The sequence below is a fragment of the Talpa europaea genome (assembly GCF_964194135.1).
Source record: "Talpa europaea genome assembly, chromosome: 13".
In the NCBI taxonomy this organism is placed as follows: Eukaryota; Metazoa; Chordata; class Mammalia; order Eulipotyphla; family Talpidae; genus Talpa; species Talpa europaea.
In genome coordinates this window covers 39,168,112-40,321,544 of record NC_140080.1, presented here as the reverse complement: position 1 = coordinate 40,321,544, position 1,153,433 = coordinate 39,168,112, and the positions used below count along the sequence as shown (strand labels likewise).

Here is a 1,153,433-nt window from a genome sequence, read left to right as displayed (position 1 = left end):
GAACATCAAACACTTTTTACACCCCCTGAGTAATTATGCTTGTGTTGATGACTGGAATGAAAAATAGAATTATTCACCACAGCCAATTCAGCTCTCCTTACTATAGATGAAGTACTCCCTCTCAAGAAGGGAATGGCGGGAGATATTTAGGGTACTCAGAGCAAATGATTTCCAGCCTAGATTCTTTTACTCTGCAATATTATCATTTAAGAAAGAGGTATAAAGAGCTTCTCTGAAAAGCAAAAATTGAAAATTATCACTACTAAGATAGACATGAAAGAAGCACTAAAGGGGCTATTATAAAAAGCAACAAAATGACAAACTTAAAGGTAACAGACACCTAAGTTACACAGTGTGGAGGAAGAAGAGAGTAACAGTGCTATCAGACCATCCAATAGACCACAATATAGTCTATCATAGTCCATCATATACTAACCTCAGAGACACTCTCAAACAAAAATCAGCAGAAGTAACACATAAGACATTGGAAATGGAGCCTAAACAAAACATAAAAGGAAGATGTCAAAAAATAAAAAAAATGCAAAGCTATTTTTTTAATTTAAAATGACAATAATGTCTCAATAATTACCTTAAATATAAATGACTTGAACCTGCCTGTTAAAAGATACAGAGTGGCTGAGTGGATTTCAAACAAAGTCCATCTTTTGCTGTGTACAGGACACCCATATTACCAGCAAAAATGAAAACAGACTTAAAGATTGGGAGACAATCTAGAAGTAAATAAAAAGAGAAAAAATAGAGTATTCAGGTCTTGCCCCAATACTTTCCATCTGCATCTATGCAGGCGTCTCTTTGTCCTAAATAAATCTGCCCTTTTAAAATACAGATTTTCCCCCACGTGTGTTTATGCACACATCTCTTTTTTCCCCCTTTTCCTTAATAAACTTGCTGTGTGCTGCCAAAAAAGGGATACTACTAAAATCATTTATCCGAGGGACTCAAGAATCCTACTCACCAAAGCCCAACGTCCAAACCCTGTCACTATCAGTTACAATAAAGCTTCATTTCTAACTCACCTAAAAAAAAAAAAAATTGAGTGAAAATAAATGAAACAGTAATAGAAAGGACCTTACAAAAGATCAGTGAAACTAAGAGTGAGTACTTCGAGAAGATAAACAAAATCTCTAGCTAGGTTAACAAAGTAAGAGAGAAAAAGTTAATAAACAGAATTAAAAATGAAAGAGGAGAAGTGACCATAGATTGCATAAACATGCAAAGGATCATAAAAGATTGATGAACAATTATGTGTCAATAAATTCAGTAACCTTAAGGAAATTGATAAGCTCCTGGAACAATATAGTTTAAAAGACTAAACTTGGAAGAAATAGAATAGTTCAATAAACTGATTGCAATCATGGAAATTGAAATAGCTATCAAAAATCTCCACTAAAACAAAAGGCCACAGCCTGATAACTTTACAATGAATTCTACCAACCTTTAAAGAAGAATTTATGTCCATCTTGCTCAAATTATTTTTAAAAAATTGAAAAGAGGGAATGGTCCCTAATACATTTTATGATACCATTGCCATACCAAAACCAGATAAAGACAACACAACAGGTGATGAATTGATGCCTGATGAATTGATGCAAAAATCTTCAACAAAAATACTAATAAATCAAATTCAACAATATATTACAAGGATTATATAATCAAGATCTAGTGGGATTTACCCCAGGTATATGCAAGAATAGATTCATGTACATATATCAATCAATATAATAAATATGCCAACAAAAATAAAGATAAAAATATACATAATTCAGGAAAATATTTGATGATTCCACACCCATTTATGATAAAAATTCTAAACAATATAAGAATAGAAGGAACCTACTCAACATAATAAAAACTATATATTACAAATCTGCAGTCAATATAATACTAGTGAAAAACTGAAGGCCTTCCCTTTAACATCAGGAACAAGTCAATGATACTCATTGTCATTATTCTGTTTAATTCATTTTAGAGGTTTTAGCTAGAGAAATTAGATGGCAAGAAATAAGAGGAATTTAGATTAGAAAAGAATAAGTGAAACTATCACTAATTTCCAGATGACATGATATTATATAGAGAGAACCCTCAAGATTCCATCAAAAAGCTATTAGAAATAACAAATGGAGAAAAGCAGCAGGTTTCAAAACAACATACAAAAATCTGCTGCATTTTTACCAACAAAGAATAAGAAGGAACAGAAAGTAATTCCATTCATAATCCAGAAGAATCAAATACCCTGATGTTAACCTAGCCAAGGATGTGAAGGACTTTATAATGATATTGCTATGCTATTAAAGGACTTAGTTAATGACATAAGGAAATGCAAAGACATTCCATTCTCATGGATGAGGAGAATCAATATAGTCAAAATAACTATTCTACCAAAAGCAATACATAAACTTGACTTAATTCCCATCAAAATACAAATATTATTATTTAGATTGTACAAAAATTATTAAAATCTTTGTGGAACAAAAACCAGGCTTGAATAGCAAAGAAATCCTGAGATAAAAGGAGATAAAAGGAGATAATGATTTTAAACTATACTCTAAAGCAGCAGTAATTTAAAACAATATGGTATTGGCATAAAAAATAGATATCTGGATGAATGAAACAGAATCAAACACCCAGACATTAACCCATGCATATATCAATACTCAATTCATGATGAAGAAACCACAACTATAGAATGGTGCTGGGAAAACTGGATGGCTACATATAAAAGAATGAAGTTGAATCACTTCCTAATTCCATGCACAAAAATAAGTTCAAAATGGATGAAATACTTAGACTTAAGACCTGCAACATAAATTATAGAGAACAAAATAATAGTGTTATATTTTATAGCATCAATTATAAAGGTGTTTTTGGATACTCCTATGACAGGGGAAATAAAAGGTTAAGTAATCCACTGGGATTACTGCAAGTTGAAGAACTTTTACACAGCAAGAGAAAATAAAAGTAGATTAAAAAGATATCCCATTAAAAGGGAGAAAATATTTACATGATACACAACCAACAAGAGTTAGTATATAAGATATATAAAGAAACATACATAATTTAACAGTGAAAAACAAAAACCCAATTAATAAATGGGCAGATCTAAAAAATTACCAAAGAGAATATTCAGAAGGCCGATAGATATATGAAAAAAAAAGTTCATTGTTTTTAATAAGGGAGATGCAAGGTAAAACCACAATGAGATATCCTCTCACACACACAAGACTAGTATATATTAAAAAATCTCCAGCAACAAGTGTTGGAGAGGATGAAGAGAAAAAGGAACCCTGTTATACTGTTTATAGGTATCATAAACTGGTGCATCATTTTGGAAAGGATCTGAATTTACCTTAAAGAATGAAAAATGGAAATGTCATATGACCCACCCATCCTACTCTTGGGCATTTATCAAAAAAAAAAAAAAAAAAAAAACCTGAAATTATCAACTCCCCCAAATTAAAAATGCTCTCCTAGGACATAGAAACCACTTAAATGCCCAATCAAAGAAAATGTGGTATATTCACACAATAGAATACATTTCACCCATAAGGAAAGACAAAGTGTTCCATTTACAACAAAATGGGAGGAATTCAAAGGAATAATGTGAGGTAAAGCAAGTCGGAATGATCAAGACAAATATTGGGAGTTTACATAGTAGGTGATTCAATACAGCAAAATATACAAAAACTAGCAGATGTTAGAAAAAGAAGGGATATTTCCGAGGATAAAAGGGAGAGTAGAAAGGTTAAAAAGAATACAAGAGAGGGTGTTAGGAAAAAATAAATATATAAAATGAGAATTGCAGATATAAAAGTGTGTGCAGATTGTGTGTGGTTGTCCGGGCTCTGGAGGAGGGCAGGGGCCACTAGCTACACAGAGAAGGATGCAGGCTTCCTGCTGGAGTAAACCAGGAGGCAGTATCAAGTACTAAGGATAAGCTGCAACCCTTTCCTTGACCTCCTAATTACCTTCAAGTCAGTTTGTTAAAGTCGAGATCATATCTTATTCTAGTCAGGAAAAGGTCCTCTCAGAGTTAATATTAATGACTTAACAATGTGTAACCAATAGTCACAGCTAACATTTGTTGAACACTTACCACATGCTTGACATTGTACCAATGCTTTATAGACGTATCCTGTTCTCACAATGACTTTATGAGTTTCTGTGATTATTTCCATTTCACAGATGAGGAAACATACGTCAGGGTAGTTAATGAACATGTCTCATATCATATCTATAGTAAATACTGGCACCAGAAATTGAGCCCAGACTGTCTGATTCTGAAATTTGTACTAATTCCATTTGAACCTGTAAACAACCCCATGGGTTTAGAACCAATAGTGGGCCCATTTTGTGGAGGAGTGGTAGAAAAATATAATGGTTAAACATGATAGAGGATTTTTGGGGCTTTGGTGGTGAGGTTGGCATGAAAACATAAAATTGTAGAGGTTTGAACCTAAAACCTCTAAGACAAATACAATGATATAAACCAGCATTACCTCAATAAATGTAATTAAGAAAAAGAAAAATATTGGGTTGTCAGAAAAGTCGTGATGTATTTTTTCTGTTTTCAAGCAAAAATGGGTCATGACTTTTCCGACAACCCAATATAATGGTTAAAGAGAAAACGTTAGAAGGGTCAGAGTTTTAATTTTGGCTCTCCCATTTATTAGCTCTGTGAATTGGGGGAATTTCTCTAACGCCTTTAAGACTTACAAGATCCTCAGCTGTCACGTTGTAGAGAACTTTTAATCTCTCAGGACCTGCCTGTCTTTGCTAACATCCTTACAGCGATCAAGTGTTGTTTTCTCTCCTAAATGTTTTCCTGTGCCTGAAATAGTTGTGTCATTCCCTTAATCCCTTGCATGAAGAGGTGACTACAATGTACTACTCTGATAGCAGTAATAGTAAACATTTATTGTACACTTACAGCACGCCAAGTGCTTCTAGTGCCTATCTCATTCAATTTTATAACTACTGCATAAAATAAGTACTAATTCTCTCTACAATTTATAGTTAGAAACAGAACTCACCTAGATCTCAGTACTGCTGATTTTTGTTTTTCTGTTTTTCCTACCTACCACACTGACTACCGGTGGGCTTAAAAGCTCTAAAAGGCCAGTCCATGCAAATGGTTTGGAATTTCCTGCAGGAAATGGAACAAGTCAAGAAACCACTAAAAAGGTTTGGAACTGTCCACCAACTGGTGCTGCTGAGAACTGTGGTTACTTAAGGAATTTCTGTTCTAACTTTTCCGCAGGGGAAATGCCTCTCGGTCCACTTCAGAGGGGTAGCTGGAGACACAATGAGACCAAATGGCTCACCTGGAGAAGCAGCAGTAAGTATTGCCAAAGACTCCAACAGAATCTTCCTCTATTGCATTACCCAGCTGCTCTCTGCTTTTTAACAACCTTGAGGGATATTGAGTAAATGATGCTGTAAAGGACAAGCATATTCCGAGCAATGATAACCTCCTATTACACGACATAGTTTTCTTCATATTTGTTATTACTTTTTTTGATAGCAAGCTTATTACATTTTATTGAAAAGCCATAGAATATGCAAAAAAAAAAAAAGCTAAGTTACTTAGTAACTTTCAGTGTTGATTTCGATTAAATTAAAACTGTCTTCTCATGCCCGTCCTTATTACATCCTTGTCCCATTTTTAAAGACCTGGAGTCTGGGGTAGCAGAGACCCAGGGTATCGAAGAGGACAGCAGCACAAATTCTCTCCCCTCCAGTCCTTGCAGCTCGTTTCCCCCACCTCCCCTCCCCCTCAGTCTGGTGGCTTACTATTGGTCATTGCCATGACAACCAGCAGCTGCCGGGGCAGGCAGCCTCTACCGCCGCAGGGGTGGGGCTGTGGGGGAGGGGGCAGGAGAGGAGGAGCCAGAGGAGGTGTCTGCTGCAAGTTCCTGGCTGCTTCTGAGCTCACCCCATCCTCCGAGAGGGAGGAGGCCAAGTGGTGATGCTGCTGCTGCTGTCGCCTCTATGCTGATACTCTAGTGGGGCTGGAAGGGTGGTTCCTATTCGCACCGTCGGCAACCAGAGAGGGAGGGGAAAAAAGCCCCCCAGCCGCTGCTGATGTTGGGTTCGGAGGCTGCAACCGACTCGGTCACCAGAAAAATGGATTCAGTTTGCATCTCTCCCTCCTTTCAACAGCTTCTTCAGGTCTCAGCATGGTAAGCAAGAGACAGTGGTTCTGTCTTCTTAGTTTAGCTTGCTAGTAAATGATCTGTGTATATATTTGTGGCCTGCGCTTGAACAATGACTCCTGCGAGTAGGAGAGGAAGATGTGGAGGCAGAGATGGGGATGGAGAGAGAGGAAGGTTGCCAGGAAGAGAGAAGGCATCCCCTTGTGTTAAAAAAAAAAAAAAAAAAAAAATGGTGTTCTGATTTTATCTTGCACTGGCTCAAATGCACACTGAACCCTGGTTAGCAACAGAATATGGTGGTGGAAAACGCTAACAAGAAATGGGTGTTTTTGAAAGGAATCATTCCATTTGCAGCTCTCACATACAGGGTTGGGCCTCCTCAAAAACACATTTGGCCTCTCAAGCTTCTCGGCCTAATTATAAGGTGGTTCTGCTTTATTTCTCTCATTGCTAAGAAAAGGTGGCTTCAGAATTCAGCATGCTATTTCATATTCTAATGTATAGAATCATTTGAGGGGTACAGAGATTCATTTTTAGTTTATAGATTTGATTGTGAAGTACAAACATATTCCCTATGAATATGCATGTCATATATACACATGTTTCTTAGCATTTCTGAAACATATTTATATGCAGAGTGCGCTTTGCAATCATTTTTATGGCTTATAAATGCCCTTGCATGCTTGGAGGTAATTACATATTTTTTTCAAACTATGCTTCTGGTTTGTATTATTATTCATTGGCTTCATTTGGATTAATGTGAGATTTATTCTTGTTATTGTCCCTTAGTTTCATTGTGACCAATTAGGACAGATGCCTATCATTTAATCTGTATCATAGCTGTAGATGTGAATTTATAGCCTGCCTCTTTTCTTTATTTTAATTGCATTTGTGGGGGATGCTTCGAGAGCCCTGAATTTATAATGATGGAAGGGAGGTGGCTTGTGGTGTTATTTTGTGTACAGGATCTTGCCAGATGAATGTTGAAACAATTCAGTTTTCTTGAAATCCCACCTAAACCCTTTCTTGTTTGTGCCTGTGTGTCCCAGGAAGCACAGATGAGCTGGAAGGTGAAATGCATTCATTTTGTCTAATAGTTCTGCTCTTTGCTCTTCATTCCTTCATTCCTTCAGTATCCAGACACCATCTTACAATTCTCTCAAATGCTGTATGATGGGTCTACTTCTTTAGGTGATTAAGTAGGAAGTGGAATTGTTTTAAAAATCTAGGTGTTCCTGACTACCCTAGCCATTTCCAATCAGCTTGCTTATACAACAAAATCAAACAAGAGAGTGAGCAAAGCTCAGTACTAGAATGTACAGCTTAAAGCTGGAATTGGGTGTGTGTGGGGGGGGTGGTGGAGGATATTGTAGTTTAAAAATGCTTACTGGGATCTGCTTGACCTTTTATTATCTCAAAGCTTTAAGGCAGCTCAGGAGACTAAAGATGCCTTAGATGAGTAGGGTACGCGGCTCCATTACCACCCAGGATAATGGATTTCATTGAATTAAAGCCAGAAAAATCCTTGCAGGTAAAAGTGTGTTAGTAATATTACACTCACCATATGGACCGGTTTTATCCATCAATCTCTTCGCTAGCAATATAGTATCACTGTCACTGCAAGTATTTTTTACAATGTAAAATAGCAATATTTTTTTCTATCCCCCCATTTGATTTGACACCCCGCTTCCCTTTATTTAAAATTTCAACATATATTTGTATCAGTTTTATAGTTTAATTTCTCTGAGAATTAATGTCCTATTTGGTTTATACATGAGAAGGCTCTTCAGCGACTTAATGGAAGAATGGATTTAATTTGCTCGTGGCATGTTGTATTTTATGTAGACTCACAACTCTATAAAGTCATGGCACCAAGTGCTTAATTTTAGCGACAACATAAAGTAGAATAAGGATAGAGATACTAGGCCTTTGTGTCATACGAAGATTTTTCTAACCTGCATCCTAAATATTTTAATTATAACTTTTAACTTCTGAAAGTTAAAATTTTAGATATATCTACAGTGTTTTAAAAAATTAAGATATATAGAAGTTGAACCTGTTTCATGCAATAAAAACTGTTATCTTGGAACTTTATTTCCTTTGTATTGAGTTTTCACTGGGATATGATGTTTTAAGTGAAGTTGGTGTGGCTGGAATGGAGTCAAATCACTATAGACCAAGGGTTAGAACTGACAATCAATAACATGTTTCAGGTCCTGATGGGAATACAAGTCTAGTTTTTGATCTATAACTTGAGACAATTATATGGCCTTTGCTGAGAGGCCATAGAAAAGTGACTATATTTACAGGACTCTAAGTTGAATTCTTTCAGAAAGCATAAAACTAAGATTATTTCATTTGGGGACAAACAGACAAAGAGCTGATGATTTTTAAATAGGGCCTTGCTTAGTGCTATTTTTGTAACCCAAATTATGGTCAATGGGCTTCAACTTCATTGGGGAGTCTGAAAATGGAAATATAAAATATAGAACTTTCTGATAGCAATTTCAGTAGTCAACTGTGTAACCAGAGAAAGCAATACATTTTTCTTTCATCAAATTCTCCAAAATTATCACCTACACACCCACCTATTTGGAACGGACTAGATTCCTTCCCAAGAACTTCTCAGGCTTTTTCTAAAGTAAACCTTCCATGTAGGAATATGTTTTAGTTGTTTTAACATCAGGTACTTCTAAACCTATAACAGTAAGACTCCATTTTGTAATGGGCTGCTAAATTACAGAATATGGATATATTTAAAGGATTTGATTGATCATCTGCCTGGAGAAATGTATATGTTATCCTGTCGGGATGTGGGAAACTGAACACTGCCCTCCTCCTAAGAGTTCTTTCTCAGCAACTTTCTGAAGTATGATGCCTAATAGCCATATTGAAATTATTCCCTTCTGTATGGCTAATTTTGAAAGATGAAATGGGATTTAGTGGGGTCTAGATACTAAATAATTCAAGAACCATCAAGTTGATGTTAGAAAAGACAAAACATGTATAAGTCCACATGCAAGTTATTGTTTAAATATATTCTTTAACAAATTATATTAACTATCCTTTTCTCAACCACTATCTTGAAATTAAAACTTGTTTTAATTGAAGTAAAACACAGATTATCTCACTGTTTTAATTGAAGTAAAACACAGATTATCTAACTGTGATATAGGATATTCCTTACTTCTTTAAGTGACCTCAGACCACACTTCAATTTTATGTACGTGCTTCAAATCTCCATCAAGATGACTTTAAAAATATCTGCAGAGTGAAAAATGTTTTTCTTCATTTCTCATTGAGTCATGAAAAGATGAATCCTTTGTTTTCCATGGTTAGAGCCTTAAAAGAACCAAATTTATCAGAGAAGTTCCATCATAAATAATTGAAAAATAATTTTTTATGGAAATAAGCCAGATTTATACTTGAGTCTCACTTTGGAGGTCAGTTACAATTTCTTTTGTTTATGTACCCCAGCTATTATATCAAGTAATAATGTGTTTGCAAACAGGATGAATTAATCAAGGACCAACAACTATTTGTAGAGCTCTTATATGATTAACACAATTTGCATATGCTAGCAACATAGAATTTCCTTGGGGGATATAAGATATACACATGTGAAATAATTCATGACAAAAACAATATCACTGTAATTGCTACCATCATTATACCTTATATTAATATCTTTTCTAGATCTCAAAGTCATTTTACAGTCTTTATTTTTCATCTTATATTATCAACAATTTCATCATGCCAGTAAAGCCAGTGTCATCATAGTTATTTTTAAGTAAATGGAAACAGTCTGAGAGAGATTGGACTTGTTCAAATTTGTGTTTGGTAAATGGTCTAACTGGGCCTGGATCCCAAATATCATGAGCCTAGATGTGCCATGTTAGAAAATTTAACAGAATAACTTGCCAATTTAAAATTTAAAATATAATGAATCTACAGTAAGTGTGCCTTATTTTATTTGAATATTTTAGGTGCCATGATATGCTCTTTGGCCTTATTGAATTGCCAGACATCCTAAGTATATGTACAGAGTACATCAGCCAAAAAATTATTAAAATGTACATACAAAAATTATCCTGAAGAAAATCTGGAATTCTTGCTATTTCAGAAAAGCATAGAACTTTTGTCTAGGAGGGAATAAAACATTTATTGGATGGACCTGCATTTATTTCATGACTGTGTATTTTAATCTTTAATGATGTACAGGTTGGGAATAGCATAATTTTTTTCCTGTGCTGCAGACCAAATTAAATTTCCTGTAAGTACTGGACCTTGAAAAACTCCTATCTATATGTCCACAATAGCTCCCCACCTACATGTTCTTAAAGGTGAAAAATGATATTAATCATTAGCAAAGTATACTTCAATTTGACTGCTTTCTTATACATTCTGCTTTAAATCAATATTCAGTAATACCATTGAATTTTAGATTTTTTTAAAATCTTTATTCATTCAATCTATCTATCTATCTATCTATCTATCTATCTATCTATCTATCTATCTATCTATACAAGCACTGGGTACAGTCAGAAGCGCTGGAGGGTGAGAGAATTCACCAGAGCCAGAGCGGGGAGCAGAGCAGGCAGAAGGACAGAAGTACACTGCTGAGGGGAGCAGTGGGCGGCAGGAGAGGTCTGCGCGCCATGTGGGACCCTCCTCTGGTGGCCGGGGAGCAGCCGGGGATCGAACCGGCGCTGCGGAGGCTGCGGGCAGCTTGGCAACCCAGTGCTCAACCGCTGTGCCACAGGGGAGGCCCTCTTAAAGTCTTCTTATATTAAAATAATACATTCTCATTGTGAGAACAAAACGATAACACAGAAATATATCAAATGAAAATTACCCATCAGCCTACTATCAAGAAATAATTACTGCTAGTATTACACACTCAGACACAGTTTTGTAAATGGGACTCCAAGTATTATTGTATTGTTCTTTTCTCTTTAGCCACCTTTCTGTGTCAGTAAAATATATCTGTACTAGTTTTATTAATCTCTGTGCAGTTTTCTTGAAATTCAAGATGTGTTTCTCCATTTGGAGATCTTTACACTTTGCTTTTAAATACCTCTCATGATATAGGTAGATCCTGCTTGATTTACAGCAGCTGTGAGTCAAGCATTATTTTCAAGAAATATGAGATGTGTTACCCTGACCTGCCATTGTATCTCACAATGGGTATTAAATTAACCCCATTCAGCTCTTGTCTGCTGATAATGAATGAGTTTTTAGTCCAAGTCAGTGAAATCTCTGTTTGATCACTAGGAGTTTTATCAGTTTCATATGCTAGCAACAGCAATTAAATGCATCAGCAGCAATTAAAGAACAAACAAATCTTTCAGAATCTTGCTGTTTTTCCTCAGGATAGTAGAGGCATTCTGCAGTCTTAACCTCTGTGATCAACTCACATCCTTTCAGAGGACATTTTTAAACTACATATATTAGTTGTCACATGACTTTTTTTGTTAAAAATTTAATTATTTGTGCATACAAGAACTGGAGTACATGCCAGAGGTGTGTGGGGTGAGAGGATTCACCAGAGACAGAGTGGGGAACAGAACAGGCAGATTGACTGAAATACATGGCTTAGGGGAGCAGTGGGCAAGTCAGGAGAGATCTGCTGTGCCGGATTGGGGCTTGAACTCCTCCTGCATGTCACCTTCCTGGCCGGGGCTCCATCTCCTGCTGCAGTTGCTGCGGATAGCTTCATAGGTTGCGTCTTAACCCCTTGTGCCACCAGGGAGGCCCCCGTGTGACTTCTTGGAATAAACCAAAATACATTTTTGGCATCTCATGTTTGCACTCTATTCCTTAAACATGCATATAATTTTAAAATGAAATCCCAGTCATCTGAGATTTTCCCTTTTTAAAAATGAATTGATGGATTCTTATACTTTAAGTTTGAGCTCCTTGCAGAATTTTCCCTAGGTATGTCTCCTCTAGTACTATCTGCACCCTGTTTGTTTCCTCCATAGCATTTATCAAAAGTTGTAATTATGGAACTATTTGTTTGCTTACTTGATTTCCCCTACCCGACACTAGATTTTAAGCTTTGTGAAAAGAGAAAATAAAACTGTTTTGTTCACTAATTAGTAATGTCTTTTCACAACATATGTGCTCAATAAATACTGGGTGAATGTGTAAATTAATAGATGGTCCCCTGAAGCTTTGTTTGGCCTAAGATTGTAGAAGAGCTCTCTATAAGGAGTTCTTTAGACTGTAATTCTTATCCTTTCATTTTGCTTGTAAAAATAAAATTCATGTGTTGATATTCTCAGAATTTTGATAAAGGAAAATCAAATTCTTAAAGCTAACATCAATGTTAAAAAAAGTCATTAAAAATTATTTACCACTTGAGATGACATAAGTAAGAAAGATGGAACATTTCTGTGGTTCCTTTTATTCCCTTTCAAAACTGAATTACAAGTCAGAAATAGTGACACCATTTAGGGAATACCTTTGGATTCACTGCAATTTATTCAAATTAATTAGTAATTTATTATTATTATTAGCATTGAATTGCAAGATGCACACTAATAACTGTTTTGCCATTCTAGACATTCATTCTAGTAAATTCACTAATCATAAGCCAATCATTCCTTTCATCTATGTTCAAAAATTAAAAAATAGAAATGGAGGCAGTAACACTACTGAAAAGATAAATTAAGGCAACATCTTGTTTTTGTCAATTTTGAAATCAAGTATGAATAACTGACTTGGAAGGGAGGGGATTACTAGGCAAATATAGAAAAATGTCTACGTTTGGGAACAGCTATCTGTATGGGTGCCTAACCTGCTGATACACTGGAACTAAAGTGTGAGGAAAAAGTCAGTTCCTTTCTTGACTTGGCATCTAAATCAAGATCATTTACTGCATCACTTGAAATTTTGGAATCCAACTGCAATTAAAATACCATAGAAAACCAGTCTGACTAAGTTTAGTTGATATTCTCTGGCCGGAAAACAATTCATGGTATTATTTTCAAGAAAAAAAGTTGCTTAGATAATTATGACTCAAAAAAAGCCTGGTGAGCATGTGCTTAAGAAAAGAGGGTGATATTTTCATCATGCCTTCTGTTCTGAACTGGAAATATTCCCCTAGAAAATGCTATCCAGTATAACCACAATAATAATGTATACCGAGCCAATGTTTCTTACCCACATTCCTTATCTGGCGTGTGTGTGTGTGTGTGTGTGTGTGTGTGTGTGTGTAGCAGTTTTGAAAGAGATATACCATCCAAAATGAGCTCAACTAGTACAGATCCATATTTAATGCCCATAAACTCTATTCATAGGTCAGGTACACCTAGTATTAAGCCTGTTTCACAAAACAAGTTTTTTTTTTTTAAATAAAAGACTACTGATGAAAACAGCTATACAGACTATTTTAAATGAATAGCATTGTGTAAAATATAGGATCTTCTGCCATTCCACTATAAATCACTAAAAGAATAGCAAGACAATTGACAATAATTTTTATATAATAATTAGCAAGCTGGAGTATTTGTATAAAAGTCAACTCTGTATAATTTACATGAGTATTCACAAGATGCTAATTTTCCTAACTGGCACTGACAAGACAGAGAGAAAGCCTTGAGTGTTTTATTTTTTTAAAAATTGATTTCATTTATTTATGCATACAAGAGCTGGGGTGTAGGCCAGAGGTTCGGGAGGAGGTGGGTGTAGAGAAGATTCACCAGAGGCAGAGTGGGGAGCAGAACAGGCAGATCTACTGAAATACACTGCTGAGGGAAGCAGCGGGAGAGACAGGAGAGATCTGCTGTGCCATGTGGGTAGCTCCCTGGCCGGGGATTGAACCTGTGCTGCAGTGGCTGGTGATAGCTTGATAGTGCTGAGACTTAACCCCTGTACCACCAGGGAGGTCCAAACTTGGGTGTTTTATTTATTTTTTTTAAAGATTGATTTATTTTTATACAAGAGCTGGGGTATAGGCCAGAGGTGCGGGAGGGTAAGAGGATTCACCAGAGACAAAAGGTGGAACAGAACAGGCAGACAACCGAAATACACAGCTGAGGGGAGCAGCGGGCATGCAAGAGAGATTGCTGCGCCATGTGGGACTCTCCCTGGAGGGCCGGGAATAGAACCCACAGAATAGAACCCGTGCTGCAGAGGTTGAGGACAGTTTCACAGCGCTGCGCTCAACCTGCTGAGCCACTGGGGAGGCCCGGGTGTTTTAAAGATAGTATAGAACCCAAACTTGCTTTGTTAAGAATTTCCTACAGAGTTTAGATATGAAAGTGGGTTCTTTGGAATTGCTGGTTTTTCTCCACCGTCTGCTTTCTTCTCTTGACCTAGACCCAGAGGAAAGAATTACTCCCACTTCACAGACACTCCTGCATCTCTTTAGGAGAAATTTAAGTAGGAGTTAGCCATGAAATGGGTTTTGTGTTTTAGAGGATATATGGTTTTCTGTTATATTAAGGAAAACATTTGAATTATGACTTTTATTTTTAAAGCATTTTATTTAATAAAAGCATCTGCAAAATTTAGAATTTATATTTTGAGCCAGATACCTGAAACATTAGTATTTATTAAAATCAAACCTTCAAATGAATCTTTAAAAAATGAAATAACAAGGAACACATTCCCCCACTCCAATTTTATATAGAAGGAACATTTTACCCATCTTCCTCTCATCTTAGCTAAATTGTCTACATTTTAGCCTCCTCAGGGTGCAGTGCTACACTCTGAAATAAGAGAAGGGAAAAGATCAGCCTGCAACAAGGAAAATTGATTCTTTTATCACCTTGCGACCTTCAGTTTCTATCCTTTATAGATTTAAGAGTGTCCAGTTTCTAAATGCATATGTAAACATTCCTGATTCTCTCATCTTGAATAGCTTGACTACACATATTGTCCAGTTCCTTTTAGCTGTGATATATGATTTTATGCTTTTCTCCTTTTACTCTATTTGCCTCTTTTAAAATCCAACCTAAGTGACTTAGCTAAGATCCATGGAGGGTAGTAAGAAAGATAAGTTAAATATTTCTAGTCGGTCACTGATCATTTGCTTACTGGATTTTCACTAATATTTATATAGTTTGAAAACACTAACTTGCCTAAATTATTTTATATAATCCTCTTGCTTTGGAACATCTGTCTTTGGCTATATAATCAACTGTAATCTAAGCAGAATTGATCAGTTCTCACTTTGCATGGTGCTTTCACTAACTACATTCTTGATGTCCTTAAATGCCGTGGAAAAGCATTTCTCTAGGAGATAGTAGTTTTGCAAAGAAACTCTTTCCCTGAGTCAGTCTGAAATTTTTCTGCTGACTCATCTCTATTCTTTATAACAGGGATATCAACAGTTTCAAATATTCTTTTAAATTCAAGTAAAACTATTCCAGTCATAAATGGGATGGCCCTAACCATCTTAATAAGAAGAATGACTATCTGACATGCTCTGAGTACATCAAGTATGAAAAGAAGAAAATAGAAAGCTTTAATTTTTCTAAGTTATCTAGAAAAAAGGGAAAGGTCTAAATTCTTGAGGACCTATTATGTATTCTGTTATGCTGTTTTCATCTATGTGCCTTTTTGCAATCCTTACAACAGACCTGGTGAAGTAGGCATTGTACTTCCCACTTTGTGAAAGGACAATGAAATTCTGAAGGTTAGATTTCTTAGCTAAAGCCAGTTAAGTTAGTACAGAGGTGAGATTAAGATAAGAGCTATCTAATTTTGTAGCACAGTGGTTAAAAACTGGAGTTTTATGAATGGACCCAGTTCAGGGAAGTATTTGTAAACGTGTAGTGTTTGACAACAATATGTGCTTCCAACACTTTGATCCAAGATTTTATAACTTTCACATTTCAAAACAACATCTGAATATCTGCTTTCTCTTAGAAAGTAAAATCTGGCATTACTGGGCACACATCTCATGGCAAATACATCTGGAGGTGACCAGTGGTTATTCCTCGGGGTGGGTATTGTGCTCTATAGTTTGTGCTGTGTCAACTAGCTCTCCATAATTTAGTCATATAACTTTTGTCCCTTGGAACAGTTGTCATTTGACTCCTGTTTGGCCCATTTCACTCTTTATTTTTAAATTATTTTATTGTGGTAATGTGCTTTTCAATACTTTGTATGATTTAGAGGTATCAGTTCTCACCTCTTCAGATGTATGTTACCGCACCCCACCATAGCACCCATAATCCTCCACCATGGTCCCTTGGGTCTTCTCCCCCTTGAATTCTATGGTCAGACTTCTTGGGTTTGTTTTGGTTTAGGTTTTTTCCTTTGCTTTGTTTTTTTTTCATATTCCATGTATGAGTGAGATCATTCGATATTTGTTTCTCTCCTTCTTACTTATTTTCTTGGTATAACCCCTTCAAGTTCCATTGATTTTTGTCACAAAATTAGCCCATTTTCATCTTACGGCACCATGTTATTTCCCAGTTAGGCTTTGTTCTTCAAGGAAACATTGTTCTATATTTACTAATATAGAAACAAAAATGATTTTAAAGAATAACCCAGCAGATAATCATTTGAAAAAATAAATTATGTGTATGAAATTTAATGTTGTTGATTTGATTTCGGGGCAATCATAGTGATACTGCAAAAGATAATTGTAGTTTCACGGGGTTCCACTTACGTTCTATCAGTTATGTGTCATAGCCCTTGCATATCCCTTTGTGTTTTCTTTCACAATATGTGTTTAATACTTTATTTTACAAGTTACAAATTTGTAATACTTTAGTATGGAGGTAAGATGTTATACCCATTATACTATGTTAAATTGTTTATAATTATCCTTAGGATAATTATAGTTTGAACTATATTAAGCATCTGCCTGTATTAAGCATCACCTAAACTCTAAGTAAAGAGATGAGACCCTAACACAGATTCCTTTACTTCAGAATACTTTGGTTCTATAAAAATTTCCTCCAAACAACCAAACATTTATCAATTGATGTGAACAGTGACAAAAATTTTGACAAGGAAGGTCTGACCTACCCTGTAAGTCCCAACTTAGGCATGAAAGTAAATTAGGTCTTTGGGTTATCCTTACCATGTCATTCCTTTCTCATGTAATTAGTGGGTGTGTTCTTGTATGTGGAAACAGCTAAGTAGAGCAAGAGATTTTGGGGGGTTGTATGAATAAATGGTTTCACATGTTTATCATTATAACCAATGCCACAGAAGCTTCATTGATGATCTTCAAAATAGAAAGTGTTTATAGACTTCGAATTATTAGCCCTGGTCCTTGTCCAAAAGGAACTTATGTTTTTAAGAGGAAAAAGAGCCAAATTTAATTTAAGCCAAGTAGAATACTACCACATGTAACACTTACTTGAAATGCATAAATAGCACCACAGTTCCCATCACAAGTCTTTGGTTTTGTAAAGTGGCCACTGGGGCTTCTAGCTAATGGACCTAAATTATTAGTATGTGTGTTGCGAGGATGTTTTTGAATCAGTTTCCAGTCCAAATATTCTCCTAAGATACATCTTTCATTCAGTGACTCAAGCCTAATAATTTTATGTGTATATAGAAGTTGAGACACATCAATCTATTTTTTGCACTAAATGCAGGTTAAAAAAATGTTTAAGACATTCCTTTCAAAATGTTTAAGAAATCACACATAAATTTTAGCTATTGCTGCTGTGTTGGCTTTTATTTTATTACCTTGCCTAGATGCCAAGCATTGCACTCAATTCATAGCATACTTTGCACCAAGAAGGTATTAGTGTCCCTATTTTATGCAGTGAAACCAGATGTTGAACTCGAGTCAGTCTGACTCCAAAGTTGTTCTTAACAAAGAAACTGAACCATTTTCTTCTTGTAATGTAAACTTAATTATGTTCCTGAAAATTAAAGTAGATGAGGCAAATGTAAAAAGGCAAATACATTTTTAATGTTGTTATTGTTGTTAACTATTAATCAAGTCCAATTCTTGCTAAGTGAACACTCTGCTAAAATTTGCATTCAAGAACCAAGTCCACATAACCACAGTTTCCTTTAATAGGAAGATAAAATGGGAGCTGTTGGTGCAAAGTATGCTATGAGTTGAGTAAACAAAACAAAAGCCAACACAACTAATATTTATGTGAGATTTCTTAAACATTTTAAAAGAAGGAAGAAAATCCTAGCTCCAAAATAAACCATTTGGAGATTTGTGTTTAAGTAGCTATTAAGAGATGATGCATGAATTTTATGTATTTATACAGTATAATCTGGGGATCTCTTTTTAAAACAAAATTTTAAATAGGCATTAAATAGATTTTAATGGAAGAAAATTACTTAGTTTTCCTTCTTACAGCAAGAAAAAAGAAAGAAAACATTTTGTGCTGTTTTCCCCACTCTTCTGTAAACTATGAGTATTTTCCTCTAAAGAGATTCAGAGAGCAATTTTATAAAAGGAATTTCTTCATTGGAAAAATTCCTCAACTGCTAAATAGATTGAACAGCACAAATTCTAGCACTTAATGCTACGAACAATACATTTTCTATGCTCTTATAATTTAGATGGTTCCAAATTTGTGCTGCTTAAGACTTTTTGTTTCAATTTTTTGCTTATAGTAAATGTCAGAAATTTTGACAAGAATAACTTCAGGTGAGAAAAGGTTGAAACTGATTCGTTTTTCTCTCTATATAGGTCAGATATATGTGATATATTGTGAGCCATCCCAACCATGAAATACAATGAAACCTTTTTAGAAGTGTATTGTAGAAAAATGTTCAGTGACTTAAGAAAATATATATAATACATCTTTCAAGTTTTAAAAAATGTCAAAAACCAAAAGATGAATTTAATCCCAATTTCATTAAAAGAGAAAAATTTATACGAACATATATACACATTTTAAAAAGAATTTAGTGTAAATCATAACAGAAATTAATTCTGGTTGTAACTTCATGGAAATTTCTTTATTGAGTTTTTATGATTTCCCAATATACTAAAAAACATTGAATTTATTGAAGTAGCAAAGTGTGGTAAACATTATTGAATGAAATGTTTCATGACTAAGATTTCTAAATCATTACAAACCCAAATATTTAAATATCCAGAGTAACTCTGCAGAGCTTCTGGAAAAATAGAATTCTTGGGTTGCAAACTGATTTCCATAGATAATGCTGGTGAACTCAAGAGAGATAGGAAAGGCAGAAGAGCAGGATCCAGGCAGAAGAGCAGGATCCAGGCCCTCTACACAAAACACCATTGGATGTTCTCATAAAGTTATAGAAAAACAATCTACCACAAAATAGTTTAAAAACCGAATGATGTAGTTAAAACTCCAGCATTGTGACCCAGAAATTCTACTCTTAAATTAAAAAAAAAATACCTCTCATCATCATTAGACCCCCCTCCACCCATCACTGTCTTCATAACCTCAGTTCAATTATCAAAGTCCATTAGTTTATTTTTATTTTGTTTTCCATGCATTTGCTTTATTTTCTTACATTGCACATACAGGTGAAATCATCCACTGTTTATCTTTCTCTTTCTTCACATAGTCCCTTTGTGTTCCTTCCATTTACTAAAACTGGCAAAATTTCATCTTTCCTTACACTTGATTAATATTCCATTGTGTGTATATGCACCTATTATTTTACAGTCATCTCTTGATGGGCACCTTAGGCTGCTCCCATAGCTAATCTATTATAAATAATGCTGCAATAAATGTTTTGTTGCATATAACTCTTTGAGCTGATACTTTCATTTATTCAGATGAATATTCAGATGCTCCGTGGGATTGCTGGATCACATACTAGTTTTATTTTTGTTTTTTTGAGGAAGGGTCCTGCTTTTTTCAAAAAGGAATGCCAATTTACGTTCCCACCAAAAGTGTATAAAGGTTACTCTTTTTATTATATCCTTACTAGCACTTAATGTTAGCAATCTTGGTGTAAACCATTTTTACAGGCATGAAATGAAATCTCATTGTGCATATTGCTTTGCATTTCTCTAATAAAAAATGATGTCTGTCAGCCATCTGTATATTCTCTTTGGGGAAAAAAATCTATTTAGATCTGCCTGTTTTTTGTTTATTTTTTGTCATTATAAAATTGGATGAGTTATTTATATACATTAGATATTAATCCCTTACTGATGTGTGATGTGCATCTATCTTCTCCTATTTGGTAGGTTGCCTTTTTAATTTGCTTATATTTTATTTTGCTGTGCAAAAGCTTTTTAATTTGATGTAGTCCCAATTGTTTATTTTTGTTTTCATTTTCCTTGCAAATGGGTTGAGTCCCCAAAGACATCTCTATCATGGATGCCATGAAGTGTATCACCTATATTTTCTTCTATGTGTTTTATGTTTTTGGGTCTCACATCCAAGTCTTTAACATACATTGAATTTATTTTTGTATATGGCATTACAAAGAGATCCAGTTTCATGCTCCCACAAGTGATTTCCCAGTTTTCCCAGTATTTGTTGAAGTGGAGTTGTGTGGTTGTGTCTCCTTTGTCATAAATTAGGTGTCAATATATGTGATGATCTTTTTCTGGGCTCTTGATTCTGTTCCACTGTATCTATTTTTATTCCAATACCATACTGTATTAGTTATTATTGCTCTATAACATAGTTTAAAATCAGGTACCCTGAGACCTCCATTTTTCCTCCTTTTTTCTCAAAATGCTTTACCTATTTGGAGGCTTCTGTAGTTCCATATAAATTTTGGTACTTTTTGTCCTATGTCTTGAAAAATATCTTGAGAATTCTTATAGAGATTGCATTGAATCTGTAGACTGCTTTTAACAGTATGATCATTTGGACTATATTAACGCCCCTACTCCATGAACACGGGATTTTTTTCCATCTCTCTTTGTATTCTATATCTTTAAACAGGGCCCAGATAGATCTCTCACCACATTTGTTAAAATTATTCCTCGGCATTTATTCTTTTTAATGAGATTTTTTTCTTAATATTTTTTCCTCTTGTTTGTTTTTTGCATATAAGGATGCAACAGATCTTTATGTATTAATTTTTGTGGGCTGCCACTTTACTTTTATTCCTAATAGATTTTTAATATAGTTTTTAGAGTCATATATATATATATATATACATAATCATCTACAAGTAATGCTAATTTCAGTTCTTCTGTTACAATCTGCATCTTTTATTTCGTGTTGCTCTTTCTGTGCTCCTTATTTTAATACAAAGAAAAATATGTTTAAAAATAATTCTTACACCTACAATATGTTCTTCTAAATTAGGTATGTGTGGAGGAGTAGAGAGTGAGGAACCTACAAGAATGAACAAAATTCAATCCTAAAGTAAGCCTTTAGGCACTAAAATTATGACATAATACACAGAGGCATAATGTTCTGATGTTTTATCGGACACTTGCAAATTGAGTATTAAATATATGAAAACCTATATAAAAAAACTTGGTTAGGAACATTAATCAAGGAACATAAATAAAGAAAACAGTAAATTCTCAAAGTTTGAGTTTACTTCCCTGCAAGTGGGGAAGGATTGTTATAACTTGCTTTGCTTTAAAGTCAGGAAAGAATGTTACAGTGACACAGAATCAAACCACTAATGGCCTCATTCTTCAGATAATAATGGATTTTAAAGATAAAGCAAAAACAAAACCACATGAACAAATCATTTTGCAGCATGATTTGCTGTGTCTGAATTTCTGCATACATGAAGCCTTGTTACTTGGGATATATTAGAAAACAGATTATAAGACCCATGTAAGGAATGACTGTTACATCCTAAAGAGAAAATTATCAATGGTTTTCTGTAGTTTTGTCCTTTCTAAACCCTTCTTAGCATGTGTATCTAATGAGGCCATATACACAGTGAATATTGGAAAACATGTGTGAAACATTGATTCTAGTTATAGTCAAGGGTCTTTTTCATCATTATTCTTTCTGTGTATAATACAGTAAAAGCAACTCAGAAAGGGAGGGAAAGGATAAATCCAGAGGGAATAAGGTCACTAAGAATGAAATTATTGATCCTGATTCTCCTGCCTTCAAATTGGTGTTTTTCCTCTTTTAAACAATGATCATCAGTACTCCAACCTTCCTATTAAATAATCTGTGAACTCCCTTTCTGTGTAGTCAAGTGACAGTAAGACATAAACCTGGAAAATCCCTTGTAATCTCTTTTTCCTTTTAAGTAAAGGAGAATCTGACTACATTGTCTACAAGAAAGACTCTTCCACCTGTGAATCTGTATGCTTGTGAGTCTGTGACTATCCATACTTTCTTTCAGTTTTATGTCATAATAAATACTTACTATTTATAAAGACCAGAAGCACCATCAACTTTTAGTCATTTTTCTCTTTTGCTCTCTGCAAGTATGTATGTGTGATTTTGTCATTTGGTTTAGCAAACAGATTATTAAATCTAAGCCGTACATCCAAAAAGGCATACAATTTGGTATAATTTGTTTAACTTAGCAGGGAGGGGGATCCTTCAACCCAGATCTGTAAGTGCTGATGTTCAAACACTAGGTGAATGATTAGCTGACAGAGATATTATTTGGAGACTGTATGGCTTATTTAATGGGGTATATTCAATTGTATTTAAGAACTCTTGCCACCCCAAATTACGGAAGTGTGCTACTCTGATGTTCAAGTGTCCTTCCACCTGAGTTTTTCTTTCAAACAGAGCTATATTCATATTTTGATTAAAATAGCACACATATTGTAAACTGGCTTCCAACATGGTCTTTAAAAAGGGAAATTTAGCAAGTGATTTCCTGAATGTGCAAGAGCAATCTTTTCAATGTGCAGAGATGAGTGCAAACTTGGGCAAACTATTGATGTGCAAACTGATGTAAGGAATTCTGTTCTGACATTCAAAGGCAAGTATAGTAGTGATTACAATTATTTATGGACCTGACATTTCTTCCATTAACCTACAATTCCCCTTCAGGGAACTAAGTTGAGGGGAGGAGGGTACAGGATGGGGGAGAGACACAGCCATGGAGAAACTAAGGAGTAGGCCAGAATTCAAGAAAGAATGAGGAAATTGCAGATTACTGAAAGATGTGTATAATTTAAACTTTAAATTTGCAATATCTACTATAAAATATAAAGCTACCTGAAATTGCTTTGATTGGTTGGAACATAGTGAAGATATGGAGAAAGAACATTGCAGGGGGTATCTGTTAAAAATAGAGCATTCTAAAAGAAAAACTTTTTAATGACATGGAAAGATATTTAGAATAAATTTAGGAAAATGTATATTTAGAAACATGATGTCTGTTAAAAAATATGTTCATAAATGCATAGGAAAAGAAAGATCTGAAAGTAATATAAAGATATTAGAGGTGTAGGTAGTAGAAATATAGGTGTATATTATTTTTTCTCCTATTTGTTGATCAAGATTTCCTATTTTTCCCCAATATACATCTATTACTTGGTTAATAAGACAAGAAGGAAGCTAAAAAGACTTCTTAAAGTTGCCTTTACCTAAACATTTTAGAAAGCTTCTGATGAATAGTAGGCAGGGACAGACATTATTTCACCATTTTGATAAATGATTTCATTGTTTTATTTCTAATGAGAATTAAGTAATTACCAAGCAAAAGTATATGCAGGACATGAAAACTTAGGATTTAGACAAGCCAAATGAAGGCAAACAATACTGTTCTGCCAGTTTTAAAGCTTTAAGGATGGGCCTCCCTGGTGGCCTAGGGGTAAGTCTCAGCGCCATTACCACTACTGCCTGAGTTCCATCCCAAGCAGGGAATTAACCCACATATGGCGCATGCGGCACACCTCTCCTGTTCCGCCCTCTGCTCCCCACAGCAGCATATTTCAGTAGATCTGTCTGTTCTCCTCCCCACTCTGTCTCTGGTGACTCCTCTCATTTCCCTCCCACTTCCCCCACATCTCTGGCCTACACCCCAGTTCTTCAACACATAGACACACACATACAAAAAAAAAATTGGAAAATAAAAGCTTTAAGGACAATGGAGGAAAAGCCACAGCAAAGGGGAAAGATCAGATTAAGCAAACCAGAGTGATTACAACACCACCATTAATAGAGGGAAAAAACCCACAGATTTCTTGATGTTCTCCTTACTAATAGCTATGCAGATTTATTTTGGGGTCATTATTTTTTTTTTTTTTTTGAAAAATTGATCAATTGATTTATATTCATATGCTTTTTTTCTTAATTTACAAAATGAATTCTGCTAAGCCATTATTGTCATCTATTAGTATTTATTCAACTACTCATACTATAATCCTCCTTCATCATTTAGTTATTTTTTAGTATGATCATTATGAGCATGGATTGCTTTTATCATTTAGAATTTTATCCTCTACTTATAGTGCAGTTGAAGAGTTTCATTTATCATTCTTGCTTAATTTTATTCACTCTCCTGCCATTTGTTTTTGCTCCACCATCCCTCTGACCTCTCACCCTTTTTCAGCATCCTCTTTCCTCTGTTTGCTTCTCCGTGTTACATATCTGAGACACCCTGTATTTGAGACCCAACAATTGGACGAATCTCACTGGTAGAATAGTCCAGCACTGTCAGACCTCTCCTTGTTTGAATTCCTATCATACTTGTGATCACTACTGCACTGTTCAGTGCATAATTGTTCTCCTTGTTTCAAATGTTCTCATTTGTCTCCACATCTCGAAGGAAAGGCCCTTGAAGAATTTATAGCTCTTTTTCTTTTCCCAGAAGTGGAAGGAAACCTAGTGACTCTTATAGGCTATGTTATATGCTAGGTGTTTTGCACGTCATTTCATTTATCCTGATAACTGCTCTATTAAATTGCGATTAATATCTTCATATGTCATGGATGGAAACTGAAACACTGAGAGGTGGCATACTTTGCCTAGGCGCTGCAGCTGCTTTTTGTATGAGCTATTTGCCTGCGGGTGTCTCAGTGTTTTCCATTCCACCATATTGTCTCAACTGGTTGGTAATAGATCCCTTCAATGCGGTAGCTCCTGTGTAATTTTATTTAATTTCCTACTTTTCCATACTCTTACTTTGTTTGACACAATTGAGATAAAATATAATGTTTAAAATGTTAAATGTAACCATCTCTTGCTTATTTGCTTTTAAATTGACTTCCTTATACATACCAAGTTTTCCTTCCTCTTTATAGCTCCCCCATGATTTCCCCCCCTTTCCAAAACTTCATTAAACTGCTCCTCTAGCTCACAAACAATGTCAGAGACACTGATACGTGGTTAAGCTCTCTCTCTCTAGCCTCTGCGTGAAAAAACTTACCTTCTCTCTATTTCAATTCGAGATTTCCTCTTCTCCACTAAGTTAAAATGTTCTCCCGATTGTGGAGGCACCAGACTCCAGAGACAGTGGGCCCTGAAGAAGCTATGATTCTAAATTGAGTTCCCTGCAGTGTCTCTGGGACATTCAGAAGCCTGTGGTAACCTGATCCCAGCTGGAGTTAACAGGACTGAATATTCATGGTGAGAAGACTGAGCAGCAAAGGATTGCTCCTTCAGCCGCAGTTTTAGGGGGAAGCAGAAGACAGCCTCAGAACTTCCTCCCCACAAACTAACCAGCTGTTTTACCAGCTTCAGAATCTCTAAAGTGCTAATTTCTGAGAAGCCAGAAGGATTCACTCATGACTCAAGCCAATGCATAGAACCAGAATATGAATTTATTGGGTGTACCCACAATACAATAATGTAAGCAGCAAAAGAAGGGAAAGGTAATGAACTTATCTGCAAAGTTTGGGTGACTGGGCTGACCTGTCAAGAGTGTATGGGACCCCATCCTGAGAGCTCCAAGTATCTTCCTTCTGAGAGGAGGAGGTGGGGGAGTGCTAATTCTCTGGGTGAGAGTCCCTGGTGGTTCTCCCCCAACTTTGGAGAAGTCTCAGGACCATGGGCCTGGAGTCCATAGCATCTGGGATTGCCTCAACTGTGGTGCCTGTATTTATGCCACTTCTTAGAGGCATCTTACCAGGACCATCTGTTCATTTGAATTAGGTGGGGCCTCTTACAGAGCCAGGTTTTTAATCTGTTCTTTCTTCTATTCTTTCTTTTATCAGTATCTTCATAAACAAATGGCTGCTTTTTCTTAGTTATTTAATCTCAAAGTTGCCCCCATCTTTCCCTCAGGGTGATTACAGATTACAGTGTCAATACATATCACATCTGGATCAGTCAGAAGCATTGTGATATCAATAAATATTACACCAGCACATTTCCTATATTCTGTTGCACCATGTTTAAGCAGTGTTTCCATTGGCCAGCAATATAAACTGGATTTCATTAATGTTTTCTTCTCATTAATGTAGTGAAGAATTAAAGCGGGTATTTAAAACACAGATAACAAAGATTTTATTTTATTTTTTTAAGATTTATTTATACCAGCACTGGGTACAGTCAGAAGCACGGGAGGGTGAGAGAATTCACCAGAGCCAGAGCAGGGAGCAGAGCAGGCAGAAGGACCGAAGTACACTGGTGAGGGGAGCAGAGGGCGGCAGGAGAGGTCTGCGCGCCATGCGGGACCCTCCTCCAGTGGCCGGTGGCCGGGGAGCAGCCAGAGATCGAACCGGTGCTGTGGAGGCTTCGGGCAGCTTTGCAACCCCCCGCTCAACCACTGCGCCTCCGGGGAGGCCCCAGATAACAAAGATTTTAAAGGAAACTGTCTGAAGGCATTAATCTAGGCTATTTCATCTTTTCACCTTCCTCACAGAGTTCTCTATATCCCAGATTTGATATGAGAAGTGGTCTGGTGTTTGAAACTTAGGTAGTGTTTCAACACTTCCACTTGTAGTTACAAGATGATGGAGAGAGGTAAGATCGAGTTCAGGGTTGGAGAATTTTACTCATATATTGTTCTGTAAAATGGTTGTGTTTTTACTGTCATCATCTACTGGCAAAAGTTCAAAAGAAAAACATTTCCAGAAGACAACTTAGCAATTCTTATCAAAAGCTTTAAAATAACGTACCCTTTAACCTAGCAATTACACTGTTAGGATATTATCATTTTATCATCAATATTTTTTATGCTACCAAAAAGCTGGAAGTAACCACTTTTCGTCTTATTTGTGTCCCTTCCCTCCCCTCTCTAAATTCATATGTTGAAGCACTAACTCCCGGGGTGACTATATTGGACATAGGACTGTTAACGAAGTTAAGGTTAAGTGAAGTCATAAGAGTGGGAGTCTCATCCAGTATGATTGGAATTCTAAGGAAAAGAAGGGACACCAGGAATGTGCATACACAGGAAAGGCTATATGAAGACTGTAACCCACAAGTCCAGAGGTAGTCCTCACCAGAAACCAACTTTGATGGCACCTGGACCTCATACCTCCAGCCTTCAGAACTTTGAGAAAATAAATTTGTGTCCCTTAAGCCACCCTGTGTGATATTTTTTAATGCCACTCCTAACAAATGAATACCTTATCACCAAATGATAAGAGATTACATGAATTAACGTACAATTCAGCAATGGAATATGATGTAATCACAGAAATAATGATTTATGCTAAACTTATTGATACAGAGAATGTTCCCAAGATGTTTTGCGTTAAGAAAGGAAGTAACTTAGAAGCATACACATAGTATGATCCCATTTGTATAAAAATGTATTTATCCACATGTGGATGTGCCTGTGAATGTCTACCATGTCTAGAATTACATGCAACAAGTCCTCAGATATAGCTTTCCAGATACAGTTTTCTTCCTCTTTCCCTCTCATCTTCCTTCTTTTGCTCGTCTCTAAAACCTATTTTTGCCCACTGAATCTGAATTAATTTTGGAATTATATAAATATATATATATATTTTATGCCATGTTCTAAAACTAAATTTTATGTGGATTGAAACTTATCCAGGTTGTAAAATTTTTGGTCTCAGTAACTACCAATATCTTGCAACACCCTGCATGAAATACTAAATTTTTTATTATCGTCGCCAATTTTTATAACAGCTGTTTTTATTCCCATGATCAAAAGGTTACCTTTCTATAACACTTGTCAGATTTATTGAGCTTTACTATGAAACATGTAAACTTCTTACTTTGCCTCTTTCTAAAACCTGATGTTGGTTTAACTGCTGAGGATGCACATGTGCAGAAAAAGATCCTGAGCTGGGTGCTGACCCAGCCACTTAACTGATATGACCTTGACAAAGTTACTTTACCTTCCTTAGTCTCACTTCATTCAATGGGTAAATAATAGTATGATTTTCTTATAGTTCGTTGTTAAAATGAAATGGGGTATCATGTTGCAAACATGGAAGAGAGGTAGAAGCAGGGGTTCTGGCATCAGAGTATCTCAGCTTCCTGTCTTGTTGACTGTGTGATCCTTGATGAGTTATTGAACCTCTCTGTGCCTTAGACTTCTCAAGCATATTGAGGATATGGGGATAATGACACTATCTATTTAATTGATATTATTTTGAGTATTAAATGTGGTAGTATTATGTATAAAATGCTTTTAACAGTCCTGGTACTTAATAAGATTATGCAGGTGTTTATTAACTCTATGAAGAATTAGTACGGATTACTGTATATATCATCAGGAACACCATACTTCAAAATATAGGAGCCTATATTTTGTATACATGAGAAATGACTGTTTCATTTGCCAGCTCTTTTCTTGTTGTATAACTGGTGAGAATACATCGATTCAGGAGCTTTTTTGAGAACCTGTTACTTTTTAAAATTCTATTTACTATTAAAACATATTAAGGGACACTAGAAGAAAGAAGATTCCCATATGTCCTTGTTCAACTCTTGAATTGCTTATATTTCCTTCCAGCTTTCTTAACACAGACATGAGGTCATAGTTGTGATTAGAAGGTATATGTCTTTCATTGTGTGTCTCCCGTTTTTCACATTGGAGGTGGGCCTGTACCTGGCCAGAGGTCAGAGAGGAGCCTGTGACTTCTAGATCCCATCCCCACTCACCTCAAAATCTTTTCTCCTGCAGTTGTATTCTCTTTCTTCTGAGTCATCCGTTTCTTCCCCTCACCTCCATTACTCACATCAAGATATAAATATGCTCTTGCGTCTCAAATCTTAAAAAAAAAAAAATCCTCTTTTGACCTTTTAATGCCCTTTAGTCATTACTCTCTTATAGTCTGCCCTTTATAGCAACATTTATTGAAAGCGCTGTTTCTCAGTGCAGTCTGTAACCATTCACTCCACACTTTCTCCTTAACCCGCTCTGGACAGGGCTCCATTCTTGTCACCACTGACACTGTATTTGTCATATCCCCAAAGACATTTGTGGTATCAAATTCTAGTCATTTACTTTGTTTTTTAATATTTTTTCCTGTTATCTCTGAGTCAAGTTTTTTTTGTTGTTGTTGTTGTTGTCATTTTCATTACATCATCATACATTTTCGTACAATATTTGATTTCTCCTCCCAGGTTTAGTTCCCATGGTTCTCCCATTGCCACAGCACTTGTGAACTGTCACTTTAGTCCCTTGTGCTCTTTCCTCCTCTGTTTTGACTCTTCTTCCTCTCCCTTACTGTCTTGACCTCTCAGGTAAGACTGTTGACAAGTCCCATATTATTTTTCCCTTCGTGGTTTCTGCTACTACAAACTAGCTTATCACTTCTATTTCACCAGCTCCCCCTTCTCTATTCTTGTGAATGGTCCCTTTTCTACTTTTCACCTGAGTGGTTGAGATCACTGAAGCTCAGTGTCAGACCTCCTTAAGCTCTCCAGTAACCCCCTCCCCATAAAAAGCTCCTGAACCAATGAGATGAAAGTTGCATTTTCATCTCCAGTCCATCTCCAGAAGTCTAGACTATCTAACATCCCCACTTGTGTGTTCATCAGCCTTGCAGGCTTAACAGGGACAAAAGTGGATCTCCCTTCACAACTGGCACACTCTTCCTTTGTCAATCTCCATCTTAATAAGTGCCATTGGTATCTTCTAAAAATTTTTTTTTGGCTTTTTTATTTTTTTATTTCTTTTTAAATAATAAATTTAATTTTTATATTCCCCATACAATTGCAGCCCCCCCATTCTGACCCCAATCCCACCCCTCCCGCCCCACACCCCCCAAAAAGTGTCTCTGGTTCATAGTTTTTTGTTGATTCTGATTTTCACTTTCTTATAGTTATTCATTTTCCTGGTCCCTTATTTAAGTTTTCTAGATTCCTGCTATGAGTGAGACCATCCGGTATTTTTCTTTTTCTTTTTGGCTTATTTCGCTGAGCATGATCCCTTCCAGCGCCATCCATGTTGCTGCAAATTGCATGTGTTTATCTTTTTTGAATGCTGAGTAATATTCCATGGTGTATATGTACCACATCTTCTTGATCCAGTCATCTATTTTGGGCATTTGGGCTGTTTCCAAAGCTTAGCTATTGTAAATAGTGCTGCTATAAACATAGGGGTGCAGGTGTTCTTTGGAATTGATGTTTCTGTGTCCTTTGGGTAAAGACCTAGGAGTGGAATTGCTGGATCATATGGAAGCTCTATGTTTAGTAGGTCCAGAAATCTCCACACAGCTCTCCATAGTGGTTGGACCAGTTTGCACTCCCACCAACAGTGCAGGAGAGTTCCTTTTTCTCCACACCCTCGCCAACATTTGTTGTTGCTAGTTTTTTTAATATGTGCCATTCTCACTGGTGTAAGATGGTATCTCATGGTAGTTTTGATTTGCATTTCCCTGATTACAAGTAATGTTGAACATTTTTTCATATGCCTGTTGGCCATTTGCATTTCCTCTTCCAAGAAGTTTCTTTTTAGCTCTTCTGCCCATTTTTGACTGGGTGATTTTCTTTGTTGTTGCTGAGTCTCATCAGCTCTTTGCAGATTTTTTTGATCAGTGCTTTATCATTAGTGTTGTGTGCAAAAATGTTCTCCCAGTCGGTGGGGTTTCTCTTTGTTTTTGTTATTGACTCTTTTGCTGTGCAGAAGCTCTTTAATTTGATGTAGTCCCAGCTGTTTATCTTTGCCTTCACTATCACTGCTTTGGGTGATGTGTCTGTAAAGATGTCTTTGATGTGCAAATCACGTAGTGTTTCGCCTATATTTCCTTCTATATATTTTATGGTTTCAAGTCTTATGTCTAGTTCTTTAATCCATTTTGAGTTGATTTTTGTGTATGGTGTGAGGTAGTGGTCAAGCTTCATTCTTTTGCATGTAGCGACCCAGTTTTCCCAGCACCATTTATTGAACAAACTTTCTTTGCTCCAATGCATAGTCTTTGCTCCTTTGTCAAAGATTAGTTGACCATAAATCTGTGGGTTTATTTCTGGATTTTCTATTCGATTCCATTGATCTGTGTGTCTGTTCTTGTTCCAATACCATGCAGTTTTGATGATTATGGCTTTGTAGTAGAGTTTGAAGTCTGGGAGTGTGATGCCTCCATTCCCTTCTCTTTTTTTCAGGAGAGCTTTGGCTATTCAGGGTTTTTTGTGATTCCATATGAATTTCATCAATAATTGTTCTATTTCTTTGAAGAATGACATTGAAATTTTGATTGGAATAGCATTGAATCTGTATATTGCTTTTGGTAGGATGGCCATTTTAATAATGTTTATTCTTCCAATCCATGTGCAGGGGATGTCTTTCCATTTCTTTGTGTCTTCTTCTATTTCTTTTAACAGTGTTTTATAGTTTTCTTTGTATAGGTCCTTTACCTCTTTTGTTAGATTTATTCCCAAATATGTGATTTTTTTTGTTTCAATAATAAAAAGGGTGGGTTTTTTGATTTCTTCTTCTTCAGATTTATTGTTTGTGTATAGGAAGGCTACTGACTTTTGCGTGTTGATTTTGTATCCTGCCACTTTACTGAACTGATTGATGAGTTGAATTAGTTTTTCTGTGGAGTTTTTGGGGTTTTCTATGTATATTATCATATCATCTGCAAATAGTGATAGTTTGACTTATTCTTTTCCTATTTGATTCCTTGGATGTCTTTCTCTTGTCTTATTGCTCTGGCTAGGACTTCCAGTATTATATTGAAAAGCAGTGGTGAGAGTGGACATCCTTGTCTTGTTCCAGATCTTAATGGAATTGCTTTCAGCTTTTCACCATTGAGAATGATACTGGCTGTTGGCTTGTCATAGATGGCCTTTATGATGTTGAGGTATGTTCCTTGTATCCCAAGAATTTCAAGGGCTTTTATCATGAATGGGTGTTGCACTTTGTCGAAAGCTTTCTCAGCATCTATTGATATTATCATATGGTTTTTATATTTCTTTTTGTTGATGTGTTGGATAACGTTGATTGATTTTCGGATGTTAAACCATCCTTGTGTCCCTGGAATGAATCCTACTTGGTCGTGGTGAATTATCTTATGGATACATTGTTGGATTCTGATAGCTAAAATTTTATTGAGGATTTTTGCATCAGTGTTCATTAGGGAGATTGGCCTGTAGTTTTCCTTTTTTGTGTTGTCCTTGTTCGGTTTTGGTATTAGTGTAATGTTGGCTTCATAGAACGTGTTTGGTATTGTCCCTTCCTTCTCAATTTTTTGGAAGAGTTTGTGAAGGATAGGCACTAATTCGTCTCTGAATGTTTGGTAGAATTCATTTGTAAATCCATCAGGTCCTGGGCTTTTGTTTTTGGGGAGGTTTTTGATTACCATTTCAATTTCGCTGCTTGTAATTGGTCTGTTTAGGTGTTCTATTTCTTCTTTTTCTAGCTTTGGGTGATTGTAGAGTTGTAGGAATTTGTCCATCTCCTCTAGATTGTTGAACTTGTTTCCATATAACTGTTCATAGTAGTTACTGATTATTCTTTTGATTTCTGCTGTGTCCATTGTGATTTCTCCTCTTTCATTTGTGATCCTGTTTATTTGTGCTTTCTCCCTTTTTTCCTTTGTGAGACTGGCTAGGGGTTTGCTATTTTATTGATTTTTTCAAAGAACCAGCTCTTGGTTTCATTGATCTTTTGGATTGTATTTTTAGTTTCAATTTCATTTATTTCTGCTTTGGTTTTTATTATTTCTTTTCTTCTACTGGTTTTGGGGTTTTTTTGTTGTTCTTTTTCTAGATCTTTGAGCTTCGATATTAGGTTGTTTCTTTGAGTTCTTTCTTGTTTCCTGATGTGAACTTCTATTGCTATATATTTTCCTCTTATTACTGCTTTTGCTGCATCCCATACATTTAGGATATTGGTGTCCTCCTTGCCATTCAATTCAAAGAATTTTTTAATTTCTTCTTTGATCTCTTCATTAGTCCAGTGGTCTTCCAGTAGTGTGGTTTTTAATCTCCATGAGGTAGGAAAGTTCCTTGCCTTTTTATGGTTTATTTCTAGTTTGATGCCTTCATGGTCAGAAAAGATGATTGATATGATTTCAATCTTGGTGTATCTGTTGATGTTTGTCTTGTGCCCCAGTATGTGATCGATCCTGGAGAATGATCCGTGTGCGCTTGAGAAAAATTTGTACTCCGTGTTTTTTGGGTTTAGTGTTCTATAGATGTCTGTTAAGCCCAAATGCTCTAGGTCCTTATTTAGAGCTTTAGTTTCTTTACTTATTTTTTGTCTTATTCATCTATCCATTGTTGATAGTGGTGTGTTGAAGTCTCCCACTACGTATGTGTTTTCTCTGATGTCTGTTTTCAGAGAGGACAACAGTTGTCTGATATATTTTGGTGTTCCTTCGTTTAGTGAGTATATGTTAATGAGTGTTATTTCTTCTTGAAGTATTGTCCCCTTGATCATAATGTAGTGACCATTGGGGTCTCTTTTTATTTTTTTGAGTTTGAAGTCTGTTTTATCTGATATAAGTATAGCTGTTCCTGCTTTCTTTTTTGGTCCATTTGCTTGTAGGATTGTTTTCCATCCTTTAACTTTGAGCCTATTTTTATCTTTTGTAGCTAAATGTGTTTCCTGGATACAGCAAAAGGTTGGATTTTGTTTCTTAATCCAGCCTGCGACTCTGTGTCTTTTTATTGAAGAGTTTAGTCCATTTACATTTAGAGTTAATATTGATATGTTAGCATTTGTATTTGCCATTGTGTTTGTCTTTCCTTCGATTTTATCTATTTATTCTTTTAATAACTTTTTTTTTTTTTTGGCCTTCTTTCGTTGTTATCCGTCCCTCTGAGGTTCTGGCTTTAGGATTCCTTGTAGTAGTTTTTGGAGTGGGGGTTTAGTCGTAATGAAATTCCAGTTTCTGTTTGTCTGGGAAGGTCCTTATTCTTTCTTCATAGAGGAAGGAGAGCTTTGCAGGATAGAGTATTCTTGGTTGGCATCTGTTTTCTTGGAGTCTGTTGACTATGTCCCTCCACTCTCTCCTTGCCCGTAGTGTTTCTTCAGAGAAGTCTGATGTCAGCCTGATTGGTTTTCCTTTGAATGTTATCTGTTTCTTCCCACTTGTCAACTTCATTATTTTTTCCTTGTCCTGGATTCTTGGGAGCTTTACTATTATATGTCTTGCTGTATTTTTCCTTTCGTCGTGGAAGTTTGGTGTTCTTCTTGCTTCTTGTATATCAATTTTCAGCTCCTTCTTCGCATTTGGGAAGTTTTCTTCAATTATCTCCTGGAATATTTTCTCTGTTCCTACATCTCTCTCCTCTCCTCCTTGAATTCCTATAACTCTTATATTTCCTTTCCTCATGGAGTCAGATAGTTCCCGAAGTTTTTCTTCGTTCTTTTTCCTTCGAACTTCTCTTTCCTTTTCTGTTTTGGTTCTTTTTATTTCTGTGTCTTCAAGAGTACTTATTCGTTCTTCCATTTCATCTATTCTGCTTTCATTGCTTTCCCCAGAGTTCTTTAGTTCCTCCATTAATTCTTTGATCTCCTGCGTTTCTTTTGCTTCCCTCTTTAGGGACTCAATTTCCTTCTTCTGATCATTGTTTTCCTTTATGAGTTCTGTCATTTTTTTAATCACGGCAATTTTAAATTCTCTTTCTGGAAGGCTCAGAAGTTCTTCCAAGTTACTGTAGTTTTAATCTGGAGGGTGGTTTTCTTTTTGTGGTGTGCTTTTTTCCTGAGGAGTTGTTAGGTTGCGTGTGGTTCTTCTACTCCCTACTGTCTGTTTTCTAATTTGTCGTATGCATTGGGACACTGTGTTGCTCGGACTGGACAGGCATCTTGGGTGAACTTCTCCGCTCCCCTCTGGCTCCTCCAGGAATCATCTCTGGCTTCTGAGGGAGCTTTCTGCTGGTTTCAGGAAGTCTTTACTGAAGAAATGTTCCTGTTCTTAAATGGCAATGCGGGACTCAGTCCCTGAGCATCCGGTCTCAGGCACACTCTTCTGCGCGCCCGGTCTGCTCCGGCCGTGGGTGCCTGTTCCCTCTGTGGGCTCAAACTGCTGGTCAGAAGGGGCCTGGCGTGGGCTTACTTCCCAGCTGGCCACTGTCTCCTCCAGAAGCCTTCTGCCCTTTTCAAGCAGTCTTAAGAAATTTCACTGTTCTATGGGGTGTTAGTGACTTTTTTTTTTCTGGTCGCTAGGTTGCACCAGAGAGCTCTCCTATTGTCCTTGGGGGGCTGTTTTTCGACCCCCCCCACCCCTTGGGACAGGGAACAGAGCGGGAATGGTAGGGTAAACCTCAACGGCTTTGGGGTGCTGTGTCTGCCTTGTGCCCCACTGTCGTGGAGAACCCACGCCCCGAACTTCGTGCCCCGGGTCTCAGTTCCAAAGCCCTCAGGTCCGGGACACGGGCTGTAGCCCAGTTCAGTGGCGCGGGAATGGTGCCTTTTGCACCCGCTCCCGTGTCCGGGCACCTGGTTTCTGATTACTCAGTGAGGGACTTTCACCTCAGTGAGGGCCTCCGCGCGTCTCCCCACAAGCCTAGGTCGCAGGCGCCGGGACCTGGGCAGCCGCGATCCCAATCTGCGTTTGCTTTTCAAGTGCGCCAAGCGCGCTGCTTTTCCGCGCAAGCTTACCGGCCAGACCCGAGCTGTGTGTGGGTCTCCTCCAGAGTCTCTTTATTCTCCAATGGCGCCGGGAGCCATTCGCTCACTGCCTCGGCGAATCCTGCAGGGTTCTCCACAGCTCCCGTTCACGGGGTGTGGTGGCTGCAATAGTTCCTTTCCACTCACAGTCTGGCTTGCTGCGTAGTTTGTTCTTGTTGGTCGTTTTAGTTTGTTGTTTTCCTCCTCTCTGCTGGTTGGAGAGTGCCTACTCTGTGGGTGGGGGAGGGGAGCAGGGTTCTGCGCTTTCCTCCCTTCTAGTCCTCTTTTATGGCCACTCTCTTCTTTGGGTAGTTTGCTGGAGTCACCCGTTTATCTTCCATGTCCCAGTTCTCACTGGGACCTGCCGCTTTTCCTCCTTATTAACTTTTTTTTAATGGAAAATCTTACTCGCAGCGTCTCCTTGCCGCCATGTTTCTCTGCCCCTCCGGTATCTTCTAAAAATTTTAAGCCAATGTGTGTGGTTGCCTTTAATTTCTAACTTTTGGCGATTCCCACATCCAATTTATTATCAATCTTGTGATTGTTACCTTAAAGCATTCCTTAAATTTGTCTACTTTTTCCCTAAATTCGTCTATTTTTTCAGCTTTATTTCTAGCTTCCTAATTAAAGTCACCATTTTCCCTTGTTGGAACCACCTCAGTAACCTACCAGAGGATTGCCTGCTTAAATTCTCCTCACAGAAAACAGCAATCCTTTCAACATGCATCAGATCACGACTTTCTTTTCAAAATAATCTAATAAATACAGTCTTTATGAAAATTTGCATAAATTTGATAAATTGACCTTTCAAACTTTAATGTCATCTTTTAGTAGTTTCTTCCTCATGTGCTCCTCTTTCTGTTGTTCAGACAAACTCTTATTAGAAGGTTATTGAGTCTTAACTTATTAGAGACTCTCAGGTCATCCAATCTAGAGAAGCCACTGGAGACTTCCCATCATCTCACTCCGTCTGTGTAACACTTGTCATTGATTTTTTGTTTGTTTGTTTAATGGTGTGTTTTTCCCTCTCTACCACTAGCATCCTATCTGTTCATTTTCATAGCCCTGGAACATAAAACAGTATCTGAAAAACAGGTACTCAAGCATGTGTGGAATGAATGCTCTAGCCTAGGACTCATGTAAATATTTCCCTATGTTGCTGAATCATCTACAAAATTATTTATAAAAAAGAACGATTAATCTAATTGACATGGCATTTCATTTTTTGGACATTTTTCAGGCATTTTTTTTTTTTTATTCTCTCCACTTCCCATCTCCCTTGACCTCTTTCCTTCTTCATTACTTCACTTCCCCTGGGAAGAGACATGCCATGAATCTAAAATCTATTACCTCTCCATCACTCAAGTCCTCATCACTGAAAAAAATTAAAAAAAAAAGGAGAGAAAGAAAGACAATAAAATACATTCACTGAGTGAATGAATTAAAAAAAAAAATCTTGACTTTTCAGACACCTTCACAATAGGATTACATCCATGGGAAGAATAAGCAAATGAGCAGTCTGAATTTACAAAAACCTCAAAATAAAGATTAAATAAACACAACAAAAAAGAAATAAAGACACAACAGTGTGAAGTGATAGATACAGATGTTTCCAAAAGTAAAAGAGTGAACAGAGAACACTTTCCATAAGTAGTAGAGACATAAGTCGATGTTGGGAAAGACCTTAATGACCTACACATGGCCTCATAAATTGCACTCTTGAGACCTTTGTTTTGCTTTCTTTTGTTTGTTTAGTTTTTGCATGAATAGACAGATAGGATATTTCTGTGTGTTCTACGAGGTTTTTTCACTGCATACAGGTCTACAACTTTTATATTCAATTCTGTTGAACTTTTTTCTTTGTATTTAGTTTCTGCTTTTTCAAACTTAAGAAAGTTACTTTGCCTTCAAAGATCTGATAGCCCATTTTTAACTAGTTTTTCTGTAATTTGTAAATCACGGTTAATTTGTTACACAACTATTTGACTATTTGGTATAACTGTAGATTATCAAAGTTTTAAAATTTTTCTTCTTCATTCTATTTAATATTACATTTTCAAAGAGGTTACGTTTGCTTCTCTAAAATTAATTTTTACTTGAATAGTAGCAATTAGTCAATAAGTCTTTCCATTACCAACAAAATTATTTATTTTGTTTTACACTGCCATATAATTTCCTATATCTGTTTAGATAAATTTGTAAAATTGGGAAAGAATAGAGAACATTTTGATTACCCAGCACTCTATGCTCTGTTTATCATTCCGGTAGCACTTTTAGTTGGAAGAATCAAACTTCAGAGATCTACATTATTTCTTAGCGTTTATTGAACTCTTCATTACTGCATCTATTATAGCATATAAGATAAAGCCTATGATGAGTAGCATGCTAATAGATAAATTTCTGCTTTAAAAGTGATATAAAAGTAATATAGTTTGTGTTTGAATTTTAAAAATTATGGCTCATTTTTTTTTAAAGATTTATTTATTTATTGATATAAGCACTGGGTACAGTCAGAAGCCGCGGGAGGTTGAGAGAATTCACCAGAGCCAGAGCGGGGAGCAGAGCAGGCAGAAGGACCTAAGTACACTGCTGAGGGGAGCAGCGGGCGGCAGGAGAGGTCTGCGCGCCATGTGGGACCCTCCTCTGGTGGCCGGGGAGCAGCCGGGGATTGAACCGGCGCTGCAGAGGCTTCAGGCAGCTTCGCAACCCAGGGCTCAACCACTGCACCACAGGGGAGGCCCATGGCTCATATTTTAAAGTGAAAATCAAGTTAATCAATATTAGTACTTGATGCACTCTAGAGAAGAAAAAAGATGTAGCTCCTATGGAATATGGTTGATAGTGTATAAAACCAAGAGGTACCCAGGGACCCCAAATTTAAGAGGAAAACCCATGTTGCCCTTTCTAAGAGTTTGTACCACCCATGTGGATAAAAGCAAAGTAACCAAACTCTAGTGTGCTCAAAGAGAAGTTCAAAGGGAATACAGAGAGAGAGAAGAGAAGTAGAGGAAAGAAGGTTTCAAAATACAGACTCCTGATCAAACTCTGAAATCAACCATTCCCTCCTAGGTAAATTTCAGCCATATAGGCAGGGTCCAGGGTGAAGCAGTCAAGAGCCAAGAGCAGGACCACCAGGTGAATGAATCCAAGGCATATCCTGCAGGAAACATGAGCAAAGGCTTATGCAGGAATCGAAGGGCTGAAAGAGAAGGAGAGAATCAAAATTCAAAAAGTACTGTACAAGCTGATTCAATTATGAGGTCAAGATGGCTGCTGCCATAATCTCTCAAGAGAGTGGGATTGTCACTTGCCAAAACACTGAAGCCAGAAAAACGTACTGGGTATGCATGCATTCAATGTTTTTCAGTCCAATATGATCACTCAGCTCTGCCCCCAGTTCCCAGCAGCAATCCATCCCAACTGCCCTCCCCCATTCTGTAAGTCAGGTTCACGGCATTCTGGGAGTTAATGTTTGAGGCCTGCGATCTTGGGGTTCATACAGAAATGCATCATTCACTGGCTTAGACTTTTCTCATCACTGTTCTTCTATAATGTATTTATTTATATAACATTTATGTGTTGATTGCTACATGGATATGTGTCAAAGTTTTCATCATAACTCTATCAAAATTTTCAAAATGTTTTAAAACTGGTTACTGGTAATATCATCGTAGGATTTTTTTCCCAAAAGTTGCTACCAGTATAACCTAACATCCACTGAACACTTACTATGTGCCTGGCACTGTGTTAAATGTCTATATGCCTTGTCTTATTTCATTATGGCAATTGCTCTGAGAAGCAAATACTATAATTATTATTGTTACTGCTTATTTTATAGAAAAAGAAACCAGCGTCCAGAGATAATATAACAAGGCTCAGGTTGAGTAGCAGAGACTGGATTCAGATTGAGGCCCCTCTGACTCCAGAATTATGGGGATGCATGCTTTGCTCGGCTGATTTCACGGTAACTCTCCTATCCTGTGAAAGCTCTCTTTTCCAGATTCTTTTAAAATTTTAAGGAGCAAGTTCAATTTTGTGAAGAGAGATAGAAAGATGTTTCCCTCATGCAACATCAGTTTGTGTGCTCTGCTACCCAAGTGAGCACTATGGCACATGTGCACTTCATTTGTGAAGAGTTTGCTCCTACTTTCAATAGTCCACTTCACAGAAGAAGAGATCAACAGATAATTTTTGTTCTTTGTCCCAGTGGCTACTTCCATCCCTTAGGTTCTTCATTTTTGGTTGGACCATTTTCTATGAATGGAGAAGGTCCCACTAAGGTGTAAACAGACTGTAAACAGACTGTGGTCACCCCTTTCCTTCATACTGCCAAACCCTGTTGCACAAATTAACTTCTTTCATGATAAGCAGGGACTCTCCTTTTTTCTCTCCAAAAACCATTTTCTGCAAATAGCGTAAATTATGTGAAAGGAAAAAAACTAAGCATTTACTGAGCCCCTACCCTAAATTTGAAAGCGCCTAGCACAGAATCTGAACTCAAGAGCACTCCATAATCATTTGTCTTTCTCTCCTGCCTTCTTTCACCTCCCTATCCCTGCATTTCTGGTGTTTTGTTCACTCTTGCTCACCTGTGTTAACAGATGGCAAAATCTAGAAACAGCAACTACCACATGGGAAGAGTAGAGCGCTGGTTGTTTACATCAGAAGACAAATGTGGACAGCCTGTGCCTCTCTGGTGACTTTAGGGGACAGCAGGAACTGACCCATCTCCTTTCCCCCTCATGTCTGTTCTCTCCTTACCTATCTCATCTCCATTGAGCGGGGAAGAGTTCCCACAAGTCACTGTCTTAAAGAGATTTATTAGGCCTTCTTTGTAAAGCTTTTTCAATTCCAAAAACAAAAAGAATACAAACAAAAGAAGCAACAAAAAGAAATACAACACATCACAATGAGCAAGCTTTTTTGTTCGGTGTTTTACAGCCATGAGAATTTTTCAGGAACAAAGCCTTTCCAAATGGCTCAGAAGGTAAAGTCGGCAGTAATTCTAAAGTCATATAATGTTCTCATCGCTGTGCCTACCAGGGCGAGGGGTGAGAGAGGGGCCTTCTTGTCGTTTTTTCCTGACATCTGCTGACTAATTATTTCTCCTATAAAGATAACATAAATGTAAATTGTCTGATAAAATTCTTCTTATTGACACTTTGGTCACTATACAAAAAAATAAAAGGTGTTTTGAGAAGTAATCTTCAAAGCACTGTACTTTCTTTTAATTTACTGTAGTTGGAACATTAGTAATCACAGTGACTGTTCCTTTAAAAAAAAAACAAGTTATCTATTCTTGTTGGGCCTCATCTGTTTATGATATTCTTGTATGCATGTTTACAAATCGCCTATGATTTTGTTGTTATTGTTGAAGCAATATATAATATATACACACATGTATCAATAGATAAATTAAATGATCTCAGTTCTTGTTCTGGGTCCCCAACTGAAACATGTTCAATTCACAATATTCTTATATTAGTGAATGTTCTGACCCTTGTATGTGGACTATTTATGAAAAAAAAAATTATTCTGCCTTGGTTAACAAAAAGAAATTACAGAGGCACTGGGAAGAATTGTGGTTAATATCAGGTGAAACGCTATTGTTAACACACAGGTGTGAGCGTTACTACTGTTAGTGTTGCTACAGTGTTTTAGGTCTTTATTTCTTCTCATTCCACCTTTCACCTGTGTGTGGATCATCTCCCCTTTCTTGTGGCTGCTAAATCTGTGCTTTCATGACAAATTTCTATATTGCCAGTTATTTCTTGGACTTAACAACTTGAGCATCTGTGGACCTCCCTCCTATGTTGCAAATTTTCCATCAGCACCTACCCATTTATTGAAGCAGAATTCCAAACCTCACCCATGATACCTCTCCTTCCTCCCTCCAATTAATCCATTCTGTAATCATGTTGATTCCCCCGCCACAACATCTTTATGCATCCTAATCTTCTTAGTCCTCACTGCCAGTGCCTGAGTTTAGACCATCATCATCTTTTGTCTGGATTATTTGATAACCTTTTAACAGGTTTTCTAGCTTTTGGTTTCTGCAATGCTGCTTCAGAGTGCCTGGATTTATCTACTGAGCTCATTCTTCTTATCTAACTGATGCTCACAAGTATCCAAAGAGGCTGTGCTGCCTATCAATTAAAGCTTCAACTCTGTAGTCTTAAAATCTGGACCCAGTTTACAAATCTTATCTTGAAATAATCACAGCTGCTCCCTACCTGCACTGCCTATCACCTGTATACATCACTGCCTTCTACTCATAATGGACTAATAATCTTTAGTCCTCAAACAATGATCTGTTATGTCTACGTGCTGCCTGCCCTACCTGGTGATAGAGCACAGTGTTTAGAAGCCCACGTTTTCAAGTCAGAGTCTGGAATTGACTACCATTTCCACCAGTCACTAGCTATAGGCCCTCACTAAATCAATTCACCTTTCTAGACTTCCTTTCTTAATTTAGAAAATGGGGATTCAAAACAAATTAAACTTATTGGATTGTTGTGCAGAATGAGGTAAAGGGGCCTCCCTGGTGGCACAAGGGGTTAAGCGTCAGCACTATGAAGCAATCCGCAGCTGCTGCAGCACAAGTTTGGCTAGGGAGCAACCCACATGGCGCAGCAGACCTCTCCTATCTCGCCCACTGCTCTCCTCAGCAGTGTATTTCAGTAGATCTGCCTGTTCTGCTCCCCACTCTTGTCTCTGGTGAATCTTCTTATGTCTGCCCTCTGTACCTCTGGCCTACACCCCAGTTCTTGTATGCAAAATAAATAAATAAATCTTTCAAAGAAAAAGAATGAGTTCTAAGTACTCAGTACAATACCTTACTTATAATAACCGTTTGATAGATATTAGCTTCTAAGAGCCAAAATGCATTTCCTCTTACCTGAATTCTGTTTTTTGTGTTTTGTTTTGTTTTTAAATAAATTTTATTTTTATATTCCCCATACAATTGCAACCCCCTTATTTTGACCCCAATCCCTCCCCTCCCCGCCCCCCACCCCCCATAGTGTATCTCTGGTTCATAGTTGTTTGTTGATTTTGATTCTCACTTTCTTATAGTTATTCATTTTCCTGGTCCCTTATTTAAGTTTTCTAGATTCCTGCTATGAGTGAGACCATCCCTTACCTGAATTCTGAAACGCTAAGTATCCTTAAAATTATTCTCAAACCTTGTAACCTGTCTTAGATAGCTTTCCTTGACCTATACTTCCCCTACATCTGTCCCCATGAAATCACTATTGATCATCTTTTATCTAAGTTACAGAGCATTTTATAATCCTCCTCTCATAGCATGAGACTTAATATACTATTATTTATGGATTTGTTTCCCTACTGGAACATGAGTGCTCACCATGGCATCCTGGGACCTAGCACAGATCCTGGCCTATAATAGGATTCAGTAATTGTTTATGAAATTGAATTTGTTAGATTCTTTAAACACCCTATTTCCCTACTCATTACCCTATTTAGAAGTTGTGTTTAAAATTGAAAAGATAAGCCAATGAAAGTGTTTTCTAATCTTCCATATTTATGAAATTAAGTTGGAACCATCAATATGATATCTCCTCTCTAAAACCAGACTTAGTAACAGGAAATGAATCTTTAAAAAAGAAGAAGAAGCGCTCAATATCTTTACTTCTAAAATTGCATGGCTTGTTTGTGCAACGAGGTCAGCATGGCTGCATTATTGCATTAGAGGACTCAGTGAATTCATTAGCTGCTCAGACAATATGATTTGAGGTTTCACTCTAGTCATCAGGCAGATGTTCAAACATCAAAGAATGGCTACAGTGTTCTAGACACAAAAAGCAAGTGCCTGGTGCAACCCTTAGCTATTATAAGAAACATCTTCAACAAAGATGTTGGCTGTGCACACAGCACCCTGTGGCTGTGCACACAGGGACAGAGTTACACCAGATTCACCAGTCATGTTTACTAAGTAGAAGATCAGCTTTTCTTCCCACTAGAAAGACAGTGAGTGTACAAAGGAAAATGTGAGAGGTGCCTGCTAGGATTAAAATATTTAATGCTTGTCTAGAACAATATTTTTTTTAATTGAGAGCTACTTTACACCATAAAGTAACTCTTGCAACTCATTAATAAATCTTGTAAGTCTTAATAAATTGGAGCTCAGAGTTACAGCTTCTGTAATTTTTAGCTTCTCTTGAAAATAACACCTGGCAGTATTGTGTGGTTGCATGTTTGCAGAGCAAGGTTCAGAGGCAGCTAAGGAAGCAACTGCCCACTTAAAGAAAGCCATTGGCTTACTGGTTTCTTCTAATTGATACATAGTCCCCTCATCCCTTTATATCTCTTGACTCAGGCATTACGCTTCTGGTACATTTGTTTAAGCCTCATTTTCCAAAACTGTAGAGTTGATATAGCAGTAACTATTTTCAAGGTTTTTGTTAAGGATTAAATTAAATATGTAAAGTGCCTCATCCTGTTCCTTATGTCATAGTAAGTTCTCAGAAAATGATTGCTGACTATTTTTTCCGCTCACTTTCCAAATCTATATTTATTGATCTTCTGCTATGTGCCAGGTACTGGATTGGGCATGGAGATAGAATAGTTAGCAATATAGGCATGCTCCCTGCCTTCAGACTTTGGTTTCTGTGCTTATCAATCAGTATCCAGAGTAAGATTGTGTATCATTTCCTGGCCAAATGAATTTTGTTTGTGTGAAGGAACAAGGACAGAGAAGACATTGGGTTTCTTTGCGAATCACTGTTGTGGACTGAGAAAGCAATGGAAACAGAGAGTCTCTATAAAAATGTACTTTAAACTGAACATCCCCCTCCCAATTCTTCATTTTCACTCACCCCACAAGACACTAAACATATTTTGATTGGTCTCCCCCTCTCCTCTTCCCCACCATGGTTAATTCTTTCTTGCAAAGCATGTTTTAAATCTCTCCACCTCCCCACACCCAATCAACCCGGCCCAAGCCACCACCACCTCCCCATTGGAGGACTGCTCTCCCAATCCCCCCTGTGCCCCTTCCTTTCCCCACCCCTTCCTCCAACAAACTTCCAGTAAAGGGTCAGGTGGTAAAGGGTTTTGTGGACCATACAGTCTCTTCATAATTAATGACTCAGTTCTGTTCTTGTGGTTCAAAACCAACCATAGACAATACTTAAACAAAACATGCTGCAGGCTAGATATGGCCTGTGGATTATTGTTTATAGTTAGACTTGCTCTGAGAATGCTGCCTCAGCTCTCCTCATCAGTCTACATGCCTTGATCTAGTGCTCCTTTTTACTACAGCCATGCCATCTTTCATTCTGTGTTTCAGATATACCAACTAATTCCCTCCACAATACCTTTGCACTAATGGCCCTGAATTCTTTTCTCCCATATTAGCATGGCCTGATCACAATTCAGACTCACTCCAAATGATAATTCAGAGTCATCCATTGCTGTCTTTTATGATCTTTCTAGCACTTACCATGATCAGAAAATATGTATTCATCTGGTTAATTTCACACACTGGTGTGTATTTACATACAATTTCATCAGCTAGCAGCTAATTTTCTCACTCCTCTACTCCCAGAAACTTGACTAGTACCAAGCACAGAGCAGATCTCAAAAGTCCATTTTTAGAAAAAACAAACAAACAAATCAGTCCTCTCCTTCAGTATAAAACTGCTGCTCAACTTTGCACCCTTAGTTCTTAAGGGCCAACAGTCTCATTAGTCAATGCAATGCAGGCCACAACTTCATTCTGCACTCCTTGACCAAAAATTGCCAACTGTCATAAAAAGATGGAATTGTAAAATCTTTTTCAACCACAAAGAATTTAAATTTCAGGTGAAAAAAAAGAGTAAAGGCCATAGATAGAAGAGCCTGTATCATTGCTCAGTTTATACTGATTTCTGCTGTGTGCCTGGTCTTTTTCTCCCTCTGGTGTGGTGCTTGAAGTCTGAAGGGAGGTACTTAGAGAAGAGCATCCTAATAGATACTTTGCAAAACAAGTGTTACTTGTAGAGGTGTTAACATGTTTTCTCTTTGACTTCTGTGCATGAAAGTCAGAAGATCCAAACTGCATCTTCCTAGTGTACTCCTGACTTGAAAGGGACGCAAAAATCCTTTGTCACATAAGGCATCCTGACTCTTCATTGGAAAAATCTAGCCTCTATCTTTATGGGAGGACAGGAAATAGTTTCATGCAAATATTAGTCAGTTTAGGCTGTATCATAGAAAAACCAAAAACTAGATGGTTTTGTGTTGGCTGGATGGCCAAGATCACAGCACCAGCAGAATTGGTTTCTGGTGATATTGTCCTTCCTGATGTGAAAGGGTGATTTCTCACATTCGTCCTCACAATATCTTCTATACCTGTGGTAAGAGATCTCTGGAGGCCCTTCCTCTCCACTTCAGGACCCCAGTCTTATCAGATTAAGGGCCTGCCATCTGGCCTCATTGACTCCAACCACTTTCTTTTTATTTTTAATATTTTATTTTATATAATTCTTACATCATTTTTCATCTTTGCACAATGTATGCATTTTCATTATGGTTATATTCCCAATACAATTGCACCCCCCCTTATTTTGACTCTAGTCCTTCCTCTCCCCACCCCCCCACCCCAATATTGTGTCTCTGGTTTATAGTTGCTTGTTGATTTTTATTTTTACTTTGTAAAGGCCCTGTCTCCAGTGCAGTCATGATGTGGGTTTGGGCTTCAACAGATGAATTTGGGGGACGCACCATTGAGTCTGTGAGTCAGGCATCTTGAAATGCTGTGATTTCATGTAATGCACACTTCCTTCGCTTCAGTCACGCTTAGTACTTGATACCTAGTCTCAATCTCGCAACTCTTAATAGAATGGAGATAAGGGTTTCCAAGTAAATCAGCACTACCTGTGAAATTCACTCTGTCATTGTGACTAGAGAACAAAGGAAAAGCCTCACGTGGGGCCTTTATCGCACATCCTAACAACGCCAAGTGCCCGCTGGAGAGTGTGTCCCCTGGGTTAAGAATGAATCTGTTTACCACAAAATGGCACCCTTCCTGCCTCTTCTCACATGCTTGGCCCTTTCAGGGCACCTTTCCCTAAAGAGTTATTTAGTTTCTGTTCCCTCATCTTCACTCTAGTTTATTTCATAATATCTGTGATCCTGCCTCAGGAAAATTTAGATCTGGGCTAGAAAGAGCAAGGAGCTATTCTTTTATTTTTTTGGCTTTTAAGAACTAACAAGTTTTTATTTATCCAGCAAACTTTGCTGAGTGCTAGCCATGTTCAAGTCACAATGCTAAGTAACTTTCATATATAGTTTCATTTAATCCAAGAGGGAAGGATTATGCTTAGCTTGTATTAATAAATGAGGAAACTGAGGTTTGGAATAGGTAAGTCAAATAAAATGTTAGTAAACCTAGGACTTGATTCCAGCTGAATCCAATGTTAAGACTCAGCCTTAACTAATGTGAAAGTTATTCACTAGTCATCCTTAGAGGACTCAAGCCCTTTGTTGTTATAATTTCAAGTGTCATCTTAGCTACAAATCATTTTCTGGGCAGCTCTTGATTCTTCATTACCCATTTCCAACATGTAGCTCAATTCAGTCCAGCGTTTGCTGTGCAGCTACTACTTGGAAGACTCAGAAGACACTGTGCAATGGTCTCCATGGAAGGGGATCCCAACCCAGGGTATTTGCAGGTTGGCAGTAGTATGTGACGTAAGCATAGCTCAAAAAGTGCCAAGTAACCCAGAAAAAGCTACTGCTAATAGCGCTGAAAGAACAAAGCAATAAAACAATACTTTTAGCTTAAAACAAGGCAGAATATGGTTTTATGTGAGCCTGGGTTTGAATCCTACCTCGTATATGTTGTATAATTGAACGAGATTCTGTAAAGCAGAATTGTTTCCTCCTTCGTAAAATAAAGATAAAGAAGGTTCCAAACTGCCACGTGGGCTATGAGAATTAACTGAGATAATGCAGGAGTAGTGTTGAGTACTGTGTCTGGCACATAGTAACTGTTCAATAAATGGTAGCACATATTTTTGTTGCTGTTATTGATCACCCTCAGGCAAATCACTTGGTTCAAAGACAAGTAGTCTATGTGCATCTTGCAGAAAATAATGTTACAGGTTTAGAGCTGGCAGATGTGTTCTGGATCTGTCACATATTGTCTGTGTAACATTTGACATGTTTTCAAGCCTTCTAAGCCTTGGTTTCTTCATCTCTTACATGGGAATAGTGATGACACCTACATTGTTGTAGAACATTGTGAGGTACAATAGTAGCAGCATCAGATATTTGTATTATAATTACAATGTGCCAGGAATTGTTCCAATTCTGTGTATTATCTCACATAATCCTCATAATAACTCTATTAGGTATTAGCTATATTATAATTATCCCCGTTTTACACATGAGGACACTAGAACTCACTGAGGTAAATAAATTTCCAAGATCAGTAAAAAAGTGTTGGAGTCAGGATTTGAGTTCTGGAACTCTATACTTTTTAACACTGTGTATATATATATATATATATATATATATATATATATATATATATATATAATTTTTCAATCTATTACATAAATCTGTGCCTAGTGAGTACAGGCATTTGGTAAATGTTCACAGCTATTGTTAGATATAATAACATGGGAAATGGCTCCTCAGAGGAGTGACAGGCATTTGGGATTCACTTTGGAGAATATCTGTCAGCAAGTAGTTAAGCAAACCCAGGCTTTGAGGGAATCTGCATTTAGACATTCCAGATAGAGCAAATAACTTAGAGCAAATGCAAAGACAGGAAGATCCAGGACATATGTAGAGAATAGTGAGAGTTCAAGTCGGGTAGAACAGAGCTGGAGGCAGGAGGTCTGAGACAATAACACTGAAAAAGGTAGATTGGGGTTAAACGTTAGAGAGGCTTACTTGGCAGTGTATTTCAGTGGATCCACCTGTTCCGCTCCCCACTCTCTCTGGTGGGTCCTGTTACCTCCCACACCTCTGGCCACCCAGTTCTTCTATGCAAGCATGAAAATAAAAATTTAGAGTGGTTAAGAATGAATGAAAGGAATCTTAGGAGGAGAAGTCCCTTACTGATTTTGAGTATGAAGATACTTTCAGGCACTAACTTTGATAGCACCTTGAAAATGGACTTCAGTAAGCAGAATGTGGAAAAATGAGACGAGCAAAAGGATACTGAATTAGTTTATGTGGCATCTGACAAGGTCTTGAGGTAGATCAGGTGGCCTGAAGCCCATGTCAGGACAAAAAGCACCCTCACTGTTCATTTACACCTTTGATAGTTAACAATTTCTACTGCTAGAGGCCTCACATTTTCAGAACAATTGAGCCCAGTGTTGTAATTTTTGTTATTTAATTTGCTTAATTTACCCTCAGAGCAGAAACTCTTGGTGGTAAAGTAGAAGTGATGTTTTTGTGATTTTTTTTTTTTTTTGCAAGGGTGTTTATATGGTGGATGATTTCTAGCCTGTGTCTCCAACAAAGAAATGCAGAGGAGTTCATTTCCCTGTTCTTGACTGCACAGCCTTCTTTGATTGCAGCTTAGTGCCACAAGAATTGAAAAGAACTTTTTTTTAAAAGAACTCTTTTTTTTTTAAAGATTTATTTATTTATTTATAAATCTGGGTGCACTGGGTACAGTCAGAAGCATGGGAGGGTGAGAGAATTCACCAGAGCCAGAGCAGGGAACAGAACAGGCAGATGGACTGAAATACACTGCTGAGGGGAGCAGCGGGCACGGTAGGAGAGGTCTGTCACGCCATGTGGGACCCTCGCCCGCCGCGGGGGATCGAACCGGCGCTGCAGAGGCTGCGGGCAGCTCCGCAGCCCAGCCCTTAACCGCTGTGCCACCAGGGGAGGCCCTTTTAAAGGAACTCAGCATTCAAAAAAGATAAACACATGCAATTTGCAGCAACAGGGATGGCGCTGGAAAGGATCATGCTCAGTGAAATAAGCCAGAAAGAAAAAGAAAAATATCGGATGGTTTCACTCATAGCAGGAATCTAGAAAACTTAAATAAGGGACCAGGAAAAAGAATAACTACAAGAAAGTGAAAATCAAAATCAACAAACAACTATGAACCAGAGACACTCTATGGGGGGTGGGGGGGGTGGGGAGGGGAGGGATTAGGGTCAAAATAAGGGGGTCGCAATTGTATGGGGAATATAAAAATAAAATTTATAATAAAAAATAAAAGAACTCTTAATGGCTCTACTGGATAAAGAAAAATGTAGACTATATGGCAGGTGGGCAAGTAAGGGGCATCTGTAATTTTACATGAAGTCTTCTCATGTCCTGCGCACTATAATGCTGCCTGGTTGTTAATAAGCACTAGACAGCTTTTTCTGCATGAAGCTTGGTCCCAGTAAAGACTATAAGGAGGAAAATTTAATCTCCTACCTTAAAACACTAATGTATGTGCACTGGCTTATTTGATGACTTAGTTTTTTATTAGCAGAGTAAGCGACTTACAAATATTCAAACATTCAGGAATCACAAACCAAACTATTCTAAACCAGACTGACAGACTACTGAGTGGGTCACCAGTGATAAGTTCAGTACTTGAATAGCAGCAATCCCTCAAATGTAGGTAAATGAGGACTTCTGAGTAATCATTGTTTTTAGAAAAACACAAAAAGTATATCATTAGACTAATGAATGAATAAAGATTTGTATATTTAAATGCAGGACAATATAGAGCTATACAGTTGGTTGGCATTTTGGCAGGTATTTATTTCTGCAGTAATGGAATTAGCTAGTGTTTCATGAGTACCTTATTTTCAGACTTCATAAGAAGCACTCAGTGTGTATATATGATAGAAATTTATGAATTATCTATTTTGATTTCATCATTTATGTTTTCTGTATTCATTATATTTGCATATATTCATATATTTACATATAAACAATTATTAATAAAGTATAAGGGCACTTAATTCCCAGAAGAACAGTTGACTCCAGAAAATTGTTATCCTTCTGACAGACTGGAGATTTATATTCCTATTTTTAATCTATGAATACATCCTTGGTCATCAGAATCCTGATGAGGATATACCCCTGCTGGACATCTCTGAATAAAAGGCCTTGAGCTTTGGTAAAGTTCTGCTTTGTGGAGGTAACTTGGATGCCCCCAAAGAACCCTGAGAAGTTGTACCTACTTCCTCTGAGACTGATACATATAAAATTCTACTTTGGCCTCCCCTGCTGGTGCAGCGGTTGAGCGCTGGGCTGCGAAGCTGCCCGCAGCCTCTGCAGCGCCAGTTCGATCCCCTCCGCCGGCGAGGGTCCCAAATGGCACGCAGACCTCTCCTGCCGCGCCCGCTGCTCCCCTCAGCAGTGTAATTTGTCAGTCTGCCTGTTCTGTTCCAGCTCTGGCTCTGGTGAATTCTCTCACCCTCCCGTGCTTCTGACTCTACCCAGTGCTTGTATAAATAAAAAAATAAATCTTAAAAAAAATAATAAGTCTACTTATTTCTAATCAATGTTTATTTTGGTTTTCTCAACATGGATCCTATACTCAGAATTTCAACAATTTGACATCACATACCTAGAATTCAACTCTCTGAGTCCTAGGGTATATTTAACACAATAATTAGAAACAATGTTAATTCTAAATAGCTGTCTACATTATTATAAAGTACAGGACATCTATTTTTGATACTATATAACTATATTAATATTCACCAAAATCCTATGTACAATTTTGTAGATGATGAATTTGCAGCTCAGAGAATTTTTGAATAGGCAAGATTACAAAAATAAGTTCACAAAAGCACTAAAGACGATGCCCTGTATCTTGAATTCTTTTTTTTTTTTTTTTTTTTTTTTTTTTTTGCTGTCCTGCTGGTATATGTTCCATTCCACATGGCTTTGGTTATTGTCATCTCTCTTTTAATCATCTGTATGACCTGATATAGTACACTATCCCAAAGACTAGTGCTTGACATAGAAATGCTGAGAGACCCAAGTAGCAGAAAGCTCTGCCTGCACTAAGCAACCGTTTGTTCATTAGGACTACTGTCCTCCACTGTCAGCTATGTATCTTGAATTCTTAATGACAGCATCACTCCAAGGCTGTTAGTGGTTTTGTTTTTTTGTTAACAGAACCAAGAAAATTGGTTCTTTAATCTTTATGTTCCGAGATGGAGCATAAAGGTCAGAGGAGAACCTTATTTGCAGATTCTTTCAGAGATATGAGAAATATAATTGCTAACAATAAAAGAGAGTAAAAGTCCTTAGAAATCAAACCTAAATACTAAAAGCTCCATGGTGCTCTGGAATGATGAGGGAAGGATGAGCATTCTGACCCTCCTGGGTGGACATTAATGAAAAATCATAACTGAAGCAAAGACAGTCAATACAAAGACTGCAAGTCAAGATTTTGTTACTCTGGGTAGTTTCTTTTTAGTTAGGCAAGGAGTGGTTAATCAAGCAGAATCTAACAAAATTCAAAAGCCTGGGAATCTAGAAGAATAGGTCTTGAGTTGTCCAAATCATTTTACAAGTTTTTGTCTTCATTTTCCTGCACTGACTAATATTTTATTAATGTGTTATCCTTCAATGGCTGGTGCTTGCTAATATAAATCTATAAAGTTTCATCCCCCAGGCTTGTCTGTCTGTGTTTTCTCAGGGGGTCACCAGATGTGTTGAAGGAGCACTCAGTGGGCCTGTAGTAGGGACTGACTCCTCATCTCATTTCCACAAAGGAGCTCAGGTTTGAACTGAGCTATGCTATGTCCCCAGACGGTGCTTTCTAGTCACAGAGATACCAGGGCAGGGTTGAAAAAACATCCGTTGCAAATTTAAAAGTTTTGTTCCAACACAGGACCTTATAGTGAACTGTTAATGATTTGCAAAATTCCTCTAAAAATATCAATGGAATGAATATGTTTAAAATGCACAATAAATATGAAAACTTTCATATATAGACATAAAATACAAAGCTAATTTTGGAGAACTCTTTTGGACTTTTAATCCATTTTTTTTTAATATAAGTGGAACATCCCAAATGGAAGTAGTGTGGGCCTCACTTGCCTTTGAGAGTCATCTGCAATTTATTTATTAGTATCAAAGAATGTTAGTGAATTTAAAAGAATTGAATATGATTTTAATAATATCATACAAAGGAATCAGTTGAAATTTGCTGACCCCTAATCATAGATGTAGGAGTCCCTCTCATCACAAAATATGATGTGACAGGCTGGAGAGGATTCATCTCCCTTTGCCAAGCATAGTTGGGAAATTTTTTTATTAGCCACGCTAAGTCCTGTCCTTAATATCTCCAGTTCCCTTTGGGAACAGGCCAGTTCACTGTGTTGACTCATGTAGTTGTCTTTTTTTTTCTGTTTGAGAAACAAATGAGGCAAGTTGCTTTTTAGAAAAAAAGAAAGAAAAGCGAGAGAGGAAAACAGCTGGCTGCTGCAGGAAGGGATGTTGAATTCAGGCTTTGATTAACCTTGGGAAAATGCCAGCCCCTGCAGAAGAGCATAATTTGGTTCTCTCTTTCAAGGCTATCTTTCTGGAGAAGAAAACCACTATGAGGTTAAGGGATTTAAGGGACTTCTGGTTGCTTTGGAGAATTTGCGAGGAAATTAGCACCAACTCAAGTGTAATACTCTAGACCAGAAACAAGAAGACAGACAAGTCCTCTAGATAGATGTCCTACATTCATTAGGATGCTAGGTGCTATGGAGCATACAAAAATAAAAACTGAGTAGCATTGGACTCTCCATTCAGGTAGTTTATATATGAATTATTTTATAGAATAATAGACAATTACTACTAACCTAAGTTAATTACTACTAACCTAAGTTTTGCCTTTTGCTATCTCAACTTTATCAGATCAATGAAGAGAGGAATTATGTGGGTTTTAAGTTTCCTTTGAGATCAAAGTTTAATGGCTGTATTTTATTGTGAGGGAGACACAGATTCCAGTGAAAAGAAAAGATTTCTCCTCAACACACCCTCTCAAGTACTATTATTTAAGTATTTTCAGTGATTTGGTTTACAAGCTGAATGATGCAGAGCAAGCAGGTTAACCTCCCCATGTATGTTTCATTGTAGGAAAAAAAGATCAGTGAGTGTCTGTGTGAGGATTCCTGAGATGATGACCTGAGGAATTAATAGCATTTCATGTATATGTTACAGTAGGCACTCAGAAAGGTTGATTCTGATTACAATTATGATTTGAAAAGTTTCTCACAGGGTGAAAGCCATTGGAAATTGGGATGGTGTGGAATTCAAGAGGAGAATCAAAATGCAGTCCTATTTCAGATCTTGAGCATTATAAGTCAACAGGTCTTGCAATAGACCTAAGATATGGCAAGCATGGTATTAGCCATTTTCACATGACAGTAATTAATTTGCTTCTACCACCAAAATAATGCAGAGCTGATCAGCAACTCAATATGTTAAAAAAAAAAAAAGCAGCATTTGTGGGAGGGGAATATAGTTAAGTACAGGTCACATTTCTCAAAGGACCAATCAACTGACGAAGTGTCAAATTGTTTCCAACTGTGCTCATTCACTTTGAACCCGCATTTATGGAGCCCCTAGAATGTGCTTTCTTAACCATGCTAAGACCCTATCTCCTCCTATTCCCTTACTTACCCTACTATACTTTTTTTTTTCTTAGCACTCTTACTACCTGCTATGCTATACACTTTTGTTTTGTTATTGCCTCTCTTCCCTCACAAAACTGCGAGTCCCATAAGAACCAAACATTACTGATTATCTCCCCTTGATATAGCACATAGTAAATGGTCTATTCCACTCCTAGGGATCTACCCAAATAACACAAAAACATTGATTCAAAAGACCACCTGTACCCCTATGTTTATTGCAGCACTATTTATAATAGGTCAAACCTGGAAACCCAAATGCCCAAAAATAGATAATAGATGACTGGATCAAGAAGATGTGGGGTATACACACACACACACACACACACACACACGATGGAATATTACTCAGCAATCAAAAAAGATAAACTCATGCCATTCGCAGCAATGTGGATGGAGCTAGAAGGAATTATGCTCAGTGAAATAAGTCAGAAGGAGAAAGAAAAATATTGGATGGTTTCACTTAAAGGAGGAATATAGGGGATCCAAATAAGACATCAGTGTAAAAAAAATCAATACAAAATAAAAACAGACAATTCTAAACCAGAGTCATCCTGCAGGGGATAAGGAGGGAGAGAGGTCAGAGGGAGGGAGGGAGGGAGGAGCACGGGGGACTGAGGTGATGGTGCACAGGTGCATAGGTGAAGGAAATTCTATGGGGACTACACATGGGGGGAAGCAAATATTGTTTAAAAATGAACAATGATGTAAAAAATAATTTTAAAAAATTTAAAAAAATAAATATTTCTTGAATGAATGAGGAATGATGAATGAAAACAAACATGAAAATGCTCCTTGGAGCTGGAAGGGATCATGCTCAGCGAAATAAGCCAGAAAGAAAAAGAAAAATACCGGATGGTCTCATTCATAACAGGAATCTAGAAAACCTAAATATGGACCGGGAAAAAGAATAACTATAAGAAAGAAAAAAATCAAAAGCAACAAACAACTATGAACCAGAGACACTCTTTGGGGCGGGGGAGGAGGAATTGGGGTCAAAATCGGGGTTGCAATTGTATGGGGAATATAAAAATAAAAATTAAAAACAGGGGAAAAAAGAAGGGAAAAAAGAATATGCTTAATTTTTAGAAACAACAAATTCAAAATATTGAAAGATTTACTCTTTGACCTAATAAACTTACAGTTTTTGACCCTGGGGAAAAAAAAAAAAAGAAAATACTCCTTGGCCCAGAAGAGTTCAAGAATAAATTGACTTATGATCATATTTTTATGATCCTGGGAGGCCAAGGATAAGAGGGGGCTGCTCAGAGCCTTAGTTGCCTTGAATAAGCAAGCATCAGGGTCTGCTATGTGCTTTGAGTGTATAGGTCAGTGTTGGCTAGCCCAGCTTTGGTGAAAGCTCGGAGGACCTCTACCTGTCTTAGCAAACATGTTGCAACCCACCACAGTCTCACGAAAAATTCACTAAAAAATACAATTGGATAAAAGTATAAGTGATCCATATGGCTGTGGAAGACAAGGAGAGAAGGTCACAAGTAACAAACTATCAAGCTGTTTGGCAGTATGGTTTGAAGTGACAAAGCTGTTTTTTTTTTTTTTTTAACATTGTGTACCTGTGTGTGTGTGTATTTGTGTGTGCTTAAATGAAATCCTGAGGTGGAACTTTTATAATTTGCTCAGCATTAATGTGATTGTCACCTTGATTGTTAAGGCTCAGTGACCTGGAGAAGCAAATCGAGTCCGTCTTGAGTGGGGTTTCTTTTTATCAGTGTTGCTGATGCCCTTACTCACATTTCATTCAGGGCAAGGCATTGATCGTACTGACCATTGATTCTAACCTGTAACATCAAGTCAATACTTAATTATAGCTCATGGACTTTCCCTGAAGCTAGGAAGAAAATACTTTCTTCTGTATTGCTGAAAGAAAATTATTTTCTGTTGAACTCTAGAATAAATAGTGTACGTCTCTATCAGTTTTCTGTATAAGTATTTTCTTTCACTGAAATATATGTAACAAATACATATTTTATATATATGTATATATATTACATGTAACACACAGGTACACATTAAAAAAAACAGCTTTGCCACTTCAAATATATATATTAAATAACAGATATATTACTATGTTACTATACAGACAATTACACTGTAAAACAGTGTTCTTGTTTTTCTGGTGAATTAACCAAGGAAGTGAGCAAAATTCATTGTTTCTCATAAAAAGTATATACTTAATAACTTTTGCCTTCTTATATATTAAACAATTTATGTGTTGATTCTAGAAAATTTAGAAAAGAGTAATAAAATTCAAATAAACAGATATATAATAAATGCTATTTATTTAAAAATTCAGTTTTCTTATTTATTTATTTATTTATTTATATTTAATAATAAATTTTATTTTTATATTCCCCATACAGTTGCAACCCCCCCTTTCTGATCCCAATCCCTCCCCTCCTGCCTCCCACCCCCCCAAAAGTGTCTCTGTTTCATAGTTTTTTGTTGATTCTGATTTTCACTTTCTTATAGTTATTCATTTTCCTGGTCCCTTATTTAAGTTTTCTAGATTCCTGCTATGAGTGAGACCATCCGGTATTTTTCTTTTTCTTTTTGGCTTATTTCGCTGAGCATGATCCCTTCCAGCGCCATCCATATTGCTGCAAATTGCATGTGCTTATCTTTTTTGAATGCTGAGTAATATTCCACGGTGTATATGTACCACATCTTCTTGATCCAGTCATCAATTTTTGGGCATTTGGGTTGTTTCCAAAGCTTAGCTATTGTAAACAGTGCTGCTATAAACATAGGGGTGCAGGTGTTCTTTGGAATTGATGTTTCTGTGTCCTTTGGGTAGATACCTAGGAATGAAATTGCTGGATCCTATGGAAGCTCTATGTTTAGTAGGTCCAGAAATCTCCACACAGCTCTCCATAGTGGTTGGACCAGTTTGCACTCCCACCAACAGTGCAGGAGAGTTCCTTTTTCTCCACACCCTCGCCAACATTTGTTATTGCTAGTTTTTTAAATATGTGCCATTCTCACTGGTGTGAGATGGTATCTCATGGTAGTTTTGATTTGCATTTCCCTGATTGCAAGTGATGTTGAACATTTTTTCATATGTCTGTTGGCCATTTGCATTTCCTCTTCAGAGAAGTTTCTTTTTAGCTCTTCTGCCCATTTTTTGACTGGATTATTTTCTTTGTTGTTGTTGAGTCTCATCAGCTCTTTGCAGATTTTTGTGATCAGTCCTTTATCATTAGTGTTGGGTGCAAAAATGTTCTCCCAGTTGATGGGGTTTCTCTTTGTTTTTGTTATTGTCTCTTTTGCTATGCAGAAGCTCTTTAATTTGATGTAGTCCCAGCTGTTTATCTTTGCCTTCACTATCACTGCTTTGGGTGATGTGTCTGTAAAGATGTCTTTGATGTGCAAATCACGTAGTGTTTCGCCTATGTTTCCTTCTATATATTTTATGGTTTCAGGTCTTATGTCTAGTTCTTTAATCCATTTTGAGTTGATTTTCGTGTATGGTGTGAGGCAGTGGTCAAGCTTCATTCTTTTGCATGTAGCGACCCAGTTTTCCCAACACCATTTATTGAACAAACTTTCTTTGCTCCAATGCATAGTCTTTGTTCCTTTGTCAAAGATTAGTTGACCATAGATCTGTGGGCTTATTTCTGGATTTTCTATTCAATTCCATTGGTCTGTATGTCTGTTCTTGTTCCAATACCATGCAGTTTTGATTATTATGGCTTTGTAGTATAGTTTGAAGTCTGGGAGTGTGATGCCTCCATTCCCTTCTTTTTTTTTTCAGGAGAGCTTTGGCTATTCGGGGTTTTTTGTGATTCCATATGAATTTCATCAATAATTGTTCTATTTCTTTGAAGAATGACATTGAAATTTTGATTGGAATAGCATTGAATCTGTATATTGCTTTTGGTAGGATGGCCATTTTAATAATGTTTATTCTTCCAATCCATGAGCAGGGGATGTCTTTCCATTTCTTTGTGTCTTCTTCTATTTCTTTTAACAGTGTTTTATAGTTTTCTTTGTATAGGTCCTTTACCTCTTTTGTTAGATTTATTCCCAAATATTTGATTTTTTTTGTTTCGATAATAAAAGGGGTGGTTTTTTTGATTTCTTCTTCTTCAGATTTATTGTTTGTGTATAGGAAGGCTACTGACTTTTGCGTGTTGATTTTGTATCCTGCCACTTTACTGAACTGATTGATGAGTTGAATTAGTTTTTCTGTGGAGTTTTTGGGGTTTTCTATGTATATTAACATATCATCTGCAAATAGTGATAGTTTGACTTATTCTTTTCCTATTTGATTCCTTGGATGTCTTTCTCTTGTCTTATTGCTCTGGCTAGGACTTCCAGTATTATATTGAAAAGCAGTGGTGAGAGTGGACATCCTTGTCTTGTTCCAGATCTTAATGGAATTGCTTTCAGCTTTTCACCATTGAGAATGATACTGGCTGTTGGCTTGTCATAGATGGCCTTTATGATGTTGAGGTATGTTCCTTGTATCCCAAGAATTTCAAGGGCTTTTATCATGAATGGGTGTTGCACTTTGTCGAAAGCTTTCTCAGCATCTATTGATATTATCATATGGTTTTTATATTTCTTTTTGTTGATGTGTTGGATAACGTTGATTGATTTTCGGATGTTAAACCATCCTTGTGTCCCTGGAATGAATCCTACTTGGTCGTGGTGAATTATCTTATGGATACATTGTTGGATTCTGATAGCTAAAATTTTATTGAGGATTTTTGCATCAGTGTTCATTAGGGAGATTGGCCTGTAGTTTTCCTTTTTTGTGTTGTCCTTGTTTGGTTTTGGTATTAGTGTAATGTTGGCTTCATAGAACGTGTTTGGTATTGTCCCTTCCTTCTCAATTTTTTGGAAGAGTTTGTGAAGGATAGGCACTAATTCGTCTCTGAATGTTTGGTAGAATTCATTTGTAAATCCATCAGGTCCTGTGCTTTTGTTTTTGGGGAGGTTTTTGATTACCATTTCAATTTCGCTAATTGTAATTGGTCTGTTTAGGTGTTCTATTTCTTCTTTTTCTAGCTTTGGGTGATTGTAGAGTTGTAGGAATTTGTCCATCTCCTCTAGATTGTTGAACTTGTTTCCATATAACTGTTCATAGTAGTTACTGATTATTCTTTTGATTTCTGCTGTGTCCATTGTGATTTCTCCTCTTTCATTTGTGATCCTGTTTATTTGTGCTTTCTCCCTTTTTTCCTTTGTGAGCCTGGCTAGGGGTTTGCTATTTTATTGATTTTTTTCAAAGAACCAGCTCTTGGTTTCATTGATCTTTTGGATTGTATTTTTAGTTTCAATTTCATTTATTTCTGCTTTGGTTTTTATTATTTCTTTTCTTCTACTGGTTTTGGGTTTTTTTTGTTGTTGTTCTTTTTCTTGATCTTTGAGCTTCGAGATTAGATTGTTTCTTTGAGTTCTTTCTTGTTTCTTGATGTGAACTTCTATTGCTATATATTTTCCTCTTATTACTGCTTTTGCTGCATCCCATACATTTAGGATATTGGTGTCCTCCTTGTCATTCAATTCAAAGAATTTTTTAATTTCTTCTTTGATCTCCTCATTAGTCCAGTGGTCTTCTAGTAGTGTGGTTTTTAATCTCCGTGAGGTAGGAAAGTTCCTTGCCTTCCTTTTATGGTTTATTTCTAGTTTGATGCCTTCAGGGTCAGAAAAGATGGTTGGTATGATTTCAATCTTGGTGTATCTGTTGATGTTTGTCTTGTGCCCCAGTATGTGATCGATCCTGGAGATGATCCGTGTGCACTTGAGTAAAATGTGTACTCCATTTTTTTGGGGGTTTAGTGTTCTATAGATGTCTGTTAAGCCCAAATGCTCTAGGTCCTTATTTAGAGCTTTAGTTTCTTTACTTATTTTTTGTCTTGTTGATCTATCCATTGTTGATAGTGTTGTGTTGAAGTCTCCCACTACGTATGTGTTTTCTCTGATGTCTGTTTTCAGAGAGGACAACAGTTGTCTGATATATTTTGGTGCTCCTTCGTTTGGTGAGTATATGTTAATGAGTGTTATTTCTTCTTGAAATATTGTCCCCTTGATCATAATGTAATGACCATTGGGGTCTCTTTTTATTTTTTTCAGTTTGAAGTCTGTTTTATCTGATATAAGTATAGCTGTTCCTGCTTTCTTTTTTGGTCCATTTGCTTGTAGGATTGTTTTCCATCCTTTAACTTTGAGCCTATTTTTATCTTTTGTAGCTAAATGTGTTTCCTGGAGACAGCAAAAGGTTGGGTTTTGTTTCTTAATCCAGGTTGCAACTCTGTGTCTTTTTATTGAAGAGTTTAGTCCATTTACATTTAGAGTTAATATTGATATGTTAGCATCTGTATTTGCCATTGTGTTTGTCTTTCCTGTGATTTTATTTATTTATTCTTTTAATAACTTTTTTTTTTGGCCTTCTTTCATTGTTATTCGTCCCTCTGAGGTTCTGGCTTTAGGATTCCTTGTAGTATTTTTTGGAGTGGGGGTTTAGGCTTAATGAAATTCCAGAGTTTCTGTTTGTCTGGGAAGGTACTTATTCTTTCTTCATAGAGGGAGAGCTTTGCAGGATAGATTATTCTCGGTTGGCATCTGTTTTCTTGGAGTCTGTTGACTATGTCCCTCCACTCTCTCCTTGCTCATAGTGTTTCTTCAGAGAAGTCCGATGTCAGCCTGATTGGTTTTCCTTTGAATGTTATCTGTTTCTTCCCTCTTGCCAGCTTCATTATTTTTTCCTTGTCCTGGATTCTTGGGAGCTTTACTATTATGTGTCTTGCTGTATTTTTCCTTTCGTCGTGGAAGTTTGGTTTTCTTCTTGCTTCTTGTATATTAATTTTCAGCTCCTTCTTCACATTTGGGAAGTTCTCTTCAATTATCTCCTGGAATATTTTCTCTGTTCCTACATCTCTCTCTTCTCCTTCTGGAATTCCTATAACTCTTATATTTCCTTTCCTCATGGAGTCAGATAGTTCCCGAAGTCTTTCTTCGTTCTTTTTCCTTCGAACTTCTCTTTCCTTTCTGTTTTGGTTCTTTTTATTTCTGTGTCTTCAAGAGTACTTATTCGTTCTTCCATTTCATCTATTCTGCTTTCATTGCTTTTCCCAGAGTTCTTTAGTTCCTCCATTAATTCTTTGATCTCCTGTGTTTCTTTTGCTTCCCTCTTTACAGACTCAATTTCATTCTTCTGATCATTGATTATTTTTCTCATATCATTGTTTTCCTTTATGACTTCTGTCAGTTTTTTAATCACAGCAATCTTAAATTCTCTTTTTGGAAGTCTCAGAAGTTCTTCCAAGTTACTGTCGTTTTAATCTGGAGGGTGGTTTTCTTTTTGTGGTGTGCTTTTTTCCTGAGGAGTTGTTAGGTTGCCTGTGGTTCTTTTACTCCCTACTGTCTGTTTTCTAATTTGTCGTATGCATTGGGACACTGTTTTGCTCGGACTGGACAGGCATCTTGGGTGAACTTCTCCGCTCCCCTCTGGCTCCTCCAGGAGCCATCTCTGGCTTCTGAGGGAGCTTTCTGCTGGTTTCAGGAAGTCTTTACTGAAGAAATGTCCCTGTTCTAAAATGGCGATGCGGGACTCAGTCCCTGCGCTTCCGGTCTCAGGCACACTCTTCTGCGTGCCCGGTCTGCCCCGGCCGTGGGTGCCTGTTCCCTCTGTGGGCTCAGACTGCTGGTCGGAAGGGGCCTGGCGTGGGCTAACTTCCCAGCTGGCCACTGTCTCCTCCAGGAGCCTTCTGCCCTTTTCAAGCAGTCTTAAGAAACTTCCTGTTCTATGGGGTGTTAGTGACTTTTTTTTCCTGGTCGCTAGGTGGCGCCAGAGATCTCTCCTATTGTCCTTGGGGGGGCTGTTTTTCGCCTCCCCCCACCCCGTGGGTCAGGGAACAGATCGGGAATGGTAGGGTAAACCTCAACGGCTTTCGGGTGTTGTGTCTGCCTTGTGCACCACCGTCGTGGAGAACCCACACCCCGAATTTCGTGCCCCGGGTCTCAGTTACAAAGCCCTCAGGTCCAGGACGCGGGCTGTAGCCCAGTTCAGTGGCGCGGGAATGGCGCCTTTTGCACCCGCTCCCGTGCCTGGGCGCCTGGTTCCTGCTCACTCAGTGAGGGACTTTCACCCCCGTGAGGGCCTCCGTGCGTCTCCCCGCAAGCCTAGGTCGCAGGCGCGGGGACCTGGGCTGCCGCGATCCCGAGCCGCGTTTGCTTTTCAAGCAAGCCAAGCACACAGCTTTTCCGCGCAAGCTTACCGGCAGCCCGGGCTGTGTGTGGGTCTCCCGGGGTCTTTGTTCTTCTCTAATGGCGCCCGGAGCCGTTCGCTCACCGCCCTGGCGAATCCTGCAGGGTTCTCCACAGCTCCCATTCACGGGGTGTGGTGGCTGCAATAGTTCTTTTCCACTCACAGTCCCGCTTGCTGCGTAGTTTGTTCTTGTTGGTCGTTTTAGTTTGTTGTTTTCCTCCTCTCTGCTGGTCGGAGAGTGCAGCCTCTGTGGGCAGGGGAGGGGAGCAGGGTTCTGCGCTTTCCTCCCTTCTAGTCCTCTTTTATGGCCACTTTCTTCTTCAGGTAGTTTGCTGGAGTCGTCAGATTATCTTCCGTGTCCCAGTTCTCACTGGGACCTGCCGCTTTTCCTCCCTATTAACTTTTTTAATGGGAGATTTTTTTTTTTTTTTTATAGAGGCATGCTTTATTCATTTAGTCTGTTTGTTTGTCCGTTTGTTTTTTTTATACATGCACTGGGTACAGTCAGAAGCGCGGGAGGGTGAGAGAATTCACCAGAGCCAGAGCAGGGAGCAGAACAGGCAGAAGGACCGAAGTACACTGCTGAGGGGAGCAGCGGGCGGCAGGAGAGGTCTGCGCACCATGTGGGACCCTCCTCTGGTGGCCGGGGAGCAGCCGGGGATCGAACCGGCGCCGCAGAGGCCGCGGGCAGCTTCGCAACTCAGCGCTCAACCACTGCGCCACCGGGGAGGCCCTTTAATGGGAGATTTTACTCGCAGCGTCTCCTCGCCGCCATGTTGCTCCGCCCCTTCTAAAAATTCAGTTTTCTAAGAAGAAGCATTTTAGCATTTGCATTCTGAAGTGGGACAAAAACAGGGAATATATATATATATATATATATATATATATATATATATATGTATTTTTCTTGCAATACAGTCACCAGAATTATTTATACTTCTTGCAAATGTTTTTAATTTAATTTTGGCAAAGTATTAAAAAAACTTAGTATATAGGTAAGATTAAAAAAAACGTTTCAGTAATTATGTCCTAGCACCTAATTCAGCTTGATAAATTTCCATCTTTGTTAATGGGGTTTTTGCAGTAGGAAGTAGCTATAATGCACTTCCAGCCTGATTGGACAGAGCGTGCTATACAGACCACTGGTCTCAGACACCCTAAAATGTCAGGTCTGTGTGAAGAGGTTAGTTGTCTAGTATACTTTGAGGGGTTGCAATAAATCATCTTACTGGGCCCAGTCACTGGAGTGACATAAAAAGAACCCATAGCTCATTTTAGAGACTGTTCCATTCACCCACCCTATATGTGATACTTGCTGATCAAGATGTGTTGCAGTAATGATAACGAGGTGCTTTTCCCAAACTGTCATTTATGGTGCACCTACTGAGTGCTAATCCCTGTGCTAAGCTCTGGTTGTGGATTCAAAACCGGCTAGCTGAGCTTTAGCTTTGGCCCTTTCAATGTGTCAGAGGATTTCTGAAATACAAATATTTCAGGATTTTTGTGACCATCCCATACTATTTTTGAGATATGCAAAAGTTTACGGAAATGCAGATATGCTGGGTATCATCGGGGAAAGATGGCATTGCGAGGAAGGTCCATCTGGAAGCCTACCAGGTTTTAGCCTGGGGAAGATCTCAGTCGACTGGCAGAAAAAGGAAATTTCATGGAAATAGCTTGTCCTTTGAGAACAAGACTATGGCTGGACCTACTTGTCACAGCTACCCTAGCGTCTCTCACCCCCAACAGCGTGCAGATGCAGGATGTAAAGTTTCAGGGTGAAAAAGAGGAAGGTTTTGTTTAGCTGATTTTGGAAAAGAGGCTTCAGGGGATGGTACATCACCTTTGCGTGTGTTATAGATAACAAACACACCCATTTATGTTTATATGTATGTGATGGCAGTTATTCCTCATTTTCATCTTTCTTTTAGAGTGATACTGTGTGTCTTCCATTCTGATTATACATTTAGCCATTAGATCTTAGTGCTACTACAGTCCCACTTAACATAGTATTTGTTCTGACATGACATGGTGCTGGAGTACATGTAATGAGCACACTGTCTCCATGGTGGTGTCTGGCCACAGCGAGAATAGCAGGCTAGGAGTGTGACTCAAAAAGAGGCAGCATAGGATTGTGTGGATAAGCACTGGTGTTCAGTAAATAGCATTTTTCACTTGATAAAATGAGAGAGAAGTGTTTATACCCACAATCAGTTGTGTTTGGAAGAAGTACAGCTCTGAAACACAGTAGAACACTTTTTTATTTCCCATTGTTCACTTTAAATTTTACTTTCAACACATAGTCTTTCTGTGACTCTGGATGGGAAGTGGGCAGGGGCAATGAGTTTTCTGGTCTGCTTTAGATCAAAGAAAGGCATGTGATCTCTTTAACTCAGAGAGTCTCATTTTAGAAATTAGACCGCCTAGTTCCAGAGTATGGTCACAACTCTAAAGTTGTGTAATGTTGCATTTTCTCCCACCCACAATGGAGGCTAACCTCTTGCAGATTTTTGACTGGGTCTTTTGTCTGTTTCTCACCCACCAACTCCCTCTGAGTGGTGAAGCTTTGGAAAAGGGCAGGAGAGAGGAGTTGTTACACTGGACTGATCCTGTTTCAAGAGGGCTTCATGTGCTTTTTCCTTGTAGGTCTTTTTTCTTTTCCACAGGAGAAAAAAAGTGTGAACCTCTTGTCTTGTGGACATTTTTGTTGGTTTGTTAAAGGCTCTTCCACAGCCCCCTGGAGCTGTCATTCTCATGGGCCAGGCAGTGTCCCCACCTGTCTTGGAGGTTACTGCCTGTGAATGCTCCTGTATACAATCCCATTGCCCATCCCAGGCAGTGCTTTTGGGCATAAGTGAAAGCACCTTGTGCCAGTTTTTCCTCTCATGGCTTAAATTTGATGGTAAACTCAGATAGTCCTTGATCTGCTATTGAAGAGACAATTACAGCAGCAACTCTCAACCCCTATCCCAATAAAGGCACTTCTGCTGCCCTCCAGCTTTCCTTGGTGGGAGTCAAGTGAAGATTTTATCAAGCTTTCCCAGTGGGAGCAGTAAAGCCCCTCATAGGCTTTAACAGAGCGGACAGACACCCCTCAGCCCTTCCTTTTGCTGAGGATAAAGGAGCAAAGGTTATGTACCGTCCTCTGAAGGCTCTGTTCCAAAATCAGCTAAACAAAACCTTCCTCTTTTTCACCCTGAAACTTTATATCCTGCATCTGGTTTTAAGATCCATGGATGAAGACCCAAGTGTCATGAAACTGGTTCTCTGGATTTACACTGAAACTGTATTTTTTTAAAAGATTTATTTATTTATTTATACAAACACTGGGTACAGTCAGAAGTGCGGGAGGGTGAGAGAATTCACCAGAACCAGAGCAGAGAGCAGAGCAGGCAGACTGACGAAGTACACTGCTGAGGGGAGCAGCGGGCGTGGCAGAAGAGGTCTGCGCACCATGTGGGACCCTCGCCGGCAGCCGGGGATTTAACTGGCACTGCAGAGGCTGCGGGCAGCTTTGCAGTCCAGTGCTCAACCGCTGTGCCACCAGGGAGGCCCTGTATTTTTTTTTTGATTATTCAAAAGTGGTTTAATAATAACATAACTGTGGGTTTCCAAGTTAATAATTTTCTTTGTCACCAATATTTAGAAAGCTAGTTCATCTGAAAAATAGAAAATATAATTATAAGCAATATTAGTAAAAATAGCATTAATAACATCATATAAGTTTCAGGTGTGCAGTGTTATAATTCGATATCTTTATACATTACAGTGTGCTCACCTTCAAAAGACTCGATTCCATCCATCACCATACAATTAACACTCTACCCATTTCCCTCAACACCCCCAATTTTCCCCTTCTGGTCTGCATCAATCTGTTCTCTGTATCTATGAGTTTATTTTTGTTTTGTTACGTCGAAACATTTATTTTGATCTGTTATATTTTGCCTATTATATCTGTTATATTTTTACCACCTATATCTTCTGCCTTACTTAAAATTTTAATATTAACATTCTTCTATGGATCATCTCATAATCTCATCAAATCCCAACCTTTTGAGGTAGTTGACATTTTTATCTCTCTTTTTCCAATGTGGAGATTAATGCTTAGAAAAATAACTCACTCAAAATCATGTCTGGTAAATGGCAGAGCCAGTATTTAATACTATTTTTTCCCCTTCAAAGCTCAGCTCTTGGTCATCAACTTCATATGTACTAACACACTTATTATTGCTCTAACAGTTCTGTAAAGGAAGTTCAGAAGTAAGGTTCAGTGTTAGTAATTGTCTGCTTGATCTATACACTGAATTCCATACATTGAATTTTCTTATAAAATACACAAACATCTCTTGTCTTCAAGTCATTGCTTCTTAAATTCACAATGACATTTTGAAAAAAAGTATTTGATGTGCATGTGCATGTTTGTGTTCAATAAGACATTCATATTAACTGAGATATTTTAATCACCCAACTTAATCAATCCAAAGGAAACCTGACTATTTTTTATGAGAATGTTGTTTTCCAATAGAAGAAGAAATATGTTTCATTAAGTAGAATCTTGATATCAGTTAGCAGCTGCTGGAACAAATCTCTGTATAGTATTTTTTTTTTAAAGATTTATTTATTTGTGCATACAAGAGCTGGGGTACAGGACAGAGATGTGAGGGGTGAGAGAATCCACCAGAGACGGAGTGGGGAACAGAACAGGCAGATTGACTGAAAAACACTGCTGAGGGGAGCAGCAGGCAAGACAGGAGAGGTCTGCCTTGCCGTGTGGGATTCTCCCTGGCCGGCCAGGGATCAAACTCATGCTGCAGAGGCTGCAGATTGCTTCATACTGCAGTGCTTAACCCCTTGTGCCACCAGGGAGGCCCTCTCTGTATAGTATTTTAAACAACTAACCATAGAGATTATCATAGCTGGGATGCATTCTTTGTGAGATTGCATACTTTAGAGATTGCAAAAGTAGGATCATTTTGAGATGAGCCTGTTTGGTGTAAACATTTCTAAACTTTGAGGAGTTCATTTCTAAATTTATATCATTACCATCTCATTTGAGGAAAATTAAAATGTGAGCACTATTCACTAATGAGTTCTTCATTTCTTCCTCTCTCTAGAAAAGAAGTACTTGAATGTTGGTCTAAAAATGACAAAATAAAATGTTACATCTTTGTTTATAGTCCGATTTATAACTCTGAGAAAGCACAGTTATATCAAGGCTAGCAGTGATAATCATGTGCTTCAGCTCTATAATTAATTTCATTAGAATATGTTTTGATATTTGAGGGGGAAGTGTTTTCATTCTGTAAGGTCGGGTAATACTTAAATCTAAAATTAAAATTAAATACAGCATTCAAAATTTGTATTATAATAAATAGTTCAGGAAATATTCTGACTTTTTTCTAAATTTGTCTGTTTTTTAGTGGAGATTGCTGGGCCTACCATCAGATAGTCAGCAAATATTTTTCTTAAAAGGACAAATGTCCATCCCTCTAGAAGAGAAGTAGAGTCTTATAAATTGTGTATGTCGTGTTGTTACCAGTTACCTGAATATTGTTATATCAGTTGTTACCAGTTACATTAATATCTCTAGTATTTTAAGATTAAAACAGAGTTCACATAAAACCTCTGTAGAAGATACATATATTCAGCAATCTTGAAAATCTAGGGTTTTGATGAAATGAACTCTAAGATACCCCTTAGTACCTTTAAATCGAATGGACTAATCTTCCTAAAATGTTTTAGCAATGATGGAAATAAAATTTTAATTTTATTCAGTCAGGAAATTAAATGAACCCCATCTCCTGAGAATTGTGAGGAACAGTTTACTTTCTTTTTGCAACCAGGTTAAAGAATGAGAAGTGAGAAAAAGTATATTAGTTTACAGGAAAGGACTTATTTAATCTACCCTGAGGCTCAGATTGGAGACAGTCTAACCCATAGTAGATGATAAATTAGACTCCAAGCTGAGATCAGGACTATCAAACTCCTGACTTGCATTCATGCTCATTCTAGTCCACTGTGTTGATTTTATGATTTCATAGAAATATGTTTACACTGAGTGACCAATGTTTGCAAGAAAGTACCTCAGATAAAAACATTTATTACCATATAACAAACAGAATTTAGAGATGAACAATTATTAACTGTGACTGATCCTTAGCAAATTTGAGAAGAGAGTTGGTGAAGACATTTGAAAGATGATGCATGAATAATAAGTAATAGGTTTCATTGTTTGGAAACTATTTCCATATCCTCTAAATTGATGTTTTGAGTTTGGCACCACAAGCTTTTTTAAAACAACGGAACTACGTGTGTAATTTATTCATCCAAGGTAACGATGTTGGCAGAGCCAGCACTAACACAGTCTGGCAGGTTAGATATTCAGTGAGTAGAAACAATGGAATAACAGACTTTGGAGGAGACCCTCCTCCAGGGGCTAACCCCGGTAAAACCAGGCCTCTAGTAATCCAACTTCAGGGAGTTCCCACTCTGGCCATCTGCATGGAACCTTGCAAAGTTGGCAGAAAGTCTGCTTGGGAAGAGGGTATTTGCCTTTTCTTGCAGCAGAGCATTTCCTTCTCTTATAGATGTCAATGAAGGACCTCAGGGTGCCTCCCACACCTCTCTGTACACATAGGGAAAGTCAAGACTGTTCACATTCATTAGAGAGCAAATTATTAGCAGTTTATTATGATCTGTGTGTAGTTTGTAAATCTTACCCTAAAATCAATTTTTGTTGTTCTTGGACAGCAATCTTTTCGTCAATAACCTTACATACAAAGATGCTGAAACAGCAGTGGTAAATGGAAAAGTGTAGAAGTTGATCAGAATAAATAGGAAAACAAAAGGGCATAGGGAAAATGACAGCACAAAAGACAATTAGGAAAGGCAAGATGAGGTAGTGCAGTAACAGCATAAACATAAAGACTAACTTCTTTGTTCCTTCCCTCCCTTGTCAAACACAGAGCCCAGCATAAGCTAATGTTGCCTATTTCATTTTATCTATATCTGAGCTGCTCTCACAACTAAAGTGAATGGTATTATCACAAGGAAAGCATTTTCCCCCTTTGCATTGATTCAATAAGCATTACTGGGTGTACTTGTTGACAGCTAGCTGTCAACTGTTTGCTCGTCAATGGTGATGAAATAATACCATTTCTCCCCTTAAGAACCTCAGAGTTTAATAGATTTAAAAAAAATTCCTCACCTAAACCAGCCTTAATTACAACTAAGAGTTTTGCACAGGCAATCTCTGTCCATTTTAAAATTCTATAAGCATTATAAAGATTTTAATTTTAGATACATCCATGAAGGTGCTGGGAACACGGAAGAATGCTGATATAACCTTGTAAGATCAAATGGCAGGATGATGTTAGGTATATCAAACTTAAGACTATGAAAGAGAAATATCATAGCCTGAGATTAAGAGCATATTCAAAGGCTGGACAGATGTGGGTTTAAATCCCAATCCCAAACACTAAGTCCCAAACTAAAGAAGTACCAGTTTGACGCTGGCCTTCCTAAACCTTTCCTTCCTTACTCAAACAATGGGAGTGATAGTAGTTACCTCATCAGGTTTTGGTGATTTAATGACATATTGCAGATAATGTCTTCACCACCTAGGAAAAGATTAGTAAATATTTGTTATTAGTAGAGTAGTAGTACCACTGTTATTATTGTTATTATTTTATTATTACCTGAAAGATCACAATAATCCCTATGCTGTCTCCTGTTCCCACCTTTGAAACAGAAATAGCCATGCTTAAAAAACTGATGCATTCCACTTTTTATAAGAGAGGGAGCCATTGTTGTTTTTCTGTGTTGATAATAGTGTTATGAATAGAACTCGGAGGCTCCACTAACGTGACAGAAAAGAGAACATTGTGAATTATTCTAGTGAGATGGGGAAGGCACAAAGCTGACAGTGGTTCCAAATGAAGTCACTCATCTTTTTTATAGTTATGTTGGGTGCTATGGGACATAGATGGAGTCACATGACCTGTTTTCTTGGGTGCCATTTAATCAATTTATACAAAGTCAATTTAATGTACTGAGAATAAATCACTGAACAAGGCCGGGAAACCTAGAATGGTAGGAATTTGGAGATGCAATCAGGAGTCAGGATCAGTCACCTTTCTTAAAACAACTAGGGACAGGGGAGGAGATCACCCATGAAGAGTATGATTTGACTTGGAACTGCTTGGAACTGTTTCAAAACCTACGTATCCCAAAAACGTTGAGATTTTCTGCAGTGATGTTTTTTGTATGCCCAACACACGGATCCTAGTTGAAATGCTGAGTAGTTTGTTTCTCTAAGGTTCAAATTCTTGATACATCTTCTGAATATCAAATACCCTGAACAATGCTGCAACGCTGGCAGATGTGCAGAGGGATGTGTTCTGTCGGGTTTCTGCCGTGATACCGAGAACAGCTAATTTCAAATCTTTCTCAGTCCCAGATGGCTTGAGACAAAATAGTTTTGAAATCTAGGTGACCTATTTTTCAAAATTATTGTTGCAGTTATCTTGAAGGAAAATAATCTAGGTAAAAGGAAGAGGTGAGCCTTCCTGTGTTCTTTGGCTCTCTAAATCTGAGATTCTTTCCTGGGTAAACATGACTGTGGATTTTAGAGATGGCACAAAAATCTCTTAACTGCATTTAAGGGCCTGGTGCTTTCACTTCCTGTGAAAACCTCATCCAGAGTTTCCTCAAATGTCCCCCTTTATCATCAGGCCTCAGAAGGAGAGGTCTATGACTAATTCACTGTCCGGACATGGACTCTGTTAGAGAACTGAGTAATTGGATCTGGAGAGCAGGTTTGCGAAACAGCTTCATACTGAACTAATAGGAATATTGCCTTTGCTTTACCTAAAAGTCAAAATTATCCCACATTCCCAGGAGGATTTCTTTCATCTTAAGTGACTTATTTTCCTAAAAATTCCAAGCAGTGTTCTTTATTGTTAAACTAGAGATTTGTGGCCTCTGATCTCTCTCCCCTGGTCCTTTTGAGATGGAACTCATGTGACTCTTGTTTCTGCATCACCTCCTTCTGTACGTCTGGGCTGGCATCCCACCCTCGTTTCCTGCCCGTTCACTTTGCTCCAGTCTAATAAATCTGCCTGGGTTTCTTCCTAGCACCTCTATCTGCTTGTATTCTTCATTAACCTAAAATGGCCTGAAATCACTAAGGCCCAGCCCACAGTTTAAAAAACAAGTACAAGTGCATTGGTTGGAAATCACCCTGCAGTTCACCCTGCAAAGAGCATTTATTGAGCATTTTCTCCGTGCCAGATACAGTGCCCAACACAATGTGAAGCACTTTGCATACATTTCATTTATTTAATTTTTGCTACCATATTTTTAGATAACTTATTATCCTATTTTATACATAGGATAGTGACTTAGAGATACTAAACAATTTCTACAGACTTGTAGATAATGAAATGAACAAACCCATTTCAAAGCAGGCTGACCTCAAAGTCCACTTCCCTAACCACCACACTCTATTGCCTCCTCTTTTAGGATAAACCCTTGTGTTTCCAGCTTTGCTGGGAAAGTTTCTCAGGGAATAAATATTTCACAGAACAAAGCCTTTTATTTGACAGCATCTGGCCCTGCCTTGAACTTTTGAAATATAACACTTCAGAGATGTAAAGCTTGCCCATTTTGATGTCCTTTATTTCCCCACCTCCCATCTCCCAGTTTTTATTGATGATATTGAAGCTTCTTTTGGTTTCCAAAGCTCTATCTCAGACATTCTCTCATTTTATCCTCAGGAAAATGAGGAGGTGAGCTGAATAAGGATGGAATTAAGACTTTATATATAAACAAACATGGAAGGGTTTAATGTGTTGGTCAAGATTGTGCATCCATGGCTACAGCTGATGTCAGCCAACTCTTAATTCAGAGTCACCCTGACTTCTTATATGGGAGTGAAGTTATCTATCTACTATCTAGAGATCATTTATCTAATATGGGAGTACAATCTATATCAATCATTTATCTACCTAATGTATTTGAAAAGAAACAAAATCAAAAACTGCTGCTCCAACTCTTTTAAAAATCAGTTCAAACTGCTCCTATTTGTGAAGACTTCATGAAAACAGAATTAGTGCAGAAAAAAATCTTCCTTCACATCACCATTCCATGTCACACACCTGAGTTTGAGATTGAGGTAAGTGTCTTTATTAGTCTGATTAACTCAGGGATTTAGTAAATCACTCTGAACCCCAATTTTTACATATTAAATTTAAGTGATGGTAGTTCTTACCTGATAGAGTTTTTGATACTGATTTTAAGAGACCATTTCTATTGAGCACTTAGCCCAGTGCCATGCACCTAGTAAGTACCTGGAACATTAATTTTTTTATTGTTTTAATTGTCATTTAAGAGCAAGAAAGACATAAGTGATAACTGCTATACAACACCTGGCCTCATTATACCAAGCAGATATGATAACAAACAGATAAGAGGAAGATGATAAAAATAATGGTGCTAGAAAAATGTATGTTTGGTATATTTATGTGGGGCCATCATTTATGAGTCTATGGCACATTAGATGAACAAAGAAAAACTACCTTGCATTGTAAATGCTCTAGAATAAAAACAATGAAATCAAGGTCAGGTGTTGGTATTCTTAGGACCTAGCTCAATGCTTGGTGAATAGTAAGCATTCCCCAAAATTTAGAATTACAAAAAATAAGTTTCTTAGTTTTCCTGTAACTGTCATCTTGCAATGTGCCTACCACAAAATAAGTCCCTAACTAAGTAGATGGTGAAGTGCATTTTGCTTCATTATATAATAAAGAGTGTCTTCTAGATTTTGAATTGAATGTGATTGAATCTCCTTGGAGAGTGGGAAGAAATGTATGGGAAGAAATGCCTTCCCATACATGGTAGGAAATTATAAGATCATTTTGTCATATCTTCCAGATATGACATTCATCTCTTCTTCTGGGTTTTAGACCATTCATTCTAATTTCAAATAGTTAACGTGTTTGGGATGTTATCCTCCGGCTACTGTGAAGAGACAGCTGTGGAGGGATAGGTGGCGGATAAGATAGAATGAGTCCTTTTTAAGTCATGTGCTCTGTTCTTTCCCATATGGCTGATGTTGGCTTATACAGACAGTATGACTGAGACACAGACAACACTGTAATTGCTGAAAATAACTACATCAGAAGGCATAGAGGAGTCAGAGAGAATCATCTTGTGACACTAACGAGCACCATCTTTTTGCCTTATTTAGATCAATGATTATCTGTTTTAAAAAAATTAGTTATGATTTAACACTCAATGTAGAGAGGAAAAAAGTCTTTTTGGAAACAGGGACCAATCTTTCATGGTATTGCCAAAAATTAATATTAATAACCAAAAAGTGGAATTTAAATAGAACATATAAACTGTATATCTCCCCCTTTTGAATATATTTTTAAAATTCACGCAAATGTTTTCTATTTTTGGAAGAGTTATTTTAGATGGTCTTATATTCCAGTTAACATAACGTGGGAGGCTGCTAGTTTGTTGGGTTAATTGTATTTTATTTTCTTCTCTCATAGATTATCTGTGAAAAGTTGAACTGTTTTCTTTCTTAAAGATATATGTGGGCCTCCCCGGTGGCTGCAGCGCCGGTTTGATCCCTGGCTGCTCCCCCGCCACCGGAGGAGGGTCCCGCATGGTGTGCAGACCTCTCCTGCCGCCCGCTGCTCCCCTCAGCAGTGTACTTCGGTCCTTCTGCCTGCTCTGCTCCCCGCTCTGGCTCTGGTGAATTCTCTCACCCTCCTGCGCTTCTGACTGTACCCAGTGCATGAATGAATGAATGAATGAATGAATAAATAAATAAATAAATAAATCTAAAAAAAAAGATATATGTAAGCTAGTAAGTAGATATTAAAATTGCAATATTATATGCTCATTTATGAGCTTTTTAGCTAGGACACAATGCCATATAATGGTAGGTAGCATATTTATAAAATATACATGTCTGAATTTTTGTGTGTCTGATTATGTGGGATATATGATGTTGTGTTCCTCTAGGTCTTATACCAGTAAAATGCCAGTAGCAAGACATAACGCCCCAAGAGCTTAGAAGGATCAACTCTTTCAAAACTCAAACTTTGTGGATTATACTCCAAAATTTTTACCTTTTCCTTTTTATTCAGTACTGTGATAATAAAGTATGGTTAAATTTTTCAAAATTCAAAATGTAACTAATCACATATTATATTTTGATTTTCCTCTCCCAGAAATGCTTTACTGATGCTTTACTACCCTTGTGAAAGGAGCCAGGCTCCCCTGTAATAACAGCATGAAATGGGTTGCAGGGGGAATGAAAAGAAGGATGCAAATAGAAATGAACTCTGTTTTCTACATTTAATTGTGCGAGTATATAACTCTGAGAAAATTAGTTATGATATCAAGACACAAGTAAATGACATAGTTTTTTTCAGACAGAATACCAAGCTAGACATCTCTACCATGAGGTGATTGAGTTTCTTCTTCATTTCAAAATATTGTCACCAAAATAGTGTCACCATCTTCTTGTGGCTATCATTGTCCTATTATTTTTTCATAGCTACAATTCACTGGGGCTGGTCATGTAATTTGTAAATCTTAGGTCAAATATTTTTTGCTTTATGAGATAAAAATTAAAGAAGAAATTTCAGTCTATGATATTCTGGACACATTCTGGAGGTACAAATCCTCAAGGATTTAGAAATTTGGGACATTATGGAGAGGACTTTCCAGAAATGAGCATTACAAAAGGAACCTCCCATGAGCAAAAAACATAATCTAAAATAAAGGGGGGGGAAAAAGGGTAAGGACAGGGAAAGTAAGGGAGTGAGAGGAGGGAGAGAAGCAGAAATAATGGGAGATGAGGAAGAAGGGAAGAAATGGAAGGGAAGGGATGAAAAGAGCAAGAAGACAATCTTGAAATCAGTGACAGCAAGTTTTAACAGCAAGCCTGCAAGATTACACAGGTATTTATAAAAACCATCAGTGTGTGAATTGCTACTAGAAATGCAATACTAGGATTAGTCCATTTCCAGCAAAGTTGAGTTGATGGTACAATTAGCTGATTTTTTTAAAATGTTATAGATATGAGAACCCTTTAGAAATCATTTGATTCACTGGATTTAAGTACTTTTGTATGTAAGCTATTTCTGAATATCCAGGATAACTGGGTACAATAACCTATTGAAAGTAATTATTCTACAATTAGTTTTGAAACTCTTATTATCTCTAGGGTGAATCCTTCCTAAGAGGTTTCAACCTTTGAAAAAAAATATGGAAAGTGACACCCATTTCATTCCACACTTAAGTGTGGAAGAAGCATGTTTTAAAAACAGAAGTATCACTGCATGACTTGAAAGGGCTATCTTTTCCTCCAGTGAAAGTGTTTTCCTCCAGTGGAAGTGTGATTATGGACTTTTCCATTTCTCTTTATAATTTGGTCAACATTTATGTTTTTTAAGACTATGTTAGTAGATTTGTACAAATTTCAAATTAGCTTAGCATATATTCTTAAGGAAATTGAATTTTATCATAATGAAGTTATCTGCTTTGTCTCTAGTAAAATTTCTTTTTCTGGTATTAATATAGTCACCAGAGATTTCTTTGAATTTTTTTGTTATGTATTAATATAGTAACATAAATAGACTTTTTTTAAAAACTGCTAATATCCTTATATTATAGACAGGACTCTTTAAAGAGCATGCCATTTTTGGCTCTTTTGGTTTTCTTATCCCAGTCTACCAATTTTACCTTCTAACAGATACATTTAATTCCTCTACATGTAATGAAATTACTGATATTAGGGTTTATCTCTGCTACCTCATTATATGTTTTTTGTTTGCCCCCAAAGTACTGGATTAATTTTTGATACCCTCTCCCTTCTTAACTTCTGTTGGTTAGATAGGACTATTTTTCATCATTCAGTTTCTTCCTTCTACTAATTAATAGAACTTATAGACTATTCTGTTCTTTCAGTGTAAACCCTAGTAATTATATTCTTTTTTAAAAAAAATATTTATTTATTTATGCATACAAGAGCTGGGGTACAAGCAGAGGTGCGGAGGTTGAGAGGATTCACCAGAAAAAGAGTGGGGAGCAGAAAAGGTGGATCTACTGAAATACACTGCTGTGGGGAGCAGCAGGCGAGACAGGAGAGGTCTGCTATGCCATGTGGGTCACCTCCCTGGCCGGGATCGAACTCGTGCTGCAGTCTCTATGGATAGCTTAATAGTGCTGAGACTTAACCCCTTTTACCACTAGGGAGGCCCCAGTAATTATATTCCTGACTTATCACACTACAAGACACATATACTAATTTCTTCCTAGTCCTTAAAGCTTTATTTACTCTTCTCAATTATAAAATTGTTATTATTTTTGTGAATTATAATTACATATGTATTTATCAAAAAGCTATTCATATTTTAAGTAGTCAGTTTTCATTTAGACATGACCAGAATTTTATCACCTTTTCTGGCAGACTGACGAAGTACACTACTGAGGGGAGCAGCGGGTGGCAGGAGAGGGCTGCATGCCATGTGGGACCCTAGCCCGGCAGCCGGGGATCGAAGTGGCACTGCGGAGGCTGTGGGCAGCTTCGCCAGCCAGCACTCAACTGCTGCGCCACCAGGGAGGCCCCGCTTTTGACTTTTCTTTAATATGCATCTAAAATATCTTTATTTTATCTTTATTCTTAAAGGATATGTTCAATGAATATGGGATTCTAACTTGCCAGGTACTTCCTTGCAACATGTTAAAAATATTATTCCACTGTCTTCTGCTTCTCATGTTACTGTTGAGAAGTCCCCTGTCAGTGTAACTTGCTCTTTCATAGGCCAGCCATCTACTTATTCTCAAGGCTTTTAAGATTTTATCTTTGATTCTTACTGGTATCTGTTTCTTAGATGCATTGTTTGGTAGGTTTCATCAATTCTGGGAAAAGTTTAGCAATTATCTCTTTAATTATCACCTCTGCCTCATTCTGTCTTTTTATCCCTCCATGCCGCTAATGAAAGCCTGACTTTCTTGGGGAACCCTTTGGCATTTTCCCTGTCTTGCATCATTTTCCATCTTTTGATCTGCCATGCTTTTGACCTATCTTTTATTCACTGATCTTCTCTTCTATTGCATTTAATTGCCAATTAACTTGTCTGTTGATTTCTGAATTTTGGGTTTTTAAAAAAAGATTTATTTATTTGTGCATACAAGAATGGGGTACAGGCCAGAGATGCGGGGGTGAGAGGATTCACCAGAGACAGTGGGGAGCAGAACAGACAGACTTATTGAAATACACTGCTGGGGCCTACCCGGTGGCGCAGCGGTTGAGCGCTGGGCTGCGAAGCTGCCCACAGCCTCTGCAGTGCCAGTTCGATCCCCTACTGCCGGCAAATGTACCACATGGTGTGCAGACCTCTCCTGCCACCCACTGCTCCCCTCAGCAGTGTACTTTGTCAGTCTGCCTGTTCTGCTCCCTGCTCTGGCTCTGGTGAATTCTCTCACCCTCTGTGCTTCTGTGACTGTACCCAGTGCTTGTATAAATAAATAAATATATATTTTTTTTTAATGAAATACACTGCTGAGGGGAGCAGTGGGCAAGACAGGAGAGGTCTGCTGTGCCATATGGGTACCTCCCTGGCAGGCTTTGATCGAACTCATGCTGTGGATCCTGCAGATAGCTTCAGAGTGCTGTGCTTAACCCCTTGTGCCACCAGAGAGACCCTTGGCTGTTTTTTTTAAAATTGTAATATTTCTGTTTTGTTCTTCCTTAAATCTATCTCACTTTTTATTATCATTTCAGGTTGCCTTTCAAAATTTTCAAGCTTGATTTTTTTTTCCATTATGTAAACATGTCTGTTTTATAGGACCTTACTGATAATTATAAATTCACTTTAATTACAAAATTAATTTTGAAGTCTTTTGGCTTTCTGTTATTTGGTTCTCCTGGTTCTTACATATACTATGTTCTTACATATACTATTTCTCTCTTCCTATTTTTTATCATCTTTGGCTGTGTGCTGAGCATATCATTTCATTAATTGTTAGTAGAGATCATTTGAGCCCTCCAATCCATTTCCATTCGCTTTCCCCAGGCTTGTGGGGTAATAAAAACCTGGGATTGCCATAATCTAAATTTGAGGTTTTGGGCCTCCCTGGTGACTGAGGGGGTTAAGTCTCAGCACTATGAAGCTATTGGCAGTCACTGCAGTGTGAGTTCGATCCCCAGCCAGGGAGGTAACCCCCATGGCACAGCAGACCTCTCCTGTCTCTCCTGCTGCTCCCTCAGCAGTGTATTTCTGTCAATCCTCCTGTTTTGCTCCCCACTTTGTCTTTGGTGATTCCTCTCACTTTCTCACACCTCTGGCCTATAGCCCAGCTCTTGTATGCATGAAAAAATAAATTTGAGATTTTCTGGGTCATCCAGATGACTTATAACCAAGCTGCAGTTTCATGAATATTCATTTACTTTTACTTTATCTTTTCTTTTAGTATGCAGTACTCTGAGGGCCAGCCCACAGCAAGACAGTTTACCTGCATTCCAGCTTTTCTTAGCCTTGTCTTTCAAAAACTCAGTTCTCAACCATCTCTTCTGGATAAGCAAATGCTTCAGTGCAAAAGCTTCCAAATGCTCTGTGTTCTTGGCTCTAGGTTCTTATTTTTCCCTAACATCTCAATCTGTAATTCTTTACAGTTTTGTTTATTCTTTCATGTATTACAAAATTTGAGGTTTGTATTCTCAGTCTTTTATATTGTCTGTCTTTGCTGGGGATTTGCCAGAATTATCCATTCTACGTTAATTAAGTAGAATCCCAGTGTACTTAAAAATTTACCATTTTTTCTACTATTAATTTCCTCACAAGTTTAAAAAAAAAAAGGATTATCAGCTAAAGTGAACTGATGCATGTAAAACCCCAGGAATAATATCTGGTAATTAATTAAAATTCAATGAAGTTAGTTTATACTATTTTTCTTTTATTATTGTTAATTAAAAATGTCGCAAGTAACAAATGGAACCTGATGTTAACGAAGGCCCACACTTGCAGAAAACCTTAGTTTGTAAACTGTCAAAAAATAAAACCAATGCTAAGCAATTTCATATTTTTTATAATAAAAATATGCTAATTCTATCATCTTTGAAGTGAAAACAAATATGAGCCAGCTGCATTATATCATTCCTGGCTAGAAATTTCTTAAATGCAAAATACAGCAAATCTGGGCCTCCCCGATGGCGCAGCGGTTGAGCGCTGGGTTGCGAAGCTGCCCGCGGCCTCTGCAGCGCCGGTTCGATCCCCGGCTGCTCCCCGGCCACCGGAGGAGGGTCCCACATGGCGTGCAGACCTCTCCTGCCGCCCGCTGCTCCCCTCAGCAGTGTACTTCGGTCCTTCTGGCTCTGGTGAATTCTCTCACCCTCCCGCGCTTCTGACTGTACCCAGCGCTTGTATAAATAAATAAATAAGTAAATCTTTAAAAAAAAAAAAAAAAAAAAAAAAAAAATACAGCAAATCTAATTTATACTATATATTATTAATATTCAAGGTGTAGTTTATTTTTAGAGATTGCCAGTTTCGACAGTTCCTTTTACTCCCACTTTCCTCCCTTCCTCCTAGACACATTTTTAAATTATTAGCCATATTCTTTAAAGGAACCCTGCCTAACTAGAATTACTTGGATTTGTGAATTCAAGTTAACAAAGGTTATTTATTTCAATCCTTAGCCTTCTAACAAGGGATACAACTTAGACTTTTACTTGAGGAGGATGAAAATATCTGTGTTTGAAGATGAAGTGTGTGCCCTTCCATTTTTGCTTTTAAGCATTTGTAGACATGCCGTATTTTCATCAAAGAGGAAGGGGTTGGTGCTACGTGCTGTGTGGTTATGGTGTCTAAATTAAGATGGATGAGGGAGCAACCAAGTGAAACATCTAATTCCTAGTTTTAAAATGTCTCCTGCCTGCCTCCACTACTGATATTGGCAAAGCAATTTTACAATTCAAGAGAACAACACAAAGAGATAAGAATAAAGGACTATATAAATATTATTGTTTTGAAGGACTCCGAAATTTATTCCCAGACCTATTTGTTTCTATTGTCTCAACAGATGTCATATTATTTTAGAAGGGATCATACACAAAATATGATAATTATCACACCAAAATAAAAATGAAGGGGAAATAATAATCTATTAAATAATGGATAAGCTGCACTATCAAATCAAATAAAATGAGAAACTGAGACCTAGGGAGCATAAATTGCTTTATCACTAATAAAATTGACTGAAACCCCTCTCCAGACTGAAGCAAACCTAGTGACAACCTTTACCCTTGGGGTTGATGGAATTTTTTCCTGGAGTAGCTGGAAAATGTGATTTTGGATTATTGTAAATTATGACCAAGAATGGCAGCTCAGAATGGGAGCAATTTCAGAGATGAGTGTGACAGACAGGAGGTATGAAGTTGAAGACGTGAGACAGTGTGAATGCCAGAGGTCAGATGATTTGATCAGTTCATTGTGCAAAGTGGCTTATATTTTTGTGGCCTAAGTTATGAATAGTTTCTTGTAAAATGTTATAGTATGCTGTAAAATTTATTTGACTAAAATTGTATAGTTGGTAAAGATATCAACACTTTAAAGTCTGTCAGTTAATAAGAATTTATTGTGCTTCACACACTATGATTTACATCCACTGTTTCATTTAATCTTCTTAAAAACTCAAAATCAGTGGTAATACTATTCCATTTGTATTCATAAGGAAACTGAATCGTAATAAAAAATTTGTCCTCCTATTTTGTAAGTATTGGTCTTTTTTGGTCATTTGTATTTTCACTCATATGCCACCTTGCTCCATGATCTTTAACATTTGTTTATTTTGCCTGATTGAAAAGTCTGGAGAGGTGTCTTTTGAGCTCTTCTGCCCATTTTTTGACTGGATTGTTTATTTTTTGTTGAGTCCTGTGAGCTCTTTGTAGATCTTTGTGATCAGTCCCTTATCAGTTGTAATTTATGCAAAATTTTCTCCCAATCAGTAGGGTGTCTCTTTGTTTTGGTCTATGTGTCTTTTGCTGTGCAGAAGCTTTTTAGTTTGATGTAAGCCAGCTGTTTATCTTTTCCTTCACTCTCTTAGCTTTGGGGGATGTGTCTTTAAAGATGTTACTGAGATGGTTTCACTTATAGGAGGAATATAAGTGAACCAAATAAGGGATCAGGAAAAAAAATAACAATAATAATAAATTGAAAACACAAAATTAGCAGCCAACTATAAATCAGAGACATTCTGCAGGGGAGTGGGCAGGAGAAGGATCAAAACAGGGGAGAGAAGAGCACAAGGGACTATGGTAATGGTTCACCCGTGAATTGATGGTGGGAATTTTACAGGGAAACACTTGAAAGGAGAAAACATACAAGCCTATGTATGTAAAAAATAAACAAACAAGTTAAAAATATATATATATATATTTATATAAAGTCTGGGGAGGAATGAAACCCATCCTTTTTTATTATTGAGTTTCCATTTTCAAGCATAGGACCTAATGCAAAATAAGTACTTGTTAAATGAACTGGCAGTGACCCGATTATGAGATTAGGGAAGTGCAGACTGGATTCGAAGCATGCTTCCATTGTATTAGACACCAGCTACTATTTTTTGCCAGTAATAGTTTTTGCCATCAAGCCCATGTTCTCAAAGTCCCTAAGAAATTAAAAATTAGGAAAGTTATTATTTAAGGGTGAACCATTCACTTCTCTACTATTGTAGAATCTGTTATTTGACATGTTTTCTTTTCAGCCTTGGTGAATAATTTTCAGAAAGATGTAAGAACTAAAGACTTTTGACTTAAGAAATAGTATAAGATTTTATTCCTCTCTGTTCAAAAACATTCATTCATTATCTAGACATTTTACTATTTGGTATGCTTCTTTATAACTGTGTCAGAAATCTACATCAAGATATAAAATAATAATATTACCTTATATTTGCATAATGTAATTAAGTTTTCAAAGCTGCTTCCCATCACATTTATCATTTTATTTTATGTTTCTCTTTAGCTTTGGCGCATTTTGAATTCATTGTGATACAATAATATATAGTTGAATACCATTAAAACATTGGTAACGAGGGATGAAACTATAACCTTCATTTGTACAGCATTATAAAAAAAATGCTTTACATACACCATCTTAATGGTCTGCACCACAAACCTGAGAAGGAGATAAAGCAGGTATTATAATCTCTACTTTGCATACCAGGAAGTGGAGTCTCTGAAGTTAATTGATTTGTTTCTGAAGGTCACCCAGCTAAGTGGCAAAGCTCAGACTAGATTAGAAGACTTCTGAATTTTAAGTGAAATAAGGTAGTTAAAAGAACATTTACTATATTTTTTTATTTCTTCCTGATACTTTGCTGTTTATACAATGCATACCCATTGGTTTTAGGTATTTTATTTAACTTTTTTGGTTTTTATAGCTATATATTTGTTGAAGGAAATGATAAAATTGTACATCATAGCAGAATCTATATATCTCTGAAGAAATTAGAAAGCATTTTTATATTTTTGGAAATTTATAAATAGTAAAACAAAAAGAAAATCTCCAATTTTCCTTGGAAAATAACTAAGCCAGTCCTGTAATTGTAAATAAAAGTAAACTGGGTTTCAAAATAATTAAATGACTTGCCTAAGTTTAATCCACGCTCATCTATTCAGTTAGTACCCTTTAAGATTTTATTAAGCTTCTACTATATGCAGATCATTAAGCATCTACTATAGGCACTGACGTATGCAAAGACAAATATATAGCGTATCATTGCCTTTGAATGATTTATAGTCCAATAGATAGATGAGGAATGCATGTTGATAAATAAAATGCAAGGTAGACTGATGCAATCTTTGAAAAAGTATGAACAGGAAAGGGATGTCTAGAATACGGTTTACACCTGCTATTTTCTTTATATTGACTTCAAAGTATGTCATTAATATAGGACTTGCTCTGTTAGCAGAATAGACCACAGAAAAGATTTAACTGCATTTTTAAAATATCCTAAAATGTATACTATATTCATCAGTATATATGTACATTTTTATATCAAAGTGATTTTATAGCTCTATTTACATCTGTATAGAAATACTTAAATATGTGTACTTGTGGGAATGTGTATATTTAAATAAGTATAGATGCATACATAAATATATTTGTGTATTTTCATACATGCAAGTACATGTAGCAGTTTTGTAATGTAGACACCTAAAGTGCTCAGCAGATATCTGAGTTTATCTTCTCAATCCCCCTAATGTAATTAAGTTTTCATAATACAGTTATAAACTCCCATTTAAACACTAGACAACTCCATGACTCTAAACTATTTAGATCATTCACCTAATAGATGTTACTTGTTTTCACAGATCAACTCTTTGATTTATTCAAATTATCCCTTTTAAGAATAAAAATCCCTTTCAGGCTTCTCCACACCTACCCTCAGGCCAACCATTGGCTGTGCTGGAAGGATGATTTTCACAAGGGAACAATATGCTGTTGCTGAGGCAATGATGGTTGCTGTACTTCAGGAAGGTATTGAAGAATATGGCCGCCTTGCGATGTTGTGCAGTTGTCTACACTCGCTCACCAGATGTAATCTCAGTGACGCACTTGTTTTAGAACTCACAATTTTGAATCCGTAATCCTAATCTCATAAATGACCTCATATCATGGGCCTCTGAGGCCACTTACAAACATTGTGTTTCTTTGATTAAAACAAAGTTCATTGTGTTTTGGAACAGTGATTTACTAGCATCTTTTAAGGAAAAAACATTTTGATGTAAGAAGAATCTCAATATCGGGAACATTGAAATGAGACGGGGGAGGTCATATGAAAAACAAGTTTAAAGAGCTATTGATCCTTTAGATTGATTATTCAACTAATCCTAATTAAAATGTAATTGTTGATAATCATAATTCCCTCTTGTTCCTCCTCCCACATGGCTAGCTGTCAATTAAGTCAATATTTTAAATATGTTGTGCACCAGAATCACCTGAGAGCTTTCTAAAAATGGAGGTTCTCAGGCCTCATCTTAGATCTCTTAATTCAGAACTTCTGGGGTAGAGCCTAACTTTTATATTTTTCAGTGTACTCCTCAGGTGATACTATTTATAATTCTCTTCGGGACTTGACAATTAATATGTGAAACTCAGTGCTTGGGGAAAGGTGAATCTTTCTTTGGACCATATTCTTTTTTCTAATTTTATTTTGTCTTTGATTTTTTTTGTTTGTTTTATTGTTTTTAAGCTGAAATTTCCATTGTCGCTTGAACTCCACTTTGTTGAAATCTCACCATATATATCTGAACGTGTAAAATATTGTCATACTCTTTGGCTTCACAATTGCATATTTCCAAGAATGTCTTATAAGAAAATCTTTCAAAAAGTAAGTAAATGGTTGTTTATAGGTATATAAAATAAACGTCTCCTTTCTCACTGTCTTAAGAAAAATTGGTCAGAAATCATCCTTAGATTAAGCTTTTTTCGAACTGACTCTCCTCAGACCTATATTAAAACAACCCAGGTTCTGCCCTATAGAAACACTCAGTTCAGAATCTAGCCCCTCTCCAACCTTTGGTTCAGTTCCCTTTTGCTAAAATATTACTTACTGTTTCTGACCTGATTTACATATCAAAAATTGACTCACCACAAATTCAGTACCATGACCACACTGTTATCACAAATCACATCAATAATCTGAGTCGAACATTTGGAAGGAGGGTTCATGATGGAGAATGTACATGTCTGTCAATTTGGGAGTCGGATATGTCCCTAGGGAGGATGTACCAATGCTCATGAAACTCTGGTAACTATACCTTGCATTTCTGTCATCAATGACATTGTTAAAGTTGAGTGAGAGAATCTCAAGGGGCATCGAAGGGGCCATGTCACTGCCAGAATCTGGCATAAGTCAGTATTTTCCAAATTATGATGTTAGATGGGACATGATGGATTTTTTGCATAATAGTAATTGTTGTAGTAATAATTATGAGGGTGCTATGAACATACCTGTAGTTTGGTAAGCCCTTGAAAGGTAAGTGGAGTGGTCAGGCTTTTTTTCCTTCTTCTCATTGCTAGCTTCTAAGGCCACCACTTATGTCCTATGCCAAAGGGCTTGGGAGTGTGAGCACAGGGCACCTGGGCCCAGAGCATGAGGCACGCACATATAAATGCATGTATAGATGTAGACACCTGTGCCCAGAGGTGAGGGATAAAAGCAATGGCAACTTGGTAGGAGGAGCACTCAGCAGCATGCCTACAGAACTAGAGGAAAATGCCAGAAAGAACACTTGAGAAGGGCAAGAAAAAGAGCACAATGATTGGCTGGAGGCTGGGAGACTCAGTTACCTCCTGAGTCTCCTGGCCTCTTCCCCCCACCCCCAGCCCTCCCTGCTGCCCAGCCTGCCCCCTACAGCCCTGCACTAGTCAATTCTGGTTGCACATCTGATGCCCTGCATCACTGAGGGCACCTGTCCATTTCTGTCCTTTCTGGGTCCCCACAATTTGATTGTACTTACCAAGGGCTTAGCACAGTGCCTGGCACCTAAGATTAATGATACTATTTCACAATGTTTTATAAGCTGTTGAACTTTCTGTATAGAAAATGTTCACTTGCGAACATACCTCAACATCATAAAGGCCATCTATGACAAGCCAACAGCCAGTATCATTCTCAATGGTGAAAAGCTGAAAGCAATTCCATTAAGATCTGGAACAAGACAAGGATGTCCACTCTCACCATTGCTTTTCAATATAATACTGGAAGTCCTAGCCAGGGCAATAAGACAAGAGAAAGACATCCAAGGAATCCAAATAGGAAAAGAAGAAGTCAAACTATCACTATTTGCAGACGATATGATATTATACATAGAGAACCCCAAAAACTCCACAGAAAAGCTAATTCAACTCATCAATCAGTTCAGTAAAGTGGCAGGATACAAAATCAACATGCAAAAGTCAGTAGCCTTCCTATACACAAGCAATAAATCTGAAGAAGAAGAAATCAAAAAGACCATCCCTTTTGTTATTGAAACAAAAAAAATCAAATATTTGGGAATAAATCTAACAAAAGAGGTAAAGGACCTATACAAAGAAAACTATAAAACACTGTTAAAAGAAATAGAAGAAGACACAAAGAAATGGAGAGACATCCCCTGCTCATGGATTGGAAGAATAAACATTATTAAAATGGCCATCCTTCCAAAAGCAATATACAGATTCAATGCTATTCCAATCAAAATTTCAATGTCATTCTTCAAAGAAATAGAACAATTATTGATGAAATTCATATGGAATCACAAAAAACCCCGAATAGCCAAAGCTCTCCTGAAAAAAAAAGAAGGGAATGGAGGCATCAGACTCCCAGACTTCAAACTATACTACAAAGCCATAATCATCAAAACTGCGTGGTATTGGAACAAGAACAGACATACAGACCAATGGAATCAAATAGAAAATCCAGAAATAAACCCACAGATTTATGGTCAACTAATCTTTGACAAAGGAGCAAAGAATATGCATTGGAGCAAAGAAAGTTTGTTCAATAAATGGTGCTGGGAAAACTGGGTCGCTACATGCAAAAGAATGAAGCTTGACCACCACCTCACACCATACACAAAAATCAACTCAAAATGGATTAAAGAACTAGACATAAGACCTGAAACCATAAAATATATAGAAGGAAATATAGGCGAAACACTACGTGATTTGCACATCAAAGACATCTTTACAGACACATCACCCAAAGCAGTGATAGTGAAGGCAAAGATAAACAGCTGGGACTACATCAAATTAAAGAGCTTCTGCACAGCAAAAGAGACAATAACAAAAACAAAGGGAAACCCCACCAACTGGGAGAACATTTTTGCACACAACACTAATGATAAAGGACTGATCACAAAAATCTGCAAAGAGCTGATGAGACTCAACAACAACAAAGAAAATAATCCAGTCAAAAAATGGGCAGAAGAGCTTAAAAGAAACTTCTCTGAAGAGGAAATGCAAATGGCCAACAGGCATATGAAAAAATGTTCAATATCACTTGTCATCAGGGAAATGCAAATCAAAACTACCATGAGATACCATCTTACACCAGTGAGAATGGCACATATTAAAAAAACTAGCAACAACAAATGTTGGCGAGGGTGTGGAGAAAAAGGAACTCTTCTGCACTGTTGGTGGGAGTGCAAACTGGTCCAACCACTGTGGAAAGCTGTGTGGAGATTTCTGGACCTACTAAACATAGAGCTTCCATATGATCCAGCAATTCCACTCCTAGGTATTTACCCAAAGGACACAGAAACATCAATTCCAAAGAACACCTGCACCCCTATGTTTATAGCAGCACTGTTTACAATAGCTAAGCTTTGGAAACAACCCAAATGCCCAAAAATAGATGACTGGATCAAGAAGATGTGGTACATATATACCATGGAATATTACTCAGCATTCAAAAAAGATAAACACATGCAATTTGCTGCAACTTGGATGGCGCTGGAAGGGATCATGCTCAGCGAAATAAGCCAAAAAGAAAAAGAAAAATACCGGATGGTCTCACTCATAGCAGGAATCTAGAAAACTTAAATAAGGGACCAGGAAAATGAATAACTATAAGAAAGTGAAAATCAAAATCAACAAAAAACTATGAACCAGAGACACTTTTAGGGGGGCGGGGGCGGGAGGGGAGGGATTGGGGTCAGAATGGGGGCTGCAATTGTATGGGGAATATAACAATAAAATTTATAAAAAAAAAAAAAGAAAAAAAAAAAAAAGAAAATGTTCACTTGCCCTCAAGAAGGCTTAGGAGTGCGGCACACAATAAACATAGGAGTTGTGATAGAAGTAGACTCACCTCTTTACTGACTGCCATTCTCTGAGTAAATTTCTCTGATAAATGGAGACATTATGTTGGGAGATCATAATTTTTAGAATAAATGGCAGAATCTATATAAATTTCTATTCATAGTACATAGCATATATTAAGTACCCAGTATTATAATTGTTACTATTTTCTTTTTTTAGAGAAATGCCTATTATATCAGGTGACCAGACCATAAAAAGTGTTAAGAAAAAGGACCTTGAGTTTTATGACAGAGGTTTAATACATATGCATTGTTGGAAAGGAATGGTTATAGGAAAAGGGATGAGACAGAAGAGAACATGGATTAATACTTCAGCCAATATCCCCCTGGTCATCCTTACCAGCATTGACCAAAGAGAGTTGTCAGTTCTTTCTAAGAATGTAGTTGCTGGTCTTAAACTCAATCTTGATACTCAGGTCTTGGGGAAGATGCTAAAAACTAACATCCTTTTGAGGCTCTCTTTAATCAGTTAGTCAAGGTAATTCACTTCTGCAAGAAAGTTTCCTTATTAGTAGATTTTAAGATCTTTCTTTTAGATTTACAATGTATTTGTAATAGCTGCATGATATTCTACTGTAGACCTATTCCATTATAGATACTGATTTTAGGTTGTTACTATGGACAGTATTATATGACTGGCCTGTACACAGGTCATTTCAGACGTCAGAAGTATACCTATAGCATAAATTCCTAGAAGCAGGATGTCCACATCAAAGGGTATGTGCATTTTAATTGTTAAATATGCTGCTGGATTGCTCTGCAGAAAGGTGATGCTAATTTATACTCCCACTACAGTTCAGAAGTGTTTCCCTACATCCATGCCAAAGCACTGAATTTATTTTAAAAAATATTGATATGTGAAAAGATAATATTGTAGGTTTAAATTTCAAGTCCTTAATTATGCATAAAGTTAAGCTTCTGCTATCTTTTCAATGTTTTGTGTCAAATTGAATGACCAACACAACATCTCAGCCATACAGTTTATCCTGAGATTAGAGTGTGGAGCATTTCTGCCCTGTCATTGACCTTAGATTTCACTTAGTCCAGCCCCCTCACTTTGCAGACGTGAAAGTTGAAGCCCAAAGTGGTGATGGTTTTGCCAAGGGTCACACAGCACCTCAAACATATTCTTTTTTTTTTAAAGATTTATTTATTCATGCATAGAAGAACCAGGGTATAGGCCAGATGTGCAGGAGGGTGAGAGGATTCACCAGAGACAGAGCGGGAACAGAACAGGCAGACAGACCGAAATACACTGCTGAGGGGAGCAGCCGGTGAGACAGGAGAGGTCTGCATGCCGTGTGGGTATCTCTGTGGCTGGCCGGGATCGAACTCGCACTGCAGAGGCTGCGGACAGCTTCACAGTGCTGCGCTCAATGCCTGCACCACCAGGGAGGTGTTCTTAACAAGTATTCTTAACAAGTGATCGTTCACTGTCTCTGAATTAAGTGCTCTTTGAATTCCCTTCCGGCTGCAATCCACAGCTTAAGGTGCAGAAGATAAGTGACTATTAGAACTCTGGGGTTCAGACCCAGTTTGAAGAATAAGTGTTTTTCCGTACATTCACAGTAGGCCTATGAAATGCCAAAGGCATTCTAAGGAATCAAGAAATCAGAGTACAATTATCCTTAAGAGCAAAGAATATTCTCTCTTGCAACACCAATGAGCAGATTCCAAAGACATTTCACTCATGCAGATGACGAGATAAAATTATCCCGGCTGATTTGTGTGCAGATGTTTGCCTGTACCTTGTTATTCACACTCTGTTGTGTTGTTAGTGCTATTTTCTCTCTCCGGTTCCATCCAGTAAATGCTGTGTCCTTCAGAAAAGGAACAAAAAGCTGCAACATGGCTCTGCCTTTCATACAGTCATTCTTCTTTGGAGGAGTTTCCTAACCCCACCCTCGAGCCTTCCTTCAAAGTCATAATAATCACTGATATTAAGCACAAGTGACTATTGATAGCCAAAGATATTTATAGGTTAAGAAAGCAAAACCTTTGCCAGACTTCACTATTGTGTAAAGACGGTGCTGATTGATTATCAAAAAAAATCCAGCTGCTTTTCCCTGAAGAAGATTGATTATTAATGGATAATTTAGTCCTCTGAAAGAATGCATTATTCCTCTCCAGTTGTCTTTCCTCTTCTTACTCCACCTCTAATGTTGGAGACCCTTCTTTTTGTCCTCTCTTAGTACTAAAGGCCCTAATAGGGGAAGGCAAGGAACAAAGGAAAAATGTAACACCATCTCTTCTTGAGAAAAGAAAGTACAGAAACATGGTTTTGAGCACCAGTCATGTGCTGCACTTGGTTAACAGTGGAGCCCAAATCTAACAGTGGTTCCTGTCTGTAGCCCAAGTGTGTAGTAGGGCACACCATCCAGGTTTGTGTAAGTACACTCTGACAGTCACACAATAACCAAATCACCTTGCAACACATTTTTTTAGGACATATCCTTGTTATTAGGGGCACATGACTAATGAACTACCGTTAACTGACTGACTCTGAGACTTGAAGCAAGTTTGAGCACTTCCCTGGTATCCTGCTTTGAAATTTTAAGATTGCATCTCTATGTCTTGTGCAAATTTTATTCTATTGCAAACAAATTCCATCTATTTCAAGATCTCCCAAGTGTCTTTGCTAGGAGTTGTCCTTTTGCAAGTGATAGAAATATCACCCAAACTGATATAAGCAGAAACAGTAATTAATAATGTCGTGGAAACATAAAGTCTAGAAATAGAACTGTACTCAAACTTATTTGGATGGTCAGTGTTCAATCTTGTTAACTCGCAGTCTCCTTCCTTCTTGAGAGTTGGCAAAGTAACCTCTACCAGATCCAGGCCAGCTTTCTATCAGCCTGAGCACAATAGTGGCATCAAAAGCCCTGGAACTGAGTTACGCTAGACAAAATTGTATCCATCCTAAATCCAGTTGCTGTGGTTGGTTCTGGATCATGTACTAAGTAGAAAAGAAATAGAGGGGGAAGCAGTTGCCCTGATGAAGTCACAGGAACTGAGACTAGAGGAGGGATGTTTCCCAAAGGAGTCTGTTATCAGAAGTATGTAGAGCTGGTAGGCAAGCAAAATGAGTGGCCAGTAGGTATCAGTGTTGCTGAAGCCTAACTTTTGCTAACAAGAAGATTCCCTTTCAAGTCAAGACTGCTTTTCATTTTATCTACACTATAAACATGACCCAACATTCTCTTCATTTTTAAAACATCCTGTCTCTACCACTCAACTACAAACCAGTATCTGGTGGCAAAGTGAATTAACTTATCCCACTGTCATTGTTTTGTTTTTTATTGTTGCCTTGTTGTTTATTTTCTGCTTTACTTTTGCTTGCATCTATTTTATGCTAAACTTATTCCTGGACCATAAGTTATTATTTCTTCAGATTCTCCTGGGATCTCTTTTTCTTCTTTGCAACCTCCTTTTCTAGTGTAGGAACAACCTGCTCCTTTCAGTAAGGATCACCTCAGTGTGGCAGGGAGAGCTCGTGTTTGGGTAATCTGACATGAGTTCTGTAAATTTTTATTTTATTTTATTTTTATTTTTTTAAAAGATTTTATTTATTTATTTGTATAAGCACTGGGTACAGTTAGAAGCGCAGGAGGGTGAGAGAATTCACCAGAGCTAGAGCGGAGAGCAGACCAGGCAGAATGATGAAGTACACTGCTGAGGGAGCAGCGGGTGGCAGGAGAGGTCAGCGCGCCATGTGGGACCCTTGCCTGGTGGCCGGGAATCGAACCGGTACTGCAGAGGCTGCGGGCAGCTTCACAACCCAGCACTCAACCGTTGCGCCACCGGGGAGGCCGAGTTCTGTAAATTTTGTAATGAAACTTGGGGTCTTTGTTCACCTGGTGTGCTCAATGACCAGAGAATCTATATCTTAAGCCATCAGTTTACATTACCCTCTGCATCTTTAAGTACCTAAGGTAAAAATTCAGCACTCTTTTTAGGACACCAACACTGCATCCAGACCCACCATTTGGCCTGGATACCTCTGCCAGCTCCACTATCGGGATGATGAATGGCACACACTGCTTCTGCAGAATGACATCCTTCAGATACTTGGTAGCTTTTCAGATAGGCATGTGCTAGATGGCCTGGGAAGTGTCACAAGTATTCCTAACACGAATACAATTTGAATCTCTTAATTTGCATGACCTTGTAGTATAGTCAGGGTCAAGTGAGTAGCAAACCATTTTTTTTATTTAAATATTTTATTTTATATAATTCTTACATCTTTTTTCATCTTTGCACAATGTATGCATTTTAATTTTCGTTATATTCCCCATACAATTGCACCCCCCCCCTTATTTTGACTATAGTCCTTCCTTTCCCCGGCCCTCCCTCCCCCCCGCCCCATAGTGTGTCTCTGGTTTATAGTTGCTTGTTGATTTTGATTTTTACTTTGCATTGATTAGTCTTTTTCCTGGTCTCTTATTTAGGTTTTCTAAATTCCTGCTATGAGTGAGACCATCTGGCATTTTTCTTTTTTTTCTTTCTGACTTATTTCGCTTAGCATGATCCCTACTAGCTCCATCCATGTTGCTGCAAACTGCATGTGTTTATCTTTTTTTTGATTGCTGAGTAATATTCCATTGTGTATATGTACCACATCTTCTTGATTTTAAAGATCACCTAAGGCCGCTTGCAGGAAGAGTTCACTGTCTTTGGATTCAAGCTTCTTTCTTCATTCAAATTGGGACACCCTTTTCTCTCCATCCAGAATCATTTCCTTCTCTGTACCTTATCTTGACCCTACAGTTGTCAGAAAACCAAACCTAAGGGTCTGCGTATTCTCACTCCTAGCTACCATCCATTCTTTCTAGCACTTTCCTCCAACCACAATGGAGCCTTCACAAATGTTCCAACAAACTGAATATGCTCAAATATCAGAGTAGCCCCCCTAAATGCTCACTTCCTGCTAGAATAAAGATCAGGGCAGGACTATCCTCCCACTGAAGATAACTTTAAAAGTCAGTATGTTGCACTAGTCACATTTTAAAGACAATGGAGAACTACAGAAGCAAAGAAGATGAGAAGGGACTAAAATACCAAAAGTCAAGAAGCTTTCAGAGGTAATCCAAAGATCTGCAGTTGCACTTTTTCAAAGATTTGTTAATTCTTGGCTCTGACGGAGGACTAATACTCTGGTCTTGGTCCTGATCAGAGCTTTTGACCATAATGCAATGAAGAAACTCAAGCACACCACTGAATTTTACTCATAAGACACTTGCTGAATTCTAAAGCTGCCATTATCTCATCAAATATTACTCCTCTCCAGGTTTGCTTATTTTTCTCCACTGAGAGATACCTACCATAAGATATGTGTTACTTTCTCACTCAGATTCCATTTGTCTTAAGCTTGTATTTTTTTCAGTCTCCCTTTGTTCATACTACTGAATAATTTCTTTAACTCTATCTACTAGTTCACTCATTGTTTCTTCATCTGTAACTAATCTGATAGTCGCTGCCCATTTAAGTTTCAGTTCTAATTATTTTTTTTCCCTCCTAAGTGGGCAACTGTGTTAATTTTTGTATTTATGAAGATTTAATTTTGATTATTTTAGAAGCCATATTTACTTGACTACTTTCATTATTTTTATAAAATTATATTAAAGTTTTATATTTTTATAACTAGTGATGTTTTCAATCCCTAATTTTATTCTTCAAATATTTCTAGCATACATGATTTATATTCTATGCATGATCATTTCAATGTTGGAGTCTTTGTGAGTCTGGTAGTCTTGTCTACTTCTCTCTTCTCCGTAAAGTTTTAAAACTTTATCTTGGGGAGTGCTTTGAGTTCTCTGTTAAGGATGTGTTCTCTAAATAGGGTTTGAGTTTACTTCTCTTTTTAAACTCAGAGTATTGGATTTCTAGCCAACACATTTTTTGCTAATACGGGTAGTACACATTCAAGCTACACACCATCATGAAGGTTGACTTGTGGTTTCCTCTCAAGGAACAGTTTTCCCTCTTCACATGTCAGCAAGTTTGAGATAGATGATTTTTCATAGGTGTTTTTTCTGGCATAACAGGTAGATATTCAGGTCTCTTTTGAGATCCCAATTTTACACGGCCTTCTTAAAAAGTAAGACCATGCTCTTGGTAGACTCTAGGGTTTATTTCCTTCCCCAGTGCATAAGAGTCATCACATTTTGGTTAATGTCCTTAGAATAATGCCATCTGTGGTGTCTGATCACCTTTCTGGAATTCTATTTTCATTCTATTATTGGCTGTTATTGCTAATGTAGTTGATTTTTTTTAAGTGGGTACAATGTTCAAGAAAACTAATTCACTATATGACAGGAAAAGGAATTCTCTTTGATCCCTCTCTTCCAGATGCCGCTCATCCTTATTCCTATCTTACTTCCCTTACTATTCATGGTCTTACTCTTATAAAAGATTACCTCTCTTAACAGTTTTTTCACTCTTGTAGATGACTTACCAGGAACTATCTGTCAATTATCTTCTCTGGAAATCTCTTTATATCTCTACTGCTACATATCCACTCAGACTTGAGTCTGTTTCTGTCTTTTTTTTATTGTAATTTTTTTATCGGGGTAAAAGTAGTTTACAATACTATATATGATTTAGGGTACTAGATCAACACTTTTTCAGATGTATGTTGTCATACTCTTAACAACTGTTATATTTTCTTCAGGTAATCTATTTGGACTTACTAACATACAGGTTGCTCATATCATGCACTTACTCAAGCCATCAACACTCCTTGTGACCTACTGCTGGGTAGTTAGAAAAGTCATGACATTTTTTCTACATTTTCTATGCAAAATGTTTCTTGACTTTTCCAAAAACCCAATAAATAAGCACACTAACTGACTTAACCTACCATTCCAGCTTTATTTTCTTTAAATTTCCCTTATCTGCAGCACACATTTGTTGTGCCTTAGTGTTCTTCCTGCCATCTATACTAGTTGTGGTTCTATTTTGTCTACTTTATTAGATTGGGGTCACAGCATGAGCCAAAAGAAGGAGGAGTAAAATGTCAATTACAGGGAAAGGTGGGTAGCAAAGAGATCCTTTATAGATGAGTCTGGATTACAGAGATTTGAACAAATAAGATTTGGGCCAGTTTGTGAAGAGATTTCAGTACTGAAGAGATAGTCTTCATTCTGTGGCCTACAGTCACCTATGAAAGACCACACATTGCTCTGATTTCTACATTACAACTTTGCACAACAGTAGGGGGCATGCATGAAGTCGTGTGACATGTCAGTCACAATAAATTTCTTATATAGAACAAAATCTTAAGCATGGCTGGCATTCAGATTCTGCTTACTAAATTTTGTCAAACCTCTGTATGGAGTTATCTTAACATTCCTTTTGTAATTACCTAATCTTTGCTTGGATAAGGAAAGTTAACACTGGTAGCATGCTGTATTTGGGGAAGATCTCCATAGAATATTTTTTTAATTAATATATTTTATTTTATATAATTCTTACATCATTTTTCATTTTTGCACAATGTATGCATTTTCATTTTGGTTATATTCCCCTCCTTATTTTGACCCTAACCCCTCTTCTCCTCCCCACCCCCCCCCATAGTGTGTCTCTGGTTTATAGTTGCTTGTTGATTTTGATTTTTTTCTTTATTATAATTAGTGTTTTTCCTGGTCCCTTATTTAGTTTTTCTAAATTCCTGCTGTGAGTGAGACCATCCGGTATTTTTCTTTTTCTTTCTGGCTTATTTTGCTGAGCATGATTCCTTCCAGCGCCATCCATGTTGTTGCAAATTGCATGAGTTGAATATTGCTTTACTTTTGTTTCTCCTTTCAAATGGAGACAAATAGCAACATTATTGTCAGATTTAGAAACAGGATCTGTTGTAGCTTTAAAGTATAGTAGAATTATGTATTATTCAGCACAATCTTGCAAAAATAGAAAATGTCTTGATTTATATAACTCACATCTCAGTCTAAGTCAAACAGTTATTCCAAAAGTTAGTCCTCAACTTCTATAAATCAGTATACAATAATTGAGTATAAATGGGGAGGATGAGGGGAGGAGTACCCGAGTTAATATGTGTGCTCTCTCTTTACACACACACACACACACACACACCTTCAATTCTGTCACATTAGGGAAAAGAAAAAAAGAATCAAGAATCAAGCTTTTCTTTCCTGGTCAGAAACTAGGGAGACACATGAATGGTCTCCTGGGGCACAGACTAGGGCTGCTGCATTGGGAACAATGCTGTTTCCACTAAAGAATGCTGGAAGAAGGAATCCTAGTCATCTGACTCCTTAGAGGGGAAATGGAGAATGGGAGCCAAGCTGCAGAAGAAGGGAAGCCATCTTGTATTTCACCCACCTGAAATCTAAAGAAGGAAAACCTGGTTCCTTGAGAGTCTTCCTACTCCATAAGAGTCCAAAGTATTTATCATGTCTTCAGTTTGGTTTAATTCTAACTTGAGGGCCTCCCTGGTGGTGCAACGGTTGAGCACTCTGCTGCAAAGCTGCCTGCAGCCTCTGCAGTGCCGGTTTGATCTCCAGCCGTCGGCAAGTGTCCCACATGGCGCGCAGAACTCTCCTGCTACGCCCGCTGCTCCCCTCAGCAGTGTACTTCGTCAGTCTGCCTGTTCTGCTCCCCGCTCTGGCTCTGGTGAATTCTCTCACCCTCCCGCGCTTCTGACTGTGCCCATTGCTTATATAAATAAATAAATAAATCTTAATTCTAACTTGATTTCGAATATTCATCCTTTGTCTTAATTTGAAAATGAGAAGAGAAAATCCTTCTCGTCTTGGTTCTAAAAATAGTCACACATGAAACAAGCTGGCTTGTTGTCCATGTGCTGTTTATTCTGAGCCTTGACATTACTCTAAATCCAGTAATAGAAAATTAGACAAATACAACTTTTGCCACAATTCAGTCAGCTTGGAGTCAGATGTATTACTTTAGTCAAAAGAATGAGAGGGTTAAAATTTAATTTCTTTGCCTGTCACAACGGTTTAGTTCTGTTTTATTGTCTTCATTTGACAGCTGTTTCCATCTTTACTGTATTTTTCTCAAATATGAACTCTGACTCCTCAAAAGCAAATAAGAATGAATTTGAACAATACTAAGAGATGAGAAAAGTTTGAGAAAGATGGAGTCTCAAAAGAAGTGACATGAGGACACAGTCAGGGAGACAGGAGAGACCAAATTGCACATCTGACTATAAGAGCTGCAGGTGCAAATTGCCAGTCACAAAGAGGGGAGAGGGGAGAGTGACAAGAAGCAGCCTTGATGGGCATAGCCTGTCCATTTCGCTAGACAATTACAGGGTCTGTAGGAATCTTGTTGGGATGGCTCGTTTTCCTGCCTGGCTGTCCATCCCTCAGGAAGTTCTGGATTGGGGTAATGACTGCTTCTGGGGTAGACGGCCCACCAAGGAGTCCTGTTTCCATTTCAGCTGCCCATTATGACTGTGATACCACAATTAGCCACAAAGACAAAATGGGAAACACCAAAAAAAGAACAAGCTGCTGGCATCTCCCTGAAAAGTAAACGTTATCTTTTCTAGCCAAAATAGACTATTAAAAGAATTTTTTAACTTCAGCATTTTCCCCATGTAGGCAGTGGTGACTGCTAGCAAACAATACAATACAATACAAACAATACAGTCTGAGGGCCTTCCTAGTGGTGCAAGGGGTTAAGATGCGGCACTATGAAGCTATCCTCAACCACTGCAGCACGAGTTCAATCCCCAGCCAGGGAGGTGACCCACAAGGCTCAGCAGACCTCGCCTGTCTCACCCGCTGCTCCCCTTTGGAGTGTATTTCAGTAGATCCACCTCTTCTGCTCCCCACTCTGTCTGGTGAATCTTCTCACACCCTGAATCTCTGGCCTGCACCCCAGCTCTCATATGCATATATAAATAAATCTTTAAAAAAAATGCTCAGTCTGGGTGAGAACAATCCTACTTAACACCAAGAGGATATTCTGGCTCGGTGATTCTGTTTTTTTAAAGATTTATTTATTTATTTATTTGTTTGTTTGTTTGTTTGTTTGTTTGTTTGTTTATTTATTTATATAAGCACTGGGCACAGTCAGAAGCGCGGGAGGGTGAGAGAATTCACCAGAGCCAGAGTGGGGAACAGAACAGGCAGACTGACGAAATACACCGCTGAGGGGAGCAGTGGGCGTGGCAGGAGAGGTCTGCGTGCCATGTGGGACCCTTGCCTGGTGGCCGAGGATTGAACCGGCGCTGCAGAGGCTGTGGGCAGCTTCACAACCCAGCGCTCAACTGCTGCACCACTGGGGAGGCCCTAGCTCGGTGATTCTGATGATCAGTATAGATATATTAATTGCCCATAAAGTCCTTTAACAAATATGTTACTGAAAATGTTAGACAAATTCTTTGAGGAGAGAACACCACAGATATACCTAATAGATTTGATTTTCTGCTAAATCTGATTTGTCTGATCAGAAGTCCAACCAAGGATTATTTGTAACTCTGAGTCTTTCAACCATTTGAACATCTAGTTAACCAATTTTTAACAACCCTTTAAAATTTGACTTGACAGGACTGGGACCAAAGTGTAAATACTTTAGCTTAAAAAAAAATTCCTCGAAAAATAAATGCCCGTGAAAGAACGGGAACAGGATGTTTTAAATCCTATTTTTTACATTTTATTCTGTCTCCTACTCTCTGACCAAAAAATAAAAAAAAATTAAGCTTTCAGTATTTTTTATTATAAAGAAATGTGTTTGTATAATCTCTTTCCCATTCTTAACCCCCTCCATCACTCACCCATCTATTTTGTTCATCATTTTCTAATTCTGAAAGATGAAAAAAGAAAATGATTTGCAATTTGTAGTTATGACATAGTTAGATGAAATTATCTCAGTGACTACCCACCACGGTCTCTTCAAATGTTGGATGTATAGTAGTAATAATAATGATGAGAATGTATTCAGTATTACTTTGTGTAAATTATTCTCATACATATTTGCATATATTATTCAATCCCTACAACAGCCTTATGAGACAGAATTTTTTTTTTTAGAATAACAAATGATGTTAGCAAGTCAGGACACAATTTTTTTTTCATTTTTTCATTTTATCTATTTTTTACATCATTTTTCATTTTTGCACAATGTATGCATTTTCATCTGGGTTATAGTCCCCATACAATTTTCACCCCCCTTGCTTTGATCCTACTCCCTCCTCCCCACCCTCTAGTGTGTCTCTGGTTTATAGTTGCTTGTTGATTTTGATTTTTACTTTTATAATTAGTCTTTTTCCTGGTACCTTATTTAGGTTTTCTAAATTCCTGCTATGAGTGAGACCATCTGGTATTTTTCTTTTTCTTTCTGGCTTATTTCACTGAGCATGATCCCTTCAGGCTCCATCCATGTTGCTGCAAATTGCATGAGTTTATCTTTTTTGATTGCTGGGTAATATTCCATGGTGTATATGTACACATCTTCTTGATCCAGTCATCTATTTTTGGGCATTTGGGTTATTTCCATAGTTTAGCTATTGTAAACAGTGCTGCTATAAACATAGGGGTGTAGGTACTCTTTTGGATTAATGTTTCTGTGTCCTTTGGGTAAATACCTAGGAGTGGAATTGCTGGATCATATGGAAGCAACACTAATGAGCAGGTTGAGGAATCTCCACACAGCTCTCTATAGCGGTTGAACCACTCTGCATTCCCACCAGCAGTGCAGGAGAGTTCCTTTTTCTCTACACACTCTCCAACATTTGTTGTTGCTAGTTTTTTTTTTAATATGTGCCATTCTCACTGGTGTGAGATGGTATCTCATTGAAGTTTTGATTTGCATTTCCCTGATTACAAGTGATGTTGAACATTTTTTCATATGCCTGTTGGCCATTTGCATTTCCTTCCTGGAGAAGTTTCTTTTTAGCTCTTCTGCCCATTTTTTGACTGGATTATTTACTTTGTTTTTGTTAAGTCTCATCGCTCTTTGTAGATTTTTGTGATCAGTCCTTTATCATTAGTGTTGTGTGCAAAACTTTTCTCCCAATTGGTGGGCTGTCTCTTTGTTTTGGTTATTGTCTCTTTTGCTGTACAGAAGCTCTTTAATATGATGTAGTCCCAGCTGTTTGTCTTTGCCTTCACTGTCACTGCTTTGGGTGATGTGTCTTTGAAGATGTTACTGAGGTGTATGTCATATAGTGTTTGGCCTGTATTTCCTTCTATATATTTTATGGTTTCAGGTCTTATGTCTAGTTCTTTAATCTATTTTGAGTTGGTTTTTGTGCATGGTGTGAGGTAGTAGTCAAGCTTCATTCTTTTGCATGTAGCGACCCAGTTTTCCCAGCACCATTTATCAAACAAACTTTCTTTGCTCCATTGCATATTCTTTCCTCCTTTGTCAAAGATTAGTTGACCATAATTCTGTGGGTTTATTTCCTGATTTTGTATTCAGTTCCATTGGTCTGTGTGTCTGTTCCTGTTTCAGTACCATGAATTTTTTTTATTATGGGTTTGTAGTATAGTTTGATGTCTGGGAGTGTGGAACCTCCATTCCCTTCCTTTTTTTCAGGAGAGCTTTGGCTATTTGGGGGTTTTGGTGGCTCCATATGAATTTCATCAATTTGTTCTATTTCTTTGAAGAATGTCATTGAAATTTTTATTGGAATATCATTGAATCTGTAAATTGTTTTTGGTAGGATGGCCATTTTGATAATGTTAGTTCTTCCACCCCTGAGCAGGGGATGTCTTTCCATGTTTTTGTGTCTTCTTCTATTTCTTTTAACAGTGTTTTATAGTTTTCTTTGTATAGGTCCTTTACCTCTTTTGTTAGGTTTACTCCCAAGTATTTGATTTTTTTTTCAATAATAAAAGGAATGGATTTCTTGATTTCTTCTTCTTCAGATTGATTGTTTGTGTATAGGAAGGTTACTGATTTTTGTGTGCTGGTTTTGTATCCTGCTACTTTACTGAACCGATTGATTAGTTTGATTAGTTTTTCTGTGGAGTTTTTGGGGTTCTCTATGTATATTATCATATTTTCATATCATCTGCAACTAGTGATAATTTAACTTCTTCCTTCCCTATTCGGATTCCTTGTATGTTTTTCTCTTGTCTTATTGCTCTGGATAGAACTTCCAGTATTATATTGAAAAGCAGTGGTGAGAGTGGACATCCATGTCTTGTTCCAGATCTTAATGGAAATGCTTTTAACTTTTCACCGTTGAGAATGATATTGGCTATGGGCTTGTCATATATGGCCTTTATGATGTTGAGGTATGTTCCTTGTATCCCAAGAATTTCAAGTGCCTTTATCATAAATGGGTGTTGTACTTTGTCAAAAACTTTCTCAGCATCTATTGATATTATCATATGGTTTTTATATTTCTTTTTGTTGATATGTTGGATTGCATTGATTGACTTTCGGATGTTGAATCATCCTTGTGTCCCTGGGATAAATCCTACTTGGTTGTGGTGAATTAGCTTCTGGATACGTTGTTGGATTCTGTTAGCTAAAATTTTATTGAGGATTTTTGCGTCAGTGTTCATTAGAGAGCTCGGCCTGTAGTTTTCTTTTTTTGTGTTGTTCTTGTTCGGTTTTGATATTAGTGTAATGTTGGCTTCATAGAAAGTGTTTGGTATTATCCCTTCATTCTCAAATTTTTGAAAGACTTTATGAAGAATACGTATTAGTTCGTTTCTGAATGTTTGGTAGAATTCATTTGTAAATCCATCTGATCCTGGGTTTTTGTTTTTGGGGAGGGTTTTGATTACCATTTCAATTTCACTGCTTGTAATGGGTCTGTTTGGGTGTTCTATTTCTTCTTTATCTAGCTTTCGGTGATTGTAAAGTTGTAGGAATTTGTCCATCTCTTCTAGATTGTTGAACTTATTTGCATGTAACTGTTTATAGTAGTTTCTGATTATTCTTTTGATTTCTGCTGTGTCTGTTGTGATTTCTCCCCTTTCATTTGTGATCCCATTTATTTGTGTTTTCTCCCATTTTCCTTTGTGAGCCTGGCTAGGGGTTTGTCTATTTTATTTATTTTTTCAAAGAACCAACTTTTGGTTTCATTGATCTTTTGGATTTTTTTTTAGTTTCTATTTCACTTATTTCTGCTTTGATTTTTATTATTTCCTTTCTTCTACTGGTTTTAGGGTTTTTTTGTTATTCTTTTTCTAGTTCTTTGAGATGTGTGATTAGGTAGTTTCTTTGAGTTCTTTCTTGTTTCTTGATGTGAGCCTGAATTGCTATATATTTTCCTCTTGTTACTGCTTTTGCTACATCCCACACATTTAGGAAATGGGTGCCCACCTTGTCATTCAACTCAAAGTATTTTTTAATTTCTTCTTTGATCTCCTTGTTAGTCCAGTGGTCTTCCAGTACAGTGGGTTTCAATCTCCATGAGGTAGGAGGGTTCCTTTCCTTCTTTTTATGGTTTATTTCTAGTTCAATGCCTTCATGGTCAGATAAAATGGTTGGTATGATTTCACTCTTAGTGTATCTGTTGATATTTGTCTTGTGTCCCTGTATGTGATTGATCCTGGGGAATGATCCATGTGCTCTTGAGATTTTTTTGGGTTTAGTGTTCTATAGATGTTCAGTTAAGCCCATGAGGTGAGGTCTAGGTCCTTATCTAGAGCTTTAGTGTCCTTACTTATTTTTTGTTTCATTGCTCTATCCATTGTTGATAGTGGTGTGTTGAAGTCTCCTACTGCATATGTATTTTCTCCGATATCTGTTTTCAGAGATGGTAATAGTTGTCTGATCTATTTGGTGCTCCTTCATTTGGTGAGTATATGTGAATGAGTATAATTTCTTCTTGAACTATTGTCCCCTTGATCATAATGTAGTAACCATCTAGGTCTCTTTTTACCTTTTTGAGTTTGAAATCTGTTTTATCTGATATAAATATAGCTGTTCCTGCATTCTTTTTTGGTCCATTTGCTTGTAGGATTGTTTTCCATCCTTTTAGTTTCAGTCTATTTTTATCTTTTGTAGTTAAATGTGTTTCCTGGAGACAGCAAAAGGTTGGGTTTTGTTTCTTAATTCAGCCTGAGACTGTGTTTTTTTTATTGAAGAGTTTAGTCCGTTTACATTTAGAGTTAATATTGATATGTTAGCATCTGTAGTTGCCATTTTGTTTGTGTTTTCTCTGGTTTTATTTATTTATTTATTTGATTTTTTTTTTCTTGTTTCATTCTTATTCATCCCCCTGTTAGTTCTGGCTTTAGGACTCCTTATAGAATTTTTTGGAGTGGGGTTTTAGTTGTAATGAAATTCCAGAGTTTCTGTTTGTCTGGGCAGGTCCTTATTTTTTCTTCATAGAGGAAGGAAAGCTTTTCAGGATAGAGTATTCTTGGTTGGCATTTGTTGTCTTGGAGTTTGTTGACTATGTCCCTCCACTTCTCCCCTTGCCTGTAGTATTTCTTCAGAAAAGTCTGATGTCAGCCTGATTGGTTTTCCTTTGTATATTATCTGTTTCTTCTCTCATCAGCTTCATTATTTTTCCCTTGCCTTGGATTCTTCGGAGGTTTACTATTATGTGTCTTGCTGTATTTTTCCTTTCATCACGGAAGTTTGGTGTTCTTGCTCCTTGTATATCTATTTTCAGCTCCTTCTTCATGTTTGGGAAGTTCTCTTAAATTATTTCCTTGAATATTTTCTCTTTTCCTATGTGTCTCTCCTCTCCTTCTGGGATTCCTATAACTCTTATATTTCCTTTCCTCATAGAGTCACATAGTTCCTGAAGTCTTTCTTCATTCTTTTTCATTCGTACTTCTCTTTCCTTTCCTTTTCTGTTTTGTTTCTTTTTATTTCTGTGTCTTCGAGAGTACTTACTCATTTTTCCATTTCATCTATTCTGCTTTCACTGCTTTTTCCAGTGTTCTTTAGCTCCTCCATTAATCCTTTGATCTCCTGCATTTCTTTCACTTCCCTCTTTAGGGACTCTATTTCACTCTTCTGGTTGTTGATTATTTTTCCCGTATCGTTGATTATTTTTCCCATATCATTTTTTACTTCTTTCAGTTTTTTAATCATGGAGACTTTAAATTCTCGACCCGGAAGACTCATAAGTTCCTCTAAGTCACTGTTGTTGCAGTCTGGTGTTTGATTGTCTTTTTGTGGTGTGTCTTTTCCCTGGGGATGTGCTTGGTTGCTTGTAATTTTTCTTCTCCCTGCTGCTTGTTTTATAATTTGTCCTATGTGTTGGGACACTGTGTCGCTGGTAATGGCCGGCATCTCTTTGATGTGCTCTTTCTGGAATATCGGAAACTGGTGGTCCAATCAAGTCCAATACTGTTATGCCGGAAGTCCAGTAGGGCAATGGTACTATGAATATGTTAATGGTCGCTGTCCCAGAAAATCTCCTCCTGTATTTGTTTAATTCCAGAGGTGGGTCTTGAGGTCTCACAGACTGCCCTGGCAGTGGCTGGATTGCCCACTGGACTCCAGATCACTGGATCCCCCTCTGGTCTCCGACTTTCTGCCAGGCAGGGCCTGGCTTGTAGGGACCTTTGCTCACCTCTGGCTCTAGGGACAGCCCTTTCCTAGTTCCACACAGTCTAGGTGGGTTCCAGATGCAGAGATGCCTGTTCTAAAATGGGGAGTCAGGAGGGCACTTCTCTGCGCTCACGGTCTGCCCTGGTGGTAGCTGGATCCCTCTCTAGGCTCCGACTGGTGGCCAGAGGGGGCCTGGCTTGCGGGGACTTTTCAGCTCACCTCTGGATCTGGGGACAGCCCTTTCCTAGTTCCACACATTCTAGGTGGGTTCCAGATTTAGAGATCCCTGTTCTAAAATGGTGACAGAAATTAAAAGCTGGCAAAGGGGTGTTAAATAGCGTGTCCAAGGTCACACAGTAGGTGGTTAGTGTGACTCTTAAAGCCTGAGATCTGTTTCCAGACCTCTTGCCCTTCACCATTATGTAACATCATTTTTTCGGTAATTTTTTAAGATATATGAATATGTAATTTTACTTAAAAATAGCTAATGCCAAAGATAGAAAAATGTACTGCTTCTACTGTTCTCATCACATAAAATTTGCTTACCATTTTAGCTTGTATATTGATGATGCAAGTAATTATTGTGCAAGTAATTATTGTGCTGTTTGATCATAAAATGACATACTAAGGAACATCCAGTTTCTTTAACTTACAGGAAGAAATCATTTGTTTTTATTTTTCAAAGTTTTGCAGTATATATCATAAGCATCAGTGTTGATGGTTTTTCCCTGATGTTAGGAACTATTTTGTCAATCTTAGCATTACCTACAGACTTTTACAAAGATAAATGTTCTGCTGTAACTTGGCAAAAGCAGGAGAGCAAGAGAATGACAGAGATCCAGAAATGAAGAAAGGAAGGGAGATCTTTGTTTTGCTTTCAGCTGGACCTTCTCTCATGCCCCAAGGCAAACATGACAAGTGCTATACTCTTTTCTTGCCATTCATTCATTCACTCACTCTTTCATTTAAAAAATAGGTATTACATAACTCTCCTGGTTTTGTTTTTTGTTGGTTTTTTTTTTTTTTTTTTTTTTTGCATAGACGAACTGGGGTATAGGCCAGAGGTATGCGAGGTGACAGAATTCACTAGAGACAGAGTGGGGAGCAGAACAGGTGAATTGGCTGAAATACACTGCTGAGGGGAGCTGTGGGTTAGACTGGAGAGGTCTGCTGCACCCTGTAGGTCACCTCCCTGGCCAGGGACCAAATTCAGACTGTAGTAACTGTTCTGTTTTTATGCTAGTAACAAGAGTGACTAAACCCCAACTTATTTGTTTTCATAGGGCTTCCATTTTTTTGGACAGGTATAAGGGAGAATAAATACTGCAAAAAAAAAAAAAAATCAATGGATCACATTCCAGGTCAGAAACAGTTGTTTGACATTAATTATATGTCAAAATATGAAAGGCCCCCTAGCAAACTGGTAGCTTATGGATTGCTCTGTTTAACTAAACTCTAAAAAAAAAAAAGTAGTACTTTAAAAAATCAAAGATATTTAATTGCAATCTGTGATAAGATGCTGTGTAGATAAAATAGCTGATACTGTTAGAACACTCACTGGTCACTGGATTCGGACCCACCCTGTTCCAATATGACCTCAACTTGATTATATTGCAAAGACCCTATTTCCCCATAAGATCACATTCATAAGTACCAGGATTTGATCATATCTTTGGGGGACACAACTAAGCCTACAACAGCTTCCTTGAATCAATTACACTTGATCCGAGGTCGTTAGAATTTATGGAAGAGTAGAGCCTGCAAAGGAAGAAGAACATACTATTTGATGACTTGGAAGAAGACAGAGAGCTGGACGTAGGCAGGGAAGCACAGGAACACAAAGGACCTGCCACAGCAGGCGCAACACATAAGCTCCCTCCAGACTTTCTCCATCACACAAGATGTCAACAGTCACAAACCTGGTAAAGTCACTCCAGGTGCAGTGCAGCTTTTCCTCCATCCCATTAATCAACCAGTACCCTCATGTCCTTAGAATAGAAGAGGGGGAAATACTCCTCTACCCTTGGCCAGGTGGTCGGAGAGAAAGTCCACATGATACAGCCTTCTGCAGGATCAAAGTGTATGTTGTGATGCATAAACATAGGGTTTGGAAGAAAATTTACTTTAAATACCAGCTGAGTAAAAACTTGGCTAAGTGATTTCACCATGCTGAACCCCAGTTTTCTAATCTATTAAATGAGAGAGTAATGTCGCCCTGAGAATCTTATTGTGAGTATTAAATGAGATAAAGCATGTTGGAGTGCTTTGTAAATTTCTAAAGTAGGGGAAATAATGTTGGGTGGTACTGGGAGCAGGAAAGATTGAAAATCCTTGGCTTTTTAAGCCCACCACAGTTCATCCAAGTGCCTTCTCAGAGACAGAAGGAACAGGGGTGGAGAAAGGGGGGTTTTTAATAGCTTTCTCTGATCTGTATACCATGGAGGAGGTAAGAAGGTTAATGTTAACAATAACATTTAATCTGTGTATGGTGGATAAGGTGAGAATGTTAGTATTAATCCTTTCAATAACTGAATTTATATACAGTGATTTATGGGTAACAACTAGTTTTCTCATCTACAATGTCATGCAATGCTGTGTCTCCTAAAATCCTTTTTCTTTTCTTTTCTTTTTTTTTTCAGTTTATATTTCCATTGTTTTATGTCCTGTTAGTGTTTTGACAGTGTAGGCTCTCCCCATTCAGATGTGGTCACTGTAGAGCACCTGCCACTAAGGCACCCATAGTCCTCCACCAAGTCCATTGTGCTCTCCCCCCACTTCTCATGCATCCCCCTCCCCCATTGGATGCCTCCACTCTGTGGTCAGCTTTCTTTTTTTTTTTTTTAAAGATTTATTTATTTATTTATTTGTTTGTTTGTTTGTTTGTTTGTTTGTTTATTTATACAAGCACTGCGTACAGTCAGAAGCGGGGGAGGGTGAGAGAATTCACCAGAGCCAGAGCGGGGAGCAGAGCAGGCAGAAGGACCGAAGTACACTGCTAAGGGGAGCAGCGGGCGGCAGGAGAGGTCTGCGCGGTAGCCGGGGAGCAGCCGTGGATTGAACCAGCCCTGCAGAGGCTGCAGGCAGCTTTGCAACCCAGCGCTCAACCACTGCGCTACCGGGGAGGCCCTCTGTGGTCAGCTTTCAAGGATTGTTTTTAATATTTCTCTTTGACCCTTTGTTTGTAAACTCCTTTTTAAAAAGAAAACTCATGCATTTGGAAGGGGAGACCCTGTAAACACTAATCTTAGCACATTGGCAGGAATGGTGTATCACATTAACTGATCTTGGCAAGACCAAATGGAGTGCAGCACTGGGTAAGAAGGTGGTGATAGAGGAGGAGAAAGGAGGCCAGAATGGGGCTCAAGTCACCCACAAGCCCCCCAAAAGTTCCAGGGAGACAGGATAGAAGCTGTGGAAATCTTGTTTTCACCCAATAAAAGTCTCCCCCCCCCAAGAAGAGAACACCACCACATGTAGATGGAGGCAGAGATGGGAGTGATGTCTGCAAGGTAAAGACCACTTGTTTTCACGGCTCCTGTCCACTCCAAAGGGCTCAGCTTTTCTAGAGACAGATTTAAGTATGTAATTGTCAGAGCTGTGATCAAGGTGGGGCTTATTATGCAGAGGACAGCCCAGAGGATCGTGCTGTGACCACATAGCCTCACAACCTTGGAGAATTACTGCAGATTAACCCACAATTGAGAAGGGAGGGGTTGGAACTATGCCCCCAGAGGAATTGATCAAATGACATGGAGGCCTCTAGAAAGTCCCCGAATAAGGTAGAAGCCATCACCTCATATATCTTTCCAAATATTTTGTGGCCTTGCATATGTGTACGTATGTGTGTATGTATAGGTGCGTTTTTAACATTATACTTTGTGCTTAATTCATCAGCATGTTCTTTTGACTCAATAATATGTCTTGAAGTTGAACTAGCCTCATGGTTCATTAGATCTACTTATGTATTTTTTAACTATCATATGCTAATTTATAGACTAGATAGAGCCCTTTATTAAACCTTTTACATGGATATTTCACTCTTGCAGGGTGCAGGCATGGAGTAGGTCTTTATGAAGTCCCTCAGGTTTACCCTCTAATATACTATGTATATTTTTGTTTCACCCTACTAAAATATAGACTCCTTAAGGGATTTTTGTCCCTTCTATCCACAGCTCTGTGTTTGGCACCTAAAACTTGCTGAATTCGTCGAATGAGCTGAGACTTTAGAGTGGACAATGATGATTCATTGCGGCCACATTCTGCCTCCATATAATGTTATGGTGTACTATCCTCTTAAGAGAGTTGAAGTCTTAGATGGCAGGAAGTCACCCTCATCTCTTTCATCTGCAGTGCCTGGCACAGGGCGTTTATTAATGTGAGAACTTAAGTTTCAGAGACAGGCTAGCATGCTGTTTTATACTTCAGTCTGACCTGCATGACTTTGCAATCTCAGCTCAACAGTTAAGTCATCCTGTGACCCTGGCCAAACACCAACCTAAACAGGATTAGCAACAGCTTATATCTATCTAGTCCCTCTTACCACCTCCACAACCCTCTATCTGGCCTAAGCCACCACTCAGTGGCTGCCAAACCAGTTGCCTCACTTCCACCTCCTGCAAATCCTTCCATTCTTACCATTGCAGTCAGTGAAATGCTAAAACCTGAGTCTGAGGAGGCACCCCTCCTGTCAACCCTCCATGGAACCTCACTCTGAACAAAAGACCAAGTTGATGTAAAATGTCCTAAAAAGCACAGCATGGGCTGCACCAACTGCCCTCCCAGTGATGCCCGCCTCAACTTGGCTGCTGGCCTAGCTTGCTTATTCTTGCCAGTGTCTCTGGCTTCCTACAGTTCCTGGAACTTGGAAGCCTGTGTCACTATGACTTTCCTGTGCCTGCCTTGCACTCCCTGGGAATGCTTTCCCCAGGCATGTGTGTAGCTCACTCCCCTCCAGACTTTAGCCAGAGAATACCTACTTGGTGAGCCTCTCCTTGTCTAAAACTAGAACCCTTCCTGGACCTTTCTGTCACCTTCTGTGCTTGCTTATTTACCCCCTCCAGCACATTACCATGACTGCCATTACACTTGTGTATTTCTTCCCGCTAACATGTTAGCTCCACAAGCCAGAGGTATGTATTTGTTTTATTTCATTTTATACATGAAGTGCCAAAACAGTGCTGGGCAACTACTAAGTGTTCAGTAGCTTTTTGTTGATTGAACATTTAAAAATAGATCATTTACTTGACACCTACTATGCTAAACCCCTGCCTGGTGTTAGTCCATAGAATTTTCCCCATGTAAAGACAAAGCCGCTGCCATCCAACAGCTGGGATTAATTAAATCCTCACCTGTTGCTTATCAGCTCTGGTCCAGAGGTCAATCATTTATCCACAGTACGTCTCCATTACTCCATCTGAATGAATGCAGGAAAATAATAATTTCTGTTTGTTGTATTTTGCCAGACTCTATATGAAGCAACCAGGTCAACACTGTTAAGTTTTTCAGCCAGAGCCCCCACATGAAGGCTTTAAATCCCATCGTATTTAATTATCTACCTCATGTGATCATTTAAGACTTAATAACTATTTTGTGCATACTCTTTTGTAGGCGTAAAGTACTTCCTTGTCTGTACGCTATTTCGCAGAGAGAAAAATGTTAACTGCTAGTTTATAAGTGCCCTGAAAAATGGGATTTACAGTGAAACACCCTAAGCACTTAACTCAATTGGTGCTCAGAGCATTACTCCAATAATGATTTGTGGCCTTGTATTAAATCTTTGTGATGTTCTGGACAAGAACTGTATTTAGTAGTCTTACACTTTGATTTCAACAGAATAGGACTGTTTTTAAGTCATCTGAGAGTTTCAAAGATGATAATGGATATGAAAAAGGAAAAAAGAGATCTGATCCTAAAGGAGAGACAACCAAGGAGTGGTTAAAACATGCTTTTGAATCAGACCTATCTGATTTTAAATTTTGACAGGCACATCATAGGCTCTCAAGAAATAATTGAATCAATGAATGTCTCATAGACATATAAGTTGTATAATGTTGGGCAAATTAAGATGTGTAATTTCTTGTCTTATGGGGAAATGATATCTACATCATGAATTTGTGTGTTTTTTTTACTTTTTAAATTTATTTTATATATTTTTACAACATTTTTCATTTTTGCACAGTGTATGCATTTTCATCTTGGTTATAATCCCCATACAATTCCCACCCCTCCCTTGTTTTGATACTACTCAATTTGTTTTAATGGGACAAATACTATAGTCAACATACAGAAAGATTTTAACAGAATTAATAATTCTGTTAAATAAACAGTGCTTTCCACACTACAGTTAAATATGGAGCACTCATCCCCCAAGTTAAGTGTTTTATCTGAGATGTAATAATGATACAGATGAAGCTAGTAACAGACATAAAAGTGACCCTTTTACAAAATCTCTCCTTCTCTATCCTTTCCCAACTCTAATTTATCAATTTATCAATTTATCAGTAGTCTTGGTACACCCATAATCTTACCAAATCCCATGTTATAATATTTATTCAATTCTTCCTTATTCCTTCAACCACATGACAAATCCTTGCTTGTCTTTGAAGACTCAGCACTGCCCTCCCTGCTCTCAGAAGCAGCCATCTCCCCAAGGGGCTGGGTCTCTTCCTCCATGCTCCAGTAGTGCCTGACTTGCTCCTCTGTTAACAGTGCTCAGTGTGCCTTCCAGCCCGCAGTTCATTATTTACAAGTCAGTCTCTCCCACGGGGCAGAGTGTAGAGCAGACTCATAAATCATACCCTCAGGACTCACTAGATGACTTTTAACACCCACCTCAGAGATCATGCATGTAAAATAGCTTATCACAGTAGTCGGCTGTAGGAAATGGTCAATAATAATAATTATGGTGATGATTAGCAGTAGTAGTAGTATTCATCTGTCACAGCATGAGGCGAGTAAATGGATGAAGTATAATAATTATCTATACAAATGCCATGATGATCTAGAATATTATAGGCTAGAACTCTAGGGCTTTGGAGTATCAAAGACTGCTTACTATGCAAAGAGGAAATACTGACTCTCAGAATCTTCCTTTTGAGCTCATAGGGAGAAAAATGTTTTGAATCTGTGAGGCATTGCTTTTCCTAACAGAGCTGTCTATTGAAGTAGTTTGAAACTTTAAATGAGAAATTAAAATTCCTTGTTTCTGTACCAGGAGGTAATTAAGTCAAGAAATACACTTGGAAAAAACTTGTCTTTCAGGTGGAAACATTTAAAAGTATTTTGCTTGAAGTTCGGAGTTTTTTAGATACTGTTAATATACTGCTGAGTTTATTATGGGCTAAAATAACATGATTAATTCAGTGGTGAATTATATCCCCACTTGTTACAGTCCATATTTTGAGAGAACAACATTTAAGTTCTGTGCATTCTCAAATCATGCAAAGAATTAGAATTCTTTTCTCTTGCCAATGAACATTTCCTTTTGACTCTATTCACTTACTCCTTCAACAAACCTTGCAAATATATTGAGTACCTACTGTGAGGCACTATGCTGAGTACTGGGGCTGAAGTGGTGGATAGATCCAGGGAAATCTCTATTTCTGAGAAGCAAAAGGTGATGGAGATAGAAAAGGGGGTTAGTTAATTTCATAGGTAATGCAGTTTATTTCCTGAGGAATCTGTACTCTTGAGTCTGAAAGATATGCATGAGAAGGCGTGGCAGATAGTGAAGTCTTTCTGAGAAAGGTAGGTTGGGGGCCTCCCTGGTGGCGCAGGCAGTTGAACGTCACACTGTGAAGCTGTCTGCAGCCTCTGAAGCGTGGGTTCGATCCTAGCCGGCGAGAAACCCACATGGCTAGGCAGACCTCTCCTTTCTCACCTGCTCCCCACAGCAGTGTATTTCTTCAGTCTGCCTATTCTGCTTCCTGCTCTGTCTCCGGTGAATCCTCTCACCCTCCTGCGCATCTGGCCTGTACCCTGGTTCTTGTATAAAAATAAATAAATCTTTAAAAAAAAAAAAAAAAAGAAAGAAAAGAAAGGTAGGTTGGGTAGAAAAATACTGCCCTCTCTCTGCCCCATGATTTCCAAAAAATGACTTTTTCAAGATCTAAGTGATTCCATGGTGGAGAAGGGGGCCTGGCGTCCACTCGGTCATATCCCGGTCCTATGATTCCAATCCAGGCACTGTCTGCAGAGTGAACCATTATGCTATGACTCACTGTATCAAGTAGCTTGTTCTCTCCTCATGGAAAAGGAGAGGCATTTTAGAGTCCAAAGCTTTTCAAATTTAGAAACACGGTATCTAAGTTTGCCTTCATTCCAGATTTACATGATGTGATGTTGAAAATACACCGTGTATTCCAGCCTCACTGCTGGCTTCAGTTAGTGATCTACCCCACTTTCTCTTGACTCTACTTTCCTCACTGAATTCTTCACTTTTTTCCACCAGGAACATTATTTTATTCAGATTATAGAGTTATACAACAATTATTATAGAAGTCTTGGAGAGAGAGAAGAAAAGTCTGGATACATTTAAATTAGAATTTCTCATCACCTCCCACTCAAAGCAAACTATTGATAAATGTGTACACATGTACTACCTACCTCATTCTAAGTGTCTTAAATCTTAGTTTGAAGTATATTTGTTTCTACAGAGTGCTTGGAAATTGTGTTCAAATACGTTGTATAATAAACTTTTTAAAAATAGACAAATTGATAAATAATCCAGAGAAGGCACTGCTGTTCTTCAAATGTGATTTTTAAAAAGCAAACTGGAAAGTTTCTACCACAGCATCCTTTATAGGTTTATTGGCTCTGGAGGAAGTCTGTTCATCCTTTGTCTTGACTTTGTTATCTACCACCTACATAATTCTGCACAATCCATATTTATTTATAATGTTGTGGACAAATGAATACTAATCCAGTGTGTCATCTATAAATAGGGAACGATGTGTATGTCTCATTCCGAAATGGGAGGATGCAAATGAAATACTGTCTTGTACTGCTCTGGCCATATACTAAATGGTCAAAAAAAAAAAAAAAAAAAAAGATGTGGAGTGAGGATAAGGAAAATGACAGTGAGATGCTGGTGGGCTCAAGAAAGAAAAAAGACCTTCTACCCCTCCATCCTAATCCAGATGTCATCTCTCTCTCTCTCTCTCTCTTTTTTTTTTTTTTTTTGGATTTATTTATTTATTTATACAAGCACTGGGTATAGTCAGAAGCATGGGAGGGTGAGAGAATTCACCAGAGCCAGAGCGGGGAGCAGAGCAGGCAGAAGGACTGAAGTACACTGCTGAGGGGAGCAGCGGGCGCAGCAGAAGAGGTCTGCGCGCCATGTGGGACCCTTGCTGGCGGCTGGGGATCGAACCGGCGCTGCAGAAGCTGCAGGCAGCTTCACAGCCCAGAGCTCAACTGCTGTGCCACCAGGGGAGGCCCTGTCATCTCCTTTTTATCTGGCAAAGGATTTCTACCTAGACCTCTCATCTCTAGTTTCTTTTTGTTCCTTTTTGCCCTATATATAATTTCAAAAATTTTAATTTAAATCTTTTTTTTTTAATTCAGATCATTTCTCAGCTTTCCAGTTTTTTTTTTTTATTTTATTACATTGTTGTTCATTTTTGTACAGTAATTGGTTTCTCCCCTCTGGTGTAGTCACCGTAGTTCTCCCACCATTTCAGCACCCATGGTCCATCACTATAGTCCTTTGTGCTCTTTTCACACCAGGAATTATTAAGCAAAATGTAAATTCAGTATTTTGCAAGACATGCATAATTTACCCCCTTCCTGTTTTTCTAGCTGTACTTCCATTGGTTTCTAACCAGGAAACTCCCACACCAAACATTGTGGTCTACTGTTTATTTTTCACACTTGTCTTCCACTAAGTCTGCCTTTCTCCAGTTCCTCCTATTCATGTTTCATGCCCAACCTTAACCATAAGGATTTCTCTGCCTGTCACCACGTCTTTATTGAGATATAATTGATATGTACCATTGTGTGCTTCGAGGTGTACAACATAATGATTTGGTATATGTATGGCAAACAGTATAGAGGACTATACTGTTAAAATAATTAAGTAGAGGACTGCCATATGACCCAGCAGTCCCACTTCTGGATATATATATCTGAAGGAAATAATATAACTATTTTGAAGAGATAGTTGCACCACCATATTCATTGAGTTATTATTCACCATAGACAAGATAGAGAAACAGTCTAAGTTCCTTCTATCCATTGACAGATTAATAGATAAAAAATATATAATGCACTCTTACACACATACACATACACAGAGGAATATTATTCACCATTAAAAGGAAGGCAATCCTGCCATTTGTGACAACATGTGCCATTTGTGCCCTTGAGGGCATTGTGCTATGTGAAATAAGCCAGAGAATGGGAAATACTGTAGGATCTCCTTATATGTGAAATTTAAAAATAACAAGCTCATAGAAACTAAGAACAAATTGGTGGTTGTCAGAGAACAGGAGTGAGAGGGAATTTGTCAAAAAGTAAAAACTTCCAGTTATAAGTTAAATAATTTCTGAGCATGTAATCTACAGTATGGTGACTAGCATTAACCGAACTATATTATATAAAAGAAAGCTATTAAGAGAGTAAATCTTAAACCTTTTCATCACACACAAAAAAATTATAACTGTGAGATGATGGATGTGTTAACCAATCCTATTGTGATAATCATTTCACAACATAAATCAAATGATTACATTTTATACCTTAAATGTACACATTGTTATATATCAATTATAGCTTAATAAAACTAGAAGGATAAAATATTTGTTTGGAATCTACTTTGTGCCTGCTACTCCTCATGATACCATTACTCTTCTCACTGTGTATGTGTGTCTGGGTATGTGTGGGTGTTTTCCATTTTGAGGGTAACTGTATATACAGCTTTGTTTGGTAGATTTATATTTTATCATCTTCAACTTTAACAAAACACCTTTACATAATCATGGTTCAAGAGATAGTATTGACCTTTTTTGAAGTGATTTTCATATTGCATGTGATCCATGTGAAGATTAGGTAGACCACCTTACTTCCAAAATCCCATCAATCAAAAAATGTAGTTAAGCATTGGCCTCTGGGACAAAATTCAAAACAGAATTCTAAATGTTAAAAAAGGGACTCCCTGGTGGCGCAGTGGTTGAGCGCTGGGTTGCGAAGCTGCCCCCAGCCCCTGCAGCCCCGGTTCAATCCCCAGCTGCTCCCCGGCCACTGGAGGAGGGTCCCACATGACGCTCAGACCTCTCCTGCCGCCGGCTGCTCCCCTCAGCAGTGTACTTCGGTCCTTCTGCCTGCTCGGCTCCCCTCTCTGGCTCTGGTGAATTCTCTCACCCTCCCGCGCTTCTGACTGTACCCAGTGCTTGTATAAATAAATAAAAAATAAATCTTTAAATAAATGTTTTAAAAAATTTACATTTTTCTGTAATTTATTGTACTTCATTATGCCATATTATAAGGAAAAATATTGATGCTGATTTCTCTTTGGTACGGTATGGAAAATTATTTGCAATTCCTTATAACACATCTATATAGCATATCTGATGCTGCTGTATCAAAGATTTTAATGTGCTATAACTTAAGTAATATTTATCCATGTAAACCTTATTCAGAAATTGTTCTTTGGGTCTCCCTGGTGGCCTAAGGATTAAGTCTCAGCACTATCACTGCCACAGCCTGAGTTCCATCCCCATCCAGGGAACTAACCCACATGGCACAGCAGACCTCTCCTGTCTCGCATGCTGCTCCCCTTAGCAGTATATTTCAGTAAGTCCGGCTGTTCTGCTCCCTATTCTGTCTCTGGTGAATCTCCTTAACCCTGTACCTCTGGCCTATATCCCTGTTCTTCCGTGCAAAAAGAAAAAAAAAAATTGTTCCTTTTTAATAGCAAGTACACATTATTCACCTCTTATATAAATTTCTGCTCCTGTCTAGCACTTTGCAAAGGTGTCTTTTAATGTTTCTTCTTTAATTCAAGGTCTTTGAAAATAGTCACCAGAGAAACAACAGAATAGGTGATGTATGTTTCCCTTATACCTAAAGCAGGAAAGATTGCTGTCATTTTAGGGCCTCCCCAGTGGCGCAGCGGTTGAGCGCTGGGTTGCGAAGCTGCCCGCAGCCTCTGCAGCGCCGGTTCGATCCCCGGCTGCTCCCCGGCCACCGGAGGAGGGTCCCGCATGGCGCGCAGACCTCTCCTGCCGCCCGCTGCTCCCCTCAGCAGTGTACTTCGGTCCTTCTGCCTGCTCTGCTCCCCGCTCTGGCTCTGGTGAATTCTCTCACCCTCCCGCGCTTCTGACTGTACCCAGTGCTTGTATAAATAAATAAATAAATCTTTAAAAAAAAAATTGCTGTCATTTTAAATACAGTTCTCTGAAGATGACTGCCTCCAACAATTTGGGTATTTTTCTTTCATTTTGTAGACTAGTTTGTTTTTAATTAACCATTTATTGAGAGCAAGTACCCACTCTAGGCAGGGACTCATGCATGTTTTGCTCTGCTTGTCCTTGACTACATAATAATTTCCTGCTTTGTTTGAGATTTCTTCCCATGTCCAGTGAAGCTGGTACTTCTCACTCTACAATAACTAAAAGATTCTCAACCCAGGAAGGATAAAGCAAATAAGAAAATGTAGCACTGAGAGACTTATTTATTAAACTCATCCTATAAAAGCCTTTGATAAACCAGACAAGAGTACCATGGGAGTAGGACAGCAGCGAGGATCATGACGCCTCAGCATATTGCTTAAAGAGAAAGTTGTTCAATTATATTGTTTAGTTAACTGCTACATCAAGTTTTAACTTCTTTTTATTATTAGTTTATATATTTATATATATATATTTATATATATTTTACATCATTGTTCCTTTTTGTGCGATGTTTGCTTTCTACTGTCAGGTGTATTCCCCGTAAAATTCCCACCACCAAGTCACCTGTGCACCATCACCATAGTCCCTTGTGCTCTTCCCTCCCCTGTTTTGACTCCTCTCCCTTCCCCTCCCCTGAAGAATGTCTCTGATCTATAGTTGCCTGTTAATTTCTTTTAAAGATGTATTTATTTATACAAGAACTAAGGTACAGGCCAGAAGCACAGGAGGATGAGAGTATTCACCAGAGACAGAGTGGGGAGCAGCAGGGGAGACAGGAGAGGTTTGACCCGCCATGTGGGTATCTCCCTGGCTGGCCAGGAATCGAACCTGTGCTGCAGAGGCTGCAGACAGCTCCACAGCGCTGCGCTCAACCCACTGTGCCACCGGGGAAGCCCTAATTTTGTCTTTTTATTCATTTTTTTTTCCTGATCCCTTATTTAGTTCCCCTACATTCCTCCTGTAAGTGACACCCTCTGATATTTTTCTTTTTTCCTACTGGCTTATTTCGCTGAGCATGATCCCTTCTAGCTCCATCCATGTTGCTTCAAATGGCATGAGTTTATCTTTTTTGATCGCCGAATAGTATTCCATTGTGTATATATACCACATCTTCTTGATCCAGTCATCTATTTGGGGCATTTGGGTTGTTTCCATAGCTTACCTATTGTAAATAGTGCTGCAGTAAACATGGGAGTGCAGGTATCCTTTTGAATTAATGTTTTTGTTTTTGTGTTCTTTGCGTAGATTTCTAGGAATCTGAAATCAGAGCATCCGTTCAAGAGTCCAACAAAGTAAAAGAAAATTTCCAAAATAAACCTTGTTATAAATTATCTTTGTAGATACTGTGAAATATGTTCCTCTCTCAGTATTTTCCTTGGATCTGGATGAATGTTTATGAAATAAGACATAGTTTATCCTTGAGTGGCATTCAGTCACCTACAGAATAACTATAATGTAAATGGATTGTGGCCAAAGCCTCATAATTTTTCTTTTCTGCATCTGTATGTGCCTCATTAGCCCATTCCAGCTTCTGCAGCCAGAGACGATTACTGAAACCTAAGTGTTGTCAAGTCACTTCCTTGTTCAAAGCCCATCAATGTGCACACACTGCTATGGGGATAAAGTCCACATGGTTGACATTGTTGACACAGCCTCTACCAGCTGATCCCTGTCTCCCTCTCCAAGCTCATCTCCTGCTCTTTTCCCATTCACTCACCAAGTTCTTGCCTGTATTTTTCTCCAGAACATCATTCATATTCTTTTTTATCTCTAGGCCTTTATACTCATTATTCCCTCAACCTAAAACATTCTTTCCCTTTCTAACCATTCACTGACTGATTCCGTCTCAATTTCCATACCTTTGTTATGTATCACTTTTCCTGAGGAGTTATTCTTGACCCTCCAACACCCCTGTGATTCTCACCTTTTATGAAATTGCTGATTTCTCCTCTGGAAAAGATAAAAACCCCATTTCTCTTGCTTTGCACCCAGATATTTCCTAAATATTTGTGACTTGATGATGAGTAAATTAATTAATGTATGATGAATACATAAGTGTCTTCAAAGTAAAAACTGAAACCCAGATGAGGGAATAATTCATTCCAAGGAGGGTGTGGTGAACAGGTATCAAGGAAGGTAATATGAGATGATCTTAGATGTGGATCCTAAAAAAAATGAGTAGGAGGGAGTTCACCGGGCCCTTGAGGATGGGAAAGAGAATCCCCTCCAGACTGCATGAGCAACATCAGGGGTGTGCAGACTGGATCAGTTCTGAATGAATCCTACTTGCTTTGCCACTTACTTTAGAAATCACTTCTCCTGAGTCTTCCTCGTATGTCTCTTGTGTGTGTCCAGGTACATAAGCTTTCTCTTACACACAACCCTTTATGATGTCTATTTCTAATGTGGTATTTTAAACCTGAGATCCAAAAACCAAATCCATCAAGAATGACAAGCTTTTGATTCTCTTTATATATATAATTATTTCATATGAAAAACATAACATGTTGACTTTAGATAATTTGGGAAAATAATAATTACTGTGTGCTAAAGAGGGCATATGGTAGAAGAAAAGGGGAAAGAGAAGCAAATATAGAGACACACATACAGGCACCTTGCAATCCTGAAAAGTCCTATAACTACTAAGCCAACTAGCAGCATTTCAGAAAATATTAATCTTCTTATAACATATGTAGAACGGCCAGACAGCTGACACCACAGCCATGCCCACCACATTTCCCTTAGGGACACTAGAGCTCCAAGTTTGGACTGGCTTAAACAGCAGCCCTCTCCTTTATATTAAATCACTATATCAAGTTCATGGATGTACAGTGAGACATTTTTCCTACATAGTGTTTAAAAATTGATAACATGTCTGTGCCCATTACCAGGAATAAAGTAAGTTTAATTCATTCATTTTAAGTACTAACAGTATCTTTAAAATAAGATTGGGGAAGGTCTTAGACAAACTAACAAGGCTTTGGTAGAGGGGATTTTTCCAAATACCAATTACAGAGAAGTGTTGAAGCATTTAGCTTCATATGAACTCTAGCTCTTTTATATTACACTTGCTTATCATATCACACTCAGAGGCGACAGCCTTATTGGAAATTACGAGATTAATAATGACTTTATTCAGCTTGTAGCTTAGGGCAGAACCAGCTACAAAACCAGCACTCCTGGGGATTCTGATGCTGTCAGTGTAGGCCCCACTTCCACAAAAGCATTAGCCCAGATCCTTTTCTCTTTCCAAGGAGTGCTGTACTTTTCCTGGCCCATCTTCTTAACACAAATATGTGCTGAATCTGTTCCTTCTTCCTTAAAATCAAAACTGGCTTCTGTCTAATAGTTCAGTCCTGCAAAAAATAGTAACTATGATAATAGTAGTAACAATAATTTGCTAGTCATTTGCCACACACTAGCTCACTTAGCCTTGAAAGAAGTCTGTTAGATAAATATATCCCTTTTGCTTTCTTCCAGTAAGGAGCTTGGAGAGTTTCATTTCTGAGGAATATACAACTAGAAAGTGTGAGTCGAGCTGAACTGCTCTGATTTCAAATTCCCAATTCCTAACCACTTAGCTCTACCATTCTATTTTGTAGACTGGCCCCCAGCTGGCATTTTTATGCCATGGCCCTCTTGTTAGCCTTCCTAGAGTGGAGTAAAATCCTGTCCTCTCATTAACAGTGTTATAGCTGAGAAGCTTTGAGACTGACAGATGTGTATTTGAGATAAAATTCTGTCATTTTATAGCAGAGTGATTTATTTTCATGTTACTACTCTGATCCTCAGTTTTCTTATATAAGAAATGAGTAAATATTTGAAAGTTTCACCTGAATTTAATGTACTAAAGCACAGGGCCTGGCACAGAATAAAAATGCAGTAAGGTAGGTAGTATCATTCAGAGTCACTTCACATTCCACTTTTCTATTGTTTCCATGTATTCTAAGCTCGCTCTCAGCTACTCCTACAGCATTACCAACTATATTATTCACTGCTTTCTAGAAGTAGTTTTCTCTTTATTGATGTTTGTCTCATATTACAGGCTGGAAGCTGCCTGAGGGTAAGTAAGACTGATGCTTATAATTTTAAACACCTATGAAAAGCCAAGAATAGTGCTCAATAGGTAGTGACCATATTTTCTCCACCAAATATGTGGCCACCTTTCTACTAAAGAATTGTGTGGTGTTTTAGAATGTGAGAACCAGTAGAAATTGTAGTTGGTTATTAAAATATTAGGATTTCTGGGATATTTTCACTTTCCTGGATAGACTCTGCCACCAGAATTATAACAATTATAACCTAAGATTGGTAGTATAGAGTCAGTAAATGCTTAGTGAATTAATTTCAATTCTAATAGCAATGTCTGGTGGCCTCTGGAAGTCTCCTGGCTGGATACTATAGTAATTTGGCAAGATTTGTGAAATAAGCATGAAGGAATCTAGCATGGAAAATGGTAAGACAGTTCAATGACTCGAGAGAGGCTGACCCTCCCTTTCCACTAAGACCTCCCTCTTCACTAACCTGTCCTTGTCTCCTTCCCATAGAGACATACTCCAAAGGGGACGGTCCCAGTCCTCTTAGGGATGGCAGAGAGCCTGGGAACGCAGCATGGTGCTCAAGGCTGAATACCAGGTACCTTGAGAGCATACATAGCAGCTGCGGGAACATATGGGCAACCGGTAGGCGTCCCCTTTAGGTCTGGACGGAAGCACCTCCATTTGTACAATATCCAATTTTCTGAAAGGTTGCACTGGAAACTTTCTCTATTATCTTGTCGAGTTTCCCCATTGACTTGGATGGCCTGGTATTCACATTTTTCTGACCTCCTTGTTCCTATGAAGCATTTAGGAATTTGTAAATTAAGATATATCCTTCATTTAGGCTTTCTTCTTGCTGCCGTTCTGTTTAGCATTCATCATCCTTTACCTTAGCAAGTTCAGAGGCCTCCTACCCAGACTCCCTGACTCCATGGTCTCCCCACTTTGACCAGAAAAAGCACACAGAGCTCTCTCTGCCAGGGCATCTACCTGCTGAGAACTTCAACAACTTAGGGGAAAAAAAAAGAAACTATTCTAAAATCCTTAGCTTGTCATTCCAGGTCTTCCACAATCTATCATTTCCATTTCATTCGCTCCCATGTACCATATTGTAATTAACCAGTCCCCACTTTCCTCCCAAAATAGTTATTGTGCTTTCTCTTAGCTGTATCTCAGCACTGGGCATTTCTGTCACCCAGGATGCTTCATCTATTTCTCCATCTCTTGACATCCTCCCTTTCCAGATCAATGTTGCCTTCTTCAAGGGGCCTTCATTACTCACCCCACTAGAAGGACAAGGCCTTATCTACATTTCTGAAACAACTGGTGTTTACAGTTTTTAGATAATGGTGATGATGATAATGATGATGGTGATATAGGTAGGTAGGTACGCAGATAGACAGACAGACAGAGAGGTGGGGCGGCTCTCCCCACCAGAGAGGTGGGGCCCATGTGGGGCGGCTGGGAAGAGATTAGAAAAAAATGAATAGAATAGGCAAAGTCCTAGTGGGAAGGGAGAATGAATCAGAACATTAAAACATGTTCCTTATGGCCAGATTATTAGTGAGTGAAATGGAGGTGATGAGGTGAGGAGAATGGGCAGATTTGGGCATGAGGAGCACTCCAAGATGTGAAAGATACACTCCTAGGTTTTTGGAGGATTTTACACAGACACTGATATGACTTGCTTTTTGGAAAGATCCTTCTGTATTTGTGTGAGAAGGGGGTGGGAGATCCTGGAGATGTGAGCCCTCAGGACGAGGCTCTCACAGGCAGCTCAGGCTGAGAGCTACCAACTGACACACTCAGCCTAGGACTTTGCCACAACAGTAACTGCTGTCTCCCCTCCTCAGGGCTTCCAGGGCAGCAGCTGAGGAAACCTTACCAAGGAGCACCACGCAGTAGATACAGAAACATCACACTCTGGGATAAGAAGCAGTAACATGGCAGCGCCTGTTTGAAAGGAATTAAAAATCAGACACCATTTAGAAAGGAACAATGTCCAAGAAAGGGCGAAACAAGGGCGAGAAGCCCGAGGCGCTCATTGTCGCCCTTCAAGCTGCCAACGAAGACCTCAGGACCAAGCTCACAGACATCCAGATCGAGCTGCATCAAGAGAAGTCGAAGGTGAGTGAGGGCCACTGAGGCTGTGGCCTTGAGAGCGGCACTGGCCCAGCTCGATGGGCTCCTCCTGCCGACTGGCAGAGAGGGCCACGACCACTGTCCATCCGGAGATCCTCTTGTGTGTGGCAGGAAAACTGAGCACAGGATACACAGAAGGTGAGAATCACTTGCTCGTGAGACTAATCTCTGCCTCTTGAGGAAGCCAGATATAAAAATTGAGATGACTTCTCCCAGCACAACTTCCCAAGTCATGGTAGTTCTATGACCTTGAGCCAGTTCTACTTCTGCCCTCTCTAAGTGTTTCCCCCACAGCGTTTGGAGCAATCTCTTGTTACTACTCAAAATCCTCTAATGGCTTCCTTCCTCCCTCAATAGGAGGATTCTCCCTACCACAGCACATTACCTCCTGACTCATCCTGCTGCTCTGCTTGATCATTCTGCTGGCTCAAGAGAGAGCTGCAGATCATATTCAGGGCCTTCATCCTTTCGCTTCCCAGAGTCAGCTACTTGCGGCTGCCTCACCTCCTTCCAGTGTCTGCTCATGTACCATTCATCTGACCACTGTCAAGAGCAGAACACGTCTCGTGTCCCATCACTCCTCATGGCCTGGCTGTTCTTGATTGATTTCATCTCAATTTATATTTTTTTTAAAAGTTTTTTTTTTTTTTATTTTAAGATTTATTTATTTATTTATTTTGTTTATACATGCACTGGGTACAGTCAGAAGCGCGGGAGGGTGAGAGAATTCACCAGAGCCAGAGCGGGGAGCAGAGCAGGCAGAAGGACGAAAGCACACTGCTGAGGGGAGCAGCGGGCGGCAGGAGAGGTCTGCGCGCCATGTGGGACCCTCCTCCGGAGCAGCCGGGGATCGAACCGGCACTGCAGAGGCTGCGGGCAGCTTCGCAACCCAGCACTCAACCGCTGCGCCACCGGGGAGGCCCTCAATTTATATTTTTATTGTTTATGTTTATTTTATTGTTTCATGCTTGTTTCTCCCCAAGCAATTGTGATCTTTATGAAAGCAGACATTAACGAAATTTCCTCTGCGTCTCTAGGCTCTAAAATAAATGCCCAGAATCAAAAAGCTCAACATCTGTTTATAAGCAGAGGAATGAAGGAAAGATGGTTCCTTCTTCATAACTTAATCTCTTTATCAGTAATATATGCTATTTGTAGAGTTGTAATGAGGTTTAAATTAAACAAGTGTGTGAGGATTAATTCACAACATTTTTGTCAAATGCTTAGAGAGCTGCCCGATACAAAGTAAACTCTCAAAAAAATATTTGTGGTAATATACTTACTGAAATACTCTGCACTTGAGCCAATTGCTAACTGGACACAGGAAAGTCTCTTTACTGCCCTGAATCTCATCTCTTAAATAGACATACTACACTTACCTGTCCAGACTGGTGTGGATATAATATAGGGTTATGAACAGAGAAGTATTTTGGAATATTGGCACATGTAAGATATTTTTATACTCTGCAAACCAGAGACAACCATGTCATTGTAAAGTTGCTTTACCTGATTGTTCCTTCAACAGTGAGAGAATATTCCTGATAAAGCTGTAGATCACAAGCCAACACATGTCCTTACTCTTCTTCATCTACTTCCTTCTTCCTTGACATTACTATTAAATTTTCATTAGCCGTTTTCCCAAAATCTGTTTCTCCCAGTTTCAACAATAATAGAAAGCCCCTCACCTCCTGACTCAGCTAAGCCTAAACCCTCGGTAGACAGATCTCAATGTAAAGTTTGTGAAGAAACTTTTATAGTTTTCATGAACCTAAAAAGAACATCATGTGGTTTCAAAACAAAACAAAAAATAACAAGAAAAACCAACATTTGCTTGAGAGTCAGAACACTGGGGCTTTGTCTATATCTTTCCTTGGGGACAGATTTAAATGTCTGTTTCTTAGTCTGTGATTCAGATGACTGAGTCTGCTTCCCCATGTCTGTAGCTTTCAATATCTGTGCCTTAAAATAATCTGGGGGAACTTGTTGAAAATTGAGACCCACAATCCAAAGATTCAGCTCAAGTAGGTGGAGTGAGGACCAGGATTGGCAATTGTAGCAAGCAGTCCAGGGACCGGGCGCAGGTGGCTCTCAGATAAACGTTCCTCTCCGAGACTCCTGCCAGGTCTGACAATCTATGACCATTTCATTGGTTTTAACTTTCCCTGGGGGCACCCTAACATTTCAAGGGAGGCAGACTCCTTTAATTGTAGTAACGACAGGATGACAAATGACATTCATAGAAGAAGCCTGTCGGTCAGGGGACTGGGAACCGTAAACTGCTGTTGATTTACAGAGAACAAACTCATGAGATTTCAGAGCCTGAGGCCTGATAGATCACACTGCTGCCAATTTTCCACATGTTCAAGCCTTTTAAAGGGGGTGACTCTCTAGTGCAGACAGGGCTGCCTGTTTATCCAGGGACTGGCAACTGGCCCTGGCATCTCAGCCCAACCTCTTTCCCTTTGACAAGAGACCAGAGGCAGCCCCTGAACAAAAGCTCTGCGTTCAGCCTTCCTGCTACTGGCTGCCCACAAGCCCCTCTCCCATGGCAGTTCATGGCAACCCCAGTGCAGGAGCTAAAGCAAAGCCTCACTGCCTGTCAGCAGCTTTCCCCAAAGAGCAAAGGGAATTTAGAGGGCAAATAAGTCATAAAGCAGTTTTATTAAAATAAATATAATTGTGCTTTCCAAGACCCAGGCTTTCAGAGCAAGAATATGAACGATGCCAAGATGTGAGTTCACACTCTCGTTTTGGCCCTGAGGCTGTGATAATAAAATGCCAATTAGGCTACCAGAGAGTAGACTAGTTAAGAGTGTAAACCTTTGGGCATTACTCATTTTTCCAGAAAGACAAATCATCCCATTGACATTTACAAAACACACTTTGTGTAGGGCAGGGTCATAAATACTTGGGGCTGGAAATATAAATATCTGTACTGTATTGGAGCTTCATTATCTGTCACACACAGATAATGAGCACTTTTCATCCTCACATAACCCCAATTCTTTTACTTGACACCTGAGTGATTCTGGGCAGGCAATGAAATCCCTCTGTTTTCCTTTCCTTATCAAATGGGGTAATAGTAACATCTGCTTCATGAGGGTATAATTGTAGGTGTCAACTCCCGATCAGTTAGTTTTGTGAAGCCTGTTAAGTGTTTTCAGTTGTCTCATCTCATCTTCACTACCACCCTCTGAAGTGGGTGTGCTGTTACCCCCATTTTACAGATGAGGAAACTGAGGCTCAATGAGGCACAGTAATTCACCCAGTTTCACATGCTAGTAAGTGGCAGAGCTGGTTCTTCAACTCTCCTTCCCTCTCCTCCAAAGTTTATGCTCTTTTTTCAAAAATTTTCCAGTTTCATTTATTTAGCATATAATGACATTAGTTTTAGGTATAGAATATAACGACTTGATGTATGTATATATTGCGAGATGACTACAAGAAGTTTTGTTAACATTTGTCATATCACATAGTTTTTTTTTTTTGTGATGAGAACTTTTAAGGTTTAGTCTCCTTGAAATTTTCAAATCTACACTTTCATACTGTTAACTACAGTTGCCTCGCTACATATTACATTACCAGAAAGTATTTATAAGTTGTATTTGTACCTTTTGACTGTCTGCCATCACCCATTTCATTACCCTCTTCAACGCCAGCTCCTTCTCACCTCTGACAGCCACCAAACTGTTCTTTGCATCTAGTGATCATTTTTTTGTAGATCCCATGTCTAAGTGACATCCTGCAGTATTTGTTGTTTTGTCTCACTTATTTAGCAAAAGATCTTCAAGGTCCATCCATGTGATCACGAATGATGAGATTTCCTTCCTTTTTTATGACTGAATAATATTCCTATATATGCACAGTCATGCATCACTTAATGTGTCTTGATCAGTGATGGGTAGCAGATATGATGGTGGTCCCAAGAAGCTGGGCCATCTGTAGCCTAAGTGTGTAGCCGACTGACCATCTAGGTTTGTGAAATTGCACTCTATAAAGATTCGCACAACTACAAAAACATCCAGTGGTTCATTTCTTAGAATGTATCCCGGTCATTAAGTGGCTCTACCTGGCTCTACATACCACGTTTTATTTATTCACCCATCGATGGAAACCAAGTTGTTCACGTCTTGCAAAGCCTATGCTCTCAGAAAATGTGAAGATCTTGAAAACACAGAACACTTTAGGCAGAAGAATAGCAAAACTTTTCTTTCCACTATTATGCAAATTTAAAATAGAGAAACAAAAGTGGGGGGGAGGGGTGTGAGACATTCCCATATCCTTTTCCTGTAGCTGTCTGCATATCCACCCCAGGAACATGAAACAGAAATATTAGACACAGTCAATTCTAACTAGTTGAAATTATGTAAAAGATTTGCCAAACACTGATAGTGATGAACCTATGGATAAGTAGGTCATTTTGACTCAACTCCAGGCATAAGGAGAGAGAAGTTGGAGCTAGAGAATTCTGTGCTGGAGGGGAAAAGAGCACAGAGTCTTTAGGCTGTTTGGCCTTATCATTTCTGGGTCTGCATTTTTAAATCCATGAAATGAGCAGATGGTGAATAAAATAGAAGCTAATTTAGGTCCTTCCAAATGGTAGGAATTTTTAAGGAAAGAAAATTGTCCACGCTAGCTCTTCCTACCTTGAGACTATCCTCAGGATCATCAGGTGTCAGGCCTTCCCTGACCACCCAGTCCAGGTAACATAGTGCCCCAGATCCCTTACTTAGCTACATCATGCTGTTATATTTTCATTATAGAAATCTGTAGCTCTGAAATTATGTTTACCATTTATTGCCTGCCACCCCCACCCCAATAAAATATAAACTTCCTATGGGAAAGGGACCTTACCCTTACTCTGCTTAAGGTATCCCCAGTGTTTTGAAGAAGTTTGGATAATACCACTCCCAAGTCCCTTCTTCCCTGGAGGTTTTATGGAAAAAAAAAAAAAAAATCACTGGAACAAGTTAATCCTATGACAGAAGGAGGAAAAGTCACAACTCCCCCATATTTCCTCTTCTGCCCGAATTCTAGTCTGGCCTTAGAAAAATGCCAACATTGAAGGAGTTTTCATGATTGCTTTTAAAAACTTTCCCAACAACCCTATGGCATAAGTACAATTATAGTATTTCTGTAGGTGAGAAACCCCAGGCTTGGGCAGAGAACGGGTCTCCACCCAGATCTGTCTTTTTCTTGTACAACACTGAACAATCAGGCCAAAGCATTTTCCTCTGTTTGTCACTTCTCCGAGCACCATGAGGCCATGATCCACTATGCAGTGTGTGTGAGCACAGCAGGGATTGCTATGAGACCTGAAATCCACCCTCTGCTTTCCCAGGGCTTCCGACTCTCCCTCAGAGGCAGCTAGAGCTATGGTGAACCACAGCAGCTCAGTGACAGAGGGGGTAGGGGGGCCAGGGGTGGTCAGGGGAGCAGAGAACCGGGCTCTGCTGGTAGAGGCAGCAGGGCTGAGCCTCTGGGAGGATGCAGCTCTAGGCTGGAAGTTTCTAGCACTGGAAAGGCCTTTCCTACTGCAGAGCATTTTCCCTGTCTTCACACAACGCTGGGACAAAGGCAGGGCACAATTACTGTTCCAGTTTCACTGAGGAATAAAATAAATTCTAACTGTTAACTGTTGAATTCATTTGCTCCCAGTGGCACACAGCGTAGAGGAGCCAAAATGGGAATTGCAGTGTTCTCGAGGCAACCTGAGTATCTTTCTCCACGATGCTCTGTGGCCTCTGGGGCACATTCAGAAAATCAGCCAGCCCTCTCTCTCTTTAAGTAACTCCTGCAGAGCTCCAGGTGCAAGGCCGTATTTGGGGTATTATATTTCTTGCTATCTGCACCTTTGGTATTGCTCTTAGGGAGCATAAGTAGCTAACAACAAGAAATGAAAAAAGAGAATCCTCTGTACTTGTCCAGGCTGTATAAAAGCCCCCTTACAAGACAGCTTCCTATAGTGTCAGCTTTTCCCGCCATATCTCCTATTTGAGAGTGACTTAGAGCCCTTGAAAATCCCTGGCGGCCTACTGTGATTTAGATCTCCAGGGCAGCCAATGCAGGTAATCCAAGATAAAGCTTTTGTTGGCTTGTCTTGCCTTGATAACCTCTCAACCCTCCCTTCCTGTGACGGGTTGGCCAATTTTTAATCCTAAATTTCTAAGGTCATATTAAAGCTCAACATTACCATCTTTATCTTGGCAGAATTCACCTTGGCAATTTTCTAGAATTAGGACAGAGGAAATGACAAGGGGAATCATGACTTTCCCTCCTTCTGTCACAGGATTAACTTGTTCCAGTGATTTTTTTTTCCCATAAAACCTGAGGAGAAGAAGGGATTTGAGACTTGCATTATTCAAAGCCTTATTCAGGGTTCACCTCCTTGCCCTGGCCCACCTTGAACCCCACTCCTTCTGCTTACCCATCATCTAAATTAAATCCAATCTCCAAATTAAGGTTGGATGCCACTGATGCCAGGTAACTCAAGACATCCTGAAGAAACCTAATGCTATCTTTGAACATCTCTTTGTTTGGAAAATAATCTTTATGGTTTTACTATTGCAATAATGATCATGTTGATCTTACCACAGTAATAGGGGTACTTATATTGTTGGTGGTATTAATGTAGCATTGCATGATGTAATATTAATTATACAATAATATTCATCAAAATTAATATTGTAACGTCTTCCGTAGATTAATAATGATCCTGTGTGTGCCAGCCTTTTCCAGAGGACTTTTGGTTTTTTTTTTTTTTTCCTTTAACAAAGTCTTAATTTTTTTACATTGCTATTCATTTTTGTACAGTATTTGATTTCCCTCCTCAGGTGTTGTCTCCACAAGTATCCCACCACCACATCACCTGTGAGCCATCGCCATGGTCTCTTGTGCTCCTCCCACCCCCGTTTTGATCCCTTTTCCTCCCCATCCCCTGCTTTAAGCCTCAGATCTATAGTTACCTACAAGTTTTGTATTTTTTTGACCCTTTGTTCGGTTTCCCTATATTCCTCCAGTAAGTGAAACCATCTGATATTTTTTTTTTTCTCCTGACGTATTTCACTGAGCATAATCCCTTCCGGCTCCATCCACATTGCTGCAAATGGCATGAGTTTTTCTTTTTTGATTGCTGAGTAATTTTATCTTTTTTGATTGCTGAGTAATACTCCATTGTGTATATATGTACCACATTTTCCTGATCCAGTCATCCATTTTGGGCATTTAGTAGTTTCCATATCTTAGCTATTGTAAATAGTGCTGCAATAAACATAGGAGTGCAGGTTTCCTTTCAAATTAATTTTTTTTTTTTTGTACTTTGGAGATTCCTATGAGCAGAATTACTGGGTCATATGGTAGATCCATTTTTAATAATTTGAGGGTCCTCACCCAGCTTTCCATCATGGTTGGGCCAGTTTGCATTCCCACCAGCAGTATAGGAGAGTTTGTTTTTCTCTACATCCTTGCCAGCATTTGTTGTTGTCAGTTTTTTTAATGTGGGCCATTCTTACTGGCATGAGTTGGCATCCATTGTGGTTTTGATTTGCATTTCCCTGATTATAAGTGATGTTGAACATTTTTTCAAATGCCTGTTGACCATCAGCATTTCCTTTTTTGTTTTCCAGAGGACTTTTGGTACATTAGCTAAGCCAGTCCTCACAATGACCATGAGAATTGTGGATCCTAATTGACAGATGAGAAATTGAGGCTGAGGGAGGTGAAACATCTTGCTTGAAGTTTCAGAGCCAACAAGGATTTCTGAGTCTGACCCACAAAGGGCTCTAATAAGTCCTCTTATGTCATTTATAGAGAAACTGTTCTTCACTTTTCTCAGTTGAAATGCAGATGAAACAAATACTAACTACATCACAGAGTTTCTAAGGACATTAAAAGTAGTGACATGAGTAAAACCTTTAGAAAGAAGGCCTCCATAAATGCTGTTAATGGGATCCAGCTGAAATTTTTCTCCATCAAACATTTCCACTACTCAAAGTTGACCTTCCTAAATAATTTTTTTCCAGTTCAAATTTTATTATTATCATCATTTTCATTGTTACTCAGGAATAGTTCATCTTTTTATAGACTCATTACCATGTATTGTATTAAGAGTTTAAAATCGGGCCTCCATGGTGGCGCAGCGGTTGAGCGCTGGGTTGTGAAGCTGCCCGCAGCCTCTGCAGCGCCGGTTCAATCCCCAGCTGTTCCCCTGCTGCTCCCCGGCTGCTCCCCGGCCACCGGAGGAGGGTCCCACATGGCGTGCAGACCTCTCCTGCCGCCCGCTGCTCCCCTCAGCAGTGTACTTCGGTCCTTCTGCCTGCTCTGCTCCCTGCTCTGGCTCTGGTGAATTCTCTCACCCTCCCGTGCGTCTGACTGTACCCAGAGCTTGTATTAAAAAAAAAAAAAAAAAGAGTTTAAAATCTATTTCCTCAGTGATGCAATCTGAGCTGCAAATAATTTTCAGGGAATTATTTTACACAAAATTTTTGTTGGCTCTTTTTTCCTCTCAGTGTCAATCACATCCTTTGTATCTGCTTTATCGTGAAACACTTCTCAAGCTTTTAAAATAAAATGATACCTGGAAATTCTGCAAAAACTATGCCAGTTTCCATGACAACTAAAATAAGTCTATATAAAAAATGTCAGCTGTAATTCAGTGCTTTAGAATTTTCTTCAGGTTCTATGGATTCATTTAAGTGATATACAGAAAGTCTAGTGTTTGCTTGTATTTGTTGTTGTCTTCATGTCAGAATATATTTTCCATTCACCTATATTTTCACATTTTTTTCTTTTTTCCTTTACCTCCTTTCTGTCTACACAAGAAAGATTAGTACTTGCAATTTGAGAGAAAGGACAGAATCAGAAAGTGTTATAATTAATGCACCTGCAGAGAATTTGACATAAGTAGTTCTAAATCATGAGTATCCCCTTTTATATCCATTAATATTATCTTACACTTCATAGCACTTTATAGTTCAAGGTTTTTTTCTCATACATTATCTAGATTAATCCTTTAAAAAAGCCCTGTATAGGTATTTTTAAGTGCAATCAAAGATTCTCAAAATAACTTTCTTAGAGATATCTGACGGTGAAGTTGAAATGCAAGCTCACAATTCCTTATTGTTTAGCTATTTTTATTACAATTTTTCACTGTTCTAGGAGGAACTGCTCAAACTTCCCATAGTAACTTATTACCCAACTTTTCCAAATACGTAATATATCCTGCTGAAATTGAAAATGACTGATTTCCTAAAGAAAATTGAAAATTGATCCAAAGTACAATTTTCCTAAGGTCCTATGTGCAAAGCACCTTATCAGCACTTCGAAATCATCAAAAAATGAGACCCTTCTATTAAAAAACTGTGTTATGTAGAAGCAAACTTTCTCTCTAAAGAGTAAGATAGTAAAAATTTAGGGGCCTCCCTGGTGGCACAAGGGGTTAAAATGCAGCACTATGAGGCTCTCTGCAGCCACTGCAGCATGAGTTCAATCCCTGACCAGGGAGGTGACCCACATGGCACAGCAGACCTCTCCTGATTCACCCGCTGCTCCCCTCAGCAGTGTATTTCAGTCAGTCCACCTGTGCTGCTCCCCACTTTGCCCCTGTTGAATTTTCTCACTGCCTCCACCACAGATACACCTCTGGCCTGTACCCCAGTTCTAATATGCATAAATAAGTAAATCTTTTTTTAAAAAAAGATAGTAAAAATTTAGACTTTCTGGCCAGACAGTCTCTGTAAAACTACTCAAATTCATTGTGATGTGAAAGCAACCACAAGTGATATATGCAAATGAATGGCCATGGCTGTGTTCCAATAAAACTTTATTCACCAAAATTGGGGACAGGAAAGATTTGGTGAGTGGGCCATTGTTTACCCAACCTCAGTATAGAGGAATCCATTTCAGTTTATTTTAGGAAACTGGAGAGTAAGATTTAGATTTAGGTGATTGTTGAGCAGGAATAGAACAGACTAGAACCAGGCTTTACTAAAAAAAAATGTCACCATTACTGACCCTATTGAAGCACAGAGAAAAGCATCACGGAGAGGACAAGTGAGCTTTCTTATGTTTGTGGGGTGTATGGTTTTACATAGGAAGAGATGAGGGCCTGCTCTGGGTAACTGCAAGGTGTTCTCTCTAACCTGTAAGACATGATATATTATTCTTATCTCTGGTTAGAGGACTGGTCCAGGGAACATACTGACATATGTTCTTTAATCCACACACATTCTTTTGTTCCTTATTATAAATTGTGCTGGCAACCATTGGGTAGACAGAGATGAACAAGGCTCACTGGTGGCCTTTTAGGAGTTTCCAATCTAAGCTAAGAGTTGGAGAGGAAATGGTAAGGACAGACAAGGGTGCTAAAAAAAAAAAATATGGGAAGTACCAGTATGGAGGGATTAGCAAAATGTACTGAGAACACAAAGTCAAGAGAATGAGCTTTGTCCTGAGCAATCAGGGTGGTGTGACTGAGAGGTTGACATCTTTCAGAGTCATTTGGAGTGACAGGATACCAAAAGGAGCTGAAGGAAGGGCAAATCAGGAAGAGGAAACTGTAGGCACATAGGCACATGCGTACATAGACAGGGGGCCTAATCTCCTGTGAATGGGATGTAGGTGTGACTGGGGAGTAGGAATGGGAGCTGGAGGTCCAACCAAGTCTTCTGAAAATCTGAAATGTCAAGCTGAGGTATTAGGATTTTAGTCCACAGCAGAAAGGAGCCCTGGGTGATTCTTGAGTAGGCATAAAATAGATCAGAACCAGCTTTTACTAAGAAAATATCACCATAAGTATGGGGAAAACTAGATTCATTACAGGAACCTCCAAGAACTCTAGAGTGGTGCTGTCTGAGAGGACAATAAGAGCTCCAATGCAAGCCATGTATACGATTTTTAAATTTATTGTAACTGTAATTTTGAAAAGTGAAAAACAGAATTAGTTTTAATAGTATATATTATTTAACCTAATTTATCCAAAATATTTCCATGTGTAATCAACATATAAATTTAATGGAGATATTTTACATTCATTACCTCATACTAAGTCTTTAACATCTGGAGTATAAATTATACTCAGACCAAGAATGAACTCTGATTTTGATTTCCCAAGGACCCAGTGTGGCTGGTAGGCACCATTTGGACAGCTCCATTCTAGAGGATATTTGATTAGATTTCCAGGCATGATCAAGCGGGAGGCATGATCAGAGACAGTCATTTGAGGTTGGCTGGCTCCTTATTTTGCTAAGTGTTGTTGTGCCCTGAGTTCTTTAGAATAACCAATATGGAAATATTATGTCTTTAAAATGAAATATTCATAAAATGCCACCTAGAAAATACTATTCTAACTCAATGTAGGTTAATAATTAAGGTAAGTGAAGTCTCAGAAACTTGACATTATAATTTTAATGGTTTCAATGGGAGTGTGAATCTTAACATTTATGAGCTGATTATTTTATGAAATCCTTTCAATTTTACAAATGGCAGAGACTCAAAATCACTGAACTAAATATTACTGCTAGGGCTGCCCAATTCTTTCCTTTCTCCAGGTTAGTTTGTGTGTGTGTGTGTGAGTGTGTGCATGCATACAACAGAGATTGAGAAAAGCAAAGACAGGCAGCAGAGATGGGAGTAGGTAGGACAAAACAGTGGGAGCTGAGAGGTATTTCCAAGCAACAAATGCCAGGGTCCCATCCTGATCGACTAAATCAGACAGACCCGCAGCCAGATTAAGGGAGAGGCATTGCTAATCATAGGGAGACCTATATTATCATGGAAAATGTAAAATAACACACACTTTTTTAAACCGGAATACCTGGAAGGTAAAAAGGTTAGGAGGAACACTTTATTAAACTACTTGGAGTATTGGCTTGGGAATAAGAGTGTGGGAGAGAAACATACATAGAGAACATCCATAGAACACGCAGAAATAACAACCACCACTAAACTTTCTTAACAGACGGAGTACCCAATCAACTACATTTGTGTGTGTGTGTGTGTGTGTGTGTATGTGTGTGTGAAGCTTTGGAATGGAACCCTGTTGCCACAATAAGAAAGGTAAGTTTGAGGCTGCATCAACTGTCTTCATTCTTCCCTTCCCTGTTAGCAGCCTTATTGTCTCTTCAAATAAAGAAGAAAATGAGAAAATATTTCATATTTTTAGGCACCAATTTATTAATCTGATTATAATATCGAGCTATGAACTATCTGGAAACAACCCCATTTACCAGTTGGATCTAGTTAAGGACTTCTGGTCTAAAAAGCTCCCCGGCTGATCTGTTTTGAGCTCTTCCAATTGGGCTGAAAACCATTTGTAGCAGATCTTCCTAATTTTAGTGTGTGTACCAGCTGCCTAAGCATTTGTGAAAGTGCATGGTCTGATTCATAGGTCTGGGATGAGCCCTACATTCTGCCTTTATTGATAAGCTTCTAGTGATGCCTGAGCCGCTTGTCTGCAGACCACACATGGAATAGTAAGGCTCCAGAACATTAAATATTTGCCTGAAAAAGTAATGTAAGCATCCTCAGGTGTTTCCTCTTTCACACAGTGTATTCCCAGCTTTAAAGCCTGTGGTTTCCTCCCCTCAGAGCTCACATTTGAAAAGAGATGAGGAATTAAGAGATCACAGGGGTCCAAGCCACAGATCCTGCCTACGAGCAACCTTTCCTTTGAGGCTTATTCTTTTCATCCTCTCCTCTCCCTGCCTTTAGGTATCTAAGCTTGAAAGAGAGAAGACTCAAGAAACCAAAAGGATTCGTGAGCTAGAGCAGCGCAAGCACACAGTCCTGGTGACAGAACTTAAAGCCAAGCTCCATGAGGAGAAGATGAAGGAGCTGCAGGCCGTGAGGGAGAATCTCATCAAACAGCACGAGCAGGAGATGTCAAGGACAGTGAAGGTGCGGGATGGGGAGATCCAGAGGCTCAAGTCAGCCCTGTGTGCTCTCCGGGATGGCAGCAGTGACAAAGTAAGGACAGCGCTCACCATTGAGGCCCGGGAGGAGGCCCGGAAACTGTTTGATGCAGAGCGCCTTAAGCTCTTACAGGAAATTTCGGACCTGAAAACTGCCAAGAAGCAGGTGGACGAGGCTCTAAGCAATATGATCCAAGCGGATAAAATCAAGGCAGGGGACCTCAGGAGTGAGCATCAGTCCCACCAGGAGGCCATCTCGAAGATCAAGTGGGAGTCAGAGCGGGATATCCGGAGGCTGGTTAGTAACCCGAAGCAGTAAAGCAGAGCAGAATCCTTCTCTGCCCAGCTTTTGGAATGCGTGGGATTTGCTTTTTCAGGTGTTTTTCATAAGTGGATTAGGAACATTGCTCTGTGTGCATTATTGTCTGGTGCTCTATCTAAAGTACAAGACAGATCGGTAAGTAGGTAGGTAGGGAAATATGGAGGTAGATATGACTGGGCCTTACTTGGAACTGCAAAATGTGAAAAAAATTGCAATCACCTATCTTATAAAAACTGGATTTTCTGGGCCTCTCCGGTAGCGCAGCGGGTTGAACGCAGCGTTGTGAAGCTGTCCGCAGCCTCTGCAGCGCCGGTTCAATTCCGGGCTGGCCAGGGAGATTCCCACATGGTGCAGCAGACCTCTCCTGTCGCGCCTGCTGCTCCCCTCAGCAGTGTATTTCAGTCAGCCTGCCTGTTCTGCTCCCTGCTGTTTCTGGTGAATCCTCTCACCCTCCTGCACCTCTGGCCTTCACTCCAGCTATTGTATAAATAAATAAATCTTTTTAAAAAAACCTGAATTTTCCAGTCTCACTCGTATGGAGAGTGTCTTCCCCTGATTTCTTGGGTGTCTATAGAAATATTCTAAGTCTTGAACTCTTACACCATCATCATGTTTTTGTGGGTTTCCCATTATTAAAATGTTATTGAGTTTTTATAGGAGATGGGGAAGTGGCTCCGGCTTTCAAGATGTCTGAAAATGGCAGCCACAGGGAACATCCTGCATGATTCACCTGCCTGCTTTCCAGGAACTATGTCTGAAAGAAAGAAATAAAGCCATAAAATCCCTAGGTGTTTTAAAAATAGATCTTTTTCCCCAAACAAACAAAGGTCATTATAATTTTTTAATTGGATGTCATTCCCAAGTAGCTTATTTGCTCTTACCAATTTCCAAGACTTTCTTCAACCCCTACAGAGTTGGGCCTTTGTTTTTCATATGTACAACCAAAAACCATTTTGGTCTCTCATTGTGCTTTAAAATAAAACATGCTGTTGTTTGACAGCTATAATGTCCTAGGTTGACCTTGTCCAATTATTTTAGAAGGAAAAACAGTTAAGTGCATCTGTTCTCAGAATGTCTAGCATTGGTTACATCTTATCAAATTAACCATCTTTTATAATGTACTTCCAGCTTCTCTAAAACCAATATATTTTTAGGAAAACTTCACTTTCCTTCTTGTGTCTATGAAGTTTGAGCAATTTTTAAAGAATTTTAATTATGCTCCCTGGAAATATCTCTAGGATTTCAATTTTAAGTAAACATGGATTCCTTAGAACATTTTACAAAGCTAAACATATGTCATTTTCTTTGTTCTACAATATAGTGTGACCGTAAAATGTTGCCTTTGCCACACTTTCTGAATTCTTTATTTGCAATTTATTCTATTGCACTGGTTGGCAATAAAGACCAAACACAGTGCAGATACACTGGTCTCTGCCCTGTGTTTGATTTTGGAAATGTCACGATAACTGGTGAAGAAAGAATCAGAATTGTGAACTCTGGAGTCAACAGGTAGGTCAATGAAAAGGAAGTTTTACACAAAATATTTTGGTTTATTTATGATTTTCAATGTAAAATCTACAAATCTATTCACTTGTTGGTCTGTAATTTTTCCATGACTTTCTTTTACTGGCACATTGCTGACATAGACCTGAAATCCTTCTTAATAACAAATCTAAGCCACATGGCGAACAGAATAACATGGGCAACATTTTTGATAATGCAGATGCACTTGTCTTATTTTCTCCCTTCTTATTCTGGCCCTACCTTCAGCAGCAAGAGATGAGAACTGTTCTGTCTAAAAAATTTCCCCAGGGAATTCTGTATGTTCTCATCTAAGAAGAAGAACTTTGGAAGATTTTTGGTATTCAGAGTTCAGAGTCCAGGCTTTTCATCCCTATACAATAGAGCCTCCTTGACACCTGTTACTGGATATCCCACAGAAAATCCCTTGGGGAAGTGATGGAAGTATAAGGATAATGTTGAAGATAGTATAGCATAATGTCTAATAGTTTGAGTTCTAGAGTTAGAAGACTGACTCAAGAACTGGATTCAGCAGCTATTAACTACATAACTGTGACCAATTTCTTTAACTTTGGGTTTTTGGTCATCATCTGTAAAATGGTGAAAAACAAACCTCCATGGTACGATAGTTATAAATGAGACAATATGTGTGAATCTCTGAGTTTAGTGCCGTGGGTATAGGTGAATATCATTAATTTTCGGTTATAATGGTGAAGATGAGAATGATTCTAGGCATGAATGATTTCCCAGCAGAACTGACTAGGAACAAGTAGATATGGAGCTATGGCAAACTGTAAATACCAGCGTAGATGACAGGCTTATCAAATGAATGGGCTACTTAGTTAAGAATAACACTGGACTCAAACCATCTACAACAAATAAGAAGCTAAAGACAATGCTTTTATTCCATATTAATAGAAGAGTGTTTGATTCCTCAAGTTACCAGATTGTACCATGGGATCATGCAGAATTTAGCCAAGTGCATCTTGGAGACAATAGCTCTTAGATATTTACATGTGGAAACTATGAGACTATTTAACATAATTCCTGTCTCAGAATATTTTTTCGATCCAAGGAACACAGCAAAGATTTAAATACAAAGTGATTTGTTATCACTTGGATGGAGACATTTTTATAAAGAGAATAGTATACTACTGGTTGTATTTTATGTCTTCACTATCCCCATTTCACATGAAATGAAATGAGAATGGTTTTACCCTTCTTGCTATGCTTTCTTCAAAAATTGTTTATAGACATTCACTACACTAGCCCTTATTCGGGGATGGCAAAAAGTTTAGAGTCCAAAGGAACTCTAAGCAGTAGTATCAAGTGCCTATGGCCTTTAGTACAGAAATATTTCAGAAATGAGTGTGGAAGTCAATAAATATATCCCACAGATATAGAGAGGGAAACAGTGGCTAATATTACCAGGTATTTCCCATCCCTGTTCTTCTGTTCTTGTCCCAACCATGACTCCCTGACAGTAACGCTAAAATGTTGTAAGAACTGACCTCTAAAATATGGATGGGAATGGAAAGCCACATAAACCTGAACCATAGAAGGACCCTGCTCCAAATTCCTGTCTGAATGCATTAGAGTTTGCCTTAGGAAGTGATGAGACTACTGGAAAGCCTACAGCTTCTTTAGTTATAAACTATCTGTTCATAGTGGCTACTGCTACTTGAACTGAGCCTGGGAAACATTTTAAGGGAATATTTCACATTTGGTAACTTTTCTTTCCCACATCCAGCCAACTCACACCATTTCAAACAATATATAAAATCAGAGCATCTGCATAGGATACACTGGAGAGGAAAAAATTACTCTTAGTCTAGGATACTCCCTCAATGCAGGGTACCTTGTCATACTCATGAATTTAATATACTTGTCACATTCATCACTTTTCCATATCAATCAACAAAAAAGAAGTTAAATTCATACCATTGTAAAAATGCATTTCTTTACAACATTGTTAAGCAAAATATCCTGGGTGTCATTTAATTCAGATGGATGAAATCAAAGCCAAGGACAGAATCATCTTTTCCCTGGAAAAGGAGCTGGAGACGCAAACGGGCTATGTACAGAAGCTGCAGCTGCAGAAGGAGGCTCTGGATGAACAACTCTTCCTGGTCAAGGAGGCCGAGTGTAACATGAGCAGTCCAAAAAGAGAAATTCCAGGGAGAGCGGGAGATGGCTCCGAACACTGCAGCAGCCCTGTGAGTCTATCAAGATCAGGCTGAGAACTCAAGATCCTTTTATTTAGTTCCCAAGTTTTACTTCACTTAAGCTCTCCTCCTGATTACTGTAAAGAAATCAATTCTACCTCCTACTATAAAACAGCTGCTATCTTGGGAATAGGATTTTCTAACTCACACACAACAAAGTGATCTTCACTGGGCGAGCAGCTCACAAGAGAAATACAGATCTGTTTAAGTGCTTCATAGAATTTTCCTAGCCAGGCAATACCTATTCAAACTTTAACCTACTATAAAAATATGAAATTACGTGAAAATACATTGTCTCTTGCCAAGACTAGTAATTTTCCCTTGTGTGTCCAATTAGGTTGGAAATTGGTAAGGACTGTTATTGCCTACTGGAGCCAAAATATAAAATTGTACAAGACTAAATCATTTATAATCCTCATTTGAAAGCTGTAGTCTGATTGAATCTGACACTTATTTCCCTGAATTTTCTTCATTTTATATGATACATTATTTCTAAAGTACAGTGAGAAAAATCAGCTTGAGTGTAGTTGACTTTTGCATCTTATTTAGCTGCTATATAAATGAAAATGTATTATTTAAGAACAGAGATTAATTCCACAATAGTCCTTAGAATTGAGTAATGAATAATTTATGAATTGGAATTCAGAAGATAGATAATAGATATCAACCAATCGACAGACAGACAGACAGATATAGGTATATAGAGATTCTGCATATACTCTATCTCCTAGTGGGTGGTGGGAACAGACTTGAACTAGAATTTAGCAGATAGAAGTTTTAGTCCTATTACTGACACTTACCTACATTGTAGCATTATTGTCCAGAAAACAGACAAAGGACTCAAGAGTCCATTTGTTGTGTAGACTTAGGCAGATAATTTCACTGCTCAATTTCTTCATATGTAAAATAGAAAGAACAGCAGTGCTCTATACAACTGGTCTATAGTTTAGAGAAGATTATAAATAAAATGTTGAGCAGTGTGCCTGGCACTAGTTAACTTTCTTTTTTTTTTTTTTTTTTTTTTTTTTTTATAAATTTTATTGTTATATTCCCCATACAATTGCAGCCCCCCATTCTGACCCCAATCCCTCCCCTCCCGCCCCCGCCCCCCTAAAAGTGTCTCTGGTTCATAGTTTTTTGTTGATTTTGATTTTCACTTTCTTATAGTTATTCATTTTCCTGGTCCCTTATTTAAGTTTTCTAGATTCCTGCTATGAGTGAGACCATCCGGTATTTTTCTTTTTCTTTTTGGCTTATTTCGCTGAGCATGATCCCTTCCAGCGCCATCCATGTTGCAGCAAATTGCATGTGTTTATCTTTTTTGAATGCTGAGTAATATTCCATGGTATATATGTACCACATCTTCTTGATCCAGTCATCTATTTTTGGGCATTTGGGTTGTTTCCAAAGCTTAGCTATTGTAAACAGTGCTGCTATAAACATAGGGGTGCAGGTGTTCTTTGGAATTGATGTTTCTGTGTCCTTTGGGTAAATACCTAGGAGTGGAATTGCTGGGTCATATGGAAGCTCTATGTTTAGTAGGTCCAGAAATCTCCACACAGCTTTCCACAGTGGTTGGACCAGTTTGCACTCCCACCAACAGTGCAGAAGAGTTCCTTTTTCTCCACACCCTCGCCAACATTTGTTGTTGCTAGTTTTTTTAATATGTGCCATTCTCACTGGTGTAAGATGGTATCTCATGGTAGTTTTGATTTGCATTTCCCTGATGACAAGTGATGTTGAACATTTTTTCATATGCCTGTTGGCCATTTGCATTTCCTCTTCAGAGAAGTTTCTTTTAAGCTCTTCTGCCCATTTTTTGACTGGATTATTTTCTTTGTTGTTGTTGAGACTCATCAGCTCTTTGCAGATTTTTGTGATCAGTCCTTTATCATTAGTGTTGGGTGCAAAAATGTTCTCCCAGTTGGTGGGGTTTCTCTTTGTTTTTGTTATTGTCTCTTTTGCTGTGCAAAAGCTCTTTAATTTGATATAGTCCCAGCTGTTTATCTTTGCCTTCACTATCACTGCTTTGGGTGATGTGTCTGTAAAGATGTCTTTGATGTGCAAATCATGTAGTGTTTCGCCTATATTTCCTTCTATATATTTTATGGTTTCAGGTCTTATGTCTAGTTCTTTAATCCATTTTGAGTTGATTTTTGTGTATGGTGTGAGGTGGTGGTCAAGCTTCATTCTTTTGCATGTAGCGACCCAGTTTTCCCAGCACCATTTATTGAACAAACTTTCTTTGGTCCAATGCATATTCTTTGCTCCTTTGTCAAAGATTAGTTGACCATAAATCTGTGGGTTTATTTCTGGATTTTCTATTCGATTCCATTGGTCTGTATGTCTGTTCTTGTTCCAATACCATGCAGTTTTGATGATTATGGCTTTGTAGTATAGTTTGAAGTCTGGGAGTCTGATGCCTCCATTCCCTTCTTTTTTTTTCAGGAGAGCTTTGGCTATTCGGGGTTTTTTGTGATTCCATATGAATTTCATCAATAATTGTTCTATTTCTTTGAAGAATGACATTGAAATTTTGATTGGAATAGCATTGAATCTGTATATTGCTTTTGGAAGGATGGCCATTTTAATAATGTTTATTCTTCCAATCCATGAGCAGGGGATGTCTCTCCATTTCTTTGTGTCTTCTTCTATTTCTTTTAACAGTGTTTTATAGTTTTCTTTGTATAGGTCCTTTACCTCTTTTGTTAGATTTATTCCCAAATATTTGATTTTTTTTGTTTCAATAACAAAAGGGATGGTCTTTTTGATTTCTTCTTCTTCAGATTTATTGTTTGTGTATAGGAAGGCTACTGACTTTTGCGTGTTGATTTTGTATCCTGCCACTTTACTGAACTGATTGATGAGTTGAATTAGCTTTTCTGTGGAGTTTTTGGGGTTCTCTATGTATAATATCATATCGTCTGCAAATAGTGATAGTTTGACTTCTTCTTTTCCTATTTGGATTCCTTGGATGTCTTTCTCTTGTCTTATTGCCCTGGCTAGGACTTCCAGTATTATATTGAAAAGCAATGGTGAGAGTGGACATCCTTGTCTTGTTCCAGATCTTAATGGAATTGCTTTCAGCTTTTCACCATTGAGAATGATACTGGCTGTTGGCTTGTCATAGATGGCCTTTATGATGTTGAGGTATGTTCCTTGTATCCCAAGAATTTCAAGGGCTTTTATCATGAATGGGTGTTGCACTTTGTCGAAAGCTTTCTCAGCATCTATTGATATTATCATATGGTTTTTATATTTCTTTTTGTTGATGTGTTGGATAACGTTGATTGATTTTCGGATGTTAAACCATCCTTGTGCCCCTGGAATGAATCCAACTTGGTCGTGGTGAATTATCTTATGGATACATTGTTGGATTCTGATAGCTAAAATTTTATTCAGGATTTTTGCATCAGTGTTCATTAGGGAGATTGGCCTGTAGTTTTCCTTTTTTGTGTTGTCCTTGTTCGGTTTTGGTATTAGTGTAATGTTGGCTTCATAGAACGTGTTTGGTATTGTCCCTTCCTTCTCAATTTTTTGGAAGAGTTTGTGAAGGATAGGCACTAATTCGTCTCTGAATGTTTGGTAGAATTCATTTGTAAATCCATCAGGTCCTGGGCTTTTGTTTTTGGGGAGGTTTTTGATTACCATTTCAATTTCGCTAATTGTAATTGGTCTGTTTAGGTGTTCTATTTCTTCTTTATCTAGCTTTGGGTGATTGTAGAGTTGTAGGAATTTGTCCATCTCCTCTAGATTGTTAAACTTGTTTCCATATAACTGTTCATAGTAGTTACTGATTATTCTTTTGATTTCTGCTGTGTCCGTTGTGATTTCTCCTCTTTCATTGATGATCCTGTTTATTTGTGCTTTCTCCCTTTTTTCCTTTGTGAGCCTGGCTAGGGGTTTGTCTATTTTATTGATTTTTTCAAAGAACCAGCTCTTGGTTTCATTGATCTTTTGGATTGTTTTTTTAGTTTCAATTTCATTTATTTCTGCTTTGGTTTTTATTATTTCTTTTCTTCTACTGGTTTTGGGGTTTTTTTGTTGTTCTTTTTCTAGATCTTTGAGCTTCGAGATTAGGTTGTTTCTTTGCGTTCTTTCTTGTTTCTTGATGTGAGCTTCTATTGCTATATATTTTCCTCTTATTACTGCTTTTGCTGCATCCCATACATTTAGGCTATTGGTGTCCTCCTTGTCGTTCAATTCAAAAAATTTTTTAATTTCTTCTTTGATCTCCTCATTAGTCCAATGGTCTTCCAGTAGTGTGGTTTTTAATCTCCATGAGGTAGGAAAGTTCCTTGCCTTCTTTTTATGGTTTATTTCTAGTTTGATGCCTTCATGGTCAGAAAAGATGGTTGATATGATTTCAATCTTGGTGTATCTGTTGATGTTTGTCTTGTGCCCCAGTATGTGATCGATCCTGGAGAATGATCCGTGTGCGCTTGAGAAAAATGTGTACTCCATTTTTTTGGGGTTTGCACTAGTTAACTTTCAATACATATTAGTTATTCATCTATTGACATTAGCCGCAGAACCTTAAAACAAGTCATTAATTCCCTGAATCTTACCTGTTCTGCTAAATCCTCTAAGATACTGTGAATCTAGGGATTTAATGTGTGTGAAATGACTTTGTCAACAGTATAGCACTGCCAAAATGTAAGATAATGGAATTGCCAGTATGTAATAATAGAGGTCCTGTGGACTCCAAAACACAGAATTAAGTGATGACTTTGTGTACAAAGTGATCCACAGCATTTATGTCAGTGAGGAAGCCATTTGCTCTCAGCAAAATATATCAACAAGGGCCATCCTATAACCTGTTGCCTTTTATACTTAAAGGTAATGCACCAGACATCTCCCTCTGACCTTTTTCTCCAGGATTCTGTAGAAATTTACAAAACCCATCCCTACCTCCTTCTTTATCCTCTCTTGGGCTAAGTGTAATAACATAATGGGACATCTATCTAAGTCATGAGAAGCAGTATGCAGCCATGATGCAAGGGATGCTCCTTGAACTTCACACAATCACCGCATGACCTTTGACCTCACAGCTCACCCATCTGATAGGTCGACCCCTCTACCCCTCAGTCAGGGCTCTGGGGAGTGTCCACCACCTGGAATTCATGTGCAGTTTCAGCGAGGCTGGGTCTTAGGCCCAAGTATTGATATTGGGAGTTAGGAGAGGGTAAGTATTCACTCTTCCCTGAATAAGAGAACATTTCAACCTTACCTCCTCAGCCAGATGAAAGGATCTGAGTTTATTTCTTTTATAAGCAGTATTCCAAGCTCTATGAACAGTGTTGTTGAAGACATATCTAATTTAATTTCATGTGTAGGATTTACGAAGAAATCAAAAGAGAATAGCTGAATTGAATGCCACTATAAGAAAATTAGAAGACAGGAATACCTTGCTTGGAGATGAACGAAATGAATTGGTGAGTTCTCATTGAGAATTTATCTTTCTGTTAAGTGTGTTATAGGTAAAAGTAAATATTGATGTTATAGAAATACAATGTAATAGAGAAAAGCACACAAATAATAAAGTTAAAATTCAATAAATACACCCGAAATAACCACCACCCAGGTGAACAAATGGGGGGTTGCTGATATCTTTCACCCTCCCTTCATCACCAGCCTTCTAAAGCTACCCACTATACTGCGTTCTATCTCTATAGGTGTTTATTGATAGTTTTTAATGTATATTAAATAGAATCATACTCTCGTGTTAGGCATTTTTGCTCAGCATTCCATTTACAAGAGTCATCCACTGTGTTCCATGCAAAATTCATTCATTTTCATACCCTGTACAGTATTCACTTACATACCACAATAGATTTATTCTATTGTTAATGGACTTTTTATGTTGTTTCATAGCAGTTTCAAACTGTTTATGGTGCTGCTACTTATCTTCAGTGAAATAAAAAGTGTCCTTTTTTTTTTTTTTTTGGTGGGACTATAAGGAGTAGAAATACAGGTCATAGAGAATGTATATCCTCAGCTCCAGTAGTTTTTATCAAACAGCTTCCCTCTGTTATTACAGCAATTTGCATTCCCACCAATAATGTATGAGAGTTTCTGTTTCTCTACATCCTTTCCAACATGCAAAGTTAATTGTTCATTTTAGGTATATTTTTGGGTTTGAAATATATATTTTTTTACTTATACGAGTAGTTCTTTTATTTTAGTTAGATGAATTAAATAAATTTCTAATAATAGTCACTTAAAGTGTTAGTGTTTCTAAGAAACCAGGAGTATATTTTATGGATGGTGTGTATGTGTGTGTGTGTGTCTGAGAGAGAGAGAGAGAGAGAGAATGAGGTGGGAAGGGAAAAATGAGAGCTTTCAGGGAAAAAAGTAGAATTATGGCTTTCTAACATAATAAAGAAATTTTTTTTTCAAAAGACAAAGTGAAAATAAAGGATTCTGTTTCCCTCCACCCCACACTCCTCACTATTCATCTCTGAGACAGGGAGGAGGAGGTGTGTTGAAAAGGAAGCAGCCACCTGGGAGGGTGAAGGACAACTTCACCTGACACGCCCCCATACCCCCCCACCCCCCACCCCCACCAAGCTGCAGTCACAGAAAATTGGTTTGATTAAAGGTTTGTGGTTATAAAGTCTCCACCTTAAATTGTAATAACCTGAGAATGAGGGGTCTTTGAGATCTGTGTTTCTATCCTAACCCAAATGAAATGTCAAATCAGATCCCACACACAGTGGAATATAAGAGGCCTGATAAAGAAAGCTGGTGCATTTTACTAATATCAGGCAATGGGGTTTATTTAATATAGGGCCATTATATATCTGTAGCTGTGTTTTATTTGTAGATGTCTATATTTATGCTTACATGAAATATATTCTTACTTTTTTATTTTCCTTCTTAATAGGAAGGGAAGGTCAAGGAACTTTTGAAATACCTATTGGCCTTTTGGGTGTCCTGTGGGATTTTCCTTTTATCTTTTGACCATTTGCTATTGTGCTGCCTTTAAGTTCTTATAAATATTTAGAATTCTTTTACATTATTTTTGGACATCTATATTTGACATATCCTGTTCTGTGGCTTACAGTTTACATTCTAAGTACGTGTATTTTTGGTTCATGTTTTTTTAAATGTTGTATTATATTGCTATTTAGTGCAAAATCTTTTGTAATAGTGTGTAATTTCTTCTTTGACCACCTTAGCAGTAGGTGGCTTACTTTCCAAGCTTTTGGAGATTTTTGAGTTATCTCTTTTATTGATTTCAACCCTAATTCTACTATAGTCAGAGTACACACTTTGTATTATTCAATTTCTTGAAGATTTGTGAATTTGTTTTATGACTCCAGCATATGGTAAATTTTTTAATGTCTGTGTCCATATGAAAAGAAGGTACACCTCTGCAATTGTTAGATGCAGTTTGAATCAATTTTATTAATTCTCTTGTGTAAAAACTTCTGTATCTTTATTAATTGATACTGTGTTTGCTTGTTCTCCAAACAGATTTCAGTTCTCAACAATCCATTTCTCTTCTTAGTTCTGTCAATTTTGCTTCATATATATTTGAAGTTATATTACTAGGTATAAGTAAATTAAAATTTATAATAGGTTTTGGTGTATTGTCCTTCCTATCATTATAAAATATTTTTCTTATCACTAAAATACTTCTTGACTTAAAGTCTTTGATAGTAATAGAACTATCAGATTTTTTCTTTAAGTAGTTCATGGAAAAAATATGATACCCTATTATGCATATACATGTAAATATGTATCTTTTATTTTCAACTTTCATTGTATTTAAGGTATAACTTTTAAAAAGAACATTTTCTGGGCTCTGTGGGTCTGTAGATATACAGAAAAGTTACAGATACTTTCTTTTGTTTGAGTTTATCTGCATTTTCTACAAGTGGTATGTACTATGTAAACAAGTACAGAAAACCTCATTGCTCTTTAGAAAAGAAACACAATTTTAAATAGTGAACCTATTTATTAATGGGAGCTTTGATGAAGGGTAAGCAAGGTATAGTCACAAATGGAGGTGTGTAATTGTATTCCCACAAGTTTATAGTTATATAAAAGAGGGCAAAACAATAAAACTCAAGAGGAAAAATAGATTAGTGAACCTAGTAGAATAATTTATGTCTTTATATGTACTCAGTATCTAATATTAATACTTCAGACACTATAGCTCAAAATGGAAGATTAAATGAGAATTTTTTTTATAAAAAAATAAATCCAGGGGCCTCCCCGGTGGCGCAGCAGTTGAGCGCCAGGTTGCGAAGCTGCCCGCAGCCTCTGCAGCACCAGTTCAATCCCCGGTTGCTCCCTGGCCACCGGAGGAGGGTCCCACATGGCGCGCAGACCTCTCCTGCCGCCCGCTGCTCCCCTTAGCAGTGTGCTTAGGTCCTTCTGCCTGGTCTGCTCTCCCCTCTGGCTCTGGTGAATTCTCTCACCCTCCTGCGCATCTGACTGTACCCAGTGCTTATATAAATAAATAAATAAATAAAAGCAAATCTTCTAAAATAAATAAATAAATAAATAAATCCAATTTTGGTCTTTGATATAACAGGTGAGTTTTCAAGTGATGAGTAGGATAGAGTCAGAGAATACTATTTTAGAATTCTAAGGGAAGCTTTTTAAATATTCATAGGTAGCTAAGTCTCCTTTGCTAGTACTTCCTAAAATGTTAGACTCTCAAGAATAGGAGTGTGTACTTTATTTTTTTTTCAAGATTTATTTATTTATACAAGCACTGGGTAGAGTCAGAAGCGTGGGAGGGTGAGAGAATTCACCAGAGCCAGAGCGGGGAGCAGAACAGGCAGACTGACAAAGTACACTGCTGAGGGGAGCAGAGGGCGCAGAAGGAGAGGTCTGTGCACCATGTGGGACCCTCGCCAGCGGCCGGGAATTGAACTGGTGCTGCAAAGGCTGCAGACAGCTTCACAGCCCAGCGCTCAACCGCTGCGTCACCAGGGAGGCCTAGGAGTGTGTATTTTAAACAGTCTTTTCAGATATTTTCGACACACCCTCCACTTTCCTTGCTTTGGCACCCTCCCCCAATATGTACTCATGTTCAGAATCATTTGCATGAAAAGAATGAGAACAGGAGGGGTCTCCCTGGTGGCTCAAGGGGTTACGACACAACCTATGAAACTATCCACAGCCATTGCAGCATGATTTCGATCCCCACCCAGGGAGCTACCTACATGGCACAGCAGACCTCTCCTGGCTCACCCTCTGCTCCCCTCAGCAGTATATTCAATCAGCCCACCTGTACTCTTCCCCACTCTGTCTCTGATGAATCCTCTCACCCCCCCATACCTCTGCCTGAACCCCATTTCTTGTATGCATAAATAAATACATCTTTAAAAAAAAAAAAGAATGAGAACTTGAACATGGAAATTCAATGGGAAGCTATGTGTGTCCATGACACAAAGGATGTTTCAAGTGACCATAAACCATGTCATCCAATTAAAGGGGAGAGTTTTAAGAATAAAAGAGGAAGGACTATTAGCAATCACCCCAATGCAACCCTTATAAATTTAGATCAGTGGTTCTCAACTAGAGGGGGTCTGGGCAACACCTCACATGTTTTTGGGAGTGACAACAAGAAGGATATCACTGGTATCTGTTGATAGAGGCCAGGGATGTTGTTAAACATCCTCCTTTGTATGATACAGTCCCTCACCACTAAAGAATGCCTAGAGTACAGATGTTTCAAAACCCTGAATTAGACATTTTGAGCAAATCAGAGCAAGGTCACTCTTAATTATGGATGGTTTCACAATAGTACGCTATGCCTTTGAGGCTTGCTGAGAATTAGATTTTCTTAAACGCAAATATCAATACAGTTTCAAAAGTTTTTTTTTTCCTCAGTAAATTTTTTTTTTAAATAACCATCCTTAATGAGTCAGGACACTTTTCCACCAATCACTTGTTTCTGTTCTCACATCCCTCCTAAAAACAAGAGACAAGTTCTGTCTTCTGTCTTTCCAGTTAAAACGTGTGCGGGAAACTGAAAAACAATGTAAACCTCTTCTGGAAAGGAACAAGTGCCTCGCCAAGAGAAATGATGAACTGATGGTGTCTTTGCAGCGCATGGAGGAGAAACTAAAAGCCGTTACCAAGGAAAATTCAGAAATGGTGTGTATCACATGCTCTGCGAAACTGCTGTTTCCTTTTCTCTATTATTCCCCCAACCTAACTTACTGTTCTTTCTAGTTTATTTTTAAAATATAAAGCTATTTATGAGAGTTTGGGTTTTCCCTTATGTAAGCAAGGGAACTTTAAGGAAAAAAGCAAGAGAAGGTTGCTGGCTCTGAATTTTCTGTGGTTTCTAAATTTGCAGAAACAGTAGGTGTGCTTCCAGGAATCTGCTCACTCTCCAAAAGCTCTGAAATAGGAAGCAAAGTTTCAGCATCGCGATGCAGCCACAACAACTTCCTTTCAAGAATTTTGCTAGCATGCTCTTTAGAACTGCACAGTGATCTTACATCTTCTAAGACTGTATGTAACAGATAAGAAATAGATGCCATCATTTGTGTTAGATTTGGATAAGTGATGTTTTAGTGACCTCTTCACAGACCTAGAGTACAGAAGATGCTCTAGAGATCTTCAGAAAACCAATATCAACTTAGAGCAGATAAAATGAACTTGAGGATTTTAGTTGCCGTCTATGCATATTTAAGTTTATATATTTTTCAGTTTAGTTGGGGCCTCATAAAGTTTCTACAAATATTTTATCTTAAGCTCTAAATTTTGGGAGTTTTAAAATATCCACTTGTCCTTTCTTCTTTTCCCATCCAGAGAGAAAAAATAACATCCCATCCACCCTTGAAAAAATTGAAATCTCTGAATGACCTTGACCAAGCCAATGAAGAACAAGAGACAGAGTTCCTAAAACTTCAGGTCATCGAGCAACAGAACATTATCGATGAGCTCACAAGGGTAGGTATTGACCAGTCTATAAACTAAGCATTTCCCAAGGACAAGTTGCCTGCAAATCACCATACTCTGGAATTATTTCATAATTTTGGATTAGCCCCAGAGGCCCAAGTTCCTATGTTGAATATGTAAATAGGTTCAAAAGATTCTACTCTGAAAATAGTTTGTATTAGTAAGCTGTTATAAACCTTTTCAACTATAGTCCATTTTTAACTAATTTGGCAAAACAAATAATAGCTGCAGTGCATTGCATGTTAAAAGAACTTTCAAACGTGTTGTTATATTGGTAGGTAGGATGTGTGAGTATATCGTGTAATTGGCTTCCGGTGTCAAGATTTGAGACTCAGAGGTTAAATATTTTGCCTACAATAATAACTCCAATGACACCCCTCTAATTTCAGGACCAGTCTAAGGCCTAGAGAGCTGAGGAACTAGTGATGGGGGTTTTAAGTAATAGTCTCCAGAATAAGGTGGTCAAGACACACAGGGAGGCCTGCCAGGCCTCCCTGATGGTGCAAGGGGCTAAGTCGCAGCACTGTGAAGCTATCAGCAGCCTCTGCTGCAGGAGTTCTATCCCCAGCCAGGGACCTGACCCACATGGCACAGCAGACCTTTCCTGTCTCACCTGCTGCACCCTCAGCAGTGTATTTCAGTGGATCTGCCTGTTCTGTTCCCCACTCTGTCTTTGGTGGATCCTTTCACCCCCCAGCTGCTCCCCAGCTCTTGTATACATAAATAAATGAATCTTTAAAAAAAAAAAAAAAAAAGGAAAAAAAGAAATTTACTTGACTTTGAGAATACTGATTTTAAACTAAAAATTTATTCGGGATTTTGAGATATTTGTGCATATTGACCAGTTATGTAAGTGATGCTTTTTCCACCTACCTTTGAATTCATACAATAAGCACCTGAAATATTTGATGGATGGACAGCAAATTCCCAGAATTTCCATTCACAATAAGAGTGAATCAAGAAACTGATTGTCGGGCCTTCCTGGTGGCACAGCTGGTTGAGTGCAGCACTGTGAAGTTGTCCACAGCCTCTGCAGTGCAGGTTCGATTCCTGGCCGGCCAGGGAGAGTCCCACATGGTGCGGCAGACTCCCGTTGTGCCCTCTGCTCCCCTCAGCAGTGTATTTTGGTCTGTCTGCTGGTTCTGCTCCCTGCTCTGTCTCTGGTGAATCCTCTTACCCTCCCGTGCCTCTGGCCTGTACCCCAACTCTTGTATAAAAAGAAATCTTTAAAAAAAAAAGAAATTAATTGTCATTTCTAGGTATTCCAATGGAAACCCCTCACCCACACAAAGTATTAGACTATTGTAACCAAGTAGAAACTTTGTTCCCACCTTCAGAGGCCACAGGTAAGAACAGGTATCCAAGATTAATCAAAGGATAGTTTTCTATGCCTTTCAAGTGATTAAATGAAAAGAATAAGGTTTTACTTTATTGTAAAATCATATCTTTCCAACACTTTATACTTTAAAAATAATTTCAAGTCCTGGGAAAACTGAAGGATGATCTTTGGAGAATATGAGTAATTCTTTTTAGAGCTATTTGATCTTTAAGGATAGATCTTTAAGGATTCTGATTAGGAACACAGTACCTCCTGATTGTGAGTCTGTAAGATCCACATAGCATATCAGGAAAGGTTATAGAATGTCCTTACTTTAATTTATTTAAATGTCATACCAAAAAGTTGCCAAAGATACAAAACATAATATTATTTTAAACAAAAATATGTAATACCTCAGGAGAAAAACAACTCTGTGCAAAAAAACCTATATAGAAAATATGTAACAACTCTAGGTCTGAAAAGTCTTCATCTGTTTTCCAGGACCGAGAAAAGCTCATCCGTAGGAGAAGGCATAGGAGGAGTTCCAAGCCAATTAAGGTAATGAGAAAGCTAGGTTATCAGAATTTTGCCAAAAACACAGCCAGGTGAGTAAAGCTTGCCAAGAAATCATCCTGCAAAGATGTGATAAATCACATGTTCCCGAAATGCCACAGCCCATGGGATTTATTTGCCAGAAGAAATTCTCATCTTTTGACATTTCTCAGAAGTCCAAAAATGATTGTGTTGTGGATTCTAACTTGAAAGGGTTTGTTTTCATATGCCTTTGAGTAAAGAAGTGAGCAGGTTTGATGGCATAAGGGTAAGCTGACAAGTTGGAGAGTTGCACTCCAGGAACGTGGCCGATATATGTACACCCCACACACATGACTTAAGGCCTCCCATTGATAGCCACCCTACAATTGATTAGTTTGTTTCCATTATTCATTAGGAAAATACTATCGATAATGATACTTCCAATCCACCAATATCTGTAGTATAGCCTTTTATTATCCATAAAGTCTTGTTACTTGGTTTATATGTTTGATTTTTATTTTTGCCAAGTATATCACTTGAGGAGTCTGTGTTTTCTGTGTGTCCTTTGCACACACAGCAGAGCTTCAGTCATGTGCCGGCTTTTCCGCAGTTAGTTGTATCAGTGAGTCTGTCCTTTCTCTCCATTAGAGGCCCGTTTTGGACCCATTTATTGGCTATGATGAGGATTCCATGGATTCGGAGACATCATCCATGGCCTCATTTAGAACGGACCGAACACCAGCTACTCCTGATGATGACTTGGATGAAGTAAGCTTTTCCACTTCTCTGTATTTTTGTTATATGCTTACGAAATCTTGCCTTTAAGGGAGACAAAAATGTGCATTCCATGCTTTATCTCCTTTAAAAACAGCACAAAATAATCCCAATTGTTTAGAATAGTGACCAATTTTGAGACCATGCTTGAATTGAATACCTCTTAGAAAATAGCTTCACCTGTGTCATATAACTACTTTATTTTTATGTTTTGCTTCTTGCCCTCCTTGCCCCTTTAACTTCAGAGCCATCACCATGTTTATTGTCCACTGGTCATATAAGCTTTAGAAATTCTTAAGTAGAACTCTGTAATGGGAGGACTTCTTTCAAAATAAACATTACTTTCCCAAATTCTGCATCATGAGGGAAGGTGTTAACCTAAGAATAAACTGGAAGAACAAGCTTTCAGATATAACATCAGACAGTGTTTAGCAAAGTGTGTTCTGCAAGCCACCTTCACTGGAATCATCTTGGGGGTTCAACCACGTTGAAAATTGCTGGACTCTACCACAAGCACTCCTGACTCAGGATCTTGGAGCGAGAAGCTCTAGATCTGCATTTTTCACTAACTCCCTGGTGACTGCATCATGCTCTGAAGTTTGACACCTAAAGCTCTAAAACAATGCTTTTATAATTTTTCAGGGGAAGAAACTGGTGGATGTGAATGTATTGCAAAGAAGTAAGACTAAAGTTCTCAGCATCATTGCCTCAAATTTGGATCCAAAATCTGGGCATAAGTCCTCATTTGGGTCCAAAACTTTCTAAAATCCAAGCCCAAATGGATAGTAATCATAAATGTATGCATAAATAAATGTTTCTATTATTAATAAATATGTAGGTATTTCTGCAATTTCCATCTTGAAAATTTTACTATGCATACTTTGAAATAAAGAATAAAATCACACTTAATCCAAAATCAGACCTTTAACTTCTCTTTAAAAAAAATGGACAATCACTTCTCAGCCTTTTGGCTAAGATCCAGTATAAAAAATGGACAAATGTTAATATTTCGTATTGAACACAAGAACTGAACATTGCACAATTTTATATATTTTTTTAACCTAAAGAGTTTAGCAGCTGAAGAATCGGAGCTGCGATTTCGGCAATTAACAAAAGAATACCAGGCCCTGCAAAGAGCCTATGCCCTCCTGCAGGAGCAAACCGGAGGCATCATTGATGCTGAAAGAGAAGCCAAGGTGAGTGCATCTCTGGGGAGAGGGATTTGAATCGGCTGCAGCAACCACAGCATGAAAGTGCCACGGGAGGAGCAATATCAGCAGGCTGGCAATCCTGCGCCCTTCTCTTCACTGTGGCTTCTGAACTCTCTTATCTTTCATGTCAACAAGCGATATCTTGGATCTAAAGAAGTTAGAACCTACCTTAGATGGATGCTTAGGTTCCTTTAAAGATAATTGAACATAGAGTTTTTATCGTTGCTATTTGGAAATGTATTATTTTCAAAGCTAGACAATATTGAATTTTAATAACCCATTTTTTAGGTATTTACTTGCGGGGAGGGAAATGTATTTGTCTTTCAAAAAGAATGGTTAGCTGGTTTGTTGTAGCAAGTCCACTGAGCAAGAACTTTCACTGACTATCTCATTTAGTCTTTGTGACAACTCTCTTAGATCAATATTTTATAAAAGGGGAGTTTCAGGCTCAGAGGGGTTAGTTGAATTAATTGTATTAAATTGCCCAAGATCACAGAGAGTAAATTGAAAATTGGGATTCCAGTTCAAATCTTACTGGGTCACATGTTCTTTTCATTATGTCACAACTGCCCTACAAACTTGTTGTTTAAACGAGGAACATATAAACTCTAATTCCTAACATTCTGACTTCTTGCTATGTTCTAGTTATTGTAATGCGCATCTTGCATACATTATGTCAAGTCATCATAAAACAACTGTATATGTTAAAGTCTGTTATTATCTTTTTATAGAAGAGGAGAGAATAACTTAGTAGGAGTTAAGTGTAACTTAAGTTAAAACCAGAATAGGTTGCTTAACAACTATAAACCAGAGACACACTTGAGGGGGAAGGGGCGGGGAGAGGAAGGTCTAGGGTCAAAATAAGGGGGGGTACAGTTGTATGGGGAATATAACCAAAATGAAAATGCATACATTATGCAAAAATCAAAAGTGATATAAGAATTATATAAAATAAAATATTAAAAAAAAGAATAGGTTGCTTAATCAGATTAAAGTTACGATATGAACCTAGTCCTTTTAAGTTTGGAGTCATAACCGCCATGCCATAACTGTCTTATAGATTAATTTACATGGAACAAGAAGGAGTATGACTAGCCGGTGATCTGATTCTCCTTATTTCCATGGTCTGCTGTATGCTGAGGAGTGCTGCGAAAACTACTGTTAGTTGTTTTGTGGGAAAAGATAGATATTAGAGTTGTATAATTTTAAATGGCAGTACATATACATACATTTACTTGCATATGAATATACATATGTAAGTAAATGTTTTTTTTAAAACACTGATTTGGAATAGACAGGAAAGCAATCACTAGAAAGAATGTATATGTATGTCTTTAACATATGCCATAAGTCTGTAACCTTTGTGATTTTCATTATCAGTATCTACTAAACATTCTTATCCACATAGGTTTGGTTAATTAAACTAAAAGCATATTCCTTGTTTTTATTTTTATTTATTTATATTTTTGCACAGAAGAAATGGGGTATAGGCCAGAGGTATGGGGAGTAAGAGGACTCACCAGAGACAGAGCGGGGAACAGAACAGGTGGATTGACTGAAATACACTGCTGAGGGGAGCAGCGGGCGAGACAGGAGAGGCCTGCTGTGCCATGTGGGTTGCTCCCTGGCCGGTGGTCGGATTCAGGCCATAATGAGACTTTACCCCTAGGCCACCAGGGAGGCTCCATACTCGTTGTTTTTATTTTTTTCAAAATGTGACGCTATAGAAGCTTGTTCTCTTCCTCTCCACTCACTCTCTGATCTAAATAAAGATCTAGCATTGCTATTATCTAAATAAAGATCTAGCATTGCAATTTAGCATTGCTCTGGTCACTAAAGTTGAAAAAACTATTCTCAGCAAAATAGTCTAAAACAAACAAAGAAGTTACAAAAAGAGTAGTAGAATAAATTCAAAGAAAGTAGACATACATAAAGTAATACCAATGACAGCATCAGTGAAAGCAAAATATATAATCGTGTGAATACAAGAAAAAAAAAAAAGCATTGTACTTAACACCCATTCCAGGTTAAAGTAGATCTTAGCAAAATAAAGCTTGGATTTGGATCTTTTTTCTCCCTGTAAAGGTAACGTTTAACAATCTCCTTGAAGAGAAAGGAAAGGGTACCTATCTTTATTAATTTTGTTCAACTTTATACTATAGAAGCTATCCAGATCACGGGACAAGGAACAAACATGCATAAGGACAGGGGGAAAATTTTTTTCATAGAAAATAGGATCATATATAGAGAATATACAAGAGAATCTATCACAAAATCCAGCAAAATAGTGACAGTAGAGACACTGGGCTCACCTGCTCCACATGCTTGAAATTAGATTGCAGTAGAACTAAGCCTAAAATGCCCTGAAGGAGAAGAGACAACCTCAGCACACGTTAGGAGCAACCGCCCAGGGAAAGTGGTGCAAAAGCAATACTCTGAAAGTTTTTCCCTACAACAACCCATAAAAACTGAAAATCAGGAGCCCGACCATACCACAATGCTAGAGCAAAAAAACCCTGCGAGGAGTCTCAATCTAGCAGAATGCAGGGGAGTTCAAGCAAACAGTTATCAAAACGCTTACATAGCTCATAAAAGCTATCAGACTAAGTGGCAGTGAGCAAGGTTGCTCCCTACAAGATGAGCACCTAACTGTTCTCACACGTAGACAGGCACATACACATACACACGTAAGACATGTGTGCATGCTTACATACACCTGGATTTAGGTGTAAGGCACAAAGTTGACTATGAAAGAATGGAAGGATCTTGGAGAGGCCAAATTAGTGAAGACTTTCCAGAAGGGGAACCGATTCAAATAAAGAAACAAGCAGAGAGTCACAAAACGTGTTTAGGAAACAGGGAGACCACCCGCGGGAAAGGAGTGGACTCTGTTGAGTAGTGGGGAAAGATCGTACCTACAGGGGGAGTTCTTGAAGCCCACGCAACCACGTTTGAATTTGAACACGATGGTCAAGGGAACCACACAAAATTTTAAGCAAGTCCTTATTTCCTAAAATAGTTTTAAAAGATCCTTTTGTCATAGAAAATTCTTATTTCTTCTCACCTGTTAAGTTCTAGTCAAGGAAATGAGAGGAGGAAAAATAGTGAAATACCATTTTGCTTGTTGAGTTCTGGCATCTTTATTTCACCAGGCTCAAGAACAGCTCCAAGCAGAGGTGCTAAGGTATAAAGCCAAAATTGAAGACCTGGAAGCAACTCTGGCTCAGAAAGGGCAGGTAGGCATTTGATGGCTAGCACCGCGACAGAGGCAGACAATTCAGTCCGCCCTTCCTCTAGACCACCCTGCGCATGGGCCACATCCAGGACACGGCTTGGCTCGCCACAGTGACCTTTCTCAAACTGTGTCAGAATGTTCAACTCTATGTTTCTGTCCCTGGTGTTTTTCTGGCCAGAGTGTGAACCCAACTACAACAGCATAAGAGGTTGGGCAAGAGAGAGAATGCCAGAGGAAGAGGAGCCTGTACATAGCCTAGACTTGTCACAAACGGCTAAGACAAAGACCCTCCCTCCAGCTGCATTCTTTGCCTCTCTGCTACATTTATGGTTCTGCATTTTAATGTTTTCCATTCATATGTATCTGGCCTGTGTGCATTCTGACCCTTTTCACTTTTTGCCTGTGTGGTCACTTCTGAGTCCCCAGAAGGCTGGTCCTGGATTATTCAGACTGAAAAAGGTAGCGCTAGTGAGTGACAATGAGAAGCGGGTTAAATTTTCCTGGCAACTTTGGCACCAATGTCTTTGAATAAGGAGCTGGCGGGGCGGGTGTCACTTCCCAGTGGCTGGTAGGCAAACAAACCGGGTGAAAAGAAGACAGCTGTGGCCAAGTGGTGTGACGACACATGCTCTCTCGTGCCCCTCTGAAATGCTGACTGCGCGATATTCTTTGTCAAACAGGCTTCACACTGGGTAGAAGATAAACAACTTTTCATTAAGAGAAACCAGGAGCTTTTAGAAAAGGTATGTTGGGCACAACACCCTAGTGGGGCAGAGGAGAAAATGATAAGAGATCCAGGAGCAGCAGGGGGTCCTCTCAGGAGTGGCACAGGGGCTAGGGGAAGGGGAGGCTTTTTCAGCACCGCGCTCTCCTCTGCTGCGTGCTCAACTGCATCCTTGTCACCGCCATCACCATCAGTTAGTGGCACGTGTGCATGGCTCTGCGCTGGGCGTTGTGCCGACTGGAAAGGATGTGATCCCAAAACCTATGGCTATGTTGACCATATATATATGCTGTATATATATGCAGATATATATACGCACGTGTGTACACATCCTGCGTGGTTGTCCATCTGCAAAATACACACTTGAATTGACCTGTTATTTCGTGTAAGGAAGTGACAGAATATCTGACTGCCAGACCATGCTGCACCCCAGCATAGACTATGTTCTCACTTTGAATCTTTTTGCTAAGCTTGACTGTTTATATTTATACATCTCTATCTTTTTTAATGAAAGAACTTTGAAAAGATGCATCCAAAGCATAATACAGCATGCCCGGAGGTGGTTCAACAAATCAAGCTGCAAAAGTCCAGTGATTTATGAGCCCAAGAGAGAGAATTAATTTTGACTGTTTGAACTTAGGCTTTTGCTTTGAGATAGTTAAATACAACTGAGATCTTGTTAAGTGCAAAAGTGGCTTTCCCTTGATATTTAGCTCCCAAAAATCTAGTGCAGGGATTACAAAATTTTCTTATGTTGTTGTTGACAAAACCAGAATTTGGAAGCCCTTCTGAATATATGAGCAGTAGTTCTGTAGGTCCAATCAAAGTGATGCTGAAATTATTTTAGGGTTCTTTCTACCAATATTTGCTAGCCTTGATGAATAATAAAAATGACCCACAACATCTTCATGAGCATAAGAAAGGAAGAAAGATAAATGTCCTCCCTCCTTTTCATTCTGATAAAGTCAGGACATCCTATCTTACTTTCTGCATGTCGAGAGAGAGCTGACATATAGAAGATGAGTAGATATTCCCAGATTGAAGACAGGTTTGCTCAGAAAGGTTAAACGTCATTAAGAAGAAACTTCACCAGACATTGGCTCTGACTTCTGCCTTGCACCCGTGAACCACTGACCTAGTACTCACCAGAACCAGAGATCTCCCCAAATAGCGCATTATCAACCCCAATGCAAGATTCTAGAAAATAGTTTGTCTGTCATCCTCTAAAAGCTTAAAAGTTCAGTAGAGCACAAAAATCTAGTGTAAAAAATGAGTTGACTACATTAATGTCACGCAATATACGCCTGTTTCTTCATTTTCCTATGATTTTTCTATATCATGAGACTGATAAAATCGGATTTTAGTTGTCTCAGAAATGTGTAGTAATAAGTGTTACTATGTTACTTTTTCACAAAAAAAAATTTTTTCATTGTGTCTCTTCTGTCTGATTTCCTTTGGTCTTGATTTCTTTGGGCCCATAGGAAACTTTTCAGCTCAGGTATCCTGGAGCAAAAGGAAAACAGAAATAATGATAAAGCTAAACATTTTACGTAAGGTCTATATACTTAGGGAAAGTAAGATTCATCCTATGATAAAAGTCCCTATTTTTTTATTTCTAATTCAAGGCTTTAAATAGTGTGCATGAGGCCCACCAGATAGCAAATATCAAAGGCAGCCCCAAACCTATTGCAGATCATGAAAATTTTCTGAGCCCTTGTAGCCATGGACATGTTTGTACGCAACTAACTTAGTTCCGTGCCTCACCTCGTTCTACCAGATACTCTATAGAAACATCAGATAGGAAAACAGAAGGCAGAGGTGTCAATTCTCAATAGGAGACCGGGAAAGGCTCTGATGGTGGGAGATGTTAACATTTGGGGTTTAAAAAAGTGCAGGATTTTCTCACATTGCAAAGAAAATGGAGAGTCCTTTTCTGGCAGGGAGATGAGCAAATACAGAGCTCTTGGAAGAGTTCAGTCCATAGGGTAGATCTGGAGGTCTAGATTCTAGTGTGTGTGTGACCACATGTCAGTGTGAGTGTGTAGAGATGACATTGCTAACATGTGAAACTGGGAAGCTAGGTGGTGACCAGATCATTAAGGTTTCTTAACTCCTTTTGAGGAGTTTGGCTCTATTCTGTAGTTAACTAGAATTCAGCAGTTTCATGTAAGATCAAAGATGTTTTCTAAAAATTATTTCTATAACAACTTGCGACTCCAGAAATGAGGTTGTCAGTCTCCCTTGTTTGCACCATTAAACCTAATTCTAGGAACTGCCCCAGACCCACAGAGCATGGCGAGTACTCTCAGATTTACTATTCACAGGGTCCCTAGACTTTTTTTTCACTAAATAGAAATGCCCTCCATATTTTCCTTTATAACCCAAAAATTGCAATTGAAGGCTAACTAGAAGGACAGCCGATGATCTATTTTATTCACATCTACTTGGGAATTTTTTTCATGGTCCAAATGTTCGATTCATTGAGTAAATGAATGCTATCCATGCTTGCTTTGCAAAGTTGTAAATGCTTTTTGCAATGTTTGCCTAATATGAGGATTTACTTTATTAGATAGAAAAACAGGAGGCAGAAAATCACCGGTTACAACAGGAGCTGCAGGATGCCAGAGACCAGAATGAGCTGCTGGAGTTTCGAAACCTAGAGCTAGAAGTAAGGAAATGATGATGCTGATAATAATGATAATAATAATAATAACAATACCAAAAACAATAGTTGACATACACAGAGCAAACCCTGTGTATGAGTTGCTGAATTAAATATTTCAGATATATCTTCTCATTTGGACTTCACAAATACAATCAAGATTTTATAGATGAGGTGACTGAGGTTAAATAACTTGCCCATGTTCCCTGACTAGTAAGTGATAAAGCATTGATGAAACTCAGAATTGTCTGCTTGGATAGTACACTTTTCAGTGTTGTTGTCTTTATGAACAAGGCTAATGAGTAATTTTCTTAATAATTTAAATAATAGTTTTAAACTTCATCAGTATTTCATTGCTTTTAAATATCATTGCCATCCTTCAATGAATTCTCATTAATTCATTATATTTCAAAATGTACTATGTACAAAATTATTTCATAATTAAGTTAGACACTTGATTTTGTAAGTAAACTTTTTAGTCTTTAATGTATTTATGCAAAAGACTAAGAGCAAGGCAACTTGTTTTAGAACATACTTTGGTTAACTGACCAAATTTTAGTCTTTTTTCTTTTTAAGTTAAGCATATCAATCAGATAAGATTTTGACTGTATTATACAGCATCTGGCTGAGGGACTGGTTGTTGCTATATGTTGAGATGTGAAAAATAAGAAAAATTCCCACTGTTTTTTTTTTTTTTCATGTTTTGTCAGAAGTATCTTCTTGAGATTGTTTCAGATTAGGTTTGAATAGAGTTGACGTTGCTAAGCTTCAGTGAAAAAGAGTCGTCATCTTTGATAGCCCACACATCTTCCTCATGAAGCTTGGGTGGATTGAATATGCAAAAGGCCTTTACTTGCCATAAAATTTTATGGTCAAAAGACTACTTACTCTATGCAATACCAGAACACTGTAAATATTCATGAGTTTAATTGCAACTCCACTTCCCACATTTCCCAGAAGAAAAATTTGTAAGACTGGATATTACTATCGATAGATTCTTCTTCTCTCATACCTCTTAGTTGACTAATCAGTTCTTTTCCATTAAACATGAACCTCTTGAGATCAATTTTATTTTTTTTCCAAATGGCAAACTTCTGGAATAGTATAGAGCACAAAGACAACTGGTTTAGTATTTAATCAGTTGTTGCTTCTGATTTTTTTTTTAATTCCCATATATTCTTCACTGTATTTCAAGGAAAGAGAGAGACGATCTCCTCCTTTTAATCTACAAATTCACCCATTCTCAGATGGTGTGAGTGCTCTGCAGATCTACTGTATGAAAGAAGGTGTCAAGGTAGGAAGATATTTAATTTTTTGTTTGTACTAACTAGAAAAATGGGGGATTGGAAAAGGGAATATTGCTCAAGACTGGTGATTTTGTCACTAATTGTCATTTTGATATAAACAATGTAGGGATTGTACTTTCAATTCATACCTATTGGAAAATCAATAGAATATAAACAAAATATTTGTGTGATAGATGTGTGAATGGTAACAGCAAAAAACACAGGAACCATGATTATTTAGAACAGACTATCATGAAGAATAGCTCAAAATCAAAATATCCATTAAGATAATTATCCATCAAAAAAAGAGATAATTATCCATCATTATCCTTCAGAGAAAATACTAAATAAATATGGCATTTCAAGAAACATTTTTAATGTGCCCAAAAATATATTTGTTAGTTCCTTTTTTGTACTCTTCTAGGTATCGTGGAATTCATAACTTTGGAATTACAATATCGGAAGAGACCTTGAAATGAACTAGTCTACCATCTCTTTTGATATGTTTACTTTAGGAAGGACTGCTCATTTAGAAGGACATAAAGTTATAACATGTTGCTCACTTAGACAAAGCACAATTCTATCTTTAATGACATTGGAATACATTTTAAAGATTGAAATTGAATTGAGGTGGCTCATTCTCCTGGAAAGTATATTGTCCTTCAATGTAATGAGATCACATTGTGAATATCTTTTCCAGAGGCAAAGCTAGAAAGCTTCCTGCCATTCCCAGTCTCTCTTTTACCTTCTGCATGGCCTGTCCTGCTCCCAGACTGAGCTGCCAAATATACCTGCTTTAGTTGCCTTCTCTTTACCTGTAAGATTGAGCTAGAATTTCCCCTTCCTGGTAGTAGAGATCTACTGTTCTGCCATTTCAACAAGAGTAAAAGGAGAAGGTGGTGCTAACGAGATAAGAGGTCCAGGAGGTGGAAGGGGGGCTGAATAGATAGTAAAATTGTGTTGCTTTGTCTTCCATCTTGATTTAAACTTCTGACCTTCCTGGGCTACATGAAAATTTGTAAACCAAAGCAATTTTTTGATTGAACTCTAATTAAAGGGAAAGCATTTGACTTTATCTTTTCCTTAGATGCTTTTTCTTAGGTAAATCACAAACAACCTAACCCAATGGATGTCATTTATATCCCAGGGAACTCTTACAAATGGAGTTCAGCACCTTCAAAATGATTCAAGGAATGTAGTTCAAATCGGGAGGATGAAATGAATGCTAAATTAAATTAATGCTAAATGCAAAAAAAGGTGGTATTTACTATACTAATAGTATTTACTGTAACCTATAGTTTTCTACATAGAAATCAAAATATCAGCCAGGTCAGAATTCTATTAATTATAATAGAATTGGCTGATTGTTTATATATATTACTTAATACTTCTCTTTATACCTGAAATTATGATAATTTTTTTAAATGGACAGATTACAAGAAAAAAGTTAATGAGCAAATTCCAAGTCCTTACTACATCCTAGACTTTTCACACACAGTCTCTTTACTCATGACCAGCCTCTAAAGAAGGCATTTATGATCTCCATTTTGTGGTTAGCAAAGTTGAAAATGAACCATTGAGTATTCTTCCCAAGTTCACACAATTTATAAGCAGCACAGTGGAAACTTAAAGCCAGATGTTCCTCATTGAAAACCACACAAGGAAGTACAGAATTTAAAATGTTTTCTCTAGCTCTGGACCCAGGCACTCACAGAATAGTAGGTCACATTGGTATCTTTGATGTGAATGCATTTCCTTGATTTTGCAGGATGTGAACATCCCTGATCTCATAAAGCAGCTTGATATCCTGGGTGATAATGGGGTAGGTATGAATTGATTAAATGAAGTAAAGATTTAAACTGGCCTAAAGAGAGACAAAAAACATTTGCCAATGCATCATGAGTAAAATAATAATGGCATGTGAGACGCCATGTTCTCTCAGGATGTCGCTACCTGGAGAGAATCAACAATTTATCAAACAACTTGGCTAAGGTGTCAAAGGACCTCTGAAAGGTAGTAGCAGAAATGAACTGATATGCTTTGCATGGGCAGGTTTCAGGTTTGAATGCTAGCCACATCTGCAGTGATTAGAGCTAATTGTCGTCTGACTGTTGCTAGGAGGCATCTAGCGTGAAATTAATCAGTCATGCGATTGAATTGCTGTTAAATAGTAGGGTTGGTAGCAGCCCCATAAAAATGGACCAGGAAACTATAATTCTTTTTCTTTCTAAAAACAACTTCTAGGTAGGGTTAAGGCTTATTAATTCAGTGGGAGGACCATTCATTGCAATGCCAGATGAAAGATGCATGTGGGCTAAAGGAGTCACACCATTTTTTTCCCTTGAAAAATTATGAAAGGAGCAAATGGAATCAATTAAATCATTCCAAGCTGCTATGAAGGCATTCTTCTTTCATTTTCACCTCCACTTTTTTCATAACATGACTATTAATGAAGTATGCTTACAGTAAAACAAAATCAACTCAGTTTTAGAGAGATAAAAATCACAATTTATGTACTTCTTACAGATTTTGAATGAAATCTTTGTTAATAATTATTACTAAAGAGACTAGAGCATTTGTGAAGTTCCCTGCATGCATATGCATTAATGTCTTTGGCAGGTGATGAGCAATATTTTCCGCTAGCGCTAATAGTATAAATATCTTTAGTTTATTTTTCTACCTTTTTTTCCACAGAATTTAAGAAATGAAGAACAAGTGGCCATAATTCAGGCTAGCACTGTGCTGTCCCTGGCAGAAAAGGTAATGAACTGTGCTATCATTCAAGTCATTGCAGTGTCGGCTTAACACCCAGAGTAGGGCCAAAGGACATTGTTTGCACATGACATTGCATTATTGAGTACCCAATACATATGTTACTTTTCAAGGTACTATAACCCAGATAGAATGAGAACACACAAAAGAAAAGCTTACACACTGATTTGGGATGGGTGGGTAATTGTTGCCTTGAAGTTTCTTAAAAAATACAGTTCTTTGAAAATGAAGACCTCTAGCTTACATTAGTCAAGCAGTCCCTACCAAGGGAGGGAGCTAGTAAACTGGAGCATGCCTGTGTTTATCAGCTTTGGCTTGGGGGTGCACATACCAATCATTCCCAAATGATTCTGTCACTCTTTGGTGGCTCACTGCCCACTCTTTCAGAAAGGCCAGCTTGGGGCTGTCAGAAGAGCAACACCAAGTGTGCTTGGCCCCCTTGTGTCCAAAGCTGGTAAATCATAAGGGAGTGAAGAGATGAGCCAGAAGGCAAAGCCTAACAACTGGTTACTTTCAGGTGCTCTGAGAATAGCCACATCGTTGAGAGTCGTGTGTGTGTGTGTGTGTGTGTGTGTGTGTGCACGCACATACATGGCTGAGTAAAATGAGAACCATAGAAGTTCCTCAAGATGCTTCTCTAATTCCTAAATATATGAAAAGCTTGTGAATAAATCAAAGAAGACCCTGAGCTACCTATCAGGTTTGATCTATCTGAAAGGAGGGAATTCTGCAGGTCACATGACACGGTTAAGTTACTTAGACAAAACAATGATGTAAGGAATAAAAATAGGAAAGGGAATGACCACTAGCAAATAAAGAGGTACTTTTGGGGATCCTGATTCAGGTAAGCCAAGTGTAAAAAAAAAAGGATGTTTAGCTCACAACTGGGGGAATTTCAATAAGAAAACAAAAGGAATTAATATTAATTTGTGAGGTGTGATATGACCTTGTGGCTATGTTGGAAAAAAAAAACTTTAAGCCATAATCATCAAAACTGCATGGTATTGGAACAAGAACAGACATACAGACCAATGGAATCAAATAGAAAATCCAGAAATAAACCCACAGATTTATGGTCAACTAATCTTTGACAAAGGAGCAAAGACTATGCATTGGAGCAAAGAAAGTTTGTTCAATAAATGGTGCTGGGAAAACTGGGTCGCTACATGCAAAAGAATGAAGCTTGACCACCACCTCACACCATACACAAAAATCAACTCAAAATGGATTAAAGAACTAGACATAAGACCTGAAACCATAAAATATATAGAAGGAAATATAGGCGAAACAATACGTGATTTGCACATCAAAGACATCTTTACAGACACATCACCCAAAGCAGTGATAGTGAAGGCAAAGATAAACAGCTGGGACTACATCAAATTAAAGAGCTTCTGCACAGCAAAAGAGACAATAACAAAAACAAAGGGAAACCCCACCAACTGGGAGAACATTTTTGCACCCAACACTAATGATAAAGGACTGATCACAAAAATCTGCAAAGAGCTGATGAGACTCAACAACAACAAAGAAAATAATCCAGTCAAAAAATGGGCAGAAGAGCTAAAAAGAAACTTCTCTGAAGAGGAAATGCAAATGGCCAACAGGCATATGAAAAAATGTTCAACATCACTTGTCATCAGGGAAATGCAAATCAAAACTACCATGAGATACCATCTTACACCAGTGAGAATGGCACATATTAAAAAAACTAGCAACAACAAATGTTGGCGAGGGTGTGGAGAAAAAGGAACTCTTCTGCACTGTTGGTGGGAGTGCAAACTGGTCCAACCACTGTGGAAAGCTGTGTGGAGATTTCTGGACCTACTAAACATAGAGCTTCCATATGACCCAGCAATTCCACTCCTAGGTATTTACCCAAAGGACACAGAAACATCAATTCCAAAGAACACCTGCACCCCTATGTTTATAGCAGCACTGTTTACAATAGCTAAGCTTTGGAAACAACCCAAATGCCCAAAAATAGATGACTGGATCAAGAAGATGTGGTACATATATACCATGGAATATTACTCAGCATTCAAAAAAGATAAACACATGCAATTTGCTGCAACATGGATGGCGCTGGAAGGGATCATGCTCAGCGAAATAAGCCAAAAAGAAAAAGAAAAATACCGGATGGTCTCACTCATAGCAGGAATCTAGAAAACTTAAATAAGGGACCAGGAAAATGAATAACTATAAGAAAGTGAAAATCAAAATCAACAAAAAACTATGAACCAGAGACACTTTTAGGGGGGCGGGGGCGGGAGGGGAGGGATTGGGGTCAGAATGGGGGGCTGCAATTGTATGGGGAATATAACAATAAAATTTATAAAAAAAAAAAAAAAAGATTTATAAAAAAAATAAAATAAAAAAGTGGATTAAAAAAAAAAAAAAAAAGAAAGTTTGTTCAATAAATGGTGCTGGGAAAACTGGGTCGCTACATGCAAAAGAATGAACCTTGACCACTACCTCACACCATACACAAAAATCAACTCAAAATGGATTAAAGAACTAGACATAAGACCTGAAACCATAAAATATATAGAAGGAAATATAGGCGAAACAATACGTGATTTGCACATCAAAGACATCTTTACAGACACATCACCCAAAGCAGTGATAGTGAAGGCAAAGATAAACAGCTGGGACTACATCAAATTAAAGAGCTTCTGCACAGCAAAAGAGACAATAACAAAAACAAAGGGAAACCCCACCAACTGGGAGAACATTTTTGCACCCAACACTAATGATAAAGGACTGATCACAAAAATCTGCAAAGAGCTGATGAGACTCAACAACAACAAAGAAAATAATCCAGTCAAAAAATGGGCAGAAGAGCTAAAAAGAAACTTCTCTGAAGAGGAAATGCAAATGGCCAACAGGCATATGAAAAAATGTTCAACATCACTTGTAATCAGGGAAATGCAAATCAAAACTACCATGAGATACCATCTTACACCAGTGAGAATGGCACATATTAAAAAAACTAGCAACAACAAATGTTGGCGAGGGTGTGGAGAAAAAGGAACTCCTCTGCACTGCTGGTGGGAGTGCAAACTGGTCCAACCACTATGGAGAGCTGTGTGGAGATTTCTGGACCTACTAAACATAGAGCTTCCATATGATCCAGCAATTCCACTCCTAGGTATTTACCCAAAGGACACAGATACATCAATTCCAAAGAACACCTGCACCCCTATGTTTATAGCAGCACTATTTACAATAGCTAAGCTTTGGAAACAACCCAAATGCCCAAAAATAGATGACTGGATCAAGAAGATGTGGTACATATACACCATGGAATATTACTCAGCATTCAAAAAAGATAAACACATGCAATTTGCAGCAACATGGATGGCGCTGGAAGGGATCATGCTCAGCGAAATAAGCCAAAAAGAAAAAGAAAAATACCGGATGGTCTCACTCATAGCAGGAATCTAGAAAACTTAAATAAGGGACCAGGAAAATGAATAACTATAAGAAAGTGAAAATCAGAATCAACAAAAAACTATGAGCCAGAGACACTTTTTGGGGGGTGGGGGGCGGGAGGGGAGGGATTGGGATCAGAATGGGGGGGTTGCAATTGTATGGGGAATATAAAAATAAAATTTATTATTAAAAAAAAACTTTAAAAGACCTGTATATGGAAGTCTTTACATGTGAAATGCTGTCTGTGGTTTTCTCTTAAAAATTACTTCCTTTACAGTTGCATTACATACCTTACTACTTTCCCTCTCTTCAAAAAAAAAAGTACTAATAGCATCACACTGTCCCTAACATAAAGCCTGGAATCCGGAACTGGGCAAGGGACTTCCAGGTCCTTTACCTGGAAGGTCTTTCCTTCTTCCTTTTCTACCTTTGTCTGGCTAAATCTTAATCATTAGACTTCCCCATTCTTGGGGGGGCCTTCCTATTCACCGAGGCTTTTTATGTTCCCATTGCACTATGTTTCTGCTACCTTGGCTTTTAACAACTGTAATGCAAATGCCCATATTCTTTTGTTATACTCCACTTCCATCTACAGACCACTAAATTCTAAGCTCCATGAGGCCAAAGACATTGTCTGCCCCCCATTGTTTCCCTCACTTTTCATGCCAGCCCATCACATTTAGTAGATGATCAATAAATTTTTACTAATGAAGTGAATGATGAATTCGTGGGTGTCCATAAGCACTGTTCTAGTGACACAAAGATGAAAAAAATACAGTCTGTACCATGAGTTCTGCCATATTTATTTGCAGTGATAGCCATCGTATCCCATTCAGTTGGAGTCATGAAGGGCTGTGAGTGTTTATTGCATGAAAACACACCTTAGCTTAGGCTGCAAAGAAAACGTGGATCAATTTTATGGAAGGCAAGGACTGGGGGAGGTAAAGGGAAGGAAAAATAGACCTGTGTGCCTCACATTTACTTAGATCGATTGAAAAAAAATTCTCATTTTCTGTCTGGTGTGCTTGTGCTGTAACTTGTACTTAATGGTAACTAAGACTTACGTAGTGCTGCTTTTGAGCTGGGCACTGCTGGAACTGCCAAAGCCTTGGTATTCCTGGTGTCCTCGTTTCCCACATGAGTGGTATAAAGTTTAGAGAGGGTTGGTAATGATGGAGTGAGGGTTCAAACTCAAGCACTTGTTTTCAGTCCATAATCTTCTTAACCACTGCACCAAACTTCCCTTCTTGCATCCTGTTAAAAGAAGGCACCACCCTCTGCTGAACATGTGGAAGCTCCTGTTAAGTGTGGCGAATTAGCCCACACCCCACCTATCTCCTTTGCAAGGCTGGGTGGGGTTCAGTTGAATAGTCACAGAGTGATAACTGTGCTTAGCACTATGATATAAAGTGAAGAACCAGATAATTAAGACACAAGCCTGTCCTCAAAGCACTCATATGTAGATCTTTGCAATTCTCAAGTGAAAGCCTGCCTTTGGGGTATATAGATAAATGTTTCTACCTCTAAGTTATTCTAAATGTCAGCCTTGAATATTCCAAGGCTACAAATTTGAATAGCACTCTACTGTATGGAAGTGCCATCTTTAACCAGAGATTAAGCCTAGATATATTTTCAACAAGCAAATCCTGTTGTGACTTTGTATTAAAATAATAATAGTAGTGACCTTAAGTGAGAGCAGGACCAGGTACTGCAGCAAATAATGTAGTTAATAATCTTATTATCTCCCCCAACCATTGTATTTTCATTTTACACATGAGGAAGCTGAGGCATGGGGTTTTCAGTAACTAATTTTCTGTCGCTCAAATGGTAATGAACCAAGGCAAATCATTACCTAAGGCCTATAGCCCTACTTCAAATCACAGTGCTCTTTAAAACATGATATACAAAAGAATTTGTTTTGAAGTGACAAGTGGACAACAGCAAGAGAAAGAATTTTAATAAAATTAAACAATACACAATGGCAGTATGGGGCTATTTACAGAATCCTATGACTTTTCGCTGAAATTTATTTCAAGAGGAAAATGTGTACATGCATGAACTGAGAGCTTAGCCCCTCTCCAGTCTCCATGCATCTTTTTCTTCTCGTGCTTCTTACAGCCCTTGGGCACTTGAGCTTTGTGTCCCTTTAAGCATATCAAGGCTGTAGGTTATAGAGCAATGCTCTGTGTGTCACACAGTTTATCACAGATAAACTGAAAAGAAATAACTGATAGTGGGGTACAATTCTAATGGAGTAAAAAGACAAAATAAATGTTAACCAAAAATTAGAATGTATTGAATATAGGCAATAAACTATGAATTGTCCGGAGCCGCCTGGAGCATGCGCCGTGTTGCGCAACACACGTGCTATTAATTAGTTTTTGCTTTACCGTTTGCCTGCTGAGAAACCACAGGTGTTTCCTATTAATCAAATGAGACTGGGAGGTACGATGGGAGGAGCTACCAGGATATAAGAAGAGAACCACGAGAAGGTCGAGAGGTCGTTGCGAGAGAGGTTATTGCAAGAGAGGCTATTGCGAGAGGAGCAGAGAGAAGGTCAGGGAAGGTAGAAAGACAGGGAAAAGTAAAAGAAAGGAAAAGGAAAAATAAAGAAGTAAACGCTAGTGTCAAGTTGTCTCAAGCCCCTCATTTCAATCCTCAGCCCTTCTCTTTTCGTGCCTACGAATCCCGCGGGTCGGGACAATGAATCATGCCTTACTTGCGTTACATCCTCTAATCGTCACATTATTATTAGTCCCATTTTACAGATGAGAAAGTTGAGGCTTAGCGAAATCCCGGTAACCTTGAAAAGATAGAATTGGGATCAGAGCCAAGGTAGTCTGCCTCTGTAACAGGGTGGTCCCCAGGAAAGGGGGAGGTTCCCTGCCCCACCCAAGGGAGGGTGGAGCTGAGCAGGAAGAGGAGAAGCTGAAGAAGAGACTGAGGAAGGAAGCAGGATGGAGCCAGGAGACCTGGAGGAGGCGCATGGAACCTAGAGACACGTGAAGAAACTGTGCTTGTCTTTTGGTCGTGGACTGGGTAACACAGATGTGGGTGAGATCCGTGGGGAGGTGACCATGGCAGCTTTTATCTTGATGTTGATTTTGCTCTTTTCCTTCCGGGCTTGTCCAGTTGTTTGTGACCCTTTTCTGTGGGTCCCCACTGGAAAATGCTTTAGACTTGTAGCAGGCTTTGGGGCCTTGTTCTGGGCCAATCCCATTTGGATGGACTTTTACCCACGAGGGGACGGGTAACTCTGGATGCTTCATTTAGAAACTAGACTCTTTGCCTTACCTGTATTGTTTCCTAGTTTTATTAATGTTCCTTCCCATTAAAGTTTCCTATGTTTTGTGTTGATGCGGCGGATGGCAAAACCCATTTAGAATAGGCAGGTTTGCGGGGGTTTGGGCTGCCCCTCTCCCTGTCCTATAACACCTCCAGAACCCACACGTTTAATTATTATGCCCAGTCACCTGCCATTATAGTAATTTGTTCTATTAAACCATATGTGGTAGACTCAAACCAAATTATTCAAAGTCAGGATTCTTCCAGGGTATTGGTCATTGCTAACCTCCAAAGCCATATGTCAAAATGGTATATTCTGAGTGTTAGGAAACATAAGTTCTTTTTATGTAATTTAAAACATCTCCGGGCCTTCCCTGGTGGCGCAGCGGTTCAGTGCTGGGCTGCAAAGCTGCCCGCAGCCTCTGCAGCGCTGGTTCAATCCCTGGCCGCCAGCAAGGGTCCCACATAGCACGCAGACCTCTCCTGCTGTGGCTGCTGCTCCCCTCAGCAGTGTATTTCATCAAGTCTGCCTGTTCTGTTCCATGCTTTGGCTTTGGTAAATTCTCTCACCCTCCCGCATTTCTGACTGTACCCAGTGCTTGTATAAATAAATAAATCTTTAAAAAAAATAAAAATAAAAATAAAACGTCTCCATCAACAGAAATGATTCTTCAATACTTGGATTTAATCAGTTTCATATACCAAAAAAGCTGCCATTTCTCCAGTCTCACTGACCTTCTGCCTTTCATCAAGCTCCCTCAAACCATGATGAACTAGAGATCCTTTCTGCTTGGAACTTGCCTCTCAATTTTGCCTAACAACCCGACTCGTTCTTCAGGTTCCGGTTCAGTTGTCATGTCCAACAATGCCACTCATGGTGTCCTCCAAAGAGGGCAAAAAAATGTGTTGATCTTAATCTACATCACAACACTTATATTTGGCACATGGTCTTTTTCACAGTGGACATCAATGAATGCATTTTTTGAATGAATGAAAAATACAATCTAGTTTCTAACCAAGCAATAAAATGCATCAGTTTTTCACTTTAGTTCTCAGTCTGATTCCAAGATATAAGGACAAGCAAGAGACTAAGCAGAGAAGTAATATATACCATGTATACCATATCAAGTAATAACATCAAGTGCTTTTGTCTTTACCCCTTAGTGGATTCAGCAAATCGAAGGAGCAGAGGCTGCCCTACACCAGAAAATGATGGAATTGGAAAGTGACATGGTGAGTACAAAGCTGCACTACCATGAAAATGAAGGAAAATTGATGAGGCCAATGGAAAACAACTATTATCTACCAGTTTTGCCTGGCATTGATGAAAATATGTATCTTCCCATTATTTTGTATATAGACCATGGAATAAAATTCCCAGAAGAATCTAACAATTTTAAGTTGTATTTCCCTAAAACAAAGCATATTGTATTTTTATAGTATTTCCAAAACTAATGCTTGAGAAAATTCAGTTAGTTTTTTTCTTTCTTAGGTTAATCAATTTTCTACCATATATAATTGTGATAAAAATTACATAAGTGATGGGTATAACTCTGATTCTAAACTTCCCCCCAAGCCACCTCAGATCCATTAGGAGGGGTACTACCAAAAATGGAAGAAAGGAAAGGAGGGAGGGAAGGAAGGGGAAAATAAGTGTTGACAAGTATGTGAAGTAACAGGGATTTTTGTGCACTGTTGGTGGAAATGTAAAAACATGTGCAACTACTAAGGAAAATAGCATGGATTTGCTCAAAAGATTCAAGATGATATGATCTTGAATATGATTCCGCTATTCCATGTCTGGGTATATATCTAAAATTATCTACAGTAGAGTCATCAAGAGGTATTTATACTCCCTTGTTCAGAGCAGCATTACTCATGGTAGCTTACATGTGGAAGCAGTCTGAGTGCCCATCGACAGATGAATGAGTAAGCAAAATATGATCTCTATATCCAATGCAATATTTTTCAACCTTGTTTTAAAAAAGAAGGAAATTTTGACATGTGCTACAATGTGGGTGAACCTTAAGGACGTTGTGATAAGTGAAATTACATCAGCCATAAAAAGACAAATACTATTTGATTCCACTTACCCAGGGTATCTAGAGTACTCAAGCTCACAGAAACTGAAAGCAGAATGGTGGTTGTGGGGAATGCTTTAATGGCTACAGACTTTCAGTTTTACAAGATAAAGAGTTCTAGAAATGGTACAACATTATGAGCATAGTTAACACTAATGCACTCACTCTACTTTTAAAAATGGTTAAGATGATAAGTGTAATGTTGTATTTGTTTTCCCACAATTACATTTTTTCAATCTCCAAGCTGAGTAATTGCTCATTACTAACTTGCAGCAATGCATAGAATTTTACAACAGTACTGTCATTAATGTTATTTTTACTAAAAATCATAAAGTGATTCTTATCAGGTTTGAAAATATTGTAAGAGCAACAACTTACATTTATATAGCTTGTGACAGCTTACATTTTGCACAAGTTTGTATCTTAGTAAGAGGTTAAGCCTTGCAGTCAAAGCATGTAACAAGAAGGGTTTATTTCAAAATACCCTTGAAAATTCTTTTTAAAAAATCTTAAGTTACATTTTTTAATTTCATTCTTTTTATTAATGTTGGTTTACAACACTGTAGATATTTTATAGGACTAAGCCATACCTCTTATTATGTATGTTACCCCACAACACACCCACCAAAGCACCAATAATCCTCCACCATTGAGTCCCTCTCTTCTCCCCACAGTACTTCCTTGGCCCATCTGGTAGCCTCAATTCTGCAGTCAGATTTCTAGGGTTTGCTTTAGTTTAATTTTGTCTCTCTGTTGGCTTTTTTCTTTATATTCCTTATATGAGTGAAGTTATATAATCCCTTCCAGTTCCATCCATGTTGTCACAAATGGCAAGATTTCATATTACATTTTTTAAATAGCTGAGTAGCATTCTGTTTTGTCTATTATACCACATCTTCTTTATCCGCTCATCTGTCATTGGGCACTTAGATGGTTTCCATAATTTATCTATTATAAATAGAGCTGCAATGAGTATATACACCTATACACACACACACACACACACACACACACGTGCGTGAGCACATTGAGTTAATGTATTTGCTTTCTTTGGATCGATATCAAGGAATGGAATGGCTATATTATATGGTAGCTCTATTTTTAATATTTTGTGAAACCTCCTACTGCTTTCTACAGGGGCTGGACCAGTCTACATTCCTACCAACAGTGTACAAAAGTGCCTTTTTCTCCATATTCTCACCAGCGGTTCTAGCTTCTGATCTTTTTGATATGGGTCATTCTCACAGATGTGAGGTGGTATCTCATTGTGGTTTAAATTTGCATGTTTCTGATGATAAGTGATAATGAGCATTTTTTCATGTACCTTTTGGCTACCTGTATGTTTTCTTTGGAAAGTGCTCTATTTAGCTTTTCTGTCCATTTTTATTGGGTTATTTGCTTTTTGCTGTTGAGTTTATATGAATTCTTTGTAGGTCTTGTGTATGAGCTCCCTTGTTGGATGTACCATGTGAAAATATTTTCTCCCAATCAGTAGGGTGTCTTTATTATTTCAGTGATAGTTTCTTTCATTTTGAAAAGTCGAAATGCACAAATATCAATTAAACAATGAGTCTGCACTAGGCCCTGCTCTGGACACTGGAGCTCAGAGATAGTCAGGAAAGTCGCCAGCAAAAGCCTACATGCACATGCATATTCCCTCAAAGACTGATGTTGTCCATTTCCTCCAGCTTGGAAGAGGGCCTATTCCTTCAGTTAAGCACACGAGAAATGATCGACTGAGCTTGGGGCTATGTTTTTTGTTTGTTTGTTTGTTTGTTTTTATTTATTTTATTTTATATATTTTTTACATCATTTTCATTTTTGCACAATGTATACATTTTCATCTTGGTCATAGTCCCCATATAATTCCCACCCACCTTGTTTTGATCCTACTCCCTTCCCTCCCCAACCCTGTAGTGTGTCTCTGGTTTATAGTTGCTTGTTGATTTTGATTTTCACTTTATTATAATTAGTCTTTTTCCTGGTCCCTTATTTAGGTTTTCTAAATTCCTGCTATGAGTGAGACCATCCGGTATTTTTCTTTTTCTTTCTGGCTTATTTCGCTGAGCATGATCCCTTCCAGCTCCATTCATGTTTTTTCACAAAGATACAAGTTGTAGTACCAATGACAAGATGATCTCCATTTGAGGCAGGGAAGCTGGGGACAATCATCAGATTTATGTCTCCTGTCTCCCACTGGTTCTTTGGCAAGAGCAATCACTCACTCATTACGTGACATTGTGGGCAGAATCACCCCTACTCTCTGTTATCTTTCTTTGTGTATGAGAGTGGCACATAGATGACTTTGAATAAGTTGTTTTTTAATTATACAACTCTATTATTTTATTTCATAGCATTCTTACAGAAATGTACTATCCCAATATATTTTTACACAGACATACTTATTAGCTAAGACTCACTTTGTCAAAATCTATCCTTAATCACATACTCTTGGATTGTTATAAAAATTCTTGAAAACATTTCTTGTGAATACTTCATAATATTCTTTATGTTTCTTTCCATTGCTTTGCACATTGCCTATGTTTAGACTAGAAAAGTTGAGCTAGTTCCCAGACAACCAAAATCTGTGACCCTACAACTGTGGTGGATTGGAGGAAATATTAACCCATAAAATTTATATATCACTTTCCAGTTAACTAAACTGACTATCAATATGGCCCTTTTTTCAATAGGAGCAATTCTGCAAAATAAAAGGCTATCTGGAGGAAGAGCTAGACTACAGAAAACAAGCTCTCGACCAAGCCTATATGGTAGGTACAGCCAGCAGACAAGATGCCCAGATTTTTCACAATTCCATACTGTAGAGTAGGGCACCCTATAGCATTTGTCAGGCTGTGTATCACACCGGGCAGCTCCTTTATTCAGTAGTTTCCAGATCTAGTTTTCAAATAAAGGTATCCCTAGTTCTTTGCCATGATAATATCCATATAATAGTTAATAAACAATTCATTATCCTTCATTTGAAAAATGCAAATACATGTTGTTAAATGCTGTGCTAATGAAAGAGAGATTGAATGGTAATGTTGATTAAAGAGAAATTTTATTAAATCAAATCTAATAGTCTGGGAGCTAAATCTAATGGTAGAATAAGGTATTTAATAGTGATTAGATGTAGTTTAATTTTGTTAATCTCTCACAAAAACCTATGAGGTTTAGGCAATATTATGATCTCTATATCACATATGAGGAAAGGAAGGCTTAGAGAGAGAAGGAACTCCATCCTGTTGGCAAGCAAGTAGTGTTTAGCTCTGACTCCAGACATGGTAGCATGACCCACCACAACCCAGCCACAAGGAGTAAGGCTAAGTTAGTAAAGGGGCTATGCTTTTTCTCTCCCATGAAAGATTCTGGTTAATGAGCAGTCCTGATGCATCCCCCTGTACCCAGTTCATAATGGCATCCCTGCTCACATTGGACTACAAGTTTGCATTCCTTCTTTCTGTATGCAATCCCTTGCCCCCCAATTAATTTGAAGTGAGGACTCAAGAGAAAAAGAGCAAAGTTAAAAGAGAAACAGCTCAAGGAGTTCCAAGTAGAAGTTTTAATGATGCTTTCCTAGAAATAGCCTGTGTCACTTTTGGGCAAAGGATGAAGCATTTAGTCTCTGCAGAGTCTGTGTATGACTTGATGGGGAAAGGAGAGAGTGGGAGCTGGTGTTAATTAGATAAAAAGGAAGTGATTTCCCCTCCCTTCCTATCTTTTTACCCTCACCATCTCTACTGTAATTGATAAGACACGTGTTTATGTGTCCCAAGACTGAGTGCTCATTTAGAGAAATACAATTAGCTTTTAAAAAATGTTTAGTCCAGGACAAGAACACCCCAGGGCATGTCATTCACCTGTGTCAAAGTCACAGAGGATAAGATTCTGGAAGCTGTATCTGAAGCTTGTTAAAAAGTAAGCCAAAACAGCTGGGATATAAGGAGTAGTAAACTCAACTAAAAAGACTCAAGTGGTCATGTCATAGCTAAAACAATTGTAAATTTCAGAATACTAATAAAAAAAAAAAACAATTCCAAAGATTCCAGGTCATTTTTCAATCAAATCTCCCAATTTTTATTTAAAAAAAAATATATGAATAGCATGAAGCCATCTTCAATTACAGAGGTGTCTCATAGAAGAGAGGAGCCATTTTGTGCATGAAAAATGTCTCCAGTTCCAACTGAGACTACCTTTCAGTACTTCTAATAAAGTATGACCCCGACAGGTATGTAAATATTTCAAGGACTGTCAAACCAAAGAGAAAACAAATTTATTCTCAGCTATATTTAAGAATAGAAAGATGTTCAGTTATTTCAACAAAGTAAGGACTTTCTAAAAATGAAAGGTTTGTGAAAGGAACAGGATCTCCAAAAAAGAGAATAAATTCTCCATCTTCAGAGAAGTTCGTGTATTAGGTAGATGACTCTGATGGGAGCTTATAAAAGGGATGAGCTAAAGGGTCATTAGACAGGGTAAGCCTTGACATTTATTTTACTGCTGTAATTCTAGGAGAGTAAAATAATATCTCTGCCCCCATATACACACTTACGGGCACCTTCACACACTGCACACGAATGCAACGTTCCAACAAGAGACTTTTGAACTTCTATTTGCCAGAGAATCCAGGAACTAGAAGCTACTCTGTACAATGCTCTGCAGCAAGAAACTGTTATCAAGTTTGGCGAATTATTAAGTGAAAAACAGCAAGAGGAACTGAGGACAGCAGTAGAAAAGTTACGGCGGCAGATGCTGAGGAAGAGCAGAGAATATGACTGTCAGATTCTTCAGGAGCGGATGGAGCTCTTACAGCAAGCTCATCAGGTAAGGGTTGAATGCTGCCTTAGTGCTTGGTTGGCACCCAGCAAATGGGTCTTGGAGCTAAGTACATGGTCTGGGGGATGGGCATGGAGAAGCCAGGGGAGATCTAAGCTATTTACAGAGAGTAAAGTCACTAACTATCCTCTTCCACCTTCACTCGAACAGTTTGACAGTTTGTAAGGATTCAATTTTAAGAAAATTCACGTTTCAGGAGCATTGCATATTACTACTATTTCACAACTACTTTGTCACAAAATACTCTTTCGTCTACTACTGATGTTTTGGGCGCGATAACTTTTTGTTACCTTGTGTTTAACAGCACCCCTGGCCCTCTAGCCGTTGATTCTGCTGCAACCCCTTCACCACACCCCCAGTTATGACCAGTGTCACATGTGATTCAAAATGTCATACAATTACATCCTGGTAATGGTGGTGCTACTTTGTGATTATACCAAAAACAGCTGGCTTGCATGTTTTCAAATAAAGAAACTAACTTATTTAAATGTTCAGACATTGTCATATGTCCCCTGGAAACTAAAATCTTTCTGGTTGATTTTAGACAGGAGACTTGAGGACATGACTTCCAAATTCAGTTATCCTTTGTTCTAGCTACCCTTTTTTCTCCCTATATGGCATTATAAAATCCTCTCTTTCTATATTATCCTCCCACTTGGCTTCCAGTGTTTCCTTCTCAAACACAGTTCTCATTCCAGCCACTAAAGGTACTGGATAATGAACAGACCATATAGCCGGGAGCCAGTTACATAAAGAAGGTCTTTGTAGTGCCAGGTGTAAATCTGAAGACTTTTTTTTTTTTTCACCTGCAAATAATTACCTGTGTAATCCTGATTTCAAATCTGTGTTATTTAAATTACTGGACTTTTGTCATATATAGGTAAATTCTCTTTTTGTCTTTAGAAAATTCCTTATATCTTTGTTATTTTTTTTTTTCCTAATTTATCAGTTTTTTTTCTCGACATTTTTGTTGAAATATAATCTCTCCTTATTTTGTGAGAATTGGTTGATTCTTTTTGGTGAGGACTCTCTACCTGAAACAGAATTGAAATAAGGTTGTAAAGAAAAGCAGCAAAAAAAAAAAAAAAGGAATGGACTTGTTTACATTTACATGAGTCAGTTTTAGCCATTTGTACTATGATAACAACCAACCAAAAATCTCTACCCAAGTGACTTACAACAAAGCTTGTTTCTCTTGCACTAGCTCTAGAACATACTGCTGTCTCTACAGTGACGTGATATTCCCACACCTCAGCCCAACACACAGTCCGCTGACCAAAGTGGCCCATGACGGCGAGGAGTATACCCCCGTACCTCTCTCTCTGGGAAGGAGTCTGAGGAGCAGACCCAGTGGAGAGGGTGGCGTATTTTTTATTTTTAAATAAAATAAATGACAATGACTTCCTATCACAAAGAGGGAACATAGTTTTTGAAAGAGGCAGCAATCTTCTGGGTATGGAAAAGTACACATGCCATGCTTCCCGCTGCCAGCGCTAAAGTTCATATTTTCAGAGGAGGTTTTCTGTTTTCAGCTGGGGAACAAACCTTCTGTTCAAGTTAATGCCCCCTCACGCTTGCTTTCTTTCTCTCGTCAGAGAATTCGTGACTTAGAAGACAAAACAGACATTCAGAAGAGACAGATAAAGGACCTAGAAGAAAAGGTTTGTGTTGAGCTCATTATCTATTTTAATCTTTATTTTTTTAATCAGAAAATAATAGCAAGTCCTCTCTCTGTTTCTTTCCTCTCGGTCATTGTGTATCTTGGAGTAATGACTCTACACACAGACTTCACCTTCAGTCAGGCACCAGGATTCTAGCAGAAGCTACCTTCAGTAACCCAGCCTGCACTGCTTTCCTGTTGTGTTAACTCCTGTTCTCTTCTGTTTTCTTTCATTTTCCTTCTTTGTCTTCCTTGTGTTCATTCCTTTCTAAAAGTTTCTTCTCAATTTTTGTCATTCTGCTTTGCTTTCTTTTAAAAACCTTTTCAGCATCTTTTAAAAAAATCTTTCCCATTATTATTCAGAAATAATTATTGGAATTTTGTCATATATATCTGTCATATTTCTTCCTTGTGCTGTAGTTTCACCTCCATAATAAGTTCAGAAATTTAGGTTGACACATGATAGTTCTGCTTCACATCATTTCTTCGTGTCACTTCATCAGTGGTTTGAAAGTGGCCTTTTCCACACCAGCCAGCACTTTTTCTGGGCAAAGCAGAGTAGATCTTAAAGAGGCATTTGGAAATGTGCAGATGTGGCTGGAGAAAGCTTTGGGGTCAGCAGGTATGCTGAACAGTCCACCATGAATAGACAGTCTTGCAGCATAAAGAATTTGACACTAGTGCCCACAGCCAGGATGGCAAGGGGTTTCCTCTGGAGTTCTAATCTGACTGACTGGAATAGCTGCCTGAATCCCTGTGCAAAAAAAAAAAAAAAAACAGTTATCTTGCACTATCTTCCATGGGCACCCAAGAAGAAATAGTAAGCCATCTGGCATTTCTGAGACAATAGTTAGAATTTAGATCATCCCAAATAGCTTCTGTAACTGTCCATGTGCAAGAGAACAAAGAAGGTTGGTGGGCTCCTGTAGCCAGATCATTGGCCACTCAATTCTTAGGAAGGCCAACTCTTCAGATGCTTATTTGAACTTGGGTTAATTGACTTTATTCCCTGTGTCTAAACCATATCTATAAAATAGGGATGATAACGTTGACCTCACCTATTCTCTCATGGGTCCCATGAGGAATAAATGAAGTCACATGTGAAAATTAGGAAACACTAAAAGGGTAATTCAAGTTGAAAATACGTAACTTTCAACATTTCCAAATGCAAAAGGTTCATCTGTAAAATTTTAAATTTGAACTTTGCTCATTTCAGAAATGTGTTAATTTAGCTCTATAGGATTGGATGAGGCAAAGTGCAGGAAACCAGGGAATGAATCTATTTCCCAGTGTTTGGCAGGAAGATCCACAGAAGATAGTGATTGTCTCCCAGCTCCCCTGGCTGTCAAAGGTCATACCTGATGACTTCCATTCCCCACACTTTAGAATGGCAGATTCTCAGCTCTCGTGATTCCCTCTACTGATTCTAAGCAGCCAGGGACTAGCCTAAGTCAGAAGTCACCATTAAGACAGTTCTGCTTCAGAGACTGGTTCAGTCCCCATTCAGTTGAGGAAAAATAAACAAATAAAGGAATGAATGAATTTTTAAATATTTATTAATATCTTCATGCTAGCCATGCCCTTAGTTACTCCCAGAGAAATCCTGGGAGGAGGCAGATTACAATTATGCTCACTGTCAGATTTCACTGTGAACTTTATTTCCTATGTCTGAACTTTGTGGACATTTCTAATATTGGGGTAATTTGCTTAGAAAATAATGTTGTTTATCTGTCAAAGAAGCGTATTCCACATATAATAGTAAATGGAAACACTTCAAAAACATACCAGTTGGCTTCTAATTAGATATTTAGATGAGAGATGAGACCTGTAACAACCTCTCTCTACTTGACCTCCAATCTACTCACCCCCAGGGCTAGTAAAAGTTCTAAAGATCTTTTACATCAGAGATATTCTCCCTTTTGTACTACTTGAACACCCCCTGAGGTTTCATGCCATTTCTTTGTTCATCATTCCCATACACACAGTACAATAAGGTGATAATAACAAACATCTAAACTGCTCCAATGTTGATGCTTTACCATATCCAAAGCACTGCCTCTTTCATCTCATTTGATTCTCATAATTATTCCAAGAGCCAAACACAGTAGATATTATGATATCCTTTTATACAGATAATCAAGAGCAATTCAGAGAAATCACACTTTTTTTTCACTGTTCCATATAAACTATCTATAGCAAATCATGGCCAGAGATCAAGGTGGCTGACCCCACCACACTACCTGAACTGAGAGTCTCATAGCAGACTAAGTCAGGGGCATCTCCTTGTGCCCAGAGAGGTCACATTAATACCTAGCCTTCTCATAGGAAATAGCAGGTGCCTTTCAAGCCTTTCCTTCACGTCCACTCCTGCTACTATACAACCACATCACTCTCCCTCTTTGAGGAATGAGAAGAAAGACGGTTTCTGCTTTTTGGGCTACTAGACTAGTCACCAAGACATGACTTTTAGCAAGATATTGATAAGCCCTGGTGTAGTCAAGAAACATGCCCAATATGACAACACCATACATGATCCATACTCAAGGATGTCATGTCCAACAGGATGCCCCTGAGTGTGACAATAAGGTGAAAGACCTTCTGACCTTGTGAGAGTAAATCACCAATACAACTGATATTTGAAAAAACTGACCCACCTTTCATAATTAGTAGATAGTTCTTTATGGACTACTGCTGCACAAGCATGGTTGTCCATTCAAGTATCTGCTTCTCTAGTCAAGGTTCTTGGTGAAGAGAAATGAATCAGACTCCATTTAAATTCTGTGAGTCAAATAAGGTGAGATCCAACTTGGCAGCAGGACTGACTAGAACAGCATCATGATCCAAGTTATTCATTATCCAAGGTGTCCACTGATATAGCAGGAGATTTCATGCCCATAGAGTAACCACACAACTTCACTTTCCCAGAACAGAAGCAGTCACCCTGATGTCCCAATTGCCTCTTTGAAGTGTTAGCCCTTTGTATTAGAATTCTTCCTGCTATGCCTTTATCCTAAAACCTATCACATTAACCAATCAATGATAGCAATGACTGATTAAGTATATATATGCTGTGATATATTTTGCACTTTCAATATACCCTCCCACATGTTAAAAATGGGGCCAATAGTAGTATGTATGGAGTAGGATTCGTGGCTGGAAGCTTAGCCTTCAAACACCATAAAATGGCATGAGATTAGACAGTTAATCAATAAGCTGGTCTGTATTGATTTTTTTACTTATAAAACTAGGAGACAAATTATCTGTAAGATGCTTTCGAATTCTAAAATATATATTCAATGTTAGTTGAATGCCAGTTCTTCATTGCATTGCTTTGCCAGTAGATTTAAAAAAAAAAAAGGTGTGAATTTTTGAAACAGTACTCGATGTGTGTGTCATAGTGAGAAATGTGGAAAGCTGAGTTTTGTGCTACCTGAATGACACTACAGAAATTCACATGTACATATCTTCTTCTTTTTCTTCTGCAGTTTCTGTTTCTATTCTTGTTCTTCTCTCTTGCCTTTATTCTATGGCCTTGATGTCAAGGTGCCTCTTAAAGGTAAGATTTCACTTAATTTTCAAAATGTGATTCCAAGAGGTATTTAATAAGGATCTACGAATAGTTACTATGCCCATGTTTTATTTTGTTTTATATTATAATTGGGTTAATTAGTTTAAATGCTATAAAATGAGAAACTAATCCCATCTGTTTAGGTAATTATTTAAAAAATCAAACAACTATGTGGAAATAAGGATTTTTTTCTAGTTGCCTGTATTGCTTGGGAAGTTACGATATCTCTGGATCTCTACATGCTCTGATTACACAGAAAAAGCTGCTTCTGTGTTGCAAAGTGAAGAATATGAGCATATCATCATTTATATCTTCCAGCCTGACATTCTGATTCTGTCAATATAACAAGCTAATAATGACTGATGTTTTCTATAACCCTTTCTCCCAATCTCTCTTCATAAGAACGCAGACTATTAAGTGAAATTGGATTTTCTTTTCAAATAAGATCATTTTCAGTGTCAATTTAGGGAAAAGGGAGTCATTATTGAAAGGACAGTTCTATTATTACTAAATTATTAATTCTATGGCTCATGAGTACATGGATGATCACAGTGATTTCCAGTGCTATTCAAAGTACAGGTTCAAAGGCCTTACCTCTCACTTAATCAATTTATTAGAGATGTAGGTGAAATGAGGATGGGAGAGGTGAAAGAAGGGGTTGGTCTTTATTTTTAATAAGCATACAGGTGGTTTTGATGTCTATCCAAGTAAGGAAACCATAAATTGGAGTACAATTATTTAAAAGTGAAGAAGGACTAGGTGCTATTGTAAATGCATTTATCTACAAATAGTAAATACTACAACTAGTACTGTCCATGTCAACTTTGTTTATCCCATCAGGTTATATTAAACAGGAATCTTTTCTGGACATCATGTTATTTAACACTCTCCATAGCAAGCTGAAGAATAGGAGAGAGATACTTTCTCTCTTCATAAGTATAAACTTGTTAGCTGGATGTGGAACAAAAGAGGGAAAAAGTACTTTTATTTGAGAAAGCATTATTTTATTTTTTATTTACATATAAATAGATGATGTGTGTATATATACACATGAATAATGATACATGTACACACATCATTATTCATTAGTGTATGGTTTGCTTTCTCCTCTCAGGTATAGTCCCCATAAAATTCCCACCACCAAGTCACCCGTGAACCATCACCATAGTCTCTTGTGTTCTTGTTTTAATCCTTCTCACTCCCACTCCCTGCTAAATGTCTCCGATTTATAGCTGCTTGCTAGTTTTGTCTTTTTTTCCCCCTGATCCCTTATTTGGTTCCCCTATATTCCTCCTATAACTGAAATCACCTAATATTTTTCTTTATCCTTCTGACTTATTTCACTGAGCATAATCCCTTCTAGCTCCATCCATGTTGCTGCAAATGGCATCTCAAAATCTTGGAAAAGTACTTTAGCACTGACATATGGAAGGAGTTAGGCAGGTAGGCCCGAAAAGTGAGCCTCATATAACCAACCACCTGTCTTTATTCCTTCTTCCAAAAGATATTTTTTGCAAACTGACAAGTACCCCTTGTCCCACAACAAGGTGAGAACATTGCAACATGTAAGGAAGAGGCGGGGTCTCTTAAATTGAATCATAATATCTAGCACAAAATGTGTTAAGAATCTCTAGGAAAGGACCAAAATTGCAAAACAGCAGAAAACAAATAGACATCACCCAAAGAACGATAAATAAATGATGGGGCTGGGAGGTTGGGTGTCATCGCCAATTCAGTGAGACTCAAGTACTACACAGAGTGGGAAAGAAAAATCAAACCTCATCAATACTAGCTAGAAATGAGCAGGTCTGAACATTAATACCAACAATGACTAACACTTCTGTAGAAGGTGCTACTCTAAGCAACCGATACAGTGATGGTCACAAAAACCCCTATAAAGTAGGTGTTGCTTTTACTGTCTCTTTTATCTTGGAGAAATTGCAACATGCCACTTTGCCAAGATCACACAGCTACAGCTGGCAGGACTGGGATTGGTAGCCAGGTATCCTCATTCCAGATTTTACTCTTAACCATTCCAACTCAAAAATGAAAAAGGGCATTTCTCTCACATTTGGAAGCTCATTTATGTTCATGTATGTCAGCAACCATAGGTGCCTTCTACTAAGTAGCACTACTTGGGTTTGTGAAATTACAGTGTGCAGATATCTATATTTTTTTCACATTTTTTGGAACTCCTGGAGGGAATCATAAATAGAATTATACATGATTTGAATATATATCAAACTATACATGATTTGATATCATGTATAGAATTATACATGATTTGATTTGCTTTTCCTCCAGAGTAGCACAAAATTGACAATTAGTGGTTGTCTATTAAATGAAAAAAACTTAATGATAATTAATATTAACATAGCAAATTACTGTGACAATGAATCTGGGTGTTATAAAATATATGCAGAAGAAAAGATAATATATGTCTTTGAAGTTAAATATATTTTGAAGTTTGAATCCTTCCATTTACTCTTTTGTCCTGGTAGAATTCATCTGCCTGATACTTTGTTTCCTATTGCTCAAAACAATTATAATATTACCTATAGAGTGGTATTGCGTTGAGAGCATTAAATGAGGTTGTACATGTAACAGAGTTAGCACATTGCTGGCACATCATTAACTAATTAGCAACACTTATCAAATAGTATATGAAGGTTTGCTGTCACAGTCACTGAGTTTACAATTGTCTAAGTTTGAAATTATAACCTCTTGGTATTGCCAAATACTTTACCACCTAAACCAAAACAAGTAGTTTCCTTTCATCTCCTTTTTTCAGGAAATAATCTGGATTTTAAAATACATGGGAATTTAATCAGAAAATTGGTTAACGCTACTTGTATATCTAAGCAGGCCAGAGAGAAGTCAGGGAGAAAAAAGCATTGCTTGTTGACAGGTAGTAAAAACTATCGTAAAATAACCATAAAAATCTTTTCCTATTAATTATTTATAAATTATTTATATTCTATTCTAAAACCTAGGACTGATAAACTTAAATTAGAAATAAAGATGCCATGCTTTAAGGGAAGTGACTTGGGCTTCTTTTCATTTAGCAAATACAGAAAGTCATTGTTGTGAGTGATGGTCTGGAAGCTGCAGAAGGCCCCCCGCAGGTGCCCTCACTGCCCTCAGTGAGCGCTGACTAACTTACTCAGACCCATGTGCCATACTGAGTCTTTTCCCTTGAGCATGGGAACCCTGGGAATTTCAGGAGATAATCTCCGCCCGTGCACTCTATGTACTTATTCTAAATGAATAGTGTACCACTCATTCTTCCATATTAGACTATTACACAAGGAGATAAAAGATGGAAGAAAGTGATGGAAATAGGAAAAACAGCTATTGCCAGGTTGCTGTAACCCATTAGAAATTCTCCTCTGAATGAATGAAGAATATAGTAGCACAGACTTCCATTATAAAGTTGGGGAGCCCTGACAGGTCAGGTGATCTTGATTTTTCAGCCACTCTAGTGTACTTTGTTTTCACTGATACCTCTCTAGTGTCCACCAAGAGTTCTTGAATCTGACAACTCAATACGATTCATTTCCTGCTTAGTAACATAAATCTGTTTAAATGCACATTATTGTGCTGATCACCCCCAAAAACTTAACAAAAACAAGTAATGTTTTATAACATTCAAATCAAACAGTTCATTAGTTACAAATTTTCCATAAAAATGTGCAAATGTTTATTTCTAATTAATTTCTACTTTTTTCAGTCTCTCCTCCCACCAATGCTTACAGGTGGCCTGTGGAAAACAAATGACATTATGACCAATTAGTACTATAGTTGTTTAAATAGTTTACTTCTATTCTTGCTTCTATTCTTTTATCTTAGCAACAGAAGCCTATAAATGGAACCAGTGTATTCCAGTTTGATCATACAAATGTGTCCATTAGCCCTTAGCCAGTCATATTAAAATTGGTTCCCTGGTGGCCTCACACACCAGAGTATTCCTAAAGGATAGAGTAGGGCTGATGCTTTATTCATCTTTGTATCTTCAGTGTCTAGATGTACTAGATCTTGAATAAAGTTTAAATTGGCAGGTGGACTGAAGAGCAGACAGATGAATGAATAAATAGCTGGACGAATGAATGTTAATACAGCTGTGTGACATGTAAGTAATGTGATGTAATGCCTAGAAATCTGATGTAGCTCATTCTGCCTCTATATCATTTGGAGAAGAACTTAAAGAATGAGTGAACCAAAGAAAGAATACATAAATACACTCTCCCGCAACTCTGTAGTGTAAATACCTTCCTAACTGGACTCTGCTTCCTCTTAGACACTCTTAAAACTCACTCTCTGCATGCATAGCAGCTCCACTGAGTTTTAAGAAATCAAATCTAATCATGTCCCTTTCCTGGAACGCTTCACCATGAGGGTCAAATCCAGGTTTGAGATGTCTCTCAATGACCCTCCCACGAGCTGTGCACTCGCTGTCCTGTGCACAGAGGATCCCTCTTGCTCTAACCAGTAAACACTGTGCTCTCATCCTCAGATCTCAGCACAGCTGTCATTTCGTCAGAGAAGTCTTTCGTATTTTCACCCCTGCATTAATTTTACATGCATTGGAATTTAAAAAATATATTCACTGTTTATAGGGTTCCTGAGGATGGCAGGGACACATATGTTTTCTTTACCCCTGTATCCCAAGTACCTACACAGTGCATCATCAGCAATTCATAAATACTTAATGTTGATGTTATGATAAGGAAAGAGGACCCTCTTTTACAGTTGAAAAGTACACTGTATATGTGTTATTTTATTTAATACTTACAACAAGCTTTTAAATAAATATTATAGCTCTCCAAACATTAATTTCCCAATACAAAAAAAAATGACAAGTAATAAATAGCACCTACTGTTTTTTGAAGATTCAGTAATATCATATAGGTAAAGTGATCAGTTTAGTGCATGGCTCATTAAAAGCCAAGTCCCTAGAACACACCAGACATTCTGTCTGAGTCATGCCTTCCTCAGTGATCTTCCATTATGTGGACCACATTTCTCACACATGCCACCATCAACTGGTTGGTTAATAACCATTTGTCCTTTCCATCTCTGTAAAGGCAGAGACTCAGAGATGCCTCCTCTCATCTTCTGACTTCAAGTAAGTTTCATTCAGTGCTTCCCCCCCACTAGGACTCTCATAAACCAATTAGTCAAGAATACTCAGTGCCAGGTTCTTCATCTACGATTTATTGAGTACTTTGCTTATATGATAAATTGCATATTAGCACTGAAGGAATGAAGGTTTCAAGAATGGTCCTTGGATTACCATTCACAGATACCTGAAAAGCAGAAGAAAGGGTGGCAGTTGTTCATGATTTTTAGTTATTTTAGTTATTTTTAGTTATTTAGTCTCAGTTGTTGATCAACATGTCTCTACTTGGATGGTCCACAAGGGATCAAAACCGCCTTCTATCAGTTAGAAAAACCTGAGGACAATGAGCATGAGTCTATCCTTTGACCTTGCCAGTTACTTGCTAAGTGCCTTGGATGAACCAAGTCGTGCTATAGGCACTGGGATATTAGAGCCACAAGGAGGAAGTGACATCAAAAGGAGGAATTGACATCATTCACTCGTTGACTTCCATCTGGGGGCATGTAGTAGTTTCAGAAATAATAGCTGCAAATGCTGTTTTGCAGAGAAGGAAATGCAAGCTCAGCGCTGGTAAGCAACCTGTTTACAAGAATCCCTGAATTTACCTATTATCCAAACACGCTTCTGAATCAAAGATGAATTAATATCCCATACAGTCTTTTTTTTTTTTTCAAAGAGAAACATAAGTCATTTATCAAATTCCTCACTATAGTGCAAATATTACAGATTTTAAAAGAAAGCTGGAGCTATTTAAGTTGACCTCATATTCTACAGGAGTAACCTGACACCAGGTGCAGTGACACGGAATGCCTGACATTCACTCAGGAGCGCTAGCAGAGGGAAAAAACAATTTCTTTTTCCAAACAAGCAGAAAGGACTTTTCACATTAATCAAAAAGAATCAGGATCATCAGATTAGGAAGGAGGAATTAAAAGCATGTTACACACAGTCTTAGTTGTGGTGTACTGACCATGACTTTGAAAATTGCTCCTCTCTGGTAACCCATTAGGTAAGTGTGACGCCTCAGTTATCCAGATGCTTAGCTGAATAAATCTAGCTTTACTGTAAAGTCATAGTTCCTTTTATGAATACTCAGCTAGCAGAAATTGTTAGTCCATCTATTTTTATTTTAATCAGCATGGTTTACTCAAATGTTAGGCCTTTCTTCCATGGAACAGGCAGTGTCACGGTACATGAACAAGCACTTTGAAACAGAATTTAGGATTTGCTTCTGAGAGGATAGCAATTGGAAGTTTACAAGTGATGACTTTTTGTGCTTACATATTTAGTTTATTTACACACACATACATTATAGAGTCTTTTATTTATACCCAGATTAGTTCTCTTCTTTACCAGGGAACTTGGAAATATTATATTTCTGATTTCTTATTTGTTTGGGACTCTCATCTCAGTAAAGATGAACACAATTTCTTTTTCTTAAAACATGGCATCACTTAGGTTCTGTGCTAGTTCCCACTCTTATCCATTAATTAAATCTTCAGTTGGTTTCCAAATTTTGGTCATGTTCAGTTCTTAAAACTCTAACCCTCTTGGGAATTTCAACCTCGGACTCTAATCTCATGTCTTCCCTTATCCTGCCTTAAAATTGAGGTGAGTACCCCAGTGGAGGAGGTGTTCAAGGTCCTGCACTAGGAGATCTCCCCCCGCCCCTTCAAGGATCAGCTGCTCCAGAGTGCAGGACCAAGAAAAAGAGAAGGGGGGGGGGGCCTCCCTGGTGGCGCAGGGAGTAAAGTCCCAATACTGGTCAGCCACTGTGGCCTGAGTTGGATCCCCAGCCAGGGAGCTGACCCACATGGAGCAGACAGACCTCTCCTGTCTCGCCCGCTGCTCCCCTCAGCAGTGTATGTCAGTAAATCCTCCTGCTCTCTGCTCCCCAATCTGTCTCTGGTGAATTCTCTCACACACACATACCTGCACCTCTGGCCTACACTCCAGTTCTTGTATGCATAAATAAAAATAAATAAATAAATCTTTTTAAAAAAAGGAAAAGGGAAAGGGATAAGTACCACCTGACCTAAGTGGCTCCCTAAGTGAGTGTTGCCTCTCCCTGGTGGTTGAGGCTGTTTCTCTGGCCATTACTAACCAGCAGTCTCCATGAGCTTTCTGGGAAAGGTGATCCAACAATTGGCCGTTTGTGGGGACATAGTGCTGTCCCCAGAAGCTGTGGGGCATGCCACTGTGCCACTTCCTGACTGGCCCAGACCCTGCCTCTTCCACAGTCACTTTGGATCTCTTCTTTGGTGGTACCACTGCAGTTTCTTGTTGCGGGGAAGCTGCACCCCCTTCCCTTCCCTGTCCTGCCATCCCTCTCCAGTTTTCTGCCATGGTAGACAAGAGCAGATGAGCAGCAGGTGGGCATCGCTGCACAAGTCTCCCTCCTGCAAGCACCACCGATCTGTGTATACCTCTTGGCTCCTTCCCCTCAGTCCCACGGTGCCCTTACTTCCCAGCCACTGTCCCTCCTGCCTATTGATTCTCCCCTGCAACTCAAACTCTCTTTCATACTCGTCCACTCTCTTCGGGAATAGATAAAGTGACTCTGCTTTACAAGTCTGCCTGACTTGCACTTACAGTGGGGGTGTCTTTTGAGTCCTTAGTTTGCCTCCACCTGGTGACCTAGAAGCATCCTTAGGGAACACAGTGCTTCCTCTTCTACTACTTCAGATCTTTGTCACCATTTCTGGGGCAATAGAAAAGCTCTAAAGTATCTTTAAAGACGGGGAAATTGAAACTTACAAAAGTTAAGTAAAGGGCCTCCCTTGTGGCGCAAGGGGTTTAGTCACAGTGCTATCAAGCTATCACCAGCCACTGTAGCACTAGTTCAGTCCTGGCCACGGAGCTACCCACATGGTACAGTAGACCTCTCCTGTCTCGCCCGCTGCACCCCTCAGCAGTGTATTTCAGTCAGTCTGCCTGTTCTGCTCCCCATTCTGTCTCTGGTAAATCCTCTCACCAACCCTCCCCCCCCCCCCCGCCCACACATACACACACCTCTGGCCTATACCCCAGCTCTTGTATGCATAAATAAGTAAGATAAAATCTTTTTTAAAAAAAAAAGTTAAGTGAAACTTGTCCTTGGGCATAAAATGAGAAAATAGAAATCCAATTTTTTCCACCCACGTTGTTCACACTCTTCAGGTTACATGCTTAGGCAGCATAAGCAGTGTGGCCTATGCTTTTCCAGCCTTTGTTGAGAGAGAGCAGTATGTCTTAGACTTCTACACAAGTGAAAACCCAGACCCACAGACAGACAGAAAGATAGGGCTAGGAATCCTGACTGGCATAGTGCGAGGAAGTATCTTTTCAGGGACTTCTCTGGGATCAGCCAGGAAACCTGGGTGATAAAATTCCCAGGGAATCCTGTGGTCAGGGCCTTAAGGTACAGCCACTTTCCGTGGGTTATAATTGTTGGGGAGGAATTGAGACATAGAAACACATAGATCCACTTTTAAAATGATACTTTAAAAGTACTGGTAAGCATGATGGTTCACTTGAGCTTCTCAAGGCGTTGCCTTGGCAGGTCCCAGAGGAAAAGCAATAATGATAGTAGCTAATGCCTTAGGCCCCTTGCTATGAGGCAAGAGCTGTTCATTGCTTTGGATGTGTTATGTTGCAACAGCCCTCAAAAGATATTCTCCTATTCTGCCATTTAAAGTAGCCAAGCTTAGGGATTTTTTTTTTATGTGTCTGGCACAAAATCAACAGCTCAAAGAAGTGGAAACAATAAAAAAAATTTTTTTCTCTAAATTTTTTATTCTGTTTTGGCTACTGGAAGAAATGATTAAAGAAATTTTCCCTCTGTTTTACAGAGTAACCGAAATCATGGATAAGACCCCAGAAAGTCAAATGCTTCTAAACCTTCAAAGATGGCAAAAATGTTTACACCAGTCAGAGGGAGATCAAAAACTAAGAACTACCCTGTAGCCAGGACTACAACCGTGTATTTTAAAGCCATTATTCAAGGTTTCTTACTTGACAGTTCCTACATGACCCTGTTGAAAATCTACAATATATGCTGCATTTAATGAAACATGTATATGTCAAATCAGAAGAAAAGAACTATAAACATATATTGTGTAAAGCAAGAAATTCAGCAATGGAACCAGTTTCAGCAGATCAAGCAAAGATGTGTCTTGGGCATGGAACCAAAGTTATAAAGAAACACTCTACTCCTGCTGTGCAGGGGGGTCATTTTAAGGTAACACCCCATGGAAACACGAGTCCTGAAATAAACATCATTAAAAAAATTCAAAACAAAAAACAAGGGTGGGAGGGGAATGAAGCACGAGGAATACCTATGAGGAGCTATTTACAATAAAATGTTTCATTTGAAAAGTCTGGTTTCTTACTACAGGGATTTGCTTTTCTGTCTTTATTATTGTTTAAACTCAGGAACAGAGACATCTGCAATGGGAAGAGGAAGAAATGCAGTCTTCAGTTTGTTTTTCTGCAAAAGGTGGAGTTTGGGGAATGCATTTCACAGATGACAGCTCACAAGCGGCTCACAGTGACCCCAGCTGAACTGGCAACCCAGACGACAGACCCAGGCAAATGCAACACAAGAAAGAAATAAGCTGATTCGATGCTTCCTTGGCCTCTTCTTGGTGGTCACACTTGTGTTCCTCCACAGACAACGGACTGATCTCATTCATAATAAAAATTAAGAAGATGCTGCTGTAAATCACAAGCTCCCTGACTTAGTTCTGTATAAAGTACCAACTTCTAGAGGGAACATGGGCCAGACAGCACCTCTGAATCTTTCAGTTTCCAAATACCGGTTTTCAAATGGCTGCCTAAAGTTGCCTGCAAATAAATATGTTTTATGATAGAGGCAATAAGTAAACCCTTCTACCAACAGTTGAGTTTGCCACAAAGATGTGAATAGTAAACTAAAGTATGATTATTTTTAAGAGACTCCTGATATGCCTAGAACATTCTAGGCTTTTGTCATTTAGACTGAAAAAAAAATTTTCACAAAGAGCTGACAGTGACAAGATAGCTCTACTTTTTTATATACAATTAACATTATGATACCGATAAGGTCATTTTCTACCAGAGACAATTAGAAGACTGGTACTTTTCCTAAGTTATGTAATATGAGTCTTGTATTCAGCTCTGAGAGCAAATAAATGTACCTGAAAAGCTAATTTTACACCTCATTTACTGTAGATAACAAAACAAACTCAATTTTTCAAAATGTCAAGGTTTTATTTACAGGGCTAGAATCCCCATGCATAGAGGATGTGTGTAGGGAAACAGAAACACTTTCTATGAAATGCTACACAAATCCTTCCCTATGTGGCTTCAGTATCTTATTCTTTGGTTTCAGCACTGGCATTTTCAATGCCAGAACACTAAAGAATGTTCAAGAAAGTCTAGAATGCTGGGGTCCCAATTTTTGTTCTTATTCTTACTGCTGACCCAGGTATCTTTGGCCCAGTCACTTAACCTCTCTGTGCCTCAGTTTCCTCATCTGCAAAATGAGGTTAAAATGCTTTTTTCATAAAGTCTTTTTTTTGCAATTCTGGAAAAAGAGGTGCTTAAAGTAGCACAAAGTGCTTTGTAATTATCATGACTGCTATATTATTTGACTTTCTTGTATTGTTGAGGAAAAGTCCCCTGTATAATAAAATAAGTGCTTCAGTTTGGTTAAATCTAAGCAATGTAGCACTGAAGCTTTCCCATCAGACTACGTGGGACATTACTAGCAATAAAAGATAGAGAGATCCAGAGCCAAGATCTCTAATAATCTGTGGTAAATAGATCATCTCATGCTATTGAACAAGATTGAAGAATGTGTCATTTCAATGATAAACATCCCCTCGCTCTCCTTATTGCATTTGCATGCCATTTTACAAAATTCCACTTTTATTAAAGGAGAGGGTTTGGGATAAACTGATAGTATCACATAATTAATCTGATTATCCCTTCCATTTTGGAGCAAGGTCCAGTGATATGTCCTCCTGGAAATGTGCAAGGAAAAAAAAAAAGCAAAACTAACCTGCTGGGTTCTTTGCTCAACTAATTTTCAAATTAACTATGAATTATCAATTTATTGTACAAGCAACATGAAAGAGGATGCCACTGAGTTCTGTGATCCACCCTTGCAAGTCTCAGCCCACAAACATGGAGAGGAAAAGTCACTCTTCCATTCTTGGACTTGCCTCTTCATTGCCCTTGGAATGACCATTCCAGGGTCCAGATGAGCAATTCATACTCTATCTGCTCCACCAAACATACTTCTAGTCATCTTGCTTTTCCCACAAAGAAAGCTGTATATCCAAGAACTGATTGTGGCTTATAGGATTAGAAATATTTCTAAAAGTAGTGTGGTTTAATCACATACATTTTCTGCTATAGATCTGATTGTATCACACACAAGCATCGTCTGAGAGTAATGATAACTCAGATGACCAGCTAAACAGCTTTGGATACATTTAGGGCCAATTCAACCTGAGGACTGTTTTTGCTTAATTCCAGGAGATTGGCAAATTTCCCTAGATTTTAGGCTAAAAGGTGATTGTTTTCCCAAGTCCTATTCAGATCCTCAAAATTAACACCTCATTGGATAAGGTTTAGAATTTTGATAGATACAGCTCTCTGTTACCTATTTCTATGATTATAGAAACTTTGGCAAAACTGTAAGTGTGTGTTTCAATCAACCACAGACCCGTAGAGAAGGACCATATCTAATTGGATACTTCCTTTGCATCTGATCTTGCAGTAATAAAAGGAGTGACTTGTTAAGAATGGGGAGCTTTAAGCTGGTTCCTCTCCCTGCAGAATGCAGATAAAACGCACTTGATCCTCAATTTCTGTATCTTAACACATTTAGGCCATGAGTTAGTAGCAATCAAAACTACATTCTTTGGGGTTCACTTATTAAATGTTTATTAACAAGATAACCTCCTGGAAAATAGACGTAATTGTTATTTAAAAAATAGTCTGAGATAAAATGAATAACTGTTTGGCACAGTTATTCAGGACAGGAAAATTTCCACGAGAAAGGTAAAAAATGGACAGACTTCATCTATCTATCTTAAAAAGCTTCTACCACCTTTTTTATTTTAAGGTCTCGTTTTATTCAGGAAACACTAGAGTTTGCTCAAAGTAAATATATCTCTTAATCTATGTCATTTGGATGAAATAATTGCCAATCGTGAAGTTTTAGGGGTAGAGGAATAAATTTTGCTTTGATTTTTCTTCCATCCACAAACCACTGCTCACAGAGATAGCACTAAAGGGCAGTTCATGGGTCACTAGCACAAAAGGAGGCCTTTGTTCTTCCACGAGAAATAAAATAAAGTTTTGCCAAATAACTTCTGCTACAGTATTTTATTTCAACATACTTGGATTGTTTTCAATTTAAAATAAATATCTGGTAAACTTGTACTTTTTTGCCTATGTCAACATTTTCTGTAAACTCCTTGTGTAATTCATAATTTACTGAATGAAAATTACATAATTTTCATAAATGCATTGTTTTAAAATGAAGTATGTTTTTTTTAAACCAGTCTGGGTTTCCATGGAAACTGTAAAGACAATATTCATCACTTTTGTGTTAATGTTAAATATTTGGGTTACATATGTTATATCAAAATAGATGAACAGTGTAGACATTTTATTTTTAAATATTTAATTGCACTTTTTTGATATGTTTGAGTGGCACAAAATGTGAGTAAGAATTTGCTATGTTTGGGGGCTGTGTTGCTTATAACCCTTTGTGAGATTTTCATAACAAAGTACTGGTAATTTAATTATAGTTTGGGAAAGTTTCATTCTCTCACCTTTTGTAACTTGGATGTATCCACTATATTGAAATCAAGTTCGATAGAACTTTTGAGAGGTTAGTAATCAAAGCAAATCTTAGATGCCCGTTTATGTCAGAGTTAATGTTTTCAGAATGCGCCTGAGCTTCTCTTAAGCAGACTTCTGCTTTCTAAGGGGGAAAGGTAGGTGGCAAGGTCTTGAGGGACGAGAGCCTTCACTCTATTCAACAGCCCTGTCGTTTCTATATAATTTATTGTCTCGAGACTAAATCTTAGGCATATTGGCAAGAGAATTCAGACAGAATAGAAAGGTAGAGTTGCTTTTACCTCTTCGAGTGCCAAACTCTAAGATCCCACTTTAGTTCTGAGCAGATTCACACCCTTTTGCTGTGTGTAGTTGGCAGTTTTGTTCTCCACAAATCTATTGTTGAGAGTTCAAATCTAATGTTGAGTCAAAAGTACTAAAGATATACTTCAAGGAGTCACGTGACAAAAAAATAGAAAGATTACATGTTCGACCTAGTGTATCAAACTCAGAGGTAGGGGGTGTTGACTGGGTGAGGTCCCCTGCTTTTGTTTTTGTGTTTCTGCATTGAGGTCTCTGTGCCTGTGCATCTATATCCTTATTATACCAAAATTTTGTAGAGTTGGGAGTGGTATAGCTAAATAACAAGTCCAACTTTGCTTCAACCAAGGTCCCCAAACTTGCTAAGGAGTAGATGATGCAACTTCCTAAAAGCAGCTCCCCAGCAACCCTTAATTACAGCAATCACTTATATTTGATTGGCATCTCACAAAATGTGCCTGTTTCCCCCCATTACCACAAAAACTTTCCACAATGAGTCAGATCAAAATCCAAACACTTTCTGAAACATGTGATATGCATTTCAACACATAATAGTTTGTACATAGTATGATGTGAGCTTTTATTAAATGTGTGCTCTGTCCTAGGATGGAGGACTCAAGCAAGGGATTTTTCTGAAGCTGATGGGTAACCCATGTTTTTCTTTAGCCGGTATCTGTACTGTTCCCTTACCAGACTCTTCTTCTTCTCCACCACCTTCAATTCCTACTGCTAGTCCCTGTTGTTGACTAAAGCAAAGAACTACTCATTGGTTTTCTCTTGATCCAGGCCTACAAACCAGCCTTGTCATGAGAACAATGATTTTCTGGGAAAAGCAGTAGAAAGTCCAGCCCAGTCTACAGTATTAACATCAATCAAAAGTCCCGTATTTTTATCAGCTAAAAATTCCATTCTAAGAAGGGTTCGTGCATGTTTTAGACTTCCAGATACAATTCTGTGGAGACTCAAGTATAGAGACATGGTGTTTGATGCATACCGCGCCCCCACCCCCCAGATGTCTACTGTATTAATGCAGCGGGGGCCTATCTCTGAGCTTTTTATCCAGTCAACTGCCTCAATTAGGATTCTTTCCATCTAATTAGCATGATCCATATATTGCTTCAGTGCTTGTTTATTAACGGAAGAAAACTCTAAGTTGACTGGGTTTCACCAGAACGATCCTCTCAAGTAGACGGAACGTGAACCTGTACTATATGTATTGCTGTAGAGATTGTAATCAATTTATTGTATGTAAAGTTTTATGGATGGTTATTTTATAATTTGTGTATTTAATATAGGAATCAATGAACTCTGGTGTTTTAGTTTCTATAAAAATAAAACAAGCTGCATTTTTTAAAACTTTATCTTGCATCGTTCATAGGCTTTTTTTATAACTAGCTCGTTTACTTTTGAAAAAACAGAGCGAGGAGACAGGTATAACAGTGTACAGGCAGGGCACAAACTCTGTGTCAAGGAGAATAAATGGATTTCTTCTCTTTTCAATCCACTCAAATTTTATACTGTGACTGCCGGGGCCAGGTGAGTCAAAGGCAGATTTTGCTTTGATGGGGGAAAGCTAGCATTGCTAGCATGCCTGATTGGCAGATGTATGGGAGAAAATCTTCTGGTTATCCTAGATATTATTTGTCTATCTGTATTCACCTCCCTTTTTTGTCTACCTTGTAGATGCAGCAAATTAATAAGTATATGTTATGTGAATATCCACTGCCTGTCAATCTCTGTGACCTGGTATGTGTCAATCTCCTCTCAAAAAGCTTATAGTTTAATGTGGGAATCCATGTGCATGTGAGAGATATCAGAACCAATATGGCACATTATGAGGTATAATTGTGTTGGTCACTGTGAAGAACTGTTAAAGTTTTATTAGTATTTGGGGGTAAGCACAAAAGATCCATGCAAAGGTTTTTTTCTTTCAATTATGGCCTATATTTGCTAGGGAAAATGTCATCCATGTGTTCTTTACAATGTTGTTACCCATGTATAGGCACCAACTGTATGCTACGTCAAATCCTTAAAACAGAGAAGAAGGATGTCACCTCGGCCCTGAAGAGATCACAAGGCCCATCATTGATGATGGCTTCCTGTGGACAAGGTCTCTAGAAGAAAGGTACTGTTACGGTGGGGGTGGGGGTGGGAGGTAAAAGGGGTCAATTGCACAGTGAAGGACAGAATTGGACTTTTGGTGGTGAACTTAATGCAGACTTCACACATGTTGATTTATAGTGATTATAGCTAAAATTGAAATAATAATGTTACTTCAATAAGTTAAAAGAAAGAAAAATACTGAACACATCAGCATGCCATGGAATAGGCAGTTATTGTGGATGCTGGGTAATTTTGCAAATGAAAACCTGTTTTGATGGACTCCGATTCTATTTATTTTTTTAAATTTATTTTATTTATTTATGCATACAAGAGCTGGGGTGTAGGCCAGAGGTGTGGTGGGGGATTCACCAGAGACAGAGTGGGGAGCAGAACAGGCAGACTGACTGAAATACACTGCTGAGGGGAGAAGCAGGTGAGACAGGAGAGTTCTGCTGCGCCACATGGGTCACCTCCCTGGCCGGGGATCGAACTTGCGCTGCAGTGGCTGTGGACAGCCCCATAGTGCTGCATCTCAACCCCTTGGGCCACCAGGGAGGCCCCCAGTGTCTTCTAAAGTTCCTAAAGGGTGGGGGACACTACCTAGCATAGCTCCAGTGAGACTAGTAAATGTCCTCTAGGCCCATAGGAAACCCACAGAGCTGGCCCTTCCCAGGGGCTCATGGACAGGCCTGCTCTGAGCAGTCGCAGAGGAGCGAATGTGTGGGTCAGCACCTGCCCTCCCGGGGGGAGGGGGGGGCCTCTGCTGGGTGACCCGTGGGGAATGCTTCTGTTACACCAGCAACTTTATGGGCATACATGGAATGCAAGGTTGAATCGTAAGGGCTTTTGCTCACTGAAGTTTCTCCAAATAAAGATGTCTTACTAGACTGTGTTTGCCTGCAGAGGAATTGCAAATATGGGATCATTGGTTTTGATCAACAGGCTTTATAACAAAGTCATTAGTAATCTTTGCTTATAGTTACTATAAAAATGCTGATGACAACCTATGTCATCTACCTACATGAAGACCCACGTGACCTTTTCTTTTTAAGTTACAAGGAGGAAGAAACACAAAGCAAAATAACCCCCACCTCAGAAACTGGATTTTTCTTCCTTTATAGGAAATAAATAATTCACCATGTTACCCATGTTGCCTTGGCAGCCTAGAAATGCATGAACAAATCTAAAATTTAATTATGGCTTCTTATCACTGCTTTCTATTTTCACTCTAACTTATTGATTTTATCATTTTGCCTTTAATTCACTTTATCTAGCCTTTAATTTAAACCACCTCAAACCTATTTTGTATACCGATTGCAGATGAATTTTTTCAATATATATTAATATCCTTATGATTACTATAGAAAAGTATGCAGAAATATATTCAAAACTTGTAAATAAGGTGAAATGATGAAGATGTGTCTTTATGATTTTACTTCAGTGTAGTTTCTGATATGCTAACTAGAAAGTCATTTGACTCAGAAAATGCAATAATTGATGGGAACCCAGATGTCTTATAACCCTGAATATTTAGGGACTAACTTAACTGATAAGGTATGATTTTTTTTCTGCTTGAGAGTAAAATAAAAATCCAATTTTAGTATATGTGCTGCCGAAACAAGCACGTAAAAGAAAAATCCAGAGAATAGGTTTGCTTCCTCCAGGTACATGAGCCAGTTTTATTTCTAACATATGGCTTTCGTTAGAGCACCCCCTTCCCTGCTCCTCAAGCCATCTTTAATCAGCTCAGTCATTGTGCTGGTCCCTTTTATTAATTAAGTACATTAAATTAGTTAAGCACACATCTTCATTTATTTTTGATGAAATCCATGTTTTTAACCATCTGATAAGAGTGCTATTCCAAAAGGCATTCTCGGGCATAATGAAACAAGATGTGAACCTTGCTCTCTCTCAATGAATTAATAGAAAAAGAATATACATAAAGTCCAGAAACAATGCAATGGACATCAACTTAGGTTGGTTAAAAGTCATGAGGATTGGGCCTCCCTGGTGGCGCAGCGGTTGAGCGCTGGGTTGCGAAGCTGCCCGCAGGTTTTGCAGCGCTGGTTCGATCCCCGGCTGCTCCCTGGCCATTGGAGGAGGGTCCCACATGGCGCGCAGACCTCTCCTGCCGCCTGCTGCTCCCCTCAGCAGTGTACTTTGGGCCTTCTGCCTGCTCTGCTCCCCGCTCTGACTCTGGTGAATTCTCTCACCCTCCCGTGCTTCTGACTGTACCCAGTGCTTGTATAAATAAATAAATAAATAAATCTTAAAAAAAAATATTCAGAAAATCTTTAAAAAAAAAAAGTCATGAGGATCCCGGAAACCACTAAGTCTGAGTTGATCTTCTGCTCCAGACCTCCTCCTCCTATGTCCCCCAAGTGAGCACATTGCTAGAGGCCATCAGGATATACTCATGGGCTTTGTGCTCTTTCCCCTCACCCTCCACCTGCAATACTCCACAAGCTTTGCTGTTTTCATTCTGCAACCTGCTCTTCGTTGCCAGAACTTCTATTAAGCTTCTCAGCTGAATCTTGCACCAGCGTCCTGGTTAATATAACTGTCTCCAGTTTTGCTCTCTTGAAATATGCCCTATTCTGGCATTTGGCTTAATGTGCAAGTCAGGGCCTCCCTGGTGGTGCAAGGGGTTAAGCGTCAGCACTATGAAGCAATCCGCAGTCACTGCAGCACGAGTTTGATCCCCGGCCAGGGAGGTGACCCAGACCTCTCCTGACTCGCCCGCTGCTCCCCTCAGCATTGTATTTCGTCAGTCTGCCTGTTCTGTTCCCCACTCCGTCTCTGGTGAATCCTCTCATGCCCTGCATCTCTGGCCTGTACCCCCATTCTTGTATGCATAAATAAATAAATCTTTTAAAAAATAATAATGTGCAAGCATACATCGTTCTCATCTTAAAATTCTTCTTTGGTTTCTCATTGCCTGCCTGGGGTTGGTTCACTCTCAGATGTCTACTGAACTAAGTACATAACAGAAAGTGGCCTTGGGACTGAAGTAAGACCCTGGAGCCCACACTAGTTTGCTATTTGATCTGCCCCCCAGCTCTCTAGAGATTAGGCTCAAACTCTTCCCTTGGCAAAGCTACCTATGTTCTGGGGCACCTACCTTAGACTGCATTCTGCCTCGCCAGCCTGATATACACTTCTTTCCACCTCATTCAACACACACACACACCCCACACACCCACAGGTCTGAGATCTAGTAGGTATAAAGGCATCAGACCAAATTCATGTTCTCTTTTTTTGTTTACTCGAATGCTTTTCCTGCTTCTCCTCACTCATCAGCCTTACTCATACTTGGAGACTCACCTTAGTCATCAACTTCTTCAAAAGCTGGATTCATGGTTTGTTCTCCCAAAGCATTCTGCGTGCACCTGTCTTGTCACTTACTGTGCATATTTAAATTGCTTCCAGACTTAAATTACTCTATCCCTCCCCACAAACTCCCCGGTTAAAAGAGAGTTATTTGAGGACAAAGAATATGCCTTTTTCAGTCTCAGTCCTCAGCATCTAACACAGTTCCCAGGGCCTAGTGGAGTCTCCGAGGTTGTTCTCCTGCTGCTGTTGATGATTTGGACTGTGAAGGAGGAATCGCCTGTGTGGATGGCAAGAAAAATAGGTAAACTGGCCCAGTTTGTTTCTGGGTTTTTGTTTGTTTTGTTATTTCCTCCCCATTTCTCCCTTTTCTTTTCTGTTTTCTTTTCCTTTTTTTTTTTTTTTTTGAAAGAGTGTTTCATTCCATAGGCTAAAAGCTCTTCAGAAAACATCCTAAAGAGAACTATTATCTTAAAGCCTTCCCTGGGCGGCTCCTCGCCCTCCTGGTTCATTTCCCCCAGCGCCCTGTATTCTACTCTCTGTCCACTGGAGGGCAGTATTGTCCAGAAAGCCAGGAAACTCATCTTAGGGAAAACGTGCTTCTGATTTTATGGGGTAGTTTGTGTCCCTTGGTTTTGAATTTCTCCTCTGCACACCCATATGAAAGCAATAGTCTAACCATAGACCGTCCACTCTTCTAGCGTGATTTTTTCGCCATCTTGTTGTTGCAGCCTCTCCTTGTTTCAGAGAGGCTGCATTTTTGTCATCACCCAGGGAACAAATTCATTTGCAAACACAAAGACTCAGAAACTTAACAACCAATTTCACAGTCCCCAAGAATTTCCAGACTGGCTGAGAAGCCAAATAAAAGGGGCCCAGGCAATTCACCAAATTCACTCCCTAACTCCCCACCAGGGAGGCCTGCCTCCCCAGAGAATAGCCAAGGAACCAATGTTATCCTATCTAGAATTTCTCTGACTCTGGGTGTGCTCTTGAATTCTTTTTAAATAACCGTGTTATGTTTTAAATAGCTTTGCCAAACATATTGTATTTCTTACAGGGATTTTTTAAGCAAAAATAGGTATTTGTATTGAAAAAAATTACCTCCCAAGAAGCATAAGAATGAAAAACAGTAATAATTTCTTGTTTGTACAAAATCCTGAATAGATAAGCTTTTATTCCATTAGCTGGTCATTATGAATCATAGATGGAATTTTGTAAATCACTCCTTTGACAAAGGATCACTACTTCTTATCACTGGCATCACCCCAATTTTACAGGAGCTGTTGTATGAAAGCACCGCTCAAAATAAGCCAGGGGCTTCTATTTTATTTTCATTACCCACAGAAGTAAAGCAAAGACCCAGTTATGTTGGCCTTTTCTCTCTTTGTCCAATTTTCTTTGTACTGTGTTACCAATGACAATACATATGCATAACAGACAGACAGACTGGGCCCCAAGCCAAGCAGACCATCTATCAGATCAGTCCAATAAAGATTTGATATTTGGGGCCTAGCTGGTGGCACAGGGGTTAAAGTCTCCTGCTATCAAGCTTTCACCAGCCACTATAACCTGAGTTGGATTCCCTGGCTGGGTTGCTAACCCACATGGCGCAACAGACCTCTCCTGTCTCACCCGCTGCTTCCCTTAGCAGTGTATTTCAGTAGATTCACCTGTTCTGCTCCCCACCCTGTCTCTGGTGAATACTCTCACCCCTCTGCACCTCTGGCCTGTACCCCAGTTCTTGTGTGTATAAATAAATAAATAAATAAATAAATATATTTTTTAAAAGATTTGATATTTGTATGTATTTTGAAATGTGTCACTGAGTATATAAACCATCCTATGCCTCCCTTTCTTTTTTGTAAAATGGGAAAATAATAATAATAATAATATCATCTCCATTGTTGGACCTTGGTGAGGATTAAATGAGATATGTAGCAAATTAGAAAGGGTTTCAACATGTGACTTATATATAAAGAATGTACAATAAATAACAGGCTCCATAAATCATATTTTGATTATGTTTTCAACTAACTTATTAGTAAAAAATCATGTAGCATAAAAGAATAATATAAGAGCATAAAGTATAAAAGACAGTAGGATAGAAAGGATGCTTCTTATTCCAGCCACCCCAGTCTTCACAGTCGTCCTGAATGTGACTCCTGGCACTCTCTGACAAAGTCAAGTCAAACATATTCAGCCAGAGTATTGCATTGGCAAGCAAGCATTGTTTCTATGGAGACAAACAAACGTTGCCCTGCCCGTTAGGGTAAAAAAGCAGCACACAATCAGCAAGGCAAGTCCCTGCCAAAATGCGAAGGAGCAGGCGCTGCGGGGAAGCCTTTGCAGTAACCCATGGGCACCACAAGGGGGCAGGATAAGGAACCACTGTAATGGGGCACCTGACTCAGGCATCACTGACTAGTCTCAAGTATTAGTTATTTAATTATTTAATCTTACATATGTGAGTATCACAAAAGTTGTCTTTCTCCCACAGCAGTAGGATTACATTTATTTTATGCTGGAGACAAGTGAATTGTAACGTCTGCTGTTAAAATTTTTTTAATTGATAATTGACATATATCTGATGTATATAATGGTTTGATATTTTTATATATATAGTGAAGTGATTACCACAACTAATCTAGTTACATCCATCATCATATACAATTATACAATATTTTTCTTGTGAAGGAGAAGGTTTAAGATCTACTCTTAGAAACTTGCAAATATGCAACTGTTTTAACTATAGTCACCAGGCTTTACATTAAATCCCTGTGACTTATTTTTATTTATATTCTAACTGGAATTTGTACCTTCCTTCCCCTCTTCATCTATTTTTCCCACCTCCCTGCAACCACCAATCTGTTTCATTTATAAACAAGTCTGACTTTTGTTTTTTGTTGTTTTAAAAATTCCACCTGTAAGTGAAATCTTATAGTATTTAGTGTTTGTGTCTGACTTATTTCACTTAACATAACACCTTCAAGGTCCATCCATGTTGTCACAAATGGTACTATTTCACTGCTTTGTGCTGTTTACTATTCCAGTGTGTGTGTGTGTATGTGTGTGTGTGTATCACAATTTCTTTATAAATCCATCCATTGATGGATACTTAGATTGCTTCTGTATCTTGGCTATTATCAGTAATGTTGCAATAAACACAGGAGTGCATATATCTTTTTGAGTTAGTGTTTTCATTTTCTTTAGATAAATACCCAAAAATGGAATGCTGCATCATATGGAAGTTCTGATTTAAAATTTTTGAGGAAATCTCCATACTGTTTTCCATTAAGACTGTACCAATTTACTTTCCTACCAGCACTCTTCTATTGATTTATGTGACAATTTTTATATCAATATCATATTGTTTTGATTGTGATAACTTTATTATCTGACTTAAAAAAGGGAGTATAATGCCTCTATTCTTCTTTTTTCTCAAAATTACTTTGACTCTTCAGGATCTTTTATGATTTCATACAAATTTTAGATTTTCTACTACTGTGAAAAGTGCAATTGGAATTTTTATAGGGATTGCATTGAATTTATAGATTGTTTTGCATAGTATGGACACTTAACGATATTAATCTTTTCAATCTAGGAACACAAACTATCTTTTTATTTATTTGCATATTCTTCAATTTCTTTGATCATTGCCTTAGAGTTTGCAGTATACATGTCTTTCACATCCTTATTTAAATTTATTCTTATTTTATTATTTTTGATGCAATTTTAAATGGAATTTTCTCAATTTCTCTATATACTTTATTATTTATTAATATATAGGAACACAACAAATTTTCCTGTATTGAGTTTGTAACTTGTAGCTCTACTGAATTCATTTATTAATTCTAACAGGTTTTTTTTTTCTTTTTTTTTTAGTGGGTTCTTTAGGTTTTCTGTATGTAATATCATATCATCTGCAAATGATGACACTTTTCTTCCTTTCCAGTGTGGAGACTGTTTTGTATTTTTCTTGCCTAATTGCTCCCACTAGGACTGTCCAATTGGATAGGTGGATGAACTGGGTGAGTGGAACAATTGGATTGTTCTATCCAATACGATGATGGATACAAGTGGCAAGAGTGAGCACCATTGTCTTGTTTCTGATCTTATAGGAAAACCCTTCCCTTTTTGCCATGAGCTATGATGTTAGTTACGGACTTGTAACGCATGACCTTTATTCTACCCACTTTATTGAGAATTTTTATCATGAATTGATGTTGAATTTTGTCAAATGCTTTTTCTGCATCTGGGGTAATTATTATCCTTTAGTTGGTTAATGTGGTATATAGCACACTGATGTGTAGGTGCTGGAGCACCTTTGCACCCCTGGGATAAATTCCACTTGATCATGGTGGAGGTATTGTTGAATTTGATTTGCTAGTATGTTACTGAAGATTTTTGAATTTATGTTGAACTGTAATTTTCTTTCCTTGTGGCTTTGGCATCAAGGTAATGCTGGTCTTGTAAAATGAATTTGAAAGCATTTTTTTTCCTCTTCTGTTTTTGAAAGAATTTGGGAAAAGTTTGAGAAGGATTTGTATTAATTCTTAGGGTGTCATTTTACTAAGACCGGGAAGACACCTTAAACCTTTGTTTATTCATTTGTTTACTCATTTATTTATCCCTTCACTTTCAACTGCTGTGACAGGATTGCCAATGTTGTGAGACTACAATAAGTGACTGGCCTATTTACAGAGCTAGTAAATAGCAGAGCCAAGATATGGAACAAATTATCTGGCTCCAAGGTTAGTGAACTTTCCACTACACATATATGTATGATTATATATGTAGGCTTATTTATAATTCCACTATATAAAATGTATATAATTCATGCAACTAATGTGTTGTGTAATACATTATGTAATCCTACATGACATATTCTATAATTGTCAGTATAACTCACATATACTTAATTAAAGATTTAATGAATGACAATGTCACAATAGCTGAGCCCTTACTAACTGTCAGGAATTTTCATGCATTTCTGCACATGCTATATGAACTCCAGATTAGTCTGTTTACAGACATTAGAATCCTGTGTTTTCATCCCAGCTCAGTTCCCCCTTAGCTCTATGACCTTAATCAAGTTAATAAATGTCTCTGAGACTCAATTTTCTCATCCATAAAAATAGAAATAATACAACCAGCCTGGCAGGGTCATGGTAAGAATTAAATTAAAATGAAATGTAATGAAACATTGTACAAATGCACATAAAATGCCTGGTACAGGCTAAGTACTTATTATCATTCATGCTGCTTAGGACTTTGCATTTCCTAATGAGGAAAGCAACACATAAAAGTGTAGTAACTTACCCAACTTTATTCAGCTGGCAAGTGACCAAGTTAGATTTTGAACTTGGATCTAACTCCAGGGCTTATGATCATTCCACTCTACTATGCTACAGTGGGTTTTTTTTTACCTCCAGTTAATTAGAGGTAAGAGAACATTTAAGACGCCTGATCCCCATCCCATCACCTGGTGTAGGTTGTTACATTTAACAGTCCACACATATCTGTTAAATGAGCAACACATTTACACAAGGGAAGAATATGGAAAGATTCATTCTTGTTGTTTCTCTTTTTCTGTATATGATTGATGAAATAAGGATTGAGAGGAACTTGTTAACTGAAGATAGTCATCTCCCATATAAAACTTGGAAATTACACCATTACTATATGCAAAGAAGTCCTTTGTATTTTGATCCCTTTCTAAATTGCAAGCAAGATTCTCTTCCAGTTCCATCATCTACCTCAACAAAAAGGACTAGTGAGTCCTTGCAGCTCTACAGAAAAAAGAATGGAACCGAAAGAATGGAGGCAATGTGACCCCAAGTGTGGAGACACCTACAGTTGCCACTTGCTGGGAATGGAGAATTCACAGTAAGATCCCATATTGCTCTACCTCCCAACCCTTCCTAAAACTGCCTAGCTCCCCCCTGCTCCCCACTTTTCCCTTGGTTGCAAATAAATATTTGTCATAGAAAGTCCCTGGGCAAAATAGAAGTTATCCAGAAAGGCCATATGTTAAAGTACTATTAGAACCCATGAGTGAGCATTTGTTGTTATTAGACTGTCTAGCTGCCTGTTTTATGCCCCCAAGTAAAATCATGATGAATGATAATGAAACATCCTACTGATGAAGAAGGTTTCCTGAGAGACCCAGGTGAAGAGATGTGTGGGGAACTAGAATTAACCAATACTAGCTGTATATGCCAGGCGAGTAGTTTGTTTGTGGGTAAACAGACCCTGAGAAGAGAGAGGGAGCCTCAATTTGTGCTCTTCATAGTTTTCTCTGCAGTAAACACTTCCACCATGACTGATTTCAAGCTACCCATGACAAATTCCCAAAAATTTAACAGTTGGCCTTCACAGCCGGTACAAGCCAGCTTGCACACACCCTAAGTAGCAATTTTGGAAGATGAAGTAACTTCCTGCCAGTGCGTTGCCATATGCGTGCTGGGGTGACCTACCTTCCTACCTTCTTCCTTCCTTCCTTCCTTCCTTCCTTCCTTTTATATATATTTTTACATCATTGCTCATTTTTAAACAATGCTTGCTCCCCCCCTCCAGGTGAAGTTACTTTTCAAAGTAGCTGTGTGTCTATCCCTACGTGTGCAATGTGCTCTCTACCCGACCTTCCCCTGCACAGCAGTGCTCACAGAGGAATAAATTTAGGACAGAGTTACCACAAGGCTGATGGAATCTGAATCCAGTTTGTGGTATGTAATGTACCCATGTCAGTTTCCTCATCTTGTCATTGTACTATAGTTAGGTATGTTGTTACCATAGGGAAGGCACTAGACACTCTACTATGTTTCCAAGTTACCATGAGTTTATAAATAAAAAAAAAGTTGGGGGAAAAACTCTTTCAATTAATAAAGGAAGGTGCAAAGGTGACAGGAAAACTTGACCCCAAACCATCCTGTATAGAAGTGATCACCGCTGTCAATAGGTGAACATAATCCTTGACATCTTTCTGTAATGTACAGCTGGGAGGGGGAAGGTTGACTTTAAGGAAATAGAGTTCACTCTTTCAAATTCATATAAATAATTTCTTTATACTTGAATTTAACTGAAGAACCTGATGTTACACTGTAAGAATCAGTGACCTTCAAATAAGTTTGTTGAAAACACACACACACACACACACACACACACTCAGAGTAATAGCATATTTCTTAAGTGACCACACCAGAGCCTGTTGGATCATTTCTCCAACCCTTAAAATTATAAGTTGAATTTATCTGTGTCCAGTTCACAAAGATCATACCACTAAGAGAGAGTCAGCCTATGAAAATTTCAGAAAAGAATGAAAACAAAACAGAACAAAATGCTTCAAAACATCTTAGAACTTTGATCAAAACTATGCTTTTTATTTGACTGTTTCAAGTATGGATGCAAAAATAGGCTTATATATCTACAAGTACAAGAAACTAAAGCTTTTCACCATTTTATCCTCTTTGTGTCTCTTGAGGTCACCAATAGGGTAGTATAAACTTAATGAAAAGTAATCCAAAAAATTAATATTGATATCTTGTCATAGAATTCACTTTGCTGAGTACTCAATGAAATAATAAACTATCACATAGATGTAGCGAACATTATAGTTTCAAATGTTCTGCACAATGTTTACCTCCTCTGAATAACACAGCAACTTTGTACAACAGTCCAAGCTGACATTATCTCCCATTTTGTTTTGCCAGTGGTGACAGGCACAGATGGTGAACAACTTGCCTATAGTTATAAAAAGTGGGAGGGCCACAGAGTTTTACAGATTCCTGGATTTTTCCTCTTTCCTGGATTTCTCCTCTCATCCTGGATTTTTCCTCACATGTTAATAGAAGCTTAGTAGGATTATAGTAACCTTCAAACCACAAAATAGCAAATGAAATTCAATAGTGTTTATAATACACTCAGGAAATTAAAGCATAAATGGAATTTAAATCTTCTCTACTCCCCCAGAAAGAAAAATATTTCAAACCTATTAAGAAGTTAGTAAGGATTTTAAAAAAAAATCTCAGCTTAGTAGGAGATCATATCTCACAGAGCAGGATTTAAGAGAGTAGAATGCAGGGCCTCCCCTGGTGGCGCAGGCGGTTGAGCACTGTCCTGTGAAGCTGTCTGCAGCCTCTGCAGCACTGGTTCGATCCCCAGCTGGCCAGGGAGCAACCCACATGGCGCAGCAGACCTCTCCTGTCTCGCCCATTGCTCCCCTCAGCAGTGTATTTCATCAGTCTGCCTGTTCTGTTCCCTGCTTTGTCTCTGGTGAATCCTTTCACCCTCCCGTGCATCTGGTCTGTACCCCTGTTCTTGTGTAAATGAACAAATAAATTTTTTTAAAAAAAAAGAGAGAGGGAGAGAGAGAGTAGAATGCAGGCTCTATGAGTCCTAATTTTGGATAGGGAAAATAAAAATAATAGCTACTAGTTCTAGTATGTCATGACACTGTACTCAGTGCTTTATTTGTATTATCAGTTACTTATAAGGATCCACTGAAGTAGTCATGATTATTTATCCCAATTTTGCAAAAGAAGAAACCAAATTTTGAAGAGGACAAACTGGTCAAAAGTGGGCCTCCCTGGTGGCACAAGGGGTTGAGCACAGCACTGTGAAGCTATTTGTAGCCACTACAGAGCAAGTTCGATCCCCGGCCAAGGAGCTGACCCACATGGCACAGCAGACCTCTCCTGCCTTGCCCGCACTGCTCCCCTCAGCAGTATACTTCAGTAGATCCACCTGTTCTGCTCCCCACTCTGTCTCTGGTGAATCCTCTCACCCCCATACCTCTGGCCTATACCCCATTTCTTGTATGTATGAATAAATAAATCTTTTAAAAAAAAACTGTTCAAAAACAGCAAAGAAATATGGGAGCTGAACCCATATTGATCCAGTGCAAAAATAAAACATTTCTAGCCAGAGTGAGGCTGTACTACACTCTCTCTGAGGAAGGCCAAAGAAAACTGGAGACCATTTAAGGCACAACTGAAAAGAAGGAATGTGGTCCGGGGGTTGGCAGCCTCTGCTTCTGTCTCCTGCGGACTAGACCCCCAGCCACTGGACTCAAATCTCCTCTCATCCAGGTCTAAACTTGCTCTGAAAGGTCTCAGGATCCCCTTTGGTAAAGGAAAAGTGATTCTTCACAACTTTAAAAGCCTTTGCTCCTGAAGCTCTGTATCAAGCATTAGTTAATGCTTTGGGACGTGGAGTCACCTAGATCTCAGGAACTGGAGATTTGAGATAGAAAAAAATAATTCTTAAAATACGGCAAACACATGTGTTTGAAATGTGTTCATTCTATTTTTATCATAGGTAAGTATGCCCATTAGATCAGATTCATAAAAGAAGTCTAAGATAATCTAGAGAGCATGAACTTATTTTTTTTTGCTTATTTAGTTTATCAATTACTGAGAAGCACATCTCTCTCATAAAGATTATAAATTTGACTTTCACACTGCAGTTCAGTTAAATTGTGTTTCATACAGTTTGAAACATAGTTTTTAGGAAACTGTAAATTGTGTGAGAGAGTGGTTTTTATTTTTTCTTTTCTCATTTTCATCTTTTAATGAAGGACCACTGTTTTACATCCTTGTTACTTTTTTGGTAATATAGGATTTCTCCCCACAGGTGTGGTCACCCTGGCTCTAAATTTTAAATTATTACATCTAATAAATTAAGTGTTATCATTAAAAGATGACATGCAATATATTGATTTGCTGGAACACGTGGAGCACTACATGTTAAAGGATCAATGTGGACCCCTGCTTCACATCAGATACAAAAAATTAATTCAACCTGCATCATAGACCTAAGTGTAAGAGCTAAAACTAAAAGACTCTTAGAAGAAAGGTGTTACTCTTCATGCTCTCAGATTAGGCAATAGCTAGATATAACACCAAAAGCAAGAAACAAACAAACAAAAAATAGCTAAATTGAACCTCCAAATCAAAACCTTTTGTGTTTCAAAAGATGAACATTTTCTAGAAAATGAAAACATAATGTTAACAGAGAAAATCTGGAAAATCATATACCTGATAAGAGATGTGTATCTTAGGGCCTCCCCAGTGGTGCAGCGGTTGAGTGCTGGGCTGCAAAGCTGCCCACAACCTCTGCAGCACCGGTTCAATCCCCGGCCACCGGTGAGAGTCCTACATGGTGCGCAGACCTTTCCTGCTGTGCCCGCTGCTCCCCTCAGCAGTGTGCTTTGTCAGTCTGCCTGTTCTGTTCCCTGTTCTGGCTCTGGTGAATTCTCTCACCCTCCTGCACTTCTGACTGTACCCAGTGCTTGTATAAATAAATAAATAAATCTTTAAAAAAAAAAGAGAGAGATGTGTATCTTAAATATAAAAAGAAACTTCAAGATCAAAGATAAAAAGCAAATAACCCAATTTAAAAATGGGCAAATGACGTAAGTATTTCACCAAAGGAAACTATATAACCAATCAAGACATGAAAAAAATGCTCAACATCATTAGCAAAATGCAAATCAGTATCACAGCGAGATTCCATTTCACACCCAGTAGGATGACGCTAGTCAAGAAGAAAGATGATGATAACTGTTGGCACGGATGTGGACAAATTGGAACTGTTGGTGGGTGTGTGAAGCCATTCTGGAAAACAATGAGCAGTTCTTTGAATGGTTAAGCCTACAGTTGCCATGCCACCTAGCAAATTTTCTCTTGTTTTATAGCCAAGAGAATTGATACCATGTCCACAAAAAACTTGCATATGAATATTTACAATAGCATCATTAATAATAGTCAAAAGCAGAATAATCCGAACACCCATCAATTGACAAGTGAGTAAATAAATGAAATGCGGTATAACCATACATGGGGATATTGTTTGGCAATATTAAAGTACTAATATATGGTACAATGTGGATGGAACTTGAAACCATTGTGCTAAGTGAAAGAAGCCAGTCACAAAGCACCACTGATGATATGATTCCATTTATATAAAAAATGCAGAATAGGGAAATCTATAAAGATAGTAAACAGATGGGTGGTTGCCTAAGAGTGGAGTAGGTGGGAGGCTGAAGGGTCTACGTTAAGGGGCAAGGGGAGTAATGAAAATATTCTAAAATCAGATGATTGCAGTACTCTGAATAAACTAAGTCATCTAATTGCATATTTTATTTTTTTTAATAGAGGCATGTTTTTATTTATTTATTTTATCTGTTTGTTTGTTTTGTTTATACATGCACTGGGCACAGTCAGAAGCGCGGGAGGGTGAGAGAATTCACCAGAGCCAGAGCAGGGAGCAGAGCAGGCAGAAGGACTGAAGTACACTGCTGAGGGGAGCAGCGGGCGGCAGGAGAGGTCTGCGCGCCATGTGGGACCCTCCTCCAGTGGCCGGGGAGCAACCAGGGATCGAACCGGCGCCGCAGAGGCCGCGGGCAGCTTCGCAACCCAGCACTCAACCGCTGTGCCATCGGGGAGGCCCTAATTGCATATTTTAAAAACATGAAATGCATGGTATATGAATTAGATCTCAATGAAGCCATTTAAATATGACAATGCAGCTGATGAGGATGCAAATTAAGACTATGATATCATGTCATAACTTAAATCAGTTAAAATAAAAAAGTGACAATATCAAATGCTGACATGATATGGAGAAACCGGATCTTCATCTATTGCCGGTAGGAATATAAAAAGGTAAAGCCACTCTGAAAAATAATTTTGCACTTTCATGAAAGAAAACTCTACATGAACATATCATAAAACCCAGCAACCATGTTCCTGGGCACTTATCCCAGAGAAATGAAAACTCACAGGCAAATTAATTATGTGTGTGATTGTTCTAGAAGTTTTATTTGTAATTTTTAAAACTGAAGTAACCTAGATGTCCTCTCACAAAAACAGTTTGCTTAAACAAAGTCATACTATGGACTATGACACAGCAATGAAAAATAATAGACTATCGATACATACTATTTAGGTGAATATCAAAGACATTATACTGAGCGAAAAAGACCAATATCAAAAGGTCACCTACTATAGGATTCCATTTATATAACATGGTAGTTGGGTGAGTAGTTGGGTGAAGTGTACATAGGAATCTCTCTGTACTATAACCTTTGCAATTTTCTGTGAATGTGTAATTATTCAAATACAAGTAGTTAATTTATATGTGTGTATGCATTTATAAGCATACGGACATGTGTGTTGACAATATGCATTAATGCTTGCATATATACATGATGTATATATACATACACATATAACTTACATGATGTGTGTATAAATATATAATGTGTGTGTTGTACATATAATATGTGTGTGTATATGTGTTACAACGCAGTGGCGGACAACCAAACTGCTAAGCAATTTTTTTTTTATTATTTTTATATATTTTTTTTTAATAGAGGCATGCTTTATTTTTATTTGTTTGCTGGTTTGTTTGTTTTGTTTTTGTTTATACATGCACTGGGTACCGTCAGAAGCGCGGGAGGGTGAGAGAATTCACCAGAGCCAGAGCGGGGAGCAGAGCAGGCAGAAGGACCGAAGTACACTGCTGAGGGGAGCAGCGGGCGGCAGGAGAGGTCTGCGCGCCATGTGGGACCCTCCTCCGGTGGCCAGGGAGCAGCCGGGGATCGAACCGGCGCCGCAGAGGCCACGGGCAGCTTCGCAACCCAGCGCTCAACCGCTGCGCCACTGGGGAGGCCCCTAAGCAATTTTTTAGGAGCAACAAAAATACAAAAAAATGTAAGAAAAAAATCATTAAAATTGAGTGTGCTGCTCCTCACCCCTCTCCAACAACATTCAAGGTAAAAACCAAGAGAAATGAGTCATCTTCTGGAGACGTTATAACTCTGTAGATGCCCTGTCTGTGTTGAAAATGTGCACAGAGAAATGATTAAAAAAGCATGACACAGCCCTTAAATTTTGCCAGCTTCTAAATATTTACCCTAAGAGAGGCTTTGAGTTTCTAAAGCTATCTGCATCACGGCCCAGACCCCCAATCTGGAGGAAATGCTCTGCTCTCCAAGAACCATGATTTCATTTCCTCCCACAGCAATCCTCGCCTCTCAGGTTCCTGGTCATGTGAAAGCCCCTCCTCTTTCACTCCAGGGGGCAGCTGGTTCCCAGTCCTGGAGTAAATTCAAACCTTGTGAATTCAGAACATGCCAGCAGCTGCCAGAAGGATCCTAATCTTTCAGTTCCTGGGCCATCGTGAGAAAGGGTTGTTGGCCAAGGTAAGCAGAGTCTGACTCCACTTCTCAACACAGACCTGACAGTCAGGATGGAGGGCTTCCCCCCAGAGCCTGGCTCGGCTCCTTATCCCCAGCACTCCTTTCCCGAGGTCTCAGCTGCAGGAACCTTGTCACTTGTTGGTCAGCCCTCCAGCCGGAGGGGGCAAAGCTCTCCAGCGCCTGGTATCCAGATGCAAACTAGCACCCTCTCTCCAAGGTTATTGGGGTCCACCAAGCCAGGATGGACTCAAAAGGAAACCTTCACCACCTAAAGTCACCTCTGATTATCTGCTTATCTCTAATGACAATCTGCAAACCCTCCACCCAACATTGAAACTCCCTCCCAAATTTCTACTTCATGCTTCATGATGTATATTTATTTTTACAAAATCTCATGCAACTCACATCAGTGTCCAATCAGTGTTGTTAGCATTATCTTTTTTTTTTTTAAGATTTATTTATATAAGAACGGAGGTAGAGGCCAGAGGCCCAGGAGGGTGAGAGAATTCACCAGAGACAGAGAGGGGAGCAGAACAGGCAGACTGACTGAAATACACTGCTGAGGGGAGCAGCAGGCGAGACAGGAGAGGTCTGCCCACCATGTGGGATTCTTGCCTGCAGGCCAGGATCCAATCCGCACTGCAGAGGCTGCGGACAGCTTCACAGTGCTGCGCTCAACCCGCTGCGCCACCAGGGGAGGCCCGTCGTTAGCATTATCACTGACAGTTACCATTTCACAAAAGCTTGCTATGTTCCAGCATTTTACAGATAGTGTTTATTCATGGCAAGAACTGTAAATGTTAGGCACAATGATTTTCGTGATTTTCCAAACAAACATCAGCCACAGTTGAAAACAACTGTGTTCTATATATTTATAAAGTCTTTGCTTTTAATGCTGCACCTTAGGGAGCTTTGTGCTGTACTGAAGGATGTATACGTCCATGACCCAAAGACATAGAGCATTAGACTGAGTGGGACAAGCTCAGACCCCAAAAGTCCAGAAATAGGAAACTCTAAAAAAGGCAGTGATAGTGACCTATGGGCTACGAAAAAATTTATAAAAGCCTTAATCACAGCTCATCTTAGTCTATAGTTACGTTGCCTTAAGTATATAAGAAAACTGAAATTTCACCCGTTAACCTTCAAGGTTTTCCTGCTTCCCCCCAAACCCAAACTATGGATACATATCTAAAATATGGCTACCAATTTATCATAGGAAGAATATTTTCATCGATATTACATGGACAGAGACTCACTTTGAAAGACCGTAGCTTCACTTTTTTTCTTCATCCTCCCTTCTCCCACCTTCTTTTCCAAGGCCTAACACTTCCTCCACTGTATTTTTTTTTCAATTTTTATTTATCTATTTATGCATGCAAGAACTGTGGTGTGGGGGTGAGAGGATTCACCAGAGACAGAGTGGGGAGCAGAACAGGCAGATCTACTGAAACACACTGCTGAGGGGAGCAGCGGGCAAGACAGGAGAGGTCTGCTGCGCCATGTGGGTCAGTCCCCTGGCCGGGGATCAAACTCAAGCCACAGCGGTGATAACGCTAAGACTTAACCCCTAGGCCACCTCCACTGTATTCTTAGTCTCAAGGCCTTGCCCTTACAGTAGGAAATAGTTGAGATGAGCTGAGTGTTTATAAGTTTTTGTGTTCTTTGTGTTCTTAGAAATAAGTTGGTAATGAAAACTTTATGGAAAGTCAACAAATGAAAAGCCAGTCACACTTTGCTGCGAGGTCCCAGCATTATAAGGAAGTCTATTTCCCTCTGAGATAAGGCTGCCTGGACTGCTGAGACTTCTCAGCTCCTAGGTCTTCAGAATGACTTCCCTTCAGAGTCATGCCAGATGTCACCATATTTTTGCAAAAAAAAAAGTAATTCTGTAAGAGACTGGGCATTCTGATGCACTTCTGGAGCTGACAGTGTTCATCTGGGGGAGTGACTTTTAGCCAACGCCGTTCTTGGGAATGACCAGCGAACACAGTCCCCAGTGCCAAATCCCAGGCTTTCTCACTCCTAACAGAGCAGCAGCAGCTGTAGAAACAACAAATGCTTCATATTTAAGTGTATTTGATTAACACTGGATTATGTTATTTTGATTTAGGATTGCTCAGAATCCTTATACTAAAGTTCATTATGTATTGCAAAATATGCTGAGCTTTTCAAATATATTTCACCAAAGAATCTTTTTTTTTAAACAGGATTTGGGGAGGCAACTTCTAGAAACATTCTTGGACTATTATTCTGTGGAAATGTGGTCTGGGAAATTATGTTCAGCCATCATTGTGCTAAACCAGTGTCGATTACTTGAGAACTTTCAGGTTTGTAAAAGCTTTTATTAATCTTGTTCCCTGGACTTAGAAACACTATAATTTTCCTCCTTTTTGGGACTCCTGGCCACCTCCCTCCATAAATCTATCCTCAGCTATAATTATGAAAGCCAGCGTTTAATAAATGCTTAAAATGTTCCCATAAGGATGCAACATGCAATATTTTATTCAATCCTCTGGTCGATGCTATGAGATAACTATAACTATTGTCCCACTTACAGGGATGGAATCTGAGTTTTGCTCCATTTCAGTGTTTCAGAGATCACTTGGGTGATTATTGGCATCCCGGCAGGCTGTCTGCAACACAAGCATCTTTCAACACCTGTTCGTTCTGTTTTGTAAGTTCTAGACCTTGTTACATAGCAAGGGGAGGGGCACCCAGGACCCCTAAACCTGTATGTTCTAAATGGGTTCTGCCATGCACCACATAAAGACAAACATACTCTTCACGTGTAAGACCTTTAATAGAAAACAACTTTATTTTTTTTAAGATTCATTTATGCATACAAGAACTGGGGCACAGACCAGAGGTGTGGGGGGAGGGGTGATAGGCTTCACCAGAGACAGAGTGGGGAACAGAGCAGGCGGCTTGACTGAAATACACTGCTTAGGGGAGCAGCGGGCGAGACAGGAGAGGTCTGCTGTGCCATGTGGGTAGCTCCCTGGCCGGGGATCAAACTCGCACTGCAGTGGCTGCAGATAGCTTCATAGTTCTGCGTCTTAACTCCTTGCGCCACCAGGGAGGCCCCAATAGAGAACAACTTTAATATAAAGTGTGCAATAAAGAGAAGAAGAGAGAAAGAATATAGTGAAAATAGTATTTAATTAAACATCCAAAGTTATCCATCCCATTCTGGGTAAATGTCCAGCCAAACAGAGTTGGTTCAAAGCAGGAACACGGAGGCCTGAAAGCCTGCCTCAAGTCTCAGGCACCTTCTGGTGGGGACCCATAGGAAAATGGAAGAAGGGGGCAGACAAGTCTGGAAGGAAAGAGCAAAATCAAGAATTCAAAGGCTGCTATTGTCAGCCTCCCCATGTGTCTATTTCAAGTGTCTCCTTCCATGTCCCCCAAGTCCCTGGTACATGTTCAAGGCTGAGAATTGAGTGCAGCTTCTTCACCTGTCTCTCTGCTCCATGTGCCTCCTCCAGGCCTTCTGGATCTCATTTCTTCCTTCTCCCTGTCTCTCCTTTCCCTGTCTCTCTCACTCAGCTCCACCCTTCCATTGGGTGGGGCAGGGAACCTAAAACCTCCCCTTTCCCTGGGGATTACCCTGTGACAGCTACACTGGGTCTGTCCTTGGTACTGCAGGGGTGTGGGCGATGACTACCCCATTAGTCTGGGTTCTATGAGGTGGTCCAGCAAAAAAAAAAAAAATGTTAGATTAGTGGAGAAAAAGAGCAAATTTCATTACATATATATGGAAAGGCCACCTGGCTGTCAATTCTAGAGTAAATGAGATAGGCTGAGGGCTTATATCCTGAGCTGACAAGGAGTTGGGGCCCAGGTCAGAGAGAGGAGGGGGCCTCACATGATGAGCAGAGGGAGACTCATCACAAAACCAGATGTTCTAGATGGTCCTCCTGCCTTCACACAGCTTTTGACAATAAAAACGGTTATGGAGGTGACCCTGAATATGTGACCTTAAATCTGGTGATCTTCATTTTTTTTAAGATTTATTTATTTATACAAGAACTGGGGTATAGGCAAGAAGTGTAGGAGGGTGAGAAGATTCACCAGAGACAGAGTGGGGAGCAGAACAGGCAGACGGACTGAAAACACTTCTGAGGGGAGCAGCGGGAGAGACAGGAGAGGTCTGCTGCACCATGTGGGTAGCTCCCTGGCCGGCCGGGATTGAACCCGCGCTGCAGAGGCTGCAGATAGCTTCACAGTGCTGTGCTCAACCCGCTGTGCCACTGAGGAGGTCCTGATCTTCATTCTTTACAGTAGTGGTTTCAGTTCCTCTTGTAGCCTGCTGGGCCTCGACTGCCCTTAGCTGCAATGGTTAGGTGACATGTATTGGGAAAAGCCTGAGCTGGACATTTTGGGGAGGCCTAGCCTTCAATAAGCTAACCCACTTGACCTTGTAGGAAGCCTCCTCATGACTGTCCAGCTATGTGCCCCTGCCCCCACCCCGAGCATGAATAGTGTGTTGGATGTTTCATCAGCATTTCATGTGAACAGAGAGAGAAAACAGCCGAAGGATCAAGACATCTGCAGAAGGACAAAGGGGACCGACTGGATGTCCCAACCAGACAAAGGCCCTGTCCCTCCCATTCCTTTGTGGGCTGCGCCACACTTGAGGGGTCTTCGGGGAGCACAAAGGGCTTGTGAAAGGGGATGAGCCGTCCAGCTGACTGATAAAGAGCCGTCTGTGTCCTGTCCTCTGACTTGGCCCCCAGTGAATAGCATTTGTTTAAATAATGATCAGAGCATAATAGATCGGATGAGGTTGCCAAGAGCCCATCCATTCAGCTCTACTTGACTGAGGGAGAAGAAAGAAAAAAACCAACCCCATTCCGATGAGGCCATGACATGCTTCATTGGCTTCACATTTCCCCAAACTGAAGCCTGAACTGGAATCCCAAGACCTATCAGTTCTAAGGAATAAAGCAGTGGGAAGACAGGGCCCCCCTCCTGTCTCCACAAAAACAAGACAAAAGCTAAGTGGGGCTGGCAGCAACTTGGTGACACTGCCTTCCTGTGACTGCCCCAATGGGATGGGCGGGTGACGAGTGTTGTATTTTGGATGCATGGGTTTATTTCCCCAAAAGGGTCTGAGAGGCTCCCCTCTATGTGCCCAGAGTAAACCCTTGTCACGTTGGTAAGAGATATGCGAGTCCTGGAAGTCTGTCACCCTGAAAGCAGGGTCCTGAAGACTGGGAGAAGCTTGTGTCTAAGTCCTTCTCCCTTCCCAGTCAAAAATGAGATCCTCCCATCTTGAGCTTTTGCCCTTTTCCTAACCCAAGATGCAATTTCTGCTCCCCTTTCATGACCTAGAAGAATACAATTTTGGGGGGTGGTGAGGGGTTCTCAACTAGTTGTAGGTTTATCAGTGAGCATGTCCTCTCTATATAAGAATCCCATCTTTAATCTCAGTAAGGATGAAGTCACCCCCTCCATGTCTGTTGTGTGAAATCTTATCTCCTTGACACCCCAGGTCGCTAAATGCAGGATCAATATCCCTGGTTCATCCATTATTCTCTAGAGCTTACAACCATGTAAATTCTCCATAGATATGTCATTGCATTGATTTTTCCTTTGCTAACCCCTCTGATGCTGTTTTGATAACTCATCCAGTCTGAGAAGAACCCAGAGGGGTATGAGATCACTTCCTTTGAGCCCCAACAGATGGCAGAAGTATACAGAGTTAAGGAACGGGATCTTGGTGTCACTGGATTGGGTATAAAGTGGGGGAGAAAAAATTTTTCCACCCTCTGGATTCTTCTTGGGCCAGTCAAGTAATGAAAACATCATCAGACAGGTAGACAGAAAAAAAAATCAATTTAATAATGTGTCTGCAAGGAATCTACATAGATGATGAGAGTTCCGTCTCTTGACCTTGAGTGAAGGACTCAAGGACTTGAGTGAAGGACTGGGGGAGGAGCCTGAGGGGTACCAAAGAGAGAGGAGGGAGGGGGTTACATATGATGAGAAGGGGACGACCTCATATTTACTGTGCAAATAAGGATGCATTTCTCAGAACTTTCCAGATCATCCCACACCTGGCTAATATCCCCCAATCTTCATTCTTCTAGGTCATCACTTCTTCAATTAAGGGGAGGGGAGGGTAAGAATTTCTCTCAGCCTCCACGGTCTCAATTTACCTTAGCTTTAAATAATGTGCATGCCCAAGTGGAGTGTCCTATGGAGGCAAACTCTGGAAATCTTGGGAAGGCCTGTTCTGAGCCCCTTCAAAGCCTAGCTCTTCCTTGCTCAGATTATATCCTCTTGCTGAAGTTAACATTACTTCTGAGACTCAGTTTCTTTAATTGAAAAAACAGAGAAAATACAGCCATCAAGTATTTTGAAAATGAAGAATTATTATACCAAAGGGCTGCTGAGGGAAGAATCCCCACCACCCAAACCAAGCCTGGTGTATTCCTCTTGGCCCATCTCCACTCACCCAAGGGTCTAAGCCCTCCTCCTGTTTTAGCCATATGCCACATCGATATTTTATAAATGATCTCATAGTGCTTAAATCCCAGTATTGTAGATATTAAATAAAGTGGAAATGCTGGAGGAGGCATTATGTTTTGAACTGATGGAGACTGAGAATAGAAAATTTAGGATGGAGGCCTAAGACCAGAAGCTGGAGGTGGGGGTAGAAATGATGAGCATAGTTGTTAAACCAGCGATAGAAATGGAGTATGCTCACGCGGGGACTGCCCTGGAGAGAATCTGGAGGCGCAGGCCAGAGATGTGGAGATGGAGGGCCGGTGGAGAAGTGCAAATTCTCCTTACAAATGAGCCCAGTCACACCCTAAAAGTGATTAATTTGCCAGTAGATAACAATTCCACAAAGGAACAAGCCTATAGGGCCAGGAACAGGCCACAGTGCAGGTTTTCTGATCCAGCAGAACTGGTGAAGGAGGAGTCAGAGTCCTCAGTGGTTTTTGCAGCTCTTTTATTGGGGTTCACCAGGCATGGCAGGCAGGGATGCTGGGGGTCCAGGAGGCTGGCAGGCCTCCCAGCCCCCAGCAAGTCTTCACTCTATCTGGGCTCTCTGGCCTTCTCTGCTTCTCTCTCGGCTTCTGTTCATTCTCGGCTTCTACTGGCGTCCTCATAATGCCGTCCTTAAAAGCCCAGTCTTAGCCCAGGTGAATCCCATCTACCTATGCCCACACCCTACCCCAGGTGCCCGCCATCAGGCATGCATTCAGGACCACAGGGTTCCGTCATCTATCCTAAGGACGGGAGGGCAGAAAAGCCTGATACTTTTTACCTTACCCTACAAGCTGCTACGCCCATGGAAGGTACCCAGGCCACACCACCTCCTTAAATACTAAAGAGGAAAGAAAGATTGGGGTGGGGGGAATAGGAGGAGCCAGGTAAGGGAGATTTTCAGACAAAGCATAGTCAACAAAGATTTGGTTATGTGGGTCTGTCTCCCACCTTCTCCTTTGATAGGGGTTTCTACAAATTTCAACTTGCTCTGAGCTCTGATCCAGAAAGGGAGACACCCCGAAAAACGGAGCTTTTGTCTACAAGTAAAATGCCTCTTACAAAAACGCAACTTCATGGTTTTCAGAGCTTCTTCCACATTTATAGTCTCCTAAAAATAATCAAGCCCAAATAATCCATGTACAAAGAGGTATATTTCAAGATGGGATATTTTGCTCCCCTGAACTCCACTCTCTTTTCACTCATGCATTAACTCCCTTCTGTGTAAATGGGCTCTCTTTAATCAGAAGCGTACCCACACTATTGCAAAAAGGATTTGAGTCTTTTCCTATGTATTTAAATTAACTCCCTCATTCCCCCCACCATTATTATGGGGATTCTCAATCCCATAGGAAAAATGACCTGGTCACAAAGAATCCATCCTTTCCCACTCACCCCACCCCTCCTCCCCCGGGGGTTTGTAGAAAAGGATCTGTCACCCTCACACTGAAAAACTGGAGAGTATGTCAGGTTCCATAGGAATAAACAAGAAAATTGCAACAAGAAAATTGGAGTGAATTAGCTCCCCAAAAATTCAAGGAAAAAGATAGCATTTGCTTATTAAGTATCTGGACAAGGAAGCCCTGGCAGTTTTAGCTTGGGCTCATTTGGCCAATTAACTATTTTAGTTCAGTTCACTCTTTGTCTTTGCCTCGATCTAGCTAGCCCACCCAGGGGGGGATTTCAGAGAACATAATCCCCCAATTCTTATCTCCCTATGAGGCCTTCAAGACTCAAACACAGGAGTCCAGAATCAAACAGCACTTAAGAATCAGCTCTTTCAATTTTCATACAAAGAACTTCCTGGGGCAACGGCAGGCACCAGGGTGACTCAGCCAGGCATCCACTCCCCCTGGAGAAGCTCTGAGGCCTGTGCAGAGAGGGAGGCACCCTTACAGCTTTGCAGGTTGCAGAGCAGCTGGGACACCCATGGCTCCTTCTTCTTATTGGAGTAGGCCAAGCTACCCTGAGGGTCTTGTTAGGAGAGTGGATGCTGGTGAGTCCGGATGTGTTCGCTGGTTGAAGAATAACAGCCACCACACCAAACGTGAGAGCAAGTGTGGGTTTATTGGGTTTATTGACACAGGAGGAAAGAACTCCTGACAGCAGGAGTGGCCCAAGGAAGGAAGCCCGCTTATTCCAGCCCTGGCTATGACTATATGCTGCCAGACTCCTGTTGTCCCAGGTGCTGGACTATTGATTGGGCTCTAGGTGGTCGGGAAGTTTCGTGGTGGTTGTTTTTGTGTTCCCTAATTATCCTGTAACCGGAGCTTACTCTAGGTGGTGTCTGTCTCAGCAACACTTCAGCAAAACACTTCAATTTTCCTGGGAGCTGTTTTGTTCCTTCTGTTCCTATATTGTTTTAAATCACTGTCCCGTGTCTGTCTTTCCTGTTCCTCAGGTTCTTCTGGTCTCAGCTCTTCTCATTCTGATGCAGGGTCTGTTCTTGTAGAAATAGGTACAATCAAGAATGACAAGGTGATCTAGCAGGCAATTCCCTAGCTGAAGAGAAAAACTCTAAAGACTGATCTGATTATCTTCTGATTTTGAATCCCAGAAAAATTCAAATGATCATTATGTCAAGAAAAACACAAGAACACACCAGATGCCTGGAGAGGAGTCTTTTGTTGAGAAGAGATTTAAAAAAAAAAAAAAAAAAAAAGACGCCAAGAATTTTGTAAGGAAAGGGATATGAAAGAGTCCAGAGGGAAAGAAAGAGAAGCCAGCAAGATGAGAAAACCATGGAAAAGGAGATTTGGGGAGAGAAAGAACATGTCTGGCACCTAATCAGAGAACAGAGAGAAAGTACAGAAATTTTAAAAGTTGATTTTATGAATTTTGGACAAAAATTTGAGATGTTAGTGTATTTCTAAAGGAAATGAATCAGACTTCAACCCTTTGATAACTAAATAGGTTGCTAGGGGATCAGGTCAAATTTTGGTTTTAGTTCCCTTTTTTATACTTTAAAAAGGCAAAATAATTGATCTCTAGATTGACTGCCTAAGACCTCAAGTGCAAGAAGCCATTTAAGAAACATGCTTTTCTGTTTTAATAGCAGATATTATTCTTCTGTTATAGTGAGAAGGGGGAGTAGGGGATATGAGATGAAAGATGTCCTCTTCTCCTTTCAACTAACTTTCCTATGATGATTGCATTCCAAGTCAAGCCACCTTCTAAGTAATCCACACAACTAACTATAAATCCATGTTTTCTGCAACAGTTTTCAGATTTTTATGATCCCTTCTTTATGTGCGAGAACGAGAGCAAAGAGATTTAGAAACGTATCCAGAAGCCAGGCCAACATTTGAAAGTGTGTTTTGGACTCCCAGGTAGGAGTTCTCTCCACCACATCTGTGTATTTCTCAAAGTGCGGGCCACGGACCAGCAGAGTCACCAGGGAGACTTAGAAATGCAGACTCTGAAGTCCACCCAAGCCTCCGGAATCTGAATCTGCCTTTGAACAATATTCCCAGGTTGATTGTTGTGCACGTTTCAGTTTGGGAAACTGAAGTTTGCCCAATATCTGTGCCCAGGGGGAGGGTACTCTTTTCTAGCAATAGCGTTACCGCGATACAAAATAGCTGGGACATGTTCTTAGGAAATTTGAAAATTCTGTACGATTAGAATACCACACGGGATTATACATTAAGCTACAAAGCAGCCTGTACAGAATAAGTCCATTTAAAAAATAAATTTTAAAGAGCTGTGTATGCACTGCTATGCAGAGACTAAAGACTGGAAAGAGAGATGGAAAAGTCCTGTCTGGTGATGGGACAATGAGCAACATTATCTTCTTTTTGAGCATTTTTTCTGGAAACATAGTCACTTTTTAAGTTACTTTTTTTTTTTTGGTAATCTTGTCTGAATCTGGCCAGCTAAGAGGTTAGAAAGGTAACGTGCAGAAAACATGGACATTGGCATAAAAGAGCCCAGTAGATCGTCGTTAGTGAAGTTTGCTGGCATTCGCCACCAGACACTTGGGGCTCACAGCCTACTTATCAGCCTCCTGCAGCCACTTCACTTCCTGCCAGGAAGGGGCTCATTCTTCTGGCCCCCAGGGGGCAGCCCTGCGTAGGTTTAGAAGAGCCTGCTCTTTTCCCCTCACAGTGAATAATCAGGCATTGCGTTCGCCATAAATCATCCACACGAGGGTCTGAAAGATTCTGGGCACTTTATCAACAACAACAAATATTATAGACACAGAGAGATAATATTTTATGAACCCAGGCAAAATCTCCAAATAAACAAAAGAAGCAGAACACAAGCCACCCACATTGCTCAGCCATAGCACCAAAGTAATGTCTAGCTACAATATCTTGTGTTTGTGCAGAGGGCGGGAATGTGGGAAGCATAATCATGACAAAGACACTGGACAGCACAGATTGCTTGAGGAAAGGCCTAGTCCTACTCGTCTTAGCTATTTGACCTTGGGCATGCCCTTCATTGCTCTGTTCCTTTATTTCTTCTCCTTGTGAGCTTCCCAACCTTCAATTTTGAGGATTTAATGAGTGCTTTGAAAACAGTGTGTACAGAATGAAAATCCGTCACCCCAAAATAAGTCATATTGGCAAAAGAGGTTTTTATTTATTTATTTATGCATGAAAGAACTGGGGTATAGGCCTGAGGTGTGGGGTGTGTGTGAAAGGATTCACCAGAGACCGAGTGGGCAGCAGAACAGGCAGATTGAATGAAATACACTGCTGAGGGGAGCAGCACGCGAGACAGGAGAGGTCTGCTTGCCATGTGGGTCAGCTCACTGGCTGGGGATTGAACTCAGGCCACAGTGGCTGGTGATAGCTTGATAGTGTTGAGACTTTAACCCCTGTGCCACCAGAGAGGCCGCCTTATTGGCAAAAGTTTGACTTCAGGAAAAAACTCTGAAGGCTGGATGGAGGCTGCTTTTGAGAAAGAGATTTACCTAGAAACTTCTGTAAGGGAGTACACTTTTCAGTGGAAAAGGCAGAACTTAATCTGCATGCCTTTGTCTGCTGTGCCTTTTCTTGGTAACCTCCCTAACCGACCTTCCCTGTGTCACCCCTCCCCTTGTCCCATGTCCTTACTAAGTTATTTAAAATGGTATCTGAAGTCATATGGGAGAGTTAGTCATATGGGAGGAGGTATCCATGTTATTATTCAATTTTTTTGACTTTTGTCAATCTGATGCTTATTTGATTATTTGCCAGCCTAAAATGACCCAGAAGGGTATGGGATACTTTTGTCCCCTGACAGTATAAATGTGTAAGTTTCCTTGCGGGGCTGGGCTAAGGAAAAATACACTCCAATGTGTCTTCTCCACGCCCAATTCTCTACTACAAACCTTTTCACTTCTGACACTAGACATGTGAGTTTTACATACATCCAGTGATTCTGGCACACCAGCTGGGTATGCAACAGTTCAGCTTAACTCAAACACTAGCTGGATATTTCAGACTGCCTGTAAGCTAGAGAGGTGTCCACAACTCCCTCCCTGGATTCAATTAATTTGCTAGAATGGCTCATAGAACTCAGAGATTACTCATTTATTGCAAATATAACTCAGGAAATATACAACCCTAATAGGATATAATTCCATCCGCCACATGGAAGAGATGCCTAAAGCATGGTGTGGGGGAGAGCGTCCATGCCCTCCCTGAGTGTCCACTCTCTCAGAGCTCCACGTGTCCATCAGCCTGAAAACTCATCACATCTTCTGCCCATGAATTTTCACAGCATTTTCATCTCCAGCCCCATTCTCCCTTCCAGTAATCAGTGGATGGGGCTAAAATTTCGAGCCCCCTAATTTACTTGCACTTTCCGGAGATCAGTGAGCCTATGTAGGGAGCCTAATTCCTCACTTTAGAGTAAGCCCGGCTGTGATGCAAGGGTTTGTTATGAATAGCAAAAGATGCTCCTATCACTTAGGAAATTACAAGGGTTTTAGGAGCTTTGTGTAAGGGACCCTGGACAAATCTATTTATTATTTCACCACAGCTGGTTCTCCAACATCTGCCCCACTAGATCCATTCTGTACCTTGAGACAGTCAAATATTTGGAGTGTGTTTTCTGGAATCCCTTGCTCACTGGCTTCTGTTGGGTTTGGCCAATAGAAGCAACAACAACCATAAATTAGACAGGGGAGGAGAGAGAGGTGGAGGAGAGGATTCCTTCAGTCCTGCTCCCTTCTTTTCAGATACCCATGTTGCCTGTTCAAGGCGGAGCAAGGACGTTTCCCCTCACCCATCTGGGTTCTTCTCAGGTTCGTCAAGTAATCAAATGACCATCAGACAGATTAGTAGGGTCCGGGTCTTAAGCAATAAGGAACTTTAAATATGTGCTTAAATTATGAAATAGATCCCTTTGCACTCCGATTACAAATGAGCACTCTACTATTTGCCACGTATACGTTTTTTGAAGGTGCTCATTTAAACATGAAAGTCCAAATCTTATTATTGTGATTTGCAACATTTTCTTTTACTCTTACAAAATTAACCTGGAGGGCCTCCCTGGTGGCGCAAAGGGTTAAGCACCACACTATGAAGCAATCCGAAGGCTCTGCAGCATGAGTTCAATCCCCGGCCAGCCAGGGAGCAACCCTCATGGTGCAGCAGACCTCTCCTGACTCCCCCGCTGCTCCCCTCAGCAGTGTACTTCAGTCAGTCTGCCTGTTCTGTTTCCCACTTGGTCTCTGGTGAATCCTCTCACCACTCCCCACCCCCGCATCTCTGGCCTGTACCCCAGCTTTTATATGCGTAAATAAATAAATCTTAAAAAAAAAAGAAAAGAAGGACCTCCCCTGGTGGCGCGTGGTTGAGCGCTGTGCTGTGAAGCTGTCTGCAGCCTCTGCAGCGCCTGTTCGATCCTGGCCGACCGGCGAGGGTTCCACATGGCACATAGACCTCTCCTGCCATGCCCACCACTCCTCAGCAGTGTATTTTGTCAGTCTGCCTGTTCTGCTCCCCACTCTGTCTCTAGTGAATCCTCTCACCCTCCCCCACATCTGGCCTGTACCCCGGTTCTTGTATAAATAAATAAATAAATCTAAAAAAAAAAGGAGGGCCTCCCCGGTGGCGCAGCGGTTGAGCGCTGGGTTGCGAAGCTGCCCGTGGCCTCTGCGGCTCCGGTTCGATCCCCGGGTGCTCCCCGGCCACTGGAGGAGGGTCCCACATGGCGCGCAGACCTCTCCTGCCGCCCGCTGCTCCCCTCAGCAGTGTACTTCGGTCCTTCTGCCTGCTCTGCTCCCTGCTCTGGCTCTGGTGAATTCTCTCACCCTCCCGTGCTTCTGCCTTTACCCAGTGCTTGTATAAATAAATAAATCTTAAAAAAAAAAAAAAAAGGAAAAGAAAATTAACCTGGAGCAGATTGTAAGCGTGACTATATTCAACTTATCTTGAAAAGTATTCTGAGGTATGCTGAATAAGTGTATTAATCTTGGAGTCTCAGGATAGTTTTTTTCAAATTTGAAGTGTATACTTAAAAAGTCTGTTGATTCAGACTCGGTTCTAGCATGGGCTGTGGATATTGTGATTTTATAAGGTCATCACGAACCTGGGGGAAAAGGAGCTTTTAACATACTGTTAAATACAGAGCTGTCAAGGCTGTGAGGTTTGAACTTAACTTACTTTGTACTGGGACCTTGAGGGATTTTTGAAATCTCTAATATTTGAAGAAAAAAGAAAATGCTGCCTATTGAATATAATAAATCAGTATTAGCAAGGAACCTGATGATACCCTGATGAGTCCTGAGTGAATGCCATCACAAAGAGTAGGGGAATGCTGAAACCAGACTCAGTAGGTGCAGAATCTCCTGGCAGCTCTTGTGCTAGGGCTTATATAAAGCAAAGTGTATGTACAGAGAGCCCAGGGTGGGAAATTATGGGGAGCCTTTTTGATTTCCAGGGAGGGGTGTTTCTCAGTTCCCTTCCATGCTAGGAAGATATTTGATGGAAAGTGTCAATAATGAATAATGGGTTCATTCTTTTTTTTTAAGATTTATTTATTTATGCATACAAGTACTGGGATGTGAGACAGAGGTGGTGGGGGAGGTAAGAGGTTTCATCAGAGAGAGTGGGGAGCAGAACAGACAGATCTACTGAAATACACTGCTGAGAGGAGAGGTCTGCTGCACCATGTGGGAAGCTTCCTGACTGGCCAGAGATCGAACTCATGCTGCAGTGGTTGGCGATAGTTTGATAGCTGTGTCTTTAACACCTGTGCCATCAGGGAGGTCCCTGATAGCTTCATTCTTACCACATTGTTAAACCTAAAGAACAAAATCCCTGCTCTAGGAACTCCCTGCTATTTCAGAATGCCAGTAGCCTTTCTTTTTACTCTTCAAATCACACCACCCACAACCTTAAATAATCGGTCATCCTCTTGCTAGATAATGAAGCCACTACTTCTTCATCTCTGGAACTAGGGTAAGTCTAATATCTGGTATGATTGCAGATTTCAGTAAGGCAGTGCTTGTAACAGATCACCACAGTGTCTTGCATGCAGCAAGGATAAAAATGAGGGCACTGTGAAGAGAGCTGTTAGTGTGGTAGCTGGAGAAGGGGCCTGTATTCATTCCATACTCTTTTTTTTAAAGATTTATTTATTTGTTTGTTTGTTTGTTTGTTTGTTTATTTATACATACAAGCACTGGGTATAGTCAGAAGTGCAGGAGGGTGAGAGAATTCACCAGAGCCAGAACAGGGAGCAGAACAGGCAGACCGACAAAATACACTGCTGAGGGGAGCAGCGGGCGTGGCAGGAGGGGTCTGCGCACCATATGGGACCCTCGTCAGTGGCCGGGGATCAAATCGGCACTGCAGAGGCTGCAGGCAGCTTCTCAGCCCAGCGCTCAACCACTGTGCCACCAGGGGAGGCCCCTCATCCCATACTCTTGTAACAGGGTGGTCCCCAGGAAAGGGGGAGGTTCCCTGCCCCACCCAAGGGAGGGTGGAGCTGAGCAGGAAGAAGAGAAGCGGCAGAAGAGACTGAGGAAGGAAGCAGGATGGAGCCAGAAGGAGACCTGGAGGAGGCGCATGGAGCCGAGAGACACGTGAAGAAACTGCGCTTGTCTTTTGGTTGTGGACTGGGTGACACAGATGTGGGTGAGACCCATGGGGAGGTGACAATGGCAGCTTTTATCTTTTTTTTTTTTTTTTTAATAGAGGCATGCTTTATTTATTTGTTTGTTTCTTTGTTTATACATGCACTGGGTCCAGTCAGAAGCGCGGGAGGGTGAGAGAATTCACCAGAGCCAGAGCGGGGAGCAGAGCAGGCAGAAGGACCGAAGTACACTGCTGAGGGGAGCAGCTGGCGGCAGGAGAGGTCTGAGCGCCATGTGGGACCCTCCTCCGGCCGGGGAGTAGCCGGGGATTGAACTGGTGCTGCAGAGGCCGCGGGCAGCTTCGCAACCCAGCGCTCAACCGCTGCGCCACCGGGGAGGCCCGGCAGCTTTTATCTTGATGTTGATTTTGCTCTTTTCCTTCCGGGCTTGTCTGGTTGTTTCTGACACTTTTCTGTGGGTCCCCACTGGAAGATGCTTTAGACTCGTGGCAGGCTTTGGGGCCTTGCTCTGGGCCAATCCCATTTGGATGGAGTTTTACCCACGAGGGGACGGGTAACTTTGGGCTTCATTTAGAAACTAGACTCTGCCTTACTTGTATTGTTTCCTAGTTTTATTAAAGTTCCTTCCCCTTAAAGTCTCCTATGTTTTGTGTTGTTGCGGCGAATGGCAGAACCCATTTAGAATAGGCAGGTTTGCGGGGTTTGGGCTGACCCTCTCCCTGTCCTATAACACTCTTAGCACCAACTACGGGGCCTTGACTCACAATTTGTGAGTCAAGCTATTATTAAAATCTAGGGTGACTAGGGTTTAGACTCAGAATGATGAAAGTTCCCTTTTCGCTTTTCACAAACACATTTTAAAAATCCAGTTAGAGAACACAAACAATTCTGACCCTGAGAAAACTGGGAAATTCAATAGCCAGCTTCCAAACGCTGAACTCCTGAAAGCCAGGGGAACGTCCAGATCTAAATAATAATTTGCAACTTCTCCAAGGCCACATCGACTCAGACTCCAGGAGGGAGCAGTTTCCAGTCTCCAGTGAAAGGAGCATCCCTTTGCAAACCCTCTTTTCTTTCCCTTTGCAAACAGAATTCCTGTTTCTTTCTTTGGGGTTTTACTTCACTTTGTGGGCTGCTTGCAATATTCTGGTCTGAAGGAGCTACAGGGAAGGGGGATGAATTCCTTAGAATGTCAGGCTGGATAGTGCCAGGACAACTGGGCTCAAAACCCTGCACTGAGGAGAGGCCCTGGGTGGCTGGAATAATGTGAGCTCAGCCTCATCTGGTTCCTTTTAATGCTCCAGCGAAGGGCCTGAGTTATTGCATTCTTTCTCAATGTCTTACATAAAATCAGATTATTAAGTGCAGAGACCGTCAACTGTTCTGTCCTCCTGGCTAGTTTTTTCAGCATCACCATAGCAATGTCATTAAACAGAGAAGTAAATTCACCTCTGCAGGAAGTCTGCTGGCTCGGCTAACCCACTTGCTCACACTTAGCCGGACGCGTGCACAAGCACATGGACACACACACTGTTGTGATTGCCGTTGTCCTCATTACAACTGTGTGCTGTGCGGCCCAATGGTGAAAAGACTAAGAGCACAGCTTGGTTCCTACCATCCCTTATAGAAAACCTTCAATGATTCCCCATTGCCTACAATATTAAGCCTGATTTCTTTTCTCTAAGTTCAATTTCTTGACCTCTTTCAAGGTCACATGTTCACTGTTACTTGGCAATGCCTCAAGCTATGCAAGAAGAAAAAGGTCTCATTTCCTTAAAAGACTCTTTACTTTTACTTTTTTAAAAAAGATTTCTTTTATTTTTATTTATGCATACAAGAACTAGGGTGCAGGCCAGAGGTGCAGGGGGTGAGAGGATTCACCAGAGACAGAGTGGGGAACAGAACAGGCAGATCTACTGAAGTACACTGCTGAGGGGAGCAGCGGGCGAGACAGGAGAAGTCTGCTGCGCCATGTGGGTAGCTCCCTGGCTAGGGATTGAATTCCTGCAGTGGCGGCAATAGCTTGATAGTGTTAAGACTAACCCTTGTGCTACCATGGAGGCTCAAAAAGACTCTTCTCTGACCCTGCCATGACCAGATACTTCTGTCCACGCCTCCAGCTGTCACTCCAGCACAACCAAACTTCAAATCCACCTTCCACAGTGAATCCCAGACATCCCCTCCACTCTGTCTCTGTGGCTACCAGCCCAAAACTGTCACCCCTGAGTCCAACCTGGCTGACATCTCAGGAGGCTCTGAACTCCTGGGCTCAGACCTTCTATTCTTGTCCGCACAGTCCATTCTGACACAACAGTCAGGATCATCTTTTTAAAACACACATCATGGGGCCTCCCTGGTGGCGCAGCGGTTGAGCGCTGGCTTGCGAAGCTGCCCGCGGCCTCTGCGGCGCTGGTTCGATCCCCGGCTGCTCCCTGGTCACCAGAGGATGGTCCCACATGGCGCGCAGACCTCTCCTGCCACCCGCTGCTCCCCTCAGCAGTGTACTTAGGTCCTTCTGCCTGCTCTGCTCCCCGCTCTGGCTCTGGTGAATTCTCTCGCCCTCCCGCGCTTCTGACTGTATCCAGTGCTTGTATAAACAAATAAATAAATAAATAAATCTTTAAAAAAAAAAATAAAACACACATCATGTAAAGTGACAGTCCTAAGTGCTCAATGTCCATCAAGGGCTTTCCTGGCACATAGACTGAATCTAAAAACACTGTGATGCCTCCTGGACCCTGGGTGCCCTGTCCAGGCCCATCCATCTGACTTTATCTTATACCCTGTTCTCCTCCCCAGCTCTAACTCTCCAAATCCCCTCGCCTGATTTTCATTCTTTAAACAAGCAGAACCCGGCCCTGCTTCTGACTTTTCATCTTCTCATTGTCTTCCTGGAACTGTGCCCTTTGCTTGTCCTGGGGTGGCTGCTCTCTCCCTGGCATTCTAATCTCCACCTGAGCATCTTCTCCTTAGAGAGATTCTTGTCTCCACCTGCAGTCACCCCCTCCTCCTATGGGCTCCGTCAAATTGTCTTATTTTGTTTCCTTGACAGCTCCTCACGCTATCTGGCCTTATCTTGCTTATGTAGTTAGTAAAACTGTTCACTCTCTGTCCATTAGAATAGGTTAGGGACCACTTCTGACTTCCTCACCCCAGAGCCCTTAGATCTAGAAAAATGTCTCCCATGCCAGAATCAATAAATATGTTTTAATGAATAAACTCCATTTGTCAAGTCTGAGATGAGACCTTCCTTTCTGATAGTCCCTCACCCATTCCTAAAAACCTTTCCCCCTCCATACTTATCTCCCTCACAACACTGATCACTTCCTTGCTTAAGTGGGGTGCTTTGTTCAGCTGCCACACCTTGTCTGTTAAGTTGAGGAGTGTTGAATTCTCTTTGGAACCAACTACAGGTATTCTGGTAAGTACTCAATAGGGAGTGTGTTTTCCTTCCTGGCCCTACAATCGCCCCCAGGCACAGGCCTGGCCTTAGAGCAAACCCCTCTGCTAAATGAAGCAGAGGATGTTTCTTTCTAGGTTACTAATTATAAAAGACACATTCAGAGGCCCACTTCACATTCTTCAGTCCAGGGCTGATGTGGGAGCTGAGAGCGCCCCTTTGTAGTTGAAGCATCATTGCCTGTGCCCCCAGGGGGGTGGTCTTACACTTAAAAGACTTCTTTGAAATCCAGCAGGCCCCCGTAGCCTCCCTTTTGTGGTAAATTAACATCACACCCTGGAATAACCCTCAACCAGCTGAGACAGAAATGGGGCAGGTGCCTCATTCTGCTGTTCTTCAGATGAACGGCTTGGAGTACTTGGAGTACTTGGACATTCTAGGTAGTTTTTGGGTGCCCTGGCAGAACACCCTATGTTACCTATGGAGACAGAGCCCATTGTATACCTGTGTCCTGGAGTTTTGTCCTTCCCTGTGCCGATCTCCCTGTTCACTCCTGCCAAGGATCACCTGCCAAAGAGGTGCAAATACACATTTACAGACTACCTGTGAATACGTTCTTGTTCTTGCCGCAGGTCAAGCTTCCAAGAAACCCAAATAACTCATTAATGCTTCCTTTAAGAAATTCCTTTGCTTTTGGGCCTCCTCTGTGGCACAGCAGGTTGAGCACTGGGCTGTGAAGCTCTCCGTAGCCTCTGCAGTGCTGATTCGATCCCTGCCGGCCAGCGAGAATCCCACATGGCACAACAGACCTCTACTGTCGCGCCCGCTGCTCCCCTCAGCAGTGTATTTTTGTCATCTGCCTGTTCTGCTCCCTGCTCTGTCTCTGGTGAATCCTCTCACCCGCCCGTGCCTCTGGCCTGTACCCCAGCTCTTGTATAAAAATAAATAAATCTTAAAAAAAAAAAGAAATTCCTTTGCCTTCAACAAGTCATGTTGGAAAAACTGGTTATCCACATGCAAAAGAATTAAGTTGGACCTTTTATACTATATACAAAAATTAATTTGAAATGGATCAGAGGTCTGAACATAAGAGATAAAACTGTAAAGCTCTTTGGAGAAAACACAGGAGGGAAACTTGGTGATGATGTGGTTTTTGGAGTAGGTGGGTTTGGAGTGTGGAGTCCTTGAGTTCATTCTGGAAAAGGTTTCACCAGAGCTCCCCTTCCAGTGGGACTCGACAAGTTTCCCAAGTGAGTTTCTCCATGAGACAGAAATGTTAGTTATATTTAAAAAGCAGGTTTATTTGAAAAAGAAAAGGGACAGAAAAGTAAAGGACACTTGCATAGACACCAGCGGGTAGGAAGAGCTGCCCAGAAAAGGACAGGTTTGCTGAGAGAGGCCTCCAGGGGTTGCAGGTGGGCGGCCTTGAGGAGAGTGGCCTCCGCTGAGGGAAGTCAGTGAAGTGAAGCCCCAGCATGTGACAGGTCATGGGCAGGCAGGAAGCTGCTGCCCTGTGGAGGGAGAGAGTTGGTGAAAGGAAGCACCTGCATGGTCACAGGTGGGCAGATGGACTGCTGCCCCGAGCCAGTGCAGAGACTGCACTGATACAGTCTTCTTCTCTTTGGGAGGGGCTCACTGTGGTCTGTTTGCTGCTGATTTTGGATAACTGCAGAAACCGAAAGGGACTGCAGATTTCACAGTAGGCCCAATCTCTATATTGTTACCTTTGGGTCTGTGCTCCAGACACTCCCTACAGCATCTGACACCTGCTTGGGTCTTATGCCTTGTGAGAAAGCACTGGAGCCTAAGGATCTTGGTTTCTATAGCTGGGTTAATGGTCATGTTACCCCCCTCTACCCCCACCTGCTTGTGTGAGTCAGGTTTTAGTCTTGTGATGCCTTCTTTAGGTTTTCTATTCTCTCCTCCATCAGTGACATTGGATCTGGCAGTGATTAAGTGGATATCACACCCGAAGCACAAGTAATGAAAGGAAAGATTAGATAATTAGTTTACTTCATCAAAGCTTAAAACTTTTGCATGTCAAAGAACTGTATAAACAGATTAGAAAGGAAACCCACAGAAAATGAGAAATTATTTGTATATTATAAATCAGATAAGGTGTCAGTATGCAGAATACAGAAAGTATTCCTACATCACAACAGCAAGAAAACAAACACAATTTTAAAATAGGCAAAGGATTTGAATAGTCATTTCTCTGAAGAAAGTATACAAATGACCATTGAGCACAAAAATGATCACCATCAGTAATTATTAGGGAAATGCAAATCAAAACCATCTGAAGGCCTCCCCGGTGGCGCGTAGCGGGTTGATCGCCGCGCTGTGAATCTGACTGCAGCCTCTGCAGTGCGGGTTTGATCCCTGCGGGCGAGAATCCCACATGGCGCAGCAGATCTTTCCTGTCTCACCCGCTGCTCCCCTTAGCAGTGTATTTCTGCTCCCTGCTCTGTCTCTGCTGAATCCGCTCACGCTCCCGTGCCTCTGGCCTGTACCCCAGCTCTTGTATAAAAATAAATAAATCTTTTAAAAAAAATCTGAGATACTACCTCACAACCATTGAGATGGCTATTACCAAAGAATCAGGATATAACAAGTGTTAGCAGCAGGAGACGGAGAAATAAGGTCCCCGTGCATTGCTTGTAGGAATGTAAAATGGTGCAGTTTCTGTGGAAAACAGTATGGTAGTCCTTAAACATTTAAACATACAAGTACCATGTAATCCAGTAAATCATTTCTAGGTATCTACCCCAAAGACCTTAAAGTAGGATCTTATATAAATATTTGTACAACTGTGTTTATAACATCATTATTCACCATAGCCAAAAGATGGGAGCAACCCAGGTGTCTATTGACAATCTGTCTATTGAAAGACGAATGGCTAAATCAAACGTGGTATCTACACACAATGGAATATTATTCAGCCTTAAAAATGGAAGGACATTCTGACAGGTACTATACCACCAATGAGCTTGAGACATTGCGCTAAGGGAAATGGAACAGTCACAAAAGGACATATACTATATGATTCCACTTATGGGAGGTTCGTAGAGTAGGGAAGTACATAGAGACAGGAAGTAGAATGGTGGTTGCTTGGGGAGAGAGGAATAGGGAACTGCTGTGTAACGGGTGTAGCCTTTCCTTTGGACGATGAAAAGAGCTCTGGAGCTGGATGATCACAGTGGTCACACAACAACATGAATATACTTGGTGCTCAGGACTGTACAGTTGAAAGTAACAATAACAAAAAGAACCTCCTTTGCTGTAAATTTATAGACAGAAAGTAGAATAGTGGTGGCCTAAGGCTTGTGGGGTTGGGGAAAATGGGGAATGAATTGGTAAAAGATTTCTGTTGGGGTAGTGATAATGTTCTAAAATTGACTGTGATAATAGTTGCACAACTCTGGGAATATTCTAAAAACATTAATAGTATCATTTAAATGCATAATTGCTATGGTATATGGTCCATATCCCAATACAGTTATTGTATATTATATATAAAATATATGTATATTTATACTATATATAAAAAAGGGAATCTCCTTGTCCATTTGACAGTTATTTTACGAAGGTAACTATTAATAAATCAATGATCTTGGCATTCATGACATCCTTCTCATTAGATCGAAAAAAATTAAATTCCTTTTTTCCTCCCCACCAAAATTACCACAATTTCTTCTCCTCCTGGTAGCTAAAAAGTAATATGATATACACCTCTGTTTTAAAAAAAGTACTCATGAGTAACTATGAAAAACACATTTGACAAAGACCTGATACATAAAATATTGGAAAGTCCATGCAAACTGACAAGCCAAGGAGGCTATATTTAGATAGGTGTCACAGGAAACACACTTAAAGTTGCCTGTAATCTCTTCTTTTTTTGCTGCCAATGGGGATAGAAACCATCAATCATAGAGCTAAGCTTTCACGTTCCAGGAAGGAAAAATAGAGAAACTGGAGCAGAACCTCCCAGCAGCCTGAGTCCAAGGCCTCAGCCAGCATTACAGTCATGCTCATATGGCTTCTGTGCCCTAAAATCTAAAATCCTGAATTCACTGAGGACTTCAAGATTAGAAAGGACAATATGGGCTTTGCAGCAGCCCTGTTAGATGCAAAGATAAAGTCAGAACCTACAATGAATGCTGAGGGCAGATATTTTTTTCAAGATTTATTTATTTATGCATACAAGTACTGGGGTACAGGCCAGAGGTATGGGGAGGGGATGAGAGGGTTCACCAGAGACAGAGCGGGGAGCAGAACAGGCAGACTGACTGAAATACACTGCTGACGGAGCAGCGGGCGAGTCAGGAGAGGTCTGCCACGCCATGTGTGTAGCTCCCTGGCCGGGGATTGAACTTGTGCTGCAGTGGCTGCGGATCGCTTCGTAGGTTGCGTCTTAACCTCTTTTGCCACCAGGGAGGCTGAGGGCAGATTTTACCCACAATATTCTCTTGCAATGCGGAATGAGTCCAGTGGGATCTGAACTCACCTTAGATTTATACAGAAGAGACTGGGCATTTTAAAGGAGAATGAGGAAACAGGGAGAGTGATGAAAGGAGTGAAAAATTACAAAAACTATGTGGGTTGGTGATTGTTACTGACAGAATTTAAGCTCCCCCAATCCTTCCCCTGAGAGCCTGGGAGACAGGGATCCTATTTTCAGGTATTGCTGGAACAAACTAAATTCTTTTGGCATCTTTGAGTTGACTCAGGCAGGTGCACTAAGGTGGGCAAGGTCATGCTAGGGATGTAGGCTTAGCCTCTTAGGAACTGTGCTAGTATTTCTTTCATGTCTCCATAGGTCAAGGTGGAGACCTAGTGGAGGAAAGACTCAGAGGAGCCTGGAGTTTGGCCAAGGGGAGAATATTGGGCATCTGTTACTAACTAGCTGCGCAGTGCAATCTGAGGAAGTTACATAGCATCTCTGACCCATATTTTCTTTCTTTTAAAGAAGATTTATTTATGCATACAATAACTAGGGTACAGGCCAGAGATGCGGGGGTGACAGGATTCACCAGAGACAGAGTGGAGAGCAGAACAGGCAGATTGACTGAAATACACTGCTGAGGGGAGCAGCGGGTGGGACAGGAGAGGTCTGCTGCGCTATGTGTGTTGCTCCCTGACCGGGTATAGAACTCATGCTACAGAGGCTGTGGATAGCTTCATAGTGCTGTGCTTAACCCCTTGTGCCACCAGGGAGGCCCTGATCCACATTTTCAAAGGTCAAAATCAAATTCTTCCAAGCCACTTACAGATTTCTCCATTTTCCACTTAATATGGAGAAACAGTTTCCTCAGAGGATTCATATCAGTGAAGGAATTCCTGTCTGTATTGTACTAAGATTCCACCAGTAATATTTGTTGCCGCCATCATGTAGCTAAAATCTTCAAGCTCTCCCTTTGTTTCCCTTACCTTGACCAAGAGTCAGTAAATTGAATGAGCAGGAAAGCCAGTCGCTAAGTCAAAAACACATCCCATCCTACTTGCTTCTGCTTATTGCTCCTGCTTTCAATAATCTGGGAAAGGGCGAATGTCTGTAAATAAATCGCTGAAGGTGTACACATGTCCATAAACCAGGGAATTCACTGCCTGTGCGTAAAGATGAGAATGAAAAGAACTGAAATTATTTTCAGCCACTTGAAGATGGAAAGAGACGTTTCATTGGAACTGCAATTTGGCGGGTATCCAGCATGCTTCAAACAGAAATAGCTGGGGAGGGGATCGGAAATGTCAATTCTGTCTCATAAATACCTCTTTCGGTCAATCTTGATGGGGTTAAGCAACAGAGGGGGGAGGGGAAGGTGTAATATAACCCCCCATATGTACATACGCGTGCATGCACACAAGCACACACAGACACGCACAGACACACACACAGACTCACACACACACAGACATACGCCCGCAGACGCACAGACATAGACACAGGGTGTTGAGTAATTATGTAAAGCGAACAAAGAAGTCAGACTCTTGTCCAGCACTCCTTGTGGCATGACTTCAACATCTTTGAAATTTCCATTTTCCCCAGCTCTGGGGATCACATCCTTCCTACTTCATCTCGTAGGAAACAGCAGCAAAGTACAGGTCCTCGTGGCATGCTTTGAACACGGTGTGTTTCTACAGAGAAGACATGATGGAAGCAGAGTGATGCCCGGAGCCCGCGGTGCGGGTGGACGGCCGCTCTGTCCCCCTTTTGCTCTTGTTGGTCCCTGTGAAACCCAGATTGTCTCTCCTCCTCCTGCTCTCCTGGTCCCCTTGCATCTGAAACCACCCCAAACCTATTTCACAGGCCATTTCCTGCTTTGTGTGTAAAAGGCCATGTTTACCAACCGGTCAAAATGATGGAAACTCCCTTGTTTTTAGCCACGTCGGTGTCGGTGTCGGCGGGGAGGGGACCCCAGGCTGGAGGGACAGAGTTCCACAGCCCTGGGGCCAGGCAGTGAGCTGGTCGCCAGAGCCAGGTCCTGCTCTTCGCCAGCCTGGAGTCAGGATCCATTTCTCTGCCTTGTGGTTAGGTGTGGTTATTTCACAAAAATCTGCATCATCATCGTCTGCGCTCTTTCTCCTCCCCCGACTTCATGCTAAAAAGCAGGATAAAGTTTCCATTGCACATGGCTCTGTAGCAATGCAAAGTGTTAACACTGACTCTGAAGTAGGATTGAGTGTGACTTAATCCAAGTCACCAGTTACGCACTGTGTGACTTCAGCTAAGTTGAATGCATTTCTGTGGACCTCATTTCTGGACCCTGTTTTTATTACTTATTTATTTTTAACTTATAAAGATTTATTTATTTATTTATACAAGCACTGGGTACAGTCAGAAGTGTGGGAGGGTGAGAGAATTCACCAGAGCCAGAGCGGGGAGCAGAACAGGCAGACCGGCGAAATACACTGCTGAGGGGCGCAGCGGGAGGCAGGAGAGGTCTGCGGCCATGTGGGACCCTCGCCCGGCGGCCAGGGATCGAACCGGCGCTGCAGAGGCTGTGGCAGCTTCTCAACCCAGCGCTCAACCGCTGCACCACCGGGGAGACCCCTGTTATTTATTTTTTTTAAGATTTATTTATACAAGAATTGGGGTACAGGCCAGATGCACGGGAGGGTGAGAGGATTCACTGGAGACAGGTGGGGAACAGAACAGGCAGACTGACTGAAATACACTGCTGAGGGGAACAGGGGGCGAGATAGGTCTGCTGGGCCATGTGGGACCCTCGCAGTTCAGCCGGGGTGGAACCAGAACTGCAGAGGCTGCGAACAGCTTCACAGTGCTGTGCTCAACCACCTGCGCCACCAGGGGAGGCTCTGGACCCTGTTTTTTAAAAAAAGGAATAATACTAGAACTTAGCTCCTAATGCTGTTATGAGGAATAAATGATTGAAATGATTTTAAGAGGAATGGGTAGTGGTTTGCACAGAGTGGCCTTCAACAGATTTTATTCCTTGTTATTATATTATTATCACTACCATTATTGTCACATATGGAAGATAATGTAGTCAAATCAAGAACTGGTAAGGCTAAAGTTTTTGGAGTATGTACTTTTTTTAAAAAAATATTTTATTTATTTATTTATACAAGCACTGGGTACAGTCAGAAGCGCGGGAGGGTGAGAGAATTCACCAGAGCCAGCTCGGGGAGCAGAGCAGGCAGAAGGACCGAAGTACACTGCTGAGGGGAGCAGCGGGCGGCAGGAGAGGTCTGCGCACCATGTGGGACCCTCCTCCGGTGGCCGGGGAGCAGCCGGGGATCAAACCGGTGCTGCAGAGGCTGCGGGCAGCTTCGCAACCCAGCGCTCAACCGCTGCACCACCGGGGAGGCCCTGGAGTATGTACTTTTATAAGGTGATTTATGACTAACATTTTTGTGCCCCTTAAGTGAATGCAAAATTAGTTAAAGAGCAAAAATGATTGACTAAAGAAATAATATTAAAGTCAGACTAAAAATGGGCCTCCCTGATAGCATAGGAGTTAAGTCTCAGCACTATCACAGTATCGCATCCACGGCCTGAGTTCAAGCCCCGGCCAGGGAGCTGACCAACATGTGTTGCAGCAGACCTCTCCTGTCTCTCCGGCTGCTCCCCTCAGCAGTGTATTTCAGTTAGTCTGCCTATTCTGTTCCCCACTCTGTCTCTGGTGGATCCTCTCAACCCCACCCCCAGCACCTCTGACCTACACCCCAGTTCTTCTACAAAATAAATATCTTTTTTAAATATTTATTTATGCATATAAGAGCCAGGGTACAGGCCAGAGATGCAGGGGGTGAGAGGGTTTCTGTCTGGCCAGCCGGGGATCGAACTTGTGCTGCAGAGGCTGCGGATTGCTTCATAGTGCAGTGCTTAACCCCTTGTGCCACCAGGGAGGCCCCAATAAATATTCTTCTATAAAAATAAAAATGAATTGCTGCTATATACAAAAACATAAGGAAATTTGCTCAAATAACATTGACAGGGAAAAGTCAGATAAAAAAAGAATACATTGAATGAATGGATGAATGAATGGTTTGAAATGAATGCTTCATTTATATAAAAGTAATGCATAAACTTATGAATGTGTAGTGTTATGAACACATTGTTGAATGCTGGCTAGCGAGAGGAGTACATAGCATTAAGTGGTGGGGACACTAGTGGCCTTGTAGAAGCCAAGGGACATAAGTAGTGAGGGAAGAGGGACATAGGTAGGATGTTTTGTGACATTCTAGTTCTTTTCCTAGCAAGTGGTTGCAGAGGTATATTTATGCTGCTGTGATTCTCCCTTTATAATCTGTATGTTGTTACACTTTAGTAAGAAGTCTGAGAAAAAGAGAGAGAGAGACAGAGACCCGTGACCTGGTTGGGCTCAGTGTCAGTCCCTTCTAGCTTCAAGATGGCACTTGTTCCTTACTTCCAGGATCTCAGACTCTCAGTCTCCATCATTGTTCAGAGATGAACCCATAAAACATAACTAGTCTTCCCATAAAATAACCTACAAACAATGGCATCTCTTAAAGGAACTAAGCAATGAAGCCACGTATTATGGTCATCTCCCTACAAGCCAATAATTCCATGCAAAGCTGTTCCCAGGCTTACAGAAATTAAAAAAAAAAAAAAAAAGGTGCTTCCATTTGTGTCCGCAAACCTATTAGTTTAACCATTTCCATTGCTCTGCACAGCTGGAATTTTCTCTCTTTAATTATTTATTTTAGACTCAATGTTAAAACACATGTGGAAAAGATTCTTGCAAAAAGATAGTGATTTGTAATTCTGTAGAAAAGATTCAAGTTCAGTCATCCAGTGATTTCTATCTTTGGTGATAACCAAATATTTCATCATAAATTTAATAATCACAACTCTCAACAACAAGAAAGCCTTCTCTTCCTCACTGCTCACACTTACAGTTGTTTAATGTGTTTCTGCTTTAGATTGTGTCTCATTCATGAGACCATAAGCTCCATTAGGGCCAGCATGACATTTTCATTGATTCATTTGTTCTATACTCAGTCCCTAGGAAACACATGAATGAACAAATGATGAATTTTTTTTAAAAGATTTATTTATTTATGCATACAAGAGCTGGGGTACAGGCCAGAGATGCGGGGGCAGGGGGCGGGTGTGAGAGGATTCACCAGAGACAGAGCAGGGAACAGAGCAGGCAGACTGACGAAATACACTGCTGAGGGGAGCAGCGGGCGAGTCAGGAGAGGTCTGCTGCGCCATGTGGGTTGCTCCCTGGCTGGCCAGGGATCGAACTTGTGCTGCAGAGGCTGCGGATTGCTTCACAGTGCGCTGCTTAACTAACCCCTTGCACCACCAGGGAGGCCCCATGATGAAATATTTTTATGACTTAACCAATGTCAATGTTTCTAAACATTGTTTAGGGGAGCACAATAAAATGAAATCTTATGCATATTCCTGATACAAGTATATAAAAATGGAGCATGGGACTGGATTGTCTTTGGGTATTTCTATGCAATTTTAAAGATCTTCAACAGCTGAATATAAAAACGATATGGCTGCATACGTAACTACTTAGTTCTCTGTGTTGGAGACAACTATTCATATATTCAGCCTGCAGGAAAGACCTGCAAATAAACAAGAACAAGACAAGCTGGAAAGTGAACCCCCGTGAAAATATCATTACTCTCATTTGTCCACCCAACTCTTATTTTGTGTGGACTCTCTTTTCACATCTTTTAGCAATTTGCTCAAACCTGTGAAGCTGTTGAGTAGGATAGTATGCACATGCTTTCCTCAGAACGTTATGAACAAGAGTTAAGTAATCCTACTAATTACCATTTAGCTGAAAGAATTTGAAGGTAGAAGAGATTTTTACAACTGAATATAAATCAAACATCTGCTAAATTGGAATTTGAATCAAAATCATTGATTCAACAAATAGTTTTTTGAGTGCTTATCTTGTTAAATCTAATCCCTGCTTATACCTAACAACTTTACTATCAACAAATAAGTTCCTTTTATCTATCTACCCCCTGCACTCCCATATCCATTTATTATTTTTCTTCTTACCACAGTGAGAAGTTGTATAGCTTACAATGTAAAAATATTACAAATAGGGGCCTCTCTAGTAGTGCAAGGTGCAAAGGCACAGCACTATGAAGCTATCTGCAGCAACTGCAGCATGAGTTTGATCCCCCAACCAGGGAGCTGACCCACACAGTGCAGCAGACCTCTCCTGTCTCACCCGCTGCTCCCCTCAGCAGTGTATTTCAGTAGATCTGCCTGTCTGTTCCCCACTCTGTCTCTGGTGAGTCCTCTCACCACCAACCCCCAACTGTGTCTCTGCTTACACCCCAGTTCTTGTATGCATAAATAAATATTTTAACAAATATATTATTAATTATATTATTCTAAGACATTGAGTATCAGCCAGGGAGAGGGATGCTTGCTGTGTGTGCTATGTATCCTACTTCTACTTGGGAAGGTCTGTGAAGGAGCTAATGTCCTTTCTTCCAGGATAGGATAAAAATGATGGTCACCCTCACCGTGATCTTGGCTATGAAACTTGATGGAACAGAAATTGGGCAAGGGACAGAACTGTACAAAAGAAAGAAAACACAGGGCCTCCCCTGGTGGCGCAGGTGGTTGAGCGCCACGCTGTGAAGATGTCTGCAGCCTCTGCAGTGCCGGTTCGATCCCCGCCGGCCAGCAAGGGTCCCACATGGCACGGCAGACCTCTCCTGTCTTGCCCGCTGCTCCCCTCAGCAGTGTATTTCAGTCAGTCTGCCTGTTCTGCTCCCCACTCTGTCTCTGGTGAATCCTCTCACCCACCCACCCCCACCCTCCACACATCTGGCCTGTACCCCAGCTCTTGCATAAATAAATAAATAAATCTTAAAAAAAAGAAAGAAAGAAAACACAGTGGACTCCCAGGCATCCATCTTTGGTTCACTGCATGAGAACAAAAAGTGATGCAGGGGGAGATATAAAGACCATTCCCCATCTTATTATCTACATTCCATATATGTTCCTCACCAGCTTATTGACCAGATGTTTCTTCTCTGAACTCATTTTGTGCTTATATTCCTATACAGCACGCCATTTTCAGCTAAAAATCTTTTTGGCCCTTCCCCCAGAATCAGGTTTCTCTGATAGAAAAAGCAAGACAATATGAAATGAAGAGATTACATCATCCAAATCACAGGAAATGAGTTAGAACCCTTCTCCAAATCGGAGGGAGGGAGAAAAGGAGAAACTAGGGACTCTCTCTCTCTCCTTAGGGTGCTGTCTCGGTATGGCCATCTCGCTTCCCTGCCCCCAGGTTCTGCCAGACAGATCCTCCAGAGTCCTGACCCCTGCCAGGTCTCCCATGCCCCGGGCACCTCCTGTTCTCATGGTTCCTCCAGCCTAGCTCGGTTCTGTGTTTCTGCTCTCGCCAGGCTCTGGTTTCTTCACCATCTCCTGTTAGGCTTTTCAATTCTTTTGTCACATGTGTCTTCAAGGTCCTGAATGAAATCCCTCTGGTCAAATATAAAGAATAGTTTGTTTTCTTGCCTTGATCCTGTCTGGGTTAGGTCTGGGAAGCCAAACAAAGAAATTACATCAAAAAGGAAGGGGTGCCTAACTGTGCTTTGGAGGCTGCTGGAAGGCCAAGGAAGATAAAAGATGAAAATTGATTATCAAATCTAACAAAAGGGAGATCATTGGTGGTGTGACCAGGGTAGGATCCATGGGGTGGTGGGCAAGGAAAGATCAAGTTAAATCAGAGACCACCTTGGCATTCCTTCCCTGAAGGACTGGAAGAGGGAATACAAACTGAATGTGAAAAAATAACCAAGTAGGGCCTCCCCTGGTGGTGCAGGTGGTTGAGCGCAGCGCTGGGAAGCTGTCCGCAGCCTCTGCAGCTCTAGTTCAATCCGCCGGCGAGGGTCCCACATGGCATGGCAGACCTCTCCTGTCTTGCCCGCTGCTCCCCTCAGCAGTGTTTTTGGTCTGTCTGCCTGTCATGTTTCTCCACTGTCGCTGGTGAATCCTCCCACCCTCCCGTCCATCTGGCCTATACCCTGGTTCTTGTATAAATAAATAAATAAATAAATCTTTAAAAAAAAACAACCAAAAACCCCAAGTATCCGCTCACACAAGAAGAGTCCAGAAGACTGAGGTTGCCGAGGGAATTCACGTAGGTGGAAAGAACCAACGATCAAACTCCGAGGCTTACAGTGAGTACATTCAAGGACTTGGGTTCATGGCAGACATTTGGTAAAGAAGGAAGGTAACATCACAGAAGGAAAAAAATCAGAAACTCTAGTTAAAGGCACCAGAAAAACTCAGAATCCCTTTGTGGGAACAGTGACTTTCTACTCTCCTAACTTCATATCTGGGATTGAATAAAAAAAATAGCAGTGTACTGTGGATAAGTTTATTGCAGTAAGTTAGTATAAACTGATAAAGCATGTTTATCTGCAATAAACTTCAGAATACAACATTTTTGAGCAGTGATTCCACTTGAGGGACGCTAACCCAAAGAAATAGTCCTAAAAAAGGAAAAACTTTAGGCATCAAGATGAATACTGAGGGCCTCCCTGGTGGCTCAAGGGGTTAAGCACTGCACTTTGAAGCTATCTGCAGCCTCTGCAGCATGAGTTTGATCCCTGGCCCACCAGGGAGCTACCCACATGGCGCAGCAGACCTCTCCTGTCTCATCCGCTGCTCCCCTCAGCAGTGTATTTTAGCCAGTCTGCCTGTTCTGTTCCCCACTCTGTCTCTGGTGAGTCCTCTCACCACCACCCCCAACCCCAGATCTCTGGCCTGTACCCCGGCTCTTGTATCATAGATACATAAATCTTTGAAAAAAATAAGATGAATACTGAACTGCTAATAATTAGCATAGAGAAGTTGAAAACAAATTCATTGTTTAGAAAGCTAGGAATGTGTAGTTTAACTATAGAGTATACATTCTCAGAAGACTATTAAGAAAACCATGAAAAGTTATGATTCAATACACACAAAAAAATATAGACAACTTAATAGTCAGCTTTTAAAATGGACATAACATTTATGTGCAGAGCATTATTATAACTAAGTGGAGATGTGTCAACACTTAAGTAGCAGTGTGAAGGTGGTAATTTTTCCAGCTATCTATGCTTTATTTAATGATCATGTAAAAATTTTAATATCCAGCTTTTTGGAAGAGACAATTATATAGTGGTTATATAAGGCCTTTATAATTCAACATGTGCATGTTATGCCTACAAGAGTCTGGTTTCTGTCCAGCACCATGTTGACACCCTTTACCCGATTGCTCTGTTCCCCTTTCTCTCCAGTGACCACCATTTTGTTCTTATGTGCTAAGAGTTTGTTTTTGTCTTGTTTTGTTTGTTCATTTGTTTTGTTTCCTTTTTAAGGCACCGTGTGTACTGATCAGGTGTAGTTTTTTAATATAGAAAAAAATATTGTTTAAAAAGGAAGAAATATCAGGTGAAAAGCGACTGAGTATGTCCTATTGAAGAAATTCTATATTTGAATTATATTGCATTAGGCACAACATGTATGGTTTCTTTTATTCTTAGAATAAGCTATATCTCAGCTAATTTGTCTTTTTTTTAATTCATAGGCTATTTTATTTTATTTTTTAAAGATTTATTTATTTATACAAGCACTGGGTACAGTCAGAAGTGCAGGAGGGTGAGAGAATCCACCAGAGCCAGAGCGGGGAACAGAAAAGGCAGAAGGACCGAAGTACACTGCTGAGGGTAGCAGCAGGTAGCAGGAGAGGTCTGCATGCCATGTGGGACCCTCACCCGGTGGCCGGGGATCGAACTGGCACTGCAGAGGCTACGGGCAGCTTCACAGCCCAGCGCTCAACCGCTGTGCCACTGGGGAGGCCCTCAGCTAATCTGTCTTAATCTGATATGGCATCAATTACAATAGCTAAGATAGGGAAACCGCCAAAGCACCCTCTAGTAGATGGTTGGATAAAGATGATGTGATACACACACACACACACACACACACATGATGGAATACTATTCAGCTATACAGAAGATGAAATTCTGCCATTTACAACAAATGGCAGGACCTTGAGGGGATTCTGCAAAGCAAAGTTACCAGAAAGATAAAGACCAATATTGGATGATTTCACATATATGAGGAATATAAGGGAACAAATTGGATGAACTGACAAAGCAAAATACAAAATAACTACAAAATACAAAATACAAAATAACAGTGGAAACTGTTAACCAAGTTGAAGTTACCAGAGTTGAAGAGGATGGGGGCTGGAGGAGTGACGCAGGTATAAGGGATTGTGGTGGGTATTTTGGTTTTGTTTTGTTTTGTTCTTTTCTTTTCTCGAAAAGAATGTAATAGACCTTCAAAAATGTTCTTCGTTCCTACTCTCTTCCATTCAGAGAAAATCCACTCTGCTCTCTTATGATGCTTGGTTTTCAGGTATTAAAGTATCAGAAAGGTGCTTGGCAGGAAAGCAAAATAGAGGAGACCACGGGGTCCTAACAGGGCATTCCATTATCTTAAAGCATTTAAGTCCTCAAGATATCAGAGATAATGACCAAAATAACAGCTAAAAGCAAATGCAAAGGATTTTACAATTCTCCTCTCTTTCATCATTTGCAAGTCCCAACCTTTAGTAGCTTTGCCGTAGTTCAGATAATTAAATGTGGGTGAATTCCGTAGACTAGGTGGCTCTAAGATAGCTTGATGTGCTTCAGACTTTGTTAAGTGCATTTTTGAAAAATTTGTGTCATTAGTGTCTGAACTTAAGAAGTATTACAACAGAGAACTTGGCAGCAAAGATCATTTCCAGAGAAAGTGGGGGTGGCAACACTACAGAAATAACAATTTACTCCCTTCATGGCGTTTTTGAGGAAAAATATCACATTCATTATGGCAATATCAGATAGGCTGGTTTCTTCTGTGATACAGAAGAAATAATAATTCCATTTAATAATGGAAATGCCCCATAGAGGAGACCCGATGGTCTCTTCTAATTTTCTTTCCCTCCAAGCACGTTTCTAATACTTTAACTTCTGAAAACCAAGCACCGTCAGAGAGCAGAGAGGGTTTTATCTGAATGGCAGAGAGTAGGAAGGCAGAACATTTTTGAAGATCTATTGCATTCTCAAAATTTTTCAAGGGAAAAATCACTAAGTTCATTAAAAAAAAACACCACCGAAGTTTCATCTGAGCTCTGATTTCTTTGGTTGCTTGTCATTAGCACAATATTTATACTGTGTCAAATTTGCACCCCTGAACTCTCTCTTATCCCATTACTGAAACCTTTTTTTAAGATTTATTTATTTATGCATACAAGGAATGGGGTACAGGCAGAGGTGTGGGGAGGGTGAGAGGATTCACCAGAGACACAGTGGGGAGCACAACAGGCAGACTGACTGAAATACACTGCTGAGGGGAGCAGCGGGCAAGACAGGAAAGGTCTGCTGCGCTGTGTGGATAGCTCCCTGGCCAGTTGGGGATCGAACTTGTGAGGCAGAGTCTGTGGATAGCTTCGTAAGTGCAGTGCTTAACCCCTTGCGCCACCAGGGAGGTCCCCCATTACTGAAACATTTAATTCATATGTCTTGACAAAGAAATTTGCTCTAGTGTCTAGCTGGCCCCTGCAAGGGTCACCTCTAGAGGTTGGAGTCGACATAACTGTGACTCTTGCTATGAAGAAACCTGCGGCAAGAAATCAAGGATACCTCTAGGGAATCCACAGAGCAAGCCCTCACCATGCTAGTGAGTTTAGGAAGAAAGAGTTTGAGATAGCAAGCTAACTGTACCTCACATGTATAGGGTGCCTTTAGGGCAAGAGATCAAATATCCTTGGTCCTTCTATTTCCGAACACAGTTATGTCTGGCTAAATTAACTCTGTAAGATCAAGGGACTGCTTTGAAGTTGTGAACAGTATTTCTCCCTTATCAATTAACTAAATTTGTTAGAAACCAACCTCCCTTAATTAACTAAAAATGTTGGAAATTAATTAAATATTTTCCTTATTAAAAAGTACTATCTATTGTTTGTGTGCATGTAACTTACATATGAAAACTGAGGTCAGAAACTCTGGGGGTGAGGATCAGGCACTTGGAGAAAGCTGATATTGGTCTTGGGACTAAGTTACCAGTTTAGCTCTGAATAACCTCTTTAATAAATTTCTTTTACCAAACTGTGAGCTTGCTATGTAGCAGTGGTTTTTTCAGCCAACACATGTCATATCACAGTGCTTGAACTGACAAAATTGCATATATGTAGATGTCAGAGCCAAATGCTGCAAATTTCTGTGATCCTAATTATATAGATGAAAGCCTGTGTTGCATGCAAATAGATTGAAACTTTCATGAAGAAAGGGATAAAAAAATAGCTGTATTAAAAATATCTTTTACACAATCCTTGGATGTCTTAAGAGGAAAAAAATGGGGGACTGAGACTGAGATGAAATGATGTGGTTCAAATATTTCACAAGTTCTCAGACTGAGATTTGAAAGGCTGTGTCCACAAATCACCCCATCCAGAACTAACACCCTTTCCAAACTACTCTGTTATTTCAAAAACCTAAATTAATAGCATAAGTGTTATGTTTTCTTTATATATTGTTGGAGAGTATATGCTAACAAAAGATAAGGGTGCTCTCAGACATTAAGTTAAGCTCAGAAGAATGTCAATGTCAACCGGAATAGTAATTCCAACAAAGTCTAACAACAAAGAAATATTTGAGATTCCACTTTAAATGAGAAGACTCCAACAGTTCTTTTTGCTGCTGCTTAAGGTTAATCAGGAAGCATCAATCTCAAATCCACTTAATCTTGGTCAGAACAATAAAACATTCCAGATATTTTATGCAGAATGAGAAGTTGAGGTCTAAACTTCAGTTTCTTTCACATTCCTCAAATTATTTTAAAAGATGAATAAACAGTGGGTATGTAGTTTTGGTAACCCAAGAGATTTCTAATCACATGGATAAATGTTTTCTCCAAAATTTAGCATTCTTCCTTCCCTCAGGTCAGGCACTCTATTTTTCCCTACTCCCAATAGTTCTAATTCCTCATCACCCACTTAAAAATGAATGATGAGTCAGGCCTTGCTGGTGGCTCAAGGGGTTAAGTCTCAGCACAAGAAAGCTGTCACAGCCCCTGCAGCATGAGTTCCATCCCCAGCCAGGAAGCTAACCCACAAGGCGCAGCAGACCTCTCCTGTCTCTCCCGCAGCTCCCTTCAGCAGTGTATTTCAGTCTGTTCTGCTCCCCACTCTGTCTCTGGTGAATCCTCTCAACCTCATCCCCAACCCCCGCACCTCTGGCCTATACCCCAGTTCTTGAATGCATAAATAAAATAAATCTTAAAAAAAAAAAAACAAATTAATGATGAGCCTATTATATTCACATTTTAACAGCACCTTGGATCAAAAACAAGGAATTGTACAGGACAAAGAATAGAGTACAATTTTAAAGCTTAGGCCTAGGGAGCAAATCTGCATTCAATCCATTCCCTTTATCACTAGGCAAGCTACTAAACATAGCCTATGGTCACCAAATGAGAATAACAATAGTACCTACCTTCCAGGATTATTGTGCCACTAAGTGAATGAATCTTGTGAAGCACTTAGAAGGGTGCCTGTTACACTGTGTGTATTAAGTAAAGTGTTAGCTGTAATTTTAATCAGCAACCTTTGCAACCGGCTCCAGGAAATTCTTTGGAGATGATTATACCCACCCTCCAAGATAATATTGTAGCACTGATAATTAATCTCTAGTTCCTTTAAGTGAACATCTGGTCAAGTTTTTATTCCAAACAGCATCAGTTGAATGACTGGGCCAGACCATGACTAAATAAGGCAAACATTCTCTAATTTTACTTTGTTGCTGACAAAAACTGTTTCCCCCTCCCCCCGCTGCCGAGAGCCAGAAACAATGTAAGGCAGGAAGGTAATTCATTTACCTTAACAGACAAGGGAGTGTTTAAGTTAAATACATGAATTCCAACTACAAATGGGTAAAATATTTTTTTAAGAACAAAGACTTACAACACCATTCATATACTCCAGGAATTTATCCCCCGCATCTTGGCTATTTGGTGAGATATTTATGAAAAGGTGGAGCCACTGTGAATGATCTTTAAGGGACTATCATCACCAGAGTTGCATGCTGCTCTGTAAAATGTAACACCTTCTTTGCCCACAAACCTTGATGCCCTATGGGTTCCCAAAATAGCATAGCGCTCTCCACTCCATTAGAAACATACAGATAAGGAGACCTTTGGGGTGGTTTCTTTTTCAACCCAGTACATTTTAGACAGGAGATAAATTAAGGGAGGCGTGGAAAGCTGATTTATTTAAGATCTTTAAGCTTTAAGACATACCTGCGACTAGAATTGAATCACCTAACTCCTAAGGCAGTGCTTTACAATCTCCCAAGCATCCCCAAAATCCACAGCCTACAATTATAATAGAAGGTCTTGGCACGTTAACTACTGAAGAGATTGTAACAGGGTGGTCCCCAGGAAAGGGGGAGGTTCCCTGCCCCACCCAAGGGAGGGTGGAGCTGAGCAGGAAGAGGAAAAGCTACAGAAGAGACTGAGGAAGGAAGAAAGCAGGATGGAGCCAGGAGACCTGGAGGAGGCACATGGAGCCTAAAGACATGTGAAAAAACTGCACTTGTCTTTTGGTTGTGGACTGGGTGACACAGATGTGGGTGAGACCCGTGGGGAGGTGACAATGGCAGCTTTTATCTTGATGTTGATTTTGCTCTTTTCCTTTCGGGCTTGTCTGGTTGTTTTTGACCCTTTTCTGTGGGTCCCCACTGGAAGATGCTTTAAACTTGTGGCAGGCTTTGGGGCCTTGCTCTGGGCCAATCCCATCTGGATGGACTTTTACCCACGAGGGGATGGGTAACTTTGGGTGCTTCAGTTAGAAACTAGACTCTTTGCCTTACCGGTATTGTTTCCCAGTTTTATTAAAGTTCCTTCCCATTAAAGTCTCATATGTTTTGTGTTGATGCGGCGGATGGCAGAACCCATTTAGAATAGGCAGGTTTGCGGGGCTTGGGCTGCCCCTCTCCCTGTCCTATAACAAGATGACAAAATTTCTTTCTTCTATTGTCTATTTGCAGATAGAAATCAATGTTCTTTTCCCTCCTGACCATCTGGATACCATATGTAACATATTCGGCACTTTAAAAAATAAAGCAAGCTGTGAATGTGTCAAAAAAACACAAAATTCCAATAAGCAATCAACCCTATATTGATTCATTTATTGTGAGGAAAGAGGATGGGCCAGATTCTGTGTTAATGCATTATAAGAATTACTGCATTTACTGCTCACAAAACCTTGTGATGTAGTCACTATTATTACCTCTCTTTGATATTTGGAAAATTGAGAATTGACAAAGTTAAGTGAGTTGCCTAACATCACACAGCTACGCAGTGTCGAGCGCCTAGTCTGTCGTCCTACAATGAATGAGACCCGGTTGAAGCAATATACAAGTATTCGGGGTTTTGTTAAACTGCAGCCTACAGAACACACTGATGGAGCCCTGGAGTTGTGTGCCCAAGTTGTCTAGGTTTGGGAGGTTATATTTGGATAAAAAACACAGGCAGGGGGCTTCTCTGGTGGCACAGGGGTTATGGACAGCGCTGTCCAGGTGTCACCAGCCACTGCAGCATGAGTTGGATGCCCGGCTGGCCAGGGGGCAACCCACATGGTGCGGCAAACCTCTCCTGTCTCGCCCACTGCTCCCCTCAGCAGTGTATTTCAGTCAATCTGCCTGTTCTGTTTCCCATTCTATGTCTGGTGAATCCGGTTACCCCCTCCCCCCACCACTGGCTTACACCCCAGTTCTTGTATCCACAAATAAATCTTAAAAAAAAAAAAAAAAGAAAACTCAGGTAAGTTCACACCCAGGTCTGCTTTATGCAAATAAAGTTTTCAGTCTGTGCAATTGTGATTGGTGCAAAGCTCATGGAGCAGTTATGAATCAAATCTCAATCCTGGTGGTCTATGGCAGCCTGGTTTAGGCTCAACTTCTTCTCAGCAGTGACACATCCGGGCATGCTCCAACATGTCAGGAACCTGGGTATGCGTGGGGCAGGGCCTCCTGGCTGGTTTTTACCCATACTTAGGATGGCTCCAAAATGTTTTATTCAGTCTGAAGGTATCCCTCCAATTTCTTAAAGTCACATTGAAAGCTACAGTTTTAGTTCCCAGAGTTTTTGACAAAAGTCAAGTCTCAGAAGAGTATGCATCATATGAAATGTTATGACTACATAGCAGGCTCTCTTGTGACTTAGTGAACTGGGGTGGGGGTGGGGGTGGGGGTTGTCTGGTTTGCTGAACAAAGATCTACAGCCAGGCCCAAATACCACATCAAGGTCAGCAACCATTCTGGGTCTGTCTTGGTTTTCGTATTGGAAATCCTGCATCTCAGGAAGTCTCTGACTTCTGGACAAACAAGTCATGCTAAATTATGTTCTCCAGATTCTTAACCAGGACATACCCTTGAATCACTTTTAGTCATCATGTAAATACAGGAAAATTATGAAAAGTAGACTAAAAGTATACAGTGTTTGGGGGGTTCCCTGAGACCAGTTCCCAGCATGAGAGTTCACAGAGGTTTCCCCACCCCAACTAATTCTTGGACACCAGCAGGGGTCTAATAACTCAGTTCTGGTATCACTCACAGCAGTATCAGATCCCGCAGGTTACGGGCTCCATCTCCCAAGACTACTGTCTACTTCAGAGGCCAATTACAAGGCTAGAATGTTACCCATGCTTCTAACCAACCAGCTGCAAATTGGAGGTGCCCATGTACCCTCCTTACATTTGTTACTAGAGAAGCTCTCTCCTTATGTTGTTACTAGTAAGCTCTTTCCTTACTAGACCACCGACTGACCTCAAAGGAGACTATTCAGGAGCAGCCCGTTGAAAGAGGGCAGGGCCAGGTATGGAGATGGGGATTCCACGCCCTCTTGAGGTGCAGCGTTCTCCCCAAACGTCTGTGCATTCACCAGCACAGAACTCTCTGGACCTCTCCTTGGTTTTTCTGAAGGTTTCATCGCCAAGGCACACTGATTACCTCATTGGCCATTGATAACTGAACTCAATCTCCAACGTTTCTCCCCTCTCTGGGAGGTCTGCAGGTAGAATTGGAAGTTCAGAATCTAATCCTGTGGTTGATTCTTCTGGCAACCAGCACTCCCCCCCACCCCTCCACCCTGCCCCAGCGTTAGGTGCCCCCAAAATTTACCTTCATTAGCATCACAAGGGACAACTTCAACATTCTTCACACAAAGAAATGCTAAGGCTTCTGAGACCTGTGAACTAGGATCTGTAGATGAACACCAGATATGTGTGAGAAACACATTGGTCATCTGAATGACCAAATATGCCTTATAAAACACAGTATCACAGCGAGTCTTTGTGGAGTATTGAAACCATCAAAATGGTTTGAAACCATCAAAAGCCACTGAGACTTTTAATCTTTTAACTTCTTGAATATTTCTCCCCGGTGGCGCAGCGGTTGAGCACTGGGTTGCGAAACTGCCTGCAGCCTCTGCAGCACCGGTTCGATCCCCGGTCACCAGAGGAGGGTCCCACATGGCGCGCAGACCTCTCCTGCCGCCCACTGCCCCCCTCAGCAGTGTATTTCGTCTGTCTGCCTATTCTGTTCCTCGCTCTGACTCTGGTGAATTCTCTCACCCTCCTGCGCTTCTGACTGTACCCAGTGTTACATAAATAAATATTTAAAAAAAATTCTTTTTCCCAATAAGCATTTTATTTATGAGAATATGATAGGGTTTCTTAGCTGTTATCCCTCCATCTTGAAATGCCTCTGAGGAAAAAAGAGATGAAAGAAGTATGATAATTTTATCCCAAATTGAGGCCCAGTCCACAGGCATCCAGGATAAACATTTTCTTTATTTTCATTTGGTTTTTGTCTGACTTTCCAATGGTTAGATAATGAACCCCGCCATTAACAAGAGGGTTTTCTTTCAAAGTTTGGACTAGAATTAAAGCTTTTGGGCCACTGGCTTCATCTGTTGAAGTTGGGAAGGAGTAGGGTGTAATTCTTACATTATATTATCTTCTTTCGTCTCCCTCTCTGTTTAATCACAATACAGTTGGAGGGGTGGAGTCCAGCACTCTTGAGCATTAATAATAGGAAAAGGAATTTTGTTATTATTAGAGATTTATTCTTTTATGAAAAGTTACACAACGTTAAGCAAACTTCTTGTAAATGTAGTGAAGAGTGACTTTTTGCCCTTTCTGCATCAAATCATAGAGTAGGGGCACAAGCTGACCAAACAGTTATCTTACAATCTTTATCCCAAAGAAAGCTCTATTATTTTCCCAGGAAAAACAATACACTGTTATTTTTACCTTTCTCCACTCTGTGTTAAGGAGAAAGAAATTATATAGAAGTTCTACATGATTTCATAACAAGTCTTTTTGACATTCATCCTCACTGTGGAATCTGGGTAAAGCTGGCTTATAAAAGTTTGATAGCATTGGCGATGCTTTCAAGTGTCTTATTTACTTTAACAACAGGCTTCCTAAGCGGGATCACAGAGCAAGCCATCTAGAGCTAAGTCAGCTGTCACCCTAGCCCAGGCCACGGAAGAGCCAGGGGCGGCAGCGCTCTGGAGAAGCCGAGACACAGTGCAGGGAGCAGGAAGATCCTGGCACGGCTCAGCGCCCTGGCTCTGGAGACAAGCAGTTGTGCATTCAAACCCAGGCTCTCCCTCTGACTAGTTCTGGAGCCACAGGCCAGATATTCTGACTTTAAGCCTCAGGACTCAACTATGAAATGAAACCATAATACTGACCCTCTCTGTGCTTTGACCCTCTCTGTGCTTTGAATGAAATAGCAAAGCACCCAGCAGGGAAAGAAGTCAGGTCCTTGCAGAGTAAACTCTGGCCACTGGCGTGATTGTCTTTTTCATTTCCATGCTCCAGATACATGGGCTTTACTTGTTCCTAAAATGGGTCACATGTTTGATTTCAAACTTGGCCTTCATACCTGTCTTCCCCTACAGGATCCTCCCCTGCCTCTTCCCCTTATCCCATGACCTCATCCTTTCAGTTTCAGCTGTTCAGGGGGGCCTTCCCCCAGTCACCCAAACCTCATCCTGGTCATACGTCTTCCTGAACTTTCCCTCTCTTTATCAGAACTGGCATAGAAATAAGCTCTTAACAAATGACCATTACTGACGTCATTATTATTTTCAGGCTTAACCTCATGTCCGATGAATGGGCACAAGAGATAACTATACAAACTAAGGTGTTGATAGCGATGGATTCTCTCACCTCTCCATGCTAGGAATCAAATTACAGCAGAGTGGATTGTGTAGTATTTCCAAATTCTTATACTAACTTCGTGGTTGTTACGATTTCTATATAATATCCCATTCTATGACCAGAATTTGTTTTATATTGGTTCACTTTTTTGGTTAGACCAATTTGTTTTGAGAAAACATTAAATCACAATCTTTAAATAGAAACCAATCATTGGGCACACCAACTGATTTCATCTCTCTCTTTTCCCCTAGCAGGAACGAGGTCTAGTGAAGGGAAGGGACTTTCTCAAGCATGTATCAAGGGCAATAATTCAGATCTCCATGTCTTAGCCTGTGGTCTTCACAGTATTCTGTAGAGCTGCATGGAGTTTCATTCCAGATGTGACCTGTTTTCATTTGGTTAACATTCAGCTGGGACCTACAGAATAATCTATATGCACTTTTAATAACGAATTGTCAACTAAGCAGCCACCTTGATGGTAGCTGTATCTAACCAAAAAATGCAGGGCCTCCCTGGTGGCACAGGGGTTAAAGACTCAGTGCTACCAAGCTGTCACCAGCCAATGTGGCATTGAGTGTGATGCCCTGCCAGGAAGCTACCTACATGGCACAGCAAACCTGTCCTGTCTCACCTGCTGCTCCCCTCAGCAGTGTATTTCAGTTGATCCACTTGTTCTGCTCCCCACTCTGTCTCTGGTGAATCCTCTCACCTCCTGCACCTCTGGCCTACACCCCAATTCTTCTGTGCGTAAAAAATAGTTTGCAAACAGACCATTGAAGTCTTTGCCCTGAGGTTTCAAACTAGGCCCTTCCTGTTTCTCTCTCTCTTCTGGACACCACTCCTCACCCCTCCTCTTCCAGGATTTCTTACAAATTCCCATCTCACTTGAAATGGAAAAAGGGACTGCAACACAATTATGGTAATTTCTGACTCAGGAGACCCATTTTCAAAGGACCAGTTTAGAATCCCTTTCCAGCCAATTTCTGCTAACATGTTTTCTGAGACATTTTGGGTTTTTCATGACCTTCTACTTACCATCTGCATTTTGACCAGATGATAGCAAATCTCCTTAATGAGTATCTTTGCTTTGATAGCTGGAAGACAAAGATAAAAAAGAGAATAAAGAATCCAGAAAAGTGGAGATAGGAAAAGGAAGTGTCAGATTGACATTGGATTCCAAAATTGGGAGAAATGGCTTTTATCTGCACTCATGTGACAATTTGTAAGTTACACCTACGAGAAAGACACTGTATCTCACGGAAATAATCACAGTGCTTGGGAGGTTTTTGTAGTTTTTTTTTTTTTTTTAGGGGGAAAGGTCTTTTGTATGTGTGCTATTTTTGATTTTTCTATATGAGAAAAAAAAAAAGGAATATTGATGCTGACTTACACCGCTGAATTGTCTGCTTTTCTACATGCCCATCTGTGCAGATAGAAACTGAAAACAACATTCACTTTTTCCCCCATAGTGTCAAGTTACTTAATTATGAATTCATGGACCCTTAAAGGTCAAGATAAGTAAACATTTGAGCCATACAGATCTTTTAAATTCTTCTTGGGGTCTTGCTATTCTTAGCTACTTAGAAAGGCTCAAGATTAACCCAAATTTGAGATTCACTGCCTTCAAGGATTTAAAAAAAAATGAAATAATTTTATAATTTCTTTCTGGCAGGCAAGATAGACAAGCAAGTGAGGAAAGGATTGTTTTATAGTTAGTTTTTTTTTTCATTTTTTCATTTTATATATTTTTTATCATTTTTATTTTATTTTATATATTTTTACATCATTTTTCATTTTTGCACAATGTATGCATTTTCATCTTGGTTATAGTCCCCATACAATTCTCACCCCCCCTTATTTTGATCCTACTCCCTCCACCGCCTGCAGTGTGTCCCTGGTTTACAGTTCCTTGTTAATTTTGATTTTTACTTTATTATAATTAGTCTTTTTCCTGGTCCCTTATTTAGTTTTTCTAAATTCCTGCTATGACTGAGGAAGGGATTTTGACTCAGCTTTTGTTCCCTCTCTTCTCCAAGGCCAGCCCTTGACGTGAGTGAGAGTAATTTGGGCAGGGAGAGAGAGAGTGATTGATTGTAAGGAGCCACAGACTATGTGATCATTGCAATTTCACAGGATAACAAGAGACACTTTTCAAAGTTCAAGTCCATTCAGTGCCATAAAAAAAATAAAGAGAAATGGGTGCATCTTTCTTGGAGGAGTAAGTCTTCGAGGTCAACTGGTTAAGTGATGTGGACCAAGTTCATTCAAGTGTTAGATAATGCTCTGATTATTTAAAGTGTTTGGAAGGGTTTGTTCTTGAAGAGACTGAAAAGTCACCCCATGAAGCCTAGCAGTGACTCATCGCAAAGGTCATGGGGGGAAGAAACTATTCCTTCCCTCCCTCCTCCCCATCAGCATAAATGGTTGAATTCATTCTCTTTGCTTTCAACCTGCTCTAAAATGGATAAAGTGTAGGGAAGCAATTGGAGGGGGGTGTCCATTTGTTGTTCAGTTTTATTCTTCAGTAGACAACATAGCTATATGTAAATTTTTTAAATCATGTATTCAGCAAGTCTTTAAAAAGGAGGTTCCTTTTGACCAAGCAATTTTATATTTAAGAATTATTTACCTCAGATCAACTTGGAAGACTCTAGAGGTAAGTCCTGGCCATCATTACTTTTACAAAGTTCTCCAATGATTCTAAGGTGCCACCAGAACTGAGAATTATTGGTGATAGAGTCAGAAATATCTGGATTTTAAATACCATTTTGCTATAAATCACTTCAACCTCAAACCCTGTTTCTTTATCTGTAAAGGGGAGACATGGGGCAAATACTACATTAGGCTTCAAAAAATATGGAAAAAAAAAAATGGCTTACTCTTAAAATTATATGTTAATCCTTCTCCTTCCTAGAGTAGACATCTTCTCCCACAAAGAGTTGTAAAAGTGACAAATGTCTCATTACCATATTCAAATGTAATGAATTTAAAATAACTGGGTTTTTTAAAGATGATTAATTCTGACCAAGCATTTTTTCCTCTTTGCTGAGTGAATAAAAGTAATTAATTTCCAGTAAGGAGGTGATTCATATTCTACTCACACTCAAAGATTTCCTGGCTAGAACCAAAGCAAAGGATCAGCCACCTTAGCTGGCGGCCTATTCATCCCTGGGATTATTCTTCTTTACAAACAGACGGCCACAGCAAGACGAATCCATGCCAGCTGAGACAATTGTCCTTATCACCATGCATCTTCTGGGAATGTCCCCCAATCCCTGCCACATGGCCTAGGTCTCCTTTTGTAATAATATGAAGGCCCATTTTTGAGTGCTTTCTCTGTGCCAGTCAATTTGTGCTAATTACTTTACATATATTACTGCATTGAACCCTCACAACAGCTCGGTGAATGAAGTATATTATCTGCACTTTACAGATGAGGAAATAAGCTTAGAGAGGCTAAAATCCTGTCCATGGGCACAGAGCTAATATTTAACACCTGGATTTGTTACCCCTCATAGCAAGTTCTCTCTTGACCCACAAAGATTCTGCTCTTTGTTCTAGTTCAAGTCAGAGAGCAAGTAAAGTATCCTATCTGAGAAAACTTGAACTGAGCATTTCTATGACTATGATAACTATCATTTCTTGAGGATTTCCAGGCTCAGGGTACTTTATATATCATCTTTCCTTTGAACTATCTCTTTTAGGCTTTCCACATATTTAAAAAAATTTTATTTTTATTTATTTATTTTTTAAAGATATATTTATTTATGTATGTAAGCGCTGGGGTTTATTTATTTTTTTTAATAGAGGCATGTTTTTATTTATTTATTTGTTTGTTTGTTTATTGTTTATACATGCACTGGGTACAGTCAGAAGCGCAGGAGGGTGAGAGAATTCACCAGAGCCAGAGCGGGGAGCAGAGCAGGCAGAAGGACCGAAGTACACTGCTGAGGGGAGCAGCGGGCGGCAGGAGAGGTCTGCGCGCCATGTGGGACCCTCCTCCATTGGCCGGGGAGCAGCCGGGGATAGAACCGGCGCCGCAGAGGCCGCGGGCAGCTTCGCAACCCAGCGCTCAACCGCTGCGCCACCGGGGAGGCCCAGCGCTGGGGTTTAGGTCAGAGGTGCGGGGGATGAGCGGATTCACCAGAGACAGAGTAGGGAGCAGAACAGGCCAATCTACTGAAATACACTGCTGAGGAGAGCAGTGGGTGAGACAGGAGAGGTCTGCTGCACCATGTGGGTCACCTCCTTGGCTGGGGATCGGACTCCTGCTGCAGTGGCTGGTGATAGCTTCATAGTGCTGAGACTTAACCCCTTGTGCCACCAGGGAGGCCCATTTAAATTTTTAAATGAATGAATAATTTTACATGTTCAAAATGAAGTATATGAACGTATATATGTATATCAGGCTACTCACTTAATTTCTCACACTCTTTGATCTTCCTACCCCCTCTGCTCAGAGGAAACTTGATAGTTCTAAGAGCCAGCCAAGCTATCTCTTGGCTTCTGGTCATTTCTGCGGTATGTTCCTACAACATGCCTTTCCTTCCTTCTCCCTGCTCACTCTTTAGAGCTTGCTTTCTCTTGCTCTCCAAAGATGGTTTTACATGTGCCATAAGGACCTGGTCCTTTTGGAGTCACTCAGGATCTATTTTCAGTTGATTTTTTTTTTTTTTTTTTTTTTTTTTTGGCTCTGACTCCCTTGTGATGTTGCAAGCTCCTGTGTCAGGACTGATTATGGCCAACATACACACATGGCAGACCCAAAGGAAATTTGTTTAATAAGGGAATCATTTCCAACATCTGGAATCACACTAAAGTACGTAGACTCATGTCATATTTCAAACACCTGCATTGCAAGCCTCAGTGAAGTGGAACCCAAATATATTTGGTACAAAATAGCCAGAACATGTAGAACCATTTACTTATTCAATGGCTTTCTTTTCTTTTTCGATTATTAGCTTTCCTGGGCCATTCTCAAATTTTTCCTTTTAACAGAAACATTAAAGTCAGCTCGCTTCAGATTTAGAGACAGATATAGGAAACAACCAGATTAATTAAATCAATGGACTCACTCCAGATATTTTGGTCTGTTTTGACACAGTAAACACAATTTCAGTTCTGTGGAATTAATGTTAAGACTTAAAGCAGTGTTTCTGCTTAAAAACAATAAACCAAAGCAGGAGGCTGTCCCACAGGGACTATGATCAGGATCTTTATCTGACTCTAAAACTCTGTTTGCCTCCACCTCCCCGGGGCTCACAGAACACTCTTCAAGGAAAAAAAGTAACAACCAAGAACCAGAGTGTTCTAACATAGCAGAAAAACTCCCCAAATGTGTGATCTGCAATCAATATGAGATTATTGCCATTAAAAGCAGAGAATTCTCAGGGTTTGCTCTTTGAAGGGCTGTTCAGCTCCAGTCCGTGTTCAGGTGTGTGAACTGCCTTTGAAAGGACCTGAACATGTGGTGCTGAAAGAACAGTTCCTGCACATGTCTTCCCCTACACCAGCTCACACTGGAGAGTGAAAACTGGGCATCTCCCACTTGGAAGTATCAGCAACAAACAACAGAAAGTTTCAAAAAATGGTCTCAGACTAGTGGTGCCTGAGGACCTGGTTTCTCAGTGGTGCCCAGTCTCATCACTACCTGCAGCAGAAATACCTCAGAGACACATCTTAACATGCAGATTTCTTAATTATGTTCAGATTCCTGGCATCTGTTGTCAAACTGCTCTCTAAAAACACTGCATTTAGGGCCTCCCTGGTGGCATAAGGGGTTGAGACACAACCTAAAAGGCTATCTGCAGCCACTGCAGCGCGAGTTCAATCCCCTGGCCAGGGAGCTACCCAAATGGCACAGCAGACCTCTCTTGTCTCGCCTGCTGCTCCCCTCAGCAATATACTTCAGTCGATCCTCCTATTCTGTTCCCCACTCTGTCTCTGGTGAATCCTCTCACACCCTGCACCTCTGGACTGTACCCCAGTTCTTGTATGCATGAATAAATAAATCTTTAAAAAAACAAAACAACAAAACAACAAAACACTGCACTTATAAATACTACCAGAGCAATGAGAATGTATTTCATTACACATTCACTAACATGCATCCCTATAAACAGATTTAAATCTCTTTTTTTTAGAGTTTTTTTAAAGATTTATTTATTTATATAAGAACTGGGGTACAGGCCAGATGCGGGGGAGGGTGGGAGGATTCACCAGAGACAGAGAAGGGAACAGAAAAGGCAGACTAAAGAAATACACTGCTGAGGGGAGCAGTGGGTGTGACAGGAGAGGTCTTCCGCGCCATGTGGGACCCTCGCCTGTCGGCCAGGATCGAACCGGCGCTGCAAAGGCTGCTGACAGATTCACAGCATGGCGCTCAGCGGCCTGCGCCACCAGGGGAGGCTCCAGATTTAATCTCTTACTGTAAAGACCAGATAGAATATATTTCAGTTTTTGGACCACATAGTCTCTGTTACAATGACTCAATTCAGCCATTGTTGTGCAGAAGCAGCCACAGGCAAAATGTAAACAAGAGAGTGATCATCTTCTAATAAGCCTTTATGCATGGATCTTAAAAATGGAGTCATAAAATATTCACAAAGCATGACATGTTTTCTGACTTTTTTCAACTACTCAAAAGTTTTTTAAAAAGCAAAAACATTCCTTGCTTGTGTGCCACCAGAAAAAAATAGACTTTGGGCTAGGTTTGACCCATGGTCTGTAACTTATTGACCATCAATTCAGCTATACAAGAAATCAAAGAAAGTACTTTTGAACTAACAATTCACTTTCATAACATGGATAAAAAGTCAAACTCTGATTCTCCTATGCACTTTCACCATCCCATCTTTAAAAAATGTGGTAAGAGAAGAAACTTTTACTTAAACTCAACGGAAAAATGCCATGCAAAAATTTCTACTACAAAGAGAAGCTGGGAGTGTTAGCCATATGCACATAATGAAGGCCTCAATTCTCCAACTTCAGACCACTTCTGGGCCTCATCATGAGAACATTTGAGGTCACCTAGAGTTGAAGGGGGCTGCTGAGGCTGTGGTAGCAGTGGGGGTGTCAAGGTCACCCAGTTTATAGAGTCATCTTGTCCACCTGAGGCAAGAATCTGCCACTGGAGAGGCCTCCCTGGTGGTGCAGGGGTTAAAGACAGCGTTATCAAGCTATTGTCAGCCACTGAAGCCGGAGTTTGATCCCTCACCAGCCAGGGAGCTGACCCACATGGCACAGCAGACCTCTCCTGTCTCGTCCGCTGCTCCCCTCAGCAGTGTATTTCAGTAGATCCACCTGTTCTGCTCCCCACTCTCTCTCGTGAATCCTCTCCACCCACACCTCTGGCTTACACTCCAGTACTTGTATGCATAAATAAATAAATCTTAAAAAAAAAAAAAAGAATCTGCCACTGTCATGGCTCCCAATATTTGACTTCAATATTTTGGGAAAGGAGCTCACCCAACTAATTACTCATTCAGAGCCTGCCTAAGAATTTCTTCCTATATTTCCATATAAATTCCCACATTATGTACAATTCTACAAACATTATCATGTGATCCTTGCAGCAGTCTTTCTCAATCCCTGAGACAACGTTGCTAGAGAAATCTGTTAGGTTCCTTGTCCCACTGTACAAACTATAAGGTCTGGGCAGCCTCCCGGAGAGCACTGTGCTTGGAATGGGTGTCGCTTTACCTGAATTCATGTCCCTGATGTGCTCTTCCTACTGCTCCCTAAGGACTCTCAAAAAATCCTGTTCAACAAAACAAAGTACTTTCCTTAATTAGTGAGCTAGCTAGATAATTACACATCACCAGGCTCTGAACTATTTGTTTTGTGTATTTGTGCTGATATCCTGAATATCATGTAGTAAGTTCTTTTATTTAACTATAATTTTGATTTGTTTCCTGTCTATCTCACCACCCTCAACTACTAGAAATGCAGATATTTTGTTGCTTACTAAATTCTTAAGCACTAGGTAGTAAGCAATGGAGTGTGTTGTAGAAACATAGAAGAACTGAATAGTCTGACCCACTTTTCAACAACTTTCCCTATGGAGTAAGGGTATCAATCTGGAACCCTCACCTAATAAAGAACCTGGCATAGATTTTTTTTGTGACAAGCAGAATTCCAAGATGGCCCCAAGAGTCCCATGAGCTTGGTTGTTTATACTGTCTCCCAGTTATTCAATCCAACATTAATCCAGGAGCCGCTCTAGAAAAATTTTACAGATGTAATTAAGGTCTTTAATCAATCTATTTTATTTTTTTTTTTATTTTTTTATTTTTTTATAGAGGCATGCTTTATTTATTTGTTTGCTGGTTTGTTTGTTTGTTTGTTTTTACATGCACTGGGTACAGTCAGAAGCGCGGGAGGGTGAGAGAATTCACCAGAGTCAGAGCGGGGAGCAGAGCAGGCAGAAGGTCCGAAGTACACTGCTGAGGGGAGCAGCGGGCGGCAGGAGAGGTCTGCACGCCATGTGGGACCCTCCTCTGGTGGCTGGGGAGCAGCCGGGGATCGAACCGGCGCCGCAGAGGCCGCGCACAGTTTCGCAACCCAGCGCTCAACCGCTGCGCCACCGGGGAGGCCCAATCAATCTATTTTAAATTAAGCATGTTATCTGGGTGGGCCATAGCTATTCAAGAATCTTGAAAAGAAGTCAGAGGATGAAAACAGCAGAGATCCTCCTGCTGACATTGCAGGAGTCAACAGCCATGAAGAGGATCACGTGACAAGGATGTGAAATGGCTCCTCGGAGCTGGGAGTAGCTCCTGACTGAGAACCAGCAAGAAAAATGGTTACTGCAAAGGACTGAATTCTGCCAACAACCAATGAACTTGGAGAAACTTCCATGACTCGAGCACTCAGCCTTGTCTGACACCTTGAGTTCAACATGAGGGGAACTGAACAGAGGACCCAGTTAACCTATATGCAAATTCCTGACCCATGGAAATTGTGTTGTTTTCAGCTGCTAAATTTGTGGTAATTTGATACATAGCAATAGAAAATATGCTGTGATATAGGGAAAATGAAAGCTTTCTTTCAGGTGCTTATGTAGTTTAATCTTGTATTTCACACCTGCCCCTCAGGAAGGCAGAGATCTGCCCATCTCCTCCCAGTCATAGTTCTAAACTTTCTGCTCTGTTTCCTAACCACCAGTCTCCACCTGCAACCCTTGACAAAAACAGATCCCCACTCATTACACATTGCAGACTCATTTAGAAACTCTCCTTTTCATGGTGAAAATTTGCCCCCCCCAATTCTAAACCTTTCTCCAAATACTCCTTGCACTACACATTAAGATTTAGCACCCACACTCTCTCCCCCTCAAAAACACTCAACAAGAAAAATGTATTTATTGATAGCTAAGGGTGTTATCACTGAAGGAGAATTTGTATCTACACGTGCATTGAAGTCCTAACTTACAGAAAAGAGGTGATAAAAGTGATTTCACATAGCAAAGAAAGGAAAAATCTGGGCAACAGGCAGAAATAGACATGACGCCCACAAATGAAATCAGACCCAAGAACTCAAGACAGCAGGTTAGTATTGCAAAGTAGCTATGACCTACTGTGACTCAGATATTATCTCTTCTGCATTTGAATTATTTTAGGACAGTAAACAGAACTGGCCTTTGGAAACAAAAAGAAATAGTAAATGAGGCTAATTTAAAATTTTAGGATTTTTAAAACAAGGACAAATTTCAAAGTGGTTTCTTAGACATTATTCAATGTCTTCAAAGGTTAAAAGATGCTTGCTTTCTTTTTTTTAAGATTTATTTATTTATGCATAGGAGAACTGGGGTATAGGACAGAGGTGCAGGTGGCTGAGAGGATTCACCAGAGACAGAGTAGGGGGCAGAACAGGCCAATCTACTGATATACTGCTGATGGGAGCAGCGGAGGGACAGGAGGGGTCTGCTGCACTATGTGGGTCAGCTCCCTGGCTGGGATTGAACTCATGCTGCAGTGGCTGGTGATAGCTTGATAATACTGAGACTTTAGCCCTTGCACAACCAGGGAGGCCTAAAAAAATACTTGATTTCTATGGCATCAGGTATTTTAAAACTTTTGGAAAAGTACTTAAAGTTCTACAGAAATAGTTGTATTTCTAACAAAACTGGAGCAGCCTCCCCCATAGGGAGTTTTCATTCATGTCTTATTCTGAATTAAAAGCTCCTCAGAATTTAGGTGTAGACAGCACTGGTTACAAATACCCAAATGGTGAAATCATGCATCTTTATAGATTTAAAATTATATTTCAATTACTGATTATTGAATTTTAAAATAGTTATGACTTACCAGCCAATGTTAAAAATTATATTCATGACAATGAATAGTCCAGCTAACAATATTATATCCTTATTTTATTTTGCACGGGGATAATGGACAAGGTCTGCACATCATATTTACCATAATACTATAGACATTTTAGAAATGCTGTCTATGTCATGTTTTAAGTCAACCAAATTTTTGAGTTCAGTGACAAATCTTTAGTTAAAGTTTAACCATAAAATAAATCATTATACTAAGAGTAAAATATTTCACTAGATAATTCACCCACTATAATTTTAGCATGGAATTTAATATTGAATAAATGTATAGTTTTGAAAATTTTAGATTAGTTCATCTTCATTTGCTCTTATTATTCCAAAGGCTGATAGGTCAGTATCACTTCAAAAGACTTTAATACATATTTCATAGCTAAAATTTTTATAGCCAAAAAAATCCCTTCTGACACAATTAATGATTTTGTAGTATGTTATTTGAGCATATAGTTATATTGAATATTTTATAAGACATAAACACTTAGAATGTTAATGTTGTCCTTTAAATGTTTACAGCAGTTCCTAGTCACCACCCAACTTTAAAAATTAATGTAAATAAGTTGTTGCACATCATTTAGATAAAATGAAGTAAAATTTAAAATGAGCTCTGCTTTAAAATATCAATCTTTAAAAATATTTTGTCTGTATCTTATTACTATATTTTTATGTGATAACTTTCACAAATACATCTGACTATACCTTTGGTCTGAGGATACCTTTAGGGGACCAATGTCTAAGAGTTTTAAGGCTGAAGTAGAAGGTAGTCTGATTTGGTTTCTCAAAATATATTTTTCACTTTGGTCACACCTAAGACTATTTAGTAATCAGGGTCTACACCTACATACAGTTCAGTTCTGTCTGCCACTGTAAACCACAAATTTCAGCTAGTATTAATTTACCATGTTTACCTATAGGGTCACAGAAATTGGGACCATGCAGCTACTCCCCCAAAATTCATTCAGCTGGTGTTTGGCCCCCCTGGCAATCCAGATTTTCTGACTTCCAATCCCCCACTTTTCTGAAACATGTCCATCATATGCCACAATTTTTAAATAAGAAGTGGAAATTGGGGCTATATGATTAAACTAATTGTCTCCCTCTATTTTTTTCATGTTTCCATTATAAATCATGAAAGATTGAAACACTGATGGGATCTTGTTTCCTATCCATTCATCTTAATTATGAAAGATCTGGAGGAAGAAGGCATTTCAGGGAGCTGCCCAAACAAGGAGTTATTTATTAACAGTAGAAATGAAATCAGAGAAAAGCAATGGGCTCAGAAGACATCCCTAATGCATTTATGTTTTCTGAATCTATACAGAACTCTAAATCCTCAATGAAAGAATTATTCACCATGTTTCCATTTTTCCTCTCGTATCTCTTAGCATCTGTCAGTCATGCTGTAGCCGGTAGCTATTTGTGTTGGAGCCAGGATGTGCGCCAGTCTGCAGAGCCAGCGAATTTCTGTCTGGAATGAAAGGGGTTTCTCTTTTCACTTTGTCATTTTTATGTGACTACCTTTCTTTGTGCATTACTTAGTTTGAGGTCAAAGGAATACTAAAATACAGTCTTTTAAAATGTTAAGTGTAACTTTCATGTCTAGGTTCCTTGAGCCACTCAAGTTATCATAACAAAAGTACTCCCCATAAGAGCAAAATGGTTGGGTTGTGAGCCTGTGTCTAATGCATTGATTCAGAGTCAGTGTTCTGAAGGCACACACCTTCCCTTAGAATTTGGACTGATCACCTTCTGCCTGAATATGTGAATTATGGTGAACTTTATTTACCAAGAGAAATCTGAATATTATTGCTGAGAGTCTCAGCATTCTAGGAGTGAAGGAGTCTATATATCATCCCTGACTGATATTTGTTGTTAAAAGCAAACAATTAAACTGTAACAGAAATTTATTTGGTAAGAAAAAAGTTCTTAAAATCCCAATTAACAGAGAGCCTAACAGACTTTAGGAGAATATGAGAGATCAGTATAGGTTGATGGATCCTTCTCATTGAGAAGAAGAGAGAATACATAAGGTAGAGAGCCATAAGGAATTTTATTTTTTACAAAATATATAAACAGGATAGGACAAAAAGGTAACATTTATAAATTCTAGATAGTAAGGATTTGGGGTTTTATTAAATTACCCTCTGCTTTTATGTAGCTTTCAAATTTTCATTGAGAAGGAAGGACGGAAGGAAGAAAGGGAGGGGTGGGGAGGGAGGAAGCAGAGTAGTATTCGATTGACTATATATATCGCAACTTCTTTATTTTTTTTTAAGATTTATTTATTTAGTTATACAAGCACTGGGTACAGTCCAGAAGCGCGGGAGGGTGAGAGAATTCACCAGAGCCAGAGCAGGGAACAGAACAGGCAGACTGACAAAATGCACTGCTGAGGGGAGCAGCGGGTGCAGCAGGAGAGTTCTGCGCCCCATGTGGGACCCTCGCCGGTGGCTGGGGATCGAACCGGAGCTGCAGAGGCTGCAGGCAGCTTCGCAGCCCAGCGCTCAACTGCTGTGCCACCAGGGGAGGCCCATATTTATCACAACTTCTTTATCTAGTCATCCATCGATGGGTGTTAGGTTGATTCCATGTCTTGGCAATAAGTGCTGCTATGAACATAAGGGTACATTTAGATTTTCAAATTTGTGTTGTCATATTCCTTGCATAAGTACCTAGGAATAGTATTGCTAGGTCAAATGTTATTGCCATTTTTAGTTTTCAAAGGACTCACTATGCTGTTTTCAGAGAGGCTGTACCAATTTACATATCCACCAAGAGAGAACAAGAGCTTTATTTCTCCACTCTTTCTACAACACTGGTTATTTCCAGTCTTTCTCATAAAGGCCATTCTCACAGGTGTGAGAAAATATCGTGGGTTTTCAAAATTGAATAATTAAATATTTATTGAGTAATTGCTATATACCAGACAAAAGGAACAGTAACAAATTGTTCAGAATTACTTTTGACACTTATGGCAGTACCTGAATCTTCATTATAAAAAAATCCATTCTGGGGGGCCTCCCTGGTAGCACGAGGGGTTAAGCACAGCCCTGTGAAGCTATCTGCAGCCTCTGCAGCAGGAGTTCAATCCCCCAGCCAGCCAGCCAGCCAGGGAGCAACCCACATGGTGCAGCAGACCTCTCCTGACTCGCCCACTGCTCCCCTCAGCAGTATATTTCAGTCAGTCTGCCTGTTCTGCTCTCCACTCTGTCTCTGGTGAATCCTCTCACCCCCCCCCCCACACCTCTGGCCTGTACCCCAGTTCTTGTATGTTTAAATAAATCTTTTTTAAAAATACATTCTGCTGATTTAATATTCTTTTATTCTTTGGTTAATCTCTACATACAGCTTTTCAAGTGTACTTTCAAATACTGCATAATGACATAGACCATTAAATAATTCAAAACCATTCTATAAACTAGAGGAAACTCCATTGCCTTTATCTCTGTTTGACAAAGCCAATAAAATAAAACCTTTCCTTTTGGTGGAAGTGGAAAAGTATAAAACTTGACTACCACTTTTAGAAAAAGCCAAAGCCCTGGGATCTTAAACTCTACATACTGGGCCAATCAGTGACCTTGATACTGAACTGAGCTGGGAACTAACTGCCTCAGTGGCGGGAGCCCTCCACAGCAGTGGTAGCCTGTCATCCTGCTGCTCCATTACAGGCCTGCTCTGGTTGTGGCTCCTCCTCTGAGCCCAGCAACCTCCCTTTTACCTAAAATAATACCTGGACACACACATATAATTATCTGTACTTGTTGGATATTCCCATTATTGGGAATGTATAATGGACCAATTAGGTTCACGCTATGAGCTGACTGGTGCTAAAGGTCCAATCACTCATAAGATTGAAAAATATGCCAAGCAGACTTGTAGGTGGGGCACCCTGAATGAGGACATAAGCCAGGGCTAGAGGGAGCTAAGGGATATCATATCATTCCGGCCTCTGAAGGAAGAAGGGGAAGATGCCTTTCCTGGTGTCCGAAAAAAGACACAACAGCAGCTGACCTTGAAAGAAGAAAGAAGCAGCAGGCAGCGGCTGACCTCTGAGGAAAGAAGAGAAGTGAAACACCATTGTCAAAGACTGGGCCTACGGTTCTCTCTGATTGCTTGGGCGTCCAGATCTGTCTCTGACATTGCTTTGGCCTCTGGTCCTATCTCTGACATCACCTGAAAGGAGCACCAGAGTCCCTAGGCCTGGAAACTCAAAGAGCTGTTTGTTGTCGTTATAGGCCAACAACTCAGGAAGAGCTGTATATACTTGGTGTCTCTCACACCTCCTCTGGGTGACCAGTGGTGACCATCACTACCGGCCAGTGCTGCTCTGCTCTATGGACAGGTGACCTGCATTCTGCTTACATCTGTGCTTCTGGTGGGTGGGCACTATCTGGGTAAGATAGCCAGCCACTTGTGGCTACAGTGAGCTCTATTTTTCCCGTTTGTAAAATAAACAATGTTGTTGTTCCTTGAGCCTGAGGTATTTTGCAATTGTCCATGAGGGTGAGAAGCCGTAGACAGTGACCTGTCCTCTATTGGGCACTGTCCTTTGATTGGCTATAGCCCCCTATTGTACAGGAATTTCTATAACCCTTGGTTTTGGTTTATACCCCTTTGGGCGGTTGGTTACTCTCTTCACTAAAGCCTGGGTGGCTCATGCCCACCCTGTTTCATTCTCAGAACACAGTTTTCTTGGCTCATCTTGCCTGAACACAAAACATCAGTTACAATGCAGTTGTAAGCAACTATAGAAAGCAAAAATGGAAGTCTGGTCAATGATGTATATGTCTTCAAAGTATGCTGAATCTTGAAGTTTCTGCAAATGAAGTTTGCTAATATTTCAGCGAAACTGACTGTTGTTGCAAAGGACACTGTTCCATTTATATTGAAAGTCTTTCCCAAGATACTCGAAATTGTTTTCTATAATTCCAAAGATCATTGGTCTTCTGGGTTTTGCAGCTCCTAACAGAAGATTGGAGCGAACATGCATATATATTGGATGCTTCCCTCCTTTCTCAAACTGGTACCACACCCATACACCTCCCGTCAGCCCCAGCCTTGCTCTGCAGTGCCACCATCTTGGCAGCTCATGTCATGAGCCTCATAGTGGCTTTGATGCCCATTTCCCTAATAACAAGTGAGAGAGAGCTTTTTTTCATGTGCCTGTGTGCCATCTAGATGTCTTTGGAGAAGTGTCCATTCATGTCTTCTGTCCACTTTTTGATTGACTGGCCTGTTATTGAGTTGTATGAGTTCTTTGTATGTTTTGGGAATTAGCCCCTAGTCAGATATATGATATGCTAGTGTCTTCTCCCAGTCAGGAGGCACCATTTCTGTCTTTATGGTGTTTTCTGGTTAGTGTGTTTGTTTTTACTTTTCCCTCCTTTCTCATGTAGTTGAGTCCTGGGATGCATGTTTGAGGTTATTGTCCAGCTGTGTATCTATCTCCTGTGTAAAACCATTGAGATTCTTTTGTAAATGGATGAAAACCATGAAAAGTGATTAGAAAAGTAATAAAATAATACATCTTTTGATACTTGGAAGTATATTGTGAAGTATTGTGGCTGGTGAAGGGTTAAACAGGTTATGGGCTCCCCCTGGCCCCTTAAATCCTGTAACTCAATGTATTGTCTGGCCCTTACTTAGAGATTTTCATTTAGGAGATTAAATTGCATCTGTGAACTTGCTCCAAGGAAACTAAAGCATTAGAGTGTTCAGAGTGAAGATCGGTCTTATCACTTTTGTCAGCAACTGCTGAACATTTGTCTCCTTCCTACTTAAGGTGAAAGGAAATTCTGGAATGATAATGACTTTCAAATATTTGAGAATTGTAACATCAAAGACAGGTGCTCGGTGTATGATATGGGGAAGAAAACCTTCCAACTTCTCACTAGGAAGGTGATTATGTCATGTCTTGTTAACTAATCCTTTGGTGGAAAGGATTTGCCTGAAGGACAGTTATAAGCCTTTTCACACCTTCACCTTAATGATCATTTCCTCACTCAGCTGTCCAGCTTCTGAGGCTGAGGGGGCAACTTGACTCTAATGAGGAGTTTTGAGTTTCGTTTTCTTTTTCTTTTTTCGTTGGGGATAGTAGATGTTTCTTTTTGAAATATATTTATTTATTTTTGCATAGAAGAATTGGGGTGTAGACCAGAGGTTCAGGAGGGTGGTGAGAAGATTCACCAGAGACAGAGCGGGGAGCTGAACAGGAAGATCTGATAATAGATCTTTCTAACAGAGGAGGGAGGTAACAGGTTGGTTCAGTAATTCTCTATCAGCCATTTTTACCATGTTCAATGAAAATATTTTTACCTAAAATAACACCTTGGGGGCCTCTTTGGTGGTGCAGCGGGTTGAGTGCAGAGCTGTGAAGCTGTCTGCAGCCTGTGCAGTGTGGGTTCAATTCCCATTCAGCCAGGGAGAATCCCACATGGCATGGCAGGCCTCTCCTGTCTCGCCCGCTGCTCCCCTCAGCTGTGTCTTTGGTCCATCTGCCTATTCTGCTCCCCACTCTGTTTCTGGTGAATCCTCTCACCCTTCCGTGCCTCTGGCCTGTACCTCAGTTCTTGCATAAATAAATAAAATCTTTAAAAAATAATAAAATAACACCCTGGACACACAGATAAGAAAAACATTTTTTTATGAATATAAAATAATTCACACTTCCTAGAAAAGATTTTGGAAAATACAGAAATGCATGAAAGAAAAAGCTGAAAGTTACTCATAACCCCACAACTTGCCCTAAATTGATAACTTAATATGTATCCTTGTTGTTTTCCCCTATTTATGTATATAAATGTACATATATATAATACACACATATACATATATAAGAATAGATATCTCAAAGTATTGTCTATTATCATAGTCATAAAGATGAATACGTAGGAACTATGAATACGTAGGAATATTTCTATTTAAATGTAAATAGAATAGGTATGCATATTTAGAGAATAACAGGGATTTTTTTCTGCACAATTGGGATCATCAAAATATTTTATAAAATGGTATTAACATTGTACATTTATTTGAAAGGCAAACTGTTTTTAGGTTTCTAAGGAACATTGTAGTTGCCAATCATTGAAGTGAAACTCAGTCGTGGCCTGTCAGAAAAACTCTGTTTGATGGAGGTATATTGAAAATAACAGTTATTTTTAAACAGAATTGATTATAACGTCAATTTCCTCTGCAAAGTCCACAAAGTTAAAGTTTCTAGCTATGGCCAAGCTTATTGCAAACTCTGTGCTATAATCTAAAGATACTCAATGGAAATGGAAGAGCACTCCTTATTGTACACCTACTGTGTGCCAGACAGAGTGCTGATTAAGGTCAAGTTTACCTCATTCATATGTGACATCTGTAGGGTGAAAAGTGAGGTTTATAATCTCTGTACCTTTAAACTGGGAAAGAGACCATGTAGGTCCAAGTTCCTGCAATTAAGGCATGAAAAGCCAGGGTGGGTTTTGATCAGAAATATTAAATATACGTCGAGTCCAGGTTCACTATAAAGCTCCTCCATTTCTTCTTTACTTTGAGCACAGCTTTAGTGAATATTAAAATTTTATCTTCTATTGGGTAGATTTTTGCCTTATAATTAATATTTTGCACAAGAGACATCTTAGGCTCTACTATGTGGGGGCTTGCTCTGTGCTTGCTGTGGAGGAATTGCTTCTTTTCTCTGATCTATAGGTAATAGAAGCCCCTCTGGAATACATGTCTCTAAAGTTAGAATCAGATATGCTATGGGCTCAAACGCAAGTTATCTCAATGCAAAGTGACAAGTGATTTACTGCACTTATGGGAAATGCATATTGGAGCTGATGTGTGACCAATGGAAGTTTTATATTTTGACTTTCTTTGAGAAGTCTGGCTTAAGGGGACATAAATACTACTGCTCTGTGTCCTCTACCTTACAAAGAGACATGACAAAATCGCCATGTGTTCATGGGGCTATGCTTTCATTAGAAGGACATTGGGAAGATGTTTCTTTATGGGACTGTTTGTCTTTTTTTTTAAAGATTTATTTATTTATGCAAGAACTGGGGTACACTCAGAGGCAAGGGAGGGTGAGAGAATTCACCAGAGACCGAGCGGGGAGCAGAACAGGGAGACAGACTGAAGACACTGCTGAGGGGAGCAGCGGGCAAGGCAGGAGAGGTCTGCCATGCCATGTGGGAATCCCCCTGGCCAGCTGGGAATCGAACCAGCGCTGCAGAGGCTGCGGACAGCTTCACAGCACAGCGCTCAACCCGCTGCGCCACTGGGGAGGCCAGGGACTGTTTGTCTTAATGAAAGTTAATCTCTGCCAGTACAACTAGGGCACTTAGAATTAATTAATTTGTTACCACCTTACTTTTGGTCTCCCCATCTATTTTCTCTTTGGGTTCTTGCAACAAAGCCAGATTATGGAGCGGTTTTTTGGAGCAAGAGCGTAAAACTAGCTAGCAGAGGGCTTGAACGTCAGCTCGAAGTGCAAGCTGTGAAACTTTGCAAAAGGAACTTGACTTCTCTAGGCCTCCTTTTCTGCACTGGTGAAATGAAAATAATAATTACACCAAACTTCTGGGTATTCATGAAGTATAAGGCAATGCACGTGAAATTCTTAGCACAATGCCTTACTCAATGAGTGAAGTCCTTAATAATCCTGTTAGGCGTTTGAAGCAAATAAGAAGCAGAAAGACATCAAGAAGTAAGACATTTGGCTTAAGGCCATATTATTGCTGAACTGGAGTCACATCAGCCATTGCCATTTCTTTAAAAGGCTGCTTTGCTTTCTTAATTAAACACATATGTGTACATGCAGCTGTTGACTTTTAAATGTGAAGTTTCATCAACACAGGAAATTATTGAGCATCTACATAGTGATGAGGCAATGCAGCTCTAACACTGAGGCTGACCCACGCCCACGCGCCCACACACAAACACACACAGGCACACGCCTACACTCCGTGTGCACTCCTCTGGAGGGAAATCATAGCTATTTTGCACTTGTCATGCTTCCATTTATGTCTCTGGAATAATTTGGTTGTTGACTCAGAATTTCAACTGTTTTGGTGGGAAAAAAGAAATAGTAGTCTCTGACTTGTGCTATGAAGATTAAGATCCTGGATGGGAAGTCCTTGGCACTGAGTCCTGGCACAGAATAAATGCCTAATAAATGTTAACTGATACCCTTATTGTTGCCCGTGCTGGTGGTGCCTGTGCAGTGGTGTTATAGAGTCAAAAGGGCAAAACTAAAACTTTTCCTTATAAGGCCAAACTGGTGGTGATCAGACACAAGGGGGAGGAAGGGGTTGGGTAAATCCAGTGAAAGGACTCAACTGTCTGACAAAGGGTGGAACTGGACTTTTAGTGGTGAACATTATGTAGTCTCGCAGATGTTGAATGATGCACACTTAAAACTTATATATTGTTATAATGCAGTGTTACTTTGATGCAGATTTTTTTAAAAAAGATTTATTTATTTATACAAGAACTGGGGTACAGGTCAGAGATGCGGGAGGGTGAGAAGATCCACCAGAGACAGAATGGGGAACAGAACAGGCAGACTAACCGAAAACACTGCTGAGGGAAGCAATGGGTGAGACAGGAGAGGCCTGTGATGCCAAGTGGGTTATTCCCTGGCCAGCTGGGAATCGAACCCGTGCTGCAGAGGCTGCAGACAGCTTCACAGTGCTGCGCTCAATCCACCATGCCACAGGGAAAGCCCTGATACAGATTTTTTAAATAAAAATAAATAAATAAATAAAAGGAATATGAAGCCCATAGATGGACCAATGATTAAAAAAAAAAAAAATCCACAAATCTTTCCCCAGCAGCAATCTAAGCATTGGCTCTCTTTTGTAATGTATTGTTCTTGTGACTATCTTACCTGGTCACTCTTATATATTGTCTGCCCCCCACCCCCACTAGAGTGAAGTTCTGTAGTGGAGGCAACCAAGGACAGCTGAATGCACAATTGTCCCCCTTAAAATCAAAAAAGGAAGAAAATAACCTTCATGAGCATAGATTGGGGGAATAGCATATATTGCTGATTTCTCACATGAAATTCTGGAGCTCTCACCAATCAGCATTTGCTATAAAGGAGCAGTTGCCCAGAGAAAATCAGCTTGAGAAATCATAAATAATGCTTACGGAATCCGGGCAATATAGCAAGTGCTTTTATCCTCCCAGGGCTAAGTATATCTTATGTTGACATATATGTCTTTAATCCTGGTTGGTCCTGGTCAACTTGCACCCCCCAAAACTTCATGGCTGCCACAGGTCTGCCATTGAGATCCCAATCCCTCTGAACCTGGAGATCAGCATTTCAGCTCATCAAATTCATTGCAAAGGCCTTCAAATCTTGTATCTGTGTACACACAGCAGTCTATGCCATACTTAGGAGTATTTAACAATCTTATTCTGTGTGAAATAATTACAGGGGTTACTGATGTACAGCAACTGCTCCGTAAATGTTCCCTATCGTTAAAATCGTTATTACTATTATGATCCATTTATCCATAAAGGATTTATGGAGCACCTATTATGGGCCTATTGATGTTCTGGGCTCAAGATAGTCAAAGATAAGTTAAAAAAAGACCAGATCTCAGCCTCATGGAGTGCAGAGAATAAAGTTTCTCATGCTGGTTAGAATCCTGAATGATGGTGCTACAATGGGGAGTGGGGGGAGGGATTGTAGATTATACCCTTGGTGAGGGCAGGCCCCCATCTGCGGCTTCAGAATGTTGGGAAGAGCACTCAATTCTCTTTGGAAGGATAAATGAATGAGCTGATTTCTAGGAGGAGCCCAGTTTAATTTGGGTATTTAGGCTGTGTGTGCAAATGATGTGCCTCAAGTTCTGCAGTTTCTGGGCTCTATATGGCAAAAGTCTGGGCAGGGTGGGGAAGAGATTGAGGTTGCAGGAGCATGCAGGTACGTCAGGACAGTCTGTGTGTATGTGATGTAACATGGACCACAAAGTCCTTGATTGTGCATTTTGCGGTACATCTGAGCTGGTATGTGAGCTCAAGTGTGGGTTCTGACTGAGAGAAAATGGCTTGAGCCTGTGAAGTACTAGCCTGGGATTTACCTTATGAGGACAGGGTGTTTTGCGAGGCAAAATCTAGGAATGTATATACATCTCTGTGACCTGTCATGTAATTGAGATAAATTAGGGGCAGTAAAAGGGAAAATGTAGGGTGTTATGTTGACATAAGAAAGAGTTTAAGGCTAGTCTTGTTTGTGAGTCAATTATAGGCTTTGGTGATTGTCAATGAAGAGGCGCTCTTTGTGTGTGTGAGTGTGTGTGTGTCATTCCAGAGTTCATTAAGTGAGGATTTAGGTTTATAAAGCTGATATAGAACTGGGATCAATTGTGAAGGAACTGTAAGATTAGGATGAGGCACGTCTAGAAGGGAGTAGGATAAAAACAAGAGTGGTGGGAATAGGATAAAAACAAGAGTGGTGGGAATAGGATAAAAACAAGAGTGGTGGGAATTGTATGGGGACTATAACCAAGATGAAAATGCATATATTGGGCAAAAATAAAAAATGATGTAAGAAATATATAAAAGAAAAAAGAAAAAATTAAAATGTGGGGAAAAAAAAAAAAGCAATATGGGTAAATAAAGTCTGGGGCCGAGTCTGGGAGATCCGAGTTTGTGTGTGCTGGTGGCAAGTCTGCCCCGGCTCTCCAGTGAACACACCTGAGTCACCTGGAGTGAGGTCACTGAGCGGGCAGGAAGATTTGAGCACGTGCGGCAAACTCGGGTGTTAGCCGGGTCAGGCAGGGTGTGCGTACATGTGTGAGTGTGTGAGTGAAGCAAGTTCTCGAGCGTGAATCTGGGGCTAGGGGTGACCGGCTGGCAGCTGTGTGTGCGGGTGCGCGCGCGTGTCTGTGCGCGCGCGCCAAGTTGGGCTTCGTATTCGCCGAGCGCAACCAGGGCGCGTCGTCCCGTGCGGCCGGTTGGGTCCCGGGCTGGAGGAGGCGCCGCGGGGCGGGAGGCTGGGCGAGAAGGCCCGCGATCGGAGCGCGCCTCTGCTGCGGCCCGCGCGCTCGCTGGCTCGCGGGGGACTGGCAGGAACCGGAGCAGCACTGCCGCCTCTGGCGAAGGCTCAGGCGCCTCCTCCCGCCACACTCGCTCACTGTGGCTCGGCGCACGCTGCCGGCGGCTGCCCTTTCCGCCTCTGGGGAAGCAAACCCGCGGGCCGCTGTCTGCTGGAACCATGGCCTCGGGCCGGAGGGGCTGGGACAGCTCCCACGAGGACGATCTGCCCGTGTACCTGGCCAGGCCGGGCACCACCGACCAGGTCCCGCGGCAGAAGTACGGCGGCATGTTCTGCAACGTGGAGGGCGCCTTCGAGAGCAAGACCCTGGATTTCGATGCCCTGAGCGTGGGGCAGCGGGGCGCGAAGACTCCCCGAAGCAGCCAGGGCAGCGGCCGCGGCTCGGGGTGCCGGCCCGGGGTGGAGGGGGACACCCCGCGCCGGGGCCAAGGCCGGGAAGAGAGCAGAGAGCCGGCGCCCGCGTCGCCCGCGCCCGCCGGGGTGGAGATCCGGAGCGCCACCGGCAAGGAGGTTTTGCAGAACCTCGGCCCCAAGGACCAGGTAAGGGGATCCGGCTCTCTTCTCCGCCCGGCCTCGTCTTGTTCCTTCCTCAACTCCGGCGTCGCGACCCAGGTACAACTTTCTCCCGCTCACTTGGCACGGGCAGAGGCGAGGAGGAGGGGAAAGGCGCATCCCCGGTGGAGCGTAGGGTGACCTTCTAGCCAGAACTTGAATTCGCGCGTGGCCGCAATCGCAGCATCTTCGTGCGCCCGGGACAAAGCTGCGCGGGTTCCCCTGGCTCCCTGCCGCCACCCCGGCCGTAGGCTCTGGGTGGGTGTGTCAGCCCAATTAGCCCAGGAACGCGTGGGGGTTTTCCAGTCCTTCTCAGTATCTGAATAACCACGCACAATTGTCTTGTCCACCGCCCCCTTCCCCCCACTCCAATTAAATCTCAACTCAGGTCATCGGGACAGAGGACAAACTGGTGCTGGGAAAATGGGGTTATCCCCATAGTGCCCGGATGAAAGTACAGGGTGGGCGGCCTCCTTTTGCACTCTTCAAACATCAGTTCTGTCCCTGAAACTTTTTGGGTGTGGAGCCACTAAACTAAACACCCAAATCTCAGTCTCTGTCTCCTGCCCTAGATGGACATTTCACGTGTGTGTAAGGAGTGTATTTGTGTACAAAGCTTGGCACAAGACGGGGTACCACGGGGATCCAGCTGGCTCTGCAAGAATATCATCTACTTTTGAAAATAGGCAAGAGTATGAAGAGGCAGTCAGCTAACAGGAACTGCAAATTCCCTACTGCCCTTCATGTGCCAAAACCAATTTCTTCTGTGTCATTTTGAGAAACTCATGTCACACTGAACTGACTGAAGGGATGGCTTTGAAATCTAGTGTGCCCTTATTTATTTCATAGAAAATCAGAACCATAGTTCAGAAAATTCAGGGCCTGGACAGGACTGGAGTATTTAGAGTTCAAACTGATGCTTTTGAGATGGGGAACAATAGTGATCAGATATGGCATCACTGTCTAGATAGTGGCTGCAGAACCCACCCACAGATGTTATTCTGGGCTAACACATTGTTGGAAAATAATCTAAATGGAAATGTCTGTTTCGGTACAAAACAGTTGTTGCTTACCTAAGTTGTGAATGTTTTTCCATTGAAACGCAGTGAGCCAGGGAAAGAGCTGCACATATCTCCGATGTTTGATTTTTCCAAGTTTATAACAAACAAACAAACAAACAAACAAGCAGAGAGAGCTTTAACACTGGATACCACCAGGGAAAGCAAGTACTGAAGTTAGTGTTGTTTAAAGGTGCCCTTTGGAAACACGGTCAGTTCAGTGTCCCTTGGAATCACTCATCTAGTTTGTGATTTTCACATCCTATGGGATTTCTCTAGGCCTTGCTCTAATACCCTTTCAGGAAAAACTTCTGAAACTTTTGTAGGGTCTTTGGCTGATTTCTGAACGGCAGGTTATTGCCCCTTGGCAGTTCTGAGTTGATCACCATTGAATGCGCCCATCCTGACTCTAAAGGGTGGGACAGATGGAAAAGGTCGGTAACAATTACTATGAGTCAGTGCTATTCCCCACGCTGCAACACCCCTGATGTAAGCCAGATAATATGCCTGGTTTGCAAGATTGAAGAATGGTAACTAGAGAAAAGGAAAATGTGCCTCGCTTAAACCCAGCAATTCTTCCCTTTTCCTTCCTTTTGCAAACCCTATACTTTTGGCTCCTAATTGAAAAATAATAATACAACCTAAGCATCAGCAGGATTTCAAGCGCTGCATGGTTATTTGTAAATTCAGGCTTGCTGTCAGCTTCATCCAGGCCATGTTATTACCTCTCATTTGGTTGAATCGCACTGAGGTTATCTACTTCTGTGCTTGATTATTTTCTTGAAGATAGGAATTACATATATCTTTGCGGCTGAAATGCCTGCCACATTGGAGTAACCCAATAAATGTTTGATAAATTAGACCTTGTTAATTTAGGCATCTCTTTTGCTGCAGAGATGCACAACGATCATCTGACCTCTGTTTAAATATCGCCATTTTCAGGGCGCTCTCAACCTCATGAAGAAGCATTTGGGCAACTTTACTTAAAAACGTTAAACTAAGCTCAAATCTGCCCACCTATAGTTTCTACATACTCTTCCTTGTTCTGACCTCTAAAAATATAAGGATAAGTATGTTTTCTTTTCTGAGATATTTTAATAATTTTAAGCCTTTGGTTTCACATATCTGTCAGAATAGCCTAGTCGATGGCCTTGTAACAAATACCCCCAACTCTCAGTGGTTTAATCAAACAAGTTTATTTCTCGCTCCTGTTATTTATCCAATAACAGGTTATCCAATGGGGTTGGCAGGGCAGTTCTGTTATCATTGCCCCTCAGAGAGCCAGGCTTTCCTAGCCATTCTTTAGTGTTACTTTTAGAAACAAGCATGATGGAGGTTCCATCCCCACACATCTGTGATGGGAGAAGGATGAACACCACACTGAAGTCACCACTTGACTTCATGCTCACATTTCCCTGGACGGAGTAAGTCATTAGCCTGTGCTCAGTTTAAAAAAATTGGGAGAGTGCAATGTTAGTATGATCCCATAAAACAGATTAGAAATATCTGGAATGTGTCTTTACTCTCACTCCCAGATCTGGGAATGGGCCCATGGGGTGACACCTGGCTCAGCCCTTACAAATTATATGACCCTCAGCATGTAACTTACCCTCTGTGCCTCAGTTTTCTCATCTGATAAATGGGCACAGCAGTGACTACTTTACTTGTAACAGTACTCAATACATATTCCTCACTATCACTCTTTGAGATTTTTACTATCTGTTACATGTTGTTTCATTGCAATTGCTACATTGTCCCTAATATTCACTTTAAAAACTTAATTATTTCTAGCTTCCTTAGTTCTCCCCTCTGATCCCTTTCTGGGATATATATTTTGTAAGTATTCTTCCAAAAACACAGTGCCCAGAACTCAACATAGTGCTCTAGATGGGGATAGGACCATGCAGAGTTCATTAGACTGGTTAATTCTCTTGATTTACATACAACATATGCTCCTGTAGTACAAGATTGTGTCTAATCAGTAGGCATGTCCTACTATTGTCTCCATAGCAATCTCCCTATCACTCAAGCCTTCAGAAACCTATCTGCTCATGTAAGCTGCTGTTAACCTGCTGGTACAATTGAATTTAAAACAAAACCAAAAGGAAAATCATACTTTATCTGATTCTGTTTTTCTTCTCTCTCTAATATTCATCACCATCTTAGCTCATCTTTTTATTTTATCATTATTTTGAACCTTAATTCTATGATATGGCACCCTAATTCCAGCTTTGAACCATGTACAGATGTGATAGTAAGGACCTCTTTTTGATGTCCTTATTTATGTCCTAACATAATTACGTCTATGTCCTAACATAAATATATTTTCTCCAGATAAGGAAATTGAAGCTCAGAGACTCTGAAGTGTTTAGCCCCAGATTACATAGGTAATAAGGGGGGAAGTTTCAGTTCTGATTGTTCTGATCCCAGAGTTGCTCCTCTTCCCGGATGGAGAGATTGCTTCTTTGTTTTAATTCATTGAGCCTGACCACTGTGTCTGCTCCTGATCTGTCAATATAACCCCCACACTCTCGAAACCCCTTCCCTCTTGCCACCTGCTTTTTATTCAGGACACTTACATGTCAATTGCTCAGCCTTTGAGAACAGTTTCTGCAAAATCTTTATTCTTTTAAGTTGGTTTTGAAACTGTCAAAAGAGATTTTTTAAAAAACGTCTTGATAAAATCAAAATACACTTTGTGTCTAACATACCTAATTATTAACTCGCACCTTCAGGAAGTAAGGTTAGTTTTTAAATGGATAAACTAGGAAGGAGTTAAATAACAAATGTGTTTAGCAGAATAAAGGTATAAAAATGTCTCTGAGTTATACTCTAAATGCCAGCTACCAGGTAGGAAGTATCACCAGGTGTTCATATTGTGCTCTGGACCTGCCTGTCACGCCTCGTTCAATTATGTTTTTAGATTTTTCTCATGATAGACATTCATATCGCCAAAAATCTCCATGGCTCACACAACTTTTTGTTTAAAATTTACTTAAAACTATTAAGTAAAACTCAGTGCAATCAACATAAAGCAATTCTAAATGAAAAGCAAATGTTTCCACTATTTCTCAAGATGGTGTCCACGCATTTCACTGTTTCTAGTGGTGAATAAACCCTAAAAGGAGAAGAATTATGATCTATGGTCTTGCCAAGAGCAAATGATACTGTGAAGAGTTTGTCATCCAGTGAAAACAGAGTAATGGCATTATGATGACATGGGTCTATTGAGAACTCCTTTTCAGAGTCATGGGTCATTTCTAGTTCCCTGCTTCCCACATGGGCCACTTTTGTGCAAGATCTTCCTTTGTGAAGTCTGCAGGGGCCCTGGATGCAGGAGGAGAGGATTTGAAATCAATGAGATGGGGTGCTTAACTTTTCCCCATTTGTCATTTGCCTTTTTTGTCAGGGGCATAAAGTTGTTTTTGTTTTTTTTAAGGTTTTTTTTTTTTTTTAAGATTTATTTATTTTTATGCAAGAGCTGGGGTACAGGCCAGAGGCTCAGGAGGGTGAGAGGATTCACCAGAGACAGAGTGGGGAGCAGAACAGGCAGATGGACTGAAATACACTGCTGAGGAGAGCAGTGAGCTAGACAGGAGAGGTCTGCTGCACCATGTAGGTAGCTCCCTGGCTGTGCGGGAGCTGATCCTGCGCTGCAAAGGCTGCAGACAGCTTCACAGCACTGCGCTCAACCCGCTGCACCACTGGGGAGACCGTGGGGCAAAAAGTTTTCAAAATGATTCTGAAAAATTGGAGTTCTCTTTACCAGCCTGCACAAGGGCGGCCAACTGGAAATAGAACTCTTAGTTTATAAAGGCCTCCCTAGTCATCAGAATCTAAACACAGTCATGTAAACGAATTTTTCAGAGCGGCTCTGAGGACGGAAAGTTTGCGCTAAGGCTAAGAAAGAGGCCCTTGCTTACCTGGCCCTGGGGCCATGCTTGAATCTGAGCGTACATTTACTTACCCAAACTTGGAAATGTTTGAGAACTTTCAGAACTTTGGTTTAGTTTGACAGTAGGCATTTGAGGAACATAAAAAAGGAGCTTTCCAAGTAATGCTACGATTGGCAGCGTTCCCTCAAAGTAATGGTCCCTGGAGGCTGCGATCTGCTGACGGCGCTTGTAAGTGATGTTGAAGGCAGCCGAGCGCTGTCTGTGATGGCTTCGCTCAGGGCCTTCTGGGGCTCGTTCTCTTCATGATTAATTTTCACTGGGCATTATTCCTACAAATCATGTTCCTGGGAGACAGTGGCTAAAGCTTCCTAGGAACGGGAGAATCTGGCCGAGCAGAATCATTCTGTGCCTGGAAGCTCAGCCCTCCTTTTTCCAGAGGAGACTGAAGCCCATTGAGCTGTCTCAGCATGTTTAAAAAATTAAACTTCAGGTCCTCCCTGGTGGCCGAAGGGGTTAAGTCCCAGCCCTGTGGAGCTATCAGCAGCCACTGTAGCACCACTTCCATCCCCGCTAGGGAGCTGACCCCATGGTGCAGCAGACCTCTCCTGTCTCACCTGCTGCTCCCCTCAGCAGTGTATTTCAGTCAATCCTCCTGTTCTGTTCCCCCACTCTGTCTCTGGTGAATCCTCTCACAACCCCCCCCACCCCCCACACACCTCTGGCCTATACCCCAGCTCTTTTATGCATAAATAAATAAAATAAATCTTTAATAAAAAATAAGACATAATGTTAAAAAATAAAAAATTATCTGTACTCTTAACCTATGGCTTTTAAAAAATAGTTGTACATCTCATTAGAAAATGAGATGAGACAAAGAATCAAACTGGATAAAGTGGAGAGGTCTTAGCTTAGAGACCCAACCTTTTCAGCCAACTGTACATCTTGGGTAAGTTAGCGACCTTCTCTCTGAATTACTTCCTCTTTCCTAAAATGAAGTGGCTGGGCCAGATGGTCAGTATAGTGATGGTCTATGAACTTTTTTTTTTAAGATTTATGTATTTATTTATACAAGCATTGGGTAAAGGCAGAAGCACGGGAGGGTGAGAGAATTCACCAGAGCCAGAGCAGGGAGCAGAGCAGGCAGAAGGACCGAAGTACACTGCTGAGGGGAGCAGCGGGCGGCAGGAGAGGTCTGTGCGCCATGTGGGACCCTCGCCGGTGGCCGGGGATCAAACCGGCGCTGCAGAGGCTGTGGGCAGCTTCGCGACCCAGCGCTCAACAGTTGCGCGACCAGGGAGGCCCTCTATGAACTTTTTTGACCCCTATGCAAATTTTTTGAGCTTGCTCTTTGTATATTTATGATATATGTGTATGTATGTCTGCGTGTATATATGCGTATATATAACACATGCATATATATCCATTACCTATACAATTAATGTATTAATATCCTATGACTATTATAAATTCAAATAAAAAGTGCAAACTGAACAAGAAGAGATAGCATCATACAGGCAAATAGAAATCCTGATTTTTTTTCTTGTACCCCCATTGTCTCTTGCTTATCCATTTGGGTGAGTGCGGCTGTCTGTGATCTTTAGACCACAGCCACAATTGTCAGTATTTCTAGTATTATAGTCACTGGTGAATCTATTGTCAGGAATACATGCTCTCCTGTGGACCAGTTTCTGCGAGAGAAGTTCAAAACTGTTGAAAGACTAGATGCTGCTTGGTGTTATCTCCTCTCTTTACAAATCTACATGTGGGGTTGAGCCAGTGGGGTGTGAATGGGTAGGGTCACCATAAATGTAATGAGGAGTCCCCAAATCTCCCTTCACCCACTAACTTTTCCTAGACTTACTAAAAAAATTATTAATCACCAAGTATGTAGGTACACAATCAAAAACTAACCTTGGGAAAACAAAGATGAACCAAAGAGATAAACAATAGGAAAATGGAGACTGTTTCCGCTTAGTCTCCCCAGAGTGCACTGCCATGAGCACAGCACTGTGTATTAACCTCTGTGTGTAGAACACATTTTCATTCTAGAATAAAGGGAACAGGCAGCATTACCTGTTTTTAAACTACTTTTTAACCACCTTTATTTGGGGGAGCACTTTTAGCTCAGCAAAATTGGCTAGAAAACTGCAGAGATTTCCCATATTTCTCCTGCCCTCACATCACGTGACTACTCTGTTATCAGTATCTCCTGGCAGAGGCTCCATTTGTTATGGCTGATGAAGCTACACTGATACATCATTATCACCCAAAGGCCACAGTGTACATTAGGGTTCGTTCTCAGTGTTGGGTATTCTATGGAGTTTAAAAACTATCCTGACTATTATCACAGTGGTATAATACTGTTCAGTGGTATAGTATAGTTTCCTGCCCTAAAACCCTTTGTGTTCCACACATCCATCCCTCCCTTTCTGCTACCTCCTGGCAACTACTAATCTTTTTATTGACTCCACAGTTTTGTCTTTTCTAGAATGTTGTATAGTTAGAGCCACTCAGTATACAGCCTTTTCAGATTGGCTTCTTTAACTTAGAAATATGCATTTAAATTTTCTCCATGTCTTGTCATCACTCGGTAACTCATTTCTCTTTCTCTTTGAATAATACTCCATTGTCTGGATGTACTGCAGCTTTTTTATCCATGTTGTTTGCTTCCAAGACTTGACAACTATGAAGAAATCTACCATAAACATACATGGACACCTTTTCTATGGAAATAAATTTTTAATTCCTTTGAGTAAATACCAAGGAGATGATGGATCATATGGCAACAGTATGTTTAATTTTGTAAAAAATCTCCACACTGTCTTCCAAACTGATTGTGTGATTTCTCATTTTTTTTTTGATTTTTTTTTTTTTTGAGTTCTCATTTTTACCAGCAAATGAGGGCTCTTGTTTTTTTTTTTTTTACATCCTTTGTCAGCATTTATTGTTGTCATTATTTTGGGTTTTGGCCAACCTAACAGAGGTAGTGGTATCTCATGTGCCTTTTTTTTATTTAAAATATTTATTTATTTATTTTTTTATACAAGAACCAGGGTACAGGCCAGATTCGCGGGAGGGTAAGAGGATTCACCAGAGAAAGAGCAGGGAGCAGAACAGGCAGACTGACGAAATACACTGCTGAGGGGAGCAGTGGGCGTGACAGGAAAGGTCTGCTGTGCCATGTGGGACCCTCGCCACCCAGCAGGAATCAAACCGGCACTGCAAGAGGCTGCTCCGGACAGCTTCATAGCGCTGTGCTCAACTGCCTGCGCCACCAGGGGAGTCCCTCTCATGTGGCTTTAAGTGTGGATGACTTACAGTGTGGATCATCTTTTCACATGCTCTGCAATTTATTTTATTTTATTTTTGTGTAGAAGAACTGGGGTATAGGCCAGACATGTGGGGGGTGTGGGGATTTACCCAAGACAGAGTAGGGGCCAGAATAGGTGGATTTACTGAAATACACTGCTAAGGGGAGCAGTGGGCGAAACAGGCAAGATCTGCTGCTCCATGAGGGTTAACTCCCTGGCTGGGGATAGAACTCAGGCCATGGTGGTAATAGTGTTGAGACTTAACCCCTAGGCTACCAGGGAGACCCACATGCTTACATATGCTCTGTAGCTCTTATTTGTTGAGGTACACATAGATATACTGACTCTGGTGCTACATAGATATACATAGAGCAGAGTTAAAAAAGTACTTTTATATGTATTGCAATGTCTTCTTTCGTGATGTGAGTTGACTTGTTTATTTTCTTATTGTTGAGTTTCTTAAAACTCTTAAGTTTTTGGTACATTTTTAATAACAACACTTTATCAGATACATCTCTTGCAAATATTTTCGTCCAGTCTGTAGCTTGTCTTCATTCATTTGACATTGTCTTTTGCAGAATGAGTTTTTAATTTTGATGAGGTCCAGCTTACCCATTATTTCTTCCATGGAGTGTGCCTTTGGTATTTTAGCTAACTAGTTGTTGCCATTCCTAAGGTCACTGAGTTTTTCTTCTAGGAATTTTACAGTTTTGCATTTAGGTCTGTGGTCCATTTTTGAGTTAATTTCTGTAACAGTGTAATGTGTGTTTAGAGTCATTTTGTTGCACGCAGGTGTCCAGTGATTCTAGCACCATTTGTTGAAAAAAAAAATATGTCTTTGTTCCACTGTATTATTTCTGCTTCCTTGTCAAAGCTTAGTTGACTGTATTTACATGGATCTCTTTCTAGGCTTTCTGTTTTGCTTCATTAAGCAAGTTGTCTTTTTGTCTGCCAGTACTGCACTGTTTGAGTTCTCTATTTTTTTAAATATTTATTTATTTACACATACAAGAGCTGGGGTACAAGACAGAGATGCAGGTGGATGAGAGGACTCACCAGAGTCAGAGTGGAGAACAGAACAGGCAGATTGACCGAAACACACTGAGGGGAGCAGCGGGCAAGTCAAGAGAGGTCTGCTGTGCCATGTAGGTAAGTCCCTGGCCGGGGATCGAACTTGTGCTGCAGTGGCTGCGGACAGTTTCACATAAGGTTTTGTCATGTCAGTTACTTTGATTTTCTTTCCTTTAAATATAAAGTTAACTGTAGGTTTTTTGGTAATGTTCTTTATCAACTGGAAGGAGTTCCCATCTAGTCCTCATTTGCTGAGATTTTTTTTTTTTTTAAATCATGCACTGGTGCTTCCAAATGTTTTTTTCTGTATCTATAAATATGATCATGTGATTTTTCTAATTTAGCCTGTTGATGTGATGGATTGCCTTAATTTTCTAATGTTGAGCCAGCCTCACATACTTTGAATAAATCCCACTTTGTCATGTTATATAATTCTTTCTATGTATTGTTGGATTTTTTTTTTTTTTGTTTATACATGCACTGGGTACAGTCAGAAGCGCGGGAGGGCGAGAGAATTCACCAGAGCCAGAGCGGGGAGCAGAGCAGGCAGAAGGACCGAAGTACACTGCTGAGGGGAGCAGCGGGCGGCAGGAGAGGTCTGCGCGCCATGTGGGACCCTCCTCCGGTGGCCGGGGAGCAGCCGGGGATCGAACCGGCGCCACAGAGGCCGCGGGCAGCTTCACAACCCAGTGCTCAACCGCTGCACCACCGGGGAGGCCCCTGTATTGTTGGATTTTATTTACTAGTAATTTATAATTTTGTCCATGAGAGGTATTGGTTTTTAGTTTCCTCTCTTATGGTGTCTATCTTGTTTCGGTATTCGGGTATTGCTGCCCTCATAGAATGATATAAGAGATGTTCCCTTTCCAAATATGTTCTAGAAGAGATAGTAGAGAATTGGTACAATTACTTCCTTGAGTATTTGGTAGAGTTCACCAGTAAACCCACCTGGCCCTGGTGCTATCTGTTTTGAAAGGTTGTTAATTACTGAGCCTATTCAGATTATCTATTCTTTGTGAGTTTTGGCAGATTGGGTTTATCAAAGAATTAGTCCATTTCATCTAGATTATCAAAGTTATGAATGCAGAGTTCATAATTTTTTTGTTATCCTTTTGTTATATCTAATTGATTGAAAGTCCTATCCAGTTCAACTATATCCTTACTGATTTTCTGCCTGCTGGATCTGTCCGTTTCTGATAGAAGCATTTTATTTATTTATTTATTTGGACTCTTTGTTTTATTTTATTTATTTATTTTTTAAAATTTATTTATTTATACAAGCACTGGGTTACAGGCCAGAGGCGTGGGAGGGTGAGAGAATTCACCAGAGACAGAACGGGGAGCAGAAGAGGCAGGCAGACTGAAAGCACTGCAGAGGGGAGCAGCGAATGAGACAGGAGAGGTCTGCCTCGCCATGTGGGAATCTCCCTGGCCGGCCAGGAATCAAACTGGCCCTGCAGAGGCTGTGGACGTCCTCACAGCGCAGCACTCAACCCACTGCACCACTGGGGAGGCCCATGATAGAAGCATTTTAAACTCTCCAAATAGAATAGGGGAATTATCTATTTCTTTGTGCAGTTCTATCGGTTTTCTGCCTTGCAAAACATTAATATTCTGTTTTTAGGCATAGGTTTATTAGGGATTGCATTTCTTCTTAAGGAATTCACCCCTTTACATAATACATGTACATAATTGAATACCTTGTTGCTATTATTACTTTGAACAAATGGTTATATCCTAGATCAAGAATAAGAGAAATGAAAATTTTTATTTTATCTTCACTGTTGCTTGTCCAGTGCACTTCCTTTCTTTGTGTAATCCAAATTTTGTTTTACATAATTTTCCTTCTCTCTGAAGGACTTGTTTTAATATTTCTTGCAGGGCAGATCTACTACCAAATTCGCCTATTTTTGTTTGCCTGAAAAAGGCATTATTTCTTCTTCACTTTTGAAAGGAATTTCATAATGTCAGAATTGTAGGTTGATTTTTTTTTTGTCTTAACACTTTAAATATTTCACTCCATTCTCTTCTTGAGTAGTCTCTGAGGAGAAGTCATATTTACTTCTTATTTTAACTGCTGCATCGGTGAGGTGTTTTCACTCTTTGGTTTCTGTGAAAATTTTTTCCATATCTCTGATTTTCTAAAATCTGAATATGATATGGCTAAGTTTAGTTATTTTTGATATGGTATTCCTGAACTTCCTGGGTATGTAGTTTGGTGTCTGACATTAATTTGGATGAAGTTCTCAGTCATTATTGTTTTAAGTATTGCTTCTGTTTCTTTCTTCTCCTTCTCATATTCCCATTATGTATGTATTAAACCTTTGTAGTTGCCTCTTAGCCTGGAATATTCTGTTCTTTTTTTTTCTAGTCTTGTTTCCTTTGCTCAGTTTTGGAAGTTCCTTCTACTATATCCTCAAATTCAGATATTCCTTCCTTAGCAGTGTCTAGTCTACTAAAAAGCCTCAGAAGCATTCTTCATTTCTGTTACAATGTTCTTGGGTTTTAGCATTTTTTAAAATTCTTCGTTAGCATTTCCACTTCTCCGCTTACATTATCTATCTGTTCTTGTATGTTATCTCCTTTTTTTCATACTAAGTCCTTAGCATACTCACCAGGTTTTTTCGAAATTCCTGATCTGATAATTCCAACATTCCTGCCATGTCTGACTCTGGTGCTGATGTTTGCTCAGTCTCTTCAGATACTATTTTGGCTTAGTTAGTATGCTTTGTAATTTTTTTTAAAAAAGATTTATTTATTTATTTATACAAGCACTGGGTACAGTTAGAAGCAAGGGAGGGTGAGAGAATTCACCAGAGCCAGAGCGGGAAACAGAACAGGCAGACCAACGAAGTGCACTGCTGAGGGGAGCAGCGGGCAGCAGGAGAGGTCTGCATGCCATGTGGGCCCCTCGCCGGGCGGCCGGGAATCAAACCAGCTCTACAGAGCCTGCGGGCAGCTTCGCAACCCAGCTCAACCACTGCGCGACCGGGGAGGCCCTGCTGTGTAATTTTTTATTGAAAGATGGACATGATGTACTTGATAAAAGGAACTCTGTTAAATAGGTCCTTAGTGCCTCCCTGGTGGTGCAAGGGTTAAGCACAGCACTGTGAAGCTACTGCAGCCTCTGCAGCATGAGTTTGATACCCAGCCAGGGAGCTACCCACATGGCACAGCAGACCTCACCTGTCTTGCCCACTGCTCACCTCAGCAGCATATTTCAGTAGGCTGCCTGTTCTGCTCCCCATTCTGTCTCTGGTGAATCCTCTCACCTCCCGCACCTCTGGCTTATACCCTAGTTCTTGTATGCATAAATAAATAAATCTTTAAAAAAAAGAAAAGGAAGTGACTTTCTCTGGAAAAAAAAGTCGACTAGTGAGACTTTCTGGAGGAGAAGATGGGATTAACAGAATGGAAATAGGAAAGCAGAATTTGGTCAGCTTCAAAGGTGAACACAGTAGCTAAAACAAAAATCATTGGTAGCTATGAGACTCTAGAAAAAGGCCAGGAGATTAAGAGAAGGAAGAAGTGGAAAGGGACTGTGTCATCAGAAACATCAATTCCAAAGAGCACCTGCACCCCTACGTTTATAGCAGCACTGTTTACAATAGCTAAGCTTTGGAAACAACCCAAATGCCCAAAAATAGATGACTGGATCGAGAAGATGTGGTACATATACACCATGGAATATTACTCAGCATTCAAAAAAGATAAACACATGCAATTTGCAGCAACATGGATGGTGCTGGAAGGGATCATGCTCAGCAAAATAAGCCAGAAAGAAAAAGAAAAATACTGGATGGTCTCACTCATAGGAATCTAGAAAACTTAAATAAGGGACCAGGAAAAAGAATAACTATAAGAAAGTGAAAATCAAAATCAACAAACAACTATGAACCAGAGACACTCTATGGGGGGGTGAGGGGGCAGGGAGGGGAGGGATTAGGGTCAAAATGAGGGGGTTGCAATTGTATGGGGAATATAAAAATAAAATTTATTATAAAAAATAAAATAAAATAATGGTATGTAAAGCATACCTCACTAAAGTTATAAAAAAAAAAAAGAAAAGAAAAAGAAAGGGACTCTGTTATGTTATGCCTCAAGCTTATAATGACATTTTTATTGGGTGCTGTAATTTGTTGATGGATTGGCCTGATTTAAAGTTTCCTGCTTCAGATAGTATTTGAAGGATCATGGTAGAGATAGGATTCAAATCAGTCCTGGGCTGTGAGCCTGGAGCCATGCACCACTATTCTAGACCATGCAGAGTGGTGTAATTCCCAGAAGCTACACTTTATCCAGAGAGAATAGATGAAGTGCTTATGTTGAGTTGGAAGTGGGCTAGAGAGGGGCTCATTTTCTCTGATTAGTATTCCCACATCCTGTCAAATTGCAAAAAATAAAACCAATCAAATAGAAAGTTGTATGATAAATGGATAATGAGTGAGAAGGAAAAGAAATACAGTTGATGATGATATCTCACACGTTGTTAGGGAGGGGAAAACCTTTCCTAGAAAGCTTTCTCTTACAAACCACCAAGGGAGAGTCAGGAAGCCAGCCAGTGGTACCCTTAGGGAACATCTTAGTAAGATTGCAGAGTGGGGAGCAAGGAGCTTGAAATGGGTATGGGGGATTTGAAATGAAGGCATTATATGGCAATACAAGCTTTCAGATGAGAGTTTGCAAGTACCTGATATGTTGTCTACAATGGGAGTCTGTGAACTTTTCTGGAAGGGCCACTTAGTAAATATTTTAGGCTTTGAAGTAGGTAAGGTGTGCAGGTAAGGTGTGAATAGTTTTGCTATCCAGAGGCAATATGTAAATGTGGGTGTGGCTGCGTGCCAATAAAACTTTACTGACAGATTCAGGTGGTCGGCTGGATTTGACCCAAGGCAATAGTTTGCCCACTCCTAGTCTTAAATACAAGGAAAGAGGCACAGACAGGAAAGTGTGTGTGTGTGTGTGCGCGCGCGTGTGTGTATTGAAGTGTCAAAGTGACTCACAGCAACTTTTCAACATGAAGAGTCAGAAATTTGAAGTCAATATGCAAGAGAGTCTAAAAGGTTCAGAAAAATACTTACTCCCCTTCATTATGTGTGAGATTGCAGGAGGAAATTAAAAATAAATACATATCTGATCATGAAGAGGAGAACAATACAAGCTAATTCAGAGACTGTGTTTTTTGAAGCGGAGGCAAAGCTTTATGAAGAACAAAGACAGGAGAAAGGGGGAGGTTGAAAGGGTAACTTGGAAATGACAGTGGCAAAGAAACAAATACAGGAAGTCCGAGTGATGAGGAGGAAGGGGGTCAAGCTTAAAATAAAGCTTTGCTGCCCTGCTGGAGAAGTGTGGAGGCAGCAAATGGCTGGGAGCTGCAAAGAGGAGAGGAAAAAGTGGAAGAGTCTCATGGAGTTGTTAAGAGAACGTGCAGCTGTTACATGAGAGAGGAGAATGCTTGGCTCACTGGCCCTGAACACATGCCAGTAGATTAAAAATGTGGAGTTTGGGGAGCTGAAAGAATGGCTAGTCCAATGAGAGAGTGGTTAGGAATTTTCTGCAGAGGAATGTTCTTGGGTTCCAGGGTGAGTTGGGTACCTTCTGGAAGACGTGTTCTCCCTGCGGAGAGAGCTGATGAGGTGGGGCCTAGTGGGGCTGGCATCCCCCAGGCAGCTGGTGGGAGGCAATGGTTGTGTATTTACTTCATTCATTCTTCCATCCACGGGTCCTCCAGATAGTTGCTGAGATTCCCCCGCAAACCTTTTCAGAGTCACCAGCAAACAGATCCATCAGGTATGTGATGGGAGCATGTGGAAGAGGTGAGGGCAGCTTCAATGTGGGTCCTTAAAAGGAACCCCTACTGGCAAGAGCCGGGAGAAGGGAGCCATGGGCAGCCATGAAAAGATTCCCCATCAAGGCGCGTCATCCAACGAGACTGGAATCGCAGAGCTCGAAACAATTTCAAGATTATTTTGTCCTTTCATGCTGTAATAGGAAAACTGACACCTCAAGAGGGGAATAAGGGTGAAAATAAGCATATTAAGTAATTATCATAGTCCAGACAGTTTTTTGTCTATTGTAGTAAAATATATATATAACACAGAATTTACCCTTTTAACCCGTTGAAAGTACAATTCAGGGGTAGTAAGTACAGTGGTCATGGAGACATCTCCATGAAAGAGGGAGGTACCATGTTCTCCACCCCCATTTCCATATGGCCTCCCTGGGCAAGCTACTAGGAACTAGGGACCAGATGAAGCTGCTTAACATGAAGACAGGAGAGATACATGTGGAGAAGGGCTTGCTAGCTTCTTGCTAGCTTCTTGTAGCTTCTTGACTTTGGACTGGCACCAGGGACTTGGGAGACTTCGGGGAGACAGGTGGAGGAGAGACATGTAGAGACCTGGAAGAGACACGCAAGTGAGAGACAGGTGGGAGGCTGGCAATGGCAGTCCTTACATTGAATCGTACTTTGATTTTGTTCCTTTGGTCCCAGCTTTCTGAGCCCTGCTTCAGATCTAGCTTCCCTCTGGTTCTCTGCCAGAAGGCGCCTTAGGCTTATGGCAAACTTTCAGGCTTCAGAGGCCCCAGTTCAGACCAACCCTGTTTGGCCGGGCCTTTACCCATGTGGGGATGGATAATTTGGGGTGTTTTATTTGGAATATTCTTTCTTTTCTCTCTATACACACTAATTCTATTAAAATTTTTTCAAACTAAGAATCTGCTTTGTCACTGTGCACATGGATAGCCAGATCCCTTTACAGCATGCAAGTTTGGGGGCCCCTGAGGTACCTGTTGCCTGCCAACATATTTACAATGTTAATTGATTATCATCACTCTCTCATTCCAGAATGTCTTTATCTCCCCAAAAGGAAACTCTGTCCTGTGAAGCTGCCTTCTCCCCTTTCTCTTCTCCCTCCAGCCCCTGGCAGCCACCAGAGTGCTTTCTGCCCCTACAGACTTGCCCATTTTGGACATTTCATATAAATGGAGTCATACACACGTGATCTTTCTTGGTCTGGTTTCAGCCATGTTATAGCCAAGGTTCAGCCATGTTATAGCTGGCATCAGGGCTTCCTTCCTTTTTTGAGACTGGTAAATATTTATTGTTTGGATAGAGCATATTTTGTTTATCTGTTCACCAGCTGATGGACATGGGTTGTTTCCATGTTTAGGCTATTGTGAATAGTGTGGTCCAGATGCCTTAAAAAACACTTTACATTTATTAGTTTAATTCTGTTTACAAAAACCCTTGGAGGGAGATGTTGCGGATTATACCAGTTTTACAAATGACAAAAGAGAGATTAGTCTCCCTTCCTGGTGCCAAATCTTCCCAGTTAGGAGCAGAGCCTTGGGATGCAACTAAGACCTGCATTCCCTGTTTCCAAGCCAGCGCTGCTTCTGTTTTCCCCACCAGCTCGGCTGTGTCAGTGCAGAGTACATCTCAATTGTTCCAGACTGTGCTTCCTCAATGTCCACCATGGTCACCTCGTTCAGTATATGTGATATAAATTAGTTGAATTAACCAGTCTGCTAAATAATACATGAGTCACAAAAGCAAGGACTAAATAAAGTCACTCTGTTTTAATAGGAAATCTATGAAAGAACTGATTGAGTAATACACCATTATAAATCAGTTATCACATATTCATATCAAAGAACATTATAGAGTGAAGGGGATGGATGGAAGCAGGTTTTTGGTGGTGATCGTGGTGTAGTAGATATCAATGTCAAATTCTAATGCTGTATACCTGAAACTTGCATAGTGTCAAAGCCAATATTACCTCAACAAACGTTTATTTAAAAAAAAAAAAAAAGAAAAGGTGGTGTAAGGGAGATTCTTTACTGTTTTAAGTGTAACGTCCCTGGATTTGGTTGAAATGTAATTTAAGTTCAGTCTGAAATAAGGTAAGAAGTGGTGTCTGTTTATATTCTTGCCCATTCTTTACTGTATCACAATACATAAAGGCAGAATTTAACATCTTCCTTGTAACTGAATAGATTTCATGCCAGGAAATAAAAATGAAAAAGTGTTCCTGGATTATTTAGCCCCTCAGCCTCTGAAAGAAGGTTTGATCAACATCTTGGGTAGGAAAACTGAGGTTTAGAGAGGTTGAAGAACCCCTATGTACTCAGATAGCTCACAAAGCCAGGATTCTGTCTACAACCCCAAACGCAAGGTCCTAGCCCCAATAAAACAGGAAATGGAAATTTCATAAAATCCTAGCCATGATATATTTTTGAGCTGTGGGATAATGGGTAACTTGTGTTTTCTTCTATTCCTTCGGCATCATTTCCCACAGTGTTCTTTCATTGCTTTTGAAACTGAACAAAAGGATTACATTTTCTCTTACAAAGAAGAGAATCCTGCTCAAATTAACTTCAAAGCATAGTTGACTAAATTAAACTTCTTGTGGAAGAAAATATGGGCCACAGCAAAGTAAGCAACTGTGCCGATGAGAAAATCTAGCAAGAGGTACAATTTTGTGGTTGTTAATGCATGACGGAGGGATAGCCAAGCACCCCAAACTTAAGAGTGTTCACTCTAAAAGGAATTCAGCTATCCATGCATAAAAAGTCAAAGGAAATAGACTCCTGGCATGAAAATTTTAAATAGAGTTGGTGTGTATAGAGAGGGAGGGGTAGAGGAGGGGTAGAGAGAGAGAGAAGAAAGGATTTCAAATAATGGTTTCCTAATAAAACTCCCCAAATTACCCATCCTCTTGTGGGCAAATGCCCAGCCAAACGGGATTTGCCTGAAATGGGGACAATGAGACCCAAATGCTTGTCACAAGTCTACGGTACCTTCTTTTTTTTTTTTTTAATTTTTTTTTTTTTTAATAGAGGCATGCTTTATTTATTTATTTTGCTGGTTTGTTTGTTTTGTTTATACATGCACTGGGTACAGTCAGAAGTGCAGGAGGGAGGGTGAGAGAATTCACCAGAGCCAGAGCGGGGAGCAGAGCAGGCAGAAGGACCGAAGTACACTGCTGAGGGGAGCAGCGGGCGGCAGGAGAGGTCTGCACGCCATGTGGGACCCTCCTCTGGTGGCCGGGGAGCAGCCGGGGATCGAACCGGCGCCGCAGAGGCCGCGCGCAGTTTCGCAACCCAGCGCTCAACCGCTGTGCCACCGGGGAGGCCCTACGGTACCTTCTGGTGGGAACCACAAGGAAGGGATCAGGCAGGCCCCATACGACTGGGAAAGGAGAGACTCAAAATCCAAATATACCACATCAACATAATGGCTGCGTTGGCCTCTGCCAAAACCAGGAGCAGCCTCCCCACATATCTCTCATTCATGTGTCTCTTTCAAATTTCTCTACATGTCTCTCCTCCACATGTCTCCTCTAAGTACCTGGGTGCAGGCTGAAGCTGGAAAATCACGAGAGTAAGAACACACATGTGTTCAGGCATAAGCCAAGTATGGCTGCTTCACTCTGGCCCTAGTCCTAGCTGCCTCTTAGTTTGGAAGTCAGGTTCATGAAAGGCTGGGAATTGTAGTCCTCAGCACCTGAGATCTTGTCTGCATGGAGATGGGGGTGGAGTCTAAAAATGTCCGGATGGAGCACATTCAGGATGTCATGGTGGGCCCAGAGTTTGCTCCTTACTGCTCCTTGTAGCAGTAAATTTTCTTTATCATCTCAGCACTTGGCAACTACTAATGGATGCTGACCACACCTTTTCCCTAGATAAGCACTTCTCTTTCCCAATTCCTTGAAAAGTTGTGTTGACTGGGAAGAGCAGTTGACAAACCACACCACATCAAAGGCAGGTGCTGAGTGGCTTTTGTGACAATGTGGAGATTCAAAACATTCAGTTATTGGGCCTCCCCAGTGGCGCAACGATTGAGCGCTGGGTTGCGAAGCTTCCCGCGGCCTCTGCGGCACCGGTTCAATCCCCGGCTGCTCCCCGGCCACCAGAGGAGGCTCCCACATGGCGCGCAGACCTCTCCTGCCGCCCGCTGCTCCCCTCAGCAGTGTACTTCGGTCCTTCTGCCTGCTCTGCTCCCCGCTCTGGCTCTGGTGAATTCTCTTACCCTCCCGTGCTTCTGACTGTACCCAGTGCATGTATAAACAAACAAACAAATTAATTAATTAATTAAAAAAAATTCAGTTATTTAAGTTAACTCCTGGATGCCCTAGTCTCCACCTAAAATCCTCCTTTGCTCTTATTTCTGAGTGTTGCTGGTGAGCACTTGCCTGGGGCCTGATTTTTATCTTCTCCCTATAGTTTCCACAAAGGGTTTGCGAAATACTCCCCCATATTGTTACTATAAAGACAATATTAGTTTGTTATTGTTTGTTACTGTTGATAGGAACCACATCATGAAAGCTAGTCATTGTCTCTAAGGACTTAGGTTGTGGATGTTTAATTCCAAATTTCCCCTTTCAAGTCCCGTCTTCTCATTCAATCAGCAGTGATGTGGCTCCACAATAGCTGTAATATTGTCATAATTTCCATAGAAACCGTCTGTAAAGCTGCAAACACAGGATTACACCCTCGCTGCAGGCTGAGGCAGGAAGGCCAGATGGCTCTGAGGGGGAAAAGGTCCTCAGTGAGACATAAATCACTTGGCGTAAGAGGGATGGGGGGTGGTGTGTAGTTGGGGGGCGGGGAGGAAACCACTTTAGGAGGAAAGCTGAGCTTGGTACAGTCTTTGTACAGTCTTTGCCACAGGCTGAAATACCCAAATGACCAGCTAGCAGACTCCTTTCCAAGGCCAGAGTCTGAACCTGGTTACTTGCTTGGACCCTGATGCTAACGAATGAGACAAGGTTATTTTTCCCAGTTGGGCTGCTGACTTCGCTGGTTAACAGCCACACACAGACACCGGATTCTGGTCAGCACCTGTGTATGCAAAGATGTGGACAGAGAGTGACAGGAGGTGCCCACTCCTGTGTGTCAGGCTGGGTTCTTCCTATGAGTGAATATTCCTCAGAGCCTCCTTAAAGGGAAGGTATTCTTATTCCTATTCTACAGATGAGGTTGCTGGCCATTCTTATTCCCTCTCCTTCAGATCTCAGCTTCACTGTGAGTGTCTCCAGAGACCTTTCCCTGCACCCTCAGTGTCGAAAGAGGCCAACTCCAATCCACCGTGATTTGATACTTACTATTCTTTATCACAACATTCTTTTTCTACCTTTGTTTACTTTATCCCCACTAGTCTGTGAGTCTTTTGAGGGCAGTGCCTTTAAATACCTAACACAGGGGTGCTCAATATTTTTGGATGAATGAATGAATAATAGAATCTACCCTTTCCACAGGTCTATCCCAGGGGTTTGGCACAATCCCTAGTATCTAATATGTCCTTGCTAAGTATTTGAATGAAATAGTGAATGAATGAACATCAGTTGGCTTTTTACAGTGTCAGGGCACCCCTCAGCTTTTCTGACTTAAGGCATTGTCTGGCATTAGCTGATGGGCGAGGTCATTGTCATGTCTAGTCAGGCCATTCAAAATACATGGTGTCCTGATAGTGGCTTGGTATGTCTGCTCTTAGAAGTGCATCTCATTGCATAACTTCCCAGCCTGGTGGAAAGAGCAGTTGTCTGAAAGCCAGGAGAACAGGGGTGAGACATGGTTCTAATTACTCATTCTGTACATTTGGCAAAATCCCTTCAGCTTTCAGGACCTTAGCATCTTCATTTTTTAAAACAATAGTTTAGTGGAGTTAAACTTGAGATCTTTTAAATCATTTTTTTAAGGAAAGGCATCCTTAAGAAATTCTTTCCTTAAAGAAATCAAAGGGAGGGCCTCCCTGATGGCACAGGCATTAAAGTTTCAGTGCTATCAAGCTATCAACAGCCACTGCAGCACAAGTCCGATCCCCGGCCATAGGCACAGCAGACCTCTCCTGTCTCGCCTACTGCTCCCCTCAGCAGTGTATTTTAGAAGATCCGCCTGTTCTGTTACCCACTCTGTCTCTGGTCACCTCTGGCCTGTACCCCAGTTCTTGTAGGCATAAATAAATATTTTTTTAAAAAAAGAGAAAGAAATCAAAGGGAATCTTCTGCCTAATGCCTAGAAAAATGGGGCTACTTGGATGGAGGCCTTCTCCAATTTCCCCTTTATGTGGTGGCCCCCATCTTTGATAACCTCTGGGGAAGCTCTGTGGATTCATTGTCATTGGGAAACACAGTTCAGAATCCACTAGAACCAGGTTATATGTAGAGCCCCTCTGCTGCTAAAATTCAAAAATTCTAGATATGGTATCTGGGCCCCATGAACTATGTAGGCAATGCTGGTCTGATGGTTTGTTCCACTTATCATTACAAACAGTCATCTATGGCACTTGGGAGTCTGGTTTTCTGATTTTTGGGCCACAAGCACCACTTTCCCAAAAGGTATTATCATTGAGCAAGTCATTTCACTTCTCTGAGCCAATTTGCTCATCTATAAATTAGGGAAAGTATTCTTTCACGGTTGGGATTTATGAGACTCATCGTGATAACCACCACTTGCTGTGTAATTACTAAAGGCTGAGTAAATTTTGTGGGGAGAGGCAGTTACCATGGGCTTTGAGTGTCCCTGCATGTTCTTGCTAGTTATCCCAAAATGCATGGCCCCCCACCTGCTGGTTGCCTGGTTCATTTCTCCTGGTTATGTTTTCAGTGAATAAGCGTGAGTGAGTGATGAGGTAACGCTTCCCTCCCAAATCTTACTTCTGCTTACTGTATCCCCCAAATCCAGTGTATTTCTATAACATAACCTGCTATGTATATAGGCATTCATATAGGCATTCATGTATGGGTCTTCGGTATTGTTCCTCGGAGATTTGAAAGGTGTGAGCGAGCAATGAAAACCAACAAAGTCTAGCTTATGTTTTTGTCGTGAGTGATAAAATCAGCTGTCTCTGACCAAGGAGTCTCCTGTCTTCTACCCGCATCTATGACATAGTAACGAGCTAACTTGTCAGGTTATAAGTAAGATAAAGTCTCAACCCCTACACAGTTCCTGATGTGTTTTTTTAATATATATATTATACATAACATATAATATATATTAGATATATAAAATACTATGTTAATTAAATGATTACACCAACCACTTGAGGTAGGTATTTCTAGGAAACCAGATTACATGGATATTAACACTAGGTTTCAATAAGCTTCTGTAACTTGTCAAAGGTCACATAGCTGTTTTGTGGCAGAACCAAGATTAAACTATTATCTGTCTTACTCCAAAGGTTAGATCCTTTATTATATGTTCTTTCTGAATCATATAAAGTCAGGACAGTAAATTCCATTCCAAACTCTGCAACATTGCACTTATTATTATTAAAAATGTAATTCTGATGGGAACACTAACAAATTGTCTCACTCCAACACATGTGTGCTGATAATCTGCGTGATCCCAGCTCCCCACAGCAGATAAAAGTGTTTATTTAAGCTTCTGTGGAAATCCTGGGCTTTGTAATGGCTCTGCTGCTTACTGGCTATGTGACATTGGACAAGATATTTAAAGTCTTTTTGTCCATCCAGGCTTGGTCGTAAAAGCAGACAGAGTACTAGGTATATCAGACAGGGGGATTTAAAACTGAGAATTGGGACCTCCCTGGTGCCTTAGGGGTTAAGTTTCAGCACTATCACCATTGTGTTCTGAGTTCAGTCCCCGGCAAGGGAGCTACCCACATGGCACAACAGTCCTATCCTGTTTTGCCCGCTGCTCCCCTCAGCAGTGTATTTCAGTCTGTCTGCCTGTTCTGCTCCCCACTGTCTCTGGTGAATCCTCACAGCTCTCACACCTCTGGCCTCACACCTCTCACACCTCTGGCCTACACCAGGTCTTATATGCACAAATGAAAAAAAAAAAAAAAGCAACTGAGAACTGAATGTACAGATATTGGAAGCTCGAAGAGCAAAAAGGAGTGTAGAGGTGAACCTGAAGATGGTAATCAGAGCAAGCACCCATGGCTGTGTGAATAAAGAGGACTGGCAGAATGAAGGTGCCCAGAGGGCGGGCACTCAAGCTTCTGAGGCCAGATCTCCCTGGCTGCACCATGTTATAGAGGGGCTGGCAAAATTGGTAGTGTACAAGGAAGCTGGAGGCTGGAAACAACTGTAGCCAAGGGAGCAAAGTCTTAGCAGCAGGGAGGCGGAACAGCTGATGGAATGTGGAAGGATGGGTTTGGGCTGAAAAACAGGAGGCAAGTACCAGGCACAACTGCTGTCCATTGGTCCCTTACCTGTAAAATGGGAATAATGTCTATCTCCTCATTTTCCTCTAGAGGGTTAAATGAAATAACCACTCAGTTGCTTGAGACTGATACTGATAATAAGCACCCAGTAAATTAAGCTTTTATTATGATGATGATGATGATGCTAAGCTTGCTTCCTGCATAATCTGCCTTTGCCTGTTTCCCAGCGGGATGTGGGTGTTAAGCTTGCTTCAGGGATTATCAGGCCATCTGGGAAGCTGGCCTGCTAAGCCCCATGTGGAGCACAGGCTTCTGAACTCAGCACTTGCCCTTGTGAGTCAAGATGGGCGCCCTCTCCCCAGAGATCTTTAATTAGCTGGTTGTCAGAACAGTGTTGATAGATGAAATGCCTGGCTCAGATTGGCTCTGTGCTTGCTCTGATGTGGGATTCTCACTTTACTTCATTTGTCATCTTAATTTCCTCTCTTTCTCCAAAGTCTCCTCCCACCCCAGCCTTTCACTTTTCTCTCTCTTCATTCTTCCTCCAGAAACATGAAGTGACCTTCACTGAGTCAACACGATTTGTACAACTAAACAGCCTTTCTGAACTCTGGGCTGCATGAGCAGCCCCTCTCAGAATATACTCTTGCTTTCTCAGAAACCCACTTAGTTTCAGCAACATAGCCTGGTCCTGAAGGATTTAGATGTGTAATAGAAACAAGCAGAGTTACAATCCTGCTCACTGTTTTATTAGCTCTCTAACCTTGGGCCAGTCACCTTTCTGAGACTCCAGTTTCCTCCTCTGTAAAATGGCAACTGTGTGTATATCATGGGCTTGTTGGAAAAATTAAAGAGGATAATTCACGCAAAGCCCCAAATCTAGCATGCTTACATTTTGTACATTCTCAGTGAGAGGGAGCTCTTCTTATTGTTTGCCTGCATAGATATTTTTCTTGTATGAACTCCTGAAACACTCAGATTTCAAGATTTGAAGTCTGAGTGTTTCAGGAGTTGGTTTTATTAGATTGTTTTACAAGTGTGTATTGGTCACCTATTACATACCAAATACTTTACCATGCAAATAATTGGTGAACCCAGTATGAGCAAAATGCAAACCAGACCTGCTGAAAATAGAGTAGAGTGCTTGACTTTATGGTGCTAACAGTTTGGGAAGTTCTGGGGCAGGAGGCTTGTCTGCATTCAAGAACACAGCACAGTGTGATAGGTGTGACAGTCGGGGTCTGCACAGGGCCACAGTGGAGAGGAGACAGGGAACTCAACCATGCCTTGGGAGACTGAAAAGATTTCCTGTGGCTTCAACACATATTTGAGTTAGTTTGGCAAACTCTACATGAAAGGTGTAGTGATGGTGATGAAACTGTATGCTGGGGCGTGTGTGTGTGGGGGGGGGGGAAGGGCAGCATTGGGCAGGGGGATAGGTGTATCCAGGCAGAGGATCTATTTAAAAGAGAAACCATGGCATGCTTTAGAATGTGAACTCCTACAGACAGTGAAGGCACAGGTTGGGCATAAGCCAAAGCCGGAGAGATCAACCAGAGCAAATAATCCAGAGCCTCACAGAACATGCGCAGGACCATGTGCCCCAGGAGCTCCCGTGCATTTTCCTGACTGTCTCCTTCTTTCTGAATGCACTGCCTGTCTCAGATTATACCACCTATGTGTTATGGCATTTCCCTAATCAAGAGTTTCCTTTTTCAAAAAAGATTTATTTTTATTTATTATGCATATAAAAACTGGGGTGCAGTCCAGAGGTGCTGGGGGTGAGATGATTCACCAGAGACAGAGTGGGGAGCAGAACAGACAGATCTACTGAAATATACTGAGTTCGATCCTGGCCAGGGATTGGACTCATGCCATGCTGCAGTGGCTGGCGATAGCTTGATAGCACTGAGACTTTAACCCCTGCGCCACTAGGTAGGTCCGTGTTTCCTCTCTTACTAAGAAAACTGATTTTTTTTTTAAAGATTTATTTATTTATTTGTTTGTTTATTTATTTATACAAGCACTGGGTACAGTCAGAGGCGCGGGAGGGTGAGAGAATTCACCAGAGCCAGAGCGGGGAACAGAACAGGCAGACTGACGAAATACACTGCTTAGGGGAGCAGTGGGCGTGGCAAGAGAGGTCCACTTAGCCATGTGGGATCCTCGCCTGCGGCCAGGTATTGAACCGGCGCTGCAGAGGCTGCGAGCAGCTTTGCAGTCCAGCGCTCAACTGCCGCACCACTAGGGGAGGCCCAAGGAAACTCTGATTTTAAGAAGGTGCTTGCCCAGCTTGAAAAGCTCCATTTTCTAACCTCCCTTGCAAATGAAGTTCTGCATAGCTGAACACTGGACCCAGCTGACACCAACGCCTGCAGCCTGGGGCTGCAATGAAAATTTAAAAAGGCAGAGTGTGCTTTTAGAAGATCTGTGGATCTCCGTCTAACAGACTAATAAATATAAGGACGATTTGAGGGAGATATCTTATGGAGTGAATAACCTAGGAAGACTCTTTATTGGAAAACATTTTTATAAGAGAAGTAATTACAAACAGAGTTCAAAATGCTGGGGAATAAGAGCAATGAGTTCTGGTTCTTGCTCTAACATGTCTTTGTGATTTTGAATTGTGATTCCAAATGAGCCATTGACTATAAAATAATACAATTGCTTGGTACTTGCAGACAAAGCTTCTGGGTGTTCCCCTGAAGATCAAAAGATCAAATAGTGATACCTCAAGCTAATGTTCAGTTAGTATTTCCTGTATTCCAGGTGCTGTTTTAAGCACTTTCCATGTGTCATTTCACTTAAAATACAAAATCTACGTGAGCTACCATTTTATAAATAAGTGAAATGAGGCAAAGAGATGAAATCATTTGCAGAAGTTCAGAGCATTTTCGGGAGTAGTCAGTATAATTCTGGCACCTGACTCCAGAAGGCCAGATCCCATTCCTAAGACTCAATTGTCAGATGGTAGCAATTTTGAAAAACTATGCTATATATGAAGGAAAGATTATTATCATTCCCCATGTGACTTGCATGGATTATTGAGAATTAGGATGAATAAAATATACTAAATACTAGTGGGTTTGATGGTGGTGGAGATTTCTTTGAAGATGCCATAGTTCATTCAAAATCTGCTATGGTTTCAGAATCTTTGTGGGTAATCTTTCTTTCTCTCTGTTGGCTGTTAATATCTTTTCTTTGTCTTTGGAGTTCTGCAATTTTAGTAAACATTTAGGTATTTTTATTTTCCTCCTTTGAATTCAACATTTTTTTTTTTTTTTTGAATCTGAGGATTCATGCCTTTCAAAAGTTTTGGAAATATTTCAATTGCTATCATGTGAGTATTGCCTCTTTCCATTTTCTCTCCTTTCCTGTGCAGAGTGCCTGTTAACTTATGGTGAAGCATGTCACTGAAGTATTTTTTAATTTCTTATCTATCATTCTTTGCCACTTTAGAGTTATTTGCTCACATTTTGGCTCACAAATTCACTTTTAAAATGTATTTTATCTATCATATAACCTCTAAGTGTTTGATTTTACTGGCAAGTTTCTTTGATTCACAGAAACTTTTTAATATGCATTTTCTGTTTTGATAATGTCTTATTCAGTTCCTGTATTTAAATACTGTTTGGGGATTTTATCAGTTTTTTTTTTTTAAAGATTTATTTATTTATTTATACAAGCACTGGGTACAGTCAGAAGTGCGGGAGGGTGAGAGAATTCACCAGAGTCAGAGTGGAGAGCAGAGCAGGCAGACTGACGAAGTACACTGCTGAGGGGAATACACAGTGCTCAACCGCTGCACCACTGGGGAGGCCCTGATTTTATCAGTTTAAACATACAACTGATTTTATGTTATCCAGTTATTTTACTACATGACATTTTGAGCAGACAGTATACTTACTGTGTCTGCTAAATCTGTTTTCTCGTATAGTCTGTAATTCTGAACTGTGAGCTCATTAGGTAGTGCTTGTTCTGAAAGAAGCATATGAAACTAGGTCCAGGGTACCTCTGCAGGTGGCTTAGCTATTCACCAGATACCCCAGTAGTATCTTTGTTATAATCACTTTCAATGTTAATATCTCACTTTAGGATTTCCTGTTGACTTAGAGTCCAAACCTGTGTATGATCCTCCTATCATTACTAATTGTGAGGGCCCCCCACCCCTACCATTACCACTCCCCTCCACAGTACCTCATCAAGAGAATGGACCAAGGCCAACAAACTGTCTGTTTTCACCCCTTATATATATTTAATAAGATTGTTTTAGAGGGCTCTTTTTGTTGTTATTATTGATTGGAATGGCCAACATTTGTATGGGAGATTCATTGTTCCAATCCCTCTTGCCTTGGTGTGTACCATAGGGTCTCATATCTTATCTGCTCTGGAGTTTTAACACCCAAACCCTTGGTTACTAAGCTTAATGAATTCCTATAAGGCAGCCAAAGCAGCAGGTCTCCTGTTTGCTTCTGTTCTCAGTTTCCTCGTTTTTGCCACCATCAATGCATTTATATACTTTTGTGTTGGAAACATTAGGTCATCTAGTCTACCATCTTGCTATGCCCATCATTGGGATGAGTATATATAATATGTGTATTATGTATAATTCATAATAATCCATGTAATCTATATATTGTTTCATAGTCATAAGAATCACCATGTGATTGGATCCTGGATAGTAGAGTTTATGTTAATTCAGATAAAATAAATTTGTTTCTTTTGACTAAGTGATTGAAGGATTCATCCTACGTAGGGTTTAATTATCCATTCTTTCTTTTTTCTTTTTACTTTTTCTTTATTTGTGCATACAAGAACTGGGATGTAGGCTTGAGTATGAGGGGTGAGATGTTTCACCAGAGACAGAGTGGGGAGCAGAACAGGCAGATTGACTGAAATACACTGCTGAGGGGAGCAGCAGGCGAGACAGGAGAGGTCAACTGCACCATATGGGTCAGCTCCCTGGCTGGGGATGAAACTCATATTGCAGTAGCTGGTGCTAACTTGATAGCACTGTGTCTTTAACAACCCTTCGCCACCAGGGAGGCCTTAATTTTCTATTCTAATTTATAGATCATTTCATTTTTTTTGTTTGTTTTGAATTTCGTAATGGGGATTATGACCACTTGTAGCCTTCCAGCTCTAACAGTTCCAGTTCTAGTTCATCACTGACTTGCGATAGGAACTTAGTCAGGTAACAAAACCATGATGACTCAGTTTTTCCACCATGGAAGGAGCCATAGTAATAGTATCTATCTCCATAGGCTGCTAGGAGAATCAAGTAAGTTAATACATGTCAAAATTTTAGAAGAGTTCTTGGGCACATAGTACTTAGTAAGTGTACTTCTTGTCATTGTTACCATTGTTTTCTGTAGAACCAGTATAATAATCATGCATTCATTTCTGAGGCTGGTGCTACTTTGTGTTCATGCTCTTAATCCAAAGAAATGAACTTCAGAGTTTTTCACTGTAATTTCCCCTTTAATACCTTTAAAAATGTTTTCAAGAGTTTGAGTCATGGTTCTCAGGAGCATTATATGTGAAGATAGCCCTTTGGGTGAGACTGTGTCCACAGTTTCTAACTACAATACTTTGATCTTCCCACCTTTGCAAAGGTACCTTTGGCTTATTCTTTAATTGAGCTTGGATTTATTTATTTTTTTAAAAAGATTTATTTAAAAAATCATTTTATATAAGAACTGGGGTACAGGCCAGATGCACTGGGAGGGTGAGAGGATTCACCAGAGACAGAACAGGGAACAGAACAGGCAGACTGACGAAATACTTTGCTGCGGGGAGCAGTGGGAGCGACAGGAGAGGTCTGCTGCGCCATGTGGGACCCTTGCCGGCCGGCCAGGATTGAACTGGCACTGCAGAGGCTGCGGACAGCTTCACAGCGCAGTGCTCAATTGCCTGTGCCACCAGGGGAGGCCCTGAGCTTGTATTTATAAACTCACTTTGAGTCTCCGCTGCGATCTGTCTGTTATTTCAAGTTGTTCTTTTGTATTCCCTTGAATAGATTTCCATTTTGAGCATTTACTTTTGTGATTTCAATCTTTCTATCAGGTCTTTAGCAATGATGATCAAGTTGTGTCAGTCCTAAGAATGGCCTCAAAAATCATATGTACAAGTCAGCTTTTATGTTTGGGTCACTTCTATAAAACTTAACTTGTTTTTTCTTTTAAAATACCATTATTATTATTTTTTTAAAAATTTGTTTATACATACAGGATCTGGGGTGTAGGCCAGACATGCAGGGGATGAGAGGATTCACCAGAGACAGAGTAGGGAACAGAACGGGCAGATGGACCAAAAGCACTGCTGAGGGGTGCAGGGGGCGAGACAGGAGAGGTCTGCTGCCCCATGTGGGTCCCTCCCTGGCAGGGGATCGAACTGTTGCAATAGCTGTGTATAGCTTCATAGTGTTGACACTTAACCCCCTGCACAACCAGGGAGGCCCCTGAAGTACCATTATTTTAATGGTTTTTTTGGAAATGGTTATAGGCTCACAGGAAGTTGCAAAAATGGTACATGGAGTTCTTTGAACACTCAGTTTTGGCCAGGGGTCACATCTTATAATGAAAGTACAACAGGAAAACCAGGAGCTAACATCGATACAATCATAATAACTAGATGGCAGACCTTATTCAGATTTCACCAACTTTTACAGGCATTGTGTGAAAGTGTGTATATGTGCATATGTTTTTTTTTTTTTTAAAGATTTATTTATTTATTTATACAAGCACTGGGTACAGTCAGAAATGCGGGAGGGTGAGAGAATTCACCAGAGCCAGAGCAGGGAGCAGAGCAGGCAGAAGGACCGAAGTACACTGCTGAGGGGAGCAGCGGGCGGCAGGAGAGGTCTGTGCGCCATGTGGGAGCCTCCTCTGGTGGCCGGGGAGCAGCCGGGAGTCGAACCGGCGCTGCAGAGGCTGCGGGCAGCTTCGCAACCCAGCTCTCAACTGCTGCGCCACCGGGAGGCCCTGTGCATATGTTTTTATGCAGTTTTATTCCATGCATATTCATAGCACTGCCATTACAACCAAATTCCAGAATGTTCACCCCTCAAAGGAATTCCCTCTTGCTTTACCACTTGATTGTCACACCTCCCCTATCCATGTCCCCTGGCCTCACTAATATATTTTCCATTGCTCTAGTTTTGTCATTTTAAGGATACTATAACAATGTCCTTAAAGTCCACCCTAGATTTTCATGTGTCAATAGTTTGACACTTTTTATTGCTGAGTTGTATTGTACTGTGTGACTATGAGATTATATTTATCACTTATCATAGCTCATATGGGTGGTTTACAGTTTTTGGCTATTGCAAATAGAACTGCTATGAACATTCCTGTTCAAGTTTTTATGAGAATGTAAGTTTTTCTTTCTCTGGGCTAAATGCCCAAGAGTGCAAATTGCTAGGTTAAATAGTTAGTGCATGTTTACTTTTATAGGAAACTCCCAAATTATTTTCTGGAGTGGCAGCACCATTTTACATTCCAACCACCAGTGTTTGAGATAATTGCCTTTTTTGATACAATGGACTTTTCTCCTTGAACAAATCTTTGAAAATGCAGATTTTAAAAAATAAGGGACATTTCTCATGATAAAAAAGTTCTACACTTAGATTGCAGTAATGGTTGTTTGTACATCTGTGAATATATTAAAATCTATGGGATACTTTGGTGGTGAATTTTATGGTATGTGGGTTTTATCTCAACAAAGAAGGTAGAACAAATGAAAGTACATGACAAGAAGAGATCTAATTATATTACAAAAAAATTCATTCATCAAATTTCTGATATTTATTAAGAATTTCCCTTGTGGCAGGCATTACATATAATGCTTTGTATACATTACATTATACATGTAATCCCCCTATAATCACTGCCTGCAATTCACAACAAACACAGTCATAATGGAAGAGAATATTGTCCACGAGGGTGAGGTTCTGGCTTACACTACTTGAGTTCAGATTCTGAGCCATCTACTAATTAGTATACCATTTAACCATTCTCAACTTCCGCATCCATTTCTGTAAATGGGAATAATAAAATGATTTCCCTTCGTGAAGTCAGTGAGTGAAATAGTGTGTATAAAAGCATTTAAGATGCTACCAGATAGAATCATTATCCTTATTGTTAAATTCATGAAGAGTCATTTTCCTCTTACTAGTTCATAATTGCCTGGAATAGTGTTAGGAAAAAGTAAGCCAAATGTATTCATAACAGATGACAGATTTTGCCATTGTGCATGTGGGAGGACAGGAGGAGTAGTTGACTTACTGATGCCCTACTATGTGCCAGACATTTTAATTTACAGTGTATTTACTAGTCACCATTAATCACATTTAATCCAAACCACCCCACAATGGAGTTGTAGTGTTCCATTTTATGAAAGAGAAAACACTCCAAATGGTTATAAGAATTTTCCATTTCATAACGCAAGTATTTGATGTTGTCAGGATAGAAAACCAGGTCATGTTTTTCTACATTCAGGTAAAAGAATCCATGTAAATTAAACTTTTCTGGAAATACCGCAGTTAACTTAAGGTATTAAGATACCTGCAGCTTTGCTTTCCTCTTTATCAGAAACTAAAATTTAGCATTTCTAAGGTTCTTCTACTTTAAATATTAAAAAAAAAAAATTGGAGATTGTTCTAGAAGTTCAGAAAGAGCCCCAAGGTTTAATCATTCTGCATCTCCAACTGTTTAGACCTTGCATCAGAATTTAGCTGCAAAAGGGAAAGTCCATTGCCAGAGTGCTCAGGAAAAAGTGAAGAGATATAGTCTAAAGAGAAGATGGATTCAAAGCCCCTTATGCCAAAGTCAATTAAAAAACAAAATAAAATGAAAAATGAGTTCCAGACTCAGAAGAAAATTGCCTTAATATATCATTGCAATCGTTTCTCAAGTTTATTCACCCCTGGATTATTCTTTGTGTTCTTTCTCTTTCTTCTTGAAACTCCTTTCTCTTTAGAAACTGCCAAGTGTTGTAATGGTAGTACGGAAGGAGCTCTAGTGTCAGCCAATTTATTGAGAAAAACAAAGAAAACTTGTTTCTTTTGTAGTGATCCACAAAGATTAAGCCCATTCCTCAGGCTTATGGAAAAAACTAGGCTACACGTTTCCATTGGAAAAAAATACAAGGATTTGGAATTCCACTTGGAAAATTTAGGTCTTCCCGCTTTTTGGATCAACACAAAAGCAGGATCACAACGAACATGCTCACATGGACATACAAAAGTTCTTAGGCTATGAGTCCTCTAATTTATTCTCAGGGCTTGAAGTGCTCTGCTTCATGTGTTGACATGTTATAATTGTGAAAAGTTGCATCACTGCAGCCATATTAATATAGGGCCAGTGAGTGGGCCTCGTTGGTAGTGCAAAGGGTTAAGTCTCAGCACCATGAAGCTGCAGTATGAGTTGGATCCCAGGCCAGGGAGCTGCCAAATGGTGCAGCAGACCTCTCCTGTCTCAACCCACTGCTCCCCTCAGCAGTGTGTTCTAGTAAATCTGCTCTGCTCCCCACTCTGTCTATGGTGGATCCTCTCACCCTTGCCCCCCGCACCTCTGGCCTACACCCCAGCTCTTGTATGCATAAATAAATAAAATAAAAATAAAATTGGGCCAGAAAAAGCCACCTCAGAAAAAGCCACTTTACTGTTCTCTTTAAACCTGGTCTGACCTTCACATTGGATCAAACCATCAAAATTCTAGGAGTCAAACAAGAATGAGAATATCCTGTTTGAAAATTTTTATCTACTTTTACTCTGTCACTCCTCCACCTGGCCATTTTTACCTTGTGACTCCTCTATCTGACCACTCACTCACACATTACTTCATCCTCTATGACCTGATGCTTTCCCCGCTAAGAAAACCCCTTTCCATGACACACATTTTTGGTTTCTAAACTGAACCTGTGATCCTCAAATTGCAGTTATTTGCTGTTCCCAAATAATGACATTTTGACTCACTGTTAACCTTGTTCTCTTATTAAAAGTTAACATATTTTATTTTACTTTGTGTGTTCTAATTATGAGCAAGGGAAATGATATCCGGTTTCCATATGATTAAAAAAAACAACAAAACAGTCGGAGTAGTTTAGGAGGTTTTCTGAACCCTAAGACATCATCTCAAAACTGGCTGAAAAACCCTGTGAGAAAGAAAAATGGCATGTTGCAAGTTCCAGGAGGTGCTGCAGAGACTAGCTCCAGACACATTTCACTTTGCATTGTTATTAATGGCTTGGGAAGAGGCTGTAAACCCATTATGGTAATAATATCTGCAGACGAAAGTAAATAGGATGATGTTATAGACTCCAGTGAGGAAGAGACACAGTACAGAGCAGTCTAGGGAGATTAGAAATATGGACAGGAAATGAGCAAATGAGATCACCCTGGAAAAGCTGAAATGTGCATCTGGAGAAATACATAATTTGAAAAACAGAGAGGAACTGAAAGGGAGGATCATACTTGGAAAGCAACAATGGTAAATAGGCCTTTGAGTGGCTATCAGGCCTGGATATGTTTGTTACATGATGAAAAATAATACTGAGATCTGGTGTGCCTATAGCCTTGTGGAATACACCGGTTTTTTTTTCTTCAAACAGGGACATATCCATTATTTCATTTGATCATCAGCCCAAAGAGGTTGGAAGCAAATAATTTATTTTCCATTAAAGAAATGAGGAGAGGTTAAGTGAATAGCCATGCTCAAACAATTTTTTAATAAAAATGACATGGCTAAAACTTGGGCCTCTTGATTCCTTAATCTTTTCCTCTTTTCACAACAACACCTCATCATATGTCTTGGACCTCAAAATAGTAATTGTTTCTGGTTTGGCATTTACTCATTTTTGATATTGTGCACAATTTGACTTCACTTGAGACTGAAGCTTTGAAGAGGGCATAAACCCCAGCCCTATACCGCACACCCTGGTAATTCTGGAATGAAGTAGGGCAGTGAGGGTCTCTGGGTCAGGACACAGACCCTTACCCAGTGCTGCTACTATTTGCAGGGTTAGGAGTTTGCAAACCATGTGCTTCTCTTGTCATTTGTGCTTCAGCTGTAAGATTGAATGGGTTGATGGCTATGGTCTCATGAACTGATCTCTTTGAAGATCTAAAAGAAGAATGCAGTGAATGCAAATAATCAAAGACAGAGACCAAGAACCCGGAGAGAAACACAGACACATGTAAACACCTGCACTGAGAACACTCTAGCATATGGGAAGCAGGTTGATTTATGCTTTCAAGGGTCACCTTTGTAAAATTTATCTCCATCGATGCCCTCCCGCTCTTGTTAGAGACATCCCATTTGGAAGTTAGAGCAGTTGTTTTTTGCTTTTCTTTGGTCATAATGTATGAGCTTCTCTGCCCCTGTCTGCCCCTTTTGTGTGGTCAGCAGGTAAGAATTGGTGCCCTCAGTGTCTTCTGGATTCTATCAAGATTGTAACAGGCTCCTTTTTCTCATGGTGGGCTCCCCTCAGCCATGTGTGTGTCCTGATTTCTCCATCCCTTCTTGGTAGGTGATTAGATGATAAGGTAAGAACTGATCCAAGCTGAACCGGTACTATTTTCCAGTTGGGATTGGAACCCAGCCATATTTATTTTATTCTCTCAGTGTGATTGGCCAAAGAAATACAGGATGGCGGGGCTTCCTGGTGGTGCCAGGGTTCAGCACTATGAAGCTGTCCGCAGCTACTGCAGCACCAGTTCGATTCCCGGCCAAGGCGGTGACCCACATGGCTCCCCTCAGCAGTATTTTTCAGTCAACTTGCCTGTTCTGCTCCCCGCTCTGTCTCTGGTGAATCCTCTCAACCACACCCCCACCCCCGGCCCCGTACTTCTGGTGAATCCTCTCAACCACACCCCCACCCCCGGCCCCGTACTTCTGGCCTGTACCGCAGCTCTTATCTGGCTGGATACTTCTACTTGAATATGCTTAAGATAGTCCCTCTTTTTTATTTTTTAAATTATTTTGCTGAGATTGTCATCTTTAATTTTTTAACTAGGTGTTTTCACTAAGTCAACCTAAATGATAACCTGTTAATATGAAAATGAGTCCATTAAAAAATTTTGCCACCCCCAGGCAAGCCATTCATTAATCTTTCAGAAGCTTGCCCTCAGTAGGGTTTACATTTGCCTAGTGTATGTGTGCATGCGTGCATACCTGTACGTATACATGTGTGTTGGCATGCATTCATCCCAGGAAGTCACTCAGAACACAGCTCCTGTATGTCCTCATCTGTCTGCTAGGCACTGTGGTGGCAATGATCCAAATGATGGAGGATTTTAGAGTCCCACCTTCAGGAGCCTGAGGGAGATGGCCAACAAACCAGATAGCTAGGCTCTGTAAATGCAGTGCTAGAGGTCAGCAGAGGCTCAGGGAAGCATCTTGGGACTGAAGAGGTGTCAGGGAGAACTTTCTGGAAGAAATAATTCTTAAGCTGAGTATTAAAGGATGGTTTGACTTTCCTGAGTTAAGAAAGGGTCAATCTTTTGGGACAGAAGGTAAAACATGGCTGAGCACTTGGAGGCAAGAATCATGAAGTGAGAGAGGAAGTCCTGGTTCTGGGTTACTGGAATACAGCATGCAGGTGAGGAGGAAGAGAGATGAAGCCACAGAGATGAGCAAAGACTGAGTGTAGACAAGCATCTTGGACTGTAGCCTGAGAGTTCTGGGAAAATACCTGGAATGAGGTGGTGATATTTAAGATGAGCTCTGAATGAAAAGAAGGAACCAAAGTGACTGAGGTTGATCCAGGCAGAGGTTATGTAACAGGGTGGTCTCCAGAAAAAGGGGAGGTTCCAGGTTGCCTGCCCTACAAAGGGAGGGTGGAGCTGAGCAGGGAGGAGCAGAAACTGCAGAGGAGACTGGAGAAGGAAGGAAGCAGGATGGAGAGGCAGAAGGAGACCCCGGAAGAGGCACAAGGAGCACAGAGACATGTGAAGGAACTACACTGGCTTCTCGGTCCTGGACCGGTTGAAACAGATGCAGGTGAGAGACCCATGGGACGTTACCAATGGCAGCTTTTATCTTGATTTTGATTTTGCTCTTTTCCTCCCAGACTTGTCTGGCTGTTTCTGACCCTTTCCTATGGGTCCCCACCCGAAGGTGCTTTAAACTTGTAGCAGGCTTTTGGGTCCCCTTGCTTTCCTTCCTACTTGATAAGAATTTAAGAACACCCTGATAATGCCAAAGTGGGAACAGAGGGCCCACCAAGGGTTCAAGAAGTAGAAGCCAACTCCAGCCACTATGTAGGCTGGTGTTTCAATTCCTCCTCTGTAAAGTGGGAACAATAGGGCTAACTCTTATGTATGAAGGTTAGGTAAAGTAATAGTGTTCTGTGAGCATGCCAAAAAACGGTACTGACGAATCTGATGAATTAAAACATTGCATGATGTTGACTGGGATCCAGTGTTATTCAATGAAACCACCCCAAAGAGAGTCAAAGAAATCCTGTGGGTACATATTTTTATATTATTTTTTCCTAAGGATGTTAAGTGTAGTTTTCTTTAAATTCTCAAGAGTAAATAAATGACCACACCCTCCAAAATCACACAGTCCTGTAACAGGGTGGTCCCCAGGAAAGGGGGAAGTTCCAGGTCTCCTACTCTACCCAAGGGAAGGTGGAGCTGAGTAGGGAGAAAAAGCTGCAGAAGAGACTGAGGACGGAGGGAAGCAGGATGGAGAGCCAGAAGGGGACCTGGAGGAGGCACATGGAGCCGAGAGACAAGTGAAGAAACTGCCTTGCCTTTTGGTCATGGACTGGGTGACACAGACATGGGTGAGAGACCTCTGGGGAGGTGACAATGATAGCTTTTATCTTGATTTCGATTTTGCTCTTTTCCTTCCCAGCCTTGTCTGGTTGTTTCTGATCCTTTTCTGTGGGTCCCCGCTGGAAGATGCTTTAGACTTGTTTTCAATTAGCAATAATCACACCTCGGATAAACCTCATTGGCTACGATACTGCCACTGCGCAAAGCTAGATGCTTTAGACTTGTGACAGGATTTTGGGCCTTGTTCTGGGCCAATCCTGCTTGGGTGGACTTTTACCCACGGGGGGATGGGTAAACTTTGAGTGCTTGATTTAAAAACTGTATTCTTTGCCTTTCCTGTATTGTTAACTAATTGTATTAAAGTTCCTTTCCATTAAATTCTCATATGTTTTGTGTTGATGGCGGCGGATGGAAGAACCTATTTAGAGCAGGCAGGTTTGCGGGGTCTGGGATGCCCCTCTCCCTGCCCTGTAACAGTCCCACCACTAATATATTGCCTCTTAGTCCTTATTGCTAGCCAGGCATCTCCCCTCCATTTCTTCCTTCCAGGAGGGGAGCCCCAAATGCATTGGGGCTGTCTCCCCTTGAGTGATCCATAAACACCTCAACTCCACTGAGGGGACCCATTGGTACAATGCCCTTGAGAATAAAGAACTTATGACCCCAGGTGCTCCAAGAGCCACTGGCAGATGCTCAGCAGTCAGCTCCTTTGGGTACTGCCGCAGCTAGAGACCCACCTTACCTGAAATGAAACCTCTCGGCAGGTGGCCCAGTGCAATGATCCTGATGAGGGGTCGAGGCGTGGCCCCTTTGTCCCAAACTGTGACAGAGTGATTTCTATCCAATTCTGCTTTCCCTTTCCTTCTACTAGAATTGACCTCAAGAGCATCCCTTGATAACATTTAAACTTCCTAGGGAACTTGAAACATTCACCATACCTCAAATAGACTCCAGAAGCTTCTGTACCTTCTCCAGTGTTTTGTGCCTCAGTTGGTGATACCTGGATTTGTTACCGGGCAGGGTGATGGGCACCCCAGAACCCCAAACCTGCCTGTTCTAAATTGGTTCTGCCATCCAATGCATCAAGACAAAACATACTCTAGCACGTAAGACCTTTCATGGAAAGGAACTTTAAACAATTAGTGTGCAATACAGAAAAGATGAAAAATATTTTTAAAGCTAGCACCCGAAGTTACCCATCCCCTCGTTGGTAAAAGTCCATCCAAACAGGATTGGCCCAAGGAAAGGCCCAAGACGTCCAGTCAAGTAGGCTTATGGGTATTGTTCCGCAGCAGCTGGCAGGGAGGCAGAGAAATACTTTATTGGAGGAGAGTCCTGCTGGCATCAGGCAGCTCCCCCTAGAGGTGGGGGTGGCCTGGATGAGTCTCCCTGCATGCTGTGGTAGCTTGAGGGTGTACCAATATTCTTAGGAGTTTGGGCAAGGAGGGGGAGCAACCAGACCCCCCACTCTGGCCCTTGTGAGGGGCTAGTAACTACCTCAGATTTGTAACAGGATGGTCCCCAGGAAAGGGGGAGGTTCCAGGTTCCCTGCCCCACCCAAGGGAGGGTGGAGCTGAGCAGGAAGAGGAGAAGAAGAGACTGAGGAAGGAAGCAGGATGGAGAAGGAGACCTGGAGGAGGCTCATGGAACCTAGAGACACGTGAAGAAACTGTGCTTGTCTTTTGGTCGTGGACTGGGTGACACAGATGTGGGTGAGACCCGTGGGGAGGTGACAATGGCAGCTTTTATCTTAATGTTGATTTTGCTCTTTTCCTTCCGGGCTTGTCCGGTTGTTTGTGACCCTTTTCTGTGGGTCCCCACTGGAAGATGCTTTAGTCTTGTGGCAGGCTTTGGGGCCTTGTTCTGGGCCAATCCCATTTGGATGGAGTTTTACCCACGAGAGGATGGGTAACTTTGGGTGCTTCATTTAGAAACTAGACTCTTTGCCTTACCTGTATTGTTTCCTAGTTTTATTAAAGTTCCTTCCCATTAAAGTCTCATATGTTTTGTGTTGATGCGGCGGATGGCAGAACCCATTTAGAATAGGCAGGTTTGCGGGGTTTGGGCTGCCCCTCTCCCTGTCCTATAACAGATTTGGCAACCACGAAGCGATTTAGGACAGAGCCATCCGTGGTTAGTCAGCCATGGGGAAATTGGGCTTCCCTATGGCACTGGCTACCATAAGCGCAATTGTGATTTTTGGTTTCTCTAGTGTGTTTGTTTCATATGTCGATTTGCTGTTAAAAAACTGTGTGTGGGGCTTTGTGAAGATTCTGTGTGTTTGTGTGTAATATGTTTGTAGTGACTTGCGAAGAAATTTTAATTTGTGGAAATTGTTCTGTGCCAGTTTTACTCAAAAAATTAGGCAGTACATTGGACCATGTGGCCAGATCAAAGATGGCGTCTGAGCCCACTTGGTGGGCTCTTGTAAAATTCAGAGGTTCTTGTTGCTAGGACTTTAAAACTTTTTTTTTCTTTCTTTTTGTAATCTCTGCTGTCTCATTAACATTTCTAAAGACAATAATGGTTCTTCATTAATATGTTGCTTTGTCTTTGACTACTTCCTGCCCTGTGTCTGAGGGGTTTTGCAAGCCAAGTGTGGAACAGTGGTGTTTTAATACAACCAGACAAGCCTGGAAGGAAAAGAGCAAAATCAACATCAAGATAAAAGCTGCCATGGTCACCTCCCCATGGTTCTCACCCACATCTATGTCACCCCGTCCACGACCAAAAGACAAGCGCAGCTTCTTCACGTGTCTCTAGGCTCCATGAGCCTCCTCCAGGTCTCCTGGCTCCATCCTGCTTCCTTCCTCAGTCTCTTCTTCTCCTCTTCCTGCTCAGCTCCACCCTCCCTTGGGTGGGGCAGGGAACCTGGAACCTCCCCCTTTCCTGGGGACCATCCTGTTACATATCTACCTTGTGTTCTCAAGTTCCTTGTCTTTAACTCAGCCTTGGCTAGTTTCTGTTTCACTTGGAAAAATAAATCATGAGTGTAATTAGCTCTGTCCATACTTCTGGGAGTCTTTACCATCTTTTTTAGGCTAGTTAATGACAAGTTAATTAGTGAGATTGTAACAAAAGTTCCTTCCCATTAAAGTCTCATATGTTTTGTGTTGATGCGGCGGATGGCAGAACCCATTTAGAATAGGCAGGTTTGCGGGGTTTGGGCTGCCCCTCTCCCTGTCCTATTGTTATAGAGCAGCCCCGATATTAAACGGGTTCCTGGCTGTGGGTCCTCACCCGCGCGCTTTAAAGAGACTTATGAATACTCTACTACAGACACACACAAAAGGGTTAATAAAAGGTTTATTTACAAGAGAAAAAGAAAATAAGGAAAAGGTACAACTCAGGGAGAAAATAGGGAAATAAAGTCTTTAATGCGTCCTACCCGATCCGACGACCTGGAAACCCAAAGTCACTCTCAGAGCTGACCGGATGCTGCAAGCTGGCCGAGAGCCCCAAATGGAGAGCCCTCCAAAGCCCACGTGTCTGCCTTTTGTATCCACCTGGCTGCTTAACCCCACCCTCAGGTCCCAGCCACCTTCCCTTTGGTGGTGATGGGATTTGGAGTTCCCAGTGTCTTTGGCTTTGACCTGGGGTGGGGGTGGAGTCCACAAAGCCTATATGGAATTTGCTTTGGGACATCCTTTTCCCCCTAACACTATAACAAGATCTTAGTAATGTGGTCATCACGAAGGAAAGGAAATCAAGTCAGGATCCAGTCAGGATCCAGGCCAGGTGCAAAGGAAATCATCCTGTACCCCTCTGGGTTCTTGCAGACTGGCAAATAAACAAGCTTCAGCCAGAATGATAAAAGAAAAAGCCAAAAGGAAGTTTAATAGCATGGAGACCTCCTATGTACATAGGAGAGACCCTGCAGGACTGAGTTTCTGGCTCATTTGCTTTTAGACACATTCTTAAATAGCTAAGACCAGAGCCTTGGGGGGAGGGGCAGGGAAGGGAAGGCCTGCAAACAAAGGCTATGCAGATGAAGTCCTGCTTCTCCAGGGAAAAGAGATAAGGAGATTAGGTCTTGCAGGGAGAGGTCCTGGCAGAGAGATATTTACATATAAATATCAAAAGCAACCTCCACCTAGCGGTTACACCTCCCAGAAATCAAGATGTTGCCAAAAAGACCTATTTTCCATGTGACACATTTCAGTGCCCCTACAAAAGTCAGCCTTCTGCACAAACCTGGCTTCTGCCTTTATCTGAGTAGGCTCTTTTACTACCAGCTCTGTGACAGTTTCCTCTGTGAGCCTGTCTCAGTTGCAAGGTTTTAAGTGAGGCGACCTTTGATCCTGTTAAAACAGACTTTCCACATTATAAAAAGTTATTCAAGGGACTTAGAAACTCAAGTTTACAGTGAGAAAATAGGTAATGCATATAGATTCAACTTAAATTCTGTAGTAAATGTGCAAGTATTCAGTCACCTTCCCCCTGAAAGTGTTATGGAACAAACCTGGGGTTGGGGGGGGTGACCTGGTTTGTGAGTCCTCACTTAAGAATACAACGCAGAATCCAAAAGCAAACACACAGAGAAACAAAGATTTAAAATGTTTTGATTACACAGGGAGTGAGATAAAAGGAGAAGAAAATACTGCCAGCTCACACGGTGAGATGCCCTCTGTGTGCCAGCAGATAGCACCTGCCAAGCCATGCCCAGGATGCAAAAGAGATCCAGGCCAGCCTGTGTTCAGGCTTTTTAAAGTTTACTTGGTGGCTCAGCTCTGCCCTTAGTTCCCAGCAGCCTCTGTTCTGGGACTCATGGCGTGGAGTCTGGAAAGAGCTACTCTCTACCCTGTAGTTGTCTGGGAAGCCACCCCCCACTGGCTCAGTTTGGGCCTCACTATTCCTTTTATAAAAGCACACTTTCAAGGGATTTCCAGGGCTCCTGCTTGGAAAAAGACAGTGGTCCTCGATTTTAATTTTTAATTAAGGCTGAGTTAAAGACATTTGGGTGTTTATAATAATCGTTTTCCACTGTAATGTTGTTATAGGACAGGGAGAGGGGCAGCCCAAGCCCCGCAAACCTGCCCATTCTAAATGGGTTCTGCCATCCGCCGCATCAACACAAAACATATGAGACTTAAATGGGAAGGATCTTTAATAAAACTAGGAAACAATACAGGTAAGGCAAAGAGTCCAGTTTCTAAATGAAGCACCCAAAGTTACCCGTCCCCTCGTGGGTAAAAGTCCATCCATATGGGATTGGCCCAGAGCAAGGCCCCAAAGCCTGCCACAAGTCTAAAGCATCTTCCAGTGGGGACCCGCAGAAAAGAGTCAGAAACAACCGGACAAGCCCGGAAGGAAAAGAGCAAAATCAACATCAAGATAAAAGCTGCCATGGTCACCTCTCCACGGGTCTCACCCACATCTGTGTCACCCAGTCCACGACCAAAAGACAAGCGCAGTTTCTTCACGTGTCTCTAGGCTCCATGCGCCTCCTCCAGGTCTCCTGGCTCCATCCTGCTTCCTTCCTCAGTCTCTTCTTCAGCTTCTCCTCTTCCTGCTCAGCTCCACCCTCCCTTGGGTGGGGCAGGGAACCTCCCCCTTTCCTGGGGACCACCCTGTTACAATGTTAGCTTAAGAGCCTCATTGCAAAAGAATCATTGTTCTACTAACTCACATCTTGTTACACATTATTCCACCATGCTCTAGAAAATCCCCATGCAAGGTGTCTGTAACAAAACATTCCTGTCTGAGGTTGGCAATACCTTGTGTTTTGGGGAGGTCATTGTAAATTATTTGTGACTGTGAAGTAATGAAAACAGGTCTGGTTACTTGTTAAAATATGTATTATCATTACACATACCTTTCTGGAAGATGTTTTTTCACTGTGCTTTAGAAAGCCCTTATGTAATTTGGTATTTGAATACAACTGGGAGGCAAAATTAAGATTTGGCTGGGGACTGGGCCACACAGGGGTTCTCTGTTTTCCATCTACTCACCTGTACAGCGACTCCAAAACCTATCCTTGTACTGACTCTAGGCTCTAGTGACATATACTAGCAACTCCTTTTAAATGAATTAACTCATATTTCTGTTTTTTGAGACCTCATGTTTTTGTCACTGTATCCACTCATCGATGCTAGTCACCCTTTTTATAGATGAGACAAGTAAAGCTCAGGTTTTCAAGCAGTTGATTCCAAAGTCAAATAACTTGCAATGAATTTGCAAAGTTGAACAGATTTTCTCTGTTTCACCTCTGGTTCTTGCCTCTATGTTCCCTGTCTCCATTGAAAAAGTAGTGCCTGGACCTTGCAGACGACCAAGCACTCTGCCAGGCCAGCAGTTGACACCGGGCCTCTGAAGTCAGAAAGCCAGGGTTTGTTCAGGATCAGCGTGGAGCCACAGCCAGTCCAAAGGAGAAGTACTCAATCCTTGACCCACCGGTTTTGTTTTTCATTCCTCAGTTTCTCCAGGAATTCCCTCAGAGAAATCTGTGACTAGGCTGGCAGGCAAAGATCTCTGCCATTCCTTCTAAAAAGATAGGGAGCAGAGGCTGGTGAGGCCTATGCCCTGGAGCATTTGCTGTGATTGAGAGCAGGAAGCAGAGGAAAAAAACAAGGTCCTGCAGCCAAAGTCCCTTCCTGGAGACAAGGGAAAGGCAGCAAATAGAAACCGGGTTGCAGCCTTGCCTGGGGAGTGATTGCGCTTCCCTGTCTGCGAGTGAGCAGCTGTGCTGCAGAGGGAGAGCACTGAGCCCCCCACATGTGTTTCTATTTAGCCCAAGGTCAAATCTGCAGGCTTTGACTGTACCTCCAGCAGCTATGGGCATGTTCTCAGGCTTTTAACAGAGGGTCTGGTAGTTCTGGGATTCAGTCCTGTGGTTCAGGGCCTCACGGAGATGGGATGGGGATGGGTTAGGGAGGAGGTGCTTCCCTGGAGATAATTCACTTCTCTCTCAATTCTGAACAGGCACCAAAAATTGTTCATAAAAGAAAATATTCACCTTTGAGACCAGGGTCCCTGCTGACAAATGTCTAGGTATCAGTCTCCATATGGTCTGATACCAGGCATTTAAATGACTGTAAGCCACAGGTGGCATCAATAGATGGACACTAGCCCTAGTAGAGGAAGAAGGAAGTGGTGGACATTGTTGCTAATTGAAGAACACTGTTGTGTGCAAGGGGCCCAAGTACTCAACTCTAGCCGATGGGCAGTGTGTCTCTGTGAGCCCAGAATGTCCTGCATGGGGACATTGCCAAGTAATACATGTGTCTTGGATCTTCTTGCCCATGGCTCCACCAGGGCTTCTACCCAGCCTTCCTCTGCCTTTTCATCTTTCCTCCTCCTTCCTGGGATCTCTTTGAAGTTTCCCAGGAGCCCGTATATAAACCTGAGCCCTCCTCTTTCTGAAGTGAATGACTGGGTGCATTGTCTGCCACTATGGCCTCTGGGGAAGAGATCTTGCCTTTCGACACCACCCCTGTTTTGACACCACCAACTTGTTCCACAGTCCAGGCCAGCGTCGCTGTTAACTAGATCAAGTGTTTTCCTCCCCATCAGCTGATGGTAAAGGACAGAGTGGTGCCAACAGAAGATGCTAGAACAACAGTGGTGACCTGGGTGACTGGACCACCTGCTCAGATAGTTTACCTTTAGCCTTCTGCTCTTCTCGTAACAAATCTTGGATGTGTCATTTCTTCTTACAATGAATCGCTGTGAGGCCAACCTGATCTTATGTGGGGTCTGGAAGAAGCTTCTGTGGGTATTTCTGACTGCATGGGCACTGCGTGATCTTGGGCCAGGCCTTTCCCATCTCCCAGGGCCCAGTAGAATTTATAGGTCTCTTTTTCAAACGGTGCCTAATTGTCTTGCTCCACAGTCCCTACTTGTGGAAACTGCGATGCTTCCATTGGTTTTTGCATAATCTGAACATGGTGATGTTCCCCATCACAGATGCCTCCAGTGCCATAGGATATATTGAGTCATAGGGCCAAGTAACAGGGCTGTTTGCACCACACCCAGATTTGCTGCAGAGTCTTGCTTCAGGGGCCTTCAGAGCTGATAGCCTTCCATGCATGGAGGATGTGAAAGCATTTCCATGTATGGAAGATGTTGTCTGCTTCACTTGAGGAGGCCCACACGTTTTTTCTCTCCTTTTTTGCAATGCTTCTTGCCTGATCAAATAATTTGTCCTTTACTCTAGAGTAAAGAAATGTTGTGGCATGCACTAGTTTACTGGACTCCTAAAATTTTGCAGATTTCTCAGACCCCTGAATCTTTCCGGACTTTATCTCCTACTCTAAAAGTCATGTGTCCCTACCAAAGTCTTCAGTGTACTTCTCTGTTCTTCTTCATCTGCTCCGATTTGCATGATGTCTTCAAGATGGCCACTCCAGATCTTTCCTGACATAGGAAGGATAATTAACATAACCTTGGGGTCAAGATGCTTCATGGGCACTGCTGTCTGTTCCAAGTGCATGCAAATGGCTTCTGATTCCCTTGTCTTATGGAGATGGACAGGAACTCATTTGTGGTCAATGGCTATGACCTCGTACTTGAGGCCATGATAGTCCGTTCTAAGAAAATACCACAACCACTTCAATTTGGGCTATTACTTGATTGAGTTATGCTCTGGGATTTGTCCGACTCTGTAGTATTCAGGCTAGTGAATTACGTGGCAATGTGATCTGGACCACCAGCCCTGAGGCCTCCAGGTCTTTTTGGGTATCGTTAACCTCTTGGGATCTCACCTCCCTCCACCTCTCTCTTATAGGCCTTTGTGATGACATTGTACCCACCTGGATAATCCATGGATAATTTTCCCATACTAGGAACCTTAATCACACAGCCCTTTGTTGTGTATGGTAACATCTTCGGAATTTCTGGGGATCAGGGTGTGGACATTTTATTTTATTTTTTTGAATTTATTTATTTATGCATTCAAGAACTGGAGTGTAAGCCAGAGTTGTGTGTGTGTGTGTGTGGGGGGGGGGGGGGCTGGTGACAGAGATTGGGGAGCAGAACAGGATGCTCTACTGAAATACACTGCTGAGGGGAGCAGTGGGCGAGACAGGAGAGGTCTGCTGCGCCATATGGGTAACTCCCGGGCCGGCCGGGTATCCAACTTGTGCTGCAGTGGCTGGCGATAGCTTGACAGCACTGTCTTTAATCCCTGCGCCACCAGGGAGGCCCAGGGTATAGACATTTTAGGGGATATTATCTTGCTTGCCTCAGTACCTTTCTGTACGACTTCCATCTGTTTTGCTTGTAGGACATCCGCCATCTCCTCACCATCTCCAGGTCACGTCCTGGCCACTGTTCTGTCCTTGACACTGATGTTAATTATACTCACCTGGCTTCTGGCTGTTCAGTGCTGCCACCTGCCTCTCTTATTTCAGAGTTCTAAGTGAGCCTAGTTCTGTACATTTCCATCTATCAATCCTGAATTAAACAATATTTGCTAAATTGATGCATATATTAGTGAATAAATGAGTGAAATGAAATATCATCATTGGTGAATTTATATTAATTCCCAACTTTAGTCCTCACCGCTCCTCAAAGATATCCAATTCTAACTGTCCAGTTCCTTTCATGGGAATTTGAAGCAAATGGCATGATTAAAAAGTGACTTTAACAAGCTTTTAGATTCTGAGAACAGAAAGGTGGTCTCGATGGGATGGGGGATGGGAGTCAGTAAAACAGGCTAAGAGGATCAGTTGTATGGTGTTGAGTGGAAACTAAGATCATAATGTAGTATATTTAGTTGTTAAAGCTTTTACAATGCTATAAACCAATTAATTATCAATAGAAACTTTTTAAAGATTTATTTATTTATTTATACAAGCACTGGGTACAGTCAGAAGCACGGGAGGGTGAGAGAATTCACCAGAGCCAGAGCGGGGAACAGAACAGGCAGACGGACGAAATACACTGCTGACGGGAGCAGAGGGCGTGACAGGAGAGGTCTGTGCGCCATGTGGGACCCTCGCTGGCGGCTAGGGATCGAACCGGCGCTCCAGAGGCTGCAGGCAGCTTTGCAGCCCAGTACTTAATAACTGCACCACCAGGGGAGGCCCCAATAGAAACGTTTTTAAAAAACCGATTTTTAAAAAAGATTTATTTATTTTTGCATAGATGAACTGGGGTATTGGCCAAAGGTGTGTGATTGAGGGGGAGGAAGGATTCACCAGGGACAGAGTAGGGAGCAGAACAGGCAGATCTATTGAAATCCGCTGCTGAGGGGGAGCAGCAGGGAAGACAGGAGAGGTCCGCTGTGCCAGGTGGGTCACTCCCTGGCTGGGGATCGAACTCAGGCTATCACTGTGATAACGCTAGGTCACCAGGGAGGCCCTAATAACCGGATTTTAATAGGAAAGGGAGCTTTGTCATCCTATGGAACATTGATTTTACATAAATTCATACCCACAGTTGGCCCTAAATATTTCAAATCAAGCTATTGTACTCTGAGCTGCTTTCTTTCCAGCCCTATTCTCCTACATAACTGCAGGAACTTGGGATCAGATGCTAGAAGGCAGTGCAGAGCAACCTAACTTTGGAATGACAGTCCTTTAAACATTTAAAATCAATCAACCTGACCATATAATCTCCAAAAAGAGAGTGTCAGGACTTTTTTTCTGTTAGTTTGAATATAACCTCACCTGTGTGGCTAGCATGTGTTGGGCCAGAAGAGGGAGTTTACACATAGTAATTCATCCCTTTCCCAAGCTCACCCGTCACCCTACCCCGCAGGACCCTGCCTGTGGCTTTGAAGCTTCCTTTAAGCAGATGGACAAAGTCAGAAACCTTCAATGTCATCCTCTACTGAGGAAATGAGTGAGAAACTTCATCCAGGAAGAAGAAGGTTTGCACACCCATCTCAAGCTGGCATATCATAGCTGATTTTGTGGCTATGATATATATATTTTTTCCTTTCTGGTGTATGTGTTTCAAGGACAGGTTTGTTTATCAGGTTATTTCTGTGTATTTAGTATATAAACATCTAATAATAGCATGGAACTTATCTCTTTGATTTCCAGCCTGAGACACTGAAAGTGCATGACTAAGATTTCCTTAGTTTGAATTGTAGGTAAAATGAATGGACTCAAATGACTTAATGGGCAGTTCTGAGATGAAGTGTTTATTTATTCACGGAGACTAGTGTACATATTTCACAGATGCCTGCTATGCCAATTTTGCCCCTTTAAAACACCTATATTTTTTGGGAACTATTTTTTTCTCCATTTTCAAATCAAGACCAAATTGATATATTTCCCCAAAGGAATATACAAAATAGATTTGTTATTAAAAAGTGGAAAATATTTTCAACAACCTGACTGTAAAAATGACCAAGCACTTGTTTTAGATATTTTGGAGGCTGAAAGGAGAATGGAACATATCCTTGACTTTCCCCTCTCCTCAGTTCACGCCTCTCCTTTGACTCTATTCCAAACATTATAAAAGAGCTGAGACTACAAAGATAAATAAGATGTAGTCCTGGACATAATTGAGTTTAGCAAGTAATAATCAGGGCATTAAAAATAATGGTAGAAATTGCTGCCATCTAATTAACTTACTTTGTGCTAAGAGCTTTACATGAATAATCTTATTTAATCTTCAGTGTGCTTACTGGCCATTACTTGCTGCACACAGAATCCTCCCTTCTCACGTAGCCAGTTTATATCCCAGGCTTCATCCTCAGTTCCTTTGAGTTTTCTTATCAGGCAAAAACCTTTTCAAATCCCACACCCTCCTACTCCAAGCCTCCACGGATCTCTCTGTCTTGCTGAAGTCCTACAACCCCATGTAGTGCCTCTCAACATTCATGGCCATGAATGGAAGGGAGTCCTTAGTGTGGCCACATCCTGACATCGTTTCCCTAATGCCATCCTTTACCGCCTAGAAAATTATTTCATACCAATTCTCCCCTTGAACATTGCAGGCCTTCTCTCCCAGACTGCCTTAGCTAATGGTCCAGAAACTAGACATAATCCAAGGGGAACTTTCGTATGATGCTTGTGAAACTTCGCCTTGGACTCTTTCTGTGCCAACAGAAGCTGTAGTTACGGTGCAGGAGCATCCTTGCTCTGGCCAAAGGCAAGCCCTCCATTGAACACTAGATGTCACCTATGTTGCCTGTTCTAGAGCATTGGAACAACTGTCTCATTTCTCTCCTGCCTCTTGAAGTGGCCTCTTACTATGGGAGCCCCAGCTGGCATTATTTCTCGCCTATGAGATTCCACTTTTCTGCTAGCTGCTGTGCTATTTCCCTGTCCCCCTGTACAATAAAATCCTTTGAAAGACTTCCTGACATGGGATGTCTCCAATTTCCACTTTGCTTTTCTCTTGGAAACACTCCAATCAGGTTCCCCCCACAACTTTACTAAGACTGTGCTGGCACGCACTCACACTCAGTAAATATTCCTTGTAATTTAATCCATGCTCACACACAAACCCCACACTGATAGGCAGGTGGGAGGTACTCATTTCATAGGTGATCTGGTCAAGGTGCTTAGTGATGTTGACATTGTTTTCCCTCACTGGTTAATTTCACTTCTCATCATCCTGGACCATTCGTCAGCATTTAACAAAGGAACATATTCTCTTCTTTGAAATAATTTTAATTCTTCATCTTTTGAACACTACACTCTCCTGGAGTTCCTTTGTTCTCTTGACTACTCTCTCTGCTTCTTTGCTACTCATTCCCCGCTCCAGATGTCCACTTACCTCCGATGTCTTCTCTGTCTACACTTACTTTCTTAGCTATCTCACCCAGCAGTGTTGCTTTAAATAACCTAGAGGCTGACAACTCCCATCTTTGTTATTTCTGGGGCAACTCTTAGATTTCCAATCTCGACTATTCACCTGCTGTTCAACGTTTTACTTTGATGTTTAATACGAATATCCACAAACAGATTCCTGGCCCTTCCCCAGACTCATCCCTCCAAAGTATCCCTGCCTCCTTCATTTTTTGAGTTGCTCAGGCCAACAATTTAACGTTATCTTTAATTCCTCTATTTCTTTTACCCCAGTGAAATCCATAAGCAAATACTGTTGGTTTCACCTGAAACATTTCCAGTATCCTACCACTTCTCACTACTTCCACTGGTACTGTTTGATCTTCTGTGGCCCCTGTCTGTAAAATCCCTGCCTATCCTCAAGATACAGGTGTGACGTTTACCTCCCCATCCCTGCTTTATTTATCCCCAATGTATTTACCAACATTTAAACACTAACATTCTTTAATTTTTCCTCGTGCTTTGTCTTTTTCCTAGAAAGGAAGCTTTAAGAGGGCAGGGATTTATCTATTTCATTGAATATTTGTAGGTCCATTGCCTAGATTCCCATTGTAGCTACTCAGTAAACATTAGTTGAATAATAAACCATTTCAACCGCACTGTAAGGTAAGTAATAAGATGATCATTTTAGAGATAGCCACAGCTCAGCAAGGTGAATTAACCTGCCAAAGGTCATGAAGTAGGAAGCGGGTGAATGGAGCAGTGGACTGGTTCCTCTACTTGAATTCTGGGTCTCCGTGAGTGTACCATTCTGGGTTGTGGTTCATAGTTTCCCTCTGAACTCAATGTCAATATTTTTTAGCACCAAGATTTTGATTAAATTAGCACTGGGATTTTGATCTTTGCATTTGCATGGATGACATCTCCTTTCAAAGCTGCAGTACTCTAACCCATGCTTGGGGGACCGATCTATTCTAGCAAGCCATTCTTTGATCCATGTGTCACCTTGGGAATTTGTAACAGTATCATATTAGCAAAGTCATTCCTCCTCATCCTATGTTCACCTTTTCTGAATTCTAGAACTGGGAAATTCTAAAAAGGCTTAGAGAAGCAAAAAGAGAAGTGCTTCACTTTAGATTCTAATCATGTGCCCTTTAGGAAAGTTCTGTTCCACCGATTGACTCTTTCTTCAGACAGTTTAAAGCATTTTCTAAAAAAGATTATTTATGCATGCAAGAACTGGGGTTATAGGCCAGAGGTGCGGGAGAAGGGTGAAAGGATCCACCAGAGACAGAGTGGGGAGCAGAACAGGCAGCTCTACTGAAATACACTGCTGAAGGGAGCAGCAGGCAAGACAAGAGAGGTCTGCTGTGCCATGTGGGTAGCTCCCTGGCCAGGGATGGAACTCATGCTGCAGTGGCTGCCAATAGCTTCATAGCGCTGAGACTTAACCCCTTGCACCACCAGGGAGATCCAGAATATAAAGCATTCTTCCATTGACTTTCCTAAGAATCACTGAACAATGATTATTGGCACTTGGGACACAGCAATAAATAAAACACATTGCCTGTCCTCAGGGAGCATATATTCTAGTGATGGGGAGAAGAATAATCAATAGTAAATTAATATTTCATGTAGTGAAAGATACTATGAAGACAGATAAAGCACAGAAGGGGTTAATAAGTGACTAGTGATGCTCTTTTGAATAACGTCAACTTTATGAGTAGCATGGTTGCTACTCACATCTGTAACACTAGCACCTAGAAAAATAATAGTGTGTGGTAAGCACAAAGCAAGTCCTGTGTGAGTTTTGTGAGAATGAATGAATGATGTGAAGCAGGGACTGCTGTCAGGTGGTTACTGCCGTGGCCCAGTGATAGCTGAGGGCAGCTAGACACAGAGAAGCTTTGCAGATGGAGAGAGCGCATAGTCTAGATATATTGAAATGCCAGACACTACAGTATTTCCTGACACACTGAATAGGGAGTGTGCCTGAAGGAGAAAAGTCAGGATGATGCCAAACCTGGGCCCTGAGCTGCTAGAATAAAGCAGCCTTGATTGAGGTGTGCAAGTCCACGGTTAGATGACCAAATTAAGTTTCTTTGAGACTATAATTCTCTGAGTCTCCCTTTCCCTCCCTCATAGTCTCTTGAGATACACAGAGCCAAGCCTGGCTGTGTAGCCAAGGAAAGCCCTTTAGAGCCGTTCCTCTGTGGAAAACATCCACGCTGGTTCCACTTCTCACTCTCTTGGCCAGACACAGAGTCTTCCTGTGTCCATGGCTGCTTTCTTCTTACTCCTGGACTGAGAAAGACGCAGCCAAGGAAGGCTTTCTCCTCCAAACTTAGACACTTGATTTTGATTTAAGAAAGATGATTGAAGGGGATGAAAGAGAGGAAAAAATAGTGTTCGTTGTATGCCTGATGACGGCAACAGCTTGAACCGATTAGCTGGTTATTATGCATTCCTGTGCATGGCTTGTGACAGGAGTCTGATGTGGAGAAACAGCACAAGTCTTACTGCAGGCTCTTGCATGCAAACCGACCTCAAAGAGTTTAACTAAGTCTTGTAATTTAAAACAACACACACACACACAGTTATCAAGTGATCAAAAATATGGTATAAATCAACTTAGTAGAGAGTGTTCTGGATTATTATGACAGTAACAGGAGATAATGAGGATGCAAGAAAGGCAAAGAAACCCATGACATTAAAAAAAGAAAACAAAACTGGTATTTTTCTAGAACTGTAAATGTCCCTTACGTATTTTTGCTTTTCTTAAGAACTTACAAGCAAGTTTGGGACCACAATATCTATGGGAAAGATGCAGAGAGAGCTCTCTGCAAGGTTTCATTTTATAGTATATAGTTAAATCTCTTTTTACTCTGTTCTAAATATAATCCCACTCATTTGCATGCCAATCCCCAGAATGCTTTGTAATTTCACAACTCTTGGCTAGTGGTCTCAGCACTTAAGCTTTAAGAACAAAGCAAAATGTTTAGGGCGTGCCTTTGGCTTCAGTCTTTTTTCTTTTTTCCTGTGCTTTGCAAAAGAGTGCCAGGAGGTGACCTTTGCCTGGCATTCATCCTTCTAGCCAGAGTGTCACAGAAATGAAGTGGAGACGGCTGTGGACTTCTCCTGTGAAGACGGCATTCAGTTAATTCACTTGAGAGGGCTTGTTTCAGGGGGCTTAGTCCCCGCTTTGATTGTGCCACCGGACTGGTTCCCTTCAGGGAAGGCTAGAGCATTCTCTGCCCATTAGGGGGATGCTTCTTAGAGTTTCTCTATTGCAAAGGAGTGAAAAGAAGGTCCAAAGTGTGCCCAGTGACCTGCCTAAAAGAAATATGAATTCAGGATCCCGCTCACACACCTAGCCTTGCTTAGGGACATCGCAGAGATGTGTATTTCCCAGGGAATTTACTAGGGCTTGAGGATCCACAGTTGGTGGGGGTGGTGGTAGAAGACTTGGCTGGAGAGGGTTTATAATTTTGCACAGCAAGCCATTTTTGTTGTTGTCATTTGAATGGTATGTGTGGGATTGTTTTTCAGGAGCGCGGAGAAAGCTCCCCACCCCTACCACTACTCGGTCCCAATCACACGGTCTCTTCAAATATGTCTTCCTTGGGTGTATCACTTGGGTAGCTGGTAGCTAGAGGACACCGATCCTGCCACCAAAAGGCCACGATCTTGCTCCTCACGACACACTGACCTTTGTCTCTCTGTGTGTAAAGTGAGCTCCGTACTGTGGGCAGCACACGCCGGGCACTGCGGGGCCGGCGCAGCGGTGTCATTCGCCAAACCTGCGCTGCGCACCGGTGCACGTGTCAGGGCCTTCGCCTCCCCACCACAGGTGTCTTCTCCTTGTCCACACAGAGCAGCATTCCTGCGCGTCCTTCCATTCTGAGAGCCCAGCAGTGGCGCTCCTTTTAAACACAGTATTTTGACACTTTACGCCAGACGGAAGGGCTGCTGCTCACCGCCAAGGTGCCCCTCGCAGCTCTGCGGGAGTGCGCCCTGGCTGCGCATTTCTTGGTCTGCATTTTCACGGCCTCAGGTCGGCAGCGGGCTGCCCAGTCTGCCCAGGTCTCGGCTGGCCCCGGGGTCGCGCCGGCTGTTTCCACAGCCAGCAGCCAGCAGAGGCAGCGCCCAGCCCTTCGCCGTAACAAAGGCTGCGGCCCCCGCCCCGGGGCCGCGCCGGCCGGGGAGCGCGCGTTCCGGGAGGGACCCCGGGGCCATCTCCTTTGTGAAACGAGGGTGCTGACCGGGGGCCTTCGGACCGGGGGCCGCTGGGAGGCGTGGGCGCTTTTCGGGGCGAGGCCCGCGAAGCTCGCGGGGCGCCGCCAGCGCTCCCCTCCCGGCTCGCGGGACTGCAGCATCCCCGCCCGGACAGGCCTCCGCGCCCCCTGGTGGCTGCGGCGCCGGCTGACTCCGCTGCACCAGCAAGTCGCAAAAAAAAAAAAAAAGAAAGAAAGAAAAAGAAAAAGTGGGTGAGGCCGATGCTACGAGGAAAATCAATAGGGAGAAGAGCGAAGAGGGAGGAGTCGCGGATCAGCCATTCTTGTCTTACGGGGTTCCCAGCTGGCACCGCCAAAGAAAAAGAAAAAAAAAAAAGGAGCTCGGGCGTGCACGCTAGTGGAAGAGGGGGGTGCAGCGGGAGGGTCGGGGTGAAAGGGGGACCTGGGAGATTTACTATTGTCTCTGGCAACCGCCGCGGGAGCCCGGAGGGGGGCGGAGGCGAGAGGAGGCGGCGGCCGTGGCCAGCGCACCATTCGCTCCACCTGATCTCGGGGCGCTGTGCGCTGAGGAGGGCGCGGGCGAGCCAGAGCAGAAGGAGGGAGGGAGGCAGCTGCTGCAGCCACCGCCGCCACCATGTCCTACCAAGGCAAGAAGAACATCCCGCGGATCACGGTGAGTCCGGGCACGGCCGCCTGCCCCGCGCGCCCGCTCGCTGCGCTCTGCGCCCCGGGCGGAGGCGGCTCGGACCCCGCCGGCTCCCCTGGCCGGCTCCCGGGGGAGGGATGGGGCCCCGGGGCCGGGGGGGCTGGAGAGCGGCGGTCAGTCTCGCCGGCGCGCGGGCGCCACACAGACCGGGCGACCCAGGGTTTAGGGGGGAAACAAAACAAAGAGGAAACCCAAACAGTGGCGCGAAGAACTTTGGATTATTTCCCCTCCTTCCGCACCACCCCGGCAGTTTCCAAAGAACACAGAGCCACGGCCTCCCCTGGACCCCGCGCGCCCGGGGTGGGGTTCGGCTCGCGGTCCCCGCGGAGGTGTGCTTTTTGTGTAGGGTTGCTTTCTGGCCAGACGCCGTGGGGGGTGGATGTCACCTTTCCCCGGGGACACTGTCCGCCTGACCGCGCCCCTCTCTCAGCCCCGGGCCGGCGGCTCTGCCCGCGGCGCCGCGAGGGTGCTGGGGTGCCTGGACCCTCCGTCCTCACCCTGTCCCGGTCGTGTCCGCATCCACCTCGTCTCCTATTTCGGTGCGTCATGCTCTGGACCGGGCAGCGGGAATGACCAACTTTTTTTTTTTTTTTTTTTTGCTTTTTTGTCCTGGGTGCATTTTTCATGCCATTTCTCCCTCTCATCCCAAGAAAAGGCTGAGTTTTTAGAGTAGATTTTAGTTGCGGCCGCAGGCGCACCCCGTGTGGGTGCCGCGTTCAACTGCCATTGTGCGTGGACCCAGCCCCTCGCCGGCGGGGTCCGAGGCGCTGGGTGTGCGCCCGGGGCGGGGTGCAGGGGAGATGTGCCTTTATCAGGTACAAAATCCGCATCTTCGCCGGAGGCTGGCTCAGAGCTCGTCTGGGCAAAATACCTTGCGGCGTCCCGGGATTCCTTCCCGACGCACTGAGAGGATGTCCCCGAACAGCAGGGGCAGGCTGCAGGCTGTTGTGGGCATTTAAAAGAAAAGACAAAACAACAATAACAAAACCACTGACATTTGTTAGTTTTGCACGAAATAGGGCCGTGGGCTTTGTCTGTAGTGAATGGGGTGTGTGTAGTGGGGAATGGGTGGCTACTCCATCTTTGCAAGGGGAACAAAGGAAGCATCAGCTGGCCCCTGGGAGGCTCTGCAGCTGCCCTGAGGCAGAGCTGTACCTGCTACCTTAGTAGGTACCCGGATCTGCCAGGGTGGCTGTACACACCCGTCTGTTTGCACTTGTTCCTTCGAGCTTAGGAACACCCTGTGCGTTTGGATTGCGGTGAAGGACCTTCCCCTCTACAGGCAGAAGAAACCGTTCTTGTCCCTAGTGCACTTTATTGCCAAGTGGTTTATTTCTATTGCAGCGTCCTACCTTTTTCATGCACCTGAGTGCATCCCTTTCCTATCCAGCTGTCCAGCTGGTCTCAGGGAAGAAACGTTCCTTGGAGGAAGAGTTACAATGTTCAGGGACCCTTTTGCCAAGTAGGTGCCTGGGGTTTAACCCAAGCCTCCTTTACCACTACCTGTGCATTATTGAAGAAATGTGGGTCTTTTACAAAGCATTTTCCCAGTGCCAATTGTCTTTGCAAATGGTATTTTCCCAGTGCCAATTGTCTTTGCAAAGAGCCACAGAAGCTATCATTAAAAAAAAAAAAAAAAAAAAAAAAGACTGATTGGGATAAAGCCTCAATTTTTATATTTATTTCCCTAACTCAGGAGGATGAGCCCCAGGGAGGCATGCTGCATCTGTGCTGCCTGCTGTACATTCAAGCAGCAAGTGTGCATTTACGGTCTCCTGTTTGGGATAAGCAGAGAACATATTCTTTTTTCCTTCTTAGTCTCAAGACTGCAATGGTTCTTCTTAAGAACCCAGCCTGGGCGCTGGCATCAGGGCCACGCCCATTCTCTTTGGTATTAAGCTACCTTTAAGGAAAGACACATAAATAGTCTTAATGACTTGGCTGAGAAGCCCCCCGTACATGAGGCTGTGTCCTAATCCTGAGGCTGAGCTTGTAAGGTTCGCTTTTGTTCCTGTCTGGATCCTCTTCCCTGGGGTGCAGCCTTCATTTTCAGTGCAGCTTCCAGCCTTTCTCTCTGCTGTGGGGCGTGGTGCTGCAGCGCTGCTTCTGCCTGAACCTGGGACTGAGTCTCCAGCAGCTGTGATAGCATTGGACAGTGGGTGTGAATTTCTTCAAGCCAGCCTGCCTTATTCATTGTTGAAAGGAGGGGGTTGGGGAGAAGAGGGCATGGCATGGCATGGCAGGAGTAGGGGGGTGGCAGGTTTTGGGGGTCAAGGAATCCATTTGTACATTTTGCTCATGCTTTGTGTTTGTATTTCAGGAAAAGGAATTCTAATTTAGAATGGAATATTTTTGTACATTTGCATGTCTATGGATAATTATGGTTATTTGCATACTATTAGGCTTGAGATACCCTCCCTAAATATAGTTAAAGCCATAAAAATATGAACCCAGAGAGATATACAGAAAATATGATTCAAGATCTAGATCTGACTTATATTCCCTGCGGTTCCCGTACATTATTTTAATGGTGGAATTGTGGAATTTGAATGTTTCCCATCCTGCCTGTATTCCTTTCTGTGAATGCTGCCCCACCCAGTTGCTAAAATGTCACTATAATCTGAGGACCGGTGGGGGCAGTCTTTCTTGGCCCTGTACCCTTTGCCTCCCCAGGCACCACCCTCTGCCACCATTTTGGGGCATAATAAGGTTTTATTTGTCTTTTGTTTTTCCTTCTCCCTATTTTTGCTGCCCTTCCATATTTAGAGCCTTTCTCTGACCCTGTGTTTTTTGGCATCCTGGAAGGGTTCTCTGCTGTTGGATTCTCCCAGTGAGGATCTCAAACCTCAGATCTCATTGTTCCTTGTCAGGTGAGCTACGTGCACGACCTGTGCATTCTATGCCAACACTGTCCTTGCTTCTCAATGTTGGAGACTGGCCGTTTGGATGGGTCCATGTATCAGAGCAGCGGCCTTGACTGTCATGCCCTCTGTCTCCGTGGTGTAGCACAGCGTGTGCACATAGATGCCTGCTGAGAATCAGTTAAATCAATAAATGAATTAAAAATTGTTCCTAATGAGAATAGCTCACACCATTGAATTTATTTTGCGCCGTGTGTCTTATGTGCATTGTCTCATGGAATCCTTGACTCATTACTGTCTGACAGACATTATATTTATCCCTATTTCACAAATTAAAAAAATACTTAGAGAAACAAATGCATGTTCCCTGATGAGAGAGAGTATTAGAAGCGGGACTCTAACCTACACACTGACTGAAGTCCAAGTGCTGGTCTAACTCCACCGTGTTCTCCTTGGTGTCACTGCCTCTGCTGTCACTGAGACTGGGTTTGGTAGGACAGATGGTTTGGAAGAAAGACTCTGGCTGTTTCCAAGGATTGTGGCACCTGTGAACTCCTTACTCCCTGCCACTGTCAACAAATTCCCTAACCTGGTATTGCTTTACCTTTTATATTAAGTAAATATAAGTCACCATTTTGGGGGTAGTAGCTACCACCTCCATTCTGCAGGTAAAGTTTTATAGGTGGGGCCACTGATTTCCTGTGGCAACTTAAAGCTGACTGTGCATGTGGGGATCCAACACTTAGTTTCCAGTGCTTTCTATGTGTCCTCTTGGCAGAGTCTCTACAAAAGCTCATTTTTCAGTTAAGGAAATAGAAACATCGACAGGTGATGATGTCAGCTATCCAGAGTTACCCAAGGAGAGTTTGGGTGCAGAGTTGGAAATCAAACCTGGGTCTTTCTGATTGCACAATCTCAGCTGCCAGGTGCCCGAGAGATGGTGACAGGTCTGGGAAAAGAGCTCCAGAATTCTCTGGGAGACAATTCACAGAGAACTGGTTTTTGCAGCTACTGATTGGATTCTGTAAATACCATCTGGGAGTTAGTTCATTTCCACTGCATTGCAGCTAGGGTTGTATGTGTCTGCTGTTTGAGAGTTGTGGAAAGACTCACCTTCAGACAGGAACAGCACCTGGAGAATAGCCAGGGCACCCTGATCTCACATGGAGGGGAAATGAAGCCCCTTGTGAATTGGAGGGACAACCAGACCTTGGCAGCAGGAGAGCAGGGCACCCAGAACTAGACTGGAACCTGGGGAAAGGACATGTGCAACCCCACCCCCCCGGATCTGAGCCTTCCACTGGTTTCTATGGGTGTGAACTTTGGAGTGGGGAGGACCAGAGTTTGTGGGAGCACCGGAGAGAGGAGTCATCCAAAGCCATTACTGTCTGTGTAAGGCAACCTGGAAGGGTTTTCCAGGGGAACAAGGCAGGAAAAATACCAAAGACTTAGGAATGGAAAGCATCTTAGATGTCTGACCATGGATGTCTCAGCCCAGGCCCTGGTGAGTGTTTGTTTGTTACTTTATATTTTGAGCAGGAGCGTGTGATTCTCAACCAGGTTATTCCTCTTTCTCGAATACTAGCAAAATGCCTCTGGTATTGCAAGACAGTAGCTGTGAAGGAGCCAGCTGGGCGCTTGGGGGAATTCTGGAGAAGCTGATTTCCTGAGAGAATTAATCTCTGTGGTAGAATTGTCAGTTTATAAATAAACTGTGCTCTTGGACGGCTCAGATGAGGTAGTGACCGTGGCAGTGGTCTGTGAACCCCCCTCCCCCAAGGTATTCAAGATAGTGAACACTGATTTGTTTATAAAATCTCAACTACTTTGGAATGTGGGAACTAATAAAGGAGGACTGGCCAGAGGTCTGGGTTAGAAAGAGACTCCTTTTTTTAATACAAGTTTTCAAAAAACAATACACACAGCATTTTGTAAAAAACTCATTTTTTCCAGCTTTAGTTATGTTGTAGTGTCCTCAGACTATACCTGTCATTCATTTCTGACAACCTAAGGGAAGCCATCACACATCTATTAAAGCCTTTGCCCTTTAATAGACATTCCTGTAGCCTCAAGAAAGGACATTTTCCTTGTTTACTGAACTGTATTATTTTTCAGCCCTAGTCAGCTCCAGCCTAGAGTTAGTGTTATGAATACCCTTTCTAGCAATTTCTTCACAACTCCCTGTTCAGTGGTTTTTCTCCCTCCTCTATCTCCTCAGATGGGAAAGTTGAACATGATAAAGAACAAAAACCCCTCCATGTCCTAAAGGACCCTCTGTTCTTTGCCTTTTGACTTATTTCATAGAATTAGAGATGTTTGCTTATTACATTTGAGAGATGACAGAGTGTTTACAAGAATTAGGAGTATGTCCCTGGGATGTGAATGTGCTGCCCTCTGATTGAATCAGAGCTTCTGGGCAGGAGGGCACTGGGATTGGCAGATGCCATCACCCCCGGGGAGGGAGGTTAATGGGAGGAATGAACTGATCCCAGATAACACCCTTCTCAAATCAGACTCTAGTTTACCTTTTTTCCCATTTTCTGTAGACCAATGGGAAGCAAATAAGATCCTGCACAGTCTGAAGAATCAACTCCTTTATTCCAGACTCTTCTGCTGTGAAGTATTTCCTTCATTAAACTCAATATATTCCTATTTCAATATGTGGAATAGATTGAAAAATATAATTTGGTGGAATAAGATGAAGCCTTCAACGTGGCCTCTTCTTTTGGCCCTAGTCTCTGTGTTGAATCCATAATAAAACCTATTTCTAGAATGTTTCTTCTGTCAATTAGATTGTAGGGATTCAGTGGCTAGGAAGATGGGCCTAGCTCAGTGGGGCTGTATCAAAGCTACCAAGGAGTCAGATCCTTAGCACGGATCATGTGCATTATCTCATTTGAGTCACAATTGCTATAGCTACAATTATTAAGCATCCTTTTACATTCTGGTTAAAGACTCGGATTAACTAACTTGATTAAAGTCACACAGCTAAAGAAGCAAGTTCCTGGGATGATCTCTAAAGGCGAGTTGGTTTCATCCACAGGAAAGCAGTAATAGCAGTAATTCCTTATCCAGAAGTGACTAGCCCCATCCCCACCACCTCCAGCTGCCCACACCTGCTGTTGGCAGAGGTAGATCAGTTCACAGGGTGGGAGGAACGGGCAACATCCCATCACCATCGGAACAACTGAGCGCGTGTCCTCCTAACGCTGGTTCCTACACGACTCCGCCAGCTGTCTGAGCTAGCTGCTGGCTTTTGCCCAGGAGCACGTATGAGTGCGGGGTGGAAAAGCAGATGTGATTTTTCGGCCTTGCGTAACTGCAGATCTGGTCCCAAAGCCCCTTCTCCTTCTGTTCCTTTCCTCTTCCCAGACATAGAAGGAGCCAGGCCGTTTCCACTCACCCCGGCTGAGAAACGCAGGACACACCCAGCACTTTTGGCCAGAAGGGGGCGCTCCACTCGGGATGGTCCAGGAACCCTGCTGGGACATCTGGATATTCTCATGGCTTAGTCAGTCTCTCTTTTAAATGGAGAGCCCTGTACACTGAAATATGAAGGAGAAACTGAGATTTTATCTTTTTAAGAGTGGAGTTTCTCTGACCGGTAGAGCAAAGAAGGCCTTTTCTTTTAGGATTTGGAGAAGGGAAGAGACCCTGGATGGAGCGTCAACACCCTGTGGCTCAGACTTGCCCAAGTGCTCATTAACCCGCTCCCATCCTGCACCAGGCAAACGTGTGCAGTGCACCTCATGGTGCCCCAGGGCCCTGTCAGTGCAAATGACCCTGGGGAACCTTGATTTCATCTTCTGTCTCCTGAGATCATGCTCAGTCTCTCCTCACTTTGCTTCAAATGCGCAGAGAGCAGCGAGAAAGTCCAGGAGAACAACTGTCCTTTGCTTCCACTCTGTGGGACCAGTCAACATCTGTGTTGGATAGAAGGGCCATGGGTTTATTTTTACCCTTCAACCCCTAGCCTTTCCTTCTTCAGAAAGTGGACTTTGTGCAGGGACAAGTGGGAGAGTAACGATGATTGATAGGGCCTTTCCTTAGCAGGGTCTTAGTATGCAAATGAGTTTTATTGCAATGATCCCATGATTCATTTGCTGGCACGTAGTCTCACTTTAGGTTAAGGCTGTCATTGGTAAGGGCAGTGGGGCTACAGAGGCCCCAAATTGAGACTGGGCCAACAAACAAGCAGACCAAGAGAAAGCAACTCTGAATCTGTATGTGCTCAGCAAGCTCTGTCCGGTTGGTCTGGCCAATGCATTGTATGTGGTGGCTGTCATCCAATGGAAATAACCCACACCCGAAGGCTCGGCAGTGGCCCTGATAACCCACGAGGTGGGAATGGGCCTGGCTTTGTGACCACAGAATCTCCAGTCCTTCCTTCATCTTTGGCTGGCACGTATTAAACTTTTTGTAAATATTTGTTGAGTAAATTTAACATGTAACTCTTACTTTGTGGGAGTAATCACAAGCCAGGGGATGCATGCATCTGTGCTTTTGTCCATCATCCTCTTTGTCATTGACAGCTTCTGAGTGGCATTCCAATGGAGACTTGACTTGGGCAGATGTGCCAGGAAGCCATCTATCATTTCTACTTCTTAATCTCAGGCCCCATTCCTCTCCCTCCAAATTCAACACCTGGCCTCATTCTCAGTCTGTTTCAGGATCCCACCTGGGAACTTCTTGTTTGCAGACAGATCTGCAAATGATTTAAAATAATGAATCCAGACCTTGAAGTCTTCCTTCAAATAAAGAAAATTGTTACCATGACTGTTTGAGCCAGAATCTAACATAGCTCTTTACTGAGTTTTATTTCTGTCTTTGCACAGAAACCAAAAATCATTGGAATTATTAGCAGCAATTGCATTGGCCCAGTGTTCACTTGTACAGCAAACTCTGCCTTAGAAAACTTGCTTAAGAAACAGCTCTTAGTTCACTTCTGTTTCCCTGTTAGTGTTGGGCATTTAAATGGAACGTTTTTTATGCTTGTGTGTGTTTTCTCAAGATTTTCAGACCCCTACCCTACTGCATCTGCCAGTGTCCACTGGGCTATATTTGGAGTTATTCTTTTTTTTTTTTAAGATTTATTTATTTATGCATACAAGAGCTGGGGTACAGGCCAGAGATGCGAGGGGTGAGAGGATTCACCAGAGACAGAGTTGGGAACAGAACAGGCAGACTGACTGAAATACACTGTTGAAGGGAGCAGCGGGCAAGTCAGGAGAGGTCTGCCTCGCCATGTGGGTAGCTCCCTGGCCTGTGATCGAACTTGTGCTGCACTGGCTGCAGATAGCTTCATAGATTATGTGTTAACCCCTTGCGCCACCAGGGAGCTCCTGGAGTTATTCTTGTTATTGCTTTTATTCTAAATGCTGGTTGGTTTGATGGGTGGGGTCAGTTCACTTTAAAGCACATTTGATCAAATTCGTCTATGTGTGTAAACCACACAGTTTATGGCTTCAGTAGGTCTATGTGTAATAATAATAATCACTAGATCCTTTAAAAAGGAGCATCTATAAGGGCATGCAAAATAGAAGAATTAAAGTATATTTTAGGAATCTAAAACCTTGAAGTTCTTTATCTGTCAGAATGTGTCATATGTAATATCAGGTATAATAAAGCACTTTGGTATTTTTTTTGTTGAGTAAGTATTGACCATCGACTCTGGGCCTAACTTTCTGATGATAGTCACGGAAGCGTCTAATCTAGAATATAGCAAAATTACACTAATAAGAATAAAAATTAACATTTAGTATATCATATTAAGTTCTTTGTATTTATTATCTTATGCAATCCCTAAAACAAACTCAACTAGGTAGATGCATTTCCAGCTAAGTCTTCCCATTCTGTTGCTGCAATCAGGAAACTTTGCAGAGATCATACAGACTTTTAGCCGTAGAACCAAAATTCAGAACTACATTATTTCTTTTTTTTAATAATATTTTTGAAGTAACATTGCATTATAACAGAAATGACTGAAGTGCATCATTATAAATCAACTTCTGTGTATACTACATACATAACCACTAATTTAGTCTAAAAGTTTATTTTTGTTTTATTGAGTCCATTCATTTGTATTGCCTATGAGTGGTTGTCAAATCATATGGTGGTTGTCTTTCTTTCTTTGATTTATATCTCTAAGCATAATTCCCTGCAGGTCCATCCATGTTGTTGCAGATGGCAGGATTTCATCTTCTTTTTTCATAACTGAGTAGTATTCCACCATGTATATATACCACCTCTTTATTCACTCATCTATCAGTGGAAAATTAGGTTGTTTACAGTTGTTGACTATTGCAAAAAATGCTGCAATGAGCATGGGGGTGTGTGTATTACAGAGTCCACATTCTTAACTTTGCTATATGGTGCTATGTTAAACTTCACCTTCTTTTAATCCTCCCCCACTGCTGGAGTCATGAGACAGTGATTCACAATTGAGTTCTTTGCTTCAAGTTTGGGGTTAAGTCCTCTGCACCTACTAGTGAGGCTGTGGGGGACATGAAGAACATCCCTCCTCTGCCTGGGGTTGAACTCACCAGCACTACCTAGCGGCAGGAGGTTTGTCAGTCTTCCTGTTAAGAACGTTGCTTCCGGGCACACTGAGTGCAGGTGGACAGTGTTGTACCGACGCAGCCAACTTGCCAGGGAGGTGTCCACCACACTCAGCACTAGAGGTCTTTTTGCATTGAATTAGCAAAAATTCCGGGGAGGGAGTCTTCTTGATATGGTCTTGACAGCCACCGTCTCATTCCACACTCCACGCTGTACTCCCCAACCTCTTAAATGAATCCTATGGGAGATTCCCCTGAGGTTTTGACTTAATGTGGTTCAGTTCAAGTCAGCATCCTCAAAGAATTTTTAGGTCAGCCTCTCCCTACAGATGAGGAAACCAAGACCCAAGTGGTACTGAGGGAATTAAGGCTTTTTCTGCTGGCTGGTTTACTGAAAGACACTGAGATTATGAAATTGAGTAGAACATTTTTTTTTCCCAGCTCCAAAAGTAAAAGCATGATAGTTGCAGGAAAAAATTACCAAATAACATGCAAAATGCAAACAATGAAAAAGCTATAATGAAATTACTCAGAGACTGCCACTGTAAACAGTAAGAGTACACCCTCTAGAATTTTCCCAGATACATGCCATTTATTAAATGGTGCTACATATTGTTCCTGCTGTCTTATGTTCTGCTTTTCATTTCACAATATATTATGGCATCTTTGCATGTAGTCAGTATCCTCCCACAACATAATTTTAAGTCCCTACATATTATCCCAGTGCTTGGGGAGCTGGTTAAATTAATCCCATTTTGAATTTGAGCTTTTTGGTTTGTTTCCAAGATCTTGGTAGTAATAACAAAAATGAGATGATGGATTCATTTTCAGTTGCAATGTTTTAGCTGCAGCAAAATGAAAATCTACCCCAAGAAGGGTGGTTGAGTAACCTGCCCAGAGTTGCTTAGCTCACAACTCTTGGATGTAGATTTCAGCCCCACGATTTCATCTCAGATTCATATTCTGTTGCAGTTGTGCCACTTTCCAGGGAAGATTGCTTTCCCTCTTTGTTTTCTTCTGCTCTCAATTGAGCACCTTTGTTTTCTCTCTCACTCTCCTTGCGTCCCTCTCTGGTTGAGGCTGTTGACATTTGTAGACACGCAGTGTCTTGGGGCCTGAAGCCACACAGCTGGCAGGAAACAAGGCCAGCTCTTCCTTTCCCTCCTTAATGGCCCAACCTATAAGCTGGAAGCTGGTTTTGATTTTACATTTTCTCTTTGTATGTGTGTTTGTTTTTAAAGCTTTTTCCTCCTTAATTCTTTCAAGGAGACTTTTATTTGAAATCATATACTCTTACGCTCAAAGCCAATCTGTGCCCCAAATCTTGATGAGATTACTTTGTTTGGTGATACTGATAAATTCAGAGTGGGGTTTCTGGTTTATCCAACAAAATTGATTTAAATTATGGCCTTACAGTTTTAAAGCAGTTGAGTACAATCCTCTGCTTCTAGAGGCTTCATCCTGGGTTTATTTCACCAAAAAAGTATGTTCTTGTTTTGTATTGATTTCAGTTACTTCATTGTGTGTACTACCTTAGACCCTTTAGCTTTGCTTAGCTAAAGGCAGGAAGAGAAATAAGGAATCAGTTATTCCACACCCCTTAGTTCAATGATGAAGGAAATATGTTCAGAGATGTAAAATGTCTTGCCAAAGGTCACACAGCAAAATAGTTCTTTTCTTAAAAAATGAGGCATAGGACTCATTTTCCTTGCTCCAGTTGAGTGCTTTTCTCAGACTTCTTTGGAGGGTGTGTTATAGGCTAAAGTGGGGCCCACTCAGAGTTCATATGCTCAGGTCCTAACCCCCAGGACTGCAGGCTATAACTGTGTTTGGAGACAGGATCTCTAAAGAGGTGATTAAGTTAAATGACATCACTAGGGTGGTCCTGATCCAATTTGACTGACCCTTATAAAAAGAGGATATTACACAGACAGGCACAGAGGGAGGAAGACCCTCACAAGCCAGACCTGCAGAGCCTTGATCTTGAACTTCTAGCCTCCAAAATGGTCAGAAAATTTATTTTTGTTGTTTAATAGGACCCTCAGTCTATGGTACTTATTTATGGCAATACTGACAGATGAATACAGGAGTAGTATCAGGTGGGGAGGGCGGGGATATTAGGAAGAAAGACATTCACAATTTCAAAACTTCATACTTGGGAAGTTCTCAACGAACAGAAAAGGGAAACTGACAATCAATATTGATAAGAAATTACACAATGCCAGAGCTCATACTAACTGACTTTCAATCACAGTTTTTTTTTTATGTGCCAGCTCATTCCATCCTTATAGCACAAAAATAGGCTAATAGCTAAAGATATATCACTATTAACTGTGAGATAGGCCCTTGTCTGACTTAAAAACCCTCACCATGTCTTGACAAAGAGATTAATCAAAGATGTAATCAAAGCAATCACATTGCTATGTAGTTGACTAATGTTAGAAGAAAGAGGTACCGCAAAGCCTCAATGACCTGGAATCCACTTAACACATGGAGCAAAAAAATAAAATAAAATACTTGGCTTCAGATTTTAGGATTAAAAACAGACATCAGGGACATTTAAAAAAAATATTTCAGGTATTTAAGTTTCATCACAAGGTCATCCCAGTGACTTATACCTTCCCATGTCAAAATGGACCTGGGAATTAATGTTCAGCATGATAGACTCCTGGCTCCTCAAGAGGACTCAGTCACCCACACTGAGCCCATTTGCTAAAGCAGGAAACCAGACCTATGACCTCTATAACATGAGCAAATTTGGAAGCTGTCTATGCCAGAGTTTTACAATGACATATTTTACAAGTATTTTCAATAGTAAGACCTGATCAATACACAATTAACAACAACAACAAAAATGAAATTAACTTGAATTGCCGCAAACCGTTGTTAGGGTACTGGAAAAATGAGGGGCTTTAAAGATTGACTGTAGATGAGTCTCCTGCAAATGCCTCTTCCTTGTTTTATGGTTGTGTGGTCTGTCGGTGCTCACATGTGCTCCAACTGTGTTGGTCAAAAGACACAGTTAAGGGGTGAGTGGGCTTTGTTTTCAACGAACACTAGGGTTGAGTCCCAGCTCAGCTCCACATTAGCTGTGAAATTTTGTTGGTTTGACCTTGGGGTTAGAATCTTAATCCAGTTTCTCATGATTTTTCATCAGTGCCACCACAACCCTTGCTTAAGCCTCCAGCCTCTTGCTGCAAGAACTCCCTGACTGGTCTGTGCTTCCACTTTGCCAACCCATAAAGTCATTCTCCATGCATAACCAGAGTGAGCCTTTAAAAATGTAAATAGGGCCTCCCTAGTGGTTCATGGGGTTGAGTCTCAGCACTATCAAGCTGTCAGCAGCCACTGCAGCTCAAGTTCGATCCCAGGCCAGGGAGCTACCCACATGGTGCAGCAGACCTCTCCTGTCTCGCCTGCTGCTCCCCTCAGCAGTGTATTTCAGTAGATCTGCCTGTTCTGTTCCCTACTCTTTCTCTGGTGAATCCTCTTACCCCCCCCCCCCCGCCCTCCCCTCCCCCCGCCCCACCCCATATGTCAGTTTCTTGGATGCATAAATAAAATTAAAAAAAAATAGTAAATAGGATCAAACATCTCCTGCCCTTGGAATTAATTAAACCCAGATAGTGGCTCTCAACTCTCAAGGTTCCACTTGGCCTGGCCCTGGATATCTGGACTTCCTCCCTAGCGCTTGGCCTTCAGAGGCTGGCTGGCTCTAGCCTTCCACCCCTCTCGCTCTCCTTTGGACCTGACAAGTTCATGTCCAGCTCAGAGCCTCTACATTCTGCTCCCCTGGAGAGACTGAGTTAGCCACCTTTTCTAGGAACAGTCCTTTCCTTGCTTGCTCTCTGTTCATTCAAACCTCAGATCAGCTGGCAGCTTCTTAGACCTGCCTTCTTTGTACCACAAACCAGAATAATTTTCGACTCTCTTCCAAGCCTCCCCAGCCCCTTCTCTTCATTGTAAATTTCACTTAGTGCTGTTGAAATTAGACTACTTTTCCAGTAACTTTCTTATTCTTTGCCTTTTAACCATTACCTTCCAATGGGAAGCACCTCATTTTGTTCACTGTTGTACCCCCAGTGCAGTGGACAGGCAGCATTTACAGACATTAAATGTAGGAATGAAAGGATAAACAAACGAATGAATGAAAAGGCACACTGCTCTTTTGCTTTAAGCAAATGTGATTTCCCTGGGTTAAATTGTTTGGGGAGAATGGGTGTGGAGGGCACAGGGGTATCTGAAGGCTCTTGCTCCATGACGATGGGATCATGAGTTGCCCTCCCCACGGGTCACCAAGGCCTAGCGCAGTCTAACCTTGAATGGATGGAACGATGAGTGAAAGACAGAAAGACTTAGGATAGCAGTGATAAAGTGATAACACATAGATGAAAACCTGCTGTGTGTGGGGTGACGAGACTTGCCAAAGGAAGGTTGGGTGTCATTTGCTCTGTTTTAGACTCGATCTAATACACGTCACAATGCTTTGTCACACGCCTATCAACTTCAGTGATGACTGCACTGGTAGAAATCTATTTCTGAGCAGAGTCAGACTACTTAGGAACTCTTCCAAGAGAAGAGTTTTCTCCTTGTGGTAGAATCATAGCAAGTCGCTGGCAAGAGATGTCAACATCGTGGCCTTGCTGATGTGGATGGGATCTGTGGCTTTCAGGCCCAGGGAATGTCTTCTTAAAATGTCAACGTGGTCTGTGCAAACAACGCCAGTCTGGAATATGTGCCAGGAGTCGCTTGCTGTGGAAAGCCTTAGATCTTGTTGAAGGTGAAGAAACTTTCAAATGCCTCCTCTTCTCATTTCTGAGTTCTGATAATTATCAAGTGGTTCCTCGATTGTCTTTATGGCAAGGGCGCATGGCATGCAGTCTGTCCAACCTCCCGACGCCTTTGTTCTCAGAGCATCAGCAGTTTTCTCTGTCAGTAGAACTTGGAGATGTTGGGGCCCAAGAGTCAAAAATAGCCACTGCTTTAGTAGCCACCTCACTCTCGAATGAAGATATGCAGGTTTCTCAGCTGATGGGAGGCTGTGACCAAGAGAAGCCGTCATCAGGTTGTCAGCTTCTTGCATCAAGACGGGGCCAGAAAAATGAGTGACCTCCCTCACAGGCTCCACATACTTCTCCCCAGGAGGTGTGTTTGGGTTCTTGTAGGAAGGGAGGCAAGGCATACATGTAAACTAAAAAGAAAGGAAAAGTCAAGGTACCTTTTGGGGAGCCAGTGGGTGAAAGACATTGACTGGAGAAGATTTAAGTCCAATTTTTAGAGACATGAGTTTATTGAGCACCTATTTTGTCAGAATCTGGGTTTTATCCTCACCTCAGTCCTTGGGGGAAGGACACCATGTTCCTTATTTTGCAGCCAGGACTGTGGCCACAGTCCTTCTCCCTATTCCACTGGACTGCGTGGCACAGATTTCAGCCTTTGGCGTCTTTGGAGCAGGGTGAATGATGAGGCCCCGCTTTGCTTTCCTGTACAGACCCGATCTCTGATGTCTGGGCTTCACCACAGAGCAGCTGTTGGTGCATCACTGGGGAGCCTCTCTGGTCTTCCAAGCAATCCTTCCTCCCACGCTCTTTCTGGAAGGGCTGTTTTCGTGGCAGCGAAGCTTGAGCTGGAGCAGCGCAGCTGTCTGCTGTCTTCAGTGCTGGGCCACGGGACAGTTGGAGTGTTTGAGAAAGTTGGTTGTGTGTTTATAACCACACTCCCAGACAGCCCCCACCAGTTTTAAAAAGTATAAGGTCAGTCTTGGAGAAGAATCCCCATGGCCTCCACAAATGGCCAGGGAGCAATTGCCTGTCATTTGAAGGTGCCGCTCACACTTTCCAAGACCCAGCCTGCATCCCTCCGCTGGGAATTGCACTTTGGCTGGCTTTCAGAGTTTGTGAAAGAGTTTCTTGTCTCTGAGAAACAGTAGGGTGGGAACTCACTAGGCTTCCCTGTCATTGTAAAGGCCTGTCAGAGCCAGTGATCAAAGAGAAGAACTTCTCAAAGAGGGAAGTGGGTGCCATTCATTGGTGGGGGGCCCAGAGAGTGGGATGCCTGGCTCCAGGTCACAGCACTGTGAAAATCCAAGCTCCTGACTCCACTGCAAGGGCCTTTCTCTCCTTCGCTCCCTTTCACTTGGGATGATCGTTTTCAATGGCATTAACTCAAGTCCATCCACTAACACCTGACTGTTCTCCTAAATTGGAGCCCCCCTCCCCCTCCCGTTTCTACTTACTGCAGGTTTGTGCAGCAGCTCAAATTACTATTCATAGTCTTGGGATCAACTGTGTTACCTTATTAATGGGTTTTTCCTGATCATCCTGCTTTAAGTCTTGCGGTGACCTTGACCTGTCACTTTTCATTCCCCTTTCTTTTTCCTTTTTTTTTTTTTTTTTAAAGATTTATTTATTTATTTATACATGCACTGGGTACAGTCAGAAGTGCGGGAGGGTGAGAGAATTCACCAGAGCCAGAGCGGGAGCAGAGCAGGCAGAAGGACCGAAGCACACTGCTGAGGGGAGCAGCGGGCGGCAGGAGAGGTCTGCGCGCCATGTGGGACCCTCCTCTGGTGGCCGGGGAGCAGCTGGGGATCGAACGGGTGCTGCAGAGGCTGCGGCCAGCTTCACAACCCAGTGCTCAACCGCTGCGCCACCGGGGAGGCCCTTCATTCCCCTTTCATTTGTGATTCCCCACACCTCCTTTTTCTTTATCCCTTCCTCCTGTCATACCCAATGTTGAGTTAGTACGCGTACTTCCAGACCTTTCTGCTGTTCCCACAAAAACATAAAAGAAATCTAGTATTTTTTTTCTTTTTTTATTTATTTATTTGTTTGTTTGTTTTGTTTATACATGCACTGGGTACAGTCAGAAGCACGGGAGGATGGGAGAATTCACCAGAGCCAGAGCGGGGAGCAGAGCAGGCAGAAGGACCGAAGTACACTGCTGAGGGGAGCAGCAGGCGGCAGGAGAGGTCTGCGCTCCATGTGGGACCCTCCTCCGGTGGCCGGGGAGCAGCCGGGGATCGAACCGGCGCCGCAGAGGCCGCGGGCAGCTTCGCAACCCAGCGCTCAACCGCTGCGCCACCGGGGAGGCCCGAAATCTAGTATTTTTTGTCTGATACTGTAAGGCTAGAGTCATATAATACACATTGGTCTGCAACTCGCCTATTTTAGATATTCAAGAAACAGATTCAACCTGTCTAAGAGATAACTGCATAATAATCCACTGTAACACAATCTGGTTGTATTGCAATTTGTTTAATCATGCGCCATAGCTGGATAATCAGGGACTGGTCTGGATGTATTGTTTGCCTCTCCAGACACCTGCGCACCTTCTTCTGCCCTGCTCCATGCCCTGGCCCTGCCTGCCCTGCATCAATAGGTCCGCCTTGGATTCAGTTGCATCATATGGTTGATTTCAGTTCATGGGGCTCTACCAACAGGTTGGAGGGAGGGGAAACAGTGAAGTTGGGGTGACTGTCCCCCACTTCCTTCCTTCTGGTTTACTTTGAACCAGCATCCCCTCCCCTGCACTCCTTCCTCTCCATCCCCCTCCTGCCCACTTCCTCCCATCCTCCCAGGCCTGCCCCCCACCCCATGGCTCCCTGCTCTTCATAGGCCCTGGAAGCTGCATATCCATTTGCCTTCCCTAAACTACTTCTGTAAAGTAATCCCTTTGCTAAAATTCTAATAATCTGCCTTGTGTATTCCTTCTGTGTCCTGCCACCCCTTCTTTTTCTTATTTTCTAACTAGTTCCTTCCTTTATTAGCAGGTTGGCCTTTCTGTCTGCTTAGCTTTGTTTTCTTCTTTTAAACTCATAGGTTGTATTTCATTCATTTTCTGGGTCCTTCCAGGGTTCCCCGGGGCACACAGAAAAAGGGCAAACTCCCTATCCAGCCATCTCTCCATTGCCAGGAGACTAAACATAGGGACATCGCCCAACTCTGCCTTTCTCCACCAAATGCAGTTCTTGCATTAGTGCAATTGGTCCCCCCAATGACTAAGTTACGTGGTGTTGGACCTTGGGCTAACCTCCCTAATTCCCGTGCCTTCATCAGTTCAATAGCAATATTTATTTCATAGCATTTTATTGAGGATTAATTGAATGAAATGTACATAAAGCTTCCAAGAGTTTTCTGGTACATAAGAAGTTTTCAGTAAATGCTAATTATGAATTATTGTCCCCCCACCCTAATCAGAATTGTCTTTGGCCCCACCCATCTGTCCAGGTCAGCCGTTTCTCCAAAACCCACCTCTGATTTCTACGAGAGTAGCGGTGCTCACTCTTCTCTCGCTCTTTCTCCTTCAGTAGACTGCTTTTTAGACCAGTTCTACATGTACAGAAAAATTGAGCAGAAAGTACAAAGAGTTCCCTTGATCTCCCCATCACTGGCCCAACCTCTGTGCCTCCCTGTTCTTGCTGTATGGATGTGGTGTATTTGTTATACTCAATTATCCACAATGATAGTTATTAACAAAAATTTAGTTTTACATTAAGTTTCACTCTTCTTGTTCTATAGTTTCATGGCTTTTGACAAATGCATAATGTTACGCCCACCAGTAAAGTATCTTTTTTTTTTAAAAAAGATTTATTCACTTATGCATACAAGAGTTGGGGTACAGGCCAGAGACGCGGGGGGGTGAGAGGATTCACCAGAGACAGAGTGGGGAACAGAACAGGCAGACTGACTGAAACACACTGCTGAGGGGAGCAGCGGGCGAGACAGGAGAGGTCTGCCTCGCCATGTGGGTTGCTCACTGGCCAGCCGGGAATCAAACTCATGCTGCAGAGGCTGCGGATTGCCCCACAGTGCGGTGCTTAACCCCTTGTGCCACCAGGGAAACCCAGTAAAGTATCTTATGGAATAGTTTCACTGTCCTGAAAGTACCCAGAGCACTATCTTTTCACCTCCACTCTCCCCACTTACCCAACCACTGGCAACCACTGAGCATTTGACCAGCTATGGTTTTACTCTTTCTCTTTTTACTTCACATTATTATTTGTGGTTTTTTGCTTATTTTTCCTACTGTTTCATTGTTGCCTCTCCACCCACCAAACACCCAACTTCAGAGCCATTGTATGTTTCAGGAATGAATTATTAAACTCTACCCCTAGAGTCGATGCTCAGGCCAAAATTTCAGGCATCCCTTTTTGATGAAGTAGGCAATTGGGGCTAATGGTGTTAGGGGGAAAAGGATGTCCTAAAGCTAATTCCATACAGGCTTTGTGGACTCCACCCCCACCCCAGGCCAAAACCAAAGACACTGGGAACTCCAAATCCCAGTGCGCGGTGAGGACCCACAGCCAGGCAACCCGTTCAATATCGGGAACAATGGGACACAGTATCCTGTTTGAATGAAACTAGATCCCAGTTTTCTAGTCTGCGTGTGTACAGAGAGCTCGTCCCCTTTCTAATTCTCTTTCAGATTTTCTGAGTAGAGGAAGGAAAGAGCCTCGGTGTGGTCCTGCTTTGTCTTGACATCTAACTGACATTGGCTAATCTTCGTTTTTTATCAAGGTAGCAGGTCTGAGCTCGGCCTCTGGAACCCTTTTAAAGGCATCAGAATGTGGCCAAAATGTCTCCATGTTTTCATTCCTAGGTTGACTATTTTTGGTCAGTGATACTGGCTTAGCATTTAAGGCAGTGAGACAGAGTTTACTTTTAAAATTCGCTTATTTAAGGATAATACTAAGTGACGAACAGTACAGTTTGTACCAGGATGTGTCAAATATGGTGAAAGGAGTGCCTGAGTGACCAGGGCTTGGGCCTGGACCCATGACCTTCCTGTTTGAGAAACCAATGGCTTTGCAGCTCCTGCTGGATCCTGGGCTGGGCTCCCCCCACCCCCGCCTCCCCTTCCTGCTTATCTGCTTGGGCTAATCCCGGCAGGAACCCTGGAAGTATTGAGAGACCAACATCCTGGGGCTGGGATTAAGGGGCCATCCCCAGTTCTTCCCCCCACTCCACTCTGACCCAGGGCAGGCACATTCTTGTCTGGCCCTTTGATAATTACATCTTTCAAATGGCTCCTGGGAAGTTCTGGGGGAGGGGAGAATGTCGTAAGTGGCTTTGATGTTCTAGTTCAGAAGCCCAGGCAGCTGCCCTGCCCTGGTTAATGCTGCTCCGGGCTACTGCTTCCTCTGCTTACTGCTTTTCCTACCTCGCTGTTCTGTCCCTCCAGTGCCAAACCAAGCACAGTAAACAGCGAAAACAGCATTTCCCATTTAGGGCAGTTTGGAATTCTGATTAGTGCTTTGTGTTTTTTGAAGGCCTTGCCCCAGGTTAGCCTGCATTCGGCAAACTTTGATGGTCAGTATATTTTTGGATGGCCAGAGAGAGCAGGAATGTTTTGGAGACACTCAACTATAGCTGCTCAGAGGTTTGGAATAAAGACTCAGAGCCAGTTAACTGTGTTGCTTTTCAATGTGTCTGTGACCCGCAGGCTTTCCCTTCTCTGTCTCAATGGCGTGCTTGTCAGTGAGGGGCCAAGACAGAGCCATACGTTAGGCAGGGAGAGTGGGCTGGGGGTAGGTTTAAGACCTTGACGCCCACTCTCCATTCTGCTGGAAGAGAGTGAGTAGATTGCTATCTCCTCCGAGGAAGAGTGAACTGGAGGGGCCATGGGAACGTGCCCTGTGGGGGTGGGTTTAAAAGGAGAAGTCTTGGCTGACCATGGCTGCTGGTGGCAGGAGCTGAGAACAGTTGCTGCGGGTTGGCTGGCATCTCTGGAATTCTCTTTATGGCACAGACTAGTGCATTTTGATTAACAAAGTATTAGTTCTTCCTGAGTGTTGGTGAGAGAGTAGTTTCACAGTGACCAGTCTTAATGGTAAGGAAAAATAATGGTGGGTGGCAGCGCACATGAATAGAGCATTGACAGTGTGCCAAGCAGCATTCAACCCTTGGCATATAGTCTCCCCCATTATACTAGCCCCCAAAGAGAGGCATCATTGACCCATTTCACAGATGAGATAAGGGAAGCCCACTTGCCCAAACACAGATATTTGTGCTGCAGTTCGGATTTATGATTGGGTGTCTCATGCCTGGTTGCACAGAAATCAGTGCAGCCCAGAAGAGAACTCCCATTTCTTGAGTCCCATGAACTGAACCTTTTTCTGAAATCAACTTGAATGAACCCAACTATCTGAGAAAGCCTGGTTCTTTCTTTCTTTAAATGATGCTGCTTTGGGGGAAGAAAAACAATAAGATTTCAACTGTGTAGTCTGTCGATCCTGGTGTATTCTTATGCTATGAATATTTTAAAGAGTCAAGTCTGATTATCCAGATGGGAATTGATCTCAAACAACCACCTGCACCTTCATCTGGACTTTAAAGCAACCTTGAGTCTCCTCTGAGGGTCGACGCCTGTGCTTTGTGAATTGAATGCTGGGAACAAATACTTGATTTCAGAAGACACATTCTGCATTTTATGCCCTCTTTTTTTCTTCCTAGGATGATAGTTTTTATTTTGAGCTGCTGGAACGTCTTCAGAGTGTAGAACAGATGTGTCTTAAGTACTGTTCTTGGGCTGACTTTATTGACTTGGAAGCAATCTGTGGAGGCCTTTGGCTTCTGGAAGGCATAGTCTCATGACTTCAGATGGATGCGGTGGTCATTTAAGTTCTTTGAGTTGAAGACTAGAGAAAGAGAACTAAAATGGGAACCAACATCTTAATAGACTTGTGCTTAAGGGTTTGTCCCCTTATGCTCTATTCTAGTTTCAATCTCAGCCATTCTTGAGAACATCCCTTATTTTAGGGTTTATTTCTCCTCCCCCATTTCTCTCTTCTCACTCCCTACGTTCTTTGTTCTTTCTCTCCTTTTTTTCCTCACAAACTCCTAATTTTTTTATAGTTGATTCTCCTGATAATTATAGCCTAGTGACGGAAGAAAAGTTGGACATTATCAGACTTCAAGGGCCTGTACTTGTCTAGATTGTAACTAGGTCCCTTTACAAGCTGCATGAACACATTTGGGCCATAAGAGGCTGATTTGATGCACTCATTTTATAAGCAGTGCTTAAAAGTTACTGGATTCCTAAAGTTACCTACGCCAGGGAATTGCTCTGCAGTTTCAGTCCTGGAACAGCCAGACTTAGGATTGAATGCAGGCGAGAGCACTGTCAGAAAGGGCCACTTGTCACATGTTTTAAGGACAATCGGTGTGGTGGCCTCAGGTGGGACTCAAGAGGTAAGGGACCTGGATTTACTAGAACCAATTGACTCCCTCCCTTGTCTTTGTGATATCTTCCCACTTGGAAAATAGAAACAATAGGTCCTTTTTGAGATACCTTCCATGGCCTTCCATAGCCTTTAAAAATGAATGAAAGGAACATAGCTAATATCTTGAGGTGTTTACTGAGTGGTAATTATTTTACGTGCGCGCGCGCACGCGCACACACACCCACACACACACCCACACCCCTTCATCTATTCTAGGTGGCCACCCTGTGAAGAGAAGAGGGTGCTATTACCTACTCTGTGCTAAAATAAAAAACAGGTTTGAGAAGCTCCATTTAACTCAAGGCCCCAGTCCTAGTTCAGTGGTCTGTCTGATTCTCCTGGCAACCACACAGTCGAGGAGAACCTAAGCTGAGCAACTGGTGTACCTGGCACCCATGGGCTGTGGATCTTGCCACACTCAGCCCTTGGTGGCTGTGCCGGGACTGAGGTAGCCAGAGTACTCAACTGGTGGCTTCAGGGTCTAGATAGCTCCATTTTGGGTTCCAGATACCTTCCATAGTCCCTGTTGTTCCGGAAATATTATTCTCTCTGTAAGTCATCCCAGGAGAAATATTAGGGCACTCCAAACTACACCATTTTTTTTCTCCTCAGCCTTGACTCATGGAAGCTTCACCCGCCCAGCTGCTAGGAACTGAAAGTAAATTGCCTGCAGGGCTGTTGTCCTCAGGCCTTTTAACCTCAGCAGGATGACCTTTAATTATAGATACCAGATTTGTTCCTCTTGTTGGATTTTACCCTGGCATGTCCTGGGCCATGAATCCATAGACCAGTGCATCTGTGACTCGGGGCTTGGTCCTCATGGCAAGGGGTGGCCAGCAGCTTTGTCATTCTCCAGCACCAAGCCCAGGATTTGCTTTCAGACTTTTCTGTGTCTGATGACAGGGTCCCTGGGCTCCCCTTTATGGACTTCCCTTTATCGTGGCTCCCCCATACATGGAAAGAGTTTATTAATTTTGAATAAAAGTTGGGGGGGGGAGAGCTGAGGACCCCCAGGGGCAGTGTTTGTTTGAAATCTGTCAGTTGAGGTTTTGATATGATACAAACAAATAATAGTGTTCATGGAACAGGGGTCTTGTCACTCAACTCTCTGAAACCCACCCCAGGTCTGTAATTCACCTTTGTGCACTCTCTACTTAAACTCCTGATAACTGAGCCAGAGAAGGCTTATTAGTTATCATTTCAAGAGTCTCCAATGACACATCCCAGTGGTGTTAATTCCACTTGGATCCTGAGGTACACAGGGCCCGAGATAGCTTTTGCCTCTTTGCTGACATTTGACGCTTGTTGAAGGAAGTGATGGTCATGCCAGTGGCTCAGGGCTGATATTCCTAGGCCAAACGTGGTCGAATTTCATAACTGTTCTCAGTTCAGGCAGTAACTGGCCCCTTTCCAAAACCCAGCGAACTTCAGCTCTTTGCTGGAAAGATAAAGAACATCAGAAAAGCCACTGAGCTATGGGAGTGAACTATTAAGTGATCAAGATTATTATTATTATGAAGCTCCAGCTAGACACGCTTCTGTCGCCTTTATAGACCCTCAGCAGCCTGGGATGGTGCGCCTTGGTGCTGTCCTAGATGATGTGCTGAGCTGGCTGATGGTGCAGCAGAGCACATGGGGCTTATAAACTGCAGACCTGGTGCCCCCAGTTGGACCTGGGAATCAGTATTTTCCAATATGCGCCCTAGCTCGGGAAGCCCATTCCTAGGACTGCCTCACATGGATTTGCTGTTATGTTAAAGCAGTAGATTGCAAGTCCTCAGTTACAGTTGTTTCTAAAAAAAATCCAGCTTTCTGGCCACTTCCCATAATTTTTTGATGCAGGTGACCTCTCTATCATACTGATAAAATCCAGTGCCCTGTGTCCCACCCTTTACATATTCGTTGAACCAATATTGGACAGCTGTCTATCATGGGCTACAGCCCAGGCTTTTTAGCTTAGTAAGAAGAGCAAAAGACATTATGACTACAAGACTAAAGGAGTCTGGCCTAGTCATGAGACAATTGAACAATAACCCAGCCATTGTAGAACAATAGAATGGAACTAAATTGCAATAGGAGAGAGAGGAATTTGCTGGAAAACCAGTAACACAGCCTAGGGAAGGTTCCTTAACTGAAGGCTTGATAGGGGAGGGGATGGTTGGGTGTGAGGTGGACATGATGTGGCAGAGAGAAGGTTCTTGCAAAGGTTTGTGGCCAGAGAGCCTGGTGTATGACAGGAACTGCTTGTCTCTTCATTTGTGTCTGTATAAAATCAGAGGCAACACATAATAGACATGAGGGTGCCTGCACTGACGGGGGCCAGGCTCTGAGGGATCGTACATGGTGTGTGGTGGGAGTTTGTATCTGACTTCATTAACTCATCTTCCTTGCCACATATGTAGGTTTTTTAGCCTCATTGATCTGTGTCTTTTTAAAATCCTCTCCCTTGACGATATGGCATGATGAAATTTCTTGTTCTCACGCAATACCTTGGAAGCAGGAGAAACTCAGGACATTTGCTGTATCCCACACAGAACTCTAGCTTTGAATCTCATATAAGTTCACACACTTTTAATTCTTGACTCAGCATCAGCCTGTTTGTCAGATTTCTTCTTTATGAAACCTTTGTCCTCTTTGCAAGCCAGCACCTCAGTCTTCAGCCTCATATCATGCACTTTCCTCCTCAAGCATCCCTAAGGTCCCTTCAGATTTTCAAAGAACCAACATTTATCCTACTTCAATGCTTCTGCACACATGGCCCTCTGCCTCCAGGCCTTCTCCATCCCCACGACTTTAAAGGCCCTTTTTAGCCTCTATTTCAAGAAGTAACACTCCCCTAAATTCTGTGTCATTTAATAAAATTTTACATTGTTTGTTTTGTTAATTATTTCTTTACTGTCAGACTCCCCCTCTAAGTGCCATAAAAACAATGACTTGGTGTGATTCTTCATAATTATACTCTCCATGTACTTAATAATAAATCTTAAATAATTATTTGCCGAGAGCCTCCCTGGTGGCTTAGGGGTTGTCTCAGTGCTATCAATACTATGGCTTGAGTTTGATCCTCAGTCAGGGGGCTAACACCCATATGGCACAGTAGACTTTCTCATGTCTCGACAGCTCTCCTCAGCAGTGCATTTCAGTAGATCCACCTGCTCTGCTCCCCACTCTGTCTCTGGTGAATCCTCTCACACACACACCCCCCCCCACCTCTGGCCTACCTCCCAGTTCTACGTAATAGATAAATAAATCTTTAAAAAAAAATATTTGCTAAGTGAATGAGGATGAATGAAGGATGGATGGACAAATGGTTGAATGGATGGATAGTGAAGTCTGTAAGTTGAATTCTTTTTTTTTTAAAGATTAATTGATTGATTGATTGATTGATTGATTGATTGATTTATACAAGCACTGGGTACAGTCAGAAGTGCGGGAGGGTGAGAGAATTCACCAGAGCCAGAGTGGGGAACAGAACAGGCAGATGGACCGAAGTACACTGCCAAGGGGAACAGCAGCATTAGGAGAGGTCTGCGTGCCATGTGGGACCCTTTCTGGTGGCTGGTGATCGAACCAGCTCTGCAGAGGCTGCAGGCAGCTTCCCAGCCCAGCGCTCAACTGCTACGCCACCAGGGGAGGCCCTGTAAGTTGAATTCTTAACAAAATTCCGCCTACTGTTCCTTATTCATGCTGCAACTCCATTCAACCTGGCTCCTGAGGATTTTCCTCTCCTCTATGAAGCCAGTATGAATGCAGCCTCAGGGCCATTCACTTAATGAAATCTGTGATTGCTGAAGCTGACATTGATTTGTTGCTTTGCTAATTGATATTTAAAATATATATTTATTTTTTAAATAACATTGGAGTGAATGTGTATCATTTCCAGTAGTTTCACTTATTCAAACTTTATCTCAGTTGCAATTTTAAAAAGACTTTTCTCATAAGAGAAGCACTTTTTTTTAGAGGCACTTTTTCAATAAGAAAATCAATAAATACATTTCAGAAGATGTGAGAAATACTGAGTGTAGCAGAGCAAATAGAAATCTTGCATGATTTCTCTACCATGCGCAAAACATACTCTTTTGTCTGTTTTTGTCCATATAGTTGCTTTCTCATACATAACACAATCTTGTGCATTTGTGCACACATGTAGAAAGAGCCTAAATTTATTTATTTTAAAGATTTATTTTAATTTATTTATGCATATAAGAACTGGGGTAGGTCAGAGGTGTGGGGAATGAGAGGATTCCTCAGAGACAAAGTGGGGAGCAGAACAGGAGGATCTACTGAAATACACTGCTGAGGGGAGCAGTGGCGAAACAGGAGAGGTCTGCTGTGCCATGTGGGTCAGTACCCTGGCCGGGGATCGAAATCAGGCCTCAGCTGTCATAGTGTGGTAGGCTAAGACTTAACTTCTACATCACCAAGGAGGTCCCAAGAGCCTAAATTTTAAACATAACATGACCTCATATCACCATAAAGACTCTGAAAGGCATTTTGCATTGTATGCTTGGGGCATTGTATGTCCCAAGGTCATTTTTGAGAGTCACCATTGAATACCAGCTAGGGTGCTGGGCACTGAGGTGTAATTATGTTACCCTGCTTTAAATGTTTAGTACTTACTAAGCCGAAAAGGTAATATACAGAATATATCACTCAAATAACTATGCTCTGAGTGGCTAGATAGGTTGTAGATGCAAGAACTGAAACTCTACCATAATTTGAATTGGGGGCAAACATAAGAACAAGTCTTTTTTTTTTTTTTTTTAAGATTTATTTATTTGTTTATACATGTACTGGGTACAGTCAGAAGCACAGGAGGGTGAGAGAATTCACCAGAGCCAGAGCGGGGAGCAGAGCAGGCAGAAGGACCGAAGTACACTGCTGAGGGGAGCAGCAGGCGGCAGGAGAGGTCTGCGCGCCATGTGGGACCCTCCTCCAGTGGCCGGGGAGCAGCCAGGGATCGAACCGGCGACGCAGAGGCCGCGGGCAGCATCGCAACCCAGCACTCAACCGCTGTGCCACCAGGGGAGGCCCCATAAGAACAAGTCTTTATTTTAGACCTTCAGTCAGGATTGCCAGCAGTTACAGTCAGTTCACATGTTGAGTGCATCAGGCATCAGGGACAGAGATATTTTCAGTAATCTGCTCCCGCGAAACCTCTAGAACACAATGAATTGGGAGGATCTTGGCTGACCCTGCTTTGGTGGAGTCCCTGCTATGAGAGTGACCCATGTTCTTCTCTTCTAGAGTGACCGCCTTCTGATCAAGGGCGGCAGAATCGTCAACGATGACCAGTCCTTTTATGCTGATATTTACATGGAAGATGGCCTGATAAAGTATGTATACAGACCGTTACCTTCTGGTTCTTTCTCTTCATTAGAGGTTCAGAAAGGAGCTTTTACCTTTTGCCGCTAGATGGATGGTTCTATGTTTCATTTCTCCTTCTTCTGAAAAATGAGTCTTTTGTTGTTTTTTTTTTTCCCACCCCCCCCCAGTCTTTGTTTTAGCACCTCAGTCTGGATGCACATAATCCCTCAAAAGTGAGAGCTTGCCTAAGCCCACTGGGATGATAGGAACCAAGTGAAAAATCTGAATTCAATCAGCTGAGATGCAAGGGCCCTTGTGTGTGTCAGCTGCATTGAGGGGCCGTCTCCATGTCTTATGAAGTGGGAGATGTAACTCCTGTCACGAAGGTTTACTGAAAAATGTGCACAAATTATAGCATCCTAAAAATATAAGGTCTTGTGTACTAGATACCAGAGGAGGTCAACTGAGGATAATTTAGAAGAGCAGAAAGGGAGAAGTCCTTTCAGAGGAAGTTATGGGGTGGAGAGGACATTTAAATTGAATGTCCACTTAGGCAGGACTCAGCTAGGCAGAGAAGAGATAGGGCACACATTTCAGGCAAGAATTTCCAGTAGATGCTATAGGGATATGTAATTACTTTATGAAACAGTTCATTATTGGCAGCCTGCAAGCAGTAGCCTGGTAACTTTATGTTCCTATATAATGACCTTTAAAGAGATCAATGTATACACAGCCTTTCATCTTGTAGAGTACAGTAACACCCCACTGATAAGACATTATATAAAACTGATATCCCCAAGCCATCCTCTTTGCCATTCCTTGCCTCTTTCAGACTTATTTTTGTTATTCAGCCTTATTGGCTAGTTTGAGATTCTGGTTATAGGAAACCTCATACTTATCTCTGAAAACTGGGCTTAGTGTAGGTAGACATTCCAAACTCATTCCCAAATCCAGGCTAGTTTCCCCTTCTATGGGGAAAACTATGCTCATAACAGTCAGCAATTCTGATGCTGTCAAGCCGCCTTGGAAGCAAGGAGATATTGCGATCATTTCCATATCCCCTTTACTTAGCAAATAGAGACTTTTATAAGATCTCCCTTTAATGAGTATGAAGTATGTGGTAAGGCACTATGTTAAATGTTTTATATGCCTTATATTATTTGACCTGCCAGCAATCCTATGAAGTAAGTACTATTATTGCTCTCCTTTTAAAGATAAGGGGAACAGAGAGAGTAAATAACTTGATAAGAGCATCATATTAATCAAATACATCCAATGAATATTTGAGTAAATAAATGCACCCATGCAAGAATGAAGATAATCATGTTTCATTATTTAATATATGGTGATTATATATTACAATATATTAATACATATTAATATAATATACATACTATATTATATATAGTATATTAATATAATATATTATTCATTATGCAAATATGATCACTTTACATAAATGCTTTTAATATCAGAAATCGAAGAAGTGGAAATGCTAGCAAGGCCATCAGTATGTTTCCTCAAAGTAAAGCCACAATGGATTTTTCTATAACTAAAAAAGTATTGTATATAATTGGCTCTCTTTGGTGATGGCAAGTTCCCTCGTTTTGACAGATTTAGGATTCCCTCACGTGGACTGATAGAAAAAACTAGGTACATGTTGCTTCTTACTTGTTTCAGAATTGGTGTCCGGCATCGCTAATCAATCACAGAACTTTTTGCAGCTGAGCCTTAACTACAGTCTCAGAATCTGTCTTCACACACTGATTCAGAGCTGAGTATATAAGGCGAATCCTTTTTGCCATTTTTATTAACATAGGGTGGAAGGCCATTTGCCAAAGATGTTAGAGAAGGAATTGACCCATTAGATGTGCTTGTGGTGGAGAGAAGATTGGAGGAACATCCAGAGCTGAAAATTTAGATATCTCCCACAATAGTCTTAACTCACACAGCATAAAAGCAAATTATTTCCTCCAATTGCTGCTTGCCTGGGAATATTTCTGGAGTGCCTGCTATGTACACAGCAGTTGTCTCAGGCACTGGACACAAGATGTAGCTAATGTCACTGGGACCCAGGTCCTCATGTTCTTCCCCCAGGGACCTTTCAGTCTTTTAGGGGAGACTGAGATATCTGCACAAAATGCAAAAGACATACTTTACTATATAATATCACTCTCAAGTGCAAAATTGGTAGAACAGATGAGACTCAGGAAGGAGAGGGCTATATGGGAGTAGGGTGGCTGTTAATTATTAAAACTATTATTTATTAATTCTTATCTGTTTAACAGTGTTCAGTGGGCTTAGTACATAATAATATTAACATTTACCTGTGCAGTAATGTATAGAAGAGGCACTTTCATTATATTACAGATGAAAGAATGGAGATATGGTGAAATGATGTGGCCAAACTTAAAAAGCTGGTAACTGACAGAACCAGAATCCTGTTTGCAAATTTAGGTTGTCTCACCCTGAACAGAGACCCACTCGCAATGACTAGATCTGGCTATCAGTCTTCCAGGAGTAATGTGACCTTGACTGGTTCAAGTGGAGAAAAGGAGGAGGCATGTCTGTGTCAGACTTGGTGTTGTATTAGTTGTCAACATAGGTACACACACACACACACACACACACAGGCCAGGCAATTCATCAAGCCTTTGGTTCTCAGTTTTCCTCAGAGGAAAATCAGTGGGAGAGAAAAATGGGAACATGGCGGACCAGCCTCTGCACTAGCTTGGGCTTACAATCAGAGGATGCATTTGTTTTCCAGGGTGTTTTGAATTGTGGTGGTTCTGGAATGGCCCAGTGGGGATGTGGTTACATCAAACTCTTAGAGATGTCAAGAATACTTTATTTTAGTAGCAGAACTTCAATTTTGGTAGCCAGTGGTAACTCCCTGTTGCCCCAAGAGAGTATCTTTCTTCGCTGGCTGTGAACACATGCCACTGGTGGTGGGGTACATGCATCCCCAAGGGAAGAGCCATAGTGTATAGATTTGTCCTTCTACCTGGAACTTATATTGGACAGGTGTCCTGGTAATTTAAATCAAGGATATGAAATCACATTTTTTAAAAATATTTATTTATTTTTACAAGAACTGGGGTACAGGCCAGAGGTACAGGAGGGTGAAAGGATTCACCAGAGACAGAGTGAGAACAGATCAGGCAGATGGACTGAAAACACTGCTGAGGGGAGCACCTGGCGAGATAGGAGAGGTCTGCCTCGCCACGTGGGACTATCCCTGGCCTGCTGGGATCGAACCCGCACTGCAGAGGCTGTGACAGCTTCACAATGCTGTGCTCAACCTGCTGCGCCACCTGGGAGGCCTAAAATCACATTTAGACCAAGGAATATCGGATGATATATGCTTTGTGCCTTGTGCCATGGGCAGTTTTATTTGTCACTTTCCTTGTGAGGTGTGCCTCTGGTGTACTCGTTGACTGCCCGCCTAGCTGAGTCTCCCCTTCTCTTCCTCCCTGGGATGCTTTGAAGCTTCCTGGGTGAAGCTGTGTTTTGCTTGGCTCAAAGCTCCTGCTGAGAAGTTGACAACACAAAAGCAGCAGGTTCCTGGGGTGCCTGCACCCTTGGCTTCCTTCTGGCAAATCTTCAGCTGTGAGAAGGGTAGAACTGCCAGTGAAGACTGAGGTGCACAATAACTCAGGCCAACCCCTTTGTTAGGGGTACAGATGAATCCATGTAAATGATACAGCAAAGTTTACGGCCTCGTAAGTCATTCGTTACCACCTCCAATCTCCCCTAACAGCTTTCTGTGTTTTACACCCTTTCAATCCTCCTCCAAATGTTGCTCCTCACCTGTAACTTAAATAAGGAATAAAATGAAGGGGATAATAATCTTACTTATTTTTTCAAAACTATTTGTTCCACACCCTTTGTTCTAGACACCGTCAAAACCACTGAGGTTGGGCCTCCCCTGGTGGCGCAGGTGGTTGGGCGCAGCGCTGTGAAGCTGTCCACAGCATCTGCAGTGCCGGTTCGATCCCCGCTGGCCACGGAGATGGCCACATGGCATGCAGACCTCTCCTATCTCGCCCGCTGCTCCCCTCAGCAGTGTATTTCGTCAGTCTGCCTGTTCTGTTCCCCACTCAGTCTCTGGTGAATCCTCTCACTCTCCCACACCTCTGGCCTATACCCCAGTATAAATAAAATAAAAATCCTTTAAAAAAAAAACAAACTACTGAGGTTAAGTATTAAGCCAGGACCCATGGAACTGTCAAATGGCACACCAGATTGTCTTGCATCTATGAAATTATTTTTGTGTATAAATTCATAACCTTTGTTTCTAGATTGTTAAGCTCATGAGTCACTTGCAAAGACGACTTAGATAAATCTGAGTCCCTACGTTTCAAATCTTTCCATTGCCATGTTTATCTTGGAAGTCGCTCTTTTAAATTGCCAGTCATCTCACTGTCTCCCCAGGCAAATTGGAGACAATCTGATTGTCCCAGGAGGAGTGAAGACCATCGAGGCCAATGGGAAGATGGTGATCCCTGGTGGCATTGATGTACACACGCACTTCCAGATGCCGTACAAGGGAATGACCACGGTGGATGACTTCTTCCAGGGGACCAAGGCTGCCCTGGCGGGGGGCACCACCATGATCAGTAAGCCCCCCAAGTCGATACACTCCTGGTCTCAGGAAGCAAGTGTTTTAACGTGTTAGCCACTGCTCTCTGGTGTCACGTGAATTCTTCCTCAGTTCATGGCCTTTCAGCCTGAGGGAACCAGAGAGGTGGCTGCCTTCTCCTGTCTGCCTTCGGGCAGCAGGGCCTCACCCCGCTGTGGCTGGGGAGTCAGAGTTAGCATGCTGGGCCAGTGGCTGGAGCCAGTGCCTGGGGAAAGTGGACTTAAAAAAAGTTTGTGGTTTGTGGGCATAATGTTCTTTCAGAAATTCCCCTTGGGTCTGAGGCAGGAAGGAGCCGAGGGGGCAGGCAGAGCTATGTGGCTGGGGCTGAGGAGCATCCCAAAGAGAATGATCATGGAGTTCTTGGGGAATTAGTGGGCTTCAGAGGCATTTAATATTGGCTGGTCTGTGCTGTTTTTTTGACCAATTCATATCTTTAAGATTAGGTATCCTGTGGGAGTGGTTTTCAAGTTTTTTTTTTTTTTTCCTGGTAACTATTGCAATTCCAAAAACACAACAAAACAAAACAAACAAACAAAAAAAACACCCAGGAAGTGACATGCTCTTGGATTAATGAACAAATGCTATTCCAGAGCTGTCTGTCCTGTCCCGAAGGAATCTGGATGAATTGGGTCCAGTCCAGCCCTGGCCCCAAACTTGGTCAGCAAGAGCAATGTTTATTTCCACCCAAGAACACAGAACAGCCTGAGCCACAGAATTATTCTCTGTCTTGCTTTCTTTTGACAGGAACACTAGCCAGATTCAGCTTTAGCTAGCTGGTTGTAGAAACCCAGGAAAATTGCATCAAGGCGATAAAAAGCACAATTCAGGGAGACCAAAGCCTTTCTCCAGCCAAGGGGTAGAAGCCAGTTCATGTTTCACAGCTGCCTGTTCACGGGCCCTGGTGTGGCCCAGACACAGGTCAGGTAGCTCCGGAGTTTGCCTTCCGATGAGAGCGCTTGGGCTGCCTGGATGGGAGCTGAGGGCACGTGTGGCCTGGTGTGGCTTTCTGTGGTCGGGGTGAGGAACTGGAGATGTTCAGCCTCCTGGAGCGTTGTATTGTGCTTGGTATCTGCATTAGGGAGCAACAGGAGGTAAGCCAGAATTTAAGGTGACAAGAGAGAAAGGGCATGTACTTTGTGAATAATTTTGAACACCCATTGTAAGTCCCACATCACTTACCATGAGGTTGAATTTTTTTCCTACTTAGCAAAAGTAGGATTAGATTAGATATACTGTGTTTTAGCCCATGTCTTCCCTAAATAATGTCATGAAGGTCTCCATTCATTGAGTTTTATTCCAATAGAACATCTAAAATGGAGGTAAGAATCATGAAAAGTATCATGATTTATCTGTTTAACCAAATTTCCTTATTGCTCAAGATTTGAGTCATTTCCATTTTTCATGTATATCACTGTAGAAATATACAGAAGCCAAGTTTCTGCACAAAGCCATGTTTATTTATTTAGGAATAATTGTTAAGCTCAGGGAAAACTGTTAAGTTATGGGAAGTGTCATTTTTTTTAAAAAAAAATTTTTTTATGAAAATTACCCTTTATTTTTTAAAAAGATTTATTTATTTATATAAGAACTGAGGTACAGGCCAGAAGCACGGGAGGGTGAGAGGATTCACCAGAGACAGAGCAGGGAACAGAAGAGGCAGATGGACCGAAGTGGGCGAGACAGGAGAGGTCTGCTGCGCCATGTGGGTCTTGGGCCGGCTGGGAATCAAACCAGCGTGCAGAGGCTGCAGACAGCTTCACAGCTCTGTATTCAACCCGCTGTGCCCAACCCGCTGCGCCACTGGGGAGGTCCCTAAAAATTTTTTTTTTAAAGATTTATTTATTTATACAAGAACCAGGGTACAGGCCAGATGGGCGGGAGGGTGAGAGGATTCACCAGAGACAGAGTGGGGAACAGAACAGGCAGACTGACGAAATACACTACTGAGGGGAGCAGCGGGCGAGACAGGAGAGAGGACCTCCCGGGAGATGAGTTTTCCTTCCCCTCCCTCCCCCTGCCCCATCCCTAGCTCTGCTCAGTTCCTCCTGATACAAGAATTGAGATTGACCCCCTCTTTCACACCGGGCATTGCAACTGGGGAGCCAGTTGAACGACTTGAGGAGAGGTCTGCTACGCCATGTGGGATTCTCCCCGGCCATCCGGGAATTGAACCAGTGCTGCAGAGCCTGCAGACGGCTTCATAGCGCTGTGCTCAACCACCTGCGCCATCAGGGAGGGCCCTAAAACTTTTTTTTTAAGTAACTTTGGTATATAATATTAGATAGGTTTCAGATGTAAAACATTATAAATCAACATCTGTATATATGACATTATGTTCATTAAAAGTCTACTTCCATCCTTTACTGTTTACTAAAATTAACCCCTTTTGCACAATTTACCTATCTCCCCTCCCCCTTCCCTCCTGGGAAGCACTAATTTGTTCTGATCATCCAAAGGCTAATTTTTGCTTTATTTACTTTATTTATTTTGGTTTATGAAAAAGTCATGGTTTTTAATACCGATTTCAAAACTATTCTTAGGAAAGTTGTTTCAATTCACACTTCTTTAGCTGCCCACGAGATTTGTATGTTTTTTTTTTGCCTTGCTGTCACCAATTACAAATGCTATTTTGAAAAATACTATCCACAATAGCAGTTACTGCAAGAGCAGTTTCGGGCCTCAAAGAATCCAGATTCTTGACAAACAGTTTATCTGGAAATAAGCTCTGTATGCCTCACGTCATTTTCACTTACCTGACACCAACTCCTTCAGGGGCACTAGTGCAAGGACATCACTTGAGCTCTGGCTTTGAAGTGTCTCCTCCCGCCCTTAGAAGAGAGTCTGGCTTTTATCATGGTGCTGACTCCCCACAGTTCTGGGCCTATGGCATGTAGTAGGCACTCCTTGAAGCTAACATGAATTGAGCACTCACTATGTTCCAGGCTCATGCAGCATGTTATACACATTTCCTCTTTAATCTTACAACAAACCCGACACCCCACTCCACTTGGCACCCATTTTGGGGTTGAGAAAACTGAGGTTTAAAGAAGTGAGTAATCGACCCCAAATCACATAGCTAGGTGACAATTTAGTCATTAGCAACCGTGAAACTACCAGGGAACACCCTCTAAGGTTATTTCCATGCCCAGGAAACAGACCTTGTGATCACAGCTAAGTCAGCGGGAGCGGCCTGTGCTGAGGGGACCAGACTGCTCAGGGGGTCACCGTCTGGGACTGTCTTTCAGTTGACCACGTGGTGCCCGAGCCTGAGTCAAGCCTGACGGAGGCCTTTGAGAAGTGGCGGGAGTGGGCGGACGGGAAGAGCTGCTGCGACTACACCCTGCATGTGGACATCACCCACTGGAACGACAGCGTCAAGCAGGAAGTGCAGAGCCTCATCAAGGACAAAGGTGGGCCTGTCCTGTCCTCCCCCCCCCCCCCCCCCCGTGTCCTTCTCACGCCGTCCTTGCTGGGAGCTGGGAACAAGAGCCTGGGTACTGGGCAGAGGGTACCTCCGAGTTCGGGCGCTGCCGACTCCTGACAGGATACCGTGGGATAGGGAGTGTCACCCTCACTCTGCCGATGGGGACTAGGAATCAGTAGCCTCAGACCCCAGAGCCAGGAGGTAGTGACGCTGTCCAAGTAGCAACTACCCATTTCACGGAGGAAGAAAGTAAGGTTCGAAGACCTGAACATCTCATCTAAGGTCACACGGTTTTCTGACATTAGAGGCATTGTGACCAATGTGAGGTCAGGCATTTTTGCTGTTGTTGTTTTTAAAGATTTTTTTATTTATTTATGCATATAAGTACTGGGGTGTGGACCACAGTGCGGGGGGTGGTGAGAGGATTCACCAGAGACAAAGCGGGGAAGCCAAATAGGCAGACAGACCGAAGTACTCTGCTGAGGGGAGCAGCGGGCAAGACAGGAGAGGTCTACTGTGCCATGTGGGTAGCTCCCTGGCCAGGGATGGAACTCGTGTTGCAGTGGCTGCCAATAGCATGATAGCCCTAAGACTTAACCCCTGCGCCACCAAGGAGGCCCAAGTTAGGCATTTTTATACTTTATCATTTTTACTCCAAAAATCAAACCATCACTAGACTATAATAATGTCATCCACAGAAAGTCTAGACATTTCCAGGAGCAACGATTTGTTCATGCTCTTTCTTTGATTTGATGCGCAGATATTTCACACACATGCGCCACCCGGGGTGTGCACACAGACTTGCACTCTGTCCACCAGAACTCAGGGACTATCAGGAGTGGCCCATGCCCAGTATTTCAGGGTAAAGATGAAAGGTCAGCCCGGGGAGTGGCAGCAAGAGAGATGCCATGGGAAGCTGAGCCTTTGTCAGGAGAGTAATCTAGAAGAAAAGGCCCAGAGTTCCATGGAAACAATGGGTGTCCTTGGGTGAAGGAGAGAGGACCTCCCGGGAGATGAGTTTTCCTTCCCCTCCCTCCCCCTGCCCCATCCCTAGCTCTGCTCAGTTCCTCCTGATACAAGAATTGAGATTGACCCCCTCTTTCACACCGGGCATTGCAACTGGGGAGCCAGTTGAACGACTTGAACACCCATTTCCCTTCCAAAGGGCCCCGGTTGATCCACAAGGACACAGTGGCTTGTGGGTAGGGTTGGGTTGGGGCAACAGCCCAGAGTCCAATACTGTGGGTCAGGGAGCTCTCAGGTTACCACTGTCCTTTGGCCCAGACAGTGCGGGGCTGAGATATGCTAATGATTAGAGGCCAAATGATCCTTTCTGCAAAAAGACTCTGTTTCCCGCCATTTCTGATCCCCCGCCATTTCTGTAAATTACCAATGGTTTATTTGGAGTGAGAAATTAAATGTCACTTTCCTTTGAACATTTATGATTTGATATTTAAGTGCAAGGTGAAGCTTCGCTTCTGTCCCCTAGCCCTGCTACTCTCCCAAGACGAAGTCTACAGCTCGGTTCTCCCAAATCTACCCCCTGCACAGGCCAGTGTGGAGCAGGAGATCATTCAGTAGTGACATCACTGATCCCAGCAGATCCACCGCAGGGACCAGCTGTATGCCAGGCCTGGTGCTAAGAGCTCTGTAGGTGTAACCACACTACCTAGCCTGGAGGGAGTTTTTATTTTCCCATTTTGCAGACGAGGAGATGAAGGCTCAAGAGGTTAGGTGTTGCAGGTTCTCTGAACTAGCCACACAGCAGTCCCCAGTGTAACAGTGATTCCGATGATATGATGATATATATGCATTGTCTTGAGCTATCCTGATCCAGGCGCTGAAGTACGGGTGGGGCAGAGGCAAGAAAAAAGCCCAGAGGAGGCTCTTGCATCACTTAGGAAGTGTTGATTTTATCAGGTACAGGAGGAAATAGAAAAATGCTTTTAGAGAGTGGAAAGCAGCCCTTTGTGTTGGTGGGGACACTGTAATGCACTTGGGCCCCGTGGTGATGGAAGTGGGCACAGAGGGTGGGTGTGCCTGTAGTAATGTCTTTTCTGCTATTTCCCCCTTCCCTCTCTTGCAGGGGTTAACTCCTTCATGGTTTACATGGCCTATAAGGATTTGTATCAAGTGTCCAACACAGAGGTAATACCCCATTGCTGTGTGGTTTGGAGGATCTGGACGGGGTTCCTATGGTTGCTGATGACCTTGGCTCTTTCGGTGTGAGTCACTGTGGTTGATGTGGGAGACCGCTGGGCCAGAATGTTTCTTGAAGCCTTCCAGTCCACACTGCATTTTAAATAAGGTTACAGGCAGGGAGCCCATGGCCAGGCAGACAGAATTTCCTCTGACAGAAGCTCTCTCAAAGGACAAGGTCAAGAAGAAGGGCTTGCCTAAATCTATCTACCAAACTCCACACCCGCCACGAACTCAGTGAAAGTGTAAGATGGTGAGCCTTGAAGGATTAAGGGGGACCCTCTGCTATTGGGGGTAATCATTGTGGCTTGCCTCTGTCCTCTCCCTAAGAAATCTGTGGAATGTGATTCTTTTAGAAAAATCTTAAGTCTCAGAGGAAATACAGTGATTCTCATCCTTCCTGGTTAGGAGGTGTGGGGAGGCCTACCTTCAGGAGTGAAGATATAGGAGTTTGAGCTCTTGCATGAGCGTCTGGCCAGGCTGTCCTGGCTACCAGGAGCACGTGTTGAGAAGGATTCTGAAGCTTCATCTCAGGCCAGTAGGAAAAAATTCATATGAAGTGTGGGCTGGAGGCAGAGAAGAGGTCAGAGACACAAAGTTTCTTTACCTAGTTTCCTAGGGTTCCTTTTCACTAGCACACCCCTGAGGTACTGTGAATTTCAGTTTCTGTCACCTCCGTCCTCTGGTTCATCCCATTCATTTTAACTCTGATCTAGTAATGGGCCCTTGTTTAGGGTTGCCAAAGGCCGCAGTGGCTGATGAAGGTGACAAAGACTCGTTTCTTTTCCAGCTCTATGAGATCTTCACTTGTTTGGGGGAACTGGGAGCCATCGCCCAAGTTCACGCTGAGAACGGGGATATCATTGCCCAGGTAAGACCCGGAAGATCCCTGGAGTGTGCCTTCTGCTGGGCGTGGTCTGCATCCTGTCTGTGTCCTTGCTTCTTCTGTGGTGCTGGAGCTCAGTACATACATGGCATCATCACAAGTACTCTGCTAACCCCAGAGCCTGCCCCAAGAACCTCACATTCTAGAACGAGGGAAAAGGGGAATTTAGCAGGCAAGGAGGCATGTGGAATGTGCTGGGGAAGAGGCCAGAAATCTCTGGCCATACTAGAAAAGGCGTCCTGGAAGAGGAAGCTTCAAATTGGGCCGTTTAGTAGGAGAGCTTTGCTGATTTGGAAATGAATTCAAGGTGGCATTTCTCAGAAGCCAGATGCCCTAGCTAGGACTATGGAATGCACGGCCTTCGATGATCAAGGAATTGGGTCTTGTGTGGATAAGACTCTCCCCCACCCACCCCCCGGCTTCCTAGAAATCATATTGAGAAATCTGAGGAAAGAGTGATGAAAGTGAGGCCCCAAGGCCCAAAAGGATCATTTGTAAGGAAGCAGAAAGCACTTTTCTCCATCTCCAGGGCTGCTTAATGGACGCGATGTGCAGATGTGTCTAACCAGGGTTTTGTTTATCTCAGAAACATTCAGGATCGGCCTTCGCTAGGAGGAGGCAGCCAGAGAAAGGGTGTGAGCTCTCTTAGTGCACTCGATAACATTAATGGCAAGAAACCATTATTCATTCTTTCCAAGAGCGTTTCTCGAACATTTTGCACCAAGCGCTAAGCTATTAGGCGAGCCAAAGCAGACACATTCTATAGCTCACAAGCACTTGGTGGTGTCTTCATTTTAGAAGTTGTCCAGGACTTGGTGAACGTGGTCAGCAGGGGTGGGGAGACGCTGTTTAGGTGACCCTCATCTCCTTTTCGGACAAGTCTTATTTGGTGTAAGCCTGCCCCTGTGTGCCAGGCACTGGTAAGTGTTCTCGCATATTCTCACCCTTCAACAAACCCTTTAAAGATGGCACCACCACCCCCTCTTTTAGAGATGAGAATATTGAGGCTCAGAGGGATGTGGTCATCAACCCAAGGATCAGGGTATAATTGAGAGAACTGAGTCTTTGCCCCAAAGGTCATGTGCTTGATGGGTGTCTTTGCTCAGAGATGGTGCATCCAGGGGGTCCCTGGCTCCTCCAGTCCAGCTTCAGGGTGCCTTCAGGCCAACACCCCAGCAGTGCAGGGCTTCAGGATTGGGATTTCACACCCAATATTGTCTCACTGGTGGAGGTTTATGAGCCACATGTGGGCTGTCATCCTCCCCTTTCTCCAGGTTTTTCATGCAGCTCTAGAGGCCCCAGCCCTCCCTCCAGATCCCCTTGGAACTCAACCCACTGCATATTCCTTTTAGGTCCTGTGGGGGCAAATGGGCTCCAATGCAAAGCCCCCCCTCCTTTTTTGGTCTCTGTTTTGTAATCAGTATATTGCAGACACAGTTATACATTTCAAGAGTTACTTAAATTCTCATGTCCAGATTTAAACTTGTGAAGTGACTTCTAGATGTTCACTTAAAGCTATACATCATAATTTTTTTAAAGATTTATTTATTATGCATACAAGATCTGGAGCATAGGCCAAAGGTACGGGGGGTGAGAGGATTCACCATCTCTGGGGAACAGAACAGGCAGACTGACCGAAATACACTGCTGAGGGGAGCAAGCAGGCGAGTCAGGTGAGGTCTGCTGCACCATGTGGGCTTCTCCCTGGCCAGGGATTGAACCCATGCTGCAGTGGCTGCGGGTAGCCTCATAGGTTTCGTCTCAACCCCTTGTGCCACCAGGGAGGCTCTATACAGCATAATTTGCTCTACTACCAACATTAAATTACCAGTTATTCTGGAGCATAAGTTAAATGATTTAAGGTAAACCTGTAACATCCCTAAAAAAAAAAAAAAAACAAAAACACCCACCTATCTCATACATGCAAATTACTTCTCCATGTAAAGGTCTTGACATCTAGCTTCTAAATTACCCTGTTCCAGAAGTTACTAATCAGGGTCCACGGAGAAGGAGAAACAAAAATGTAACCAGGGCTAATAGTCATATGTGTGAAAAGGGACAGAGATGAAATGGCGCAGTAGAAGGGAATGCAGTCCTACCTGTGTAAACCATCTTGATAAACCCCTTCTTTACAAAGGTATCTTTTCTTTCACTGATACCATGGGCTTAATTATATTTCTTGCCATCACATAACAGCTGCAACAGTATAAATGCAGAGGGATTACAGTGAATGCCACTTACTACAACCAACACTTGTTTACAAATTAAATTCTTTGTCTTTCTTGACTGCCAGTTAAATAGAGTTTTTGCTTTCACGCATATACAAATAGCTTTTCAGCCTAAGCTATTCTTCTAGCTGAAATCAGTTACAGGTGTGGTCTAACAGATGTTAGGACAATTCTTTAAGTAGTTGTTATAAGTATTAAACTTTTCTTGAACACCAAATTCATCATATGTACAGGGCAAAGTCAGAGTTTGTATATTTGAGTTTATTCTTCATTTAATTTGAAAATACTACTGTAGTTGGATATTGACACAAAACCATCCTAAAGAGCGAGCGTATTGATTGTAGTCCTTTACTCATTCACTACTGCATAGAAAGTGCTAGCAAGGAGTATGATTCACTGGTCCCATTAAGAAGACTGACACGAGATCCCCTCCCCCCCCAGAATGATGATCAATGATGGTCATCATCCCCCTAAGCTTCTCTATTGTAATATTGTCATCTTTCCTGATTTGGATCAAAGTCCCCCAGTTCTACCTGGTCCGTTTCATATCAGTCTCTATTACTTCTACTGCCTACTCTCAAGGAAGAAGTTTTTCCAGCAAGGAGAGTTTATCAGGAGAGAGAAAGTCATTCTTAGGACAGTTCACCTTGAATGCAGTAATTAGGCTACCCTACCAGTTTCATATGGTCTATGATCAATTGTCATGCCAACATGATGACCAGACTGACGTGGATGCAAGGTGATCAAGAGTAATACTGGCTTTCAAAAGACAACACTGTTTCAATCAATTCTATGTCCATACACATGAAAAGGTCTTCTTGCCTGCTAAAAACAGCATGGGCTTTTGCTCTAACACAGAGATAACATCTCCTGGCTCCAGCCCTGATTCCTGGTCTCCTTCACCATGGAATGTTACCTTCTGGCCATCTTTCATGCCTTTGACAATATGAACTTCTAGAATCTTCTTCTCTTGAACTCTCTTCCTTCCATTGCAGCTTTTATATCAATCTCTAGGACGTCCCCCCCACCTCCCGCCCCTGCCCCCATGGCACTGGCATTGTATGCGCACGTGCTGGGCCTTCCAGGTCCCATCGGGTAGGATGAATTCTTATCCATGTTCCAGCACCACTGCAGCTCCTTTCACCCCACCTCAGCTTTCACATTGCTGACAAATCACATTCTTTTGCAGAATAGCTGTCTTGTCACACCTTTCTATAAATCTTCTAAGGTTCCTGAGAATTATTGCACAGCATTTTTACCTCTCCTTTCTCTCTGCATCCTTTTCCCTTCTCCAAAAAACATATCAAAGATGTCCACAGGGGATCTGGATTTTTCATCTGCTCCCTTTCTTTAATGGCCTGTTCACCTTCTCTGTCATATACGCTGCTTCTTTTCTTTCTTTTTTAAGATTTATTTTATTTCTGCATACAAGAGCTGGGGTGCAGGCCAGAGAGGCGGGGGGTGATGGTGAGATGATTCATTAGAGTGGGGAGCAGAACAGGCAGATCTACTTTAATACACTGCTGAAGGGAACAGTGTGTGAAACAGGAGAGGTCTGCTGTGCCATGTGGGTAGCTCCCTGGCAGGGACTCGAATTCATGCTGTAGTGGCTGCAGAGAGCTTCATAGTGCTGTGTCTTAACCCCTTAAGCCACCAAGGAGGCCGCTCCCCCCTTTTTTTTGCTGCAGAGACCTCTTCATAAGGTTGAGAAATCTGTTTAAACGTCTCTCCTTCCTTTCGGATTCTTATCAGGGTGCTGCTTCCAGGCCAGCTTCCTGTAAGCCTTTTGCAGTTCTTCCTGGGTAGTATTGGGTTTGACCCCCAAGGCATCATATTAGGTGGTTTCTTTGACCATTTTCTACAGCTGGTGAGCAGGAAGGAGCCCCAATCAAGGCAGCACTACTCTTTTACCTCCCACCAAGCATTCTGGGGCTTCTTTAAAGCTCCTTGGGCCAACTTCCTCTTCCTCTTTGTAGCTCCTTCAAATGGAAGTTTCTCTGGGTCTTCTCCCCATTTTCCCTCCCCCCATCCCGCCTTGCTTTCCTTACCTTAGGAAGGTCTGTTCTCAGTCAAGAAAAGGATAGGGGCATTTTCTGTTTGGATGAATTTCTCGTGTGTGCTTATTAAAGACACCTTGAGCGGAAAGATTTTATCATGTTGTCTAAATGGAAGCAACTGCTGTGCTCTGAGGTTCTTGCTGCACTTTATGCAGAAGGGAATGGAGAACAAGAAGACCTCTTTTCCTATGGGGAATTTTCAAAATTTTCAAGCTGGCAGGACATGAAAATCAGAGTTTAGACTCTGTAGCCATTCGCCTAAGAAATATTCATTGAGTGCCTGCTGTGTGCCATAGAGGGAGGATGAAAAAGACGGGGACCCTCTCGTCATGAAGCAAACGGAAATTGTACTGTGCCAAAATGCCAGGGGTGACCGTGCCTCAAGGCACCCACTGCTCCCCATGCAAGAGGGCTTCGATGGGTCTTTAAACCTATTCCCAGCCTTCCAGCAGTCGGAACACCACAGCTGTTAGAACAGGATTCCCGGATGTGAGCAGTGCCTGAGAAATTCCCGCAGAGCTTAAAGAACAGTCCCTGGAGTCCTCCTACTTCCGGAGATTCTGATTCAGGTCAGAAGTAGAGTTCAGACAAATAGATTTTGGAAAAGTCCCCCTGAAAGCTTGGAAACCCCCCACTGGAGCGAGTTTCATCCTGTGCACTTGAACAAGCCCGAAATGAGAGAAGCATGTAAGACAGAAAAGGCTTTCTTGGTGATTATGACCTTTTTGTGACTTCAAGAGACAATTTGGAGTGGAAACCCATCAGTTCTGCAAAAATTTTATTGAGTTGTTTTAATAAATGAAACAGTAAGAATGAAAATGGAGGTGATTTTTTTTGGGAATATCAACCTTTTTTTCCATCCTATAGAGCTGGAGATTGTGACCATTTCACTTCTTTTTTAAAATAAGGATTTATTTATTTATTTATGCATACAAGAACTGAGGTACAGGCCAGAGGTGTGGGGGGTGAGAGGATTCACCAGAGACAGAGTGGGGAGCAGAACAGGCAGACTGACTGAAATATGCTGCTGTGGGTGCAGCGGGTGAGACAGGAGAGGTCTGCTGTGCCATGTGGGTAGCTTGAGTATCGAACTTATGCTGCAGTGGCTGCGAATAGCTTCACAGTGCTGTGCTTAACCCCTTGCGCCACTAGGGAGATCCCCCATTTCACTTCTTGTGGCTGCTGATAATGTATGATATCTTCCTTCCTGCTTTCTTTTAAAGAGTAATAGCATCAAAAACAACAAAAAATAGTTCTTTCCTAGATAGAAGGAACTCCTTTCTTCCTAAATAGTTCAGAGTTCCAAGTAAGGCAAGACTTTGTTCAATTTGCTCTCTCGTCTTCAGCTACCCCAACACTGTTTTATTTATCTCCATCTTATTTAACTTCTTTGTCTCCAGTACCAGTGCAGAAGGTCATCGCCACAGACTTAGTGATTTGAGAGTGCATGCCCTCCATGCTGCAAATATGGTGGTTTAGGATGTGCCAGTTCCACTTAGCCCATGTACGTTCACTGCCCAGCCCTCTGCTTTTTCCAGAAAGCTGACCAGAACTCTGTGGAATATAGCAGTCAGCTGCCACAAGGGTAGGCAGTTCTTCGAGACCTAATTAAATCAAATTTGACCAAAAAGAAGGGCTCAGGTAACGCTGTTTAGAGGCATTATTTTGCCTGGCTTAATTGAAGCCATAAAATTTAAAGCATAAGAAAGTCAGGGAAGGGCCTCCTGGTAGCGAAAGGGGTTAAGCACCACACTGTGAAGCAATACGCAGCCACTGCAGCATGAGTTCGATCCCTGGCCGGCCAGAGAGAAACCCACATGGCGCAGCAGACCTCTCCTGTTTCGCCCACTGCTCCCCTCAGCAGTGTATTTCATCAGTCTGCCTGTTCTGTTCCCCGCTCTGTCTCTGGTGAATCCTCTCAGACACCCCCCCCACCTCTGGCCTATACCCCAGCTCTCTTGTATGCATAAATAAATAAATCTTTTTAAAAAATAAAAAGAAAGTCAGGGAAGCCTATTAAGATGCAGATTCCTAGATTTCAACCTCACCTATTCTGACTTGGTGAACTTGGTTGCTACAAAAGCAGCCCAGATGATTTTGATGGGTGGGTGGAGTAGATTTTGGGAAGCAGCACTATATTTTCTGCGATCAGACCCTGGCCTTAATTCAAGGACTTGACCAAAAGCCTTGCGTAAAGCAAAAACACAGTACTTTTTTTTCCTTTGAATGAATGGGTTTTCTACTTCTTGAACGAATATACAAACAAGTTAAGCAAGCATTTTCTGAAATACCTGCATGTGAAAGAAATGAAGAATTAAATGAGCTGGTGTGAATTTTGATGTCTAATTTTGGGGGGGTGGGAATAGGATACCCTAACAGAGATTGTCACCCTTCTAATAAAAAGAGCCACTGTTAGGTGTTCTTTTTCCCTCTTTTGCATTTCCAAGTACAGAATTAACAGATTTATTTCAACATACACATTTTATTCCTTTTTTTCTTGAACACATCTGTAGGTCAGAACCTACCAGCATAATTTTCCCAAACCTCCCTTGAGCTCATCTAAAAACTATATATTTTTTTCTCATTCCAGGAGCAAAACCGGATGTTGGAAATGGGAATAACTGGTCCAGAAGGCCATGTGCTGAGCAGACCAGAGGAGGTAAATTACAGGGGAGTGGCAACCAGTTATGCTGGGGCAGGGAAGGAGGGTGAAGGGTAGCAGGGGTGATGAAGTGAGTAGATATGGAGTGGAGGATGGGGGCATGGAGATTTGGAGGTAAGTATCTAAATCCTTTCCTTCTTTTTAAGATTTTTATTTAATTTTGCATAGAAGAACTGGGGTGTAGGCCAGAGGTGCGGGAGAGGGGGCATGAGAGGATTCGCCAGAGACAGAGTGGGGAGCAGAACAGGTGAATCAACTGAAATACACTGCTGAGGGGAGCAGCGGGTGAGACAGGAGAGGTCTGCTGCACCATACGTGTGTCAGCTCCCTGGCTGGGGATCAAAATCAGGCTGCTTTGCCACTGGAGGGCTGTCGCAGAGATAGCACTGAGACTTAATTAACCCTAAGCCACCAGGGAGGCCCTCTAAATCCTTTCTGAATTACTGTGCATCCCAGAGGCATTTCTTCTTAGTCCCTTATTGCATATTGTATTTTGAGTCCTGTAGAATATTGCCTATATGGACGGAAGGTTAAAGGGTTTATCATAGGCATTATGTCTACTAATTCATATGAGAAGATGCTTATGTCCATGGAAGTATGGAATTTTCCCACCTGCAAAATGAGTGATGATTAGTGTGTGTGCTTCACAGTGAGAGAGCTCAAGGTGACTATCGCTAATTCCATGTTTCTGGGATGCCTGCCACCTTACCTGCTGGCACGGAGAACAGAGCTGGGAATTGGCCGCCCACATGACTGAAAGCCTGTTGGCTTTGGGAAACCAGTATAGGTCTGGCATCGGGAGCAAATTCATGGTCCTCCATGTTAGTGAAGCAAGTCCTCTTCCTATCCTGTCCTCTAAGACCCAAACTCAACAACGGGTAGAAAGAGAAATCAGAACCAGAGATGATTATATTCCCATTGTCCATCTCTTTTAGAGCCTTTTTCAAAATTGAGATGGAACGCACTTGGAGCAAAGTGTTCCTGTCAATGAATTTTCCCTAATGAATGAATATGCTGGTGTAAGTAGCACCCTGCTGGAGAAACAGAACATCAATAGCACCCCAGTAACTCCTTGTATCTAATGATAATTTTGTTATCAGCTGTAGCATGTCACGTTTTTGGTGATCTATCCGGGTCAAGACAGAAATTCTGTCTCCTTGATCAGAGCAGCTCCCTTCTCTGGGGTGCCTGCTGTCCCCAGTACGTGGTGCTAATTGAGTTCTCAGTTCCCCCTGCTGCTGCTCCAGTGTTATTGTTCCATAAAGACCCTGAAGCTCAGAGCATTGAAGCCATAGGATTTGAAGGATCGGGAAATTTTTTGCACAGGGTTCGGAAGCCAGCGTGATCAGCGCTATTTGTGAAACTTTTCTTAAATCCCTGCCTTGGTGGAGACATGCTGGCAGTAGCGCCTAAGCCTCAGCCAGGGGATTTCTGAGCAAAGTCTATTTTTGTTCCTTGGTTTGTTTCTTCAACCCTCCCCACCACCCCTCCTTGCTCCTGTGTCCTTTTTAGTAAAAAGCCTCTCAGCTGCAGGTCTCTGTACCCCTGGAAGCCCTTTCGGGTGAAGTTGGGAGCTGATGTCACCTTCTAAACATAGTCCTGTTGTCAGGGTGCTGGGAGGTAATGAGATCCCAGGGCCGTGATGAGGGGGAGGGAGTGGGGTGGTGATGGTGGTGACAGGGAGCGGAGGACAGGAGGAGGCAGCCCCTCTTCACCTCAAAGCATACTCAGATGCTGTCTTGAGGGATTCTGGGGCTGAGCCAGCACCGGAGACCACTGCTCACGAGTCTGGGCATGTCAGGACGATGGCCCCACTCACCCCCAGTCTGTGGTCTCCAGGGTCTTGTTCACCAGAAACCATGTGCAGTTTGGGGGAGGCCAGCCCTGCAGCCGGGCTCTTAGTCTCAGTCTTGCTCTGGCTATGCAAGCCCCACCCACTGCGTCAGGGACTCCTTTGCATTATAGACACGTTAGGCAGCTGCAAGCTCTCTTTGGTATTTTTTTAAAAGATTTATTTATTTATGCATACAAGAACTGGGGTACAGGCCAGAGGTGCAGGGGCGGGGAGTGGTGAGAGGATTCATCAGAAACAGAATGGGGACCAGAACAGGCAGACTGAAATACACTGCTGAGGGGAGCAGCGGGCGAGACAGGAGAGGTCTGCTGTGCCATGTGGGTAGCTCCCTGGCCAGCCAGGGATCAAACTCATGCTGCAGAGGCTGAAGACAGCTTCACAGTGCCATGCTTAACCCCCTGCGCCACCAGGGAGGCCCTGTCTTTGGTATTTTTAAATGTGTAGGGCTGCATAGGCTAACCAGAATGGCATCCATCCAAAAAGGAACTGTAGCAGGTTACATGGGAAAATGCTGAGGTCTCGGCTTTGGGCTGAGTTGCATAGGTCGGCTTTGGGTAGTAACACAGGTACTCTCTCACACTGGCCAGAAACTGTGATCAGCAATGCAGCCACAAGCCAGCCTCCAAGAAACACTTGCCCCAGGAGTGGGCTCATTATAAGGATGAACTCTTTTAATCCCCCCCCCCCAGTATCCCTAGGTGTCGGGTCCCATTCTTATCCCCACTTTACAGACCAGGAGACTGAGGCTTTGGAGCTTGTGCAGTGTGGCTGAGGTTGCCCAGCTTCTATGTGGCAGAACTGGAACTGAGACTTGAGCTCTCATCTCAGACCCTGCTTTGCTGATGATCTCAGGGAAACACGTTATTTCCTACTGAATAAATGCAACTTGGCTAGCATATTTGAAAATGCAAATCTGTGTTAGAGTGGAATGGAGGAGATCGTTAATAAGAAAAGTCTTACGCTGAGCTAGCTAGGAATTATAATAAGAAATTAATTGGTGCAGCATTAGTTACAGTAGCTAGGACATGGGAACAAGCTAAGTGTCTGCTGATAGAAGACTGGATCAAGACAATGCGGCTTTTCCGCCTGATGGAATTTTATTAAACCATAAAGAAAGATTAAATGTTGCCATTTATAGCAAAATGGAGGGAGTTCTAGGGAATTATGTGTCATGAAGCAAGTCAGAATGACTTGCCAGAAAGACATTGGGCATTTACCTAGCAGATGATTTGACAAAGCAAAATATTTATGAAAATTACCAGACACTAATGAAAGAAGCAAAGCTTCTGCAGTTAAGGAGGAAAGAGAAGGGGGCAAAAGGGTAGAAGGGATGGTGGTGGGGAAAAAAAATGTGGTTTACACAGTTTGTCTGTCTCCTATTGATAGAACGTGTTATTTCCACTTTATGCAATGCTATTGGGGAAGATTTCTTTGAGTTGAATTAAAGAAAAAAAAAGGAGTGCTCTGTGATCTCAACTTTTGCCACAAATATTTGCTAATTCCTTGGGCTGGAAATAGTGACAAGTTTTGCAGTTAGCCAGACTGATCACACTGAGCCAGCCTAAGGGACAGGTTACCCGCTTGATTTGCATTTGGAGAAACTGAGGCTTATGGAGATGAAGATGTGTTCAGGTAAACTGTCCAGGAGGTGACAGGCACCAGCGCTCCCCTTCCTCTCTAGCTGTCTTCTATGCTCCATTTTCCCCTCCTCTGAGCCCATCCCTAGAACTGGAGCCTGCCTCCCGTGTGGATTGGATGCCTTGGGGACTCAGGTAACAGCCCCCATGGAGTGAGAGGAAAAGAGTGACCATTCTGCTTCCTGAGCTTGAGCAGCTTTGGGGTTCAATTTTTTTTTTTCTAAGCTGGGAAAAAGTGACTGTATCGATTATGCCTCAAAGCACAAACTGTTAACTCACTGTGGTTTTGTGACTGACTCTGTTTTGGACTCTCAAACTTGCTGACAGTGTTCCCCTCAAGCTGGGGAGGGGGAGGACTCAGCATCCCCAAAGAGTCACATTTTGGGTCCCTGTTTATACACCACCAGCAGAGAGAAAAGCAACAGATAATCTTGTCGTGGGCAGAAAGCAAATCGAATGTTCCAGCATCTGCAGTTTCAATATTGAGACAAGCTCCTGCAAAAGCAAATAAATAACAACCAAACAATTGGGTGGCACAGTAAGTTGATCAGATGGTGATCTAGCAATAGTGACTCCACACTAAGCCCAAATTTGAACCAGAAAAAAGGGGCCTTCGATTGACTTCATTTGAGTCTAAATGGTGTGTCTGCTGCCTCTGCAGACTGCTTCTAATCAGCTCAAAATAATGCCGCTGAAGAGTTTTCTGCAGAGAAACATGTCGTCATTTAAAAAAAGACAAAGAAATTAGCTGTAATTAGTTGAAACGGTTACTGGCCATGCATTCCTGCAGGGAGAGATTTGATGCCTAATTGCCTTTGCTGGTTATTTTGTAACTTTTAGTGCTGGGATAGTGTGTCCTCAGGCTCTACCTTGAGAAGGTGTGGGAGCAAAGGTTTCCATTCACAGGTAGCTTTTGTGATCATCACTGAGAGGGGAGAGAGTGGCCAAAGCCAAGGAAAATCTTTGCCTGTTGATGTGGTGCTGCTGTGAGCCTTTTAACTCCAGATCTTCTTAGACCCTTAACCTCCCTCTGTGCTGCCCTGCATTCTCAGCTCCTGGAGGCCAGGGAGTGGCAGCTTTGGGAGGCCAGGCTCCCTCTGATTCTGGGGGACTCTTTTTTGCAGCTGGAGGCCGAGGCTGTGTTTCGGGCCATCACCATCGCCAGCCAAACCAACTGCCCTCTGTATGTCACGAAGGTCATGAGCAAGAGTGCAGCCGACCTCATCTCCCAAGCCAGGAAAAAAGGTGATTTGTGCTTCCAAGATCTTGGAGCCCCTGAAGGGCTCTGTGGCCCCAACCCTCCCTGGCTGTCTTGCAAAATGGTGCTGGTTTTGCCTACCACATTGCTTTCTGGGAAGCCCCTCATCCATGGTAGACCCACTTGAGCCCTTCCATATCCTGTGTGGATGGCAGGATCCCAGGATTTCTCCCACTTGGCAGATGAGTAAACTCAGGGTCAGAAGGTAAGTGGTTTGCCCAAGATGACACAGCCTGAACCGGTTCTTGGAAACCTGGCGCATCGGTCTACCTCCCTTTGATCATTCATTATTTGGTTCGCATTATCTGGGCTTTGTAATTGGACATAATAGTCAGGAAATACTGTGTGTTGAAGTCAAAGATCCAACTCAAACTGACTTAAACAAAGTTCAAGTTTTCTTACAAAAAAGCTGAGAGAATTCTGTAGTGAGCACTTGTACAGATGCCACCATTCACACTTTACTTACTTAGGAACATATATGTCCACCTGTCCATCCATCAAGCCATCTTGATTATTTTTGAATACACTTTATTTTTTTTAAAGATTTATTTTATTTATTTATACAAGCACTGGGTACAGTAAGAAGTGCTGGAGGGTGAGAGAATTCACCAGAGCCAGAGTGGGGAACAGAACAGGCAGACTGATGAAATACACTGCTGAGGGGAGCAGCGGGCGTGGCAAGAGAGGTCTGCGTGCCATGTGGGACCCTTTCTGGTGGCCGGGGATCGAACCAGCACAGCAGAGGCTGCGGGCAGCTTCGCAGCCCAGTACTCAACCTCTGCACCACCAGGGGAGGCCCTGGATACACTTTAAATTACATCAGAGGTAAAGTAGTGGGTGTGGGTGTTTTGGGCATGGCTAGATCAGGAGGTTTAAATGATGGGACTAGGACTCTAGCCCTCTTATTCCTTTCTTGGCTGTGCTTTCCCCTGTTGGCTTTGTTTTCAGCATCAACAGTGACAAGAATAAATGCCAAGAGCACCTGCTGTGCTCGGCATCTCCTCATTTACGATGAGGCAATACTGTCCATCTTTGTCAAAAGCTCAAACAAAACTCTCTGGGAAGATCTGTCATTGCTTTGGCTTGGACCATGTGCTCGTGCTGACCCCAACTGCTCTGAGGCTGAGATGATTGATGGGGGGAGAGCCCCCTCTAAAGCATGTCTATGGTCTGTCCCACCGCCTCTTGAGTTCTGCTTTTCTCCATCACTATTAACTTGACAGTCATTTGCTTGCCTTGGGCTTTAACTTCACTCCAATTTCAAAACTTTTCTTTTCTGCTTTTTGTTTTTGAATGGGCTCACTTGTGAGGCTGGGTAAATGGACAGTGTGGCTGAGAAACTGGAGATGTTGGAGCGCGTTGGGTGGAAGGGAGAACTTTCTGGGCCTGCAGGCAGCTCTGGTTGGGGAAGGTCCCGAGAAGAGTGAGTCACCTGCCAGGCACTGCACTGCTCCATAAAAGTCCACGAGTGACCAGGGCGGCTAAAAATAGCTGATGGTAGCTGAGTGTTCAGCCGCCCGACCTCCTGGCACAGGGTGACCCTTTCCTTGTAGGAGGGAGGCTTGCTAATTGTCTAGACAGCCTCCCCAGCTGGCAGATTCTGGGGCACCTCCTACCTCGCCCTGCGCACAGCACGCTTGCTGTTTTCTCTCTTGGCTTTTAAATATCACAACATGACATGTGATGCTCCAGGGGCGTGAGTCCCAGGGTGGGAGGCGGGGGGAAGGAAGGGGAGGCAGGAGAGGGCCAGGAGAGCAGCCCATGTTTCTTACCCACTCTTGGAGAAAGTAAAAAACTTAAAAAAAAAAATGAACGAGAAAAGAAAAGAGACAGAAAAAGCCAAGCACACGGGGAACAACCACACTCCCCCCGCTTCCCACTCCACCCCTGCCGTGGCATAGTCATCTTCTCGTGCCTTCTCCTGAAGGTTGCATCCTGCCTGGAACCCCTTCTCAGATGACCTGTGGGCCTTGGGTCATTCTATTTCAATTCTATGCTGGGTCATATTTTAATCTTCATGAAGGAAAACTCTTCACCCTTAACCTTCTGACTCATGATTGTCTGGCAAGGGGAATTAGTACAACTATGTCTCCAGGGTGGGCCGAAGGCATTATTTAAGAGATGAAAAACTGGCTGCTGAGATTGAAGCCAGTGTAATGGCTCATAAGCTGTCATTCTTGGGTGGGGAGCCCAGAACATTTGGAGCAGGAGGAGAGAGTGTAGCTGGGCTCACTGTTCCCTCCCAACCAAAGTACTATTTAAGTGTTTAATCTCCAAGGGCTCTCTAGACTCTGTGTGTCTGCACAGAATTAATAGTTGGAATCTACAATTTAAGAGAACCAGTGCTGTGTCCTGCATTAACAGAAATATGCGAAATGTATTATATGTATGGTTCTCAAAGAACGCTGAGAAATAGGTATTACTATCACTATTTTTCAGATGAGAAAATTAAAGCATGCTTGTCTAGCTGAGAGAGCTGGTATTCAAGTTCAGCTAGAATTATCACCTTTGTTTATTTTACGTTTCATCTAAAGATTTTCCAAAGACAGAGTTCTTCTGTTTTTCAGATTGTATTTCTCTTAATAGTACTTAAGTACTTGCCTTCACTTTTGCGTCTTCATTACTTTGTGGCTCTTATATGCTTTAATTTGGTAAATATTTTTGGAGACTCTTTGAAATTCTCACTAGTCCTTTTTATTTCCACCCCAAAGAGCAGGGCTTTCCTATAGGGACCATTACCGTAGCTTCCTTCTTTTGCCCACGGCAGACATCACAAATCACCCCATCACAAATCGATCTCACATTCCTGGTGAGACCAGAAGCTTTATTGGAATTCTTCCTGACACAGAATCCTAGGTAACTGACACCAGTTGACTGAATTTGAAGGAAGATTAAACCTGTTAGAGAGTTGGACACAGCCTTCCTAAACTTGGACCTTGTGGGGATCCTGAATGTGAGGGTGGAGGACCGATGCTAACGAAGGCCATGTCTATAAGGGGCCCAGGATTCTGGCACAGAAACTACTTTCTATGAGGCAGGATTTCACTTTTGTGTCATTATTCTATCTTTTTTGAGAAGCTCAACCAAAGCTTAGTTCAGTTTATTTACCAATATCTTTTCCTCCTTTTCCCCTGGTTTGGGTGTTTCAGCCCCTTGTTCTAGACACAGGGGCCATAAAACTAGCCCTGTCTTAGATGTGTCCCAGGTTATTGGGTATCCTTGCGCAAATCACTTGCCTCGGATTAAGGAGTAACAACATGATGGGAAGGATCATGAGAGCCTCACATTAACAGGTGTGGATTTTAATTTAAAGAGATAAGACATGTCCCTGGAAGAGCCGGATGTAGCAGTTCCAATGATATGGTGCTTTGGGACACCAGGCCCTATAATGGGGAAGAGTGGGAGGTATAAAAAGTCAGATTTTCTCAACATCTTCTGTGTGTCACTTTGCCCATGCCAAATCCTTTCATTTTTACAAACTGAGAAGTTTCCTCAATTCCAGGAAGATCATCTCACATTGTAACGTTTCTGAAAAGAGGGTTGTTGTGTGTTTGTGTATCTTTTTTCTCTTGCCTCAAATTTGAATATGACTCAGCATTTAAGAATTAATGCTGCATCATACAAACAATCTAGGAAATACAATTTCTGCCCATTTAGCAGATAGAAAAGCAGAGGCTCAGAAAAGGTGGGAATGTGAACTTGAACCCAGGCCACCCCAACTGCAGAGCTAGGACCTTGAGTAGATTTAGGGACCTTGAACCCAGGCCTCCTCAACTGCAGAGATAGGACCTTGAGTAGATTTAGGGACCATGATGCTTTAGTGCAGCGCATGTGTTACACAACCGCATTGCCTATTTCCTACCCTTCCAGGAAACGTGGTCTTTGGCGAGCCCATCACTGCCAGCCTCGGCACAGATGGAACCCACTACTGGAGCAAGAACTGGGCCAAGGCGGCTGCATTTGTGACATCCCCACCTCTGAGCCCTGACCCGACCACTCCTGACTACATCAACTCCTTGCTGGCCAGGTTGGTGCAGAGACCACAACAGCAGGCCTTTTGTGGAAGAATCTTGGGGCTGCGGGGTGAGGACTTGTGCAGCCCATCCATCAGCTAGACTAGAATCTGCAATGAGGAAAGCACAGTGGAAATTTCCCTGCAGGCTTAAACTCAGACAGCAAGCTCTTCCCCATCATATTTCTTCTCATTTCATTTCATTTTATTTTTGGGGGTAACATTGGTTTACAATACTGTGTATGATTTAGGGGAATAGGTCCCTAACTTTTTAGATATGTGTTATCATACCACATCCACCACCAAAGCACCCCTAGTCCTTTACCATGAACCATTGGGTCCCTCCCTCCTCCATTCCCCACTCTCCAACCCTCCCCCACTCTCCAGTAGCCTCAATTTCTATAGTCAGATTTCTAGGTTTTGTTTTGGTTTAGTTTTTTCTGTTCCTTTGCTCTTTCTCCATATTCCGCATACAAGTGACAGCATCCAATGTTTGGCTTCTGGGTTATTTCACTTAGCATGACCCCTTCTAATTCCATCCATGTTGTCTCAATGGCAAGATTTCATCTCTTTTTATAGCTGAGTAGTATTCCAGTGTGTCTATATACTGTATCTTCCTAATCCACTGAGGTTGTTTCCTTGGTTACTCAGGTTGTTTGCATAATTTGGCTGTTGTAAACAGTGCTACAGTGAACACAGGACTGCAAATATCTTTTCAAAGCAGTGTTGGGCATTCTTTGGGTAAATACCAAAGAGTGGAATTGCTGGATCATGTGGTAGATCTATTTTTAATATTTTGAGGAACCTCCATACTGTTTTCCATGAGAGTTGGACCAGTCTGCATTCCCACCAGTAGGATGCAGGGTTCCTTTTTCTCTATACTGTCGCCAACACTTGTTGCTTCTGGTTCTTTTGCTAGGCCATTCTCAGGGGTGTGAGGTTGTAGCTCACTGTGGCTTTGCATGTACCCGATGATAAGTGGTGATGGACATTTTTTCTTGTGCCCGTTGGTCATCTGAATGTATTCTTTGGAGAGATGTCTGTGTAGTTCTTCTGCCCATTTTTTATTGGGTTCTTCCCATCACATTTGGAAAACACCACAGTCATCATTACTCAGAGTTACAGCAGTGAATATATATCATATTCCATGCGTTACGAGGATACTGCATGCATAGTCTCATTGTCCCTCATGACAGCTTAGTGAGTGGGGCACTATCATCCCCATTTTATAGATTATGTAAGTGAAGGTCAGAGACATGGTGTCATTTGTCTTATTTCAAACACCTGACTAAGACCACCTACAAAACTTACAGGAAGATTCATTGGTTTGCCCTGTAGACACAGAGGATCATCACTCATTTGGGTCCCTTTTGTTATACAAGAGATGATTAGATCCCAGCCCCTAGTTTTCCACATGGGGAAAATGAGTCCCACAGCAGGGAGAAATTCACATAGTTGGCAAATGTTGGAGGGAGGATTCCAAGTGTTTACACTACACACTGGACTGTGGACCCTGGGGTGCCTCTAGCCACATCTTCCATTCACATGGAGCCTTTCTCCTTTGCCAGTGGGGACCTGCAGATCTCGGGGAGTGCCCACTGCACCTTCAGCACTGCTCAGAAAGCCATCGGGAAAGACAACTTCACAGCCATTCCCGAGGGCACCAACGGTGTGGAGGAGCGCATGTCTGTCATCTGGGACAAGGCTGTGGTAAGGTCACAGGAGGTCAGCCAGGGCTGCTGTTTCTCCACATCCACTTGAGAGGGGTACTGGGATGCAAATGAAGCCTCGATTTTGCTGAGATATCTCTGGAACCAGGTAGCTGGTGTGGTTTGGGAATGTCCCCTTCAGAATGATGAGTCCTATGATCTGGGGCTCTGAGCAGGCCCATTTAGATTAAGGACTAGGAACCAGATAGAACTATCCTCATCTGATGGTGTGAAAGATGTGTATTTAAAATATTAGTGAATTAAAATTCTTTTTGTTTGGAGAGTTTTTATGCTTTCTTCTGAAAGGACTGCATGTGATCCTTTGAGATAAGCAGAGATTTGTGTCTGAAGCTAAAGTCATCTTGCTCACCAGGAATGCCCTACTAGGGTGTGTGGCCACCTAGGTATAGAAGTGAGTCTCTGTCAGTATCTTCTGGCAAAGTGGCCTGGTTTTATTTTCCTTATAAATAACACTGAGGCAGACAAAAGAAATAGTCATGCAAGTGAAAGTTCTCCCACAGATTTTAGTAAAATTAACAAGGAACCCATTAAGTTGATTGTTTCCTTTTGTTTTATTTTTATAACACTAAGGACACTCATTTCAGAGTCAAATACAGTGCATATAAACTAAGGCCTCCTTAATCTACTCAATGTAATTTATCAGATTTCTGTTTTCTTTTTGGCTTCCAGGAAGCTCAAAGCTAATTTTAAACTAAATTCTTCTTTCCTTAGTCAGACTTTTTTTTTTTAAAGAGATAATATATATTTTTTGTTTCTTCTCATGTAAATAGATTTTGGTCTTTTTTAAAAGTTTATATAATTTCTTTCTGGAACTGTTAAAATAATCTCTTTTAATTACCAACATGATGTGCTAGACAAAGAATACTTGGAAATCACGGTAAAGCACACACATGAAAGAAGACAAAAATCACTGGTATTCAGCTTCCAAGGAATCGCCATTACTATCACTTGAATGAGCTGCTCCATCATTTATCCTGTGCCCCTGTGGATATAAGCACATGTCTTAACAATGGGCTCATAATCGCCTTTGTTTTCACTAGGTGTTCTCTTTACTCCTCTTTGGAATGGGGATGGGTAAATAAGTAAGCAAGTACATGGGCGTACTTGGAAAGTGTGCACCATCTGGGAGCAGGGGCGTCTGTCTTAGCTGTGTGCAGCCATTTTGCTCGTCTCCCATCACAACTTCTGAGTCTCACCGTCTCAGAGGGCTCTCCCGTACTTCTGACCTTTGTGGTCTCTCTGCTCAAAGCTCAGAAGCTGTGCATTGGTGCTTTTCTGTCTTTATATTTCAATAGGCCACAGGGAAAATGGATGAAAACCAGTTTGTGGCCGTGACTAGTACGAATGCTGCCAAGATCTTCAACTTGTATCCTCGCAAGGGAAGAATATCTGTAGGTTCTGACAGTGACCTGGTCATCTGGGATCCAGATGCTGTGAAGATCGTGTCTGCCAAGAACCACCAATCGGTAAGGCTGAGCTGGCAGAGCAGAGGGTCCCTGCCTGGAACTTGGTCGGAAAGACGTGTGTGTATGTGTGTGTGTGTGTGTGCACGTGTGTGTTTAGTGTGGTGTGGTGTGTATGTGTGTATGTGTATGTAGTGTGGGGTGTATGTGGTGTAGTGAGTGTGGGTGTGTTCATGTACAAGGGTAATTAGCCTAGAATGTTGCAATAACAAATGATCCCAAATTCTCAGTGCCTTCAACCTCAGTAGTAACTTTCTCACTCTGCTTTCCAAGCTGGGTCACCAAAGGGCTCCCTGCCTCAGTGTCCCTTAGGGACCGGGGTGGAGTGAGGCCATCCCTGCTTCCATGCTTGCTGAGCCAGAACCGTGGCTGGGTGAATGGTGTACTGGCTCTGGAAGCTTCCCCAGGATGTCACTGCCTCTCATGCCACATTGGCCAAAGCCAAGGCCATGGCCGTGTCTTATTCTAGGAGGTCAGGGAAGTGCACTGATCTCTTGAACCTAAAAGGAGAACAAAAGGGGGGATATTTGGTGGAGAACATGAATGACTTCCGTATGAGGAGTTTCATGGGAAGTTAATGAGGCAAACTCAGGAAGTAGCAGAAAGGGGCATCTTACTTGTTTGTGAAAATAACCAGTCCCCCTTTTTTTTTTTTTTTTGTGGGACCCTCGCTGGCGGCCAGGGAATGAACTGGCGCTGCAGAGACTGCGGGCAGCCTCGCAGCCCAGCGCTCAACCGCTGCGCCACCAGGGGAGGCGCAATAACCAGTCCTTTTTAAGCACTTGGGTTTCAGGCACGGTGCTTTTAATGCACTGACTGTCCATATCAGGCTCCTACAGGAGAACACTATTATCATCATCCCCTCTCTATACATGAGGGAATGGGGGTGCAGAGAAATTTAATAATTTATGCAGCAAGTAAATGGTGAAGCCAGGATCCCAATCTGAATAGCCTGACTCCAAGCATCTATCTGTGACTGCTTTGCCGGGATACCTGGCACTGGCTGAATAATGGAGGAGGGAGGGAGAAGTCCTACTTTGGGCAATAAATGACCTTGGCTTACACATTGTCTCATAGCACATTATTGAATTTCAAGCTAGTTCCTAAGGGTCATGAAACCCACCTTCCCATCACCACTTACAAGACGCAGAACTGTGTCCCCAGGAGTTGTTAAAGGACAGGAGAGGGATATTCCAGAACCCCCAAACCTGCCTGTTCTAGATAGGTTCTGCCATTGGCTTCATTAAGACAAAACATATAAGACCTTTAATGGAAAGGAACTTTAATACAATTAGTGTGCAATACAGAAAAGGCAGAGAATATAGTTTCCAAATCAAGCACCTGAAGTTACCCATGCCCTCGTGGGTAAAAGCCCACCCAAACGGGATTGGCCCAAAGAAAGGCCTGAGAGCCTGCCACAAGTCTAAAGCACCTTCCTGTGGGGACCCATAGAAAAAGGTCAGAAACAGCCAGACAAGTCTGGGAGGAAAAGAGTAAAATCAAAATCAAGATAAAAGCTGCCATTGTTAACCTCCCCACGGGTGTCTCACCCACATCTGTTTCAACCGGCTGAGGACCAAGAAGCAAGTGTAGCTTCGTCACGTGTCTCTCTGCTCCTTGTGCCTCCTCCAGGTCTCCTTCTGGCTCTCCATCCTGCTTCCTTCCCATTCCAGTTTCCTCTCCAGCTTCTTTTCCTCCCTGCTCAGCTCCACCCTCCCTTGGGTTGGGCAGGCAACCTAGAAATCCTCTTTTCCTGGGGGCCACCCTGTTACAGAGTGACCCAGTTTGTGTTTAAACCCTGCCAGTGACAGAAGCCGCCTCCCCACAAGGCCCTCGCTGAGGTGCTGCTCGGGGCGCTGGCAGCTGGCTGCTAGTGTTCCTGCCCACCCGGTCATCTGTTCTAGTGACACTGAAGGCAGGACCCCAAGCCCAGGAGAAGCAAGCCCCCTTTCCTCCCTGTCTTCCATTCCTACCCAGTGCTCTCCCCCTGTGTCCAGGCTGCAGAGTATAACATCTTTGAAGGGATGGAGCTGCGTGGGGCGCCACTGGTGGTCATCTGTCAGGGCAAAATCATGCTGGAAGACGGCAACCTGCACGTGACCCAGGGGGCCGGCCGCTTCATCCCCTGCAGCCCCTTCTCTGACTATGTCTACAAGCGCATTAAAGCCCGGAGGAAGGTAAGAAGCTGGTGCAGCATGGACAGAGATGGCGGGGGTGGTGGGGGCACCTTTGCACCCCTTTCAGGTCCAGGGATGATAACCATGAGCTTGGGAGAGGCCTTTGTGCTCTAGGCTTTTCCAAAGAAATCTGCAGCAACAGGACGATTCCATGCACTATGTGCCACGAAGAGGGGTTTAAAATCTTTTTGACCCAAAACAGCTTTTCTTCAAATGATTTCTCCCATGTATAGTGCTTTAAAAATAATTTAAACTTTTAATAATTCAAAGTAACCTCAGTGAATGTGTTTGTGTGTGTGTGTGTGTATATATATTTATGCCACCTGAGTCCTGATGTCTGCAGCGTGGCAGCCTTCACCCCTGTGCTGGCCCCCGAGTGCAGAGGAGTAGGCTCCAGGCTGACCTGGAGTCTGAGGACCAGCCATCCCTACTGTGGGGCCTTGGCTCTGATCAGGGACAAGGCAGAGCTTGTATGCTGGCTGCACGCACCTTGGGTGGTCTTGCAGTGTTTGTCTAACAGACCAGGAGCCCCTTGGGGGAGTAATGATTATAAGTCCAAGCCTGGCACCAGGCCAGCTCAGAGCATGCACTGGGTGGGGTGGCCTGCTGAAAGCATGTACTTAGTGGGTTAGCATGGAGCATGCACTTGGGGGTTTGCTAGCTGACTGCACAGTCCGAGGGCACATGCATAGCCATAGCTACAGGAAGAGGTCAGAATGCACACTTCCAGGCCTGCCAATTCTGCATCGGGAGGTGAAAATGGAGTACCCAGGCCTGCCAGCATGGACCATCTCTCCGCCATCTACCCATTCCTCTCACTCTGCAGGCCCTCCATAATATCTCCTCTGTAGGTTTCCTGTGCTGGGAACACGGCTGTCCACACCACCCCTCTACACTTTCTCCCCAACCCTCCTTCTTCTCCCCCCTCAGTCCCAAATAAACTTTCATCCTTGAGATTGAGGCTCATATAGACAGGCCTCCAAGGACCACCTCCATTGTTACACCATTGCAACACACCCCCCCTTCTATTTTTTTATATTCTCCTTTCCTTACAACAGTATTAGTCTTACTATTATTGTTTTCTGGCCCCCACTATACACACTGAAAGCACTGATATTCCTGTGCTGCCTAGAACGGTCACAGCATACCTGTTGCAGGGACTGACAGTGCCCGCTTTCTCTGCTGCAGATGGCAGACCTACATGCTGTCCCACGAGGCATGTACGATGGGCCGGTGTTTGACCTGACCACCACTCCCAAGGGGGGTACCCCCGCCGGCTCCACCCGGGGCTCTCCCACTCGGCCAAACCCGCCCGTGAGGAACCTGCATCAGTCGGGATTTAGTCTGTCTGGTGAGTGGGACAAGCCGGGGGTGACCTTCAGTGAGGCAGGGAGGAGGGGGGGTCCTCCATGCCCCCAGGCTGGTGGGTGATGCTGGGAGCTAACCCAGGTCCTGCACCTTTCAGGGAGGTGGTTACTGGCCCAAGTGAAAGTTTGCTGAACCAGAAAGAGCCAGTTGAGAAAGGCAAGGGCAGGCGGTTAAGATCAGGCCTGGAGGGGATCATGCTCAGTGAAATAAGCCAGCCAGAAAGAAAAAGAAAAATACTGGATGGTTTCACTTACAGGAGGAATGCAGAGGATCCAAATAAGGGATCAGGAAAAAATAAGTAATCATAATAAAGTAAATATCAAAATCAACAGGCAACTACAAACCAGAGACATTCTGCAGGGGGGGAGAAGGGAGTAGGATCAAAACAGGAGTGGGAAGAGCACAAGGGACTATGGTGATGGTGAATGGGTGGTGGGAATTTCATGGGGACTATACCCGAGAGGAGAAAGCATACATTGTAAAAAAAAAAAAAAGAGCAATGTAAAAAATATATAAAATTAAAAAAATTTGGGAAAAAGGCTAAAAAAAAAAGATCAGGGCTAAATTGTGACCCATTCTGCTCAGTGAGCAGACCCGGTGGGACAGGGCATGCTTTCCATCCTGATGGACAGTGCTGTTCTAACTGGACTGGGATCTACACCTGGGTTGTGTTTTATTTGTTTACCAGGATTAAAAATGGCTCAGCTAATATCAAATTGCAGTAGCTTCTTCAAACATTTTTACTATATTCTCCCCTGCCTGGAAATACTCATACTACCGCTTATAATAGCTACCACTGATTGAACATTTATTGTGAATTAGACATAGCATTAATCTTCGGTGTTCTTTCAGAGCTATCTGATATTAACAGAAAGCCACCATTCATTGCTCCATAACCAGTTGTCTTAAAATGGGGGGAAGTTGTTGATCTGCAGCTCTGTTATGAATAATTGAAATATGACAAAAGCAAGATAAGAAGGGGAAGAGATAGAGGAGAAAAACCATGTGTGGGGAAGGAAGAGGCTGAGGAACAGAAGAAACGGGAAGATGAGGCTGAAAAGAGGGGGCTGGGGAGGAAGGCAAAGCAAAGAGCTGACCTGTTGAGATGCACCCCTGGTGGCTCAGTACGCCAATCGCAAGACATTTTTTATCAGTGTTTTTCCATTTTCCATTGCACCCTGACTGCTTACAGCCTTTAACTTTCAGCAGCTCCTTTCTAGATGGTCCCGAGGGCATACAGACATTTGCTTTTGTGCCAGTGGCCACAGTGCCATGGCCCTCACCATTCAGAGTTGTGAAACCTTGGGCCAGTCCCCCAAGCCCCCAGCTCAGTCACCTCCTCTTCCTTCTCAAACAACAGTGGTGAAGAGCACAGGAGATGCCTGTCACAGTGAAAGCAGCTGGTTTTTATATCACCATTGTTCATTTTACTCTGGTGGTTATGATGCGGAGGGTCTGTGGAAATAGAGATCAGAACTTGGCTTTTCCTGGCAGAGGACTGACTGGGAGGCTGGAAATGAAAAGTCTGGTATAGGAATTTATGGGGAGAGTGGGATGAAACTAGGAGAGCATTTTATATCTTACCCTCTTAAAATTAATTCAATTTCTCTCCTTCCCCGCTCCTCTCCCTGTGCATCTATTGTCCCCCGCAGGCACCCAAGTGGACGAGGGCGTCCGCTCAGCCAGCAAGCGCATTGTGGCGCCCCCTGGAGGCCGTTCTAATATTACATCCCTGAGTTAAGCAGCCCCTCCCCAAAGAGGGCCAGAAGCAAGAAGAGATTGTTTTGAAGCCAAAATGGTACACCGATATTTAAGAAGGAAAGCGAATCCAAACAATTGCGATCTACAGAATCAATAAGCCTCAAGCCTTATGTTTCTCCAATGTTACGCTTGCCTAGCTTTACGAATATTGCTTTGTTTTCTGTTTATGCATAGCCTTGATTTGTTTGCTCCCCCCCCCCCCCATTTACATGCATGCAATCAGGCCGCTAAGGTAAAGGAGTCTGCTATATAGTGTTGAGAGCGTGTGTAGTGCTGCATCTTACGACAAGGGGACAGACAAAGCTGGGACGTCAGGAACGCGAACAAAAGGGACACAGTTATTGGGGGTGAGTGGGTGGTGGGAGCCCTGAGCAAGGTGGAGGGCTCAGAGGGGCTGGGGTCGGGGAGGTGGGTGGGTGGGTGAGCATCAGGGGTCTCGTGTATTGTGCTGATGAAGTACGTTTATTTCCATGGGAGATGACCGCTGTGGCAGCCCTGGCCTCCCGCGGCCCCCGGGGTCGCCGAGAAGGTGGTGTCTTCAGGTTCTGGACTTTGTCACATTCCCTCCTACTAGATTTTATTCTTCTGAACATTTTATTGAAACTCCAAAGCCCAACCATTTCTTCCACGTGCTTGATCGTGCCAGTGTTTGGTTGGGTCTCAGCGTTCAAATTCTTGTCTTTCCCAGGTTGGGAAGGAGAGGGGAGAGGACTCTTGAATTCCTCTTGCTCTCACTGCCTCTTTGGTGCTCTTAAAAGGCAGCAGCTGGGAGCACAGCTTGGCCCTCGGGCCCTCGGGGATGAGGCCCCGCCCTTAAAAAGCCCCTCTGGCTAGGGAAATCAGCTCCCCTGTTCAGTCTTGGCCAACTTCTGGCGTCAGGCTTAGGATCCTGGGCGCTGACATGGCACCAAATGGAGGGCTTCCCGGCCACGGTGAGTGTTTGATTCTCTCCATCTCTTGAAATCCAGGCATCCTTGATTGAATAGGATCTTGTTTTTTTTTTTTTTTTTAAATGTGTTGTATTAGTTGTTTCCTGACTTTTACTACTAACAGATAGTAGTTTGCGGGCAGTCAGGTGGGGGTTGGGAAAGCCAGTCTGGAACAGTGGGCATTTTACTGTGTGGCTGTGGTGGTTTTTCAGTCCCAAGCCATGACTCCCCTTCCATCAGTAAATCAGAGGGATGGGGGGCCTTGTGTTCGGCAGGGACATCTCTGACATGAGTTGTGGCCTTCCTGATGTGCGTTCAGGCCCTTAGCAGCTCCCCTCCCTGTCTGTCTGCTGAATGTCCACTTCTCTATGGTACCACTTCTGAAAATTCAATTTTGGAGCAAGTTCTGTGAGCCAGGTGAGCATCTATAGAACCAGGAGGCCCACTGCAGGAAAAGTGTGTTTAAGGTGGGGTCAGCCCTCTGTGCTCTGGGGAGTAGAGCCCCTAACCCTGTGGACTAAGTACTTTGAAGAATAGAGCAGGCCTCAGACAGCTTTTAAGTGCTTAGGAGAAGACATTTTCTCTGACTGCAGGTTTTCATAAGTCAAAGGCCAGAAAAAAGATCACATGGCTAAGGAGGAATTTGGAAATGACCGAGGAAGAGGATTTCCCCTAGCAAGCTATCTTCTGGTTGAATCATGAAAAGGATTATTTCTCCTCATTATAGGGAATCTTGCTGTTTCAAAGACCTTTTTTCATGGTGCCTTTATTTTAAGGGAAACTAAGGTGAGGAGGTAGCTCTTGATTTATGACTCAAAGATTTGGGGGCCTGAGGTAGAACTCGGTGTTGCCGGCAGAGGGAGCTTGGGAGGGCTGAAGCGAACACACATATATATACCTCACTGGCTGGGCTGCGCCTCGGGACGGGTTGCAGTACCAGCCACAACCACCAGATGGAGAAAGAGGCCCGTAGATAAACCAGGTGGCGCGTCCTTTTGTGTACCATCTGCTGCTGTTTCACAGCCCCGGTCCCACTCGTCCAGCCATGACCTCTTCATGCCATGAATAAATCTCTTAAGGACAAATTGGTTGCACTTGAGAATCCTGAATGGAGAATTCAGCCAGAACATTGTTGCCTAGACCAGCTTTCCATGCTGTAGGGACGGCCCCTTAATGCCGTCACCATCTGAGGACGCCTCCCTTTCTTCACTTTTAGGAACTTCCTCAGTGTAGAAATTTCTTGAGATTTCCAAGAGAACTCCCACTATTTTCCTCATTTTGATTTCTGGTACCTTGTTCCTTAAGTTAAATTTATATTTAAATGTGTCCTATTCTACACAGCATGTCAAAGGGTCCTACACAAATGGTTTAGGAGGAGAACATGACTGAATTGCAATCCTTTCAGACCTTGGGGCATCTCCTGGGGCAGAAGAGCACACCGAACCTTCCTTCTCCCTCCCAGCTTCCTTTTGCTGTCTATCTCTTAACCAGGGCCCTCTCAGGATGCCCTGACTTCCCCCAACCTTCTCTCACTGTTCTTAAGCCCAGATGGCAGTCAGCTGGCCTTCTCTCTAAGGCCTCAGTCTTGGGTAGGTGAGAAGGTATTTGTGGGACTGTCAGTCAGACACCAGTAGGGATACTTCTTCTATTTTTAAGTTTTCTAAAAATGACAGGATTGTAGATCTCCTGAAAATGGATTTTCGTCATGGTCCAGTCCTCTTTGGACTTTTTCTTCTGACTACACCCAGAATCAGGCCTGAGGCCTAAGTCTTCACTCCTCAGCCTGGACTTCTGCTCCCCCTGGAGAAGCCCTTCCCAACAGGGCAGACAATATGTAACTTTAGTTCTTGCAACAAGCTTCCCAGGCCCTCTCCCCTGGGAAAGTCCAGTTTGAGCCCCAGATTTACTCAAGGGCTGTCCTGGGCAGCCAGCGTTCATTGTAAGTTCCCTCTTTGGAAAGTGGTGTGTGGGTGTTCAGTTCTGTGTCTGGTGACTATGGACAGACGGTAACTCTCCTGTGATCTGTGGTAGCTACGAGGCAGCTCTGGAACGTAATGAGCTGTTAGGTTTGAACCGTGAAGAAAACTGTGTTTTGAGTTTAGCTGAGATTTAAAAAAAAAAAAAAAAAAGTTCATCAAGTGACTGTTAATGTAAACCTGGTTATTAAAATAACTGTAAAATTACGGATGTGGTTGTCCAGGCTTCTTCTGTGTGTGGCTTGTCATTTCACCTGAAGTGTTAACATTGCCCAACGAGGCAGAAATGGCTAGTAAGGAGCAGAGCTGATATAAACAGTAATCCTGAAAAATTGGGGAGTGAAGTTACAGGGGAGGGACCCTATCTTTTAAGCTGAGGTTGAGTTTTTGTTGTCAGAGTTTGAGGGCCACAATTGAAACTTTGGGGAATGACAAATTTTTTTTCTGTGGGTTATTGGTTTTAGCATTAGTGTAAAAGGTATTGCCATTTGGGATAAATCTAGAGTCCAGAACAAATGCTGAAAGGTTTATTTTCAGTCAACCCCTTAAAGCACTTTGTCTGCTTCTCCCTGAGAGTGTGGACTCTGAGGAAATGCAGCTCAGCATTTTCTGAACTATGCTCTTTAAAAAATGGGCGCCAAGGAATCCAGTGAATGTTGGGAAGGATGTTCACTATCTACTCCTGAGAGATGTCCAGTTAATATCATCAAGTTAAAGGCTCTGAGAAATCCTATCTATGCCTTTCAAAATGTGTCCAATTCAAGGTTTTCTACTTAAGTTTGAGTAGTGAACCTTTTAGTCCTACGTGGTCTTTTATATTCCACCGGACCTGAATACTAAACTTTCTTTGATTTAATCCAGCTTATGTAGGATATTTCTCACTGCAAACATTAGGCTAGTGTGTGCAAAGAAGAATTCTTCAAGAGTATTTAAAATCTGGTATAAACACAAAGTTCAGGGATGGACTTGGATAGAGTCATGCATAGCTGGATCTAGAATGTTGTTTCTCTCCATCTCCACCCAGCTTAGGACAGTTCTTTCATGTACGAGAAGAGCTGGTCAGCAGCATCTCCAGGTCTTCATTTTACCTGCTGTGCAACTTCAGAATAAGGAGAGAAATTCCCTCAGTGCTGCTAGCCAGAGGCTGATCCTGATTGGTTGGCCTTGGGTCATGTGCTCACCACTGGATTGGTTACTGTGGCCACGAGGCTGGCACTAATTGGCCACAGCTGGTCCCGAGCCCAGCCTCTGAGCCACAGGGACCCTGTGGACTCTCAATTTCCCTGGGAAACCCAATATGTTTCTTTTAAGAGGGGATGGGTGTTGGGCAGGCAAAACCAGCAGATGCCACAGCACCAGTCCTAGAAGCCTGCTGGGTGTGAGTGTTCTGCTGGGTGTCTGTGTGCAGGTGGGACAGGTGGTGAAGGGAATGGAGAGGGCAGTCATTTCTGAGTAATTGCTTTTATGTGTGATAAACCTGGTCCATCTTGGTTCAGTAGAACGATATCAGTACAGCAGCACAGATTGATGAGGATTGTTGACACACAGCTCAGAAGCCCTATCAAAAGCTGCTTTGAGCACATAAGAATTGTAGTTTGAGGATCAAGACGTGATGATTAAGAAGCTTTTACCATAGTTCCATTTTGTGGCTCAAGATCGACAAAACCCCCCTCCTGCTCACTAGCAAGGCAGCAAGCTCACTCTGCTTCGGGTTTAATCGTGTTTAAGGGCATGATCGAAGCTTACAATGAACTAAGCTTGCAGGGCTGTAAAAGTGATGAAGCAATTTTTTCAAAAAACAAAGTGAAACATATATGATGACTACATCCCCCACCTCTACAGGCAGGAGGGTTTCAGGGCTGAGTTACCTCTGACAAGATGGGGGATGAGAACACTAAATAGAAGAACTAGGCTCCTCTGGTTTCAAAGAACTTTCTGGAATCAGCTCTGCTACCATCAAACCTTTCCAAAGGGGGCACCAGTCATGAGCAGGAAACGGATGAAAGGGCCAAAGCAAACTGCAAAAATGAGAGCACACACTGAAGATGGCACTCCGGGATGACAAGTCCCACATCCTGTCCTGTGTGCCACTGGCTGCTGAAAACATGACAGGACACATAACACAACTAGACAATAGGGCCTCTGCATGCAGGATGTCAGAGCCCAAGACTTAACAAGCACTTACTTGTTTCAGGACAAAGGGAGCAGCACTGGCTTGCTGCTGCTAAGCTATGGGTGTGAGAGATAGCCCGAGGGTCTATTCTCTCCTAAGGCAAAATTTGGTTCCAGCTGGTGAGGTCAGAGCTGCTGTTACTTTCCTGTCCCAGATCATGGACCTTGGAACATCCACCTGTTGCTCTGGTATCTGGAACAGGACAGGAAACAGATGAGGGGTGGGAGGCAGAGTGTGTGGGTTGCCGTGGACTTGAGGTCAAAGTGAAGAGCAAAATCTGGAACAATGGGCTATGCTCTCGCAGTGTGAGTGTTAGATGGGGCAGGGGTGCTAGTTGCTGTGTGTGGATCAGCTTAATTGGGCTGCACCCTTTGGTTACAGAATATCACCTTGAATACCAGCTCTCTGGTGATGGACATTCATCACGGCAAGAATGGAAGTGAGAACAGGTGATCCCGTATGCCCACCACCCTGCCTTGAAGGAAGACAATTCTTAGACACACAGCTGACAAAGAAGGCTTACTGTATACAGAAGACATTTAATACATGCAGGCACATGTACATTATGTATATATATGTATTAGCTACAGCTTAATAGAAGATGCCTTTTCCATCCAAGGGCTGCCTGTTCACAACACAGATAACTGAAGTTTGGGTTTTTGACATCAATGTTTTAATAACAGCCAGACATGCCGAGTGTGTAAGGACAGTAATCACAGGTAGACAGAGTACAAAAAGGGTTTTGTGGAGACAGTGCAGGGACGCCTTTACTGAAACAAATTCAGGAATGCTTCTAATGCCTGTTTATTCAGCTTTTGAAGAAGTAAAGCGTCGGCATGCTGCATCCGCCAAGAGCAGCAGTGCCTGTCCCTGCTAGCTCTACTGCCATGCTTGCTCTCTACTGATTTGCTCATCCATCTGATCTAGAAAAGCTATGATGATATAAAGTCTGGTCATTTCTGGTTAAGACTTTCCTGCAGGAAGAAGCCTGACCACTAGTGACTCAAACTGCCCTAGTAGATGGAGCCATGCTCTGTGCTGCTTGTCATCCATTCCTGCCCTGGCTATGTCCTCAGCCCGCATCAGCGCTGCCATCAAAGAGTGTTAGCCATTGGAAGGCATTTACTTCCAGCATTTCCTTCCAGCATTTCCTTCGCTGTGGTGAGGGTGGCGGCATGGATGCAAGTGTATTTCAACCAGATGCTTCTGGTCTCCCGGACCTACTCAGATTCTTATGTTCTATACCAGCGAGGGTGGAAGCTGGTGGGAGACAAGGATTTCAGGAACCCCAAACCAAAGAATGCAGGAGTCACCGTTTTCTTTAAAATTCTCAGCCCCTGAGTCTGAGATAAGACATGTTCCATGGATAGCATCCTAATTTTCAGCCATTATGGAATAAAACCATAGGATCTGATTTTTTTTTTTTTTTTGTGGGACCCTCACCAGTGGCCAGGGATCGAACTGGCACTACAGAGGCTGCGGGCAGCCTCACAACCCAGCGCTCAACCGCTGCGCCACCAGGGGAAGCCCCATAAGATCTGATTTTGATAGTTAACAGTCACGGTAACAGTTTTGGCAAGCTTATTTTTTGGAAAAGTTTTTTGTCCTGATGTTCAAAATGGTGGTGGCAGGAGGTGGTGGTATCTTTGGTTGTTCTGCATGAATACATTCAATGCTTTCTCTTTTTTTTAACTAGAAACAGATGGAGGTGGTTTTTTTTTTTAACCTGCTTAGGGTGGATGCCCACCTTACCTCTCTAAGGCTGTGCCTTCCAGTCAGGGGGCCCAGGGTTGCTGAAGTATAAATGTCTTCAGCACAGAAGCAGCCCACTGGAAATAAAATCTAGGCATTCAAACTACAGACAGCATATAAATAATACAATTTATGAATTGGGTAGATGTGAAATGGCACAGATGATGAGGGCCTTCCAGCTTGGGGGGGGGTCTACTTACACCCCTGCCCTTGGCTGTGTGTTTCTCAGACTCTTCCCCTTGGGATCATATGTACAAGGTCAAGAGGAGGAAGCAGGTGACCGGGTCAGCGCACCTCAGGGCTGGAAGCAAAACTAACAACAGATGAAAGCTGTTGAACAGCCCTTGACAGGCTGCTTTCCCACATGGACCAGGGTCTGATTGTCCTAGAGTCACTCTTTTCAGTATATCCCCTCTTGTGAAATTGAGTCCATGCAAGCACTTGAGAGTTTATGTTTAGAGAAAAAATAGCCTAGGTAATGTGTGGGAAATACAGAGAAATGGAGACAAACAGAACAAAAGAGCTGGTTTTTAATTCTTAACAAAAGGATGGTTGCTTGTAAAGTAGAGGCACTTTGGACAACTCTGCTGGAAATTCTGGGCACATTAGTACCATGAGGAAAAAAGCCCACATGCCTGGTTCAAGTTCAGCACTGGCTTTCTGCCCACCCTTGGTTGCCCTAGTGTCACTTCCCTCCTGCAAAAGGCCTGTGTCAAAAATGGGCATATGTTCTGGTAACTTTTCCACCTGTGTTTCCCTGGTTTCCTAAGTGGGCACCAGCCTGCTTGTCCTTGTTGCCAGCTGACTGCCATCTTGGTGAGACCCTTGGTTCTCCATAAGTAAAGACAAAATGAGGGGATCTGAGTGGCCAGGAAGTGAAAATAATCCCCTCCAACCCTATTCACCTCTTGCCTCTGCCCCATGGCATCTGTGGGTTACCAACTCCACTTCTTCTGTCTCAGAAGAATGGAGTTACATCATATGCACATCTCACTTAAGGAAATTAAACTCTGGCAAATAACATACAAAGAAAATGAAAGAGTGAGATATGGATAATATTTTAAATAATCAGGCAGTCGTGACCCCCTCATTGCTATAAGCTGGGGGTCATGCCGTCACTGCTCCCGGATGGGGGTGCGTTCCACAGCCCTGAGATTAATCCTAGCCTAGGAAGCCATGTCCAACACTTCCATTGAACTGATATTAATCAAAATGAGGCTAAAAATAAAAGTAGGAGACAAAATCAGAACAAACCCAAACAATGACTTATTTCTTTATGGATAGGGGTGACTCACCACTGGGCTGTGCTTCATGATGAAAGAAGATTCTCCTTGTGAGTGATTTTTTTTCAGGGTAAATTTTACTGCCTTCCAAGTTTACCTCACATTCAACTTACAATATAATACCTGTGGAAGGTACACTGAGCTCGCCTACAAGGTAGATGTGTGTTTGATGTGACCATATTCTTATCTTCTCTGATAAAGCCCCCCAGGGAACATGCTAGAAGGTGGCAAGTGGCATGCTAGTAGATACTTAACTACTTACTGGGAGTGGGAGAAGAATGCCTTGGTTTGTAGCTTTGGCCAATTCCCTTTGTGTAAATTCTCCCCTGATTGTCAATTCCAGCTTTCCAACTTCACATCACTACAGGATACTGGAAAAGGCCAGCAGACACGAACCAACCTGGGGTATTGACCAAGGACACTCCTTGAAGCCCCTTGTATATCTCTGTTACGGCCGATCTGGCCTCATTCATTTCTTTCCAAGTGAATTTCTTACTCCTTTTCACTTGGGCTTGGGGATTCTGGTCTCTGTGACAATTTCTAGACCTGAAGAACTATAAATCAGCCCAGTCACCTCATTCGATCACCCACCTATGTCCATTTGTCACAGTGTAATTTGAAGGCATGGAAAAATAAATCTACATTCAAATATTCTTTTAAAAATAAAAATAAAGGCTGTTTAAAAGAACAGAATGTTAGCAGTAAGAAGGCAGAGGAGCATGTGTAGTGCAACCATCTCATTGCAGAGGACTAAGCTGAAGCAGATAAAGAGGTTAGTTAAGTGACTTGCCCAAGGTCACACAGTTAGTAGTAAAACAAGATCCCAGGAGTGCAGGGACCTTCTTCACTGCGTCACGACACCTCCTTCCAAAGGTGCTCATTTACATCTTCTAAGGTGTGTAGGGAATGGAGAGGTGAGAACTATGGTCACTTCTTCCTGATGCAGAGATCAGAAGTTCCTGGTCTGAGGGCAGAAAGTGTTCAAGGAGATGATACTGAGGACTTCACAGGGTACTATTCTGTCCATCCTCTTCTTGTGGGTCTTTGGTTTGTTCCAAGGCTAGATTTGCTTGTCTTTTATTAAAGTCCCTTTTTACTCTTGAAAGAAAAAGAAAAAGGAAATTTATTCATTGAAATGAAGAAAGGATTTAAGCCCTTGAAGTGATAGCATTAAACCCAACAATTTATAAGGAGGCCTGATACAGAGGAGCTTAGAAACATCATTGATTTAAAGGCCAATGTTCCAATTCTTCTGTCCTTCCCATAATCAGAAAGCTGATGCTAAACTAATTTACCTATTGGAATGTTTGAGATTTCTTACAATAAAAAAAAGGTTTCTGAGATTTCCAAATTTTCTATTATGGATGGGCATCATTTTTGTAATGAGAAAGAAGATTTTCAAGTATATAAAGGCTCTGCAAGTAAATTCTGGCTGAACAACCCACCAGGGGCTGGGCCACTCTCCAGGAATGACTTACTTTTCTCTGTTGAAAATGATGAACTCCTTCTGGACAGATTCCAGATGCTCTTGAAGAAGGCACATCTTCCAGGTGACCATTGGGGGAAAAGGAGGTGTAGTTAGCAAGCAAGAGAGAATCCTCTAATAGCCAATGACCTACTGAGTGTCTATTGACTGCAAGCCCTGGTATGTCCTCAGGATGGGTGCTACTGACAGTCCATGGCAGGAAGGAGGCCCTACCCAGGATGACAGGAGCAAGTGAAGACACAGCAAAAGAACCCAACACCTCCACACTCTGCTCCCCACAATGAGCCAGCAAGGAAGAACTACCTGCCTTATACTTCATGAATTTGATTCCTTTCAACCACTCACCCCAAGAAGAAACCATGGCTTTGAGCTGAGTGGAGACAAGGATTGATTTAGCTGGTTCCCTCCTTGCTTCTCACCTCCTGGCCCCCGTGTGAAAGGTTGGCAGTTCTAGTTGGATTTCACGAATGAACTAGTAACATCTTCCATGCTGAACTTGGATAGAAAGCTCTCCTCAACACCTGAGCTGGGGTGGCTTAACTGTACTTAAGCGGCGGTGAACCCCACGTTTATTGTGGCTTTCTCTCACACACATACAAAATACTGACTTTGAATTCACTCACTTTCAACATCTGTTGATGACTGTTCACCTGAGTGAGAAAATTTAGCCTCAAAAAAATATCAGGTCCAGGAAAGTGCCAGACCCAGAGCAAATGCTCTAACAGTCTGTCACAAAATACTTCCAAAGTATAGCTGATGAAAACATTCTCCTCTGAGAAAAAAATATCATTTGTTCATTTTTGTTATTTTTTTTAATTTAAGAATTAGAAAATATTAAATAATTACTGGAGAGTTTGCTTTCTGCCCCAGACAAATGCTTAAGTTGACAGGAAAGGAAACTATAAAAAAAGGAAATATCAGAGAAGGGAGAAGGGGAAAAAAAGAGGAAAAGCAGGAAGACTCTGCTATACCTCATACTTCTCAAAATGGGGTGTTTGTAACCCAGAGGGTCCCAGTGTCAGTAATGGAGAGCAGGGGGTACTGGGGTAAACATTCTGATAGAGTCTTAAACCAACTTTACTCCAAGATTCGAGAAAATATCTTAACATCAAAATATACTCACTATATAAATATATAAACATAATAAAATATTTTAATATATATGCTTATGTTTTATATACATATGTGATGTATTATACTTGATTATGTAGTTATTTACATACTATTATACATATATAAATAACATAGTTTATATGTATATGTTTATAACAAACAACATGTATAAAGACAAAATATATGTATATAAACATGTTCAATGCTTGATAAAATATAGTGGAAAATATCATTAATATTTTCAAAATTTTAACACTAAAATCAAGTTTATAGTCAAATAAAATAAAATCCACATTTTCCCCCTTTCTCCTATAATTCTGTTTTATTTAAACACAGGCAGAGAAAGGATACTCGGGAGTTTATGACTTGGCACTGCAGACTCTTTGAGTCCTGCTCCTGGCCCTTGAAGGGGTCACGTTCACAGGACAGGTTTGCATATCTTTCCTGTGCTTTTGGTGGAAAATTTTAGAAGTTCAGCTACATGGGAGGGGAAAGAGGAGTAGCCAAAAAGGAAACATGAGTGAAAGGAGTGCGTGTGTGCAGGCTCAGGGGGTAGAGGTGGGGAGGGGATGTGGCAGAATGGAGGGGCAAATGTATCTTATGTGACTGAGAAGGGATTGCAATGTGGCAAAAATCCTAAAACTTCCTCCCCAGGGAACAGCAGAGCAATCTGATTAAGCTAGTGTAAACGGAGGTGTGCTGGAAAGATTTGGAGCAGATAGAAATCCCAGCAGGCAAAAAGTCAGGACTGAGGCCCTTTGCCCCAACAGCAGACAGACCAGGTGGTGCACCCACCATCTTGGTTCTATACCTTACAGATGTGAGCAGAGAGGGAGAAAGCAGAGAATATTTTGGAAGCTAAGAAAGAGCAGAGGCAGATCTCATGAAAATGAACAAGAACCACGGAAAGGAAAAGACTTAAGAACTCAGAGGAGTGGAGAAGTAGACGCAGCAACAGCCAAAACATTTGCCAGGTGCTGTTAACATGTCCTGAAGTGACACCAGTGTTACCACCGTTTCACACACAAGGGAGCTAAGTCACAGGGGAAAGGAAGCTCTTAGTGCTTGTACTCTTTATAGTCACATCCTGAATTCTAGAACAGTGGATCTCAACTTAAGCTGCATGTTTAGAGTCAGTCACCTGAAGAATTTTTAAAATACCCCCAGATTTAGATGCAATTGGTCCTGGGTGGGACCCAGACACCAGTCTTTTTTAAAAGCTCCCCAGATGGTTCCAGGATGACACTAAGTTTGGGAACGACTCTGCAGAGACCTAGAGGAGGAGGGGCCCATGGGGTGACAGGGTGATGAGCGCTCAGCATCTCAGAAACCCACACCTCAGTTGACAGCTAATGCGCCACAGTCAGGGCGCTAAACGCCCGCTGACATCATCTTGTTTCCTTGCTAGGTCAATTGTAGGATGAAACGCCTATCACTACTCCTATACTTTATTTTTTTAAGATTTATTTTTATTTATTTATGCATCCAAGAAATGGGGTATAGGTCAGAGGTGCTGGTAGGGGGGCAAGAGAATTCATCAGAGACAGAGTTGTGAACAGAACAGGCAGACTGACTGAAATACACTACTGAGGGGAGCAGCGGGTGAGACAGGAGAGGTCTGCTGCGCCATGTGGGTAGTTCCCTGGCAGGGGACCGAACTCAGGCTGCGGTGGCTAGTGATAGCTTGATAGCATTGAGACTTTAATTCCTGCACCACCAGGGAGGCCCTACTCCTCTATTTTATATAAAGGAGTTAATGCTTACACAGGTTATATGACTAAAGCATGAAATCATAACATTTTAAACAATCAGGAAAGTAAGTAACCTCTATAAACACCTCACCTTATCAAGGCAAGAACGCACAGGAGATGGCAGCTCTCAGTGGAGAGGAGGGAAGTACACTGTCTAATTGATATTTTAAAATCTCTCAACGGTCAACTCTCCCTTCGCTCCTGCCTTGGGTATGTGAGCAGTGACTGTAGAATGGGACCAGCATTGCAGATTGTGATATACTCTGTCTTCTAACAGGCCCATCTGAACTTTTTCCCATCTCGTAAGTGTGGGGCTTTCCAAGCCCCCCTGGTTCAACTCACTACTCCAGGTCCTCACCTGGACACACCACAGATCCTTCTGACTGTGGGTGAGAGGAGCCCATCACAAGGTAAGAAGGAGAAAATGCCCTTTTCTTTACAGTTGTAAGAACATAAAGGTCTGTATTACTGCAGTGGAAATAGATCATGGCACACATTTCTAAAAAAAATCTCTTGTAGGGAGGCCTCCCTGGTGGCATATGTGTTAAGTCTCAGCACTATTACCTCTGCAGCCTGAGTTCGATCCCTGACTAGGGCCCCAACCCACATGGCACAGCAGACCTCTCCTGTCTCGCTCACTGCTCTCCTTGGCAGTGTATTGCAGTAGATCTGCCTGTTCTGCTCCCCACTGACTCTGTCTCTGGTGAGTCCTCTCACCCCTGGGCACCTCTGGCCTTCACCCCAATTCTTCTATGCATAAATAATAAATCTTAAAAAAAAAAAAAAAAACCTTGTAGGGCCTCCCTGGTGGCGCAGGCAGTTGGGCGCCGCACTGTGAGGCTGTGTGCAGCTTCTGCAGCTTGGGTTCAATCCCGGCCAGCCAGCGAGAATCCCACATGGTGAATCAGACCTCTCCTGTCTCGCCCGCTGCTCCCCCCAGCAGTGTATTTCGTCAGTCTGCCTGTTCTGTTCCCCACTCTGACTCTGGTGAATCCTCTCACCCTCCCACGCATCTGGCCTGTACCCCAGTTCTTGTTTAAGTAAATAAATCTTTAAAAGAAAAATCCCTTGTAAACTTGGGCGTCAGAGATGTTGGCAAAGCCTGTGGAAGTGAATCCTACCTTCTAGCACATCTAGGATGCTGAATGGATCTCTTCGTTAATAATATGTTGGGCTGGCCAAATTCATATTTATATCCCTTTCCCCAAAGAGGCAAGTACCTTAAATTATTTTTGCACATTCAGAAAGACATCAGAGGCAAAAAGGTAAAAAAGGTAAAAAAAGAAAAAAAGAAAACAGCTCTACTAGACTTCTTATTTAACAAAGCGATTGGGAGCCCACTCATTTCAATGTCTATGAATGAGCACTGGCCATATGCCTGGCCATATGTGTTGTATAAAAATACACAAAAAATTTATGCCCCCAGATTTATTCCCTAAGAATTAAATAGCAAACAGCTTGACATGCTTGGTTAGGTATTGTCAGAAACATAAATTCATTATGCAGATGGGAGTTTGAAGAGAGAATAATTTCCTCTATGAATTTTCTAACCCATTCATAAATATGGCTGTCTCTCTCTCTGTCTCTATAAATATATCTCTATCAATTTTGTTTGAAAATACTATATTTGAATTTTTCCTCATACTCAAAATAGGCAATTAAGGATTATCCCCCTTAATAAAGCTTTTTAGAACACACACACATACACACAACCCGAACAACTTCTCTCTCTCTCTCTCATCTCTCTACAAAATGATTTCACCAAAAGGACTGACTGCATAAACCATCAGGTCCATAGAATATTTAACGTACATCTTTAAATGGAAATAATGATTCTATTACTACAATTAAGTAGGATTAAAAATGCTAAAAACTGTCCATTTTAATGAAGTACCAAGTGGAAAAATGGACGCACACATGGGGGTTGACTCAGCGGGCTCCCTGGGAAAGCTCTCTCCCCCCAGAAAACAGGGGTAAAAGTTGAATATCAGGAGACAGTGTGATGCTACAGTACTGACCACTGGCCTCTTTTCCAGGCCTGTGACCTGACTGGAATTTCCTTGCCAACACTTGGGTCTTTCCTACCATGGGACCCTGTGTGGTCATAGATCAGCGGGACCTTGAGCTGCAGAGGGACAGGACTGGAGACTTCCTGTAGCTGTCATGGCTACTACTACAGCAGACACTTGTTAGATTTGGCTAGAGGAGTGAGCTGCCTTGTGAATCAGACTGGAGGGGCCTGGAACAAGCAGTGACTCGGGCAGCTTCTCCTCAGTCCCAAGCTGCAGCTCTCTGGGGAACTGGCATCCTCGGGTGATACCCCCACATTGAGTGTGTCCAGCAGCTTACCTGAGATGAATCACACTTCCGCATCTCCTCCTTCTTCTTTGCCAGACGCTTCTTTTTCTTGTGAAGTGGTTTGGACTCCAAGATCATTTCTTCAAGTTCAAAGGTGGGGTCACAATTCAGCCTCCCTTTCTGCAACAAAGACAGGCAGCTTGTTCTTCAGACCGTTTATGATTCTAAAAATATCCCAGACTGAACCCCACACTAGAGCTGGCCAAGGACAATGGGCCGGGATCCCCAATTTAATTTTAGATAAATTATCACCAGTGCTATTGTTCATGGTCTGAGATGTTAATTTTTTTTTGTTGTTCAAACTCCCAACAAGCCCTCCATGAGTTAGGAAAGAAATCAAATGACAATTATTTTCCTGAATTTTCAGGTTTGGGTTTATGCTTCTCCAAGTGTGTTCTAAAAACAATTCTGTAGTTCAGAATCACCCAGTTCTTTGCTCTGACTCCCAGTTTCCCAGGAAGCTCCCAAATTGGTGTTTGTCAACCCAAAACCCCATAGTTGCATTCCCACAAGCTCCCAGATGATTCAGATTCATGATGAATCAGACACCTGCTTTCACTTGAGGCAGCACCAACAGCTAGTCACATAAGAGATGCTGGGAAAGAAGCACCCAAAGTGCTGCCTGGACCCCAAAGTGTCAGCTGTCAAAGTGGCTCAAGCTGTTCCCTAGGACCTGGCCGGATGGCCAGGTAAGATCCTGCCCCAGCTTCCTATCAATCCCTGAGTTACTGACTCCCCAGCTGAGTGCCACCACCCTGCCTCCCACAGTGGTCACGTGGCACACTCACGCCTCTCCCACCCAAGTGCTCACCTAGGGTCTCACACGCCCACAGCTGGTACCTTGCTGGTTTGAGGAATAGCAGACTCTGCCTGGTCTCTGCAGCCTCACTGGTCTGCCAAACTACACGCAACTGAATGTCTAAACTGAGGCTGTCAGCAGAGAAGGAGCCAGGACCCAGGGCCAGTGGTCTGCAGGGGCCCCACATGTGGCTGTCAGGTCTTCGCTTCCTGGGGACAGTTTCTCTGCTATTAGTCATTATGAATAAGTCTCTAATGAGAGAGCGTGGAATCTCCCCAGGCTCCCTCGTACTCGGGATTTTGCTTGGCACCAGAAGTTGCTGCTGAGGAAGCTAAATGTAGAGTCAGGCAAGGAGCCTCTCACCAGGACAGAAATCTTGGTAGGAGGGTACCTGCTGAAAACAGCAGGCAGACATTATGGCCAGATTAGCATAACCAGCTAGACCACCTTGACAGGAAGTTAAGGGTTAACAGGAAATAGAGATAGGATGTTTCCATCAGCAGCAACAGAGATAGGATGTTTCCATCAGCTGGGCCCCCTGGCAACAGCTCCTATTCACTGCCCCCAGGCTTGTGTCAGACCATTATGCATCCCCAGTCCACATCCCCCCACCACATTCCTCCATACATTCCTCCACAGACTTACCCACCTTCCCTGATCTGAGCCCCAATAAAAGCGAGACTTGCCATGGGAGAAGGTGTTACATCTCCTGAGCGAGATGTGGCTCCTCTGGGTGTCTCTCTCTCTCACTACTTGGACTTCGAGTTATTTTTTACTCTGTTCCATGCTGTTCCCAAGATTGCCACCCCCCAGGCGACAATAGAAGGCCAGAGAAGAGGGGCGGATGATGAGAATAAATCCCTCACCCCAGTCCCAACAGTTCCCAATCCATTGCCTCAGAAACCATAGATACAAGTTTCTCCATCTCTGGAATCAGAGAAAACATTTTATTTTGCAATGAGCAGATTCGTAGTAAAGTCTGTTGGGAGGACTAGGGCTCCTTCTGAGGAAAGCACGATGCCAGGGTGCTTAGGAACCGGAGCTCCAAGTCTGGGTTAGAACCCTGGCTTGGCCTCTGGCTGGTGGTGTGACCTCTGGGGACACACTTGCCCTGTGCGTGCCCCTTCCCTCACCTGTACACAGGCATTCGGGCTATGTAATAGCACCAGCGTGGTGCCAGGCAGGTATGTACTGGGCACACGGGGAACATGCCCCACCAGAGAGTGACTGGATTGTTAGGAATGACTCACGTTAGGGATGAAACCTGGAATGAGCCTTTTCTGCAAAACTGCATCCCAGTTGGTGTCGTTCATATACGGGAAGTTCTGAACGTGGGACAAGTGAGAAAACCGTTGGTCTGGATTAGGCTCCAGAAGCTGCCAATGGAATGAGAGTGTCAAGGTCAGTGGGAAGGTCAAAAGAGAGGGCAAAAACCCATACAAGTTCTCTCTAAATGTTGTCAAGTGTGGGGCCAAAGGAAGGAAGACCATGACCCCCCTTTGAGCCTCCCAAACAGATAAGGCAGAGGCCTGTCTAGGATGAATCTTGAGTTGGCTTTTGCAATGTGCTGAGTGAAAAAGCCTTTTTTTTTTTTTTTTTTTTTTTTACTGAGGCAAACCTATCTTTGATTCCTGATTCTCCTACTTGCCAACTATGGGTCTAACCCAGGGTACTCATCTATTAAAAGGGATAATTGCCTATTTCATATGGTTGCAGCTTAGATAAATGAGCAAAATCAAATTATATATAAAGTGCCTAATAGTTGACCTGCTTTTATTAGGAATGAGAATTCACCAGTTTCTACAAATGAAATAGATCTCCCACTAAAAATTTTAGGTGCTTTTACAGCTAATAAAAATATATTGGGGTGACACAGATAAGAGGTAATGAAGATTACTGTTATAGTTCTGGGTTTTACTAACTGGGATTAAAGATTCCTTCCCCCTCCCCTAGGTACCCTAGAGCCAATATCAGCCCAATCCACTGGCTCCAATGATAAGTATCAGTTGCCCTTGGGAAACCTCCTCAAGGTCACAGCCTCGGGGCCTCAGGGTGTAGTCTTGGGGTGAAGAGGGCTCTCTTGGAACTGAGGAAAATTTGTTGATGGGAAATGATCCCCTATTCTTCACCTTTGACCTCCCCAATGGCAGGATCCTATTGCAAAGCAGAGCAGTTCGCAGCAAAGACAAGAGACACGTGTTTGAATCCACAGCTCAGAAGTTGTTTCCTATGACCAGCCACACTCATGTAATTTTCTCCCAGAAAAAAAAAAAACAAAAACAAAACCCAGTTCACCTCTTTGGGTTCCTCATTCTTTCTTCCACATACCCTTTAAAACACTATTGAGTTCCAAATCTTTCTATTCTTAATCTTTTGGGTGAACACAGGCACCTTAAAAATTGGATAAAAGCTATGAACCTTGTTTATTCAAATGCCAGATTTTAGCCCCTGCCACGTTCTGTGTTAGACCCTGAGCATACCGGGGTGAACAGGTGGACAGGCCCTGCGATGCGGCTTACGGAAATGATCCTTAACCCAAGCGCCGCATGCATGTAATGGAAGATTTCCAATTGGGAAAGTGCCAGGAAGGACAGACAATGCTGACTGAGCTGCAGCGAGGGAGGCTCGCCAAGGAGGTGATACTTGAGCGGGAGGTCCCAGGCAGCGCTTCTCAAGCTGTCTGTGTAGATGGGCCAGTTATTTTTCTTTGATTGTTCATTTGTTTGCATTTCTACCCCCATGGAGACTGACGTGGCATTGCTGTACATGGCTAGCATGCAACTCCACGCCGTATGCAGCTTGTGATTTGAGTCTGACATCACCAAGTAAACTTAAACCCTGTTCATTAATAGGAGTCCACCAACCATATGTTTAGAGGCACCAGTGATATCAAGTTGTTATAAAAGCTTTGCCCACACTTGTCATGGACCTATAGGAAAGAATTCATGGGCTTGAATCAGTCAGTGAATCACACTGAGTAGTACTGATCTAAAGGAGGGAGCCTGGAGAACGGGGATGTGGCGATGTTCCAGACAAAGGAACTAGCATGTGTAAAGGCCCTGTGGTGAGGGAATACAAGTGTGAAGTGGGAGAGCTGGAGAAGAGAAATGAAGGTCAAAGCAATTTGTGAATAGTCAAAAGGGGGCAAAAGTCCAAAATGAGGCTCCAGAGGTAACTGACAACTTTATGCCACAAATTATCTTGATCTTTATCTTGAAACAGCAGGAAGACAATGAACTTTGTTTTGAACAGATTGCTATGGGGGAGGGGAGAACAGAACGGAATGTGTTAACATTTATAGGGGCAAACCAGTTATAAGACAAGACTTGATAACATTAGGATCATGGAGGTGTAGTGTGGACATGGAGAGAAGTGACAGAGTCAGATTCAGAAGATACTTAAAAGGCAAAATTATAGAACTTGGTGGTGGATTGGGTGTGGTGGTGATGTCTGGTATATGAATAATGATGATGAGTGGGGAGGCCAGTCATGGAATGAAAAAATCCAAGAAATAATGAAAGGTCAAGAACTCCTTTTTGAACATTGAGATTGAGATGGATTTGGGAGATCAAAAGTACAGGAGAGTTGCCTTAAACGAGTCATGTATTTGAAAGCTGTTAGCTACACACCCCACTCCGGACATGTCCATCATCACGACCTACTCCAGTCATGGCTTTTGACCTCAAGCCAGAGAGCACCCCTCTGTTTATCACCCCCTATTGTGATGAGGTCCTCCTTACCTTTTTAAGAAGTGACACCATCTCCTGGGACCAGGCAGCAGGGTAAGCCACAATAGCTGTCTCAAACATGTGTGCAATTTCCTTGCTGGAAGTACTGGAGCGAATGTGATATGGTCTCTTTGGGAAGAGAAAATGTCTTTATTTTTATTGGGTAAATGAAAAAAAAAAAAAAAACCATTGTGCAAATGTTTCCAAGCTCAATTTTCAACCAGTAAAAATCTCAGTATAGTTTTTAATCCTCCCAGATGAATGTCACGTTGCCATATGAATAAATGGTCAGTTTTGCCAGACTTCCTACTTAAAAAAGTACCAGAAATCTAGTTGCTTATGAAATCGCAGAATTTTTAGAGTTGGTAATGTGCTGAGCCAAACAAAACTTTTCTGTGGGCTATATTCATGAACTCTGAGATGCTAATTTGGAACTGTGTCATAAAATAAACTATATCTCTTTACATAAACTTTTGAACAAGCAAAAGGAAGTGCCCCCCCCCCGCCCCCCGCCTGACATAAACCCATTATCTAAGTGCTGATTATAAAGTCAGAGTCTTACTATATACCTCTTTCCACTTGTTGGAAGCACAATGAATTCATGCAGGACAGACATTTACCCAGAAAACTTGAAGCCAGGATCCAATTGCTTTGAGGTTCTACAGAGTGGGGTAGCAAATTTATGAGGATGCAGAAGTAGTTTTACTTCTGAGAGAACCAGGTTTGTCTGTAGTTTTAACTTTGGGGAAAGAATCAAATGACATTGTTACATTTTTCAGAGTTATCCACTAGAGGGCAGCATTTACCTATATTAATTTCTTGATGGCCTAAGGAATTTTTTTCCCCCTAGCATGTGATGATGTGCTTTTTTTTTTTTTTTTTTCATGTGTCTTTTGGCCATCTGTATATCCTTGGAAAAGTGTATGAAGTATTCATATCTTCTGCTCATTTGTGATTGGGTTTATTGTTGAGTTCGATTCTTTATAAAGTAACTGATTTTTTTTAATGAGCTCTGTATAAATCAGATTGAGGTCTATTTTCTTTCTTTTGTGTTTTTCCCTACACCCAACCATCCATTCACATACCCCATCTTCCTCCCTCTCCTATCCCTTCCACTGTTTTCCCCTACTTGCTCTGGAAACCATTATCTTCTTTCTGCTAGTTAAAATTTTTATTCCTTCTACCACTTGTGTGTAATTGTTCTTGGGGTATATATATTCTGCAGATGAATGAAACTGTCTAAAACCTGTCTTTCACTTTTTGACTGATTTCACTCAACATAATCATCTCAAGAGCCATCCACTTTGTTCCAAATGCTATGTTTCACTTTTCTTCATGGCTGTATAATATTCCATCGAATATATGCTCCACAGTTTCTCTATTCATTAATCTGTTGAAGGATGCTTGGGTTGGCTCCATAATTTGATAACTGTAAACAATGCTGCTATGTACAGAGGTGTAGCTAGATCTTCCATTTTTGATTGTTCATGTTATTGAGATATTAGCTTATAGCAGTATTGCTGGGTCATATGGAATTTCCATTTTTGCTTTCTTGAGAAATCTCCTTACTGTTTTCCACAGTGGCTGCACTGGCTTGCATTCCTACCAACAGTGGATGACAGTGTCTTTTTCTCAGCAACCTTGCCAATATCTGTTAGCCCCATTCTTTTTGTAATGGGCCATTCTCACAGGGGTGAGGTAGTATTTCAGTGTGGTTTTAATTTGCATTTCTCTTATAATAAATGATGTTGAACATTTTTTTTCGTATGTCTATAGGCCATCTGAATGTCTTAAAGGAATTTTCAGCCCTGAGATTTTCTCTCCTTTATGTGAACTGTGAGCTACTAAAGCCAAACATTATGTCATACTAACATTTTTCTCCATGGGACCTAGTTCCTAGTAAGTGTTCACTATATGTTTGTTGAATGAACAAAAACTTTCATGTTAGTTTAACCAACACTAGGACAGTAAAATATGGATGTGCACATTTACCAAGGGTATGGTCCTTCTGCAATAATACTAATAAATATGAGCATAATGAGATAAATTGGGAGTAATGAAGAGTTTCATTTCCCATCCCCCATGGTAAATAATTATTAAAAGGTAATATTACATGATTCCATATTTGAAATTTAAGGCAAAAGAATCTGAGTGTTAAATCGAATCACTCAATTCCTTCATCTAGAAGATGAAGCTACGTCATCTGTAAATTGAGCCACCTCATGAGATTATAAGGAAATTAAAGACATAATACATATTAAATTTTCAATAGAATGGTTAATAAGTATTAGACATAGTGCAGGAGATGTATTTTATATGATTGACACAGGTTAAAAAGGGTGAATATAACGGTGGATAGTGAACAAGAAGATGTATACATTATACCAGGAAGCACTATGCATTGACTCCATAAAGGGGAAGCTGGCCAAACTTTATATATGAAGTCACTCACATATTTTGTCCTTCAAAATGGAATTAAGGACCTTGGTCAGTTCACGTGTCTCAGTGATGTTGTAGTGCAGGCAGCCCCGGGGCCAGCACCCTCACGGTTTCCTGGTTCTCTGGTTGTGTGCTGGGCAAGGCCACTGTTGGTCAGTTCAGTGATTCCATCTGAGTCCACTTTGAGTTGGCAGGTTTGGTAAACTTCCAGGGTTATACGTGTATGCACATGTATTTTAATTTTTAATATTTTCCTTCAACTTGCGACAGCTTCTATACCTACTGCTTCTTGACATCTAAAACTAGGAAATGATCTTACAAACTTCAATCAATTCATTTATGAGGCCACAATCCATTTTTTTCATTTACTTTAGAAGGCCGGATGATTAAATATATTTAAAAATCCTCATGATCTGTCGACTTACTTAAAATAACTGAATCATCTTTGACTTATATAACTTCATTTTCTATTTCTAAATTTAAAAATCCATGTTCATTCATCAACTCCTAGAACTGTATACTTATTCATTCATTTATCAAATATTGATTGAATGCCTCCTCCAGCACGTGTTGGGCACTGGGGGATGATGAACAAGATGGACATGACCATTGCATCGTGGAACTTGTAGTTCACTTGGGACTCTCTGGATGCTCAGAGAACTGTACATGCACATGTGATAAAGGCAACACTGCAGCATGTGATGGCAATATATTGAACAACCTCAGGCGGCATATGCATAAAGAGTTACATGATAAGTAATAAACAGAGTGTAAAAGGTAAAATGTTAGATGGGAGAAAACAAGCTGTGGTGATTATAGTCTTAACAGCATGAAAGTAGAAGAATGGCAGTGGAGGGTGGACAGTTGGGGTAATACTGCATCTGTACCTATCCTAAGCTAACCTGATGGATCACAGAGAACTAGAACAAACATGGACCTGCCTTTGTAACACAATGACAGCTGCGGGACAGAGAGGACAGAGTGGGGTATGATCAAGGGCCACGTCCATCAAGACGCCATCAAGCTCAGGGTGACGAACACACTTTCAAGTACATTTCTCCTTGAGGCATGTATTTTTCTGTAAATAAGGATCTTTACGTGCAGGCCAAACTCTTATGTATCATCTTTTCCTTTGTACTTTAGCCACATTGATAATTGTAGTTAAATGCTGGTATTTCATTTGTTCAGATTAGCTGTATTTTGAAACTTAATGAGACAGTCTAGTTAGTGATTTCTAGAAAGTGTCAGGATTGATTGGTGGTGACTCCTTCCTCCATTCAGTCAATTTGTTATGCACCTATTTAAAGTTGAGTACTGTGGATAATACCAAACTCTGGCAGATAAAGCTTCAGCTTTAATGAATTTGCAATTTAGTAATGCAGAAGAGATAAAAACATAAAAGTTGGTACCCCTGGAAAAACTTACAAGGGCAATATATTTACGAAGTGGATTTTATCCTAAAAATAAAATAGTAGATAGAGTGAAAAAAGTCTTGACAAAAAGGTAAAGCATGATAGTATTTTTTGTTAAAACAATAAGTGTAATACACACACATGTATGAAAAGAGATGTGTTTATAAAGCACAGAAAAGATCTGGAAGGTTTGGAAGTGAAAACAGCAAATTGTTAATTCCGAAGGTGGATTGGATAGAGAAAGGAAAGTTTAATTTTTTTTTTAAATTGGTAGTTTTCTTTGGCTTAGAAGAGAGGGTTGGGTTTTTTTTCAGTAATTTTAAACTCAGAGGGGCCCTACGAAAGGTAAATTATCTGAAAATTTGGAAGAATATATATCACTTAACTGGAGTGATCCTAAAAACTTATTTGAAGAATAATTTTTTTCCTTTTTTTTTTTTTCCAATTGAGGTAATGTTGGTTTAACATTATTGTTTATATTTTGGAAGTACAAGATTGCCCCCTTCTGGTGTTGTTGCTGTAGCACATCCACCACCAAAGCATCCAAAGTCCACCACCATGGTCCATTTTGCTCCCCCCACTTTGTGCACACCCTTTCTTTTCCCTCCCTTTCCCTTCTCCTCCCCCTCCAGTGTCTCAGCTCTATAGTCAGCTTTCAAGGACTAGTTTTTGAGTTTGGCTTTATCTACCACCTTGTTTGGGTTCTCTCTATTCTACATGTAAGTGGTACCATCTGCTATTTTTCTTTCTCCTCACTTATTTCACTTAGCAGAATCACCTCCAGCTCCATCCATGTTACCGCAAATAGCAAGAGTTTATCTTTTTGGATTGCTGAGTCGTATTCCACCTCTTCTTGATGTACTCATGTGTTTTGGGGCACTTTGGTTGTTTGCATAGCTTGGTTATTATAAATAGTGAAACAATGAACATGGAGGCACTAGTTTCCAATTGAATTGGTGTATTCATGTTCTTTGATAGATACCTAGGCATTGAATCGCTGGGTGATAAGGTAGATTCATTTTTAATCTTTTGACAAACCTCCATACTGCTTTCCATAGGGGCTGGATCAGTTTACATTCCCACCAATAGTATAAAAGGCTTCTTTTTTCTCCACATCCTCACGGACACTTCTTGTTTCTCATCTTTTTTGATATGGCTCATTCTCACAGGAGTGAGGTGATGGTTTTGACTTGCATTTCCCTGATGATAAGTGATTAAGTGACAATGAACATTTTTTTCAATTGCTTGTTGGCCATCTGTATGTCTTCTTTTGAGAAGTGCTTATTTAGCAATTCTGCTGATTTTTCAATTTGGTTATTTGTTTTCTTTGTTGAGTTGTTTGAAATGTATGGTGTGCAAATATTTTTTTCCCATTCAGTTGGATTTCTTCTTGTCTTATTTATGTTTTCTTTTGCTGAGTAGCCTTTTGGTTTAATGTAGTTTCAATTGTTAATGTTCTCTTTTGTCTTCCTTGCTGTTGGAGACATACCTGCAAATACATCACTGAAGCTTATGCTGTAGAGTGTTTTGCCTATGTTTCTTCTATGTGTTTTGTGGTTACATGTCTTACATCCAAGTCTTTTATTCATTTTGACTTATTTTTGTATATGATATGACATATTGTTCTAGCTTCATTCTTTTGCATGTAGCTGTCCAGTTTTCCCAACACAACCTATTAAGAGGCTTTCCTTGCTCTAATGTATATTCTTGGTTTTTTTGTTGTATATTAACTGTCCATATAGGCATGGGTTTATTTTGGGGCTCTCAATTCTATCCCATTGGTCTGTGTGTCTATTTTTGTTCCAGTGCCATGCTGCTTAGCTTTATAGTATAGTTTGATGTCTGAGAGTGTAAAACTGCCATTTTTTTTCATCTTTCAGGTTTTTTTTTTTTTTTTTTTTTTTGGTCAGGATTGCTTTGGCTCTCCAGTATTTTCTGTGGTTCCATATGAATTTCAGTGATGTTTGTTTTATTCCTTTAAAGAATGCCAGTGAGATTTTGATAGGGATTGCATTGAAGTTGTATAATACTTTGAGTAAGATGGTCATTTTGACTATGTTGATTTTTGAAGAATGATTTTTTTTTAAGAAGCCCAGGGGTTATCTTGGGAAATATCTTTATAGGCAAAGAAAGAAGAAGTAAAAAAAAATAGTCCACAGGATGCTTTCAGAAGAGGAGGGAATCCAAAGAGGCCAAAGGGAGTCTGTGAAGGGTAAAGGCTCAGAACTGTTTAAATTGCAGCAAAGTCCAGAAGTTAACCTGGTGCTAAAGGGCAAGTAATGATAAGCTAAAGCATCTGTAATGGGGAGGGGAGGAGAGATGTTGGGAGCAGTAGCATTTCTGAAGCATGAATGATTGAATCAGTGCTCTAGGAAAAAAATGAATATAACAGTGTGGACACACCAGATGACAGGCTACTACCATAGAGGTAAAACACCGTGGTAGGGAGAAAAATATTTTCTTAGCAAAATGCTTCCCAAGCATTTTTTTAGTTCAAGAAATGTTTCCTTTAAAAGGAAACTACTCTATTTGCCACTGAACCCAGAAATGACAGACAGGAATCCAACAAGACAGGGCACGAATTGTGTTGTATTAATAATTCACACTTGCCTTGGGGAAGTGTGTGTGAGTTAGAGTCTTATACCATGACTGCAAAATTACTTTCTTTACACCAACATGTACATTTAATGAGGGGTATTGATTTTCCCTTGCTAGGAGTTTATAATCGATGTATTTTTCATTTAATTTTATCTACATAATTTAATGTTAACCCACATGCTTCGTCGCATATGTAGGAAAGTAAGTAATCTGTGGAGAAATCCCAAGGGAAGTTATCAGCATTACATGGCATAGCTGCTTTCACCTCTCAAATAAACTGCATGATTTCTAAAAATGGAACTTGCTCGAAGAGTACCCAAAGAGAAATGCACTTCTACTATACCCGGCCTCTTAGCAGCTCGTATGCCGTCACTCCCAGCGACCACCAGTCCACAGCAAAGGAATAGCCTGCTTCTCTTCTGGAGTTGAACATTTCAGGTGCTGGAAACATTAAAAAATGAGGTCATTTTCTACTCCCTGAGACACCAGCAAATCTATTTTTCCCACATGTTCCTCTGAAAGCAAATTATCAGGTTAAAGGGTATAAACACTTCTGTGGATGTTTATCATCCAGTGCTAGATTGCTCACAGCAGGTAAAAATTTCTAAATTCTAAATCTCTCTGAGTAGACTCATTCTTTTTTTTTTAAAAAAAAGATTTATTTATTTATGCATACAAGAGCTGGGGTGCAGGCCAGAGATGCGGGGGGGGGGGGGTTGTGTGTGTGTGTGAGAAGATTCACCAGAGACAGAGTGAGGAACAGAACAGGCAGGTGTAGTGAAAAACACTGTGAGGGGAGCAGCAGGTGAGACAGGACAGTGGAGATTGCGCCATGTGAGTCACCTCCCTGGCCAAGGATCGAACTCGAGCTGCAGTGGCTGTGGATAGCTTCACAGTGCTGCATCTGAACCCCTTGTGCCACCAGGGAGGCCCCAGTAGATTCATTCTTAACTAACACACAATGGCATTTACAAGTTCATGGACAAGTCCTTCTCTTATTTATATTATGCACCTTTAAAAACTGGATCCTTTTAGGCTGCAAATGTGTGGCTGGTCCTGAAGTCAAGAAATCCTGAGAAGTTATTTTATGTCTTGATTCAGAAAGTTTGAGTACAGGACCTACATATATTTTATAGCTACAAATAATGCTCAGAATTTGTGGCAATGTACAGTGAATGGGCTTTCCACCTGAGTCATCTGGAACAGGTGAGAACAGCATTTGAGCCTTCCTGTAGAGGGGCAGCAAGGTGGGGTAAGGGAGTAGGAGGTTTTACTTCTGTGCACTGACACTTTGCAACATAGACCCCTGGATGGACTCCAAGGGAAGGCAGAGCCCCAGGCTGCAGAGAGCCCCCATTGCATGCTGGTTACACACATTCACATACCAGGAACATTCTACATACTCTTAATAGAAAATACCTGACTACTGAGGGGTGGAGCAGGAAGAATGAAGCGTGAAGGGCAGGGCTGCTGCTTTCTCACCATTACATTCCTAGTCTAGTATTGAACCTGGCATTTAGAGTCACTCAATAGAAATGTGTTGAATGAAAAATAGCAAATCCATTAAAACTTTTACGGTAGGGCCTCCCCGGTGGTGCAACGGTTGAGCTCTGGGTTGTGAAGCTGCCCGCAGCCTCTGCAGCCCCGGTTCGATCCCCGCTGCTCCCCGGCCACCGGAGGAGGGTCCCACGTGGTGCGCACACCTCTCCTGCCGCCCGCTGCTCCCCTCAGCAGTGTACTTCGGTCCTTCTGCCTGCTCTGCTCCCCGCTCTGGCTCTGGTGAATCCTCTCACCCTCCCGTGCTTCCGACTGTACCCAGTGTTTGTATGAATAAATAAATCTTTAAAAAAAAACTTTTATGGTAATGTTGCATTATAACATTCTGTAAGTTTCAAGTGTGTAGACTGCATGAAGTTCACCACTAAAAGTCCAGTTCCATCCTCTCTGTACCACTGACCACTTTACCCAATTTACTCTTCCCAAATCCCCATTTTCTCCTGGTAACTGCTAATTTAATCGTAGAGTCTTAAAGTGTTTTTTTTATTTTTTTCAGTTCATTTATTTTGCTTCTCTTTGGACCACATATGAATATGAATGAAATTATATAGTATTTATCTTTCTCTGTCTGACTTATTTCACTAAATAGAATACCTTCTGGGTCCATCCATGTTGTTGCAAATGCATCTTTTTAATGGCTAAGTAGTATTCCACTGTGTGTGTGTGCACGTGTGTGTCACATCTTCTTATCTGCTTATCTGTCCATGCTCATTTCTACTGTTTCCAACTCTTGCTTATGGTAAATAATGCTTCAATGAACAGGGGCAAATACCCAGAAGTGGGAAAATTGGATCTTATGAAATTTCTATTTTTAATTTTTTGAGGAATCTTCATATTGGTTTCCATATTGTCTGGACCAATTTACATTCCCACCAACAATGTACAAAGGCTCCCTTCTAGTGCTCGCTTCGGCAGCACATATACAAAGGCTCCCTTCTTTCCAATACTTGTTGAGTCTTTTGATAATAGCATGATGAACTGATTGATCATGCAGTGGTTGCCATCATTACTTCTGGGTTCAAATCCCACTGTCACCATTTAGTGTAATCTTGAACAAGACTGTTGCCTGAGCTTAAGACTCTTCCTCAGCACAATCGGAATAATAAGAAGGCAATCTTTATAGAGGTGTGAAATTAAATGAGCAAATGCAGCCAAAATCTCAGCATAGTGCCTGACACCTAGAAGGCACTAAAAAAAAATTGGCATTCTTCTAGAGGCAAACATCCGTAACAACTAGAATTCTACCTAGTCAACAGCTACACACACTTGAGTCAAGTCTCATGGGTGCTGGCCCTGGTGCTGACCCAGGTAAAGGAAATGGATGAGACCACGCAGGAAGACAGGGCTGCCCCGCCCAGTGTACTCAAGTTCCAAGTAAAAGTCTGTGGATGACATCCAGTCTAATAGGTAGGATGTGGATGTTTCCGTGCCCATGATTGACCTGCTGGAGCAGCAGTAAGAAAGCCTTGCTCCCTAATGAACTGGGCTTTCATGGATCACAGCCTCCTTTTGTAAGCCTCAACTTCCCAACCAATTCTAGAGATAATGGCCCTGATCCCAGCATCCCCCCAGACAGTATGGTGCAGACTTATTTTGCTTTCTCTTGTCAGTATCTCACAGCAAGTCATCTCAGGTGGCCCCAGGTGACAGGTGACAGACGTCTCACTTAGAAAAGTTGCAGAGACTGGAGGGATAAACAGACCATTGTGCTGAGAAAAATACCTAAAGGAATAAACATGACTCTAAATACTAAATATTCTGTCACTTTGTACCATCTCTGGAGCTGATGAGGGTATTCCATTTTCTTCCTCTTCAACTTTTTTTTGGGGCATGAAGTTCATTTATTCAACAGAAATTCACATTGTCCTGAGAATTTTGGTAGAACATTGATAAAACACACCGAGGCAACATACAAAAAGCATGATGGATGGGTAATTCTGATGGGTAATTCTTTGAATCCTCAATATGCTGAAAAATGCAGGATAACACTGATGGTTTGGCCTCCCATCAGATGTCCTGCTCCTCAGAGGCAATAACCACTGTCCTGATTTTTTATGTTAGAATTTTCTTGCCTTTCTAAAATATAGTCTGTATATGCCTTTCTAAGCAATACTTTATTTTTTGTGACATTATTTTTCCCCATCCCTGTGTCCTCTTTCCCCATTTTACCCCCATTTTTTAACTTCAGAGTCTTCAGATGTTATACAGTTGTCTGCTATGTCAATGTCCAGTATTTGTTTTTATAATTCTGACTTAATCTGTTGTACATTATTCTCTCAAATTCCCTCCATTTTGTTGAAAATGGCTGTATTTTCATCCCTTTTATGGCTATATACTGCTCCATGGTGTGGACATACCACATCTTCTTGATCTGTCTGCCACTGGACATCTGGGCACTCAGTTTGTTTCTATAACTTGCACTATTGTAAACAGTGCCCCACTGTGGTACATATATGCACAATGGAAGACTACTCAGCTATAAAAGAGATGAAATCCTGCCATTTGAGAAAACACAGGTGGAACTGTAGCAGATGATGCTAAGCGAAAAAGTCAGAAGACAAATGAGGCCCCCTGGTGGCACAAGGGGTTAAGACGCAACCTATGAAGCAATCTGCAGCCTCTGCAGCACGAGTTCGATCCCTGGCCAGCCAGGGAGCAACCCACATGGCACAGCAGACCTTTCCTGACTTGCCCACTGCTCTCCTAGCAGTGTACTTTGGTCAATCTGCCTGTTCTGCTCCCCACTCTGTCTCTGGTGAATCCTCTCACCCCCACACTTCTGGCCTGTACCCCAGCTCTTGTATGCATAAATTAATCTTTTAAAAAAAAGAAAGACAAATAATGGATTATTTCACACATATGTGGAACATCAAAAAAACAAGAAAGGAACAGACAAAACAAAACCTAGAAATATGAGCTCAGAATTGAGGCTGACCTGGGAGGGGGCAGTTGGGGACAGAAGGAAAGGGGCCCAGTAGACTCTGGGGAAGGTTTATGGGAGTGTGGGTGGTGGCATGGTGTGGTAACATATACTTGAAGAAGTATGAACTTGCTACCTCTGAATCACAGCGTGCTGTAAACCAATGTTACTTCTTTAAAAAATGTTAATGAAAAAAGACCATTTAAACAAAATCTGTGCCATAAAAGTGACATGCAGAATGTTGCTTTTTCTTGGTAAATGTTGGGGATGTTTTACTTTGAGGCTGTTTTTTTTTTTTTTTCCCATCTCCTTTCTAAATATGACTGCTGTATTTGGTTTTCAACTCAATAAAAAATGTTTTATCCCCCAAACCTGAGAACTACTTTATCACCATACTTACAGTTTCTTCTCTTAAACTGAGAAAATAAAGATATACTGACTCCTAAAAAATAATAAACAAAAGAAAATCTGGAGGTAAGAACATCTTGCTAAAAAGAGTAAAAAGACTAATTAATGAGTTGGTGATGTTAGATAATATTTCTTTAGGTCAGGGATGCCTTATAAGCAGTAGCAAACTGAAAAGTGGGAAATCATATTTATAGCACATATAATACACCAAAAAATTAATACTATTCCTATTATATAAAAGCTATCACCAATAAGAAATATCAGATGGAAATCTGAGTGGAATGGAAATAGAAAACATGTACTAACACCTTAGTAGAAAATGGGGCAGAAATCATGACCAGACAATTTACAAAAGTCAAAGAAATGCTATTTTCATATCACAATGAGGTATCACTTAAAATAATCTTTTTGGGAAGATTAGATATTTCTTTCATTATATTTATATATTTATTATTATATAAGATAATTTTTTATTGAGGTAACATTGTTACCTCATGACCCAGAAGTACAGGTTCTCACCACTCCAGATGTATGTGTCCACACCACACCCACCAAACCCATAATCCTTCAGCACAGCTCAGTGGGCCCCTCCCCATTTTGCTCCCCACATCCCACCCTTTCCTTTTGGTAGCCTCAAGTCTGCAGTCAGATTCCAAGAGTTTGCTTTTTGGTTTTGTCTGTTTCTTATTTATGCATACAAGAACTGGGGTATAGGCCAGAGGTGTGGGGGGGGGGAGGGGGTGAGAGGATTCACCAGAGACAGAGTGGGGAGCAGAACAGGCAGATATATTGAAATACACTGCTGAGGGGAGCAGCAGGCGAGACAGGGAGGTCTGCTGTGCCATGTGGGCAGCTCCCTGGCCAGGGATTGAACTCGTGCTGCAGAGGCTACGTGAGTGCTCTGCTTAACCCCTTGCACCACCAGGAAGGCCCAGCTTTGTTTTTTATATCCACATATGATTGAAATCATCTGGTATTTGCCTTTCTCCCTCTGATTTATTTTGCTCGGTATAATCCAGTTTCATCCATATTATCAAAAATGACAAGATTCATCTTTTTGTAGCTGAATACTATTCTATTGTTTATATAAACCACATCGTCTTTACCACTCATGCATCTGTGGACACTTAGGTTGTTTCTAGATCTTTGTTATTATAAACAATGCCATAATAAACATGGGAGTGCATATATCTCTTCAATTTAGTGTTATATTCTTTGGATAAATACCTAGGAATGGAATTGCTGGATCATATGGTAGATCTCATTTTGATATTTCTAGAAACCTCCATACTGTTTCTATAGGGGCTAGACCAGTTTACATGCCCCCCAACAGCCTATTTTCTTTTTCTTTTTTGAATGATTTTTCTTTTTACTTAATTGCTAGTTATACCCTACAGGAGCACCAAGCTGCAGGTGAAAGACAGCTAGATTTACTAAATTATTGGAAACGCGATTTTTAAAAGGAGAAAACAGACTTCTACCCATGACACTTCTTAGAAAGACCAAAGCAAAGACAAACCAAAAGCAAGGGCAACTTCTGGATTAAAAAAATAGATGATGAGAATTAGATATTTACATTTTCATAAAACAAGAAACACATCTCACACCTTTGGCTTACCTGAGTTGACTTACAACCATTTAAGAACCACAAATAAATTAAAAAAAAAATCTTTCCAGAAGAAGCTTGAGTTTCTAATTTCAGACAGTTTATTTTCAATCTAGACTCTTTCAATGATTAACCATGCGATCCTGGGCAAATTACCTGGCTTCTTATTCTCGTTGTAAAATAGTGATAATTATAGTCTGCCCTATTGGGTTGTTGAGAAAAAAATAATGAGTAAATGAATATGAGACACTGAACACATCTTCCCATCACAGGCTTTCAATAAACGCGAGTCACTGTTAATTATGAGGGTGCTGATGGAGAGGTCAGAACATTGGCCAGATTCTAATCTCCTAGCTCTGTGTTGTGAAAAGACTAGAAATACCAATTTTGAGGAGAATTAAATTTTACGGATATTGTATTTAAAATCACTGGGGAGAGAGAATGTGGCTTCCCTTTACTCCTCTCACCATGGAAACCAAGACTAGAAAACCCAGATGCACATTTGCTGATTTGGCTCCAAGAAAATAGCCCTTCCTGTGGGAGCCTGGAGCTGGGGGCAGACCCCTCACTATAAGCTGATTTATAGGTGTGCAGTATTTTAGAAGTGACAAAGGAGGTTTACCCTTTTCCCCTCAGTGGTAATTGGAAGCCAGGAATTTTGCAGGAATTTTCTTTCTGCAAAAGAAGGTTCATTATTCCCCCTGAGATTAGTCTCTCTTGGAAAATGAGGTGGTCCTGCAGGCAGGGATTCTCTTTCACTAGTTCTCTTTGTCGACGAGAGAAAGAAAATGAAATATTAAAAGAAAGTGGCATTGTTCTTGGCCTTGATTTCAAGTTCAAAGCTTCTGTCTGTGACTGGCTCTGTCTATGCCCAGGCAGCGTGGCTGGCTTAACCACCAGTTCAGCCAGCGACGTCGCCTGCTAAGCCTCTCCCTGAGGTAAGGCAGAAGCGTGCACAGTTTTATTTTCTGCCCTCTGCTAACAACCACGCACTGCTAACCTCCATTTTTTTACAGGCCAGGGGGCTCCCTTAATCATCATTCAGTCTGTTGCTAATAACTTTTCATCCCTTTTGCTCACTAAAGCATTTACTTTAGATACTTTAAAATTCAGTCCTATGGATTTAAAAACTAACTTCATGTCTGATGTAAAGCTTCTCTACTCCAGGCTGGATTCAGCCTGGAGATGAAGATGAAGATGAAGACTGCTCTGGCTCCTGCCCCTTTTCCTAGAAATTACCTGTTATTTTAGGACACTGGAAAGGAATAGAGGAAGCAGAGACCTCCTTGAACCGATGCCTGCTTGGCCCCAGGGCCATTGCCCTTTGCCTGTTTCCAGCAGCTGCCTTGCTCAGGGTCTATGGCAGAGCTTCTGAACTCTGGCTGCATGGCAGAATTACTTAGGGAGCTGGGGCTTCCTTGGTGGTGCAAGGGGTTAAGATGCAGCACTAGGCCCAAAAATAGATGACTGGATCAAGAAGATGTGGTACATATACACCATGGAATATTACTCAGCAATCAAAAAAGATAAACACATGCAGTTTGCAGCAACAAGGATGGAACTAGAAGGGATCATGCTCAGCGAAATAAGCCAGAAAGAAAAAGAAAACTACTGGATGGTCTCACTCATAGCAGGAATTTAGAAAACCTAAATAAGAGACCAGGAAAAAGACTAATAAATACAAAGTAAAAATCAAAATTAACAAGCAACTATAAACCAGAGACACACTATGGGGGGGAGGGAAGGGAGGGACCGGGAAAGGAAGGACTAGAGTCAAAATAAGGGGTGGGGGGTGCAATTGTATGGGGAATATAACAAAAACGAAAATGCATACATTATGCAAAGATGAAAAAAGATGTAAGAATTATATAAAATAAAATATTTAAATTAAAAAAAAAAGATGCAGCACTAGGAACTTATCCACAGCCATTGCAGCATGAGTTTGATCCCAGGCCAGGGAGCTACCCACATGGTGCAGCAGACCTCTCCTGTCTCACCCACTGCTCCCCTCAGCCATGTATTTCAGTCAGTCTGCCTGTTCTGCTCCCCACTCTGTCTTTGGTGGATCCTCTCACCCCCTCCCCTGCATTTCTGGCCTGCACCCCCTGCACCCCAGCTCTTGAATGCATAAATAAAACTTAAAAAAAGGAATCACTTAGGGAGCTTTTAAGCCACCTGACACCAGGGTGTAACCCCCAGATTCTGATAGATTTGGGCTCTGTTGGGGCTGGTGGTGTCTCCAGTGAGCCATACTAATGGGTGCCTCCCTCCACACCTTCCTGCATCCCTACACACTGGAAGGGCTCTTGGGAAATCTGCCCTCCCAACAACCCCCCCCCCCACGACTGCACATATATACACACACACACACATAAACATGCAGACACTCAACACACATATATGTGCACTCATACTCACACTGTTGCATAGCTCTGTCTCCTGAAAAGATCCTCAGTAAGACTGGACTTCAAACTCCTCAACCCAGCATGGCTGCCTCAGGCTCTGCTCGTGGAGGGAGGTGCCAGCCAGGCAGTGAGTAGACACCCAGCTGAGAATGGAGCACCAGGCTCTCCTCCTCACAGCCCCCAGACTTAACTGACACTTCTCTTTGAGATCTGATTCAGTTGCCTGAGGAACCGGGCAGGGGAGGAAGGCCCTCTTCTGGAATGCCAGATGCTCCGAGGGGAGTGGTTCTCCCGTGTGTTTCTGGGGTTGAGTGGGAGGTGGAGCTGGCTCTACTGGAGGGGTCTACACAAAGAAGGCTGTCACCAACCTCACCACTTAGACTGTCACCTGGTTTTTGAATGCTCACACAAATTGATGGGAGATGGGTTACCAATTTTGGAAACTAACCCTGTCCTTTTATTTATTCTCTGGGAAAAATTTGATTAAAATTTTGGCAAAACCCAGTCCCTCATCTTTACAAAAGGAAATGTTATGGGATTGTTGTGATGAAACAAAAAACAAAAAATTATACTTGGAAGGCACCTTGGAATCTTCACAGCATGAAATGAAGTATCATGTACACAATGGTTGTAAGAGGACTCAGGCCACTTGTGAGTAGCCATGCTCTTTATTGCTGTCTTCGATCTCTGATTGATTCTATTTTTAAAGTCCCCTTTCTAGAAAGTAACTCCATGCCTGGAGACCTTGCTGTTTTGCTCGCAAGAATGACATCAAACAATTCCAGTATAGAGACAGCGAGGCTATAGTTTTTGAATGAATTCATGCTCTTCCTTAGGGAGTGGTAAAAGCTGTCCAAAATAACTCATCAGTTAGTGTTTTCAAAATGTAATCAATGGCCCTTCCAATTGGGTGGTTGATCAATGGAAAATTCTGAGGCTCACCTCAGACCCACAGAACCAGACGGGGAGGACTTGGCATTTCTTAGCTGCAACTAATCAGACCTCTAATAAGTGGTGTCTGTAGGAAAGGAAAACAAAAGCCCCGCCCTTGGTCACTGCAGACACTCAGGAAGCCCGTACCCATGTAAGGCTTGGTGCCCGCCATGGTGGTAATGCGCGTCTCCCGGGGCAACATGGCTGCGATGTTGAAGTCTGTGATGTGCACGTGCCCTGGAGAGAGAAGGACCACAGAGAATGTTAAGTCCTATCCAAGCTAGAGGCAGGCCATGCTTCTGAAGCTTAGTCTGTACATTCTTTTATGTGCAGGCAAGAAAAACTCAGTTATTGTCTCCTTGAGACCGGTGTGGTCTTAAACCAGTAGCCAGAGTATGAGATGTAGTCCCCAGGGAAAGGGGAGGTTCCAGGTTTCCTGCCTCACCCAGGGTGTGAGCTGAGCAGCCAGGAGAAGCTAGAAAGGACGGATAGGAAGACTTGGAGGGGGAAAAAAAAGGATGAAGAAAGAAGACTAGGACAAGGATGGAGTAGAGACATGTGAGAAGAAGCCATGCTTGCTTCTTGGCCTTGGACTTGTACCAGAGGCTTGGGGGACATGGAAGGAGACCCATGGGGGGGCTGACAGTGGCACCGTTTATCATGATTTTGATTTCGTTCTTCTCCTTCCAGACTTGCCTTGCCCCTTCTTCCCCTTTCCTATGTGTCCCCACCACATGGTGCCTTAGACTTATGGCACATTTTCGGGCCTCAGTGTCTCTGCTTTGGTTCAACCCTATTTTGCTGGGCATTGTCCCATGAGGGATGGGGAACTTTGTGTGTTTCACGGGAAAACTGTTTTGGCTATATTCTTTCTCTTTAATACCTTTTCTATTGAAGGCCTTACACATTAAAAGCATGTTTTGTGTTGATGCGGTGGATCACTGAATCCATTTAGAGCAGAAAGTTTGGGGGTCCTGTTTTGTCCCTCAGTCTGCCTGCTTACAGATTCACCTCAGGAAGTTTTAACCTTGGTGGTTCAGGGCTCCCTAGTTGTACTTAGGCAATTTCTGTGTATTGGCAGCCTTTTAAGTTAGTACAACCTGTGAGAAACAGAAGGCAGATAACCAAGAGCTATTCAAGGTATCAAATTCTCAAACACCTCTTCTGGGATCTTTTTAATTTTTATGAGATAAACATTTTACAGAAAGCTGACATGAATGTGGGTACTAGAATTATTTCTTTGCCCAAAAGAGTCCCTTATCTCCTTGTTGTTGTTTGTTTGTTTTTCCTGAGATGTTAGTATTTTTTTGTCTGATAGTTCAGGTAGTTCCTCTCTGATTCCCAACAAAATAAAATCTGAAGGGAAAGCAAGGGGAGATGCAATCATATGGTACTTGTCTTCCTCCATCTGATTTGTTCCATCAAGCATGATATTCTCTAGATCCATCCATGTTGTTGTAAATGGCAGGATTTAATAGTTTTCTATTTTTAGTTGAGTAGTATTCCACTGTGTCGATAGATCACACCTTCTTTATCCACTCATCTGTCTACAGGCACTTAACTTGTTACCAGCTCTTGGCTATTGTAAATAGCACTGAAATAAAGACGGGGGTGAAGTCTCTTCAAGGAGAGGTTAATACCCAGAAGCGAGGTAACCAAATAGTATAAAATTTCTAGTTTTAATTTTTTGAGGAAGTTTTATTTCTAAAGAAGCTGTATAAAATGCACTAAATGGGGACCCAAGAGACCAGCCTTCTGCCCTGAACTCTGCTCCTAACACATTGCAGTCTGGAAGTCTTTCCTCTGTTGAACCAACATATATTTTAAAAATGGTGTGGTGAACTAGATGTTCCAGACTACCACTCAGCTCTAATGCTCAGTCATGGAGTGCAGCTCTAACACTGACTTTGGCAGAAAGTGCACCTCACAAAGTGCACTAGGGTCCTTGCAGCTCAAAGGAGGGGAGGGGCAGCCCCAGCCGCTCAGACATATGTTAGCTGTTGGCAGGGAAGTCATGTGCTTTCCTAGGCGCTTGAAGTGTTGGCGTTTCCATTTGCGAGCTTCTGGGGTTCTGATGCGATCTGGCTGTAATTGGAGGGGATGTCATCTGATTCTCCCATGTCCCACAGTCCACACTCCCTGCCCCACTTCACTATCACTCTAGAGCACGCAGCCTGCTGCTAAAGAGGAATGTCACTGCCTTGATTTCTGCGCTTTTATGTTGTGCAAATGATGTTTGGCTTTATATGATGACATTTTAATAAAGTAACACCCATCTAATTAAAATGAAGGTATTTTTGTGGAGGGCATTACTTGCAGATGCTTTAAATACTGCATTCTGTCATGGTGATAATGGAATTGCTGGTGTCAATTCCCCTTCACCAATAAGAACAGAATTTTGAGGAGAATGAAAGTATTTTCATTTATTTATCAACAAATGAGGAGAGTATCAACAAATGGCTAGAGTCTGGAAGAGTTCTGTCCTGTTGACAAGCAGAGGGTGGGGATATTTAGCTGGATTTACAAGGGCCTAAGGGCCTGAAAGGGGGTTGTGGGTGAGGGTCACCACACCCATTCCAAAACATAGTAGCCTGGGGACGTAGTTGACACCATCTGGTGGTTAGCAATTCTGATGCTGTCTTTGGAAGGTTCTGTCTGTGGCTTAGTTTTGAAGTTTCTTTGCAGAAGGCCCTTTGTCCTCAGAATGCAAGGCAATAGCAAAATGTTCAACATATAAATAGAGGTTTGCTACATACAATTAGAGGAAGCAGGGAGTGTCTTTCTCCAAGGCAGGAGAGATACTGCTATATCAACAATGCAGATTGTCGCAGATTTTTCTTTTTCTCTTTTGTCCTCAGGGTTGTTTTCAAAACATCAGATCAGTATTCAAAGGCTTAGTGCAAACAAGGTGAGCCTGGGGATTTATGGTGGTTAAAGTTTGTTTTCTGCCATCAGACTGCTTGACTGGATTCTAGCACTAACTAGTTGTGTTTCCTGAAAAAAGGGATTTAGTCTCCCGGCAACACTGGGGTGATTATAGTAGTCTTGTTGTTACAGGGCAGGGAGAGGGGCAGCCCAGACCCCACAAACCTGCCTATTTTAAATGGGTTCTGCCATCTGCCACATCAGCACAAAACATATGAGACTTTAATGGGAAGGAACTTTAATAAAATTAGGAAACAATACAGGAAAGGCAAACAATCTAGTTTCTAAATCAAGCACCCAAAGTTACCCGTCCCCTCGTGGGTAAAAGTCCATCCACATGGGATCGGCCCAGAGCAAGGCCCCAAAGCCTGCCACAAGTCTAAAGCATCTTCCAGTGAGGACCCACAGAAAAGGGTCAGAAACAACCAGACAAGCCCGGAAGGAAAAGAGCAAAATCAAAATCAAGATAAAAGCTGCCATTGTCACCTCCCCTCGGGTCTCACCCACATCTGTGTCACCCCGTCCACGACCAAAAGACAAGCGCAGTTTCTTCACGTGTCTCTAGGCTCCATGCGCCTTCTCCAGGTCTCCTTCTGGCTCTCCATCCCACTTCCTTCCTTCCTCAGTCTCCTCTGCAGCTTCTTTTCTCCCTGCTCAGCTCCACCCTCCATTTGGGTGGGGCAGGGAACCTGGAACCTCCCCCTTTCCTGGGGACCACCCTGTTACACTCTCATGAGGTTGCTGAGAGGAGCAAGTGAAATAATAACTGTGGAAGACTTAGCGCAGCATTGGGCAGGAAGCACGTGTTCAACAGTTGCTCAGTTTGTCACTATCAAAAACTCCAGTGTGACTTGCAAAATACACACCTCGATTTCCATGTCCTCGGACTCAGAGCAGCAGGGCTGGCAGGAGCCATGGGAAAAACACTAGATGTTCCACAGCTGATTCAAATGAGGAGCAGGCAGTGCCTCCACTTTAAGTGCCGTCCATGTTCCTGGGGGACTCAGCCCTCAGCAACTCTGTGCTGGTGTAGAAGGTAGAGGATGGTGGGGAGTTAAACTGTGCTCCCCAGGCCAGCACCCTCAGCCTTGCCTGGAGACAGTGTTGATTGCCAGGATTCCAGCCAGGGGTCGGGAGCACATGAGCATCTGGGGGGCAGTGTCCAAGAATGCTACTAGTTCCCTCTAAGGCACAGGACAGGCCTCCACGCCAGAGGACTATAGGACTTGTTAGAAATACAATTTCTTGGTCCCTGCCCCCAGCCTATTGTATCAGAAACTGAGGGTGGAGCCCCAGTGTTTAAACAAGCCCCTGCCCTCCCTCCCAGGTGATTCTGGTACCCGATACAATTTGAGATCACTGCTGTAAAAGAAAACCTGGTTCAGCAGCAGATCCCGGCCTTGGTAAGTACTTTTTACATAACTTTTGAATGTGGGTGAATGTTGCATTTTGCAGTTTTCAAAAAGTAAAGCATACTTTCACCCAGGGAAGTAGTCCCTGTTTTACAAGAGTTGTGGGGCTACAAGTGGCAGAGTGGGGATGTGAGCCAGAATCTGGTCCACGATCTCTCTGGCAGGTTTTGAATTGCCCCAAAACTTCATGTGCCACAGACTAAGGAGATGACTAAGCTGAAGCAACTGCTTTGGTTGCCTCAGGACACAGCGGCCTAGGCTGGAAGGACCAGCATCTGCAGGAACCCGGGCTGAGAAAATGAGAGCTCCACAGAGCCAGGGATGCCTGCCCCAGCCTCAGCTGTCCTACTCCCATTTGCTCACCTGGGGGCCTTTTTCCAGGCTCCTCCTGTGCTGTAAAATATATTTGGGGGCTGGCTCAGAGGGGGAGATCCTTCCTCTTTCGGATTGAGGGACACAGGAATTGCCTTGTTGTAGCGGCAGGAGGGGCACAGAGCAGGATCTCTATGACTGTAGCAGACTGGGTAAAGGAGGTGAGTCCTAGGAGCCCTCAATGGCTTTTGCAGGCTTTTATTGGGATTTACCAGGTGCATGGCAGGCAGGGGTACTGGGGGGCCTGGAGGATGGTAGGCCTCCCAGCCCCCAGCAAGTCTTCACTCTCTCTCTCTTTGGGCTTTCCGACATTCTCTTGTGGCCTTTGATTCTCTGCTCTTTTCACTCTCTTTCACTTTTCTGTTGGTCTGCTCTGCTGGTGGCTCTGCTAGCGTCCCCGTGACGCTGCCCTTAAAAGCCCAGTCTCAGCCCAGGTGTACCCACCTATGCATGTCCACACCGTACTCCAGGTGTCTGCCATCAGGCATGTATTCAGGACCGCAGGGATCCATCATTAGTCCTAATGGAGGGAGAGCAGAAAAGCCTGATACTTTTTTTTACCTTACCCTACACTTGTGAATGAGGAACAGCCAGCTTTTCCCCTATGCCTAGGCCCTTACGGAGCCTGAGACGGCGTTTCTCACCCACGGCAGTATTGACATCTTGACCTATAGTCCTCTGGCGTGGAGGCCTGTCCTGTGCCTTAGAGGGAACTAGTAGCGTTCCTGGACACTGCCCCCCAGATGCTCATGTGCTCCCGACCCCTGGCTGGAATCCTGGCAATCAACACTCTTCAGACATTGAGTGGCATCCCCTGTGAGATGAAGAAGATCAAGAATGTCCCCAATTAGAGCCACTGTCCTAGTGTGAAGTGTTTCAGGTACAAGACTCAGAACTTCCTGATTTAGACCCTAGGAGTTTTTTTCCTCTTTTCCTCCTTTGCACCTTAAGAGACAGGTCACCTTCAAAGCCCACATTCACAGTATTGGGTCATTGAGTCCAGCCGCCACTGTTGCCACTCCTTCTGCTCTTCCTGATGCTGTGCCTGTGTTCAGCCTGGGGCTCTTCCCAGCACAGCCCTCCAGGGCCCCGAAATCAATCAGTGGACACTGTGCCCAGCTTTCAAAATGTACTCCTACCTATAAATGTTTAGTGTGGATTTACCATGTTTCTCTGGAATTCTGTTAAAAATGCCTATTTTGAGATGCTGGCTGGATCTTAATCTGATTATCTGGGGATGGGGTACATTATTTTACATTTGTATAGATTAAAAAGCAGCCGGCCACTGTTCTGTCAGGAGTGTGTGGGGACTCTGAGGGGAAGCCATGAAGGTAGCTGACTTAGCTGTTCACACCCCCACTGAGTTTTTGCCTTTCTCTGTGCCATGTGACAAGGGGTGATATTAAGAAAACTAAATTAGAGATGGTGCCATAATTGTCATTTCTCCGATATCCCAGGCAGACAGGATTGTTCCTTGGCATGCTGCATTTATTTCCTAAATAATTTAAGGGAACCACATGAATTTTAGATGCTATGGGATTGATAGAATTGCATGCAGCCTTTGGATTGGGAGGATGTGAAAATATACGTTAGGCAGTGGGTGATGAGCCTGTCAAGATCCAGTACTGTCTTGGGCTTGGAACTGGCAAACAAGACATTTGGAGAAACCAGTAACAGGCGTGCTCTAAATTGAAAACATCTTTTAAGTCAGATTATGTAGAGGGAATAGACCTTCACAGTATGGATTCTCCATTTTATAAAAGGATTTGGCACCTTTAAATATCAGTCTTTTCTAATGCAAGAAACCAGTTTGAATCAAAAAGAACCAATAAGAAGAGAACCAAGCTTCTGCCTATTATTGAATGGTGCAGAGTGAGCTGTGTGGGCCATGCACAACTCACTGGGGAGCCTGCATAGGTTGTCACAGGGGGTGTCACCCTCCCCAGTTGCTGAAGTCCCTATGCTAGGGGTGGACATGTTGGCCCACAGGCAGTAAGCTATCATAAAGGAAAAAGCAGACAAATGAATGTTCCAAATATGAAGCCTGAAAAGTCCCGCAGGAGACACTCCACAGGCAAGCATTCATTTGTGGTTGAGCTGAGTCTCACAAGAGCAGCGCTGTAAGATGAATTCAGGGGTGAAGGGTTTTCAGGAATTTGTACATTTAAAACTGGTTAATGATGGTACTTGGGCAATGCCTGGAAGTCTTAGTTTTTCAGAATCTGCATAAACAGAAAGGAAATAACCTCAAACTTTACTTTCTCCGGGACCATATTTAGAGAATGATTGTCAATCCGTCTCTTTTGTCCGTGTGCTCCTGTCCCCTTCACATATGCTATCTTCCCCAAACAACTTTCTCTTATAAACTGTAGCCATTCTCAAGGAGGGTTCAGAATGGGAATGGGAACATGGTACAGAAAAGCCTGCTCTTAGTTTGATTTTTGTCCAAATCTAAAAATTTGAGTGTGAAAGGTGTACTTGTATATAATACAACCATTAGCAGATGTGGACTCGATCTGGCCCCTCCAGCTGACCGCTCGTGGCCCCACCAAGAAGAAAATGTCCTGAAAAATGGGCATAGCCCCTTGTGCATATGCGGGTAAAACCAGAATGGGCCTAAAGGTGTAGTTACCCGAGATTTCAGGACTAAACAGAATTGCTTAATCATAAGCCATGGAACAAGTAGACACACAGAATCTTTGGTAAATCCCAAATGGAATGAAAATATTTCTTTAGTAAGTACCCGGACACTATCTGATGCAGACAAAGCCAGATAAAACAACACAAACTCATCTGGGCTACTTTCTGCGGGAAGAAAACCAATCAGAACTATACCAGTAGTTAACTTTTACTGAGTACGTTCATGGCAAACATTTGCAATCAAGCACTTTCAAATATTGCCCATTAGTTTTTACAGTGACCTAAGAAGTAGGTAGTCATTCGATCCCTGACAAAATAAAGGTGCAGAGAAAGTCTAGATAATTTGCTGGAAACTCTCAGAGCTGGTGAGAGGTGAGCTGGGTTTTGAACTCAGGTAATCTGGCTCCAGAATCCAAGCTCTTAATTACGTTACACGACTAACCGTTCATAAGGATGGTCTCTAGGGGTGGTTAAACTTGAAGATTAACTTATTTCTTGACCTTTCTCCTAATTTACAACCATTAAGTTGCTGAGAAAATCAGGAGAAAATAGTTCAATAAAATCAGCTGAAACTATAGTTGAGACCTAAGATTAAAACACCCGTCTCAAATGACAGTAAATCTTGGAAAGGTTTGGATCTGACAGGACCTGTATGTCTCCACACAGCACCTCAACAAGTGGCAGAACAACAGGTATTGTGCATTAAGGCAATTGACTGAGGAAGCAAGTGGGGGCAGAACTCCAACCTGGCCCCTGCTTGACCTGCCAGCACCTTCATAGGGTGGTAGTAGCAGAGAGAGCACCTTTCCCTAAGTTGCACAAAGGTGGCCTCTAGAGAGGGGGGGGGGGAATCCTCCAGAATTGGGACACTGTGGAGAGGATCTGTGCCCAGGAGCTTCCTGTTTAAGGCCAGTATAGTTTGTGTTTCCATGAAAGTCACCTTCATGCTTAGTCTCCCCATTGCTCACATTACTGAGATTCAGAGAATCTGTTCCCAAATGTCAGAAGAAGTAAAGTCAAGGGAGGAATAAGGCACTGGAACAAAGTGGGAAAAATCATTTTAGACAGTCTATAAATAAGTAACGATCCTACCCTTTGAAATTGGAGGTCATACACAAAAGTGTTTCTTAGCCCTCTGGCACAGGTGGGATCTGGCAAATCAGGTTTAAAATTAAACTAGGTAAATAAATAATGAGCAATAGATGGTACTTGGACTTTCAGTCTCACTTGCAAATCCCTTTTGTAAAAACTGAATGAAGAAAGAGCTTTGCAGATTTGGGAATCCTTCATCCAGCAACTTCTTAAAAGCAGAACAAGTATCGTATAGCCACTTGTAACATTTATAATTTGCAGGCTGTGTGTCTGACAGGTCTTCTCTGATGTACCAATAATCTAATTGTACATTAAAATAAATATTAGGAAGAGATTACATAATTTAATCACCATTACAAAGGCTTGTTTTACAAGATATCTTTAATTAGTATTACTTGGACTTGAGGCATTCATTTATCACCTCCATGATTTCAAAGGCCTGATAACACTTTCCTGTCTGGGTACCACATGTACTGTTATCAACTTTATACTTTTCTTTAAACTGATTTTTTGAACTGAAAAAAATCTTTGAACAGAAAACTTGCCATTTCTTCTGCAAGTGTAAAACCAATTTGCACACCCAAGAAGGAAAGCATTGAAGCAGACAGTGAGAACAAAATAATATTATTAATGTCTAGGTAGACAGTATTGCCTGCCAAATGCTTGGGGCTAGAGACCAGTACTGTCTTTATGAAAGGAGGGAGACAATTAAGTGCTATAAAGATATCAGGGCAATGAGCACCAAATAAACCCTGAAGGTTTTCCTGAAATCAGTAAAAGTGGAAGAAATACGAAAGAGTGACTCTTGTTATGTATGTTCCATGTTAATTAAGGTATACAGGTGTACTATGCTATTGTTGTAAATAATAAAGTTCCCCTAACATGGAGTGGGTCCATGAACTCATTGGGGTTCAGCGAGACCACCTCTCTGTCCCACTGTGTCCCAGGGATAGTGGGCTTGTATGCATGTCAGTGAGTTGACAGCAAATAATCATTTCCTTACCATGTTCATCAAGCAGAATGTTGTCAGGCTTCATATCCCTAGGGGAGGAAAAAGAAAACAGAAAGTTGCTTATAATAAAACAAGCAAACAAAGAGAGCTTAAGGGTAAAGACAAAAATGTTGGAGAATTCTAACTAGGGTTAAATAATATAATAGCCCCTTATCATTCACCATCTCAATTCTTGGTGAATCAGACAGTTACATGAACACCCCCAATTTCTAGATTAGAAAACTGGGGCTTAAAAAAGGTTAAAATAAGTTAACGCAGAGTTGTGAGCTAGTAAAATGGCTCTGAACCCAAGTCTCTCTCACTCACAAGCTCAGACTCTTAATGTCAGTAGTATATGATATCAAAGCATGTAAGATTTGTTCCCCAGGGTCACGTGGGGGGAATTTAAATTGTCATAAGGTGGCAGCGTTAATTATCATTTTTGGAGGTACACAGAGGAAGTAATTTAAAGATGATAAAATAGGGTGGCCTAGGGGTTAAATCTCAGCACTATCACCTCTGCAGCCTGAGTCCGATCCCCAGCCAGGGAGTTGACCCAAATGGCGCAGCAGACCTCTCCTGTCCTGCCCGCTGCTCCCCTCAGCAGTGTATTTCAGTCAGTCTGCCTGTTCTGTTCCCCACTCTGTCTCTGGTGGATCCTCTCACCTCTGACTTATACCCCAGTTCTTCTATGCAAAAAATAAAGACTATAAAATAAGAAAAATATGCTCTACAATGGGGTTATATCTTAAACTTGCAGAGATATTAATCTTTTGGGGGGCTGATGCTATAGTGTCTTTGGCTAATTACTCAGGCTGTTCATGAAAGGATTTAGACCAGTCTTCCATGCGTAAGTAGATCCTCAAATCCATAGGCCGGGAACAAAACCCACCCTTTTGCAATGAAGGGAGCAGTTTGATGGTAAATACTTAGGGGGATGGCAAATAGAGTTTCAGTCTCCACGAAACGGATATTATTGTAGCAGTGCACCTTAATCAGAGAAGAGCGCCGCTGCTGCTAGCAGGCCCTGCTTCGCCACTGGCAGGTTTTCGCCACCCTTCCCTAATGTGCCATTAAAGCTCTTCAACCTGAATTCACAGAAGCCATTAGGGAAGAAATTCTGAAATAGGTTTTGGGAACACATTTTCAGCCTAGTCAAGTGGCTTTCACGTCGCTAGAATAAGGTGACCTTGGTCTTTGACAAGGTCCTCTTCCTTTGGAAGCATTAATGAGTAGCAAGCCCCTTCCCTACAAACAGCATGTAAATGCCACACCCAGCATGCAGGGGCATGAAGAGTCTTGTGGACTTTGAGCCTCTCATTTCATTTATTAGGTTGTCAACATCAATTCTGGATTCATAGATCAGCTGATTCTGTGACACATTTTTCTCTGTTGCAGGGTACAATTTGCTAAAGCGATAGACTGTAAGAGGGTTTTAAATTGCATGTTTTTGTGGCTAAACTCTTGTTGCAGTTCCCCCCGCCTCTCATACACACACCTTGTGCCAACCCTTGGAAAGACCCCATTATTTTAAGAATGATCAAGTCCAAACTTACTCATAAGGAATAAAGGTCCTTTTATAATCTGGCCACTGGACTCCAGCCACAGAGAAGGACATGGGGTTCCCCTGCATCCCTTCACCTTCTGTTCCTTTGCTTGGATCAGAGGACATCCACACAGCCACCCTCACCCCATAGCTAAGATGCCATCTCCTACAGAGAGCTCTCCTTGGTTTTCCAATTCTGAGTCAGTGGACCTTCCTAGATGCTCGGCATGGTGTACTTGTTTCATCATAACAGTTACCATAGGTATATATTTTTTCTCCAACCAGGTCATGAATGCCATGATGTCAAGGGTGGTTCCTAGGCCAATATCATATTTCACTGTATAGTTCACAGGCCTGTTGGGCAGCTCATGAGTGAATAAATGACACCTGGAGACTTTCTAGTATACTCAAGACAGTCAGTCCAGTCTCTGAGGGGTAGCCTCCAGCACTGTAGTTTAAAGCTCAAGGTGAGCCAGGCATTGGGCTCTTCCCACCTCTTTCAGATCTGCACCCAGGAACCTCAGGTGGTGCTGTCAGGAAAGAAGGGGGCCCCAAGGCTCCCCGCCAGGAAGGAAGAGATGGTGTGGTGAGGCCAAAGCAATATTTCTTGGCTAGATGTATAAACGCTTCCTGGGAGAAATGAATTACTGTGCATACAAACTTTGAGTTTTCTACTCAATCCCTAGGCACTGTTTTTCTTATTTATTAAAACCACACATCATTACATTCACCACATTTCCTAGAACCTACCTTGAAGTTTAATGAATTATATAGAATTCAGAGAGGTGATAGTTTAAGGTGATACTTCTTATTTCAATCTTACCCACAGAATATCTATTTTTTTTTTTAAAGATTTCTTTATTTATTTATACAAGCACTGGGTACAGTCAGAAGCGCAGGAGGGTGAGAGAATTCACCAGAGCCAGAGGGGGGAGCAGAGCAGGCAGAAGGACTGAAGCACACTGCTGAGGGGAGCAGCGGGTGGCAGGAGAGTTCTGCGCGCCATGTGGGACCCTCCTCCGGTGGCCGGGGAGCAGCCGGGGATTGAACCGGCGCTTCAGAGGCTGCGGGCAGCTTCACAACCCAGCGCTCAACTGTTGTGCCACTGGGGAGGCCCCAGAATATCTATTTTGATAAGTCACTGTGCTGGGATAAAGGAAATAGAGAGAGACATGATATGCACTTTCCTCAGGGGTGGGGAAGGGAGAAAAGTTCATGCCAAAAAGGGTTGCAAGTGTCAGAGGAGCTTGTTTTGCTATTTCGTTATTGTTACATTCAAAGAATACAAGGAACATCTAAGGAAAAAAAAAAAAGTGGATGCTTTCTCCAAAATATGATGAGGTAGCTTGTAAGTCACTGCAGGGTAAACTGCAATATGATAAGGTTGTTTATTCCTGTACCAGGAGGAAGAAAACAAAAATCAAGCCAGTGCACTATGTGAGAATTCCTGCTGGAATGTGCTGAGATTTTCTAATTCTGAAATTTCACACTGCTTCCCTCCTTTTGATCATCTTAAAAAATCCTAAATATGAAATAACTTATTCTAAATGTTTCTTTAATTTAAAGTGACCTATAATATGTTTTAACAAGGTGGTCATCAAATCCAGATATGTTCAGAATCCCTGAGAAGCTTTGAGCCTCATGGATTTTCTGACTTAGCTCAGTCCTCAGGCATCAGATTGCCTGTGGATAGGCATACACATCTTCTGAACCCAGAATCCTCTAGGACACTCTGATGTACAATCATATTCATAAATACCACCCAAGCATTGCCCAAATCCAAAAATGTCAACCTGACTTTTAAGGGTGACCCTCTTACAGGCTTCTCTGTGAATGTAAGGGTGTTGGAAAGCCTTTACCACTACTCTCAACAAATCCTTTGGTTAAAGTATGTGTGGAGGACTCTTACAACCCACATGTCACTAGCAGGTAGCTAGTGGGTACCTTCTCACTTGTTATGTATCCTTGGGGGTTTCAGTGTCTATGTGAATGCTCCATTGGGGGCTTTGGCCTCTCACTTCCCTGCCTTACCCCCTGTAATATTTTTCTCTTTCCCCACCCCGATCGTTTCCAAATTTTCTTATTAATTCCCTTGTCATTCCTATAGCCAAGTTCCTGACCAGCATGACCTTCTGTTCAACACAATCCCCATTGTCTTCTCTAACACGCTGAGAACTCCAGCAGTCTCAGTGCTGGCAGTTATCGTTTACACAACATAACTCTCACACCATCAACTCCTTTTATATCCATTATTAATATTTCTTATAAAAATCCTTAATTCTGGGCCTCCCTGGTGGCACAAGGGGTTAAGCACAGCACTGCACTATGAAGCAGTCTGCAGCCTCTGCAGCACAAGTTTGATCCCCGGATGGCCAGAGAGCAATGCACATGGCGAGGTGGGCCTCTCCTGTCTCACCTGCTGCTCCCCTCAGCAGTGTATATCAATCACTCTGCCTGTTCTGCTCCCTACTCTGTCTCTGGTGAATCCTCTTGCCCCCCACATCTCTGGCCTGTACCCCAGCTCTTGTATGCATGGATAAATTAAAAAAAAAAAATCCTTAATTCTCTTGCTCCTTCAGTTGTACTCACCACATGAAACCCAGCATTGGCTAAAGCCAAATTCTCCTTGATTGCAGCCAAGCATCTGTGCTTCGCTATAAGACAAGACACAGTAATATTGACTGTTCCCCTTTACATCCATGGCTTCCTAGTTCAAGTGAGCATCTCTGTGCTGGGCAATTATGGGAAACTCATCTTCTCCCCGATGAGCAGTTTACACTTTTGTACTGCTCCTCACACCTCCACACTCTCCTTCCTGCTTTCAGTTGGGGACTGTACCCTCTTATATAATGAAGAGAACAATCATTTGGGAACACTTGACCACCGAGTCCACCACCCCCAAGTTCTGCGGGCCCACTCATTGCCTCCCTCCAGGGTCTGTGCTCAGATTGCTCTTCTGTGGGGCCTCTGGATCCATCTCTCACTGCTCATGAGTCTCCTTCCTCGGATCAGCATGTCTGCCTTCTATGCCATCCCCTTCTGCCTTCCTGATTATGATCAAGTCTCCTGGAAACAAGGACTTCCTTGACTCATAGCCACCTCCACTTGCTGTCCCATTTCACGGTTTTCCTTCATAACCTCTGCGGACTGACCTGTAATGGGTGAGGAATTACAAACAAGTGCCATTCTCTTCTCACTCATTCCTGCCCGGCTTCCATCCCCTCGACTCTGAAATTGCTCTTGGTGTCACTCCAAGCCTACTTATGACCTCCAGCTTGCCAAAGCCATTGTCACACTTTTATTCATCATGCTAAACTTCTAGTGGATTAGTCACTCATCTATCCTGACATGCTTTACTCATGCGGTTTGAAAAAAAGCTTGATTATCTTTATACCGCAGAGATCTTTCCTCATTCTTTTTTTTAAAAAAAATATTTATGCATACAAGAGCTGGGCACATGTCAGAGATGTGGGGTGGGGGGGAGAGGATTCACCAGAGACAGAGTGGGGAGCAGAACAGACAGATCCACTGAAATACAATGCTGAGGGGAGAAGCAGGTCTGCTACACCATGTGGGTCACCTCCCTGGCTGGGGATCGAACTCATGCTGCAGTGGCTGTGGATAGCTTCATAGTGCTGCTATGAAGTCCCGTTTTCCCTATTCTTAATTGCTGGCATCTTTTTGGTTCAACCTTTATATGTAGAGATTCTCCAGGACTCAGTTTTATATACATTATACATCCACATATATATCCATACATAATATATGTTCAGTATATAAATATTCCTCAACTCTTACCCTGAAGTTCTAGATTAATCTAGAAAACTTCCTGCTTGGTGTTCCACCTGTGTGTCTGACAGTCATGATAAATAGTCAGTGTTCTAAGGAGAACACTGGCTATTTACCCACATCCCATACATACACCAAAACCCCCTTATTCCAAATTCTTTACCTAGTACCTGGCCCCATAATTTTTCCATCAAAACACTGAAAATCATGAGATAATTCTTAATTCTTATCTCTCTCAATAAATACACCACTCGCCTACCAGCTTTCAATAACTCTACCTTTAAAATATAATCATTGAGGGGCTTCCTTGTGGCCTAAGGGTTAAGTCTTACCTCAAGAGTCTGAGTTCGATCCCCAGCCAGGGAGCTAACCCACATATGGTACAGCAGACCTCTCCTGTGTCTCCCACTGCTCCCCTCAGCAGTGTATTTCAGAAAAATCTGCCTGTTCTGCTCCCCACTCTGTCTCTGGTGAATCCTCTCACTCCCCTCCCCCTCGCACCTCTGGCCTACATCAGAGGTATATGCACAAATAAATAAAAATAAATCTTAAAATGTTTAAAATATAATTATTGAAAACAATATGGTGGTTCCTCAAAGAACTGAAAATGGAACTCACACCTGTTGCAGCAGTTCTGCTGTGTGTATATGTCACAGAATTGGAAATAGGCACGGAATGACTATTTGTAAACTCATGTTCGTAGCCGCTCAGGGCACAGCAGCCCAGAAGTACCCATCAGTAGGTAAAAGGATCAGCCAAGTATGGCATCTGCATGCAGTAGGACATTAGCCAGCTTTAAGGAGAAATGAAATTCTCATACATGTTACAACATGGATGAACTAAGTGAAATAACCCAGACATGAATTATGTGATTCCACTTAGGTGGGAGACTTAGAGAAGTCATTTTCACAGACACAGAAACTAGAATATTGGCTGCTAAGGCATGGGGGTGGGAAGAGAAGGTAGAATAATCACTCATGGTCTAACAGGTACAGGGTTTAGTTTGCGATGATGAAAACATTCTAGAGACAGATGGTGGTAACAGTGTGAATGGACTTAGTCATTTGAAGATGGCTACAGTAGTAAATTTCATGCTGTGTATGCTTTACTACAATAAATAAATACATACTGTAATTACAATCTGCACTGCTGCCACCATCATCTCTCAGTTGAAATATACTAGTCCTTGTTCTTGTGTCTGCTCTTGTCCTGTGACAATCATTTTCCACAAGGTGCCCAGCGCTTCCCCTTAGACACATCTCCCTGGCTAATATCCTCCAGTAGCTACCAACCCCCAGGGAAAACACCATCGTATCCTGGCCTTAAAGGCCCTGCGTGCTCTGGTCCTGCCAGCCCTGGGCCGCATACCCACACCGTCAGATACAGCACTTCCGTGACACGCTCTCCTTTATCTGCTCTGGCAGATGACCCTCTGCCTACACACTTGAGCCCTGGGCTTCCCCACGGCTGACGGCTCCCCCTCAGAGTTCTTTCCTGACTTCCCACTCTAGAGGGGCATCCCACGCCATCCTTCCCTCTTCACCTCCAATGTGCCACCCGGTATTTTCTTATTTATTTATTATTTTTCTTCCCCCCACTACAATGGATGTTCCAGAGAGAAGACCTCTTTTCTGGATTGTTCCGTACTAGCAGCCAGGCTTATAAAAGTGTCCCAAACATAGTCAGTACTGAAGTAAATACTTGTCATCAAAATAAGTGGCTTCTCAAACTTCTAGAATGTTAAGCTATGTTTTTCTTTTTTTCCCCTAAAAAGATAAGCAAAAGTAAAATCATGGAGCAACAACCAAAAATAGAGAATCTCTGTCTATGCCAGATGCCTGCATTTACTGTTGGCTAACTAGAAAATTGATCATTTCTACTAAGTGTGTCTATAAATAAGATTAATATTGGAGTGATTTGTGCACAGCTTGACTTAGGGTTTCAGAGGGGGCCACAGATTCTTGGGGGTGGTAAAGTGCAATTCTAAAACCACACACCTCCCGGAGCTGTTCGTTGTTGCATCTTGACTTGAGGACACAGAAATGGCCACGTCCTATCCAAGCAGCTGACTACTGCCCTGGGGACTAGAAATAGCCATGTGGAAACCCCCCGCTCCCAGGGGCCAGGTCCCTGGCTGACTTGGTGTATCTGTTCTTCTCACTTGAATGACTTTACAAGACACTGGGAGAACTTAATAGGCTAATTACATCCCTTCATGCACCTAGCCTGGAATTAAGTGACTCCCACTACAACCTGATACCAGTATTGTGAGCCAAGGGAGCAGAAATCAACAGTGTATGCAAACCAGAGCCAGCTCCTGCGTGGTGCCCCAGCTTCTGACGGGTCCACAACTTGCGAACCTGGGTATAAGTTTTTCTCCATTCCATGACGTTCTCTAAGATTAGGTCATCTCCAACTTCTTGAGAGGGAAGGATATTAATGTATAATTCTAAAATGCACTGTTTAGGGTGTCACACCACATAAATAGATGATTGCCAAAAAAAACCAACAACACCCAAAACGTGTGGAAGGGTATGAGGGAGAATTGTGAGCAAAAATACCTAGTTTGGAACAGGAGGGACTGGGGAATATCTGTCAGGACTGGGTTATTGTGCACCAGGCTTCATCCTCCACCTCTCTCACCAGTTGGCTGCTTTTCATTTTATTTTTTAAACTGAAATATAATTGTCATAAACATTATATTAGTTTCAAGTATACAGCACAATGATGGGATGTTGGTATATAGTGCTGAGTGACCAGCACAGTAAGTCTACTGGACCTCCATCACCACACACGGTTACAGTCTTTAATCTTGTGGTGAGAACTTTTAAAATGTACTCAGCAACTTCTGGCTATTGCTTTATTTTTTCTTGGTTCAATTCCAGTATTTCCCAGTTTGCTCAAGGAAATATGAGTTACAGAAGGCATTCTGAGGAGGAAATCAATAAGAGGAACTTATGGCTTTCCGGAACTGCAATAATACATTGCCAAACACATATGTGTGTGTTTGCATATTCATATACAACACATTTGCATATGCATTTTCAGTATAACTGGCTTTACATGGATAGCTTGGCTTTTTATCTGTCATCCCCTTATACAGATCCAATTCCATTATATAGTAAAAAAAAATGTGATGGGAATAATAATTTTGCCCTCCATGAAAATTCTATACAGTACCCCATTATGAGTTTGTACTTTTCCCAAAGTGATTTCAAGCTGTCAGGTGTCTTCTGCCCTAGCCTCTGTCCTCAGTTGTCTGTAACCCTTCAGCTTACATGCCCACTCAGCAAAACCAAAGCTAGATCCTAGCATCTCATTCTTCTCCAGTCCCCACAACCTAAGCAACTGATGGGGATATTTACCATGTCTTTGGTACTGTGAGTAGATGGTAAGGGTCCAGCTGATGAAAAGAGATTAAGATTCCTCAGTAGAGATCAGCTGAGGATGTTACAAAGAAACATTTAAGTCAAGATCTGAGAAAGAACTCTTTAACAGTCATAGACTGTAGAGCTAACTCCAGATCTTAGAATGTGACATGAACATGTCAGACAGTGGAAAAGCATTTGACAGCAGCCTGTGGGCATGAAGAGAGAACACACACCACTGTCTGATCACAACCCTTAAAACACCTTTGAGGCCTGACCATCTGCCATTCACCCATGCTGCCTGTATTTTTCTAGTTTGATAAACTTAACATGTTAAAGATTGTAAAATTTAGGGTGTACTTTGATACTCTGTCATTTTGATACATTTGTGTTATCATGTGATTGCCACTGAAGCAATATTCATCAGGTACATCATAATAGTGCAATACAATCATTATGCTATATGCTGAATCTCTAGGACCTATTTACTACTCTACAATTATGTGCCCTTAAAACACCGTTAATGGAATTCTTCCCACCTCCCATATCCTGGGAGGCACCATTTTAGTCTCTGCTTTTCTTCACAGGTTTTACTTCTTTAGATTTCACATGCAAATGATATGACCCAGAATTTGTCTGGTCTGACTTAGTGCTTTTAGCACAGTGGCTCAAGGACCAGCCAGTCCCCCAGGCCTCCTCCTAGTAGAGACTCCCTGAAAGCCAGTTCTCTTCATTGATGTGGGGACCCGAGGAAAGCAGCAGAGTCCACATTTCCTCCATAAAGAAAGAGACTTGGGACATTGCCCTGCCCACAGTCACACAGCTCATATTTGGTAAAGGTGGAATTTCAATTTCAAGCACAACATGTATGCACTTGTTTTTTTTTTTTTTAAGATTGATTTATTTATGTATACAAGAACTGGGGTACAGGCCAGAGGTGCAGAGGGCTGAGAGGATTCACCAAAGACAATGTAGGGAGCAGACAGGCAGATCTACTGAAATACATTGCTGAGGGGAACAGTGGGCGAGTCAGGAGAGGAGAGGTCTGCTGCACCATGTGGGTAGCTCCCTGGCTGGGGATCAAACTCATGCTGCTGTGGTTGCGTATTGCTTCACAATGCAGTGCTTAACCCCTTGCACCACCACGGAGGCCCGCACTTGGTTATTTTAAGTAGGATGACAACGAGGTTCTTAACACCAGCCACATCTTTTTAATTGGTAGTGGCTGCCTGTGCTGATAAGGAGAGCCTCTGTGTTCACAGGAAATGGTGTGTCGAGACTGGCCCGCAGCTCCTGCCATGGACACAGGAAGAGGCGTTTATGGAAAGTAGAAGCCTCATTTTTCAAACTGCTGCACTCCCCAAGAGGGGCAAGGATTGCTGTGCCCCCATTTCTGTCCATGCTGTGACAGCACCTGATGGACCAATCTTTTTCCTCAAATAGCTCCATAGCTCTTAACCACTTAGATGAAGAAGGGGTATCAGAGAGATATCTTGTCCAAGATGACATGACAAGTGACTGACAGCTGAGATTATGACTGAAGATTAGGAGGCACAATCTGAGTTTGTATCTCACATGTTGAGAACTTACTTCCTCTAATGAGAGAGAAGATTCTTACACAGCAAGGGAGCTGGGGTGTCTTCAGATTGGCCTGCAGCAAGTTTTGTTTTTCTCAGAGTTTCTACTGCATATGTGAAGATAGGATTTTAGGAAAGCCCAAACTTACTTTCTGCTGTTCTAGGAAGGTGAGCTCCAGTTATCCCGAGCACGCAGATCCCTGACTGCATAGATGCTCCAGGGTGAGAGGCATGACTGCATATACCACATCCCAGTAGCCTGAGATGGAGACTTTTAACCACCTGGCAGAATGTTTAGATGATAAGGCTCCCCATCCTACAGCTTAGCGCTCATCAGGGCTCACTGCTTACCATGATTTCCTCTCACATTCTCAGAGACAGAAAGTGAGGTCACACGTCTGCCTTCTGCAGCCAGGGGAGCAAGGACACCCTGAATCACTCAGCCACAGAGACCAGTCTGAACTCAGCTGTCCCCTGGCAGGTCTTTAACTCAAACCCAGAAGACTTTATATAAAGAAATGGAGACGTGAGAGAAAGGGAATTTACCCTACAAAGCAGGAGGAACCAAGAGAAACGCAGCAGTTGTGAGCAGTTGATGGTAGCAGATGAACTGTCACAAGCGCTTTTTCTTTAACAAAGGGCAGGAGCTTTCAACTAGAAGTGACAAGTAATTTGCTCCATTTCTGCCCCAGCCCTGAAAGTATTCTCTTTAGCAGTAGGTAAAATATACTCACCACTTAGAAAAGGAAACAAATTAACTCTCCCAAGCACCAAGAGAATTTTAGCAAATGAAGCTGAAAGAATATCTGGACTTTTCCAGAGGCAACTGTGAACCTGGTTGCTTCTTTTTAAACTGGTGGTGTCTGCCTGTGTTGATAGGAGGTTGAAAGGACAGCTTCCGTGGCCAGGCAGTTTTTGGAAAGTCCCCAGAGATGCAAAAAAACTCAGAATTTAAACAACTAGTGCACTCCCTAGAATGTGGTGCTTTACTATCTTATAGCAATGGCCAACACTGATTACATATCACATGCTGGAAACTATCCTGAGCAAAATGCTTTGCATGTATGATTTCACCTAATCCCCTCCACCCAGTCCTGGAGGTAAGCCCTGTTCCTATCATGAGATAATAAAAATGATAAGGCTGAGCTTTCTAGAGAATGGACAACTTTCTAAGTCCCACAGCTACTGAAGGGTGGGTCCAGGATTTGAGCACAGGCTGTGTAAATGCGGAACTTTCTTTAAAACTGGCAGAGGACACAGTGATAGGACTTCAGGTTGTGAAGGCATGTGTCTATAAAGTCTGAAAGTCAACTGAGGCAGGGGCTGGACAGGGTGACCTGATGGCAGGGGCAACAACACTATAGGGTAAAAATGACTGGACGTGGGCAGTGCAAAGAAATGAACGCTGGGAGGTTTAAGCAATTTGGGCAAGTGCAGCGAAAGAGGACTGGAGGGATGTGCTAGTCGGGATTGCTTAAATGGGCATAATTGTGGCTTGGTGGCAGGTACTAATTTGTGTGCTGGTTAGGAAGGGGTCTTGCCACAAGTGACAGAAAACCTGATGTGCATTGGCTTAAGCAGTGTCACTCACACATACACACACATTCACACAGAAGGACACAGAAGGACACAGAAGGTTCATTTGGGAAGCAGTGGAATTTTGGAGTCAGATGGCCCACGTTCAATCTCAGCTAGTTCTGTGACTAGGGGCAAGAGACAAACTTTTTTTTTTTAAGATTTATTTTATGCATATAAGAGCTGGGGTGCAGGCCAGGACAGAGTAGGGAGCAGAACAGGCAGATCCACTGAAATGCACTGCTGAGGGGAGCAGCAGGCAAGACAGGAGAGGTCTGCTGTGCCATGTGGGTCACCTCCCTGGCAGGGGATCGAACTCATGCTGCAGTGGCTGCAGGTAGCTTCATAGTGCTGTGCTTAACCCCTTGCGCCACCAGGGAGGCCCCAAGATATAACCTTTTATGATGTACACTGTGATTGCCTTCTAAACATGCATTGTTCCTTCTCTTAATTGTTTCACTTTGCATGTGGGTATCTCTCTCTCTCTCTCTCTCTCTCTCTCTCTCTCTCTCTCTCTGCAGTCCACGCAGACCTAAGCTAGCGAGAGCTGTCCCACCACACAGCACCACAAAGTTGGTTATTGGTTTGGGGGTGGTTTTTGACCCCATTTAAACTGCTGAGTAGGAAAAAGAATTACACTGTGAACTTCGGAGGAAGAAGCTTCCTTGCTCTCCTGGGGAAAATTTCTAGAATGAAGGTGATTCCCTGAATTAAAAGGCATTAGCATGGAGTTGTGGGCAGTGTGGGAGTTGTGGGCTTGCTCATAACTACTTGGAAGACCAAGCTGAGGATGAACTGACCACGTGGACAGTAGAGAACAGAAAGAAGGAACTATATAGCTGGTGATGATGCTGAGATGCTGGATCAAGATCACTAACCAGTTTGGCAAAATTGGAATTTTCCATTGTCATAAAATGATAAATTCCCTTTATTGTTCATCTCATGTGAATTAGGTTTTCTGCTAAGAGCAAGGTTATGTTCAGTAATATACTTCTGAGACTCAGCTCCTTGCATCTGTAAATCAAGCACAGTAAGAATATCTACTTTATGGACTTAATGAAGATTTACTGAAATGATGTATACAAAATTTTTTAGGCTAGTATCTGACACATAGGAATTGTGCAAATAGCTTTCAGAAGACATGGAACAAATATTAGGAAGTGTCCACTGTAGGAAGAGCTGGATGGTGAGAAACTGAGGGTGATGAATGGTGAACAGTTGTCATCAGATACGTGCTGACCATTGCATGTAGTCACAAAGTCAGTTCTTATTTGTTGCAACATGTACGGAAGCAGAAACCCTTTGAATGCTCTATTCATGATCCTCAAGCAATCTTATCAAGTAGGTACAGTTATTATCCTTAATTCTTAGATGTGGCCACAGAGAGTTATGTAACTATGTCATTGTCACCCTTACCGTGAGAAGTCAGGACTCCATGTATAGCTGACACCAGGAGTGATATGAAGAAAACTTAGAAATACTCATTCACGCTTGGTAGGAATGTAAATTGGCGCAGTCTTTATGGGATATATTACCATAAAAGTTTAAAAATGGAAACATTGATCAGAACAGGTACTGACCAGTAAGCATGGAGGCCTCCAAAAATAACCAGTGAGTGCCAATCAGTGATGGCTAAATAAAACCTGTCAGAAGGGCCTCCCTGGTGGCACAGGGGTTAAAATCAGTGCTATCAAGTTTTCTCCAGCCACTGTGGCTAGAGTTCAATGCCCGGCCAGGGAGCTAACCCACATGGTGCAGCAGGTCTCTCCTGTCTCACCTGCTGCAGCCCCCAACAGTTATTTCAGTCAGTCTGCCTGTTCTGCTTCCCACTCTGTCTCTGGTAAATCCTCTCACCCCCCACACCCACACCTCTGGCCTAAGACCCCAGTTCTTGTATGCATGAATAAATAAAAATAAATCTTTAAAAAAAAAAACCCAAAAACTGTGAGTAGAGTCCTCACTCAGCAGTGTCCAGTGGCACTCACTAGCAGAACCATAAGGCTGGACAGGAATAAACTAGAAGGAAGAACTTCTGAATTATTTCAGTCCAAAAATGAAATGAACTAATTGATATAGTAAATATCCCACCTCTCAAGTACTTAAAGGTTAGGAAACCACTTTGTAATTGGTGAAGTTGCAGAAGAATTTCTGCCTTTAGCAACCTACAGACTGGGAAAAAATATCTGCCTATCACAAGTTCAAAAAGAGGCTAATTTCCAAACTATGTAGAGTTTGCTTAATTCAACAATAAAGAAAAAGAACCTCATCAATACATGGTCAAAAGACCTCAACAGATGCTTCTCCAAGAGCATACAGTGGGCCTATAGCCATGTGATAAAATGTCAAACAAAATGTTAGGGAAATGCAAGTCAAATCCACACTGAAATAAGTCAGAAGGAAAAAGAAAAATATCAGATGGTTTCATTTATAGGAAGAACATAGGGGAACCAAAAAAGGCATCAGTGCAAAAAATAATAACAATAAAAAACACAACAGGGCCTCCTTGGCGGCGCAAGGGGTTAAGCACAGCACTGTGAAGCTATCCACAGCCTCTGCAGCAAAAGTTCTATCCCTGGCCAGGGAGCAACCCACATGGCGCAGCAGACCTCTCCTGTCTCGCCCGCTACTCCCCTCAGCAGTGTATTTCAGTCTGCCTGCCTGTTCTGCTTCCTGCTCTGTCTCTGGTGAACTCTGCCAATGTTCCTTATCAAAATGACTGGAAACAAGTGACGAGTGTGTGGAGAAAAAAGAACCATCTTTCATGCTTGGCAGAAATGGGAAATAATACCATAAAAGATTAAAAATGGAAGTATCATTTGACACAACAGTACTACTACTGGGTAATTGTCCAAGGAATATGAAAACATGAATACAAAAATATTTATGCATTTTTATGTCAAGAGTAGCATAAGTCACAATAACCAAGACATGGAATCAACATAAATGCTCATCAACTGATGCCTAGGTAAAGAAATTGTGGCATGTGTCAATGGAATACTTTAAAAGCTAAGATAGTACTTTTGGGACATTATGAATGTATCTTCAGGTAATGATGTTAAGAAAAATAATTCAGAAAGTGAAAGACAGTTACCAGATATTTCAGTCATTTGTGAAATATAAATAACCAAAAAAACCAAACTGGCAAAACAACAGAAATAACTCTTAGGCTCTGAAAACTATGGCGGTTACCAGAGGGGAGGGGCTAGAAGGGAAAAGGCGAGTAACAGGGCACGAGCCTGGAGCTTTGGTGGGGGGTGAGCGAATTACGTGCCCATGTTGGGGTGTGAAGTTGTCCTCCTGATCTTACTTGTTTACATAAGTCACAAATGAAAAAAAATCGACGAAAATAAATTCTGCCTTTGGTTGGAGATAGTAAGGCTTGTTGACCTCTAAGCTGACCTTCACCTCCAGTATCTAATGTTTTATAGTTGTCTGGAGAATAGTAGCCTGATTGCTCTTTAGAAGGCAATCCTAATTTTCCAAGCCTTTGCATTTTTCTGCTTTATTATGTATATTATTAAATCACAAATTAGAAAAATCTCAGAATTAATTTGCCTGTAGTCCCACAGTGAGTTAGGGGACAAAGCCCCAGGCTAAGCCCTGATCTGACCAGCCCAGAGACCCCAACTCCCTGCTGTGCCACACTTTGCCTCTGATGAGAAGACTTTTTCTTTTTTTAAAAATTATTTATTTATATATATTTACGTAGTTGTTCATTTTTTTACATTGTTTGATTTCTTTTCTCAGGTGTAGTCCACATAGAATTCCCACCACCATTTCACCTGTGTGCCATCACCACAGTCCACAGTGCTCCTCACTCCCCTGACCCTCCTACTCCTCCTCCCCTCCTCCCTGCAGAACATCTCCAATTCATAGCTGTCTATTTATTTTTGTTTTGTTTTGTTCTTTTTATTTTTTATTTTTATTTATTTATTTATTTATTTTTTTAAAAGATTTATTTATTTATACAAGCACTGGGTACAGTCAGAAGCGCGGGAGGGTGAGAGAATTCACCAGAGCCAGAGCGGGGAGCAGAGCAGGCAGAAGGACCGAAGTACACTGCTGAGGGGAGCAACGGGCGGCAGGAGAGGTCTGCGCGCCATGTGGGACCCTCCTCGGGTGGCCGGGGAGCAGCCGGGGATCAAACCGGCGCCACAGAGGCCGCGGGCAGCTTCGCAACCCAGCGCTCAACTGCTGCGCCACCGGGGAGGCCCTCTTTTTATTTTTTAAAGATTTATTTATTTATTCACACAAGAACTGGGGTACAGGCCAGAGGTGTGGGGGGGAGAGGATTCACCAGAGACAGAGTGGGGAGCAGAACAGGCAGACTGCCTGAAATACACTGCTGAGGGGAGTAGCGGGCGAGACAGGAGCGGTCTGCTGTGCCATGTGGGTTGCTCCGTGGCCGGGGATCGAACTTGTGTTGCAGAGGCTGTGGATAGCTTCACGGTGTTGCTTGCGCTTAACCCCTTGCACCACCAGGGAGGCCCTGTTGAATTTTTTATTGTTATTATTTTTTGCACTGATGCCTTTTTTGGTTCCCCTATGTTCTTCCTATAAATGAAACCATCCAATATTTTTCTTTTTCCTTCTGACTTATTTCACTGAGCATAATCCCTTCCAGCTCCATCCATGTTGCTGCAAATGGCATTAGATTATCTTTTTGATTGCCGAATAGTATTCCATTGTGTATATATACCACATCTTCCTGATCCAGTCATCTATTTTTGGACATTTGGGTTGTTTTCAAGTGAGTAGAGTTTTTCTTAATAGTTACATTACATGATACATGTCATTTTAGTGATGATATATTCTAGAGTATGAGAAAGAACAGTAAGCTTCCTCATAAGTTAGTGCAAAGAAGATAACTAAAGGCAGTGGACATCATGTGTCATATCAACTGTGATCTAAGCCTGTGTGCACCCTGAAATGTATCCTCACCTCAGCCCTGTACTGATACAGCAAACGAGGCTCACAGATGCTAAGTAACTTGCCGTGGTTGTGATAGGCAGAGCCACCCTAATGCCACCACTCACTGCTGATGATGGACACTGGAACAGCCCTCCTGTGGGCGAGAGGACATCGGTGGGTAACCACATGGTGAGTATATTATACTGAAGGAGGAAGCTAGGAAATGAGTATAGGCAGTCAGTTAGGAACAGGGTGCCCCCAACCCCAAGTCCATTTATCAGGCTGATTGAGAAACAATCAGTTGGAGACAGAAGGGTCCCCCCCTCCTAACTCAGAAAAGAGTGGAAGTTCCAGAGCACCAACCAACACAATGCTAAAGCAACAAGCCAAAGCTAGTTTTGGAAAGGTAGGCCAGGTAGGCAAACTCAGTGGGCCTCGGTAGCCTAGGAGACCCCTCGGGCCCAGCCAATCAGCAAGAGACATAACACAGAGACACCCACCAACTGAACCCCCACTCCTTGCCCACTGTACCCATAAAGCACCTACTTCTCGCCCCCTTAGTGGCTACCCACTCGGGACCCCTCTCCACTGGGAGAGCTTTCCTGTCCTTTTGTCTATCAATCTGCTACCCATTTGGGACCAGACTCTGCTCAGAGCTCTGCTCAGAGCCTTCCTGTCCTTTCTGCCTTCAATTAGTCTTTTTCTGATAACTTTGATCTTAACATTGAATTCTTTGCTCACTGAAGACAGGAGCCGAGAAAGAGCCAGCTCAAGGTCCTCCAGGCGGGCTCCCCAAAACCCTGATTCAATACTATGCTCTTGGAGGCTATAAGACCTGATATGTGTGTATTCCTACACTTGATTTTTGCCAAAAGGCCAAGAAGTGATGTATTGTCTATTCCTATATACAATGATGATTCTAGATAAGAATATCAGTGCATATTTAATCACCAAACAAATAAGACTAGGAAGAAATGAAAAGGGTTACCACTGGGTTTTTATTTTCTGTAGTACTTTTCTATATTTCCCCCCAATTTTCTGAAATACATGTGTGTCATTTAATTTTGTTGAACTAGTGATATAAATATCTCATTATATGTTACTCTGATTATCAATGAAGACATTATTTTTTAAAAAGTATTGGCCTAATAGCTGGAATTCATGGTTTCTTGACCTGACCTTGTCCCAAATCACTCTGTGAACTTGGCCATGTTTGCTTCCTTCAATGGCCAAATTCAGTTCATTTTTCTGGTGTTTTTTTTTTTTTTTTTTCCTCATGGCCATGAGCTAAGAGTGGTTTTGATGTTTCTATTCTATTGTTGACTTTCATTTCTATAGCTTTGGTTTATGCCTTGGTTTGTATATTAGAAGTATAGGATCTCCCCCCTCAGGTGTAGTTACCGCACCACACCCACCACCAAGACACCAAAGCCCACCACCATAATCCTCTGTGCTACACCCCCATTTTGCTCTTGCTCACCCCCCCACCCCCCCACCACTCTCTGTCTGGTGGCCTCAGTTCTATAGCCAGCTTTCTACAGTTAGTTCTTAGTCTGGCTTTATCTGGAGCTATATTGGTCTCTCTATATTCCAAATATAAGTGACACCATCCAGTATTTGTCTCTTCTTCTGACTTTTTTTTTTAAAGATTTATTTATGCATACAAGAACTGGGGTACAGGCCAGAGGTATAGGGGGTGAGAGGATTCACCAGAGACAGATTGGAGCTGAACAGGAAGACTGACTAAAATACACTGCTGAGGGGAGCAGTGGGCAAGACAGGAGAGGTCTGCTGTGCCATGTGGGTCCTCTGCTGAGCCAGGGAGCGAACTCCGTGCTGCAGTGGCTGCAGATAGCTTCATGGCGCTGCGACTTAACCCCTTATGCCACCAGGGAGGCCCTCTCCTTCTGACCTATTTCACTAAGCATAATCCCCTCCAGCCCATCCATTTTGTCGAAAATGACAAGAGATTGTCTTTTTGGATCACTGTGGAGTATTCCACTGTGTGTCTATACCACAGCTTCTTGATCTCCTTTTCTGTTGGGGGCACTTAGGTTGTTTCTGTAACTTGGCTATTGTAAATAGTATTGCAAAAAACATGGGATTGCAGGGCCTCCCTGGTGGCGCAGCGGTTGAGCGCTGAGTTGTGAAGCTGCCCGCAGCCTCTGCAGCGCCGGTTCGATCCCCGGCTGCTCCCCAGCCACCGGAGGAGGGTCCCACACGCGCAGACCTCTCCTGCCGCCCGCTGCTCCCCTCAGCAGTGTACTTTGGTCCTTCTGCCTGCTCTGCTCCCCGCTCTGGCTCTGGTGAATTCTCTCACCCTCCCGCGCTTCTGACTGTACCCAGTGCTTGTATAAATAAAAAAAAAAAGACAAAAAAAAAAAAATCAAACAAACATGGGAGTGCAGGTTTCCCTTAAAATTGTTGGTTTTGTAATCTTCAGGCAGATACCTAGGAGTGGATTTTCTGTTTTTTATCTTTTGAAAAACCTCCACACTGTTTTCCACAGGGGCTGACCCAGTCTACATTCCTACCAGCAATGTTGGAGCTCCCCTTTGTCTTCAGCACTTGTTGTTTCTGGTCTTCTTTATATGGACCATTCCCACAGGTATGAGATAGTAACTTATTGTGGTTTTGATTTGATTTCCCTGATAATAAGTAACGTTGAACACTTTTTCATGTACCTGTTGGCTCTCTATATGTCTGTGCTGGAGAAGTGCTTATCTAGCTGTTCTGATCATTTTTTTATTAGGTTATTTGTTTTGTTGTGATGTATGAGGGGTTTGGGGGGGCGTTACTATTTTTTAATTATACATATTATATATATTTTACATTATTCTTTTTGTACAATGCATGCTTTCTTCTCTCAGGTGTAGTCCCTGCAAAATTCCCACCATCAATTCACTCGTGCACCATCACCATAGTCCCTTGTGTAAGAACACATTCTCTCCCCTGTTCTGATCCCTCTCTCTCCCTATCCCCTGCAAAGTGTCTCTGATTAATAGCTGCCTGTTAATTTTGTTTTCTAATTTACTATAATTTTTTTTCCTGGTGGGATGTATGAACTTTTTTCATTGATCTTTGATATCAGCCCCTTGTAAGAATTATGGTGTGCAAATAATTTCTCCCATTTAGTAGGGTGTCTTTGTTTTAGCGATGGTTTCTTTCACTGTGCAGAAGCTTTTTAATCCCAATTATTTATAATCTTTTGTTTGCCTTGTTGCTGGAGATGGGTCCACAAGGATATCTCTGCAGCCTGTGTCGTGGAGTGTTTTGCCTATGTTTTCTTAGATGTATTTTATGGTTTCAGGTCTTACATCCAAGTTTTGATTCAGTTTGAGTTAATTTTTTTGTGTCTTATAAAATAATGATCTCGTTTCATTCTTTTGCACTTGGTTGTCCAGTTTTCCCAGCACCACTTACAGAAGAGGCTTTCCTTGCTCTGGTGTGTATTCTTGGCTCCTTTGTCATATATTACTGCTGTGCAGGAGTGGGCTTCTCCCTGGGCTCTCAATTCTATTCCATTGGTCTATGTGCCTGCCTTTGTTCCAGAACTATATTGTTGATTATCGTTAACTTTGTGGTGTAGTTTGAAGCCTGGTGGTTTTTATATTTTTAAATGGTTGAAGAAATGAATCAAAAGAATGCTATTTGGGGGCACACAAAAATGTTGTGAAATTCAAATTTCAGTGTCCATGTAGTTTTATTGGAACACTTGTGCTCACTTGCTTAATATTGTCTATGGTGGATTTCATGCTACAATGGCAGACTGGCTAACTTGTTGCAGAGACTACATGATCTTCAGAGTCAAAAAGCATTTGCTATCTAGACTCTTACCAAAAAAAGTGTGCTGATCCCTTAACTACAGAATGAGAAAGATGGATTAACAATCTCACATGCCCATCCTCACCCTAAAATCTGAACAGTTAATGGAGCCCACTCCCTACTATTTTTATCTTTATTTTCTTAAAATCAATTGTGAATGCTGTACCCTATTCCCCTAATTGATAGCTTCAAAGATATAGATAGTCCTTCTTCATAGGCTCTGTATTGTCACTAAAGCACAGATAAGAAATAAGTTTGGCTGGAGTGTTGGTTTCAACATTGTAAGCTCATCTGGCCTCAGTTTCTCTCTTATGGTTTCTGGAATCACCTCCCCCCTTTCTCATATGTCCAACCACAAAGGCTGCTCCAGGAATAACACACTTGCAAACTTAGAGCTTCTTCACCTGCAAGTCACAGTGCAAATGCTACCTACGGAGCTAGCCTTTGAGCACTGTGCTCAGTGGCCTTCACTTCCAAACCTGTACTCTCTTCTTAGCGCCATGGTTATTTTCCACAAAGCACTAAGCAGAACCTGTGGCTAACATCATTCATGCACTTGCTTTCTTGTCCACTGTCTGTCTCTTCAATTGATCTGTAAGCTCTGAGAGGACAGAAACCATGTTTTTATTCTTCAAAGCTCTATGCAAGAGATATGCTTGGCACATCAATAAGTGGTCAGTCCATTGGTTAAGTACTAAACCTAACAGAATTAAGCTTAAAATTTGTACTAAAATATAAGCTAGGTGAAGTCAAATTTAATTTGGACCAAGTCCCAGATCACATATTAACGAAACTCTTAATCTTATGGAAATTATGAAAAGCTCAGCTAGTTGAATGTTAACCTGTAAACAGGCAGCTCTTTGCCTTTTTCACATGGATGTTCACCAGTGGGTGTCCTTGTATAAGATGCAGTTTCAAAGCTCCTTCCAAAACTCCTGATGCATAATGCAAAGAAGGCAGATTCTCCTGTTTTCACAATGTGTAATTCATGCTCATTCATTATTCGGTAGCTGGCAAGCAGATGCTGAATAGATCATGTCAACCTAATGCCTTCATTACTGCACTGCCGTTTTGTTTTTGAGGTTCAGGTGGCCCTTCCGCCATGGGAGTTAGGGAAAGAGAATGCTTGTTAGGGCTTGTGATCTACCGAAGAGAGGATTTACCAAAACAAAAAGGAGTGGGAGGTGTGTTCTTAACCATGCTAGAGAAAAGGGAAGCCTGAAGCCAAAATCATTTATCTTACTGCAATAAAGAGAAACTATTATCAATACACTGAGGGGGCAAGTCAGCCTCAAGTAGAACACACATGACATAATATTAATATATATATAAAATATATATATTTTATACTTTAATTTCTCATACTGGATGTGCTGGTCTGATAAACTGGAAAAGATTGAATTTCCCTACAAATATTTATAAGCAAAAAAAAAAAAATACCTTGGATGCAACACCCACTATAACAAAGCCACCGGTAGGTGATATATCTCACTAAATCTGAAATACGAAGGTCAGCAAAGATAGTCTCTGGATGACATAAAGTAGATTACCATATCCTAAAGTCAATGGACTTCCCTTATTGCATGTTCTCTTGGGTTGCTATTATTTTCTGAACAATTCTAAGAAGTTTCATTATCTGCTCTTCCATCCCATAATATATTGGAAGTAGCTGACCAGGAGTGAAAACAGAAGCTGCTCTAAGTAGTATCTGCTAAATAAGTGGGATTGAGGTCACAGGAGATAACAAAACTGTAAAAGCCTATTGGGTGAATATGCTGGGGCTTCCATAGCAAAGTACCACAAAGAAACCCAGAGGAGTATTGGCTGACAATTCTGGAGGCTAGAGGTTCAACATCAGGGTGTCAGCAGGCCCAGGCTTGCTGAGGGGGCAGATGAGGATGCTTCTGTGGCCCTTCCTGGCTTCTGCTGGGCCACAGGCCATCTTTGGCCACCTTTGATAAGGACATCAGTCATACTGGGTTTGGTCCCCATTCAAATGACTTAGTTTCACTTGATGTCCTCTGTTAAAACCTGATTTTAAACAAGCTCCATTCTGAGACACTGGGGGTTAGAATTCCAGTATATCTCTTTGTGGGAGACACAACCCATATCATACCAAGTAAATTGTACATTTAAACTACTGGTGTTTCTATTGAGTTGACACAACGCAGGTATCTCATCTGATCTTAAGGATGTCTATTTTCATAAGAGTGAAACTAAACAAACCTACATTTAGAGCGGAGTCTTTGAATCAAATAGGCCTATATCTGAGGTGGGGCTAGTGACTTAGCCCTGTTGTTATGGAGTTGACTCTACGCTAGACAAAGCATGCAAAATGCTATGAGCACAGTACCTGTGTCTGAAAAGTGCATAATAAATGATAGTTCTTAATCTTTAAGAAAATGGTGGATGTATGTCATGCCCTAAATTAAATAGTTAAAATATGCTGATGAGCAGTAGGAGTAAACACCTTCAGGAACTAGGGAGGCATCTCCCCAGATGACTCACTCCTCAGACTTCAGAAAACTTGGCTGTGACTGTCGGGAAGTTCACTCATTAGGAGCTGACCTGTCACTTAAGGATCATGGACTCCATAGACTCAAATGATAAGCTGCAGAAAGGTCTTATTTTTCTTATGAATTATCATCTCAGGCAAATATAACATGACTTCCAAGATCCTACTGTGTTAGTGAATCAGAGCAAGAAGGCCAACTCATCCCCAAAGATCTCTGCCTGCAATGAACTAAGCACCTTCATTAAAATAAAAATATTTTTCCTTCACAACTGAATTTTAAACAAGATCTTGATTAGTAAATGTGCTGATCAGATTTCACTGGCATGTGCCCTTTAAACAGTTCACTGCGTGATGCCACTTTCTTGGGAAGAGAATGGAGAAAGAGCTAGATCTTACTTTGAAGAGCATTCCACCAAGGTAAAGGAAATCACCCTAGACTCTTGAGTATGAAGGAGACATCCCTGATCGTTTGTTAAGGCCACCTCCCTTCTTTCTTGATTGGAAAGTTGGGGTTATGTTTCAAGTCAGAACGGAAATTGGAGTCAGAGTATACCATACTGTAACCTCTTGGAGGAAATGTGAGGGACAGACATTATGGTGACTCCTGGTGTTTAATCCTCAGCCCCTGAGGGTGGGCTGGTTGTATGGCTTGCTTCCAAAAAACATTATATGGCAAAGTGCTGGATGTCTCTCCTGTGACTGTGTCATGTTTAACAATGTGTTAGGTTGTTATTCAATGATATATGTTTTGACTTGGGGGTAGATTCACTCTAGAGTCTTGCTTTCCTTGCTTAATTTGAAGAAAAAAGCTGCCATGAATCCTATGTATTTATTGTCCTCATTCATTTGTTCTGTTATTAATTTATTCAGCAACCACCCTGGATTAGATTCATGCTCTAGGGATCAGAATATGAGTGAGATGTGGTCTCCACCCATTCAGGCTTTAGTTGAGGAGGGAAAGACAATCTTTAATAAAGAATATTGTGATCCACTCCTATGTTTATTGCAGCACTGTTTACAATAGCCAAGATATGGAAACAACACAAATGCCCCCAAACAGACAAATGGATCAAAAGTTTTGGTATATATACATATATATATATATATATATATATATATATATATATATATATATACACTGGAATATTACTCAGTAATCAAAAAAAGACAAACTCATGCCATTTGTGGCAACATGGGTAGAGCTGGAAGGGATTATGCTAGCTGAAATAAGTCAGAAGGAAAAAGAAATACTGGATGGTCTCACTCATATACGGAATATATAGAGAAACCAAACAAAGGGTCAAGAAAAAGACAATAGTGGCAAGCTGACCATAGATTTGAGGTATAAAGCAAGGGAATATGGTGATGGTTCATGGGTGATATGGGGACTGTAACCATGTAAGAAAATTTAAAAAATAAATTAAAAAAAAAGAATATTATGATCCAATGACCACAATTAGAGACTGTGACCATTGTGAAGATGCACTTGAGTGTGAGTGATGTGTGTGTGTGCATGAATCTGCAAGTGTGTGCAGATAGCAGCTCAAGATACACACATAGCTGCTGAATTTTGTTGTAATACATGCCCCACGATTTAAACATGTTTCTGATATGAGGGTTGAATTGTCTACTGGACCACCTCTGTGCTGTGATATTATCAACTCTGAATGACAAGGAAATTGTCCTTTCACCACTGGAAACTGGCACTGAAAACACAGGTGTTCAAGAAATAGTTTTTGAATATTTATGATGGCTCTATTGTTCTTTGTTTTTTTTCTTTACCATCAAGATTCTGATTTCGAGAAGAATATAGAAATGTCTTGCTACTTCAGTACATGAGTGAATGTGTGAAGACTAAATACTAGGTCCTTTAGTCACTTGTTGGTTCTAAGTTTGAGCAAAGAAGGCAAAGATGATGAATAAAAATATCCTTTCTTGACAACCATAAATTTTCTTTTATTCTTTCGACATTTCTGTACTCAATTGGAGATGAAAATTTTAAACTCTCTGTTGTACTGTAATTATTTACACTAATTGCCTCATTAGATTTTTAATCTCATTTCTATAGGGATTTACAAAGCACTGGACTATAACTTGATTAGAGTGATAGAATTCTTAGAAAGAAGGGAAAGCAAACAACCACTTCAATGGTATTTTGATCTAAGATGACTTATTATTTAACTGTCGCATACAATTCACCTCATTAAATAGAGTCTTCTTAACATGTGACAAGGGAGTGAATACAAATTTGCTTTGGAGTGTAATAATTACTTTCCATCATTATTCACTGGCGAGTATTAGCTCCATAGAAAGACTTGTACCAAATTTTGTGTTCCTTGTATTTTTAATAATTTCAAATAAGCACTTTGCCCATATTTACAAACAAATCATCATCCACTGATTTAAAGTAAGTAAAACAGTCTTGATCTAGGAACTGGCCATTATTTGGAAACAAAAGCTGATTTTTAAGTTGTACACACAGAACATTTGACCTCTTGACTAACAAGAAAGTTATCTAATAGTATAATTAAAAACTAAGGGTTATTATGCAGCTCTGTATTTTTCACAACTCTAGAACGGAAAGATTCTGAAAGCAAGGAAAATTAGCTGCCTAGTCCACACATTTAGAAAAATGCAAAAATAAAATTTAAGTCCATGGATAAAAAAAAAATCACATACAAAAAAGCACTACCCCATTTATTTCTCACTTTGAGTTGTAATGTTCAAAAAATATATAATTAAACTAGACATCGTTGACAACAAAGTCAGGGAAAACAAAAATTAAAAATGGAGCCCATTCTATGCACAACCACTCATTTAGCACCCTCCCCACCATGGACTGGAAGCTCTTTTCTTCTTTGACTATTAAAGTCCTTTTAAAACCCTCTGAGGGCCTCCCTGGTAGCATGAGGGGTTAAGTCTCAGCACAATGAAGCTATCCAAGCTATCACCAGCCACTGCAGCACATCCCGGGCCAAGGAGCTACCCACATGGTGCAGCAGACCTCTCTTGTCTTGCCAGTGCCTCCCTTCAGCAGTGTATTTCAGTACATTCACCTGTTATGCTCCCCACTCTCTCTCTGGTGAATCCTCTCACTTCCCACCCCACACTTCTGGCCTATACCCCAGTTCTTGGATGCATAAATAAAATAATTCTTTTTTCAAAAAGCCCTCTGAGCTCTCAAAACTTGGTTTTATTACCCAAAATCATCTCCTCTGAGGTACTCAGTCCTTCTCACAATTTAGCCTATAGTTTCAAGTTTTCTCTTGTCTGCTGGTTGCACGTGTATCACCCTCTCACTGGTAGCCAGCCTCTGGGTGCCTGAAGGCAGGTGGCCCTCCCTTACATTGGCCATGACTTCCTCAGGAGCTAGGGCTCTGTGACCATTGGTGGGGGGATGGCTGAGAGCACTGCATTTCCTCCAAGAGATTCTTCGCTCCTTATTAGTCACACAACCTGGGGCAACTTAATCTTTCTGAACTAGTTTCATAAAATGGGGACAATAATGCCATCAGTCTCCCAGGGTTGTGGGAAGATGAGAAGTGAAATGATTCCCTGGAAGTACTCAGCTGAGTGCCTGGTGCCCAGAGAGCCCTCAAAATAGCCTCTGCCACTGTCATTGCTCCACACTCACTCGGTCTGAATGATTCTGAATTTGCTACCATGGCTGGGTGACATGTAGTTTTCACTCTAAATTAGGATGTCACATATCTTATAGCTGCAGCTTTATGCAGATGGGCTTTCCTTTTCTAGGGGATCTGGAATGGAATGCTTTTTTCCATTCACACTTGAATATCTTGGAACTCGGTTGTGTCTTGCAATCCAATCTTCTAAGGAACTGAACTGTTTTGTTATGTTGTCTTAGGCTCAATCAAATTCAGCATGAATTTTGCTGGTTCTTTTGAAGAAAGAGGTTTTTTTAAAAAGAACGACAGTTCTCAGAAGCCCGTGTACTTTTGTATCATTCTTCACGCTTTAACTCTGCCTGTGAGCCACTGTCTTAGTGCCATTATTATTTCTTAAGTGCTTTAGACCAAGGGACACTGCTTTTTTTCTTTTTTTACCACCTACATGATTATCAAGTCATTTGATATCATTTCAAATTGATTTTAGGTACTCTGAAGGCAGAAAGTCGTGGTGGTTAGAGGGTTCTCACAATTAAGATATCTACAGGTACACCTTGTTTTATTGATTTTGCAGATGTTGCATTTTTCACAAAAGGCTCCACCAGCAAGAAGATGATGACTTGCTGAAGGCTCAGATGATGGTGAGCAATTTTTTGCAATGAATTATTTTTAAAGCAAGTTATGTGCTTTGTTTTATTCATGATAATGTTATTGCACATTTAGTAGATGACCGTATAGAACAAACGTAGCTCTTACATATCTTGGGAAAGCAAAAATTCACGTGACTCATTTTATGTCAACATTAACTTAATTGTGATGCTCGGAGCTGAACCTACAATATCTTCAAAGAATGTCTGCATTTGGTCATTATTTTTTGAAAGTCTTAGTGATACTGATATATGTTCTGATTTTTCTAGAACATAGAGTTTTGCCTGTTTTTGTAATAGTGTTTTTAAATGGCATAATTTTTAATAGTGACTCCTTTAATGCTCAGGAGTACCCTGGTGTGGCTGATAAATTATGTGGTTACTCAATATGAAGACCAGTGTAGTTCTGTAATTTTTGGCTCTCATTTTCTATATTTTAGTTTTGTTTTTGCTATTATTAAGTCTGGATGCTAGTCCCAGCCATCCCTGTGGTGGAGGCAGTGCTCAGCTCTTTCTGTTTTTGCTGCACATTGCTTGTGCAAGAAAGAGCAAAACAACATGGCCTGAGGACATGGAGTTTGCAACCTTCTTGGAATGGATATTCAATGGTGACATGCCAACAATGTCACCACCATTCTGGAGGGTACAAGATGCTGTCACACATGGGAGGTGGGCAGGGCAGGAGGCAACAGAAATATCTGAGTTGGTTTTTAACATGATCTTAACACAGACTCAGCATGTCACTAAGTTTACCTTCCATCCATTTGCCTGCTGAGACATTTCAGTGCAAAAGGCCCTTCTGAAAATGGGCACAAAATTCTAACAATGAGTGCATAAGGTAAGAAGCAGAAAGTTATTCTTTAGTTTCTAAGTAGGTGGCTATGCAATGTTGGGAGCCACAGTGAGGGAGACAGCACAGGGAAATTAGATTTGGGCTGAGGAAGCTCCTGGAGAGTGCAAACTACATCACATTAGTTTTTCGTCATGATTTCCTCTTGAAACACTTCTAAGTGCATGGCAAAAATGGTTAGGACTTCTTGACTCATGATGAGGAGAAAATGTGGTTCAGAGAAAGAAGTGACAGAACCCAACTTCCAACAGGGAAAAAAGAAATATTTGAAAGGTGATGGTATTGGCATGTGGCGTCTATAGCACTGTCTCCTTTCTGAGATGTCAGCAGCTAAAACAAGCTGGGGAGGTGGGTGAGCATGAAGCTCAGAGGGACACCTTGGACCACACATGGACAAGTTTCTCCTCAAACTGAAGGGTCCAGAAAGCCAGTAAGCGAGAGTGTTGCTTGTGAACAGGATTTCCATTTTCAAACAAAACACTAGGTGTGTGAATCACAGACATGGTTTGCTTTCCATTTATCTGTTGCCTAAAGATCACATTTCCAACACAAACAGGCCCTTCCAAAGACAGGAAATTAAATAACAGTCTAAGCACATGAGGTCAAGCAGCCCTCTTCCCACCTCCTTCCCCCATAAAAAAGGTGCCGGTCCATTACAATCTACAAATTGCAGTGTTATATATTTATCCATAGGCTCTGCACTTACCTATTCCGGAAAAATATCAATTAGTGGTAGTCAAATATTTTATTTATTAAAGGAGACATAATTGTTAAAATCAGAGAAAATACCTCAAGGATTAGAGGCAGTAGTGGCCATCACATGTGTTCACTATTCATTTAATGATGTGTAATCAACGAATGCATGTATGTCATGTGTGTCATTAGTACAAGTTGGTATAATAGGGGTTTGATTTTGGGATCAGACTGATCTAGGTTTGAGTCCTGCTGATGCCATTTATTACCGGGTTTTCCTTGGCAGGTCTTCAAGCCACAGTTTCCTTATCTGTATAATGGGAGGAAACTGGAGTGAAATGTGGCATCCTTCTGAGGCTCAGAGTTTAATAACACATGAAAGTGCTTGGCATTTAGTAAGACTTCAGAAAACAGTAACCACTTTGATTAGTGATTAGATTCAAAATTCTTATAAATAATCTGAATGATTATTTAACGCCCCCAAATCACAGTTTTCTTGTAGTTGATGATGGTCTAACCATACCTGTCCTGCTCACTTATCACAGGTTGTGTATTGCAATCCAATCTTCTAAGGAATGGAAGGATGTTTTGTTATCTTAGGCTCAATCAAATCCAGCATGAATTTTTCTGGTAGAGATCAAGTAGAAGTCTAGATAGGAAAACATCCTTAAAACTCCCTCTCCCCTTACCAATGTTGAATATTGTTCTTTTGTCTCTATTGTCTGCTTTTAGTTGGCACAGGGGCCCCAAGTGAAGGGGCGTTGCTTCGCGGCCTTGGGTTTGCAGCACACACCAGGGGCTCATGCTACAGTGGATGACAGACAGATACTAAGACTCACATTTTCTCCCCAAAGGCTTTTCTTCTTTCCCATTGTATTTCTTTCTACTGTATGCTTCCTCCATTTCTGTTTCCATTACCCAACATTTAGCTAAGTTCCTATATGTCACCTTTCCCCTCTTTGTCTACCCTTGGTTATAAGAGCACCAATATTCACTGATTCTTGTCTTGCTGTTTAGGAAATGGATCCATGGATAAATTAAGCTTACAGAGCTCAGGGTGATTTTTTTTTTTCTTAATCTGCAAAATGGAAATAGAAAATGTAAGTCAAGGAACTGTAGCAGGAATTAAATGAGCATTAAGTGTCCTTTTCAACAAGGAAACAAAGACCCATTCAACATAGCAGGCTGAGAATTGTCTCCTGTGCGCCCAGCCCATGGCCATCCCGTTGCACTTGACTCACCTGTGGACGATACGCTGGCTCTGCAGGTAGTCCAGGGCCAGGGCCAGCTCGCAGATGAAGAGCTTCACCGTGCCTTCCTGGAAGCGCACGTTCTGCTGCAGGTGATAGCGCAGATCTCCGCCCAGCAGGAGGTCTACCACCATGAACATGTCTTCCTCGTCTTGGAAGGAGTACCTGGAGCAGAATCAGTGGAAGAAATGTGTCCTATGCATTGACACACAAAAGAGTGCCCCAGCCCATGAGACTTGCAGATCAGAGCAGCTTCCGGAGCTAAGAGTTCAGGCTTGGGGAATAGATAGAGGGTCTGTCACTAGCTCTAGGACCTGAGGGCCTCAATTTGCACACATGTAAAATAGAAAGACTAAGAATATCTACCATATTTGATCATAGAAATGAATAAATGAGACAAGTCTATTTGATGTCATGCCTGGCTCACAGTAAGCACACACATCTGCTACTGTCTAAGAAAAGTCCTATAGCCCAGGGAATCACTACACCTGCTCATGTGTCATTAATGATCACCTCATAACCACACTTAGAGGTAACAGAAGCAAGCGCACAGTGCAAGGATAATTGCCCCCATCCTTGGGATGGAGAGGTAAGGAAAAGCTGTCACAGAGGTAAAACCCTGGTTAATTTTAAAGGATGATATCTCTGAGTGATTCCCCGGGCAGGCTCTGTTAGTCTGCATGACACTACTACGTCCATTAGCACCCAGGATACCACAATGATTATTCTTTTTCAGAAAGGAGGAAAGTGAAGTCCAACAAAGTTTAAGTAATTGCCACAAGCTCATGCACCAAATAAATGGTAGTACTAAAGAATTCTCCTGATTCAAAAGAAAGATTTCAGAGAGAAAAAATAGCATGCACTAAACTCAGTCCTGGGGAAGAACACTATGTGGGTGGGAAAGGAAAATCATTAGAATTTGCAGTCACAGGGATCTCCCTGGTGGTGCAAAGGGTTAAGCACAGCACTGTGAAGCTGTCTGCAGCCTCTGCAGCATGAGTTTGATCCGTGGCCTGCCAGGGAGCTACCCACATGGCACAGCAGACCTCTCCTGGCTCACCCTCTGCTCCCCTCAGCAGTATATTGCAGTCAGTCTGCCTGTTCTGTTCCCCACTCTGTCTCTGGTGTATCCTCTCACCCCCCACACCTCTGGCCTGTACCCCAGTTCTTATATGCATAAATAAATCTTTTAAAAAAAGAATTTGCAGTCACAACTGCACGATGAGGAAGCTTGAGCTGCAGAAGGCAGAGGGCCAGTCCCATGGTAGGTGCTTGGTCTAAGAAAGTAGACATGGAGAGACTTTGAAGGGTTTTAAGCAGGATGTACAATGTGACATAAGCTTCACAGTAGGAGTACAGCAAGGAGGGAACGGAAGAGGAAATGAGGCAGAGGAGAGTAGAACTGGCCTCTGCTGTTTGCAAAGAGCCTCCTGTAGCAGAAAGTGTGTTCCTGCAACTAGCATTTGTTTTGTTTCCCTCAAAGCATAGCTCTTCCTATCAACACTGTTTTGACATGTTTCTTTTGACATAATGTCAGTGAGATCACATTTTAAAGCTTTATTTGAATCAAAGAATTATGTGCAGTGCCCAGGAATGCAAACCAATTTCTAGTGACAAATTCTTTGCTTAGGAAATAATTGCCGGAAATCAATGATGGGAGAACTGTACTTAGCACAGTTTTTTTTTTTTCTTTTCATAATGATCATTGTGTTGAAGGAGAAAGAGGGACCTGCAAGCCAAAGAAAAAAGAGAAATTCACTGAAGCATTAATCTGAGATAGTGACATTCTAATGAAGACGAACGGTCCTGTTTAGTTGTTCAATAAATGCAATTTTGTTTACTGCTGAAGACTGATGCACACAGAAGGTATCAGAAATTAAGCCCTTGGGGAGGTGACTTAGACAGAAACATGGGGTGTGCATTGTAACACTATGAGAACACATCCTGCTGTTATCTCCTGGAGAAGGGACTCATCTCTGCCATGCCATGACTTACGTGCTCACCCTATGGCTTCCTGAACAGCAGGAAAGGTGCCTGCACCTGAATTGTTTGGTTCACAAATTCCCCCAGTGGCACCACTACAACTTTCATTCCTCGTGCTTTGCATGTCTTTCAGTAAGCAATAAATTCCTGTGTAATCATGCCTGGACCTGTGGCCCCCTGTGCTCAGCTAAAATCACAGAAGCAGAATTAATCACAGCTCAGGGGACCTGAGCAAGTCCCTTTTATAGGGGAACCAAATAAGGGACCAGGAAAAAAATAACAATAACAATAACAATAACAATAATAATAATTAACAGGTAACCATAAATCAGAGACATTCCGCGAGTTAGGGGAAGGAAAAGGGATCAAAAGAGGGGAGATGGTGACAGTGTACGGGTGAACTGGTGGTAGGTATTTTATGGTGACTACACAATGATGTAAAAGATATAAATAAAGGGGTCTCCCCAGTGGCACAAGCGGTTAAGTCGCAGCACTATGAAGCAGTCCTTAGCCACAGTAGCACAAGTTCAATCCCCACCCAGGGAGCAACCCACATGGCACAGCAGACCTCTCCTGTCTCATCCGATCCTTCCCTCAGCAGTATATTTTGTCAGTCTGCCTGTTCTATTCCCCACTCTGTCTCTGGTGAATCCTCTTACCCATCCCCACCCCCTGTATCTCTGGCCTGCACCTCAGCTCATGTATGCATAAATAAATAAATCGTTTAAAAAAGATATGAATTAAAAAAATAAATTAAAAAAAATAAAATCACAGAAGCAATGACAGCTCAGGAGACTGAGCAAGGTCGTTTGGGATCATTGGCAAATGGGATATGTATGGGTACCTAAAAGGAAGAAGAGATCGCTGACTATAAACGCTATCCAGATGCCAGTGGCAACAGCCTCACATACTGGGTTAGCGCAGAGAAGCTTTGGCCCAATCCAGGGTACCCAAATCCTGTACCCAAACCTGGGTACAGGGCACAGGACTACTCTCCTGTGGCCACATTTAACTCAAAGGGGGACCAGTAGTTTTATTAAATTCACCCTGAATGAATGAACACAATTTTTTTTTGAAACTTGGATGAAGCTATTTTTATTCAGAGAACAGACAGATTAAGGTGCCAGTCACAGCAAGTTAACAACAGTGTTCGGCCATGCAGGGATTAATAATCAAAGAAAGAAGAGGCAGACAAGAGGCAACACGCTTTCCTTGCCTAGTACAAGTGTACATTTAATTGAGGAATCAAGTTTGGCTGCTAAAAATCATCTTTTTGCTTCAGAACATCAGATCTGAAGTGCCCCTATTGCATATATTAAAGCATCAGAGGAGGGAAGATGAAAATTTTGTTTTTTAGAACTATATATCCTGCAAGATATCGTTTGGTGCCCAATAGAGTTTGGTGATAACTGGAAGATGCAAATTCATATCATCATGTGATTTTCTTCAAAAATCAAAGAGGAAGCGCCTCCTTTCACCTCACTTATTTATCACATAGACTCATATTGCATCTGTAATATGCTATATCATGGCTTATTTAGGTCTTAGTTGACAGCTCCAAAATTAGTATGTCTGATCCCACTGTACGTGAAATACATTGCAAACTGTGCTCAGTAAGAGAGCAGGAAAATAACAGAAGACCACCACCTGAGTGTACCCCATCAGGTTGTAGCGGTAGAGAAGGGGGCTATTTTCTCCACCTCTCTAAGGTTTTTGGGCTGGTGGAACAGTGAAGTCAATATCAGACCAATTAGTAGGAAAAAAAGAACAAATTTCATTACAGATGTATGGAGAATCTAGGCAGATATAGATTCTAAAGCCAGTGGGGCAAATGAAGGTATATGTCCTGAGCTAAAGAATGGAATAGGGGCCCTGGGTTTCAAGGAAAGAGGAAGGGGCTCCTATCATGATGAGAGGATGACTGGTATGGAGGACCACAAGCTCTGTAATTAGATGTCTGCCCTGCTATATAGATAGATTTCTTTGATAGAAATGTTATCTCTGCTAAAATTCCTGATTCTGGCTAACAAACCCAATTTTTAACTTTTAAATAGTTAAAGTGGCAGTCAAAGATTCTCATGAGTCTAGAGGACCTCAGTTAACCTTGGCTCGAAATAATTCACCTGCCAAAGTGACATGTCTTGAGGAGGCCTGTCCTTTAGAGTTTGGCTGATACCATTCAATTGCGTTTCCACAGCTTTTTCTGTATAATCTTGGACCTCTCCATTCTATATCCAGAAGTAGTAATTTCAAAATGTGAGTTATGCTCTCTAGCCTTGGCAAACCCTTCATCTCTTTCCACAGTCTATGGGACCTTCCACAGTCTGCCCTTTGCTTTTCCAAACTCATCTTGTCAACGGCCAGCTATGTCTCGCCAGCTTTAGGAAACTGACATGGCGTCACCTGAGCCTGCACCCACACACTATTTATCTTTCAGTCTCAGCCAAAGTGTTATCTTTCCTAGAGAGGTTTTTAATACCCTATGTTAAGTCAGGTCTCTCTGCTACCTACAAGCCCGTAATCTTACTCCAAGAATCTATCATCATTTGAAAATAGTGCAATTACAATTTGAAATCATGTACTTTTGATAAACTGCTTTCTTTTTTTTTTTAAATAATAAATTTTATTTTTATATTCCCCCATACAATTGCAAAAGCCCCATTCTGACCCCAATCCTTCCCCTCCCGCCCCCCACCCCCCAAAAAGTGTCTCTGGTTCATAGTTTTTTGTTGATTTTGATTTTCACTTTCTTATATTCATTTTCCTGGTCCCTTATTTAAGTTTTCTAAATTCCTGCTATGAGTGAGACCATCCGGTATTTTTCTTTTTCTTTCTGGCTTATTTCGCTGAGCATGATCCCTTCCAGCGCCATCCATGTTGCTGCAAATTGCATGTGTTTATCTTTTTTGAATGCTGAGTAATATTCCATGGTATATATGTACCACATCTTCTTGATCCAGTCATCTATTTTTGGGCATTTGGGTTGTTTCCAAAGCTTAGCTATTTGCTTTCATTTCTACTACACCATCAGGATGCAGGCCATTTACTCACCCCGACTCCTCAGTAAAAATAAATAAATAAAAAGCACTACCCCTACAAATAAACTATAGAAAATTAATACTTTTCTATAATTAATGTAAATTAATAAATGAACAAATGGAGGAGAGAAGCAAGGCTAAAACACAAGTTTGGGGTAGGTCTGAAATAAATTCCCTAGGTTCTATTTTTAGAACCTAGCATGGTTACCAAGTACATTGAAAGAAGTCTCAGGGGGGAGCTGCCCCATGGAGGGCTTGAGACAGATCTGAATCTGAATGTCAGAAAAGATCTAAAATACTTTCAGATGCAGTGGTTTTCAAATTGGGGCTCCTAACTACTAGTAATGGGGATTGAAATCAGTTTGGTTAGTTGGGACAAGCACTTTTTCTAAAGAAACAGATTGAATAATATAGAAAACGTGCGATTAACCTGTAAAGCTAAACATTGTTTGCAAACTTCTGTTTCTGTGAATGTAATCTCGGCCTCTGAGTGTAGCTACTGTGTTAGGAGGAAATATATATATCTTCTGTGGGTGGCAGTAAAAAAAAATAAATAAATAACATGACAGTAGGGGAAGCTGCCTATCGCAGAGCTATTGCATCAAATCCTCCTTCAGATTCTTCCTGAGCACTGTCAGTTCTGATATCCCCACTGAGCAGAGCAAGGGAAATGAATGAATAAGTATGGCATCTAAAGGCTGCTGGTTTTGGAGGAAAAAACATTGGCAGATTCATCAAAGAGAAACACACTTAAAGATAATGTACATGAAGAAGACATAGGCTTCAGATAGAACTGGATTTAGTGTCATCTGTGAATTTGGAGAAAGAATTTTTTCCCTTACAGGAAACTGGGTCTCAGAGGACATATGTACATTGGGAATAATTTTATGTATCATGTGGCAAAGCATAAATCAGATATAATTTTTGTAAAGTAATTAGCACAAAGCACGACACACAATGTAGCAGTAAAGAAACTGGTCCTGGAGTCAGGCTGCTTCTATTCCCTGCTCTTTCCCTTAACCTCTTTGTAACTGGAGTAAGTTCTCAAAATCTTCAGCATTCCCCACATAATGGTACACACTGCAGAGGACTTTTGGGATGACTAAGTGACTTTGCACACATAAAGTGCTTAAAAATAGTGCTGGAAGATAGTATACAAAGGCAAGTATTAACTATCATAATAACTATTTTCTCCTTACAACCATGAATATAATACTGCTCTGCTATTGGCAGAAATACTTGTTGCATGCAGCCTCACTGGTGGCGCAAGGGGTTAGGCACAGCACCGTGGAGCTATATGCAGATTCTGCAGCATGAGTTCGATCCCCGACTAGCCAGGGAGCAGCCCACATGGCACGGCAGACCTCTCTTGACTTGCCCACTGCTCCCCTCAGCAGTGTATTTCAGTCAGTCTGCCTGTTCTGTTCCCCACTCTGTCTCTGGTGAATCCTCTCACCCCCTGCACCTCTGGTGTGTCCCCAGTTCTTGTGTGCATCGACAGATAAATCTTTAGAAAAAAAAGAAATATTTGTTGTATTCAGTTATTCCTTTACATGAGATAATTGCATGAAGATATTTATTTATTATCATAATCAACATGCTTCCTATTAATGAGCTCTTCCTATGTGTCAGAACCATGCTGAGTACTTTATACGTATCAGTGCATTTAATGTTCTACAAAGCTATGGATAAATAATGTCATTATCCCCATTTTTACCAATCAAGACATCAAGATTAATCCTCAGGAAAATGAGCAAACCAAATCTATCAGTATATGAAAAATATATATACTGTGACCATATAGGATTAATACCCTGAAAATCAATTAACATACTAATGGAATACAAGATGAAACACGATCATCTCAGTAGATACAGCTAAGGCATTTAACAAAATAGAAGATTATGCATGATAAAACCTCTAAAACTTGGGATAGAAGGGAGCTTTCTCAATCTGATTAAGGGCCTCAATGATAAATCCTACAGTAAGTATCAGAGACAGTGGGGGAAAGAAGGAATTGAAGGCTTTCCCTCTGAGATCACAAACAAGGCAAGAACACCTGCTCTCACTTCTGTTCAGTAGATACTCTAACCTGCATAACTAACAAAAACAAAAACAAAATCACATTGGAAAGGGGAACGTAATTACAGACAATATGATTGTACATAGAGAAAATCATAAGAGAACCACAAAAACAATCTGAACTAAAAACAACAGCAAGGTTGCAGGATACAAGATCAGTATACAAAAATAAATTCTATTTTTCTATGCATGCAATGAGCAATTTGAAAATTCAAGTAAGAACACATTTACATTCACAAAAGTATCACAAATAATAACATGGGAATAAACGTAGCAAAGAAGTACAAGACTGGTACACAAAATTATAAAATTTTGCCAAACAAAATGAGGCAAGATCTAAATATTTGGAGGAACAGTACACCTGCATGGGTTGGAAGACTCAGATAATGTTAAGGTCTCAATCCTGTCCACATTGATTGATAAATCAATGTAATCCCTCTCAAATTTCCAACAGACTTTTTGTTTTGACCTAAATTAACAAGCAATTCCTAAAAAGTTTAAGGAAATGTAAAACATTTAGAATAATCAAAATAATTTTGAAGTAGAAAAAACCAGAGGACTTTCATTGTCCAACTTTGAAATGCACTATAAAGCTATACACTCGAGGACTGTGTGGTGTGGGCAGAAGGATAGGTAAAAGGAAGGGAATTAAGAGCCTAGAAATAAATTTTTATGCTTAATTCATTTCAGACAATGTGCCAGGAAAGGATAATTGGCTTAATGAGTGCTGGGGCAATTAGATATCCATCTCTGAAAGGGTGAATTTCCACCCAATACACGGCACAAAACTCAACAGGTCAAAGCCCTAAATGTGAGGTCCTAAAACTGAATTATGCTAATGATTGTTCCACTCATAAAGACCATTATACCACACACTTGAAAGAGGTAAATTTTATGTGTAAAATATACTGCATCATGACAAAATTGTGATAAAGATGACATTGAAGATAGGAAAGATGATTGTGGTGTAGGGAGGTGAAATGTTTGCTCAAGAATCACCTGTTAGGAAGTTGTGGGACCAGAACTGCACCTCAAATCACACACAACACCCAGGTTGTGTACACAATGACCAGTAAAGTTCACAAGACAAAAACCAGTTTATAATAAATGTCTGCCAGGGAGTGAGATAATTATTATTATTTTTTAAAATATTTATTTATTTATTTATTTATTTATACAAGAACCAGGGTACAGTCCAGATGTGCGGGAGGGTGAGAGGATTCACCAGAGACAGAGCAGGGAACAGAACAGGCAGACGGATGAAATAAACTGCTGAGGGGAGCAGTGGGCGACACAGGAGAACTCTGCCTCCCCATGTGGGACCCTCACTGGCTGGCTGGGATGGAACCAGACGCTGCAGAGGCTGCTGACAGCTTCACAGCACTGTGCTAAAGCGCCTGCGCCACCAGGGGAGGCCCGAGTGAGGTAATTATTTAAATACCCTTCAATCCAGTCCTCAAGATTCATTTGCATGCCTCCTAGGTGGTCTCAGAGCAATGGTGGGACATTTCTGATCCTGAGCCAGGGTCTCCCTGACAGAACTTTTAAGCTTTCAGCATTTTTAAGAGCCAGGGTTGTCCTGTGCACTAAAGTGATAGAACAAATTAATCTGTTTTCAAATGCTGAACAGGGAGTGATCAGAACAGCCTTTTCACAGTTTAGGCAAAGTCTTAGCTTTGAGAAAAGATCCTTGATGAAAGGGCAGAGAGCAGGTCAGGTAGGTTGTCCAATTAGTTGAGCACAAATCTGAATTTTACAAACTTTCTCTGGAACAATGGCCTGTCATATTTTGTCTTCTGCGATTCTGTAGTGCTTCTCTAAAGTGTCTCCAGTGTGAACTTCACACACACAAAAAAAAGTATTCATTTTCCTTATTAATTTTCTAGGACAACATAGAAATTCCAATGTTTGCAAAAATCCTATTTCAACAGTTTATAAAAATTGTCTCCTATGGTTACGAGGTTACTGGCTTGGATAAAATGGAGCCAAGTGGAAACCCAGTCCAAACTCTCTCTGCTATAAATGGTGAGAGAAAGAATTTGCGATCTTAACAAGCGGATATGACTTCCACTCATTCATGTACCAGAGTGAGAACATTTCCATCAAAGCTGGAGGCTACTATAATGAGCTCTCCTGTAATTTGTGGAGGAAGGGCAGGATGGGAAAGTTCCTTTGAGTACAACTTCCAAATATCTCTTTAAGATATACGTGGTTTATGGGCCTCCCTGGTGGCACAAGGGGTTAAGACACAATCTATGAAGCTCTCTGCAGCCACTGCAGCACCAGTTTGATCCCCAGCCAGGGAGCTACCCACATGGCATAGCAGACCTCTCCTGACTTGCCTGCTGCTCCCCTCAGCAGTGTATTTAGTCAGTCTGCCTGTTCTGCTCCCCACTTTGTCTCTGCTAAATCCTCTCACCCCCCTGCACCTCTGACCTGTATACCCCAGTTCTTTTATACATAAATAAATAAATTTTTTAAAAAAAGATATATGTGGTTTATAAGCCTATAATTTCACTGCTAGGAAATTCATTATGGATTCACTTGAAAAATTATACCAACATGTACTCATAAGTATATTCATTACATCATATAAAATCCAAACAATCTGCATGTCTGTCTATAAGGAAGCATCCAAGTAAATTACTGTAATTCATGCTATGGATTATCAGCTATTTTGAAAAATGAGATCATGCTCAGTGAAATAAGCCAGAAAGAAAAAGAAAAATACTGAATGGTTTCACTTATAGCAGGAATGTAGGGGATCCAAATAAGGGATCGGGGAAAAAAAAGCAATTATAATAAAGTAAAAATCAAATTCAACAGGCAACTATAAACCAGAGACATTCTGCAGGGGGTGGGGGTGGGGTAGGAGGGAGTTGGATCAAAACAGGAGTGGGACGAGCACAAGGGACTATGGTGATGGTACACGGGTGAATTGGTGGTGGGAATTCCACAGGGACTATACCAGAGATGATAAAGCACACATTGTATAAAAATGAAGAACATTGTAAAATATATATAAAAATTTTTTTAAAAGATTTTAAAAAATTGAGACATCTAAATTCTAAGATAAAAAGAATTTCTGAGCTGTTCTATAATGAAAAATGAGGAAGAAACAATGTTTATGTGGAAGCTTAATGTACCTGAAATAATGTTAGAAAAGGACATACACAGGGCCTCTGTGGAGGCCTAAGGGTTAAGTCTCAGCTCTGCCACAGAGACTGCCTGAGTTCAATCCTGAGCCAGGGAGCCACCTATGTGGTGCAGCAGACCTTTCCTGTCTCGCCCGCTGCTCCCCTCAGCAGTGTATTTCAGTAGATCTGCCTGTTCAGCTCCCCACTCTGTCGCTGGTAAATCTTCTCATAGCACCTTCCTTTCCCCTCCATGCCTCTGGCCTACACCCAGTTCTTCTATGTAAAAATAATAAAATATTTAACAAGAAAACAATCTTTAACCACAAAAGGAAAACAAACATATTAGACATGTAAGCTGCTACATGCATAACATTTTTCTGAAAATAAGAGAACCAGTTATCTAAATGCTAAGATTAGAAATAATTTTATTTATGTATTTATATTTCAAAAGCCTCGCATGACAGAGATATTCCCTTCTAGTCTGATAGAACTACCATATCTTATCTCATCAGGAAAGGAACATAGATGAGTCCATTTTTAATCTAAAAATGATCTAGACTAGTAGTTGGCATCAAATACATGATGTTCACATTTCCTTGGTTGTTCTGTAAGTTTTCCTATTTTGAAAAGAACTTTTATGCACTGTTTGGAGGCTGTAAATGTATTATGACAAGATCTACACATTGTCCTTGCTTTATATGCCTTTGAATTTTTTTTAATTCTATGATCCTTGACCTTCTCTTCTTTTATTCTTAGTAATACTTTGTTGAAGGAACCAAATTATTTTTACTATCGCATTTCCACAGTCTGAATTTTGCTGACTGTATTCATGTCACATCTTTCTTCGTGATCTACAGTTCTCTACATTTCATGACAATGGGAGAGGGGTATATCTCAGGGCTGGCTCAAATTCAAGTTGTATTGTTGAGGGGAGGAGGCAAAACTATCTCAAAGTGCTGTGTACTTTGATGAGGAAGTATATAATTAATAAGTCTATCTTGTCCAGGTGAAGACATGGACAATCATGTGAATGCCCGGATCCAAACATTCCTTAATGTTTTTAACATTTAAATTCTGTCATTGGTCCTTTATGTTTCTTTTAATAAGAGAGGCTTTATGATGAGTAGCTGACTTCCATGCATTTTTAGTATGAGTATTAGTATAAGTAGCTGACTTCCATATATTTTTAGTTACTTTTTTAGTTCATATAGGAAAGGTAGTGTAAGACTTTCCTTAACACTTTACAAAATGACTTGCTGGTTTCTGAGAATCTGCCAAAAGCAGTCAATATATTTTTAAAAATTATAATGAACTCCTTGGTTTGATGTTATCATCCTTACTCATGCTTAATTATGATGTCCTTTCTTTGGACGGTGGGAACATGAAGTTGAATTAGGTATTATTCTGACAAGTACTTGGCAAGTTTTCACACATTTATGACTTTCTGATGTGAAAAGTTGCTCCTGAAAATCTTGTACATCCCCCCCTTTAGGGTGTCTGTGTGATAGAAGGATTTGTTGCATTCAGGTTGTCATTATTACTAGATATTTCTAGTGGAGAGGACTAGAGAGAGATATTTGACTTAGATATAATGTCTATATATATGCACAAGTGTAATTTAAGACGCATACATCCTAAGTTCATAATGGTACTTTCAACTTGTATTTAAGACTACAGAAATTCTTAATCTTGTCAAATTATGCCTGTAACTCCTTTTCCCTCACTGAAAAATCCTCAATGGCAACAACAAAAATACTTATTTGCTTGATCCTACCACAGTCCTAGAATAGCAATGTTAGCATGATCTCTAACAATACCATTTCTGAAAACACCTTAAGATATTTTTGCAGGGCCTCCCTGGTGGTGCAGGGGTTAAAGTCTCAGCCCTATCAGCAGCCACTGTGGCAGGAGTTCGATCCCCAGCCAGGTTGTTGACCGATATGGTACAGCAGACCTCTCCTGTCTCACCAGCTGCTCCTCTCAGCAGTGTATTTCAGTAGATCTGCCTGTTCTGCTCCCCACTCTGTCGCTGATGAATCCTCTCACCACCTGCACCTCTGGCCTACACTCTAGTTCTTGTATGCATACATAAATAAAAATAAATCTTTTTTTTTTTAAAGATATATTTGCTGGTGGGTTTTTTTGTTTTTTTTGTTTTTTTTTGTTTTTTGCCATGGGGGACATCCCACTAGGGATGTAAGTAATGTTACTATCTGAAAATCACTTGTAACAGTTCATTTCCTGTGGTTACATCATAAACTGGACAAATACTTGAATTCATTTGTTTTCTTTTACACCCCATTTTGGGGGATTGTATTTAAATTTCATTTTATAGTTATTAAAATACTTTCAAAGTCAAATCTACAAAACAAGGTGAATTTTATCTCCCCCTCTGTCTTCTCTGATTCTTCCATTCCTCAGTAATATCTTAAAATCTTCTAAATTGTGCTAAAATATTTGAAACAAATATGTCATTATACAATATGGCAAGAGCTGTGAAAGGAAAGTGCAAGGGACTTTAAGTAAAATGAATAAAACCCCACAATCTATACAATGAGAAAGATTGTGGATGAGCTTTTAAAATTATACATAACAGGTCATAGATTATTTTCCTGGTGTTCTGATGACTTTCCTCAGGCCTCATCTTTCTCTGAATAAAACTCTGAATGCTATTTTGTAGATCTGTCAATTCATCGGTACTCACTCTGGAGATGTTATTTATGAAGTTTCTCATGGGAAACTTTGGCTATTATTTCTACAGAATCTCCTGAGGTAATTACCCTAGATAATAAAACAGCTGGTAAACAGGCAAAGGGGAATAACAATATCTTACTACCCATTTCAAAGAAAGGGCAAGACACAAGCTCTGATGATAAGGAAGAACCGTTAAGTCAGGGTAGTACCTCAACAGTTTATCAGGGATCCGGTAAAGAGAAAACAAGATGTTAAAAGTTTTTGTGCTTCATGAGAATCACAGAACAACTGTAGAAAAATAATTGAAGTCAGATGAGTTTGGGTCATTGATGGAATTGCGAGTGGCCACTTGGATTCAGAAAGTAACTGGGCAGGGGTGATGGGAGAGATCCTGGATGTGCTGAGTCACACATTTCTTTTTTCCACTCTCCACTGTCATCTTCTGTTATTGACCCTGACCAAGAGTCCCTCAGCCAAGCAACAGCATGGTCACTAAGAACACAGACTCTGGAACAAGCTATGAGGTTAGATCTCAGCTCCATCGCTGATTAGCCTTGGGCAAGTCACTTAACCTCTCTGTGCCTCAGTTTCCTCATCTGCAAAAGAGTGATACGTTAACAGTAATTCCTACTTAATAGGGTTATAGTGAAAGATTAATCCTAGAGCGCACAAACCAGTAGATGGAATTCTGGAGGCTTGTGAATTTGAACAGGGATATTAATGACATCCAAACACATCCTTTTTTCAAAGTTAAGGTGTTCTTGATCCTCTTATGAGATCTTACTTAATGCATCAAGGGGCAAAAAAGGCACTTTTATTATCATATAATTTTTTATTGTTTCGGCAAGTGCCTCAGTACATTCTGTTTCCCTAGTTATCCTATGTATTCTATTTTATGCAATTAAATCTTAATCTGAAAGGGCTTGAGAGGCACCACTAAACTGCCAAAGGGCACTGGGGCTCAGAAAAAGTACTGAATCCTTGAGTTGAAACATCTGCCAAGTACTTACAATCATTGCTGGCACAGAATAATCATGATGTTTGCATTCACTATTCTTTTTTTATTTTTTAAAGATTTATTTATTGATGCATATAAGAACTGGGGGACAGGCCAGAAGTGTGAGGGGGTGAGAAGATTCACCAGAGACAGAGTGGGGAACAGAACAGTCAGATTGACTGAACTATACTGCTGAAGGGAGTAGTGGCTGAGACAGGAGAGGTCTGCTGCACCATGTGGATAGCTCCCTGGCTGGGGATCCAACTTGTGCTGCAGTGCCTGTGGGTAGCTTTATAGGTTGCATCTTAACCCTTATTATTATGCTATTTAATTCCACAATAACCTAAGAGGTAAAAATATGGCCATTAGCATCTCTTAGAATGTGTGCTTAAGAGAGCATGAGTTTTGTCTGTTCTCTTCATTATGCCTCCCTCAACCTAAAATGTGCACAGTGCATTGCAGACACGAAGGTGTGCATGGCACACAGGAGACTTTCAATGAGGACACCAGGGTTTGGCGAGGTGGAATAAGGTGGCTGCAGTCATCCAGCACCAAGTCCTCAGGTCTGGTGCAAGAGGTGCCAGGACTGGATGATTCATACATTTTGATTGTTCCTGTCTCCTGAGTGGGTAAAGTGGAAACACAGAAAACTCATCTGGCACAGGATGTCATCTGCCCTTTGCCTCTCCAGCCAGAAAGGCAATTTATTTCCTAACTGACCATGCTGTATCAGTGGTGGAATTTGGGGAGGGGAGAGAATTTCCCAGCACTGTTACCAAATACAGAGATTCTAACATTGCCCTTCACATGCTCATCCCCAAATGCACCCCATGTCCCTTCACCTGACTAGTATCTACAGGCAAATTAAACCAATTGTATTTTTAGAATTTTTAAAAAAAAATTATACAAGAACCAGGGTACAGGCCAGATGTGTGGAAGGGTGAGAGGATTCATCAGAGACAGAGTGGGGAACAGAATAGGCAGACTGATGAAATACACTGCTGAGGGGAGCAGCGGGTGAGACAGGAGAGGTCTGCTGCACCATGTGGGATTCTTGCCAGCCGGCCAGGATCAAACTTGCGCTGCAGAGGCTGAGGACAGCTTCATAGCACACTGCTCGACCCCTTGTACCACTAGGCCCGTTTAGAAATGTTTTGACCTTTCCTGCCCTAACTCTGCTATCCAGCGCTCTGGACATCCAGAATCCTCTGATATTTACAACTCTACCACGGAAGCAGGTCTCGGCATATAACGTTGTTCTTAAACTGGAGTCTAGTAGTCACAAGTGGGGATTTTGTTTTGATAAAATGTTATTATTGATCTTGTTATGTGCGTCTTTACTTTTCTTGATTTTGCAGTTATATGTAATTTTTTCAATTTTGGTTTTAGAGTTTTATAAGTAATTTACATATATAAGTGACAATGAAATTATATGTTAACACTGAGGATCTTAGAGGATTTGGGGGGGCATGAGAATTGAAATCCAGACCTGCAATAACTTTCAGGTTTGGGCAAGAAATTGAATTGAACTTCACATCTTTGGCTTACTCATGTCTATAAAGGAAAAATGCTAATTCCTATATTATAGGCACTAGAGTTTGACTTTTAACATTTTAAAAGTATGCTTTTCAATTTCTCAAACTTTGTTACAGTGAGGATACTGCTCCTAGTTAAACTCCAATCCTGATAAGATACCCCTAAAAGCTTTAAAATAGAAACAAAAACGAACTAGCATCTGTTAAGTACAACCTAAGGAGAAAACCACAAAACTATGTTGATTTTGGCCTCCCTGGTGGCCTAATGGTTAAGTCTCAGCACTATCAGTGCTATCGCCTGAGTTCAATACCTGACCAGGGAGGTGACCCATATATGGCACAGTAGACCTCCCCTGTCTTGCCTGTTTCTCCCCTCAGCAGATCAACAGAACAAAGATTAGATGATTTAACTAACAGAGGGGTTACTGGGGTCCAGTAGGGAAAAACTCTTCAACAGATGATGTTGGGTTAATAGATAGCCATGTGGAAAAAAATGACTCTTGATGCTGCAGTATAGATGTAAATGCAAAAGCTGAAACAGCAAAGCTTCTAGAAGACAGAACAGAACATTTTCACCTGGCATCAGCAAAGAATTCCTAAACCGGACACAGAACGCACCATCCATGAAGGAAGAAATTGATAAATTACACCACATTTAAATTCGAGGTTTTCAACTGTAAAAACAAAGAAACAAAACCAATACCGTAGCCAGAGTGAAAAGGTAAGAGCAAATAATTTCTATCCCACAAAGGTTTTGGATATAAAAGATTTTCTCATTAACAGATCAATGCAAAAAAGTAGCAACCAATAAAAGGATGGACAAAAATCCAAGCTCTTTTCAAAAGAGAATTCCAAATGGCAATGGCCAGTAAGCATACAAAGATATGCACAGACTTGTCAGTGACTGGGGAAATCAAAGATAAAATCACAATGAGATCCACAGCATGCATTTACTGACAATGGCCAGTGTTGGTGAGGCTGGAGAGCTACTTGAATTCTCATACATTGCTGACATGAGTATAAATTGATACAGCCTTTCTGGAAAACTGTTTGCCAACTAAACCTGGATAAATCCTACGATCCAGTGATTTTGTTCCTATACTCCCAAGCATAACTTCTTTAATACAAACTAGAATGATAACAGTCACACTATTTGTAAATGTCTCAACCTGGAAACAACCCGAATGTCCACAAATAGTAAAATGTATAAATAAACCATGGCATTTTCACACAATAGAGTATAATAAATGGCAATACGTGAATGCCACTGTGATAATGTGAAGGAATCTCAAAACACAGAACAATAATTTTGCACCATGATCCCCACCGAGAGAATAAAATTACTTTCCATTTTCTTATCAAGCCACTCTTTTGATCTCTTGTCCCCATTTGGAGTCAATTCTTGTAAAGTCTCAATATCTATATCCTCCCAAGCCAGTGATCCGTTAATTGTCTCCTTGTTGCCATCTCAAAGTAGTTTGCACTCTTTCCTTTCGGCAACACTTTTCTTTCTAGATGCCACATTTCTTTCAGGATGCCACATCTTTCTGACTTACCTCTAGCTTGTTGGCTCACTTCCTGCCTATTTCATCCTTGTCTGGATCCTAAGCCTCCCCTCTCTATCAGAACTATAAGAATACCCCAGGCATTTATTGCTCAACTCCTTTCTTCTATATGTAGCCAATCTCTCTCCAAAGCTGCTCCTTTGAAATCCTTGTCTTAAATAGCTTTGTTTTTTAAAAGATTTATTTATTTTACCCATGCATACAAGAACCAGGGTACAGGCCAGATTCACGGGAGGGTGAGAGGATTCACAAGAGACAGAGCGGGGAACTGACGAAGTACACTGCTGAAGGGAGCAGCGGGCGCAACAGGAGAGGTCTGCCGCGCCATGTGGGACCCTCGCCGGTTGGCCGGGATCGAACCCGCGCTGCAGAGGCTGCGGACAGCTTCACAGCTCTGCGCTCAACTGCCTGCGCCACCAGGAGAGGCCCTTAAATAGCTTTTATAGGCCAATGAATCCCACATTTGTGTTTTATTGGACTTCTCTTTGGACCCTGGACTCTCACTCTATGCTCATAATTCACCACCTTTCAACAGCTCTATTTGACTATGATGCAGCTCAAAATTCACACAGCAAAGAGGTTTTGATTTTCACCATGAATCTGCTTCTCTCAGATCTCCATAGTCATTCACCAAGTCACTCAGACCAACAAACTAGGTGTCATTTATTTAATTCTTTCTTCTAGCCAACGGCACCATGTTTTCTGAGCAAAGTCAATTGGAATCTCTCCTGGGACTCTGAGTGGGTAACACAAGGCAGGGAAATTGGTTGATGCTGATTCATCCCCTCTGACATAGGCTTAAGAGCCCTTCAACGAGGGCCTCCCCTGGTGGTGCAGCAGTTGAGCGCTGGGCTGCGAAGCTGCCTGCAGCCTCTGCAGCGCAAGTTCGATCCCCGACCACTGGCGAGGGTCCCACATGGCACAACAGACCTCTCTTGCTGCACCCGCTGCTCCCCTCAGCAGTGTACTTCATCAGTCTGCCTGTTCTGCTCTCTGCTCTGGCTCTGGTGAATTCTCTCACTCTCCCATGCTTCTGACTGTACCCAGTGCTTGTAGAAATAAATTAATTAATTAAAAAGGAAAAAAAAAGAGCCTTCAAAGAGTGCCTGCTACCTGCATTCTCAGAACTGCTCTGTGCCACGCCTTTCTGAGACCTGCTCCTCTAGTTTTACTTCTGAGGCTATACGCTATAACCTATTCTCCAAGGAAATTTTCAGCTTAAATATTCTAATAGCTTCTTGTGTCGTTTGCAGTAAAGGAACCCTTTCTAACATTGATGAGTAAATGAATAAATGGATGTCTGCATTATCAACACTCAGTTTCCTGTCTGCTAATGCATCAATCAGTTGCTCTACAACTATTATGGAAAAATCACTGCATACCAGTCACACAGTAACACTGTTCTCTGCTAAGTTTTCCTTCAGGGACTGCTGCCTCTTCCTCCTCCACCTATCCAAGCTCATCTGGGCTGGACCCGGGTGATTTCTTCATATGACAATACTGAATTATTCCAGATAAACTTTCCTCCTCTAGATCCTTAATTTAATCACATGTCTTCCTAAAATAATGTAGCTGGACATTAGTGAAAGTAGTGAGGGCAGATATTTGTCAGGGATACCAGTTTGCAATGAGAGGAGTCCAGTGAAAACTGACCTCAGCTCTGATTTGTACAGGTGAGGGCATTTAAAAAGAGGGAAGAGAAAATAAGGAGCGAATGAATGGGGACCCTTAGAGTCAGGGAGATGAAAATTTATAGTAAGTAGGAAGGGGACTGGTCCTTGAGAAACTCACAAGGGTTTGTTAACTGGTACGAAGCAAAGTTAGGCTCCCCCCATCTTCAGAGGGAGCTAGAATGGTAAATTCTTTTGGCAGCCTGGAATTTTCTCAGGCAGGCACTTTTAAGGGGCTAGGATCCTCTTCCAGATGCAACCTTATTAGAAATAATGTTAGTGTTTTGTTCAAGTCTCGCTAGGTCAAGTTTGAGGCCTAGGAGAGAAAAGCCTCACAGGCTTATGAGAAAATTATTGCCACCAGGTGGACCCAATGTAATCACAAGACAAGAGAAGGCAGGAAGTCAGTCAGGGAGAGAGTGGACTATGCCTGGCTGTTGGCTTTGATGATGCAGGAAGGTGCCAGAAATGGAGGCCCGCAGGTGGCCTCCAGGAGCTGGGAGACCTGAGGAGTTCTCCCCGAGAGCCTCCAGAAGGCTCTGCCAGGCACTTGATTTTGCCCAATGAGTCTCCTTTTGCACTTTTTACTCCCAGAATTGTGAAAGAGTAGTTTCGTGGGGTTTTTATTTTCCACATTCTTTGAATGAACTGCAATTCATGTATGATGAGGTACACAAGTATTAAGTGTATAAATTTATGAACTTTTTTAAAAACATTTATTTATTCTTGCATACAAGAACTGGGGTACAGGCCAGAGTTGCGGGGGTGGGGGGAGAGGATTCATCAAAGACAGAGTGGGGAGCAGAACAGGCAGACTGAAATACACTGCTGAGGGCAGCAGTGGGTGAGATAGGAGAGGTCTGCTATGCCATGTGGGTTGCTCCGTGGCTGGCTGGGATTGAGCCCATGCTGCAGAGGCTGTGGATAGCTTCACAGCACTGTGCTCAACCCCTTGCACCACCAGGGAGGCCCCTGAACATTATAATATATGCCGTCATGGAAGACACACCACATTAAAGATAATAGAATATCTCCATGACTCCAAAAATTTACATCTGCTCCTGTATAGTTAGTCTTTAGCCCCACAAGTAATCTTTGTGCTGAGTTGTTTTGCCTATGAGCTTTTGGTGCAAATAGTAATGCAGGGCAAAAGGAAAATAATGTCTTCATTCAAAAAAACTTTATGTCATAAATTCCAATTGTTTGAAATCACTGAATTTGTGGTAATTTGTCACAGCAGCAATATGAAGCCAACATAAAAATTATTTCTGAGTGGTGAAATATTGACATTTATAATTTTTATTAAAAGGTTCTGTATTTCTATAATGGGTATGAAATTTCACATTTTAAATTTTTTTAATTATTTAAGTACTTGAAACAAAAACAAAAGACTTTCTAACATCCAGGCCAGCTCAAGTTTGGGTGCACTTATCCTTTTCAGAATCTTTGGCTACCAGGGCAGAGAGGGCAGTCAATTTCTGGGAGAGGTCCCCCTGAGTGGCTTATTTAAAGTCATCATTAAGCATCTACTTTGTGTGAGATGCTTTACCCATATATCCTGTCTGATACACAGACTGCTGATATATGCAGCAGTACTGTCTGACATGGATGTGCTGTTATTTCCAATTATGGGTGAGGAAACCCAGCAGGATATATAATGTAACTTGTTTGATCCGCAGTTACAAGTGGTGGGGCAGGGATTCAAATTCAGGTCCCTCAGAGCCTGCAAAGTGCCAGGACTGGGCATGATTCTATGAGAGGTGTTTGTGAGTGTGCAAGAGGTGGCATTGGTATAATGGGAAAAGAGCAATAAACAGGAGCCAAAGGCCTGGTTCCACCATTAATTTACTTTATTCATTCAGCAGGTATTTAATGAGAACCTACTGTCTGCTAGGCACTAGCGTATATCTGGAATCGACAGTGAACAAAACATACACATATACCTGCCTTATGTAGGTTGTATTCTTGTGGGGTATGAAAGACAAACACAATAGACTCCCTGTTTTTTAAGGGAGTCTCATGAAATGTATGAGACCATGGAGCAGGAAGATCAGGGATCTTGAAGTCAGGATTCCAGGGTTTGAGTCCTGGCTCTGCTGGTTTCTGGCTGTGTGACTACAGGAAAATGACTTAACCTCTCTGAGCCTCCATTTTTTCAGGTGTAAAATGGAAGGAAATAATACGTCTGATCAACCTAGGTTTATAGGATGAATGAATGAGATAACATGTATGAAACCCAAAGTAGTAACAACCAGGGAAGCTGTCACTCATGTGGTTCTGAATTGCTACCCTGAGCTCTCATAGTCTATGATTCCACAAAGAAACACTGGCTCTTTCTCAAAACTGATGGAGGGTGCAGTGGCTTCTGGGAACCATTTATTTGGCTGTGCTCAGCCATCTGAGGCATCCACTTCCCACACTCCCTGTCCAGGTGCTCCTTTCCACTTAAACAGACAATCTTGGCTCTTAATTTCCCCGAAGCCACTTGCGGACCTTTTCTGTTCCTGGGAAGGAGAGACTCCCGGTGAGGAGGGTGCAGGGCCCAGGAGCCTGTGCAGCTGCAGGCTTAATCTCAATTAACGAAGGCCTCCTGGGGAGCCACTGCTCCAGGCAGGACCAGGGTCTATTTGTTTGCAGGCACTGGGTTGCCAGGGCTTTGTTAGCGGCCCTCAGGGAGATACTTGCAGGAAGATTAGATTTGCTTTTTCTGGAAGCCTGCCCTGTCTGGCAGCCTTCACTTGAAAAGCTGGCCTACATCTGACAGCGGTGTTCCTGAGTGGGGCCATGCCTTGGAGGCTGGGAAGGTTGAATTTTAATTCAGAATGTTCCTCTACCCATAACACTCCTGGCCCCCAGGAGAGTGAAATCCCTTCTCTGAGACCTTCCAACACACACTCGCCTCCCTCTCTGTGAACCCTTCATGTGTGTCTCATGGCTTATAAATTCATGGGGTTATGATCTATTGATTATATAGAATATATAGGATACTATATTATGGGATTACTGTCAGTCTTTCACTGTTCACAGTAATGTCGGACAAGCCATGGGTTCTGTCCACACTGCTCACTACTGCATCCCAGTGGTAGGGGTCTCCGCTACAATCAGGCGTCCAGCTTTAGCAAATACAAACACAGGTTGCCCTGCCCATTTGAAATTTGGATAATGGGTCCTTTTCTGTAAAGGCATCTGTGTAATATTTGGGACATACTCTAAAGACTATTAGTGGTTTATCTGAAATTCAAATCTAACTGTAGCCTATATTATATCCAACAACCCAAATTATAAGTTGTTAGTGATGTTCAGTAAATAGACACATGAATGAGTAGGTGAATTTATGACCAAAACAAAAACAAATTTTCATTTTTCTATGTGATTTTCTATTTTTCTTTTTTTAAAAAAGATTTATTTATTTATGCATACAAGAACTAGGGTGTAGGCCAGAGTTGTGGGAAGAAGGGTGAGAGGATTCACCAGAGATAGAGTGGGGAGCAGAACAGGTGGATTGACTGAAATACACTGCTGTGGGGAGCAGCAGGCAAGTCAGGAGAGGTCTGCTGTGCCATGTGGGTAGCTCCCTGGCCGGGGATCAAACTCATGCTGCAGTGGCTGCGGATAGCTTCATAGTGCTGAGACTTAACCCCTTGCACCACCAGGGAGGCCCTGATTTTCTGTTTTTCAAATTGAATGTAAGGAGAAGAAAAGTGTTCACACTTACATATGTGTATAGTTATGCCTACACACACACACACACACACACACACATTTAAGATTAGCACTCCCAGAGGTTAGGAGCATTTGAGCATCCTTGAAAAATTATTGAAAGCAGTACTGAGGCCTACACAGCCTACCAGGAAAGTGGAGGAGAAGGGAGCAGGAGTTCATGTTTTGTAGTTTTGCTCATCACACCACTCCTTAAGTTTGGGGATGTGATGATATAATGATGTGATGACACCCACACAATTTCTCATGTGGTCTTGGGGCCAAACCCCAATCACATTTGTCTTCAGGATGGCCCCTGGCCTGTGCATGAAGGGGCACCTCCAGAATGTGCCACCTTAATGGAACATGGAAGGAAAGAATGACTGTGAGCTGGCAATGGGCATTGCATATGCTCAATTCAGTCCTAAAACAATGAACCCTATCTTATACTCATTGTGTTAAAAATGATGAATCACTCAGTCTTCCTCCAAAAAGGACTGCTTAGTAGTTGAAGAGAAAAGATATGTCCCAAAAGATAATGTATTTATATTTCCAATGTTACACTTATTAAGTAGATTTTTTGAAGGAATCAGCATATTTTCTGAAGATATTAGTTTCAATGTTTGAAAGACAAGAATTTGCTGGTATGATTTTAGGAATGCCACCCTCCCAGCTTCTACTCGTGAATGTGGGGGAGTCTCTTCTTTGTCATCTGTCAGCATTCATGGTCCCCACTGTCCCCCAGTGGGAGTCATCCTAGGAAGTGGTTTAGGACATGTGTCTGTTATCACCAGGTCAGCACTGAAGGATGGTCCTCCCCAGATGTCCAGGACTGTCCTTCCAAGACATGTCACCCTGGCATATCAGTTATTTCCAGCTGAGGGCAATCGTGGCTCTGCACCTCAGAGGAATCTTATACTACGGCCTTAACTGTCTATGGGAATGAAAATTGGGGGTATTAGGATTTTTAGCAGGAAATAACCTTTCTATCAAAGAAATCTGTGTGGCGGGGCAAATGTGTGGTGACAGAGGATATGACTCTTGTCATACGAGTCACGTTTTCCTTGCCATGTGGGTCCCATTCTCTGTCCTTGAAGTCCAGCCCCTTATCCCATTCCTTAGCTCAAGGCATAACAGGGTGGTCCCCAGGAAAAGGGGAGGTTCCAGGTTCCCTGCCCCACCTAAGGAAAGGTGCAGCCGAGCAGTGAGGAGGAGACACTGGAGAGGAGACTGGGAGAAGGAAGAAAGAATAGAGGTCAGAAGGACACCCAGTGGAGGCACACAGAGCAGAGAGACATGTGAAGAAGCTGCATCTGCTTCTCAGTCTTGGACTGGTTGAAACAGATGTGGGGGAGAGACCCATGGGAGCTTAACAGTGGCAGCTTTGATTTGCTTTTGATTTTCCTTCTGCTATCCAACAAGTGCTGGACCCTTTCTGCCCCTTTCCCATGTGTCCCCAGCAGGAGGTGCCTTAGACTTGTGACAGAGTTTTGGGCCTCAGTGGTCCTGCTTTAGGACAACCCTGTTTTGCTGGGCATTTACCCAGAAGGGGATATTTGGAAACTATATTCTTTCCCTTGTCTTTATTGCACACTAATTGTATTAAGGTTCCTTGCCATGAAAGGTCTTGCGCGCTAGAATATATTTTGTCTTGCTACAGGGGTTGCAGAATGTATATAGAGCAGGTAGGTTTGGGGGTCCTGGGGTGCCCCTCACACTGCCTGATAACAAAGGGATACCGTCATTTTGCCCCATTTACTCTAGAATCTATATCCATGTGGATTCTCCGTGTATGTAACTAAATTTGTTCTTTTCTCTTACTGATTTGTGATGTTAATTTGTTTGCTTAAGCAGCCTGAGAGCAACCCAGGGGGGTGGGGAATCTCTCCTCTGCCACACCAGGTCAGTGTGCTTGGAAGACAGAATTTTATCTAGAATGACACCAAAATAGCAAATAGCATAATCTGTAAGCTCTGGACAACTAAACTTCTCATAACATCCATGTTATTGAAAAAACAGGAATAGAAAGACGGACTCCGCTTTGCCTACGGAGTGGTGAGAGACAAGCAAGAAAAGGCAAAATGTTAAATATGTCCTTAGGAAGGGTGCCTGATCTTAAAAGTAGAAAATTAGTTGGTTGAACTTTTGAAGAAGGAAAATGTGACTTTGAACAAAGGGAGATTACGAAGGGAGAGCACCTGTCAGCTCAGGGTGGAGTGAGGCGGAAAAAAGGCAATTTGATGATTGCTAAGGATAGGAAAGAAAGAACTGCATTCTTTTAACTCTTTAAGTGGCAGACTTCTGAATAGCCACTTTAAGATTCTGATTAAACATACTGACTCTGAGCCAAAATTAGACTCTACCATGTCTGAGTAGCACATAAATGATAATAGACCTATTTCCAAGTTGCACAGAACTGTCTTCTTTCTAACCATGGCCTGGAATCTTTGAACAAATTGTATACTAAGTGAGCTGGATTAATTAAAGGTGGAGGGAGGCAGAGTTTACGCACTGATTCCTCTGGAGGAATGCCCTGAAACACACAGTGACATTTCAATTATTTCTCCATTAGTATTCTCTGAATAAAGACTTTTTTTTTGCCTTTTCTAGTGAGAACCGCTTAGTATGCATATTTAAATAACAGTCATACTGAATTAGCTTTAAGAACTGGCTCTTAATATAATGGATGCATTAAAATGTAGAGCAAAATGAGCAAGCCACAGAAAACCTCCACGCACAAGAAAAAAGCAGGAGGAATAGATAATGCAGCTTCTTTGCCATTTTCTAAGCCTTGGATTATGATAATGGCCTTGAGAGCAAATCACAGTCATTTAATGTCTAGCTGCTCTAACTCTGTGAAAACCTATTTCGTGAGAAAGGTAGCACTGATCTTATTCCAACTCAAAGGTATAGATGTGGCTGCTTAAGATGCATGCTGCAAAGAACCAGTTTAATTGCCAGTCATTTTAAGGAGAAAGGTTTTTGTACCATTTCTAAAGGTCAATATCATCTAAGCCGGTGATGCCATAGTTTGCACCGAAATCCTCCGCTCCACAGTTAAAGTCTCTAATGAGTGAGATGACATCTGAACTCATTTCTTGTCATCCTATTTACTTATAATTGACCTCAAGGACAAGGGGTACTGTGACAAATGAACAAAGCAGTATTTATTGGTGACAAGAAAACCAGAATTTTTTTTCATTTTGAAGACAAAGGCCCATAAGGAAAAAATTAACAAGTATTTTGTAAATACTCATCTAGAAACCAATATGCATTTATGTAGTAGTATTTGGGGTAAGATGGGGGTATCTCCATTTAGAGGTCCAGGAGAGCCACTTACCACAAATTAACCAGGAAAGGATGCTCCAGACCCTGCATGATCTGGAGTTCCTTGAAGACATTCCTTACTTCGTTGCGTTCTACGCACTTTTGCTTGTTCATATACTTCATGGCGTACATCTTCTTGGTATCGTTCTTCTGTACAATGCAGACCTAGGGGTGCAAGCCAGAATGAGAAGATGATTAAGGAAATAATGGATCAGGGCAACGAGAGACTTGCTCTTGGAATGACTTGCATGCCTATGGCTTGCACATTCTCTAACGTTCATCGTGGCCACTTTTATTTCAGAGGGAAGTTCATTTTCCCCCTGTACCAGGTCGATTCCTGAATCTCTGTTTCTCAAATAAGTTTGCCTATTTTCACTTTTTTTGGACAGCATTTTGGAGAAAATGGCTGTCTCCTTGTCAGGAATCTTCCAACAGCAAATGACACCCTTATTTTGCTTTGGTGACTAAAATGGGTATGACTAAACTGATCAAGTTGAACAATATTGTGCAAACAATTTCTGTTTGCAACTATAGGTGATATAAACAAAAATGACTGTAAGCCTTGGGAAAACACTACACACGATGTCCATATGTTTGAAATTCTTTCAAAGCTTCATGTAATATGTGATAAAGCAGATATCAGATGATTTTACAATGAAATTTCAATGTGAAATATTATTCTCAAAATAGATCTCCACCAAGAAACTAATAATTGGGATGTTCATCTAGAAGTTTCTTCCCCAAAAAGTTAGATTTGCGATGTATATTTTTCATGGTGTCTGAAAATTAAAAACATGGTACATCTGGGAAATAAACAGAAATCAGGTGGCTTCTTTTCCATGTGAAAGGATTTCACTTCTAATGTCAACTCTTACTGAAGGTACATCTGGTATAGGTTGAAGTTGATCCTGGAATCTTACTCTTTCCTTTAGAGAGAAAATCTTAAGTGCCAATGTGAGTAAATGCATTTGACTTGGAGATAATTCTGAGAACAGTGTATATTTATATGCAGTTGCCTGGCACATAAATCCATTATAGAAACATCTCTGAATGATCATTTCTGTGATCCCAATAACTAAACAATATGAACATGTTTTTGAGCTCTATAATTCTACTGGTTGTTAATCATTTTGGTTCTCACCTTTCCAAAACTGCCTTTCCCAATGGCTCGCAAGATTTCAAAGTGGTCAAAGTTGACTGTAAAGCAAACAAAAAGAACATGGTGAGTGATATTATCCCTTATCCTAACAATTAGTAATACTTGGGCTACACCCAAGGACCTAGTTGAGAACAACATTCCAGACTACCTGCCCCCTTTGTCCCAGGCCCATTTGCTCAACCTGTAAGTAGTCCTTGAACATGGATGCATTAATCATAGTGCCTAGGGTTGGCCCCTAGTAATAACAGAGTAGAAGTGGATTCTCTACTGATATGTAACCTAGTCTAGGGAGGACTCCATATGAAGAGGGATTCATGGGATAAACACAACATATAAACATATAAATATGCGGTAAACATGGGATAAAATCACAGCATGAATAATTAAAATGCCTAAATATCATGAAGGAAAGAAGTTGGAAGCTGGAAGAGCATGGATGGCCCCTCGGTGACAGGTCAGGAGGGGTATCTCTGAACACAGCCAATGATGGGGAGACCTGGTCCTCCACATACATGGCGTTCCCGAGGACTGGCATGTATAAGCTTCTCCTTGCCTCACTTCTCACTACCACTTCCCTTTTCTTTTATATCTAAACAATTTCAATTTTCCCAACTAGGAAATGATCACACTCGTGAGATTACAGTATGAGCAGATCCCTGGGGCACAGATATCTGACATGCCAGAATGAGCATGTGTGTTGAAGGTCACTGACAAGTGCTTTGAAGGTGACATGGTCTTTCATATCAGCCACTTAAAACTTAAAGCTCCTATAAGGTACCATGGTGATGGGTCACGAGTGCTGTGGTGGTAGGAAAACTAAGGGGACTCCTGAGGGGAGAAATCAAATACTGTACAAAAATTAACAATGCTGTAAGAAAATAAATAAATAAATTTGAAATTAGACCCCTCCTACCCTCCCCCCCCCCCCCCCCAAGAAAAACCAATGCAGCTCCGGGGCATCAGCAGCAGTAGCTGATTGTGGTCTATAGGTGGCGTGGTCTCTTGGGTCAGAGCTCAGGGAATGCCTGGTGATGGGTGGACAAGGAAGAGATTATTTCAAACGGGACCACCTTTGGAGTCTTGTTTTGAGAAGATGTTCTACTTTGTTTCCTGGATTTTGAAATACAGATTTAGATGAGAAAAATCCCAATCGAGGAATTGTAAGCTTTCTTTAGGAAAGAGGGTGAAACACTGGAAGGCACCACTCTTTAAAGATCTATTTTATCTTTTTGAATAATTTGATTAACTTCTTTTGAAGGAAAAAGATGAGTAAGGGGAATTCTTAAGGTCTTTTTAAGCTTTCTGAGGATCAGAAATTTCTATAATGTTACTTACTCATTGCTTTGTGACCTCCATATCTCTTCATTTCTGCCATGAATCCTACTTGATCATGTAAGGCAGTGTATATTACAAACAGCCCTAGATTTAGACTCAAAATAACAATGTGGCTTGTGATAAATGACAGACTCTGAACCATTTCCTCATCTTTAAAAAATGGGACAGACCCTCCTAGATAAGAAAACATTTAACAGAAAATGCTAACAAAACAGTTTACTTAACATAGTCAAGTGAATGACTTATCTTCCACAATTCCTTGAGTTGAATTTCTTTCATCCCCTAGATCATAAGCACTAGGAAGGCAGGGATCATATAGTATTGTGTTTACCCTGGTTTCCCTGGCAGCTCAAAAAGCACCTTGCTTGAGGTGAATGAAGGTGTAGCTCTGCACACCTACAGAACCTTGCACAGTGATGTATATGAAGTTGGTCCTTAGGAAATCACACAATGCTATAAAGGTACACAAGAACCCCCAAATAAACACTTCTCATGAATATGAACAGTGTGAACATTGGGCTCATCTAACAAAGTATTTTTCAAACCGAGTCAAAGATCACTAATGAACTATGGAACACATTTACAAATTTAGTAATAAGAACCATTTAAATTTTCAATGGGATAGAATACATTAGAAAATACCAGAAACATCTCAAGTGTAGTTTAGGAGTAGGATTGCCTCTGAAGCTGCTTTTGTTTCAATTTTTTATATGTATATAAATAGATATGTACTAGATCATGATATAGTTATTTTTGGTATATTATTTACTGTGGGTTGTGATGAAAACTGGAAAGAAAACCCTTCTATAAGTTTTCTCTTGAGGTTCAATGTGACATAACCTAGTCAATGAATTCCTCACACTTATTACATGAGGCTGAGTTACACATTATGTCCATGGAAGTGTTCAAATACACTGACCAGGACTTATTTGCAAGTCCAAGATTTTATCTATCTTGAGTAGATCCAATAACTCACTGTGATATCTCCAGCAGCAGCCTAACCTAAGATGTTGTGATGACATTTGAATCTCCAAGCCTACAGCAGGACCTGGAAAGCATGATGTTCCATTGTGCTATTAATCCATTTCATGAACCCAATCTCTTTAAAGGCCTTTTGAGTTTTAATAAAAATGATAAAGGATTATCAGCCAAGTTGCTGATAAATTTCTACTAGCAGAACTGGCTTAATTAAGGTCAGGTGAGGTCTCAGAAAAATTGCAAGTCGAAAGTTTTAGAGAGAATGAATCTTATTCATGCCTTTATTTCTATTCAATCGAAGGAAGAACAGTCTCCAATCCAATATCACACTGTCTCAAGCAACTTTCATCTATAATATAAAACCTGGGGAGAAAGCCAGTGACACATTGAAAGTGACAAGAAGGGGAAGCACTTATTCTATCCATTTCTTAAATGTCCAACAACGGCATCACTCCTTAGGAGGAAGACAGACTGGAAAGGCAGCCAAGTCTCATAAATTGAGACAAAATGATATTTGAAGTCAGAATTGTGGGTTATTTTGTCAACAGTTCACTTATATTCCTTTTAAGACAGCAGTGCAAGTTGGGAGAGAAGCTAAACTAACCTCTCAAGAAGCTATGGCTTTGCTAGTAAGTCAAACCAACAAATATTCATTAAGCATCTGCGTGTGCAGGACTCTGCTAGTCACTATGGATGAGCAAAAGGAACTTGGTACTAAAACAAAGCCTCAGGAAACTGAGACTCGTATTCTTAAAGACACACAACCTGGACACCAAACACCCCTTGTCTGATTTTTATTTTATTTTGTTACATTGTATGTGTCTTTGGATTCCAGTCTTTCATTTTTCTAGAGTTAGATGGCTGTAATAAATACATAAGTAAATAAGTAGATAAATGAAAGTGACAAAATGTCAGCGTTTGGGGTAGCATGGTCCTGTAACCTTTGGGGAGGGGAGAGAGACCATTGTGACATGGCAGTTTTGCTTTTTGGTTTTCAGTGAACACTGAGTACTTTGATAAAAGATAACAATGATGATTTGAGTCAGATAGAATAAGATAAATGAAACCAGCAAGTGTACTTGACCTTTCTGAGCTTTGAGTTCTTGTTCACCACGAAGATTATTTTTTAATATAAGACTAATATGCTCTCAATGTTAAAAATGCAGAAAAGCAGGAAGAAGAAAAACAAAGTCATCTAAACACTTTGATTAATTTTTTTCTGTAATGTTTTTCTTTTATTCTAAGTATATATTATATACAATTGAACTGAAAGGTTTACTATAAAACACTGATATTTGTGAATGATCCATTTGTCTTACTCTTCAGTCTCTCCCAGCCAAGAAGCTAGCCCTGCTACCTCTTTCTGCTTTGTCAGTTTTTAACCACATCTCATAAATAGCATAATTTTCCTGTTTTTTTTTTTCAATTTTAGGTACTAATTATTGTGTTTCCAAGATGGTAGGTGGCACTTCCAAGATGGCAGGCAGGATTTAACTCACTTTCTTGATCTTCTGGCTTTACTCCAGCCTGCTCCCATATTTCCAATGAGCTGTATTGAATATACTAATTTCAGTAAGATCAATACACAGCATTCCATTATTATGACTATGTAAATGGTACAGGCATCTGAACCATGTGGTAAACTGTGATTAGTTTTCCTTTCAGTCAGTAACTATGTTGGTTAAGCTTACTTTTCTATATCCTTTTGCCTAATTCAATCTCAAACTCCACTCACTATCTACATTCCCTTTCAAAAGTTCAAGTGCAACAGCCACATTGCCATCTCCCTGGAAATGTCTCTACCAGAGACATGACTGAGCTGATGCTTTTTCTTCCTTCACCATTGTCATAGCAGGGATCTCCTGACCCACTGGCTCCTGGGGATGGCTTCACTGTTCTTTTCCTTTTCTTTCTTTCTTTTTTTTAAATTTTAGTTTTTTTAAAGATTTATTTATTATGCATACAAGAACTGGGGTGCAGGCCAGAGGTACGGGGGGGTGAGAGGATTCACAAGAGACAGAATGGGTAGCAGAACAGGCAGATGTACTGAACTACACTGCTGAGGATAGCAGCGGGCAAGACAGGAGAGGTCTGCTGCACCATGTGGGTAGCTCCCTGGCCAGCAGTCCTGCTGCAGTGGCTGGCGACAGCTTGATAGTGCTGTGTCTTTAATCCCTACATCACCAGGGAGGCCCCAGCTTCCCTGTTCTTTAATGGTGTATTCCCTGCTTGTAAGCATGCTCTCTCTTTCTTGCTTTACTCCCTTGTTTTTGTAGAGTACATCCTACAACAGCTTTGTAAGAAAGATTGCACGGCAGGTACATTTTTGATTCCTTTCACATATGAAAAATATTTTTATTCTACTCACACACTCTTGAGAGTTTGGCTGAGTGGTGAATTCTAGGTTGGAAATTGTTTTCCTTCAAATTTGAAGGCACTGCTCTTCTTGGTTTCTAACTTCTATGCAGTGCTGTGAGAGTCAAATGGGAAAGAAGGCTGGGGGCCTGGGTGCTCAGGATGCACATCCCTGCTCCCTCCACTTTCCAAAAGGCACTCCCACTTTTGGGGCGCCAGCTCTTTCTGATTAAAGGAGTCTCCTCTCCAAAGGATGAACCACAGTGGAGATGACTAGTGTGGGTGGAGATGACTAGTATTTTTTTCATTTTCTTTTGACAAAGTGGAAGGGATACGACCAGTTTATAAGCAATTATCCTAACAATTCTTATTTTAGATTTTCTCCTTCGCCTGGGTACTTCTGGGGGCACACATGACTTCTAGATACAGTCAATTCCTGCAGAACAGAGGTGGAGGAATGTCTTTCATTCATCAGCTCTCCCTGGAAGTCTTGCTTCCATTTATTCTCATCTTATAAAATAGGTAAAATGTTACCTATTTCAAAGGTCACTGGTGGAGAAGAAATGAGAGGATGATGTTGGGAATATATACAGAGTATAGTAGACACTCAATAAATGAGATATTTGGGATTTTTTGGGTGGAAAACTCATTTAGGTATGAGGCAGAGATCCGTCTTTTTACCATTTATTTGTGACCTTAGCCAGTGTTTTCCAAAAGTCATTTTTAGATTCATATTCTCATTGAAAGAAGGGTGTGATAATTGCTTTGTTACTGATAACTCAGTATTATTTTCAGCATCAAATAGAAATCAAGCAAATACTATGCAAATGTAAAGCACTCTGCTTGGGCACTAGAGGCAGGCAGCAGTGGGTGATGACCCCCGTTGGCCTCTTCCCAGTTGTGTGAACTTGGACAGGTTTCTTTTTTTTTTTAAAGATTTATTTATTTATGCATGTAAGAACTGGGTATAAGCCAGAGGTGTGGGTGTGTGGGCGGGGTGGGGTGGGAGGATCCACTAGAGACAGAGTGGGGAAGCAGAACAGGCAGATCTACTGAAATACACTGCTGAGGGGAGCAATGGGAGAGGCAGGAGAGGTCTGAGCCATGTGGGTTGCTCCCTGGTTGGGGATCAAACTCATGCCACAGCGGCTGGTGATAGCTTGATAGCGCTGTCTTTAACCCCTGCGCCATCAGGGAGGCCCTTGGACAGGTTTCTCAACCCAGCTGAGTCTCAACTCGAACAAATGCCTACATGTGTCCCTAACCAGTCGGAGCCCTCTTCACCAGGTTACTAAAATATCACTGCCATCTACCTAATTACTCAAGGAAAAACCTCAGACTCTTGATTTTATTCTTTCCCTCTTACCCACATGAAACCAATAACTCCCAATTACTTTATATTGAAAATAAATGATGCATAAACTGTTTGCCATCTTCATTACCACTCAGCACAGGCTCCATTACCTTTCTCTTAAATGCATGATTATCCTAATGAAAATAGGTCACCTCTTTTTTTTTAAATCTTATCATTTGTTATCTACATTGAACTGACTGAAAATTATAACTATATATTTGGATTTCACAAATCAGAAAATCCCACCCCCCCCAACCCCCAAGAAAGTAGAGGAGAAGTTTGGGAGTTCTTACTTTTTTATTTACCAAGTAAGAGCACTAATATTATGGTTATGATAATAGTAGTACTAACAGCTAGCATTTATTGAACAATTACTAAACGTTTCCTGGATGCTTTCTTTCTAGTTCCACAAACTGTACTATTCTTCTCTCCCCCCGGAGATGACAAAAATGGGAATTAGACAGGCAAATAGCTGTCTAAAACTTTTTCTAAAAAATAGAAAAACTTTTTCTAAAAATAGAAGAAATTCGATTTCTATAATCCTTAAGTGCTAAATACACACAAGAAGGAGTATAATAATATTACTAAAATTTGGAATAGTTTTAGCATTAGGAGAAGCTTATTACAGTCCTCTCATTTCTCTCTTTTCATTGCAAAGTGAAAAAAAAAAAGTCACCGTAGCTTGGCATGTGTCCACAGAGAATGTCTGGGAACCATTTACGCAGCCGGTAACTCTGACCCCAGGGTAATAGTTAAGGTTGAATATCAGCACTAGAGTGTATTACTTGTAACCCACTGGGTTCAGATTTACTCAGCTGTCTCAGCCCTTTACCATCCCAAATGGTTGGCAGCAAACGGTTGCCACTAAGACACGAGGAAGCTGGCAGGTCCTTTCAGAATATGTCTGGAACTTCTCCAGAAATGCAGCCTCCAAGGCCAATTGATGGCATCTGCTTGAATAGTCAGCACTTCCTTTTATGAAACATGGTGCCCCAGGGAGTCTGGGATTTACTGACGCCCCTTACTGGTGCCAAGACCGAACAATGGGCACCAATAGCTTCTTTTTCTGCTGCCGGGACCCCAATTCATGAATCTGCTCAGAAGTCAGAAATACACTGGCCATTTCTTTACAACAAGTCATGAGGTAGAACAGTGGGAAGGATGGGGATCAATGTACCCATTTTTGGATGCCCCTCAGTTGAATAAATGCCCCAGTAGGAAATAAATTCTACCTAATAATATTTCAAATGAATTATAGGTTGTGACCATTTAATTGAACCTGGTTGGTACATCTATCAAATAATAAATGTTACAAAATAATACATCATTGCCTCTAAAACACTAAATTTCACTTTTTAATGACACCATTATTTTATAGCCTTTTCAACTTTTTTACAATATAGGATTTCTCCCCTCAGGTGTGGGCATCATAGTTTTCCCACCATCAAAGCACCCACAGTCCTCCACCACAGTCCACTGTGCTCTCCCTCCACACCTATTTCCTCTCTTCCTTCCTCCCCCCTCCTCCTCCCCTTCCCCACCCCCCAGATGCCTCAGGCCTATGGTTGGCTTTCAAGGGTTGGTTTTAAAGTTTGTCTTTGTTTGATCTTTGGTTTCTCTATATTTCACATATAAGTGAAACCATTTGGTATTTATCTTTGTTCTCCTGGCTCACATCACTTCACTCACTTAGGATATCTTTCCAGCTCCATCCATGTTGCCACAAATGGCATGAACTTATCTTTTTCATTGCCAAGTAGTATTCCAGTGTGTGTGTGTGTGTGTGTGTGTGTGTTGCGCACGTGCATGCACACGCATATGTATTTCACACCTTGATCCAATCATCTGTTCTGGGTCATTTAGGTTGTTTCCATACCTAGCCTATTTTAATAGTGCTGCTATGAACATTAAGAGTGCACTAAATTTCTTGGTCCAAGTACTTCTACTGACTCATGCTGATCAGCTAAAAGAGTCAATAAAGAGTGAATTTGCTCAGCATCTACAGAGAACTAGCTCCTTGCCCAGCCTCTCAGTTTAAAGCTAGAAAGTTATAGATGGATATCAGAAAGACACCCCCTCCACCCAGCACATGCAAGTCCATTTCTGAGGATGATTTAGAGCAGGGGTTAGCACAGAATGACCCACAGGCCAAATCCAACTCACCATTGATTTTTGTATGGTTTGTAAGCTAAGGATGGCTTTTATATTTATTAATGCTTGGGGAAAAATGAATATTTTGTGATAAGGGGAAATGTGAATCTCCAAGTGCTTAAGTAAAATTTTATTGGAACAGAGACACTTTCATTTGTTTCTTCATTATTTAGGGCTGCTTTCATGCCACAGTGGCTGAGTTAGTGGTTGTGACAGTGGAGACTGTGTGAACAGCAGCAATATTGTGAGATACTGTGTTTCACAAGAAAAATATATTTTGATCATTCCAATGACTGAATATACATTTCACCTACATATTTGGTTTCTCGCCTAGGCTTCTGACATATAGCTCAGAATACCTTTACAATTTTGTACGGGTTGCGAGTGATAAATGTGTCATTGGTTATGGTAATAAGGTGACTTTTGCAAAGCATGCAAGGATGGAGCTGGTTGGCAGTGCAGCCAACCAAAATGGGTTGGAACTTCCAGCCTCTCACCCTGGAGATGGAGTTCAATCACCAAAGGCCAATGAGTTTGTCAATTCTGCCTCTGTCTGGTCTCCACAAAAACCCCAAAAAGGGTGGAGCTGCCGGGCTGGTGAACAGAGAGAGGTGCTGGGAGAATAGTGAGCCAGGGGAGGGCATGGAGGTTCCATGCTCTTCCCCATATCTTGCTCTGTGCATCTCTTCCATCTATTTGTTCCTGAGTTAGACCTTCTTAGAATAAACCAGTAATGGAGTGAAATGTTTCTCTGGGTTCTGTGAGGTACTCTGGCAAATTAATTGATCCTGAAGTGGGAGCTTGGCAACCTCTGATTTATAGCCAGACATCAGAAGCACAGGTGACTGCATGGGCTAGAGACTGGTCCCTAAGGGGAACAGTCTCATAAGAGCAAGCCCTTAACCTCTAGAATCTGATGTTACCTCTGCATGGATGTGTCAGAATTAAGTAGAATGGCAGGATGCCCAGCTGATATGTGAAAAATTGCTTCATGTGAGGGGACCCCCTCCTCCCAATGCCGACACATGAGAAATTGGGTTCAGGAACCCAAAAGAACTGCAAAGCATAAAATATTTACCCTCTGACCTATCACAGAAAAAAGCCAACCCCTGCTTTATAGCATTCTCAGAAATCACAAAAAATACAAGTTCCTGAAGTAAAAAAAAAAAGTTAATGTTACTTGCTTTACTGTAAATATGTCTCCAGATAGGAAAGAAGAAATTGTCCAGGAGGGAAAAACAAAGTGTGTGCTACTCTATTGAATTCAAAATGTAGAGTCGTAAAATATCCAGGCCTTTCATCATATAAACTATGGTCAATGTCCTACTTTCCCAAGAATATTATTCCATCACTGTTTTTTTAAATGTGTGTATATCCAAATGAAATAGCCACAAATTGTCCTACAGCAATGAGAACTGTAAGTCCCCATGTGACTCATAGGCCCTGAATTGGTGACTTAATGGCTAACACTGGCCACGGTAATTAAATTTGCACTGGCAGTACTCAAGAACTGGATCCCCTAAAGGCCTACAGTGCAGTTCTCATTGAAGACCAGTTGCATGATGTGAACACTGAAACCAGCTTACACATTTTGTTTTTTCAAACATGGTGTTTGAAGATGAAAATGAAATAAATATAGCTTTTGACAGGATAAAATGCTAGTTTACCACAAGTGTTATTTATCATCCAACAATGACTTTACCACAGTTTGTTCATAAGATACTCTGAATGAACATTTAAAAAAATAAGCAACAAATTATCACCAAATCCAATTCCTAGTGGACTAGAGTGCGCCAACATCTCAGAATTCAATGGAGCTACCTTATGTTTTACTCATCACCCAGACAGATGTGGACTGTGCTATGTGAGGAACTGGTAAGGATTTCACAGAGGAACACATTCACCCTTCCACTGGAGAGATGTCCCACTTCATAATATATTCCCATTAAACCGGAGGGAGGCTCATTGTGAAGAAATGGTGTTTCAATGGAAAAAGAGTAACTATGGTCAAGACGTTTGCTTCCCAAATTGCACATCACAGAATATTATGCCACAAGGTATTGAAAGGTTGTCCACAAAAATGGTTCCCTTTTGAAATAAGTTTGAAAAATAACAAACTTCTGAGATTTCAATATTGCAGACGATTTCAGAGCCTTCAGTAGACTAATGAGCATTGTGGATCTCCAAAGGCAGGAGGTAACTTTCCTAAATTTCTTTGCGTAGATTCTCTTAAGCATGTATTCATAACTATTGCTTAGGGAACATGCAAATTGGAATCATTTGTTTGATCTTTAAGGTGTGTTTTCTTGGCTGTGTAGTTTGACTCTTCCACTCCCTTGGAGTGGGGAAATAAAGTAGTCACAAGTTAAAAGGATGTTTGTTACTAATAGACAGTTGGATCTGAGGTTATTTATGACACATGTCTTTACTAAATATTAGATTGTCACAGATGATTTAATTTTGTAAGAAACAAATTCTCGCCAGGGAAATTTTCCTCTTTCTTTCCCAATCATTTTCATGCAAATTAGTTAAGTATAAAATCAGACAACTTTAGCCCAGGTTGAGTGGGGAGAGTCTGAAATTCATCTGCCTACCTAATTAGGAAGAAATATGCAATGCATAGACATTAAAATAACAAAGAAGATTCTCCAAGTCCTTCATAGCTGGAATCAATTCAGTAACCTCCCATTTCTTTTAGATTGCAAATCTGTGACCAATTTTCTTGGACCAATGTTTTGAAGTACCCCAGTGCCTCTGTCACAGAGGAAGATGCAGGAAAACTGGAATCAGCCACATATCCTAGGAGACCAGTGTTGCCCAATAAAAGTGGAACATTGAGTTTTCTGCAAGTCAAAAGAAGAATGCAATTATTGAGCTCTCTGCAAACTCACAGCATTGATAAACCCTTGGTAGCAGCTTTTAAACCTAAGGTCAACTTTTCTTTCCTGTTATGCTCCAGAAGAAAATTGTCTCTTGGTTTAGCAGAACCAACTTTTTCACCTCAACAGTCTTTGTATATGCTTGGAAACACATACAGTTAAAAATAATTGCAAGACTGTTGCCTAGACCCTAAACTGTAAACAAGTTCATTTTCTCTAGTTATTAAAGGATTTCCCCCCCAGATCAGCATGAGAACTTCAATAATTGGACTTTAAAAATATTGATTTTTTAAAAATAAAACAAAAATCAGAAATGAAAAAAAAAAGTATGGCACTAGATAGTGGAAATAAAGCAACAAAAGGGAAAGGGTGAAAATATTAAAAAAAAAAAAAAGAGCATCACTTCTACTCTTCCAAAAAATGTAAAATATCTTTCCATGTCATTAATTATTTCTCAGGGGAGCCATATGGTAATTGAGTGTGGGCCACAATTGTCAGCATGTTCCCTGACTGATATTACTTAGTCACTTTGGTACACAAGTCAGAAAAAAGGTAGTTATTTGATTTTTTTAGCCCAATGAGTTCTTGATTTTGCTTTAAGTAAAAGTATAAACTAGGGGTAAAAGGAGAAAGCAGATGAGATTTTGTATTGATGCAGTCATTGAACTTGGCTTATTTTTAAAGGCTTTTATACAGATTTTTACAGAATCCATAAAATCTGTCATTCTGTCAATCTAATTTCATTGATAGAATTGTGAATAGGTCATATTAACTATATACCATCTACAGAGTTGAATTTAATCAATTTTCTTTCAAAAGTTGAAATACTTCAAAGAATTCAATCTAATGGACTGATGCTAGTAACACTATAATTGTATTAATTAGATGGTTGCATTATGTGAGTCAACTGCTAAGCAGTTTATCTGCATTATTTTATTTAATCTTCACAATGACCCAATGAAGTATGCTCAATTATTGCCTTTACATATGAAGAAAATAAGGGACAAAAAAGTTTAATACCTAGCATAATGGAAGATTCCCTCCCATTTCCCCAATTAATTCCCCCCTAAGTGATTACTTAGGTTTGAGGTTCCTTTCATGCTATTTCATTCTGTCCCTCCAGAATACTTCATAATTAGGCAAATTGATTCTAGCATTTGATGATGGTTAGTCAGGCAGTGCCCCCTTTGATTTTTCTCATAGAAACACATAGATTGTTATTCTCAGGTTTGAACCTGTGTATGACTTTCTAATATCAGAGTCCATGCTTTCAGACATTATTCTAGATGGTCCCCCATTACTAAAACACCACATATAATAAGGTAGAAGATGGTGTAGTGATTTGTCAAAAATTTAGAAAGTTAGCAAATGATTTAGCAATTCTACTTCTAAATATATAAATAAAAGAACTACAAACAGGGACCTGAACAGATATTTGTATACCCATATTCACAGCAGCATTATCTATGATAGTCAAAATGTAGAAACAACCAAGAATCTATTGATAGATGAAAGAACAAAAAATGGGTCTATATGTACAATGAAATATTAGGCAGCTTTGAAAAGGAATGGAATCCTGGTACATACTATTATATGGGTAAACCTTGAAAACATGCTAAGTGAAATAAACCAGACACCAAAGGACAAATATCATAACATTCTATTTATAGACGGTACCTGGAATAGTCAGTTCCATACAGAAAAAAAGTAAAATGGTAGTTGTCAGGGCTCAGGGGTGAGGTGGGATAGGGAGGAACTAGGGGGTCGTTATTTAATGGACACAGAGTTTCAGTTTTGAGAGATGGAAAAGTTCTGGAGATGGAAGGTGCTGAATGATGGTTACTCCAAAATGCCACTGGACTGTACACTTAGGAATTGTTAAAATGCCCAGACTTCAAACTATACTACAAAGCCATAATAATTAAAACAGTATGGTACTGGAACAAAAACAGACACACAGACCAATGGACTTGAATATAAAGACCAGAAATAAAGCCACATATATGGACAACTAATATTTGACAAAGGAGCAAAGACTATGCAATGGAACAAGGACAGTTTATTCAATAAATGGTGGAAAACTGGACCACCACATGCAAAAAAAAATGAAACTGGACTACTACCTCACACCATTCACAAAAATAAACTCAAAATGTATAAAAGAATATAAGACCTGAAACCATAAAATATATAGAAGAAAATATAGGTAAAACACTATATGACATATATCTCAGGAATATCTTTAGAAAGATTCATCCCCCAAAGCAAAGAAAGTGAAGGAAAAAATGAACAGCTGGGATTACATCAAAATGAAAAGCTTCTGTACAGCAAAAGAAACATTAGCCAAAACAGTGACACCCCACTGATTGGGAGAACATTTTTGCACTCCATGCAACTGATAAGGGAATGATCACTGAGACCTACAAAGAACTCACAAACTCAACAAAAACAAAGTAAGCAATCCATCAAAAAATGAGCAAAAGAGCTAAAAAGACATTTATCCAAAGAGGAAATGCAAATGGCCAACATTTGAAAATGTTCAACATCCCTTATAATCAGAGAAATGCAAATCAAAACCACAATGAGATACCACCTTACACCAGTGAAAATGGCACATATTAAAAAAGCTAGTGACAACACCTGTTGGCGAGGATGTGGAGAAAAAGGAACTCTCCTGCACTGCTGGTGGGAATGCAAACAGGTCCAACCAATATGGAGATTCCTCAAACTACTAAAAATGGAGCTACCAAAATACCCAGAAATTACACTTCTAGGCATCTACCCAAAGGACACAAAAACATAATTGAAAAGGATACCTGCACCCCTATGTTTATTGCAGCACTATTTATAATAGGTAAGATACAGAAACAACCCAAATGCTCAAAAATGCATGACTGGATCATGGATCAAGAAGATGTGGTATATATACATATATAATGGAATACTATTCAGTAATAAAAAATAACTCATGCCATTTGCAGCAACATGGATGGAGCTAGAAGGTATTATGCTCAGTGAAATAGCCAGAAGGAAAAAGAAAAATATTACTGGTTTCACTTATAGGAGGAATAAAGGGGAACCAAATAAGGGATCGGGGGAAAAATAGTAACAAAAAACCCCCAAAGTCAACAGGCAACTATAAATCAGAGACATTCTGCAGGGGAGGAGGAGGAGGGAAAGGGATCAAGGCAGGGGAGGGAGAGCACAAGGGACTATGGTGATGGTACACAGGTGAATTGGTGGTGGGAATTCGATGGGGACTACACTTGAGAGGAGAAAGCAAACTGTACAAAAATGAACAATGATGTAAAATATATATAAATAAATTACATTTAAAAAACCCTAAAAACAAACAAACAAAAAGAATTGTTAAAGCGGTGAATTTTGTTATATATATTTTATCAAAATACAAAAAAGTAATTAGGACTTGGTTTTGCACTGAAATATAAAAGTTAAAGCTACAGGGCCTTCCTGGTGGTGGAGGGGTTGAAGTCTCAGCACTATCTAGCTATGGGCAGCCACTGCAGCATGAGTTTGATCCCCTGGCAAGGGAGCTGACCCACATTGTGCAGCAGACCTCTCCTGTCTCACCCACTTCTCCCCTCAGCAGTGTATTTCAATAGATCTGCTTGTTCTGCTCCCCACTCTGTCTCTGGTGAATCCTCTCACCCCCCACATCTCTGGCCCACATCCCTGTTCTTCAACGAAGAAATAAATAAATCTTGTAAAAAAAGTTAAAGCTGCAAAACAATAGGGCCTCCTTGGTGGCGCAAGCGGTTGAGTGCAATGCTGTGAAGCTGTCTGCAGCCTCTGCAGTGCAGATTCGATCCTGGCTGGCCAGGGAGAAACCCACATGGCACGGCAGACCTCTCCTGTCTCACCCACTGCTCCCCTCAACAGTATTTTCTGTCTGACTGTTCTGCTCCCCGTTTTGTCTCTGGTGAATCCTCTCACCCACACATCTGGCCTGTACCCTGGTTTTTGTATGCATGAATAAATCTTAAAAAAAAAAAAAGCTGGGCCTCCCCGGTGGCGCAGCGGTTGAGCGCTGGGCTGCAAGCCTGCCCGCAGCCTCTGCAGCGGCGGTTCGTTCCCTGGCTGCCAGCGAGGGTCCCACACACACACAAAAAAAGCTACAAAACAATAGTTTGAGATCTATCTTAGCAGGATGACTTAACAGTAATCAAATAAACCTTATCGTGTTCAACAGCATTGTAAATCTTACTCTTTGTTTTCACTAAAGATCAACATAAGTAACTAATACAATGATTCTGTCAAGATCACCTATCGGATGGGACAGCATAAAATGTCAGCGTGGGTCATAGCAAGAACAGCTTATCTCAAGGGACATCCAATAATATTTTATCTTACTCCTTAATTATCTTCAAAATAAACCAAAGCACTTTCCACGAGAAAGAAATCTTGAAATATTTATTGGAAAATGGGTTCAAATTGTCTTCTTAAATTTACAAATAGGGACCAGTGAGCCTTTTGAAGGAAATATTAAACATTTCTTCATCTCATATTGGGATCTTTTTCAGCAATATTTTAAAAATAATTAAGTTGGCTTTTTACAGTGCCCTAGATTCTGGGCCAGTTTGGTTATATGAAAAGATGAAGCTCAGAAATGATATAGGCACCAACGTTCTTTGATTAGTCAGTGTTTTTTGGTGTTTTCTTGGTGAGAAGCTTCACAGCAATCAAATCAAATCAAATCAACTTTATAGGATTTATTTATTAAAAGGGAATTTCCCAGGATGGTATCCTCTCCCCCAGGCTCAATGATCTTATAAACAAAAAAGTCAACAGGGGAATTAAATAATCTCTTAATAAAACGCAAACTCATTCTCATCAAATGTTATAGGCAACAGTTCACTCCCAATTTTGTCATCATTGGACTTTGAACTAGCTTTTCCCTGTGCTTGAACTATTCTCATCTTTCAGATTTTGCTCAAATGTCACCTGTTCACATAGGCCAGCCTGACTTTCCTCAAACCCCTGGGTAACAGGCTCCATCATCTCCGCATCTGCCCCTCTCTATAAGGTCACTCAGCCATTTCCGGTGACACTAACACTCTCTGAAGTTACTTGGTGTGTGTGTTGACTTGCTACTCTTTGCCTCCACCAGCCTGGAGCCATCTGATTTCTGCTGCATTTTCTCCTTCCAGCAGGCTGACAAGCTCCCGGTAGGCAGGCTTGCCTTCTACTGATCTCTGCCTTGCAATTCCATGAGCAAGAAGATCAGAGCCTCGCCCCAGGGAAGCGCAGACATCCTGCTTTGCTCTGCTCTGCCTTTTATGGGTGCTGCTTACTTATTGGATGAGGGTAGAAGGTTAGATAACAAAGAGGTAGCAGCCTAGAAGATGTTTTGAAAGACCCATTTGGTCCTTAAGCCTAACTCTAACCCATCCTAGTTCCATCAGAGTCTCTTGAAGGAGGTTGATAAGTGGTGCCTTATTTCCCACTTGGGCATGTTGCTTTCTTGGGCACAACATGAGCAGAAGGACTGATTGAATCAAAGAAGACATAGCTGTTTCTGTGTTTTCTCATCCTGATGCTACCCTAGTACTTTAAAATGGCACATAGCTTTGCAACTTATAAGCATGAAGTTGGCCTCTCTCTCCTACTTTGTCCTCTGGTAATCAGCCTCATGCACGGCATTAGCTCTGAATCCATAGGGAGCACAGTGAACCACGCAAATGAAATTCAAGCCTATTTGTTTGTCTTTCCTTTTGGAAATGGAAAAATCAAGTAATATCACTGGTCTCTTGATCCTTGTTATTAACACTTGATAAAGCTAAAAAGGCAAACCACAGCCATGGAAAAAAATTTCTTAAGACCATTTTCTAACTAGATAATTTCAGGGTTCCTATATAATATTTAGTAGACATAGTAGGCATGCACCTCTAAATTAATAGTGAGGGCCCCCCTCATGGCCTAGGGGTTAAGTCTCAGCAGTTATTACCGCTAAGGGCTTAATTCAATCCCCGGTCAGGGACCTAACCCACATATAGTGTAGCAGACCCTTCCTGTCTTGCCCACTGCTCCCCTCAGCAGTGTATTTCAGTCAATCCGCCCGTTCTGCTCCCCACTCTGTCTCTGGTGAATCCTCTCATCCTCTCATACCTCTGACCTACACCCTAGTTCTATACAAAATAAATAAAATCTTAAAAAATATAAATTAATAGTGAATATCTGGAAAAGAACATCCTGATCAGTCAGATATTTTGTTTTTAAAAGGATCCATACAGGGCCTCCCTGGTGGCGCAGCGGTTGAGCACTGGGTTGCGAAGCTGCCCGCAGCATCTGCAGCGCCGGTTCAATCCCCGGCTGCTCCCCGGCCACCGGAGGAGGGTCCCACATGGCGCGCAGACCTCTCCTGCCGCCCGCTGCTCCCCTGAGCAGTGTACTTCAGTCTGCCTGCTCTGCTCCCTGCTCTGGCTCTGGTGAATTCTCTCACCCTCCCGCGCTTCTGACTATACCCAGTGCTTGTATAAATAAATAAAAGTAAATCTTAAAAAAAAAAAAAAAAGGATCCATACAAAGATTAAAAAACTGACTACAGCAGGCTTCCAGCTGGCAGACATCTCCTTCTCCCCTTCTTGAGTAAAACAGAACTCTTTAAGAAGGGTCTTGGCCACACAAGATCACTAACGACATTGGCCAGTCTCCTAACTAGGTTTGTGCATGTAAATGCCAATGACTAGCAACAGCCGGCGCAGTGGGCACAGCTTCTCCTCCTTTCTCCTTTCCCTGAGCTGGGATTTGGAAGTGGGGGTGAGCCATCCAGAGGCCTGAGGCTGAGTAACACTGGGCGTGAGAAGAGAAGGACAGAAGCAAGTTGTAAGAGACAGCGTCCCTACCTTCGGATCCATGGATCACTAGATCACTTATGCCTAAATTGTTGCCTGAGAAAGCAAACAGGCCTGTTTTGTTTAAGCCACTGTTTTTCAGAATTTCTGTTTCAACATTTGAACACAATTTCTTTTCTTTGCAGATTTAGATGCTGCTTCATGGTTTTTTCAAAGTGGCTTTAGAATGGCAAACAATAAAATTTGGCATTGAAAAAGACCTTCAGGGTCCCCCAGTCCCTCACTTTATGGAGGAGAATATTGAAGACAGAGTGAAGAAGTAGACTCTGGATACTCAGTGGGAGCTGGTAGTATGACTAGGGTTCGGGTCCCCTGAATTTCAGTTCATTGTTCTTTTCCCTTGTGGTGCAATGAGCAGAACTCCCTGGAAATGACTCCGCAGGCTCCCTGGCCAATTTATAAGCAAGGACCTGGGGCCTTTTCCCCAGACAACCTGTAAACAGCTGTCACCCTCGTTTACTGACGAGGCTGCTCCTAGATCCACTGTGGGAAGGAGGTGACATAGGGAGACATAGGTCCCATTCTGGCCTGCCTCTCTGTGGGGTGATGGGGGAATCAGGATGTCCATGTTCTCTTTTCTGTCTGAACCTGACCATGAAATTTTCCCTAATAAGCCTGATTCTGTTTCCTCTGACCTGACATTTGTCTGAAGCATGGCACTTAGAAACCCAAAAGGCCCCTATTTGCATGACTTCACACTGTAATTCTATGAGTATCGATTATCAGTCACAAGCAATTTGATAATGTAAAACATTTTCTATAACAAGTAGCAATAAGTGTAACTTCAGCTGTCAAGGGAACTGCACAGGCAACAAATCAATCATTTAATCTCAGCAATCTCTGTCCACCAGGAGCCCAACCTCAGCTCCCTTTGCACAAAGTGCACTGGCACAGCTGTGATGGAGCAAGCGCCCCAGGTGACTGAAAGTGGATGCTATTTGCATACAAACTCCTGGGGCTTACCCTTGCAATTCTATTTTTTTTTAAAGGCCCTGCATTGCAATTTACTTAAGAAACTAGGAGTTTATATTTGAATTGTGCAAAATCCTGTATTGTGTACACAAATATCACACTTCCTTACCATCCTCATTTTCATCAAACACTGGTGGTTTGCTTGAGGCGTTGGCTCCCATGGTCGAGTCTGCTCACACCTGGGTCTGTAAGTCACATTATCTGGGCAGGGAAATTCATCTTCTCTTTAAAAAAAAGGCCTCCAAACCTCAGCTGGATATCTGGAAAGAAAAAGAAATGGTATCCTAATAACATGGTATATTCTCGGCACCCAGAATATAGACAGTAGCCAAAATAGTAACATAAACTGGATTGAAACGAAGAATTTTTGTGCTTAAAAATGACAATTTCAGAAAAAACAGAACACCAAACCTCTGGAAGAATCTATTACCTGGCCTCATCAATAGTAGATCTGGACTTATAAAGAAGGAAAGCAACTCCTTTCTAAGTATAAAGACAAATTTAAATGGGACCTTATTTTAAGAACAATCAAATAAAATTTTATTATCACTAAATTTTTGAGAAAATATGTTAATTTTACATTTTTAATATGATATGAACAGCTTTAACTTTTTTTAGCTATAAAGATGCATACCCTAGCTCTTCCTCCTATCCTAGAACGCACTACAAGGAATGAGGTCTGTGTATGACCTTTATCTTATCAGCAAACTGCTGAATTTCACTGAAGATATTTCCTTTCCTCTGAACCTGAAATTGAAAATGATCCTTTCCTCAAAAGTGAATTAAAAATATATATGTAGTATTTTTCAAAGGCAAATTAAATGCGATATATAATAAGTCCCCATTAATTGTTAGCCACTCAGAAGTTCAAATTAATAGTTGCATGTGAGAGTAACATTACTCTGAAAAGATGTATATGGATAGCTTTATTTTAAAACATAATCCTAAAGAATTTTACTTTTCCCTGAAACTGGCAAGGAGAGCTAGCTTCTGGTTGTAAAACTGATAATAATGGCTTTGGCCAGCTACTTAACCTCTTACACTTAAAATAGGGGAAATATGAGTGCTCTTTCAGGAATCATAGCTCAAAAACCTAAGAGAGGGCCTCTCCTGGTGGCGCAGCGGTTGAGCCCTGGGCTGCGAAGCTGCCCGCAGCCTCTGCAGCTCCAGTTCGATCCCCAGCACCGGCAAGAGTCCCACATGGTGCGACAGACCTCTCCTGCCGCCCGCTGCTCCCCTCAGCGGTGTATTTCATCAGTCTGCCTAGTCTGTTCCCTGCTCTGGCTCTGGTGAATTCTCTCACCCTCCCACGCTTCTGACTGTACTCAGTGCTTGTATAAATAAATAAATAAATAAATCTTTAAAAATAAAAAAGCCTAAGAGAGCCAGGTAGAAATGCAAAGAAGTGAGATGGACCAGGCAGGAGATATCCATGCTTATGAGGACACTGGTGACTTGTGGAAGCCAGCTTCCATCCTAAGGTCACTGCTTCCACCAAAGGTCACTGCTGCCACCAAACGTTACAGCTTCTACGTCTGAACACTTGTTGCCAGGGCCCCAGTGGGCGCTGAGGACAGATCTGCAGACTGACCTAAAAGGGTTATAATCCAGATTTTATACAATTCTGGATTGGTCAGTGAATTTCAGAAATAACAGAACACCAAACTTCTGCTTCTAACCTATGGTTACAAATCGATATAACCATAGGATCTGTAACCCTATGACCTGAGAAAATTTCATGTATCATACAAATATGGCTTGTGGGATATAGTTAATAAGATAATGCATGGCACACTGTTATGCCAGTACATCATTCACAAAGAATGAGTTAACTATTGTTATTGTTCACATAGAAGTATATCATTTTCATGTATTCTTTTTTTTAAAATTGAAAACCAGCTGATTAGATTTCCTCTTGGACTTTTTACACATTGAAGGAAGTACAGATTAGAGGCAGAATTAAAAAAAAAAAAAAAGTGTCCCCAGCTAACCTGAGCTAAGCATGAGTTATTGCAAAAGAAGTTGAGAAGTTCGTAAGCAAGTCTAGAAGAAAAGCTCATTTTCCTATTAGGGTGATGTAAGTAAAGCCTTCATTTGGAAGGCAGACTCATTAAGGAAATGCTACTTTTCATACTAAAAGCCAACTGCTGGCAAAGTGCCTCCTGGACTTTTAAAAGAATCATTAAATGGAGAGCCCTGGAGTCAGCAGTTAGGAAGCAACCATAAATGGTAGGGGAGGGGCAATAGGAGGGGCAGGGGTGACAGGTGGCTGGGGGAAGCTCAGGGGCATTACTGAGACCCAGGAGCCAGAAAGAACTCAACTGTCTCTCTCCAAGCTAAAAAACAAAGGGCTTTTAATTCCAGCAGAAAAGGGGGCTTGGAAGCAGCAAGTGGGGTGTCTGAGAACTTCACTGTGGGTTGGGGAGAAAGCAAATGGGGACTATTGAATTTTGAGTCCAGAATAACGAGGCATATGCAGCACAGGTGACATTAGAGACTTGTTTGCAAGAGAACACTGAGACCAAGGAAGGATCGTGGTGGCTACATCCTCTTCTATGTTGTGTGAAAAGCTCAGTACACTGAGTTCCAGCACCACACCCTGATCCTGTCATTCTTATATGGTTCTTCGCACCTCAGTTTTGTCTCAAGTAGCCCTTTGTCTTCTTGTGACATCAGATGTACCAAACACTGACCTGGCAAGTTGTCAAATCAGAGAGAGAGGACTATTATCACAATTTGCCACATTTTAGAATTCCATTCTGATGCCAGACAATTTTGTTCACTAAAGATCGAGTGATTGTGGGGGGTGGGGGGATAAAATATGCAAACAGGAAAGAAGCAGGTGGAAAGAACTTCTGCCTTGTGAGTTCTCCATTGCACCTAACACACCCAATCCAGTTTAGAATTGTCTTCCTCCCCACGTGGAAAACCGAGTTAGATAACCTTCCTCATATCCAGAAAGAAATCAACCTTTCTCTGGCAGGAGAATGGAAATACATCTTTTTCATTACACTGAATAGGGCTGGGAAGACCTATAGGACCCTCTTGGACCCGACCCCATGACCCCACACCCTTCCTGACCTCCAGCACTAAGCCTGCAGTGTTACATAATCATCCTACCCAGATGTCAATAGGACAGCCAGCACCCATGGCAATGAAACTCCTTAACACAGAAAATACCAGAGAGAGCAATCTGTATTACAGTAACAGTATGTTTTCACAGTCTCTCCTGGCCTGGCCAATGATCACTTTTGTAACCGCAGACTCTTCTCTGATAACTGGATTTTGCCTTTGTCCTATACTTTTCTGGGACTATCAACAGGTGACTTTCTCCAAGATGCTAAGTTTCCTTGGGCAAAGGGTGTCATCGGCAGGAACTGGAGCACACAGAGAGTGAGGCAAGAAAGTTGCAACTTTTCCTAGAACTGTATCAGGTTCATTGCACATAAATGTGTAGACACAACTAATTTGGTTGTTTGCCTTTGAAAATCATAATTTCTTAAGAAATATTAGAAACAGGGAAGAAGGAAAATATAAAAAAATTCAAGTTAACACCACTCAATAACAATTCTTTCTAGTTCATCAACTTTGCTCCATCATTTCTATATACTGAAACTTACAGGTAAGCATTATTTCCAACTTAATCCTCATCCCAAATTAATTCCCCTTCTATTCTTCCCCAGGAGAGCCACGATCAAGACCGTGGCATCTGTTTTACAGTCTACTTTGCTATGATATTACAACACACTGTGTGTTTTCAAATAAGTCCTCTAAATGGCATCGTAGAGTAGGTATATTTTATATGTTATGGTAATCATCTGCCATTACCCTCTGCAGTCAGGCATGCGAGTCTCCACAGCTCCAACTTGTGCTTTTTAAGAGCTGCATAGCAGTCCTTGTGTGAATACGCATTTTATTTACCTGTACAAAAATATTCAATTTCTTCAACTCTTCATATCTTGGGAAGATGAAGTCAACTATCATAGGCAGTTTTGCGTGTTTAAAAGCTAGATAAGAGAAACAAGTGAAAACAGCTCACAACCTCCTCTATTCTGCAAATATTTATTGAACCCTGTCTTCTTCAGGACCCGAGTCAGGGAGAGGCTGGGGGTTGAGTGGGGCTCCAACAACCACAGGAAACTGAATTAGTCCCAGGCTGTTTGGTTGTGCTGGGTAATCTGGTTTGTCCGTCTTTGGTCTTTGTCTTATTTCTCTGCCCTTGTAACTTTCTAGCTTCCCAACAGTGCCCTTAGTATGCGCTTTCTGGAAATGAAAAAGAAAAAAGAAAAACTGGACCATCACTCACCTTTGCGCCTTTCAAGAAGCTCATATCGGTGCTTCCATCCCGGGGAGCAGGGGCTGATAAAGCGACTCAGAGAACCGGGAGAGAGCAGAGCCACGCTCCCACCTGCCTGGCGCACTGGGCTGCCAGCGCGGTGCCGCGCGCGCTGCTGGGCCGGCTGGGCGGGCGGGCGAGCACCTGCGGCTGCCGTGGGGTCCGAGCGCGGCCCGAGCGCGCAGCTGATGCGGGAGGGGCGGCTCCCGGGCCCGGGGGGAAGCAGCTGGCCGGCTGGCGTGCCCGATCGGCGCCCTCTCCAGACACTGCCCGGCTGTCGCCCGAGGTCGGTGCGTCGCCCGGGGAGCCAGGCGGGAGGAGAGGGCTGCGGGCGCGGCTCGCAGCCAGAGACACGGATCCCGCGGCGCCTGGGCACCGTCTGGAGCCTCCGGGAAGGGCAGTGCGCCCCAACTTCCCCGGACCAAAGCCCGGCTCCCCTGAAATGACCTCTTCCCCCTAAATACACAGCAGTGTCCAAAGGAAGGTGGGCATGGAAAGACAAACCTGTAGATCTGAGATGGGAGAGAGGCAGGATTTCCTCTCAGACTGTCCTCGGCTATTGGGGGGGAAATCCCCGGGGGAGGATGAGCATTTTCTAGATCCCGACAAGAAGGATCTTTATGGTTTAGCAGATTTCTTCGTTTCACTGCTGGGGGAAAATGAGGTACAGAGAAGAAAAATATTTGCCCGGTGTAATAGAATAATGTACAGAGAGAACATTTTCTAGACCCTGGGTCCCTCACCCCCACCTGCATTTCCCCACACATTTTGTCACCGCCAACCTCTCAGCATAAGTGTGGACAGGAAACCGAGGCACACAGACGAAAGCAATCCCACTGGAAGATTCTGAGTTCTCTTCCATGGTAACTGGCTGTAAAATGATCACAATTGGAATAACTGGTATTGTTTCCCCTCTGACCCCAGAGTCCTACACATTGAAGTCACTGGTGAATTGGCTCTTAGGCTGCGCCCCGGCTTGGCCAGGCTGTGGGGGGTGGGCAGAAGTGCAGTGTGCAGGTCTAACCTAGCCTGTGGGTGCGTTTGAGGAAAGCTTCTCTTCCACTCCAGCATTTTCCCTGCAAAAGTGGAAATGCCAACTCAGCCTTGCCAAATATTCAGCTTTGCAGAAACAAGCCAAAAGCAATGAGTTCTCTGTGAAATCTTCCATTATTTTTAAACATTGACAAGTTTAAAAAATGTTAGAAACTATATGGTCGAACAAAATGTGTCTGTGGCTGAGATGTCTTTCTCAGACCCCCACTTGTTGGATTCTCTAGTTCCCGATTATCTTTGTTCACCATTTGCAGTAGCAGCTGGTAGAAAGGTGTCTGATGCGACTTCTGCTGAAATTATTGAAGATGGCAGTGGTCCCCTTTTGAGGGAGAGCCCCCTAATTTACTCATTAACCAAACAGTACAGGGTAATTCTGTCATACCAGGTCTTGGTTCCTTTCCTCTTCCTCTTAGCTCAGCAATGAGATAACATTCTGCCCTAGTGCTGGGAAATTCTGAACAACCTTGAACTTCGACTAACCTACTCTCTCACTGAGGAAGGCAGTTGTCCACGCCACTCAGTGAGTAGTAGAAAGAGCTCAGCAGAAACTTACCTCATGTTGCTAACTCCTTTGAAGACCCTCAGAGGAACACGTGCTGCAAATTTGGGTGGAATTTGGGTCAAGTTTCAAAAGAGGACAACCAAATTCAGGAGAAAAATTAGAATTTTTAAGGAATTTTGTTTTGGGGGAGGTGTGTGTGTGTGTGTGTGTTTAGGAAAAAATTAGGCCCCTGGCTAAAAAAGATCTTTATTTTTTGGTAAAGTAATATGCTTTATCTTCGTGACGTTGGAGATGCACTACAAATTTGGTAGACCCGTATCATCATCTCCCCTCTTCCCGCTCCCCCAGGAGACAAGACACGCATCTTATTATTGAGAAAACTGAAATTATGCACACCTACCATTTGATGGCTTTGAGATCTTAGCAAAGAACAAGGCCCCGAGCCTCAGTTTTCTAACTTCAGTAAGAACTTCCTATCAGCTCTGAATGGAGAATGAATAAGATAATATATTCAACAACGCAGCAAGGCAGCAGAGAAAGCACTCAGCAACTGGCTATTGTCAAGGGTGTCATTTAATAAGTGGGCACTAGGTTCTGCCCAAGGGTCCCCCAGATCTGTTCTATGACTCTTACATCTCTTGCTCAGTCACTTTGGCTTAATACAAAACTACAAATTAGTCCTAATATATTTCATCATGTAAAGACTCCACATAACAGAGATTTTATAGAAAAATGGTAATTCTTATTACTGTATCATATGCAGTCTGTTGAATGCTGATCTCTTTCAAGGTGCTTATTGCAATCTTCTATTTATTCAGTTGTTCATACAACTTTGTTGATATTTTTATCTTAAAGATATCTGTTGGAGAAACTGACAGGAGACTCCCACAAAGAAAGTACTAACCAGGCTAAATGCTTAAGACAATCTCTGGAGCCCCCCAGTGGGGAGGAGAAAGAAATGACCAATAAACCAGCAAGCAGGTCTTGTATACATAGACATACAAAATTTAAAACACAAATATTATTAGCACCCCAATCCAATCATGCCCATTTTTGGCTTGCAACTTTCTAGTAGGTTCCATTGCAACTAGAGTAAAGTGTTATCTTGCACTCCAGCAGACAGGCCTTACCAAAGGTTCATTTCCTGTCATTTTTTTTCACTTCATCTAAAGTCCATGCCAGTCATACTGGTCTTGTGCAGTTTGCAGATCATGTTGAACTCATCCCTTGAGCTTGAATGAATTTTCTTTATGTCTGACTGTGGTTCTGGACTCCTTAGCATTTAGCAGTCAACATATATTTCTCTAACTTAAAGAGAACTTCCCTCACTTTCTTGAAGTTATTTCCCCATCTCCTTCATTTTCCACTATACACTTCTGTTTCTTCCATCTTATAACTTCTTTGTCATGTTTCCCTCCATAATGCAGGCTCCTTGAAGGCAGGGATGACAGCTGTCTTTTTCAACATTATATATATCCAATGCTGAACCTGAGAGACTGGTATATAGAGATTGTTTAAGTAAATAAATATGTCTTTCCTATATTTCTAGTCCAGGAAAAAAATACATAAAAGACAATTATACCTCAAAGAGTAACCATTCCCAGGACATAAATAAGCCTTTATTTGACTATGTCTAAAGTATACAGAGACAAGTAAGAAATAATCCGTGGATGTGTGGATTTTGTGGTTTGGGTGGGAGAAGTAACCACAGGCTTGATTGACAGATATACAAGTGGACCGCCCCCCCCCCCCAAACAAACCACTGGCCTGAAGGAAACAGATGCTTTGGTAATATGTGGTCTGTGTTTGGGGGGATGAATTGAGGGTCACTAGACAGAGCCAGGCATTCCAGGGTAGAAGAATGCAGGTCCAAAAAGCATTATATTTGGAGCAAATTCTTTAAAAATGTAACATGACTGGAGTATCAGCAATACAGTGGGAGTAGGAAAGATGGGAAAAGATCTGAAAAACCAGACATGATATGAAACAGCCTGAAGTTGAAAACAAGCAAGGGGAAGGCTTAGGCATGACAAGTAGAAAAATGGATTTCATTTGAGTTGAGTTTTTTTTTTTTAATTCCAATTAAGGATACTTTTTTTTTAAAAAAAAGATTTATTTATTTATTTATTTATACAAGCACTGGGTATAGTCAGAAGCGTGTGAGGGTGAGAGAATTCACCAGAGCCAGAGCAGGGAGCAGAACAGGCAGACTGATGAAGTACACTGCTGAGGGGAGCAGTGGGCACAGCAGGAGAGAGGTCTGTGAGCCATGTGGGACCCTTGCCAGTTGGCTGGGGATCAAACTGTTGTTGCAGAGGCTGCAGGCAGCTTTGCAGCCCAGTGCTCAACCGCTGTGCCACCGGGGAGGCCCCATGAGTTGAGTTTTATATTAAGATTGTTCCATTCTCTGTATGTTTTCTTGTGGTCTGATATGCAAATGATTCCCAGTTACTAAAAAGATGAATTCCCACATAACAATAACAAAATTCTCCTTAGTTATAAAACAAATAATTAGAGCCTCACACAATGTCTTACAATAAGTTCTCACATATTTGTTGACTTCAATTTAGTGTTAATTTTTCCTGGGTTTGTCCACTTCTTCCAGTGCAATAACTTCTAGAAACACCACACCATAACCCCTTCAAGTTTTCTCTGAGATAGTATCATTGCAAAGACCTGCAATTTTGTCTTTCAACCCCATTGAAAGATTGATGTCTACATTTTCTAAACTGCTTTTACAAAGTTTGAAACTACAAGTTCACAACTTCTTTAGTCACCCATTTCTGCAGTGCTTATCATTTGTCTGTGGCAGAGATGGTGTCATGCCAAGCCAGGCGTGAAAGACTCAAAGAAGGATAAATAACTCAATCTTTTCTCTTGAGGAACAGGTATCCTATGGTGGACACAGCAACTCTCAGGCTGCTTTTACCACTCAGGCTGAGTGTCACATGGTTTAATGGAGAGTGTGGAAGCAATAGAGATAATAGGGTATAATAGACTATTTCCAGCGTCTAAATAAAAGTTGGATATGATTACTGGCAAATAATTAACTAAAAAAGAGAAAGAGGAAAAATGTGTATAAGTTAATGCACTGAAGAAATGAAGTCACGCTGCCTACTGTCTGTCTCCCTCTACCCGCTCATTTATTCCACAAGATTCACTGAGTTGTGAATAATTCAATTGTTCTCTAGAAAATGCACAGTAGAGTTTTGTTGTTGAGAAAAATTACTGTTAATCTCAGACCAAGCTGGGTTCAGGTCTTGATTCCCCCTCCCATGGCTTCATGCCTTTGTGCCAGTCACTTAGACCCTGAGAGTTTTTGTTTCTTCACCTGTACAATATGGATGTTAGGAGCAATGCCTACTTCCAAGGAGTCTGATGATGATTAAGTGAGATAAGACAAGAAAGTGCTGGGATATCTAAAAATTGCATCATTTTTATTACACCCAATGTCTCTCTTGTGTAGAAAGTATGAAGATGTGTCCATCTCACTGGACCTTCATCAGCACTGACTCATTTGAAAGATCATTGCTAGGAATCATAGGAATGCAGAGCCAGAGAGGTTGGTATTATAAGGAGCTCATCATCTAATAATTCAGGCAGGTGAACTGACAATTTTAATACAGGATGATGGGACCATATAATAGCAACTAGGGTGTTCTGTGAGCACATCATGATGAGCACAGGCTAGTCCAGGGCTGTCAGCAAAAGTGTCAGAAGACTAGTATCCAAGCTCAGTCCTGGAGGTGGAGGACAAGTGAGTTGTGCAAAGAGAAAGGGAAGAAGTTCCAGCCTGAGGGAACAGGCTGGAAGCTATGTAGGCAAGCAGGTGTGTTCAAGGAAGGCAAAGAGCTTTAGTGTGGCCTACTTGTTTGTAGAGGAGGAAAGCACTATGTATAGTTGACCCTTGAACAACACAGATTGGAACTGGCAGGCTCCATTTATACATGGATCTTCTTGTGAACTGATGACATAAACTTATGGTTTTGATAAATACAATATAGTGCCATACATGTATCATCTCTTTGTTATGATTTTCTTAATAACATTTCCCTTTCTTTAGTTATTATAAGAATACAGCATATAATGCTTCTAACAGTATCATCAGCAAGCTCCCAGTCAGCAGCAGGTTATAAGTAGTCAAGTTTTAGAGGATCAAAAGTGAGTGTAGATTTGCTATCATGATGTACAAAGCAAACAGCTAGGACAATATCCTGGGTGTGACACAGGAGACAGGTAGTCACATCGCTTTATCTAATCTGCATGACAAGATCTTTAATTCTGTGGTGCTGCTATCTTCTCCTTTCAGAACAGAAAATAGAGACTCAAATGGTTGAGGTAAATTTACCAGATTCTCAGATCTGGTTAACGTAGTTTGTAAAGATTATAGAATGAACTAGTCACATGTGGACTTATATCAATAGTTAATATTAAACAAATAATTTTCATTTTGAATAACTTAAAATTTAATCAGAAACATATCATAGTTTAATTTGCATAATTTAGAACAGGCTGAAAGACTTGTAGAAGCATGTATAATCATACCATTAACCAACTAAAAAGGATTGTCATTCTAACATTAACTATAAATATCAATAATCAAACATTGATTTAGAGTATTTTTCTTAACAATTCCTTCACCATTCAGTGAGGGAAAGAGTGACTTATTTCACTCCTGATATAGAAAATTAGAAAGGTTAATATACTTTTTTTGTAAATGTAAAATTATTAGTTAGAAAATATTGAAAAAAATTTAAAATAATCTGCATCTTCCTTAGGCAGAGTATTTGTTGAGCTAACTTTTTAGCTAAATTGTGAAATACTGACAAACTTCAAGTTCAATTTATATTCAGAGTGGATTCTGTCATAGAGACCCTACATTTCAGTCAAATTCCTCTGTATAGTACCCCATAAATTCCTGGTTCCTTTTTATTTTCCTGTTTGGCACTGCTTTCTCATGGTACACTTTTATAACAAAATAATAAAAGTAATGTCAACTGTATAATAAAATTCACCTTTTAAAAATGTACCACTGGATGAGTTCTTGACAAATATATATAGTCATTATTTTACTTGCTCTTATCCTTCTTACCTCTGCTGTTGACGTTTTATGCCATGTCTCTTGACCTGATATTCAAGCCACAATCTTTTCATCCTCCTTATTTGGTCCATACCTTTTCCTTTTCTTCTTCTTCTTTTTAAAAAGATTTATTTTTACTTATTTATGCATACAAGTACTGGGGTGTGGGCCAGAGGTGTGTGTGGGGTGGTGGTGAGAGGATTCACCAAAGACAGAATGGGGAGCAGAACAGGCAGATTGACTGAAATATATTGCTGAGGGGAGCAGTGGGCGAGACAGGAGAGTTCTGCTGCGCTATATGGGTCAGCTCCCTGGCCAGGGATGGAACTGGTGCTGCAGTGGTGGGTGGTAGCTTGATAGCACTGAGGCTTTAACTCCTGTGCCACAAGGGAGGCTCTGGTCCACACCTTTTCTATAAAAGATCAATTAGTCAATAAGTTAGGCTTTGTGGGCAATGCAGTCTCAGGCACAGCTACTCAACTCTGTCTTTGCACTGTGAAAGTATTCATAGTCAACCTACCTACAAGAAAATTTGCAATTGAACTTTACTGCAGACACTGACATTTCAATTTCTTATTATTTTATATCTCACAAAATATTATTACTCCATAGTCCTTTGACGATATCCAATGATTTCAAAATGTAAAATCCATTTTTAGCAAATGAGCCATAGAAAAACAGGGATGATGTAGATTAGATTAATGGACCTTAGCTTCCTGACCCTTGCTGTAATCTAAAAGATCATAAAATCATAGAATTTTAGGGTAAGGTCCTGGAAGCATGCCACCAAATCTTTATTTTAAACAATTATATTCAGAAATGAAACTAAAATATATACAGAAAAAAGGTTTAAAAATCATATGGAACATCGGTGAGTGTAATCCGGTCAGCTGGCTATAGCTGCCTGAAATGTGTGTTGGAAAGGCCCAGTATGGGAGCCATGGAGGACTCCTGCGGTGATTGATTAAGGAAGTCTCCCTGACGTGAGTGCCAACATGGAAGCAAAGTGAAGGGACATTGAATGTTTGCAAAGTCGCCTGTTTGTGCTCTGCTAACAGAGCGGGAGCAGGAGAGGGAGGGTCTAAGAGACAGAAATCAAGGTTGTGAGAATGATAGTTTGCAACTGAGGAGAAAAATTAATACACCCAATACCTGAAATACTGTGGCTCTTGTGATTGCCTGTCATTAAATGTGTACGTTCTTTAGTGTGTGTGAACTGGATAGGAATTTATTTTTCCTTCAGTCAGGAATATTATTTCATACAGAGAGAGATTCTAGACTTTAAGGTAGTTGGTTTTTGTTTGTTTTTAAATTGCCACAGATCTCAAATGCAAGTCACCTACTTACCTAGTGTGCAGTCAGAAGAAGAAAAAAGTCACATTTCAACGAGAGGGGAACATTGATTGTATTGGGTGTTTTGAATGTTATATTGGCTTCCCATATGGAGCTTCTCTAAGGGCAACTTTGACTTGAGGGATTTTTACCTCATGTGATGTGTTTGCAACTCATACCCCTTGAAAGATGTGTCACGAATGTGACATTTCTCTAACAAACCCAAGTTAACATGAGACATTAAAAACTCAAATTCAACTTTACTTTTTTCCTATATGTTATTACTGATTGAAAACTATCACTATGTCAAGTGCTTAAGGAAGGATGCTGAATTGTCATATTTGTAAGAAACTGTGTCACTTTGCCCTACTCCTTTGAAGTCCTAGAATGACTTTCTAGAATGGTGTCTTTGCTCATTCTTTATTCTACTCAAGCTTTGATATCTGGAATAAAGAAATAGTTACCAGGGCCAGTCAGTATTCTTTACCTTTCTAACAACTTTATTGGATGATCAAACCGTTAATTTACATTGATCATCCAAAAGTCTGTACTAAGTGCTCACCCTTGCAGTCACACTAAAGAAGAAATGGGATCAGACAAACAGGAGTTCAACCAATGATTCTGAACTCCAGAAACATAAGTGAAGGCTCCTATCCAGAGTTAACTTCAGTCTATGCCAGCTTGTCAGCCTATGACCACAATTTATGTAATTGTAGGGGTGAAGGAGACATCAGTCTCCACCCTCTGGGTTCTTCTCAGGCTGATCAAACAAGCAAATTAACAAGAGGGGGCCTCCCTGGTGGTGGTACAGGGGGTTAAGTCTTAGCACTATGGAGCTATCAGTAGCCACTGCAGCACAAGTTCGATCCCCAGCCAGGGAGTTGACCCACATGGGCCAGCAGACCTCTCCTGTCTCGCCTGCTGCTCCCCTCAGCAGTGTTTCAGTCAGTGCTCCTATTCTGCTCCCCACTCTGTCTCTGGTGAATGCTCTCAAGCCCCTGCACCTCTGGCCTGTACCCCAGTTCTTGTATGCATAAATAAATAAAATAATAAATCTTAAAAAAAACAAATTACTAAGAGGCAGATTAGCAGGAGGAAAAAAAGGAACGCTTACATATGTATGGAGAATTCATATGGCCATCATCAAGAGTAAATGAGACAGACTGAGGATTTATGCCCTGAGCTAAGGAAGGGATAGGGGCCTGGAACTTCATTAAAAAAAAAAAAAAAAAAGATGGATGGGGAAAAGAGAGGGTCTCACATAAAGAGGAGGGGATGACTTTAATATGACAAAATCAGACACTGTAGATGTTTTCCCTATCATAGATAGGTTTCTCCCATAAAAGGCTTATTTCTGGAGATGACCTAAATTTGAGTAATGTTCAATACTTAAGGTAATGGGAACAGTTTCTCTTGAAGTCCACACAACCTCAATTGTCTTTAATTCCACATGCCAAGGTCACATGCATTGGAATATTTAGGGGGGGAAATCTAGCATTTATGACTATGAACTAAAACAACTGTGGTTTTTTTCCATGCTCAGCTCTGCTTCTATCATAGGGAAGTTGTTTAGCAGAGGTAATAATTCTAAGCAGGCAATAATTCTAAATATCACTCCCCTTCTGTTCCCAATTTAAAATATTTCTGTAATGCCTCTGAAAAGCAAAACCAAAGCAGGTTCCAAGTAAGAACAGGGATTAAAGATCCCTGGTCTCTGTGCAGGCTCTGCCCTGGGTGGTAGTTACAGCTGACAGCTCTCCCTTATCAATGACATAAAAGAGAGTCTTGTATTTGTCTCTTTTGGCATAAGAGAGCAACAACAACAACAAAAAGATATATTGTGCTCCAATATAATTCATTAGTTAATGGCAGTGATGCTTTAAATTTACTAAAATAAACATCATTGCATAATCATGATTATTATTCGTGGTTACGACAGATAGGCTTATTTCTCCAATTAGTTCTAATTTACTAGCTTATACCCTTTGCTTCTTACAGCCTGTAACTGCTAAATGCACTCTCTCTTCTCAATTATTGGTTGGTTAAGAACAAACTATCCATTGCACTTACTGTGTATTAACTTGATAATAAGGCACAAATAATCTTTGTGCTATAAACAGTTCCCTTTCATCCCAGATGTTGCTAGAAAATCAAAGAGAATAATGTTATAGAAGAAGAGAAGCATTCTTTCTGTTTTCTGGAGAGAACACAGTGCTGCCACTGTTCTTTTTCTTTCTTCCCTTCCGTGACTTCCACTGACACTGCCTAATTGTGCAGCCCAGTAATTTCCCACAGAGGCTTGCTAACATGTGGCGCTTTCTATTTTCTGGTAATAAAGAGACAAGACATCTCCCTTTTACAAAATGAAAAATTGAATAATTCCTAATTAAATCTTCTCAGGAAGTGAATGCTTTATTTAGGGCAAGGTAAATGTCTTAATTTTCATTTAGTTTTTTTTTTTTTTATTGTGGTAAGAAACACATAACACGAGCTCTATCCTGAACACAATTTTAATGTCTAGTGTAGAACTATACAGTGTTGAGGGCTGTAAGCTTTGTGGGTATGACAGATCCCCAGAATGTTTCCTTAAGCACGCCTGACTCTCCAGACCCACCAAGCAGCAGCCCTCAGCACGTGGCCACAGCCATCACCCTCCCTGCTTCTATGAATGTCCCACTTTAAGTGTCTTATGCAGGTGGAATCATGCAGTAGTTGTCTCTCTGTGACTTGGCTTATTTCGCTTAATGTAATATCCTCGAAGCTCACCCATGTTGCAGCATATGACAGGATCTCCCTTTGGACAGCTGCATAAATGAGAATGGGGTCTTAAAAGTGGGGCATTATTATAATATTGTTGTCTTTTCAGCAATATCACTAAAATTTGCTTTATATATTTAGGTGATTTTATTTTCATAGTGTTATTTGAGTTCATTGTTGGTTAGCTTGAGATTATTCATTTTTTCTTTTTTCTCTTTTTAAAGATTTATTTATGCATACCAGAACTAGCCTGGGGTACAGGCCAGAGGTGTGTGTGTGTGTGGGGGGGGGGTGTTGAGAGGATTCACCAGAGATGGAGTGGGGAGCAGAACAGATGGATTGGCTGAAATACACTGCTGAGGGGAGCAACAGGTAAGTCAGGGGAGGTCTGCTAAGTCATATGGGTAGCTCCATGGCAGGAGATTGAACTAGTGCTGCACTGGCTGTGGATAGCTTCACAGTGCTGCATCTTGACCCCTAGTGCCACCAAGGAGGCCCTGTTCATTTTTTTCAAAGCTCCTAAAGTCTTCAGTAAAAAGTTGCTAGCTCCATGCCATGCTTACAGAGTGACCACTGGCCCTGTATCATTCCCTGGTCCACTAACACAGGAGCCCATGCTTCGCTGGCCACCTCCATGCTGTCCTGTTCGCCCACCATTGGGGAGTCCTAAAAATTGGTAAAAGATCATCGCTCAGGGTTCTCTTCACCATTCACCACCAGCAGAAGGATTCTGGCCACTGTCAGACAGGTGGTATTCCAGGTCTAAAAACCATCTTGAAAGTCTGACTTCTAGGCACATTTCTTATACAACTACCTATCCCAGACTCCCAAAAGCTGACAGTAGGATCCGGCCTGGCTTGCAGGCAGTTACTTCAATCCCAGGGAACAGGAGTAGGGGAGAGGAAAACAGAAAACTGAAGCAGGGAAAGAGGACAGTAACACACAGGAAGATTACCGAGCTGGACTGACTGTGGTTGAGGTTGAGTCTTATAAGGAACCTGCTGATGAGCCTGTAGAATATTCCTCAGAATAGTCCACCTGGGGATAGGTAAGAGGAGAATTCACTTCTCCATTCTCCTTCTGGGTATTACAATCTCCAATAATTTAATTTTTCCTCTAGACCATTCCTTAAGAACACAGTTCAAATCTTATATCCCTAGTGTTATGCAATATTTTGAACTTAATACTCATTGAATTAATCAATCAGTGAATATACTCTGGTTGTTATTCTGAGCAGAGCAGGGAGTCTGAACCCATTTACAGTGAACTTACTTTGCCTTTAGGCAAACACTCTGAATATTAACTGCCTTAGTCCATTTGGGCTGCTGTAATAAAATGCTGCAGGCTGTAACTTGTGTTATTTCTGATTGTGGAGTCTGGGAGTCACAAGATCAGGGTGCTGGCATGGTCGTCTTCAGTGAGGGTCCCCTTCCTGACTCATAGCCAGTGCCACTAGCTAGTAGCCAGTGCCACCATGTGATGGTGGGGGGGGTAGGGGGGGACCTGGGATTGGGAAGCTTCTTCTATAAGCACTATTTGTCACCTTAACATGTTCAAGTGAGAGAGTCCTAGAGGGGATTACACCTAAAAAGTGCCGCCCTGATCTCTGGGCAGTCTCATATTTATTTAGAACCAGGTTCAGAGAGGGTGGACAGATACGGGGGCGGGGCGTGGGGTGTACATGCTTGGGGGGTGCCTTATCAGGGATGTAAGCTAGGGTGTACCAGAGGCTATTGCCTGGGGGGGCTCCACTTTTCCTGCCAGTGTAGCATATTATCTCTATCCAATATCTGCCTGCTGTTTTCAGCAGATACTGGTTTCCCAGTGTGCTCCTCAGACCAGGACTTTTGCCCTTGGTGTGAGAGGCCCCTGGATGACTCATGCACCTAGCTGACAAGCAGGAACTCTGGGCACCAGGACAATAGCCCTGAGAACAAGGGGATCTGGAAATCTGGGGATCCCACAGATAATCTATTCATGGGGACTACACCCTCATGACTTAAACACCCCCCAAAGGTACCGCCTCCTAACACCATCATAGTGGATGTTAAAATTTCAATATCTGAATAGAGGGGTGTTGGTGATGCAAAAACTTTCAGACCATAGCATTAGCCTATGTGTCCCCCAAAATGTTCAACTTATTCTCTACCCCTTGACTAGGGTTACCATGGGTGGGTTGGGAGTTTCAAGATCTGTACTTTCTTCTCTGCTTTATGAAACGTATCATTGTTCTACATTTCCCTGCTTGCCTTACATGAACAAATGCACACACATGCTTTATATCTTGCTCTGGAGTTAAACTGCTTGTGTGTGAGCCCTGACATCTTTTTTTTTCACTTGAGGTATCATTGGCTTACATTGTTGTTGGCATTTTGGAGTCCTGTAAGTTCTGTCCCTTTAGGTGTGAGTTACCTTAGTACACCCTCCACCAAAGTACCCATAGTTCATTGTCCGCCTTCCCCACTTGGGTGAGCCCTGATATCTTTACCAGTTCTCTGTGTGACTTTGGCAAGTTGCTGAACCTCTGTTCTGTTCTTTCTATACCTATTAAAATGACCACAATTCTAATACCTGCCTGATGGGGTTATTGTGAGAATTACAGGTGATAATCCTTGACAAGTAGGTATGAACACCCCAAATGAGGCATTTTATTGATAGCGTCTGGTATAAAAGTACTGTTTGGGCAAGGGAAATCCCTTGCATGTGCCTCACAGGACCTGCGTCATCTGAGTAGGTATTGTCAGGCGCAATGTTGAAAATGTTGAGCAAACATAGTCATCACTAGTCATTCACAACCTTGATGGCCATACTGGTGTGTACCGGCTGAATATAAGCATGCCGTCCACCGGAACTTTCCCTAAGCAGCGAATTCTTCTGTTACACTCCTGATCCCACTTCCCATCTGCAGGTTTCTGCATCCTGGCATGTCCCAGGATTATGGATAACTCTATGAAGAGAAAGTCAGGTGAGAGGTGGGCTGCGGAGAGGTTGGTAACAGATGAGGGATATAATTTTGGGTACTAGTATTGTTTAGGGTGAGGAGACCCTCACGTGCCACTCAGAGACAATCTTCCTGAAGGGTCAGAGAATCAGGTGTAGAGGCCCATGGCTGCCACTAGCGCCACCTGGCATCCACTCTGCAGCTCTGCTCCCTCAGCTGTCCCCTGGACCGGGCACCACGGGAACTTGCACCCACTTACTGCATGGGAGCAAAGTGTGGAGGCTGCTAGCAGGTTACTGTCAGGACAGACTGGCTTTCTGTGTCTGTCAGCTGAAGGAGAAAAGTTTATTTTTATTAACCAACCCCGTGCCTGCTATGGAAAGGTTATAGACATCTGGTTTCTGAAAAATGAGGAACTTTTATCTTTTGCCTCTGTTGACAAAACAAATAGCTAAGAAAATGATTTAGTTCCATTCCATCACTGCTTTTGAAAAGGGAAGAGGCAAATTGTTTTGCATAATCTTTTTGCATTACATAACCTTACAGGTTCTCATTCATCATGTAAAAGCTAAAAACACAACCTTACAAATGGACTCCCCAAAGACCGTTTAGGAGCTGTGCTGCTGGAATTTCTAACTCTCCTCCCATTAACAGCAGGAATGAGATGGGGTGGAAAGAATGCGCAATTCTAAGAGTGGATGTGCCTCTGACCTGCTACTTGCTCGCTGCGGTCAGGTCAGCCAGGCATGTCATCATTCTGAAGGCATCTGCTTCTACCTCTGCATCAAGATCTCCCTCCTGTACTTCTCAGTCCATGCCCCACCTGTGCACCAGGACACTCTTGAACATAGCCATGAAGATTTTGGGACACATTAAAATGTTCCCCCACCCACCCCCATGCCTCCTCAAGGCAGCTGAATCAGCTCTGGGGTGGGGAGACCTCATTATTTTTTGCCTCTGGCTGCCAGCTGCCTTGCCTGGGCAAAATGTTTCATTAAGTACAAGAACAGATGGAGCTGCCAGAGGAGTTTGTGTTCCAGTTGTCCAAAGACCATGTTACAGAGTCCAAGATGTGGCCAGTGGAAATGGGGCATCAGAAGCTTGGATAGGGGACCTTAAAAATGTAGCTGCAATTAAGGTATCTTCTTACATAAGGGATATGGATTCACACACCCCGTTAGTGTTCTCCAGACTGGCTTTAGAATTTCTCTACCCAAGCATATGGGTTCTACAAATGACAGTTCCTTCACTCTGCCCTTATATATATGAATGTGACAAAAGGATAAGGTTAAAAAATATTTCTTTTCATGTCATCATGCTTCTCAATAAAAGTGCAATTTTTACAAATTTGTCAAAGTCAAATTTTACAAATATTTGAATGTGGAGAATTGTGTCTTCACTACTTAAATATTTCATGGAAAAATGACTTGAGTAGGAAGAGCTCATCATTCAAAAATTCTTGATCAGAAATCTGTCAAGCTATTTATTTTTAGAACGATTTCTACTATTTTGCATTTTATTTTTATCAAGATAAGGTACAATAAATTTCTCAAGCACACTAGCATTGATAATTATTCCATAACTAGAGGAGCACTACTTGAGAGTGTGTCTTTGAAGCTCTTCTGAGAATATGCTTTGTAAATAATATACTTTGTGAATTGTTTTTTTCGTACAAGTATCATGTTTAAGCTTCTTGTGATACTTTTAACACAATCACTTCACTTCAAAGACAGACCAGTTTAGACTCCAGACACTTCATCAATATTTGCCCACTGATTTCACACACACACACACACACACACACACACACACACACACACACACACCCCCCATACCACATACCCTTTATTCAAAATGCCAAGGAAACAGTGTCTTTGAGAGCTAAAAAACATAAGACAATTTCTACCAATATAATTACCCCCCAAATCATGGTTCTGAAATTCCACACACCAAACTTGAATTAGTCGAACTACTCCTTTAGCTAAATGCCTGCCCCTTTTTCTAGTAATGAAAAATTTTGTGTGGCCAACATGTTCACTGGATTTTTCCTTTCGTAACATGTAAGAAGATGTTAGAGAGCCGGAGCAAGTTTCAGAACTCTGGACAGAGTACTTGCTTTTTGGATAATATACATTTTAGCACTGCCCCAAGAGAGTTAGACCATTTACTATAAATTTGGGTCTCAATAAAGTGAGAAAAGGTCAACAGGGTAATATAACTCTGGTTTCACTTACAAAACAGGGGTACCAAAAACACCGAGGAGGCAAAATATCATAATGGTTCTGCCAGTCTACTTCTAAAATGTGTGCCAAATCCATCCACTTTCCTTGAATTCTGATCCCTCATATTCTCTTCTGTATAACCTCAATCTAAGCCTTCATCATCTATCAGCCACCTGAACTGCATAATATCCTGAAAACTATAACATTCCTTACAGTGTATTCCCCATGTAGCAACCAGATCCTATCACTCCCCTAATTACTTCAATGATATCCTTTCTCATTTAGAATGAAATCCACTCTTCACTGGGGTTTACCAGATTTGATGTGACCTGCCCCACTGCCATCAGCTGCTGCCTGATCATCTGCTCCCACTGTGCTTCAGCCACTCGGGTCTACTTGCTGATCCTTGAGTCTGCCCAGCTCTTCTAGCATTAGAGCTTTTGTATGTGTGGCTTCCTGTCTCTGTGATCTCATTCCTGAGGTCCTCACACAGTCAACTGCTTCTCATTCTTCAGTTTTCAAGTCTCCTCATTAGAAAGAACTTCCATAGTGATCCTGATTAAGATCGCTTCCAGAATGGCCTGCCCATGCCCTTACTTTTCTGGCATTGTATCTCCATGTTTAGCACTCATTCAAATGTGAAACTATCTTATTTATTTTTGTTTCTGCATCTATTTTCTCCCTTCTTTAATGAAACGTAAACTCCTTGAGAGCAGACAACTTGTTACCTTTTTCCACCATTGAATCCCCCAGCAGAGTACTCAGTAAATAGTGTTCCCTCCATGAGTATTTGCTGAACTAGGGGATAGCAAATGAATGAAATGTGCCACACTAAGTGCTCTGCAAGGGTGATAACAGGTGTCAGGGTCAGAAGACCCTTTTGGGAAGGTAGGAGTAGATATTGTAAAAATGCACTATCAAAGTGATAATTCTTTGTTAGTTGAATGTAGAGGCTATTAAAAGTAAAGGAGTTTAAAACATTGTTCTCACTGGGCCTCCCTGGTGGTGCAAGTGATTAAGATGCAACCTATGATGCTATCCACAGCCTCTGGAGCACAAGTTCAATCCCTGGCCAGGGAGCTGCCCATATGGCAAGTCAGACCTCTCCTGTCTCACCCACTGCTCCCCTCAGCAGTGTACTTCAGTCAATCTGCCTGTTCTGGTCCCCACTCTGTCTCTGGTGAATCCTGTCACCCCCACACCTCTGGCCTGTACCCCAGTTCTTATATGCATAAATAATCTTTAAAAAATTGTTCACAGATCCCCTCTCCTAGCAGTCAAGCTAGGATTAAAATCTGAGGCGATCTGATTGTAAAATGCAAGGTCTCTGTACTGTAGAGTATTGGTCAGATGTGGCCAGGTTTCCTTAACTTAAGATGTTGTCTAATGGCTTAGTGGTTAATATCATTACAAAATTACTTAAAATATCATCAAGTCTCAATCAAAGATTCATGATGCTTGAGAACCACATAATTTCTTATAAATATTACCTTCCTCCCACTGAAATTATTCTAAGTGACTTGCCAAATCGTGGGTCAGCTGGATGTGTACTCCCTACGGGAAGAAAGCAACATCTGCAGTAAATTTCCTATATTCTGGACCACAAAGACATAGGAAGAGACGATGGTTAAAAAATGCATTTGGTTGGAAGTAAGAAATGAATTCTGGGAAGCCAATCTAATTGCCTGATTGGAAGCTATCCCAGATTTTTAAAAGTTATGCTTTCAAATAGAAGAGAGATGCTCTAAGAAATTAAATGGCTACGTGTAGACCACAGAATTTTACCTCTCATCTCAGGAATGACAGTCTTCCAGAGTCTGTTGTGTAAGAGGTGAGTTTTCTCTCTCCCCATCTCAACTTAGAGTCACAGCCAGGCACGTTGGGCAGCCAAGACTACAAAAAGGAGCATTTACCTGTTGCACACTATCCGCATAATGTGTTCTATTGTTCACATCATCAGCTCTAGGCAGTTCTACTGATCCAACTACATTGCCAGCTCTTCTTTTATTATCTCACTCTGTTCTCACAGCAACCCTATTTCCCCTACTTGGAAAATTACTTAGAAAATTCACAATTATTCTAATTATGAATTAGAAAATTCATAATTATTCTAATTATGAATTAGAAAATTCATAAAATTATGAATATTAGAATAATTATGAAAATTATTTTTGTTCTTGTCATCAAGAACAAAATATTCTAGCAATGCTTTCTCTATCAAAGATACAACACTTAGCAAAACTTCTATCTGTGAAGTCCAAGTACTCTGTCCAGAGTTCTGAGGATTAGGGAGGAGCAGTGACTAATCTAAGATCACACATATAAGAGGTATTAGAGTGGCGATCCAGTCCCAAATGGTCTAACTGTAGGCCTCAATCATTTCATTCTACTCCCTTTCCTAAATAACCCAAGTAGAATCATGACATGTTCTCACAGTGGAGGAAAGTGCTCTATTTACATGAGGAAAAAAATTTTGTAGTCAGCTAGTTTTATAGCTTATCTTTTATTACAATGCTGCATATTATAAGTAGAAACAAACTAACAAAATTCAAATTAATACAATTTAATGGGGGAAATGAATCTTGCTTTAATATAACTAAACAGCCACTCAAAGCAGGGAGATGGTAGTGATGCTGGGTGGGGATTCTTTTTTATTTAACCTCTACTAAGATGGACCATGATGACTCATTGTCATCAAGAGCAAAATGTTCTAGCCGTACTTTCTCCATAAAAGATACAACAACACCTCTATCTGTGAAGACCATTTGACCTCCCGTTGGTTTGATTCTGACACTGGGCATATTGACTCTTCCTCTGTTCCTTTCTCATCAGCCTGTGACAACCCAGTGCCCCATGTGCCAGTGTGAGTACAGACATGGAATCATGCATCAGTGAAGTGGTCCAGCAAACATTCAACAAGAGCCTATGGTGAACATTTGGGGATATTTAAATGAATGCAAAATTTACTAATGTTTTAGAGAATTTGATGACATCAAATGTATGTTCCTGGGCATCTGAAAGGATCTTCAAATTCCAGTTTGGGTACTGAAGTCAATTTGAGTTCAAATTATGACGATACCAATTTAACAACTATGTAACTCAATACCAGTTACTTCATTTTCTGGAGTCAGTTTTCTCCATCTATAAAATGAGGCAACAGGAAAGATCTAGAATTATTGGTGAATGTTAATGGATAGGATGCATGTCAATTACTCAACTCATAAGGCAAAAGAGAAAAGTTCTATAAATATTTATTATTTAAAAAGCTCTATAAATATTGTCAATAATAGGTGATCATGGTGTACTGAGAAAAACAGATTTGCATATCACTAATATGACCCAGGGAAAAAATTATTTTGATCTTTATACATGAAATGCCTTTTGGGCATGGGCGGGGCAGTGACAGTAGCAAGTTCACAAGCTGGTAAGTACAAACCTGGGCTTCCATACTCGGCATTCTGACATGATGGGTCTGGATCATTCTCTGGAGTTCTTGAAGAAGATTTAAATATCAACAAAGAGAGGAGCATTGGTGATGAGCAGAATGGGTCCTTCTCAGATCCACGTGCTGAAGTGCTGCGGCCTGAGCCTCTGTGGTGTCTTGGTGTCTCTTAGTTCCTTTCCACCTCCCCTTGTATGGGAAAATGGTGCTGTTGCCTTAGGATTCCTCTCACTTGCTACATCCTGCATTTGAAAAGGAAGTCAGCTCCAAACCCGTATTAAAGTGGGCCAACGCCAGTGCCTGTAGGCCAGAAGACTCAAATCAGCCTCCCACTGCCCCAGAAATATTGGCTCCTGCCTGTACAATGTTTGAAAAATTAAATTAGTTGTCAACATTTACACAATAGACTGGTTACACCAAAGCAGGTTTTGTCCATCTCCTGACAAACTGAACACCTAAGGCACTGTGCCTGCTCCCCCATGACCAAAAACTGGGCCCCTGAGTGACATGTCACTATTCCCCCACCCTATAATCTTCTCTTGCCTCCCACAGCAGCTGGGTTCTCGTAGGTGTGGGCGTGTGAGCCCTGGAGAGTGTGCACTGTATGTCAGCTCCAATTACTGCAGCTGTTGGGTGGTTGGTGACTGACTTAGAGGCCCAGTCTCAGGGTAATCTACAACTCAGGAGTGTGGAAGGTAGGGGAGGGCAGGAAATGGCTGCAGACCCCTCTACCTGCAGGTGCACCTTGTGCAGGTTGGCTCCAGACAAGAGGAGGCAACCCCTTGAAGATTGTGGGCTTGGCCACATGACCTGCTGTGGCTAATGGGCCAAAAGCAGAAACTTCAGGAGCAGTAAGAAGCTGTTATTGTTTTCAGTCACTAAATTATGGCTTGATTTTTGTTGTCAGTTTGGAAAGCTGCTGGGTTCAGAGGGCGGGGCCCTTGAGGTACTTCTGAGGAAAGTTTCAACAGTGCTCCCCTTTCCACTGATGGCGAGTTTCCCTGTGAGGCAGAGACATTTAATTATATTCAAAAGGGCAGGTTTATTATTCAAAAAGGACAGGAAAGAAAAGGATGCTTGCGCAGACATAAGGGGGCAGAAAGAGCTGCCCCCGAAAGGGACAGGTTTGCTAAAAGAGAGGCCTGCATGGTCACAGGTGGCCAGTCTTGGGACAAGAGCCACTACTTCTGTTTTGCAAAGGGAAAGGGAAAATACTGGTGAAAAGAAACGCCTGCAGAGTCACAGGCTGGTAGGGGAGCTGCATTTTACCAGGGCAGAAATTGCACTGATGTGGTGCAATATAACCCCTCCTTTGGAGGGGTTCATTCCTTTGTGAATTGTTAACTGTTGTTAAATTAATCACTTCTAGGGTGTAACCAGGTTGATTTGTAAGGACTGGTGATTCTCCAGTGGCCTCCATCTCCACATCCCCACCTCTGGTCTGTCCCTAAAGATTTTTCATTTCTAGCTCTGGTTTAACAACTATGTTCATCATGTCTACATCCACCTCCAGATTCTGGTCTGGTGAACCCTCCATCCTAAATATTCCACTCGCAGCCCCCATCAGTTTTTAATACAGCAATAGCTACCAAATAAGGAGGCAAAGGCTTAGGACATCCCACACGTCACAGATTCTTCCCAAGGGGCCTTATATTAGTCATTCTGTCCCCACAAATAAGTCCTAAAACAAGTGACTTCCCTGCTTTTGTTTTTAATCATCTCTCTCTGACTGAGAAAGGACAGGAGGGGAAATCAATAGTGAGAGGATATTTCAGTTGTTTTTAAAACTAGGGAGTGAACATTAAGGTGAATATACAGAAAATCCAGGTCCAGGTGATCTAATCAGCTCACAGAAGTCATAGAACAAATGACAAAGTGCATTGAGGGTAATCCCTTGATCATTTCCCTAATTATCAAGAATTTAGTGCGCAGAAGTGTATTTTTTTTTTTTGCAAAGTTCTCAAGAAGGTAATAATATAGTCGACAATAATAAAAATAAGATTAGCTTCCCTCTCAAGCAATTATATACGCAGCACTTCCCAGAGGATCCTCCTGTGGGTTTTCTTCTTTACACTCACAACAACCTCCCCTGTTGTGTCCATTTCATACAGGAGCAAAGCAGGTTTCAGAGAGGCTGGGTAACCTCTCCAGAGTTCCACAGTCTGTCACACGCCCATGTTATTGATGTCTACACTTTGCTATTCTCCTCTGACAGTAACCAAAATAATCAAAAGTTCTATATGGATAAAGCTACCTGGAGAAGACAGGAGTTTGAACAGGTTTTATTTCCCCATGTCTTTAACAACTTCAACATGGAGCAGACATTTCCAGTCTGATCCACCAGAGGGCAGTATGAGGCAGAGTTTGCTTCTGAAGGCAGGGCTGAGAGGAGGCGGGGACTCTTGTGCTGGGCTCTCCACCCTCATTTCTACAGTTGCTGATTTGTTGTTGTTATTTTACTTTACAATGCTTAGAGATGTCCCCAGTTTTAGAGGATGCAGTCTGACCCTGTGGAAACAGTGCTGGATGAAATACCCAGGTGTTTGTTTCCTCTTGGGGCTGTGTTTGTGACTCCTGGACCTTTGGAAATCAGCTTCCTGGGTCAGACTCATTTACATAATGGGATGATGAGGTTGAGTTTTTAAGGATCATTCCTGCTCTCACATTCTGCAAATTCTAATACACAATGAGGTTTGAGTCTTATCAAGCAAATGTAGGCAATGTCCCATATGCTTTGTTATTGTTGCTAATAAATAGAATTAAATATGATTAGGTCCCCACCTGCCCAGACTGATGAGAAATGCAATCTGTCATTCCTGGGGATCCCCCTAAACTCTGAGCACTTCAGTGGCCTCCTAGTCCCAGGGGCCTTGTGGCGGGTCAAGGATCAAGGAGGTGCCTGCTCTAGGGCCTCTGCCCACCCTGGTCTTGAGGGCAAGCGCTGCTGCTTGTTTTTTTTTTTTGCTTGGAGGGCCTTTGACTAAGCGGACGACCCAGCACCCCACTTCTCTGGGTAGGGTCAGAAGCAGGAAGCTTTGACCAAAAAAGGGAAGATGGGGAGATGAAAGCCTGTCTCTGGCTTGGATACAGGTGCTGGCCGTGCTCCTTTCTCCCATCATCATAGTTCTGAGGACCTCAAATTCTCACTCACAGAAGAGGAGAAAGGGGAAGTGGTGGGGAAGGGGGAGATGGTGACCTCTACTTTATGCCCCTGGAGAGGCCCAGGAAGAGAATCTGTGAAGGACCTGGCTGTCCTCACCAAAGGGAGGAAACCCTAATTCAAAACAATTAATACATAGAGTCCCTCCCTCCAGAGAAACAGATCCTTGAATGGAGGGGGTCAGTGTCGCTGGCTACATTGATTTTCCACATGGAAGAAGTCATTCAACAAATGGTGTGTGTGGGGGGCAGGGGAGTAAATTTCCTTTTTCAGTCTGAGAGCTAAAAGGGAAACCAGGAAGGATTAGTTTTGGAAACAAAATGACCAGTATTTAAGCCATGGTCTAGGTGTGACCATGAGCCCTGGCTCCACCCACTGCTCCCCACACCCTTCACCCCTCCACCTTGCCTCCCACCACCCCGCCCAGGCTGGAGAACATCAAATCTTCCTTCTTTAACATGGAGCGTCTACATTCCGGGTCTACCTTCAAGGAATTCACTGATTGCTTGAAAATGACTGAGCTTCCTTAATACCCCCAAACCTGGGACAGGCTGCAGACACTTCCATGGAGCCCGGCAGGCAAGCTGGAGAGTCTTGGGAATTCTCCCCCTCTTTGTTGGGAACTTTCAGCTTTGTGCCTCTGCCATCTGTCCAGTCCTCTGGGCCTCTCCCTGGTCCTGGGTCTCTGTAGAAGCCCCAGGACAGATGCTCTTCCAAGACGGTCTTTCCACCGGTCCCCTGCGCTACCCCTCCATGCGCCTCTCCATCTCCTGGGTTGCTCACTCTGGAAACTTAGATATTGTTCCGGTTCAGAAACTCCAAGCCTGACCCACAATTTGAGAGTATTTCGGGACAAAATATCCAGGTAACTAGTTAATGCTAGTTAGCCCTATCCTGGCTAGAAAATGGCCATCTGGAAATGCAAAATTAGGTGGGAGCCCCACAAATGGAGAAGCCGCAGGACCAAATACCAGGGCCAGTCCTGTGGTCAGCAAGTTATTGTCAGGCAGCTTTCTCCATCTCAAAATTCCTTTTTGAAGGAGATGTAAGAAATGCCTTTCTTTTGTGGCCATCGGTGCACAGTTCTTTGATAATGGCATTTTAATACTAAAAGGCAGATAATTTATCTGATTTGGATGAGATTTCATATTTCCCATGGAATAATGGAGACTTAACAGTCAGTGACTCTGATCAATGAATGAAAAGATGTTTCAAATTCACGATGTAGCATGTAGATGCCCAACAAATGTTAATTTGTGAAATGCGTGTTTGGTGTGTACCTGCAGCAGGGGTAACTTTTCTGAGAGGAAACCAAACAAGTTGCTAATAACTGTGCTGGAAAATGCCTCTCTATCTCCCTACTGACCTCAACAGGCATAAAACTTTAGTACTTTAGCAAGTGATACAGTAACATGGTAAAGAGATTGCCTTTCATACTAAAGTAGCCAGTTGAAAGAAACATGTGAGTTCTGTAGCAGGAATGCATTGGAGACTGAATGTACAAGTCTGCAGGAAGATGTCCTTAATTCCCTGTGAGAAAGCTACAGGCCCATCAGACTTTGGGCAGAAACTGTTAAACAGTTAAGCATCAGAACTTAAACAGCATTTAGAAATTCTTGTAGCTTTTTTTAAAAAAAAAAAAGATTTATTTATTTATGCATACAAGAGCTGGAGTGCAGGCCAGAGATGCGGGCGGTGAGAGGATTCACCAGAGGCAGAGTGGGGAGGGAGCAAGACAGTCAGACTGACTGAAACACATTGCTGAAGGGAGCAGCAGACAAAACAAGAGAGGTCTGCTGTGCCATGTGGGTCACCTCCCTGGCTGGGGATTGAACTCGTACTGCAATGGCTCGAACTCACGCTGCAGTGGCTGCGGATAGCTTCATAGTGCTGCTGTGTCTTAACCCCTTGCACCACCAGGGAGGCCCCAGTTCTTGTTACTTTCAATGGTGCCAGATTGTGCAGTGACCAACCTCCCTTTTGGTGACAGGGAACCCACAGCTTCCAGGTCACATCTGCAGGTTGCATTGTCAGCCCAAATTTAGCTCACTCCCCAGGCTGGGCAATGCACATGCTGCTTATCCTAAGTTCAAGGCAACTGAAGGAATATCTGTCTGGGGGCCTGAGATCCCTTTCAGTGATTTAGACCCTTCAGAGTCCAACCTTGAACCTGGAGGTAAGGTCAGCTTAGCTTCAAAGCACAGAGCTATCTGGGAAAAGGTTGAATAATGCAGGAATAAGGACTGTATTATTACGCAAGTATTATAAACACATGCGGGAGATGTTCACTTTCTAATAACTGATGCATTTCTAATAAATGATGCTGAGCTGAAATCTGGGTACAAATATAAATTCCTTAGGACTTGAAGTTTAAAATTCTTTTACAAAGAATCTGTAGGATAAGTGAAGTATCAGGCTTTTCCCCTCCCACCATTAGGATTAGTGATGAATCCTGTGGTCCTGAATGCATGCCTGATGGCTGGCACCTGGAGTAGGGTGTGGGCATGCGTAAGTGGGTACACCTGGGCTGAGACTGGGCTTAGAAGGGCGGCGTCATGGGGACGCCAGCAAGGCCAAAGGAGCAGAGGAGCAAAGGCCATGAGAGAAGGCCGGAGAGCCCAGAGAGAGAGACTTGCTGGGGGCTGGGAGGCCTGACAGCCTCCCGGCCCCCCAGCACCCCTGTCTGCTGTGCACCTGGTAAATCCCAATAAAAGCCTGCAAAAGCCACCGAGGGCTCCAGGACTCTCCTTTACCCATCTGCCCCAGCATAGAGATTCTACTCTGTGCCTTCCTGCTGCTACAGAAGCTCGTTGGAATCTCAAACTAAACAGGTTTGTTTCCCTTGCATATGGAGAAATGGAGGAAAGGGACTTGGAAGGGACCATACCTTGTACCTTAGTTGTGGATCTTGAATAAGAATGTGACCTAGTGCTAAAGGCATAGACTTTGAAATTAGAAAGATCTGGGTGTTTGAACGAGTTATTTGATCTCTCTGGGGCTTAGTCACATCATCAGGAAATACAGATTAAAATATCCACCATCAAGGGCTGGAGGAGAAGTCGAAGGGATGATGCAGGTGAAAGCACTTGTGAATGAAGATGAGCTAGGAGCACAGAGCTTAAGAGGTCACGCAGCCGACAGGCTGCCTGAGGGCCACACCCAGCCCCTCGTGGTCCGGTTCTGTGGCCCTGCCAAGCCCTTTACTCCTGAGTTATGGCTCATCTCTAACATGCAGCTCATAAAGAATAGTCTTAGTGGTTAGTTGAGATGAGAATGCAAAGCATTTCACGTGACCGTGAGCACAGGTGGGCACCCAGCACAATGAGGTGCTGTATTTTGATGCGTCTTCCGGCGCCCTCCAGATAGGAGGGGTGAGGATATGAGTCCCTGCCTCCAGCCCAACCCAGAACGGGCTCTGCATTTCCATAACACTCCTTTCTGTAACCTGGGATACCCCAAAACCTCTTTTTGGATAGGACTCAAATCCTGCAGGGAAACGTGCAACATTTTCATTATTTCTGTTTTGTCACAAGCTGGGTAGCGAGTCGTGGGAGCACCGCACGCCCACGCCGAGCTGGCTGCTTGGAGAAGGAGGCATCTTCGCTAAGGAGATGAGTTAGGAACAAAACCCGGACACACATGAAAATGCAGTTATATCCATGCCCAATAGTCGGGGGAGGGCTGCGGGGCTCTCTTTTCCTTGCCTGAAAAAGAAAGTGGAACATTTGGTGTGAAAAAGGCAGTGGCAAACCCGACTTGTTTGATGGCTATGTCACGCCCCCCTGAAAGGCATCAGCTACTTTCCAGAATGAAAAAGGATGCGGAGGCCGCCCCCAGGTCTAAAGCGCCCAAGAGCACCGAAAAGAAAACGCTGGTCTCTTGTGCTGCAGATCTTTTTCCATTTCTTGCCATGTTTTTAATTGGTAGGCTCAGGACGCACTGGATATCCTTCTGCTCTAAGGTTATTTTCTCAACTGGGTCAAATAAAACGTGGTCTGGAGCGGCGTGGCCGGGAAAGCTGTTCTTGAGCGTCGAGTTTTTCTTCATGAGGCGTGCATCTGCCTGGCTGTTTCTATATCGCTCACTTTGCTTATTTTTTAAACATGTGTCAAGGACAGTGTGAGATTTTTCTCTTTAAAATTGTTAATTATTTGAAGTATTTTGGCCATGCAAAAAAGGTACGAGGAACAGGAACACAAACGCTAAGTATTCTCCACCACTTTAAAAAAATGTCTTGAGCCATCCAGTGGAATCTCTTTTTGTGCCTCCAAAGGGAATGATGGAGCTAATTTATCATCTCCATCAGCTCTCTATAATTTTTTTTACATAATTACGTAGCTTTAATATTTTTAGCATAGTTTCCCTATAGTTTGTGTAAGTGGTGTCAAGTTTTTGAAGTTCCTTTTATTTTCAAGGCGTTTTTCCAAGATGCATGCAAGTTGCTAGTTGGGCTTGGGTCATTTTTACTGTTGTATGACATTCTGTTTTATAAATATGCCACACATTCTGCCCACTCCTCAGGTGATGGACATGACTGCACAGTTCTTGTTCACATGTGTGAAAGCAACCATCTCAAGTTGGAGCTGAAGGATTGTATGGGCTGAATACAGTCAATTACTTACAAGTCAGGTTTTTTCTGACAGGATTGTATCAATTCATACCCATCAGGCTGTACAATAGTCTATTTCTTTAGGTTCCCCCCGTCCCCCACAAATCTTTAAAGTTTTGTGTGAAATGGTTTTCCATTGCGGTTTTAGTGATTGCTTTTATGGGATTACAATTCATTTGTCTTTTTATCTATTTGAGTTTTTCTGTTGCATTGGCTTTTTACACTTTATCAATGTTTCAAAGTCATTATTACTTATTTTATAGTTAAGTAGAAAATACATAATCTGTGTGGGTTGTGTGGGAGACAGACACACATATGCACATGTATATGCTTATCTTTTGTTGTTGTATATTGAACAAAATTGTTGGTTTCTGATGTGTGTTATGTACGTTTTGGTGTCCTTTGAGGAATAGAAACTTTCTGTTTTAAAATAGTTACATTTCTTTTTCTTTATATTGAATATTTTTTGCTTTTTTGTGCTTTATTGAATGGGCACTTACTCCACTGTCATAAAGTTGTTTTGAGGTTTTCACTTTTCCAATTAAGGTTCCCATCATGTGAAGAATTAATTTTTGCTTCCATGTAGAGTCAGGATCCAGATTTATTCCCTCATACATGTCCTAGAACCATTTGTAGATCCAGTCATTTCCCCACTGATCTTCAACACCCTTCTTGACTAGAATCAAACTTTTGCCTGTATATGTGGGTCTGGTGCCGATTTGTCTATTTTGATAATTATATGTAGCTGTGTTACCTTAGTTATTACAACTTTATAACAAAATTTCATTTCTGGTGGTAAATATCTCCAAACCTGATTTTCTTTAAAATTTTCAGAGCTCTTCCCAGACCTTTGCGATTCACATTAATTTCAGAACTGACTTGCCAAACATGAAAAACAGTTCGTATTTTGAATGGAATTGAATTTAGAAATTAATTTTGGTAGAATCTACATCTTGACAGCACTGTGTTGACTCTTAATTATCTCTCCATTTATTTAAATCTTATGTAATCTTTCATGATTTTCTTTAGAAACAGGCATATCTTGTTAAATCATTTCTTAAAATGTACATTGTTATGTTTTTAAAATTCTATTTGCTTGCTATTTCTAGTTAAATAATTAGAATAAAATAATAGCAACAATAGAAATACAATTAAGTGCTTATTAACAAAATGTGGGGCCTCCCTGGTGGCACAGCGGTTGAGCGCTGGGTTGTGAAGCTGCCCGCGGCCTCTGCAGTGCCGGTTTGATCCCCGGCTGTTCCCCGGCCACCAGAGGAGGGTCCCACATGGCACGCAGACCTCTCCTGCTGCCCGCTGCTCCCCTCGGCAGTGTACTTCGGTCCTTTTGCCTGCTCTGCTCCCCGCTCTGGCTCTGGTGAATTCTCTCACCCTCCCGCACTTCTGACTGTACCCAGTGCATGTATGAACAAACAAACAAAACAAAATAAATAAATAAATAAAAACATGCCTCTGTTAAAAAAAAAAAAGGTTTAATAAAAAAAACTTTAAAAAATGTGTATAGTATCTTTAGTTTTCAATGTAGAGACTGATATCATATCTAAATAATGAGTTTTGTTCTTTCCTTTAACATTAAGTAAAATGAAGGTAACTTTAGGGGGATGTCCTTAGAAGCCTATCTTCTTTCTGTGCTAATTGCTTTATGAGGAATGCTTGTTGAATCAAGTTTTATTAATGCCTAGTATTGCTGCATCTATTGAGGTGAGCTTATTATTCTTTTAATCCTTTTATACTAGGAAATACATTGATTTTTTTTCTAATACTGAACTATTCTGACATTACTGGAATAAAAAGTAACTTACAATAGGGCAATATTTTTATGTAGCGCTAATATTATCTTAGGCTATTTACATTTATGTTCAAAAGCTCAGCTGGTTGTTAATTTTCCTTGTTCTCACTGTCCTCATCTCAAGGTTATCCTAGTTTCTTGAAATGAGTTGGGAAGCATTTTTTTCTTTTTCTGTTCTCCAGAAATCTGGTATATTCTGTGATTGTTGGAATAACTTTTTAATTACTGGTTTAATTTCTTTAATAAGTAAAGGTCTTTTTCTGTGTTCCGGTAAGCTACTAGAGTTTTGGTAAGCCACTATTGTTCTAAAAACATGTACTTTGAAAATTTAAAACTGATTTGTTGTGATATTTTTTTTAAGTCAGAGTAATATTGGTTTATAACATAATTTGGGATTCAGATATACAGATGTATGTGTCAACATATGTGTATATTACATTATTCTTGTCACCAAAAGCTTAATCCTGTCCATCACCTCACAGCTGACCCCTTTTGCCCAATATACCAACCTTCCTTCCCCTTCTCTTCTGACACTTGTAGTTTTAAGAGTTGCTTCTGTTTTTATTCATTTGTTTTGTTTCTTTATCGCATCTGAGTGAATTCATACAGTGTTTGTCTTTCTCTGTCTGACTTACTTCACTTAGCATAATGCTTCTAGGTCCATCCATGTTATTGCTAATGGCATGATTTTATTTTCTTTCAAAGCTGAGGAGTTGTGATTTTTAGACTCCATGTTTGAGTAACAAGTCATGGTTATGTGAGTTTGTGGTAACATTTTTCTCTGAATTCTAATATTTTGATCATCTTCTGCCTTTATGTTTGAAAGTCAGCTTGACTGGATTTAAAATCTTTGACTTACCATTACTTTTCCTGAGTATCTTGAGCATAGTACTCCATTTTTTTCAGGCATAAAGTATTAATGTTGAAACTTTTAATGGTGACTTGACTTCTATATAGTGATTTTGTCTTTTTGCCAAATAATTTTTCCTTTTTCTTTGAAGCCAAAAATTATGGCCAGAATATATTTTACTCAATAAACACAGAAAAAGACAAATCTAATACTCTTTCATGATAAAAAGTTCTATAAGCAAGAAATAAAATAAAACTTTCTCACTGTGATAAAAGACAATTTAAAACAAACATAGCTAGCATCATTCTTAATGGCAAAAGACTTAATTCTTTCCTCCTAAGATCGAGAACTAGAAAAGTGAATATTTTCACAATTTCTATTCAACATTGTATTGGAGGTGCTACCCAAAACAATAAGAAAAGAAGAAATAAAAAACAGCTAGATTGAAAAGAAGTAAAACTGTTTTTCTTGCAGGTGACATGATCTTATATGAAGAAAATTCTAAATAATCTGCTAAAAAGTTGTTAGAAGTAATCAACAAATCTAGCAAGGTAGAGGGCCACAGGGTCAGTATACAAAAATCAGTTGTATTTCTAAACACTATCAATGAGTATTCCCAAAATGGAATTCAGAAAACAATATCATTTACAAAAGCATAAAAAAGAATAAAATACTTAAGTATAAATTCAATAAAAGTATTACAAGTGTTGTACATTGCAAGCTACAAAAGACTGTTGAAAGAAATTGAAAATCTAAAGAGAAAGACATTCTATGTTCAGAAGATGTATTGCTGTGATATTAATTCCAAACTGATCTACAGATTAAATGCAATCCCTATCAAAATCCCAGCTGTTTTTAAGATGGAGATTGATGAGACAATTTAAAAATTCATACAGAAATAGAAGGGATCCAGAAGAACTAAAATAATTTTGGAAAATAATTTACAAAGTTGGAGGACTCACATTTTCAATTTCAAAACTTATTACAAAGCTATTATAATTAAAGCTGTGTGGCCCTAGATTAAGGATAGCTATAGCCCAATGGAATGGAAATGAGGATACAGAAATAAACCCTTACATTTATGTTTAAGTGACTTTTCAACAAGAATGAGAAGATAATTCAAAGGGGAAAGAATAGTCTACTGAACAGATGATGCTAGATCTCCACATGCAAAAGGGTAAAATTGGACCCTTATCACATACTATACACCAAAATTAATTCTAAATGGATCATAGCTATAAATGTAAGCACTAAAAATATAAAACTCTTAGAAGAAAATATGGGAGAAAATCTTCATGATGGTGAGTTTGGTAATGAATTTTTGGTTATGACTCCAAAATTGTATGCTTTAAATGGATGAACTGATGATATATGAATAACAGTTCAGTAATGCTGTTTAAAAAAAGAATATGCCTCAGTAGTAGTTATTCTTGGTCAATATTCCCAGATATGTACTTTGTTTAATTTGTTTCCAGGAAAGTTTCCTAGAATTAAGTTTTCAGAAGTTGCTTTAAAATGGAAGCCTTAGGGGCCTCCCTGGTGATTGCAAGGGGTTAGGGCACAACCTATGAAGCTATCTGCAGCCACTGCAGAATGAGTTTGATCCCTCACCAGGAAGCTGCCCACATGGCTCAGCAGACCTCTCCTGACATACCCGCTGCTCCCCTCAGCAGTATATTTCAGTAGATCCTCCTGTTCTGTTCCCCTCTCTGTCTCTGGTGAATCTTCTCACCTCCCACACACCCCTCTGGCCTGTACCCCAGTTTTTATGTGCATAAAATAAATAAATCTTTAATAAAAATATGGAAGCCTAAGAATGTTATATAAAAACAAGAGATGTATTTAGATTAACAAGAGATATATTCAGATTATAACTGTAGCCAGTTATAAGCCATGTCTTACTATCTGTTACCCATCTCTTCTCTCTGCTGTTTTCCTCTGTAGTTTTTCTTGGGTATTCTTTACTTGTTGATGGCCCTTTAGTGACTTTTGGTTTGAACTATAATAGCTTAGCAGGTTCAATGAAAAAAAATCTTCTTTTCCCCCCATTTTCTGTAAATCATAGCATTTATTCTGATTTAACCACTTGGTACAACTTGGTCATCCATGAGCCAAATTGGGACAGGTGCTTAATCCTGCATTGTGGAATATGGACAGGTACAAATAGTGTTCTGACTGGTTTCATGTTCATGTTCATATTTGGAGTGAGGTAGGAGGTGTGGTCCCCAGGAAAGAAGGAAACAGGAGTATTCTCTTACTAGTAGAAATTGCAAAGAAGCTCCATAGACAAAAGTAACCACTGTCTGCAAAAGAAAGTTTTGCTTATGCTGTCATCTGTAAGCCTCCAGCCACTCTCTGAGTTAGGCAAATATCATGTATTTTTATTTAATAGATTGTCTAGTTTTTTTTAGCAGCTAATTCCTCTTGCTTAGGATAAATGTCTGCATTAGATATTTTTTATTAATAAATTCAGTTGAGCCTGATTTTTACACTATTGTTTCCTGAACTGTTTTGTCAAGTAACTAGCTTTCCAGCTAGCCAGAGAATTGAAAACAAAGCCAGAAGCTCCAGAAATCTGCCATTTCCAGTTTCCTGCTTGACATACCAACAACATAAAACTGCCTTCGCTCTTCCACACTTGACTCTCTCCTCTCTCACTACCTTTGCCCAGGATATTCTCTCTCATTGGAGTCCAACTGCTCATCATTTTTGTAGGTGGGTTGCTGTCCCCTTTTTTGTCCTTTTGATCAACCCCCATATTCCTTTGCAAATACCTGGTTTAGCATCTACCATGTTCAGTTAGCATTTTCTTTCTCTGAAGGTCACTGAGTTCTTGTTAAGGAGTACTGTAAATTGTTTACACTAATCTCCAGGACCCATTATAAACCTCGCACATAGTAGATAATCTGACCCTCAGAAAATTTATATTTAATAAAGACTAAAGATAATAAATAATAGTCCAGGAAAATTAGATGATAAAAATTAATTAGGTACAAAGCTATAGAGGATGTAGAGGACTGGCCTGATAAAACAGGTTCACATATAAATTTGGAGAACAGTGACCCAAATAACAATAAAGTATAAAGGACAAGCAACTAGGTGTCACGGGTATTTAAGCCTGAGAAAGAAGGAAAGAAAGAAATTTAAATAATGATTTTTTTTTGACAGTCAAATGGATTATCCATTTAGAATTTGTCAGGCAGAAAGCTATCACCAGAACCTATTACATTTTCCTTAGTAAAAGTCTCACTTATCTTGTAAATAATGACAGCCTTGGTTTGAATAGCACTTGAACATTTGAAAAGCTCTTTGGCTATATAATCTGTCATTTGGCAAATGTGTGCTGAGGGCCTGTGACAGACTATATGTGAAGTACAGAGAGAAGACTTTGTCCCTGCCTTCAAGTAGCTTATGGCTTCACAATAGAGCTGGAGGCAGAGTTACATCAGGAGAAGGCATTCCCGAGGAGACTGTGTGTGGTGATCCAAAGGGTGACAAACAACGCCATGTAGCGAGGCCAGGATAAGCATCCTTGTGGAGGTGTAATTTGTTAGGAGACTAGAATTTGGTAAATAGATGAGGAAGGGCAAAGCATTATTCTACACAGAGAGAAATCCATTCCTAAAGACATAATTTGTTGAAATGGTGGAAATGTGTTCACAGGACAATAGAAAAGGACTGTGGCTGCAAATCACTAGATATTTCTTACCCAGAGTTCAGTCTCTGTCCTGGACCCTTAATTTTGGCAAACCTGCCTGTCTAGATTGTAGAAAAGTGATCCTGTGTGACTTTGGAGATCCAGACTCCCCATGGTTTCTGGACACTAGTGCATGGAGCCCCAAGGACCAGGGAGGAGTAGCCCCTATTGGGAGACCTGTGCTAAGGAAGCCTGTGTAGGCTTTCAGTTACCACCCCAGATAAGCTTCCATCTGACAGCTGCCGACAACCGTCGTCTTGTGAGCATGTCACCTCAGGCACCCAGACCAGTTGAGCCTTCAGATGTCTACAGGCCCAGCCAGCATCTTAAGCCACCATTATGAGAAACCCAAAGCAAGAGCTGCCCAGCTGAGCCCTTCCTAAATTCCTGACCTGCAAAAAATCATGCAGATAATGGCAGTTTGAAGTCACTAACCTTAGGAGCCTGGAATAGAAAATTTCTTGTGGGTAGGGGCTGTTTTGCCAGCCTGGAATTCATTTCCCCTTATTTTAGGTGATGGCAGTCTGAACTTTTGGTAACCCTATTTTTTAAAAAATATGTTTTATTGTGCTATTCTTAAGCCATGTCATTCAGATGGGCTGGCCACCCCTCCTGCCTCCTGGGGGCACCCCACTGGGCCAACCTTGTAGCTGCAGAGTTCAGTAAAGATTTGGGCAAAAGGTTCAAGGCAGACCAGTGAGATTTTGCCTTTAGACTTTTTTGAAATTAGTGAGAAAAAGTGATTCTCTTCCCAGGGGGATGCTAAATAAGTATTAAGGAGGTCTGAAACTGCTAGGGGCAAATTTGATATTGAGTGGGAAGAACCTCATCAAGAATGAAATCACTATGGAGGAAAGCAGGGCAAGGAATGAAGAAAAACTGTTTGAACTTTTGGACCCAGTGGTACCTGGTCTGCCCCAGGCTTGTGAGTCTCAGAAGCCAGTAAGTTTTCCTTTTTGATTAAGCATATTAGAGGAATGCTTCTGCAACTTACATGAGAAATATTCCTAAATTTTTTAAAAAAAGATTTATTTATGCATACAAGAACTGGGGTATAGGCCAGAGGTGCGGGGGTAGAGGGTGAGAGGATTCACCAGAGACAGAGTGGGGAGCAGAACAGGCAGATGCACTGAAATGCACTGCTGAGGGGAGCAGCAGGCGAGAGAGGAGAGGTCTGCCTTGTCATGTGGGTCACCTCTCTGACCGGCCTGGGATTGAACTCGTGCTGCAGAGGCTGTGGACAGCTTCATAGTGCGATGCTTAACCCCTTGTGCCGCCAGGGAAGCCCTATTCCTAACTTCTATAGATAAGTAACGTCAAAGTCACGGAAGACTTGGTACGCTAGGCTGGCACATTTGTACTTTATTCTGTAAATGCTGGAGAATCATATAATGACCTAGTCAGGATCAGGCTGATGAGATACGACATATGGAGCTGCAGTGAGAAGAAAGCTCTGAGCATGGAGCTTGCCGAGGAACAGGGAATTGGGCTTGTCTGGCAAGGACATATGATGCCTGAACTAAGGTAGCTGGTGGCAGTGGTGCAATAGAGATTTCACAGAGATGGAACTCCATTTCAGACATGCAATCAACAGAATTCGGACACAGATGGTGTGTTGGGGTAAGGGAGAGAGAAGAAATAAGTACCGGCCGGATAGTGTAGCAGGAACAGCACCTGCATTTCCTGTCCAAGGTCAATGGCCTGCCCGTGGCTGAATGTCTGGTAGAGGTAGTGTCAGCCAGGGCTTCAGGCTTCAAGACTGTCACCCACTCCCGGCATTCAGGGCACCAATGCCCATTCCTAGGAAATAGACAAAGTAACAGGGCTGCTTATTTTTCAGCACATCACGAGGAAGGTGATTTCATGAATGGTTTACTTTGGGTTCCTTGCGGGGTCTGTCTTGCTACCGAACAAAACCTGTGCTGCGGGTCCCTGGTCTGACTCAGACTCCCGTGGGCTGGCTTATCAGTGTTCCTGAATGGGACAGATGCTTCTGGCTCCAGCCTTCTGCATTCCGACTCCTCGAGCTGATAACAGGCACAGGAGTTTGAAGGGAGAGGAAATCTGTTCCCCAAGATGGACTGTTGATTTGTGTTAAAGGCCAAACAGTGTGACTTTTCAACATGTACAGTGAAGAAGAAAGGCAAGTAGTGAGGGGCTGATTGGGTGGGTGTAAAGAACTTATCAGGCTGAGAAAGTTGAAAGGAAAGTTAATGGACCAATGTGCTTTAAAGGCAGATAGAAAGAGAAGGTTTCGAACATTATGGAAAGGGCATCAGGGAAAGCCAGGCGGCAAGCTGTGTGAGGCTGCAGCTAGTCATGCTTTTCTTCTTCACCACAGGAGAGGAGTTCAGGCCCGGCTGCCTTTGTTAAAGGGCAAGGAGAGGGGCACCCCAGAACCCCCAAACCTGCCCCGACTAAATATATTCTGCCGTCAGCCACATCAAGAGAAAACAGTCTAGTGCATAAAACCTTTAATGGAAAAGAATTTTAATAGTGTAAGACAAAGAAAAGACAAAGAATATAGTTTCCAAATCCAGCATCCAAAGTTCCCCATCTCCTCTTGGGTAAATGTCCAGCCAAATGGGGTTGGCCAAAAGCAGGGCCACTGAAGCCTGAAAGCCTGCTTCAAGTCTCAGGCACCTTCCGGTGGGGACCCATAGGAAAGAGGCAGAAAGGGCCCCGCACATCTGGGACAAAAGGAGAAAATCAAGATAAAAGCTGCCATTGTTATCTTCCCCACGGGTCTCTCACCCACATCTGTTTCAACCAGTCCAGGACCGAGAAGCAAACACAGTCTCTTCACATGTCTCTCTGCTCCTTGTGCCTCCTCCAGTCTCCTTCTGGCCCTCCATCCTGCCTCTTTCCTTCCCCAGTCTCCTCTCCAGCTTCTCCTTTTCCCTGCTCAGCTCCACAATCCTTGGGTGGGACAGGGAACCTGGAACCTCCCCTTTTCCTGGGGACCACCCTGTTGTACCTTAAGCTGGACTTCACCCCTGAACGGGAGGCTGAGTGACATGGTTGTTAAAGTTCACACTCTAGACTTGAACTTGATATGAATCCAAACTCCAGATCTGTAATTCGTTAAACTTACACAAATGGTTTCACATCCAAGGCTCTTTCTCCTCATCTGTGATCATAGGTGGTGACCTGTCCAGTAGTGCTGCCCTTAGCTCATTATTATTACCCCCTAGGACCAGCTAAGGAGAAAATAAATATTTAATGCATAAAATAGCCTTTGCACAGTTCTTCAGCTATTAAATGTCAGCTAGTTGGTGTCTTCATCTTTATTATTTTTTATTGATTTTTTTATTGAAATAACATTGGTTTATAACATTGTGTAGATTTCTAGAGCATAGCGTTATATAAAACAACATTTATATAGACTCCATTGTTTCCACCAAATGCCTAGTTTCCATTCTTCACTGTACAATTGACCCCTTTTACTTGATTTACCCACTTCTTTTCTCCCTTCCAAGTCATGAGTTCAAGAATATCATGTCATTGTCATTACATCTCTATTCTTCATATCAGTAATGTCCTCCCCAGAGTCAGTCATATGGATCCCCTACATTGGGGATTTTTTCTTATGTCTGTGATATACAATGGCTGAATTTCAATGATTAGATTATCTTTCCCCTTATTCAAGAAGATTCCATTGATTCAATTCATTTCTATCAGTTCAGATAGCACATTATGCACTAGGGAGATAACAAAGAACAAGCTGTGCATCTCTCCCGCAGGGTCTCAGAGGGCGGTGTGATCCTAGGCCTTTCAGTAGTAGAGAGATGATCATATGCTCTAACCTTACATTGGAAGTTGTTCTTGGAACCCAGAGGAATAACCCTATTTTTAGGTACACCTCAATCATAGAGTGGTTGGTTCTTAACTTTTTGGAAGAGTTTCTGAATCTGAAGGTGATCTGATTGTGTATAAGTTCTGTGAGTTGCTGGACTCACAAAAACTACACACACATTTAGTTTAAATCTTTGGCCTCATTTTTCACCATTTAAATAATACTTTAACATATTTTAAAAATTCTGGGCCTCCCTGGTGGTGTAGGGTTTAAGTCTTAGCACTATCACCAATATGGCCTGAGTTCAATCCCCGGCCAGGGAGCTGACCCACATTTGACCTCTCCTGCCTAGCCCGCTGTCCCCTCAGCAGTGAATTTCAGTCAGTATATGTGTTCTGTTCCCCGCTCTGTCTTTAGTGAATCCTCTTACCCCTGCATCTTTGGCCTACACCCCAGTTCTATGCAAAAAAACAAAAAAAGTATTTTTATTGCGGTAACCTTGGTTTACAGTGCTCTATATGATTTAGAAATACATGTTCACAACTCTTCAGATGCCTGTTACCACACCACCCCACCCCCAAAGCACCCACCTGTCACGGAGTCCATCAGGCCTCCTCCCGCATTTTCTCCCTAACCCACCCTCCCCCTGCTAGCCTCAGTTCAGTAGTCAAATTGCTATGGTTTGTTTTTAGTTTTCCCTCTTCCTTTATTTTGTTTCTCTGTATTCCACATGAGTGATCTGATTCAGTTTTGCCTTTCTGCCTCTGACATTTCATTTAAGACAAAATCCCTCCAGTTGCATCCACATTGTTGCACATGGCAAGATTTCTTCTTTTTTAATAGCTGAATAGTATTCCGTTGTGTTTACACCATGTCTCCTTTAGTCACTCATCGGTCATTGGCCGCTTAGGTTGTTACTATAAATTTGGCTACTGTAAATACTGCTGCAATGAACACATGAGTGTATATATCCCTTCAATTTAGTGTTTTTGCAATCATTGGGTAGATACCTAGGAGTAGAATTGCTGGCTTGTATGGTAGATCTATTTTTAATCTTTTTTTTTAAAGATTTATTTATTTTTTTTATTTATACAAGAGCTGGGGTACAGGCCAGATGTGCGGGAGGGTGAGAGGATTTACCAGAGACAGAGCGGGGAACAGAACAGGTAGAATGAAGAAATACACTGCTGAGGGGAGCAGCAGGCAGGACAGGAGAGGACTGCTGCGCCATGTGGGTCCCTCACCGGCCAGCCGGGATCAAACCAGCACTGCAGAGGTTGCGGACAGCTTCGCAGCGCTGCACTCAACCGCCTGCACTACCAGGGGAGGCCCTCTATTTTTAATCTTTTAAGAAATCTTCATACTGTTTCCACAGGGGCTGGACCAGTCAACATTCCCACCAGCAGTGTACAAGGGCTCCTTTTTCTCTACATCCTCACCAACACTTATCTAGTCTTTTTGATATTTTATAAACATTTGCGAAGTATCTGCTTCTTTTTAGTTATTGTAGGGGCAGGAACAGACACTGAGCAGGTTTTCTGATCCCATGCAGACCGTGTAAAGGAGGAGTCAGAGTCCTCAGTGGTTTTTTGCAGGTCTTTTATTGGGATTACCAGGTACATGGCAGGCAGGGGTACTGGGGGGCCGGGAGGCTGTCAGGCCTCCCAGCCCCCAGCAAGTGTTCACTCTATCTGGGCTCTCCGGCCTTCTCTGCTTCTCCCTCGGCTTTTCTTTCAGCTTCTTGGCTTCTGCTGGCATCCCTGTGACACCGCCCTTAAAAAGCACAGTCTTAGCCCAGGTGAATCCCATCTACCTATGCCCACACCCTACTCCAGGTGCCCGCCATCAGGCATGCATTCAGGACCGCGAGGATCCATCATCTATCCTGATGGCGGGAGGGCAGGAAAGCCTGACATTTTTCCTTACCCTACAGTTATATTTTTTAAGTCTTTTGCCATCTCTGAAACTCCATGATCTCACCAGTAATACTTTGCACCTTAAGATTGCTCTGAATGTTAAATTGTTTAGTCTAGTGCTTGTTACCCAGGACCTGCACAGTTGATGCTTGTTTACCCTAAGTGATTCCTCCTCCTCAGTAAGAGGCTTTCATTTAAAAATGCAATTACAGATGGAAGACTTCTGCCCATGTGGTCTGGGCATGTCTCATAGATGTCAGGTAACAGGACAGCAGCGTTATGTTCATTGAAGATGGAACTACTGAGGTTCGCACTGGCTTGCTACTATTGCTCAGCTATCAAGGGACACCCGGTGGGGGGTTTCTTTCCAGAGAGCCTGGGGTTAGAAGCCCAGGTGTTGCCTGGGGGTGGCAGCATCATCAGTCCCCCTCTGGCTTCGCCACTTCACATGGTGATTTTTTTTTAAGAAGTGGGGTGCAGGCCAGAGTTGCAGGGGGTGAGAAGATTCACCAGAGAGAGCAGGGAGCAGAACAGGCAGATGTACCAAAATACACTGCTGAGGGGAGCAGTGGGCCATGTGGGTTGCTTCCCAGCCATGTGGGGATAGAACTTGTACCTCAGAGGACGCGGACAGCCTCACAGTGCTGCGCTCAACCCTCTGTGCCACCAGGGAGGCCCCACATGGTGTTTCTTACTAGATGAGAAAGTTGACAGGCTAGATGTGAGAAAATCTGTACATAATGGGCCTCTTTAAGGAGACAACCTGCCTTGTGTAGGTCTGGGAAGACTTCATACCCATGGGTCCCAGGGAAAGGCTGGAAGGGGGAAGGTCTTGTGGAATAAAGGAAAGTGCTCAAGATTTGGATCAGGTGAGTTTATGATCAAGCATTCATTCCTCCACCTATTCCCTGTGTGACTTAGTGCAAGTTGTTTTAACACTCTGAATCTGTTTTTTCAATTCTGAAATAGAACAATAGGCCTCATTTAATTATTTTTTTATTATTTTTTTTAATAGAGGCATGTTTTATTTATTTATTTATTTATTCATTTGTTTGTTTTTTTGTTTATACATGCACTGGGTACAGTCAGAAGCGCGGGAGGGTGAGAGAATTCACCAGAGCCAGAGCGGGGAGCAGAGCAGGCAGAAGGACCGAAGTACACTGCTGAGGGGAGCAGCGGGCGGCAGGAGAGGTCTGCGCGCCATGTGGGACCCTCCTCCAGTGGCCGGGGAGCAGCCGGGGATCGAACCGGCGCTGCAGAGGCTGCGGGCAGCTTCGCAACCCAGCGCTCAACCGCTGCGCCACCGGGGAGGCCCCAGGCCTCATTTAATTATTGTTTGTACAAATATGTTTTTCCAAACACCCACCTAATTCACTTCCTTAGGAGACACTCTGTAAACCTGGTTAAGGCGTTTGCTGTTTTTTGGTGAATCAGGCTAAACACTCCCCTCTGGAATCAGACTGCTTCAATGGGCGTTACTTCGGCTGGAGGTTTTTGTATGTTGCCAGAAGGCTGTTTTGAAACTAGGGATAGTTTGACAAAGTCTGAAAATCAATCCATGAAATTTGCTTTGTTTGGAATGAGAAGTAAGGCAGGTGACAGGGACTTATACCCCTCCCCGGTCCTTACTCAGTCCTGAGCCAACACAGACTGAAGGCAAGAGGTAGAAATAGAACAACTGGTGAGTGAGACTCATAGGTGGGATCGAGGTCAGGAATGTCTATGGGAAACTGATGGATAAAAACACGATCAATTGGTGAAAATGCATTTTTACATTTTGAAGCAGCTGCATCCTTATTTGTCTGGAAAGCTCTAAATTTAGAATTGCGCTTTGGAAGGAGGGAGACAATTGCCTGGAGATCCATCATTCTGTCCTCACTGAATTGTATAGCTAGCCATCTGTGCAGAGGGAGAAATTTACTAAAGATGATTCTTACTGGGATCTGGATCTAGAACTTGGCTTCAAGTTTGCCGTATGTGACCTTGGAGAAGTCCCTTACATAATCTGTGCCTCAATTCAGAAAGAAAATTGAACTTTAGTATAAGCCTGTGTGAATCCCCTATTGACTATGTCGATTGTGTCTGCTTTCTGCTTTCCTGCCAAACATTTTAGATGAAAAGATGTGAGTCATGGAGGTGTCTTGTCTTCAGAGAAGCAGGGAGAGGTAAGCTGGCATCAGGCAGGGCTGAAGGGGCTGTGGCACCACAGCAGGGGGAGGTGGCAACTGTTGAGAATGGAGACTTATGTCAGAGAGGGAGCCTGGGGGCTTCCCACATGGGACAGTGATCCCACACCTGTGTAGTGTTGGATCTCAGAGGCCAGAAAGTCTACTCTCTGCCCCTTCTCCCTTATAAAGTGTGAAGGGCCACTTGACCCATCCCATGTACCAAGAGCCATTGTAGCCTCTTTTTATTTACCCCAATACACGTTTTTAAAGGATAATTTCAGATTCACAGAAAAGTTACACGTCTTGTACAGAATGTTCCTGTGCACCTTATACTCAATTTATATTTTACTTTGGTCTGATCCTTTGGTCAAACTTATGACAGCTATTGGTACATTATTATTCATGATGGGTCATACTTTATTTGATTTCAATAATCAAGCTTCACTCTTCCTTAATGTCTTTTTTCTGTTCCAGAAAATGTCTTTTTTCTGATTATCTTTTTTTTTTTTAATTATCTATTTCCCTCAGTTGACACAGGTAATTGAGAATCAACAGCAGCCTCAACTGAGGCAAAGTCAGTCTCTCTCTGAGAAACAATGGTTTAGCCCCTGCAGGATCCAATTCCAGATGCCGTGTTATTCTTAGTTGTCATGTCTCCTCAGACCCCTCTGGACTGTGACTATTTCTCAGACTTTCCTTGATTTGTGACCTTGACAGTCATGACAGTTGTGGTCAGGTATTTTATAAAATGTCCTTACTGGGATTTGTCTGGTGTTTTACTCCTGGTTAGGCTAGAATTACAGATTGTGTGAGGAGCCCCACAGAGTGAGAGGGCCTTTCCGTTGCCTCATGCAGAGGACACATGTTCTCAGCATCACCTGTCACCGTGGGGGTTGACCTTGACCTCCTGGCTGAGGTCATGTTTGCAGCTGTCTTCTGTATCGGCAGGTTGCTCTTTTCCCCTCTCCATCCGCTCACTGTGGAAAGACGACAGCCCACCCTTAAGCCAATGGGAAAGACACCTTTTGTGATAAGATGGCAGTAATGTCAACATTTGTGAACATGTATCAGGGCTTCTCACACGCCGGCGGCTCTGTTAAGCCCTTCTTAACGATGGAATCGTGTCCTCCTCATGACAGGCATAAGGGGAAAGTGAGTCTCAGAAAAATGACCTAACCCAGGCCTCCCCGGCCAGGGTGGCTGGAAATGCAGGGCTCCCGCGGCTAACCGCTGTGCATCGGTGAGCCGCTCAGGGCTTTGCTTTCATCTGGGCGGTCTGGCTTCCTCTGACAAGACAGTCTCAGTATCCTCAATAATGAGGTGTTATCCTTGTAGGGTCTATGTGAATTTGCTGTTTTTCTTGTCCGTTTTCCAGGTCTGCTTGCCTGTTACAAGCGTTCAGGTCTGGAAGGCTGACCCTTGCCGCACTGTCCTGCATCCCCGAGCCTGGGCATCCAGCCTGGTCTTGCCTCCCAACCGGCAAGTTCTCTCCTGCCCATCCTTCCCAGAGAGAACACTGCAACAGTGTCATCTTTTGCCAGCTTCCATCTTTCTTTATTTCTGGGGTTCTTTTGCAGTGAGGAATATTTAGCAGCTTTACTCTTTTTTTCTTAAAGAAAAGAAGATGGCTAGCAGCCTTTCATCAAGAACGTTTCATTCTTTTTCATCCTGAAATCCCCTGAGAGAAAAAAGATAAGGTTTTCCTTGCGAGAATGCTGCAGGGAACATCCTTGGAGACACTTATTTGTATGCTATTAATGACTTTCTGATTATCTTGTTTTTTTTTTTTTTTTTTAATCATTTGTTTGCCTCAACTGACACGGGTAATTGAAAATCAACAGCAGCCCCAACTGAGGCGAGGACAATCTCTGAGAAGCACGGTTTAGACCCTCCCAGGTTCTATGGCAGGTTCATAATCTTTCAGAACCTCAAAGCACACACAGATTTTAAAAAAAAACCTTGGTGTGTTTTTATTATGAAATATGAATCGGTGATGATAATTGGGATTGCCTCGCACAGGGTGAGTCAAGGAAATAACTTGGGGGCCAGATCCCTCTTCTTGGGGTGACCCCGGCTCAGTGTGACTTAGTGAGGACACCTCATCCTTCCAGGGAGAGAGATGGCCGCTCTGCAGAACACCCAATTTCTATTATTTCTATTATGTGATCTTTCTCATCTTAATGCAACAGAGAAGAAAGTATCAGTTGTTACTACATCAAGTTTCAGGAATAATTCAGCTGGTTAAAAAATGCAAGCCCTGGAGGTAACATGCCTTGTTTAGGAATGAAAGGCGGGTGGGAGATCACTGAAGGTAACTTCCTCTTGAAAAGTGCAGTTCTTATAACTAGCATAATTCTAGCTTGCAGGTCTGAGCTGGGTTATGACATTGGGGCAGGATTTATTTTCTATTTCCCAGAAAAATAACAAGGCTTGTAAATGAGTGAGGCTCTCTGTTGAGGAAAGGCCAGCAGCGTGCTGGGAAGTCAGGGCTGCCCAGCCAAAACTGCCCTTAATTGCTGCAGCTACAAGAAGTGAAAGCTCCAGTTTCTAGGGAAATGAATGTTTAATGATAAAACGAAGTTCTTGAAAGAGAGGTTCATGAGGCAATAAAATACTCCCCTGAGGCCAACTCCTGCCACCCCCCAGCCCCATTTTTGCTTTAACTTCGTATTGCTCCACTGAAGCTAGAAGAAGTGGGTTTTTTTTTCTCCTCCAGAGTCCTCTGTCACTTCCAAATTTTGCAGTCATAGATTGAATGGGAGATTCAGACTTAGCTCCCCTCTGTGGGTTCTTCTGCGATTCAGTTTTGGCCAGATCACGTATTCCACGTGGACATGCTACTGCTGGCGGGTCACCTGTGACAGCAGCTGTGTGTGACCTGATGGTTTCACACTGGGGCAGCTCTCATGCTTCCCGCAGCTCACTGATAACTGCCTGAGCAGCCGGTAGCCTCAGAGAGAGTGTGCCCAGCGGGAGAGCAGAGCTGTGGGATTAGGGAGAGGGCAAAAAGGGAGGAAAACTGCTTTACAATGAAGGGATCAGATTTTGAATCTTAATTCCCCAAGGGGTTTAAGAATACATATTTAGATTTTTGTTGATTTGCTCAGCCCACTTTTTAATCATTTAATAGTTCATCTCAAATGCTTCTGCAAAAATCACTTGTTATAGATGGAAAATTCAAAGGAGAAATGACATACACTTGCTGACAGTGAATGATCAGATTCTAGAATAGAAGAATGTGGTTTCAGAATGAATAGTGTAGAGTGAGCCCTCCCACCTGTGAAAAGCAGTATAACGTCAGCAAATGAACCAGCCCCTTGCCCACCCTGAGACAGAGGCCATCAAAACAGGCACACCTGATACACACAGCATGGACATAAGAGTGAGAAAGATGTGCATTGGGGTCCTGGCTTTGCCTCGTCAGGCAGCACCCCTGAACTTCTGGTGGGTATAAGATCAGCCTTGCAAGGAAGATGTAAATGAGCCACGATCAACTGCAATTTGTGAGGAAAATCACATAGATTTCCTAGTGGATATTTGATTTGTGAATGGAGAATGAATTCTAAGGGTAAGACCTGAGTTTTTGGGGCAAAAAAAATAGACATTTTAGAGGATGCAGGAAAAAGAATACAAGAGGAGAGACCCAACAGCAGGGCAGGTATGTAGAGAAAATTTGGGAGGTGGACTAAAATGCTTTCTCTTGGACTTGCTCTGTGTCGCATAGCATTTCCTGTGTTCTATATGAAACCTCAGTTCCACATGAGAATCAAATGAAACCTTAAGTAAAAATCCCATTAACTACTAATGCTTTTGAAGTTGAATGTGTGCATGTATACTATTAAGGGAAGCAGTGATGTTTTAGGGCTGGGCTCAAGGCAGGGGTGAGGAGCAAGAAGTCAGAACACAGTAGTCATTTGCAGTGTGTGTGCTACGCACAGCCCTCAGGGAGTGTGAGCCAGTGTTACTGTATAGTCAGTATATGGTCCTAACCAAGAACTGTTCAGTAACTGCAGAAATTCTGCAGTTTTAGACAACGATAAATGCTTCAACCTTACCACATGTGCACAAGTTTACCGTGTTAGGCACATTAGTGGCACTAAATCAACAATTGCTTCTACATCTTTCTCTAACATTCTACTCTTCTGCATAAACCCTACTTGCCTTCAAAGAATCGACAGCCTAGATACAGAGAGACTAATGCATCAAAGATGCGATGGAGGTGGTGGCGGGGGCGAGGAGGGGAGAGGGAAATGAGAATCAAATGAAAGATGTTAAGATCTAGAATATCTTAAAGAGAGAGCGGCCTTTATTGGCTATTATCTTCAATCTTCTGGGGCAGCCTTCTGAAGACTCCTTATGTCGTCATCCTCATCTCATATAGTTACGGTGCTTTGTGTAGAACACAGGTCTATGTGACCTGGCCCTTGGTTGCCTTTATGACTTCATCTCCTACTTATGTCCCTACCTGGCTCCACCACTCCCTCTACTGCAGCCACCCTGCCCTCCATTCCTATTTTGTTTTCAGAGAAGATTCAGACGTAGTCCCAAATTGCCTCTTCCTCAGGACCTTTGCACTTGCTGCTCCTTTCCTGGGACACCTTTCTCTCCATATCTGCACAACTCTTCCAGTTCTTTCATAGATCTGCTCAAATGTCTGTCACCTTATCAGAGATGCTTCCTTGGCTAGCATCTGAGACAGCAACCCCAAGCCCCATCACCCTACATATCACCCTGTAATTTTTACACAACTCATATTCTCCAGATATATATTATTTGCTCATTAGTTGGCTTGTATTTTGTCTACCTCCCCTTCATGAATGAAAACTCCTGTGTGAATAGGCATTCCCCCTTTTTTTTTTTTTTTTACTGCTGAATCCCTATTCCCCAGAACAGAGCCATTTAAAAGTTTTGTCCACAGCCACACCTTGAACCTGCAATCAAGGAGTTACTGTGTGTGTGTGTGTGTGTGTGTGTGTGTGTGTAAAGTTTCATGAAACAATACTCCTACTCCCTGTGATACACTGTGTTGTTTTCTGTTCTATTTTATTCCACTTTTGTTTTCCAAGTGTTGGGCCTCTCATGAGTGACAGACCACAGAGCTGGAACAATTCCTGGAATATATTAGGCATGCTAACCATAAATGCTGACATTTTGGAACAAATGATTAGACACTACTCATCCCCAGTAGAGAATCCATTCTTCAATGAAAAGAGAAAAGGCATGGCTAGGGGTGGCCAGGTTTGGGAACAGCAGGAAATCCAAGTCTGTTTGGCACAGAGAGGTCTCTTAGGAGAGCACAGATATAATGGAAAAGTGACTTGAATCCAGATTGTTTACTATCAGACATATTAAAGGAGCTCTTTTATTAATCCCCACATTAGTAATAGTTGGTTCCTGTATAAATGGCTTAAATTCACATGCCTTGAAGGATTCCACAGTTTATTTCTTCTTTTATCTTTAATAGTGGCTCTATAATGGTATAAATTTACTTGCATAAAAATCTTTTACTGAAAGAAGATAATTTTTGCTCTAATTACCTAAAAACAAAAGCAAAAGCAAAAACAAAATGATAAAACGCCATTTGAAAGAAGATAGCCATTATAAGTTTAATTCAGTAAATTGACTAACATAAGTGAACACTTATTAATGTGTAACTGTAATAGTGGCACTACATTAAATCAATTTTTAAATACTCCTTACTCAGAAAAAAAGGAAACACTATCACAAAAATTGTCTACATTGACTCTAGACCTCATTTCACTTTCAGAAACATTGAAAATGAGAAAAAAGTACATCTTAATATGAAGAAAATAGAGTCATTAATATTGAGCACATGCTAGACAATACATTAGTGCTTTATATATATCAATTCTTTTTACAATACTGTCAGACAAATACTTGATTGTAATGTTTTAGCTACAGGTAGTGTCTGTCACATGTAACTGCTCTTTTTGTAAGTTATACATGTTTGACTGGACAATTTCATATGGTTCTACCTAACAATAATCTCATTTAAAAAAATTCATTTTTGCACATAACAAGAAAATAAATAGATGCTAGCCACCACTGTCAGGTAGAACTCATTATGAAGACCAACATCTCAATGATGACCTTGGTCTTTCATGCTAATTTCCTAATGGTCACAAGATGGCAGTTACTGCTCCTGGCATCACATCTTCATGTCAACCAGGAAGAAAGACAGGGCCTCCCCGGTGGTACAGCGGGTTGAATGCCATGCTGTGAAGCTGTCCGCAGCCTCTGCAGCGCAGGTTCAATTCCCGCAGCCAGGGAGATTCCCACATGGCAAGGCAGCCCTTTCCTGTCTCTCCCACTGCACCTCTCAGCAGTGTCTTCAGTCCGTCTGCCTGTTCTGCTCCCCGCTCCGTCTCTGGTGAATTCTCTCAGTCTCCCATGCCTCTAACTATACCCAGTTCTTGCATAAATAAATATTAAAAAAAAGGCATAGTATTATTATAAAAAAAAAAGAAGAAAGAGGTTGGGGGTTGGAATATTTTTTTTTTTTTTTTGAGTAGAGGTTAACTTAGAATTCTCCAGCAGATTTCTACTTTTACCTTACTATCCAGAAATGTAACACTATCTCCCAAGGCTTTATAAACCTAGCCAAGAGGAACTTTTAACTCGTATGATTCAAACAGATAGGAGCAAGGGACAAAGGGATTTGAAATGAAAGTTATATTAGACAACAAACTTGTCCATCATGGCAAATACTATTTTTATAGTCCCCATTTTGCCGATGAAGAAATGGAGTCCTTGGAACATGCTTTATCTCAAATCACACATACAGAAATTGGTCTTCCAACCCAGGCATATTCTGCCTCAGTCTAAGCTGTTGATTACTTCAGTACACTAATTATGTAAGTTTTTAGTCATGACCTTAAGATAAGTTTGTTATGTAGCCATTTGTCTTTTATTATTTATTTATTTTTTATTTAAATATTTATTTATGCATACAAGAACTGGGGTACAGGCCAGAGGTGCTGGGTGTGTGTGTGTGAGAGGATTCACCAGAGACAGAGTGGGGAGCAGAACAGGCAGATTGACTGAAATACACTGCTGAGGGGAGCAGCGGGTGAGACAGGAGAGGTCTGCTGCGCCATGTGGGTAGCTCCCTGGCTGGGGATGGAACTCGCGCTGCAGTGGCTGTGGAAGCTTCACAGGCTGCTTCTTAACCCCTTGTGACACCAGGGAGGCCCCACCATTTGCATTTTAAAGGTAGATCTTTAAGAACAAAATCACTGCTTCATCTGATACTTGATATTCTCTGTCCTGTCCTTTTTTCATCAATGAGCTTTACAACAGTGATATATTCAGAGGTTTTTTTTTTTGTTTGTTTGTTTGTTTTTGTGGGACCCTCGCCGGCGGCCGGGGAACAAACTGGCGCTGCAGAGGCTGCGGGCAGCCTCACAGCCAAGCGCTCAACCACTGCGCCACCAGGGGAGGCCCAGTAGTGAAATATTCAGAGTTTTATAGATGGTGCGAGGAAACAAATCATAGTTGTATTTGGAAGGAGGGAAGAAGAGAAAGTGGGAAAGAAAAGGAAGGAGGGAGGAAAGGAAAGGGAGGTGGGCAGAACCTATGAAGGGCTATGAATTGTATGAAAATCTCTGTTGTCCAGGAAAATTTGCAAGCCGAATCGAGAGCTCCTCTTCTCCAATATCTGGAAAGTAGTGAGATGCGTCCCTCCTGCCTCATGCTCTCTCTCTCTTTTTTGCTCCAAGACTAGCATGACATACCAGTTAAGTGGCCAGGGCACCTGGCCAAGGCCCCATTGTGTCTGCGTCTAGAGCAGCACCGAGCTGCTGGCAGTCACTACTAATTTGCAAACTTGTGAGAGACCATTTTTCCTATCCACAGGTTATCTGAGGAGCCGGACCTTAATCAGTTAGGAGTGGTGCTGAATAATGAAAGAGCACCTGGCAAGGTCCAGCAGGGCTTCAGTCCCAGTACTCTCACCATGATCTAAAGTAAAAAACCCAGAACCAACTTTCATGCTCTAAACCCGCGTTTCCTGTGATCTAGAATTAGTGGAGTTAGCTCTGATGATATTGAAGATGTTACTGGCTCTTCTGTCGTGTGTCAGTTGGGATTTTTTTAGGCAACAGAAGCCAATAGAAAGTTTAACAATGAGGGAGGGGCCTCCCTGGTGGTGCAGGGGTTAAAGTCTCAGTACTATCAAGCTATCACCTGGCACTGTGACCTGAGTTTGATCCCTGGCCAGGGAGCTGACGCTCGTGGTGCAGACCTCTCCTGTCTCACCCGCTGCTCCCCTCAGCAGTGTATTTCAGTAGATCTGCCTGTTCTGCTCTCCATTCTGTCTCTGGTGAATCCTCTTACCCACCTGTACCTCTGGCCTACACCCCACTTATTATATGCATAAATAAATAAAATAAATCTTTAAAAAAAAATAAAAACAATGGGAGAGAAAACCAAAGAGTCAAGCGTTGGAAGGTTGAGAAGTCACAGTTACTCTTGAGATGTGAGAACAGTAGCTAATGTCCTCTCATGCAGCTGGACTGTCCTCAGGTATTGAACATCAGACTAATCCAGCCTGACTCTGTGATGTCTCTCACCAGGGGAAGAACAAGGACCCAGTAAGACTGATGTGTAATTAGGAGAAGGAGGAGGAAGAGGCACTGGCCGGATCAGAGCTACAGCTGATTGGCTGCAGGGTCTGTGTCTGGCTCCTGGTTGGTCAAATTTGGTTCATCCATAAATACCAAAACTCCCACTTGCTGAGCAACTATCATGTACTAGAAGTTTTCTGGGAGACACTAGGACTATTTCTCTTTGATCTTCACAAATTAGGCATTTATTGTTCACGTTTTTCAGAGGAGCAAATGAGTTTAATTTCCATGCCAATGTGTATGAGGAATTAATGAAGTCATTTCCTCAAAGCCTGAACACATCAAGCTTCCATTGCCCTCATTCTAGAAAAGTCCTCTTGTAAAAGTGCTTGTCTTTGGTGTTGTACAATGAGAGCATTGGTCCAGCAGGGCTTCAGTCCCAGCACTCTCACTATGATCTAAAGCAAAAAACCAAACCAACTTTCATACTCTAGACCCGAGTCTCCTTAACTGTTAATTAGCAGAATTAGGATGGATGATGCTGAAGATGCTCCTAGCTCTTCTGTCTTGTATCAGTTGGAATTATTTATTTATTTATTCACACACTGGGTACGGTCAGAAGCACGGGAGGGTGACAGAATTCACCAGAGCCAGAGCGGGGAGCAGAACAGGCAGACTGATGAAATACACTGCTGAGGGGAGCAGCGGGCATGGCAAGAGAGGTCTGCGCTCCATGTGGGACCCTCGCCTGGTGGCTGGGGATTGAACGGCGCTGCAGAGGCTGCGGGCAGCTTCACAGCCCAGCACTCAACCTCTGTGCCACCAGGGGAGGCCCAGTTGGAATTGTTTTTAGGCAGCAGAAGCCAAATGGGATAGCATTTCTTGGGAAAACTGATGATGTTATTTCCTCAAGAAATAAAGTTATCCACATAAACTCTACTGCTTCCTTGTTTTCTCACTTATCTCTAAAAGTCCTCATTTTCTGTATTTGTATGGCCATATTACCATTCCAATTCCCAAAGCATGCAATTCAACAAAGACAGCAATACTAGCACCTCTGTGCTGGGGATATGTAGACATTTAGTCCTGAAGTGAGATCTATTATCACTGAAATCCAGTCAATTGATGTTCAGATGCAATAAGTTAACACAGCATATTAATAATTCACACTAAGTTCTCAGGTGCTTTGTCCATGAGAATAATTAACATTCACTGCATCTGTGTACTTGGCAATCATCTCCCAAAGCCTGATTTGAATTGTGAAAATACCTTTCAACATGCTCTTGCCAGTGTAGGGCTATAAAATGAATCAGAAGGAGTCACAGTCATGGGCTCACATTAGCATCATCCTGTCTGGATTCCACTTCCTCCTTTGCTGATCATGATGGTGTTTGCTGAACACTTTTTATGGTGAAAGTGTTTGCTAAGCACTTTCTCTGTTGTATCCATGGGCCTTAAGAAAAAACTCATTGCTTTATCCCAAGCTTGTCTTTTTTTTTTTTTTTTTAAAGATTTATTTATTTATTTATACAAGCACTGGGTACAGTCAGAAGCGCGGGAGGGTGAGACAATTCACCAGAGCCAGAGCAGGGAGCAGAACAGGCAGACTGACAAAATACACTGCTTAGGGGAGCAGCGGGTGGCAGGAGAGGTCTGTACGCCATGTGGGACCCTTGCCCGGCAGCAGGGGATTGAACTGGCGCTGCAGAGGCTGCGGGCAGCTTCACAGCCCAGCGCTCAACCGCTGCGCCACCCGGGAGGCCCCCAAGCTTGTCTTATGTCCATTACTTTCTTCTTTCCTATAGACTATAGACCATGAAAAGACTGAAAAGAAACATAATTGAATCCTAAACATATTGATGACCTTGGCTCAATGATTCTGGCTCTGCCAAAAAGAAGCTAGTTCCTACCAAACTGAATGACTTACTGTTCCCACGTACCGTTCCCTCCTTCAGCCTTGTTCAGTCTTTTTCCTTGCCTGTCATGACTTCCCCCTTTTCCCTGGAGAGTTTGTTGAAGCACAGACTCCTGGAGCCCTATCATCTGCCAGGTGATTCTGATGCTGCTGGTCCAAGATCATAAATTTGAATGGCCTTCCTCCTCATATACTATGATAAAAATGATCACTGTGTTTATGGGAGACAATTCTGGGTTATAGTTTTAAGATGAGGATTCTTCTTTTTTTTTTTTAATATCCTTTTCTCCTCCCCCCTTTTTTAAAAGATTTATTTATTTATGCATACAAGAACTGGGGTACAGGCCAGACGAGTGGGAGGGTGAGAGGATTCATCAGAGACAGAGTGGGGAGCAGAACAGGCTGAAGGACTGAAACACACTGTTGAGGGGAGCAGTGAGCCAGACAGGAGAGGTCTGCTGTGCCATGTGGGATTCTCGAACCTACACTGCAGAGGCTGCAGACAGCTTCACAGCGCTGCGCTCAACCGCCTGTGCCACCAGGGGAAGCCCAAGATGAGGATTCTTAAAATGAAATGGAGCTATTCTGAAGGAGTGAGTGAAACACATACACATGTACAAATATACAGCATATTTCTTTCTCTGCCGGAGTAACTGCAAGTGAAACGTGGACTGTAGGGCTTCACAATATCATAGACAAGAGGAAAGAAGGTAAACAGAGGAATCCCAGAAGGTATTGCCTTGAAAACTGGTGACAGTGAGCTTCCATTTTGAAGGCTGTCCCAGGTAGAGTTGACAAAGCTCACAGTCTTCCCCAGGCTGGGAAGCTAGCACGAGAGCTTCCCTTTGGGATCCCCACAGAGCTACAGCTCCAAACTCAGGGGAATGGGTTTGGTTTTATGTAAATCTCAGCATCAGAAAAGGTTCTGGTTTCCCCTAATATCTGATGAACAATTGTTTGACCCTTAGAGGTCATGCTCTAAGAAAAATGTTTCATATGCTTCCCCATGAAGCAATTAGAATGGAAACTGTAGAAATTATCTACTCTAGAGTTCAAAATACTCTTAACCTCACTCAAGATCATTGTAACGAGGTGATACATGAGCCTTCCCTGAGCCTGGGGCTGCATTTTAGTCACCCACAAATCCTGGCTTTACTAGTTCCCATTTGTGGGGTTTTGGCTGATTTACTGACTCTCTCCTGGTGTCATTGTTATGGTCTGAAAAACAGGAATGGTTATAATATTGATCTTACAGAGTTGTGATTAAATTAGTCACTAAATGGAGGGGTTTCAGTGATCAAGTCTCAATGAATGTTGCCTTCATCATGATTATCACCATTCATGTTCATCATGCCTGTTATAGGGGCTCTTAATTTATAGATGATCAAAGGTATTTTTAAAATTAACTTTGGCCAGGTTGGTAACCGGCACAAAATAGCTGCTTAGTAAATGCATTCAAGTGTGAGAATGAGCTAATTTAGTGTTTCACACATGGTTAGCTCTTGAAAAACTCAGGCAGCTCTGAGTCTGAGGTTCTGATGACCCTGCCTCCTCCTGCCCACACTTTGCTGTCCAGTCTTCCCTCAGGGGCAGAGGGAGCCAAAGAGGCTCCTGAAATGACCAGGGTGTCCCTGCTCTCAGCCCTGCCTCAATCAGAAAGAAACCTTTTGACAAAATGAAAGGGCAGAGCTGCGGGAAATAGAGAAGGAGTAAGTGACACATGGCCCTATAGGGGAAAGGGAAAATGTCCTTTAGGGGTTGGCAGCCATAAACAGGAAAGACAGATGCTGGCAGATTCCCAGCCCCCATCACAGACTCCCCTCTGGGGACCCCTCAGGACATTCTGGTGAGCTGCAGGCAGGGATCCCTTATAGACCATGATCTCCCACCAACTTTCTTTTTTTTAAGTAAATGACTTTCTTTAAAAAAGAATATTAATGCATACAAGAGCTGGGGTGTAGGCCAGAGTTGTGGGGGGTGAGAGGATTCACCAGAGACAGAATGGGGAGCAAAACAGGCAGATCTGCTGAAATACACGGCTGAGGCAAGCCGGGGAGACAGGCGAGGTCTGCTCCGCCATGTGGGTCAGCTCCCCGGCCAGCTGGGGATCAAACTCAGGCTGCAGATAGCTTGATAGTGCGGAGACTAAACCCCTTGCACCACCATGATGTCCCCCTCCCACTAACTTTCCATCTCTTGCATTGGGTTGGGGAGGACAGGGCGATACCCACCTACAGATTTTCTCAGCTACTCTGTGAACTTGGGCAACTTACTTTAAAATCTGTGTGCAGCACTCACCTCTAAACCATGAGTAAAAAACAAAACAAAAAACAAAACAAAACAAAAAAAAAACCTACCTTGTTGCATTGTCATGATGATTAAATGTATAAATGAACAGACAGGATGTTCTGAGAACAGGGCCTGGGATAGAACAAGTTGTTGAGTGGAGTAGCAGTTAATATGGTTATATCTAAGACGACTCTGTTTAGGGCAGAAGATCTGGGCACAGTTTAAGAACAGATGGGGACTGAACAGGCTCCTATAACAGAATGATTTAATAGCTTGGACCTTGGCATTGAAAATCCCAAAAGTTGAGTTCCTAGATGTCCCACTTGCCAAGGAATTAACTCTGATGGAGTAGATTCCTCCTGTGAGTTTCAGTTTCACCGCCCTGCATTGGCTAAGCACCCCTTCCCACCCTGAGGGCTCCTGTGAGTAGCAAATCAAACAGCAGATGAAAATGCTTTCTAAACTGTGAAGGTCTAAGCAAGGGGTATGTTACCCCCAGAGTGAAGCTTCCTCCAAATACTCCTGCTTCCTCATTCAGTGCAGTTGCTGTGACCTTCACATTCCTCTGCCCTTGACGCCCTGTGATCCTGAGAAGGAGTGTCTGGGCTCTGAGATGATATCTGCCTGCCTCAGCAGGCAGGATTACCCTGGCTCCAGAAGGAAGCATCTCTTCCTTTAGAGTCCCTTGGTTGTGCCTACAGTCCCTTTAGAGTCACTGGAAACATAGTCTTTTAGATGGGTTCATAGAATGGAATTTTTTTTGTTTTTTTAGCAAAATAAAGGATCTTATTATTGCTTCTAAGTTAACAACAACAGCATCTGACTTATCACCTACCATGCAGCACCCATGCTCTGGGTGCTATAGTTCCCTCATGGGGCTCTGCTTCTCTTTAGAACCCCTTCATCTCAAGTGAAGAAACTAAAGTCAGCAGCTCAGAGGGGGACAGGACTTATGTGCACAACTTGTGTTTTCAATTTGCCGAAGAACTGCATCCACAGCCCAGTTCACACCCCCGGCCCAGGCTTATTTCCCTCAAGTACAACCTCACAGACTGAGGAAATTACTCTTTTTCTTCCCTCTGAAGTTAGCTGTCAACTCCCAGCCTCAAACGAAGATGGCATGTAGTGATATTAAGGATCATACGCCTTTCAGAGGAGAATCATTATTTTGCATTGGGCTTACTTCCTCTACATTTTGCTGACAGCACTATTTTTGCCAAGCAGCTTGTTAACAAGAGAAAAGATGCAGGGGGCACAGCAGATAAAATTACTGCAAACTTGCTCAGCTCTCAGGGTGACCCCACAACTTCTGGGGTCTCCTCCTTTGCTGTTCAGATGCATCCCTTTCTCTGGCTTATTGCCACACTCAAGAAAATGGCTCAACCTTCAGGGGCTTTGTGAGCCTTCCTGTGCTGGTTTCTGGGAAAGGGGTCATTCTAGGTTTGGATGGGCTTCCGCCACTGAAGGAAATGAGATTTCTCAATGTAGAAACCAACTCCTACTTGTCACCCACCTTAGGGATCTTACAAGACCTTCAGCCAAACATAGAACTAATGGAAAAAATAACCCCACACAGGAGAGTTTAGTCCTTAAATTTTCTTTTTAAGATTTATTTATTTATGCATATAAGAACTGGGGTGTAAGCCAGAGGTGCAGGGGGTGAGAGGATTCACCAGAAACAAAGTGGGGAATAGAACAGGCAGATCTACAGGAGAGGTCTGCGGTGCCATGTGGGTAGCTCCCTGGCGGGGATGGAACTCATGCTGCCGTGGCTGGAGATAGCTTGATAGTGCTGTCTTCAACCTCTGCGCCACCAGGGAGACTCTAATCCTTAAGTTTTAATACTTGTAAGGGTTTATTTACCACATAGTTGTGTTTAGATATCTCAACTTAAACCATTCTTAAATGGAAGATGTTTCTCTTTGTAAATAGCTATCACCACTGACTGCTTCCTATGGTCCAGGCATGTGATCCAGTGGTTTACCTGGATTAATTAATTCATTTAATTAGCTCAACCCTCTAAGAGACAAACACTACTAGCTCCATTTTATAGATAAGGCAATGGAGGTTGCTGAGAAATTGAATCCTTGTCCAAGATTATATGCCCAGTAAGTGTCAGGCCTGGTACTGGAACTCAGATCTGCCCAACTCTGTACCCTGTGATCCTGACCTCTACATGGCACTGCCACCCACAGATTGTCACTAGAGGTAGAGGAAGTAGCATGGCCCATCATGGCCCATACCCTTCCTGGTGCTTGTACTCTGTGATTCCACTCATTCTCTGAGTTCCTTTTCTGCCCTGTTTCTGAAGTTCCACTGTTTTAATAGCATGAATATCTGTGACAGTGGAGCTTCAGTCTTATTTCATGGGAAGTCCAGGCTATATTAGTGAAATACGGTCTAGATATGAGACTATTATAAAAGGAATAATAGCTCAAATGTCTCTATTCCTTCTAAGTTTTTGAGAGTAAGTGCGTAAGCATATGTAATCTGCCTCAACCACCCTAAGAGCCCCCAGAAGTTTACATGTTAGAGCTCAGCATGGCTAGACTGAGTCAGTAATTTAGGACTTAGGGATGTATGTTTTGTAGGTTAGTGAAAGCGAATCCAAATTGCAACTTGACCACATTCCATGTGTATCTTTAGAAAATTCCTTAACTTCTCTAAGTTTTAGCTTCCTATTTATAAAATGGGCATAATAATACCCTTTTGGATGTTATTTGAGATATCAATAAGATATTGTGAAAATATTTTAGAATTCTTAGTATTAAACTTGCAAAGAGTAGACACTCATTAAATCTTGACTGTTAATACTATTGTTCACCTGGTACTGTCCATGGTGCATGCACATTTTTGTATTCAATTAATGCCACACATTGAATTCTTTATCCTGTCATCCCCAATATTTGATATAATCTTTCATACCTAATAATAGCATAACTTTGTTGTAATTAGTATTATAATACGACCTTATACATTATTACTGTTACATAAATTCACTAGGCCTATGTCTTGGAATAACAACAAGAATAGATATATCAAAACTTTTGCTGAAGCCCAATTTCTGGACTAAATATACCAATAATTCTAGGAAACAAATTACTCTAAAATATATGATAATCATTGTAACAACTGGCTTTTACTAAGCCTTTACTCTGTTGGAGACATTAGATTATGAGTTGTAATTATAGTAACTCAATAAACGTACCAATTAGATGTTATCTTCTGACTGATGTGAAAGCTGAAACATAGAAAGGTTATGTAACTTAGTAAAGGTTGTGCAGCCAATAAGTAGTCAAATCCAATCTGTTAAATGTCAATGCTACTATATTATCATCTGCCCTACTATGACTTTTGCAGTCTTTTGGAATAAATCACACTTTTGTATTGCCAGTGGGACATGGCTTTAAATTTTAAGCTAAAGAAGGGGTAGGGTATTTTTTTACCTGTTAAAAGTGAAGTGATGTGATAGGCACTAAAGAAACTTGTTGAGCACTGTCTCTCCTTACTTCAGAAATACTTCTCAGTCTCTTCCTCTATAAACAATTCATTAACTATTTAGTCTTCATCTAATTTACCCCTCTTTTGTGGTAGGTTGAGGCAATTCCTTGATACAGTTTTGCTCTGATTTATTTTTAGTGAGATTCAATAGCAGCTTGTTACTTCCATCTCCACAACATCAGAAGATGTTTCCTGGTCTTCCATCGGCCGGAACATTGACAAGTGTGTCTGCTGTGCCTGCTTATCTCTGTCTTTTCCAAGGGGAAAGATGGGCTGCGGTGATGCTGTGTGGGAGCTCAGCTTCCATCTTCTCTTCAGTGTGTGGGGATGCCTTCATACACAGGATTTACAAGAGGAAAAGAAGCCAGGGATCATGGGAATGTTGCCAGCACCTGGCTTAAGCCTAAAGCATCAAAGAGATAGAGAAATGGCCCCAGTGTCTGACTCAGAGCCATTTTTTTCCAATTATAGAAGAGTCAACACATAGACCATTTATAGGAATCTAATGAAAAATATTTTTTATTTGTCTCTCTTTTTGATGCCCATATAGGTACTTTCAAGAAACACATGCTTTTTTTTTTTTTTTTTTTGCAACAGGATAAAATCCTACCATATCTCCCTCTATTACTTCTTAGCCAATTGGTTTGGACAGTTATTTTTTTCATGAAGGCGGGATTGTGGGGATTAAAAAAGACAACTTATAGGAAGTGTTTAGGTCATAAGGATATTCAGGTTGGAACTGCTACTATTATTGTAATTATTAAAAAATGTGTGAACAGTTGATCAAAATATTGAATTGTGCAAATGCTCACTCCCTCTTTGTCTGTATAGATATAACCTAAGAGAAAAAATGAAAACTTTTAAAATTAGGCAAATGCCATTGTTTGAGCCGCTTCAAACTCCTAAAATGTATCATGCTACTTCCTCTTTTCAGAAGCTAGAGCTTTGTCGGCTAAAGCATTTCTGTATTCATGTTTAGTTTCACTCAGACTAAATTTGTTTCCACTGTGAATAGAATTAAATGACATGTGAAAATTCTTTCATCTCTATTTTCCTTATTAGTTATATAACGGGACAATTTTAAAGAGTGAGGGATGAACTTTTTTTTACATTTCACTATGTTTCAAAATTAAACAAATAACATGAGAACTTAGGTTTCAACTATAAAAGCTTTAATAGCTCTGGATATTTAAGAAATATTGGGAGCACATCATTTGCTCAGCAACAGGATTTTAAGTTCTACAAGGAAAGGCCTAGCATGCTCTCTCTTCCCTTTGTCTGCAGGCAGGTACATTTTCAGCATTCAAAAGAGACTTGATAAATGGAAAAATGCAGCTTTTAAAAGAAAATCTGAATAACTGAACAAATAAAAGAACTCATCTTGATATTCAGTAATGGTGTCTTAGGCCCTCATTAGGCAGAGTTTAAAAAATTCTGTGATCCTTTGAAGGGACTGGATGGAGAAGGGGCTTGCTGGTTATCTAGTCATTGTTAGCAACAAAGAGCAAATAATGACTGTCTGAGCCCCTCTTGGGGCCTTCTTGCTTTGTTGTCAACCAGATTTTGTAAGTTGTTGTTACTATATCCATTTGCGAGTGAAAAAAATCTAAGGCTCAGAGAGAAGTGACTTCTGTGGCCACACAGCTGGTCAGTGCCAGGACTGACTTTCCAAACAGGGTCTGTCTGACTCGGCAACCCATCTCGTTTCCAGGGAAGTCACAGCCCTTCTACAGTGTTAGCCAGGACTTTTCTGCATCAAGTTTCATTCAGAACTGAGTCACCTCTAGAAATACAGAAAGGCTAAAAATATCCAATTCTTCTACTCTTTCACCTGCCTGGGGACTGCCTTCAGGAGTGCAACGAGTGCCAGAAAAAAAGCATTAAAATCCCATCACTCTCCCCTGGAACTAGCAAATCTTCAGGCATATTTGATCTTTGAAAAGCTTCTTATAGATCTGAATGGAAAGGCATTTCATTTTCAAGCCCAGGCCAAGTTCCATGAGATCAAAGAAAGAAGGAGTTCCCTTGTGGTTTTGAAGATGTTTTAAATGCACAGGGAGCCAAGTGTGGCTCCCTCCCCTTTATCTTGCTTTTGGGGTCAAGGATCAGTTTTGCATCCACTCATTGTGGAAACTCAAATGGAAGGCATCATGTGAGGGGGAGGTTGCTGAGTTGTATGTGTGACCCTCAGAACCTTCTGCATTTTAATTAGGAAATTTGGCGCTTATGACCATTATTTCTTCCACTGCACTTCCCTCACATAAAATAATTAAGTTTGCTGGTCTCCAGATGCTCAGCCCTCCCTGCCTTGAGGAAGGGGGGATGTCTGATTGTGAAGGCCCCAGAGATGACAGAAAGAGCCACCAGTATTTTGTCAGCCACAGGATGGCCTGACCTCCAGAGATCTTGCCACTGTCCCCACAACTTGTCACTGAGAAGCCTCTAACTGCCAAGGACAGAGACAGTAATTCTCTCTGCTGGCCCTTCACAGAAGGCAGCAGGAATTGCACAAGGTGTTCTCTGCATTTCACCACAACCGCCATGGCGGGAATAAAATGCTAAAACATGCTGAGCATTTATTCCACGTCTGGCAGTGTTTGGCGTGTGGGTCTGTGAAATGACTCATGAAATTAACTTCATACAGCCATTCAAAGTATGATTCTTTTTTTAAAGCAAGCTCTGGCCAGTTCTATTAAATAAAAATTTTGCATGGTTTATTTTTCACTGGTCTGTTCTGGCATCTTCTAATGATATCAGAAGCAACTGCATCCATGATAGCCAGTGTGCATGCTCTAATATTTTCCACACGCTGTGCCCAGTTCAGTGTCACTGCCACTGTGGTGATGAACACCAGTTGAGCCAACATGGCATGAGAACTCTGTTTCAGATTTCCTCAAGACTTGACTGTTGTTGGCGGCCAGTTTTTCTTTCCTTGTCTGATCATTTTCTGCTTGTACCCCAGCATGTACTTGCCATTTTTCATAATACCGTGGATTCTAGACTTGATTGATTGCTGTGATTTTTTTTCATTTTTTTGTGGCCACCATCTTCCTGTTTCATATCTAGGATGGCCCCCCACCAAGAGCAGCCACCAAGATCACGGATAGATTTTATTTCCATTCTCCTTTGATATTTGAGAAAATGAGGCACAAGAGAGGTTAGGGCCCTATCTATGGAGCACTGCTAGTGGGACATCTCTCCGCTGACCCAGTCAGCTGCCCGTGGATAACCTAAATGCAGTACAAGCAAACACAGACACCCAAGCCAGATCGCCTGTCTTTACTATGGACTATCCAAAATTCATAGAGAAGACCAAAGAAAGAAAATAAGATGCTCTTATGGTATGGTAGTCCCCCTTTTCCGTGGGATACAGTCCAAAAACCCAAACTGGGCCTCCCTGGTGGCGCAGTGAGTTAAGACACAGCACTATGAAGCCATCCGCAGCCACTGCAGCACAAGTTTGATCCCCAGCCGGGGAGGGGGGTGACCCACATGGCACAGCAGACCTCTCCTATCTTGCCTGCTGCTCCCCTCAGCAGTATATTTCAGTCATTTCGCCTGTTCTGCTCCCCATTGCCTCTGGTGAATCCTCTCACCCCCACACCTCTGGCCTGAACTTTAGCTCTTATATGCGTAAATAAATAAATCTTAAAAAAAAAATACAAACCATAGATAGTACCCGATTCTATATCTATACTAAGTCTTTTTCCATTCATGCACACCTATGATAAGTTTAACTTATAAATTAGGTACACTAAGAGATTAACAATAGTAACATAATAAACTAGAACAATATACTATAATAAAAATTATGTGAATGTGGTCTCTCCTGTGTCTCAAAATAGCTTACTGTACATAATATTTTCAGACTTTTGTTGACCTCAGATAACTGAAACCATGAAAAAGGGTGGGTGATAAATATGGTTTGTACCCTAAAGTCATCAACAGGGGAAGAGACAGATGAGAAAATGTGAAAAGTACAGTTATAGAGAAGGCACCGAGAGGCCTGATACTGCCTCATGAAGGAAAAAGTAGGGAAGGTGTTTGACTGACTCTTAAATGATCAATAGGAACAGGATTAGTAAAGTCAGAGGAAGTGTTTCAGGAAGAAAGGCCTGAGTGGAGCATAGTTCCCAGTGCTGCTCAGGGAAACGTGCCTAGCTGAGTGTGGTTGGAGTGATGGTAACGGACGTGGCCAAATCCAACTGTATCGGAAAAGTGACTTCATAAACTTAATTTCCCCTTCTATATAATGGAAACAATCAGACCCACCTTAATTATTTTTTAAGGGTGACAGTGAGCTAATGTGCTGAACACTCTTGATCCACAGCAGACAGCTAAGGAGAGGTCAGCTTAGTGATAAAGGGAGGGAGAATTCAAGATAGATGAAGCTGTAAGGTAGGCAGGAGTGAGATCATGGAAGGCCTTGTGGATCGTATTAAATGCTGAGGCTTTCCCCCAAAGCGATAATCAGTGGAGAATTTTCAAACCGGGAGTGACACCTTTTTGAGTTATCATCAACATGTTAGTTTAGATGTAAAGCATAACGATTTGATGCTTGTCTGTCTTGGGAGATGATCACCAGAGTAAGTGCAATTAACATCTGCCCCATATATAGTCAGAAAAATTGTTTTTTTAGGATGAGAATTTCACATTTGCATGCAGTGTTAACTACAGTCACCTTACATCCCTGGGACTTTATTATCTTATAACTGGAAGTTTGTACCTTTTGATCCCCTTTGTCCATTTCACCCCCACTCCCCCACCCTCTGGTGTGCAGATTATTCTATTTTTTTGGATTCCAATAAAGTGAGATTACACTGCATTTGTTTTTCTCTGTCTGACTTTACTTAGGATCAAACGCCCTCAAGGTCTATCTATGTTGTCTCAAATGGCAAGATTTCCTTACTTTTTATGACTGAATAATATCCCTTGTGTGTGTATACATATTGTGTGTGTGTGGTGGTGGTGGGGTATCATCTTTAACCATTCTACCTCTGGTGGACACTTAGGTTGTCTTCCTCTCTTGGTTTTTATAAATAATACTGCAGTGAACCTGGGGGTACACATAATCTTTTTGAGTTCATGTCTTAATTTTCTGCAGATAAATATCCAAGAGAGGAACTGCTAGATTATATGATAGTAGTAATCATGTGCTAGTTTTAATTTTCTTAGGAATTGCCACACAATTTTTCATAATAACTGAATCAATTTATATTTTCATCAAAAGTACACAAGGGTTAGGGTTAGATATCACCAACACTTTGTTATGTCCTGACTTTTGAGAAGGTAACCATTCTAACAGGTATGAGGTGGTATCTCAGTGTGTTTTGATGTATATTTCCCTGATAATTAGTGATGTTGAGTATATTTCCATGTACCTGTTGGTTATCTGTATGTCTTCTTTGGAAAAATGTCTATTCAGATCTTCTACCCATTTTTTTAAGATTTATTTATTTATGCATACAAGAGCTGGGATACAGGCCAGAGATGCGAGGGCTGAGAAGATTCACCAGAGACAGAGGGGGGGAAAAGCACAGGCAGACTGAATGAAATACACTGCTGAGGGGAGCAGCGGGCGAGTCAGGAGAGGTCTGCTGTGCCATGTGGGTTCCTCTCTGGCCAGCTGGGGATTGAACTCATGCTGCAGAGGCTGCTGATTGCTTCATAGTGCGGTGCTTAATCCTGTGTACCACCAGGGAGGCCCTTCTACCCATTTTTTACATAGAATTGTTTGGTTTTATAGCATTGGTTTGCATGAATTCTTCATATATTTTTGGATCTTAACCCCTTAATAAATACATGATTTGCAAATATCTTCTCCTGTTCAGTAGATTGACTTTTCATTTTGTTGATAACCTCCTTTGATATGCAGAGTTTTTTACTTGGATGAAGTCCTACTGGTTTATTTTTGCTTTATTGTCTTTGCTTTTGGTGTAATCACCATAGTATCAAGGATCTCTCCACTATGTTTCCTTCTAGTTTTATGGTTTAATTTTTCAGATTCAAGTCTTTCGTTCATTTGACTTAATTTTTGTGTATGATGTAAGACAGTGGTCTAGTTTCATTCTTTTGTAGTAGTGCTCTACCTTTCATTGATTGAGAAGACTCTCCTTTTCCCATTGTATTTTCCAGGTTCCTGTATTGTAATCAAGTGACCACATAACCCTGGGTTTATTTCTGGGTTCTCTATTCTGTTCCATTGATCTATATATCTGTTTTTGTGCCAGAACCTTACTACTCTGATTACTGTGGTTTTATGTTATAGTCATTTTGGCTTATTGAATCAAGTGCTTAATAAATGCTTAATGCATATCTACCACGTGCCCAATTATATTCTAAGTACAGGGCTATTGTGATAACAAGAAACAAGTTTCCTTTTCCTAAGAAGCTTAGATGCTGGAGAAAGGAGACAGTCTAATACAAGTAATCAAATCAATAAATAAGATCATAGTGTTTTAGTCCTAGTATCTCAAGTGGAAACATTTATTGAAATGAGGGCTTCATCTGTTGTATTGCAAGCTAACTGAACATTTTGAATCAAAGCCCCAAATTTGGTCCAGACATCTCCCTTATATCTGAGGAAGGCCAAGGTCTAACTATGGTGATTGTGTGATACCAATGCCTTCTGGTAATAGTGTACCAAAGAGAGTTATTATTGGTGATAGCTCATAAAGAAAGTTCCAGTTTCTCTTCATGAGGGCTTAATAGAAAGATTCTAGGGCCCTTTCAGGAAACAGGTAGGCAAAAGTTAGAGTCTGGTTCTACCATATAATTCTAAATATGGCAGATAGTCTCAAAAAAATAGCTGCCTTCAATTTCATCCACCCATCATGATGTGAATCTGTTATTCCTTCATCATGATAAGGACTGTCTGGTTGTAACAGAATTTTGGGTAAATAGGATGGCCAGCTCTTGACTTAAAGGGCCCGAAATCTGCTTTTGATTAGGGGAAGTAGTGGCAAGATTGTACTGAGCTCACCATTTTGTAAGGAAACTCATCCACATGGAGTTCTTGCAGAAAAAGTATCAAGAAACCCTGCTAACACCAAGACTTTAGGCTCTGTATATATGGCTCAGTTGAGCCAACCTATTTTTTTAAAAGATTTATTTATTTATTTATACAAATACTGGGTATAATCAGAAGCGATGGAGGGTGAGAGAATTCACCAGAGCCAGAGTGGGAACAGAACAGGCAGACTGACAAAATACACTGCTGAGGGGAACAGCAGGCGGCAGGAGAGGTCTGCGCACCATGCGGGACCCTTGCCCAGTGGCCGGGGATCTAACCAGCATTGCAGAGGCTGCGGGCAGCTTCGCAACCCAGTGCTCAACCGCTGTACCGCCGGGGAGGCCTTGAGCCAATCACTTAACCATCGGCTATTTAAGCCATCCCAGTTTGGGCATATATCATCAGAGAGGAGAGTTGAATCAATTAGGCTGTATCCCCCATCGAATTCTTGACTCACAGGATCGTGAGTTAATAAAATAGTTAACAGCTTAAGTTATTCCATTTAGGGGTAATTTGTCACACAATAGATAACTGAAATAGTAGCTCTGTGAATTTGAGCACAAAAATTTATCTTTAAGATTGCATTTTTCTCTCTATAAAAATAGGCATTTTAATACCCAGTTTAAAGAGCTATTTATAGATTTTTTACTTTGCACCTATTAGGTGTCAAATAAACAAAATATCCTTCCTTTATTGAATTTTTATCTGAAGAAACCCTCTGAATTAGGGTAGATAATCTGTTGAGAGTATTTTTGAATATCAACCTTGTACCCACACACTCACACACATGGGCACATGGGTTGAATATCAACCTTGTACCCACACACTTGAAGCTGAGGCAAAATGAAACCAGATGGAATTTGTATCCTCAAGTAGGAATGAAGGGGTCTCCCTGGTGGCACAGGGATTAAGTCCCAATGCTATCAAGCCATCTCCAGTCACTGCAGCATGAGTTCGATCCCCAGCCAGGGAGCTAACCCCACATGGCACAGCAGACCTCTGCTATCTCGCCCTCTGTTCCCCTCAGCAGTATATTTCAGTAGATCCACCTGTTCTGCTCCCTACTCTGTTTCTGGTGAATCCTCTCACCCACCCACCCTACCCACACCTCTGGTCTACACCCCAGTTCTTATATGTGTAAATGAATAAAAATAAATCTTTAAAAAAAAGAAGGAATGAAGAACCTCAAAATGCTAAATATCTGTGTAAATAGAAGCTATTCTATTTTTTCTCTTAATTCAAAAAGTCCCATAACTATTTAAAGTAAAATTATAATGCTTTTATTATACAGCATGTAGTGTTATAAGATGCAATATTAATGAAAACTGTGGCATAAAAGAAAGGTCAGTAACATTTCCTGTAAAAGGGTAGATGGCAAATATTTTGAACTGAGATCAGAGGGTCTCTTCACAACTATTCAGCTCTGCCATGGGGGCATGGACACACCATAGACAATGTGTAAACGAATAAGCCTGACTCCAATAAAACTTTATACACAGGTTCTCCCTGTTGGCATAGGGGTTAAGTCTCAGTGCTGTCAAGCTATTGGCAGCCACTGCAGCATGAGTTTAATCCCTGGCTGGGGAGATGATGCACATGGCGCAGCAGACCTCTCCTGTCTCGCCCGCTGCTCCACTCAGCAGTGTATTTCCGTAGCTCTGCATGTTCTGCTCCCCACTCTGTCTCTGGTGAATCCTCTCACCCTCCCGCACCTCTGGCCTGTACCCCAGTTCTTGTATGCACAAATAGATAAAAAATAAATCTTAAAAAAAACTTTATACATTAATAGGCAGCAAGCCAGATGTGGCCCATGCACTGTGACTTGCGGGCCCTTGGCAGGGAGGATGAAGGGGGCCTTGGCAATGAAGCCACGTGGTAATGATGTTTCTACACTTCCTGCAAAGTGGTACAACTAAGTATGAAAATTTCAGGTTATAAATCATATTCCTTATAGGCACCACTTAAGAAATAATGCAAAATAAATAACTTACAAGCCAATAATGCTGAGCCAGTGGTGGTGGCACCCAGGAGCCCCTCTCATAGGGTGGATGGGCAGGATGAAGGGCTTGTCTCAGGATTCAGCAGGGTGGCCATCTGATGAGTAAATATCGGGAGTATAAAGAAGTGACCCCATGTGACATTCAAGAATCTGCTATGGGCTCACAGTAAATGTGTCTTATATTTTATTTCCTTAAGCCACACAATAAATTTTGACTTTTACTGAGTAAAATAAAAAGTAAAGTACAGCCTGTTGACAGAATTTTGTAAATTCAGATAAATAAGTGATGGGAGAGACTCAAGTTTACTTCTCTGTTCTGGAGACATTGATGAATATGTCCACACTAAAAGGGCACTCGCAAATCTATCTTATGACTAATTTCCTCCAGAAGGGGAAAGGAATTAGGATACCTAGTGTTAGAATTATGTGAAAGTATACTGGTCAGGAAAGCAAGTTTCTTTGTAAACACTCTACTTTATGTAGCAGATGTCACAGTAAGGAGTTGTTGAAGAAGGAATAAGGTTCTTCTCCTGCATGTTCAGGTGACAAATTGTCACTCTGATGAATACCAGGATCTCAAACTAAAGAATGTTAGAAGTTAGTACCTACTACATCAAAGTAGAGTTCAGTACAGCCTCAGATAGGCCTTAAAAGGAGACTGATACAGCCTCCTTCCCACATGAAAACACTAAAATTCACACTATTGCCAAGAAAAGAATTTACATTAATATTAGCATTCAGTCTTTTAAGTACATCCATTAGCCAACCACCAGAACCATGAAGATTTTTCCTTGTTAAAGATCTTTTGGGAGAAATACTTATTTGCATGCTGTTGATCAGTTCAGATTGGGTATAAAATATCACAACAGTAGATATTTCACTCTGATGGTTAGAGGGCAGACTGAGGGGTACCTTGGGACCCCCAAACCTGCAGACTCTAAATGGGTTCTGCCATCCACTGCATAAAAACAAACATTTTCATAGTGTGTAAGATCATTAATAGAAAAAAAACTTTAATGGAATTAGTTGGCATAGGAAGAGAAGAAAGAATAAACTTTACCAGAGAAACACCCAAAGTTACTCACCCCTTCGTGGGTAAATGCCCAGTCAAATAAGGTTGGCCTAAAGTGGGGCCTCTGAGGCCCAAAAGATGGCCCCAAGTGTAAGGCACCTTCTGGCAGACAACCATTGGAAAGGGGCAGCAGGGGCCAGAAAAGTCAGGGATGAAAGGAGAAAAGTCGAAGTACAATTCAAGATAAAGCCTGCCACTGTCATCCTCTTCAAAGCCTCTCACCCATGTCTTTTCCAAGTGTCTCTACATGTCTTGACTCCAAGTATCACCTTCCATGTCCCTAAGTCCCTGGTGCAAAGGCCGAGGAGCAAACAGGACTTCTTCATATGGGTCTATTCCTCGTGCCTTCTCCAAGTCTTCCCTCCAAGACTTCTCCACCATTCACCAGGTGGGGCAGGGAACATGGAACCTCCCCTTTTTATGGCTATTACACTGTTATAGAGTGGGTTATCTAAATGGAAAATTCCAAAGCTTTCCAAGGTTCTTCAAAGATTCATTCAAGAGTGGCCAACTGGACCAATGAAGGGAGAATAAATGTATCACTACTAAGGACCTAAACAACTCTCTTCCTGTAAGTGACTATGTCTTTTTTTTTTTTAAAAAAAAAAAAAAAGATTTATTTATTTATTTATACAAGCATTGGGTACAGTCAGAATTGCAGGAGGGTGAGAGTATTCACCAGAGCCAGAACGGGGAACAGAACAGACAGACCGGCCAAATACACTGCTGAGGGGAGAAGTGGGTGAAACAGGAGAGGTCTGTCACGCCATGTGGGACCCTTGTCAGTGGCTGGGGATCACTGGTGCTGCAGAGGCTGCGGGCGGCTTTGCAGTCCAGCGCTCAACCGCTGCGCCACCAGGGGAGGCCCAACTGACAGTGTCTTAAAGCGTCAATTGTAGCGTGCTATCTTCATAGGTGCTTATTTAATCTTTCCATCAGTTTCTCAAAGAAATAGTGTTGTTTTTAATCATAACATGAGAATAAAAAAAAGCGTTTTTAAAATTCTCATTTCAAATGCTTCAAATGATACTTATGTATGAATTTTGGACAAAACACCATTTTTAGCTTAAAAATAGGAGCAACATGTGTCTCTAATATGAACTCTCAGAATGTAAGTCGATCAATGGCTAGAATCAGGGTGAGTCTCCTCAGACATGAGTCTTTTCCAATCTCATGGATTCAGAGAATCCTGAGAAATTCCTGGTATAAATAATACTCCACTCTATTTCAAATAATTTTTTCAAAATTTATGATTTAGTTCCTGATAATCAACCTCACTTTAATTTCTGCTCTTTATCATTGCGATGTTTACAGACTCTTGCTTTTATTTATCTATATAGTTATTCATTTTGCAAAAATTTTTTGAGCACTCAGCCTGCTAAGCCAGAAGTGGGGATTTAAAAATGCATAAGACAGGGCCTCCCCGGTGGCGCAGCGGTTGAGCGCTGGGTTGCGAAACTGCGCGCGGCCTCTGTGGCGCCGGTTCGATCCCCGGCTGCTCCCCGGCCACCAGAGGAGGGTCCCACATGGCGCGCAGACCTCTCCTGCCGCCCGCTGCTCCCCTCAGCAGTGTACTTCGGTCCTTCTGCCTGCTCTGCTCCCCGCTCTGGCTCTGGTGAATTCTCTCACCCTCCCGTGCTTCTGACTGTACCCAGTGCATGTATAAACAAAACAAACAAACAAACCAGCAAACAAATAAATAAAGCATGCCTCTATAAAAAAAAAAAAAAAAAAAAAAAATGCATAAGACATCACCCCTGTATCCAAGGACTTCATTTTCTGATTGGGGAGAGGACACAGTTAACTATAATAAAATATGGGATTTATAATTTTCATTTGACCTTTTATGCATTTTCCAAATGTTACAAGGCAGCCAAGGAAGCAATTCTTGGTCCTATTTTGTAAATTCACAGCGCTCTGAGACTTAGGAGTCTTAACTTCACCAAAGTCACACAGCTAGTTAGCAGCTAAAATTGGAAATAGAACTCGGGCCTTTTCTTTGCTAACCAAGGCCTTTTTCTGTCAAAGCCCACTGTCTATATTTAGTGATTATGCTTCTTGCCTCAGTTAACTTTGAATATCTACTTTGTGCTTAAAAAAGAATCCAAATCACTTTTGCTTCAAGAAAAAAGCTGACGTTCCTAATTGCAAGCTTAACCAAGTACTAGAGTACATATGCCTGGTGCATAGACCATTACCAATTAAAGTTGTACAAGCAGCTGATGTAGCTAATCTTGCAGGAAGTAATATGGCACCATCGAAGCTACATTGATCTGAGTGCTCCTATATATGCCCAGAAAACTAGGCAGTTTGTCTTGAAATAGACCACAAGGGCATCAAGAGTAGTGAATTTTGGACAGTTTCTCATTTCTGGACCCCTTGATTGTACATCCCCAGGTGAAAACTTTTTTGTTCCAACCACTAGGACAAAGGTTGGCAAACCCTGCAGACTAAGTCCTACCCATCTCAACTTCTGTAGTTAAAACGTTATCATAAACAGTCATGTTGATTTGTTTACAAATTGCCCATGGATGTTTCATGCTTAAACAGCAAGGTTGAGTAGTTGTAACTAAAATCACATTGTCCTTTCCCTCCCCCAAGCCTGGTCCAACAGAAAAATATTTGTCAAGTTGCAGTCTAGGATAGAAGGATAAAGCATTTTCTGGGAAGCAATTTGACTGTTTATTAAGAAAATAAAAATGTGCACACTCTCTAATGCAGTAACTTCTCTTCTGTACAGCCTAATCCTGGTTGACCAGTAAAAGGGCAGATGCAATTACTTCTGAGTACTTCCTGCATACTGAGTGTGGCACTAATAAATGCATTACAGACATAATCTCATTTTAGCCTCCCGACTCAGTAAAATAAGTACTAATGTTACTTCCTTATCAATGAGAAAACTTAGTTTTGAAGAGTTTCATTGCCCAAGGTCATACTGTTAGTAAATTACAGAGTATTTTGTTGTCCTGATTCCAAAGCCAAATGATTTTAAATACATGCAGCACTGTCTGTGACAGAAAGAAGTGGTACCATGGTTACTATGCTGTGAAGCAACCTCAGTGGTGGTATCTAGTGGTATAAGCAATCATTTTATTGTGCTAATGATTTTGTAGTTGGGGAATGGCTCATCTCTGCTCTACCATGTTGGCCAGGTTATCCCAAATGACTGGAGATATTTGGAATCATCTATATAGAGACTTGGTTTTATTTGCTGGCTTTATTCCTTGGTTGTAGAATCTCCGGCCCCCCCTTGTTCTTGTTCTTGTTCTTGGGGGATCTTGTCTTGATGTCCAAAGTTCCTGCTTGTCAGGCAGGTGTAAGGTCATTGAACCCAGTATCTGCTGGAAACAGCAGGCAGATATTAGAGTAGAGATAATATGCTTCCATTGGCAGGAACAATGGAGCCCCCCAATAGCCCCTGGTCACTCCTCCCTAGTTTACATCCCTAGTCCCATCACCCATGCATGTACACTCCCTGTGGACTTGCCCCCCCCATTGTACTCAGTGCTAATAAAGAGGATACTGCACATCACTTCCGCTGCAGCCCCTCTAGGCTTCTCATTGCTCCACATGGACTTTGGGTGATCTGTCCCTCATTCCACGCTGCATCCAACACTGCCGCTGCAAGGTGACACTTGATTTTATTCCTTTTGCTTCTGATAGGGCTAAAATGTCCAATATGACATTAGTCATATGTCGAATGCCTGAGCTGGGATTGCTGAACACCTGGGGCTGGGAGAGCGTTGCAGCATTGCTGTGTGTCCAACTTGAACTAACAGGACACTTACAGGATGTTCAGATTCTAATATGGTGCTGGGTTCCCCCAAAGGCAGCATTGCAAGAGATAGGAAGTAGAAGCTGCCAGTTTCTTAAAGTTCATGCCCAGAAACAGGTACAGTATCATTTCTACTGTATTTCACTGATTAAAGCCATCAGAGAGCCCATCCAGATTCAGGGAGCAGGGCAGGAAAGGGAGGGGTGAAGGAAATAGAGTCAAAGAATTAGCAGTCATCTTTAATGTGTCATGGGGTTTCCCAGGAGATACATGTTTTGGAAAATTTGATTTTATTATTACCTCTGGGTGATTCACAACATACATTTGTCTATTAAAGATTATGAGAATTCCCAGAATGAACAAAGCTGTTCCCCAAGTATATTTAACCACAGAAACTTATTTTTGCATTTCATCTCTTACTACTCTACAGCATTCACTTTATGAAATAATCTTCCAAGGAAATACTCTGAAGTGAGATAAAGTTAAGCATAAGTGCAATGATCTTCTTTGTGCTATTATTTGTGATATGATAATGTTGCTTACAGTTCTATGTTAAATATCCAGTATTGAAGAAATGACTAGATAATGTTTCTATAATAGTATGTTATATAAGCATTGAAATTATGCACAGTTTTCCTATCTGAAATTATGTTTATTTGGTAAACTGCTTCTGCCGTGATTGTCTAGTGGTTAGTACTCTGCATTGTGGTAAATTGCTTATGCTGTATTTTTCTGTTTATATTTTGTTTTGTCTTAACACTGTAAGATAATTAAGTTCACTTTCAGTTGTAAAAAATAATATAGAGAGTCCTCTACACCCACCCTTCACTCAGTTCCCCCCACTGGCAATATCTTGCATAATGATAAGACAATATGGCAACTGAAGATGGATATTGACACAATCCACTGACCTTATTCAGATTTCGCTAGTATTATAGATTCACATAGGTGCGTTTCATTCTATGCAACTTTGTTATGTGCATATTCATGTAACCACCCATTGTCCAGGTTCAGAGCAGTTCTATCAAAAGGATCCCTGGTACTACCATTTGGAAGGCACAGGCAACTCCTTGCCCCACCTTTTTTGGCAACCACCGCTGTGTTTTCCATCACTATAATTTGATCATTTCAAGTATGTTATATAAATACTTACAATATGTAACCTTTCAAGACTGGGTTTTTTCACTCAGCATGATTCTCTTGAGATTCATCCAAGTTTTTGCATGTATAAATAGTTTCTCCATTGTGCTCCTGAGTAGTATTCTGTGACAAGGATGTTCCAGTGTGCCAAACCACTCAGTCTTGGAGGGCATTTAGGTTGTTTTCTGCTTTGGGCTGTTACAAATAAAGCTTCTAAAAACATTCATGTGCGAGTTTTGTATGAATATAAATTTTCATTTTTCTAGGAAAAATGCCCAAGAGTAAATTTGTTGGGTTGTATAACTGCAAACCTGGCAGAGTTCTATGTGAAAACTATATAGTAAGATCCTGTAAACAATTACATCCAAAGGATTAAGCAGTAGTAATCTAATACTTAGTCGATTTAGTGGTAACTGCTTGCTGACAGATTTATGAATTTTCTGATTTCCTAACAATATCTCTTTAGACTTAAAATGCAAGGTTTTTAAAAGCAAGAAAGAAATGCAGGTAGAATGGAAGGAAAAATTCTGAAATATTTAAAATAACTCTTTCTGAATAATGAAACTAGTAATTTAATTTTTAAAATGTTAAGATTTTTCCAAAATTTATTTAATGAACATTTATTACTCTTAAAATTAGAATAATAAGTTGTTTTTAAAATGTTGAGATTATTTTTGTGTACTATATTCAAATTTTAATTTTTTTCCATAGAACTATATCTGCTTTAGCAACTTTAGAATACGATACTTTGAAAAATGCATGTTTATTTCTTAGGACATCTTAAAGTCCATTTTTTAATACAAAACCAATTACCATTTCTTCTGTTTCAATACATAGTTTACAATATTCGTTACTCTCCTCCAAAATGCTCCACCTCAAGCCCACCCCCGCCACATCCCTGCCTGCCATGTACCTGGTTGCTGCACTACATGTAAAAATCTCAATAAAAGCCTGAGAAAGGGCCTCCCCAGTGGTGCAGTGGTTGAGCGCTGGGCTCCGAAGCTCCCCGCAGCTTCTGCAGTGCCGGTTCAATCCCCGGGTGCCGGCGAGGGTCCCACATGGCACACAGACCTCTCCTGCCTTGCCCGCCACTCCCCTCAGCAGTGTACTTTGTCAGTCTGCCTGCTCTGCTCCCCGCTCTGGCTCTGGTGAATTCTCTCACCCTCCCACACTTCTGACTGTACCCAGTGCTTGTATAAATAAATAAATAAATCTTAAAAAAAAATTGCCTGAGAAAGCCACTAAGGGCTTTAGGATTCTCCTTTATCCTAGTCTGCTGGGATCATAGATATTCTGCTTTGTCCCTTCCTGCCACTACACCTTAAAATAACAATTCATAAAATTTTTTTATGTGCTCTTGACTAAGTTTCTACAGTGAATTTTTGTTTAGTTTTTATTTATTTAATTTATTTTTTATTTTTACATGGAAGAACTAGGGTATAGGCCAGAAGTGTGAGGGAATGAGAGGGTTCACCAGAGACAGAATGGGAAACAGAACAGGGGGATCTACTGAAATACACTGCTGAGGCAAGCAGCAGGCAAGACAGGAGAGGTCTGCTGCACCATGTGGGTCAGCTCCCTGCCTGGCGATCAGACTCAGGCCATAGCGGTGCTAGTGATGGGACTTAACCCCTAGGCTACCAGAGAGGCCACTCGATTGTGAATTTTTATCACTCAAATACAATATATTGAATTCTGAACCACATTTTTATTGAATTGTTAACAATGTGACTCCTCCTGGCTCCAATATGAGGTAGAGAGAATTCACTTCAAGAACATTTTAAATAAATAGTATAGTAAATATTACAGAGAACTTTTTCTCTGTAGAAAAAAAATTAGCTGAGTTCATGATAATTCAGTCTTTGAAGGAATTTATAGGTGTTAATCTATTAATCCTCATCAGAGGACCCCCAAAGCCATCACTTCCTTGCGGCTAGTGGTGGAGTGGAGCATTGTGGTGAAGGTGAGGGTTAGGTGGTTTGACAGAGGTTTAAGAAAATTAGTGATTCTGAATCTGTAACTTCCAGCCCCTGTGTTGGTGCTAGATGGTCTTTGAAGGAAGGAGAGAATGAGCCCCATGTTGTACAGATGGCGTCTGCCTGCAAGGTACAACACTGAAGCTGGTGTAGTCTCTACTTCCATCATGCAATTAATCCCTGTGCTGAGAAACCATTATTGGCATTGGACCCTCACTGGGCCAGAAGTGCAGTGGGGCTCAGAAGGTAAGACACTACTAAATAGCTTTCCAACTGCTTCTATAAGGAGCAATTCAAAATTCTTTCCAAAATAGTACTTTCATCATCTGACTCTAGGGCCCAATTTATCATCCCAGGGGTCAAAAGGTAAGAATTTAATCTCATTAATACATGAGTAAATTTTTACCCTGGTGCTTTTACCAAAAAACATTTCGACTAAGGAAGCAAACAGATAATAATTGAGGAAAACTTTTAGTTGGCACAGGCTAAAACTAATCAAACTGATGACTTTGTATTCCCAAATTCCAAGCTTGTTTCAAAGATGGATTTCCCAAGGAAGAAGGCATTTATGGACATACTGTGAAATGTTAGAAATGTCTAATCAGTGGTTCATCCAGCTTTTCTTTCTCCCTCCCTCCAGTAAACGTTTATTAAGCACCCTGTCAGCATCTGTCACTTAAGACACAAGGCATTTTGACCAAGAGAATGAATAAATACATTATCTAAGGGGGAGCCAGATGTCACATTTTTTTGATGGCTCCTCTGTACATTTGCCTTCCTGCCTATCCCAGATTGGATGTGCCTTTGAGACTGATCCCTTTCCCAGTTTTAGACTTAATTTTTACTCCACACCTAGCCCTAGGATGGAACAGGTGACCTGGATCTACACCGTTCAGTGTTCCCCATTGCATTGGGCAGTGAGATTCAGTAATAGATGTAAGCTTCAACTGATGACCATGACATTGCCATGGGAATCCTGAGAAAGAGGTCTGCTGTCTTCCATTAGAAGTGAATGAGAGAAAAGGCTGGAGCTGTGCAGCTGTTTTGTGAGTAGTAGGACTGAGATTGGAGTCAATATTAAGAATGGGGTCAAGAAACAGAGCAAAACCCTACCCTGTTGACATCAATGAACCTTGGATCAAACCATTTCTGAAGGTTTGATAACTTGAAATGTTAAGTCTTACAAGCTGATAATTCTTTCTCTCCCCTGAAGTCTTTTTGAGTGAGAATTTCTATCATTTAAGTAATCCTGACTAGTAAACACAAGAACAAAGAGGCCATACGGCAAGAGCCAGAGCAGAAATGCTGGGTAAGGAAAGCAGAAGTTCAGGGGAGGGAGGTTTGGCTTCTGCCCAGGGCATGGGGCAAAATGGGCAGTATGCTAAGGAGAGAAGATGAGGCCAGTCCTTTATGGACTTGACACCCCTGAATTAATCTAAACATTGTAACAATGATGATTTTGAGAGAACCATTGCCATAGGTTTAGCAAGTGGCTGCAAAGTATCAATCAGGCAGAAAGAAATACAAATCAGAACTTAGAACAGGTGGAGGGACACAAAAAAACCCATCAGTCTCAAAATTTACACTGAGTGCTTGCTAGGGTTTTTCACTGTGTTTCAGTTAAGGTAGTTCTTATAAAAGACAAGAGAGATCACTATAAAGACATTTTCCTGTCCAAAGCCCATTCCCCCTATTCCAAAATTGCCTTTGACTCAGGCGATTGGATGAGCTGACCACACTTCTGTGGCTCCATTGTGAGCACAGATTAGGCTTGTTCAGGGCAAAGCAACCTGCCGGGGAGCATAAGGAGGTGATGGAGAAAGGTAGTCTATTTTCCTCTGAACTTGTTGCTGCAAGGCTGTGTACATGGAGTTCCCTGATGTAAGGGATTAGCCTTCATAGAGACTGCAGAGAGGGAAGCAGGTCTGTCACTGCACAGCGCCTTGCTGTCTCTCCCGACCTGCATCCAGCTGTCTCTAACCTAAACCTGGACTCTGGGTTATGTGAGTGATCAGTTATCTTTATAGGATTTGAAATTGGTTGATTGGCTTATTCAATACCATCGTCATTAACCAATACTTATGATCATGGTACTGAAGACTGCTCATAAGAGAGCTTTTTTTTTTTTTGATGTTTTCATTTACAATTTTTTTTTAATTAATAAATTTTATTTTTATATTCCCCATACAATTGCAATCCCCCCATTCTGACCACTTTTTAATTGGAGCACTAAGTCTCATGCATGAAAGAATTGGGGGTTATGATGATGGCTGTTTCAGAAAAGGAAGACCAACGTGAGCCCAAGGCTTTTGGAAGGAGGTGGGTCATGAGCGCATATCTGGGTTTCTGTGTAAACTATGCTTCATTTTTTCATGAAATATGTCAGCAGAACGTACTGGGACCTTTTATTCAGAGCAACACTGACACACATCTGTTCAAATAAATTAATGTTCCCAATCTCAAGTGACTCATTTAGCAGGAAAAATAATTTCATTCCCAATCATAAATAGGAGTAACAGAACACGAGAAAAAAGGGATGGGAAAAAATGGTTTTAAAAGATGCATTAAGGGCCTCCTCTGGTGGCGCAGGCAGTTGAGCGCCATGCTGTGATGCTTTCCGCAATCTCTGCAGTGCCGATTCGATCCTGTCCAGCCGGCGAGGGTGCCACATGGCATGCAGACCTCTCCTGTCTCACCCGCTGCTCCCCTCAGCAGTGTATTTCGTCAGTCTGCCTGTTCTGCTCCTCGCTCTGTCTCTGGTGAATCCTCTCACCCTCTCGCACATCTGGTCTGTACCCCGGTTCTTATATAAATGAGTAAATAAATCTTAAAAAAATGCATTAGGATACATTACTTGTAGTAAAAATATAGTTGTGAGAGCAATTTTTGGAAGTAAAGGAGTAGTAATGATTCTAGTAATGATGGCCATGAAGTTGTGATGGTGTTAATAGTAATAATACTGCTTATTTATTTGGTTCGCACTATCTAGTGGCTTTTTGTAAGGAATACATATACGCATGCTCTAATATAAACTTCATAACAGTCCTACAAAGTGGCTATCATCAATATCTTCATTTTATATATGAAACACGAGACTTGAAGAGACAAGATGCTGGAATCAAGGTCACAGATGCTGGATTGAAATCCACACCTACCTAATCTCAGAATTTGTTTATTTAACCCCTGCACTCTGTGACCTCATTTCTGTCTCAAAAACGTGAGTATCCAGTATGTGCATAGAGACCCTTAAGAGTGCAGAGATTATTTCAGTCCTGAACTTGATGCTACCTGGGATGGCTTCTAGATGCTGCACTCGAGGCAGTTGCCAGACCAGCCACCCAGCAGGGCCCTTGGGGCAGCGGGAGCAGGCCTTGTGAGTGAGAACATGCTAGGGACAAGCTGGAGTCTTCTCAGGAGAATGGACCATCAGTCCTAATTCCTGCATCTTAACACAGACATCTCATACTTGTGAGCTTCGTCTATACTAAAGAAGTTTGGGTATGCATGCCAGAGAAATGGCTCATTCCTTCTGTAATTTGAATGCTTCCTAGCATTCAATTTATGAATTTTACTTGGGAAATACACATTGAAGAGGAAAATGGCTTTTTTTTATTATAACTTTATTGACTCACCATTGACGTATGATACTCTATGCCAATTTCAGAGCTACATCTTCACTGCTAAGTGTTAATAAACTGAACCCAAGTTCTAGTACCATTCCCATATCAGATGAGATCCTATCCACCCTTGCCTCCTCCCCCCTCCCCTCTGTTCTGAGAATCCTCTTCTTCACAGAGGCTAAAAGATGATTTTGTGGTGGTTGGTTCATTTGCTTTGGTTGTTTATACTCCACATGAGAGAGAAGCCATCTGATAATTGTCTTTCACCTCTGACTTATTCACACTTAGCATCAGCACCTCAAGTTCCAACCATGTTGTTGATAATGGAAAGATTTCATCTTTTTAAATGGTTGACTAGTATTCCATTGAGTGTATGTGGCACAATTTCTTTATCTGATCATCCATTGATGGGCATTAAGGCTATTGTGAATGCCTCCACGAACACAAGGGTGCAGATATCTTTTTTTTTAAAGATTTATTTAATTTAATTTATTTATACAAGCACTGGGTATAGTCAGAAGCACAGGAGGGTGAGAGAATTCACCAGAGCCAGAGCGGGGAGCAGAGCAGGCAGAAGGACCGAAGTACACTGCTGAGGGGAGTAGTGGGCGGCAGGAGAGGTCTGCGCGCCATGCAGGACCTTCCTCCGGTGGCCAGGAAGCAGCCGGGGATCGAACTGGTGCTGCAGAGGCTGCAGGCAGCTTCGCAACCCAGCGCTCAACCGCTGTGCCACTGGGGAGGCCCGCAGATATCTTTTCTAATGAGTGTTTTTCTATCCTTTGGAAAATGCCTAGGGGGATTGGTGGTGTAGGCTCATATGGTATTTCCGTTTTCAGCCTTTTTTTTTCTGTAATTGTCATCACTTTTGTTATAAAATTCAAAACTCTCCCAAGCATAATTTCTCTTTAATGGTAAGGAGTCTCCATATCATTTCCCAAAGATCCTGCACCAATAAATTCCTACTAACAGTGAATAAGACTTCCTTGGAAAGGAGGCTTTGAAATAATCTCTTACCAAACTATGTTTATGACATCTCATTGAATTGCAGCTTTTAAACTTGATTTTAGATCTCATGCTTGTTCAGCTTTTCCCATTTCACAATGGCTCTTAGGTTGTGAATCTAGGTCTAGTATGGGACAAGTGAAAGCAGAGAGACTTTATTGAAATGGATGTGTAAATGCCCAGTTATCTTAGAGGTTGTCTCTTGAAATGAGTTTTAATATTGAGAGTAGGTTCTGACACTCTGGTCTAGGGATGTGTTTTGCTCACTGTTTCTGTTTTGGCAGTGCTGGGGTGCTCTTCCAACTCACACCCACACCCCACTGCCCTGCGTATTTACCATCTCCAGGATGTGGAAAACTTCCCCAATGAGATACTCTTATTTCCAAGCCTAGATGTGAGAGGACTCCAACAGGAAAGAACATTCCGGATGAAAGCAAGCTGAGCAGAGCTCCAGGCAGGAAGTACATGGCTGAATGACTTCAGTGTGTTGGCTCGGTATGACCTTGAGCAACACACCTGGCCTCTCTCACCCTCCATGTCCAGTTCTGCAGAGGGGGGAGAATAGCACCCCTCTCAGGGGCTTGCTGATAAGAAGAAATGAAGTCATGCCTAGCACATAGGCAGTAGTGAAGGTTAGTTGTTACCATCACCATGTTTATTTCAGGAATGTGGAGATAAGAACTTCTCAGCTCATTACTTAAAACAAAGATGCTGCCTTTTGCTTCTTCTCTGACACCTAAAGGTGAGAACCAGCTGATAACTCAGTCACTGTAACCAGCCGAGAACCTGGGAGGGCAGAGAGTGGGCTAGTGAGGGGGAGATGGAAGTAGAGGCAGAGGCCCAGCTGTGTGTGAACAGAGAAGCCCGACAATGGAAATAAAGACCAGGGAAGTTACCCTGTTTTCCACAGCCTCAGAATTCATGTGTCCTTGAAAGGGTTTCCTGTGAGGATCTTAACCTTCCACATGGCATCTTTTTACTGTTTTGAAATCAGGCCAGATATAAATAATAAATAGTCTTTGGGTACAGTGCCCAGCAAGCAAGTGTCGGCTAATACCTTTTAATATTTTTAAGATTTTTGCCACTGAAGTGGAATAGAAACAGGGAACATCTTAAACTAATTAGGAAGGTGCTAGAGACTGAATTATGTCCTTCACCCCCAATTCCTATATTGGGGCCATAATTCCCCAGTGTGGTATATTTGCAAATGAGTCCTCTGGGAAGTAATTATGTTTAGCTGTGGCCGTGAAGCCAAGGCTCTCAGGATAGGATCAGGGCCCTTATCAGAAGTGACACCAAGCAGGGCCCTTGCTCTCTCTCTCCCTCCTGTGAGAAACCACCAAGAAGGTGGCCATCTACAAGCCAGGAAGAGTCCTCTCACCAGAATTCAACTGTGCTGCCACTTAACCTTGGACTTTCAACCTAAGAAAATAAGTTGTGTAAGCCTCTCAGTGTGTTTGTTATGGCGGTCCAAGCTGGGAAGGCAGGAGGGTCCTCTGCACTTGCTGATGGTGACTCACTTCCTTATGTGGGGTGCAAGATGGGACCTGTTGGGTGGGGTTTGGCATGAGCTGGAGCAGTGGAGACAACCTGGCCTGGAACAGCCCAGGTCTGGAAAGGGGGCAGAGACACAGGATGTGAACCCAGGTCCTTATGACGTGTGCCAGATTTGACAGTCACTGGTCAGGAAAGAGTTGCCAGGCTTTGAGGAGAAACCATCCCAGATCACTGCCTCTGGGGGACTCAGGCAGTCTCCCCCCATCTCTGAGAGACTTCATGCCTTCATCTTGTGGAAAACAGATAATTGCAATGCTAACAACATTTTGGGGAGCTGGCCACCTTCTCAGTACCCTGTTTACTATTCATTATCTCATTTAATTCTCACAGCAAATATTATTGTTAAACTGAGGAAAATTAGGGAGAGAGGAACTCAATAACAGAATCCCACAGCTGGTAAGTGGCAGTTGGCTACAAATGCTGGCTTGTCAGACACCAGAGCTGCAGTTTCTGTGAGGATTTCTATGTTAAAGTGCTAAAATTGGTAGCTGACATGTAGTACTTGTTCACTAAATTACAGCAGCTATTATTATCTCTGTTGAATTAGGATCACTTATCTTTGTGGTTGTTATTTAGGACAGGCCTGGGATTCGAGTCTGGATTTCATTAAAGATTGTCAGGGGTTGGTTGTGTGGCTTTAATTAAGACCAAAGTGTTTTTCAGGAAAATAAATGCTGCTGCTTTTTCCACATTGAAACTAATTCTTGAGAAAGATTCTAGAGCTGTCAATTAAGCCTTCTGGTTTTGGAACCAGAAGACTATCAGCTACTAATTGTGTGATCTGGCCTGTTTTCTCATCTGCAAGGTAGGCCTATGTGATGGCTAATTCCATGTGTTATGTTGTCTGTTCTAGAATAGCAGCATAAATGAAACCCAGTTTATATCACCTTAGGTGACATTGCACACCCCCCTGAGCTGGGCACAGTGGCATTTGGGAAAAGTCAAAGCAGGTCCCCTGCTCTCCTGCCCAGAGAGCCATGAAAGAGCAAGACTGTAAAGTCCAATGAGGGCCTGTAACCTCCCAGCCAATCTGCACCCCCTGTTGGGAGAATGAGAAAGTTTGGGATTGGACAGGACTCTGTGTAAATTTGGCTGCAGAGATAAGCCTTGTCCAAACACATCTATTTCTTCCAAAGAGGGCTACCTATAGAGCCAATATCTAAGAAGATATCATTTCTCTACATGGGCAAACTAATGGGAGTGCTGAGCAATTACCTAGAAAATGCAATCGATGCCAGCAAGCAATAAGAATAATTTAAACCAATAAACTCTTTCCCCTCAACTGCAAGGCTTGGTGCAAGGATTCTTGTTCTTTTTGTTTTGTGTTCCATTGGCTGAGCTTCCCAAATAATTGTTCCATCTGTCCACTTCACTTTGCCTGAGTAATCACAGCCTGAGGGGAGTTAGAAGTCAAATGTCATACATGTAGGGAAAATGAATGCGTGGGAGGCTATGGGAAGAGAAATCATTGTCTGTTCTCCTTTCCTGCCACTGGGCCAGGGATCTGGAAGTAAATTATAAGCTTTAGTGGCCCTCTGGAGGAAGCGATGGTTGGAGAATGGGGTAGGGAAACAATTGCGAACCCCAAGACCAGGAATGTTGGTTACTCAGATCAAATATGCTTAGCAAAAGGGTAAGGAGGGCCTCCCCTGGTGGCGCAGGTGGCTCTGCAGTGCCTGTTCGATCCCTGCCGGCCAGTGAGGGTCCCACATGGTGCGGCAGACCTCTCCTGTCGCACCCGCTGCTCCCCTCAGCAGTGTATTTCGTCAATCTGCCTGTTCTGCTCCCTGCTCTGTCTCTAGTGAATCCTCTCACCCTCCCATGAATCTAGCCTATACCCCGGTTCTTGTATTACTAAATAAATAAATCTTTAAAAATAAAAAAGATTAAGGAGAGATAGCATAGGCAAGTCACAGGTGACAAGTGTGGAGACAGGAATAAAACCAGAACACTTGTGACAGTTTTGACTGAGCTGTTTACACTGGGTCCTTGGCTGGACACTTCATTTACTTTATTATCCTGATCCTCCCAGCAGCTCTGTTTTATAGGTAAAGAAACTGAGGCCCAGAAAGGTCAAGTAACTGGCCCAAGACCACACAGTAATAAATAGCAGAGCCAGGATTAAGACCAAGTGTATCTTCATCCAAAGTGCTTGCTCCTGGACACTGCTCCTGGCTATTCTAAACCAGGGATGTTGGTCAAAGGTGGAAGCAGAATCCTAGAGGACAAAATGAGTGCAGGTTTTATATAAAAACTTAGCTGTATTTACTCTATTTGAGGATAAAACATTACATGCTTTTGAAGTTAAATGCTTAGAAGTAAAAAAAAAAAAAAAATCAGATCCTCAGTTTACAGAGTTGCCGGGAGGTTAAATAGCTCACCTGGACCACAAATCCAATACGTTGGTCAGTGAGGGGTTTTAACCCACACCCTGATCCAGCCAGGGGCTCCCTTCTCTGGTCTGTCAGGCAGCCTCCTTTCTTTCACACTACTGACTTCAAGGTAAAGCAAATTATCTCTGTCCCTCATAAATTATGATCCACAGAAAGCCATTATCTCAGAACCCCACCAACTGGGAGAACATTTTTGCACCCAACACTAATGATAAAGGACTGATCACAAAAATCTGCAAAGAGCTGATGAGACTCAACAACAACAAAGAAAATAATCCAGTCAAAAAATGGGCAGAAGAGCTTAAAAGAAACTTCTCTGAAGAGGAAATGCAAATGGCCAACAGGCATATGAAAAAATGTTCAACATCACTTGTCATCAGGGAAATGCAAATCAAAACTACCATGAGATACCATCTTACACCAGTGAGAATGGCACATATTAAAAATACTAGCAACAACAAATGTTGGCGAGGGTGTGGAGAAAAAGGAACTCTTCTGCACTGTTGGTGGGAGTGCAAACTGGTCCAACCACTGTGGAAAGCTGTGTGGAGATTTCTGGACCTACTAAACATAGAGCTTCCATATGATCCAGCAATTCCACTCCTAGGTATTTACCCAAAGGACACAGAAACATCAATTCCAAAGAACACCTGCACCCCTATGTTTATAGCAGCACTGTTTACAATAGCTAAGCTTTGGAAACAGCCCAAATGCCCAAAAATAGATGACTGGATCAAGAAGATGTGGTACATATATACCATGGAATATTACTCAGCATTCAAAAAAGATAAACACATGCAATTTGCTGCAACATGGATGGCGCTGGAAGGGATCATGCTCAGCGAAATAAGCCAAAAAGAAAAAGAAAAATACCGGATGGTCTCACTCATAGCAGGAATCTAGAAAACTTCAATAAGGGACCAGGAAAATGAATAACTATAAGAAAGTGAAAATCAAAATCAACAAAAAACTATGAACCAGAGACACTTTTAGGGGGGCGGGGGCGGGAGGGGAGGGATTGGGGTCAGAATGGGGGGCTGCAACAATAAAATTTATAAAAAAAAAATAAAAAAAAAGAAAGCCATTATCTCAGGATGTTTAGCAACAAATAAAAATAGGTTTGTAAAAATACTCCATTAAATAAGGTCAGATGGATTTCTAAACCTGCTAATGCCCATTGCAAGTATCCAAGGCAGGACATGAGAGGCAGGATGTTCCTACTTATATGACAAGGGGGACATTTTTCCTCAGGTAAAGAAGGACAGTGGTTGGCCAATGTATCTACAGATGTGGCTTCTCCCCTCAATTCCTGCCTCTGGATCATGGCAGGATAGAGATTTTTTTAAACAGCAGCACCCACACTGTCATCAAATACCCGGATCTTAGGTCAGCTGAGTTGCCAATTGCTGGAAAGTTGACGTCTCTCATTGTTACCTTCTCACCTGCTCTTTTGAATCCCACTCTGAACTGCCATCTTAAGTGTCCCAGGGGACCCTTCCCCTTCACAAATCACATCAAGATCATGATGATTAAATATTAGAAAATAATGGCATCATTTATTAACCCACATAATTGAAGGGTTCATGAAAAGGAAAAGGCAAGGCAAAGAAATACCCCTTCATGGTGGAATTTTTGGCACAAAGATCCACTTGTGCCTTGGGGATGGTGTGGGAGCTCTTCCTGTTGAAAAGGTGTAGCCATGACTGTATCTGAAGGTAAAGCTAGCACAAGGATGAGGGTTTCAGGGAGTGACATCAAGAGTGCACATTGCGGACCTCCCCCTGTGGCGCAGCGGTTGAGCACTGGACTGCGAAGCTGCTGCAGCCTCTGCAGCACCGGTTCAATCCCTGGCCACCGGCGAGGGTCCCACATGGGGTCCACTGTTCCCCTCAGCAGTGTACTTTGTTCCTTCTGCCTGTTCTGCTCCCTGCTCTGACTCTGGTGAATTCTCTTACCCTCCTGCGCTTCTGACTGTACCCAGTGCTTGCATAAATAAATAAAAAAAAACTTTTTTTTTTAAAGAAAGTGCAAATTGCATGGCTAAGCATTCTGGTGGGTTTTGGGGAGACCACAGAGGAAGCCTAGAATAAACTTTCCAATAGATGTGGATGGAAAACTTTACATGAAGCCATCATAGTGCCACTTAAAATCTAGGAGATAAATCTACAGTATTTTATTTGAGTAATATTACCATCTTTGCATTCTCCTAAATGTTGTAAGAGTAAAAGAGAAATTAGCTTTCGATAAGCATGAATTGAAGTGAAGGTATGAACTGAGCCAAAGGGAAAGAGGAGGCAGCTGTTGACTCCAGCAGGGTCTACACAGGTCAGTACCCTGGTCAGTTCTTTGGATTTCTACCCTGGTCCACACAGGCTGTGGAAACATTTTAGTCAGCTCCATTCTGCCCCCATGAGGTGCCAGATGGACTCAATCCCTAGCATTTTTGTCCATTCACCCATTTACCCGTCAAGCAAGTCAGACCCTGAGCAGACCCTAGGGAAACAGTGGGGAGAGGACACAGTCCCTGCTCCCAGGGAGGAAGACAGATGTCAATCTCATCCACAGGTTGCATGGAGTAGAATAGCTTTGGCACAGGGTAAGAGCTCTTAGTGGGAGCATAGCACATACAAACACCTCCCACCCTGCATCTCCCCATCTTAGTTGATGGCAACTATTCTTGGCATTTAGATCAAAAACATCTCAGCAAACGCCTTCAGGACTTTTGCACACTTGGCTTCCACCACACCTCACTCATTGCCTGTACTGCAACTGGTCTGGTACATTTCTGCTTGGATTGTTATACTGGCCTCCAAACTGACTTTTATTTTTGTTTATAACACGGTGTAGCTTTCAGGAGTTCTGCTTTGCACCTCTCCATGTGTATGAAACCACAGCCAACATCTCGTTCAAATGACCCTAGGCTAGTGTCCAGCCGACCCCTCTCTCCATGCTCTTCCCTCCAGTCCTGTAACCACATTTTATTGTCAGTCCAAGGGTTTTTTTCATTGATCATTTGCAATCCTGCAGGAGATTTGTCTTTCTCTTCCTTATTTTGATCAGCATAATCATCTCAAGTTCCACCCATCTTGTTGCAAAAGGCATCATTTCATTATTTTTTAAAGATTTTTTTAAACAACTTTAAGACAAGAATATGGTGAATGGATCATGGGTAACATGGAAGAAAAAAATTAAAAATTTTAAAAAACTAAAAAGAAGAAAAATTTTCAATTTTGTTTATGCAGCTGACTAGTATTCCATTGTGTACGCAGACCACATCTTTATCCATTTCCCGTAAATGGGCTCTTAGGTGCTTCCATATCTTAACTATTGTACACAACGTTGTAGTGAACATGGTGGTTCATCTATCTTTTGAACTAGTGTTTTCATACCCTTTGGATGTATAGCCAGGCATGAAATTGCTAGGTTATAGGATAATTCTGCTTTAATATTTTGTGGTGCCTCCATGCTCTTTTCCAGAGAGGCAACCCAATTTAAATGACTTTTTCTTTCTTTTTTTGTTCTTATTTCTTTTCTGCACAGCAGTCATAGTCTCCAGAGGCCTCTCCCTTTGTCCAGAGCATAAGGTGGAAGTCCTCACAGTGTCATAGGTGTTCAAGCCCTCTAGGATTTGCCCTCACCACAGACTCTCAGCCGTGTCGCCCACTGTTCCCTCCCTCACTGCTCTGTAGCCACCTGTGTGCCAGTGCTCCCCAAGGGCACCCAGGGGTCAGACTTAGGGGGTTCGCACAGGCTGATCCCCCTTCCTGGAATGACCCCTCCTAGCCATCCAGGTCACTCACTCCCTTCAGGTCTTTGTACAAATGTCACTTTGTTAACAAGAGCTTATCTGACCTTCTGGAAACTACTATCCCTGATAGCTCTTTATTCATCTTAACCGATTTCAGGATGTTTTTGGAACATCCTGAAATATCTTATTACTTAACAACTCAGATACTTATCTGTCTCACGATTGTCTCTCTTCCTATCTCCTAGAATGTAAATTACAACAGAAAGTTGCTTTTCCTATCTCTATAGCCTTGGACAGAGTTGGCTCTCCATACTATTTGTTGGCCAATTTCTTGGATGAATAAATGATGCAATAAGAAACAGCACTGTCCTCACCCTGAAGCTCCAAGACATAGTTCCAATGACATTCAGTGCATGACATCTCTCTGCTGTTGTCACCGTCCTTCCTAGGATATATTATTCATACATCTTCTGCACAAAATTGTAGGAGGTGGACACTTATTACTTTTTTTTTAAACACTTATTTATTTATTTATACAAGCACTGGGTACTGTCAGAAGCACGGGAGGGTGAGAGAATTCACCAGAGCCAGAGCGGAGAACAGAACAGGCAGAGTGACGAAGTACACTGCTGAAGGGAGCAGCGGCAGGAGAGGTCTGTGCACCATGTGGGACCTTCGCCCAATGGCTGGGGATCGAACCGGTGCTGCAGAGGCTGTGGGCAGCTTTGCAACCCAGCACTCAACCGCTGCACCACCAGGGAGGCCCTGACACCTGTTACTTCTGTCCTCTGAAGTGGTGTTTCCCTTGGCAGTTCCTCCCAAATTCAGTTCAGAGGGCCCAGGTGAAACTATGATTTAGGGCTCCCCCACACTGGGGTTATTTCCCAGCCAGAGCAGAGGTCTTCCCATGCTTGGGAACTCTGTGACCTGAAATAAGAAGCAGAAGAGTGGGAAAATTCAGGTCATCAAAAGGTGAACCACAGGCATTTTTCCCTCGATGGCCTTTCTCGAAGGTCACCTTTTGTGCTTGACTTGTGTATAGAGTTTCAAGAAAATCTGAGCTTCCTAATTTACCATGACTGGTGAATGCCTTATTTACCAAAGGAACCCCCAGTTTCCCTTGGACAAGTAGGATAAAATTTGGGTCATAGAAATTCCATCTGCCTTCCACAAGGGGCACCTGGTGGAGAAGGCCTGGGGACGGAAGTCTGGATTCTGATGCTGGCTTGGCCACATGACATTGACCATGGCTCCACTTCTCTTTGTTTCCTTCACTTCACTGTGGGGCTGTTGTGAGCATGATAGGGGCTGTTCTGCTCTCAGTGACAAGCATAGAATGGACAGTAGTTCTAGAGCTGAAGAACATGCCTGTGTATACCGGGAATTCAGCTATCATGTCTATGTGCTTGTGTTTGCATGTTCCTGCTAGGTGGTGCTGGGTGTGGGGGTGTGGGAGATGCACCAGGGGGAATCCGTACCTTCAGTTTACAAGGAGCCAATACGGGGCATCTTATATCTACGGTGCTGTGCGTGGCTGCCTAGGCTGAGCATTTTGGAAAGGACCATCTCTTGTGGTATTTTCCACGCCTGCAGATTCTAAGTTTTTGCTTTCTGTTTCCATTTGCTGTCACAGCATTATTTTATCTTCTAACTTTGCAGATTCTAATTGCATCTAGTTTTTCCATAGCAAGGAAAGAATGTTGAACAAGGAGGTGGGCAAAGGACAAGGATAACAGGATAACAAGTAAGGCTCTGCCTGCTTCGCTGGCTGGATTTTCTTCCTCCTTATTTTCACGTGGCACTGCTTGATTTCTCTGTTTGCAAATGTGCTCATTGCTTCCCATCTTGCCAACCTTTTGATCATTTTCTTCCTTCAGTACAAAAAAACCCAAAACCCCAAGACTTCATTTGCCTGTAGTTTAATTGAATTTGTGGCAGCTGTCACAAAGTAAAATAAAAACCCCACAAATAAGAATACAGCAAATCCTAGGATCAGGTTATCTCTGAAGTTTCAAAAAAGTCTTCAAGGCATTTATCTGCAAATTATACTCCATTTGCATATTTCATAAGCATAATACAAATGTATTATTTATCAGGTGGTCTAGGCATGCCTATTAAAATAAATGGTTGCAAATTCAACCTTCATTCAAAAATCCTTAATGTAAATCCATCCCCACAACTTATAGGAAAACTGAATTTTCAACCCTTTCTTTCCTGATTTATTCACAATAGCTCTATGTACCACACCATGAGTGACATTTCTCAGCTTTTGAGTCCTGCGGATTTGAAGAGAATGGCTTCCAATATATAAAAATACAGGATACAAATTAATTTGCAGTATCAATATGGCCCACTCTCTCTGGGCTGTGTCTTATTTGTCCAGGCACCCCAGCAGTGCCCACCCCAAGGATGGTCTCGTAAGTCCTCAGGTGGAAGTATGATCTCACACGTAGGCAATTTCATTTGTCAATGACTCAGGACTTGGGAGTTTCATGCCTCAATAGCTTGTATAACTTTTATGGCAGGCCTGAGAAGAAATCCAATTTGATCTGGTGCATTCCTGTTGGTCTGAGACCCCATGGGCCAGGGAAAAACCACAGTTCCCAGAGTCAAGGCAATTGATGAGTGAATAATCAGTGCAGGAGAAAACAAAATTAAATGAGCAGGCTATTGTTTGGCTTCTTGCCACTTGTGCTTTATAACTCACCATCCATTTTCAGTGGAGCAGTGCTGTAAGTCTGATAGCAATTTATTAATATGATTTCTGTCTTAGATGAAATGTGACTATAGGAAAAAAAATACTGAAAATGGAGCAGTATTTGCTAAAGCATCTTCCAAAGCTTCCTTTTTGCAAGTTTTTTTTTTTTCTTCGAGAATGCTAGAATGTACTGTCGTCCTTGTAGAGCCATATGATGCTCTGTGTATTAGGGAGGGGCATGCTGGGACCATGACAGAGTGCTGGCTGTGCCCAGGTCCCTGCTGCCTGCCAGCAATCTTGTGTATCTGCACGCTGGTGTTTATCCTGTGGGAAGAGCTTCCAGCAAGAGATGGCAGAGCTGCCTCTCCTATTCTAATTCAGCTAAACAGCCACTTTCTGATCTTCTAGTCAATGTAAGAACTACTTTAGGCTCTAAAGGTGAAAGGATAAATAAGACACAGGTCTTGCCCTCAAAGAATTCAAAGTTTATAGACAGACGTAAATAAAGAAATAGCATGATGCTGTTTATGCTTTGAGATTTGACATTTTGGCTACAAGCTGAAAGTAGTGAGCCAGGAGGTGAGTAAAATGGCTGTTCTGAAATTATTTACCCCTTAAAATGTAAAAATTGGGTCTGAATTTTGACACACATTTTCCATTGGGGAAATGATAAACCCCTCGAAGGTGTTTCTATAAAATAAGAATATTATTGAGTCTACCACATACCTTTGCTATGAGGCTTGAATGAGAGGAATGGCACAGTTCTGATACATAAGAACTTAATAAAATGTAACTTAATATCAAAAAAATGTAAAAATAACTAATTGGTTATTATTGTGGAAGAAATAAAAATGATTGTGTTCGGAGCTAAGATCCTCTCTCTCCCTCTCTGTACAGAAGATTGCATTCAGCTGTAAATGAATAAACAGTAGTTTCAACAAATTAAGTTGGATTTTTTTTTTCTGCTATGAAAAGCCAGAGGCAGGCAGTTGGTTCAGTGTGTTTGTTGGTTCAGTGGCTTGAAAATACCAGGGTCAAAATCTCTGTGGTCCTTTTTCTTCGGGATGGCAGCAGACTGCACAGCCCATGTTATCACACACTATTTCAGAGAGGGAAAAGGAGAGCGATGGTAAACAGCATCTGTACCATGAGACCATAGATGTTTCCAGAGACTTCCATCAGGAGCAGATAGAGTCTCATGGCCAATCCTCATGACAGGGAGTCAGGGTTTCTGTGTGTGTGTGTGAGGGGGGCAGTCAGAAACCTCTTAGTAAGAAAGAAGTGAAGGATGGAGATGACACAGGCACCCAGTATACCATTTTACCATAGTACAGAGTGGAGAGACCATACAGAGGGAGAATGATCATTATCTGAAGAAACAGTTTGCTGCTGGAGCTGGGTTTTGATTATTGTGAAAACAACAGTCTTATCAATATTCAGGACTATATTATTCATGGTTTTGATGGTGCATATATGCCAAAGTTAGTCTCATATGATTAAAGACTCTGATCATCTGACTGGTGTGATAGGATATGAAACAAAAGATTTGTTGTCTCTAGAAACAATCTTCTGTGGTGACTTAAAATCTACACTCAGTAAACTTGTAAAAACTTTGCAAATAATTTCTTATGCTGCTATTAGTTAGAGGTAGTAAAATAATAACTCATGGCTTAGGACATCCGGCTTCACAGGTTAGCAACCATTGCCTTTAGCAGAAGGCCTGATAAGGGTCGGGGGTGGGGGTGGAGGGGGAATGAGAGTCTCATATGGTGAATCGGTGACAAGGATAATGGAATGGGACAGTATGATCACAACCAGCCTTCATAAGATTGCGGAGTGTTTTGATTGGATGGAAACAAGCAGGGAGAATAAATCTGAAATAATTCTGATAGAAGAAAGGGGATATGGAATTTCAACATATCCTAGTTTCTATTTTTCCTTCCTCCTTTCCTCCTTTCTAACCTCCCCCCCACCCCCACACACCTTAAACAAGGACTGACTCCATGCAGTACAATAACCAGTGGTTAAAAAATAAGTAGAGAGAACAGACAAATTGATTCCAGATATCAATTCATTGTTCAATTCAGATCTGCTAAAGTGAGACTTTGAACCTGAAGGAGGTCTTTGAAAAGTGTTATTCTACTTTACTGGTCTTCTGGTTCTGACCAAGGTAGAATAATAGGGGCTAGGTTTACCCTCCTTCCTGAAATAATAATAATAATAATAATAATAATAATAATAATAATAATAATAAAAGGTTAATATATGTGAGGCTGGGCCTCCCCGGTGGCGCAGCGGTTGAGCGCTGGGCTGCGAAGCTGCCCACAGCCCCTGCAGCACCGGTTCGATCCCCGGCTGCTCCCAGCCACCGGAGGAGGGTCCCACATGGCGCGCAGACCTCTCCTGCCGCCCGCTGCTCCCCTCAGCAGTGTACTTTGGTCCTTCTGCCTGCTCTGCTCCCTGCTCTGACTCTGGTGAATTCTCTCACCCTCCCGCGCTTCTGACTGTACCCAGTGCTTGTATAAATAAATAAATAAATAAATAAATAAATAAATAAATAAATAAATCTTTAAAAAAAAATTCCTGCCAGAATTGTGGCTGGCTTTCTTTAAAAAAATAATATATATATATATATATATATATATATATATGTGAGGCAATAGTTTTCAAGATTCTGGCCATCAGACAATTAAGGATAGGGATCCCTGAGAAATGGGGGAAAATGGTGTCAGCACCATAACTGTCCAGGATATGGCATAACAATGGGGAACTCAAATAAATCTCAGTAAATTCCCTGAGTTAAGAAGATATTGCTGAGAGTTAGAGAGACCAAGGCAGTTAGAGTTTATAGGGTAGGGAGCTAGAGAGAAGAGATATGCAGAGAACTTCAGAGATATTTAGAAGCTGTGTCAGTTATTCATCCGAGTACTGACTAAGGTATACATGCAAAGAGTTATAGGAGTCACCAAAGAGGGACCTCCCTGGTGATGCAAGAGTTAAAGTCTCAGCATGGTCAAGCTATCAGCAGCCACTGCAGCACATCCCAGCCAGGGAAGTGACCCACATGCCACAGCAGACCTCTCCTGTCTCGCCCGCTGCTCCCCTAGTGGTGTATTTCAGTGATCTGCCTGTTCTCTCTGGTGAATCCTCTCACTCCTTGTACCTTTGGCCTTCACCCCAATTCTTGTATGCATAAATAAATAAAATAAATCTTATAAAAAAAATAGTCACACAGGGCCAGGAACAGGGCCTGTTCCCACCCACCAAGCTGGAAAATCTCATAATTCATGGGGCATTATATAAAGTACTCAGAAAAATGTGACCACAGGAGTGAGAATAGTTAACCCTCATCTGACTCGACCTCTGATTACACTTAAGAAATATTAATAAAAGCATGGGCCTCCCCAGTGGTGCAGCGGTTGAGCGCTGGCTTGCGAAGCTGCCTGCAACCTCTGCAGGGCTGGTTCGATCCCCGGCTGCTCCCTGGCCACGAGAGGAGGGTCCCACATGGTGTGCAGACCTCTCCTGCCTCCTGCTGCTCCCCTCAGCAGTGTACTTCGGTCCTTTTGCCTGCTCTGCTCCCCGCTCTGGCTCTGGTGAATTCTCTCACCCTCCCACGCTTCTCACTGTACCCAGTGCTTGTATAAATAAATAAATAAATAAACCTTTTTAAAAAAATTTTTAAAAAAAGAAAAAAAAAAAAGCAAGCCCCAAAGAGACCACAGTGCTCCAAAACACTTAACTGCCTCCCAGAAGGAAGATCAAGCAAGGATTTATAGGAATACAAAAATATACAGGACTCAACAAGGTAAGCATCTATTATGCAATAAAAAATTAACAGGTATCCAAAAGAGCAAGGGAACACAACCTATAATGAGGAGAAAAATTAATCAGTGAGACTGCACCAGACCCCAGACAGATGTCAGAGCTACCAGACCATGACATTAACAAGTTACTATAACTTCGTTACATGTGCTCAACAATTGGATTGAGACACTGAAGAAATTTAAAAGGTTCAAAATGAACTTCTAGAGATGAAAGCCACAATGTCTGCAATGAATGGGATTAATGGCAGATTAGATATTATAGAAGAAAAATGAATGAATTTATAGGCAATTGAAAATATCCAAAATAAAATGGTGGAAAAAAAGAATTGTAAAAGATAAGCAAAGCATTGCTGAACTGTTGGCCAACTTCAAGTGGGGTAATATATCTACTCAATTGGAGTAACATTAAAGGAAGTTCTTCAAACAAATGGAAAATGATGCCAGGTGAAAATACAGACTTAGGGGAAGGAAATAGTCACTGTATGTAAAAAGGAAAGTGTTTCATTATTTAAATTGCTTTAAAAGGTAATGGACAGTAGGTCCTCCCTGGTGGCGCAAGGGGTTGAGACGCAACCTATGAAGCTGTCCTCAGCCAAACCACTGCAGCACGAGTTTGATCCCCAGCCAGGGAGGTGATCCATATGGCACAGCAGACAGCAGACCTCGACCTCTCCTCACTCGCCCGCTGTTCCCCTCAGCAGTGTATTTCAGTCAATCCGCCTGTTCTCTTCCCCACTCTGTCTCTGGTGAATCCTCTCATCCCCCACACCTCTGGCCTATATGCATAAATAAATAAATCTTAAAAAAAAAGGTAATGGACAGTTTAAAACAAAAGAATTACAATGTAGTATGATGTTTTATGCCATGTCAAAGTGAAATGTATGAGGGCAACATTACAGAGATTGGGAGGGGGAAATGGAAATATACTATTGTAAGGTTTTTGTACTATGTATGAAGTAGTAGGAATAATCAAAAGGCAGACTGTGATAATTTAACAACATATACTGTAAGACCTATAAGCAATCACCAAAACAGTAAAACTAGATATGGCTCAATACTCAAAAAAATTAGATGAAATGAAGCCATAAAAATATCCACTAACACAAAAGCAGGCAGAAAAAAGTGGAGAAGAGGAATGAAAAACAGAAGATAGTGGGAGGTAAGGAAGGAGGAACAAATAGAAAATAACATAATAGCTTTAATCCTAAGTATGTCACTAAGCACAATAATAAATGTGACTGTCACAAACACTCCAGTTAAAATGTAATAATCTTCACATTGAATTGAAAAAAATCAACTGTATTCCAGCAATAAGAAGCATACCTTAAATATAAATACACAGATAGATTAAAGGGGAAAGCTATACCATTGTGATGCTAATCCAAAGAAAACTGGAATGGCTGTCTTAAAAATCAAAGTAGATTTCAACAAAGTAGATTCCAAAGTATATTATTGGATAAAGAAATTCATCTTGAAAAAAAGAAATTCATCTTGTAATAATAAAGGGAGCAGTTTATCAGGAAGAAATAATAATCCTTCATGTTATGATACGTAGCACCAGAGGTTCAAAAATATGAAGAAAAATTAACAGAAATTAAGGGATATGTAACCAAACCCACAATTATATGTGGAGATTTCAGTATTCCTTTCCAAATAATTGATAGAACAGAAATTCAGTAATGACACAGAAGACTTAAGCAGCACAGAGAGCCAACCTGACTTGACATTTGTAGAGCCCTCAACTCAATAGAATAGACATTCTTTACAAGTGTACCTATAACATTTAGCAATATAGTCCATATTCTGGGCCATAAAATATGTCTCAATAAAATGTAAAGGATTTGAATCAAGCAAATATATTCTCTGAGAATAATGGATTAAATTAGAAATTAGGGGCCTCCCTGGTGGCATACGGGATTAAGACCAGCACTATGAAGCTGTCTGCAGCCACTGCAGCATGAGTTCAATTCCCTGGGTTGGCCAGGGAGGTGACCCACATGGCATAGCAGACCTCTCCTGTCTCTCCCGCTGCTCCCCTCAGCAGTGTATTTCAGTAGCTCCACCTGTTCTGCTCAGCACTCTGTCTCTGGTGAATTCTCTCACCCCCTGCATCTCTGGACTGTACCCCAGCTCTTGTATGCATAAATAAATAAATCTTAACAAAAATTTATAAATCAATATAAAAAAAAATCACTAGAACCCCCCCCCCAACCAAATTTCAAAACTAAATAACACAACATTAAACATATTTAAGGGTCAAGGAAAAATTGAAAAGGGAATTTAGATATTATTGTCAGCAATGAAAATGAAAACCCAACATATCAAAATGTGTGGGATGCCCCCAATAAATAATTACAAGAAAATTTATAAGTCTAAACACCTATAATAGGAAAGAAGAAGAATCTCAAAACAATGACCTGAGCTTCCACCTTAAGAAAACAAAGAACAAACAAAATTTAAATTAAACAAAATAAAAATAATAGAGAAGAAATTGATGTGATAGAAAATAGAAAAACAACAGAAAAAAAATCAGTAAAATTCATGTCTTCTTTTTTGGGAACATCTGCCCCAACTGTTAAAAAAAAAGATGATATACTAAATAGCAACACCAGGAATGAAAGAGATACAAATACTTCAGTTAATAAAAGGATAATGGGAAAATATGCACAACTTAGTCACAACTGAGACAAAACAGAAAAATTCCTTGAAAGGACAAAACTTGCCAGAAAAAAAAACTCAAGGAAAAAATAGATAATCTGATTAACACTATGTCTATTAAGGAAATTGAATTTTTAATTAAAAACCACACACAGAAAACTTCCAGTCCAGATTGCCCACTGGTGAATTCTACCAGTTATTTAAGGAAGAGAAGTACCAATTATACACTAACTCTTCTAGAAAACTGGAGAGGAGTAAATAATTCCCTACTCTTTCTATGAGACCTGTCTCTCTTATGAATACAAATGCAAAAATTCTAAATAAAAATTTAGCAAATCAGATCTTACAATGCGTAAAAAAGACAATACACCATGTGATTCATCGCCTTAATAAAAGTTGAAAAGAAAAAGCAACAATCACTTCAATAGATGTAGAAAGAACATTTAACAGAATCCAACAAACATTCCCGATAAAACTCAGCAAACTAGGACTAGCATGAACCTTCCTTAACCTGACAAACAATAAACTCATACATGAAGTATTTATAGGTAACATTAGATGTAATGGTGAAAAACTTAAAGCTTTCCCCCTAAGATCAGAAATTAAACAAGCATATCTGTTTTCATTGATTTCACTCATTTAAGAACTGGTAAAATTTTTACAGGAGAATTTAGCCAGGAAGCAAGGCAAGAAAAAGAAAATACATAGATAACAAACTCTAAAAAAGACATTTATTTAGGGAAATGTATGTTTACCACTGACTTTCCAGTGGAGAGGCTAAAATGAAAACATCTGACCATACTGTGTGTTGGTAAGAATGAACTGGGACTCTCAGACACCTGGGATGTGGTCATTTCAACAAGCAGATTGGCATTTCTTAAAATGTTAACAATTTACTTACCATAATACATGACCATTTCACTCCTCTCCTTGCCTTTGCCCAAGAGAAATGCAAGTATTTACAAATACTTGCAAATGCATATTTCTAGCAGCTATATTTTTATTAAATCTTTTTTTTTTTTAAAGAGGCATGTATTATTTATTTATTTGTTTGTTTGTTTACACATGCACTGGGTACAGTCAGAAGCGCGGGAGGGTGAGAGAATTCACCAGAGCCAGAGCGGGGAGCAGAGAAGGCAGAAGGACCGAAGTACACTGCTGAGGGGAGCAGCGGGCGGCAGGAGAGGTCTGCTCGCCATGTGGGACCCTCCTCCGGTGGCCGGGGAGCAGCCGGGACCCTCCTCCGGTGGCCGGGGAGCAGCCGGGGATCGAACTGGCGCCGCAGAGGCTGCGGGCAGCTTCGCAACCCAGCGCTCAACCGCTGCGCCACTGGGGAGGCCCCCTCTAGCAGCTATATTTTTAGCAGCCCAAAGTTGCAAAGAACCCAATTTAGGTGAATGGATAAACAAAGTAGTATATATTCAGATAATGGATGCTAATCAGCAATAAAAAGGAATGAACTATTGATACAGATAGTGACATGGATTAATCTTAAAAGAACTGTGTTCAGTGAAGTAAGCCAGGGGAAAAGTTTACATGTCATAGGCTTGTATTATATAAAAGAACAGAAAATGCAAATGTGTGATAGCAGAGAGCTGATCAGAGGTGCCTAAAATTGAGGGTGAAGGGTATGGGGGGAAGAGCTGGAAAGAAGGGTTACAAAGAGGCAATAGGAATCTTTTGGGAGTGTTGGCTAGTCTGTGCTGTTGATTGGAGAGCAGGTTTTAAAGTGACGGTGATGATATATACATGTCAAAATTGATGAAATTATATACTTTAAATATTTCCAGTTTATTATATGTCAGGTATACCCACCCAAATGTTTTATTTTTATTTTTTTAACGATTTATTTATGTACATATACAAGAACTGGGGTGCAGGCCAGGGGTGCCAGGGGGTGAGAGGATTCACCAAAGACAGAGTGGGGAACAGCAGGTAAGACAGGTGAGGTCTACTGCACCATGTGAGTAGCTCCCTGGCCTGGGATCAAACTCATGCTTCATAGGTTGTGTTGTAACCCCTTGAGCCACCAGGGAGGTCCCCCAAAAAACTTTTTGAAAGGAGAAGGTAGAAAGAACTACAATAACCTGTTACTAGAAACTTACAATAAATGTTAGAAAAACTACTATCAAATAATAATTGTAGAAGACGAGCAAATTCTTATCATCTCTGTTACTTAATCCTACTCCAAAATGACATGCTAGGATGTACTGGGCAAGAAATAGCAGCTGTTTTCTCATTTTCTTGACACACAACATGCAAATATCTACATCAATCTTCTTGAGGGAGTTAGGCACCTCTTTTTCCTTGCTTTGTAAAACAGAGACTTCCAGTGAATCACATTGCACCATTATTGCTTCTTTGAGAGTATAAAAATGTCTTTCCTTTGTTCAGTAACTAAATTCTTAGAATGTAGGCGCAAAAGAGAAATAAAAATGAGTGAACTTTGTGTTACCAATAGCCAAGATTTCTTCACCTTTCCCCTTTCACACTCATGGATCAATCTTGAGTCCCATTGATTCTGCTTCTCAATCATCCACTAAATGGGCCACTTCCTCCCGCCTCCTTTCTCTGTATTGCATCACATGCACTGGCATGATGGTCAGTTTAGTCAATTGACACTTTGCTCGATGTCAATTGAAATCATCCAGTGAATTAAATTCAGCAAAATCAATCCAAGCATGATTTCATTGTAATATTTCTAATAGTTGATTCAGTCCTGTGCCAAGGAAAAGTTTGATTTAAAATGCTGACATTTATTTACCTTCCCTGCTTGCTCCTTCTCTGCAAGAACTCACAGGCCAGTAGAGGACACTGAAGTGACCTGTCCTTACAAAACACAGCAGCAACTGCTGAAAATGCACTATATACGAGGTGTTTAGGTGGAAAGGCAAAATGGAAGTCTGTCTTTTATTACTAAAATCTGCGCCCCTCCCCCATTTTTCACTGTTGCTGAGTCAGCAGAATTTCTCCAAGATCTGACATCCGATACCCACTCACGCTGAGTGCCTGCATTCAGTGATCATGGTGTCCTCATAACAGTACCCCCAGAGGGGACGGCACCAGTGGAGGCTCTTCTGTGTGGCTGAATAGTCTGTGTCATTGCCAATTGCAGCACTGATTTTTCTCAGAAAATTTCTCTGGGTGAGGATTCACTCTCCTCACTTCTCTCGCCCTCCTTCCCCCTTATCTCCCTCCCTCCCCTCCTCCTCCTAGTTCTCCTCTTTATCTCTCCCCTCCCTTCCCCTCCCCTCCCCTCCCCTCCCCTCCTCTCCTCTCTTCTCCTCTTCTCTCTCTCTCTCTCTCTCTCTCTCTCCCTCCCCCCAGAGAGAAGCTCACTGTTGCTACCAAGCCCATGAAAACAACTCTTTACAGGGAGGCCACTGTCATCCATTGAGGGGCCTCCCAATCAATAAGGAGCCTTCTTTGCTGTGTGCCATGCCCTCTGTTCATTGTTCTCACACAGCCGTGTTGGCACAGAAGAGGCAGCACAAAGGCTGCCTGGACTCTCAAGGCCCCACTGGAGGGTGGATGGAGGGAGCTCTGTGCTGGGCAACTGGTGGCGCTGTGCGGCCTAGCTCCAGTGCGGCTGTCCACTCTCCATGCAGCCGTGTTCCCTCTAGGCCTCAGTGTCCTCTGCTTTTCAGTGAGGCGATTGGACCAAAATGATTTCTGACAAATTCAGAAATTGGTTGTCACAAGGTCCTAGAGAGAAGACAAAGTCTCTCTGCTGGCCTTTCTGTGGGTGACACGGGGCCTTCTTGAGTCACTCCGTCGGGGGAGAGGGATGAGCATCCTCTGGGATGTTTAGCCACTGGATCTGCACCCGTCTCTTGGTGGAGAATGGTGCTTATTGACATTGTTACCATAGCAACTGGAGTGTCATTTGGCACTGGGGCTTGGGGAAGCTGTCAAGGGCTGTAATTTAAGAGAACAAATTTTCCTTTTTCACTGTATCAGCTTAATTCTCCCAGTAATCCACTTTAGCAATCAAATGCACTTCCCTAAAAGCATTCTTTAAATCTAGATGGATATCTTACCAAATCATCAACACAAGAGGTAGCCTGTGGTGACAAAACGGAGTCTGGTGAAAGACTTGGAACTGTCACCTTAGAGTCCCAAGCCTGCAACTAAAGAAACTTTACTGTGCTGTTGATTCTCTTCCCTTCTGGGGACTCACTCCCTGATCTGTCCATGGAAAGGGTAGGCTGGACATTCTCTAAGGTGTAAACTCAAATATCCTAACCAAGATTCACAAGTGGGTGGCAAAAAGACCACATTTGGCCTGCAGATGTGGTGTGTTTGCCCTAGGTTGTGTGAGCCAAAAGTGTTCTTTTTTATATCAGAATATTATTTGTTTTTTAATAAATTTTTATTGTAGTAAAATGGTGTTATAGCATTATATAAGTTTTAGGTGTGCGACATTATAAATCAACATATATGTAAAGTGCATTCAGTTCTGCCTGGAAAGCCAATTCTATTCCTTTACCATAGAATTGACCCCTTGAACCTGGTTTACCCACACCTCTTCCCATCCCTTCTGGTAAATTCTAATTTGGTATTATAGTCTAAAAGTTGATTTTTTTTAGTTCATTTATTTGTTTTGTTGGTCTATATATCACATATGTGTGAAATTATACCATGTTTCTTTTTACACATGACTAAATTTCCTAAGCATAATGCCCTCAAGGTCTGTCCATATTATTGCAAATGGCAAGATTTCATCTTTTTTCATAACTGAATAGTATTCCATGGTATATATATATATACCACACCATTTTTATTATCTTTATCTACTTACCTATTGTGGGCTCTTAGGTAGTTTCCATCTCTTCATTATTGTATATAATACCACAAGCAACATAAGGGTGTGTGTGTATGTGTGTGTGTGTGTGTGTGTGTGTGTGTGTATATATATATCTTTGAATTAGGGTTAATTTGAATTGACTGAAAACATTTAAACACTTGGTATTGTCAAATAATAATACATCTATTAGTGAAATCGTAATACTGGCTTACACCTGGAGCTGAGTAGCAATTGCTTCTTCTAGGTGAGGCCCAAGTCCTTTGCTGATCTGATCCACTCAGTCAGGCTAAGTGTCTGCTCTATTGACTGTCTTATAGCTGGCCAGCTTTCCGCATTTACATCCCAACCCATCCAGGCATTTGTATGATCAGCTCCTGTGTATGTCTGGTTGAATAGAGATGGCATGGTCCAAACTCTACATCTCTAATGCCATCACTTGGCAATGACCTTAGTGAAGACAGAAACTGGGTTCAAAGACTGCCCTAGAAATGTAAACTGACAGCAACTTTGGCTGTTTTGACCTCTGATAGTAAAAACCAAGCTCCCAGTGGGTAGCCGTATCTATGGGGGATGTGATCTCATCAAAACTGACATTGAGTTACTGACATTGAGTCACTGACATTGAGTCACTGACATTGAGTTAGCCACATGATTCCTGGCTCTGTGACTCTCAGCAAGCCAGTAATTCTTTATGACTTGTTCTTGTCAAGTATGAAATAAGGTAATTTCAGACATATGCAAGGTTCCCTCTAAATTTAAAATTCCTTAAAATAATACAGATACCCATACAAAGACTCATCTTTAAATCTGCTTAGGTTTGTATGTATGTCAGAATTGTGTGTCTGTTCACTTTAAAGTGCTTATTTTGTTATACATACAGCCCAATATTTAGAGCCATAACTTTTGCTGGGAGCAAAAGTCAGGAAGACCTCATAAGTAGCCACTGTTCCCTAAGAGACAAACTTAGTGAGGGATCAATAGCAGAATTAACACAAATTAGGGAGGGCCAGTGACAACTCACAAGGACAGGAAGAACACATCAAAAATGTCTAACACTGAAATCCCAGGCTCAAGCTAGATGTATAACAAGAAACTGCTGTAGGATTGTGGGTGTGATTGTCTGTGTATGAATAAATGCTGTCAAATGCCAGCCTCTTCCTTCCCAAAGCTAATTCTATTGGGAAGTCTTAGCCCTGTGGTTTTAAAGGAGGCACAGATACTTTACTCATTTCAGCTCAGCTTTGCAAAGGAGACTCAAGTTCAAGTTGTAAAGCCTCTCTGGACTCCATTGCTAAATGGGCAACCTCATCTCTGCACACTGGAGATATTGGGGTTTAAGCAACCCAGAAGGACATCAGTGCTGCCATGTGCTAAGTGTGACCTCAGATGAGTTTCCAGCACTGCCTGAGTCTGTTTTTCACCTATAAAATGGGGGTCATAATAATACCTCACAGATTTGTATGAGAATGAGATGATCCAATGCCTGCCTTATAGCAACTAAAATTTATCATTAATGTTCCCCTTCACTATTGAATATTTTAGAATCTTTACCCTATTTTATTGCCTTTTGTAGGTAGGGAGCAAAGTCTCATGTTCAGGACCATCTCCTGGGTCACAGCCCAGCTTCACATCCCATCAGACGGCAGAGCCAGAGCATATGCTCTGTGCTGCATTGTTGGAATGTGCTGGTGACAACAGCATCAAAGCTCAGGGGGGCCACCTGCTGTGGCAGGCCTGAGAGAACAAGGTATCCACCTGGTCAAAGTCCAGGAGAAGTTCATTGCTGGCCATGTGCAAGCTACTCACTTCTGTGTGTTTTTAAAAGTCAGTTTGGTTTTGATATTTGATTTTTTTATTATTAAGAGAGTCATTCTTAAAATCATACCCTCTCCCAGGTTTGACTCTGTAATAGTCCTTTCATTTTAAAAACGAGCAGAATTAAAAGGAACTGTTGAGAAGCAAATTGGCCCCAGTGTGATCGAGATGAGTTCTGAAAAGGACCTCTTTGGCTCGAATAAATGTATGATTGAATCTATTCATATGTATTATTTTAAGTATTGGTATTGGATACATACATTTTTAAGGAATTCAAAGGCATAATAAGTAAGAAAATGTAACTCCCCCCCGCTACCCTGCAAAGGTCCAATTCGAATTTGAAACAGAAATCTTTATGGTGGGTCTCCCTGGTGGTGCAAGGGGTTAAGTTTCAGCACTATGAAGCTGTCCACAGCCACTGCAGCATGAGTTCGATCCCCGACCAGGGAGGTGACCACATGGCACAGCAGACCTCTCCTGTCTCGCCCACTGCTCCCCTCAGCAGTTTATTTCAGTCAGTCTGCTTGTTCTGTTCACCACTCTGTCTCTGGTGAATCCCACACATCTGGCCTACACCCCGGCTCTTGTATGTATAAATAAATAAATAAATCTTAAAAAGAAAAAAAAATATGGAACAAAATACTCCAACACCTTTGTCAGAGCGGACTCCTTAGCCTTGTAAGCCACCCCTGTGCCTCCAGCCCGGCCTTGTTTTGTTTTTCTCTACTCTGCTGGTGGCTCAGACTTGGCAAGCAGTCAGGAAGTGAACAGAGAGATAGAAGTTCTCTGAGTATCTGACCCCTGGCTGCCTGCTCAGCCCTGCAAGCTGTGAAACCAGTTCTTAAGAAAATGTTGCCTTTCTTTTCCTCTCTCCCTCTGGAGCTGCCTCTTTCCATTCCCCACTGTTGCGGGAGGGAAACAATCCCCATCATTGGTATTCCTGTGAAAAGGGGCAGTCACAAGGCATGACGGCAGGCCTCTGTCATCCTAGGAAGCTGCCAGGGGCTCAGAGGGGACAAACCCCGGTCGCTCCAGCTCAGACTAGCCCTGGCATGGTCAGATGGAGGAGACAGAGCTTTGATTCAGGGCAGTGGGTGCTGCCTGCAGAACTAGCATTCCCCCAGGACGCACGAGGGTCTCCTCTGAGAAGATGATCGCTGGTGTGCAAGCCTCCTGCTACACATGCATAGCTTACGCTGTGTGTTTCTCTTCTGGTTGTCCTTTTAAGAATAACTGGGAGCACTTAGCTAACCTGAAGTCTCCTTGTGTCGCTTTCAGGAATTGGGCCGCTCACCCAAGACACACTATGGTGCTTCAGCCAAGTGAAAGGCACTATCGAGATTGGAGCCACAGAAGGTAGGAGAAAGCTCGCCCTGCCCTCTCCCTTACCTCCTTGGGACTTTGTGCTGGTTCCACATTTGAAAACTCTCATCTTTGCATCCATAAAGTAAGTCTGCACACCTCTCAGAATAGGAATCTGAGCAAGAAGTGGACTTAATCATTTCTTTCTAGCTACTTTTTTTCCTACTGAATCTAGTCTATTCCCACCAATGAAGCAACACAGAAATGGACTCTCAGCAAAACAGGTTTGCAGAGAAACTAAGCTGGACAAATCTTGCTTAAGAGTGGTCTGTCTGCTCTGCAGATTTGAGTGCAAACATTTCAAGACTGTCAGACATCCATCTCTTCTTTCTAGTCTGTGCTGGAGATGACTGGCTGCTTACACATGCAGCACAGAGGGACAGTGGCAAATTCAAGTCTAGGCACTTAACATGTGGGTACATGAGTCCTAATATCAGCATCTGATTGCCTTTCTGAAGTCTGGGAGATTTCCCAGGGCTCTTTCTGTGGAATAATACATAGTTTTCCTTCTCCTGAAAAACTTGTTTTTAGTTCTCTTCATTTTCTTCTGTTATGAGCTTGAACTTGGAGACTTCCATCCCAAAGGATGTCTACATTTCAAAATAACTGAAAGACAGGCAATTAGGAGGAACTAGAATAGCGCTTCTGGGTGTTTTAAATCCAAGTTTTAGCTGTTCCAGCAGTAAGGTTTGCAAGAAACAGATATGACTGTTCTGGTGGTCTGTGTCCTTACCAGATATGCTTTAACACAGGTCTAGACCTAATTTTAATGAGCATGGAAGGGAACAGTTGACTGGGTGGAACAGATATAAATGCATAGTGACTTTTGGGTTATTCTACAGCATTTTAATTCTGAGTAAAAATTATTTTGAGTAATTTGGAGGAGGTATTTGGTCTACAATCTTGCTATAATTCATTTTTAGAAATTAATTGTAATGGTGGAAATTCCCAGATCAAATGATTTATGTGAAAAGAGCGGGAGAAAGAAAACCAAAATAAATGAATGCTTACGTCTATCAAGTCACACTTTGGGTCGCATCTCTTATTTTTTCAGATGCACAGTCAGATGGACCCTTACAAGTGATTTTCATGAACTCCTACAAAAGACAGCACAGGCTTTATTAGGCCTATTTCATGCTCATCTAATCAAAAATATTTTTGAGGGCCTCCCCTGGTGGCGCAGCAGTTGAGCACTGGGCTGTGAGGCTGCCCACAGCCTCTGCAGTGCCAGTTTGTTCCCCGGCTGTCGGCGAGGGTCCCACCAAAAAAAAAATAATAATTTTTTTTTTAATGTCTTTTCCATGGCAGTACCGCCTAAGTATTAGAGATGAAAAAAGGGAAAGGGAAAAATTACTTACTCCAAAGCATCATGGATCTTAAGAAATCTGAAAATGAAGTCAAACCATTGCTTCAAATATTGGTCATGATTCAAAATCACCTGTGTTTTTTGCACAATATAGACTCACGTCCCCCAAGAGCTGCTGAGAGAGAGGTTGGGCGTCTCCAGATTCGATGACTTATTCCACGCTTTCCATTACTCTCAGATTCTGGACTTTTGTCTTTGTGTCTTTGTAACTGGCTCCCCACCAATCACAAGGAATCTCAGTGTCTACTCAAGCTATAGATTTTGTTATCTGAGGACTTACTATGTAATGAATGCCCTATTAAGTGCTTAAGACCAGTTAATAAAACAATACAGCTTCAGCACTGTGATACTGTAATTTATGGAAAATATATTTATTTTGGTCATTCAGATGACCAAAAAATATTTCTCATACATATTTGGACTTCATACACACTTCTGATCTCACAGCTCCCTCCAAGAGCCTTACTGCCTCTTAAGTGTTGTGAATGCTAAATGTACCTCTTGTTATGTTAATGAAGGTACTTTTGGAATATAACTGGAGATAGAGACTGGTTAGCAGAGAAGCCAATCAAGTGACTAAAAGGTTGGAACCTTCAGTCTCACCCCCTTACCTCCAGGGGGTGGGGTGAGAGAGGTTGGAGGTTGAATCAGTTGCCAATAGCCATTGATTTAAATATTCATGCGTGTGTAATAAAGTCTCCATAAAAGCCGAGGAGGAAGGGGATTCAGAGAGCTTCTGAGTTGGTGAACACATGGAGATTTGGGGGAGTGTGGCTTGCCTGGAGAAGGGTTGGAAGCTCCCTTTCCCCCATACCTTGCCAATACACAATCCTTCCATCTCATTGTTGATTTGTATCCTTTAGTATCCTTTGTAATAAGTCAATGATCTGGTGAGTTAGTCAGTTTCCCCAGTTCTGTGAGCAACTCTAGCCATTGATTGAACCTGAGAAGGTTCCTGGGAACCTCTGATTTATCAGTATAACCAGCTGGTCAGAAGCACAGATAATAATCTGGGTTTATGACAGTTACTTGAACTCTGAGGAGGAGGTTGTGATGTGAAAGCCTTCATTCTGTAGCTATTTGCTCAGAATCCCAAGCAACTGCCTGGAGCATGCTGCTGGTGTCTCAAGTGGTGGGTGGTCTTGGGAGACTGAGTCCTTAACCTGTGGAATCTGATGCAATCTCCAGGTAGACAATGTCAGAATTGAGTTAAATACTTAAATTATACTGGTGTCTGAGAATTGCTTGTTGTTGTGGGGAAACACACACACACACACACACACAGAGCCTGGGAACATTGAAAATGGGTTGGATCCATGACCAGTGTTTTCAAGTGCTTGACACTTTGTAATACTCGATGTTTATAAACTATTATTATAAATATTATTATAATTAGACCCCCATTCTAATTTAATCCTCATGAAAACCTAATGGGAGGTAGGTCTGTTTTTTCCCAATTTAATTATGGATTGAAGCTAAATGAACAAACTGAAGACTAAGTTCTTTGTCAAAAGCCCATAGTTATTGATTGAATGAGAGAGGTTTCAACTCCCATCTATAAAACTGCAAAGTCCAGCTCCTTAAACTTTGTTTTGAAGATAGGGATTCTCAAGTCATTTGGAATGAGGCCTGGGAGTCTGCATTTTTCACACATGCTTTTAGGTGGTTATCACAGGTGGAGCTGAGCTGAGGATAGGGCTATATGTTTACGCCCCGTAATGAATAAGTAGCCTATTTGAACTGACCACCGGTTGGGTCAAAGAGTCAAAATCTCAATCATCCCTGACTTTTGGCTGGAAAATCCATTCCAAATTGGTAAATAAAGGGAAAAAATATATTTTAAGAGGAAAATCAGGTTGGGCTCTAACACACAGCCACTGGCAGCTAGGTTTCCTGGCCAACATATCTTTTTTCTTTAAATTTTTAAAAACTTTTAATTTTGAAATATACACTTTAAAAAAAAGGTAAAATTAGTACAGAGGTGTCACATACACTTCACTGAGGATTCCTTGATGGTTACATCTTATGTAAGGATTAAAACAATATTTAAACCAGGACAAATGACCTTGGTACAAAATAAATGTGAAGTTCAACACCATTTTTATCACATCTGTAGATTCATGGAACAATATTATAATTGAGAGTAATTATACTTGCCCTGAGTTTCCTAAGTGCTAATTATTATTATTAGTTGTGTCATTTTTTATTGAGGTAACATTGGTTTATAGCACTGTGTATGATCCAGGAGAATAAGTTTACACCTCTGCAGATGTAATATTACCACACCACACTCACCATTGTTTCACCCATTCAGTTTGTTCATTTCCTTTTGCTTTATTTCATTATATTCCACATAAGTGAAATCACCTGGTATTTGCCTTATCCTTCTGATTTATTTCACTAGCATAATCCCTTTTAGTTCTATCCAGCTTGTCAAAAATGTCAATCTTTTTTTAAAGCTGAGTAGTATTCCATTGTGTATATATGCCACATCTCCTTAATTGCTCATCTGTTGTTGGACACTTGGGTTGTTTACATATCTTGGCTATTGTAAATAGTGCTGCAATGAACATAGAAGTGCATACATCCCTTCAACTAAGTGTATCTGTATTCTTTGGATGGATACCTTGAAGTGAAGTACTGGATCATATGGTAGAACTATTTTTAATATTCCAAGAAAATGCCATACTTTTTTCCATAGGAACTGGGCCACTCTGCATTTCCACCAAGTGTGTACAAGTGTTCCTTTCTCTTCACATCCTCAATACTTGTTGTTTTTTGTCTTTGTGATATGGACCATTCTCAAGGGTGTAAAGCAGGCTCTAACTGCGTTGTTTTTTTTTTTTAAGTAGAATAAATCTTTTTTCTTTTTTTTTATTTATACAATAGCTGGGGTACAGGCCAGAGGTGTGGGAGAGTGAGAGGATTCACCAGAGACAGAGTGGGGAGCAGAACAGGCAGACAGACTGACAGCGCTGCTGAGGGGAGCACCTGGAGAGACAGGAGAGGTCTGCCGCACCATGTGGGTATCTCCCTGGCTGGCTGGGAATGAACCAGCACTGCAGAGGTTGCGGACAACCCCACAGTGCTGCGTTCAACCCGCTGCACTGCTGGGGAGGCCCTCACTGCAGTTTTTTTTTTTTTTAAGATTTATTTATTTATACAAGCACTGGGTACAGTCAGAAGCACGGGAGAATGAGAGAATTCACCAGAGCCAGAGCAGGGAGCAGAACAGGCAGAAGGACCAAAGTACACTGCTGAGGGGAGCAGTGGGCGGCAGAAGAGGTCTGCGCTCCATGTGGGACCCTCGTCTGGCGGCCGGGGATCGAACCAGCGCTGCAGAGGCTGCGGGCAGCTTCGCAACCCAGCACTCAACCGCTGCGCCACCGGGGAGGCCCCCTCACTTCAGTTTTGACCTGCATTTTCCTGCTGATTAGTGATGATGATTAGCCATGATATCTTCTTTGGTGAATGTCTATTTAGCTCTTTTGGCTAACATAACTTTGGTGTCATTTAATGTGCACTAGTTCTGCCTTAATAGCTGTTGATTATTTGGTAAGTGTATTAATGAATGACTTTCTCTTGATACTGGTTAAAAATCATGTTCTTTATTTACCTAATTGGCCTAATCTACCCAATTTGGTTTTCTATACTGATCAAAGTCAATGAAAATTTTTCCAATCTCAACTTTTCCTTCTACTTGACTTATTCCTGATGGCTTTTCCATTTCATTTTTCACTTTCTCACTGGTGAGCTTCTCCAAGTCATTTAATGTCCTTGTGCTTAAATTTTCCCCTCTATAACACGGAGACAATAATACATGTACCCATTAGGATAGCTGTAAGGGCTAAGTGAATAAAATTATTCATGTGTTTAAAAAAACAAATAATAGGGCCTCCCCTGGTGGCGCAGTGGTTGAGCGCTGGGTTGTGAGGCTGCCCGCAGCCTCTGCAGAGCCAGTTCAATCCCCGGCCACCTGCGAGGGTCCCACAAAAAAAAAATAATAAATAATATATAGAATTAAAATTTTTATCTTTTTTTTATCATTTCACCTAATCTCAGCTCTGCCTTTATAATACAGCAACAGATAATATGACTGGGATTCAATCTAGATATTATATATCTTTATGTAGATATTATACCTCTGTATAGTCATACAGAGAAAATTATTTTAATAAAATATTGTAAAAACTTGAAAATCAAAATCAAATTAAATTTTTTAAAAATTAATTAATTAATTAATTAATTAATAGAAGCACTGGGTAGTCAGAAGCACAGGAGATGAGAGAATTCACCAGAGCCAGAGCAGGGAGCAGAGCAGGCAGAAGGACCGAAGTACACTGCTGAGGGGAGCAGCGGGCGGCAGGAGAGGTCTGCGCGCCATGCGGGACCCTCCTCTGGTGGCCTGGGAGCAGCCGGGGATCGAACCTGCGCTGCAGAGGTTGCGGGCAGCTTCGCAACCCAGCGCTCAACTGCTGCGCCACCGGGGGGGGGGGGGCCCAAATTTAATTTTTAAAAAGATAAAGAACTAAATGTCAAACTGTTAAAGCCAGGATCAGTAATATTTATTTATTTTTCCTTTTCTTCAGGATCTAATATAGCTTAACATGGCACTATTACTGCTGATTTAGCTAAGTGTACATCCCCTTGGGTATCAGCTAGTAGCTAGATTTTTTTTCCCCCAATACAAATTATTCAATAGGATATTAGATGAATACTATTAGGTGTTCCAGAGTAAACATTTAGTGAGCACTTTCTATATCCAAGACACTCTCCCAGAAAATGAAAGGGTCAAAAAAATAAATATAGTCTGAACTTCCAAGGAATTCATCATTTAAGGGAAGGTAGAAACATCAATACATATAATACAAGGCTAGGTGAGCTAAAGACTAAGTGCTTTGACTAATGACTAAAGTGCTTTTTACAAAAGTGTAGAAATCTCATCTATTGGGGGACAAGAATAGACTTAATGGAAGAAGATATTTAAGATAGAACCTACCTAAATTATTTCTAATGTAACATTTATTCTTTTCTTTTTCTGATTACGAAAACAATATGTGTTCAGCATGGAGATTTAAAAAAATAATCATAAAATTAATTTTATTCACTATCCCACAACCCACTGATCAACACTGTAAAAGTTTGTGTAATTTTGTTATACTTTTCTAACCTCTTGACTATACGTATATCAACTAATTCAGTCAATAAAGAAGGACTATGTGCCTGATACTATGAAAGAGGCAGAGTAGTTAATAATGAACAAAACCAATCCATATACTGTTGGGTCTTTTTTTTTTTTTTTTTTACCAAAATGGAGTCTTTTTTTTTTAAACAACAAAAACATTTTTTTTACCAAAATTTTAACCATAATAGAAAACTGTTTTGTAAATAGATGTTCTTGCTTAGCATGTTGTGATCATCTTTCACATTATGATCATTCCTTGTGCTCTAATTTATTTACCTAAATTTTCAAGATTTACAAAAACACTAATAAGGAATATCCCTTGTAAATTCTCTTCACATTTATCTACAAAAAACTATGTGCTAGAGTGATAAAGAATGCATGTTTTATTATAAAATACCTGGTTTAATTTGGCCTTACTTCTTATTGGCACAGACTGAATTTTTTCATGATTTTGTTTCCTGATATGTGAAATTAGGATAATAAAATCTACCTTGGACAACTGCTATAAAAATATAATTAGATATTTTAGACAATATAGCACATGGACAATTTCAATAATTTTGATTACTTACTATCATTGTGTGTTTCATTAGGCACATTCTCAAAAATAGAATGCCTTGGTTAAGGTTCATGTAAAAATAATTAAAGATTTTTTTTTAATTTAAAGGATCAAATGACCATGTAGAGAGATTAATAACTTATATACTTATGTCAATATATGAGTTCTTACCTCTCAAACTCTTCGATTTAAGCATTCAAAAGTTGGATTTGCAGTTTGCATTTAATTAACACTTCTTTTCTCCTTTTCTATTGAAATACAATTCACATTTAACATTGTGTAAGTTTACATGTACAGCATGTTCATTTCATGTTTAAAAGATCGACACTTCATTGTCTATGAAGTTATAAGACATGAACAGGAAGGAAGTTGAAGTGGGTGGGGGGACAGCATGTGCAAAGGTCCTGAAGTTTATATATCCGGAAAGAACTACATCTTTCTGGGGTATAGAGTACCTGCAGAATCAAAGTGAAAGACTAAACTGGGAAGGTAGGTGGGATCCAGGCTGTGAGGTGCATGAATAACAGTAAATAATTCTCTGCATTTTGTGCCACATGATGCCAGTTTTAGCTGAGGCTTGAAAAAGATTGTTGTGACCTATAGACTAAATTGAATTTAGCTCATTTCAGAAAATGGGATGAAATTGATTTTTTGGTGAAGTAGGTATATCACGCAGATCATTAATTAATTCAAGTATTCTCTAGGTATATATTAAATGACTGCTGTGTGCCAGGCAGTCTGCCAGATGAATGAGACTTACAATGCACAAGTACAGAATTATATTTTATAATGGAAGACTTGACCATAAAAAAGGAGAAAAATTGATGAATGGTTGAGGTTTTGAAGAACACCAAGGAAGCTGTGCACCTTGGCATGAGAGGGTTTTTGGAGACCTCTTGAGTGTAGGACACCAGGGAGGGTCTCTTTGAGGATGTGGCACCTGAACCAAGGCCTAAAGGATGGTAATGTGTCAGCATAACCTAGGTGATTGTACAAAGTAATGAAACAAGCATATGTATGGGATCCAGTGCCAGGGAGAGGGGATGTTTTCAAAGCCCACACAAGAGCCCATTGGAGTTGGGAGAGAGCTGTGTAGTCTGAAAGGAGACAGAGAGGTAGGCGGTAGGAAAGGGCTAGATCACAGAGGTCCTTCTAGGTCACCTTACAGAGCCTGTATTTTATTTTGAGATTTGTGGGGCTCTTTGCCATTGGAGAAGTTTAAAGACTAAGTTTATACTGTTAAACTAATTTCTTGTTGGAATCTGATGACACAATATAGTATAGAGAAGGTGTGGATGTAGAGAAGAAAGCAGGTTCCAGAAGTTATTTGGAGACAGTGGGCTGGATTTAGGGGGGAGGCAAAGTAAGGAATTAAGGGAGTTCTCAGGTTATCCTTGAGCAACGGGGAGGTTCATGGACACCAGTTACTGAGACTGGGAAAACTGGGAAAGAAACGTATTTGGGAGATGTAGGAAAAGAAAAACATTCTCTCTGTCCTTCTGGTTTTTATAGCTGGGTCTAGGAAATATATTGACGATAGGCAGATAAGCAGGAGAAACGGTATACAAATTTCTTAATTTCTTAATACTAAGTGCATGGCAGCATCGCAGGCAAAAAATAATACTCAAAAAAGTAGTGAGATTTGAGAGCTTATTTACCATCTTAATAGGGGAAAAGAAGGAGGGATGTAGTTCTCTTAGGTGAGAGTTAATGATTTGTAGGAAAGATGGATAGACCTTTAGAAGAATAGATGGGAGATATCACCATTCATGACAAAGTTTGGCTGGGTGTGATAGGACTTCTAGCCTCCTCTCCTGTGATGAGTCAGACTTCGCTGGTTGATAGAACTCCCTGGAGGGAATTGATGACAACTGAGTTCCTTTTGGAAAATCTGTCTTTTGGCAGACAAGATGAGTTAGAGAAAGTCTGTCTCTACATTTGCTCCTTCCCCAAGAGTCTTCAGCTTAAAATGATCAGTAAACCAAAGCAGTGTCTTTTGGAGTGGCACAAACTGAACCCCTTCAGGGAGAGGAATCATGAGCTTCATTTTGAACAAATGAAGTGTGAAATGGTCATAAGATAGGTGTAGATGCCAAGAAGGAAGTTGTATCTATGCTAATGACTCTTGAGAGAGGGAATGCGAGATGAAGATAGAAATTAGGGAGACATCAGTATTTGGAATCCTTGGTCGAGATAGATGGATCACCTAGGTCAAACTTACCATGCTGACCTGCAGTCAATCAACAAACAATTTATCAATGACCTGAAACTTTCACCATTTTTCTGGTGTTTAGGATGCCAGCCAAGCATTATTCATTTAATTTATTTCTTGGAAAACACTTTTACTTTTAATGATTCTAATTTATCATGTGTACGTCTTGTCTTTGATTATAACATATGATTTCCTCTCATGAAATTTTACCTGGAGCCATCAAATTGGCTGCCAGAGCAGCTCGAAATTGCTGCTCTGGGCATCAGACAATTTCTTCAAACTTGGTGTATAATTTTATGCCTGGGAAGATGTCAGAATTATCCAGTGGGATTTCTCCTTTTCTTCTGCTACATCATTTTCTTTCTGATACCAGAAATCTCCTGTTTGCTCCTCATTCTGAAGCGCTTCAATATCTGTCAATATAGGTCTTCTCACCTTATTCATGGAAATAACTGTGCTACTTATCGTTACGCTACATGGGCATAATCTTTTTTTCTTCCATTGCCTCTGTAAAGATGAAAAGGGAAAGGTGAGCTACAGATTCAGATTTCTAATGAGAAAATATCCATTTAGCTGCCAACGAGGTGCGTTTCATATACCCTAAACTAAAAACTAGTGATTGTAACTGCCTAGCAAAGAGAAGTCTTATATAGAGAACATTTGCAAGAATATCCTGCCCTGGTACTTGAGGGCAGGATAGTTCATGAACAGTCAAAATGATTTTTCAACTTCTCTGCAGGGGTTATGGCTCTTTGCTGTCACCAGAAAAGAAAATACTGATTGGGTTGTCTCAAAGCAGGATAAAGACCACCATGACTTATTCATTTTATTTTTTTTTTTAAGATTTATTTATTTTATTAGGCAAGCACTGGGTACAATCAGAAGCGTGGGAGGGTGAGAGAATTCACCAGAGCCAAAGTGGGGAACAGAACAGGCAGACTGACAAAGTACACTGCTGAGGGGAGCAGCGGGTGGCAGGAGAGGTCTGTGCACCATGTGGGACCGTTGCCCTGATGCCAGGGATTGAACTGGTTGAACTGGTGCTACAGAGGCTGAGGGCAGCTTGGCAGCCCAGCACTCAACCACTGTGCCACTGGGGAGCCCTGACTTATTCATTTTAGAGAAGGAGGTCAGTGATTGACAAGTACACTTTCTTAGATGTTTATACAACATCATTGATATAGGGTGATGAAAACTCACCCCAGGGATCTTAGCCTAAAAGACATACAACGGAAAGGGTGAGGCTTGCTTCCCTCACCCTTCCTGCTCCAGGATAGGGGGTACATGTGGGTTGGGAAAACAACTCCTGTTTCAGGAAGAGAAGCTCTTGTCTTTGGATACATATTTCTATATCAATAACATCAAATCACCAACACAGGGTTATTAGTTAGGCACTAATTTAAAACTGGGTTATCCTAACTTTAAGCTGGGTTCCTCTACCCAGTTAGTAACCTTAGACAGAACTCTGAATGATTTTCAAACCTTATGGTGCATGGGAATCAGCTGGGGAAGGTATTACAATGCAGATGCCTAAATCCTACCTTAGAGATTCTGATTCAGAAGGTCTGGGATGGAGTCAAAGTGCTTGTAAATTTCACAGACTCCCAACTAATTCTAACACAGGCTGATCTAAGAGACATGCTGAGAAATTCTATTCTTTCTTCCCTTACATCAGAGGGCTACTGTAAAAGCAGAGCGGATTGAACATCTGAAGGTATTTTGAGAGCTTTTAAGGGAAATCAGAATGTCAATAAATACAAGGTTAGTGTGCAACCCAGTTCTCTGCCCCAGGCACAGGCAGGAGTGGAAACCTCTCCCCTGTATGTCAAAAGAAATCGCGGAATCTCCCCTCTGCATCCAGTAGCCTACAAAGGGATTCCTAAAGCAATGATACTTTGTATGGAGCTCCAATCCACCAGAAGCAAAATTGGTCTGATTATGAACAAGTTGCCATGAGATGAAAGTGTTTTCTCCACTGTGATGGAGGACCTCTTGGTGCCAGAGAGCAGCGGGCTTGCAGGACTGGGAAGCGACTAGGGAGATGTGGGAGCACCGGAGCACGGAGCACGGAGCACGGGAGCTTGCAAGGCTGTGGGGGAGGGGAAGCAGGTTCCCAGGCGAGGTCAAACATCCTATTGTCTTTGTTGTAAGCCTTTGATAATTAAACCTTTCCAGGTCAATTAAGAGGAAACTCTCCTAGCAGTTCATTTCACCCCTTTCTGGAGGCCAATCACTTTAAATGTGTTTAATCAGCAAGTAATTATAGAGCACCTACTATGTGCCTGAGGTTGGCTGGGGACCCAGACCCTTGCTGCCCTCCTTGAGCAGTTTCCTGAGTTATGATTACAGCACTTGTCAGTTACAATCCAGTGTGAGCAGGAAAGTGCTAGAAAAAGCCTAGATGGCAAGTCACCTCAACCAACTCATAGTAGGAGAGAGGAAGAAGCAGGAGCAACTGCCAGCCAATCTGAGATCTAAACAAGGAGTGGGAGCTAAAGGACTTTTAAATAACACAGCCCCAAGTTTTATTTAGGGTTCAACTATCCTTTGCTCAAATTCCTCATTTTCCCTGGCTATCTTGAGGTGATGTTGAGAGGTTTCCTCTGAAGGCACTATACACTATCTAGCCATAGTGGAATAATAATAAAAATAAGATAATTCTACTTAATCAGACTCCATTGGGCCAGATTCTATAATAATAAATTAATAATAATAATAATATTGCTATAATATTTCATTTCAACTTTGCCTCAATGATAAGGTATGAGGCAACCTCATCTTATAATGGAGGAAATCAAGGCCTGGAAAGTATGGAAACTTACCCCAGTCACATACCTGGAAATACCTTAGAGTTTGTGTTCCAAGGTCCTGGAAAGCAGCATGGCATGAAGGTGGGGCTCCATGAGTATGAACTGAGTAAACCTAGCCCACAGTAAGTAATAAGTGTCCAAAACTAAAACCAAAACCAGTATTACCATTAGAACAAAAATAGTGAATTTTTTCAGGAGAAAAAAATAAGTCACTCCAAACAATCTATCATGAATATACATAGCGCTTTCCTGCTTTTAACACATGTGGGTCATTTATTCTTATAACCCCTACAGAAGAGAATGAGAGTAGGTCTTCCAATTCCACATTATATATCTCACAGGTATCAGTGAGATGGTATGGCTATTGATACCAGAATTTCAGGTTTTCAGGCCTAGTCTCCACCCAGGAACGGATCCCAGGCTGCAGGGGCAGCGCTGAGTCCCAGCCACTAGACTACCACGGTTTGGTGTCTCATGAAGCCACAGCAGGAACGTCACAGACGCTCGGGCAAACAAGTGAGAAGAGGCAGATTTGTTTATTTAGAGAAAGAAAAAAGTTTATTGAGAAAAGGAACAGCAATAAAGTGAGACTCCCAGGCTGGTGGAGCCGGGCCAGGGAGGGGCAAGGCAGCCAAAGTGGAGTCCTGTCTCAGGGAATATAGACCTTCTTTCCCTAATTATTCTAAAGCTCCACCAGTCTCTTTGTGATTGGTTAGTTCTCGGTGGTCTCACTCTCTAAATGTCTCTGTCCCAGAACTAAGTGTGTCCCAGTCCTTATCTTTTTTTTTTTTTTCCTTTGTTGTCTTCGATTTGGAATGTCCTGTTAACCTCAGTCCTGGGATGTTTGATTAATCCCTTTTGGAATTTGTGACCCTTATCTCTGGAGCCTTCCTTAACTCTCCTGAAGTCCCTGCACTGTCCTTGAGGCTGCCTAATTATCCCTAACTTTCCGGGAACTCACTATGACCAACAGCTCTTCCTTGTAGACATGAGGTGATGATGGCATGTAGACAAATTTGAACTTGCTTAAGATCTCACAGAGACCAGAAAGCAAACGTTTGAATCTTACACCAACAATATTTTCTATTGCTCTTTTCTACTACACAGCCAGGACTCATGGCTTTGAAGTGGGGAGTGCTCTGTTCTAGAACTCTTACAATGAATATAAAACATGTTTGACAGTCTTGAAAATGCAGGCCACCTGTCACAAGGTAGCTCAAGGGAAGTCTATCACTCCAGGTGCATTCAGCTATGACAGAAAATTCATCTCAAAATATCTTAGACAATGAAAGTAGTCATGTCTTCCTCATTTCTGCAAATATCTACTTAGTACCTATTATGGATTAGGCATTCTACACATGGCAGAGTTAGTAGCAGAAGAGATAGACAATAGATAAAACAAATAAGTAGAATATAAAATATAAGGCTGTAAGTACAGTAGCCAAAAACAGTAAGGGTATTCTCTTAAATAGGAGAGTTAAGACAAAGCAAATAAATAAATAAATAAATAAATAAATAAATAAATAAACTATAATTACATTTGAGCAATGACATGAAGGCAAGAAATCAAATCATGTGGCTATCAGAGGAAGAGAATTCCTGCAAGAGAAATAGTCAGTGCAGATGCCTTGAGGCAGGAGCTTACCTGGCCTGTTTCAGGACTAGAGTAGTATGAGGATGGCTGAAGCTGAGTGAGGAAAGGGGGAAGTTATGAGAGCTGGCAGCACAGAAATGCTGGCTGGCAGACAGGCCTGAGAGCTGCAGGCCACAGTGGACACCTGCACTTCCACCTGCGTGCCTTAGAGCTGCTGCTTGTAAATGGCTCTTTTGAGCAGCAGGTTAATAATGAATGATATGGGGTCAAGGCCACTAGTAAGGAGCCTGGTTAAGTGGTAACTGCAGTAATCTAGTCTTTCATATATTAAGTTTTAAAGGAGAAGGGAGCCCCCAGGTCTGATTAATCCCCCCACTGAAGCACAGCATGGAAGTCTGGGATTCTCTCCATCTTGCCTTACTGTCCTTGGAATGTCAGCTTTGTCCCAAAACACATAGCCTTAGGGGTACCACCCACACACACAGTGTCAGTGTAAAGAACTTGGGATCTTTCCCTATAAGAAATCCATAAACGATTTCTTTAGATGGCTCTTGGGCCTCACTCTGAGTCCTACAAATCAATGTTGACAAGGAGACTAGGATTAGATCTGCGGGTTTACACAAAGTAGGCTTACATTTGAGTTTGGTGTAGGGTTGTCTTCTGATTGGAAGATATCACAGTAAAATCTGTACTTTGTAGCAAGAAATGGTAGTGGAGCAACAGTGTCAGCAACAGGCAGGAGAGGCAGATGTGGTCTGACCAATTACAGTGTTCCTGAAGGGCAAAGCATGATGGCTCATTGGCTTGCTTTTTTTTTTTTTTTAAGAATTTTTTTTTTTTTTATACAATAGCTGGGGTACAGGCCAGAGGTGTCGTGTAGGAATCTCCCTGGCCAGCCAGGAATGGAACCTGTGCTGCAGAGGCAGCGGACAGCTTCACAGCGCTATGCTCAACCCGCTGTGCCACCAGAGAGGCCCCTAATTGGCTTGCTCTTTGCAGAACGTTTGCTCAGGCAAATCCAAATGCCAAGCTCCCCTGGACAGGCTGCCTTGAGGGTGGGGTCCGGGGTGTGTGAGGAGATTATTCACCTTCTGTTTTCTTTTTATGTTACTAATTAAGCCAACTCAGCATCATCCTACTTAATTACCTGTGATTTTGTTAATAGATTTTAAAAGCCAAGGATGAATAATTAAGCCCAGAGACACTGTGGGGTGGTTCCTGGTTTTGTGCTTAAGTTTCCAAGTGAGTGTTAACACCTTTTTCTTCACCATGTTTATTTTAATTTATCAGGTAAGTTTATTAAATTAAAAAAAAAGGAGTGTCACTAACTTTGTAATTGTATGGTTAAGGAGAAGAACATTGGAGTTCCTTTATCCATTTATTCGGTAAGTTGTATTGGGTAGTAGGGAATGGAAAACCAGCAGCACTTGGAAGAGCAGAGGTTACTGGATTTCTAGATCGATGTTTAATTGGGTGGGGTGGACAATAAAAGAAAGCCAACTTACAAAGACTCAAGATCCTTTCAGAGGTGAATATAAAGAACATGAAATGTGATCATGTGGTAGTAGTTGAGTGAATGGGGCACACCACATCGGACGATTGTCTGTGAAGGCTTTTGTGAAAAGGTGACATTTGAATTGAGACCCAAACAATGAATGTAAGCCAGTTTCAAAAGACCTGTGGGAATTGTGTTGAGACACAGGGAACAGTAAAAGCAAACACTCTGAGGCGAAAGTTTTCATGGTGTGACCAGACGCAGTCCAGGGTGCTGAGCAAGGAACATATGATGAGGTTGCACAGGCAGAGGCAGGTCATGTGAGGCCAGGTCAGCCAGCAGAAGTCATTTGTATTTAATTCTGGTTGCAATGGGAAGGCTTAAAGGATTTTAAGTCTGGAAGTGCCCTAATGTTTTAAGAATTAATGGTAAAATGAAGGTATAATAATTTGACATTTAAATGAAAAGTCTAGGAACTTTCACCTGAATGGAGAACTTTAAATAAAATAACCTTTCTTAGATGAGTTATGAAAATTAAGCCTCAACTTTTACCTCAGACTATTAGAAGTGTTTGTGCCTCTCCTCTCAGAGTAAAGAATTACCTGTGGTCTGGAGATTACTGTGTCATCTTTGCTCAGAACCTCAATAGAAATTTGAAAAAATTTAAGTTTCAGTGCCTGGAAATCCATTTGCAAGGCATTGCCGAGATCACTTCAATTTGGGATCCCTTGGAATTGCCAGCATCTCTCAGTTTGTAGTTTGGGGAACATGAGCTAACTTTCACTTTTTACTCTGCATGGCATTTCCATCCTTTAGTGAACTGGTTTTGAAGAATCATTATTACCTGTTGTTTCAGAAGTGATTCTTCTGATTACGACTTAAAGCAATCTTACTCCAAATGATGGCACAAGTCGTTTCTCATATGTGCTTCTTCCTTTACCCCATTCATCAAATATGCCAGGCAATTGCAATGCTGGCTGGTCTATACAAACGATGTGTAAGCAGCAGTGATTTCCAAATATTGATATTAAGTGCCTATTTTCCAAAGAAAACTGGTGGTAATTTTCTAGGCTTAACCACTCATACATACTTCAGAATTGATATTCTTGCTCTCTATTAGTCTATGATTTATGTAAAGTGCACTTTCTCATCAGATGCACCTGAGAGTATGTTTTAATGAGTCATTTACAGCTTGCTGAAGATAAACAGGCTTTAAAAAAAAACATATTAAATAGCAACTTAAATCAATTCATGAAACGAAAAGGAAGTAATAGGCCATGAACTTTATCCCCAAACCCCCCCCCCGAAGGTTTTTGTTTTAATTTTTTAGGGTTTCATTGTGTTATTCTTTTTAGATTTTTTTAAATTGAAGTGGGCTTATAATACTTCAATCAGAAGTGCCTCATTATAAATCAACATGTTCCCCTCTAAAGGTCTATAAGTTCCACCATCAAATCACCCCTTTTACCCGTTTGCCCACCCTTCTGCCCTTCTTTCCTGCTATCACTAATTCATCTTAGAATCTAAAAGTTTATTTTTATTTTAGTTCATTTATTCACTGTTTTGTCTCTTTAGTTACCACATGGGAGTGAAATCACATGCTTGTCTTTCTTCATCTGACTTATTTCACTTAGTGAGTGACACCCTCTACACAGACAAAATAATTCACAAAATATGTGGATAAAATATCCCAGGTATTACCGTTTAAAAATATTTGCCTTTCTTTTTTCACACACACACACACACACACACACACACACACACACACAGAGTCTTCTTTTTGTCTTCACCACCTTGGTCTATTCCTCACACGGTAGCCACAGTAGTGTTTCCACTGTGGTTTCCCCAAAGCCTTCAGCAGACTTCATTGTCCCCAGGAGCGAACCTCCCTCGCCATTTTCCCTTGCTATTTCCCTCGCCTCCTCCCTGCTCCACATCCTCTCTCACGCCATATATCCTCTCCTCCAACAGAGCATACATATTGTCTTTGGCATAAATATCATTTACCCCCTCTTTCCCTGGAACACCCCTACCCATGCAGATCTCAGCTTCAGTTTCGCATTTCCTATCATGCCTTCCCTAACTCTGCACTCTAAGCTTGGTGGCTGTTCCGCGAGGTCTTGGAGTTGTTCATCATAGCACATGCCAAAGCATTTTAATTTCATTGCTCTTTGTATGTATCCAGTACAAGACTAGAATCTCCATGAAGGCAGCAAACTATCCAATGTGTCTGCTACAACTAACTACATCCTTCCAATACAGGATGTCTAAGCACCAGCAGTGTCCAGCACAGTGCCTGGCACATAGCAGGCCTTATCAAGCATTCATCAAATGCTTGCCTGCATGAATGAATTAATACCAGGTTTCCAGTAAGCAAAGGCCAATAAGACAAGTGACTAAGAAAATTCTTATTAGTGATAAGAGTGATTTTTCCTACTGGTGACTTCAAATCCCTGTTGATTAACTTAGTTGATGGGGTTCCTTTGAATTTAAATTATTTCTTGCAGAACAGAGCTGCTGGTTTTCAATGTCCTTTTCAATGTCCATTAGACTAGTGGCAACAACATTATATTTTTAAATGTTCAAAGATTCATTTGCAAACTTGTAAATATTGTTTCATAGGCTGCATACACTGCACATGTGGGAGAGCAAGGTGAGGAAACAAACAAAATTAGTTAGAACTTAGTTCTCCTTACTCCTGATTGAAGTTTTACTTGTGCACATTATGTTCTTTTATGTAAAATGAATGTGGCTATTCTCCCAGCCCTGGTCTCTGAAGGCATATTGTTAGGGATGGGGCGGGGGCCAATTTTACCTTCCAAGGAGTATTTAACCATATCCTCAGACCTATTTGATTATCACAACCAGGGATGCTGGAGGTTTGCTACTGGCATCTAGTGGGTAGAGGCCAGGGATGCTGCTGCACACCCTACCATGCACAGGGCAGATCTCCCTTCTCCCCCTTTCCAGCAGCCCCAGCACCAAGGAAGAATTAGCCAGCCCCAGTGTCAGCTGTGCTGGGGCTGAGAACCCCTGCTATGAATCAAAGCTCATAGACTGAAACAACAGAAGTGTGTAAATCTCTCCAGATGTGGAGAGACTGATTGCCTAGCATATTTAAAGGCATGAAGTTTGAATTAAAAAAGAAAATACTCTGTGGGCCAAATAGCTCTTCTGCAGACAGCCACATGCAGCATAACTTGCAGCATAACTTGCCCAGAAGAATGCCTTCCCTGCATGAGGAAGCCTTACTCCTAAACTCAGAATGAGAGGTAGGACGTGTCTCCCCTCTGGCCCCCTGAAAGATACTCAGAATCAAGAGAGACTGTGGGTGAAAGGTGTTCTCCAGAGGACACATTAATTCTGTTCACTCAAATGCCTTCTCTTGTATCTTTCAAGTGTGACCTAAGGGTCAGGAAACCAAGGCCACGGCTTGTGGATTCATGTGCAGTTTGTCTTAAAATCCTCTCATGTTCTTATCCACCCAGAAGGAAACAGTACTGCCTACTAGTGGGGAATGGTGCTGAGACAGGATCATGCTCAGGGAAGTCCTTTCCAAAATATATTGTTATTATTTCAGCATATTCATTCCTTTCCTATTGTTCATGGTTTACTCAAACCCAGAAATATGTAGGAGGGCAGATTAGATGATTCCTTTTGAGGAATGGGAATAAAATGTGGTTTTGATTTGGAATGCTTTCTTCTGACAAAGGCCTTGGGGCATTATACAGAATAATTGGTCTGTTCTTTAACCAGCCTGGACAAGAGGTTGAAGTCCACTGTTTCCAAGTGGGAGCTAATTAGTACATAACCCAAACATAGAAGTTGGAATCTGCCCTATATATATTTAAAATGTTTTATAATTACTTATTTAGAGTAAATAGGGGAAAGAGTGCATTTGAGTTGGAAATAAACACTAAAAAGTATAAGGGAATGCAATATTATGACTTTAATATTCATAAAAGAACATTAAGAAACATTATAACAAGGTGTTATGTAGACTGATGAATGAACAGAAATACTCACTATTTTCCAAATAGTTCTTATGGTTCCCTACTTTAAAACTATTTCTCTAGTTATTATTTCCTACCAGAATATTCTCCCTACTTATAAGAATTCAAATTCTTCCTGTTCTTCAAAACCTACCTTAAATACCACTACCTCCAGGAAGTTGTCTTGAAATCTGATACAGCGTCCCAATTAGGTATGAGAATTTCCTACTCTAATGCTCCCCTCTGTAACTTGTAATATATTCACATTTCTTATATTTCTGACCTACCTACTCACCCTTACATCCTGAACCTGAAGTATTCCTCTCACCCCACCATTCTTGGCAATGTGTCTTGGAAATATTAAACCTTCAGTTGAATCCACTGAATCTCTGGAGACATTGATTTGGTTAGATTTCCCCTATGAAACTGCCAGTTATTAATAAACCACTTTATTTAAAGTAGGTCTGAAGTTGGGCCTCCCCGGTGGCGCAGCGGTTGAGTGCTGGGTTGCAAAGCTGCCCGCAGCCTCTGCAGCACCTGTTCGATCCCCAGCTGCTCCCCGGCCACCGGAGGAGGGTCCCACATGGCGCGCAGACCTCTCCTGCCGCCCGCTGCTCCCCTCAGCAGTGTACTTCGGTCCTTCTGCCTGCTCTGCTCCCCGCTCTGGCTCTGGTGAATTCTCTCACCCTCCCGCGCTTCTGACTGTACCCAGTGCTTGTATAAATAAATAAAAATAAATCTCAAAAAAAAAGAATTTATAAAAAAAAGAAAAAAAAGAAAAATTAAAAAAAATAAAACATTACATGTTTAAAAAAAAATAAAAAAAAAATAAAGTAGGTCTGAAGTAAACTTGACCTGCCCACATATTGTAAGAAAGTAGTCACAGAAGTCTAGTCTCATTCTAGTGCTCTGTGCTACAGCTGCATCTCAAGGGAGAGAAGATCAAGATCCCACAGCCAGGGCTCAGCACAGCATCCAGACAGCCTAGGGGCAGTAGTGAGGCAACTCTGTTAGAATCTTCACTTCTCCACATGCCTGCAACCTGCGAGTTACTTACCATCTCTGTGCAAATCTCCTCATGTACAAACAGGTAAAATAATATTTACTATAAATTTTTCAAGGACATCAATGAGATTTTCCAGGTACAGTGGTTAGCAGAGTAAAAGGACCTAGTAAGAATGCAGATTTGGGGCCTCCCCTGGTGGCACAGCAGTTGAGCACTGGGCTGCAAAGCTGCCCGCAGCCTCTGCAGCTCAGGATCAATCCCCGGCCACTGGTGAGGGTCCCACATGGCGCGACAGACCTCTCCTGCCACGCCCACTGCTCCCCTTAACAGTGTATTTCATCGGTCTGCCTGTTTTGTTCCCCGCTCTGGCTCTGGTGAATTCTCTCACCCTCCCGCGCTTCTGACTGTACCCAGTGCTTATATAAATAAATAAATAAATAAATAAATAAATAAATAAATAAATAAATAAATAAATAAAACCAAAACAAAACCCAAAAAAAAACCAAAACAAAACAAAAAAAGAATGCAGATTTGATAGTTGATGTTATTTTAGTGCAAAGGGCACTAAAACTGGCCAAGGAGAGTGCCCAACTATTTTATTGGTCACTGTCTGAGTTCTTTACCCATGCATACAATTGCAAAACTACTCAGGTTCAGAGAACAACAATAATGGGATTTAATTAACAAACCAGGGAAAACAAAGAGTTACTGAGGCCACAAATGGCTATTTACCTCACCTGAAGCAGTGTCCAGTGTTCTAAAGTCCTATACACCAAGGGTCCCAAGGTGGCGTCTTCCTGCCACTGAGGGCCTGGAGCATGTGGCAGCCAGACTATAGGCCAGGATCCAACTCACAAAGATAGCAGAAGATATCATAGGGCAGGGAGAGGGGCACCCTAGGATCCCTAAGCCTGCCAGCTCTAAATAGGTTCTGCCATCTTCCCCATCAAGACAAAACATACTTTCATATGTAAGACCTTCAATTTAAAGGAATTTTAATACAATTAGTGTGCAATACATAAAAGGGGAAGAATGGGAAAGAATAAAGTTTCCAAATCAGCACCCAAAGTTACCCATCCTCTTGTGGGTAAATGTCCAGCCAAACAGGGTTGGCCCAAAGCAAGGCCTGAAAACCTGCCAGAAGTCTAAAGCACCTTCTCTTGGGGACTCATCAGAAAGGGACAGAAGGGGCCAGAAAAGTCTGGAACAAAAAGAGCAAAATCAAAATCAAAGAGGCCATCGTTAAGTTCCCCACAGGTCTCTCACCCACACTGTTTCAACCAGTCCAGGACCAAGAAGCAAACACAGTTTCTTCACGTGTCTCTTTGTTCCATGTGCCTCCTCCAGGTCTTCTGGCTGTCCATCCTGCTTCCTTCTCCAGTTTCTCTCTCCTCCCCCCTCAGCTCCACCCTCACTTGGGGAACCTGGAACCTCCCCTTTTCCTGGGGACCACCCTGTTACAAAGATACAACAGGAGATGCTCACCAGAGCAGCACCAGACAGTCAACACTCAAAACAGCAGCCAAATAGCCAGACAAATGGCCACACTCACGCAGCTCAGCAAGGCATCCTGCTCTTTGCCTTCCCTACCAGGCTGCAACAGCAGCATAACTGAGAATAGTTCCAGTGGCTCGGCTACCTGCAAAGCCTCTGAAGTTTTCTTTGAGCTTGGCTGCTGGATGCCTCTCCATGTCCTTCAGGGGCCCACAACAGCCTTCTGGAAGATCGGCAGGGTGGGAACAAAAATGGCTGAACCTGGAGTCCCTGAAGATCTGAAAACACTAAAATCCCAAATGCTTCTGCAGTCCCTTATATTTCTTATCAGCATCTCTACGCCCACAGGTACTTTGTTTGAATTTCCCCTGGGGATATCACTCTTCACTAGGACCCACCTCCAGGGGGCGCAATCTTTAACAGTCTTTGGCTTCAGCCACAGGTTACATTATTACTGTTATTATCATCACCTATTAAAATCACATATTTCTAGGGCTTAGAATTTTTTAAAAACCTTATTGCCTAACTACCCTGACATCTGTTGATAAATTAGGAGATGTTACTTTGTTAGGGGGAGAGGATGTCCTGAGCAAACTCCACACAGGTTTTGTGGACTCCACCCCACTCCAGACCAAAGCCATCAAGACACTGGGAATTACAAATTCCATCATCACTGAAGGGAGGTTTGCTGGGACCAGAAGACGGAGTTAAGCAGCCTGGTATAAAACCAGACATGTGGGCCTTTGGGGGTCCTCTTGGCCTCTTGGCCAACTCTCAGCATGGCATTGGGATTCCAGCTCAGCGAAACTGGTGGGACGCATCCACCAACTTAATCTCCCTCTCTTTCTTCCTGAGTTATTTATTTCTTCATTTCCCCTTCTTTTGTGAATAAACCCTTATTAACCTTTTTGTGTGTGCCTGCAGTTGATTATTATGTCTTTTTAAGTGCACAGATGAGAAACGACAGTCAGGCAACCCATTTCATAAGTTGTTACTTATCTGTAACAACTCATCAGGTAGGTACCATAAGAGTTAGCATACAGGGGCCTCCCCGGTGGTGCAGCGGTTGAGCGCTGGGTTGAGAAGCTGCCCTCAGCGTCTGCAGCGCCGGTTCGATTCCCGGCCACCGGGCAAGGGTCCCACATGGTGCGCAGACCTCTCCTGCCGCCCGCTGCTCCCCTCAGCAGTGTACTTTGGTCCTTCTGCCTGTTCTGTTCCCCGCTTTGGCTCTGGTGAATTCTCTCACCCTCCCGCACTTCTGACCTTACCCAGTGCTTGTATAAATAAATAAATAAATCTTAAAAAAAAAAAGAGTTAGTATACAAAATGTGGTGGAGGCAAAGCAAAGAGACACCCTACTGAATGGGAGAACGTATTTGTACACGCACATCACATAAGGAATTGATATCGAAGATCTACAAAGCACTTATAAAACTCAACAAAAAGAAAACAAACAACCCAATCAAGAAATGGGCAAAAGAGCTAAATCGGCACTTCTCCAAAGAAGACATGCAGATGGCCAACAGACATAAAAATGCTCATCATCACTTATCATCAGGGAAATGCAAATCAAAACCACAATGAGATACCTCCTCACACCTGCGAGAATGGTCCATATTAAAAAAAACACAAACAGCAAGTGCTGGCAAGGATATGGGAAAAAGGAAGCCTCTTTCACTACTTCTAGAAAGTATTATGGAGATTCCTCAAAAGACTAAAAATGAAATTTCCATATGACTCAGAAAATCCATTCTTCGATATTTATCCAAAGAGCACAAAAACACTCATTTGAAAGGAAACCTGCACTCCTGTGTTTATTGTAGCACAATTTATCATAGCCAGGTAAACAACATAAATGCCCCCAAACAGATGAGTGGATCAAGAAGATGTGGTATATATACACAGTGGAATACTACTGAGCAATCAAAACAGATAAACTCATGCCATTTGTGGCAACGTGGATGGAACTAGAAGGCATTATTCATAGCTAAGTGAGCCAGAAGGAGAAAGACAAATATTGGATGGTGTCACTTATGTGTGGAACCTAGAGAAATCAAATAAAAGATCAGACAAAGATAAACTGTAGGACTGACCCTTGAAAGCAGACTGTAGATCTGAGACTCTCAGGAGGAGGTGGGGAGGGGAAGGGAGAGAGGGAGAGTAGAGAAGCGGGGAGGAGCATGCGGGGGAGGGTGCTGGAGGGCTGTGGGCACTTTGGTCATGGGAAACCTATGATGACCACACCTGAGGGGAAGATCCTATACTGAGAAAAAATAAACATGGATCTTTAAGAGAAAAGTTGGTAGAATATGCGTTTGCCTTTATTATGCTTTTTCCTTCTATATGCTTTTCAGTAAGAACCAGGATGATCTGTTGCAGGTTTTGTTTCTTCTTTTGCTACATGGCAGTGTCTGCTCACATTTGAGTCTGTCTCCATCTTCAAAGCCCTCTTTAGTCTTATCTGTAGCTGCCTACCCATCACGTGCTGAGAAAGCTGGCGGAACAGTCGGTCCAGACTGCCCATCAAAAACGTGATTCAAGTTTCCAGACCTCTCCCCTGGGTCTCTAGGGGTGCAGTGATGAGCAGCAGAACATGATGCGCCCCTCCTGAACTTGTAGCACAGCAGTGAAACAAACATTAAGTGAATTATTACCAGAAAATTATTAGTGAAATAAGTTAGAAGGGGACATTGTTATGACAGTAAATTGCAGGCTATGATGGAATGGATGAATGGACCCAAACTATTTTTTGGAAAGCAATTTCTTTCTCAGGTCTCAGCTGAAATGTCACCTCCTCCAAGAAGGCTCTCTGACTATCCAAGCAAAGCTATCACTACCACACACCCATTTCATTTTCTTCATCCTACTTTTTACTATCTGAAATCATTTTGTTGATGTAATGTTTGCTTGTGTATTGTTGGTCTCTTTTGCAATATAAACAGGAGCCAGACTTTAATGTCATGTACAGCTGACATTAGATCCAACAGTACAATCATGCCTAGCATTTAATAACTGCTAAAAATATTCAGTTGAATGAAAGGATGAATGAGCCAATGCAAAATAATTTCCTCTCTCTTCCAGATCAGAGTGTACCAAGTTGTGAATTTCACACACTGGCTGCAGAGGGTGGGGAGGGTGATGGAAACGCTGTCATAATTTTCCTTGTTCATCCTAATATGATTCAATCCAGAACAAGCTTATTGAATCCCTCTTATGCACCAGACTCAAGTGAACCTTCCACTCCAGCTTCAGTGAAGAAAAGTCCAAGCCTGCTCTCCTACCACTTAGAATCTGGCAAGGGATTAGACACTTTACAGCAATTATCACAGTAATTGAATACCATTTACTTCACGTCATGCACAATTCTAAATATATTGTCCACACTTAACATGCAAATAGGTTCTTAGAACTGCAACTTTAAGTGAAATGACGACACCAATTTAACTATAGGTTAATTGATATAAACAGGAGTTTAGTTCCTAGGCAAAATTTCTGATCACAAAAGCATCCTCTAAATTGTAAATAAGACCCAAAACACTTCTGATAGTCAACAATCCTTTACATTCATTTGTTTGTTTTGTTCGTTCGTTTGTTTTCCTACCTGTTTGTTTCAGTTCAGGGTCAGAGCCTCTCCCAGCAGCTCAAGGCCCAAGGCAGGAGCCCACCATAGACAGGACACCCTTCCATCACGGGGTGCAAACACCCGTGCATGCACACACATTTACATTGGGCCCATTGAGGTCCACCTATGAACTTGACATGTACATCTTTGGGAGGTGAGAAGAAACCAGAATCCAGCAAGAAAACACACACAGAGAGATGGGGAGAATGTGCAAATTCCAAACAGTGGCCCTAGCTGGGCAACATCACAACAAACAACATCATCGTGGGGCCTGTTGTACTGTAATGAAAAACACCATAGCCCAGTCAGGGATGATAATTACCCCTTAAGGAGAGGGTGGGAACATTGTCTCTCCTGTTTGCTGGTGATTCCTTTGCACATGCACAGTGTCTGGCATAACCAGATGCTCAATACATGTGTTCAGTAATGAATGAGTGTTTTGAAAGGGGAGGAAGGTATTTGAGAGTCTGGAGCAGGGAGCTTTGACCCAGTCCAAAGAATTCAGAGGCCTCTCCCTGAAGATGTGACATTTTATTTGAGATCCAAAGGATGGATGGGAATTTGCTTTGCTTTGACTTGAGAGTGAAAACTGGAGCAGGCCCACCCTGACTGATCTTAAATAAATGAATTTCATCCCCCGTCCCCAGGAAATAGTTTTTTCCTAGTAAAATGATGAAACTCTCCCACAGGAGGTTATAAAGATGTACTCAAATTGAATTATCAGGGTGAAATTCCCCCAAGAGTTGTGGAAACAGGGAGTTGCTTCATGTGGGGACATTGCAGGACAAAACTGATTGCTTTTGTCCTCCCAGCAGGTCAGCCTAGGAAAAACTGGGAGCAGCCTGGGCCATACTACAGCACTCCGGAAACTCCCAAGTCATTCCTTTATCTTTCTTTTTTTTCTCTCTTTTTTTTTTTTCTTTTTGCCACCTGCCATTTTGCCTTTTGATGTCAAACCTGGCATATGAAAGTCATTCTGGGAAATTTCTGCATCTGGATTCTGCTCTGCGAGACTGTAGGAGCCTTCTCACATGGCACCTGAAATGAGTCACCTTTATCTTTCCCTCCTCCTTGCCTCCAGGTTTCCCTCTCAGAAAGCTCTTTCTGGTGGTGGGTTCTCCCTCCAGCACCCCTGCCTGTTCCTGAGAGCCTCTTTCTCCTTATAAATATGTCCTTTCTCTTGGTGGCCCTGCTCATATGTGCGATTACATTGGGTGAATCAGAGTCTAATTCTACTTGTGGAGCTTAAGACTCTTCATCTGCAATGCCTCCCAGTAAGACAGTGGCCTCTTAATGGGAGCTTTTTGTATATAATGCCTAATGCCAAATCAATGATGGCTGACATTGACCCTATGGGGCTCTATGATCCCCAAGAAATATTTTCAGAGCTTCTTGCTGCTGCCCCTATAATTCTGTATTCTAATAGTTTATTAGCCCCTTTTTAAAAATAAAATATTCATGCTTTTTGAATATTCTGTGACTCTGTCACTCAGCCTAGTGCCTAGAGTGGTAACTAATTGTTAGCTAAAAATGGTGAGACAGATGATTTAGGACAAGGGTATTGGGAAATTTTTGTTATTCTGACCCTTGAAACAAAGTGTGAAATGAAATACTTTACTCCAGGGATTCTCAAAACTTTAAAATAAGAATCACTTGGCTTGTTAACTATGCAGATCCCCGTCTCTCCCCAGAGAGTGTGAATCAGTAGATTTGAGGGTTATAAAATCTTCAGTCTGCATGGGTTCACCAAGTGATTCTGGTACAAAAACTTTGGCTCTTTTTGGGCGCTGTTTGTGAATAAATTATCATAGCCTCTCAGCCTGTTTTCTCTGCTGTAAAATGGGGTGGTTCAGTGAATCAAAGAGAAAAAAGAAATGAAAGCACACTGAAAAAAGTCTAAAAGAGGCGGTGCAAACCAATGCAACAGAATCACTTTTCCGAGAAATTTCAATTTTTTTTTTCTACCCTTGACCTAATGCACATGAAAGATGGGATATACACACACCTGGCGTTAAACCAGTCATTTTAAATTGGGGCCAGAGAAGATGTGTTTAACTGAGGTCAGGAGGCACAGCTGGGGTGGATGCTGGTGAGCTTCTGTTTCTAATGGGGAGACAGAGGATTTTATTTGTTGTTTAATTTATTTAGTTTTTGTCTAAGTAAAGTTCTTTGAAGACAATTGTGGATAGCAGCAGCATCCACGAGTATTTTTTCACTCTGGATGTGATTACTAAGTGCCTACTATTGACTCAATATATATTTGTTAAGTGCCTATTGTTTACCTAAGACTGAAATTTATGAAGTGAAATCATACCTGTTCATGAATTGGAAATCTGTTGATAGCAATTGTTTATCAAATGTATATGCTCACTGTCTCGTTTGATTCAATAATATATGAGGGTGGGCCTCCCTAGTGGTGCAAGGGGGCAAAGTCTCAGCACTGTGAAACTATCCACAGCCACTGCAGCATGAGTTTGATCCCCGGCCAGGGAGCTACCCATGTGGCACAGCAGACCTCTCCTGTCTCGCCCGCTGATCCCCACAGCAGTGTATTTCATCAGTTTGCCTGTTCTGCTCCCCACTCTGTCTCTGGTGAATTCTCTCACCCCCCTGCACCTCTGGCCTACACCCCAGCTCTTGCATGCATGTATAAATACATAAATAATTCTTTAAAAAAAAAAACCAAAACAGAATACATGTGGGAAATTCTGTCATTCCCATTTTATGGATTCAGAAATAAGACCAATAGGAGCTAAAGCTTTGTTCACATCTACCAAATCAATACAAGAATGTGCTGGATTCAAATTGGGGTCAAGTTGGCCCCAAAGTCCTTCCACTCTGCCCCACTGCAGACCAGAGCTTAACATGAAGCACCTCAGAAAGACACCTCTGGATGAGATCACCCACTCCCCGAACAGGACCACTTAGGCCTTATTTAAATAGCACCTTAGTTTTGCACGCATCCTGCCAGGTCTCTGGGTCTAAAGAAGTGAGAGGGTTATCTGCTCATTGAGGCGCTAACATCCCATGTAGCTAGCAGTTTGTCATCATGTCTCGGTGACTCCAAAGTCAGAGATGGGGCATGTTTATGATGTAATCAACTTCATCGTGTACTGGACTGAACCCCATAATTACCTCATGGCCTTAAGTCTTTGCTCTCCCAGGTAGATGGACACATATCTCCAATGTTAAGTATTTTTGTAAAAAGGAGAGCCCAAAAAGACTCAAAAATTACTCCATCTGATCTTTAGACACATTTTAATGGTCTTATTTTTCAAAATCTAGTCCAGGGAATATCTAGTTTCCTTTACAGACCATTGAAATCCTTTACTTGTGCCTGCACATACAGCTCAGAGGACATTTGCCTCTTTCTCTTCATCATATGCAATAGTGTATTTGACAGAACTTAAAATTCCCAAACGGATACCTGATGCTTGCCTTCCAGGGATAAGTTTTCCCTAATCATTAGTTCATGAGTCAAAACTAAAGTGATTCCCCATTCCAGATTATTTCCGTGTGGCAGCTGGAAGAGAGGTCTGAAGATGTAAGGCAGGTAACGAGAGAAGCATTTCATCTTCCAGAAAAAATAAAAGATAAAAAATACAAATCTAGTGATTGCTTGTGTCCTTTAATAGCCTCCCTCTTTTTCCACCCCCCGCCCCCCATTTGAAATCTCAATGGGAGTTTTAGTGAAGTTGTATAATCCTTGCATCAACTTTTTCCATGTTTGCATATTTGCCATCAGGACACATGGGCTGGTGAAAGGTAGATTCCCTTGAGTTTAGTCTCTAGTCTTGCGTCGTGGCTTTACATTTGTTCAGCAGATAACTCTGAATCAAGTTATTGCCTTGGTGTGAGTACTGGCAGGCAAAACAGAAACCGTGGGGAAGCACAGAATCTGTCTGTGTTAGCTCGCTGTCACCGGCTACTCAACCCAGCTTGTGGCTTCACCTAAATGATAAATGGTCCTATTGTTTGGGCTTTCGTATAAAAAAAAATAGAACTAAATCTAGATTAAGCTGGGACAGAGACCCATTTCATTGCACTGTACTTTAATATTCCTGAGACCCGTGGCATTACGGGAGGCTCCTTCTAACAGCCATCTCTCTCCAGGGCGGACACTGAGCTTTCTTTGTTGCATCTGATCTTGCAGCTAAATAAGAGCTGGTCACTTATCCCCACTACTCCCACATCCTGCTGGATTTGTATTGCTAGAAGAGAAACTGACCACACGAGAAAAGGTAGAGGTTTCAGGCAGGGCATTTCAGCGTGTGTTTACAGGCAGGGCTGACTTACTCAGCAAATCCTGCTCAGAGGAGCTGCAGCCAATGAAGTGGCTATATCCCTGCTTGCTTGGGGCTTCTGAGTTTGAGCTGCATGCAGAAATGTAAGGCAGTGCTTCCTGGTGCTGATGGCAAAATGGGACCCATCTCCAGTTATTCCTCGGGCTCCCCAGCTTTGCAGATCTGGGAGAGAAACTACATCTATGTAGTGGTGATGTAGCCAGCTTTCAAAGACGAGAGAATCCTTATGGATTCAGGAGACTGGTTTTTTATTTAGATTTCTATTTTTTATTTTTTATTTTTTTGGAAGATGAAATGCTTCTCTCGTTACCTGCCTTACATCTTCAGACCTCCGAATACCATCCTCTCTTCCAGCTGCCACACGGAAGGTACAGATCAGAGAGGGAGAGTGTCTGGGTGGGTGGGAAAAAGTGGGCTGGTGTCTGACTTCCCACAGGCTCTGCTGAGCCTGCTTTCTGTGGCTACTAGATGACTGTCATTCCTGGCAAAAGCTTGTATCCGACAGACTTAGATCTGCTTCTGAAATCAGTCTGTTTTCTACAAGGAAAGGAAAGTATTTTTCAAAGAGCAGGATACTGTTGCAACAGTGATCTCAAAGCTGATACAGCTGATGGAAAAAAAATTCAGAAATGTTTTGCCCATATCATTGTTTTACTTCACATGCAAACAAGTCATTGCAACTAATGTTAGGGGGAAAATGTTTCAGTAGGTGCTGCCACATGCATTTATCCAAGCTCTCTGTTTTGTCCCTGTCTGTTTAGTAACTTTGTGCATGCCCAAGAAAGCAATTAGCAAAATGGAATTAGCTTACTTCATGACTGTGGAGTGTCGATTGCTGGATCGGGCTGCTCAGTGTCTGTGCTGGCTTGCAGAGCAGCACAGCTGACTTTCAACACTTGCTGGAAATATGTTGTGTGGGGGTTCTAAGTTAAGGTCTTCTGGCAAGGGTGGTCTGGGCTTTGTACAAATGGTCCCCCATTCCTGGTCCTTTGGGGAACCTCCTTTGCCACCTCCTGACCCAGCATGAGAAGCATACATGTGTGTACTGCCATGTGCACATGTGTGTGCTTTGTAAGCCTTCTGGCAAGTCCCCTTCCACTGAACACTGCAGGTGCTTGGACTCTGTAGCTGGTCATGCATCTTCTGTGTGTGAGTTGCCTGTTTCCTTTGATCTGACAGAAGTGGTTGGCTGCTTTTTACTCTTAAGGGTTGTCCCGCAAGTGCAAGCCGTGCTTAATTGAAGAGGGTTGAGGAAGGTGAGGAGCTGTGACTCCCTTGGGTCCCGTCACGCTCTTCCCAAACTGAGTTGGTGTGCAACCTGTTCTGAATACCCACCCTTGTTCTCAGCCTCAGAGTAGGCACTGGGGACTGGGCACTCTGCATATAAAATGAGAGAAGTTTTTACTATACCATAGGTGATTTCCAGTCAGCACCCCCATGAAAAGGGGTGTTTGAGACACCCCTGGAGTTGAGACTGATGATGGAATTTATTCTAGATACTCATATTTCATGACTTTTTCCCAGTTGGATATTTGCTGTAAAATTTTTACTGATGGCTGAAGGAAATAACCCATCAAGAAATCTTTCCTCCCTCATCAAGAGAAACAATAAAGGAATGTAGAGCAATGGTAGGTGATGGGGATGGGACTCCCCCAGGAGAACTTTCCAAATACAGAGGACTCAACTCATCTAGGAACTTTTCTGGATGACTTTTTTCCTGATGGTCCCCAGCCTCTCCTCCCAGCTTCAACTTTGAGAACCAAAGCTCTTGATCTATTCCATTGCTGTTTTGTATATTAATTGAATGATATATCCTACCTCATATAGACAAAACATCACTACAAGTTGAACTTTCTTGAAATGTATTTTAATAAAATTGAACAATTTATTCCACCAGAATGGAAATTCCATTTTGCTCATGTCAAAACAAATCATCTCTGATTAATCAATCTTCACCAGATTTAGGGGTGAAGGTGGGGAGACTTGGCTTTAAATTTGTGGTTAACCTAATAAAGGTAATGAGCCAGGGCGATAGCATCTGTCAAGCTTCAACCTCAGGGATGAGGCTCTGGACCTAGAGGGAAAGGCTTGAATTAAATACTAAGCAAGCAGGACCAAGTCACGTGACTGCTCTATGCCTGAGGGACCCGGAAAGCTTCAACATCTCAGGATATTGAGAATCAAATGGGATAGAGTTCTTCATAAAACTTGGTACGTGATCAGTGCTATCTGTTTTTGAGTCCTGTGCCCCATGCACTTCCTTGAATATTCAAGTTTTTTTTTTTTTTTAAGCATCTTAAGCAGTGAGTGGTTTCCTCAGACCCATCATTGTATCACCAAAACCTAATTGTATGTATTTAGAGTTTGTCTGAGGAGAAACATATGCCAGGATGAATCTGAGCTTGTTTTCTTATCGTGTTAGCAATCATGTCACCTGTGGTTTATTCTGGTAGTTATGGCTGAGAATGTCAGCTTATTTCACTGAAAAAGTGAGAATGAATAACTTGTATATATCCCTGTGAAAATCACCTAAGTACAAATTACCTAAGCAATCCTCTTAAGAAATTCTAGAATAACTTTAAGAATTTCAACAAGTCCTGAGCTGCTTAGGGCATGTGGTCACCCTATGCAGAAACCTTGGGTAGGCCTCCGAGCCCTGTTTTTTGATGTTATTTTCTCAACACAAAGGAGATTGTGGACTTTGGACACTCCTTCCATATGCCTGCTGGGTGATGTTCGGTGACTGTTTTCTGGGTGATGTTAGGTGGTTACTTAACCTCTCTGTGTTTCAGATTTCTCATTTGTAAAGCATGGGTGATGATATTCCATAGGGTGGTCACAAAGAAATACATTTAGCATGCCATCCGTGGGGTGATCGTCAGCAGCAGCCTTCACTTGTAGAGCACTCGCTCTGTCCAAGGCATAATCTGGGCTCATTCTATATAGTGACATGTTTGTACATAGGGTGCATCAACGATGTGTAGTCCACAAATATCAGTTCCTTTTTCCTCACTCTTAGCCCTCCAACCTGTTTCTTTATCTATCGGCTAAAGATTTGGTTTCCTACATCACAGTCAAAATAAATTTTCAAAATCTGATCACCCAACTCCCAAACAAAAACACACTGGCATTTAAAACCCCAGTGGCTCCCCATGGCCTATGGGTCTTGAACATTCTGCCCCCTGCCTGACCCTCCTCCCTGACCCCAAACACACTCCATCTTCTGGTCTCCAAACACTGGCCTTCTTTGGTTCCTCTGTATTTTCCTCTTTCCCCTCACCCCACTCTCTTGTTAATTCTAACTGCCAACTCTCAGCTCAAGGCAAGAAGTCATCCTTGCCCCTCAACTGATCATGGCATGTAAAGCACTGGTGTGCTTGACTTCAGGGCACCTCTCCTAGTTGTCATTATGGATGAGCTGACGTAACTTTTCAGTTAATATCAGCCTCCCTGCTAGACTGGGAGCGTAGGGGAGAAGGACACATGTGTGATTTTTTTTTTCTCTCTGTAGTACCCCCAGCTCTGGAACAATACCGGGTACATAATAAAAACATCAAGGTTTGTTGTTGTACAAATGGTCCCCCATTCCTGGTCCTTTGGGGAACCTCCTTTGCCACCTCCTGACCCAGCATGAGAAGCATACATGTGTGTACTGCCATGTGCACATGTGTGTGCTTTGTAAGCCTTCTGGCAAGTCCCCTTCCACTGAGCACTGCAGGTGCTTGGACTCTGTAGCTGGTCATGCATCTTCTGTGTGTGAGTTGCCTGTTTCCTTTGATCTGACAGAAGTGGTTGGCTGCTTTTTACTCTTAAGGGTTGTCCCGCAAGTGCAAGCCGTGCTTAATTGAAGAGGGTTGAGGAAGGTGAGGAGCTGTGACTCCCTTGGGTCCCGTCACGCTCTTCCCAAACTGAGTTGGTGTGCAACCTGTTCTGAATACCCAACATTGCTGCTCGGATGCATAACAGAGCTCTCAAGTAAGAACCCCTGTTTTCTTTTTTTAAGATTTATTTATTTATTCAAGCACTGGGTAAGGTCAGAAGTGCGGGAGGGTGAGAGAATTCACCAGAGCCAGAGCGGGGAACAAAACAGGCAGACTGACGAAGTACACTGCTGAGGGGAGCAGCGGGCATGGCAGGAGAGGTCTGCGCTCCATGTGGGACTCTCGCCTGGTGGCTGGGGATTGAACCAGCGCTGCAGAGGCTGTGGGCAGCTTCACAGCCCAGTGCTCAACCACTGTGCCACCAGGGGAGGCCCCTCAAAGTTGTTTTGCAGATACATTTTGAAAACATTCTGTAAAGCATTAACTCTTCTCTGAATGAAAGTTGTTTGAACCATTGAGGGTTGGAAAGCTATCAGTGGCTAATCTTGATGGGGCTGGTTTTATGACCATGCTCTAATGGAAATAAGAAGATAAAAAGAGGAAAAACAGTCTCGTGTTAAATGATGTTATTGGTGAGGGAACTGACACACACCTACCTCCCCCAGAGCCACAGTGAGGAAAGTGATGGAACCAAGACGAAAGGCAAACTATCCCAACAAAATGTCACTGCTCTTATCTACTACATTGCGCATTGCCTTCTGAGTATCAGTGCAGAACAGCCTTCTGGTCACAGGGAAAAGTCAGTTTACACATCTGTCTCCTGGTGGCCCAGGGCAACACGGGCACTGGGTTTCTGTCCTGTTCCTCTTCATTCCCCACATTCAGGCTTGCACAGATCTAGGCCCTGAGTAGATACTGAAGAAATTCTTCAATGATGCACTGAATGGGATTATAAATAAACAAACTTGCCCATCTTATTCCAGAGCTCCTTCAGCAGTAGGAAACTTCTTAAATAATGTTTCCAGTTACATCCAAGAGCAGACTTGCTGAAAGTCTACAGAGTGAGAGGGAGAGAATAAAACACATTTTTCTAACTTTTTATTATGTCATGAATAATAATACAGTAAGGAAGACATGTAGTGCCTACTATTTGTGCAATTGCACTGAGTCTGTGGAGGTAGCCATGGGTATGTGCATTCCTCACACCAGCCCTATGACTGGACTGTGAGTCTCATTTATATATGAGAGAACCAAGACTCAGACAAGTCAGGTAATGAGCCCAAAGTCACACAGCTGTTAAGTGCAAGGGCTCAGATTAGAACCTGTGCACTTTGGCATTAAGGTCCATGCTAAGAAAGGATCCATCACTATATATTATGTCTTTTCACGTATTTTTTTTCATGTTTTGGAATTCTCTTTTCAGCTCCTTCCATACAGAACTAGCCGCTCCTTGGGCTCACAGCAAATGTGTTCTACCCACGGTTTTCCCTGACTGCTTATTTTCTCATCTTCATAAATACTTAGCTACACTTAAAGTCATTCCCAAATGCACACTGGTTCTCTGTAACACGGAAATAATAGTGCATGACCTCAAGGGCTTATGATAAAGATTAGTGAGACAAAAACCTTCATTATTAACATTGTTTCATGTTTTAATTTCCTCGAGCATTTTCTGTGCAGTAGATGAACTGTCCCTGCTGCCAGTTAAGGCCAAGCCTCCCTTGGGAGGTGTATCCACTGTCGTCCCCAACTCAAGCACTTCCCTGAAGCACATGCCCCCTCTCTATTATCAAGTCTTTCCAGGATTATCTGTTGCAGGCCTCAGACTTGCTGCAAACTATTGCACTCAAAATACCCATCTAAGCACCCTGTGCCCCCCTCCAGCTACTGCTCCAAACCCTGCTCCTCTTTTTTGGAAAAATGCCTTGAAAGAGTTGTCTGCATGTAGCTACCACCTCTTCTCCTCTGAATTGCTCTTCCCATCCCTCCACCAACACTGCTCTTGCAAGACTCACCAAAGAGCAAGGCATCCATGCTCCCGGACTCCCTTTGCCAGACCTCCTACTGCTGCAGCTCTCAGCAGCACCAGAACAGGTGCTGCCCTGTCTTAGCCTAAAGCTCTCCTCTTTCTCTATTTCCTTCTCCTGTGCTGCTAAGACTCCCTTGCATCTCCCCACATCCTCCAACTATTGACATTGGTACCCAGGACTCAGCGCTCTCTGTGATCTCTTTGCCCCTGGCTTAGCGCTTCCAGCTGCACAGGCTTCAATACCATCTATTCGGTTTATATTTTCAACTCCAACCTTTTACCTAAAATGTACCTTCTGTCCACCCAACATTGCTGCTCGGATGCATAACAGAGCTCTCAAGTAAGAACCCCTGTTTTCTTTTTTTAAGATTTATTTATTTATTCAAGCACTGGGTACAGTCAGAAGCGCGAGAGGGTGAGAGAATTCACCAGAGCCAGAGCGGGGAACAGAACAGGTAGACCGATGAAGTACACTGCTGAGGGGAGCAGTGGTCGTGGCAGGAGAGGTCTGCGCACCATGTGGGACCCTCGCCAGCGACTGGGGATCGAACAGGTGCTGCAGAGGCTGCGGGCAGCTTTGCAGCCCAGCGCTCAACCCCTGCGCCATCAGGGGAGGCCCAAGAACCCCTGTTTTCTGAACCCCCAATTTCCAAACCCTTGAGTTATGCTCAAGAAAAGCCAACTTGTCCAGCATTCTTCTCCAGCCCTCTAATCTCATGGCTCAAGCAAAAACCTTGGAGTCATCCTTGATTGCCTTCTTTTTGTCACATCCTTCTTCCAATTCTACAGTAAATGCTCTGGGCTTAACCTCCTAAAAATATCCAGAATCCAATCACATCTTATCACGTCCATCACACAAATGTTTATCAGAGTGACCTTTCCTGGCCTTCCTAGCTGTCGGGACAGGAATGACCACTGAGCAGGTTTTCTAGGATCCCATGCAGACTGTGTGAAGGAGGAGTCAGAGTCCTCAGTGGTTTTGCAGGTTTTTATTGGGATTATCAGGTACACGGTAGGCAGGGGCGCTGGGGGACCAGAAGGCTGGCAGGCCTCCCAGCCCCCAGCAGGTCTTCACTCTGGGCTCTCCAGCCTTCTCTCTGCTTCTCTGCTCTTACTTCTGTCTCGGCTTTTTCTCTTTCGGCTTCTACTGGCGTCCCCATGACGCTGTCCTTAAAAGCCCAGTCTCAGCCCAGGTGAATCCCATCTACCTATGCCCACACCCTACTCCAGGTGTCCGCCATCAGGCATGCATTCAGGACTGCAAGGATCCATCATCTATCCTGATGGCAGGAGGGCAGAAAAGCCTGACACTTTTCCCTACTCTACACTAGCTAAACTCTCTCTCTCTCTCTCTCTCTCTCTCTCTCACGCGCACACACGCACAAGTGCCACAGTTACTTTTACCCTACTTTATTTTGACTTCATAACATTTCTCTTTACTTGACATGTTACATATTTATATACTTGTGGCTTGTCTTTTCTCACTAAGGAATGTAAGCTACATGAAAGCAGAGGCTTTCTCTGTTTTGTTTATTCCTGGATCTTCAGTGTATCTAGCACACAGTGAGCATAATCGATTGGCTAATTGATTGAATGGTATGAAAGGACTTTTACAGGTAGTCTCAATCCAGTGCAGAGTGGGTTCTGAAGGCAGAAGAAGCTGCGCTCCAGTGCCAGCACTTGATTTTCAGCTACTTAGGTAATTGTATTTGCTTCTCCAGTGGTAAATATCCAAGTATTATTATGAAGGCAAAAAAAAAAAAATAATAATGTTGGCCAAACACTTTAGCATAATGCCTATAAATATTCAGTGAATGGGACTTGGTCTTTCATTTATATTGCTCCCCGCACTTCCTGCAGCAAAAGCATACAGGATTCATAGTTGCATGTTGATTGAGCTTTTTGCCTACCCACATAGCCAGCACTGATTGTTATATGCCAGACCCAGGGATAAATATTTCATAGTTACTACCTGTAGGGTACATGAAGATTGCTCAAGCTTTTGCGCTGTTGGCCTCTGTGGCTATCGCCTGCAGCCATGAATGCAGGAGGCGCTTGGGATCATGGCCTCTGGGCGCGCATGCCTGATGGCAGACACCTGGAGTGTGGTGTGGGCGTGGGTAAGTGGATACACCTGAGCTGAGAGACTGAGCCTATAAGGGCAGCGCCACAGAGGGCAGCATGGGGCAGAGTGCAATGGAGAGCTATGGAGGGCATCGGAGAGCGCTGGAGAATGTCACAGTACCGGGAGAGGAGAGAGCATATAGGGATTTGCAGGGGGGGCCCAAGTTGTTGTCTCCCTGCTGGCTTGTTCCCCCTAAACAGGGGATGATGCCAAGGGCTCCAAGCTTCTCTTTCAAGCTGCCTGAACCAACGATGAACCCACCCGGCTTGGGATGGTTGCAGAACACTGTCTCATGTAAATCTTCCTGAAATATGGTGAGATAAATGCTGTTAATTGTCCTCATTTTACAAATGAGCAAAGAAGGCACAGAACAGTGTAGTAACTTACGCTGAGCCCAAGTTTAATGTGTGCTCAGGACTTCACTAGGCTGCCCGACTCCAGAGTCCAGGCTCCTATCTTCCCAGCAATCCTGCTATCATATTTTGGGCATTGGCTTCAGCATGTGACAACCTAAAAGATGAAAACCTTTCATCTCTTAAGGGAAGAGAAGGGCACTTGTAGGAGCCGAGAATCACCTGTGGCCAGTGCACGGGTCTGCCACATTGAGTCAGGCTCCAGGAATCCTGGTTTTTATGGTTTCCCAGGTGGAGCTCATGAACAGTCAGAAGTAGAAGCTAAGTCTTTGATAAACAAAAGTCAGGATTGCGGATTATGCATACTCAAAGCTCCAGGGAAGAGCCCGGGGACAGAGATCGATCAGTTCTGGATTCCTTTGAAACAGCAGAGTAAAATCTTGCAGCTGAGAAGAGTTGCTTTTGGACGAGACCTCTGATGTCTGGCAGTTAAGCGGCGAACCTGGGAAGATTCAAGGTCAGTGGCATCTATTTACACATTCCGTGGAACATTTGTCGGCTTCATGATAGCTATGAATTTGCTTCATGATTTAATATTCGGGTACCAGCTGAGACATCTACCTAGTATATGGGGCGTCATTTGCTTCTTGGGCTTTAGTCTTGTCATCCTGTGGAGGGGATATCAATCCTTGATGTGATCATTCATGTCAAGTATATAGTGTGCTACTCAGGGCAAGTATCTGTGGAGTCATCTGCTGCTGTTAATTTTTTTAATTTTAATTTTCCATTTTATTTTCTTACATCATTGTTCTCCCTTCAGGTATACTCCATGTAGCTCCACCACCACAGCACCCATGAACCATCACCACAGTCCCTTGTGCTCCCCCACATCTTCAATCCCTCTCCCTCACCCTACCCTGTTGTATGCCCCAAATCCATGGTGAGCTTGTAAGGCCTGTCCTTTCCTGACCCTTTGTCCCGTTTCCCTATATTCCACCAAAAAGTGAAACCATTCGGTATTTTTCCTTTTCCTTCTGACTTATTTTGCTTGACATAATCCCTTCCAGCTCCATCCATGTTGCTATAAATGGCATGAATTTCTCATTTTTGGATAGCTGAGTAGTACTCCATTGTTTATATGTACCACATCTTCTTGATCCAGTCATCTGTTTGGGCATATTTGGGTTGTTTCCATATCTTGACTATTGTAAATAGTGCTACAATAAACATAGGCATGCAGGTTTCCCTTTGAATTAATGTTTTTGTGTCCTTTGAGTAGATTCCAAGGAGTGGAGATATAGAATCACATGGTAGATCCATTTTTAACGTTCAAGGAAATTTGACACAGCTTTCCACCGTGGCCGGACCAGTTTGCATCCCCACCAGCTGTGTAAAAGAGTTCCTTTATCTACACATCCTTGCCAGCATTTTGTTGTTTCTGTTTTTTTAATATGGGCCATTCTCACAGGTGTGAGGTGATATCTCATTATGGTTTTGATTTGCATTTCCCTGATTATCAGTGATATTGAATGTTTGCATATGCCCGTGGGCCATTTGTATTTTTTCTTTGGAGAAGTGTCTTTTTTAACTCTCCTGCCTATTTTCGACTGGGTTGTTTGCTTTGTTATTGTTGAGCGGAGGCCCCGAAACCGACTCGTGCCCTCGTTCTTTGACGTGACCTGGTGATGGGAAGAATCCTAGGCCAGCAGTCCAGAAACACCTAGATTCTGGTGCTGGAGACACTGATATCCCCAGGAAACTGACTAATCCTGCTCTGCAGAATCAACTGGGAATGTAATTAAACCTTATGGTGATGTGAGGTTGTGATAGCTTGATGAAATATGCGCCTCTTTTGAGTTTGACCACTGGGAGTGGTCACCTACTTTCAGGAGTTACCAATAAAATCCATAAGAAATTCTGTAGGTGATAACAAGGAGAAGACAGAAATGATGAATAGGCATCAGCTGGACCCCAAAGCTATCACGTAGGGATGGTTACCACAATTTTACATTCAAGTGTCCATGTTTCACTAGGGAGGACGGGTGAGATGCAGTCTCCCATGGGAAAGACGTTGGCTTTGGAATCATAAGCCAGAGCTTCAGCTATGATTTAAAGTGATTTATCCTCAGAGTGTCTGTTTTCTCAACTGTAAAATAGAAGTAATAATCCTGCCTTTTCATGTTGATTATAGGGATTAAAGACATTGAGTGGAAAGTAACTACTCACCACTTACAGATGGTGCTATTCTTACTGCGGCCACATCTCTGTCTAGTCCTGGGCTCCTCCTTCATCCTGTTTCCATCAGAAAAACTTCCATTTTTCATTATTCGATTCTTTTAACCTTATCCCCCTTATTAGTGCTCTTCTATAATATACTCTGGTCAGTGCTATTCTGATTTGTATTTCTGAATTTATTATTTGTCTTTGGTGCTTGTACCCCAAGGCTATTCCTTCATTTTGACTCAATTTTATAAATCTAATAGAAAAATCACCAGCAATGAAATCACCATCATTAGAGAGACTGGCCCATTAGTTTTCTGAGTCATTGTTTCTTCCCTGGCAGATTGAGCTTGGAGGAAAGATGGGCTGAAATGGCCAAGACCTTTATCTTCATGCAAGTGTCTACAAAGGGATACTTAGTAGGAAAAGCAACAGGGAAAAATAAATATATGGCTTCAAAGATGCTTGTGATAAAGCTCTCTGGATCCCATGGTCAATATGTGGGGATGCTGACACTTGGGAATTTTAGGAGCATATCCAGTAGTCAGAGAAGCACCTTTCAAGAGAAGTTTGTTTAAAACTTATCATTCATTTGTTCGAAAAATGCAAGCATGCCCATAAAGAACATTTGCATGCCTCTATTGCATGCCAGATATTGGCTAGGCAATGAGTTTGCTGGTGGTAAAAATAAATATGGTTTCCACCCTTGTGGAAAACAAATAAGTGAATAAATTAATATTAATTGTGGCAAAAGCAATGAAAAGTGCATGGTATAAGAACAAGGTCAGTAGGGTTTTGTGATGCAGCAGTGATGGGGCTGTCTTCTCTAAAGACATGTCACTTGAGCTGAGATCTAAAGGATGAGTGGAAGGAACTTAAGGATGGAACTTAACTTGGCAGAAGAAGAGAGAATTTCCCAGGAAATGGGTGCTCTGTTGGCAAGGCCTTGACACCAGTGGCTACCACCACCAGTTGGCTGGTGCACAGAAACCCAGGAAAGCATGGTGAAGGATGGGGTCACTAACTGGTGTGACTGTGTGTGTCTCTGTGATATGAATTAAGGAGTTTGGTCATAAATCAAAAGAACAGCTAGAAATTATTGAAAGGTATAAACTTAGAGGGAGAAACCCTGAGGATATTTGCAGCATGAGATTTTTTTCTGCCTGCTGTGAGGCAAGTAGATAGGAGGGGTTCAGAATGGATGGATGTATTTTAAGGAGTTGGACACTCAAACCCAAAACACGTGGTTACTAAAAACAGTGCTTATTGTTGCATTTCAGTTGACTTGTAGATGGTTCTGTGTATGCCCTGAATTCTCAATGCGTATTTGTGTGTGAAAAGAACAGTCTTACGAGCATGGAAACCTGTCCATTGTCTTAACATCCAGACAAAGAAATTGTTATTTTCAGTGAGCATTGGCAGGAACACACGGTGCTCTGTTCTGAAGAGGCAGTAAACATTCCAGGCGTTGAAAAATAGTTTGCTCTTTCAGACACAGCACTTGCAAAGCACAATATTGAGAAGGAAGAGAAAGGCTGTCTTAGGACAGAAACACTAAGAATGTTTTCTTGTCGTGTTTATTCAGCAAGAAATAGCTGCTGCAGCAAGCCCTCTAGCTAGAATGGTGCATATGCTCAGTGGTCTATATTCATATTTAGACAGCAAGGTGCCCCCATCTCCCGCCATGGAGGGTTGACCAGAAGTCTGTCTCAGGAGCAAAGGTCAGGAAGTCATGTCCTACCTTAATTATTAACCTGCCTTCCAGGTCCTGTAACCCAGATGATGCAATGTCTAACCATATGGGTGGGAACCCCAAATGTAAAAGCCTACGGGAGCCAAAGCAGGTAGTGTTAACCAAAGAGGCATGACACTGGTTGGTAGGACAGAATGAGTTGGAGCCTTGCCTAAATGTCAACACGATTCAGTTAAAGGACAAAAAGACACTGAGCAAGTCAGCTGAGGCTCTTAGGCCACTTATTTCCATTGCATTGGAGACAATGGCAGACTTTCTGTTCAGGGACAGTCCTCTGAAGCCATCAAGGCCAGCCCTGCACAGGGACTCCAAACCCCTGGCAACATTTCTGATGAGACAGTTATAGAGCGCTTGCCCCCCTGCAAAGCTGTGCATTCATTTCACTGCTGGAAAAGCTGACAGTGACTAAATCTTTAAGATGAGTTGAAATCTATTTCTTAGAACCACCAAATAATCAAGCTGAGGCTTTTCCCTTATGACAGTCTACACGTGTATCGGGTGGTTCTCATGCCCCACAAAGATTAGATTCCAAGCCCCTTCAAGTAGCTGCCTGTAACCTCACAATCAGTAAGGAGTAAGACCCTACTCTAAGCATTTTATCATGTTATTTCCTTAGTTCCAATGGCAATCCCCACGTATTATCCCCATTTAATAGATGCAGGCAGTGAGGTCTTAAGAAGTAATAATTTGCCCAAAGCCACACAGGTAGCAAGCAACAGAGGTAGGGTTTGAACCCAAGCTTTGTGGGCTCCCGAGCTTTGTTCTCCCACCTCTGATACACAGGCTTGCTAGCACAGTCTTGCCTTTGAATCCAAGTTCCAACACTTTCCATGGCCAACTGAGTGCTCCTGGCTAAGCCTCCATTTGTTTATCCAAAGGCACTGATCATCAACCCTGCCGCACTATTATTAAATTAGATATTATTCAATAAGATATTGACTGCCAAGTAGCAGCACAGCGACTTGGACTAACTGAGCACTCATTAAAGACAGGAAATCAATATATGATTTAATAAATGAAGGCCAGTGAGTCTTCCCTAGCAAAGCTTTCCTACTTTTTGCCCCAATTCTGAAGGAAAAGGTCTGTTTTCTGTTGCCTTCCAAAAGTCATCCAGGAGCAGGGAGCCACAGTGTGAACAAAGGACAATAGAATAGAAGACTGGAATGACAATAAAGGGATAATATATTGTCACCACAAATTGTTCACAAATATAGACCTATTACCCAGTGGCACAGAAGTCAAAAACTTATGCCACCAGCTTTTGAGAAAAGAACAAGTTTAATGCAGGAGACTGGAGACAGGGCTTTGCAATCAGCCTCCCTAAGGATGGGGCTGGGGGCAGTGCCTATGGGGTTGAAGAACAAACATAAAAAATGCAAGTTGGTAGAGTCTGATCAGTTGCTTTCTGCTAAATCATGGTATAACCTGAATTTGAATCCAGAGCACCTGTCTGACTGTTGTCCATCTAACCACAGGTTGGCATCTTAGTTCCATCTTCTGTGGCTGTTTTCAATAAGATGTCACCTCAAGGACAGTAGATACTCTTCTGGGTCTGTCCTGTGAAACACAATTTGTCTACTTAAGAAAAATCAAGTTTTCTTCCCCTTGTTTGATATGGATGGGGGTACTGCTGTCCCATTGTTGTGAGCCTCCTGATGTTCTTGCAAGCTAAACAGATATAGGAAATGACCATCATGGCTACAACAGTTTCAAAATTGTACTCTAAACCCACCAATCCAGAATCTAGAATATTCCACAGCCTAGAAATGAAGCAAGTAAGCTACAAGATAGTAGCCATTTGAATGTTATGTCTCTGTTAAATCCTGCCAGTGGCTTCCATTTCACCCTGGAAAACCTAACATCCTTCTGTGAACTCCATGAACTGGAAACCTGCAACCCTATTGCTGCTGTTAAATTAAAATAAAGTCTCAAGGAGAGTCAGACTTTCGACAAGTTTATTATATATTCAAAGTGAGAATTCAAACCCAGGAAGCAGTCCAACAGGTTTTACTCAGTGAGAGCTGTTCCAGTAAACCCAAGTTTGAATTTAGTTTATATAGGTAGCAACAGTGAGTCATTAAGAATGTGATTATTCTTAGTTGGAAGGGCTTCTAGTTCTAAGTGGTCCCAAGCTAAAGATACACTGATGCTAGAGGAGGGCAACACAAGATTTAATTTTTTCCTTGCTACTGAATGGGCTGCACGAATGCCAATACTGGGTATCCATTGTGAAATAATTTTTATCTGAGAAAACTGACTTTAACTTCAGGCAGCAGATTCCTGCATACAGGAAACTGTGAAGATGCTTTGGTATCTTACCTGATAGACCAGGGGCAGGATCCCTAGAAAATTTGCAACGTGTTTACACTTCCTGTAACTTTTCTCTTCACTCTGCACCAGCCACACCCACCTCCTTGCTGTTCCTCAAACATATGAGCACATTTCATTTTCAGGGCCTCTGTGCATGTTGTTCCCTCTATCTAGAATGTTCTCGCCCAACATAAGGTTCTTTCCCTCACTACTTTTTTTAAGACTTTTTTTTTTATTTATTCACACAAGAGCTGGGGTGTAAGCCAGAGGTGCAGAGGGGCAGGGTTAGGAGTGAGAGGATTCACCAGAGACAGAGTGGGGAGCAGAACAGGCAGATCTACTGACATACACTGTTGAGGGGAGCAGCGGGCAAGACCAGAGAGGTCTGCTGCACCATGTGGGTCAGCTCCCTGGCCGGGGATGGAACTCATGCCACAGTAGCTGGTGATCGTTCAATAGTGCTGAGACTTGACCCACTGGCCACCAGGGAGGTCTCTCCCTCACTGCTTTTAAGTCTCTGCACAATTATCACCCTCTCACCAGGCCCTCCTGCTGACCTATAAAGGCACACCGCCCCCATGCTTGCTTTCATTCCCCTTACTGGATTTTCTCACTGCTTTACATATTATTTTGAATATAACTCACATTTGCTTGTCATCCTTCTCCCCTTGCTACACTGTAATATCCACGAGAGCAGGACTCTGGCTTTTGCTCAGGTTGCACCTGCCATGCAGTAGGTGGTGAGGAATCCTTGTTGAATGAATGATGGATGAGCAGAGTAAGTAGCAGCAGCAAGGGAGGTAAATGGCCCTAGGTTTCTTGCCTCTCTTTGAGGATACTGCTTTCCAAGTTTAGCACACATAATTATCTGCTGAGCTTGGTTTAACACATAGATTTTGGGGCTCACACACTCCACTCTAAAATTCTTTCTTGGTATGTCCTGAGTAGAACCTGTAAACTCCCATCTTCAAGAAGCCTCTGACTCCCCAAGTGCAGTGCAGGTGACCCTTGCACAACACAGGTATGAACTGAGTGTGTTCATATACCATGGATTTTTTTTTTCTATCCATGGATTCTGCATTCACAGATTTTACCAACCATTAATTTTGGTTGGGTCCCTCATTACAGAACCCATGAGTTCCAAGAATCAACTGAAAGTTACAACAGGATTTCCAATTGCATGGACAGTGGGTGCCCCAAACCCTGTGTTCTCCAAGAGTCAAATTTTACTTCAAGAACATTGTCTTAGAATAGCAGAAAATACAATCATATACACATGTGTGTTTGTATGTGTATAAACAGCACCACTGAATTTTTGCATGACTGCCTTCCCCTATGTCTAGCCCAAGGTGTGGGGACTCTAGACTTAGAATCAGGAAGCAAAGCTGGTGGAGAAAAGGGAGTTAAATGCACAGTTTATAAACACCTTGATCTCTTAGTCTCAGTAGGATATTATGTGGCTTCAGACCTGCTAAAAGAGGGGTCTTACGGGAAGATATAGAAGCAAAAGGGCACCATTCATTTCCTCCCTTGGGTGTGCACAGAGTCATTTTTTGACCGCAGCCTGAGCGGAGGGTAGGGCACCCTGGTGGTGCACATCAACCCAGGCAGTGGACCTGGAAGGGACATGGAAGCTCTGATCAAAGCCTCCTTGTCCATCCTGCAGAGAGATCAGGCTGTGTGCCCAGCAGCACTCAGCTAATTAGTGTCACGAGCCCTGACTGAAGCCCAGCCCCTTTGAAAATAGGGGTACAGTCCTATGAGTATCTTAGAAGGGTGTGCTGATCTGAGTGGAGGCTCTGTGTAGAAGGGGGGGGCGGGCAGAGCCCCCAACGATGCACTGCAGAACTGCCTCCTTTGGCACTGCAGGACTGTGCACTGATAAGCCCCCAGGAGAGTACCAGTTCGCAGGTACTTTTAAAAGGCTGAGCGAGATGTGTGTAATGGCGCTATTATTTTACAGCTTTTAAAAGGAAGCTCATTTGTCTTTGAAATTGGCTCTATTTATACAAAGAATCAGCTAAAAAGACTATTATCTGATATTAAGCTTTCAAGAATGTTCTCATAAGTACCAGCTTCCCCACTTTGGTTAGCTAACAAGGTAATTCAGAATCTGGGTATGCGATGTGTTTGTTCACTTTGTGCCTCTTACATGGCACACAGCAATGGACTGAACTTGACTGTTTAAAGATCAGAGCTCGGGGATGTGGGGCAATTAGATATTACCTGAACCTGATCTGCTACAATTTCTTCTACTCCCGTCTCAAACATGCCACTCTGCCAACTTGCACTTTCTCTAACTGACCCACACTTAAGCTTGCTGTACATGCTGAGAACAGCCTCCTCCAAATTCACTTCATTCGCGGTCATTTCCAGATTTTTTTAGGGAAATTGTATTCTTGGCTCTGAAACAGATATATATTCAGACTGAGATGATAAATGGAAATGATCCTATATGTGACACAGTAGCCAGGGCTTTCGTTTCAATTCTGTATTGATCCTCAGATACGCTCTGGGCATCATACACAATGATTGATTTGATATATCACTATCAGGTCATGGCCCAGACCTCAGTGAATTGATTGAAGTTTGAGGCTCCCAGCAATACCCAACTTTCATTTAAAGGAACCACTTCCCTGGCACGATCCAATTTTACAACGAGGAGGAAGAAATTGTCCATTCTATAAATTTTAGCTTCTTAAAGGTTAGGTTCCTAAAGCTTATAACAAGATAAACAAATGAAATAAGATGTGTCCTAGAGCCAGAGGCTTAGCTGGGACTCAATATGCATTTGCTCCTTTTAGTTCTTTCTCCTGCCTTTTTCTACAGGCACAAGTGAGTATTGGCTCTTTGGCTGGTCCATTTCTTAAACATGTGTTTAGCATGACTTTAGACACTAGTATCCAAGGGTATGGAAGACAGATGAATCCTATTTCTCATGGACCCTATGTTCTGCCAGAGGAAGACAGATGAACAACCTTTAGAAGCATTAAATCCAAAATAAGATGGGAACCAAAATTTTTTAAAAATCTAAACAAGGAGATTCAGATAAAATTTAAAAGATGACCATGCATACAGCTAACTACACGAGAATCCCTCCAAATTAGTCTTCCAGCACATAAGCTTCATGCCTGGTCTCCTTGGCAGCCGTCAGAGCATTCACAGCTCATTTCGGGTGCTTACTGGCAACTATTTCTCAGGCCTCCGGTGCAGATTTGTCCTTTCCCATCTGGCGCTCTGATTCTGCAGAGTGGTGGGCAGAAGCTGCTAGTAACATGGTCCTCCGCAGAAGTAAAGCCCCCTGGGAGCTGAGTGTGCAGCTCAGTAGGAATTCATTCAAATGTTTTTGAAGTCTCATTGAGGTACCAGGTAGAGAGCAAAGCCTGGAGAAATTTCTGGAAACAAATCAGCTGCAGTCCTCTGGTGATTGCACTCAGGAGAGAAAATAGACAACTCCAAGCAGATACTAATAACCAAAAATCTACACATAGTGATGAAGAATGGGAAGAAAATTAAAAATAGTATCAAAAACACTAGGAATGACTGGGGAAGGGTGGGCTGCCAGGAATGGGGTAGACAGGGAAGTCTGTTGTGAAGGGGTATATTGAAATGACCCTTGACTGATGAGAAAGAACCAGCTTTGTGATAACCCCAGAAAAGACCATTCCAGGGAGAAGGACCTGCCACTGCAAAGACTGGGAGGCTGGAGCGGATTTGATGGATTCAGAGAATAGAAAGGTCTTGGTAGAATGCTGTATGCTTTTTGGGTAGATTTTGTAGCTTTATTTTAAAAAATTCTTTCATATTTAGGTCCTGCATTTCATTATACTTTTCAAAGACTTAATGTATATTAGTAATTTAAAAGATCTTGGATTCTAGACAGCACATGCTTAACGCTGCAAGAGAATAATTTAATGATTGAGCCCTGGAGTCAGACTGCCTGGGTTCCCGATTGGATTTTCCATCTACTAATTGAGTGCTGTCCGGCAAATAATTTGATTTTTCTTTGCCTTGCTGGTCGTCAGAGAGGGCTCAACATATTACCCACTGTGTAGGTGTCTTTTGGTGGCCAAGCGAGATCATGAACACAAATTGCTTACCAGCACCTGGCAAGTAATCAGAGCATGAGGGTATTACAATCCCTCCAGAATTTCCCTTCTTAATCTCGATCTTTGTCCTATGAACAATGAAGTGGAAAATTATTGCTACAAATCTTTATGATTTGGGCACCATTGGAATCTTTGAGAAGTGTTCAGTGTAGCTTCATAATGGAAGCAAGCCTCCTATTAATTCTCATTAAATTGATTCTAGGCCCTGGACAGTGTACTTTCCCCAGGGAGGTGGTTGGGTTTGCATGATATAAATAGTGCTCCTTCATTGCCTTTTTTGTCCTGTCCCTGCTATTTTATAGCACTTACTACCCCCAGCCCTGGTGTGCATTTATTTATTATGTTGCTTAGTCTTTAAGAATGTAAACTCCTTGAGAACAAGAACTTGTTTGCATTGTTCAATGCACCCTCCAATGGTCTCTAAGAGTGTTCCAACAGCAGTGCTTAATAAATACTTGTTGACTGAATTCTATATCTATATACCCCTACAATGCACCCAGAAATGGGTGGCTAATGGATTAAAGAGACGTGGATCTAAAAATAGCCCATATTTTTAATGCAATTGAGTTTCTAGTTTCTCAGTGACCCAGGAGAGCAATGATTCACTAGGTGGACCTGATCCAATAAATACAGGCTATTGCATGCACTTATTATTCACTTATTCATAGAACAAATATACAGGGGGTTCCTGACTCCTTGCCAGGTAACATATTTGATGCTGGTATACAATGGTGAATAGGAGAGACCTGGGCCTGCTTCAGAATATTACAGTCTTGTCATCGATCATTTGAATTCTTATAAAAAGCCTCTCATCACCAGCTTCAGCAATATCATCTTTTTCTATAAATCTGAAGACTAGAACCTAGAGCATTAAATAAAACCTACTGGCAATGTGCCCACAAGTGGGCAGTCAGGAAATGCTATTCCTGGCCTGACTCATCCTCCTCACGCCACTCCTGGGATACTAAAAGCCTGCAATACTGTTCTACAGATGGCTCATCTACACAAGTCCCTGGGACACACAACAGCGCCTCTCACCTACACACATGCACAGGCATGCACACACATAAAATATAACACATAAAATATATATAGGCATCAAATATATATATATATATACAGGAAATATATAAATAGGCATCAAATATGTATTTGGCATCAAAGACTCATACCAAGGAATCAAATTCCAGGTGACACAAGGAGCATAAGGTAGATTGGAATAAGAATCTGCCAGTCTTGGTCCTGCTATCCAGCATGCAATATCACACCCTCAATTTTCCAGATGCCTGTTTGTAAGACAAACTAGATTGTTGGGAGGAAAACTGTCCTTCTAAGAAGGGGGCACAGGCAGCTGCTGCACAGGGGGATTTCAGGGTGCTAAGTGCCACAGGATGTGAGTCCATGCATGTTCATCTCCCAGATTCAAGGAGGTCTCATCTATTTCCTTTTTTGTCTCAGATTTATTCACATGGCAATCAAGGTCTCCTGAGTCACAATGTTGGGAGTTACTCCGTCTTGAGTGTGGACTGAGTTTAACACATTGGTGTTACCCGAGTGAGCCTGCAGGACAGACACATGCAAGCAGATCTTTGATCCCATGGGTTCTTGTACTGTGATTTAACTTCTTCTTGTATGTGTGTTTCCCTAAGGAATTGTAGGCTCCTTGAAGAGCTGTGTGTTTGGATTCTCAAGTTAGATGGCCTGGTGCGTGCTTAGTTATTTAACCCGTTGATCCCAAATAATACCTGCCCCACAGGAGTGGTGTGGAATTAAATGAGTGAATTCACGGAAAGTGGTTAGCAAAATTCCTGATGCAGATTGCATGAGTTTCTCTTTTTTTGATTGCTGAGTAATATTCCATTGTGTATATGTACCACATCTTCTTGATCCAGTCATCTATTTTTGGGCATTTGGGTTATTTTTATAGCTTAGCTATTGTAAATAGTGTTGCTATAAACATAGGGGTGCACGTGGCTGGAGCTGGAAGGGATCATGCTCAGTGAAATAAGCCAGAAAGAAAAAGAAAAATATCAGGTTGTCTCGCTCATAGTGGGAATTTAGAAAACCTAAATAAGGGACTAGGAAAAAGACTAACTATAATAAAGTAAAAATCAAAATCAATAAGCAACTATAAACCAGAGACACACTGCAGGGGGAGAGGAGGGAGTAGGATTAAAACAAAGGTGGTGAGAATTGTAAGGGGACTACAACCAAGATGAAAATGCATACATTGTACAAAAATTATAAATGATGTAAAAAAATATATAAGATAAAAAAATGAAAAAAAGATAAAAAAAAATTCCTGATGCACTTCTGCTGCCTAATAGCATTTGCTAATGTCCTTTTTAATATTTACCCTCCATTGCACCCAGCACTGGCTGATCTAGACACAAATTAAGCCATGACTAAATTGTTATTGATTCAGAAAAACAGCCTTCCTAATGATATGATTGTGTGATTATAATTTAATGGATTTTAAGATTGAGGCTGATCTCCAAATACACAAAAATAACCATATTCTATATGACATTATAGAAAACTGAAAGTCTGAGGGAATTTGTTGAGCCAGAACAACAATTATTAAAACTCTTTGCAAAATGATTCAACATCATTTTATCTTTCTAATGTCAAATTGCCAGATAGAAAACTAAAAATTGAGCCAGTTATCTGGACATCTGAGTTCCCCCCCCCTTTTTTTTTTCAGTTTCACAAAAACATTTGAGGTTACACAGAGATGGTCTCTTTGTCTGTGTGGTCTTTTACCTTCCCTAATACTTTTCTTAATCATTTCCCTCCCTTTCTAGTTTCTACTATTTCAAATTGTAAATATCTTAGTGGTACATAAATGAGTTTCTATTTTGCATGTGATTTTGTTTTTTGGATACCCAAATGAATGGGTCAAGATAAGCCTCAATCAAGGTCAAGCAAAGTTGTCTTTCTGATTTTTCCCAGCTCGAAGCCTTGATAGTCTATGAATGAGATAGTTGTTCTAACAGAAAAGAAAAATTCACAGTCAATGACCTGACTTTGGTTTGTCCTTCCTTCTGGGGATAATGTTAAATTAGCTGAATTCAGAGTTTGCTACTCAAGTTTTGTCTGACATTGTGACATAAATTGACCCCCCTCTCTTCTATCACTAATAAACAAAGGTTTTATTGGGGAAACAGTGAATTGCTTCAAAGTTCCTTCTTATTCTATGTGGTTCTTTGGTTTGTGAAGTTCACTTGAAAAAGTAAAATGAAATATTGGTTAGCTTTGTGGTCTTGGGAAAGTAATGGTAACCCCCTAAACCTCAGATTTATAAAGAATGGATCATAACAGGGCCTAATGCAGAGGGTGGATGTAACAAATGAGATAATCCAGCATATTTTAAGGCACAGTTAAGAGATCAATATATGTTAAATCATTTTTATGACAAAGAGGTTGATAATAGTTTCATAAAAAAAGAAAGTGTGTAGGCGAGGGGAAAGTAATAGATGATTTTAAACTTTATTTACTTTATTTCTTTCTATGTGAAGAAGAATAAAGAAGCAGTTATTCCAAAGAAAAGGCTCCTAGATCAGCAGTGGTGTGAGTGCTGCAGAGTACATTTCCCAGTTCATCTATTCACATGCAGATGTTGCAGAAAATAAGTAATGAGCCCCTCGTGTGTGTCATATGCTGTTTTTAATGGAGAAAAGGTGGTAGTGAGTAAGACAATCAAAAGAAAAAAAATTGAACATGATAACTTTAGTAGCTGTAAGAATTCTGAAGAAAATAATATAGAGAAATGTGACCATGAAAGATGGAGTAGCCATAAAAAAAGGTGGTCTGAAACACACCAGATTTGAAGGAACTGAGGCTATCGGTTATAAAAAAAAGAAAGTCAGGGAAGAGGATACTCAGGGAGGGGAGAAACAAGTAAAAGGGAACTTGTGCATCAAGGAGCTTGCGATGTTGATGTAAGAGAAAGCTGGCAAGATGGCCAGAGCTGTAAGCAGGGCAAAGAGAGCTGAAACCCACAGACCAGGTACAGCTTCAAAGCTGTGGTGGAGACCTTGGCTTTCCTCTATGTATAATGTGTAGCAGTAAACTCCAGAAAGTTCAAAACAGGCCAGGGACATAGTATGCTTTATTTTTTTCAAATATCATTTTGGTTGCTTTGTGAAGAATACAGGACGGCTACACAGTTTATTGGGAAGAAGGAGCAGGGAAGAGGGAAAATCGAACGAGAAGAGGGTTGGATTAGGAGGCAGCAGAGGTAATGGAGGGAAGGAATTGATTTTGAGAAATTATTTTAGAGGTAGAGTTGATAGTATTGCTAATGGACTGGACAAGTAAGTGTGGTGCAATATGAGAACTGTGAGTGCCATCCCTGTATGAATGGTTGACACCTTATGTATGAATGGTGGCTTAACCACCATTGATAAAATAGGCACAAAAGAATGTGCTAGTAACATGTGTTGGGATGCTATATCAGGACAAATGTTCAGGCAACTCCTCTACAGGAGTATCAGAGCTGTTTGAAGTAGGCTGACCTTGAGTTACGTGTTATGTATTCATGAGGTGGCATCACGTAGGTCATCAGATATCTGGGATATTGGGAATAAGATCATTAGAGGAAGATAATTAGAGGTAGAGGTGATATTTAAAGTCATGGGCCTGGATGATCAAGAGAAAAGGTAGAAATTGAACATAGGAGACCCAGGGCCAAATTCTGGGAATTCTCCAGTATTTGCAAGTGAACAGGTGAATAATCAACAAAGGAGATCAGATCAGGCAGATTAAAGGTAAAAGCTAGATAGAGTCTGTGGCATTACTTAATAGATGAATTAAATCCTCTCCTCTATTTTCCTCCTTCTATTCCTTCATAACATTGAGGAACTCTGATAATGACTAATTTGTATGATGGGAGCTTAGTTCAACAGAAACACTGGCCCTCGCTGATGTAGGATGGTACCCTCTTAATCAGAATTCCCCCAGCCCAAATCATCTAGATGAGCAATTGTTTTGCTGATGCAGGAAGGATAAGGCTCTGCATTGTGGGAGCTCTGACATCAATTGTAATCTTCCCTCTTTTAAGCCAGCAGGCATCTGAATCAGTGATGCTCTCCAAGGCTGGCAGAGAAGTATCTCATATGCCAACAATATCTAATTACTCCAACCAAGCAACATAATGGCTCTTTTTCTAGAAGAACACAAAAAACAAGAGAAGTTTCTAGGGACAATGCATCTCTGTAGAATCTAACCAACTGCATACATCCTGAAACAGTGGGCACAGATGTTATAAGAATAAAAAAAAAAGAAAGATAATTTGGAGGCAGGGGTTGTGGGGCAGAGAGAAGAAAAGAAAGGTAAATTCTGAGGTCATATCATAACAACATATGAAAATCTTAGGCTACAAGAATAAAAACATTTCGTAACTCAAATTAAAAACTCAATCAATTGATTTAAGAGCTGCTGTACTAGAGTCATTGAGATGATTATTGAGCAGGTTTTCAGGTCAGTAAAATACTGGGTTGTTAGAAAAGTCATGATGTATTTTTTATTTGAAAAAAACAGAAAAAAATGCATCATGACTTTTCCTACAACCCAATATATCCAGACTGAAAGAAGTATAAAGTATGAGAATAAGAAAAGTGACTTGTTGAGGGGCCTCCCTGGTGGTGCAGGCAGTTGAGTGCAGCGCTGTGAAGCTGCCCACAGCCTCTACAGTGCCGGTTCAATCCCGACCAACCTTGGAGCAACCCACATGGCAAGCAGAACTCTCCTGTCTTGCCCGCTGCTCCCCTCAGCAGTGTATTTCATCAGTCTGCCTGTTCTGTTCCCCACTCTGTCTCTGATGAAACCTTCATCCTTCCACGCATCTGGCCTGCACCCTGGTTCTTGCATAAATAAAATAAATCTTAAAAAAAAAAAAGTGCCTTGTTGAAAGGGGCATAGTGAGTATGTTTAAAGTTCACAATTGAAATCCTAAGTAAGTAAAAGAGAGAGATACTGGGAAAAATCAGTATTTGAGAAGACACTAACTGAAATTTTTCTAAACCTGATGTAAGACGTTGGATAATAGATTTGAGAAATGTTATTAACTCCAATCAAGGTAAAGAAAATCATAGGTATTACTGCTCAAAGACAAAATGTAAAAACAATCAAAAATATACACTGTTAAAGGAAAAACCTATTATACAGTTGAGTTACTTGTAGAAAAAGACAAAATAAAGATTATTTTCATATAAAAATGGATTTATTATAAGCAGGCATGTATTAAAATGCAGAAAATCATGAACAATGAAATGTGTTGAATATTGGTGCAAAAGCTAAAAATTATTAAATCATGTATACAATAAATATAGTAAAAAATAAAGATAATAAATAAAAAATAATGAAAGGTAGAAGAAAGTGATGAAGAGAATAAGGGAATTAAAGTTATTGATTTTAGCTTTTAGATCTTAGCTTTTTGGGAAATAGCAAAGTTGCTTCCCAAATTAACTGTATTATTATACTACACACTTAGAAAATAATATATATTATCATAATATATACACTATCAGTAAACTCATAATTACTAGATGTTAACTTTAATATATAGTGGAGTACTATTTTAAAAGGGTAAAAATATAAGTAGCAAGTTAATAGAAAACAAAAATTTAATGTTAACAAATGATTAATCCAAAAGAAGATAAAAATGGAATGAGAAATATAAAGTGGGACAAGTAGAACACAAATAATATGGTCAGTTAGTTTCATTACTGGTAAATGGACTAGAAACTCCAAAAGCAAAGATTCCAAGCCTAGATTTAAAAAATCTGTAGTGTGAATATGTGTGATAAAAATCTCTCAATTGGGTATTCGGTGAAAATTACCACCAAGCTATGCTTTCTGTATACATGTTACTCTTCAATAGAAGGGGACAGTGTAAGTAATGAAGGCCTAAAATGTTCTTGGCCCTGGATTCCTAGAATTAAAGGGGAGTAGCTCACTGAAACTTTCAGGGAAGAGCCCAACATCTTGGAAAGGAACCAAGATCTTGAGCCCAACGAGCAAGCCAACTGAGGACCTTCAGGAAAGAACATAGGTATACGATCCTCTGACCTCACTAACTACCCAGCCACATCTCTCCTGTCAGACCCTGGCTAAATCCAGCCAGTAGTCAGAAGCATGGGGAATTGAAAATAAAGTCAACTTCAAAGATCACATGTGCGTAAAAAAGAAACACCAAAGCTACGAAGTCTATTCCAGCTAACTTTCCTCTTGTTGAGACTGAAGAGACTACTTCTGACTGCTCCCCACCCACTGCTCCCCACCCACTGACTTCTGCTCACCTCTCATTGCCCCAGACAGATGTTTGAGCTCCCACAGTTAAGAGGGAAGCTGAGAAAATACATTTTTAAATCAATTTTATTGAGACATAATTTACATACAATAAAATGAACTTATTTGCTGAGTTTAATTCAAGTTTTAACAAATGTGTACTGTTACTCAACACCAGTCAAGATACAGAAAATTTCCATCACCCCAAAAGATCACTTTGTCCCACTTGTAATGAATTGCCCCACTTCTTTTTTTTAAGATTTATTTATTTATGCATACAAGAGCTGGGCCACAGGCCAGAGATGTGGGGGGTGAGAGGATTCACCAGAGACAGAGTGGGGAGCAGAACAGGCAGACAGACCGAAAGCACTGCTGAGGGGAGCAGCGGGCAAGACAGGAGAGGTCTGCTGAGCCATGTGGGTTTCTCCCTGGCTGGCCGGTAATCGAGCTCGTGCTGCAGAGGCTGCAGATTTCTTCATAGTGCGGTGCTTAACCCCTTGTGCCACCAGGGAGGCCCGAATTGCCCCACTTCTTACCCCAGGGATCCACACTGATTTTTTTCTAAATTGAAGTGAAGTTCACTTTTAAAAGTAAATAATTCAGGGGTATTTAGTATACTCAAAATGACGGAACATCACACTGAATTTCTATTGCTAAAGGTTAGTTTGTACTTGTATGTATCCTTTTTTTATTTTATTTTTTGCTCAGCAAAATCTCTTGTGACTCATCCATGTGGTTGCATGTTTCAGTGGTTCCTTCATTTTTTACTGCACAGTACTCCATTGTGTGACTGTACCAAAATTTATTGACCTGATAACAGATATTTGTGTTATTTCCAGTTTCTGACAATTATGAGTAAAGCTACTATGAACAGTCTTTTACAAAGATTTTTATGGATACATGGTTTGGTTTCTCCTAAATAAATCTAACAGAACTACTGGGTCATGTGGCAAGTATATGGCAAGATTTCTTTTCCAAAGTGGCTATATGATTTTACACTTCCTTCAGTAGCGCACCATAGTTCCAGTTGCAAAGCATTCTGGTCAGCGTTTGGATTGGCCATTCTTTTTCATGTTAGGCATTCTGGTGGGTGTGTAGTAGCATCTTGTGGTGGGTTTAATTTCCATTTCCCTAATGGCTGAAGATGAGTATTTATTCATGTGCTTATTAGTCATGTGTCCAATTTTAAAGAGTGTTTATTCAGATACCTTGTTTAACAGTTGTATTATCTCAAGTTAAAAATCTCCCATTTGGGGGTAGTTTGCATAGTGGTTCACCTTCTATCCTCCTGATACTGTTGGTTCACCCTTATAATTAATTTTTTCAGGCCTATGTAGTTTCATATTATTCAGGTAGATCTTAGTTTCCAACCAAAGATTCAAGAGGTCTTTTATTATAGACTTTTTTTTTTAAAGATTTATTTATACAAGAACCTGTGTACAGACCAGATGCACGGGCAGGTGAGAGGATTCACCAGAGACAGAGCAGGGAACAGAACAGGCAGACTGATGAAATACACTGCTGAGGGGAGCAGCAGGTGAGACAGGAGAGGTCTGCTGTGCCATGTGGGACCCTCACTGGCTAGCCGGATCGAACCCACACTGCAGAGGCTGCGGATGGCTTCACAATGCAGTGCTCAACCACCTGCGTCACCAGGGTAGGCCCGATATTATAGACTTCTTGAATTCTTTCTCTGTTCTCTGCTGTCTAGTACTCACTCCGCAAATGAAACCTGACTTTTGTTTCCTGAAATCCTGTCTTTTCAGCTCAGCAAGTCTGTCACCTTTGGCTTGACTCCCCCTTCTGTACCTCAGGGAGCATCAAATGCCTCCAGATTGAAAAGACTTTGCTTGTTTCCACCCCGTTAGGAATTACAATTCTGTGTTTCTTACTGTTTGATGTCTGAAAATAGTTTTTTGCTACATTTTGTCAAAATGTCTAGGTGTTTACAGTAAAGGACTAGTCCAGTACTGGTACTCCATCATGGTAGACACACAAATCAGAAATACACTTTTTCAGTTCTAGTATATATGCCCAATCCTATATGGCATAAGAGAGCACATATTTCACAGTGACTATTAAGAATTAATGACGAGCCTCCCTGGTGGCACAGGAAGTTGAGCGCCGCACTCTGAGGCTGCCCGCAGCCTCTGCAGCGCCGGTTCAATCCCGGCCGGCCGGCAAGGGTCTCACATGGCACGGCAGACCTCTCTCCTGTCTCACCCGCTGCTCCCCTCAGCAGTGTATTTTAGTCAGTCTGCCTGCTCTGCTCCCCACTCTGTCTCTGGTGAATCCTCTCACCCTCCCATGCATCTGGCCTGACCCCAGCTCTTGCATATATAAATAAAATAAATCTTTAAAAAAATTAATGACAATATATTATGTGAACTATTGCAATACTGTGGAAACTTTTGTTACATAGTTTTTCTCCTAAAACACTTTCCTAAGCTCTTAGATTTCATGGCATTTTGCCTGGTTTCATTTGAATACTTGTTTTTTCACTTATGTACCCAATGGCTGAAATTCAAGGATATAATTAATTATCAACTAGGCATCTGTCTGGTGTGGCTATTCCTTCAGTACTATGCTTATTACTCTTTAGAAGCTAAATAAATATTTTAATAATGGGTTCTGAGAAGCAGAGTTCTGGGATCTTTATAGGATCTTTTAATCCCTATGCAAACCTCATAAGCAGAAAAATACTACTAGGAAAATTTGCAAGTACTATTGTCTTATTTTTAGACTTCCTTCTATCTTTCCACCTTCCCAGCTTCCATTGTTTGTCAAAGTTAATTGTAATTACTTTTTTTCCAACTTCTTAAGTGCAACTCCCAATTTTTCATATTATGACCTGGTGTATCACTATATTTTCAATCATTTATTCACTCAAGTATGTATATATCTTGTGTGATTTTCTAGGTTGCTCAATAGATTCTAGGAGTGGCATAGACATGCTCCTTCCTCCTAATGGAAATCAAAATCCAATGGGAGAAGAATCATTTATCAAATAACTACATAAATAAATGCATAATGTAAAAACATGTGTTTTGAAGAAAAGACACAAGATACTTTACTGGTTATGTCAGTTTGGTTCTCCAAGAACCAAATGCCAAGATAGAATTAAAAGTGTTAAGATATTTATTAGGGGAAATGCTTAGGGAAGAAAAACAGGTGTGAGAAAGCAGGAGATGGGAGTGTCGCAATCGGAGATATAAATCTGACACCTTTATAAGGAGAGAGTAAATGAAGAAGCTTTGCTAGACAGAGCATCAGGCTGTTTGCAGCCCTGAGAAAGTCCTGGCCAGTCCTTCGGAAGCTCCAGAGCAAAGAGTACCTTCTAGAGGGACCCTCTGTGGGGCAGGAATGGACAGACCTGCTCCATGCTTTGCTTAGCTATTTGTTGGGAGACCCCAGAGAGAGTCAGCCTCAGGGCTAATGCTGAGGGTTCCGCTAACTAGACCCCTCCCAGCACATCTTCCTTGGAGAATCTGAGCAGAGCATTCCTGTAAGTGCCAGACAAGACACCAGGACCCAGCCTAGGAATTATAAATGGCTTCTCTAGGCCATATTTAAACAATGTTTAAGTGAATACTTAAGTTCGGGTTACGTAATGAGAATATAACTTAGACGAGTTAGAACTAGGACCACTTAGCTGGATGTTGGCAGTAAATCCTAGCCTATGCTTTTAGCAAATTTCCTTTCAAACTAAGGGATAGATTTTATAAAGCAAAGCAAAACTATTAGGCTGGCCTTAAATCTCACTTCACCATCTTCTATCCTTTTAGTTATTTAGAAGCTAAAATTCTTCTTTCTCTCCCCAAGCGGTGATAGATACTTTTACACATATGCCTCATTCCAAAATATTTTCCTGAGTACCTAACATATTGCAAGCGTTATCTTACCAACCTTTTAATTTGGGTTTGTAGACCAGAACAAAATAATAATTTCTTTGAATCTTTTCTGTGTCACTTGCTTTTCTTGTCCTCAGCGGGTCACATTTGTATCTTTAAACAGCTACTATTGTGAGTAGCTTTGATTGTTGAACAGCAGTTATTCAAATATTTATAGTCAATCTGTTCCACAACAATATTGAAAGCAGCAGTGCACAGTTTAAGAAATACATAAAAATCAATGGGGCAAATTTATGTGTCAGAAGATCTACATTTCTAACGATGCCAGATTTTCCATTTATAATTCTTGCAAATGAAACGCTTTGGTTAGTCATAAATACTGACCTCTCTGAATCTTTTCCTGTGAATTATGGCCCTGCAGTAATAAACAGAAAGCAGTACTTGATTTGTAGGCTGAACTCGACAAAGAGAGAATTCTAAGCTAATGCCTCTGATCACTCTAATTCATTTTAACTGGCCAACAGGGAAATGGCAAGGACTCTTTTATAACACCATTACCTTCTGTTCTAGGCATGCCTACTATCCATCTTGACGCATTTTCTCCATCATACCTGTACTTATTATTGTATCTGGCCCAAACACTAAATATTTGTTTGTAAATCTGAGCATCTGAAGCCAGCTTGAAATAATGCCTAACTGAACCCACACCTTGGCTTTCCTGAAAGGATTCCATGCAAAATGGAACATTCTACAGCAACAATGTTCATCCTCCAAGACCCAAATGGCTTAGTTAACTAAGGTATTTCTTTTTATCGCTTCAATATTTACTATAGTTTCTAGAATTTACGTGGGTAGGACTTCCTATTTAGAAAGGACCTTAGAAATAATGTAACCCAAGGTTGAAACATATCATTTCTTTGATTTTCAAAGCTCAGTAGGAAAATATATTATTGTTACCAGTCAGGATGAGAGGAGCCCCAGGGGCCCCAAACCTGCCTGCTCTAAATAGTTTCTGCCATCTACCGCATCAAAACAAAACATACTCTAGTGCTTAAGATCTTTAATTAATTAGTGTGCAGTAAAGACAAAATAAAGGAAAAAAATAGTTTCCAAATCAAGCACCTGAAGTTCCCCATCCCCTCATGGGTAAATGCTCAGCCAAACAGGGTTGGCCCAAAGCAGGACCTCTGAGGCTGAAAGCCTGCCACAAGTCTCAGGTGCCTTCTGGTGGGAACCCATAGGAAAGGGGCAGAAGGGGCCAGGCAAGTCTGGAAGGAAAAGAGCAAAATCAAGACAAATGCTGCCATCGTCAGCCTCCCCATGGGTCTCCTTCCCTGTCCCCCAAGTCCCTGGCATCAGTCCAAGGCCAAGAAGCAAATACAGCTTCACGTGTCTCTCGGCTCCATGTACCTCCTCCAGGTCTCCTTCTGGCTCTCCATCCTGCTTCCCTCCTTCTCCCTCTCTTCTTCAGCTTCTTTTCCTCCATGCTCAGCTACACCCTCCTTTGGGTGGCACAGGGAACCTGGAAACTCCCCTTTCCCTGGCGCCACCCTGTTACACTTTTTCCAATAAACAATGCCTTTTAAAGGGGCTGAGGACAGGAGCTCCAGGTTTGTCTCTTGTGAATTGAGCCCAACTCTCCTGCCATGAGGCCATCAACCTCAGATCCTTCCAAGACAGGAAAGCACTGCCTTTCCCAGGCGTTCATGTCAGACGGATGGTGGAGAGTCCATCCACATAACTTGCTGTAGTCTGTTGCTCATGCAGCGTCTGCACACTGATTTGATTTCTGCTTTTGGAGGGACACAAAATAAATATTCTTTTTCTTTGTGTACTAGTAATTTTTATATTTGAGCACCATTTTTCTCATCTCCCTTTTTTCTCGTTAGCCTCCAGTCTTTTAGCAGCTTTGACATTCCTATTTCTGTTGCTTAATGCTTTCCAGCAACTATATCTGTGGAATGTGAGTGTGTCTGTGTGTTTCAGTGTATATTTCATTTGGGCCTGGGAGGCTTCCTTAAGTGTAAAGCAACATGGTCTTGTCTTTACTATGTTCTTAACATATCTTGGACAAATTTTAACTCCTCTTGAAGACATTGGCTCTGCCTTTCCAATGTGAAGATCACTCTCCTTGACAAGATGAACAACAGAAATCTAGATACTTCTATCTCACAATCATCAGTTAATATTATGTCTTCTCTGCCAAGCAGAGTGCTGAACCCTTTCTTGTTATTCTTTTTGCTTCAGATCAGATTTAAAATGTCTTTGCCAAATCTAAGAAACACTTTTTAGTCCATATCTTATTTTACTTTACAGCTATATTTGACACTGTGGATCAATCCTTTCTTACTGAAATTCCCCACACCCTTAGCAGCAACAAATTTATTTTAGTTTGAGTCTCCTCCTCTCTTTCTGTATGTTCCAAATATGCTTCCTCTTTGGCTTCTCTCCCTCTGCTTTACATGCTGTTTTCACCAGGATTCTGACCTCCACGTAACTCTATCCTTGAGTAGTGTGCACGCTCTCCCTCTCTTGGTTTAATCACCCATGAATCTCCATCCCTTTCCTAGTGTGAAAACTCTGAGCACTGGTTTTCCAGGGTGGTTAAAACCAAACTCATATTTTCCTCCCCCACACCCAGTCTCCCCACTGCTCCTCATCATCAATGTCCTCTCTCAAGTATTTGTATCACCCTCTGTGTGAAGTCATTCACATAGAAATGCAGGTTCCTCTTCTTTCCCATCTGGCCCATGTAGCAGTCACCAAATCCTGTTGATTTTTTTGCCCGTTGTTCTTGATTCCATCCCTTACTTCATTGCCCGATTTCTCTGACAAGGTGTTCCACTTTTATAGCTAGGAATTCTTCAATAGTCTTCTGATCTGGTGTGTTTTGGGTGCTGATTTTTCCCCCTTCATTCTTCTGTTCCTCTAGTCTAGTCTCTACCTGTCTATGGGGCATCTGACCAGGTTCCTACTTGCTTAATATACTTCAGGTCTTTCCTTTACCTGAAAAATAAAGCTCCATCGCATGGCCCTTAGCATATCCTGTGATTCAGCCCACATCTCATTCTTGAACTTTATATTTTCCTATTCCTTGCCCTGTAATGGGAGCTTTATTCATGCCAAAATGCTTGCAGAATCCAACATGCTACTTCAGGTGTTCCTACCTTGTTTTCTTGGTTAGGATGCCTTGGATAGAACACCTCTGCTACTTATCTTCTTTTGACTAATTTTCACTCATCTCCAATAGTTTGTTGAGATAACATCTCCTCTGGGAAATATTTCCCAATGAAAACGTAATGACTGTGTGTGCCCCCCACCTGCTCCCACATTCCAGGAACAGCCTAGTCTTGCTTCTGTCCTACCACTTACTGGGTGGGGTATTCCACCGAGTACCTGTATATGTGATCACATCATGTTTAATGCTCTTTTACTTTCTCCCTTGATCTTTCATGTCCTTGAGCTTATTTTAGAAAGGTTTAAGTTCATATTTTCTTAACTAATGAATTCTTATTGTATACTAGGATCTGTAATAAAAAAATCCAAAGTGAGTAAGCTTAAATTCTATGCTACCAATATCTGAGAATTAAAGAAAAGACATATAGAACTGAATTTACTGGCTAAAAGGCATTGCCCATTCCCCACAGTCATCATCTTTTTAGCAAGTACATTTCATACAGAGAACAAAGTCATGATCTTGGTCCTCTGTGCAGAGGTGAAATAGACACTTATTTTGTTTTCAAGAAGATTATAATTTAGCAGGAAAACAGTATAACTGTATTTCAAGGGAAAAAATGATGCTGCTGTTGATGATATTTATGATAGCTAACATTTGAGAAAATCATGCTGATGTCTATGATCTCATTTAATTTCATAATAATTCTATGTGTCACTTACTGCTATCTTCATGTTGTGATGAGAGAAGCAAGGCCTAGAGAGTTAAGGAACATGCTCAAGGATCTAGCTTCCAGATGCTCACCCCTAAGCTGTGCTTTTTCTGATGCAGTGATAGGACATTGAGAGAACAGCCTGTAAGACTCAGAGAAAAGCAGGACAGATGGCTTCCTGTTGGAGGAATCAGAGTAGGTTCCTTGGAAGAGAAGGCATTTGATCTGGACACTGAAATAGAAAAATTAGGGACTTTCAAAGAACAAGGAAAGGACATTCCAGGCAGAGAAAGGAGTCTAAATATAGACACAGAGGTGGGAAATGTATAGCATGCACAATGCAATGCAGGGGTGATCAGTTTGAATGCAGCAAAAAAAAAGGGTAGTAAGAAGGCAAATTGAAATGTCAGTAGGTCACAATTCAGGCCAAGCCATGAACTTCCTCTAGAACTGTAGAAAACCAATTAAAAAAATGTAGACTAGGGCAATGATATAGGAATATTAATGCCACCAAATCCTGTAAAATGATTGAAGGAAGGAGGGTCTGAAAATGGCTTATTTGCTCATTTAACAAATTTTACTAAAGCCCTGTCCATGCATCAGACTATTGTAGGTACTGGGGCAGCAGGAGTGAACAAAACAAAAACCCCTGCTTTCATGGAGTTCTTCTAGTTGGAGGAAACAGACATTGAATAAGTATATATATAGGATCATATATTTTACGTGTGTTCAGACATCATACATACGTATTCAGGTATTTATATATATATATATATATATATAATGAGTATGCATTAGGAGGGTGGTAAATGTTATGGACAAAAGCTAAGCGAGGGAAGAAGAAAGTTCCTCAGTAGGAATGGAAAGGCATTTCCAACTTAAATAGGGAGTAGCAGCTAAAAGCCTTGCTGAGAAGGTAGCAGATGAACAGAGACATGTCCCATGTGGACATTTGGGGGAAGAGTATTTTTTAGATTTATTTATGCATACAAGAACTGAGGGAGAATACAAGAGGTGAGGGAGGTGAGAGGATTCACCAGAGGAGGGGGGGTGGGGGGGGAACAGAACAGGTGGATCCACTGAAACATACTGCTGAGGGGAGCAGCAGTTGAGACAGGAGAGGCCTGTTGCACAGATGGCTCAATTCCCTGGCTGGGGATCAAACTCGAGCTGCAGTGGCTGCAGATTGCTTCATAGTGCTGATGCTTAACCCCTTGCGCCACCAGGGAGGCCCCAGGGGGAAGAGTATTTGAATCACCAGGAAGAGTTAAAGCCATGAGCTTGCCTGTCATATGCAATGCAATAAAGCGGCCATGTGACTAAAATGCCCTGTAGAAGGGGCAGTTGTGGGCAGTGTCAGGAGGCTAGAGACAAGCAGCATTGCATTTGGCTTTTTCTCTGAGTGACAAGGGAAGCCACTGCGGGTGTTGAAGAGCAGGGTGACATGGTGTCAGTTATGTTTCTAAAGGAGATTCTGGCTTCTGCGTGGAGAATATCTGGATGGGGCAAGGGCAGTAGCAGGGAGCTTTGTGGGGACACTCTTTCAACTGAGGAGGGTGGTGGCGCAGTTCATGGAGCCTGGCCTTGGCAGGTAGTCATCAGCTGCGCTGCCCAACTGATGTGGATGGGCGATGAGAGAGGAGGGGGGTCTAGGATGCTTCCAAGTAGTCAGTGTACGTGATGATGATTTGTTTTTATGTATTGCTGGGTTTGTGTTGATAAAAGTACAATTTTTATACACTGCCTTTGAAGCCCTTTTAGATTAAGTCACAAAATTGGACTGACAAATGAATGTCTCTGCAATGTGTATGTGTATGACTAAGTATATTTCACATTGCTTTTGATTAAGATATAACTTTGCAAAGTGCTTTCTCACCTCATTTTATACTCACATTTCTGGATTATGATGGCTCTGTGGGCTATAAAAGAGGTATTAAATTATCTCCAGGTCCAATATCCTGAACTAAAAAGTATACAGCTTCAGAAAGATAAGGAATAATTGCTTGGACAAAAATGTCATACTGGAGTAGTTGTTAAATGGGTAGCTGTGTCCATAGATGTAAATACCCAAACATAACATTAAAAAATGTTTGTACAATATTACGAGTAGTTGGAAACACGCAGGGCAATATTTTTAGGTTTTCAGGTAATCTAAAATATTTGGTATATCTTGCATGTCCTATAATATTTCTTGAGTTTTCCCGCCATCCAGCTAGATAGATGAGAACAGTGTAGGTGCCTCTACCATCAATGTTAATTTCTCCTTTCCCCTTGTCATCCTTCCTCTTTTTCCCCTAAAAAACCCCCACATATAAAAGTGTCCCATTTCTACATTAAGTATTAGAAATTCAAAAGAAGATCCACTACCTGTCTTCAAGGAAATATTAATTATCTCAGGATCCATACCCTACCTTTTATAAAGAGATTTGAAATAAAACGAGTACATTTGCACAAAAGGAAAATTAATGGAAGTAAGATTAAAAAATAAATGAGGTGAGGAGAATAATAGGAATGGGAACAATATGAAAAATGCACAGCAAAACGTTCTATATAGTGTTTACTAGGTGATTTCTCCAAGTCAGGGCATGACAGAAACAGGACCAGTAACTGCTATTAATAAGATTAAAGCTCACCAGTTGCTTCAAAAAAGTACATCTTTTCCAGGGCCTCAATTGTGGGGACAGTTTCTCCAGGGGGGTAATAAAGACACACTGCAGACTCTCTTTAAGAGCTTTCTGACAGTAATATTTCTATGGACTTTACAGGGATCCTTTCATATTGTTGATCCAGGGGTGCCTGCCTTTGTGGATCTGATTTTTGAATATCATTTGCCATGCTTCTGATTAGAATTAAGCAGCACACATGCAAAAAATCAAGTTCAGTTCTCCGAGTAGGACCTGTTATTTTGGTTATTTATTAAAGTTCAACAATCAACCAAGGTTGCTTTGACTACCAGCCAAACACAAATTCAACTTGAGTGCCTCCTGTGGAGAAGAAACACCCCATGGAGAGTGGCCTGCCAGAAACGAACCCCTCAGATGAGTGAGGTGCACTCGCTTTACCTGGTTCTCTAAACAAACTGGAGCCCTGCCAGAAAATATGTCTATTGGGAGCATTAATTTATTACAGAACTTGCCAAATTTTCACTATATTCACAGACGCCTTGACTTCCCTTCAGAAGCCAATGAATGTCATTCTCCCTTTTATACGAGTATTTATGTCCCATCACATAAATGGGAGGATTCTTGGACTCTCGGAGAGGTACTGGCCATTTAGCTCATTGTTGTTCAATAAATAATGAATATTGACCCAAAAGGCTGGCCTTGCTTTTCTAAAAGCTTTCATTTAAGGTGCTGCATTTTATTATACAAACCTGACCCACTGTCTCTTTGGAAATAGGAAATTCAAATCCACAGGGCCAAATTGGAAGATGATAAATAACAGAAATTGTATGACTTGATAAATAATATGAAGTCCTAGAAACAGAAGTTTTCTTTTCAGTCTCAAAGAAGTCAAGTCTCAAAAACATAAGTTTTCTTTCAAGTCTTATCGGAAGGGGACATTGGAGTGTTAACCAGCCAGACATTGGAGTGTTAACCCTATCAGTCCGCACTCTGTGCTTTGTGTTTTATCTCAATCAGTTATTCCAAACCTATGTGACCAGTAGTATTATCTTGACTTGTGGATAAGGAAAACCAGAGACCCAGAGAGGTTAGGCAACTTCCTGAGTGTCACACAGTTTATAAATGTCACAGCACATTTATACAGATATCAGCAGGGCAGCTTGACTGCAGGGCAAGTTCTCTTTACCACCATCCTTTGCTGCTACCCATTTGGTGAAATGTGAGAACCTTGGAGTGTTAGAGGGCAGGGTAAGAGGCACCCCAGGACCCCCAAACCTGCCCACTCTAAATAGGTTCTGCCATCTGCCACATCAAGGCAAAGCATCCTCAAGTGCATAAGACCTTTAATGGAAAGGAACAATTAGTGTGCAATAAAGAGAAGGAAAAGTATAAAGTTTCCAAATCAGGCACCCCAAGTTCCCCCATCCCCTCGGGCGAATGCCCAGCCAAACAGAGTTGGCCTCAAGCAGGGCCACTGAGTCCCGAAAGCCTGCTACACATCTAAGGCACCTTCTGGTGGGGACCCATAGGAAAGGGACAGAAGGTGCAACATCAAAATCAAGATAAAAGCTGCCATTGTTAACTTCCCACAAGTCTCACCCAGATCTGTTTCAACCAGTCCAAGACCAAGAAGCAAGCACAGTTTCTACACGTGTCTCTCTGCTCCATGTGCCTCCTCCAGGTCTCCTTCTTGTTCTCCATCCTGCTTCCTTCCTTCCCCAGTCTCCTCCCTAGCTTCTCCTCCTCCCTGCTCAGCTCCAGCCTCCCTTGGATGGGACAGGGAACCTGGGGCCTCCCCTTGGTGACCACCCTGTTACAGAAGAACCCTTCGAATTCATTTATTTAGTTCAGTGGTTCTCTGCCAGAGGCCCTTGAACAACTGGAATTAGAATCAAGCAAATGAAGGACAAAATGTAAAGCCCTCCTCCCCCAAAAAATTCCTCAGCAATCAAATAATATTTTAATGCAAGAACTTTTAAAACTCAGAATAATGCAAAAATTTATGATAAACAAAATGTTGCAATTTAAATGAATATAAGACCCTTTAACACAGAATGTGTCCCTCCTGGGCTCCCTCTCTCTGTAATTGGCACCTTCTTCCCAGCATCATCATCCCTTGGGAATTTTTTTGTAATTCAGATTTTCTGGCCCCACCCCAGACCTTCTCAATCAGATGCTCTGTGGGTGAGGCCTGTCTTTAAAACAGACCCCTGGGTGATGCTGATGTGAATTCAAGTTGGAGAACTCATCTGGTCTGATGCATTCACTGGACAGTCGAGAAATCGCTTGTGAGTAGCAGGGCTTATGACTTCTCTGTGGGTCTGGGGTCCTTTTTATTCTGCACTGTGCCCCATTCCCTGGACCAGATGTAGTTGGAATCTTCCTAACGTGTCCTCTGCTGGCTTTTCCAGGATTTTCTGGGAATCTGTTTCTGAGAGGTGCATCAGTTTGCTACTGAAGGCCATGGCATTCTCTGTTTATGGTGAAATATAATCAAATAGAGAAGAAACCACTTCAGAACCCATGGGGGTTCTTGGAGTAGTGGTTTTGAACCTCAGTGGCATATTAGGATCACCCCAGGAGCTTGGAAAAAGTCCTGATGTGCAAAGTCACCCCATCGAGGTAAACAGGTCTCAGGATAGCACCTGAGCACTGGTTTATCTCTATTTATTGCCAGCTTCTTGGTGATGACAATGTACACGCAAGGTGGAGAACCACGGGGGTGGCAAGGGTGGGAAGAGCCAAACCTGGTCTTATATAATAACCATTCTTACACTCCATGACACACGAGCTAGAACTCACCTTCATTTTGCTGTCCTCGTCCACCTTATCCATATCCCCTCTGATGAGAGCACACACAGGTCCCTTATAAACCCACACAACCAGGCGCCAGGGAACCTGAAATGAGCTAAACTAGAGATAAGCTGGCAGCAGTAAATCCCAGCACACCTCCTGCCAGCAGGAGAGACCCCCACAGCTTGTGTGCACCAAAAAGTCCAGCAGTAACCTGACCCTATAAAGCCCGCTCTCCCCATTTCAAGTTGTGATTCTCACTCTGCAGTCGCGGAGAATCTGCCCACACAGACATTCGTCAAATAAAGCCTGATATAATCTGATAATCTTCACCTTCTTTCTTTTCTAACACCCTCCACTTCTGAATCCTGCCTGCATTGATGCACAAAAAGCTCTTAAATTCTCCAGTCTTCAACCAATGTCCATCGTTGAAGGTTCACCCACCATTGCCTCTGACCTCCCAACTGTACTTCCTGTCTGCCCTTGGACACTTCAGCATGCTACACTCTATGATGGAAGCAGAGAAATTTTGAAACCAAAAAATCTGACTATAAAGCTTGGCCCCACCCCCACTTCAAAAAATTTAAGTGGTTTTCCATTGCTGTCAGAAAAAGACAGACTTCTTAATAAGCCTGCCGAGCTCCTAGGCAGTCCCAGCCGGCCACCTCACTCAACTGTGCTTCAGGCACTCTAGTCTTTTTTGGCCACACTTGTGTTCCATGGCCTTAGCTTACACTGTTCCCTCTGCCAGAAATGCTCGTCCCTGTCTTCTTACCCAGTAAACATTCAGATCTCGGTTGTGGTTTCATATTATCAGGGAAACCTTCCTGACCTCTCTGAGGAGGAAAACGCCTTCTGTCATCATTTTTGTGCTTGTTTTTGCCACTAAAGAACAGGACAAGGCAGAAGGGAGTTGCAATTCATCTGGGACAAAGCACTGTCAGAAGTTTTTAGAATAGCCTCTAATTCTCCTTCATAACATAAAAAACAGTTGCAATAAGACTTTTATTTGTGACCATTTATTTAGCTATCTAATACAATAGAATCTGTGAGGACAGGGGCCACATCTGCTTTTGCTTCCCATCAAATCCATATCAGCTGGCTAGAGCTGCGGGACACAGCAGGTGTTTAATAAACATTTGCTCAAAGATTGAATGAATGGGTGCCTAGAAGCCACACCAGCTGAATAATTCCAAAGAAAAGATCTCAGCATCAGAGATTAATTTTTAATCCAGAGTCTGAATCTTCTGAGTTCCTGTTTCCTTTGAAAGGCCTTTCACTTTCTGAGCTCTAGTTCTTTCAACCCTGTGTCAGCAGGTTTTAAAGCAGACTTTGCTATGTCCCTCAGTGGACACCTCAGTGGGTGAGAAGGGGGACAAGGCTGAAAGGGCAAGAAGGCCAGACTCTGGAAAAAAAATCTATTTCTAGGTAATATTTACCTAAAAAAACAAAAGTCCCCAAACCATCGAACAAAAAGTATCTCAAACCCTTCTGGTTGAATGTTTCTGTAAAACGTAAAACTTGATGTTTTACAAAGGAGACTTGACTGACTCCAAGTCCTGATGTTAGGGGGAAAAGGATGTCCCAAAGCAAATTCCATATAGGCTTTGTGGACTCCACCCCCACCCCAGGTCAAAGCCAAAGACACTGGGAACTCCAAATCCCATCACCACCAAAGGGAAGGTGGCTGGGACCTGAGGGTGGGGTTAAGCAGCCAGGTGGATACAAAAGGCAGACACGTGGGCTTTGGGGGGCCCCCATTTTTGGCTCTCCACCAGCTCCCAGCATCCGGCCAGCTCTGAGAGTGACTTTGGGTTTCCAGGTCGTCTGATCGAGTAGGACGCATTAAAGACTTTATTTCCCTATTTTCTCCCTGAGTTGTACATTTTCCTTATTTCCTTTTCTCTTGTAAATAAACCTTTTATTAACCCTTTTGTGTGTGTCTGTAGTAGAGTATTCATAAGTCCCTTTAAAGCACGCGGGTGAGGACCCACAGCCAGAAACCCGTTTAATATCGGGGTTGCTCTATAACACTGAGGAGATGGGGCAGCTGTCATGCTCGGCTTTCTGGTTTTCTAGAAGGCTGTTATGTACATGTAAATACAGGTGGGCCTTTCTTTCCAGGAAAGAGCCTGGGAGACCAGTGGCCAGCATATTCAGTGGCATCTGCCCAAGCTGAACACTGACAGAGAATGAGCCCCTCCTTTCTGGGCTGGCAATGTCACACAGGCAGGCTCAGAGAAAGGTGTGTACTGAGAGCACATCCTTGGGCAGGAGGTTCAGTTCCTGCTGGCAAAAAGGAATGAACACTGCATTTGCATTGTGCTTAGCTAGTGCCTAGAAGGGGCTCACCCAGGTAACGTGCACCCCCCCGCCCATTATGGTCTGTAGGGGGAAATACCAGCACAACAAACAACAAATTCTCTTTTTTGCTTTAATTAAAATGCTTTTCCCAGGAATATGATAGAATTTCCCTGAGGCCTTTACAATGAGTATGCAATGTGAAGGGGGAATTAAAGCTATTTTCTGCAGTAATGGGTCTTGCCTGGAGCTCCTTAGGTCAGGTGAGGAGGAAAAGGGAGGCAAGATTCTGAGGGAGAGACCTGACTCCCTCATTTCCCTAGAGGACAACCCAATTATCTGTTTTACATTTGGGGTTTCATTGAAATCAAAGGGTACATAGCTTTACCAAAGAGAAAGAGTAGGTCTTGGAACGCACACATTTAGATGATGCAAATAACAACCCAGCACTCATTGCCTTAATTACATGCATTTTTTAAACCAAAGTTTCCTGGGTAATTTCTTTCATTCTTTGTCCATAAAGATGTTGCTAGGTTTCACTAAAGTGTCTATTCACAAAAATTAAATTCCAACTATTTCAAAAATTTTATCACGGTTACTGTGTCTGCCTTCAGCTCAAAATAATGAATATATTCATATATTATTTAGGAGGAGTAATGTGCTTTTCCGGTTTTTCTCGCCATCTTTTTAATTCTTTGGTTCTCAAACAGCATGCATGAGAATCGCCTGCGGAGCTTGTCAAATCAAGGATTGTTGGGCCCACCCCCAGAGTTTAGGGTTCAATAGGTCTGGGGTGGAACCTGAGATTTTGCATTGCTAATAAGTTCCTAGGTGTCAGCTGCTACTGCTGGTCTAAGGTCTACCCATTAAGTATCTCATTTTAATTCAAAAGAGCACTGGAAATGGAGTTGTCAGAATGTGTAAATCTCAGGGGGAAGGCTGCTCCAGGGAAACAGGTGCCTGGTTGGCAGAGTCTTAGTCAAGGTGTTATAGGACAGGGAGAGGGGCAGCCCAAACCCCGCAAACCTGCCTATTCTAAATGGGTTCTGCCATCCGCCGCATCAACACAAAACATAGGAGACTTTAATGGGAAGGAACTTTAATACAATTAGGAAACAATACAGGAAAGGCAAAGAGTCTAGTTTCTAAGTGAAGCACCCAAAGTTACCCGTCCCCTCGTGGGTAAAACTCCATCCATATGGGATCGGCCCAGAGCAAGGCCCCAAAGCCTGCCATGAGTCTAAAGCATCTTCCAGTGGGGACCCACAGAAAAGGGTCACAAACAACCAGACAAGCCCGGAAGGAAAAGAGCAAAATCAACATCAAGATAAAAGCTGCCATTGTCACCTCCCCATGGGTCTCACCCACATCTGTGTCACCCAGTCTACAACCAAAAGACAAGCGCAGTTTCTTCACGTGTCTCTAGGCTCCATGCGCCTCCTCCAGGTCTCCTGGCTCCATCCTGCTTCCTTCCTCAGTCTCTTCTGCAGCTTCTCCTCTTCCTGCTCAGCTCCACCCTCCCTTGGGTGGGGCAGGGAACCTCCCCCTTTCCTGGGGACCACCCTGTTACACAACCAGTCAGATTCTACTGACTTGGATGTCTTTTATTAATTCTTTGTTCCTCAACCCCATAAATACTGCCCAACCCCCATCCTCAGGGAGACAGGTTTGTGAGCTTTGCCTCCAGTCTTCTGCCAGGTATACTTGCATTAAAGTATTTCTCAGAAGCTGCTGGCATGACTGTTGCTTTCTGTGTCATTCGGTAGCGGGTGCACATTTAGCAACAGTGGTAGAATAAGTGTCTTCACCAGGAGCCAGATTAGGAGTGACTGCATGAAAGGAACTGGGAATCCAAAGAGTTCCTCTAAATCCAACTCACCCTTTCCTCTCCAGATCTGCCTCTATGGCTAAAATCCCACCTTTCTTCTGGGCTGCTTTGTGAGGCACTTTGCCTTGTTTAAATACCAACAACCTGAGGAAGGTGAGGAAGTCTTAAAACCTGACAACTGAGTGTATTTGGTCCTGGCAGAAGAAGCAAATTGGAAAAATTCAGAACTTTGGAAGTTCTTTGTTTGATTCTTCTCCTTTTAAAAAGGGGCAGGTAGAACTTCAAAGGGGTTATTTTTCCTAAGGTCATAAAGCTTGTCTACCTAGAAAGTGGGGGGAATTGTTGGTTTGTCTAAAGTAGGGCAGGCCTAGAAGGAGGGAAGTGTCAAGAATCCAGGAAGCTCTAAGAACAAGAGGAATTGTTCTTAGAGGAATTGGGGAGGGGATGATGGGATGAGATGGGATGGGATGGGGATTGACTCCCGACTTCCCTCTATGTTATAACGTTACCATCAACTTTGGCCCAAACTGGAAACCTCAGAGTCAACTTTTCAGTGTCCTCAGTGACAGCGCCCTCCTTTTCATTGCGTCTGCCTCTGGTGAATAAAGACTGCAATTGAGGGTATAACCAGGGATGAGCTCTGCCTTCTGAGAACTCATTCTCTAAGGCTGAGTGTGTAGGTTTGAATTCAGAGATGGCGTGGGCACATCTCAGTTCACTGAAGCATACTGCGATATTCTGCCAAAATGGGGAAAGGAAATAAAGGTTATCTTTGGTATCCTCCTACCTGCCTTCCCACAAATTTAACTCCACATTTCCTGAGTAACTGCAACAGATAGAGATCATTTTCTGGGGACTCTGAAGAAGATACTGTGCGTGTTCATTTCAATGTCAGGCTTGCAGTGAAGTCTTGGTCCTCTTTGTTGCTGGTGCTGTCACCTCCTCATTCATTTTTCTGCTCCAACTGAAATAAAACATCCATTCTACTATCAGGTTCTCCATGACCCAAACATGTTCTCACTTAGGGGTCTTCAGTAACTGCCTGATGCCCACTGATTAACAGTCCCACATTTTCAGTGTGGTACTCAAGTTGTTGCTGAGAGCCACAAGCCACTTGTAAGTCAAACATGAGAGACAAGAGCTGGGGTTAGGAAAGAAAGGTTTATTCAGAAAGCTGGTATTCTGGGGAGGTGGCAGACTCATACCTCAAGAAACCATCTTGAATCTTGGGGATTGAGTTAGGCTTTTTATAAAAATATCTTGAGTTTCAGCTGGTCATTGTGACACCTCAGGCTCCAGTTATCTTCTGCTGTTTTGTTTTGTTTTGTTTTGTTTTTTACATTTTTTGCAAGCTTGTGCTTGGTGCCTATTTGGAGAATGGGTGGTCATGTGGTATCTCCATGGTTCATCTGTCCTCTTTTAGGGGAGTTAATTTATTAATAATTTAAGGGACATAACTGAATATGCTAAAGGCTATGGTCATGGTCAACAGAGGTCTTTTTCCCAGTTCATAGTATTTTGTTTGTGCGCTTTCAAAGTTGCCCCATTCCCTCAACCCAACTTGCTCTTTCACTTTTAGATTCTCACATTCTCTTCCATGAAAACTATGTCACACCACATCACTTAAAAATACCTGAATATACCCTCTACTTGAATATTCTGAACTACTTCCTATGATATCTCTTCCTGCAGCCACGGATTTCCCCATCATTTAAAACCAAGTTCAGGTTCTCCTTTGTGAAGACTTCCTCCATTATACTGGTTAGAATTGATTACTCTCTCTCTCTGTCTCTCTCTTTGATGACCTGGTGGTATTTCCTACTTCTTGTAGGCCTACCTTAACTATCGATATATCCATTATAAGGACACACTTAGGAGCACAGCCAGACAGCCATCCCACTGTCCATGGTCCTGAAAAATAACTGAAGACAAGAGTGATTGTTTATTCTACTGCCAGAATTCAAATGACTCCTGTCCATGTACTTAAGAGTATTGTTACTCAGTATTTTCATTTTTATTTTGATTAAAGAGTTGAAATTTGAACCTTGCCTCAGAAAAAAACTGAAATATGTCATGTATCTTACAATTTATATTGCTGATTTTATGAGCCTAGGACAGTTCTATCCATCCAGCAGTAACAAATTATCCCTGTGCATCTAGAAAGTCCAGAATGGAAAATTTTGTCCTCCTGTGGCCCTTCCCATCCTGTATTATGTTCATGACCCCTGATATAGCCCTTTGTCTGGCCTTACTTCTGTCATTTGGGGTACATTTTCTTTTCTGGAGCTAACAGTCTTGCTCACTGGAATAGGTAGGTACTCCACAGCATTTACCTCCGAGTTCCCAGGAAATGATCCCTGTGTTTAATAGCTACACAGTAAATGTGGAGTTAAATTTTGGGGAGGGCAGGTAGGTGGATACTAAAGACAGCCTTTATTTCCTTTCCCCTTTTTGGCAGAATATCACAACATGCCTCGGTGAACTAAGTGCCCACGCCATCTCTGAATACATACCCACACACTCAGCCTAGAGAATGAGTTCTCCGAAGGTGGAGCTCATCACAGGTTAAACCTCCAATTACAGTCCTATTTCCTTGGGGCCCCAGCCTCAGCAGAGTATGGATTTCCCTGTAGACAAATCATCTGTTCCTTCATTCAACACATAATGATAACTAATACCATGTGTTAGAAACTGGGCCAAATATTGTGGATGCATTATTGAAAAAATGGGTACCCCTCCCACTTAGTCTTAATATAAAAACTGATTATTATTGGAACATATATCTGCAGAGTAAAACCCAGTATGAAAATTCAGAAAAATCTCTCTGAAGAAGATAGACATTAAGCAGAAACCCGAAGAAAGTGTAGACATTAAGCAGAAACCCAAAGAAAGTGTAGGGGACAATTAGAATAGAGTATTCTGTGAAAAAGGAACAGAGATGAAAGAGTAGTGAATTAAATCCCTGAGATAGCACTCCCTCTAGGAAGTCACCCTTGGCCCTTCCAATCTAGAGTTGGGGACCTCACTTCGAAGAGATGTGTCCTCACACCTAATGTATGTCCATCATCACAGCCCTATCACCTGGTATTCTAATTACCTGTTTGCTTGTCATCTTCCCCAAGTCCACAAGAAAGTTATGTCTTGACCCTACTGTATCTCTTACACTTGGCACATTGTTGCATGTATATAGCATATTGAAGTAAAAGCCTTGCACATAACCTTACCACTCGTCATTGCCATGTATGACTGCCTGCCAGTCATCAGTGCCTGGAGTATGATCAGAGCAGGCCCCACAGACAAAGAGTCATGGACTCCGGGAAATTACTCCCAGAAAGGACTGCTGGGGCTAGTGGGTAAATCTGCATCAACTCTCTGCCCCGCAAGTGGAATAATTATGAACATTATGTCCTATAGCAGGATAAAAGCGCCAGTGCCTCCTACTATTACATTGCTTGAAAATGCTTTATTTGTTGATTGCCCTTCCATTCCTTTTCACTTCTCCACTCTCCTACCAATGTTTCCAGGATCACTTCTCAAATGTGTCACTCATTGTCAGATCCTAGACTCAGGATTGGCTTCTGGGAAAATACAAGTTAAGCTGGGTCTCACCAAATGTGTGTTGAATGACTGAGATCCCTTTCAACTCAGCCTCTGTTTGATCAGGAAAGTTCTTACAACCTCTCTGGGTTTCACCCTTGTCCCCACCCTCCTGTAAATTGTCCTCCTTGACTTATTAGGTTGTCGTTTAAATACAGTGACATATAGAACACAGAAAGTCTGTTTGAACTGTACTGTCTGGTTAAAATGGACCAGATGATCTGGGGAAAATTTTCTAACTGCCTCTCTTGACCCCAAGAAACCAAAATCTGCTTGATTAGTCCTGAAGTGGTCTATACCCAGAGGAAAACACAATACTTTTAATGAGAGGTCATTTTCTGCAGGTCACATATAACTCTGGGGCCTGTTCCTGCCTCCTGGCTTAAATAGCTGCTCTGGATCCTTAGAGAATATCTACTGACCATCCCAGTGTTCTTACATAGACAGCCAAGTTTATAAATCACTCATTCATGCAGAACTATGTTGGCAATTTCTAGTTAATGTGACAATGATGACAATGATAAACTGGTAATGATGATGGTGATAGCAAGTGTCATTTATTGAGCTCTGCTATTAGCAGGTGCTTCATTTAGACTATCAATCTAAAAGTTCCATATAGTCCCATAAAGTCATTGGTATTATCCCTATTTTGCAAATAAGAAAGCTGAGACTTGGACAGCATAAACTTCTGCTCAAGATCACAATAGCAATTTGAAGAGTTCAACTCATATCCTAAATCCCACATGAATGTGTTTTATGTTCTTCAGTATAGTTTTTGTCTTTGTGTCTTTGCATATTTATATATTATGTGTAAATATATCTAGATGTAAATAGATTTAATTACTTAGTCTAAGTAGGAAGAGTCAATATGAAGTCATTAATTCATTAAAGATATATTTGCCTGAGCACCTACTATGTGACCAGCACTACTCTAGGCACTAAGGATACAACAGTAAACAAAACAGGTGAAATTCCTTGCTTTCATGGAGCTTGTAGTCTAGTGAAATGAAATAAAAAAAATAAGCCTAATTAGAAAATCATGTGGATTTTTTAAGGGATGAATGCTATGGGAAAAAAAGGACTAGGGGTTTAAGGAGACTTGAGAGTGGATGCAATTTTACATAGGTCAGGGAAGACCTCATGGTACTTGTGAGCAAAAACATTAAGAAGGTGCAGTTACCAGGAAGAAGGTTTTCAGGCAAGGAAATAACCAGTGCAAAGGCACTGAGTTAGGGAACTTATAGAGCCTGTTTGAGAAACAGCGAGAAGACCAGTCTTATTAGCATGGAGTGAGTAAAATGGGTGAAACAGGAAATGAAGTCATTTTGAAAAACATCAACTTTGCCTCTAAGTGAGAGGGAAAATGATTGGAAGGTTTTAAGTAGGAGAATGACATTCATGGACTAATATTTCAGTAGGAAAGCTCTGTCTCTTGTGATGAGAATAGACTTTAGAGGGTTAGGCGTAAAAGCAGGAAGTGCCATTAAGGAGATACTGCAGTAATCCGAGATAAGAGGAGTCTCAATCTATGTGGTAGCACTGGAGGGGATGTAGGGAGCAAAGTAGTTACATTCTGACTGTCTTTCTAATGTTGATCTGCTAGAATTTGCTCATAAGTTAGATATGAGGTATGAAAGAAGGAAGGGACTCAAGTATGGCTCCAAGTTTGCTTTGTTTGTGGGGGGGTGGGTAGAAGGGCATTAACATAAACAATGATGAAGTTGTTAATATCTGAGATAGAGCATGCTACCAGAGGAACATATCGAGACATAAATGTTAGAATTTGTAAATTGATAATCCTGTCCAATCCTCTTCTTTCATCATTTCCATGCTTTTTTTTTATTTCATGGGGTGGCAGTGGAATATCCTAAAAATCCATAGTAAAATTCTTCAGGAAGAATGAATATGTAAATGTCACCAAGAAATTTTCAGAAATGAATAAGAATGAGAGGGAACTTTGCCTAACTAATCAGAATACAAAATTAACCTACATTAAATAAATTCATATGGCACTAGCACCAGAATACACAAATAGCTCAGTGGAAAAGAATAGAACTCCCAAAATATATTCATATATATTATAACTTGGTATATGAGCAAAATCATATTTTGAATTATAAGAAAGAATAGTTTGTTCAGTAAATTCTGTTGAAAGCAATTGGCTAATCAGTTGGGAAGAACTTTTGAAGTTGGAGCCTTACCTTAAACCATAGACAAAAAATTGATTCCAAATGAATCAAAGACCTAAATGTAAAACCTAAAACTATAAAATTCTTTGAAGGAAACCTGGGGGAAAATCTTCATAATGTTGGATTTGGCAATGACTTTTTTGAATATAATTCAAAAAATGAAAACAGGTAAAATGAACTGGCTCAAAAGAGAAAACTTTGTCAAAGTTTACAAACAACAGGGTAGAAAAGGTAATCTACAAAGTGGAAGAACATATTTGCAAGTCAGATCTTTGATAAGGACTTATCGAGAGTATATAAAGAACTCCTGAAACCAAACAATACAAAAAATAAATAGTCTGATGAAAACAAATGTGCAAAGGGCTTGAATATATATTTTTCCAAAGAAGACGTTCAGTGGCCAGTGAGCATGTGAAAAGACACTCAACATCACTAATCACGGAAAATGTAAATTTAAGTTACAATGAAGTATTACCATTAGAAAGTCTTCTATCACACAACAGCAACAAAACAGAAAATGATGTTGGTGAGGTTGTAGAGAAATTGGAATACTTTGCACTGTTGATGGGATGTAAAATACTGAAGCCACTATGGAAAACAGCATAGTGGTTCCTCAAAAACTTAAATAGAAGCAACATGTGATCTAGCAAACCTCCTCCCAATATATATCCAAAAGATTTGAGAGCAGGATCTTGAAGAGATATTTGTACACCCATTTTAATAACAGCATTATTCACAAGAGCCAAAAGGTGGAAGCAACCCAAGTGTTCATGATTAATGGATAAGGAAACTAGGATATGTAAATACTATGGAATCTTTTTCAGTCTTATAAAGGAAGGAAATTCTGGCACTTGCTTTAGCATAGACTAACATTAAGGACAGTAAGCTTAAAAGAAATCTGTAATCAAAAGACACATAATGTATAATTTTGCCTACATGAGGTAGGAAGAGTAGAGAAACTCATAGAACCAGAAAGTAGATTAGTGATTGCTAAGGCTGGAAAAATGGGTGGTGAAGTGGGGAGGTGGAGGGGTGTTTGTTTATTGGTTACAGAATTCAGTTGTGCAAAAAAAGAAGTCCTGCAGTTGGTTATAACTCAGCTTGAATATACCTAAACTATATAATTAAAAATGGTTGAGATGCTAAGTTGTAAGTGCATTTTATCACAACTAATTTTTTTAAATTTTAAATAAAATGAAATCCTTTTATTATATCACACACGTTTTTAAGTTCTGAAGGAATAACAGCCCTAAATGTGAAAAATGGCAGTTTTTCTCCTTAAAAACAATTGGAGAATCGTTTTGAGGATCTGCTTTATTGAGTTATTGCTCTAGTGCTGCAAAACTCAATGCCCCAAAACTTAGCCTAAAGACAACAAACTTTTATGATCTTATTTTTTGTGGGTGAGGAATCTGGGATTGTCTCAGCTGCTGACTCGAGGGCTCTCAGAAGTATGCAGTCAAACGATCAGCCAGAATTGCATCCTAAGGCTCGACTGGGGCAGGAAGATCCATTTCCAATTATTCACAAAGTGAATAATTCTCAAATCTGTTTCCAAGCCACTCACAAGGCCTCTCTGTGGGCTGCTGCCCAATGTGGGAGCTGGCTCCCCAGGAGGCACCCAAAGGAAAGAGAGTGCTGGTGCCCAAGAGGAGCCACCATCCTTTCTAACTGATGTGTAGCGTGTTCATCCCACATTGAAGGGAAGGGGAGCACATGAGGACATGAATAGCAGATGTGGGGATTTGGGGGGTCCTCCTAGAGGCTGCCCACTCTGGGGCCCTTGGAAGTCTTTTTAGAAAGCAAGATTCCCGAATCTTAACATATTTGAACATCATAGGGTAAGACTTTGCTGTTACCTCTAGTTAACAGTCAGGTAGCCAGATTTTATTAAGCATCTAGTTTATGCCTAGCATTAAGCTAGACCTGAAAATACAAAGATGACTGTGGCTCACTCAGAGCTCTGCTAGGGAAGAAGTGAATCCAATGACAGATGTCAGCACTGCCAGAGTCCCGCCAAGAAGGCAGTGAGGACAGTGACTCAGACCGCAGACCCCCAGGCTGGACAGTCCTAGCCAAACCCACCTCAGCCACTTACAAGCCTTGTGGCCTTCAACTAGTTACTTTTTCTCTTTGGACCTTCATTTGCTACTGTGTGGAAATGAAAATAATGGCTGGTTATATGGAATATCAGTTAATAGATATGAAGGGACTTAGCACAGTGTGAAGCACAATTGAGTACTGTGTTGGTGTGTACTCATACTAGTGCGAACCTAGGGTAGAGCAGAGTCCTTTATTTTCTATCTACTTTAAATCTTTTTCTTTTTTTTAAAAATGATTTTATTCAGCTTCAATCTCAGGTACTTTTACTGTTTCTAACTACATAGCTTGAAACTCTCTGAAAACAATAGGTGTCTCTCCAAAAGTTAAAATCATCAGTTTGCTCTTCTTTAAAAAAAAAAAAAAAATTATTGCATAGAAGAACCAGGGGGTAGGGTGCAGGGTGGTGAGAGGATTCACCAGAGACAGAGTGGGAAGCAGAACAGGAGGATCTACTGAAATACACAGGCGGATCTACTGAACAGCAGGGAGACAGAAGAGGTCTGCTGCGCCATGTGGGTCAGCCCCTGCCAGGGATCAAACACAGGCCATAGAGGTGATAGCACTGAGACTTAATCCCTAGGCTACCAGGGAGGCCCCCAGTTTACTGTTCTGCCTGTACGTTGTCTATGCAGACTTTAACTAAGGATGGGCCTAGAATGGAGCTCTCGGGAATAAGGATCCCTTTTCTCGTGTTCTGCAAAGCTGGTCTCATCGGACATGGAGACCCATTCTTCTCTCCTCTCAAACACAATCTTTGACAGAACCATCCTCTCTAAGGACATGGGCACGTGTATCTCTTATTTGTTCTTTGTGTAGAAGCTTGTCAAAGATTTAGAAAAATAAAAACGAATGATATGACTTACCCTGTTGTCAGCGTACCCATGTACCACCTTGAAGAATCTTGTCATCTGCTCCCCCTCAGGACAAAATATTTCTCTTCAAATTGGAATTGGCTTGTAGTGGGAAATCACTGTCAACAGACTCCTCACAAGAGAATGCTACCTGAATTCTGTGGCTGAACTGTGGATTCTGGACAGCGCTGATAACCTGGCGAGACTCGATGCTGATGTAGCTGCTTCCCTGCAAGCTGGGGCTATGTTGCCCTTGGGCTGCCCCTGAAAGAGGGTGGAAGGAGGGGCACCCAATGCGGCAAGGGAAGTTCACAGTGAAAACTGTGCCAAGAAATATTGAGGTCAGTCTGTCTGCCCAATAATGTAAAATGTGGAGGTTCTCTTTGTTTATTCGTGTATCTTTCTATTTTATCTGCCTTGATGGAACGCACATGGGAATTTGCAATGGACAGGACTGAGGTGCCTGTGATTTTTTTCCTGCAAAATGATCCATTGACCTTTCAATAAAATCATGAATAATAGTGCCTTCAATACCTTGTTTATTGAGCAACTCGGTAGTCTTATAAACAGGAAATAAAATTAGATCCTACTCCCCTTTGCACCAAAATGTAATCTAGGTAGGTCAAAGACAGCCCACAAAAGAGGAAAACTTGCAACGTTTTAAAAGCCATTATGGAACAGATAATATATTTCTCAATCTGAGAGAAAATCCATAAATCACAAAGGAACAAACTGATGCATTTTATTAAAATTTAAAAATCTGTATGGCAAAAAAAAAGATAACAGAAACACATAAGAAATGATGAACTGACTGAAAATGTTAAATTTGCACTACAGAAAAAGTTTATTTCTCTTTTATGATTAAATTTGTCATAAGAAGGATGACAACTCAACAGAAAATGGGTAAAATAATACCAATAGAAAGTTTAAAAACACATTTTTCTTAAACTTAGAGAAAAGGTGCTCAACGTCATCCATAAGATAAATGCTAATTACAATTTCACTAAGCTTTCCCTTGAGTTTGGGGTTGACTTAGTGATTCCCATCCAAAGAATAGAGAAAAGGGAAAAAAGAGCGACAGCCTCATGTTGCCTACCTGGGCCACCTCTGGTGATGATGTGGTTTTGGGGTGGTTGGGTTCAGAGAGCCGGGCCCTTGGGTTCACTCTGAGAAAGGTTTCACCAGAGCTCCCCTTTTGTCAGCACCAGCGAGTTCCCAGGCAAGTTTCTCCACGACACAGAAATGTTATGTCCAAAAGGGCAGGTTTGTAATAAAAGGGAGAGAAAAATAAAGGACACTTGCGTAAACAGAAAGAGCTGCCCCAAAAGGGACAGGTTTGCTGAGAGAGGCCTGCATGGTCACAGGCGGGCAGCCTTAAGGGGAGCTGCCTCCACTGAGGGAGGTCAGTGAAGAGAAGTCCCAGCAGGGTACAGGTCATGGGCAGGCAGGAAGGCTGCTGCCCTGCAGAGGAGAGAGTTGGTGAAAAGAGGTACCTGCATAGGGCCTCCCCTGTTGGCGCAGGGGGTTGAGCTCAGCTCTGTGAAGCTGTCCGCAGCCTCTGCAGCACAGGTTCAATCCCAGCTGGCCAGTGAGATTCCCACATGGCGCGGCAGACCTCTCCTGTCTTGCCCACTGCTCCCCTCAGCAGCGTATTTTGGTTGTTCTGCCTGTTCTGTTCCCTGATCTGTCTCTGGTAGATCCTCTCACCTTCCCGCGCATCCAACCTGTACCCCGGTTCTTGTATGCACAAATAAATAAATCTTCAAAAAAAAAAAAAAAAGCACCTTCATAGTCACAGGTGGCCAAAGAGACTGCTGCACTGAGCCAGTGCAGAGATTGCACTGATACAGTCTTCTGAAGGGGCTCACTCCTTCACAGTGGCTTATTTGTTGTTGACTTTGAATAATATGTAGAATTTGAAAGGGGGCCAGATTTCTACAATGGCCCTCAATCTTCATATCTTTACCTGCAGGTTTGTGCTCCTAACACCTCCTACAACAGTCAGATAACTGCTTGGGTCTTGTGCCTCCTGATCTAGGCATTGGGGCCTACGGATCTTAGTTCCTATAGCTGGGTTAATGTCTGTTAATCCCTCTACCCCCACCTCCAGCTCTGGACATTGTGTGAGCCTGGTTTCTGGTCTTGTGGTGCCTTCTTTCCAGTTTTTCTATCTTTATCCTTCATCAGTGATCAGTCATATTGATCTCATGGGTCCCGAGATGGTGAGATGAGGACCCTTCATCTCGGATGTATTTTTTTAAGATTTATTTATTTATACACGTGCTGGGTACAGTCAGAAGTGCGGGAGGGTGAGAGAATTCACCAGAGCCAGAGCAGGGAACAGAACAGGCAGAGAGTGACGAAATATACTGCTGAGGGGAGCAGAGAGCACGGCAGGAGAGTCTGTCGCGCCATGTGGGACCATCGTCAGCTGCCAGGGATCGAACCAGTGCTGCAGGGGCTGCAGGCAGCTTTGCAGCCCAGTGCTCAACCACTGCACCACCAAGGGAGGCCCTCGGATGTATTTTTTCCAAAACCCATGATGCCAAATCATGAGAAAACCCAAGATAAACCCAAATTGAGAGGTATTTTATAAAATACTGACCAAGTTCGTGAAAACTGTCACTGTCATGAAGGGCAAGCTAGAATATTGTCAGAGGCTAAATGATTAATGTAATATGGTCTCCTGCTTGGTTTTGAAACAGGAAAGGGGCATTAGTGAAAGAACTGGGGAAACTGAGGTCCAATAATATACTGGTGTGGTTACCTAATTTTCATGAGTATACCATGTTAATTTTAGCTGTTACCAGGAGAGGAAACTAGGTGAGGATATACGGGAACTCTCTAAACTATCTTTGCAACTCTTCTATAAAGCCTAAATTTTTCCAAAATAAAAATTTTTATTAATTATACATTTTTTAAAGATTTATTTATTTATGCATGCAAGAACTGGGCTTTAGGTCAGAGGTGTGGGGGTTGAGAGGATTCACCAGAGACAGAGTGGGGAACGGAACAGGTGGATCTACTGAAATACACTGCTGAGGGGAGCAGCGGGCAAGACAGGAGAGGTCTGCTGTGCTGTGGGTAGCTCCCTGGCCGGGGATTGAACTCATGCCACAATGGCTGGCAATAGCTTCGTAGTGCTGAGACTTAACTCCTTGCACCACCAGGGAGGCCCTGATGATACATTTTTCACCTGTCAACTTACAGAGATAGATGTCTGATAACATATTATGTTAGAAGTTATATAGGATAACAGTGTTCCATACATTCTTGGAAAAAGTAAAAATTGGAACATTTTCAAAGGTCAGTTTGGCAATATCTGTCAAAATAACTGAAATTATACTTGGACTAAGCAGTTTTATTTCTGTGGACTTACCTGAGAGGTATATTGGTATGCGTGCAAAGTAGACAAGATATATCATCATGGCATTTTTTTGTTTTAGCAAAAGATTGGAAATAGCTTTGCACATGAACTTCAATAAATTTTGGTACACACTTTCTATGGAAAATTTACAACTGGGAATAAATTGAACCTGTATTGTTCAAGCAAGTTCAAAATGCCCTAGCATGAACAATATGTTACCATATACTTAGGGGATGTATGTGATATTTTCTTATATGTTGTTTTCTTTTTATGTGCAGCAAAACACATCTGGAAGAGCTGATGTAGGGGTGGAGAACAAATTTCTCACTACCCCTTTCTGGGTTCTTGAGTGGTCGAGTAAGCAAATTAATGTCAGAGATAAATAGGAGAAAAGAACAAATTTAATTCACAGAGAATCTTCATGCATGTAGATCCTAAAGACAAAGGGGCAAAATGAGGATATATATCCCGAGTTAAGGAATGGGGTAAGGGCTTACGGCTTCAAGGAGAGAGGGTAGGAATTCACACGAGGTGGAGAAGGGGAGTTATATAACCAAGACCAGGTATTTACTAGTTACATGTTTGCCCTACGTATAGGTAGATTTCTCCCAAAGAAAGATTATTTCTGGTAAAATTTCTGGTAAAATTCTGGGTAACATTTGAAATTTTTATTTTTCTAGGTAGTTAAGATTTTTCTAGGTAGTTAAGATTTTTCTAGGTAGTTAAGAGTGGCAAATTTCTTGTGAATCTGCAAGGCTGCCATTGACCTCGGTTCAAAATAACCCTTATGCCAGAGTCTTAGGAATTCTTGCTCTGGATACCTGGGGAGGCCTTTCTTTTACAGACAAGCAGTTGATTGGGCAAAAAACAAAAACAAAAACAAAAACAAAAAACTGCCACCAGAGGAGAGTACTGGAATATCAGAAGTAAAAGATCTTTCTCTGTGTACCTTTTAGTGCATTTTGCATTTTGAAAGATGTGAATATATTGCCTGCCCTATTGCACCAAAGCTAAGAGGCCCTCCATTATGAGATGAAGCTTTCGTCCATGTGCAGCTAAGCACAAAAAGCTGCCATTTATCTGTAAATCCCCAATGATCACAAAGTAAATCTTGATTTAAGATGTGCATCTTTAGAAGCACTAAGTACATGCTTTTAAAGTGTTTACTTTAGAAACTATAAAAGTGTGCTTTCAAAATAAAACTTGAAAAATGTTTCAAAGCAATAACCTCTTGCTTTTGCAAGTGGAAGGAAGTCTGAAGGAATATTTGCCAATTGTTCCATTGTAGCAATTAACCACTTTTCTTTCCCTTTTTTTTTTTTTGAGAGAGTATGTTCCTAACATCACAGATGTGATATGTTCTCATCATGTTATATCAGAGATACATGGCATCAGTGTGACTTATCACCGGCAGGTTAATCTGGTCACTTGGTTGAGGTGTTATTTGCCAGGTTCCCCCCCTATAAAGTTAGTCTTTTCCCCTTTCACCACTATATTATTTATTGTTTCATTTTTTATTATATTTTCCCCACCACCATCCCTTATATCTCCTGTTCCTTTATCCCTTCTCCCTCCTTCTTATCCTCAGAGCCGTCACTGTTTATTAATGCCCACTAGTTTTTGTATTTTATGTTGTCAAATCATCTGTTATGTAAAGGTCCAGTATTGATTTTTGTCTTTCTGACTTGCTTTACTATATGTAATTCCCTTGAACTCCCTCTATTTTGCTGTGAATGGTAACTTTTCTCCTTCCTTTGCGGCTGTGTAATACTCCCTAGAGTGACTATGTACATCTTCTTGATCCAATTCTCTATTGATGGACATATTCTCTATTGATGGACATATTTCTAGGAAGTTTAAAGAGGTGCATTTGCTAAATCTTCAAGTATAAAGCATTGCTTTTAGGGTTGGAAAGACTTTAAATGCAACATAACTCTAGACTTAAGGAGCCAACTCTATCACCTTGCTTTTGGTGAAGCTTTTAAACGATTGACTTTAATAACATTAAACCTTAAGTTCCCCACCTCTGCTTTATAGTTTGCTTTGTAAAGTCTTCTTCATGTCACTTAAACATCCTTCTTCTCAGGTTTGAGACTTCCAGTATTCTCTTCTTAATCCAACACTGGAGTAGCCCAGTATGTAGGCGCTGATGGGTCAGCTTCCAATCTGGACTCTGCCTCTTATGACACAGCCTTGGGGTAGTAGTCCCCCTCCCACAGCCTGTTTCCTCACCCACAGCATGAGGATGCTGATAGTATCTACCTCATAGGGTGGCTGTAATGACTAAGTGGGCAGTGCACAGGAAGCATGTGGCTACTCACAGAGCTGGCAGCACACACACTAGCTATTGAGACTCGACCCTGGATAATGGCACCACACACGTGGCTTTGGTTGTCATGTATTTGCTAGTAACTCCCAGATTTATTTTCCAGAGCAAATCTGTGTCTTCAACTTCCAGCCTTGACACTCAGAAGCTTCTTGTATATCACCTCCTGGACAGCCCACCAATTCCACCTGTCTAAGACTGAACTCATCAGCCCTCCCACCCGTTACTCAGCCCTCCTTCACTGTGTCCTAGTTTTGTTCATCTACTGGGTCCCTTTTGTCAGAAGCCAGAGTGTCACTCTTGATTTTGTCTTCCTCAAAATTTCCACCAACACACACAGACACACAGACACATACACATACATACACACATAGGCACCTGCAGAGACACACATACACAAGCAGACACATAGACACAAACACACACAGATATCCACCCAGACACATGCATATACACACAGGCGCAAACATAGACACACATACATACACACACATGCACATACAGAAATACACACAGGCACACATATCATATACAAACAGACACATACACATGGGTACACAGGCATATGCATATATACACATACACACAGGCACACATACACACAAATACACACATAGGCAAAGAGACACAGGCACACACAGAGACGTATAGACATACACACACAGACACACATATGCGTAGGCATACACAGACTCAGACACACAGACACATATAGACAGACATACACAATCACTTTGTATGGCAGCTACAGCCTCCTCAGTGACTCCTGATCCAGTCTGTCTTCACCATCCCTGTGACCATTAGCACTGTGTAGACAGCCTTCATCTCTGGCCTGGATGGTAGCCGGGTGTTCTCTGCTCTTGGCCCCATCCTACCTCATTCCCACACTACTGGCAGGTGACCTACTAAGACATTGAATCAGGGTGGCCTCATACATACAGGCTGTCAGTGTTATCAGCCAACCTCAGAACAGGCTCTCTGAGTGTGGTCTCCCTGTGCTGGCCCTGTATCACCTGTCCCCGACTTACTTCCTGTTGCTTTCTTACCTTGAACACTTGACTGCACCTATAATGAAGCTTCTGTTGTCTGTTCTCATTGAAGACCTTTGCACAAGTTACTTCCTCCCCTGGAACCCACTTTCCAGCCTTCATGTAGCTAGTATTTACTTTCCTTTTGCTCTCCAGATAGATGTATGCCTCAAAATGCACTCTTCAAAGCCCACACGTGCTCCCACAGCACCTTGTACTTCCTCCTATCAGTCTTTCATATTCTCCTAACTTTTCCCCACCTCATCTGTAAACTCCTAAGTTATGAGATCATGTCTAAACCACAGTGTGCTCCAGCTGGCCAGTACCCGCTTGCGAGAACTGGCAGTTCTGTGTCTGGGGCTGACTGAGCTGGGGGGTAAACACAGTCACTCTCAAGAATCCAGTTTTAGAAGCTCATAGATAAGGATATTCTATCTAAAGTGAAAATAACGCATACTCCAAATACATCCCTTTTTTTTTTAAAGATTTATTTATTTATTTTATACAAGAGCCGGGTATAGGCCGGATGCATGGGAGGGTGAGAGGATTCACCAGAGACAGAGTGGGAACAGAACAGGCAGACTGATGAAATACACTGCTGAGGGAAGCAGCAGGTGCAACAGGAGAAGTCTGCCTCGCCATGTGGGACCCTTGCCGGCCGGCTGGGATGGAACCGGTGCTGCAGAGGCTATGGACAGCTTCACAGTGTGGCGCTCAACCGCCTGCGCCATGAGGGGAGGCCCTCATCCCTTTTTAATTACTGCATTTTACTATAATCTGTGTTTTCGACATCATGTCTACACCACACTTCTCTTCCCAACTCCAAGATCAGTGACAAAACATCGGTGGCTGGAAATTGGCCACTGTGGGCATCTTTACACATGAAAAGTGGCAAATGCTGCAAGCCAGGGTTGGATTTGTTCATTTTTTGATTGTCTCCTCTCTCCACTGGGTCCAGCTCACTTTGATGCCCCAGCACCTGGCACTGACCTGAAACAGATGTGGTGATTAGTAGATTCTTATTGGAAATGTGGAAATATGTGGAAACATGAATGAATGACTGTAAGGAAGTCTAGGGTTTCCCAGACCCCTATCAACGCCCATCACTCTGGAGGGAAGGCTCAAGGAGAGTGGCGCTCTGAGTTAATACCAGGGGCTGACTTTGCCCCTGTCCTTGGCGTTTTGCTGGAGCCTCTTCTTCCAGGTCAGGGAGCCAGGATAGGCAATTCAATAAGCCCAGGGTTAAGTTTCCCAAAGTGACTGTGGGCAGCCCCCAAATAACTTCTCATCATTAGCACATAATAAACAGGATTGTCCTAGATTCGTGGGCCGGGGCTGCATTCCTCAGTGGCGAATGCTGCTTACATAAGCTGAGTGGGCAGTCTTTGAGAAATGTCCAGGACTTGAAGGGGAATTTTCCTTCTCTCCATGACTAGTTTGCTTGCTGCAGTGAAGATATTTTTGGATTTTGGCTGAGTCGGTTGCTCTTTTTAGCTGGTATGCCCCTAGGGAGCTGCAGCTCCTGCAGGCAGAGGTAGAATGGAGGCAGGCCAGGTTCAGACCTGGCAGAGCGAGCTCTGGGTGCCCTGTCTCTTTCTGCAGTTTCTGAGCTGCAATGTTCAGGGCCCTATGGAGGGGAAGTCTCCCGGGGGTTCCACAGCAGAGGAAATGCATTCGTATGAGCCCCCCTAGATAGGTTACTGGTGCAGGCAAGTGAGTATTCACCACATACTGCCCTTCAAGATGGGTCCCTGACTTCCACCATCACTCACCATGGGGAAGTGACTTGCCCTTCCTGTGTCTCAATTTCCTCATCTGTAAAGTGGGAATAATATCAAGATCATTTGTTTTTAAATGAGAATTATATAAGATCATTTGAACTCTACCTGGTACATAATAAAACCTCAACAAATCTTAGTTACTTATTTATCATTTGAAATAAAGACACAGGACATCTAAGAACCAGTGACTACCTGGCTACAGCAAAGTGCAGTTTGAGATTGAACTTGAGAGCAAGTGTCATTTCAAATACTTACCAAAATGGGAGTGTCGGTTTCCAGGACAGAATTAAAGTCCTTTTTATTCATGTAGTCAATAGCAGGCAGTGTGCCATAAGGAATAAAGCAGAATCTTTAGATTACACGAGATAGGAGCTGAGTAGCTGGGGAAATTGCTTCATTTCTGTGAGACTCAGCTTTCCAATCTATAAAATGTGGGAAACTATAGTACAGTTTGTAAGAGAGGATTACATAGGACATGGCTTTATGTCTGTGCAAAAGTGCTTGCACAGGCAACTATGATGATTGAACTGAGAAGCTCGATCACTTCGAAAGCCCTAGAAATTTCTACAGTTACATAGTGGTGATATCCCCAGCCCCCACTGGGTGATTATAAATACTCAATGGGGTGATCTATGTACAGAGCTTAGCTCTGCCCCAGGCAAATGAAGAAGGATACAGAAACAATAATTCCATGGTTATTTGCAATATTGCTATTTTTATTCCATAGGCAACAAAATTCATGAGCACCTACTATGTCTCAGTTCTATGTGAGCAGTAAGGGATATGTGCAGGGAGCTTCCTTCTATCCCAGTGGGGGTAAGGGCACAGGGAGGAACACATAAATAAATATTTTTAGGTGATGATATGTTTTATTTACATAGAAAATAAAATGTGCAGGGCCTCCCCTGGTGGCTCAGCGGTTGAGCGCTGGGCTGCAAGGCTGCCCGCAGCCTCTGCAGCACCGGTTCGTTCCCCGGCCGCCGGCGAGGGTCGCACAAAAACAACAAAACAAAAAAAAAAAAAAAAGAAAAGAAAATGTGCAGTGTGTTAGAGTATTGGGAGGTCATGTCAGAAGAGGACACTCTTCAGCTCTGATCATGGGGCCAATGTCAGGCTCTGCAAGAATACAATTTCTGAATCTGCGTTAAGATGGAGGGGAGTTCCCAGCCCTCTCCTTGGCATGCCTCCACATCATGAAGCTGACCCAGTGCAGTCACTGTGGACCGAACAGCCTCTTCCTGCGTGACCAGATGACCAGACTTAGCTCTGATTTCCTTGCCTGCATGTGATCTGTGTGTCCACCAGGTGGCAGTGTTCAATAATGAACAAAAATGGCATTAATTAAAGAGGGTGCCTGGACAGCATTAATATTGCAGGCTTCCTAATGAACTTTGGCAAGGAACGCTAATTATGGTTATCCTTTCTGATGGCTGTGCAGGATTCCTGGCCTTGGCACAATGATCATTTTCTTCTGGATCGCCTTTCATTTTATATATGAAATTGATCCTTTTAAAATATTTTTCATTGAAGTAGCATTGCATTATAAGATTATATAAGTTTCAGCTATGCATCATTATTAAGCTGCATCTGTATATGCATAAGTTCTCCACTAAAAGTCCAATTATATCCTTCACCCTACGATTGACCCATTTTACTCAGTAAAATTGATACTGGTTTTAACATAAAAGTACACACATGTCCAGGCACTCTACAAAGACATTTATAAGTTTTATTATATTGCATTGATATTCTAGCTTTGCAGTGAGTTATGTTAGTCCCCTTTATAGTGAAGAATCTAAGGACCAGCGGGTAGCAACTGCCTAGGAAAACAGAGCCCATACATGATAGTGCTGGGTTCAACACTAGCTTAGTCCAAGGTCAAAGTCTAGCTATAACTGTCACCCTGATCTGCTCTGCATTTTAAGAATCATTATTAAGAAAGTATCATTGAAGCAGAGCAAATTTTTCCCTATTAAGGTATCATGTTCTTGCCCATACAAGCATTGATACTTTCAAAGGCATATTTATGTAGCACGCTTGGAGCGCTAGGGATGGCTGGAAACTGAAGCAGAGGGGGCGGTACCAGAAACAGATCTAAGGACTTCCAGAGGTGGCTGGAGACACTGGGAATAGGATGCCTTAAAGGAATGATGGGCACAGTGTCAGCACTTTCTTTTTACGGATGAGCTGCTGCCTGAGGTCCCACGCGGTCCCCCAGCACCACGCTGGAGTCCAGCTGCTTTCCCGTCATCCCAGAGCCTGTTCTCAAAGAGAAGCTCCAAGTCCTAAAAAAGAATATGGTCATGAAATTCAAAGAATTCTTCACTTTCTATGATTTACGATCATATGGAGGCAGATTAATACTGATGCTTCAGTTTTCTTTTGCTTGAAAGCAGAGATCATGATTTTGTTTCTATATGAATGAGAGTAAGAGATGGAAATACAGTTTATTGTGATACTTTGGTTGTGGCCACACTGGTGCCCTTTGTTTAGGTGATAGGATGCTCGAACGGGAAGGGAAGTTATAGTCTGGTCCAAGCATTCACTATGGAAATACACATGGGGAAACTGAGGTCCAGAAAGGCGTGATGTAGAGTAAGGAAAAGTATCAGGCTTTTCTGCCCTCCCGCCATTAGGATAGATGAGGGAACCCTGTGGTCCTGAATGCATGCCTGATGGCGGGCACCTGAAGTGGGTACACCTGGGCTGAGAGACTGAGCTTATAAAGGGCGGCGTCATGGGGACACCAGCAGAAGCTGAAGCTAAGACAGAAGTAGAACAAGCAGAAACCGAGAGAAGAAGAGAAGCAGAAAGAATGTCAGAGAGCCCAGATAGAGTGAAGACTTGCTGGGGGCTGGGAGGACTGCCAGCCTCCCGGCCCCCAACACCCCTGCCTGCCATATGTCTGGTAAATCTAAATACAAGATCGCAAAAGCCACTAAAGGCTCCAGGACTCCTCCTTTACCTGGTCTGCGGGATCAGAAAACATGCTCAGTGCCCTGTTCCTGTCTCTACACATGACTTCTCACAATTACCCAACGAGTTGATGGCACGATCAGGCCTAGATTAGACCAAAGGCCTGTTCGCACCAAAGGCCTCTTGAGAGCTGCTGCTGCAAGATCAAGTACATCTGGGGAACACCAAGTCCAGCAGAATTGAACCAATTGTAAGACAACTTGTCAGAACCTTTAATATGCTAATATTTCCCATTAATCTTCAGAAAGGAATCTGAATGCTTTCAGTTTGCCAAAATTATTTGACTGCAAGCTTTTTTTCCTACCACATCTATTAACAGTTGACATAGCGTCCATTTTTAAGAGCATCTCGTAGCATAAATGTTTTGGGAGCAAAGTCACAACTGCTTCACGGAGCTGTGAACAAGACAAAAGCATCCTTGAGAACAGTGTCTGTCTAGAATAGTTCAGGGTTCTTTGTGGAAAGCTTGCCTGATCAAGTCTCATAAAAGGAAAGGTAACCTCCAGAAAAGAAAATTAAAAGTAGCAGAGACATTTTGTGAAGCTTTGCAAATGAGAGCTGAAAGCTCAAGCTATATTGATGGCTCTATATGGAAGACAGCCCTTTATACAATATTTTGGAAATTGATGAAGACAATATGACTTCAGGACAATAAGTCAGGAAGTTAGCGTCATTCAGTAAAGCCCGAACTTGGGCTTAAATTCAGACTATGCCTTGTGTTAGTAGGGTGACTCTGGGCTAATTACCCTCAATGATCTTCAGACTCCTTAAAATGGGGATAAGAGGGCATCCCTGGTGGTGCAGAGGTTGAGTGCTGGGTTGCGGGGCTGCCCACAGCCTCTGCAGTGCTGGTTCAATCCCCGGCCACCGGGAGAGGGGCCCACATGGCGCACAGACCTCTCCTGCCACCCGCTGCTCCCCTCAGCAGTGTATTTCATCAGTCTGCTTGTTCTGTTCCCCACTCTGGTGAATTCTCTCACCCTCCCACGCCTCTGACTATACCCAGCGCTTGTATAAATAAATAAATAAATCTTTTTTTTTTTTAAAAATGGGGATAAGAATGTTATGTAAAAATTGAGATAATAATATCACCTATGGGAAAAGATAGAGGAAAAAAATGTGAAGGTGTCTTTGTTTATGATTAACCAGCTGAGAAGGAAAATGGACCCCAAGAAAATGGTTCTGTAACAAAATGTGCTCATTTAAATGTTTTGCAGGTTGAAAAGCTGAGAAAGAGCAGAGTGAGGGGAGAACTACCTGGCTGACGAGTTAGGAGCCAGTGAAAGGCAGTGGGGTGCAAGCAGGAGAGGGGAGCAAGGGAAATCCCCACTCCACCCTCCTGATGGATCCCCACTCCCTGTGGCGCTAAAAGGAGAAACTCTGAGAAAAGAATGTCTGTGAGGCATTTCCACATAAATCCTCCATGTGATGTCAAACCAAGGTTTAACTGCACAAGCCCTAGAAGAGAGCAAGTCTCATGCAGGGTTTGATTGGTTGATTTTGATTTGAAATTGACTGATGTCGGGTCATCACTACTATACAGAGTGGGTATAAAGACTCCTAAGAAAAGCCCCTAACTGGGCACTCAGAGGAAGCAGGGGGTTGGCTCACTTTCTACAATACGTTCTTGAATAATTGCCCTGATCCTCCTTGTACACATTGAATGTTCTCTTGTGAAATTGTATCATCATGTCAAAGATGAGTCAGCGCAGGGAAGGGGCCAGGTGTGGCCAGCCCATTCGGGTCTGTCTTCTCCATTCAGCTCAGCTGAGAAGGTCTGAGTATCCGCAGCCAGTTTCTTAGCCTTTTGGGCTTGGCTCACTCACTGAAACACCAAAGGGAGCAGGCCTGGTGGTTTATGAAGCATGGTGGCCTCACAGAAATGGATCGGGTCTGGGCCTCCCCGGTGGCGCAACGGTTGAGCACTGGGCTGCGAAGCTGCCCGCAGCCTCTGCAGCGCTGGTTCAATCCCCAGCCGCCAGCGAGGGTCCCACATGGCGCACAGACCTCTCCTGCTGCCCGCTGCTCCCCTCAGCAGTGTATTTCGTCAGTCTGCCTGCTCTGCTCCCCGCTCTGGCTCTGGTGAATTCTCTCACCCTCCTGCGCTTCTGACGGTACCCGGTGCTTGTATAAATAAATAAATAAATCTTTAAAAAAAAAGAAAGAAACGGATCGGGTCGTAGAGGTGTGAGTTTGAATCCCAACTCTGCCACTGTTTCTTCTGTGGCCTTTGTCAGTTTTTTTTAACATGGATGAAAAATAGTGATCTGATCAAATAAGGCTGTGTTTGTGATTCTGGAACAGGGTCTCTTGGGGTCCAACTAGTGGTGACTTCTAAGACTTTTAGCTTTAGATTTTTTTTTTTTAGCCTTGAGTTCCCTCTCTGTTTTTAAAACACATTCACATGCATATTGGCATGAGTGCATGCACTCATACTTTGCTAGAGCCTTCTCCTTCCTCCTGAAAAATGAAGGACAAGGGAAGTATTGGCAGAGAAGTGAAGAGAAAGGAGTAGAGACAGGTTGTCATAAACAGAGCCCGGGATGGACCCAAACCAACAGTCCTAATGTTCGTCCATCCCAAGCGCTTCTAGGGCTCAGAACACATGAGTGGAAAGAAGCGCCCCACTGTGTGCAGGTGCATAAGAACAAGTTAAAGAAAAAAGACCTAGAATGGGACTCTGGGGAATGGGAAGGAGTAGACTGACCTTTCTCCTTGAAGTTTATAGCTGTTTAAGCAAACAAATCCCAGAATAACTGAGTAAGTTTTGCCAGGTTTTTCCTAAAACATCTCAGATGTTGACTCCATCATTCATTCTATTCTCTAGAGACAGCAGGCAATGATCCAAAATTGCCAAAGCTGAAGTGGGTCACAGACCAGAGCATTTTATTAATTGGACCACCAGAGGAAATCCCTTTTGGTTTGCAACTCATTTCCCTAGTCCTCCCTAGGGGACTAATGTCTTCTTGGCTGTGGATTCTAAGGTTGCAAAGTCTGTCTGTTATAGGACAGGGAGAGGGGCAGCCCAAAACCCTGCAAACCTGCCTATTCTAAATGGGTTCTGCCATCCGCCGCATCAACACAAAACATAGGAGACTTTAATGGGAAGGAACTTTAATAAAACTAGGAAACAATACAGGTAAGGCAAAGAGTCTAGTTTCTAAATGAAGCATCCAGAGTTACCCGTCCCCTCGTGGGTAAAAGTCCATCCAAATGGGATTGGCCCAGAACAAGACCCCAAAGCCTGCTACAAGTCTAAAACATCTTCCAGTGGGGACCCACAGAAAAGGGTCACAAACAACTGGACAAGCCCGGAAGGAAAAGAGCAAAATCAATATCAAGATAAAAGCTGCCATTGTCCCCTCCCCACGGGTCTCACCCACATCTGTGTTACCCAGTCCACGACCAAAAGACAAGCGCAGTTTCTTCACGTGTCTCTAGGCTCCATGCGCCTCCTTCAGGTCTCCTTGCTCCATCCTGCTTCCTTCCTCAGTCTCTTCTTCAGCTTCTCCTCTTCCTGCTCAGCTCCACCCTCCCTTGGGTGGGACAGGGAACCTCCCCCTTTCCTGGGGACCACCCTGTTGCATGTCTAGTACTGAATTTGGCAACAGGTTTTGTTGGGAGCTATCTGTAGGTAACTAACCAAATTATCATTTTTTATCTTTAAAATGTGCTTCCAATGGACTTCTACTCTTAATATAGGAAATGCATCATAACAGAAATATGATCAAAAAGTGATAATCTGCCGCGGACCAGCACAGCAGTAGACGATGAGGCCACCTCAGAGTTGAGAGAAGCGTGCAGGGTGGTCAGGGCGTCGGTGAAAGAAATGACAAACAGACACACTTCAAGAGTGAAAATCTGAGTGTAATTTTCTTTGAGTTTGTGACCAATATATATATGTTTTCCAAAAGCACAGGGACAATGAATATCAATGAAATCAGCTTGCTCATGGGCTCAGTCTATCACCATCAGGGAGGTGATCTACCTAACAAGCAATGACTTTTATAGAAGAAAGAAGGAAGTTTAGAAAGACAATAAGGGATTAAAGTTTGTAGTTCTAAAAAGATGGGGATAGGGGATAAGATTTTTAGCATTCTTGTAGTGGTTCCTGGTGGTCTTTATCTTTTGATAAGCTTCTGTCTTTTCAGGGAACTTTCGCTGTACTTCCTCTGCTTCAGGGTGTTATACTGTTCTCCCCCTGCGCCCTGGTTGCCCAGCCGGACCTAGGGACCGTGGTGAAAGCCATTCCTAAAGGTCACTGCAGGGGGAGGTGCAGCAGGTATGTCTTCAGAGGGTTTTGCTGTTCTCCCCCTGCACGCTGGTTGCCCAGCCGGACCTAGGGACGGTTAGCCCTAAAGGTCACTGCAGGGGGAGGTGCAGCAATAATCATGTGCAAAGGTGTTCAAGCTTAGTAGTAAAGAAATTAAAATAACAAGGGGATGCCAATGTAATACTCAAGTTGTTGAAGATGGAACAAAGCAGATGCTTTTATTGGTGAGACATACATGGACACAACTTTTCTAAAGAGCAACTCAGTAATAAGTAACCTCTGTGCTACTATTTGACTCAGAAATTCCACTTCTTAAATTTCATTTTAAGTTGATAATCATGGAAACAAAAGAAGACTTAGCTATGTGGGTGGTTATCACAATCATCCCTCTCCATAAGCTTTTTTTGTTGTATGATTTTTGAATCATCCAAATGCCTATGCAAAAAGGATTGCTGAAATTATGGCATATCCACATAATGGAATACTCTGCAGGCTTTTAGAAATCGTGATGTAAATACACATTCACCATCTATCATCTATTAAATACAAAAAAAGCAATTTGAACTGTTAATATTCCTTTAGATGACACAATTTAACAGCAAAAATACAACTTCACTATGTGCATGCGAAGACAAAAGCCAGACAAGTGTTGCAGCAAGTGGTTGTCCTTTGTTGTCTCTGGTTGGTGGGCAAGAATTATTTTTCGTTACTTATCTATATTGTTGGAATTTTTATGATGAGGGTATATTGTTTTTATATTCAGGAAATAGCAAATAGGTTAGAAAATAGCATCATAGGGGCTTCCCTGGTGGCGCAAGGGGCTAAGATGCAGCACTATGAAGCTATCTGCAGCCACTGCTACACGAGTTTGATCCCCGGCCAGGGACATAACCCACATACGGTATAGCAGACTTCTCCTGTCTCACCCGCTGCTCTCTCCTCAGCAGTGTATTTCAGTAGATCTGCTTGTTCTGTTCCCCACTCTGTCTCTGGTGAGTCTTCTCAGCACCCCCAGACCCCCACACCTCTGGCCTGTAACCCAGTTCTTATATGCATAAATAAATAAATCTTTAAAAAAGAAAGAAAATAGCAGTATAAAGCAATGAGTTGGGATATAGGGAGCGACCACTCTCAAATGAGAAGGGGCTTGTGGCTTCAGCATGCTAGAAAGAAAAGGTGTCATTTTACTAGATTAAGAATGTTCCAATTTATCTTCCTCAAAAAAGTGAAAACTTGTCATCTGGGATTTTAGGCTGATGCCCCTCTTGATGGGCATGCTGACCTGAGCTCCATGTCTGCTTTCTTAAGTTTTGTCTGTTCTACTACCTGGACCATTCCATTCAGGTCTCGTGGCTTTCCATTCTGATGATGGCATCTCTTTCCTCTGTTCTGCTCAGAACTTGGGTGATTTTCATTTCAAAAAGTCTGTAATTTTTTTTTTTTTTTTTTGGCTCCCAGGAGCTTCTATGGAGGTGGGGTGAGATGGTGTCTGATAAGTGGAATGTCCTTTTTGGCTTCTATCATTAGGACCAAGGAAACCTAAGGAAGACTCCTTCCTGGGAGGGAGGGAGATTTATAGCTCCAGCAGGTGTGGAGCTGAGATGATACAGGATGCTCAGTCCTCACTAAGACTTGATGCAGCTCTCTGTAGTGTTCTCACATAGCCATCCCTGTGGAGGTTGCGGAGGGGGAGGGATGGGGATTTAAATTTTTTTTAGAAGATTTCTTTTTTATTTATTTATGCATACCAGAACTGGAGTATAGGCCAGAGGTATGGTTGGGGGTGGGCGGGGGGAATGTGAGGATTCACCAGAGACAGAGTGGGGAGCAGAACATGCAGATCTACTGAAATAAACTGCTGAGGGGAGCAGGGGGAGATACAAGAGAGGTCTGCTGTGCCATGTGGGTCAGCTCCTGGGCTGGGGTTTGAACTCATGGCCCAGTGGCTGGTAATAGCTTGATAGTGCTGAGATTTTAACCCCTGCACCACCAGAGAGACCCAAAGGGATTTAAAATTTTACAGTCAATTGAAATTGATCATGATATTTCTCTGCTTGAACCCTATCCATGGCTCCTCCATGGCTTTCACAGTCAGCTTCAAATCCTTAGCTTGAGAAACATAATCTGGCTCCCACTGACCTCTCTCTCATTCTTGTCTCCCCCCCCCCTCACACACACACACACACACATCCTACCTTCCCTTTAGTCCTTCTGCTTCCCTGGTTCTTCCTCAGTGAGTTAGCTGGTTTACTTTTTAAAAAAAAATAATTTATTTATATATATTTACATATTTGTTCTTTTTTTTTTAATATTTACTTTCTTTTCTAAGTGTCCCTCCAGCCAAATTAGAAAGCTCTTCACAGAACCATCATCATCATCACAACTCATTCACCAGGCTCTTGGTTTTTCTGTTCCTCAGTCCTCTGTTCTTGGCCTCCCCTTCCCTTGTTAAGTCCTCCTAGTGCTTCCGTTTCCCATACCCAGTGCAAGCACTAACTTCGAGCACTACCTTTGAGCACTACCTTCGAGCATTGGGTCTTTCCATTGTCCTCTGTCCCCAGCACAGCTGACTTAGCCCCTCCCCACACCCCAAAGCTTCAGCACAGCCATAGTAACTATTTAGTTACCCATGCATTCATAAATGTTTCTGTTCTCACTCTCTACCAGTCCCTGGACTCAGTGCTGGTTGGAGAGAGAGAGTGGAATGAGGCTGAGACCCTGTCCCCATGGAGTTCCTGACGCACATGATACTGTCTGGCTCCTCCTGAGCCTCCTCCACCAAAGTGTAAGCTTCTTGAGATCAGGCATCCTGCTCAACCCACCCTGATTTTGCAGTGCCAGAAACTTTAGGCACTCACTTAGCATGCATCAGTCTCTGGACAATTAAATGAAGAAATGAATACCTAGAAGACATGTCAGGTAGACAGGGTTTGACCATTTACTACATGATTCTGTTTAGTTACCAGATTTTGTTTGTTACCTTGTCCTTAGAATTTCCTGTCTGCTACTGAAACACAGACTTAAATAACTTCAGTACATTTTACTAGATGTTTATTAAAACACCTTGGAAATGTTGGATTTAATTGAATTAATACTGCAATGTAAAAAGAAAATGCAAAATTGGAAGAAGTTTTAAATAGCATCTCAACAGCCACCTTGAAGGAATCAGCCCTACCTGTAATCACTTAACTAATGGATGGTCTTTGGCTAATAGTCTCACTTCTCTGTGCCTTGGTTTCCTCTTCTCTGAAATAATAGCACCCTCTGCAGGGGGATATGAAGTTCAAATGTGCTAGAGAGAACAAAAGTTTAGAAACGATGATGGTAGTGTTGATATAAGGGTTGGGGATTGCATTAGGTAGTGACTGATGCTGTGACCTTTGGCGTCAGGTGGAGCTGACTTGCGTTCTGCCTCTGCTATTTAGCAACTGTGTGTTTCAGGGCAAGCTACTTCACCTCTCCGAAGTATGATCTCTTGTCTAATTGGGATTTAATAGTCACATCACAGAATTCTTGTGAGGAGTAAATGAAAATCACAAATATAAAGATATAGAATGGCTGGTAGGCATGTGGAAAGTGACAGATAAATGTTAATTTTTAGTAGTTATGATGATAACAGAAATAAGAGGGCTAAACTACACCTGTAGATTCCTTTTCTCTCTCAGGAGGGACATTTATCAGATCTGGGAAGTGTTTACATTGGCAGATCGGCCAGGTGATGTTCTCTTCAAAACTGAACAAAAACATCGCTAGGATTGAGTCTTTGAAATTATCAAAGGTTCAGTTTAACAGAGTGAAGGGCTGGTAGAGACACAAATAAAGGTAGACACAGGCAACCCTGATGTGTTTCATGGGAACGAAAGGTGTGCCCTTTGGAGATGACTGGAGTGTGAAGGGGCGGCGCTCGCAGGAGATTTGCACCGGGGTTCCTTGGTGTCGTGTCCAAGCAGCTCTGCATGTTGGTTGTTTGATTAGTGTCTTGGCACCAACATTTGGAGAAAGAAAAGCAATGAAAATGATGTTTGATCCCCAAACTCAGCTTCTACTTCTCCAATTATCTGTCCTTTTCCCCCAGCCCCCAGATCACTCTATATTTTGAGCAGGTGCATAACATTTGACAGGCAAGTAGTGCAGGGGGTGGAGCTGCAGCCTTCCCTCCCAGCTCCCCTGTGCTCCTTGAGGAGTGAGATGCGCATCCATGAGCAGGAAGATGAGAGAACCAGGACAGGGCTCCTTGCATTCTGCTCCCCTTCCTCTAGCCCACTGCTTTTTGCACAAATTAGAAGCACATTGTTTCAAGATATGTGCTACCATATGTCAGAAAATTATTACAATTAACACAGGAAACCAGGATGACAATGTGATCGGTGCTCCCAGGTTGCATAGCATACAGTCCACATGTTGTGTGCCAACTGCGGGCATCTCCCGTTGCCCCCTAACTTTATCTGCTCCATTCATACATTGGAAGATGCTTTTGTTTGCTTATATCCCACCCACCAGCATCTGTTGAGCTTTTACTTCTCTCTGAAAACTCAACTTAAGCAGTCTTTGGAGAAGCCACTCCTCACCCCCTCCCCACTCTTAAGTACAATTCTGACCCCTCCCTCCTCCCTCACAGATCCTCACATGTGCTCTGGGCCTGAACACACTCCCCAGTGTAATGCATCACGCTGGCTGCAATTACATGTTTACGTGACAGTCTCCCATGTTAGTGGGTGGGCTTCTATTGCAGAGCCACTGGGAGGCTCATGAAAACAGACTCCTGGGTCCCACTCCTAAATCTGACTTGCTGGGGCCCAGGACCTGGAATGCTGCATGTCTAAAGAAGATTGACCTGGGGAGGCTGACGTCTGCTCACTTGCAAATTTCACTTTTCTTTTTTTTTTTAATAATTTATATATATATATGTATATATATATGTTCTACATCATTGTTTATTTTTTTTCGCTATTTGCTTTTTTTTAATGTTTGCTTTCTTTTCTCAGGTGTAGTTCCCATAGAATTTCCACCATCAATTCACAGCACAAGGGACTATGGTACGAGTTCATTTTTCTGGGGAACAGGCACGTGTTTACCGCAGACAGTGAGGTGTTAGGCACTGTGCTTTACTTGAGGAAAGTTGCTATTCTTATCTTCCTACTAAGAAAAGTCTTTTAATCCCCAAATGTCATAAACTGTAGATTTCTGCATCTGTGTCTAAGTTGTATTCTGGAGATAAGTTAACTCAAGTCTGTGAAGTGTGTGTGTGTGTTGGTTCCCAAACTTTGTGGGGGTGGTGGGGGCAGATGAAGGAGTTAATGAAGGGAATGGAGAGGACTCAGTTTGAAATGGACAATAACCTGAGTTATTTTAAAAGCTGACTGACTGAGTTGGTATTCTTCTTTCCAAGATGAAAAGACTAATCTTTGGTGAAACAAAGGTTGATACAATCATGAGCAAGCTCTTTGGGGGAGGGATCAGGACAATTAGTTTTCTATGATGACAGCTCCATGTCATTGTGAATATGATAGGAAAATGAAGAGGGCAAGTCAAGAACTCGAACAGAGGTTTCCATTCACAGGGTGAGAGTGTGCAGGAGAAGAAACTGTACAAGCACTTTGCAGTAATGAGCATGGAAAATTTTGAACAAATACGTGCAACTTCAATGCCACAAACAGGTTTTCTTGGAATGAATTAAATCTTTTTGTAAATTCTGAAGAATTCATGCCATTTGCCTTTGTTTTGAGTTCCAGTGACCATTGATGTAGAGCTCATTTTTCCAGAACTCCTTAAAAGACGACAAGTGTCAATGAAGACAAGTGAGCAGGTACTGGAACAGAATCCTTAACCTTTCCTGGGTAGAAGTAAATCAGAGTGTCTGTACTCTGAGAGCAGAGTCCTTTGTTCCAAATAGCCTTGTGTTGAGTTTTTGAAGAGAAAAGGTCTCTCAAGATTTACTTAACATAATTCAGCCATCCCACCTCTAGGGATCAACCTGAAGAATACAAAAACAGTAATTTAGAGGGATGTACACACACCTGTGTTCTTTGCAGCACTACTTGCCATAGCTAAGTTATGGAAATATCCTTAATGTCCATCAGTGGATGACTGGATAAAGGAGATGTGGTACGTAGACACAGTGGAATACTACTCAGCTATAAAAAAAGATGAACTCTTGTCATCTGATACAACATGGAGGGATCTTGAGGTTGATCATGCTGAGTGAAATAAGTCAGAAAGAGAAAGGCAAATACAGGATGAGCTCATTCACATGAGAATAAATGAATGAATATAAAAAAACAAAACAATAGAACTGATAAAATGAAACCAAACAAACCCTAGACTGTAGAATTGAGGCTACCAGAGGGGATAGTGGGGATAAGGAGTAAAGGAGTGAGGGGACCCAATGGATTATGGTGCTTGGTGCCTTGGTGGTAGGTGTGGTATGATAGCACACATTTGAGGAGATGTGAACCTATCTATACCTGTGAGTCATACAGTGTTTAAACCAGTGTTACCCAATTTAAAAAATACAATTTTTTAAGATTTTTTCATCCATACAAGAACTGGGGTATAGGCCAGATTCACGGGAGGGTGAGAGGATTCACCAAAGACAGAGCGGGCAAGAGGACAGGCAGACCAACAAAATACACTGCTGAGGAGAGCAGCGGGAGCAACAGGAGAGGTCTGCCATGCCACGTGGGACCCTCACCGGCCAGCCAGGAGCAAACCAGCACCGCAGATGCTGCAGACAGCCTCACAGCGCTGCACTCAACTGCCTGTGCCACCAGGGGAGGCCCTAAAAAATACAATTTTTAAAAGGAATTACTTAGCAAATATTCCTTAAATGGCTTTATTGCTGTAGGAATCACACTGCTAAGGGATGGAGATGCTTTGCAAGTTATCTGGGCATGCAGAACTCATAACTTTAATAGAGAACAATTTAAAGCATTGTGTAACTGAGTGTTGTGCTTCACTGACTTACTACTTAAAAGCTGTTGTCTGAGGATCCACAGCTTTGGTCCTGACTCATGCAAGCATTCAGAACTGCTGAGTCAGTATCTGCAATTAACTATATCCCTGGTGATTTATATGCACATTGAAGACTTACTAGTGGAAGCTTAGACTGATATTGAACTGGATGCATAGGAATTACTGGGGCTCTTTAATTATTCTCATTCCTGGGCTTCAACCCTAGTCTATTATATTTTAGCATCACGCTAGGAGTATGTGACCCTGGGAAAACTGCTTAGATTTAAATTACATTTTTGCTTTTTACTGTGTTAACAACCAAACAATTCCACGTGGCTAGATCTACTACCTCATCAACAAAAGAAGGAAATGATATACCTCTGGCAGGACTATTAGGGGTGGAAGCTAAGATATTTATTATGGCTCTTGGTATATAGTAAGCAATAGAAGAAAATTTGTGTTCTGATGATCAACAGCATTTGGGCACCACCACTACTGTGGCTATGTATCCACCTTATTTTACTAATTAGAAAATAAGTTTCCTTGGCTAAGGGCTGAGTGAAGCAACAGTGGTTCTTTTGCCACCATACTCTTGGCACGGGTATACCTGTATGCACATGTAGCAGGTGTTTCTCTGCAGATCTGAAACCTTTTTCAACACATCTATTTTACAAAGATCCAACTGATTTACTATCTTAAAAGCTACTCAGACATCATTTCAACATCGATCATTCCATACGAGCAGAGCAGTATTTTGGGAAAATATCCTTATATACTCAGGGGCCCTAGAGAATTAATGCCAAGCAGAGACCTTCCAGACGGAGGGAGGTATCCAGAGGAGGGAGAGAAATTGACCTCATTTAGCTCCCAACTTAAATAAAAGCTCTTTTGGTAAAGCTGAGTGACGTGATCTTTCCTCTTCAGGATACAGTGATGTAACATGATATTTATTAGGAAAAGAAAATTGCCCACATACACACCCCGATCAACCCCACAGATACCAATTAGCAGAGGATTCATGACCAATTTAGAAATACCAGTGACCTCAGTTCTTCCTTGGTGGCTGACCAAGCTTGGTGATGTTTTTTAGCAGCTGCTGCAATTGTCTCCTCACACATTTCTAGCTTTGAGAGTCTTGTTAAACTGCCCATATTTGTCTTAGATATGTGCTGCTTTCTTACATGGGAATTTGTCATTGCACGCACCCTTGGTGACTGTTGACACTCGGGGTTGTTTATAAGAGTTAAATGGGAAGGGACCTCCCTGGTGGTGCAGTGGTTAAAGACAGTACTATCAAGCTATCGCCAGTCACTGCAGCACACGTTCGATTCCCCAACCTCTCCTGTCTCGCTGGCTGCTCCCCTCAGCAGTATATTTCAGCCAATCCGCCTGTTCTGCTCCCCACTCTGTCTCTGGTGAATCCTCTGACCCCCCCCACCCCACACCTCTGGCCTATACCCCAGCTCTTATATGCATAAATAAATAAATCTTTAAACAAAAACAAAAAACTGTACCCTAATGCCTTTGGTAACAGTTTGCAAATGCCTGGGAGTACTACATTTTAGACCTATTATGTTTTGCAAATGCAAATATGTCTGTGTAAGTGGCTGGGCCCCAAATATCTCTATTTTTCAAGGGCTTTTCATGTATTTTTGTACATATTTTTTTTTTTTTAGGGTGATGAAAATTTACGTTTTTATTACAATGGTTACTGAACTGGTGGCACTTATCAAAATTCATAGTTGTACATTTTTTTTTAAAAAGCCAATTTTACCACATGTAAATTAGATATCAATAAATAAGACTTTTTAAAAGCAGCAATTATATAACAAAATTGTCTCCTGGAATGGGACTATTATTATTCTCTTCGAGGTTCTATAAAACATTCATCCAACTTCTCCATTAACTCCCATTTCCAATTTCTTCTCAGACAATATTTATAGGAAGATTATTGGTTGTTCATTTAGTAGGAGAAAAAGCTCCCGTAGTCATATGAAATTTCTGAATGTAACCTTTGAGTCTTTAGATAATTATAGGAACTCTCCTGTATTAAAAATAGACTTGTGTGTGTGGTTTTATCCTCATCATGCTAAGTATGCCCCTGCTAGTCACTGAAAGAGAAGACAAGACACCAAGAGTTCCGTTGGTCTACACAGATCACCACTATAAAACCACTAAATCAACAACAAATTCACATGCTCCAATTCCTACACTGAACTATCAATATAATGATGATAAACCAAAGTTACTGCTGAAAGCTTTAGACAAGAAGTAAACCTTAAACCTTTTTTTTTTTTTAAAGATTTAATTTTATTTATTTATGCATACAAGAACTGGGGTGTAGGCCAGACATGTAAGGAGTAGTGTGGGTGAGAGGATTCACCAGCGACAGAGTGGGGAGCAGGACAGGCATATCTACTGAAATACACTGTTATGGGGAGGAACAGATGAGACAGGTCTGCTGGGTCATATGTGGGCAAGCTTCCTGGCCAGAGATGGAATCTAGGCCTCAGCAGTGATAGTGTGGAGACTCAATCCCTATGCCACCAGGGAGGCGATTTAGGGCCCTTTGCCTCTATATTAATTGTTCTCTTACTTTATAATAAACCCTTTAAGGTTCCCTTTATGTGCAGCTTGGTGTTGATAAATTTTTAGTTTTTGATTAACCTTCCTTCTGTTTTGAATTTTAATCTTGCAGGGTAAAGGATTCTGGGCTGGAAGGCTTTTTCTTTAAGTACTTTAAATATCTCCTGCCAATCCCTTTGTGCTTATCATGTTTCTACTTAAAAGTTTGACAGTTTGGTGAGTTTCTTGTAGGTTGCTCTTTTTTCTCTTGATATTTTTGGTATTCTGCCCATGACTTTGGCTTTCAACAGCTTTATTATGACTGTATTAGTGCATATGTGTACATATTATTTTGTTTGGAATTTCTGGGTTTCTCGTTAGTTTTTAAAAATTGAGATGGTTTTCAGTAATTACTTCTTTAAATTTTCTATTCCCTTTCTCTTTTCCTTCTGGGACCTCAAAGTTATGAACATTGTTATCCCAAAAGGCACTATTTTCATTTTTAAAAATTCTTTCTGTTTTACATTATGCTTTTGAGCTCATTGAGTTTCTCCATTGTTTTTTTCTGTAGTTTTTGGTCCTTGATTGTAATTTATTTTGGTGATGTTACTTAGCTCTGTTATTTCTTTTTTTTTTTTTTTATAAATTTTATTTTTATATTCCCCATACAATTGCAGCCCCCCATTCTGACCCCAATCCCTCCCCTCCCGCCCCCGCCCCCCTAAAAGTGTCTCTGGTTCATAGTTTTTTGCTGATTTTGATTTTCACTTTCTTATAGTTATTCATTTTCCGGGTCCCTTATTTAAGTTTTCTAGATTCCTGCTATGAGTGAGACCATCCGGTATTTTTCTTTTTCTTTTTGGCTTATTTCGCTGAGCATGATCCCTTCCAGCGCCATCCATGTTGCAGCAAATTGCATGTGTTTATCTTTTTTGAATGCTGAGAATATTCCATGGTGTATATGTACCACATCTTCTTGATCCAGTCATCTATTTTTGGGCATTTGGGTTGTTTCCAAAGCTTAGCTATTGTAAACAGTGCTGCTATAAACATAGGGGTGCAGGTGTTCTTTGGAATTGATGTTTCTGTGTCCTTTGGGTAAATACCTAGGAGTGGAATTGCTGGGTCATATGGAAGCTCTATGTTTAGTAGGTCCAGAAATCTCCACACAGCTTTCCACAGTGGTTGGACCAGTTTGCACTCCCACCAACAGTGCAGAAGAGTTCCTTTTTCTCCACACCCTCGCCAACATTTGTTGTTGCTAGTTTTTTTAATATGTGCCATTCTCACTGGTGTAAGATGGTATCTCATGGTAGTTTTGATTTGCATTTCCCTGATGACAAGTGATGTTGAACATTTTTTCATATGCCTGTTGGCCATTTGCATTTCCTCTTCAGAGAAGTTTCTTTTAAGCTCTTCTGCCCATTTTTTGACTGGATTATTTTCTTTGTTGTTGTTGAGTCTCATCAGCTCTTTGCAGATTTTTGTGATCAGTCCTTTATCATTAGTGTTGGGTGCAAAAATGTTCTCCCAGTTGGTGGGGTTTCTCTTTGTTTTTGTTATTGTCTCTTTTGCTGTGCAAAAGCTCTTTAATTTGATATAGTCCCAGCTGTTTATCTTTGCCTTCACTATCACTGCTTTGGGTGATGTGTCTGTAAAGATGTCTTTGATGTGCAAATCACGTAGTGTTTTGCCTATATTTCCTTCTATATATTTTATGGTTTCAGGTCTTATGTCTAGTTCTTTAATCCATTTTGAGTTGATTTTTGTGTATGGTGTGAGGTGGTGGTCAAGCTTCATTCTTTTGCATGTAGCGACCCAGTTTTCCCAGCACCATTTATTGAACAAACTTTCTTTGCTCCAATGCATAGTCTTTGCTCCTTTGTCAAAGATTAGTTGACCATAAATCTGTGGGTTTATTTCTGGATTTTCTATTCGATTCCATTGGTCTGTATGTCTGTTCTTGTTCCAATACCATGCAGTTTTGATGATTATGGCTTTGTAGTATAGTTTGAAGTCTGGGAGTCTGATGCCTCCATTCCCTTCTTTTTTTTTCAGGAGAGCTTTGACTATTCGGGGTTTTTTGTGATTCCATATGAATTTCATCAATAATTGTTCTATTTCTTTGAAGAATGACATTGAAATTTTGATTGGAATAGCATTGAATCTGTATATTGCTTTTGGAAGGATGACCATTTTAATAATGTTTATTCTTCCAATCCATGAGCAGGGGATGTCTCTCCATTTCTTTGTGTCTTCTTCTATTTCTTTTAACAGTGTTTTATAGTTTTCTTTGTATAGGTCCTTTACCTCTTTTGTTAGATTTATTCCCAAATATTTGATTTTTTTTGTTTCAATAACAAAAGGGATGGTCTTTTTGATTTCTTCTTCTTCAGATTTATTGTTTGTGTATAGGAAGGCTACTGACTTTTGCGTGTTGATTTTGTATCCTGCCACTTTACTGAACTGATTGATGAGTTGAATTAGCTTTTCTGTGGAGTTTTTGGGGTTCTCTATGTATAATATCATATCGTCTGCAAATAGTGATAGTTTGACTTCTTCTTTTCCTATTTGGATTCCTTGGATGTCTTTCTCTTGTCTTATTGCCCTGGCTAGGACTTCCAGTATTATATTGAAAAGCAATGGTGAGAGTGGACATCCTTGTCTTGTTCCAGATCTTAATGGAATTGCTTTCAGCTTTTCACCATTGAGAATGATACTGGCTGTTGGCTTGTCATAGATGGCCTTTATGATGTTGAGGTATGTTCCTTGTATCCCAAGAATTTCAAGGGCTTTTATCATGAATGGGTGTTGCACTTTGTCGAAAGCTTTCTCAGCATCTATTGATATTATCATATGGTTTTTATATTTCTTTTTGTTGATGTGTTGGATAACGTTGATTGATTTTCGGATGTTAAACCATCCTTGTGCCCCTGGAATGAATCCAACTTGGTCGTGGTGAATTATCTTATGGATACATTGTTGGATTCTGATAGCTAAAATTTTATTGAGGATTTTTGCATCAGTGTTCATTAGGGAGATTGGCCTGTAGTTTTCCTTTTTTGTGTTGTCCTTGTTCGGTTTTGGTATTAGTGTAATGTTGGCTTCATAGAACGTGTTTGGTATTGTCCCTTCCTTCTCAATTTTTTGGAAGAGTTTGTGAAGGATAGGCACTAATTCGTCTCTGAATGTTTGGTAGAATTCATTTGTAAATCCATCAGGTCCTGGGCTTTTGTTTTTGGGGAGGTTTTTGATTACCATTTCAATTTCGCTAATAGTAATTGGTCTGTTTAGGTGTTCTATTTCTTCTTTATCTAGCTTTGGGTGATTGTAGAGTTGTAGGAATTTGTCCATCTCCTCTAGATTGTTAAACTTGTTTCCATATAACTGTTCATAGTAGTTACTGATTATTCTTTTGATTTCTGCTGTGTCCGTTGTGATTTCTCCTCTTTCATTGATGATCCTGTTTATTTGTGCTTTCTCCCTTTTTTCCTTTGTGAGCCTGGCTAGGGGTTTGTCTATTTTATTGATTTTTTCAAAGAACCAGCTCTTGGTTTCATTGATCTTTTGGATTGTTTTTTTAGTTTCAATTTCATTTATTTCTGCTTTGGTTTTTATTATTTCTTTTCTTCTACTGGTTTTGGGGTTTTTTTGTTGTTCTTTTTCTAGATCTTTGAGCTTCGAGATTAGGTTGTTTCTTTGCGTTCTTTCTTGTTTCTTGATGTGAGCTTCTATTGCTATATATTTTCCTCTTATTACTGCTTTTGCTGCATCCCATACATTTAGGATATTGGTGTCCTCCTTGTCGTTCAATTCAAAAAATTTTTTAATTTCTTCTTTGATCTCCTCATTAGTCCAATGGTCTTCCAGTAGTGTGGTTTTTAATCTCCATGAGGTAGGAAAGTTCCTTGCTTTCTTTTTATGGTTTATTTCTAGTTTGATGCCTTCATGGTCAGAAAAGATGGTTGATATGATTTCAATCTTGGTGTATCTGTTGATGTTTGTCTTGTGCCCCAGTATGTGATCGATCCTGGAGAATGATCCGTGTGCGCTTGAGAAAAATGTGTACTCCTTTTTTTTGGGGTTTAGTGTTCTATAGATGTCTGTTAAGCCCAATTGCTCTAGGTCTTTATTTAGAGCTTTGGTTTCTTTACTTATTTTTTGTCTTGTTGATCTATCCATTGTTGATAGTGGTGTGTTGAAGTCTCCCACTACGTATGTGTTTTCTCTGATGTCTGTTTTCAGAGAGGACAACAGTTGTCTGATATATTTTGGTGCTCCTTCGTTTGGTGAGTATATGTTAATGAGTGTTATTTCTTCTTGAAGTATTGTCCCCTTGATCATAATGTAGTGACCATTGGGGTCTCTTTTTATCTTTTTGAGTTTGAAATCTGTTTTATCTGATATAAGTATAGCTGTTCCAGCTTTCTTTTTTGGCCCATTTGCTTGTAGGATTGTTTTCCATCCTTTAACTTTGAGCCTATTTTTATCTTTTGTAGCTAAATGTGTTTCCTGGAGACAGCAAAAGGTTGGGTTTTGTTTCTTAATCCAGGCTGCAACTCTGTGTCTTTTTATTGAAGAGTTTAGTCCATTTACATTTAGAGTTAATATTGATATGTTAACATCTGTATTTGCCATTGTGTTTGTCTTTCCTTTGATTTTATTTATTTATTCTTTTAATAACTTTTTTTTTTTTGGCCTTCTTTCATTGTTATTCGTCGCTCTGAGGTTCTGGCTTTAGGACTCCTTGTAGTATTTTTTGGAGTGGGGGTTTAGTTGCAATGAAATTCCGGAGTTTCTTTTTGTCTGGGAAGGTCCATATTCTTTCTTCAAAGAGGAAGGAGAGCTTTGCGGGATAGAGTATTCTTGGTTGGCATCTGTTTTCTTGGAGTCTGTTGACTATGTCCCTCCACTCTCTCCTTGCCCGTAGTGTTTCCTCGGAGAAGTCTGATGTCAGCCTGATTGGTTTTCCTTTGAATGTTATCTGTTTCTTCCCTCTTGCCAGCTTCATTATTTTTTCCTTGTCCTGGATTCTTGGGAGCTTTACTATTATGTGTCTTGCTGTATTTTTCCTTTCGTCGTGGAAGTTTGGTGTTCTTCTTGCTTCTTGTATATCAATTTTCAGCTCCTTCTTCACATTTGGGAAGTTCTCTTCAATTATCTCTTTGAATATTTTCTCTGTTCCTACATCTCTCTCCTCTCCTTCTGGTATTCCTATAACTCTTATATTTCCTTTCCTCATGGAGTCAGATAGTTCCCGAAGTCTTTCTTCGTTCTTTTTCCTTCGTACTTCTCTTTCCTTTTCTGTTTTGGTTCTTTTTATTTCTGTGTCTTCAAGATTACTTATTCGTTCTTCCATTTCATCTATTCTGCTTTCATTGCTTTTCCCAGAATTCTTTAGTTCTTCCATTAATTCTTTGATCTCCTGCATTTCTTTTACTTCCCTCTTTAGGGACTCAATTTCTTTCTTCTGACCATTGTTTTCCCTCTCTAGGGACTCAATTGCATTCTTCTGATCGTTGATTATTTTTCCCTTATCATTGTTTTCCTTTATGACTTCTGTCAGTTTTTTAATCACGGCAATTTTAAATTCTCTTTCTGGAAGGCTCAGAAATTCTTCCAAGTTATTGTCGTTGCAATCTGGGGGCTGGCTTTCTTTTTGTGGTGTGCTTTTTCTCTGGAGAGTTGCTAGGTTGCGTGTGGTTCTTCTCCTCCCTACTGTCTGTTTTCTAATTTGCCGTATGCGTTGGGACACTGTGTTGTTGGGACTTGCCGGCATCTTGGGTGGGCTTCTCTGTTCCCCTCTGGTTCTTCCAGGAGTCATCTGTCAGTTTCAAGCAGCCTTTACTGGAGAAAGGTCCCTGTTCTAAAATGCCGATTTGGGGACACACTCCCCTGTGCGCCTGGTCTGCCCCGGCGGTGGGTTCCTGCTCCCCTCTGGGCTTGGACTGCAGGCCAGAGGGGGTCTGGCGTGGGCGAACTTCCCCCGCTCACCTCTGGCTCCTGAGGAAGCCTTCTGCAGGTAGTCTTTACTGAAGAAATGTCCCTGTTCTAAAATGGTGATGTGGGACACACTCCCTGCGCTTCTGGTCTCAGGCACACTCTTCTGCGCGCCTGGTCTGCCCCGGCTGTGGGTGCTCGCTCTCCCTGTGGGCTCAGACTACTTGTTCAGAAGGGGCCCGGTGTGGGCTAACTCCCCAGCTGGCCACTAGCTCCTTCAGTAGCCTGTGCTGGGGTCAAGTCGCTAGGTGGCACCAGAGATCTCTCCTAGAGCCCTTGGGGAGCTGATTTTCCACCCCGTGGGACAGGGAGCAGAGCGGGGATGGTAGGGTACACCTCAACGGCTTTGGGGTGCTGTGTCTGCCTTGTGCCCCACCGTCGTGGGGAACCCACGCCCCTAATTTCGTGCCCCGGGTCTCAGTTCCAAAGCCCTCAGTTCCAGGACGTGGGCTGTAGCCCAGATCAGTGGTGAGGGAATGGTGCCTTTTGAATCCCGCTCCCCTGCCTGGGCGCCTTGTTCCTGCTCACTCAGGGAGGGCCTCCACCCGGGTCTCAGTTCCAAAGCCCTCAGTTCCAGGACGCGGGCTGTAGCCCAGATCAGTGGCGTGGGAATGGCGAATTTTGAATCCCGCTCCCCTGCCTGGGCGCCTTGTTCCTGCTCACTCAGGGAGGGCCTCCGCCCGGGTCTCAGTTCCAAAGCCCTCAGTTCCAGGACGCGGGCTGTAGCCCAGATCAGTGGCGCGGGAATGGCGCCTTTTGAATCCCGCTCCCCTGGCTGGGCACCTTGTTCCTGCTCACTCAGGGAGGGCCTCCGCCCGGGTCTCAGTTCCAAAGCCCTCAGTTCCAGGACGCGGGCTGTAGCCCAGATCAGTGGCGCGGGAATGGCGCCTTTTGAATCCCGCTCCCCTGGCTGGGCACCTTGTTCCTGCTCACTCAGGGAGGGCCTCCGTCGTCTCCCCGCAAGCCTAGGTCGCAGGTGCAGGGGCCTGGGCAGCTGCAATCCGAGCGCCCGCTTTCGCGCAAGCTTACCGGGCGGCCGGGGCTGTGTGCTGGTGCTGGTCTCCTCCTGGGGGGCGGGGTTCTCTTTAATGGCGCCTGGAGCTCACCTCCGTGGTGGATCCTGCAGGGTTCGCCTCAGCTCCCGTTCACGGGGTGTGGTGGCTGAAATAGTTCCTTTCCACTCACAGTCCCACTTGCTGCATCCGTTTTTCTTGTTGGGCATTTTGGTTTGTTGTTTCCCTCGTCTCTGCCGGTCGGAGAGTGCTGCCTCTGTGGGCGGGGGAGGGGAGCAGGGTTCTGCGCTTCCCTCCCTTCTCGTCCTCTTTTATGGCAACTTTCTTCTTCGGGCAGTTTGCTGGAGTCGTCCGTTTATCTTCCGTGTCCCAGTTCTCACTGGGACCTGCCGCTTTTCCTCCCTATTAACTTTTTTTAATGGGAGATCTTACTCGCAGCGTCTCCTCGCCGCCATGTTGCTCCGCCCCCCCATGTACATATTTTTAATGCAACCACTCTAGGACAAGTAAATGAAGGAAGTCAATGTTTTATCAGAAGCCATATTATAGATAAATTCATAACTAATACTTTTATTCATATGTAGATTCATGAACATTTCTTGTATATTCTGACCCATAGCTCAGTGATCAGTTTTGATTAGTAGAAAGGCATACAACCAGTACTCGGTTTTTGACTTTTGGTATGTAAAGCCATGTCGTCTACATATTAGTTCATGCAGATTTCATCTCTTAAGGTATTGGTTTTATTTTGAGTGTTTGTGGTAGGACAACCCACATTTACTGGGGGTCCCTGACCCCTCCTCATTGTTCTTTTGGTTCCTATCCATTGTAGGTTGTAACATTATGTCTGAAGTGGATATCCATTTTCTCAACCTATAATGCACACACACCTGACAGCCAAGATTAGTCAGGTATTTTCATTCTCTCACACTCTCCCCCCCACCACCCCATGATCTACCACCAATCCTGACAACACAGACTGCTTCTACCATTGTAACCTATGGGGTTTTTCAGTTGTCAGCAACAGTAGCCAACTTTGGCTAACTTTAGCAAAACAGGAAATTGTTGACACAACATGGATAGTTCAGCAAATTTGAGGTTTGACCAAGAAAGGGCAGGAATCAGGGCAGCTTAGGGCATCTAGATATTGAACTGAGTGTCTCATATGCATGCAATTCTGAATGAATCAGCCCCAACCTTATTTTTTTTTTCTGTCCTTGCATTGTTCAACTCAAGGACCAAAGTATTAAGAGAGAAAACCTGATTATCTTAGGTTGGATCACAGGCAAGGTGTCTTGACTGACAGTCTCACTAAGATCACAGACAATGGTGGAGGAATATGCCCCCTCAGAGAACTGTTAGTAGGGGGATGAGTCACACACCCTTTATGGCATTTCCTGATTTACAGTAAATAAATGGTAAGTGTAGGGAAATGTAGCCACCCTAAACAGGATAAGAGATAAAATAAAAAAAGCAATAAAGGGAAAATTATTTCCTTCTTTTTCCATGGAAATATGATAAACATCATGATAATAATATGTTCAGTTCACTCAGGTAGGCAGTTTAATCTGAAGTTGTATGGAACTTCAGAATTAGAAAAGTGCTAAAGATAATAGATTTTAGAGATTCTCAAACACTGGATGGGCTAGTACAGAGTTACCAGGGAGCTTTAAAAATATGCAGCTATTCCAGAGTCCTGCTCTCAAAAGTAGTGTCCTACTTGAATCTGGATTTGTCTCAATGAATTTAAGGACTGCCAAACTGGTGAGTAAGGGATAAAAAGGCCCTTCTCCCAGGCCTTGCAATCGTGGAGAATCTCAAATTTTGATTTTCAACCTCATCCCTGCGTGAGAATGTATACAATTAGAGAACTACAGACCCAGGATTGAAAGGTGATAGCATGCATGTCCTTTACTGATGTATCTTTGCCGCCTAAGTACATAGATACTGAGATATAATACTTGTCCTATACCTGTTAACTACCTGATAAATGGCATACTTAGATAGTTTCCCATTTTGTGCTAAAAGCATTCAGCTGTTAAATGTAAATGTTTGAAATGTATCGTAAAGTTGGTCACATTCTTTTGGCATGTCTTCAAACAACGGTTCTGGCCTCTTTTGGTGTCTGCAAAACACACACCTGGCCCCCAAAGGAGCACACACCTCTGATGCCGCACTCAGTGCACAGAGTTGCCCCTAGGGATACCGTGGACTGCCTAGATGGTGATACTTTAGTTGCACATTGTCACCTGGGACCGCTTAAAAATACTAAGGTTTGGGCCTCCCTGGTGGCACAAGGGTTTAAGACGCAGCCTATGAAGCTATCCGCAGCCACTGCAGCACGAGTTCAATCCCTGGCCAAGGAGATACCCACATGGCACAGCAGACCTCTCCCAGCTTGCCCACTGCTCTTCTCAGCAGTGTATTTCAGTACATCTGCCTGTTCTATTCCCCACTCTGTCTCTGGTGAATCCTCTCACCCCCCACAGTTCTGGTGTACCCCAGTTCTTGTATGCATAAATCTTTAAAAAACTAAGGTTTGGTCTCATCTCAGACGAGTTGATTCTGAACCTCTGGTGGCTGGGCCCCAAATATCTATTTTCTAAGGGCTTTTCATCTGAGTCACTGTGGAGCCAAATTGAGACCACTAGATTCAAAGTTGAAAAAAAAAAAAAGGAAAATGATTGTCACGTACTTTGGAATCTGTGGTGATAGAGGACTTAAGTCCTCATGGGAGAGATGGACAGTCTCAAAAACTGTGGTCTCATAAAATATTAAAGATTTTCAGAATGAGGTGAAATAGTCATGCAAAATATAGCTAAGGATGTTTTAAAGTTTGCTTAAGATGAGTGGGGATAAAATGTTATGGAAAATCTCCTAGAGAATGTGAGTTTGGGCTGAATCATGAAAGGATTTAGTGGAATTTGGCAAAAGGGGAAGACTTGTGAGAATATACAGTGTTTGGAGCATGTATCGTGGCCCCAAAGAAGGAAGTGAGATGTAAGAGGCCAGTGTTGGGCAATATAACAGCAAAGAGATGCACTGCCATTAGCTCTCTTAAAGAGAGAGTCCCATGCAAGCTGACTGAAGACAACAAGAAATGGATTGCTTCATTAAACAGCATCGTAGTATAGGACTGATCTGAGGGATAAGGGTGTAAGGCTTCAAATTCTGTGGTTAGGTACTTTCAGACTCTCTCCTGGTTGCTCTACCTGGCTTCTCTGTATGGGATACACCCTCTGGCCACAGCTCCAAGGCTCAGTCATCTTATGCCTCAAGCATGAAGCTCAGACATGAAAAGAGCCCCCTTTTCCAACATGCCCAGCATACCCACAGAAGTCAATGCCATTGACTATGACTGACCACACATTGGGCCCCAATCTAGTCACCAGAGGATGGAATGGATGCCCAGATTACTTTGACTGTGCTCACGTCCTCTGGCTTTGGAAGGTGTGAGGTGGTCACAGAGCACATGGACAGAACAGAGAAGAGATATACCTCCAATTATTAAATAGATCAATAAACTGGCCAAGGCTATTTTGTACCCTATTATGGAGTTTTTCTCAACTTCAAGCAATAAGCTCTCCGGTCACTGGCCATGCTGAGAACTCTGGTTGTTCTGGCTTGCTCTTCTGGGCTCACACTGAGTTGAAGGGCAGGTTTCTGTCTCCCTTTCCTTTGTGATGTTGTTCAACACAGAACAAGATATAAGATTATGAGCCGTGCTTGAGGTTTCTAGAGAAAGCCTCTCAGGCTTCCTCTGCCAAATGTTTGCCAAAGTTGCATAAATAGACACAAAACCCCTTCACCTTCTACCAATCCCCATCCTGTTGGCAGTCATAGTAGAGCAGAAGTGCTTGTGACCAGAGTTATTTGGGTGGAAACCACCATTCTGTGGTGGCCCTGACCTTCTCTACCATTAATTGAGCACAGAGTGAAGCTATGTCTTATTTGTTATCTCCTCGAGAGCTCTGATTAGCTTCTCTATTTGCAATAGGGATCAATATAGAAAAGGTTTTTTATAATCCACATACAATTCTCCATACATCCACATTCAAATTATAATCTCTTGACCTAGCAGTGCTAGTATGATTTCAGATAATAAAAATGCTCTGCAGTTCTAGCTTATGCTACAAAACACACAGTCATCTGAGATGCTGGGACTAAGCAACAGACTTGGGGCTCAGAAAAGTAAAACCATTGATTACAATGACTTTTGCAGGGGCAACTTTCAGTGGGATACCTTAACTTTAACCCCAGAACTCAGAAGGGAAGAACAGATTACTATGAATTCAAGTATTACTTAACATGTGAGCTCTAACTGGTGTTCTATTAAACTGCAAGTAAAAAAATTCAGAGACACTCTTGAAAGATTAAAAAAGAGATACTTGTCTTTCTGTATCCGGTACCAGTTGCTTAATGAATGCTTAAGTTTGCACTGGGGGAGTTGTGCTGTACTAACTGTGCTAGCTAATTGTATGCCCTTTTGTATAAGGCTGTTGCATGAGTGACTATATTTTAGGAACTAGAACACAAGAATAAAGAAGTTTTAGATGAATCACTTTATAGAAGCCACATGATTTATGACTGGATTGGTTCAAAAACTAAGTGAAAGATTTGAATTAATAACCCCAAAGAAGTCCCACTCAGCCTTCTGGTTACCCTGCAGTCACTGCTTTGTCTTCAGTTGCATCTTTGTCTCTCTATGGGAGAATTTGTTGACTCATCAGCCATTGGGGCCCATCGCAATACCTTATTATTCAAAGGACCTGGTTTGCTTTCATTTCTGGCCCTCTGCTCATTCTCGGAAAATAATGCTGCTTCCATATGATCAGCAATATTCTTTCTCAAATTAGATACCTGTGATAATTCTCTGCCTTCAAAAAGTAAACTTAAATGTGCGTAATATAATACCACATTTTCCACGATGACCAGGCTGAAAATGTCCGCCGCTTCTGTCCTCTATAGACTCTCAGTGGAAAAAAAAAGTGCTATTTTTATTTCCCATTAACTCTCCCTGTGGGTGCACCTGGGAAACACAGCTCTCAAAATACAACAGCAGCAGCACATTCTCCAGGCCTTGTAGCCAGAAGCCTCCGAGTTGCAGTGAGGACTAAGGTAATCAATACATTGGGCTTAGCTGTACCCAAACAGCTATTATAATTCAGACCATGCATTCTAGCTAATTCTGGGAAATTAGATGCATGCTTTCCAAGATAGAAATCTGTTTGGCAGAAAATAGATGTTTGTTTTACAATAAAATCCATTTAGTTAATAATTAGCCACCCAGTCGTAGTTGCTTTCCACCATGCTGTAAATAAAATGTCCTGCATTGCTTTTCCCAGTGATGATGAAAAGTGGATTTACCCTTTGAGGAATGGGTTCTAAGAATACAACTAAGTCTTCACTTTCTCTCTTTGGTATAGTTGTGCCTATTGCTTTCTGCCTGTTTTCCTACTGAATTAATTTGATAATATCACATGCAGGGAGCAATAAAGTGGATGTTCATCAAGAGCCAGAGAATCAACATGGGTCATTCAAGTGCTAGATGTTGGTCTAATTTGAAAAGCAATGTGGGGCCTCCCCTGGTGGCGCAGCGGTTGAGCACTGGGCTGCGAAGCTGCCCGCAGCCTCTGCAGCGCCGGTTCAATCCCTGGCTGCCGGCCGAGGGTCCCACATGGCGTGCAGACCTCTCCTGCCGCCCGCTGCTCCCCTCAGCAGTGCATTTCGTCAGTCTGCCTGTTCTGTTCCCCACTCCGTCTCTGGTGAATTCTCTCACCTTCCTGCGCTTCTGACTGTACCCAGTGCTTGTATAAATAAATAGTAATAATAAATCTTTAAAAAAAAAAAGATTACTATAAAAAAAAAAAAAAGAAAAGCAATGTGAAAATTATAGCCAATGTCTATTAGAAGTCGGGTTGTCTATCTGGGTAACTGGGTTTCTAAAAACCCTAAGTTGCCCATTAGAACATTTCTATCAGATAGTCAAAGCAGCAAGTTATACAAGGGCACATTTGGTTAAATAAAAAGAAGTTGATCTAATGACCAATCACCAGTATCTCTTAAATGAAAGCAAAATATTAGTCTCCTTTCTGAAACCATATCCAGACATTTATTTTTTTTCTCCCTAGCAACCAGATGCCCCTTTACTTCACAGTATTTCCTTACTCTTAAAAAAAAAAGTTGACTGCCAAAGGTGGGGGGAAGGCCAAGAAGAAAGGTCGAAAATGAATTTTACTGATAAAATCAGTTTTTCATGTGCTAACAACTTGAAATAAATAGAGCTCTTTACCACCTACACAGACTTCTTCTGATGTGCATATTCTTTTCTTCATCTTAAATCATAGGACACAATTCAACTTTTCAGGAGATACATTAGAGTTTCAATCAAACTATTTAAAAACCCAACCAGATGAAATCTGGTACAAGTCAATCACTATAATAATACGGAAAGGCTAAGAATGCTGTTTTATCTAATCTTGTGATTTCTTCAAACCTTGCAGATACTTTGGAATTCCTCTTGGTTGCATGATTTAATGATGAAAGGAAAATAAGACTGAAATTCTCTCTGTGTCTCTGTCTATTTCTCTTGCCTCATCTTTCTCCTACCCCCTCCTCTCTCTCTCCCCCTTTCCTGTGTGATCTACAGCTTGGAAATCTTTTTTTCCCCCTTCAATTAATGAAATAGTTTCCACCCCACTCCTATCCTGCCTAGAGACACCATTGCCATGGTTACCTGGATACCTGTTCTCAAAGAACACATGTACTAGCAATTTGGCAATTTAAACGTCTCAGTGTGTTGCACTTAGAAATATTAATGAGACCATTGTGAAACTACTAGTAGTGAAAATGGCATTGATGTTACAGTCTGAGATGAACACTTTAATTTCATTTAATCATTTAAAGAGATCAGAATAAGGAGACTGATTTCGGCAGCTAATGACCAAGTGACTGATGTGAAATGCTGTGGGCCTGAGCCAAGGCTTTGGTTTCCTTTCCTTGAGCATATATTGATGAAGCTGAAAGAATAGAATCACTCAACATCCCCAAGGAAAGTTACCAGTGAAAAATCAAAATGAAGAATAGTGAATTTGGAGCACAAATTTTCTTTAATGAATCCATATGAGGTTCCAATGAAGGAGATACTAGATCAAAACTTCATTTGATCTGAAAACACTATTTTGGTAAGCTTGACTGGAGACCTCTCCTGTGGGTACCTAGAGATCTCTGGGGGATAGCAGACTTCCTTCTGAGTTTTAGTTTTTTTTGCCATCAAAAATTTTTAGCGCTTCTATGAACCAGGAATTTTAACTCTAAGCCATTTAGAGTTGGGAGATGATTTGCAAGTCATTTGAACTGAAAATCCCCAAGTTTGCTGATACTGCAACTTAAAACAAATTAGAATGGCTTCAAGAGTAACCCCGTAATGCCACTTACTCTGGCAATCTCATAGTTTATATTGAGTAGGAGAGAAAAGGGATATCACAAGAATGTTGAGAAACTCAATTCACTATGAATATCCTGACTAAAAAGTACTGCTTATTACCATGTCCTCACCATTATGTTCTGATTGCTTTTCAAATGTGCATTTTTTTCTGTGAATTAGTATAACTCCTTTACTGATCCTTTGGAAAATAGAACAGGAAACACTGAATTCCCTCATTCACATCTCAAACAACACAATATTTTAGAGTGAATTAAAAATCAAAACAAAGAAATGAAAAATAGCTCCATCAGAATCTCAAGAATGCAACTCCGCAGCCTACTCCAGAACAAACAAAAAAAACCTGCCTAGGTCAAAGATTTAAAGATTAAAAAATCCAATTATGAAAACACTAGACACAATTATAGATTCATGTTTGGTACCTAAGAATAAAGAACAATGGTTTAGATTTCCATAAAAGAGAGCATACTTATAAATATTTATGAATTTGAAGTTTTAAACTTATGTATCTCATTAATACTTGTAGCCACTAGGGCAAAACAGGAGGCAGAGAGAGAATCTCATGCATTATTGGTGGAAAAAACTATTGGTACATCTTCTATTGGTGAATACTTTGGTACTATGAATAAAAACATATAGAACTGTATATTTTTATTCTATCCATGTATTTTTTGTAGACATTTATCCTAAAGAGGTAGTTGCACCATGTAACAAAAAGAGAGAGGGGCATATCACAGCAAAATTTATTATAATTTGCATGAAACTGCAGTCATCTTTATCTGCCTCTGTCCTTCAACTTGACCAATTTCTGATGATAAAGAAAGAAACCATCTGGTTTGTACGAAAAATATTTGAAAAGATGTTCACCAAATTGCTAACAGTTATTTCTGGTGATAGGAATCTGGATGATTTTTAATTTCCGCCTTATACTTCTCTGAATAATTTTACTATTTTTATAACAGGTGTGTATTAGTGTTATCTTTGGGGCCACAATACATCTACTGTAGTTTGAATTGTTCCCCCCCCCCCAAATATGGTTGAAGTCCTGACCGACAGTATCTGAGACTGACCTCATTTGGAAAGAGGGTCTTGGCAGATGTAATCACATGAAAATGAGGTCATGCGGATGGGGGTGGCCCTAATCCAAAGTGACGGGTGGCCTCATAAGAGGAGACACATGGGGAGAAGATGGCCATGTTACGGCAGATGCAGAGGTTAGAACGATGCACCAACAAGCCAAGGAATGCCAGGCTTTGTTGGCAAATACTATTCTAGAAGTTAGAAGACTTGAGGGAAGCTACATTAGAGGGAACCTTGTGGACAGCTCAATTTTGGACATGGAGACTCCAGAAGTATGAGACAATACATTTCTGTTCTTTTAAGTCACCAGGCTTGTGATTCTTTGTTATGGCAGCCCTAGGAAACCCATACAAAAGTAATTTTAACTTTGAGGGAAACTTCCATTTTTGCAATAGATGTGGTAGGAAGATTCATCATTATACCTTGCTACACATGGAAGGGCAACCCCCACTGTGAACAACAGTTTTATACTCAATATACTAATCTGTAACTGAATTCTGGGTATGTAGAGAAAGGAATTGAAAATGTGCTACTTCTCAGATGTTATACGGATGACACTGAAGCTGAAGTGGCTCTAACTCCCAGGTATGAGAGCTATTATTTTCTAAGCCCCCAAAAGGCTTCTTCTATGAACGAACGTAAATATCACAAAGTGTCTAGAGTCTTGTCTCATCAATGGAGTACTTTAAAGAATTACAGGCCTGCTTATCATAATTTTCATTTTTATCCCACAACCGCATTAAATGTGACTGTAACAATGAGCCGAAAGAAAAACTGGGTCCCAAGTGTTTTGGCATCTTTTCAGTATCGAAGGTCAGCCACATAGCAGTGAGCCAGAATGCATTGCGAATAGACATATGGCATTTGTTTGGGAGAGGAGAGGAAGGGAGGGGGGTGTCCTGGTTTCCAGCTGCTTTCTAATGTCAGTCTGGGTTTCTGTAATAGCTTGTGTGTTTTAGTAGCTTCAGAATCCTTTTCTTCAATAATCATCAGAACCAAGAAGATAAGACATCAGGAAACCCAGGCGTTCTGATTGTGCTAGGACTTTGGCAAAGTCAAATTGGAGGATCTAATTAGAATAGGCCAATAAACCAACTCAGGGTTAAAGCCTGAATGCAACACAAGGGCCAAGGAGCCAGCAGGCAGGCTTGACAATGGTGAGGCTACTTCTTAAGGGAAACGTGAAAATAGTACTAGGGCTGAGTCACTCATATTCATTCTGAAATAACTGAACCCCAATGCCATTTTAATAACGCTATGCCTATTAGAAGGCTCTCGTGATAGGGAATTCAGTTGAACACAGCTGATTCTGTATGCACAAAGTGCATCTGTATGTACCTAATATGATTGGAAGGTAGTCAAATGACCAATGATTAGTCATGAACTTGGCTGATTTCAAAATACAGAAACCCAATTCCAAAAAGCATGTATCAAATAAAGGGAAAGGATTTTGCTAGAAAATCAGGGGGTGGAGAAGGATTGGCTTCCTGTCTAGAAGGACTCATCAAATGTGTCTTGCTGTCACTGGCTCTCTTTGGGTGGTGATTTTACTGTCTCTCTTGCTAATGACTTCTCCTCACATGACCAGTAGGGATTGGCACCAGACTTACATTCCCATGGGTTATAATCCATGATGAAAATTTCACCTTTCTCAGGTCCATACATGAATAATTGTCGAGAAGTGCTCCGATTGTTGGGGTAGCATTAACTGCCCATACATACTTGGTCAGGCAGATGGGGTACCCTCATTGGCCTTCAGGTCTGGATCTGCAGCCAGGAGGGCGAGACACTGGAACTGTGTCAACCCTATTAGGATTGTGGAGTAGAAAGATTACGGTTCCCCAAAACAGTGAAACTACATTGTCCAGAAGAAGAGGAAAGTTATGCTGCCTGGAATATGCTTAGAGTACACTAAATACTATCAACTCTTCCTGGACCTAGGTATCCATGCCATTTGAAATCTTTGTTTTAGTATTTTAGGTTATAGTTACCTAATATTATATGAAAGAAAAATGAGTGATAGATTAGATGGTGGATAGATAGATGACAGGTAGATAGAGAAAGCTTTGCAGAGTTGACAAATGAAATGTACAAACATAAGTCTACAAACAAGTAAATAAAAATTGATTACAAAATAAAGCTTTTTATCTATTTTAAGACATTTATTTTATTTTTCACATCATTGTTCATTTTTAAACAATATTTGCTCACCCCCCTCAGGTGTAGTTCCCATGGAATTTCCTTCCCCAATGCACGTGTGCACCATCACCTCAGTCCCCTGTGCTCCTCCCTCCCTCTGATCCCTCTCCCTCCTCCTCCCCTGCAGGATGTCTCTGATTTATAATTACTTCTGCTTTGTTGTGTTTTGTACTGTTGTTATTTTTTACACTGATGTCTTATTTGGTTCCCCTATATTCCTGCTGTACTATCCGATATTTTTCTTTTTCCTTCTGGCTTATTTCACTGAGCATAATTCCTTCTAGCTCCACCCACTCCACTGCAAATAGCATGAGTTTATCTTTTTTGATTGCTGAATAATATTCTATTGTGTATATATACCACATGTTCCTGATCCAGTCATCTATTTTGGGGCAACAAAATAAAGCTTTTATATGAACTCATTCTTAAAGTAGAATTAGGTATGTTGAAATGTATGTTAGATATGTATATCAGACATGTTGGATGTATCAGGATGTTGGAAAGTATAAAGAGCTCCTTATTTTTTTTAAAGCAAGCTCTAAGTAAAGAATACAAAATTATATTGAAAAAATATATCAAAAGGCAACTCATGAGGTTGGGGGTAAAATATACAAGTAGGACACATAGTTACAGTCTTGCCTATAATCAAGCAAGAATTCTATGGTCATTTTATGCAGAAAGGAAAACGTTAACAAATAATATTGGGAAACAATGGATAGCAACAAGCAAAAAAAAAGAAAAGAAAAGAAAAGAAAAACTAGATCCATACTTACCTTGATACACAAAAATTAATTAAAAGTGAATTAGTGGGCAGCAGTGTATTTCATCAGTCTGTCTGTTCTGTTCCCTGCTCTGGCTCTGATGAATTCTCTCACCCTCCTGTGCTTCTGACTGTACCCAGTGCTTGTATAAAAAAGTAAATAAATCTTTTAAAAAAAAAAGTGAATAAGGGGGCCTCCCTGGTGGCACAGGCGGTTGAGCGCAGCGCTTTGAAGCTGTCCGCAGCCTCTGCAGTGCCGGTTTGATCCATGCCGGCCTCGGAACAACCCACATGGCGAGGCAGACCTCTCCTGTCTCGCCCACTGCTCTGCTCAGCAGTGTATTTCATCAGTCTGCCTGTTCTGTTCCTCTCTCTGTCTCTGGTGAATCCTCTCATCCTCCCGCACATCTGACCTGTACCCAGTTCTTGTATAAATAAAATAAATATTTTAAAAAAAAAGAAGTAAAAAAAATGAATTAGAGATCTAGATATAAAAACCATAAAAAACTTGAAATGAAACATAGGGGGCACACTATAGGACATCTACTGGAAAGGTATTTGGAGACTCAACCGCAGTGGCAAGGGAAACAAAAATGAAAAACAAATGGCACTACCTCACACTAAAAGGCTTTTGTACCTCAAAAGAAACTATCACAAAACCAAAAAGGCACCCTACAGAATGGGAAAAATATTTGCATGTCATATATGTGAAAAGGGACTGATCTCAAAATATACAATTTTTTTATACAATCCAACAAGAAAAAACAGGTAACCTGATGAAAAAAAAATGGGAGAAATATCTAAATAGGCACTTTTCTGAAGAAGACATTCAGATGACCTAAAGACGTGAAAATGTTTCTCAACATTGCTTTTTATAAGGGAAATGCAAATCAAAGGCCACCTCACCTCTGTAAGTATGGTATGAAAACAACAAATGTTGGTGAGGATGTGGTGAAAAACGAACTCTCATCCACTGAAGAAAAAAAAAAAAAAAAGAATTCTATGGTCATTTTAGAGAGTCTCCTGTGAACTCTGGAAAGACCAGCTCATTTCATAAATAAATACCATCAAAATGTTGCTCTTGATCCTTTAAGTGGGGTCTAGGCCACCAAGGCTTTATCAGGAAATGACTTCATCTATCAAGACTTAATATAAATTCCAAAATAAAGCCAAACAACTGTGAAGTTGTAGCCGGTGTGATCTGTAAAGACGGATACAGAGGATTTGCCATGTTAGTCCTGGTAAAGCTTTGAGTTCTGGCATTACCCTCCCTCCCAATTTTAGGACCTGGAATTTGCCTTGCTTGAGTTCAGGGTCATATAACATTATGTGTAACATGAAGATATTTGGTCATTTTTTAAGTTTTTTTATGACTATAAACAATTTGGTGATGACATCTATGTAGCTTTCATGTTACTCTCCTTAGGTACAACTCCTGGGTCAAAGTGTTCAAAGTGTTTGCAGAAACTTGGGTTTGTTAGGTGGATGGCCATCTGGAAAGGCATGCTAGTTCCAATTTTCTCACTCGCAACCTGAGCATCATTGCATTCCAGATTTATGAGTTTTTGGGGGTGGTGGTGGCAGTAGTATCATCATCATATATTACCTGCTTAAAGACACTTTTTTCATATGTTAATGTATCTGAAATCAGATTGCATCCCGTAAAGATAGTGACTCGACATTGCATCATCGTTTCATTTCCAGCAGTTTCTCTTTCTCAGTGGCCCCTAAAGTCACAGCATGGTCTCTAATCAATGGCTCTCAGAGTCAGTAAAATATGGAATTCAGTCCAAGCAATTTCAAGTTTTGGCCCAGCTTTCCATGCCACCCACCAAGCTTCTGGGACCAGTTGCCCTTGCTAACTACTTACAGGGACTCAAAGTATGTAAATTCAATTCAACTTTTATTCAAGTCGCTGTGCATATGGCTCAGGGAATACAAAGACGAACATGACAGTGCTGTGAAAAACTTAATTAGGAAGGTCACTGCATAAAAACCGTGTAATGAATTCTACCTCCAAACCTTAGTGGAACAAGGCAGGATAAAAATAAATAAAAACATTATCCCTACAGAAGCCAAGTGCACATGAATTACAGATCATCTGTCCCACGTGGTGCCTTTATTCATGCAGATAACCAAGAACTGGACTAAGATGCCTCCAGTTCCTTGAAGCCATCCCCTTCTTGAAGTTCACTCTGAATCACAGGGTGTCTCCTTTCCTCGTGTTTTTCACCTGCCGATTCCTGCTCAGCCCTCGTACTCAGTGTAGGGGCTGCCTCCCTTGGGGAGCAGCTCTGGCTCTGCTTCCCTCTCTCCCTACCTTCTGTCAGCAGGACTTAGTGCACTTCACTTCACACACCATGGTAACCGATGCACACGCTGTAAGGAATGCAGAGGTGGGATGGCCCAGCACTCAAAAGCAGAACTTGGGGAAGGCCACCCAGCTCAATCCCAGTTCTGCCATCTTGGAGAAACAATCTTGGGGAAAGTCACTGCTGAAGCTCAGGTTTCTTATGTGCAAATTGAAGATAATGTTTCCTAATTCCAAGGATTTGAAGGATCAGCTGTAATACACATAACACTCTTAATGCAGGTGCTGGCCATTGGGAAAAATACTAGCCTCATGTCATCAGTCTACCCCAGCAGACCAGTGAGCTCGAGGAAGGAGGTACTGGTGTTATTTAAGCTTTGAAGATGCCATTTCTCTGTGCCCTGCATGGCTGTGATCCCAGTTACTGGGAGTGGAGTAAATCTAGTATAGGTGTGTTACACTGTTCTTCTAGGGAAAACAAGCACAGCCTTAGGAGCTAAAGGAAATTAGCAACAGGCTTCTTTTCTCTCTCTGGAGAGCTTTTTTGCTCTGAGTGCCCTCCTACTATCTTTCTGTCTCTAGAGAGAAGCTTTGTTAGTGCGAGCCTAGTGATGTAAAAAGCAATCAAAAGGGCTGTAAAGAGCTCCATTTTCTTTTTATTTTCGAAATCATCCATAATAATAACTGTCTAGGGTTTTTTCCCCCTTTCTTGTCTGGAGTCTTAGAGCTGATAACTAAAATAAGGGGTATCGTGTGCTAGCAACTGTTGTGCAACCATCCCGGGCTGGGTAGTTCATTGTCGATTCACACAGAGGATTTTCAATCCCTTGGTATCATTTTACAGGCCTTTAATACTGAGTCAGGGGTCAGACCAGCAGGCAGGGAAACAGCAACCGGGTCCCTAGTCTTAGATTGACACCCCACGCCGGAGCTGAGGAGCTCCTTTTATCCCTTGCTCTGTGGCCCAGGTGTCTGCATTCACATATGCACATGCCGTGCTCTTCGGCTTCTCAGCCCAAGTGTTTAGAATCAAAGGTGCTTGCCCTGAGTCAACAACTCTCTGCCCCCCCCCGCCCCCCCCCCCCCCCCCCCCCCGCAACTGTGCAAATAACGAATCCTAGGAGGAATTCGAGCCTGCAGGTAGAGGCTAGTGGCAGGGAGCAGAAAAAATGCCTGCGCTACTCCACTTACCCTATGGCAACTCTTGCCCATGGTCATTAGTTTATTTCATTCACTTCCTGTGTTCACTGGAGGGACATGATGGTAATTTGGCAATCTTTTCAAACAGCAGGACTCACCAGTACAGTGAGTCTAATGGATGAAAACAATGCCTAAAGTTCTATTTTATCAAGCAGTGCCACTGGAAATCTTCACTTTCATGGAACTAAAGCTAGGACTAACCTCTTGTAAGGATTTAATAACTGAGGCAGATCAGAAAGATAGCCCCCCAGAATGCCAACTCATCTCGCCTTGCTGATGCCTAAAATGATGGCAATAGGGAGCTTGCTTTTTCTGTGCTAGCATTCCTTGTTGAATGCCGTTGTGTTTGACCACTGTCAGAGAAAGAGCGTTAGCGCCTGTGTGTCGAATACTCTGACCAGCTAGTAGAGGCATCTTCCTCCATCTAATTTTCCAAGCAGTCCTATGAAGGAGGTATATCCCCACTACATAGGCAAGGACCCATGAGCCTTAGCTATGAAGGAATTTGCCCAAGTCCTGGGAAAGATCAGAACTCTGAGCCCAGCCCGGCCCCATCTGACTGTACACGCATGCAGACCTCAGAAGTCAGGCGTTGAATTGTCCTAAGATTTGCTCCCTCTTCCAGCCCCCTCTTCTACCACTCTTCCCATCTTTATGCTGAAGCTAAACCCAACTTCTTTGAGTTCCCCCAATACATCAAAAGACTGTCTTTGTTTTCTCCTCTCCCTTCACTTCCCAGCCGTCCTTTACCTGCCTCATACTCTCAGGCCTCAGCTAATGTGCCAGTCTTTCAGGACAGTGATTCCTAGTGGCTCCACTTCATCTCCAGAAAGCATTGTGTGGCCCCACTAGGTCTCCAGAGTGCCCCCATGTTAGCAGGGCCATATGGTAGAGTTATGTCTGCTGTAATTGGCCGCATCCTTGTTACACTGTAAGTCGCATAGAGTAGGTGTGGGTCTGGTGGCGGGTGGAAGTTCCCTACATATAGTGAATAAATAAGTGCTGGTTTTGTGTGGCCAAGATGAGTCCCGCCTCCTCTGCAGCCCCTATCCAGGCCAGCCCTGCCTGTTTACCACATTACTTGTCGGCAATCTGGTTCCCCTCAACACCTTTCACCTTTAAAAAAGATGTTTGCTCTCTTCTCTGATTTTTGTCTTTCTTTCAGTTTTGATGACAGAGGAATCGAATTTCCAGCATTTGGTTTAAACTTGGAGCTACAGTTAAAGCCAGAAAAGGCGTCCATATATTCTTTGAGAGCGAGTCTCTCCCAGCATGCCCTCCACACTTTTTCCACCTCACTTGTGAAAGATTACCTCTTCTGATTTTTCATAGGTTCTATTTGTCTCAATAACCCCTTGCTTCCTTGTTTCCAGCTCAGTAGTCTGGTTGAAGTGGAAATTTCGGAAGAGAATAAGGTGGTCATTAATAGCATCACAAGTATGGTTGGTAATAGGGTTTTTTCCTTTTGTTTTTCCTCAAGAATTAGGCTCCATCGCCAAAATGAATATCTAACAGAGAATGAAAAAAACCCTCTCAAATAATCATAAAAAAGCCTTTTGATTTTTTAAAAGAAATAATTAAGGTGAGGTTTGACCTGCTCGCTAATCAGAGGATTGGGTTCCCTGAACACACTTTGTGCTATTCTACTTAACCAAAGAGCAACTTGGGCATTTATCCAGAGTACTCCTCAAGGATCTAGTATGTTAATTGAAAAAAAAAAAAAGTCTTAGGAAATAACTTTACAAGCAAGCCATTCATTCAAGTGGAAACACATGGGATTATTTTCCAATCCCTTTTCTTGAAATCTCAGCTGCTGAAGCGAAGGACATTTTTTTTTTTTGTTTAAATCACGCTTTTTCAAAGAGCAAACAGAATTAGTTACAAGTCCAAGGTAGAATACAACCAGCTTTAATTAAAGCCGCATACAATATAATTCCCACTCGAACATGCTTAAGGCTGTTACAGGTAAAAAAACACCACTTCCTGAGTTGTCCTTCCAGATTCTTGAGGCCCCTGTGTCCTCCACAGCTGTGATATCTCTGATGGATGTAGCTGTTTTTACCTGCCCACCTCTCAGCAGCCCTCTCCGGCGCGGCGGCATGGGGTGCCTCTTGGCATGCGCCAGGCTGTTCGTTTTCCTTTTCTCTCTGCTCTGTGACCTTGCTTATTACAATCACAAATGTGATGTGCATAAAGCAGCCCTCGCTGGGAGGAAAGGATTCAGCCACCTGGACCTCTAGCTGCTTTGCCACTTCATGGCATGTATTGTTCAAAGATTTGATATTTTAAGCAATTAAATATATCTGTTAAAACCTGGATAAAAAATGGAGGAGGAAGCTGGTAACTTCATAAAGTCTCTCAAACACAAGGGGATCTGAATTCAGGATTCCTGCTTCCCTAGGGATGGTCTGAGCTAGTATATGAAAAAAGAAATGAAGTGAGATGGTGAATAATTACTCAGTAAGTGGGTTAGCCAGTGCCGGCGATTTAATACAAACATACTGGGGAAGTCCAAAGAGTTTGGAAGGCTCCTGGGACCTAAGGAAGAAGAAAGAAATAGACAGTTGTTGCTAATGTCAGACCAGACTGCGTACCTGGAGGTTGGCGGAGGGAGTTAGCTCAATCCATTCACACTCACATTAAAAACTCAGCTCATGCATAGGCAGACACACACCCAGGTGTGCCCACATGTGCACTCACACACAATTCTCTTTTCTATCCTTTGGCAGGTCCTCCCATAATGTTTCATTCAACATCATTTAATTATGATGTTGATGAAAAAATAATGCCCAGCTAGGGTCACTGTCCTTGTGGAGTTTGCACGTCTTTCCTCCCATGTCTGTTGTCCCGACCCGCGGGATTCGGAGGCACGAAAAGAGAAGGGCAGAGGATTGAAATGAGGGGCTTGACAACTTGACGCTAGCGTTTGCTTCTTTATTTTTCCTTTTCCTTCTCTTTTACTTTTCCCTGTCTTTCTTACTTCCCTGGCCTTCTCTCTGCTCCTCTCGCGGTACTCTCCTCTCTCGTGGTTCTCCTCTTAAATCTCTTTTTCTTCTCGTTCTCCTCTTATACCCTCGTAGCTCCTCCCCCCGGACCTCCCAGTCTCATGTGCTTTACAGGAAAAACCTGTGGTTCTCCGAAGGCAAAACGGTAAAGCGAACTCATGGCACGCATATGCAACACGGCACATACTCCGGACGGCTCCGGACAGTCTGTAGAGGTTTTCTCTGGATATTCTAGTTTACTCCCATATCCCCCAAATTTGCATACGAGGTTCATTGGCTTATCTGAATTGCCCAAGTCTGCAGGGGCATGGGAATGTGGGGTTGAGAGTGCCTGTGATAGAAGGGTGTCCTATTCAAGGTTGGGTCCCATCTTGTGCCCTGAGCTCCCAGAATAGACTCTGGCCTCCCATGAGCTAGATTAAGCAGGTTGGAGAGTGAATGAATGAATGAATACAAATGCATGTTAATTTTAGAAGTGTTTTGAGTCTTTATTTAGAAGCCTGGTGATGCTTTTGTGACCAGAGATATGCCATAAGGACTGAATTCTTATTTATATCAATTAGTCTATTGGCAAAATTGATTTCCTTATACAGTGTTTTGATTAGTCACAGGGTCCAAGAACCTAGTGAGGCTTACTATACATTACTATACTTACTATACAAAATTGATTTCCTTATACAGTGTTTTGATTAGTCACAGGGTCCAAGAACCTAGTGAGGCTTACTATACATTAAAGATTTGAGGAAGTGACTTCTTTATTAATCAGTCATGAAGATAATTAATTGCATGTTTCTCACTTATAGTCAACTCTCAATTATCCATGGAAGAACAAGCTTAGGTGGGACAAATGAAAATCTATAGAGAATTCTTGAACCTCTTGTGGGACAATTTCAATCTTTTCTGCCACCCAAACTTGTCCCATATCTCATTTAGCAAGTGCTGACCTACAAAAGCTCTGAATTTCCTCCTTGTGCATCTTGGTTACCCTCTGCTGGAATATTAAAATGCCTCCAAAGTCAAGAAATTGAGAAAGAAGGAAGATGACATTTGAATAAATCCCTGTAGGCAAACAAATCCTGAATCTTTGAACTAGTGCCATAGGGTGGGGGCTTAGGTGGACCAAAAAAGAAAAAAATGCTGTCTGCTTAGAAAGGAGAAATTGTGGAGAGGAGGTGCTATTTCTGCACATTTCCAAGGAGACCTGTTAAGAATAAGCATTCTTGTTAAGAAATTTTGCCCGGATGCTCAGGGAGGTCTGAAGTCCTCAGACTTCCCCCTCCCATTGTGGAGCTGAAGACTAACAAACAGGTTGGTTCACATTCAGAAACGTTACCTTAAGAGAGGAAACAAAAGAATACACACAGAAAACAATTTCATCACATCGTCGCTTGCCAATGAATTATTGCAGAGGCTCTGGTTTGAGTTACAGAGCTATCACTTTCTCCTCCTTTCAACTGTAGTCATTGAGAAGAGCACCAAAAAAAAAAAAAATTATCCTTGGCGCAGTCATGGACAAAAATTTCAGGCTAGTTTGGTAAGGTCAAAAGAACACCTATGGGGATTTCTATTCATGGGTATGTAGGCAGAGTTTTTGTTTTGTTTTGTTCTGTCTGGAAAGGACTTAATTATGATCTGGTGAGTAATTGAGCCTTTACAAATTAAAAGTGTGATGTTTGCTGAGCGTTTTCCTAGATGCTGAATTATGCCCAAGAGATTGATCTCTGCCCTTCACTAAGAGGGAGGTGGAGAAAGAACATTCAAAGCACAAAGAGAAATTTTAGAATAGCATGTCAACTGAGAATCACAAGTGCCGACTTCAACAAGACTGAGAGCTTTGGCAATGAGGGGAAACCACAATCAACAAGGCCCAGGTGTGAACCTTCCAGTCTGCATTTTTAATTCCATCCTTTTATTCTCTGAGTTGATCATGCATCTCTTCCTTAACCCTTCTGTGGGTAGGGAGAGTGAAAATCATCACCCCAACCTGGAAAAAATGCTCAAAACAGGCTGGTCTCCCTGAATATCAAGACCCTGATAATTTCATCTCTTCTTCTCTAGACCACTGGGTCACTGCTACCATTATTCTCCTTTTTCCTAGAAAAAACATTATAAACTGACAGATCCTGCCCTAATAAAGACCAGAGGTGCTAGTTTATTAAAGCTATGAAGATGCTGTCTGTAGGGTAAGGAAAAATATCAGGCTTTTCTGCCCTCCCGCCATCAGGATAGATGATGGATCCTGCGGTCCTGAATGCATGCCTGATGGCGGCACCTGGAATAGGGTGTGGGCATAGGTAGATGGGATTCACCTGGGCTGAGACTGGGCTTTTAAGGGTGGCGTCACGGGGACGCCAGCAGAAGCCGAAGAGAAGCCGAGAAAGAAGTAGCAGAAGCCGAGAGAGAAGCAGAGAAGGTCGGAGAGCCCAGATAGAGTGAAGACTTGCTGGGGGTTGGGAGGCCTGCCAGCCTCCCTGCCTGCCAGCACCCCTGCCTGCCATATGCCTGGATGCCTGGTGAATCCCAATAAAAGACCTGCAGAAGCCACTGAGGACTCTGACTCCTTCACCCGGTCTGCTGGATCATAGAAAACCTGCTCAGTGTCCTTCCTGCCCTTACAATTGGCAAGATGATCCATGCAGACAGGTATTGGAGCTCTCCAAAGACCTAGAGGGACTAAGGAGTAATAAACTGTTTGCCTGTGACAACACTGGAGGCATCATGGCGGCACAGGAGATGGACAAGGTCCAGGAGCTGCGGGAAGAGACCTCGCGTGGAGGAGACGCCCGAGAGGACCAGCCAACGACCCCTGAGGCAACAGAATCATCGGGGAAGAGAGGACCATGATTCGGAGCTTGCCAGTGCTAATGCAGGGAGAGGCCAACGGACTTGCACTGATGGACTTGCACTGACAATCCCTCCAGAAGGCGGAGGAAGTTTGGCAAGTTAAGTTTTTGGGATCCTGAGGGAGAATGCTGTTGTTTGTACACCCCAGGAGATGGAAATCTGAGTGTGGCCAGTGGGCCGTGATGGCCAAAAGCAGCCTGTGTATGCCCAGCAGCCGGACAGAGGAGAAAAGTCAACTGAGAAGGCAAAAGCTGGTGCTGATGCTAAGTTTGGGAAGCCCTGAGCGGCTGTTAAGCACTCGGTAAGCTGAGGAAGGCCAGTGAGTCTCGTAAAATCATCTGTGGGTGATGCCCTGCTTGTTCTCGAGTGAGGGTGAGGAGCTGAGGAACCCGTCCTTGGGGGACAGGTGGGGAACATGGCTTGGGGTGGAGCCCAAGCCGAAGAGGGGACCTGAGAGGCCGCATGTAGAGTTGGATCCCCGATCCATGTGCTTGTGCAGTGGGTTGGCCTGAGTGCAGGGGTCTGCGTGTCGCATTGGTGGCTATGACAGCCGAGTGTTGAAGTGACCATAGACAGAAACCCTGAGGGTTGGGCGATTACCCCCAAAGAGTAGAGAATCCCCAACCCAGGAGTGAGTGCATCCTGGGGGTGGATGCGGTATGTGGCTTTTAGCCGAAACTACAGCCAGAGAAGGCCAGGAAGCCTGACGGCTCCTGGTGTGTTATAGTAGATGCCGTGAGTGGTTCCCCTCCCTCGTATGAGCAGTGCCTTCGGCAGCAGATTTGGTGACTCATCTGCTGGTACCAATAATTGTCTTTTGCCACGAGGTTGGGGCCCTGCCTGGACTTACTTGTGTTCTGTTGTATTTTGTTGTTTTATTGTGATGTCTTTGCTTTTGTGGGCCATGGCTGCATTGTTTATGTTAAGAAAATTGTACATATGAAGACTATATGGCAGAAAATCCTGAGGGGGTGGACTTTAGGTAAGGAAAAATGTCAGGCTTTTCTGCCCTCCCACCATCAGGATAGATGATGGATCCTTGCGGTCCTGAATGCATGCCTGATGGTGGGCGCCTGGAGTAGGGTGTGGGCCTAGGTAGATGGGATTCACCTGGGCTGAGACTGGGCTTTTAAGGGCAGCGTCACAGGGACGCCAGCAGAAGCCAAAAGGGAAGCCGAGAAAGAAGTAGCAGAAGCCGAGAGAGAAGCAGAGAAGGTCGGAGAGCCCAGATAGAGTGAAGACTTGCTGGGGGCTGGGAGGCCTGCCAGCCTCCCTGCCTGCCAGCACCCCTGCCTGCCATATGCCTGGATGCCTGGTAAATCCCAATAAGAGACCTGCAGAAGCCACTGAGGAATCTGACTCCTCCTTTACCCGGTCTGCTGGATCAGAAAACCTGCTCAGTGTCCGATCCTGCCTTTACACTGTCTCACGAGTATATTCCCCATTATGAGACACATGGGCTTTTCATTTAATCCTAAACAAGCCAAGCTTGCCCCTGCCCTTTATACCTCTGTCCCCATAGTTCCTTCTGTTGGGGATGCTGTTCTTGCAAAAACACCCTTGCTTGACTGCCGGTGTACCTTCCTCTGAGAAGGCTATTTGGACGATCCAATATAAAGCAGCCCTCCATCCTCTCTCTGTCACCTGTTTTATCTGCTTCACACCACTATCACAACAAGAAAATGTTCTTTGATTGGTTTATATGTTTCTAGTCTGTCTCCTGTCTATACAACATAAACTCCATGAGACCAGGAATCATTTCTATTTCTGTATTCTACCCCAGCATCAAGGCTAATTAATACCTGGCAGACATAGGCATTCAAATGGTGGTTTAAATTTTTAAATATGGGCATGCTTCTTATATACTTAATGCCATTTACTCTTTTAATCTATTTAATCCTAACCCAAAACTATGATGCAGATGTCTTCCCCATTTTACATATAAAAGAGCTAAGGTTTCACGATACAAAATAACTCTTAGGAATGGCAAAGTCAAGATACAAACCCAGACAGTCTCTCTACAGAGCGCACACTCACAACTGCTCCTCATTTTACTTATATATTGTAATGTACAAACATTTTTGAAGGTTGGGATTGTGTGGAAAAAAAAAAGTTAAGACTTCCGGTTTCTGGTTCATGTAAGGAGCTTGGAATTTGCCTCTCCATCCCAACAAGAAGTGAAAAACTGAACAGATTGACAACGCAACAGCTCTTCCTGGATTTTTACAAGGAGAAAGGATCCAGGGCTAACTGCTGCCCCAAGATTGGAGAGATACCAGTGACTTCTGGGTGCCCGGGCTCACCAGAGGAGAAACTTGGGTGGAGCCACCTGGGGACTGCGCTGGAGGGGGGGGACCTGAACTGTAACTGACACAGTGCTGGAGGCTCAGTGCAGACAACTCTTGATGAAACTCTCAGGCACCCTATCAGATCAACCGAAGTATACTGCTGAGGGGAGCAGCAGGCAAGTCAGGAGAGGTCTGCCGCGCCATGCGGGTTGCTCTCTGGCTGGCCAGGGATCGAACTCGTGCTGCAGTGGCTGTGGACAGCCTCATAGGTTGCGTCTTAATCCCTTGCACCACCAGGGAGGCCCCCAGGATCACTATTATGCTATTTACCCCCAGCCTTGACAAGATGAAGAGATCATCCCATCCACCTTTGTAACCACTAGCTCCTCTTTCTCATGGAGATTCTCTTCATGTTTTCTTTTGAGATATGCTTCCCTTAACATTTCTCTGGTTAATGTTCTTACATTCAGTATTTCTTCAGAAACATCCACCCCTATCAGAACCATATTTCTACTACTGATTCATTCATTCAGCAGTTTTTTTCAAAATATTTACAATGGACCAGGCCCTTTTCTAGATCTTAGTGAAAGACAACCACAAAAATCCCTGTCTTTTTTGAGTTACATTCAAGGAAGTAAGGATATAGGTAATAAACAACAAGGATAATAAGTCTGTTCTATAGCAGCAGGTGACAGTCTGTGGAAAGAAAAGAAGGTGATAACAGGTGAACAGGATGAGAAAGAAAGGCAGGAAGAAACAGCAGTGAGGGAAAGGCAGGCGGGAAGGGCAGGTTTGCAATTTGAGAGTGCCAGGGTGGGCTTCATTGGGAATGTGCAATTTAAGTAAAAATTTGGAGGAGAGAGAATTATCCACATGAATAAGAGCATGTCCAGAAGAGGATACTGCCATGCTGTGGTTCCCAAATGTTGGCATAATATTTTCCACAAGGATCAAGATCAGCTTGCAGGAAAGGAGTAAGAGCCAATACAGTGACAGATGAGAACAATGAAATATAGGGGTGGTGGGTCATGCCATGTTGGGTATTGTGAGTCATTGAAAAGCTGTTGGTTTTTATCCTAAGTGAAATGGGAAGCCACTGGAGTGCTTGGAGCAGAGGCATGACACAATCACCCTTGTGATTATTCTGCCTACTGTGTTGACAATAGAATACCAGGGATCAAGAGTCACTCTGACTACAGTTGAGTCTAAATCTGTCGCATGTCACATATAAAAGAGCAACATTAGAAGTGATGAATAGCTTGCAACAGTCCTGTGAGAGATGCTGTGACTCAGACCAGGAACAGTAGGAAGAAGATGTAGGATTATGCTTTATTTTGAATATAGAGTCACCAGGATTTCTTTATAGTGTGAGAGAAGATTAGGAGAATCAAAGAAGACTCCAAGCTTTTTGACCAGATCACCTGAGACAATGATAGTATCAATCAAGACAGAGTTTGGTTTTGGTTCAGTGACTTGGAGTTGTCCTAAAGGATTCCTAAATGGAGGGTGTATGTACATATTTGGAGATGGGGAAAGAGATCTAGTCTCAAAATATGAATTTAAGAAGCATCAATAAATGGATGAGATTTGAAAATCCTCAGCATGGAGGAAATCCCCAAGGGAATGATTGCAAAGATCCAGAACAAAAGCTGAACTGCAGGAGCTAAGACTGAGGCCCAATCCAAATTCTAGACTGGTGGGGGAAGTAGTGTAGGTTGTATGAAAACTGATAAATGCGAGCTTTGCAGACTTAAGGCATACATGAGAGGTCTTCTCTCCTGATCATGTAGTGATGGCCTGGAATTCTGTTTGAGGAGGGTTCTTGGCCATAGCAGGGAAGAAAGGCACAGTCAGCAGTGCAAGTCTACTGTTGGGGTGAACTGAACGACAACGAGCAGACCAGCATCTGATATTTGCCATTCTGGGCCAAGAGGAAAGGCCACAGACTAAAAATAGACAGTAGGTGGTATTTGGAGAGTTTGCTAAATATTTTTGACTTGGTGCCGTCAACTTGTGTGGTTCATAGCAGTGGCAGTATATAATTTGTTGCTGAAATTATCTTACATGTGTCAGAAAGATTTTCTTGCTCTTGAGTCATTAGCACCTGATGGCCTTAAGTAGGCAAAAGGGGCACCCTAAAAGAACAGAGATAAGGGAGTGAAGTGGTATCTCCTTGTGGTTTTAATTTGCATTTCCCTGATAATTAGTGATGTTGAACATTTTTTCATATGTCTGGTGGCCATTTGCAATTTTTCTCTGGAGAAGTGTCATTGTAGTTCTTCTGCCCATTTTTTGACTGGAGATAAACATCAAATGGTCTCACTTATATGCAGAATAGAGCAAAACCAAACCAAAGATCAAGCAAAGACAAAATTAGCCAGCTGACCATAGATCTGAGGCATACAGCAGGGGAGGGAGGGTGAAGGGGGTCAAACGGTGGCAGGTGGGGCAGGGGGAAGAGCACAAGGGACTATGGTGATGGTTCATGGGTGAGATGGTGGCGGGAGAACTATGGGGACTACAATGATGTAAGAAGGTTTTAAAAATTAAAAAAAAAAGAATAGAAATGGAAAAGTCAAAATCCAAGTCAGTGTAAAATTTTGTCTATGGCTCTGTGAGCAGATTGGGCAAATCCTCTTCCCAAATGAAACTATAGTGCTGGGAAAAATGACAATGATCATCATCTGGTGTTTTGGAAATCAACCAAAGGCGTGCAATGAACTGGGAAGTGCTTCTGCTCTAAGAACCATTGAGTTTCACATAGGAAAGCTTGGAATCCATGAAGTTCTGGACTGAGGTTTCTCTGTACGTCCTGCTGAGGTAGGGCAAGCCATGAAGACCAGTGACTTATCTGCCAGGGTTGAAGAGACTAATCCAACTTGAAGAAGTGGGCAGTGTGCACACTCAACAAAGCTGTCAGTAGGAATGAGCATCTGGTAGGTGAGTGAGTGGAGAGGGCCTGGGGCTCCTCCAGCCTGCATTGCTGATGTGGTCAAGGACAGCAGATTCCTAGCAGAGGCTGTGTTCCTAAATAGGGCAAATGGAAGAGGGCACTGAACCTTCACACACTTCTGGATTAATCCTAAGTCTGCATGCCTAAACTGAGAGGAAACTTGTCACAGCCTGGCAGAAATTAAAACCCAGGGAGGCTTGAAAACAGCTTGAACTTTAAACACACTCCCTTATATACTAACATAGCCTACAGCAAAGGACAGAAGCCGAAATGGTTCAAGGTATCTGAGTAGCACTGATGTGATCACAAGCTATGAGGACACAGAAAGACTCTGGCAAGCCAGCTTTAAAAATGAAATGAAGGACATATATTTTTGAAAAGAACAGCAACAAAATACCAACTGAGGGGTTAGTGACCACAGAAGAAACATATGTCATAGATTTTGCCCAGGCATGTTACTCGACAAACACCAGCAGCAATAATCTTCGCAGGAAAATATATCAGAATTCAGAGTAACTACAATATATTATCTAGAATGTCCCTTTTTTCAAGGGGAAAAAAAAGACAAAAATGATATGACAAAAAAGTGATCCAGTCTAAGGGGAGAGAAGCAATTAATAGAAGCTGTCTCTGGGTGTAGATAATAGTGGACAAAGGCTTCAAAGCCACTATTACTAGTATATTCAAAGAACTAAAGGAAACTATTTGTAGAGTTAAAAGAGAGTGTGACAATAGCAGTTCAACCCAGAGATTATTAGTAAGGATATAAAAATTATTAGAAGCTCTCAAGTAGAAATTCTATAGCTTCAAAGTACAATAACTGTAAAAACAATTCACCAAAGCGACTCATCAAAGGGTTTGAGAGCACAAAAGGATCAGTGAACTGTGAGTCAACAAAAATTGCCCAATATGAAGGACAGGAAGAAAAGATTGAAGCAAAATTAAACTTTAGCATATCAACATCTATGTTGGACTGAAAAAGTATTTGGAAAAATAATAACCAAAAGTTCCCAAAATTTGAAAAAACAAAAACAAAAACAAATCATTATGCATCTAACATGTTCAAAGAAACCCAAACAGGAGAAATGCAAGTAGATCCATACCTTGATGCATAGAGTCAAACTGTTGAAAATCTAAGTCAAAGAAAAAAATTGAAAGCAGTGAGAGAAAAATAACTTAGCATATATCCATGAGCATTGACGCAACCAGCAGCTGGCTTCTCATCCCAAACCACAGAGGCCATGTTCAGAGTGTAGGGAATAAATACTGTCAAACAAGAATTCTGTATCTGGCAAAACTATTCTTCAAAAACGAAGGAAGATTTGAGCTTGTTTGATGGAACAGCTTTCACAGAGTAAGATCTATGTGGGCTGCTTCCCAGGATCAAATCCTCACTTTTATTACTTAATAAACTCTTGGGAGAGGGCACTGTGGCTGATGGTGGAGGACTATGGGTGCCTTGGCTGGGGTGTGGTGTCATGACATGCATCTGAGGAGGTGTGATCCTATGCCTGTGAATCACATACAATGTTGTAAACAATGTTATCTCAATATGAAGGAGGGAGGGAGGGAAAGAGGGAGGAAAGAGACATTGCCAGATAAACAAAGACTGAGCAAATTTGTTGTTTGAAGATCAAGTTATACTGAAGGAAGAAAGTCCATCAAGGAGCTTCCCTGGTGGTTTAAGTCTCAGCACTGTGAAGTACTATCTGTGGCCACTGCAGCACAAGTGCGATCCCCAGGCAGGGAGCCACCTACATGGTGCAGCAGACCTCTCCTGTGTTGCCCGCTGCTCCCCTCCGCAGCGTATTTCAGTCAACCTGCCTGTTCTGTTCCCCACTCTGTCTCTGGTGAATCCTCTCACCCCCCACACTTCTGTCCTGTACCCCAGTTCTTGTATGCATAAGTAAATAAATCTTTTTTTTTTTTTAAAAAAAAAAAGAAAGTCCGGGGCCTCCCCTGGTGGCACAGTGGTTGAGCGCTGGGCTGCGAAGCTGCCCGCAGCCTCTGCAGCACCAGTTCGATCCCCGGCCTCAGGTGAAGGTCCCACATGGCACGCAGACCTCTCCTGCCACGCCCGCTGCTCTCCTCAGCAGTGTATTTCCTCAGTCTGCCTGTTCTGTTCCCTGCTGTGGCTCTGGTGAATTCTCTTACCCTCCCGCGCTTCTGACTGTACCCAATGTTTGTATAATAAATAAATAAATCTTAAAAAAAAAAAGAAAGTCCATCAAGAAGATACCAGTAAGGGGCCTCCCTGGTGTTGCAGGTGGTTGAGCGCAGTGCTGTGAAGCTGTCCGCAGCCTCTGCAGCCCAGGTTCAATCCCAGCCTGCCAGGGAGATTCCCACATGGCGCGGCAGACCTCTCCTGTCTCGCCCGCTGCTCTCCTCAGCAGTGTATTTCAGTCAGTCTGCCTGTTCTGCTCCCCACTCTGTCTCTGGTGAATCCTTTCACCCTCCCACACATCTGGCCTGTATCCTGGTTCTTGTATGCATAAATAAAATATATAAATCTTTAAAAAAATATTTAAAAAAAAGGATACCAGTAGGTAATACAAATCACAGGAAGAAATGAATACTGCAAATAATAAATAAGTAGATTAGTGTCAAAGATTCCATAAATATATTTTCTCATTTTCCTCCAATTTTTTTAAAAGATATAGGATTATATGAAAACACTGTATCATTCATTTTATAACATTTATACATTTAATATATATTACCATGACAACACAAAAAAGAGGTAATAGAATTATATTGGAGCAAAATTTCTATGATTTCCAGAATCATATTACTTTTAATCTGAGGAAGGTTGGGATAAATTTAAATGTGCCTTTCCATTCCACTAAAAAACACACAAAAATATGTAGTGAACAAGCAGAAGAAATGCAACAACATACTAAACATATCAGTTCAACATAAAGGAGTCAACAATCAAATTAAGGAGGAACAGTCAAAAAAGGCAGGACACATATAGAAAATCCAAGGCAGATCTTGGATAAAATTTCTATTCTTTTTGCCCTTGTGTGATATCTCTGATAAGCAGGACTGCTTGCCTAACTCTATGTACTAGACACAAAATGAAAATGTTGAGTCCCTTGTTAAAAAATTATTGTGGATTTAAGTTGGTGAAAGCAGACCATTAAGACCAGCACGGGGCCCTTCGAACACATGGTGCTAGGTGACCACATGCTACTCACCCATAATGCTCACCTGAATGTAAGTCAGAGGTTACCATAGCTTACTCTTTAGCTAAACCTCCTTTGGGGACTCAGCACCCTCTGTTCTATTCTCTCTGTGTTGTCCTCTTCTTTCCATCCTTATACCCAAAATATCTAGCATTTAGGAAGAACACATCCTTCACACTAGAAGTCCAACTGGTTGAATCCAAGTGTCACCTCAACAGGGGCAATTGTGATGACACTTTCTTTTAAAAGATTTATTTATGCATCTAAGAACTGGGGTTTAGGCCAGAGGTGTGGTGGGTGAGAGGATTCACCGGAGACAGAGGCGGGAGCAAAACTGGTGGATCTGCTGAAATCCACTGCTGCAGTGAGACAGGAGAGGTCTGCTATGCCATGTGGGTCAGTTCCCTGACTGGGGATTGAACTCATACTGCAGTGGCTGGTGATAGCTTGATAGCACTGATACTTTAACCCCTGCGCCACCAGGGAGGCCCTCTAGACATTGCTTTGATTTGAACCTCTAAATCTCTTATTTGTACTGTCTTTATAGTTTGCAAGGGCAGTTGTTGCTATGAGCAAAGCCAGCATGGGGCCTCAAAAAAGAACACTGTTTTCTAAGTCACTGAAGTTTATTAATTTATTTGAGCATGTTTAAAAATATAAGAAGGGTCTATGTGAGGTGATCTCCTTGTTGGGTGGCGGGTGCTTCTTGGTCCTTTGTGTGGTGATCTCACCATGTCTTCATAATTAGCTTTATGATCGCCACAGAAGAGATGGCCCACAAACCACTCACTAGTGTCAGACACGCCTGGGAGGGTCTCTGTCAGATCATGGCCCTAAGGTATGCAGGCCAATTCTACTTGGGCTCTGACTGGTCAATTTGCCTGCTTGTGGTTTGTGATAAGCTGTTAATGGTTTCCCGTGAGCCTTTGGGATACTGCCATACTTGCTGTTCAGGAAAAAAATGATAAGCATGAAGCAATCAAAGTTGCCACCCATATATATTATGAATCTTGTAAGTCAGAGAAAATCTGGCTCAAAACTGGCTTCATCAAAAAAAGGAGCTTCATCAAAAGGAGCTTCTGAAAACCCAGAATGCCTTGGAGTAAGGCATAATTAAGTGACTCAAACTCTCCATCAAAAACAGTTTCTTTCCATTTTTCTTCTTGGTCTTCTGTGGTATCTTGCTTAAGCCTAAGCCTGGATGCTTTCACAGTTCCAGAATGATTTTCTGAATCTTCTAATGTCTAAGAAGGAGAGAGAATCTCTCTCTTCTCTGACTCCAGAAGCATTTTTCCCACAAGTCCTAGCAAATATCTCCCTATTTCTCATCGTCTCAAGCTTCTCTCTCGCTTAACAAAGTCACTGGGATAAGGCCTGTGGAGTGTACTGACTGGCTGAACCAACCAGGCTTCTCCTCTAGAACTGAGCCTGGGGTGGGCACCCCCCAGGCTCATGGCTGCAGGGGAGACATGCTGGTGCTGGCAGGAGAAAGCTGTGGGCTGAGAGGGTTAAACCAACAAAAGCCCACCATCCCCACCAATGGGAAATATGGACTATTGTGAAGTCAGTGGCCACCAGGCCCTGAGCGCAGCCCCTCAAGGTGACTGAGGAGCCCAGGATGTTGAAGAGAGCTAGAAGGAGGTGCCAAGAACACTGGGCTGCCTCCTGCCATCCAGCTTGCAGTCCAACATGTGAGTAACATCAACACAGATGAAAAGTCATCGAATGTGCCCAGTTGGGAATATCATCCTGGCAGACACTGAACTAGGAGGTAGAGCCCTGGAGAGGTGTTTATTTTCTGAACTAAAAAAGGTAAGGGAAGCTTTTATGCATAACTGGGAAAAATATACAAGAAAGCAGAAACAGTTGAGATTTAACCTCAACTACCAAGGAAGGCCAAAATGAATGAATATTAAGATATTAATTCCACTAACATTGATCAGTGTCCACTGTGCACTTGGCTATGCCCTAAGCCCTGTACGAGACTGTACAGTCTAGGCTTTGAAATCTTTCAGACCTAGAAATGAACCCTAGCTCTGTCTCTCAGCCACTCTGCCCCTTGGTGGCCTTGATGTTGAGGATGTACCTGTTTCAAGCAGCTGTTATGAATATTAAAAGACAGGAAATAAGTAAATAAAAGAGAAACTAAAACAAACATCCAGAGACCGGCACATTGCAATCACCAGAAATGGTGGACAATTTAATCACAGTTACTGTCTTTATGGTCACTATTATTATTAGTTAGATTTAAAAGACTAGTAAGATATAGGTTCTGTTATTTAGATACCTACCAGGGAGTGGAGTGAAATGTGTACAGGTCAGGAATGTTGGAAGAGAATTAGAGATGCGATGACATAGGTGTCTGCAAGCAAATGCAAATTTCTACTGTGTTGGGAGCTGAGAAGTCTTGCTGAGAAGGCTTTGACATGCAGAAGTTAGAGGCCTTGTATGTTATTGTAGGTGCTATCTTTGGGGCCTTCTCTCAAGTCTTTCTAAGAAACCAAATCTTGAGTTTCGGGACAAAGGCTGACACTGGCATACACCTGCCTTCTCTCCAGAGAGGCCCCGGCGGCCTGAGGTCTCCGCGGCTCTGTCTCACCTTACGTGAGGTTGATCTGGCCGGTCCACATGGCAGAAGGCGTCGCTGCTTGATTCACGGCTTCCTGGCCATGAGATCATACTCCCAAAGGCATTTGATAATCTGTTTAACTGAGCGCAGTCATTTGTCTTGTTTGCTGACTACTTAGCAGATGGATTTGTGATTTGGGTAATTACTATATGAACGTTAATAAGACATGATATCTTTTATTAATTAGTACTTCATGTGGTTTGTTTTTCAAAATAGCAAAAACTAGATGACAGAAATATGAACGCGTCACTAGTATTAGTTTTGCAAAATTCACGTTTAGAGGTTATTCATTCTCACACGGTATCCTTTCTTGTATTTTTTGACTCACGAACAAAAACTAGAGCCATTCTGTTGTACTATGCTTCCTGGCGATGGCTAATTTACTCTGCTCAGCCAGAAAACGTTTAATTTAGAGAAGTGCTCATTTACACATTTTCCATTTTAATTCTCTCCAAAGAGGTTCTGGTGTTCCAAGGATAAAATACTTTCAGACTTCAAGTTGTGCCTGAAGAATAAAATTAAGTGAGGTTTGGACCCATTTTTCCAGAGGCAGAAGGGCGTGCTGTATATCCACCCCCACCCCCACCCCCACCCCCACCCCCACCCCCACCCCCACCCCCACCCAACAGTACGCCAGAGTCTGGGAGCAGGTTGGAAGAAGGTTTTTTTGTCCTGCCCTGTGGCTCTCTCCCCTGTTGCCAGTCTCTTCCCTCCACACACACGCCCCAGCAAGCATCACAAAAAGCCATTTCATAGTGAGGACTGGCAGTCATGCAGTTATGTAGCAGAGAACAGCATTTCTTCTAGAGTAACTCAGTTGGAAAATACTTCGGAACAAAGCAATCAGGTGGCATGTTGTTACCACTTCCCTGAAGAACCCATTTAATGACTCCTGGGAGGACACACTTTCCTTTAAACATCCAGATGCCAACAGTGCTTTGAGCTGCCTGCATATCCCGATGCTGACAGCTCAATAAGACCTCCTTGAGCACCCACTGGGTGCCTCACACTGTATTAGATGTGGTGAAAGCTTTCCAGTGCCCAGTGTGGACAGACTCTGGATGTCCCTGATTATTATGGGAGCAGATGTGATGCCAACTTGCTTTTGCACTAGACTTAAACCAGCAAGTTTAAGTTTCAAAGGAAGGGACAACTTAGCTCTCTGCTCCACTACCTTTTCAGGAACTCAAACCTTAAACTATAAGTTTCATTGATTAAAGACTGAGTGTGTGCCGCACATTAAGCATTTTATATGGGTTTTTCTTATTCCTTACAAAACCCTCGTAATACTTGCACCTAGTTATATATATATATATATATATATATATATATATATATATATATATTAATATAAACCTACTTTCAAGTGTACAACATAGTGATTTGTTATTTGCTTATATGGCAAAGTGATCACAACAAGCCTAGTTAACACTTGGTACCATGTATAGGTAATACAGTTTTTTTCTCATGAGAATATTTCAGATAATTACTTGCATTTATGAACCATTTTATGGATGAGAAAATTCACTATTAAGATGCTAAGGAATTTATCAAAGGCTACAAAGCCTATTAAGTGATAGAACTGTGTTGGAGCAACCATTATGTACAAACTAGTTTAATTTTGAAAATCAATGATTAATGGCCATTCTTTATTTTTCTCTTATTACTTATATTCCTCCCTTTTCTTATCCCACAAGATTGGGACTACTGAACTTCTTTCACCTTTAGCTTCTGGCAGAGTCTACATATTAAGCATTAAGCTCTTCACCTGATCACATAGCAAGAATCTGGAGATAATGGTTGACTATTCCTGGGGTCATCTTTACAAAAAACTGTCCAGTTGTTAGAAGTGAATATTTCAGTGATACCCCAGTACAAGTGTGCACAAATGCCCATTGGAGGCTCCCCCACAGAAGCAGGCATCTGTCTCGAGGGGTGTTCAAAGGCTTCACAGGTCTTAGTTGGGTGTATCTGGCTCTGTCTTTGTTGCCTGGGCAACCTCTTTCAGAATGTGAGGAAGTCACTTTCCTTTTATCCATTGAGATCTATGGGGAGGACTAAAATGTATATCTAGAGGTTACCTATTACCCACTGTCAGGCATAGTTGAGGGACAGAAGCAAGGTGTCAGGAAAGTGAGCCATGTGACCAAGGTGCAGAGGGTGTCACAGTCACCCAGAGAGTGATCAAGTCACCCAGCCTCTCTTGTGTAGCCTGAAACCAGATGGGAGAACAGTCAACATCGCACCCACCTCCAGAATCCCAGTACCTGTTTATACTCAGTTTCCTCTAAGATGAATATTCTATAATAATTGTTTCTGTTTTTCCTGGTAGCACTGGAGGCAACTTTGAGAAGGTGATGCTGTCGGGTGACTGCAAACATGGGTTCGGGTATCAGCCTTGCTCCAACTGTGATTTCACCATTTGCTGTGTATCTTTGTCATGTAGTGCCCCTTAACCTGTTTCCTTGTCGATGAAACAGAAAGATTCATATGTAGATTCTGCATGTAATTGGTCTGTACTTATTTATTGAAGGTCTGTTTATGTTATAGACATTCAAGTGGATGATAAAGAAATGACCGTGGTTAGAAGGCGTGACACCTAAATGCCTCCATGAAGTTTAGGTCTAGCAGGAAAGGCACACATCTAACTCTCTCTACACTTATTGAGCTTCTGAAGATGAAGAATAGTGAATCTTGGAGAGAAACAATGGGGGAACCCAATCTAATTTAGGAAGAATTAGAGAGGGGCTTCCCCAAGAAAAGGGTATTAAAGATTTGAAGGAAAGTACAAGTTAGTTAGGTAAAGAGTGTGAGCCAGGGTTGCAAGGAACTTATTTAAAGGCTCATAGGAAAGAGAGAACAAAACACAAGAAGAACCAAAAGTGTCTGAGGATAGATGTGACCAGACCCCTCAAGAGAGATTCAGATGGCGCAAGATGAGGTTAACGGAAAGGCAGAAGTTGATCAGAGTCCTTAAGAGTCCTGTAATCTATGTTAAAACACTTGAACTTTACCCCAAAGTCTGTGGGGAGCCTTCAAAGGGTTTAAACAGCAGTGACATGTGGAGGAGTTAACGAGAATTGAATAAAACAACCCACACAAAATCTTAGCATAGTGATATTACCTCGTCAACCTTCCAAGATGGGAGGCACTGTCGCGTCGTCATCATCTTTGACCTAGTGAGGTCAACTTTATTTATCAACTTTAGTTGAAAGGCAGAAGTCCTGCCCTGTGCTATGGAAAAATATTTAAGATGGTTTTTTATGGAGCAAACATGTTCTTTCTGGAAGTCCAGTAAAACTATTCCCAACCACTTGCAAAGGAAGTGGGAGGCCCCAAAGTAAATTTCCTTTCATGTCTATTCTTCCTCCTGTTCCTCAGCTCTTCAGCTTGGCAGCCTCCTCCGTGCATTCACCTGCCTCTTACAGAGTGAAGTCATCACTCTTTCTGACAGGCCTGTCATTTTTATGATGATTTCTTTGCCGGAGCCTAAATACAAAAATGCAGGTGAACCGGATTCTGTGTTTTCCAGAAAAAGGTGTGTGTGTGGGGGGGGTGGGGGGTGCCATTCAGGGTCTCAGACTTGAGAAAGTACCTGCAAAAAGCAGAGGGGAGTTGCAAAACAACACAGGTCATGTGTTGGAGGTGAAGAACCTTTGTTTTCATGCAGGTGAGAGATCATGTTGCTTGGCACCTTACTATGAAATAAATCTGTGCATTCTCAGGGAGTAAATATAATGACAGCACTTAGTAAAAAAGTGAGAAAAGAAGAATTTAACATTTCGAAGCTTATAGTTTGTTCACTTTCCTTTTTCTGATCTTGCTGTATTTAGGTTTTGAAGTAAAATTGGGGTAAAAGATTGAAATGGTTGGAGTTGGCATTGCTGGGCTATTGGAATAGGGTCTGGGCACCAGGAAACAGCCTTGCTTCTTCATAACCCTCATGGTTGATAAAAGAATGTAAAGGGGGCAAGCCCACTGGGTTCTTTTTTTGTTTTGTTTTGTTTTAAGATTGATTGATTTATGTGTAGAAAAACTGGATTGTGGGTCAGAGGTACATGGGGTGGGGGAGTGAGAGGATCCACCAGAGCCAGATTGGGGAGTAGAACAGGTGGATCTACTGAAATGCACTGCTGAGGGGAGCAGCAGATGAGACAGAGAGGTCTGATATGTGGGTCAGCTCCCTGGCCCAGGTCGAACTCAGGCCTTAGTGGTGATAGTGCTGAGACTTAACCCCTAGGCCATCAGGGAGGCCCCCCCACTGGGTTCTGAAAGCAAGTGTGTTGCTATCTAGGTGTGCTTGCAATTAAGTTGAACCTCTCTATCAAGAAGGATCCTTATTTATAAAATGAATTTTTTAGTTGCATGTGGAATAACAAATAGATGCTGATGAAGAGGACCCTTTTTTTTCATTTTGTTTTGCTCTGAGGAAAGTTGTTCAAGTAGTGGCCCTGTCCTGAGGCACCTTCAGGCAATTGGTGAGAAAAAATACCCACTCAGGTAATGACAGTTTTTAGAGTTTTCAGCAAGGACCAAAGATCCGAAGTAGAAGTCACCATCACAGCCACTCAGGCAAATGAAGAGAGGCAATACAGTTTAGCAGTGGCAGGCACAAGGGCTTATAATCCGAAAACCGGATTTAGAATTCTTGCTTGGCCACATGGCACTGCGTGTATTCATTCATTTATTCCATCTATCTTGGATGCCAGTCATATGCCGGGTACTGGGTAGTGTGGTGCAACAGCAACCCAGATCTACAGAAAGAAAATTCAAGAAAACAATTTATTTCTCTGTCACTCTCTGCCAAGGGCACATACCTGTAATCATTTGATTAGCTACATATAGAATGAGAACAGAAAGATAGAATGTTCTCTCAGTGGCTGAAAAAACAGGTAACATCTGGTTAGAATTTTCTTTTGTTTCTTCTGGGTTGGAAAGAATTTGAATAACTTAAATACCTTTTTGAAAAATTAACACTTTGCTTCTTTTTGTTGTGGATAATACAGATATTTGAACACCAGCCATGGGCCAGATGTTGTATAAAGCACTTCAAAGTGAATAAAATTATTGTTTTCCTTTGGAGTTGTTATACCAATGCTCTGTCTTCAGGAAACTTCCTATGAGAAACATAGCTGGCCTGAATGTGAAATCATGCATTTTACAACCAGTTTCTATAAACAGGATTTCTACTCCACCCTAGAAGGCAGAGAGGCATTTGGGGTAATAAGTTGTAAATTTTCATTTTCTTCAAAGAGTTTGATTGTAAAAGGCAATGAGAGGAGAAAAATAGTAACGGTTTTAAGATGGAGATTTTTCTTTGTTTTTGTTAGTGATATTAAGATATTAGCAAGAAGAAGACAAAACAAATACAATTTATCCAGAGGGGAAGCGCCAATAGCAGTTGATTTTTGCTACAGTGGCTCAGAATACAGCATAATGTATGGACCAAACACAGTGGCACGCTGGCAGGCAACAAAAGGCACTTAATCTGTGAGTGAGTCCTTAAGAAAGTGTAATGGGGCCTCCCCGGTGGTGCAGCGGTTGAGCGCTGGGTTGCGAAGCTGCCCGCAGCCTCTGCAGCGCCGGTTCGATCCCCGGCTGCTCCCCGGCCACTGGAGGAGGGTCCCACATGGCGCGCAGACCTCTCCTGCTGCCCGCTGCTCCCCTCAGCAGTGTACTTCGGTCCTTCTGCCTGCTCTGCTCCCCGCTCTGGCTCTGGTGAATTCTCTCACCCTCCCGCGCTTCTGACTGTACCCAGTGCTTGTATGTATGTATAAATAAGTGGATGAATAAATCTTAAAAAAAAAAAGAAAGTGTAATGATCAGAGCAGATTCCTTCTCTGAGTCTGCACTTGGGTGTGACAGCTAACCCCAGGCCAAAGGAACAGCAGCTTTATGAGTCCACCCCAATGCCTAAAGTGGTGGAATTTCCCATAGTGGAAACTGTAATGAAGAAATAGTAATGGAGGCGGGGGATGTACTCTGTGTGTGTGTGTGTGTGTGTGTGTGTGTGTGTAGGATGACTTCTTTAGATTGATGAAGTGAGAGGGGGAGGAGATAAATGAATGAGAGAGAGCTAGTCATGCCAAGGGCTGTGGGAAGAATGTTTGCAGTTGAATGCCAGGGTAAGCAATTTGGATTTTATTCTGAGCACAAGAAGGCATTAGGGAACTTTAAGTAGAACAGAATGATCTGGTTCACATTTTTTGAATGTTTTTCTGTAGCTCTGGGGAAAGTATAGATTTTGGGGTCAAAGTGGAACCAGGAAGACCAACGAGGTTTGGCTTTCTCTTGGAAGTGATGGTGGTGATTGCTTAGACCAGAGACATGCCAGCGAAGCCAGATCAGGGCATATGTGAAAACTATGTGGAAAGCAGACCCATAGCATTTGTTTGTCAAACATATATGGAAAAAAAAGGGAAAAAGGAAGGAGAAAAATGACACCTTGGGTTTTAATTCTAGAATGTGTGTTCCACTGGGACATCCAGTGGAAAATGGCCTTTGTGGAGACCACTGATTCTAATGCAGAGAGCAGTGCACTAAGAAGAGTGCTACTTTGGCACCAGGGAGAAAGTTTATATTCTGGGTACTACAGACCTAGTTGGTCTCTTAGGAGTTCTCATCTGGGGTATTGGATCTGCTCTCTGCTTCATCTCATAGCCAGAGAAGACGGCTTTGTTCATAAGCCCCAAACCCCTAATGTTTATTTACTAGCACTTGACCTTTTATTTTTTTAAAGATTTATTTATGCTTACAAGAACTGGGGTGTAGGCCAGAGGTATGTGAGGGTGAAAGAATTCACTAGAGGCAGAGTGGGGTGCAGAACAGGTAGATCTACTGAAATACACTGCTGAGGGGAACAGCAGGCAAGACAGGAGAGGTCTCGAACTTGTGCTGCAGTGGCTGTGGATACCTTCATAGTGCTGAGACTTAACCCTTTGTACCACCAGGGAGGCTCTTGACCTTTATTCTTTACAAGGTCACCCTCCACTGGCTTTTCATCCTTAAACTAGGGTCCACCTGACCAACAACACATTTTGCAACAACAGCTGCTTCATTATGCCATTTGGATGCCTAGCTGGTTCGCAGATTAGGAATATTTTGTTTAGTGGATTGTGCCATGAGATCAAATTTAGAGATAGTTGTGAATATATCCTAAAGTTGGAAATCACCAAAGATGAGAAATGGTGCCCAGGATAACACAGATCATTAACTTTGGGGTGTCACCTTTATACAGGCTGCAGTGAGGTACCAGGCAGTAGTCCGGTGGGACAGTTTTATAAAATGCCACCACCCTCACCAGTGCTTCCCAAAGGCCCCCATGGGTGTTTTCTGAACCCACATAACACATGCTTGGTAAACAAAAACCCTAAGACTTCCTCTGCAGTTCATCCTGCTCATGTTAGAAGACTCTCTTTAAGGAAAAGCGAAAATACAAGGCAATAAATCTTTAAAAGTATTGTAACATTCAAAACATCAATATTGGTTTGAAATGATCACATCATTTTCTAAAATAATGGTCTGTATGAGGAATGTCATGAATTATAATTAATTTACATATGCATTAATGTCCACTTTCAAAGAAAATCTCCTTTCTCTTTCAAACATTGAAAATTAAATATTTATACTTGTTGTGATTTCATATAGACATAGTGAATATTGCTTCTTAAAGCCACCTGCTCTCCACCATATGTCATTTTCTCCGTTGATTCTTTATAACCCATAGATGTGGAGTTGGGTTAGTCCTAATTGAAAGTCTTACCACAGGCCACACAAGTGGAAAGTGGAAAGCGCTGAGCTACTTCAGTTCAGTAGAACAGGAGGTAAATGGAGCGTAAATAGCTTCATCGCTTTTAAGGATCTCTCCTTGTAGTTAATTCATTAAAGGATTTAAGAATTTAACTTTGAGTCCTTGAACTTGAATTACTGAGTAATAATCAAAATATACTTATTGTATTTCTTGCATTTGAGGACAAGTTCTTATATTTGAAGCTGAGTTCCTCAAGTTCTCCAGGTCACAATTCACTTTCATCTTTTCAAAGTGAGATAATCTATCAAGGACCATGTTCTGAAGGGTCCTCAGGTAAAGGTAAATAGGTGATTGTGAAGATGGAAAAAATCATTGAAAACTCGAAGAGTAAAAAATAAAGGAGCCTAGGGTGCAAAGAAAATACCAGTCTTCCTAGAAATACATACTGGATTCTATTTCTTTTCATTTTTCCTAAGCAAAGAACTTCCTTGAAGAATCTATCTTGGGGGTAGAGCTAGTTTGAAAGTTTGAGCTTAAAAAAAATAGTCATGGGAATGGGAGATGGTAAGCCCCTAGGATTCCTCTTGTCTTTCTTAAACATCCTCTGCTCCCACTCCTACTCCTGGCCAATTGTATACAAAGAACACCTGTTCAGGGTGCTGATCCTTGTCCTCTGCCTTGTCCTGCCATCCTCAGTAATTGTAACAGAGATGAGTGTTATTTAATTTTTTTTGTAACACTGATTTACAATATTGTTTGTCTTTTAGAGGTATAGGATCTTCCCCTTCAGGTGTTGTCACTATACCACACCCTCCACCAAAGCACCCATAGTCCTCCAGCACAGTCCATTGTAGTCCCTCCCCACTTAATTCTCACCTTTCCCCTCTCTCTGGCAGCCTCAGTTCAACAATCAAATTCCTAGAGTTATTAGTTTGGTTTTATGTGACCCTTAGTACTGCTTTTGCTGTGTCCTATAAGTTCTGGAAGGTTGTGTCCTCATTATCACTTGTCTCAAGGTACTTTTAATTTCTTCTGTGATTTCCCTGTTAACTCAGTCATCATTCAGTAGTGACGAACATACACGAAGTCTCCACATATTAGAGGTTTTTCCTGTTTTCTTTTTGTGGTTGATTTTAATTTGACACCATTGTGATGAGAGAAGATGCTTGGTGTGATTTCAACCTTTATGAATTTGTTGATACTTGTTTTGCAACCCAATATGTAGTCAAACCTGGAGAACGTTCCATGTGTAATTGAGAAGCTTTTGGGAGGTGCAGTGCCCTATGAAGTTCATGTGGTCTAATTCTTTGTTTAAGGCGTTGGTGTCCTTTTTTTCTGCCTAGCTGATCTGTCCATTGGTGAAAGTGGAGTGTTGAAATCCCCTGTCATGAATGTGTTTTTCCCAATGTCTGTTTTCAGATTTGATGGCAATAGACTGATATATTTTGGTATTCCTTCATTTGGTGAGTCTATATTAATGTTATGTCTTCTTGATATAGTGTTCCCTTAATCATTACACAGGGTCTATCCCTGTTTCTTAGCTGAAAATCCATTTTATCTTATATAAGTATGGCTGTCCTGCCTTCTTCCCCATGTCCTTGTAGCATTGTTTTCTAACCTTTTATTCTGAGCTTGTTTATCTGTAGAACTCAGAAGCATTTCCTAGAGACAGCAGAAAGTTAAATTCTGTTTCCTAATCCACTATGTGCTTTTTACTTGGTGAGTATTGGGTTCCATACATTTAGAGTAATTGTTGATATATGAAAGTCTGTTGCTTCTATTTCATTCTTAATTTTGTGGTTTTATCTATTTCCTTGTTCAGTTCTTTGTGTGTGTTCTTCAATTTAGATACATTTTAACATTTTTTGAAGTGAGGGGTTGGTGTCCAGTGTTTGCAAACTCCTTCAGTTTCTGTTTGTCTGAGAAGTCTTTGTTTCTCTCATAAATGAAGGAGAGCTTTGCAGGATAGAGTATTGTTGGCTGGAAGTTTTTATTTTTAAGTATTTTGATTATGTCTTTTTGTTCTCTCCTTACCAATAGTGTTTCTTTAGAGAGTAAAGTCAGAGATAAACCTGATCAGGGTTCCTTTATAGGTTATTTGCTTCTTCTCCCTAGTCAGTGTCAATATTCTGTCTTTGTCTTGAACTCTTGGAAGTTCCATTACTATGTGTCTTGATGTAAGTCTCATTCTTTTTAGGTACCCTGGTGTTCTTTTAGTTTCATGGACTTGTATATTTAGTTCCTTCTCAAGGCTTAGGAAGTTTTTCTCTATTATTCCTTCAAATAATGTCTCTTTTCAATTTTTTTCTGTTCATTAATTTTATTTCTTAGGACATTCACTTGTTTTTCTGAATATTCTTGAATATCTTTCATTACTTTTTCTATTTTCTTCGAAATTATTAATCATAGCTTTTAAGCTCTGTATCTGATAGGAAGTAGAGATTTTCCATGTCTTCATGATTATGTTCTGGAGATTTGTTCTCTGTCTGTGGTGTAGTCTTCCCCTGAAGATTCAGGTTGCTGTTTATTGTAGTTTTTCACCTCCTCACTATTTGCATGCAGAGCTTCTATTTTTTTCAGTAGATGATGCTGTACATTAATCTATAGCTGGGTATTTAGTTAGTTGGGGAAGGTTCTGTCTAAGAGGGATCTTCTCTGATAAGGCCTCCCTCAGACCCCTTCATAGAGCTTACCAAGACCATGCAGATTGCAGATGTCTGCTTTGTATGTTTTCTTGGAGCTTGCCTGGGTCTTTGAAGAGTTATTGCATAAGCCAACATTGATTTTGGTTTAAGAACTTGGCTATACTTCTGAACTTATAGCAAGTAGGCTCTTTCAGCCAAATATAAACTCAATCTTTCTTTCAAAACATCTTACCCTCATGAACAGTTTCCAGAGGACAGCTACATTTCTAGAATGGCCTAAAATGAGGCATTACACAGGTATCTGCCTATAGGGTTGTGTGCTTGTTATTTTTAGCAACAGTTCCTGTATATTAAGTGAATTTCTTGGATACAGATAGACTTTAAACATGCCAATAAAAAAATCCCCAAAAAGCACAGGACTTAACCTTTTTTCCTACCACATTTTCATACCAAAATCCTTCTTGGTTCATTGGAAGGACTTGAATGCTATTTAAAATAAATAAAAGTGAATGGATGGATAGACAAATGAACAAAAAGAGATAATGGATTGTCACCTCTAGGCATGTGCCTCAACATCCTTTCTTTATCCTTGTTCTTAGACATTGAAAATAGTGGTTTTTTTTTTCCCCCTCCATCTTTTCATGAGTATAACGCCTACTTACTCGTTAGGTATTAATTCAAATAGTCACCTCATTCAGGAACTGACCACTGATTCCTCAAATGAAAAGACCTTCTCTCAGGAAGTTTAAACGTTTTCTTAGAACTTATCCTTAAATTTATATACTGTCCTTATTCAGATCTGTGTGCATATGATTTGACCCCCACTATGCTGAGATAATCCTGAGTGCAGAAATGTAACTTTATTCACTGTATATATCTAGCCAAGCTTAATGTACAACCCATTCTAGGAGTCCAACAAATACTTTGATGAAGTAACAAATATGCAAAGAAGATGGCTGCATGTAGAAGAATATAGAATCTGCATGTGACCGTGTAAAGACAGGAGTCATTTGGGCTCATTATGAGGAAACCACACAACAGGCACATTAACACAAAGCAGTGGTCTGCTATGTGAGAGGTATATGCGTGTGCCCTGATCAAGTATAGACCTTTCAAAAATGGCACCATGGCAGTATTCATTTTATATCATTCACTGCAATTATTTATGGTAAACCCACTAGTAATATGCTAATGTACTGATGATAAATTGCTGGTCAGAGCAGAAATGTCCCTGCCCTTTTTGAGTTTAGCATTTGCTTGGAGTGAACCTAATCAAATAATCAGACATATAAATATATAAGTGCCAGCTATGATTTATTCAAAAGCCAAGAAAGTGATTTATACCGTAAAGAAATGATGGTCAAAGTATAATATGAAGGAAGAAACAGAGAGAACTATGTGAGAAGGAATGATGAAGCATTTTATACTGGGAACAGCCTGTGCAAAGGCCCTGTGGCAGGTAGAAGGATATAGAACATGGTGCATTCTAGAATCCAAAAGAAGATCCATGTGATTGGAGTACAGAGATTTCCAGAAAGATCACTACATGATATTACTGGATAAATATGCAAGGAACAGATCAGCTGGGCTTTTGGGACCTGTTAATGATTTCATATTTTATTCTAAAATGAACATGAGAAACCACTGGTAGTCTAATGTTGACATGTTCAAATTGCATAATACAACATAATTGTTTATGTCAACTTGGGTTGCCATAATATACCATAGACTGGGTGGCTTAAACATCAAATTCATTCTCATAGATCATGGTGTTGGCCCGGTTAGATTCTGGTGAGAACACTTTTCCTGGCTTGCAGACAGATTTCTTCTTGCTGTGCACTCACTTGCAGATATAGAGCAAGCAACAACTGCTTCTTTCAGGACACTAATTCAATCCTGGGTGCCCCTCTCTCATGGTCTCATCTAACCCTTACCATGCTCCAAGGACTCCCACCTCCAAATACTATTGCATTGGGACTTAGCACAAGCATTCAGTCCATAAAAATGATATAGTATCAATAGTAATGTCATTGAACATTTATTGAGTGTTTATTATGTGCCAGGCAATATATTAAATTCTTTATATGACTTTTCACTGTGAGGAAGGTCACTATTACCAGCATGTCTTCATAGATGACATAACTGATGCTCAGAGATCAAGGCCAGAGTGGGGTGAAGCAGGCTGCCAGACTACAGCATTTAAGGAAGGAGGGGCTCATTCCAAGAACCATGCCTCAACACCAAGAGTGAACACCTCCTTAAATTTTGTACACTAGTTACCTCCCTGTGTCACCCTGTCTCAAGTCTAGTTTAAGTCACCTGTCCTGGGTTACTTCGCAGTCCCTAAATGACCAAACCAGGTTTTGAACCCAAGACTGTAGAGCTTTTCTTAATTTTTTCTATTTCTAAAATTTTCTGACTTCCCAAATGATCACTCTGCTGCCCTCATTGTTGTCACGAATAAAATTATTTGTGAACAAAAATTACATTTCACGTTAGGCTTCAAATTGGAAATAACTCGGCTCAGTTGAAGTGAATTCAGAGAATGAAACTGATAAAACACAGGATTCGGCTCATGGAATGGGCTCTCTCCACATTATTCAGGAACTGAGAAAGAATGAGTCAAATATTTAAAAGGTAAACAGGTTTTCTCCATTAATTTTAAGTGAACAAAATGAAAATTAAATCTTCTGCTGCAATTAGATAAATGGATGTCAATCAGATAGAAACTGCTAACGAAATTAGCCATGGGGTAGTTCTTAATCTGTTTGGGCTGTGTGGGGTGGGGCATGCGGGCAAGGGTAGAAATGCAATCTGTTATCAGCACAGGTATGATTGAATTATTAATAATATTGTACAAGGCCACCTAGAAACCAGAGCTCGGGGACTCTTAAATCTACTCTAATTGAAACAGAGAATCAACAGACTGGAAAAGACCCTGACTCTTCTCAAGATATGTCACCGTTAGTGACATGGAGGACATGTGGGGTTTGCAACACAGTGGCAGCTGTGGGCTGACCTTTTGGCAAATTTAATCTGCAAATGGGTTCCTGTTTAAGATAGTTAATGCTTTCCATTATTGAGGAGGCTTCCTTCAATATTTTGGAAAGTCTCGTTAAAAAAAAAAAAAAAAAACAACACCTTCATGCCAGTGTATTAGGGAGACTGTCTAACAAGAAGATTATGGATGCAAATAAATCAGATTTTTAATGAAAGGTTTTACTGACCTCGTGAGAGGATAGTAATTCATGCATAATTGTGAGGAAAATGCTCCCAAATCATCCAGATAAGAAAAGGGACAGACTCATTCCTTGAAGTGTATTGAGGTTAGAATAAAAATACAGGAACACCCCAGAAGCTAATGAACCGAATTCAGCTCATTAATACTGAATACGCTCCCTTTCCTCTGTTTTTAAAGGGGTAGGGTATCATACTTCAGGAGAGTGGAGAAGTTCCTCTTGGGACCCAGAACAAGTCACTTCATCTCTCAGTGTAAATTTCGATTGTGAGAATAGTTGATAGCTAGAAACAGCTGGGGTCAGTAACCCTGCTTCATTCTGTGACCTTCCATAGCCCTCTCTAAGTCCCCAGAGAACTCCTCTCCCACTGTGCTTCTCCATGGTCCATCTGCTTTTGGGGGGGGTGGGGCAGTAGTGACTACTGCCAGAGTTGATCTAAAGGATCTTAAACCAAGGGGCTTAAGAGCATGAGTTCTATATTGAGGGGAACCTGGAGTTAAACCCCAGGTGTGCACCCCTGGGTAAATTCCCCCACTCTCTAGGTTATCAACGTCTTCTGCACAATGTGGGAACGGTATTCAGAACTGCAACAGAGCAGAGGGCTCTAAACACAGTGTGCCGAGCCCTTATTGTCTCACCCATTGTTTCATAGCACCCCAACACCCAAAGAAAGATCTGACAGTTCATTAATTAAGTAGTTAGATCCACAGAGGGAGGGAGGAGCACAGGGGACTGTGGTGATGATGCATGGGTGCCTTGGGGAAGGAAATTCTATGGGGACTCAATCTGAGGGGGTGAGGAGAAGCAAATATTGTCTAAAATTTTTTTAAAAAATGATAAATGTTAAAATAAATAGATAAAAAAGTAGTTAGATCCAAACAATGAATACATATATTTGTCCAAATGACTTAGTAGCCTTTTGCAAAAATACATATTGAGGGAGGTAAGTGTATTTAATTTTTAAGTAACCGCAAGTACTTGCTAATGGCTCACACACACCTGCTGAGTGCTGTCCTGCAAGGGGGACTCGCCCAAGTAAGAGAACTTGACAATCAGGAGCCCAGCACTTTCCACACCACAGCCAGTGGGTTGTCCTTAGGAAGGTTGTTCAGACCCGGTGTGTTCTTCACACCAACTTTGTGAAGACCAGAAGGCATCTCTGTGTGAATTCCCATCTCTAACGATATTCATTCTACAGACATTTTTGATGATCAGTTACATGAAAATTTCCATGGTAGACATAAAAACCCCAATTTTGACAGCACTTGTCTGAGAAGTATTTTTTTTAACCAGGATCCTCCAGCCACTCTGCAAAAGTGCTACTTGAACTAGGCCTGCCTGTAGCAATGGTCCTATAGACAGCTTACAATATATTATTGCAAGAATTCTCCAACTCACTGCTACAAAAATACAACTATGTTTCTCAATTTCAACTTCTCCCTTGGCTGATGGCAAAAGATGTGGTTCTGCCACTTCATAGCAACCCAGTGACTTTCAGATTTCAACTGATAATTTAGGGCATAAACATTTAATTTCACACATACCCAACCTCCATTCCCTTTCCATCCCCATCAGAATGATAACCCTGGTCCATCATTTGTCCTCAGGAGAATCAGCTGTTTCCCATAGGGTCCTCTCTCCCTGCAGTACCCCTTGCTGGGTATAACTCCTCCTGCTTCCACCAACACAACTGCTCCCCATCAGGCTTGTCCTCCCCACATAGGACTCAACTTTGCTGCTCTGTGCTGATGGCTGTATTTTAATGTGAATTGTCTTTTTTACTTTAATCTGTTTTAGGAGGCATAACTGACATAATAAATTCCACCAATATACAAAATGAAATTTTTAATATTTATGCATACAAGAGCTGGGGTACAGGCCAGAGATGCGGAGGTGAGAGGATCCACCAGAGACAGAGTGGGGAACAGAACAGGCAGACTGATGGAATACACCGCTGAGGGAAGCAGCGGGAGAGACAGGAGAGGTCTGCTTCACCATGTGGGTTGCTCCCTGGCTGGCCAGGAATCAAACTCATGCTGCAGAGGCTGTGGATTGCTTCACAGTGCGGTGCTTAACCCCTTGCGTCACCAGGGAGGCCCACAAAATGAATTTTGAATGTACAATTAATAAGTTTTCACAAGGGCATACAGTCTGGTAACCACCACTACAACATTAAAGTAGTGCTGGCCCACAGATATATGATGTAAAGTCACATAATATGATAAAAATTTTTCCAGAGGCCATGTTAAAAAATGTATGAGAAATAGAGGAATTAATTTTAATAATGTGTTTTATTTAACTTATATCCAAATATTGTCATCTTGACCTGTGAGCAATAGAAGATATATTGGGGCATTTTGTATCCCCTTTTTTGACATTAAATCTTTGAAATCCATTGTTGATTTTACACTTAGAAGACACTTTAATTCATATTAAATTTTTATTAGAAAACACTTGATTTGTATTTTGATTTTGTAAAATTCAGCTAAAAAAGTAAATGAAATGCCCAGTTGTCCCAAACACATTTAAAGTTTTCCATTATAGCTTTTAATTTCATTTATATGAAAGTATGTATAATTAAAAATCCAGTCACTCAGTCATGCAAGACACATGTTAAGTGCTCAGTAGCCATGCGGGAGTAGGGTTTACCATTTTCAACTGTACAAAGAACTTTTCCTGAAAAGTTGTCTTCTACTTCTTTGAAATCAAACCCCCCTCCTACCACCACCTGACTCTGGTACCCAGTGACCTACATTTGTCACATGGTTTTGCCCTTTCTAGAAAGTCACATAATGGAGTCATACTGAAGAAGGCCTTCTGTCTCTGTCTTCTTTCACTTAACATTGATTTTGAGCTGTACCTGTATTGCATTTATCAGTAACTCCTTCTAGTTGCTGAACAGTATCTGTAATTCTATAGCCGTCAACCAGCTGGTGGAGACTGAGTCGCTCCAATTTTGAGCTCCAATTTTTATCCACCATTGTGGATAAAATGGTTAACATTAAAATGAAAGTATCTTGAACATATGTTTTTATTTTTCCCCAATAAATATTTAGATGAGTGTTAACTTTTTAGAACACTAGCAGGCATTTTCCAAAGTCACCATTTTGTATTCTCAACCAGTGGGGTGTAATTCCAGTTGCTCTGTGTTCTGCCACTACTTGGGGTAGTTTGTCTCAGCATCCTCATAGGCATGCAATGCTTTTCATTATGGTTTTAATTTGCATTTGTGGGTCTTCCTGGTGGCCTGTGGAATAAGTCTCAACACTCTCACCGCTACTGCCTAAGTTCAATCCCCAGTCACAGAGGTGACCCACATGGTGCAGCAGACCTCTCCTGTCTCGCCTCCTGCTCCCCTCAGCAGAGTATTTCAGTAGAGCTGCCTGTTCTTCTCCCCACTCTGTCTCCAGTGAATCTCTCACCCTCTGTACCTCTGGCCTACAACTCGGTTCTTATACACACACACAAAAATAAATAAATAAATTTGCATTTCCCTCATGACTAATGACGTTGAACCTATATGTGTGCTTATTTGCCCTTTGTATATTATCCTTGGGGAAGTGTCTTCAACTATTTTGCCCCACTTTTGTCTAGTTTCCTTTTAGTTACTGAATGGTAAACATGTTTTAAATGGGCTAGATACATGTTCCTTATCAAATGTGCTTGGTGTATTTCTTCTGCCAGTCTTGGCTTAGATACGACTTTTTAAAGTCTGGTTGGTTCCTGATGTTAATACTATTATCAGCTGCTGTTGAATGTGTTCCTGCAGCAAAGTCCTATTCAAAGTCCATGTATTTTGCTCCTGGCACCTTTGGGTCTACCACCTTGTCCTTAAGTGTTTCTGCTTTTCCCTCAGGCAGTAATAGCCAGTTCTGAAAGTCTCTTTCTCCCTATGCTGAGGTAGCAAGACTCCAAGCAGATATATCCAGCCAGTCTAAAGGAACAGTCGTTACAACTGTCGCTCAGGAACCACATTGGTTGACATGAGGTTACTCCATCTCCCAGAAGCTGACAATAGCTCTGGGTTTCACCTTGAACTTGAAGTGCAAATCTCACAGACTGAGATTTCCTACAAACTGTCATTTCCACTACACGTCTGCCAGGACTGGGCGTGGTGGACCTTCTTGTGAAGACTCATCCAAATTGCAGGCTTATCCTTCAGATACTCCTGCTCCCTGCCACTGGTCAGACTTTGGTCTCCTTTCACAGTGATGCTCTTATGCAGTCGGCATGCATGTTCCCTTTTTAATCTTCTTCATAGAATAAATGCGAGGTTTTCCATCTTACAGGCACTGGTGCTCAGTATATTTTTTATTATTAATGTTTTTATTTTTTACATCATTGTTCATTTGTAAACAATACTTGCTTCCCCCCACCCCCTCAGGTGTTGTCCCCACAGAGTTTCCTTCCCCAATGCACCCGTGCACCATCACCTCAGTCCCCTGTGCTCCTCCCTCCCTCCCTCTGATCCCTCCCCCTCCTCGTCCCCTGCAGGATGTCTCTGATTTATAATTGTTTGTTTTTGCTTTGTTGTGTTTTGTAATGTTGTTACTTTTTTGCACTGATGTCTTATTTGGTTCCCTGTATCCCTGCTGTAAGTGAAACCATCTGATATTTTTCTTTTTCCTTCTGGCTTATTTCACTGAGCATAATTCCTTCTAGTTCCATCCACGTTGCTGCAAATGACATGAGTTTATCTTTTTGATTGCTGAGTAATATTTCATGGTGTATATGTACCACATCTTCTTGATCCAGTCATTTATTTTTGGGCATTTGGGTTGTTTCCAGGTTTTACTTATTGTAAATAGTGCTGCAATAAACATAGGGGTACAGGTGTTCTTTTGAATCAATGTTTTTGTGTTCTTTGGGTAGATCCCTAGGAGTGGAATTGCTGCATCATATGGTAGCTCCATTTTCAGTAGACTGAGGAACCTCCAGACAGCTTCCCATAGTGGCTGGACCAGTTTGCATTCCCACCAGCAGTGTAGGAGAGTTCCTTTTTCACCACATCCTCACCAACATTTGTTGCTTTTTTTTTTTTTTGATATGTGCCATTCTTACTGGTATAATGTGGTATTTCAATGTGGTTGTGATTTGCATTTCCTTGATTATGAGGGATGTTGAACATTTTTTCATATGCCTGCTGGCCATTTGCATTTCTTCTTTGGAGAAATGTCTTTTAAGTTCTTCTGCCCATTTCTTGACTGGATTTTTTATTTTGTTTTTGTTGAGTTATGTGAGTTGTTTGTATATAGTTGTGATCAGTCCCTTATCAGTTGACTGGAGTGCAAAGATTTTTTCCCAATCACTGGAGCATCTCTCTGTTTTGGTTAATGTCTCTTTTGCTGTACAGAAGCTTTTCAGTTTGATGTAATCCCAGGTGTTTACTTTTCCTTGACTTTCTTTGCTTTTAGTGATGAGTCTTTAAAGATGTTATTGTGATGTATGTCTTGTAGTGATTTACCTATATTTTCTTCTAGATATTTTATGGTTTCAGGTCTTATGTCCAGTTCTTTCATCCGTTTTGAGTTGATTTTTGTGTATGGTGAGAGGTAGTGGTCTAGTTCCATTGATACTCAGTATTTAAAGTCAAGTTTTTGATCTTCAAAAGTCCCATCTTCTGCCTCTCAGACTTTGAGATTAATATTGCTGCTTTCAGCTATAAAAGTCTAGCAAGTAACTAATAAAGAATATATTAAGTTGGTCCTTCGATTCTGCCTTCTCCCTGAGTTGAGTGCAAAGAGAACTATCTCTGTCTGAAAGGCAAGCATGAATGTTACTTTTTAGCCTCTATCAAATTATGTCAGCTGCATTTGGCTCTTAGTAGGTAAAGAAATCTCTAAGAGAATAGTCCCTCTAGACACAGCATCACTAATAACTTAGGATCAAGAAAGTCAGCACATTTCTGGGAAAGAACAATAGAAATGATTGTTATGTCAGTGTAACACTGGAGGAGTCTACCACTTATCGTATGTTCTGTGCACCAACTCTGTCTCAAGCATATCACCTCTACAATCTTACAGTGTTGATTGGTTAAAATCCATTTTGCCAATGAGGAAACTCAGAATCCTGAAGTCAAAAGGTTACTGGTAACTTCAGGATTTAAACTTCAGGTCACTCTGATTTTATTTTATTTTTTTTAAGATTTATGTATTTATGCATGCAAGAACTGGGGTACAGACCAGAGTTGGGGGGGTGAAAGGCTTCATCAGAGATGGAGTGGGGAGCAGAACAGGCAGACTGAGAGAAATACACTGTTAAGAGGAGCAGTGGGCGAGACAGGAGAGGTCTGCTGCACCATGTGGGTTGCTCCTGGCCAGCGGCAGGGATTGAACTCTTGCTGCAGTGGTTAGTAATAACTTGATAGTGCTGTCTTTAGCCCCTGTATCACCAGGGACACCCCAACAAGCCCCAGGGAGGCCTGATTTTAAAGTATATATTCTTTTTTTTTTTAAGATTTATTTTTTATTTATACAAGCACTGGGTACAGTCAGAAGCACGGAAAGGGGAGAGAATTCACCAGAGCCAGAGCGGAGAGTAAAACAGGCAGAGTGACGAAGTACACTGCTGAGGGGAGCAGCGGGCAGCAGGAGAGGTCTGTGCGCCATGTGGGACCCTCTTCCGGTGGCCGGGGAGCAGCCGGGGATTGAACCAGCGCTGCAGAGGCTGTGGGCAACTTCCCAACCCAGCGCTCAACCGCTGTGCCACCGGGGAGGCCTAAAGTATATATTCTTAACAACCAGAACAATGGTCCTCATACTATTTGGTCTGAGGAAACCTTTGTAACCTTAATAATTATTGAGGACCCTGAAGAACTTCAGAATATCTGTTGATATTTTATTAGAAGGTAAAACAGATTTTAGCAGTATTGATTAATTTAATTAAAAATAATAAACCCATTGCATGTTAATATAATAACACTTTTACAAAACATTACTCTATTTTCCAAAACAAAAAGAGTAGCATTGTTTTATATATATTTTTAAAATCTCTCCTTAGTGTCTGGCTTAATAGAAGACAGTTGGGTTCTCATATGTTTGCAGATTTAGTCTATTATGATATATCACACATTATGTAGCTTCTAGAAAGCTCCATTGTACATTCATGAGAGAATGAGTATAAAAAAGGCAAATAATGACTCAGTATTATGAAAAGAGTTTTGATCTGTGGATCCCCTAAAGGGGCTTCAGGAATCCCTAGAGGTACCAGACCACAATTTGAGAATTGCTGCATTAGGATAATTACAAATATATTGATTCCAGTGTAGAAAAAAAAAAAAACTATTATGTATAGAAAAAAGTGGACTGTGAATTGGGAAGTGCAGAGCAGAACCAGCTCAAGAGAGGGTGATTACCAGGGAAAGGCCTTTGGACAGTGTCTGAAAGCGCTGAGAGACGGCCTGGCTCTCAGCTTGATGAGAGCTTTGTGGGAGGGAAATTAGTCTGTCAGTAAAGTGGGCAGGAAGGCTTGGAAAGAGAATAAAACCAACCAGCCAAACACGATAAAGAGGAGTGCTCCATAGTCTATCTGCAACAAGACCTTTTTAGAATTTTGGTGAAAAGTAAATGTGTTTGCTTATATAAAATACACAGAACAAAGCCCACGGTAACCATTGCTAGTGTTAGGTGTAATTGCAGTAGCTGCTGTTAGTAGCAGCAGAGTCATTGCTAAGATTATTCCTCTTAAATGACTGATAATAAAAGCCTGAACCAGTCGGCAGTAAAGTTCATAGAATGTAGCTGCTGATTAAATGTGAGGGTAAGAAATTAAAAATGTCAATATAATGATATTTTGTCATTTGGCTAATATAGAGGCCCAGGAAGTATTTTAACAAAGAGTTGATTCTCAGTAAATATTAGAAAGGGAGGGTTGGGAAAGGGAGGAAGTAGGGACAAGGAAGGTGTCTGCTTCTGTTGGTTTTGAGATACCCGTGAGAAAGTTTTAAGTAGACAAACCTCAGGATCATACCTCAGTGCACGTCACCGTGTGCCTTGCCCTTCAGGGGTTCTTCAGAACACCTTGGATTTTATTCTAATTTTGTACCATATCCTACAGGCCCAATGCATTATGATTCTAATTTTCTTTCCAATTCCATCTTGTGTCATCCTTCCTTTCAATTACTTTGGCCCAATATTTCAGTTCCTTGAACTTGTCAAGCTGCTTCCCACCTTGGGGTATTTGCACGGCTCTTCCCTTTCACGTAACACCACCCACCACACCAGCCTTTCCCGGAGCTGGGTCCTTTGATCAGCTGAGAGATTCCTTCATTGAGAATCCTTCCCTGATCATTCGATCCAAGTAAGTCTTTCTCCCCCTTGCATTCTTTGCTTTCATCAGATCCTGGTCATTGTCTTCATAGACTGAAGTTTTCTTGAGGAAAGAGACCTTGTATCTCATTCATCGTTGTTGACATAGGCTTAGAGAAGTTCCTCGGGAAGAATGCATATTTGTTTCATAAGGGAATAAATAGGAGATAGACTGAAATAGAAAAAGAGCATTCAAATGGAGGGCAGTCTGGCTGGCATATCAGAAACCTGTTTCTGCTGGATGCACCAAGGGAAGACTGAGCGGTGTGACTCAGATGGGGTGTGAGTGACTTCTCACAATGTTGCAGGGGCTATCTTTCCCCCAACTGACCACGTTAGCAGTATTGAAAGATGTATATTTAGCTTAAAAAACAAAATAAGGGGAAACTAGATTTCATTTTTACATTTTATAGTTTCCCTTTGTTTTTTTTAAAGATTTATTTATTTATGCATACAAGAGCTGGGGTGTAGGCCAGAGTCGCAGGAAAGGCAAGGGATTCACCAGAGACAGAGTGGGGAGCAGAACAGGCAGATCTACTGAAATGCACTGCTGAGGGGAGCAGCAGGGGAGACAGGAGAGGTCTGCTGCACCATGTGGGTCAGCTCCCTGGCTGGGGATCAAACTGGTGCTGCAGTGGCTGCAGATAACTTCATAGCACTGTGCTTAACCTGTTGTGCACCGGGGAGGCCCTATAGTTTTTCTTTTTTACTTCTCAGAAAAAGTATCACAAAATCACACAGGATCTCCCAGACTTTTTATTCAGTACGAGAATTGGGATGGATATCTTAGACTTTAGTTTGTGAAACTTCTTAGCAAAGGCCAAAGAATCCATATTTTGTAAGAATTATGGGTGTAGGACCTTGCCTGTGTCAGTTTTCTGTCTCTGTCCTTGATCTCCTTTGCCAAAATAACATGAGTGTACAGAAATATTTCTGTATATTTCACCTTATGACTGTTGTAACTAAATCTGTATAGTGTACATTCAATTAGACACCTTTTCTATGACAATCTCAGTGATTAGAATTAAAATATTGTTATCATTCATGTAAAATATGAAAAGAATGTTTAGTGAAACTGACAGTTTGGCCTTCGAGCAAGATTAAACATTCAGTATTGTGAGCTCACAAAGGAGAACTTGCAGGAGATAATTATAGTTTATTGTTGTTTTTCCTTGTCCATGTTCACTGTTGTTCCACTTCCTCTGCTTGTTGGCAATAACTATATCTCTACACTAAGTGCCTCTGCCGGCCCCACCCAGTAGTTTGTGAGCTGCTTTGGCCTTTTGGTCCTTAGGGCAACGCACTGCGTTGGCCACACTATCATTTTTAGGCCTAGCAGAAATCATATTATGTTCACAGGAGGGATTGCTTTTCCCAGTAGACAGCAATAGCCTTTTTTTCTGGGAGCTTCTGGGCCATTCACATGTACATCCTGCTATTGGGAACAGTATCAGATTCTACTACCCCATGGGTCATACCTGTCCAGGAGGGCTTAAGTTTTCTACTTTTTGGAAAACTTATAATTTCTGGAAATCTGAAAAGATCAGGAAATACGACGGTTATTTCTTAAACATCTATTTTAAATCTGTTGATGTCAGTGGGGCGTTAGCATGTCAACAAGCAGGACTCTTTTTGTAGTCTATCTGTGTTTAAACTTGGGGAAAGATAAAGCTTCACAATGCTGGTTTTGGTCAATATATTCATCAGCTGTAAAACACAAACCTTTATCAACCGCAGGATACTTATACAGATAGACTCTAAAGTCATGTGATTTGAAAAGCAGTGTTTCATAGTGAAAGAGCTCTCCAGTTGCTTGTAAAGCGAATCTAATGAAAATGATGTCTAAATGTTCTTGAAATAAAGTGTAGGGGAGTCTATGCTTCACTTTGAATTCATTTGCACTGCTATTTTAGATTAGTGCCGATAAGCACGTGATCTTTAATGGATAATTCTTGATCATATTTGACTTCAAAATTGCTTATGCCTCAGCTTTGAAATCTCTTTAATCGAATTCACACATACTGTTGGCTGGAACAAGAACTTCTGAAAGTTGCCAGGTAGCAGCAATGACACAAAGGTCTTTACAAATGGTCACTGCCATCTCCTTGCCCCAAGCTCCCAGTAATGGATGATTCTCCCTTTGTTCCACACTGCAGCTTCTTTATGCTCTAAGCTAGTCCACCTTTGTGTGTTCAAAGACCCAGTGATCTATTCTAAAAGAAGAATAGCAGACCCGCTCAGGTACAGTTTTGACTCATTTTTTTGATTCATTGTGTTGACCTCACTGTGGCAGACCTCACTGTAAATAGTCCAGGTAATATTTCTCTTAAAGGAATGTTGGTATTTCCAGTAAGCCATCTAGCAAAAGAATGTTGTAGCTTAATAAATTTTAGAGTTTCCAGGCATTCGGGCACATAATTGATAGTACAGCATTCTTATTTGAACATCAGTCTCTCCAGGTGTGACCCTATACCTCTTAATCACTTAGAGTGCTATAAGAATATCATCAGGCTAGGGACAGGCCTGGGGTACTTTAATTCAATCCCATCCTCCAGCAACACAGGAGGATGAACTGGGAGCAACCAGCCTCTGTCCACTGCTCCACCTCCCGGGAATCAGAGGGATGGACCAGCAGGACATAGTCCCAAGGCCAGGAAAGGGTTCTTGAGACCCTCTGATCAAAATTGAAAAGTTGACTCCACAGACACCTCTGAGGGCAGGCAAGGAGTCAAAGTTTATTGATTCGTGAAAGAGCAAGGGAAGAGAACTCTGAGGAGATCTCTCTAGGCATGACTCTCCAAGATGTCAGCGCTTAGGGGCTTTGGAGGTTTTATGATTGGGGTTTGCAAATTAAAGTTTGTTGGCTGAGAAAGCAAGGAGAGTGGACTTGGCCAAAGTCCATTTGTCCCGCCATGTGTGTCCATTCGTGGCTGCTAGCTGTGAGCACATTCTGCTGAGCTCGGGGGTCACACAGAGCCCATGACCCTCTCCCAGATGAATGTCTGATGGAGGCTGTGAGCCCATAGCTCCAGTCAGGCCTCAAGGTCTATGAATGTTCTTCTGAGTCTGTAACTCCTTTTTTCATAGCAGCCACCTTGATGAGCTGTGGAAAGGCAGTTCAGGAATGCCCAGGCTGGGGGAAATGAGTTACAAACAATAGGCCAAGGAAATTTATGGCCATAAATGTCCGGGCCTAAGCTCATCAGGTTTGTCTAGTCTCTTGTTTACCAGCCTGTGGGAACAGCAAGTTTTGTCCTCGAATTCTGACTTTTCCTTGTCTCGGGACTCTTCCTGTCTCAAACACTATTATCTCGATAAAATAAAATTAGGAAAAAAAAAAAGAAAACCATTCTCTCTTGGAATTTTGAGGTTGTTGCTCCATTGTATTTTAGTGGTTGTTGTTGCTGAAGAGAAATCTTCCATGACATTCTGAAAGTTAGCACCATATAGATGACCTGTGTTTTCTTCCAGAAAACTTTTAAAATTCGCAGGCGTCCCCTTTTCTCCACGTCCTTACCAATAGTTGCCTTGATTTTTTTATGGTGATCACCATCCTTACAGGGATGAGGTGACATCCCATGTAGTTTGCTTTTTTTTAAAAGATTGATTTATTTATTTATATAAGCACTGGGTACAGTCAGAAGTGCGGGAGGGTGGGAGAATTTACCAGAGCCAGAGCGGGGAGCAGAGCAGGCAGAAGGACTGAAGTACACTGCTGAGGGGAGCAGCAGGCGTGGCAGGAGAGGTCTGCGCACCATGTGGGACCCTCGCCAGTGACTGGAAACGAACCGGCGCTACAGAGGCTGCGGGCAGCTTCACAGCCTGCGCTCAACTGCTGCGCCACCAGGGAGTCCCTACATCCCATAGTTTTGATCTGAATTTCCATGATGAAAGAAAAATACAGCAAGACACATAATAGTAAAGCTCCCAAGAATCCAAGACAAGGAAAAAATAATGAAGCTGACAAGAGGGAAGAAACAGATAACATTCAAAGGAAAACCAATCAGACTGACATCAGACTTCTCCAAGGAAACACTACAGGCAAGGAGAGAGTGGAGGGACATAGTCAACAAACTCCAAGACAACAAATGCCAACCAAGAATACTCTATCCCGAAAAGCTTTCCTTCCTCTATGAAGAAAGAATAAGGACCTTCCCAGACAAACAGAAACTCTGGAATTTCATTATGACTAAACCCCCACTCCAAAAAATACTACAAGAAATCCTAATGCCAGAACCAACAGAGGGATGAATAACAATGAAAGAAGGCAAAAAAAAAGTTATTAAAAGAATAAATAAATAAAACCAGAGGAAAGACAAACACAATGGCAAATACAGATGCTAACATATCAATATTAACTCTAAATGTAAGTGGACTAAACTCTTCAATAAAAAGACACAGAGTTGCAGGCTGGATTAAGAAACAAAACCCAACCTTCTGCTGTCTCCAGGAAACACATTGAACTACAAAAGATAAAAATAGACTCAAAGTTAAAGAATGGAAAACAATCCTACAAGCAAATGGACCAAAAAAGAAAGCAGGAACAGCAATACTTAGATAAAACAGACTTCAAACTCAAAAAGGTAAAAAGAGACCCCAATGATCACTACATTATGATCAAGGGGACAATAAATACTTCAAGAAGAAATAACACTCATTAACATATACTCACCAAACGAAGGAGCACCAAAATATATCAGACAACTGTTGTCCTCTCTGAAAACAGACATCAGAGAAAACACATACGTAGTGGGAGACTTCAACACACCACTATAAACAATGGATAGATCAATGAGACAAAAAATAAGTAAAGACACTAAAGCTCTAAATAAGGATCTAGAGCACTTGGGCTTTACAGACCTCTACAGAACACTAAACTCAAAAAAATCTGAGTACACATTTTTCTCAAGTATACATGGATCATTCTTCAGGATCGATCACATACTGGGACACAAGACAAACATCAACAGATACACCAAAATCAAAATCATACCAACCATCTTCTCTGATCATGAAGGCATCAAACTAGAAATAAACCATGAAAAGAAGGCAAGGAACTCTCCTACCTCATGAAGATTGAAACCCACATTACTGGAAGACCAATGGACTAATGAGGAGATCAAAGAAGAAATTAAAAAATTATTTGTGTTGAATGACAAGGAGGAAACCAATTTCCTACATGTATGGGATGCAGCAAAAGCAGTAATAAGAGGAAAATATATAGCAAAAGAGGCTCACATCAAGAAACAAGAAAGAACTCAAAGAAAAAACCTAATCTCAAAGCTCAAAGAACTAGAAAAAGAACAACAAAAAAACCCTAAAACCAGTAGAAGAAAAGAAATAATAAAAACCAAAGCAGAAATAAATGAAATCAAAACTAAAAAAAAAAAATCCAAAAGATCAATGAAACCAAAAGCTGGTTCTTCAAAAAAATAAATAAAATAGACAAACCCCTAGCCAGGCTCACAAAGGAAAAACGGGAGAAAGCACAAATAAACAGGATCATAAATGAAAGAGGAGAAATCACAACGGACACAGCAGAAATCAAAAGAATAATCAGAGACTATTATGAACAGTTATATGGAAACAAGTTCAACAATCTAGAAGAGATGGACAAATTCCTACAACTCTACAATCACCCAAAGCTAGATAAAGAAGAAATAGAACACCTAAACAGACCAATTACATGCAGCAAAATTGAAATGGTAATCAAAAACCTCCCCCAAAACAAAAGCCCAGGACCTGATGGATTTACAAATGAATTCTACCAAACATTCAGAGACAAATTAGTGCCTATCATTCACAAACTTCCAAAAATTGAGAAGGAAGGGATAATACCAAACACATTCTATGAAGCCAACATTACACTAATACCAAAACTGAACAAGGACAACACACAAAAAGAAAACTACAGGCCAATCTCTCTAATGAACACCGATGCAAAAATCCTCAATAAAATTTTAGCTATCAGAATCCAACAAAGTATCCATAAGATAATTCACCACGACCAAGTAGGATTCATTCCAGGGACACAAGGATGGTTCAACATCCGAAAATCAATCAACATCATCCAACACATCAACAAAAAGAAATATAAAAATGATATGATAATATCAATAGATGCTGAGAAAGCTTTTGACAAAGTACAACACCCATTCATGATAAAAGCCCTTGAAATTCTTGGGATACAAGGAACATACTTCAACATCATAAAGCCCATATACGACAAGCCAACAGCCAGTATCATTCTCAATGGTGAAAAGCTGAAAGCATTTCCATTAAGATCTGGAACAAGACAAGGATGTCCACTCTCACCACTGCTTTTCAATATAATACTGGAAGTCCTAGCCAGAGCAATAAGACAAGAGAAAGACATACAAGGAATCCAAATAGGAAAAGAAGTTAAACTATCACTATTTGCAGATGATAAGATAATATACATAGAGAACCCAAAAACCCCACAGAAAAACTAATTCAACTTGTCAATCAGTTTAGTAAAGTGACAGGATACAAAATCAACATGCAAAAATCAGTAGCCTTCCTATACACAAACAATAAATCTGAAGAAGAAATTAAAAAATCCCTTTTATTAACAAAACAAAAAAAAATCAAATACTTGGGAATAAATCTAACAAAAGAGGTAAAAGACCTATACAAAGACAACTATAAAACACTGTTAATAGAAATAGAAGAAGACACAAAGAAATGGAAAGACATCCCCTGCTCATGGATTGGAAGAATTAACATCATCAAAATGGCCATCCTACCCAAAGCAATACAGATTCAATGCTATTCCAATAAAAATTTCAATGACATTCTTCAAAGAAATAGAACAATTATTGATGAAATCGATATGGAATCATAAAAACCCCAAATAGCCAAAGCTCTTCTGAAAAAAAAAAGGGGGGAATGGAGTCATCACACACCCAAACTTCAAACTATACTACAAAGCCATAATCATCAAAACTGCATGGTATTGGAACAAGAACAGACACACACACCAATGGACTCAAATAGAAAATCCAGAAATAAACCCAACTAATATTTGACAAAGGAACAAAGAATATGCACTGGAACAAAGAAAGGTGGTTCAATAAATGGTGCTGGGAAAACTGGGTTGCTACATGCAAAAGAATGAAGCTTGACTACTACCTCACACCATGCACAAAAGCCAACTCAAAATGGATTAAAGAACTAGACATAAGACCTAAAACCATAAAATACATAGAAGAAAATACAGGCGAAACACTACATGACATGCACCTCAAAGACATCTTTACAGACACATCACCAGAAGTAGTGATAGTGAAGGCAAAGATAAACAGCTTGGACTACATCAAATTAAAGAGCTTCTACACAGCAAAAGAGACAATAACCAAAACAAAGAGAAACCCCACCGATGGGAGAAAATTTTTGCATCCAACACTAACGATAAAGGACTGACCACAAAAATCTACAAAGAGCTGATGAAACTCAACAAAAACAAAGAAATAATCCAGTCAAAAAATGGGCAGAAGAGCTAAAAAGAAACTTTTCTGAAGAAGAAATGCAAATGGCCAACAGGCATATGAAAAAATGTTCAACATCACTTGTAATCAGGGAAATGCAAATCAAAACTACAGTGAGATACCATCTTACACCAGTGAGAATGGCACATATTAAAAAAACTAGCCACAACAAATGTTGGTGAGGTTGTGGAGAAAAAGGAACTCTCCTGCACTGTTGGTGGGAGTGCAAACTGGTCCAACCACTATGGAGAGCTGTGTGGAGATTTCTGGACCTGCTAAACATAGAGCTTCCATATGATCCAGCAATCCCACTCCTAGGTATTTACCCAAATGACACAGAAACAGTTATTCCAAAGGGCACCTGCTCCCCTATGTTTATAGCAGAACTATTTACAATAGCTAAGCTATGGAAGCAACCCAAATGCCCAAAAATAGATGACTGGATCAAGAAGATGTGGTACATATACACATGGAATATTACTCAGCAATCAAAAAAGATAAACACATGCAATTTGCAGCAACATGGATGGAGCCAGAAGGGATCATGCTCAGCAAAATAAGCCAGAAAGAAAAAGGAAAATACTGGATGGTCTCATAGCAGGAATTTAGAAAACCTAAATAAAAGACCAGGAAAAGGACTAATCAAAACAAAGTAAAAATCAAAATCAACAAGCAGCTATAAACCAGAGACACACTATGGGTGGGGGGAGGGGGGGTGGAGAAAGGAAGGACTAGAGTCAAAATAAGGGGGGAGGTACAATTGTATGGGGAATATAACCAAAATGAAAATGCATACATTGTGCAAAGATGAAAAAAGATGTAAGAATTATATAAAATAAAATATTTTTAAAAAGACTTTATGCAAATTTAAAAAAAGAAAATGGGAACTCCATCAATGGCAATAGAAATAGTTAACATTCTATTAATCAGCAGAAAATATTACTTAGAATATCTCATTTCTTGAGAAGTCCCTATTTGTACTAACTTCCTATCATCAATGAATAACTAAATATCTGTTTTGGGTTATAAAGAAAACGTGAGGAGGCCAGAGGGAATGGGAATTAAAGCTATCTTCAAATGTCGCATACTGTTATATGTTTCAGAGAGATATATAATTTTGAGGGAATAATTGCTGAATTACTTGTTAAATATGTCCAAGATCAACCTAATTGTTTCTGCATCAGCACTGTGTGAAGATGTTGTCCATGGGATGGATGACCTCTAAGATTCCATCAACCTAAGAATCTGTGATTGTGTAACTCTCCAAAGTAGAGAAATGTGTGGGTAATTGGTTCTGGAAGAACCATTGCTTCTGTTTATATATCATGTTTTCATCACTGTCTCCATGCTTATATATGTTTCTTTATCATATTTATTTGAACTAGTATCATCAGAACATTCTTTCCTTTCTCCTAGTTTTAACTTCAAAACTTCCCTTATTTTCGTTTTTTAATAAAGATTTATTTATTTACACACACACACAAAAAGATGTATGTATGTATGTATGTATGTATGTATTTATTTATACAAGCACTGGGTACAGTCAGAAGCAAGGGAGGGTGAGAGAATTCACCAGAGCCAGAGCGGGGAACAGATCAGGCAGACTGACAAAATACACTGCTGAGGGGAGCAGCAGGCGCAGCAGGAGAGGTCTGCGCACCATGTGGGACCCTCGCTGGTGACTAGGAACAAACTGGCTCTGCAGAGGCTGCGGGCAGCTTCACAGCCCAGCGCTCAACCACTGCGCCACTGGGGAGTTTTGATCTGAATTTCTTGGATTTGGGGTGAATACTTAATGTTAAACACTTAATGTTTCTGTTGTGCATTTGAATGTCTTCTTGGAAAAGTGTTTGTTGAGGTACTTTGCTCATTTTCAATTGGACTATATATTGTTGTTAAGTTTCTATTGAGTTATATGAGTTCCTTCTACATTTTGGATACTAACCCCTTCTGTGATACATACTGTTTGTAAACATTGTCTCCCTTCCAAGAGTTGCTTTTCCATTTGGTTTGTTTCCTTAGCTGTGCAGAAACTTTTAATTTGATGTAGTCCCATTTATGTGTGTTTATTTCTTTTGTTACCTAAGTAACATTAAAAAAATGATTGTCCAGTTCAGTGTTAAGAAGTGTTTCTCCTAGGTTTTCTTCCGGGAATTTTACATTTTCAAATCTTGCTTATAGGTCTTGAATCCATGTTTTATTTTCTTTGCATAGGGTGTTGGCTGTGGGTCCAGTTTCATTCTCTTGCATGTGGGTATCCAGTTTTTCTAACGCCATTTATTGAAAAAAACTATCCTTTCCCTATTGTGTACTTTTGGCACCTTTATAAAAATTTCATATATGCGTATGTATTTATTTCTGAGGTCTCTATTCTGTTCCGTTGATCCATTTACTCAATGCTGTCCTTTAGTTTTCTAATTATTTCAAAACAAATTGGCCATATTTTTTAATCTCATGAGATTTTCTTATTCCCTATTTCTTTTTTAATAACACCTTATTCTTGATTGGAAGTTTTATTCTCTTGTATATGTTTCTGCATTTGGGTTTATTTTTGTTGCTAAAAGTTTATCTTTCCCAGTATGTTTTTATGTTTGTCTAATCTTGATTTTTCCCTTATATCTTACTCAATAATCATTGCTCAGTCGTATGTGAGAATGAGTCAGTAGAGCAACTGAATGAACATGAATAGGACATACCACCCACTGGTTACACAGTGGAATGAGCTGAGCAGGAGGGGAGCTGATCTTGCACTTTGGATCCCTAATTGCCTGAATGCACAGCACTTCACTTTGGAGACCCACTTCCCACTGTTGACACCTTAGTCCACCTCAGACTATTGAAATATTTCACTCAAAGGGGAGAGCCTTCTATTATTCTCCCAGGCTGGGGCAGAGAGAGGAGTAAAGCAGTGGGGATGAAGAGCAAGTGAATTGATATTTTTCCCCTGTCGATTTTTTTTTGCACTCCCCCCATTTTTTCAGTTCTCATGTCATTTTGGGGATTCCTAAGTCCCAGCCTCTGCAGGTTTCTGCAAAGGGAGCGGGTGCTCTCTCTAGCTGTGACGCTTCTCCCCTCCATGACAGCATCCTTCCATCCATTTTTAGTCTCCCAGAAGCATGTGAAACCCATTGTCCACTAAATCATGCCCCCATAGAGCCTCGTCATTGTTACAGGTTGCATCAGCTTTGTCTCCCTTACTTGAAAGAGATCTTGGAAAAAATGAGATGATGAATGTATATTCAGTTCCTAATTTTCCTCCATCAAGGTGGCTAAGCCTGTCTCTCTTAGTTAGTGTACTTCTATATTTTGGATCCTTGTTTTAAGGTAGAAAAACTATCATCTTTGACATTTTGAGCCTCTGCTTTCCCCCAATTATACAGAGTTTCTCTGTTTTCAGATATTGACAACTCCTCTTTATGCCTTTAAATCTTGGTATATTTTGTATTTAATGTGTAGGTGTATAATGTTCTGAGTAATAGAGAAGTGAATCACCAAAAAAAAAAAAAAACACAAAAATGGACTGAAAAATGTAAACAACAAAAGCTCCAAAGACTTATGATTACATAAGTTCTCAACATCACAGGACAATTTAAACTGCACAATTTTTTTGTGTGTGTGTGAGAAAAATCAATCTTTTCATAGTTTAGGTGTTCCTTTCAAAGAATTTTGAGAATTGTAGCTCTTTTTCTTTGACAGATATTTAGTACATACATACTGGATAAGAGATCCAGAACAGAAATTTCCATGGGCAAATGGAAGGGAAACACTATGGGATAATTGGTTAGGAGTTAAGTAAAGCTGGGTTCAAACCCCAGACTGCCCCCATTCTACTCTCAGTGAGATGGTAACACCTCTGAGTCCAGGATGCCTCACAAACTGCTAATAATGATACCTTTCTTATTGGGTAGTTATGGATAGAGCAGTAACGTGTACATTAAGAAATAAGCACGTGTGCAGTTGTATGGGGGAATATAAAAATAAAATTTATTATTTAAAAAAAAAAAGAAAAAAAAAGAAATAAGCACAGGGCCTGTGAAGCAATCCACAGCCTCTGCAGCATGAGTTCAATCCCCAGCCAGCCAGGAAGCAACCCACATGGCTCAGCAGACCTCTCCTGACTTGTCCACTGCTCCTCTCAGCAGTGTATTTCAGTCAATCTGCCTGTTCTGTTCCCCACTCTGTCTCTGGTGAATTCTCTCACCCCCCTGCATCTCTGACCTATCCCCCAGCTCTTGTATGCATAAATAAATAAATCTTTAAAAAAATAAGCAGAATGCCTACTTTTGGTAAATATCCTCATATGGCATTGGCTTTGATTATGAGATAAACAACCTTTATAATGTCATTGTTTTGCATCTTCTTGAAGATTTATGGAACAATCACTTTGTAAACATATCAAAAGTTATGTAAGTCCACAAGTTCAAGTTGTCTTTAACATCTTTCTCAGTCCCTCTGCTTTTGTTCCAGCTCATTCCAATGTGCTCAGCCCAGAGAATATAAGAAAAATGAGCCAGGCCACCCCACCACTTTGTCAATTTTGTTTAGCTGCAATAAATTGGCACAGGAATGACTCCTTGCGACTGTTTGTTTTGCCCTTTTAATCACTTATTGAAGAGTCACTAACCTATGACTTGACAGGTTTTGATGATTCTCAGTTATGTGCACGTTAAGCCACCTTTGAATCAAAGCTATTGTCCTTTCCTGCCCTAGATGTGTACTTTGCAGCTCTTTATTTGCCTATTAAGGTGGCATGTAGGTTCCTGGGATGTGGGATTCCATTGATGACATTCACATTGTTTCAAGAAAAGCAATAAACACGGGTAGTATGGAAATATGCAGATATCGCTAAACTAAGAATGAATGTATTTACTTCACATCTACTAGTTAATAATTGTTTTATAAATTGGGGAAATAAAATCACTTCTAGCCTTTTGTTTAACAAAAGCTATTACTTATGAAGCCCTACTTTCTACACAGTACTGAAATGAACCAACACACTGCTATGAGGTGCTGAATTTTTTTTCTAAGATTTATTTATTTTATACAAGAACCGGGGTACAGGCCAGCTGCGCAGGAGGGTGAGAGGATTCACCAGAGACAGAGCAGGGACAAGAACAGTCAGACTGACGAAATACACTGCTGATGGAAGCAGCAGGTGCAACAGGAGAGGTCTGCTGTGCCATGTGGTACCCTCGCCGGCCGGCTGGGATCGAACCGGCGCTGCAGAGGCTGTGGACAGCTTCACAGTGTGGCGCTCAACCGCCTGCACCACCAGGGGAGGCCCGAGATGCTGAATTTTTAATTCATGCATCATTTAGCAAATTTGTTTGTCAGACACTGCACTTGGGTGCTGGGAATCCAATGATGAAGAAACTGGACATGATTCACGCCTCTTGAGTTTACTGCCTACTGACAGAAATGGTTACTAACCAACTAGTCAGACATGGATATAGAACGACATGGAGTGAAATGGGGAGGAGGCAGTGTGCTAGTATTAAAGATCGGTGAGAGGTGATAGAGGGCTGATTTGTCTGTGCAGGTGAGACTAATCTGAACTGTGAAGGGTAAGGAGTTATTAACTATTAGTGGAAGAGAAAATAACATTCCAGGCAGATGCAAAGGCCCTGCAGTTGGATAGCAGGGGTGCTTTGTGTGAACTGAAAAGAACAATGTATTTCTACATAGATGACAAAGGCCAGCAGATATGTGAGATAAAGCTCCAAAGGCCTTTTCTTAAAAAAAGATTTATTTATTTATGCATGCAAGAGCTGGGATACAGGCCAGAGATGGGGGGTGAGAGGCTTCACTAGAGACAGAGTGGGGAACAGAACAGGCAGACTGACTGAATACACTGCTGAGGGGAGCAGCAGGCGAGAAAGGAGAGGTCTGCTTTGCCATGTGGGCTTCTGTCTGGCCAGCCGGGGGTCAAACTCATGCTGCAGAGGCTGTGGAGTGCTTCAGAGTGTGGTGCTTAGCCCCTTGCACCACCATGGAGGCCCTCCAAATACTTTCTCTCGTCATACTCCCACTTACCCTTTATGTTTTGCTATCATTCATTTATTTATTCATCCTTTAATCATTGAGGCAGTGAATAAATTTTCCTGTGGAAGGCACTGCGCTAGGTACAGATACACAGGGAATAAGACCACAGTCTCAGGTCCCAAAGATCTCACAGCAAAGAGAAAAAGATACCCAAGTACTACGGGGTTGCTGAACTTGGCCTGTATTCAGAGGCACATAGGTTATCGAGAGGAAGAGCAGAGCTAGGAGAATTTCCAGAAGAAAATGCATCTACAAAGATCCAGAGCTGGAGGAACCTTGGCAAAGTGGGAAACCAGGAAAGATTCATTGAGACTTCAGTGTGAACTGAGAGTCCTGAATGGACCATCTTTAAAGGGCCCTTTAATGTAGATTCAGGATCTTGGATTATTTTTCCCTATGGATTATGGGAAGCCACCATAGACTTTAAGCAGGGCATTGGCATGATCAGATGTGTGAGCATATTCAAGTCAACATGGAGAATGACAGATGTGCTAAAAATCCACTGCAGGAACAAGAGACACACGAATACCCAAGCTGCATTAGGTACTGGTGACAGTGTGAATGGCTAGGTAGGGGCAGATTTTTACAACTGCTAAGAATCTGGAATTTATGGGACTTGGCACCAGACTAAATGAGGATAAAAGGGAAAATGTTAAAGTGTCTGTTGAGTTGCTGGTTTAGGCAGCTTGGTACACAGTGGCACCACTCAAAAAATAGGAGTGAATTTCTTCTCAGTATGTGTCTTTATCCATGAAGCAGGCATATTTCCATCATCTGATGGTACACTACTAAGAACTAAATACCTGCCACAGAGGTGTTCAATATAGGTGTTCAGTACTGCTGTTCCATAGAACCAGCAGTATTATAAGTAGGAGACCAAGTGGTCACCATGAGCGTCAAAGGAGATATTAGGGAGTGTTAGGTTGTTTCCATATCTTGGCTGTTGTAAACAGTGCTGCAGTAAACATAGGCGTGCAAGTTTCCCTTCAAATTAGTGTTTTGTGTCCTTTAAGTAGACACCCAGGAATTACTGGACCTATGGCAGCCCCATTTTCAGTCTTTTGAGGAACCTCCACACTGTTTTCCACAGGGGCTGGACCCGGATACATATCCACCAACGGTGTTAAAGGGTTTCTTTTTCTCCGCATCCTTGCCAGGATTTGTTTTTTGTTTGTTTGTTTAATGTGATTGATTCTCACAGGTGTATTGTTTTGATTTGCATTTCCCTGATGATAAGTGATGATGAACATTTTTTCATGTGCCCATTGGCCATTTGCATGTCTTTAGAGAAGTGCCTATTTAGCTCTTTTGCCCACTTTCTGATTGGGTTATTTTCTTTTTGTCAGGTTATAGTGTGTCAGGTGTGTAGTGTGCAAATATGGTCTTCCATTCTGTGGAGGGCCCCGTGCTTTTATTTTGGATTGAGCCCCACAAATTATGAAGTTGATCCACCTTCAGGCCTTGATCCACGCTTGATAAGTCGCTTTTTGTACATACATTTTAGCATTTACTTTGCAATCAAGTTATAACTCCTTTCCAGTCCCTAAACAGGTTAGAGCTAAGATAGTAGCAGACAGGTAGTAAATGATTGGTGTTAAAGGAACATTTGCCTCTGTTATGTGCCCACTGACGTGAACAGTTACATATTCCCTTGTAATGAAATATTATCTTTCATTAGCAAAAACTAAACAAAAAATTTAAAAAGAGAGAAGCCAATCTATCAAAACAGATCGAGAATAAAACTTGAAAAGTAAATATATCTGGTGTTCATGGGGTCAACAGCAGAGCCTGACATAATGAGTATGCAGAGCTCGTACAAATTGATTGGTGTCTATTGTGTGCCATGGGCTGTTTTAAATATTTTATATATATTAACTCATTTTACAATAATCTCTTGTTGTTAGTGGTATTTTAAAAATGAAATCAAATCAGAGCATGATTAAATGAAATGATTAATTAAATTGCCCAACATCACACTGCTGGGAGATATGAAACAAGATTGGGATCCAAACAGTCAGGCTCTCAAAAGCCATGCCTTTAGCCATATGCCTATTACACTTGACTGGGAAGTCTCACATCTGCCCTTACTGTCATTACTATCAAGATCTACATATTGATGTTTTCTGCTACTCTCCATATAGAAATATGCATGGGCGGTGGTGGCGCCATAATTCTAAGCTTACATTGAATTTTGGACCTTTCTTTTATCCTAGATCCTTTACCCCCATCTGCCCCACTTTTTTTCCCATTTTCTGTCCATGAAATAGAATGAGTAAGCATTCGAAAGCTGGAAATGTTCTCTGCAATGTTTTTTTTTTTTTCTTTTTTTGGGGGGTGTGGAGGAGAGTGAGTTCAAAACCATCAAATTCTCAAAAGGAGCTATGACTCTATGCCACTTTTCAGATGTAAATTCATGAAGTTTGCTTATCATGCTTTGCTCACCTTTGTAGTGCTGTCAGATGCCAAATGGAAATTACAGAGGTCTCTATTTGAGCAATATTTAATGTAATTGTTTTCACTCTGTGTTTTCCATAAATATTTATGGAATTTTAAAATATATACAGCTTTACTTACAAGTTCAAGGTCCAACTAGTTCTTGAATTCTGCTTCTGTAACTCATCTCACTAGGATAGTAACAATGAGGGTGTCAACCTTGCTTGCATAGCACTTTGAACTTATCAAGATGTTTCCCCATGTGGTGGGCTACATTTCTCATGGGATATGTCCTGTAACTTCTCAGCACACCTCTGCTTAGAAGATTCTCTCCAAAGAAGGAGAAAGTGGCAGAATGTGAAGGTATAAGGAGAGAATGACCTCTCAGTGAGCATGGAATCTTTTTAATATTTTGAGAAAGTTTACTCTGAATGTGTAGGAAGCCAAGAGGGCTTTGACCAGAAAAGCAGCATGAAGTGATTTACAGTTGAAAGGACTGTTCTGTCTGCCTCATCGAAATGATTCTGTGGGAGCTGAAGGAGGGCTCACGACTCATCAGAGCCCACTATAACAGTCTTGTTGAGATACATGGCAGTGGGAATGGTAGCAGCAGTGGAGTTGGGAAAAAGAGGTTGGATTCTGGTTTGAAGTAAGAGCTGGCAGGGTTTACTGATGGACTGGAAGAAGAAGGGGAATGAGAGAGGAACCCAGGGGCAGAAAGATGGAGAAGGTATTGGGGGGTGGCTAGCATTAGGGATTGAGTTGATTTACAGACACCCAGGGAAATGTCAAGTCGGCTATTGGTGATAGTAGGCCAGAGGTCAGGGGAGAGGCAGGTTCTCAAAATTTAAGTTTGGGATTTTGTCATCCCTTGAGTAGCAAGCCATGAGACTAGAGAGTGGGGCTGGGATAAAGAAATCTGATTAACTTTGAACTCTAGAGTATGTGTACTTTAGAGGCCAAAGCAGCAAAGAGGAGCCAGCAAACAGCCTAGGAAAGAATGTACATTGATATAGCAGAAAAATCAAGAAAGTGGTCCCCAAAAATCAATGAACAAAATGTATTAGGAAGGAGAGGTTGCTCAATGCACACATGAAGCTGTTTACATGCACAGGTTCAAGGCAATAGGTCTAATTCAATAAGTCCTCCGGGGTGACCCACTGATCATGTGACCATGCAATTCTACTCTCTAATCCAATCTAAGTCTTATAATTCTCGGTCGGATGCCTATAACTGTATCTTTAAATTTCTCTACCTTTACTGGTCATAATAAAGTCCAGATGCCCAGCTGTGAAAATCCTTTTTCTGGCAGTGGCATCTGGCTTCTTGGCTTCTTCTCCTAGCTGCAAGTAAAGCCATAGGTGCTGAATTAAACTGAATTAAGCAGTTTGGCTACTGGAGTTTTAACTATTACAGTGACTAAATCCTCTCTTCCTTGCTGTCTGCCGGGTTTTTATATGGTGTCATCTGAGCACTTTTAGAATCTTGATCTGTTTTTATTCTGTTACTAATTTGGGGGAAATCAAATTAGGTTATATTTATGATTTTATATGTATATGGATGTATGTGGATATCGCTCTATATTATATTTGTTTGTATTACTTTAAATAATTGGTAGGCTCAGCAGATTAATGTCACTTAGTTTGGTTTTAGCATGACAATCTAGTTCAAATCCTTAGTAGATAATGTCTCTTTGATGACATGTGAATGTAACCATATTTTTTGAGTACTTCCTCTATATCTATGCTGTAGTCACTAACACATGTGGTAATTGAGTCCAAGAAATGTGGTTGAGTGATGATGGAAGTGTGAAACCCACACCAGGTTTCATATACATATGAAGTAAATATATAATTAACTTTATATTGATTATACATTTAAAATATAATTTATGTTAAATAAAATATTTTCATTTTTTGTCATTTTTTTCTAAATATTAAAATTAATTTTAACAGTATCTTTTCACTTGTTTCCATTCACTTGTTTTCACACTGAGGCAATTTAAAATTTTTATTTTATTTTATTTTTTAAAGATTTATTTATGCATACAAGAGCTAGGGTTCAGGCCAGAGGTGTGGGGCGTGAGGGGAATCCCCAGAGACAGAGTGGGTAGCAGAACAGACAGATCTACTGAAATACATTGCTGAGGGGAGCAGTGGGCAAGACAGGAGAGGTCTGCTGTGGCATCTGGGTCACCTCCCTTTCCGGGGATTGAACTCCTGTTGCAGTAACTGCTGATTGCTTCATAGTGCTGACACTTAACCACTTGTGCAACCAGGGAGGCCCCCAATTTGAAAATTTTAGAATTACAAATAAGGCTTGGGTTGTATTTCTGATGGATAGAGCTTTTCTATGTATTCAATAGCACCATTGTTAAAATCTCTCAATTTCAGGTGTGAAGAAAATGCCTTTTGATCTCTGCAATGTAAGGTTTCATCCTAAAAAGTGTCATGGCATTCAAAAAAAAAACCTAACCTTGAAAACTTTTCTTTGCCAAATAATGCATGACTTCTATGTTCCCTGTGGCACTGTTTCCAACAGCTAAATTAGGGAACTAGCCTAAGCTGTTGTCAGTGACAGATGAGTGAACAAAGATGTGGTATATGTTCACAATGGAATGCTACTCAGCTATAAAAAGGAATGACATCTTGCCATTTATGACAAAATGGATGAAACTGGAAGGGATTATGCTAAGTGAAATAAATCAGAAGGAAAAAAGACAAATGCTTCATGCTTTCACTCATTTATGGAATAGAAAGAAACAAAACCAAGGAACAGAGAAAACTAAACCAAAACCTAGAAATCTGACTGCAGAATTAAGGCTATCACAGAGGGAGGGTGGGGGCCCAGTGGTTTGGTAGAGGACTATGGGTGCATCCCCTACTATTATCCTAAATCAGATAGTGTTATAAGTCAGTGTTACCTAAATTTAAAAAAAAATTACAGAAAAAATTAAATTATTAAAAAAGATCCGTGTTCTAAGTTTTCTTTGACAAAAGCACAAAACAAAAAAGAAAGCCACACATAACTACCATAAAGGATTTTTATATATTCCTTTTGGCATATGCACATTTTTATCCAAAAAGTGAGACCACTCATAATTATTTTGTGACTTTTAAAAAATACTGTAGGGCCTCTCTGGTGGCGCAGGCAGTTGAGCACAGCACAGTGAAGCTGTCCGCAGCCTCTGCAGCATGAGTTCGATCCAGGCCAACCGGCGAGAATCCCACACTGTGCAGCAGACCTCTCCTGTCTCACCCGCTGCGCCCCTTGGCAGTGTATTTCAGTCAGTCTGCCTGTTCTGTTCCCTGCTCTGTCTCTGGTGAATCCTCTCACCCTCCTGCCCCTCCGGTCTGTACCCTGGTTATTGTATAAATAAATAAATCTTTTAAAAAAAATACTGTAACAGGAATATCCTTGTCATTAGATACCTTTCAATTATAGCTGAAGGATATAGGATATATTCCTAGAAGTAACAGTGGCTTATAATAATAGCAGGCTTTTATTTTCTTATTTATTTACTAAACATCCTTACTTATTTTTTCAGAATTTAGGATTTCTCCCCTCAGATGTGGTCACCATAGTTTACCCACCACCAAAGCATCCATAGCCCTCCACCATAGTCCACTGTGCTCTCCCTCCCTCCCTCCCTCCCCCACAACCTCCTGAATGTCCCCGATCTACAGTCTGCTTTCAGAGGTCCTTCTTATAGTTTGTCTTTGTCTGATCCTTTGTAAGTGAAACCATCCAATATTTATCTTTCTCCTCCTGCTCACTTCACTTAGCATAATCTCCTCCAGTTCCATCCATGTAACCACAAATGGCAGGAGTTTATCTTTTTTGATCGCTCAGTAGTATTCCATTGTATGTATATACTACAACTTCTTGATCCATGCATCTTATCTGGGGCATTTTGGCTCTTTCCATATCTTAGAAACAGTAGTGCAATTTGCTATTTATTTACTGTAAATAGTGCTGTGATAAACATAGGAGTGCAGGTTTCCTTTTGAATTTGTGCTCTTTGGATAGGTACCCTGGAGGAGAATTCCTGGTCTACCATCTGGTGGATCCATCTTTAGTCTTTGGAGGGCTAGTAGTGTTTTTTTGTTTTTTTTTTTTTTTAATCCTCAATAACAGCCTTATTGAAATACCACACCGTGAAAATTTATACTTTTAAAGAATACAATTCTGTGGGTTTTGGTATATTAAGAGTTAAGCAACTGTTGCCCTAATCTAGTTTTAGAACATTTTGATCAACCAAAAAAAGAAATCTTGAGATCATTAGGAGTCACTTCTATCCCTCAACCCAGCCCCAGGCAACCATTAATCTGTTCTCTGACTGTATGGATTTGCCCATTCTGAGCATTTCACATAAATGGAATAACAGAATATGAGGTCTTTTTCCAGGTTCATCCAGTGATAGCATGTACCAGTTCTTTATTCCTTTTTATAGCTAAATAATAACCCATTATCAAATCTTATGTATCCATTTATCAGATGATGGACTTTGGGGTTGTTTTCACTTTTTGGCTGTTACGAATCTTGCTATGAATATTCATGTGCAAGTTCTGGCAGAATATGTGCTTTCAGTTCTCTTGCATATATACCTAGAAGTGAAATATCTGGCTTGTGTGTTAGTTCTCTTTAATATTTTGAGGAACTACCAAACTATTTGTAGCAGCACCATTGTACACTCACACAGCAGTGTGGGAGAGTTCCAATTTAGCCACATCCTCGCCAACACAATAGTGATTTTCAACTGAGAAAAATAATCTTTCCTAAGAAGGATCAGAATCTAGTGGTGGGTGGATTGGAAGAAAATCTCTAAGATTCTATTGTGCCCACAACTTACCCCAACACGCACACACACACAGAGAGAGAGAGAGAAAGCAAGAGAGAGAGAGAAAACACACAGAAGGCTCCAATTTTATTGACACTTGGGTATATTATTTATCTCTATTGCCTTCAGTATAATGGAGTACTAATAAAAATAATTACCTTAAAGTTTTGTTAGATTTAAATGATAGTCCTAGTATAGCATATACATAATATGCTTTCAGCATATACAGAATATGCTCTATATACCTATAAATAATAGTTGCCTAACCAATGTTAACTACTAAAGATTATTTCAGGCCTCCCCTGGTGGCGCAGCGGTCGAGCACTGGGTTGCGAGGCTGCCCACAGCCTCTGCAGCACCAGTTCGATCCCTGGCCACCGGCGAAGGTACCGCAAAAAAAAAAGGTTATATCAACAGGTCAATAAAATTCCTCTATTATGAACACACCATAATTTTTCCCAATCAAACCCACTGCTGGATTTTGGGTATGTTTTTAGGTATTTCATGATTATAAACAATCTGCTGAGATGTATGAGATGTAAACTTTTGGCTAAATTTTTGTCCATATCTATGGTCATTTTCTTAGGATAAATCCTGTAAAGTGTTATTGCTTAGTGTATTTTAAAGAAATTTGAAACACATTTCCTAATACATATTCTTCTATAAATTATACTGAAATTTTACCTTGAGAGATGTAATTGGGTACTAGGCACTATCCCTTGAGTATTGTTAAACTGGTTTTGTAAATCCTCACCTAGTTCCTAGCAAATATAATGCAAATGAGAACTGCATTGGGCAGGACAGCTTAACTCTAGAATTACTGAATGCAAAAGGTTACAAAAAGATAATGTTCTCAGGCTGTCAGATCTGAACTCTTGGATTCTTGTGTCTTTTGTTTTCTTTCATCAATGTCTTAATCAGACAAGTGGAAAAACTGTCAAAGAAATCAGACACAGTCGATATTTTTGTTTGGCATTTAGGCAAATCAAGGACTAAAACAAGGTGATCGAGGGACTTGAACAGTGGAAAAGAGCAGTCATGGTATAGGAACCTTAGAAGGACAATTGCTCACAGGCAATTTCATAACCAGCTTGGAAGGGATCAAACAAAGGCAATAGCTTTCCTCTGATGGACATGGGAAAGCTTCCTGGTAAAGGTAGGATTATGAGAGTTATTTAAGATTATGTCTGAAGTTTGGCTGGATGGTGGAAAGTTCTGGAATTTGACACAGCTTGGGAGACTTAGTATTGAGAGAGTAGAATGATTGGCACGGGTAGCAGGGATGAGTAAAAAGATAAATCAACAAGTGAGGTATGTCTTCTGGTGTGCTAGCAAATGGTTAACAACCCACTCAAAAAAAGAAAGTCCTGATTTCTATAGGTTTTTATTTCCATGCTATAAATACCCCACCATGGCAGATTTCAGATTTTAAGCTGAAATTTTATGAGTAACATGATATTGTTACTGGAAAAGGTATGTTACCAGCAGCATAATAATTTCTCAACAGCCAGAAAGCATCAGCTCCAGCTCAATAGTGTGTATTTGCATAAATAGCTGTACTTGGATAATTGAGTGCATATTTTACTCAGTGAAATCCATTAAGAGTCCAGAGTCTAGAATCAACACACAATTTTGAGCACAAGATGCTTTGTTTTCTTTTCCTACGTTAAATGGCACATTGAAGGCTCACTCTATGGTATCACATGTTGTAACATGCACAAAAAGGAGTTGCAAACCTCGCTAGAAATTCAAGAGGTCAGAGGTTATCCTCTGGGCCGCCAGCACATAAGCTACCCCAGAAAGACTGTTGTGCATTAGGTGCTTAGTGATCCTTGAGCGGGACTCCATGTGACCCCTCAATGCAGAAGTGTGATTAGGTCTGCACATAAATAATGTGAAATCAAGAGACGACCTTAATTCCTTCCAGTTGTACTTAGGACCTTAGCACTATGGCTTATAGAGGACTTTTGCAAGATGGTAACATTTCATGTATCCAGCTCCTGGTTGCTCATTAAGGCAACTCGATAAGTAGTGAACCTTGGGTTTTGGGTCACTTTTGTTCACATGAGTGATTGATGCAGTGACTCTCCAGTTCTCTGTGTGTGGAGACCATGATGAGCCACTGTAGGAGGGAGAACTGACATCTCAGTGAAGCCAGGCAGGCCACAGGCCAAGCATGTACTAACCATTTTCCTCAGTTGCCTGTGAAGCCACTCAGCAACTCTGCAAAGTATCTTCTATTATTTTCTTTCGTTTTGTAAATACAGAGGCTCACAGACATTACATTACATGCCAAAGGTCATAAAATTTATAAATGCCCAAGCTGGGACACAAACTGGGACTGTCTGACAGCAAGTCTATATTAAGAATCTCCAGGCTGGCTTAGGTCAAAGGTTTTAATAAAATTGCAGATATTTAATGTGCTAATTGGACAGGATGACCTAACAGGTTCCAGCATGGGCAGCATTAAGCTAAATGGGGTGCAAGGATTCGGGAGTCTGGGGGAGGGGGATCATGGCAAGGGTGACTAAAAAGAATGTGTCCACCAGCTGTCCTGCTGAAGTGTGTCATTTCAGGCGTGTATTTGCAATTGCCCTTTTTGGTGTAAAGCACAAGCCTGAATTAGGTCAGCCATTCAGAGTGTCTTCTGCAAATCCTTTTGTAGCCTGTGGCCTCCTTTGCATAAACTATAAATTAGATACTAAGTTCCATAATGGCAGAGACTGACTATGCATCTTATGCATCGATATTGCTGAATCTCCCATCTTCCCCCGGTGGCTGACATAGTAGACGGGTAAACTGTGTTCTGAACTGATGGTGGTAATGATAATAAATATTCAACATAAAATAGCAATATTTTCTTTTCAAGCATTAGCGCATGTAATCACCACAGTAACTCCATGAAGTGCATACTATTCTCCCTAATTTATAGATTTTTAAAGAACATGGCTTAGGGAAATCTTGTAACTTACTCAAGGACACAACAATAAGTGGCAGAAAGTTAGATCTGTGTGATAGCAGAGGCTTGGTTCTTAACATTATGCTACAGTCTGTTGACTGATACTGTACTTGTTGTATTTCTAAAGCTCATGCTATTAAAATCAGATAACAGACTTCAGTGCCATGAAGGAAGGAACTCTTGATTTAGCTGTATGCCCAATACCTAGAGCAACTCTTGGTAGTGCTCAGTAAATATTTTTTCAGTGCATACACACACACACACACACAGAGGAATGTATATATACACACACACATATACATACACACATATATACAGGAATGTATATAAAGGAATGTAAATATATATCCATGTATATACACACATCTATATACAGGAATGCAATGATGATTTCAGTAGGAATAGGAGCTACAAGCTTTTGGCTCACAACAGGTTTTGTTGCTGGGGGGAGAGGGGAAGAGTTGCAAGAATTTCAATAAAAGTAGACCTCTAAGACCTAAAGATCACTAATTCAAAGAGATACATGTACCATATTTATCATAGCATTTTCACAATAGCCAAGAGTTGGAAATAACCTAAGTGCCGAGCCTACAGATGGGTAGATAGAGAAGATGTGGTCTATATACACAATGCACACTGCTCAGCTATTAAAAAAAAAAAGATGAAATCCTGCCATTGGCAACACCATGGATGGGCCTAGAGGGTATTTCGCTAAGTGTAATATATCAGGCAAACGCAGTATCATTTCACTCATATATGGTACATAAAGAAACAAAACCAGCAAACTAAATAAATAAAAAATAATCTTTTATACTATAAGACCAAATTAGTATTAACAGAAAGGAAGGGAAAAGAAGATGTGCAGATAGCATAAAAGGGTATGGTTGTATGGTAAAGGATGTATGGTAACAGTTGTATGGTAAGGGATGGAGACTGGACTTCTGGTGGTGAACCCTAGTCTGTGCAGATGTTGATGTACAATGCTGTGTACCTGAAGCCTTAGCAACCAGTGTTAAAGCTCACTCAACAGATTCGAGCATTTACTCATTCATTCAAGAATATCATCATTCAAATACAGTTGAGCATCTACTAAGTGCCAGATACTTAATATCAGAGACACGGTGTAAATGGCTGACAATAATGAGTACATAACACTGTGTAAATGGCTGACAATAATGAGTACATAACTATTACAAAATGCAAATCCCCATGAAGAAGAAACAAATAGTTATAAAGATGGATGCAGAGGAAGGGACTAGGGTGTGAAAAGGGAGGCCTCAGTGAAGTACAGCTGAGCTGGGATGCTGAATAGGGAATGGCATGTGCCAATGCCAACAGCTTTTGGAAAGCACTTGAAATTTTGGAGGTGAAGACAGAAACTCACCGAGTCTTCTGAAAAATAGTCTAGATATTCTCACACCAAAACAGGAGTGCACAGGGCTTCTTTCACGCCATATCTCGATTATGACACACAAAGCAACTTTGTTCCCTGTTGCTCACAGTAGAAGAGTGGTTTGAAAATCAAAATCTTGAAATCTGTGTAATCCATGGTGCTCTGTTGAATTTGCCTTCTCTGACCTTGTGCTTTAGGGAGGTTGTGGGGGGAGGTATGGGGGAGATGTCTGTAAATTGAATAAATGCAGGTGAAATTTTGCAGAAAATACGAAAGGGAAAATTTAGTGAACCTAGAAGCTCCACATATTTACTGTGAGGGGATATTTTACATTGGTTACAGTGGAAAATTCCTCAAGCACAGCCTGACCCATGGCCCTGGGCCTACCTTATTCTTCATGCAGCTCTGTTCCAATCTACCCCATGTTCCAGGATGATAAGGGAAAGAATTTCCCCACTGCTATTCCAAGGTCTGCCGTTGCAACTTAAGGTCATTTCAACTAAAGGCAAGATGTCTTCTTACCACATGGGCACACTGAGAGATGAACCAAGTTTTCCCTCTGCTTCCCTCCTACTCCACCCCACCCCTCCCCATTTTCCCGGTCTCCAAGAGAAGCTGGACTGTGTAAGCACCAAGGAGCTGATCCCTGGAGCCCTGGTGAACCACACAGCTCATGATGCGGGACAACCAGCCATGGCAATTGGTGCTGAAGTGGATTAAGTCACCTGGTACCAGTCTTCATCAGTTACTGTAAATTCATAAGTGAATTTTGAACAAATCGTCAAACAAGTATGGAAGACTTAACCACCAGCTAAGAATAAAATGGAATCTATTAGCTGAAGTTTCCCCAAATATTTATGTCAAAGAATATTTCCATGCTTCTCCATATATGATTGTCTTCTGAAGATGGGGCAATGCCATTTTCTACCTGCCAGAAGCATCTATTCTGCATACAAATGTAATGACAATTCCCAACCTCAGTTAAGGACTTGTTTTCCCATTTTTTTGAACTTCAAATACTTTCTAAATTGTGTTAGCCGAAGCATCATATGCATATAATTAACTCAAAGATCCCTCTGGGCTCATCTAGCTAAACTTGTGAAGCTTAACTGAGCAAGACATTTGCTGATGTCTTTCCTGGCAGTGACACCCATCGAAATGAGTACCTTTTACAAGAGGAAACCAGGGAAATTTCTTTTCCAAATTGGCTTTTTAGTGATTTGGGTTGCTTCATAAATGAATCTGGTTGTTTCATAACAATAAAGATCTAATTTTCTTTCAAATAGGGAATTTGCAATTTGGGGAAACATGGAGTGGGGGCAGCTATTTCCCTCCTAACTGAAGTTGGAAGACGGTTCTCCTTTTTTGTATTAATTGGATCTTTGAAATCCCCTCAGGGCAGAAGTGGCTCTCTGTGGACACAGGGTTCCAAAGTACCTTCCAGGCTGAGGCGTTGCAGGGCGTTCCTGCACTGTCATCGCTTCCAACGAAAACTACAGGAGGGCCTGCTGCAGTTTGTCCAAAGCAAGCTGCAAAGAGCTGTGGGGAGGTGGGCTCTTGTAGACTGTGATGGCTGGACGCATAACTCAGCCGTCTGCTTCCCTCTGCCTGCGTAGACACAGGGGGCTGCAGTCAGATATTTTGACTCTGGAATGGAGAAGTCAAATGTGATCTCAGAAAAGTTCTGGCTGCTGCTCCCCTCCTGTTCCTCACCCGGAGGGTTAAACTAGGCGCTGAGCAGCCGCCCTTGTCCCCACTCTGCTCCTTTCTGCGGCTTAGAACCTCAGACCTCGCCCTTTAACTTCATCCAGGGAGCGCGCGCATCCTAGGAGGGTGCGCCAAAGGAACCTGGACCTGGACTTCCTGCCTGCCTCCTGGCTGCACACCCGGGGGAACCTACTTTGCAGTCCTGAAGCGCAGGTGTTCGGAGAACCGCCGCGAGCTAGGACCTCTGGGTGCTCGTGCAAGCGCCGCGCGGCGCGGGAGGGGTGAGGTTGGAGAGCGCCGTGATGCTTTTCACGTGAAGCGGCCAGCGAGCTGCTTGCAGCCCAGGTGCGGGTTCGCGGCTGCGTGCGCCCCACTGCAGCACAGAGCAGCCGCAGCCTCTGCCTCGGCCACCACCGCTGCTGGGGAAGAGTCCCCGGGCTGCTGACGCGGTTGGGAGGAGCCTCGTCCTTAATGCACCAGCCGCCTCCAGCCTCCTCGCGCAGCAGCAGCGGCGGCGGCAGCGGGAGCAGCTGCGAGTGCACGCGTGTGGCTGAGGGTGAGTGCGCTGACGCCGGCCGCAGCGCCCAGCCCAGCTCCCCGCCGGCCCCCCAAGCCCCCGCCAGCCGGAGCCGCCCTCCCGTGGGACCAGCACCCTCCTCCGGGCCCGGCCAACCTGAATCCTACCCCTGCCATCTCGCCACTGCAGCTTGGGTCCAGAAAGGCACCATTTTGTCGCGGCTGCCCGCTCTCCCCGGGGGAGGAGGGATCATTTTTGCATTTTGGAGCGGCTGCCAACGAGGGGGACCTGTTGGGCATCTCCCCAGCCCCGCTAGCGAGCGCCTTCCGGGCTGCGGGCGGGACCAGACCCCTGGGGCACGGCGCGTCTTGGCACCCGGCGGCAGCGGAGGCAGGCGCAGCATCCTCGCTGGGAACTGGAGCTGGAGTGAGCGCACCGCGGGAGGAGCCGCCGCAGCCTCGGAGATCCCGAGTGGAGGAGGTGACAGCTCCATTGCCGGGTTTTTATTTTTTTTCTCTCCGCCTCCCCGTCTCCTCAGGCTCGGACCATGGTGCAGTCCCACTGGCTCCCCTGCCCCCCTCTCCTGTGAGACTGGCTGCGGGGAGGGATCATGGATACTTGTCTGCCGGCTTCTGGTTCCCACGCAAGTAAGCCTGCTGTCAATGGAGGAGGACATTGATACCCGCAAAATCAACAACAGTTTCCTGCGCGACCACAGCTATGCGACCGAAGGTAACGCCAGCCCCGCCGCATGCCGCCGCCGGGGCCGGGCGCAAGTTGCAGATCGCAGTGCTTGGCGGGCAGCGGGGCGCGTAGTGGCCGAGACGCTCCCGGCCCGGGGCTGGGGCGGGGACCCGGCTCCCAGGGGCGGCCGCCAGTGCGCCCCACATCCATCCGGGCTCGGCGAGGCGAGCAGGCATTCAGCAGCAGGTGGACCCGGCGCCCACGGGAGTTAAAATGGCCCTCGGGGATTAGGCTTTTCAGGGCGGGGCTCCCGGCTGGAGAAAAATGACCCCCAGAAGGGAGATGACCTCCCTTCCCCAATGTTTGCAGGGGTCTTGACGCGAGATGAAAAGGAAGGGGCCGGGAGGCACCGTGGGTCCTCCCCTTCCTGAGCGGAATGATGTTGTGTGTCTCGGCGGCTGCAAGGGAGGGCATGGTTTCATTTCCTGCCGGTTCATCTCTCAGGCCGGGTTACCTGCTTAGACAATCAAAACCCAAAAGGCCCTTTGCAAAAGGGCGAGCCCCTCTCCTCTCGGAAGGGCATTAGCAAGGCATAAAAAGGTGGCTGGGGAAACTGTTCTGGGGCAGCCATGAGTCTGACACGTGGGGCGAGCAATGCCTTCAGTAGGGCCTTTAAAAATCACCATTATGAATTCTGCAGCAGTAGTTTCTGCTGATTCAACAGCCAGCAGAAAGCGAGAGGGTTCAGTAAGCTGAGCTTTGCCAAGAGGTGAAATTGTCATGCCCTCCCCACCCCCCAAGTCCCTCCCAGCTCCTTCTGACATTAGCCTTGAGGGAAGTGCTTGGGGTGGGAGTCAGCAGGTGGAATCCTCTTTTGTGTGTGAACCCAGCGGATGCAGTTTTTTTTCCAAATACCAAAACTTTTGTATTTTTCCTTCCATTTTGTACCTGGAGGCCTTTATCCTTAACATTCATGTAAAGTGTTGCATTATTCCATTGCAATAGCCACATAAGAAAATGTGTGTAAAAGAGCTTTAGGAAAATGTAGCAAGGTATGTTCATTTACTAGTACCCTTATGCTCCGCAGGCTAAATCTTCTGTAATATTTCATTGACTCAAGACTACCAGAGACAGGTGAGAGAGGCCAGTAAAAGTTCATGCTGGGAGAAATAAAAAGATAGTTTGGGAGTCAAGGGAGCATCTTCTAAACTTCTGGAAGTTTTACATAGAAAGAATGCCCAGTGTACCACTGAAGCTACATTCTCCATTCAGCATTGTTATTGGAGAGCTCCAAGCCTAACATGTCCATGGTGCTACATAAGATAAAGAAGAGTTGCCTGAGTTCTGCCTTAAGATGTTCGGTCGGTTCCTCTTCCTTACCAAGCACTGCACTCACCGGTTCTTTTTATTGAGGTGATAACAATGGTTAGAAGATTTTCTCTGAGTGCTTTGTCACTGACTCAGTTACCGGGTAGAATGTCGTTAGCGCTGTATCTGAGCCTGCCATCTGAGAGAGAAGTTGGCCTTGGGTCTGTTGGCATTTGGGGGACACTTCTGTTTGTGACAACAAAGAAAAAGCTGCCTTCGTATTTTCTTCTATATTGCAATGTTCTTCCAAGTCGCAGCAAAGGAAACTTACTGAGCTGGGAAGATGGGCAAATGGGGTCACGAATATAGGAGTGTCATCTGTAGAATAAGCTAAAAATACCATCCCTTATTGTTTATAGGGCCCTAGATACTACCTAATCTTGGTTCTTATTTTACAGCATTTTCATAAGAACTTGATGACTCTGGATAAAATGTCTGGGTTCAAACATGAGATATGAGTTTTAAGTAAAAGGCTTTCCAAAATCTTTCTAAAGCAGTCTCTCTCTCTCTCTCTCTCTCTCTCTCTCTCTCACACACACACACACACACACACACACACACACTCACACACACACACACAAACCACATTCAAAATTAAGCAAAGCTTTGTTTCACGGTAGGCTTCCAAATTTCTTTATGTGATTTAGTGAATGTCTTAGGAAGAAAATGAAACTCAGTGGAACTTAGACAATGGAAATCACAGAGGCTGGCTGGAGCAGGAAGTTTGCTGTGGTCTCGACCTGTTAATGCTTCATTCTGGCCAGAGGGAAGAGGCTCCTCTGATGAACACTTTGTGGAGCGCATGCATACCTTGAAAGTGCCGTGATCAAAATATTCTTTGTTGCAATATTCTTCATTGGGGCTTTGACCCAAAGTTCTCATCCCCTTTATTGACTTAACCCCACTTTCCAGGGAATTAACTTCTAGGTTCTTCTATAGACTTTTTTTATTGTTCTTGTTGCCTTTTGGTATTTCTGCATATTCTTCCTACTTGCCCAGAAATATCAGAATTTTTTTCTCTCCAAAATCTCCTTCACATTTATCTCTGAATTTTTCTTTCTTTTGCTCCTATCATTTCACACTGCAGTATTCTATTTAAAGCTGAAAGGTTTTTGCTGTGTAGTTAGTGTGAAGGACTCTAAGCTCAATTTGCATTGTAAGTGGTAGCTGCAGGCAAGTTCATCCAGCTAAGAGCAATGCAGGCGCTAAAGGACACTTCTACCCAAGCTTGCTTCTCTCTCTCTCTCTCTCTCTCTCTCTCTCTCTCTCTCTCTCTCTCTCCTCTCTCCCCCATCCCCCTCTCTCCCACCCCCCATCTCCTTCTCCCCTCCCTCCCTCCTTCCTTCCCTCCATATGCATTTATTAAAGGCATTTCCCATGACTCTTCATTCTGAGCATTACAGTTACCACCATCCTTTACCTTTTCCCATCTTCCTTTTTAAAAGTTGCCATCACAAAATGTGCTGAGCTTTATAGTCGTAGCATTTCAATATGTCTACACCCTAAATGGATAATGTTATTTCTCCTTTCAAATAAGGAAACCGAAAAACTGAGACCCAGAGATGTTACTTTCTAATGTCAGACACACACACACACACACACACGCACGCACGCACGCACGCACACACACACACACAGAGTCAGGGTTAACCCTCAGTGCCTGTTATAGGGAAGATCACAATGGTTTTATCTTTGTGTGTAAACTGAGTTCCCATCTGGGTGAAATTTTTGGAAGGGATCATTTACAGGTGATTGAGATTATATGTGAGGAAGAGCATCTGGTGGGGTTGGAATCACCACAAAAATAGTTATCACATGGCTTTATTGACTTTTTCAAATATGGAACTCCAAGTTTCCCATGCAAGGCTCATCTTTCCAATCTCTGAGCTATATGTGAATTTCTGTATTTTTTTGACTTGCTAGAACCAACTGAATGTTCCATCTGCGTTTTCTAGATTAATCTTCTTATCCTTAAGTGGGGCTGCTGACAGAATATTCTATATGGGTGGAGTTTTCAAAAAAGACAATCCAATTAGAAGGGGTAGTGAAAGAACATGTTTTAAAATAGCTACTCTGTTCTCAGTTTCCCTGGCTGTACATGGGAATGGCGATGGAGCCTGTGCCACAGAAATCATGTCACACAGAGGAAGCACTCACAACAGTGCCCAATATAAAGCCAGACCTCAATAGATGTCCTCTAGACTTAACAGCCATCGTTATTGGACTTGAGCTGTGTCTACATAGCAAGCACATTGTCTTCCCTTAGATCATGTGTTGACTTGGGGTGACAGTGAAGGGAAGGGCTCATGGAAGGAGCAGCCACTGAAACCTACCACATTTTCTTCTTGGCTCAGCCACTTGCCATCACCTTATACTTAGCAATTTGTCTTAATGCACTTGCTGGTTATAACCTGACAGCAAATGTCTTCTCCCTTCTCTCAGAGATCCATGAAAACACAGCACTGTTTTTGCACACGTAAAACAAGAATAAATTCGCTAATTCCATGTAGCTCCTTCTAGTTATTGATTATCCTGCCTTTCATTCCTTCAACAAATACTGATTTTCTGCAGTAGTGACTGAACATGTTGCAATACAGACACAGTATCTGTCCTCCTGTAGCTCTCAGTAGAGTGGAAGAGGTAGGCATTAAACAAGGAATTAAACAAATATGTAGCTACCAACTGTGATTGGCAACAGTTAGGGTAATTACAGGGTGTCTTGGGTCTTATGTGAGGCAGAAAGCTGATCTAATTCAGATTGGGGGTTCAGGGACAGGCTCTCAGAGAAAGTTTAAAAGCTGAGAACTGGGGGCCGAGTTAGGAATTAAGAGCTGAAGACCTATCAGGTAGAAGAGACAATAGATACAAAACCAGGGATAGAAAATAGTCTGACAGAATTGGAAATGAAAATGTGGCTATAAGGGGACTGAAGGGGACAAGAGGAAGAATGTAGGGGACAAGAATGTGGGGGACATTGGGACTGGAGTCTGCAGTTTATTTTGAAATTCACCCAAAACCAAGGTTAGTGCCGGGATGGAAAAAAGGAAACATGAATAGGTAGGTGGGAGAGCAAGTGGAAAATGGGAATGGTAAAATCCAAGAGGTCATTGTATGGAGATTCACAGTCTTTTTTTTTTTTTTAACTTCACTCTTTGTTGGAAATTTTTCATAATAAAATGTTAGAAAAAAAGAAATTGGCATGGGATTCAGGGACCAAAAGGTTCACGTTGAGCCTTGTTGTCCATAAGGAGTTTGGACTTTATCCAAAGATGGATCGAAAGCCATTAAAGGATTTTTTGATTGGGGAAGAATATGATAAGGTTTTATTTTTTTAAAGCTCAGTCTGGCTGCTGTGCAGGATGGGGAGTGAATGGGTGGAAAGCAGGGGGATCTTCAGGAGATGCATCCTATTCCAGGATGGTGGCAGCAGTAGAGACAGACAGAATTAGATGGATTTGAGCCACATTGTAGAAGAATAGGTAAGATGGACTTGGTGTGCTCAAGTTGGGTATAAATGGAAAAGTAGATAGAAATAGTGTCAAGGCTGGTCCCCAGGACCTTGCTATGAGAATGAAGTATAATAAGGCTTTCCACTGACACTGGGAAAAGACTTTAGAAACTCATTAGTTCAAGGGGCCTGTGAGACAGCTAGTCCGTCACTGAGACTCTCAGGTAAGCAGGTAGATACCTATATGGGATATGGGTCTGAAGCTCAAGAATTCATGGCCCCCTGATTATTTTAGACAGAATGTTTATAAAAAAGAATCTGGACTTGTGGTGGGATAGTTATGTCAGAACGGACCTGCATATGTCTAGTCCAGCTCCATCTGGACTAGATATATGACTTGGAATGTCACCAGCATATTAAAGGTATTTAATGCCATTAGAATAGATGAGATGCCTAGGAGAAGAGTACTCCAGAACAGAATTTGAGCCAATGAGTGAAAAATTATGAGAAAATCAATCTTGGTTTAATATAAAAAAAAATTATAACAAAAAGTACCTCTCACTGGACTATGTGCTAAGCATGATTATCCATACACTGATATTATTCAAATCACACTATAGTGGTCATTTCTCAACAAACAGGGAGAGTCTGGTCTTGGGAGAGTTGAGTTCAGAGGGGCTCCAAACTTGAGATCCGTGTGATCTGGAAATATTATAGTTTTTCAGGGCCACAAGAATAATACATGAGGAAGTAAAGGTCTCTGCTTCTCTCCGGCCTCATGTACATACCCACATGTGCTGAAGAAGAATAGAAGCTACAACAAATAAAACTGGAAAGGTACATGGAAATGACTTTTAATATGAAGGTGCTGGGAAGGCATCGGAAGGCATGTCATATAATGGAGAGCTGCCCTGGTCCTTAAGTTGCTTTGGTATGTGTATGCAAATACCAGTTCAGAATAGTATTTCCAATGCATATGGATGAATGTTCGAGTTCTCTGCTGTTCTCAGAAAAACCTGAAATGGAAGGTGGGAAGAAACTGCCTTATACTACAGCAAATGACCTTTTGGGGGGTTGGAGATGTTCTGCTACTAAACATAATAACCAGTGCATTGAAAATCACTCGCAAGTGTTCATTATTAGCATCCAGGTCCCCAGGGGCGATCCCCAGGCCTTTATGAAGGCTGCTGAGAAATGTACCGATGAACCTGGGGTGAATAATATTAGGTCAGTCCTGTCAAAATATTGGTAACACTCAATGAAAAGAGCGCAGCTGTAGACTGACATTCCTAGACTCTAGCTATTGGTCTTTGTGAAGAGACGGAGGGCCCAATTTAGACACTTAGCTGAGGGGGGAGCATTGAGGCTGGTTAAGGACTGTCTGTATTGCAGGTGTTCCTAGTGGGTTTACTCATTTCATCTCTCTTAACACCCGAGAGAGAATCGTTGCATTAGCAGCAGTTTTCAGAATCAGATATGTCAAGGTTCCACAAAGCAGAGCAACACATGCAGGTAGTGTGCCTGTATAACGGCGGGACAGGACACAGAACAGGATCTCTATGACCTGAGCAGATGGGTGAAGGAGGAGTTCTGGAGCCCTCTGTGGCTTTTGCAGGCTTTTACTGGGATTTACCAGGTACACAGCAGGCTGGGGTGCTGGGGGGGCCGGGAGGCTGGCAGGCCTCCCAACCCCCAGCAAGTCTTCACTCTTTCTGGGCTCTCCGGCCTTCTCTGCTTCTCTGCTCTGCTTCTCTCATGGTTCTTCTTGTGGTTCTGCTTCTGCTCTTCTCGTGGTTCTCCTCTCTGCTGGCATCCCTGTGACACCATCCTAATAACCCCAGTCTCAGCCCAGGTGAATCCCATCTACATAGGCCCACACCCTACTCCAGGTGCCCGCCATCAGGCATGCATTCAGGACCACGAGGATCCATCATCTATCCTGATGGCGGGAGGCCAGAAAAGCCTGATACTTTTTACCTTACCCTACAGCCTGTAAGTGACAGAAGCAGATCGGAACCCACAGCCGCCTGGGCCTAGGCTTTGCACTTGCCCACCCCTGCTGCCTGTGTCAGGATTTCGGGTGGGGAATTGCAGGCTGTGTCCTCTATACTGCAGCCATCCCAGCTCCACTCACTTGTTCCAGCCTGTAGGGTAAAGAAAAAGTATCGGGCTTTTCTGTCCTCCCGCCATTAGGATAGATGAGGGAACCCTGTGGTCCTGAATGCATGCCTGATGGCAGGCACCTGAAATGGGTACACCTGGGCTGAGAGACTGAGTTTATAAGGGCGGCATTGCGGGGATGCCTGCAGAAGCCGAGAAAGAAGCAGAGGAGCAGAGAAGCCGAGAGAGAAGAGAGCCATGAGAAGAGCAGAGAGAATGTGAGAGAAGGCCGGCAAGCCCAGAGTGAAGACTTGCTGGGGGCTGGGAGGCTGCCTGCCATGTACCTGGTAATCCCAATAAAAGCCTGAAAACCCGCCGAGGTCTCCAGGACTCTCTCCTCCTTTACCCCGTCTGCATGGGATCCTAGAAAACCTGCTCCGTGGCCATTCCTACCCCTACACAGCCTTTCCCAGCAAGGCAATGACAGGACTGGGCTTCCCCTTCTTCCCACAGGGAGGGAGAATTCCCCCACCCAGTGCTGAAATCCCTAGTTGACTCCTCATGCACATTCACTCTACTCCATGATGAGAGGAAAGGTGGTGGGGGGTTGGGGGGAGAGAAGGAAAATAGATATGGTTTTGTGAAATCCAAGTATGAAAATTAGCTGGGCTTTTCTGGTCTTCTCCATGTCCTTCATCCCAGCCTGGGACATTCACAGTCACTTCCCAAGCTGAGCCCAGGTGGGCCCCTGAGCCATGTGGGGTCCCATTCTCCAGACTGATGGTGACTCAGATAGTTGCCTAAGCTGAGCAAAAGGAGGGGCAGAGGCAGCTGTGTGGTGGCAGATGCCTTTGCATGTACATGTTGAGGTGTCTGAGGCCGCCTCTAGGCTGGGGCAGCCCACCAGCATGGCTCCCCTCACTGCCCCATTCGTGAGTTTGTGTTCACCACACTTGTCTTCACCACCACATTCCCTCCTTTTGTCACTTTGGTCAGACTCCAGGTTCAGGCTGAAATGCCATCTGACATTACAGATCAGTTCTGACATAATTATCCCATTGAAAGTCCAGATTCTTTTTTACTTTGTTATTTTTAAAAAGATTTATTTTTATTTATGCAGACAAGAACTGGGGTGAAGGCCAGAGGTGCAGGGGGTGAGAGCATTCACCAGAGACAGAGTAGGGAGCAGAACAGGCAGATCTACTGAAATACACTGCTGAGGGGAGCAGTGGGTGAGACAGGAGAGGTCTGCTGGGCCATGTGGGTCACCTCCCTGGCCAGGGATCGAACTCATGCCACAGTGGCTGGCAATAGCTTGATAACACTGAGACTTTAACCCCAGCACCACCAGGGAGGCCCCCAGATTCTTTTTTATAAGCCCACTAGGAGCTTTATCTGAAATGATCAGCAAGCCTTGAGTTCTTGTGCTCTGAGTTCACTAGGGGAGTGATGAGAGACTATGCATGTGCGACATCCATGGAAAACACAGCAATCATGTTGGATTCTTTGGGGGAAGTGTCATCATGGATAATGGAAAGGACTGGGTACGTGGAGGGGATGTCAGATTCTCAATCAGAAGGAGGCCTGATTGCTTAGAACAAACGTAGAGAAGTGGAGGGTACTATGTAGGCAAGGATTAAAAAGATGCATGGAGTACAGGGGTCTGGAGAGGCTCCTGAAGGCAGGTGTTTTTCACTTGAGAAGGACAGGGCCACTGGATGAAGTATGCCAGAGTACCTTGCCGGTGAGAGGCTGCATCCAGGAGCACTGGGCTCCATGCTAGTGACTGCCAGCCTCCTCCATCACACATTGCTAGTTTTGCTACTATGAATCCCTGTTTTGTGATGAACCCGAAGTAGTTACAGAATAGCAGGCCACCCCCTGCACTAAGGGAGGGAACTCAGCTCTGTGACCCTCAGCAGATGCACAAGGCGGGGAGTGTAGGAAACTGGAAATGGCTCTAATAGGGAATATTGCTTCCAAATGCTGAGCATCCACAGGTGGTGTAAGAGATAAATTGTGAATCCCTGCATAAAAAATACTAGCAGAACGTGATTGACCAATGAGGAGTGTTACACAAGAAATTCAGGAAGACTAAGATTGCTCGTGTAACTTTGCAGAGGTCAAGCTAGGTGGACTATTGATTCACAACCACCAAAATGTTGTCGTTCACATTCCTCTTTGCCTTTATGTCCTGACTGATAAGGCAAATAATACATAAACACTTTCTCCCTTGAAAGGATTCAAGCATTGAAGAAGGAGATAAAGCAAAGCATGAGTCACCTTCCATCCCCAACGTCTCCCAAGGGTGGCCATTGTCGATGGTTGGGTGGGCTTCCGCATTGCCATCTTTCCACGCATTTTCATACATTTAAATATAGACGTGCAGATATACCACTGGGAGAGGGATTGTTTATTTGCATAAATGAATGCATACTGCTTGTTTTATTTGCCCTTTGTTTGTTCTCCCACTGAATGATAAATTTGAAAGATCTTTCCATGTCAGGATGCCGACATACGGCTGCACAGCACCCTACCGTATGACTGAACCTTGGTTTATTTAGTAGTTCCTTAGTAGTTCCCTTGTGGATGAAGACAAAACTGTTTCCAGCTTTTTGTGTTACATAAGATGCTGCAGTGATTATCCATGTACATTTGCTTTGTTCACGTGTTCTGCCTGATTTTATCATCTTTGAAGCTAAGATACTGGTTTCCATTTCTTAGCAAAATGGCAGCATGAAATAGCTGGACCTCCATTTCTTCTCTCAGGAAAATTGGACAAGTTGTTTTAGCTCTTGAACTTGAATTTCCTACTGTAGAAAATGGGCTACCTGGCATACCTAACTCTATGTGCATAGTGCTGTGAATTCCAGAACCACTGTGGATTGGACTGTTTGCAAAGAACAATGTTTCCTGCTGGCAATTGTGATGGGCTTACTCTGTGCCAGGGAAAGACTTCGGGCTTTCAAATATTTATCTCATTTGATCTTTATAGCCTGCAAATTTACATTGTCTTTATACCCCTTTAAATGAATAGTCAAAATAGAATGAGATTATTACTTGCCCCAGGTTACCCAGCAGCAGGGACAGAGCAAAGTTATTCCCAGGTCTGGCCGTATCCTCAGAATCAGCCCTAAACTCTGCAGGTCACCTCAGAATAGTGTTGGGATACACCAGTTCAGAACAAAAGTCTGTAATGTTGACACAGAAAAGAGTATTCATTTTTCTAAAGAAATAGTCTTTTGAATCAGTTCCATACAAATGGTCCAATTTTTCTCAAGAATTTGGAAGTGAAGAGGGGGAAAATTGGAAGGCGGTGTCGTATCGTAAGCAGTGATGTGGAATGCACAGCAGACCTGAGTGTTATTCCCAGTCCTGTCACCATAATTAGTCACTTTTACTCTCTGGGCTGCAGTTTCCTAATCTACTAAAACGAGGCTGAAGATGCAGGAGAGGGCCTTGTTCTCTAGAGACTTTTCTGGCTCTAAGTTTCTATGAAGCGTTATGTCTGTATTTGTGATCATCTGGGTCTCCTTGGTGTGTTCTGATGTTGCACCCAGGGGTGAGTATGGGAGTCAAAGTCACAGGCTTTGGGTGGCCCCAGAACTCTGGACCTGGTTGGACCTAACCATGGGGCAGATCATCCTTTTGGCAAGATGGGGCTGGTGCAGCCAAAGAGGTGGAGCCAGGAAGGGAAGCATCTTTTTGCCAAGAGCTGCTGCAGATGGAGGAGCCAGTCTGTCTGGGCAGCCCATGACTTTGAGAGGAGCCATTTGGCAAAGTTGTTGGCAGGAGCTGCCTTCCAGCATGACTGCTGGAGACTGTCCTGGGCTGGAGTGAATCAGGGACGCAGCAAAGGTGGCTGGTGGAACAAATAACCATCTGGTGAGCAGGGCGCTGCTCATCTTGCTGCACTGACAGGGAAGAGCAAGTGCCAATCGGCAAGGCTGAGCTCTCAATGAGAGGATCTGACAGGCACAATAGAATTTCTTTCTCCCTGCTGTCGTACACTCCCTGGAGGGGCTCGGAAGCCCCCAGGGAATCTGGGTCTTTCAGAAATGAGGAAAGTCCCAATTTCTTCCAGTGTTTGAAAGTAGGGGGGAAAAAACATCAATTTAAACCAAATTTCTTTTATTTATTGCCAGACACTATGCAGACTGTGCTGGGGAGTGTAAATTCTTGTTCTCAAGCATCCTTCGATCTATTTGGGTAGATGACTCTGTCCTCAAAATCCAGACAAGCTGTGTTTGTCTGAGCTATGTTTGCCTCTGGTATTACCACACATACCACACCTGTTCTAAGCAGTGTCCTCTCAATTGTTTACTTCATAGTCATTCTGAAATAATTATATCTAGGCATACTATAAAAAAAAGATATTCAGTTCCTTAAAAAGGATACACACCCTGTTCTCATAGTTTATATTCTACTAGTATTAAATAAATACAAACAAAAGAAAATTTCCCTCTAGACCCATCCATAATCATTGGATTTTTTTCTTCCAGGTTGTGTATGTGTGAGAGAGAGACAGAGACTATTGGATGAAAACTATAATTATATGCATGATAATATCATAGCTATTGTTGTTTGTATGTTTGGGTCACACACACAATACCATGAGCATTTTTCTGTAACATCTTATAGTTAAACCATAATTTTAGCTATCACCTATGCTGGAAGTTTAGATTATTTCCAGTATTTTCCAATAATAGTTGTGTGATGAATAATTACACAAATCCAAATCATATTTTTTCGTTACTAGAACAAGCTTCTAAATTCAAGATGGCTGGGATATTAGAGATACACAGTTAAGGTTCAAGACAGTAAATTATCTTCTTAAAAAGATGTTCCAAGGAATACCTTTATAATTGCCATGGTCCTTTTGCCTCAACCTCTCAGTGTCACAGACTTTCAGAGTATTGAAGTTCATCCTAGGGAACTTATGTTATCATAAAGATATAGAAAGAGAACTTTAATCTCACCTCATTGTCCTTGTCCTTCCCCCAACTCTATGTCGCTTTACCCCTCCTGAGACGAGAGCCAAGCTCAGTCCTCAGCCTCTACCATTAAATACATGGGTGAGTAGCTTGTTCTCTGGGGTTTAGCTCCCAGCCACATTAAGTAAAATGACTTTCATGGGTCCTTGGCATCATTTGTAGATAAGTATATGGAAGCTAGTGACCCAGAAATGTTAATTTTCCTCAAACTAGTGAGTAGGTAACTTCAAGGAATGATTGACCCAGTATAGTTGTTTAATGAGTTAACCTCTCCTGAGGTTCAAATTTGACGTTTCTGAAAGCTATGTTAACTTTTTTGGGTTAATACTATGTGTAGTTGAATGTGATCTGAACCCAGGGAAATCTGAGAAAACTAACTACATTGACTTAAGACTTCCAGATGTTTCTAGCTTTCACCAAAAATAGCAGTATTTGCTGGAAATTAAAGGACAAATATTATAAGCTATGACTTGGATTATATTTGTAGTGAGTGATTTTTCATTCCTTTTCAAAGTAGATTGAGCCTGCATTTCAGCAGACTTTAGGGATTATAGCTAGGAGTCAATTTTAAATCTTCGTTCATTTTGTGTGAATATTTGGGGCATTTTTCTCCTGAAGTACCAAGTGAGAAGACTAATTGAAACATAAGCAATAACATAAGCGGTTAGAAGATAAAATTTAAATGATGTGGTTAAAAGGTGTGTAGATATGTGGGCAAGAGATAGATGGGCAGTTGCATGGATGAAGATCAGTGGTGCTTAGTAGGAGATCTCAGAGGATGAAGAGTGTTAAAGCAGTTTCTAGAAACCTCAAGTCTTGATTATTTGGGATCATAGCATTAAGATCTATATCTCATCTTTGTCTTCTATCTGGAATGTCAAGGCAGGTGGGACAGGGTTGAGAGGGCAATTGATTAGAGAGGTACAGATCCATGGGGACTTTCTGCCAGGCCTCATCATTGCTGCTAGTTTAAAAGGAGAAGATGAAACAGAAGGGAGACTAGCTCCCTGGAACCTGAACTAACAAGAGACTGGGACAGTTCAATGCTTCCACCTGATGTCTCCTACAGTGACTGATGTCTAATCCTGTCCCCACTCTGTAGGGTTAGCGTGGGTAAACACTGTCGTACTAAGCTTTGGAAATCAGAACCCTCTGGTCACTTCATAGGACATAAAGGAGAAGTTTTCGGTACAGTGACATTTGTGAAAAAGGTGTATTTTCCCTCTAGGTCTCTGAACCCCTTGCAGGGTCAGAAATCAAAAAGATGCTAAGGTCTCTGCAGGACCCGAGGAACTCTGTGCACTACGGTGAAGTACAAAAATGCAAAAGCAATATGATTAGCATGCTTCTGCTGCCAACATGCTTACTCAGCCCCCAAGCTTCCTCAGCACAATTTGAGATGGAAATTTTCTGATCAGAATTTTCCCTATAAGTCTGAGAATCTTGAATTGGAGCCCATTGTGCAGGCCAGATTTTTTTTTTTCTTTTTCCAGTTACTTGACAAGCCAGTTGCCTTTGAGTCACTCATATAGATGGCCTTGATTCAGATAGTAGTACATGCTGGAAAGGTAAAAAATATTTCCCTACTGTTGTTTGACCCTTTAAGATTAGTCTGCTCACAGTTTCTCCTGTGCTTATAAATCGTAATGTTTTCTGCCTGTCCACTCATCTCCCGAATCTCCCTTGACTGATCTTCAAAGCAACCAAGCTGTCTTGTCCTGGGTCTCACAGCCCCAGGTCGTGCTCACTTCCCTGCTCCTTCATGTCTGTTTCCCCTTCTCTGCTATCGACAAGGTCTGCCTGGAATCCACGTTCTCCCATGAATTTATTTCCTGAATTCTGCCAGCTCTTTCTTTGTAACAATTCAAGAGGTATAGTGTTGTCCTTACTTCATGACTGTGAAAATTGAGGTCCAGACAGCTGCCAGAATGACGCAAAAAGAGGAGGTGTGTCTCTGACTGGAAAGATATCCCTGAAAGGTAATCATCACATGTTAGTGTCTCTAGTCTTTTCTAAGAGGGCAATGCAGTGCTTGGTGCACAGGTGCTAAGTAAATTGTGTTTAACCTGATTTTTTAAAGATTTATTTATTTTTACATACAATAGCTGGGGTGTAGGCCAGAGGTGCAGGGGTGGGGGCAGAACAGGCAGACCTACTGAAATACACTGCTGAGGGGAACAGCTGGTGAGACAAGAGAGGTCTGCTGCACCATGTGGGTAGCTCCCTGCCCAGGGATCAAACTCATGCTGCAATGGCTACCAATAACTTCATAGTGCTGAGACTTAACCCCTTGCACCACCAGGGAGGCCCTGTTTAACTTAATTTAACTCTGGGAATATTGATAATGTCTCTGTATTTAGGATAGTAACCAGTCACGTATTCTTTACTTAGGAGTTTAAACTTGTAGATCCCTCTAAACATGTTTAAGGCAGTTCTCCTACCCCCCCTAAAATTTAAAGATCCAGGGAAGTTAGCAAAAGATGTGCTAGATGACTTTTGCTGTCACTTGAAACTGGGCCAGCTAATTAAGAGCATAGCCTACTATGTATTCGTTCATCAATTTATTTTTGCATGTTTATTTTTTCATTTTTACTTTTTAATCGATTCAGCAAATATTGATCAAGCAATGGAAACCTCATTCATATTGTATGAGTTGGTATATGATATCAGTTTGATATATCATATAAAGCTTTATTAACATTGGTTAACGATAGAGGGTTAAAGCAAACAAAATTTTTTTTTTAATTAAAGGTAGTCATATCTTTGATCCAAAGAATTCCACGAAAAAGAAAGAATGGCTACCAGAGTATTAATGATGGTTATTTCAGGTTGATAAAATTTAAGGAACTTTTACCACTTATCTTGCTATGTTCTATAACATGTTACCATTTTTAAATAAATATATTGTCTACAAGATACAATAATGTTTGTCATTATGGTGAAAAATAATTCATGTGGTATGTGTCTATTAAGTGCAAAACCTAGTTCCTGGATACCCATGTAGTAAATATTCACCTGAATTCTTTAATTTTGAAGTCATATTAATAATCCTTCAAATGGAAATCAGTTTGATCCCTGTAAGAGCAGTGATAAGTGGACACTAGTAACCGTCAATTCTGGAATAAGCTTTGGATGAAAGGGCTCTGGCAATGACCTTGGCCCACAGATTCAGAGCCCCTTTGGGCACATGTCTGCTAAAACAATAAAGGTAAGATGATACCTCTGACCTCAGTCAATCATTTCATAAGGGGGCTGAGAAAGGGTCTGGATGAGTCAGGAAAAATCAATTGCAATGATGGAAAAGCCATCTAAGATAAAATATCCTAGAACTGACTGGTCAGATCCAGCCCCTCTGCATAGGAAGGATCTCACAGTCTGTGTTTATTGACACAGAAGGTGGTTTTAATTACCCTGAAGGAATTTCTGGAATGTTTTGCCAGAGCCAGTTCACAAATGTTTAATCTGTGGATTAGTGACAGCCAGACCTACTGGAGAGGTCCGCATGTGGGTGACACTGGTCAAGTGTAGTGTATTTCGAGGTGACCCTCAGTGATGGTGTAGAGGGGGTGTCTTATCAGGGAACTTAGGCAGGAAAGGGCCACTATTCATACATGAGAGGACCTGGACTTTGGAAACCTTGGTATGTTTTAGGTCTGAGAAGCCTAGTTTCCTTCCCAGTCATTGATCATGACCTAAGCAACCACCATAACTTCTGTTTTTGGTATTCTGAGAATAAACTTGGTAAGAGGATCGACAGCCACTGTTTAAGTGGCTGACCAAGAAATTAGCTTCATGGTCCCTTGATTAGTGATTTGAAAGAATGAATATGCCTTTCCAAATACAGGCCCAAGGAAAATTTATACCTGTGATCTTTAGTTTTACCCGTTTATGTTGACCTAGAAAATATCCTAAAAGCTATAATAGAAAAATTAGTGAAATGGTGTCCTATCATAGAGCCTTTTTAATCTGTCAGTTACCATGAGGGGAAACTATAGTCCAAGATAAATGTAAAAGCACCAAAGAAATTATTTCCCAGATTTTAACATCTTTACTCTTGAAGTTCTTGGTTGTATAATGTACATGTAAAATGTAAGATGTAAAAACAGTCAATAGTACTAAATACTATCTTTTATTCATCTCTCCAAGTTTAACTCCAGATGGAATTTCTTTTTTCTCTCTGCATAAAAATGTCCTTCACACTACCTCCTTCCACTGCTGTCCCAACTAATCTACATATAGGTCAGATTCTACTTTCTAATGTAGACATGTGAGGGAAAATAACTTGGCACCTTGAAATCTGAATGGGAACCCATCCAGGTATCTTGGAATATATTGAGTTTCCTTTGTTGAGCTACTGAGAATATCTGTGCCCGGTTTCGTGACTTTTTTTGCCTGCACAGACAGGCTTCTCGGGCTGTCTCATACGGACAAGTACTGATATGGGGTAATTGGGAAGTGAGACCATTGGAAATGAATCTCTCTTAATTTTCAAAATAACTGAGCATATAGTTCCATGTGTGTTTGTGGTATAGCTGATAATGGTCCATTTAAACAGTTCTCCTTCTTATTGCCTTTTAGTCTATGGTGCATCAACTTGGCTAGCCCAGGTTGATATGCTGGCATCCAAATGTTAGGCATGGAAGGAGCTACATAAAAGATGCCATCTTGGGAAGAAGCGTTCTATGTCTGCAAAGTATTTTCATTGTGCATATCTACTGTACACGCATTTAGAGAATTAAGTTTTATTTCCTTAGTGAGAAAACTAAGATCTGTGGAGTTAATCAGCTTGCCTATGATCACATAGCTGGTTTGTGAAGACAATATGAGTGCTAAAGATTGTGATTGCTAACACAGAGCTCTTCCCATGATATTAAAAGAGTAAATAAAATCAACTTTCACTGAACTTCCAACTAGATCAAATCTTGCAGTCTTGGAAAAACAGTGCTCATTCGTGCTGCCTTTGTAAGATGCTGGCACCCCATATCCTTAGCATGGATTCTCTGGATGGAGCAGATGGCGTATGTAGTCCTGTGATTGTTGGGGTGGGCGCACATCTGGGATATGTTCCATTCTTTTGGTCATTTGTTGTCATTAATGCAATGGGAGGGTCTCTGGGGCAAAACTCATAGCAAGTAATACAAGCCTCAAGGAGATATGACTTGATAATTATAAAGATGTGCAGAAACTGTGGACTAGGTTCTACTTCACAAGTGCATCCTATACCAAATACCTAACTTTACAGATCTCTCCCATTTGGAGCAAATAAGAAAATAAGCCAGATGGACAATGGATTAACCATCGGCAACACCATTCTTATGCCTGGAAACATAAGTGTTGGGAAGCTACATTTGCTAAGTGGTTTTCCATACTATGTGCATATTTTGCTTAATTTGTATTGAAATGTGTAGCAGTGAATTTTTTAATAAGAAGATGGGTTTTTGACGTAAATCCTCTTCTTAAAATTGGCCATATGTAAAATAGGGGCAATACTAACTACCTTCTATGCTTATACTGTGGTTTCTCTTCAGATCGTATAAACCTTCCACCTTTATACCTTCTATGCTTGCAGAGAGGACTAAGTAAGACAGTAATTGTATGGTGGTTAGTTCAGTGCTTGACAGAGATTGAACATTCTCAGTACTTGTTATTTGCTTGCTTTAGTATTTCTAGAAGCCTTAGGTGGTTTAAAGTGTTATTTGCACTGGACTATACTTTTTTTTTTTTTCTGCTTTGTGAATCTTAGAGTTTGTGACTATAGTAAAAATGTACTTAAGTGGTTAAGAACACAGTCTCTGGAGATCAATGTGTTTGTATTCTGACACTGCTACTTGCTAGTTCTATGACTTAGGTAAGTTATTTAAACTCTCTCAGCCCAGGTGCCTCTACTGTAGAATGAGGGTGACAATGCTTAACTTGCAAAGGTTGGCAATGTTAAATATGACTGTGAATGTAACAGTCCCAGATACATAGTATGTAGTAACTGCCAAATAATGTGAGGTTGTGTTTTCAGTAATATTAACATAGTTTTCTGTGCCCTGAAGCATAATTATCAGGCACACTCAAAAGATAGTTGCTTTGAATACAAAACGGAGGAGAGTAAGTTAATTCACCAACTGAATCTTTGATACAGTGTCAGCTCTGGCTCATGGTGATTGATCCCTTTTAAATAATAAATATAATCTCATACAATAGTAAATGGAAACTTGTGAGAGTCTAAGTCAACCTCTGCCCTTTTCTTAATATGAACAAAAGCATTTGGAAACTCAAATCCATTACCCGCTCTATGTACCAACAGTAGGCTAGTTTTAAAGGTAATAGCTTTAAGATAGTAAAAAATTAATGGCAATAGATGAGACCTCTCTTTCTATATTAGCAATTTATTGAAGTTTCCTATTAAGGCTTAATTTTTGCTTGTTTAAAAATCCCTAATCTCCATTTTTAGTTCTTGTATTGCCTTATTCATAGACTATTCATAGATTCATCTGGAATCAAACTCACACCTAGAACACTTCCAGAGAGAGGGGTCCTCTTGGTCCCATTGAGATGACCTACCCTCATTTCTATATAGTCCAAATTGCTTGAAAGTTGTATAGCAGAGAGTCTCCAATCTCGTTACCCAAGCTCCTCAACTCTACCCTCTGAAACCTGCCTCAAAAGCTAGTATCCTTTGTACATGACTTCTCGTTAACCATATGAAGCTAGCTCCCCCCAAACCCCCTTCAAAACTCCCTGGATGCCATCGGGCAGTTGTTTTCAAACATTAAGATGTGTTAGACTCACCTGAAGTGTTTGGGCTTGCCCCAGAGTTTCTAATAAATGAAGGGCAGTGTCTGAAAGCTTGGGTTCAAGGGTTCCGAAGGCCATGCTCCTGCAGTGGTCTGAGCAGCACCTGAGAACCACTGCCATCCAAATTCCCCGGGCAGCCCCGGCCAGGTGCCCTCTTCCAGCTGAGGAGCTGGCACTAGGGCTGGGTGTGGTGTTACCTTTGTCTCCTTATTTGCCTGCATTCTGACAGGCTGGGAGCTGCCCCACACAAGAGGCTGTGGGGGTCTGGGGAGTGTGTCATGGATCTGTATGTTACCAAAAGTTGAAGTGTCACTACCTCCTGGAGTCTGGATCTGAACCCCATGTTTGTCACAGGAGCCAAGGGAGACCCCAAGACAGAGACTAGTGGCACAATAATGAAGCATGAATTATCCAGATGAAAGCACCTATGGAAATAAAGGTATTATTATTTCTACCTAATATTCCTAAGAAAATAGCAATATGGGAGTGTAGAATATTTCCAGTTGCTTAAATGTTGAAATGTGGGAGCCAAATAAATTCACATTTTAAAAAGAAGGGATAGCTAGGAAGCATTGTATGACTTACTGTTTTGAGAACTAAGGACATGTTTTGATGGAATGGTTTGGTACACAGTGATGACAAAGAATGAAATGCCGGAAGAGAGAGATGAGAATAGGTAAGATAAGACTTTGCTGGATGCTAGATCCATATGTAGGATAACTGAAGACCCAGATAGATATATTAACTGCTCAGAAAAAAAAAAATGGGGGTTGGCTGGGGTCAGGAGGCAAAGAGACAATATGGAAGAAGGAAGGGTCTCACTAAATTGGTACTTTTGAATTAGAAAGCAGATCCAGATATTGCTAAGTATGAAAAATGGCAACTTCTTTTTTTTAATAATAAATTTTATTTTTATATTCCCCATACAATTGCAACCCCCTTATTTTGACCCCAATCCCTCCCCTCCCGCCCCCCACCCCCCCAAAAGTGTCTCTGGTTCATAGTTTTTGTTGATTTTGATTTTCACTTTCTTATAGTTATTCATTTTCCTGGTCCCTTATTTAAGTTTTCTAGATTCCTGCTATGAGTGAGACCATCCGGTATTTTTCTTTTTCTTTCTGGCTTATTTCGCTGAGCATGATCCCTTCCAGCGCCATCCATGTTGCTGCAAATTGCATGTGTTTATCTTTTTTGAATGCTGAGTAATATTCCATGGTGTATATGTACCACATCTTCTTGATCCAGTCATCTATTTTTGGGCATTTGGGTTGTTTCCAAAGCTTAGCTATTGTAAATAGTGCTGCTATAAACATAGGGGTGCAAGTGTTCTTTGGAATTGATGTTTCTGTGACCTTTGGGTAAATACCTAGGAGTGGAATTGCTGGATCATATGGAAGCTCTATGTTTAGTAGGTCCAGAAATATCCACACAGCTCTCCATAGTGGTTGGACCAGTTTGCACTCCCACCAACAGTGCAGGAGAGTTCCTTTTTCTCCACAACCTCACCAACATTTGTTGTTGCTAGTTTTTTTTAATATGTGCCATTCTCACTGGTGAAAAATGGCAACTTCTTGACTGTGTTAAATAACTTCCAAATAATCCTACCTGGGACAGAAACTGTGAACACTTTTGCTAGCCTGTGTTTATTCATTCCTTAAAAATTGTGGGGAGACTATTTAGTTTTACAACTCACATATTTGGCTGTATCCTGGGGCCCTGGAAAGACAAAATTTAGTACAAAAGAATCACTAGAGATTCTCCCCTATGGCAGAGTTTAGATCAAAGGTAGTTATGAAGTCTGAGGTAGATCGAACAGTAAGATATTCAGAAGAGAAAGACTAATTTAAGCAAATGAATGGGGGAACCCTCAATCACAACAGGTTTTGATAATGTTTCAGCTGTCTACAGTATCAATTCTGATACAATATTTGGTATGTTATTTAGTGAATGGGTATTGAAATCCTTCCTCCTTGACCTTTTCTTTCACAGAAAGAAAATAGGGTCTGTGCACATCAAAAATTAGTGTATCTAGAAAGTTGAGTTTGGACATCTTTCTTGGACATTTAATCTCAAATATGCAAAAGGCATATATGACCCAATAGCTGACCCAATAATTCACCTTTGTGAACTTCTCTCTCTCTTTCCTTTTTTGTTTTTTTAAGATTTATTTATTTATGCAAATAAGAGCTGGGATGCAGGCCAGAGATGCGGAGGGGCAGGGTTGAGAGGATTGACCAGAGATGGTGGGGAGCAGAACAGGCGGATTCACTGAAATACACTGCTGAGAGGCACAGTGGGCGAGACAGGAAAGGTCTGCTGCACCATGTGGGTAGCTCCCTGGCCGGGGATTGAACTCATGCTGCAGTGGCTCCAGATTGCTTCATAGTGATGTGTCTTAACCCCTTGCACCACCAGGGAGGCCCCTCTTTCTAAACATGAAGAAAATTCACATACATCAATGTTGAATGGGCTCTCAGCTTCTGATGCTGGTGTGGACACCTGTACCTGGTAGAAGGTAGACAGTCACCATCCCAAGGTGTGTAAAATAGCCAAATATTGGACTGTCAGTAAAAGTCATGGTGCAGTTTTTCTTGAAAAACATAGAAAAAATATGTCATGACTTTTCCAGCAACCCAATAATAGAGAGTCTTGGTTTTCATTTAACTAGCATATTGTAATATATGAGTTTGTTGGAATTTAGCATATTTGTAAATAGGACAAAACAGGCTTCAGAACAGATCGCCATGTAGCTTTTTAATGATCATATGATGATGTAACCAAAAAAATTGAATGGGGAAGAAACTTTTCCACATAAACATCATAGGCAAATGAAATTTAAATGATAACCAAAGACTTAAAAGGTGAAGACAACAAAGAGCAGGTGTGTGTGTGTGTGTGTGTGTGTGTGTGTGTGTGTGAGAGAGAGAGAGAGAGAGAGAGAGAGAGAGAGAGATTATTACCTCCATTAGCCTATGGATGAAGATTTGTCCACCATTGGTGTCCCACGGGCACTCTGGCACCTTAGCTTTATACATTTACATGAACTCTATATTAATTATATTTCTTATTGTGTTTTTTAAAATATAATATGGTCAGAAGGCAAGTTTTGTTTGAAAACAAGGACCCTTGGAGGGTTTGTGATATCAAGTGGCGTTCAGGATTTTTCCTTGCTATAGAAAAGTTTAGTTTTTCTGTCTGACCTGTTTTAATAAAAAATTACCTATAACTCTCTTTCATTCCAACCATCCAAGTAACATTTTCTATGGATTCTTAAATGGAATTGGTTTGGGGTCTGAGTTTTATCTGTTATGCTGGTGATGGCAGTACTTTAATGAGAGGACACTAAAGAGACTTTAAGTGGATTTTCCTGGAACTGCCAGCTTTTATTACCTCTTTACTTCATCCAAGAAGGGAAGAGGGGAAGGATTTTGTTATTTGGTCACGTTATCTGGTCTGTGTCATGTCAGACTCAAAATTCCTGAAAGCTACAAGTGAGAGACATGTCAGAGTCAGAATATTAAGAGCCTGGTATTAGGAAGAATAGCAAGGAAGAATATCTGCTTTTCACTGTGCCTCATCAAGTCCAAATGTTTCTAGAAAAACCTTTCAAAGTACAAAGAAAATGCCCTTTACAAAATGCTAAGGGCTTGGTAACTGCAAGCATTGTGCATAGCTTCGTAAGTGTATATATAGAACCTGTGTGTTAATGTCAAGCAAGGTCATTTCCAGGTGGAATCCATTAGGACTCAGTTAAGCTTGCCTTGAATTTTCAACATGAGATTAAGAGTGTTTCATTAACTGATATTACATCTAAGTCATGAATACATGTATGTCTATCTTTGTATAGAGTCTGCCTTCCATTTATTCAGTATTTGTTGAGCACTTTCTATGAGCCTGGTGCTTTGGCATGGGGATGCCCAGGTGTGGTGGCCAGACCTGACCTCTTTGGTTGGGGAACTCCTCGTCTAGTGGGGACACACTGTGGGATACCAGAACTTCTGTGATGAGGAAGTGACAAGGGACTCTGAAATGATGTGAGACCTGAAGGGGGACTTGTGAAGAGGGGGTGAGACCTGAGGGTGTGGAAGATTCAGGTGAAGGGAAGGGGAATGAAAAGTGGTCCAAGTAGAGGAGATGGTGCAGTCAGCAGATAGTGAGTTAGTCCTTCCTGAGTCATTTAGCAGTTGGTGCCTTTGGGAAAAAGTCTAGCTTGGAGATTTAGTTTCCTTATCTACCTGTGGAGAATGATGGTGGGGGCAGATATGGTGGCAGTTGTGTGGAACTGGTGATGTGGTGAAGGAGAAGGAGATAAACTATAGCAGTTCATGTTAATTGAGTATTTATTTTGTGCCAGGCATGGCGCTAACCACTTTCTTTGTCTTCATTACCTACTAGCGTCTTATAACGCCCTTATGAGGCAGATGCCATTATTAGCTCTGTTTGACAGATGAGAAAAATTAAGTTTACAAGGATTAAGTCATTTGCTCAAGGTCGCACAGCTAGTAAATAGAAAAGCCAGGATTTCCAAACAGAGAAGTTGGCTCAAGAGCCTGCATTTTCCACCATCACTACGCTATGAATAATCCACTTCTTCATAGGGCTGATGGGTGATAGGACAACTCATTTGAAGGAACGTTTTCACCTGCATGCAGCTCTGTGCTGTCATCACACATGTTGACTTGAGGCTTGAGTCCTGGGTAGCAAACCTAGACGAAAACATAAAGATAATCTCAGAGGAATATGGGCTGCCATTACCTGCCTTGTCAGTAACTCCTTTGATTCTGTGGCTTCAGCGTGTCAGTAGTCAAAAGGGGCATTCCCTGGGGGACAGTTCTGGAAACAACAGTGCATTAGGTAAGATGGACCATAGACCATTCCCAAACAGCAGTTGCTGTGTTAGAAATTCCTCAAACATTTCTGAGATCGTTAATCTCTGTTAATCACTCTGCATCCCTCCATGACTGCTTAGCATGAAATTATATGGAGACTTGGCAATTGTCCAACACTTCTCAAGAATCTTGCTGGCTCCTCTGGATGAGTCAAAGTCCCAAATGGACTTCAAAAAATTCTGGGTAACCCGGTTGTCCTGAGCACATATTTCCTTTAGCCTGCCTCTACTTTTTTGCCAATTAGACTGTTTCTGTCGCCTTGATATTTCTAACATTCCCCAACATTCTCTTTGCATTCATCTGGAGTCTAATCAGCCATTGTGTTGTGAATGTAGGGCTGTTCCTATCACATAAGCAGGTCCATGCTGCTGACCAGTACATCAGTGTCACTGGAAATAATTAAGGATGTTCAGAGACCGGCGAGTACGTCCTACTGGGCACAAAAAGCGTGTCTCCAGTGCAGAGAGAATGGCTGATTCTATAGTAGGGAAATCAACAATGAACCAAAATAATGAAGTCTTCTGCATCTCAGTTCAGTTCCAGAGGCTAATTGTTAGTTTGTTTAAGTCCTGCTTGAGGCCCCAGAAGGGGGGTTTCCCTGTGGAAGCTTGATTGAGCTAGTGGAAAAGGCAAGACTGTAATTCAGACACACCAGTGAGATGCGAACAATTTCATGTATTAATGGTCACTAATGACCTGTAATCAAGCTATTATTTGTTAGGTTAAAAACAAAGATGCAATTAGTTTATTTGTTCTGGAGCATAAGCAGAAGAATTTATCAATCTGCTGATTGTTCTTCTCCGCTGGAGATGGTAGGCAGGAGCGTACACGGTGAATTGTGGCAACTGAGCTGGCTTTTCCTGAGATTCTCCCAGCTTCATGACCCATTCCTCAAAAGGGAATGAAAGAATTGTATTCTCAGTGCCTTTCTGCTTTGGTTTTTCCTCTTGATAGTGAGTCACTTGAATTTTAGTTTTTCTCTTCCAAGTCCACTTTTGTCCCATGTTTCAACTGGCTTATTTCCTCATTCATTCAGCAAACGTATAACACATAATTATTGAGGCCAGTGATGCCCCAAATCCTATCCCAGACCTTCAGGTTTGTAACGTTTATCAAGAGAGTCTTGACTCAACTTTGCAAAGTTTACAGTCTTTCCAACGATGTCTTTAAAATGTTCTGTGCCATAACTGCTCCTTGCTTTATGTATCACTAAAGCCAAACAAAACATCTCTTGGCATGAGACAGATGCCCTGTGGAGATAGGAATCTTCCAGATACATGGCACTTTGATCCTTGGGGATATGTCAAAACTGGCAATAAAGATTTTGTGGGATTATAGTGATTCCTTTGAAAAGATATACCTTGTGTTTTGTGTAGCCTTTTATTTAAGCCAAAGAAGTGAATACATTTAAATCCTTATGGGAGACCATGACATTAAAACATGAAATCCTTTAATCCTTCATCAAGTGCAGACACTGTGATCTATTTGATATCAGGGAGCAATAATGATGTAAGTTATCCCAGTGAGGCATTTTGATCACAAAGCTTGTGAAACGGAACAATCTCACTCACATAGAAAGTGACTTCTTTCCTTATCAGCACCAATCACCTGTAAATCTGAAATGGCTTTCATTCCATGTCAGCTGTCCCTCCACCTGAGACTAAGTTCCTGTGTCACTTGCTCAGCATGCATCCCCTGGGTCTAACCTAGTGCCTGATATGTAATAAAAATGCTCAGTAAATATTTGTTGAATCCAGGCACAACAACTAGAGCTTAAAAACTTAGAGTAACATTTGGGATATTGAGAAATAAAGCAACAGGATTGCTTTTTTATGTCCACTTTCATATAATATCCATGACAACACATTAATGACAAATAAAGGGGACCCCCTGATTCTTTGGGAACTATGAAAGCCCAATGGTGATATTTTTTATACTCAACACAAAGCTGACCACCAAATTCAGGTATGAAATGACATATTCTTTAGAATCCAAAGAGGAGGTTTAATGAACAGGACAGCCTGATCAATCGTGTGGTAGATGGCATGGTCCGTCATTTTTCATTCATTTATTCAATAGATATTTATTGGGCACTTACTGTGCACCAGGCTTGGGGTTAGTGCCAACAATGCCCTCTGGGACAATATACTAATCAAAGCATATAAAGATAAATATGTAATTAACACTGATAAACCCCCTGGCAGTTTGTGTGCTAGGTGAGTATGTAATATGAGGACTGGACATGGTCAGGGATGATTGGGTGAAATTATGAAGCCATCATAGAAGTTAGCTTGGTTGAAAAGGAGATGGAAGGAGGACCCAGGGATACAGAACAGTCAAGGTCCTGTAGTAGTGGTAGCAGTGGTGGTGGTGTTAGTAGTAGTAGTAGTAGTAGTAGTAGTAGTGTTAGTACTAGTAGTAGTGTTAGTAATAGTGGTGGTGGTAGTAGTAGTAGTAATAGCAGTGTGTATTCCTAGATTCATAGAACTGAAAGATGACCTTTGTCATTGGGGTTCCCAGGAATGATCATTAGGTCGACATCACATCATGTCGAGCCGTGAGGGCATATAAAAGCATTATTGATTAAAATATTTAAATGTGGGGAAGAGTGACCAAATTTACTTTTCAAGATCATTATGGCTGCAGTGTAAGAACAGACTGAAAATGGTCCAGAACAGATTTAAGGAGAAAAGTGATTTCCTCATCTGAAACGGACACAGAATCTACATAATATATGCCCATGTGAGGCCGTCCCCATATAAAGCACTAACCCTTCCAAGAGAGTCAAGACGAACTCCTCCGTGGTATAATATAGTCCTCTTCAAATTTCCTCTGTGTGTGTCATGCACGCACACTTTCCCAGACATAAATTAGCATCATTAATGCGTAGTGTCCCATTGGAGCCCGGTTCCCTTCCAGCTGATGTATCACTTTAGCAGCTTTCCCTTTGTGCTTTACCCTTTACTTTCAAAGGCTTATTTTCCTTCCCAGAAGTGTGAGATTGGTTTTTCTGCTGTGCTATTAGAGTGATCCCCCCACTTAGAGCTTAATCTGCCACAGCTTTGTGCCTGTTTGTCAGGAACTTTGAGAATATATTAAGACATTGTACAGGGTGGAAGCCCTATTTTGACAATGATTATGCCTATTATCTATTTTAATAAATGTAAATTGCTGTGGAGAAACAAACCACTTTATGCCACTTGAATCCTTTTCAGGGAAGCCTGAATCCTTTTTGCGTGGCTTAGATGTATTACTGTCATTTTCCCTTCACAGAGTTGAATAAACACACTTAACTCAGACCTTTGTTAGTGCACCCTCTTGTACTGTTGCCCTAATAAATTGTTGTGACTTTAGTCTTTGAAATCCATATTTAGTAACATTTGCAAATTTATCTGTAGTCCCTTCCAGAATCAAAATTGTTGAGCAAACTCAACAGTAAGTCAACTCATGCATTGCGTATGCCAAGTTCTATCTTTGGGATCCAGCAGTAAATGCAGCATAAATGCTGCCTTGAAGGCTTGTAGTCATGTCTCACTGTTGGAAGGAGAATTTACAGATAAACAAGAGGATCGGGTTAGAGAAATCCATGTGGTGTCATGAATTAGAGTTGGAGACAATGAGCGAGAACTCACATTTAACTTTACACAGACACACGAGTACACATAGATATATTTACAAGCATAGCTACATACGCGGGTTTGTGGACATACATCCATTTTTTTCCATTTCTGCTGAGAGAAACTGGAAGAAGGGTGTATCAAGCTCAACTGGCTTCCAAAGCTCAACTTCTTAAACATTCCCCAGCAAAAGGAACCAAGATTTGGAGAAATGTCAGGTTCTAGGACTGGGGAAGGAAAGACAGAAGATAAACTTAGAGCCTCAAACAGTGTCAAGATGTATGGCTGTGCTCAGAAGAGAAAAAGGAAAAAAAAAACCAAAACCCTGGATTGATGGGAGTCCATCAGAGGGACACGGGAGCTATTGAAAGAGCTACCGATGGCTAACATAGAACAATCTGAGCAACCAAAGTAGTATTGGATTACATCACTAACATATAAAATAAATATCCATGAGTCCATGGTACAAATAAAGGAGTGAACTAAGAAATGAGAGAAAAATCTCCCATGCAGAACTCAGATAAATTATATAGTTCAAGGAGCATATTATATAGCGTCAAAGAGCATAGGAAACGGAGATCACTCTACTCCTTAAGTGTAGGCTGCATGTGGTGACTTCTCTCTAAAAAGTTCAGTTTGGAAAGAGAGGACAGGGCCAGAAGAACATCTCAGAGGAGAAATCTGAGAAAGATGACTTCAGCAGGTGTCAAGTCCAGGTGAACACTCACAGGTCAGGTTGATAATAGGCACTCCTGATAGGATGCAAAGAAAATGGCACTTTAGGGCCTCCCTGGTGGCACAGGGGTTAAAGACAGAGCTATCAAGCTATCACCAGCCACTGTAGCATGAGTTCGATCCCCGGCCAGCCAGAGAGAAACCCACATGGAGCAGCAGACCTCTCCTGTCTCTTCCGCTGTGTACACAGCAGTGTATTTCGGTCAGTCTGCCTGTTCTGCTCCCCACTCTGTCTCTGGTGAATCCTCTCACCCCCCACACCTCTGGCTTACACCCCAGTTCTTGTATGCATAAATAAATAAATCTAAAAAAATGGCAATTTAGCTCTAATTTTTCATTGTAAGAAAAAAAATCAGTCAAATTTCACTAGAAGACCATAGAGCTACATTCTACGATATGATATGTAGTCCTTAAAACTTCCAAGATCTGCAAATGTAAGCATTTGAGAAACTATTACAACCCAGAGAAACCTAAGGAGACACAACAACTAAGTGATGGCATGTCCCAGGAGGATGCCAGAACATAAGGATGACATTAGGTAAAATCTGAGGAAGTGTGAATTAAACTATGGACTTTAGTTAATAATATATTGATAGGAGTTTATTAGTTATATCAAATGTACCATACTAACATGATATAGCCTTAATAAGGGGAAATTCTGCAAGGGTATATGGGAATTCTCTGTGCGACCTGTTTGATTTTTTTTTCTGTAAATATAAAACATTTTTACAATGAAGGAATAAAGCTATAGTGAGGGGAGCCAGGAAACAAGTAGGCAGTTGTAACACAGGTGTAACAACTGGGCCATGTAGGGCACCACAGGGAGGAACATAATGGGGTGTCTGACTGGTCTTTCAAATCCTGACTTGATCACTTTCGGCAGTTTACTGAACCCTTCTCATCTGCTTCCTTTTCCTCCTTTCTAAAATGATGATAAAACCTGCTGTGAGTCATATGAGCTGTGAGTTCAAAGTACTGGATCTCATGCCACCCCAGTTTTGGAACTGGGTGACTTACTAACCTAGCTGAGCTTCAGTTCCTCATCAGACATGGGTAATAATAGTACCTCCCTCAAGGAGCTGTTGTGAGGATGATACTTGTGTCTAGAACAAGTCCTGGCACACTGTGCTAGGAGGTCCCAGCTGCTGCTGTCTCTCACAGCTTTATGAGGAGACTCAGCTGGGTAACCATGGGGAGTGATTAGCGCGAGCCTGACACTTTGTAAAGCCTCTATCGGTGTGATCGTGGTGAGGACAGGGAGGGGGAGGTTCCTAGAGGCCAGGGTGCCCTCCCCAAGAACCCTGCAGACAACAGTGGCCTACGCTATTCCTAAGCTCACATCAGAATAGGAATTGATCAGATGAAAGGAGGGCAATGGATGTGGCTGCAGCAGGAGGAACAAGCTGCAATGAGCCAAAGGAAGTACAGCACCGTCACAGAACTTGAATGAATTCAGAATGGCTGGAGTGTGAGGTGGGAAGAGGAGAAGAGGTAGGTGGAACCATCATTAGTTCAGGCAGCGAAGGAGTTGAACGTAACTCCTTCAGTGGAAAACTGCGGGCATGTTCTAAGCTAGGAGTGGACATAAAAGACTTACTCCTGAAAGATCATGGTGGTTCTGACTCTAGAATGAAAGAATTAGAAGGTTAACAATAAGGAAAGTGACAATCCTCCAATTTTATGGAGATTTTTTTTTTTTTTGCCCAGGAGTCTGACAGATTATGATGTGTGATACCTGGACAATTTCCTAATACCTCCATGCAATAATAAGAAAAATCGTAGGACAACTTAAGAGTTTCAGCTACTTGTACATATGTCAGGTTTATAAAAATCCAGAAGCATAAAAATCAGATTAATTTTGAAATACTGAGCATTATCCCATAGAAATATATTATAAACCACATATATAATTTTAATTTTCAAAAAGCCACATTAAAAACATTTTAAACAGGTGCAATTAACTTCAATAATATATTTTAATATATCAAAAATGTCATTGCCACATGTAATCAAATTTAAAATTATGAATTACCTATTTTATATTCTTTTTCTCATATTGTCTTCAAATGCAGTGTGTATTTGACAAATAAGACACACTCAATTAAGACTAGCCTCATTTCAAGGGTGCAGTAGCTATGTGTCACTATGTGCCAGTATATTGGACAGCTCAGGTCTAGAACTCTCAAACTCTTAGTCAGAAAATCCTTTTAGCTTTATGCTTTCTGGAGAAATCTTTTGAAAAACAAGTTAGTCAACTCTCCTGCTTTCAAACCTGCACATAGGACACAAACTTGTGTACACACTCAAGCAGTCAATCTATTTCACTCACTCGGTATGCACTGGGTCCAGCTATAGGGCAGCAGAACACCTACTCTTCAGCATTGACTATGGTTTACATATTGGAATCTGATCGTGCCTGACCCTCATGGGCCTTACAAGTCAGTGGAGGTGACGTGCCAAATCAAAACTAATTCTAAGCGAGATAGCCGAAATTTCTTAGTGGCGAAGGCGGCGGAGAGGCTGAGCTGCAGAGAGCAGGGTGGGGTGGCTTTAGACAATCTCAGTTGAGTTGACACAAACTGAGACACAAAGGCGTCTCAAGAGGTGAGTCTGTAAAGGTGGGCAGAGGCCAGGACCCCAGCACTTTCAGAGCCGCAGAAGGTGTTAAAATGTTGCTTGGGGTCTTCTGAAACATAAGGTTTTAGGCAAAAGGACTTGATGCTGAAGCTTGCGCTAACCTCAAATAGCTGCATCGGTTAAAGGTAAATGTTCAGTCTAGTGAAAAGTGAAGAAGGTTGGTTCTGCACACCTTACAAAGGTTACTAATGAGAAAAAGGTGGAGAAAAGATATGTGACCATGCTGTAAAGACTGTAATGATCTGTAGATGCAAAGAAAAGAGAACGAACTGAAAACAAAAGAGGGTAGCAGCTAAAGCTAACTGGCTTTGTTGAGCTCCTCTGTATTGTGGAGTTGCATTTCTCAGCATTCAGTGTGCTTTGTGAATAGCATCTCAAATTCACTTCCAGAAATTAAGTTATATAGAGTTGAATGAGCTGCTCTGCAGGTCCTCTGCTCTGCCAGCCATTTCTGGTTTTCCAGATATATGGTTGGCTGTTCCTGAAATGTTTTCTCACAGATGCACAGTGACACCTTGCTGGGAGTCATGACAACTCTGTGTGTGTGTGTGTGTGTGTGTGTAAGTAAGGATCAGGAAGATTGGCAAGGAAGATGGTCTTTTGAATACTGGTCATATGCTCCCAATACTAAATCATATGCTACAATGGCAGTTGAGCACAGCACTGTGAAGCTGTCCATAATCTATGCAGTGCGAGTTTGATCCCAGCTGGCCAGTGGGATACCCACATGGTGCGGCAGACCTCTCCTGTCTCACCCGCTGCTCCCCTAAGCAGTGTATTTCGTCAGTCTGCCTGTTTTGTCCCCCACTCTGTCTCTGGTGAATCCTCTCACCCTCCCACGTATCTGGCCTGTACCCCAGTTCTTGTATGCATGAATAAATAAATCTTTTTAAAAAAATAGATGAGGCAAGCAGAACCACCTCCAAATTACAGAAAAATGGACTAAGGCTTTTGAGGCAGAGAGGCTCATGTGTCTAGTTGGGGCCAAATGGACAGTTACATCTTCTAACTTGTATTTTTATCTCTCTTGAGAGAGCCCCAGTGGCTTCAGATCCTTCTTCAATCCATTATGAAGCCTGTCTTCGGGAATGTATAAAATGGAATCTGAGCTCTCACAAGGAATAGATACATTTCCCTTGGGACTATGGGAAACCTAATCCATCTCCTGTACACTATCACTTCTGGGGGAAAAGAAGGTGGGACAATTGCATCATCTCCGTTATTGATAAAGCAATTTGATTGCAACCCAAAGGCACTGAGTTAATGTCCTCATTGTGTAGTGCTCAGTTGGCTACCAAGTGGCATTTGGTAGCTAATAAAAAATGATGGCATCAAGACCCAAACTGGTCATTTCCAGAGTCTGACATCGAGATAATTTTTAAATATTAGAACAGAGAAAAATCTGCATTTAAACATTATTTTAATCTAGTTTGCTAATTAGATTAAGGAGCCAAACCTTCCGAGAGTTAGTACTTGGTGATTATTAGCAAATAAGAGACACTGAAATATTTTTTTCAAGTGTGTCATTTTCTCTTCTAGTTACAGTTGAAGTATCACATTTGGAAATGATATAAATAAAAATTTGACTATATTTAAAATGCAGTTTCTTAATGCAGGGTGTTGCATTAATGCAGGTTCTTAATGCAGGGTGTTGGCAAATGGGAACATGAGACAGACGGTTCTTTATTACCTCTGAGAATCTGATGAAAGCTAAGGCTTCTCTTATAATCATATATAATCATACAGTGGGCAATATAATTTCAGGGAGATCATAGGTTCCTATGAAATTCATCTCTACTGATGATCGTCCCTGCTGGCTAAGCAAACATTTATATTTTTCTTTATTATTTTTTTTAAAGATTATTTATACAAGAACCGGGGCACAGGCAAGATGCACAGGAGGGTGAGAGGCTTTACCAGAGACAGAGCAGGGAACAGAACAGGCAGACTGATAAAACACACTGCTGAGGGGAGCAGCGGGCAAGACAGGAGAGGTCTGCCACACCATGTGGGATTCTCGCCGGCTGGCCGTGATTGAACCCATGCTGCAGAGGCTGCAGACACTTCACAGTGCAGCGCTCAACCGCCTACGCCACCAGGGAGGCCCATTCTTTATTTTTGATTAAATTTATTTACTTATATCATTGTTCATTTCTGTACAGTATTTGATTTTTCCACTCATGCAATAATAAGAAAAATCGTAGGACAACTTAAGAGTTTCAGCTACTTGTACATATGTCAGATTTATAAAAATCTGTGGTTCTCCCACCACTGTAGCCCCCGAGATCCATCGCCACAGTCCCCTGTGCTCTTCCCACCCCTGTTTTGACCCCTCACCTTCTCCTGCCTCTGCTGTATGCCTCAAGTCTATAGTGAGCTTGCAAGTTTTGAACAAGCATTTTTAATCTAGAAGATTAAAGAAAGTTGAAGCAAATGAGCATGTGAAAGATAACTGAGGCATGACCGTGCAGTCCTTCCGGGGTGCAGATTGTATTCCATGCCAGCGATGGCCTGTGCTTGTTCTGGCTTCAGATTCATGTGCCAAGGGAATGTGAACTAAGCTCTGCCTCAGAGGGCTCACCTCTGAAGCTGGTCCAGTCCAAATAGGATTTAGAATTGTAAAAGCTTCTAACATCAAACTGCTTCATTACTAGCCTGATCTGGTTCCATTCTGCTTAGCAGGAGGGGCGGCACCAGCTGTCTGGGCTGCGATTGCCTCTTGCCCAAAAGGAAGAGTGGGGTTCTCACAATTAGAGAATGCAAATCAGTGCCTTTAAACTGAACTGGTAATATTCTTTTCTTTTTTGGAAGCAGAATCAGTTGGACAGTTGGACTGAATAGCTACTTTAAAAATGCTATAGCCATCTCTAAACCAATTTCACCATGGTGTAGTTAATGTTGCGTTTTGGATGAGATGAAAGCCAGACAGAATTTGTATTAGTGAGTAAGTCAGAAGTTGAGTGAGGACTACAGTTGATGCTTGAACAACGTGGCTTTGAACTGCATGTGTCCTTCTGTATGCAGATTTCTTTCCTACCCATGGGTTCCACATTCATGGATTCAACCATCTCCAGATGTTGGTTATTTGAATCCATGGATGTGAAACTTGTGGGTTCTCTCACCTGCTCATGGGTTGGCATCTTTAAGGCCTCCTTCCCCTGCAACCCCTTATCAAGGGTCCACTCTACATGCGTTCAGGAAGAGGGCATTGTTGTCACAATGGTTTCTGTTTTGAATTTCAATGCATTCTATCTTATGTACAGAAAGAAAACCCTGGAATAGTCCTAACCTTCAAAAGTCTTAACTCAAGTCCCACTTTTCCCTTCAGAAGTCTACTTGATTTTGTTATCTCTTCTGAGTCCCTGTATTAGAGACTCTGGTTCATACTTTAATACTTATAAAATAGCACATGCCATTCATTATCTAGCACATGCTTGCCTTGTTTGTTCTGGGTGTAGCCACCCTAAAGAGTGACATGCTAGCTCTCCCACTACAAAGGTAGATCCATTAAGTCAGGTTCTTTTGTTTCTTTTATTACTCTAATCCCACCATACTGTGTCACCATTTCAGGCAAACAATAGCTTATTTTGAATAAACAATTCTAATATTTCAGCATCATTCATAGCTCTTACTTTCAGGCTGTATGTACCTGGTTATTAAAAAGAAAAAGCTGTTTCATACTCACTGGTTATTAAAAAGAAAAAGCTGTTTGCTTTGTTTTGCAGTAAGACCAGATTGGAATCAAAGTAGGACTATTTGAAGTGGTAGAATCTGAAACTGGTTTTTGAGGTTTGGTTATTACTGTTGATGGGCCTCCCCAAAAACTTAAGGAATTTGTAGTCTTATTTGTGGTAATGCCTGTTGGTTTTGTTTTTGGCTATATCCTCAAGCTGTGCTTTTAAATCACAAATGGACTCAAAGGAGACATTAATTTGGCCATTCTGAAAACAAAGGCAACAGATTTGTCTAGCAATAACTATACTGCTAAGCGCTGGGCTTCAGAGTTTTACATATGCTATCTCATTTAATGATTATGAGAGTCTGCAAATAGTAATATATTTTCTTCTCTGTGATGTAAAAACAGAGTCAGAAAGGTAACTAACTTACTTGGACTTTAAAATCTGTGAGGGCCAAGTGATTTGGCACAAAGTACTAAATGGTTTTGGAATTAAATTTACCCAAGAGTATTCAGTCAGTTAGCAGTTGATCAAGGCTGAGTTTGAATCCACAGCCTTTGGTACTTGAAGTCCATTCTCTTTCTGCTACTACTTCTCCTCTAAATAGGAATTCTTAGAGAGAAAAACAGACCCAACATTATTAACTTTTCATTTTAGCTCTTTGCTCTTTCAGCTCAAGGCTGCACAAGACTCAACTTTTCAACATTTGGCCCCAGACATTTTCCTCTCTCTGTGCTAGTTGCCCAGAGATGATGCTAAAGATAAACTTGACTTCTGGCAACAGTTCAGAACAAGCTCTTGTTAGAACATGCTCTTCCTAATACCCTAAGGAAGCAGAAATAAACATTTGGAAGGAGGGTGAGTAAAGTTGCAGCAATGGTGACAGTATGTGCAGTATGATCCTTTTGCTCCTCTGCCCCTGGGGCGGAGAGCTAGTCACTATCCAAACACAGCCAAGAGGTCAGCACATTAGAACTCTACCATGGTTTATAGTTCTGGTTTGCAGATTTGTTTATAATGGAATCCTGGCTCTCCAAGTTACTGATGGCTGTTTAGCATAGTCAGCACATTTAATGTCTTATTTTTCCTAAGCTATGGTAAAAATGAGAAAATAACAAGTGTGTAGGGTCAAGCTTTATTTCTGATACCTCCCAGCTGATGGAAATACCTGCTTTTTATATTATGGAACTTGCATCTACATTTTAGGACACGATTTGAATCTACACTTATTTTTATTCAAGTACTGCATAATACTTGCTTTTTTAAGATTTATTTTATTTATTTCTGCATACAAGAGCTAGGGTGCAGACCAGAGGTGTGGGGAAGGGGTCAGGGGGCAATGCTGAGAGGGTTCACTGGAGACAGTGGAGAGCAGAACAGGCAAATCTACTGAAATATACTGCTGAGGGCAGTAGCAGGAGAAACAGGAGAGGTCTGCTGCACCATATGCGTCAGCTTCCTGGCTGGAGATTGACTCTTGCTGCAGTGGCTACAGATAGCTTCATGGTGCTGATACTTAACCTCTTGTGCCACCAGGGGGGCCCCAATTCTAGCTTTTCTACCCCACCAGCATCAAAGAGGCAAGGGATCTGATAGCTTCTCAAAGAAGAGTAATGTGCATGGTGTGATGAGAGTTATCTTTTTAAATTTATGGGGAGAGAGACTTGAGATCAACATATGGAACAACCTCCTAGTCTCCTAGTGTTCAGTTTATCAGAAAATGAAAGGCACCATCTTGGGTGATGGTCTTTCCACAGAGAGGATGGAGATTTTATTTTGAGAAATGTTGAAGATGGTGTATTTTTTTTCAATTGAAATTTTTAATTTTTTAATCAAGATATGATTGGTTTATAATACTATACAACTCAATGGTATAGGATCACACCTCTTTCCACACCCCACTCACCACCTATACACTCACAGTCCCCCACCACAGTCCATTGGTTACCTCTATAACCTGTTCTCCACCCTCCCCCTCTCCCTCTGTTAGCCTCAATTCTACAGTCAGACTTCTAGGGTTTGTTACAGGTTTGGTTCTGTCTGACTCTGTTTTATTTCTCTATATTCCATATAGAAATGAAGCCATCCAGTATTTTTCTTTCTCCTTCTGTCTTATTTTGGTTAATATAATCCCTTCCAGTTCCATTCATAATAACTGAGCAGTATTCCACTGTGAATATATACCACATTTTCCTAATCCAGTCATCTATTGATGGATACTAGTTGTTTGCATAATTGGTTATTGTAAATAAGGCTGCATTGAACATAGGAGTGCATATCTCCCTTCGAACTAGTGCTTTTGCATTCTTCAGGTAGATACCTAGGAATGGAATTGCTGGATTGTATGGTAGATCTATTTTTTAGTATTTTGAGAAGGCTCCATACTGTTTTCTGTAAGAGCTGAAATAGTCTACATTCCCACCGACAGTGTATGAGGTTTCTTTTTCTCCACACTCTTACCCATACTTGTTGTTTCTGGTCCTCTTGATATAGGCCATTCTCACAGATGGGAGATGGTATCTCACTATTTTGATCGCATTTCCCTCATGATAAGTGATGATAAGCATTTTTTCATGTACCTGTTGGTCATCTGTATGTCTTCTTTGGAGAAGTGTTTATTTCACTCTAATGTAATGAGACCCAGACCAAGACACATAGCTGTGAAAAGGGTATACTGATGGAAATAGGGCTAAACCTCTAATAGCCCTCTGACTAAAGTCTCTCTGATCTCAGTTTCCAAAATGGCCTTTGCCTTTGGAAGCTAGATTTTTTTTTTAATTTCTTATTTCAAGGAAACCTTATTAGGAGTGACAGAATAGAAGGCCAAGGGATATCAGGGCTTATTAAGGATATTAGTTTATGTTAGTTATCAATACATTAACAAATAACAGATAAAACACATGCAGTATGGGGTGGGTCAGAGGCACCGCACGCATCCTGGACCATGTTCTCACATTCACCTTAATTCTGTGCTCTGCCTCACCCTTAAAACTAGTCCACCCCCACCTTTCTGTCCATATTATCCTATTGTTTTGTCTATCTGCACACTCCTCCCTCTTTCTTTTCTTTGTAGCTCTTTGGTCATGGGAAATTGCTTTACTGCTCTCTGCTTTAGCGTCCTCCCCTATAAAATGGAGATATCTGTGGCTCCATGCAGATTTGTTGAAAGTATTAGAATGTATGCAAAATACCAACACAGGGTCTGACAAGTGGTAGGTGGCTGGCTATTTTTATTTTTCTTTCACATATTTATTCAATAAGTAAAGACTTTAACAGCAGGCTGGACATGTGAGGCTCAATGTTAGGGATAGACATAAAACCATCTTGCCAGGAGCTTATATGCTGAGGATGACAGTGTCCACAGTGTGGGATGAGTGGAGAGAGCAAACTTTCCCTAACAATCAGCTCAGAGACCCAGGTCCCTTATATGTCAACTTCCATGACTCCTATTTCCTCAGTTCTGAAAATTGTTTCCTCATTTGAACTTTCTAGATGACTATCCTGTAAGGTCACCACATGTTGCCATTGTGCACTTCAACTGTGGCTATTTCATTTGCAATGTGTGATGAGGGAAAAATACACACCAGAGTTAAAAAAAGTTAGAATAAAAATACAAAATGTTTCAAGTAATGTTTTCATACTGATTGTATGTAGTAATAATATATTGGCTAGATGGAATAAAATAAAATATTAAAAAGTATATAAAATAATAAAAGATAATATTAGTTTTACATTATATTTTAATATAATATAGTTAATATGTAAAATTATGAAGGCTAATATTCCTTCTCTTTCTCCTTTATCATAGTTCCTAGAAAATGTAAAACTACATTGTGACTTACACTTATGTACATTGGACAGTGCCGTTCAAGTTTCTGCTGTCCACTTTGTAGGTGTAGTATGTTCATCTCCTATCCCTCAAGTGACTATCTAACATATTATACTTGTCATAGATGGATTATTTTCACTTCGAAATTAGAAACTCCTCTAGGACACTATTTACCATTACTATTGATTATGCTACTTGTTGTCATAGCACCTACCATTAGGTGTTCAATGCTTATTTGTTGGATGGATGGATGGATGGATGGATGGATGGATGGATGGATGGATGGATGAGACATGACTAAAAGATGGCATCGAAGTGCACAGGAATTAATGAATGAATGGAAACTATTCTGATACTTTGTTTTCTTCAAAGTTCATGATCTCCCAGTATCTTTGATGCAGAAGGAAAATTCAGTGAGTACAAATGGTCAAAAAGTCAACCTCACCAAAACATTGTTTTGCCAGTTCCATAATGAAGGTCTAAACAGAGGCTATTCAATTTATTGTAATACTACATCTGTGTCTGCAGCTATCTCTGTGACCTTTGGCAATGACTTCATTCTATAAAGAACAATGCTCAGAGTTCCACAAATGTTTGTCTTGCAAACAGCACAGATGTGACTGTGATTCATTAAGCAAAGTTACAGAACCTTCAAGGCAGTGCCTCCCTGAAAGGGATGAGTCCACAGGTGGGGAGAGTATCCTTCTCTAAAAGATTTATCTCAGGAAATCAGGCAAAGAGTACTCCTCTAGCTGCTGAATAGAGTCAACTCAACTATACACACTTTGAGTGGCATCCAGTTAGCTATTTTTTGGAATAATATCAACTCTCCTTTTAGCTCAGCACCTTAAAAGAAGAATATAAATGCAATTCTTGGCATGGACTTGAGTACCCCTATATAGGATGCTTGCTAGTGCTACCATATGGTTAAGGATGGGCCTTTCTTAGTGCATTGGCCAGAGACATGTTCCAGTGGTGAACCTTGAAAAGTTGGGGTAAAACACTTTCAAAATGTACATGGTTTTACTCTAATGTAAATGGTTTTATAGGAATTTATGCTCTAAGTGGATGGGGGATATGTGTATGGTAAAGGAGGGAAGTAATCTAGGATATTTTTATCCATTAGAGTAATTAACAAGTGATCTATTGACTGGGAGGCGGGGCTTGTTGGCAGCTGATAGGCAGAGAGAAAAATTATTTGTAGACCTCATAGTGAATTCTCTGCCACAATTTAGCAAAATAATAATGACAATAATACTAATTATTGGGTATTTATTATCTGTTCAACCTACTGTTGAGTATGAAATATGAATCATTGCATTTATATGTCACAAACAACTCAAATGGTGGTATGATCATCACCTTTTTACCCAGGCATAGAAACTGAATAAGGAATTTCTGATACTCATCTACGACTGCACAGCTTACAATTAGTGGAGCCTGGGGCACCAACTCAGGTCATTAGACTATAATTAACATAATATACAAGATGTCTTTGATGCAGAATTACATAATCTGTTTTCTTTACAATCAAGCCATTTCTAGTTAGTGACATTCAAAGGAGGGGACTGTGTCAGTCTTATACATGAATGATGACTCTTGTATAGGTTATTGGTACTGTACAGTCTAAGCTGGGATGGTAGAAAAAGCATGGAGCTGGCACTGGGACTGACCAGGCTTTGCCAGATCACCACCATTCTGGACCTCTAACCCTTCATCCAGTCTACAAGGACTAGATACACACTAATGAGGTTTTATGCAGTGTTCTGATTCTTTCCACCGTAGAAACTTGAAGAAAGGATGGATGTGAAGCAGTGACCATTCCAGCCCAGGTTCAGTGTGGACCACTGAAAGCCCAAGATGAACTAGAGAGTCAGAAAAGTCAGCCTCTGAAATTTTGGTTTGATTGAGCTACATTTCACAGTTTTCAATATGTTTGTTGTTATGTTTGTGAGGAGCATTTTATAGTTACTTTTTTCTCCAAATATATCTAATAAATAATGCTACTTTGAGTTATTAGTCATTACAATTTTTCTGCTAGAGTACAACTCCAAATAGACAAATAGACCCTGACCAAAATTTGAGGTTATCTTTTATTCTGATTTTTGAAACTGGTTTAGAACACGAATCAGAATTTGACCTTTCTGAAAAAGTATAAAGGTACATGATTTTTCATAGGAAAAATCAAATTACAGCACCAATTAGAGGTATAAGCATAGATGTTGAAAGAAACCTGAACAATGATGTTAGATGAGTTGACACAAGCAGAATATTTATAGCTAAACCAGAACAAAAACAGTTTAAAATAGTTTAGTTCAGTAAGAAGGCAGTGTAAAGTAGTAGTCAAGACTTTTGGCCCTCAATTCAGACAGAGCAATTCTAAGTTCTAGTACTGCCACTCATTAGTTATAACTTTAGTGAAGTCACCCATGCTATCAAAATGTCAGTATTCTAGAAAATCCAGAAATAAACCCACAGATTTATGGTCAACTAATCTTTGACAAAGGAGCAAAGAATATGCATTGGAGCAAAGAAAGTTTGTTCAATAAATGGTGCTGGGAAAACTGGGTCGCTACATGCAAAAGAATGAAGCTTGACCACCACCTCACACCATACACAAAAATCAACTCAAAATGGATTAAAGAACTAGACATAAGACCTGAAACCATAAAATATATAGAAGGAAATATAGACGAAACACTACGTGATTTGCACATCAAAGACATCTTTACAGACACATCACCCAAAGCAGTGATAGTGAAGGCAAAGATAAACAGCTGGGACTACATCAAATTAAAGAGCTTTTGCACAGCAAAAGAGACAATAACAAAAACAAAGAGAAACCCCACCAACTGGGAGAACATTTTTGCACCCAACACTAATGATAAAGGACTGATCACAAAAATCTGCAAAGAGCTGATGAGACTCAACAACAACAAAGAAAATAATCCAGTCAAAAAATGGGCAGAAGAGCTTAAAAGAAACTTCTCTGAAGAGGAAATGCAAATGGCCAACGGGCATATGAAAAAATGTTCAACATCACTTGTCATCAGGGAAATGCAAATCAAAACTACCATGAGATACCATCTTACACCAGTGAGAATGGCACATATTAAAAAAACTAGCAACAACAAATGTTGGCGAGGGTGTGGAGAAAAAGGAACTCTTCTGCACTGTTGGTGGGAGTGCAAACTGGTCCAACCACTGTGGAAAGCTGTGTGGAGATTTCTGGACCTACTAAACATAGAGCTTCCATATGATCCAGCAATTCCACTCCTAGGTATTTACCCAAAGGACACAGAAACATCCATTCCAAAGAACACCTGCACCCCTATGTTTATAGCAGCACTGTTTACAATAGCTAAGCTTTGGAAACAACCCAAATGCCCAAAAATAGATGACTGGATCAAGAAGATGTGGTACATATATACCATGGAATATTACTCAGCATTCAAAAAAGATAAACACATGCAATTTGCTGCAACATGGATGGCGCTGGAAGGGATCATGCTCAGCGAAATAAGCCAAAAAGAAAAAGAAAAATACCGGATGGTCTCACTCATAGCAGGAATCTAGAAAACTTAAATAAGGGACCAGGAAAATGAATAACTATAAGAAAGTGAAAATCAAAATCAACAAAAAACTATGAACCAGAGACACTTTTAGGGGGGCGGGGGCGGGAGGGGAGGGATTGGGGTCAGAATGGGGGGCTGCAATTGTATGGGGAATATAACAATAAAATTTATAAAAAAAATGTCAGTATTCTCATCTCTATAAAACAGGAAGAATAATAATGAGGCTTACCTCCATAGACTTATTATGGAAGGTGCTGGATTGCAGATGAAATCCTAAGACCTGCCTCGTGTATCACACGCCCTCAATAAATGTTAGCTGTTTCTATTCTTAGAAGGCAAGTAATTTACTAAGATAGCAACTACCTCTTTCAAAATTCAAGATATCACAAATTATATTTTACCAAGGAACTAATGAGACCACAGATTTTTGTAACCAAACAAGTGGTAAGAGCATTTCGCCAAGGCTATTTGAGAGCCACATTAGGTAAAATCCTGGGATGCGTGTAGAAGTGGTAGACAGGTGGCCATTTCTTAATCTTAAAGAGAGAAACTAAGTCCTGTAATGAGTCATCTCTAATTTCCCTGCAGTATTATGTGAAAATAAATACAGCTCTGCGCATTGAGTATTATTTGGTTCTTTGGATGTCTATTATTGATTGTTAGAAGACAAGAGGATCGATAATAATAAATGTTTGAAGTTGTCAGCTGTGCTGCTGGGGGGCAGATGGGAAGGAGAGAAAGAGATGGTGTATGTGTCTGTGTGTGTGTGTGTGTGAGAGAGAGAGAGAGAGAAAGAGAGAGAGAGAGAGAGAGAGAGAGAGAAGGGAGAAAAAAGAGGGAGAGGGGAGAAAGGAAGGAGGTGAGGGGGGGGTGATAGAGGGGGACAGAGAGAGGCTGAGAAAGATGTGCCTGACAGAGCCCTCTGTGGTCCATCTCATTTCTTCCCATTCACCAGAGCTTAATATGAAAATACCTCAGAGTGTGGACACACTGTTTCAACATGTCATTCCTGCAGTAGGTGAGGTGTCAAGATTTCACAACCGTTGAATGCCCTGAAGTCAGACACTGCCTTGTCACTGTGAAGGCTGAGTCGGGGTGGAAGACACCCTGTTTCCACAGCCAGGCTGTGGGATTGGTGTCACAGTGGCAGACAGGTTTGTCTCAAGGCAGCCTGGGAACATGGCTTACTTCCATCCTGGCCTGTGCTCTTGCTGTGACTGCCAAAAGGCTTAAAGATGAAGATAACATTAATAGCTACTTAATAAGCATTCCATGAGAAAGAAAGTAGCACAGCAAAATCTCCCTGCCACCTAGGACTCTGTACACACATGTAAGGGGTTCTATTGGGCCATGAGCTTTCAATAAGCATTTAAAAGGAACAAGCTAATATGTAAATTTCCAAATGATTATACTGAAAATAAAGAAGCAAAAGCAGTCTGTGAAGTATCTGCTGGAAGAATCTAGAAATGTCTTTAAGGAGTTGGCTTTCTGTTATTAACTAAAGTAGGACAATGAGGATGACTGTATCCCCCACCTCGTCTGTAGAGAGCATAGAATGCACACACCTCGACTGTCTTGTCAAGTGATAGCATGGCAGCAGGTCACCTAATGACCTTGGAGACAATAGATATTGAAGCTGATATCCAGAAGATATCATTGGTTCATTATAATACATGATACGCGCAGCCTGGCTAACTAGGTTGGAGGAAGGATGAACTATTTGTTAAGGTTCAGATGCTGCCTTTGTGCTGTAGATACATTATTACAATGAAGTGTCACCTCAGCTTTATTGAGTGGGTATAATTATGATTATGTATTGTGATAGCTGACTTTCATACAGGAGCTAGCCTGTGTCAGATAGTGGGTTAAGCATACGACCTGAGTTATCTAATTTAGTTCTCATATTCCTGTAAGGTAAATATAATTAGCTCAATTTGACAAATGAGTAAGCTAAAGACTGTTGATCAAAGTCTACCAACCAGAATTCAAACCAGGTCTTTCTTTTAAAATCTCTGTGCATATAGTAGTTATAAAAATAAAATAGAAATAAATAATTTAAAAGAAAGAGGATGAAAGATTTCTATTGAATGTTGATTATGTTTGAGGCCTCTATGTTATGCATAGAATATCTCATATTCTATATATCACAATCCCATAAGGTAGGTGTACTTATTGTACCTATTTTATTGATAAGAAAATAGAGGCTTATGTTAGAAAGTTGACCAGCTTTATGCAACTAGTAAGATGCAGAATAAGACTGTAGTAAGACTCTAGAACCTGAACGACTCACCAGTTGGCCTGTAATAAAAATGGATTGTCACAGTTTTAGACTAGTTTTTTAGTCCTAGTCTAGGTTTTATTTTAAAAAGGAAACACTTCCCTATGAAGTAAGAAAGGATAGTTAGATGAATAAATGGGGGTTTGTTGGATAGACCCTGGATTCTTTGTGTGGTTTGAGACATCCCAGCTTCCTTACTCATTTATTTGAATCTGTCACCGTACCTCTTTTTTATAGTTTGTCTTTGTTTTATTTTCAGGACTGTTTGTGTACATTTCTATGAAATAGGTTGCCAGTACTTAGCACACAAGTCCCTCCCTAGTTTGCTGGAAATTTCCTCTTAGTATGAGAGCTGAGTTCCAATTGGGCCCCAACATCTTCGCTGGGGGGCTCCTCTTACCTTTCTCTTTCCTTGGCTTCACAAGGGCCATGTGATTTTAGTCATGTTTCAGACCAAACAAGAAGGTATGCTGATCATTCACTCATATTTTAATATTTTCAATCACATACAAGCTTTCCCATTAATACGTCTATGCTTATAAAACATAAAACCACATTTTGTGCAACTTACCCCCACCAAAATATAACTTAACTATTTGTTTTTGTAGTGACTCACATATCAAAAAAGTTTTGCCCCTATTATTCTGATAGGGCATTATAAATTCTTTTAAAAACCAAAGAAGGCGTCATGTTCATGTAACATTGGCCCAAAACACTCATGTCTTGACAAGGTCTGGCAGCCACACTGCTCTGCTCTCATGGTGAATTTTTCTTACTCTCATTAGAATAAAGATGACTGAGATGATCATGCAAAATCACTTTAAACAGGCTTTATTTTGGGGGTGGAAGTGGGGGGTCTTTTTTTCTTACAAAGAAATGTCTGCCACATGTTTCCGTTCATTGGCTGTTACTTTTCGCTGTTAGGGAAAATATTTGTGATGCAGAAGATTGTCCAATATCAAGGTATTTTTTTCCACTTGAATAATTGCCATGTTGCTTCCTTCCTAAGTTTCTGTATCAGATCTCATTTTACTCCAGCAGGGTTATTAACCCATCTGGATGTTTTTGTCTTTGTAACTTGTGTAAGGAGTTATTTGAACAATAGGAACAGTGATAAATCACATGAGATTTAGAGCTGTATCTGAGAACTCCAAAAGAATAAAATTTTCTTCAGTTTGGCTTGTGATAAAACAAGATTGCTGTGGTTTTAGTCTTATCTGTTTTATGTTGGAAGAAAAAAAAAATAGATCATCTTATTGTCCATACAGTCACCCTCTGGTATTATCTCCATCTGGCTGTCTCCACAGCCCTGGGCCTCTTAGCTCTGAGTAAGTGTGTACCAGCAGCTATTAATAGCTGAGTTCTACAACAGTCTGCTGTCACAGATGGAATCTGAGCTTCTGAAGACTAAGACCATAAAAACTCATTACAAAGAAAGCGGTACATTCTTTGGCACTTAATGCAATTAAGCTATCTATAAATAAGGAACATTTTTAAAGCAACACACCAGTCTCTGATTATGGTTTGTCCCATAGATTCGGTCCTTGATACACACTTTTCTCCTTTATCATGTGGTATTAATCAGAATATTTTATATAAAATTGCAAGAAAATGTCTTGCTTGGGGAAAAAAAGATGATACTTAACTTGAAGGAATAATAGAAAATGCCACCGTGACAAAGAAAAGGGGAATAAAACTTTGAACAGAGGATGTACATCAAGGATGGTAAAATCCATAGAAAGAAGCAGAACCCTTGCAAAAGAGGGTTACTTCCAACTTCTTTACACTGTAATCACTACAGGGGCCTGGACATCCACCATGAAAGAACGCTTTTTAACTATTGCATATCACATAGATATACACACACACACTCACTCACTCCAGATATATCCATGGAGACTTTAATTCTGTTTCCCCTAAGCAAGGCAGAGATTGCTCCCTCTTAAAGGACTCACTTAGTCTTTCTATTTAAGAGTAGAGGAAGAAAATGGAAAAAAAGAATTAAAGTCTATTCCTGGATCCTCTTTCTCCATGATCCTCCTGCTTTCCCATTATTTACCAAGAGAATTAAAGGATTTATTAAATCAGATTAACTGCTTGTGTTATCTGTTCTACACTCAGTATTATCAGAGAGGCAGAGTCTGGATCTTGATTCTTATTCATTCCTTAGTGTATAAATAAATGGGAGAGATTTCCTTTTCTTTCTCATTTTTAGAATGTAGGGTCTATGAGGGCAGAATGATGTGTGGGTTTTTTTTTTTAAGATTTATTTTTTATTTATACAAGAGCTGGGGTACAGGCCAGAGGCGCAGGAGGGTGAGAGGATTCACCAGAGACAGAGCGGGGAGCAAAGCAGGCAGACAGACCAAAAGCACTGCTGAGAGGACCAGTGGGCGAGACAGGAGAGGTCTGCTGCACCATGTGGTTAGCTCCCTGGCCGGCCAGGAATCGAACTGGCGCTGCTGAGGCTGCGGACAGCTCCACAGCGCTGCGCTCAACCCACTGTGCTACCTACCGGGGAGGCCCCCCATGTGTGTTTTGTTCACTTCACTATCTGCATATGTAGATATAAGGAATTAAGGCAGCTTGCATGCACTTGAAAAGGAAAGAAATATTCTTTTCATATAAATTCCATCTCCTGCTAAAGTACAATGCCTAAATGTTTCTTGACATGAAACATTTATCAAATAATGTATTCTGGGTGCCCTTTCCTGTTTATTCCCATGTGAGTTTTTATGATTCATGCTGCCTTTTATTTTTTAATATTTAGAAACAGTATTTCCAAACACAAATCTCCTCTGGTTCTTTGGCTGTTGAGGTCGGGATAGAGGTGTGGGCATTCAGTGTAGGATAATAATCCCTGGTAATCAGCTAGCTCATTTATTCATTCCTTCGCTTATTCCAATTGTTTACCTATGATGTACTTGGCACCAAGCGTACAATAGTTAGTATCAAATAACCAATGAATACCCCTGCCTTTGTAGGCTTAATGGGGAAAAGGATGGGGAGAAAGCAGAATATTAACAAGCAATTTCAATGAAATGTAGTATATGCTAATTTCAATTCAAACAGTTACTAACTACCTACTATTAGTCTCCAGTAAGATGGAGAAATAAGGTATATAACTGTGTTAATAATTATACCTTATTAATATATGTTAATGAACTATAAGAGGAAATGGACAGACATCCCAGAACAATAGGTGATTTGTTGAGAAATGTATGATGTAGGAGGAAGTCATGTTACTATAGAGAAGGAATAAATTACTCCAAGTTGGAGCCATTTGTGGATATTCATGGGAAGGAAGAATATGTCAACAGGATCTTTAAAAATGGAAAGGATTAAAATAGATAAGGAATTGCACAACAAATGTAATATTAAGATAACGTAGTTGTTAAAGCTGCTGAGATTTGATATATCTTATGGTTTCAGGTCTTATGCTCAATTTTTATCCATTTGAGCCTGTTTTTTGTGTATGGTATGAAGTATTAGTCTAGTTTTGTTCTTTTGCATGTGGTGGTCCAGTTTTCCCGGCACCACTTATTGAACAAACTGTCCTTATTCTATTGTACATTCTTTGCTCCTTTGTCAAAGATTAGTTGTCCATATATTTGTGGCTTTATTTCTGGGCTTCCTATTCCATTCCATTGGTCTGTGTGTCTGTTTTTGTTCCAGTACCATATTGTTTTAATATATAGAAGAAAATATGGGTAAAACACTACAAGACATACATCTCATTAATGACTTTAAGGACTATTCCCCCAAAGTGAAGAAAGTGAGGGAAAAGATAAACAGCTGGGATTACATAAAACTAAAAATCTTCTGTACAGCAAAAGAGACATTAGCCAAAATAAAGAGATACCCTACTGATTGGAAGAAAATTTTGCACTCCATGTGAAGAACTCACACGATTCAACAAAAACAAAGTAAACAATCCAGTCAAAAAATGGGAAGAATGAGCTTGCTTACAGCTTTTCTCTACATGAGATTTGGCATATATGGGATCTTTAGGCTTCAGTAGCCTATAAAATAACTGTCCCCCACAGGTAGTAAAGAATGCTAGTTTTATTTCTTTTACGGGTTATTTTACTACTTTTGTCTCCAAGGGAAATGCAAATATTAAAAGTACACATAGCCATTTAAAGAAAAACAAAAGACAGTTCTCCAAGGAGGAAATGCAAATGGCCAACAGGTATATGAAAATATGTTTAACACCCCTTATAATCAGGGAAATGCAAATCAATACCACAATGAGATACTACCTTACACCAGTGAGAATGACGCATATTAAAAAAAAATGACAACAACAAATGTTGGTGAGGATGTGAAGAAAAAGGAACTCTCCTTCACTGTTGGTGGGAATGAAAACTGTGTGGACCTTCCTCAAACTACTAAAAATGGAGCTACCATATCACCCAGTAATTCCACTCCTACGAATCTACCCAAAGGACACAAAAACATTCATTCAAAAGGATACCTCCACCCCTATGTTTATTGCAGTACTATTTATAATAGGTAAGATAAGGGAGCAACCCCAATACCAAAAAATAGATGACTGCATCAAGAAGATGTGGTATATATACACAATGGAATGCTGTTCAGCAATCAAAAAAGATAAACTCATGCCATTTGCATCAACATGGATGGAGCTGGAAGAATTATGCTCAGTGAAACAAGTCAGAAGGAGAAAGAAAGTATCAGATGGTTTCACCATAGCAGGAATATAGGGGAACAAAATAAGGGATGGGGGGAAAATAATAACAAAAAATTATTGGCAGGCAACTGTACATCAGAGACACTCTATAGGGGAGTGGGAGGAAGAGGGATCAGAAGAGGGGAGGGAGGAACACAGGGGACTATGGTGATGGTACTTAGGTGAATTGGTGGTGGGAATTCAATGGGGACTACATTGTCCAAAAATGAACAATGATGTAAAATATACATAAATAAATTTTATTAAAATAAAGCTGTTAAGATTTGGGTTCCAACAGAGAAACAAAACTCCAGCCAAAATACCTTTTATATGAATTCCTTTATGATGCAGAGAAATAATTTCTAAGTAGTTTAGGGGGTGCTAATTAGTCAATTGTATGTTGGCATACTTGTGATTCCAGAAGTTTACTCCCCTGTGAGTCCCTGAATTATGTAATCTAAGAGATTTAGCTTAGGTTAGAATTCATATGGTAAAGATGACAGTAAATTTCTCTTTACTTCCATGCTCTTCAAAGAACTTGCTTTCATTAAGTTCTAATGGATTAGATAATGTGTTCTCAAAAGTTCTGCTCCAGTATCGAGACTCCAGCCAGTTTCTAAGGTAAACCACATCCAAAGGACCCATTCAGACATAGGGGACTGTGGACATGACAGTTACGAAAATATTAAGGTTGGAACTAACAGAGAGTTGCAAGCTACTCTCTTTTATTCATCAAGATCCGATTATTGACAACAATAAATGTTTGTAGTAATGAGCTTGCTTAAAGCTTTTCTCTACATGAGATTTGGCATATATGGGACCTTTAGGCTTCAGTAGCCTATGAAATAACTGTCCCCCACAGGTAGTAAAGAATGCTGATTTTATTTCTTTTATGGGTTATTTTACTACTTTTGTCTCCTAGGGAAATGCAAATATTAAAAGTACACATAGCCATTCAAAAAAAAAAAAAAAGAAAATGTTAAGGATTCAGAATAACCATTACTTAAAATTTTGGTTCTGTCAATCTTTGTTGGCTTGGACAGGGTATTTAATCACTACCAAATTAATTACTTTGCCATCAAAATGAGAGTGTCCAGATTAAAATAGACAATCTATGTATATGATGCATGCTGACCAGGGCACTTTTTCAATGAATGATATATACTGGAAAGATGGAAATGGTGATGAGCCAAGGGATGATCAAGAATTTGAATCTTAATTTTTGATTGATTTAATGGGGTCTGAATTTCAGTTACCAACATTCTCCACCTTCTTCCAAATAAGTCTCTCCTTAAATTGATAACCTCTTAAAGTTTCCTGGGCATGAGATGGGTTTTTAATTTTTATAGGCCTGTTCCAATAAAAGGAGACAACAAAAACTTTAATTGTGAATACTGTGTCAACAATAGCTTACCATATGTGATAGTCAAAACAATTTATTAATATGATAAATGATGAATGCTTGCAATTTGATAACATGTTAAAGTTTGCAAAACACTTTGAAATATACCACTACAGTTAGCCTTTATAAAACTTAGCAACTGGGTGGTAATCCCCTCTTTCTATAGATGAAGTAACTACAACACAGAGAGTCAATAAGTTAACCAGCTAATGAATTATGAATCCTAACTATGAACAAAAGGATTATAACAAGCCCATGTATATTTCCATGACTATTGAATTTAGGGCCTATTTGGAGAGATAGAACACTTACAATATCAAGGAAAATGCAAGCATGTGGGAATTATAATAAAACGGTGTGGTGACTAAGGTCTGAAAATACAGAATAAAATGGAGAATTTCTTGAGATCACTTAATCAAGCCAATTTTTTTAGCAAATCAGAGTATTAGGAGATACTATGTATTTTTTAAAAGTAGGTTAACACACTGTGAAATACTACGTCATTTCTGGATGGGTGTGTCCTGCTGAACCCAAGGGGAAAGAGCTGCTTCTTCAGCACCGTGGACAGCTCAGTAACTCTCTAAAGGGTTCCATATACAGCATGAACAAAGTCCTGTCTATTTGATAGCATCAGTTCTGTGAAGCCCAGGGGAGCTGACCTGACCTTGTAATGTTCACTCTGAAGAACATAAATTTAAAATAGCGGCTGAGTTGCATTAAATGCTTATTCAGGAGGTTTCATTAGTGTCAATAAGTATGACACATTTGAAATTATTGATTTTTGTATTTTTCTCAATCTAGAACTAGGAGAAGCTCAATTAATTACTGTGAAGTACCTTCATATAGCTTCCTCTCAGTCTCTGTTAAAATCCATTTCAATATTTACGGTCTACCACAGTTCATGAATCTACATTTTTTTTACCGTGCACGCCTCCTCCCCTAGTGATTTCCCCCCAAATTCAACTATTCATTGTATGGCTCACCCTCCTCTGTGATGATAAGGACCAAATGGAAATCCATAGATGATAATCCTGGAGTTACTGAGGAAGGGATCCTAGGGAGTCAAGGAGCAGACTCATAAATAAGAAAGAGTAGAATACAACTGCTATATAAGCATCAATCCTCATTGGTTAAGACCAAAGAGAGATTGTCACGTAAATTGAGGCAACCTCAGTTCTCAGCATCAACTTGGACACTTTCCCCATGATTTTTTATTTATGTCATGAATCTGAGTTTTAAGAATGAGGCTGATTTTATATTCTACATTTATGTAATAGAAATATCTTCACATTCAATAAGCTTTTTGCTCTTCAGTAAATTATGCTGTTATCAGATTTGACATAATTAGATATATTCAATTGAAACCTTGCTTTCTGTAACTTCCTCTGTGGCATCTGATAAAGAGGAATCTGACTCAGCTTTTTAAAATGAGAAAGCGGAAAATGAAATTTGTTGGGAGGGAGTGTGGGGTTTGTGCCTGGATTGACTTCACTTGTACATCAACCACCAGAGATCCAGGGAGGAAATGGATTCTCAGTCCTAACCTTTCAGATGGTGCTCACTTACCAGTAAAAAAGGATCATTACAGCATAAGTTTGATTGAGTCTCCTCCACTTTGCTTTCTAAAATTAAGATGAAAGGAAGCAATAGGGACTTATGTTTTCCTGGGCTTTTACAAAGTCATGTTTCCAGCCTGATGGATGCTGTTATCATCTCATGTTATTGAGAGGAAAATTCAGGAGGAATGGGAATAGAACCTTTTCATCCTTCAGCTTGGGAAGAATGTGTGTTTGTCATGACTAATTCAATCAGTTTCCAAACTTTTTAACTTTTAAGAGGATAAGGCATTGTGGCATTAGAAATGAAGCTTTGGGATCATTTTTAAGTTAATCCTGAAAATTAAACTACATTGAAGAACTGTTCTTTCCCTCTCAGTGCATAATTTCTCTTTTTATGGTTTTCTCTGAGTTGATTCTCTTGCAACAAAGCAAGTCCACCATAAGCAGTGACATGCAGGTTGTTAGATAAAATCTTCAAATTGAAACCAGAACAGAGAGTTAAGCTCCAAGTTGGAGAAAATCATGCGTGACCCCTTAGCCCAAGTGAAGGGAGTGTCTCCAAGCAGTCCCCTTTGCCAAAAGACTCAGCTTTTATTGGATATTAATTAAAACAGTACTCCTTTGTTCTCAAAGACATAAGAATGAAATTTAGTGTTGGCTCACTTCTTCCTATGAGTTCTAATTTTGGGAACCACTGTTTTTAGTTTCAAGGATGTTCTGTCAGATTATAAATGCATAGGTGGACTTACATGATGATCCTGATAATGAAAGAAAATTATTTCATTCATCCATTTCACAAATGTTTACTGAATACCTACTATATACCAGGTACTTTTTAAGATGTGGAGGTGGAGCAGTGAGGAAGATCAGCAATGTCTCTGTCAGTTCTCATGGACAGTAGTATATTTTCACAGGAAGAAGCATCCAAAGAGCAAATAAAAATTTTATTGTGATAAGATTTTAGAGCCTGTTGGTGATGAAAGAGAGCATGAACAATAGAGAGCCAACACTAAATAGAGTAAACTGGGAAGGTCTTGACACTCCAACTAACTAACAAAAAGTTTATGTAGGGAGAATATAGGGAATGAGGGCTCTTCAGAGGAAGAGCAAACAGGAAATGCAAAGGGCCTGAGGCCCTCATGTTAAGTCTGAGAAACACTTGCCCATTCCTAACCTTTCAGATGGTGGTCACTTACCAGTAAGTAAGGCTTAATTACAGCATAATGAACATACTTAAAGGAAGTCAGTAACAAGTGAGGTTGGCAGGATCCAGGCCAGGTAGAGGAAGACTGTGAAAAGAAGAGTGATTTTATTCGAAGGGCAGTGTGAAGTTACTGGAGGGCTTAGAAGGAAGTTAACGATGATCTTCCCCTCAAATCTGCATGCTTATTTGCAAGGCTTTATTTTATATTGGGAAACTAACCCTTGCAGACATCCTACTGATTATTTTACAGATCCTTTTTTTTTTAAATAAGCATTTATTTATTGTAGTAACATTGGCTTGCAATATGTGATTCAGAGGTATAGGATCACACCTCTTCCCATGTATGTCTCCACACCACACCTGCCTCCAAGGCACCCACAGTGCTCACCATAGAAGTGCCAGCATTGTGCAAGTGATTGGACAGCCAGAGCATTTTTAGATAGACTTGTTTTCTAAAATATGTGCCATTTAATAAAACGTTTGAAGGCTGAGTTCTAGTCTCCTCTGGGGTGCTGACTAACTATATGTTTGGGGCAGTTAACTGTGTTCTCAGTCTGCATATCTGCCTTGGGGAAATGGAGATATGAGTACTTTACTTTCTTCACATAAATGTTAGGATGTGCCGGCAAAACACTGTACTTGCATATGCTTTTTATGAAACTGAAGGGGCTAAAAGCTAAGTCCATTCATGCACCTTACATTTGTTGATTTCTGGGCATAGGTGGTCTGAATCACTTTAATAATAATGGTTATCATTTTATTAAGATTTCATTAGGCCATAGGTACTATGTATATTCTCATTACTTCTCATGCTGATTTTAAAATGGTGGTATTATCTCTATTTTTGAAATAAGACTGGGCTTAAAGAATTTATTTTCCCAAGCTGGTAAGCAATAACTGGAACTTCACCCTCTAGTTCTGTGTTGTGCTTTTCAGTTCTGTGGTCAACATCCAATAAGGAAGCAGGGCTAACAAATCTTATTGGCATGTTGGGATATGTGTGTTTTAAGTGATCTAGTAGCCTAGATAGATTTGATAGAAAAATTCAGCTGATTTCATAGAGAAGAAGTGTTTTGAACTTAATCCAGAAGGTAAATAAGAACACCAAAGGACTTTTGTAGATGGTGTGATGATGAAGATAGAACATATCAGGGAAAAAAGGTCTGAACAGCAATCAGGAAATGGAGAGGGATAGGGAATGGGGCAGTGGCAGGCAGGTTGGTGTGATGTGAGAATGTGTGTTATTGAATCTATGGGTACATGTATGTTTATTGTCTTCGGCCTTTTTGATGTTGAAAAGTATGACTGCACGTGTGTTTCTGTCTGGAAATTTTTTGGTGTTAGACCAAAATGTGGACATTTATATGAATTTTTTTTGTGTGGTGGGTGATATGTGGGAAGGCCAGAGGTGGCTGGAATATACCAGTCTCTGTGATGGAATAACAGCAATCGGGAGGACTGTTCAGAGGTTAGTTTGCCAATCTAAGTGGGAGATAGTGTGGACAGGTGTTGACAGAGACAGGACAGCATAGAGGGTATAGGATGGTGGTAGGAGACATATTGGAGTGATATTTTAGAGAGAGAATCAGTCAGCCGTCTATCTACATTAAGGTGCAGCTGAGAGAGCTTTTTAAAGTGAATCCTGAGTCTCTAGTTGGGCACAGGTATAGATGGAATTCTAAAAACTTAAATAAGGGAGGTGAGAGCAGAGACAGAAAAGGACAGAATAGCAGGTAGAAGCAAATTTGGGACTCCATGAGTCTGAGCAGCCTGACAGCCACAGGACTATGCTAGTGTTGGGGTGACTTTGGATACATGCTCCAGAACTCAGAAGAGGAATAGTCTAGAAAAAGAATAATGGGGAGGAAAGATTCCCACACAACCTGCCCTTTCTCATAATATTACAGCCACGTACTTTTGTGCTCAGAGTGCTCTCTATTTATACAGCATTTAAAGCCCCCACTGAACAGCCAAGATTTTTCAAAGGAGTGCTTTATGCCCCTGAGACAACATTGGCCAAGTCCTAATTACCAACAAGTGAACATCCATGAAGATTTTCTTATTCTTATATTGTCTATTCCATTCTCCCAGTTTGTTGGGTTTTTTTTTTAAAGATTTATTTATTTATTCATACAAGAACCGGGGTACAGGCCAGATGCATGGGAGGGTGAGAGACAGAGCGGGGAACAGAACAGGCAGACTGATGAAATACACTGGTGAGGGGAGCAGCGAGCATGACAGGAGAGGACTGCCGTGCCATGTGGGACCCTTGCTGGCTGGCCAGGATCGAACGGGTGCTGCAGAGGCTGCAGACAGCTTTACAACATGGTGCTCAACCACCTGCATCACCAGGGGAGGCCCTCTACCCAGTTTGTTTTTAAGGATATTTCTATACTTCCCCCAAACCAACACAGTTTATGAAAAAAAGAAATAAATACTAGTTAGGTAAATCTTATGGGGGGAGTTATAAGCATTTCAAAGATAAGTAGAGCTGGTTTTAAAATAGAATATCTTCTGGAATTTATCTTTGCTCCTTTATTCTTCTATTAGTCCAAGCAATCATGAGTTGATACTTTAGAATCTTTGGATTCAAAGATGGGTGCCATGTTGCAATCCATTTCAATTCAGTTGTGCTATAATTATCTCTTTATCCACAAACCTCTGATCCAGCTTAGTGTTGTATTTATTTCAGATTTTTTGAGACTCTGTTCAACATTATATCTTCAATCTGTTGCAAAGAGTCTTATCACAACAAGAAAACGCTCCATGTAGCCCACAGAGAAGTTGTTTATGGTGATAAAATGTCTTTATCTGACAAAGCAGAAGCAGGAGAGCAAGAGCCTGATGATGAAAGTGATGAATCAGCTCAGATTACAGATTTCTTGGCCCCAAAATAGTTCATGTTCAAAATATATTATTTAGAGCAAGGCCTGAGCAAAAGAAAGAATTAGAGCTGATTTCCAGCTGGAGATTTTGTGCAGGAGAAGAAAGCCTACATTGATTTGTAGGCATAACTGACCTTGGTAGGAGTGTTTGATTTTCAAATGAAGAGATAGCCATCTGTTGGTTCTTGAGGGTAGGGGGAATAAGGCAGGATAATCACTCCTTACACTGTGCTGTACTTCATTCCCATTCAGAAACTTCTGAAGGCCTGGTCTGAATTCATTCTTAGATAAAATCCCTATATACAGGGAAATCAAAACTCAGAAATGACATGATTGGCTCAAGGTCATAGGGAGCTAGTGGCAGAAGACAAACTAAAACTCACATCCCTTATTTTCCAAGCCAGCATCCTTTTCATTGACTATCTATTAAAGAATGTTGAACTCCGGCTGTTACTTGGCCAAGTTACTTAGTGTCTCTGAGTCTCAGATTTCTCATCTGTAAAATAGAAATACTAAAACTTCATTGTGTCATTGAGAAAATTCAATAACTTAAGATATGTGGAAACAGAATCTGCGTATAGTAGGTGCTCAAAATTAGTTCCCTTGAAACAGTGGGTTGTTAATAGTGATGCTTCTCCCATATATTTTCTGTAAATTTAGGGATTATAATTCCTGGTGTCTCACTATGTGAAATGATGGTGAGGAGAAATTATCCATCAAGGGATACAACAGGTAAACACACAGCTTTGTTCCCTGCCCTCAGGAAGTTTAAAATCTAGTGGGAAAGATAACGTATCAACTAATCACAAAAGGAATAGATAAACCCTTGTCTGAGGACTCCTTTCTAATGGAGTCATCCTAAGCTTTCTGGGATCATCTGAACTAGTCTCATAGAATCAAGGAGGGCCTCCCCTAGGAAGTGACCTTTAAGCTAAGTCTTGGGGGTGGATCAGCCAAGACTTAGAGAGGGAGCAGCAAAAAGCAAGGCCTTGAGGAGAAACAGGAGCCATCACTTAGGAGAAAAGGGCGTGGAGGAGGTATTAAGCAGCAAAACAACTAGAAAGATGGCATCAGATGCGGCAGGAGAGAAGCATGGACTGGATCAGGCAGAACTGTCCTAAGATAAAGGAAACACTTTGTGGGGTAGTAAGCAGTGAGTTGATGATGGCAAAACCAAGGGGCATATACAATAATTCCTTTTGCTCAATCTGGTAGCCACACAGTCTCTCACTGCCCTCTAGGCCTCCTAACCCCAGCTCCAGGTATCCTAACCCCAGGGTCAGGGGAAAAGATTTAAGTCACATGAGACTGTGTTACTAGTAAATGAGATGAACCAAATTTCTTCATTGTCCGATATGCTAGGAATCCACCCACCAATAGGAAGCCACCCACTAATAGGAATCCACCCACCAAGCTGTGCCCGTGTTTATAAGCTGTGGGCTTGGTGGTAGTGGATTTATATGCTTTTGATATTGTCTGGGAGGCAGTAGAGTACAGGTTGGACCCCCCTTTTATTCTGTATGCTTAGTGGTTGATTCATTTATTCATGCAACATAGATTCAAAATTACTTATAATCTACTTGAAGAGAAAAGATATATTCGGCATTTTACAATAAAAGATTGAAAGAGGTGAGTGCCATAAACTATTTTTAAATGGAATAACAGTTCCAGAGGAAGAGGGCATCATTTCCAATTTGTTAGGAGGAGGGAGAAGGTGGGCAGTGATCAGAAAAGGTTCTCTGGATGAGACAACATTTGACATGAACCTTCGAGGCATGACAGGCAGCCGTAGGGTGCGTGCGTAGGTTAAAAAGAGGAGGTATTTGCAAAAAAAGAGAACAAAGGGAGCGAAGACATAGAAAGTGTCAATGGAACAGAAGAAAAACTCTGGTTGAATTTTAACCTTTGTGAAGGAAAATTCCTAGGAGATAGGTGAGAGTCAGAGATGAGAAGCGGCAGAGACTTCCAAGGACCGATGTTGGATTTCTACTGCTGGAGCAGAGACATTTTTAACCAAGAAGTGGTGTGAGGGGAAGATGAGAAATCAGGGGTGGGAAAGTGGATGGGGGGCCCTGATGGAGGGCACTAGAGCACCCAGCCCAAGGCATCAGGCACTTTAGCCTTATGTCTGATGCACAGGCCTTAGACCTTGCCAAGCACTGGTAAAACCAGAGAATTTGTCCTGACACCCTCAGCAGCTCTACTGCGTGAGAATCATTGGATAGAAATCTTGGGCTGCTGTTGTTACCGATAGAGGCAGAATGAGGAGCACCCAGGACCCCCAACCCTGCCAGCTCTAATGAGTTCTGCCATCCACCACATAAAGACAAAATCTTCTCTTGGTGCATAAAACCTGCAATAGAAAAGAACTTTAATACAATTAGTGTGCAATAGAGTGACGAGAAGAGAAAGAATATTGTTAAAATAGTTTGAAACAAGCAAAGTCACCCATCATGGGTAAATGCTCAGCCAGACAGGGTTGGCCCAAAGCAGGGCAACAGAGGGCGAAAGCCTGCCACAAGTCTAAGGCACCTACTGCTGGGGACCCATTAGAAAGGGACAGAAGGGGCCAGGCAAGTCTGGAAGGAAAGAGCAAAATCAAAACCCAAGCCAAGATAAAGGCTGCTGTTGTCAGCCTCCCTACAGGTCTCTCACCCACGTCTCTGTCTCTTTCTTTCTCTTTTTTTTTTTTTTAAAGATTTATTTATTTATTTATACAAGCGCTGGGTACAGTCAGAAGTGTGGGAGGATGAGAGAATTCACCAGAGCCGGAGCGGGGAACAGAACAGGCAGACTGATGAAGTACACTGCTGAGGGGAGCAGCGGGTGGAAGGAGAGGTCTGCACACCATGTGGGACCCTCGCCGGGGGCCGGGGATCGAACCCGCACTGCAGAGGCTGCAGGCAGCTTCACAACCCAGCGCTCAACCGCTGCGCCACCAGGGGAGGACCTCTCTGTCTCTTTCAAGTGTCTCCTCCATGTCCCCCAAGTCTCTAATACAAGGCTGTGAAGCAAGTGCAGCTTCCTCTTCACGTCTCTCTGCTCCAAGTGTCTCCTCCAGTCTCCTCCTAGTCTTTTCTCTCCAGCTCCTTCTGTCCCCAAGCCCTTTTTAGTTTTCCCTGGCTGCTGCGCTCCACCCTTCCTTAGGTGGGGCCGGGTAACCTCCCCTTTCCTTTTCCATTGCACTGGCAGGCCTCACAGAAACCATCCAGTCTGGGCAGGTTATGGAAGGATCAGCAACCTCCTGATTATAACTTGCTCTGCCTCTCAAGGTTATGAACTGGCCCACTTCAGGCGGTGCTTTACAAAGCCATGAACTGAACTGATCATTGAAAATTGAAATCAAAATAAATTATGAAGTGGGGGGGCAGAAACTTTCTGAAATTTTTCTGGTCAAAGAGAGAAGCAAGGCTAGCAGAGAAGTGCGCAAGGAAACTTCTGTGTACATCAAATCGTTCATAGTGATTGCCGTGGGGAATTGAGCTGGGGCAGGGGGAGCTTGTTATTATACATGTTTCTGTATATTTAAATGTGGTTATAATAAACAAATCTTACTTTAGTAATTAAAAGCCCTAAAGCCCTAGACACTTTTGAGCAACAAAACAGGACCTTTTCAAATTATATAAAAAGGGGAAACTTGGTCCTCTGCCCTCATCAGTGACCCACTACACCTTGATGTCCAAGTTATATTTGTTACAAGGCAGGGAGAGGGGCACCCCAGGGACCCCAAACCTGCCCACTCTAAATAGGTTCTGCCATCTACTGCATTAAGACAAAACACACTCTAGTGTCTATGAATTTTTTTTAAAGATTTATTTATTTATTTATACAAGCACTGGGTACAGTCAGAAGCATGGGAGGGTGAGAGAATTCACCAGAACCAGAGCGGGGAGCAGAACAGACATACTGACGAAATACACTGCTGAGGGGAGCAGTGGGTGGCAGGAGAGGTCTGCGCACCATGTGGGACCCTCGTCGGCGGCCTGGGATTGAACCAGCACTGTAGAGGCTGCGGACAGCTTCACAGCCCAGCGCTCAACCACTGCGCCACCAGGGGAGGCCCAAGTGTCTATGACTTTTAGTGGAATGGACTTTAATGCTATCAGTGTGCAATAAAGAGAAGATAAGAAAAAGGCAAAGAATGTAGTTTCCAAATCAAGCACCTAATGTTACCCATCCCCTCATGGGTAAAATGCCCAGCCAAGCAGGGTTGGCCCAAAGTAGGATGCCTGAGGCCAGAGAGCTTGCCACAAGTCTAAGGCACCTTCTGCTCGGGACCCGTAGGAAAGAGGCAGAGGGGCCAGACAAGTCTGGGAGGAAAAGAGCAAAATCAAAACCAAGATAAAAGCTGCCATTGTTAACCTCCCCATGGGTCTGTCACCCACATCTGTTTCACCCAGTCCACGACCAAGAAGTACAGCTCCTTCACCTGTCACTCTTCTCCATGTCCCTCCTCCAGGTCTCCTTCTGGCTCTCCATCCTGCTTCTTTCCTCCAGTCTCCTCTGCAGCTTCTCTTCCTCCCTGCTCAGTTCCATCCTCCTTGGGTGGGGCAGGGAGCCTGGAACCTCCCCTTCTCCTGGGGACCACCCTGTTGCAAGATGGGGAAGACAGAAATGTCTTAGTCCTTCTGCTTGGTGATATTAGGCATGTTTATTTGGGAAAGAAGACACTTATACAATAAGTTCCTAAAATGTCATTCTGATTGAGTTTTAGGATGACTCACAGCTGGGGGGAGGAGCTGGAGCAGAGCTCTTGACAATGGAGATGATGGGTCAAATCTAATAATAGCACCAGTTGTTTGGGAATCAATGCCCATAACTTCCCTGAAATCCAACAGAGCCACCTGCATGCCTGCAGGGAGGGAGGACCCATTAACAGCAGCTCCTCAAAACAAGTCTCCAAGTTCTCTGTGACCTCTGAGTCTAAAGGACAGGGTGACTGCCAAGGATAGGGGTTGGGATGCTAGACAGCATGAACAAAAATCCAATGTCTAGTTTGATTCTTAACTAGTGGTACTTATCAAAATCACCTGAACATCTTTTTTCCATTATATTCCACCCCTGTCACCACCCCACCCTCCCTCCCTTCACTTTGACCTGATTCCAACATGGGGAAAGGAGGGGTAAGGACAGAACAGGCTGATGTTGAAAACTCTTCCCCCATAAACAGTTCTGATTTTTCCCTCAACTACGTTTTTTGAGATATTTGTTCCTTGGGTTATAGACTCAAGCCTCTGCAAATGTATGTTTTCACAGCATGCCCACCATCAGGACCCCAGAGTTCCTCACCATGCTCCACTGGGCCCCCTCCCTCCTCACTCCTACCCCCTCTGCTCCGCCACCTTCCCCTTCCCCTTAGTTTTGCAGTCAGAGGTCAAGGATTTGTTATTGATCTGGTTTTCTCTGACCCTTTGCTTGGTTTCTTAATACTCCATGTGTAAGTGAAGCTGTCCAGTATTTTTAAGACACCTCTGATTTTTAAAAGTTGACCTAGGTCAAAGGAAGGGGCAACCTCAGACTTCAATGTTAAAGAATCAAAAATCTGAACATTGTAATTAATTTCTAGAAACCACACTTAAAACTACAATAACCTGTTTTTATTTTTTGAATATAAAAGTAATTTTAGGACAATGTTAGTTTCCATTCCAATTTGCCATTTTATTCAAATTGGTTTTAGATATAGTAGCTTAAATTTAATTAAGATCATGTTGCATGTGATGTTTTATTGTAACATGACTGTTTTAATATTCTAATGTGAACACTTTCCTGTAATCTTCAGTTTGATTTCTTTAATAGGTGCATAAACTTTATTACCAGTGATGTACCAGAATGTACTGATTTTCCCACATTGCATATTTGGATCACTCCCCCAACTTCTTACCGTTATTAATAATGCCACACACATTTGCAAGGCACTCAGTGATATTGACACAGTGGAATGGTCAGAATACTTGGAGTTTCATCATCTTGACATAAGGAACAGCTGAAAGAACTTTAATCCAAAGAAGATTTAGCAGAGTTGGAGGGGTGGTAAATATCTTCAAATATTTGCAGGGAAATCAAACAGAAAAGAATTTGTTTTGCCAGCCTCAAGGGGACAATTGGGGGAAAAACCACCCAAAAAATCATTTTTCAGGGAAGGTAATGAAGTAACTATATTTTCAAGTAACTATATTTTCAAGTAACTATATTTTCAAGTAACTATATTTTGAAGGTCTTGCAGACCCCGTCCTTGGCTGTACTGGAGTGTGAGTGAGCATTTGTAAAGGTGGAAATTGAGGAGATTTAAATGTCTAATTGGTTGGGTGGGGGGAGCTGTAAAATGGAGTCACAAACTCCATAGCCTGTAAACTACAACCCAATGATAAATGGTTTTGTTCAGCAAATGAACTCTTCTAAAAGCATTTGAATTGAAATGCCTTTTTAAGGGCACCCCTAATTTGCCAAAAGCTACATTCCAGCCTGAGTTCCTGAAGGCAGTTGAGATGACCCTAGCACAAGCTCTAGATCCTATGGTGCTATGAACATTCATTCATTCATTCATTCATTGAAATGCTTACTGAGCACCACTGAGTGCAGGATACCTACACAGGATGTGAGAGATTACTTTGACCCTGCTGCCATCCTACCTGTAAGTGTAGTGAGACTATGAGGGAGGGAGACCATATTGAATAAATGGATAAAAAAAGAGGAATAGAGGGGAGCCTCCCTGATGGCCTAAGGGTTAAGTCTAAGCCCTGTCACCGCTACAGCCTGAGTTCAATCTCCGGCCAGAGAGCTGACCCACATGGAGCAGCAGACCTCTCTTGTCTTGCCCCCTGCTCCCCTCAGCAGTATATTTCAGTCCGTCTACCTGTTCTGCTCCCCACTCTCTCTGGTGAATCTTTTCACACTGCCCCCTGCCCCTCTGGCCTACACCACTGTCCTTGTATGCATAAATAAATAAAAATAAATCTTTAAAAAAAATAAAGCGGAATAGAGGAACTCAACTCCAGAAGGCTACTTAGGACCAGTGGCTGCTGTTGGGGTACCATTTAATAAGGTTAAAAACTAAGCCCCCAGCAGGAAGGTTTGTGAGGCTTGAATAGATAAAGGGAATTGATAAGTTTGCTATGGGAACCAGACCAGGAGACTGATCACCTTGACCCTGAATGCAGAAGCAGGGCCAGGACATATTCTGTGTCAAAGGCCAATGCCCAAGACCAGACAACCCAGCAAATAACTTGCCCAAACATATTCCCCCAGTCCTGAAAAGCCCACAGAAAAAGGTTATAAAAAGGAGCCCCAAATCCTTTTCACATGCAGACCCCTCTCTCTTCTGCTGCTTCTCTTAGCAGTGTATTTCAATAAATCTATCTTTTCTGTTCTGCACTGTGGTGAATTCTTTCACCTTTGCAACTCAGGCCTTGCCCTGATATTTCTCCCCACTACAACTGATAGTAATAGTGAGGGGTGCTTTTGTTGGGCAGAATGAGGGGCACCCCAGGACCCCCACACCTGCCTGCTCTAAATGAGTTCTGTCATCTGCCACATAAAGAGATAACATACTCTAGTGTATAAGATCTTCAATGAAAATAACTTTAATACACTCAATGTGCATTTGAGAGAAGAGAGAATATATTGACAGTTAAAATAGTTTCCCCATGAAACACATGAATTTAAACATCCCCTCGTGGATAACTGCCCAGCCAAACAGGCTTGGCCCAAAGCAGGGCTGCTGAGGCCTGAAAGCCTGCCGTAAGTCTAAGGCATCTTCTGGTGGGGACCAATAAAAAAGGTGCATTAGGGGCCAGGCAAGTCTGGAAGGAAAAGAGCAAAATCAAGATGCAAGTCAAGATAAAGGCTGCCGTTGTCAGCCTCCCCACAGGGCTCTCACCCATATCTCTGTCTCTTTCAAGTGTCTCCTTCCCTGTCCCCCAAGTCCCTGGTACAAGTCTAAGGCTGAGAAACAAGGGTAGCTTCTTCACATGTCTCTGCTCCATGTGCCTCCTCCAGGCCGTCTTCTTCTTCTCTCAGGCCTTTCCCTATTCTTGTCTAACTTCACCTCCCTGCCCGGCTCCACCCTTCCTTAGGTTAAAGAAGGGAACCTGGAACCTCCCCTTTCCCTGGGGATTACACTGTTACAACTGAGTTCTCAATGAGGAGATCTTCCTGGAGGAGGTGGCTTTCCCTTTCCCCTAGCAGACTGCAGTAGGCAGAGCCTGCTGACTGTGGACGAGATCCTGGCTCTGCCAGAGAAGGATGGTGCTGACTGATAGCATCAGGCCATAATATAATCAAATTATGAAAATGGTGATTTGAGTCCACAACGAAGGGGCCGTCCCAGGGAGATGGTCTGCAATTAAGTCATTGCGGGTGACATTTGAGGACTGGTCATTTAGTCCATTTGTCTCTGATTAGTGACGGAAGTCTTCAGATAGAAAGCTGCAGCATGGTGGCCTGCTGGCTCTCATTCTCTTGCCCTTAGTGGTCAGATAATGGGCACTGAATGGCTCTGTCGGGCTGCTCAATTTTCCCCGAGTAGTCTCAGCATGGCAGCTGAGACATGAGATGGAGTGTTTGCCTCAAGCCAGGGTCCACAGTTTTGTCCGATCCCCTCCCCACCTAAGAGCAGGTCATCCTTGGATTCTGTGTAGAGGAGCCACGACAAGCAGCAAGCAGGCAGCATTCGAAATGCTGTCCCCTCAAAGGGGCAAAGGGACTGAAGTTTAGCTGCCCCTTTCTTGCAGGATTTATTTGGGGGGAGGTCTCCAGATCTGCGGTCCATCATCTATTTTAAATCATTTCTCAAGTGGGCCCCGTGCACTGGACACTGGGCCGTGGGCTCTAGTCCAACAGCGCATTCATCCTCACGCTGCTCCCATTGTGTGGTGAGGACACCAAGGGCCAGAGAATCTGCAGGTTGAAAGTGACACAGGAAAATCAAGTCTCTCCCTTTTTGTCCTACCAGATAAATGCTCCCATTTCCTTTTCTTACCCCCTAGGCTTAAGAACCTTGTTTTTACATTTCAAAGAGAAGAACTTCCTGGGCTTCCCTGGTGGCCCAAGGGGATAAGTCTCAGCACGATGAAACTATCCCAGCCAGGGAGCTACCCACATGGCACGGCAGACCTTTCCTGTCTTGCCCACTGCTCCCCTCAGCAGTGCATTTCAGTCAGTCTGCCTGTTCTGCTCCCCACTCTGGTGAATCTTCTCACCCTCCATGTCTCTGGACTGTACCCCAATTCTTGTATGCATAAATAAATCTTTAAAAAATATTTTAAAAGAGAAAATAGAAAAGAACATGCTGAAAAAAAAAATAGCACTGGAATTACTGACCACCGGGAGATAGGAACCTAAATCTCCCCCCAAATCTCCAGATGTTTGTGTCACAAGGATGAGATGCTGACCCTTGTCCATTCCCCTCCCCCTTCTTTACTCCCCACTAACTCTGGATAAATACCCCACACTCTGTCAAAAAGCAGGACAGTGGTCTTTTAGACGTGAGTCCACTGCGCTCCTCAGTGTATCCACAAATTACACTACTTTGCTTCTCCTCAAATTCTGTTTCCTTTTATTGGCCAAGGAAGCTGAGACCAGTGTTCCATATCAAAGTGCTGCTGTCACTGCTCTGGGTGCCCCAGTCAGGGACTAGCCACCAGCATCTGCTGCCCCCACCCCCTGCCTTCTGACTGTGGCGCTCTCTCACCTCCGTCCTCTCACTCCTGTCCTGGGCTGGACTCCTGCCATCCCACCAGTACTCCTGCCGCTAGGCTTCTCCACATCTGTCCACTCCCATACCTGGATTCTGCTCCTCTTGCCATCTGTCCAGTCATCCTTCATCCCTCCATTTTTCCTTCCTGCTATTTAAGCAAGTGCCCTTATCTTTGATCATTCAGCTCTTTGAGAACCAAACACATTCAGGCAGCAGATTTTCTAATAACCAGAGTAGCAGCAGAGCAGAGCAGTGGAAAATGGAAGCTTTTGATTTTGAAGTGGGAGGCAGCATTTTAAACAGGAAGTCAGTGCCTTGTCCATGCTAAGAAGTTTAAAAAATCATCTTTCCAGATGATCCATCTCAACTCTCTGAGACCCAGGCAGCTGTTGGCGCTCAGTTAGATTTGTTCAGGCTGAGCAAAGCTACAGGGATCCTTGCCCCAAAGCATGGCTTCCATCTTACTTCTTCAAAAAGGGCCTCTTGTTTTTGAGTGATATGCTGCTCGGCACAAAGTTAATAGGACATTGTGCTTGCGGAAGCTGCTCCTGAGGCTGCGTGTAAAGTACACTCATCCTTAGGGACACTTTCAAAAATAATATTTCCATATATGGTGCAAAGGTGCATTGGTGAAGGAAATTCTATGGGGACTACACGTGAGGATGTGGGGGGAAGCAAATATTGTTTAAAAATGAACAATGATGTAAAAAATTAAAATTAAAAAATAATATTTACAAATAATTTGATCCCCCAAATTCCTTTTTACATTTTTTAATATTTATTGAGGTAACACTAATTTACAGCACTGTATATATCTTATAAGGACAGGTTCACCCCTCTACAAATGTGTGTCATCACACCGCAGCTACCACCAAAGCCCCATCATCCTCCACCACATCCATGGATTCCCCTCCTCCACGCTGCTCCCCACCCCCTACCCTCTCTCTCTGGAAATTTCAGTCCTATGATGAGATGTCTAGAATTTGTTTTTCTTTATTTTGTCTGTCCCTTTGCTTTTTTTTTTCATATTCCACTTGAATAAAATCATCACAGACATTCTGCAGGGGTGGAGGGAGAGGGGTGAAAACTGGAGAGGGAAGGGCACAGGGGACTATGGTGATGGTGCTCCAGTGAACTGGCGGTGGGAATTCTATGAGGATGACACCTGAGAAAAGAAAGCAAACATTGTAAAAAATAATAATAATAATGTAAAATATATATAAACAAAAAAAATCATTAGGTATTTGTCTGTCACCTTCTAACTTACTCTACTTAGCATAACCTTCTCCAGTTCTATGGCGTTCATGCTGTTACGAATGGCAGGATTTCATCTTATTTTTGAGGTAACATTGGTTTACGTTGTTTGTATATTAGACATATAGGATCTTCCTCTTGAGGTTCTTACTACCCCACACCTACCACCAGAACACCCACAGTCTACCCCAAGGGTAGTGTGTTGTGCTCCCTCCCAACATTGTCCACGTACCCCTGCCCCTCCCCCTCTCTTAGCTTCAGTTCTGGTGAGCAGCTGTGTTCTAGCATTATATAAGTTTCAGGAGCATGTCATTTTAAGTCAATATGTATATGGGTTATCTTTTTTTTTTAAGATTTATTTATTTATGCATACGAGAGCTGGGGTACAGGCCAGAGATGTGGGGGGAGGAGGATTCACCAGAGACAGAGTGGGGAACAGAACAGGCAGACTGACTGAAATACACTGCTGAGGGGAGTAGCGGGTGAGACAGGAGAGGTCTACCTTGCCATGTGGGTAGCTCCCTGGCTGGCCAGGGATCGAACTCGTGCTTCAGAGGCTGCTGACTGCTTCATAGTGCTGTACTTAACCCCTTGCGCCACCAGGGAGACCTATATGGGTTATCTTACTTTCACCAAAAGCCCAATTCTCTCCTTCACGCTACAGTTGACTCCTTTTACCCAATTAACCCACATTTACCTCCTGGTAACCATTAATTTGGTCTTGGAGTCTAAATGTTCATTTTTAAGTATTTACTTGATACATTTGTTTTGCTCTAAATTCTTAGTGTAGGATTTAAGTTAGTTTATGACTGTATGTGTGTGTAAGGCGCAGGGAGGCTAAAAAACAATAATAAAAAGGCTAACATTGATTAGTTGCTTCCTATATACCAGACACAGCTCCGGACTACACACCATGAATAGTTTACTCACATACATCCATACACACACATACATAACATACTACAGATTAAGCTCAGAAAAGAACCCAGTAAAATCAGTGCTATTTATCTTCATTCGTTCAGATCAGAAATGACTTCCTCAAACATAGGAGCTCAGTATTAAAACTGTGTCTCCTCAGGCCCGTTGGGCTCCAGAGTCTTCACCTCTGGGTCATGCCGAAGAGGAATATGATATTTTGATGTTCAAACAAAAAAGATCCCAGTACATGTATAGTTTCCATACCTTTTTAAAGTCCTTTTATGTACACTAAAGTGGAGTCTTTGCTCACCCTGTGAAGTCAGAGGCTAAGTTTTAATTTCCTTTGTTTGGAGCTAAAAAGAAACTAAAATCTAAAACAGTAATGAGACCTTCAAAACATCACAGAAATAACTAGCTGGTAATAAAATCCTAAACATAAGCCAGATCCCCTAAGCCAGGTCCCCAAAGCATGCCAATGACAATGTCAACCCAGGTTGAACTGGACAGTGACCAGGAGTTCATGTTGCAAATCTTCATCAACTTTCTATGTGCAGTTCCCAGAGCTGTGGCTTTTGAGAGACAATGCAGATTTTTCCTGCATTCATACAGCTTGTAGTCCAGTGTGGAGATCAAATGATTAGACAAATAATTGCATAAAACTTGATGTATATTAAGGGAGTAAATGTCTGGGAGATGGAAACCAAATCCAAGATTCTAGAGGAGAAGGTAGCCACATGGAGGTGGAGGTAGGGGACAGTCTTCCAGAGAGAGCGAATGTTTTGAGCAGAGAGACGAGCCAAGGAAAATAGTGGAGACCAAGACAGAGATAGGAGCCAGAGAGATCTGAAGCCAGTCACTGAGGCTGGGGTGTTGGGCAGCAAAGTCAAAGGGACACACATGAGCTTTCCAGGCAGCCAAGACTTCGAATCCTGACTCAAATGTGACTGAGTTGGGTGACTTTGGGCAAGTTACTTGATGTCGCCGAGTTGCTCCAGGTGATGGAGGTGATGTTAATACCTCTTTTGCCGTGTTAATCATCAGACCTGCACCCAATGAATGTCAGGCACCCAACCCGGTCCTCTCCGCTGCTCAAGACTGAAACTTCCAGAATCAGCTCTGATCCTGGATTTTCCTCGCCCCCATTCCCACTTAACAGGTCAGCTGGCAGGTATTTTTTTGTGCACCAAAAAGATCATCTTGCAATTTCCTCCATTTATCTCTATCCCCACTACTACGGGGTAAGTCAAGCCACCTTCATCTGAGCACAGCTGCTGCCCAGACTCCCTGTTTCAGGCTCCGCCCCACCCTGACCTCCAATCCACTCTTCACACTCACCTAAGAGCATCTTTAAAAACATAAAGCACTGGTCAGTCTGCTGCTTCACCTCCTTCAGTTACTTCCCCTTGTTCTAGTAGAAAATCTAAGCTCCTCTCTGAGGCTAGCCCTGCAAGCTCGTGCTGCTGGCTCCTCCTGTTCTCCTGACCCACCACTCACTCCCTGCACCCTACCCACACTGGTCAGCTGCTTCATCCTTCAGGTTTCAGCTGATAGGCTACCTCCTCAGAGAGGGTCATCTCCACAGTAACAGATAATCCCCAGAGAAAGGGGAAGTTCCAGGTTCCACCCTAAGGAGGTGTGGAGCTGGACAGCGAGAGGAAGCTAGAAAAGACAAGAAGGCAGGAAGGAGGGAGGGAGGAAGGGAAAGAGACCTGGAGGAGGCACTCGGAGCAGTGACATGTGAAGAAGCCGTGCTTGCTTCTTGGCCTTGGACTTGCCCCGGGGACTTGGGGACATGGAAGGAGACACTTGAAAGAGACAGAGACTTGGGTGAGAGACCTGTGGGCAGGCTGACAATGGCAGCTTTTGTCTTGACTTGGGCTGTGGCCTTGTTCCTTTTCCTTCCAGACTTGCCTGGCCCCTTCTGCCCCTCTCCTATGTGTCCTTACCAGAAGGTGCCTTAGACTTGTAGCAGGCTTTTGGGCTGGTCTTAGGCTAACCCTGATTGGCTGGGCGTTTACCCATGAGGGGAGAAACTTTTAAACTACTTTCTTCCTCTTCTCTCTGACACACACTAATATATTAAAATTATTTGCCACTTACCTTAGTGTGAAGGTCTTACACACTAAGTTATGTTTTGTCTTGATATGGCAGATGGCAGAACCCATTTAGAGCAGGCAGTTTTGGGGGCCCTCAGGTCCCCCTCCTTCTGCCCTATAACACAACCACTGTATCTTCTATGCCCATAAATTTCTACCCAGTACCTTTTTCCTTTCATTCCCAAGTATTATTAATATTCATCATCACATTTTTTTGAGTGCTACTCGATTAAATATCTGGTTTCTTTCCTATGCTGAGAGCTCTATGAGGCTGAACTACACTGTGAGGGCGCAGTGATCGCAAGTCCCTTGGATTTGGTACAAAATAGGCACTTAATAAGTATTTGCTAAATTGAAAGAGAAACCAAATTGGACCCCTCAATAAATGATGTCTATGATTGTTCATTAGAGAGATTATCGTTCATCTCAGAGATTATCATAGCATATCTATTTATAAGCATTTGGGAAAAAAAATTCTTCCTGTCCCTATCATTTGCCTCAACTTCCAAAGTCAAAAGACTGACAGCCCAATAAATGGGGTGACATAGAAGAGGAATGTCATTCTGTGTCAGCAGGATCACTGGAGAGAACTGCCTCCAAAGCCCCCGACATTGGATTTGTGCAAGACAATTTTCAGGCAAATCCTTGGTAGGATTTTTGTTGAGACTCAGGGACCCAGGGACATTCATCATTGGAGAAGTGGGTGCTCATACACACTCCTGCATTAGCAGCTGGCATTTCTGCCTCGAGGATTTTACATTTACAAGGTAATAATAAAAGTGGTATTAGAAACTGCAGATGGTCTGTCCGATAGAGATAAATGTTGATTGCAAGCTCCAACATGGAAGCGGGATTGACTAGAAGTGTTACTGGGTAATTTAAGGCCTCATAGAGGATGTCCCTAGAGATACCTTGGCCAGTCAGTTCTATTTTATTTCAGGGAGGAAATAAAACTCCGCCTGATTGGACTTCTTTCCCCTGATAGAAACGAGTAGTTGTCACAGTGAATCATAAATGCCAAGGCCGCAAGGCTGGCAATGTGCACCAAAGCCTGACTTCTCCTCTGTGGATGTGGTCTTTGAACTTGAAATCAGGGTCAACTGTTAGGACTCTCGGCCTGTGGGATATAGAGGATCTCTCAGGTCTCCCCAGCAGCCTTCTACCCCTCAGTGCATGGGTGCTGAGATGACTTTCCTAAGTGGGTGGATTTAGGAGTAGTGCATTCAATATGCAGAAGTTGCATAATATGGGATGAAGCTTGGCATGGTGTGATCACTTTGAGCCATTAATTCACTACCACACTTGCTCTGATGCTGGAAATATTCTATGTGCTTCCAACACAGTAGACACAAGGTGCGTCTGACTACTGAGCCCTTGAAGTGTTGCAATGATGAACTGAAATTTTAATTCAGTTTAAATTGAAATATCCATTGTATGATTACAGGGGTGGTATGCGGATGGGGAGGAACAACGTGCAGATGTGAAGACTGAGTGGAACTTCCTAGGAGGAGGTGCTTCAGGAGTTTTGACTGCATGTTTCGTGGGGTTAGGTGCACACACCCCGAGTGGGAGAGATCTGGGTTCAAATCCCAATTTTGTCAAGTTCCAGCTGTGTGATAGTGGGCAAGTTACTTCTCGAAGATTCATGTTTCTCTTTTGTAAAATGAGGGCAAAAATCCAACCTACTTCCCAGGACTGCTTTAAATGTTAATTGAGGTGCTCTATGAAAGTGCTTGATATTTTGTCTGGCACAATTTATGTTTTAGCAAATTGGTATAGTATATCTGTAAAATATGATCCTCTGGTGTGTCTTACCATATCTGGAAAAGCAATGTCGGTAAGCTTTGTGGCCAGAGGGATAGAGGAGAACAAAAAGAAGGCTGAGCGCAATGGACTGTGCAAAAGTTTATGTGTAATCAACAAAGTACTGTCCTATCTCGCAGTCATGAATAGCAAGTCATGAGTGTCTCATGAAATGGATGTTCCGTGAAAAACCAAGGTGCTGGGCCATTCACAGTAGAATTATGGAATGAGAAGCTGGAAGGGCCCTTGAAGACCAGTGAGTTTCAGGTTGTAATGTGCAAACATCACATGGGGCTCTTGTTAAAGGCAGGTTTTTGACTTGCTGGATCTGAGTAGGGACCCAGGCTCTGCATTTGTCTCAGGCAATGAGGTGTTACAGATGCTGCTAGTCCAGGGGCAAACTTAGGGTGACAAGGCCTTAGAGTTCGTGGCATAGGATTAACACCCTATTATTTCCAATAAGAAAATGGAGACCCAGGAAGGGAGGCTTAAGGCTGCAGGACAATCAGAAGCAGAGGCAAGCCTGAAGCTAATCTTACCCTTTGCTCACTCCAAGGTCAAGTGCACTTTTGCATACCCTCTGCGGCCAGTCTCTTGCATGACATGACATTCAGCAGTTTGCAAAATGTCCTTGTCACCTACTCCCTTTTCCACTTGTCAGCCAAGGATAACAAAGGGAGGGGATGATTCCACAGGCCTCCACCATTCCAGCCAATGAAATAGCTAAGCTGGAGCTCACGTTCAGGTGTGCGGCTGCCCATCCAGGGATTCCGTCCATTATACCAGCACACCTGTCTCTCCATTCCTGTTTGGAGGATGCTCCAGGCTGGATGTAATAATGGCTGACAGCATAAGCCTTGGGAGGGACTTAGGGCCCATTTGCATTCTGCAAGAAATGCAGGAGTGAGTCTCAGATCTCTTTCTCTGTCACAAGCACAGGATTCTAGACAATTATCGCAAGCTGAGCAGAAACAGTTTGCTGGAAGTCTATGCACAAGCCGTTCCCCGGAGTTACATGTTTTATTCCCAGAGAGCCTAAAATGAATGGCAGCTGCAAGGGGGAAAGTTTGGAAATGAAGCAGCAAACTGTGAGGGAAGAGGAAGTGCTGCCTTGCTAGGGAGGGACCACACCATTTCTTAAAACTACCTGGTAAGAGAGATTGAATGATCCTGATCCCTGCCGCTGACTCTGGGTGACCTTGGTGCCAGGAGGGGTGTGCATGTGTACGTGAGTGTGGGACACACGTGCCTCACCTGTTGACTTCGCTGCTTTTGAGGGACACAGTCTGTATTATCATCCCCGATTTCACAAATATGTTAGCAAGATGAGCAAAATGGCACTCACAAGCCTGCCAAAGAATTCTGAAAAATCTGGTGTTTCTGCTTTCTCTTCATCAGCTTTAAAAGCCACAGTAGGGTCCGATGGTTTGCTAGGGCTTTGCCATCAAGTGACTTGGATTCTAAGAGATAAATATCAAGAACTAGGAATTCAAACTCATCGAGCTGCTGATAGTTAAATGACTTTGTGACCCCTGCCTATCAGGTTGCGGTCACACATGGAACCCGGGGATCCCAGTTGAGCTGGAAAAAACATTTTTCCCCTTGAGACAGGTCCCCTTTGCATCAGCTCAGTTTGTTGGGAGGCTTTGTGAGCCAGAAAAGCACAATTTACATAAAATGCCTCTTTCAAACCAATCCATTTTTTCCCTAAGGTGTGGTCTCTCTTACCATGTTCCATTGCAGTCAATGAATTCTTTCTAGAGTTAATACCAGCACACAACAGCAGACTGAGTAGGAGGGGGTGGGCAAGTGCAAAAACTGTAGTATACTCTATAATGTCTCTCCATCTTCTGCCCAAATATCTTCTTAGATAAATGGGTAAATCAGCTTTTAATCTTCAAAACCACTGACTTTTGTTGCAGTTAGAGAAAGAAGAGGTGGACCAGGCAAGGTGTTTCTCCTGCTTTTAGAAAGAGCATTCAAGGATGCCCACCGTTTTATTGGCTTTCACCAATTCTGAGGGTTGGGGAGGCAAATGTTGCTCGACCCAGAAGATCATCTTTGGGGGAAGAAAAGAGTGAATCTAGGTATGGGTCTACAGATGACTTCATGTGCAAATGACTCAGGGTCCCCAAGTGTCTCCAAGTTTTCAACTTCCCATGTAATACGAGCCACGGACATTTCTGAGTACAGTTTGACCTGCATTCAATTGATCTAATCATTTGGCTAATCACTCTCTGTAATTAAATCCTCCACCTTGCAATAAAGATAATCCCTTCCCAGCACATAAAATCTGACCCCCACAGCTTGAGCAAGGAGAATTGCTGGTGTTCGTGTTAACATCTTGGGATGCAATAGCTCTATTCCAAAAGCCCAAAGCAACTCTTGCAGCTTGCAAGTTGTACCCTCCTCAAATTCAAGAATTGGAATTCTGCTCTTCACCTCCAGGGGCAAAGCCCCTACTACACTATCTAGACCCTGCTCGGCCTCATTTCTTCCCTAGAGTCCGACACCAAGTGTGAATCTCCCAACATTATGCTTTTCCTCAAGTGACCTGCTCTTGTTTGTCCTCAGGGCCATTAGCACATGCTTTGTGATCAATTTGTTGCCCCTTTTGCTCTGCCTTGAAGAGATTAGTGTCTAGTATGCAAAGAAATGATTTCAGAAACTCCACAATATCTGCCTTACATTAAGTTAAATTTTTCTGAGGGACTTCTTATTGCTCCTAAACAGAATCTCATCTTTCTAAACTTTAGAAGGCTCATTCATTCATATGGCCAAAACTTTTTTTTTACTCCTATCCTTGTCATTATATAAATACTATTTTTTATTGAGGTAATGTTGTTATGCAACACATAGATGATTCATTCACAGGTCCACGTTCACACCTCTTCAGATGTATGTCACCACACCATGCCCCCACCACAGTCTCCTGGACCCCCTCCTCACTTTTCTCCTCACCTGGTCCCTCCCCGCTGGTAGCCTGAATTCTGTAGTCAGATATGTAGGGTTTGTCTTGGTTTGGTTTTGGCTATTCCTTGATTTGTTTCTCCATATTGCACATATGAGTGCAACCATCTGATACTTATCTTTCTCTGTCTGACTAATTTTGTTCTCCAGTTTCATTCCTGTTCCTGCAAATGGCAAGATTTTATCTTTTTTCTTTTAATCGCTGAGTAATATTCCATTGTCTATAGCTACCACACCTTCTTAAACTACTCTCCTGTCATTGGGCCCTTAGGTTGTTTCCAGGACACCACTGTTGTAAACAGTGATGCGGTGTGTGCAGACAGCCCTTTGAATTAGGGATTTTGCATTCTTTGGGTAAAGACCCAAGGTAGAAATTCTGGATCACATCATAGATCTATTTTGAATATTTTGAGAAACCTCCACACTATTTTCCGTAGGGGCTGGACCAGTCTATACTCCCACCCATAGTGTTTGAGTATCCATACCCTTGCCAGTTATTATCATTTCTGGTCTTTTGGATATGGGCAGCAAGTGTTTCTTGAGTGATAAATCACAGCTCTGGTTCTCAAGGTGTTTACAGGGAAACTGGAAAAAAAAAGTCCATTTAATAGGCAGTGGGCAGCGCCGGTTCAATCCCGGCCAGCCTGCAAGGGTCTCACATGGCGCAGCAGACCTCTCCTGTCACGCCCACTGCTCCCCTCAGCAGTGTATTTCATCAGTCTGCCTGTTCTGTTCTCCACTCTGTCTCTGGTGAATCCTCTTACCCTGCCGCGAATCTAACCTGTACCTCAGTTCTTGTATAAATAAATAAATCTTTAAAAAAATAAATAAATAAAAGGCAGCAGGTCAGGACTGGAGGTGGAGGGGTGACAACAGGCAGCAGAAACTTGAGCTTTGTACACACATGTGTGGCTCCCAGTGCTAGGTCTTCCAAATGCAAGTAATGATATCCCGAACAGGTTACTGAGCTTTGCTAGCTTCTATTTCCCCATCTGGAGAAACAGAGTTAAAAAGTTCCTGTTTTGTTGGGTTTAGTGAGGATTGAATAAAATCTTAAAATCCCTATAACAATGCCTGGCACATAGTAAGTGTTCAATAAATGTTAGTAATAATAACCACATATTTAACCCTCACAACAGCTGTCTAAGCTTGGTCCTACTTTTCCTCCCACTTTACAGATGGGGAAACTGAGGCAAAAGTAATTTGCCAAAGACCACAAGGATATAAGTGGCAGGTTTAAAGATACAGGGTCTTCAACTGGCATTCATATTCTTTACCTTTACCCCAGACTGACAAAGCTAAGCTTTCCTTACTTTTTCAAGAGTTACATATATCATAGGGTTTAGAGAAACTTAATTTGCTAGATCTGTTAATGATGACTCAAATTAAGCCACATGACTTAGGTAGAATATAACATTTTTCAAACATTCATTCTAGTGTGGTTTTTGCTCCCCATAGCCAATGAGTATTTCTCTTCACATAGAGAATTTTTATTAAATGCCTAATTAAAACTGGTTGGATTCTCACTTATAACAGTTCTCAGTTCTGAATTTAAATTTAATGATGTGTTAAAATATTAATGACCTTTATCTTTAAAAGTGTCTCAATTGTACTAAAGTTAACAAATGTAGCTGATAATACCCAGCGTTGCTTGGAACACGCTCCCACACAAGCTTTTGCTTGGGCTTACATCGATCTAATGGTGGCTTTTATACAGCACTGACAAATACACGATCGTAGGGCAATTTTGCATCACAAATTTGGTCTCCTAATAAATACTTTAAAAGTGCACTAATTCAGGCTAAGTAATAACTATAAAGCATTTTGAGGAATTGGCAGAGCTCGGGCTGTGTTACATGGCATAAACATGTGTCTGAGAGAGAAGCAGCACTTGGGCCTTGGTGGGTACAGCAGTAGCAGGGGGTGGGGGGAGCTCTTTATAAGCTAGAGCTGTCCTACAATCTCTGTGTCTGCACCGTCTATGGCATCGGCATTCCTTGTGACTCTGGTTTTAGCTCCTTGAGCATCTTATTAATGCTGATATTGAAGACAGGAGCAAAATGTGTCTGTAGCCTAATTCTAATAGCCAGCCAGGTTGGACTCCTTCCAATTCCCCAGAAGTCCTTTGGGTCCAAAGTGCTTGTCTAACCAGTTCTGCTGGCTTCTGAGCCTTGGAGTATAACATGAAGGTGTACTCTCTTTTTTGGTAAGTGTGTCTTTTGCAGAAAGACCTTGATAGATCCTTGTCCCACCCCAACCATGACTTTGAGGGTCCAAGCTGAGCAACAACTGTTTCCCAACCCGCTGACAAAACCCTACTTGTATGAAATCCCATGCCTTACCTGGCTAAATAGTATGGACCATATGTTTGGGTCCCAAAGCTTAGGATTTTTCAGAGTAAGTTCAAATGTGCCTATTCACATCACCTGGGGGTATTGAAATTCCAAGCACAAGTTCATTTTCACAAAACTCATTATTCTCCCTTGGATTTGGTACTTAACGTGAACTTTGGCAACAGATGGAATGAGATGATGTTCCAGGAGCACTTACTAATTCTTTTGTGTTCACGAATACACACAAATAGTGATCATTTGCACTCAAATGAAACTTCCAGAGCCAGGCAGTGCCCTCAGGTATTCATTTGCCACCCCCTGTTGAGTTCTTGGGTAGAGTTTAATTATCCAACAAATTCGGGAGTAGCTTTGCCAGATGTTGGGTACTGACCCAGACATTTCAAATGGAAAGATTTCATGCATCCCATGGGAACAGGCAAATCAGAAGATTTGGGAGGTGGGACTTTCCATGGAAGACAAAGGGTCATGAAATTGAGGTCTTGAACTGGGAACTGAGTTCCTCCAGGTCAGACGTTGTTCTTTAAGCCTGAGAACCATTTGAGAGGGTCATTTAAGAAGGCCTGGCAGCACACCCTGCCCTACCTCACCCCTGCCTCCAGACACTCAGAATCTCATAGTGTAGAACCAGTTGAGAACCAGCTTTTGTCTGCTCACATGTTAGCAGAATTAGGGGTGCCCAGGACCCCCCTTTACACTGTTATAACAATAAAAGCAAAATTATCTAGTTGGTGCATGCGTGCAGCTGCTCCTCCCTTTTGTTCCATCTTGACCTACTGGGGTTACTTGGAGCCCTGACTAATCTTTGATATTGGGCTTATGGATGGAGACATTTTTGCAAGTATTGTTTGTTAGTAGTAAAATATAGTAATAGTATTGCCGATAAGTGTGGATTCTGTACCTGGCCCTGTGCTAAGCACCTGCACATCCCTTTCATTCTCATAACCTTAGGGAGTAGGTAATATAATAATTCCATTTGATGGATGAGTAAAGCTCTCTTCAAACATAATTGCCCAAGGGCCTACTGCGAATATGTGGTGAAGGCGGGTAGTTGGGCCTTTCCCCACCACCCTCAGGGCTGACCTAGACTTAGTGATTAGGATGCCCACACCAAGGGGAACCTGCCCTGCTCCAAGCTATACTCAAGGGGTTAGTAAAAGGGCCCTGTTTTCTGTCCTATGTTACCCCTACCTCATCAAAAGCCTGGCTCGTGACCTCTGATGTGACCTCCTACCAAAAGAAAAAAAGAGAACTGAGCCTATCTGATTGCTTCTTTTAGGAAGTTAAACTAGAAAATAACACCAAAGTCTTTTGCTCTGAGACTATGAAGTAATGAGGCAGCAGGAAATAGGAGGAAGCAGAGAAATGCATTAGCAGACAGCATTGGAGAATACACGATACATACATGGAGAAATAGAAGGGTCTTGAGAAAGGAAAAAGTAAGCAGTGGGTCAGGATGCCCCCAATCCTGAAGACTTTCTGGGTCCAGTCTATGGGGATCCTCACAAGATACAGTGGTGAGGGTGGAGTAAGATCATTTCTGTAAATCACCAGCAGAATGATCAATACAAGACACGCTCTTATGATGTTTATTGTTGTTGAAATTTTAATGTGATTTGAATTTTATTTGGAAGATAGGAAACGTTCTATCACTCTCAGCTTACCAAGGTGCATGCAGCTAGGCTTATGAAAAGCTATTTTCTTTCATTATTGAATTGAATTGTTTAATTGTTATAATTTATAATTCAAATTTCAGTTTACGATTATCTTAGTTTTCTTTCAGATCGATTCTGCACCCACTAATGAACTATCATGTCAAGCAATGGGGAGCTATTCCCATAATCTGTTTTCCTCCAATCCCCCTTCGGATGCTAATGAGAAGTACCATGGAGACATCAGCCATTAGTATACCGGGGCTGGTATAAATCACAGACTATGGATCATTGAGCATCTTTGTTGTAAAACAAATGGCCTGTGGTCAGTTAATCATACAAAGAAACATCTCCAGGGCCTCCTGGCTTTATTCATAACCCCTAAATCCGTTTGCAGTTTTATAAACAGAACATCTGTTAAAATATGCAGAAATTACAGTCACAGTCATTAGCAGAGAGCAATATAGCTTTGGCAGATTTTTTTTTTAAGCTTCTGATGGTACTCTCCTCTATCTGTGATTCATGCTTCATTCCCATTCTCGCCAAATCTCTTTTGTTCCCCTCTATTCTTTTGGGTTACAGCACTTTGAACCCAAGGCTGAAAAGTGGACATGTGTGTCTAGGCGGGCACAATGCCAGTCTGCAGCAGGGCAGAGTAACTGCTCAGTAATACCCCCTTGCAAAACTGCATTTTGATTATGCAATATCCAGGACCTCAAGCAGCCAGGAGGTGAGAATCCCTCATTGATTTCCTACTTGCTTTACTGACCTTGGACCCTTGTGGGACTGGCATTTAACCAAAAGTACAAAGTGCTCCCTACCACCCCAAATCTTTCAGATTCAGATTCTCTCTCATCAATTTTTTTTACTGTGTTCATATTTTCATTTGTTCTTATTTTCATTGTTTGTTGCAATTTACCTTTAAGACAAAGACCAGGAGAAACAAGGTTATTGCAGGTAATAATATGTGCTATAAGAATGCAGGTTGACCACCTCCTGTTTGATAAAGGAATCATTATTCCACCTAAGAACAGGAGCCTGGGCAAACCTTTTTTAAACTGTGATGTCTTCTGTCTGCCTTAAAATGGAAATGAACAGACATTCCCAACATAAATTGAAAAGTCACCTCTTAGTGTTCAATGTATCCATCACCTATCCTTATTTATAAAGTTTTATCAAGTCTATTCTGGTTGAACTGGAATAGACCATTCCAAATGGGTCCATAAGGGAAAAACATATACTACAATAAAGTTTATAAGACTTTGTGTTACAGGACAGGGTAAGAGGCACCCCTTAAACCTGCCAGCTCTAAATAGGTTCTGCCATCTACTGCATCAAGACAAAGCATACCTTAGTGTGTAAGACCTTCAATAGAAAATAGCTTTTAGTGTGCAATAAAGAGAAGAAAGAGAATATAGTTAAAATAGTTTCCCCATGAAACACCCAGTTACCCATCCCCTCATGGGTAAATTCTCAGCCAAACAGGGTTGGCTCAAAGCAGGACAGCTGAGGCCCGAAAGCCTGCCACAAGTCTAAGGCACCTTCTGGTGGGGACCCATAGGAGAGGGGCAGAAGGGGCCGGGCAAGTCTGGAAGGAAAGAAGCAAAAACAAAATCCAAGTCAAGATAAAAGCTGCCATTTTCAGCCTCCCCGTGGTTCTCTCACCCACATCTCTGTCTCTTTCAAGTGTCTCCTGCCATGTCCCCCAAGTCCCTGGGACAAGTCCAAGGCTGAGAAGCAAGCACAGCTTCTTCACATGTCTCTGCTCCGAGTGCCTCCTTCAGGTCCTTTTCCTGATCTCCTTCCTTCCTTCTCCCCATTTCTCTAGAGTCTCCTCCCTGCTCAGCTCCACCATCCCTTGGGTGGGGCAGGGAACCCGGAACCTCCCCTTTCCCTGGGGATTACCCTGTTACATTGGCAGACTCTGGGGTCAGACAAACATGTTAACTGGAGAAAGTCAGGCAACAATATCTACAGGTTGTTGGGAGCTGTAGAGAGAATATCCAAGCATAGCAGCTAGCCTTGTACCCAGCACATTAATTGCCGAGTTAATATTAGCTGCTTCTGTTGTTATTTGTTATTGTTTTTGTTGTTAGGACCAGTGCATGCTTAGATTTTGTTAGGTGCTCCTTTTAAATGCAGTAGAACTTTCTGTGTTAAGTACTTAAAAAATTTAAAGCATGTATTTCTTCAAGAATATTTTCTAAGCACAGCTCTAGATTCAGCACCCTGTGGTATGTTGGATGGTGTGTGCAGATTTCTCTCTCAAATCTCTACCATAAGAGCTCATGGGTACAAATTACCACATAATGTGTTTTAGGGGAAATCCAAACCAAAGATGGAGCAAGTTGCTGATGAGAGACATATATGACCACTGGGGATGGCTTCATGGGGAGAAGACAAGGTTCCAGGGTCTTGACGGTTGTCTCCTGTGGTCTGTGGGGAAAGGTGAGGTTAAGTCTCATTGAAGATGAAGAACAGAGTGGAAAAAGTTGGGAGAGAATAGGCAAGGGCCCATTTGCCTGGACTATAGGGTAAACGTCAATTAGAATCTCAAAACCAGATTCCCAAGCTGCTAACAAAATTGGGGGATGAAAACAGAAAGCTCTGAGGGATAAAATAAGACAAATGCCTGTCTAGGATCAGCTCACGGGAAAGGTAACGCAAAAGATTCATGGTTCATCTGTCTATTTCCCAGCCTGCACCTGAGACAATCTCCGGGGTTTTCCTCCATATTCATAGCATTTCCTGGCACTTGTGGCTGCGAGGCTCCCTGCCAACCTCTGAACTCCAGGATCTAAACCGGGCATCCTCACAGCCGCTTTCTAAGCTTTCAAAAGGAAAATTGCAGTTGTGCGTTGGAGTCCTCCGTGCCAATTAAAGTGTCAGGCTTTGAAACAAACAAATACAGATAACAAAGAGGAGGTTAATGTTTTAAAATTAGGTTCTATGGAGTTTCCCATTAATTTAGAGCTCACCAGACAGTTACTGCCTGTTCAGTAAAACCATTTGACGACAGTAATGGCTGGTAGCCGGCAATGCCCAGCAAATGGGTCTCCGTGAGCTCACTGTTGCAGCTCGATCTCCTTCTAGCACACTCAGCACGAATGTCACATCTCACAGCTCTTGTGAACATTAATCCCTCTAGAGGCCAGAAGGACGGACGTTATCATCCTCCTGCTAAAGATAGAGGGAAGAGACAAAGCAAGAGAGCTGATTTTAAAAATCAGGATGGTAAATTTCAGGATCCACAAGACCCACTGTATAATGCTCAGCGCACACAAAACCACTGCATAATTCAATAAGCTGTGTAAATACCCAGAGGTGGTTAATGGGTAGCTTGTGGAAATGAAAAAATTAGCAAGAGTGGCATGGATTTTTTAAAAAGCAATTATTTGCTTTATGTGATGACAAGAATCCACAGATGGTGCATCTTCAAGTTCTCAAATGTCTTAAAGCTAAAGGACGATTGTATGCACACTACAAGTGATAGCCAACAGGATGGACATGAAAACCCTTTATTGTCTGCAGTGGAACAGAACCTGTTAATGTATGGACCGTGGTGAATCATTGCCAGGGATGTCACAAACTAACAAAGGGTTAACTCCCAAATTTTGAGAAGAGTTGGCCAATTTCCTACCTTGAAATATGGAGTTCATATGGGCTGGAGCACAGACTAGTAAAATCAAACTGATTCTCCCCAGGGCCAGTGGTTCTGTGTCAAGTTATTCTCTCGACTCCCACAGATGGAATGGACCAGACAACAGCAACAAGCCAGGGTAACTGAACTCTCCAGGAATCAATGGCTCAGGTGAACACTTGGGCTTGCTGGCCAGGTTTAGAAGTAGAAAGACAAAGAAAGAATGCCTTTGCTACCTTCCAACAGAGGTTTCTAAATGTGGCCTGATTGGTTTCATTTTCTATTCTTGTGAATGTGAACACTCAGTGGTGTTACATTCATTGATTCAGCGATTTTTTCATTAAGCATGGCCCAGGTCCTCTGCTAAGCACTAAGTGGAGAAATAATGTGTTCTGCGGTTTATCATTGCCTCGATTTCAGGGACTGTATTTATCTTTGCTCCTTCCAAAGACATTAGGAGCATCCCATGAGTGTACATGTAAAGAAAAGGAGTTGTCAGGGCCTCCCCCGTGGTGCAGTGGGTTGAGCATAGCGCTGTGAAGCTGTCCACAGCCTCTGCAGCGCCGGTTCGATTCCCAGCTGGCCAGGGAGATTCCCACATGGCGCAGCAGACCTCTCCTATCTTGCCCACTGCTCCCCTCAGCAGTGTACTTCGTTCCTTGTGCCTGTTCTGCTACCCACTCTGTCTGTGGTGAATTCTTTCACCCTCCCGCGTCTCTGGCCTGTACCCCAGTTCTTGTATAAATAAATAAATCTTTTTTTAAAAAAGGAGTTGTCTGTCATTTGCAGCTACCACAGCAGATAAATGCCAAGAAAGTAGCCCTCTCTTTGCAATAACCTAAACCTATCCTATTAATAAAAATTACATTGCACATAGGGAGGCCAGAAGTGTTTTAAGTTCTGCTCACTCCATTCTTGATATGATTCTGTCTTTTATAATGACTTGGCTGAGGGAAAGTTGTGTATAGACTTGAAATCATGGGAGCAAATGACATGAGGATACCCACTATACCAACATATATGGACAAAGGCCACAAAGATGCCCTTTGTTTTATTTTTTTCTTCCTCAATTTAATAAGATGATGCCACTCCATTTCTGAAGTCCTCTTCATATGTTAGGTCATTGCATGGTGTTCATAGATGGGTATTATTATCCACTAGTGTATCGTTATTGGAGTCAGCAGCAAAAGCGAGTGAATGGCTACCACAGAAAAAAATGAAGCAGAGGTGAGTGTCTGATAAGCAGTTATCAGACACCTGTGTACAACAGTGAAATGCAAAGTGACAAAAAAGTAGGGATGACCTGTGTGCATGTTTATACCCAGATGGTCAAGTACATAGTTTTTTCCTTTTTTTTTTTTAAGATTTATTTATTTATTTATACAAGCACTGGGTACAGTCAAGCGTGGGAGGGTGAAAGAATTCACCAGAGCCAGAGCGGGGAACAGAACAGGCAGACTGACGAAATACACTGCTGACAGAGCAGCGGGCACGGCCGGAGAGGTCTATTGCGCCATGTGGGACCCTCACGCGGCTGGGGATCCAACCGGCGCTGCAGAGGCTGTGGGAAGCTTCACAGCCCAGCGCTCAACCGCTGCACCACCAGGGGAGGCCCCATGTACATAGTTTTAAACAACAAAAAAAGACAAATGACAGCCCATAATTTTGTGTTCCAGAAATGATGCTGGTAATTTTACATGTGTTACTTCATCTAAACTTCTTAACAGTCCTTGTGGACGCTTTTACCAATTCATAGATAAAGAAACTGATAATGCAGTCTTGACTATACAACTAAGAAGCTGTGATCTTAATCACCCCACTAAATTGCTGTGTAACTTTCTAATATAATGTAGTTAACACAATGGACTGTTGATGAACAGCTGGTTGGATGGGATTGAGAAATTATTCCTTTTTTGCCCTGTGTTTTCATTTGTACAAAAATGTGAAAGGTAGCGGGAAGCAGAAATCATTGTTTGTTGGCTGTGTTTTCCTACTAGCCATTCCATCTGCTAGTACTCCAATGAAACCAATAAATTAGATGAGTTAGTGGTTCTGGGAAAATTCTGAAATCGAATTGAAACTGCACTATATTGATATGGCAGTAGTCATATCCCTAAAATAGAGACGATTTGTAAGGACCATCTTTAAAACCTTCAATAGAAACAGAAAGTAAGAAGATATGCAAATATTTGCAATGGCATTTGGTGTTAGAGGAAATCATTTGTGCAATTACCTTCAGTATCGAAAGATGGGACCAGATATTAGCTCTTTTCCTCATATTTTGCAGAACTTATTCAACTGCTAAATTATTGGTATGATAAAATTTGCATTTCTAAAAGTTCTGGACTTGTCTGTTTGATCAGAAGTAAAAAGAAAGTGGCCGTTTACAACAACCCAGTTTACTTATAACTTTGCTTTGGCAATTTTTTTTACAACAATCACTTTTCACCTTAAGTTAAATGCTATTACACTTTAGTTGCAATTGTCACTGGGTGAGGATATCTGACTCAGCTTGACATCCCCACTAACAAATGCAAGTCATAAATTTCTCACACATCGTTTTAGTGAGAATTTAGTAAATACCCACCATTTGCTGTGCAAAGTTCAAGACCCATTGGTTTCATTTACTAATAAGAATAAAGAAAAAATGAGATGAAGTTTAATTCAGGTAGAAATTGATTACTGGTTAACAAAAGAAGAGTAAAGGTCTTTATGAGGAATACCAAACCATTTTTCCAAGCTCAATGTGGTCATTAGCCATGTACAGATTTATTCCTTTGTCCCAATCAGCAAAGCTAAGAGTGAAGTCCGATTATATTGATCTCTGCATGGAGAGCTATTGGGCACAGACAAGCCAAGGCAGATTTCCTTGACAGTGCTTCTCAGGAAGGTGTTCAGAATTCTCCAAGACTTGTCAATATGGAATCCCCTATTTCCATTGCATGTCTCTTAATCAATGTCTAGGATGATCACCTAGGAACCCTCATCTGTCAACTGGATCCCCAAGTGAATCTTAGCGTGAGGACCCACTGAGCAAACTGGTCTGTCTGTGTTTGGATATGGTGACTTCAGCTCTTACTTTTGCTTCGGTGTTGTATCTGCAGCCCAGGCTAGCTCTGCAGGAAAGAAATTGAATTCTTTTCATTCAATTGGCTATTCTTAGGTCCAGAGCATATACTCCCTGTTGCTAATCCTCAGTATCCATCAAGTGATTAAACTATCCCACTTGGGAACAGGAAGCAGTATTAAGTAACAGTCAAGAGCAGAGGATTCTGGAGCCAAACTGCCTGGATTTCAGTCCCAGCTCAGCTACTTGCATGTTTATACAGTTGAGTGTGTGTGCTCTTGGCTGTGAGAGTTGCTGTGTGATCTTAACATTTCTAAGCTTTGATTTCCTCAACTGTAAAATTAGGATAGCAATAATAATTGACTTGATAAGGTTACTGTGGGACCGTGATGAGTTAGTCTGGAGCCATCCCTCTTCTCATCTGTAATTGCTCCTCTTGTTATTTTGTGCAATTTTGTGACTTGAAACACTCTAGGTCAACAACTCTCAATTCATATCCTCTGTCCAGTTCGCTCCTGAACTCCGAACTTATATATCTAACTGCTTCTTAGAATCTCCACCCAGATGTTCAAAGAAAACATCTCATACTTAATAATTGCAAACTGAACTCCTGAACAAAACTTCTCCATTATTGTTGTCCCTTTATGAGTTGATGACAACTTCATCCTTCTAGTTCCAAAAATCTTGGAGCTGTTCTTGACTCACACTTCACATGTAATGCATCACACACCTACTGGCTCTGTTTTTAAAATCTATTCAGAATTAGGTCTCTCTCTGCCACTTCCACTGCTACCCTTCTAATCCAGGCCACAATGTGACATATTGTGTTTTTTGTTTTGTTTTTTTAAAGATTTATTTATTTATTTTATACAAGAACCAGGGTACAGACTAAATGCGTGGGAGGGTGAGATGATTCACCAGAGACAGAGCACGGAACAGAACAAGCAGAGTGATGAAATACACTGCTGAGGGGAGCAGCGGGCGAGACAAGGGAGGTCTACCCCGCCATGTGGGACCCTCGCCGGCAGGCTGGCCAGGATCAAACCAGCATTGCAGAGGCTGCGGACAGCTTCACAGCACGGCGCTCAACCACCTGCGCCACAGGGGAGGCCCTGTGACATATGTTGTAGCAGTAGTCACTTGCTTCCACCCTTGCCCTGAACCCCAGTTCTATTCCTACAGTAGCCAGAATGATTCCTGTAAGAATTAAATCAGATCATGTCACTGTCCTCTGTTCAAAATCTTCCAGTGATTCTTTATCTCATTCATGTAAAAGGTCTGTATGTTGGCCATAAGGTCATTTTCATCAGCCCTTTAATTTCTTCTTTGACCTTACTCCTGCTGCTTTTTCCCTGCCTGCTCTTCAGTCTTCCTGTACTGCTCTTCTCCCAGACGCCCACGTAGCCAGGACTCTTACTTCCTTGATGTCTTTGTTCAGTTATCTTTTCAATAAAGCCCATAGTGGCACTTATTGGCCCTTCCAATCTACTTTTCCCTGTTCTATTGCTTTCTCATAGTTATCCCTTTTTTAAAAAAATTTATTTATGCATACAAGAACTGGGGTTAGATCAGAGCTGTGGGGGTTGGGGGGTGAGAGGATTCACCAGAGACAGAGTGGGGAGCAGAACAGGCGGATTGACTGAAATACACTGCTGAGGGGAGCAGTGGGTGAGACAGGAGAGGTCTGTTGCACCATGTGGGTTTCTCCCTGGCCAGGGATTGAACTTATGCCATGGTGGCTGGTAATATCTTCATAGCACTGATACTTTAAGACCTGCACCACCAGGGAGGCCCCCCTCATAGTCATCTTCTAACATACTAGATACTTTGCTTATTTATCATTGTTGCCGTTCATTATTTCCCTGCATCAGAATCTGTGTTTCAAAAGGGTAATTGTTTTCTTCAGTGCTGTACCCCCAATGTCCTAGAGCAATACCTGGCATATAAGTGTTCAAATTTGTGTTTAATGGATGAACAAATGAACAATTTGGAGTTGACATAGCATATAGTCTATAATTTCCCACAGGTTTCTATATTAGCTCTTGAACAGTTCAGTATTCTTTTGTCCTTGTATTGGTCAGGGATTTTAGTTGAAGGACTAGAAAATCCTGCTACAAGTTTGCTTAATCAAATTCTACACACACAACTTAAAAGTTCAAAAGAATACTAGCTTCAGGTAAGGCTTGCTCCAGACTTCAGCTATGTTACCCTGGATCGATAGTGTCTCTGTTCTGCTTTCTGTATAGACCCAGAAGCTATTCCAATAACTCTGTTTGTGATAGAAATGTCTCCTAACTCTTCCCAAATCTATTCCCTGAATTTAGAGATGAAATACTTGATGGGCGTATGCCAATTAAGGTCTGACTCTGATGTTAAAGGAGAAATTGGCATCATCCAACTTTCACTTGAGTATGAGAAAAGGAAAATTCAGAGGACTTTTGGCATAAGAAGGGATAAATAGTTGCTGAAGAGACAGCCAATGGTCGGAAACGATAGCAGTGAATACGTGCTTATTAAGTTAAATTTGATAGCATGAGCTTTGGGGATTCAAGCCAAAATAACATATGGAAGAACTAATGGATTTCTTCATTCATTCAAGAAGTGGAATAGCATCTGCAGAAGCATGGAGGTATGAAAATGTTTGACATGTTTGGAGAGCTGCAAGAAATTAGTGTGAAAAGAGTGAAAGTAATATGAATCTTTTCAGTATAGCGACAAGAGTTTGGACTTTACTCTCATTGGTCCAACGTGGATTACTTTTTATGCTTTAGCCAATCACAGTCACCAGGGTGATGGGGTATGCCAATTAGCTAAAGATTCGATTCTCCCCCGCCCGCCAAACACATACTCCAGCTTAGAATGAGAGAAGAAAAATAACAATTTTCTTAATAAATGATTCTAGGGAGATACTAAAAGCAAAAAAAAAATCTGTAAGTTACTTCAAAGTAAACTAGTGAACTGAGATATACTACGATGATATTGACCCAATTTTATAGTTATATGACATTGAACATGGTGATGAGGTAGAGATTTGACATGAGAATTGTAAAACTCTCTGCCACTTGTTTTCAGAAACACCCATAGCAGCCCACTCATCTGTTGTGGAGTTATATATATGTCTCGCCACCCCAAAGGATGTCAGCAGAGAAGTTCAGAAAGACAGAACGGTCTTCATTGAGTGCTCCATTGCAAATATCCTATTTTTGCCCTTTTTTTTTTAAAACCTTGAGGTTTAAAGGTTACTTTTCTGAGTAGAGGAAAAGAAAACCTAGGAGTTAACATATTGCTCCTGACTTGTCCTTTCGGCTCTGCTTGTGGATGAAATCAGGGAATTCGGAATTCAAATGTGAAGGTGTGATCCTTCCCAGAGTTCAGCCCCCCAAATACAGCTCTGCCCCCTTCTTCTCTCAATGCTAAGTAGAATGTGATGTGGGCCATTTTAACATAATGCCTGATCTTCTAGGCATTGCCAGGTTTGGGGAGAGGAAAACGTGGTTTATCCCACTGAAGGTGTTGATGGTGAAAGAAATAGGAGCATAGAGGCATAGGGATTAGCACCGGTGACTGGCCCTGGGAGATACATCCAAGCAGGACTGCCTTCCGTTCTCAGCACCGATGTGCTTGTGGGTGAAGGTAGACATGGGGGTGTCTTTCTATGCTCATCCCCTTTGCGCTCTGATCTCTGTTGCTTGCTGGCGTAATTATGTGCTCCCAATGCTGCTGCCCCAGTTTCTAGTCCATGGGTATGGAGTGCTGCCCTCCCCGTGCCAGCCCCCAGCATGTTCCCTTGTTAAATTATGCATATGCTAATGAAGTGTGAAAATCAGCCAAATAACAACTCTTTCTAATCACTTAGGGCCCCAAGAGCAAAGGGGCTTTTTTTTTTCTGTTCTCTTAATTTGGGGGGGGGGGGTTGGAAGGGTGGTAGTTAAGATTTGCAAGCCAATCGGAAGCCCAATTCTCTGGGTGTTTCTCCTCTCTCAGTTCTCTTCCACAGAAATGAGGGTAATTGGCATTCTCACTTCTACCTCAAGTGAGAAGAGTCTTCTGGAAAAGCAGTGACCCACTGTGCCCTTTTCATTTGCATCTGAGGCTAGATAATCCCTGGTTTTACATTCACACACAGAGCAGTCCCGAAGGGCAATTAACTAGACTGCATTATTTCCTGCCCCCTGGAGGGCCAGTGTTTGAGAATGTCCCCCCTGAGAGGGTACATGCCAAGGCCCTTGTGTTGTGATTACATTTTATCTTTGCATTTCAGTCATGTCTTCTGAGTCTTTGGGGGTCCCCCCATTATCCTCACCCCCACCTGGTAGTGTTCTCCATCTCCCTGACCTGGCCCTTGGCTGCCTCACTGACCATCTTTGACATTCTCCTCTCAACTTGCCCTGTACCACTTTGGGCCATTTACATGTAACCCTTCCCTCTTCTTGAAAAGCTTTATCCACAGATCTTTATCAAGCTGCCTCTTCCCATTCTTGGGGTCTCAGCTCAAGTCTCACTTCAGCTCAGAGAGGCCCACCTGGATCATTAGTGAACTCCAAAACTACAGCCGTCATTATTGTGTATTGTGCCCCCATTGTGCCCTTCAAAGCCGCATTCTGATGCTACACTATTGCTTAGATGTTCTTCAAGAGGGCAGGGGATCTGGTCTTTGTCACCATCTCATCAGCACCCAGCACGTGTCTGCCATGCGGTTAAGGCCCAGTGAGCGTCTCTGTGTTGACCAGTGTGCTTCTGCCAGTGTCTTTGGGCTGTTTCTCCTGTTGTAGTGTAAGGTTTTGTTTCTCTTGGCTTTTCTCCCTAGAACTTGCTCCTTCAAGGAAGGACTTTGTTGTAGTCACATTAGTTTCCGTGTGGAACATACATGGTAGTTATACTCTTAATACTGTGTGATTTGACTCCAATGTCATGGGTGATGGTGACCATTTAGCTGAAAGTTTGATGGAGAAATTAGGAAGAGTCTTAGGTCACACACCCCAGGTCCCTTTTTTTTTTCCCCTATCTTACCCATTTGCCCCCCAGGTTTCACAGAGAGTCTCCTTCTCCTTCACCCACATATCCTCTCAAATCCTCTTTTTCCCTCCTTTGTCCCAAGAAAATCAGCTCTTGCCCTCAGATTGCACCCTCCACAGCAAAACAAAAGTCTCTCAGCAATCTAAACAACGGCCATCTTTTGTTCCTCAAGCCCCTCCTTAGGGAACCGAGTTCATTCCAACATATTTGAATGAATAAATCACAGCATAGATGTTATCTCGGTCCCCACTGATCTCAGCCTTTCTTTCATTTTATTCATTTATTCAACAACTACTTATTAGTGTTTGTGCCAGGTGCTGGGGATGCGGCAGTGAGCAAGATTGATTCGCTGATGCTCAGGTCTCCAGGTGGAGCACGGGAGGGTGAATGAGCATCCAGGTTGGGGTGGCCTAAGGCCCAAAGCAGAGAGGTTTGCTTCTGCTTTACAGAGAATCTAACTGTAAGCCAAAGGGCTATATTTAAGGAGCAACCTCCACCACAGATTTTAAAGTGCTTTTCCAAATCACCTGATGTTGACACTGCAGCTTTCTCTGCCCCACCTCAGCTTCCCTGCTTTGGAGAACAATGACTATTATAAAAATTTTTAACAAGATGTACCAAAGAGAAAAATGTGGTTCATGAGTGTAGAATTAATTTACACATCTCTGAAATGGGAACACAGAAAGCTGAAGCTGGACAGTGCTGCTCAGAGCTTCCACAGAATTTCTTCTTCCTCCAAGACACAAAACATATCTAGCCTCAGTGGCAGGGAGGACAAAGCAGAGCTGCTTGAGAAAGCCGGGGGCAACTCAGAGATGCTAACACAACAGAGGGGAGAGGAGCCAGCTCCCCTTAGCAGCTGTGTAGAGGCAGGAATGACACACGGCAGGTTTCCTGATCCAGCAGACCGGGTAAAGGAGGAGCCAGAGTCCTTAGTGGCTTTTTGCAGGTCTTTTATTGGGATTTACCCGGTACACAGCGGGCTGGGGAGCCGGGAGGCTGGCAGGCCTCCCAGCCCCCAGCAAGTCTTCACTCTCGGCTCTCCGGCCTTCTCTCGGCTTCTGCTTTCAGCTTCTCTTTCGGCTTCTACTGGCGTCCCCATGACGCCGCCCTTAAAAGCACAGTCTTAGCCCAGGTGAACCCACTTCAGGTGCCCGCCATCAGGCATGCATTCAGGATCACGGGGTTCCCTCCTCTATCCTAATGGCGGGAAGGCAGAAAAGCCTGATACCTTTTTCCTTACCCTACAAGCTGGAAAAGCAGAATCCTGCCCAGTCTGCTCAGCTGTACGGCCGCCTCCCAGGGCGGAGACGGGGTGTAGGAGCAGGATGGGACGAGCAGATCTCTATGATCCGAGCAGTTGGTGAAGGAGGAGAGTCCTGGAGCCCTCGGTGGCTTTTCAGGCTTTTATTGCATTTACCAGGTATACGGCAGACAGAGGTGCCAGGAGGCTGGCAGGCCACCCAGGCCCTGGCGAGTCTTCACTCTTTCTGGGCTCCCTGGCGTTCTCTCGTGGTCTCGGCCTCACCTTTGCTGCTTCTGCTGGTTCTGCTCTCATTCTCTTCTGGTTCCATTCCTTCTCTTGCTTGTTCTCGTCCCCGCCGCCACCCTTACAAGCCCCGTCTGAGTCCAGGTGTACCCACCTACGCATGCCCACACCCCACTCTAGATGCCCGCCATCAGGCATGCCTTCAGGACCACAGATCCATCATCCATCCTAATGGCGGGAGGGCAGAAGAGCCTGACAATCATTTACCCTACACGGGGGAAGTGGTTGGCTACACAGTTCCTCACCACAGCGGCTAGAGAGAGAAGGAACCATCATGGTCGGGTCAGAGATGTGTTACTGAAGCAGGTGGTTGTCATCACACCTTTTGAGATTTGAGCTTATGGAAAAATACAGAGGTTGCAAAGTGGTGGCCCAGGACCTGAAGTATGTCTGCATTTGCCTTTTGTTTGGACAGTATTGAGTCGGCACAGTTTCAATCTCTGAATGACCTTAAGTGTTCCAAAATATCCATATTTCTATCATCCCTTGAAAAATCTGATCCTCTGGGTGAGGCACATGTACCTAGGCCGGGATGGCAGCCATCACCCTGACATATACCGTGTCTGAGAATGCCCCAGCCCAGCCGCCAGCCTGCCCTGCAGGGACACTCCCTGCCTGACATCTGGGTTTGCAACCCCAACACAGGACATGGGAAGGAAAATAGCTGTGGGTTATAAGCACTGTTTTTGTTTATTTGATTTTTGACACACCTAAAGTTCCAATCCCACTGGAGTTCAAGTCTGCCACGAAGGAGCCAGGTGGTCTTAGTCAGATTCTTCCCTGTTGCTTTAGTTTCTCATCTGCCAAATGGAGATTGGTTCTAGAAATGGCTTTCTAGAATTGAGAGGGGTGAACAAGATAAATGCAAAAGCATTATGCGTCACACTGGTGTAAGGGGAGTGTAGGGTAAAGAAAATGTCAGGCTTTTCTGCCCTTCCGCCATCAGGATAGATGATGGATCCTTGTCCTGAATGCATGCCTGATGGCGGGCACCTGGAATAGGGTGTGGGCATAGGTAGATGGGATTCAGCTGAGCTAAGACTGTGCTTTTTAAGGGCGGCGTCACGGGGGGACGCCAGCAGCCCCAGCCAGCAGCAGCAGAACCTGAAGGAGAAGCCGAAGCAGAAGCAGAGAACGCCAGAGAGCCCAGATAGAGTAAAGACTTGCTGGGGGCTGGGAGGCTGGCAGGCCTCCCAGCCCCCCAGCCAGCACCCCTGCCTGCCATATGTCTGGTGAACCCCAAATAAAAAACCTGCAAAACTACTGAGGACTCTGACTCCTCCTTTACCCGGTCTGCATGGGATCAGAAAACCTGCACTGTGCCCAGGTCCTGCCCTTTACAGGGAGGAATGGACACAGTGCAGGTTCTCTAATCCAGCAGACCGGGGTAAAGGAGGAAAGAGTCCTGGACCCCTCGGTGGCTTTTACAGGCTTTTATTGGGATTTACCAGGTACATGGCAGGCAGGGGCCTGGGGGACCGGGAGGCTGGCAGGCCTCCCAGCCCCCAGCAAGTCTTCACTCTATCTGGGCTCTCCAGCCTTCTCTGGTGGTCTCTGCTTCTCTCCTGGCTCTGCCTCTCTCTTGGCTGCTGCTTCTCTGCTTCTGCTGGCGTCCCCATGACACCGCCCGTAAAAGCCCAGTCTTAGCCCAGGTGAATCCCATCTACCTAGGCCCACACCCTACTCCAGGTGTCCGTCATCAGGCATGCATTTGGGACCACAGGGTTCTGTCATCCATCCTAATGGCGGGAGGGCAGAAAAGCCTGACACTTTTTACCTTACCCTACAACTGGGATTGTGATAAGCATAGTGCAAATAACAAGCGTAATTGTGTTAGCTTGGCCTTATAGAAATTCTGCAAGATGGTTGAATTAAAGGAAGTGTTAGGGGTCCTACTAGCCTTTTATCATTTTCAGGAGACTTTTCTCTGTCTCTGAAGGGATCTCTTGCAAGAAGGGACTTGTTAAGTTACATTATGCTCTGATATGACTTCATTTTTTTCTCTGCCAGTTTGGGGGGAATTGCAGAAAGAAGCAGGGAGAATCACAACAAATCATGCTCTCCAGGGATATTGACAAGCATTAGCTTGGGTGAAGAAATAAGACTTTGCTTAAAAAAGAAAAACAAAGAAGAAGCAGTAAAGAGTTAGAAGCTAAGAGCTCCTGGGAAGAAGAGGATAGTATAAGCCTCGTCAGCACTTGTAGGTCAGCAGCATGGGAGAGGGGCTGGCGGAGCCCAGGTGAGCAGAGTGCAGGACAGCAGAGATCAGGAAACAGCAGCATCTTCCTATCAGGATGTGGGATCAACAGGAAGGGGCCAGCTTCATTGTGGATACCTGGCTGGCTACCTTGGGGAGCATTGAACTTAGCAACCTGAGTGAATCACAGCAATGCATTTAAATAGTATTTACTGAAGCATATGCCACAGAAGGGGGAGGGGGGGCTGCTCTAGACTCACTGTGAAGCTCAGAAATGGCCTTGAGAGGCCTCTTCTCAGAAGTACTCAACAGCTCTTGGGTGATTTTTGTTTTCTGTTTGCCTATGTCTTTGCAGTCAGAGGTTTTGCAAGCTGATCCTCCATCCCCTTTCATTTGTTTGTTTTTTTTTTTTTTTCCCCCTGACTTGTGTCTTTAATCCTGACATTTCATTATCTGACTTGCCTAGTGTCTTAAGAGTGAATGTGTCAGACAAAACTGGCATTAAAGTGGAGGTAAAGGAACATTCTTTTGGGAGGTGAAAGTATTTAACTTCATTAAAAAAAATGAAGTTTTAATATCTACTTGGCAGTCATTCTTTGAAAAGCTGAGATCTAAGAGGAAAAAAAAATTGGTTTGATATGTTTGTCCATATTTTCCCATACTTTTAATAGTATATTTAAGACAATGTATAGTTTTCTTATGTGTATTTAAGATTCTAGTTCTGAATTGTTCACTGTGATTTGCTGTTACTAGAAGTTACATTTACTAAAGATGTGAACAGGGTAAATAGTGGGGAAATTTCCAATACTCCTAAGCAGTGTTATCTGGAATCAACTTTATACTAGTGTCACTACTGCTAATGTGTCACTTACTTAATTAAAATAGATCTGAAAGAAATTTCATCCACAGCAGTTTTTCAGGGTGATAGGGAATCATCCTTGACAGATAAGTAATGACTGCACTTCTTATACAAAGATATTTCTAGCTGTTAAACTTTATTATTAGTTGCTATTAATATTAAGCCTATGAAGGGACTACGAGGACACTCTTTCACATTTTTCATTTTAGTTACTTATTCCGCATGGAATTCCAGACAGACAGTTTCATTGAGAAAACTTTTGTACATAGTTCCAGAACAGACAGAACTGGAAGTTGGATGTCACTTGGGAGGAAAATTAAACTGCAGCATTCCATTTTCTCATTCCCATTTCAAAAAGGAAAGGACAAATTTATATCCAGTCCAACATCCACCTCAACAGGGCATCATCATCGGGGACAGAAGGTCTTCTTCCTGCTTGGGGCAATTTATTCAGGTCCAGCATTGATCTGCTCGCCACACACACACACACACTCAGAAATGCACACACGCTTCTCCTGTTTCTCACAGATTGTCCTGATGTAATGTTACTCAATGTTGCTCACTAAGGCTGAAACACAGCTTCTTGCTCTTCCTCCTCCTAACCATATAATGACAAAATTCCCACAAAGCCCTGGGATGGAATTGATGTTTCGCGATTAGACTTAGGCAGAGAGGCTTCATTTCCTGTTCATGGAAAATCATCACAACTACTTTGGGGGTGTGCTCCTGTGCTGTCTGCAGTCCTGGGTCTGCTGACAATTGCAGAGAAAGGCATCCACCTCCATGATTTCCTTTTGTATTAGAGGAGTTTTCTAAAGCCATTTATGCACTCTGATATTTAATTAATTATTTTTAACTAATGTAATTATTTTTTAAATAATGTTTAAAAATTATGAGGACTGGCAAAAAAGGGAAAGAAGCAGAAAGCAAGTTATATTGGTTAGTTAATCAATAATTGGAAAGGAAATGATAGATCAGAAACAAGGGATCCTTTCTGCACCCAAAGATATGACGTTTTTATGACAGTGTTTTCTTTTTTATATTTTTAACAAAATCAGGGCTTATCTGTACTATACTGTGCCTTATACAGAGTCAGTGACATCTTCAGCAGCAGCATCTGAAAATCTTCATTTCAGTCTAACTGATTATACAGTGTGACCTGAGTCATAAATTAACCTGGAGAAGCAACTATGACCCTGTGTGCATGTGTGATAGGCATAGATCATGAACATGTCATTAAATACTCTTCCATCACAGATTTCCAGTAGCTGTATAATAGTCTACCAAGTAAATGCACTTTAATTTGTTTAACCTAGATTCTAGTTTTAGACACTTGGCTGTTTCCAGTTTTTCCATAGCTTAAATAACCTTATGTTTTTGCATATTTGGAGGACATTTCCTAAAAGCTGAATTTGAGTGAAATAGATGACAGAAGTTTTAAGGAATTGTTTCCATATTGACATGTGATCCTCTTATATTCACATTTCTACCCATACTCCCTTTTCTGACTCCTTTTTGCCTTCTCCTTTCCCTGGTCACTACTTCTATGCAAGTGAGCATCTCTCTCTCTCTCTCTCACACACACACTCTTATGCATGCACACACATACACACACACCCTGCATACTATCTCTTCTAAATTATGTGAGACATTTGATGTAGTGACATCACCAAGATGGTCAGGAAATATATGTATAGCTCAGGTTGGAAAACTGAACTAACTATAAAATAACCAAGAAAGGAAACAACTACTGAGGTGTTAGGTTTGGAGGGTCTTGTGCCTTTTGCTGTGATTTGATTTGTACAATCAGTGACTATCAAAAGAAAGCAAGAGCACACAAAATGTCTGCTCAAGATAAGGTAGTCACTGGTAAGTCAGGAAGAGGACTTAGTTGTTAGGAGCTTCTTTTTAGACTTCCTAGCTTTGTAAATTGGTGAGGAATTATGGTTATGCCACAGCAATAATTGCTTGTGGGGAAACTTTGGGTATTGAGCTTCCTAAATTAATACTGGAAACTGAAATTTTTTAAATGTCAACAAGATTAGAATCCTACTTTATTTTTGTTAGAAGTCACAGTGTTAAGATCCTCTCTATCCACTGGAGAGTTCCAGTTTGATGATTGTGGTAGACAGTGAAGAGTCTGGATTAATCAAAAATTCACTTTATTCACAACCCCTTCTTTCTCCCTTTATTTGAAACTCCAGGGTTTTGGATCAGTTCACATGACCTAGCTTCATAAAGTATCACATTAGGACAACTGTGATTCTATGAAATGTTGTTACATCGAAAGGAAAAGTCATTTTTCCACTGGTAATTATTAAGCAATACATGTTTTGTCTCAATCTTTTTCTTGTTTTTCAGTTCAATCTCTATGTTGTTTTCAGGAAAAAAATGCCTTGCCTCGGTCTTACGTAAAATTAGGCATTCACATGCTTGAAGATCCATTTTCCAAATACCCAGATGTGTGTGTTCGTACAGATTAAATACCCAGGTGGTCAAATAACTGGACAAACTTAAAGAGTTCTCATAGGACAGGCAGGCAACTATAAAGCCCAAGTTTTCTTCTTTACACTTGCAACTAAGTGATGGACTTTAGGATAATGTAGCAACGAAGAGCAAAATTTCACACTTAGACCTGAGCTGACACTGCTGTTAGCCTTGTGATCTGGAAACAAGGCTACTATTATCCCATATTATAAGTGAGGGAACTAAAACAGATATATATGTATACACATACACACATGTAATATATACATGTATATGTGTACACATAAGTGTGCATTATGTAAGTGTTCTGTCAGTCGTGTTACTGCTCTCAATATTCTCATCATCTTCATCATCATCTGGGCTGTGTACAAGAATTGGGAGGGAGGTGGTGTGCTTTGCTACTAAAGATTATGTTCTTACAAAGCTATAGGTATTCTGTTCTTCCATTCAATGCCAACAACAAGTGATGCCTTAACCAATTTAAATGAGATGAGATATACGTGAGTGAGTGAGTGAGTGAGTGAGTGAGTGAGTGAGTGAGTGAGTGAGTGAATGAGATGGACATCAACAATGGTGGTATTTGAGGTAGACTCTGACAAACAGACCTCTACTTGTTTTGTCAAGTTCATGGAGAAGAGGTTTTCAGGGATCAGAGCATCTAACTAGAGAGAATGCCAACAGCAAAAGGCATAGTGATTAAATATCTTTTAATTTCATACATTCAACAGGCATTTGAGATTCTATTCTGGCTCAGCACCAGAGCAAAGTTTGGAGTGTTTGAAGGAAATGAGGAGTAATCTTGTTTGGCTGTTGCATAGAATGTGGAGAGGAATATGCCAAAGATTAGGTAGAAAATATCATACTGACTGAGTTTTAGTCTGACAAGTTAGGAGCACTTGTGCTTTTAGACAGCCAGCCTTTCAAGCTGGCTTTGCTGCATCCTTACACAAGATAGAGGGGGCTGGCAATAGGCAGTCAGCTAACTTTGGTTCTCAATTGAAGAGGGGTCAAGTTCATCATTTTTAATTGATTTTATTGTTTTCCTGATTATATAAATATTATTCATGTTCTTGATTCAAAATGTAACATACACCACAATCAATTCACTGAATCCTTTCAACAGATATTTATTAAATAGGCACTATTTCCAAACACTGGGCCAGGCACTGATCCCAGAGACAATGTAGACTTCTGTTTGTTTACCCCATAACTCTACAAAGTGCGCAGCAAAACATAGGTCCAAAATAAATTGTAACTCCATATTAAAGGAACAGGTGTTTTATAGTTGGAGAGAAAAATCTACCCCCATATTACATCATTCTTGGCAATTTCGTGTTTCTAAAAACAATTAGATTGAATCACTCTGTGGAATATTAAAAGAGCTACTTGGTATAGTGTCCAGACGCCCCAGTCTTAACAGAAACCAAAATGTAAATACCCTCCAAACACAGGAGCCGCTTCCCCATCATCCTTGGCTTTGTCCAGCATGTATTATTTTAATCCAGAAAATGATACTGGTTTTTTTTCCACAGTTGTTGGACAGAGCAGGGGGAGAAGGCATACACCTGCCTTATGCAGAGCCAGTGACGTTCCAGCAGTAGCACCTGAAAATGTTCGCTTCAGTCTAGTTAATTATGCAACATAACTTGAACCACCATCCACTGAGCCTGGGAGGAGGCTGTGACCAAGCGTGCGTCTATAATGTTGATGAGCCATAAGGTCACTGAAGAAACCAGCAAGAAACATAGTTGTAATAGACTGTTGGCCTCTAAGGAAATTATTAATTAAATTTTATCTTCTCCCCTGCATGCTTCAGTGCCACTACTATGAGTCTTTAGACCTGGGGAAACTACACCTCGGTAATAGCTGGCCTTATCATCGTGCTGGCAGTCATTTAATACGCTGCTTTGTCTGACACCAGTCGTGAACCGCAGTGGGGGATGTCAAGGTTTCTGCAAATGCCAATCGCACGCCTCACTGTACATGGGCCCTGGGTTCAGATCTGGTGATAGGAAATCCAAGAGGCAGCAGCAAGCAGAGTGATCCATTTGCTAGAAGCCAGATGTGGCCTGGTCCCATTACCAGCACCCAGGCCCTCAGTCTATCCCACATTGTCTCCAAAATACCTCAGGTCACTCTTAGAAGACCAAAGGAGAAGAAGCTCCAGTGTCACCATGTTCACCCCATCTAGATGGATGCTGTTGGGGAGCCTCTGGTTTATGGTGCACACTCGACTAAGAAAATCAGAACTGAAATGTCATTTCCAGCCACTTTTTGGGAACGATTTCCCAGATGGATAAGCTCCATCCATGTTTTGTCAGTTTGTCCCTGCTTGCTGTGTCAGCCAGCTGTGTTCATTCTGCTCCACACTGGATCCCCCACATTCAGTGCTTTCTGATCAGCTGGCAGCCTTTCCAAACACCCACAAAGCAGATTGGAGTCTATCTCTGCTTTTCCATAGACGGGCAGCCCTGCCCCACTAATGGAGATTTAAGCATCTTCATTTCAGGCAAGACAGCAGGTAGAGAATAGAAGGCACAGATGTGTTTGATTACATTCTGAGTTTCCCAGATCATTATTTAAACAGGCCTTCTGTGCCCCAGCTTTGGATTTTGATGGCTGGGCAGTTTGCCCTGGCTGTGTGAGTTTGAGACACTGACCCGTCTGTTGACTGTCCTCCTTGTCACAGAAAATTCACGATAGAGCAAGTCAAGGAGTGAAACTGCAGCTCCAGAGATCTTGACTGAATGCCTGAGAGGAGATTGCTGCTGTGTGCCCTCAGTAAGACTAAGAATGAATAAGACACAGGCCGTAGGAGGAAAGAAAATCCAGAAATGACAATAGCCACGACAGTTTTTACTCAAATTGCCTGTGAACAGGCTGCATATTGGAGTTTGGCCACATGTTGGGAAATTACAGTCGAATATTTATTATGATTTTTCTAACCCTGGATCCACCTAGGAAATCCTCCAGTGGAGACAGTGGGGGTTATGAGAACTTTATTCTTTACATTACAATTTCCTAAAGAAATTTGAACCTAAAATTTCAAAACTCTTTTCAGGTGATCTCCTTTATAAAACCTGATAAATTAACCTTATGGGCATTTCAGGCAGGTTATTGACAGCAAAGAACAACATCAACAGATCCAGAGTAGTAACTCGTTATGAGGAATTTTGGGACCCAAAGGTTTGGTGCTGCCTGTGAAAGAGAAAAAATAGTTTAACCAGGGGATAGTTTCTGGTTCTGTACAACTCTCAAAGTTGCTTAGACTTAAAAGTTAGAAGGTGTTTTGTGCCCTCACCTTGTCCAACATCTGCCAAAATCCGTCCAGGATCTCCCTACCCAGTAATCACCCAATTCTTCATGAATATGCTCAGAGGTAGAAAGCTCAATTGCTCTGAACAATGCATTCACTTGTTTATAACCTTTATATACTCTTATTAATATATTAGGCAGAACTGATGAAGGCAATTTAATCAATTAACTTTGACCTGTTCTAACTTCTAATCACATATAGCTTCATAAGGTTGCAGCCAACATTAGACTCCATAGGCATCGTCCCCGTAGGCAAGATACCGTTGTTCTTCTGGCTGCATAGAAGGCTATACCAGCTAAGTATGCGATCACACTCTGTGATGTCCATCCAAAGACAAAATCACTTAGCCATGTATTTCTCCAAACTTCTCTCCATTCTTAAGCAATACATGACTGTATTAATCAGAAATATATCTAAACTCCAACATGTTAAGGGCACATTTTCTTTTCTCAATTTCTCACTAAAAAAATTGTGAGTGATTTTTTTTATATGTAATAACATGGTATTATAGCTGATTTCAACAATGACACTGCAGACTTTTAGCTGCCTTTTTAAGATTGTGATAAAATGTTCACAACAAAATGTGTCATTTTAGTCATTGTAAGTAAACAATTCAGTGACATTTGTTAAATTTGTTAGTGTTATGCAACTGCTACTTTCAAAACTTTTCATCACCCCAAGTAGAAACTTTATACGCATTAAGTGATAATGTTTGTTTATGAGGATATCCAGTTTTCTCATCAATACTTGTTGAAGAGACTTTTCCCTATTGTGTATTCTTGGGGTCCTCATATATGCATGGGTTTAACTCTGGGTTTAATTCTGTTCCATTGATCTGTATGTCATACTGTATAATAACTAGAGCTTTGTAATATATTTGAAATCAGTAATTGTGATGTTTCCAGATTTGCTTTTCTTAAGTTTGCTTTGGCTATTCTGGTTCTTTTGTAGTTCTTTTGTAGTTCTTTTGTAGTTATGAATATTGGGATTTTTTTCTACTTCCATAGAAAATGCCATTGGGAATTTTTTATACAGTTATTAATGGAAAAATATGGGATTTTGATGGGGATAACATTGAGTCTGTAGACTCTTTGTGTAGTATGGACATTTTAATATCTTCCAATCCATGAATCTGAGATATCTTTCCAGTTGCATCATCTTTAATTTCTTTCATCAGTGTCTTTCAGTTTTCAGTGTCCTAATATTTCACCTCCTCAGTTATTTATCTTTCATCAGTGTCTTTCAGTTTTCAGTGTCCTAATATTTCACCTCCTCAGTTATTTATTCCTAAGTACTTTTTTTTTATGTTATTGCGAAAAGGGAAAGTTTTCTTAATTTCCTTTTTGGATTGTTCATCATATAAATTTGCTTCACCCTTCCCAATTTGGATGCCTTTTTCTTATGTTTTCCTACTTAATTGTTCAGGCTAGGATTTCCAGTACTATATTAAATACAAATGGCAAGTTAGCATCCTTGTCTTATTCATGATCATAAAAGAAAAACTTCCCTTTTTTTCACTATTGAATGTGATAGTAGCTGTGGGCTTTTCATAAAATTTGAACAGATTTTATAAATTTTAGAATCAATCTTTTAAATTTCTCCCAAAATGCCACTGGCATTTTGATAGGGATTGCACTGAATTTGTATATCATTTTGTGTCTGTATATCCCAATTATGGTAAGTCTTCCCTATCCTAAACACTGAATGTCTTTCATGTATTTAATGGCTAGAACTTTCAATTCAACCTCAAAAGCGATGATGTGGACATCTTTCTCTTGTTCCTGATCTTAGGGGGAAAATTTCAATCTTTCACCACTGAGTATGACATTAGTTATGTGTTTTTCATACGTGGCCATCATCACATGGAGGAAGTTTTTTATCTTCTATTTTTAGTTTAGTGAGTATTTTTATCACAAAAAAGGTGTTAGATTTTGCCAGGTGCTATTTAGGTATCATTTGAGGTGATCATGTGTTTGTTGCCTTCTACTAATATAGTATTTTGTCTGTATATATTGTAGATTGTGTGGTATATTTTCACATATTGAACCAGACACTTAAAATCCTGGAATAAATCTCACTTGTTCAGAGTGCTTAATTCTTATAATATGCTACTGAATTTGTTTTCCTAATATTTTGTTGAGGATTTTCACATCAACATTCATAGTGAAAACAGGTCTGTCATTTTCTTGTAATATCTTTTTTTTGACTATGGTATCACAGATTGGGTATGTAAGTATGCCTTCCTCAGTTTCTTTGGAAGAGTTTTTTTTTTTTTTTTAAAGATTTATTTATTTATTTATACAAGCACTGGGTACAGTCAGAAGCGTGGGAGGGTGAGAGAATTCACCAGAGCCATAGTGGAGAGCAGAACAGGCAGACTGACGAAGTACACTGCTGAGGGGAGCAGTGGGCAGCAGGAGAGGTCTGTCGCGCCATGTGGGACCCTCACCGGTGGCCGGGGATCGAACTGGCGCAGCAGAGGCTGTGGGCAGCTTCACAACCCAGCGCTCAACCACTGCACCACCCGGGAGGCCCTCTTTGGAAGAGTTTGTAAAAGGATTGATTGTTTTTTAAATATTTGGTAGAATTCACTAGTGAAGATACATAGTTCTGGACTTTTCCGAAAGAAAACCCTGGATTACTGATCCAATCTCATTCTATAGGTCTTATATAGCTCTATTCAAGTTTCTGTTTCTTTTTGAGTACATTTTGATGATTTTAGGAATGTATCCATTTGACCTTGGTTATTCAATTTGTGGGTGTACAGATGTTTATATTCTCTTAGAATCCATTTTACTACCACAGCATCAGCAATAGTACATTTCTTTTTATGTGTCTTATGTCATTAAGGAGTTTTTTCTTGATTTTTACTAAAATCTGGATCCAAGATGTTTTCTGCTATCCTATTCTCCAGGATCTCAGACTACATTTTTCATAATCAGGTTAAGATAAAAACTTATGGCTGGAAGTGATCATAAGAACAGCAATAATAATTAATGTGCCAGACACTGTGTATGAAACAGTTTATAAATATCTCACTTAATTCTTATAACAACCCATAGGAAAGGTAGTACCATCCTATTATTATCAATTTTCAAAAAAACTGAATCACAAAGCACTTTTGTGATTCATCAAATTAGAGTATTTGAAGATCTCAGAGGATCAATAACAGATTTCATCTTGCTTAGGTTAGTCCAATGCTTATGAGTCCACAGAAGTCACCAAATGTATAAAATACACATTTTCCCTCATGTTTTGCCTGTAAGTAGCAAGATATTTTCTTTCCTTTTGTGGCTGACATCACTCATTACCTCTAGTTACTACAGGATTGTCCTTGTGTGGGGAAAGGAAAGTGTGGAAAGAGGAGGTATTGGAGGGGAGATGGAGAAACAATGATCTGAATTATTCACAATAAAAAAACTCAGAGTAATTAAAATTGACCTCTTAGGTTAAGATATGTGAGGCAAAACTAAGTCGATGAGAACTTTGTTTACCTTTGGGTTCATTTGTCATCCAGTCCACTCGCTCTGTGTTCTTTCAGAGGTTTATTTTGGAACAGGCCATAATTCATGGTTTCGGTGTATGTGCTAATACAGGGAGGAGTGTGCTCTGTTGCCCCAGCCAACCAAACAGTAAAGAGGAGTTGCAGAAATGAGAGCATTTCAAATCCATATCACGTAAACTACTGTCTAAAGAAAAGCCTGAAGCCCGGCTCTGCTTTGTGCAGACCTTTAGAAAAATGAAATGAGAAGTTAAAGGAGAAAAGGCACCTCCTTTTTTATATCAGACATTCTCATCCCAGAAGGCCCAGAAGGAGTTTCCGAAACACAAAGGTGGTGTCCAGGATGGTCACTGCCCACAATCCATTGTGCTTCCAAATTGCTCTCCATCGGCTGGATAATGGTGTTTAATCCCTTCTGCTGATTTAAAATTCTATCAGAGGGAAGGAATGCGTTTCTGGAGGTTTACTGTGGTAAATGCATTACTGGATTAACTTTATCTTCACTATTACAGGGGTCTTTTAGGGGCTAACACAATTTTAAAATAAAATAAAACAAAACTATTTGAAAATGCATTCTCCACATCAGAACTCATATGTGATGTTTATTGAGTAGCTCTTTGACATTTGAAAAGTGAAATCTTGTCCTTTACTGACAGAGACACCTTGGCAATAAAAGGACTGGACACTCAAAACCCCTGAGTGATCTGAAATCAGGCTACATCCAAAGGAGGCCTTCATCCTCCTTCCTGTTTCTTTGTGTTTTTTAATTTTCTTATAATGAGCAAGGTTGGTTCCAAACTTTTGTTGCCACAAAAGCTTTTGAGCAAAAGAAATTTCACGTGTATCTAGGTAAATAAAGCAGTTGAAGGGGCTTGCTGATGATGGAGGAAGAATCTGGGTCCTTCTTCTTAAGTCATGTTCTTGCAGGGTTCCAAGGCAAGGCCTGGCCAAAGCAGTTTTTCAGTTCCATCATTGGAACACATTCCACTAAAAAGGATTCAAATGCACAAATGCATTTCCATTGAAACCACGCAGAAAATGCAGACCAGAAACTTACATCCCCCTTTTACCTCCATTCCCAGTTCCAAAGGTCACAGCCAAGAACAGTTTGGTAGGAATCATTATGGATCTTTTCTCTGTACTTAGAATGCATACTACTAATTACTTCCCAGTTTTAGGACTTTTAAATATACATTCCATGTGCATTTAAGTTTCCAAAGGGCAAGAGATTTTGGCTGTGTTTATCCCTAGTGTCTAGAACAGCACTTAACATATAAACTGTCAATAAATATTTGCTGGATTAGGGAGTGAATTATCTTGCAACTTGCTTTTCGTGTTCAGCAGTAGGTATTGACAATATCTCTATGTCAATACATACAGAACCATCTAATTTATCATTTTAAAAGGCCGCACTATACTTTTTAGTGTGGATGTTCCAGAATTGATTTAATTCGCTTGCTGTGATGTAATTCCAGTATCTCCAGTTTTCTGCCGCGATGCGCCATGCTTCAGTGAATAGCCACTTCACTGGTTCTCTGTGTACATGTGCAAGTGCTTCTGTAGGATGCTTCCTTGAAGTAGGATTTCTGAGCCAGTGGGTCTCCACATTCCAACTACCTTTAAGTGGATCCTTAGGTTCTTTTCTCTTTTCTTGGCAAGCAGGAAGGGAAAATTTATCTTGAGTTTTTTGTTGGCCAGTTTTGTACGGGCCACATTGCATTGACTAATATGGACAAGCCTCTCTTAATGTAAAGGAGACTGGGAAATACTGATTAGCTCTGTGCCCAAGAAAAATGAAAAGGGAGTTTGCTGAGCTTTGACTATATCCACCACAGCAAGGGAAGCTGGAAAATGTTTCTGCCTCATCATGTACCCAGCTAAAAATTGACTCCTGTTGAGGCAGGAATGAACTGATTTTATCAATAGTAGACAACTCATTCTCTGTAACTGTTCTGTTGACTTTTGAGTGTGTAACCTCTGCTATAAATCTGCTCCAGGGAAATCCCTTCTATTTAAACCATATGGAGCTTTCCCAAAATTTGCATTTAATTAAATTTTAGCTACATCTGGGTATGCTCCAGGTCAACGGGTTCTCATGTCATTGACCTGAAAATGATTGACAGCGCAAGGATGAGTCTTAAAAAAAAAATTGGTAGCACCTGTTCACAAGGGATTTATTGTGTTTAGTGATCAGAAGCTGAGACTTTATCATCTGTCTCCAGGTTGTCAAGTCACTTATCATAGCCTTTGAAATTTCTGTATTGGTGCTGAGTGATGAATGAGCATCAAAGAGGTATTTTACTGATCATTCAGTAATCTTGGCCACTGACGATGGCCAGGCCCCGGATTTAGGCCTCTAGAATTCTGCCACTGGGAGCTTTAGGCCTAAGATATAAGGATATCTTTGAATGTCCCCCTCCTTCCTCTTCCCTCTGATGTTATCTCCTAATAATCCAGCCAGAGTGAAACCTTGTTATGGTTTCTATTTATTTGTATTATCCTTTACACAATGGGAAAGCTCTCTGTGGCTTTTCAAAGTGCTGAGACTAGAGTCCTGTGGAGCACGGATGACCCGTACTGCATAAGCAAACTCTGACTCCGATTAATCAAGAATGCCGCTGTCCATAGGGGTGTTGATTTCTGTTGAGAAGGTAAACAAGCAGATCGTTCTCAGAAGCTGCATTCAGTAGAGAATCGTGAACCCCCCACAACTGTGTCAGTGTCACTGAGCTCCTCCTCATCCTCCAGGCATGCTTGGGCTTTGGGCAAGTCTCTGGCTTTGCGGGTGCCCCTTCCTGGCACTGGGTCCCATGAATTCTCAAGTCCCAGGTCAAATGACACCTCTCTGTGTTGGACCCTCCACTCCATACAGCAGGGTTACTTGCTCCCCCTATTCTGACCCACTGTCCTTGACAGCTTTCTCTATATCAATGCTTTGTCAAAAAATGTGGAAATACAGAGAAGCATAAAAGGAGAAAAATGTAACTAAGTATTTTCTTACGAGCTAGTAGCCTCTGTTATTATTTGGGTGTACACCTTTCTGACATACTTAAGCAGGCTTCTATGTTTGATACATTAAGTATGTTTCTATATAAATATGTATGTATGTACATATATATACAGTAAATATGCTGTAAAACTGTATTTTATATGATTTTTTACTTAACAGTATATTGTGAACAATTTCATATGACTTTAAGAATTCATCTAAACTGCAATAAGGTTTTTAGTTTTCTGTCTTATATCAAGGATATTTTTTTAATTATTCTCCAGACTTTTACATTTAAATTGCTTCTGATCCTTTTTTTCTTCTTTTTTTGCTAGTATAAATAATACTGTGATAGTCTTGATATATCTGTGTGTACCTCCTTGATTATCTTCTCAGCATTAACTTTTAGAACTGGAATAAGTAGGTCAAAGACAAGTACACATTTAATTCTAGTACTTTTCATGTGTTTTGCTCAAATTTATTATAACATCAGAATAAAATAACTGTGTATTTATTTTATTCCACTTGGTTGCACATTCTTTCAGAAAAAGAGCTTGCTGATATTTGTCTTTATATTGTTTGAAACAGTCTCTGGCCTGTAGTAGATGTCAATAAATACTGGAAAAATATATGGAGGGCAAAATTGGTGACGTGGTTTAGCCATCAAGTAATGCAGATCCTAATTTTTTTTGTTTGTTTTCTACTATAAATATGCTTTTTTTTCTTCCATTTTTAATTTATATATATTTTGCATCATTTTTCATTTCTTTGCAATTTGCTTTCTTTTCTCAGGTGTAGTCCACATAGAATTCCCACCAACAGTTCACCTGTGCACCATCACCATAGTCCCTTGTGCTCTTCCTTCCCTCATTTTGATACCTCTCCCACCCTTTCCCCTGAAGAATGCCTCTGATTTATAATTGTTTATTTTTGTTTTGTTTTGGTTTTTATTGTTATTTTTTGCCCTAATGCTTTGTTTGGTTCCCCTATAGTCCTCCTATAAGTGAAACCATCCGATATTTTTATTTTTCCTTCTGACTTATTTCCCTGAACATAATCTCTTCTAGCTCCATCCATGTTGCAAAAAAAGATAAACTAATGCAGATCCTATTTAAAGCAATATTTCCCAAGAAGTGTTGCTGTCATTCATTCAGGAAGTAGTAATTAACCTCAGCTATGGTCGTGACCCACAACGATGGTTGCTGACACCCGGTGCTATCCTCATAGTACTTACAAGTCAAGTTTAGTTAGGCCCAACAGCTTAAATAAACTGAGACAAAATCTTCAATTGTAGTTTGTGATAAACACATGGGAAATAATATACCAGAAGTCCATGCAGGATTCTGTCCTAGAGAGCTGTGAACTTTAGTCCATGGGTATCACCTGGAGGGCATGTAAATGCAGACTGCTGTGCCCAGAGTTTCTGATTCAGCAGGTCCAGGGTTGGGCCCAAGAACTAGCATTTCTAACAAGATCCCTGGGGTCTGGGGCCCATGCTTTGCAAACCACTGTGATAGAGAGGAACAGACAAAAAGGTTGAAGGAGAAGGTTGCTGCTTTGGAGGTTGTTAAAAGCTTTTTCTGGAAATGATAGTGAGGCTGAGACCCAAAATATGACAAGCCATAAAAAGTCTCAGAAACAACCTCTTTCTAAGGCGAGAGCAGATGTCCAGAGACAGGAAAGGCTCAGCTTGTGCAGGAGCTGAAAAGAGACCAGTGAATCTGGAAGGTACTGAGGAAGAGAAAGACAAGCCAAAGCCGGAGGCGTGGCACGTAATCAGATGGTGTGGGACCTTCTAGGGCTGAGGAGTCTGGACTTTACCTTTATGCAGCAGAAAGCCAACCATCATGAAGTGTAGAGGAATGAGGTATAGCTAATCGCTGTGTCTGTTGAAAGGAAAAATACAGAAAATCAGCAGGAGTGGTGTGAAGGCACCAGATCTGGAAGCCATGACCCTGAACTTGTGTGAGAGATGAGGCTGCATTAGGTCAGAATTGACAGTGAGATGTTGGGGATGAGAGAGTGAAGCTGTAAGTCTTCACCCCGCAAAAAAATATTTGGGGTGCATTGTATGCCACAAATTTAGAACCATATTTTAACTGCTGGATTTTTTAGAGTCTTTAAAATGGAAACATTTCTTGTGATTCTTTAATAAGATATTTTTCCCCCGGAGTACCTTAGGTAATTAACGTTTCCATGCAAATTCGTAGTTGGCAGTGTCTGCAGTTTCAGAGGCTGGCCCTCTGGCGGCCCAGCAGCAGTGTCCAGGAGTGAGGCTCCCTCGGACCCACGTGAGAAGGAGCAGTGAGGCCCAGCTCAAGTTTGAGAAGATCTTAGGAGGAATCCAAAGGGCTCACGCCCTCATCATTCAGCTGGTCTCCAGGCACAGTTCATTTCCTTCCTATTTTGCCCGAAGCCAGCAGGCAGTGTCAGCAATGATCCTGACACTATCATCCTAAGACCTTCTCAGACTTGAGCCCATGGGCTTCATTGCTCCTCACACGGGTCCAAGGGAGCCTCACTACTGGACCCTGCTGCTGGGCCGCCGGAGGGCCAGCCTTTGAAACTGCAGATGCTGCCAACTACGAATTTGCATCGAAACATTAATTACCTAAGGTACAGGGGAGGCTGGGGTTGCACTTGAGGGTTCAGATCTTGAGGAGATGAGACACTTCCATACACTCACAGCTGTGGCTGTTTCCTGGTTGCCTCCTCAACCTGGACGTTAAGGAGGCTTCTCCTAGTAAGAGTATGTTCTGTGCTTTCCCTGCCTCTGCTCAGCCTTCGGTGGGTGCCTTGGGCGAAGGGGAATGTCAGTAGCTTTTCTGCTGTGTGAGTTTCTCCCCAACTTCCTGCATGTGTGGCTTGCAGGTTTAACCTCTCTGAGCCCCTGTTTTCTCACTCACACCATGAAGTGTTTGTAGGATTAGTTAAATGGTTCCAGGAAAGAACTAATCACAGCACTAGCTATTGTTATGAAAAGGACTTAGGTGGTTTTCACCTCAGTTTGGGGGAGTTGTTAACTTGGCTCTTCTCAGCTCTCTGCCCAAACCGCTCTCCTCTGCCCCCACCCTCTGTGTGTGGAGGGATTAATTCCAGTTCTTCCTACTTAGGCTGGGATATTGCAGGGAGTGCTCTTTCTGGAAAATGGCTCTTCTAACCACATGTTCATTTAGAGAAATTTTCTCCTATTTTTTTCTTGTTTAAACCTAGAAGTACTGGAATGAATTTTCTTTCTTGCAATAGAATTTGCTGCTTTTTCATCAACAAAATACATCAGTGACTACAGATAAGTGGTGAGCAGCGTTTCATGAGCAGATAGCATTGGCAAAGATAGCCTCATGCATTGAAGCTGGGGGCACATCTCAGAGAAATGATGAGAGCTGAGAGCCTGTTGCTCCTGAAGTTGACTCTCTGTTTCCCTGATTATTACTGATTTCATGATATACAATTTCTTTTAAAGAATTGCTCAGGGGCCACCATCTTAAATTAATTCTTTAATCACCAGATTATGATAAATGGAGAGTCTACAAAGAGCTCTCTAAAACAGCTGGTCGAAACACTTTCCCAAGGTGACCTTCCTCTGGACTTGAAAGTTATGACATGAAAAATGGTGGCCAATTGAAGTCATTCTGTGTGTCAGGGCGACTTAATTAAGTCTTTCTGATGGCTCTTTGGGAGAACTAATGAGTTTCTCCTATCAAGTTTATTCCAAGCACTTCCTGTGACACAAAATCTGAATTAACTATCTTCCCTGTAAATCTGATGAGGAAACCAAGTTCTAAAAATAGTGTAAGCAGTGCTGGAAGAATCTAGAGGAAAGCATAGCAGGCAGCCTATTGGATATGAAGATAAAGGTCTAATATTTGCAAGTCAGACACAATTTACATTTTACAATTTGAAATACAAATGTTGGCTAGTACTCAGAGGCTTATATAGAGAGTTCATGGTCACTTTCCAGTACATAGAAGTTATGTCATTCCCTCCATGTTCTGGGTATTGCTCTCCAAGCGTAGGTCTGATCTTAAGAGAGGAATAAAGAAAAGGGAGTAATTTTTACCTTATTTCTCCTATGCAGTTAAATCTCCTTATGAAGCTTTTATTACCAAAATGGTAGTAAATCTGAAAATTATCCTCATACTGTGTGCAAGCTCACACACAGTGCCAAGATGTGGTTTCCTGTGCTCACTCGAGCTATGGAATGTGAAGGCTCTCAGTTAACGGTTGAAAACTGTGTGCTTAAATGTACAAATGTGGACATTGGCAGGTAAAATATAGCTATTATTTACCACTGTGTGTCTGAGTGACCTTTTCAAATTAATATTAAATTTTCTGTAACAATAAAAAACCATCATTGCCTATTGGGAACTTAATACAGAAGCTAAATTTGTCATAAAATAGTGTGTACAACACATTTCTGACAATCTACTTACTCTTTCTGAAATCGCAATTTATAGCCATGCCTTTTTTTAAGAAGAGTTTCATCCTTGGCCTCATTAGCTCTTCTTATATCTGAGAAGAATGAGATTCTTAATTGCGTTGCAGTGAAATAGTGATTAAATAAAGTAGCTTAATATTTTATTAATAACTATGAAGATCTAGGATGGTTTAGATATGGCAGAATGCAAACACTACATATAAATGTAAATATTAATAAGTATAGATATATATGCATGGGTTTGGGAGTTGTCTCTAATTTTAGAGGAATGGAGGTAACTCACACAAACACAATCTGCTGATGGATGCATTGATCACCTCTTGAGATTAAAGGAACTTGAGTTATCTTAACGTTAGCAGACACCAAAAAGGGTTGGAACCCGTGACCTTTGCATTGCGTTTATATACGACTGAGTGGAGATGCGTAATGGAGAGTAATGAATTCACTCTTGCAGACGTCACAGAAGTGGACCAATATGTGATCAAGACATGGGGACTCGGGGGAAGGGAGACTGAGTGTGAGAAATGTCTGCTTGAGCAGCTTTGTCCATTAGGGAATGATTAAGTGTCCACTAGTCATACTCAATTGTGTAATTGCCAATGTGGGCCACCCAGAAGAGGCTGTAGACTTATGTATTTGCTTGAATTGGAAACTATGAAGAAGTAACTCCCTAGATACTCATGGAAATAGTTGCTTGTCCCATTATATCCTGAGGTCAAAGTGATGTGTCTAAATGCAAATCTGTCCCTAACCTTCAGTGGTCCATATCTTCTCAGGATACATTCCCTTCTCACTTGGCACCTGCCCAAGTGCAGTGCCAAATCCCTGCTCCCCACAGGCTCCATGTTATCTCAGACCTGTCATTGAGACTGTTCTGGGATGCCCTCCCTTCCGTTTCTCATTAAGCTGACTCTGTGCTTATATTTCAAACTCAAATCTGTACCATCTCTGTGCCTCCTGTCATCTTGACATTCTCCTTTCCATGAAGTCTCTCTTCAAAATTATATTTAAAATGATGCACAGTCCTTCCTGGAGGCAAGGACCTTTATCTTATTCACTCTGGGATCCCCAGCTTTTAATGCAGAGTGTGGCACATCATAGGTGTTCTGTGAGTATTATTTGCACAGAACTGGGGAGGCCTAATAGTTGTAGCATTATTTGTGAGGTTAGTTAATGGCTTTTACTGTATTTGCCCTTGCTCGCTTTCTAATGAGCAGCTACCACCTCCTACTAAGCTCCCATCTATGTGGCAACAGCCATGAGCCGTGTTGCATGCTAGGGACTTTACATGCATTAGCACTGACTGAATTGCCAAACTATCTGACCACTCTTAGTTATTTTCCTTTCCAAAAAAGAAAAACAAGGCTCAGGAAGATTGAGAAATATACCCATGATCTCCAACCATGTTTGTAGCCCAGCACCCTGGGGTGCCAGCCCCAGTTCCCATGGACAGTGCAGTGAGCCAACTTCCTGACCCATGCAGGGTCATTCCCACTTCCTCCTCCAGGCTTTCTTCCTGGCCTTTGAGCAGGTCGTGGAGCAAAAGCTTTTTGGATGTCAGCGACAAGGGTGCGCCTCCAGAGTTGAAGGCTAATGTTTAAGTGTGCGTTCAGTTCAGGTTGTATTGATTTCTCCCCTCTCCACTTTGTTATGGCCAAGTGCTCCAGACAGAAATCCAACAAACAGGCTCACAGAGCTGCTCCTGGGGCCAGGGGTCACAGGTCACTGCACTGATGCGTGAGGGACATTAAGCAAATGACAGACGCGACTATAGATCTCTAAGTGACTTCAGGCAGCTGTTGGTGCCATTATACACTGTTACTTATTACCTTGCAGTCAGGCAGGGCAGCCTGAACTTGGGCTGGCTGGCCTGCAGGTCAGTGATGCTGGTCACCCAGATATCCTGTTAACCCAGAGAGCCTTGACGACAACAATCACACAACATTGGTAGTCCTTGTCTGTATGTCTCTCTTCCCTCCCATGAGTTTCTTAACATAAGGATTGGGTCTCATGACCCATGCATTTATTCAAGTCACAACTATTAAGCACATGCTGTTTCAAGTCCTCCCCCTGACTTTGGGTAGGTGACTATAAATAGAATGGATTAGACCAGAACTCTGTCCCAAAAGCATTAGCAGCCATGTAAAAAACAATTACTAAAAATTGTTAGAACTCATAAGTATTTTATTCATCTCTGTAGCCAAAAATCTTAGCATGGTACCTGGAACAATAAGAGATCTGATTGTTTGTTGAGCACCTATTATGTTCCAGGTCCTGTGCTAAGTACTTTGTTTTCATTATCTTATTTCATTTAATCCTCACCTCCACTTTGTATGGAGCTGTTAGTGGTATTGTTATCCCCATTTTAAAGATGGGTGAGCCAAAGCCTCCAGGTAGTGACTGAGTGAATTCAGGAGTAGACATAACATTGGTACACATTTGTTCAGAATTCTGCTCGTTCCTCAGATCTCTCTTAGGAAAGATTATTTGGTGTCTTGCAGAAAACTATGCTTGTGTTTCAGCCAACATCATTAACATTCTTTAACTTTTTATCCATGCAAAGAATTCTACCAGTCCCAAAAGCATGGTCTATGAAATCACACCATTCCATTATGTTGAAGTAGTCATTTGGAGTCAGAGCCATTTGAGAAGAACCATCAGTCTAAGATGTCCTTAAGTTGGAAGGTTTAGGTCCCAAGATAAATCAGAACCATAAAGCTGCTGAGCTGCTCCTCCGCCTCTTATCTGCCATGGGTCCAGCATCAGTTCTTTGCAGAGAGCTTGGTGGAGTTTGCTGCCTGACATATATCTTAGATCAGTGAGTCCCAGTCTTATTCTTCCTGATTAAGTCAGTGACCAGTCACTGAACATTCTCTACAAAGCAGGCATGTGCTAAGGTTTTTCCATTCATACATTTTCTCATTGTTGTAATCATTTCCCAGTTTGTGGATGTGACAGCTAAGGTTCAAAGAATGTCCATCAAGGCCAGAATCTGAGTCCAGGTAATCTGACTGCAGAGTCCAGACTCCCAGTTACTACCCTCTAACTGTTTATCCATGCATAGCCAAGGCACACTTCAATAGTGCTTCTTCAGGTGTGTATGTAAGGATGGAAACAGATTTATAAAGCTGTGCCCAGAGGTATTTCAAGTATATCCCTCGCCCCCAAAGTCACAGCAGAGCAGATGGTCTGTGCGCATGGTGTCATGTGCAGCACAAGTTCTGAGGTCTCTCCTAACCCTGCCTGTCCCTCGGACTTATCCTCCTTTAAACCTAGAATATATTTAGTTTAAATACTTAGTTGACAGTTCATAATGGGTTGTCTTATTGCCTCTCATCATCCACTTGGATATTTTCCTGTCCTTTCCAGCTAGACTAAGTTGCTGGAGAGTCAAGAGTTCATTTCATGCCACATTGCAACAGCCTAACACAAGTGTCCACTAGGCACATAAACATTTAGTATGTGCTGCCTGTTTGCATAAACTGAGGCAAGATAACTTATTGGACTCCAGAGGCATACAAACTCAGTTTTCCCAATGACTAGCTATGAAACCAGTAAAAATTTCATAAATTCTACAGACTTTATCTGCAAAATAAGGGTTAAAGCAATACCTTATAGGGTGGTTGGGAATATTAGGAGAGTACATCTAAAGTTCTTGGCATAGTTCCTAGCACATAATAAGTACTCATAATAGTAATTATTAATGTCGTTGCTGTTGCAGAAGAGCTGAATGTTTTAGAGGTTTGTTGTGTGTTACATGCTGTGCTAAATGCTTTGTATGCAATTATCTCCTTTAATTTTTATATAATATAGAAAAGGTTTGTCTGCTTCCAAAAACATAACTTTTCCTCTTACCCATAAGTTACTTCAGAAAGCTGGATGCTGCCACTGTCTTCAGAGCCTTGTTGTAACACAAGCAACACACGGCATGTAACACACTGTCTGTCCCTCTTGCTAATTGTTAGACTTATCGCAATCATCACCAACAACCAGAGCTTTGGAGCTGCAAATGTTTTGCTTTTTTATACAGATTAGAGTGAGTTCAAGATAATTATGATACCATCACTCCCTCTCAACTCTGTCCTCGTGGCCTCTCTCAAGTGAAAGAGGAAATAAACTCAGGAGAAATGGGTTGTCAATCAGAACATCCCTGGTGGATTCTTCATTAATGTATATTTCTGTACAAAATAGGATGAGATGTGCTGATTCAGCTTCATGTGGAGCATTAAACCTTTCAAAGGTCCCTGGAACACTTGTAAACTAGAAGAGTGGTTTGATTGAATGGGCTCTGCACCAGTGCTGGCCAAAAGTGCTTTGGCACTGCAGTCTACATAGTTTACAGAGAAATTAGAGCAAGTTGGGATGAGAAAGCTTGGCCCCATCATGTTTCCTTTCTTTTTTAAAAAAAATATTTATGTTTATTCATGCATACAAGAACTGGGGTCTAGGCCAGAGGTGCAGGGGTGAGAGGATTCACCAGAGATAGAGTAGGGAGCAGAACAGGCAGACTGACTGAAATACACTGCTGAGGTGAGACAGGAGAGGTCTGCTGAGTCATGTGGGTTAGCTATCTGGCCACAGATAGAACTTGTGCTGTGGTGACTGCTGATTGCTTGATAGCCCTGAGACTTAACCACTGTGCCACCAGGGATGGCCATGTTTCCTTTCTTTAAATCAATTTTGTGTTAAATTATAGCTAAGCGTTTTCTGGCTTTGCATAGAATGTGTGCTTAATGACTGACAAAAGAATCCTGCAGAGCCCAGAGGAATTTTAGAGGGTTGCATCTACTCTAGATGATATACAGTGGTAGATACATGGCATTATATGTTTGTCCAGACCCAGAAAACATACACCATCAAGAGTGAACCCAAGTGTAGAGTATACTTACTGAGTGATAGAAATGTGCTGATGAAAGTTCATCAGCTGTAACAAATGGGTCTTTCTGTGGGGGTGTTCATGGTGGGAAAGCTGTGGGGGGTGGTGAGCGAGAGGTGGTGGGGACATGGGAATTCTGTACCTTATGTTTGATTTTTCTGTGAATCTAAAATTTCTCTTAAAAACTCAATTTGGTTTAAAAAAAATACAAGACTCTTGTCCAGTTAAACAATCATGTATTAAACATCTGGACTGTGGGATAGATTTGGGGAACACCAAAATAATTTGTGCATGTCCTTGATGAGAAAAATAAGTGCATGTCCATAATGAACTGAAGTCTAGGAACAGAGATAAACAGGAATCCAAACTGCAAAAATTTCAGTAACAGTTGTGTGGAGATATATAAGGATGAAGAGGATGCTGGGAGTAGAAAGGAAGGGCTTGCACCTAATGGAGCTGGAAGGTGGAGATAAGCGGGGGTAGTTCCAAACATAAAATGCCTGATTGGGATCTTGCAGGATGACTAGGAGTTTTCCCAGCCCACAGGGAGAGATGGGGGGAAGGTGGGGACGATTCTGAGGTAGAATAGCACAGATACAATTTTGTTGCTGATTGGCTAACTCTAAGGGCACTAAGATGTCCTTACAGTCAATTTTCGTTTTCTGCTATAGATGATTCCTTCTTCCTAGAGTGTTATGAAGTTGGCTTAATTAATGTTTGCAAAGCTTTCAGTAATCTTTGGGTAAAAGGTGAGGTAGAATGAAAGTTTATTACTTATTATCATGGCTTTACCAGCATCTGATCACATAAGGAAAATTCCCTGAAAGGTCATTTCTAAGAAGCAGCATTAACAGGGTGGTTCTTAAGCCTTATGTAAGTTCCTGGAACAATGCAATAGCAAGGGAAAAGAAAATGACATCAACATGGAGATAATAATGAATTTAAATCATGAGCTTTACTGCCTTGCTGCAGCTGCTGAGGATGAGACAAGCTGGAAGCTTCTAAACTTAACTCTGCCCCTGCCTGGAAGCTTCTAATTAAAAGTTTTCAAATAAAATCAATAAGTTTTGACAGATAAAAGAGCAGATGGCTTAAGAAAGAGGACTGAGAGATTGCATTAGGAAAGCGTTGGACTTTAATGCCATTTGAAAAAGCATTTCTTGTAGGAGATGTCAGGGATCAGAAGCAAACAAATTTAGGAGGCTGAGAGGCAAGATTAGGTCCTGTTTCTTCATGTTATTCACTGTGAAATTTTAGTGTGTGGCAAAAATACACTTTTCTGTTGCTCAGAAGCCTGTGAAATGGAAGTGATCACCTGTGTCTTCCCCAAAGGGATGGCTGTCCGTTCCCTAGGATGATTTTACTTCATTCTTCTTTCTTTTACTCAACAACTATGTATTGAGTACCTCTGAGGGCCAGCTACTTTACTGGGTGCTGGGGATTCAGGGTGAGCAAAAACAAGGATTTTTTTTTTTTTTTTGTCCCTCAAGGAACCAACTATGCAAAACTCATTAATTAGTTAACTGGCTAATTAAACACAAGTGAAAATAAATATTTTTAAATGCTGTGTCAACATCTGATGTTATTTAATGACGATGATAGTGCTGTACTCGGATTTTATTAATTTGATAAAACACTTTGGCATATGTTGGAGTTAATTGTCATGACAAATCATTGAGTTAGGTGTTCTTAACTTTTGACCAAGAAGAAACTAAAATTCAAATGCTAACTGTTTTTGCCCAGAATCCCAAAAATGGTTAAAGGCAAAGTCTGAACTTGAACCCAGCTCTTACCAGGCTAGTTTGCATGATCATCTGCTATTACAGAGTCATCCTTTTAGCCAGTCTTTGGTATGTCAGTCCTCTGATCTCTACTCCAAAGCAAATGCTTGTATAGGCAATTCCAGATTATTCAATATCACTGCTATTAATATTGAGACAAGGGGGTGGCCTACCAGGCAGAAATATTGCACAGACAGGACAGTGATGTGGGCAAAGTGAACTGAGCACTAGTGCCACGATGCTAAGTTCTTTGTCTGGGCAGTCCATGCAGCAGCAGGAGTTTTCTCCTCTGGCCACTTTCACTTAGATGTCAGTCTGACAAAGTCTGCTCAGTTTTGGGTCAATGCAGGGAAGAGTTCTGTTTTATCTGATGCATGGTGGAAAATGGAAATTAGTATCTGTAGGTTTCTTTCACCTTCAGAAGACAAGAGGGTCTCAGGGCAAAGGGTTCATTTGGGTGCCAGTGGTAGACAGTTATTTCAGGAACTTCCTTGTGGAATAACAGTTCTAAGCATAGTCGAGGTGCCAGTGTCACGTGGTATACAAGGCATTCTCTTACATTTCATCCCCTGCGTTGCACCTAGATGCAGATTTCAGAGATCCATGCATTAAATTTGGGGCCAGCCAGGGAAGCTTCATGCAGCCTTTTTGCAAGATGTGCAGTGAGTGAAACAATCTCCATTTCTAGACATCCATGCTGGTCTAAAAGCAATGCCCTCCTCAAAGTCACCCCAAATGGCACCCCTTTAGTTCTCCACATCTCCCCTGTGAAACTCAATGGTAAGTGTACTTCTCTGCTTGCACATGTCTCTTCTCTTAGGACCCTCCTCTTTCACCACCCTAGCCCTATGCCACTGCCAGTACTACCTTTAAATATGCTATACGCACAGATATTACATTTGTACTAAATGTCAGAAATTTATATAACACACATAAAACCATGTTATTTCTCTCCCTCAGATCCTTCCATGGTTTCCCTTCACGCACAGATTAAAACCATAACACTCGACCATGACCTGTACACCCTGCCTACCCCTCCCCCCAGGTTCCATGAGCTCCTTGAACCCATTAAGCTCTTTCCTCTTGCCTGGTTCTCACTCATCTGCTCATCCAATGTGATGGTTCTTCCCTGTGTATGTTAAAAGGCTGGTTTTCTCATCATAAAATCAAAGAATAATCTACTCCCACTCAGCCTCTCATTCTCTACTCAGTCCCCATTTTTAACCCTCCTACTGCTTGATTTGCCTTCTGTTTTGTTTTTGTCTACCTCCTCCACCAAAATGTCAGCCTCTTAAAGAAAGGGACAGGTACACCTCTGAGGTATCCTCACAGCCTGGCACTGTGCCCAGCAGAAAGCTGCTCAATAATAACTGAATGAATGAATGATGTTGTGTCTTGTTACCCAGGGGACCTGGGACTGGCTCATTGTTCATAATAACAGTGGCAACTGTTGCTAACTGTTGACTATGCACAGACGCGCATAAGCATCCTCCATGCATTCACCCACTTCATTCTCATGGGAAAAAAAAAAAAAAAAAAACCTGTGGAGTTTGTACAACTATCAGCCCCATTTTTCAGATGAGAAAACTGACACATTAAATGATATTAAATATATACAGTTAAATAATTTGCATAAGCCTAGGCAGGCAGTTAGAATGCTGGAGCCAGGATTCAGAACCTGGCATCCAGGCTCTGGGGACCTTATAACCTTCCTGCCTTCCTGTCACAGAGTTGCATGTACATTTGCGTTCATAGAAAGAAACTTGGAACCAGCCGCAGCATAGGGAAATTAATGACTCTCCCAGCTGCTACAGTGTACTCTTTCCAGCCTAGGGATGCTAGAGCGGCATCATTATTTCTTTTTATTTGCTGTGTGTCCCTATGAAAGGAAAACCAGAGTAATCTACAGATGCCGGGATTGAGAATCATTGTCCCCTCATCAGAAAGCATAATTAAGAATCTCTGTGCCTATTAAATGAGGCAATGAATGTTAACTTACTTTGTAGAGCGTAAAATGCTCTATAAATGTTAGTTACTCTTAATCCTGAGCTCCATGGGACAGTGGCTTATGTTACAGAACTGCTAGTTGAGAATCTTTCAGAAGTACTACATCTACCCAGTAGTGAAGGAAAGGAAATGCCTCTGGTTCATTCCCTCCTATCATCTTGAAAACGAAACAGAAATCCATTCTTCTGTGATTCCAAAGTCCAGGGTTAGAGACATGCAAATTTAAATACGCAGGCTGCTTTTAAATGATACATGAAAGGGATTTTTGAAATGAATGTGCTGTGATTGAATTTCTGGTCAGTCACCCAGAAGGCATTTTGCACTAAGCTGTGGACCCAATTCCACTGAAAATGCATGAAGCTTTGGTGCCCGCAGCCAGTCTAGCTGCAGATGGGGATCAGGGTCCTCGCCCCAGAACTGCCATTAAATGATGCAGAGCCCCAGGCTCAAAACTGCAAAACAAATTGGAACAAGCCTAAAAGAAATCCAGTACAAAGTTACTTTAAAAATACCTTTTCCTTAACCTTAGCTGACAACAAAGTCTCTTTAATTTTGAACTATTTGATAAGACCAGCATGCATTAATAAATAACTTAGCTTTTTCATTGGAGGTAATTTTGTCACTTTCAAAAGAATTTGGCCACTCTTTGGAAGTAAGGATGTTGCCAACTGGTGTTGTCCAAATAAAGGTCTCTTTGACCTGCTTATCAGTAGATAAGGAACAGGGGCAAAAAGAATCACTTATTGTAGATGACTTGCTGAGTAACTGACAGGTGTTGGCTTTCTTGAGTAGGTTGGAGAGCTCCACTAATATCCTTGTTTATTATTAAACAAGTTTGCTAAGCAACCTTTTTTCTTAGATATGATCAAAGGTAAACCTCAACCTTATCTGACTTACGAAGAAATTCCAGAGTAGTGGAATTTTAAATTGTATTTCCTCCCTCTTATTATTTTTTGAAATTATACATTAAAAAATGTGTTTGTAAAATCCTATACAACAAAAATAGAGACACTGTAGCCAAGGCTCACTTGACCACCATTCTCCCAACCCTGCTTCTTAGAGGCAACCACTGAGTCACTTTGGTCACATCTCCTTCCAGACATTTCTCTGGGTATATATGTATTGATTTTTTATCTTATATTAATATATTAAGAATTAATATAAATAACTTATATTGAAATTATAATGATATAAGTGATATTATCAATTGCTGCCACAAAATTTAGTAGCTTGAAATAACAAACCTGCATTACATTACAGGAGGTTATTTCAGTGGTTGTGGCTTATGATCTCTCATGTAGTTTCAGTCAGGATGGAAGGCAAGACTGTAATCATCTGAAGGTTAGACTGGGGCTGGAGGATCTGCTCCCTGAGGGCTTGCTCACATCACTGTTAACTGCAGGACACAGTCCTTTACCAACTGTTGGCAGGTGGCTGCCACATCGGCCTCTCCAAATAGCCCTTTGGGTGTTCATACAATATGGAAGCTGGCTTCCTCTGGAGCAAGACTGAGTGTGAGCTAGCTCAAGAGAGAAAACAAGGAGAACGCCACCATGGCTTTTCATGAGATAGTCTTGGAAGTGACACAATGTCATTTGTGTCATATTTTACTTGTTAGAAATGAGTCACTAAGTCTGGCCCAAGTTCTCTGACATTTTAAAATCACCACATATGGCATACTGTAATTAAGATTCTATGATTTGCTTTTTTTACTCAATCTGCCTTAGTTTTCCATGCCTAGACATGTAGGTCAATCTTGTAACTTGTTCTTTTTAATTGCTACATACTATTCCACTGTATAATTTTTCTTCTCTTAATAGATACACCTTGAGACTGATCACAGATTTCATTCCAACAGCTAACACAAGTAGTGGGGGTGCTTGCTTAGTCTCATTAGCACATGAACCAGGATTTCTCTAGTAACAATGCATTGAAGTGAAATTGTTGAGTTCAAAGGTTCTACTATAATAGTTACAGCCAATTTGTCCTCTAATTTCCAATCTTTCATTCATCCCTTGCCTGACATTAGGGGGGAACTTGTAGAAGAACCATATTAAATAATATATCTTAGGGAACTTGCAGATTATTTGGCCCTTTTCAAGTGTGGGTTTGTGAGAGACTGAGATTTATCCCTTTCAACAACCAGTTTGCTCATGATTGCAGCCCCTCTCCTTCAACTCAGAAATTTAAGCAGATTTAAGCAGAAATCCAAGAGCTGGTTCCTCTGGAGAGAGGCAGGCTTAACTGTTATTTACAGAGGACTCAGAAGTTCTCAGATACATGTGCCCTCTGGAGAGGCAGGTTGATTAGTGTTCATTCAAAACTCCGTCCTCTATTACTATAGTAAGTAGGAAATTACATGCAAGAATCCAGCGTGTGGCTTTCAATGCAAAGGAAAATGCCATTTTAGTAATGACTATTCCCAGACTTTGGCTATGCCTTCCTATTAGTAGTGATATTGGTACATTAAATCACTGAATCCCTGGGCCCTCCCACTTCCTAACTTTACTTTGAAATCAAAGACCAGACTGACTGCCTTCCATTCAAGCTTTATTAGATTCATTAGAATGATCAAGAATCATTAATAGCAGCTACCAACCCTGATCAATAATTAATAATATAAATAATTAACACCAGCTACCAACCCTTAGATGGCTGAACCAACACAAAGGCATTAACCTGACTTATTTCTATTTATTGACTATGCCCTTCGCCAGTGAGAGTAACTGGCCAGATCCAAAATAGTGTATCGTTGAGGCACAACCATCATTCATTCATTCAGTGTACGTTCATTAAGCTCCTACTAGGTGTAAGGTATCCAGCGTTTTGTATGTGTGTGAGGAAGAGTGTTAACATGATTAATACCCTTTAATACCGTGAAGAATTTGTTGGGTTTTTTACTGGTTTTTTTTTTTTATTTTAATTCAAGTAACATTGGTTTACAGCAATGATTCAGACGTATATGTTCACACCTCTTCAGATGTATGTCACCACACCACACCCACCATCAGGGTACTCTTTGGGCCCCACCCTCTTGCGCCCCTCCCCCAAATACCCCTTCCCCCTTGTAGTTCTATAGTCAAATTTCCTGAGTATCTTCAAGAATTTGAAATCGAATGGTAATTATGCCCAGGTGTTCAGTGTTCCTTCCATATCAGGCGCGGTGCTAAGCCATTTATAGACTCTTACACCTTTTGTTCTCACTGCAGTCCTACTGAAGCAGGTAGCCTCGGCACTTCACAGACACATCTTGATAAAACCCTGGTTCTGTCATGAACCAGCTGCTCGTTTTCCTCCAGGTTCCTAACCCAGCCAAGTCCCAGTTTGTGAGAAGACTGGGCTAGTTCAACTTTTGCTGAAATATATTTCTTTTCACACGACACTCAATGAAAACAGGGATCTTTAGTTACAGCATATCCTGGGCTCAGAGACGCTTTTCCTGTGCTCCCCAACAAGGTTGGATCCCCACATCGCACACTGTTACAGTGTTGTGGGTCCTCCCTGCTGAATTTCTAACACAAAGGAAGACCCCCCTTGTGAGATGACAGGGGACACAAGCGACATGGGTTTGAACTGTGAGGTCCATTAATGCATGGTTGTGCTTTATATCCTCAGGTTCACATTTGTGGCTGCAGCGAACCACAGATGCGGGGCTCCTGGATGCAGAGCCCTGACTATGAGGGACTTGAGCACCCATACATATTGCTGTGCCCCAAAGGTCATGAAACCAAACCCCCTCAGATAGCAAGGGATTTCTGTCTTTAAGTTTTTGAGCAATCAAAAGTTGTACTTAGATTTTTCAACTTCCTGGGAGTGCGGCACCCCAACCCCAACTCTGTTCAAGGGTTGAACGTATTTATGTGCCTCCTCCAGGGTGTTATAAACTCCATGAGGGGTTGGGGTATGTTTTTCCTGCTCACTTTAGTTTCCCCAAGCCTGGCACAGAACAAGGACTAAATAAGCAATGTTATTTGGTCCATTAACTAATTGTTTTATTAAAGGCTCTAAAAAAAAACATGCACACTAAATAAACCCGGAGACTGTTTGACTTGTCTCACGCTCTCTAAGCCTCATTCAACAAATATTTATTGACCATCTCCTATAATCCAGGCACTGAATTAAGTACTGAGGATGTAGAAATAAGCTAAACAGACATGAGTCACACTCGATGAATGGGATAATTTCAGGTCTTTGTAAATCCTAAGCAGTAAAATTAAGCCAAGAGCTGCTAACAGGATGAGGTGAGGTCAGGCAAGAGGTCGCCAAAGAGGGAGAGATTGGACCAACACCTGAAAAAAGAGCAAGGCTTCTGGCCGGTGAAGTCGAAGACACAGAATTTTCTTGATCACAGTAAATGATTACTTTTTTTTCCCCATCACTCAGGGAAAAACCCTTGGAGTCATCCTTGACTCCCTCCTCTTATGCTCCTATTGCCTCAGTCTTCAGAGTATTTCACATTGCTCAGCTTCACCCCACCCTCACAGCTATTGCACTAGTCCAAACCACTGCGTCTTTCTTTTGGTCTATTTCATAACCTTCAAACAGGTATCTCTACTTCCACATTTCTGCCCACTTCCTACTCTCCATAAGTTGGGTCTTTGCCCTGCTCTGCTCAAATCCTTCAGTGGCTTCTCCTTACACTGGAGCTAAAATCTCAACAACCACCAAAGCCTGCAGAGTCTCACATTATCTTCCCTGCTCATCCCACTTTCTATTACCTGCTGCTTTGGGCACTCTGCCTCCTTGCTACATCACAAATTGGTCCACCTTTTTCCCACTTCAGGCCCTTTGCATTTGTGCACCTCCTATGGGAAATCTCTTTCCCTGTCCTTTTGTGGTTTGCCCCATCACTTCATTCAACTTATGTTCAAATATTAACCAGAAGCCCCAACCCGCTATGGAAAATGGCAATCACCATAATTCCCCATGCCTTAACCTTGTCTCAACTTTTCTTCAAAGAACTGCTCTTACCAGACGTGTCATATTTGTCTCTCTCATTAGAATGTAAGCTCCATGAGGGTAGAAACTGACTCATCTTTGCTTGCTATCATATTCCAAATACCAAGTTAATGAATTTTCTTACATGAATGCATGCATAACTAACAAAATGCAAAGACCTTGAGTCTGGATATTTGAGAAAACAAAGAAAGCAGTAGGGGGAGAGAAAAGACTGGTGAGGCAAGCAAGGGTCAGACCATGCAGGACCTTGTAAGTGATTTTTTAGTTCAATATCCTCTTAAGTGGGGTTGGAAACTGCTCACCTCTGGAAAGCTTTTGCTTTGTAATTTCTCCTAACAGGTGACTTAACATTTAGAAAAACATTGAACCATCTGACCTCTGTTACCCTGTGTGATGCCCACCAGAAGAACTTCACACCACCCTTTGACCCAATCAGTGTTTGTTTAAGACGCTGTGGTTTAAATAGTGTGTACTGAATCCATTGCTTTGAGCTGTTATGTTACTCCTCTTCTGTGGGGGCCACCCCTGACCTACCAAAGCAGACTTAAGGATCCTTCAGTGTGTTCCTCCAGCCCCCACTGACACAAGAGCACACAACTCAGCTTTGTGGTGTCTGTTGTGTTTTTTTCCCACTATAGTGTAAGCTTCCTGATGCTGGGAACCTTCTTTTGTTGTCTGCACTAACCCAGAAGCCCCCAGAGAAGCTGGATCTAGCCCACCCATGTACATTTCACCTGCTTTATTTTATGTTAATTCAGTGTAGCTGCTAATATCTTAGATTGTTTCAATAGATATATGGCTTCTTTTGAAAATGTATAAGACATAGAAATGCTGTGCCCATAGTCTCAACAACTGAGGAATTGAGGAGCAGTTACCCCATTCTCAGGGGTACCTTTCTCTAACAAGCCACAGTCTCCAGCATCCCCTGTTATTCTAACTGTAAAGTTGAGCATTCCTTGTCAATGAACATCTGGCTGACTTACTGTCTTCTTAAGGTAGAGGAAAATAATTCAAATCTGATTTACTTTCCAAGAAGTTTCCAAGTTGTTAGCCCTGCCACATGGAGCCCTTTTTGGGCAATTGAATTTGTGGCCCTAGCCCCCAAATTAATATGTGTTGCTTTTGGTGTTTGAAAGCTTAGGTCTTATCTATTCAGCATAGTAGATAGACATCTTCATGTCAATTCTCCCCAAACTTATATATAGATTTAATATAATCCCTGTCAAAATCCCACCAAGATTTTGGTGCAGTAAAAGTGAGTGAGCTATTTATATACTCAGCCATCTGGGTGGATCTCTAGAAAATTTTGTTGAGTGGAAAAAGTCAGTCCCAAAAGCTTACATACCATGCACTTCACCTTAGCCCCTAGCAACCATCAATCCCATATCCATTGCTATAATTTTGTCAATTTAGCAGTATTATTTAAATTGAGAAAGATGAGTGTTTGCCAAGGATTAAGGAAAGGAAGGACGCCTAGGGTGTATGACTGTAAAATGGAAATGTAAAACTTCCTCACCATGATGGCCATGGCATGGGTCTTGACTGTATCGATGTCATTAACCTGGTTGTGATGTTCAACAAGAGTTTTGCAAGATGTTCCTGTTGGGGGGAACTGGGCGAAGGGTACCTGGGAACTCTCTGTTTCATTTCTTGAAACTGCATGTGAATTTACAGTTATCTCAAAATTAAAAATTTAATTAAAACAATACCAGCCTTAGTGGTCAGAGAACCTTGGATTTCTGTCCTGCTCTGTCACTTCATAGCTAAGTGACTCTGGGCAGTTAGTTAGTCTCTCTGGATTCATCTGGGGAAAAAAATGGAGATCATGAAAGTCCCATGATCACTTTGCATTAGAGATGAATTAAATGAGGTCATGCAGTTGTAGGACTCAAGAGTTACCCTGTGTCTGGCTTATGGCTGGAAGCCTGGTAAATGCATGCCATTGTAGCAGTTGTGGCAGGTGTGGAATCCAGAGGCAGGGTCAGCCCTGTGCCATCTCAGGGTGAACCAGGGTGGGTGGAGAGCAGAGCTCCTGAACAACCTCAGTTCATGGCAGCTCAGCTTGCAGTCATTTTTTTTTTTCATATTGCTCTGAGGCCAGAAGAAATACATAAGAGTTCTGTTTATTAAATAAAGCCTATTTAAAGAGGATGCCTATCCTAACAAGTTAGTAACTGTTTGAAAAAATAATAGTACACATCAGTTAAAATAAATCATGTTTCATTGCATTGTCAATTACAATCACTTGCAATGAATTATGTGCCCCTGTTGGACACCATAAAGCTTCCAAACCTTGGACTCAGATTCCCAAACCTTTCACCTCCCACCCCCATTGTCTGCTCCATTAATTTTGATGCAGTATTTGTTTTTAATCACACTAACGACAAAAATCCAGCTTTGCAAAGATACAAAGGTAATAAACCACACACTAATGTCGAAACTGTGAGTTTCTTCCTGTTAATTCTCACAGTACCTCACAGATGTTGAATATCACTGTTTTCCCCTCTGAATTTAGAACCCCTGCAGTATCCCTGTGAGCTTATAACCTGGTGTGCCTTGGTCCCTAAATTGGGAACCACAGGTATAATCATGCAATTTGGCCTCTTCCAAAGCTGAACAAAAGCTGCCCAACTGGGATCTTCCCACTTGGAATGATCCACCCGTTGCTGGATAGACCCATGTCCCCAGCATGGTCTCACTGGCACACCTTTAGGAAACAAGGGTCATCTCTTTTTGTCCATCCAAGGCAGAGTGGATGGTTGGGAGTGGATGCTAACTCCCTCCTACATGGCTCCTCCTGGAGTCGTTTGAGAAGCTCCACTTTCCCCAGAATTCAGTCCTACAAGCACAGTCCTAAATCTGGGATCACAGGAATAGGTCACACTTGGTTCCAAGCCCCTGAGCAATGGTTCTTCCACAGGTGGCAGGCGACAAGGTGTCAGGGAAAACTTTGAAGTCACGAGACCCAGACTTGAGTGTAGAGTCTGCCATGTGAATGTGTCAGCTCAGCCCTCCTGAGCCTCACTCGCCATCTCTGCAAAATGGGAGGTAAAATACCCACACAGCACCTTTATTGTGCAGGAGTTAATGAGAAAAATACTTGTAAGCTCAGAATGTTACCATCGGCGCAAAGCAAACATTTATTTTTGCCACCTATTAAATCAGCAATTATCAACCCTAGCTACTTTGCCCAAAGACAAAAAGCAGTCCAAACAGCAAAATGTATTTCTTATGCTTCTCAAAAGAGCTGTGTGCATCAAGAGGCTGAGGAAGAAAGAAAATTCCAGAATTTGTAATGTCAGTGTAAAGCTTAGAAGCAGACAGTGTTGTTCTGTCCCGGAACTCATTCTCCTCCTCTTGTCGCAGACTAGAAAATAGATGGGTGCTTTGAGGCTGAATTAATCTGCTCAACCCCTGTGCCTTTTTTCTTTCAAATAGATCACTTAAAAGAGAGCAACCTCTTCCCCCTGATGCTGACTGTCACCCAGGGCTGCTTAATCCAGCGAGTGCCACATGAGACTTTTTTTTTAAGAGTTTATTTATACATCCAAGAACTGGGGTGTAGGCCAGAGGTATGTGGGGGAAAGGTGAGAGGATTCACCAGAGACAGAGTGGAGAGCAGAACAGGCAGATCTACTGAAATACACTGCTGAGGGGAGCAGCGGGGCGAGACAGAAGAGGTTTGCTGCGCCACGTGGGTTGCTCGCTGGCCTGGATTGAACTCGTGCTGCAGTGGCTGCTGATAGCTTTATAGTGCTGAAACTTAACCCCTTCCACCACCAGGGAGGCCCATGAGACTTTTTTTTTTAACTCCCAGCCCAAAACCCATTTCAAAGTTAAAGTTAAGATTTCTTCACAGATGTGTGTCATCTGTGCCCCAGTAATCGATGTGGCTGCATTGAGGTAGATCTGACTTGGATTGCTCCCCAAGAAAGTGAGATCATATGAGCCCATAAAGCAGCTGTTAATTCCCCCGTCAAAGTGAGGAGAGCTGTACCCAGTTGTGGGAAGCGCTTGCTGGTCCCCAGCCTAATTGTCTTGATTAACACGCTGCACGGCCATCACAGGTGTGGCCCGTCACGGCTCTCCACCGCCTTCCTAGCTTTCCTAGCCAGGCCAATTAAAATCTGTCATGGAGCCAAGAACTAACCGTGTGTGCATCATAATGCCAAAAGTCAAAACGAGTTCTCTAAATAATAATTGCTTGCATTTCGAGAACAATTTGTGGTTTTCAAGCACATTTGCACTTCCTTTAACCTCATTTTCTCATGTGGAAGGCAAGCAATTTGGGTGGAAAAACCAAAGTTCAGAGAGATTTGGTGGCTTAGTAAATTCTAGAAGCCTGATAATCGTGTCAAATTGCTCATGATAAAGTCCTTAAAGAATTTCCTCCTGGCCATATGGCAGTACGACCATTTATAGATCATTCAGCTTACAAGATGCTATTGCATTTATTTTCTTATGTGGCCGTCCGTCACGGCCCTGTGAATCAGGATTTTAGGATCTGATTTTTATGCACAAAAATGCTGCAAACTTTGGAATATAAATTGCAATCCCGGGGCTATTTTTAGAGTCGAGGAAGACATGGATTTGCTGAGGTTATGTCCCGGGGCACACAGTAGAAGTAGGGTCCGAACCCAGGATTGCTGACAGACCCAGCACCCACGGCCCATTGCCCCCTATACTGTCTGTGCTGGTGACTTGTAGAGTTGTGGGCACGAAGGCTTGCACAGGCATCCGCTTTGAGCAGCTCGAGGGTTTGGGTCAGTAATTTATTTTTCACACGGAATTGGGAATGGAGAGTTTGTATTCTAAACTGAACATAAACTTGACCCTTGGTCTCTTCATTGCCTGATCGCTGCGGTGCTGACCATGTGTGTTGTGTGTTTGATGAAGGACTCACATCGGAGACAAGCCACCCACCAGAGGCCCCACAGTGCTTTGAAAGAGCTGAGCGACTGTGAAGGGCATGGAGGCAGAGGATAAATACCCATGGAGGCGAGTGGGACTCAGAAGTAGACAGACAGCCCGCCTCAAAGAAAAACGAGCTCTCGGCTATTCTCAGTCAGAACCACAAACAATTTCTCACAGAGAAATGTGTTGTTCTTTGTTTCTTGGAGATGAGAGATGAAGAGGAGGCTCTCTTTGGCTCTCCCGATGATTTTTTTTAGGTGAAGGCTGAGCCCCTGAGTACAAATGATGGCCTGGCTCGAGTCCCGGTCCCGAGGGTTCCCTGGTGACACATGTGAGGGTAGGAGTGGAATTTCACATTCCTCGCTGCTGGAAGGGCAGTGCTTTCCACCCATTGTTCGTTCTGAAAGCTCTCTTCAGTCTCAGGCTGTGTGTTCTCGCTGGAGGAGGGAAGAGAATGAATTCTGTGTTCCCTATGGTGCACTGAAGCTAAGGGCCAGTTTCCTTTAATCTACAGAGCCAAAAATGATGATTTCCTCAAGAGCAAATGGCTTCAGTATATCTCTTTGGCTGCACTGTGTCAGTGTCTGCCTTGCCATCCCAGCCTGACATCTGGGGGGTGGCTCATGTAGCCAAATTGACATCGCAACACAAATAACTTCATTTTTTTTAACAACCAAAATTTGAGGTGGGTGAAATGTAGGTACAGCCTTGTATCCTATATTTTTATGTTTCATCATTTTAAACTTTATAAAAAGAAAGAAGGAGCAGGTCTCTATTTATGTAAACGCATGTATATTTATAAGCAAGCATGTATATCTGTATATAGATAAAATGTTCTGGTCATTTCATAAAGACATCGCCAAGCATGGTATGAGTAAATCTACACTTCGCTTAATGCAGTTGAATTGATTTCTGCCTGCTAACCTGTGATTCTGTCCCAGTGGGGAAGAATCAATAAGACCAGTTGGGTATGCTTTTGCATGTCATCAGTCCTGATTTTAATCTTGGCAATCCTGGCCACAGACCACTCAATATGGGGGCAGATTGATCGGCAGCGATGTTTGCGTGATGACCGTGGGACCATCTCAGGGGCACATTTTAGCTTATGACCTGCCGGACAGTTCCTTCTTTGGGTTTCGTAGCTGGTGTCTGTTTTCTTCCTTGTACTGCAAAGTGTCTGTAGGAAGGAAGCTTGGGGAAAATCAGTTTGACAGGGAGAAGAACTGAAATACGTTTTAAACAAAATTGGAAGGAACGATAAAAAAGAACTAATGAAGCACTCCAGTGTGTTCGTGCCTGAGAGCTGTGAACTGGATTAGACTTGGAAGAGGATGCATTTAGCCCAGAAGTAAAAATGCCATCAGAATCACTGGACTAAAATGAATACCAATTCTCTCTCATGAGTCATAAAGGAGCTACCTTGACCTTCCCTTCTCTTGAAAAGAACAGCTTATCTGTGTCACAACTGAGGAGAGTTTTTAACTTGATGCTTTCTAATAGTCTCATATGATTGTTTTATAAATGTTTAGCAAAGTCACAGAGCTAGGGAATGTATGAATCCTGCAGCATTTCCCAAGTCCTTTCAATCCACCATCTTGAAAACCCTTTTAGAACATACTATTGATGGTGAAAAAAAGAGGAAAGAAAATTTCCTACCTGCCCAGTCATTCATTTCCTACCGATCAATAATCTACACCAATTTTCAGACCATAAAAACTGTTAGAGAAGATTAAAAGATCATATAAACAAAACGCTTAGCATAGACCCTTGGCCCTTGTATTACTGTGTTAGTTTACTAGGGTTGCTGGAAAAAAAAAAGAGCTACCATGAACTGAGTGGCTTAAATAACAGAAATCTATTGTCTCACAGTTCTCGAGTCTAGAAGTCTGAGATCCAGGTGTGTGCTGGGTTGACTCCTCTGAAGCCTGTTCCATTCCTCGTTGTTAGCCTCTATGACTCGCTGGCAATCTTTGACCTGTAGACACATCATTCCTATCTCTGCCTTCACCTTTATATGCTATGCTCCCAGTGTGGGTCTCTGTCCCAGTTTTTCCTTTCATAAAGATACCAGTTATATTAGATTAGAGCCCACCCTAAGATCCTCATTTTAACTAATTATATCTGCAGTGACCCTGTTTCCAAATAAGGCCACATTCTGAGGGATGGGGGTGGGTGAGTTAGGACTTCAGCATATGAATGTCAGAGGTACACAACTCAATCCATAATTGTTAACTATTATTTATTATGATATTTTAAGTGTTACTGAATTCTCAGCTTTCTGTGATGTCTTCTTCACTATGGAACTACCCTCTCTATACTGCACATCAAAATTTACAAAAAAGGGGATGGAGATATTAGAATGTCATTGCATTTTGTGGATATCTTCAAGTAGCAGGGGTTGAGGAACTGAAACGAATGCCCGCAATGTCAGGGCAGTCACAGTCCTGGTAAGGGAAATGAGCATTGTTGGATGGCCCAATAGTGCAAGCCAACAGAGCTAGTCATTAGTTACTCCCAGATCCATCCCGAATCGTGGCGTTCTCTCCAGCCTTAAGATCGGGTTTCCTCCCACCATGAGCAGGCAGGCAGCAGCCTCCCCAACCTCACCAGATGGTGTGGAGTCCCCTGTGCCGCTGGCGTCATGTGCATTTTAGATTTATTAAAACGCCCATGAAAAAAGAAATACCCTTTGGAGCAATAAAGTCCCAAATCTAGCAATTTCCTGCAGTATCATAGCAAAGTCCCCCCTGGCTGTTGTTGAGATGGTTAGCTAGTAATTCTTCAAAATGGTTTCCTTCTGACATGTACACAACGTTTTCCTTTGTACGAACGTGATGGTTTGATTCCTCCGGAGCCCATTACATAGACAGATTGGCCCCTGAGATAATTACAAGATAGTCTAATGGGCTCGATTAAGGAAATCCCATTACCTCTGTGAAGTATCACCAATGAGGTTCCAACCCAGGCAAGAGTGCCCCCTCAACCCCCAAAAAAATATAGCATCTTATCTAGAAGCATAGAAATAGTACTTCATCCACCTGTTTATATTTGGAAAGTAGGCTGCTATCGATTTGTCAAAACAGGACTGTTTAACTAGTGTATTTTTACCCTATTCTGTTTCAAAAGAATTTAGGATGACATACAAGGGTGTATGATAGAATAAACTCAAAGTTAAGTGACCTATATTATGGACTCTCAGTGTGGAAGCCAGTTTTCCAGCACAGGCGGCACCGGCAGCTCTGGAAAGCTCCATGGACTGGGTGGTGCTCACACCTCTTGGGAGAGACTGCCCCTTGCATTGCAGTCATTGCCCATAGCTAGCCTGGAGGGGGAAGAGTAAAAAATACTAGGGTGTCCAAAAGGAAGCTGCTGTCTGCTGGGGCCATGTGAGTAGGTGCCCCCCCCACCACCACCAGAAAAATGATGTTGGTGTTGTAAGATCATGTCAGCTCCTAGGTGACACTAGCTTCGGTTCTGCCATCTGAATACTTTCTTAAATGTTTATGAAAATGACTTTCCCCCCACCAGCACCCCTTATAGCCCCCCCTTTTTCTTTATCCCAGAAACCTCACTGTTTATTAATGTCTGTTAGTTTTTATCAGTGTCTTGCTTTGGTGAATCATTCCCACCCCATACAAATGTCCACTATTTGTCTTTGTCATTCTGACTTGCTTTCCTACACTTAATTCCCTTGAATTATTCCCATTTTGCTGTAAAAGGTGACATTTCATCTTTTCTTATGGCTGATTAGCATTTCATAGTGTGGATAAAATGAAAATGTTTAATTTGTCCTTTAACACTAGACTTAGGCTATATTCTCCAGGGAACTTTCCCTGATTCCTCCAAGTTCAAGTCAGATGCTCCTCCTAAATGTTACACTAGCACTCACTCTGCGCATACCTTATCTTAGTTCCTATCACACTATGTTAAAATCACTTTTTCACATGATTGTGTCCTTCACCAGACAGTGATAGCCTCAACGTCAGGGACTAACATTTTCATACATCTAGTCATAATAGCTAATGCATAATAGTTAATAAGTATTTAGATTCATTTAGTAACTGAGCTGAATTAGTTTTAAGAATCTCTAGCATAAGTCAGAATGAAGGAAGCACGTACCCTCTGTATTCTCTGAGAAGTGTAGTCTAGAATTAGAATTTAACAATGTCTGGTCAATCCACTCTTTGTCCAAAAGGAGTCTGACAATTACCAGGTACACGCAGAAGCAAGGACAAAACTCAAGCCAGTTAATGAAGAGATGTTCTCCTGCCATTTGCCTACCACTATGTAAAATATTTGGGGCAGTAAACACGTATGGACTCCTCCTTCAATAACCTGTTGTTGCAAACACAAGGGTTACCAATGCAGGATTGTGTGTGTGTGTGTGTGTGTGTATATGATTTATATATAATGTACTGCAATATTATGTAGTACAATATATAAGATAACATTTATAGTAACTTCCAACGCCATCTTTCTGTGTCTCTAAAGTTTGTAATAGCACTTCACTGTATTAAACACTCTGTAACAGGATTTCCAAACCAGACTTGAGATAGTGTTAATGATCTTTGTGCCCCTAAGGTTGGGCATAGTCCCCTAGTCTGAGTAGGTAACTATTACTTAAATTGAATATTAAAGAGAGGGAGACACCAATAAATACAACATCTAGATGAGGAATTTTCCGTCTATTAATTGTTTAACTTGGATAAAAGGCCTATATATTTAACAAGCACTGAGGAATCTTTGTGCATTACATTAGGGGCTATGATAGATCCACAGGAATGATGGTGGCATCAATTTAATAATACAAGCTTCAAAATCAGGCATACCTGACCCAACTCCCACTCTTCTGCAGGGCTGCTAAGTAAACTCATTCCAATTCCATAGACTTTTGTTGAATCATGTTCTAGGAAAGACCACATGCTAGATGCTAAAGAAATAACATTAACTATTCCCTACAATCTTAGAGCCTCCCATCACTTTCCTCAGTTTCTTCACCTGTAATGTAAGGCCAGCAGTATTTTTTGGGGAGTCCTACTGGGAGGATTAAATGATGTGAAAATCTCAGTATTGACTTGTCATGTACTAGATACTCAATAAAGCCACTAGGAATCACAGTTCCTGTAATGTTCTCAGGACAATTCAAGATGCAGCAGAGCTTACTGCCCAACCTCACCTCGCTACCTAGGCAAATTGACAAGTGCTCCATGTGTGAAATACGTACCAGGTTGTGAAAAAAGACAGGAAAAATAACTCATTGATATTTTCGTTCATTATACATTAAAATCATATTTTCCATAAATTGGGTAAGATAGAATACATTGTTATATTAACTTTACCTGACTTTTACATTTTTTTTAATGTTGCTGCTAGAAAATGTACAATTACGCATATGATTATCGTTACTTCTATTAAACTGTGTTGGGTAGGAGAATAAAATCACTGATTCTAAAGAAAACCAAGAGATGCAAGGAGACCCAGGGACATGCCCTTTCAGGGTAATTACTGAGCAGGAATGAAAACACAGAGCTGCAATTGCATTTTTATATTTTCATGATCCTATTTCATGATTGTATTGGCAACTACCAGATTACACCAAAGCCAGAGCACTGGGATTCAGTTTCATTCATGCACAACTTGTGAAATGTATCTAAGCACACCCCTAGGAAAGGGTGATGGTGGGGTGGCCCCCAGAGGTGTCCTCTCTTCTCACATGCTGTACGACTCACTCCCCCATCTGGAAGTAATGAAAAAAATGGGCTTTAAACAGATGGTGTTTGGATGTCAGCATCAGTCCTTCTGGCATGATCTGGAGCAAGTTAATCTCTTTGCACCTCAGTTTCCTCATTTGTAAAATGATGGTGATGGGAATAACTATTAGTCTCCTCAGGCCACCATAGCAAATACCACAGACAGGATGGCTTAAGCAACAGGAGTTCATTTCTCACAGTTCTGGAGGCCAGAAGTCCACGATCAAGGTGCCAGCTGATCTAACTCCCCAGTGGGGACTTCCCGATGGCCAGCTTCCTGCAGTGTCCTCACGTGGCAAAGATAACAGGGACTGCAGGCTCTTGTAAGGGCACTGATTCCATCACAAGGGCCCCAACTAAATCTCATTGCTCCCAAATGTCCCACCTTCAAATGCCACTACATTGGGGGTCAGGGCTTCAACATGTGAATTTGCAGGGATAACAAATATTCAGTCCAGAACAACAACTATATATTAGATTTTTGTGAGGATTGAAAGAGCTAATGCATGCAAAGAATGTGTTAGACTGTGAACACATCATTGTCAATATTTCCACCCTAGTATCTGCTCTTGTGTGATGATGTAGCCTCAGCTCTAGCACAACACCTGGCACATACTGGGTATTCAATAAATATTTAATGACATAATCATTATCCTCAAGTCAAGCAATGTTTAATTATCCCAATTCCTAAAATTCCAGTGTTATCAGGAAGGATCCTGCTGCTGTTGGACTCTTGGCAGTACCTCTGAACTTGGGTGTGAGTCCTGTAAAGCCATCTTTGGCATCTGTATGGCTGCTGAGAATGGTCATTCTGACAACTAAATTGTCTCTTGCTTTGACACAAGTCTCCCTCAGAGCTGACACCACCTCAAACAACTCCTCAGCCATCCATGATTCCCATGGTTTTATGTTCCCTAATCCTTCCCATTTTTCCATTATATCCAACAACAGACTCCTTTCTCCCCCATCCAATTTAATAGTATGAGACCCACTCTGATTTAGAATCCCTGAGCAGCTAATCGAACCTTGCAGCGTTCTATTAGCTCTTCGTATTTGCTCTAAGCCCAAACTGAGGCATCTGGGATTATTATGTAATAACTTGGGCTCATTTCTGGTCAGTATATACCATCCTTCTCATTCTGCAAATCCCCTCAGGGTTCTCTCTCTGTTTGCAAGGAGTGAGAGGGGGTTAGAAGGATGGTGGGTGGGGGACTTGGTTGGAGAGGAGTGTTTGCTGTGAGTTATTATCCTGCACTTATCAGTATTAAACTGGATTTGACGACTCATAGCCTAGGATTTAAATGATCTAAATCCTTCTTCATTTGGCAGCCTCTTTTTCCCTATATTTATTGCGCTACCCAATTCATTATCATCGGCAGACACGGAAGCTTGGCCTATGGTGCCTTCAAGTGAAGGCAAATGATTTATACAAATAATAAAAAGATGGGGGTTCCCATAAATGAAATCCAAAGCAATTGCCCCTTTCTTTCCTCTCATCTGGCACTGTTCATCTCCAGCACATTAACCCTCGCCCTCTTTCGTCTTCTGCTAGGAAATTCATCCTCAGCTTCCCCCTGGGCCCTGGAAGGAAGTGCCATTGGCAGGGAGACAGGAGGTGATGAGAGCCATGATTTAGGTCTGACAGTGGGTTTCAGGTGTTCATGGAAGACCTTGTGTGGAAGACACCAGACAGACCCTTTCCTTTGAGGCAGACATGAATTTTATCCCATTTGACAACTGAGGAAACTCAGACACATTGCATCTCAGACTTACTAGGGCAGGCAGAGTGGGATAAAGGAGAATTAGGGGCGAGGTTGGTGGTGGGATATGGCCATGGTATTGGAAGAGCAAACACAGTACCAAAAATGTACTGTAGCAATTCAGAACAGGAGCTTTGACACCATGTAGTCCCCACTCTTGCAGCTCTTAGCTGGGATACTGTGAGTCAGTAACCACTCTGTGCCTCAGTTTCTTCATCTGTAAAATGGGAATAGTAATGTCCCTACATAGGTAATTGTGAGAACGGAATGAGATTGCACATATAGGGCTCTTATGACATTTCTCCACCTGTAAAAAGGGGATAATATTAGTGTCTAACTCATTTACCTCACAACAGGCCTACGTGGTGTACTGAACTTAAAACAGTGACTAGAAGGTGTGTGGCCAAGGGGTTAAGACTTTTTTTTAAAGATTTATATATGCATGCATGCAAGAACTGGGGTACAGGCCAGAGGTGCGGGAGATGAAAGGATTCACCAGAGACAGAGTGGGGAACAAAGCAGGCAGACTGACTGAAATACACTGCTGAGGGGAGCAGCGGGCGAGACAGGAGAGGTCTGCCGCACCATGTGGGTAGCGCCCTGGCCAGCGGGGATTGAACTTATGCTGAGGTGGTAATAGCACCAAGACTTAACCCCTTGGGCCTCCCTGGTGGCGCAAGGGGTTAAGCACAGCACTGTGAAGCTATCGACAAGCTTTGCAGCATGAGTTTGATCCCCAGCCAGGGAGCTACCCACATGGTGCAACAGACCTCTTCTGTCTCACCCACTGCTCTCCTCAGCAGTTTATTTCAGTAGATCCACATATTCTGCTCCCCACTCTGTCTCTGGTGAATCCTTTCACATACACACACACACACACCCCACCCCTCTGGCCTACACCCCAGCTCTTGTATGCATAAATAAATCTAAAAAAAAATGAACAGGGATGTAAAATATATATAAATAAATAAATAATTTTAAAAAGAAAAGAAAAAGCAAAGCTCTCACTCAAGCTTAGGAAGAACAGCCTTCATTGGTAATCTCAGGCTGTAATCTCAAGCCTTAATAAGTTTGCTTTCATAGGCCATAAATTTTTTGTTGAAAACCAAATGTTGGTGGGAAGACTCCAGAGATCTTATTCATTTATTTAAAATACAGACAAGGGTAGCTCTGTTGGGAGCATTTCCTAATTGAAACTAGACAGAAGCCCCACCCCCACACCCTACCTCACCACCCCCTATACACACTACAATGGCATATCTTGCAAAACTTTTTCTGTGGTCATAGAATTCAGTAACCTTTAGCAATCCTATAAATGCCATGATTTATTTACCATCCAGCCCTGTGCTCTGGAAATATATTTTATCCCATGCTGTCTTAGAACTTGCACTGAATATGCCACTTGATTGTTCACAGTTGATGTTAAGAGTCTCTGGGTTGCAAAACAGCACCCCACTGAAGTTCATTTGTAATGAAAGTGACCCCCAAGAATTAAAGTGGCCTGGAAGTCTAAAATTGTCCTAAATTTTCTGCCATATCCTCTCCACACAGCCAAGAGTAATGATGAGTACTTCAAATGATTTTTGCAGTGTATGTATGTCAGTAATTTACAGACAATAGATAGCATCGTTTTCAAATGAGTTCTTTGCTGAAGAAGCAATAGCAGAAAATGGGCTCTAGAATCCATGTTCCTAGCTAACCATGTGTTATTTTTTTTTTAAGATTTATTTATTTATACATACAAGAACTGAAGTACAGGCCAGAGCTGTGGGGGGTGGGGGTGAGAGGGTTCACCAGAGTGGGGAACAGAACAGTCAGACTGACTGAAATACACTGCTGAGGGGAGCAGCAGGAGAGGCAGGAGAGGTCTGCGATGCCACGTGGGTCACCTCCCTGGCCATGTGGGTCACCTCCCTGGCCAGGGATCGAACTCCTGCTGCAGTGGCTGCAGATAGCGTCATAGTGCTGTGCTTAACCCCTTGGGCCACCAGGGAGACCCCTAACTATGTGGTCCCAAATGAGTTACTTCCCTCTCTAAGCCTCAAGTTCCCCAGCAGTGAGTGCGTGGAGCAGGAGAACCAACCTCACAATACTGTTTGGGGACTAAATGAAAGGCTGCATTTTGACTTCTCAGCCCTCCCTATCAATCTCCTCAAAAAAGTGTTAGTTACCAGCATCTCCTCTCTCACTGGTTGGCATATTCCTAAACATCTGGCATCCAGTAAATTTTATTGATGTTGTATTTGTTGGTAACTATATAGTGATGGCCTTATTCCTGCTTATTATTGCTCATGGTGATAGTCATAAATTCCACCTTTATTGTCTTATGAAACCTTTTCTATTTCCCCTGACACTTTGCAAGTTTGCCCTTTACTCCTATTCTCAAGGCCATAGTCACCAAGGGATTCCAAATCGTGCCTCCTTTCTATTTCTGCCCGTCCTCCCTTTCTATCAACTGTCACTTGGTTTGCACTTGCTATGCAGAGGAAGGGAGTCGCTGAGAGTTTGGAGCTGAAAGCCTGAGGCATCAGACACAATATTATCCTTTAGCAATGCTGAAGCATTTGTGTGAAGGAGATTTTCATGAGTGTCCATCTGCTTTTTTCTCTTGTGGTCGAGCTGTTACTGAAATTCTGATTCTTATATTTGCCCTGTGCTGAGCAGTGGTTTCTCTCTGACCTTTCCCCATAACTGAGAGGCAGAATAAATGAATGATGACTTCAGCTGCCTCCTTTCCTCCAGGGATAACGAATGAGTCAGCATCAGAGACATTGCCAGGAGGCCTGAGTCATAAATATCCCTGCAATCCATCAAAAATCTCCACAGAAGGTTGTTTTTAAACAGTAAATGAGGAAAGAGTCCTTGGACCATATCTTAATCATCAAGTCGGTGGGAGATATTTATGTTTCTAACTTTGGAGTTGGGGAAAAAAGAAACTATAGCTCAAAGGAGATAGATAAGAGGAAGTTGTTTAAACCTATTGTGAGATGATAAACTTCTCATAGAGGAAAGACCCATAAAAGTCATTGAACATACCCACTCCACCCCCAAATCCTTGTCAGTCATGTCCTATTTTCCCTTCTTTCTAAACCTTACTGAGAACTTAGCAGGTGCCAGGCCTGGTGCTAGCTGCTTCCTTTGCATCATCTCATTTCATGCTCGCAGCTAGCCTATGCGAGGCAAGATGCTCTTGGGAAATTAGAAGTGAAGGAAACTGACTCTCCCAAGATCTTACAGCTAATGTGTGGCAGAGCTGTGCTTTGACCCCCTTTTCTCTGACTTCAATGCCCCAGCGCTTAATTAGTCAGTTACAGCCTATGGGACGCCATAGAGAGGAAGAAGGGGTAGATGGAAATACATTGGGCTTTCTCTCTGCTATGTAATATGCTAATTGTTTAACAGATACAGTAAAGTATGGTTACTAGATCGTTTACATTTTCTGCCTAGTACTATTAAAAGAGAGTGCTGAAGCAGATACCATGAGACCCTGAAAAAGCCGCAGCAGATTATTTGCCTGGATCTGTGCCCAAAATCAGGAACACCAACGTACTGCAAATTGTGTAGACATTTTAGGTGCCAGTAATTGCAGTCATTGTATATCCTGGAAAATGCCCATTTTTGTCTTCACCCATTCTAGCTTAACTTGGAGTATAACTGCCATCAGGGATGTCTTTGTGATCTGTATATTTTATTTATGAGAAGATTAGCAAAAGATGATTGTTCGATTTATTAATAAGGAAGGGACTGGAAAAGGAGCCATCTGGCAAGCCACATGCGGCTCCACATCTAATCTGGGTTTTTCATTCCAAACTCACACCTCTAGAGCTTTCCCCACCCCCTCTCCAGAGAGCCCCTCAAGGTCTCATCAGTTTCTTCCAAAGATGCAGACAATGTCTCTGTCTACCTTTCTTGGTCAGACTCCTAATGGCCATTCTAATGACAAAAGTCTAGTCTTGCCAAATGTGGGAGAGTTGCTTTGTTCAGGAGGAAGAGGCAGGAGAGCAGAGAGCTAACCAGCAGGATCTAGAGTCCAGCAGACCCATGGAGGCCAGCTAACTCTTGTCAAGAGCCTGGTCTCCCAGCCCCATCTCTCCTCCAGAAGAAAGACAGACACACTTCCGACTTCCCTGCCTACTAAGTTCTCATTCATATTACTAAATGTGGGCGAAAGTTCTCATTTTAAAATACTCCATTGACAGGAGTCACACAGGGGGATGGCTGATGCTGGAGATTCAACTATTTTTTTCCTTCCTAACTCTGACTTCACACAGACATCGCTCCTAAGCTGATGTCTCCATCTCCCTGTCTTTGCTGTCCTTTAGACTCCACTGCATGACCAAAAAAGTGACTTCTTTAGTGGTGTTTAAAATCATGCATGCTCATTACAGAAAGCAGAGGAATAGAATTATCTCAAGGAAAGAAGAGTAAAATATAAAATCTTCTAAGCGTGAACTTTAACCCCTAATACACTTCTTTCCTGTCCTTTTTTCTTTTTTTTAAATAATAGATTTTATTTTTATATTCCCCATACAATTGCAACCCCCCATTTTGACCCCAATCCTTCCCCTCCCACGTCCCACCCCCAAAAAGTATCTCTGGTTCATAGTTTTTTTTTTGTTTGTTTGTTTTTTTATTTCAGTATTTCTTTTTTTTTTTGTGAAGAATGGCACTTCCTGAAAAATCATTGCGGAGGCCAGTTTTGAGAATACAGAATACCTTTGAGAAAAGAATGTAGCCAGTGCCTCCCTAGTGGCACAAGGGGTTAAGACACAACCTATGAAGCTGTCGGCAGCCGCTGCAGCACGAGTTAGATCCCTGGCCAGGGAGCTACGAGCAGACCTCTCCTGTCTCGCCTGCTGCTCCCCTCAGCAGTGTATTTCAGTCAGTCTGCCTGTTCTGCTCCCCACTCTGCCTCTGGTGAATCCTCTCACCCCCCACACCTCTGGCCTGTACCCCAGTTCTTGTATAGCATAAATAAATACATCTTTAAAAAAAAAGACAGAGAAGGAGTTGGGGTAGGAGAGATTGAAAACCAGTAGCTGCGGCTGCAATCTTATTACAGAAAATTTCCTCAACCTCCAACACACCACACCAGCTTTACAACAACCTCAGTGTCTCGGACTTCCCCTTCCAGTTTTCTTGTCATCACTTTTGTTTCCTCTAAGTGCTGTGTTAGGTGCCAGGAGACCCTAGTGAATGGGGACCGCACAAGACCTGCCCTTCCAAGGTCTGGCAGGAAAGGTGAGCAAGTGGGTGGAAACTGATGTAAGTTCTGTGTCAGAAAACTGCACGTCCACTGGGTGTCTTAGGAGGGTCACTTAAGTATTAGGAAAAGCAAGGGAGGCCAGTTATGTAACTTGAGTACAAATCAAAGCTCTCCTTAATAAGATACAGTGTAGGGATGGTATTGTGGGGTTGAAGATGTCCTTGTTCTATATGATCTTGTATTTTCTGTGAGGAAAAGACCATACATTAAACGTCAACTTCTCTCCTGTGACTCAGTGTTTGCGGTCGGCTTATGCCACCTCAGCATGTGGAGAAATGGCAAGCGCTTCCTCCCAGGCTTTCTAACACTGAGGTACACGCAGGCATGACCTGACTTCCAGACACACGCGTCCCTTTCCCTAGCTGGTAATTTTTTTCCCCTCTGAAATGCTTGTCTTTTTTTCCTTTCTGACTGGGTAGTTGCAAAAAATATAGAATTTCTTCATGCTGTGTTTTTACTTTCCATTTTCCTGATAAAATGGTATCACTGCTGAGGAAATCAAATCTAATCTTCAATATATTTAGCATGAAAGCAATAAAAAGCATTAATTCACTCCAGAAAGAGTGAAATACAGTTGGGTACTCAAAGGGAGAATCACCATGGAAACTGTTTTCTTGAGATTCTGTTCTCCCCAGGCTGGAAGCATGACTAAGTGAAGAAAGGGAGGCAGAGAGGAGAAATATCCTGCCCTTTCTGTTGTCACTAAAATGCTGCAGAGAAATTGTCATGAATTATTGATTGTATGAATAGACATATATATGAATTAGAATTATTAAGCTGTTGTCTTTTAAATGAATGTGTAAGAACATACTGAGAATTTGTTCTTTCCTCCTCGCTGTCAAAATCCTATTGAGCAATCAAAGAGCTATCCTAAGGTCAAAAGTTTGCAGAAAAGCGCCAGGAATTATGATGATTAAAGAATTATGTGAGAAAGAACTAAAGTAGAATGCTTTTGCATGAACTCCCAGGTACCCTTGCCTTTGTGTAACATTTCAAGATGGTTATGGTTTCAGAATTTTTTCAAAGATATTAAATACGGAAAGATCAGAGGCCTCTCTCGCCTTTGGGACCGTGTTAATGGGATGTGATGGAATTTCCCTAAGGAATCTCTGAAGGATTAAATTCACTCTGTTTGTGTGCACGTATATCTCTCACAATGTACTCACTCCTTTTTGCTGTCTACATTTTTACCAATTCAGAGATGTTTCTCAAAAATTTTTGTATTTAAAAGCTCTGATAATAATAACCACGATGTGTTTGTTGGTGGTGTCTCCTATGAATGAATCAGTTAAGGGTGCTAAATTCTTTGCAGAATCATATTGAGAGCATGGACTTTTATTTGGGTGTGATCATGCTTTATTTAGTGAAATAATACAATGAATGTTCACGGGTAAATATAATGACTTATCCTCTTACATATCCCCTCAACGGCCCTGTGGGAAAGCGCCCCTTTTGCAGAGGATACTGAGTTTTGCTGATGGCAACTGATCACACTGGATCACAGAGCCAGGGAGTTGCAAAACCTGGATTTGAAACCACATGTGAGTCTAAAGTCCATGGTCTTAACCATGACACTAAGACTTCATCATGGAGAACAAAGACACCCTCTTACTGATCTCTATACACGCTCATAACTGCCAGGGATGTGGCCATAGAGGCAGGCCCTTGGTTTATTCACAACAAATATATACATAGCATCTACTGTTGTACCAGACATTGTACTAAATATAAAAATTAGAAATAATATAAAGATGCCTGCGGGCCTCCTATGTTGGTGCAGTGGTTGAGCGCTGGGTTGTGAGGCTGCCCGCAGCCTCTGCTGCGCCAGTTCGATCCCCGGCCACCGGCGAGGGTCCCACCAAAAAAAAAAATGCCTGCAAGGAATTTATGGTCTTTAGGAAATGTTAGGATAAGTGAATGAATCAAAATTCAAAAAAGTCAAGGGTTCAGAAAAAAAAGGTTAATGACAGCAGTACAAGATGGCTTCACTCTGGTCCTTCGAGAATGGGATGCGCTTCCCAAAGGTAGAAGAGAAAGGAGGAGACTCACAGCATGGTTTTCAGCATCAAGAGGGACATGAGTGAAAGAGTGTGAGGACCTGTGAAAAGATAAGGATGCTTGTTTAAGAGAATTGAGTCTGAATAAGCAAGAGGACAGTTGGGTCGATGAGCAAAGGAACTTGACTAGTCCATCAACCCAAGTGAACTTTCAAAGGGACTATTTATGCCGAAGTATTGATTGCTTAAAGTAAATTATTTCTTGTGTTCAGCTCAATGATTTGTGTACATATCCACACCCATGTCACCATTACCCAGATGAAGGTAGAAGGCACTTTTAGTACTCCATAAGGAGTTTTTTCAGACGTGCCTCTCACTTAATTCCCCTCTCCCACCTCCAATATTATCACTATTCTGACTCCTTTGTGAGTGTTCAAAAGAAAGTTTTAAAAAGAAAAATAAGGGCCTCCCTGTTGGCTGAAGGGGTTTAGCACCGCCCTGTGAAGCAATCTGCAGCCTCTGCAGCACAAGTTCAATCCCAGGAGGCCAGGGAGAGGTCCACATGGTGCAGCAGACCTCTCCTGTCTCGCCCGCTGTTCCCCTCAGCAGTGTACTTCAGTCATTCTGCCTGTTCTGTTCCCCACTCTGTCTCTGGTGAGTCCTCTCAACACCCGCATCTCTGGCCTGTACCCCAGCTCTTGTATGCATGAATAAATATTTGAAAAAGAAAAAAGAAAAAGAAAAGAAAAATAATACTGGGAAAATTTAGTGACTTCTACAGTCTAACATAAGGTGGAGATAAGAGATTTTTAAACAGAGAGACCAGCTAAGAGGATGTTATAATGTTCACAATCCCTCCATCCATTCATCCATCCATCCATCCATCCATCCATTCAATTAAATATTTATTAGGCACCTATTATACACCCATATTTGGGGAATACAATAGTAACCAACACATTTTCTCTCAGCAACACCAATAAATAGATAAGCAGTTATATTATATTGCAGTAAATGTTGAAGTAAGAGGAAACACAGGATGCACCAAAATAGGAAAGTCAAGGAAGACTTCCTGGAGGAAGAAATATCCAACCTGAGGCTTGATGTTGAGTAGGGGATAGCCACACCAACTGTTTCCAAGTTGAAGGGGAACACATACAAAAGTCCAGAGAAGACAGGGTGTGTGGCCATGTTTATGTAGAATAGTGGGCATGGAGGAATGGAAAGGGATAAGAGGTTTTTCAAATCAGAGAAGTAGGCAGATTTGTTAAATGATATTATATCAGAGGAACCATGTCAAACTGGGTTTTTTCAACACCAGTACATAGTTGTGGCAACCTGACTGTGTAATAACATGCATCCATTGTTTAGAAATTTTCAGATGTTGAGTGCTTTTCATTGTTTACTGTGTAAGCAACCCACCTAGTTATCAGTCATTTTTTTCTTCGAACTTGAGCCAGAAAACCAGTCAGGCAATGAGATTTCCAAAATCTTCCACCTACCGCTTTAAGATGTAGCTGTTTTCTTATTCTTTGTTTTTTTTTTTTTTTTAAGATTTATTTATTTATTTATACAAGAACTCCGGTACAGACCAGATGCATGGGAGGGTAAGAGGATTCACCAGACAGAGCAGGGAGCAGAACAGGCAGACTGACAAAATACACTGCTGAGGGGAGCAGCAGGTGCGACAGGAGAGGTCTGCCACACCATGTGGGACCCTAGCCGGCCGGCCTGGATCGAACCGGCGCTGCAGAGGCTGCGGACAGCTTCACAGCGTGGCGCTCAAACACCTGTGCCAGCAAGGGAGGCCCTGTTTTCTTATTCTTTGTTCATTCCTTGTCTCCTTTTTCTCTGGAGTGCTCTGGGCTGAACAAAGTTGCCAACTTGCCCCTCGTCTAGCTCTCCAACCGCTCTGCTGGTGCAGCTTTGAAAAATCTATTGAGTTTACACATCACTTTTTCTTTCATCTATCAGCAGGTCACTCAGTCAAGAGACTGTGGCTTTGCGCCCTGCAGACCTGAGTTAAGTTCCTCCTTGTTATTAATGTTCTTGGCGACCTCCATGAGTTACTGTTTCTGGGCTCAGCTTCCTTATCTGGGAATATTGATACCCATTGTATTTGGTACAAATAATTAAAATACAAAGCAGGAAATCCCCCAGGATCCTAGTTCTTATATAAATGTTACCCAGCAGTGTCAGAGTAGTTGAGCACAGAGGCTTTCCAATTAGGTGGCCTATCTTCCAAGGCTCTGCTGAAAGCCCGCTGGGTTACTCTCTGCAAGTCACATCAACCCCTGGCACCTCCGTGCTCTCATCTATAAAATGGGTGTTATGTTAACAGAATCTACGTGATGGTTTAATTATAAGAATGAAATGAGTTAACACATGTGATATGTTTCATGTACAGTCTGGTGTGTGTGTGTGTGTCTGTACCCCTTATTGTATTAACATTAATCGTAGTTATTATTTTTGCATCACACTCAGCCTCATCTGTGAGAACGGGCGAGCCAGGCTGGCCTACCTTGCGAGGCTGTTGCCAAGAGTAGCTAATGAAGAGGTGGGTGTGGCTCAGTGCCAGGCACACAGTGGGCCACCGATAATGTTTGTTGAATGAGTGAGAGCAGCGTGCTTCTCTCTAAATGTTTTCTATAAATGTTTCATCTTAATGATCAGGGGAAGCTTCCACATGGAAGTGCCAAAGAAGTTCATAGGGTGGCAGCCTGGGCTCAGGCCTGGTGTATTCTGATTATGTTGAACAAAATAGATTCAGATCCGTCTATTAGGTACCATTGACACTGTGCCAATGAGCAGCGAATGTGATCTCATGTTGGGGGAGTGCCAGGATCCAGATTCAAGAACCAAAGCGATTTCTATTTCTAGCACCCTCTCGCTCCCCTGGATGGGCATTTCTTACCTCTGAACGAGCTTTTGGTGTGTCACATAATCAGGCCCCAGATGTTTGAAAGATTTTTGCAGACAAGGTAATCAATCCATTTGGTGGCCAGATGCTATCTGAAAATGTTCCTGCCACAGCACTGTGAGCTTCTAAATTCATTAGAAACATAAATTAATTAAATCTAATCAACAGTGGGTGATGCAGAAGATTAAACAGTGAAAAACAAATACATTTCCAACTGGGTTGTATCAGATACAGAAAAAATATTCCACTTTGGAGGTGAAAGGCAAGTTAACCCTTGGTTTGCTAGTCAGGGAAATCTTCGCCAAATCAGAGGCCTGGCGAGGCTTTGATTCTCCCCAAGTAAGCCTGCCCTAGTGGACAGGCTTGACTTTGTGAGAAATAAATTGTGTTTCTCTGACTAAGAATGGTTCTGGAGTGGTCTTATTCTCTAATGCATTAATGAGGAAAAATAATCCCATCATTCTCTTAAAATGAAGAGTCTCTGGAGACAGGTTCTACAGGGATTTGTACTATGGCCTTTGCGTTATGCATAAACCTGGTATCATTATAGTGTGAGCTGATTCTGGAAACAGAATGAAGCACCCTCCTTTACTCCACACTGGAGTGAGTTACCAGAGTTCAGGTTCTTGTCTATCAACACCGCATCCCCAACCCCTAGGGTACCTGGCATGAGGTAGGTATGGCATCAGTATCTATTGAATGAATTGTGTATGAAATTCTTTCTCACAGGACTTGAGTCTTTACTCAGCTGTGACCTGAGGATGGGAATTAATGGATGAACTGTCTCCCCAAAGGGGGTTGACTTGTTTCACCTGAGGTACAGTATCTTGAGGGTTTGCTAAGCCATAGGCTATATTTTCAAGAACTCAGCTCTAAGCATTGTCATAGACATCTCTGTCCTTTGCCCCACATCCTCTTCCCTCAGTCTAAATGCAACAGGAGAAGATTCCAGGCAAGAGCATCGTGAATGCATGGGATCAACTACGGGTGGGAGGCTGTTCTCCACTATGTGCTCAGCTCAGTGGAGAGACCAACCTCCAGCCGAAGAGCTGGCCCAGTCTGTGCTTATATTGGCCAGGGAAGGTGAATAACCAAAGGCCGCATGGATAAAGTGCTTACTTCCCAACATGTGGCTTTGTAGAGGGGTCTGTTTCCAGAGAGTACTATGAACAATGAAGATCGACAGCTGCTAACTCAGATGCTTGCAGAGGCCAACTAGCACAAGAGATGAAAGCAGAGAGGTGGAGGGACATCTCATGGGGGTAAATGGAACTGGTGTTTGGCCTCTTTGACCTCTAGGCTTTGAGTACACTTGAGAGGAGTGGGCCGTGCAGTCCCTTCCAGACCTGATGCCCTTCTGAAGGAGCCACTTCCCAGCTCAGGTCAGGAGCAGCCATGTGGGGGTGCTGGCCCACAGATGCCCATATTTTTGCTTTAAGAAAAAACTGAAAATTTTGGCTTTTAATTGAAAACTTCACAATTTTCAGTGCTGACAGTTCATTCACCAAAAAGGGAAAGCCTTGGGCTAATACTGCAGAGCCAAGTGAAACAACTCTGCAGCTCAGCTCGGAGCATCCCCTGTACATGGCATCCTCAGGGCTATTTGGTCCTGTAGGGTAAGGCTGCAGAATTCTTGTTCTGCTTTCTTTGGGACCCAAAGGGGTGATGCCTCTGGAGAAATAGCAAATGACCATTTTGATTGAGGGTCAGCACGTGCTAGGCGACACGCCATCCTCTGTACCTTCTAGAGCTCGTTCAATCCTCACTGCTCCCCTCTAGAGTAGGGCCCCTATTATTTACTGATAAGGAGACTGGGGTTCAAAGAATTGGAGTAACTTGTCCAGAGGCACTCAGTTCTAAATAGCAGAGCTGAATGGTCTCTCTCTGACTTCGAAAGTCATGTGGTTAACCATTCACTCTACTACTTCTAGGTAAAGTATTCTAACAGTCAATGCCTGTGTGTATCAGGTGCCATTCTAAGTGCTTTGTGTAGGTCTACGCAGCTAGTCCTTGGGATCAGATCATCCCCACTTTACAGTTAGGTAAGTGATGGGTAGAAAGAAGTTAAGAAATAAGCATGGGATTAGCCAGCTGGGACAAGGTGAAGTTGGAATTTAAGCTGGGATTGGGAGTCTGCTTTGACCTAGAATTTGTCCTCAAGGCAATGCTCTAGATTAGACATATAGAAGGTGCTCAGCAAATACTTTTCACTTGACACCAAACCTCATTTTCAGCTTGTCACTTTGGGGCTCCTGAGCCCAGGGGTATGGCTGGTGCCTCTGGGTGATGCTGCTTCAGCCGGTATTGCCTATGACTCACTTGCTCCTGTCACTCCAGTGGGCTTCATGTTGTTACTTTGCTAGCTCCAAGCATGCAGAGCAAAGACCGACAAGCCCTAGAAGCTGGCTCAGCTACTAATGAAGTGTCTAATCCAGAAATCACTTCTCAGCGATCAGACCATCCAATTCAAACTGCGTGTTTGACTGAAATAGTTCACTGGGTCAGCCTTCTTGGCATGTAAACATCTTCCACCCAGTCTCTGGAGTCCTGATGTCTTTCTTCCTGAAAATTGAAAGGGTGGAGAATGGTTTAGACAAGCACTAGAATTTAAGAATCAGAAGGGCGTGTGTGTGTTTACAATGCATGTGTTGCCATGTATAGAGTTAGAGAATTGGGAGAATGAGGCAAATGTAGATTTTAAGGAAAATGAGGCAGATTTAATTGGTTTTTATTTTTTAATTTTTTGCAAGCTTTATTTATTTGTTTGTTTGTTTATTTATACATACATACAAGCACTGGGTACAGTCAGAAGCGCGGGAGGGTGAGAGAATTCACCAGAGCCAGAGTGGGGAGCAGAGCAGGCAGAAGGAGCGAAGTACACTGCTGAGGGGAGCAGCGGGCGGCAGGAGAGGTCTGCGCACCATGCAGGACCCTCCTCCAGGGGCCAGGGAGCAGCAGGGTTCGAACTGGTGCCGCAGAGGCTGCGAGCAGCTTCGCAACCCAGCGCTCAACCGCTGCGCCACCAGGGAGGTCCAATTGGTTTTTAAATATTCATAAGTCACACAGGTCTGCTACACCCAATTCAACTGAAAACCAAATGTGTGTGGGGGGGTGTATAGGTGTGTGTGTGAACAATATTAGTAAGAACACATGAACCCCCAGCAATCAGGCAATCACTATTGAATATTCTAGAAGACTGCTTTCATTGAACATGGGTCGTGTGTCTACTATGTCAAATATTGGACTGCAGATCAGAAATTCAGAAGTGGAAAAAATCAGCTGTGACCTCCACCCTGGTAAATTTTATAATTTGATAGGGGAGGCAGAGATTAACAATAAACATACAAACAACTGCATAATGGTGAATTCTATTTGAGGCCTTCAAGGAAAACAATAGGACAGTGTAGAATGACTTTAGTACTGACTGTCTAACAGAAGGGGTACCGGGGGTAACAAAAGGGAGAGAGGCTCAGTGGACTACTGCGAGACAGTATTGGGGCTTTGGTGGCGGGTGCTGTGATACATACATTTGTGGAATGTGAACCTATACCCCCAAACATATGCAGTGTTGTAAATCAACATTACCTCTATAAACATAATTTTAAAAAATAAATAAAATAGAATCTGCTTTTTGAAAAGGCCTCTCAGGAAGTGATGTTTGAGATAAAATTTAACAAAGGAGAAGATGTTGGCCAAAGAAAAGGGAAAATGGAGAGTAGTTTAGCAAAGAAGAGAACAGCATATTTGCAGACCCCAAAGTGGGAAAAGGCCTGGTTTTCATGAAATCCTGAACACCAACTGGTTGGGCTAGAATGTGGCAAGACAAAGGAGTCAGGAGATTATTTAAGATGCAGTTTGAAATGCAGAAAAGGGCCAGTTCATGTTTCTTTAGTGATAAATTACCAAGAGGTGGTATTAACCCATGCCTTCCTCAGCATATTTTACTGTTGATTTAATTTCTGTTGAGGAGGCAGGCGGTGTATTTGAGATTATGGCCAGTACTGAATCTATACCATTAGTGTTTAATGCTTTTAGTCCTTCTACTGCCTGATAAAGTATTGACATTTAATTTATTCCCATGGATTTTGTAAAAAATAATCAATGCATCACAATCAGGTCTAAGAACCTGCTATAGTGTATGTTGGAGAAGAAGGAATTTTGCTACTGCAGTTAATGGTTATTGGCTTTTTCATGCCCTGAGCTTTTTCACACTCTCCAGAGGCAATAACTTAGGTTGTTGGAATCAGTACTAGAAATGTCCTCAAAAGCTGAGTCCTGAGATACTAGAAATAGGGTCCTATTTCTGCTCCTCTCCCATCTGTTGTGCATGGAGGAAGTGTGTCTGAAAAATATCCTTTGTACTTTATTTCTCAACTAAAGGTTTTATTTCAGAGATGTCCCAGACTCTGAGACTAGAGTTATGAACAATTAAAAAATAATAATAAGCCATAGACAAAAATGGAGCATGTGTGACTTAAATTTAGGGGCGAGCTGTCACATGCATTGCATAACCAACAGTCAGTTACCCCCAGGAGAAGGCTAAATCTCCAAGTGTGGACCATTTATGTCATGTTTGCTATACACAGTATGAGATCCAGGATACTGATAAACATATTTACTTTTAAAGAAGTAAATATGACTCCATCTTCAGGGAACTTATAATCTAGTTAAGGACACAGCACACACAGTATATCCCAGCAGTCTGTCAACATTTGCACCATAATCCATTACAACTGATGCCTGTCCACAAAGATGGGCGGGCTAGTGAGATTTTTAAAGAAAACTATACATGGTTTCTAAAAGGGACTAATTTTCATCTGGGTCTCCAAAGAGGATAATTTCTAAGCAAATACAGTTCCAGGTGAAGGGATCTATTGGAAGAGTCAAAGATGAGTAAGCTGGGAACTCTTTCCTTAAGAAGGTGCATTTCAGTGCAGAAAATAAGACAAATACACCCAGAAGTGAGAATGTCATAGGTAGCAGGAGCTAGGCGCAAGTAGTTAGAGGAGCTTTGAGGATGAAGGGATGCTCATGGAAAGCTTCCTGGAGGAGGTGGCAGTTCAGCTGGCATTGGAGGACACTCAACTGGTATTGTGTGCACACCTCCTAAATGCCAGCACCTTGGCTAGATCCCCAGACTAAAATAGTGATGAGGGCCTCCCTGGTGGCACAAGGGGTTAAGCATAGCACTATGAAGCAATCCGCAAACTCTGCAGCACGAGTTCGATCCCCGGCCAGCCAGGGAGAAACCCACATGGCGAGACAGACCTCTCCTGTCTCTCCCACTGCTCCCCTCAGCAGTGTATTTCAGTCAGTCTGCCTGTTCTGCTTCCCACTCTGTCTCTGGTGAATCCTCTCACACACACCACCCCCCTCCCCGCCGCCGACATCTCTGTCCTGTACCCCTGATCTTGTATGCATAAATAAATAAATAAATCTTTAAAAAAATTAAATAAAATAGTGAATGAGACCCTCCCTCAAGGGATTATTCTCTAGGAGAATTCACTGTCAGCAGGCACAGGGAATGGAAAGAATGTCTCAGGAAAATGAAATAGCATGAAGGTCAGCAAAGACCAGAGTTGCCTCTGGATTCCAAAAAGTTAACCATGGCTTGGTGTCAGGTGAGTGACAGGGAATACAGAAGGTGGGTCGGTGAAGTTCACAGCGGAGCCCAGGAGGGACACACTGCCTTGCTAAAAAATAAAATCTGTCACTGTAAGTGAACATTAAAAAAATAATCAGAAAAAAAAAAGAATGATAGGCAAAAAAGGAGTGGGGGCCGGAAATAAGAAGGCAGAGGGAAATTAAACAGAATGCAAGAGGAGCTAAGAATATGGATTTAGGAAAGAAAGTTGGGTTTCAATCCCACTAACAATTAGCCTCCCAAACTTGAGCAGGTTATTTAACTTCTCTGAGCCACCATTTCCCCATCTGAGAAATGGGGGAGATACTGAAATCATGGAGTTCACCCAACAATTAAACGACATAAACTCCAAAGCACAGACCCTGGCCACAGTAGGTATTTGATAAGTGAGGATGACAATGTGGATTAGGAAGAAGGTATAAGGGCAGGGTCTAGTACCAGGCTTGGCATGTATTAGACCAACTCAATAAATGGTAACTTCAAAGAAAAAAAAGGTGGTACTTTTCTAAACTGTGCAGTAGTGGTATTTTAGTGACTCTGAGCTATCTTGAGACCAGGCTAATAGCTACTTAATTTCAGCAAGTCTTGTACATGACAGAGGCAGCTCTCTCCCTATAGCCTCACCATAATAAAGGAATGTGCAGTGAGAAGAGTTTTCCATTAAAGATTGACTTCCTGGAAGAAGATCTACAAATCACTTGGAAAGTTTCTGGCTCTGTCATCAGTATCTGGCCATTCGCAAAGCATCTATAAATCGTCCATGGAGCAAAATTAGAGTGCAGGGATTTTTCCTCTCTGAGAGACTGGTCTCTTCCTATGCGCTATTAAGAATAATGGTGAAAGTTAACTGACAAAGCCCTGAAGAAGGAGGTCAGGCTATCCAAGTGGAAATGATCTTGTAGTAGACTTCTCATCATTTGAAAGTATACTTAGGTGAGCAGTCTTCTGCCTAAAGGCAGAGAGGAGGTAATGGGCCTTGAACTGTGTAGCAGAAAGAATAGTTTTTCTGCTCTCAGTTTCAAAAGAAAAAGGAAAGCTGGATGGATGGGTGGAAAGAGGACAAAGAAAAAGTGAAGAGACAAAAAAAAAAGGGAAAGAGTGAAAGGAAAGAAGGGAAATGAGGAAGAAACAAGTTGTTTTTCATTCATAGTGATCACGTGGATTTCTGAAATGCCAATTTATGGAAGGAACTCTTGTAATACTAAATGTTTCCAGAATTCTGTTAAAACTTGTATGAAGATAGGATTTCTACAGCGTTCTCCATCTTTTAGCTGGATAGAAATTATAGATTTTTAGATCAGCTCATATGGTGGACTGGCCCTGGGGTCTGGTTGGTTTATGGCATGCGTTCATTTATCTCTTCATTCCACAATGCTGCCTTCTTTCTTTTTCCACTTCTAACTTCTCCCTGACTGTTGAGACCTTCCTCTGCATATGCACATGCTGTTTTTTCTAGGATGTTATAAAAACATCCCCTTGGTCCCACTTCTTCCACCTTCTTGCATCTCATTTCTTTGCTTCTCTGCACACAAATTGAAAGCCTTGTTCATCATCCCTGCCTGATTCCTCTCTCCCTTTCTCTCAGAAACCCACTCAAGTTGCTTCACCCCCATCGTGCTGTAGAAACTTTATTTGTCAAGGTCAAAAGTGACCTCTGCAACTCAAACCCAAGGTCAACTGAAGCCTTTCGCCTTGCCTGTCCGCAGTGTTTGACATGATGGGACAAACTTTCCTTCCTTTGTATCCCACTTGGCATCCAGGATGCAAGACTTTCTTGATTTTTCTCCCATCTCATTGGCTGCTCCTTCTTTGTCACTTTTCCTGATTCTTCTTCTCACAACCTTTTAGAGGTTAGAGTGCCTAAGTTTCAGCTCTTGTTTCTCCTCTTTTTTTTTATACCCAATTCCTGACACCATATTCCATTGTATGGCTATAAATACCATCTGCAATGCTGATAACTTTTTTTTTGGGGGGAACCCTCGCCGGCGGCTGGGGATCAAACTGGCGCTGCAGAGGCTGCGGGCAGCCTGGCAACCCAGCACTCAACGCTGAGCCACCAGGGGAGGCCCAGTGCTGATAACTTTTAAGTCTGTTGTCACTGCCTCAGACCCCTGTCCTGCACTCCAGACTCATTTCCCGTTATCCCCTCAGCATCTGTACGCTTAAGCCTGTCATATGTCACATGCTTCGAACAGAACACCCGGTCTTCCTCACAAAAGTCTCCTTCACCACAAATATCCAATCTCAGTTACAGAAGCCCTATCATACTTATTTACTGAGGGCAAAAACCTTGGGATCATCTTTGATTCCTCTGGTTAATACCCCACAACCAGTCCTTCAACAAACCCTGTCAGGTCAGCTCTCAGCACATATCCAGGATCAGATTGTTTCTCTCCATCTCCACTGCCAGCGCCTGGGTCAAGGCCCGCACCGTGTCTCCCCTGGGTGCTCTCCCCGGAGCCACCTCAGTCCTCTACAGTCTCTTCTCCACACACCGCTACTGGAGGGATATTTGTAAAATATCAGACTCCCCTATTCAGTACTCCCAGGAGCCTCCCGTTTCAATTCTTTCCCTTTTTTGGTACTGGTAAAATGTACATGACATCAAAGCTGGCCATTTTCACCATTTTTAAGTGTGGAGTTCAGTAGTTTTAAGAACAGTCGTGTTGTTATGGCCATTTCATGTTTTGTGTGGTCTGCAAGAATCTGTCCTCTCAGCCTCTCGTTTCTCTGACCTCCCTTTCCCTTGTTTGCCCTGGTCCAGCTACCCCTGCTGCTCACACAGGCATGTCTTTTTCAGGGTCTTCCCACCATCTGCCCCTATAGACCTCCTTGGCGAGCTTCCTCACATGCCCCAGCTCGTGAGGCCTGTGCAGCCACCCACTTACTCCCTAAACCTCCCCTCCACCTCCAGAGCTCTTAATCACCTGACTCAGCATGTTTGTTTCCCAGAGTACAGAAAATAAGGCGTAGTCACTTAGGTTCATTGATAATTTATGTTCATTCTGCTCCACAAGTGGAATACAAGTTCCATAAGAACAGATACAGCGTCTATTTTATTCATTGAGGTAAATGCAACACCTGGAATTGTGGTTGATGTGTAGTAGGTATGAGTAGGTATGCTAGTCTTTACCAATCAATCTGTCTGTTTCTGAGGTTACTAATATTCACTGCCAAATAAGAACTTCCTCTTGTCTCACATTCATCCAGCGTAAGTATTTTGCTCATTGATAATTTGCTAAGGGTAACCCAGTCTCTCTGCCTCTCAGTAAATATTTGTTGAGTGAATAAATGAAATGAAGAATACATCAGCATTCAGTCTTCACCGATTGTTCTACATTTTGCATTACTCATTGGAATCTATTGATACATTGCTCTGTGACCATCAACTCAAATATAATGGATTTTCTAAGTATCCAATCTTAAGTGGATAGAAAAAAAGTCATAAGGATGAGCTATACTATGTTTGCCTGATACTCATTAAAGTTGGGATTATGCTGCTGATGAAGATTAACACTAGCTTATTCATTCTATCTTTTACTCTTTACCTGCTCTGTACTGTGCGCAGTACCTTAAAATAGAGATGTGATCCAAAAGAGAGTAATCTTAATAATCTTCAAAACATCACACCTTATAGCCAGAGGAGAAGAGAGAACAGTAGAGAAATACGGGTACATGGAATTGTAAATACACCTTTGCTTCTCATACATGCCATTTTTTTTTGCTAAGACCATTGAAAAACGATTGAAATAATTTATGAATTATGAAATAATTTATGAATTATGAAATAATTTATAAATTGTTAACAGAATCTTTATTTTGTTGGACAGAGAAATGTCATATTTTAGAAGGGGAAAGTCCAAATCCTTTTCTATTAGAGTCTTCATTCATTTCTTAAGTCCATCTGGAATTTAGCAAAGAGTCAACTGCATTTAGTCCTCAATTTGTCCACAAGAGAAATGCAAGAGATTTCTTCAATGTAGGGACATAAATGAGATGTGAGTTACCTTAAGGCCTGCAGTGACTCCCTATTGCCCCTGAAGTGAAAACTAGGTTTTTTATTCCCTGGCTCAAAAACTTCTCTTATAAGGTCTTTGAACAACTTCTTCTCTAACATGCTTTTATTATAATAAAAGTTGTAGTCTACCACAATTTCGCAGCCCTCTAGATTGAAAGCTCCTTGAAAGCAAAGACCAGTTTTGCCTTATAAATTAGCATATCCCTCTAATATCCAGCCCGGTGACATGCACATAATAGCTGGTCATTCAATAGTCTTCTTATATCTCAGACCTATTTGTTCAAAATCCGCTTTGGATTGTGTCATTGCCTTCTTCCTACCTCCCAAATAGCTCCCTGTTCAGAACCGTCTCTTCACCAATCCATCTGCTCTTTTCTCTTCCTGTAAGCCACAGGACACTTAAATCCCTTCCAATGCCCCAAAGACTTTTTAGGATAAAACCTAGTCTTTACCAATCAATCTGTGTGGTTCTGAGGTTACTAATATTCACTGCCAAATAAGAACTTCCTCTTGTCTCACGTTCATCCAGCGTAAGTATTTTGCTCATTGATACTTTGCTTGGGGTAACCCAGTCTCTCTGCATTGGTGTCGACTCCCTTTGCCTCTCATTCAGTGATTGATTAAAGGAAAAAATCAAGAAGCATCTATTTTATATGAAGACACTCAGATGGGCACCGAGGTTTCAATGAAGAAGATCTTTGTGGAATTTACTATTTAGAGACTGAGACTGTCATTGAAAATCATTGCTATTATGCTAAGTGCTGGTGGGGAGTGATGACGCTGCTTATAAAAGAGGATGAGAACATTGAGGCTTGTTAGTGAAGGGGCTGTCTTGCTTTGGGTAGGAGACATGCGACGCTTCCCTAGAGGGGTGAGCTTAGAGCTAACCCACATACGGAGGGTTGCAGCTCCCACAAGGCAGGTGCCACATCTTGCTGACTTTAGCACATCTGGCACAGCAAAAGTTTTGACCAGAGATATGACAAACAGACTCCATGGTGTGTTTGGGTGATGTGGTGCCTCCCCAAGAACCCCCATTCCCCTGCAGAGGTGATGAGCTTTCTCATTTCTGATTTTGGACCTGCCGTCCCACTCACTTTAGGGTCTGTGGTAAATGTCCCATCGTCTACCATGTAGATAATAGAGCTGAACGATTGACAGCATTTGCGTCATCCGAGCAGTTAATTACTCCTCTGTTTTCTGAAAAAGTGGGTGACAGATGGTAGACACCTTGACAACAGATTCCACTGTAAACCCACAGGCTTGTAGGCAAGTCTGGACTGCTACTGATTTCCCACTGGATTTTTCTGTGCTTAGAGAACTTAAAATTTTAGAACTCCTTTAGGCAAGTTTTGTTCCAATTATAGGAAAATTCTCTCTTCTCGACTTCTTGATTGCAGGAGCGTCTTTTGAGGGAAAGGCAATCTCCATCAAGCCACATGTCCTGGGTTGTCTCAAACTCTGTTGGTGCTGGGGGTTTGGTCAGTGTGGGGAAGCTGTGTGCATTTTAATGGGAACAGCATGGCATTCATTACTCACCTGCTTCCTGCCATCTGGATTTTCACAGCTCAGCAAGCATGGTGGGCTTCCTGCACATTAGCAGGGAGAAGTTGGCTCCTAAGGAGGGCATGGCTAGGTCCCTTTGAAGTCATAATTTTGTGATGGACACCATGATAAATTGGAGGGGTGGAGTGAGGGATTCTGTCCCAGGAAGCTGCTTTCATATTTCAATAATCGAAAAGTAATGTACCATCTCCACACAGGGGAAGGGGGCACAACACACCCCCTCGATACTGGGGACCAAGCAAATTTAAAGCAAAACTGGTTGTGTGATCAAGTGAAATGGAAACGTGTGCATGAAATTTGATGCACAAAGCTTGCAGGACAAAGGACCATTGTTTGCTAATTCAGCACACATTAATCATCTGGCCCGGTGCAAAGTGCTGTGAGGAAAACAAAGATGGAAAGATGTGTCTGTAAGTCCACATTTAGGAGCACATAATGGAAAATCTTTCTCTCAGGGCTTAAAACACAGGGTGTCTATTGTTTACCAAGTCCAGACATAGGATGCCCCCTGGTAGATTCTTGCAGTTCTGTGAATCCACTGGACACTGGTGTAGTCTTTCATCTGTCACACACAGCCTCTTGGCTTCTTAAGTCTTTAGGCTTGTCACCTCATGTCGCAGGATGACTGCCACAGCTCCACACATCAGGCCACATCCAATCACATCCAAAGGCAATGGGGTGCAAGGAGTGTGTACATGCAGCCCCATGCCTCTCCTCACTTGCTTCCTTCTTTTTACTCAGGGGGAAAGAAATATTTCCCAGGGCCTCCCCTGGTGGCACAGGCGGTTGAGCACCACGCTGTGAAGCTGTGCCCAGCCTCTGCAGCATCGGTTCGATCCTGGCTGGCGGGCGAGAGTCCCACATGGCGCAGCAGACCTCTCCTGTCTTGCCCGCTGATCCCCTCAGCAGTGTATTTCATCAGTCTGCCTGTTCTGTTGCCCACTCTGTCTCTGGTGACTCCTCTCACCCTCCCACACATCTGGCCTGTAGCCTGGTTCTTATATAAATAAATAAATAAATAAATAAATAAATCTTTAAAAAAAAAAAGAAAGAAGGAAATCTTTCCCAGAATTTCTGGCTCCCTGCACCCCAGTAGACTTCCCTAAATGCCTCCTCAGCCACATTGGGTCACATAGCCACTGCTAGCCTTAAGGAATGCTGGGAAGCAAACAGCTGGGTTTTTCAGGCTCCGCGGTGAGAGGCAGGCAAGGAAGAAGGGCGTGTGCAGGAGAGGCCAATCAAGAGTTCACCCTTAGTGAACTTGGTCTACAGGGGAAGACTGACCTTGTAACATGCCCATTTTGCAGTACTGTGTTTGGGATTCAATAGGAAGCAGCAGTTGGGATACGATCTTGGGAACTGGGGCTGTTGGACCCTTCTACCTGTGTTCTTTCATTTGAGAGGAATACCCAGCTGAAAACAAAATCGATGTGCACTGAATTAATTGTATGCAAATGAGAGAAAAACATGTTATATCTAAATAGCAAACATTGGTCTGGTAACAAAGGGATCCAGACTGGATCAGATAGAGTGTGTGTATTACTTACAGTACATCAGAGTAGAAAACAGTGAACCAGGGACTCAGCCATAGTCTCATGAAAGGCAAAGATCAAAGAGCAGAATGCCTCATGAATAACCCCAGCCTGTAACCCAGGTTAGCAAAGGTATATTGATGACCTGAGCTTCCAGCCACTCTAAAAACAGAACTCTAAATAGTTAACACCATTGCAGTCATTTCACACATACTGTTTTATTGCCAGATTCTTTCTTGAATTTTCTATCGTATTAACATCTTTTCAACAACGAGGCCATTTTGGCATTATCCTGGTAGTCATACTTGGGCCCATCGTGTTTGACCATAACCACCCAGGTGGAAACTATGCCCCTGTGCACAGTCTCAGTGGTTCAGAGGACACCTTAGCAGAGAAATGGATGCTGACGTTGGGCTGTGAACCACACCTCAAGAAGAAATCTATGGTTCTCTATAGATGAAGGGATCATTTTCATTCCCACTGTGAAGCCTAACAATCCTGTTAGTTTAATGATCTGCAAAGTCACCGCCAGTCCAGCCAGAAGCCTCTATAGGGCTGACACGGCACACGCACCCCCTCCAGCCTGGCAGACATGTGGCCAATGAATGACGCCACAAACCCATATCAACACAAAGTACCATTTTCACTTTTGTCATCTGCTATGAAATAGATTTTCCTTCCATGCTGAAGAAACAATGCCACCTAGAGTTGACCCGATCATGAAGAAGAAAGTTAAGTAGTGAGTAGGCAGAGCTAGGCTGCTGATACCAGTGGGGTAAATAGCTTTATAGCATTATCTACTAAATGTTTCCAGATGACAAATAAAACATGTAATGGACGCTGAAGGCTGAATTGCATTACCTGCTCATTTCAGTCCCTGTGATGGATGCAGAGAGGCCAGTGCTAGCGACCTGGTCAGGCAGACCTTGTCCCATCAGAGAACTGGCATCGAGATCCTTTATATGTCTAAACAGTCATCATTTTATCAAACAGTCCCCCACCAGGTGACTTGTCCATCGCCTGATCCTCCAGTGCCTGCTCAGCCCAGTCCTCTGGCATTGCAGAGACCCCCAGGTGGCATGATGTTGTGGGAGGCAAGGGCATGAACCTGGGGTTCCTCCTCACTCCAGCCTCACCACCCCATGGTTACAATTGCCAAGTCAAGTTCTAGTATTCAGGCAAATGGAGACATTATGTATGAAATGACCAGTCTGGAGCCTTTGGAAGTTGCTGAGATTGATTTTAACAAAGAAGAACTCAGTCTTAGCCGTGCCTGCTGAACTAGAAATGGGGTTACCAGGCCACCATCTTGTGGAAATTAGATCAGCACAGATAGATGTGGCGCAGGGCAAACAGCATCCTCCCAGGGTTTCTCGAAAGAATCGCATTAACTACATTTGAACTCTCTAGCTGCTTTCGGCTTCTGGGTTTTTTTTTGTTTGTTTTTAGCCAAAAATATGCACTCAATCCACCTCTTTATAGAACAGGTATATAACAGGTATATAACAAGTATATTTTTGCTCAACAGCATGATTTTGTAGGGCGTTTAATAAAATGGGTTGTCATATAAACATGATCGTTTATAGAGGAAAGTCATGTTGAGCTTAATGAATTGATTTCTGTCGAGCATGAGCTCAGATGAAGGCATTGTCTCTAAGTTTGCTAATGCATTATCACCACCGTCTCCTCTTCTTGTCCTCACAAAATTACTTTGTCTTGAGTAGCATCTGTTTTAAAATTTAAATTGCTCTGCCCTGAAGCGTGTCACAAAAACAAGAGTATTTGTATCAGAAGTTTCAGTCTCTTGAAATTGGAATGCAGGGTGATTCATGAGTTTTGCATCAATTATTAAACAGTCGTAGATGAAGATATGCAGAGATGGATGGGGCAGTAAAGTATTCTGGTTACACCTACTGGCTTAGCCATGATAAATGAGTCAGGAAACAGGAAAGTTCAAAGCAAGTATTATTAACTGGTGCTGCACTGGCAGATGCTCCAAGGGGAGGTAGACAGTAGCTGCCTATAAACAACTTAGTATAAACACCAACTGGCTGGCAGGATTCAAACTGATATAGGGACCTGACAACGGGAACAAGAAATTTCCAAATCCTACCTGCCAATCACCCTTTCTGATGCAAAGTTTTTGAGGGAGACAGTCCAAGGAGTGTTGAGACCAGCCAGATAGCCCATCCTGCAGAGGTCTAATCAAATGCTTAGATTTGAGTTTGAGGCCTACCTTGTTTTGACCTGTGTGGATATCTTAAACGGACAGTGACAACTTTGTCAGAGCATCCCAGCAAAAAGACAACGCTGACTTCAGACTTTTGAGCCATCCCGGGAGGGGAGCTGTGTTTCTCTAGGAGTGACATTTTCTTGGATATTGAGCTAAAGGCTGACCCAGGAAAACTATTCAATTCTCTGAAACCCAGCTTTACCAAAGGGTAGGCCCATCTTGGGGTCTGGTTAATGTGGCTGCCACATGCAAGGGCATTATTGCACTTAAGCAGGGTCTTCACCCTAATGACATGAGAGTAGCCTGGCTCAGCCCAGCTCAGTCTCCCCAACAGCCTCTCATCATTCCCGCTGCTCCTTCTCTCTGGGAGGTGTTTGTGTTTTCAGTGGTCTGAGAGCATTGCTCACTCTCAGTGCCTGAGGGCAGCCTGAAAGTGACCAGGAGCAGCCCTCTCTGCTGCCCACTTCTCCCCAAGTCAGGAAATTCCCTGAGTAAGCCCTTTGGTGACCACATGCTGGAGAGCCAGCGGCAGTAACTACTGCGAGCTGTGCATGCTAGCATCAAGTGCTTTCCAACCAGGGCTGCCTGTGGTAGCTGCAGACACTCAGCAGTCGTCTCTCCTCTGCACATGAGAGCACTTGGCTAAGGTGTGCACGCTGCAACAAGGGCAAGTGGTCGAATGATTCACTTGCAGCAATTGGTCTACCCACCTGTTGGCCTCTCTTACTCCTCAGTGGGCGCTTGTTCCAGAAACGTGTCTTCTGAACTTACATCAGGAAGCAAGGAACCATGCAGGTCATTCAGAAGCATCTTCCTGGGTGGGTGATGAATGGGGTTTCCAGTTGTGATCTTCAAGAGAAAATGGGGTGGCCTTTTCTAAAGGAAGACCACTGTAGTGGGCAGGAATGGCAGAGAGCAGGATCTCTAATCCAGCAGACAGGGTAAAGGAGGAGTCAGAGTCTTAGAGCCCTCAGTGGCTTTTCAGGCTTTTATTGGGATTTACCAGGTACATGGCAGGCAGGGGTGCTGGGAGCCCGGGAGGCAGGAGGCCTCCCGGCCCCCAGCAAGTCTTCACTCTTTCTGGGCTCTCCGGCGTTCTCTGGTGGTCTCTGCTGCTCTGCTCTCTGCTTCTACTCGTGGTTCTTCTCGTGGTTCTGCTTCTCTGCTTCTGCTGGCGTCCCCGTGATGCCACCCTTAAAAGCCCAGTCTCAGCCCAGGTGAATCCCATCTACATATGCCCACACCCTACTCCAGGTGCCTGCCAGGACCACAGGGTCCCATGATCTATCCTAATGGCGGGAGGACAGAAAAGCCTGATACTTTTTACCTTACCCTACAACTATGCACCAGAAGTCACAAGCTGGTGGCCCACAAGCCATATTCAACCCACCGACAAGATTATGTTCTTTTTTACTTAATATACCATTGGTTTACACAACTCTATAAGTTTTAGGAGCACAGCTTCTCACCTTGATAAAGGTATCTATGCCCATAGCCACTGCCAAAGTTCTAGCTCACCACTAACTGACCCCTTTGGCCTGTGCTTCCCACCCCCTGCGCCTCTGCTAACCATTCTGTTGTCATCGTCCACGAGTGGTTTTTGTTCTATTTATTCATTTGCCTTTTTTCTCTATATTTGTCATATGAATGAAATCATTCAGTTTTTGTGTTTCCTGTTCTGACTTATTTGACTTAGCACAATCCCTCAAGGGCCACCCATGTTGTTACAAATGGCAAGATTTCAACTTTTTTAAAGCTGAGTAGTATTCCATGGAGCACATATCACAACTTCTTTATCCAGTGATCTGCCAGTGGGCATTTAGTTTGTTTCCATGTCTGGGTTAGTGTGAATAGTACTGCAATGTACATATGAGATGTGGCTAGATCTATGTTTTTTAATGCCAGGCCATTGAAAAGCCAGTTGTCAATATATAAAGTTTAAGAGATTTTGCATAAAAATCTGGACTTCCAATCTCTTTTTAAAAAAAACTCAGAATACCTGGCAATGTGACAATATTTCATGGCCACAATTAGCTTAAGCCTACTAGCCACTTGTCCCTTCAGAGGGGACACAAACATTCTTCTTCCCCACATGTGCTTTTACTCCATGTCATCTCATCGTCCCCAGGGCTTTTAGTTGGCTACTCCTGCCATCCATCATGTAAGAGGCCAAGAGAAGAAACGGTGAATTGTTCTTTCAGACACACCTAACTTGAAAGTGACTGTGTCTTAAGCCTTATTCTTTTACTTCTGCACAAAGAGTGACCATTAGAAGCATGTTCATACAGTATGGTTATATGTAAAGTGGAGAATTTTACACTACTTACCTGAACAAATCAGGCATACAAAGAAAATCTTGAAATGAGGATAGGAAAGTGAGATTTGAGTTATTCAGGGGTAATTGCCTTGGTTTTCCACCTCACCGTTTTCCCTTTGCTTTCCTCACATGGACATAATCTGCAGAATGTTCCTCTGTCAAAGGCCATCGTCATAATTCCCCTGCCTCCGATTTAAAAAAAAAAAAAACCCTCATTTGCACTCTCGGTAGCAATTGTTGGAGCCCTGCAGGGGAATAATTGCTGAGGAATTAACCTCTGACATTTTTCTAAAAATAGGCCTAATAAATCTAATCATAGGTAATTTACCTGTCCGCGTTCCTCCGGGGGTAACTAGCATTGAAGAAAGACTTGGCAGGCTGGCATTCTTTCTGCAATTATCTGTGATCTGAGTTCCTGGGGCCTGTGTACTTTCTCTGTTTAGATATATGGAGTGCAAATTGCCCTCTCCCCTCTGACTTGGTGACCTTATTTTCTGAACACCCTATTCCTGGGGTTGGAGTAGGGCGGTGCTCATCCAGAGGGAGTATTGGGCTCACCAGAAAAGAGGGAGGTAGATCAAGCTGAAGCATTTTCCGGCTCCTTTCTGCAATTCCCATCCTCCCAAGTTTTCCAGCAATTTCTTTGTGCCCCCTCCCTTCCTGTTCCGTGAGCTTCGGGCACCCCTGCCCTGCTTCATTGGAGTCCCCAGCCCTGTCATGAATAGTCACGAGGGACAACTGTCTGGGAAAGTTTCTTGGTGTAGTAGAAAGGGGGAAAGCCACAAGTGGGCAAAGGATCTGCGGTGGGAAGAGAAACTGTCAAAGAAAACTGCCCTTTCCCTGAGCCATAAAGAAATTCGTTTTTTTCTTTCCAACAACAAAAGGGTCTGAATGTGCTTTTTCCTTTTGTTCTGGCTGGAAGTTTCAAGAGACCACAGGGCAGCGTGGGCATCGAGGAAATTTATAGAACATAAGATCTTATAAATTCCACTGCAGAGACAAAACCCTAAGCCCTTAAATGCACAGAAAAGTATGTCTATTATCTGTCGTTTCCAAGTAAGTGTGCAGTTACTTAAATTGCCTTTGTCTTCTTCTTTTCAGCTGACATTATCTCTACGGTAGAATTCAACCACACGGGAGAATTACTAGCGACAGGGGACAAGGGGGGTCGGGTTGTAATATTTCAACGAGAGCAGGAGGTAAGTGGCAGTGAATGCAAAATGCCCATTTTCTTCTTTTTTTAAAGGAGGCCTCCTACTGTTCCTTAATCCTCGTGTGTCGCCCTTAACCTGGCTGCTTTGCTAGCAAACTAAAAACTGCCAAAAAGTCATTAACATCAACAGTTGCACACCCAGGCTCATAAAAGCACCTGAAAATAGAGCCTTTTCTGAGCATGGTCTTATCTTTGCAAATTCTGCTTTTGCACATTCAAAATGACTTCACTTTCATCTAACCTGCAGAAGTCCTTGGGTGCTTGTTGAGCTTAACTCCTTTCTGAGTGGGATGTTTCCTGGAGCTATTGAATTTCAGTCTCTGTTGATTTCAGGTGCTCACACAGAATATGTAAGAAGGGAATAATAGTTTTATTTGGCAACAGATATGATAAGGACAACTTGGGTCAGTAGAGAATGGTAGCGCTCCCTACCAATGGGAGTGAAGTATCTCAAAAGCTATCTGAGCATTGCATATGGTGGGCACCTTCTAGAATGCCTCTGAAGTCCCTGAGCTGAATGCTATATGCATTCTGAGCAGGTGCTCAAACTCCCAGTGACTCTTGAAAAGCCCATTTCTGCCAGACTTGGGTTCCACTAGGAATTGTTTCTCTTTTTCATATAAATTGAATTTTGGGGTGTCTGCTTCTGTTTTGTCAGAGTGGAATTATGGCCCAATTTGATTTTCTTAGCCTCCCCTGGCATGGTCCCGGAGCTTCCAGCAGGCGAGTCTGCGTTCTGGGAACTCTCCCATCTGCTATCTGCCTGCCTCTGAGATTCACCCAGCACAGCGCAGGGGGAGGCCCCAGCGGGGGAAGGTTTCACCAGAGACGTCCCTAGCAATTTGAAGCCTGCTTTGTGCCTCAGAGCCATTTGTGTTACACCTCCCCTCAAAAAAGGAAAGCCTCATTTAGAGGTGATATATTTGGTAATTGCACATTATTTGCAATTAATTTCTATAAGGGCATCATCATCCCTTGGGGTTCTGTAGAAATTCAAGTGTTCAGCATTAAATCAGGCACCCAGCCTATTCCATTGGCCCTGGAAACGTGAAAATGTGGTTGGCAAGTAGGAACTAATAGCTCTTCGTGACCTGGAATTTTTCCTGCTTTTCCAGAGCTGCCTAGTGCTAATTGGTCTGGCACATACTACACATACTTGACAGTCTGATTTGGATGGTAGCAAATCAACACTCTTATAAATTTATCGTTAAGGTGGACTGGCTCTCTCTGCAATAGGCAGGACAGTGACAACTATGCCAGCTTTTAAAGTCCTGCTAAAACTGATTTCAAAACTTCTTTCTCCATTTAAAAAAAAAAAAATCCAATTAGGTTCTTAGTGATGATAAAAAGGAACGGGAGGAGCTAGTTAGCATAAATTACCCAAGGCAGCATGTTGCAGTACTGTTCTGCTCCACATTTTCCATTAGCTATTTTTAGGTTTCACCTATTTTAATTTAGTGAAATATTTGGGAGGCCCCATTCATTAGGAGAATGAAGAGGGACACATTCTCCAAAGGAAGGTGTTTTGTTCAATAAAAAATAAGCATGGAGGGTAATAACATGCAGTCAAGTGTTAAGCTCTGTGCGAGGCTGGGAATGGGAAGGAAAGCTGAGCCTGAGGAGCAGAGCTCTGTGACAGCATCTGGGTCAGGCCTGTGACTTCCGTGGGGGAATTCTCCAGAGACATCCTCAGTCCCCCATAAATGCATCCTCCACGGGGCTTCCTTTGTCAGGAGCATCATCCATCAGCAAGTTCAACATTGCAGTTTGGATGTTCAATATCCCACCAGAAAGAGAAATTTTTTAATTGAGTTTTTTATTAAGAATCACACTTTTATGACAAATGTTTAATGAGACCAGAATTTGAATTTTTGAACAGTTTCCCAAAGCTGGAATCTGGCAGCTCTTGGTAAAAAGGTCCTCAAATGTCTAAAATAAAATCTGCCTTCTCTTTCCCTCCTTTCTCTCTTTCATGCCCTCTTTTACTTCCTTTCCATCTTTCTTCTGTCTCTGGCCCTTTCTGGGGACTTTTTCCCATTTATTTTATTCCCTCATCATTTATTTAGTTCCTGCTGTTTGCTCTTTGCATAATCGAAGCTGGGGGAAGCCAGAGGTAAAGTCTCATCATCCTCCTAATGATGCGGAGGACTCTCTGTGCTCCTGTCTATTTGTTATTGGGGCGGGAAACATGGGGGGTGGGGGAGATCTGATGCCCCCATCTGCCACTTGGAAGCTTTGTGACCTTGGAGAGGTTTTAATCTCTTTGAGCTGCTTCTGCACAGTTCTTTGTCCTGCCTACCTTTCAGAGTTGCTGTGAGCATCTGGTGAGACTTAAAAAGCCAGTGCAAGGTGCCCAGACCATAACTTGGTACACTTTTTAAGGGACTGATGTAGTATATATGGACCTCAGTGTGGGCTGGTCCCTCCTAAGGGTGTCCAAAGCATATTAGGGTACGGAAAGAAAATGCTAGCACTTCCATTTGTATTGATTTCAAAATCATGTCCTATTTTGCTTTCTATTTCCATGTATATCTATGCTGTATACCATATATTAAGGCAGAAATTCATCTCTATAACATAACTAACTTATATGTATACTGGAGGCCCCAACATTTACCAATAGGGGTGCACAATCAAATGCTCTGAAGGCCATTGAGCCATGGCAGAAGTTGGGGCTGTGGGGTCCTGCCCATCTCACCTCTGATGACTTTGCACACACACACACAAAAATGCCTCCTAAAACAAACCCTAGAAATCTGACTGTAAAATTGACGCTACCAGAGGGGAGCACTGGGGGGTCAGAGTAAAAAGGGGGAAGGGGTCCAATGGACCATGGTGGAGGATTATGAATTCGGAGGTGGTGTGGAGTGACAACATACACCTGAAGAGGTGTGAACTCTACCTCTGAATCATATACAGTCTTATAAACCAATATTACTACAATAAAAAATAATGCAACTGGTCAATAAATCAATCAGTCAATCAAAATGGCCCTTAATCCTCCATCTCAGATGATCCCCTATGAGGTCCTTTTTGCCCTTGGTTGGCTGGTGTCTTTGAATGTCTAGTGGTCAACTGCTCCTGGGTCCCATGAGACCACTGAAATTTTGGCCAATATTGGGGACTCTGGTATGCCAGGGCTTAATCTCATAGGTCTGGGGCAAAATAAGTACAATAAAAAGAATCTTTCTTTAAACATACTCCATGTTTAGGAACTGGCACTACACTGTGTATACCCTTTCTACTTTCTTGGTGTTAAAATGTCCTTTCTTTTATGAAACAATTATGATAAAGTTTTTTGATATCCATACTTAATAAAATAAAATATTGGCACCTTTAAAAAAATGTACACATAATTTATGTGATTTGATCTCATATATTTTTCCCCTTCCTACAGAGTAAAAATCAGGTTCATCGTAGGGGTGAATACAATGTTTACAGCACATTCCAGAGCCATGAACCAGAGTTCGATTACCTGAAGAGTTTAGAAATAGAAGAAAAAATCAATAAAATAAGATGGCTCCCTCAGCAGAATGCAGCCTACTTCCTTCTGTCTACTAACGGTACGTGGAGATGACCTGGCTGGTATTTTCAGAGATACAGTCAGTCACAACATATATTTTAATCTCTTCATCTCAGTTTTCCTTTTTACCTCGAGGGTGGTTGAAAAACTTAGGAACAATATTTGCAAGCTGCCTAGCAAGGTACCTGGCTCAGACTAGTCTCTCATAAATAGTATATGCTTTCTAAAAAATTAAACGTATGACCAAATTATGTGAGATCTGCAGTTTTGGGGATCATTTCCAGGTTTTTGGAATGTGACTTCCTGTCTTAAGATTGACCGAGTGTTGTTCTGGGAACATATTTAAGGAAACTGGACATGCTGTCCCATTTGTGTGGCATACTGAATAGAAGTTATTAATCCCTGAATGCATTTGGGGGGTGGTAAAGCAGATGTCTATTTCTCTTTGACACGATCTAGTTCTCAGCTAGGACACAGGTCAAGAAGAAAGGGAGACTGGCCCAAAGAATTGATCAAGAATTCTGTCCCTCCATGCTCTTTTCCCACTGCTTTTGGGGGGAGTTGATATAAATAAGTCAGAGGAAGAGAATGCTGGTGGTTGAATAGCGAGCCATATTACATGTTAATTCAGTTAGTCTTTAGACAGTGGAATTACATACCCTAAATATTCTTAATACCCTCACCTTATTGTGAGCCTTCTATGCTCACAACAGTTCAGAATAAAATCATATATTAATGGGTACTAACTGATAACAATTAAAAGGATTAGTGTAGTAAAATCAAAGCCCTCTCCCAAGTAAGCTGGAGAGTGGAATGACTCATTTCATCCTATTTGTGAGTCTATAAGGAGTATACAATTTGAATATAAATCAAAGAAAAGGCATTTGCTTTTTGCATACCACCAGCATGTAAAAAGAAAGGATAATGCTCATTTATCAGGTGAAAAAAAATGCAGACTGAGAATAGGATATGGTCAAACATGATAATGTTTTTAAAGACCGAAAGAAAATACACTGAAATATGTCATGATAAATTTTTTATTTGTATTATGAGTGACTTGTAAATTTGTGTGTTTTTATCATTTTTATTTTCTAAATTTACAATGAGCTTTATCTTATGAAAAATGGGGAAATTTATAATGCACATGACCCCAAATCCTCAACTACAATGTATGAATCTAAAATAAACAATTCTGAAACAGCCAGCTTAGGGTTATTCAAGCACAGAGACCAAGTAATCCAATTCTTTTTCATCTCTGTAGTTATTGTTCTGTTTTTGATCCTGATTTCTTGATCGCCAAACCACATGGTTTTATTTTCATTTCTTCCCTCTTAGTTTAGCTATTTAGTTTTCCCTTGTCAAAGGCTCTGTACATTCAACACTATTTAGAATGAAAGAGACTTCTGATGGTTTTGACTTAATTATCTCATGCAGAGAAAAAGTGTCTGATTATCTTCTATAGCTGGCTTACTTCATATTATGAAATTTAACCTATTGATTATTATAATAAAATTCAAAGTCTTATTAACTACTTTGTGGGAGAATGAGAAAGAAATCAGTGAAATGCAATGAAGATTAATTATATAGCATAATGTTCTGTTAATTGAGTTTTTAAATAGTTTTTTGATTAACAAGGATATTATCTTCCCATTTGGGATGCTATTTCATATGCCAACAGCATCTCAAAATGATTCTTGTGAAAGAAACTCCCATGTTCTTATGTGATTTTCTTTTTTATACTAATATTGAGGTTGAGAATTTCCCTTAAGCCAAATAGGTTAACATGCAAAAAAATTAATGGAAGACAATTGGAATTACTGTACAAAAGAGAAAATGAAGATCGATGATAAGATTGTGTTTAAAAGCTGCCACAAGTAATGATAAACTGCTCAGAGAACCAGCCAGAAGAAAGAAAAAGTCATTACTCATAGTAGCAGCCACATGTTCCTTACACTTTTTTATCCACAAAGCTTCAAGATAGTGAGTGAAGAAAAATTGTGTGATGATAAAGTCAAGAATGACCCCAGGCTACCCAACCATGGGGAATTGGATTGAATTTACCATCAATTATCTTTTTTAAAAAACTGTGCTTATCTCATTATAGTTGGATACACTTTTTACTTTCTGCTGGAATATATTTCCAATGTTACAATTTTTAATGAAAAATACAACTGACATTCAAGTGTGAATCTAGACCCGGAAATTATTTGCCCAATGAAAACACATAGCATTACCTTGCTTTTGACTTCTGCCTTAATACCTGTGATGAGTGGGGATTTTCTACTTAATTCATTTTTCTTGTGTGCAACTAGTATATGTTCATGGTAAAAAAAAAAAAAATTAGAAAATACAAAGAAACAAAGTGAGATTAAAAAAGTGTCCCCACACAGAGAAAAGCACTGGTAATGTCTTTTAAAGAAAAAAAGCAAATAGGCATAGATAACAAAAATGTGATGTATTCTATAAACTGTTTTGTAACCAGATTTTTTATTTGATGATGTAACATCTAACAATAGGAACATCTTCCTATTGGTAACCACTCTAAAAGATCACATTTTCAATAACCACACTGTTCCCTTGTATGATGCTCCCACAGTATACTGTTTCCCACTATTAGATCTCTAATTATTAACAAATTCTCACTATTATAAATTATGTGTTTATAATAATAGATGTTGATATAGATATATGGAGAAAAGTATAAACTATGTACAGTATGTCATGCTTATTAAAAGACAGTAATAATGTTTATATATGCATACATAAAACAAATTTCCTTTTGTTAATATACAAAACTTTCATAATATTTATCTATTTTTATTTTAATTGTTATATATTTTTTACATCATTTTTCATTTCTGCACAATGTATGCATTTTCATCTTGGTTATAGTCCCCATACATTTCCCACCCCCCTTGTTTTGATCCTATTCCTTCCTCTCCCCCCCTGCAGTATGTCTCTGGTTTATAGTTGCTTGTTGATTTTGATTTTTACTTTATTATAATTAGTCTTTTTCGTGGTCCCTTATTTAGGTTTTCTAAATTCCTGCTATGAGTGAGACCATCTGGTATTTTTCTTTTTCTTTCTGACTTATTTCACTGAGCAAGATCCCTTCCAGCGCCATCCATGTTGCTGCAAATTGCATGAGTTTATCTTTTTTGATTGCTGAGTAATATTCCATTGTGTATATGTACTATATCTTCTTGATCCAGTCATCTATTTTTGGGCTTTTGGGTTGTTTCCATAGCTTAGCTATTGTAAATAGTTCTGCTATAAACATGGGGGTGCAGATGCCCTTTTGAACTAATGTTTCTGTGTCCTTTGGGTAAATACCTAAGAGTGGAATTGCTGGATCATATGGGAGCTCCATCTTTAGCAGGTTGAGGAATTGCCACACGGCTTTCCATAGTGGTTGGACCAGTTAAAAAAAATATGTAAAATTAGCTATATACTATATGCAGCTAATACTATATGTAGTCACCAGCAACTCGTTGCCATTGAAAATGCCAGAATCTGGACTTGTTTGCTCATGTTAAGAGTTAACACAAAGCTGCACTGAAGACAAAAAGAAAAATCTTTAATGTCCTTATTACCAAAGTAATATGTATTCATTGCTGAAATGTATAAAATAGAAGCAAACAGAAGCAAATAAAATTCTACAGCAACCTGAAAAAAAAATATTTATCTGTCTAGTGGAATAATGGCAGATTTTATTTCTATTTTTATCTTTATGCTCATTTTCACTTTATAATTACAATGAAATAGTCATGTAATGAAAATGAGAAAATATAAAATCTATATATGTGCAATATTATAGGTTTATACACTCCCCCCCAGAAAAAAATGCATAGAAAAAATACCACAAGCCTGTATGAAAAATGTAAACAGTGATTATCTCTGACTGGGGGATTACAGGTAATTTTTGTTCTTTATGTTTTATCTGTAATTTCTTTATTTTCCATTTAGCAATTTATCATTGAAAATAAGAACAGCAGAGGCGAAGTTTGCCTTGCCACGCAATAGAAAATATTTGGTGTTAAAATTCACTGATTTGTGTTCCTCTGAGCTCTAGCTGATGGGTAGCTCCCAAGTGACTGTATAAATAGGGCCCATGTCTCATTTTCTCACCCTAAAAACAGTTCAGTCTACAGCAGGATATCCAAAGAGGGCGAAGGAGTGTGGGCGTGGAGACAGAAAGTTCTAAATTCAGCCCAGCATCTGGAAAAGCTTCCTCGCCTTCTGTCCCCCATATGAGGCAGCAGGGCGCGCAACTGGGGATGCGTGAATCTGACACTTAGCAGCCAGGCGGCCCTGCCTGCAGGGTGACCAGCCCTGAGGTCCACCGACCTGCTGCAGGAGCAAGTGCTGTTGAAGCCTGCCGGTCAGTGTGGTGCGTGTCAGGAGGACAGGGTTTGTTGAGGAGACATGGAAGCGTCAGATGAGGAGCCAGCAGAGCACAGGGATCCTGATAAAGGCTTAGTCCATGTCCTGACCAGAGTGGAGAGAGGACGTGCTGACGTCATCACGCAAGAAGCCCCCGACGCCATCTCCTCCACACCACACACCCAGTTTAGGAACAAAAATGAAGCATTTTTCATTTGTCAGATTGAAATACTTGAGGCTCACTTACACTAAATGATCCATTGTTTATCTGCCGTTGAAGTTTAACTGAGCGTTCTCCACTATTTTCCCTGATAATTTGGTTCCTCACCCCAAGAAATACTAGTTAGCACTGACTAGGAGGCTGGAGTTGGTGTGGGGACCCGCCCAAAGTTGTCTGACTCCAAAACCCACCTTGTGCGTGCATAGAGGAATACACAGTCATATCCACCTTCCAGAAGAGATTTTAGGACACATACAGGTGACAAGTACAGGATCTGATAAGAAAGTCGCATAAAGCCATGGGCCCCACAGACATGATGTGCTGTGCCCCAACATGTTTCCCTAAGAAATGGAATTGAAAGCCTACAGGTGGAGCTTGCTATGTCAGGCTCCCCAAAACCCCCGGCAGCTCTGCTCATTCCCATGGCCTACCTGACCCTGTGCCCTTGGATTTCTCTCCTTGCTTCAGGGTAATAGAGAAAGACAGGTGTCAGCAAGCATAAAGGACTAGGACGGTGGAAAGGTGAGGACTCCAATAATACCAGCAGGGGAAGGGAGCACTGTGATGCATCTCCTTGCCATTTTATTTGCTGAGTGTTGCTAGGAATGGGCACTGTGTGTTTACTCTTCTAGCTAATAGCTAATAGCTCCACTGAGGCCCAACTGTGTGGTGGGCACTGGAGGTGTAGTGACGAACAGGACAGCACTCCCAGCCGCCACTGATTTTACATTCTAGGGAAGGAGACATCATGATGTGGCAAAAAGTATGAGGAGGGAAAATAAAGCAAGAGAGAATGATAAGGACACATTTTCTCTAGGTTGGTTAGGAAATGCCCCTCTGAATTTGGGACATAAACAGAGAACACAAAGTGAAGAAACAAATCACCTAAAAGAGAGTAAAGGGCTTTTCTGGCAGAAGACACAGCTTGTGCAAAGCCCTGGGGCAGCAGATTCATGTGTACAGGTAGCTATGATAAAATCAGGTGGCAGGAGCTTGGGAAGTAGGAGTGATAACAATCAGAGAGGGTGAAGGAGTTGGGGTGCAGGGTGTGGACATGTGAGGTGGGGCGCTAAAATACAGGTCAGAATAGTATATACGGTTATTGTGAACTGTGAAGAAACTCTCCATGTAAAGTGCTAACATAGTTACATGGTTATATCTGTATATGTGGCAACTGTTCTTAATCACAAAACCAAATTAATGTCAAGCTGTGGACTCAACAGTCCCTTGTCAAGAAGACAATCGTGCAATCACATACATGTTTTTATTTTGAAATATAAGCTCTGCTTTGAAATGACCCACTTTTTATGGACTAAAGCCCTGGACCTGAGCCAGCTGCAGTTCTAGATCCTTCCTTCATTACATGCACCTCTCCGCCTTCTCTCCCCTCAAGAAGACTCCTTCACTTTTCTCTTCACTGTAATGTTGACTTTCTCTGGTGTCTTCCATAGACAAAACTGTGAAGCTGTGGAAAGTCAGCGAGCGTGACAAGAGACCAGAGGGCTACAACCTGAAAGATGAGGAAGGCCGACTCCGGGATCCGGCCACCATCACCACCTTGCGGGTGAGCCTGGCAGCCACTGTGCCACCATCTTTCAAATACCTGGCCCTAGGGGTGGGGGGCAGTCGCCTAAGGTGACCAACTGTCAACTAAGGTTGACGGTCGCCATTGGTCGCAACTGTAATGGAGGGGGCAGAGAGATCAGGAGGAGCCTTACTTGCCTACCTTACTTCTCCCTCTGGTGGCAGAGGGAGAAGCAGGAAAGATGCCAAGCCGTCATGATACAAGTCCGTGCGTTTCCCTATGTCCTAAGGACATGCCCACTAGGCCCTGCTGTCCATAGGAAGCTGTGTATCCTAAGCCTCTCTCTCTTCACATTATCTAAAATGTCTTGAGCATCTTCTGTACCCCAGGTACAGGGGAGGGGACTACCCTGATCAAAAGCTGGAGGATGTAGATTCTGAACCAAACCGGCGTAGGTTTGAATCCTCCCACTTTCCAGAATATCAAAGGAGTCCCTTAACCTTTTGTCCAAGATTTAGTCATAGAAGTTTAGACATACATCTTCTCCCTCTGCAAAGCAATAAATGTAATACTTACTTCCCATGGACTTATGAGAATAAAATGCAGTGAGAATGGAAAGCCCTTTACTCCATGGCAGGGACTCAATAAATGAACTGTACCACTAGACTGAGTTCTTCCTTCCTGCCCTCCAGAAATGCACCGTCTGGTAAAGATGGAGGATTTGTACGACTAATATACAAATGATTATGACACTAAGTAGAGTAAGATAAATGCGATGAGAGTTGGAAAATTGCAGTTTGATCAAAGGAGGGAGAAATTACATTTGATTCTAGGAGAACAGGGAAGGTCTCATAGGGAAGTGATATTAAAAATAGATTTCTTTTAAGGGAAGGCTCTCTAGATGGAGGTTAAAGTGCCTTAGGACCGGGTGCTAAGTTTGGTTTGGGATGCATTCAGTATGAGTGGTAAAGCAGTACATGTGGAGCCCAGCCCAAGACCCAAGGGAATTTCAAAACTGTATAATATATGTGTTTTCAGCTACTCCACGGAAGACCAAAAACAGAGACAATGAGGTCCATGTGGGGGGATGCAGTTCCTAGGTCTGAAAGCAGATGGAATCATTATGTGACATATTAGGTCCCTTGTTTCTTTGTTCATTCATTCGTATATATAGTTATTCATTCATTCATTCATATCTTCATTCATTCACATCTTCATTATTCAGCAAATGCTTTTTGAGCAGACTATATGATGGGCCACAGTGTGGGGCTCCTGGGGGACCTGGTGGGTCCTGGTCTTCTGCTTAGCAACTTCTGAACAGACAAACATTTCCTGCTCCACTGCCTTTAGCCTAGAGAACTAAGTTGCCAGGCTGCCTTTTTAGATGGGGTCTGGAGGGGAGACCCCTCTAGTGCTGGAGGGGAGTGTGCTGGAGAGTAGGAATGCTGAGTCAGTCTGTGGAGGGTTGGAATTCTGGCATTTTCAGGCTGACATTTATTATTTTTTTAATTAAATTTTATTTTTTATATTCCCCATACAATTACAACCCCCTTATTTTGACCCCAAGCCCTCCTTTCCCCGCCCCCCACGCCCCGTAGAGTGTCTCTGGTTCATAGTTGTTTGCTGATTTTGATATTTTCTTTCTTACAGTTATTCTTTTTCCTGGTCCCTTATTTAAGTTTTCTAGATTCCTGCTATGAGTGAGACCATCCGGTATTTTTCTTTTTCTTTTTGGCTTATTTCGCTGAGCATGATCCCTTCCAGCGCCATCCATGTTGCTGCAAATTGCATGTGTTTATCTTTTTTTGAATGCTGAGTAATATTCCATGGTATATATGTACCACATCTTCTTGATCCAATCATCTATTTGGGGGCATTTGGGTTGTTTCCAAAGCTTAGCTATTGTAAACAGTGCTGCTATAAACATAGGGGTGCAGGTGCTCTTTGGAATTGATGTTTCTGTGTCCTTTGGGTAAATACCTAGGAGTGGAATTTCTGGATCCTATGGAAGCTCTATGTTTAGTAGGTCAAGAAATCACACAGCTCTCCATAGTGGTTGGACCAGTTTGCACTCCCACCAGCAGTGCAGGAGAGTTCCTTTTTCTCCACATCCTCGCCAACATTTGTTGTTGCTAGTTTTTTTAATATGTGCCATTCTCACTGGTGTCAGATGGTATCTCATGGTAGTTTTGATTTGCATTTCCCTGATTACAAGTGATGTTGAACATTTTTTCATATGTCTGTTGGCCATTTGCATTTCCTCTTCAGAGAAGTTTCTTTTTAGCTCTTCTGCCCATTTTTTGACTGGATTGTTTTCTTTGTTGTTGTTGAGTCTCATCAGCTCTTTGTAGATTTTTGTGATCAGTCCTTTATCATTAGTGTTGGGTGCAAAAATGTTCTCCCAGTCAGTGGGGTTTCTCTTTGTTTTTGTTATTGCCTCTTTTGCTGTGCAGAAGCTCTTTAATTTGATGTAGTCCCACAGGCTGGCATTTACCCTCCTTGTGCCTCCAGTGTGGTATCTGCATGACAGGGATGGTGAGTATGGATCACTGCTACTTCTGGGTATTATGAGGCTTCAGTACACTGTTACATCTGATATGGAGCTTAGGCTGTGTAGTTAGTGCCTCACTCACAATAAGCTCTCAATAATGTGAGTTCCCTGCTGGTACTTTTAGGATCATTATCAGCATCTTCATTATCAAGGTTGTTATTACACTCCACTGGTCGTGGGATTATGTATATGAGAAAATTCTTATTTTTTCCATGTACTTCTTAGATGGCTATATTCCCTCTACAACTGTTCACCAACACCAACTCAGTGGCCGCTCCGGGCTGGCAGTCCAGAGGTCTGTCTGCCCTTGCCCCTTTCGGCCCTGTGCATGGAAACTCTCTGGTGCCTTCTACACTGCCTGCTATGTGTCTGAGGCCTCCTATGGGGTTGTCTGTGGCCACCTATGGGGTTTCATTATATCTGTGTTTAACCCCTGGGAGATGTGATCCCTGCAATGGGCAAGAGAGAAGGCCTATGCATTAAAATTCCCAAGAGAGCAGAAATTCTCCCCCAGGCCACACTGTGTTATGTTGTGAACTGGACTTGAACCTATTCAACATGGAAGGAGCCCTGAGGTATGGCCAGGAGTTAGAAATGTCTGATTCTGTTCCTTGCTTTCGTCTTAACTATCTGATTGACCCTAGGCCCATCAGTCCCACCTCTGCCTCTGGGCTGCTAAGCAGAGGCATGTCCGTGCCCAAGGTGCTGCCACAGTGGGGCCATTGACAAATGCAGATTCCAGGGAACCGTGTCCAGAGGTTCCCTCTAAATTGGGATCCTGGGAATCTACATTTTAATATGAGCCCCCAGTGGTTGAGACAAGGGGTCTGTGGTTATTGGGCTCATCCTCTCCAGGGTTCCTCCACGCTAGTGTTTTACGAGAATCTGTTACTTTCCAGCCACCTCAGCAGTTACTGCCCCAGCTCTGGAGGTGCCTTTGCTATGTTATTATAAATACTCATATCTACTTTCGCCTCCTCTACCTTCCTAAGCTTTCAAACATGTTACATTTCGGTATAAATATCTATGCTTCCACGTTGTTTCCATGCGAACACTGAGAAGGCAAGCCTCCTTTTCTCATCCCAGTGACAGGACAAACCAGGTGACCCTGAGGACCGCAGATTCAGACAATGACTCCAAACAGAGAATGAGCTGACGTGATATTAATCAGACTGTAATTTACTAACATGCTCAGCTCTTGAAATTTGCATTGCCAGCAATTGTGGCTTTTTTTTTTTTTCCTTCCCTGTGCTATGATTACCTCTCCCTCACTTTCTTAGTTTTCAGTTCAACGTGGATCTGGAGAGTGAGAATGTTTAATAATACCCGACAGCTAATTAATCCTCACTGAGTAATGAATGTTCTGTTTCAGTGCTGGGAGGCTCAGCTTTTCAAAGCAAGAGTGGGTATGGATTATTTTTCCTTTCCTCATAGAAGATAGCCTCTCAGATCCAATCATTCATTATCCAGGGGGACTATGAGAAGCACTTTCATGAAAACTGTATCTCCTGCTCAATATTATAACAGGCAAGGCAATAACCACAACACTATTTAATAAAAGCAACTTATAACTATAAAGTGCCATTTAAATCATGTAAGTGTTTTCTTGCCTGATACTTTGATTCATCTGCACAGCCAGTGAGGAGGGCAAGACAGGGAGATGGTCGGTAAAAATGCTGGCGTATGCTGTTTCTTGAATATTTACTGTACCCCATGCCCCAGAAAGGTTGTCTCATCTGCATTAGCTACCACACAAGGTGTAGTCACTGTTAAAATGCCCAGTGAACAGATGAGGCTAGGAGAGGTTAATTAACAAGCCCAGAGTCACACAGGCCTCTGAATCAAACCTTGATCTTCTTTGGTCTAGGACCTAGGCCCACACACCTGATGGGGTTCAGAGAGGGAACGTGATTGTCTATCAAATGCCAATTGGCTGTTTCAGAGCTGGGAGGAAAAATCAAGAGCCATGCATCTTAAACTTGGACATGTATATCTGGAGATTGGAAATGGTTTCCTTAGCAATTGGTGTCATCATTCTCTATCAAGGCTCTCCCTCTCCCCCTAATTCCCCTCATTGTCTTCCCCCTCAGCCTCTCCAGTTCCTTCTCTCCCTCCTCCTCCCCCCTGGCTCCCCCTCCCCACCTTGTCCCTCCCCTACTCCCCTCCCCACCCATCACCACTTATTTATTTTCTTTTTTTTAATTTTATTTTCATGTTCCCCATGCAATTGCAACCCAAATCCCTCCTTTCCCCTCCCTCCCCCCCATGGTGTGTCTCTGGTTTACAGTTGTTTGTTGATTTTGATTTTTTCTTTCTTATAGTTATTCTTTTTCCTGGTCCCTTATTTAGGTTTTCTAGATTCCTGCTATGAGTGAGACCATCCGGTGTTTTTCTTTTTCTTTCTGGCTTATTTCGCTGTCACCACTTATTTCTCCCTCCCTGTAAAGGGCAGGAACAGGGCACAGTGCAGGTTCTCTGATCCCATAGAGACCGGGTAAAGGAGGAGTCAGAGTCCTCAGTGGGTTTTTGCAGGTCTTTTATTGGGGTTCACCAGGCATATGGCAGGCTGGGGGACTGGGAGTCTGGCAGTCCTCCCAGCCCCCAGCAAATCCTCACTCTATCTGGGCTCTCTGGCCTTCTCTGCTTCTGCTTCAGGCTTCTCTTTCGGCTTCTGCTGCTGCTGGCGTCCCCGTGACGCCGCCCTTAAAAGCCCAGTCTCAGCCCAGGTGAGTCCCATCTACCTAGGCCCACACCCTATTCCAGATGCCCGCCATCAGGCATGCATTCAGGACAGCAAGGATCCATCATCTGTCCTGATGGTGGGAGGGCAGAAAAGCCTGACATTTTTCCTTACCCTACACTCCCCCTCCCTCTTCCTGTCCCCCATTCTGCCTCTCTCTCTATCCCTCCCTGCTTCTTGCTCTTTCTCTTACTCACATGCTTATATACATTGAGTTTCCAAAGGCCTGACCTCAGCATGGAGAAACAAAAACCTGCAGGTCTTTTTTTTATTATTTCTCTTTTTTTTTAATTTTATGTATTTTTTACATCATTTTTCATTTTTGCACAATGTATGCATTTTCATCTTGGTTGTAGTCCCCATACAATTCCCACCCCTCTTGTTTTGATCCTACTCCTTTCTCTCCCCCCTGCAGTATGTCTCTGGTTTATAGTTGCTTGTTGATTTTGATTTTTACTTTATTATAAATTCTAAATTCCTGCTATGCGTGATCCAGCAATTCCACTCCTAGGTATTTAACCGAAGGACACAGAAACATTAATTCCAAAGGGCACCTGCACCCCTATGTTTATAGCAGCACTATTTACAATAGCTAAGCTATGGAAACAACCCAAATGCCCAAAAATAGATGACTGGATCGAGAAGATCTGCAGGTCTTACGTAGTTCCACTTGGCAAGATTCTCTGTGCTCTTCTTTGCTGAGCTCCTAATACCCAAAGGTAAGAGGCCCTCAGAGCCCTTTCTAGGCAACGGAACCCATAGCTCAAGTGACTTAATCAGCCAGGGATGGGAACTGGTGGAGAGAGATCACACTTAGCACGCTTCTCCCTGCAGAGTGAGCCTGCAGTCGTTGTTGACCTCATTATGGGCTGCAGGGCCTAAGTGGGTCCAAAAGTTGCTTTTAAACCAGTTATAGAGTCCAGAGTGGAGCTCCTAAGCTGTGGCTGCCATAACCTCCCCCAAAATAAAGGGAATGCAATGAGTACAATGTTCTAGTGATTTTATCCAAATGTTCCTTAGCTAATATCAATGCTGATGATCTGCCTCCCTGATGGTGCAGCAGGTTGAGCACAAGCGCTGCAGAGCTGTCCGCAGCCTCTACAGTGCAGGTTCGATCCCAGCAGGCCAGGGAGATACCCACATGGTGTGGCAGACCTCTCCTGTCTCGCCCGCAGCTCCCCTCAGCAGTGTATTTCGGTCCTCTGCCTGTTCTGGTCCCCGCTCTATCTCTGGTGAATCCTCTCACACACACCCCACACATCTTGCTTGTACCCTGGTTCTTGTATAAATAAAATTTCAAAAAAAATTTTCAAAAAAAATGCTGATGATGATGAGGAGGAAGAGGGGAAAGGAGAAGAGGACGGCAGCCATGTTTATTGTGTTTTACTAAATGCCAGGTGCTCAGTTTTATATCCGGATGTCTCTATGTCCTCACAATAAATCTCTCTGGTAGATTCTGTTATTCTCTTTGTGTCACCCAAAACCTTACTCCCTCATTTCACTTAAGTTTGTGCTCAAATACCACCTCCTCCAAGAAGCTTACCTAGAATGCCCTGAGGAAAAGGGGTATCACATCTTCCCACCCTCTCTGCCTCTTTTTTCTGAGCTTGTATATCCTTGCCAGATATATCATTTGTTCCTCGCCTACCTCCTCTCCCCCTCCACTTAAACATAAGCTCCATGAAAACAGGAACTATGGGTTTACTCTCCCATAGAACAACCTAGAATAATGCAGGCACCAGTAAATGCCTAGTTGTCAAATGAATAGATTTCACAGTTGTTGAGTGAGAGAATAGGCAAGGGATTTGCCAAAAATTTCATGACTTTAACATGGTAGAGCTGGGGTTCAGACCTAGTGCATCCGAGTCCAGATCTGATACTTTCTTTACCCTTCCCTACAGCTCTGCTTTCTAAGAAAGCATGAGCTCGTGGTTGCAGGATGAGGGACTTTCATTTTTTGTATCTCGGGATTTTTTGGCACAGCTTTCTTAAATGGATATCAACCTCCTTGAAATGATGGGCTTGATTTGGGGAGAGGAGAGGCCAGGGGTAAAGGCTGCAAAGGCTTTTCTGCCACAGGGTGGGCCCAAAATGGAGGTGCTGTTTTTCAGAGAAAAGATGAAACTGCATCACGTTTTTACTCACGTGCCTTCTGCTGGTGACTTCTGGCGCCCTGTCTACTCAGGACACATATTCGCTAGTGACTTCCTGGACCAACATTTTTACATTTAGAATGATCCAGATGTTTGCAACACAATCTCCCACCCCACTCTACCCCACACACACCCCTCCCACCCCCACAAACACACACACTTCAACCACAGTCTAAGACACTATAGCAAATCAGCTTGAGCACTTACCAGCTCAGGAGCCTGAAAGAGCCGTCTTGAGGAATTATTGCTAGTACGTCATAGGATTAGGCAAGTGGATTACACACATAGATGGTTTTCTCAAGAGTCATCCTTTCCATGAAACAGCTAGTTTAACTCCCTGATCTGTTTTCTGCAGAACTTACTAAGCAGACCATGGGTTTAGTTTATGAATAGTAGTGACATGTATGCATGTGACAGGCTCTGGGGACTGGGTGTCTGGGGACATTTACTGCTTCTTCATCAATTATCCTGTGACTCAAGCATCCTGCCTGTTTTACAGATGTGTAGACAGAGGCTCAGGGAGGTAAGCACTGGCTTACAGTCTCAAGCTAGTAAGGAGCAAAGCCAAGAGTGGAGCCCAAGTCCATCTGTCCCAGCGCTCCCATCTTCACCACTGCACAGGAGTATTTACTGTGTGGTCCCTGCTCTAGCCAGTAGTGTGGTGGCAGCACTGATTAGCTGTGCTGTGTGGACAGCAGGATAGTGTGTGTTTAAGATCCAGGCTCTAAACTCAAAATGTCTTACTCCAAAATCTGCCTTTAACAAACTCACTAGCTATGTAGCCTCGGGCCACTTACTCTGCCTAAGAAGCAGCTTCTGCTTCTTATATGGGATCATCTCAATAGTACCTACCTCATAGGGTGCTAGAATATAAATGATATGGTGAATAGAAAGAGTTGGACCATGCCAAGAACACAGGAATATGTTTTTCAATAATATATTGATAATATTTTAACATAGGTTGGGAATTACATATCTAGAATTTAGGATAAGTGATTGAAAGTGTGAATAACTTTTACACAGTTTATATATATTTATGTCCAAAAGTTACATATTTTCTACAGTAAATTTTTGATGAATGAAAAAAAAAGAGAGTCTTATAAAGATGAATGAAACACACCCCCTGTCCCCACAGGCAGGGAGGGGACAAGTTGAAGCAGCTGTTACATGAAAATAATTTAAGCAGTGGCTCTCACACTCCAGTGTGCTTCGTGGTCACCAGGACACTTTTTAGAAGTCACTGACCTCATCACTCAAGATTCTGGTTTAGAAAGTTTAAGTTGTACCCCAAGAAAGGACATCTTTGACAAGACCCCTCCTGGAAAACCAGGCACTTCCGATGCAGGCCCCAGGCCCCACTATACTTGGGTTGGGTGAATATCCGAGGAAAAGTAGAGCAGGTCGCCATGAAATTCAGAGGAGGAACAGGGGGAAGAGATACAGGATGAGGTGGAGGGAGGGAAGGGGAGGGAAGGGGGTGTTGAAGGATCTTGAAGGATCCATGGTCTTTCAAAGTAGGGGCTCCTTGGAGGCCCCCAGGGGTCCCAAGAGGCAAGTAGGACATGAGTACCTGTGCCCCTCATTCAGGCGGTATGGATGTGATTGTTCCTACTGTCACCAGGGAAACTGAAGCTTTGAAACTCAGAACAGGCTCCCATGCTCTCTGTCTGTGCACAGCCTTCCCTCTTCCCGGCCCGGCCGGCCCTGTGGTGACACTCACTTGGGGAGGAGGGGTACCCTAGGCCACTTTCGAGGCAAATTACCGCTTGAGTCAGGATCAGCCATCACTGCCCCGGGTTTTAATTTTGGGTTCATGCTTTGATAACCAAGGCCTCTCAGGACAGAGATACAACCTTCCCCTAACCGTTTTTTAATTTTTCTCAACTTCCTTTTGTGATTTATTGCTGCTCTGGGGGCTTAATATCCACTCCTTTTACAGTTTCATCTTTCCTTTCCTTATATTTGTTGCAAATAACAATGAAGTGTTTAGCTACTGCAGTGAAAAATCAATCAAACCTCTTCCATATTCACAGGCTTGCAATGGCACCCAATGGCCCCTGGATTAGATTAACTTGGGGAATGTGTCACTCTGGTGTGGGTAATTTCTCAGCCCGTGCACCTTCCTTCCCCCTCCTGTCTCGGCGGGTAATATTGAGATCTCCCGTTGATGGACTACCCCGAGAGCGAATGCTGGCATGTGGTGTGTGTAACTCAGCAGGACGCACAGACTCTGTGTTTATGAAAATAAATAATAATTTCTGTTATCATTATTGATTGCCATCATTATCTGATTGTATCTGTCTGTCGTGGGCTTTCAGCGATGGGATCAGAACACACACCACAGCAGCCTCAGGCACCGCCCTCTCCCCGGCTTCTGTGTGTTGATATGGTCTGTGTTTGGGGGATGAGGGTGACGGAGGTCCCTGCCCTGCTCTTTGACTAATGTCCAGGGTGACGATGTTAGTTGTGTTCAGTGTTAGGCAAAGAACTAATTTCATTGGAATAACAGGAAGAGCAGAGCATGTATTGAACACAGTGTTGCCTTGGCATACACTGGCTTCTGTAACCTTCGAGATAAACCTATCTCAGGTACTGATATTGCCCTCCTTTTAGGAAGTACAAGCTAATGCCAGACAGGTAAAATCATGTCCCTGAGGCCAGAAGACTCGTGAGTGACAGTGCAGGGGGTTGAATTTGTGTCTTTATGATTCCAAAATCCATACTAGCTTCCTTTCCTTGCACATTAAGATAGAATGTCTGGTCTGTCCCTCTGAACAGTCGTGTAACCAAAATAGGAGTGAGTAGGGACAGGAGAACAGAAGCATCCAGAGGACTAGAAGCTTCGGGTGCCTGGAGCACAGGTGTCTTTTCCATTTGGTTTTGGGGGGAAGGTGGAGCCGGAAGGATACCTGGTTTACCAAACCTAGATGATCATCAGACTGGGAAGGTCTTAACTCACCCCAGCTGATGGACTCAGAAGCTCTAGAAGTGGGAAGGAGGGGTGCACCCATATTTCTCAGCTATACCCAAGCCATCTGGAGATCAGCTGGGTTTGTGAGCTGTTAGATGAAACCTCTGGGGAAGTTGTTTGATTAAAGTCCCTTTGTCTTCCACTTTCTCTGCCTCGAGTTTCCATATAGATTCATCTGAACACAGTGATAGGATTAAACGTGGCTGCCTTTACTCTGAGTGACTCGATTTAGAGTAACCTACTCAAGCCCATGAGGCTTAGCTGCAGGTGAGCTGTAATGTACTTTGTGACTCAAGGGCTTCTCCCCTCTTAACTCCTGGTCAAATCAGGGGGGCGGCCCACCTAGTGGTCAGTGCGCAGCAGCAGTAACAAGGTATGAACTGCAGATATTAACCAAATGCAGCCTGTGTGCCCAGTCTTCCCTCGGGCACGTCATCAGCACCACCTTGTTGCCTCTGATAATGGTTCTGTGGGGTGGGCACTCTTGTTACCCCATCCTATGGATAAGGACATTTGATTGGGGAAGCTGAAGCAGCTTGCCCAAGGGAGATGGGTCACATTTTTAACTAGGTTTGGTCTCCAGAATCTCTGATCTTAACAGCCTGTTCCTGAGTCACCAGGAAAGGCCCAGGACTCTGATCACATCTCAACCATCATCTGTAAAATGGAAATCGCTGTCCATTGTATGAGGTTCTGTCCATTGTATGAGTGTTCAGCAGTGATGCTTTGCATTGCAGTCGGGAGATGCTCAGTATATTACCTCCCTCCTCTCCCGCCCCATATTGTCTTTCACTGGACATCAGGTGTTTCAGAAAAGCCTGATGAATACACTGAAAGGGTTCAAAGTAGCATTACTACGTTTGCAGACCAGCAATCCTGTATTTTGAATGTGTTTCTGTAATAGCTCGCCTAGGCTGGCTTGGATTCAGAGTATATTCAAAGACAATAAAATGGTTTTTTTCAAAGCCACTTCTGTTCATGCTGTATTTATCATGCAGTAATTAGATCCAACATAATGTCAAGATAAACAGAATCCTGTACCTGCTTTAAGATCAGGTTCTCTTTGTCTCTTGCTCCCAACCCCTTTGGAAGGCATCCATGGTGCTTGCGTGTGGCAGAAACTAGTGAATGACACCCCCGTATGTATGCTCGGTGACAGCGGGCGCCGGGATGCTCGCTAGTATCAGAGGAAAAGAAAAAAGAGTCACTTTGGAGAACAAAGCCTGGATGCTTCCGTGGCCCCTACTGCATGCAGTTTACCTTGCAATGCTGTGATTGTGAGACAGGGCGGTATTCCAGACTGTGATCCATTCTCTGTTCCTAATCTTGGTCCCTAAACGGTCTGAATTTCAGAGATGGGGGAAGCTTTCCCAGGGCAGAACAGGCTGCTGGACTTTTTCAGGCTTTGCAAACAAGGATCTCATCACTGTGTCAAGCCAGAAGAGAAGTTATTAGTCTGAGTCTCCCCACCTTTTCCTTGAAAGACCTTTCTGTATATTTTTAAAGCAAAGTGGGAAATCCAGACATAAATAGATGATTGAAAGCAGAAAAGCACCTCCACTTTCTGAAACTTCCAGGTGGAATTACCTGAATTGTGCGTGAAAAGGGAAAGATATCCGCAGACCAGGTCCCAGCGCTGACGTGAGCTCCCTGTTGCCCGCGTAAGAGGTGTGAGCTCCAGCCCCGCAGCTCTGTCTGTGTATCTGTGTGTGTGGGGGTGTGTGCAGGGCATGCAGTGGCCAAGCTCATGTTGCTCAAGGAAATATCAAATGTTAACAAAGCCTAAGACTGACTTGTATTTTTTTTAATATAATAACAATGGTTTTTAATTTTTATTTATTTACATATATTTTACATCATTGTTCATTTTTGGACAATGTTTGCTTTCTTTTCTCAGGTGTAGTCCCCAAAGAATTTCCACCACCGAATCACCTGTGCACAATCACCATAGTCCCTTGTGCTCTGCCTGCCCACCCTCAATTTGACCCCTCTCCCTCCCCTGTGGAATGGCTCTGATTTATATTGTCTGTTTATTTTTGTTTTGTTGTGTTTTTTATTATTATTTTTTTCCTGGCTCTTATTTGGTTCCCCTATATTCCTCCTGTAAGTGAAACCATCCAGTATTTTTCTTTTTCCTTCTGACTTATTTCACTGAGCATAATCCCTTCTAGCTCTATGTTGCTGCAAATGGCATTAGTTTATCTTTTTTGATTGCTGAATAGTATTCCATTGTGTATATATACCACATCTTCTTGATCTAGTCATCTATTTTGGGGAATTTGGGGTGTTTATAAGTCTTACATATTATAAATAGTACTGCAATAAACACATGGGTGCAGGTATCCTTTTGAATTAATGTTCTTGTGTCCTTTGGGTAGATCCCTAGGGGTGGAATTTAGACTGACTGAACAGGTGATCACAACTCTGTGCCTAGACCACTTTTATAAACAGGTTAGGCAAAGAACTAATTTGAAATCACAGGAAGACTTTTACGGCTTCTGCTCATTGAATGTAAGATTTTTGTAGAAAATCTTAACCAAGTGGATTTGGAATCAAGGTCAATGGGGGACACGATCACTTTGATCCTGGATTCTGCCAACCAGGCTTCAATGACTGCACTCATGGATGCATTTTTAATACTGAACTTAACCAGCAAAAAAAAAAAAAAAAAAAAAAAGATTTTAAATATTTCCCTGGAGGCTAGTATGTAGGAAAAGACTTTCTTTTCTTTGGTGCATAAAAGTAAGAAAGTGGTTGAAAGAAGACATCAGGGTCGTGTTATGTTAAAAGAAATGTTTATCAACAGGAAAAGTATTTTCCTGGTTTCCTTAGAATGATTGAACAAGACGGGAAGGAAATTTCTACCTGAAAGGTGTTATATTCATGTTTATTGGGTAGAGGAAAATGGTTCACATGCTTGTCATTTTTTGTTGCGATTGATGATCAGTTAGGTTCATGATCTTTACCAAAAAAATATTAATAGCATGGGGGAAAGACAAATACTCACAAACATGTGTTACTCAGTAAATATGGGAAACCCAAGTTTAAAAGGTTAAACAAATGTGTTGACATTGGGTTTCTCACAACCTTTAATGTACCAATATGCTTAATATCAAATTCCAAGAAAGATATGTGGCGTGTCATGCTTCCACCAAACTATCTGACCATGAAAAACCCTTTTGTCTATTCATGGGGTTACTGTTCTTTATAACATTCTACTCAAAATGTGAGTAGTGCTCGTCTACAGGACGGAGCTTGTGCTGGAATATGAATCAGCCACATCACCGCATTGCTGACACTTTTGTTTGCCCTGGAAAGACCTTCTCGGTAGATGAAGCAATGCGCTCATTGCAGTTTGGGCTCCTATCTTGTTCAGCACTGTTAATAAATAGTTTGTAGATCTATTCTTTTGAGCAGCAGTGTCTCTATACCTCACTTCAGGAAATACTGGCTGAAAGAATTAGGTCAAGGGATTAGAGTTCGCTTGGCACATTTCACTAGACTCTCAGTGCCTTCCAGAATCACAGGACAGAGGGATTCTTACTAGAATCTCCCTCTTGACATTCAAATTCATTAACAGTAACTGAGTTTTCCGCTCTGAGCCTGACACTATTCCAGGCACTTTGCTGACTTCCTCATTTAATCTTCATCTTAATCCCTTTAGATGTCATTACCATTTCACATATAATGAAACTGCTCAATCTGGAAGAAGTAGTTTGAGCTTGGTCACTGGCTAGCAAGTGGCAGAACCAGAGGTTGCCCCTAACCATCTGACTACAAACCCACCCACTCTCAACCCCTGTATCATCTGGCCTCTCAGCAGCAGTAGTTTTCAACGTAAAAGCCATGGACTTCGCTCTACTGTCAGAGGCTTCTTGATACAGAGTCTCCCAATGACCAATCCAAAAACCAGTAGTATCACAAGCATTTCCTTCTTGCAACCCAACTCCCCTCTAATCTACATTCATAAAAAGAAGGTCCCATATATATTCATAGATAGACGTGCATGGGCTCTGCCCTCATGGGGCTTATAATCCAGGAAGAAGCCATGAGCTTTTATTTGAAATCCATTCTGGCACCACTTTGTGTGGGGACATGAGAGTCGCTGTCACAGTACGTGACTTATAGCCAGCCGTGCTGTGTATTTGCACTCCACCAGAACTCCTCAACTTTTTCTTCTTTGCTCTGTGTCCCACTTCCGCTGATTATTTTCAGGGAGTGAGAATTCTGCAACTTTCAATTAAATAGGGACATTGTCTGTTTAATGCCAAACATCCAGACAAGTGGTGAAAATGTCATCCAATTATTCTCCTATTTCAATAACAAACATGCAGATGTTTAGAAACTTCTGAAAGCTTGATTTTTTTTTAATCATTTGCTCTCAAATTCAAAGAGCAAGAGAAAAACATCCTGTGGAGGACACAAGATTACACAGACAGGAGAGCAGGAGTTCAGAAGATGTAAGGTCAGACTCTGAGAAGTACCAAAACAAAGCCACGCTTAGTTCCCACTGTTAACTCCCATAGAAAAGTCATCTGTATAGATGTCACTTCAGTCCTATTGAAATGCGTCTCATGACGGTCACATCAGTTAAGAACAAAGGCAACATGTAGGTCTCCTGAATATTTTTTTTTTTTGTGAATCCACAGGCATTTATTGAGTACCTGCTATAAGTCAGGCACTGTGACAGGCATAGTTCCTGCCCTCGTAGAGCTTATAGTCTGTTGGAAGGGGCACGCATCAAAGGCCCCTAATGCAAAGCTGATATGGGGGTAGGAGAGGAAAGGGTGGGGTGCATAGGAGAGAGAATACTGGGGGAATTTGATCCTTTCAGGGAGAGCAGAGAATAATTTCCTAAGCAAGTAATATTTGAACTGAAAGAAGAGGTAGGTGAGGAGGCAGGAAGAGCATTTCTGTGCCATGGACAAAGACCATGAGGTGGGAAGGACAGGGGGTGGATACAGGGGCTCAGGGGGTGGAAGGAGGCCCAGAGGGCCTGCAGTGCTGTGTTCAGCAAGATGTGTGGCCCCAGAAAGTGCTGGTGGCCACATGGGTGAGGGTCAGACCATGCTGGACATCACAGCACTTGCTAAGGAACTTACTCTTTTCCCCGGGAACAAAGAAAATTCTTTCTTTTCTGCCCTGGTCATTTTCAGAAACAGTCCTTCTTTGCTCAGAGAGCTAAGTGTCCTACACCCAAGACAGGATGGACACCAGAGTAAGAAAACTGCCAGCACCTAGCGAGTTCTGGCAGCTGTGAAGAGTCTAAATATAGGAAGCAAATGGCGTGTTGTCAGTGCAGCCTTGTTGCCCTCCGCCCCATGACTGCCACTGTTTGGAAACATGTCAGGGCACAGCCTCCAAGGAGCTTCTCCAATATCAAGGTGTCCTCCCTGCAAGGTGAACCCGCCCATGAGTGATTGAATTATTTGGAGGGTCATACCCCCTGACAGCTCCCTATTACACAAAGGAAAAGATAAGCTGCCTATTAGTCCTAGGGCTGGAGGAAGCCAAGATAGAGTGCCCCTGTCACAACTGCTTGCGACATATAAATCATTACCTCAATTTCCCATGCAAGAGTTGGGCCAGAGTGAGAGAAGGAAGTGACTGAGGTTGGTTAGCTGTGCACAACCATATTAGAAGCGCTGTCCTTGGCTCTAACACGGGATTTGCTCTGCTATCATGCAGAGAAGGAACGGAGCCCATGCTCAGAGGAACAGCAGAGACGAGTGCCCAGGAAGGGACAATTTGCTTCTCTGGCATTTACTAACAGCTTTTATTGCTGATCTAACAATAGCAGCCACCAAAGCTTTCCCGGACTCCAAAGGAGAACACGTGTGCTATTGCATTTGCTCTGTCTATGGCCTCAGATTGCTCCATTGTGCAATCACTGTAGGAGTCATTCCTGGTGCCATTTTCCTTTCTGTCATTTGCTGGGAAATCTCTAAGGTAGCTCAGGGCGGAGTGTGGCCAACCCCCTATCCCACACATGGTCCACACTATCACTGTCCTTCTTGGGACAAAAAACCACACAAAATTAATAGGAGTTGGGATAAAGGACACCAAGTCAAAAGATGTCAAATAATGATTTAAAAGCTTAATTGATTGGCCTTTGTCCAACTTTTCATGGCATTTACTGTTCTGTAAAATACTGAGGAGCTTGAATGTAAGAGCCTGGAAGAGTCCAGTTGGAGAAGCCCCAGCACAGAGTACACCCAAACTACTAACTTGTGCAACAAACCTCGAGAAACACTATGTTGGGCTTCTCTGGCTGCCCCAGACAAAATGAGCAAAACTGAGAGCTGAGGGCTCTTCATTCTCTGGGGTAGAAGAACTCAGCCAGGTCTCCCAGAGCTTTGAAAGGGATCTGCCAGTGGCAGCTTCCCCGAAAGCGAATCATTTGTTTGTCCAGCCCTGATAGTCCTACTACAGATGGTGGAAGGGCCTTTTGTCTTTTCTACCTGGTGTATTTTAAAGAGAAGTATCTCTTTAAAATTCCCACAGTCTAAAACATGTTAGCTGCCAGGTAAAATTCCCTAGCACCTAGAAGAGAAAGCAATGTGTTTTATAGGAATAAACTCAAAATATCAGTCAAGACAGCCCAGAGATATAGGAGCTGAAGGAGCGAGTCACGTGACTACTTTAAAATAAAACAAAATAACTGCCTCTTTGCTCAGAATGTGTGAGCAAAATATTCTATTACCAGGAGACATGTGACTCTGGGAGGGGAGAAACCCATAGTTGGAAGCATGCTGGGAGAGTGTCTAGGTAATGATTAGAGTAACTGCTCTGGGTTCAAATCCCAACCCTGTCTTTGTAGGTGTTGGGTATTTTATTTAACTTCTCAGCGTATCAGCTTTATCATCATTAATTACCTACCACATAGGACTCATTACCATTATAAGTATTAATACACCAAATGACTTTTAGAAGTAACCATTAAATAATAAGTAGCTAGTTCCAAGTCAAGACGCAGAAAGCTCTGAGCAGAGATAACTGGTAGACCCCAGTTGCTCCTTTTGGGTGGAAGCTCCACTTCCATGGAGACAGGTGAGTGAGAAGAGACATCTCACTTGATCATATGGTCAGAGTTTATTTGCCCAAGACATACCAACCCTAACATTCATCTGGCATGAATGTTCACATGTGTGCCCTAAAGGAAATTCTCATTGAAGAGTTTGTAAATCTCTGTAAGTGAAGATAGGGTGATGAGAGAATACCATTTATGTTTCTTTTTTTTATTTAAATTTTATTTTTATATTCCCCATACAATTACAACCCCCTTATTTTGACCCCAAGCTCTCCTTTCCCCACCCCCCCATCCCCCATAGAGTGTCTCTGGTTCATAGTTGTTTGTTGATTTTGATATTTTCTTTCTTACAGTTATTCTTTTTCCTGGTCCCTTATTTAAGTTTTCTAGATTCCTGCTATGAGTGAGACCATCCGGTATTTTTCTTTTTCTTTCTGGCTTATTTCACTGAGCATGATCCCTTCCAGCGCCATCCATGTTGCTGCAAATTGCATGTGTTTATCTTTTTTGAATGCTGAGTAATATTCCATGGTATATATGTACCACATCTTCTTGATCCAGTCATCTATTTTTGGGCATTTGGGTTGTTTCCAAAGCTTAGCTATTGTAAACAGTGCTGCTATAAACATAGGGGTGCAGGTGCTCTTTGGAATTGATGTCTCTGTGTCCTTTGGGTAAATACCTAGAAGTGGAATTGCTGGATCATATGGAAGCTCTATGTTTAGTAGGTCAAGAAATCTCCACACAGCTCTCCATAGTGGTTGGACCAGTTTGCACTCCCACCAGCAGTGCAGGAGAGTTCCTTTCTCTCCACAACCTCGCCAACATTTGTTGTTGCTAGTTTTTTTAATATGTGCCATTCTCACTGGTGTAAGATGGTATCTCATGGTAGTTTTGATTTGCATTTCCCTGATGACAAGTGATGTTGAACATTTTTTCATATGCCTGTTGGCCATTTGCATTTCCTCTTCAGAGAAGTTTCTTTTTTAGCTCTTCTGCCCATTTTTTGACTGTATTATTTTCTTTGTTGTTGTTGAGTCTCATTAGCTCTTTGCAGATTTTTGTGATCAGTCCTTTTATCATTAGTGTTGTGTGCAAAAATGTTCTCCCAGTCGGTGGGGTTTCTCTTTGTTTTTGTTATTGTCTCTTTTGCTGTGCAGAAGCTCTTTAATTTGATGTAGTCCCAGCTGTTTGTCTTTGCCTTCACTATCACTGCTTTGGGTGATGTGTCTGTAAAGATGTCTTTGATGTGCATATCATGTAGTGTTTTTTCTATGGACCAATTGAGGTTCCTGAGTTCCCACACAGCAAGCCTGTTACTGAAAGACCAGTGAGCTTTCAAATTCTCATGGGCCTCAAACAGTTGTGTGAAGAGCTGCAGCCAAGTCTCAGGGGAGCATCCTCTGGGATGATGCCATCATGGTTGCCTGGAAAGTTGTTAAAATTTGACTTGGGACTCTGATGACGAATCTTCCTTTAGATTTTCTGTCTTAACCTCCAACCATCAGCCATACCTATGCAGAGTTCTCTGCCCAGGTTAAATGATCCTTTAACAGAGGATCATTTCATTTTCTTCCTTTTTTTAATTATTGAAGTTTCATTGTTTTACATCCTTGTTAGTGGTTTGACAGTACAGGATTTCCCCCATCAGGAGTCATCACCGTAGCTCTCCCACCACCAAAGCACTGACAGCCCTCCACCAGAATCCATTCTGTGCTCTTCATCCCCACAACCCAGTTCTTACTCATCCCCGCTGGGTAGACTCACTTCTATGGTCAGCTTTTAAGAGTTGAGTTTAGAGTTTGTCTTTTATGACCCTTGGCTTGGTTTCTCTGTATTCCACCTATAACTGATATCATCTGCTATTTATCTCTCTCTGTCTGGCTTATTTCACTTATCATAAACCTTCCAGCTCTATCCGTGTCACTGCAAACAACATGAGTTTTATCTTTTTCGATTACTGTGTAATATTCCGACCTATATTTATTTTCCTAAAAAAGAAGGATGAAAAGTCTTCTAAGTAGATCACATTTTCTTAAATAAAAACAAAAAAAAATATTCTCTTGATAATCTTCTCCTTTTCCTTGACCACTAAGAAAAAAAAATTCTATTTTTCTTCCAGCACAAGCTCATTTTAACCTGCCTAACAACGGCAAATTCAAATACAACACTGCACACTGAAATTCATCTTCCAAAAATTTTCCCCAGAATTAGACTGCTTTTCTATAGACATTATCCTGCCAGCATCAATAGTGAGATTCTGGAAAAGCGATGTGCTGGGCCAAATGATCAGGTAGATTAGATTGCTCTCTATCTCTGTTTGTTAACAGCCCTGTGCCTCTGCATAATTCACTCTGATTATCAGAAGGGAAAAGCCATAACTCAGGCAGATGAGCTTTATTGGCATCAGTCCCTTCTAGGGGAGAAATGTCTGAGCAAAAGCATTTGCAAGTGCCATGAATGTTGAGAGGTTGAAATTCCAAACAGTCTGTACACTTAGCTCGACTAAATCTGCAACTCTCAAAAATGAAAATGTCTCCCTCTATATATATCCTTGTATCATAACTCAGGAACAGGGCTTCTCTCGTCTTCTATACTTCAAGACCAAAAATAACTTTATAGCACTACAAATATACCTAGAATAGAATATCTTCTTAACCTAGAGAGTTCTCATGAAGGACAAATAAACATTTGGGGAGAGTTCTTGAGTCACACTCTTCAAAGACCTAGTAATGATTAAGTGTCAAATGAACACTCCAAACTGAATAGCAGTAGGTATTTCCTGTATGGGGTGGAGGCTTGTCTGCCACCTTTATTTGCCCATGTGCTGAACCATGGAATATGGTTTCTGTTTTCCCCAGCTGCCCTTCCTCATCTCAGTTGCTACTACTGGCTTCCGCTGTCAAGATAGATAATGTAACTTTCACCTGTAATGTTTGGACAAACTCCGCTAACTCTTTGTCTTTCGAGACATCCCCTGCTCCAGCACATCCTTCTTAAGAAACTGTTCTTTTGCCCCCAATTCTAAATTTTCCTCCTTTCTCTGGAAAGCCCATTGAGCCCCTTCCCTGCACAAATGCGGGTCTTCTCTGTCTTAATCTTTATCAGACATAGGAATATTCCATCTGTTTCCAAATACAACCGTTTCAGGTATCTCCCAGGATTGAGGCCCATCTGTGTGGTTTGATTCTTGTTCAGCATCAAAATTGACACTTTGAAAAAACTAAAAACAGTGCTTTGCCTTGTGAGGACTTGAACACAGGAATCTTACTTCATAATCTTCTTCCCCTGGGAAATTTACATCTCTTGCCTCCTTGGAAGTCTCCCATTGTGAAAACTGCAGCAAATAATTTTCCTTCCCTCTGTCATTCTTCTTGGCACATTCTTACTTGTCGATCAATAAATTACCCCCTGCCAAGCCCCAGCAGCCTGGCTTCCTTCTTTACCACTTACATCCTCCTTTTTTGTTTTAAAAAAAGCTCATTATTTTTTTCTTAACCACCAGTGAAATCATCTCTCCCTTTGTTTTGCTTATTATTTAACTTAATTCTCAGTCCAGCAGTCCCCATCTGCACCTGCCTCAATTCTCTGCATTTTCGCCTTTAATAACCAGAAGTTAATGAGACTACCACCGGAGTGACAGCCTCCTTTTCTGATCACACCAGGATAAGGGACTGGATCTAAACAGCAGTAGCAGGTGATACAACAGAAGAAAAGCCATAGTAGGGATCTCAGGCACTAGGGCCAGGGTGGGCAGGATTCCTGAGTGGTGCCTGATTGTCTCATCAAGAAGTGAGTTAGCTGTCATCCCTGCTTTGTATAGTGGTTGTGAGGATTGGGTGAGATGGTGTAATGTGCTGGGATGGAAGTGCCCATGGCAAGCTCCCTGCAAGCGTTAGGTACTATTATAATTGTAGGAGACAAGTGTGAAAGACACAATCCCACACTCACCTGGGGCTGGGAGTGCAGCTACACATGGGTGAGAGATGCAGTTAATGGCCAGACAGGGATCCCAGCTCTGTATTTGTTCATGCAAATAACTCATCATCAAACCATTTAGTCATTTCCAATGTAAAAAGGTATAGGAAATAGCACAGAGATGATCTTGTAGGTCTATTCACAAGACCTAATATTGTGCTTGACACAGTTGATTATCTATAAATATTTGAAATCACATGTGTTAATCACCTAACATGTCCCAGGTGTTGCACTGGTAACCTCATTTTATGGTGTTTCCCCAAATCTGGACTTTGTGTTTCTATTGGCATAAGACACAGCTTTAAGTAATACTCAATCACATAACTGAGGAAGTTATTTCTTTCTCACATCCTTTTAAAATCAGCGTGATTAAATCAGGTCCAGAGTCTTTGATAGTATTTTAACCCTTCTAACAGCACTCATACATCTTGATTTTTTTAAACTGAGAGTTGGCTACAAGCCCTATTTATCTAGGTGACTATACCTGGCTAGAACCTAAGAATGATTTTCATTGTATTTGTTTTTATTATTTTCTATGTTTCTTTGTTTTATGGCAATTCATGGAATACGGGTTTTCTGTGTATTGCTGTAATGTAAAGTTTCCTCTCAAGATTAATATATTTAACAAAAAAGTTTCATTTAAATAAAATATTTAGAAAAGAACAGTCCAGAGAAAACAAAATGGCGGGGGGGGGGGGGCGGGACTTGAAAGGGGTAAAAGAACTGAGATTTAGTAAGCACTGTTCTATCTTCCCTGCAATTGTTTTGGGAATGAGGAGGGCTTAAGGTGAAAATTCAAGCCCTACCCTAGACCAAATGAGCTAGAATAGCAAAGTGTGGTTCTAGCCAATGTGTATTTTCTATTTTTCCTCAAGAGTTTTCAGGTGATTTTGAAAAACCGATTTAGAAATCTCTAAAAGAAAACATTTCCAATTTTCTTTATAGCAATTTTTTTTTGCATTCATTCAACAAATATTTGTAAATATCCACTGTGTGAAATGCTGTGTCCTGAGTGCTGGGAATAAAATGAAAAACCAATAGAAGCAGATCCCGCCACCATGGCTCTTACATTCCAATAGTAGCTTGTAAATATTTTTTTGGGACCCTATTTATATGTTTGACATTGAATTTACAGTAGAGAGAAGTCAGAAGCCTGTCTTATTTTTACTTATTGTATTTGACTCATTATATGGATAACTTATAAATCATCTTCACAGTGGAAGTAAAAGACTTTCACCAGATTATACCCTGGTGTTAACCGTTCTCTACTAGTATTTCTTGGGAATAATAGAATTTCAATTTTTCAATCTTGGATTTAAGTTTTTGCTCAGTCTTTTAAGATATTTTAATTTCTTTCTTTCTGTATATATGATCTACTCTCCATTGAGTTTTATGTCTTAGAAATTTTGTGTCATTTCCTCAAGCCTATGAGCCATATTGATAACTATGTTTTCCAGATTTTTTGTTTATTTTGTTTATTTTACTGTTGTTGCTTCAAAGGAGCCTATATATCTGCTGCCTTTTTATTTTCTCTTTCATTTCCTTCTTGAGTTCTGCTTGTGGGTTTCTCACCAATATCCATCCCTATCATATTAAAAAGTCTCCCAATTGTTCCTCCTACATTTACTCACTCACCCCCACAATCTGATAACCACATAACATTTAGAATGCTGTTTTTAAAATACATGTTAAATCATGTACTCCTCTAATAAGAGTCTCAAATGACTTCCCTTACCATGTATAATGAATTCCAGCATTCTATTCATGATTTACAAAGCCCTAATATTGACTGCTGCCTATAAATTATTCGATGAGTTCCTTGTATTATTTAACTGTCTTGTCTTTTCAATTTTTTAGTGACTTTTGTTTAAAAGATGATGCCATAGCTATACTACACCAGAGCACCTTGCATCTAGTAAGTGCTTAAAAAATACTGCTTTGGAACAGTTTAAAACACTCGTAAGTAATAAAATATAATACTATAAAGAGACCTTGACAACGGAAGGTAGAAGACTTCCAGTATAAACCAGTGAGGAGCTTTACAAGTACCATTAGATTAGACTCTCTGATACAGGCAGGAAAGTGTAGCCCATGAGTTCAGCTTGTGTTTGAATCCTGGCTCTGCGCTCCCTAGCCAGATGATCTCCTTACAGAGCTTCAGTTCTTTTAACATCTATAAAATATTGATAAAACAATATCAGCCACATGGTCTGTTCAGAAGTTTAAAGAAGGTAATAACAGGGCCTCCCCGGTGGCGCAGCGGTTGAGCGCTGGGTTGCGAAGCTGCCCGCGGCCTCTGCGGTGCCGGTTCGATCCCCGGCTGCTCCCCGGCCACCGGAGGAGGGTCCCACATGGCGCGCAGACCTCTCCTGCCACCCGCTGCTCCCCTCAGCAGTGTACTTTGGTCCTTCTGCCTGCTCTGCTCCCCGCTCTGGCTCTGGTGAATTCTCTCACCCTCCCGCGCTTCTGACTGTACCCAGTGCATGTATAAACAAAACAAACAAACAAATAAATAAATAAATAAAGCATGCCTCTATTTAAAAAAAAAAAAGAAGGTAATAACATATGGGAAATAGGTATTTGAAAAAGGGCCAATTAAGAGGCAGTTTTACAGAGGCTAGTTTCCAAAGTCAGCCCATAAAACAAGATACATATAATTTTGCTTTAAAATAGCCTTAAAATTTTGCTTAAAAATGGCTTTAAAAATCCCTTCAATCGGGGGCCTCCCTGGTGGTGCAGGGGGTTGGGACGCAACCTATGAAGCAGTCTGCAGCCTCTGCAGCACAAGTTCGAAACTATGAAGCAGTCAGCAGCCTCTGCAGCACAAGTTCGATCCCCAGACGGCAAGAGAGCAACCCACATGGCGCAGCAGACCTCTCCTGGCTCGCCCGCTGCTCCTCTCAGCAGTGTATTTCAGTCAATCTGCCTTTCTATTCCCTGTTCTGTCTCTGGTGAGTTCTCTCACCCCCCCATGCCTCTGGCCTGTACCCCAGCTCTTGCATGCATAAATAAATAAACCTTAAAAAAAAATCCCTGCAATCTGATTATGCTCAGTGAAATAAGCCAGAAGGAAAAAGGAAAATATCAGATGGTTTCACTTATAGAAAGAATGTAGGGGAGCCAAATAAGGGACCAATGAAAAAAATTATAATAAATTAAAAAACAAAATTAACAGGCAACTATTAATCAGAGACAGTCTGCAGGAGAGGGGGAGAGAGAGGGATCAGACAGAGAGGAAATGTGTTCTTACACAAGGGACTATGTCAATGGTGCACAGGTGAATTGGTGGTGGGAATTTTGCGGGGACTACATCTGAGAGGAGAAAACATGCATTGTACAAAAAGGAAGAGCGATTTTAAATATATATAAAATTAAATTAAATTTTAAAAAGTTAAGATAAAAAAATCCCTTCAGTAACTCATAAGATAGTGCCTCAGTTTTATAAATCCTATACAAAAGTATATGTATCAGTAAATAAGCACAGCATAAGGAATATTACGTGGTGTAAAGCTATGCAAAAAAAGTGAAGGGTCATTTATGAAAAATACGCTTCTCTAAGCCTTAAAAGTTCATTCAACGTATCAAGACCTTCAGAGATGAGACCCAGCTCTCTGAGAAAAAGGGGCTTCTCTCCCCCTATCTCAGACCTAAGGCCCTCTTACTGTTCAGTGGATGCAGTTGCGTTCCACATTCTATAAATCTATCTCCTTTGTTTTTTCTGTTTTTATACTAAGCAGTCTAGTTGAAGTCACATATTAATGCATGCGATACAATTCAGTATATCAATATTATTCCTCGATGGAAGCAAAATAAGTCCTCGATAGAATGTGAAATAGGTGGAAGGCAGGTATAATTATTTGATGTTCAACTACAGTGATTCTAAATGAATTGCATATTTGTTCTCTTTCCCTCTGTATGATTAGTTTTCCCTTCCTTTTAACTCTTTGCCTCAGAGCTTTATGTTTTTCAAAGGGATCCTCTGCTTTGGCTATGTGAGAAAATTATTCATATTCCTCCCTTTAGGATAGAAAAAGAAAAAATAATGGAGTTTAGAGTATCAGAGGCTAGGATCTCCATTCCTGCCACCCTCTCCCCTGCTCCCCACCATTATGCAGGCTCGCATTTGACAAAACTGAGGGAAGGGCAAGGAAATGGCAAAAATAGGTAAGAAACTAGATGGGAGCCTCGAGAACTTGAGGAGAGGAGATAAGATATGGAGTTGTAACAGGACAAAGCTCTGTGCTGGTGCATGTGGGGAGAAATGTCAACTATTCATGCATAAAATGGAGAAAGAAGAGTGAAGGTACAGAAAAAGATAGTGGGGTGTTTTTTGTTTGTTTTTATTTTAATAATTTTATTTTTTAATATATCTTTTACATCATTCTTCAGGTTTTTTTACAATATGTGCTTTCTCATCTCAGTTATAGTCCCGTGAAATTCCAATGAATGAGCATGTTAAAGGTTAGTTAACACTAGACATAAGTCCTCCAGAATATTGTTCCAGAAGATATATTTAGCTAATTTCATTCAGTTCAAGATAAACTCCTATGCCTTTTTTTTAAGGTTTTATTTATTTTTATAAAGAGCTGGGGTATAGGTCAGAGGCATGGGAGGGTGAGAGGATTCCTGGCCGGCCAGGAATCGAACTAGCGCTGCAGAGGCTGTGGACAGCTTCACAGTGCTGTGTTCAACCTGCTGCACCACCGGGGAGGCCCATAAACTCTTATTCTAATAGAGCTGAATGACCTAGTCTTTAATAGTATGTGACTGCCATAAAATGGTCTCACTGGATTTTTAAGATTGACAAAGGAAAGAAAAAATATATACAAGAGAGTTAAAGAAATGGGTTTGTTGCCTGAAGTAGATTAAAAGGCTGTTGTCACCGCATTCCAAACAAAGTAAAATGTCTGTCCAGGAGAGTGACCAATTTTCTTTCCTCTCCTTGAAGAAGAAACTATTAGATGTCTTAATTATAACACTAGGAACTAAGGAAATGATTTCAGAACAGCTGTCAAAATAGTACCAGGTTAAGAAGGATGCTAGAGAATTCATCATTTTCTTTCGAATGCTTAAAAATATCATTTTTCTCCACTAGAATGGGTACATAGATGGCATGAGGAGAGAGGAAGAGTTGTGTTCACTGAGCAGTAGAGGATTCAGGGAATGTGTGAGAGATGGAAGTGGGCAGAGAATTGTAGACAGCTCTAGTGAGAGCATTGTAAGAGAAGGTAGGGGGGCGATGATGGATGTGCTATGTTAAAGGGCAGGCATAAGCCTTCCCTACGGTCTGACTCATCTTCCTACTGTGTTTCACTCCCTGCTTGTTCCCTTGTTTCTTTTTTTTTTCAAATGAGGTAACAACATGGAATGTGATTCAGACACAGGGTCACACCTCAGATACATGTCCTCACACCCACACCCACCATCAAGGCACCCACAGACCTCCATCATCATCCATGGTGCCCCTCCCACCCTGTTCCCCTCTTCCCCTCTTGTAGCCTCAATTCCTTAGTCAGCTTTCTTAGGTTTGTTATTGGTTTGGTTTTATCTGACCCTTTGTTTTGTTTATATATATCTCACCTAGAAGAGGGGCCACTTGACATTTGTCTTTCCCTCTCTGACTTATTTTGCTTAGCATTATCCTGTCAGTTCTAGCCATGTTAACACAAATGACAAAATTCCAAAATTCCATCTTTGTTTAAAATAGCTAAGCAGTAGTCCGTTGTGTGTGTGTGTGTGTGTGTGTATACACACACACACACACACACACACACATGTATAATCCTTCCTAATCCACTCAGCTGTCCTTGGGCACTTAGTTTGCTTCAATAATTTGGGTATTATAAATAGTGCTGCACACTACATAAGAGTGTATACATCCCTTCAAATTGGTGTTTTGGGCATTCTTCAGGGATATACCTAGGAGTGGAATTGTTGGATCATATGATATTCTATATTTAATATTTTGAGAAACCTCCAAACTTTTTCACAGAGGCTGGACCAGTCTCCATGTCCTACATCAAACTGAAACGCTTCTACACAGGAAAGGAAACTATCAGTAAAATGAAAAGACACTTAGAAGAGTGGGAGAAATATTCGCACACCATACATCTGACAAAGGGCTGACTTCCAAGATCTACAAAGACTCATACAACTCAACAAAAAAAAATCAATAACCCAATCAAAAAGTGGGCAGATTTGCTAAATAGACATTTCTCAAAAAAAGAAATGCAGATGGCCAACAGGCACATCAAAAAGATTAGAAACAACAAGTGCTGGCGAGGATGTAGAGAAAAAAGAACACTCTTACACCGTTGGTGGGAATGTAGACTGGTTTTTCTCTTTTTTCTAACAGCACTTGATTTGAAAGTGTCATGGATCAGGGACAGAATGCCTCATTGGAGGCCATGGTCAGGCTGGTAAACAGATGGAGTGAGCTCTTGGTAAAGAAAGAATAAAAGGCCAGACATGCAGAGAGAAGCAGTTAAGAAACCATGTGTCCCCAGAGAAAGAAAGACACAGCATAGTTCCCCAGGACCCTAATAGCTTGCAAAGTCCCTGTTCCTTTGCACATGCTCCATTTCTGATCCTGATAACCTGCAAGATTTTTCTGTTTTACAGTAATCATTTTTCTTCTGGGTTTTTTTTTTCTAAGATTTATTTATGCATACAAGAACTGGGTTGCAGGACAGAGACGTGGGTAGGGGAGTGAGAGAATTCACCAGAGACAGAGTGGGGAACAGAACAGGCAGACTGAGTGAAATACACTGCTGAGGGGAGCAGTGGGCGAGACAGGAGAGGTCTGCCGTGCCATGTGGGTAGCTCCCTGGCTGGCTGAGGATTGAACTCATGCTGCAGAGGCTGTGGATTGCTTCATAGTGCAGTGCTTAAACCCTTGCATCACCAGGGAGGTCCTCTCCTGGGGTTTTGTAAAGTAACTTTGAGAAGGTTTCTGCTCATTGGCATCTAAAGAGGCCAGACCTGAGAGAGAAGGCCAGTCTCCCTTCTGCCCCATTCCTGTTCCTGGAGTGTTACCATTCTTCTCTGTATAGTCCTGTGTGTTGTGCTTTTCCCAAATACCCTCTTCTCTTTCTCATCTCATCCCTTCACCTCTGCTCTTTGCCTATTCATGCTCTCTCTCCTTGGAACTAGCAAAACTTTCCCTCCAGAGTCCTCCTTCCCCCACCCATTTCATATAGTAATTTTATTTGCCAGGATCATTACATCCAAATTCAACCATGCATTGGGGAACAAAAGATTAATGGTACTTCCAACCAGACTTCAGTATCCTATCATTGTCTTTTCCACATTCCTAACTCATTCACCCATCTTCTGACCTGTCTTCATTAGGCAGAAAAATTCAATTATCCCGAATTCATCATATTCTTCCCACATTCACATACATACTTTCCACCCTTGTATTTCACTTTCAAGAGCAAGGGATAGATCCTGGGTTTAGAAAATCACATTAAAGTTCAGGTCAATAGAGTGAAAGAGATTTGACTTCATATAATTTACTTTTAAAAAATTAGAAATTTTAATTAACTCTGTGATATGGACTATTAAGCTAAGTAGACTATTAAGCTAAGAATGCACACTGTCTTATAGAGGAGAGTTCTATGTTCTGACCTGGCAGAGGCAAAGTGGCCTGACCACAGTTAGGTATGAAGATTGGAGGTGAGTCTTAGTATAATGTATCAAGAGGAGAGTAGGGTAAGTTGAGAACTGGTCTCAAATACCTGAATGCCTTCATGGACAAAGAAAATGGGTGGACTGACTCTGTCAAACCAGGCACTTGACAGGTAGATGGCTCAGGAGGCAGAAGATCTAAGTTCATAGGAATGAGGACGTTGTGCTGAGTAGAGCTGCTTGCCTACCCCAGGAAGAGTTCAGCACCGCCACAAGAATGCTGAGAATCCCGTCCTGTCCGGGCATTACACTGGAAGACTTCCCTTCTCCTTGACATTACAAAGCTAACACAGGTCATAGCAACAAGTCAAATGATACTATATTGTGTCCTCACATTTCAAAGTAGTTGTTAGTTTGGTGTGTGTCTTCCCATTTGTTCCCATTCTATGCCTACACAAACACATATTCACACTAATGGAAGGATAATGCTTTGCTTTCACAAGACTAGGATCATCCTATATACATTATGCCACTCAGTAATAAAAAAAAATCCCTCCAGGTTCATTCGTCTTCTTTGAAATAGCTTTAGATATTCTCGAGTATACTATAACTTATCAAATCTTTTCTCTAGTGATACATTGTTCCCAGACTTTCTACAAGGCGATTGTAACTAACAGTGCTGCAATAGACATTCTCAGACATAGATGATCACATACTGGTGTCTTGCTTTTGCAGGATAGTTTCCATTAAAGTGGGACTCGTTAAGGTAAAAGACGTATGCCTTATTTAATAGCTACTTCCAGATCACCTTCTGAAAATCTTGCTGTAATTCTTATCCCCAACAGCAGGTGCCCATTTCTATTGTTATCTCCAGGAAGTTTAAATGCCATTGTGGGGTTTTTCCCCATCAGAGTAGAAATAGTACTGGGGAAGGTGTATTGGGTAAGGGTGAAAGATGTTCTTGGCTAGAATATGCAAGTGCCTATCTCGGCTCCACCAAGCACTGTGTCACTTTTAGCCAAGACACAAAATTACTTTGTCTCAATTGTTCTCAATTTTAAAAAGAGGTATGATGTGAATGCCTACCTCATTAAGTTGTTATGAGTAATAAATGAATTAGTAGCTGTAAAAAACTTAGAACGGTGACATCACAGTAAATTTTGTATAAGTAAAATGAAGATTAAAAGAGCATCTGTAAAATTAAAGATTAAAAAATATTTCATCTCTGACTACCAGTGAGGTTAGCAGATTTCTATATATCAATCAGTCATTTCCTTTTCCTCTTCTCTAAATATCCAGTTTATATCCTTTGTCCATATTTTTATTGTTTGTCTTTTGTCAATTTTGGGAACTCTTTGTTCCTCGGTAGTAGTAAACCTCATCCAGTCATTTTTGGCTTCAATAAATGACTTCCTTTTAATCATATATTTTGTTTGTTTTTTTGTTTTTGTAAGTATGTGATAGCATTTTTTTAAAGATTTATTTATTTATACAAGAACTAGGGTACAGGCCAGAGGTGCAGGAGGATGAGAGGATTCACCAGAGATAGAGCGGGGAACAGAACAAACAGACGGACCGAAAACACTGCTGAGGGGAGCAGAGGGCGGGACAGGAGAGGTCTGCCGCTCCATGTGGGATTCTCCCTGGCTGGCAGGGAATTGAACCCACACTGCAGAGGCTGCAGACAGCTTCACAGTGCTGCGCTCAACCCGCTGCGCCACCAGGGAGGCCCAACAGTATATTTTTTTAAATTAGCATTTTTAAAAGTTAACATTCAAAACCTCAATCAGCATAGAACTGTAAAAATTATTTTAAACCCAAATAATCTCACATGCAAATGATAACCACTTCCATTTAGCCCCTCAGATTCAATGGTTCTCAGTGATGGTGCTACTTATCAGTCATCTGGGGACTTTCAAAATACTTGGGTTCCACCGCACAAGCATGCTGACTTCATTGATCACCAGTGGACCGTTAGTTTTCCCTAAGTATCCTCATTCTATCCTAACATGCAGCCAAGGATGGGAACCAGACTTCACAATCCTGAAAGAGTTTTCCAGAGACAATTTTGGAAGTCACTAGTAATCACTACTGCCATCTGTTGGTGGGAGGCAGAACTGATACAACAGCTTTGTTCATCCATGTGAAAGTCCATGTTTCAAAGTTCTTAGCTTAGAGATGCATCTTTGTATATACAGCCACCCCTTTTTGGTGTAAATGATCGATTATTCAGGTAACTTCTAACTCAAAGATTCTTGAAGTTAATCTATCTTCTTGGTTCTGTATATTCCACAGAAAAAAGTGACAGATGTGGTCTGAGGCTGATCCTTGGTCATCAAAGAAAGTTTCAGTGACATTTATCCTAATCATTAATAAGAGAAAGAGAGCTGACAGGTTTTAGAAATACTTTCAACAGTAGCAGTTGAAAAACAAACCCAAGCCAAAAATTTTTGTCATTAGTTCTAACCAAACTAAACAAAAACTAAACCACGGCCTCTTCCTAGCCTACCTCCTACCCCTAGAAGTGTTAATTGAAATTTTTTTCTACTGGGATATTTTGGGATGTCTCCCTTTTTCTGTGGAATTACACATTGTGCAACATCAAGGGAAATAACAGGAAAGGCAGTGAGCAGGGAAACACACTTTGACAAATAGTGATGTTGGCAGATAATGGAAGTGTCTGGGAAAAAAAAAAAAAGATAAAACTGGCAGAATTACAGGCTGTGGCATGGGCTGGTAATTACATAGTGAGTTATCTTCTGAGGGAAAGATATTTTTCCTCTCTTTTCCATAGAGAGGCCAAAAGAAGTCAAAGACTGTGAGAGTGTGAAAGTGTTAGTCTGGTATAAAAACCATCTTTGATTCACTGGGTTTAAAATATATATATTTTAATTCCCCAGACAGCTTTTATGGGTTTTGTGTTATTCTTGTAGCTCCAGTAGGGGCTAGGTCTTTCCAATATAGATGAATACATATACACACACACACATACATACACCATTTAATCTAGAACATCTTTATAAACTGAAACTTATTGTTAATTGTATGATTGTGGGAGTAAATACTGCATTTCTTATACTTGCCCTTGATTTAGACCAATTAAGTTTACTCAAAAGCTGGGTTTCTCTACCTCAGAACTGCTCACATTTGGAGCTGGATAATTCTTTGTTGCTGGTGACTATCCTATACTCACCAGGACATTGAGCAGCATCCCTGGCCTCTACCAATTAGTCACCGTTAGCATACACCCAATTATGGCAACCCAGATATCTCCAGACATTGTCAAATGGCCAAATTGCCCCAGCTCAAAATCAGTGATTTGGGTGATTCTTCAGCCCCGGTTTGGGAGGAAGGGAGGGATGGTGAGAAGGAGAAGGTACTTCTTCAAAAACAATTTGCCTATTTCTCCAATCTGAACAAGGGTTCCTATTTTTGTAATGAAACATTTTTCCACCCGTAAAACAACAGGCATCTCTCTCCAGCATCAGCGACGGTTTATAACAACATGTCTACCTTGAGACGTTAACATCTTTCTTCCCCATTAGACTTTGAGTTACATGGCTAATCTGTTTTGTTCACTCAGTGCACGTAGCACCTAGAGCAGTGATTGGCACTTAATAAGTGTTTGTCAAACGACAGAATATAATTTTAAGATATTTAAGAACCTGACGTACAAAGCCTGACTCTGTCCAGAGAGGCTTTCCTCTCAGGCTTACTTCAATCTGTGTGACACAGTCAGGAATCAGGGACATACTGAGGCTGTTGAAGGGTGTAAGCAGGGAAATCTAAAAATTACATTATTTGGATAGGATTCCTTGGGGGTTTTGGCGTGGTGCTGCTGAGTGGCAGTTTCATTCTGGAAACAACAGCTCTGATATGTCACTGTAAGTTGGAGCCAACCTGCCCCTCTGGCTTTTTGAACCCCATCCACCATTGATCCACGGCAGAAACAAGTTTTTTGACCAGGGTGAGGCTTAATACTTCATTAATTCTCTGAAAGAAAATACCCCAGTAATACATGAGAGGTGCCTGTGGACCGCATACAGACAGCACAGGCAGCCTTTAAAACACGTCTTTTTGTGCTTTTAAAGAAAGGAATTAAGATGCATATTTTTTAAAATGAAAAATGACTGGCATTCTTCCCACTGAAAATGGAAAGTGATTTAATTTGTTAGTGGTCTATTTTATTTGACAGTCTTTGTACATACTTGATTTGGTTTGTTACACTGAATTACCCCTTAATAATGGGTACACATAATGCCAGGCTCTGCCCCCCAGGTGGGTCTGATAATCGGATGAACGACCATATTGTTCAAGGTTTTCATGACAATGTGGGCAGCAGCTATTTGGAAAACTCCTCCCAGATAGTTTTCCCCCAAAGAAGTTAATTGCTACCCAGTGACTAATCATTCCACTCACCACTTTGCCTGAGCAATGTTAAATTCTATTATGGTGACTGAATCCCCTGCGGAGATAGTAGGGAGCCTTAAACCCCACCGTCATTAGGAAAAATAAGGAAATCTTCCCCAGGCAAACTCTCAGAGTGGACCATTTCTCAACAATTTGAAGTTAATGATAGGAATTGAACAATAGCTACCGTTGGCACTAGAGCCACCCCACCCAAGGCCACTCTGCCACTTACTGGCCAGATGACCTTGAGAAAGCTTCCTGACCTCCTTTGCTTCAAGAGCCACATCTGTAAAGTCAGAGCAATATTACTACGTATCTTTTTAGGTCTCTTTGAAGATCTAGTAACATTGTGTGTGAAAAGTGATTTGCAGGGACCCTGGCACAAAGTTGTCCACCAATGTTTCTTTGTTAGGTGGCACGCTCAGCTCTCTCCTGAGTCTCCTCACAAGAAGCTCAGAGACTTGCTACCTCTGACATTGTGGGAGGGACAATGACAAGCAGAAGGTCAGGTAACAAGCCCAAAACCATGTAGTCAGTCAACGGCCTGCTCAGGATTCAAACCCAGGCCCTCATGACTCTACCCTTTCTCTTACACTTCAGTTTGTGTGTTATGTACCCCAAGAAGAATTTTGAAGGGCCTCCCTGGTGGCTCAAGGAGTTAAGACTCAACCTATGATGCTATCCACAGCCTCTGCAGCATGAGTTAGATTCCCAGCCAGGGAGCTACCCACATGGCACAGCAGATCTCTCCTGACTCGCCCGCTGCTCAGCAGTGTATTTCAGTCTGCCTGTTCTGCTCCCCACTCTGTCTCTGGTGAATCCTCTCAACCCCAACACCTCTGGCCTGTACCCCAGCTCTTGTATGCATAAATAAATAAATCTTTAAAAAAAAAAGAATTTTGAAAAGCCATGAGCATGTTTAAGTAGGCAGCTAAGCATTTCAATCATAATGTTAAATGATGACAGAGAATGTGATTTCAGGAGTATTTTCAACAAAGGCAGTTTAAAATAAAACTGTTATTTCGCCTTTTTAATGCACCCATGCAATTGAAATGCCATCATAACTGGTAGACACACACCAATATCCATTAAATGAGCATGTGAGCAAGTTCTTTAAAAGTCAGAACTTGGTATTGTTCCTTTTTCTTCTTTGAACATATATTCACTGCACGTTCCCAAAGAAAAGTTTAAAAGCCTTTTTGGATCATTTCTACAAGAATTATAGATGTTTTTCTCCCATCTACAAATGCTTGACTCGAAGAGTTTAAAATTCTCTTGTGGATGATATTGTCTCTATAATTATTAATAGGACGCAGTGGACCAAAGCAACATGAACATATAATTCTGACAAATAATAATTAAATATACAAGTAACATTTTATTAGAAGTATATATTTTATTAGAAGTAATATTTTATTAGAAATTCCAGTTATGATGAGCTGGGGATGTGAGCATTTATGGGGCTTGATTAAAGGGATCCTCCAATTCTCCCTCCCAGAAGAGTTCACAGTAGATAGTGGGTTCGGGCTGGGTGAAAGTCCATGTCTTAGGTCTTTCCTTTGCAAAGGGGAAAGGTGAGATCATAGGCTATGGCTAGCTCGGGAGATTTTGATTTTAGGAAGGAAAATATATGAAGTCAGAGATGAGCAAATGATTTCCTGTAACAGTGCTCCAGAGAGCTGTTGGTAATTTATCATACACTCCTGTCTGAGCCTGGCCGCTCAGCTCCACTGAGCTGTGTTGCTTCGGAACAGAAATATTGACAGGATGATCCAGTGGTTCCCCCACTTTCAAGATGACTTCCGCCCTCTGCCTTGAAAATTGAGTCTTTGGCTTTGTCCCAAACCTACAGCAGTCACCGTTAGAAAGATATTTCGCGAAAGATGTTTTTGGAAAGAAGCCCAGTGAATAGGCAAGGTGGCAAAATTGAAGTGAGACTGACTTCAAGTCTCTCTGCCTGCTGTATCATCTCATGCCTCTAGTTGGAAGAGCTAATCACCCCAGGTTCTCCACGGGGCCTCAAACCTGTCGTCCCAGAGCACCAGGATCAGGGTTTCCTCCCACTGAGGATGAGGGAGATGCTCTCACCTGTTACTTTTAGATCAGCCGTGGTTTCAGCTTCCAGAAGTGCTGGTTGTGAACAAGGAGAAGGGTAGAGGGTTGTTATGTAGCATCTCCCAACCCCGAACCAAGGATACGCTGTGGCCCCTGCCCAGCATGTCGTAGGTGCTCAGTAAATGCTCATTGGGGAGGGTTTACCTGGGTCATGGCTGTGGTCATCTCATTCCCATATGCACTTCCTGTTAACGACAAGGAGGCCCCCAAGCCCATGACCTTAATATATCCTGTTAGTCTCAATATAAAATAATCTCAGTTGTCTGGGAAGGCTGAAGGGAGCATCAGGAGCTAGGGAGCAGGCATGGATCTAAATTGATAACAATTTTTCCAAAAGATCCTATAATGGCGATTATGTTGATGATGCTAACAACCAAGGGTATTGAAGTGTCCCTGCTGGACTCAGTCACACTTGACCTCAGGTCGAAGCACTTACTATCCATCCACCGCCTTCTGCAGGTGGGCTCTGCTCTCTTCCTTCCCCGTGACTCCATCTTCTTTCTGTTCTTCAGCTCCTATCCGGCCATCTCTTTTCTCCGAGCCTTGCCTTGAATCTGTCAGCTCACTGGGGTGCTGGATGTTGCCATGGTAAACACAGCTGTTGTTTTTTTCTGCATCAAGTCCGCACATGGAGGCGCTTGGCTCCTCACCTCTAGCCTTTCCCTGCTGTGCATTTTCACAGATGTCAGTTCAAGTGGGGGCCTCTGGAGCTCCAGGACTCGGCTTAGCTTTCATTGTGTGTTTCAGAAGGGGGGCTCTGTGACCTGCGGGCACCAGCTTAGGGGCCGTGGAAAGTTGTGAAGAATCGCCTGCACTGTCACCAAATAAGCCACATGACAGCAAGGTTTACTTTGTTGGTAAATGGATTCTGGGAGGTGGAAGAGGGTCTTGTACTTCCCAAAAGGAGATACAGGAAAGATAATGAGAAAGAAGCCAAGGAAACAAGACTGGAAGGAGTGGAAACAAGACAGGAGTGGATAGGGAAGGGGGACTAAGAAAGAAGGTAGAGATTTCTTACAGGAAGAAGTCAGCTTCCTGCTCCTCCTGGGTTTTCCTCATCTCTGCTGCAACTCCTGTGATCCAGCCCTGATCACTGACTCCACATCTTCACCTACCACTTTCCTTTCTTGCTCAATCCTCTACAGCTGCTTGGCTATTCCTCCTACACATGAAGCACATGCAACCTCAGGGCCTTTGCACTGCTGTTCCCTGTGCCTGCAATGCTGTTCCTTAAAGAGCCACATGGCTCCCATCTCATTTCATTCAGGACTCTGCTCAAGTTTCACCCCTCAGAGAGGCCTTCCGTAGCCATCCCACACCAAATAACATACCACCCATTGTCTACTGCCTTTCCCAATGTAAGTTTTCATCATAGAGATAAACACACAGGAACATACACCCCATAGGAGCAGAGTTCACTAGACCTCTCAAACATACCTAATGTACAAGAGGGATTTAATGAGTGTTTGTTGAGTCCATCACTGGCCCTCACACCCAGAGACACACCAGATCACACTCCTACACACGTATGCTCTGCTGTCTCCCCTCTGCACTTTCATACCTGCTGGTCCTTCTGACCTCTTCTTTTCCCCACCCCCCATTTCTGCTGGGTGGATTCCATGCATCCTTCCAGTTCTGCCTAGCTTAGTAGTTCCCCCCTTCTGAGGCCTCCTTTGAGGCCCCCTGGTAGACACAGCACCCAATTCACCAGCACTACCTGGGCACTATCTGGCCTCCCTCACATGGGTCACCCTTGCTGAAATGTCTGTTCAGTTGTCTGTCACACACACACCTGAGGGTACTCTGCCAGGGCCCAGACTGCAGTGACTAAGGGTTTCAATTCCAGAGCCAAGGAGTGCTTGGCACGAGGGGTAGTTGTGTGACTTTAAACAAGTTATTTAACCCCTCTGTCCTCATCTACACAAGGATCATGTTCGCTGCCAAGCAAACTCACAAAGTGTTGAGAAGTCATTGATGAATTGCCCTGATGAAATGCTCTGAGCATTCAACTGGCTACAGGAACCACAAGTAAGGGTGCGCTGTTGGAGATGAGGTGAGCCTGGAAGGCCTCTCAAGGGGTGATCATGAAACAGAGAGCCAAATGAAGTGAGGAGGGAGACATGTGGCTTCTGGCGCTTCACACTGCACTAAAATTGTATCTGATGTGTCTCTTGTAAGCTTTGTGGCAGGGTAGACTCCCAGGCTGCTCTCTCAGGTGTAGCACATTCTTTTGCTAATATCCTAGCATGGCACTGGCGGTGCAGGCCAGACCGGGCTGGGGCGCTCGTCCTCGTCCTTGGGAGTCGGCCTCAGGAGGATGAGCGGAACCTGACTCAGGTCAGGCAGGAGCCCATGGCACCTGAGGGTGCGGCTGAACTCCAGCAACACATCCAGAACCTCCCGAGCCTCCAGGCCGAGGACTGGGCCCGTTGTCATTCCCGAGCATGCTGTGCAGCTGGTCTGCCAAGGTGGCTCAAAAGAAAGTTTGAGCTCTGAGTTAAAGGTGTTGACCTGATCCTAGGCTTTGTCTGGTCCTGATTCTGCCATTTGGCAAGAAGGGGGCTCTGGGATGTTGAGTGGCTCGGATGAGGCACATGGTGAGGGATCAGGGGAAGCGGCAGTAGAAGCTGTGGGATAAGAGGCACACACCCAGGCCTGCTGGTCAGTCCTCACCTGGTGGACAAGGTACTTCACCTCTCGGTCTAGATTTCCTCATACATAGATTTCAGGCCAGTAGTTTTCAAACTCTCCTTACCCACAGAAACTATTATTTAACAAGGTATTATTGAGAATTCAAACATGTTACCAGGAGTGAGGGAGTGAGACCTAGACACCACAGCTTCCCGCTCTGTGCCCCCTGTAACACACACACACACACACACACACACACACACGACCCTGTAAGAAGCTCTAAAGTCCCTTTTAAGACTGATGTTCCATGATTCAGTGTCACATTCCTCCAAAAGTCTTTGCCAAGTATTAGGCTACACCACATTAATTTACTAAGATTTGACAGTTTTTGACCAATTTTATATCTCAGCCTCGTGGTTTCATTTGCAACAGTGGCTCTATCTGCTGACTCAGCAACCCAGCTGCCCTGGCTCAGCTCCTCAGCTTATTCTCTGAATGCCTTTGGACTAGACACTTTCCCTCCCTCACCACCCCCGTGAGATGATAGAGGGCTCCCCCTGTGAGGTTGGCTCTTGAGAGGCAAGTGTGGCATAGAGTTGGGGACAGAAAGCTCTAACACAGGCCTGGCACAGGACACAGAAAGCTTCCATGAACACCCCACAGGGAAAGCCTTAATAGTGGCCTGTGGGCCCAACTCTGGAATAAGGCCCCACCCTTCTTCCTGCCTGGCCTGTGAGGAGGATGTGGCCAGAGCATATGGGAAACCCTGTCCCCACCAGGCTAGCTAACTAGGCACGCGGTCCAGCTTGAACCAGCGAGCTCCCTCCCCCATCTTGTAAGGGCCATCCCCGGGCAGTGGACAGGTCTTGCCTGGGGCTCAGGGAAGGTCTCAGGAGACCATGAGTGACATTCAGCCCCCTGGCTTCTCTGGGCAAAGTGTAAGAGGCTCTGTCCCCAGATACCTGCATGGAGCCTTCCCCATTAAGTGGTACATCATGGAAGACGTCAGCCTGAATTAGCAGGCAGGCCCATCACATTACACTGAAGCTCTGGGCTGGCAGCTCCCACTTTGTAATGCCTCTTGATCCTCGCTGTCACGCTCCCGGCCCCGTCACCACAGCCACAGGAAGCCTCTGCAGACAGTGCACGGTAATGAAGGAGGCCCAGGGAAGATTTTAGGAGGATCGACAGGAAGTCCTCACAGATTCCATTTCTTCTGTGGCCCCAGGGGGCCTGCTTTGAGCTCTGCTACCTGGAGGGGAAGGTGGAAGGGGCAGAGGTTGCAGGGAAAGCAGGTAGCATCCAAAAGCTCCAGGTGGGGAGCTCTTTTATCGCAAACTGTAAAAGCATAGCATGTTTTCCTGAAAGTACACAGAATAGATGCCCTGTTCAAATGCCATTTCCAACTCCTAATTGAGATTAGCAGAGGCAGCTTAACCAAAGAGATCTGTGACTGCCATTATGTCTATTACTGTAGATAATGCCATTTATTCCATAATTTCTCCTGGCAGTTTACTCATGTCACTACTACCCCGCATGATTATGTGAGTGTAGTGTGATACATGGAAAAACACTAGCTCGCAAGGCAGGTAGAATGTGAAATTGAATTCTGGCTGTACTTCTTCTAGCTGGGCAACTCTGGGCCAGTAACTTAACCATTCTGAGCCTGAGTTTGCTCTTTGTTATTGGATATTGTACTCATGCCTGTTTCACAGAGTTGTTGAGAGTCTTGTATGAGATGATGTATGCAGATTGATTGACAGAGTAAATGCCAAATAAATATTTGCAGGTATGTTTCCTAAGGGCAAAGTCACTTTTTTTATTCATTACAAAGGTGCATAGATACATCTTTAATTGATGGTCCATACTGTATCATCTTCAAAGTTCCACCACTTTAGTTTTTTAATTTGTTGTCCATTGTACATCCAGAATGATCTAGTAAAAAAAAAAAAAAAACTTTTAATCTGATCCTATCACAATCACTGCATATCTTTTGACATCTTCCCATAACTCTTATGGTAATGGTAAAAATCTTTCTTGGGATTGCCTCTTACCTAACCTGTCATTTCATTTCTCAAATGGTTCATGTCATGTTCTCTATCTCAACTATACTGACCAGTTGAGCTTTTGTTCTTGCCTTGCTTACCTCGACCACAGGGCCTTTGCACATGATACTTTCTCTGATTAGAAGAATATCCATCCCACCCCTCCCGGCCTTTTTTTATCCTTCAGACTTTGCCAATTAATACTTCCAGTGAACCCTTTCCAGATCTCACTGACCAGGGAGCCCCCAACCCCAGCACTTTATTCCTTCTTTTGGGGCACTTACTGTATTTTATGAAGATGATTTGTGTCTACCTCCTCCTTGTAGCCCAGCTATATAAAGACAGGCCCTGTGTCTACCTTTGCTTACCAGTTGAACCCCCAGGACCTTGTACAGAACTAAGGATGAATCGGGTAAGGGTGAACTGGAGGACAAATCATCTCAACAGATCCCTTCAGCTTTCATAATAATTCAGGCCCAGAGGGTGTTATCCCTCATTTTCAGGTGGTGTAATCAGAGCCCAGAAGAAGCAGGTTAATTAATTGCCCATGCTGATTAGTGGGGATCTGCGATCAGACCCAGGTCTCCCAGTTCCTGCCTTCCCTGGGCTTCTCATGCTAAACCTTTGTCCATAAAGAGGGCAGAGGACACACAGCACTTTCCACGCCCTTCCCTGGTATTCAGAGGGTCTCTCGCTCCTGCTACAGCCACAGCTTAGCCATCTCAGCTTCAGGCTATGCTGCACAACGTCTTTATAGCACTCGGATGCCTCTGACTTGCTATTTAATTTTAAAGCTCTTTCAACAGTGAACTAAACTGACTCCAAAAAGAAAGGGGAAAATTCTGTTTTATGAAAGGTCATATTGTTGGGGTGACTGCATATGACAGAATTTCACCTTTATTTTTACCTTCTTCCCTTCCTCCTTCCCTTCCCCCAGCATTGAATCTAGAAATTCAAGTTTTGTCCAGGCCCTGGTATCAAGTCAGTCAGGACTCAGCTGCATGAGGTGACTTCCTTGAAAAGAAAAGAGCTTTGGGTCCCTTCATTAACTTGTTCCTGTTATAGGGCCACACCTATGTTTGTGTTTGTTTAGTGTGGTTTGGAGTCTGCCCCCTCTCAGGCACTAGTGTCTTCACTCACTTTCTCAGGAGCCACTGGCTCCAGGGTAGGCAGAAGCACCCTTGAGGTCAGAGGGAGTCTGTAGACTAATGGGTCTTTGTCATTGTTTGCCAGAAGAACCTTTGGTGGGAAACTATTTAACTTCCTGATTCTCTGACCTGTGAAGAAGAAAACATTTACACGCATATTATCACTCATGCATTCAACAAACACTGAGTACCCTTTATATATCAGTAATGTGACCATTTAGTATTTATTTAGAGTGGGACAGTCTTGGATGTGAAAGGGGACACTACCTGGTTGTGTCGAAACAACCAAGATTTTACCAGTCATACAGATGTTAGTGCATGCCCTATATATTATTGGCTGAATTGGAGTTATTAAAATCTCGGTTGAGGGCCTCCCCTGGTGGTTCAGGCAGTTGAGCGTCACGCTGTGTGAAGCTGTCTGCAGCCTCTGCAGTACCGGTTCAATCCCGGCCATCCAGCGAGGGTCCCACATGGCGCGCAGACCTCTCCTGTCGCGCCCACTGCTCCCCTCAGCAGTGTATTTCATCAGTCTGCCTGTTCTGTTCCCTACTCTGTCTCTGGTGAATCCTCTCACCCTCCTGCGCATCTGACCTATACCCTGGTTCTTGTATAAATAAATAAATAAATCTTTTAAAAAAATAAAAAATAAAATCTCAGTTGATTCCAAGTTTTCCCAATATGCCCTTATGGATTGAGGAGACAGCCAGGATAGTGTCCAAACCTCCAAAGCCATGAAAAATAATTTTTTTTAAAGTTGCATTACACATTTCTAAAATTTTGCCGCATCTTTTTTTTAATAGATTTTATGTTTAAAAAAACAAGCAAGCAATCTGGAACACCAGCTTTGAAAGCTAATGACCCCACAATGGATTCCAAGTTTCCCCCAAGATGAGGCCACCTACAGGGTATGAAAAAAAAAAAGCTGAGACTTTATAAAGGATGCATTCTCCCATCAGGGCTAAGTGATGGTGACATCTCTTGAGAAAGGAGTGAAACTAAAATGAACCTAAGGGGACAGGAACATGTGACTCATCATTCATCTTCTCTAACTCGGAGCATCTTAGTGGTTATGATTTCACATGTGCTGATAAAGGACATAAACCTGCACATTAACATGGCATCTGACATGATCTGCTTTCTCTTGCATCCCAGGTGCCTGTCCTGAGACCCATGGACCTGATGGTGGAGGCCACCCCGCGAAGAGTATTTTCCAATGCACACACGTACCACATCAACTCTATATCAGTCAACAGCGACTATGAGACCTATATGTCAGCTGATGACCTAAGGATTAACCTATGGAACTTTGAAATAACCAATCAAAGTTTTAGTATCCTTTCCTTGCGTGAATAACCAGTTGGCCTGAATCGGGAGTATGCAGGTATGAGCAGGCTTGGGGGGAAATGGAACAGGAAGAGCAGTCCCAACGAACAAGATCAGCACTTGAGGGGGTGGGAGGAAATGTTCTTCCCATGTAAATTACCTTGGCATCTATGGTACTCTTGCAGAGTAACTCTTTATATGCTTTGAAACTCTTACAAAGTTAGGGAAGTAGTAAATTACAAGTAGTAGATCAAGAACAACTTTATCAACTGTAAGATAAGATGCTGGAGTTCAAATTTAGTTCCCTTCTTTTTGTTAAAAAAATTTTTGAATTACCTCTAATGGGCAGTGTGGACCACAGGTACCCATGAGATAGTATTCATTGTATCATGGTAGTGAAAATAATAATGGCCGACATTTATTGAGTTGCAATAAATTCATTGTATTCATTGTATCATGGTAGTGAAAATAATAATGGCCGACATGTATTGAGTTGCAAGCATGGCATTGGAACTTGAGACATAAAATCCCATTTTGAAAAGTGGACGTATGATTGTACCACTTGATACATTTCCACAGAGCATACCTGTATAAACAGCATCCAGACCAAGAAACCAAATTGTATTAATGATCTTCAGGTGCCTGTTACACTTCCTTCTACATTGTACCCACCAAGGTAGATTTGGACTAACAAACCCATAGTGTATTATCTTATATTTAGCTAAAGCTTAGAGAAGTCAAGAAAATTGCTGAATGAGTGTCTGAACCAGCTTACTGACCCAGAGTACCTATCATGTGATCCATCCCACTACAAATCTAAGTCTTCAATGAGTTCCCAGTCTCAGTTTAAGATTTCACCACCCAGATAGCTACACAACTGACCTAGGAGTCAATATTGGTTCTTTTCTCTCAATCGCCAGCCTCAACATCCCCAACCCAATCTATCCATGATCCCCACTTTGTTTCCTCTAAAATACATCTCAGATCAATTCATTTCTCTCTATCTCTACCCCCACCAACCAATGTTAATATAAGCCACTGTTTTCTCACTTGTATAATTGCAGTAATCTCCTATACAGTGAATATTCCCATAACAGTCAGAGTTGACCTTTTAGTATATAATTCAGCTACCATTCCTCTCCTGCTTAAAAGATATTCCTGATGAACTTAAAATCCAAGGTCTTTACTTTGAACTTGGTCACATGGCTACCTAAACTGCAAGGCAGGCTGGGAAATGTAGTACAGCTCTGTGTATAAGAAAAAAGACCTGGTTTAGATACACGTCTATCTAGTCTCCAGCACAGAAGAGTTCTCAGTAGTACCCCCAAGTCTTTTGAGGGAAGGTAGAGCTAAGCACATAGTGGTAACTATGGAGACATTGAGAACTAACCATAGGGCCGTGGCTGACATCTTTTGTTGATAATGGAGCCAACTCTACATATTGTCTAAACCTGGGCGGACCTGCCCACAGATTGGCCTGGAAATACAATGAGTGTGGGTGGTTGTCCCTTTCTCCCTTTACAGATACTCCAATAGTCAGCAATCTGCTCAGCTCAGCAAATGTCACTCTGAGCTTCTGCCGTCCCCAGTATAGGTGACGTGTTTCCTGAATTTTGCCCCTAGGCTTTTAAGGGAAAGGAAAGTTTCTTTAGGCATTTTCAGAGACAGACGCCTTGGGGAGAATGCAAAGAGGAAATATTAATAGCACAGTTTAGGTTATATTCTGCAGATGTGTGACAGCCTGCCAGATGCCGGCATACAAATGAGACCATGCCATTCACCCTTAAAACAGCCATATGTAAAATAATCATTGTCATCATGAGTATGATGATAACTGATATCTATATAGCTCTTTTCAAGCAGACTGCTCTAAGCACCAAGCAGACTGTACAAACAGGGATCCTTTAGCCTTGCACACTAAAGTACAGCCAGCGCTGAGTAAGGAAGCGGCCATCTTTCAAAACAGCCTCAGAAAAACACCAATCACAAGTCAGGTCATATTAACTCGTCTACTGTCTAGCACCATTATCCTGCCTCTTATCCACTCCAGAGGCAGAAGAAACAGGGTTCAAGATAGAACACTATGGGGCTCCCAAAGTTTGCTTTGGCTGATGCAGTTGGCAAAGTACTTCTAAGCACTGGGTGGATTTTTTTTCCATCATTATGTATTTATGATTTTGAATGTTAGAAAATACAGCCATCATATTAATACTATGATTTTGCATATCCTGAAAAATTCATTTAAGTGACAAAGTAAATATATGTGAAGAAAAGTATCCAGTAAATAGTAAGACAAGTGGTCTTGCTATATAGTTAAAACAAAAGCCATGACTTCTAGTGACAGTCATTTTCTGTCACTGTCATTTGCTGACATTGTCATAAAGCTGAGGAACACACTCTTTGGAATCCAACAAAGCTGAAATTCTCACTTGGCTCTACCACTCACAGGCTGTGTATGCTTTAACATGTTTCTGAACTTATCCAAGCCTCTGTTTCATGATCTGTAAAAAGGAGCTCCATCAATGAGGATTTTGAGAACTTTTTTAAAGGTGTTATATGTGTGTGTAGCTATATAATACACTATATATTTATATAATTTACATTGTTTTTCATAATTTATATTCTATTTTACAATTGTAGTTATAAATATAGTATATAATTGTTCAAATATATATAACACATACGAATAGATGATTAGGACAGTAATTTGATAAGTAAATAATAAACAGAACTCATGGTTTTTATGTTTTTAAAGATTTATTTATTTATTTATACAAGCACTGGGTACAGTCAGAAGTAAGGGAGGGTGAGAGAATTCACCAGAGCCAGAGGGGAGAGCAGAGCAGGCAGACGGTCGAAGTACACTGCTGATGGGAGCAGCGGGCAGCAGGAGTGGTCTGCGCACCAAGTGGGACGCTGCGCGCCATGTGGACCGGGGATCGAAACGGCACTGCAGAAGCTGCGGGTAGCTTCGCAGCCCAGCGCTCAACCACTGCACCACCAGGGAGGCCCCATGGTTATTATTGAAGAGACAAGGAAATTGGAAAAGCCGAATGTTAGGATGTTAGATTAATTCACTGTCTGGGTCATCTTCTCAATTCTAGACTCTTCCTTTGGGTCTGAAGTTGGGTGTTCTTTGCAAGATGTTGTTCCATTCAGATATTTGCCAGGTCTCTGAGGTCTAGGACCTTGTGTTTAGCTCCAGATCAGAGAAAGGCATCCCTAGCCTCAGAGAACCTGGTCTTGAACCCTCCTTTTCATCCACAGCCTGCCTGTCTCTTCTGTAACAGGTTCTGGATTAAACTGGTCAAACTGTAGCTTTAAAAGGATAACTATATCAGGACAAAAATAACTCATTTCTTGATTAGTGTTTTTCTAGTGTTTCTAGCAAGAGGCAGTCCTAACTTTTCCATGAAGGAAAATTGCAATAAAAAGATGTTTCTTCTTTATGAAAGCTGCAGTATACCTAGGATCCTTTAAACAGTCTTCTCAGGACTAAGCATGAGCCTTATTGGCACCTAGTCCAATATGACACCTATTGTACAGGCCATATCATGTAGAAGTAAAGATCCATCCCTCAAGAACTGTATCCTGAGCACTAACCCTTGGAATAAAAAATGAAGCAAATTTTCTGCATTCAGAATGAAACCCATCAAATAATCACATCGATGGGTATTACAACTACAATCTGAAATAAGTCCCATGATGAAAGGAAATAATGTTTTGTGAATACATTTTTTATTAAAGTTTTATCAATTTGAGATCTAAAAGAGGAAGAGGATGAGTTAACCTGGTAAAAAGTTAAAAAAATGTGGAGAGATTGGTCCAGCATGTGCAAGGATCCTGTGGCAGGAGGGAGCATTGTAAGAAGGGCACCGTACCTGGAACCCAGAGAGTTAGGTGGAGCAGAGTATATGCTTGGTTGGAAAAGTTAGAAGGATCCACACCTTGCTGAAGTCTCGCCATGAGACAGAGGATTTCTCTTAGAGAATCCAGTTGGACTCCAGTCATGTTTGACCTTATTCTCAGCAACCCTGTACTTCAACTTCATTTGGCACTGAACTGAAGCCTTTCTAGACTTGATTCCCCTGATCAGGAATCATATAATCACAATTTGAGCTTCAGCTTTTATCACTGTTCAGTACCATGGACAGCAGCCTTCCTGTTACTCCACGGCATTCTGCCTCACAGGCTGTGGTGGGAATATATCAAATTTCTCTCCTTTGTTGCTGCTGTGACTTTCATCCTACCAGGAGGTCAAATGTACTTATCAACCTCAGACTGGCATTTAGTGTAAAAGCAGAGCATCTCTCCCAGTGACACACCCAGCTCATTGACCTCTGGTGCCCAGTCAGTCCCTTCCTTTTATTTAATGTAGCTGTGGTGGATTCTGCAGGGCCTGACTGCTGAATTTCCTTGCTTATGTGTCTGCTGACCTTCTGCATCAGACCCCAAACCAAAGGATTTATGAGACGGGATTTCTCCTCCCATGGGCAAGTCATTTGAGCCTCTTGTTGTCAGAGGAGAAGGCAGGAATGCATCTATGCAGATGTCTCTTGAACTTCTTGAACTTTCTCAATGCAGTATAACTTAAGTAGTTGGGAATGAGGACTCTGGAGTCATATTTACTGGTTTTTAATTCAGCTTCTTTGCCAAAAATCTATGTGACCTTGACAAATTGTTTAATATCTCTCTGGCTCTCTGTTTTCATCAGTTAATAGGAATAATACCTTTTATCTTACATAGTTGTGAGAACTAGATCGGGGATGAGATAATCATGTAAAGTATTTACCTAGTGTCTGGCACAGAGTGGAGGCTAGATCAACAGTAACTGTTATAATTTGGAGTATTTCCCCAGTCTCCGGTTCTTCTTACTTTGTTGTTAGAATCCTGTTCTCTCCTAAGAAAGCCATGGACTAAATGATTCATACCACATGGCCAACATCTTGGCCTGTTGTCTCACTCTGAGTTGACTGCACCTTAAAAATCTCTGGCTAGAAATGTTGCTAAGTCAAAAGAATGAATTTAAAGCAAAACTCATGAACATTTATTGAACACTTACTATGTGCACAGGAGATGCCAAGATAAGTAAAACTCCATCCCCTGATATTATAACCCTTGTAGTCTGGACAATAAGTTTATCACACAAAATTCAACCAAAACATAGGATAGAGAGAGAAGTAGGGGTGAGGAGGAAGGAAGGGAGAAAATATGAATGAGAGAAAGAGGTGGGGAGAAACTGACTTATTACTGATCAGCCTTGCAATTGTATGATGCCCAAGAAAACCCAAAGTCTATAAACAGGCAGTCAGGAACAGAAAATTGTAAGCAGGTGAGCTTGAGTTGAGCTTGTCCACAGGTAGCAGGCCAGAAGGGAGATTTAGGGGAAAAGAAGAGCAATTATAGGCCCAGCAGGTATTTGGTGTCTATTCCTCAAGGAGGGTCTAAGTCTTCTATTCAATATCTTCTAACTGATTAATTCAGACCCACCCAGGATTATCCTTTTTGATTAATTTGAACCTGTTGGTGTCTTGGATCACATTGGCAGAATCCTTTATGATTCTGCCTAGGTAGTATTGGGTTGAAAAGCTGGGAGGTGTGTATGCTTCCCAAAAGCTGCTTCCTCTATTTTTCTTCTATCTCTCCTGAGAAAATGTATCTTGTTAGTGTGCAATAACCAGGAACATCCTAGAAAGGGAATTTCAGTAATTGTAATTCAGCCTAAACAAGTTAGTCTTTCCTTAGTTGGATTAAGCAGGATTTAGGGAGGGGGAAAAAAAGGCTTGTCAATATAAACAAAACCAGCAGTGATAAAGCCCTCAGAATGAATATGTGGACAGAGGGAGACAGACATGTAGCCAGACTAGGAAAGATGAAATTAACGATTTTCTTAGCCTATATTAAGTACACAGTATGTTCCATACATCCTGTTCTATGATTCTCTTCTAGATAAGTTACCAGTTCAAAGGCATTTGAGATTATGTAACTGGTGATAGGATTTGGGATTCAAATCCAGGTCTCTCTTCTTCCAAACATAAGATGTATTCTGATGTTCGTCTACCTCAAATGACTCAAATAATTTATACTATAAAGTGTTCTCATAGAGGATCATTCATGCTGTTACAGAATGGATAGGTATCATGAAAAAAAAAAAGAGCTGGAAATCTTCATTAAAAACATAATGTCTGAACTGGTGTTTGAAGAAAGTAGTGGGTATTTTCTAGTGTTGGAGGTTAAGCCCTATGTCACCAAGAACAGGAAAGTGTCTGCAGGGAGGGACTTTAAGTTGCCCCATCACCCCAATAAAAAACCCAGCCCAGTGATTTTTGCAGCTCAATGCATATTGAAAAGCAGTCAGTCCCCAGTATGGAGCCAAGAGTCTTTTTTCAGTCAGTCCCATTATATTGTGCCTGGCAATTGGCAAAACCTCCGTGGATATTTGCACATTGGCTTTTTTTAAGCCCTTAAGAGAGGAATATCCCTCAGAGTTCTCTTTGGAGATCAGTGTGTTATCATCAAGCAACATGTCTGTTCAGCTAACAAGATCTGGATGCTTTATAATCATTATTTAAAGTCCAAAGAGTAAATTAATATCCAAAGAAAAAAAAAGACCTCAAAGCAACTCGTGGTCCCTAAAAGGGAATCCAACTTAAATACATTCAGTTTTCAAGGCCAAGATTAGGCTGTTCTCCACCTTCAGCGTTAGCAGATCGTAAGTGCAATATGAAAAGTCTCAGCTTCTCTTGAGGCCAGGTAAAGGTAGATTCCACTCTCCTGCTTGCCTGTGGAAAGTCTTCCTCTTTGAGTCTTCTCTCCTTAGTTGCATTAGGCAGCACTTAGGAAGAAAAAAATAAAGGCTTGTCAATATAAATAAAACCAGCAGTGATAAAAACAAAAGCTTATACAAAATCACCTTCAAAAATCCACAAATGCGGGCCTCCCTGGTGGCACAGCAGTTGAGCGCTGGGTTGTGAAGCTGCCCACAGCCTCTGCAGCGCCGGTTCTATCCCTGGATGCTCCCCGGCCACCGGAGGAGGGTCCCGCATGGCGCGCAGACCTCTCCTGCCGCCCGCTGCTCCCCTCAGCAGTGTACTTCGGTCCTTCTGCCTGTTCTTCTCCCCGATCTGGCTCTGGTGAATTCTCTCACCCTCCCACGCTTCTGACTGTACCCAGTGCTTGTATAAATAAATAAAAAAAATCTTTAAAAAAAAATCCACAAATGCATATAAAGTCTATTCTTGGAAAAATATATGATTTCTTTAGAAGTTGGGATTATTCAGCATACTGTAAAATCATATAATAAGTAACTTTTTCTCTGTTATTTAATAATCAAAATTTTCAGAGGCTGCCAAAGTAAGATTTATATCCATTCAAGGTAAAGACAGAGAGAGAAAAGGTTTTGTGAGCAAAATAGATTTGGATTCAAAACTGAAACTGAATTCCAATACCCTGACCACATTTGGTTACAATCCCAATAATTATTACAGTGTCTTCTTGAACTTCACCCAGGGAGGTGAGGTTCCTGGTCTCTTAGCTGTCTCTCACAGCTGGTTCTTAGACAAGGAGACTAGTGTTTTGTTAAGTTTATTGTTTTATTTGTTTAAATGTGTCTGTATTCATTGTGAAGATTATAAAATGACCTATAGCCTCACCAGCTCATATTGGTGTACATGCAAATTTTCCTCCCAATTTTAGCTTAATGCCAGCCCACTTAACTATAAAGGCTCAGAAAAATAAGTAAAGAAATTAACAACAAAAGTAAAATATCTAGTTCTTGTTTTATCCAGGAAGTCTTCTCTGTTCTATCTGGGACACACTCTCTGCCCACCCACCCACATACATGCACTTTCTCTCTCCCTCCCCTGTTTTATTTTCCTGCTTAGCAGTTACCACTACCAAATATATATTATATTTATATATCTGATTTAATGGCAGTGTCCTCTACTACGATACAGGCTTCATGGATAAGGACTATTTTTGGTCTGTTTGGGTCTATATCCCCTATACCCAGAAGAGGACTGGCAGATTCTTTGTGAACATTTGTAGAAAACATGAAAGGACAAATGAATGAATAGACCCAAGCTAGAATTACTGAAAGGTAATTTACATGCTGACCTTAGAATCTAATACCCCTGTAGGATAGAAAGCTACTTCCTTTTACTTTGTGTTTCCACATTCCAGCTCACTCTCTCGCTCACTCTCTCTCTAATTTATTTTTATGTTGTTTACATTTTTACATCACTTATGGTCAGGCTATATATATTTTGCATCTAATTTTCCTCACCTAAAATTATATAGAATGTATTTTATACATAAAGCATAGAAAATGTCATATTCCTAAAATACTACTTCATTAAAGTAAATATGGCCATGATAACTGATAATTCAATAGAAAATAATGCATAGCTCCCCACACTGAAATAGAACTTGATACCTTGCCTTTTAGCTCATCCTTTTCAGAGTGGACATTTTTAATGACATTGTAAACACACTGTAGATTTTTTCAATGCTACGCTTTTTACCAGATTTGGAATTTCATTGCATAAACAATCTAATGGGATAGATCAAAACATTTCCCTGTTTCCATACATATAGCTTGTTGTCAGCCTTTTGTTATCGTGTTGCAGTAGGTATTTTTTTGTAGAAAGATTATTACAAGCTTGGGATTAGGGAAATGACTTCAGAATGGCCCCCATCTACCCCATAGCATGCTGCCATACCCTCTCAACTCCCTTACCCCACTGCTGATGTAATTTATGGCTCTGGCTTCATATTTGTTTGAAGCTGATCCCTTAAGGGGTGACCTCCCAGTGTCTTCAATTATTATTTTAAATGACGCCTTAGGCTACTGCCTTCCACAGCAGTGTCCTCACCTTCCCGCCTTCTGTCTTCCAAGCATGGAGCTCAGCTGCCAAAGTGGCTATGCCCTCTCCTGTCCTCAGAGCTGCCTCCAGAGTCCCAGCAGAGAGGCACATTAACCCCTTTTGTTAGCAGAGGTAATTTGCCTGGGCTAGGCATTAATAAGGAATGCCATAAGCAGTTGGGGTCAGGAGGAACAGATCTGTCAAGCCCCAGGGTTAATTTAATAGCAATCTGTTGGCTGTCTGCCTCGTATATTAACCATGAATCCAATGCTATGTTTTGCTTTTGCCATTTAGTTCTTTGGTACAACAGGGAAATAATTTGGATAGAGAGCTCTAAAGGATAGGGAAGAGAAAATTGACTGTCAAAACGCATCATTCCATTTTCAAGATAATGCAGAGAACCGTGCATTGCTCATCTCCTTTCTCCTTTCCTCCCAACATGAAGGGCAAATCCACATATGCCAAAGGCATGTTTCTCCCTTCAAAACAGTGTCCTGTAAAAGGCCGGGTTTCCAGATGATGCAGATGTGAAATGTCCTCTCCTGTCACCCCAGAAGTCATTAAATTTTGGGTAATTAAATGTTTCCACAACTCAGCCAATCCTTCATCAGTTATCAATTCAAGATATCATTTGAACCTGTCCTAACTTACGGTTCAAAAATGTGTATCATATATTAGGACACAAATGTCCTAAGCCAGATGCTGAGTCCTAAATTCTGCTTCTTAAAAACATGGCATCCAAATTGAGAGGAATCAGGAGGGCACACACCCAAGAAGAGGGACAGAGCTGCCCTCTTGGACTGACTGGGGTGGTCCCAAGAGTCAGAAGCACCACACTCTGAGAGGCTGGCTCAGCTAGGGGGTGCAGGGCAGTGGGGCGTTCCCTCCAGGGAGGCAGGGTGTGGTCAAGAAGCGGAGCTCTGGAGTCTTGGGTTTAGATCCCAGCTCTACCCACTGCTTGCCTTTTGAGTCATTTCCCTCAGGCATTATTTCCTGTGCTGGAAATTGGCCTGTGAATAGTGCTGGTCTCTCCTAAGGGCAAAGGAGATGATACTTGTAAGCCTTTTAGCTCAGGGCTAGCCAAGCACTTGATAAACATTACCCACCAGTCATTATCATCCTCCTCATCCTTACCATCATGGTTATTAGAAGAGTGGAGTCACAGTTGATCCTCTTAACTCTGCAGAGCCAGGCTCAAAGCCCTCCAGTCAAAAGGGAGTCTCAAACCCCGAGTGGGGGGAATCCAAAGCATTGGGGATGAGGGGTGGTGGGCTTCATGTCCAGGGTAGGCAGGGGAGGGGATGTATTTGGAGGCGGTGCCCTTAGCTGACTCAGTGGCACATCCCCATGATGGTGATCTTGACCATGGGGGTGTTCCTGGTTCCTCAGATATGTTTAAGCATTTCATTTTGACACATTCTGACTTTGGGGCTTTATTTTTAGGTGAGAAAAAAATAACCATAGATGTGGCACCTCCTCCTCCCACACAGCAAAGAGCCCTTCCAGTTCAGCTTGTTGTTAGAGCTATCCTGGTAGAGGCTGAGAAAGCTGATGCCAGATTTTCTCTCCCTATTTTGGGAAAAGAGAAACATGCTCACTGGCACAGCGGGGTATGCAGGCTCTTTCTGGAAGGTGATGAAATCTGATCACAACTGAACACTAACCTCTGCTTACCCCACCCCATGTCTTGGCGGCAAAGCCTAGGGATAGCTCAGGGGACTGGAGAGCACATAAGAGCTGCAGCCTGGGGCCTCCTAGGGGGTGCTGGCCCCTGCGCCCCAGCATGTGGTGCTAACTGCAATAATATTTATAACCCTGGCAGCCATTGAGTTGAAAGGTAGTATTTGAGACCCAAGTGATAGTTGCATCTGGGATTGGTGGGAGAAATTGTAAAATGGAATGTTCAATCTCTAGCTAATTTTTGAAAGAACCCAACAGGATTTATAAGAGATAATTGAAGGGTAAAGAGGCACAGTCAAATGCAAAGCCATTTTTGCAACAAATTGCATGCTGGAGCTAAGGCAGGGGCATAGGTGAGGTGTGACAATAGATGACTACTTTTGAGTCCTGTGTGACTGAAAATATCAGTGCATTTTCTTGAACCTCCTCTAAACTCTAGTGACAGGACTGTGCTATTAATTTAATGAACAGCATAGAAGACTTCCATACAGCCCATCCTAAAAGTATAGGCTGCATTGTTATTGCTATTGATTTAATACAATGTTCTCCAAAATGGGATACATAAACTGCTGGAACATGCATAAATACATTGTTACATATTTATTTTATATAAATTATTTCATGGAAATTATTATTTCATATTTATGTCATTGCATTTTCATTGTTATATTTATTTTCATGTAGATTTTTATACATATAAGTAGCTTACTAAACCCTTGATTTCATGAGTATCAGGTAACTGCTTAGACAAGGGGAGTATTCTTTATATTGATCTAAAGAAATAATGTTCAGTAAAAAATATTGCCTGATAATTTGCAGTGGGGCAAAAATCACCAGGGTCCCTCAAAAGTAGTAAAATCTAGAAAAAGTAGACTCATTCTGGCCAGCTTTCGCAGACTTGTTCCTTTGCAGGAAGTTGCTGGGTCCTCAGACAATAGCTCTGCCCCCAACCTGCATCCAGGTCCCCCAAGTTCTTGATTGGGGTTTGCAGGAACCAACTTAAACACACTCACCCTCACAGGCTAGACACCCCAGGAAGTGTTTGCCCATTGAGTCAACAGATTACAGAACAAATGTTGCATTCCATTGTGCAGGGATGTGGTGTTTAAAAACACACATGCTTTTTGACCACAGAGAAAAATACTGAGAAACAAGACTGTCCCACATACAAGTGGATGACTTCCTTCCAATACAAGCTCTAAAGCAAATCACAAATTATGGAGACTTGAGATCCTGCATGTCCTCAATAAGAGAAATTTTGTATAATTACTGGAGAGCATGCATTTTGTGCTTGGGACAAAATCCTAGTGCTTCAGCCATGAGGCTTGGGGCAAGTTGCTTTACATACTCTGAGCTTCTGCTTGCACCCCTGGAAAATAGAGATAAGAAAAGTGCTGGTTAGAGAGCTGTTACAAAGATGAAGTAAGATAAAATACATGATACGCCTTGCCCAGGGACTGACCTACAGTCAGTGCTCAATAAATGGCAGTGGCTATTATTGTTATCATAAATATGATCACATATTATTAAAGATCTTGGGATTTCATGAAGTGAATTTACAATCTACCATAGGTATTACTTATCAGCTCAGGATTCTGGGTAAGGATTCAAATAAATGGAATTCTTTAGTTGGGACCAGCTTCTTAATCACTGCTGCAAAATGAGAGATGAGTCTTTGCAACTTGGCATGTGTTAGCATGATTGTATGTGCAGATAACTGACGTAAACGGGATATCTCCTGCGTGTTATGGAGGATGACATGTTGACAAGGGGCGAGGGAGAGCTGTATTCTAAATGCTGCCTCTTCCACAGGTAACCTGGGCCTCCCCTACCTGGGGCCAGTAGTACCTGCCTATTTGCTCACAGAGTTACAAGAATCCACTATGTGTGTTAAATGCTAACATTGTGCTAACATAAGTGAGTAGCCATTGCTAGTCCCCCCACCTTCTGTCGCCTTCTCCGTCCCTTCCTTGACTCGTCTGTGCCAGATATCGTTGACATTAAGCCAGCCAACATGGAGGAGCTCACAGAGGTGATCACCGCGGCCGAGTTCCACCCCCATCACTGCAACACCTTCGTGTACAGCAGCAGCAAAGGGACAATCCGGCTGTGTGACATGAGGGCGTCGGCCCTGTGTGACAGGCACACCAAGTGTGAGTAACGGTGGGGGGGAGGGGATGCGGGAGGGGATGGTGACAGCCTCGGGGTTCACATTACACACATTATACACAACAGGAGTAAAGAAATCATGGGTGTCAGACTCACCCCGATCAGCTCCCCCTCAGTATTTCAGTAGAGATGAAGCCTCATGTTCAGTTTCACAAACATTTGCTTAAGGCTGTGGAATACAGAGATGAATAAGACATGAATAAGTCCTGTCACGTAATGTTGTGACACAATCTGAGTTATGTTTTAAGATCACTCATGCTGTTTGGGGAGAGCGACCCTGAGGAGGAAGGAGGCCCAGTCGGGGGGACTGCGAAGTCCGGGCAGTGGGTGGGAGTGGCCTGGGCCAGCCTGGTGATGTGGAACTGAAGGGGGCAGATGGTGCAGGACAGACCCGCACTGAACCTGCTGCTGTGAACAAGACCTGCAGGACGTGGAGACAATACAGGGAACTGTAAGCACTGCTTGGATAAGTGTCTGTGGTCTCTAGAGAGGTCATGGTGTGGAAACCAGCACTCTAGAAGCCCATGGTTCCAGTGAGCACGAGGGGAAGGCTTCAGAGGACGGGGAGGGGTCAAGTGCAGCCTGGCTTACAGGCCCTGAGGACACAAAGTTTTCAGAGCATTGACAAAGCAAAGTAGCTTCCAGGCTAGTGGTGCTGAGTGTTTAGAGGCCAAAGGCCAAGACTGACATCAGCAGACTGACTCCACAGCCAGTATGGTGGTAGACAGGACCTGTCTGGAGCTAGCAGGAAGGCTTTCTAGAAAAGAAACAGATCCCCAGAGTAGAAGTGCCTAGAAGGCAGAGATAATCCATGTCCCAATGTCAGGCTAAATAATGTGCAGCTGCCAAGATGTTCAGGCACAAAGAGAGCTGTGTTTGACCAGCACCTTCTGCTGGGCGCCCTTTTGCCACCACACTTTGCTGTGGAAAGCCAGAAATGAAGCCTTTTGTCTCCCACCATCATCCTAGCTTCCAATTTAGTTCCTGTGTGAGGTGAATGAAATGAAGTCTCTTGGTGCTGATGTGTGGGTAGGTGAGGGCGAATATCTGTGCTGTTTTGCTCATTTGCATGAGAAGGCTTACATGGGGGAGATGGGAGTATAGTGTGGTGGGTGGAGATTATGGGGATCCCGCAGCCTCACAGACCCAGCTTGATGCCACACAGACACAGCTCCATACCCAGCTTCACCCTTTGTTAGCTGCCTGACTCTAATATTCCTTGACCTTTCTCATGAGTAAAATAGGTAAAATAACAACATCCACCTCATGGATTTGTCATGGATTTCAGATGAGATACAGGCCTCCCTCAATATCCAAAATAGAACTTTCATATTCGGTATGATTTGATAAGTATATGTTTGGGCTCTGAAATGCTATAGCCATTCATTTATATAGGAAAAATATTCAGAGCCTGAATGTAATCTACCAAATGAGAACACTAGATTTTCTGATAGCAAGGGAAACCAAGAACTGTTAAGAACTGTTAATGAGATATCTTAATTTTTTCCTATTAAGTCATGGTGTGAGTCTTCCACTTACAGCAGATCTCATTTCAGATTATCCACATTTCAAGCTAAGCATAACTGACAGCAACCTTGCTGGGTGGAGCAGATTTAGGACTTTTCTGTCATTGCTGAAATCCTTTTGAAGAGTATTGACCTAGACTTTCAGTTCTTTTGTTTTTAGAGGAGTTGCTTGGGGGAAAAAAAGGACAGAGAGGTCAGGTTCTGACCAGGAGACTAAAGAGACAAGAAACAAGTTAGGAAGAAACCGTAATGTGGACAAGGATTTTTTTTTTTTAAGATTTATTTATTTATGCATACGAGAGCTGGGGTACAGGCCAGAGATACGGGGAGTGAGAGGATTCACCAGAGACAGAGCGGGGAACAGAACAGGCAGACTGACTGAAATACACTGCTGAGAGGAGCAGAGGGCAAGACAGGAGAGGTCTGCCTCACCATGTGGGTTTCTCCCTGGCCCGCCAGGGATCGAACTCATCCTGCAGAGGCTGTGGATTGCTTCATAGTGAGGTGCTTAACCCCTTGCACCACCAGGGAGGGTCTGGACAAGGATTTCTTAAAAGTAGCATTATTAAAGTTTAGTCACACATTTCTTTCTTGGGGGCAGGAGGCTGCCTATGAATTGTGAGGTGTTTAGCAGCATTTCTGGCCTCTACCCAGTAGATGCAAATAGCAAAGGCCAGTGTGACAACCAAAAATGTCTCCAGACATTGTGAAATACCCCCAGGGGATAAATTGTGCCTGGTTAAGAGACAAAGATTTAGATAAAATTCTTTTGTCAGTCCTTGCACGTAATTTTTTTTTTTTTTTGCATCTGCGGTATATCTATTACTGTTCACAACCCTGAGGTGTACAATAGAAAGGTAAGACCCACCTACTACACTCAAGGAATATGAAAGTTGGCTGAGAGCCTAGCTGTACCCAGGAAACATTTCAGGAACAATGTAGAAGGCAGTGCATGTTTTAATACTCAAGTGAGTAGTGGAGATAATTAGGGGTTACGTGGGAACTCCAGAGAGAGGTTGGCAGCACACCTTAATGGGCAAAAATCTCCAGTTAGGAAGTCACAGGAACCTTTAAAAAGTCTTAGCAAAAGGTGTTGGATGTGGGTGAAAGGAAAATATTAAGGCTGTCAAATGGAGAGGATGGCTCACAGGAGGTCCTTGATGAGCAGAGGAGTCAAAAGTTTAGGAGCCCTTGTATTTATTGTGTTATCATTTATTCATTCATTCTTTGAGCACCACCTCTAAACCCAAAGTCTGGATCCTGTGGTAACTGATCCTTCTTAAACTTTCCCACCAAGCACCACACTCCCAGGGCCAGGCAGGAGCCTCATGCCCTAGAGGAAGAGCACTGAGACACAGCCCAGTTTCTCAGCAAAGATAAAATAGCACATGTCTGGCACAGGCCAGAGACCCCGAGAGAGCTGCTGATCACAACGGATTTTTTGAAAGTCTTATTTTCCCATGTTAAATTTCCCAGGAATTTTACATTTTACACCCATAAAATGTCTGCTTTCAGTTTAATGATTACATTTCTGCCATACCCCCAAATTTCAGGCAAATTTGGTAGTCCCCCAAAATGCAGCATTTCTCCTATGGCTTCCCATCTGGCCAGGGGTCGTCTGTCTGCTTCTTTCTTGACCTTTAGGGGTACAGACATGCGGCCCCATGTGACACACACAGTTCCAAGCATGTGGAGAGAGATCAGCTGGCTGGAGAACTGTTATGGGGTTTATGTCTTAGGCAAGATTAGCACAGTGGCGTTGGGAAGAAAGGAGAATTAGGTTTGCTTTAGTCTCAATACAAGGGAAATTCATAACCAAGATAAATAGTGGCTATAAAGTGAAAACAGAAGGGGGAAAGGAACATTTTCTTTTAAAATAACTGAGTGCTATAGAAGATACTGGAGGCTGGCATTCATCACACATGGATGTGATATCAGTTGTTCAGTGAGTATGCTTCCCCTGAATCACAGACCCTCTGACAATAAGCACTGAATTTATTTTGCTTACCTCATGTTGTCAAGGCCTGACACATAACTAGGCTCTCAATGAATATTTAATAAATAAATCTATACCTCAGGGTCGACATAAATGGCATGTGGCATGGGGAGAGTGACGCCAGAGGCATGTTGTGTGAGGGTGACATGAACTGTCTCTGGAGGCAGGGCCCCTCTGGTGAGTGAAGGCGGAAGCAGGCCCCAAGGACCTCTGGTCGAGAGAATGCCCAAGATGACCCAAAAAGCCACATGTCCTCACAACCCAGTGCAGCTGACACCAGCCCAGTCATGGAGACAAACAGACCTGCACAATATGGGTGTTGAGGACTAAATTGACTGGGAGGTTTGATGAATCCTGGACTCAGGATGGGAAAAAGACAAGGCCTTAGAAACTTCCAGAATTAGAATGGTTCAGGGTAGACACTTCAGAATTACAACTAACATCTGGCTCTCAGCAGCTTTGTGACCTCAGGCAGGTAATTTAATCCCTCTGAGCCCCAAGTTCCTTGTTTGAATGTAAAAATAAATGATGATCTCAGAGGCTGGTAGTTCACTGGAAGGAAATGACATGAGGTGTGCGGGAGCCAAACACTCTGCCAGGGACAGGAGGTGCTAAGTGGCAGCTTCACTTATCACAACCATTCCTCCTGAAATGCCCCTCCCAGTCCCACAAGAGCTTGACATCCAAACCCTTTTTCGATTACAAAGCTCTTTTTCATTTCTTTAATTACTATTGGTTGAGCACAAACTATATGTCAGGTGCTGTACCAGATTCTGGGGATGGTAAACAAAACCAGACCTGGTTTCCTCCCTCTTATAGCTCACTCTGTATTAGTGGGGGTTCTCCAGAGAACCAGCACACATAGGAGATTCAGCGATATAGGGAGAGAGAGAGAGAGAGGATAGGAGATCCCAAGGAATTGACTCACATAGTTAAGTCCAAGATTTGTAGGACATCCCAGAAGCCAAGGACTCAGTTCCCCTCCAAGTCAAAAATCCAGGTAGAACCAGTGTTTCTTCTGTTTTAGTGCAAAGGTAGGAAAATATCAAGGTCCCAGCTATTTGGAGTCAGGTAGAGGTAGAGGTAAAGGAATTCCCTTTTATTTGGAGGTGGGTCTGCCATCTTGTTCTCATCCAGTCTTCAACTGAGGCCCACCCACATTCGGGAGAACAGCCTGCTGTCCTCAGTCTATCGATTTAAATGTTAACTTCGCCTAAAACACCCTCACAGAAGCACTGAGAATATGGCTTTATCAAATATGTGGGCACACAGGACTCAGTCCCATTGACCAGACAGACAGGACTCTACAAACATAAGAAGCATTAAGGAAGAGAGGCTGGCGGTGCTGGGAGAGTGTGTGTGTAGACACACCCACACCCCACACCCCCACCCACCCCTCAACAACCACTGAGCTGAGACTTAGCAACTGAGAAGTTACCTGAGGAGAAAACAGGGGTGTGACCTGGAACCCACACAGACAGACAACCTGCTGAGCTGCACATGCAGGGCCCCCCAGAGGGAGCTCCCCCTTCAGGCTGGTTCCTTCTCAGCTGGGGGACTGGGGTGAGACAGTCCCTGGGGAGGTCCGGGAGCTAGCTAGTGGCCTGCAGGCCCATCCCGACACCAGCAGTTGCTGAGTTGCCAGCCGCCAACCTCCTAATCTAATTAAGAAACTAACAAAATTCATTTTCCTGACTCTTCCAAAGTGCCGACCTTCTGAGAGCACATCTCCCTTTGTTCAGCTTCGCGGGTGGCTGGTTGGGGGAAGGGGGGCAGCTCCTGCCAGTTGAGAAAACAAGTTCAATCTGACCTCTCTCCTGACATTTCATATTGATTTTCTCCATCCTCCTCAAATACCAGCCCTTGGTCGAGCACGGTTCAGCCGAGGTGTGTGAATGGAATTGAGACAGTTCATCAGAGTTCAAAATGAAAAGCAACATTGGCTTTCGGAGAGGAGCTCTGAGAAGGAGGATATTTAATAACCGTCGGCGTTTAATCAAAATGCCGAGGAGATCCGTGTTATCGGAGCTGCATATATTAATTTCCATATGTCCCTCACTCTGCATGCTCAGCAGGGGTTGGAAGGGATGATTCTCTCCCTCATCTCTGGTTTTTTTTCTATTGCTTCTGGCGGTAGTAACAAGGGTTGTGCTTGCAGTTTGAGATTCTCATGCCTGAGACAATAGGTGCTGCTGATGACAGCAGCAATTGGCGGGTCCAAATCACACTTTTCCCTCTCTGTGCATGAGATTGGAGAGTTGAGTGAAGAAACTGGCCAGGCGTGGTAAGGGCCAAACTAGGAAATGAATGAGAAATTAAATCTGAACTGCCTGAACATCCTGTTTGAATCTGGTCCCTGCTCACCTCTCCAACCTCAGCTCCCTGGGATCTGGCCACACTGACCTGCTTCCTTCACTTCCAACACGCTACCCTCTACCTGCCTCAGGGCCTTTGCACAGATGCTTCCTCTGTCTGGAATGCTCTCCATGCCCCTACTTGTCTGGACGGGTCCTTTTTTAGTTCTCTGGGAAAATGTCACTTCCTCAGAAAGGACTTCTCTATTCACACCTTCTGCACCCTATTTCTGTCTCATCACCCAATTTTATTTCTTTCATGGCACTCATCTATAGGTGTTTGGGTTTTTTCCTATCTCTCCAACTAGAATGTAATTTCCATAAGGACGGGGACAATATCTTACTTCACGGGGTATCTGTGCTGGAAGGAGCAGATGGGGAAAGACATGAGAGAGGGTGTATTCGTTTACTAGAGTTGTTCTAACAAAGTACCATAGACCGGGTGGTTTAAAAAACAGAACCTTATTTCTCACGCTTCTGGAGGTTACAAACCAGAGGTTTGAGGTGTCAGGCGCGCTCCTGCTGAGGGCAGTGAGGGAAATATCTGCTTCAGGCCCCCCTCTTTGGCCTGCTGGTGGCCTTCCTCTTGTGGGTCTTCACAGCACCTTCCCATTATAGCTGTCTGTGTCCAGAACTCCTTCAGGACGCCAGTCTTGGTGAATTCAGGGGCATTCAAATGACCTCATTTCCATGTAATTATCTCTTTAAAGACTATGGGCAAATAGTCACGTTCTGAGGTGGGGGTTAGGGGTTCATATGAAGGGGGTGGTGAGCCATTCAGCCCAGAACAGATTTCCAGTCACTTCCATCACAGGCCCTGGAGCTGGCAGCTGCAGGCGTGGACCCCAGGCTCATTCATACAGGCAGCCTGAACCAGCACAGACATGAGGCCCTGACCCATCCTGAGCATGCAGCGTGTGCTCTGGCCAAGGAAGGTGGTAGGGAAGCAAAGGGCTGGAGTGGTGCCAACCTGAGCGTGGAGAGCCAACCCTCCCTCACCCCAGTCACCTATGCGTTGCTTATGCTGGATCCTCTCCTGTGGTGTGGAAATATCATTTCTCTCTGAGCGTGGTGTTAATTGATTTTAAAGGCTGTGACATGCTGAGGAGCCCATTCCTACTCAGGAGCCACTCCTGACAGAGAATGGCCCCAAATAAGTAGTGTATTTTAACAGCATAAAAGGAAATCAGCAGGTAAAATCCATAAGTGGGGATGTGCAAGGAGAAGGTGCCGTGAGGGTTGCAGGGATTGCACTTGCCAACCACCTGTGGTCACAGGTAAGCTTGGGGGTGGGGGAGTGCCTGTAACTGTGAAAGCAGCCCCCATGCAACAGACAACGGCAGCAGGGACCATGTGGAAGGATGATGTCAGGGCAGTAAACCAAGTAGCTCTCTGGTGTCCAGCCGTGGTTTCACTTCTGTAATTTGGAGAAAGTTGGTGAGCGGAGAGCCCGCCGGTGCCTTCGCTGACAATGGAGAGATGGTGACGCACAGGCGCCCTTGACAGCAGTCCTGGGGAGCGAGGGCAGGCCAGGCAGTGGGTGCCTATCAGGATGGTCCTTGCCTTAGTCTATTCAGGCTGCCCTGCGAAAATTGCACAGACTGGGTGACTTAAATAATAGGCAGGTACTCCTCGCCGTTCTGGAGGGTGGAAGTCCAACATCCGGCGCCGGCAGATTTAGTGTCTGGGGTGCAGAGCCAGCAAGCACGGGGCAGCTGCTCTATCTGTTCGGGCAGACAGATACAGGAGAGTCCTGAAGCCCTCAGTAGTTTTTCCAGGTTTTAATGCTCTGTCTACATCAATTGTGGGGCAAGCCCGCAAGCTGGCAAGGCAGGGAGGCCAGGGGGCCTGGAGGCTGGCAGGCCTCCCAGCACCCCCATGAAATCTTCCCTCTTTCTCTTTGGGCTCTCTCTGGCGTTCTCTAGTGGTCTCTTCCTCTCGTAGCCATCGCTCGTCCTCCCACAGCCGTCCCCACATCGCCCTTCTCCTGTAGCTGTCTTCTCTGAGTGACGCCACCCTTATATCCGGGGCTCCCGGCTCAGGTGTGCAACCTTATGCATGCGCACACCATACTCCAGGTGTCCACCATCAGGCATACCCGGAGCCCGTGCTCCCAAGCGTCTCCTCCGTTAGCACAATCAAGGCCACAGGTGATAGCCACAGAGGCCAGGGCGTAGAAGACCAACCAATTCACTTACCCTACAGGTGAAAACACGCTTCCTAGTTCACAGATGTTTTCTGTCTGTGTCCTCAGGCTGTGCAAGGGAAGGAGGAGGGTGCTCTCTGGGGTACCCTTATAAAGGCCCTGATTCCATTCCCGAAATTTCTCTCTTGGTGGCCAAATCACCTCCCCCAAAGCCCTGCCTCCTACTTCCATCCGTTAGGGACTCAGTTTCAGTGTCGGAATCCGAGGGGACACAAGCATTTGTGCTGGAGCCCTCCCTGCGGGCATGGCTGGGACACGTTTGCTTGGTTTCTTCCCATCTTTCAAACTACGCTGGCAGCAGTGAGCTCAGAGGTGGGACCTGGGTTGGGGAGGAAAAGCAACACAGTGTCCCCTGTCATTCTGTGTCCACAGCCTAACTGGGTCTCTTGAAGAGGTTATGTAACCCCTCATGACTCATGTAAAGCATGAGCAGTAGCCAGGCCGACTGGGTGGGCTACTTGGAGGATTAAAAGAGCAATCCCATGAAGGCCTAGCACAGCACCTGGCACATGTGCACTCAGGGCTTGTGGTGGCTGTGATGATGACCCTGTCTTTTAAGAGTAGCGACAGCAGCAACAATAGCTGTAGATGCAGCTAGATCAACAGCATAAGCACAGCAGTCTCTGTATTTCGTTCACTTCAGAAGTACGCCCAGCTGTGGGCTCATTCAATCCTCCTGACAACCCTGTGAGGTACATACTACTTTCTTCATCACCTCTATGGGTGAGAAAACCAGCCCAGTGGCAGGGCTGGGGTTTGACCGGGACACCAGAAATCACTTATCCCACTAAGATACATCAAACAGCAACTCGTTCTTTCTGTCTTCAAGGAGCTTACATTTTCTAGCAAGGAGGGAAAAGAGAAAACATAAATAGGAAGTCCTCTTTTAATGTCATTGATGGGTTCTGTGACTTTAAGCCAAACGATGCAGAAGTCCAGCAAATCTTCAAATAATATCCTTTCATTCACCACCTGCTAGGACTGTTTTTCTCTCCTCGGTGTTATAACACAAAATGCCATTGAACAGTACAGTGTTATTCCAGAACCAGCTGTCCAAGTGATCAAGAAAACTTCAGGCAGTAAGAAAATCTAAAAGAACATTAAACAGGATTAAAGAGTAGCCAGGATGGAGCGATTTCCACAGCGTGGTCAGGGAAATCCTTTGAACTGAGATCTGAATTTTCAAAAGGAGCCAGAAAGGTAACATCTAAGTATAAAGGCTTAACATGGAACAACCTGTCTGTTCAAAGAATGGGAAAGACAGTGCTGGAGGCTGGGGCCTGGGGCTAGCATGGATGATGAGTCAGAAGGTGGGCTCACAGGCTGGTATCCCCAGCAGGGCAGAGCACCTGGGGTCCAGCCCATGAGATGGCAGCCAGGTGATGGTCCCAAACAGGGAAGGAGGTGGCACCGGCCAAGCTCTGGAGAAGAGACACTAGTGGTTCTGACCAATGTGGGGGCAATAAACAGGCAATACTTGGACCGATGCAGAATGTGCTGAGGAGGGAAGGCTGAGAGGACTTGTTGAGAGGTTGGAAGCAGAGAGGTGGAGGAAAGGTAGGAATGGAAAATAACTCTCACATCTGGGTCTTCAGAAGTGAAGACAGAAGGTATAGCGGTTACATACACGGAGGTGAGGAGACTTAGGAAGGACCAGATTGGTGTGGGAAGGCATGTGTTTGAGATGGGTCCAGCTTGAGATGTTATGATACATCCAAGGCTGATAACAATTGGACACCTGAGTCTGGAAGTCAGTGGTGAGGTCTGGGCTGGACATAGAAATGCAGGAGCAATGAGCATGTATCTAAAGCCAAGGGCGTGACTGCAGTCACTTAGGGGAAAGGGTATAGACGGAGAGGAGCAGAGTCTCGGATGGAGGCTGAGGGCTTGCCAGTGACTTACCCATGGAGGGGAGAGGGGACAACAGCCTCTCACCAGAGACTGAGTAGGAGCTGCCAGGGAGGTAAAAATAAAACACCCAAAGGATAGGGGAGGTGTATATAAACCAAGAGGAGAGAGTGGCTTAGAAAGATATTAGAATAATTATATCAAAGGCTTCTGAGAAGTCAAGGAAATTGAGAGCCAAGATGGGATCGTGGGACCTGGCACATGGAAATCCTTGGCTATTAACCTGTTAATCAAAGTAAATCTGACCACGGAGCTTAGATGTGCCTGTTGTGGGCTGGTGGGATGATGCTCTCCCTTTCTCTGTTGTGGTGGAAGGTTTAAGCACGAGAGGGCTGGAAGTCTGGGATGTTTTCATGAATAGTGTAGCCATCAGGAAGACGGCCTGAGCGCCAGTGCACAAGGGCCAAGTCTGATACCCAACCTAACAGCCCCAATCAGAAATTCCATTTTTCCCCGAAGATGTGTGCAGAGGAGGGGTGCTTCTATAGCTCATTGAAACCTCCAACTGCCCATGAAGGCTGAGGAGGTGATGAGGTGAAGAAATTTGGCTGACACCATAGGCAGGGGCCAGGATTTGAACCCAGATCTGTCCCAGGAGGATTCATCCTTCTCCTGGGTATTTGCAGCAGAGCAGTCTTTTTCTAACATCCAGAATGATCATTTTAGGACTCATTGCTAACATCAAAAGGGTCATTTTCTATAAACCCATCAGCTGGCCCCCCGGCCCAGCAGTCCCCAACAGCAGAACTAACTCTGCCCTTGCACAGATCGTGAAATTGACTGTCTTGTTCTTCCTCCTCATCTACAAATATGATTGCGAGGGCCTCCCTGGTGGCGCAGCGGTTGAGCGCTGGGTTGCAAAGCTGCCTGCAGCCTCTGCAGCGCCAGTTCGATCCCTGGCCACCAGCTTGGGTCCCACATGGTGCGCAGACCTCTCCTGCAACGCCCGCTGCTCCCCTCAGCAGTGTACTTCATCAGTCTGCCTGTTCTGCTCTCCGCTCTGGCTCTGGTGAATTCTCTCACCCTCCCGCGCTTCTGACTGTACCCAGTGCTTGTATAGATAAATAAATAAATCTTAAAAATATATATATATATATGATTGGGTGTTCTGGTTCTATCAGCCACTAGATAGATCCCTTAATAGACCTGCAGCTCGGTCCCCAGGTCTCAGATGGATGTGTCCAAACACGTCAGCTGAGACTAGAGCTGCAATGAATCTTCAAACCTCTGAGGTTTCACACAGCTTCCAAAAGGGGTTCACTATTGATCAGGGGCATAATTAACAGTGTTTATTTCAGGGGAGCTTGGTAGGGTTAAAAAGACAAGGCCCTTCATTAAAATGCTTTTGCCTGATGACAGGATTACAAGCAGCCCAGACGCCCCTCCCCCCTCCTGGAGAAAAGCCAGAGACTTGCTACAAGGAGCAGAATTCACTAACCCCCCCACCCCCCATCCAATGTCTACCCCATTCAAGCATAGCAGCAATTAACAGCAGAGCTGGAAAGACCCAAGCCATAGAGTAAAAATAGAATCCCTTCCTCCACCCTCATTTCCATGTTTGATTAATTTAACCAGTTCTGTCAATTAGTCATCCCGGAGACTCTAGTTGAGTGGCTTTTCCCAAGAACTGGAAGGCTTATTAATTTGGGAGGCGGGTATCATTCATTAGCAGTTGGGGTCCTGCCCTATCCCCCACAGGGGTTTGCATGAAGGCAGTGAAAGCCAAAACTGGCCCAGGCACAGGCTGCAGTCCCAGAGAGCCCTGGAGCAGGGCAGTTGCTGTGAGGTTATGGGTGTCTCTGGGACATCTCAAGGTCATTCGCCTGTCACCATTATCTGTGACACTGGAAAAGCAGTCACAGCCATCAGGCAAGCAACCTGAAGCTGAGGTTCAAGAGAATCCTGGGGGTATTTTCCCCAGGGAGGGGCCCTGGGCAGGCTCTGCCAGGACCAGATAGATAGATCAGCATCCCAGCCCTCCCACAGGCATGGAATCAGAAAGTTCATCCCCTCTTTGTATAGCTTTCCTGCGACTGCAGTAATGAATACCTCAAACTCAGTGACTGAAAATGACACGTCATCTTATAAATGAAAAGTTCTGTGTGTCTCAACTCTGGCCCGAGTCTGATGGCTAAAGTCTAGGTGTTGGCAGAGCTGTATCCCCTCTTGGAAGCTGTAGTGGAGAATCCGCATCCTTGCTTTTTCCAGCCTGCATTCCTTGATTTAGGCCCCTTTCTTCATCTCCAAACCAGCAAAAATGGGAGGACAAGTCCCTCCCACATCCCACCCCTGTGACTGTCCTCTCCTGCCTCCCTCGCCACCTGTAAGCACCCTTGTGATTCCATCAGGCCCACCCACATCAGCCAAAATAACCTCCTCAATTTAATGCTAGCTGATGAGCAACCTTGGTTCCATCTGCTTAACACTGTCACAGGCTCTGGGGTGAGGACATGGACCTCCTGAGGAGCCAAGATTCCACCCACCACACTTCCCAAGGTTCAGTTTAGGTGCATCTCCTCCAGGAAGTCTTCCTGGACCCCCTCATAGCACTGGGCGCCTCCATCAGAACACCTAATACTATGGTTGAAATTATCTGTTTCCAGTTCTGTCTCTACCACGGAATGGTTCCTCCACTACTACTAGGGCTCTTCATGATTCCCGTCTACACATAGCACAGTGGAGTCGCTCAGCAAATGCTTTGGAGAACAGCGGTGGGCGTGCAGTGTGATCGGCTGACATCTGGGGCTTCTCTTTCCCCACACCCAGAGTAGCTGACTCGGCGTTCCCTAGAGTATGGTGTTTGGGTTGGTTTGGTCTTTTGAGGATTTGTCTTGGGCCACTGCACTGTTCCCAAGCATATTAACTTATTTAACTGAATAAACTGAAGGAGAAAATCAAGAATGACTTCCAGCTTTTCAGTCTGAGCGCATGCCTAGTTGAACCCTGAGTAAGTTGGCAACGTCTAGGGAAATGACAGTTTGGGAAGAAAACACAAATTCTGTGGACTCAAAAGATTCATGTTTACAAAGGCATAAAATGCTTACGTTGACATCTTTTGCTGTTTAGCAGATTGCCCTTCACACAGTCCCTTCTCATTCTTTTTCTTAACTGATATTTCACAACCCCAATGAGTTGAAAGCATTTCCTCATTTTTCCAGCTTATGGAAATCAAGGGCCAGAAAAGATAAGTCTCATACACCAAGGAAGATGGTAGGTTTGTTTCAGATTTGTTTTATTTTTTTTTTATAGTGAATGTGGTTGCCATCAATACTTTCCCAACATCAGAAAATACAGACGGCAAGGGGCTCTCATAGGTGTGTCACTGACCCATGTGTAAATGTATTAGCTAGTTCAAGCCCCTGGTGTGGGGGCTATTTTGACAGCTTCTATTTTGACAGCTCAGTGGGCATGAGTCACTGAGTGTCCTGCCCTCCACTCCAGCAGCTCGTAGTGCCATAAGGGCCAGACCCTTTCTCTGCTGACTTAAAGTACCTGCAGCATCCCAGCACCACCAACCACATCCCAGGGGTGTCAGCGGGCAGGGGAGTGCTCAGCCCCACAAAGCTGATAATGACACTTGCTTTTACCTTCTTTTGTCTTTCACTGAACGTAAGGGTCTAACCAGGATTATCTCAGACCAGTTGCCTTAATCTTGGGGTTGACTAGTTTATCCTGAAATGTTGGTGTCATTTGAAAATTCCATAATGTAGTGAAATTGTCATTAAAGAGTTAGGTTAGAGGAAAGGGCACTTGTCAAGTTTTGGGAAAAGTTGGTGAGATCAAGCCAAACAAGGAATCCATCGGTGGTGTTCGCCAGGTGCGGTGCTGGCCGCAGCAGGCCAGGCAGACTTGTGAGGCACGGGTACTGCCTCCTCAACTTATCATGGTGGACAGGAGGCTGGGAAATTGTGGAGTGTTCCTCTTATAAAGTTCAGTTGAAATTGAAAGCAGAATTTAGATTTCCAAAATTGAAGAGAGAAAAATGCTAAGTAAAAAGTGTGTATGCTGAATACCACGTTAGACTGTGAGATGAACTGTGATGCCAGCAACATCATCCCCAGTGTCCCTGAAGCTCTATGGGTAGCATTTTCATTCCCTGTTTATTGAGAATCTTCTCGTGCAAATTTGTATTAGTGCAGGGCCTGGTCACCCACCCCTAGGGAGTTAACTCAGTATAGAAGTGTTCCTAGGCCAGTGCCTGATGGTGCCTGGCAGCTGGAAGGCTTTTACCCAGCTACTCCAACACACTGGCTATTACGTCTCACTGTAGCAAGATCAGTCTGACTGTCAATGGGTTAGGAGCCAGAGGCCTGGCAGCAGAGCCTTGAAAGTGAGCAGCACCTCAGGGGCCCCTCCAAGCAGTGTTTGGCCAGTGCAGGGACAGAAACTCCTGCTCAGTAGGGAAGCCTTGCCTTGCTCTACTCAAGATTGTTGTCAGCAGGGATCTGCTCCTCTCCCCCTTTCCGTGCTTGTGCCTCTCATTGCAGTCATTATGGAAATGGGGACATCTGGGGAGTGCAGCCCTGGCTTCTGCAGTGTCCTGACAACCGCTTCCCAGCAATCACCCCTAATCATGGCCACACTCCCAACCTATTGCTCCTGGCCAGAGGTTTGCCAGGGAGCTCCCCCTTCCCTTGGAGCATCTGTGTGAAGTTTCCAGTTGGGAACAAATGAGGGGGTCCCCCCCACTGTGAAGGGGGAGAGAGAGAGAGAGAGAGAGAGAGAGAGCACATACAGGAGACAAGAAGTTGTATCTCTGATGTATTGTGGGGCTCAGCGCCTGGGGACTCTGCTGTCAGGCCCTGGCCCCCATTGGCTACTGAATGTGTAATTCCACGGTAGGGGGCAGAGACCCTTTGTGCCTATAGACGGCTTTGCCATTCACCCACCTTAGGAGGGAGGGCTATGGTGGAGTAAAGACTGAACAGGAGTGCTTACAAAGCTGGACCTCGGCTGCTAGCAGATTTCTTCATTAGGCGCCTGTGGAGACACCCACTGCCAACTCATCATCTGGTCTGGACTGCAGCCGCTGCTCCCTGCTGCCTGCCAGAGGGAACGCGCTCAGAGCCTCCTTCCATCCATATCTTTCCAGAATGACAGTTCTCAAAAAGACACCAGCCCCGCTTGGCTAATAAGTGATTATTCCTCACAAAGGAAGGACAAACAGGCTCCCAATTAATAAACATGTCTGTGGCTGTTAGCCCAAATCTAGCCCTCAGACTGACAGGTAAGCGCTCAGCCAAACCCAGGTCTCATGTCCCTCTCTCCAGGGCAGACATCCACTGAGGCCCTTCCTAAAGGCCTAAGGCCAGCCAAGGAGCCCTCACAATGCTGTGCTCCGGGCACGTGCAGTCCTTTGAGTCCCCGTCCCTAAGCCTCTGTTTCCCCAGCTGTGAAATGGGTATGTTGCTGCCCTGTGCAGTACCTGGCCAGTGATATGTAGACATATAATATTTATTGGATATATAATATTTATTATATTATATATAATGTTTATATTATATATAATATATAGATATATAGGTATAGAGATATACAATATAGAGATATATAATGTTTATTACATTGTAATTATGATATCAATGTTAATATAATTAATATCTTAATGTTATTATTAATATATGTTAAAATTTATATTAATAATGGAGAAGTACGAAGAGCAGTCTGATTAACCAGTGAGAGGAAAGAAAGGCTGTTGGGGGCTAGCATGCTCAGAGACTTCCCAGAAGAGAAAGTTTGCCTCAAAGGTTGACTAGGGGTCAAAGAAACAAGGGAACAGAGATAGGTGTCATTCTGGACTGAACATCTGTGTTCCCCTGAATTTATACGTTGAATCCTAATTCCCAATATAATGGCATTAGGAGGTGGTGCCCTTGGAGGTAATTGGGTCCTGAGGGGGAGCCCTGTGAATGAGATTAGTGTCCTTATAAACAAAGCCCTAGAGAGCTCCCTTGCCCTCTTGCCATGGGGATACAAGAATGGCCATCTGCATCCCACAGGAGGGTCCTCACCAGGCTTGCACCCTAATCTCAGATTTCTAGCCTCTAAAATTGTGAGAACTCAGTCTATGGCATTTTGTTATGACAGCCGAAACTCAGCCAGGTGGGGAATGAGCGTGGATCGTGACCAAGCATATGCCGAGTGCTCCATAAATCAGAGGTCACAAGCTACAGCCCACATGGCTTACAGACAAAATGTGTTGGACCATACACTCAAAATTAATAACATGGAAGCATCAGGATTCCTCAGAAAATTTTTGGCATTACTCCTATACCAGGAGCCACATTTCTGCCTGGCAGCAATGAGCTAGGTCTGAGTGAAACTTACCCCCTATCTTTATAGGGTGTGAACAACCTAGTTTGCCATAATCCCTACCACTCCCTATTGTCTACCTTTACATGCTCCATCTATTTCCCCACCTGCCTGACCCCAGGAGGTCAGAGTGGTACAAATGAATAGACCACTTAAGACTGCAACAGAGTATTTGAGCAGGAGAGAAGTGCTGCTTCTGTTGGAGAGTTAATCTAGGGCCCAATAGGAGGGGCGCTGAATGCCAGGCCAAAAGGGTAGGACTGTTTGCTGATGGCTATGGAGAGTCACTGTAGATGTTGGAGCAGGAAAGTGGTGCTGCTTTGGAAGAGTCATCCAGCCCACAGCAAGATCACATGTGATCTCATGTGCTGCTGCTAAGACCTGGTCGTCTCAGAGCAGTTTGGCTTGCTGTGTCTTTGCAAATGCTGTGTTCTTATTTCTCCAGGCTGTGTCAGTCTGTGGGTGAGCAGCGGGAGCAGCAGGAACACTGGGAGAGGAAGGTGGTTGAGCTGAGCTGGTTCACCAGCTCCCTGGGAAGCAGTGAACCTGGCTCAGCTGCATCCAGAAGCATCTCACTCTAGCCTACCTTCTGGGCCCATACGGAGGAGCAGATGCTGCAAAGGAGAGAGCCCTTCAGAGAACCTGGAAGAAGATAGGGGTTCCCCTAGGGCCCAGGGAAATAGGAGCACCTTCCCAGATTGGGGGAGAACTCATAAACTCGGTCCCCTCCCTTTGTTAACAATGTGAGGAAAGAGGGGCATTGGCTTCCTGTTGCCACTGTAACAAAACTCCAGAAACTGAACAATACAAAATTATTATCTTGTTCTGGAGGTCAGGAGTTCAAAACATGTCTGGGCTAAAATCCAGGTTTCCACAGGGCTGAGTTCTTCTCTGGAGGCTCTGTGGAGAATTTGATTTCTTAACCATTTGCAGATTCTAGAGGCAGCCACAGTCCTTGGCTCCTGGCCCTCCCCTCCATCCTCAAAGCATGCAGTGACAGTGAGTCTCACATCGTGTCACTCAGACACTGAGTCTCCTGCTGCCTCTTTCACTGTTAGGGAATCTTGTTAAGGTGATCTCATCCGGATTACCCAGCATAAGCTCCCCATTTAAGGTCAGGTGACAGTATCCTTCATTTCCCTTTGCCATGTAACATATCAACAGTTCTGGGGATTAAGGTGTGGACATCTTTGGGGTGGAAACGTTATTCTTCTTACCGCTGAGGACGTGAGCAACTTCTCTTTATGAAAAACAATTACTGGGCCTCCCCTGGTGGCGCAGCGGTTGAGCGCTGAGCTGCGAGGCTGCCTGCAGCATCTGCAGCGCAGGTCAGGTTCGTTCCCCGGCCACCAGCGAGGGTCCCACAAAAAAAAAAAGAAAAGAAAAGAAAAACAATTACCTCGGAGTGGAATTGCTGGAACAGGCAACCATAGACCAGAGACATTCTGTAGGGGAGGCGGAGGGAGAGGGATCAGGACAGGGGTGGAACAGCAGAATGAACTATGGTGATGGTGCACAGGTGAATTGGTGGTGGGAATTTCACAGGGAAATCATACATTGCACAAAAAGGAAGGATGATTTATTAAATATATTTTAAAAAAAAAGAAAAACAATTAATCCCCAGTGATAAGCAAGTAGGCCTTGCTTTATGGAAGGAAGTACCAAGGAACCTGGCCCTTATCTGGCTTGCTCATTCTGACAACCCCAGAACCTGTCCAAGCGCCTGATGCTTTCAGGCGCTCAGTGCATGCTGGGCTGAATGGGACTGATGCTATTGTTTTGGCTTGGTTGACTCCTGACCCCGTGCCAGGCACTGCATGCGATGTCCTATCTGCTTTTATCTCCTTGGATTCTCATAGCCATGTAAAATGGGAATTGATGGCTTTACTTTCAGGGTAATGAAGCTGAATCTTAGGTATAGAAAATTGACAAAAGACATTTCAGCCTATAAATAGTGGAACCAGGTCCTAAGGCTGAATATGTCTGATTCCTGTGTCCATGACCTTCTCCTGTACTAGCCTCTGAGGCCTACTGAACGCAGTTTGCAGCTCCCTGAGCAACAAGCTCACCTCCCAGCTTTTCTACCTGATCACTCCGCCTCTAGTCCTCATGCCCCACGGTCCCCCAACATTGTCTTTATCACTTCATGCTGATCCCCCTTTCTAGAGAGGAGGTACCCACTGACCCCCCAACTTCATCATGAATGGTTAGCCAAGATGGGCCAAAATGGGGCCACTAGCTGTGTGTTTTTGCCCAACTCTAGAAAAGAATGTTTTTTAAATGATTGAACAAAAATCAAAGAATAATACCGTTTCGTGACGCATAAAAATGTTAGGAGAGCAAAATTTCTGTTGACAGTGACTGTCAATAGAGCTTTATGGAAACACGTGCTCATCTGTTTACCTATTGCTTACATGTAAGCAAAGCTCATCTGTTTACATATTGTCCTTGGGGCCTTCGCAGCACAAAAGCAGACTTGAGTAGTAGTGACAGGACTGATGCCCCCCAGGCCTGAAACATTTACTCTCTGGCTCCTTCCAGCAGAGGTCTGCTGTCCTCTGCTCGCCCCGGGCCTTATTGCTCATCTGGCGTTCAGCTGGTTAGCAGGGCTTTGCTTAGCAGGTCTTGCCACAGCAGCCCCCACAAAATAGTCTCATCCTTTCTCTGCACTGTGGATCTTTGGCCAGTTTTATCTGTCTGAAAAAAAGTTTTAGACTTACAGTTTCTTAACCTTGAATGACAACTGAAGGAGAAACTTGTGAACTGCATAGTTACCAATTGATGGTTGGACTTAGGATTTTTGACTTTACAATGGTGCAAAAGCTATACATAGTCAGTAGAAACCATACTTAGAATTTTTTCTTTTGATCCTGGGCTATCGGTCTGTGCTGTCCACTCTGCCATGATTGGGGTGGGGTGGGGCACAGCAAGTCAGGGCTCCCTGTCAGCCCCCGAGCAGGAGGATAAACAACCAATATTGAAATGTACTTGGCTGCCTGCATTTTTAGATTTTGTGCTAACGCCTCCATCACGTCTACAAATGCCCATCTGTGTTTGAGGTGGTCAACATTTATCACAAATAGGCTTTGTGCTAGATGATTTGCCCAATGGCAGGCTAATGCCAGTGCCTGAGCACATTTGAGGCAGAAATGGGTTCAGCAGATTAGGTGTGTTAAATGCACTTACAACTTAAAATATTTGTATTATTTTTTTAAAGATTTATTTACACATACAAGAACTGGGGTACAGGCCAGAGGTGTGGGAGGTGAGATGATTCACCGGAGACAGAGTGGGGAGCAGAACAGGCAGGCTGACTGAAATACACTGCTGAGGGGAGCAGTGGGAACAACAGGAGAGGTTTGCTGCGCCATGTGGGTCACCTCCCTGGCAGGGGATCAAACTTGTGCTACAGTGGCTGCGGATAGCTTCACAGTGCTATGCTTAACCCCTTGCACCACCAGGGAGGCCCTTAAAATATTTTTAACTTACCATGAGTTTATCGGGACTTCACCTGATCATAAGTGATGGATGATCTGTATAATATATGCAGACGTATTTTGAAAACAGGTAATAGGGCCAGATTAATTGCTCATTCTCCATGCCGCTATGCATTGTGTGGCTCCAGTGTTCGTTGTTGGACATTTGCTTGTAGAATTTATATAGGGCTGTATGAAAAGCACACTGCAAAGATTGAGCAACTAGGCTTCATTGTTCCCCAATCCAGAGTCCTCTGAGTGTCAATATAATCTAAGTTCCCCATCTCGAGTGTACGTTGGAAGGCCGTTTCCAGACTCATGTAGTATAGTAGCCACTAATTAAATCTTAAACTTCTCTCACTGTCCTCAGCTGGATAAGAGCCAGCATTATCAGTCTGTGAGAGTCCTTCCCTCTGTGGGAAAATGGCTGGCCATTTCTCTCATTGGACAAAATTATTGGATGTGTCTTCTGTATAGTAAAAATTACTGGCTGCATCTCAATTGACGGCGAGGCTTTTTTTCTCCAAGGGCAGAACTGTTGCCTGCATCTCTCTGTAGGAAAATTGCCATCTGCCTCACTCTGTCGGAAAATTGCCAGTTGTGTCCCCATTACAGGGAAATTGTCAGCCATGTCTCCAAACGGAAGAGCGTGCCAGCTGTGCTGCTCCGCAGAAGAAATGTCAGCACAAGTGAGCAATTGAAACCCTGTGTGTGATTCTGAGTCTGTTCCTTTTTCATCATGAACAGACCTTTGAATCCCCCCACCACCACCCCACCGCCCAACTTTCCTTACTCCCTCATCTGCCCTGGTCATCGAGCCAGGCGGTGGTGACTTTATTCGGCACCCAAAGAAAGACACATGTACCAGGATGGGCTGAACTCTTGTGTGTCTGTGCTGTGTCCAGTGAGAACTAGAAATCAGTGTGAGAACTGGTGGCTCTTGAGAGCTGGCCCACAGGGAAGAATAGCTCGGGCTCAGGGGTTCATTTCACCCCAAGTTGCCATAAGCAGGGGCCGCTACTGCGCAGCTGCTGCCTGCCTGGTTACTCTGGGTGCAGACAAGCTCTGGCATGCAAGCTCTGATCTGGGCCCATAACCACCCTCAAAGGCAGGCACTCATCACCTCCATTTGAGGAGAAATGGGGTGGGGAAGGACTTTGTCCAGTCTTTATAATGTGTAAGCAGCAAAGCTGAGGTTTGCACCCAGGCCTGCTGAGCTGGGAACCCCTGGCACCAGGGGTGGGAGGGGGAGGAAGCAGGCTCAGCTGTAGCCTGGAGCGCCCTCCTAGCCTTCCACATGGGCAGGAGCCCCTCTGCAGTGCCCGGTGTGAGGTCCAGAGAAAGGAGCCCCTGCAGGCTCACTCAGCCTTCCCTGTGGCCACCCTGCCAGCTCCCTCTCCTCCAGAGTTCTTGCTCCCTTTCTGCTTTCACCCGCATTGTCATGATTGTGGTTTCAGTTTTAAGTTTCTCTAAAGTCAGTTGTCTTCTTAACACCTCTTCTCAATTATTTGTGATTTCATCTCTTTCCCGGGCTTTGGGCCTTACTCATTTAGCCAGCCCTCTGCGCCCTCTCACGTGTGAAGCAGAACATCACACGCAAGATACTCTCAGCAGCGCGGGGAGTATTCATGGCACTACGGGTCATCACACAAGCCAAGTCTGCACAGGGCACCTGAAATAGCCTGTAGGGCTTGAACAGAAGTGTCAGTGGCTTTGGACTGTAGATAGTAACTCCAAGTGTGCCCTGAGGAACCCAGTACTAGAGAAACAAGGGCTGCAAGCAATCTGCTAAAAATATATTTTTTCTTTTTTTAATATAAATATAAAATCAAGGGAGGGAAGAGAAGGTGTGACCCCATAAGATTTGAAAGCAGGATCAATGCAGTGGTTCTCCTGGGGACAGCCATGCCCTTGGGGGGTATTTGCCAATATTAGAGCCACATGGGGGCTGGGGGTTTGGTGACAGAGACAAGGGCTGTTGTTAAACCCTCACAACAAAGGACTTGGTCCCAAACTCAGTCATGTGGTGGTAAAGAACCCAGATTAAGGAAGGTTACTTCATGTCAGGGCTTCCCCAAACCTTCCTAGGTTAACTGCATGGTCAACCCTAAAACGGACAGTTTTGACTGATAACTGACATTTATCAGTTCTCATGTGTTCTTAAGTAAGTTATGAAAAGTAGTGTTTTGGTTTGGTTTGAGGTTTTAATTCAGGGAGGTCTGAAAGACAACTCATGTGCACTGAGCCTGCAGTAAAGAGGCGGCCTGGGGGGGTAAGTCTGCACCCTGAGCTGGTGTTTGGCTCAGCCTAAATTTGTGACCCAACACATAATAGGTCGAATTGCCTCACTCAACTGTCATTACTGTGGGTCAAAATGATTAGCAGTTGATGGACATTTGAGCTGTGTCCACTTTAATCTATTATGAATCATAACGCTACGAATATTCATGTACAAGTTTTGTGTGGCCATAAAGTCTTTATACCCGTTGCATCAGGGGGTTTAATGTGGGACTTTGCAGCCAGACTGTCTGGGCTCTAAGTTCAGACTTGTCCATTGCTAGCTGTGTGACCTCTGGCAAGTGGCTTGACTTCTCTGTGCTCTAGCCGCATCTGTAAATCATGAATACAGTGTCTGTAGTTTCCAGCTGCTGCCCATCCGGCCCTTGTTATCTTTCTCAGTCCCCTGATGGATGCCACCAGCGGTTTCCAGGGATAGGAATAAAGGCACAATCCTTGAGTGTGTACTGAAGCCCATCATAAGCTTGGTTTTCCTCCTTAATCTTGAACTTTGGTTCAAGCTGGAGGTAGGTAGAGTCTCTCTCAGTAAGTCCCATTTCTGCACATTGCCCGATCATTCCTTCCTCGTTGACATTCTGCTTGATTCCTCTGCCTCACCTCCTCTGCCTTGCGCTTGCTCTGACCTGTCCATTTGGCATTGGCTCCCGGCCACTATCGTCCTTAGATATTCTGTGACGATCCATGCGTTTGTTTTCACTAGGATGTGAGCTGCTCGAGGTACCGTTTTGGTTTTCCCTCACACTAGCAGCTTGCTCACAAATTTTCAATAAAATTTGTTGCTCGACTCTAACTAAAGTCAGATACATCAATGAATTATTTGCCTTCTGCGTGCTTAGCATCAAAAATATTTTTGACCTAAGCGATGACGATTGAGTAGGGCTTTCCCACCTCACAAATGCCCTGCTGATGCTGATGCTGACGCACAAATGCAGGTCTCCAGCCCAGGGCACTCCCCTCAGGGTAGCAGGGAGTGGAGCAGTGATGGTGTGGGGAACAGCAGCTTCAGAGGTGAGCTCCTCTCCTCCTCCTCCGTCACTTCCCTGCCTGCTCTCCCCTCTGGCCCCCCCCTTTCCCCTCTTCCCTCAACCTGCCGCTCCCAAGCCCTCTGCTCCCCACCCTCCCATCTCTCCACTCCACCCTCCCCTCTCCCCTCACCTCCCTCTTCAAGCCCTCACACCCCACCCCTCCCTTTCCCCCTCCCCTCTGCCCTCCCCAAGCCCTCCACCCTGCCTCCTCTAGCCCCCCCAACCTACTCCCTCTAAACCTTCTCTCCCCAGAACCTGCCTCTCCCCACTCCGCCTCTCCCTACACCCTACCCACTTCCCTCCTCCCCTGAGCCTCCCAGCTCTCTCCTCCGCCAAGCTCCCATAACCAGACCCTTCCCAGACCACCCCTACTCCCCTGTCCCCTCACTTTCTCCCTTTACCCTTCCCTCCCCAGTTCCTCCAAACCCCCCTCACCCCTCTTCCCCCAACCCTCCACTTCCCATAGCCCCCCCACACACAGCCCTTCCCTCCCCAAAGCCTCCCTTCTCCTCACTGCCCCTCCCCCTCTCCTCTCCCCACACCCTTCTCCCAACCCTGACCTTCCCGAGCCCTCCCTACTCACCCTTTCCCCACATCCTCCCCACACCCCATCTCCCCACTCCCCTCCCTGAACCCTCCCCCTTCTTCCCCTCTCCTCTCCCAAAGCCCACTACCCCCTCCTCTCCCTACACCCCCTAGACCCTCCCAACTTCCCATCTGACCTCCCACAGCCCCTCTTCCCTCTCGCCCATTCTTCCCTTACCCTCCAGTCCCCAGTCCCTCTCCCCGCTCCCCCTTCCCATCCCCTCCCTCACAGAGCCTCTCCCCACTGCTCCCCTCACCACTCCCCTTCCCACTCCCCAACCCTCCAAATCTCCCTACCTTCCCCTCCCCCTCTCCCCATCCCACTCCCTCCCCCCACACCATCTCCCACCCTCTACCCAACCCCATTCCCCGCTTGTCGCCCCTCCCACGCCATCCCTTCCCCCTTCTCCCCTCCACCCAGGCACTGCCATCCCTCCCCTCACCTTCCCAGCCCTCCCCACGCCCTCTGCCCCTCCACTTCTCCCCTCCACCCCACTCCTCCCATCTCCCTCTCCCTGCCCCCTCCCTTCCCTACATAAACCCTGTCCCTCTCCCCTCCCATCCCTCCATCTACCCCTTCCTCCCCCCTCGCCCCCTCCCCTCACATCCCCAACCTTCCCCAACCCAACCCTCCCCTAATCCCCAACCTTCCTCCTACCCAACCCTCTCCTCCCCTCCCCTCCCCAACTACCCCCATCCCCTCCCTCCACCCAACCATCCCTCACCTCTGCTCTCCCAACCCTCCCCAAGCCCCCTCCCACCTCCCCAAACCCTCTTCCGGCCTCACCTCACATCCCCAGCCTTCCCCCTCACCCCAAACCCCCTCCATCCCCCTCCTACCCATTCCCATCCCCAACCATGCCCCTCCCACTACTCCCCTTCACCCCACTCCCTCTTCCCACCCCATTCCCGTTTTCCCAACAAACCCCTCTCCCCCTACTAACCCCCTCCCTCCTTCCCCCAATCCCAACTCTCCCAAGCCCTCCCCCAACCCATCCCCAGCCATGCCCCTCCCACTCCTCCCCTTTACCCCCTCCCCTCCTCCCTGTCCCCATCCCACTCCCCTCCCTTTTCCCCCCAACCCTATCCTCCTCCCCACCCATTCCCAACCACATCCCTCCCTCCCCCCACCCCAACCCTCCCCTAGCCCCCTATCTCTGCCCCCAACCTGCCCCAAGCCCTAGCCCCACTCTCCTCCCATCCCCCAACCCTCCCCTCCCCAACCTTTCCCTGCCCCCCAACCATCCTCCTCCCTTCTCCCCTCTACCAGCCCTCCTGTCCATCAGTCCCCCCTCCCTCTCCCCCTCCAATCCCCCAACCCTCCCCCCACCAACCCTCTCCAAACCCTCAGCCCCCTCCCTCCCATCCCCACCCCTCACCCTCTACCCCACCCTCCCCTCCCCTTCCCCTGCCCATTCCATCCCCCAACTATCACCCTCCCTCCTCCACCCCCTCCAGACCACCCAAAGCCCTCCCCCCCACTCCCATCCCCACCCATGCCCCTCCCATTCCCCCCATTCACCCCACTCCCTCTTCCCCTTTTCCCTCCCTTTTCCCCCAACCCCTCTCCCCCTCACCACCCATCCCAACCACCCCCCACTCCACTCCCTCTCCAAACGCTCCCCAAACCCTCTTCCCCCTCCCCGCCCCTCCCCCAACCTTCCCACTGCCCCCAAACTTCCCCTCACCCCTCCCCACACTCTGATCCCCAACCATGCCCCCACCCCCCTACCCCTAACCAAACCCTGTACTCCCACCCCTCCCAAACCTCCCCTGGCCTCCTCCCTCCACCCCCAAAACAACCCCTACCCCCTCTCCACCCACCCCATCTCCCAAACATCCCCCTCCCCCTCTCCCAACCCTCCCTGAGCCTTCCACCCCCCTCCCATCCCCAACCTTGCCCCTCCCACATCTACCCTTCACCCCTCCCTTTCCCCCCCCCATTCCCCACTCCCCCCCACCCCTCTCCCCCCTCCCCAACCATCCTCCCCCCTCTGCCAACACTCCCCAAGCCCCCCACCCCCACTCCTATCCCCAATCACCCCCGCCCTCTTCCTTCCGCCCTCTCTCTGCCCCCTTCTATTTTACCCCAAACCCCTCTCCGCCCCCATCCTCTCCACCCCCTTTCCCAACACTCCCTAACACCTCTCTCCTGACATCCCCCAACCCTCACCTCCCTCCCCACTCCTGCCCACCCCTCACCCCTCCCCCATCATCCCTCTCCCTCCACCCCCCAACCCTCCCCACAACCACTCCACCTCCACTACCATCCCCCAACCATGTGCCTCCCTTTCTCCCCTCCCCCAATCCTTCCCTCCAGCCCCATTCCTGCACCCCTACCAATCACCCGGCCCCTCTCCCCCCACACCCATCCCCAACCAACCCCCTCTCCCAACCCTCCCCAACACTCCCCTCCCATCCCCAAATCTCCCCCTCTCCCCCAAACTTCCCCTCCCATCCCCACCCCTTCCCTCCTCCCCCTCCCCTGCCATCTTCAAATGTGCCCCTCCCCCAACCCTCCCCTCTATTCCTATCCCTCCCTTCCCTCTCTGAACCATCCCCCAATATCCCCCTCCCTTCTCCACCCTCTCCCTCACCCCACCCCTTCCCTTCCCTTCCCCTAACCCCTGTCCCCACATACACCTATCACCCACCCTCTCCCACCACACCCAAGCCCCCTCCCTCCTCTCCCACCCGCCCAAGCCCTCTCACCCCTCCATTCCCAAACCATGCCCCTCCCGCTTCACCCCTACACCCCGCCCCCTCTCCCCTGCCTCCCTTTTCCCACCAAACCCTCTCCCTGCTCACCACCCATGCCCAGCCACTTCTCCCCCTCACCCCATCCCTCTCCCCTCCTCCCCATCCCCAACACACTCCCATCCCTTTCCCCAGCCCCTCTAACCCTCCCCACCATTCCCCAACCACCCCTCTCTCCTCCCCACTTCCAGCCTCCCCAAATGACCCCAGAGCCCTACCCTCACACCCACCTGGGCCCACAACAATCCCCCTCCCAACACCACCCTCTCCCCAAACTACCCACTCCCTCTCCCTCTCCCTGCCACACTTCCCCCAAACCATCGACCCCCTCCCCACACATGCCCCTCCCACTTCTCCCCTTCACCCATCCCTCTCCCCTCGCCCCTGTCCCCACCCCATTCCCCTCATTTTCCCCAAAACCCTACCCCTCCCCAACTAACACCCAGCCATAGCCTCCCACCCTTCCAACTGTCCCAACTACCCCTCTCCCCTCCTCCCTGTCCCCACCCCAAACCCTCTACCTCCCTCCCCACCCATCCCTCTCCACCCCCCTTTCACCCTCCCCAACCCCTCTATCCTCCCTCCCCACCTACCCCCAGCCTCCCCTCCCCACAGTGCCCAACTATCACCCTCCCTCCACCCCCTCTTCCCGGTTCCTCCCTCTCCCTGCCACCCTTTTCCCACCAAACCCCACCCACTTCTCCCCTTCACCCACCCCCCCCTCCCTGCCCCATTCCCCTCCAATTCCCCCAACCTCTTCCCCTCCACCCATTCCCCACCACCCTCTCCTCCCCCTTCCAACCCTTCCCAAGCCCCCTCCCTCCCTCCCCCACCTACCCCCAGCCCTCCCCTCACCCAGTGCCCCAACTATCACCCTCCCTCCACACCCCTCTCCCAACCTCCCCAAGGCCCCACCCACCCGCACCCCCAACCATGCCCCTCCCACCCCTCCCTTCACCCCACTCCCTCTCCCCTCCTCCCTCTCCTGCCACCCTTTCCCCACCAGACCCCTCCCCCCTCCCCACCCATGGCCCTCCCACTTCTCCCCTTCACCCTTCCCTCTCCCCACCTGCCTGTCCCCACGCCAACCCGCTAACCCATCGCCCTCCCTCCCCTTTCACTCCCACCCACCCATCCCCAACCATTCTCTCCACCCCCATCCAACCCTCCCCAACCCCTCTACCCCTCCCTCCCACCCAGTGCCCCAACTATCACCCTCCCTCCAACACCCTCTCCTCCCCTTCACCCCACTTTCCTCCCCTTCACCCCACTTTCCTCCCCTTCACCCCCCTCTCCTCCCTTTCACCCCACTCCCTCTCCCTTCCTCCCCACTCCCTCTCCCTTCCTCCCTCTCCTGCCACCCTTTCCCCACCAGACCCCCTCACCCCTCCCTACCATGACCCTCCCACTTCTCCCCTTCACCCTTCCCTCTCCCCACCTCTTTGTCCCCACCCCATTCCCCCAACCCCTCTCCCCCAACCCATATATACCCCTCCCACTTCTCCCCTAAACCCCATCCTTCTCCCCTCCTCCCTATCCCCGCCCCCTCCCGTCCCTTATCCCCCCAACCTCTCCTCCTCCTTCCCCACCCATTCCCTACCCCCCTCCCCACCTACTCCCTGGCCATCCCCTCCCACCCAGTGCCCATCACCCTCCTGCCACCCCCCTCTCCCAACCCTCCCCAACCCTCTCCCAACCCACCCCCTCTCCCAACCCACCCATGCCCATCCCACCCTCCCCTTCAACCCACCCCTTCTCCCTTCCTCCCTCTCCTGCCACCCTTTCCCCACCAGACCCTCACCCCTCCCCACCTATGCCCCTCCCACTTCTCCCCTTCACCCATCCCTCTGCCCCCCTCCCTTTTCCCTCAACCCTTCTCTCCCCCCATGACCCTCCCACTACCCCCTTCACCCCATCCCTCTCCCCTCCTCCCTGCCCCAACCCCTTCCTTTTCCCCAACCCCTCCCTCCCTGCCCACCACCCCAACCATCCCTCTCTCCACCCCCTTCCAACCCTCCCAAACCCTCTTCCCCTCCCTCCCACCCAGTGCCCCAACTATCACCCTCCCTCCACCCCCTCCTCCCCTTCCCCCACTCCCTCACCCTACCTCCCTCTCCCTGCCACCCTTTTCCCACCAAACCCTCACCCCTCCCCACCTATGCCCCTCCCACTTCTCCCCTTCACCCTTCCCTCTCCCCTCCTCCTGTCCCCACCCAATCCCCCCCTTTCCCCCAACCCCTCTCCCTCCCAGCCCACCCATAGCCCTCCCACTTCCCCCTTCACCCACCCCTCTCCCCATCACCTCGCCATTCCCCTCCAATTCCCCAAACCCCTTCCCCTTCCACCCATTCCCCACCCCTCTCCCCCTCCCTCCCCACCTACCCCCAGCCCTCCCCTCCCACCCAGTGCCCCAACTATCACCCTCCCTCCACCCCCCTCTCCCAACCTCCCCAAGCCCCCACCCACCCGCACCCCCAACCATGCCCCTCCCACTCCCTTCACCCCACTCCCTCTCCCCTCCTCCCACTCCCCTCCTCCCTCTCCCCTCTTCCCTCTCCTGCCACCCTTTCCCCTCCAGACCACTCCCCCCTCCCCACCCATGGCCCTCCCACTTCTCCCCTTCACCCATCCCTCTCCTGTCCTCCCTGTCCCCGCTCCAGTCCCCTCCCTTTTCACCCACCCCACCCATGACCTTCCCACTTATCCCCTTCACCCCATCCCCCCTCTGGCCTATCCCCACCCCAAACCCTCTCGACCTCCCTCCCCTTTCACCCCCCCACCCATTCCCCAACCATCCTCTCCACCCCCATCCAAACCTCCCCAACTCCTCCCCTCCCACCCAGTGCCCCAACAATCACCCTCCCTCCAAGCACCTCTACACCACTTCACCCCACCACTTCTCCCCTTCACCCCCCCAGCCCTAGCTCCTCCCCTTCACCCCACTCCCTCTCCCTTCCTCCTTCTCCCTGCCACCCTTTTCCCACCAAACCCTCACCCCTCCCTACCATGCCCCTCCCACTTCTCCCCTTCACCCTTCCCTCTCCCTCCTCCCTGTCCCCACCCCACCCCACCCATACCCTCCCACATCTCCCCTTCACCCATCCCTCACCCCTCCTCCCTATACCCAACCCAGTCCCCACATTTTCTTCCAAACCCTCTCCCCCTGCCCCACGCATGCATCTCCCAATTCTCCCTTCACCCATCCCTCTCCCCCATCCCCCACCCAATTCCCCTACAATTCCCCCAACCCCTTCCTTTCCACCCATTCCCCAACCACCCTCTCCTCCCCCTACTAACACTTCCCAAGCCCCCTCCCTCCCCACCTACCCCCCAGCCCTCCCCTCACCCAGTGCCCCAACTATCACCCTCCCTCCACACCCCTCTCCCAACCTCCCCAAGGCCCCACCCACCCGCACCCCAACCATGCCCCTCCCACTTCCTTCACCCCACTCCCTCTCCCCCCTTCCCTCTCCTGCCACCCTTTCCCCACCAGACCCCTCACCCCTCCCCACCCATGGGCTCCCACTTCTTCCTTCACCCCATCCCTCTCCCCTCCTCCCTGTCCCCACCCCAACCCCTCCCTTTTCCCCCAACCCCTCTCCCTCCCTGCCCTGCCACCCCAACCATCCCTATCTCCACCCCCTTCCAACCCTCCCAACCCCTCTACCCCTCCCCTCCCCACCAACCCCCCAGCCCTCCCCTCCCACCCAGTGCTCAATTATCACCCTCCATCCATTCCCCTCTCCTCCCCTTCACCCCACTCACCCTCCCTCCACCCCCCTCTCCCAACCCTCCCAAGGCCCCACCCACCGGCACCCCAACCATGCCCCTCCCACTCCCTTCACCCCACTCCCTCTCCCCTCCTCCCTCTCCTGCCACCCTTTCCCCACCAGACCCCTCACCCCTCCCTACCATGACCCTCCCACTTCTCCCCTTCACCCTTCCCTCTCCCTGTCCCCACCCAATCCCCCCCTTTTCCCACAACCCCTCTCCCTCCCTGCCCACCCATAGCCCTCCCACTTCCCCCTTCACCCACCCCTCCCCCCCTCCCTGCACCATATCCCTCCCTTAACCCCAAATCCCTCCCCCCTACCCAACCCATACCCTCCCACTTCTCCCCTTCACCCACCCCTCCCCCATCCCCACCCCCTTCCCCTCCACCCATTCCCCACCACCCTCTCCTCCCCCTTCCAACCCTTCCCAAGCCCCCTCCCTCCCTCCCCACCTACCCCCCGCCCTCCCCTCACCCAGTGCCCCATCACCCTCCCTCCACCCCCCTCTCCCAACCCTCCCAAGGCCCCACCCACCGGCACCCCAACCATGCCCCTCCTACTCCCTTCACCCCACTCCCCTCCTCCCTCTCCTGCCACCCTTTCCCCACCAGACCCCTCACCCCTCCCTACCATGACCCTCCCACTTCTCCCTTTCACCCTTCCCTCTCCCCTCCTCTTTGTCCCCACCCCATTCCCCCAACCCCTCTCCCCCCAACCCATATATACCTCTCCCACTTCTCCCCTACACCCCATCCTTCTCCCCTCCTCCCTATCCCAGCCCCATCCCCTCCCTTATCCCCCAACCTCTCTCCCTCCTTCCCCACCCATTCCCTACCCCCTGGCCCTCCCCTCCCACCCATGCCCATCCCACCCTCCCCTTCAACCCACCCCTTCTCCCTTCCTCCCTCTCCTGCCACCCTTTCCCCACCAGACCCTCACCCCTCCCCACCCATGCCCCTCCCACTTCTCCCCTTGACCCCATCCCTCACCCTGCCCACCACCTGTCCCCAGGCCAACCCCTCCCTTTTCCCCAACCCCTCTCTCCCTCACTGCCCACCCACCCCAACCATCATTCTCTCCACCCCCTTCCAACCCTCCCCACCCCTCCCCAAGCCCCCACCCACTTTCATCCCCAACCATGCCCCTCCCACTCCTCCCTACACCCCACACCCTCTCCCCTTCTCCCTCTCCTGCCACCCTTTCCCCACTAGACCCCTCACCCCTACCCACCCATGGCCCTCCCACTTCTCCCCTTCACCCTTCCCTCTCCCCCCTCCCTGTCCCTGCCCCATTCCCCTCCCTTTTCCCCCAACCCCCTCCCCACCCTACCCATTCCCCTCCCACTTATCCCCTTCACCTCATCCCTTTCCCTTCCTCCCTGTCCCCACCCCAAACCGTCTACCTCCCTCCCCACCCATCTCTCTCCACCCCCCTTCTACCCTCCCCAACCCCTCTATCCTCCCTCCCCAGCTACCCCCAGCCTCGCCTCCCCTCCCCACCAGTGCCCAACTATCACCCTCCCTCCACCCCTCTTCCTGGTTCCTCCCTCTCCCTGCCACCATTTTCCCCGCCAAACCCCTCTCTACCGTGCCCCACCTACTTCTCCCCTTCACCCATCCCTCTCCCCTCCTCCCCATGCCCAACCCAGTCCCCACATTTTCCCCCAAACCCTCTCCCCCCCCCCCGCCCCACCCCATGGCCTCCCAATTCTCCCTTCACCCATCCCTCTCCCGTCCTCCCTCTCCCACCCCATACCCCTCCTTTCCCCTCAGCTCCTCTCCCTCCCCACCCATAGCCCTCCCACTTCTCCCCTTCACCCACCCCTCTCCCCCATCCCCGCCCCATTCCCCTCCAGTTCCCCCAACCCCTTACCCTCCACCCATTCCCCAACCACCCTCTCCTCCCCCTTCCAACCCTTCCCACCCCTCTCCCCCTCCCTCCCCACCTACCCCCAGCCCTCCCCTCACCCAGTGCCCCAACTATCACCCTCCCTCCAACCCCTCTCCCAACCCTCCCCAAGGCCCCACCCACCAGCACCCCAACCATGCCCCTCCCACTCCCTTCACCCCACTCCCTCTCCCCTCCTCTCTGTCCCCGCCCCACCCTCCCTTTTCCCCAACCCCTCTCCCTGCCCACTACCCCAACCATCCCTATCTCCACCCCCTTCCAACCCTCCCTGCCTCTCCCCTCCCATCCAGTGCCCCAACTATCACCTCCCTCCACCCACCTCTCCCAACCTTCCCCAAGTCCCCACCCACCCACCCTCACCCAACCATGCCCCTCCCACCCCTCTCCCCACTCCCACCACCCTTTCCCCACCAGACCCCTCACCCCTCCCCACTCATGGCCCTCCCACTTCTCCCCTCACCCTTCCCTCTCCCCGGCCCCTCCCCACCCCATTCCCCTCCCTTTTCCCTCAATCCCTCTCCCAACCCCCCCCACCCATGGTCCTCCCAATTCTCCCCTTCACCCACCCCTCTCCCCTCCTCCCTTTCCCTACCCCACCCCTCTAACCACATGTCCCACCCATGGCCCTCCCACTTCTTCCTTCACCCCATCCCTCTCCCCTCCTCCCTGTCCCCACCCCAACCCCTCCCTGCCATGCCACCCCAACCATCCCTATATCCACCCCCTTCCAACCCTCCCAACCCCTCTACCCCTCCCCTCCCCACCGACCCCCAGCCCTCCCCTCCCACCCAGTTCCCAAATATCACCCTCCCTCCAGCCCCCTCTCCTCCCCTTCACCCCACTCCCTCTCCCTTCCTCCCTCTCCCTGCCACCCTTTTCCCACTTCTCCCCTTCACCCTTCCCTCTCCCTCCTCCCTGTCCCCAACCAATCCCCCCCTTTTCCCACAACCCCTCTCCCTCCCTGCCCACCCATACCCCTCCCACTTCCCCCTTCACCCACCCCTCCCCCATCCCCACCCCTCCAATTCCCCCAACCCCTTCCCCTCCACCCATTCCCCAACCACCCTCTCCTCCCCCTTCCAACCCTTCCCAAGCCCCCTCCCTCTCCCCACCTACCCCCAGCCCTCCCCTCACCCAGTGCCCCACTATCACCCTCCCTCCACCACCCTCTCCCAACCTCCCCAAGCCCCCATCCACCCACACCCCCAACCTTGCCCCTCCTACTCCTCCCCTTCACCCCACTCCCTCTCCCCTCCACCCTCTCCTGCCACCCTTTCCCCACCAGACCCCTCACCCCTCCCCACCCATGCCCTGCCCACTTGCCCCATTCGCTGAACCCCTCTCCCCCCAACCCATATATACCCCTCCCACTCCTCCCCTAAACCCCATCCTTCTCCCCTCCTCCCTATCCCCGCCCCCTCCCCTCCCTTATCCCCCAACCTCTCTCCCTCCTTCCCCACCCATTCCCTACCCCCCTCCCCACCTACTCCCTGGCCATCCCCTCCCACCCAGTGCCCATCACCCTCCTGACACCACCCTCTCCCTACCCTCCCCAAGCCCCCACCCATGCCCATCCCACCTCCCCTTCAACCCACCCCTTCTCCCTTCCTCCCTCTCCTGCCACCCTTTCCCCACCAAACCCTCACCCCTCCCCACCTATGCCCCTCCCACTTCTTCCCTTCACCCATCCCTCTGCCCCCCTCCCTTTTCCCTCAACCCCTCTCTCCCCCCCCCCATGGCCCTCCCACTTCTCACCTTCACCCCATCCCTCTCCCCTCCTCCCTTTTCCCCCAACCCCTCTCTCCCAATGCACCCCATCCCTCTCCCCTCCTCCCTGCCCCAACCCCTCCCTTTTCCCCAACCCCTCTCCCTCCCTGCCCACCACCCCAACCATCCCTCTCTCCACACCCTTCCAACCCCTCTACCCCTCCCCTCCCCACCCAGTGCCCCAACTATCACCCTCCCTCCACCCCCCTCCTCCCCTTCACCCCACTCCCTCTCCTGCCACCCTTTTCCCACCAAACCCTCACCCCTCCCCACCTATGCCCCTCCCACTTCTCCCCCTCACCTTTCCCTCTCCCCTCCTCCCTGTCCCTGCCCATCCATACCCTCCCACTTCCCCCTTCACCCTATGCCTCTCCCCTCTTCCCTATGCCCACCCAATCGCCACCCTTTTCCCTCAACCCCTCTCTCCTGACACTGGACCCATGGCCCTCCAAATTCTCCCCTTCACCCATCCCTCTCCCTTCCATACCCTTCTTTTCCCCAAACCCCTCTCCCCCGCCCCACCCATAACCCTCCCATTTCTACCCTTCACCTCATCCCTCTCCCTTCCTCCCAGTCACCACAGCAAACCCTCCCTTTTCCCTTAACCGCTCCCCCACCCACCCCACCCTTGCCCTGCCCACTTCTCCGCTTCACCCCATCCCTCACCCTGCACAACCCCTGTCCCCAGCCCCTCCACCCCTCTCCTCCCCAACCCCTCTACCCCTCCCCTCCCACCCAGTGCCCAACTATCACCCTCCCCCACCCCCCTCTCCCAAACCTCCCCAAGCCCCCACCCACATTCATCCCCAACCATGCCCCTCCCACTCCTCCCTTCACCCCACTCCCTCTCTCTTCCTCTCCCTGCCACCCTTTCCTCACCAAACCCTCACCCCTCCCCACCCATGCCCCTCCCACTTCTCCCCTTCACCCCATCCCTCTCCCCTCCTCCCTGTCCCCACCCCAAACCCTCTACCTCCCTCCCCACCCATCCCTCTCCACCCCCCTTTCACCCTCCCCAACCCCTCTATCCTCCCTCCCCACCTACCCCCAGCCTCCCCTCCCCACAGTGCCCAACTATCACCCTCCCTCCACCCCCTCTTCCCGGTTCCTCCCTCTCCCTGCCACCCTTTTCCCACCAAACCCCACCCACTTCTCCCCTTCACCCACCCCCCCCTCCCTGCCCCATTCCCCTCCAATTCCCCCAACCTCTTCCCCTCCACCCATTCCCCACCACCCTCTCCTCCCCCTTCCAACCCTTCCCAAGCCCCCTCCCTCCCTCCCCCACCTACCCCCAGCCCTCCCCTCACCCAGTGCCCCAACTATCACCCTCCCTCCACACCCCTCTCCCAACCTCCCCAAGGCCCCACCCACCCGCACCCCCAACCATGCCCCTCCCACTCCCTTCACCCCACTCCCTCTCCCCCCTTCCCTCTCCTGCCACCCTTTCCCCACCAGACCCCTCACCCCTCCCCACCCTGGCCCTCCCACTTCTCCCCTTCACCCTTCCCTCTCCCCTCACCCTATTCCCACCCTAGTCCCCACCCTTTTCCCTCAATCCCTCTCCCAACCCCCACCCTCCCCCCACCCTCACCCATGGTCCTCCCAATTCTCCCCTTTACCCCATCCCTCTTCCCTCCTCCCTGTCCCAACCCCTCCGTTTTCCCCCAACCCCTCTCCCTCCCCCCAACCCTCCCAAACCCCTCTACCCCTCCCCTCCCCACGACCCCCACAGCCCTCCCCTCCCACGCAGTGCCCCAACTATCACCCTCCCCCCAGCCCCCTCTCCTCCCCTTCACTCCCTCTCCCTTCCTCCCTCTCCTGCCACCATTTTCCCTCCAAGCCCTCACCCCTCCCTACCATGACCCGCCCACTTCTCCCCTTCACCCACCCCTCTCCCCTCCTCCCTGTCCCTGCACCATATCCCTCCCCCCCCACCCAACCCATACCCTCCCACTTCTCCCCTTTACCCACCCCTCCCCCAATCCCCTCCTGTTCCCCCAACCACCCTCTCCTCCCCCTTCCAACCCTTCCCAAGCCCTCTCCCTCCCCACCTACCCCCAGCCCTCCCCTCACCCAGTGCCCCAACTATCACCCCACTCCCTCTCCCCTCCTCCCTGTCCCCACCCCAACCCCTCCCTCCCCACCCATTCTCTAGCCCTCCCCTCCCAACCAGTGCCCCATGACCCTCCATCCACCCACCTCTCCCAAGCCCCCACCCATGCCCATCCCACCCTCCCCTTCAACCCACCCCTTCTCCCTTCCTCCCTCTCCTGCAACCTCCCACTTCTCCCCTTCACCCTCCCCTCCTGCCTGTCCCTGCCCCATTCCCCTCCCTTTTCCCCCAACCCCCTCTTTCTCCCACCCTGCCCAAGCCCCTCCCATTCCTCCCCTTCACCCCACTCCCTCTCCAGCCACCCTTTTCCCACTGGACCCCTCACCCCTCCCCACCCATGCCCTGCCCACTTCTCCCCTTCACCCTTCCCCCTGTCCCCCAACTATCCCTCCTCCCCCTCTACCAAACCTTCCCAAGCCCTTCCCCACACTCCTATCCCCAAACATGCCCATCCCATGCCTCCCTTTCTGCCATGCCCTCTCCCCTCCACCCTCCACTTCCCCCAGTCCTCTCCCCCTACCCACCCATTTCCCTCTCCCCACCCTCCCCCTGCCTCAAATCCCCCACCCTCCCCTCCAGCACCATTCCTCCTTCCCCCTCACTATCCCCCTCCTCCCCAACCCTCCCCTTCAACTGTCCCTCTCCCCTCCTCCCTGTCCCGCCCCATTCCCCTCCCTTTTCCCCAACCTACCCCCAGCCCTCCCTGTTCCCCAAATACCCCTCTCCCAACCCTCCTCAAGCCCTCCCCCACACCCCCATCCCCAACCATGCCCCCACTCCTCCCCACTCCCTTCCACCCTCTCCCTGCCCATTCCCCTCAATTTCCCCCAACTCCTTCCCCTCCTCCCATGCCCCTCTCCTCCCCTACTTCACCCACACCCCAGTGCTTCCCTCCATCCCCACTACTCCCCCTCCACCACCCTCCCTTTCTCCCCATCCCTCTCCCCTCCCCCTCCCCACCATTCCCCAACCATCCCCCTTCTCCTCCTCCCCTACTCCCAGCCTTCCCAGTCACCCGACTGTCCCTCTCCCCTCACCCAGCCCTTCCCAAGACTCCCCACACTCCCATCCCCAACCATGCCCCTCCCACGCCTCCCTTTCTCCCCACTCCTGCTCCCTGCCCCGTTCCCCTCCAATTGCCCCCCAACCCCCTTCCCACCCATCCCCTTTCTCCTCCCCCCACCTCACCCACACCCCAACCCTCCCCTCCATCCCCACCCCTATCCTCCCTTCCCCCAACCACCCCCTCCCTCCACCCCCCTCTCCCTGACCTCCCCAGGCCCATCCACTCTCATCCCCACTCATGCCCCTCCCACTCCCGCCACCCTTTTCCCACCAGACCCCTCACCCCTCCCCACCCATGCCCCTCCCACTTCTCCCCTTCACCCTTCCCTCTGCCCTCCTCCCTGTCCCCGCCCAATCCCCCCCTTTTCACCAAACCCCTCCCCTCCCACCATGCCCCTCACTCCCTCTCCCCGCCCCATTCCCCTCCAATTTCCCCCCAACCCTCCCCCTTCTCACCTACACCCCCCAGCTCTCCCCTCCATCCCCACCCCACCCCAACTATCCCCCTCCCCTCTCTCCCAACCCTCATCCTCAATCCTCCCCTCCATCCCCACTCCGCCCCTCCCCAAGTGCCCTCCTGTCCCCTCCCCCATTCTCTTTCCCCTCCCCCCCCAAGCCCTCCCAACCCCAACCGTTCCCCTCCTCACCCTGTTCCCCTCCCTTTCCCCCAACCCCTCTCCCCCTCCACCCCCCCAACTCTCCCATCCCCAACCTTCCCCTCCCCTCCTCTATCCCATGCCTCTCCTCCCCCTCACCCAAACATCCCTGCCCCCCTTCTCCCCCCACTACCCTCCCCTCCCACCTTCCTTCACCCCCTCCTCCCCTCCCCATCCTCCTTCCTCCACCCTCTTCCTGCCCCATACCACTCCCTTTTCCCCCAACCCCTCTCCTCCTCCCAGCCCTCCCAAACCCCCCTCCCTCTCACCTCCCAGATCCTAACCATCCCCTTCCCCCTTTTCCCCTCCACAAACCCCTCCATCCCTAGTCCCTCTCCCCTCCCCACTGTCCTCCCCCTCCTATAATCCTACTCTCCCCCTTTCCCCTCCCAGCCCTCCCTTTCACCCCCACCCTTCACCCCTCCCATAACACTTCCCTCCCCAGACCTTCCCCACTCCACTTCTCCCCTCCCCTTCTCCCCTTCAAACCCACCCTCCCCACTCCCCACTCCTCCCCTCACTTCCTAGACCCTCCCAAAACCCTGTCCTCCGCTCCACAAATCCTCCCCTCCCCTTCACCCCCTCCACCCACCTCCCCTCCCAAGACCCTACTCCCCCTCCTACAACCATACCCCAAACCTCCCTACTCACCCCTTTCCCTCCATCCTCTCCATATTCCCCCTCCCCATCCCTCCCCTTCCTGAACTCTCCCCACCCTCCCCAAACCCTCCCAGCCCCAAACCCTAGAACTATCTTAACAACTATTAGTTATTTCTACGCTCACCTCTAGTTTCTGGCCTTGTGACACCCCCATCCTAAGTTTTCTACTCTTAGCTTCATGGTTCCCACCCGACCACATGGACCATATCCCATATGGGCCCAAAATCTCTTGGGGAGTTGAAGGGGGAAGGTCCATCTTCTGTAATGTCTTCCTGCTGGAGCAGGACATAGAGCTGTCCCTACCTCAAGGGCCTGGGATATGGTCTCCCTAACACTAGTCCCTGTGCTAACTTGTGCTGCTGGTTGTGGGAGGAGGCACTTGGGGAATCCAAGGGGTGGGGCGTCTGGGCTGGCTGTTTCACGTGGAGGAAGAGCTGGAACTTGAGGGCCCCTAGGCAAGAGAAAAAAATTTGACAATGAGATGAAGTAGGCAAAGTGCAAATAGAAGAATTAGAAATATAGCAGTAAGGGTCCTGGGAGGTCAACATCCTGAGAGCCCCTCATTGCATATTCTTCCCCAGGGGAGAGGCTGTTTTCCTAGATGGTAATAAGTAGATAACTGTTGGGAGACTTATGGGAGAATTTTTCAAGGCATTGAGGCAAGAATTTTTCAAGGCATTGGTGAAGAAGAGGCAAGAGTTAATATTAAAGGTAGAATAATCTGTGTAACAATGCACAGTTTAGGGGCTGCATTGCCCCTCACTTACTCTGTGGAGGGCTGCAGCTTAGGCCAGGGGGTCAACAATCCCTTTTTGTTCTCCTTTGAAAAGGTATTTCAGGTAGCAGGGCCAGAGAGAGAGCCACATCAATAGAGGCTTCAGAAATTATGTACTGAGGGGATTCCTGTATAGAGATTATAGACTCAGTCAATTCTGCAACAGAGAAACTTCTATTTTACGGATGAGGCATAATACAATGAACAGCTATTTATCAAGTCCCAAATCTTTTCCCCCAAGAGCTTAACCAGTTGTCTAAAAGGGGGCCTGGCACTGATCGTGACTGGGACAGAGCCCTGTGTCTCTTAACAGACATAACATTGCAAGGTAGTCAGGAATATAGGGACAGCATTTAGTTTTAATTATTGTGCAGGAGTCTAGCTGGGACCTAGGTAACATGTTCAGTCCTTTGGGGCCAACCGCTGAATGCCAGGTTCACTAGCAGAGTGAGCAGCAAACCAGTCAGAAGGTTTTAGGGTTGTGAAATGGGAACAAATTTTATCACAGAGGCAACCCATTTCTGGACTGCTATTGGAATGCAGATGGGGTATTTGCCCCATCAAAGAGATGCTGTTTTCAATGCTATCTGTCCTGTGGAAGGGCTCCAACCCACCAGGGAGGCCTGAAGTGCTGGAGTAAGGCCTAAAGCCTCACTCCCAGCGGAAGGTTTGTCTGCACAGCAGTGAAACAACCAGAGAAGGGTGTCAGTCCCCAGCTTTGTTAGGGGCAGAAAGTCTCATGAAAGCTCCATTTTTAGCAGATTGAGGAAATCCCTACACAGCTTTCCATAGGGGTTGCACCAGTTTGCACTCCCACTAGCAGTGTACTAAAGTTCCTTTTTCTCCAATTCCTCACCAACATTTGTTGTTGCCAGTTTTTTCAATATGTGCCATTCTCACTGGTGTAAGATGGTATCTCACTGTGGTTTTGATTTGCATTTCCCTGATTGCAAGTGATGCTGAGCATTTTTTCATATAAATATATGACTGGATCAGGAAGATGTGGTATATATACACAGTGGAATATTACTCAGCAATCAAAAAAGATAAACTCATGCCATTTGCAGCAACATGGATGGCGCTGGAAGGGATCATGCTCAGCGAAATAAGCCAGAAAGAAAAAGAAAAATACAGGATGGTCTCACTCATAGCAGGATTGTAGAGGATCCAAATAAGGGATCAGGAGAAAAAACTATAATAAGTAAAAATCAAAATCAAAAGGCAACTATAAACCAGAAACATACTGCAGCAGGGGAGAAGGGAGTAGGATCAAAACAAGGGTGGGAAGAGCACAAGGGACCACGGTGATAGTTCGCGGGTGAATGGGTGGTGGGAATTTCACGGGGACTATAACCAAGATGAAAATGCATATACTGTACAAAAATGAAAAATGATATAAAATATATATACCAGATAAATAAAAGTGTCATGAGTGAGATTACTGTCAGTATAGTCAGGATCTCTGGTTGGGAAAGTTGGGTGAGCTTTAAAGTTAAGTTAGAATTAGGGATTGCAGTCTACTGTCTTAAATGTTAAGGTTTTATCTGACTATGATGAATCCAAGGTTTTATTCCTTTCAGCTTTGGGGGGGCAGAGTGGGTATTGGTAATGTCAGTATCAGATCCTTCCCAGACTTAGCGATGACAAGGATACTTTGAAGTTTTCAGAAGTACCAGGAGAGTAGTTATGCTAAGGGGAGTCTGTGGGATGCTGTCCTCTGTTGGAAGCAAATGTATGCAAAATAATTAGATCTTCAATGTGCTAATCCTATTTGCAGATGGAAGATGACCAGAAATTGTTATTAAAAGTTACTGACACATAATTTTTCTCCACCCTCACTTTTGTTTAACAAATGGTTATGGAAAAACCCAACTGACATGCTGAGTTGTAGTAAACATGGCCAGTTCTTTTGCACTAGCACAAGAACAAAATTATGACGATCTGCTTTTAAGACTGGCTTCACTGGAACCTCCACAGGGAGTCTCACCTCGGGCCTTTTGATGGTTTTTGCCTCTCAAGACAGGGAAAACCTGCCAAGGTCTCAGACATGCCTGTAAATACCTGCATCTTTGAGTGGGTTCTTCTCCTTGAGGTCCCAAAATGTGCTGGGGTCTCGGGGTCCCTCAAGAGGGTGACATTCAATATTCTTCCTGCTGGACCTAGACCCTGTAAACAAGGCATCAGGCTCTCTTCGCAGATGCTGAAATCTGAGGACTCCTGAGAGCACTCTGGTTCCTGGTTCCCAATGTTTCGGCCACTTTATTATAGAGGGAAGAGAAGAGTCTTGTCAGATTCATGGGAATTTCCAGGGAATACCATTATTTACTACACATTTTATATTTTGGAGAGAAAAAAGCAAATGTTGCAGTTTACTCATGAAAAGATAGGATTTGATTTGCTGCAGATCAGACACAGTACAAAGAGCAGCTTTCTGGAAGAAAAGGCAAAATATTACAGCTGATATTAAAACATCCCATGAGCCCTTCTGGGGTATTCAAAACCCAGGTAGTGGGTCTCCACCTGCTGTGAGCAGTTTGCAGGAGTCCAGTTTTTTCATTAAGCTCTATGGTCTTTCAGTTCCATGACAAACCTGTATTTTCAGCATACTGTTAGTTTCTTTTTGTAAATTTTCCTCATCAGTTTAGTAGTAAGTAACCTCTACAAGTAGTAAAAGACCTCAAAGTAAGCCTATTTAAAATCTGAGTATAAATTAATAGGCAAGAATGTTTTATTTTGTAACATTTTACAATAGTCGGAATTGTCCAATAATATTATACCAGGATTTAAAGAGTTTCATATGCCTTGGAACACCCTTACCCCACGGGGTAAGCTTTCTTTCCTTCTTTATTTACCCTCTAGGTTTAACAACCTTCTTTTTTTATATTCCGAGGGAAAAAGAACATCCCTAAGAAGATAATATTGAAATTGCTGACCACCAGGTGATGGCAAAGCAAGCTGGTGCCAACCTGAATCTCTCCCAAATCTCCACCCAAGGATAGACGTGTAGATCTTTGCCCACTCCCCCTTCTACCCCCTGTAACTCTGGATAAGTGTCCCTGCCCTTAGCCAAAGAGCAGGACAATGGTCTTTCAGACGCAAGTCTGCAGCCCTCCTCAATTTGTGGACAAATTCAACTATTTTCCTTCTCCTCAAGCTGTTTCCTTTTATTGGCTAAGGGAAACCGAGACAGGCATTCGCTAACATGACGTTGCCTACTCAGTTGTGATAAACCCACATGGGCCCAAAGTTGTTTTCCACAAGGGAAACAATTTGCAGATGTCTTAGGAGTCCCTCTAAGACAGATTATACTACTTAAGAATTTTGATAATAGAGAAGTTCTGTTACAGACTTCACACATGTGGACACATTTTTACAAAGCACATGATAACCCAAAGTGACCAGGACCTTTAGAGCAAAACTCTTTGTTTTGACAAGGTTCAGCCATGCTGACTGGATTAGAATTTTTCAGCCAACCAGGAGCACCAGGATATTTAGATTACCTCAACGGTCTTTGTTGTTAAAAGTTAGAGATGACAGCTTTAGCATGCCTTAGTCCTTTTTGTACATGAAAATTTAAAGTTTGGTTTTATGTAATCATACTGACATTAAAGCTTAGCTTACTTTTCTAGCAAATCCTGGAGGCTCAGTCATTTTAGATAAACTCATTTTAGGTATTTAGCAAAATTCATTGTTAAGCCTGGTAAACTTGGGACCTCCCTGGTTGTGCAAGGGGTTAAGTGTCAGTACTATGAAGCAATCTGCTGCCACTGCAGCCAAGTTTGACCCCCAGTCAAGGAAGTGACCCACATGGCGCAGCAGACCTCTCTGTCTCTCCTGCTGCTCCCCTCAGCAGTGTATTTCAGTAACTCCTCCTGTTCTGCTCCTTAGTCTGTCTCTGGTGAATCCTCTAACCCCCAGCAACTCTGGCCTATACCCCAGTTCTTATATGCATAAATAAATAAATCTTTTAAAAAATAAACTTGGTAAACTTTAGTTTCTTACAAGAGATGTCAGCAAATGATGATGAAAGGAACCATTCAAGATGGGGTTACTATCTGTAGTTTCTGTCGTTGGTGGGGAGAGGTGTTGGGTTTAGAGTGGCACCCTGGAGGTACCTCTGAGAAAAGTCTCAGTAGCACTCCCCTTTCAGCGGCACATGGTGAGTTTCCCTACAACACAGAGATGTTTAGTTATATCCAAAAGGGCAGGTTTACAATAAAAAAAAAAAAGGGAGGGGGGCCTCCCTAGTGGCTCAAGGGGTTAAGACGCAACCTATGGAGCTCACTGCAGCCACTGCAGTGCAAGTTCAATCCCCGGCCAGGGAGCTACCCGCATAGCACAGCAGACCTCTCCCTGGCTCGCCTGCTGCTCCCCTCAGCAGTGTATTTCAGTCGATCTGCCTGTTCTGTTCCCCACTCTGTCTCTGGTGAGTCCTCTCACCCCCCAAAACTCTGGCCTGTGCCCCAGTTCTTGAATGTATAAATAAATAAATCTTTAAAACAAAAACACCCCTTTAAAAAAAAAAAAAGGAAGAGGCCTCCCTGGTGGCACAGCAGTTGAGTGCTGGGCTGCTAAGCTGCCCGCAGCCTCTGCAGCACCGGTTCGATCCCCAGCCGAGTGTCCCACATGGCTCTCAGACCTCTCCTGCCGTGCCCCCGCTGCTCCCCTCAGCAATGTACTTTGTCAGTCTGCCTGTTCTGTTCCCCGCTCTGGCTCTGGTGAATTCTCTCACCCGCCTAAGCTTCTGACTGTACCCAGTGCTTATATGTAGGTATGTATGTATGTATGTATGTATGTATAAATAAATATAAATAAATAAATAAATGGAACTTGTGCGGACACAAGTAGACAGAAAGAGCTGCCCCTGAAGGGAAAAGGCTGGTGACAAGAAACACCTGCATATGCAGGTCACAGGCGGGCAGGAGAGCGGCCTTTGGCCAAGGCAGGAATTACACTGAAGTTGTGTTCTTCTCCTTGGGAGGGGCTCATTCCTTCATGGAATTGTTAACTGTTTTTGGATAAAACACTTCTAGGGCATGACTAGTAGATTTGAAAGGAATAGTGATTCTCTGCCATGGCTTCCATCTCCACATCCCCACCTCTGGCCTGCACCTCTGGATACTTTCTCTAACATCGGATACTTGCCATAGCGGTTGGATCCACAGCTGGTTTAAGAACTAGCATAATCATTTCTGTCCCAACCTCCAGTTTCTGGTCTTGTGTCGCCTCCAACCTGAATTTTCTACTCTCAGCCTCCGTCACTAAGACATGTTGCAACATGAACCTTGAAAACATTACACTAAGAAACCAGTCACCAAAGACCACACATTCCTTGATTCTATTCATGAGAAATTTCCAGAAGAGGCAAATCCATAGAATCAGAATGTGGTTGGTTGCCTAGGGCTGCAAGGGCAGAGAGTGGGGCGTAATTGCTAATGTATATGGAGCATGGGGGGCAGAGGAGGTTCATGAAAATGTTCTAAATTTGGATTGTGATGGAGGCATGACTGTAATTAAATGAGTAAATTTTATTGCAAATAAATTCTATCTCAAAAAATAATGTGAAAGAAATTTCCTAAAGTATATAAGATGACTCCAGGTTTTAGTATGTGCAGTAACACCCAGAGGACAAGGGAAATGTGAAAGAGTTACTTAGACCTGAAGCTTTTTGTAAACGGTCGCCGCCAGATCTATGGCAGAGACACGGGTGCCCTGCAAGTCCTTCCAAGACAAAGAAAACAGAAACCCGTGGCGGCTTTTCTGCTGAGAGTTCTCCACTAGCCACTTACATCCTGCAGGCACCCACCCCGCTCCCGGATGGCCAAACGTGTTAGAGGCCAACCATGAGGATGTGCTAACTTCATATTGTTTCTGTTTTTGTTCTGCAGTTTTTGAAGAGCCAGAAGACCCAAGCAACAGGTCGTTTTTCTCTGAAATTATCTCTTCGATTTCGGATGTGAAATTCAGCCACAGTGGGAGGTATATCATGACCAGGGACTATCTGACTGTCAAAGTCTGGGATCTCAACATGGAAAATCGCCCCATCGAGACTTACCAGGTACACAGACATCCCCACCCCATCGCACTAGTGAGCACTTCCTCTGGGGGCTTCCAAGTCAGTTTCTGCTGCAAAGACCTAGAATGCAAAATAATAAAAGTGGTACAAGCAATTAGTGCCACAGGATTTAAGTCAAGGATACATTTGGGGGACTAGAATTCAACTTAACCCCTATCTGCTGAGCACTTAGTGTGGAGTGGATGCCATGGTTATAGAGGTCAACAAGAGAGAGGGTCTTGCCCTTGGGAGCTACCCATCAGATAGAGATGCCATGAAGAACAGGGCATGGAGGCCCAATCTGGGAAAAAGCTTTCCTGGAGATGTGACCCTTTCCTGAGTTTTGACAATCATGAACTAGCCAGGAAAAAAATGTATTTTTAGAATAACAGGTTCACAAGACTGCTGTTAAGAGAAATTCGTGTCCCCAAAAGACCTTGACTATGGAAGAGAGGGCAGAAAGATGGGCCTGGAGCTGCAGGCCTTGATAAAGTAGATTAGGCCATTATGTCTCTACCTTGGGTACAGTGGAGAGACATGAAAAGGTTTGACACAGGTGGGCCTCCCTGGTGGTGCAAGGGATTAAGTCTCAGCACTATGAAGCTATCCGCAGACACTGCAGCATGAGTTCGATCCCCGGCCAGGGAGCTACCCAAATGGCGCAGCAGACCTCTCCTGTCTCGCCCGTTGCTCCCCTCAGCAGTGTATTTCAGTGATACACCTATTCTGCTCCCTACTCTGTCTCTGGTTAATCCTCTCACCCCCTGCACCTCTGGCCTGTGCACCAGTTTTTTTGTTTTTTTTTTTTAAAGATTATTTATACAAGCACTGGGTACAGTCAGAAGTGTGGGAGGGTGAGAGAATTCACCAGAGCAGGTAACAGAACAGGCAGACTGACGAATCACACTGCTGAGGGGAGCAGCGGGCGAGACAGGAGAGGTCTGTCACGCCATGTGGGACCCTCGCCGGTGGCCGGGGATCAAACTGGCCCTGCAGTGGCTGTGGGCAACTTCGCAGCCCAGCACTCAACCGCTGCACCACTGGGGAGGCCCTGTACACCAGTTCTTGTATGCATAAATAAATCTTTTATAAATAAATAAAAAGTTTGACATAGGAAATGACGTTATAAGTTTGTTGTTACCATGTATTTCCTGTTGCAGTTTGCCAAACAGTTTAAGAAATTTAGATGGAGGAGATAGTAGCAATGCTGATTGGCATACAGATTGACTCTAGAAGGTTCTCTTGGACTCTAGAAGGTTCTCTTGCTGAGTGAATGTGAATGTGGAGGAAGAGGAACATTTATTTCAATGTTGTTCTGAAGGAGAACTGAGAAACAGGATACAGGCTTAAGGCTGTTATCACAATGTGTTTCATGCTGACAGGAGGAGGCCTGTAGAGAGTGCGACCATGGGAGCAGCAGTGTCCTCAGGGGGAGCAAGAGGGGATGGTGTCCACTGCAGAACTGGTCTTAGGTGGACAATTGATCCAAGAAAGAAGAGTGACTAGTGACAGACACAGTTTATAAACTGTGTGATGGGAACATATAGGTGGTTTTTCCTTATTGCTTCTGTTTACTCAGTTAAAAAGAAACAAGGTCACCAGCTGAGTGAGAAGGAAGAAAAAGTATAAATATCATGTATAGGAGAGAGATTGATGAGGAAACACTGTAGGTTGTCCAGGGACTGTTTGAGGTGTGAAGGTGTGTTTCTCCCCAGCCACGCTCCCTGCATGGTCCAGGAGAGGAAGAGCAGAGTTTTACCAAGATGAGGCTTTGCCAAGTGAGTACAGTGAAAGGAGAGAGAAAGCATTATTTGGGGAGCGGCTGTCTCGATGGGCTGCTGGGTCTAAGGGAAAAGGACAGAGCAAAGTAGGCAGGTCGGTGGACTTGATGAACTGATAGACTCAGGATGCTCGTGAGCTCAGAGGACAGGTGGCAGGAGGGAGACGTGCCGAGAAGTTACCGCTAAGCCATGATGGATGCATAACAAGACCAGGGAATGAAAGGAAAGTGATGAGGTCAAGTAACAGAGACCAGCATATTTCAGTCACTCAGAATAATGGCAGTAGAGAGGGTGAGGTGTTCCTAGAGTTGCTTTGAGGAACGAGGCAGAGGGCGTCAGAGAACTTTCTGACCACACGAAGGGGAAGGTTTGGTGGCATCACCAGAAGCAACGCGAAGCCCACCTGCCCCACCTCAGCACCCGAGCATGAAAGTCCAGTGTGGCTCCTGCTGCTGCCCACACACCCACAGCACATTGCTTGGATGGTCACCAAACACCCTGGGCAAGTAATAAGATCCCAAAGGTGACTGAAAAGCCTCATCAGAAAAGGCTCATGAAGGAGAATCCAAGCCACCCTGAGTGGCCTCAGGAGCAGTGCCTTCAGGGAGAGCAGCATTTCAGAGGAAGAAGGAAAGTTCAGAGAGGGTCAGAGGCACTGAGTCCCGCAGGGCATGTAAAATAGCTTAGGGGCCAGGATTCTAGACTTCTTAAATAGTTGAGATAGTTTTGGTCACCCCTGTGGTTCCACGAGGGTCCCTGATATTTGGGGTCTCATTGCCCACGCCACCTGCCCCCTACCTCTCACAGCCCTTCGTTCTCAGCCCAGGGCTGGGTCTACACTGGTGTCCTCTTCCAGAGCTCAGACACACCATCCAGTGTCACAGCCCTTCATGCAGAAGTGAGGCTGTGCCGGCAGAAGCTGGGGGTGGGCCGTACTGACAGAGGCATGGCCTGAGGGAGAGCCTGGATTAGAGGAGGTACATTCAGGCTACACCATGGTGACACTAATTAGTCCTTTCCTTTCAGGGAAAGGCTCCTAAATTAAAACAAAGCTACTTTGGGAACATGGCTAGCTTTTAGGAATATGAGATGAAATCAGTAATTGAGGAACAGGCTTGGTTAGGGGTAGCCTAGGGGTCCTTTGAGAAGCTGGCATCACAGTACTTGCACTGAAATATACACGATTTTTTGAACTTTTTTTAAAGTAATTTAAATTTATATATCAAGCATGGTAAGTAAATTCTGGACTCAGGAGTGTCTAGAACATTGTAGAAAAAGACGGTGAGTCCAGTTCTAAGTCAGTTTCTCAAGCCTGGACAAGGGGACGGCCAATGCCCCCATCACCTATTTTCACAGATGCAGCAGCTGATCTCAAGCATATTTCCATGAACAGAAAACTGTACACTTTTTTTTTGATTCACTAATTTCAAGCTTTTCTATGGAACAGGGGTTACCAAACTAACTTTTAGGTCCAAGCCAGCCCCCTGTGTTTTTGGAGATAAACGTTTGATTGAAATACAGCCACACCCAATTATTTGTGGCTGATTTTATGCTATACTGTTGATTGGTTCTGGCAGAAACCAGGTTATCAACCCCAGAAATATGAAAGCAGGCCAGTGGGGTCTCCTCAGGCCTCACAAGCAGTTGCTAGGGACACACCCCCAGGCGTCCGAAGCCCATGATGCGAGAACACTGCTGGGAGACTGGGGACAGTCAGGGCCAGAGGCTACTGGTGCGTGAGGAAAGAAGCATCAAGCAGGCTGAATCCTGAGGTCCTCCCTGCACTCTAGATGGTTCTCGTGCATGTGACTTACCTCATACGCTCCTCTAATTGAGAAAGGTCTGTCTCCTTTGCCCAAGTGTGTGTTGTGCTGTTTTTGTTTTGTTTTGAGCAACAGAACTCAAATGCAACATACCTCGAGAGGAGATAGTCTTTCCTTCAGATGCCTTCCAGTGGAATCAGGCAGGAGCCTCCTGGAACTCAGAGGCTGGGGAGGAAAAATAGTGGTTGAGACTAGGTTTCCCCTTGAACCTCCCCTGACAGTGTGTTCCTGCTAATGCCCTACGCTTCCAAAGCACACAGTGTTGATCCTCACCAAATATTATTGAATATTAATAAGGTGAAGAGTAAGACAAAATGCCAAAGGTGAATGAGAAGGGGTCAGAAAAGGTTCACAATGGAGAATACAGACTGAGCCAAGCCAAGAGGCGCCCCACTGCCCTGTTTGTTATAATCCTCACTTATTTTCAAGACAATATTTGGTATACCCCTACAAAAAAAATATTGACCCTGTTAAATAAATTAATACCTCTTCCCCTCCCCCATTGTTAGATGCTGGAAAGTCCGGCCTTAAGAAACATGCTGAGCCAAGTGTTTTCAAAATCTCTCAGCACATTCAGAGCTGTGCCTGGTCTTGGACACACACCTTAACAAGAGGAAGGGGAAGGGGGAGATGAGGCTGAAAATAAGGATCTATTTTATTCTTCTTTTCCCTGCAAGATGTAGGAGAATGGACAAGTAGGATCACGAGTCTGGCTTCCCTTGCCCCCCAGGTGGATTCCCAGCTGGGCATCCTTCCCCTCCAGAACCCCCTTTTTTCTCCCCACCACACAGAGCCCAGAAGCAAGTCAATAAAGGCAAAAGCTAGGCTTGCTTTCTAGAAAGAGACAGATACCTGAGGTCAGGTCATCTATCCTTCAGAAGAAAAGTTCCACCACCATTGACACCCGTAATATAGCCATTATTTTCCTTCAAGGAAATCATGTGAGGTGCTTAGGGGAAGAGAAATTTTTAAAAGCAAGTGACCTATGACCCAGAGGCCAAATCCTAGACAGGTCTACCTCCTGCTTTGGTAAATAAAGTTTTATTGGAGCATACCCCTCATTTGTTTGTGTGTTGCCTATGGCAGAGTCAAATCATTGCAACAGTTACCACAGGCACGCAGAGAGTACACACTATCTGGCCCTGTACAGAAAGAGTTTGCCAACCCCTGGTCAACTCAGAATCGCTGCCTTTTACGTCTTGGATGTTCTTCTAAGGTTCTTAATGAGCACTAGAGGTCATCACCCCTACAAACAGAAATGGCCTTCTAGAACAGACCTGAGCCACTCCCAGTATAACCAAAAGGTGGCAGGAGAGGAAGGGAAGGCCGGTGAGTTCATTTGCAGCAGTGACACCCAGCACAGGATGCAAGCCCTACCTCTTTGAGCCCTGCCCATCTAAAAATGCCCAAAGTCCCTGCCACCCACAGATTCCCTTGTCCACAGCACCAAGGCAGGTCCTCTGACATGAACTTGGGGAACAAGACAAGTAAAGCGGCAGGAACTCATTTTCAGAGCTAGAAATACTTAGTCTCCAAATAACACGGAGGCCTTTCAGGTACCCAAGACATCTATCGGAACATGGGGTGAATCTCACCTCGCTCCTTGACCTAGAACTACGCACACAGGTGAGCCTCTGAGCTCAGCGTCCAGCAGGACCCTGCATCAAGGTAGAGAAGGAGGAGCCAGACTGCAGGAGACAGACTGAACCATCCCTCGTAGTCTAATCAGACGGAAGCAGTGCTGTGGATTTCCCTCTGCCCTCACCCCCTCTCTAGCTCTCTTGGCCTCTGTCCATGATGATCACAGCTCCTCGTGGGACTGAGACCCCAGGGTAGGCAAGGCTAATAAGGCAGATCACTGAGGTGTCAGAGTACATCTCCAAACCTAGATCCTGGGGCTCAGTGCCCATTTTCCCATGTGAACTTAGACAAGCGACGTAATATCCCTGTACTTCATGCTCCTTTAAGGAAAGAATGCTAGCGCTGACATCATAAGATGACTTTAGAGATGAAATGGGATTTTCTGGGTGAAGCCCCTGACTGGTAATAACAAGCTTACAGGCTGTCTCTTATCACTCCCTACGAGTGGGTATAGGAAAGACGCTGAGAGAAAAACTGAACCAGTTACTACCCTGTGAGCCTTATGTATCTACCTATTATCTACCTATCTACCTGACTCATCTACACCTGAGTTGCTGAAGAAGTTAGAGAAAAGCACCCAACCATGCTAACCAGCCTCATTTATAATTCACACCCAACCACTGTGAATGGCCCTCTGTGCCATCCAGTAATCCTGCGCTGCTGCCCAAACATCCCCACAGCTTGTCAGCTGGTAATCTTCCAGGCTGGTAACCGGGCTTCGTATTTCACTGAACAACTGAACAGGATCACCGCACACTCCAGGGTGCCCCCCCACCCCACCCAGAGTCTACTCGGCCGCCTCTGTTTGCACAGACATCTCCACGTCATCAACCCAAGATCGAGAGTGCAACTCCATCCTCCCTCTTGAGAGAAGACCCAGGAGCCGTCTTTGACTCCTGTTCTCTCCACACTTCAGTCACTCCATCCCATCCATTCTCCCTGCAAGCATGTCAAGACTCTCTCCCCGGGGTTCTGAGCCATCATCTGTCACCCTGGGACAACTAGTCTCCCTGCCTTTGTCCTTGAACTCTTAGGTTCTGCCACAGCACAGCAAGCTCTGTGATCCTTTCTGTGATGTCTCTTCACCATGGTCAGAATCAAGGGCCTGTGTAAACTGGCCGCCTGCCTCAGCCTGAGATCAAAGTGCATCATGGGCATTTTCTTCACTGCTATAACCCAAGCATGTAGCAAGCATCCAGTTATGTGTTGAAAAAATGACCAGGTGAATGGTGCCTTCTGACGCCTGCCACATGTCAGCTTAGAAAATGGGACACTGCCACTTAATGTCCCTGCACTGTGCTACCTTCTAGCAAAGCAAACTAGTCACGCAGGCATCTCGTCAGCCAACCTTGTCTCACAACTCAGGGACCTGGAGTCAGACCCAGGGCCCTCTGATTCAAGGCCATTAGCATGGAAGGAATTAATGGCTCACATCCAAAGAGGAGGTGGTCACAGAAATTAGCATCTTTTTTAATAACTCACCCCCTCCATGTGTTTTCTCCCCAGGTCCACGACTACCTCCGCAGCAAGTTGTGCTCCCTCTACGAAAATGACTGCATTTTTGATAAATTTGAGTGTGTGTGGAACGGGTCAGACAGGTAAGAAAGGCTGTTTGGCCGGGAACCTTCCCAACGCTGGTGCTCTCCTGAGATCCCCGGTGCTTGGATGGGGTGCAGCCAGGTTGAGGTCAAAACAGGACCCTGAGGCCTGGCAGGGATGCACTGGCTTGTCACTGGATGACTCCCGAGGTCAGGCCTGGAAAGAAGAGACATAGTTGAATCCTCTTCAGGACTGGCACAGGTGGCCATTTAATATCAACAAGAAAATCCCATCTGACACACAAGACACTCCCCCACCCCATGGCAAGTCAGTGTGCCTGGAAAGAAGATCACAGCCTGCCCACAATTTCCAGCATAAAGCATTTGAATTACTACAACATGCACTTTCTAGATCAAAAATCATCCCTTGAAGCTGCTAGTGCAGACCTGGCCAAAGGCCCTGGTGGTTCATTAGCTGAATTCTAGTCAGCCTCATTTGTCACAGTCCCTCACAGTGATTTATTACTGTTTTAAGGCCTTTGATTTCAACCATACTTCATATTACCTCCCAATAGTTCCTTTATAGTTTGACAAATACAGATGGTTCTCTACTTCCAGGAAAATGAAGTGCAGGCAACCAGGGTTGATTTTGTTCCTTGACGAAGGTGGGCCAAGAACAGCGCTGGGCAGTGCAGATGTCCTGTCCCACCAGGCACGCCAGGGCCTGGAAGGCTAACTACAGGAATTCTCGCTGGCCCTTGCGTGGCTTTCTTGGCCAGTGAACCCAAATGAGTCTTCCACTTAGCCAGCCTAGGAGTCGCCGCCACAGGCCAGGGGATCCAGGCCACTGAGTCCAGCTGGCACAAGACAGAGGGAAGAGTGTGCAAAGCAATAGTGACACATTAACAAAAGCCCCAGGGGCAAAGGAGAGAGGCTTAGCCTAGTCCCCATTTCTCCCATTTTCCCTGCTGTCTTAACCTAAAATCAAAACCACTCTTATTAGGGATCGTCACACACATCACTTTATGTAGCTCTGACCACAGTCTCAAAGGTTGTTTTTGTCATCCCCACCTTGTACTTAACAAGACTGGGGCCCTCAAGGTACAGGAACCTGCCCCAGCTCCTAAACCAGCTAGTGAGGTAGGACAGGCGAGCAGAAGTTCTGAGTTTGCACACTAAGAAAAACATGCTTTCCATGGCCGAACCATTGGAAACTTGTATCTTGGGGTCAGACAAGGTTGAAGCATTTTGCAAAATAAAAACTTGCTCTTGTTTAGAAACCAGTTGGGCCACGGTGGGGGCGCCAATGTCAGTGTATGGGGAGCAGAGGCCAAGCGGCTGCATACTTATGCCCTGGAGTTGGGTGGGTGTGGCTTGGAGGCCAAACCCCTCTTCCTAACAGGGTGACAGTGAGGGCCCCTCCCCTCTTCTCTGTACACTCCTTGTGATGGGGAAGGGATTGAGATGAGATCACAGGCAAAGCACACAGCACCAGGCTCGACAGAGTAATAACAGCTCACTCTGCTGTAGAGACAAACGTATTGCACAGACCAGTTCCTTAGAGCAAAATAACAAAATCTAACCCTTGATTAATGGGCCTGCACAGCTGATGGTATACCCCAAACTCTGCCCCATGCTGTGACCCCATCTTGTCAGTTACCTGAGTCCTGTGAAAATGGAGCTGTGCTGTGCTCTTCCATCCTAACCAGCTACTCAGAGCTTCTCCCAGAAACCAGGAGAGCCTGCCTCTCAGGGGGTGGGTCCCCCAGGAACATCATGTCCAAATTGTCACCATCCTAGATCCTGTCCCTTGCTCCTGGAGACAGTCAGCATTCACTGCACTGATCAGTTGTAGCTGGGAAGGGACAGGCCTGGTAAAACACAAAAACCAGTCATTAGTCCACTACCGAGTTGTATTTCCCATCCCAAGTCCTTTCGGGACTTGAGCTCGTTCACGCCTTCTTCCAGATGTCCTGTCCCACCAGGCACTCCAGGGTGACCATGATATGTGACCCTGTGTGACCATGACAACATTCATTTTTCAGATGAGCCTTCTGAAAGGGCTGCATTTAGAACCGTAAGAAGAGGTGGGATAATAAGAAATACCCCCCCCAACCACGGCAGCCGTGCTTTCAACTTACAAAGGATGGCTCTCACTCCCGAGGAGCAGTAGGCAGGCCTGGGGGTATTAAAGCCTCTCACTCACTGAGCCAAAAAGCCCCAAGGAATCCTCAAACAGAAATAAAGAGGGTTATCGCAGGCCTTCATTTCCAAGCTCAGAGAGCGCATTGCTCTGATTCAAACGGAAATCAGTCCCACTCCAGAGCCTGTTCGGTTTTGCTTTGCTTGTTCTTAATCCAACACACGGTGCCACAAGCTGGCCATCGCGTGCTGGCATGCGCTCCAGAGACACGCAATTTGCTACCGCCTCGCTCCATGGCACTCAGTCGCTCCCTCTCTCCTCTCTAATGCAGTGTCATCATGACGGGCTCCTACAACAACTTCTTCAGGATGTTTGACCGAAACACCAAGCGCGATGTTACCTTGGAAGCCTCGAGGGAGAACAGCAAACCCCGGGCTATCCTCAAACCACGGAAAGTGTGCGTGGGGGGCAAGCGGAGAAAAGATGAGATCAGCGTCGACAGTCTGGACTTTAGCAAAAAGATCTTGCATACAGCTTGGCATCCTTCAGAAAATATTATAGCAGTGGCGGCTACAAATAACCTATATATATTCCAGGACAAGGTTAACTAGGAGGGCAAGTTATTACTTATTAATCTCGCATACCGAATACTAGTCACACCTGGTTTTAAATGTTTCTTTGGGTCTTCATTTGATGCATTGACTTTACTTTCCCTATGCAGAAAACGATCGGAATCAAATTGAAAGGAGTGTCACTTTCCCAAATCCCCGGTTCTCTAAGAAACTTTTGTCCAGCCCAATAAGTTCTGGGACACGTCTGTTTAGAATTGAGAGCTGCCGGCTGACGGTTCTTCTTCCATAGTTGACTTGAATTTCTGATGCTTTTGTTGCCCAGTTTTCTCTGGTGGGTCCAGTGTTTTGTTTCTAGGTGTCTGCTGAGATAAAATGAGATTGTCTGTAGTATTTAAAGAGAAAAGAGATTAAGTTTTTTTTTTAATTGAGCAATTCCATTTGATTGGGGGAAAAAAACAACAAAAAATAAACACTGTTTACTCTACTCTTACAGAAATTCTTCGTTTTGTGAGAAATCAGAACTAGTCAGCACCGCCTGCCCCTCCAGGACACCTTTCTTCCATTTTCCTTTTAACCATTTCATTGGAGCCAGAGATTTATGTCACGAGGCTGCCGAGGGGACACAGAATAAGAAGGGAAAGAGCACGCCAGCGCTGGTGCGTTCTATTATATAAGCGCCATAGAAACAGCCTAAGAATTTGGCGACGCAACAGTGCGAATGTTCTGGGGACATAAAGAGAAGGCTTTCCACACAGTGGTTCTCTGAGTTAGCTTGGCAAGGGTGTGTGGGGCCAGCTTCCATCCGCTGCTTGGTACTCCTTTTTTGTCTTCTCAAGTGACTCCATATAACCCTCAACTTATGTGTTTGTTGGCTTTTTCTCTTTAGCCTTTTCCAGCTCCATTGTTCCAGTCACTTCTAAAGACCGGAGCCTTGGTTGTTTATTAGCTGCCATTCTCAGGGAACCGCCCCTGACTCCCTAAGAAAGGCTGCTCTGTTCTTTTTTGGGTGTGTCTCCTGAGCAGCCCCTCCACTCCCCCTGGGTTTGGTAACCAAAAGTAACAACCCCTCAATCTCCACTGTAGCTAAAGCAAAACTGGCCAATAAAAACTGATTTGTAAAATCTGATCAAGCCCTTCTAAGCCACCTCAAGCTCACCAGAAAAACAAACCAGAGGGCTCTCTTCCTACAAAAATTGGAACCAATTCTCCTTGAAACTGTGGTGGCTGGTTCACCCTCCCCCCCAAGTTGAGGATGCAAGTTTAAAACTTCCAGAAGGTTCTATCTGATAAGCCTCTGGGAAGGTGACTAAATGAATTAAAAAGACTTATGAATTTGATAGGGAGGCTTAGGGAAGGGGTAGGAGGCAGCCGGATCAGTATCTGGGCTGGGTGTCTCTATACCTGTATTGGTGACTCATTTCCCCCAATTTCCATCTAGTGAATGACAAATGGCTTGAAAGGGAAGTTTTTCTTTTAAAGGATTTTAAATTATTTAAAGAATTCTTTCTTTCCATTTGTATAGGTATTAGAAGCCCCAACTTTCAAGTTTAATTTGTTTTGGGGGAGAGGAAAATAGTGAAAGAAACTTTCTTTAATTCTAAGCTACTGCCCATTTAACAACAGTATCTTGGCAAGGAAATAACTAGTTAAGTCAACACGATTTTGTAAGATGCAGAAACACTGAGGTATGAAAAAGCACATCTCAAAATAGAGGCAGCGTGCCATGAAGACACGACCTACTGCTGCTTCTCATAGTCCTCACCTCGAGAGCCTCTCCTGGGCGTCACACACTCAGTGGCCCAGGCGCGAGCTTGCTGGGGAGGCTCCTGGCTGGGACAATACTCCTGAGGAGACCTGTGAGCATGTCAGAAACTTCCCCAATGCAAAGAGAAATGTGTGATGGGGTGGATAGCAGGACCCCCGGGGGTCCTCGATGGCCTTCTCTCTGCCCCGCTAGGACTAGGCTCCTCTGTCTGTCCTAGGAGGGATTGAGACAGATCAGTTTCACACAGTTGTGCATCAACCCATCTCTATGCTATCACTCAACACTTACCTTTTTTCAAAAGCAAGACAGCCTCCAAAGAAATAGTTTCAAAATGTCAGCTTTAATGTACTAATTACTTTTTTTCTAACCTCCACATATAACCATTAACCTAGCAAACATGTATCCCTGCACCAACTGCAATCATTCTGTGAACCAATGGGAACATGCTTATCCCTTTTGGGACACTGAATAAAAAATACTAAGTCTTTAGCAGTATCAGAGAGCCTCAATGGACAATGTCACATCTGGGAGCCAGGCGTGCTCCCCAGGACATGGGGAGAAACAATCTTGGTCACTATTCTAAAGAGGTCACAGTCCCTCCACAGTCTACACTGGTCCAGCACCCCCACCGCATGGAAGCAAGGTCTGAGAGCCAGAAAATGGGGGGAATCTGCCAAAGACCTCGAGGCCAAGAGCTGAGGGCAGACATTCTCTCCACACTGAATGAAGACTGCAGCGGGGCAATCGTCCAGGACGCCTAGACAGGAGCAGGAGGAGAAAGCCCTAGAGACCAGGCCCCAGCCAGCAATAGCCATGTCTCAGCCGTGACCTGTTCTGTGCCAGGTACTAGCTAGTTTACGTCTGTGATCCCCCGCAGTCCTGGGGCAGCTGATATTCTTAGTGGTGGCCCCTGGAAGCCAGTCTCTTTTCCAGCTGACACTAAAGCTACTTGAAAGCTGACTTTACACATTTTCCACAGTTTGTCAAGTTCTACACTCCAAACCCTGCCATGCCCTGCCCGACCTTGCAATGCCTGCTGCTGGGTATGAGTCGTCAGGTGACCCTGGAGGGTATGGGTTGACTTTCAGGGAAACAGGAGCCACCACTTCCTGAGATTCATAAAATCATCCTAATGGGATAGTCAGCTGACACTTTTTTGTGCCAATAAAACTTAATTTATAAAAGCAGCAGGTACAGATAGGATCTGGCCCACAGGCAGAGTTCCCAGCTCTTGGTGAAGCATGATAAAAAATACCTATTTATATGCTTTTATAAGAACCCAGGCTAAATAGTACTCACGCTTTGGAAGACAGGCTTGGCTCTGAGGGATGATGCTCTGCTTGCGCCTTGCCAAACGTCAAGGGATTTGCTTGTTTCTGGTGCCTCTTGAGGCACACCTAAGATCAATCACACAAGATTAACGGCTTCAACTCAATGACGCAAATCCATATTGGGGGAGGAGAGGAAGAATACAGAGTGGCAGACATCATGCTTCCTTGTCCAAAGCAGGGAGAGGAGTCGGAAAAAACTAAGACATAAGCCATGTGATGCAGTGGGGCGGCCCAGGTGAATGGGCATTGGGAACCCATTTGCCTCTCCACTCCTTAAAATCTGGCTTTTCTCCCCAATGTAAACTTCTTCAAACCTCTCCTTGATCATGTATTGAGCTCAATTATATCTACACATATCAGGCCTCCGGCCTGCATAAAGCAGAGCAGTTGTCGGTAGTAGAGCAAAAAGGAAGCTAAAATTCTGTTAGCTCAGAGACCAGATGAAATAAGTCAACTTTCTCCAACGCGTTTCTTTGAACATTCCAAGGCCCATGTAATAGACCATCAAACCCACTCAATCCCTCAAAATGTGGGTGTAGTGGCAGGAAGGCCACTGAGCAGGTTCTCTATAATCCCAGCAGATGGGTGAAGGAGGAGTCCTGGAGCCCTCAGTGGCTTTTCAGACTTTTATTGGGATTTACCAGGTACATGGCAGGCAGGGGTGCTGGGAGGCCAGGAGGCTGGTAGGCCTCTGGGCCCCCGGCAAGTCTTCACTCTTTCTGGACTATCCAGCCTTCTCTCGTGTTCTCTCTGCTTCTCTCGTGGTTCTTCTGGCGTCCCCATGACGCTGCCCTTACAAGCCCATCTCAGCCCAGGTGTACCCACTTATGCATGCCCACACCCTACTCAGGTGCCCGCCATCAGGCATGTGTTCAGGACCGCAGGGATCCATCCTCAATCCTAATGGCGGGAGGGCAGAAAATCCTGACGCCTTTTTCACTTACCCTGCAGTGGAAGACCATCATTTCCTTTCTTTCAAACCTGCAGAACAACTGCCTACAGCTTCCATCTACCCACCCACCCCAATTCCTGTCCTTTTCTCAACCTCTCTGGCGATGCCTGCATGACTCAAAAAAGCATAACACGTTGCCTAGTAATGAGGCTTTGGGGATGACACTGCAGCCCCCACCGGAATGAGAAAACCCTTCCTAACTTACCATCTTCCATTACAGACATGTGTAGATGAGGCCTTGTTTAAATGACACCCCAGCAGCACAGCAATTCCAGGATTCACCACTGGGAAACATTCACACTGCGGCTGATACTCGGTGCATCCGCCATTTCTTAACCTGCCTCTTCCCCATCAAGCCTCAGGAACCGCTTGCCATGGGGGTGACTACCTGGAGAGAACAGAAGGAGGAGCTAGGAAATGTGTTTGCTGCCCATGGTTCCGCTGCCAAGTCACATGGGAACGCAGGCAAACTGCCCCATCCCTATATCATTCTCAATACCCTTAAGCTGGTAAGAAATGATCTGTCCCAACTCCCAGAAGTATTATGAGGGGCCAAGGAATCTGTTTACTTAACTTCTTTGTTAAGTCTAAAGCACCGTAAATAACAGACACAACACTCCCTGAGAACATAACAGCGATTTCCATGATCCATCTCATTATTGCACATGATCTCAAGCTGTTAAGCAACCAGGCCATGCGCCACTAAGTGCTGGAACCGTGACTCCAACTCTAAAGCCGGAGCATTTGCTACAAGACCAGGCTTGGTTCTACATATTTCACATGTATTAAATCCATTTGCTCCCCAAACTTGAGATGGACACACAACTATTGTTCCCATTTTACAGATAACAAAACTGGGCAAGATAATTTAACTTGGCTAAGTTTTCACAGTTCACTAGTGGCAAACCCTACATTTTGGGCAAAGTTACTGATTGGAGACCAAGCCTCAGGAGTGACCCACAATCCTCCACATTAAACAGGTCCTGAGCGCATCTGCATGGACCAGGCCCTGTCCCCACCTGCCAGCCATACAGAAGCAACAAGTGTGTCAGACATTTACAAGTCCAGGAGAAATGTGCCAAGGGCAGAAATAGAGAATGAAATGGTCAGTTAATGAGGAGAGATGCCCAGAATAAGACCTCTAAGTACGGCATGGCATCTCCAGCAGAGAACGGGAGAGACACTGAGGAAGACTGGCTATGCGCAGAGCGTGGATTCCGTGTTGCTCTACCAGAAACACTTTTCATCGCGATAGGACTGGCCTACCCCTTCTCTCATTCATCCATTGACTAATTTCTAAGTCCCCGTATCCAAGAACCATCTTCATTTCAGTGCAAAATGGATAGAACAAAAAGAAACCAATCTTTACAGGCACTTCTCATGTGATGGGCACCGGGTAGGCACTTCTAAAACTCTTTATAACCTGACAGAAAAAAATATATTTTTTTTTTTATGGTTGAGAAACAGACTCCACAGGGTTAAAGGACAGTCACAGTCACGCAGCCCCAAGTGTCCTCCGCTCTGCCTGCTCCAGCTCCAGCCTCTCCCTCTGCGGCCAGCCGCACACAGCCTCCTTCCTTCTTTCTCCCCATTCATGAGGACACTTAGGACAAGCCAGCTCTCTGTGACCAAATGCTGTCTGACAGCTGAGCAGGAAAACAAATTCAGTCTGTCCCCAAAGCAGAGTGAAGTCAAGTAACTCCCAGAGGTCTCCAAACCCTGACCCAGACCTTATTATTACTATTTTAGTGTCCCCCGATTTAGATCACCCACACCCCATTGATTAAGCTGCCGGTGGCAGAACCAAGGTGACCTGCCCTCTCTCTCTGCTGACTCTGCCTCAGACACCATCAAAACAGTGACCACTGCTAGGCCCAAATCACGGGGTGGTGACTGCCAGATTGCCTACCCACTCCTGATGCCCAGTTCCCTAAAGAGTCAGCCTCATTCTCCTGGATGTTGAGATACTCCCACAAAACACCCTCTCACTCACTCTCAGAGCTCTTCATTGTGACCCCAATCATCTGGGCTGCAACTGTGGTGGGAGTGAGATGGGAAATAGCACTTCTCTAGAACTTGCCCTTATGTGGAGACCCAGAGACCACGGGGAAGTGGGGCTGGCCACCTGCACAGGGATTCAATCCCAGAGTGGCCAGTGATACACACCCTCCCCGCAAAGCAGCAAATCCTCATGGGAGTCAGAGAATCCCAGGGAGGTTGGAATAGGGCTGAGGGAAGAGGGTAGCTTCGCTGGGAAAGAAAAAAGCATTATTTTGGCATCTAATCAGTCCCCTGGATGATGTCCATGCATTCATCCATGCAGTAAACATTTAAAGGTGGACCATGTTTTACCTGCCACGCCCTGGCTGGGGTGGGCTGGGGAGCCATTGTGGTGGTCTCCATCCTCGCAGGGGTACGGGCCAGCTTGCAGGTGATGGTAGTTCCAGGATGTCATGTTCACAAGCCCAGGGTGCCAGCCTGGGTTGAAACTGAGCTCCACTGCTTCAAAGTTGAACAACTCGTGACAAATTACTTAACCTCTCTGTGTCACATTTCCTATTGACAAAATAAGAATAAAGACGTCACCTATCTCATAAATTTGCCATGAAGACTGAATGATGACTACACACAAAGGTCTTACCATATTATCTGTTTCTCATGTCGCTCTCTATAAGCACCACAGCACAGTATGGGCTAGCATGGGCGTGGGGGGGGGGGTGCCAGGAGAACACAGAACCGCAACCCCTCATCCAGGCCAGAAGCTCTCCAGAGGTGCTGATTCCGAAGGGAAAAGTCTGAAAGACACATAGATGGGAAGTTTTCCAGGAGAAGAAAAAGGAAAAGAGTGTTCCAGGTGTCAGGCTGGTGTATGTGGAGGCAAAAAAGCACATGATCAATTTTAGGGACTTAGAATATTCTGGTTTGACTCATAGGTACAAAACAGGAATGCAGACTGAGAGACATAGGGGACAGATGGTGGAGGGACAAATGCATTCTAAGAAAAGGCAGAATGTGTGGTCTCCTTGAGGTTCACTTATTAGGGGGTCTTCAATCGATCAGCTGAACTGAGGAATAATGGTTCTAACTTAGCTAACTTAACAAATCTGCACAGGTGCTATGTGGATAACCTCATCTCAAGGGTTCTCTCCTTAAAGAGGCCTTTCCTGACGCCCTAAGTTCTACAAGGCCTGAGGTGTTCTTTCGTGTACTCTTGTGTACCCAGAGCACAGAGAAGCCCCAGGTTCATAGTAGCTGCTCAAGAAAGACATGTTGGATGAACGGATAGACCCAAGAGTGAGGACAACAAGCACTGCCTAGGCCCATGGGGAGCGTGTGCTCCTGGGAGTCTGAGTTCAGAGATACTTGGGGTACAGCCTCACAGGTCTGCTCAGAGGCAAGGAATTAAAAACAAAAAATGGGGCCTCCCTGGTGGCACAGGCAGTTGAGCGCAACACTGTGAAGCTGTCTGCAGCTTCTGCAGTGTGGGTTCGATCCCGGCCGGCCAGGGAGCTACCCACATGGTGCAGCAGACCTCTCCTGTCTCGCCTGCTGCTCCCCTCAGCAGTGTATTTCATCAGTCTGCCTGTTCTGTTCCCTGCTCTGGCTCTGGTGAATCCTCTCACCCTCCTGCACATGTGGCCTGTACCCCAGTTCTTGTACAAAATAAATCTTTAATAATAAATAAAAATAAAAACAAAAAGTGGAGCCAGTGAGCCAAGGTGCGTTAAGAGCAAGTGACCAAGCTCAGATTGGAGTGTTACTTAATAGGGCACATATGTCCCCTGCCTGATGCATTACCCTCCCAGCAGTAGTCAGCCTTCTGGGACCCTGCAAAGCATGCAGAAAGGTTGACAGCTTACAATCAATACCATGCTCACTGATGCAGGGAGCAACATTATCACACCTAAGGTATTACCCCCACATCCTGGCTCCAGTACTAAATATTCCCTATAACAAGGCTAAGGAAAGTGAAAAGAGCTATTATTTTCAACCCTCCCACTTGGAAGCAAGAGCTGAGGCAAACCTTCCCGTAGATCTCCTTATGGGAAGGCAAGTCAGTTCCCCCAAGAAATTGCTCAGAGCTAAGCACACGCCTAATACCGCCAGACACAGATGGGAGAAGAGTGGCATTTTCATTTGCTGGGTGGCTCTGTGGGCGGCTGAGAGGTACAAGAGAAAATTAGAGGGGACGGATGGTCGGGTTGGCAGGAAAGCATGAGGTGTGAGTGCTGGGGTTTTTTCTACATGCCCAAGTCAGTCTAATAAAAAAATAAAAAAAATAAAAAAAAAACTTGACTCCCACCCAGTTTGGCTTTCTTATTTCAGCTTCTCTGACTGTAGCATAATTGAAAGTCATATTTCATCTAGGCCAATGGTTTCCAACTCTAAGTGCAGGTGGCTTATGAACAGTCAGCCTGAATTTATCACAGAGGACAGCAAACAATTGCATGTTAAACACCACCTATTCCTCGGCAGGGAAAGTGAGCAGGTCAGGTTACAGACCAGCCACGGCACAGTACATGGTACTTGAGCCTGTGATGGGGCTCAAACACGTAGAGGTGGGGCTAGGAACCCAGAATTGTTTTCTTAATTTCATGGTGCTTTTATTTAATGGCAGACTCCATTGTCTAATGCCTCAGTCCCTCCCTGACAAGGTGATAGGCATTGCTCTTATTTTTCATATTCCTTTTGAAAAGACATAATTAAGTTATATTTGTGATTTTTTTTTTGAGGAAAGAATTAGCTGAAAGTCACAGATGAGAATACTGATTGCAGATGAGAAACAATAGAAATTTTTAGTGTCCATCATGAACAAGAAGATTCAGTTCAAAGTTAATCTCTTCCAACTATAAGTGGATCTACCCTATGACAGCAATTCCACTCCTAGGAATCTACCCAAAAGACACAAAAACACTAATTCAAAAGGAAACTTGCACTCCTGTGTTTATTGCAGCACCATTTACAATAGGTAAGATACCTAATAGATGGCTGGATCAAGATGTAATACAACACACAATGGAATACTATTCAGTGATCAAAAAAGATAAACTCATGCCATTTGCAGCAACATGGATGGAGCTGAAGGGATTATGCTCAGCAAAGTCAAAAGAAGAAAGATAAATACCAGATGGTGTCACTTATGGGTGGAATCTAGAGAAACCAAACAAAGGGTCAGAAACTGTGAGACTGAGAAATTGTGAGACTGGCCTTGAAAGCAGACTGTAGACACTCAGGAATGGAAGGGGAGGGGGAGGGAGAGTAGAGCATGGGGGGGGAGGGATAGGGGAGGGGGAGGAGAGTACAGTGGTGCTGTGGAGGGTGGTGGGGGATTGTGGGCACACTTTGGAGGTGGGAAAACTATGGTGCCTGCACCTGAGGGGAGAAATTCTATGTTGTGAAAAAATAAACCACTAAGTTTAAATTTTTTTTTAAATAAAGCTAACCTTTTCCAAAGTACTAAAAGAATGCCATCTCGGGAAAGAAACAGGCTCAAAGCAGCTTACCTCTCTGACCAGCCCAGGGATGGTTAACTAATTCCATCAGCCTCAGATGGTGTCTCAAGAAGGATCTTAGGAAGGTTCTAGCAAGGTGATGACAGTTCTCTTTTCTCCAGCATTAAGCAAATGATGGCTTCTTCCTGAAATGACACCACACAGTCACACCACACACACAGCACACAACACACACTCTCACACACAACACATAGCCTCAATGCCCTTCTAACAGACCCTCCTCTCACACAATTGTCTCAAAATCTGTGACACTTCATACAGGAATAGCGGATACTTCCCAGATACTGTGGAATACAACGTGGAAGCAAAGGTTATTGTGATTTTATTATATTGTGTTATCAGGACTGAGGCTCCATTTACAAATTAGAACCCCACTGACTGGGTGGATAGTAAAGTTCCATGACTCCTCCTAAAAGCTTAATGACTCCCCTCTTCACCCCTTCATTACACAGTCCGTCTTCACCCACTTTCCACGGTCTGGGTTACCCAACCCACTAAGTACAAAACACTACACAGTAAGCTATTCTGAGAACGAGAGCACACTCACATAGCTTTTATTAGGACAGATTGTTATAATTGCTCTATTTTATTATGCATTATTCTTATTAATCTCTTACTGTGCCTAATTTATAAATTAAACTTTGCCATAGGTGTGTACATACAGGGAAAAAATAGTATGCCCAGGGCTTCATACTGGCTACGGTTTCAGGCATCCACTGGGGGTCTGGCATTGCACCCCCCACTGATACAGGGGAACTAAGGTCCACCGTGCAGTCACAACAACACTGGAGCAGAAACTGCACTGGGGACGAGCTGTGACTGAGCATTATTGCGGGTGGAGACATGTCAGCCCATCAGGCAGGTCCATGACCAGAGACGTGGTTCCATCTGCCCCATGTCCAAGATTGATTCCCAGTCTTTTTCCTCTCTAAGATCAGCCAAATGTATTGTTTTTTCTTTTCTTTTTGAATGTGCCTAAATTCAATGGGTGCAATTAAATCCAGGTCAAAGACCTTTATAAGAAGTTTTTATTCCTACTCAAGGAACACTAAGAAAGTTGCTGTCTGGAGAGCAAAAGCCATTTTTGCAAGTGCTGGGAGAGAAGCCGCACCCCTACACTCACTGGGGAATTGGCACAGATTTGCACAGGTGGGGTGGGACTGCACTTACTTACCACATTAGATACCATTTACCCACAAGATTAAATGCCATTCATCAGTTACCTTCCTACAGATCACTTCAGTGATTATTCTGACGCAATCATGAACACAGAGTAAGCTAATAGAAAAATAAAGTACAATCCCTGTCCTCAAAGAATCCTGTCTAGCAGGAAATGCAATTCCAACAGGTAACTGCGATATAAGTGCAGTGGCGAGAGGGGCACAGGTAATCGTGGGTGTGCAGAGGGTGTTATCCTGGAAGAGCTAAATGGAGTCCAGCCCTGAAGGAGGTGGGGTGCCCGCCAGGTGAGAGCGAACCTGAGCCGAGGCACACAGTTGAGGAGCCCACCTGTCTCTGAGAAGCAGGACTGTCTCATTTTGCTGAAAGGAAGGCTCTTGGCTAGGACAGCCTGGTGCCAGCGGGCAGGGCAGGGCGGTGGGCCATCCCAAGAGCTTGGACACCACCCTGTTGGCTGCAGAGCTCCTCTGGGAGGATTTACATAGCCCAATTACGTTTGCAAAGAGCCTCTGGCAACTGTGTAAAAGCTTGCACACGTCTGGCTTCCCAGGCCATGCCGGCTCCGTTGCAACTACTCCACTCTGCCACTGCAGCGTGAAACCCTACCGATAACCTAAGATACATGAGCATGGCTGTGTCCCAGTAAAACTGTTAACAAAAATGTGTGGGGGCAGCATGTGGCTTTTAGACCACAGTTGGCCAACCCCTGCTTAAAACGTGGACTCTAGAAACATTGTACCAATTCGAATCCTGGCCCCATTATTTAGTCCTGAACAGGTTACTTAATCTCTATGCCTCACTCTACTCATCTGTAAACAGAAATGATAGAACCCCTTCCTCCCCATGGACTCACGAGGATGAAATGAATTTGTAAGTATAAAAAGCTTAAAGCAGGGCCTCCCTGGTGGCGCAAGGGGTTAAGACACACCTATGAATCTATCCACAGCCACTGCAGCACGAGTTCCAACCCTGGCCAGGGAGCTACCCACATGGCTCAGCAGACCTCTCCTGACTCGCCCACTGCTCCCCTCAGCAGTGTGTTTCACTCAGTCTGCCTGTTCTGCTCCCTACTTTGTCTCTGGTGAATCCTCTCACCCACCACAGCTCTGGCCTGTACCCCCACTTCTTGGATGAATAAATAAATCTTTAAAAAAAAAAAGATTAAAGCAGTACCAAGCACCCCTGAGTGCTCTGTGTGTTGGCTGCTGTACTATTATGATGGTCATTGTCAACGTTTCCAGAACAGAGACACCCAGTCTTGCATCATTTTGAACCCTGGGTCAAAATGGGCCAATAGTCCTTAGCCCAAAGCTACTTACTCAATATAATACATTCTCCTTTCTTGCTTAAACCAATTTGAGTCAGTTTTCTGTCTTATAATTAAAATCACCCCATCTGACTAAATGCAGGAAATCAGGGTAGGATGATCCCTACCTAACACCCGCAAAGTCACCCCCTTATTTCCACGCACATCACAAACAGCACTAATCAGCCACAGCACTTCCTAAGTGCTCTCTAAGCCCAGATAGGACCTCAGACCCACAGGAAGCCTGAACCTCCAATGTGGCACAATTTAGAGAGGGACCTCATGGGCTGTCAGGGTTGCTGAGGTCGTGGGTGCAGGGATTAGTGCCTCTCCAAGGAGAAGCATCTGAGGGCAGCTTCCTCTCAATTCCCCCACCCCAACAAGAGGATAGCCCCAAACACAGCAAGTGTAACAAGTTGGTCCCTAGGGAAAGGGGAGATTCCAGGTTCCCTGCCCCACCCAAAAGAGAGTGGAGCTGAGCAGGGAGGAGAAGAAGCTGGAGAGGAGACTGAGGAAGGAAGGAAGCAGGATGGAGAGCCAGAAGGAAACCCGGAGGAGGCACATGGAGCAGAGAGACACATGAAGAAGCTATACTGGTTTCTTGGTGAAACATATGTGGGTGAGAGACCCGTGGGGAGGTTACCAATGGCAGCTTTTATCTTGATTTTGATTTTACTCTTTTCCTCCCAGACTTATCTGGATCCTTTTGACCCTTTTCCATGAGTCCCAGCTGGAAGGTGCTTTAGACCTTTAGAACTTTAGGCCTGTGGCAGGCCTTCAGGCCTTGCTTTGGGCCAATCCTATTTGGCTGGAATTTTACCCATGAGGGGATGGGTAACTTCAGGTGCTAGATTTAGAAACTATATTATTTGTCTTTTCTGTATTGCTCACTAATTGCATTATTTTCCATGAAAAGTCTTACATGTTTTGTCTTGATGCGGTGGATGGCAAAATCTATTTAGAGCGGGCAGGTTTGGGGGTTCTGGGGTACTCCTCTCCCTGTACTGTAACACAAGGAGGGGCCATCTGCCAGCAGAGGTGAGAGCTCTAACCAAACTACTCACCAACCCTGCAGGCCCTGATCTTCAGCTTCCAGTCCCCAGAACTGTGAAAAATCCCTACTGTTTAAGCTACCCAGACAGTAGTATTTTCTTATGGCAGCACAGGCTGATTAAAATAGGCATGTTTTATCCCCAAAACAGGACCTAAGCTGTCTCTACTGATCAATCAAAGTCAGCATGTGAAATGAAGCCTTTTTATCCCTGCTGTAGGTCATGAATTCTAGGGGCTGAGCCCCAGCAATTTTAATGAGCTTTGTAAATGTTTTCTGTGTGCTTGTGACAGAAAAAATTTGCCAAAAGAGCTATAAATTTTTAGGTGTGTGTTCGCCATTTCTACCTTTTCATTTATGAGTCATTATTCCATTTCAAACCCATATACATGAAATTGCCTGCAGAAATACTTGAAATCATCCCTTTTATCTTCACCAAGTGCCTTTTCTCTAAGAAGGTTCAATAAATGCTGTGCATGAATGAGGTCAGCAAAGGCTTCTAAAGAACAAGTTTCTCCTCTAACCCAGGAAGCAATAAAATTAAAAGACTTTAAAATGTACAGTGTCACTGATGTATGTAATGTCTTTAATCTAGAGTGGAAAAAACAATGACATAATTAACTTGATTTGTTTTACATTCATAGAAAGAGGGGCTTTTGAATTCAGAATGCAAATGAGCCAAGAACTTTGATATTTCCTTCTTTAAAATTTAATTAGCTTATTGCTAGCAATATTCCATACCTCCCAAATTCATGGCCCACATAGTATGCTTAACATTACTACTTCCCAGAAAAATGACTTTGATCCATTACTTTCTCTCTAGTAAATAGAGATACCATTCCTTTGTTGAGAAAGGACTCCTAATTATTTTGGAATTTAATACTGCTGAAGCATTCACATATGGATATTAGTATTCATCCTTTTGTGTTTAAGTTAAAAATTCAGTACCATTCTGGACATAAATTTCTTTTGATATAACAATGAAAAAGAAAGAAAGGATTCCTAGTAATTCCATAGCTCCCATGAACTTTCCAGGGCAAAGCTTTCCAAAGCAGAGTGGCATCTGAATTTCCTAGAGGACTTGTTAATATACATACTCCAGGAGTTCTGAATCCACATTTCTGGGGCAGGGGTGTACCTGCAAATCTGGCTCCCCAGGGATGCTAGTGGTACTGTAACAGTGTGGTGCCCAGGAAAAGGGGAAGTTCCAGGTTCCCTGTCCAACACAAAGGAGAGGGTGAAACTGAGCAGAAAAGAGAAGAAGCTGGAGAGGAGACTGGGGAAGGAAGGAAGCAGGATGGAACCAGAAGGGGACTTGGAGGAGGCACATGGAGCTGAGAGACATGTGAAGAAACTGCACTTGCCTTTTGGTCCAGGACTGGTTGAAACAGATGTGGGTGAGAGACCCATGGGGAGGTGACAATGGCAGCTTTTGTCTTGATTTTGATTTTGCTCTTTTCCTTCCACTTGTCTGGTTGTTTCTGATCCTTTTGTGTGGTTCCCCACCGGAGGTTGCTTTAGACTTATGGCAGGCTTTTGGGTCTTGCTCTGGGCCAATCCCGTGTGGCTGGACTTTTACCTACAAGGGCATGGATAACTTTGAGTGCTTGGTTTAGAAACCATATTCTTTATCTTTCTGTATTGTTTACTAATTGCATTAAAGTTCCTTTCCATTGAAGTCTTACATGTTTTGTGTTGATGCAGCAGATGGCAGAACCTATTTAGAGAAGGCAGGTTTGGGGGTTCTAAGGTACCCCTCTCCCTGCCCTATAACAGTACTGACTGACCCTGCTTGCATCTAGATCTTGGACTTCCGGCCTCCGGAACTATGAGAAATAAATTCCTGTTGTTTAGCCTCCAAGTCTGTGGCCTTTTGTTATGGCAGCCCAGGCTGATCTAAAAAGACATGCTCTAGAAACCACTCTAGTTATTGGAAGACATCTTCCTTAGGCCAGGGGGTCTGTCACACAGACAGACACCTATCTTCAAGGAACCTCTCCTTTGCCCCTCCCCCCCATTTAATTCATCCTTTATACCAAGTCTGCAGTTATTTTCCTGGGTTGCCAGCAGCAAGTAAGAAAACTCTGACTCAACTGACTTAAGCAATGCTGGAAACTTATTAGACCACATATTTAAATATCTGGAGATAAGATGGCTTCAGGGATGGCTGATTTGCACCTCAAAGACACCATCAAGGACAAAAATGCTTTCCAGAGTTTCAGTTCTACTGACATTCTCAGTAGATCCTCTTGTTCTAATTCCTTTAAGGTCACAGTGGTTAAGCAGTTGGAGATATCACACCCAGGCTAAAGCATATGTAGATGGAGGAATTGGGGTCCTACTTGCAAACCTCTTTTGGTCAATAAGGAAGCCCCCAGCAGTTTCCTTGGTCTACCTCTTTGGCCAAACTGTCAAATTCGTATTCCTAAATGGAAAGAGGATTGCAACGACCATGATGGCTTACGCCAGCAAACATTCAACAGTTTTTTCTGCAAAGGGCCAGATAGAATGTAATTTAGACTCCATGGGCTATCACAACTACTCAGCTCCACCTTTGCAGTGCTAAAGTAGCCACAGATGATACAGAAACCAATGGGCAGTTTGTTCAATCAACCTTTATTTACAAAAGCAATTATCAAGCTGGATTAGGCCCAGCTGGTCATCCAGTGGTTTAGGTCCATCAAGATCAATTTGTAAGTCATATTAGAGAAGAATAGATTCCCAAAACACATTGGGCTCTTCTACGAAGGAAGAAGGTGGGAAAAGCAATCAGCAGTATGAATGGGAACATCCTCCAAATCCTATATCAAATGTTATAAATGATAGCTCTGTTTTTCTTCTTTTCTCTGAGGCTCAGTTTAGCAATTTGGGGCATTTTGTGTTTCCATACAAATTTTATAATAGTTTGTTCTATTTCTTTTTTAAAAGTCATTGAGATTTTGATAGGTATTGCATCAAACCTATAAATTGCTTAGGTAACATGGCCATTTTTATGTTTATTCTTCTAACCCGTGGGCACAGGATATCTTTCATCTCTTTGTGTCCTCTTTTCCCTGACTATAAACCATACTACAGAGCAATAACAGTCAAAACAATATGGTATTAAAACAAAAACAGAAAAACTGCCCAATGGAATCGAATAAAAATCCCATGGTAAGCCCTCATAATATGGACAATTAATCTTTGAAAAAGAAGTCATGCCCATAAAATAGAGAAAGGAAAGTCTCTTTAACAAATGGTATTAGGAAACATGGAGAGACGGATAGCTTCATGCAAAAAAAAGTGGGGGGGGGGGAGAAATTAGGTCTACATTTTATACAGAAAATTAATTCAAAATGAATCAAAGTTATGGATATAAGAATTACAATCATAAAATACTTAAAAGAAAGCATATGGGATACACTACAGGACATCTATCACAAAGATGTTGTTTGGAGACACAACTCCAAGGCCAAGGGTAACAGAAGCAAAAGTAAGCAAGTGTGACCACATCAAAACTAAAAATTTTGTGCTTCCAAAGAAACCATCACAAAAACAAAGATAATCTACAGACTAGAAGATATTTGCACATCACAAGTCTGACAAGAGGTTAATTTCCAGCCATTAAAAAGATGAAACAATGCCTTTTGGGTCAAAATGAGGGGATTATGCTAAGTGGAATAAGTCAGACAGTTAAAGACATATATTTGGATGGTTTTACTTATCTGTGGAATATAAATAACAAATATACAAATATGTATGCAAAAGAGAGAAGAACAAATCCCAGTGTTAGTGAGAAATATACTGGTTCTGGGCAGGGAGAAGGGGACAGGGGATGAGTGGGGTGGGGCACTGGCATGGGAGGTTTAATGGAGGGTGAGTGAAGCATGTGCACTTATGAAGGAATAAAAATGTAACCCCAAAGTTATGTAGACATAAATGATTGACAAATTTAATTTTAAAAAAGAATGCTACAAATGAAACCGTCCTAACGCATCTCAAACTAAATTAATCATTTCTCTCCTTTGAGGCTTTCCAGTAAATTGCTTAGTTCTCCAGTTGGAACAGTAATACAGCTAGGTGTATCCATAGCTGTCTCCTTGAACAAAGAACAAGCTCCCTGAGGGCAGGTTCTGTGTTATGTGTCTTTGTGTTTTCCCCCCTCCTAGTACAATACTCTGACACATAAAATGTGCACACTAAGCTTTAGCAGAATGAAAGCAGTGCAGATGTGTACAACTGATGCATCTTCAGCTACTTGTGTTTCTTTCTGTTGACATTTATTGACTAACAGGTAATATTTTACAAATTTCATGATCCACCTACATTCAGACATTTTCATTTGAGCCATAAACTGACTTGCAAAATTAAGAAAGGTCATTCTGGGCTTCCCCGGTGGTGCAGTAGGTTGAGCGCAGCACTGTGAAGCTGTCCGCAGCCCCCGCAGCGCCGGTTCGATCCCCAGCCGGCCAGGGAGATTGCCACATGGTGCAGCAGACCTCTCCTGTCTTGCCCGCTGCTCCCCTCAGCAGTGCTTTTGGTCTGTCTGCCTGTTCTGTTCCCCACTCTGTCTCTGGTGAATCTTCTCACCCTCCCACGACTCTGACCTAACCCCAGCTCTTGTATAAATAAAAATAAATCTTTAAAAAAAAAAGAAAGGTCATTCTGTCATGGCAGACTCAATTCATCTCTGTATCAGTTTTCTATGGCACCTAAAAAATTAACATAAATAGTGACTTTAAACAACACAGATGTTACTACATCACAGTTTCCCTGGGTCAGGAGTTTGGCATGGGTTAGCCGGGCCTTCTGCTTCAGCCCTCACAGCTAGTCAGAGCAGGGATCCTATTCCAAACTAACATGACTGTTGTCAGACTTCATTTTCTTATAACTGAAGAACTCATGGAGGCTGTGTCTTCAAGGTTTTATACTACACTTTGAATCTCTTCTGACTTCAGGAAGACTAATCTCTTATAAAAGGGCTTGCTGATTAGGTCAGCCCACCCAGAATCCCCTTTTGATTAATCAAAGTCAAATGGTCATCTAGTAACAGAAATGATATCCCATCACATTCACAGACCCACCTACATTTGAGACAAAGGGCTTATATGAAGAAGGGAAAGGTGTACACTAAGGAATTAAGAATCTTGGGGGATGCCCTAAAATTTTCCCCACTACAACTTCTATTATAGCACCTAACCCCACAGTATTGAATTATAAATTTGCATATATCTCTTTACTGGAAAGTGCCCAAACATGAATACCAAACATACAAACAAATTAATTCTGTTCTATTATCTCCTAGTGCAGACCTTTCTTCCGTACTCATTTCTACATTCTTAGTTGAAAGCTCCCAGAAACACTTAAGTACAGGAACTAATATTCAACAAGGGAGCCAAAAATACTCAATGGAGAAAAGATAGTCTCCTGAACAAAGAGTGCTGGAGTAATTGGATATTCACGTGTAAAAGATGAAAGTGGGCCTATATCTTACACCATTCACAAAAATTAATTCATAATGGATTAAAAATGTAAGGTAAGATCTGAAACCATGGAACTTCCAGAAGAAAACATAGGAAATAAAACTCCTTGACATGGGTCTTGATAATGAGTTTTTGAATATGACATCCAAAGAATACGCAAGAGAGTTAAAAATAAACAAGCAAACTGGAACGTTTCTCCACAGTGAAAGAAACATTCAACAAAATGAAGACGCAGCTTATAGAATGGGGGGAAAAAATTGCACACCATGTATCTGATAAGAGGTTAATATTTAAAATACATAAACAGGGCCTCCCCGGTGGCGCAGCAGGTTGAGCTCAGCACTGTGAAGCTGTATGAAGTCTCTGCAGCGCCAGTTCAATTCCTGGCCCACCAGGGAGATTCCCACATGGTGCAGCAGACCTCTACTGTCTCGCCTGCTGCTCCCCTCAGCTGTGTACTTCGGTCCTTCTGCCTGTTCTGCTCCCTACTCTGTCTCTGGTGAATCCTCTCACCCTCCGGCGCCTCTGGCCGTACCCCAGTGCTTGTATAAACAGATAATAAAAATCTTTTAAAAAAATTAAAATCTTTAAAAAAATAAAATACATAAATAGCTCATAATAACAAAAACTAATAACAATCCAATTAATAGTAGGTAAAGAAGAGAAATGAAAGGTCAACAGCTACATGAAAAAAAAAATGCTCAACATCACTAGCCATTAAGGAAACACAAATTAAAACTATGATGATATTGTCTCAAGCTTTTTAGAATAATAAACATTAAAAAGACATGAGAGAACCCAGGCTGTGAGATGTGGGTAAAAGTGAGCCCTCATGTACTGTTGGTGTGGCTGTAAAGTAGTGCAGCCAGCCACTGTGGGAAAAATTGGTGATCCAATATGGAGGATTCTCAAAACATTAAAAACAGAACTAAAAGGGCCTCCCCTGGTGGCACAGGTGGTTGAGCAGCACTCTGTGAAGCTGTCTACAGCCTCTGCAGTGCCAGTTCGATCCCGGCTGCCCAGCAAGAGTCCCACATGGCGCGACAGACCTCTCTTGTCACGCCCACTGCTCCCCTCAGCAGTGTATTTCATTAGTCTGCCTGTTCTGTTCCCCACTCTGTCTCTGGTGAATCCTCTCACCCTCCCGTGCATCTGGCCTGTACCCCCATTCTTTTATAAAATAAATAAATATTTTTAAAAATAAACATATGATCCAGCAGTTCCAGTTCTGGGAAGATAGTCAAAGGAAATAAACACATTTATTCTAAAAGATATTTGCACTCATATTCACAGCAGCTTTAACTACAGAGCCAAGACATGGATAAAGTATAAACCGACACACTTTTCTACATACAATGGAATAGTAATTGATCCATTGAAAGTGAGGAAATCCTACCATTTGTTCCAGTGTGGCTGGACTTTGAAGCTGAAGGCATTTTGCTAAGTGATATCTGTCAAATATGATGTAAACTCGTGCATGTTGCACACATAAACATGCAGCTTATGAGTCTCCCTTCCGGTTTAGTCACACATTTAGAGTCACTTCTCAGAGCCCTTTTTGACATGCTTTCAGAGGAAATGGAAACCAAGAAACCAGTAATGCTAGAAACTTCCTTTGTGAGGTCTTTGCTCCACTCACCCCTTAGCCATGCTCCCACCCACAAGGAACAGGCTGGGCGGCCATGTCTTCACTCTCTGTCTCCACCTAGTGGCCACAGGTACACAGACCAGAATAATGTACAAGACCCTTAAGCAAAGATCCTTCAGTCAGTAGTTGGAGGCTAAGAGATCAACGCTCTGGTTGGTCTAGTTTCTTGTCAGACTGCAAACTTGAGAGAGGAGGGGCTCTGTAAACAATCCTGCCTGCCCACAAGCTATTTAATACCAAGCCATGAGGAATTAAGAACAAAAACAGAGTAATTTTATGTCTACAAAATCTAATGGTAAAAATTATCGTTTTATTGCAATTCAGTATAATCCATGTTCATTGTGTTTTAGCACAAATACTTTGAGAAACCCTGGGCTTCTGAGAGGCAAAAGCTGATCTGCATAGATACAAAGGTGGAGGCAGATGTCTGTGAAGGGGTCCCTGGATCCAGCCCCCTCCTCGAGCCTGATGACATCCATTCCCTTACATCACCAAAAAATAAAATGTGTCTGATGCATTGTACACATGCTCCTTTCTTGTGGAAACTTGCTCAGGTGATTATCTGGAACTTTAAACTAGAGCCCTAGTATTCATAGTGGTGTCTGAGGGAAGAGAAATAAAAGTCCTTACTGGTTTTCATCCTCACTTCCTAAGAGGTTCTCCTAAACCCCAGACTCCATTAAGCCAACCCAAAGCAATAGTCACCTTTTCATTTTCATCCCAAATGAGAACTACATTCTAAAGCAAAATGGTTCTTGATGTAGGAGTCATGCAGAGAAAAGAGAAAAAAATGACTAAAATAGATAATATTTAGTCAAGAAATATGTGTGAAGACCCTCACTGAGTCCTCACTGAGAGAACAAGAGTGAGCTAAGGCAACAGGAGAGCTCGCCCCAGAGGCGGAGGAGCAGGAAGTGGGAAATTAACAGGGGGCTTGAAGGCCAGGCCCTGTCACAGATAATCACATACTTTCTTTAAGCCCCCACCCCAAGCCTGTTTGACCAAGTTCAGCAAAGCAGATGCTTTCTGGGGTATGCAAACTATACCGTGTTCACATGCTTGTCTACCCAAGCTCTAAAGCCCCACCACCCATGCTACTCATAGCTCAGTCTTTGGGGAAATATCCCCCTGAGCCCACAGGTGTGACAAATAAATCTCTCTCTCCACCTCTCTGAGTGCCATCTGGTTTCTCTGGGAACCAGAGCTGCCATAACAGAGAGACCATCAACATCTGAACACATTGATCAATAAACAAGATTATTTTCAAGAGTTAAACATGCAAAGAAAGATATATATGACAAGGAATACAGACCAGGCACTCAAAACTAACAGGTAAAGCAAGGTGAAAGGTGAGGTTGAAAAGAATGATTGATAATTTAAAAGCATTTTATTAAAGCCTAACTCGGTGCATTGTCAGTATCTTCACCTCAATGACAGGGGATGCTGTTGTGATCCCCATTTTACAGATGCAGAAAAAGTCCAGAGAGATTCCTTTAGTTACACAAGACACAGTTGAGAAAACATAGTCAGGTCATGAATCTAAATATATCCTATTCCACAGGAAAACCGAACAAAGGGTCAGGAAAAGGACAAAACTTGCTGGTAAACTATAGATCTGAGGCATACAGCAGGGGAGGGGAAAGGAGAGGGATCAAAACAGGGGAGTGAAGAGCACAAGGGACTCTGGTGATGGATCACGAGTGATGTGGTGGTGGGAAAATTATGGGGAATATACCTGAAGGGAGAAATCAAATATTGTACCAAAAGGAGCAATAGTATAAGAAAATTTAAAAGGTAAATAAATAAATCTTATTCCAAGACCACTGGGTTAATAAGGACATCAAAGAAAAATCAAAAAGTACCTTGAGACAAATGATAATGAGGACACAACCTTCCAAACATACAGGACCAAACAAAGCAATGTTATACAAGTCCATATCAAGAAACAGGAAGAACCCAAAAAAACAATCTAACCTCTCATCTCAAGGAACTAGAAAAAGAACAGACAAACAAAAAAACCCAAAAGCCAGTTGAAGGAAGGAAATAATAAAAATTAAAGCAGAAATAAAATAAAATAGAAGTAAAAAAGACAATCCAAAAGCCGATTCTTTGGGGAAAAAATTCAACACAATAGACAAACCTCTATCTAGACTCACAAAGAAAAAGAGGGAGAAATTTTAAATAAAGAGGATCATAAGTAAAAGAGGAGAAATTACACCAGGCACAGAAGAAATCCAGAGAATAATAAGAGATACAGTGAACATCAGTGGTTACCAGAACAGAAAGGGTATGAGTAAATCAGATAAAAGGGTTCAATTAATGGTGATGGATGGAAACTACAATTTTGGATGTGGACACAGGTAGTATATACAGACGTTGATTTTAAATGCGAAAGCTAAATAATGATATAAACCAATATTACTCCAATAAAATAAATTGAACAGGGCCTCCCCTGGTGGTGCAGGCGGTTGAACACAGCACTGTGAATTTCAATCCCGGCCGCAGTCGAGGTTCCCACATGGCGCGGCAGACCTCTCCTGTCTCGCCCGCTACTCCCCTCAGCAGTGTATTTTGTCAGTCTGCCTGTTCTGCTCCCCACTCTGTCTCTGGTGAATCCTCTCACCCTCCCACACATCTGACCTGTACCCCGGTTCTTGTATAAATAAATCAATATTTAAAAATAAATTAAAAAAATAAAAAAATCTAAAAAAAATTAAAATAAAATAAATTGAACAAGTGAATCATTCTGCTTTACTCCAAAGCCCATGCTCTAAAATATCCATAAAGGTAATGGGACATCAAGGTGGCCTCAACAACCTGAGTAGCTTTTTTTTTTTAATTAATTAATTTCATTTATATATGTTTTACATCATTCTTCATTTTTTACAAATGTATGCTTTCCCCTCTCAAGGGGCTCCTAATGGCACATATTTTAAAAAACTAGCAACAGCAAATGTTGGTGAGGATGTGGAGAAAAAAGGAACGCTCCTACATTGAGTGGTTTTTTTTTTTTTGATCACCCAAGACAAGCTCAGCCATAACTGCCTCTCAGCAAAAAAGGACCATGAAATCCTTCAAAAAAAAAAAAATGTTCCCTTCCAAAAATTAACTTCAGAGGCCTCCCACTCAGTGAGGCTGACCTGGATTTGTTAGTGGAAACCGACAGTAGCCAAGAGCTTTGGGCCCATAAAAGCTATTTTTGCAGGAAGCAGATCACAAAATGGAACAAGAAAGGAGGTTAGATATGTGACGTTATGTCCCCAAGCAGTGGCAGGGAGAGCTGTAAATGTCTCATAATTTTCGTCAGACGTACAAATGTCGTGGCCTGCACAAGCTGAGCAGGAATTGAGTGAGCCACTGCACATCTGGACGGGATTTCCGAAGCCAGAAGAGCCTGGGGGCGCAGCTCTTGGTCCACAGGTGCTAACCCATCCATCACACCCTCACGCTCCCTCTCTCCAGGGCATTCCCCTCCTGCCCCCTCTCCTTCTCTGGTTAGGTAGTACATGTGTTTTCTAATAACAGTTTCAGGTGGCTGAAGTCATCCATCTTTCTGGACCTTCTAGGTGGGTAGATGCTGAATCGAGGCCTCCATTCCCAGCTCCAGGCTGACCTCCTGACAGCCCAGCAGTGAACAAAGATTTACACAGGCGCACCCAGTGCCCTGCGGCCTGTAGGCTCTAGTACAATAAAAAAGAATAAGTTGTCCATTCCACCTCCACTTCTCTAGAATTCATAGCAATCTAACACTTACCATCTTTACCTGTACATTGTCTATGAAATGAGAAAATATTAAAGCAGTGAGTATTTCCAAATACATTAGTGAAATTAGTAAAATTAGCTCTCAGCAAGCACACCATGTGCTATTTCCCTACAAGTTATATTTGGTGGGATCTCACTAAAAATAACCTGGAATGTTCAATAAATGTCAGCTACGTGTCGGGTCTCATCAGACTGAGCGTCTCCACAACCAGCTGGTGTAGATAGCCCTCTAAAATAAGGGAAGTAGGGCCTCCCTGGTGATGCAAGGGGTTAAGTCTCAGCACTATAAAGCTATTGCAGCCACTGCAGCACTAGAGTTCGATCCCCGGCCAGGGAGCTACCCCACATGGAAAGGCAGACCCCTCCTGTCTCACCCGCTGCTCCCCTCAGCAGTGTGTTTCAGTCAGTCTGCTCGTTCTGTTCCCCACTCTGTCTCTGGTGAATCCTCTCACACCCCGCACCTCTGGCCTGAACCCCAGTTCTTGTATGCATAATAAATAAATATTTAAAAAATAAAAATCAAAAAAGGGAAGAAAATTGAGTCTTGGAAATAAAGTAGGTTTCCCAAAGGCACAAAAACAAGAGGAAACATGACTCAGACCTGTGTCCCACGCCCTCACTCTCAACCACTCTGCTGGACGGTCCAGCCAACTACTTCACAGAACTGTTGGAGACAGATACTTGGGGGAAATAAACTAGTTTTCAGAATCACTCTGAAATCCTCAGCAGACTTGTTCTTGTCCAGTCTGGAGCAGAAGCAAGGATTCCCTGGGGTTAAGAAGCCTCACCACTCCCGGGTACCATGTCTCGCAGCCCCCTGGCGGGGCGTGAGGCTCTCCACACCCCCTCCTCCATCCTTTGTCTTTTCCTCACCCAGTCCATCGGCAAGGAGGGGTGGGAAGTTCACAGCAGAAGAGGCCTGAGTCCCACCACAGGCATGCAGGTCTATAAAGACAAGCGCTGAGGAAATTGACAGCAATGCTGTTTTTAGTAGCTAAGTTCTGGAATCAACCTAAGCCTCCATGAAGGACAACACAGAGGATCATTTATGAGACTTGCAGACAATGACTACGCCCCAGAAGCTAACTAGAGTGAGGCAGCCCTACCTGCATGGACTGTGTCCAGCAGCTAGACAACAAGGGGGAATGAAAATAGTTGTAGTGATGTTTGTGCTTTAAACAAATAAATAATCTCACATGTTGTGTAAACAGAGAATACCCTGGAAGGGCATTAAAAAAAAAATTCTACATCTAGGAAAGAAAACTGGGATCCTGGGGGCCCCCCAAAATTTACTTTTTCTAAATATCAGTTTGTAAATTTACTAAATATCTATTTTTTTACATTTTAACTTGGATTAATTTTTCCAAATTTTTGAATGTAATTAACTCTAGCTCTTGAGTCAGGCCCTCATCCTGGAGGAAGCAGCCTCAGTCTACCCCAGCCCCTGGTGGTCTCCCCTTCTCCAAGCTTTCAGGCCTCTTTTGCACCCCGTTCTCCCCCCACCCCACCCAATGCTCTGACCAACTACCTGCGGATTACACAGCCAGCCACACCAGATGACAAATCATAAATGCAAAACCCAAAATGGCAGTGCCTTGTGGGAAATTGCTATGCAGAGGCCCACATATTTTGAAGTGGGGTTTCTGGAAAGCTGAAAAGTCTTTGGATTAATTACCCCTGATTAAAACTGGTGAGCCCCACCCTTCCCCCAAGTTTACTATTTGACAGATGCTCTGAGACTTTATGATGCACAAAATAAATGGGGCTTCTACAGTTCCTCCACCCCCTTCCTGGTCTGCCAGCTGCCAGGGCACGGGGGTGCCCCCTCCCCTGCTCCACCTATTGACTCAGAACATAACCCTGGGGTGAAGAGTGTTACTGAGCTTCGGAAAAGTAGAAGCAGAGGAGTTCAAGCTTGAAATCTGAAAAGGAAAGATCTTTCTGCTCTGGCCATGGTAGGGTAATGAGAGTAATGAGTCTGGGAGCACCGACCTCATTCCTGCTGCCACCGTGTGATGGACAAACCTCCAAAGGAGGTTGTCCTGGCCTGGGAGGAAATGATACCCAACTGGCCAGGTCATCTTTACCTGAAAAGCTTGTCCCTTTAGCTTTCAAACTCTTCTGTGAGTTGTCTTCATATTTAAAGAAGGGAATGCCCTAATTTATCCCATTTCCATAACCTTTTGTCTTAGTTTTCAACTCTGCCCAAACAGTCTCCTTCCTTCCTGGGGAAACCGAGTACTCTCTGCTGAGTCAGAAGACAGAGCCCTCCAGGCCTGAGTGAGGGGTGCAGGGTGGGTGCAGGGTGAAGTCCTGTTCATCTAGGGCCTCTTGACAAGCATCCACCAATTAAGCCACAGGGACAAATGGGGCCACCTCATGTGTAACATCCCTGGAACCCCAAGGGATTCTTTTTCCTCAAATAGCCCTGCTCTTCAGAGCTCAATGAAAATCATCATGTCCCAGGCAAGTGGAGGCATAAAGTCAGGAGGATCCCGGTCAGGGGGAAGGAAATGAGCAGAAAATACAACCTTCAACTGTTCGCTAATCGCCTTTTGTCTCCAGCGCTTAGTCAGCAGAGGCTGCAGGTTGGGGCCGTCTCTGTTCCAATCTCCATTTCAAATGTGGCTTCCTTTAGCTAAATGAGGCATCCAAGAGTACACACTCTACAGGATGTTAATAAGGTCTGTGGACAAGCCAGCGGGAGCTGCCTGATGACCAGGGCCCACAGCTTCAGGGCCTGTGCACTTCCTCACTGCAGGACCAGGCCCACCCGCACTGTGCAGACAGCACGGGAATCCACATGAAGGGGTCTGAGATGCAGGGCTTCTTGGCTATTAGACCAAAGTCTTGCTTTGAGCAAATCCTTTCATGGCTAGTGTACCTCAAAACAGTCTCTGAGAAATGTGCGGCCCCAAGAAATCCCTCTAAGGTTCTCAAACATTTCTGTGCTGTTGCAGTCAAGTATTGGGGGACATGTTCTCTTAAGTGCTCCCCACCTGCCTGATTTGCTCTCCAACTGAAGGTGGCAAAACACCATTTGGTGTTTTCTTTTTAACTGGTGCAATTATTCAAGCCAATAAAAACAATAAGAAGAATAGTGCCCTAGGAAGTAGGTTTCCCATTTTACAGATCTGATCTGGACACTGGGCCTTCCATATGCTAAGCAGCTTGCTCCAGCTCACACAACAATGGAAGCAGAAGCAAGACTCTGAGCCTAGAGCCGCCAAGGGGCCCCTCCCATAGAACTGGCCCATATGCCATGAAACAGCCCCTGAGAAGTCCAGCGGGGGAGGAAGCGGGGTACGGAGCAACGGAGTTGCTCTTCCTAGGAGCATCACAATGGACATTGGCATAAGCATGGCTTCGAGAAGTCTTTTCACATCCCCAGTTGAAACTGGCCCAGGTCTGGACAGGCCATAGGATCTCAACAAAAAGACTGGATCAGGAAGATGTGGCATATATACACAATGAAATATTGTTCCACAATCAAAAAAGATAAACTCATACCATTTCACAGCAACATGGATGGAGCTAGAAAGAATTATGCTCAATGAAATAAGCCAGAAGGAAAAAAGAAAAATACTGGATGGTTTCACCTATAGCAGGAATATAAGGGAATAAAATAAGACATCAGTGTAAAAAAATAATAATAATACAAAAACAGGCAATTATAAATCACAGACATCCTGCAGTGGAGGAGGAGGGAGAGGGATCAGAGGGAGGGAGGGAGGAGCACAGGACTGAGGTGATGGTGCACGGGTGCATTGGGGAAGGAAACTCTATGGGGACTACACCTGAAGCGGTGGGGGAAGCAAATATTATTTACAAATGAACAATGATGTAAAAAATTTTAAAAAATTTAAAAAAAGATTTCAACAAAAAAACTTTAAATCAGGACACCCTCTGCTCAAAAGGATTCAGCCCTTAGAACAGAGCACACACAGAGGGGAGAAAGCAAGGACAACCATGGTAGTTACACAAGCAGCAAAACATCATTTAGTTTATACTGCTGGTGTTCTTATTATTGTTTCTATTTTTTAAGTTTTTTTTTTTAAAGATTTATTCATGCATACAAGAACTGAGTTACAGGCCAGATGTGCAGGAGGGTGAGAGGATTCACTAGAGACAGAGCGGGAAACAGAACAGGCAGACTGATGAAATACACTACTGAGGAGAGGAGCGGGCGCGACAGGAGAGGTCTGCTGCGCCATGTGGGACCCTCACTGGCTGGCCGGGATCGAACCAGCGTTGCAGAGGCTGCGGACAGCTTCACAGTGCGACACTCAACCACCTACACCACCAGAGGAGGCCCTTATAATTGTTTTCATTAACTTGAATAAAGAAAACTTGTACCAGTTAAAATGAAACACAAAATGGCATCATTGCCACATTCACCTGGTGAGGGAATCAGACGGATGGGGACAGAGGGGGCATATGGGAGAAAGGCTAGGTCCCACAGAGACACAATCTGTGAGAAAACCCCCAAGATGGGAAAAAGCTGATATATTTCATGAGGCAAAACTATCATTTCCCCCCTAGATTTTGGTAAATCCCAAAACTAAAACCTAGTGGGGGGCGGGGGAGGAGAAGAGGGACTAGGGTCAGAAAAAGGGGGTGGGAATTGTATGGGGAATATAACCAAAATGAAAATGCATACATTATGCAAACATGAAAAATGATGTAAGAATTATATAAAATAAAATAATTCATAAAAAAATATTTAACATGCCTAGTGGGCAATGTTGGAGCAAAATTATATTAAAAAATACTTAAAATAAAATAAAAAAAAAACTAAAACCTGCAGGGCACCTGGGGAGCCACCCCTCTCGTTCTCCCGCCCACATTCACCCCACCAGCAGATCCTCTCAGTACACAGAGGAGCTGTACCCAGCAATTCCCAGAGCTTCCACAAGAGACCCTGACCCATCCATCTCAGCAACGTCTCCCCACTGCTATCACCCTGGCCCAAACCTCCTTCACCTCTCACCTTAACACCACGAGCCTCTCTGCCCTTCCCACTCCCGTCCTCCCCACAACCTACAGCACACACAGCACGGGAGCCACCTCCCACCACCAGTGAGAATCAAAACACCCACTTATCTCCTTGAAGTCCTGAAAAGACAACGGTGCACCTCAAGATGGCCTTCAAGTTCTTGGCCTGCCAGCCTCTCTGGTCTTCTCACACTTTCCTGTCAGGCTGTCCTCCCTTTCTGTTTCTAAAGTGACCGCATCTGGGCCTCCCCGGTGGCGCAGCGGTTGAGCGCTGGGTTGCGAAGCTGCCCGCAGCCTCTGCAGCGCCGGTTCGATCCCCGGCTGCTCCCCGGCCACCAGAGGAGGGTCCCACATGGCGCGCAGACCTCTCCTGCCGCCCGCTGCTCCCCTCAGCAGTGTCCTTCGGTCCTTCTGCCTGCTCTGCTCCCCGCTCTGGCTCTGGTGATTCTCTCACCCTCCCGCGCTTCTGACTGTACCCAGTGCATGTATAAACCAAACAAACAAATAATAAATAAATAAATAAATAAGACAAGACATGCCTCTAGAAAATTTAAAAAAAAAAAAAATAAAAAAAAAAAAAAATAAAGTGACCGCATCTCCCTCCCATATTTGCTGCTTCCCTTGCCCAGAACACCTCACCGAACCAGTTCGTTCCTTGACACCAGAACTTCATATCACCCTAAGGCGCTCCTTGACCGTTTGCCCACTCCACCCCAGCCCACCTCCCTGCTTTCTCTCCTTCAAGCTCCCACAGCAATCTGGAATGTCCTCAAGCCATTGTCGCCTCATCTTCTGTGTTCCAAAGGGGTGTTGGCCTTTCATCCCTCCCTCCACTGCCCCCAGCCATGCTGGGTGCTCAGCTGCATCTCCCAAGGAAAAGAGGGATAGGCAGCCCCTGTGGTGGTGTTTCTTTGAGAGAATGAAACAAGGAGGTGGCATTTAGCAGTTAGGGGAGGTGAGGGAAGAGGAGCAGACCCCTTCCCAGACCAGGACTCCAAGAAAAGCCACCTGTGGCACAGAACCCTCCAGAAACACTGAAGCTTCATCCTGGGAGCCCTCAAAAACTCTGGAGAATGGTTTGGTGGGCCTCTCACAAAGTGTGGCCTACAGAAACAGCAGCTCCATGAAGGTGAGGGACTCAGTCATAGAGTCAGGTTATCCCATGTAATCTTCAAAAGCACCGACTGAAATTGGCGTGGCCCCAAACTCACAAAATAAGGAGGCAGAGGTTTGGGAAGATGAGGTCCCACCTGGTGACAGAGTCCCTGTACCCCCACATTCTCTGTCAAGTGCTTTGTGTCTGCAGGTTTGAGCTCTATTTACCTTGGGGCATCTGCTGCCTTTTTAGACACCCATTTTTGGCATCATCTAGGGCTGGAGAAATGCTTCATTCAGGAGACAACAGAGGAAAATGCACTTTTCCGACCTGTCAAACTCTTGGTGATGTCAGAATTCAGGAGCACTGTATAGAGATGACTAGGAGCACTGAGCTTATTCAGCCCTTCTCTGCCTCCAGGAGCTGGGGTCTCCGCCCAGTGGGGCCAGGCTGGAGAGAAGACTTTCTAAAAGAAGGTCTGTGTCTGTGCATCCCGACAGAGAGGACTCACGCTTAATTCCAGAGCTTCAGTGACTATGTCAGGGTCGGAATTTATAACCTTTAGTTTTCCTGGCTTCTCTTAATGTGATTCCCCCCTGCAATGATATCTCTGAGTGATGAATAATTGACATAATATTCAACACGTATGAAGATCGATGTGATCGCGGGGCTATCAATCTCTCCATTTTAATGCTTCCTTTGCCCACATCCCTGACGGGCCCAGAGATGGATGGGGGAGGGGAGGTCCTGCAGAGCCTGGGGGTGAAGGTGACAGAACAGCCTCAAATTACAGCGTTCCCAGGATTGTTTGGGGGTAGGGAAAAGAAGTTGGACTCAGCAACACCTTGTTAAGACTCCCTGGGGAGCCACTAGTCAGGCCAAGAAGCAGACCCCAGTGATAAATGGGCTTCCCGAGCCTTTATTTCTCAGTGTCTCTTCTCACTCAGAGATGACTGGGAAAGAATGCAAATGTAGAAACACACAGATACACGTACACAGAGAGAGACACACATATACATGCATGAGCACATGGATACAGAGACAGAGATGCATGTACATATGGGTGCACACACAGAAAGCTAGACCCTCACCAAAGCAGATATACACACATACAAACACACACACACACACACAACACCTGACTTGGCAAAAGTCTGCTTAGTTTTCAGAAGTCTTGCTAGGCTACTTGCTCTCTGTTTGATTTTTTTTTTAAGATTTATTTATTTATGCATACAAAAGCTGGGGTACAGGCCAAAAGAGGGGGGTGAGAGGACTCACCAGAGACAGAGTGGGGAACAGAACAGGCAGACTGACTGAAATACACTGCTGAGGGGCGCAGCGGGTGAGACAGGAGAGGTCTGATGTGCCATGTGGGTAGCTCCCTGGCCAGGAATCCAACTCATGCTGTAGTGGCTGCTGACAGCTTCATAGTGCTGAGACTTAACCCCTTGCGCCACCAGGGAGGCCCTGCTCTCTGTTTAATTTTTTTAAAATAAATAAATAAATAAATGACAACACAGTGGTTTTGTGTGTGAGTAAGAATGATAGGGGAAATCTTCCAAACACTGGGAATATTCCACAGGAAAATGTGATTTTTCTAATGAATCTTTTGTGAATATAATAAATCCCTCAAAACCCTCAAAACTAGGATTTAAGGGACATTCCTAACACTCCTTTTTATTCTCACATACCATAATGCCAACCCAGGGACAAGCAACATTATAATTTTAGGACTTTCCCAACTTGCTTTTATGAAAGGGATCCAATTAATTAACAATGATGATGCCAAAGCTTCTTAGCAGTGAAAAGAACAGGGTGTGTGGATATAAGATGTTATGATTACTACAATAATTATCCTGTTCCATAAACTTGATTTGACATTTCTAATAGCCCCCAAAAAGTTCATTTTTCCAAAGGGCCAACAGCACTCCAAATACACATTTCTAACTACACAGTTTTACCACTTGGCAATTTATGGTCATGAACTTCTCATAGTTTCCAGATGATTAGATCATTATCTTTTAAAATAATGATGAATGCAATGTAGTCACCTGATGTAATTCCAAAATATTAAGCACCTTAGTCATTAGGGCAGAACTGACATAAAATATATACAACATATTATATCTATATATACATAATTATATGATCTATATACAGCAAATTTGCTTAGTTTTGTATAGAACATCCCCTAAAGTTCACATAAGAAACTAACACTGGGGGCCTCCCTGGTGGCGCAAGGGGTTAAGCACCGCACTATGAAGCAAATTGCAGCCTCTGCAGCATGAGTTCGATCCCTGGCTGGCCAGGGAACAACCCACATGGCTCAGCAGACCTCTCCTGTCCCGCCCGCTGCTCCCCTCAGCACTGTGTTTCAGGCCTTCTACCTGTTCTGCTCCCCACTCTGGTTCTGGCAAATCCTCTCACCCTCCCACATCTCTGGCCTGTATCCCAGTTCTTGTATGCATAAATAAATAAAATCTTAAAAAAATATATTAAAAAAAAAGAAACTACAACACTGATTGCTTGCAGAGAAGACATCAGAATAAGAGGAGACACTTCACTGTTAATTTTTAAAACACTTGAATTTGAAACCAAATAACTGTATAATTTTCAAAATATTTTCAAGGCAAATTAAACTCACCATTTTAATTTTTTGTAGCTGAACTATATGCCATGGCATATAGCTTCTTTCTAAAGTCAATCAGAAAAAGTTCCTGTTTATGGAATATTATAACCAGTCTCTTAGATCTTACTCCAACACATTTAGAAAATTCTACTGCCTTTAGTTGCAACGTGTGGCAATTTGTATATATAATTTTGTCTCAGAGTTGTGTGGTAATATGATCTTTTTGAAGACATTTTAACCAACAATAAGATATCATCATTTAATTTAAATTTACCTTAAATAGAGCTACTAAACAAATTTCTCAGGTAAGGTGACAGAAAACAAATTCCTTCTATAAACTCAAAGTCTGAATTTGAACAAACTTCACACTGTCACCACACACTCCTCTGGCATATTTCTTTTGCTATTAACTCTAAAAGACATTTCAACTTCAGAAATGTTAAAGATAGAAGGAAAAAAAAAAACACAAACAACCACACAAATGGCTAAGTTTTAACAGACAATACCAAATGTGAACAAGCACACAGAGCAAATGGAATCCTCATATACTGCTAGCAGGGATGTAAAATGTACAACCATTTTCAGAGTTTGACTGTATCCAACAAAGTGAAATAGCACCTACCCGATGGCCCAGAAATGTCACTCCTAAGAGAAGTGAGTGCATTATATCCACAAAAAGATATGTGCACGACTGTCCACAGTATCATTAGTCATAATAGCCAAAGACACATGATCCAGGAGAATGGATGAACTGTGGAAAATCCAGATGAGAGAATACTATGGAACAATTAAAAAAAACTATTACAATTTGTATGATTATCAAAGACATCATATTGAATGAAGAAGTCAGTCGCCAAGGGCTGTATACCATACAATTCCATTTATGAAATTCATAGCTAGGCAAAATAATCTCCAAAGAAATCATAATATCTATGAATGCCATAGTGGCTACCTCTGGTGGTAAGGAGGGGTTAATTGCAAAGTGGAAAAGGGGAAGATTCTGAGATGATGGGAAAGTTCTGCATCTTAATCTGGGTGGTGATTACATAGGGGTGTGTGTCTATATATATGTATGTATGTGTGTGTGTGTATGTGTGTGTGTGTGAGAAGTTCATCAATTGCTTATTTAGGATTTGCACATTTTACTGTATGTAAGTTATTCCTCAATAAAGTACTGTCAACAAATTAACAATATGAAAAATTCCATTTACAACTGAGAGTGTTTTGTATAGTCCTGATCATAAATATCTAATATCCCAAAAATGATTGCAAGAGACAGATCTACAAAGTGAATAAGCAGTAAAGCAATGAAACAAGGGCTCGATGTATACAAATTCCATCTCCGAATTTACTACTTTGACTCAGGTAATTTACTTTCTTTTTGTTTCAAGAAGCAGCTTGGCCTAGATTGGTGAGTTCGCTGGCCAATCAAAGATTAAAATCTGATTCAAATGATGGACCCAAACTCAGAAAAAAGAATATACATGTCCCATTTTGCATAGGATACCTGATGACATGGGACGGCACAAGTCATTTGAAAATCCAAGTAGGTAGCTCTGAAGAAACAGTTTCTCAAACTCTTTGAAGTTCCAAGATTCCTTGTTAAATTATAAAATCTTCTAAACCAAGTCAATGGCCTAAAATCCAAACAGTTCAGTGAAGTATGAAATATTATTTTAATCAAAAAAATTCACATTTAGGGCCTCCCTGGTGGCACAGGGGTAAAAATCTCACCATTATCAAGCTATCTCCAGCCCTGCAGCAGGAATTCAATCCCCGGCCACGGAGCTGACCCAAACAGCCCAGCAGACATCTCCTTTCTCACCCGCTGCTCCCCTCAGCAGTGTATTTCAGGGGATCTGATGCCTGTTCTGCTCCCCACTCTGTCTCTGGTGAATCCTCTCACCCCCTGCATCTCTGGCCTACACCCCAGTTCTTGTATGCATAAATAAATAAAATCTTAAAAAAAATAGCTTTTATGCTTAACTCATATTTAACTGATGTGGAATCAGTAACAGATATATAATATTACATCTATATATACATATATAATTATATATAAATATAAATATATATATATAAGCTAGGTTTTCCTGCTTAAATATTTTATATAGAAAGAGATCTATGACCTTGAAATGTAGAGTGCATTCTCCTATTTTAGGCTTTTGAATCTTTAGACCTTTGAATTTCAAGAAATTCACCCAACTCACCCAAAACTGGAAACCTGCATGCTTCAGGGAGGGGTTTTTGTTGATTTGTTGGTTTTTTGCCCTTTGTCTGTAGGGAAAAAAAAAAAAAAGAATGATACCCTAACTTATTATTATAACTTTATGAAGGAGGAAAGATAACAAAGTAAGAAGAAGATAATCTCAGGATTTTCCTTTTAAAAATCTTTTAAAACAATAAATTCAACTTAGGCCTCCCTGGTGGCGCAACGGATTAAGCACCCCACTATGAAGCAATCTGCAACCTCTGCAGCACAAGTTCGATCCCCGGCCAGCCAGGGAGAGACCCACGTGGCGAGGCAGACCTCTGCTGTCTCACCTGCTGCTCCCCTCAGCAGTGTATTTCAGTCAGTCTGCCTGTTCTGCTCCCTACTCTGTCTCTGGTGAATTCTCTCACCCCCTCGTCTCTGACCTGTACCCCAGCTCTTGTATGCATAAATAAATAAATCTTTAAAAAATAAAATAAAATAAATTCAACTTAATGAATAACTCAAGCCTTTATCTTGACTTTTCAAACTGCTGAAAAAGGAAAACACACAGCAAAGCAGCTTTAGTGCAGACTCTCAATGTTGGTCTCCTTGAAATCTGAACCGCATTTTATTTTGCCTCCGCCAACCTCACATATGTAGAAGACAAAGAGCTCAAGAAATTTTTCGTTCTTTATTCCACAAAATAATAAGATCTTTGCTTGAGCTCCAGTTAGAGTCTGAGTAGATCAAGGGGTCCCTGCTTCTTCCCGCCTCCTGCAGCTGTTCAGAAGACCCACTGGAGAGCACAAAAGTGCTTGCTGAATGATTAAGGAGCCCTCCAGGACTTAACAAAGGAAAGAGAATTAACAAGTGTGTCCATCATAATGATCTGGAGATAGAGGTGAGCTACTCAGAGGGACGTGGGACTGGGTATCCAACCCCCACGCTGGGGCTGGTGCCCCTCACCAAGCGCTTTCCATGGCACATAGGAGATCAATAAATGTGCTCGGGGGAGGAAATAAGAGCGCTGCGAATCAAATTCTTGTTTGTAACCAGTAAGTCCAGAGTTGACTGTTCCAGCGTGCTGCTTATTTCTGTACCGCCTGCGAGGGTAGACTGACTCTTAGGTTTTTCATTAGTGAAGAGGATCCAAAAAACAATCCCTAAACACATGAGAAATATCTGAAATTCAAATCTGAGGTCATAAATAAAGTTTCACTGGGACACAGCCACACTTGTTTATGAACTGTCTGTGCTGCTTCATGCTACAGCGGCAGCATCAGAGTGACCACACGGCCCAAAAACCTCCAACATGGGGGCCTCCCTGGTGGTGCAAAGGGTTAAGTGTCAGCACTATGAAGCTATCCACAGCCACTGCAGCCCAAGTTCAATCCCCAGCCAGGAAGCTGACCCACATGGCACAGCAGACCTCTCCTGTCGTACCCGCTGCTCCCCTCAGCAGTGTATTCCATTCAATCTGCCTGTTCTGCTCCCCACTCTGTCTCTGGTGAATCCTCTTTACATCTCTGGCCTGTACCCCAGTTCTTGTATGCATAAATAAATCTTAAAAAAAAAAAACCTCCAACATTTACCATCAGGTCCTTTCTAGAAAAGGCTTCTGATCCCTGCTTTTTGACTGTAAGCAGCTGAAGGACAGAGACCATGCTCTTATGTCAACATTTTATTGATTTTGCTGCCTTGCAGCTACTACCTTCCTTTCAAGGCCACCCCAACTCCTTTGGGAGTGTCCCTATCACTCTCAATCTGTTCTCTGGGGGAGTGAGGGGTAGCTCTGGAAGGCCAGTCAACAAACCAGCTGATCCAAAGAATAATCTCCAATGCCCTGGACCACCTGACACTGGGGCTGTGGGCTCTTAGGCAGTCCCAAGCAAACCCAGGGGCTTTTAACTGGGGCTCTCACTTTTCCCAGGATGTGACCCTCAGGACACATAAAATTGAAATCACTGCTATCTTGCCATCCTGAAAGAGAGCCCATCTTCAAATTTGGCTAAACAGAGCAAAGGAAACAGAGACAGATAGGAATGGAGAGGGGTTGCCGGAAGAGAGATACCAGGCGTTGGCTCTATGATTTGGGCCAAATCCACTCTTCATGTCTAGAAAACATAAGTTTTGGGTTTTTTTTTTTTTAAGTCTTAACCAATACAGTCCCATCCACACTTACATCCCCAGCAGCACCAGCTCCACAGCATGAATGCCAAGGGCTCTATAAATGCCTGTGAATTAGAACGACAGTTTGAAGAAATTGGAGCTAGGAATCAGAAGCCCTGTAGTACTTCAAATGCACAGAGAGGAGTAAACACAAAGACTAGATAAGCCTCAAAGGCAAAACAATTTGAAAAATAAATAAACAGCAATATCAAGGACCACTGCCAACTTGTGTTCTAAGCTATCACATATTGTTGAAAATTTGTATCTTGAGACAACTTATTTAAAACTCCTTGAAACAAACCGAAAAGGGTGCACAGGATGTCATCTGTCAAATGTCATCTAGGTGGTAAGTGGAAGAGATTTGAAAGTAGGTCCATCCAACTTCAAAGCGCTTGCCGATGAATCCTTTGGCTATTGAAGATATTCTATCTCAGAAACAGGTTCCGTGTGATAAAACAAACAGGGTTCAAGTCCCAGTTATTCCTCCCTAGTGACCATCAGGAACTGACTTCTCTGAATCCCAATTTACTCTCCTATAAAATGGGGTTAATACTGCCTGCATCCAACAGCTTCCATGAGGACCCCCTCCTCTTGGTAGGAACATGAATTGGTACAGCCATTGTGGAAAGTGGTATGGAGATTTTCCTCAAAAAATTTAAATAGAAACTTTCTATTGTAACAGGGTGGTCCCCAGGAAAGGGGGAGGTTCCCTGCCCCACCCAAGGGAGGGTGGAGCTGAGCAGGAAGAAGAGAAGCAGCAGAAGAGACTGAGGAAGGAAGCAGGATGGAGCCAGGAGACCTGGAGGAGGCGCATGGAGCCTAGAGACACGTGAAGAAACTGCGCTTGTCTTTTGGTCGTGGACTGGGTGACTCAGATGTGGGTGAGACCCATGGGGAGGTAACAATGGCAGCTTTTATCTTGATGCTGATTTTGCTCTTTTCCTTCTGGGCTTGTCTGGTTGTTTCTGACCCTTTTCTGTGGGTCCCCACAGAAAGATGCTTTAGACTTGTGGCAGGCTTTGGGGCCTTGCTCTGGGCCATTCCCATATGGATGGACTTTTACCCACAAGGGGATGGGTAACTTTGGGTGCTTCATTTAGAAACTAGACTCTTTGCCTTGCCTGTATTGTTTCCTAGTTTTATTAAAGTTCCTTCCCATTGGGCCTCCCCGGTGGTGCAGTGGTTTAGCGCTGGGTTGCGAAGCTGCCCGCAGCCTCTGCAGCGCCGGTTCAATCCCCGGCTGCTCCCAGGCCACTGGAGGAGGGTCCCGCATGGTATGCAGACCTCTCCTGCTGCCCGCTGCTCCCCTCAGCAGTGTATGTCGGTCCTTCTGCCTGCTCTGCTCCCCTCTCTGGCTCTGGTGAATTCTCTCACCCTCCCGTGCTTCTGACTGTACCCAGAGCTTGTATAAATAAATAAAGTAAATAAATAAATCTTTAAAAAAAAATAAATAAAGTTCCTTCCCATTAAAGTCTCATATGTTTTGTGTTAATGCAGCAGATGGCAGAACCCATTTAGAATAGGCAGGTTTGCAGGGCTTGGGCTGCCCCTCTCCCTGTCCTATAACACTATGACCCCCACTTCTGAATATTTACCCAAAAAATATACTATGTCCATTGCAGCACTATTTACAGTAGCCAAGAATAGAAACAACCAAATGCCCATCAACAGTTGAGTGGAATAGAAAGAAGTGGTCTGTGTACACAATGGACTACTACTCAGCCATAAAAAAGATAAACTCCCGTCATTTTTAATATGGATGGAACTAAAGGGTATTTTACTTAGTGAAATAAATCAGATAAATATCTTATGATTCCATGCATATGTAGCTTAGAGAGAAATCAAACTTGTGAACTAAATAAGACAAAATAAACTTTTAGACTATAAGACCAAACTATTGGTTATACTCTATTTATCCATTTCAATGAACAATTCTCTTTCTCTGAGAGATCAGAGTAACTTCAGGTCCATGGTTTCTGAGGTGCTATTTCACCCATAATTTTAGCTCTAAGCCACTGGCGAATGTGACTTACACTTATGGGTAAAACAATTGTAGCTTAGAGGCTAGAATTGGACTTTTAGTGGTGAACATAATGTATTCTGTATATTGATTTTTAATGTTGCACACCTGAAGCATATGTGATAGTGCAATGTTATTTCAATATAAAAAATTTTTTAAAAGTTGCTCTGAGGATTAAATGACCAAATCACATAAAGCTTCTAGAACAGTGACTAACATATCCCAGGAGCAGGCAAGTGCTGGTCTGAGGCTCCTGCGCCTTGGCTGGGTGAGCGTGGTGCTGTTTTCTGGAAGGCTCTGCTCCATCTCAGCCCCTCATGACCACAATTTGGCATAACTCCCTCCAAAGGTAAATGCACGTGCCCCGCTGCCCTGTGGGAGCCACAGCAGGCACCAGACTTCCCTGGCTCCTGGTAATGAACTGTGCTCTCAAATAGCCTGCCTTGCCAGGCGCCCGGGCTGAAGCCCATTAGCATACACAGCCCCATTTACTGATAAATGTATGTCATTTGTTTCCTGGTCTCACTGCTTTGTGGCTGCTTCCTGTCTTGGGGCTCAAGTGATGAAGTTTTATGCAGTGCTGGTCTTTTCTTTTGATTGGGACTTCAGATTTCAAAGAAAAAAAAGAGTTTAATCTCAATAATTTTCTCATGGGTTGGAATCTTTGGGGGCACTGAAAAGGGGGTAGAGAGAGGAGGAAATCAAGTATTGAGCTGGGTGAGGGAGAAAGGAAGATAGTTCTTATTAAATGAGGAAACAGTCATGTGTCTTTTCTGAAGAAAAAGCCATTTATTTTCTTGTCTTTCTCAGACACTATAACTGCATCTGAAAGATCAGGCAAGCAGAGTGAAAAGTCCTTTACTGGACAAATGGACACAGCCAGAGGCAGGAGTAGAGGTCAGGATCCAAAGTCTGTGACAGTGAGCCCAGCCCTGCAACACACCTGGATGTGACCCGGGTCAAGTTACTTAGTTTATGGGAATTTCAGGCTCCTGTCAATAATAGCACCCACTTAGCAGATGTGACAGGATACTTGGTTGCAATTGCAATCAAGAGTTCAAATATAAGAAGAATTTACTGGAGTCAACAGAGTGTAGGTGTGTGGGATGGACAATGAGCAGGAGCCCGGGAGCCTGGCCAGGCACCACTTTCTCGCCTCGTCTCTGCCCTTGAGGCTCCTGACAGGTCATGTTCGCAGGACCCACCAAGAGCATCTGAGTGGCTGACGTGTCTTCTGGAGGCAAGGAGAGGGGAGGGGGCACTGTCTGGATGCACCCCGCCCCCCAGACAAGGGCATACTAGGGCAACTCTCCGCCAAAAGAGAAATGCTACAAAATGAGGTTTCTGTGAATAAATGAGATGACACACAGAAAACCCTTAGCAGCCTACTAGAACGTAGCAGATGGTCAATAAATGGCAGCTATTATTATTGCTATAATTAGCATTGTTTTTAGCAACTATTGCTCTGGCCACCAGGAGAGGCAACCAGATGATAAAAATAGACTCATGAGGGTTGTGGGGAGAGGGTGTAAACACCCAGCATTCCGGTTGCAGGTGTCTGAGGAAAGGCACCTGAGCTAGCAAGCTGGACACAAGCTGGACACACTGCCGCCCTGGGGTGACGGGGTGCTGTTAAGCCAGGCCCTCCCATCAGAAGGTTCATCAACTGTGCACAAGAAGGGGGTCCTCCCATTTTAAGGACTTGCCCCCCACCCATGTGGAGGAGAGACAGATCCGAGGCCCTCCTGAGCAGACGTACAATTTAAAAGGGACACGGTATGTTTCACAATGTTTGCCTCAAAAATATGGCTGAAGTCTAAATATTAGCCCAGTGTAGCTATGCAGAAAATGAAGTCTGACATGGCAATCAATTCTTTGCCTCTCTCTGCTGTGCATGATGGAATTTAAAAAAACAACAGAATTCTCACTACAGGTTCAAGTCATGTTAGTGGCTTAGAGTTAAAATTAAAAGTGAAGAAGTACCTTGGAAATCATGGCCCTGAAGTTATTCTGACCTCAAGAATTGTTCTTTTTAAAATGTGTGATTAGAGTGGCCTCTGGCAGCCCTGCACTGACCATGTGTTGCTTGCTCCTTCCACACAGCCAAGGTACATGGTGGTGTGCAAATGATGCACCTGAGACTGGGAAGGCTCAGAAGGCCAGCAACAAGCATGCACAATGTGCATGCACACACACGCACACACACACATGCACGTACAAAGCCAATTCTCTATTGGGTAAAATTAAAAAAAAAAACTATTGAGTTTAACGTTACCGCAATCTAGAATATATAATTATTTCCAGAGACCCCACCCCATCTCCCAACATGCCAAACATTTCACCATTCCTAACATAGTCAAGCTGCAATCCCACCTATGGTAGTGATGATGCTAAATTAACTAATTTAATTAAAAGCTGATATACTGGGTAGTCACTCATTGCTCCAAATGATATTTATTCAAAGCCTGATATATACTAACTGTACAGCGCTCCAGGGATGCAATGAAGAGCAGAGGCAGTAAATGAATGATAACCCTCAGTTAAAATAATGGACTACAGGGATTATTATGTGTCAGTATAAGTTCTTCCAGCTGTGTGGAGATTTCTGGACCTACTAAACATAGAGCTTCCATATGATCCAGCAATTCCACTCCTAGGTATTTACCCAAAGGACACAGAAACATCCATTCCAAAGAGCACCTGCACCCCTATGTTTATAGCAGCACTGTTTACAATAGCTAAGCTTTGGAAACAGCCCAAATGCCCAAAAATAGATGACTGGATCAAGAAGATGTGGTCCATATACACCATGGAATATTACTCAGCATTCAAAAAAGATAAACACATGCAATTTGCAGCAACATGGATGGCGCTGGACGAAGGGATCATGCTCAGTGAAATAAGCCAAAAAGAAAAAGAAAAATACCGGATGGTCTCACTCATAGCAGGAATCTAGAAAACTTAAATAAGGGACCAGGAAAATGAATAACTATAAGAAAGTGAAAATCAAAATCAACAAAAAACTATGAATCAGAGACACTTTTTGGGGGGTGGGGGGTGGGAGGGGAGGGATTGGGGTCAGAATGGGGGGTTGCAATTGTATAGGGAATATAAAAATAAAATTTATTTAAAAAAAATATATATGTTCTTCCTTGGCTAAAAATAATTGATATTACACACACACACACCCCACTCTGGAAGTAATGATGATAATGGTTCAGGGACTATGGGAAATCTCTCTCCTCTCAATATTATAAAACTAAAACTGCTCTTTAAAAAATTGTCTTTTATGTATATAAAATATTTTTATTTTGATATTCATTTTCTCACATCATTGTTAAT

The 1,153,433-nt window shown here is 42.2% G+C and overlaps 4 protein-coding genes across 9 annotated transcripts; 3 read left to right on the top strand and 1 right to left on the bottom strand.

Moving 5' to 3' along the window:
- Window positions 1-123,562: 123,562 nt before the first annotated feature.
- JAKMIP2 (janus kinase and microtubule interacting protein 2) lies at window positions 123,563-184,963 on the top strand (the record flags this gene model as incomplete). 2 transcript variants are annotated; one of them, XM_084252196.1, is made up of 20 exons in its annotated part: window positions 123,563-123,691; window positions 136,415-136,912; window positions 140,464-140,673; window positions 146,019-146,117; window positions 150,655-150,801; window positions 151,465-151,605; window positions 153,434-153,490; window positions 154,115-154,234; window positions 155,308-155,436; window positions 158,604-158,687; window positions 159,367-159,429; window positions 161,980-162,078; window positions 163,268-163,366; window positions 165,127-165,180; window positions 166,053-166,118; window positions 174,015-174,083; window positions 177,625-177,702; window positions 179,552-179,755; window positions 181,363-181,428; window positions 184,913-184,963. In XM_084252196.1, the coding sequence occupies 20 exons, from the start codon at window positions 123,563-123,565 to the stop codon at window positions 184,961-184,963; spliced, it is 2,463 nt and encodes an 820-aa protein (XP_084108322.1). The 2 variants fall into 2 exon arrangements, with proteins under 2 accessions (XP_084108322.1, XP_084108323.1); XM_084252197.1 differs by lacking the exon at window positions 159,367-159,429.
- A 97,143-nt stretch (window positions 184,964-282,106) lies between these two features.
- On the top strand, window positions 282,107-399,666 carry DPYSL3 (dihydropyrimidinase like 3; the record flags this gene model as incomplete). 2 transcript variants are annotated; one of them, XM_084251749.1, is made up of 14 exons in its annotated part: window positions 282,107-282,487; window positions 364,268-364,356; window positions 368,762-368,946; window positions 372,215-372,379; window positions 374,480-374,541; window positions 375,383-375,463; window positions 382,354-382,422; window positions 387,042-387,162; window positions 391,046-391,202; window positions 392,756-392,897; window positions 394,213-394,383; window positions 396,378-396,557; window positions 397,746-397,908; window positions 399,578-399,666. In XM_084251749.1, the coding sequence occupies 14 exons, from the start codon at window positions 282,107-282,109 to the stop codon at window positions 399,664-399,666; spliced, it is 2,055 nt and encodes a 684-aa protein (XP_084107875.1). The 2 variants fall into 2 exon arrangements, with proteins under 2 accessions (XP_084107875.1, XP_084107876.1); XM_084251750.1 differs by lacking the exon at window positions 282,107-282,487 and adding an exon at window positions 336,421-337,346.
- A 9,137-nt stretch (window positions 399,667-408,803) lies between these two features.
- Window positions 408,804-520,865, bottom strand: STK32A (serine/threonine kinase 32A; the record flags this gene model as incomplete). Its single annotated transcript, XM_084252296.1, has 12 exons — window positions 520,808-520,865; window positions 501,785-501,840; window positions 500,657-500,808; window positions 474,908-475,081; window positions 444,757-444,794; window positions 435,460-435,549; window positions 425,827-425,924; window positions 419,047-419,163; window positions 416,557-416,682; window positions 414,499-414,627; window positions 409,278-409,342; window positions 408,804-408,897 (listed from the first exon to the last, which is right to left on the bottom strand). Exons 1-12 carry the CDS (start codon window positions 520,857-520,859, stop codon window positions 408,804-408,806), a joined length of 1,191 nt encoding a protein of 396 aa, XP_084108422.1. The 5' UTR covers window positions 520,860-520,865.
- A 108,196-nt stretch (window positions 520,866-629,061) lies between these two features.
- On the top strand, window positions 629,062-1,111,058 carry PPP2R2B (protein phosphatase 2 regulatory subunit Bbeta; the record flags this gene model as incomplete). Of its 4 annotated transcripts, none has more annotated exons than XM_084252163.1 (10): window positions 629,062-629,111; window positions 824,846-825,039; window positions 991,107-991,204; window positions 994,616-994,781; window positions 1,000,796-1,000,908; window positions 1,043,423-1,043,600; window positions 1,056,126-1,056,290; window positions 1,101,355-1,101,524; window positions 1,108,273-1,108,364; window positions 1,110,779-1,111,058. In XM_084252163.1, 10 exons carry the CDS (start codon window positions 629,062-629,064, stop codon window positions 1,111,056-1,111,058), a joined length of 1,506 nt encoding a protein of 501 aa, XP_084108289.1. The 4 variants fall into 4 exon arrangements, with proteins under 4 accessions (XP_084108289.1, XP_084108288.1, XP_084108290.1 ...); XM_084252162.1 differs by lacking the exon at window positions 629,062-629,111 and adding an exon at window positions 658,880-659,124; XM_084252164.1 differs by lacking the exons at window positions 629,062-629,111; window positions 824,846-825,039 and adding an exon at window positions 658,880-659,124.
- Window positions 1,111,059-1,153,433: the final 42,375 nt, after the last annotated feature.